General features: G+C 39.2%; 58 protein-coding genes, 2 long non-coding RNA genes and 1 pseudogene across 111 annotated transcripts in view; 22 read left to right on the top strand and 39 right to left on the bottom strand.

Moving 5' to 3' along the window:
• LOC148408806 (RPA-related protein RADX-like) overlaps positions 1–25,107 on the top strand; it is a 50,732-nt gene extending 25,625 nt beyond the window's left edge. The window contains exon 16 of one of the 2 annotated variants that reach the window (XM_088440029.1): positions 24,796–25,107. In XM_088440029.1, coding sequence (XP_088296155.1) covers positions 24,796–24,807 — 12 coding nt within the window. In that variant the 3' untranslated portion in view covers positions 24,808–25,107. Of the gene's footprint in view, positions 1–12,678; positions 13,115–24,795 lie in introns of those variants that run through there. The other variant, XM_088440030.1, reaches the window with a different exon arrangement.
• The window catches only part of npas2 (neuronal PAS domain protein 2), a 44,782-nt gene extending 18,898 nt beyond the window's left edge, over positions 1–25,884 (bottom strand). For 5 of the 6 annotated variants that reach the window (XM_088440025.1, XM_088440022.1, XM_088440024.1 and 2 more), the window contains exon 1: positions 25,599–25,884. The gene's annotated coding sequence lies outside the window, so the exon portion shown is untranslated. Of the gene's footprint in view, positions 1–4,565; positions 5,101–25,598 lie in introns of those variants that run through there. The other variant, XM_088440021.1, reaches the window with a different exon arrangement.
• Positions 25,885–29,725: 3,841 nt separating this feature from the next.
• brwd3 (bromodomain and WD repeat domain containing 3) lies at positions 29,726–42,712 on the top strand. The gene is made up of 40 exons (XM_088440893.1): positions 29,726–29,890; positions 30,063–30,121; positions 30,236–30,265; positions 30,449–30,508; positions 31,215–31,365; positions 31,461–31,559; positions 32,340–32,500; positions 32,620–32,841; positions 32,933–33,033; positions 33,121–33,191; positions 33,291–33,391; positions 33,472–33,512; positions 33,672–33,776; positions 33,867–34,017; positions 34,115–34,249; positions 34,332–34,460; positions 34,639–34,864; positions 34,953–35,093; positions 35,171–35,348; positions 35,427–35,520; positions 35,612–35,773; positions 35,864–35,937; positions 36,002–36,197; positions 36,342–36,452; positions 36,633–36,740; positions 36,898–37,022; positions 37,136–37,218; positions 37,301–37,412; positions 37,513–37,574; positions 37,813–37,968; positions 38,060–38,180; positions 38,245–38,370; positions 38,868–38,940; positions 39,014–39,067; positions 39,184–39,321; positions 39,457–39,609; positions 39,689–39,846; positions 39,974–40,062; positions 40,205–40,366; positions 40,868–42,712. The coding sequence occupies exons 1-40, from the start codon at positions 29,857–29,859 to the stop codon at positions 41,623–41,625; spliced, it is 5,310 nt and encodes a 1,769-aa protein (XP_088297019.1). The 5' UTR covers positions 29,726–29,856; the 3' UTR covers positions 41,626–42,712.
• Positions 42,713–43,428: 716 nt separating this feature from the next.
• On the bottom strand, positions 43,429–50,402 carry LOC148408809 (terminal nucleotidyltransferase 5C-like). The gene has a single exon (XM_088440992.1). It carries the CDS (start codon positions 50,400–50,402, stop codon positions 48,300–48,302), a length of 2,103 nt encoding a protein of 700 aa, XP_088297118.1. The 3' UTR covers positions 43,429–48,299.
• A 3,055-nt stretch (positions 50,403–53,457) lies between these two features.
• Positions 53,458–56,850, top strand: chmp1b (charged multivesicular body protein 1B). Its single transcript, XM_088441581.1, has 8 exons — positions 53,458–53,626; positions 54,269–54,366; positions 54,447–54,593; positions 55,630–55,698; positions 55,822–55,929; positions 56,018–56,061; positions 56,138–56,210; positions 56,299–56,850. The coding sequence occupies exons 1-8, from the start codon at positions 53,620–53,622 to the stop codon at positions 56,341–56,343; spliced, it is 591 nt and encodes a 196-aa protein (XP_088297707.1). The 5' UTR covers positions 53,458–53,619; the 3' UTR covers positions 56,344–56,850.
• A 587-nt stretch (positions 56,851–57,437) lies between these two features.
• Positions 57,438–61,580, top strand: rraga (Ras-related GTP binding A). 3 transcript variants are annotated; one of them, XM_088440993.1, is made up of 11 exons: positions 57,438–57,579; positions 57,866–57,978; positions 58,372–58,471; positions 58,557–58,623; positions 58,701–58,923; positions 59,186–59,281; positions 59,370–59,492; positions 59,595–59,686; positions 59,951–60,066; positions 60,509–60,714; positions 61,141–61,580. In XM_088440993.1, the coding sequence occupies exons 2-10, from the start codon at positions 57,952–57,954 to the stop codon at positions 60,667–60,669; spliced, it is 1,005 nt and encodes a 334-aa protein (XP_088297119.1). In that variant the 5' UTR covers positions 57,438–57,579; positions 57,866–57,951; the 3' UTR covers positions 60,670–60,714; positions 61,141–61,580. The 3 variants fall into 3 exon arrangements, with proteins under 3 accessions (XP_088297119.1, XP_088297121.1, XP_088297120.1); XM_088440994.1 differs by having other exon boundaries at positions 57,442–57,579; positions 57,869–57,978; XM_088440995.1 differs by lacking the exon at positions 60,509–60,714.
• A 2,305-nt stretch (positions 61,581–63,885) lies between these two features.
• LOC148408812 (cyclic nucleotide-gated cation channel-like) lies at positions 63,886–69,877 on the bottom strand. The gene is made up of 7 exons (XM_088440824.1): positions 69,662–69,877; positions 68,956–69,062; positions 68,761–68,871; positions 68,033–68,209; positions 67,842–67,949; positions 67,671–67,777; positions 63,886–66,171 (listed from the first exon to the last, which is right to left on the bottom strand). Exons 2-7 carry the CDS (start codon positions 69,060–69,062, stop codon positions 64,724–64,726), a joined length of 2,058 nt encoding a protein of 685 aa, XP_088296950.1. The 5' UTR covers positions 69,662–69,877; the 3' UTR covers positions 63,886–64,723.
• Positions 68,813–71,744, top strand: LOC148408813 (uncharacterized). Its single transcript, XR_015868571.1, has 3 exons — positions 68,813–68,878; positions 68,964–69,072; positions 71,646–71,744. It is a non-coding gene; the product is annotated as an uncharacterized LOC148408813 (long non-coding RNA).
• Positions 71,745–71,776: 32 nt separating this feature from the next.
• Positions 71,777–85,134, bottom strand: pls3 (plastin 3 (T isoform)). The gene is made up of 16 exons (XM_088441335.1): positions 84,820–85,134; positions 80,190–80,295; positions 79,949–80,100; positions 77,854–77,983; positions 77,623–77,755; positions 77,283–77,364; positions 76,897–77,062; positions 76,674–76,816; positions 75,626–75,721; positions 75,358–75,553; positions 75,179–75,257; positions 74,311–74,428; positions 74,103–74,233; positions 73,764–73,887; positions 73,551–73,675; positions 71,777–72,662 (listed from the first exon to the last, which is right to left on the bottom strand). The coding sequence occupies exons 1-16, from the start codon at positions 85,024–85,026 to the stop codon at positions 72,530–72,532; spliced, it is 2,121 nt and encodes a 706-aa protein (XP_088297461.1). The 5' UTR covers positions 85,027–85,134; the 3' UTR covers positions 71,777–72,529.
• LOC148408815 (chromatin remodeler ATRX-like) lies at positions 80,871–107,970 on the top strand. Of its 3 annotated transcripts, none has more exons than XM_088441334.1 (35): positions 80,871–83,876; positions 87,763–87,860; positions 87,939–87,994; positions 88,892–88,920; positions 89,021–89,142; positions 89,295–89,411; positions 89,540–89,649; positions 89,798–89,865; positions 89,956–91,685; positions 92,257–92,317; positions 97,907–98,052; positions 98,163–98,360; positions 98,442–98,547; positions 99,337–99,403; positions 99,483–99,668; positions 99,754–99,886; positions 100,610–100,719; positions 101,134–101,277; positions 101,372–101,549; positions 101,625–101,762; positions 102,910–103,085; positions 103,159–103,276; positions 103,556–103,686; positions 103,774–103,820; positions 104,077–104,150; positions 104,230–104,347; positions 104,428–104,516; positions 104,799–104,904; positions 105,380–105,557; positions 105,779–105,970; positions 106,040–106,183; positions 106,264–106,335; positions 106,426–106,521; positions 107,235–107,363; positions 107,427–107,970. In XM_088441334.1, exons 3-35 carry the CDS (start codon positions 87,986–87,988, stop codon positions 107,523–107,525), a joined length of 5,421 nt encoding a protein of 1,806 aa, XP_088297460.1. In that variant the 5' UTR covers positions 80,871–83,876; positions 87,763–87,860; positions 87,939–87,985; the 3' UTR covers positions 107,526–107,970. The 3 variants fall into 3 exon arrangements, with proteins under 3 accessions (XP_088297460.1, XP_088297457.1, XP_088297458.1); XM_088441331.1 differs by lacking the exon at positions 80,871–83,876 and adding an exon at positions 87,134–87,270; XM_088441332.1 differs by lacking the exon at positions 80,871–83,876 and adding an exon at positions 87,134–87,270 and having other exon boundaries at positions 98,184–98,360.
• ccdc61 (coiled-coil domain containing 61) lies at positions 107,314–113,535 on the bottom strand. The gene is made up of 13 exons (XM_088441336.1): positions 113,318–113,535; positions 112,053–112,247; positions 111,890–111,972; positions 111,399–111,559; positions 111,171–111,323; positions 110,238–110,448; positions 110,079–110,161; positions 109,675–109,850; positions 109,139–109,217; positions 108,856–109,053; positions 108,746–108,779; positions 108,590–108,656; positions 107,314–108,458 (listed from the first exon to the last, which is right to left on the bottom strand). Exons 2-13 carry the CDS (start codon positions 112,198–112,200, stop codon positions 108,367–108,369), a joined length of 1,485 nt encoding a protein of 494 aa, XP_088297462.1. The 5' UTR covers positions 112,201–112,247; positions 113,318–113,535; the 3' UTR covers positions 107,314–108,366.
• Positions 108,311–118,664, top strand: kcnk12l (potassium channel, subfamily K, member 12 like). Of its 4 annotated transcripts, XM_088441338.1 has the most exons (7): positions 108,311–108,667; positions 108,788–109,223; positions 109,657–109,866; positions 115,031–115,259; positions 115,848–115,898; positions 116,261–116,614; positions 117,597–118,664. In XM_088441338.1, the coding sequence occupies exons 6-7, from the start codon at positions 116,275–116,277 to the stop codon at positions 118,604–118,606; spliced, it is 1,350 nt and encodes a 449-aa protein (XP_088297464.1). In that variant the 5' UTR covers positions 108,311–108,667; positions 108,788–109,223; positions 109,657–109,866; positions 115,031–115,259; positions 115,848–115,898; positions 116,261–116,274; the 3' UTR covers positions 118,607–118,664. The 4 variants fall into 4 exon arrangements, with proteins under 4 accessions (XP_088297464.1, XP_088297465.1, XP_088297466.1 ...); XM_088441339.1 differs by lacking the exon at positions 115,031–115,259; XM_088441340.1 differs by lacking the exon at positions 108,311–108,667 and having other exon boundaries at positions 108,687–109,223.
• Positions 118,665–120,945: 2,281 nt separating this feature from the next.
• ppm1nb (protein phosphatase, Mg2+/Mn2+ dependent, 1Nb (putative)) lies at positions 120,946–126,949 on the bottom strand. Of its 2 annotated transcripts, none has more exons than XM_088441579.1 (6): positions 126,311–126,949; positions 124,419–124,966; positions 123,466–123,583; positions 122,768–122,882; positions 122,061–122,124; positions 120,946–121,971 (listed from the first exon to the last, which is right to left on the bottom strand). In XM_088441579.1, exons 1-6 carry the CDS (start codon positions 126,714–126,716, stop codon positions 121,954–121,956), a joined length of 1,269 nt encoding a protein of 422 aa, XP_088297705.1. In that variant the 5' UTR covers positions 126,717–126,949; the 3' UTR covers positions 120,946–121,953. The 2 variants fall into 2 exon arrangements, with proteins under 2 accessions (XP_088297705.1, XP_088297703.1); XM_088441577.1 differs by having other exon boundaries at positions 124,395–124,966; positions 126,311–126,944.
• A 2,242-nt stretch (positions 126,950–129,191) lies between these two features.
• On the top strand, positions 129,192–133,785 carry rtn2b (reticulon 2b). The gene is made up of 7 exons (XM_088441289.1): positions 129,192–129,372; positions 130,774–130,981; positions 132,289–132,427; positions 132,506–132,575; positions 132,914–132,960; positions 133,221–133,279; positions 133,356–133,785. Exons 1-7 carry the CDS (start codon positions 129,360–129,362, stop codon positions 133,459–133,461), a joined length of 642 nt encoding a protein of 213 aa, XP_088297415.1. The 5' UTR covers positions 129,192–129,359; the 3' UTR covers positions 133,462–133,785.
• A 1,571-nt stretch (positions 133,786–135,356) lies between these two features.
• On the bottom strand, positions 135,357–143,437 carry frmd8 (FERM domain containing 8). Of its 2 annotated transcripts, XM_088441774.1 has the most exons (12): positions 143,155–143,437; positions 143,036–143,078; positions 141,404–141,501; positions 141,150–141,317; positions 140,876–140,977; positions 140,675–140,733; positions 140,430–140,596; positions 140,123–140,335; positions 139,928–140,051; positions 138,837–138,986; positions 138,459–138,687; positions 135,357–138,383 (listed from the first exon to the last, which is right to left on the bottom strand). In XM_088441774.1, the coding sequence occupies exons 3-12, from the start codon at positions 141,492–141,494 to the stop codon at positions 138,271–138,273; spliced, it is 1,416 nt and encodes a 471-aa protein (XP_088297900.1). In that variant the 5' UTR covers positions 141,495–141,501; positions 143,036–143,078; positions 143,155–143,437; the 3' UTR covers positions 135,357–138,270. The 2 variants fall into 2 exon arrangements, with proteins under 2 accessions (XP_088297900.1, XP_088297899.1); XM_088441773.1 differs by having other exon boundaries at positions 143,036–143,437.
• Positions 143,438–144,786: 1,349 nt separating this feature from the next.
• rom1a (retinal outer segment membrane protein 1a) lies at positions 144,787–148,636 on the bottom strand. Of its 2 annotated transcripts, none has more exons than XM_088441419.1 (5): positions 148,470–148,636; positions 148,090–148,323; positions 146,648–147,078; positions 145,751–145,997; positions 144,787–145,642 (listed from the first exon to the last, which is right to left on the bottom strand). In XM_088441419.1, exons 2-5 carry the CDS (start codon positions 148,237–148,239, stop codon positions 145,427–145,429), a joined length of 1,044 nt encoding a protein of 347 aa, XP_088297545.1. In that variant the 5' UTR covers positions 148,240–148,323; positions 148,470–148,636; the 3' UTR covers positions 144,787–145,426. The 2 variants fall into 2 exon arrangements, with proteins under 2 accessions (XP_088297545.1, XP_088297546.1); XM_088441420.1 differs by having other exon boundaries at positions 148,090–148,319; positions 148,470–148,585.
• A 1,373-nt stretch (positions 148,637–150,009) lies between these two features.
• On the bottom strand, positions 150,010–158,202 carry LOC148408822 (uncharacterized). Its single transcript, XM_088441499.1, has 8 exons — positions 157,751–158,202; positions 157,158–157,326; positions 154,814–157,073; positions 153,444–153,472; positions 153,161–153,319; positions 152,995–153,061; positions 152,789–152,893; positions 150,010–151,743 (listed from the first exon to the last, which is right to left on the bottom strand). Exons 2-8 carry the CDS (start codon positions 157,298–157,300, stop codon positions 150,943–150,945), a joined length of 3,564 nt encoding a protein of 1,187 aa, XP_088297625.1. The 5' UTR covers positions 157,301–157,326; positions 157,751–158,202; the 3' UTR covers positions 150,010–150,942.
• Positions 158,203–159,531: 1,329 nt separating this feature from the next.
• On the bottom strand, positions 159,532–162,330 carry zfpl1 (zinc finger protein-like 1). Its single transcript, XM_088441500.1, has 8 exons — positions 162,161–162,330; positions 161,659–161,766; positions 161,470–161,581; positions 161,202–161,395; positions 161,003–161,081; positions 160,700–160,891; positions 160,447–160,564; positions 159,532–160,198 (listed from the first exon to the last, which is right to left on the bottom strand). The coding sequence occupies exons 2-8, from the start codon at positions 161,758–161,760 to the stop codon at positions 160,012–160,014; spliced, it is 984 nt and encodes a 327-aa protein (XP_088297626.1). The 5' UTR covers positions 161,761–161,766; positions 162,161–162,330; the 3' UTR covers positions 159,532–160,011.
• A 7,727-nt stretch (positions 162,331–170,057) lies between these two features.
• On the bottom strand, positions 170,058–194,073 carry flrt1a (fibronectin leucine rich transmembrane protein 1a). Of its 3 annotated transcripts, none has more exons than XM_088440781.1 (3): positions 181,238–185,768; positions 180,975–181,128; positions 170,058–179,182 (listed from the first exon to the last, which is right to left on the bottom strand). In XM_088440781.1, exon 3 carries the CDS (start codon positions 179,097–179,099, stop codon positions 177,054–177,056), a length of 2,046 nt encoding a protein of 681 aa, XP_088296907.1. In that variant the 5' UTR covers positions 179,100–179,182; positions 180,975–181,128; positions 181,238–185,768; the 3' UTR covers positions 170,058–177,053. The 3 variants fall into 3 exon arrangements, with proteins under 3 accessions (XP_088296907.1, XP_088296906.1, XP_088296909.1); XM_088440780.1 differs by having other exon boundaries at positions 181,233–185,768; XM_088440783.1 differs by lacking the exons at positions 180,975–181,128; positions 181,238–185,768 and adding an exon at positions 193,940–194,073.
• Positions 194,074–254,966: 60,893 nt separating this feature from the next.
• rps6ka4 (ribosomal protein S6 kinase A4) lies at positions 254,967–266,283 on the bottom strand. Its single transcript, XM_088440239.1, has 19 exons — positions 266,161–266,283; positions 265,431–265,552; positions 263,951–264,022; positions 263,242–263,309; positions 262,532–262,682; positions 262,313–262,428; positions 261,906–262,013; positions 261,647–261,727; positions 261,300–261,403; positions 260,647–260,797; positions 260,407–260,568; positions 260,123–260,248; positions 259,903–260,036; positions 259,635–259,728; positions 258,724–258,894; positions 258,440–258,631; positions 258,195–258,354; positions 257,337–257,500; positions 254,967–257,250 (listed from the first exon to the last, which is right to left on the bottom strand). The coding sequence occupies exons 2-19, from the start codon at positions 265,516–265,518 to the stop codon at positions 257,038–257,040; spliced, it is 2,355 nt and encodes a 784-aa protein (XP_088296365.1). The 5' UTR covers positions 265,519–265,552; positions 266,161–266,283; the 3' UTR covers positions 254,967–257,037.
• A 273-nt stretch (positions 266,284–266,556) lies between these two features.
• On the bottom strand, positions 266,557–274,153 carry stip1 (stress-induced phosphoprotein 1). Its single transcript, XM_088440240.1, has 14 exons — positions 273,898–274,153; positions 272,232–272,441; positions 271,999–272,140; positions 271,269–271,410; positions 270,937–271,114; positions 270,734–270,860; positions 270,509–270,611; positions 269,577–269,697; positions 269,389–269,485; positions 269,180–269,304; positions 269,051–269,087; positions 268,842–268,945; positions 267,658–267,830; positions 266,557–267,564 (listed from the first exon to the last, which is right to left on the bottom strand). Exons 1-14 carry the CDS (start codon positions 273,904–273,906, stop codon positions 267,492–267,494), a joined length of 1,641 nt encoding a protein of 546 aa, XP_088296366.1. The 5' UTR covers positions 273,907–274,153; the 3' UTR covers positions 266,557–267,491.
• Positions 271,039–278,046, top strand: spata22 (spermatogenesis associated 22). Of its 5 annotated transcripts, none has more exons than XM_088440242.1 (8): positions 271,039–271,375; positions 275,531–275,598; positions 276,035–276,172; positions 276,578–276,755; positions 276,845–277,169; positions 277,256–277,379; positions 277,450–277,547; positions 277,629–278,046. In XM_088440242.1, the coding sequence occupies exons 2-8, from the start codon at positions 275,559–275,561 to the stop codon at positions 277,818–277,820; spliced, it is 1,095 nt and encodes a 364-aa protein (XP_088296368.1). In that variant the 5' UTR covers positions 271,039–271,375; positions 275,531–275,558; the 3' UTR covers positions 277,821–278,046. The 5 variants fall into 5 exon arrangements, with proteins under 5 accessions (XP_088296368.1, XP_088296369.1, XP_088296370.1 ...); XM_088440243.1 differs by lacking the exon at positions 271,039–271,375 and adding an exon at positions 273,339–273,476; XM_088440244.1 differs by lacking the exon at positions 271,039–271,375 and adding an exon at positions 274,607–275,246 and having other exon boundaries at positions 277,259–277,379.
• Positions 278,047–278,079: 33 nt separating this feature from the next.
• Positions 278,080–344,357, bottom strand: lhfpl7 (LHFPL tetraspan subfamily member 7). Its single transcript, XM_088440001.1, has 3 exons — positions 343,611–344,357; positions 326,523–326,661; positions 278,080–280,111 (listed from the first exon to the last, which is right to left on the bottom strand). The coding sequence occupies exons 1-3, from the start codon at positions 343,992–343,994 to the stop codon at positions 279,885–279,887; spliced, it is 750 nt and encodes a 249-aa protein (XP_088296127.1). The 5' UTR covers positions 343,995–344,357; the 3' UTR covers positions 278,080–279,884.
• Positions 344,358–345,307: 950 nt separating this feature from the next.
• On the bottom strand, positions 345,308–358,354 carry akap10 (A-kinase anchoring protein 10). The gene is made up of 15 exons (XM_088441751.1): positions 358,134–358,354; positions 356,638–356,685; positions 355,732–355,917; positions 352,883–353,329; positions 352,010–352,108; positions 351,866–351,950; positions 351,668–351,791; positions 350,337–350,473; positions 349,537–349,681; positions 348,646–348,810; positions 348,363–348,472; positions 347,512–347,594; positions 347,358–347,410; positions 346,279–346,368; positions 345,308–346,193 (listed from the first exon to the last, which is right to left on the bottom strand). Exons 1-15 carry the CDS (start codon positions 358,153–358,155, stop codon positions 346,188–346,190), a joined length of 1,800 nt encoding a protein of 599 aa, XP_088297877.1. The 5' UTR covers positions 358,156–358,354; the 3' UTR covers positions 345,308–346,187.
• A 797-nt stretch (positions 358,355–359,151) lies between these two features.
• On the bottom strand, positions 359,152–441,843 carry abr (ABR activator of RhoGEF and GTPase). 3 transcript variants are annotated; one of them, XM_088440734.1, is made up of 23 exons: positions 440,861–441,843; positions 413,565–413,746; positions 409,289–409,387; positions 408,690–408,875; positions 406,712–406,819; positions 405,912–405,972; positions 403,611–403,663; positions 402,972–403,112; positions 402,385–402,506; positions 402,042–402,210; positions 401,040–401,159; positions 400,848–400,923; positions 400,650–400,754; positions 397,900–397,974; positions 393,823–393,920; positions 393,610–393,741; positions 364,756–364,815; positions 364,440–364,549; positions 363,308–363,447; positions 362,572–362,706; positions 362,385–362,490; positions 361,718–361,871; positions 359,152–360,467 (listed from the first exon to the last, which is right to left on the bottom strand). In XM_088440734.1, exons 1-23 carry the CDS (start codon positions 441,639–441,641, stop codon positions 360,378–360,380), a joined length of 3,303 nt encoding a protein of 1,100 aa, XP_088296860.1. In that variant the 5' UTR covers positions 441,642–441,843; the 3' UTR covers positions 359,152–360,377. The 3 variants fall into 3 exon arrangements, with proteins under 3 accessions (XP_088296860.1, XP_088296861.1, XP_088296862.1); XM_088440735.1 differs by lacking the exon at positions 440,861–441,843 and adding an exon at positions 426,370–426,708; XM_088440736.1 differs by lacking the exon at positions 440,861–441,843 and adding an exon at positions 426,366–426,708.
• Positions 441,844–443,526: 1,683 nt separating this feature from the next.
• Positions 443,527–460,088, bottom strand: aspa (aspartoacylase). 2 transcript variants are annotated; one of them, XM_088441152.1, is made up of 7 exons: positions 459,671–460,088; positions 450,303–450,518; positions 447,303–447,498; positions 446,099–446,192; positions 445,913–446,020; positions 444,703–444,812; positions 443,527–444,602 (listed from the first exon to the last, which is right to left on the bottom strand). In XM_088441152.1, exons 2-7 carry the CDS (start codon positions 450,464–450,466, stop codon positions 444,411–444,413), a joined length of 864 nt encoding a protein of 287 aa, XP_088297278.1. In that variant the 5' UTR covers positions 450,467–450,518; positions 459,671–460,088; the 3' UTR covers positions 443,527–444,410. The 2 variants fall into 2 exon arrangements, with proteins under 2 accessions (XP_088297278.1, XP_088297277.1); XM_088441151.1 differs by lacking the exon at positions 459,671–460,088 and having other exon boundaries at positions 450,303–451,621.
• Positions 460,089–460,146: 58 nt separating this feature from the next.
• On the bottom strand, positions 460,147–462,854 carry LOC148408832 (uncharacterized). Its single transcript, XM_088441150.1, has 5 exons — positions 462,461–462,854; positions 461,980–462,262; positions 461,787–461,896; positions 461,514–461,553; positions 460,147–461,120 (listed from the first exon to the last, which is right to left on the bottom strand). Exons 1-5 carry the CDS (start codon positions 462,649–462,651, stop codon positions 460,155–460,157), a joined length of 1,590 nt encoding a protein of 529 aa, XP_088297276.1. The 5' UTR covers positions 462,652–462,854; the 3' UTR covers positions 460,147–460,154.
• A 303-nt stretch (positions 462,855–463,157) lies between these two features.
• bkgd (beta-keto-L-gulonate decarboxylase) lies at positions 463,158–467,200 on the top strand. Its single transcript, XM_088441736.1, has 8 exons — positions 463,158–463,326; positions 463,920–464,018; positions 464,115–464,188; positions 464,297–464,398; positions 464,627–464,803; positions 465,463–465,612; positions 466,003–466,119; positions 466,750–467,200. The coding sequence occupies exons 1-8, from the start codon at positions 463,260–463,262 to the stop codon at positions 466,921–466,923; spliced, it is 960 nt and encodes a 319-aa protein (XP_088297862.1). The 5' UTR covers positions 463,158–463,259; the 3' UTR covers positions 466,924–467,200.
• A 180-nt stretch (positions 467,201–467,380) lies between these two features.
• On the bottom strand, positions 467,381–469,625 carry timm22 (translocase of inner mitochondrial membrane 22 homolog (yeast)). Its single transcript, XM_088441737.1, has 4 exons — positions 468,877–469,625; positions 468,279–468,475; positions 467,988–468,060; positions 467,381–467,917 (listed from the first exon to the last, which is right to left on the bottom strand). Exons 1-4 carry the CDS (start codon positions 469,130–469,132, stop codon positions 467,841–467,843), a joined length of 603 nt encoding a protein of 200 aa, XP_088297863.1. The 5' UTR covers positions 469,133–469,625; the 3' UTR covers positions 467,381–467,840.
• On the top strand, positions 469,011–519,970 carry specc1 (sperm antigen with calponin homology and coiled-coil domains 1). 3 transcript variants are annotated; one of them, XM_088441734.1, is made up of 17 exons: positions 469,011–469,155; positions 469,623–469,815; positions 480,890–481,081; positions 481,193–481,325; positions 491,638–493,112; positions 493,931–494,138; positions 494,758–494,831; positions 494,968–495,143; positions 499,203–499,360; positions 500,262–500,362; positions 500,589–500,664; positions 501,111–501,255; positions 504,231–504,365; positions 504,576–504,669; positions 513,846–513,962; positions 517,061–517,120; positions 519,162–519,970. In XM_088441734.1, exons 3-17 carry the CDS (start codon positions 480,911–480,913, stop codon positions 519,249–519,251), a joined length of 3,213 nt encoding a protein of 1,070 aa, XP_088297860.1. In that variant the 5' UTR covers positions 469,011–469,155; positions 469,623–469,815; positions 480,890–480,910; the 3' UTR covers positions 519,252–519,970. The 3 variants fall into 3 exon arrangements, with proteins under 3 accessions (XP_088297860.1, XP_088297858.1, XP_088297859.1); XM_088441732.1 differs by lacking the exon at positions 504,231–504,365 and having other exon boundaries at positions 469,012–469,155; XM_088441733.1 differs by lacking the exons at positions 469,011–469,155; positions 469,623–469,815; positions 480,890–481,081; positions 481,193–481,325; positions 504,231–504,365 and adding an exon at positions 485,167–485,485.
• On the bottom strand, positions 499,232–543,082 carry zswim7 (zinc finger, SWIM-type containing 7). 3 transcript variants are annotated; one of them, XR_015868662.1, is made up of 7 exons: positions 542,968–543,082; positions 542,244–542,265; positions 541,425–541,527; positions 536,977–537,081; positions 535,185–535,291; positions 501,148–501,228; positions 499,232–499,348 (listed from the first exon to the last, which is right to left on the bottom strand). XR_015868662.1 is itself a non-coding variant. In XM_088441738.1 (6 exons), the coding sequence occupies exons 1-6, from the start codon at positions 543,041–543,043 to the stop codon at positions 531,286–531,288; spliced, it is 423 nt and encodes a 140-aa protein (XP_088297864.1). In that variant the 5' UTR covers positions 543,044–543,082; the 3' UTR covers positions 530,418–531,285. The 3 variants fall into 3 exon arrangements, 2 of the variants coding, with proteins under 2 accessions (XP_088297864.1, XP_088297865.1); XM_088441738.1 differs by lacking the exons at positions 499,232–499,348; positions 501,148–501,228 and adding an exon at positions 530,418–531,295; XM_088441739.1 differs by lacking the exons at positions 499,232–499,348; positions 501,148–501,228 and having other exon boundaries at positions 534,516–535,291.
• Positions 521,961–534,391, top strand: adora2b (adenosine A2b receptor). The gene is made up of 2 exons (XM_088441735.1): positions 521,961–522,650; positions 530,800–534,391. The coding sequence occupies exons 1-2, from the start codon at positions 522,316–522,318 to the stop codon at positions 531,518–531,520; spliced, it is 1,056 nt and encodes a 351-aa protein (XP_088297861.1). The 5' UTR covers positions 521,961–522,315; the 3' UTR covers positions 531,521–534,391.
• Positions 543,083–543,597: 515 nt separating the features above from the next.
• Positions 543,598–586,496, bottom strand: ncor1 (nuclear receptor corepressor 1). The gene is made up of 46 exons (XM_088440760.1): positions 586,406–586,496; positions 583,431–583,616; positions 580,943–581,037; positions 580,640–580,847; positions 580,150–580,332; positions 578,738–578,851; positions 577,498–577,554; positions 577,334–577,386; positions 576,694–576,760; positions 575,330–575,502; positions 574,741–574,831; positions 574,084–574,262; positions 573,674–573,728; positions 573,459–573,560; positions 568,903–569,033; positions 567,452–567,744; positions 564,104–564,169; positions 561,809–561,945; positions 561,637–561,730; positions 559,279–559,723; positions 559,066–559,189; positions 558,362–558,539; positions 557,576–557,731; positions 555,836–556,002; positions 555,560–555,674; positions 555,220–555,296; positions 554,975–555,140; positions 554,773–554,898; positions 554,602–554,685; positions 553,772–554,019; positions 553,320–553,629; positions 552,997–553,212; positions 552,355–552,555; positions 551,826–551,975; positions 550,957–551,130; positions 550,069–550,204; positions 549,422–549,885; positions 548,972–549,085; positions 548,698–548,846; positions 548,387–548,604; positions 547,689–547,832; positions 547,470–547,615; positions 546,981–547,034; positions 546,656–546,850; positions 545,601–545,777; positions 543,598–545,520 (listed from the first exon to the last, which is right to left on the bottom strand). The coding sequence occupies exons 2-46, from the start codon at positions 583,539–583,541 to the stop codon at positions 545,318–545,320; spliced, it is 7,146 nt and encodes a 2,381-aa protein (XP_088296886.1). The 5' UTR covers positions 583,542–583,616; positions 586,406–586,496; the 3' UTR covers positions 543,598–545,317.
• A 619-nt stretch (positions 586,497–587,115) lies between these two features.
• Positions 587,116–597,766, top strand: pigl (phosphatidylinositol glycan anchor biosynthesis, class L). The gene is made up of 7 exons (XM_088439955.1): positions 587,116–587,376; positions 588,628–588,727; positions 591,825–591,915; positions 593,515–593,582; positions 594,099–594,130; positions 596,398–596,531; positions 596,631–597,766. The coding sequence occupies exons 1-7, from the start codon at positions 587,130–587,132 to the stop codon at positions 596,757–596,759; spliced, it is 801 nt and encodes a 266-aa protein (XP_088296081.1). The 5' UTR covers positions 587,116–587,129; the 3' UTR covers positions 596,760–597,766.
• Positions 597,404–599,542, bottom strand: cenpv (centromere protein V). 2 transcript variants are annotated; one of them, XM_088439956.1, is made up of 5 exons: positions 598,810–599,542; positions 598,596–598,688; positions 598,443–598,512; positions 598,051–598,165; positions 597,404–597,904 (listed from the first exon to the last, which is right to left on the bottom strand). In XM_088439956.1, the coding sequence occupies exons 2-5, from the start codon at positions 598,685–598,687 to the stop codon at positions 597,744–597,746; spliced, it is 438 nt and encodes a 145-aa protein (XP_088296082.1). In that variant the 5' UTR covers position 598,688; positions 598,810–599,542; the 3' UTR covers positions 597,404–597,743. The 2 variants fall into 2 exon arrangements, with proteins under 2 accessions (XP_088296082.1, XP_088296083.1); XM_088439957.1 differs by having other exon boundaries at positions 598,780–599,542.
• Positions 599,543–600,631: 1,089 nt separating this feature from the next.
• On the top strand, positions 600,632–606,082 carry LOC148408841 (polyubiquitin-C). Of its 2 annotated transcripts, XM_088441252.1 has the most exons (3): positions 600,632–600,783; positions 601,344–602,539; positions 604,649–606,082. In XM_088441252.1, exons 2-3 carry the CDS (start codon positions 601,352–601,354, stop codon positions 605,972–605,974), a joined length of 2,514 nt encoding a protein of 837 aa, XP_088297378.1. In that variant the 5' UTR covers positions 600,632–600,783; positions 601,344–601,351; the 3' UTR covers positions 605,975–606,082. The 2 variants fall into 2 exon arrangements, with proteins under 2 accessions (XP_088297378.1, XP_088297377.1); XM_088441251.1 differs by lacking the exons at positions 600,632–600,783; positions 601,344–602,539 and adding an exon at positions 603,876–604,042 and having other exon boundaries at positions 604,593–606,082.
• A 1,463-nt stretch (positions 606,083–607,545) lies between these two features.
• On the top strand, positions 607,546–618,338 carry p2rx5 (purinergic receptor P2X, ligand-gated ion channel, 5). The gene is made up of 12 exons (XM_088441253.1): positions 607,546–607,786; positions 608,905–609,055; positions 609,243–609,314; positions 610,464–610,539; positions 611,606–611,690; positions 611,777–611,857; positions 613,319–613,460; positions 614,322–614,455; positions 614,522–614,615; positions 614,699–614,764; positions 614,858–614,946; positions 615,991–618,338. The coding sequence occupies exons 1-12, from the start codon at positions 607,656–607,658 to the stop codon at positions 616,235–616,237; spliced, it is 1,368 nt and encodes a 455-aa protein (XP_088297379.1). The 5' UTR covers positions 607,546–607,655; the 3' UTR covers positions 616,238–618,338.
• On the bottom strand, positions 617,715–619,677 carry emc6 (ER membrane protein complex subunit 6). Its single transcript, XM_088441258.1, has 2 exons — positions 619,304–619,677; positions 617,715–618,374 (listed from the first exon to the last, which is right to left on the bottom strand). Exon 2 carries the CDS (start codon positions 618,348–618,350, stop codon positions 618,018–618,020), a length of 333 nt encoding a protein of 110 aa, XP_088297384.1. The 5' UTR covers positions 618,351–618,374; positions 619,304–619,677; the 3' UTR covers positions 617,715–618,017.
• On the top strand, positions 619,509–624,854 carry shpk (sedoheptulokinase). The gene is made up of 7 exons (XM_088441250.1): positions 619,509–619,918; positions 620,010–620,151; positions 621,159–621,315; positions 621,537–621,689; positions 622,468–622,643; positions 622,884–623,084; positions 624,027–624,854. Exons 1-7 carry the CDS (start codon positions 619,781–619,783, stop codon positions 624,500–624,502), a joined length of 1,443 nt encoding a protein of 480 aa, XP_088297376.1. The 5' UTR covers positions 619,509–619,780; the 3' UTR covers positions 624,503–624,854.
• Positions 624,855–625,520: 666 nt separating this feature from the next.
• Positions 625,521–637,774, top strand: trpv1 (transient receptor potential cation channel, subfamily V, member 1). The gene is made up of 16 exons (XM_088441247.1): positions 625,521–626,007; positions 626,952–627,176; positions 628,281–628,438; positions 628,519–628,671; positions 628,820–628,957; positions 629,672–629,973; positions 630,577–630,753; positions 630,818–630,973; positions 631,045–631,140; positions 631,222–631,292; positions 632,152–632,317; positions 632,387–632,453; positions 633,427–633,752; positions 633,815–633,936; positions 634,657–634,787; positions 635,484–637,774. Exons 2-16 carry the CDS (start codon positions 626,968–626,970, stop codon positions 635,558–635,560), a joined length of 2,349 nt encoding a protein of 782 aa, XP_088297373.1. The 5' UTR covers positions 625,521–626,007; positions 626,952–626,967; the 3' UTR covers positions 635,561–637,774.
• On the bottom strand, positions 635,985–671,966 carry fam222ba (family with sequence similarity 222 member Ba). 2 transcript variants are annotated; one of them, XM_088441248.1, is made up of 3 exons: positions 671,810–671,966; positions 647,176–647,303; positions 635,985–640,141 (listed from the first exon to the last, which is right to left on the bottom strand). In XM_088441248.1, exons 2-3 carry the CDS (start codon positions 647,255–647,257, stop codon positions 638,520–638,522), a joined length of 1,704 nt encoding a protein of 567 aa, XP_088297374.1. In that variant the 5' UTR covers positions 647,258–647,303; positions 671,810–671,966; the 3' UTR covers positions 635,985–638,519. The 2 variants fall into 2 exon arrangements, with proteins under 2 accessions (XP_088297374.1, XP_088297375.1); XM_088441249.1 differs by lacking the exon at positions 671,810–671,966 and adding an exon at positions 651,380–651,445.
• Positions 671,967–675,777: 3,811 nt separating this feature from the next.
• Positions 675,778–679,487, top strand: eral1 (Era-like 12S mitochondrial rRNA chaperone 1). The gene is made up of 11 exons (XM_088441254.1): positions 675,778–676,022; positions 676,215–676,370; positions 676,470–676,597; positions 676,807–676,884; positions 676,954–677,000; positions 677,059–677,120; positions 677,211–677,323; positions 677,391–677,681; positions 678,600–678,749; positions 678,833–678,913; positions 679,180–679,487. Exons 1-11 carry the CDS (start codon positions 675,917–675,919, stop codon positions 679,300–679,302), a joined length of 1,335 nt encoding a protein of 444 aa, XP_088297380.1. The 5' UTR covers positions 675,778–675,916; the 3' UTR covers positions 679,303–679,487.
• LOC148408848 (uncharacterized) lies at positions 676,926–681,340 on the bottom strand. Of its 2 annotated transcripts, XR_015868611.1 has the most exons (4): positions 681,275–681,340; positions 679,132–679,621; positions 678,579–678,679; positions 676,926–677,651 (listed from the first exon to the last, which is right to left on the bottom strand). It is a non-coding gene; the product is annotated as an uncharacterized LOC148408848 (long non-coding RNA). The 2 variants fall into 2 exon arrangements; XR_015868610.1 differs by lacking the exon at positions 679,132–679,621 and having other exon boundaries at positions 681,275–681,321.
• Positions 681,341–684,263: 2,923 nt separating this feature from the next.
• On the bottom strand, positions 684,264–700,420 carry LOC148408849 (flotillin-2a). 2 transcript variants are annotated; one of them, XM_088441255.1, is made up of 11 exons: positions 700,255–700,420; positions 695,612–695,693; positions 692,422–692,512; positions 689,697–689,820; positions 689,411–689,529; positions 689,083–689,196; positions 688,873–688,992; positions 688,208–688,422; positions 687,893–688,076; positions 687,410–687,559; positions 684,264–686,421 (listed from the first exon to the last, which is right to left on the bottom strand). In XM_088441255.1, the coding sequence occupies exons 1-11, from the start codon at positions 700,301–700,303 to the stop codon at positions 686,380–686,382; spliced, it is 1,290 nt and encodes a 429-aa protein (XP_088297381.1). In that variant the 5' UTR covers positions 700,304–700,420; the 3' UTR covers positions 684,264–686,379. The 2 variants fall into 2 exon arrangements, with proteins under 2 accessions (XP_088297381.1, XP_088297382.1); XM_088441256.1 differs by lacking the exon at positions 692,422–692,512 and adding an exon at positions 693,003–693,093.
• A 1,341-nt stretch (positions 700,421–701,761) lies between these two features.
• Positions 701,762–708,843, top strand: LOC148408850 (sodium- and chloride-dependent GABA transporter ine). Its single transcript, XM_088441112.1, has 13 exons — positions 701,762–701,904; positions 702,921–703,055; positions 703,135–703,339; positions 704,982–705,114; positions 705,190–705,324; positions 705,453–705,556; positions 705,635–705,759; positions 705,837–705,949; positions 706,032–706,172; positions 706,243–706,342; positions 707,057–707,157; positions 707,241–707,408; positions 708,453–708,843. Exons 1-13 carry the CDS (start codon positions 701,778–701,780, stop codon positions 708,600–708,602), a joined length of 1,737 nt encoding a protein of 578 aa, XP_088297238.1. The 5' UTR covers positions 701,762–701,777; the 3' UTR covers positions 708,603–708,843.
• A 65-nt stretch (positions 708,844–708,908) lies between these two features.
• Positions 708,909–725,965, bottom strand: dhrs11a (dehydrogenase/reductase 11a). The gene is made up of 7 exons (XM_088441113.1): positions 725,619–725,965; positions 714,131–714,340; positions 712,295–712,389; positions 712,024–712,153; positions 710,822–710,914; positions 710,676–710,741; positions 708,909–710,584 (listed from the first exon to the last, which is right to left on the bottom strand). The coding sequence occupies exons 1-7, from the start codon at positions 725,748–725,750 to the stop codon at positions 710,543–710,545; spliced, it is 768 nt and encodes a 255-aa protein (XP_088297239.1). The 5' UTR covers positions 725,751–725,965; the 3' UTR covers positions 708,909–710,542.
• Positions 725,966–726,866: 901 nt separating this feature from the next.
• ggnbp2 (gametogenetin binding protein 2) lies at positions 726,867–734,018 on the bottom strand. Its single transcript, XM_088440307.1, has 13 exons — positions 733,875–734,018; positions 733,161–733,283; positions 732,094–732,174; positions 731,747–732,000; positions 731,363–731,461; positions 729,898–730,011; positions 729,597–729,806; positions 729,347–729,515; positions 729,057–729,242; positions 728,098–728,410; positions 727,860–728,005; positions 727,598–727,774; positions 726,867–727,535 (listed from the first exon to the last, which is right to left on the bottom strand). The coding sequence occupies exons 2-13, from the start codon at positions 733,251–733,253 to the stop codon at positions 727,335–727,337; spliced, it is 2,043 nt and encodes a 680-aa protein (XP_088296433.1). The 5' UTR covers positions 733,254–733,283; positions 733,875–734,018; the 3' UTR covers positions 726,867–727,334.
• Positions 734,019–734,631: 613 nt separating this feature from the next.
• On the bottom strand, positions 734,632–737,779 carry LOC148408853 (glucosaminyl-phosphatidylinositol-acyltransferase PIGW-like). Its single transcript, XM_088440308.1, has 2 exons — positions 737,714–737,779; positions 734,632–736,478 (listed from the first exon to the last, which is right to left on the bottom strand). Exon 2 carries the CDS (start codon positions 736,473–736,475, stop codon positions 735,021–735,023), a length of 1,455 nt encoding a protein of 484 aa, XP_088296434.1. The 5' UTR covers positions 736,476–736,478; positions 737,714–737,779; the 3' UTR covers positions 734,632–735,020.
• A 514-nt stretch (positions 737,780–738,293) lies between these two features.
• On the bottom strand, positions 738,294–740,723 carry LOC148408854 (glucosaminyl-phosphatidylinositol-acyltransferase PIGW-like). Its single transcript, XM_088441126.1, has 2 exons — positions 740,579–740,723; positions 738,294–739,758 (listed from the first exon to the last, which is right to left on the bottom strand). The coding sequence occupies exons 1-2, from the start codon at positions 740,579–740,581 to the stop codon at positions 738,298–738,300; spliced, it is 1,464 nt and encodes a 487-aa protein (XP_088297252.1). The 5' UTR covers positions 740,582–740,723; the 3' UTR covers positions 738,294–738,297.
• A 2,375-nt stretch (positions 740,724–743,098) lies between these two features.
• myo19 (myosin XIX) lies at positions 743,099–753,843 on the top strand. Its single transcript, XM_088440306.1, has 24 exons — positions 743,099–743,327; positions 743,985–744,135; positions 745,152–745,300; positions 745,369–745,482; positions 745,948–746,080; positions 746,159–746,228; positions 746,324–746,426; positions 747,074–747,170; positions 747,245–747,321; positions 747,387–747,477; positions 747,827–747,992; positions 748,143–748,216; positions 748,311–748,432; positions 748,727–748,840; positions 748,925–749,101; positions 749,380–749,517; positions 749,600–749,707; positions 749,778–749,848; positions 749,928–750,007; positions 750,511–750,659; positions 750,735–750,864; positions 751,883–751,968; positions 752,040–752,366; positions 752,445–753,843. Exons 1-24 carry the CDS (start codon positions 743,289–743,291, stop codon positions 752,556–752,558), a joined length of 2,880 nt encoding a protein of 959 aa, XP_088296432.1. The 5' UTR covers positions 743,099–743,288; the 3' UTR covers positions 752,559–753,843.
• Positions 753,747–755,471, bottom strand: znhit3 (zinc finger, HIT-type containing 3). Its single transcript, XM_088440309.1, has 5 exons — positions 755,256–755,471; positions 754,693–754,724; positions 754,554–754,610; positions 754,318–754,419; positions 753,747–754,145 (listed from the first exon to the last, which is right to left on the bottom strand). Exons 1-5 carry the CDS (start codon positions 755,462–755,464, stop codon positions 753,958–753,960), a joined length of 588 nt encoding a protein of 195 aa, XP_088296435.1. The 5' UTR covers positions 755,465–755,471; the 3' UTR covers positions 753,747–753,957.
• A 140-nt stretch (positions 755,472–755,611) lies between these two features.
• LOC148408857 (nuclear protein 1 pseudogene) lies at positions 755,612–756,706 on the bottom strand (annotated as a pseudogene). Its single transcript, XR_015868540.1, has 2 exons — positions 756,357–756,706; positions 755,612–755,920 (listed from the first exon to the last, which is right to left on the bottom strand). The product of XR_015868540.1 is annotated as a nuclear protein 1 pseudogene (transcript).
• Positions 756,707–757,436: 730 nt separating this feature from the next.
• Positions 757,437–763,441, top strand: vkorc1l1 (vitamin K epoxide reductase complex, subunit 1L1). The gene is made up of 3 exons (XM_088441598.1): positions 757,437–757,803; positions 759,683–759,792; positions 761,276–763,441. The coding sequence occupies exons 1-3, from the start codon at positions 757,613–757,615 to the stop codon at positions 761,497–761,499; spliced, it is 525 nt and encodes a 174-aa protein (XP_088297724.1). The 5' UTR covers positions 757,437–757,612; the 3' UTR covers positions 761,500–763,441.
• A 2,709-nt stretch (positions 763,442–766,150) lies between these two features.
• Positions 766,151–773,462, bottom strand: gusb (glucuronidase, beta). Its single transcript, XM_088441710.1, has 12 exons — positions 773,207–773,462; positions 772,034–772,219; positions 771,199–771,380; positions 770,703–770,845; positions 769,661–769,848; positions 769,421–769,573; positions 769,106–769,284; positions 768,655–768,801; positions 768,255–768,339; positions 766,995–767,171; positions 766,751–766,886; positions 766,151–766,684 (listed from the first exon to the last, which is right to left on the bottom strand). Exons 1-12 carry the CDS (start codon positions 773,423–773,425, stop codon positions 766,533–766,535), a joined length of 1,947 nt encoding a protein of 648 aa, XP_088297836.1. The 5' UTR covers positions 773,426–773,462; the 3' UTR covers positions 766,151–766,532.
• Positions 773,463–773,927: 465 nt separating this feature from the next.
• On the bottom strand, positions 773,928–778,204 carry LOC148408860 (enkurin-like). The gene is made up of 5 exons (XM_088441274.1): positions 778,063–778,204; positions 777,763–777,905; positions 775,939–776,156; positions 775,271–775,417; positions 773,928–774,635 (listed from the first exon to the last, which is right to left on the bottom strand). The coding sequence occupies exons 1-5, from the start codon at positions 778,137–778,139 to the stop codon at positions 774,465–774,467; spliced, it is 756 nt and encodes a 251-aa protein (XP_088297400.1). The 5' UTR covers positions 778,140–778,204; the 3' UTR covers positions 773,928–774,464.
• A 1,008-nt stretch (positions 778,205–779,212) lies between these two features.
• Positions 779,213–783,423, bottom strand: LOC148408861 (enkurin-like). The gene is made up of 5 exons (XM_088441134.1): positions 782,588–783,423; positions 781,505–781,611; positions 781,203–781,423; positions 780,940–781,083; positions 779,213–780,071 (listed from the first exon to the last, which is right to left on the bottom strand). The coding sequence occupies exons 1-5, from the start codon at positions 782,692–782,694 to the stop codon at positions 779,910–779,912; spliced, it is 741 nt and encodes a 246-aa protein (XP_088297260.1). The 5' UTR covers positions 782,695–783,423; the 3' UTR covers positions 779,213–779,909.
• A 24,720-nt stretch (positions 783,424–808,143) lies between these two features.
• Positions 808,144–816,272, bottom strand: ca4a (carbonic anhydrase 4a). The gene is made up of 8 exons (XM_088440577.1): positions 816,125–816,272; positions 812,634–812,678; positions 812,389–812,553; positions 812,168–812,313; positions 810,697–810,789; positions 810,553–810,619; positions 810,306–810,469; positions 808,144–809,532 (listed from the first exon to the last, which is right to left on the bottom strand). The coding sequence occupies exons 1-8, from the start codon at positions 816,192–816,194 to the stop codon at positions 809,353–809,355; spliced, it is 930 nt and encodes a 309-aa protein (XP_088296703.1). The 5' UTR covers positions 816,195–816,272; the 3' UTR covers positions 808,144–809,352.
• Positions 816,273–818,134: 1,862 nt separating this feature from the next.
• Positions 818,135–850,327, bottom strand: mtmr4 (myotubularin related protein 4). 4 transcript variants are annotated; one of them, XM_088440575.1, is made up of 20 exons: positions 850,270–850,327; positions 845,608–845,687; positions 835,996–836,085; positions 832,027–832,143; positions 831,029–831,058; positions 829,942–830,024; positions 829,615–829,781; positions 829,414–829,510; positions 828,202–828,315; positions 827,933–828,132; positions 827,732–827,860; positions 826,363–826,474; positions 825,300–825,495; positions 825,003–825,188; positions 824,665–824,835; positions 824,238–824,392; positions 822,316–823,672; positions 822,121–822,231; positions 821,916–822,004; positions 818,135–820,474 (listed from the first exon to the last, which is right to left on the bottom strand). In XM_088440575.1, exons 2-20 carry the CDS (start codon positions 845,608–845,610, stop codon positions 820,297–820,299), a joined length of 3,585 nt encoding a protein of 1,194 aa, XP_088296701.1. In that variant the 5' UTR covers positions 845,611–845,687; positions 850,270–850,327; the 3' UTR covers positions 818,135–820,296. The 4 variants fall into 4 exon arrangements, with proteins under 4 accessions (XP_088296701.1, XP_088296702.1, XP_088296699.1 ...); XM_088440576.1 differs by lacking the exon at positions 850,270–850,327 and adding an exon at positions 848,322–848,436; XM_088440573.1 differs by lacking the exons at positions 845,608–845,687; positions 850,270–850,327 and adding an exon at positions 841,272–841,734.
• A 3,184-nt stretch (positions 850,328–853,511) lies between these two features.
• hpda (4-hydroxyphenylpyruvate dioxygenase a) lies at positions 853,512–861,225 on the top strand. The gene is made up of 14 exons (XM_088441583.1): positions 853,512–853,584; positions 853,690–853,716; positions 853,824–853,886; positions 855,543–855,647; positions 855,732–855,774; positions 855,862–855,944; positions 857,386–857,475; positions 857,546–857,652; positions 857,912–857,989; positions 858,895–859,057; positions 859,147–859,218; positions 859,362–859,484; positions 859,557–859,673; positions 860,877–861,225. The coding sequence occupies exons 1-14, from the start codon at positions 853,582–853,584 to the stop codon at positions 860,988–860,990; spliced, it is 1,188 nt and encodes a 395-aa protein (XP_088297709.1). The 5' UTR covers positions 853,512–853,581; the 3' UTR covers positions 860,991–861,225.
• Positions 861,226–862,511: 1,286 nt separating this feature from the next.
• On the bottom strand, positions 862,512–952,699 carry rnf43 (ring finger protein 43). Its single transcript, XM_088439976.1, has 9 exons — positions 951,549–952,699; positions 900,674–900,787; positions 872,176–872,250; positions 871,935–872,069; positions 870,970–871,068; positions 869,691–869,861; positions 869,504–869,606; positions 867,132–868,589; positions 862,512–866,502 (listed from the first exon to the last, which is right to left on the bottom strand). Exons 1-9 carry the CDS (start codon positions 951,768–951,770, stop codon positions 866,477–866,479), a joined length of 2,403 nt encoding a protein of 800 aa, XP_088296102.1. The 5' UTR covers positions 951,771–952,699; the 3' UTR covers positions 862,512–866,476.
• A 5,535-nt stretch (positions 952,700–958,234) lies between these two features.
• LOC148408866 (RNA-binding protein Musashi homolog 2) overlaps positions 958,235–1,153,433 on the bottom strand; it is a 274,095-nt gene continuing 78,896 nt past the window's right edge. For 2 of the 14 annotated variants that reach the window (XM_088440586.1, XM_088440582.1), the window contains 10 exons: positions 1,151,121–1,151,213; positions 1,087,513–1,087,561; positions 1,042,380–1,042,462; positions 1,029,430–1,029,544; positions 1,021,904–1,021,978; positions 988,628–988,747; positions 973,358–973,537; positions 968,465–968,619; positions 964,927–964,998; positions 958,235–963,168 (listed from right to left, as the gene is read on the bottom strand). In XM_088440586.1, the coding sequence (XP_088296712.1) occupies positions 964,957–964,998; positions 968,465–968,619; positions 973,358–973,537; positions 988,628–988,747; positions 1,021,904–1,021,978; positions 1,029,430–1,029,544; positions 1,042,380–1,042,462; positions 1,087,513–1,087,561; positions 1,151,121–1,151,213 (912 nt within the window). In that variant the 3' untranslated portion in view covers positions 958,235–963,168; positions 964,927–964,956. Of the gene's footprint in view, positions 963,230–964,926; positions 964,999–968,464; positions 968,620–973,357; positions 973,538–988,627; positions 988,748–1,021,903; positions 1,021,979–1,029,429; positions 1,029,545–1,042,379; positions 1,042,463–1,087,512; positions 1,087,562–1,151,120; positions 1,151,214–1,153,433 lie in introns of all 14 variants that reach the window. The other 12 variants (XM_088440588.1, XM_088440587.1, XM_088440595.1 and 9 more) reach the window with 9 other exon arrangements.

Consider the following 1,153,433-nt stretch of genomic DNA (forward strand, 5'->3'; position numbering starts at 1 on the left):
GCAGCTGAACTCTGCTAACTTCACAACCTAACTGAGTGGAGTCACCAGCACAAAGACAGAGACAGATTGGGTTTATGTACTTTTGCTTAAAAAACTTGTCAATGCCTTATTGAAAAAGAAGAAAATGCGTGCACTTTGCAAAGCCGAGTTCAAACAACGCATAAGTTGTACGCCATCTTAGAGACCAAACACCCTGCTCAGGTGACCTTCACAGGGTCTCGCAAACACTCTGCTGGAGAGAGTTTTACCAATGAGAAGGCTATAATAGAAAAAAGCTTGTAACAATAAGTTAGATTTTGTATTTTTCAACTGTTTTATTCTACGAGAAAAAAAAGTATTAAAAAAAGAAGCTATTACAACAGCTTTTGAAAAAAAAATGTAGATTTTACTTGAGTAAATATCTCTTACAAGCTTCATGAAAAAATGTTCCTAAAAATATGATTATGGAAAATTACGCAATTAATTCATTTTCAAAAATAATCGTTTGACAGCACTGAAACATTAACGTGACAGAATAGTCTTCTACTTTATATGCACAAAAATCAAAAGATTCTTCTTTTTGCCGTGCCCAAGCTTTCCGAAACATTTCATGGTGGGCATGTACTGTTATGTGACGTTATGAATACATAACCTCCTTGGCAGAGGTACTAATTGGCTTAATCTGTTCGTTAAATGCCTTTCTGCTTGTGTCATTCAAAACATTTTTATGGGTGCTCGGAAAACCATGGTACGCATAGAATTAACAGGATATCTATGCTATACAATATTCTATAAAGAAATATAACAAAGATTGCAGTCCTGTGATACTAAGATTTCAATTTTATTTACTCTTTATTTATAGATTTTTTTATTCTTATCACCGTATTTTCCACACTATAAGGCACACATAAAAGCCTTAATTTTTTTTTAAAAAGCTGATGGTGCGCCTTATAATCAGGTGCGCCTTATATGTGGATCAATATTGAGATTGGGATTCGTAGATGGGGAAATGAAGTGATAAAGTAAGCTTTACCGGTTTCTTTTGTGTGTTTACAGTTGAACAAGGTTGCTCATATTGACATTGAATTATTATGCTATTGAGTTATTATTTGAGTTATTATTGTTATTACTTTGAGTCTTACTATATTGTGATTGAAAAAGTTTTAAAATATGTCATTAATTGTCAAAAAAATGTCAAAAAACGTTTTCAAATTTCTCATTGAGGGTGCGCCTTATAATCCAGTGTGCCTTATAGTGCGGAAAATAGGGTACTTGTTCATAATATGCACCAATCAGAGCGGTGCTTCCGATTTTGTTGTATACCTGTGCACAAAGACATTAAAGGCATGCCATTCTATTCTGTTCTATTCGATTGTTTCATTATTTTGTCTGTTCATAAGAATCCAGAGCACAGTGACTTACCCTGTATTAAAAGTCATTAGCTTATGGGTGTCCAAAATGATGCCCAGGGGCATTTGTGACCCACTGTCCATCTTTAAGTGAAATATATTAAAAATTACATTTGTTACTCTTTTGTATTTTTTAACCTCAAGAGTTTTTCTAAATGTGCAACTGTGGTGAATAAGACATCTTACAAGCAAAGTTTCCTCCATTTTATGCACAGTGTCAATGTCCAAATTGTGAACGTATGAAATGAATGATTCGCAAGTAATGGCTAAAACAAATGGTCATCTATGACAGGTTACTCTTGTTTTAGTTCTAAATATAGACCTCCACGCACTCTTGTAAAATCCTGAACTATATACCTCATAAAAGGTTTTTCATCTGTAAAAACATCATAATAAATAAACAATATTGGATCGCTTGATTGGATTATGTTCATGTTGTTGATCAATTAGGTTTAAAAAAAAAAAATTGTGGCCCTTTCATTCTTTAATTTTTAGGGTTAGGGTATGGACAATCCTCCATTAGATGATGTGATTGTACCTAATGAAGTGTTTGAAGAGTGACTCCTAAATGTTGACGTTGCCTTGCTCTTTGCATCTCGTTTGTAGCTTTCACAGACCAATTGAGTCAATCTCTAAAACAACAGCAAAAATACCATTGTCTGATTTTAGTTTGGATTCTAATATATTCCAACCGGGCTCTTTCAAGACACTATTATGCAACATAGCAATTGGTTACGTTTATTATTGTCCACTCCTTTGTGAGATGACCCAGGAGTGCTTTTCGTCACTTCTGAATACATACAGTAAATGAAACATAGAAATACAGTAGGCTGTGATTTCTACTGCATGTGATGGCACCCGAAGGGAATAGGAAGCACTTGTATTAGGTTACGGTGGAATGACCGAAGGTTGTACCCAGTGACCCCAGTGACCGCACAGCGTGCCGTCAATAAGTCGTCCAAATGGAGGGTGGGATCTTCATTTGTGGATCAACCTGCGTTAAGCCCAGGCGAATGAATGACATAACTAGAGCCGTTATAGATAGGTTACCAGGTTGGGTAACCTGGCCCAACCCAAACATTATATCAAACCATGGGTTTTCTTTTTTATGCCCTTGTTTTAAATCAGGTGGTATTCTAATGGTAGGGGCTGAATACGTTATCTCAGAATGATCTTAGATCTTAGAATGATTTTTATATGAGTTTACTCACAAATTTACTGACTAGGTATGACATCTGTGCCTGTTAAATTGAACACAAATATGTCATGAACATCAACAGGTGGATACCAGTTAATAATATACCTTTATACTCTATGTGAAAAGCATCAAATTCGTCCATGTATTATTTGGTGTAGGACGCGTTGGTGGCGTGTTACGTTACGTTGTCGCAGCAGCACTACTCCTGCTCTTCCTTCTCGTCCTCCGACAGCGGCCTGACCCATAACTATTGTTCCATACCGATCGCCGCCGAAGTCTAATGAAACCTGGCACTGATTAACGCAAATAAACTGTAATTCAAAAATCATTTGAGACTGTCGGCAGGCGCTTGTTTCTCAGTTTAGCGAGTCCATGTGTTTACATGAGGCGCAAAGTCCAAAACTTACACAGCAAACAGCGATGTGAAGCCGTGTATTTCAGGCCTTGTATAAACTAAAATTTTTGGCCGTACAGTACTAAATTGGCTAATTTCTTGCAAAATAATCTCTCATAGTACACTAGTTGGGAATCACTGGTCTAATGAGCTATGGAAGGTATGTATTTAACATAATTATTAAAGTTATAGTTTACGATGTAAAACTGCACTTTGAAGAAACAATGCATTCATTTTCTATCATGCTTGTCCTCATTGGGAGGAGAACTGGAGTCTATCCCAGCTGGTTGAGCGAAAGGTCCACACTGGCCTGGTCGCCACTCAATCACACACATTCACGCTCACATTCAAACCTATGGGCGATTTAGAGTTGTCAATAGAATCAACACGCATGTATTTGTAGTACAGGATGGAAAACACACCTTAGCACAGCGATAACGTAATTTCCTTCAACACACACCAGATAATCTCTCACGCAACACGACTGTGCCACAACGCACTGATTGAGAATCACTGCACTAGTGTGCCACACCAGTATTACTTCAATGGTCAGAAAATTAATATATATTTACTGTACTACAAGCATGAATGTTCCTCCCGCAATAGACTGACAGGCAAAACAATTGAATGCACTTTCGCTTCTACCATGATGTGCCCAAATCCTTGCCTCAAGATGTGTTAGGAATCAGTTGATTTTCTGCTTTACTATTAATTCCTTGCTCTTCAGTTCATTGTGAGTTTAAAGTGAGAGCTCTTTGTTTAAATCAGGGGTGTCCAATCTCTGTCCTCGAGGGCCGGTGTCCTACATATTTTTCAGGTTTCTTTCCCCATGACACCTGATTTACATGATCAGGATTGTTCATCGGGCTTCTGACGAGTGTTGATGAACTGATCATTTGAATCATGTGTGTCAGGGGAAGAAACCTGTAAGATGCAGGATACTGGCCCTCAAGGACGGGGTTTGGACGCCCCTAATTTAAATGTCAATTTTGTCTCACTAGCGCCTTTCACAGGCGATTAGATGTTACTACATGGATTAATTAATTGTGTTACAGTATTGTCAAGTAAATTATGGCTTGAAGCAGATTTGCAAAAATAACTTCATGTTAGAGGCATCACAGTTTGAAAATAAATAAAATAGCGTTTTATTGACTGGTCTGACTTAAATGAAAGAAAAAGAGACATTAACATAAAAATTCGCGTGATCCTCATACTTAATATCCTACCTCTTGGAAAAGCATTTTTTTTTAATTGATTACTTTGCTGTGGGCAACGTTTTTTTTCCAGAGCTCATGTGCATTGTCTCAATAAATGTTGGGAAACACTACTGGGAAGAAACATGCGTTCAAATACACCCACGTTTATAAACATTTGGCAACGTCAGATAAAAATTGAGCACATATGTAATAAAATTCCCGGCCGGTCAATATAAAATCCAGCGCACACCGATTATCTCTTGTAAGGAATGATTACCTTAAAGTCTTAAAAAGAAATCAACCTTTTTGCGCATGACCGGCTCCACTATTTCAATTTGACAGGTCGCGCTGAACTTTATCACTAAATCCCGAATGGGAAGACCACATACCTTTCAAAGAAAGGGCGTCCGGAAGAAAACCAACATCCACGCTTATGATGCAGGATCAATGCGCTCATGTTGTTTTGCTCCCTCGCAAACTAAAAAATGGCAAAGATTGCACAGCTCTCGTTCCACGAGATGGCACCGAAAGCGTTAAATTGCATAACGAGTTAATAAGGTGCATTTATTGGAAACGGCCGGCCGATGAGTGTGGTTTGGCAGGTTCTGGCTAGGCTAGTTTCTCCTCCGTCACAAAGGTAGGAAACAGAAATAGAAGACAAAAAAAAATCCACTTTGAAGCGCGTTCGCTTTAGCGGGCTGCTAGGTCCACTATCCTCTCGGCGGGGCTTGTCAACAGCAGCGAGTCGCTGCGAGGGAGAAAGTAGGTCAACTGGTAGCTCCAATAGTCGACAACAGCAAGAAGCTGTAGGCACCGGGAGGAGGGGACAGCTTGTAATCTTTAACACGTGCTTTGATGCACAATATCATTTGTATATGATTGTGCGCATTTTCTGGCGTTGTGAAATGAAAAACAAAAGAGCACAACAAATCATCGCGGTTGTTGACACAGCTCAAAGGAGGCTGCAAGACAGCCGATTAGCCCGTCTGACCCTGACTATAAACCTTTTATTTTCATCTAAGAAGAGGGGAGGGAGGAGGGGTTTAACTGCGACCAAGAAAGATAACGCTTAAAGCCCCTGAGCATAACAAAAGAAGCCCGAGTTGCGCTAGTTCCTATGCTGACTTTTACAACTTCCTGGTTGCCTTTTCCCACAAATGTGGGTCAACAGCATGACTAATTGCAGAAGTTCATGGTGGACCAGCCTCTGAATATTTTTCTTGCCTCGGCTCAGTAGCAACTTGCAAAGCCTCGGATGCACAGCGCATATGCCAGATGTTGGGAGTAAATCAAACCTGAACTGTTAATATTTATTTATATCGAAGTTTCCATACAGTAGGAAACTCCCTGTGATTCACACAAGCAAAATAAAACACCTACAGCAACAAACCCGATTATTCCTGGTTTGCTATGCAGCTGTGTATTTTAAAATGTAACAATTCAAAAAATTCTCCATACTGGTGTGTTGGTAATCGTTTCTGACGGTATGATCACCCATCTGTCCATTTTCTTAACCGCTTCTCCTCACAAGTGTCACAGGCTTGCTGGTGCCTATCCAAGCTGTCTTTGAGAAATAGGTAGGTACACCCTGAAATAATCGCCAGCCAATCGCAAGGCACACGAAAACAAACGGCCACTCTTTTGACGGTGTCATTGTATTGAAATTACAGCTCAACTTTTTCCCTTTCAACGCAATCTATTTTAGTTTCAAACAAAATATTGAATATTTGATACACTAAGAAATGTGTCCCACGCTTACTTAGTACAAATAATTAAATCATTCAGTAACATTCCTCTTGTTAATTGTTCTTTGCCAGTCACAATGCAAACTGATAAACTATTCTATTTTAAGACTATGCATCCCAAAAAGGTAAAAAAAAACAAAACAATAATAATAATACCAGCGGTGTCCATGTTTTCAAAGAGGCATCTTTTTGCAAGCAGCCAATCATATTCTGCTCCGTTTCAATGCTTGTTAGATTAAGCAAAAAAAAAAAAAAAAAAAAATATATATATATATATATATATATATATATATATATATATATATATATATATATATATATATATAGTACTCATTACCAGTTATAGACAATATAAGCAGCTATTGAAACCTTGACTTTTTTAAACTACAGTAATCCAGCAACCCGATTATCGTTCCATGTCCAGCAATTTTATGCACACAATAAATATAAATGTTTCAAAAGCAAAACAAATGGTCCACTATTTTAATATAGTGAATTTTTTGTCCCCGATGTAAAATATGTGCCTTGGCTCAATAAAGGTTGGGAAGCACTGCCTTCCAGCTCATCTGTCAAACTCAATGGCTGTCATCTTATGTGGTCTTCAAACGCTTGCCACAATTTTTCCTTGGCTTGTTTTAGAAGCTACCCATATGAATACTAATCACAAAATGCTAACACAGTAGGTAAGCAACAAGAAATAGAACAATTTTACACACCAGACACACACACAGTCTTTAACACACTCAAGTATAAATGCAATTTGAGTCAGTTATTAATACCTTTTACTAGTGCCGTTATTGCAATTATAGAAACAAGTAATGGTACCTCACGATTTCTAGATTTTCGAAGCCACAGAAGGATGAGGGACACCCGTGGCCATGGATGATTGATGGATGGATGGATTTCTCCTCTAGACTGTAATATTGTGTGAAAATTGTGTGTAAACATGTTTTGCTTGTTGAACTTGTTTTGCTTTAAAAGTTCTGCTGTGACCAAACAACCAGAGGACAAGACAGAAAACTGCAGGTGTTATCAAGAGGCATTTTTTTTAAATATGGTTTAAAATTACATCTGCCAGCATTATTGTTTCAAAGCTGAGTCTGGACAGCTTAGATCAGCAATGGTTTTGAGTAAATAAATAAATCAAAAAGCATGGAATGAGCACTGCAATGCTTCTATAATGTTGCATGAATAATTTCACCAAAAAAATCAAACAATTGCGTTGCTTCTAGAAGTATTCTGGCTTCTCTCACCAATAATATTCCATCTGCAATAGTAAAGGTTTTTTTTTGGGGGGGGGAAGTGTGACGTCTGAAACATGACACTAATTTTGTCTCGGAATTTTGGCCTGCTCTAAAGCTAGATATTTTTAACTGAAACTTGTCAGCCAATCACAGGCGGGGGTTCCCCAAGTAGAAGTCAAAGAGAGAGTGAGAACAAAATTGATCATTAAGGAAGTTATGCCAGTTTAGTCTAATTGGAAGGTGCTTTTTAGTCTAATATGATAGAAAAATGTTTCCTTAAGTGTTTTCACACAAAAGTCTGAATGTCTCCAGAATTCTTCATCCATTTTTTTTTTAATTCTTTGAGATAGACTTATCTTGAAGTGGCATTTATAAACATATTTTAGACTGGCATGGCACCATAAAGAAACCTATATCTGAGTCGACAAAAAAATAAAATAAAAGATCCGCGTGTAATGCAGCCAAGAGGAACATTTGGAAATGGACAAAATAGACTTATAGTAAATAACAAAATTTTATAAAACAAGCATAAGAAGTTCGTTTCAAGCTTTGTTTCCATATTAATCATCTCCTTACTCCTCTCTTTAACATCACTAGCAATCTTGGAACTCATGGCTAACCAATTCAAGTTTGAATTAAGCACTAAAATGCACTATAAATACGGTTTTGTAACCACTCACAATAGAACAAAGCTTTGCCATTCCGCCATTTTGAAACAAGTGAGGCCGACCAATAGCAGACTAGCATTTCAGTGTTTCCGGGACACCAACCAACCGATAGAAGACCAGTATCTTAGGTAGTCGTGATGCCGACCAATAGCAGACCAGCATTGTAGTGACGTGTTGCAGCGGAGGCAGTTTGACGCCAACAGAAAATAAGAGCAATTATCTAAAAACGCCTCAAGAGGGAGGCAAAAAAAAAACCACAACCAACCCCACAGGTCATGACAGTTGTTGATGTTAATCCTAAAGCGGGCGAAATGCCTTAAAGAGGGGACGAAAAAACTCAGTATTCCAGATTGTAACATGAAAAAAACGTAAGACAGGGACAACATAACCAGGGGTCCACTGTATTTTATTGGTACATTAATCACATCACGATGAATTATAATGATGCGGTTTCCATGGAGTCTGCAGTCCCCAAGACAAATCCTAAATTTCATGAGTACAGCTGTGTTTGAATAACCCCCCCCTCTGATGATCTCCTCTATGATAGTGTTTTGATTTAAATGTCACACATCTTTTACGGTTACCTTAAAAATAACTCGAAAATGAGCTGTAAATCCAATTAGCGCATTGAACGCCATTTTGACAAAAGCAGGTGGAAAAGGGTAATGCTTAAGAACCAAAAATGCTCACAGAGTGTTATAATAATCAAACCACCTGTTGCTAGGATATCACAGTCGGGACCAAAAGGGCAGGCTAACACTGCAAGATCGGCGGGGGGTTACGTTCAAAAATAGTCTTGAGTCTTTATCCAAAAACAGCGTTACCACCGTGTCAATATACCCTCCTTGTCTGATACGCTGACTAATAAACATACAAATCAAGAATACAGGGACATAATGTCATCATTTTATATTAGCGTCTTGATTCCATAGTTGGGTGAATATGTCAACATCAGATTCATGTAAGTTCAACGTTCCAACAAAAAGAGGACATGAGAACATGTTGTTTTGGCAAGATCGTCTACTGCATCAGAAAACCAGTTCGTGTTCCCAATTAGGCAAATGACTGTTGGTTAATAATGCATTCCTCTCCATCATATGCAGTCGAAGATTAGACGTAATTAGGGCCCTACCAATAAGAATGCCCCACATTGACAGGAGAAAATACTGATTTCCAATCAACTGGCCCATTTGTTTAAAACAAAAACAAAAATGCAGTGAATAAATTTGCATTTGTATCCTGAATGAATGAATGAATGAAATGTGTGGCACAACTGATGAACTCACGACATTAATTTTGTCAAATGTGCACTACTGTATGTTATGATTTTTCTTATTTTTTTGAACAAACGTAAGCTTGTGTGATAAAGTAGTGTATGGTTAAAAATTTACAGTATGGATTTATGTCAATGTATAATGACACTTGTGTTATTCTTATACAACTGATGTAAATGGTTAAATAAGGGTAAAAAGTTCAAATAAGCTGCAAATATTTGCCATTTGGCTATTTCATTTTGACCAATGTTATGGTATGAAACCCAGGAATAACGGGAGGGACCAGCTCGCCATAAGAACATTATTCAAGGCCCATGTCAAAACTTCAACACTTTATGGATATCTCAACGTGCTTTACACAAACAATATGATCATTAAGCTCGACAGGACTGCACAAGAGCCACCTGACAAGTTTGTTACTTTGGTTGAGGGTGTATCTTTCATTCCCATTCAACACTTTCCAAACCAGGTGGACCTGTCGGTGGTTCCAGTACGATAACCAGCAAAATATTTCCCAAAAGATTCCCATATCTGATGGTTGAATCCGTTTTGTAGGTTCTGAGCCTAAACCGGGCTCCACTACCGACTGGATTTATGACCATGTTGCAAATTACCTCAACTAATTTCCTTTTCAATAAAGGAGCCGCGGTGTTATTTTGAGTGCTTTTCTGGTGTATAAATAACCAAGTGACGTTAATAACGAGAAAGGAACTCGCCGAGGGCCATTTTTTTAAAACGGAGTAATGTTGGGCTGCAGATAATTATTTTAATAATCGAGTAATGGCTTTGATGTTGCAAATTGCAGATTGATGAATCATATGGAACACGGTTTGATTTCCATCCCGATATTAAAAATCACGATATTTCAAATTATTTCAAATTATATATATATATATGCCTTATCTGCTCTTTATTTTGAAGGTTGTGTTAGCGCTGGTTGTGTTAGCTTGCCACATCTAACTCAAGGGTAGCTGCTGATGTGAGGATGAGAGTTATGGCACATTCAAATGCAGTTGGACTTTTCAAACTCATGCAGAATAAAAGGCCATCGGTGCATTACACATTTACTGTAATAATACTCAAATAATAATTACTATTATTATTTTCAATGTCAATATAGTTTTATAAAAAATGTTGCTTCATACCCCCACCCCCCCAAAAAAAGAAAAAAAAAAGCTTCACAAAGTTAGGAACTTGCTCATCAAATTAAGTCAATGATTCACAAAACTGCTTGGAAAAAAAAATCAAGCCTTGTATCTAAACAACTAATTGATAATCGATTAGTCAACAATTAACGGCTTCACCTTTACAGGACTGCTTACTTATGAATCATGCTGGCATGTGTCATGTACTGTCCCTTACATAGCTTTCAAAATGTGGCCTATCAGATGACATAGTTGATAGGCTGCAGTTTGCTTGCATACAGCAATTATCCATCAATAAACAGTAATTATTATACAGAATGCAAAACAACAGGATGATGAATTACTATAACCATAAACTGAGGCGTAAAACTGCAAATAATATCAATTACTTAGACAGCGTTTGAATTTAATAACAGTGCAACTATGATCAATCAATACTCCAACAGTGTTTACGAATGAATGATTTTTTTCAAGTCCTCAACAGCACTTCTGACGCAGAGAGTATAAGAGAGTATAAAGGTCAGTGAACAGGATGCAAGAAGCAAAACCTCACCCTATTAGTAATTAGGTTTGCAAGAGTCATAAAATTTGTCACTGTAATACACATACCGTCATTCTCCAAATGTAAGACACACTTTTTTTTCCATAAAAATTAAGGCCAAAAATATGGGTGCATCCTATGAATGGTAACTATATGTAATGTGTGTGTACATATATATATATCATCTACAGTATCTAGCTATTATGTATCATTTGTCATCTGGTCAAACAATTGAAGTCATTTGGATATATTTGCAATTACGGCTTGTTACTCTCCTACTTTCTATGAGTCTTTGTAATTAAATAGAAAAACATCACCTTCAATTGTACTGAATACAGAAATACCAGATGCACAGTTGTAAAATCATGGTTAACATATCTGATTGGAATTGGCCACCACATACTCAAACAAGATTGGCCCACATTTTGTTTCTGGCATTATGGTATAGATTGCTAGAATGCACAGCATCCTCCTTCTCTTACAAGACATGACATTCAGTCTGGTGCAGGTATAGAATTTCAGTCCATGTATGTCTGGCTGTCTCTAGTTGCGTCTGTCAATCACCTATCACTGTAATTATTGTTTGGTGTGTGACCACTATGAGTAGGAATTTCCTCCTCGGGGCGGGAAACAAATGCTAACCACCTATTGTGCTTTCCATCTCTGTTCAAAACTAGTTACACTATTAAACATAAAAACTATGATAATCAAATACAGGAGCAATTGTAATGTATCCCTCTAGCTACCTAGCTTGATAGCTAGATACAGTAGCTGGCTAGCTAGCTTGATAGCTTACCACGTAGCTGTCTAGCTTGATTGATACCTAGCTACAGCAGCTGGCTAGTGAGATGGACAGCTAGCTACAGTAGCTAGATTGACAGCTGGTTACAGTAGCTAGATTGACAGCTAGCTACAGTAACTAGCCTGCTTGATTGATATCTAGTTACAGTAACCAGCCTGCTTGATTGATAGCTAGTTACAGTAACTAAATGTTTGGTTGATAGATAGCTACAGTAGCTGGCTCACTTGATTAATAACTAGCTACAGTAGCTGGCTAGCTTGATCGGTAGCTAGCAACAGCAGCTGACCAGTGAGATTGATAGCTAGCTACAGTAGCTAGATTGATAGCTCGCTACAGTAGCTAGATTGATAGCTGGCTACAGTAGCTAAATTGATAGCTAGCTACAGTAGCTAAGTTGATAGCTAGCTACAGTAGCTGGATTGATAGCCAAGAACAATAGCTAAAACTACAGCTAGCTGCAGTAGCTAGATTGAAAGCTAGCTACAGTGCCTAGATTGACAGCTAGCCACTGTAGCGAGCCTGTTTGATTGGTCGCTTGTTAAAGTAAATAGCCCTCTTGATTGATAGCTAGCTACAGCAGTTGGTTCGCTTGATTAATAACTAGCAACAGTACCCGGGTAGCTTGATTGGCTAGCTATAATGATAGCTAGCCAATAGAATTATAGCTAGCTAGCCAGAATGATAGCTAACTACAGTAGTTATCTATCCATACATCTTAATCTAATCTATGGTAATCTTGTTTTCTGCTCATTTTGTCCGGAAACAAAATCTACATAATTCCACTGCCAGGTATGGTTCAAATAAAAGGGTTCGAAAACAAACCTAAGAGTATAACCTCGGATGTTCATGGAGCAAAATGAGCATGTGACAGCAGCCAACAAGTGTGAGACATCTAAGATTCATTAAGATCTCCCACATTTTCCTGCATTATTCACCATCCGCCTACACGGGGATTAGTTCTGCTCTTTTATGTAGGTCATGCTATTGGTATTAGATAATAAGATGACATTTCCTGCTCTGAGGAAGACCTGACTCCATAATGAAAGCTGTTGTGTTCTTCACATCCTGTTCCTTTCTTCCGAGTGATGGGGCTTTGAGTCGGATGGAGAGAGGAAAATCTGAATGGTTTCAATCACCACTGAGACATGAGGCCACGCAGACTGTACGAGTCGCCGGTATTGATGATGTCATCGTGACCCTCTGTTGGAGGACTGACTGTCGTTAATTAGACTCTGGAACTGCTGTTCCCTCTGTGTTGCCATGGCAACCGCGTGTGGTGTCTACTTCCCCTCAATCGAAGCAACCGCATCCAACAAGCTATGGGCTCCGTGTGCTCCACACGCAAATACAGTACAGTTCATACATTACTTGTCGGAGATGTAATCACGGGCTTTAGGTTGAAAAAGAAAACAGAACAAAAACAGGGTTTATGTGTGTTTTATTTCTTTGCAGATTTTTTCCATTTTTGGAATGGTTCAGTGGATTACGATTCGATTCAATATTGCGCAGCTGAATTTGATGACAAAGAACTCATTGTGTCATCCACTCCGGATGATACAATGAGTTCTTTGACCTCATTTTGTATGAAAATAAACTGAATTGAACAAACTGGCATTTTCCACAATAAAAGTCAAATAAGACAATTCGATGCACAATACATTTTTGGTTTCGATTTGATGGGCTTGCAGTTTTTAAATCGAAACAGATTTCCCAATTCAAAGCACTTTTGTTACATCACTAATATTTTTTTTATGTCTGTTTCATTCAGAAAAAAGGCGGAACATGCATTAGTGACTCATCGGTCATTCAAATTTTGGCTTTTATCACAAGGCAAAAAAAAATGAACACGTGATGGCACATTCTCTGAAACACTCATTAGCTGCAGGTGGTTGCCAGCCAGTCGCAGGGCACACTAAGACAAACAACCATTCAGGATCACATCTAAGGAAAATTTAGAGAAAATTTGAATTGTTTGGATAAAAACATTTACTGTAAAAAAGTAGCACACTGCTTTCTTGTCTAAAAACAATATTTTAAACAAATCTCTCTCTCTCCATACATTTTGGTCTGAGAGATGAATTTGATGGTTAAAACGGCACATTTGAGTCAGCCTGATTTGTTAAAAAAGTGATCAGTATAAACGGAAACTGATCCAAGCGGTCAGCATCAAAGTCTATCACGCCAGCCTATATGGAGCATGTATATATGGAGTCTGTAATTATAGTGCTTTGCAGAACTATGAGGACATTCACTTAATCACCAACAAAAAATGAGTTCGGCTGGAAAAGGGCACTGGTCAGTGTGGAGTCTAATTATCATACCTTCCCCCTGGCAGCGCTTTTCCGTGTGCAAAAACAGCGGATCACACAAATCCTCCTATTGCTGAACCCTTGCACTGTCAAGCTGAGATCTTTTGTCAGTGTGTCCCTACACATTTCATTTTCATGACTTGGCTGAAGATGGACAATAACAATAATTATCATAATTGCATTTTGTGCATATTGTGGGGTAATCACCATGTTTGTCTGCTTTATAGTGAAGCATCTGCTATACAATTTGTCTTGAAAATTATGCATTTTCTGCATGGATCAGGACATATAGCGCAGTTTATAAACCTTCTGTTCTTTTCTTCTTATGGAGGCCAAGAGCAGCGTGTGTTATAAAAGGAAAAAAAAAGCAATATAACTCCAGGAGGAAGTAGTTCATATGCCGTACTGCATGAATGAAAACAAACACAACCCCCACCTCCCCACGACCGCGTCAACAGCTTCGCCGGGCAACCATGAAAGTGCTGCTAATCCGAATCAGTACAGCTCTGCTCACCTTGTACTAAGGCAATGAAAATATCAACGCTTCAAAATGTAATTACAACTTATCATGAGGAAGTTGACATCAAACTGTTCATTCCAAAAGGTCAATCTTATATTTTAAATATTAAATACAATTCATTTTATGTCACTCGGGCTTCAATTTTAAACATAAAAAGAAATATCTACCATATTTTCCAGATTTTAAGGTGCACTGGTACTGTATATAAGCTGCAGCAGCAAAATATGAGCAAAAAATATTTTTGTCACGGATAAGCCGCACTGGAATATAAGCCGCAGGTAATAACATTATCTTTACGCAAAAAGATGGTATATGAAGTTTATATTTTTTTTTTTTTGTTATTTAATTTTTTGGTAATTGTCTGCCAACAGCAACATCCTCTCTTTAACAGACTGAACATGCATGCATGTTTAGTTCCAACATATTTATAGAAAATGGATGGATGCATGGATATCTCTTAGTTAAAAAGCAGTTCAAAATCAATACTTAAATAACACATTCTACATAACACATTCTACATAATTCATATACAATCATAAATACATAAACTCACATATACTGTGTACTGTATATAAAATTGTGTATAAAATTTACCCCAAATTCTCCAAAAAAAATCCAAAAAACTCTTATTAAATATATATATATATATATATATATATATATATATATATATATATATATATATATATATATATATATATATATATATATATATATATATATATTGTTTTAACTCTTTTTGAGCACAGCTATTGATTCATATCCTTTCAATTCTATTTGATAGTTGTTCCATAAACTGATACCTCAAACACACATTTACATGCTGGTGGCTAGCAACAAAAACAAACAAAAAATAAACAATAAACACAGATAAGCCGCAGGGCTCAAACTTGAGAAAAAAAGTCGCGTCTTATAGTCCGAAAAATACGGTACCCCAAACTAAACACTTCCCAGGCACAGCATGAATTCATACAGTAGGTGGCGGCCTCATTTAGATGTGAAAAGCAGATGGCTATATTTTCAAATATTCTTTCATCAGATGTATCTGGAAATTTCCGCTGAAGTATATGCTGTTGACAATTCTCAACGAATCATCACATTATTCCAAGCCTATTATTGTGTGCTGCTGGTCAGGAAAAGACACACAGTGTGTGAGCAAATATGTAGGTCACGATTCTAGGGCACGAGTGGAAAGGGCAACGCTGCTTCATCTTTGTAGCAACATCTCAAGCTCCGATTTTGGTTTCATGTACTTACTACACCAAGATGATGACGTCCTTCAAATAAGACGTCGAGCCGCCGTGCTAATAAACATGACATAGCTTTTTGAGACAAATTTACTGGCTTGTAATTGTGAAACCACAAGCAGCCACTCTCTCACTCCATACAGCGGCTCTCCGGTGAACTCAAACAGCCTTTTGTAAGCAGGCCATGGAAAAAATGACTTTATGTCTTCATTCCTGTCTCTTGCATTTTCCTTGTTATGAAACACCGTCTTCCATATTTCTAAGGCGCACAAGTCCCTTTTATTAAAACCATCTCACCAAGACAGGAAAGGAAAAATCAGTCTTCTTCTTAAGCTACCTGGCAGACAAAAAGGGCTCTGTACTGATCCGCATTCGCGTTTCATTTGCAGTACACAAAAGCTTGACAACTGCAACTTCCTTCCAAACAAAAGAAATGTCTTGCATGTTTATGTAATTAACTTTCCACAGCTGCAGACGTCATTTATTCTCAAGTGAGGGGCCTGCTCTCTAAGACAAATGAGTGTGCATATAATCGGAATATGCCTGACCGAGAAAGTAGGTTAATAACGTCTACATTTTTAATGAAAAAAAGTCGGAATCATTAGCGTTCTGGGAAGAAAGACAGTCATCGTACGTCGAGTATTTTGCACAAAGTGCGCAGATGTATTCCGGTAAGGGTACTGTGTAATGATATATTTATATATAGATTCATAGAAACTCTTATTGAAATATTAATAACAAAGATTATAACAATAATTCCTTTGTATTTTGTGAGCTATCACAAGGAGCGCCATGGTAAATTAGCCAAAGTCACGTCGTTGTTTGAAAATTATTATTGATTGATTACAACTGCTCATTTATCTGCCAACGCAGTTAAGTAACAGACAGAAAAATTAAATGACGGCAGAAGGTGAAATATACATGTATTCGTTTGAGGCGTAATAAAAGTCGATTTTAATTAAATAGTTGTGTGCATAGAATCAAATTGAATCCTGCCAATTCTAAATGTTCTGTTCAGAGCTGGTAGAAAAAATGTTAAGGCAGTCTTTCTCAATTTTATTTTGCCAAGACACCCAAGGAAAGAAAAAACTTTTCAAAAAAGCAATCTAAATCAACTTTCAACAACTGTTAATTATTTTGTACAGTGTTTATACAGGTTACAGCTTGGTCTAAATCTGAAAAAAATTACCAAGTGCATACAAAAAAAACCCATGAAAATTCTTATTTTATTGCAATTACACTTCACATGACAATAAACTCTATTTGAGAAGCAGTGGATTAAGGCAAGTAAGTCAAATAAGACGACTGAAAATACTCATTTATAGTAATTAGGCTTTGACGTCATAATAGCTAACTCGCAGCTCCACTCAAGTTTAGTCATGGAATATTTTTGAAGTCTCTTCAAAAATCATCAAAAACGTCTACTCATAATTTCTGAAACCAAGGAAAATGTGCATTACAGATTCCGTGGCGTTTTAGAGGAAAGACACCAGGCACATAGTTGGAAAAGTACAGCACAGTCTCTGACTGACAACTGTCTGACGTGAACCAGAAAAAATGCAACGAATAGGCCTCCATAGGCAGGGTTATGAATCATACAGACAGCAAAAATCATGTGTGATTCATGAAATAAAAACTGTTGCTGTCATAACTAATCCATAAGACAGTGAAAAATTGGCATGGGCACCTACACCCACAAGGCATGTTCAAATGGCAAATAGATTAAGCCAGTGAGTCACACACTTTTTACACCAACTATCTAAAACAAAAAAAAATTCCCATCATGTTCCCATCAAGTTCATCAAAAATGAGATTCTATTATGACGTGTTCACATGTGTGTGTGTGTGTGTGTATATATATATATATATATATATATATATATATATATATATATATATATATATATATATATATATATATATATATATATATATATATATATAAAAGAAATTTTAATACTCAGGATTTTGGCTATTCTCAAGCCTGGTCCCAGTCTCCCGCCAAAAGCCAGCATCCACTGTATTGCATTTAAAAGTTGAATAAATTCTGCCTGAACAAATGGTTAAGACTGACTTGACACAGCAAATTTGCATTAGAGATGAAATGAAAGTGTTTTGAACTTAAAGTTAACGCCAACTACTACATACCAGACAGTAATTCTTTCGCATACCACTAGAGGGAGCCTATATACCAGGGAGGTGTTTGAATAATATTTAAAAATTCTCTGTATTCATCTATTTCATTTCATAAAAGCGAAATAATCATTTAACCACATACAAAGTAAATAAATTCCGACGGATTAAAATAAGACATTTGACATTTTGTGATGTAACTGGGGTTCAAGATACAATAAAAGACGAAAAACATGCAAAGACAATAGATGGAGACTAGAACATAAAGAAGCAGATATCATAAGATTTAACTGCAAAGTTAACTATACCTGAAATAAATATGTATTTTTCACATTTTAAAAGTCATTGGGATGCCCGTGATAGGAAATGCCACAATTTGAGGGAGGACGATTCACACGTTTTGCGACTGAATCACTCCTCCGTTATCGTTATTGGTAAGAATGGAAACACTAACTAAATCTTAAAGGTGATTTAAGGAAGGAAGTGACGGTCATTTCAGTGTCTGGCTTATTTGTGGTCTCCTGCAGTGTTTTGAGTTTAACTCCACAACGACGAGCCATGCTGTCATGGCACATGCAGCCAACACCCTAAGCAAAAGATATGAGTCATAAATAGGTCACACACAGTCAAGTGGCCAATGCGGATTGTAAAACCATGTCTTTGGCCTTTGGAATACACAGTTTAGCGCCCCACCCATTTTGACCTGCAGTTATGAATGAAAGGTAAAAGTGGTGTGAATCAGCCATCGCACTGACATGTTGTCTTGAAAGAAACAAACCATGAATTAATCAACCCAACCCAAAAAGAACCTCGAACTAACAGACTTAAAATCTAGCTGCTTATTCCAAAGAAAATCTACTTAATTCACGCTGCAAATAAAAGAGCATATTAGGAAAAAAAAAAAAAAAGATGAAATCTCCTTTTTTATGCCTCAGCGAATGAGGGCCTGGAGCTACTGAGGACAATGACTGTGTGCTTTGGAGCAAGAAATCGGCGACAGCAGCAAGGACGATGACGTCTGTAGTGGAAGTTATATAACCAGAGCTGAACATTTGGTCTGTCATAGTTACAAGGTCATCGAGGATGACACGAATACCAGTCATAGTCAGGAGAGTCATGTGCAACATAGTTCCACTTGCCAGAATAAAGATAACTTGAGACAATAAGGGGCAACGGTCTGGTAAGATGTGCAGCGATATAAACGCGCGTCTGAGAACGATGGCAAAAGTGACACTGGTCTAATGTCCACACATAGAATCCACAATTATCAGCTGCTCCAAAACCAGCCCACAGAGCTCGGGTTACTAAACGCTCCATCGTGCGCGCAGGATATGTACTTTGACAGTATCTTGCTTAAAAAGACACTACTGTGCTGTTAGCCAGTTCCCTAAATTTAGACTCCTTAGAAGCACTTCATTCATGAAATACAAATTGTCCCCAAACAAGGACAAGGCAGGTATAACCCGCGAGGCTCTTTAATGTAACTGAACAGTTCAGATTAGTTGCTTTCCAAGCAGCAATTTCACATTTGAAAATAATCGAGAGACATGTACAAAAAAACTCAGCATTGATAAAACTGATGCACGGGCATTACCGTAATTCCCCAAATATAAGACGCGCACTTTGGCAACAATGTAAAAACTGCAGCAAAACAGAATTAATCTCATTTTTGTAAACTCTTCATATTTTCTTGTGTTTATATCCACAAGTTAAATATTTGCTGCACATTAAGTGAAGCGTGTTTCAGATTTCCCACATTGTGAGCGGTCAGCGAACGCCTCGCCACTGTAATGTTGAATGCACTCAAAGCTGCTGTTTTTCCTCATCCTCGCGACGCAATTTGAGTTCATTTTAACATAAATACTTGAGGCTGAGAAGCAGTTTTGAGTTTTAGCGAGTTCATGATTGTGTGTATATGCAATTAATATATAAGTCAAATGAATTACCTTTCCGTGTTCTCTCACCGGTGCGCTTTTATTTGAATTAGCTCGTGACATCAAAACATTTACATGATCCTCTCGGTTTTAGTAATATTCCTGTGTGTGAACAAGGATGAACTCGGACGTTGGTTCAGCCTGCTCGCTTCTTTTATTGAAAATAATGCCGTAAAAGCTCAGCTAACACAAGCTGCTGTTAGCTGCAACACGCACTTGATGCCGACAACCAAATGACGACTCCCTCCTCTAGCTCGTCCCGTAACAGAAATTATTTTAAACATAATACGTCCGATATGAAAAAATGAAGAGCTGTGCGTCAGAACTCGGCATAGGTGGCTGACAGATCAGACTTTTTTAATGTTGTCAAATAATTTAAAAATATGAAAAATCCAACTTTTAAGTTACCATAACTTTTGGTCTTCATTTTTGGGAGAAAAAAAAGGGCCGTTAGCAACCTAAGCTGTCAATAGCCACGCTATGAATTTGCAGCTTTCCTGGATGCCACAATTCTAAGAGCATCTTAGTGTCGTTATTTAGAATTCCCAAGCAAGCAAAACACACCACGGACAAGGCCACGAAAAAGCACACAACCCATCTGAGTAGCCTCAAAATCCTGTTAGCTCTTAAGCTAACTGGTGATTAGCGACTCTCTCGTGTGCCCCCTCCCCTATATATATATATATATATATATATATATATATATATATATATATATATATATATATATATATATATATATATATATATATATATATATATATATATATATATATATATATATATATATATATATATATACTGTACATATAAATGGGTATGAGCCAATAGAATGAAAACAAATTCAATTTGCTTTTTGTCAGTTTTTTGTGTTAGTTGTACACAGAAAATGTACAGAAAAAAAACACGTATTTCATGCTTGAAAACAGTGAATTTGGTAAACAATATCATGAAAAATGAACCGTCTTTGACACGGATTCTCAGTGGGGTTCCATGACCGTAACCTTTTCTCGCTCCCTATAAAATGTGTGTTTTCACCACTATTCAAATACAGGTATATATTCTTGATAGAAAGGGGGTTCTTAAACAAATTTATCAACACACTTTGTACTTTTATATTATTGGGTCACAACTTGTATGACAAGCAAAATGCTGCATAGTTTTCAAAGCCTCTACTCTTGTCCAAAGCATTTCTCATGACCCTTTTCCGGATCTGTTAACAATGGTTTTCCCCCAGCAAGAACACAACAAAGACTGCTGTTTATGTAGTTCAATAACCTTGGAAAGGTGCTACTGTATATCCAGTTTCAGTGTGGTGTCAAACCAATAGGGTAACTAGAGACTTGACATAAGTCTCTGGGCTTAGGCCAGCAGTTGATGTTAACTGTTTAAGATATTGCTCCAGAATATTGAATTACTTACAATATTTCATCCGACACAATTGCTGCTTTGTATCTGATCATTTAAAACATAAAGCTGTATATAAATATATATATAAAATATAAATATAAGCTATATATAAATACATGGAGGTACGTCAATCCGTATTCGTATAATCCGTATTAAAATCCGTGCAAAGTCTTCATCTTTTATTAGTGCGCGTCATCTACTCGTCCTTTATTTTAAAACACTTCCATTACAATTTGAAACTTTGGACTGCTGGGAAATACAAGTGGAGACCATAATGAGATTGTTTTTGTAGAAATCAAAACGAATCTGAAAACACATCACATACTGTTCCCCCTTGTATCTATCTTGTATCTAAATTGAAAACTTGACTTCGTACAGTAACTCAATACACTTTTTAAAAATTATTTTAATCTTCATCCAAATCTTGCTGACACACTGATTCATAGGAGTGATATTTGTCATTTATTTAGGTAGCTTAATTTTGTAGTGATATAAGAATATTGCCATGCAAGTAAAGGAATATTCTTTTTACATGCTGCTTATATGATTTAATAATTTTCCAGATGCACTTTTATGATACAGTACATTCATGTGCATGTATCACATGTTTTTAAGGGCTTTTAACCATGTCATTCACACTGCAGAAAAGAGAGGAAATATGACAATAGACAATCGTCATATTGTATTACAGTGAAATCCATTTGGAATCCCCTTATCAAGGCATTATATTGCTGAGTAGCAGAAATATTGTTTGTAAGCATGACATTACATTGAATTAAAGGGTAACTAACATCTGATACAGTCAGTGATGTGCTTTTATTCTTCGTGAATATGAGTGTGAAAGTTTGTCTGAATAAATGCGTCCTGTTTTCCTGCTTTCGATATTTCTCAATACAAATACAGCAGCAAATATCTTAAAATGTAAATGAAATGACAAGGATGGAGTCATCTGTTCTGTATATGATGAATGTGAACAATTACATAGACTAGCAACCAATTAAAACAAATGTCTAACTTGAGCCAAAAAAAAATGGATGGATGGATGGATATTACATGTGTAATATACATGTAACATTATGTTAGCATAGTTAGCGTTTGTTGACTTTAATTGTGGACGGTAATTTGTTAGCATTGGCAAATGTTGTTGATATCTGAATTTTCATCAGTATGGAAGATAATATATATTGAATAGTTATATCCACTCTCTCAACTCATGGTCAATATTAGGAGGTTTAAAAAAAAAAAAAGAAGTATCAACATTATCAACACTTCTACCGATGAATGCACAACAGTCCCACAATCTAACCAAGTACCGTATTTTGCGCACTATAAGGCGCACCGGATTATAAGGCGCACCCTCAATTAATGACATATTCTCAGACTTTTTTCCATATATAAGACGCACCGGATTATAAGGCGCACCCTCAATTAATGACATATTTTCAAACTTTTTCAATCACAATATAGTAATACTCAATGACAATAATAACTCAAATAATAACTCTTACTCTCAACATCATAATAACGCAATGTCAATATGACCAACACACAAAAGAAACAGGTAAAGCTTACTTTATCTGTTCATTTCCCATCTACGAATCCCAATCTCAATATTGATCCATATATAAGGCGCACCTGATTATAAGGCGCACCACTAGCTTTTGAAAGATATTAAAAGCTTTTAGGTGCGCCTTATAGTGCGGAAAATACAGTACATTTACAAAGATGGGCCATGTCACAGAAATATTACTCCAATGCTAGAAATATGATTCTGCTTCTGTTCTACAACTGTTCCCCGGCATTATGCTTAAGTCCTGCACCACTATCGGTGCTTTTTGGAAATAAAAAAATAGTGTTACTCTTGTGCATGTGGTTATGTCATTAGCGATGTTAAAGGTGAGCACATCTCCCGGGAGTTTGCCTCCCGTGCCATTAGCGAGGCATATCGGAGTCGATTCCATGTGTTTTCGAGGCCAAGCAACATTCAACATCCATCTTAATGTGGAGCGCCCAGGCTCGGTTTCCTTAAAGGGACAGCGGGCCCCAACGAGCCCTTTTGCTGCTGCGCAGACCTCGGCCATTTGTGCATGCCCAGTCACACTAAGCAGCTCTAGCAATATTCAGACTAGCCTTCAGTTTAAGCTTGCAGGACATGGCCCAGTAACCTACTTTCCCCCCACAACATGCTCTGTAACATCAGAGAGGAGGCTCGCTGCCATCAGTTAACTAACCCTCACCACGGCATTCTTTTTTTCAGCCAAGAGATTTGGAAACTTGGACACGGGGTGGATGAAAACTCAGCATAGTTAAATGAGATTTTTGCTTCCTGAGGAGCGCAAAAAGTAGGACTATTAATAAAAGAGTGTGTGGTTCCTGTTGGGAAAAAACACACACCCAGTCTCAGTTTGAATTCTGGTACCTCGCATTGTTATGACATCTTAATGTGAATTTTACTTGGTTGGCCACTTTCCCTATCCCATTAATCACATCACACAATAAATCTTATTTAGGACCTTGTAAGACTACATAAGCATGCTAAATTGCAGTTCTGATTTATGAAATAGGACCACAAACAAACTGACCCAAATTGACCCAGGAAATCTCACTGCGCACACCGTAAACAAAAATGTCTATAAATGCTGCGTGTCGGGATACCCTCATTAATTATTTTTTTTATTCTTTTTTTGAATATGGCTGAACAGTTTAGGAAAATAATTAATTGATGTTTTTTTCCCCTTCCCTCAGTTTTCCACTTGTTTTGTGATTTTTCTGTGGATTTTTTTCAAGGTCTGCCTGTCACATATTTTGTCACAAAAAAAACCATTAAACTTTACCAGCTTTATAATAATACACAAATGTTCTGGTTCAATATGTTGGGCTTACACTAAAATAAAAGTGAATGTCTTACAAGATAATATACAAGACGGTTTATCTATTTTAATAAGCGTTGCTAAATTACCAAGCACTTTGATTTGCAGCTTTTTAAACATTAGCCAAGTTACAATATAAATATGTGGCTTCAGCCCGTCAACTTTTCATGTACAAGTCGACTGCACCCTAATACACACACACACACACACACACACACACATACATACATATATATATATATATATATATATATATATATATATATATATATATATATATATATATATATATATATATATATAAAGCTAATCAACATTTAACATTTAATTTCTATAGTTTAAAATGAATTAAAATTGTGACATTATTATGTTGATTTAAAATGTACCAAAGGTTGATTTTTTTTTTTACATTTTTTTAAATATAGAAAAAATTCTATCTACCATTCAGCACTGCCTTGTAACCTAATTGTTGTTTAATAACTTATTAATCACTAAAAATGACTTAGGGAGCAGTTTTGGTAGGTAAACTGTTCTCTAACACACTTGAAAGAAAAAATACATTTTTCATCAGATTAATCAATGGACTATTGGATAGAATAATCGTTCCTAAAAATATCCGACGGTGATAGCCCCTAGCATTGACCGAGCTCCACTGTCGGTTTAAGTTGCATTATAACATTTGCCATGTAAAGACCTCGTCTTTAATGAGCAAGTTTTGCTTTCCTGTCGGCAAGCATAATGCAGTTATCTCGTTCTACTTGTTGTATGTAATGACAGGAGTGCAGATAAGCGGCAGAAGGCGATAGCGGCGTCAGAGAGTCATGAGGCTGGCCCAAATGTTTAGCAGCGTGATGTAAAAGGAGCATATGGCGCGGCGAACGGCCCACTTGAGTCAGCCGCCGAGCCACCCGGCTCGGCTCGCTCAGCTGTCAGCACACATCCTCTTCATCGCGCCTCACGGTTGCCGACTAACACATTGAGCTGGCAAAACCGCTCAAGATGTTCATCTATCTATGCCAATGGTATATAGTGACAGGCAGAGCAATTAAATCATCATCCACTAGAGGGCGGAAGGCACCTGTTGCCAAGTGTCCACATATTGGGTCAAAATAAATGTAGGACAAAATATGCTGCGATGAATGAAAAAGTATTTGTTGGATTATTTTAGAGTTAATTGTGATCAGTTTTCTTATCGGATAATTTCAGTGCTACCCTGGGGTGTGGGTTACATACCCGTTCTGTTTAAATTCTATCATTTGGTTTTAAATCATTCCATTGCGTTTTCATTGATTCGTTTGTTTTGATTCCATTTTAATTAGTCATTCTTTAATCCGAACAGGTTTATTACTTCCTTGTGTCAATCTATGATTACACACTAGGTGATTCCAGGAAAATATGTCAAGTGCTTGACGCTTTCAGGCAATATCAAAAGACAAATAGAATGAGTTGCGGCAATCTCAAACAACTTTTTTTTTTGCACAAAACTGAGCAAAATTCTGCTGTTAGCTGTTAAAAACGTGAACTAAATCAATAGTAAAAGTGAGACGGGTCGAGTGAACGGTCTCAAGCTGAAGTCTTACCTGACCGTGTGAAATGCAGGTCAGACGGAACCAGATGGAAACACACGCCGAAGCTGTTTTAGCGACGACACAAAACAGATGCTCTACATTCCAAAAAGAAAAAAAAAAAAAAGAAGAAGTTGCCCGATGCCGGAGCCGCCACTGACGTCTCGAGCGTTCTTCTGTAGATTTCGATCTCTTACTATCCGACCCGTTAAAACCGGTCCACGCAGCTCCCGGCATCGAACGTCTTCATATGACTCACAAGGCGTGCTGCGAAGGCAGCGCTTCGACGAAGACTGGATGAACATTTGCTTTACTGCAGCCAGTGTGCTGCCACAGCCTGGACCCGCCCACTGGACTAAATAAAGTTGACGTGAGCGCGCACACGCGTGCGCGCGTGGTCGCGAGAGTGAGTGCCAATGTTCGATAAACGTTCATGAATATTTATATCGATAACATCTTTTTTTTTAAACCAGACACACCGTTATATAATCACTACATAATTTCAAACATTATTTTCGAAATAAGACTCAGGTTACGACATGGCGTTGAACAAGCACTTTTATTGGTTCATTGTTCAAGCTACAATAAATAAATGTTTGAACAAATAGCCATAGCTACCCTGGTATTAAAAACCCCAATTTTACAGTAAAATAAAATAACACCAAAAAAAAAAAAAAGTTCACCAAAAAGCACAACTTTTTTTGTCATGAAATTATGAAGAGAAATTTTGCAGCTTCAGTGGCAAGTACACTAAAACGCCAAAACCCGTAAAATACATGACCTTTTCCTCAAAATTGCATTATAAAAATACAAAATGCAATAAAATGATTTAAACTCCTACAACAAATAACAGGATATTTAAAAATTATGAGCACATTTTTGCAGCCATAGCTCTCTAGCTTAAAAGCAAAAACTTGTAATACCACAAGGTAACTAAAACATTCTTACAAACATAGTACAACTTGAAATAAAGCACAACTAAGGCAGTCATTTAATGCTATGCTAGGAAAAGCATTTTTTTCATTTCAGATTAAGAGCAAAACAATTGGAACATAAAACAATTTATTGTTGAATTGTGTTATTGTGACACTTTTGCAAAATGGGGTAGGTCCTTTCATGTCAGAGAGAACTACAACCATAAAGCACTTTGTTTTGGTCAAATAACCTGTAATAACAAAATGCAATTGTCAATATTATTTTTATTTCAAATAGATTATTAACAGTACAAGTTTGCTAAATAATAAACTTTATTCTATCAATTCTTTTTAACCCTTGTGCACACACTTTCCAAACCATACACAAGGTATTTTTCCCCCAATTTTATAAATGCTTCTAAAGGCGTAGTAATAAAAGTTATTTATATATTTGTTTTTGTCAACCATGCAAATTGTTCTGTAGCATCAGTTCTATCCAAACAAAATGTAGGTTAAATTTATTAACACCCACAAAAAATTAAAAAATGGTATGGTTTGTCTTTGTAGCCTGTGAAGTGATGACGCTTTAACACATAGCCATTAACAGGTTTCTACCACCACCTACTGTCTTGAGGTGAAACACAAGTCAAAGATTTTATTTGTTTGGTGACAGTTTGACCGCCGCTCAACATAATGTTGCAAAAAAATTGCAGGAAAATCAATGTCATAAATCCTATTCAAATGTGTTTCAAAAATTGTCATTATAATAGTTGTATACTGTCCAAAATCTGGAGTTTTTTTTGTACACAAAATCTTGCACATCCAGCTGCAATCACATAGAAATTTAGAAATTTTACATGTTTTAATCATCTGCTGGAAATGTGAGTGCCCTCATGTTTTGTTTTCCCATTGATTATTTTATGATATCATAAAAAAATCTAAGGACTTTCCATTATTTGTGACGCAATGCCTCAAGGGTTAATGGGAATGATTAGCTCATCTGTTGGCATAAGACCTACACTGGCACTAACAAGTTAATGGAGAAAACATCACACACACTGTGATATTTTCTCCATTAACTTGTCGGAGTTTATTACAGCGTTGATGGTGCATGATGGTCACTCGCTAGTATTGCCAAGAACTGACCATTAAACTGCGATAGAGGGATTCATTAAGATAAGTTTAACTGATAACCACTGGCATACATGTTGTTTATCTCAGTGGTGACACATTTTCCACCAATATGCTCTCAAGGGCACATGAGTGGAATCGGTATAATATTCCATGAACCTGTGGGCCACTGAAATGACACACACACGGCCTACAACACATGTGTATGAACAAGTGGCACGTTGTAAAAAATGACTCTGGAATGCTTTGAGGATCATAACAAGGTGCGGACTTTGCCTCTCGCTGAAATCCAATCTAGAGTCCCAGGAACATTCTGGGAAAAGGGGACTGATCCACAGAACTCTGAGCTCTCTACTGCAAGGTTTTCGCTAGCGTCTCTGTGCCAGATACCAACAAACACTCATACAGAGGTCTTCAGGCATACGTGTCTTGGCATGTCAGAGTGGTAATAGATGAGCGATCTTTTTTGGGGGGAGTACTTCAAACTATAAGGTGACTGTTTCTAATGATGTGGCTTGTGATTGCACCCTACCTCACACTCCCCAGCACAATTTCCAGGGAGCCCACTATGCTATTCAAGACAATTTCCTTTTTATGTCCACTGAAGAGAGAGGCTAAAATGTGCACTTGTGCACACAACCACAACCCTAAACGGCAAATTTGCCTCACAGCTATAATAACACAACATGATGGATGTGACCTGAGTCAGGCACACTAAGGGATCAGTGTGCTCAAGCAGTATTTAAACATGTTCAATACTCCACAAAAGTAGTGCAAGAACTCGGGCTGAACAACTTCAGGAAAAGGAAATACTGTACAGTATAGCACACCATCAAAAACAATTAAAGCTAGTACAATAATGTAATGTAGTAGTTACAATAATGTCATGTAGGGATGGATGGTTACTTATGATTTTTTTTGGGGGGGTATTGACTGAATAGGGGCCATACTATTAAGCACTGATTTAGGTCAGTGCTTTTCGATTATATTTTGCCAAGCCCCCCCACTCGACGCATTGACTAGAAATAAGATTACCTCTTAAAATGGTATAATTATAGCTAAACCTGTATCCTTTTTAATATTAACAAAAGAAAAAAACAAGACAAATCAATTTTCAACAACTGTTATTTTTTACAGCATTTATTGGGTTACAGTTGTCTAAAACTGAAAAAAATAACCAAATGCATCAAAGTGCCTGAAAATATATAAAAATGACAATTCTTATTTTATTGCAATTAAACTTCACATGACAGAAACAAAGCCTTTACCCTGGGGTCATCCACGCCACCCCTGGTGTCACCTCGTGCCCCCCCAGGGGGGCCCGTCCTAGATTTGAGAAGCACTAATTTAGGTGAATGCAAACTATTCCATGGTTTAGTTCTGAAGTGTGTGCTTCTAAGTTGTGATGATTTTGTGAGACCTATCACGCTAAAGACCTCTCAATTTCTTTGTTATTTCAAGTGTTAAAGGACTGTTTTTTTTTTTCTTTTAGTAACCAACTTATACTATTCATTACATATTTTAGAAAATCTGGTATTTTGTGTGAAGTGTAATTGCATATCCACGGCACTAGGTGGTGGAAGTGTGCACTCATTGTCAAAGTCTGTGCGAAATGATTATCTTATTTCATAACTGCAGGTTAAGGGGTGAGAAGTGTTTTCTGTTTCTTAGGGCAGGCTTTGCAAAGAATAATTGAGAAGCACTGCTTTAAATGTTAATGGGCTATTTTATTTTATCATTTTTTATTAATTAAATAGTTATTTATTTCTATACACATTTTTGAAAATAATCAGCTCATTAACCGGTTACCTTGATTTTCTTTTGCCAACCCTACCTGCATATTAAACAACCAACAAAAAAACAACAATAATGAACGATTATATCAGTATAAATCCAGTGAAACCCCTAAACATGCAAACAACTCTCATTAGTTCACGGCTCTGCCAATGCCACACGAATCTGCAACAAAGTCTAAATTATATAATATTTGAATATCTTTGAAAATGTCCACGTTCATCATATTCGTCAAAGAAGCGACGGCCAATGTCACTTAGCCGTCACTAGAGGGCGCCAACACAAAGGGCCGGTGCTGGCCCAAAGCAACTTCATAGAGCCACTTTCATACGCTAGCCTTTTTAGCTACACACCACAAGCTACTAGCTAGCCCGGCGGCTAACGAGCGAGCCAAAACATCAGTTTGTTTGAATGCCGCCCGTCCTCGTCGAGACATGGCAGGGATACAATGCTCACAGGTCGAATGCGGTGAGTTCCACTCATTTGCCCCTTCCGCTGGGAAACATTTGTCATTTCCCACCACTTTGCCTTTACGCGTGAGTTAGCGAGCTAAGTAACCGAGCGCGAGCCAAATCTGCTTTAGCATTAGCGCGGCTCAATGGCAACAACACATGCTAACACGTCGCTATCCCCCTTTCAGAACTGTATTACCTCATTGCCAGGTTTCTGCAATCCGGACCTTGTCAAAAATCTGCAAAGGTACCCGGGCAAGAAACACAACATTTACCGTTAACGGTCGTGCAATATGTCCGAATGAAATTGGCTAGCCGAACGCTAGCAGCTAACGGTGAATCCGTGTGTGTCCGTTGTTAGATTCTGGTCGAGGAGCTGGAGGAGTATGAGGTAGGTTCAGCACCAACTGTCTGCCTTTTATTTCGTTCGGGATTTCCCATCCTCGCCTCCGATTAGTTTGTATTGTAGGTCACAGTTCGGCTATTTTCCCCTAAGTTCCACAAAGGAGCGATTAGTCGAGAACGGAGGCCTTTGTCTTCGCGCTGTCTCCTAATAACTTTATTTTAACTTTAGTTGATCCCACAACGATGGACTTGGGACGGAAATAAATACAAACGGACCTTCCAAGATTGGGTGAGTGAATAACTTTAAATGTATTTTTTAATCGTATTGAGAGCATATGTTTTAGTCGCCAAGTGTCTTCTTGTGGAAATAAATTAATATACCCCACAGACTTATTACAACGCTTTAGTTTGGAACGGTGTTTGAATTTGTACATTTATTTTAGTATCGGGCTGATTAATAGCGAAGGGTCGCTATTGTGTAAGGAAGTGGGAGTTGAAATGCTCTTTCTGAGGGCTGATTGGTTGGACGCTGCTGTCAGTCGTCACTCTGAGCCAATAACGTTCTGCCTTTGAAATGTAGAACCAACCAGGGGAAGAGTGACGATTACTGGTCGCTCTGGAAACTCTTGTATCTAGGCTGAAGCATGCAAGAAGAAGACGGGAATTTCTGTAAAAATAATAAATACCAGAATATAATCAATACTGTTGACGATATTACGTATTACAAACTGTTTTATCAATGCTAAAGCATTCAAAAAAGCCCAGAAATTCAAAAAATTAAAAGAATAAATTAATAAATTGTATTAATACCAGTTGCAATATTGTGCCTGAGTATGGAGAAATTAATTAAGATTATGACTGCAAGAAGTACAGTCGTAAAGAGGGCACCACGTTTGTCTTAACAGCATGTTAAATGCATCCAAAATGTAAAGTAAGCTATTGTGTATGTGCATAATATGAATAAAATTGCTGTTTCCGTCTCTGTCTTCTTGCAGGTCATTTTGAATGAGCACATTCCTGCAGACTACCTACTGCGTGTTTGTAAGCGGATAGGCCCTCTCATAGAGAAGGAGATCCCACCTAGTGTTCCTGGCGTCCAAACGCTTCTGGGCTCAGGAAGACAGTCCTTGCTGCGTACCACCAAAAGTAATTATTCTGACACACAGTATTTGCCTTTGCATGTTTTGCGATGTACTTCTTTTCATGTCTGTTTTCTGTTCACCCAAATTTCTTCAATTCAGGTTGTAGTCACAAAGTATGCAGTGGCGCTGCTGTCGCTGCGCTCCACAGAGGACGCCCCCCAGAACCCCCAGTCAACAATGGATATCCTACCAATGTTGGTGTGTATGATCACACAAACATAATGGCTGGAGGTTTACTTCATTCTTCCTCACCCTAACAACAAAACACATTTGATGTTCAAGTAGTATTCACTTTCGTTATTCATTTGTTTTGTTTCTGTATAAAAGACAAAACATTATAAAATACATGGGTTCTTTGATCTTTAAAGAAATGAAGTAGCAAAAATACAAGTCTTATTTCATCTGCCTCTTTATTCCCAGAATTCATTTACAAAGAATACAATATAAAGCAACGCAAACATAACAAAGCAAAACGAATATTACAACTGGCCACACAAATGAGATGTAACTGTTTAGGCCCCAAGTTACAATTCATTTAATTGTATTCACAACAAAAAATGGCAGTATAACAACCGAATATCAATCGCACAATTCTTTAACACTCTAGGTTTTATTATTCGTTTAAATGTGATATGTTAGTTAGATTGTTTTGTTTATCCAGATTGTTACATATGTTGATACATTTTACAAAAACAGTATTCCATTAGTTTGGTCTTGAATCTTTTTTTTTATTCTGTTCCGTTTAACTTACACTTGTATTCTTTTTTTACAAATCTTTTCTGAACGTCAAAGTTTTGTAAATTTTTAGCAAACAGTAATTTGTAGAGCACAAAAATGTACTAGCAAAAAATGTTGCTGAATAAATAATTGTCTGTTTGGTCTTGGCATTGTCTCTTTTGCATTATAAAGTGTTGAGTGCCAACTGCTTTTTTCTCTTAATTGATCCTACAATTGATTTCGATTTGTTTTTGTTTCAAGTACGCATCATGGGCGCTCGGCAGACCACTGGAACAGTTCGTTTTGGCCAGGCATTGCCGTCTTCCTCTTACCAACACATGAGAATACACAAACGTATCCTGGGCCACCTATCTGCAGTCTACTGTGTGGCTTTTGACCGCACCGGTCGACGAATATTTACCGTGAGTCATAGTTTATGCCCATTCATACTATTTAAAAAAAAAATTGAAATTCGTTTTCCAAAAGTCTGCTGTTCCTAAAAATTAGATGCCTTTCTCATTTCTTGTAAATGTTATTTAAGGGTTCAGATGACTGCCTTGTGAAAATCTGGGCAACAGACGATGGCCGGCTCCTTGCAACGCTCCGCGGCCACGCAGCTGAGATCTGCGATATGGCCGTCAACTATGAAAACTCTCTCATTGCCTCAGCAAGCTGTGACAAAATAATCAGAGTATGGTGCCTGCGAACCTGTGCGCCCATCACTGTGCTGCAAGCGCACGCTGCCTCAATCACATCCATTCAGGTGATTAGAATGCACATGGTTGTTACAACCGTAAATGTCCACATCACAACCACCTAACAAAATCGTAACTTTTTTTTTTTGTTTGTTTTAGTTTTCTCCTTCCGCCAGGGGCGCAACACGATACCTGGCCTCAACAGGTGCAGATGGCATGGTATGTTTCTGGAAGTGGCATTCCGCCAGCATGAAATTTAGGTAAGTATTACAGAGGGTTTCCAAACATGGTAGCATTTTCAAATGAAGATGTTCTAAAAGGGAAATGCATGTACTCACAATCCACAGTGATCAGCCGGTCAAATTTGTTGAGCGGTCACGCCCTGGAGTGCAGGTCTCCAGTTCCTCGTTCAGTGGTGGTAAGTGTACTCACCTTAGAAGATGAGGCCTATCCCTCTTCAATGCTGATTTTAGAATTGTTGCAAATGGCTGTAATCTCATTCTGAATGTTTTGACAGGTGGAATGTTCATGGCTACGGGTGGAAGCGATCACATGGTCAGGGTTTATTATCTTGGTGCTGAAAACCCTATAAAGGTTTCGGAAATGGACGCTCACACGGTGAGAAATGCCAAAGCTATGGAATTCTATTGCCTGATCACTGGGCAACATGCTAACAGGTCACCATTCTGGTTTTGTAGGATAAAGTTGTGGTTGTACAGTTTTGCAATAATAGTGACAGGTAAGAATCTGTTGGTTATTTGAATGCGTTCTTTCAAACACTATTGAACAAGACACCGTGCAAACCTTCAACTTTTAGTGTATTTTTATTCATCCAAAAAAGTCACTGTTTTTTCTTTTTTTGTCTTTTTTTTTTTTAACTCATGTAAATGTGGTGCAGCCTTAAGTTTGTGAGTGGCAGTCGTGATGGAACAGCAAGGATTTGGCATTACCAGCAACAAGAGTGGAAGAGCATCACTTTAGACATGGCTACCAAGCTTCCAGGGTAAAATATGTTTTTGTCCTCATGGTGGGATGACATAGTGGCAACACTCACACTCAATGTTCTGTGATGTATGCTAACGTTTTCCTGCAGGACCTCTGTTGTCAACGGAGATGATAAAACTAAGCTGATGGTCACCATGGTGGCTTGGGACCGCGCAGATCGCAACGTCATCACAGCCGTGTCAAACTATCAGCTTAAAGTGTGGAATGCAACTACTGGAGAGCTGATGCATGCTTTGTCTGTGAGTGGTTTAAGTGGGCATCTCCTATGGCCCATTAGACATTGATGGGTGTGAGGAAAATAAATCACATGATAAACAACTTTACTATGTGTTCAAGGGTCATGATGACGAGGTGTTCGTGCTGGAAGCACACCCGTTTGACTCGCGCATCATGTTGTCCGCTGGCCATGACGGCAATGTTTACATCTGGGATCTCAACAAGGGTGTGAAGATTCGCAATTTCTTCAACATGGTAATCTACTACCAATGACTTGATTATTTGTGACTGATGAAATTTCGCAGCTCATGAATTTTTTTTCTTTTTCTTTTCTCAGATTGAAGGTCAAGGTCATGGAGCCATTTATGATTGCAAATTCTCGACTGATGGTCAGCATTTTGCCTGCACTGACTCGCATGGCCACTTGCTCATCTTTGGCTTCGGTTGCAGTACAGCATATGAAAAGGTAGCTGAATGTGTTGTTGTGGCTTCATATCTACAAATATGTCACCCAAGCATCCCATCCAAGATAATTAGAAACTGTACATACGAGTTGTTGCACACATTGTTAGAGGTCTCATCAAAGACTGAGCTACTGTTTTAACCTCATGAAACAACCCAAACGCTGTTTTCATCCCCTCCAGATTCCTGACCAGATGTTCTTCCACACGGATTACCGGCCTCTTATCCGAGACTCAAACAACTATGTCCTGGATGAACAGACACAGCAGGCCCCACACCTCATGCCTCCACCTTTCCTGGTGGATGTCGACGGAAATCCGCACCCTACGCACTATCAGCGCCTGGTACCAGGAAGAGAGAATTGCAAAGACGATCAGCTAATACCTCAACTTGGATACATGACAAATAGTAATACACGCTCTCTTAATAATTCATCAGATATGCACCTTTACATCTCTCGAAACAAAACTGATAGAATTCCATTTTGTTGTCCAAGATGAAGGCGAGCTGGTTGAGCAGGTTCTTGGCCAGCAAACTGCAGAAAATGGAGAAAGCATTCTGGACAACCTCATCAGACAGTTGCAGAACCAGCAAGATGAGCAACAGAATGTGGTACTCCAGGCTGATGAAGCAGAGGGTATGTCTTGTTGCTGTAACTGTGCAATGTAATCCCAAATTCATTTTTGACACATTGTCTCAATTTTTGTTTGGCAGGTGATCAAGTTGAGGTGGTATTGTCCTCTCCAGACGCAAGTCCTCGCAGGAGCGGGCAGGTGGACGGCGTGTGGCAAATGCAGCATAATGCCCTGCGCAGTCAAGTGGCCACTGAGAGGGACTTGTTGGCCTGGAGTCGCAGAGTAGTGGTCAATGAATTGCCACAAGGAATATTTAAGTGAGACAACGGGAAGGAAATGTACTAAAAAGAGTAAGAATTTAAGTTACGATGGATACTTCTATGTCTTGTCCTCAGTGTTATGGAGGAAAGCAGACAAGCCAAAGGTGATCGAGAATGTTTTCTATACAGTGCAGAGAGGAGGAAGAAACCAGTCATTTGTCCACCAAAGGTTTGTATTCCTACCTATTAACACAAAAATACTAATGCCTGATATTAACATGCTTTTTTTCTGTTTCACCTTTCCTTCCTGCGCTTTGTAGGTCGAGCCTCTGACCACACGCCTGCGCTCCTTGCGGCCGACAAAGAAAAAACAGCAGCGGCACACATATGAGACTCGCTCAGCTCAAGTACGCCGTCCACGGAACCGGAATGGTCACGAACGTACCTCTAACAGCCATGCAGAGTCCGACAGTGAAAGAGAAGTTGGTCTTTTTCTTTTTCTCCCCCATTAAAAAAAAAAAATGTCCTCTTGTAGTATGATGATCTTTTTTTTTTTTTTTTTTTTTACCTAGGGGCCAGAGCAGGGTGAGGCGAGCAATGTGTCCTCTGACAGTGAAACTCAGTGGCAGAGTGAAAGCAGCTCCAGGTAAAGATCTTTGGCTGATGCATTTCCTAACCATGTACTCACGATCCGTCTTTTTCGCTTCCAGCGATTCTTCCAGTGAGTACTCTGATTGGACCGCCGATGCTGGGATAAACCTGCAGCCCCCTAAACGATCAACCAGGAGGCCTGTCCAACCCTCTGGCTATAGCAGCTCTGAGGAGGAGGAAGGCGATGACAACCCAAAGGAGGAAAAGAAAAAGGAAAGCGAAGAGAAGAAGAAAAAGCCTAAAGAGACAAAACAGGTAAGCTGTGCCTGCATGCAGCATCTATTGCCATGGTACGAATGTATTTGTGGAGAAATTTGCTAGATCTCTGTCCAGTACCTTTGTTTTTTGCTTTTTTTTTTTTCTATCCTATATGTAAGTTAACACTGTTGATGTTCTCAGAAGCCGACAACTTCTCTGGGAGGACTTGATGCAGAGGCGTGGCTGCCACCCTTATGGATTATGGAGACCATTCCACGTCGCTTCCCTTTTGTCCCACAAATGGGCGATGAGGTAAAAGCTTGTGCTTCCCTCTAATTTACATCATATGCAATCAGCTTGGAAACTTAGAAGAAATGGAAGCCCTCATACAAAACCGTGTTTAACACAGCCATGACATAGACATTCTGCAGTTTGTATTTCTTTTCATTTGGTTATCTATTTCACCATTTGGTTATCTGGTCTTCTTTTTAGCTCATCTACTTCAAACAGGGACACCAGGCTTATGTACGAGCGGTCCGTAGGGCCAAAGCGTACACCATTAACCCTCAGAAACAACCATGGAACAAACTCCAACTCAGGGTGAGGGTCTCTGTTGAACAAAGTAAAATTGATGTTTGTTTGTGTTGTTTTTGCAATGACGAAAACATTGAAATAATGATGCGATCGTGCATCTGCAGTTCAAATCTGGAATATGTATTCAACATATTGTTTCTCCTTATTTTTACTTTTAAACCAGGACCAGGAGTCTGTGAAGGTCGTCGGAATTAAGTATGAAGTGGGACCGCCCACTCTCTGCTGCCTAAAACTGGCTTTCTTAGACCCAATCTCAGGAAAGATGACCAATGACTCATTCTCCCTAAAGTGAGTATTAATAGAAAGTCAATTATCAGTCCCGTTTTCACTTCCGACTCATTTTTAACATGTAAAACTACTGAACTGCAATATGCTCAAATCTCAATTTTTTTTCTTCAAAGGTACCATGACATGCCTGATGTCATTGATTTCCTTGTACTGCAGCAGTTCTACAATGAGGCTAAAGATCACAACTGGCAACCAGGTAATTGTGCAGCTCTACGTCTTTAAGCTGCTTAATATCCGCGGAGTTGTTTCATGACCTTTTTTCTCTTTGCTTACTGCAGGTATGCGATTCCGCAGCATCATTGATGACGTTTGGTGGTTTGGCTTGGTGGAGGACCAGGAGCCTTTGCAGTTGGATTATCCAGATAGCCTTTTTCAGTGTTATGCAGTCAAGTAAGTGCTTCTACATGTGTTATGTTTTTGTCCAGAGTCATTTAGATAATATGCACCAGCCCACTCATGTTTCAATACATATATGGCTTTGTTTCATCAGGTGGGACAATGGTGAGCGGGAGAAACTAAGTCCATGGGACATGGAACCTATTCCAGAGGAAGGTTAGTAGTATTAAAGCAATTGGATTTCTCGAATCCCATGGACAATACACTGCCAATTAAAATGTTCACAAAAGGTAATATACTAAAATAATGTTGCTCTGATCTCAACAAATGTACTTAATCAGAGTGAAATAATCAGCATCGGTGACAGGTGTTTTGTTTGGAAATGGTTTTCAGTCTTTTCATTTCAGATTTACACAAAATGAAGGTTGCCCTCGTTCACACTTTGTGTTTTCAGCTTCATTACCTGAGCAGGTGGGTGCCGGTGTGGAGGTGGCCGAGGAGGAGCTTGAAGCTTTGCTCTACAAGCCTCAGGAAGGAGAGTGGGGGGCGCACACACGGAATGAAGAGTGCGTGAGAATCATCCATGGCATCAATCAGCTGCTTTCACTTGGTAGGTATCGGAAGTTGCTGGATTAATTTTTGCGCAGGATGCCAGCTGTCAGCTTTGTTGACATTGGATCTGTTTTTCTCTTTTTTCACAGACGTCGCCAAGCCGTTTGCTTCACCCGTGAATCTTGTGGAGTACCCTTTGTACTGCACTGTGGTGGCCTACCCCACGGATATTAGCACAATCCACAAGCGCTTGGAAAATCATTACTACAGGTAGGGCGGAGCACACGCAAGCACGCTACGATCCAACTGTGTTCACGCAATGTCGCATTTTCAGGCGGATCTCTGCTCTAATGTGGGAGGTGCGCTACATCGAGCACAACGCACGCACGTTCAACGAACCCCAGAGCCCAATTGTAGCCGCAGCCAAAGTGGTGACAGACGTTCTCCTCCATTACATCGGGTAACGAATTAACATCTGTTTGGTCCTCCTTGATGCCGCTGCAGAAACTGAGAGTAAACAGAGTTGACAAGACAGCAAAACTGTGCTTTTTTTTTTAAGCTCATATTTAATAATGCTAGGATTTGTGCTTTGGCTTGGTCTAATGATTATTTATTCATGAATTTAACCTCTGCATTTTGGTTTTGAGAAGCAGCCTGTTCAGGGCTTTTTCTCTAGGCCAATTTGTTACTGTGTATTATGGGTTCCTGCGGCACATTGCAAAAGCATGTTGGAGCTTCATTGAAGACAGAAATGTTCATTGTTGTGCCTGTCGGCATATATTATTGACAGATTCATTTTCCAAATTGCCATAGACATTTTTTTTCCGGAACATTAATGTAAAAGTAGAGCATTTACTGTAGCACACCTAATTATTCTTCAAGACACACTTTGATTGGGAATAACTTGAATAATTTCTCAGACATAAGAGTATTTATACACCTTTTCCTTGGTTCCAGAGACCAAAGCTGCACAGACATCTTGAGTATTTATCACAGACTGAAAGCTGAGGTCAGCAGTGGAGAAGACGAGGTAAGACTGGACTGGATTGAAGTGGACCTTTTTAATTTTCATTTTTATTTGGGCTCACTTTACTCCCTTGCAGACAAAAGAGGTGAATGTGGACTCAGACACTCCGGGGACGTCTTCAGGACATCGGGTGAGCGTCACAACGGCACCCAGTCGCAGCAATTCATCTTCCTCTTTGCCTTCAAAGCATCATCTGTATTCCGAGAATTGGTCGGGTGTCACAGTGGGCTCTGTTCTTGATTCCAGGAAAGGAACTCAAAGAAGCGGGGGGTGGTTTTGGACGCGAGAGCGTGGCGAGGACAATGCCGAGAAATGCTGCGTAAAATGATCTCCTCCAATGACTCTCAGCCATTCAGGCAGCCGGTTGATCTTTTTGAGTATCCGGTAAAATAATCTGATATAACATTTGATGTATCAAGACAAGCTGTACTTCACATCATGCTCGTTAAGATAACATTTTAAAAATATAACGCTATCTGCAAATTGAACTGTACAAATCTCTGTCCTGTTTCTGTTCAGGACTATCGAGATATCATTGACACGCCCATGGATCTGGGTACTGTGTCAGAGACACTGATCGCTGGCAATTACGAGAGCCCAATGGAGTTTGCCAAAGATGTCCGCCTAATTTTCAGCAACTCCAAAGCATACACACCCAACAAGAAATCCCAGGTAAAATATTGAAATTTTTTCCGCCATACACTTTGCACAAAGTCTGAAGTGCTGAAGCTTCTTGTTTTTCTTGTTTTAGATCTACACAATGACACTCAGCCTGTCAGCCTTTTTTGAGAAAAGCATCATCTCCATCATCTCTGACTACAAGTCGGCCATTCAGAACGAACGGCGGTCTCGTCAAAGAGAGTGTTACAGGAATCGCTTGCACAACGGAGGGAGCTCTCCATCTCAGAGGTACAGTGAGCCCCTACGCTTGTATTCACCGTCCAATTGTTGCAAATTTTTTGCTGTATACAATACTCACTGTTGTTAGCTGTAACTTGTTTTTTGTATTTGTTGTTGTTTTTTTGCACATGTTCAGCTCTAAAAAGAAGCACAAGTCAGATAGGGTGTCACAGTCCAAAAAATGGAAGACCTCCGTGAAGAGTCGCTCTCATAGATCACATAAAGGTATGAATTTATTCCCTTTTTTTGGATTTGCAAACAGGGGTAGCACAATTGTGTGCGAAAAAAATAGATGAAATAAAAAAAAAACCCTCAATATATTTTGACTTAAGATAAACTCTTGTGCTCTCTGGCTTTGTTTCTTTAGCCCAGAAAAGCATAAGTGTAGCACAGGAGGAGGAAGAGGAGGAGGACGACGACGAGGATGACGTCCTACCCTCTTCGCCAAGTTCAGGGACAAGCAGTGACAACAGCAACCGGCAGCGCCACCGACCGAAGCGCAACCAAGCAATTCCCATCAAGAAGTCAGGTATCAGACGTTGCATTCATATGTCAAGGGAACATAATGAGTGGGTGTTCTGAATGCACCCAGCAAGCTTCATTCCAAGAGAGTAGGACTCCTTGATTTTTTTTCTCTCTCTCTCTCTCTTTCCTTGTCAGTCAGTTAACAGTGATAAAAAAAACAACATTTAAGAACAGAGAAAACTCTTTTGAAATTGGACAAACACGCTCGTTTTACTTGGTGTGCTGCTGTTTGGATTTTTCAAAAATATAAAACCCCTTTTATATAACCTGTTGCGTTAATGACATAGAATGAAGGCAAATGTTGCCCAGCAATAAGTGAAAACTTAACTGCGCCAACACCTTAACTGCGCCAACACCTGGAAACGTACGTCCCTCACAGAGATTGGGTCTTTATTGTATTTAATTTGTTCAATTAAACACAAACAGATGGGTTTGGATGGTATATGGCAGGTGGACAACGTATTTGTCTAGTCAAGCGTTGACAACGCAGCGCTGTGTGTGTCAGGACTTCAGCTGCAGCGGAGGAGCGTCTCCAAGCAGCGGCACGCCGCAGCCATGCCTCAGTCCGACGACGAATCACAGTCCAACAGCTCCACGTCTTCCTCCTCATCCTCCTCGTCGCCGTCGTCTTCCTCCTCGTCCTCGTCCTCATCCGACAGCGACAGCAGCTCGGACTGCGAGGCGGAGAAATACGTGGAGGGCGGCGATCACGACTACAGCAAAGCGCCCAGCTTGTCGCTACGGATTTCTTTGAAGGACAAGACAGTCACCTCAGGGAAGCGCAAACACCTGGGAGGAGAGGACGCAAGCAAGGGTGCTAAGAAAGCACGGGTGCAGCAGCCCGTGGAGATCGAGGAGGACGAAGAGGAGGAGGAGGAAGAGGAGGAAGAAGACGAAGAGGAGGTCGAGTTACAGTGGAAAATACAACCAGGAAAAAGACCTGAGGTACAGGAGGATGATGAAGAGGAGGAGGAGGAGCTAGAAGAAGAGGAGGAACCAGATGAAGAGGAGGGCGAAGAGGATAGCGCGTCAACAGCAACGTCGGTGGCCGCTGCCTCGAAAGGCTCAGGAAGCGGCGCGGCGTGCAACAAGCCTCATCGGGTGACCACTCGCCGGCAGGGCCGCAGGACAGTCGTGTACCAGGACGAGTCCGACGAGGACGCTCACAGCGACCCCCTCAACCTGGGACGCTCCCGCTCGGGGCGGGTACGGCGAATGACTGAAAAAGCTCGCTTCAGCCATCTCATGGGCTGGGGCCACTGAAAAAACAAAGCAACTCCACTGCAGGGATTTTTTTTTTTGTACAGGGTGTAAATAAAAAAATATATGTATAGCTAACAGTGGGTGGGAACTTTTTTTTTGAACAATGGTGCTAACAATATGTTGCCAAGGGTTTTTTTGTTTGTTTTTGTCACCCTGGCCAAAAGCTGCTGGTCATCTTGGCCCTTCTCCCTACCTGGGACTCATCACCTCGGCCTTACTGCTCCTCTTCCTCTTCATCGTACGCTTCACACTCAAAACTAGTCTACTCTGTGCTGCTTGTCTCATCACTGGCCACCAAAGAAAGGAAGGAAGCAGGGATGTGAAAACATGGTGCTCGTTTCTTCCCGATCCCTCCCGCAAACTGGATGACCTTTTAACTCTTTTTTTTTTTTTTTTTTTTTTCTATTTCTGATGTCTGATGGAAGGATTTAGTCATCCAGCTGCCTCAAAATTTCCACATAACTGTAAATAGAACGTCTTCCCTAATAATATTTTTTTTTACTTTTTCGCTCAAATGTCTTCGTCTTTCCCATTCATATTTGTTTCCGGATGGATGCCATCGCGATGGATCCCCGTCAAATCAACTTTGTTTCCCACGATTGTTTTTGTGTCATGTATGGGTGGCAAACAGAACCGTGACGCATTTTGCACATTTTATCTTCTCCACGTGGCAGCTTAGCAGTGACTGTAATCGAGAAAGGTAGTAGCTTGAAACTTGTTGTGTACAAATGCTTCAGTTCCTCGTTTCTCATCTCTCGGGATGCCGTCAATGATGAGTTCTCATCTGTCCAGCTTGTTTACATTGTGCCATCATGAGTTGAGAAATCAAATCGGCAAAATTTGAACAAGTCCGTTTTATTTCCTTTTTGATACAAGCCACCGATGTGAGGAGCTGTAAGCGGAAGCATTAACCGATGTCTTCAAAATTATCTTTTTTTTTTAATTCATCAAGTAGAATTCGGCTGGTTTCCTCAACATCAAGATATTCAAGGAATCCTACCGTTGGTGGAAGAATTCAAGTTTGAGACATTTTCAATACACTTTGTTTTGATTTTTAAAATAAAGATAAAAAAATATATTAAAACGGCTTTTGTTTTTTTGTTGATGTTTGTTCCCAATTTTATATGAATGCATTTATGAAAGTGGTGGGAATTAATTGATTATATGCACTTTACAAAAATATTTCAGTTTTAAGAAAAATCTAGCCTCGCTGTCCCATGTTTTTTGGCCACAAGCTTACTGTTAGCAAAATGATATCTTGTTCTCCCTTATGCCATAATTTTAGGTTAGTTTTAGGTTTGAGTGGGAGGGTAATTTCAGGAGCAGGAGGAGCATTTGTTGTCAGGCCAATAAATGGTGAATTTAACTAAAAAAAAAAAAAAATGCCCAATTGGCACCTTAGATAAAGGTAGAGTGATATGCATTGTAAGAAGGAACTTGCTGGCACAGAAGTGCCTCATGTTTAGCCTATCGCATCAATGCAAAGCATCCAGTATTTTTTATATATATATATATATATATATATATATATATATATATATATATATATATATATATTTTTTTTTTTTTTTATTTTGCAGCCACTGCTGTTTTCTGGGAATTGGAACCAGGCCGGCGATCATAACAAAAACCTCCATTGAAGTGACATTGATAATTGTTTTTAAGTTATCTACCATCCTTTTCCCAGTGTGGCCCGCTTGAGACTAGATCTTCTTTCATGTTCATTGAGGTTTTTTCTCACACTTGTTTAGGTGAGATTAAAATGAGACATTTGATTCATTACAGATTTTAATTCCTCTCCACTTTGTTTAATCTCACAACAGCATTCAATTGAATTCATATTTACGTTCCACAGGGTTATATTTACGTGATACTGGCCCTTTCACGCATATTGTTCAATTTCCGGTCAGTGCACCGTTTCCCAGGCACCGCTTGGATCAAAATGATGGATTTCCATATTAATTGCTTTCTTATTTCCCAGCGTCCCTTGAGCAACCGATGTCTATATTTGTTATGCATGTCCAAGGCGAGGCCTTAAAAGTTTCAGCTTGCATGTGATTGACTGTTCCACTTTGGCAGACTGCATTAATGCGTTGAAAGGCGGGCTGAGTCAGAGCCGGAGCAAACAAGGCTGAGCTGTGACGCACGACGCGGTGCCACACCTACAAACTGCAGACTCCCAACAATACATGAGGCAAACGGTCATTTGGACACATCTGGTTATCTAAGTCATCGTGCATGTTGATTATGAGCATGGCCTTGTCATCCTCAATTGAAGTCTTATTGCACATGACTCACTTCTTTTTCTCTTGGCTTATATTTTAGGAAGAATCATTTTCATCAACAGACTGCAGAATTATTCCAGATTTTACCTTAAGAACATAGATGACAAGAGTAGTTGTGTGTTATTTTTTTTTACTTATCACCATGCATCGCACAAGCTCAACAATATGACAAGACATCGTTGTTTTTTTCGTTTCCAAATTGTCACATCAGATAGTCAATTAGAATACCACGTATTTGTACACATTAATTCAGTATCTGACAATCACAAGCAGGACTATATAACAGTGGAAATAAAAAGTCCACATCCCTGTTCAAATGACAGATTTGAAACAAAAATGAGACCAGGATAAATTGTTTTTGAAAGACATGCACGCCATAATAGTGGTTATTTTTCATTATTGATATAGATCAGTGGTTCTCAATCTTTTTCAGTGACTTAATCAGCAAAAAACAGATTTGGGTTGAAAAAAAAATGACTTAAAACATGCCATCAGTGTCTGATTCATTCAATTTTAGACCCTTTCAAACTCAATTTGTATTGGTCCATAAAAAAATAATCAACCAAGTGTCTTTTTGGATCATAGAAGAAATCTGCCATCAAAAATAAATAACTTAATTATTGATAAGAAAGAATCTACAAAAAAACAGTATTAATAAACAAAATAAATTATTTACTTAATTATCAATAAATATTTTTCCCCCTAAAAATAAGCAACATAAAATTTTAGGCCTGTTTTCAAAAAGAAATAAATATTTGTCCACAGAAAAATATTCCACTTAAAGTTTCCTCTTTTGGGATCATAATAGAGATATGGTTGCAAAAATAAATCATTACCTTGACAGGTAACGAGAGGTGGCACATGAGTTGGGTCGAACCATTCTAGCATGGGGGACAATCTGTGTTTTTACAATAACGAAATTCAAACCCCTACTGAACATTTGTTTTCTGAACTTATATTTTCCTGAAACAATTCAATCATTATTTTTCAAGGATTTTTGCATGTTTGTTTTTTATGTTTTATTCAAAATCTCGAGCACGCCCCGAAGTTCCTTCGAATACCCCATTTGATAACCACCAATTTAGATGATATTCACGGTGTAAAAATTTTTAAAATGAATAATTGAGGTCTCACTTTTGCAGACGTTTGAACAGGAGTCTGTAGACTTTATAATACATCTATCATACGTGTATTTGTTGTGCTTCGGTCTCCAATATAGTAAACAACCTGTGCTTAAACCATCTTCTTTTATGTATACTGTATAATCATAAACACACCAGCCACAACATTTGATGCAATGATAAACAGTTCAAATGTATACTGCAAATAAAATACAACATCTCTCATGTGTATTGACATCCAACGCATGCGAGGTTTGATTCGATGAGTCCCAATTTTCATATTCTCTAAAATTCGATTAATAACCACTTTTACAATGTCGATAAGACATTTGAGGAATTTCTTTCATTAGGTTATGCGGGTGAACCAAATGTTGTGGCCAGTGAGTGTACACGTAGAGCATCCGCGCACATCTAAACACACCACGTCATTAGTGCACTTGAATAATGACATATTTGCACGATCCCGACAAGTAATGTTCGCTAAATCCACGACAAACACTGCTTACTTTGTCACACGCACGCACAAAAGCCTTGTTTTGAAAGTGACTTTCTGAATGGAGAGATACTACCTAGTTTAATTACAATCATCCGGCAGTTACCTTTCAAAATAAAAAAGATGCATCACAGCGCCACGAGGAAGATGCAATGTCATGCTTGGGAGTTTAAAGATGAATGAAAATTCTCAAGTTGTCGTATTTGTAGACAAATACCAAAGACTTGAGAATAAAACTGGCTTATTGCGTTCGGGGCATGCTGTGAGCGCGTAGCATACAATTCTCCTATTTTACTGAATCTAAAATTGATGTATTTCGCATTCAATAACAAAACACATATCATCATCGGGAAAGGGTCAATGACTGAGATTACATAAATAAATGTGTAATACTCATATAGATAAAGTCTTGCTATGTACTGTAGTTTTTTTCTGGGGTTCAAATGTTGCATATCAATCAAGATTATTCTGAAAGTTCAAAACAATTCTCTTTATACATTCAATACACTTTAGAACAACAATTGCAAATGTTCAGTATATTATCATAAGTTACCACTGAAACTGCAAAACTTGACACACTAAACTTTTACACTTAACACGTCATAACTATCACAATTCTACACACTGAATAATATCATATGCTTAGACTCGAACCACAACATTTCACTTGTTAGGAATTGCTCCCGATTGCCCAATATAGAGACTGACATCACTATTTGGGTACGGGCCAATAAGAGGGGACCATTTGGTGAAAACACAAATTTTACAAGAGATTGACAAAAGAAAGAAAAACCGAGAAGCGATATAAAAGACGCTCGTTTTTCACGCTATTTTCGATGATACAGTTTTGAAGCGTCAAATGCAAAATTAGACTGAATATGTTTGATTCTCAAAATGGGGGTTCTAGGAGCGATAGAAAAAAAATCATAGAAGAAAACTAGATTTCGACTTTTGCCGCATTGTTTCTCGATTTACATTGGAGAAAATAAGCATACAAGTCGAAAATTTTACCAAGTATCTCATTTGCCAGTGCTGTTCAAAGGTATAGTAAGTAAAGTTCCCAATATTAGTGCCTTGAGTGTATCTTTCACGTAAAATGTAGTATTCGTTTGACTAAATTTGACTCGGCCTAAAATAATACTCAACTCAAGAACGAATTATTGGGAACAAAGTCGCGGGCCAATTCCAATGAAGTTGCAACATTGCTTAAAATGTCAACAAAAACAGAGTACCAAGTGTATGTTTTCAAAAATTTAGTCAGTGTTGTTAAAGGGTCTGTGTTGAATGCTTTAAATACAAAATTTGAAAAAATAAGTATCACTTTCTTCCTTTTTGTTGTTTATTCATTTGAATATACTTTGGATAGGATTTGTAAATCGTATTCGAAGGTTTAGGTTTTCATCCCATGTCCTAAATTTATCGGTATTAGGGTTTGGTTAAAGTCGTGTTTCCACCGACGGTATCTACTCAGTTCTACACCAAAGAACGTTGCGTCTCAAGCCCCTCCTAACCTCACCGATGATGTCACGTTAACGGTGAACATACAAAACAAAAACAATGGAGAGTGTGGAAGCATTGTTGTACCTTGTGTTTGCTTTGCGGCTGTTTTGAGATGTCCCATCAACCAAAGTACAGTCGTCACTTTAAGTCCATCAAACGAAGCTAGTCCAAGGGAAAGCGAACCCCGTTAAGAAATACTGCAGACTTTATGGATTTATTTTTGAAAATGCGGGACATAAGACATCCCTGACCAATGAGATTGACTCTGCCTAACCCATGTGACCATGTGACTTTAGGGCCTGGAGAGCCTTTTGCAAAGCTTGCTTATGAGCTGAACTTCTGAATCTGGATGAGGGTTACATGGAAAACAGACTGGATAGAGGCTCTCCAGGACTGGACTTGGGCACCCCTGCTTTAAGGTCTTAACTGGTGCCAAGTAGGTAACGAGTGCAGAAACAAAGATGTAGAGCAAAGAAAGGTCACAGCGCCATGATGACCTACCTGAAGTAACGCATAATCTAACCGAGGAATATGGTAAAACTAAGCCAGTTTCCATTAAGAAATCTACTCGATTCTTCTCAGTTTTTCTGATACCTGCTGCTTTGTGGTTCCAATAAAAGTAACTCGGTTCCATAACGTGACGTCAATACCTCGGAGGCCATTGATCGGTCCGATAGAGATTATAATGTGCATCATCTCAAACCCCCCAGAGGAAACAGTTGCTATTAACGACAGAAGGGAAAAAGAATGAAAATGCTTTCACTTCCATAACCTTCCTTTGATGAAATTGAAGTTGATATCATCTTCTGGTTGATGCCAATATTCCAAAACATCCCTCTACCGAACACCAGATACAAATCCTTCTTCACTCTCCGTCATTTCCGTGGTAGGGGTAGCGGAGACGCTTCTTTGGTGTAGAGCCGAGTGGAGTAGGGTAACATCGGTGAAGACATGGCCGTCGAGGAAACAGGGCTTAGATGATAACACTTGCGTTTTCGGGAATGATCAGAAGCATTATACCCATACAACAGTCCCAGTGCTGTGCGTGTCCATAATCCGGTTTGGCAAAGCTTTCTTTCCAAAAGTCTACAAAGTGAAAGGATCATACGCTTTGCTTTTGGACCCCGCTCATTCCCGACCGAGGTGGGAGGTCAAAGCATTAAAGGACGCTGTGCCCAGGGGGGGCGCCTCATGTTTTCAAAATTTGCATCGGTGCCTTTGCGGGCACATGCTGATATCTTCCGTTTCCGCCTCCCGGAGGACACAAGGCCATGGCTATACCAGGCCGCTTTGCATGTGTACGTGTACCGGGTAGGGGTGGTAAACGAGCGAGGGCTGGGGCTGCGCGATGAAGTAGCTTCCGTAAATGGGCTCGCTCATGTAAGGGGCCGGTTGGTAGAAGCACGTGACGTTGGCGGCGTTAGGGATGGCGTTCTGCTCCCCCAGCACCCTCAGAGCCAGGACGGTGATCATATTGAGCGTTTGCCTCCTCTCGTGGCCCATTAGACACACGGTGCTCTCGTCGATGACACGGCGAAGAGTCATTAGGTAGTCGTACTTGCTGTTCTCCTCGCTGCCCGTGAAGCGGCAGTGAAGGTAGGCCTCGATCTTGCGTTGCTGCTCCGTCACGTCGGGAAAGTCTATGAAGAAGCGGGAGCACATGTACCTCTCCAAAGACTTGATCTCCGTCTCGCTGGCCGGACGGAAGTTCCTCACCAAGAGTTCGCTGTATTTTAGCAGCCCCCCCCCTCGGATCTCCTCGGGGTGATGGGTGGCGATGAGGCGCTGCCGCAGGTGCTCCATGGCCTGGTCGAAGTCGCCATACATGCACTCTGCCTCCACAGCCACGGAGGAACCCCATGAGCTCATTCCACAGCTGAGCGGGGACGTTTCTGCTTGGACATCCTGAGTCATTCCTACATTTGCTTCAAGTATGTGGCCTCCACTGTCACAATCCGGAGGTTTCTTGGAATGTTTGAGCTTCACCGTTGCCCCGGCGGTTTGATCGGCTTCAGGTCCAGCCTGGAATGTACTAGCTTCACCTGAAACGACTGCTGAGCTCCTATGTGAGGAAGCTGTTCCATCAGCCTCGTTCTGCAAAGGAGACTTGAGCTGAGTCGGTATTTCGATGGGTGCAAACAGCTGAGTGGTCATCTCCGACACATCCGTGAGCAGGGACCATTTTTCAGGAGTACAGATCATCTTGCGGGACATTTTTCTTTGCAGTTTGGGTGAGGGGCAATAGTCTGGTACAACCTCCGGGGACATACTGCATGTCTTCTTAGCCGGAGGAGGAGAGGAGAACTCGTGATGGGACTCTTGCAGGCTGGAGATGGCAGAGTCCACTTGGACGCAATCCTGCGCGGATGATTTACCAACCAATGCTGTGATAGAGATGCACGAATGAGAGGTCTCATCTTGAACCTGCAGCTTTAATCGCGCAGGAGATGAAACCTCAGGAGATCCCTTCGAAAACTCTTCCTTGACATCACTTAGCTCAAAAACGATGTCCTCTTCTGAGTGAAAGTCTATTTCTGGCTCTTCTTTCTGTGTGTTAAGCTTGAAATCCACATTCTCAGACCCTAACTCCTCCTGATTCTCACACTTCTCAGTCTCTGCTTGAGGAAGCTCTTTCTCCTCAGCAGCTTCACTATGATGCACTGTCTCTCCACCAGAAGCTGTCTTGGAGTCGACTTGCGGGACGCTTGAATTCGCTCCTTCTTCTTTTCCTCCTTCGGTGTGTCTTGGGGTCAACTTTTCAGCATTGGAGGACAATTTCCTCTCTTGCTTCCTGTCAGTCTTCCAGTAGGACTCCAGCATGCGGTCCAGGATGATCTGGAAGGAGTCGACGCTAAATTCAAACTGCCTACGAAGGGCGCTGACGAATCTCAGGCCCACTGTTTTGGCTCTGTTGTTGGACAGAGAAATAAGGCTCCATCTGTCATGCTCATTGAAGACTTTGACCATCTTCTGTACATAAGCTTCTTTCATCGTGAGACAGGTGATCTTGCGTCTGTTAACTCCACATGGGAGGAGATCTCTCAGGCTGCCCAACACCACTTCCTTAATCACCTGGAAGTCCTCTTGCCTGGGCAACTCCACTCTGAAAATAATGTCTAAATCTCGGACGTCCAGGCCGTTGTCCCTCACCAAGACATGGCTAGCTGTGGCTCCATTGAGACGTATATCCTTAACGTGAATGTTTCGCTCTTCGAGTCGATCCTTCACCACGCGGATGATGTCTTTGGCACTCACCTGCAGCGTCGGAAAATTCCCTCGCCCGTGGATGGGAATGACCTCTGTCAGGACTTTATCCAGAGCCTGGAGTTGCTCCAGGGTCAAGTTGTGGAATCGTTTCTCGGTTGGAGGTTCTGTCATGTTTGCCTGTGAACAGATGGGCCAAAAGTGCTTAGTTAGTTAGTTAGTTAGTTAGTTAGTTAGTTAGTTAGTTAGTTAGTTAGTTAGTTAGTTAGTTAGTTAGTTAGTCATCTCCGTGACATAGGCCTGGTTTTGTGAAAACGCATCTCACACACATATGGAATTGTAAATATTTAACAAAACTACCCACAATGCAGATTAATACAGTATCTCTATTTATTTCTTTTATTTATTTAAAGCTGAACCCTTAACAAGCAAACTGCTCTTGCCACTGCAAGGTTTATGGTGGAACCAAGACGATTTCATCTACTCTTCGATGTGATTGGTAGTTTTTCCCGGCAATACGTCACAACGAGGTAGGATGGCGAATGCGGTCTAAGCTTGTCCCCTGCGAGGTGGCGGTGCTGAATCTAACCATGTGATGCGCTTTACACACTTGAGGGCATCTGTGCATGATGAGATGCTTTTATTCCTGCTGTTATGAGGCGAGAACATCGCATTATATTGAGGCTTCATTATTTGTGGGATGACTCACTCACTTGTTCACTCTGCAAGGCCAAATTTTGGCAAACAATATTAATAAAACAGTAAACGCCACAAAGAGACATTTGGAAAAAAATAGGTTATTCAAAAGGGAATGTTTTATTAATATTTGACTATGATAGTATAAAGATATGTCACTTTTTATTGAGGAATGTGTTGCAAAACTTGAATTAAATGACCCAAATTGAGAATGAGTTTTATTTTAATACAACAGTAATTGATGCATTTTAATGATAACATCAACTATAAGTGCCCTTATTGAAGAAAGCTAAAGTTTTATCACAACTTGGGTGGATTGTAGAATTGTGTTGATGTATTTTGAAGCGGCCCAAGTCATGTGACGCACTTTGGTTAGTCTGAAGATTTTGTGATCCAACAGCACATTGGAATAATCTACTGTGTGTTCACAAAAATATTCTTTTTCTTTTTAGGTTTGTCAATGAGTGGGCCACTCTCACGCCAATGTTTAGGGTTTAAATCAGATGGGTCCTGCAGCAGGACTCCCCCGCTGCCTGTTGGCTTATTTTTTTTTTTTTTTTTTTTTGTATAAGTACAACACTATGAGTCATACAGCTGCTCAATGAAGAAGCTGCATTCAATGGCACCACACATAACAAATGGTCCAGCTGACGTTACAAAAGTGCACCTATACAGTAACAAATTGACAATTATTTTGCAATAGATATTTTGAAAGGTGAGTTTTGATATTTGACCCCAGTTAGTTTAGAAATGACTTGAAAGACCGCTATTTTTAGTGAAAAATTATGAGGAAACATGATAGAGCAAAAGAAACTTACCTGCTTTTTTATTTTACCTGATAAAATTAAAAGTACAGGCAGTAAAAAGCCAAACAATTAAAAAAAATAGACTCAGACTCAAGATATATCCAACAGGTATATCGGACGTTTTTTTTTTCAAAGAGGTCAAAAACGTCGTCACGCACAGTTCTCCGCTCCTCAGCACAGCAGCACTGTTTCCATGGCAATCGGGCGTCACGAACATTTACGGCAAATCACGACGCCGCTTCTCGCAACTTGGAGCCCACTCAAAGTGTCCGAGCAAAAAGTGTTGCATGTAAGGGATCGGTCGAGAGTATGTGAAGGATGCTTGGATGGGAGCGAGAGTTGGACGAGAGTTGGAGTACAGCGACCTGTCAGTGACGCTGCTCCGCCGGCGTGCCACCGCACTGCTGGCCGAGCTGTTGCGGGGTGAAACATAGCAGCCGAGCGGACCGAGTGAGTCATCCGCTCTCCCCAGCCGTGATCCACACAACGTAAATCTTTTATCATCAATCAAGCGCTGGCCCCGCCCATCTCACATCCCGCTCCAATAAAAACGCTAGTTTTGTATATCGCCAACGTGACGAACGGGATTTTTTTTTTGGTTACAGTTCCGTTATTTTCTCCGTTTTGTATATATGTTTTTAGTTTGTGTAAACAATGTTTTTTTCATGTGTAAATATATTACAGAAGACCAAACGCACGGAATTTAAAACAAATAAAACTTCACACAGTAAAAAATACAAAACACATACAAGTACAAATAAACACATACAAGAGAAGTAGACAAACAAAAATGAACCAGTCAATAAGACCCCCCCAAAAAAATCAATTACAAAAATGACAACAAAAGATGAAACGAAACACTATCAAAAATCACAGAAAAAGCACACCCCAAAATTAATTGCAAACAAAAACATTACAAGACACGAAATGCAATGACAAAAAATAAAATCAATGAAAAAGCAGACAAGAAAATTCGTTGCAAACAAAAGGACAAAAAATGCAATACAAAACAAAACAGCAAAAAAGCAACAAAATTGCAATACAAAACAAAACATCAAAAAAGCAACAAAATTGCAATACGAAACAAAACAGCAAAAAAGCAACAACAACAAAAAATTATACGGTTCCTGATTTGCAATTGTGTTTTGTTTTTATTTTATATTTTTAAATGATTTCGTCTTTTGTAATGCGCTTGATGATCATTTTTTGCATTTTTGTTTATTTTTTTTATGACGCTTCATTTTGTGTTCAAACGTGTTTTTTTCCCATTTGAAGTTAATTATTTGTTAGGATACTTTTTTTGTGCAATTTCTCATTTGCAACTGTGTTTTATTATGTATTTTTGTTTTTGTTGGCAACTATTTTTATTTATTTTTTGATTAGTCGTGGTAGTTTTTAAAAGACAATAGATAAGTACTTTTATTTTTTTTTACCCTAATTCGTTTACTTAGGTGTTTTGTTTTTTTAATTTGCACTTCAGGACTTCCGTGCTGACCATCTGACCAAATACAATTAAAATGAATGTTTTTCGTCTGATTTCCATTAGTTGTCTTGATTTTTTTTTTAAACATTTACACATCTTCAAGCGGCATCTGAATGTACCATCTCCACTTGTCCACATCCAACATGGCTGTGACTTTGACGTTCAATTCCATGCCAAGGCGGAGCAATTATCTTTGTTACGTCACTGGAAACCACCACATGATGGTGACGTCAACCATATTTTGGTAAGGAACCAGGAAGTGCGGAAGACGTCGAAGACGGTAGACCGAAACCAGAAGAGCGACGAATTTACGGACAAATATTGCTTTATTTTCTACTTTTGTTTTTAGGAAGATTCATCGGGAAACAACTTTTGTGACCATCGAAGCCACCGCATAATAACCAGCATGGATAGTATCCTTCAAAAACACAGTCAAAGGAAGACAAGAATTGGAATGCTACTGCGACGTTTCAGGCGCCGAACACAACAGGATATTTATGGGTGATACAGGTTTTTGTTTACTTGTTATAAACATAGAAACATTGCGAAGCAGTCTTATGTTTACTGAACGTAAAAGTCCAGCTTTCGTAATGCAGTCTATTCTAGACGCCGCTTGGAACTGTGCTAAGGCCTCAGAAAAGCTCTGATGCTAATGTTTGGTTTGAAACCCTCAACAGTTAGAACCTTTTTTTGTTTGTTTGTTTGTTTGTTTAGTTCAAAACTCATTCCCGAAGAATCAGATTTTTAATACACTTGAATAATTTACAGTAATCGGAACGTGGTTTTAAAACTACGATGGCGTCTTTTACAAGTGATTTTTATGTTCTATAGCAATGGCTGCCACTAGTCTATTAAATCAACTGAATTAGTTAATATCTTATCGGAATTACTTGTTTCTGTTATTAGATTGGTTTCCATTTTAGCGCTCCGTCACATAGGGACGAATGTTTTGTACTGTATTGTTCTGTTGTCAGTTCTGAGTCACGCTCTTCCCCTGTCATTCAAAAGCACGTCCCGTCATTTGTTACCGGTACTTCCTTTAACTTCATTTTCAGAGCACCTTTTCAATTTAAAGTATGCCGTCAAAGAACTCCAAAGAAACGCCAAGAAATGTGACAAAGAAGAGAAATCGGAGAAGGCGAAAGTGAAGAAAGTACGTATACAAAAAACACTGTTTGCCGTTTGAATCGAATGTACACATTTTCCACCATTTTTGTGTTTGTGCGTCTTCAGGCCATCCAAAAGGGAAACATGGAGGTGGCGAGGATCCATGCAGAGAATGCCATCAGACAGAAGAACCAGTCTGTGACGTACTTAAGGATGGGCGCTCGGGTAGAGGCGGTGGCGGCAAGGGTCCAAACTGCTGTCACAATGAACCAGGTACTTTTAATGAGAGAACTTACTGCCCCTTAAAGGAATATACGCCGAAAAATGGACAAAAAAAATAAATCAAAATAGAATGCTCATAAAGCATCATTACAATAAATAAAGCTTTAGTTCATTAGAAATTAATGTTCACAGTAAACTCTTGAATTGAAGCAAAAATGTAGAGCCAGATATGGATGTTAGCATGACCTTTTGACCGTTGGTGTAATATGCTGCTGTAGATGGAGAAACGGCTCTTAGTCTGTTCCTTTATGTTCAGAAATGCTATATAAATATCTATCTATCTATCTATCTATCTATCTATCTATCTATCTATCTATCTATCTATCTATCTATCTATCTATCTATCTATCTATCTATCTATCTATCAGAGAGAGATTTGTCAGTAATTAGTAAATATATAGATATATACAAATATATATAGACATATCTGTGTACATGTAATTAAGTACTAAAGTAATTACTTTAAGTTGTAAAGTAATCAATGACTTTATTAAGTACCAAAGTACTTGGTTACTTTAGGAAATAAAGTAATGCATTATACTAGGTGATAAGTACTAACTAAACACAGTGTTTAACACTACATTAAACACTAAAATAATCTGAAGTTTGATTAATGTATAGTTGATTACTTTAGTATTGAAAAGTTAGTGATTACTTTGGTATTGCATTGATTTAATACTGACAATTTTTAAACATATAGCCAACTATAGGGGGAACAAAAATGGAAAAAGAAGTAAATAAATACCTAGGATTGAATGTCTGGACACTCAAAAAAAAAAAGTAAAAATATGTCTTTGGGGTTAAATGAGTTGAATTATTAAATGAAATACTCACATCATCACAATCAGAAGTTTTCATTGAATCTCATTACAGAAGACCCATTACATTTACAAATCAGATTTCCAAGCTTGTTCTTAATATAATAGTGATACAACATGCAAATAGGTATAAAAGTATGACATTTTTTTTTAGCACGAAAATCTGTTCCTTATCTGTTGCACTTTTGTAACCAAGTGCTTCTTCTCAGGTCACAAAATCTATGGCTGGAGTGGTGAAAGGCATGGAAGTTACTCTGAAGTCGATGAATCTGGAGAAGGTTGTCCTTATCATTAATTATTTGAATGAACGAACGAAAGTAAAATAATGTGCTCAATTTTGCAATAATATCTGTTTCTAATATTGTGGTTATTTATTATGTGAAAAATATAATTTTTTACAGATTTCATCTCTCATGGACAAATTTGAGCGCCAGTTTGAGACGCTGGATGTTCAGACAGCGCAGATGGAGGACACCATGAGTAGCTCCACAACACTGACTACTCCACAGGTACATTTGTTTTTTCTTTTCATTTTAATTTGAATATTTATTATGTTCTATTGATCAACATTCACGCTGTCTTTAATGTTGTGTTCAGAACCAAGTGGATTCATTGCTACATGAGATGGCAGATGAAGCAGGGTAATGAACTTGAGGAATTAATTGAGCATGCGGAGTATTTCAAGCTGCTTATTTAAATTTGATGCACTTTGTGTAGGTTGGACCTGAACCTGGAGCTCCCTCAGGGACAGATGGGATCGGTGTCCACCAGCGTGGCCTCAGCAGAACAGGTGATGCATGTTTTTGGACTTATTTCCCACTGACCGTGATGACTCAAATATTGTCCTAACCCGCTCCTTATCCTTATGTGGTCTAAAGGACGAGTTGTCTCTAAGGCTGTCCAAACTCCGGGAACAAATGTGATGAGCAAGTGCAGCGGAGCGACAATGTACCACAGAGACCTGTTCATTACACTACATCAATATTACTTTCCCACCATATTTGTTTCTCCTCTTTACATGGGTGAATTTCTCTGTCTAGCGTTATTCTTTTTTGATTTTGCGTTCATAACCAATATTAACTAACAGAACATTAAAATTTGGGATTCCAATAGGAATGCTAGCTCTGGAAAATGTTCATTATGTTATTCTAAACCACGCAGAAGGACATGCAAACAAGTAAACAAGAGTGGTGTTTTCTACCATAGGTTACCATAGAATTACGGTAAGGAGCCTTGCTTCAGGAAGTTCTTTTGTTTGGCATACTGTATGACCTGTTATTCTTGTATTACCGTGGGAGGGACAGTAGGTGTCTCTTACTGATGACATTACGTATCCCTTACTGATGATAAGGCCTTGTGTGGTAATCTACTGATCATTTGGTTCAGGGGTTACTGCTTGCAGTTACACACAATAAAATTTTACAACAATACTTTGCATCTTGCTTTCAATATATTATTTACCTCCAGAATGATGTGAAACTATTAATGTTGCGTTTGCTTTTTTTAATAATATAATAAAATCCCAGCCAATTTCAGCGACAGATGAAATGTCTAAATTCAAATTTCATGTGTTGCTCGAATGATGCTAATTAGTTTGGTATGAAATGGTGAACGTTAACTTGACCAAACCCGGAAAAAAGGTAACATTACTGGCCATTAACTGAGCCATTTGTGATGTCATTTTCAATCGACGCAAGTGGCAAAATAGCCGCCCATGACCTACATAAAGTGTAGATTTTGACACTTAACTCTTAACTGCAAATGAGGATTCTGACTTTGCCGTGGTCCAAATGAAGAGAAGCAGTATGGAAAATTGAGGGAGTCTCTCTACTTTTATTAATAGTGAACTATTGACAACAAAAACATTTCAACTTTCGTAGGAAATATCTATGATCGCGTACGACCCAAAGGTTGAAATATCTTTTTTATGGACTACAGTATACAAGCATTATTAGATAACCGGAAATGACGTCGCTTTTGGTGCTACAATTGAGTGCCTCTACGTCACATCATGTGACTCTGGCGTAAACAGGAAGCAGCTGGTCACAACTCTTGCCTGCACCCAATCCCATCAAGTAATGTACACAGCTGGATTCATTAACGCCAATAACTTATGTCTACTCTCGGTTGAACACAAGTAACCTTTCTGTCCAGTTTGGGTAAGCAACTCTAATTGTGGTTTTCCTTAGCTAGCAGCTAAACTACATAACATAAATGTGTCCCGAATTTCTCGCTAGCTGATTTAGCTTTAGCACAGACGGTGACGGAAAGTGGACTTGGATAAAGTTAGACAATTCAGTCAATTCAAACATCGAATTTCCTCGTTGGTGCGTGTAGTTTTGTCCATAATTTTTAAGCTTCTTGACGCGTGACGCGTTTGTCGAAATCACACTCGAGAAAGTGAACACGTAAGTGCTAAAATGTGTGGTAATTTGTGTCTGTCAGCAGGGGGCGAGGAAGAGGAGAGCTGCGCGCAAGAAGTCATCTGATCCGCAGCTCGTTGCAAACTTCCATCGTGTCTTCAAAAGGGGATGTCCAGTTCAGCCATGAAGAAAAAGGTCGGTTGCTCTCGGTGACGTTCAAGCACAACAGCATTGGGAGGTTTTTTGTGCCACTGTCAAAAACGTGTTCATTAAATTGTATGTTTACAGTCACGTTTCCCTCGCTACGTCGCTGTTCGCGTATTGCGGCTTCACTCTATCGCGGATTTTCATATATGGCCATTACTTTTTTGTATCACAGGTTTAAGTTCATATCTTTCTCAATTTAAAATTCACTACATGGATTTTATGATCATACAACATTTTTAATCATTTATAAAGAGCAAGGGATAGGACTAGTTCAGTTTTAAAATTTGATTTGTCTCAGAATTTTCTTCTGACTTTGTTTTGATGAAATATATGTTTATTTCTTCAATAAATCAATCAATCAAGCTAACGTTTCCTTTCCAGGTGTTATTGATGGGGAAAAGTGGGTCAGGGAAGACCAGTATGAGATCAATCATCTTTGCCAATTACATCGCTCGAGACACGCGTCGGCTTGGAGCAACAAGTAAGAATGTCCCAGAGTGGCTTACTTGGTTCATTGGATAACCATTTCTTTAAGTCGTTTTTTTTTTAAACTTTGTGAACTGCAGTTGATGTGGAACACTCCCACGTGAGATTTCTCGGCAATCTCGTTCTAAACCTTTGGGATTGCGGAGGGTAAAGCCGTTTTGTTGATTAATTGCCACCTTCTGATTGATAACCTGCAAAAACACACACTTCCTTTCTTCCCCTAGACAAGATACTTTTATGGAGAACTACTTCACCAGCCAGAGGGACAACATCTTTAGGAATGTGGAAGTGCTTATTTATGTTTTCGATGTGGAGAGCCGCGAGCTGGAGAAAGACATGCATTACTACCAGTCCTGTTTGGAAGCCATCTTACAAAACTCCCCCGATGCGAAAGTCTTCTGCCTCGTTCACAAAATGGATCTGGTGCAGGAGGACCAGAGAGACTTGGTAGGGTGGGATGCTAAACATAGCAAAGAACAGAGACATAGATGCTAATAGAGTTAGCAGTTGTCTCTAAAGTATTTACAGAAATAACTATTCATGGTAAAACACTTAATGAAGGGACCTCCGATATTGAACATTGTGTAATGCAAGATGAGTATTCAAATTAATCTTCACGGCTGACTGACATCATAGCAGTTTAAAAATGCATGCACGTGCAGTACAGTTGAGTCACTATTGAGTGCGTGCACCTGTGTGTCCTTGGCAGATCTTTAAGGAACGCGAGGAGGACTTAAAGAGACTGTCTCGACCTTTAGCTTGCACATGCTTCAGGACGTCAATCTGGGATGAAACCCTCTACAAGGTTTGCCCATCTCACAAGATTTTTTTGGTTTTCCAGATTACAATTCTGATCGACGCTGGAGCTAATTGTTCTATCTGAATTCCGACAGGCGTGGTCCAGCATCGTGTATCAGCTCATCCCGAACGTCCAGCAACTTGAGACGAACCTGAGAAACTTTGCACAGATCATTGAAGCAGATGAAGTCCTTCTCTTTGAAAGGGCCACTTTTCTGGTAACATCAAACCACATCTGTGCATACTGTTTACATCTAAAACCAAACCTATGTTCTGTACACTTTTTTTTTTTTTTTTTTTGTACATTGCTTTCAATGCAGGTGATCTCCCACTACCAATGCAAAGAGCAGCGGGATGCTCACCGCTTTGAGAAGATCAGTAACATTATCAAACAGTTCAAACTTAGCTGTAGGTAAGTTCTTAGAATCGTATCCTAGTGATGGGTAAAATGTAACCTCATTAACCAATCATTTTTGTATATGACACTCTTGATTTAAAGATTCAGTGGAGACGTATGCATTGCCATCGCGCTAGCCTTTATTTTTAAACCAAGGGCAACATCTAGAGGAGGTCTAAAATATCACAAGTGCTTCACTCTACAAATGCCCCTGAAAAAAAGCTTAAGAGAAATTTATTTTCTCATGTCCTGTTCATTCACTGTCTCGTTTTATTTCAGTAAACTGGCAGCCTCTTTCCAAAGCATGGAAGTGAGGAACTCCAACTTCGCGGCCTTCATTGACGTCTTTACCTCCAACACTTACGTCATGGTCATCATGTCAGACCCGTCCATTCGTAAGTACTGACCAAAATATGTGGAGCTTAACCACAATGTGCAGACAATTCTGTCCTATATCTTTTACTTTTTTTTTTCTTTTTTTGAGGGGGGGGTTCAATCATTTAAAAAAAAAAACAACTTTTAATTATGGTATCTTTAAGTTTTCTATGACTAGATTTTTATGGTTGTAAGTATAAGAGAATTTTTTTCAGATCTTTCGCATTAATATATTTTGAGTATTATTAAAGTTATTAAAGTAAACACATATTTGATTTAAAATGTCAGGGAGCAAATATTTCATCTCTGTTAGGTCATTTAAGCCCAAAGAAATGTTTACGTTTCTTTTAAGGTACAGTCTGTTGAATTTAGTGTGTTAATAATTAAAATAAATAAATAAATACAAATTTCAATAACGTGCTAATAATATGTTATCACAATTCATTTTTTATATAATCATAGGTCTAGCATTGGTTAATTCTATCACATGGGGAACTCTGCAGGAAAAAAAAAAAAAATCAACATTTGCCTCCAATGTACAAAGCATGCTGCCACAAACTAACTGCTACCATATCGTCGGTGGAAGTTTTTATTTTTTTGCCTCTGCAACCCGAGGATCATAACTTTGGACTCTCTTGCTTTGTGGAATCTGCAAAGAGCACAAAAAGGTGTGTGTAACAATACAACAGGGCTGCTGTCTTTTGAATGTCTAAGTTTTCTTTGGTTTTCGTTTACATGAATTCTAATTTTTTTTTTAAATTGTTCCTAAGCATCAATAATAAATTCAGTAGTTTTTGCATGTAGTCTGTGCAATTTTCCTTGAAATTGGATATAAGTTTAAAGCTGTATCACCAACCTCTAAAAGAAACCTGTTTACTTAATATACCTGTACAGCATTACCGATAAAATGTCGCTAGGTGTCAGTATTGCTGTCAACACCATTCTATACAGTATTCAGTTACATTTTATTCATTATTCAAGAGTAGACCAATCAGTGCCACGCATTTATTTTTACTTTGGCGGTTGCACTGTATGTCTGTTGTTGTGATAAGTCAAATAAATTCACTTATAAATTGTGTCTTGTTTATCGACAGCTTCCGCTGCCACGCTCATCAATATCCGTAATGCTAGGAAACACTTTGAGAAGTTGGAGCGAGTGGACGGACCCAAGCACAGCCTACACATGCGAATGCGCTAGCCGCCATGTTTGTTTGCCCCGATGGACCCTCTCGGCCAATCAGCTCCTGCACAGCTCATTTAAAAAGAAAAAAACAGAGCTCTGCCTGCTCACTATATCCTCACATTCAATCACAATTAATAAGAGGATTACTTGTCCTCCTAACGTCCTGTTAAAGATTGGACTCATGTTTACTCTGAAGGGGGATATTACGTACCTTGCTGTTGCATATTAAAGTCCCCGTTTATCAGGGGATCTGTCATCGTCCCCTCCTTTCCCACTATGAATTGCAGCAGCTACTGCTCCTATGTATGTGCTGTTCTTTGAAAATACAAGCAATATAGTTTTATTCACAAATACCACGTGTGTGCGTGTGTTTGTATCTCGATCATTCTTGAGCGCAAAACCTCACCCACCACTCAAAATCCAGTGGTTTCCATATGTGACCCCACACTTCTAGTTTAATAAAATGTCAATAAAAAAATCAGTATTATGTAATATGAACTGCTCCACAAAATTTGAAAATTTGATGAGACATTACCATACTCTGCTTCCTGGGGGTATTAAAGGAATGGTCCAAATTTCTACACACCCCTGTTCAAATGCTAGATTTTTCTGTTGCAGACAAATGAGACCAAGAGAAATCTTTAAAAACTTTATCCACAGATAATATCACCTTTGACCTGTCAATTGAAATTGTAAAGCGGTATGAACAGTTACAGATGACCCAACCGGTCCCTGTTAAAAGAAAAAAGGCTCGAACATCTGAAATGTAAGTAGAAGCACTTTAATTGGTGGCAGATGTGAGCCGACTCCCATTCATAATGAGTTTGAATGTGACTGGTTGATTGTGAACCCAGCCGCCTCCCACTCACAATATTGTGAAATCACGCTTTTCTTCAGGCCGCGTCAATGCTGGAAAAAGTTTTCACACTGTACTGGTCTCAATTGTGTATACCGCAAAAATCTGACATTTGAAAAGGGGTGTGTAGACTTTTATATCCACAGTAAATGTGATCCCACCCAAGCCTTCTGGCGTGCAGAGAACATGCGCTCATGTACCTTTCGGCCGCTGCCAACAGTTGCATTGTTCCAGCTGCGCTTATCGCCGCCGCTTGTAAGGCTGGCTGGCATCCTGGAATTCCAAGGCTGGCTCCAATGGAAATTCCCCAGGCGTTTTACTCAGCGAGGGAAACGCTAATAGGGTGCAGCAACAAAACTCCTTGCCGGCATGTCCTTTGAGTTAGTAACCCCTGTTAACTGCAAATTTCATAACCTTTTCATGTATATATATATATATATATATATATATATATATATATATATATATATATGCATAGTGGACATAAGTGATTAGAAGTAGTTGGAACACACCTAATGACTATCATGAGTTACAGTGCATTTGATTGATGTACCCCAAATAAATTTAGACAAGATTTAGTCCAAAAAAAATTACTTGACTGTGTTGTACGTCTGACCTCGGAAGATTACTGTGTTTGTGAACTCGACGAGTCGGGCTATAGCATCTCTCCTCGGACTTGGTTCTCAGGAGGGGTGGCAAGAGATGAGGCGTTCAGGGCCAGAGCATCACTTATCTTGATCAAAATCCCTCTGCTGATGCAACCAAAACATGAGCTGTTTGCATAAAATTATTCTGACATTACTGTAAAAAAATTGATTTTTACTGATTTTTTTTTATTTGTTTTACATTAGACTCGGGTCAAAAAGAGACTGGCGCAATGTTTTGGTTGGTGGATTCAAATGAATAACAGCCCATTTGTTTGGTTGTTTGGTGAGCTATGTTTTCTGTTGAGTTAAAAGGAATAACTCAATAAAATGCACATTTTAAAATTGTATTTAAATTATCAATGCATTTACATTCTAAAAATAGGTCAAAAAATAACATTTTAAAAAGAGACTAACCACTCATTGGGTTTTTCATGTGGCCCAAATAGTTGGGTCAAATTCTAATAACCTTAAAATAATCTAATTTTTGGTTATTCATTATAACCCAAGATGTTGGGCTAAATAAGGAAAAGAGCCAAACCCCAAATTTGGTTGTTTTGACCCAAAGAAGTATATATTTGTGTGTGTGTTGTTGTTTTTTTAGATTATTGTATTCGATTTATTTACATAGATTCTAAAAAAAAAACTCAAAATAACCCAAATTGAATCAAAAAGAGACTGATGCAATGAAGCAGAGTTATTCATTGAGCCCAAACCAAACAAAAAAAACAACAAAACCAATAACATTAAAAAAAAAACAACCCACACAATTTTGGGTTATTCATTTCGCCCCAGAGTTTGGTGCTAAATAAGGATTTGTGCTGAATTGTGTTCTGTCCAAAAAAGGATTGATTTGTACAAACGTACGATAAAATTTGATTGTTTTTGTTTGATTATTCAAACTATGTCATTTTGGCGTTAAATGTACAACCTAAAAAGTTGACTTGGTCCCCCCCACCCTTTTTAAATCATTTATTTATTACTATTTAATATATGCTATTTTTGACCCAACGGTTTAGGGATTTGGTGCATAAATTGGATTTTGTTTTGTCTAATCAACTCAATCAAAATTATACTTACTCTCTCAGGTATATATGGACATAATCAATAATTGGTTGATACTTGGATTCGTGATTGGTCAGTGTCAGGAAACAAAACAACTTTCTGCATTTGTGTTGTATATTTTTGATGATGAAAATAGTTGAAAAGGAATGGGGCAAAAGAACTCAACAATCTGGTTGAGGCGAAACTGACTAAGGGACAATGAACCAAATAAACATGGTTCACCTGTTTTCTGGGTTTATTCATGTGAAGTTGACCATGGGCACTGTGTTGTCATTTTCAGTCAATGGGGAGTGGCAAAATGGCCGCCTCTGGTGCATTTTGCTGCTTAGTTCATATTCCACAAACACATTATTCAACAGTGTTGTGCTTCGACTAGTAGGCCACATTGACTTTATTGTAGAGCATTTTTTTTCACTTATGTTCCCCTTTAAGAATGTGCATTCGATTGTGTTGTTCAGCCAAGGTTCAGGCGGTAGAGCAGGTTGTTCCAACGGACCCAAGTAACCCAAGGGTCGGCTGCTCGAATCCCTCTCCGTCCAAGTCATGTGTCGTTGTGTCTTTGAGCAAGACCTTGCCTCAATCGGTTGGTGGGAGGGGACGTTGGCGCAAAATGGCAGCCGCGCTTCTGCCATCCTGCAGTTGTGGCTACATAGTGAAGTTTACCATAACCGATGTATCAATTATAAATCGTCTTGAGTGTGATAAAAGTGATTCACCATTATAACTAAAAACCAACTGAAAGCGTATCAGTCTTTTTTTCTCCCGTCTCCCACTTGCACGGACATTACGGTAGAGCTCGCTTGCAATTTCTCCGCTTCACTCAAACGGCGGCGGATCACAATTTTGCTCCGACTCACCTCGAGCGAGCGGCGGCACGTCAGTCAGAAAACCCGCAAAGCCACTCGCGTGATTCAAGGAGTTGGCGTGTTTCAAAGCGGAGCGTCGTCCACGTGGATGGAGGGCCGAGCTTGAGCGTCACGGACCGGCGGTTCCAAATGAGCGATGGCGTCATGGCTGGCTTCCGCTCCGCAGTCCGTTTGATTCATGCGCCGCTCCAGCAAGGTGATGCGTTGCTTCAGCCTCTGCTGGGTGTGCGTGTACTCGCAGAGAAGCCGGGAAAAACGAGTATGGAGGGTGTCCAGCGAAGACTCCAGCCTCTCCACCTTCTCTTCGGTGTCTTCGGTCTGCAGGCCGCCGCTCTCGGCATCGTGCTCCAGCATACCTTCCTTGATCAGGATCTCGCGGCCCCTCTCCTCCAGAACAGTCCTGGCGTCGGGATACTCTGTCACGGCCTCCATCAAATCGTCCTTCGAGAGGCAGAACAGATCCGAGTAGCCCAGACTGCGAATGTTGGCGGTCCGACGGTTGCCCATTTTGCTTCCTTTAATATTCAGAATGCTGATTTCTCCAAAGCAACTGCCGGCCATGAGGAGGGCGTACTGGGTCACCCCGTCGTCTCCGACCACAGCCAGCTTCCCTTCTTTGATGATGTACATCTCCTTCCCGATGTCGCCTTTCCTGCAGATGTAGTCTCCCGGACTGAAGACCTGCGGGCGGAGTTTGAGCACGAGCTCCACCAGCAGTCCCGCCTCACAGTCTTGAAAAATGCGCACTTTCTTCAAGGTCTCCAGGTGGACGTTGATAGCGATCTCGGCCCGCAGTTTGTTGGGCAGGTTCTTCAGCACTTCCTGCTCGTCCACGGCTTTCTTGTTGGTCCAGAGGTAGTCGAACCATTTGATGACGCGAGTCTCCAGCTCTCTGCTGACTTTGCGGAAGTGCATGTAATGCTTGATGGCGTCGATCCGAGCCTGGAACTCGGCGCGGGTGGCGTTCATGTTGGCTATCATGGACCCCACATTTCCCACGATTGTGGCAAAGATCAGGACGCCGACAAGAAAATCAAAAACCACAAAAAGGTACTCTTCATCTCGCACCGGTGCAGGCATCTCTCCTATCGTGGTGAGAGTGAGAGTGGACCAGTACAGACAATAGACGTAACTCCGAGTGAGAGAGGAATACTCCGGTTTGGAGATGTTTGGGAACACCCAAGTGTCCGAGCCCAACCCTAAGGACTTGGAAATGGCGTAGTAGATGCAGGCGTTCCAGTGAATGATGACCAGGATGTAGAGCACCAAGTTGCAGATGCGGAAGATGTTGGGGTAGTTGGTGCGCGTCTCGGTGCGGTCGAAGAACTCGAACATCCGCGGGAAGCGCAGCAGGCGGTTGAACCTCAGTTGAGGCGTGTGGATGCCGGTGAAGAAGTAGGCCAAGTCTGTGGGAAGGATGGACACCACGTCCAGCTTGAATTGTAACGTACGGATGTAGCTGTCCCTCAGCTTGGCGTGGTCTTTCACCAGGAGACCTTGCTCCAGGAAGCCTGGGAGCAAACAGATTAGGTCTCACAGAATTAGATAGGTTTCTTGAGCCCGACCTTTGACATACATGCATGTTGCATGTTGTACTATTCTTGCCATAGTGGATGCTGTTGGCCGATAAATCCACCTATTGATGCTATTTGATGACAATTAAGGCCCAGTCCCAATACCCCTACTCCACCCTATGGTCCTCACTGGAAGTGTTTGAGAGCGCAGATTGCAAGCATGCGAACATGGCCTCAAATTTTAGAGGTTGCGGGTTCGCTTCCGGGTTCCTATGTGGACTTTGTATGTTTTGCCCGTGCCTGCGTTGGCTTTCTCCGGGTATTCCGGTTTCCTCCCACATTCCAAAATTGGGTATATTGGACACTCTAAATTTTATTAGGTGTGTTTGCGAGTGAATGGTTTTTCGCCTTAGTTTGCCCTTTAATTGGCCGTCAACTCAGTTCAGCGCGTACTCCTCCAAATGCCTAAATAAAACTGCTATAGGTTCTAGCATGTGGGGATAAGCGGTCAAGATTATGAATGTATGAAACAGTATGTGCTACGCCATCGACTTACACCACTGCTTGGGATTTGCCACATTAAACATGGCGGCATCAGTTGCTGTTTGGGCAATTTTGCTACTTAATATTAAAAAGTAGTTGTAAAGTAAAACCTATAGCAACTAAGTAATTCAATGCTTAAATTTGGGGCACCCTTAACAATTGCACCCTAGTCAGGAATGCGCAATTGAGGGCTGCAAGGGTGGATGTGTTGATATTGGGATTGGGCCCAAAGAGACTTCAGTTTGGCTCAAGGGACAAATAACGACGAATATCACAGCTCACCTGTTTTTTGAGTTTGGTCATGTGACATTCGCAAACTGAGCCACGAGTAATTGCTACCTTAATTCATTAGCGACTGTGAGGTCATTTTTAGTTGACGGTGGCAGATTTTGCTTACTCGCAGGACTATTTAAAAATTCTCCTGAATGGCTCTCTGTTTAAAGGATTAACACTCCCCTTGGCCCTTGCTGCGTGTAACGTGATCGTGCGAGGGGACGAGAGCTTGCTTAAGCCTGTGGCAAGTAAGGATTTGATGGCTTTTAACCCCCCACTTTTAGGATACCTGTCCAGTCTTGAGTCAGCCCAAGTCCTTATTGAGTATCCTTTTTTTTTTTAGAGATAAGACCGCAGACGTTTTTTTTTTTTTTTTTACCATGCCTCTCTCGTGAATTTGTTGCTATGGGTGTTAATTTAGCTGTCCTTTTTAGATCGACTCGGACTTGTTTTAGAACTTTTAATAGCTGGAGTATTAGCATAGGTTCAAAATATGACAAACAAGTGACAAAATGGCTGCTCGCTGAGATGGATAAAACACGGGTGGATCCTTGTTCCACAAAAAGCAATATTAATATATTATATATATTATATGTAATATTAAATATCTTGTTTAAACTAGTGGGGACACATAAAAACTTGATTTTATAAAGATGTTTTGAACTTTTGAAACTTGTCACCTGTGCGAAGTCGTACACATGTATCCATGATGTAAACAATGTCGGAGAGGTAGTCCAGGACCAGCCAGCAGATGTAATTGGCCACTTGCAATCGATCAAAGCATGCTCTGTGGATTCAAGTAGAAAAAAAAAATAATTGAGGAACAAGCACTCTCAGTTTTTTTGCCTTACCTCGCCACAACAAGGAACCAGTTGTAGAGCACTGCTGCGGCGATGACAAATAACCAGCGGTAGTAGACGTCGTCCGATGGGGACACAACAAAAACCTCCCATTTTTTCCTTAAGGCAAATTCAATTTGATTTTGTCAAATCAAACCTCACGATAAAGCAAATCAAAAAAGCAAAGTTAAAGGACAAACTACCTGAGGAACCCTTTGGCATTACTCTCATTGGCATCCGTTTGCGTGTTACTTGCGCGGCTGGGGGCGTTTCGGAGCTCCGGGCCTCTGAAGCGCTCCAGGAAAGAGTCGGGTCGCTCCTGTTCCTGGACCAAGCTCCTGTGAGCCCATTCCCGCAATCTCACCACCAGGCTCACCAGTCTGACATGTGGCAGAAGTGGACATCATAGCATTTGTAGCTATTTGTTTCCTCCCAAGGCATTTCAGTCATCAATCATGCAGATTTGAGGAGAGCAGGGGTTAACAGTTTTAAAACTTCTATCTTGCATTTCCTGGCTCAGCGCCAATCAGCGAGATTGTCACTTTGTGTTGTGCTCATTGATTACTTGAATGCAATGCCTCCTTGCCTGCGGAAAGGAATCCCAGAATGCTTCGCTCAATGATGTGCAAGTGATTTATTCATTCAAATCATATTTAAAAAGCAAAATTACACAAAAGTCTCTCAATGCTTAATTCTCATCATTGCTTTTTATTTTACACCTGCACAATGAATGAGTGGACGTCCAATGAAAGTGAAAGCTGTCGCTAAGCAATCATGATAGCAATGGAGAGTTTACACTTGAAATATCGTTTTATTATAAAAGAAATCTGGTGAAGGTCTTTGCCGCTCTCCCTCGGGTCTATCCGACAGCATGTTTATTTCATGACGTCCCTGCCACCAACAGATTGCCCACCTCTGTTTTGTTTCTTACCTTGAGACTGCTCCAACCCTTTGAAAAGAGTTTCTGGAGCTGCCACCATGAAGATCAAGAGCAGCGACCCTTTGGAGCTCCGAGCACGTGTCGTCGCAGATGGATGGAACTCTACAACGTGAGTTACAAAGATTCCAAAAAAAAACCATTACACTATGCCAAGTCATTCATATAATTTAAAAAAAAATCTTAAACCTGCTCAGAATACTCTCGGCTCTCTCGATCTCCTCCTCCAAGCTGGTCTTGACCGACAGGTTGTGCGGCGACCGATCTCTTTCCGGAGTGTGGCCCGTCATCTTCATCTCCGCCGAGGTACAAATAAACGCACAGATAACACACGCGTACGCAATGGAAGACTGTTCACGTGATGGCGGGCGTGGAGTGTGTTGCTAGTTCATGGCGCGCACGTCAGGGGACCGCGGGTGTCCGCCACGGTCCCTCACATGGTGACAGGCAAAGGCAAAAGGGCCGTGAGCATGAGCGACAGACAAGACAGGTCCTGCGCAACCTCCGAAGATGTGAGCGGTGTTTAGATGACAGTTACCACATTTGTCACTAATTGGAGGACGGCTAATGAAAACACACAGAGGCACCTTGAAGCTCCGAGAGCAAATCAGATGCTCTCCCATGGGCTCCGTGTCACTTTGGTAACCGGGGGCCTGTGCGTGTGTCTCTCACCTATGCTTAATCAAGTTTAATGACTTGTACAGATGAAATGACAGCATGACCTACGAGATTTTTGAAATCATTATTATAACAAATTCTCACGTACGGAATCTGCAAAATGACTTGTCGTATACATGCAGTTTATTCCATAATACAGCGCTTCTCAAACTATGTACGCAAATTCAAGAAAAAACACAGAAATTGCAGAGAATCACACTCTCATAGTTGTTCCTACCTTTGGTGAGTTCTTTTGTTAGTCCAATTACATCCCCATGGCGACCTTACATAAACCCAACGAGCCGGTGCATCTCCGCTTGCATTAAAGGATGCAGCAGAGAAATCGAATCCAGTAAATGCAATCATGCAATGATCTCAACTCTTCCTCCTCCTCCTCCTCCTCCCCCTCCTGTTTAGGAGAGTGTTCACTTGACATAGTGGCAAGGAGGTTGGGAGAAGAGGTGCGGTAGCTGATTAAGGGCGGGGGCAATAGCACAAAGGTGGAGAGAGCCGAAAACGCCTGGGAACTCTTTGCGGGAACTCTCATGCACTTCAACAGCTAGGGTGCGATCATTTCAGTTAAGTTTTATTGCGGTGGGGCCTACCGCTCAATCAACAAGCCGTACATATATACACATATATTAGTGCTGTCAAGCGATGACAATTTTTTAGCTAATTAATTGCAGTTTTACGCATGTAAGTCATTGAATACCAAGACATATTTTTTTTTCTAGAGGAGGACCTGAAAATGGCTGGTGCTAAATGAATTGAGTATTTAAGGAGCGGATTACTTTAACCGATTAGTTTAGGTACAAAATTACATTAGTGTTTTCTCGCTGCATCGTGGTTCACTTATTGCCACTTTACGCTATTGCTAATTTCCATTCATGACCATAACATAAGTTTACATCATTATTTGTCTTGCACTTCCTCTTCCTTTTAAGTCAGGCCTGTTAAAAATAGCAATTTTACACACACACAAAAAAAAAAAAAAAAAATCCAATGTCTACTGCCAGAATTTTCATTTACGGGTTTACCTTGCTATTTTTCAATACTGTATTTTTGCTCTTAATTGAATGAGTTAAGTATCAGGGTTTGAATTTCTGGATTTAAAAAAAATATGTATACAAATTCATCCCTGGCATTCAATGAGTTAACAAAATCAGCAGTTACTGTGAATATTCTTGGGAACAAAACCTCAGCAATAAACGGAGGGAACACAGCATTACCAAAGTGATTGGTTGGTTTAATCGAGTACTTTAGATACTAAAATCGGGATTACTTCAGTGCTTTCCTTAGTCTAAATAAAATGTTGATTTGTATGCTCTGATTAAAACATTTATGATGGCGATGGAAGCACCGTTGAATGAAGCTTAAAATATAAACACTGGAAACCACAGGAGACATGGACTAGCTTTTTCATGTGAAACAAAACAATGCATTATTATTTTTTTTCCTCCAGAAACGTACCTTATGGGCCTGTAGGGAGTACAGCCCAGAGGACTTTTTTGCGCCTGACACTCAGGCCATTGAACTGTGTACACATCAATCTCACTACACCCTTGTGCACCACACTGTAGCCTATAGGGAACAAAAAACTTTTGAGAACTAAGTGTCAAAACTGTAACCCCCTTTAAATAGCTTGTTTATGGCCTTGTGCAAATGAAAATAAAGTGTATGATAAAACCCAAGTAGAAAAACAGAAGTTATCAACCCGCAAGGGCTATAACAATAAACAGGCAGATTAAAAGGGAAGTAGGCAGCAATAAAACAAATGGAAGCTGTACTGAGATTTTTGATCATAAATGCCACTGCCACAGATGGATAAATATGCAATAAAAGGAAAAAAGGAACTTGTTTCTTCCAGTAATGACAGTGCGCTCATATTTCTGTAGAAACTGGCAAGAATAATTCTAACCTGACAGCTGCACATTTCGATGTCTTATTGCACATGAGATTCGCCATTTTCGTACTTCAATTTGATCTTGAAATTGCGGAGACGAACCCTGTTATAATTATCTCGATTATGAAGTCAATAAAAACATTCCATGCTGATTTATATTTGCCTGTAAATGCGCGTTAGCACTACATCGCTGTCATTGCAGCTTCAGCAAATTTTTGAGTATATTTTTTCTGTTGCAACTTAGAAAAAAAAAAAATCACCCTACTTTGTGTGTAAACATCTATTACAGGTTTACCTTGTTTTTCCTGATATTTTTCAGACATGATTTTCTCCTAAATTGGACAAGACCCCCCAAAAGATTTTGTTTACATAATCCCTGTGATAAAGGCGGAAACACTGCAATAGAAGCCAGTTTTCATCTTTAGGTAAGAAAAACCTCACATCAAACCCTCAGTTTTTCAAAGTCAATATTTATTGGTACACATTGAGCACTTTGGAACAGACAAGGCCACAGGGCCAAATACAATTCGGCCGTCGTCGGTTTATATTTGGTAACGTTTCAAATGTAAAAAGGCAAAAGCTCAAAGGCGCCACTAACGTTTGGGTCTTTGAGACAAGAAGGCACAGCGGAGAGCCCCAATGACCTGCTCCTCATTGGACGCAACAAAAATACAATAATAATAATAACAATAACAGAAGCCCAGCTCTGACCGGCATATTACCTCGCATTCATGGTCCCGCAAAAATACACAACATTACAAAAATACGGACAGCATAAACATCGCGGTGGTCACTATTGTTTGACCGTATGGCTTCTCTGTATCGATATGTAAAAAGGGGGGTTAGAGGCATGTGTGAACGCGCCATCTTGTCCTCTTAAGCTAATTGAGGTCTGTGTGGCGCTAAAATAAAAAGTAAACCTTCCAGCTGGAATATGCGTAGATGCTTCAAGAAAAAAAACAAAAAACAAGATGCTTATACATTTTAAGTTGTTTTCAATAACAAACGTCAACTTGAAATTTCTAAATAACAGCAAGTCATTCTTCGTGAAACACCTCCAGTCTTTCGAAGGGGCAGCGATACCTGCAGTTTGATGATTTTGTAATCCTAATGATCCTTCAGCCGGCGATGGGATGGTCCAAAAAAGGTGACGGGAAGTGCCGCGGGTGCAACCGGTGTCACAAAGATCACGCCCGGTCCTCTTTAGACTCGCTTCATCCCTCGACCCATCAGGCACGCAAAGACAGTCATCACCATTTTGGGTTTGACCTCCACAAGGTCATCAGGGAGGGCGTAGACGCGTGCGCCGATCTTTCTTGCCATGGAAATGGCATATCTAAAAAAAAAAAAAAAAAAAAAAAAAAAAAAGAGCATCTGCTGTGAGTATTGATGGCATGTTTTGTGAAACGAAGTTGCTAGAAGCTCGTAATATATGCTAATTTCTCTTAGCCCATTTATGGCATTTTCCATGATACTGTTGTTATTAGCATTAAGCTAGAAGACGTTCACCACACAAAATTAAATTTGCTTGAAAATTTTCAGGTTTATCTTTTGCTGTAACATGCACGAAAATTCAAAGGGCTTCCATGTACCATCTTTCTGCATAATATCTGATGTCACAACTTGCAGCTTATGATCCATACTTGTGACAACCGTATAATACTTAAGTACCTAAAGTAAGGTACTTAGCAAGTGACAATATGAAAGCTTTAGACCGTTTTTCATTAAAAATGATTAATGTCAAAAATTGGCAAATAAACAAGTTCCTAACAACAAACGCTATGTTTTAAATGTAATCGTAAGTTATCATTAAATGATATTACATGCGAGGTCATGTCTGTTCTAGCTACGGACAGCCTGAGGAGTGTAGTGCTACATTTACCGTAATGCCCCTAAAGCGCACATTGGCGCATGCCAAAAATTACACATACTCCCTTTCAAGTACTTTATTAGCTAGACCCGATTAAGTACCTAATTAGCTATAATAAATTAGCTAATTGATTACTTTAGTACTTGATTACGTCATTCATTTAGTGCCAGACAGTTACAGGCCCTCATTTAACCCCTTAAAGAAATTTTAAAAAGGGAGTAGCTGGAAAAATGTACAAGTGTGTCTTTGGGATTAAATGACAGCGTGAATGAAACTCACTTTTTGCATGTGGGTTTGGAACAAATGGAAGTTCACTGTTCCTTAAAAAAAAAAAAAAACCTGAAAAAAACGTACTTGGCGTTCTCCTGCATGTCATCTACTGAGAGGTTTCCTGTTTTCACCAGGTCGAAGTTGACGCTGCCGGGCTGGATTGCGTCAATCAGCTCCAGGACTGCCAAACTGTTGCTGATCTCCTTATCCTGATCGCCATACCGGTAAGAGTGCAATCAGGCGATTATCCCATCTATGACGCCACACCAAAAAGCTACCACCAAGTTTTGGGTTTACCTTAAAGCTTGTAATCCTGGTCTGCTTTCCGGCTTCTGCTAATGTTTTGTTAACCCATCTGACAATGATGTCATCATTGACCTTCTGGCCATCACCCAGTTCCTCCAGTACATTAAGCGTGTACCTGCAAAACACATGCTAACTGTTACTTTGGCCTACTAATTCAAAATGAGATTTCGTTGGATAGTGAAATGTATTTTTCGCCATAAAGGGTGCGTTGTTGCGCCCGGAGCAGCGGTAACAATGTCAGCAGTCAGTCAGTGTGTGTGTGTGTGTGTGTGGTTGAGCTCATGGGAATGTGCGTCCACACATTCAACGTGTCAGTGCATTTTTTTCCACCTTCTCATGAGCTGCCACACCAGCGCCAGGGTTAGCGTAGCGTTGCCGTCGTTCAAGTCCTGCCCGCCGATGCCGACCAGGGAGAACTTGGCCGTTTTGCCCAGGTCCACGGCGTAGTTGCAGTTCTCCAACTGCGTGCGTGAAAACTTTGTGAGGATGACTCGCAAGTCACGAACGGTCACGCTTGGAAAAAAAATCAGCGACTGACCTTCTTCATGTTGGTTCCCAGTTTGGGGTACGGAGGCCTGTTGACCTTGTTGTTCCAGTCGACATTCACTTTAATCTTCTCGTAGAGCTGCAGGATGATGATGGCATCTTGCAGGTCTCTGCAAGATGATTGGGTCCAGTCAGGAAGAAGCAAAAAAAAAAAAATTGGGATTCTCACGCTTATCTCTGAATTATCACTTTAAAATCAGAATTCTCATTTCAAAAGTCCAGGATTCATTCAGAATTCTGACTTTATCAAATAGTGACTGTTCTCCGAATTCCAACGTAAACAAAACTTCTGTAAAGTTGAATTGAAAGTCACAGTTTTAACCAGAATTCTCACTGTCAAAATTAAGTCAGGATTCTGAGAATTGAGCCACTTTCTGAGAATACGGTCAATATTCTCATTTTATTTGGGTTAATGATTTCTGAGACTCAAGTCTGTAAAAAACTTTAGCGAGAAGTCCGGATTCTCAAATTAAACTCAGAATTTTGGCTGTCAAAGAAATCTACCGTTTATGAAAATTTTGTAAATTCAAAATTCTCACTTTAAAGTGAGATTTTTTCAAGTCTGAGTATTCTCAGACTTTACCCTCACAACTGTGTTCATCGTGTCAGAATTCTCAATTTAAAAGTCAGTTTTCTGTCAGATGGAACTTTGAAGCATTATGGACAAGTAAATGTCAAAATTCTCAAATTTTGGACAATTAAGTCAAAATTCTCACTTAAAAGTGATTGTGACAATCAGAAATCTGTGAGAATTTTGCCTATAAAGCGAGCATTTGCTCTCAAAAGTATAAATAAATCCACTTGCGGAAGCTGAGCGTGACCCATGCAAATTAGTGCGAGGACGTTAGTGCTGTACTTACACATAGAGATGATTGACGGTTGGGTTCACGCCCAGCGAGTTCATCCAGTTTCGGAAAGTCCGCTCCTCTCGTGTTTCACCTAGACCGCAAAAAAAAAAAAAAAAAAAAAGGGAGCGCGACATGAAGAAACAGGATTAAAAAAAGAGGACTTTCCGGAAGTCTGAATTCAATCGCATTACCTTCCAGAAGGTTCCAGTCGATGTCCTGGTTCTCGGGTTTGGTCAGAGCAGGGTATTTGTTGAACAGATTGGCCACAAACGCCAGATTAAGTTTGGGGTTGCCGCTGACGACGTCCGCCGCGGTGACGAACTGTCGACAGCCCAGTCGGTCGGCCTGCGTCAGCATAGCTTCCGCCCTCCTCATGTCGTCTCGCTCCTGCGCGGCAGACGTGCGCGCGTCACAAACAACGCGTGGCCGCTTTACGCCCGATTGCCGTGTTGCACTTACGCTGAAGCCCGACATGTTGATGTCTATGGCCTGCTGGCCTTCCTCAGTGCCCTTTGGAGCGATCTGGTTGAGGAGGTGGAAGTAGGCCCTGGAGTCCTGGAGAATCCCACACACACAAAGTGGCTCCTTTTTATTCATCAATCGTACACCCTGGACTAGACTGATAACCAGTCTCCCTCCATTAACTTACTTCTAATATATTTATTTCATGAGGCATGTTTATTCAATAAGCACCAATCGGAGCAGCTTTTACAATGTTGTTGTACACCACCAATTTAGCCATTTTCAATATATTTAGCCATTTTCAATAATGGTCTTATACGTACGACAAAAATCATTCTAGTATCAAATTAACTCATTCATTTCCAAAGTTGTGTTTTTTTTTTAAGAGTTTCGACCTTCAATGCCAAGTGCATATATTATTTTCCAAACAGTCTCAAAAGGCTGCCACTAAAAGTGTTTTTTATAGACAGAAAATTGCTTAGATAAAAAAATTAAAACCATCAAAACCATGAAAAAAATATGAACCTTTTTACTGCTGAATAGGGTTAAAATAAGTGAACTATCCCTTCAACATAAACTGAAAAAATTGTCACTCTATTCTGATTTGAAATTGAATTGTTAAAAAACTGTACATATACATCTATGTGGCCCAGGATTTAGGATTCAGATTAGAGTCCTCAATTAATTTTTCAAGTGTGCTTCAGAAATGTGGGAAGAAACCGGTGTGCATGGATTAGATTTTAGCGTTATAGGAAATGATGCATGGTGTGCAACTTTACTCCAGCGGCAGTGTGTACTAATTTTGACCAAGCCTTTTCCAGAGGCAAGTCTGCCCGTTGGCAGTAATCACCCTCGCTTACACAATTTTGCTTACATATTCATTTGGCCGTCTGCCAAAAAAGCACCAGAAGGTTTCACAACCAATCGGGTCCTATTTTAGGAGCCGTGCGGGCGGATATTACGGGTCTGTGTGAGCAAACATTGTTTGGCCCGGTGTGCCGATAGACGGTCATTTGTGTTGGTGACCTTTTGCCTTCGCGCCTACCTTGATGTCAGAGCTGAAGTTGTTGATCTTCTGCCAGCCGGCGTTCTCCAGATGGAAGTTAGCCCAGCGCAGGAGCAGCTCTTCGGGAGACAACTTCATCAAGTCCTCCAGCGTCTCGCCCTCCCTCAGTAGCGCTGCCAAAGCTGTCAAAGTCACCAAAGAAAGTGGGGTAAGCAACAGCCAAGAAAAACAAAACAAGACCCTTGCACATGAAAACATTTACCTTCGTTTCTGCTGAGCTCGATGTCTGCAAACAAGCCGATCTTGATGATCTGCCACAGAAGGCCCAGCACCAGGTGGGGTTTCCCCGCCTTCAAATCCAAAGCGCCGATGTTGACAACGTGGCAGCCGATGGCCGAGGCCGAGTTCAGCGCCAAGTTGAGATTTTCCTGTAACCGTCAATGAAAAGTTAAGGATAGAGTTATGGAATTCAATTTGTGTTCTAAAATTAATGTTAGCATCTGCCTCAAAAATCCCTAGCCAGCCCTATCTGCCCAAATTGTCTTCAATTTTAACTTTGCGACTGCACTAAGCCAGATCCAGGCAAAATATCGTTTAACCGTGGGAGCCAGACAAATAACAGGGCAAATTTCCAAATAGATAACTGACCTGTATTGTAAAAGGTGTGAGCTTCTTCTTGTTTATGGTCCTCTCATCAATGGTGTCTGGCACTGACTGGTTGATCATTTTGCTGCGTATCATAAAAAAATAAATCCAAACATTAAATCACGAGTCGATAGAAGTCATTTCGGTTAGTATGGATAACAATGACAAATAAGGTATTTGTTGTCAAGCCCAGTCTTTGTTGACAGTACATGCATTAAAAAAATACATTAAAGCATATTATTTTATAGGCAATGTGAGATTGACATTTACAGTGTTAGCCACATGGCGTGACAGGGGAGAAATGGTTTAACTGCAGACATGAAGTGAGAGGAGGAAGTCTCACCAGAGTAAGATGCCGTCGGCTACCGATGTGAACAGAGAGTCTGTGTTGAGGTCCATGGGCAGGACATGTTGACAGTCGGGGTCATTTTCCAGAGCGCTGTTGATCCACTTAGCAAAAGCAAATCGCTCCTCCTCTGTTGTCAAGCGTGCAGTTGAAAGGAAGTGATTAGCCCATCGTATTTTTATGATCATTTTTGGGATTCACAGTAGTCATATGGTCATGTCCTCTTACCAGAGAAGGAGTGTTGTGTCCCTTCACTTGACAGCGCCGACGTGCCTCCGATGGCTAAGATGCCTTCTTTTCGGTTGATGGCTTTGCGGAAGGTTTTGGCCACTTCAGAACCCTTCAGATTGTTCACAATCTTCACACAAGACCAAAGGGAGAATTACTACTTAGGTCAAAAACTACTTAGACAAAAAAAAATGGGCACAATCAAGCTAACTGTAACTCAAAATGTATTTTTGGTAAATGCTGCAAGCCACAAAAATTAGGGATGGTGGTAAAAAAAAAAAAGGCCCCCAGGCCATAGTTTGAATGCCGCTGACTCAATTTAGTAACCGCCATTTTTAGATCACATCCTTCAGTCAAACACCAACATAAAAAAAAAAAAAAAAAAAAAAAACCTCCAAAATAAATGTGCAAATATGTCTTTGGGAAATACTATGGTCAGCCAGACCACTTGAACGTTTCAAGCAGGCAGGATTTTATTTATTTATTTATTTAAAAGAGCCAGGCTTCCTAGCGGTAAACTAGCAGCTGGATTCAACTTTAACCCTGGAAGTGAATTAGTTTGCTGACAATCAAATAGCTGCTAGGCCACAAGAACGATTTTGAGTCACGTTCAATGAAATTTGTTCAACCGCACTTTTTGCAACTACTAAACCGAGCCATTGTATAAATGTCTTTTTTGTCATCTTTGTTGTCTTTAAGCCAGCGCAAACCAAGGCCCGTCTGCAGACGCAGCAACATATTTGGAATGTCTCATCGTCATGACACCATCATGAGGCACCGAAATACTGTCAGCTTCTGCATTCTCCCTAGGTGGAAGGTAATCATTTCTTTCTTCTTTTTTTTAGTCAAACTGATTGTGACACATTTGAGGAACTAGACTCAGCACAAAATGTCCAGTGGCTTCATCAAGCAGAAGCAGAGGCTATAAAAAAGACCCACAAGCCCCAACGCTGACTACCTTATAAAAATACCCATAAGCCCCAACGCTGACTAGCTTTTCCAAACAATCTACTTGGTCAACAGACTCATCCAAACCTTTAAGCCATCTCATGCATGTGAGGATTCGTTTGATATGAATCACTAAAAGTTGATTCGAAGCCGAACTTCGGGATGTCATGTGACTCAAGTTGACCATCGACCACACGCACACCTACTTGCCATGGGAACTTGCGTTTCCTATCCTCTTTTAAGCCACATATTTTACTCTCCATTTAAAAGCCGTAGCACACCACAAAAAAAGTGACAAAAAGTACATTAGCCTAACTGCATAGTCAACAGTTGCCCCCGTCATACTTGAACATTTTCGCGGTCAATTGATAAGATTTTAGTGATATATATGTGATGCATTTTCACAAAGCAACGCTAATGTTATTTGCCCATTCATAACAAGACAGCCACATTTCTTTTTGATACAAGCCATGTTGAACTCCTTTTTCATGAAGCTGCGACTCCCGTTGCGGTTCTACCGCACTGCTAAAGTGAAATACTAGACCTTTTTTTCCCAGGACTGCTCCCGATACCAATTACTAGAAGTAGATATTATTTTTCTGTTAAGGAAATGTTCTGGCATCAAATTAAAAAAACTACAAATGAACTGCTAACTTTTGTTGAAATGCCTTAACCTTCTAGTTATGTTTGTTTGCAAGGAACAGCAATGATGTCCTTGGGTCGCTTTGACCCGGCAAATATTTAGTCACACAAATGAGTCTGAAATGTGTATATTCCAAATATCATATGTTGTTTAAACCAGTGATTTATGTTCATTTCTCAAGAGCAGCAATTATGTCTCTGGGTCAGTGTGACCCAGAAGAAATGTGTGCATTTATCCAAAAGTGTCAAAAACTGTTTTCGATTAAAAACATACTCACAAACTAAAACAAAGCCAATAGTTTACACCTGTGTGTTAAGTTTGTTTTTTTGAAATAGTAATAACATTCTGGGTCAATTCGACCCGGAGTCATGCTTTATTATTCAAAACCTTCCTACTTTTTTGTATGTGTGCTTTTCACAACGCCGCTCAAGAAGCTAAGGGTTTTTCGGCATCAGGTTTAACAAAAAGACAATTGTCCAGCTTGGGGTTCACAGCTTGACTTACCGCAAGGTACTCTTTGAAGCTGATCTTGTTGTCGCAGTTGCGATCCAGTTGCTTGATGATCTCTCTGACCTTGTAACCTGGCTGCGGAAGGCCAGTCTCTTTAAGGAGTTCATTGAGTTCATAATCATTGATGAAGCCATCGTTGTCCAGATCTACAGTAAACAGAAAATCTTTTCAACACAACGGTCGTGCAAATAGGACATTTTTACATTTATATATAAATATACGCTTGTCGACTTACCGATCTTCCCAAACATCTCTTGGATTTCCTCCAGTTCCTCTTTTGATATCTTTCCGGACATGTTTTTGTGATTGACCTGAGGATGGTCAGCCAGCAAAAGGTGGGCCTGCAGACAAAGTAAAATAAATAGTCATGAGTAAGGCCCCACCAATTAAATCAAGACGATTTTGGCACTTCATTAAGTGTAGGATAACAATATACCCCTGTGTCGATTTTCATTTTTAGAGATATAGGCCTGATTTTGTGAACACACGTTGCATATCTTTTTTTTTTTTATAGCCCTGTAGACAAACAGTGATAAAGTATCCAGTAACATGAGTCAAGTCTGCCAAACTCTGAAACATTGTATTTTGCTTTCTCAAACAGTGTTTCCAAACTCTTCTGAGACAGTCATCATCTCCTCAAATCCCAGTAAGTAAGGCATTCCTTTTGGTAGCTCCTTCCTGACTGCAACAGCCAAGGAATGCACGGGGGCCTTGTGTAGATCGGGCTTCACTTGGAGAGTAAGGGCGAGCGTGATTCCTCTCCAAGGCCAAACCGGTGCGGTGGCATTCCTTGTGAACACGAGTGTTCACAAAACAAAGATGAAGCTGAAACTGCAGTCGCATCTCAGATTTTCCAGACAGAAAAATGGTTCTTGTTTCCTGATTTGAAATCCAGACTGGTGAGTTTCTAGACGTCTTAGTCAAAAATACCAGGCTAAGTTATTTCTGGTTTCTCCGTACCACAGTGTTGAATAAAGAGAAAATGTGAAAAAGACCATTTGAGCATATGGATTGCTCCTGATAGCCACTCAAAGTAGCGTTTTGCAGTCTAAATTTCTCTTTGGCAAAACAATGGACTAAATACCTAAACTTCCTCTTCCGCCAGTGAAAGCCGTTCCCGGGCTAAATGGAAGCTGATGAACAACCATGTGGCTTGAGAGATTAGCCCAACCATCCAAATACTTATCAATCATAAACTATGAGAAAAACTAGAAATGTTACTCCTTCAAAAACAACGGTTTCCCCCTGTAAAATGACTCAAAATCCCGGCAAGATCAAACCGAGAACAATTAGGAAAATAACCGCGCTGCTATATTTAACCCGGCTCTCCAGAAGGATGTGAAATGCGTCTGCGGCCACAACAAGGGCCGGCGCGCATTACCTCATTCGCCGGCTCTTGTCACACACCCTCGACAGAGCCCGAGTGAAAACAGAAGAGGGGTTAAGTACACAAAGAGGGGCCACAGATGGCGACGGACAAATGTGAGACGCGATGGTGGTGGCACAGAAGAAAGGAGCGTTTGTGATTGCCTTATGAAAAAAAATCAGTCAGGCTCCAAAGGCAGTTGTCGTCTCGGACAGCTGGCCTGGGTGAGGGCAACCCTTGGTGGTTGTTTCTGCTCGGAATCTGTATCAATAACAGGGCCCCAACACGATATTAGAAATTCACATTTGAACCCAAGGATGGGAATTACAGATAAGCCACTATTTTTTTCATGATTACGTTATGTGATAATAGAAGTCAAAGGTATCCAAACTCCGGCCTGGGGGCCATTTGCCACCTGCCACTCACTCATATTTTGGGCCCCAAGGCATATAGTAAAAATACATTTGGACATGGCTCTAATTTAAAAAAAAAAAAAAAAGTCTGATGGTAGTCAAGGCATTTCACAAAAGAAATCCTTAAAAATAGACACCAGGGAGCTGAAAGGAGCGCGACCACTTACTTCTTACACTATCACTTAGTAATCACACTACCAGGAGTGTGCCGTTCCTTGGCTAAAATACTGTGAGAATGGTGTGAAAAAAAAAAAGGACCCAAAAAGTTTATTTGCAGCATTGCTTTCTTCTGAATTATCTCTTCCATGTGAAAGTAAAGTTAGTTGTGCTATAGCATAAATCAAATATGTATATATATTAAAAAAAAAATCTTTCGGAAATCGGAATTCCTACCCAGCCTTACTTTACAGACAGTAATTATATGAATTCTTGATTTCTTGAAATGTCTTGCAAGGCATTGGACTATTTATTTTTCTCAACCAAGAGATGCTTTTTTTTTTTACCCCTGTAACTGTGACTTAATCATTTTTTTCAATTGGGCTCATCTGGGAAACTGGTCAACAAGCACATTTGAGAATACACAGGTATCACAATACAAATTAAGTCACACTTTAATATTAGATTTTTTTTAACTTATACAACTGATAGGGCCACACTTGTGGGTGTTGTGTTTTTACAAATTACCATAATTTTGGACTATAAGCCGACCCTGATAAGATGCCCCAACAAAAAATTAACAGCAAACCTGTCAGAATCCTGCATCAACACAAAAGTAACATGCCTAGTGAAAGCATACCACAAGTTATTGGGTGTAATCATCTTCCTCTTCACCCTCTGCACTAAATCTATTTAAAATTCACACTGCTGTCCATTGGCTGCAAATATTTTTTGTGTGTGTGGTTTATTAAACTGCTCCTACCTGAAAACAATCGTTATTCAAATTTTTGCACATCCTAAAGGTTGCATATCCAAGACACATGACTTGTAGTGCCACAACAAAAGTAAAAGGGCTTGTTGGACTGGTGCAAGTCTCTTGCTCAGGTTTGTAACATGATATTGTGCTACTGGATATTATCCCACTGGCACACCTATGCTGTTTATGTCGGTTCTAGGTGGATCCATAAGACCATTTAAAGACTCGCTCCCAGATGATTAGATTAGGGCGGAATAGTGCAATGACACACCCGGCTCTCTGACCCTGCATCATCCGTGAGGTTATGTAAAAACTGAGACACACCAATAGACTGGCACACTTCCCATATGCGGTCAAGCTCACACACAACAGTCAAGAACAGAGACAGATTTTCACTTTTTGTGCCAAACGGCTGTAGATGTGAAGCCAACGAGCCCACGATTATACGAGCGTGCGTAAATGGATAAGCTAGGCTCAATAACATTCATTCACAGGTTAAGTTATCACAACTGCTGCCTGCCCAAGCAAAACGGATCTGACATCATCTATGGCTTCGGGCACGGCGCCGTTTCCGTCTTGATAAAAGCAAGACTGGCACAATCAAACGTTCAAATCAACGGCTCACCTTTGCGACTGGAACAACTTGCTTTTGTTAATTTAGCAGTCAATGAAAAGATGTAGGTGCGGTGACGCAAAGGGCTCTCAGCAGCCATCACTTAGGAATGTGAACAGACGGGTTGGCAGGTTCCAGAAGCCTTTTCATCACAGATTAACCGACACACCTACGAGATGATTTTTAAAATACTAATCCTTAGCCAGTGCACTCCAAACAATTCTTTGTTCAAGATGTGTTATTTTAATGTAGCTCACTTGATTTTGCCAATTTTTATATCTGCTGAGGGCCATGACTGCCAATTGCAGCACAATTCGACTTTTTGTGACGGGTTAGCAGGTTTGGAATCGGGAAGCCTTTTCAACCGCAGATTAACCGACACACCTAAGAGATGATCTTTAAAACACTATTGCCTACCTAGTATGTGTGCTATTTACTGTTTGTTCAAGCTGTGTTATTTTCATTTGAATCATTTTTGTCTATTTTTTTGAGAGCCATAACAGGGGTGGGAGCCTATTCCAGCACAACCCAACTGACTACATGTGACAGAAGCACAGAAAAGTGAAAACAAGCAGATCAGAAAGCGAAGGCAACAGTTAAACGTGGGACAACCTGTTGTGAGAAGCAACACACACACACACACACAAAGTCACACCCTCTCGCTGCTGCTTGACTGTCTGGTTTTGTCCTTACAAAGACAACATCCCATCTGCATTTAAAAAGCACAGGTGCCCACGTGGGTTTGTGCAGGGGAAACTTTTATGTAAAGTAGTGATACCGCACATTCAAGGGCAAATACCAATAAAGGCAAAGCAGCTATTTTGTTTCCCCAAAATGGAAGTGCAAGCAACACTTTTTCCACTTCTCGCACTATGACTAATTCTGTGGAGACCCAGACAAACTGCGGCTTTTTCTTGACACGAGTCTGTAAGCGAGCCGGCTAATGCTTACACCTGGTAAAATACTTAAGCTAATTTTTAGTTTATGTACGCTTGCTGACTTTTACAAAAAGCAACGTTCATTTCAGGATCTGATTGTTACGATCTGATAGAAATGTGTACATGAGGGAGCGGCGGATATTCAGTGAATCATTTACTGGGATAGAGCCAGCATTATGGAAAATTTGTCCCCCCCCCCCAAAAAAAAAATTGACATAACAAGGCAGCTACAATCGGTTTACACACAAATACACACGCGCGTTCGTTTAATGATTTAAATGTGGCGCAGCTATTGTGGTTAGGTGATAACTTAAACGGGTTTTAAACTGGGATGCTATGTGTATTTCATAATTTACTACTGGCGATAAATTGTCACTTTTAAACACAGAAATCCAGAGCAACTTTAAGGCAGGGTGAATATGCAGATGTATTTTTTTTTAAATAAACATTCAAAGCTAGGCTGCTAGCGGACAAGATTCAAGTTAACAGACGGCGAACTCTCGTAGTTCACTCGCGCTCCACGCAGAGACGTGACGAGCAAAATAGACATAAAAGACGTGCATTCAACCGAACGCAAGTCGGAGCGATCGAAAAAAAAATTCGACAAGACATTGCTACTCACACTCGGTTCGCCTGAAATCCCGGACGGCGTCCTGCTCGCAGTGCGGTCTTTTCCACGTCGAGTAGTGCAAAATAGTCCGGAGTCGGAATTCTCGTCCCGCCCTGCTGTGGCGTCACCGCCCGCCGGACCGCTGTTGAATGGAGGATGCTGTGGCGGCGATGGACTTTTTTCCAAGTCGCTCTTTTTCTTTGCACTAAAGGCCAACATACTTCAAATCCTTGGCAGACTTTCGAATAGAACGAAATATACACCCTGATTGCTAAGCTAACGATGCTAACCGTCCCGAATCAAATCCCTGTTACGTTTGAGTCGCGTGGAAGTGAAGTTCCGCTCTTAAAACACCAACGTCAAACGTTAGACCAACTGTGTCTTTGAAGGGCTCTTTGAAGCTTTAGTGCACGTAAATTGTCTTTATTTTGACCGCTTTCAAGTGTGTGACGTCACTGCGCTTTGGAACCTCTTTCAAGTTCTGACGTCACTCACCCAACTCCAGAAATTGACCTTGTGTTTGCTTTGCAATACTAGACTGCCTTCATTGTTATTGTGATATACCTCGACATAGGGATCGCTTTATTGTGCACAATAAATAAAATAGAATTAAAAAAACAAAGTTTAACGGAGTGTAATGGTTAGTTTCAGCGTGTTCTTGCTTTGTTGTTATTCAGAGCGTTAATAGATCTGGAGAAACAAAATGTCTCTCAAAAGTTGGAAATTGTGCTTCCATGTCATAAACATTTAATTTTTATTGCAATGAAATGAGTTTACATGTGTTAAAGCAATATTGAATTGCAGCCAAATCATAATAAAGCAATATCAAAGAATGAAGGAAACGACGCATTGTACAAATGAAATGTTTGAACATATAAAGACAAATTTCTTTCAGATAAACCAAGTCAGGGAAAAATGTCATCAATACAAATCATAATTCAGTACAATTCATGTTCAAGAGTAGGAACTAAAACACCTATGTAGTCTTAATATATTACAAATCCAACGTGTCCTGAAGATGTGCAAATGAGTTCTTTATATTGTATATAGTCTAAATGAAAAGATATATCTGCCCTTAAAAGATGTAAACTAATGGTTAGATACAATAGATTAATAAATTAATCTCATTTATTGTACCTAAAAATCAAAGAATGAAAGTGTGATATTTGTCAGGTTCATAACTGATGTTTTTAAGCGCTTTTGTATCGTCTATAGATACAGTTCATGAAAGAAAGAAAACTTAGCCTTGTTTTAAGTATGCTTTATTTTATGTACATTTTGGACTTTTGTGTTTTTTTTTTTGTCAAGCGTTGCTTTCTGACTTTCCTTGATGCAAAACCACCCATGTATGATATGTGCTCCCACTTTAACATTAATATGTTTCAAATTAATCTTTATTCGTCTGTCTTTGACAGCCCTAACAATTAAATGTACTTAAATGCCCTTTCATTTTATTTTATTTTTTAAATACTTTCAGTGGCAATTTGTCTGCTAGTTTGCGGTGAGCTTTTCAAATGGCTGCTTGATTTAACATGAGTCAAGACGCTTCAGAGAAAGCTTCCACTAGAGGGCGCAAAATCCCTTTAAAAACGGTAATCATTACGCACTGTATACAATTTGCTTTGTGTTTTTATTTATCTATGTTTATGAGGCATGTGTTGTTATACTTTATATTTTGTCTTAACTTGGTACTTTTTTTTCCAAACAACATTCATGTGGGGCGTGGATGACCCCAGGGAAAAGATTAAAGATTCAACAGTTTTATTGTCATATGCATAGTAACACTACATAATGAACTTCTTATTCTGTTCACTTCCTTGGGTAGACTAACATTCCACACAATAGAGCAAATAATAAAGTAGGTATAAAAACAGTAATATAGCAATTAGGGCAGTGATTATGAAGCACTAATATAAGAATAGACTCACATTATGAATTTATTATGGATTTGATGGAGTGGAAACTAAATACTGTACATATGAGGACGATAGTGCAAAATATTACGTGGCATTGTTTTGTTAGCAGCACTCCTGCAATATGCAGTGTGCAGGAGTCGGAAAGTGAATCTGCGTAAAAGGCTTTGTTATTGCCATGTGAAGTGTAATTGCAAAAAAAAATTAGGATTGGCAATTTTTTTTCAGGCACTCTGATGTACTTGTTTTTTTTTAGTGTTTTAAACTAACCTGCAAAAACGCTGTAAAAAGTAGTTAACAGTTGAGGACTGGAAAATATGGTTGAGAAGCAGTCGTCTATTTGCTGAATTGTACTTTTTCTCCCGGCCAATAGGGGGCAACAATTTGGTTAAACCTTTAGCAGGGGTTCTCGTCAGACTTAAAACGAGAGAAAAAAAACAACAGACCCTCGTTTATATGATGCGGCGCTCAAAATGATGTTTTAATTATTTAGGTATCCTTGTTAGAGACCAAAGCAAACAAATTATCCAAATGTTGCAGCGATGTTGAGGTAAATAAGCGAAATCACGACGTCGCACGGTCCATAGCAAGAATGGCGAATAGCAAGATGCTACAACATGCTAAGTTACTTGCGTAGCTAGCAGCCAGTCTGAAGATATAAACGCTAAAGTTTCCGAATAATACAAATGTAGGTTTAGTTGGTGACACGTTGAAAATACGTGCGAGAAAAAAATATTTCTTTTAGACCTCGTCTTTATTGCTCTACCAATCACATTTTCGCATTTTGACTTAATTTGATTACTCTTGGTCAAAATCAGAACCGGCCGTCCGTAGCATAACTGGCTTGTTTTTTTGTGTATGTGTGTTTTGCTAAACGATTGTTGAAATACGATAAAGAATATACATAGATCTGACAGTGTACGATTTACTTACACTAAAGCCCCACCTTGGCTGTATTAGCTTTGTTATTAACTACCATGTATTTGCAATTTTTTTTTTAGCATTAAAACATGAATAACACATCTTTCTTTTTTTGCTGCAGCACCACGACAAGCAAATTGAATGTATTGGTCAACAAACTTCACGAATATCTTGCCCATTCTACAAATGAAGACAGCAATGGCTCAGCCGAGCCTGATGGTAAAATCGTGACCCATTCAACCTTTACCATTGTTTGACATTGTTCTGGATATTCTTCTAAATATATTGCATTTGCAGACGTAACGAACGGGAATGGTTCAGTGGGAAATTCCGCAGCCCCCTCTATGATGGAGGTAATGGAGCATCTTGTATTTAATCAATTTGCATCAAATTTCCTGAGGAAAACAAAATACTATTTTTTAAAGGGTGGAAGTGTTCCCAGTTGTCCTAGTAAAAAGTTCGCAGCACGTTTTTGGGGGGGTCTTTTGTCCACTGCTTCACCCCCTTGCCCATAGATTGCAGTTTAGCTTTGGTTATCATGATGATTGGCAGCAGAGCTAAACCGTCTCAAACAGCCCAAAGTCTGATGGGAATCACAAACTGTTGATGTATTCCTGTTTTGTAGAGCTCAGTAAATGTAGTGTATGCAACAGATGCCTCACTAACCACAAATGTGGCTAAACGGTCCACATATCGCTAAATCAAGTTTGTGTAAATGACAAATATATACCGAGAGGTCAGAAAATATATATTAATGTCTATTTTTTGTTTCTTAGCAGCCAAAAGGTTAAAAAATATAGTGTGTGACACCAAGTGATTAGTAAATATTGTGCATTTTAACTAGTTGTTGCTTGGTGCCTTTAAAGTCATTTCACAAATGATTTATGTGAATCAACACAGCAACAAAAATTATGGATTACTTTACAGTCTCCGTTTCAGAACAAGGCAACTTTCAAAAGGTTTGCAAGTCTTCATTTTCACATTTGATGGGTGGACAGGCACCCCAGAGACCCAACATAGTGTATACAAGCAATTTAAATGTCTGTTTTATGTAATATGTCCTTAAGCAAATTTAGCACTTAACATATTCATCAACAATCTGAGTGAATGTGTAGATTAATAGGTTAGATTGATAGTGAAATAAATGAACATTGTTAATCATTAATCACTGTTCTTTGTCAATATTGGTTGGGTGCCAGTCAATATGTAAAATTCAAGCATCTTAAAAGTGTAACTTTGCTTTTTCGCAGGCACTTGTGGACACAAAATTTTCCAGAAGGTGAGTTCAAAATAACTACATATAAAATGGCCAGAACATGAACAATTGAAGAGAAACTGTCTTTTGATGTGAAATACTCAGCTCCTTAACATCATTTCAGAAAACCGTCTGTTGTTACGAAGCATTCTGGATTGGACGAATCTGCAGACTCAAACGACAGCGACAATGCGGATTTCCCCTTCAGCGCAAATGGTCACCAGGATACCATTTGCCTCCCTAAAGGTAAATCTTTTTTGACACTAATCGCTACAGTTTTTCAAGTTTTTTTTCCTTCCTGTTAACTTCAAAAATGTTGAAGCAATTCAGCTTTGATAGTTCTGTTATTTCTATCATAATGTTACAATGTCATGATACAATTGCTTCAATTTGTCCAGGCACAGTTTTGGTCAGACCTGAACCTGTAGGTAATGTCAGAGATGACTTCAGGGGTCCTGAATTTCGCAGCCGGAAAAGTAACGTTTTACGGAAAGAATTTTCAAGAAGACGTGGAGGTCAGTCAAATCCTGACAAAATTGCAACAATTATCGCTATTTCAACAACACATGCTGTTTCTTCCCCTGACAAGATGTTAGACAACATTTCATTTTTGTAGCTAACAACGTTGTTGTTGTTTTTTTAGGGGGTGACCATTTGGAAATTGTTAGTTGCACTGCTTGTGGCCGCCAAGTTAACCACTTCCAGAGAGATTCTCTTATTCGTCACCCAGTTCTCAAAGTACTTATTTGTAAGGTGAGGCAGTAATATATTGAATATATTTTGAACGTGTTAACAAATTTGATTGATTTATGGATATTCAAGTTATTTACTCTTTTGGAACTCGGGCAATGGTTATTTTCTTCCAATATTTGTAACGTTTCACTCTGTTTTGTCTTAACAGTCATGCTACAAATATTACTCAAGTGATGACATTAGCAAGGATGGAGATGGAATGGATGAGCAGTGCCGGTAAGATGCAAAAGAAAAAATAAATGCTCATTATTTTTATTTGTTTAAAGTTGACCTTTTGTCATTTTCCCTTTTTTCCACTATATGCAGCTGGTGTGCAGAAGGAGGCAACCTAATTTGCTGTGATTTCTGCAGTAATGCCTTTTGTAAGAAGTGCATTCTGAGAAATTTGGGGCGAAAGGAGCTCTCCGGTATCTTGGAGAGCAATTGGTACTGCTACGTGTGTAACCCCGAGCCCCTTTTTGGCCTTGTGATGGCCTGCGACAGTGTGCTGGAGAACATGGAGCATCTGTGGCAGCAGCAACGCAAACGGAACAGAGCCGAGCCGGGGAAATCTGAACTGTATGGCATGCTGCCTCTACCTCAAATCCTTCCCTTCACTGAAGGGGATCACAATGGAATGGATAGTAGTATTGTGTTCAACTACAATACTTTAAATGTCTCCAAGGATATGACCGCAAAGGTCAAACATTTAGTCGACTCCGCAAACAACGTCAACACGAGTTTTATTCATTTCATTCACACTGCCACAAAGACTAAACAAGGTGTTCGAAGCCTCTACTTGAAGTCATATTTGACGGTGGTGAAATCCCTGCGAATGTCTCTTGCGGCACTCGAAGAAAGCCTTAAAGAAGAATTCAGTGACTTGGATGTCTCCAGCTGCTGGGAGGAGTTACTTAGCAATAATTTTGTGGCCCAACCTGCCACAGAAGCAGGAGCAAAAAGCTCCACCGATGGAAGCTTGGGTAACGTGCCAAAGTTATCAGATGAATATGCGGAAAAGGAGGCCCTCATAGATATAGTGAGCTCAAGCGAGGGTGTGGTGTCCCCTTTACACCATGCTGGACAGAATCCGCAGAAGACTGATCCAGAGTCTTCTCAAAGTGGTGTCACCATGAGCAAAAAGCTAGTGGTCAAACTTACACCAGTACCTGTGGCAGAGGAACCCCGCTCAGATGCAAAACTTCCTTCGCAAGCTACAGAAGAAACAATGTTAAACAGAAAAGATGCACTAGCAAATGAGGAGATGGCGGTTGCTGACAGCAAAATGTGCGTCGACCACCCAAGCACATCAGTCCACCTAGAAGAAGAGCAAGGCAATCGGCGGTCTCCCCGTGTGAAGACAACACCGTTGCGCCGTCCCAGCGATGTGAAGGGTAAACCGTCTCTCTCCACCGCAGACAGCGAGAGCGATTCGGAACCTGAGGTGCGAGCGAGCTCGGCAGCCGCACAAACTACCGAAGAACAAAGTCTAAGCCAGAACAGAGACGATTCTGACTCAGATGAAATGCCGGCGGTGCTTCTTGAGCGAGTAGCTATGACTCAAATCTCAGACGAAGACCAGAGTGACGATGAAGACGACGACGGCGGTCAAGCGTCTGCCAAAGTGGCCAAGAAGCGTCTCTTCTGGCTTACAAAGAACACCCCGATATCGCCGGAGAGGATTCGCCGCAAACGAAAGCTGCTGGACCGCTCGCCCGATTCTGACTCCATTGCTAAGGCTCGACGGGAAAGGGTGACGGACTCCTCCAGTGACGATCAAGATCTGGAGAATCAAATTCAACATTTGAAGACCTTTAGGTCTATCGGGAAGTCGCATCTCGTCAAGAGCGAAACGGATGGGTGTGGTCTACAGCAGGGGATGGCCGAGACCAGAAAACGCAAGACCCACGCTTGCAAGGAATTAATTGAGCCCACGTCGTCATCAAGCGAGGACGACCATGACCAGGATTCTGGGAGTGATCCCGACGACCCAAAGATGAAAGCAATAACAGAAGATGTGGCATCATTGGGACCAGCAGATTTCCATCAGTCATCTGGTAAGTTCGATAATATAAACCCGTGGTCTCAACTGTTTTGTTAGATGTACCCCCTGTAAAAAATCTTTCAGCCAAGTAACCCCCTATCCAGTGCAAAGTGTTTGCTTTTTTTAACTTTTGACATACATTTGTAGTAGTGTCTATAGGTTTTATTTTATTCAGCAACTCCAGAAGACAGATCATGCTACATCATATTTATTATTTCTGTGGATAATTACATCAGACGAGCATTCACTTCAACATGATTATAACAAAAAAGACATGCAACATTTTGCAAAGGAATCACTATTAAGCAAAAACTTTTTTCAATGTTCCAATAAATTAGAAAGGAAAATTGTACTGTTCCTGTCACCTTATTAAAAAAAGAATTAAATTACAATTGCTGATATTGCACCATCTTTCCACTTTGTCACTAACTCTCAACGGGATCGCAAGTGTGCTGGAACATGCCCACGCCGACTTTGGCTGGAAACACCCTGGACTGGTTGCTAATCAATTGCAGGACACAGACGAACAAAGTTGTTCACGCTCCCTTTCGTTATTGTAATTGTTTCGTTGTTTTTATTTGCAGGCGATGAGGATCGAGTTGGGCCCACCTGGGCAGCAGGGGATGACGAGGACCCTGAAAATAGGTATGGTTCTAAAAGCCTGGAAGTAGAGTGTGTAAAACAGCCAAAGTTTGGGAGAAAGACTGCAAGTTCGAGAAGCAAACCCTCTGCTAAATCCACCACCTCCAATGCCATCAAGAGTCACTTGCGGTCTTTTCACGCACGGCCAAAACGTAGCTGCAGTCGAGCGCCGACAATCAAATACACATTCTAATAGAAAAAGGCGTAGGGCTGGTTTTTTTTTACATTATGTTTTCTTCAAATGTATATCATTATCACATAACTTGATTGCTCCAGGCAAAGAAGCAAGAAGCTTGTCGTTCTATGTTCTAAAAGAGGAAATGTTTATTGCCTTATAGTTTAACCTGTTCATGTATGACAGACAGGTTTATTATGCTGTGAAAGTATTTTAATCTAGTAACAAAGTCAAGCCTGCTAGCCTGGGTTGCTACACAATCCACAAAGATGTGTGTGCAGCACTTTGAACTGATGCAAATGTGATATAAAGTAAAACTCCTCTACAACGAAACCTGCATGTGCAAAATCACCCCCCCAGTGTGAAAAAAATCATGCATTGACATTTTTCCCTCTTTCTTATTCCTCATACAAGCAAAAAGGCAAAATACAAAATGTTTTTTTCTGCATTTGCGTTGCACTGAAATTCGCCATAAAACAAGCCTGCAGCAAAAGTCTAGCTTGGTTTATACTTGACGCACCAGCACGCATTTTGGAGCACCTTATACTCGGAGCGGTTTCCCCCCGCAGTTCAGACGATATGCCCCCATACTATAGGTAGCAGTAAATGGACTCTATAGCATACAAACAACACTACTCTATAAAAGGTAGGGAATCCTAGTTGATTCAAACGGATTTTTAAACGGACTCTTCATCTCTCCCCAACGTGGCGCTCGCCAGGAGTTGGTTACGGTATTTAGATCACGGTATTCCTTTTCTAACGAATCATAAAGTGGTGTTTGTACCAGCGAACTTCCATAAGCAATAGTTCGTCCGCCATGTTTTCCGTTTGTAAAGAAATTCTGGAAGATGCGCGTTGCGGAAAATCGGTTCCGCGTGGACTCGACGCAGTTGCCGAAATAACGTCAATGGACGCGTGGAGCGTTTGCAAACGCGTCAAGCTTAAACCAAGCGTAACGCCAGAAGATAGGATAAATGTAATAAAGATGAAAGTTGAGTGAAGCAAGGAATTGATATAAGTATGAAAACAAATACTTATTGTAGATTTGGCAATTTCTTTTTTCAAATTTTTCAATCTTGGATGGTTTTGTTTGTCACTTCAGTCAGGGTGTAGATTGCACAACACATTTTTTTATGTTTACATCCGAGACATAGATTTGCTATAGTGAAATGTTCCCCGTTGTGAAAAATTTCTGGCAGCAAATATGATTTTGTTGCAGAGGAGTTGTACTGTACTTTTAAAGGTGAAGTATGAAGTTTAAATCTTGTCTTTCTGTCATTTTCCTCATTGCGTTAAAAAAGGGATACGGATTTGTGTGTTTAAAATATATACATATACAGTGTGTATATATATATATATATATATATATATATATATATATATATATATATATATATATATAAATTTTGCTTGCATTTTGCTAGCATGCTTGTAGACAAAATATTGGCAAGAATAAAACAAGTACTTCACGGTGATTGTTCTTTTTTACCACACCTTGAAGGAACCAAACATAGTTTTTAGTGTTTAATTTTAGCTTAATAAATATAACATTTTAAGTTATACATTGGATAAAGATGCCTGTGAATGTTTTCATTCGTCCAGGTCATTTCATTCTCTGAGCATTGAATCGATCAAAACTGGACTGTTATGTTTGTCTCGGCAAATGTTTCACACTTTTATGCAAAAAAGGGAAAAAAAAGAACAATTTTGGAGCAGTGTTGAGGGAAATGAGCTGGCAGAGCACAAACAACAATGAACCAAACAGCCTTGAACAGCTCCCTGTTACTTTTTGATAAGCTGCCACAAAACCTCTTGAAAAAAAGTATGACTTTCAGCCTTAGGCTTGAGCTGCTCGGATTACAGTCATCAACAACAACCCGAAGACTCCAGTTGCAAACGATTCAGTGCCCTGAGAATTTATTCATAAAAATACAAAGTTCATATGTCTAAAGGTCCACTTAAGGGTGTTGTTATTTCCCCTCCTGACTTTCCTTTAAAGCGGTTAACTGTTTCATTTTGACAGGCCCATTTTAAATAAGGCCTGATATCTAAATCCAATTTTAACCAAGATGCCTTTCCATTGGTTTGTGTTGAAGACCGTTGTTGAAACGACATCATATATTGGCCAAAAATCGCTTCGATTTTTGTGGTGAACATAATAGTGTCATATCAATAACTGGAAGAAAAATAATGATTTATTCAAGCCTTTGTAGACACAAATTACATCTGGTTGTAAAAGATGTCGTTTGTGGTGCATGCCCATTGACCTTTTTTTTTGTAGGTACAGTGGGGCTTGGGGGGTGCTTTAGTTCTTTCAAAATCCTGTATAGATCTGCTAATACCCCTCTGGCATTGTATTTTCCATTTTAAAATATGTTTTATTCATTAACTTGCACGTCTGGTTCAGCGTTCTGCCTTTAGCCTATTGTCACTTTTAATGACATTTTTGATGAATATTTGTTGGCCAAAATCAGTTCAAATCATTCTCTGTACATGCTTTTACTGGGAACAAAAAGAGATAAAAAAAGCATGTTAAGCGATGAAAAGTGGTTATTTTGTCAGTATCCCCCAATCCCCAGGTGAGGAAAAATCCTAGCACCACCTGTTTTTTTTTTTTTTGTTAATAGTGAAAAGTTTAACATTCAAGGCGTCAACGTGCCTCTTTGCCACCACAATGAACAATAAATTTTATTGTGATTGAATACTTTAAAAAGTGGTATTTAGTCTCTTTTTTAAGGGCCTCGCCTTTTTTCACAAAAAGGTCATATACTCAGTTGGCCTTTGACTTCTTTCTTCTCGGTCACCGTGGATGGGTTGGCTTTCAAAACTATTTGCGCTCTTGGCGTTGAGGTTGAGAAATGACCTGTGCCATTTTCAAGGAGCATGGATTCAAAGTTCAAAAGACTTTGAGAGCAATGTTCTTGCCTTACTGTACTTATTTTATCCCGGGGTCAACATTTACTATTACAACAGCCATCTTTAACATCAGTTTACATTTTTTAATAAGATTATTAACACAATGTAGCCAAGTTTAAGTAAGGAACATCAACAGTTTTTGCACAGGCCCCAAAGCGTTCTACTTGAAAGTGTGACACATATCTCGGTTTTGTTTTCACTTATGCAGCTCTGCATAAGCAAGAACCGTGTGGTCGCATCCATGCACATGCAACCCTCATTCTTTTGAGGTTTCGAGATATCCATCCGTATCAGTTTACGCAGCGCTGAACAAAGTGTTCAAGGCCAAGCTCTGAGGAGCACTGTTGGCTCGCGCGGTTGAAATTTAGAAGGGCTTATTCCTCGTGGGCCTCCTGCAGGGGAAGAAAAAGACGACAAAGCACCTGGGGGGGAAAAAAAAAGTCTCATGATGTACTAGTGAGCTGCTGTATGGCACATTGTATCCAGATCTCATATAATGCCTCCATTCATCCTTTTTTTTCCCCAACTTATATTAGAATTTTTGTGTGTTTTACCCCACTTTCTTTGCACAGATAAACATTTCTGCTGACCATTTTCTAAAGCGTAATTGCACAGCTTTTTTCAGCGGAGGACCTTGACTGCCTTTCACGGTGCAGAGAAAGCAGTCAAAGTTCTCTGCAAGTTGAGACAATTTGTGTTCAGACTAAATGTCGCAGGTCAGTACTCCCAAGTAGTAATAACAATGTTATACATCTGAGATTTGAGAGTGGGCTGTGAAACAACAATTATAAGCACCCAAATTCCGATGATGTGCTTCTTTTAATGACACCCATGTTTGTTTCTCGTGTCTTTCTCTCCAGGTCGGATTTTCTGACAGCACAGCAGTGAATGCAGTGCTGTTAGGAAGGAATGTCTTAAATGTGGGATTTCGTAGCCCTCCACTCATTTCTTTGTAGTTTGTGACGTGACGTTTTTGTTTTTGCTTTTTGTTTTTTGTTTTTTGATTGGCTAGTAAAATGGTCAGCAAGAATGTGAAGATCACATTGTTTGTGCTTACTAAGACCATAACTTGTCAAGTACTTCTCTGGTGCTCTTTTTGGAAGCTACCCACTAAGCACTCCCGATCTTGATGCCGTCTGCACTGTAACATTTCCCGATCTTAACGCATCGAAATCAATGGCGGCGAAGATGGCGTCTCGCTTCCCTCTAGTGACTCATGTCGATGACCTAGATTAGGGGCTTGTCAGATACATTTGGCACGGGATGGACAATTGAGCTCAAGTCTGGAAGAATTCCCACGCACTGTGCTTCGTTCTGGGTTGACGTGTCGTAATACGGCGCTGGACTGATTGGTCATAACAATGCATTGCACTTATGCATCTTTTAGTTTTTGCACCTTTTTCAGTTGGGGATCATAAGCAGGATGCTTTAGCAACTTTTGTTCCATGTATAGCGTAGCGATACAATGTTACAGGATTTAACATGTACAGTCTTTATTTATATGTGGTAGATGTAAATGTTTTATAATATACCTACCGCGAGTCTTTTTGGATCCACAAAGTATTTTTTCCTTGAATTTCGTTTTGAGCCATTCTTAGTGTGCGAAATGTGCAAAAAGTAGAATCTTTTTGGTTTAAAATCAATCCCCTCTAACCTCAACCATGTCCTTCCAGGTGAAGTGATTATTTTTGAATAACTCAGTCAATCGCCAATATTAATTTTTTACTCCCTTTTTTTTTGAAGAGCCCACACATTCAATCACAGGTACTTATTTGCATTATTCTCCAAGTGTTTCTAAAGAAGGGTCTGAAATGACATGCACTCATTGATTATTACATTATTACTTTAGATATTTACTCTAGACGTACTTTAGATAATAATATTCACAACTCCAGAAAATGTAAAAATAGATCTTTGGGATTTAATGTGTTACTATACAAACAGAAATGTATAGCTTTAATTGGGGGGGGCTCTATATTTTCTTCCTTTTTTTACTTCCTGTAGATGTTATTGCCTTGTTTCTTAATATTTTTGTCAATATAGTGTTTTAAAAAGTTAGAAATTCAAGATTGAATGATGTAATAAAAAAAAAAATGCCGCTTCCACAGGGCGCGTCAACTTAGAATATGTCTGTGTTTTCGTGGCTCATGTTGCCTACACCTTGCTTGCTCTAATAAATGTTTGCTCTTTAAAATGTCTGATCAGTCTTTTTCTACTGCTTTACATGGCAAACTTTCACACTGTCAGTATGTTCACCTTTGCGATCTCGTTTCGAGGTAGTCGATTTGGCTTTCACGAACTTACCTGAGCTACTTGATAGAAACTTGCCTTTGTCTGGAGGTCCCCTTACGACTAATCGCTCATACTGACTTGAAGTGAGATGTTCTGTCCTGCAGTGTATATCTCGCCAAGTAATATAAATTTGTTTTCAGCTGAAGCTGATATTCCTTCTCATGAAATGAATTTGAGGTACCTTTTCCTTCTCTTCTACTTTTTAAAAGAATCGCTAAGGAAATTCTTTTGGCCCAAATCAATTTCAACGTCTCATCGCTCGATGAGTTATCGTCAGATGAGGAAACACAGGATGATGAGTCTTCTTCTGAGGCTGAAAGGGAATTTAAACAAGCCAGTGAACAAGAGGAAAATGGTGAGTGTGCCCTGTAATATAGTTTTGTGCTTTTCTTCCAAATAAGCACAAGTCAGTTTTTTTTTTTTAAGTGGTCTACTGGGAGGTCAGGCCTCCCGTCGGTCACGTAGTCGTTCAAATGTCTGCCGCAGGGGAAAACTTGCCCTCGTCTGACAGTGGTACCGAAGTCTCCAACTTGAGGCAGCATCACTTGCTGCGCTGCAAACTCACCTTGGATGAGGGCACAGGAAGTGACATGGCAGCATCTGGGAATGAAGCAGCAAAGACGGACAAGAAGAGGAGAAGGGTCTCCCCCAAGGAGCTGAGCAGTAAGGACAACTCTCACATGGACCGCCGCCTTTTGTGTGTCATCTTGGAATTTTCTTAACGTGACGCTGCTGTATGTCCAGCTCATGATGATGAAAGCGGAGATACTGGCAGTAGGTCATCAGAGCTAGAAGAATTTGGAATAAGCGAGGAGCTGAGTGAGTCAGAGGAGGAAGAGAAGCTCGAAAGGTACAAACGGAAATGGGGGAAGGGGGGGAGACCTCTTTTTTTAACAGGACTGAAGGAATTTATTGAACATTCGGCGCCATGCATAATTGTAACTTTTTTTTCTCCTGCCCCCGTCCGATTCGGATTATTTTAGACTGATATCGATTTTTGTTAGAAATGAATACAGGGATTAATTGGTCGATTATTTTTTAAAACTATAATGAGTAAAACGACCATTGTTTATTCATGATACCTTTCAGTTGGGGTCAGTCGTATGCATATTTTCACTAGCGGTAGATCCGTCTGCTAGCTATTTCCCGTAAATAGTGGTCAACATTAAATATTCCCAGAATGCATTGTGTGGCGTAATTTATGACGCTATAAGGACATTCTGGTCAGACGTGTTTGTTTTACTTGTAGTTGAATGGCTTTCATCTTTCAAGTAATGACATCCAGGTCAATGCTTTGCACAATTTTCTAGCATTTTTCACCTAATCATTGCCTGTAAAAATTCAGGTTTGCTTCATTTTGAATGACAGGTCTACGCAATGACGTCATCTACAATTCTCATGATAAGTATGTAGGGATGTGAGGTCACGGTACAGATTTATGTGGAATGAATCACCGGTGTTACTTATTTACAAGTAACAAAATAAAATAGCTCTATAGTGAAAATAAACTAATGTAATGTTGAAATCATTATTGATTTTTAATGATCAATTCAAAACATTAAAGCCTGGGGTGTACCCCGACTATCCTGCAAATGCTATGAACTGCACGTGTTTATCCTGTGTTGTTTTCTTGATCCAGTTCACTCCCTAAATACAAGGAAGAGCCCACACCTTGCATTTTGCTGTCTGACTCCAACAATGAGGAGGTAATGGAAGCAATGACCAATCACCATCCCTTGCAAAGAATAGTTTGATGTCTTACAATACTTTCGTACAATGGGGCAGAGTGAACAAGAGAACGCTGAGACCGAGCTTAGCAATGTTCCGGGCACGCCCAAAGGTCGCAAGAAAATCCGCAAAATCATCCAAGATGACAATCTCCGATCCGAGACCCAAGAAGCTCTGCGAGAGGAGGAGGAGCGATGCAGGCGGTTGGCAATTCGAGAGCAACTGATGGAGGACCGACGAGAGGTAGGCGCACGCAAAAATAAACGCTCTGTGGCGCCTCATGACATTTTGTCGATGTCGAGGCTGACAGATTAGTTTTGCTTTCCAGACAATTGTCATCGACATGTCTCAAGAGTCTGTCACCACCAAGCTGATTCTGGATGAGGAGGAGGAGACCAGGGCACCTCTAGTCCAGGTGCACAGGAACCTCGTGATTAATCTCAAACCTCACCAAGTGGACGGTGAGCGCACACTCACACCTATAAGCACATGCGAATGACGGTTTTACTGGAAACAAAAATTTCCTAAAGATCAAATGCAAATGTACTTGATGAGCTCGACCCGATCAATCAGCCAGCCCATTATGGCCCGAAATGATCGGCTAAATGACAGAAATTTTCCAATTGTTTTAACTTTTCACCTTTTATGGCAGTTCTGTATAAGCACTGCCATCATTATTTATGACACATAACTTTATCCCATAACCTTGGATACATAAATATCTACTGAAATGAGTTAAATTTATTAATTATTGTCCTAATAACTTTATTACGGTAATTGCATCATTACATTCTGTCGACCGAAAATGAATATATATATATATTTTAACAATATATTTACTGTTGACCCCCGCTAGCTGCGGCTAATAGGTACCAAAATGAACCGTGAATAATGAAACCACATAAAATGGACACCTACTGAAACGCATTGGGAGGAAACATGCTATTTTGTTCATTATACATATTTAAATTAATGGGCCAATTACCTGGTGATTGTTATGTATTTCTGCTGAAAATCAGCCCTAATTCTCACCCATGTAAAATGTGGTCGCCTCTTGAGGATCCATGGTACAGCTCATTAGCTATTGGTAATTATGATTATATAACCAGAGGACCGTTTCAAGTATTATTTATAAGTACATTGATTGAGAAATCCCAATTGTTTCTCTATGTCCTCCTCTACAGGAGTCCAGTTCATTTGGGACAACTGCTGTGAGTCAGTGATGAAGGCCAATTCCTCTCCGGGATCAGGTTGCATCCTGGCTCATTGCATGGGCTTGGGAAAGACTCTGCAGGTACTGAGCCATTGATAGTAAGGTAAAATCAGTTAACACTTTCAGTGCCCTGGATGAGAATTTTCAACTTTGACCATAGTATTTCCACACTTACAACACAGCTATTACATACATCAAATCTAACTGAAGAATGGAAGTCAATCTTTCATATGATATCACCCATGTATACATAGACATAGGACACAATATTCTGCCGGCCTTAAAAGATGAGTGAAAATGCTAAATATACTGGCACGCATTTCCAATAATGCTTCGCACTGAAAGAGTTAATTCAATCCAGCATTTGGTTAAAACAAGGAAATAAGTCGTATCACCATCCTTTAACAAAAAAACTTCCCTTCTACGTGATTTAATGTTTTCCTGAATTTCTCCTATATTTAATGAATGACTATATATGTTTGTTCCTTATTTCAGGTGGTTACCTTCTTGCACACGGTATTGCTGTCTCAAAGTTTACATTTTAAAACGGCCCTTGTGGTGTGTCCTCTCAATACTGTGCTCAATTGGGTTAGCGAGTTCAACAAATGGCAAAAACAGTTAGGGCAAGACAAAGTCAAGGTACGATAATGCACGTGTGTAAACAGAAAAAAAAAACAAAAAACGTGCATGCTTCCTCATATGGTTAATGTTCCGAAATACAAATATTTGACAGGTTACAGAGCTGGCCACCAGAAAGAATTTCGCAGAGCGACTCCAAGCTCTGCAGATCTGGCACATTAGCGGAGGTGTGATGATTATGGGCTACGAAATGTACAGAAACCTTTCACTATCCTCCAAAATGGACAATAAGGAGTTAAAGCAGCGACTTAAAAACCTACTGGTGGACCCAGGTAGACTACTTTGTATTTTTTAGGACACTTAAACATGTTTTCTGAGCGTGTTTTCCTCAACTTGCTCTTCTTCAGGTCCAGACTTTGTGATCTGTGACGAAGGGCACGTTCTGCGCAACGAAAACTCCAACATTTCCAAAGCCATGGGTGCTATCAGGACGCGACGAAGAGTGGTGCTAACTGGCACGCCGCTGCAAAACAACTTGATAGAGTGTAAGTTTGCGCCGTTATGCTAACAAACTTTAGTTTTAATTAGATTTGCGTTTGTTTTGTTTTTTGATTTTTATTAATTATAGGTTGTGTGTCCATGTCTTTTGATAACCCAGGGTATGAATCAAAACTTTATAAAAAATGCAGAAAAAATAACTTTAATGCCATGTTTTTTCACATTTTACTACCACGAGAATAAAAAAAGAACCTGCCATTCAACTTCAAGTGACTCTCTATAGTTTGCGTTTTTAAATTTTCCCAGCCTAATGAGGAAACCGTCAGGTTCAGGCAACCTAGAACATTTAATAAACAACAAACCAGAAGCAAGACAAGTAGCTTTTACTTGCGAGGAGAGCGGACAGAGACCTGCATCTTCTCAGATCCTCTACTGGTCTGGTTGCACTAGGGTTAGGGTTAGGGTCCACCCCTCTTTTATTAATTAGGGTTGGCCTCATCACAAAACCACTCGTGGCCCTGAAAGGTTAGGGGAGATATTATGGCAGCAAGGTAACAATCAGTTTCTGATGATGGGGGATGTAGGTTGAAGTCCATACACTATCAGTCCATGCAATCACTGCTATCTTCTTTCCCAGAAACATGGCGACAGACCCCATAGTGTTCATTGGGTCGCGGTGCCTGTGATTAGGTCGTCGTGCCTGTTTGTCTTTAATCACTGCTGAAGGAGACATGTCGTCTCCTCACACTTAATTCACAAACAACTCCAACGGAAGATATACATGTCTACCAATATACATGTTTAAAAAAACAATATGGGATAACCTATATACAATTATTTAAACCTTTTCTCCACCGCTTCACATTAAAAATAAATAAATAAAAATAAAACGCTGTTAATGCCAATGACATTTTCGCTCGTCCACCAAGGTCAAAGTGTTAAAGGGCCCACATCCTGATTTTTTTTTCTAAAACCTTCCACAGCTATATAAATATACAAATGAAATATAAATATAAATGATGATAAATAACCTTTGGCACATTGCCGATTTAATTTCTTATGAAATAAAAGTTTTTTTTTAGTACCGACAATTCTCACCGGGAAGTGGAACATCTCGTTGACAGAAGCCACACTGCACTGCCAGTTTTTTTTCTTGTGCCAAATTAAAAATCCTTTTCATCTTGTCCCCCTTAGACCACTGTATGGTCAACTTCATCAAGAAGAACCTTCTGGGCTCATTAGGGGAATTCCGAAACCGCTTTGTCAATCCCATTCAGAACGGCCAGTGTGCTGACTCCACCCCCAAAGATGTTCGAATTATGAAGAGGCGCGCACATGTCCTCCATGCAATGCTCAGCAGATGCGTGCAAGTAAGAACTCATTTTTATTCATTGTTATCATGGCTATTACCTTATCATGAAACATTGACTTTTTTATCTGCAGAGGAGAGATTACTCAGAGCTAACTGAGTTTTTGCCTCCCAAGTACGAGTATGTGGTGGCGGTTAGGGTGTCTCCACTCCAGTGCAAGTTGTACAGCTACTACTTGCAGCACGTCAGTGGTGAGTCGGAAAAATGTCCTTGACTCGGCATTTTCATCAACACTGGTTCTTAATTGTTTTTCACAATTTATTAATTGAAGAGACTGATTACAATTAATTATTTATTAATCATCCCGTTCCACAATCTTCATGGTTATGATAATTGTATCAGTGTGAATGGTGTTTTTTTTTCTTAGTTATATATATAAATTAAGCATTTTGCCCAATAAAACTGCTGTTTTATTTTTCATATTGTATACTTGAAATGAATGATGTTCAATTTAAGGACTATCTTCTCAGGAATTGGCAATGTTCTCGGCAATGCAAAAATGAAGATAGGCGCAAATCTGTTTAAGGATTATCAGGTCCTCAGCCGGGTTTGGACTCATCCTTGGTGCCTTCAACTCAGCTATAAAGGCAGGAAAAAAACGGTAAGGAAACAATTCACAAAGGCGTCATATTTTTTTTCCATTCAATGTTGTAAGACCGAACTGTTTTTTTTTTTTTTTTTATGATAGGCACATTTAGGAAAGAAGAAACCGACTAGCACCCCACTCATGGAAAGGTAATAGCGACTGAATCCACCTTGTCCCCAAGATTAAAAATCTGCCTTTGCCACTGCTTGCACTTATTCATTGCATAATTAACCTATTGAAAGAAACAGTACTATTTTCATGCACTATCTGGTGTCATGTTGGTGTTAAGGAAATATCTTGAAATTGCCTGTAGAATTTTAGACTTTTATAAATGAAGACCAAATTAAGACTTTATAAATTAAGGTGTTTTCTTTGACTGTACTGTCACCCTTTCGCTTGCCGTAGCGGACCAAGCAACATCAGCACCAATGATCCGAGCCACACAGCTGCAACAGATGTTGCTAATACTGCATCAAAAGGTACTACGAGTGAATCTGTGTGGACAGCACTTTGAAAACTCTACTCAGGTGGCCCTTGTGTACCTCGTATCCCTTTCAGACCCGTGCTGGTTCAAAAGTATGCTGTCTCAAAGCGACGCCGAAATCCTGGAGCACTCGGGCAAGTTGGTGCTCTTATTTGAGATCCTGAGCATGGCCGAAGCCTTGAATGACAAAGTGTGCGTGTCCTTTCTCTTCCTCGATTTCAACATTTTCTCATCAATGCTAGGACTGAGAAATTTTCTTTTCTTTTTCTCAGACTTGTATTTAGTCAGTCCCTGGTCTCATTAGACCTTATTGAGGGTTTCTTGGCAGCTTCTCACCGGAAAAGAAAGGACTCAACTGAAGGTATTGTTATTGATTTACACTGGCGCCTTGATTCAAGACATGTTTTTATAGTTAACAAATATTATGTCATTAATTTTTTTATGCATATACAATTCAATTATTTTTTATTGAAATCATAAAATGTAGAGTGCTTTTAGGCACCCGAAACAGATCAGTGGCATTTTTAATTCATTTAGATTGGTACATTTGATGCAATATGAGTGGATTGAGTTACGATTTTGATCATACAACATTTTCAACTCATAAGTCTAAATATTTACAGTGTACATGATTTTCATTTAGTGGGAAGCTGGATTAAAAACTTGGACTACTACCGTCTGGATGGCTCAACCACTGCTGCATTACGAACAAAATGGGCAGATTGTTTCAATAATTCCACTAATACACGGTACAGTTGATTTTTTTTTTTTCATTTGCTCTATCAACACAGTCAGAAGTGTACGAACCTTTTTTTTTTTTTTTAAAGAGGGCCAGATTTGAAGTGAAAAGGTGAAGGCCGGCCATTCAATGAGTAAACTATAGCCTGCCATTGTTTTTCTACATGGAACACCTATTAATCGAAACATTTTTTTTTAGCAAAGAAGTCTGTCATATTTGACATTTTCATTTAAACTTCAAAATACTTAACCGAGCTTGGAACGTTGCAGTCAATAGTTCTACTGCCCTCTTGTGGATAAGTGTGAAATTCCCTCTCACGGGACTACCGGCCAGACATGATTCATTTTTTGACAGGCTGTAGGCCAAATAAAATTTGACCACGGGCTGCATTTGGCCTCATGGCCGAATTTAGGAAATATATGAATTACATGGTGACATCCGAGCACAATACGAGACAAAACTGACGTAATCTTCTCTCCCCTTAGTGGTCGGTTGTTTCTCATCTCGACAAGGGCGGGTTCGCTGGGCATCAACCTGATATCTGCCAACAGAGTGATCATTTTTGATGCCTCGTGGAATCCTTCCCATGACATACAGAGCATCTACAGGGTGTACCGCTTCGGCCAGCTCAAGCAAGTGTTCGTGTATCGCTTCTTGGCGCAGGTGAGCTAAATTGTCACTTGCCAGTGTTCAATGTCAACAATGTTAAAAAAAAAAAGTATCTGCCATATTAATGATTGACAACAGAATAAAATTGTTCAGCAGAAAGACCTGATAATATCACTGCCTAATAAATGTATCAATTATTGATGGATTTTTGCTATTTCCTGCAGCAATGTGCGTTAATCTCTTTTTGGTTGCGTGTACTGTATGCTGACGCGCAGGGCACAATGGAGGAGAAGATCTATGACCGTCAGGTGACCAAGCAGTCTTTGTCCTCTCGAGTGGTGGATCAGCAACAGATCGAGAGACACTTCACCCTTTCCGAACTCACTGGACTATACACGTTTGAGCCGGACTTGCTGGACGAGCCTCATTCCAAGAAAAATAAGAGGAAGACCTCTGACGTTCCAAAGGTAGTAATATTCATTTAAATTTGGCTTTGTCGAGTCGCTGATCTTTGTAACACGTTTATGTCTCGTCAGGATCAGGTTTTGGCAATTCTTCTGGAGAAATGCAAACACCAAATAGTCAGCTACCATGAACATGCGTCTCTGCTGGACCATAAACAAGAGGAGGAGCTCACTGAAGCAGAACGCAAAGACGCCTGGGCTGAATATCAGGCTGAGGTAATGAGCCGTACGCCGAGCCGGCAGCATCTTACCGTACATGCGCACTTCCCATTATGATACCAATGTGTCTGTATTAGTCCCACACAGCCAGCGCCCCAGTCAAAATCAGCCTGGACACCTTGAATATGAGGACCAATGAAGATATGGTGGTAAATATATTCATTAAAACAGAAACTAACCCCTAGTCTTCCTGCCAGTGCCCTTTTTCACTTGACCTAACACAACATGTGTGTGTGTAGAACCTGCTGAACAAAAGCAGAGCAAAAGTAGAAGCCGCCTTCCGTGACATGCAGTCTATCACGTCGCACCACCTCAAGGAGTACCTGCTACATGTGGTGAGTCATTCAGGACTTACCCAAATTAGACACTAAAACCATGTTTTTTTTTTTTTTATCAGCGCTGCGCCCAAGAGACAAATTGGAGATGAAATAGTCATCATGGTAATATTTCACGTCACATGTAACATCCCCCAAAATACTGCGAATAAATCCTACATACCTTTTAGCTAGCTGTGATGCATTTTCACAAAATCGGGCTTGTGACTCTGAACATCAAAATTGACATGTTGATATATTGCAATTCTACACTTAATTGGCTTTAGAAACATATATAATACGTGGAGAAAGCTCAAAAATCCACAGTTACAGCAATTGGAATGTTGCCAGGTTGAACAAGAGAAAAACATGTTTATTTACAACATTTATCTTTAATTGTGTGTATAGTTGACTAATCCCTTATTTTCATACAATTCAATTCCAATTTGAACCTTTTGGTTGCTGTGAAATGCATGTTGAGAGGTTGTTTTTGTTGAGTTCCCGAAATGGGCATCTTAAAAATTGGTATAATCCTGGTTTTGTGAAAATGCATCGGTCAAAAGCCCTAATTTAAACTATATATTTTGGGGAATGAAAATGACTGAAGGATAAATTGCAAAAAAAAAAAAAAGTTTTAACATTACTTATAGAAGTGTGGAGCAGCAGTTCAAAGTATTGAACAAGTTGACAGAATTTAAACTTGTAAATAAGTCAGTGCTCATCCGTCATTGCAGTGGCAGCAAAAACCGCAATGGCCCATGAATCTGATTCGGATGAAGGCCGAGGAATGGAAAGCAATTGACACAAAGGAGCTGGAGCGAAGAAAGGCATTTTATGCAGAAGTTCTTAAAGAGCAGCAAACGGTGAGTCCAACCGGTGTTACGTTAAAGGAAAACAATTAATTGCTCACTGTGCTTTTATCCCAGCTTACGCTGCACATCCAGTCCATTTTGTGCGAGCGACGGAATCAGGAGATGCAGGGGGCAACGTCTGCTGAAAAGCAGCAAATTCCAACGAATAACTGAAGGGGCCAAAAGCATTTGGTATCACTCGTGCGCACGCTTGTGATGCTACGTGCCATCTTTTCATCATTCAAACCATTTCAACTTTTTTTTTCTCAAGATCTCTGCAATAAGCACTTTAACGTGACCAGTTTGCTCATCTGCTTCAGTTTCTTTTATGTTCACACTAATCACCAAACACGCCTTAATTTTTTTTGAGAAACGTTCATGCTCCAATTCAGCGTATCTGTCATCAGTATAAGTAATTGGCAGATTTCACCGCCTGCGGGTTGAGACGCTGAAATGCCTCTGGGAACGTCAGGGATATTTCTTTATTTTGTTTTGATTATTTAAATACGCCTTTTATTGTCCGGGTGAGCATTTTACCTTTTTGTATAATTTTGTACTTTGTCTTGCACTCGTTGTTGATGAAGCGTGTGCTTCCTTAAACAATAAAGTTACAATACTACACTGAGAAATACTTGCCACAAAATAGGTAAATCTGCCATTTGTGGGGGTTTGCTGTATATATTTTGTATTTCTGCTTATGTACAGACTGCAAGTAGGGCAGCATTAACAAACATTATCAAATCCACTTGTTTGGATAGTATCCACATGTATTCACAGTAATATTAAGTTAATAAAAAATATCGGAATCACTCATGTAAAAATAGTCTTGAGACTTTCACAGTGATTGCTTTCTTTTCCTGAAGTTCGATGTCTTCAATATAAACAATCTAAAGCGTTTCTGGTCCATGCAGATGAAGAAAAAACAAAACAAAATAGCGCCCGGAGCTGGAGACGCTGTTCAATTCGTGAGTCAGTTATTGCATGAGCGATGTTGGGCTGCAAGCTGCACCATCTGTTAATGTCCTGTGTCCAAGTCCCTCATGTACTCCTGCAGGGCCTGAAGCCTGGCGTCGATCTCCGACAGCTCCGCGCTGTTTATGGAGCTCTCTGAGGAGTGCAGCGGGACAGTAGAAATAAATGCGCACATGAATAAGGTCACACACAAATACTGTATGAACGCTCTGGATATGTGTAGCTGGATTAGTTGAACTTGGATCAGTTCAGACATGTGGAATTACCTTTTTCCTTCATCCTGTACGTTGGAGTGCTGCTTAAAGGCTTCCGGCACATCAAGCTTCCTCTGAACTGTATAAACGGTTAGTGACATGTTACATGTTCAAGTGGTTTATATTTCAGCAATGACCATAAAAGCTCATGAATGACATCTCACTCACCGCACTGGGGCCATTGAATGTCTGTTTCCTTCCTCTGTAAAGTAGAAGCAGATGAGACGACAAAATGCGATGCGGACAACGCACACGTCATTCACGTTGAGGAAGTTCACCTGAGAAGCGCTTTGGTCATTTCCTCCATATCCGCTAAGGAGCCCTCAGAGGAGTTCCTGCTCCCCCGCCGCTCAATGGACAAGCTCCTTCCTCGGCTACCGGCGCGACTCAGCTGTGGGCAGGCCTCTCTGGAGCGGGAACGCCCTCGTTCGGGTACCAACGATGGCGACATTAAATCTCGTCGCACCTTTAATTGTCTGATACGCACGGCATACGATCATGACTAAGAATGCACATTTTGAACAGCTTGCCGTCAATCGCGGATTTTGGAAGGAAACTTACCTTTTGAGTTCGGATTCTCTTAACCGACGTTGTTTGTCCTGGATGTAAGCAGTTGGGTCAAAGCGTGGCGCTCGGGACCCTAAACGTAAGTACTTTTTTTTTTTTTGGCAGTGAAGCTTATATTTTATCACATTCCATTGGTTAGCTTAACTCCCATTTCTCTACCATTTAACTACCATTTCTCCCCCAATTTTCTTTTCAAGCATTTGGGTAAAAGGGGCTTTGAAAATGGCTGGTATTAAAGAAGTTAAACTATTGAAAAGACCGCATATTTTTTTCATACTAACATTTAAACAAGTGGCACATCCCTAATGTTATAACTGTTGTGTTAAATACTGAAATATACTGAATATTGGTGTACAACATGTATAACCATCCAATTTAAATATATATAATTATATACACTGTGTATAAACACTCTTACACACATATGTTTGTAGAGTACAGTATTTGCTGTGCATATCTGTAGAATACATGTTTTTATTGCCGAAATAATTAACACTTTCCCTTGATGTTAGATAGGGCAAAGTTCCTACCGGTGGGAGACGGTGAGGGCCTTCGTACGACAGCGCGAGGCCCTGTCGAGTCTGCTCTTCTCCCTCTTTCCATTGACCTTTGCACTCTGTCACCTATCCGTTCCCTGGATCCCGAACGACCTCTTGCGGTGTTGCGCGAACGATACGTCTCCCCACATCCGGACACGGGCGTCCCTCTGCATCAGATACAAGGTGAGTGGAGAAGATTTCTAATTTTGAAGGAACCAGTGGTAGACAGTGAATTCGGTTCTCGTGCCTTAAGATCTACCCAACTTAATCCACCTCTCAATACCACCACTTTCAAGTCGTAGTTATAAAATTGAATACAATACAAAACAATCCTATATTATTGCAGGCAACTGCGCCACACACAATGAAAAGTTCAAAATGTGAGCTTGTGTAACCTTCTACGTAGAAGTGCCAGTTCATTGGTCAGACTCTTGACATGAAGGCGTAGCGTGCACTCCGAGGCCCTCAGCTCATCCAGCTTGAAGCACAGAATGGAAATAGTTAAAAGCTCGACAGAAAGCTCATCGTCTAAACCGCATCCACGAACATTCCACCTGCTCCATCAGGAGTCGCTGCTCCTGGGATCGTTTACTGGCCGAGCGCTGACTCTTGGCTCGCTCCTTGAGCAGCTGCTCCTCCAAGGTCCTCACCACGTCCTGGCCCCTCCAGTCTTGAGGTCCGCCGGGTGCGGGAATACTTCCGCCGAGCTGCAGTCGTTCCAGGACCTTGGCGATTGCCTCTTTTTCCTCCTTCATCAGAGCCAGCCTTTGGAGATAAAACAAATAAAGGCTCCAAGCAGTTTTTTCTTGCCCTGCATACCTGCTTATTAATGTACATATCAAAAATATCGAGCCAATCGCAGCAACAATTGTTAATGCTCAGCATGACCGAAACACGCCAGAAAAGCGGCGATAAGGCCAACTTCAAAACAAACCTTAATTTACCAAAAATATTAAACACGAATGAACACGAACATGAATCCCTTGGTACATTATCATTTCGAAGTTGTTCTCGGCAACGTGTCGCAGCATAACAGCGTGACTAGTCTTCCTACTCCAACTGATGCTCCCAACTCCCCATACAAACAAAGCAACATTGTTCTGAAATCACATTCAATCGACAATTTCGGGCGCTAACAAATGACTTAATTCCGTTGACATACAACACCTGTTGCCAGTCTTCACCAACTGGCTCAGGCTTCGTTATAGCTACATCTAGCATAATTAGCCAATGGCTAGCAGGGCGCAGATGCTCCATATAGGCTGACGTAACTAATGTAAATGACTGATGCTGACAGCCTGAACACAGTTGCCGTTCCTACTGATCACATTTGCACAAACCATGCTGACTCAAATGTGATGTGTCTCTTAGAGACATTTGTTAAAACCTAATATTTTAGAGAGGAAAGTAGTGTGCTGCTAAGCACAGTTTCAATTTAATAAAAAAAAAAAAATCATAACCCACAATGGCAAAATACTTTGTCTTACTCTGCTCGTAAGCGGTGGATTTCCAGCTCGGCAGACTTGCCGACGCCCTGAGAGGTGAGCGCGTTAAGCTCTGCCCTAAGGGTCCTGATTTCCCTCTGCAAAGCGGCTGGGTCCGGTTTGCCGATGTACGGCAGCGGTAAAGGGTAGTGTATCCTGCGAAAGCGTAGGCTACAAGTCAGCGGTGCACACAAAACCATACAAAGGGAAACAAGCAAAGGATGCGCTCACCTGTCAAACTCCACAGTGTAGATGAGAATAAGGTAGCGTTTGGCGGTGAGAGCAGACGACTGCGGATGGCCCCGAGGGCGACCGACCACTCCTGCTTTCCTGTTGCGGAGAAGCTCAAGGTCTGCGTAGGTCAACAAGTCGAGTGTGACAGAATCACTCGTCTGCAGAAATTACATCCAAAAAAAAAAAAAAAAAGCATGAGACATCCAAATGCGTGCCTTCTCTGTTTTGATTCAAATGCTATTGCCATGACTTAAATGCACCCCAAAATACTTGATTTACGTTCCCACCCCCCTCTGACCTCTCCGCCTAAAGCGAGAGAACAAGATAGCAGGGGAATTTTCTAATTTTTCGCTCCAGCGGAAAGCAAAACGAATGCTTGTACGCTCCAGCTCACGCAGCCCGAAGCGTCTTCCTGTCCATTCACATCCTTCTATGGACTCGCATACACGCAAGCCACCTACAACATTGCGCTTCATTTGGATACGTACCTTTCTCACGGCCGACTCCAACATGCTACAAAAAATAGGAAACTGTTTGAAGTTGCCAGTTTTGCGCGTGAGGTCTTCGATGTCTGGAAAGAACAGGACAAATGCTATGTTAGGAATGTCACTTGAAGGTGCATACGCCATCCTTGAATGTCTGACAACTTACATGCTGGATCAAATTCTCCCTTCCACTGATCTGCAGTCTTTGAATCGGAGATTTCCACTAGAAGCACGCCCTTATCCACTTCTACCTTCACGGCAAATTCCGCTCCTCGGAACACAATATTCTCCGTCGCCTCCGAGCCCTCCTCCATTTTCAGTCTATGTCCGAAAACAACCAATTCAGTGTGCCCAGGATATGCTGCAATCAAATGCCAAAAAAAAAAAAAAAAAGCTGAAATCAGTCAGAATCCATAGTGTCTTTATGGATAGTTACATTTTATTTTATTTATTTTTTATTTAAAAAAAATCAACTGGAAGCTTGAGAACTTATTTAAAAAATATTATTTATCTTTGTCTTGCAATGAAAACAAACCCAAATATGGGTGAAATGATAATCATAAAATTAAACTTGTAGCTGCTGAATCAGGATACAACAACCCCAATTCAGATTAGCAGCATCTATGCTTGATTTGTCATTAAAATTCACGTGTAAATCACATTTTCGATTAGCATAGAAATCCCACTAGTGGGGACTTTCAAATAAAAATGTTGTCACTTTATATTATACTGGTGGAAATTCACATATTTTACCCCACACCCACACACAAGGTCAGTAGCACAAGCGCCGCCAAGTGGTCTGAAATGATCGAGCCATCAAATTATCAAATCAATATTGATCAAATAATTATTAAAAGGTTGGAAAACGATTTTAATTGTGCAGCTGGGAAAGCGTACGATAATGTTTTTACCACGACGCGCATCTAGGGGCGCTATCGAGACAAATCTGCGTCAAATTGTCTCTTTTTAAATGAGAAAAGTTGCTGCAAAGTCATGTTGTATCACCAAAATGCTTCAAACTAAACATCAATATATATTAGGCTGTCAAGCGTGAATGGGTTCTTATTTGGTCAGTATAAACACGTAAGTTCCCATTGGCGCTTGACATCGCTCACTCCCACAGTTAAATCAGTGACACTGCTTTTACACCATCCGCGCAATCGCATTCAAGCCGGTTTGTTCAATTTGCTTCACTATTGCAAATCGTTGTTGAATTTGGGAACCGGACGCCTTGGCAAAACAAGGCGGGTCTCGAGTGATTCAAATCGACCGCTTCATCATCATCCCAGTGACATCTCACCATCGTTAGCTTTAGCAAGCTAGCAACCTAGTTACGATAACGACAACAAGGCAAGCTTCCTTGCAGCTTTGCAAACTGACATTAGGAGTTGCATCGCACATTATTTGCAGAAAACATCGCCTGACACATACCCTTTGTCCCGGCGACGAGTCTTTATATCGCTAGTCGCCTGCAAACGGCTAATGTTGGGAAAACATCACGGCATGTTGACCGGGTGAATTCCTTAAATGGCACTTAAATCCGTTTTCTTGCTACTTTACTCTGGTTCCAAAACAAAATTGCGAACCACCCAAAGGAAGACCCGAGGCGGTTCAACTACCGGGAAACGTTTAATTCTTCTTCTTCTGTTTCATTCGCTGGGGTGCTGCATCTTCTCATGCTTCATTTTAGCATTGCTCGTTAGTTGCTGCCCTCTATAGGGAAAGACCTGTAAGCACAGTAGTAACGATGAACAAAATAAACTAGATTCAATTGAATGAATACAACCCAGTCTTAAAAATGAAATTTGAAACAATTTGGTTGCTTTGATTCGTGGTTACAATTGTAAACGTACATTTTAACCCCAAAGGAGAAACTGTTAAAACATCTGAACAAAAATAGAGCCTGTATTGTTTTTTTGTGCTCTGAAGTAAATAGAGGATTTTGCACATGCTGAGAGATTATTACCAACAACAGTAATACAGTAGCACTAATAATGAGAACAAGTACTACAAATAATAAATGTTTGCTGAAGGCTTGCAGCTGCTTTTCAAGGTCAACACTTGTCTGTGCAGTATATGTGAAGGGTCTGTTTCCATAGAGATGTTGCTCAACCGTCGGAAGAAGTCTCATGTCGTTGCAATGTGGGAGTTCAAGATGCAGTCAAGTACTGTACGTGTGTGTCCTGAAGAATGATTGTCGCAGGATTTCCCATTCAGAATCGCAACCGCCGTATCATGTCAAATATTAGAAAAAAAATCCTTTCAGTTGTATATAATAGCAATGTATAAAAGAGTAGGATCTCAGTTTAACAGATGAGTTGCGATTAATTAATTACATTCATAGTTAAAACGTTAGGTAATTTTTGTCTCAATTTATTATTTTCTGTGTGCTGATTAAATGATTTTATGCATCGGGCATTTTGTGCTTGAGTTGTTGGGGAATGGAAAACAAAGAACAATCACACCTTGAAGTGGACACTGATTGGCTGTCATTGTGTTTGGCATAAACTGATCGGCCCCTGTTGTGGGTGGGACGGTAAAAATGGAAGAGCAAAGGAGAGTAGTCAGACTGATAAATGGTAAATTTAACATCAAGCCAGCACTTTTGAGAAAGGTAGTGATATACATTGTTTGTAAAAAGAAACTTGCTTACCACAGAATCAGCTCAACTTTAGCTTACCACATAAATGCAAAGCACCCAGCTACCACTGTAGACACAGCTAAGGAGTTTGAGCAAGTTTGCGGTGGAAAATACAGACAATATTTGTTTTTAATGTTAATTTCTAAATAATTCGCCATTGACGAAAGAAAACAGTTTTTTTTCCCCTGCTGTTGTTCACAACTAAAGGTTGCAGCCAGCACGAAGGACCAGTCTCGTTTACAACTGCATATGTTGATTGGATCCTATATTTACTCTGAATTTAATAAGTTAATCAAACATCAATTAATCTACATTTTTAAAATGTCTTGAAAGCACTAGTAAAAAGTATGTGCCGTTTGTGTCAATCTGCAACAACTCAATTAACAAATTCATAAACATCTCACATTTTTCCACTTGTCATTCACTTGTGTGTAGCCTTTAAAAAAAAGCCTTATTCGACTAAAGGATCATAAGTCCAGAAATTGCACGATTCTGTTTGACAGGCAAGCGGTCCGCACCTGCCTCCAAGCAGCCACTCAGGCATCAGAGGGCCAAGCCTTGCCCTTCCATGCAAGATTAAAGGGAGGGTCCGACTACAAACACCTCCCACGCAGTTTGCAGCAACAACAAAAAGCCATCAGAGCTTCCACGAACACAAGTGCGATATCTGATACGCTCAAAAGTCTTGGGATGCAGTTCCCGTTTGGCTAAAGGATTGTGTAAAAATGACAGGTAAAGTAAGAATAAAGTAATTGTTGAATTGAGTAAATAATTGATTACTTTAGGTATTATGAGTTATGAAGTAACTGATTACTTTAGCACTGCTATAGTAATAAAGTACTTTAGAGGTACTAAAGTATTGATTAGGTTCCTTAAGTATTAATTACTTCAGTACTTTATTGAGTACCATCCATTTTTAGAAACTCCTGTTGCCAAACACTTGCAAAATTGAAAAAGCTAGAAATAAGCTTGGATTGAATGGGTTATAAATTATGTAATAATGTTAAAAGAAGAACTTAAAAACACTGACCAAAACCCCATCAAACACCTGTCGATTGAACTACAACAGCAAGATTCACAGACCAATAAACTGCTCCCGTCATCAACGACATTGTGGAGTAATATATATTTTTAGGGTGTCTATATACAGTAAAAGGTCACGATCAAACAGGGTGGTCTTCAAAACACATGGTGTGGGCGGGAAAACATGATGTCAGCGCAAGACGAATGAAGCATCATTGAGTCTGTGCTGCTTGCACACTCCAAAAAAAAAAAAAAAAAAACTTAAGGGGCTCCCTCTTGCTGGTCATCATTCAACAGATGCGCAGCAGCCGTGCTCGGGGCGAGGGACTCTGCTCTCAACCTGACCAGGTAGGACTCATTTAAAACAGATTTTTTTTTTTTTTGGATTGAATATACTTGTATTAGTACTTGTACTTGTATTTCCATCTTAATCTGAATCAGTGAATAGTTACATTAAAATGAAATGACTGGGTAGCCTAACGTACACTAGGTATGATTTTATAATGAATTCTTTTCTCATGTTTGTATAAAAATGATTTTAAATGTATTTCACGCTAATTGATACGTAGAGAATATTCAATTAATTGCAACTTGCTAGACTTCTAGTGTCTTCTGCCCTGACCACTGTATCGTATATTTGAACAAAGCAGCATGTATTCAGTGCTTGTGTAGTAGCTGCATGCAATATAAATGTTTTTTTTTTTTTACAGTTACCGTGGGGGTCATGGCTCAGAGGAAGGGTACCGACTGCCGCCCCAAAGCACCCATCAACCAAGACAACGCTCGTTTCTTCCTTCTGGCAGCTCTCATTCTTGTTTACCTACTGTGCGGCGCCGCCATCTTCTCCGCCCTGGAGCACCCCTTTGAGCTCCGCGCCCGCCGCTTGTGGAGGCAACAGCTGGATAATTTCACCCGGCAATACGGCGTTCACCCGAGGGCTCTGCGCACCCTGCTGCGCCAGTACGAGGAGGCCAACGGAGCAGGGATACGAGTGGATGCCTTGAGGCCCCGCTGGGACTTTTCTGGAGCGTTTTACTTTGTTGGCACAGTTGTCTCCACTATTGGTAAGATTTGAAATCATTTGTTTGCAGGCTGAACACCCATTTTTCACTTCCTATCAAAGGAGTATAACCTGAACTGATCATGCAAGTGCCCCTTAAGACTTTTTTTTTAACCTGCTTAAAACATTCCATTGGAGTTTGATTTATTCAACTTCAGAACCCTTCAAACTTCATTTGTATTGGCCCATAAAAAATAATCAACCTAAAGTTTCCTATTTTGGATCATAGAAAAGATTTAAAATGAAATAACTTCATTATTGATAAATATTTGTCCACAAAAAATAGTCAACATAAAGTGTCAGACCTGTTCTCAAAAATAAATAATTACGAATAAAGATTTGTCCATGGAAAAATATTCAAATTTGGGCTCATAGTAGAGAGCTGCTCACAAAAATAAATCATTAACTTGACAGGTAACGAGAGGTGGCACGTGACAAGTTGGGTCGAACCATTCCAGTATGGGGTAGAAGCTGGCCTTTAAAAATAATTAAACTTAATAACCTACTGAACATAAAGTTTGTTTTATGAGCTTATATTTTCCTGAAACATTTAATGAACTCAATATTTATTTTTAAAGGATTTTTGCATGTATTTTTTTGGTTTGTTTTATTAGGGTTACCCCTGGAGTTCCTTCAAGTGCCCCCATTTGAGAAACACTGTGCTAATGGTTAGCATCTTTGTGGTTTTAGAAGCAATGGCTATTTGAACACAAACTGTGGAGCAACACATGTAGACAATATTATAACATTACACACAGGCTTAATTTCTTTATTCTATTTTTAAAGATGACTAATTTTGCAACATTTTACAGTAGAATAAGTACTAGTCTTGGTGTCTGTCCTCCTAGTAGGTAAGGGAGGAGCAGCGTAATATAGTGAAATGTAGCATTGACCTATCCACGAGCAATGTTTTGATGGAGTTCTTCATCTCAGGTTGCCCTCATCCCTTTCTTGTAAGCTTCACTTGAAACTGTTTTTTTCTGTAGGGTTTGGTATGACCACCCCAGCGACCATAGCTGGAAAGATCTTCTTAATCTTTTACGGTCTGATCGGCTGCGCTGCGACCATCCTCTTTTTCAACCTCTTCTTGGAGAGGATCATCACCATGCTGGCCTACGTCATGCGCTGGTGTCACGAACGACGCCTTCGGTGCGTCGGAATCGGCGACGTGTCCAGTCGGCAGGAGCCGCCCGGGGAGGAGGACAGCCTGGAGGGCTGGAAACCCTCCGTCTATTACGTGATGCTGATTCTCGGACTGGCTTCCGTTGTGATCGCGTGCGGCGCTTCCACTCTTTACTGCTCCATGGAGAACTGGAGCTATTTGGAGTCACTGTACTTCTGCTTCGTGGCCTTCAGCACCATCGGTTTTGGGGACCTGGTAAGCAGCCAGAAGCAGCACTATGAATCTCAGGAGGCCTACCGGCTGGGGAATTGCCTTTTCATCCTTATGGGAGTATGTTGCCTTTACTCGCTTTTTAACGTCATTTCCATCATCATCAAACAAACTCTCAACTGGATCTTGGAGAAGCTGGCGTGTCCCGGGGACCGTCGGGCCCGCTCTTGTTGCGCGACCGGATGCTGGTGGATCTGCTGCCCCTGCCCGCACGGCGGAACGCACAACCCGAGGCGTCCGCCGGCTCCGCTTGGACAGAAGCGGCCCAAGCGCAACGCGGTCCGGCCGCTGTCGTCGCACTGTCCCGCCGGAAGGCAACGTTACGCGGGCGGCTCGGTGGAGACCGTGTACGACAGCGAGACGGACGGCGGCGCCGTAACGGACGGGGTGTACGCCGGACGCCGGCTGTCGGGAGAAATGATCTCCGTCAATGAGTTCATGGTGTCCAACAAGGTGTCTCTGGCACTGCTGCAGAAGCAACTGAGCGAAACCGCCCACCAGGGGCCACGGCAGAGCTACGGCCATCAGAATGGATTTTCTGAGGGAGTGGGGGCGTTGGCCGTTATGAATAACCGCCTACAGGAAACCAGCGTGGACAGGTAGTAGGAATAAACAAATGCCATTATTTTTCAAGGTACTCTTATGTATTAAAAATAAGCAATAAATTATTCTATACAAATAAACCATCAGATTTATCACGCATTACTGTTTTGGTGTTCTAGCTTAGTTTTTAGGCTAAAATCAACATAACATATTTCCCATACTATAAGGCGCACTGGATTATAAGACGCACCTTTAATGGATAGCACATTTTTAAATGTTTTTCATATATAAGGCGCACCGCATTATAAGGCACATAGAATAGTAGTGGCTGGGGTTAACAGCCACTGTGGTCAACTAAAGTAAGCATCCACTAGATGGAGCTAAGATAAATGGAATGTCAACAAAACAATCAGATAAATCATGTCATGTCAAGGACATTATGAGTATAACTAAGACAATCAGAATTAAGAATAGAGATGATTTGTTGAAACTGATTAAGTTAATCAAGATAATAATAAATACATATAAACAAAGTTGGCCACTAAACTGAACTAGAGACGATATAGAGTGTTGCATCACGGTTTTGTTATTATATAAGGCTTCACTTTATCTCAGATTTTTATTGTTGACCATGGCTTTTTCTACTGCAAGTTTACCTCGCTATTTTTCAAGTATTTTTTCTTCCTTTTAAGCCGGAAAAATGAAACAAAACAAGCGAATTCAGGACCAGTTAAAATTATGTACTTTTAAAACAGGGTGACCGGTACCCATGTTACCTGTGTTAACCAAATAACCTATGATTGGCTGCTAATCCATAAAATATCTTTGCAGCTCCTCTTTCGCAGCGATATTGCGAAACAAACGGACTCAGGCAGGGTAAACACATTGATGCGGCAGTAACTAAAAGATATAGAATGAGAAATGTAATGAAATAATGGGGAGAATGTAACATAACAAGGAACGCATGACACTAGCGGCCTTGTGGCGACAACGCTCTACGTAATAATCTTTTGTTCCCAGAGAGCAGCTGCTGATGTAAACAACACAGCATTTTTTTGATTGGTTTCAATTTTTTTTTTCCCATACATACAGTAAACCAATATTACCTCAGAAGACGATCCCGATCGCATTGAGCACCTCTGTTGTAGGGTTTATGTTTTTGTTGCTGACCTTCTACTGTTCTACACTCAAGTGTGTTCGGTGTCGGTAACACACCTGTGCGCTGCTTCACCGACCGCCAAAAACTTCACAAGTCTCACGCTGTGCCGCCATTTTTGGACCGCAAACTTGAAAAGTCTGCCCAATTTGAGGTGGGTTGTCTTAAAATAAAAGCATGTACAGTTTTCTTGTGTACTTGTCGTTAACCTAAAGTGGTATAGTGCTGATTATAAGTATTTATGATGATATTTGACAGATGAGCTAATTTGCTAGTCGGCTACATTTTTTCAGATGTTGTATCTTGACTGCCTTTAACACTCAATTATATATATTATATATTATTTTACATATGCTAGCATATGTGGTTATAACAAAAATGAAACGTTGGGATTCAAATGCAATTTTTTCTTATTTTTCTGCAGAAATTAACAAAACCAGCCCACGTCAAGTAAGCAGGAGGGCCTCAAATCAAGGCTCCTCTTGGAGACAGTAGCGGGAGCTGACAGTGGAGACAGTGATGACCAATATACTCCTAAACAAGGTAAAAAAATTCAGCTTGTTTCTGACATTCATGGATGTAAACAGATACACATCGAATAGATACAAAGGTCTGCCTATTTTTCAATTGGTTTCACACACATACATTTATATATATATATCAGAGTGACTCCGATTTTAAACAATCATCGCGGGTTTATGTATTCATCCCAGATGGTGATCACAGAGTCTAGACATGCTCCCATTTTAGTTTGAGGAGTAAAAACATGAAAGCAATTTCAAGCATTGAATATCACAGTCAAGATAGGTTTGATGTCCTGAAGTGATTGGCTCATACAAAAGCAATCAAACGGAAGCAGCCGTGAAGGGGCACTCCATGGCGGACCGCTGATGATACAAGAGGGCTGCGCTTGTCCTCCTCGCTTCTCGGTGTAGAAACAGCAACAAAAGAGCAAAGGCACAAACGCAACATAACCTTATAGGAAACAAAAACCCAAACTTATTTTGCTGATTTGCAGTACATGCTCCCTAATCACACAAGAGCCTTTCTTTTTATTTATCAATTAAAATCACATCCATAGAAGAATTCTTTTCCTTCTTGAGGGCTGTATGTAAATAGAGAGAGCAAGTAAAAAAAAAAAAAAGATGGCCGACTTTCTCTCTATGTATGAAAACATCTTAAATCATCCTGTGCTAGTTTGGTGTACAGTATTTCTATGCATGGTGATAAAACCTGCTAGTAGTCACACTGGTTCAAATATTCTTTATTTGAGCTGAAAACCATTTGAATATCAACATAGATCTAGACAGTGCTTACTGACATAATACAACATTAATAATCAAACAACCCAACCTGATTATTGATCATTCAGATCAAGAAAAAGATGATAAGGCAGAACATAATTCTCCAACATGCAAAGGGGTTCAATTGCATTTCTCATGCAATATACTCAAGATTATTTTCAAGTAGGTTTCATTGAGGGGAACAAAAATATTTTTCCTGATGATTTTGTCCAGTGTCATGCAATTTTCCTTAAAAGTTTCAATAATGATGATTACATTACGGCATCTTGAAAAAAAAAAAAATCATATTTTCTCGCTTAATTGTGTTTCTTACAATCCTCCTTACAAACTACAATATCCTGAGTTCAACCATCAAAAGGAAAGTACAAATCTAAGTATTCAATGAGAACTGTATTTTTTCTTCACATAATTAGATGAGTCCATAAATTGTGCTTTGCCGACAGCCAACAAGCTAGCATTGTTAGCAATTCCCGTTGGAAGAAATGCTAACTTAGCGTAGAGTATATGTTTCAATTAAGTAGTGCATTTTTCACTTTAAACCTAGGCTTTAAATCCCCCTACTCGCTTCTCGTCCACTCTGATTTCACATTTGCTGATCTTCAGTTTTACATTTTTGTGTTCTGTTCACTGAATACGAGGCAGAGGTTTGTTTCTGGGTCGCTGAGTAAGTCTTACAAAATGTCATATACGTATCATAATTGTACAAATATAAACTGTATCAGGTTTTACTAGACTTCACTTTTGCATTGTTTGTTACAACAAGGTGCTGCTAGCTAGAATGATGTAAACAGACGGTGTTCACAAACTCCCTTTTTGCCCGTTTAGAAGCACGAATAAAAAAGTTAATATCGACACAAACTCCGTTTTGCCCGTTTAGAAGCATGAATAAAACAGTTAATATCGACATTAGTTACAATCCCTTCATCGAGACAATCCAATCGGTTTCTTCAGGAGCCTTCCGTTCCCTGATTGGACGGAAAAAACAAACAAACAAAAAAACTTTACTATTGTAAGCATAGAAAATTGCGCACGCAGATAGTTGCTTTGTACTTACGTTTGGTTCTGTAGGATTATGCATTTCTTTTTGTTGGTAGTAAGCAGCGATAATACAGTTCCTTCTGCAACACACACATTTGATTTTTTTTTCATTTGCTGTTTTTTTGTGGTTTTGTTTTGATTTTGGTTTTTCTTTCGTTTTTTCTTGTATCCTTCTCAAATTGAACCGCCTAGGACCCTATGGAACAAGCCTTGCTTTTGCTATGTACAATGTAATTGCACATCCACGGCACCAGGTGGTGCAGTGGGGCTCTCTTCGTCAAAGTCTGTGCAAGTGTTGTAAACTTTTTAAATTGCTGTCAGTTTTTTTTTTCTAAATCACAATTTTGATTTATGCAATCTGAATAATAATTAGAACAATATTTTATACATTTTCTCCAGGTTAAAAGTTTTAGATATTTGCACTTCATGTTTTGGATCAATATACATGTATTATTATTTATTAATTCATTTCTTCTTATCTGCATCAGATGGTTCAGTTGATTAAAAGTGTTTCTAGTTTAAATAAGGATATCTTTTTTATTTCGAGCACTTTTTTCCGTTTTAGAGTAACCTGTAGCTCGTATAAACCCTGTAAAAAAAGTAAAGGTAACATTGCTGTAAAATTGATTTATATTGCTGGTTTGGTTTGTTAACGTTAAAAAGTATACAATTTTAGGTATACTTTAACAATTGACACATTTGCATGCACTCAAGGGCTCTCACTTGCTCTGTATGCCTCCCCCTGGTGGTAATCCTGGGATTACGGTAGATGCGAGGATTGTGAGGACCGCCAGCAAATCAGGATCCTCCCCTCTGGCACACAGCTCATCGTAAATCTCTGTTAAGTGAGAGACATACAACACAAAATAGTTTTTTGTTAGTGTCCTCTATTTGCTATGTGCGCCAATTGTAAATATATTACTCGAGAAAAATAGTCAACCCAAAATATTTTTTTTTCCTAAAATTGCATGAAATGGATGGAAATAATCCATGATATTTTTCTCCATTAACTATTTTTTTTTTTGAGCACATATTAGGATGAACTCAAAATAACGAATTCCAACATGAATGAATAAATATAACATTGATATATGAATACAATGAAACACAAACCGTGGAAAGAAAATGCTCCAGAGCGATAGCATGACGAAGTTAGATGCTAATGCTAACATGTGGGCCAGATTAAACCTATTTGCGGGTCGTATTTGGCCCGTGGGCTATATATTTGATACCCCCACCCCATAAGGACTCCACATACTGTGCAGTGCATATTGTACATGCATATTTATCCTTATCTGGGTCATGGATAGAAGTGGGAGAAATGGGACGCACCCCAAACTGGTCGCCAGCCAATCACATAATTCCCAAGCCGGGGATTTGAATTGACCTGATATGACATCGGCTGATGTGTGACATCCCACCTGCTACTTTGCACTCCAGCAGATCCTCCAGCTCGGCCTCTTGGTGTAACGCCTCGGTTGACAGCTGGGGGGCGCCAGGGAAGCACAGCAGAATGATGCTGATGTTGTCGAGGCTGCCCTGTGGAGGAAAGTGACGTCCATATTGGCAAAGTGTTGGACTGCCACCCATCCCACGTCGCCATTTAAAGCATCTAAGATGATTGATCATTTTTAGCATGCAGCTGTTGCACTGGAGCAAAGAAATACGCTGGCAGTGAAGGAGAAAATGTGACATTTTGAGGTTATTGTGCATTTCCACACTGGAGCGTTCTTACGTAATGGTGACATGATGGACGTGACAGTCAAGCAGAGAGCAGCTTCACCGTTAGTTTGTGTGCACGTGGCAAGATATTATTTTATGGGGCAGCGAGGGAAGTCCGAGCAAAATAATCTTGACGATAATATGTGGTGACCTAAATTTGGTATTTGGATTATTATTGCAATTTTGGAAAATCATCTCACTGTGCAGCCATTTTGACACTTGCTGAAACTGAAATTCTCATCTGTGACCTTGGTCCATAACCATTTGGTCTTACAATACATTTTTTGTTTTTATCCGAATTTTGCTACCCGATTTGAATTTTCCCTCGGATATTCGACCCCAAAAAATACTCGAAAGCGACAGCCCGACATCATTCGGTATTTCTCAAAAAAGTGAGATCATCCAGGCACTCTTCAACGCCAACTGAGAAGAGTCGCAGCGGGACATTATGTAAAATCTCCAACCCATTAAAAATTATGTAACTGAAATCACGTTGCGGCGCTCAGGGCACTCATTGAATGCGAAATGACGTTTTTCGACTCTAGGCAGCGATACATTTTATGATTTCCGTGCCTATTTTCAGGTGAGTTAGAACTTGCTGTTTGGTGTCCTGAAGGCTAGGTCCGACCTTGTAGAGGCAGAGGTCAATGACCTGCGAGCAGACATCCCTCAGGTCGGTGCAGACGAGCAGGCGGTTGTGGATGAAGGCGCAAAGCTCCTCGTTGCTTATGGTGTCCCACACTCCGTCGCAGGCCAGCACCAGGAACTCATCGGCCGGCGAACGCTCCACCACGCAAACCTCCGGCTCGGGCGAGACCATCTGCTCGTTGGGCGACCTGTTCTCCGCCCCCTTGTAGCTAAAGTCGCCCAAGGCTCGGGACACGGCCAACGAGCCGTTGATACGTTGGAGGGACACGGTTCCCCCGGCGTTCTCGATGCGCTCCTTCTCCAGAGGGCTGTAAGGTTTGTGGTCCTCGGTGGAGAAGCGAACCTGACCCGAGCGACACAACACGGCCCTGGAGTCCCCGCAGTTGGCAAAGTAGATGTTGTATGGCGAGATGAGGACGGCCACAACCGTGGTCCCGCCTCTTTCCCATCCTTCTCGGCGGGCCACGGCGTGGAGATGCTTGTCCGTTTGGAGGAAACCTTCAGTTAGGGCCCTTTTCACTCGGTCGGGGTCGTCCTCGGGCCCCAGGCCACCTGTCAACATAAATCCTCTTACTACATGAAATGACATTGTCATGATATTGTGCTCCCGTTTAAAAATGGATTCAGTCTTGCCATGGTACGAACAAAAAACGGATCCGCTCAAACGTCAACTTACAACTTAGTACTTTTTGTCATGGTCACTTTTGTCTGGGACTACGTAACTTCCGGATGGGAAAAACTACAGACATGGTGCCTGCTGTACTGCCTATGTCACTTCCTCATTTCGTTTGTTACAAAGATGGCATGCGCAACTTCCTGGAGGGTGGCAGGAACCCTGCCGCACAAAAAAACTACAAACATGGTGTCTACATATGATTACCGCTGTCACAGCAAAAGCTGCCAAAACAACCAAATACCCAACTAATTCTGTTCCTGATGAACTAGTAATTGTCTTCCGATGCTCAAATCGGGATGATAATGCTAATGTTAGCTAACGGAAAGTTTTTGTGCTACCAATAAATAGCCATCAGATTGAGATTTCGCAATTCCACACTGACAGAACCAGACACGCAACACTCAAAAGTATGATCTTGTTTTGGCACGATTAGTGTCATTACCTCTTTGCTATTCATCTTGCAAACAGCCACTGCAAACAAAAATTTAGATATAGTGCAAGCACGTGATAAATGTCTTTGATTTGACATATCTGCTCTATGTACCCGTTTTTTTTTTTCCATTGAAACCGAAGGTCTCAAAAACTAAGTGGAGATTTGCCGAATCCTCTGGATCGCTAGCAATCATAAACCGGAGTTTTACGTCATCGCTCTTCTCTATTTTCCACCAAAGTCGCCAACGCTGGTGACGGTAATAGACGGAAGTTCTTTTTGATTGGACAGAATTTGGCGCTTAGCGACTTGGCACGCTTGTAAATGAATAAAACCGCACTAAGCGGATTCGTGTAGCATTACCGCTTTTGTTTATATGACGGCGCCATAGTCAACAAAAACCTTTAACTTTTTGAGAAGGAATATAAAAACTCTGTCACACCTTCAAATTCAAATTGTCCTAACCACATTAAGAGAAATTGAAGCTTATCACTTGCACGTCAGTCAAAAAAATGACATCGCGGTCGCCCAGGTAACAACAAATCACAGCTCAGCTTGCAGCTTGTCACATGACCAAACTTCAAAAACAGGTGAGCGTGAATGGTGGTTACCCGAATACCTGTGATGTCATTTTCAGTCGACAGCAAGTGGCAAAATGGCCGCCCGCTGACATGGCTCTAAATAATGAATGAAAACTTTTTGACTTTTGTTCGTTTTTTCAATGGAGCTCTCGATTTGACTCGCATGAGGCAGACGAAGGCATTTGTAAACACGTGCGGGCATTTGTCACCTGCGGCCAGGATGTGACCCAGAAGGTGCTGCGAGCAGTGCCGTGCCACCGCGCTTCCCGCGTGTCCATCGAACACGGCGAAGAAGCTCCAGTCGGCCAGCTGGCCCCCCAGCTGGGGCGCGCAGTTGTGGTAGTCCTCCATGTTTGCCCTCCAGCCTTGCATGCTCCCCAGGGCATAGGTGAGCCCCCAGCGGGCGCAGCCCTCTTCCGCCAGCTTGTCCAACACCGGCCGGTCCAAGTAGGGGCTGGGGACGACCTCCTCCTTGTCCCCCTCCCCGGGCCGCTCCCCCTCGGCCGCTCCTCCCCGGCCCCCCTTGAAGAAAGAGCTGACCCTCTTCTCCGTCTCTTTGACCAGCTGCCGCACAAAGGCGGGCATCTCCACGCTCCCCTTCCTCGACGTCCTCATGCTTGAGATGTTGCGTTCGCAGCTGCGGCCGCCGAGCCTTCGTCAGAGCGTGGCCGCCTCATCTGACGGATCTTGTCACCCCCCTCTCCTCGCTCATCTCCTTGCACTCGGTAGACGTCACCGAGCGACGCTCTCCGACGCTGTGATTTCACCTTTTCCTCCGCTTTTTTTTTTCCTCTTTCAAAGCTCGCCTGCCTCTTTCCTTTGTTGCGCTTGCTCTACCTGCTCCGGGATTGGTCAGTTATTTCTGCGCACCAATCCCCGGCATCATATCCGAGCTCAGCCTTTCTCACTGTCTTCCTGCGGGTACTGCAGACCCTCCCACTTTGCGATACAGCCAACCTTTGATCAGGTTGGATTATAGGCTCGCAGCATGGCGGATTAGGGGGCAGTCGTCCGTTTAGATTACAGAACGAACGATATATATATATATATATATATATATATATATATATATATATATATATATATATATATATATATATATATATATATATATATATATATATATATATATAGTATTTTAAGACTTTTTTAAAGACTTTTTTTTCACTATTACTTCACAAAAAGATTCTCATTTACTACAATGCAGAAACAATGTCAATGATCCTAAATCAACTTTATATTCATATACATTAAAAAACAAACACAAAAACAAAACAAAACAAAAAAACACGTTCAGTCCCTTCAATCAAACTACGGTCAAGAAAGAAACAACGCTATCATGTTTTGTTGATGGAAGTCAAAGCAATGGCCATAGAATGCTTTTATTTTGAAGTTGGCAGTGGTTGCTACTAGCTAGCTTTACTCCTCCGTGACTCCGTTTTAACTGCCATCACATCTATGGACATCAAAACACAGCCAATATAAAATCATATTTAGTCGCTGATTTATAGGCTTTGAGAACCCGCCAGTGAATTACGTTGTCATCGTACGATACGCCACAAGTCTCTGCGTTAGCCCTAACCGCTAACGTGGTGCATTCAAATGCAGTTGGACTTTTCATACTCATTAAGGAAAAAAAGGTCAATCTATGCATTAAACATTACTAAAGGCAAATATCTAAACATTCTGGCTGTTTATCAGTCTTTAAAGGCTGACATATATGAAGAAGAATAATAGGGTGAAATTATTTTGATGTTGTACCTAATTACAATAAACGACACTGTGGTCTAAATAGTAAACCAATGATGCTGTTAATGACTCGCTATTTTGTAGCAAAAGTTCTCTCAAGACGTTTTCAGAAATATTTTGGATGATTTTGTAAGTGCTCATATTTGGGCACTATCAATCCATCCGCTTGTTATACCACTTATTCTGTTTCACAGGGACACAAGAGACAGACAAGCGTTCACACTCACATTCACACTATCAATAAGTGGGAACTGAATACATGCTGTCTGGATGAAAAGCGGGCCAATAATTGATTACAGGGCAAAAAACTTTATCTAGGAATATTTTGTTTCTTATTATGTATTCTGCACTGTACCTCACCTCAATACTAACACATTGTTTTTTTCATTTTAAAACAACTTCAAATGTAGCAATGTGACGTATGGAGATAAGAACCAAAAATAACAGACATGTAAGTGAAAAAAAAACACGTTTAACAATTGTGAAGTAGAATAAAAAAAAAGCTTTGGCAGGAATTCAAAAAATTCTGACTTCTAGAATTCTAGACAAAACATTACTTTAACTTCAGAATATTTACATGAATGTGAATACACTCACTTTATTCCTTGATAGCTCGAGTGAGAAGCAAAAAAAATAAATGATAACCGAGAGAATGGAGTCCAAAATTTTAGATTTTAAAATTTCAGAATGGTAACTTTCTGTCTTTCCCAGAAGTCTGCTTTTAGTCACAACTTTGACTAGTCAAAATCTGAATTCTGAATGTCAGAATCCTCACTTTATTCAGAAGTCAAAATTCTGAGGAAAAAACGGTCAAAATTCAGAGAAATCTTAATCCTGCCTCTTTTTTTGCACTAATCCTCTTTCGCACTATTCACGTGCACTATGATGAATGTTGTGGATTTCAACCTCCCACCACACGAGGGAGCTGTGAGGCTAATTTAATGTTTGAGCAGGCAAATTCTCTCACCTGCGGAGAGTTGCAGAACAAAAATCAAGAAATCTTGATCATCAAAAATGAATAAAAGTCAGTCATCCATAACTACATTTTAACCCAAACACTTGATATTCGAAATTTTCTGTCGGATTACTAAAAACACGCAATCGCTGCAGCCTATCAGTTACTGTAATTCGTGTGTGTGTGTTTTCGGTATTGTGTGGCTTCCTCTCATACAATTCTGATTTAAATGCTATTCCTCATTAAATGTTAACAATCTATCCAGCTGCGGGAGGGAAACGTCTTTAACACTAGGGACAGATGTATGTTGTCAGTAACTAAGCTCGGGACACAAGAGTGTCTGAACGCTGAGGGATGAGTACATGCTCATGTCTCAAGTTGCCAATTTGTGTGTGTGTGCGTGATTCCAAAGTGGGGCCATCCAATACGGGATAAAATTAGGTCAGGGCGTCCATATATTGCTGACAGGGCGCGGGGTGGCCCAAAAAAGCCTGCGGCGGTGCACAGCTAACAAGGAGGAAAGAAAAGCACAGCGAGCAGGACCCTCCGCCGAAATGGCCAGCAAACGTAAGAAAACCAAACAGCGACACGCTTTCAAATGAAGCGCGTCCGTGCTGTCAATCATTCGGGCTGTGCAAGTTTTTTTAAATTTCTAATTTGTGTCCTGTTTATTTCATGTTAAGGACGCATCATCAGCAATACTTGAATGAATGGCTGGCGGTAATTTTAGAAGGTATTTTCTCGCTATTTACAGCCATCGAAATCAAATAAAAATGGTCACAAAAATGGTGACGTTTTCTAATAAATTCCCAGGATTGCATTCCGCTGAGGGCTCTTTAAATGAAGCTAGATTTAATGTGATGACAAGTTATGCAAGATCAGTTATCAGTGCTTGTGTTGTTATGGTAGACAGTCTCAGAGGAATGTCCTGCAAGCATTTTGGGTCACCCTTCAATTTTATGTAAAAAAAAAAACGGTTTATGTCGGCTGAAAGAATTTTTTGTATATTCCAATTTTATTATTTATACTCTTAGGTCATTTGTAATGTTCTTCCTACAAATGTCCAAATATATTGGTGTTATTATTATGCTTATTGTTATTATTATGGGATCATAACCATAGTGACTAACTCGCAGAATCATTTATTTGGCAGTGTTTTTTTTTTTTTTTTTACCCACAATGCTTATCTTTCTTTTTTTTTTTTAAATCTGGGCACCAATTGTGGTTGTGTGTATCGCTGAGTCTACTTCATTCATTCTGTGTCAGCACTGAAACAAAAATAAATTTAAAAGTAAACTACGCAATTACTTTTAAAATTTTTTTTAAACAAAGTAGAGTAATTCATCACACGTCACAGATGCTGTGACTTCTGTAAATACTCAATTTAGCGCAATGAAATATTTAACATGCTAGTCTAATTTCTGAAGGTCATGTCAATTCATGAGTCATTTTTTTAAAATTTACAACCATTTGTCATCATTTGATGTATTTTTCAAACCTTTTATCATAACACCCTCACTTGCATCTCAGGGTAATTTCACGTCTTTTTTTTTTTTTTCTTAATAAACCTAATTTTCCTTTATAAAATCCATTAAATGTATAGCCAAAGAGCTAACATTGCACTTTTAAAAACTATCCGATTTTATATGCAGTGAATAAGTAATGACTGTTTAACATAAAAACAAGTACTTACTTTTACTGTAAGCGACTTAGAAAGGTCTTGCAAGATGAATATTGTTATATTATTGTCTACACATATTGCTCCGCTGTTTGTGTTCAAATATCCATTGCTTCAAAAATCAGACAAACGCTGCTAACCATTTGCATGTCTATGGCATTTTACAATATGTTAGTATTAAAGTCGGGGCATTGAAAGACGTATTTTATTCTCAGAAACAACCAAAAATAAAGATAAATCCAGTCGAGACGAAGGTGAACATTTTTCGAATGCGTATGTTGTGTTTGCAGTGATGGACCTGGTCTACTGGAGGAGCACGAGCCGGACCGGGGTGGTTTTCACGGGCCTGGTGGTGTGTCTGGCCAGCCTCTTCCAACTGAGCGCCATCACTGTAATCTCTCACATTTGTTTGGCCGTCATGTGCGTCACCTTCCCCCTTCGCTTTTACTACAAGCTGCTGGAGCTGCTGCGCTGGAATCCTGGCTTGCACCCTTTCCAGTGAGTCCATTCCCCTTGCTTTGATTGGCTGATGAATAATGGCGGAGGTAACGTTACTAGAAGAACTATTTTATCAGCGCTTTACACACTCTGCGCTGGCAGTGGGTGGTCTGCGCCGCTGTGGGAGTAAGCATAGCCAACTTTGTCCAGGCAAATTATCCATCTTTTTTCTTGGGCTGACAGATGATGATGAGTTGTTTGAATTTTTTTTGCAACCTAAGATTATGCTGAAAATTATGAGTTCAAAGTCCTCATGAGTTACCATTCAAATTTCCACCTCTATATTTGTATCTTGGTATTTGTGTTGTTCATTTTAGATTGCAGGAAATTGCATAGAATTTTGTGATGCCACCAGTCTCTGCTTTCAGATCAATAACACCATTTATTTAAGGCTGTGACTATAAAGTAATTTTGGTATTCATATATCCTACAGAAACCTATGGTAATTAGCTAATGCGTGTAAAACCCCAGGGAAAAAACATCAAAATTGTACATACATATTAAAAATTGATAACAAGATAGTATAGTAAGTGCTACTTAGAAATAATATACATGTCTGCAATTAAATACCATCATAAATCAAACATATATAAAGGAACAATGAAAATTTGTTTACCTTTGAGTGACGTTGAATTGAGCTACTTATGGCCATGATACCTAGTGAGGGTAGCCTAGCATAGCCTAGCCTTCATCGTATTTCTTGATTATCTTCGTTTCGTCAGCTTCGTTTCCACACTTGTCATCTTCTTACTTCTACCTTTAACATCACTAGCAGTCTTGGCTAACCAATTCAAGTTTGAATTAAGCACTAAAATGCACAATAAATACCATCATGTAAATACTCACACGTGAGCTAGTCTTTATCATGTCGCCATTGTGACGCCGACCAATAGCAGAGCAGTGTCTTAGTGGCAGTTCGACTTAAACAGAAAATAAGAGCAATTACATAAAAACGCCTGAAGAGGGAGGCAAAACAACATAAACACAGCCAACCCCACAAGTCATGACAGTTGTCGATGTCGTGAAGTGGAAAAAAAACGTAGTATTCCACTTCGTAACGTGATAAAAGTGTCAGCCAGGGACACCGTAACCCGGGGTCCGCTGTATATACTGTAGAAGAAAAATAAGATTTTACAATTCTAGCCTTTGTATGGGATGGCCACCTTATAGCTCCGCCCCTGCTCTGACTGTTAAATGCTCTCAGATTCTTCCACTCCACAGCAATCAGGTTCCATACTCTCATCCAATTATTTTGCGTGGATTCTTTGGTCCCCATTTCAATCACATGTATGTAAATGTGTTTCCAGGTCATATCTAGACTACGACTGCTCTCTGACAAACAAGGAGACGGTGATGCTGGTGGAGGAGGTGGTGCTGCTGATAGCGTTCGCCGTCTCGGAGCTTAAACGTCTTCTTTTCATTGACAACGTGATAGACTCGCTCAAGGTCAGAGAGGGAGATGTTTGAAAGCGCTTACTGAGTTTGTATAAATTGAATTTTGGTGTGTGTTTTTTTTTTTCTCAGTTTGTTTTGCTGCTGTACCTGCTGACCTACGTCGGCGTTCTCACCGCCGGACTGACTCTGGTCATAACTGGTGAGTTCAGAACATTTTTATGAACTCATTGGTTCTCAAAGCTCATGCTGAATAGGAGTTAACACACACACACACACACACACACCTGCTTACCATTTAAAAACTCCTCCCAATATAGCAGTTTGGTTGACATATTTTAGGGCACAAGCCAAGGTCATCAGATTGATTCTGGTGATCTCATTGTTCAAACGTGTCAGTCAGAAGAAGGAGTTGTTGAAAAGGATCTTTCTGGCTTGGTTGCCTATCGTTTCAACATAACACTATTTACTGCACATCTTGCTTTCAATATGTCTTTTTTTGTTGATTTTAACATCAATTTTTTTGGGCGTGTCTTACAGCCGTTATTGCACTCTTTTCCTTCCCCCTGCTCTACAAAAAACAGCAGGTAAGATTCACAACGTACGCGTCTCATCATGCACGGATATATATATATATATATATATATATATATATATATATATATATATATATATATATATATATATATTTACAGTATACACATTTATACACATACACACGGTATGTTGTCATGTTGACTGAGGAAATGATGTGTGTGGTAATATATATTATTTGATATTTAATATATATTAATATTATAATACAGTATATCTAAATGTACCACCCTCCCCCCTGTTATGATGCCAGGTGAGGATAAGAAGGATTGTCAGAGTTTACAAATCTTTTGAGAAGAAAATCAAAACTTGGTAAGCAAGATTTGTCCCAAAATGAGTCCCAGTTTACAGTATTTACAGTAACTAATAAGTTTCCTCTTGTGATCAGGTGCCTCGGGGTGCACGATGCTGTCAAATCGGCTCGCGCACAAGCCGCCGCCGCCTCAAAAGCCGCTTCTTCGCCGGCCTCCAAACAGAAAGTGAAGGCAAAGTAAGCGGCTTGCGCCGGATGCTAACATGCGTCAGAAGTGATGATGGTGCCGGTGATGCTGCCGTATCCTCCACGAGTCCCCAACAACGTCGCTTTTGGAGCTCCATCTAATCCATGTTGACAGCTGAAACAAAGCTGCTATTCATTAGGAGGACATGTGTGAGGAGGGAGGAATTTTATTCAACAAGATTCCCTTCGTTGGCAAACTGCATCACATATTCATTTCAGTCATAGACAGCACACACACATCACAAATTTTCTTTTTTTTTTTAAGTGGCAACAGCTCTATTTTTACTTTCACACATGCACTGTGTTCCTGTCTGGATGAAAAAGGAAGCTCTGTGGCTTCAAAAAGAAATATATATATATATATATATATATATATATATATATATATATATATATATATATATATATATATATATATATAAAATATAGTATTTTAGGACTAGGGATAAAGAATATCACAGTACTGTTTAATGTCTAAATGTTCTATGTCCAAATGCGTTGCTGCACCGTTTGCGTAGGATTTTCAGTATTAAAAACTGCGATGCTGTGATATTGAAAAGTTTGCCAATTCAATTAATTCTCACCAGAAACTATTTTTAATTAATTGCTGGTCACTCCGGTGACCAGTGGCTGTGTTATTAATCTAGCTATGTGCCAGTAAATTTTGTATCGGCTATCAACACATTACATTACTTCCGGAAATCACATTGGAGTTATGTTTAGTTGGGAAAAAACAATACATTTATGTCATATCCGGTCTGCTGCCGTTAGGACACATGAAAATATGCCAGCTACCGTAATGCACACAGTGTTGATGCGAAACTCCGCTTCTCTGCTTCTCGAGTCCGTTTGAATTTCCGGGCCAATGCAAAGAGTTTCTGAGTTACGGTAATTTTTGAAACATTGCATAATTTCCTGCCTGTGATGACTGCGCGGGAATGCCAAATGGATTTAAAACAAAAAAGGGGTGGGAATAAAATATCTTGTTTTTAGGGTCACTGATGTTAATTTCGACTCCACTGTTATTTTATGTTATGTTATGTTATGTTATGTTATGTTATGTTATGTTATGTTATGTTATGTTATGTTATGTTATGTTACGTTACGTTACGTCATGTTGTGGCTGTAAAGTTAATTCACAAGGTGTCAAACATTTGCGTCAAGGCATCTGTAGATGTATTTTATTTTGGCTGTGAAATTTGATATGTTGGAATTGTGAACCTTACACCGCACATTTCGTAAAAGCAAAACAATCGCCACTGCACCTCTTTGTGTTGGTTACAGAGCCATCTTTGAAAACAATACAAGTATTAGTACGTTGTCCTTTTTACCTTTTGTTCTTGTCTGCTGTCCTTTCTGTAATAAAAAGCAACTGCAAAAAAGCTTATGACTAAATTTGTCCATTCGTATTCCTATGCAACATGTGTTTAATGTGGCCGTATAGTAATGATTTGGAGATGGATTTTCATTTTTATCCTCATTAAATTTGCAAAAATGTAATATTTTAAATGTCAATATTTTTCAAACTTAAATCGTATGTAGCACAAGGCATAAAAAGAAAATGTTTATTTTAGTCTTCTTAATTATTTATTTATTAATTGCCAAACAGCAGTTATCATAATGATCACGAGAGGCAGCCATTTGTGTAATGATCACTGCAAGCAGCAGTTCTCATCATGACCACAAGAGGGAGGCAGCCATTATCATTTCAGAGACATAAAAGAAAAGCTCACTCTATTAGACTTTAGACCATTAGGGAAAATCAAGCAATTCAGAATTTTAATTTTGGTATTCCGATATTAAACCAAAAATCAATAGGCAACCTCTTTTATTTTAACTATCTCTTTCAAAACATAACATCCAGCTACAAAAAAAAGAGACTGGCACAGCTACAAACAGAAGATCAATGTAACTTTAATATGTCAAATAATCAGCTTCAGACAAGTGTTCATACATATGCTGCACTGGAAATAATATTGCAAAAATGTAACAAACCCCTATAAAGACAATAGAAAATCAGTTGATATGAATAAAATTCAGTTTGAGAGGGGAATACATCCAGGAGTCAGTGAGTTCCAGAAGATTTCAGCATTTGTACCACACTGACTAATTGATCAAATAATGTAATCAAATAATGTAAAAAAAAAAAAAAATGAAATGATAGCAATATTTTTCACATATATAAATAAATACCATTACTATGAAAAAAGGCCTCAAGTGTTAACTTGTTTCCCTTCTCAGGTTGGTTGCATGGAAATATTTCTTTAGCCTTGTTAGACTGGTGAAATTTGCATTTAAAAAAAACTATATTTGACATTTGAATTGTATTATACAATATAGTGTTGTTAAAGAAAAGAGTCAACTCTTCCTCAGATGTCTGGCATGGTTTCATTGACTTCTTTACACTCTGCATGAAGTGCAAATGTTCAAACAAAAAGGCTAATGGTCTGTGTAAAAAAAACAAACAAAAAAAAAAAAACAAGAACAAGGCAGAGGGAAAAAAATATAGTTAGCTGACACAATAAAACAATTTCATGTCAGCCAAACGGAGCAAAAAACAGGGAAGGCACTTGGTGCTTCTGCAAAGTGACTGAAAGAGGAAACGTCCATTTTGTGTACAAACAAAGATGAAAGCAAGAAATATACAACAAGTAATTTATAAACAGTGCAGTCTTCTGGTTAATGATACATGAATGGGAATGCCTACTGTATGCGACGGTGTGACATGCATAGTATTAGTTAGCAACAAGCCCTTGGTGACGGGATGGATACACCTCAAAATTAAAGTACAAATTACGGAAAAAAGTTGACGCTTTAAGGATGATATGTGTTGGAGGTGCCCATTAGTGTGGTGCCTCTTTCTAGTAGCATGCGAAAAATACATCGGGTTTTAGCGTATTTCTTTTTTCCGAAGAGGCTATTTTCCACTGTTGAGAATCTTAAGATGAAATGGCACCTGTGATTTGATTGCATCTCACGGTGCCAACGTGAGCAAACGCTAGTAGCAAGTGATTGGAAAATGAAGCCTCGTGAAGCATTTGTGATATAGTTGGCGTCCTCTAGATGGTGCTCACGGTTTAAAGATAAAGGCTAGGGTAATTGAAATGTATTCATTTTCTATTGCATTTTTGCAACAGAGTGCTATTTGGAAAAAAAAATATCAAAAATGGTTTTTGAGGCTTCATGTTCCCATCTGAAATTATACTAGGTAGGGATGCGACGAGATACATCATGAGATTAAGTCCACGAGATCAGAATTTTTGCAAAAATTGTAATATGAAGCCTCGTTTAAAATTTTCCCACTGACATTTTGTCTTTGAAATTAGCAAAACTATTAAGGATCTAGCATGCAAATGCAAATCTAAAAAGGGTGTCAGGGTCATTTTTCAGATGGAGCTGAGATCTTTCCTCATACTTAATATTTTAATTAAGCGCACACAGCTCCTGTTAGTTGCACTGTATCATATCCTTTTTTTTCTCCCTGTAAATTTTGGTCTTATTTGGGTCGGCTTGGTTTGTTCAAAAGTGATCAGTGGGAACAGGAACTGTGTCAGCTTGTCTGCATCAAAGTTATTCAGTCGTTGACATCAATCACGCCAGCCTATATGGAGCGCTTGAGGCTGCAGCAAATACATGCAACGGGCACCGTATAATAAAACGTCAGCGTAAATAGGTTGCTTTTTGTTTTAGTCCCGTGAATTGGTGACGGAATGCAGCGCAACGGGAACAACTTTAAAATAAATGCATACTAAGGCATTCCTGTCCATATATTGGGATGGTAACGTTTACTGACCTTCTCACCAGCTTTGATGGCGTGTTTGACTGTCATTAAGCATTAAGCATTAACAAGCAGCGCATTCGCCTGTGTACCCCATTTCTAAAAACAGCAGCCGGCCAAAAGAAATTGGATCTCGTGCTGTGCAGGGAGCAGAAATCTGCAATGTTCTAAACTTTCGAGATGTCGTCGCATCCCTTGGCTTACCTTGTGCAGGCAATGATTTACTTTGGCTATTAAACTCATTCAATCCCAAAGATATATTTTTATGTTATCTCAAGTGTCCAAACGTTCCATTACTGGTACTTATTTACATTTCATTTTTTAAGTGTTTGGCTAAAGAAGGGTTGAAAACAAACTGCTATTAATTGAATTAAGTACTACAAAAAATCTAATATTTTAGTAATCACTTATGATTATTCTAAAGAAATTGAATATTTTTAATTACTACTAAGTCAAATATTTATTTCATTTCTAAAGATTCAATGATATTAGGTGCAGAAGTATTAAGATAACTGATTCGTTTATTACTTAAGAAACTCAAGTACTAATCAAAATAGCTGATTACTTTAGCACTTACCACAACATTGAGTACTTTGTTTATTTAGTACCAGCCATTTTAGACCCTCATCAAGCCAAACACTTGAGACAAAGAGAGAAAAAAAAAGGACCTGGGATTGAAAGTTTGGACTCGTAAAAACCTAAAATTGCGCCCGAGGGAGTAAAGTGTTCCAAAGAGGTAAGAGGTTTTGGAGTTTTGCTCATGAGCGCTGCAGAGGTGTCGAAAGGTTCATGCATCAGTAGCAGTCGTTTCTCGAAGGCTTTTCTCATTGCATTTAGGCTGCGGTCGACAGCTGGCGCCTTCCACACTTGTGACCCTTCGACTAACAGATGACTTTTTGTTCACATTAACGTATCTGGCAAAATATACACAACTTCAGACGATAAATATGATCAAAATCAGATCCCTCACTTGGTCCAAGGTACGTTTGACTGGTTTTGGTCTTTGCGAAGAAGCGGCGGCGCCTTTTAACCCTGCTCCAAGCTTTCCGTCACTTGCACAGAAGAGTACATGGGTCCTGACGTCTGCCGCGTGAAAAAGGATGCGGCTCGTTTGGGCTTCAAGCACTTGATTTCTTTTCCTGGAGGGGGAGGGAGAAAAAGAATATTTTTGACTTGTCTTTGAATGGTAACGAACGACGGGGGAAAAAATTCACCATTGTCAACGTAGTTGATGGTGTTGAGCGAATGGACCCGGCTGCACACCACGCTGCTCTGCCGGCGTAAGATCCCGCGCCGACCCCCGCGCCCGTTCTTGCCGCCGTCATCTTTGCCGGAGGCTTCCTGTGTCGGACCCGCACCGCCGGCCGTATCTGCCGCCGCTCCCCCCTCAGACATTGACCTCAGCTCCACGCAAAACTCGATGAAGCCGCTCATCAGCTCTGCCTACCCGGCACACAGATGTCCATATTCTCAAATAGTGAACCTCCGCTATATTAAACGCATCTATATTTTTATTCCCATGTACTTCAATGAACAAACGTCTTTAAAAAGGCAGATGCAATTTGTAGATGGGTTATAAAAAAAGTACTGACTTGTTTGGAGTAAATTTTCAGCAATTTGTTGACGGGCGTGCCATCTTCGTCGCCATCAAATTCGAGCCACAGGATGTGTGAGTCGCCTTCCTCCTCGGGGTAGCTGTGGTCCCAGGAAAGCTCGTTGAAGCGCAGGCCGAGAAGAACGTGCTGCACGTGTGAAAAAAGAACACGAGTCAGTTGAAAGTGACGTTTACGCACAGTGTTGCCTCGCTCGTCACGTGATGAAAAAGAATCTCTCTTTGGGTTACTTTTTTTTTTATAACCAAATATTTCAGTTTGTGTCTTTTGTTTAAAACAAAACAAAACACTTAAGTCATTATTTATGTTTTTATGTTTAGTCAGGCAAACCCGCAATAAAGTTATGATCATAAATGAAAATCCACAAACAATGACTGAATAAATCCATCAAAAAGTATGAATTATTTTATTCGCTTTTGTTTATTTTTAGTTTGTTTCTTTTGTTGAATACATAAAAATACTTAATCATTTTTTCTTCGTTCTTCTGCTTGTCTTGTCTGACTTTGGAGGAGTAAAAATATCAAGAAAAATAATTATGTCAACCAGCAATACGTATAGGAGTTATGATCGTAAATGTTCCTTTTTTGTGATGAAAAATCACTTTGTTTTTGTCTGGTCTGACTAAGGAGGAAAAATGTACCGAAAAATAAAAAGGTAAACTTGCAATAAAGTTGTAGGCATAAATGAATATCCACAAAAACATTTTGGAATTTGTTTTTGTTTGCATTTGGTTATTTTCTGTTGTCAGTTCTTTTTAAAATAAAAATATAAATACAAAAAAGAGATTTTTTTTGTCTGGCAGACTGCAAGTCTGAAACAAGTTTCATGAGGTCAACCTGCAATAAAGTTGCAGTTCATAAATGAAAATCCCCTCAAAAGATTTTGCTATAATTTTGTTAAGCTATATTCTTTTTTAGCTCGTTTTTTTTTTTTTGTAAATTGAATACAATTGATATTTTTTTGGCTGGTTTAACTAAAAAGTAAGAAAGGTAAACTGTTAATAGAAAAGTTTATGTCATAAACGAAAAGGCGCAATAGGCAAAACGCTGCATTTGGCAAGGAGTACCCACTTTTTCTTTAACGTCCATCACATAAACTCCCTCCAGCGAGATCCCGACATTGACGGCTTTGCGTTTCACCCTGTGAAGGATCCCTTGGGCGGGTTTGTCGATCTCCCCGTCAAAGAAAGCACACCTGTTTTCACAAATGATAACGTCGGCGGTTTGGCATCGTCAGCAATTCGGACTCACTGGAGGACGCCTTACCCATAATAAGGCAAAGAGTGACATGTTCTGAGGTACTGGCGTAGAAGATGGGAGTCCCCCTGCGAGTCTCCGGATATGTTAATCTTTCTGTACTCCTCCATGAGATTCTGCTCCAAGCCCGCTTGCCGATTGGCCTTCCCCCTCAAAGTGGAGAACAAACCCCCGCCGCCCGTGGCCACATGCGCCGGGAGGAAAGAAGACAGCTTCTTCTCCCTGCGGACGGACAGGGAATCAATGACGACGTGCTAGCTGCCATCTCCGAATCACGATAGAGATTCTGCTCAGTGTTGCATGGAACTTAACTTACCGTATGGTAGTAGTCAATTTCTGCCTGTCCAGGCCCGTCCCCTCATTAAGAGCGAGAGACAAGCCTCCGAGAGAGGCCCAGTGCTCCGGATCGCAGGGGTATCGCCCACTGATGATATTGCTCTTGGCCTCTTCATATAAAAGTCGGAGCACTCCTTCATCTTCGAGCTGAGGACCGCGGTGAGATTTGATTCAACGTCACACTAGGCGACAGTCGAACGGAACTACATGGAACTGATTCCATACCTGCAGCTCTTTAGATTTGGGATAAAACACGTTCCGACGGTACTGGAGGCAGGGCTCATCTGAAGAGAAAGAGGAGAAACTTAGTGCCCGAAGGTGAAGTGATGTTGCTGAGTAAATTGAATACCACTACTTTCATTCATTTATCTTTTAAATGTGAAAATTCTGACAGATAAGAAAAAAAGGCTGGGCATAATCTTTCACCTTGTGAAATGTCTTCCTCCGATGCTTCCGTGAAGCGATACAGCAAGTCTTGCCATTGGCGACACACCTTATATGGTTGGTGCCTTGCCTTTAACTGCAGTTCTGTTGAGGAAAATGCATCTATCAGACACATATGTTTATGTAAAGCACCTGTGTATATTATCAAAAAAAAAAAAAACCCTGAATACTTGATAGCCGTAGCTCAAATTCAAAGCATTTTAAAAAGACACATCGCCGACAAGGCTTGTATGATCAACCTTATTGTGGTTTTTACCAAGTAGCGGAGAAGACAGCCAGAAGGCGAAGGCATCCTGTGCACATTCGGGAACATGAAGTGCCTCTCGGACGGAGCGGCCCAATTCCTGCACAGTAACGCTGCCGAGCCCCTCTACCGATAAGTGCACCGCGCTATCACCAAACAGGTAGATGAGCACATCTTGAGCTGGGAGGAAAACACAGTTAGAATGTAAGCATTTTATAAAAAAAAAAATGTCCTGATGAGTATTTCACATGACTCATTGCACATACAGTGGGCGAGTGTAGCCGAAGATGCAACACTTCCTCTTTGTGAGTGGTCATCTGATGAGTCTGGGGGAATGCTACACACATCTCCTTCCATCTCAAATCTGAAACAATAAGACAGGTTTCGAGTTACTCTTGCATAAAATAGAAAGGCACACGTCAATCGGCTTTTCAAATCTTTTCCAAGAAAGAAATGTTTCCCCACCAATAACAGCAATTCTGATTAAAAATTACAATTGTGCACCTCTAAATGCCGTGGGAATTATGTATCTCATAAACAAAGGAACTCGACCAAATTCATTTGAATTAACTGTAAGATGTATTAGGCAGGGGACTAGATCTTGCGAGATTAATGATGAATGTTTCATTTATGGGTTAGTTGGGCCACAAGTGCATTGGCATACAATGAAGTAAAACATCAAAACGTGGTAAGATGGCTAGCCGACCCTTCAAAATAAACCTTAACATGCCAAATAATGTATGGACGCGAATGCCTCAGTACGTTTATTTTGAAGTTCTTACAGGAAGCAAGTCACGGCTACTCTTTCTACTGCACATTGCACAACTGTTCCTCCCTCTTGGAGTGAGTCTCTACTCCCGAGGCCTTATATAAACAACACAATGTTCTTCTGAAATCATGTTCAATCACTAACTCAGTTGCACTACTGATTGATATGATAGACACATCGTGAATTTGCGGGACCAGATGATATTTCAGCCTGTCACTTTTGTCCTGTATTCCTTTTTTATATCCTAAGTTTATATTGTTCTTGGGCCCTTTTTATACTTTTTAGAAAAGTCATTTGCTCAAGGTATGTGCAATGGTTTGTTATTTTAAAAACCTTTTGCAGTGCTGTTGTGTGCAGGGTGCAAAGCCATTTCAAAAGTGTACATTGCACAATCTCAACCAATTAATGATAATAACGTCAATAAAACACACCTCCAAGCCTCAGTCAGTTTATTATGACAGCTATATTCAGACCTCTCTGTGAAAAACCCATCATTACAAATATTTAGGCTTCATTTTATATTGCAAATTTTTGCCACAATCTCATCTCTTCTCGTGGGCTCAGTCTCATCCCGCTTCTATTGTGTACAGATGTAACCAGTAGATTAATGAAGTTCTATTTCCGTTGATTGCAAAACTGGACACAGCAACAAGCATGGAACACCGCAGTTGTGTAAAGATAACTTGTTGACGTGGAATTATCGTTTATCCTCAATGTGTCACAGTTCGTCTGCCCATCAACAAGGGATTCCACAGGACTTAGTTCATCGCTATAACGCTTCCAGCAGCCCTAACTTGTGCTAAGTATTAGCAAGGCTGACAACAAGGACCAGCTCGACAAACAAGTAAAAAAAATCGAATTCTACCGAGTCCAAATCAACGTCACTTAATCGTTAAATGATGAGGAATCGCCTGGGGCATTCACACAATAAAATTAAAGTTTGTAAACAAGGTGTCGAGAAAATACGGCTTCAGGAATATTTTATTCCACAGTTGTTACTAAACGGAATAAATAAATACAAATTAAATACATAGTTCGGAAACTATTAGCTACTGAGTTAAGTGTTAGCATGCCGTCTAAACTACAAATGCTATTAGCAAGAGAAACAACAATAATTCTGTCGACCTACCTGTTAATTTGGGTGTAGTTGTTGCTCCACTCCGCTGTCGTTTCTGGGCATGGATTAAAGTAGTTTATTTCATTTGACACTTTAGTCCAAAATTCTTTTTTTATATCACCGGTGACTACCTCGCCGAGTGGCCAAACTAGCTTTCCGGACAAGCGCGATTGTTACTGGCTGTTCGAGTAACGAACGAATCGCTCATTCTGAACGATTCACCAACGGGGCGTGACAGCTTCGTTCAAACGTTGGAATATTAGCTGTTCGTCGACTAAAAAAAGAAACGCTCGCGTCCAAAAGTGGATATAAAAGAACACATGACGACAAAACCCGAAATAAACCTAATAGAGGGCGGTTTAATGCAATGAATCAAACCTCAACTAAATTGGTTCGGAAATGACGGATCCAAACTACGAGTCAGAGTGTTTCCGGGCGGCAGTTGTTATGACGTCATTCTATCACGTGGTCAAAATGTCGCTGCAGCTATAATTACGCGGGCACATGAAGTGAAAGGGACGTCATGAAATTTATGAAGAATGTAATCTCTGGCTTTGTTGAAGATAATATCGAACATGAATCTATATACAGTATTTAATAAAGGTATTGACGTTAATGTCCAAAACATCACATTCAATGGTGCAACTTTATTGGATGAAAACCGTATTTCATGTTTTCTATGACGATCAAAAGGCTCAAAAAACAATTGCTATGATTTCAAAGATATTTATATAGACTCTCTTTCCCCTAGAATATTATTTTTCCGACGGACTTCTTTCTTTCCTTATCTTTGATCTAGCTTTTTTTTTCACTTGGATATTTTTTTTTGTTGCTTTTAAAAATATAAACACATACAATCAATATATTTTGGACTGATCTGACTATCAAGAAGAAATGGAGGTAAACCTGGAACAGATAAAGTTATGGTTGTAAATGAAAATCCCGACAGGTTGACGCAATTTCCAATGTAGTGAGGCAATGCTGTAAACTGATAATAGTTCATTCAAGACAACTGAGCCAAATTTAAAATATCATCATTATCTATTAGAAGAAATATATTCCCTTACACATCTTAACAGTACATGTTGTGGGGAAACCGTGAACCTTCTATCATCTATTTGTCATTTTTCTTCTTAGCAGGTGACAGTCATTGCAAGTGACAAGACAGTGAGAAGAATTAGTCCTGCAATGCTGTTACGATATAAGACTGCAAGGTCATCAGGTTTAGGATTAACAAATGAGATTAACAGGTGAACAAAGGTGTCAGGTTAGAGGACAGAGTTAATGGCCTCCAGTGTAGCTTAATCTATTTCTTAATCCAATATTGTTCTCCATTAAAGGAGCCAGACAAGATAACAATGCCTAATGCAGTGTTTTCGTTGGAATAAATAAGTGTCGGTACGCTCCTTATTTGCCTTTTGCCAGATAAATCAGACAAAGGGTAATAACAAATCATAAAGTTTAGTAACTAAGAAATTGCATGAATTTAAAATGTCAGAATGCATCTGAAAGCATCAGGAGAAATCACCACGCTAACTAGCTGCTAGCTGCTAACGCTGAAAACCTGTGCTGTATCCAACAATCATGTGATTTTTCTCACTTTTTCCCCTTTCTTTTTACACGCCCAAATTAACCAATAAACACTCATGCAATGTGGGTGACATGATTCATAGTTAAAAATAAATATATATAAATGAAAAAAATGACATTAAATTGAAAAGTAGAAATAGAAGCAAAAACAGAAATAAATCAGCACACTACTATTAAATATGCACATTTTAATTGATGAGCCCTTTCCTCATGATACACTAGTTTTCCTCAATAAAATACTACAATCTTTAAAAAAAATATTTTTACTTTGTAACGATGAGTGCCAACCATGCTAGTAATGAAAATGATTCAAATGGATTTTATAGGTTTGAAAAAAAATGTATTCACAACAAAGACTGAATCTTTGTTCATCTATAGTACTAATGACTTATTGTGACAGGCAGTAAAAAAAATAATATGGCAAAAAAAAAAATGCGTAGTGATGAGCAAGTAATATGAGACAATATGAGCGGGTGGATGGTAAAGTTAACAAAAATGGACTAATGTGTGTTTTTTGTTCATGCAAACAAATTCACATTTTTACATAAGTGATGTTTGGGCATATTTGTGTCTTCCTGTAGTTGACAAAAATAACAAGACATTGTCTATATTGGCCTGAACCTTTTGCCTTCCATAGAAAACAGCACACAGATTCAATCAATACATTTTGCATAGGAATGTGCAGTCATTCGATGTATAACGTAATAAAAATTATAGCCTCCCCCGAAACACATTTTAATACAATTATTCAGAATTTTAATCATTTTCACCCCCATTGTAAAAACTATATACATAGGTGTCCAACCCTGTTGTTTAGTTGGAAGCTGGAGCTGCTGTTCCTTCGGGCGTGCCCTCTTGCACCTGGTTTTTAAGCAGCAAAAACTTGAGAACGGGGTCAAAATACTCCATAAAGGTATCCTTCACCCCCTTCTCCAATAGGTATCCTTCCGTCTCAATTTCTGTGTTCTCCTTCCCTGCTACTGCCTCCATGGAAGTCTGCAAGAAGCGCAAACTCACCAGCACGGAACCCTGGGAATTAAAATGTTAGTTTTAGTGCATGGACACCACCAATCGCCAATTATGGGCATGTTATTATTATTTTTATTATTTTTTTTTTGCAAGGTGCTTCTTGAATACCTGCAAGAGGAAGACGGACAGGACTCCCACCCCAATGGTGTTCATCAGGCCCATGTAGTAGTTGACCAAAGCCTCCCTGCAACCCCGCAGGTAGATGTTGAGCTCCTCCGTCTCATATTCGTAATTATAATGAGCCGAATTGTTGGTGAGGTGATACTGGATGCACGGTCGAGGAGAACTGGGATTACAGCAGCTGAACGGGACTCCGTCCACCAAGTATCGGCCATCCACATTGCTCTTGACGCGGCTGGAGAAATTAATATCGTTATTTACAATGATCCATTCCATCTGTTGGGAACACTGCAAAAAGTCAATTTTAAAAACGTAAAACAAAAAGGGGGATAATAATTTTTTTTTTATGTCTTTCTCTAAAAGGGAAAACATTTGTGATGAAAAAAATATAAGAATTCTTGTTTCAAGACATTAAATTGACCACTTTCTTAAGATGTTTTTGCTCAAAACATGTATGTTTCTCATGAGATGAAAAGATGATTTTTAGTTATCTTCAGTTTAAAACCGAGAGCATTTTAATTCAAGAAATAACTTTAAGAAAAATATTGTAATTTAATTATTTAAAATTGATTACATTATTTTTTAATAAGAAAAAAACTATCATTGACCTTTTTCAGTCATTTTCAGGATCATTTTGAAGCTCCTGCAGAGCTTGCTTGTGAGATAATCATTTGAATCAGGTGTGTTGAGGAGAGAAATATGTAAATCCTGCAGGATACCAGCCCTCAAGGAGTGGAGTTTGACACCTATGAGTTCTACAGTAGATTGTTCTTTGCCAGAAGGAACATTTCTTAGCTGATTTGCAGATTTGTTTGCTTAAACCAGGAGTATTTGCTTGTTTTTTTTTTTTTTTTCTGGTACTTTTTGCAGTCACACACAACTTACACTTTGACTTCTTTGGAGCTGAAATCAAGGTAGCGATTGCTGATCCACTGGACCTCGAACCAGTCCCTGTGGTCGTTATTTCCACAACACTGAAAGTTCATCTGCAAGCGATCGATGTTCTGCTTCTGGAAGCAGCGTCCTGGGGTGTCCGTGTCCTTATAGAAGCGAATGCCGTTTCTCAGGCCCACCTTCAGAGAAGACTCCAGGTTGCCCTTCATGGCATAGCTCATGATGACCGCTAGCAGCATGAGGACAGTGAAGAAACAAGAGACGGCAAAATAGGGCTTCAAGAAGGTCTTCCAGCGAGGAAATCGGCCCGCGTCCAGGGCGTCCTGGCAGATCTTTGACGCAAAGTAGTTGATGCCCAAGGAAGCCAGACCAACTATCATGAGGGTGTTGGGCACGATATGGATGTCTGCATTATCCATTACCTATAGAGTCACATAAAATCTCATGATTTTGAATAGCATGACTCCAAAATTCATCACAGTCCAATTGAAAACTAACAAAAAAGTCCTAAAACTAAAACATTCTGTAAATGAAATAAAATACAAACAAAATGCGAAGTGATGGCACAGTCACAGTAGAGTGATAACTAAGTGGTTGTGCCATGCTGAACTTTGACATGTTGTCACCAGTGACGTGAAATTTCAGCTCCCTAGTGTCTTCTTTCAATGCTTTACCTTTGATGTAAAGATCCAAATGATTGGACAAAAGAATGGGCCGCTACACAGCAGCGTGGCATACCAGAACGCAATATATGTTAGTGCAAGTACCCAAAGTACTATTATAGATGTAATTATTTATTAACTTAATGATTGGCTATTATTATTGCCCAATTCACCTGGCAAAAAATTGAATATTGTGAATTGTGTGACTTTTGTTTACCCCATTTGAACCGGTCAGCAATGCTATATTTCCTCATCGATCAAATTAGGTCAAACAGTCATTTGAGAGTTTTAGCTTACATTATTACACATTACTTAGTGAGTTTTTTTTTAATTACACTTGAAAAATACTCCATAGTGAAAAAAAATGAATTAATACTGAAATATGTCAATGATGAAGAAAAATGTACACTTAAAACATTAAAACACATAAGAAAAGACAGTTAAATAGGGTCCTGTTAAAATTGGGGGATTAATGTGATTAGGATTTGTTCTAATAAATAATGACTCAGGATTCAAAGTGGGTCACCTGTATTTAGCTGGAGGTGTCCACATTTCAAGGGCAAGTATTTATCACCATATTTAAAACAAACTCGATTAAAATTTCACTTTTTTTGTTAACATTCTTATATGAAGTCAAAATATGATCCCAGTCATGAAAACTCAGCTATTTGTCCAATGTGGATGATATACATAATTTGGTGTTTCAAGTAAGCGGTAAAAGGTAAAAAAAAACAAAAAATCTTCAATTTGGACAAAATAGAAGTGTGTTACCTCCGCCCTCCTGCGTAGCTCTGTCTTGAGTATGCATCCAAGGGCGAAGGTGATGGCCCCAGCTACTGTGGCACACCAGGAGAGGAGCCACAGTCCCTGGGCCAACTTCACCCTTTTCTGAAAGGGGAACTTCATCTTCATCACCACCATGGTTGCAGCGAGGGGCTCCGAGTCTCACCGGGGGAGTAGGGGAAGGAGAACGGCCAAAGGACGGAGGGACGAGGCTGTCCCTGTCTGAGGAGAAGATGAGGATACAAATAGAAAGTTCAAAAATGGACACATGCACCTGTGTAAGAACAAAGCAAGCTTGAACAAGAACAAGACATTTGAGTGAACTCTTTGGGGAGTAAAGCTGTAAAATGATATGTGTGAAAGTTGACCTTATTTGTCCCCCCAAGAAGCGCTGAAAAAAGTCCACAAATAACCACCGACCACTGTGTAGCTCTCCGGGCGCCACACATGTGGATTTGGCAAAACTGAAGGCTGGTTGCATCTTAGGGCTAATACCAGCCTATCCTATTAAACTGGTCAGAAGATCCAGGCCATTGTCTGCTCAGCATCCATTAGACTCAAACAAAGGGAGGACGTAGATGACAAAGTGGATTTGACAAAGGGAGAGAGAGATGGCCACAGTGAGACATTAAGTGACAAAATTTAAATGCACACAGCTGTGTACTACGCAGCAAAAAATACGGCCTGTGATTTTTGAGTTAAGGGCAGGGGTCAGCAACCTGCGGCTCCGGAGACGCGTGTGGCTCTTTCATCCTTATGTTGGGGCCCTCGGTGGTTTGGGAAAAAAATAAAAACGTTTGGTTCAGATCGACTACGTGGACGGCGTAACAAGCGCCGCATTTGAATTGAGGTCAATGAAGTTTGCGTGCTCGGTGATAGGGCGACATCTACGGTATGCGTTCGGTGCGACAGGACACGAAACGTGACGCAAGGCGGCCAATCAGTTTCGGGGATGTAAAAACAGGAAACAGAAATATAGCACGGCCTAGTTCATTCCTTGAAAACAAGAAGGTAACAACCTTGGGTAACACAAACATCGCTAAAAGGTAAAGGACGAACAGAGAACGTAAACAGGAAATACAGCGTGTCCTTCCAGATTAAAAGCAGATATTTTAAAATCAGATAGCACATTTAAGTAAACAATACAAACTGATGAATTCTTAACACTGAAAACTTCTCATCTTATTGCCCCTGTTTGTGAAGACGGCTGGATTCAGACGTTGGTTCAGTCGGCTTGCTTCTTTTAATGAAAAAAATGTGGTACAACCTTGGTTAACAAAAGTTGCTAACACACAACTGATTCCACCAGAAAATTGCTATCAGTAGTTTCCTCATGCTGTTATAAGCTTGCTTTAAAGCAACTCATAAGGACGTTCAGTTTTTTTTTGATTTAGGGCCACCACAAGGACAAAAGCGTTAGCAATTTGAGTGATAGAAGACTAATTCTCCCATGAGGCTCAGCACATAGCGTCGCGAAAGCCTGAGCTTGCTTGCATTTATTTCTATTTCCAGTGATTGTATGAAGGGCGAAAAGAGATGAGGTCATGAATCATGGTCTTTAAAGAAAATGCCGTTTCATCCATTCTATGAAAAATCTAACAGCATCAAAGCATTAAAAAAAAAAAAAGTTCTATATACAGCAAGACATCTCCCGTAAAAACATTCACTAAAATAATGTGATTTTGTCAAACTTTTCCACAGCACTGTATATAAACCACATTTCAGAATACGAGGGGTGGAGTCTATCACAGCTGGCACAAAAGGAGGATAAAACATAAAAACGGCTCATCACTTACCCATCACATTTCAAATCAATATTTTATAGCGATTACTCTAATTACGGGTAATTTTTTTATGCATTATTCTCCGGGCAGATTCAGTATTATCACAAAGGGGAGACACACAGTAAAACATGAATACAGCCTTTTATTTGCATTTTTTTCCATATTGCATTTACACAGTATTGCATATCTACAAAAACGTGCAGAATGGACCATTTCTCATTCAAAACTTTTGACATGCTTCCAAATTCCACTTAATATAACAATATTTGACTACTTTTGGTATAAATTGAGTTATAAGAGTAAGCATGAACAAGGAGAAGTCTTTAGTTTTCTAATTTCTACGAATGCGCATGAACTCATTCACCACCAGCCAAGCTAAAGTGGATTTTTGGAAACCTTTTTTTTTACATATAGTGCAAATAGTTTGTAAATAGTTCTTGGAATTGTCTTCTAAATTGATAGATTTATTGGGTTTAAGATTATAAACACGATCCTACGTGTTTTCCTCGAGACGGATTTAAATTAATCGGTTTTCACGAGTAAAAATACATTTCTCATGTTTCATAGTTACAGAAGTAAGTAATACTACTACTTCCGGTTTTGACGACAGGTGAAGCTGGTGAGCATAAAAGCGCAGAATATCGCGGATGTCGATTTTGCAGCGAATAGAAACAAGAAAAAACTAAACAATAAAAGACGGCACCTTAACTTATTCCAAGAAGACAATTGTTTTAATGGCTGTCAATGGCGGTAAATGAGACAGCCATCTTTAAAAAGAATTTTGATGTCTCCAGCTGTAAATGGCAGAGAATGTCTTTCAATTCGGCTTAAAGAATTGGGAAAGAAATGTGGAAGTGGTCTGTATATTAGTATGTACAGTACATAGGTCTAATGTGAAATGTACACTTTCAATATTACACATTGCAGCAGTGAAAACTAATTTTAGAATAAATGAACCAACTTGAGTCTTGCTTTTAGCTAGTCGCAGCGCTTCATGAACGATCCCCCATGAGTCAGGTTCAGTATGTCAGCAGTTCAAGATGTGTGAATCTTTGCATCACAGTTGTGTTTGCTCCCCTCCTAACACCTCCTTCGCCATGCCTCCTGTCCAGCCGTGCATTTCCGACCTGCTCTGATGAATTCCCTCGCCGGGCCGCGGCTCGCGCGTGAACTGGTTGAGCGCTCGTTCAACAGACTGCAGGCTGCACGGAGCGCTATCGGCCTCTGACGCCCTACCGTCCCTGTTTGTTCTCCAATGATGAATGATCTCATTATCTAAATCGTCACTCGTCTCATCGGCGGGGTGGTGGAGGTCCATCATGGCTTCCGTGCCTCTCAGCTCCTTTGGCATTTGACCGCACGCGAGCGGGATTTCCTCCAGGCTGGCTGACCTGATCAGTATTGTCGAGCCAAGATTCGGACCGGCGCCGAGACGAAATGCGTTCTCACCTGTCATACCCGAGGGGCACGCATTGGATGGTTGGCCGGGTAAAAGCTCATTGTGGATGGTGAACTGGAGATGAGGAATCTGCAGGGGTCGAGGAGACGGGAGTCGGAGAATTTCCTCCCCACCTGACTCGCTGTCTTTGTCCGCGTCTCCTTCCGCGTGCATCCACGCGGGACTTCTGTATGAGCCCGCCAGAAGAAATCGTGGGATCTCTTCCCCCATTTCCGACCAATCGGATTCCTCCTCCTCTGGAACCGAGCCCAGGCATTGTTCTTGCCCCGTGACCTTGACCTTCTCATAGTTTTGGCTGTCCATGAACTGGACCGGAGGCGGGGCCAGAGGGAGCATAACCTGACCGAAGGCGTCATCCAGATGAAAATGCTCTTTGGATTTGCTCAGCACAGAATTCACCTGAAAATGACATCAAGCATGAAAATGAGACTTTACGGGGACCTGATCAGCTTTTATTTGATATACAAGCATATGAAGTAAATAAACTAGTTATGTACATAGACATATTGCACCTTGTGCTCCAATTGTTTTTTGTTTTTTTTACTTGCTGATCAGTAACAAAAATCCCAATCGTGTAATGTATAATAAATACGCAGCAATTTTTAAGGTTGAAAATGCCAAATGCGTAAATCTCATATTTTTCGCAATATGAATACAGCGTTCTCTTGTCAAAAAAATACCCACAAAAATGTAAATCTAGTGGTAGAGATTCTTTATTTTGCCATGTATTGTATTTTTGTATTCATTTTTTTTGTTTATTATACTGTATGTAATTTCATATATTTTCATTACATTTTTTCACATTTTTTTTGTTTCTCTTCATTTATATTTTTTCTTTCTTATTGATCATACTGCTGTTGTTTATTAAAAATGTTTTAAGGCTGTGAAACCCCTCACCACAAACTTCAGACTTCTTTCAGGGAGGCATTAAATTCAATGTAAATATTGATTGACATTTTTTGTTATTTATTCATTTTTTGTTTTATTTCATTTATATGTTTTCATTTAGTTATTTATTTATAATATAATGCATCTTTTTTTGCACATATTATTTTGCTGTTTATCAAGTATATATTAAGGTTGTCAAACCCCTTTAAAACAAACTTGAGACTTTTTTTTGTCTTCATTTAAATGTTCCTAAGTTAAAAAACTTGATAGAGAGTAACTAAATTAATGCAGCACAAAATTCCATAATATGACTAGGCAAAAAAGGTGAATTTTTTTAAAGCAAGGGAACTATGTAAACAACTCTTATGAAGAGCTCTTTACCACATTATTTTATGTCCACTGAAAGTTTTTGACTTATTCAGTGCCATTGACGAATATAGACATCAAAAATGAATTTTTACTGGGTTCCAGCGACAACCAAAGTTCAAGATCAATTTTGACTGGGCTGGCAGTGAACGAGTTAATTCAGTGTATTCTTCTTAGTAGAAGTTCTTACATTGAACGTGTCCACGTTGTTGGCAAATTTTGCACCGGCCAGCTGTTCCGTCAAGGCTGAAATACGTCGGCTCAACCTCTCGCGTTCTCCTTCCATACTCTGAGTCTGTCAAACAGGAAGTATAACAAAAAAAAAGGTCAAAGTGCATGGAGCTGAATTTAACAGGTATGAAAATAAAAACATATATGTAAATGTTGGGGTTTTACCACAGAGTTAAGTTTTTGTTCCAGTAGGCTATTCGTTTGTTGTGTTGACGAGCAGTTCTCATGTAGTCTAAGAAGACAAAAAGACAGAGATATTGAATTTACTCACAGACACATATATTCACAGATAATATTGGGCAGCTGCCATTTAATTTGATCGTCGGTTTACATTTTAAAACTCTCTGTGAGGTTGTTCAATTCGACACGGGTTCTCTGGAGCTCCTCTTCTAAAAGCTTATGGCTGTTTAAAAATTCTCCAAAACACTCCATTTTGACTGCTGACGTAAACGAACTCTGTTGAAGACCATCATTCTCTTGCTGTAGGATCCTAAATTAGGGGAAAAAAACAAAACTGCATTTGAACAGATGAGTAATCTCTGTACACGTGGTTGGTTACTTCCTTTGTAGGGTTACTTCCTTTGTAGGGACTAAGTTGATTTGGCCAAACTTACTTCGTCTTTTCCATTCCATGTTTTGGTTCCTGAATTGAGGAGAGGAAAAAAAGAATAAACTCAGAAATGGATTGACATCAATAGCTGTAATCACTGATTTAATCACTGATTTCACAGGAATGAAAGTGTTTTGGTGGTGTGGCATGAGATTTTTTTTTTTTTAATGCAAAATGGGTTTTTAGGTTCAGTGAAGTTTGGGAATCCCCGAGTTATCTTACTTTAAGTTATATAATTTGTTTACGGTTATGTGATGACTAGTGACAGCAGTGACATGCACGCTGAAAAATCAATAGGGGAGCAAATTATTCTTACCCTTTCCACACCCTATAATCTAGCAAGCTGAACATGGAAAATATTGATTTGGCTTTTTGTATATAGTAACAAAATGAACATGGAAGGGTGACATTATAGGGGACCCAATGAAATAGAGAAATTCTCGAACTGTTGAGAAATGTAAAAAATTGAGAGATTCATTAGTTAAGGTACGTTATCACTTTATTTAATGACGGTTGCCAAAATAAATCCTGCGAAAAATCCTTGAGGTTTTTTTCTTTATACTAAATTGTATTTTTAGATATACAACACCAAAAATGTGATTTCTGTCATTTCTTTTCTTTAACAGGTGTAACCATTTGCCTACTGCTGTATTTGAAAAGAGTCCCAATTGAATTTTTTAACAACCAGGAAGAATTGCACCTTCATTTTTTCAATTGTTAAATACTTTGAAAACAACATTAACTTCAAACATCTTCCATTCTGTGCAACACACTTGCTGAAATGCAGTTGTTCTGAAATTTAATTTGTCAGAGAGCTTTTCTATGGCTCACTCCATAAACTTTGTTGCTATAGTTAACTGCGGCTGGGTGCTTTGCATTTATGTGGTAGGCTAAACTTGAGTTGCTTCTGTGTTCAACAAACTCTTTACAAACAGTTCCTAACACTTCAGTCTTGTCAAAGGTGCCATTTGGCTGTTAAATTATAATTCATTGGAATGACAGAAGTCTTACTTCCGTTTTAGCATTTTGCTGCTTCTGAACTTGCCCTACCATCCACAAAAGGGATCGATATGATGGTAAACGCAGTGACAGCCAATCAGTGTCCACTTCAGGGTGTGATTGACCTGTTTTCCAACCTCCATCAACTCAAGCACAAGAAGACTGATGCATTAAAAACAAATGTAATCAGCATACAGGAAGCATAAAGTTTGATATTAAAAATTAGATTAGCGCAATTAAAAAAAATCATGCATTAACTATGATTGTAATTAATTGATCGCAGTTAATCTGGCACGCCTAAGAAGTTTCATTTCAACCCCAGACACATGACAATTTTTGGAATGCTACCGTGTAAGGAAAGCGCTGATTGCGTACTTGCGGTATTGACGGGCCAGTGAAATCTGTTTGCTCTTCATCTTGACTGGAAGGGCTGTTCATCTTCCTTGTTGAGTCCATCTTGGAGGAAAGAACCATCTTCTTCTGGTGTGGGGGCAGACTGGCAGCCGATTCTCTGTTACTATGATTGTTCCTGTCCTCAAATTCTGGCTCATTTCCGGAGAGGTGTTTGTTTTGATGTGGCTCTGAATGACTTGGATTCCCATGGTGGTTTTGATGAATGTGCCTATGGTGGCCTTCATACTGGTGATGACTATTTGGACTTTTGTGGTCTCCGTGGTGATGCTTATAGTGAGAACTAGTGTGATCTCTCTTGTGGTGTTGGCCATTTGGACTGTAATGATCTTTGTGCTGGTGCCCTGCACTTTGATGTTCTCCATGAGAATGTTGATGCATTTTATTGTGATGTTCTTCATGGTTCGCGCTGTGTTTGTCTCCATGATCATTGGGATGGTTTGGACTGCGATAAGATCCATGGCGGTGCTCTGGATGACAATTCTGGCTGTCTTCATCGTCGGGTTGATGAACCTCCCTGTGGTCATATCCATGCTGACGTTTCGGACTATGGTGGCCTCCGTGATGATGACCTGGCCTATGATGGGGATCAAATTCACTAGGTTGGGCTCTCTGGTAGGGACGATGGCCTCCACTGTGGTGATCACCATGTTGACGATTCGGATGGTCATTGTGAGGAACACCCTGGTGATGTTGGTCCTTCAGGCTGTGATGCTGATCAAGTCTATGGTGGTCTTCATGGTGATGTTTTGAGTTGGGCTTAGTGCTTTGAGCTTGGTTTCCATGACGTGGTGTCATTGGACGCTTGGTATTTAAATTATTGTTATGGTGATGACCTTTACTTGGATGGTCTTTATAGTGCTCTGATGAGCTATTGCGAAATTGATCATGAGCAAAGTTTTTGCTGCGGTGCTCTTCATGGTGATACGTTGAAGAGTGATGATCTCCATGGCGAGGAACATGACCTTCGTTGTAGTATCCACTAGGATAATGGAAATGATGATCACCCTGCTGGTGAACATCCGGATCATGGTAGTCCGTGCGATGAGAGCGAGTTAAATTTCTGTAGTGGCCTCTATCATGGTTGGCTTCATAGTGATTGCCACGAGAACTGGAACTATCACAATCTTCTTGCGTCCGATAAAAGACAGGACTGTGGCATCTACGATGACGATGAGGACTTTTGTCGCGGGGGTATCTGTGAGAACTCAGGCTGTGGTGACGGCACCGTTGGATATGATCTTCTTGGTTCCGACGACGGTGCTGCTTACAATAAGGTGCGCAATGCCGAGAAGATGAAGACCATGAAGGGTGTGTTTCCAAACAGCTTACGTCAGTGCAGCTTCTGGGCTTTGCTTCCATGTGATTGGGTGAGTCTGGAGAGCGGCGATTCCGATGGCGATGGGACGAATTAGACTTTGAAAGCTGAGCATGGGAATACTGGCTGGAGGCAACGGAGTCGGCGCTGACGGGCCGACTCCTTTGTTGGCTTCTGCCTGTGTCGCTCTCAGACTTCCTGGATCTACCAGAAGTGGTCTCTGTGCTGTTTGGTTTCTGCGCATCAGTAACGCCCAGAGTGGTGAGTCTCATTGGGCTGAGCACTTGTCGAGTGATCTCGTTGAGAAAAGCAGAAAATTTCATTTTCTCCTTCATTAAACTCTTCCTGACTTCATTTTTTCTCCTCTCTTGTTCTTCTTCGTTTGCTTGACTCTCTTTTTCTGTGGGGAAAGTGAGGGCCTCCATTGACTTGGATTTACGGAAACTTGCGTTCTCATGAGTTTTCATTTGAGTGCCTTGCTTGGAGCCATTTTGAAAAGACTTGCCTTTAGATTGTTTTTGCCTGTCATCATGGCCCCGAGTATCAATCAAGGGTGCTGTGTCTTCTCCGTCGGCATACTTGTGCTTTTCTGAAATGTTACCACACGACTGGGAATGCTGAGGCCTCCTCAGGAGAAATCTGTCCGACCCTTCACTGCTACTCTCGGATGACAGACTCGAGGACGATGCTGAAGTGGAGGAGGAGTTGGATGATGAAGAACACGAAGAAGAGGTGGCGGTTGTCGATGAAGAGGAGTAAGTGGATGAAGAGGAATCATGTGAAGAAGTGAAAGAAGTTTCGGAAACAGAGCGCTGGCCGCGGCTTTGCTTGCGGTAGAAACGATGAGAATGATGGTGATGAGGGAGGTGATCACTGAGCAAGCTGTCCTCCGCTGTTGAATGAGTGCTATATTTCAAAAGAGAGCATGAGTAAAGTAATTAAATGGAACGAACAGCAAATGGTGGGCACTTGGTAGTTTAATTTACTCACTCTTGGTTGTCATCATCTGACTGCTGGAATTTTTGTTGATGATGATGAAGGTGATGGTGGGTTAATTTGGTGCGATGGTGCTTCATTTCTTGAGATTTGGGATCGGTTCTTTTTTTCTTGACTTTTTGTTGCTGGTCGCACATTTCTGTTTTGTTTGACCTAAAATATTCTGGAGAAGGGGGTTAGATTTTTTTTTTTTGTCAGGTGGAATAGCTTTACAAGAACTCAATTGAATATTATATATATATATATATATATATATATATATATATATATATATATATATATATATAGTGCCTTTGGTGTCTATAGCCGTCACTGGCAACAAATATTTTTATTTTTTTGTTTTCGCACACTTTCCATGCACTATTAACACATTTGCTGTACTACATAAGAGAAAAGACTATAATGGATTTTGCAACTAGATCTACTAGATGTACAAATAACACAAGTAGTCGTTAACTTACATTTATTAAAGTTAACTTGTTTGAATGATTAATACATTCCAAAGCAGTTACAGCATTAAGAGATAATGAATTATTTTTCAATCTTCAATTTGACTCAAAATTCATTCATCTACTAAAGTTACTTACAGCCTCAAAGCAGCCACCAGGATGAAACTATAAGATGTACACCGATGCGTTGTCCCAGAAGCAAAATGACATTATGTGTGAGATGCCCTTTCTAATTGAACAGTGAAGCCTGTGTGACACACACACACACGCAATTCAATAGACTGCAGTGTCACCCAATGACAGAAGGGTCAGTTGCTAGTTTAGTGTTAGAGGTGTGTTCAGTAGTATCACAGTATGAGGAAAAAACTGGAAAGGAAAAAAAAACATATTAGAAATACAGAATACATTAAAGTGTTTGGATGATAACATTTTTTTTACCACTCGAGTATCATAGGGAAGAAATATAATACAAAAGGCAATTCTTACTGTATACATGTGGTAACCTATTGATCGGATGCCCCTATTATGTCACTGCAATGGGCAATCTAACACTCAAAGTTAGAGAGAAATGGATTGAACTCCAATAGGATGACAACCCAACCATAAAATGTTACATTAATTAAAGCTGGAATGTTGAGGGAACAGAATGAAATTAACCACACACTTTATTATGGACTAAACAGATACGCCTCCTTCGTAACTGCAGAAAGTAAAATAATAAGCATTGCCACGGGCACCTTTCCCCGCATCAATAAAATATGGCTCAGATCCACTAGATATCAATGTGAAAACCTCCAGTAACTGTTTGGCTAACGCAATGGAAAGTTGGAAGAGGTAAAAGAACGCATGCAATGCCAACATCATGTACTTGTAAATACTGTACTCCTAACTAGCTTTGCCTGGGGTTCTTTTAGATTTCACAGAAAATCAGTCATTGTTTACATTGTCAAATGCAGAAAGAGAAAAAAAAAAGGAAGGTTTGCAAAAGTCTATCACACAATGTGTAAATCAGAAAAAACTATAGCTGAGATACAATAGAATTGCACATTTTATTACTGGGAAAAATGACAATACTTGCTTATTATGTAAGGAATTGCAAAGCAGTAATTGAGATGAAAAATTAATGACATTTTGTCATAAATCTTACATGCTGGGTAATCTGTGGATATGAAACACAGACACTCCCAGTTCAACTGCTTTATATTTGGGAGATAAAAAATTAGCATTAGCTGTTGCTTCAGTCACAACTAACTGCTTTGCATTTATGAGGTAAGATCATCATGAGCTGCTTCTGTGGAAAACAAGCAACTTTTTTTTTTAAACAAAGAATGCATTCACCCGGTCTTTAGCGAAAATGCGTTTTTTAACGTCTTTTTTTTTTCCTCAAACCAACAATTCTCACATGCTCTTCCATTTTCATGAATTTCACCTTCTGTTACTGAACTTGCCCTCCCACCAAAAACAGAGACCAATCAATGTCCACTTTAGGGTGGTAATGACCTTTTTTTTTTTTTTTAACTCCCAACAACTCAAGCTCAAGCAGCCTGATGCATAAAAACGGATCTAGAAAGCATGAACAGGTACAGATAAAAAAATAGATCAATGCTTTAACTCTGTTACTGTTATCTTGACAACCCTAACAAAAATAGACCAAGATGAATAATTCAAAACGTTTTGTACCATTAAGACATGTAACCTTGACAATGCAATTGCATTAAAGTTTTGAGAGGTGAGGAACAAATAAGGTTTGTACCTTATCGAGCCTTAACGCACATTGCCTGACATATCTTGTTGAGATTTCCATCGCCACAATTGCCAGGAGTATGTCAGAAATCCTAAAGCTTCTAGAAGAAACTGTAGAGCTTTTAGAGTAAGGGTAATTTTCCTCTTTTAATGAACAAGCACCACAATGATTAATATCTGTTGTATTTCTATTTAATGGTTGACTGAAAAAGAACCCAAATCAGCAGAAAGATGAACATCAGGAATCTAAAAGCACTCCATTTGAAAAGAAAATCAGACACACAAATATGTTAACAGTTAGGTGTTTGGCTCCAGTTTTGACTCACTGCACCTTCGCAATTGACAAGGAAGGATTCTTTTACATTCACAATTATATACATTTGAGATTAAATTTCAACAATATTTACTTAATTAGTCAGTCTACTGGTAAATATAAATATTGCCCCCATCAAACCTATTCACCTGAACACAGCTTTGTTGGTCCATATTGGAAGAACTCTCATTTGGGAGAGAAGGCCTTCACTCATCAGTTCCTGGTGGGTCAACGACTTCTGCTGGCCAAATTGTGCACTAGAGTGTCAATATTCTTTTTCTACACGATACAGTATAAATGCTGTGCAACACTGTGGATAAAAATAAGAAATCAATGTTTGATTTCAGTTTTTGCCCACGCGTATGTGTGGGTTTAGAAGAGGATCTAAATTTGGGTCTGAACCAGCTGAGGCACGTCCAAGTTTAGCCATGACAATAATCAAAGTAAAGAATCCCAGCATGCCAACCAAAAGGAACATAAACATTCGCTGCTTCCAGGAGAGAGACGTCCTCTTTGAACCTGTACAGTTCCTGAAAGAAAAGACGAGAGTTTATTACACATCAGTTGGAGAACAAAATGAGTCATAATCTTTTAAACTTGCATCTATTTTGGTACTCAGCATCCCTGGGGCCATACACTGGGGATGTGTGTGTGTGTGTGTGTGTGTGTGTGTTTGTGTGTTTCTTATCGTTCTGTAAAGCACTTTGTGTTGCATTCTTAAGTTTGAAAGGTGCTATATAAATAAAGATTGTCAGTTTGAGAATCACATATGACTTACTTGAGAATTTGCGCAAACCAGCCCAATGCAGGTCGTCGTCTGTACTTGTCGTCATCAAAGTCCATTTGCGTGATGGAGCTGCTGTCTCTTGTGTCATAGATCTTTCTTGGTGATGATCCTGAAAAACAATATTTGGATGAAAATTCCTTTCAAAGATATTACAGGATGAATGAAAAACATGCAAATTTATTAGTTGAAGATGAGGGAAAACAAAATGGTAATAGCTTTTCAGAGGTATTTTTATTTTACTTACCTGTGTGAATAGTAATTGTGTCATGCGTAGTGGCTTCTGGAATATTGATTACTGAGTGATCTTGGATATTTGAACTCCCATTCTTATGGGGATGCCCAAAGTTGCCCTCTGTTGAGGATGAAACAGCATTTTGCGCTTGGCCGAGGCTGTCATTGTAGGAGCGGTTGTGGTAAATATGACTTTGTTCTTGAACTGCAAGCCCAAAGAGAGAGACCATTCTGTAGAGCTTGATTCAACCATGAAATTAAAACTACAAACAAGTAGTACAGAAAGATAAAAAGAAGAGCGAACTTGTAGACTCACCATTAAATGACGACCAGTCAGTGTAGTCTGTAACATCATTAGCTGTGACCTCCTGAAGACTATCAACTGGCTCAACGATCTGTAATTGAACATGAAAATATACACATAGTATCTATCCATAATGAAATGGCTCATGAAACAAATCCAAAACCATAATTGAATTCTCATTTCATTCACTATTCACACCCTAACTCCATACCAGTGGCAACCCTAAACCCGCTCTAGCCCAGTTAACAGATGACAGCTGCTCTTTAAGCACATCGGCAACCGGGCTGGCCAGATTGGTGGGGGGGAACACTGGACCCTGACAGCTGGGACATTGGTATCCCGCTGGAGCCGTATGGAGAGGCAAGCGGGATGCCAAGCTGTGAAGGCAGGCCCAGTGAAAAACATCTGGAAAAATCAAAATAACACTGACTCAATTTAACTAAAATACTCATGCCAATTGAAGAAGAAAGAAATCTCACCGTAGCAGATGAGTCTGACGGTGTCTTCAGCAATCAGCGGATTATTGCACAGAGGACAGTTTGGGTTATAATCACTATCCTGAAGCCATTGCAGGTACGATTGTACAATGCACTGGAGGAAGCACAAGAAAAACTTGCATTTTCATCCTGATTATGACTTGTGCATCCTTTTTTATTCCTTTCACTGACCTTGTTGTGGTTGGAGACAAGGCAATGCTCGCACACGTTTACACGATGCTCGAAGCAGAATAAATTGGTCACCTTCCTCTTTGGACACTTGCAGAGACCCATAGCCTCCTGTGGTGAAAAGAGAAATTTTATTTGCCCCTCAACATAGAGGACTTCTTAACAAAACTATTAAAAACCTATCCGTTCAATCATTACACACATTTCCAACAGGGCTAATTACATAAAAGTATTTAATGGGTAAACATACAACGCCATATTTTATGTCTTAACTGCAAAACGTCACTGGTCCTAAATTAGTCTGACAAGTCGTAAGTGATTAACCATTGGCTACAAATCACCACAACGTTCACGTTACCTAGGCTTTACCAGCATTTACTTTACTTTGATTAAACATGTTCCAATGGTGACAAAACGTGACATTAAGCCACTGGCTCCTTAGGCAAGCTAAGGTTAGCCTGATAATTATGCTAGCCAAACGATGAACCGCTAACGACAAACTTACCTGTAATGCAGACTTTAATCAAGTCCCGGTGGCTTCAGGCAATGTCGTAAGGATGACATACACTCTGTTATATGTGTGATATATATATAATATTTTACTAAAAGGATGTGGAAGGAAACTGTCATGAGTAAACTTGCGTGGCGGTGTTGTCTTCCTGCTTCTGTTTATGTGCCACGTCTCTTCCGCTTTGCAGCTACTTCTTTCTTGTTCGTCGGCTTAGACGAAAGGGCGTTATCTAGCGACGGGGAGGTCATAGTATGCTAAATTATGTTTTGGGGAAAAGGCAAAACGCAAAATCTCGAAATTGAGTGTGAATGCAGGAGACGAAGCTGCTGTGGAATCAGGTTGTTTTTTTTTGATTACAAAGAAAGATGTCATTGGAATAGTCAGTCGAAAAATAGGGAACAAGGTGGATACATGTAGTACAATGGGCCAAGATTTTTTTTCCCTGTAAAATGCATGGAATTTAGTGAATTTGAGAATCATTGAAATGTGAAAAACAGTTCACAAGATGCCCCGAATGACGTGAAACTTTATGTATCATTCAATCATTTCAACCAATCGTCATTATTGACGCGTGAACGTGAATTCGTCGGGTTCTAAATGAAACACTGCTAAACACCGCAAGAAATTGTGATATTCTCGGAAATACTGTCTAACATATGGACCACTGACTAACTGTTTTGCGTCTACGTCTTTAACAGCGTTATATGCAAATAAAAGCAGAAAGTTTTACTGATGAGACATTTAAAAGATATGGACTAAAACATGAATATACAGCAGCAGTACATTAATATCGGTTATATTCTAAAATCTATTACACAAAATGAAAACAATGCATTTAAAATGCAAAGCAACATCTGCGTGCAGGCGTTCAAGATTAACTAGCAGTAGCGCTCTCGAACGACAATTGCATTTTGATAGATCTGCCAGCAGATGGCGCGCATACTGATTCATAACATGAATGGCCCTACATAGGATATGCATCCTGCTTTTGGACCATCAAAAAAGATTTTGTCGTTGCAAAAAATGAAAAGACTTTACGTTGAAAACTGCTGATCAATGGTTGCACACCAAATAAGTGCGCTTGAAGAACAAATTGTTGTGATATGTAAACATTTCATTTTCTTTTAGATATGTTTTGAGCATTGCTAAACGTGCATGTTCATTTAAACTAATGTTCTATTGTGTTAATGAGCAACATTTGTAGTCACTCCTGAGACCCGTATCTGCCAAATGTCCTAAACATAAATGCAAATGAGGGGAATGAGATAGTGAAGGATTGTAAGTATTGGAAATGGTGGTCATAAAAAACACAGGCCATCCCTGATAGACACCTAGGGTGTTGTAATAATTCAAAGCTGCTGCCTTAAAAAGGAGGAACAATCACAGCATGGTCAATGGCAGCCATTATAAATCTAAATCTTTTTTTTTCCGAATGCCACAAAGAAATGCCTGGTCACACGTACGCACATGCTTTTACATTCGTTCGAAAATGAATAATTCATTTATACATTTTAAAGTGGAAGTCAACTCTAGCAATGTTCTTTTTAGTAACATGTTCTAAGGACCCACACTATTCTAAACACATCATCATTCTGAAATGTGTGGAAATGAAGGAAATCCTCCCGCTTTTCTCTATCTCAGGGGGCGGCCATTTACCACTTGTCCACTGAGAATGACATCACAGTTGGTTCGGGTAATGACCAATAACGCCTCGCCTGTTTTCTGAATTCTGTCACGCCACGTTCGGAAGCTCTGCCATGATTGTTTGTTACTTGAGTAAGTGTTAAATTATTTTCAGTTGATAGCGAGGGGCCAAATGACTGCCCAGAGATGCATGAAAATGGGTGGATTTTGCTGCTTACATCCTATTCCACATACGTAATATTAATCAGAATGCTGTGTTTAGACCCTTGGGGCTTCAAATAATCTATTATTATAAGACATTTTTTTAGAGTGTTGACTGTTAGGTCAGGCAACCTAGAACATTTAATGAGCAAAAAAAGCAGAGAGAAGACAAGGGCCTTTTTCTCACGAGGAGAGTGGACAGGAATATTCTACTGAAAGCTCCTTCCAGCCTGGTTACAATTTCTGTCCATCCCTCTTTTATTCATTTGGTTTTGCCCTAGGTGCAAAAGGTCATTTCTGCCCTGAAGGGTTGGGGGAGACATTTGTTAACAATGTAAACAATCAGTTTATGATCATGAGGAATGCAGTTTAGTGTCCATCCTGGTATCTTCTGGGTCATGAAACCCCCGTCGGTCGGTTTATGGGCCTGTCTCTTTCTTGCAGCTGCTTGAGACGCGTCAATTCCTCTTCTTCACAACCAACACTAACAGAAAACATTCATCCTAATCTACCAACATACGGATCACATAACAAACATACTATCTGATTGCATAACAAATATTTAACCCTAACCTATTTGCAATTGACATCCCCTTTAATTCTCTTGTTACATTGTGGGTCAAACTGACCTATTTGAAAATTAAACGAAATATTGACTGAAATGTTGAATGATTTTTTTCAGTACAAGACTTCTGCTTGGCTTATGTATAATCAACAAATTCATTAAATCAATATACTTTTTTTTGTTGCAATACTTTTGAAAAAAATACACTTATAAAACATTTTTTGACACTTTATTAACTCTGGGTCTAATTGACTCAAATACATCATTGCTATTTCTAAAGACCATAAAATAAATTACTGGTTAAAACAAAATACTGGATTTGGATTACACACATTTAACACACAGTTTGGTGACTAAATACATGCTGGTCCAAGTGACCCAAGTACATTAATGCTGTTCCTTGCAGACAAACATAACAGGAGGATTAGGTGACGTGTTTTTTTTTTTAATAGTACAATAGAAGGACAAAAAAAAAAACATTCAAACTAATTACAGATATGTTTTTTTTAAATATCTGAGGTCAGATGAGCAAGAATTCGAAGAGTTGTCAAGGACACATAAATCAGTGTATAGACACACGCAAAGGGCATCTGCAAAGCACTCCAACTATCAGACGGAAGGCAAACGTGAAGACAAATGAGACCGACACTGGAGGACAAATGAGCCCTGCGGCTGTGGCAGTCGGGAGTGAAGCAGCGATCAGAGAGGTTGTCGGCTTGGGCCGGGGGCGCGGGGGCGCAATGACTGATTGGTCTGGCCATTATCGATCAGCTATCAGCTCTATCTGCCAGGCTCCGATTCAAGCATGCTTTGAATCCCATCTGGTGTTGACACTAAAAATAATCTGCTATAGCACTATGACATACAGTCATGACAAATTAAAAACGATTTGTGTTTGTTTAAAAATACTCACCTGGGGGTGATGTTGTCCTCGCGCCGTGTTAGATTTCACAACTGGAAACTACAGAGGAAGCTTTTCTTGCTTTCAGAGGGCAAGACAAAAGTAAACTTTTTTTTACAGAACATTTTTCTAAATGTCAATACAACTTTTTTTCCTTTCTCTTTTAATTCCTATTTTTGGAAATGTAGAGCTGTCGATGTCATTTTTTGACTGGCAAACCATGTAGTTTTTTTTTTCAAGTTTGATACAGATTATTGATAGTCAAAAAGGTTGATGAAGCGGAAAACTTGTTGAAATGTTGTAATGGATATCTTTATTGAGGAACCTTTCAGATTTTCGAATCAAGATTTCTTTTTAATCATAAATAATCATGGAAATCTCTCCAAAGTAGCACAAAATGGAGGAAGCAGTCACTCCCATCAATATGTCTTAAAAGGTTTAATGGAAACTAAAATAAAATTAATATTGTTGATGTTGATCTAACCCCCCCCCCCAAAAAAAAACAAAAAAAAAACAAACAAAAACACAACGGAATGTTAATCTATCACATACGGTATCTTTGTTTTAGTTTTCAACCATAACCAAATTCAGCAGCATATTTTACCAAAATTATAAGAAATTTAAATGCATCATTCCCTGAGGTTAACTCAGTTTTGAAATTATCTTTTATCTGTTGTTGGTTGGGCTTTAATCATACTTATAGGCTAAATGCTCTTTGTGGCAGTTAGCCTACAAATACTTTCAAACGTATTTGTAGTCTTAAATGAGTTAAGATGCATTTCAAGAAATTTAAATCGATGCTCATAGAGCTACTACTACTGTTATTACTACTGCAGACTCCCAGATGAACACAAACTCCGCACAGTAGCGCCTGGGCCAAGATTCAAGACATGCTAACCATCATGCTATTGAAGCGAGATCATTTTCACAAATACATGGAATATTTTCATCGTATTAATGAAAAAGCGCACAGAGGCACATTGCTTGATTTGTGACCACACATTGAATCCTGTAACTTTGTTAGAACAAAAGCTGATCCATCAGACTTTGCTTGGAATGAAACCGGATTGACTGATTGATCGGTGTACGTCAATGAGGGGCAAAGAGAAAGCCTTAAGGAAACCGCAGAGTATAAGAGCAGGCCCGTGTAGGGGAGCACATGGATAAAGCGAGAACCCCTGATGGGGCAAGGAGAGTATTGAATCAGACAGAGACAAATGGAGTGTGAGACAGAGAGAAAGAAATTCAGACATGTGCCTGCTGACCTCAACTGTTTTTTTTTTTTTTTACATCTAATCAATACAGGCAATTGTGTGTATGTGTGTGTGTGATTGTGCACACGGCACGCTTGTTTGTGCCTTTCCCAATAAAGATCAGAAACTGTGACATTACCTCAGCCCTGCCTTCCTGGCCTCACAACCTTTGCACACGCTTCTATTTAATTTTGTAACCGGTAATCTTATAAAAGCCGGGAGAGGTCTAATGCACTTAGACTGGCCTATAGTCATTGTGCTCGATGAGCAAAGTGGCAGGTTTTTAAAACCACTGCTGCACAGCTACAATTCATGATGCTTTTTTTTTTTTTTTGCATAACATGCAAAACGATGCATGTCGAATATATATATATATATATATATATATATATATATATATATATATATATATATATATATATATATATATATATATATATATATGAATATAGCATTTTTTTCGATTTGTTCACAGAATACATATTTTCTGTTCAAACATAAAAATAAAGTGGAAGAAAGTGCCATGATCAAAATGTTTTTTCATTAAAGAGAAAGACAATGGTGCTGTAATGTCTCATTTTGTACACTGGAGGGCAGCCATATTATGAAATACATGACAGAAGAAGATGAAAACTCACAAAGAAGAAGTGTTCACGATTTCGGAACCATGTGGGCGAACTGCTAAGCTGTGAATGAAGTAAATTTGAAAAGAAATACAAGACTGATTGTAATCCAACACGGACCAATTTGGCACAAGCATGGCAAATGGTCACTTTCTCTTATATAAAGAGCTCAAACAAGCATTGCTTGAAAAAATAAGAATTTTTGTATAATGATTATCGACAGAGGATAAATGGATTTGGTCTTATTCATCTTCTTAATGATTCACAAAATCCTCTTTCGGGCCGAATTAAACCTCCTCGCGGGCCGGATCCACCCCACGGGCCTTATGTTTGAAACCAATGATGTAAAAGTTTCCCAAAAATTGCTGAATGCCAACTGAAGAACCAAAACAAAAAACAAACAGATCGAATGCCGTATTCAAGCCCTGCTTAATATTTGACAAAAAATAAAGCACAACAACACAAGAGATGAACTTGATAAACCCTCATAATGTAACGAAAGAGAAGGTACACCAGCCCATCTCTGCTTTGCTGTTATTGCTTCTTTGGATTGCATGTAATCACCGTTAAAGTCTCAAAGGGCCCCAATTTATGAGACAGCAAATCTACACGTTAAATCAACACTCCCGACGCGCACAGCTCCTCCTTGAGAATGCCACGGTGCTTCTATGACCGCGTCAAAGAAATATTGGGAGCCTTGGGAAGAATGGTAGCCATCCTGCATGTAATTGATTGCTAAAATAATGAAACATAAACTATACACTGCGGAAACACTTCAAGGACAGTCGGTTGGAACGGTTATTTGTTACTCAGGCTTTGCGGGTAACAGAAAAGGGCATCTGGGCCATATGTGGTGACATTTCCTCCCTCTATTTCTGACAAATCATTATGTAATGAGAGAGAGCTACCTAGATGGTTGTATTATTCTTGAGAATTGGATAAGTGGAATAACTGATGAAAACGGTTTTGGAAAATGGCAAAGCAGAGAATGCACTTTTCTAAAGAAATTGCAAGTGGAATGGTGAAACTATTTATGAAAACAGAACGTGTGTGTACTCTATGCTAAATGTTCAGTGTGTCCAAACAACAGTAAGGAAAACCAGGCTTTTAGCATTTATTTTTCTATGGTAGAATTAATAGCATTACTTATTCATTATTTCTTTTTTTACTTTACACGAGCCCATGGTACCCTCTTGTAACATTTTTCTCTTGCACAGTAATTAAGGCACCTCAAATTCAAAAGATAATAGATAACTAATTCAATCTAAACCCCCCCCCAAAAAACAAAACAAAACAAACAAAAAAAACTCTGCAAGTAAATTAATAAATGCTCTGCCTGTAGGATATGCCAAAATCCATCAAAATTGCAGGCTAGCTGCTAACTGGTGACATTAGCGAACAACCTGAGTGTGTAAGTGTATTTTATTTTATTTTTTTAGCCCAAAAAGTCACCCAGGGACCAAGTAGAACGTGAATGAAGGGAGGGAGGGGCAGGGGTAGAGCGGCTGAGGCGCCAAAGACGTCGTGTTGACGTTGGAGGCTACAGCCTCGATTTGATAAGTGTAATAGCTTTTGTCAAAATATTTCAGATGCAGTGTAATGTACACATTTATGCCAATTTTTCTACATGTTTATATTTACATATATTCTAAAGAGATTAATAAATTACTGAATGTTTATTTTTTAGACTTTAGACCATGTTTGGCGTAATTGCGTAATTATTTCTGAAAGTAGTTACTCCTTACAATATTTGAGCAGAAGACAATATTAAATGTCCCTTCACTTAAACACAAAAGGTATGACGTGAAATGCAATGTATCACTAATCTCGATATTAATCTATAAGAGAAACATTCATGCTTTAAAATATATTAGATTAATAACAAAGTCAGTCTACTGAAAGGCTCTTTTTTTAATCAACAATTTGTGAAGGAATCACAACTAACAGGAGTGTTGAGGTGCATTCAAATGCATTCAGACATTTGAAACCCATGCAGAATTTATTTGTTAATTTATTATTACCTGCTATATATTCTAGATATATTTATTAATTAATTAACTGTAACCTAGCACATTAGGCGGTGGTTAACAATCGAATAATGTGCGTACCGACACGTTTTCCCGCCTAAAGTGCCGGTATCATATTAAAGCGGGCTTTACTGTCTTCTGATTCTTGTTTCCCCTCTCTTAGGAGTACCTCCATTTAATGAATTACAGAAACAAGCTCTTTTCAATATCCGGCAGGAATAGTGTCCATTTTTTAACATTAAAAAAGCTCAGCTCAGCACATTGTTAATGAGCCTATCGTTCATTCTTCTCACTAAACCGCGCGCACGTTTGCAAACACAATTTGTCAGCCACTACGCCTGCATAAATGGTGCAGTTTATGTGAACCAAACGCTTGCGTGTATAGTACATAATGTGTATAACGAGGCAGATGTCGGAGAAAATACTTATTCATACCTGTGCAGGGAAGGGGTGGGGGAGAGATTATGAGAGTCACTTTTATGGTTAACAGCTGCGCCTATGCCTATAAGACACAAGGACGTATCAACCTGCAAACAACATAAAAGAAACAATACATTGCTGTAAAATGACAAAATGTCCGCCATAAAACAATACTGTTCTGGCAAAATGACAGTCTATGAGAAGACATTTGTGTATTCCAGCAAATAAAATTAATGTGATAGCAATCTGGTGCTTTTTATTATAAAATGTAACATTTAGGAACATGTACAGAATGCATATCCAAATTATAATCAGATTATAACCGGACATAAAATACAGAAAGACACCGTGGATAAAGGACAGAGAGGGGAAAAAAAAGTTGGGAGTTAAATAATTACCCAAAGAAATTACAGAAAGAATGACAAAAAAACTGTTAAAGCCGTCCAAGCTCATGTACATCTTGCCAAAAATGATCATTCCTCATCCCACATCTTGCATTAATTCACACAGCAATGACACATCTTTCTCGCAAAATATTTCTCGTTATCTCTGTGTTATACCCAAAAAAACAGCGACACAGTATTACTCAGTGGCATGAAATTCATTTGCATATACACACAGCATTAATTACAGTGGATCCCTGCATACTCAAAATTCAGCACCCAAAGATTCAAATATTTCCCCCTAATATTTTCGAGATTATACATTCAATAAATTACACACAAATTTTTTGCTATTCGTGAATGAAACTTTTTCACTTCTTGTTCTTTTTAATCAATTAAACTCCAACCCACAATGTCATTGGTATGTGACAAAAACATGGACAAACCTTGCTGTACAATCACTTGTCTCCATTTGTTGGTTCAGCAGCGTCTTTGCAGGCCGAGTTGCAACCACTGCAGTTTTCCAGTAACTGAATTACTCTATTATTATCAAATGACCGCTGTGGAAAGCTTTTACTATCCAAGACCCTTAAAAACATTTTTTTTGGTCCCTTGATCTAATTGTATCATAGCTATGGGCTCGAAAGAACCTTGTAGCAATCTGCAGAGCAGTTTCGATCTTTGCTACTGAAGAACTTGAGCTGAACTTACAGTATACAATAACATTTTCTGAAAGATGTCTCGAGTAAGGAAAATACATGCAAATGTTTACGGTATACGGACAAACCTCTTCTGAATTCACAATTGAGTTATGTATAAAAAATGTAATCATCAGCGATTCAATAGTTTTAGTGGTTATCAATTCATAACTATACTCTGACTTTATAACAGGCCAATCAGATCTTCATTATCCCCCGTGTGCAATATCCTCTGTTGGCCTCATTTCAACTGATATATTTTTCATTTCCCCCATTCGCCGCTTTTTTTTTTTTCTCACTGTACAATAAGATTTATAAGGGACGGTCTTAAATGGTCCAGTAGTGTGTCCAGAAATAGGTTACTACCCAACCTTCAGGTCACAGTCACTTAAGATGTCACGTGACGGACTGTGGTAAGAGGATATTCTTCCTCAGTATAAAACACTGTCGTTGTACAACACACTTCTCACTATATGTATAGACATTTAAGGGGACAAGGATTCTTATCTCCAGTAAAGTCATTCTTCATGATTAAAAACTCATTTTTTTCTGTTTTTAGAAGCGACATTGGAAAATAGCAATGAGAAATTATCCTTTCCGAGAACTTGATAAATAATCTGCTATCTTTTTTTATTATCATTTTAAATTGAAAGGAGTTTTAAAAGGATTCACTCTTCAATACGGGTATATTCTTTTTGTAATCATAGATGAAATTAAATTTGGTAGATGTTACTAGAACCCTTCAAAATGGTGGACAGTTCAACTCTTGAAATATTTTTTTTAACAGCAGTTTTTTTTACTATTATTACGGTTATTCATTTTTAATGCATCAATGGCCTCTTGTTCCTGTGGGAGTTTGAAATGTCTAACTGCATTTGAATGCAGCATGCGTGTCGTCCTGAGCAGCTCACGGAGACTTGCGCCGTATCATGCTGTTCATTGACAGCGTAAATGACGATTAGTTTCTTAGCGTTTCAGACTTTCGTAAAGTCAGTGTTTTGATCTTGGTAGCTATGTAACATGATGGCAAAAATTTGGAATAAAGAAGTTGCAAGCAAGAGTCAAGCAAATCGGCATGTAATTACTACCGCTAGGAATTACTTCAAAATAAAAGCTTAATGAGGCTATTATTTTGTCATTCATGTGTTATTTGGTTTGTTGGCTAATGTTGGCATTGGTGTGTTATTTTGTCAATGTGCATCAAATAAACATGAATATATGAATATAAAATAGAAAATAGTCATCACATATTTTTTTTCAGTACCTGTATTATTCAAGAACTCAGTTCACACCAAGTTGCCAAAATCCTCCCAGACATGCGACTTACAGGACCCAGGTGAGTTTCTCTCTTCTTCAGTTTTGCTACTCTTATAGAAAATGTGCTATGTGAATTGAACATGCAGTGTCCAGGAGAAAATGCACATTTTTTTTCTAAGGTCACATAGCCGTGTGAATAACTTTCAAAATAAAAAAAAAGCGAATGTCAACCTGTCTTTTTGTCACGTTAATTTCTCACAGATTTCAACAAATAAAAACGGACTTCAACTCATAATTTGGTCAGGGCAATTCTTTTGAGCTTAGCAGAAACTATTTTTGTTTCTTAAAAAAAAGAAAAAGTCCCAGCTTTGCGGGTATTAACAGTTGCAATTTTCTGGGAAGACTCTGCACTATGCTGGAGTGTATTTGTGGGAGGGCTTGACGCACAATCTCTTTAATCGTTCAAAACTGTTTTGTGGGGGTTGACAAATTTATCAACCATGTCGCACTCTCAGGCACAAGTCATACAAGAAAAGACTTTTAGCTATTCCACCAAGGTTGTAAGTTAAAAACCGTCCAAAATATCAGAAAAACAAAAAAAGAATTAGCCCAACCCTTGTTTGGCAATTGATAAAGGCTTTTCTCCATTTAGACCACTTCTACACTTCCGCCTTAATCCAACTGCTCTTTGAGGGACGCTTCAGTACATTTAAGGATTATTGATAAAGAATCATTTTTCATTGACCTTTAATTAATTTGTATTTGTTTGGGACTCCCAGATCTTGAAGGGCTGAAAATCCAATTAACTTGTGGTGCTCTGCCTGGGGAAAGTTGCTAGCATTACAAACTGTTTACGATGCTCTGCAGTGGTTGATTCTCGCTCATCCCGACAATGAGCCTGTGGGTAGGGAAAAAAAAAAATATCGTCCATAATTGTAAGCCAATCGAATTAGGTTCAAGAAGGAAAATTACAAAATTACACAGTTAAACTGAAACCGGTGGCATTTTATTCTTCTTAATTTCATAGTGGGTTTTCTTAAATGCATTAAAGTAGAACAACCAGGGATGGATCTATCCAAGACAAAGACATCAGAATAAAACTCATGTGACACAGTTGGACATGACATTTATGTACTGGATTGCTCATGACAGAAAAATATTTGCTCAGTTTGTACAAATAGAGGAAAAAATATAGCCTCATACTATGCACAATCGCTAATAAAGACATAATAGGATGATCTTCAAATCCTTTTCGACCTGTTTTCGATAGAGTACACCATAAAGACAAGATATATAATGTCCAAACTGGTCAAAGCAAATTTTCAATGAGCAGTTTCTCATTCTGAACAAAAACCAGTGTCAGTTCATAAACCTCATGGCCACATCATTAAAAGCGGTTAAATCTTTGACATGCAAACCCAATTATTAACAACGCTCACAAATGCCACCAGCCTCTCTGGGTCCTTAGTGATGCAAAATGGAAAAGTGTGCTGTGGTCTGATGAGTCCACGTTTCGATTGAAAGATACATTGTTCTTCTATTTTCAGGGATAGAGAATGCCAAAACACGACGTGCACGTGTTACAATTGCGTAGCTTTGTGTTAAAACAGTGCGAGTACTAGAATGACCTGCCAGCCGTCCCGACCGGTTTGCTGTTGAAAATATGTGGGGTAAAGTGTAAAATGTGACAACAGAGACCCCAAACTGCTGAGCAACTATCAGGCAAGAATCAAGCAACAATCTGTTTACTCAGTTCCCAAACACATATTTAATATTGTTAAAAGGAAATGAAATGTAACACATTGGTATACATGCCTCTGCCTCAGCTTTTTCTCCGAGTGATCGCATTTGCAGCAACAACAAAACATTTTTGAACATGACATATCTTTGTCTTCATTGTGTATTCTATTGAATACTAGCTTAAACAATTCCCAAATCATTGCATCCTTTTTACTTTCGTATTATACAACATTCCAACTTTATTGGATTAGGTGTTTATGATTAATTGAATTGGATTTTGCCAGCCATAATACAACCGAGTGTTTGTACAAACGACATCACTTGATTCTGAGACTACACACTGTTTTTTTTTTCAATTCCTCAACAAATTACCGAATGATGGCAAAAGGTCCAGCTGACACTCCAATAAACGGGAAATGTTTTAATTTACTGTTGTGCCCATAAGTTTACATATACTGTATTATGAAAAATCACAAGCTCAACTGTAAGTTCTTTATTTGAAGTGCAGTCTCACACAGCTTGTACGAATTGAGCTCTTCTCAGCTCCATTTAAACATTTCAATCATTCGTGGTTGGCACTGGTTCAGTCCAGTATGTTTTTGCTTTCATAAAAATTGCTTCCCCGCACAGTTGGTTTCGATCCCAGAAGGTGAAAAAACAGTAATTACAAGATTATAATACCTTGATTGAATCCATGTGATTTCACAAAAATCCATTTGGTTTTACATATATATTTTACAGAAATTTATGGCACCCTTAAATTTCTTCAATTTCCATGAAAAAATGTGGTTGCAAACCTTTAACATTCAAAGAGCCATTTTGAATCTGTTTCCACGGATGAGACAACACTGGGAGCCCCAAACAATTTGTTTGTTAGCCAAGGTTGTGCAATATTATTTTCATCAAAAGAAGCAAGCAGACCGAACCAACATCTGAATCCATGCGTGTTCACAAACGGGGGCATTAAGATGATAATTATTCTGTGATAATAATCAAATGTTATCTATGAATTCTTTTAAAGAATAGAATCCCTCTCTCTGAATGTTTTGTAATTCTGTTCCAACACCGGGTCCTGTATTCAGGAGTTACGTGTGTGAATGTAGTCGTGATGGATTTTTTAATTTATTTTAATACAGCAAAAACAATTTTAGACTGAATCAAATGCAGCTCTGCCAAACAATTAATTGATTAGTATGCACATCTCTAGTTTATTATGACTGCAAAATAGCAATTACAGAATATCAACATTCTCTGAAATAGAATTATCCAGGCCAGTGAGTTGCCGCTATTTCTAGCGTTTGGGTGCAATTCAAACTATAAATTGCTCTGACATGTTTTCAGAGACCACTGTAAAATGGTGGCAGACAAAACAGTCAAGGAAGCACAAGTGGTTTCCCCTTTGGAAGTTACATGGTAGTAAACAACATTAAGCCCAAGGCCCAATTCACAGCAATTTGTGTATGACAAACATATTGATGCACGGGTGAACTTCATCATGACAAAGCTATCAATCTGCGTCTTTGTCAGTGCCCGGAGAGGTAACTTTACTCAACATCGTATCTCTCATTACATTTATTCCGCTTCTTTCCCAAGTGCTAATACATTTTCAGTGCCACTAGGTAATAAAGATGTCAGATTGAGTCTTTTACCATCCAAAAAACAAACAGCAATAAACCTTTCGCATCACCCCGTGTTTGAACGAGTCCACCAGTCTATCCACTTGTTCGCTCGTGGCTTGGAGAGCTTACGCTGTAAGTCCATTAGGATGTCTCATTTTTCATTTTCCCGAGGCTGTCTCTCATATAGAAACTTTTTTTTCCTGTCCGATTAAAATTTGTTTTCAGAATATGGATGGCTACGGGCAAATCAGCAGGATTCCACAAATGCCAAATTGAGGGTGCTCTTTTAAAGTGTATTTTGCTTTGGGTCTTATTTAAAAAATACATGTAATATGCTGTAGAAACCTGGAGACTCTTTTTTTTTCTATTTAGATAAAACAATTCACTGTCTCAAAAGTGGTTTTCATAAATAGTGGCAAATATGAGGGTGAACAAGTTTAAACAAAAACATCTCAGTGTACACGAAAATAACAAAAAACATGAAACCAAATAAATACATAAACATCTGTGCAGCATGTCAAGATATCTAAATATCAATAGATTTAAAATTGGGGTGTCCAAACTGCGGCCAAGGGGCCAATTCTGGCCAGGCCTCTACATTGTTGCGGCCCATGGTCTATGCTAAAAATAAATTTTGACCTGGCCCACAAGAAGGTTTTCGTGGTAGATATCGTTGGAAGTGTGAAAAAGATTAACCTCATCATTTTTAACGCTTTTAAAGCCAAGATGTACATTTATATAAACCATGTGGAATTGCTTGCTTTTTTGATTTTTGCTATCCTCAGAAGAAGAAGTTTGGACACCCCCGATTTAAACCAAAGCACGCATAATCCAATCAATATCAAATCTGATTATCTACACACCAGTGTTGTATCCCATGACACGAGAGCAACACAGTGACGCTTGAATATGAACGTTCGAACAGTAATATAAAGATCTACAACCTACCCCAAACTGAAAAAAGGTCATGATGAGCTTTACTTTAAGACAAGTGGTTATTTTCATTTTCGAATTCAAACAATTCACAGCTTTACAAAGCCCTTTCCTCAGATAGCCAGTCGGGCGCAACGATGGAATTGAGGCGTTTGCAATAATGATTTGATAAAATTTCATAATGTAACTGATGAGCGGGAAGGAGATGAGAATCAGAAATGTCTGTTCATCATAGCTTCCATTAGAATCGTGGCTCCTGTCTGAGAACCAATCAGTCACTCTCGTCCAATCTCTCCACAGTGTATACATTCTTTGCTAACATGTCACAGAGAAGGAGCATACTCAGTAAAACATACATGGCCCATTACTATGTCGTAAAGAAACGGTCCACCGTGTTCCACAAAGGATATTTTATCCGCTCCCCGTGGTGAGTTGTTTCCACACAGTTTCAGGTCCAGATAATCGTATACGGAATTCTTAGTGCAGGAAACCACAGGTAATATGGAATGGGAGACCAGAAGTCAAAGGCACAGAAGGTTGCTTCTGAAGTGTCCGTGTGGAGGAATATTGTGCATCTGATACAGTTTACCAATAATTCTGTGGTGAGGACCTGATACAGTACATCATGTGTAACAGTAGTCTATATCTGGGATTCCACCTTCTCTATAACCCCTGTTGGTGCTTTTCCTTGCATTAGACATATGATTGGCACCTTTGTACAGGCCGGTGCCATTGGATGGGAATATGGTATGGATGATGTAATCCTCTTGTAGGGGTTTGGGCTGCAACGGCTGGCAGGCTGCCATCGGGGTCATCTGTAACCCTGGACCACGGATCTCTAATATGGTATTGTCTTTCTTGGTGCCCGACTCAATGTAGTCATCGTAATTCTTGCTTTTGCGGGAGCTGTTTCGGGTGTAATGGTCTCGGGAACACAGGTGACCACTCCTGTGTCCGTACCAGCAAAAGATGGCAAAAATAAGTGCCAGCGATACGATTGCGGTAGCCCCGCCAATAATCCCCGTCAGCGGCAGCACCGTCATAGGCTGCGAATGACTATTTTCATCTTCCTCCAATGGGCTGGGATCAGATGTTTCGGCTTTTGCACACACCTGAGCTTCATCGGTGTCAGCCTCTCCCGATAGCCCTACTTTGTTTTCCGAGCTGGCAGACATGGGCACCATGCAGATGATGTAGCTTGAGCGCGGTTGCAAGGAGGTGAGCAGATATTCCCGACGATCGCCTCTGACCAAGGTCTCGGTGATTGATCCCATGGCATTACCGATACCTAATCGGAGCCAACTGAGCCTGAAGGACGAACTTGGCTGCGCTACACTCCATGTAACGCGGACACTGTTATGAGACAGAGGCTTAACGTTGAGAGCCAAACTCTTCCCTACGCCACTGCTGCTGAGAGTGAAGTCCAAGCCGGAGTCCGGAAGTCCCAGACCAGGGCGCTTTGAGCGGAGAGTGAAGAGGGACCCCTGAGGAGGCGTGTTGGTGGTCGTACTGTCTCCTCCGCCGAGACCTGCTCTGTCTTTAGTCCCAGCTGTCCTCACCACTTCGCATTCCTCCATCTCCGTCGTCAGATCTTTCAAAGCCATTTCCCGCACCCTTTCAGGCCCATGGCAGGTGAGACCTCTCACAGTGATTGCGTTACCACGGGCGTGTAACCAATCGTATAGCCAACGCAGGTTACAGCCACAGTGCCAAGGATTACCTCGCACCAGCAGTTGACCTAAGTTGTCCAGGTCTTTGAACAGTCCTCGTGGGAGAGTAGTTAAGTTATTCCCGGAGAGGTCCAATCTTTGCAGCCTGTGCATGCCATCCAAAGAACCGCGGGGCATGTGAATCAGGGCATTCTCCTGCAGCGACAATCGCTGAAGATGGGCACTGGGAAGATTGACAGGCGGGGTCTGGAGGGAGTTACGGACTAAGGACAATTCGGTCAAGTTGGAGAGACGGGAGAATGTATCATCAGCAATGCGCTGATTTGCCAGAAGATTCCCATCCAAAACAAGACATCGGAGCGAGCTGAGACCGCGGAAGGCATGCGTAGGGATAGTGGAGATTCGGTTGTCGTCCAGGCGGAGTTCTTCCAGAGAAGCGGGCAAACCTGAGGGGATGCTAGAAAGGTGATTCCGAGAAAGGAAAAGTAGGCGCAGTCGCGGGTTATCTGCAAAAGCCTGGTCCTCAATACTGACTGTGGAAATAGAGTTGTCGTCCAAGTGGAGCTTCTCCAGGAGCGGCATCCGAGCCAGAGCGCTACGAGGAATGGTGCGGATGTTATTGTCTTGCAAATGCAGCTCACGGACAGATGGTGGCAAGTGCACGGGGAATTCGTCCAGTTCATTATCATAGAGGTAGACTACTCGTACGGTGAGCTGGCCTTCCAAAGATGTTGGAAGGCCCGGGTTGTTTATCTGGTTGTTTTGAAGGTAAAGGACAGATGCGGAAGCAGGCAGTGAGGGGATGGCGCTTAGGCCACGATCATTACAGTAAATAAAGTCTTCATCGCATCTACACACAGATGGGCATATAGGTTCTTTTTCTCCAATGTAACCTTGAATTGTGGCTGCGGCGAACTCAAGCGCGCACACGCACATTGTCAAGCAAAGTAAAAGCAATGGCAGTCGAGCCTCCGGTTTAGTAATACCGAAAGTTGCCATTTTGGTGAGCGTGGGGGTTGTTTTTGTTCCGATGTTTTAGGCCTCAAATTGCAGCGGCGAGATGGAATCCAGTGTTCTCGACCCTGTAAGACAAAGAGAAATTACAGAGGGCAACGATGAAACAAATACTGATTTGTTGTCACCTGGAATAAACGCAGAGACAAGAGCTACAATATATGATCTAGTGAGAAACAATTTGTAATGACAACAGCATTCTTCATTGTATCAAACATCTGGGTTGGGAACAAATGATCTCAATTGTGCCGATGATTTAGAGCAGAAAAGACAAAGCTAACAGCATCGTTAATAATCATATTAAAGGAGTCCCGCCATGCATTTATAAGAAATTGAATTTAGCTTAGTGATGGGCATAACGATTATTTTGTTTACTGAATTATTAGAATCAGTCGAAAAAAATAGCTCAAATCCCGAAAGAATTGAACGTTGAACGTTTTGAAATGGGTAATGACTAATGGAAAACGACGTATCCTCTTTTGTTACTGAATCATTAGAATCAGTTCATATAAAGACTCATCCAAAAGATTCATACACCGAATTTCCAGACATGAACAGATCAGAAATGAGCTTGTTCTGAATGGGAATCAGTTTTAAGAATCATTGAAAAGATTCATTCACTCTATCGCGATATGTAACCAAATCAGAGAATAGCAGTATGTTTACCCACTGATTCCTTCTGAACGAGATATGACATCATTTTCACTCACTGATTGACTTGTGAGACGGAAGTGAACCATTGAGGAACTAGTACATTCCCTCACTGACCTGTCCTCCTGAAATTTACGTTATTTCACTCAGTGAATCGTCTTGAACAGGAAATGACGTACATTTTTTCACTGCCGCGTTCGCGAATGCCAATCGCATTCAGTGAAGTACCTCCCTCACCTGACACAGGCTGCTGATTGGTCATAAGTCAGGGACGGATGAATCACTTCAGGAAACGACCATTTCGCTCACGTTCACTCAAAAGATTCGTTTTATTTGAGCATATCACTCACTCTCGACAACACTCGTTCAATTGTCAGTCTCGTTACTGTATATCACTTGATTTGTCCTGTCATTTTGTATATTTCTTTAATTTCGTCTTTCTCTAGTCTATGCTGCACCATTCATCCTCCACCCCACCTTCACTTTTCCACGTTGTATCAGACTTAATCATTGTCATGTCGGTTTTGTTGTTTTTTTCATGTAACTTTCACTGACCAAGGCTCTCTGTGTACACTCAGGGCAAGCCAGGTCCCGGAACAAAGCCAGACCATCAAATTAAAATTTACTGCAAATGGCCTTTTTTGATATAAGCCGTGTTGACAGAATTGGACTTGCCCTTGTATTTTATATTCCACTGAGTGTGCAAAGCATAGTGAGCAGCAAAGTCTTAAAAGTGGAATTTGTCACAGTTCACCAGTTCAGCCACCTCACTCCCAGCCTCACCTGCTCAGCCCTCCTGCTAATCAGCCCAAACACTAACACCTGCTGCCACTCACCCGCCTAGTATAAAGCCCGCTCACTTCCATCCACAACCTGCCAGATTGTCTCTATGCATCACGCCGAGCTTTCCAGCGACTCCTCCTGCCAGCCTGCCCGTTGCCTGACCCTGTTTGTTCCTGACCACCCGACTGCCCGCCGAATTGACCGAAGTATTGGTATTTCGACCCTGTCTGCCTCTGACCACCCGCTAGCCTGCCGTCTTAATCTGTCTGCCCGAGCCCTCCTCCTGTCCCGCTCCCTCAGCCCGGCTCCCAGCCAAGCCCCGCTCTCCCGACTCCGAGACCCCCTAGACTTCTTCGCCACGCTCTCGTCGGCTTCCACAAACCACCTGCACATTCTGTTTAATAAACTTTCTGCATTTGCCCTTACCAGTTGTGCGTGCGCTTGGGTCCTCTCTCCTCCCGTCGTCACAGTACAATCTGGCGAAACGCAATGGACCCAGCACGCCGACCTTCTCTCAGCCCGGTCCCCCAGCCAGCACCCGATCCCCAGGTTGGGCTTCCGGAACGGTATGAGGGCGATCCTGAAACATGCGAGGCGTTCTTAACCAATTGCTCCTTGCTGTTCGCTCTCCAACCGAGGACGTTCACCACCGAACAAGTTAAGGTAGCGTTCGTCGTAAATCACCTTACAGGCCGTGCACGCTTGTGGGGAACGGCGGAGTGGAGGAGGCAATCTCCGGCTTGCACGTCCTTCCAAGCGTTCGCGGCGGAACTCCAGAAAGTTTTTGGACTCAGCTATGCCAGCGCGGAGCTGGGAAGGGGCCTGCTTGAGCTCCGGCAAGGAAATAGGTCAGTAGCCGATTACGCAATCGACTTCCGCACCAGAGCCAGCCAAAACCGCTGGAACGAACCGGCTCTCGTAGATGCCTTCCTGCACGGTCTGTCTAGTCGCCTAAAGGACGAGTTGGTTTCCCACGAGCTTCCCACCACCCTGGACGCGATCATCGCCTTGGCAACCCGTATAGATATCCGACTTCAGCATCGCCGACGTGAACGAGAGAGAGAGAGACTGGAGAGAGGGACGGTCCCTCTAGCCAGACACGCCTTCCGGCCGCCTGCCACGCCAGCGCCCTCTGGGGTTGAGGCCGAGCCCATGCAGCTTGGGCGCGCCACATTGACTTCAGACGAACGGCAACGACGCCGTGCGGGCAACCTTTGCCTCTATTGTGGTCAAGAGGGGCATTACGTTGCTTCCTGTCCGGTAAAAGCCAGGGCCCAGCCGTAAATAAGGGGATACGGTTGGGCCAAGCTCTCTCTTGCTCCCCCCGTCCAAAACGTCTTCTCCAGGTGCGCTTGGTCCTCTCTGGCGGCACGCATGTCCTGGGGGCTCTGGTGGATTCTGGGGCCGATGCAAACATCATCAGCAGAGAGCTGGTCACCCAAATTGGCCTTGCACACACTCCCTTGCCCAAGCCAACGCCGTCCTATGCTCTGGATGGTCGCCCTCTTGGGCTAATTACACACCAGACAGTCCTCGTTCCCATGCATCTGTCTGGGAACCATGAGGAGAAGATCCAATTTCATATTCTGAACAAACCAAACATCCCCTTGATCCTGGGCCTACCCTGGCTCTGTCTCCACAACCCTCACATAAACTGGGAGACAGGAGTCATTCTTAGCTGGTCTCCGTCCTGCCACCGGTCCTGCCTCAAACGAGCTTCGACTCCCGACGTATGCATTCCTCTACCGGCCCAGGCGGACATGGCTGGTGTTCCTCCTGAATACCATGATCTCTGCCAAGTTTTCAGCAAGACGAGAGCGACATCTCTTCCTCCTCATCGGCCATATGATTGTGTCATCGACCTACTTCCAGGGACGATGCCCCCCAGGGGTCGCCTCTACTCATTGTCTGCTCCAGAGCGACGAGCCATGGAAGAGTACATAAATGACTCCCTGTCAGCCGGCATTATCCGCCCGTCTTCTTCTCCTGCGGGGGCTGGATTCTTTTTTGTCAAAAAGAAGGACCAGACGCTCCGTCCCTGCATAGATTACCAAGGCCTAAATGACATAACCGTTAAAAACCGGTATCCTCTCCCCCTTATGACTTCTGGGTTTGAGCTTCTCCAGGGCGCCTCCTTCTTCACCAAGTTAGATCTGCGCAGCGCTTATCATCTGGTTCGGGTCCGAGAAGGGGATGAGTGGAAAACGGCATTCAACACCCCCCTGGGACATTATGAGTATTTGGTCATGCCCTTTGGCCTTACAAACGCCCCAGCAGTGTTTCAGTCTTTGATCAACGATGTCCTGCGTGATATGCTGGAAAAGTTTGTCTTCGTATATCTTGACGACATCTTAGTGTTTTCCCGGACCCGGGAAGAACACACATCCCATGTCCGTACAGTACTCCAAAGGCTGCTGGAAAACTCCCTGTTTGTGAAAGCAGAGAAATGTGACTTCCATAAAACTTCAGTCTCCTTTCTGGGGTACATCATCTCAAAGAACAGCATCGCTATGGATCCTGCCAAGGTCTCGTCTGTCACCACCTGGCCTGTTCCCGAAACCCGCAAACAGCTTCAGCGTTTTCTCGGATTTGCTAACTTCTACAGACGATTCATCAGGAACTACAGCACCCTGGCTCGTCCACTTACCACTCTGACCAGTTCAAAGATCAAATTTCAATGGAATCCTGCAGCAGACGAAGCCTTCCGGACGCTTAAAGCCCGCTTCACTTCAGCTCCAATCCTCCTGATGCCAGACCCGGAGCGTCAGTTCGTGGTGGAGGTGGATGCCTCCAACGTTGGACTAGGGGCTGTCCTATCCCAACGCTCCGCAAAAGACAACAAGCTCCATCCCTGCGCTTTCTACTCCCGCCGCCTTACCCTGGCTGAGATTAACTATGACATCGGGAACCGAGAACTTCTTGCCGTGAAAGCGGCACTAGAGGAGTGGCGGCATTGGTTGGAGGGCACCAAGGTTCCCTTCCAGGTGTGGACGGACCACAAGAACCTTGAATATATAAGGCAGGCCAAAAGACTTAACTCGCGCCAGGCCCGTTGGGCACTCTTCTTCACACGCTTTAACTTTGTCCTCGCCTACCGCCCTGGCTCCCGAAATGTAAAACCGGATGCCCTTTCCAGACAGTTTGAACGCATGGATTCCCCAGGCAAAGAACCAGAACCGATCCTTCCACCCTCATGCATCATCGGAACCCTCACCTGGGACGTTGAGGAGAGAATAAAGTCAGCCGCCAGAGGTCAACCCGCACCTAGCGCCTGCCCGCCCAACTGCTTGCCTGTTCCCGACCACCTGCGCTCTGAGGCCTTGCAATGGGCTCACTCCTCCAAATTGACCTGTCACCCTGGGGTTCGCCGGACAATAGAGGCCCTGAGACAACGCTTTTGGTGGTCCACCTTAGAAAAGGACGTAGGTGAATTTGTCAAGGCCTGTCCGGTCTGCAACCAACATAAACCCAGTCATCGACCCCCAGCTGGCTTACTGCACCCCCTTCCGATTCCCCATCGGCCCTGGTCCCATATCTCGTTAGACTTCATCACTGGTCTACCCCCTTCCAATGGCAACACAGTCGTTCTGTCTATAGTGGATCGGTTCAGCAAAATGGCCCACTTCGTTGCACTCCCAAAACTCCCATCCGCCAAGGAAACGGCCATCCTTCTCTTAAATCATGTCTTCCGACTCCATGGGCCACCCCTTGACGTGGTTTCAGACAGAGGTCCCCAGTTTGCCTCCTCCTTTTGGAAAGAATTCTGTCGGCTCCTTGGAGCAACTGCCAGTCTTTCATCCGGCTTCCATCCCCAGACCAATGGGCAAACCGAAAGGGTCAACCAGGAGCTTGAGAAGGCCCTCCGATGTCTGTCTTCACGGGACCCGCTGTCCTGGTCCACCCACCTCCTATGGGCCGAATATGCCCACAACTCACAGACCACCTCTGCCACAGGTCTGGCTCCCTTTGAATGTGTGTTTGGATACTTACCTCCGCTCTTCCCTGCCCTGGACACTAACACCTCCTGCCCTTCCGCTCTTGCATTCGCCCGCCGGTGTCGGCGCACATGGTCTCGAGCTCGCGCCGCACTCCTGCGTGCAAAGGAACGATACATTCGCGCCGCTGACAGGCGGCGCACCCCGGCGCCTGCATACCAGGTGGGCCAGAAGGTCTGGCTGTCAACCCGCGACCTTCCTCTCCGGGTCGAGTCCAACAAGTTGGCTCCTCGTTTCATTGGCCCCTTTCCCATACAGAAGGTCTTGAGTCCGGCCGCGGTCCGTCTCTCTCTTCCCCGATCAATGCGGGTCCATCCGACCTTCCACGTCTCCCGGATTAAGCCTGCGGTTGACAGTCCCCTGGTCCCGGCTGCTCCGCCTCCTCCTCCTCCTCGGCTCGTTGATGGGGGCCCTGTCTACACGGTCCGCCGGCTTCTTCGTTCACGTCGGCGGGGCAGGGGCCTCCAGTATTTGGTGGACTGGGAGGGGTATGGTCCTGAGGAGCGTTCCTGGATTCCTGCTCGCCAGGTTGTGGATCCGTCCCTGATCACAGATTTTCATCGTCTTCACCCGGATCAGCCGTCTAGGTCATCTGGGCGTCGTAATGTGCCCCGGCGCGTCGCCCGCCCTCCCGCCCGTGGGGGTTCCCCGGCCGTTGGCCTTTCCCTCCCGCCCGGTGGTTTTGGGACGTCGGGAGCCGTCCTTTGATGGGGGGGTTCTGTCACAGTTCACCAGTTCAGCCACCTCACTCCCAGCCTCACCTGCTCAGCCCTCCTGCTAATCAGCCCAAACACTAACACCTGCTGCCACTCACCCGCCTAGTATAAAGCCCGCTCACTTCCATCCACAACCTGCCAGATTGTCTCTATGCATCACGCCGAGCTTTCCAGCGACTCCTCCTGCCAGCCTGCCCGTTGCCTGACCCTGTTTGTTCCTGACCACCCGACTGCCCGCCGAATTGACCGAAGTATTGGTATTTCGACCCTGTCTGCCTCTGACCACCCGCTAGCCTGCCGTCTTAATCTGTCTGCCCGAGCCCTCCTCCTGTCCCGCTCCCTCAGCCCGGCTCCCAGCCAAGCCCCGCTCTCCCGACTCCGAGACCCCCTAGACTTCTTCGCCACGCTCTCGTCGGCTTCCACAAACCACCTGCACATTCTGTTTAATAAACTTTCTGCATTTGCCCTTACCAGTTGTGCGTGCGCTTGGGTCCTCTCTCCTCCCGTCGTCACAGGAATTGACAAATTCACTTCTACATTTAGAATTAGATTCACCGTGTTGATAGATATGAAGACCTAAGAATACTGTAAATTATTGAAGAGATCTTGAGAGTCTCCAGGAGTTGCTAGCAGATGGTTCCATTAGCCAGACGGAGCTCAAGGCACTTTTCATTATCAACAAGGAAGACAATGTGCAATCGTTTAATTTCATCATTTAGGTGAGCCGAGGGCTATTTCTGATTGAAAAAAAGTCCATATGATGAAGCGTCACATTTAAAAAGAATGCATTATGAATTATTTTAGCTGTGTAATGTAATGTGAAAGTGACTATGGATATTCTGTGTGGGTGGAACTTGAAAAAAATTATGTTTCGTTAAAAAGTATAGACACGCTTCATTCGTTCAATGAAAATTTAAGTGGTAAAGAATTGTACTTTCATACTGGGATATATTGAACATACTGTGCAATCAAAATATTGTAACAGTGTAAGTGTGTATATTTACGAAATTTCTTTTGGAAACTGTTTTGGAAACAGGCTTTGCTTTTGCCCTGTGTTGTAATTGCACATCTACGTCACCAGGTGGTGCAGTGACTTTAAAAAAAAAAAGTCACATACACCAAAAAAAATCAAATTTTGAACGTAGAAGTCTTCTAATTTTTCAGCTCCTGCCCCAAAAGTGACAAATTCATATATTGTACTTCCTGTCTAATATGGCACAAGGTGTAATTTTTAGCACTTGGCATCTAGTGCAACCTGTCGAATCCGGAAGGGGGCCGCTCCCACCTGCGGTCCCTTCTGAAGGTTTCTTATTTTTCTCAGATGGAGTTTTTGAGATTTTCCTTCCCCTTCTGGGAGCTTTGTTCAGGGGATGCTGTTGTGTATTTATGATGCTATTTATGATTTATGATGACTTCTTTTTCACCTGTGAAGACTTTGAGACCGCCGTGATTCAGGGCTATACAAATAAACTTGACTTGATGTGATTTATCATTATTTCATCATTTATAGTAAGTAATCATTTACTTTAGCACTTTAGCACCTAAAATAATTGATTGTGTTTTGTTCTTGATGACCAAAGGTAATCAATTACTTTTAGTAGTTTATTTCCAAAAATAGTCACTTTAATATTTGATTACCTAAAGTGATGAATTGTTTGAGTATTTACTAACAGTAAACACTGAATTTAGTTCTACATTACCTTAAGTAAATTATTAGTTTAAACCCTTCTGTAGCCAAATTTGAAAAATATACTGTGTATAAATCATATATAGAAGTACATGGAGATCAAATGTCTGGAAAAAAAATATGTCTTTAGGATTGACTGAGCAAAAGTGTGTTTAGCATGTGAGACTGCAATGATGAATAAAAATTGCATTTGGAGCGGGCAGAATCTAAAAAAGCGCAAAGATCGAACGTGATAAATATTTAACTGTTTACATATGAGAATGTTTCTGCGAATACACACTGCCGCTCTTTATGGGCTTGCAACCTATACACGTTTGTGGTTCGAATGCACTCGAGTGACCGACTGGCCATGCATGATGAATTTGTGGACACTGACCCATATGTTGACATTGTACATATACAGTGTCTGTCTACATTTGGGTTCCGTGCACAGGCGTCCTGGGATGTGGGCTAATGTGCTTAGCAGACAGACAGTCGCCTCAGGGAGAATACAGCACGACCCCCAACCTAATACTGGAACCCAAGACTGGATCAATTTACAAATTAGTAAAAAGGCAAAGATGGAGAGAGTGACAGAAGGAAGCTTTGAGCGAGGACCTTTAAAACCCATTCCCCATTAAGACCCCCGCAGAGAGACGGAACGAGATTTTCCATGACCGGAGGGGTCGGGAGATCCACTTTACCGACGGCGGGGAAAAGATAATAGCAGGCCTGCAGCTTATCTTACAAGCAATGTTTATGTATCTTCGTGTTGATGAAGGGATGGGACGAGTGGGAAGGAGGACGGAAAACATGACAGTTAAGGTGATGACAGAAATAAATCAAGGGATCTGAGATGGGAAACATTAAAAAGCCAGGGGAGCGCGGCCTATTCATTTGGTTTGCGTGCATGTGGGTGTGTTATTTTCTGTGAAAGTGCAGCAGCTTTGCAATCATGTGCTGTATTTGCAGGGAAGAAAGCAGCTTTAAATTGACAGAAAAACAAGGTATAAATGAGAGCCGCCATTTTTTATCCCTTTAAGCATGATGAAAGGCTTCATTTTCCTTTATCACATTCAAATGCTCGGAGGCACACAATATAAAGGGATATTGACTCATATATGCTTGTCTGACTTTGATGTTTTTAAAAGGGGAGTCTAACACGTGAGATTATTTAATTACAGTCAAAGTGTTATGATTTTTAATCGCGTTATTTTTAATCTCTAATTTATTGCTTTCCCTATGTTGATTAGATTCGTTTTCATGCATCGGGCTTCTTGTGATTGAGTTTTTTGGGGCTGGGAAATGAAAATCAATCATACCTGACAGGCTTCTCTTGTGGTTGGGCAAGTTCAGCAGAAGGAAGACATGAAAATAAAAGAGTTGTCCTTTCGATAAATGGTAAATATAACTTTAAATTTAACTTAAAGGAAGCCCCGATGACACTTTTGATCAAGGTAGAGTCATATGCATTCTTTGTAATGTGGAGCTTGCTTACAGCAAAAACAGCTCAAATTCAGCCTACCGCATAAATGCAAAGCACCCAGCTGGGACTGCGGACACAGATAATGTCAGCTAATGTTTAGAACCAAAGTATTTGTGCAAGAGGTTAGGGTTAGAGTGACGAGCAGAGCTGGCTTTTTTTTTTTTTTAATCTAATTATTTGACAAAAGCAAGCAGCACCATGATTATCGAAATTGCAGGTTCCAGCCAGTACTTGGGGCTCATCTCAATACAGCAGAAGGTAAAGGGTTATTGCATCTGTAAAAGCATCTTTATTATTGATGAATATCTATTTTAGAGCTGCCACAATAATACAATGCATCTAAATATTAAAAAAAGATTTTTTTAAATGTCTTGACAGTACTGGTTTTTTTCCATCTTTAAATGATAGTACTGTGTATATTTCCGTATTTTCATTGCATGTCATGAAAATTCACAACATTGATTTAGTTCATTTGTTTTTGTAAATTTGTGCCAAACGAAGGAAGTTACTTATTCTTTCTTGAGCGATTGGGAAACACTGTTAAGAATTCAAATAAATGAAAGGTAAAAACAACAGCAAACACAGAAGAAAAAAAAAGAAACCAGAACACTACTCCAGTATTTACATTGCCTCTTGCCAAAAGTCAGCTGGGGACATTCTCAACTTCACCAACAACCTGACTGAGGACAAGTGCAATCGAGGATAAGCGTAAATAGATTTTTTTTCTGTCTTTTATTGAATTTGCACACATTGCGTCCCATTACCACAATGTACAGGGATGATAAATTGAATATAAATTCACATGCATATGCATTTGGAAAAGACAAGTCGACATTCACCATTATGATAATACAGTCCGTGTTAAAGATTTTATATGGCTGATTTAAATTCCAGCACATATGAAATAAAACGATCACGACTTAACAGCGTACTGCAGGTGTAGCCAAGCTATGGCACAGGGGCTTTTTGCGGCCCATCACCCACATTTTTGCGGCCTGCGACTTGAACAATTTTTTTTGATTTGCAGTGCTATCTAAAAAAAGTAATGAAGTAGAAAACCCATTTTAATTTGCTTCATCACCTTTAAAAAGATCCTTGATGTAGCAGTCTCTTTTTATAAAAAAAATAAACGTACTATGTCATTACTCATTTGACTGACTCATTGCTGCAGTGTTAAAATTAGTTAATTTAAAACAAATGTCCTACTTTTCTGTATGCGGCCCTCAGAGGAAAACATCTGGACATCCCTGATGTGCAATATATCCTAATATAACGCAGATATTGTTTAGCTCATCTTATACCATATTGCTTTGAGTTTTCAATTGACTTCCCATACTGCTGCTACTCCTAAATTCTGGTGGCTCTGTGTTCCTTTGTCGAAACGGGCAGATTACAGGTAAATCCCTGACAAAAGGACAGGCTGCTCTGCAGAAAGATGCGTACAAAGAGGCAAACTAATCTGACATTGACTGCGCGTGGGAGAGGATTTTACTGTGCCACATGTAAACTCAAAACAAAAGGCAAGGACGCGTCCCCGTCGGTCCCCGTATTGCAGGAGCCTACGCCACTCAGCGCTGTTTATTTACTTGTTAGTTAGCGGGATTATGGGTGAAGAGTTTGCAAAAGCAAGTTTGAGAAGAGATACTTCAAAACCAACCCTAAGAACAATAAGAAGCATCCTGGCACCCATATCATAGATCTCTGGTTGGCATGGCGATAGCATCTTCAAGTAAAACAAAGACATAGCGGTGATTGAAATATTAATGGGGTATTAGCGCACTTTGAGAATACACCTCTATGGACACTGGTTTTGAGATTACAGAACGGAGGATGTTCTTGCTCAGCCCCGTTGGTGTCTTCTGCTTGGCAGACAAGCCAGCAAATAAACTTTAGATGTGTCACTCCTGCCAGGGATCATATTTCACTCTTTGATCACCTCCGTCTCAGTCTACATCCGGAGCTCATTTGGCCCGTATTTAATGCTGCCGTTTGTACTAACATAAATTAGAGGAAATTGTTTATTCTCAGACAGTAAAAAGCTCTCTATTTTGAGAAAATGCTATGGCAAAGGTGTCTTCTTCCTTCCTTCCAGAAACGGCTTCAAATCAAGTCATGAAGCGGGAAATTTCCTGCTCTAATTGGTGAAATTGTCATTCAACATTCTCTGTGTACAATAAAAAGATAACGCAAGAGCAATAATACAACACAGAGGCGACCTTTCTTTTTGAAACCAAGTTTTGCGCAAACTTGAAATAAATGATAGCTAGATTGGATTTTCAATCACAACTGCATTTTTCCCTGCTGCTTAATATGCCTCGAATAAATATACTTCATAATACCATCATTTACTGTATGACAACACAGCTGGAGAAATCATATACAGAAGCACACGCACGCATTACTTGACGTTGCATCACATTAATCGTGTACAACACAGGCTATTTTCCGGAACATTGCAACATCAATAAACCCGCATAAGCAATTAAAACTTACATGTAATATGTAATATCTATTAATTGAAAATGAACGATATAAGTTCACAAAAACATATTAAAAGTGAAAAAATAAATCATGCTTGCACTCCCCAAAATGGCTGTCCCCAAAACACTCTTTTCAACACAGTTCACAAATCCATTCTTCTTTCTTTCCTCAAGAAGACTTCAATGACTTGGTTGACATTTTCCTCTCCTTCAGCTATTGTGGGTTCAAAAAGCAAGTCAATATATTTGATTTTTCTGCTAAAGGTTCCCGGGTCTGGCTCTCTAAGTTACACTGTTAATTCAGATCAACCAAGGGACACCGTGTAGCTTGCTTGATCTGCATAGCGCTGCCTCCCTTCCAATCCATCCAATCACAGGGTGTGTACATGCCACGTTAAACGTGAGGCCTTCTAGCTGCCCTTATTGTTGCCAACTCGACATCTGATTGGCTATCGCGACTGTCCATTAACTATATTTGCTTGTTCACTTACAGTGCACAGTTGCCTGCACTATTGATTCCGAAGGCCTCGGGCAGATTTCATACAGCCTGGCAACACAAGTTAGCTGAATTTTGATTGAATAAATACTGTAAGCTAAAACTACAACACTGGAAGGAGCATACCAAATGAATATGATATGACATGAAGAGAACAGAATATGGAGGATAGTTACATATACTGTATGTGTATATATATATATATATATATATATATATATATATATATATATATATATATATATATATATATACCGTATATGTTGATATCTGGCTGACGGGGGCGATGATTCATCCGACAATATACTCTTTGTTTCTTGTATAAATCTATGAAACAGTCATGTCTCTCGACCATGTCCTCCTTTTGTTCAATCTGCTTTTCTCTTAAATTGAATGTGGAACAGCCAAAACTGTTTTTGGTTCATTTCCCAGCATAATTTCCTTATTTCTTTTTGCGTCCACAAAAAGATCTCTGGAAAAACAACATTTGCTTGATCCCATTTTAAACAGTCTTTATATCTTACGAAGTGAAATCTTAAGGAGAACAAATGGCTTCTCTTGAGAGGCTGAAACAATAAACGCTGGCAAATAACATTCCGTTAGAATCTCCTTCTGTCTAATCCGATGTGATCCAAATGGAAACGACAGCAGTAATGTGACTTAAATTAACGCTATGGTCATGAAATCAATACATACTATACTAAATCAAGCATATTTGCAGGTACCTTATTTCTGAATAGATTTTTTCGGCCCAAGATAACCACTGCATGTATAGTGTTGTGTGCATTGTGGTGGCCATAGCAGTAGATTAATAAAGATATAAGCTGCCTTTTGGGCTCAGAAAAAGATCATCAGGAGCGAAGCGGTGACTTGACAGCATGGGGCCTTCTCCTGGGTCGACGATCATCTGCGCAACTTATATTATTGTCCTCGTCGTTTTATTTTCGCTAAGCACTCCAAATACACATCTTTACGGTATTTATGAAATCACATAACCTCACTTTCACCCCAAAACATAAATGATCTTTAAATAGGATTATAGACTTTTCCCAAATCCCGCCTGCGTGATCAAATATTTGATGGATAAAAATTGATTAACGAAACGAGCGAGAGCAAGACAATCTCGTTTAAAGGAAGTTTGACGTTAGTGTGCTGGCTCTTATTTGAATCGTCTTTTTTTTCGGCGTGAACAGATTCATTGCGAATATAAATAAGTGTAGTTGATCATTGTTAACTGGGTTCAATTTGTTGAAATGATTTCTTGACCAAGTTCTCTTCTCTGTCATTTGGCAAGTAAACGTCAGGCCAAAGCCGTTTTGCTACAGTCATCCTCAAACATTCAATGATTGCCTTTCCTGGAAATTTTAACCGAATTTGGCATTTGTTGTGTTCACTGGGGTTGTCATTAGCAAATTGTTTCAGAACCGATTATTCTCTTGAATATTTCACCAATTAATCAGGAATAAAAAATCAATTTCCCATTAAAGTATACAGCTAAATCATTTTGTCTCTAGTTACTGTTTATTGAACACGAATTAATCAATGTAGGGATGTTGTACCCATTAAACCGTTTGAAACTAATTGAGTTACTGTTTCGGTTATCGTTTTCCAAAGTAAAAGCAGTGCAAAGTCTTATTTTGTGTACTCTCAAAGATAACCAGTGTGCTTTCATGAAAGATGACAGAAATCAGAGACTAATTACTACTGAGCGGCTGAAATCAGAAAATGTGGACTTTTGACTTAACCAGAGGTGTCCAAACAGTGGCCCAGCATCCACATTTTTACAGCCTGCATCAACTGCTAAAAAAAAAAAAAAAAAAAGACTGACAACAATACTATTTTTTTTAAGTAATAAAAGGTATGATGGTAGATGTGTGAAAAAAAAAATCTGAATTTACGTCGTCAATTTTAACATGTCCAGTCATTCAATCCCAAGTTTAACTATTACAATAGTTATTGGTTAATTTGATAATTGGCTAGTTGTTGATGAGCTCATTCAATGCCAGGGATGTATTTTCACGTTTTTTTTTTTTTGAAGTGCCCAAACTTTCAGTCCCAGATACTTACGTATCAATTTTACACATACGTATTTGCAAATTAATGTTGTTAATGTACTTAAGTATCAATTTATTACTTAATTATCTCGGATTTAATGTCCGGGCTCTTAAAAAAAAACGTGAAATGACGTCCCTGGCATCGAATGGGTTAATTCTCGTTGATTCATCGATTCATTTTAGCAGTTCTCGTGCTCACTTTGGCATTAAAACAGCTTGGTTTCGCTCTTTTTGTGTTATAGCGAATTAATACCCGTAAAAGACGATTAGTACAGTACAATTGTAGGGACGACCGTATGCATATTTTTCAAAGATCATAGTGAAATGTAAATTGAAAATCATGAAAAGCTTCATTGAAAACAGAACAGAAATACAGTGTTAAAAAAATTCTCACAAAGTCCTACAAATCTGAACTTCTTACCTGTATTTACTGTATTTGTAAATACATATAAATTACACCTATTTTAATGTAATTTTGGGGAAAAAAACTAAGCATACCTTTCTCTCTGTGCCATTTGTTCTACATTCCTCCTCGCTCAAGCGCTTTTTTAAAGCGTGCCAGCTGTATCTTCTCCAGCTCCTGTCGACGCGTCGTCCATAAACTGTGATACACGAGGTGTTGCTGGGATGTGCGTTGCCACTATCAGCCGCAGAAGCTCTCTCCAGTCGTTTTATTTTCCGTTTTTATGTCAATGAGATGCCGCCGCTCGTGTCAGCTGGGCGCTCTGTGGAGAAAGTGATGGCTGATAAAAATCACGAGGGGATCACAGCTGACCGCCAATGTAAATCAAGTGTCAAAATGTCACATTGTAGAATGAGACTGTAATAGCATTAGTCATCTCCGCAGGACATCAAGTGCACTATGTGGCGTATGTCATATACAGCAAACTCGTTTTAGGGCTTTATTTTTTGGGGTGGGAGGATTATATGACTTAAACTTTCATTACGGGCTCTTGAAAATAAATCAGAAGTGTGTTTGCAATAGCTTTGAATTTTTTCCTGTGTTTTTAATACCAATTATAAAAATAAACTGGCAAAGTACTTTAGAATTCATTTGATTTCCCATCAAATATAATGCTGCCTTCATCTCTGCTCAGTTGATGAAAGCCTCGCCGTAAAGGTCCCATCAAAGTGAGTTCAAAGCAACCCTTTTGAGTCGACTTCCCGAGCTAAAACGTGGTGACGTCGCGGAATTCGATCAATGTACACTTTATCACCGGCTTCAAAAATGGCTATTGTGCAAATTGTACATTTCTCACATTCATTAAAAGACGTGTATCATGTTTTTTTTTTTTTTTCCACGGTATTTTCAGCATTCCTGCTAGGGCTGTCACTATCTTATTAACTCTTTGGCACTATGTTACAAATTATGGAAGTTCCTTTGATTTTTTTCAATCATACCCTAAAAGAATCTATGGGGAAAATACACTAGAGGGCAAATTTACATCAGATGATTAAAACATGTAAAATTTCAAAATGCGATGATCCTGACATTTCTATGTGATTACAGCTGGACGTGCGAGAGTTTATCTACAAAAATAATTATTGTCCAAATTTTGGACCATATAAAACCATGATAATTACATTTTTTGAGATGCGTTTTAATAGGATTTATTACATTGATTTTCCTGCGATTTTTGCTACATTCCATTGATCCGCGGTCAAACTATGTCAGCAAACAGAAAATTCTTTGTTGACTTGTGTATCAACACAAGACATTAGGTGGAGAGAGAGACCAGTTAATGACTATGTCTTAATTTGTCATCATCACGTTGCAGACTACAAAGACAGACCATAGCATTTTTCAATTTTTTGCAGGTGTTAATATTGTATAGACAGAACTGATGCCACTGAACAATTTGTGGTTGAAGGAAAAAAAAAATCATAAATCACTTTTATTATTATGCCTTAAAAAGCATTTATAAAATTTTGGAAAAATAATGCAATGTGTATAGTTTGCAAAGTGTGTGCACAAAGGTTAAAATCAACAATGAAGTGATCATCCCTTTATCTTTTTTTCTGATAAATGATCGACTAAGGTTGAACTTGAGTTGGAGTGGATATATGCGTTTTCAGACACCTACAAAATTTGCTCCTGCTAAACAGTTAGCAATCATGATTAGCATTAGCTTTTTGTCATTCTACAAAGATTGAATGTGAATTGAAGCGAGTGGATAGAACTAGTCATTATTCATGACCTTAACTTCTGTTCATATGAATTTTAAAACACCTCGAACTTTTGCCTAACTGGGTAGCAATTGCGATTAGCATTAACGCACCAGTGTTCCTCATTTACAGTCAACAGACAATAACTACCATTTAATTGTGATGAGTAAACGAGAGTGAAGGTGTCTGTTATGTCTCCGTGAGGTCAATGACTTCCTGTTCTTCTTCCTTGTCTTCTCCAAGGCACGTTTCATGCTTGACTGCCCCCTACAGGTTAAAATTTGAACACCTAGTTTATCAGTTATACTCAGTGTTGCCTGGAGCATTAACAGCAATCATATGAAGCAGATTGAGCAAAACGAAGTTGAAGTTGAACATCTGCAGGCGGTCGAAAACATCGCAGAAGTGATATTACCACAAGCCCTCTTCTTGATGCTGTCACCACATCCAAACACACCCAAATTGACCTTTTGATTTACCGCTCTGACTCACAGGCAGGGTTGCGTGTTTCCAATTTTCTTGTTGAAATCTCCGATTGGATTTCTGCCAAATGCCTCCCGATTGACCTTGACACTAACCTGCTGTTCTCCTCCCAGAAATCCTACCATTAACTAGAGCCGTCAATCACCATGGCATTGGCGAGCTCAACTCGCTATAGCTGAAATTGCAGATGTGCCGTGTGTAAAATATGCTGACTCAGACTGACTGCAAACCGTCTTTGTCTGCCTTCTGGGTTGCTGCAGATCCAATCTGACTGAGAAACATCAAGATAGTTGCCATCCTGAATTCTAAATAACAACTTGCTCTTTGTCCAGTGCTGTTGACAGCGACGCACCGCTCTGTCTTCCATATGTTGTTGTTGTGCGTGTGTGGCCTATGTGGATGTGGGAGGCTATCTTTAGATGCTGGTTAAAGATGATTCCAATTCAGACTAAATTAGAAAGGACCAAACATACAGTAATGTGTCTTTGTATAAGGGTGAGCCATTACTTTGTACAGACAATAGAGTGATTTGATTTTAAGTTGTTGTTGTACCTACAGTAATTCATCTTGTATGTACCATTTTGGACCCTCCTTCAGCCAAATATTAGAAATTAATTGTGAAAAATATGAATAAGGACCTGGCATCAAATCTTTTAACTCATTCAATGCCAGGGACGTATTTTCCCGTATTTTAAGAGTCCAGACTTTCAATCCCAGATGCTTAAGTATCGATTGAAAACTTAAATATCTGGAAATGAACGTGCTTAGTGTATTTAAAATCGTGGGATGTAATGTCCGGACTCTTAAAAAAAAAAGGTGAAAATACAGTACATCCCTGCCATTGAATGAGTTAATATTAATACGAGAATATTCTAAAAAAAAATTAAGTGTAAGTGATTTTTTTCAACTATAATGAGCTTGAGTATCAGTTGAGATACTAGTACCACTTGAAGAATAATCCGTATAATAGATTCTGAAGTGTACAGTAGTTGTTGGCTATATGATATGTCCTATGTCAAAATATCTGTTGTGAAATACTGTTTAAACAAAAAAACAATGATAGGTTTGGCTGAAGACTTTCACGGCATTTTTAAATATCCTTCGACATTTGATCCGAACAAAAGCGAAATCTCCGGTGACGGTGTGTTCTAAAGGAAGAATAGTAATCACTTGTACAACCTCCGAGGACCCTCTCTATCCGCATGTTTAAAAAGGGTGCCGAAGGAGTGCTGTGAGTAATGACAGCATGAGGCGTGTCCTCCCGGCTAGGAAACGCGAGCATGTGGAGGATGCCGCCACACAGCATCTTGGATGCATGGTTAAGTACGCGTCATGCTGTGGTGCTCGGTCTTCCGGAAAAGATTGGAGATTTTTGCTGGTTGCTATCAAGCATCCTTGTGTGGCAGGCTACCGTCATATTATGACGTTTTTACTACCTGTTCTATTTGCTGTTATGCTTGGGGCTTGCAATTATTAGTAGTAAGTGGCAACTCTGCATGAAGGGCAGAGAATAATATCCGATCCATCTGGCTGCCAATTCCGACTTTACATTTGATACAGAGTAATGATTCACTTGCGAAACCATTTCAAGATTCAAGAGTGTTATTGTCATACGCATACTAATAACACACAAAGAAATTCTTATTCTGTTCACTTCCCCGAGCAGACTACATTCCATAATCGAGCAAATAATAAGGTAGGCAATAAAACAAAAACAAAAAAAGAAAGCAATTAGGGCAGTAATAGTGAACCAATAATAAATGAATAGACTTATTACAAAAAATGGAGACTATTACAGCTGACTGTGTCAAAGGTCACCAACATGCTACGTAGGCAAACTTTGAAATAAACAGCCTAAGCGGGCTTTCATTTTAGAGTTGGCAGTGTTTAGCTTGAGCAATTAGCTTGACTTTCTTCGCGACTTCTCCAAAAATATTGCCATCATATTACATAGCTACTAACAGCAACATTCTGAGATTCAAGAATTATATTCAATAGCCAGTTAAGGATGCTAAGAAAGTGCACATCTGTTATCCTGTCAATGTATGAAACGGCACAATTCTCCGCTAGCTGCTAACTGCTGTACTTTTGGGGTGCTGTACTGGAAGCACAGTTTCCCTGAGGGAACCCGCCCAAGGGATTAATTAAGTATAATTGAATTGAATTGAATTGAATTGAATTGAATTGAACATGAGCAAGAGACGTATGGTGCATTCAAATGCAGTTGCACGTTTCAAACTCAGATAGAAAAAAGTGCATTGATGCATTAAACAGTGATAACTATAATAATAATTATAAAAATGTTGTTTGAGTTCATTGGGGTTTACCTGAAGAAAAAACCTCCACAAAATTAGAAAATTGCTCCTCAAAAGCAATTCAAAAACCTGCTCTGAAAAAAAGAGCATTGAGAAATGTTTCCTCACTGGAGAATTGGGGGGCTTGCTGTAAACTTGTTAAATTCTTACATTTAAACAAAGTAGTACTGTATGTCAAAACTCTTTTCTAGCTGGTTTGAAAAGGGCATATGAAAAAACACTTTTTTTTTTTAAAGAAAGGCATACAGTATATTTATTTATTTTTTTGTAATTTTTAATGCTTTTGGTAATTCCCATTGTACCAACTGGCCTGCGACCCTAAGGTAGAGTGGCCACAGGAAATGGATGGATGTATTAAATACTCAAAGGCAAATTAAGCGTTTTGGGCTTTTATTTTGATACATTAAAGAACTAGGAAGAAGTCATCCCATTTTGGATGATTTTTCCCTCGGAGGCATATCCCGACAACACAAAAACTAACATAAAGTGTGTTTACTCCCTTATTTTTGCGAAAAGAACGAATAAAAACACCATTTTGCTAACTAATGAAAAAAGGTTTTTTATAAGCATCAATATTAAATAGACTAAAACGTTAGCGCTGTGTGGTAAAAGTCCACTGGAGAACAGCAGAACAATACCGATAGAAAGTCCAATGTTTTCGCTTGCCCACCAACTGAGAAGCTGGCAAAATAGCATGACTTATTGAATTGTAACTGCACCCCTGAAAAGTAAAATACCTGCGGCACACGCTCAGGAAAATGCAAGCAGCAGTCAAGTGGGATTGAATGGAGCTCAAGCATATTTTTCTGGGGTTGTTGTTTTTTGTCAAACACCATTTAAACTTCTATTTAAACATAAAATACATTGCCGGTGGCAAGCCTTCATTTCCATCTTTGTTGTGCCATTAACTCATTCTATCCCAAAGACATATGTTTACATTTTTTCAAGATTCTAGACATTCAAACCAAGGAACTTATTTATATTTTCTTCTTTTTTTTTTTTGCTTCTAAAAGGAGAGTCTAAAACGGCAGGTACTCATTGAAGCAAGTGATAAAGTAATCGGTTAACTATGTAAAAAAGTAATCAATAACTTTAGTAACTACTTTAATATTTAATTACGTTGTTAATTTAGGATTTTAGTACCTCAAGTAATTAATTAGATTAGTATATTAGTACTAAACGATTACTTTACTTTCATATCTGATTACTTTGTTACTAGTATTTTAATACCTAAATAAATTGATTAGATAAGCACTTTAGTACTAAAAGATTACTTTTTTAATTACCTAAAGTAATCAATTACTTAATTCATTTACTACCGACCATTTTAGATCCACATTTTGCCAAACACACAATAAATTATACACACACACACGTATACACACACACACATATATATTATATATATATATATATATATATATATATATATATATATATATATATATATATATATATATATATATATGTGTGTGTGTGTGGTTAAAAAGAAAAGAGAGTAAAAGAATGTCTGAATGAGTTAATGAGCTACAAGGTGTTAAATGTCAATGTTATGAAATCAAATATTGTTGAGGTACATGTTTGGGTATAATCAGTATTTCCTAAACGGGCTGCTGTCTAAACGGAGGATTTTGTTGCACAGGTCTGTTATTACAGCACATCCTCATAAAAGATTCAAACGTTGACGCCTGCTGTAAGTGGTTTGTAGCTCACTGTGATTTTACAGTGATAGATGTGCGGAAAGCGACACTGAGATGATTTGACACACACATACAGGTATTTTACATGTAGTGGGGACATCCTAGTAAAATAATGCATTTCCCATCCCCTAACCTTAACCATCACAACAGATTGCTCGACCCTAACGTCAACCAAATTCTAATTCAAATCTATGCTCTAAAATCAAGTCTAGACCATCAAAAGGAGGTCTGAACTTGTCGGGGTCCACCAAAACGGTCCCTACGAGTACACAAAAAGAGTAAAACACAGAATTTGCTCTCCACCATGTTGCAAAAATCAAGAAAACACACACACACACCTACACGCGCACACACACTACTCTCACACTTGATGTGATGGGACTTTTAATGCGGTGGCACATAATGTCTATTCAGTGACGGAGGTGGCGGAGAGCAGTGTCGTCTGGGATGTCAAAGATGACACATTAGAGAGGTGAAAAGCAGCAAATGTGATGAATTCATATGAGCAGTTGGCTCGGACATTTCTTTGTCACCGGCCTCAAGTCTACGCGTGCCTTATTCAACCGTTTGACTTTGATTTTCCTTAAGGCCTTGCTGAATGACAAGTAAAAGAGCAATCTCAGTTCCCGTTTTAACTACGTGCATCTGTCCTCTAAGAAAGCTTTCCCCTGCTTAATTAAGAGGTTCTAAGATGCAGTGTTTAATGCTAATTGTACTCTTTGTCTCTATGGCCGCTTTTTAATTTTATTCAGGACTAATCATATGGAGTGGTTTTTGTATAATGTGCTCCGTTCTGCATCACTTTATGAAAGTTCAATTTGCTGTTTTTTTTTTTTAACTTTCACTGTTGGTTCTTCGTCCACATTCACTAGATTTTTTTTTTCTTTTTTTTAAATCCTCAATGTAGTTCATGGGGCAGGAGAGGGCCAAAAAAATGGATAAAGAGAGCAATAAATGAGCTGGTAGAGGGAGATGATAAAATACAGGAAATAGGGTGCAGCTTTCACCCAAACACAAATATTGGCAGGGACTCAGCCTCAGGAGCTGGCCACTGAAACTAATGTAAACATGAAAGGAATATAGAGTGGAGAGTTAATAGAGAAGCTGTGGAAATGAAGTGCAAAAACAAATGAGGAAGAAGATAAATGAAACTTTGAGGCAACACTATATAAGATTGTTAGGTCGAACTTTCAGCATCACTTTTTAGGGTTTTTCGGGTATCGTGGCACCCTTGGTGATAATTATTATTATTGTTTCATTAACTCATTAGCCATGTGGGCGTGAACACAGATGGCAATATCTGTTGCCATCCAAAGCGATTTGTCTCCTTTTAAACGTTGAGCATGAGCGGGAAAAATATAATACAGCAATCTGAATGTGGTCATGAATATTTATTTTTACACAACACGCTTTTGAACAACACACTAGTGACTACACTCCAACAGTTGTGTTCATGCTAGCAAGAGTTCCAACAAGTGTACTGTTTGTAAAAAAATAAATAAATAAAAAAATGCTTGGAATGCTAATTTTGTATACCATTTATCCTCATGAGGGTAAAAGGTGAGTTTGAGCCCAGCCCATTTTTGGCCGAGAGACGGAACACGCTCTGCACTGGTCGTCAGCCAATAGCAGGGCACAAGTAGACAAACAACAACAAATACACTCCCTTTCACACCTGTGGGCAACTTTGAATCCTCCATTAATATGCATGTTATCGACACGTGGGAAGAAACCGGCACCCCGCCCGGAAAGACCCACGCGAATATGACGAGAACTCACCGATCCCAAACCTCAGAACCGCGAGGCAACGTGCAAACCGCTTCCTGTTGTAAATGATTTTCAGAAGAAATTTGCAGCAAAGTGATGGGCAGTTTTGAGAAGCGAAAACAAAGAGAGAAGACAGGGCACCAGGCAAGGCTGACCATATTTAAAGTCATCATCTTTGAACATTAATTAAAAGTTAACCACAGATGAATTGCCTTGTGATAAATTGTTTTCCCTTACCATAAAAGCGTGCATGCGTCCCAGAGGGGATAGAGGCCACTAAATCTGTCATCCGTGTTTTTCATGCCCTCTGCTCTTGACAGTAATGAGCCAGGCTAGTTTGATTGGCTTTTCAGCGGCTGATTAAAAGTTGTTTCTTTTAATGCATGGATTTACTTTGACATTTCATGAGCACAAACCCAATCGGGGGGTGGGCAATGATTGTTTCAAAAACGTTTTTGACGATATTGTCTTATGTGCACTCCTTTAGTCTACATGGTATTCTGCGCCTTATAATCCGGTGCGCCTTATAGTGCAGAAAATACGTAATATGTTACTAGTGGTAATCTTTAACCGTCTCCAAATTAAACAAAAAAAAACATTTATTGAGTTTCAAATTTGAAGGAAAGTGCCCTTTTCGACAAAAACAGCACATGGACCACAAGTGCGACTCTTAAAGTTTGATTAATTGACAGAAGCACGAGAAGCTGGAAGCCAAGTTTTTTGTTATATTTCTTTTCGCCTAAGTGACTCAAGTCAAACATCAAAGTGAATTCATCTCTATCATTCTACTTGATGCAGTATGTCAACTTTAATAGCTTGATAAAAAGCGCATATTGTTTAGATCAGGCGTATCAAACTCATTTTCGATTGCGGGCCACATGGAGGAAAATCGAGGAGGACAATGGAGGAAAAGTGGGCCCGACCAATAAAATCATGCAATATACTGTATTTATATAACTTTAAAACCACAACTTCAGATAGTATTCTTTTATATTACGGTCCAAGCTATTAATAATAAATACATAAAACATTAACATTACCATTAATCATGAAACATTTCAAGTTTTTCAGTTATTGAAAAAAACATGCTCATTTTTTTATTTTACATTACAAAATCATCTGGTGAGCCGGATGATTGCGGGCCAGACCTGGTCCATATGCCATAAGTTTGACACCCCTGCTTTAAATATTTGCAGGTATTACCATTAGCATTAGCATTAATGTTTTTTGTCTTTGTTGGAAATGTCCAACTGTATTTGAATACGTCACATAGTTAACAGCTAACGCAGGAGACTTGTGCGGTATCGTATATTTACAGTGTAATTCACTAGCGGTTTCTCAGAGCCCTTAAATCCAGGTTTGAATATGATTTTTTCAATGGCGGGTTCTTGATGTCGGTAGAGACGTGATATGATGGCAATAAAAATGCAAGGGGAAGCTAGCTGGTAGCAACCACCATCTTGAAGGCCAATTTCAACGTAAAAGTGTGATATAATTATGAGATTGACGTTTATTTTGCAGCCGATTTTCACACCACAATGTTGGCGTACGATGTGATGTTGTCGTCTTGTCCTTGGCAATGCGCATTTGGCGTAATAAACAACAGGATGTGTTTGATTTTTTATTTATGAACTCGATTTTGGGATATTTTTTATTGATTCTGAGTCATAGTAAATAACCCGGTTCTTTTGTGAATCTATTTTTTGGTACACCTCACAAGCAAACCTCGCTACAGTACGATGAATGCAGTATATTTCTCCCTTAACTGTAACCGCAATAATAAATCTATTGGTTTTGGAAATTTAATGCGATCCACAGTGCCAAACAAGAAAGAACGCTCACACTAATATATTTATTCTACTTTTATTAGTCCTTGTGTAATGCTATTTCATAATGTGCAACGGTATGTTTTCAAAGTGCAACACTTACATTTAACGTTATTTGAAGTAATCTTCATATTTTGCCAGGTGCAGTTTAAACATATAGCAAAAGTATTAAAACACTTGACCTTTCTAATATCTATGAAAACTGACAATTGAAATAATCATAAATGTAAGATTGTAGCTCAAATGCTGCGTTCATAATGTAAGTCGTGTTCCAGGAACGCAAAGCTTGATCACATATGTGGCAAACGTGCACAGCGGATCCACTGAGGTTGAATTGCTATGCGACAAATTGAAGAGTAGCAGTCACGGCCTCGGCTGCCTGTGTTTGACAAATTCTGCCCACAAAGCTCCACTAATCATCGCGGCTTGTCGAGGACACGCCTTTTCTCCCCTCGGAAGCGACCGTCATGTTGCAGGCGACTTCCATATAACGTACGCTTACGCTATATGAGCACCTGCGCCTTTTCCCCTTCACATTCATGAACTGAAGCTGTGTGCATGCTTATGCTAGTGCTTTCTTAATTATTTCTTTATTCCTCAAACATCACACGCACACACACACTCATTGTAATGCTGTATAAGCGTAATTGATGCAACGGCTGGAAATAAACAGGCAATTTACGTGCTGGACACCTCACTGCTCTACACGCACACACGTCGCATACACTGTGGACAATCTCACAATGGAGCAAGGTGGAAAAAAAAGGGACAAGGTCAACATGCAGGAGACAAAGAGAAAGTGAGGAAATAAGCAAAGAGGCGCAGAGCAAAACTGGAAAAGAGAGTAATCTTACGGATGACTCACGAGATGGCTCGTTTGATGACAAATTTACAGCCCTGCGAGAACACAGCAGATTATATTAGCACTTTGTGGCCATTTTTGGTTATGGCTGCTTCAGAACAAAACATGTTCTTTCATGTCCTGCATACGCCTGCGATCACATTCTCTTCGTCACCCGAACAGCACTCCAAAATTCTATGGAGCTATATTTGGTGCAAAAAGTAACTTCTACTTGTAGGATGGTAATTTGTACTTGTACATCGGAAATTTAAGACATTTGTACTTGGAAAGAAAAAAAGACTTGGAACGAAGGAAAATATTTGTATATTAAAAGAAAAATAGGTAAACTAAGGAAAAAAATAAGTAAAATTTGTATCTTTTTAAAATAATAAGAATAAGAATAAGAATTTCAAGATTGGTACCTACAGAAATAGTAGAGATGTCAGATTAACATATTAATTTTAATCAAATAATTACAGTGGTAGTAAAACATTTTTAAATTAAAGTTAAATCATTTTTACTTTCCACTGTTATGCTTTCTGCATGTTGATTTCATGGTTTGATCTGTTTCTTTTTTGTTTTGTTTTTTTGCATCAGGATTCTTGGGCTTCAGTTGTCGGAAACAAAGGGAAAACAAAGGTCAATCACATCCTAAAGGTTGGCTTAACCAGATAGGCTCCTGTTGTAGGTGGCAGTGCAAGTTCGGGAGCAGAAGACGTCAAAATGGAAGAGTTGGTAAATTTAACTTAAAAAAAAAGGACCAATGAGTTTTAAGTATTCTTTCGGAAAGGCTGCTTAAGTTTAGCCTACCATATAAATGCAAAGCACCCAGCTGTGACGACAACGAATAAAAGTAATCATGACGCTAATGTAGCGAGCCATAGCAAAGCTCTTTACCAAATTAACATTGAAAACAGTCAGACTTTGAGCAAGTCTGCAATGAACAGCGTGGACAATGTTTTATTTTAATGTTGTTTTCTAATTATTGGGCATTTGATAAAAGGAATAAAGGTTCTCTCATATATAGCAGAAGCTAAATGGTTACAACAGCATCTGTGACAAAAAAAAAAAATCAATGACTCAAGCCATTATGGTTTATCAATCTTCTGATCTGCCCCACGGCACAATGTATTTAAAAAAATGGTTGAAAAAAGTTAAGGCTAGATTAAAAAGTGCAATTACATCACTTGTTACAGACATTAATTAATGTAATTTTTAACTCCCTTGACAGCACTTAGAAATAGTAACTCGTACTTATAAAAATTATCGTGCAGTTGTGGCAAAAAAAGACCTTTGAAGCAAAAATAACTTCTCGTGATGCACAATTAAGTGTAGGAATGACAACCTGTAGTTGACGTATTCTCCTTTAACCCTTAACGAGCCAAAGTAGCCATATTGCACCAAGCAATCCGTTATTGCTAACCATTTTCAAGCTACAACCTTTTGAAATGATGAGGTGATACAAAAACAGAACATTTATTGTAAAACCTCGGCGCCTAAACCCAGCACTATCTTAAGTCTACGAGTACCAGATTGACCTCCATAATTCCAAAACTGTACATGATTTTCCATTTCATTTTTCTAAATTTATTTTGAAGAAAATTAAACGCTTCAGACTCGATATTACCTCACACGCTCACCCGCTTAAACTTCACCTGCCTGCCACAAAGCAGTTCCACTTCTCGAAGCCGATACAGGCCTCCGACCTGAAAACATTTGACCGCTATATGACCATCCCAAGAATTGATTAGCATGTATGCATTCCCAAACGCTTCAATAAACAGCATGTGTGCGGTTATGCGTGCGACCTGTAACTGCACTAATTATTAAAACGCTTGCTGTCAAAACGTGTGCTTTGCTCGCCATGTTCTGCACTTGACTGCATTAATCTGATCCCACTTGGTCCTGTTAGCATCTGTTGGGAACAGTCATCCCGCATGAATATTAAACGCTCACGACCAGTTCTGTATGCAACAGAGTTAGTAATAAACGAGGTCTAATAATTTAATGGATCTGCATGCTCACATATCCCAAGGGCTGCCCTTACAGTCGGTGCGAGCGGTAATAAGGAAAGAGCATGAAGCATCGAGTGGGACTTGACAAATGGAGAGCAGCAGAAACAAAGACAGCGAGGGGAAACATTACTTTCTCGTGGCAACCTCCATTGTGGATGGAAAAAAATGAGTTTCCTCAGATGCCCTCAGATTATCCACAGTCCTCTGAGTCCAATTTTATGAAGCCGGCAAAAATCAAATCTGAACAAGGTGACATTCCAAAACGTACAAAAGGGATCATTGCAGTACTGTTTTTTTTTCTCACTCGCACCCTTATCGCTAGTAAACTTTCACTGAACTAGAATACTACTCAGTGGACCTCCACGAAGGTTGAAATGTTAACTCTTTCAGTGTCATGAACAAGAAATCTCAACTTTTAAAATAGTAATAACATAAATAATAAAATTCTCATCTGATTTTTTATGGATGGTAGCTGACACCCTTGACTAATGCTTACCTAATATAAGCCAATTGAGCGCTGTAGTGATGCCTGTGACCATTAGATGGCAGTGTTTCCACCCTTACAACACAGATATTGCCTTTTCAAAGCAATTCAAAGTAAAAAAATGGAAGCAATCTTTCATATGATACTACCCATATTTACATAGACATAGCACGCAATATTCTGTCAGCCTTGAAAGATGAGTGAAAATCGTAACATACCGGTCTTCTAGAGGTCTCTTTTTCCAATAACGCTCTTTAGAACATAGCAAATATAAACAAGCAGAACACTTTTCACACAATGGTGAGCACAGTTGTGTACACTGAATCTGAAATATTTTGCCAAAAGCAATCTAGCACATCTATCAAATGGCGCTTGTAGTCACTCGTCTTCTCGCTTGCGAGCTCCGCTCTAAGTCTGCCCATCCCTCCCCTCCTGCTTCAATCCGTTTTTTTTTTTTTTTGCGCTTGCTCCAGAGCTAAAAAATCCCACTTGGGGTTTGAACAACTCTTTACAAAGACTCGAGTCCCATCGTTCACAGTGAAGAGCCGTTGAACAGACTCGCTTCGTTCACTAATGTTACATCATTATTACTTGACCGCAAGTAGCAATATGATGGATTTGCGGTCACTTAAAGGGGGCCTATCATAAAACGTCAACTTTCGGAAGCTGGTAACCATGTTACAATGTCAATTTCTCACTCAAGTGCTATTTTCCGACATTGATGAATTTCTAAGCATCCCTCGCATTTTTTGCGCTCTCACACCGGCTCCACCTGATCAGATAAATATGACTTAAAGAAAACGTATGATGACAAAGGAAAATTCGAACCTCCCTTGCATCGCCCTCATATCGCCGAAGCAAGAGTAGGAATATCGGTACCATAAAATATTTAATCAGAAATTAAATCGCCAATGTACCAAAATGTAAATTACAGAGGTGCCAACTTCTATTTTTTTGCAGGTATGGCATTTGTCAAAGCCCCGCCCCCTTTCCGTCATCGTCAGTCCGTCATTTTTTCAAGCCGCGTCTGTGTATTTTTGCCCAACATTCTGCCACCACTAAGGGGTCACATTTTTTTTTTCCTCGCTTGTCATTCCTCAGGCACTGGACTACTTCTGTCTGCACTCACACTAAATCTTTTCTCAACTTTTTTTCTTAGTACTTAAACCAAAAGTTAACACCATGTCTGTGGTTCTACAGTTATACTGCAAATGAAGCACAACACAGTAATATAAGTGTAACACGGAAACAAAGCCAGTTAGGGGGTTTAACCCTAGGCTATAATACACCATCATGTTTATTATCCCACATTTGAGAAATTCAGTGGTCAAGAGTATAATTAACACTCATGTACACTGGATGACATTATTATGCGTTACATGACACTCAATAGGTGGATGTCGGTTCTCATTTATAACTGCCTGCCCTACAACTATAGAAGACGGTTTCATTAACAATTGGTCTAAATTTCATGTCACCTACACTACAAGTAAAAAGAAGTATTGCGGAGGTGGAATTGAGTAAAAAACGTCTTTTTCTTAAAAAACAAACAAACAAAACTTCTATCTTGCATTTCCCGGCCAAGAGCCTATCAGGGAAAGAATGCAAATTTGTTCTGCATTACAAGAATGACCAGAAGAAAGGGAGCGACTACAAATGAATCTCCGGTAAAGTCAGCAGTGTTATATCTGTGAATGACAAGTAGCGAATTGAACCATTCCAGTTTATTCACTCAACTGAACATATTTTTCCACTGCATGGTGGTGCTACAAAGTGACTAATATCGCTTTGACTTTCGGCTGATTGCAGTTTGTACTATAACGATGCAGCGATATGAGAGCTAAACATACACATTTATGTTTTTAGCAAGTCAATGGTCGGGCTGTCAAAGTGCACACCTCTGGTAATTTATATGCATATATTTAAATGTGAAAAGTGTAAAAATAACACGATCTAAGCCCTTTAAAAGAAAACAAAAACAAAAAACGGCACATCGGAGTAACGTGTTACCGGCACTACTGATGAGAACATAAATGAAAATGAATATCCTTTATTTTGAAGCCTGACACAAAGACAAAAGACAGTCTCTGTCCTAATAGCAGCCACTTAACTCTTGGTGCAACATAAATAACATTTATCTACCCATTTTCGTGAACTACTTATCCTATTGGGGATTGCAGGGAGATGGAGTTCTTCCCCAGCTGATTTTTGGATTGAAAGGCAGACTAAACCCTGGCGTGGTCCCCAGTCAATCACATACAGGTACAGTCCACAAACTGTCAAGTCTTGCACTCACATTCACTGAATTCAGGTGAGTCACAATCAGTGACTGCCATATAAAATCCTCATTAAAGTGCTTGTAAAGTGACAATAAAAATGTCTTGTAAATGTGATGCACCACAGAGAGGAGTGTTAATAACCTTGCCAAATTTGAATGAATCACCAAGTATATAAAACGAGGCTTTGAAATTATGAGAAAAAAAAAAAAATCAAGCTTAGGCCTCCACATCCCTACATGCGTGAGGCGCAAAAATACACTATATCCGCTTAAAGACTCAGACGGCTAGAATGCAGAGATGGTGCGGGGCTCAAGACCCAATTTGGATGTACACCTGTATAACTACAATTTAGCCAATCTATTCTATTCTATTCTATTCTATTCTACTCTATTCTATTCTATTCTATTCTATATGTGCAACTGTATATATGATTTACATGCTTTTACATCATAAATGTCACTCAATTTAAAATCTAAAATAAATGTTTATTTCCCACCATGGAAAATCACGTTGACGACTTTCTGTTGGACATTTAAATGGACAATGCAAAATAAAAAATACTTTGACCTTTTCCTCCTTTCTCCTATTTTTTGGGCATTGCTTTATATTTACATGAGTTGTTCCATGCTTGGCAATGATTGTCTAGTTATTTTATGATTTTACTCTGCAGTCTTTGTTTTCAGCAATTTTTTATTTGAATGGACTTGTAAATATGTTCCAAAGTAAGCATAGGCTAAATGCTAAAAACATGGCGTTTTTTTTCCCATCATGCCAAGGGGTATTGTCTTGCACATACAAACGTACTTAAAAATACATTCGAACATACTTGTATGTATATGAATGTTTTGAGGAGCATGATTTCATATTTAGTAGCTATTTTTAAACTCGCTGAACCATGATCGGACAAAAAAATCATGATTGTGTCAAATGTACTTGAAATTATATTTGAACATATTTAAATCCATCTTTACGGCTTGGCTTTAAGGGTTTTATTTCTTGATTGAGAGTGTTTCACTTATCTCTATCATATTGCGTTACATTTATTTTCAAGCATGCACGAGCATAAAAAAAGGGAACATTACCTCGATTTATCAACACCGCACTTGAATCAAAATGTTTCATTTTGCCTGTCTTCATTAAGCACATGAACTGTACAAGAGCTAAAGTGGTCAGCGTACTGATTATAATTATTTATGTCCCATTTTTATTACTTTTCACTGCAATTTCTATAAACCGGCATACACCATAGCAGTGTTGGTTGCACGTGTCCTAGATGGAACAGACCCATAATTATCAATCGCATCTCCAGAAATGACAGTCCAAAATGGTTTCTGTGAAGATTTATTTTTCTTCAGGGGCCTCAATGACCAGAAATGGTCCATAAATGGATGGCGATACGTGCGCAAGTATTTGATCTGTAAATTTGCTGTAGGAATGTCTTTGCTTGTTCTCCCTCCGCTGATGTATGACAAAGCCCACGTTGCAAACGCCCACTGCAGCGCCTCTACTTCATTGACCATAGTGCAATACTCCATTAGCCATCTCGCGGATTTTACCTCGTAAGTGAGATTAGCTCCCCTTATCTTCTCGTATCCTTTTTGCGGCTCCCAGCTATAAAGCCTCTCCCTGGTCACAAAGGAAAAACAAAAACCTCCGCATCACATCAGTTTATTTTCTCTTTTTTACCCACTGGAAGGTTTCCATGGCCACGTGCCTAATTATGATTGACCCGCTGAAATAAGTACAAGAGAATAATATTTCAAATGGGGTCCGAAACTCTTGTTATGTCCCCAAAATAAATCAGACAATAGTATTTACTGCAATTTTCTAAAAAGCTCATTAATCATACCGTGCGTTGTAATACGCGCACGTACATATTTCACAACTGACGTCCGTATATTAGACGGCGTCGGCCCTCCGAGACGTTTCCGGTGCGAATGAGCGTCGCTTCATTTGGCTAAGCGAAAGTCTGACACAGACAAAGAGGGAGAGTGCTGCTCAAGGGGTGAGGGAGGGGAGGGAGAAGAGGTGTTGGTGTCTTGTGGGGGAGGAAATGAGTAGCGGCGGTGAGCCTGTCCATCTGGGCTCCTGGTTACAGCTCCCTGACAGGGTATCCACACTGCAAGATGTGTGGCTGTAATGTGATCCAGTGTGGGTGGTGCAACAGGCTCTTATGGCTGCTATGATCCCGTCCGCCGATGCAGCTTTGGCTTTTAAACCGAGCACGGGTGTGGGAAATGGGCACCGAAAAATATTGGGAGGATGGATTTCAACAGTCAAATTAAGTGTGAAATCATCTGTTTGTGAATCATATAGCATTTAGTAAATCATACTGCATTTAATGCCGCTCGGATAAAAAACAGTCTCTTCGAAAACGTGAATAAACGGCAGAAGTATTTGCAAGTTCGCTTCGATGTATTTGAATATGTTTGAACGTTCTTGCAAATAGGTTGGGATGTACATTCAAATGTACTCACAAATACTTTCAAAAGTACTTATATTTAGCACATAGCAAAATAATAATAATAATAAAACCATACGCCAATAAACAATGAAAACTTACTTATTTTTCAAATGTATTGGTTAAATGAAGAACAAACGCTACAACAAATACCATTTTTTACCATTTCTGCATTTGGAAAAATTCTTAGCATTTAGCCAACATGACAGTCAAACACTTGTAAATACATCTGAACATACCTTATTTTCCATATATAAGGCGCACCGGATTATAAGGCGCACCCTCAATTAATGACATATTTTAAACTTTTTCAATCACAATATAGTAATACTCAAAGTAATAACAATAATAACTCAAATAATAACTCTCAATAACATCATAACTCAGGGTCAATATGACCAACCTTGTTCAGCTGTAAACACACAAAAGAAACAGGTAAAGCTTACTTTATCACTTCATTCCTCTTCTACGAATCCCAAGCTCAATATTGATCCATATATAATGCAAACCTGATTATAAGGCACACTATCAGCTTTTAAAAAAAAAATAAGGCTTTTAGGTGCGCCTTACAGTGCGGAAAATACGGTACTTGCAATTATTTTTGGACAAATTTATAATTATGCTTGATCTTACCAAAAGGACAAAATAAAACCATAAACTAATAAACAATGTTCACGTATTAATTTTCAAATGTATTGGTTTAATGTAGACCAAAAAACAAAACATTTGTTTGTTTTTCCATTTCGGCATGTCTGAGTCAACATGCGTGACATCATATAGAAAATACTGTGTTTTGGGCTTTTATCTCAAATGTCTATTGAAATACTTTTAAACATACTTGTAGGTTACTGTAAATTCTAAAAAACAATTGCATTTTCCCCTCTACGCCCCCGGGTATTGATTTGCAAATGGATGTATACCGCATGAAAAAAAAGGCAGAAAGATCATTAAAAAAACATAAAAAATAGTAACAAACAATGTTATTGTCGGTAAAATTTCAATTGTATTAGTAGAATGCATTTTTTTCCACTCGTGCATGAGTAAGATGATAAAAATGCCATTTTCTTAGCATTTAGCCCACAAATACAACAGAACATACTTTACATTGAACATATTTAAAAACAGTGCAGCATACTGGCTAATACATTCAAATTATTAGCAATTGAGTTTCCCAGTCAAAAATTTTTTGGCAGCTCCAGGCTTCTGTATATTGTGCTTAGCTGGAGAGCTATCTCCATCCATCTAATATATTGTTAGCATCTTTATTATGCACATTGACTATGGCACTTATCTTTGATAAGATCAGGTTAGCAAATGTAATGATTATAGCACAAGCAGATACAAGGCATGATGGATAAATCACTTCATCTTCTCCGCTCTTACCCTGACACGCCCATCACTCCGGGACAAGGTCAAGCGGGACACATCCAAACACATGACCAGTGACCATTGTTTTACACTCTTGAAATGACGTATTTTCCCCCCATTTCATTAGCCTCGATGTTGAGTGTCGCAATCCCTTGAGTGCTTTTGGAAATGCTCTTACTTTTCACAGCTGAGTCGAAATAGGGCTTATATTTTCCCCGCAGGCGTTTGATCTTCAATCATAACCGTTACTTCACTTATTACAATAGTTGGTTACTATTTTATCAAGGTTTATATGACTACTTGCCATCCCAGAACGCAATTGCGGCATTTTCAACAATGCGTTGTTTGCTTTCGATTTTGACGCCTCTCACGACAATGTAATCTATTTTCCCAGCGCTCGTCTACGATGACAAGCTGGGAAAAGAACTCTGAGTACTGGGCCGCTGCTCAATTGTCATACAAAAGTTGGAAGAAGCGCATTGTGAGCCTCTTCCAACACTTCACTGAATACCAGCTCATCTCTTTGTTGTAGCTTCTTACTGCTACAGCTTCAGAGTGAAACTCACACTGGCTGTATAGCAACATAGGACATACACACTATTTTTGGTGCAGAGCCAATAATTCTGGTTCTATTGTTGTTTATATTTGCGTTCAGGCCAATAGAATAGAAACACTTGATGCAATTTTTTCGTTTTCGTTCGTTTTGCTTTATTTCTTGGTTGTACATGGAGAAACAATGTGCGAAAAACCCAAGGTTGAAATCTTGGGAAAAACTCAGAAAACTTTTCACAGTGTAACAAGTAGTCTGTTTTATTCTGTATTTCATCATTTCACAAAATGTGAATAGTGTGAAAAATGAACCGACACCATGGAAACGAGCACAGCGTCTTGTACCGGTTGAGGCATAGAATATCATCTTTTTCTCTCGTCGTTCTGAAATCAACATCTTCACCAAGTTGTCCCCTCCTATTGGTCTGCACCCTTAAATTTATATTCAAATTAAGTTGTTTAGCCAAAATAAATAATTTAAAAAATAAACTTTTCTCGCACACCGCCTTGTGGCAGTCATATAAATATGGCGTTATATTTGTGCCACAATTACGCACGCGCGGAAAAAAAAATTGAGCGGAGAAAATCAAACTGAGCGAGCGAAAACAGATTTTGAGAGCAAGAAAAAAACTATTGAGCGCGTAATGATAAGAGTTTGAGCGCGCGCCGATGGAGTTTGAACACAGAAAAAGAAATTGCTCGCTCAAAATTCCTCTTTGCTCGCTCGGGATAGCCCTCTCTCGCTCAACATCTCGCTCTCGCTCGCGATACTCCTCTCTCCCTCGCTCAACATCGCGTTTGCTCAACATTGAGCTCTCGCTCGCTCGAGTCGTCCTCTGCGCTCGCTCAATTCTGCTCACGCGTTACGTTTGTGCCACAAAACCAGCCAATCAGAGCTTGTAAAAGCACTTTGATTGACACAGCTTAGTATCCAATGAGATTGCTTGTACGCTATCCGTTGACGCACTCTCGTTTGCCCTGTGTTCACCCGAAAAGGGCAAACGAGTGTGCGTCAACACGGACTTGGGCTGGAGAATTAATTTTAATATTATTATTATTACTGTATTGTATCATTTGACAGAAATACCTTGTTAGTTTTTGTACTTTAATAATATAAGCCCACCCCTCCCGCCTACGTCGATGTGACGCACTCTCGTTTGCTCGTTCCGGGTGAACACAACAAGCAATCTCATTGGATACCAAGCTGTCAATCAAAGTGCTTTTACAAGCTCTGATTGGCTGGTTTTGTGGCACAAACGTAACGCGTGAACAGAACTGAGCGAGCGCAGAGGACGACTCGAGCGAGCGAGAGCTCGATGTTGAGCAAACGCGATGTTGAGCGAGGGAGGGAGGAGTATCGCGAGCGAGAGCGAGATGTTGAGAGGGAGAATGCTATTGCGAGCGAGCAAAAAGGAATTTTGAGCGAGCAATTTCTTTTTCTGTGTTCAAACTCCATCGGCGCGCGCTCAAACTCTTATCATTACGCGCTCAACAGTTTTTTTCTTGCTCTCAAAATCTGTTTTCGCTCGCTCAGTTTGATTTTCTCCGCTCAATTTTTTTTTCTGCGCGTGCGTAATTGTGGCACAAATATAACGCCATATATAAATAGCCTGTGTAGCCCAGTAATGCGTATGTGTACGCATAAGAGTTATTTATTCGAAAGTCTCACAGAAGGTGTACGTGTGAAACCACTAATATATATATATATATATATATATATATATATATATATATATATATATATATATATACACATACATATATATACATATATATACACATACATATATATACATATATATACACATACATATATATACATATATATACACATACATATATATACATATATATACACATACATATATATACATATATATACACATACATATATATACATATATATACACATACATATATATATATATATATATATATATATATATATATATATATATATACACACACACATATATATATACACATACATATATATACATATATATATATATATATATATACACACACATACATATATACATATATATACATATATATATATATATATATATATATATATATACATACATACATATACATATATATATATATATATATATATATATATATATATATATATATACATACATACATACATACATACATACATACATACATACATACATACATACACATACATATGGCATCATTGCGCACAACAATATCACACTGAAATGTAGCAGAGGAAACAAGGTTATTTGAGGTGAATGTATTGTATTTCCTCACTAAATGATAACAATAATAAAAGTGCAGCTAACCATGCATATTTCAGTGTTTTGCCTTGATACAGCGTAAAGACTCGTTTGTGCTGAGTCTGACCTCCTGCCGAGCTTGTCTGCTTTATGTAGTTTAATGCAGCCTTAATCCCTAATAAAATAGATACTGTTTTTGATTGTGGTCCAAGGAAACAGACTTGGCATTCAAATGACACATTCAGCATCTTAACCTCTGTCAGGCTTTCAATACCGTTTGCAGCCATCTATTGTTTTCGATTCGGCTTTATTTCTAGTGATAATAAGTCCAGCTTAAATTCGAGCCATGAGCATCTTTTCAGGTGTTTTTCAGTTTTTGCGCATCCTAATCCAACACGGCCAAAACGCCAGCATGCAAATCAGTTTGGCTCTCGGCCCATTGCAGGCTTTTCAAATTGGCCACATAAAGCGATTTCCTGTAACTTCTTTATCATATTGCTCGCAGGGGATATGAACCCAGCATAGCGACGCACAAACCTTGAGTTCCACGCGTCTGATCCGAATGCACCTTATTGGACTCGGGTTGTAGTTCGGCACCTCGCTTGTGAACCGTTTCACTGAGCTTTCTCTGATGGTCTGTGAATTATTCATTTAAAACATGATTGACTGGCGGATTGAATTACGGGACAGATTGATCGGTGGGCTCGTAAAAAGCAATCCCAGTGACCACTGAAAGCTAAGTGTGACGTAAATGACTGGCGGGTGAAACCACTTTAACACTGCTATGTGCTGAAGCAGAGCACTGCAGTTGTGCTACAGCACAACCCTGAATGCTCCTTTTGTTTTGGAACAAATGTTTTTCCTGCCTGCAATTGTCATTGCAGGTGAACGGGACACCGTTTAATGACGTATGTGCATCAAATTCTATTTAAAATATGCCTTTCATAAAAATAACAATCGTCCCTTTTTCATTGCCTGTAAAAAACATCAAATGTTTTTTTGTGCTGTGTGGTTGCGTAAATGACATCAAAAAGGGAGGACAAGGTCAACCCAGAATTTTTGCAGACTTGAGTGGTAAACATCGGCAAAACGCCCGGTGTTTATCACCTGAGACTCATTTCTCCTGCTCTGTTGTGTTGAACGCTGTCAAGCTCTGACAAAAATTGGGAGCTGCAGTTATTTTCAGTGTCGTACGAGTAACTTAACATGAAGGAGTCTTTGCCTGACTTTCAGTTGTATTTAACTTTTAAACGCGATACAGTTTAGTTTCGAGCTGTCACTAAAGAATCTTTTAAAAAAAAAACCACTAATTATTTGTTTGTTATTGTGAGCACCACCACTGACTCATCATTTAGTATAACATATCAAAATTTGCCCGTCAACTGGTTAGCAAGCACATTATTTATTGTTTTTACAATCTAGTTAGATTGAATGTTAGTTGAAGTGAGTGAGCATAACTACTAATTATTTCTTCCTTATTGTGAGTGGAGATAACGAATTATTAACGTATCAAAATATGCCTTTACTAATCGGGTAGTAATTTTGATATGTTCAGTTATTTTTATAATGCATTTTTTTGTTATTGTGAGTGGATGTAACAACTCATTATTTATAATCTATCAAAATTTGTCTATGCTAACTGTTCAGCAATGGCGATTAGAATTAGCATGCTAATGATTACGTTTGAGGTCAACAAATACTAACAGCCATTTACTTCACACATACATAATGATGTATATACTGTACATCACATATATAATAGTGTCACTTACTTGAGATTTTTGAATAATATTCCAATTACTCATGGATTGAAACATATTAGCAGCTATGATGTCAATAACTTCCTGTTCTTCTTCTTCATCTTCTACTTGATGGACACTTTTTGTTCTTGATTTTGACCTACAGGCAAATATTTGAATTCCTAAAATTAAAACATTATCGACTGTTTGTAGTGACAGGATATATGTTTTGAAGTACTAAATTATCTCTAAGCACTAAATTAGTGAGTGCTGTCAAGCACACAAATAACATCAGCCGTTCGTCCACTAGGTGGTGCACCAACACAAGAAATGTCGCTCTGCAAAATTGTCAAACTCCACATTGCAAATATTGATTAAGACTATTTTTGTCACACTTTTCACCCGGCTTGGTCAACATTTTTTTCCCTCCATTCCATTTGCATTTAATCTTGATGATATGTTTGTTCTTAAAACATGGAGTTAAGTACACCATGTAGTTGCATTTTTCGGTTAATAATTTATGTACTTTTTTTTTTTCATTTTCCTACTTTTAGTGCATTGTTAATTTTCGAATGGTGGACACGGGAGAGCCAGGTTGTTTTTTTGGTGGTGTGCATTTCACACGTTGAATATGTGATAGCTATGGAAAAAAAACACAGTTAGAAAAATAGCTCAAAACATTGACTTCTGTGCAAGAGGCACACGTGAGCAACTCAATTCTGTTGTGACTCTGGTGAAAGTTTTGCTTGATCTTAGTCCAAAAGAGTCTAACATGAGACACTCGTACCCCAGAAAAGCTCTTAAGGGAATCAATTGCTGAGATTCAGCATATGAAATACAAATAATTCCTCTTTTTTCCCTCAGCCTGTCTCTCGATACGCCTTCCGTGTCTGACCCAGAAAGTTCCAACACTCCTTAAAGTTCTATTTGTAAATTCAGGGCAAATCCATGTATCCGACCGTCACTGACATGAAGAAATCTGATGGCACACAACAATGGGGGATATCTTGAGAAGATTCAAAGATTATATAGAGTACATTTATCATTTATCTTTTTTTTCCCGTTTCAGAATCTTGCAACAAGTTTTACATGGGGAAACGTCAGTATGTGTCATCATCACTGAACATCACGCTTATTAAAATCATCAACCGTGTTTATGTTTTCTTTCATCTTGACACTTTGAGGTCTGAGCCGGGATGTTCCATTCGGCCCTGCTGTGTTGTTCCTCGCCTCAAGTCACATCCCTCAGAATGAGCATCAGCGCTTCTTTAGAGCCCAGCGCGCCAGTGTGAATAGCTTTACCAAGCAAGTACACTAAACTGAACAATTCTGTGTTTTGTCCTCGAGCAGTGATCCTCAACTGTTTTTCAAACATATATATATACATATACATATATACATATACATATACATATACATATACATATATATATTAATACACATATATACACAAGCTAGTTTGTGTAACACTGAGTCATCTGACATAGAATTGCATCACGAATGACAAATAAAATGAATAAAAAATAAAATGAACAAACTAAAGACATCACATTTTGCAAAAGAGTCACTATAACACAGTTTAGCTGTACTGTTATTAACAAAAGAAAAAGGCAATAAAAATCACCTTTCAACAACTGTTTTTTACATTGTTAAAACAGGTTACAGGTTAGTCTAAAATGAAAAAAAAAAAGAGAAAACTTTTGGCCCTCCCCACTCACCGCTCAGAGTCTAAATGGGATTATCTATGAGCTGTATAAGTATACCTAAAAGTTTATTCCTTTCAACATAAAAAAGAGAAAAGCAACATTAACCGATTTTCAATAACTTAACTTTTTTTTTTACAGACTTTATATGGGTCACAGGTTAGTCTAAAACTGAAAAATGTGCACCAAAGTGCCTGACCATTTTCGTAATTTTTTTTTTTTTGTAATTGCAATTACAATGCACATGGGAAAAACAAAGTCCTTTCTGTGCCCCCCCCCCCCCACCCTCCCACCCCCCAAACAAAACTGCACTGTTCCTAAAAAGCATTATATTTGGTGATACCTGCAGACATCCTGTTAAAATTTCATTTTGCCATGAATTGCTGAGGTACCCCGAAGGATACCCACACGTCATCAATTCTCGTCCATGGCACTGAAAGTGAGCTAAATGACGGCTGTTCGAAAGCACCATGATTTCTTTAAGGCCTACAACATTTTGCAAAGGAGTCAAAACAACACAAGTTAACCAGAAGTTACTTCATTTTCCAAATAATTTGCTCTTAATTTGAGAAGCAAATTGCACGTTACTATTAATACACATCATATTATATTTGCGGATACCTGCAGAAATTGTGAAAATCTCACCTACACTCTGAAGTGACTTCAAGTACCCTCGGGGGTACTCGCACCCCTATTTGAGAACCTCTGTATGATAGCACCATGACAGATCAGATATTTAATTAATCAAATAATTAATAACGGGATGGCAAATGGTTATTCTTCATCTTACCGAGGCATTGCGAACAATTCACTGCTTCTGTCTTGTGCCAAAGGCACAAATCAATCTCCTGAAGACTTGCATGGATGACTTTGGTGCAAACTTTATCTCTTCTTGCTCTTGTAATGTCCGAATTACCGTCCACCGCTATAACCATAATAGCTGGGTAAAGTGTCCCATGAACAAATCTCCAGGCCTGAATGATTTGTTTAAATTACAGTTCACTGGTGAAATGAAGTGTAATTGTCATTGCAGCCCTACAACCGGCCAGGCTGCAACCTCGTGGACTGCAGGGCCCCGTAGCACGATTCCCATCATCATTAGCTTTGCTGCACAGGCAACAAACTAGTGCACTAACCTTTTAGGAAACATTATCATCATCTCTGGGATGTTCTTCAGAACATGCAACTATGACAACAACACCCACCGTTACTCATTTTCAACACACCAATGCCAAACTCACCGTGTTGCCACAGTTACCTTGAAAACGTCATTTAATTACTTTATTATTATTACTTTTATTACTATTATTACTTTTATTATGCGTCGAGAGTGTGTGTGTGTGAGTGTGTGTGAGTGTGTGGGTGGGGGGTGGGGGGGAGTTTTCTCTTTCCTGGGGGGGATTTGCAAAATATAATTGAGAAGCACTGCGCTAACGGGAGGGTTGATGTTTACTGATGCTCACAAGACGTATGGTGCATTCAAATGCATTCGGACATTTGAAACTGAGGCATCTATGATAAATGATTGAATTCATTTAATCACCTATTGTCACTCACTGACTAATTTACCTGGCAATGGTCGACCGAGGGGTGTTCTAACATTTATTTTTCCTCCCCTTATAGCACTGGGAGTAACGTAATCCCAGCATGATTGTTCAAAAAATTGCAACGTTATTACCGCTTCAAGTTGAGTTCAGAGCTATTCTATTGTTAGACGGCGGAGCTTTCTCATTAGACGAACACTACAGGTCATCGATAAATTCAGCCTCTGTCAAAACAAGACCCGGAGTAAAGACACGGAACTCCATATATTACAGAGCCGTTTTTGTTCTGCCCCTTACTGTCAGCAAATTGTGAAAAACGGAGAATCACAAAAGGCATCATTTAAAAAGTCTTTTCCTGTCTTTGAACACACAACGAATCAGAAAATATCCACATTCTAAACGCTTTCACTTTAAAAATGAATTAAAGCGAGCACCGGTTATTACATTTTTAGCGATGGAGTCTCTGACAATGAGTTAATGGGTTCATTGTTGCCTCTCTGAGATAAGGAAGTAATAATGGTGTCTCTCTACGTGTCTTGTATCTCCAGTTATCACCAGCCTCTGCGGGCGTCATAGAACATTTTCGCAGTTTACCAGCAAAAGGCCGTCACACTTATTAAAGTATTCTCCCGCAGTGTACGCTCGGTGATAACGCGAGCGCTTCCGTTGCTATGTTTTGCGTTGATAAAGATCATTCTAATCAGCGGATCGACACTATCAGATTTCTGTAGATGGAAAGAAAGATTTGCGGCGAGGCTCGGCCGGGTTATTATTGCTGTGTGTGTCATTGAAGCAAAACAATCTGTGAGGCTTTTTTTTTTTTTTTCCCCATCAACGCTCGGGTGGTTTTATCCCATGTGAGGCCATGTGTTGTGCCCTTGTCTTTTTTCCTATTTGTGCATTTGAATGGACATGCCCTCCTTCCGCACTGGAGTAATCCTAGATTACACTTCGATATCGAGTGTGTGCATGTCATTCCCGCACGTGTTTTTTTTTTTTTCCTCTCTCCCCCCCCCGCTGTGTGTTCCTTTTAATCTTGTGTCCATTTTCCTCGCAATCACTGACCTCTTCCCTTCTGTAAATTGTTGTGAAATTCTTCAATCTTGCCTCCACAAAACACTAATAAGATCTGGGATTTTCACCGGGTGTGTTCCGTCAACATCAAGTACAGATCCTGACCCAAATCGCTTGTGACGACGATGAATTAAAAAAAAAAGCTTTGTACTCCCGGGGAACACTTGGAGAAAGTGAAAATGATGAAAGGGTAATCACGGTGACGCTATTCACCCGTTTGATTTGCACATATTCAAGACGCATCTCGGCATGTGCTGTGTGCTAGCTTGCGTAATGCAATGCTTGAGATTTTTTTGCATGGGGGTCAGGGGCGCAGGCAAACACTGTTTGTATAATAGAAGGCGCTGTTTGCATATTGCAGGATCATTACAAGAGCCCTTTTTTTTTACTGTGCTATAAACCCTGAAGCGGAAGTCTTTAATGGATGATAACAGAAAAGGGCTACGTGAGCAAAGAAAGCAGTCATAACACTACAGAAGTACTTGGGAAAAGTAAAAAAAAAAAAAAATGCCGATCTGATGAAATCATAACCAAATGGGAATATACACTAGGACACTTTAGAATACTGGAATAATAAACTTAAGCTTTGCATTATATTGTCTATTGAAAATGTGTTTATTGTTCCTCTTTTTTTTTAAACATCATTCAATTAGGATAAAACACTATAATTATTATTTCTTCCATTTTGTCTTCTACTACAGGAACCCCATTTTACGATGGCTGACAAGTTTCAGTAAAACATACCAAGCGATCGCAGGCAGGACGGAATTCTGAGATGTCAACTGATACTTGACGTAAAAAAAAAAAAAAAAAAAAAAAACTTCATTAGCGTGGATAGATTATTGGTTTTAAAAAAAGTGGTGTGGGCAACTAAATAGATAAGGTAGAAAAACAATTAATAGTTGTTTTTTTTAAATTATAGAAACATTTAAAGTGCTCATTCCATCATTTATTTATTTTTTTATAAGATTAGTTCTGCCCATCAGCACCACATTTCGATTTACATTTCGAGCTAAACTGAGCATAGTGTTTTTTCTCGTGTACAACTACCTCTGTCTAGCTTAGCAATTTTTTTTTATTTTTCCAAAAAGCTGTTGAGCAACTTTTTCCGATACAACTACGTGGACGCCCACTATTGTCTTTGTGCCAGTGACTCTTCTTACTTTGTTTGCTAAGTTAGCAAAGTTCATCTGGCACGTGAGGGCGATAGATTTTTTTATTTTTTTTTGTGAATACTTTCTTTACGTAACTAAAATGACAGCCCTGATGCAGACTGTTTCTACGTAATGTGCTTTCACACAATCACGCTTATGTCACTAGTTTTAGTTTTGAGTTATTGACGAAAATACAAAATTTGAGTTGTTTTTGGGGTTGTGTTTTTGGATTTCGACAAAAAAAATTTCAAGTTCTTGACTTTAATTTCCCAGAAGCCAAAAGTTTCAAAGAGTAATTGAAGTGTACGAAAGTAAGGAATAAGTAGATGACGCTCACCATTGAAAGACCAATGTCCAAACCTGGGATTTCAACATGGCAACATTTAAATTACTAAACTTTTTTGAGCTACCTTTTTGAATTATAAACCATTTTAAATGGATGTAAGTGTAGAGTTAGTTAATATATCACTCAATTTTAATTTTCGCCAATATAGGCCTAATTTTTGTGAAAAAACCTTTACATACACACACCCACAAACACAAGCCACACAACTGGTTTTTCTATCATAGTGGAGACTTTTCTTTGACATAATGCATTTCCTAACCTTAACCATAAAAAAATAAATAAATAAATAAAAAAAAAAAATCGCCAAACATTACCCATTACCCATTACCCTACCCTTAACCAAAATTAAATTCAAACCATTTGTTTCAAAGCAAGTCTTGACCCTCAAAAAGAGGTCTGAACTTGTGGGGACCATTTTGAAGGGCATGGGGTCCCCACAAAAACAGTAAAACCCAAGATTTTGTGTTCCAACCATGTTGCAAAAACCAACACACACTATATATATATATATATATATATATATATATATATATATATATATATACATATATATATATATATATATATATATATACATATATATATATATATATATATATATATATATATATATGGGTTCATTTACTGTTTTTTCTCTGAACAAGCATGTTTTAGCATCACAAACGAGGTTACGTGTTACAGCTAACCAATCAAGAACGCGGGGGAATTCTCAGCTCGGGCACGCACAAGGCAGTCACGCTCAAGCGTGCATTTTCTCAAGTCGCTTGGCAAAAAAATGTGCACTTGGGTTGGCATGGCCACTGTACCCTACTGGCTGCCAGCTGTCACTCACATGGATGGAAGATGGAGAACAAGGGGAGCGTTGGAAGATGAAGAGTGGTGAAGATGCGAGGACACAAGCCCAGAGGCGTCAGCTCACTCTTGTGCTTTCTCATTTAGTCGTTGATGACAACAGAAGAGGGGAAAAAAAAAACATGGCAGCTCGGAGAGACGTTGACTTCTGAGGCGGGGAAATGAAGGATACGGTGATGAAGGAAAAAGAGGAGAATGAGAAAAAAAGTAAATAAAATAATTTCTCGCATTAATGGAAAATTGGATCACTAAACATGAGGGTCATAGCACCGTTGTTTAAATGCACTTTTAGAAATCACTTTACCGTGACAGTAAGCGCGCAGAATAACGTGCGTGTCATGCATGCTGCTTTGTTTGCAGAGGACAATAGTTTTATCCACAGCTTATTTGAATATTCATTATAGCACTCATCCAACTAATTAGTCTCCCCACCGCACCCTAAAAGCACATTTTTAACAAGTATTAAAACAAATTTGCGATGAATCCTTTCAAATGTTCTTTTTCCTAATTAGACCAGCACATGCCATGCATGGCTCATTACGTCAGCTATGACCAAGTGCGGAGGAAAAAAAATCATTATTCATCATTGTTACAAAAAAATTCTTTGTGTAAACACACTGAAGAAGAAGAAGAATATTTGGATTATTTCTTGTTAAAAGAAATAAAAAACAAAAAATGCAGCTATGCAATGTGACATGTTTATCTCTCTCTCACTATATATATATATATATATATATATATATATATATATATATATATATATATATAATGAGTGTGTGAAACAGCACAATTACGTCAGCGTTGTTTGTTAAAAACTGAACAGTAGAAACAGAAGCTGTGTCAGGCTCAGTGTGGAAAGCCATTTACGTCTTTCAAGCCAGCCTATATGGAGTACTCGAGTGCTGCTAGCTAGCAGCTAATTTACAATACACAATATACAATGGGAACCAATGGTAATTAGCAAATGTGTATAAAACCCCAGGTAAAAACATCAAAATTGTCTATACATATAAAAAAAATCATGAACAAATCGTCAATGCAATTTATATATGATATACAGTGGTACCTCGGTACTCGACCATAATCCGTTCTGAGGTGGTGGTCGAGCACCGATTTGTTCGAACACCGAAAGCAATTTTCCCATAAGAAATAATGGAAAGTATGTGTGCACAAGTAAATGTGCACAAGCAGTACATGATCAAGATAAAGATAAATAAAGCATTATAAACCATTTTGTATAATTTACTTACGTTTTGGAGAGTGGTTGATGGCATACAGGAATGGATGTGGAGAGGACGGGAGGGAGTTACTCCTTCCATGATGACGCTAGCTAACTGCGACGCGAGGTACACCGCGTTCATATTTTGCTATAATTTCCTTCTTCGGTTCAATAGTGGTCCTCATTGTTTTCCTCTTTGCCTTCCCCTTATCACTGTCTTTCTTTGGACCCATTATTAAGGGCTAGAGCAACACGAAAAAGTTTAAATCCGGGAAGAAATACTCGAACAAACGTCTTACTCCGCTGGCGGTCTGAGTTGAACTGGCGCTTACCCGCTGGCCGAGAAGGGCCGAGGAGCGCGTTCGGGTCGGCTCGGCTCGGCTCGGCTAGTCGAGCACCGAAAATCTGATCGAGGTCCGATGCATTACCTACTTGATTTTTTTGGTCGAGCACCGATTTGGTCGAGTATAGAGGCGTTCGAGGACCGAGGTACCACTGTACATGTAATCAACATTATAAATGGAAAATATATAAAAGATTTATTTCCCTCTTGTGTGACGTGACTTGAGCTTGTTATGGCCACATTCTCTCGAATCACTCAAGGGCCCGTTTCAGCCCTCGATCCGACATACTTCGACAATTGAATAAGGTACTAAGTGCAAGGGGCCATGAAGCCTTAAACCACAATAAGGGTTTTTGCCAGCATTGCAGGGAAAGATGTGCAGATACTGCAAACAGTGAAACTGGGCAGGGGAGCCAAAGGTAGCTGATCTTTGCTTTTTTTTTTTCTTTCCTCCCTGAAATTCTTCACCTCTCGTCGTTGTATGTGAGATTCAACTTTATAATCCATCGGATCACATGCTCGAGGGGTTTATGTGGTCTATATGGCCGGAACAGCACGTAGGACTGAGTATCATCAACCCCAGTAGCCCGCGCTCATTTTTGTCAAAAATGTGCATGGATGAGTCTGCAATTCTGTCGGACAAAATGTTGTGAGGCACGCCGTTTTCTGCATCGACTGTGTTCACTGAGGCACGGAGGAAATTTTAGTCTGCAGATGGGAACGATGTTGTCGCAATTTGAGGGAAAAAAAACAAAACGATTGCTGCTGGTAATTTGTGGGGGTGTTGTTCGACATTAACCTCAGTCACTGAATAGTTCTTGTTTTTCATTTAAGTGTGCGGGGAATATGTCAAAGCAGGTCACTGTTTGTATGTTCTTAGCAACTTATATGTCATCAGCCAATTCATTAAGTACACCTACACCAAACCAACAGAGGGCCACGTGTTACGAGATTAATCCATTCCGCGATTGGGCTCGTAAGACAAATTCACTGTATGGCGGGCGATCCAAATCTATGTTAAATAGCTAATGCATTTAGAGCCCCAGGTAAAAACATCAAAATTGTACATACATATCAAGAATTGGAACCAAAATAGTATAGTAAATGCTACGTATATATAATATACATGTATACAATCAGAAAACATCATAAATGAAAAATATAGAAAGGATTTATTTACCTTTGAGTGCCGCTTGTTATGCCCATATTCCCTAGTAAGGATAGCCTAGGCTAAGCTAGCTTCGTATTCCTTGATTATCTCCAGCTTCATTTCCAGATAAATTATGTTCTTACTTCTCTCTTTAACATCATTAGCAATTTTGGCTAACCCTTTCAAGTTTGAAATAAGCAGTAAAATGCACTGTATATACGGTTTTGTAACCAATCGGGATAGAACAAAGCTTTACCATTCCGCCATTTTGAAATGAGTTAGCCCGATTAATAGCAGACCAGCATCTACGTCATGTTACGGCAACAGAAAACAAGTGCAATTCCCTAAAAACGCCTTCAGATGGAGACAACACAAATACAGCCAACCCTAGGGTCATGACAGTTGTTTTTGTCGCAACATGAAAAAAACGTAAGCCAGGGACTCTGTAACACCGGGGTCCACTGTATTGATCAATTGTTATATCATTATAGTCTGGCAGTGCCATCGTTTATACTGTGTACATATTTATTTGCCATGCTAATATGGATACATAATCCAAACATTTTCAATTGCACTCTTCCTCAGTAAGGCTGCGGCTGAGCCGGAAGGCGAGAAATGGAAGGGCATTTCAAGCTAAAAAAAAGAAAAAAAAGTTCACACTCACACCTACAATATGGGGAGTCTAAAGCCTTCAATGAACCTAACACATATATTTTTAGAATGCGGTGGAAAGGCGGAGTAGCCTTCACCTCGCAACTGCAATGTTGACGTGCTAACGAATGAGCTCATGTCGCTAGCCTGTAAACATCATGTAACACAATATTAAAAACCGATCTCCACCAAGGTATTTACTATTTTGGTATAATATTTTATAAACACAAAATTAACGTTTGCTGTGTAATCTGTTTTATTGTGTTTCATGCTTCAAAACAGTAAATTTTGTGGAAAGCATTGTGAATAATTCATCAACAAATCTCACTGTCTTCAACATCGCTTCTTGACGGGTCCCCATGACCGTGAACTTTTTGTGCTCCACTGTAAAATTTATTATTTATAATTATGATTGCCCTGTTACTGTTTTTTTTTAATTTCCTACTTTATTATTTGCTCTATTGTATGAAATGTAAATCTGCTCAGAGAAGTGAACAGAATAAGAATTTCATTGTATAATGTTACTATGCATATGACAATAAAACTTTTGAATCTTAATTTTCCACCATTTAATTTCAATAGGAGTCAGACAGACTTTTGACTGTTACCTATTCCCTGTGAATAGCAAGGGTCAACTGTACCATTTTAAGTACTTAAATACTGACATTAGGTAATTTATTTGAGTAATCAAATACTATAAACAACTAATTATTAGAGTAATTGAATATTTGGAGTGAATAAGTATTAAAGCGGTCCTTCTCAATTATACTTTGTTGAGGCCCCCAGGAAAGACAAAAATTTTCACACTCCCCCCACTGACTATTAATTAGATTATTATCTATTAAAAAAATGTATACCTAAACCCTTATCCTTTTTACCAAAATAAATCGATTTCCAACAACTGTTAATTATTTTTTACAATATTTATATGGGTTACAGCTTAGTTTAAAACTGAAAAAACAAAAGTGCATCAACTAAATCAACTTTCAACAACTGTTATTTTTTTACAGCGTTTATACATGTTACAGCTTAGTCTAAAATAGAAAAACAAAAACGAGTGCATCAAAAAGCAATATAAATCAATCAGAAACTAAAAGGAAGACATGATGAAGATTCTTATTTTGTTGCAATTACAGTCCACATGACAAAAACAAAGCATTTTTCCTGGGGTCATCCTGGGCCCCCCTGCATCACCTGGCGTCGCCCCAGGGGGTCCTGCTCCAGTATTTGAGAAACGCCATATTAAAGTAACCAACAATTGTCGGGAGTTAAGTACCTAAGTAACCACTCTAAGTACTCTAGGCAATTTTGTACTAAAAGAATCCATTAATTTAATCCCTAGTTATCTAAAGTTAAAGAATTAAAAAAAGAAAACCCACCACCATGTATAGTAAGTTTTTCTTAAACCGAAATGTGTCTTTGAAAAGTTTCCAGACTAAAAAAAACCAAACAAATATCAAAACATGTCTTTGGGATTGAATGAGTTAATAAACTGTATTTAAAGCTGACTTCCAATCAGCAAACTAAACGTGTCGATTATAGGACTGTTTTCACCATTTTTGTTCATTTGCAATTTATTTACTCAGGAAGGATTTAGCTTTGCTGATAGAGCCACTCCCAATCTGCCAAATAAATAGCAGTCATAAAACTCACGTCTGCTGCACAGGATGGCAGCAGGTTTACAATATACGTCTGAATAAATCTATGAAAGGCAGCGTTGCCAAGTCTTCTGCAATGAAATATACTAATAGGGGCACAGAACGCCACACGTGTGCTAGAGGATGTGACGCCTTGGCTCCCATAGAAATCAAGCAATAGGGGATTTAGCATCAGGAAGAAAGCATTTATGTGGGAAAAGAAAGGATGCCTTTTTTGCTGGAGGTCGAGCTGAACCTGGAGTTCAATAAGCTGTTTACCCTGCAAATGCGCTGCAGATGAATTTGTCACCAAGGTCTAATATGGAGGCTGTCCAGCTCGGTACAGACGCCTGTAGCAAGGGTACCAAACATCGCTCTCCTTTCCTTGCTCTTCCCATCCTCCGCGGCCTAAGACTTTAAAGCAAAGCAGAAAAAAAGGCAGCATTTGCGCTCCCGCAAATTGCCCGGGAACGGCTTTCATTTCAACAGCAAAGCCAGTGAATGCGAATGCTATGAAAAGCTAAATGACAAACGAACACGTGACGGCAAATATTTTCCGGGAAGAGGATCACAGCTGAAAAGGTGCTGCGTGTCAGGTTTTCGCGTCAATGCGAAAATTTCAGCCAACGTGGAGGAAAAAAATCGCTTTTAATGATAGTCCAGAAATGAGACATGGGTCACATTTGGCCAATTAATTGCAGATAAACAAATAGAGATACGTGATATAAAATGACTATAATTTGCAAAACACAAATGCTGTATTTTGGATCAGTTCAATTACAATTGAAAGCCTGAACCATTTCGCTGTAAGACAGGCAACATGTCATTTCTAAGACTTTGACATCTTACCTTCACCCTTTTCTTCGCAAAATGGCCCACTGAGAAAAAAAAAAAAAAAAATATATATATATATATATATATATATATATATATATATATATATATATATATATATATATATATATATATATATATGAAAAAACACAGAATGGTATGTAATGTGTTCACAAAATCATGTACAATTTTAAAGAGAATAAATTGTAGAATTGTAATACAGTATATCAACATCTCAATTTTTATGTTCTGATACAGCCTAATACATATATGTAGCAAAAAATGGACAATGCTATAGCAATCGAATGTTGCCAAGTTGAAATCCCTTGTTTTGAGATAGTAATATTTAAAGATTTGGCGCATTTGTCTTTCAACGACGTGCAACAGGAAAATGAAAATTGAGATCTTCAATTGGTTGATATGCCTCATTTTTACAGTTGGGGAAAAAAGTTGACCAAGTCAGGTAGGCCGTGCTTTGTAAAAGAAAAACCCGTCTGCAAATATTGCCCTGACATAAGGTTCATTCGCTTGTTTTGGTACACCACCTAGTGGTCCAATGGCTGATAGTAGTTAGCACCTTGAGCGTCTCAAAATAAAGGAAAGAACTTCCCAAAAAGCACAAGGGCTGTATAGTCAAAGAGTATGTCACTATAAACAACCTTTAGTAGCCCGGTTTTAGGTGTTCAAATTTTAAATGTGCCCAGCCTGCGTATCAAAAACAAGAAGAAGAACAGGAGGTTGTTGACCTCATAGGAGCTAATTAGGCAGCTCCATTCAGGCTCAAAAAAAAAAAAAAGCACCTATATAGCATACTGTCTTTCATTAGCTCGGTTTTAGATTTTTTAAATATTCCAAACGGGGCATTCATACTATTCAAAAATAAAAAAAATGAAGAAAACCTTGTAAATAAAATATCTCCGTAGATCTTTTGACATCACCCACTCCATCCATTTTCCTTGGCAACAAAGGGCAGTTGAGCTGTTATTATGACTGCGTGTCATAGACAAAATGCCTCTACTCTTATGGCTTAAAGGCAGGAAGTTCAGATATTCTCAGTGTGATTAAGAAGCTCTGACAGGGGGGCAGACAGTTTGCAGTTTTCCACAGCTCAAACTGCATCACTTGTGTCTGATTGAGTAAAGTTGCTTTGAGGCAAGACTGACACTTACTAAATGCGCCGAATGTATCAAGCACCCTTGTAAGTCTGCTCCTATCATGTTCCCGTGAAACCTTTCGAGCACTATTTTCTTGTCAGTTGTGTACAACTGTATCAAAAAAAAAAAACGGTAAGAAGTCGCCCAGTTCAAAGTGAACTGGACGAAAGTTAATACTCAAGTACAAGTGTTTTGAGTTTAAACATAGCTGCGCGTTTAGAAATAAGAGCAGCACCTACTTATTTCATTCGGATCGTTAGAATACTGCACCAACACAACAGTAACACACACGACTGTGTTTGTCATTGGAGAGTACCCCCTGGTGACAGTCAAAATTAATACTTCGATAGGTCTTCTTCTGTCCCCATTTGTAAACATTTCACTGAAATTTACATAGTCCGAAATGTACAGTATTTGCAAATGTGTGCAAATGGTCACGATAGAGTTGAAATCGATGCCGTCACCGTTGTCATCTCTCATTCACATGAACCAGGAGGTAATCTACAGCAGCGTTCATGCAAATTGCAAAAATGTTTTCTTAATTTTGTTAACAGTTCAACCTTGACAGAGGTTGTTGCTCTACTGAGTGTTGTTTAAATAATGAGATGCAAAGACAAGACTGACTAATGACCAAGCATCTTTGTGTCTGAGCTCCTTATACAATTGCAAATTTCAATTGCTTGCATATCTATTGATGTATGAATAAGACATGCAAATCAATTCAGCAGCACTCGGGAGCAAGGCAGCCGGTGTGAGGATTTGATTTTTTTTTTTTTCAGATCCCGTAATCAAGGCTGCTCCCCGTGACTGCCAGACGTCGGCCTCAGTTCCCGAACGTCCAAGGGTTGCCCATCCAAGAAAATCTCATCCAACTTTTACAAGATGGTCTCCTTTGGAGACGCCATCTGTTTGTCTAACACCCGTTCGTTATGTATGTACAAGCGGGTTAAGTCAAGTCATTGCAGAAGGCTTCATTCAATCTACTGCAGTCCTTTATTCGCGCACACTTTTTTATTGAAATCAAAAGGAGGGGTGTCAAATGAACAAAATAAATGCAATTAATTAATTAGTCTCATAGCATTATTTTTTAATCACATTAATCTCTAGTTTTATGTTTTCTGCATGCTAATCAGATTTTTTTTGTAAAGAGGAGCTTGCTTACCACAAAAGGAGCTCAAGTTTAGTTTACCACATCAATGCAAAGCACCCAGGCGCAACTGCAATAAACACGCTAATGTAGCGAGCCATTGCAAAGCTTTTTTGACAAATTAAAGTCAAACACCACGTTTGAGCACGTCTGCAGCCGACAGGCCAGTGCTTGGGGCTCGTCTCAAATACAACAGACGGTACACGGTTACAACTGCAGTCCTTCAAGAAAATAAATGAAGGAAACCACTTGACAGCAATAATAATAATTTTACGCGTGTTTATGCTATCTTTCCTTGCACCTTCTGCATTGATTTAAACAAAGACACGCAAGCAAAATGCACTGAAACGGACTTTTTCTATTGGTTTGATTTTTGCAGATTCAGCAAGCCCCTCCCCGTTGATTTGATTGACAATCTTTGTTGATTTCATCTGTCAGCGTCATAAAATCAGACAGTTTTACCATCTTAATGATAAGTTAATGCTGAAAGGGAGCTGGGCGCTGCTGCAGAGCTGATTTATGCAGTATTTCTGCTCACGTCCATCACAGCGATCAAATGGGTACCTGGTTTTGGGGGCGTGGCTTTGAAGAAGCCCGAACCAAAACTCATGTGATCAACTGTAGTAGGATTTATAGCTACGATAGTGACAGGTGAGCATTTTTAAAAAATATTTTCCTCACCAATCAGACCGCACTCAATTGTAAACTTACATTTTGATGATTTAATGCATCTTGTCTGCTTTTTAAACGCCAAGAATGGGCCTTTTCTGATCGTACTGTCAAACCCGCCAGCTAAACCTGCATCCTCAATCAAGTGGTCTAGCACAAGCATAAAAAAAAGACAGAGATGGATCTTTTTTTCCCCCAGAACACACAAGGTGCCAAATCATCTGTTGAGGTCTGCTCGTAACGCACAAAACGAGGTGTGAATGTGGTCAGATCGGATGACGAACACAATATTGGCATTGCGCGCACGTCAATCAAGTATCACCTACCGAAAGGATGCCGTCGCTCTCTTATCCGTCCAGGACGCAAAGACGCTCGGCTGCACGGGTCCCTCGCGGTGCTCCCGAGCCAGGTGTGACCACAAGCCGGGCTAGTTGTATTCCCATATGTTGTCGCCGGCTCGATTAGGAATTCTCCGGTGGCTCAGTGACTGGCTGTTCCGCGTGATCGCGAGCTTCCAGCTTCTCATGCGTGGCAGCGATGCTCCCTCCGCCCCTGAATCTCCTCGATGCGGCACTGGACTGCCTACATACTCGTAAAAACGTGCGCCGGCCAACTTATTCTTGCAATTAGTCGCCGGAGCCAGTCTTGCTTGCTCACGCGTAGCCTCTGTGGGATCACAAAAAAAAAAAGAAAAAGAAAATATGCAGGCGTTCTATTGTCACAGACGAGAGGCGGAGAGAAAGCGCAGGAGACGCAGAAACGTGCTTTATTTTCCTCGGAGAGAAGAGGCAGACTGAAGCGTAAAGGATGGAGAGGATTAACGGTGAAAAGAGGCACACGGCTCTCCTCCCTCCCTCCCTCTCGCTTACTCCCCTCCTTCTTTTTCTCTGTTTCTATGCCTAGACGCATGCTATTTTGTGAATGAATTGAAGTCACATCGCTACAGGATTTGCAAAAAACAAACAGAGCTGCGTTATGTTCGGTGGTCTTTTGTTAAACCCTTGCACGTTTTTCCTCCCAAATTGCACATCTGCCTCATGCGGTCTCCAGAGTGATGTGGACCAGTGCTCACTCAAGGAGGAATCAGGCAGAGCGAGGGGGTGTGCAGTCAGACTGCTAAAATTTGACGCCTCGCATGAGAAAAACACGATCTGTCATCTTTCGAGCTTGATATGAATCGGCTTGTGTAATTACGCGGTATGTCGGCACGCCCTTTTTCGGATCTCTTTTGTTTTGCTCAGTGGTGTTCGTTCAGTGGAGACAAAAAAAGTCTTAGGGGGAAACAAGCAAAAAATGGTGCACAAAAGAAGATACAAGTGTTAGCAAAGAGCAGACTGCTGCTCAAAGTACAATGCAGAGTATCAGCATATGCAATCAATGATTCAGCAGGTCTAAAAAATGAAAATGGAACTACTCTTGTTGCTTGGGCTGCATCTGTCAAGTTTATACCGCTGTGTATGGAGCAAATGCATTGCAATGGAACCTTAGAGTGAGACAGCGGAACAACGACTAACATTAGCCATGTGAGCAGCCAAAGTCCCTTTTTTTTTTTTTTTTTTTTTTGCATTGAGTCACCAAGCGATGGAGCTCGACACAAAACTGTGAAGCAAACCAAGTAGGATGGCGCACTGACTCATCACCACTGATAGACTCAAAGAGCTTGTCACGACCACTTCAGAATGTTAGGATGTGTTTCACTTGTGTTCAGCTGCGCCACCAGCGATTTCGGGCCCTGTGAGGAAACTTTGGGTTGCCAGGAAGGGGGCATTTTATGTGGCATTGCGCAATGTATGTAAACAATGTGTGTAGAGTATACTAGTGGTGTAAACATAGTCTGGAGGCCAGATCCGGCCAATTAGTTCACCATCCATAATCAAGAGACATTTTTTTCTTTTCACATGCAATGCACAAATGAGAGCTGTAATTTACAATCAGAAGTGACCAGTTGTCATACTTCTGCAAAATAGCTTGCTTGACTACACTAGCATTCACTGCACTTTACTGTACCATATAAAATATGTGGTACAGTAAAGTGCTGTGAATGCTAGTGAATGGAGCATTCGTCTTCCACTGAATTTTTGTTTCCTCCATTCATTTTTTTTAATGTAATAATTTATTTTTAGTTTATCTAATTTGCGCTACAAAGTATGTAATTTATGAAGAAATAAACAAATCATAATATATATATATATATATATATATATATATATATATATATATATATATATATATTGGGGCAGTTTAAATTGTGATCACGGTATTGGCTGCCGGGATTTATTAAGATGATCCACAGTGATATTAACATTTGGAAAGTCAAGCACTTTTTTATGACAAATCAGATGAAGCACCATCACTAGAGGGCAATGTTTCCCACCTTTGCATGACAAAAGTCTCTTATTTTCTTACCCTAATATATTATTTACCGTGTGAAATTGCATTGAGTTTCTCACATGATTCCTAATATTTACAGTATTAGCTGTCAATAGAAACCCACTTTGAAATATCCAAAAAATTGAAATGTTTGAAATGACGAAAATGACATTTTGACAGCTAATTGATTAAAATTTGCATAAAGGTAAATAATGTGCTTGGTTCTAAGTAGTCTTATTTTTTTCATTGGTTTGCACTCAGCAAATAAGTTAGCTGTGTTGCCCTGTGTGCCAAATTTTTGCCGTTAAATAAATAAAGTAAATAATAATTATTTTAGCTTATTATTATTTGTAAGTGTCAAGCCTTGAAGCTTTGTTTGGATACTGCTTGTTTAATAAAACGGCAATAAACAGACATATTTGACCAAACATGATGACACTTGATTTTGGCCATAATTGTGCAGCCCTAATATATATCAAAACAAACAATAGCAATTGACAACGACATGTTTACCCCCAGATGATTTCATTGTTTTGTCTAAGAAAGAGGACCGATACTTTGTTGTGTTGGCAGATGTCCTAAACTCCTTTCCTTGATCCCTTTGCGATCGATTGGATGTCAGTCCATGAGCCATTGTGGCGGTAAATATAATTTATCATCAACAAATTGTAGTTAGATGTCTAAGTGGGCACCTGAGTGTTATTTGATATGCATCTTGGGCCTGCTTGTCCTTTAAAGCTGAGAATGTGTCCACAAGCATGTTGTTTACAGTATGGTAAGTATCTGGAACAAAAGGGTGAATGGGATGATCATGTTCAAAGTCACCTTTCCCCCCTAATCTAGAGGAGAGCTCAGCACGCAGGACCCGGAAAACGGGCCAGCGTAATATCTGACCGCCCATGTGACATTTGGTTCATTATTCTCTTCCCTACTGTCACCGTTCTCGTCTATGCCGCTTTGCCCTCCTTATCTCCCTTCCCTCCATGCCGTCTCAGTGGGAGTAAGAGTGTAATTATGCAGTCAGACAGTGTTACAGTGTTTACAGACGCAAAAGTGCCTTAATTTATTCCAACTGTTAGCAGTAATTCCCCGCTTTAATTTATAGCTCTTCCTCCCGTTGGGAAAGTGGAAGAAGCAGATAGTGGGAGTGAAGGGAGGAGCGTATGAACGTTATTTACGGAATGGTGTAGTAGTAGTACGTGACCCTGACTTTCACGGATTCATTTCCCACACTGTGGCAGTGTGAATGTGTGTATATGGGTGTCTGTCATCGTTTTGGCCCTGTGGGTGTGATCAAATGACATATGGACCCTAACGCTATGGTACGCTTTTATTTTTTCCCAGTGGCATGACTAGTCTTTCTACCGACCCTTGATACAAACAACAAAACGTAGTTATGAAATCACGGTTCTAAGTTAATTAAGATGGTATTGAGATATGACACCTGTGGGCAGTGTTTGCCGGTGTCTGCATCTAGCATAAATAAGCCACTAGCTAGCAGCGTTCAAGTGCTCCATATAGGCTGGTGAGATAGATGTAAATGACTACGCAATTCTGACTTGTATGAGCTGTTTCAAATGTGTCCAATTGACCGAAATGTATGGGGAGGGATTAGTCTAAAATCTAATGTTCGTGGAGCAAAATTCTGATTCAGATTTTTTTTTTTTTTTTTTTTTTACTCCATGTAAGCGGGCGTCTATTTTGCGACTTACTGTTGACAGAAAATGACAGTTGCTCGGATGACGATCAATCATAGCATCTTTTTTTGAGTTTAGTCATTTGATGTTCTCGAGCTGTGCCGTGATTGGTCAATACCTGCGTTTCCATTTACAGTCAACAGCAAGTGGCAAAATGGCTGCCCCCTTATATGGATAAAAATGAGTGTAATTTGCTTCTTAATTCATATTCCACACAAACAACATTAGTCAGAATGCTGCATTTAGACCAGTGCTTCTCAATTATATTTTGCCAGGATTATTAAAAGTATACCTAAGCCTGTATCCTTATTAACATTAACAAAAGAAAAAAGCAATATAAATCAACTTTCAACAACGGTTAGTCATTTTTTACAGCATTTATACGGGTTACAGCTTAGTCTAAAACTGAAAAAATAACCAATTAAGTGCATCAAAGTACAGTGGTACCTCGGTCCTCGAACGCCTCTATACTCGACCAAATCGGTGCTCGACCAAAAAAATCAAGTAGGTAATGCATCGGACCTCGATCAGATTTTCGGTGCTCGACTAGCCGAGCCTAGCCGAGCCGAGCCGAGCCGAGCCGACCCGAACGCGCTCCTCGGCCCTTCTCGGCCAGCGGGTATGCGCCAGTTCAACTCAGACCGCCAGCGGAGTAAGACGTTTGTTCGAGTATTTCTTCCCGGATTTAAACTTTTTCGTGTTGCTCTAGCCCTTAATAATGGGTCCAAAGAAAGACAGTGATAAGGGGAAGGAAAAGAGGAAAACAATGAGGACCACTATTGAACCGAAGAAGGAAATTATAGCAAAATATGAACGCGGTGTACCTCGCGTCGCAGTTAGCTAGCGTCATCATGGAAGGAGTAACTCCCTCCCGTCCTCTCCACATCCATTCCTGTATGCCATCAACCACTCTCCAAAACGTAAGTAAATTATACAAAATGGTTTATAATGCTTTATTTATCTTTATCTTTATCATGTACTGCTTGTGCACATTTACTTGTGCACACATACTTTCCATTATTTCTTATGGGAAAATTGCTTTCGGTGTTCGAACAAATCGGTGCTCGACCACCACCTCAGAACGGATTATGGTCGAGTACCGAGGTACCACTGTATATATATATATATACATATATATACATATATATACATATATATATATATATATATATATATATATATAGTTGCAACTACACTTCACATAACAAAAACAAAACCTTTTCCCTGGGGTCACCCCCCCTGCATTGCCTTGCGTCCCCCACTATTGGAGAAGCACTGGTTTAGACAGATGAGAATATATTGTAAAAAAAAGAAACACTTCCCCTTTAAACAAAATCTACAGAAGAATGTCACTGATTTGATAGCATACTATTTTTTGTCTTTCGCTGGTTCTGTATCATGAAATTGTGTTCATAAATGTAAAAGTAGTCCGTCTTCAACAGCTTTGTTGCCCTCCATGTAATTATGTTCAAGTCTTTCGGCAAAACCGATGTTTTACTATGACATTTATGACGGAGGCGTCAAACCATGCCAAGTAATGACAGTTTGTCATTACTGTCAGCCAATTAAGACTTTGAGCCGCCACCCGGGCAATAATTCACCTAATATAATGTCTCAGTATGAAATGTACATTTATTGCGGTGTTTTCTGAAATTTTAAAGCCCCTCTAAAACTGTGCACAACGGTAGGAAAAGTGGCATCAATAACCTCCATAGAGGCGATTCACAATGAGTTCTTATTGACATTTTGGAAACCACAAGGAGGTGAGACACAATACCTTAATGAGCGGCCTAAAACACTTATGTCAAGAAAAACAACCCACTGAGCTTCAGGCTCGGAAGCAGGCCTTCAAACAGCATGAGAGTACACTATCGATATTTGAAAAAGGAACACGGCAGACTAGTTCATGTCCAATTTCAAATGTGAAAAAAATCAGCGTAGGATGGTCGCAAATCGAACGTGACAACAGCACGTTTAACTAGACCAGCTTAGCGCCTTCTAAAGGTCTTCTAAAGTGAAATGCGAGATTTGTTTCGAAATACATATTTGTCCTTTTTTTTAAATGATAAGTAACCAATCAGTCAATAAAACAAACAAAAGAAAAAGGAATTGCTTACTTTAAATGCTAAAGCAAGCGATTACTTTAGCTTTGTTAGTCGTTCATCACCTAAAGTAATCAATTACCTTATTTCTTTATTATATTAAGTAATCAATTAGTGTCGTATTTTATTACTTAAAGCAATCAATTATTTGTTTTGTACATAATTACCTGAAGTAATTGAACACCTTATTACTTCCTTACCTTAAGCAATCCGCTTCTTTAATACTTTGGTAAGTAATTTACCACGTGTCTACCTAAAGTAACTTATTACCTCAGTACGCAATTACCAAAGAAATCAATTACTTTATTACTTAATTACCATAGGTAATCATTTATTGTAGACTTTTATTACTTAAAGTGATCAATTATTTGTTTTTGTTGATAATTAACTTAGTAATTCACTACTTTCATACTCTGGTAAGTAAACTGCCTATTAATACTCGGTCTTCTTGAGCACCTAAACTATTTTTTAGTTTTGGGGATGTACGGGAATGTCAAGACGGGTTTAGCCTGAAAATTTAGTAGTGCTCGGGGAGAGTTAGTGGCCACTCAACGCTGTCAGATGCACTCTGTGTTGTGTGTTGTAAAAGAAAATAAAGTTTGTGCTCAAAAAGAGACATACGACTCAGTACTACTGTTAGGGGGTCACTAGGCGTGGGAAACAAAGGTGTTATTAAACACATTCCATACATTATATTTCTATATATAATTTTATATTTCTGTACGTACAATTTTTGTGGGGTGGGGAGGGCAAATCCTACTTTGCGGAATTCAATTATCGCACATGTTTACCTGTCTTCATTAACTGCGAAAAATGAGGTATTGCATCAAACATCAAATTATTTATTCATAAAAGCTATTATAATAATATTTACTATTTGGGGTATTGTAACAATTTGAATTCATATGGTTGTACCTCCTTTTGCCAGCACAAACAATTTCAAAGTGTTTTGCACTTTTGATATTGCACTATTGTATTGTTACAGGCCTAAGGGAAGCAGTTAATGAACCACAATATTCGCGAAGGAACATTGTATACTTTATTTGGCTTATCCTCAGACTCCATTCTCACAATGTGCTGATTTTTGCACAATCGTAACCTTCTTAGCACTACCATAAAAATGAGTTTCTACGATCTTCCCTATCACCGCTTTGTTCTTTATGTACCATACGGCACTCTCGTTCACGCCATAATGGCGGGATACTGCGGCATAACCGCTTTTGCTTTGCTCGTGACCGTGAAGTTTAACTTTTCAAGCGCCATAAATGGCTTCAGGTGCACAGAAGACCTAAAAGCAGCAACGGGTGACATTTTAGAGCATTACCGAAAGTATTCCGATAAAAAGGAAAAGGTGCATTTGTCAATATTACAGAAAAAATTCCCAATAAGCGAGTTTCTGAATTCGGAAGGCAGCATTGCGAAAGACCATCAAGGATTCACACTGCTTGCTTTTCTCTTTTGATTGTGAGCTGTTTGAGAAGGAAAAAAAAAAAAAAAAAAAAACACCCCTGTTGTCATGGTAACGATCGCCAGATTCTGCATTGGTGCCAAGGTGATCAGGGGTTAATTCCCAAAAACTGGGAACAAATTTGAGTGAGATGCATAATATATTGTGGTGTGAAAATTGGGGTGAATGTCGACAAGTTTTTGGGTGTCGCAGGATTACATTGTGTAAGTGATTATACGCTCATTAAAACAAAAGTCAAAAAAGTGGCATTTCATTACATTTTGAAAATAATGGCCTTTGGCATAGTTTAATAAAAGTGTATTTTTGCCTTGTGAGATATTTTGACCAATCCTTTGATCTTTACATCAAAGGAATTTCACATCAAAGGAAGAGAACTGAAAGAAAACACTAGGGAGCTGAAATTTCACCCGTATGGGAACAACATGTCAAAGTTCAAAACAACATAACCACTTAATTAACACACAGATAACATATGATAATATGTTAGGATGATGTGGAAGAAAATGTTCAAATGCAAGCCATCTATGCTAACATCAGCAACTTCCTTCACTAAAAAGATCATTCAAGTCTACCTTTGAAATTAAATTATTATCGTATATAAAATAATCAATATTGATTCAGAAAAATTGGATGGATAAAAAAAAACACTTCTTTTTTTTTAAGGAAAGTAACGATTTAAATTTTTTCACATACCTAAAAGTTTTAATGACACTTCAACAATATGTCAAATATAACAAAATATTTCACTGTATGCTTTGGTGATGACTAAAACAAATTTGATTGTTTTGTTTTGACAGAACCGCAATGCTAAATGTATGAGCATTGCCCATTTTCTATGAAAAAGAAATTGCTAAAGGCTTGACTTATTTCCAGCAATTGCATTTAAAAAAAAAACAAATAAAATGATATGAAGCAGGCGACCCCCGTTTTGCATCAAGACGTCGACATCTTAGAGGAAAAAATTTGTATGTGAGGGGGTCACAAGATGATTTCTTTTCTGTGTGGCAATGTTGTGATTCATCTGCTATTGATTCCACAATCAGCAGATCTAAATGGCACCAAGAAGATAAAAATCTCCCCTGGTGCTAAAATGCAATAAACATCCAAAACGTATTTTGTATGAGCATGTTTTTCTAAACAAAATGCTTCCTCCTGTGTGAATGAGATGGCATAAAATAACCTCCATGTGATGGAGAAAATCGAACTAGACAAACTGCAGCTGATTTTTATTCATCCCAGCGCAGCGTCATTGTCTTATTGAACTCAAATTCTTTTTGCATCCGGGTCATGTGAGTCACCTATAAGTTGGTGTCAAATAACAATATTAAATGTTATGCTGAGTCGCCGCTGGGTGGAGAGGTCAAGAGTTGTATGGGGCATAAATAATTAAGAAGTTGGCCATATTTTAGATTCAATTATTGGTCTTGGAATCCAGGAAAATATTAATAATTAATTATAATAAGCTTCACAAAAATCAATTGGAGCATAATTATTGTACAGAAGGCTTTACATTAGCAGGGCTGGACAGAACTACCAGCATCAATACACTGTAAAGAAAAACAAAAATCATATTTCTGATTAAAGACGCGAAGAAACTGTTAGTCCGGTATTGTGTGATAAACAACAAGTCTTTACATGATGCATTCAAATGCAGTTGGACATTTTAAACAGAACAAAAATCCATCAATCATTGAAATGTTACATTATATGTTCATAATTGCAAAAATCTAAACAATGTGGTCACAGTCTATCAAAATAATTATGTGGGTGCATAACATCATCAAATATTCATCAACAATTGAAAATTATCGTAGAAAAGTCTCATCAGTAACTGAAATAGGAATATTTATGATGTCATAAATAGATTATTATGATTTCTAAAGATTTTTGTATCATGGGAGGACAGGCTAAGCCAATCATCAAAGTCATTGAAAGGCTTGCAAATGTCAAAAATTGGCTGCTTGTGCCACCCGATGGTTTTAAGGTGTAAAAATTTCTATTGCACCCGGTTTGCGAGTTGCTGTTGAAAGGATTATAAATAATAATAATAAAACAATGCTTTTTCAATATGTCCAAAATTGACACTATTTCCAATTTTGATTGGCAGTAAAGGAGCCTGACATAGGCTAATTTTGACACTTATAGGGTGTACCTCTCGACCTCCCGTTTGCAAGCATTTAGAAGGGACGGCACCATGGCATATTGAAAGTTGTCATGTTTTGACAATCCATGCAATATTTTAGCCACCTAGTGTTTTATTTATTTATTTTTTTATATCACACATCAAAAACTTCCAAAAGCCCGAGTCGTGTCAAAATTTCCCCCAGAGGTTAAAGTTAGCATTTTCACGTAGAGTTTGGACTATTTCACAGAAATTTCTCTAGGACTATATAATGATAAACACATTAAAAATGTGTTCTCATTATATGTATTATTTCAGTAGGGATGATTTTAGTTCACCAATAAAGTACAAAGAAGTCCATCGTATCGCTTTAATTTCCGCAGGTAATAATAAAAACAACTGTCGCGGTGAGTCAAGAGTTCCAATTGGCATTTTCGACTTCTATCCCTGTTGCCTATTCATGGAATCAACAAAGCGTTTAACCCAACCACAATGGGTAGTGGTCCATTACAGCGTGATAACATTCATCTGATTCATTCACACTACATTGAGCAGAGCGGGATCACTCAACTACAGCCACAGCAGCTGTCAAATTCAACTGCAATGGTCTGCTATTGCCAATAAGTTATGCTCAGCACATTTCGTTTGTCCTTGTGGCTCGTTTGATTCTATTTATTAATGTGATGCAGGCCTTCGAATTGGGCCGGGAAAAAAAACAGAGCGACGCAAGCATCGCATACACACACGGGATGGCGTCTCAGGCCTCTGAATAATGGATTCAAATGTACAAAAATGCCTTCGCAAACATTGGAACGCATTTTTATTGAAATTTTCGGGCAAGGTATTCGTTTGACACAATTTTGGGCTTGCTATTGCAGAACTGTAATACAGTGGTACCTCTACTTACAAAATTATATAAATGCATCAAAAATTGTAACAAATATATATTAGAATAAGTTTAGTGCATAATAATCAACCGTATCATGTTTGCCTTGTGATAGTGTTGGTGTGTTGATGTTTTTATTTTACATTTCCAATGATCCAAAAAGGCATTTAAAAGGCCATAGGAGCAATCATATTTATTTTTGGATTATTTTGAGAATGTAAGTTTACTTCCGTTAAATTTGAGGTCACGCGAAGTGCTTCCTGTGTGATGTCATTGCTGACGTGCGAACGACGTGCTTACATCGCGTCTGATGTTAGCATTGTAAGCACATCGTTAGCACTTTAGCAATGACATCACACAGGAAGCACTTCGCATGACCTCAAATTTAAGTAAACTTACATTCTCAAAATGATCCAAAAATAAATATTATTGCTCCTATGGCCTTTCAAATGATTCTTGGATCATGCCCTAAGTGGTTTCAGTGTTTAATTATTGTTTTTTTTCTTTTCCTTTACAAATCCAGACATTCTTATTTGTATTTTTTTTTACATTTTTTTAATGTGTACTAAATTAATGAAGTACAAAAGTAATCAATTACTTCATGTAGCTATATTTAAAAGTAATTAATTACTTTAGGCAATTAGTAAAAAGTAATCGATTACTCTAGGTAATTATGTTTTAAAGTGATGGATTACTTTAGTTGAAAATATATAAAATGAAAGAATTACTTTAGGTAATGAAGTACTAAAGTAGTCAATTGCGTTAGGTAATTATGTATTCTAACTAATCAAAGTAATCAACTACTTTATTGCTTTCGTACTTAATTCAATTTATTGGTAGCAGACATTCTTTGACCTTCCATTAGTTCAACACTTGAAAATAATAGGAAAAAAATCAAATAAATATCTTGGAATGAATGTCTGGGATTGAATGACTTATTTTATATTGCAAATGTGAAATGAATCAAAATTTTATTCCTCTTACCCTTCAAGACACCAGGTAATTGTTTTTAATTGCGAAGGGGGAAAAAACACATAGCGTTACGGTTAAAATATACAGTCTGCATTTTTAGCTGCAAATAGAGAAACGCACAGCACCTTTCTTTAATTGAGTTATTCGAAGTATTAAGCTTCATCCTCCACAACTGTTAATCAAAGAATCCTTTTTGATGATTCCAATTAAGGGTGTGATTTTCCACATGGCTGAGCTAACTCACTCGGGCTCACGGCATACGGCGCGGTGCTACCATAGAGACAGCGCAGAGAGATCAAATCAGCACGCAGCGCTTGTGCACCAGCGGAGAGTTTCTTTCGGTCCTCGTAGATCACCCGTAGTGTCCTCACAGATCACCCGCGTCCTCGCGGCCAGCCAAAACAAAGAAGCGAGCGCACTGGCACAATCAAACTCACATTTCTCAACCTCGCTGGCAAAGGCTTTTGGAGGAACGGACAAGGAGGATGATTTGTGAGTTTTTCAAAAGCTTGTTCATTTAGTTTGTTGTTTCCATGCCAGGTTCAAACTTGTCAGCGTGACACAAGAACTTAGCCTTTTACTTGATTTTTACTTTAGGATTGCCACACTATACTACAGTAACGTCATAGAACTGCACCAATCAACCCGGTGACGATTTTTCTGGGTCTAACATTTATTCAACATCACTGTTGAGGAGACTGTATATTTCTAAAATGGTATTTTTTTTTTTAAGTCTTGCCGATGATTACAGGACATGAGATGCATTCATTGCAATCCCAAGGCTTTTTTTTTTTTTCTTTCTCCAGAGTCCCGACCTTCAATCCCAGCGATTTATAAATTGTTTTTTTTTTATCTCTCAATAATTTTGTTCAAGGGTTTGGCTAAAGTAAGCTAAAAAAAAAATAAAAAAAATATACATTCAATCTCAGCTGCTAATTATTATTATTTTTATTTTTATTTTGTTCAAGGTTTTGGCTAAAGTATTGTCTCAAAAAGACTGGTACTAAAGCAATTAAGCGCTGAAGTAATCGATTACTTCAGGTAATTAAGTTCTAAATAAATCTGTTAATCTATATGCCCAAGTGCAAATATATATATATATATATATATATATATATATATATATATATATATATATATATATATATATATACATACACACACACACACACGCACACAAGTTATACCGCAACGAAAAACAAGACAAATTTACCTTTTTTTTTTTTGTCATGTCGAGGCCGCACTTTACTATAAGCCATAAGCGCATCTGCAGCATGTTTTCAAAATAACACTGACACACTTGGATATTTAGAATACTGCATCAATTCAACGGTAACATGCCTGATTGTGTTTACCAGTGGTGAGTAGCTTCCTGGTGGCGAGTAATATAGGGTTAGGGTCAAAAATGATAAAAGTAAATCAAAACCTGTGAATGAATGTCTGGAATCTTAAAAAGAAATGTAAAAATATGTTTTGGAGAATGTTGGTGAGTCACTCAATTTAATAATCTGCGACTACCCGCTGCCTAATTATCCCAAACAGTCAAATAAGATGACTATCAGCTCTTAAAGCACTGCACAGCACAGATAATATTTCATGAGTTACCCTGAGACTCAAGTAACAGAAACTGGACAATATTTTCACAACCCCGATAATATTTTTGAAAGTGTATACCTAGAATAAATCTGCTTCTCTTTCAATACAACAAAGGGTTACTTTTCTCATTTCAGGAACAGTTACACGAGTGTCCAACTATTCATGTGAAAGAACTGGAACATGAAACGAACACTGAAGCGATACACAACGTAACTAAATTAATAATAACGCCACGAGAGCACACAATTCCTCCCTTAGAGTAAACTCCTCACCTCCTACTCTTGGTGTCTTGGCTTTCTGAGCATGTGCACACATGCGCATATACACATTAGCATATTCACACGTACTTTAGCTCCATCCTCCCTCAGTATGTGAAACATCTAATTAGAATGCTTCACTATTTTCGCACGGGGCCAAGAACGCATTCCATACGCGGCGTGGCCCGAGCGATGGCCGCAGGCGCTCCGTTAGCCGCCGTATACATTAGCGTCAGCTAAAGAGCGGTTTACAGACTCTTAATAAGAGCAGCGCACCACCCCACAATAGACTTATTGTGTTTTGCCTCAAACGCTGTTTGTGTGCGCCAAGCGTCAGTCTTGCGTGCGCCTGTAAATGCACTCATGCATTTCAAGGGCTTGACCCAGATCACAGAGAGACATAATAACCAATGACAGCTTGTCCTTTTGAAAGCCCTATGTCCTAAAAGGCAGACTGGCCATTCCCTGCCTCCAGATCCAATGGCCTGATTCGTACGGCGAGGCGTCCCTTGAAATTGCGTCTCGTGCCCCTTTGAAGCCACTCTGTGCTTACCAACTGCAATATTCTTAACGCGCCCCCTGTGAGTCAGATATTTAAATCACAAAAGTGCATTTTTGCAGCTACTCAACTCCATTAACCCTTTCAGTGCCGTGGACGAGAATTTTCGTCTTTTAAAATACTTACGTTGCGTGCCAATGACGAGAATTCTCGTCAAATACATTTTTTTATTTTTTTTTAATGAAAGTGTAGCTGACACCCATGATTAATGCTTATTTTTATATTAAGCCAATTGACCGCTATAGTAAATAACTGTGACCACTGAATGGCAGTGTTGATCACGTTGGGGAAGAAATCCATAAAAACTGCACATGCATTACGTACTTGTAATTCTAATTAGGGATTGGATATCAATCTTTCATATGATATTTTTAACTGCTTATCAGAAAGGCTTGCAATCTTCGTGTGGTGGCAAATTTTTAAAATTTTGGATGAGTCCAAACTTTATTGTTTGGGGGCCACATATAAAAAAACTGGATGGATGCAAGGATCCCATTTTAAGATTCTTTGACTAATTTATCAAAAATAATAATAATAATTTTAAAAAAGTGCATCATTGTTATCACATGTATTTTATCTTGCCCCATCCACATCAGAAAAAAATATGTCAAGCTAAAAATATGTCAAGCTAATAGTTGTGTCAGTAGTACAGCTCTCACTCATTTATATTGTAAAACTGTAAAGAAAAGCGATACACCAAATTTAAGTCAGGTAAGTCCCATATGCAAAAATTATTTATCTTACTAAATGTACTCATATTGTGTAGATTAAATCAATCATAACTGAATTACAAATGATCTTCCTTTCAATACAAAACGTTAATTAGATGCAAACGAGTATGATAATCAATGCAAAACATTTGCATATACAGTAGGAATATTTACCAAAAGGAAATACATACCTATCACAAACAAAAATGCTAACAAGGTAGACGCATACAATTTTATAAAACATGCTACATTGGCTAGCATGTTATCTACAGTCAAAAGTTGGACTTACAAACGACTAATTTTGTGCATGTTAGCATAAATGACAACATTCCAACGACGACGCCAACACAACTCACAGACACTCGTGGGCCAGATCTCACAAAGAGAAGGAACAACACGTGACAGCAACTGCTCCACACTGTCCTTCCCCACCACAAAATGCACTATCAACAGCGGCCAGAGGTGGCGCCAAAAAACATAGACAGAGCCAAACAAAACTCTGTAACTACTAAAAGATAAACTAAATCAGTTCCAAAACACCCCGCGGGGGGTCCGAGGACCCCACTGCTTTAGACTATATCATCTCCTTCATGTTGAAACAACAGTGCCTCTTCTGGTGCAGCTAGGTACTACAGGTACGGAAACTTTTCAAGACCAACTCATGTATCATTATGACTGACAATCATCTTGACTTCAGCCATTCTAAAAATATCTCCTTCTAAATTTATCTCCATGTCAAATTAAACACAGTTAGTATAACATGCGCAGGCCTCCTTAGATGATACGTATCCATTATACATGGCAACGTGTCTGAATGTCATTAAAGATGCATCCGTGCGGCTAATCCCAAAGACTTTAGCGGCACTCTTCGGCAAACAAAGATCATGTTTTATTCACGGAATGTCATGTTGTGACACAGCACACCGTTTCCACAAATTCCACTGCTTGGAGTTATTCCAAGCTAATGGGCCTGAAGTCATCCTGAGTGGTGTCATGTGAAGGACACGCGAGCCATGTGGAGTGGAAGTGATAGCACATGCAAGCTTCATACATTGGTGATGTGGCCTCACGAGAAGCTCTCCAACAGTATGGGACGACGGGAATTTTTCCCAACGCAGTCAAATTATTAACAGGTATCGCTATTAAGAATCCATAATTTATGTTATGAAAGCATATACTGCCTGTACTAATCCATGTTGCTGTCCGCCGTTACAAAATAATCTACGCTGCGAGATGGTTAGTATTCATCTCTCTCCATGATCTCATGAAGTCTGTTAAGGCTTCTCGCATGCTTCCTGAAGCGTTTAACCTTGTCAGAGATACGCTGGATCTATTAAGGTTTCTTGAAAGGCTGGAGAGTTACAGGCTCATTTAGAATCACTTCCATTTTTAATAAACTGCTCACAGCCCAGGGAGATCCGATAGCAAGGGCGTGCGCCTAACAGTGCCAGGGAGAGATGTCATCATTCATATTACAAAAAAAAAAAGCTAAGAAATCATTCCACATGCTTTGTGTTGAGATTTACTTATTTCTATGCTTTGGAAAAACTTTCGTTTTCAAGGCAGTTTCATCGCTCAAAGACTTTTTAACCATTCATCAATCTATCCATTTTCTGTGTCCACTGGCGTGCTGGAGCCTATCCTAATTATCTTCGAATGGTAGGCGGGGTAGACCTTGAAGTGGTTGGCAGCCAATCACAAGGCTCATAAAGTCGAACAAACAATCGCTCTCACTAAGACGCCTAAAGACAATTTCTCGTGTTCAATTAATCAACTTGATTTGCCAAGGAAAAGTCACGCGGGCATGGGGAGAGCATGCAAACTCCATGCAACTGGAAGCTGCACTTGTTATAGCTGTGTGTATAGTAAATTAGCTGCTAGCTAGCGGCGCTAAAGTGGTAGGTATGACGACGCTGACAGAATGACAGTTGCTGTTCCTACTGATCACTTTTTACCAAACATTCAGAATCAAATGTGCTGTTTCAGCTGACAAATTCATCTAAAAGAAAAATTATCAGCAGATAATTTTCTCAAATCTAATGTTTCAAAGGTTCCAAGGTTTTACTAAATTCAGTCATTCATTAATTGGAAATGTGTTTGTCTTTTGTGTTGAGAATTATTATCATCAAACAAAAAACAATAAATTTATTTTAAAAAAAAATAGACAGCCTGTTGTAGGTGCTGTTCCAACTGATAATTTTTTAACAAACCATTTAACAAACCATGCTGGTCCAATATCCTGCATGTTTTTGATATTTTTCTCCAACACATCACAAAAAAAAAAAAAAACCCTGCCCACAATGCGATCAATGGTGATTAAAATTTGAAAAAATGGTGAATAATTATTAAAAATTGTAATCGTTTGAACTGAAATAACACCTTTTATTTTTTAAATACAAATTCTCCATACATTATATTTTCTGTAGGATACCTAAAATAAATTCCTGCCATCCCAACATTTCATTCTGGACTCTCAATGATCTAACAAAATAAATACTGACTATAAGACACACTTAAAATCCTTTAATTGGATCAAAAATTGACAGTGGGCCTTATAAACATGTGCACCTTATGTATGAATGACAAATTGAGGTTGAATAAAGTTTGACCCGTTTGCTTTATTGCTTTTATATATACAGTAAACAGCATCCTCAATTAGGTAATCGCAACACAAAAGTGAGGATTATTTTCTCTGTCATGCCACAGGGTCCAAGGAAGACTAAGGTTCGAGGTCAAATGCAGTCACTAATTGTCTCCGAATTAAGTGGCTCTTTTCCCCTACAACCATTCCACCCGCACAGATAAATAGTCCAATGCCTGCCAGGGGATTTGAACCGCAGACCTCAAACCTACTAATTAACGGGAGCTTGAAATTCTGTTAGCACCTCAGGTGATAAACGCAATTGTAACATAAGGGTTTGAAATTGAGGTGGGCCTCCACACAGGCAAATGAATTAAACTGCTAAGTACACAACAATTTTAAACAACAATATTACACAGATCAGAACATGTGTCAAAAAACATGATTTCATACTCACTCTGTTCCATGTGCACTAGGCTTTCTCCACAGCGCAATTGTGTTGTGTCACATGTCATTTCTTCTCCACTTTTAATTGGGTCACACCCACCTGAAGCAAAAATTTGCCCTGCCTTCTTAAACGGATAGTCCACTTATTTAGCCATTTTCACAATAAAAAGGTATTATCAAGATCTAACTAGCCCAGGCTTATTTATATATTTTTTTCCAATTGGTTCTTCAAGTTTTTGGTTAAAGGAAAATCTAAAAATGGTTGGTAAAAAAGGAAGTACTTAAGTAATCAATTACTTCAGGCAATTAAGTCCAATAGTCATCAATCACTTTAAATTACGTCAGTAATTTAGTAGATAACGCAATCAATTAATATGGCATTACATACCTAGAGTAATCAATTACTTTAGTTCTTAAATACCTTCCATTGGGCTGTCTAAATGTTTTCCTTTGAGGGCCACATACAGAAAAATGCAAAGGTAAATGTTTATATACACATACATACATATACATACATAGTATATATATATGTAAATATATATATATATATATATATAGTACAATTTTTTAATTAATATTAGGGTTGCTCAATTAATCAAATTTTAATCACGATGACGAATTAAGATGATCATTTGAGATATTAACGTTTAAAAGGGCAGCACTTTGTCACTCTACCACCTGGGGGCAATGTTTCCCTCATGCTTGAATGACAAAAGCCTCTGTTTTTTTCACCTTGTATTATTCACCAGTGTCGCAAAATATTGGAATAAATCAAGTTTGAAATGACAGAAAATCTGAGTGCTAATTAAATTGATTCAAATTGACTTAAAAGTAAATAATGTACTTGGCTCTAAGTAGACCTATTTTTTTTTGCATTGGTTTGCACTCAGCAAGTTTGCTGTGTTGCCCTGTGTGCCATTTGTTTTAAATATTTACTTTATTTTAATTTATTAATATTACTATTTGTAAGTATCAAGTCTTGAAGCCTTGTTTATATAATGCTTGTTTAAAAAAAGGGCAATCAATGTTTGACCAATCACGATGAATAATTGAGATTAATAATCGCAATTTCAAAAGTGACCAAAAAAAAAAATATATATATATATATATATATATATATATATATATATATATATATATATATATATATATATATATATATATATATATATAACCATTGTTAGATTCATCGTTCATATGGTTGTATTCCGTCGCCCCATTTAACTTCCTTGAATGCTAATAGGTCGACCATACTGCTTTATGTTTCATTTCTTTGCACGCAAGCTCTGAAACGCTGCCAGCAAGCAACTTAATGGCATGAAGATCCTGCTGACTATGTTCTGAAATGATCCATCCAGATCTGTCTTTGTCATGCTCAATATACTACTTTATTATCCACTCAATATATTATTAATTATCTCCTCCAAAATTAATTTGATTAAAGGCTGCACAACATGTTATAGTGTGCAATATATCACATGACAGTTGCTCTGAGTGGCTTTTGGGATGTCGGTGCCAAGAAGCCTACTGACCCCCGGTGGAGTGGAGTTTATGGAGCTCAGTAGCTTGGATGGCATCAGTGCACACGGGGCTTGAGCGTGAACCATCAGAAGGTTGAGGGCCCTCAATGAGAAAACACTTTCCTCTTTAAAATTTCATCAGGCGTACACATCAGTTAGGACGGTGCATGTAGCCGCTAAGCTCACACTGGATCTTATCGAAGCTTCCGTATCCACATTTAAGTTGAGACAAGAAGCTTTTAATGTGTTACTCCTGCTTTTGGATCATTTTCAGGGTCATCCATGAAAGTTTTATGAGTAAAAGTGCTTCTTCTCGTGAGCACTTGTCCTTCAATAGGTAGCGATGGCGGTACTGATAGCAGCGGCCTTTTCCTGCAAAGTATGTCAGTCACTTCTACGGGCTTGTACTACAAAGTTAGATTTTTTGAGTGTACTATCACGCGGTTTTTAGATGGTAGTACAGAGTTCCATCATTTATTGATGGGATTACGTTAAAAAAAATCAAGGTACAGTTTCTTTCTTTCTTTCTCATGTTTTTAAACTATTTATTATTATAAATTTAAAGCTATTTGTTCATCAGTTTTCTTTTGTGTGTTTTCCTAATGATGTTGTATGTTTCCCATTTATGGTGCCGTATTTTTCGGACGATAAACTGCACCAAAAAAAATTAACCTAAAATTAATTTTTGTAATGTACAGACCCCACCTGACAAGAAGGCACAGTTTGTAACACCAGATACTTACGCAGGTTTATGAACGTTATTTTGTTTATTTGCTTGATTGTTAGACTACAGCACCAACACAACAATAACGAGCCTGTTGCCGTTTACTGTAGAGATACGGGTAAAATAGCAGTTCAAACTAAAAAACAATCTTTCCATTACTTATAACCCATTACATATAGGTTTGGTTATATATTTTTTCTCAATTTACAGTATTTTTTTGTTTATTATGTGCTTTTTCATTCATCTGATTTCTTTTGATGTTATACTTTATGTTTTACCATTTACAGAATGTTTTTTTTGGGGGAAATGTAAACAGTTCCGTTGCGCTAGTGTTTAATCCAAGGGCACCACCTAGAGGAGTAAAACAATAATACAGGTGTTTCATGAAGCTTCTTTTTCTTCACTATTCAAAAGGGAAAAAAAAACAAGCAAAACAGCAAGACCACGAAATATGACCGCATTATAGCAAGGAAACCGGAGCTACAAAATTACATCTAGGTAATTTTAACCAGAGTTCAACTAATAATTCTTTGGATTTATTTTGAAAAATATGTTGCTTGCTGTCCATTAATGTGCAAGATTTGCGCTTAGTTACACATGATATAAATGCAATTTCATTTATGATCCAAGTACCTCTTCAGCAGCATTATAGGCCACATGGAAGATGATAAGTCACTAAAGAACATTAATGAACCTTTAAGTACAGTAATGACTTCATCACCATCTGTTCAAATATCACTCCGACTACTTTCTTCTTCAGTGATTCCTCATTACAATTGAGCCAACTGCTGAAAGGCAAGCATTCATTCATAGTAGTTTCAACACAATTGCTTTGTACCTCATTCCTATTAAAACTGCAAGCACCACAGCAATCCAAGATTTAAACGGTGAACCTCGCAGTTGAACTCGTAGGGAAAATTAGACCATTCTGATGATATTATTTAACTAGATTGAAGCAAATGGCGTATGAAGCCGATTGAAAATTTGGGGAACGACGTGGAATGCTTTGGAATGATGGAATAGACTAAAGTTGGATCATCTTAAATTAATTAAATTTTTAAGATGGAGAAAAAATAAAATCCAGAACCTGTTTTTAAGTTGGAAAGGTAAAGTTCGATTGAGGAACGTAGAAACAGTTGGAAGGATGATAACCAGCACAGTAAGAAATTTGATATTGCTGAAAAATGTGCAAATTGTTTGTGAATATACATTTTGGGATGGAAATACTGTTTTTTTGTGAAAAATATGAAATTGTTGCGACGCAGGACTATTGGCAATATTGAAAATTGATCACAAGGTGAATTGACGACTACATATTTTAAATGGGAATGAATGAATGGGAATTTATTTGGCATAAAAATGTTGAATTGTGGGAAAACGGTAGAAGACAGAAATGAGAAAATGAATACCACGTGATGCGTTTAATTTTGGAACATGTTGAAGTTGTAATGGTTTGAATCAGTCAAGTAATGAAGAAACTGTATGCAATTATATGGCAGGATAAAAAGATGTACTACTAATAAAAATAAAGGAAGAATAACGAGTGAACGCTTCCCGAATTCACACAATTATTTTAGTATTCTAATGCGTTTACAGTATTATGTTGTGGAGTGGTACCTATGGGTTATTTGCTTTTGAGCACCCCCTAGAGGCATTTCGTGTAACTTCAAGTCAGTGCGGCAACTTCAAGGCACGAAAATGTAGCTACTGTACTTATATTTACAAAAAACGTTAAAGGATTCAACTCCACCCACCATACTCGAGTGCACATTCAAAACAATTGAGCCAAACATGGCGAAGAATGAACAATTTATTGAAAAGTACAATTTATTTTGCAGCAAAACAAATGGTCTTGTGCAAATAAATCCCAGTTACATCAATGACAGTGCATTGCAATAAAAGTCAAGTAAAAAACAAAAAAGAAACAGGAGACTGAAAATCATTTACTACAAAAGTATCCACACCAATCAGCACTGTTTAAGTGAAATACTCATAAACAAAGCTGTTTCCAAGCCAACACACATCTTGAGTAACAAAATCACACAATAATGCTTCATTTGGTACACAGATGACGATACAAGTGATCTCCCAGCGCCGTAGACATTCTCTCTCGCACGCACACTCACAAACACACACACTCACACAAAGACATTCACAGTCCTGATACACTAAAGCCCATTTAATACATACCCCATTACCACAGCATTAAAGTCAATTACACATAATAAATATCAGTGAAAGCACCTTTAAAGCTGAAATGGATTTTATTGATAAAATGACTGTGCAACACGTACGAAATAAAAACATAAAAAAAAAAAAAACATTAGGACACATCTATACCATTAAACCAGTTCAATTATTACATACTTAATTTGCAAATCAAAATATATACAGTAGATCTCACAGGGTGGCTTCCAGAGATCCAAATCATAATTAAGTGTCTCATTTGGAGCATTTCAAAATGCGATCGGGTAAAATCAAAGCTTGTAGAAACATTTAAGGTCAAGAAGTCCACCCAGTAACCCGCTGCTACTTCTCTGGTGGCAAAATAGCACGATCACAAACTTTGATATGTTTGATCAAGCCAAACGTAAGCTGAAGCGCATCACCACAGATGTGCATGCTTGTAATTGACCAATACAAAGAAGAAGGCAAAGAATTTACAGCACAACTACCCTCACTTTTGCTCCCAAGAAACACCGCTGCGACATTTTGCGGATGTCGCCAACACTGAAAGTGAAACTTTTCATTCAGTACTTAACTGAAACGTTGAGAGTCATGTAAAATATTCGAGCTGCAAACCATGAGGAAAAAGCAAGCGGGCGGCTCGTCTTTCAAAGAACTTTTTAGAAGAGTGTGACTTGTCCTATATGCCACCTCAAAGCTTCACAATCTCCGTTTTGATCATTTACATTCTCAAACCAAAGTGCAAACTAGCATTGACCAGCCTAAAAAGCATAACAATTGCAAAAGTAATGAAACTTCTGCCCTCTTAAGTTGTAAAACCTGCCAATCTTATTAACCTGTTGGTGGTATTTGTCCAAAGAGGGGGGAAAAAAAACCTCGATATTTACATATAAGTATGTCCCATAGAACATTCTGAGACAAAAAAAAAAGGATCACACTTTAAGCACAAAGCATTTACCGCAAGCGTCAGTAAAAAAAACTAATAAAAATACCACCCGCAGGTTAAATATGAAAGATACTGATAGCATCATTGCATCCGCCATGTGCAATCGCGTGTATTCACTCGGCTCAATTGTGACTGACTTGTTTAGAATATGGCTTCGGCTCATAAATGGCTCATATTTCCCTTTATCCCTACAAACTCATAAGCTGTCTTTCCCGACAGTGAAAATAGGCATATCTCCATTTTGAAACCAATTTTAGTGTGTGAAGTCACTCATGAGAAAAGACAAAGCGTGTGTCTATTACACAATTCCTCCAGGCCACATACTGCGTTTCTGTGCGTTTTCATGTCCCAACTACAGCTTGATAACATGAGTACCGTACTTTCCGTATCATAAGGCGCTAATAAAAAACTTAAATTTTCTTCAAAATCAACAGTTCACCCTAAAATCCAGTACCGCATAGCGCGTTTGCTAGCGACAAACCATCCAGAGGACTTAACGCATGTTCCCTTTTGTTGCTGACCGCATGTTTGAACGTGCACCTTTTGTTACGGTGCGCCCCACGCATGGTACGGAAAGACCCCATAATCGAGACCGCGGTGTGGAAATTGACAGAAATTCCATCCTCAGTCACATTGCAATAAAGTGTAATTCAGATTTGCATTGTACATTTTTTCTACTTGTCTGAGCAACTCCGCATGACAAATTGTGGATGTGTCAGCTAAACTCGGGCTAGCTCTGCTTTGGGCTGACATTTTGCTTTGGCTGTGCTTTGGACGTTTGCGCTGAGGCGGAGGAGGAAGTGGAAGAGGAGGAGGACGAAGAGGACGAACTCCATCGGGTCTCTACGCCTGTGCTCGTCATTTTGAGTTTCCGCCGTTTTGCAAGGGGTGCATTGTCAACGCTTTTTAGAAAGAAGCCCTCTCGCTTACCTCGGTTGAAAGCCTGGCCACGGGACAATGACAGAAACAATTTTTTTTTTTTTTTTTTTTTTTCGGCGAGCGTGTTGCAAAACGGTGCAAGCTTGTTACCTTGTAAGTGGCGTTCACAAAAGTGCGCACAGTGGGCCCGCTGGACTCGAGCACATCGGGAGTGCACAAAGGTGTAGTGGACATGGACGCTCCGCCCTGGAGCCAGCTGTTCTCTTTCAGATCAGAGAGCTTCAGTCGTCTTTCGGGATCCACTGTCAGTAGTCCTTCAATCGTTTGACATTTGAAGTTAGAAGATTGGCGCTCATATCACACATCATTTTGCTTATCTAAAACTACAAATGGAACTGAGTGAAAATTAACATTTAGGGTTGCGCGATATGGCCCAACGATAAAATCTGGATTTTCACGAATCATTCTGGATGATTTGAATTGAAGCAATAAACCCAACAAACATGTATTAAAGTAGTTTTGACTACCTGAAAGGGAAATCCTGTTGAATTGGTTTTAATGTAAAGACATTAGCATGTGCATAAATTGCTCAGTCACAATTAAATAGTTATTAACTTTTGTAAAATATCTATTTCACAATGTAGCTCTTTTTTTAAAGATTTGATTTTTGCGATGACTATTCATTGACTTCGTTTTACTTTGAATTCGTTTTACTGTCCAGCTCTACAATTCAGGATTTCTCCTCTGAGCAAAACCCGAGAAAGCTCATGCTGCCATGAAAGGAACGATGACATTTAGAAACACAGAAACTCAAGACGGCGAGAAGGAAATACAGAGTTCAGTGAATGAGGGAATACGGATTTCAAATTCATGCTCACCGCTAGTACTAACAAAAAGGGTGTCGAGAAAAGAAAAACAACCGCATACTCTAATTTCTTCGATAAAAATCCACATTCCAGGCTACTATAGAAAATAAAGTGTCAAGATTAGCAAAAGCGGATTTCCCACCTTTAACAAGTTCTTTTGCATCTTCTGACACACCCTTCCAAGGTTCCCCGTCCAAGGAGAAATCTCCTTCTTTAATCTTTTGCATGATATCTGCAGCATAAGACGACGTCATCCCCACCTGCTCGCTCTGAAAGGGCACCTGGCCTGACAGCATGGTGTACTGATAAAAAAGAGCAAAGATGGAGATCAGCGCCACGGCTTATCCCGCATATGTCAAAGAATCAACAATTTTTAGGTTGGATTACCAGGATGACCCCAAGACTCCAGAGGTCACAGGCTTTGTCGTACCCCGCGCTCTCAAAAAGTTCTGGTGCGGCGTACTGCAGTGTGAAGCACGGCGTCTGCAGCGGGGCGCTGCCAGCAGGACACAACCGGGCGAATCCAAAATCGATGACTTTGAGAACAGAGTTCTCGCTCTCATCTGTAAACAGCACGTTCTGAAAGGAAGACACGAAATCGTCTCGTTCTGCATCCCTTCTCTCTTGCAAAGTTAGGAGTAACATTTCTATCAGCGCTCAAGGTGACCCACCTCTGGTTTGAGGTCTCTGTGCACGACTCCAGCCTCGTGCATAAAACTGACTGCTGAGACCAGGCTCTGCAGCAGCTGGCTGGCTTCCGCTTCGCCAAACAATTTCTTCTTCTTGATCCTTTCGAGCAGCTCGCCTCCACGTAGGAGCTCCATAACTAAGTAGGTGTGGTACTGATAGAAGAAGTAAAAATGTGTCAAATTAAATACCGTATTTCTGCCAAGTACAAGTCGACCCCCCCGCCCCTTTTTTTTGTCTTTTTACTTCAATTTGAGTAATGTTACTTTAGTGGTTACATAGCTCACGGCTGTCCAATCATACCACGTGGTGTGTGTTATTAAAATGACGAAATGACGGTACTTTTAAGCGCATTCCTTCATCGTATATTGAATAACATCCTATTGCGATTATGGATTGGGTGGGGCTGAGACAAGTGCGAGGCAATGTGCGCGTAGGTGCAATTGCTGAAACTAATGTTGCAACAATTTGAACTTTTAATGCTTTATTTTTTGACACATCTGAATATTAATTTGTCAAAAAGCCTTGAAAGTCATCATTGCTATTTGATACGCCAAATAGCTCCTCCCATTTAACACCCAGACTTTTAGACAACGATGATTTGAATATTAATTCACCTTGCTCTTTTCCACTGATTTGTTTACATTAATTTGAACTCTTCTTTCCTTTAGCCCTGATATTTTGATTGAACGTCGAAATGTTTCACTTGAATATAATATCGAAGGTGAATTTTCACCGTAGTTTTGGTTTCCCCTTGTGTCTGGGAACCTTTGCATCTGCCTATCTGTCCAAACGTATCACTCAAACTCGTCACACAGAACCTTTTCTGCTTAGAAGAAATGGGACAAACCATTCTACAGTAAATGCAGGTTTTTTTTTTTCTTTGCCAATTTACCTGATCAGTATAGACATCTTGAAGCTTAACGATGTTTGGGTGAGCCTCACATTGTCTCAAAGCAGCAATCTCCCTCTGGGTGTTGACCTCCATTCTAAAGACGGCAAAACATGTGCTTTATTTTGTAAGAGCAATGTCCAATCAAACAATGCTAGAAGTAGGCACATGGGAAGAGCTGTATAGTGCTCATACATCGACCATCGTAGATCAATACCAACGCAAAAAAAAACTGTATTGTAAGAAAGATTACTGGAAACCTTGAGCTCACCTGCGGCTCACAATTTTGACTGCGTATTCAAGGCCGCTTTGCTTATGTGTGCATTGTCTGCACACAGAGAAACTTCCCTCTCCCAGGGGTGGTCCCTGGAGGCACAGCTCATAGTTCAGAAAAAACTGTGATTCCTTTAAAAAAAACAAAAAAAACAAATGATATATTCGGTACAAAGCATGATGAATTGATTTAAAATGTTATTTCTTATGTTCCATACCGCTAACATTGCACTGCGCTGAACAGAAGCAGAACCTGGTCGGTCGGCGGGGACCTGAGATTCCAAGAAATCTCCCATTACAGCGTTTTTGTTGAACAGGATGGAAGGCGCAATAAAAGAGTAGCCCTAGGATAAAACAAAAAGATAGTGTGGACATAACGTTCATGCAGTGTGTTATGGCAGAGCGAAAAGCAAACTTTTTATGAGTACGGCAGTTTACATTGGGGAGTACTATTATTTTACAGGTCCCAGTTTGGTAAGCAGCTGGCCAAACAAGGACGAACCTGAAAGAGGCGGTCAGTGCTTGGGGGTGTGCTCGCTGGAGAGTAGACTGGATCCATCCCAGTGAACTCCTCAGCAAAGTTCCCCACATCAAGTTCACTCTTCAGCTCCGGCTTGAATGGGCTAGAAATCTTTTTCTGGGCAAGGTCGTCCCAGTTCAGCCCCTATGAAGGAAACCAGTTTCCAGATGTGACCCAAAACCATCATCAGAATCATCAAGAGCTCATTTACGGAAGTAAAACCTTGAAGAAGGCATGACTCTTGATGTCTGCAGCACCCCGCGGGCCAGAACCGAGCCGCTTGTGAGGATCCTTCACTAACAGCTTTTTAATCAGGTCCTGAGCAGTGGGTCCAATCAAAGAGGGAAATGGTGGATCACAGCGAAGAATACGTCTGAGGAAATTGGGATGGAAAATATGACTATAAAATATTTTCACAAGACCTCTTACAATAGCATTGAAAAGACGGTGGCAAATAACTACTTTGGTCTCGATGACGAAAAGACGGTGGCAAGTAACTACTTTTGTCTAAACTCCACAATTTATTATATAGGTACATATTTGTTGTGCCTGGTAATATAAAGGCCACAAAAAGGTGTCAAAGCATCGCAAATAAAGCTCCTAAACTTAGCGCAACAGTTTGCCACCAAAAAGGCACAGGACTAGCATTTACACGGCAAAAAATGTTTAGCTCAGCATGTTTGCCACATTTGAGAAGCAAATTTATAATACATTTAAAATAGGATTTCGTCTTTTATGCATGCAGCGCTGCAAGTATTGGACTGAGCAAGAACGGTGATGCTTGTACGACATCTACTTTACAGTGCTTCATTTTTGGGATGACCTTTTGCAAAGTTCTCATACAAACATGTTTGCTTAGTTTATGGAAAACTCACTTTGACACCTCACTCTGTGAGTTCCTCTCGCCCTCCAAAGTAAATGGAGATGCTCCAGTCAGCAGCTCAAACATCAGGATTCCAAGGCTCCACCAATCTACTGACTGCAAACATCACATGGAGGGAATGTCAATATATCGATGAATAATTTATGGTGCAGCATGTTGAACATTTCACACATCAAGGCTGAGTTGAGCCTCGAACCCAGAACCACTCCAATGTGGGGTGGATATGCTAACTGACAATCTTCTATGCTCATGATACTGAACCATCAAGAAGTGTATAGGTAGAGTGTCAATGTGTAGTAAAAGGTGGCATTTTTTGGTTTATTTCAACTGTAAACCTACCTTGCCATGGCCTGTTTTCCCCCTGATAATTTCAGGCGCCATGTACTCAATGGTACCGCAGAAAGAGTAAGTTCTTTCTTTCTATGAGATAAGAAACAAAAATACATCAGGAGACAAATCTTTCTGGAATAAAATAGTGTACATATACACTTTGCGGATTTCACTTTTCGGTCCCCGTTATCCGCAAAAAACAAAGGAACACTGTAACTGAATATCAACTTTTATCTTCATTTCATCCACAGCTTTTACTGTGCAATACCTCTTCTTGCAGAAATTCTTTGCTGAGTCCAAAATCCGTTAATACCACATGGCCTTCACTGTCCAGGAGAATATTTTCCAATTTGATGTCACGGTACACAATACCGAGCTGCACAAACACAACAAGGTTAGAACAATAAGTTAGCAACAGATATGTTTGTATATATTAAATTACTAATACAAAAGATCATTTTTTTATGAAAAGTTATAAAATTACAAATTAGATTTATTAATCGTTTGGTGTTAAAGTATTAATCATACTGAAATGTTTTGGGTAAATGGAGAATGTCCTTTCATAATGTTCTGATCATTTATACTTCTATTTAGCATTAAGGCAAGATCTCTGAAGACAAAGTTTATCATCTTGAAATCTTGTACCTGCACATTTATGTACATGCGAGCACAAACCTTGTGCAGAAGCTCCAAAGCCAGGATTATTTCTCCGATATAAATGCGCACGGCCTCCTCAGAAAAGTGATCTTGCTGATACAAATGGGTAAACATCTCTCCTCCACTCACATAATCTATATAACAAATATTAGTCAAAATGATGTGCCGTGAAAAAAAATACAGAAACACAAAGAAACTCTGAAAGATATCATATCTGGTTAAGTGACCTCCACTCACCCAGGATGAGGTGCAGCTTGCTCTGTGTCTGAAAGGCATAATGAAGTGTGACCAAGAAGGGCGACTGGCGGATGTGTTCCAGAACCTGCCTCTCGGTTCGGGTATGTTCTGTGGTTTTAGCCTTCTGAACGATAGCTGCCTTCTTCAGCACCTGTATGGTTGTGGCCATAAAGTTACAATCAGTGCCTAAAGTCATGACATATTGAATAGATTCAAAACCAGGGCGTCGTCAATATTGATTATCTTTGGACTGATTCCGATTTTAGGGAGAAAAACAAATAGATTACGAATCAATCGGCTGATTAACAAATTCTAATGAGCAAAAAAAATAAATTCCTCAATCCCCACAATGCATTTCAAAAGGTGTCACTTATATGCAGATAATGTTAGGGTACATATTTCCCATGAATAGTAGGGAGCAAGCAGCAAATATGTAAAACAACAAAAATCAATTCACGGAATACATTCATATAATTAAGTACAATACAGTTGTCAATCTCGGCTAATGTATTACAGATTTTCCTTTTCAAAATTAGTAAATTGAGTTGTGCAGGTATCTTTGGTCTCTCAAAAAAACAGCAATTAAAAAAAAGTCAATTGTATAGGGGGTGTGTGCACTTACTATACCCACTGTACATAATTTATCCTTTTGTGTCAGACTCTCTGGGTAATTCAAAACCATACAAACATACTTGAACTTTTAGGCTTACCTTCATCGCATATAGTTGGCCTGCATCATGACCACTGTTCTTCCTCACTAAAAACACCTTTCCATATGCTGCATAGAAAAAAAAAAAATCAAAACAACTGGTAATTTCAAATAAGACAGCTACTCAGAAAATTTAAAACTCAAACATAAGAAGTCTGTACTTAATTAAATGAATGGCGATTGCTATTTTAGTCGTCTATTGTAAGGTATGGATTGCTTACTCGGACGTTTACAAAAAAGTATATATAATTTACATCATGTTCCAAATTAAAAAATAAAACTATTTAAAATTTAAAACAGCAAAGGGCAGAGGCACAAATCAATGCTTTGTTTTCATGTTCAGAGTTAGGGATTATCTTCATTTATCAAAATAATAAATAAATAAAAGTGAGAATGTGCACGTGTGCGCAATGTGCATTGTTGGAATGTCAACGCTAAGTAATTATTTACAGGGTTATGAAAAATAATTTTTTGATGAATCGTTCGGCTGGAATTGGGTTTTTGTATCGGCAGCACTGCATTTAATTGCAATACAGTCCAATGTGTAGATTTTGTTTTTTTCATTCATGGTTTCATGAATAATACCTTTTCCATTTATGATTTCATTCGGACAAAAGTACTTCAAGGTTACTGAAAATAATGGACATTTTTGATTATGAGTGACTAATGTGTATTGTTGAACAAGATCCAGGTAATCTTTAACTTTTTACCTCCAGTGCCCAACACCTTAAGGAGCTCAAAGTTCTCCATGCCGACCTTCTCAGTATGTCCTGTGAGGTTAGCTGGTGGCAAAAAGGTGACAAAATTGACAACATTTATTGTTTATTCACCTTATTTACAGAAATAAAAGTGCAGGTAATTTAGGATGGACTATTTTCAATGTCCCGCGCATCCGCAAAGTTTTCACAGCGCTTCACTATCTCCACATTTTTTGTTGTTACCGCCTCATTCCAAAATGCATTGAATAAATCTCTCATTTCAAAATTCTAGACACATTACCTTTTTATGACAATGGGAAAAAACGTTTTTTTTTTTAACATTCTTGGAACTTATTAAAAATAAACAACTAATGTCACATAGGAATTGTCGATCCAGCTTTAGCAGCAATTACAGCCTCGAGTCTTTCGCCCCAGTCAAAGGTCAAGAGTGCTCAGGAGCAGGTTTCATTCAGCTTATCTCAGTATATTGCTGCATTCATTTTTCCTTCTATCCTGACTACTCTTCCGGTCATTTCCTGTTGATGAAAAACATCCCAATAGCATGATGCTGCCACCACCATTCTTCAATGTGGGGATTGTTTTAGCCTGGTGATGAGCATTCACACCAAAGAGTTCAGTCTTTTGTCTCATCAGACCAGAGAATTCAGTTTGTAATGGTCTGAGGATTATTCTGGTGCCCTTTGGCAAACTCCAGATGGGCTGCCAGGTTTCTTTTACAAAGGAGTGGCTTTGATTTTGGCCACTACCGTACAGGCCTGATTGGTGAATTGCTATCGAGATGGTTGTCTTTACTGAATGTTCTCTTCTCTCCTCCAAGGAATGCTCAAGCTCTGACAGAAGGAAACTCAGGTTCTTGGTCACCTCTCTAACTAAATCCCTTCTCTCCCGATCTATCAGTTTGGACAGCCAGCCAACTCGAGGGGGTCCTGGTGGTTCCAATTGCCTTACATCTACAAATAATGAAGGCCACGGTGCTGATTGGGAACTTCAAAGCACCAGATTTTTTTTCCGTAACCTTCCCCAGATTTGTGCCTCAAGACAAGCCTGTTTTGTAGGTCTACAGACATTGACTTTATGATTGGTGCTTTTGCTCTGGCATATATGGTCAACTGTGGGACCTCATTCAGACAGGTGAGTACTTTTCCAAATCATGCTCAATTTTCAGCTTCATGACAAAGACTGTGAATACTTACATAAATGTATTTTCCTAGTTTTTGATTTCTAATAAATTCAAAACTGTCCATTCCAATGTTTTTCACAGTAATTACGGGGTATTATGTGTAGAAATTTGAGGTAAGAGGTAATTTAATACCATTGGCAATAAGGCTGTAAAATGACAAAATGGGGAAAAAGTGAAGCACTGTGAATACCTTTTTAATGCACTGTAATTACACGTCATACTAGTTAATTCAGTCATCTTTTACTTAATCAGTAACTGATCAACTACACCTTTATCAGAATATTGACTTACCATTGGTGATTTGATGTTTGACGGTACAGGATTTCTCATTTGTCTGGGCATCACAGTCTTCACTACTATCAGACGTGTCCCCCGACATAACTCCACCAAGCGTAGTTCCCTACACCAACTATCTGACATGTATTATAAGAGACGTAATTGATGTTTGTGATATTTCACTCCAGGCAGCTGGAAATTATTTATTGGAGCTGCACCGTTTAGATACCAGGATTAGAGAAATGAACAGACAGATGTGCAGAAACACGTCCCCCTTGATTTAATCCTAGTGTTCGACATCCTGAGGTTTTATTTCGACAAACAAAGCAGCAGGAAAACCGCTCACATTCTATTGATTGAACCGTGCCGATGGATACTTTCTCTGACAAAGTGGAGACGAGGAGTTTCGCTAATAACGTACGTGTTACACTGAAAGTTTGGATCACGGCGTTAGCGTTAGTTGCTAAAGAGTTGTCAATGTCTAATCACTCGCACTCACGCTAGCGCTCACTTGAGATTGCTCAAATATTATGCAGATTTAGCAACACGCATGAATGGCGGAGTCGCGGTCTTAATAGCCAAAATATATATCTATATAGCTGTGCGCTAGTAAAATGACAATCCGAAATTTAGCTAGCAAATGGATCTTGTTCGTCAAACTTTGTAGCGTTAGCCGGGGCTAGTGTCTTCTTGGTAAATAACCTCCACGGGTCTCGGCGATTAAGGCCATAATGGAGGGGGGCACCTTTTCTTCTCTGCGTCCGCTAGTGCCACGTTCATGTTTCCTCCATTTGTTCGAGAAATATTAACGCATCATTTGATGTTTGGTCAGATGCTAGCTAAGTGCTAATAGCAGGATGCTTTCGACACAACCTGGGCGACGCTCGTCACGTGACTAATAATATAAGGGCGGGGCCACGGAACTTGTCAAATCCTCAAAAAGAAATGACAAAAAAACAGAAGTTGAAAATCGTGAAAAGTTCCCTATTTTAATCTCCCGTTACAGAAAGACAACTCCGTATTGTTTCACTACTGAGTGAATTTTTTTTACAAGTTCATTGTAGCTTTTGAAAACCTTAATTCAGAGATTAGAACGATATAAAGCTTTTGCGAAGACTGACCAAAATCCTACTTATATATATATATCCAAACAATGTCGTGATATACCCCAAGACAAAGTGCAAATTTTACAAATTTCATGCAACTAAGCTTTTAGCCTTGTTCAACCAAAAAAAAAAAACAAACAAAAACACCATAACAAAACAAAAACACCAAAGCATTCCTCTTGGGTTCTATTACTCTATAGACACAATTTGTATTTTTACAGCATATTTTACACAATCGCGCATCTTTCACATTGCTACTTATTCAAGACCATTTTTTTGACGTTGTACTTTGCTAAAATCTGTTGACATTTCAACAAAAAGGGAGAAAACGAAAGGGGAAAAAAAATGTTAAAAACTGTCTGGTAGGTTTCCCAATATCTTTGATGCACTGGTGACTAAAAAAAAATATTAGAAAACATCTCCGTATACTGCTGTAGTCATTTTAATCAGTAAAATATCTGATATTTTAATGAGTATATTGATATAAGCTTCTAACGATCATACGAAGGGACAAGTGAATCCAACTTAGAGATGACTTGAAAACGGGGAAAGGCAGACCCACCAACACAATTTTGAGGAATTTTGTTTAGTCAAGCCATTCAGAGCAACAAACAATTCCAACATGTGACAGCAGTGTTCTATCACTCTTAACATTTTTCTTGTTTCAAGAAAAAATGAATTTTGCTCAACAGTGAGTGGTTGACTTAAAAACACCAATGGAGCAGTATCTGGATGCAGTATATAGTGAGTTGTCTAGGGGTAGGTCCTCAGGAACCTGGTGTCAAAGTGACAAAACAATCTTCAAAAATCAGGACTTTAAATGTACAAAAAACAAAACAAAACAAAACACAGTTTAAGTGATAACAGAGAGTATAATTTTGAAGGCAACAAAAATACTATGCAATTTAGAGAGAATATGCATTTTGTTCCCCTTTTTTGTGTGTTTCTTCATGTCATGGCTCGTGTCACATCAATGAATGGCTATGAGTCCAACATCCAGGAGTTTCTGAATTTTCTTTGCAATGTCAGGATTCTTCAAGTGTCTGAAGTAAAGAAACAAGAAAAAAAAAAAAGAGCCATCACATTTTTATGAAACAACGGTGATGCAGAAAAATACACAAAGTCTTGAAACTTACTCGCTGAGCGCCTGAGGGTCCTTCTGCATTTGCTCAAGGATCATGCGCATGGTGGGGTCGGACATGATCTGCCGGACCTCTGGATCGGCCATGGCTCTTTGCTTTACTTCCTCAGGACTGTCGTTTCTCATTGCCTGACTGAACATGCAACGCCTTAAGCCTTCTGTGGCTTCCTGAGTGGAGTATGGAAAAGACGTATGGTGTTATTATAAATATAAAAATCTATCTATACATCAATGCTGTAAAGTGATTTTTTTTTAAATAATCACAAACATTTCCCTGATTAATCACAATTATTCACATTTTCAGCAACTATTTTCTACAAAGCTTCTAACATTTACAATTTTTCTTATGAGCCAGAGTAACTTTTCATAGTATAGGGTTCACAATAAGTTAGAAATATTGTGATTTGCATGAGTGCAGGCACTCTCTCTGAGGAAAAGACCAAATGCGGTATGTCTATCACCCCAATAATACATTTGCTTCTGTAGCCCTTAACCTCTGAAATACTATATGCATGACATCCACTGAGTTTCTCACAAAATCTCTAACTTATTGTGGACAGTGTAAATTACATAAATATTCATATTTGTCTGTGGCACCAGGTCGCCAAGTTAAGAGTTCAGCTGCAATCGGAAGTGCAGTAAATAGTGTAAATTTGATTTAAGAAAAAAACAAAACACTAAGCTCCCACTTTAACCCGTGTTGTATTTTGTCCAATCCTTTCATCTTTAGTCAAGTCAAATTTTATTTATAACGCACATTTAAAAAGACCGGTCAAACAAAGTGCTATACAATGAAATAAAAGTGTGAATAGAAACATAAAAACAGATGAAGCACATAAAGGACATAGGACACACGAACAAGCTAAAAAAGAAATAAGACAGCATTGTAGAGATATCAGATTTCAAGGCATATCAAAAGTAAGTGAGAAGACATTCTTTTAGGAGAGATTTAAAAGTAACAAGGGTCTGGGCGGATCTAATGGACAGTGGCAGACTATTCCAGAGCCTTCGCACGGCTTGACACAAAAGGCATTTAACATTAAAGGGAAAGCATTGGGAAAGAAAGACATTAGGCATCTGAAATTTCACTGAAGTTGATAAGATCAAAATTCAACATGGCACTTAGTTAATACTTCACAAGTATTAATTTTGACAATGTATTTAAACTAGAATAAATACCTTTGAAGTAGAATCAAGGTCCAAAGCCTTTTGGTAGAAATCCATGGCTTTGGAAAAGTCTTTCATTGCCTCCAACGCAGCTGCTTTGCGTGTGTAGCCTTTAACTGTAGACACATTTCACAAATTAGCACTTAAAAAGTTTCTTGGCCGGTATTGCACTTAAAATTGTCACATAAAAGTTGCAAGCTAAAGAATGGTGTCCAACTCACTGAATGTAGGCTCAAGTCTGATGCAATCCTCGCAATCCTGAGCAAACAGAAACATAAGTTACTTAAATAGTCGTGAGAGATCAGACCTGACCTAAAAAGTCAGTGGTGATTGGCAATGTTGATCAGCACCTTCAGGGCGAGTTGGAACTCCAAAAGTTTAGTGTAGCAGGCAGCTCGGTTGCTATAGAGCTTTGCATCAACTGGGTTTCTCTTGATGGCCTCTGTGTAATGTTTCATGGCTAAGGGATAGTCTCCTACAGGGAGCACAAGGTAAGTTAATCGTTTGAGAAATTGTTGGGGGGGTATTAGCAACATGAGCTTTAATCTGTTGCACTAACCATTCTGGAAGGCTTCATTTCCCTTGTTCTTCTCCTCCAGAGCTAAATCAGGATTAATGTAGGCTTGCCTCTCCAACTCTTTCAGGATCTTTTCTGCCTGCAGAATTAGATCAAAGTGTATGAGCAGCTGGAATATTTTTCATTGCCTCCCTTTAAAAAACGATCAGCTGCAGAAAAGTGAAATGCACCTGTTGACACTTTTTCAAAACATCAGGGGTGCGATGCTCTGTTAAACTTTTGTTGAAATATTGAACAGCTTCTTTGTATTTTTCCTGCTTGAAGTACGAGTTACCAATCCTGGCCAGTGCCCTTAAAAAAAGGAGAAAAATAAAAAAAATAATGGTTAATAACACATTAACATATTAATAACATATTAACATAAACATATCACTTCCTAAAACCATTCTTTGAGAGTCTAAAATCTCTTTCAGAACGTAATAAAGTCAGTTCAATTCACTAAAAAATATACTTCATTAATCATATCTGTGCGCTTGAACACATTCCAAATTGAAAGATGAATTCTACAATATTACAACAGAAAGTTGGTAGGGTCTTGGGAGTAATTGGAATACTTTGGTACAAAAAAAATGCTTTAGGCATGTTTTTCATACCCCCAAATGTCCGCTTATTAAGAGCACACAGAAAAAAAAAAGATATGTCAATCCAACTGCAGCAACATTTGTTAACACATGACATTTGATAGAAGCACAAACTGAAAATGCGGGGATAAGGCCAACTTCAAATATATGGACACGAATGCTTTGGTACGCATTCATTTTGAAGTTCCTGGCAGCGTATCGCGGCGAACAACTTGACAAGGCTTTCTACTGCAGCTGCAGCTCCCGACACCATTAAATTGCCAATTTCAACACATTTGTTGCCAGTGTTTACTCATGGTTGGGGCATCTAGCTTAAATTAGCAACACATGTTTACATATGGGCTGGCATGATAGAAATGACTGTAAACTTTGATGCTGACAGCCTGACGGTTGCTGATCCTACTGATCACATTTTAACAAAACATGCTAACACTCAAATGTGCTATTTCAACTGGCAAACTCATTTGAGACTCAAATGTATAAGACGTTTGGATGAGGAAAGCAGGAGTTTCTGAACTCACTTGGCAATTTGTCTGTAGTCTTCGCGGTTCTCTCTGCCGACATCAATAGCTTTCTCGCAGAGCTCCCTGCACTTCTCAAAATCCGCCTTCTCAAAGTAAACAGCTAAAAGGATCAAAAAAAGAACATGTGAAATGTCAGTTCTATATTAGCTGTAGCAAATCATTTCACAAAACAAAAAACCTGCCGAAAACCTTTGACAATTGCAGTGATGTGAAAGCACATACCAGCTTGATTTGAAAGATAAGTCATGTTGGTTGGATCGTGCTTGATTGCTGCTTCATAATGCTTCAGAGCTTTATCAAAGTCCTTGTTCTTATAAGCAGCGTTCCCAAGTTCCTTTTCTTTTAAGGCCTGAAAACCAAAGAATGAATACTCAAAATGCTTGTCAGTGACGAGCGCGTGTCCAAAACCTTATTGGTCGACTTACATTTCTCTTATTCTCAGGAAGGTCTTCGTTCGTAGAAGGAGGGGGCGGAGTCGCTTTGGGTTTGGCGGTGGGAGCAGGGGAAGGAGGAGGAGTGGGGTCGTCGTCTTCATCCATTCCGGACAAGTTTAATCCCATCAACACAGAGAGTGTGGTCATCACTCTTTTATCTTGGAGCTTCCTGCAAACCAAATATTCGTAATTGCTTAAGGGCGCTATGCTTCAACTTTGCTTTTCTTTTTAATCTTAACAGTTTCCAAACCTCTTGCCCAGTCCTCATAAGGTTTTTTTTTTTTTTTTTTTTTTAATCACCCAGACAAAATAAAGGAACATACGTGCCAAGCGCAGAGGGGTTGTTCCTAAGTTGCTGCAGCAGCTCCATGTAGCTCGGATCTGCCAAGAGCTCACGGGTTCGAGGATCACTCTCCAGCTTTTGAAAAAGGTTAGGCGCAGCAAATGGATTCATTATTGATTTCTCTGAAATATAAAAAAAGAAGATATTCCTTTGCATGGTCTATAAGGCTTGGCACTGCTACCTACAGACTTAAGACTCAAATCAGAAAATGTATGTGCATTTCGTACTTCTTATGAAGAACTCCTGCAAGCTTTCATTGTGTGTTTGTGTTCTATCGGCATCCAATAAAACGGGATAAAGAGTGATCTTGTGAGGACATTAAAATTAGTAGCTTCTCAAACCATATTTTAAAATAGATATAACTTTTTCCCAAATATTTTTTGCTATGGGCAACTAGCTATGGTTCCTCCCTCAAAGAAAGTAACTGAACAAGACTATATCATATATGGACTGTAATATGTAACTGAAAAACAACTCTGCAATAATTGAAGAATTAAATAGAAATTTAAGGATTCCGTGTTTCTTTTTGATGTTTCTCTCAACTTTCAACAACATATAGGAAAATAGGGCAGTGTTTATCACCAGAAAACAAACTATAGAGGCCAGCTTCTTTTGTTGACAGTGTCCGACATTACTCCAATTAAAAGAGTAAGGCCTTGCAGCTCAGGCAGAGTTTTATAATTTCGGTGTAAAGACATAGAAAGATCTACCTGCGAGGCGGGCCTCAATTTTCTGCAAACCCTCCTTCAGCTGCTGATTGTTTGGCTCATGCCGGATGCCCTCTTGGTACGTGGCTCTTGCATCCTCAAATTGTTCAAGAAACTCCTGCGCCGCTGCTTTACGAGAGTAACCCTTGTTGATGAAGATGGAGATCATTTATCAATTTAGATCACTGCAGGGAATTTATCGTGGAAGGATAGTTAAGAAACACAAGTCACCTCACCTTGCCCCAGTCTGGTTTTATCTTGATGGTCTCACAAGCATCCTCAAGGGCCTTTTTATAATTGCGATTTTTGGCATAAGCAGCAGAGCGGTTGCTGTACAGGACATGGTTTTTGGGGTCCAGAGCCAGGGCTTCGGTGTAGCAGCGTATCGCCTCATCAATATTTCCTGCACTCAGTGCTTTGTTGCCTTGGTCTTTCAATACAGACACCTGTGAACCAGAATATATCAAAAACACAAAATGACATTATAGAGACTGTTGTTTGTTTGTTTTTTTTAAATGTATTTGAGTATTACTTTTAAGAATTGAAAAAATGCATCCTGACTTTCCCAACATAGATCTGAACTGGTTAATATATTTAGACAGCTGCCAGTGACAAGCAATAGGCAACAGGCGTCTGTTCATGTCAGACAGGTGCAACACACGCGACGGAACATTCCAAATTTGCTCACGCACTTTCTTCATCCTAACATATAATGTACATAACGTTAGGGTTGAGCAGAATCCTCATATCTTCAAAGTCATTCATTTTCAGGAGAGCTCAAAAAAGGCAATTTAGTTGAACCATGAGCATTGCATCGTGAATTTTTGCTAGCAAATTCCAACATATTGTATTGGTGCATGGTTTGTAAAAACTTTTCCACGAGCAGACTGACCAATAGTAAATCCTAACAGTATTTGGAAAAAAGATAGTGTCTCACTTCAGCATCGACGATATTTGAGTCCTTTTAAATACGATTGTGCCCTCTTCAGACATGTAACGAGAACTACATTTTTTGCATGGCATGTTTAGCTTTCTTAGCAACATTACTGTCTTCTGGTGAGAGTTTACTTTTAAAAAAATCAATAGGAACCTTGTAAAATATTATATAAATAGTCTGCCGATGCTTATGGAAGCTACATGAAAAAAGTATAGTCATGATAGCAGGCCCCCCCCACCCCCCCTATTCCCGTGCATCTAGAAAGATCTTCCGGACAGAGCACGTGCCGTTGACTTTAAAGCAACCAAAACCCCCATGCAGCATGTGTATTCGACTAAATACACCACACGCCGGACTTAAAATATCAAAAAAATAAAACGTGCTAAATGTGTCATGTAATTGAGTAACCAAGTCATCACAACCATTGTGCTAAGGACAACCGATCGATGCTAGTGGCTCACTAATGCTGTGCTTGCAATGACATTACATAAATATGAATGCCAGATCGGAAGACAGATTACTGCATGATATAACAAGACTGACGGTACTTTGCAAGTGATTAACTTGACAGATTTTGCTTGACTTCGCTATCGAAACGTGTAGACAATAATGACTTACGCATTGTTACCTTACTGCAGACATGATAAACTAATAGCCACCCATGTTAACAATTAAAAAAAAAAACATATGTCTAAAACTATGGCACGATATAAAGTGTGATTAAAAAATACACTAAAGCCTTGTCAGCCTAGCAGCTACAGCACGTTATTAGCAGAAAGCTAATATCACAAGCAACGGACAATCAAGCTAACTTAGCTTTACGATAACAGTTTCACTACATAAACCACATCACCATTAGCCCGCAAATCGATGAAAGGCAAAATGAATCATGAATAATAAACAACAAAACATCTAACATATACAGTCCGGGGAACGATAGAAGACAAGATTTGCAGAGCACTCACTTCCTCCATGTTGCAAGCATGAGGTTCTTCTAGAAACTACTGTGGACTAGCGCCGCTCCCTCAACAACGCGCAGGTTGCCAGCTAGAACAAACTGTCGCAAATCCGCATTTGCAATAAATATCACCCCGGTAGAAACTTCCCGAATGTGGTGGAAACGATGCAAAAGTCGAGAAAGGTTTAATAGCGAAGCAAGCTATAAAGATTTGAAGGAAGTAGCTTTGTGTTGCTTTTTCACTTTGCAAAACGATGATCGTGTGGTAGAAGTGTGATGTGTGGGACCCACGTAATAACAAACATACAATGGCACTAAAGTGACGTCGCATCCATTTCACAAAAGCGCGGTGCACATTGAAAATGCTTCAAATGAAGTCTTCGTTGACTATATGGCCTGCTTAGAAGTAAATTATGAAATAAGCACGTCAACATCAGAGTTCTCGAACAACCACATTAACAGGAATTTGGTACTGGCAATGCTTCAATATATAATGCTTGTATATATTTACAAGGGTTGTCAAGAGATAGATATAAACATCATCAGCAAAAATGGCTTCAGTCTTTTTTTTTTTTTTTTTAATAGATAGGCGTAACGATTTTGCTGTATTCGTGACTAGTCCCAAATGCTGACTGGAAAGTTTACTTTTACCCTTCAGCAGAAGTTGTGCAGTTTTCTTTTGTCGATTGCCCAATAATTATGAATTAACATTAAAATAAATCATAAATGCAACCTTGCTCAAACACTAGATGTTCTCAAGTTTAGTTTGTTACATTAGTGTCTTAGTTGCATTTGTAACTGTGACTGCAATCACAGCTGGATGCTTTGCATTTAAAGTGGTCGGCTAAACCTAAGCTGCTTCTATGGTTCGTAAGCCCCTTCTTATAAAAAATGCATATCACTCTACCTTGATCAAAGGTAGAAGAGTTCTCTAAAATTAAATTTACTATTTATTGAACCGACAACTCTCATGTGCTTTTCCGTTGTCATGCTTTATTTCTGTTCCCATCAGTTTATACCAGAGACAATGGCAACCAAGAAGTGTTCATTTCAGGGTGAAATTGACCTTTATTTGACGACCTCCAAAAATTCAATCACAATAAACCTTTTGCAAAATAGAATTATCTCATCAACATTCAAAATGCATTAGATAATAGAATACATCGAGGTTAACAGAATTAAGATTAAAAAAAACACCACATAATTAACAGTCACTGAGCGATGTCGGTCAAGCGCTTTAGTTTTGCTCCTCGAATGTCGGATTTTGTCGTTAGAGCCTGAAAGCATCACTGCTGTTAATAATATTGTTCTGCTGCGCTGTTTTATGGCGGCATTTGCTTTCCAGGGTCCTTAACCGTAAGTAGTTTTGAACATGCTATGATTTGAAAACGTATTTTATGTTGTCAAAATACTAATTGTTGGTTCTCAAATGTATCATTTAACTGGCGTTTCTTGTACTTTTTATTTGAATGCTAGCCTGTAGTCATTGTAATAAATGACTGACACCTGACTGCCATACAACAGCTAACTAGCATAGCTAGCTAACATAAACTTGTTAAAAAAAATTTGAAATAGACAACCGCCTTGTCCATTAAGTAACCACATTTATGGTTCACCAAATTCATTCAATGTTTTTCAAGATTCCAGGCTAATATCTTTGAAGTCAGAATGAAGAGGAACGACAATCTGTCAAGTAGACCAACAACAGGTTTGAAACAATTTACCTATGTTTCCGACATTTTTTTTTCAATCACAGCAAACGTACTGTAGGAACAGGAACACGTATATGCTTTACATGTGTAAAAATATGTCAATAACATTTGGACATGGATGTTTTACTGTAATTACCCATAAGTTAGTATTAAGCATCCTTGTGTCCCTTGAGGAGTGCCATATAAAATCCAGGTAATGCGTTTTAGTAAAAGTAGCATAAAAAATAATAATAGTAACTACTTAGTTCAATAATATCCAATCCAAACAATTCTTTGCCCTATTCAGTAATCTGCAATAAAGCTAAGAAGGATTGATATTGTCTAATGTACATAATGTAGCAGCTGTAATATAAACGTTATTACATATATTTGGCAAAGGGAAAGAGTAGTATTTTGTGGGGAAAAAAATGCTATACCTGCTGTCTTCATCAGGCTGCCTCCCCATGCCGCCGTTCAATCAGAAGAAAAGAAATCGAATTCCTTTGACGTCGGCTCCCTCTGAGAATGACTTCTTTTCTCACACTGAGTTCATGCCAAGTACCAGCTCATCTGCCCCCTGCGGTGCATCAGGTGATGTATTCATTCAGGTGTGGAGAACAGTAAATGATGAGGAGGGCCAGTCATACCTCTTTTATTCTTCATACACAACTGATTGCTTAAAAGGCAAGCAATAAGCTTTATCCCCTCAATTCTTTCCTACCCATACTTCCTTAAGGGTATGGGGTAAGGGTGAATGTCTATTCCTTGTGGGTCACCACAGACTTCTTTACCTTTACTGCAATGGTGTCAGAACACCCATTGTGTAGAATGGTTCCGCCATGAATTAGGAAAGTACCCTTAAGCTTTAGGTCCTCCTAAAACTCAGAAATATGAGGCGCATTAAACTGAAAATATTACTACTTATGCAAAGCTCAGCAGCTCAAATGCAAAATCTACATTGAACTATGTGCTTTGTGAAACTGGCTGTCTCCGTAGCTGCCTATGGGTCTTACCATGCCGCAGGTCCCTTTTTTGATGCTAACCCAAGTCACCAATGGAACAAACAGTACTCGTCATGTTCTGCTCAGTCTCCACCACATGGCATCTATAGACCTGTACCAACAATGAGATCTTACAGACCTTTGCCACATCCATACAAAGCTGGCAGTGCAAAGTGAGTATTGTTTGGAGCCAGTGACATGTCACCACAAGCCTAAGACGTAATGACCAGTTTTTGAAAATTTGAGTTTGTTTCATTCTCAGCTCAAACAAGGGAGCGCACAACAACCCTGAGAGACAACAGGCTTCCAGATCAGTTTTCACTTCCAGACAGAATCAATATCAAACATCTTTCAGCAGTCAGAGTACCCCAGGCAAGCAGACATCTCATCGCGGGTTCTCTCAGATGAGCCAGCAACCATCTTACAGGCCAGCCAATCCAGCACAGTTCAGATCTCTGCCTCCTCCTGTCGAACCACCCAGCGGGCCCGCTGCTCAAACACAAAACAAATGGAATTTTACTAATAGCTGTGGACCGCAGACGCCCACATTTGTAGGGAGTGCAAATAAACCCCAGACTCCACAAACAGTATGATGCACATAACTTGCTCTACATCAGTGTTAAGTATACAGTATGCAATTATTTTATCTTTGGTCTGGTTTTCCGTTGTTTAGCAGAAAAGTGTTCCAAACAAGCCACCGTTTGACAATTCAACCAGGATTTTGACTGCAGTCATTGGCGGCATGAGACATTGGAGTCAATTTAAAGACAAAGTCCATTTTTTTGTTGAGATATTTGGTTAGTTGTTTGTGAATCACTCAGTCGACTCATAACCATGTTAATTTACCGGGATGCGCTCTCCCTTCAGGTACTCTTGACTCGGCTGTCACACTTGGTCTCCATGGAGCCAAGACCTTCCTGTTGAGGGATGGCAAGGAGGTTGTGCAGTGTCTCTTCTATGACAATGTGAGTTGAAAACATGCCTTTATTAGCATCGAAAGCTCCATTCTGGATGCCTTTGGATGCTAAACAATCTTATTCATTCAGGAGCAAGACCTGCCTCGTCTCATCCGGGGTCAAGTTCAGCGTTGTGTTGGTAATTACGACCGCCGCAGAGATGTCCTGGTGTGCATGTCGGTTCGAGCAGCCCAGCAATCCGAGGTCAGAAACTCTCAAGAGGCCGTCAAAGTCTGCGACAGTCACATGCGCAAACTCGTCAAATTACTTCATGAGGTTTGACAATTTTTGTAGAAAAGAATGGGAAATAGCCAAAAGCAGTTATCTTTCACATGGTTATTGTTTTACAGTAATATAAACACAGTTTGATTTACTTTGTTTTTCATAAAAGGTTTAAAAGTTTACCCTATTGTAGTTGTGTAGTATGAAACAAACATTCACATTGTTGAATTTAACTTGCTTGTTTTGATTGTATTGTATCTCTTTTTCCAAATTATTAAAAGTAAATAAATGTGACCAAAATCCTTAACTGGAAACAAAATGAAGTCCTTGATTATTTTTTTATTACAAAGAAAACCACAGACCAGCAAACAATGTCAATACATCAATGCAATCACAATGAGGTAATATCTCCAAACACAATTTCCAAAACAGGCAATTAAGACTGACAAAATTGCACATTATGTAGTTATTTACAGCCACAAGGGGAAAAAAAAGTAATCTACCAAAACACGTTCACGAATGCTCAAACTGTACACACAATGTATTTATTTATTTATTTTGCTTCTTTTTTTTTTTAACAAAAAAGGGGAAAAAAGACCTGTCCAATAACGTCGGTCAGTCCCACATTATGAAGTCTGAACAGTTCTTGGTCCCAAACGCTTTTTTAATTTGGCACCCTTGTAATGTATATTTCTCAGGATATGGCATTATAGCGAACCATATGTTAAAAGTTAAACCTATCCACATTTAATACAAATATTGTATGAATACGCACACTGAAAGGAGCTTTAGCTTGAAGTTTAGCAGACTAACTGCTGAAGTAGCAGTTTTATATTTTAAAAGGACACACACACACACAAATTAGATTAATGTGCTCGGATTTGAAGCTTGATTTGTACAACTCCTGGCTTTTCCACTCGTAAGAGTCTTAATCAAATAGAACGAGGGTGCCAGGAAATAAGATTATTTTTGTCCCAACCATTAGTAAAAGGAATTTAAGAGTTTTTTTTTTTTTTTTTCCGCTTGAGCATAGATGTCTCTCACCATAATGGGACTGCAGTTTGGATTATTAAACACAACTCCTTTCATCCTCTGAATTATTTTCCTCTCGCAATGGCATTATACTGCATCAACTAAGTATAAACAAAAATTTTCACTCGACTGACTGGTAGACGACAACCTGATAATGATATTGATCACTCGCTGCAGTATTGATCACTTGTTGCTGTAATATTAAAAAGGCACAAGTTGGTCATATCACATTATAATCAACAGCAGTTATTCTACCGTTTGTCGGTCTTTTCATGCATTTGTTTTGACAAAATCCCCCCCAAACTCTCTGCCTTCTGAAACCATGTTGTTCCTGAATCATATTTTCTGTAGACAATAGCGATTGATTTAACAAGTGGGTTACAAACACACAATTCAGGGAAAAGCTTCATATTTTGGACACCACAAAGGAACCAATAATTGTTGTTACATGTCTTTTAAAGAAGACACACCAAAACTGGTGTGGTTTTACATGATAGTAACAAAAAGTAGCATCTCAGGGAGGCTTTTCTTGGTCCTTTATAAGTCCACAATTCCTTTTTAGTCTTTTTCAGAACCTTAAACCTCAACTCTGTTCGGTCACCTGCATATGTACAGTTGAACTCATCCTGGTTAAATGTCCTTGGATAAAAAAGGGCTCTTCTCTTATAATATAGCTCAAGGTTTTGTTGAATAGTCGATTGCCTGACTGAAAAATATCCACATCACATTTTAGGTGCAGTCCCTTTGTGCACACAATGTGGTGCCTGCTTTGGAACAGTTCATGTTCACGTCAAATCGACTTTATGACCTGCAAAAGGTTGAGAAAAACACCTACAAAAAAGCTGCAAGATCACATTAAATGTCTCTTCAACAACAATATCCTTAATGAAAACGACTGTTAAACTGTTACCATGATGGTAAGATATTAAAAAAAAAACATTTTAAGTAAACATAACTGAAGTAATTTTACATGTAGGACAAAAAATGTAAGCCATGTCTCCCAACAGCTTTTGAGCAGAATCTTTTAAAAAAATGCTTTTTTTTTTTGTTAAATCCAGCTTAAAAGAGAGAGGGGGAAAAAGAGAGAAAAAACTATAAGAGAGCAGGCAAAGGAGTGGGAGACAGCTGCTCTTTTGGTGCATATTTGGCAAAAAAGGGCAAAAAGATGGTGAGCATCACTCCAACAATAGCTAACATGTACCCCCAGCCGATTTGGCACTCGCCGGCATTGTAGATGTCCGAGTCTCCACAAAAGGACCTGACGAGTGAGGAGTTGAGCCCGAAGGGGTAGACCAGCAGTCCTGCAGCCATGATAAACACTGCACCAAAGACACAGACAAGAATGAATTAAATAGAGCACATTATAACGCTGCTCAATGGAGATTATTCACAAAATGTAATACATTTCAGTTAAAAAAAAAAAAAAAAAAAAAAAAAAAAAAATATATATATATATATATATATATATATATATATATATATATATATATATATATATATATATATATATATATATGATACCATTTAAAATTAACTTAATACACATAAAAAAATAGGTATTTTCAGGGCAATTTGCATGTAGAAATTTAACTAGAAATGATTTTGGTGACTGGAAAAGTTGACACATTTAAACATACACTAAATATGCACCATAACATCACCTACTGAAATTGCTTTGATATGTAATCCTGAAAGTGTGCAGTGAACCTCACAGCCACATGGGGGCAGTAGAGATTTTACAATAAAGGCTCTTTGCAGACAGTGATTAATGATGGCACATTATGAATTTCTTACATAATGTGAAAATGAACTGCAACTCAGACATGACCAGAACAGGCAATGAACTGAAAGTTAACTCTTTTTTTTTTAGACGTTTAACGATACTCGTCTACTTTTATCAATTGTTTTCTTTCACTTTAGATACTTGTTTTTAAATCAGAAGACTCACTGGTGTTTTCTCACTTGCCCTTCTCAGACAACTTTTAACTCCCTACAAAATGAGTCACGTTTCATGGCCCAAAGCACCCAGCACGCTTATCGACTATGCTTCCAGCAATCATTATCACGCTAAGTCAACCTGATCTCTTGCTGGCTTTTGGCTCAATGTCAGGTGTCAGTGGTTACCGTTGTAGAGGTTGCGGGTGCACTGCTAAAGCTTGGCTTTCCAGTGTGAGATATATGTGTCTCATTTCAATTGGATATCTGTTGATCCAGTTCAGGGGTGAGGAACACATGACGATAAAATGACAGACAAGCCTATTTCTTTGTCACTACTGCTACTATAAATTATTCTCTGAAAACAAGAACCTTTTTTGAAATAACCGTTCATGGTCTAATTCAAGAACTGATGAAAGAGGCTGACAGATTGTTATGATGTGATGGGGCGAGACTGACAGTCATTGTTATGCAAGGATGTGCAACTACATTGTGCTTCATAAGGCAGACACACATCTTTTACTCGTTATTTATGCTAAAACACACAAAAGCTGACTATCTAGACCAGTCCCCCTAATTTATTAAGATAATAGTAAGTGTCCTGGCAATCAGTTATAGGAACTGTTACATCCCCAATGACCTTGTTAGAACCATCTACCAAGTTGAGAAGAAAAATAGTTGAGGTGCGGAATGAATGTTGTCAACCTTAATCGGACTGATGAGAGAACATGAAGCTATCATAAAAGATAATGGGAGGACCTAATGGAGAGCTGTATTCCTACAATGCCATCCTTCAGACTGAACATTATTTAATTTATTCATTTATTTATCATCCTCGTGACAATTCCTTACGGGGAAATTTAACAAATGTACTTTTCTTTTCCCCCAATGCTGAAGTCAAAGCTCCAACATCCACCTTTGACGGACGTCAAATCCAACAGTGAGTATGGTAATCCATTTCCTTTGCTTCTTCATTTTTATAGAAATATGTTTGTACTGCCCCACTTGAGGAAATCTAAATTTCAATCAAAAACATATAGCACCGCAACGGAGTCACTCACAACTGTCAAGCCTTCAACAATGAACTGAATTAACCTTGAATCTCTTTCTCAGTGTCGAAGCGAGAAATGGAAAGCTGCTACAGCATGCGCAAGCTGGTCAAGCAGCTCCACAGCACCGAGATGGAGATTGAATGAGTTTTTGGAGCAGGAAGATGTGTGATAACCTGTCGACCATGCGTGACACTGAATCCATTTCATCACACTTCTTACACGGTAACAGGTTTCTACAAAAACCCCAACACATCTAAATGATAGGATTGCTCATGTGTCACAATAGCAACTACCAAAACTCCAACGCCTCCTCCTATGACCTTATATTTTTTTCTTATCTTCATGTATATTACTTTTGAAAACCATTATCCTGGAGTCTTGGACTCATATGATTAAATAGAGGTTGTCTGGTATCCAGCTTAGTTCTGTCTGACAAACAAATACTATTTTCCAATCCAAAGAAAACCACCTGTCTAGACAAGTACCATACAGTTGCTCCCGTCGTAACCTTGAATTGAAGGAGAATGATTCACTGTTGGAACACTACCGTATTGTAAAATCTCGGCGAGGATCTGAGAAGAGACTGGCAGCTTAATTAACTTACATGCTGTCTTGAGTGTGCCCTTCAATAGATGACATATTCTTTGAAGTGCTTTATAATGAGTCGAGCAGGAAAAGCACTACAAAGACATTGAAAAATAACAGGGAGTACATGTTTGAGAGTTACGGCCGGTGAGTAAATATGAAAACAGAAACAGAAAATAATATCCTTGTTTCCTCAGACTTACACGTCAGACGTACTGAAGGCCAGCCAGTCTGGTCAATTTTTTTTATAATTTTTGGGGAAAATGAATTAGACCAGGATTAGAATGGTTCTCGATTTGAGTTATATATGCGCACTTTGTGCCGAGTATGCGCAGGAGAAAATTACCTGCTGCCACGGCTCTCTTCAAAGACAAATAATGGTACACCCACACCAGATTGATGCCTTCTGCAACCACAAACCTGTTTTATGATAAAGTACCTCAACCGCAGCAACACATTAACATGAAATGGAAAGTATGTGCTTGGGTCACATTATTTTGCCTTTCCTTCAGCATTTCCTTAAAACAATATTTATCATACACAGTAACTGCAGTAGTGCTATGATCTGTATACGTTTCAAGAGAATTAGGCCATGGGTTCTGACAGAAATACATATATAGGGTTAGAATTTATATTATCAAGATTTTTTAGGTCAATCGCATCACAGAATTTAAATATAACCAATAACAGATATGATGGCAGAATCTGGCAGCATGTCTATTTAAAATATTTTTGTATTCGCTTTATATTTCTGTATACAATGTATAGAATACCAACAAACATATTTATATAATATTTATAAAACAAAGCATATTTGCCATGTAAACCATCTTTGCTGAGCCCAAAATTGACAGAGATGCTCAGGTTAAACAAAAAAAAGAACAACGAAACCTGGAAAGTATTCAAAAAACATCTTGGAACAAAAATAATGGATGCAAAAACATACTTACTTAGGGCCTCAGCTATTGAGTAGTTTTTGTGTATACCTTAAGTATCCAACAAAAAATCAAAATCAGATAAAAATAAAAAAAAATCTGGCAAAAATAAAAAATGTTTGTTTTCCCTCGGTAGAAACATTCGATTTTAGACAAATTTCTCACCATAAATTTTGGTCCAAGAGACATATTCTCTGGCTGAAACAGCCCATTTGATTCATCATGGTTTGTTTAAAAAAATATCAGTTGGAACAGCAACTATGTCAGCATCAAAGTATACAGCGTCAATTACGTTTATCACACTAAAAGAGAATGTCTTAATTGTCATTGTACACAAGTATACAACAAAATTGGTCCCGCTGTTCTGATTGGTGCATATAAATAATATGTAAAATAAATAATATATCGATAAGGAATAAATACGAATGAATGGAAAACATAGTTTCACAGGAGTGCAATTGCTATTTTCATTGTGTTCTTGTTTTATTTTTATTCAGAGAAAAAGCTGTCTCTTGGTCTATCTGGCTTTTTTTGAGCCTGAGTTTTTGAGTTTCTTTACCACCGCCGTGGCGTTGATGTTTCAGGAGAGGTCGTCAGAGATGTGGACTCCCAGGAGCTTGAATGAGTGGACATTTTTAAAGCTTTCCCCGTTGATTCGCGAGGCCGTCTGCAATGTTTACGAAGGTCCAGGATCAATTCTTTTGTTTTTGTGGTGTTCAGAGTGGGGTGATTCTCTAGACTCCACACTGACAGTCTCTCAACATCAGGTGGACTAATCTCTGGACCCCAGTGGTGTCGTTAGCAAATTTGATGATGGAGTTGGAAAGGTGGGCTTTTGTGCAGTTGTGTGTGTAAATTGACTACAGTAAAAGACACAGTACACAACCTTGTGGTGAGCCAGTGCTTCATGTTATGATTGGAGGTTGGTGTGCCCTATATGGACCACTCAAGCGCTGTTGGCTAGCAGCTAATTTATTCTAGACACAGGGGCCAGATCACTCTGCAAATGATGACATTAAACCCGATCCTCGATTTTGCATGAAATGCCAAATATCATCCTATCAGATTGAGGTCATGTCTACTGTATTAACACTATAAAGTGGAGTTATTAATTGGACGACATATTTTACATGGCAGTAAGAATGTGCAGTCACAGGCTATTCTGTCGTATAACACTATATGCAAAATAAGAGATTCTTTAGGGTATTGAACAACTAGATTGGCATCAAAGCACTAATTGCATGCATGGTCTTCACAGAGAAACACAATGACAAGGAACATGTAGGACCTTGCTAGGTGCTACTAGATGACAAACTTGAGCCTCAAGCTCTACATTACAGTTTTTTCTCTCTTTCTTCATTTCACCTTCTTCTTCCAGTTCTCGTTTCCACAGCTAGGAGCGACCATAAATAACACAGGTGAGTTGTTTTGTCTTTACCACCAAGCTGATAATAATAACCCAGATGTGATCTAGCGAGCTGATGTAAATTAGGTACTGATTTACAGCAACAGCCTGGGGCAGTAAGTGCAACGTGACCCACATACACAAATATATTAAATGAACAAAATGCACATGTTAATCAGTTAATTAATCAATCAGATGCTGGGTTGGAAAATTCTGGTTATTTTCCCCTTGGACGCTTTCCATGGGAATTGCAATAATCGGAATTTATGGAAATATTTGAGATATAATAGCAATAAACTGTTAGGTTACAAAATTGCAGTTCAAGGGGGCTAAATCTTTGATTAATAGTGAAGTAAAGCTGCACAAGTTAAAAAAAAAAAAATGCTTGCAATATCGATGTTCTTTATTGAACATATTTTTTTTTCATTTATAAACGAGTTATTTTGTATTCTCAATCTCCAAAGCTGAAGATTTCCGGGGAAAACTGTAAACAAATCTTGGAAAATAATCAACCAATCATCTATTTCAAACCATCCAGTCAGATTCTGATGTCATTCATCCATTCACAACGTATCCATTTGCATAGAATTCGCTGATCAATATAAACTGTAATATATTCACTAATATGGCCCTTGCTTGTATTACTGTATGTTCTTATTCCATGTGTTCATCTGTTTTACAATGTGTTTCCAATAGTGTTTAACACTACAAAGTAGTACCAACATTGGTGTATAAACTGTTGGTTTTGTGATCAAATATTTGCTTGCCCACTGTGTCCACATGACAGTCCAGTCGTCAGTCTGAGTGACTCTGTGATAAACAGACCAATTACTGAGCAGTGATTGACCAGTCCACAGACAGGCCTGCTCATTCTAAAGATAGCAGAGGCCTTTTATTGCCCTGCTAATCTCTCCTATCACTCTGTATTTTATTTCCCCCTCGTCTTCTCTTCCTCTTCCCTGCCCCCCCCCCCCCCCCCCCCCCCCCCCGTGTGTACAGACCTCAAGGTCATCTGTATTTTCTTTCACCTCCACTGTCATCAGTGGACAGTTGCCAGTGAGCCTGAACACATTTAGTAGGCACACTTTGAAAGCTCTCTTAGGGTTAAAAGTCCTTTTCCTGGACATGACTTTTGAAGTTGTTGCCAGCAGCGTCGCGGCATAGCAGCTTGACTAGTCTTTCGACTGCAACTGTTGCTCCCGACTCACAATACAGTACAAACAACGCAACATTGTTGTGAATTCACTTTCAATCGCCAATTCAGGATGCTAACAAATGACTTAAAAACACCGACAGTGACGTACGTCACCTGCAGTGTTTATCAGTGTGTTTATCAGTGTCTAGGGCTCCGTTATAGCTGCGGCTGGCATAAAGTAGTTGCTGGCAAAATAGCGGCGCTCAAGTGCTCCATATCGGCTGGTGTGATAGCTCTAAATCACCCTGCACACTTTTGCTTACCTGACACAGTTGCTGTTCCTACTGATCACTTTTAACAAACCATGCTGACTCAAATATTCTGTTTCAGCCAGCACATTCATCTTGGACCAAAATTTACAGGGAGAGATTTGGAGGAGGTAAGCAGTTTATACAAGTTGGTCAATGTTTTATTTGAATACTCAATATTTGATTCAAATCTCCTGGAGGATATTTGAATACCAAAAATCAATCAATAGCCGCAGCCCTAAACAAATGTGTTAGGAAAAAGAAAGTACTGCTAAATGATCCCAATGCATGCTGAGACATCTGAACTCCGACAGTGATGGCAAAACTCCATCCTGGGAGCACTGTAGCGATGATGACACATGAATCTCACACGCTGCATCCAATCTATCAACTTAATTACTTCCATTTCCATATCCCCATTTTTTATACTGCAAATTAATTCAAAGCTCAGACAAATTGCTTGTCCTTGACTCCCTTATCCCTTATGAGGTAACCCAGAGAGCGCATGCGGTTTGTGTCAATGCGCAACCTAACCAAACCTAATCTGCGGCTCAATCCATCTCGCCCCCTCTCACATATTGAATTAGCATGGGAGACAGGCTACTTCACATGCATGGATGGCAAAATAAATAATAGTACTACTTGAAATAAAGTGGCTATTACATTGAGGCCATCAATCAGGGAAGAGCGAGCATCAATGTTGAAACAATAAACAAACAAGCAAAAAAAATAAATAAATCTGTGCACATTTATGTGTAGGTCAATAGTGGGCCATTGTTTGTGAAGAAGTGAATTCAACATGTTGACAGCCTTTGCCCCTAGGCTAAAAAACGACACCTCGAGCCCAACCAGAAATGTCATTTGTGACCACGGGCACGACTTGTACACATTGGCATTTAAGTTCATATCCGTGCACCAAAGGTGACACTTGCAAATGTCACATGGCCAAACCCAGAAAACAGGTGAGGCCTTAAGCAATGTGATGTCAATTTCAATCAATAGCAAGTGGGAAAATGGCAACTCCTGTGATGGATGAAAATGTGTAATTTTTTCTACTTAATCTATATTCCACAAAGGCAATATTAATCTGTGTTTAGACTAGTGGGGGACACATAAAACCTATTCCCCTTCCCCATTAATTTCAGTATAATCAATGGTCCATCTGGGCACTTATTTTACAATACATGATTAAACTAAAAATAAAACAAAATGTTTGATGTCAAATGGTAAATAATAAATTACATGAAAAATAAGCAGATTGATGCCGATTAAAGAAATATCTGCTGTGAAATAAATGTGATTAAAAATGCATACCTTCAAAGCAAAGGAAATATGTAGAGGTTGTGCCAAGTGAAATGTCCTTGGAGGCTCCTGGCATTACATGGAACCATTTCTGAACATACAGCACATATGATGTGGAGTGTGTCATTTGTGGGTCTGGGGGTTTTGGTTGGAGCAACAACATAATGAACCCCTACAGGAGATGTGGGAGCCTGCTGGGTTTCTGTAATGAAGTTCTGCCGTGCCAACACTCCCTGAACCGCTGATATTAAGGAAAAATGGAAAACCGTTAGCTTCATTTTCTACATCCTCCAAACAGAAGACCGGTTCACATGAAGGAGATGATCTCGCTCCGCAAACAATGCATTTAGTTTTTTGAATTTTATACGGCGGCATAATGATTTGATCTGCAGATCAAGTTCATTACAAGAGAACCCCCGCCACAGGGTTCTGTCACGGATCAACAGCTAAGATAAAAATGAGCTTCCGGAGGCCTTTAATGTTTCAAAAAGGGTTCAGTAGACATTTATTGATCCCGATTTAGATCATACTTCTATTTGCGCCGCACTAACATTTCTGCTTAATATTTATTTCCCTTCATGTGGATTCTTTTAATCAGACTTGTAACTCAAAAATAATATGCACCATCTAGCTCTTCACTATACCATTTCCATTTTCTATACTTCATGCCATAGCTGATGGCCTGAGCATATCCGAGCTGAAACTGAGCAAGTCGTGTGCTTTAAAACAAACACAATCACACTGCTGAACGATTTCAACAAACCTAGCGAGGATGTTTTGGAGGTGTGCGAGGACGCCAGAGTACCAAGACAAAAACATGCAAGCCCCACACAAGGGTGTCTCGACCGCAGGGCAGCCATATTAACCGCTAGGTCACCCTACTACCTCATCTGATATGTCGACTGAAAACTAAGGAGCCACAAACAAATCTTCTTCAATTCCTTCTCAGCAGACAAATGGCCTCCAGCTCCCCTTCAGATCGATGGCGTGCTTTCAGACTACTAAACGAAGGCTTAGGTGTCCAAGACGAAAAGATGACCCGGGTGCGTAATAAAGACCACCACAGACACACAAGGGAGCGGAGTGCTAATGTGGTGAAAGCACTTCCTTGGTTACAGCAGACTTCATTAGGGTAAGCAGTGCAAGCACATGGAATGATTTAAGTCGTGGTCGTCTTTCAGGGTAGTTTGTGATAATATATCAAAAACTCTAAATCTAAATAGCTAAAATAACTAGAAAATAAAGACAGAACGCAACAAAGTGGTTTGGATTAGTTTTAACTGCTATTAAATCGTCTTTTTCATTTCTTTATACAAATTTGACCAATGAAAAGTCCCTCGATCCATCAGTACCGCATTTTCCGCACTATAAGGCAAACTTAAAAGCTTTAATTTTAAAAAAAAGCTGATAGTGCGCCTTATAATCAGGTGTGCATTATATATGGATCAATATTGAGCTTGGGATTCGTAGATGGAGAATGAAGTGATAAAGTAAACTTTACCTGTTTCTTTTGCGTGTTTACAGTTGAACAAGGTTGCTCATATTGACATTGAGTTCAGAGATATTATTGTTATTACTTTGAGTATTACTATATTGTGATTGAAAAAGTTTTAAAATATGTCATTCATTGCGGGTGCGCCTTATAATCCTTATATATGGAAAACGTTTTAAAAAATGTCAATAATTGAGGGTGCGCCTTATAATCCGGTGCACCTTATAGTGCAGAAAATACGGTCATTTAAAGAATTATGAGACTCACTCAGAATCGTCATAATATGACCAAGAAAATACTGCATATAGAATGGCAGAAAATGGAAGGGAATTTTATGTAATATGTATGAATAGTATCAAGTATGAATAGTTTCCTCGAGCTTTTATAAGTTTGCTTTAATACAACCAGCAAAACCAAAACACATCTGATGCAGTTTTTCCTTCATAAACCATATATACCAGTACTTTTCCTTCTGAGCACCAGATGTACACATTAAGCAATTAAACATATGCTGACATTCCAGAACTGCAAATTTAGTCAACAATTGCTTTTATTATTATAAAATTATTATAAATGATAAGTTCTATGAAGGTTACACCTTTTGTTTGCACCAGGTGTAGGAATAATAACTGTGGCATCGATTCCTTATTTTCAGAATTTATTTGGTTCTGTAAAGTAGTTTAATTACAATATCATAATCTAATGACAGCTAATTGTTGGATCCATTATTTCTGTTAAGTTGCTTTTGTTTGACTTGGCTGAACTTTTCTTTGATGTCCGGCCAGTTCTTGAATGCCTTTTAAAGGTCATTGATGTTTTCACCCCTCTCAATTTTGGGCAAAGGCAGAAATTGTTAAACTGTGGCAAAAATGCTTTATTTTATTAATAATTTTGATACTCTATAGGTAGTATAACAGAACATGTTTAAGACAAGCCATGCAGTCGGAGAAAAAAATGGCCCCTGAGAGGTGACAACAGTTGACAGATAACACCTTTTACTCAAAATGTGCATTAAATTCCTATAAAAATCTGTGTCAGACTCCCAGGTGTCAAACTTCAATCACCTCATTAAATATAAAAGCGGCTTTACTTCGTCACTTAGCAACAACAGGACACCCGTACTCTTTTCCCACTTAACACTGGGAAAAAGGGAGAATGCAGGCTAATTTGGGTGGCGTTTAACTGACATCACTTTAATGACCTGTAGCCTTGGTGTGGACCTAAGATGACAAAAGCATCTGAAAGAGCCAGAAAGGTTCCTGGACTCGAGTCTATGAAAAACGAAATGTCGATGTTCATATTATCAAGGAACCCTTAGCTGTGGCTAATTTTAATGAGCCAATGCAGTTCAGATGAATGACACATAATATAAAAGTCCCTCGAGTGAAACGCTGACAACTATTCACGACACCTCATTTCACCTCAGCTGAACACTATGGCACGGCAGAAGAACTCAATCACATATAGAAATAACCATGACATTTTGGTCACAAAATGTGTAATTATCCATTAGAATGTGATCAAATCTGCTATGAGAACATGTGTCTGCTCAGCAATCCTCACACAATACTGACTCGAAAGGGCCTATCCAATGTCTTTTGCTACCAGCAACGGAACTCCAGATGATCCTGCAAGCCGACAGCCTCAACTTCTTCCAAATTTGTAGGTCAACCACAATGCAACTGCCATTTACAGTCATCCCATATACAATATGGTAGGTGTTTCCTCAATCATGTTATTATGAACAATTTGGCCCGAGCTAAATTTGACAAATATGTGCAAAATAAGACACATCACTTGTGTTACCCGTCACAAGTAATTTTCCCCTTCTTTTGTTTGTGGCTAATTAGGCAGTTCAATTTAGTGCCTGTCTTGATTAACGGGAAGCTATTTGCAAAGACACTTTGTGCATGAAATCATTCTTATAATTGACAAAGATTATGCAAATCGACTTTTCAGTCAAACTTGCACCATGTCCTCGAAATGAGTGTTGGCTTTATTCCGCGTCTGCAAGGCTGCCAGATACACTCAAGGATACTGAGCAGTGGTTGTCACAATAGGCCGCATCAGGTTGAAGGGTGCCTCGCTTTTCCCCATCTTCTTGCTATCCCTCAGCTCAACCGTTGCAGACAGGTTAAAGACTCTCCATTCGTTAACGTTGACATTTCCATTGAAGCGGCATACGGCTTGAGCTGTATTGTGGCATTCATTTATTGATGAATTTGGAAAGCACTGCAGAAGCAGAACCAGAGTGAGGCGCTGCAGGACTAATGCCTCGGAACAGCAACACATTGGCATGCACTAAGCTGCAGGAAGATCCAAATGGAAAACCAATACTGTATTGCCATAGAAACATCTTTGAGAAGTCACTTCCACATACCATAATATAATCTGAGTAATACGACAGTCCGACACTTGCACAGTTGACGTAAAAAGATGTCAAGGGAAACCATAAAGTAAGTATTCTCTTACTTTAGTAAAGTAAGTACTAAGGTAATCAATTAATTTCTTAATCCATCCATTTTCTGCAGGCGCTTATCCTCACATGGGCCGCAGGCTTGCTGATGCCTATACCAGCTGTCTTCCAGCAGTAGGCAGGGGACACTCTGAACTGGTTGCCTGCCAATTGCAGGGCACACAGAGACGAAGAAGCATTCACGCACCCAATCACAGCGAGGGACAATTTATTGTGTCCAATACACATACTATGCATGTTTTTGGAGTGTGGGAGGAAGCCAGGAAAGAACCTGCCAGGGCTCGGGGAGAACATGCAAACCCCACACAGGAAGGCCGGAACTATCTGGCTCCACTGAGCCGCCCAATTACTTTATTTAATAAAGTAATAGTTTTGAATACTTGGCTCACCAATTATTTTAGGTACTAAAGTAAAAAACTACTTTACTAAAGTACCTAAAGTGATTGATTACTTTGGCCAATTACTTTAGTCCTGAATTACTATAGTAATTAAGTACCTAAAATAATAGCTTACTGTAGTATTTAAGTAGCGGAAGTGGTCAATTACCGTATTTTCCGCACTATAAGGCGCACCTAAAAGCCTTATTTTTTTTTAAAAAAGCTGATGGTGCGCCTTATAATCAGGTGCGCCTTATTTATGGATCAATATTGAGATTGGGATTCGTAGATGGAGAATGAAGTGATAAAACAAGCTTTACCTGTTTCTTTTGTGTGTTTACAGTTGAACAAGGTTGGTCATATTGACATTGAGTTATTATGCTATTGAGAGTTCAGAGGTATTATTGTTATTACTTTGAGTATTACTATATTGTGATTGAAAAAGTTTTAAAACATGTCATTAATTGAAGGTGCGCCTTATAGTGCGGAAAATATGGTACTTTAGTATTTAAAACATCAATAGCTTCTTCATTCACCAGTAATTTTTAGACCATTCTTTAGCCAAACACTTGAAAAAAAAAAGCAAAAAAAAAAAAACTTGTCTTATCCATCTCTAGCGGTGGACATTTCGTCACTTGCTGTCTAGTGAGGATGACATCATAGATGATCAGGTTTCACGTAACTGCCAATCACAGCTCGCTTCTCTGACTTGGTCATGTGACGTTTGTGAGTTGATTCATGATTGGTCGCCCCCTATTGATGAACCGCCTCTGACAGAGTGTCTGTCCAGGGTACGAATTCCCAAGCCCGTGCGAGTAAATGATGCCCAAAATGCATGGCCACGAATCCCAAATTCCACTTCACCACTAAGCAAATTTGACTAGTGTGTACCCTGTGCAAGCCAAAGCATGTGTGTGTTCTTCCGTCAGCCACATCCTGGCCACTGCACATCTCACGCGTGGCCTGTACTATCTCACAACACCATCTGCTTTGGCAGCCAAACGACCTACACTAGGCCAGGTCCCTGCTCCCAAGATGAAGAAAGCAATGTTGATGCAGGATGCTACAGAAGCTTCTCAATCCAGATGTTGCCCGTTGGCAATGTCTCGACATGACGGCGCACGACCGGATTCATGAGGCTCCCTGTGCCTGCAGCTTTGGCTTGTGACCCGCTGTCTGTCTATTCCCTGCCAAGCCCATTAGCCATGCGCCGTTTCAGTCAAAATGCCACACGCTTACTAACTGATCAATGGCGTCTCAAACACTGGGGGGCTATTTCACCCTGTGTTATATGTTCCTACTTTTTTTTCTCTCAAAGTGTCTAAAACAGTTTGTGGGCTTCATTGATTAAAACATGAAAAACAATCAATCAACTCCGTGTTCTAACAAAGCACAGACGTAGCGTAATTCAGTTTGCTGCGGCTGTAATCTTGTGTCTCTTTGTAATAAAACAGATTAAGGCTAAAGCTAAAGAGTAGTATTTTTGGTCTTTGGATTTCCTACAGGAAAAGCTAAGATAATATAAACACAAAGACCAATTAATATTTCCACATTATTAGAATGAGCGACCATACATTTTTGATAATCAACATTTTTGACTTAAATTTGAAATTTGATTAGCAGCCACAATATAGCACATTTGAGTTTAGCATGGTTTGTTAAAATGTGATCAATTGTGTCGGCATAAAAGTGTGCAAAGTCATTTATGTTTGTCTGGGTAATATAAGTTATGGAGCAGTCACCATGTTTGTATTTTTTTGTGTGAGAGTTCCTGCTACTCTCCTCTCAGTTTCTTTGTTCTAGTTAAATCAATTCACCCTCACGCCATAACAAAAGTACCCTTCAACAGGTTAAAAGGTCATATCTCATCGGAAGGGTTATGACAATATTTTATGAATATTAATGTTCATTAGTGTCGCTTTAAATAACATCTGATTTAAATCATGCTTCTTTTTTTTTTTTTAGCAACAACTAGGTCCTCCCTAGCAGAGATAAACAATAACACGAGCAATTCTTGTTTCATATTAATTCTCAGAATAGTAAAAGTACTATACACAGAATTTTACTGTATTTGTCTCCACTTTCATCGACAAAAAGACCGAAATCACCCATATTTGTCCTCATAACACAGCTAATTTTCCACTACAAAGGTTATACCAAGAAGTCGGAAGGGGTTTTCGGGCAAGTCCTGAAATCGAGACACTTATAGTCTTTGGGTTGGGATAAGAAGCCCGGGAACATTATGATGATGAAAGTTCTATGGATAAAAAACGTCAGATGGACTGATACAATAAGCTTGGCTGCATGTTCGTATGAGATACTATATCTTGAAAATTTGCCAGGAAAGTGAAGAGTAAAACTGTGTGAAATATCAGTTTTAAGAGCTTTGATACAACAGGCTGGCCTTCAGCATACTGCTAGTTTGCACACGCACACGCAAGACAATCATCACTATGTGTCAGAAGCTGAGATGATACCTTTCATCTGCAGCGTAGGCTGACATGAAACGCAATAGTCTGTTATCAAGCATCTCTGGCGGTCCAGATTGCTCACATGAAAAACTGAATTCTTGCCGATCCCTTTATTCCAAATTGGAAAAGCGAAATGCAGATGACCATACAGTGCAATCAAATCTCAAACTGCCAGTATGAAAAATTTTGGCACGGCATGTTTAATTTGCTGTAAATGCTGATAGGAGCTACGCAATTAAAAGTGTGTTAAACCAAGACCTGCGCACATGTTTTAGATGCCAAGGTTTGAAGAATGTTAACTTCATATCAAACATTATGTGTTATATTAGGTGTCATAACCAACTGCGGCAATTTGGAATAATTGAGCTGTGGTTAAGGGGGCAAATTAACAGCTGCAATTTTCACAATGGCACCGCACCCGAGTTGTTTTGGCTGTTGGCTATTTTAAAGTCTATTTGAGGGCATTTTTTGTCTCAGCCAAAATACAGTGATATGATAATTGTGCATACTAACACGTTATGTTTTCCTGTATAAGACCATTTATGGCAATACCATCATAGCATCTGTGGTAAAGAACAAACATTGTAAAATGAATCAAGAGCCTTTTTTTTCATCTTAAAATTCGAGGTTATTTTAGATGGCTAGTGAATGACTGTTTTGAATACAATCAATCAATAATGGGAAGCTTGAAATGAGATTAAAAAAAAAAGTGATTGGAGCAGCACTGTTTCTGTTTCCAACATTCACAGCCTCTTGTTTTGGCAATTAGTACGCATGACCAGCTCTTCATATCCCGGCAGTGTTAATGTGAGGTTAGATTGATGATGATGACGTCTGATGTGGGTTGACAATGAAGGCTTCATTTCCATAATGGATCTTCAGAGCCTCTTTGATGAGCTGTTGACAGAGGAGAAAACAACAAGTGCCTTCCATTTATGAGTGATGGAAGAGCAGAAAATCAGCCGATCCCGTGAATGACTCCATAAGCATTTTTTTTTTCTCTCTCTCCTTCCCACACTAACAAAGAGTAGCAAATGGAGCATAGGTTTGAAGGAACCCGCTTACAGCGACAACTATCTAACCTAAAGCTTTCTGTCACTGAGGACAAAGCTTTGTCTGCTTCACGCATGCACTTACAAACACACTCATGCTTACACAGTCCTCTCCAACAGCACACACACGCATACACACCTTCTAGGTTTACTGCCACAGAGCAATGGGCTGGATGAGATCCCCGCACAGCTTAACATCTGGGCGCTTTGCCGCTGATGCCCTCATAAATAAAAGATAACTTCTGCCTGCTGCGCACAGTCGCACTCATATAAATCATGTATATGGATTTTCACTTGCCTTTCATTCTCTTGCAACCCCCATCCCTTTATTTTTGAACCCTTTTCTATCACTCTCCTTTGCTGTCTTTTTGCCGTTCTACAGCTTGGGTTTGAAGACAAACGGAGATTGCAGTTAATTAGAAGCTTCGATGGTGAGAAGAGAGCCCACCTAGGCCTTGCTGACAGGTTGCGGCCATGCAAGTTTTCCTGCCGGTCGTCAGTTGGTGCTATATGCTAACGCATTTGTTTTAGCACAGTCAATACAGATGGCAATGACAGATGTTGCAGAGAATGTGTCAACCTGATCAAGGTGACAACAACGGCAGATTCAGTTCTTCGTTAGAAATACCAAACCACAGTCGACCACAGTCGCCATCATTAAATAAATAAATATATAAAAGTATCAAAGCACTCGTATTTGAAAACGACAGAGACCTTTGACAGTTTGAACGGATGCAGCATGCGAAGAACTAATCTGACAAAATTACAATTTTAAAACATCTGTCAAACAGTGGCTGGTTCCTGTTCTCAAATGAGGAAATATCTATCCTGGAACTGCTCCTGGAGTGGCCGTCTTGTAAAATTTTACAACCCTCTGTGGCCCTCGAGGGACCAGGTTTGCCCGCCCCTTAAATACACCAATCAGACATTGCCAAAGCGGAGGCAACAGCACCTCACATGCTAAAGTTGTGGCTGCGAAGTTCAACTTCAAAATATACAAACCAAATAATATACGATACGTCAATGCAGTGGCCGTAGTACGCTTTTACTTTGAATTTAGACGCCACAAAGGTGGTTGCTACCAGCTAGCTTTACTCCTCACGACTCCCACAGCATGTCTCTACCAACAGCAACACACATGATTAGAAAATTAAATGCAATCGCTGATTTAAGGACGCTAAGAATCCGCTATTCAATTATACTTTCATTGTATGATAGAGCACAAGTCTGCAGCGTTAGCTGCTACGTACTTGGTGCATTCAAATATAGTCACACATTTCACTCAGACAGAAAAAAGCTACACAATGCATTAAATGTTAATAACGGCAAACATCTAAACACTGTGGTATTTGTATCAGTCGATATAAAAATGACTTCAGTAAAAATGTTGGTAAGATTGCTTTGATTTTTGTCTAAATTACAATAAACGGTCCATCAAGTCACTCACGTTTTTAATATCTACATTTGTCACTGTCTTGGAAAGAAGACTAACATAGATCATGATGATTCTTTGCATATCTGCAGAATGAAGGACAAATCATTGTCCTTTGAATAAAAAAGTTTTGAATCAAAAATCAATCCTGTATAGAATCGCAGAAATCCAAAAATCGTATTGTGAGACAGTCGAAGATTCCCACCCCCAAATACTGATGATGCTACGTTGATTAGAGTTGCAATGATTGATCAATTGATGGACAACTAATTCCATCTATATCCATCTTCTAGAGCCGCTTATCCTCACAAAGGTCACAGGCTTGTTGGTGCCTATCCCAGCTTGCTTCAGGTCGTAGGCGGGAGACAGCCTGAACTGGTTGCCAGCCAATTGCAGGGCACAAAGAGATGAACAACCATTCACGCACCCAATCACACCTTCAGACAATTTAGTATGTCCAATCCACCTACCATGCATATTTTTGGAGTGTGGGAGGAAGCCGGAGTGCCTGGAGAGAACCCACACAGGCTCAGGAACATGTTTTTGAAATCTGATTCATCAATGAATCAATAAAATAATCGTGTAAGTGCCAGCTTTAGGTTCTGTACTGGGAAAAGCGCAGTTTACGGCCCGCTGTCTGCCGAACGGTTAAATGGTCGATGGGTTTAATCCCAAAAGAGAGCGAGAACAAATCAACGTGAAATAAAAAGAAGGGCTAATTACATTGAGGCTCCTCGGGCTGATGATAAAGGATAATTACATTTTTTTATATTCCTCTTGCCATGGCCGAATACGTTTGCTCAGATATGGCAATGTAACCTTTAATGAACACCGTCTGATTGATGAGGCGCCTCGCTTTCTCTTTCCAAATGATTACCGATCACTGTTGCCCCTCCTTATACGCACAGACATACATGAAAACAAGTCTGCACGTCTTCGCGCGACACTTGAAGACCCTCATTACTCATATCAGCAGATATTAGCATTAAGACAGAATATAATTAAGGACTAAAGAGCAGGGCTTCAGCAGGGATTCTATCCATCTGTGGAATGAGTTTACATCCACAATGACAAGGGTGTCAGCTCCAGACAATACTAGCCCGTATCTGTCTTTCGAGACGGAGCCGTTGAGATGTCGCCCACATCTGATAGTCGTCTTGTTTCCAGAACAAACAATGCGGAAAGGAAATTGTCAGCTAAGTACTTGGCAGAGCAGAAGAACTCGCATTTGATTTTCCTCACTCCTGGATACGTGACAACACCTACACTCTCGGTCCAGTTTATATTTTAAAGATGATCTCAGCTTAAGAAACCTATTAACCCGTCCGTCCAGTTTGACGGCAAATGAAATGGCACAGTAACCCCCTCCTCATCCTAAACCGCTTGTGTCAATTCCCGAGATGAGGAGTGTAAGAGCAAGTGTACACTACGTGTCTGTATCTGCTTTTCAGGTCTCAGCCCTGACACTTGACAAATGCGGCGCCCCCCACTAAACCTGGTTACTGGCGGGTTGGCCAATGACTGCAGCTATTGGCTGTTTAATGCCCCCGCAATCCGATTACGTCTTACAGAGGTTACGTTTGCCAGTCGAGACGGAGATGGATGGATATTATAAACGAAGGCAATGGACAGCCTGAACATTTTTGAAAAGGTTAGGAAAGACATAAACACAGCTGGGCTCAAGGATGTCTGAGGCTAAATATGCCAGCCCCCAAGGTCGGTAAAGTCGCGGGGGAGGAAATGATGCAAGTAGCAGGCAGGCTTCATCACCTCCATCTTAGCACGCCGCCAAACTGTCTGTGAGACATCTACTTTTACATGACTGATGAGCTTCAGATTCTCCTTTCGACGTTTCATGGGAGGACAAAATGTCAAGAAAAGATTATAGCACATCAGGGCTTCAGCTATCCTACAGAAATGCTGATCAACATTTTTTAACTTACATTTAAAATATGCTGAACAACCCACTGCTTTCCTCTCTGGAAACACTGGATTTTAAACATATTTCCCGTCATACCTTTCGATATATGATACACATTTGCCACAAATTAGGACAGCCTATATGGAGCACTCAAGCACTAATCCCCAGCTTGGTGCACAATGGAACTTATCTTTAAAATATTGTCTTTGTCTTGAAATCAAGTCCAGAAATGAAAAAAAAAAACTCAAATAGAAGGTGTTTAAAAACATTTGACGGCTTTATTTGACATGCTCTAAGTCTGTGTACTTTTCTCATGTACCGAGAACTACTAAAACATTTAAAAATTGTATGAAAAGTCCAAGTTGTCTTTTAAACAGAGCACTACTCGAGAAAAATAAAATGCTCTACTCTTATAAATCTTAAAAGGGAACAAGTCGTATGTACCGATATTTGTAGCTACGGTGCGAGCATCCCATTCACATAAAATGTAGTCATTGCCGATTGCAGATGACAAGGTTGTTAACAAAACGCCCAAGGTGGATCGTGTTCTCCAAGAGGTGTGGAGAGCCGTAAAGGCACAGCGGTAAAAATAGATTCTTGGCAAGAATCAATGCAAAGTAATCAAAACATAATTGGACATATAGCGAATAATTGTTACATTTGAAACAGTCCCAATAATTTCAGGGGAAGTATCATCCACTTTGGAGCACCGCAAATTCAACTGTGACCCTTGCTGAATTCTTTCAGGAAAATGTTTGCCGACGAACTTTGCCTGATCCAATAATTGTATTCATCTTCTTTTTTGTCTTTAAGCTTTTCTGTGCTTGTGGAACGGTCCATTCAGAGACCGGGAACTATTCTACATTGTCCTGAAAAGGCTTCAGTCCAATGCTTGCAATCAATGGCTGAGAACAGGCCAACCGAGGCTTTCTCGGGATAACACAATTAGCCGTGGAACGTCCAGGCCCGACCTCTTTCGCATTCAGCTTCTGTGGGATTGCCGGCGAGTCTAAGACTTCCACCCATACAAACCATCAGCCTATTACCATGCAAAACTGCACCTTCTTCTTTCGGCCAAGACCGTCTGAGGCAGCGGCATGAAAGAGGTCGCTTTCTTTGTCCCGTAGCCACCAACGCGTGTAATTTTTATGTGAGTGGGATGTAGGCTGTGAGCAAACACACCTCGTTTAGTTGAAGCTATTAGAGGACTTGGCCCATATAGTGGGAGGAAAATTTGTAATTGTGGCCCAGTGTGAAAACTGAGGAGGAAACAAGGCTAGTTTGAACTTAAGGGAGTTTAAGATCCATGATGCTGTTTTTGTTCTTGTTAAATATCCGTGCATAACCCTGGCGCTCAATGGCAGAGAAGCGGAAAATATCCGTGGCATTTCTTCGATCAGGATGGCTTCATTGGATTAAGGTTGAAATTAGGCATGCACCAAATTCTTTCCCATTGAAACTTTTCCCGAAAATTGCAAAAAAATCAATAAAATACATCCAAAAAAGGAAGTTGTGATGATGCAAAAACCGCTGCCAGCAAACTTCTGTCTGAATTTCACACATGCACCCAGGAAAAGGAAAGGTGCGTCATTCTGTAGGCAATTCTGTAAAGCATTTTAGCGGGTAGAGAAAAGAGGACAGCCTAGATTTCTTTTCTTTCTTGGGACAATTGGTGAAAGCCAACTTCAAAATAAACACACCAAAATAGTATATGCATGACAATGCAATAGCCACAGAAGTTAGCCCGAAGTTAGCATTTTCACTCTCCTTTCAAGGCCAACAGAATATTGCGTGCTATGTTGATGTAAATATGAATGGAATCATATGAAAGATTGATTTCCGTTCTTTACTTTGAATTGCTGTAGATAATTGCTTTGTTATAAGTGTGGAACACTGCCATCTAATGGTCACAGTTATCACTACAGTGCTCCATTGGCTTATATTCGGTAAGCACTAGTCAAGGGTGTCAGCTCCTCTCCATAAAAAAAACCCAACAAAAAAACGTATTTGACCAGAGTTTTATTCTTTTTTTTATTATTATTACTATTTTAAAGGACAAGAATTCTCCTCCATGGCACTGAATGAGCTAAAGACGTTAAGAAACTGCTAATCAATTATGTTGTAATTGTATGATGAAGCACTAGTCTCCGGAAATAGCACAAGGTGCATTCAAACAGAGACTAGAGTAGACTTTAATAACTGCATATGTGCTTCCTGTTATTCTATAAAAGCTGCCATATATCAAAAAACAATGATAGGGTGAAATTACTTTGATATTTTACTTGATTATATTTAATATGTTTCCAATAACTAACCAAATAACTAGGCTTCTGTCTTCCATTCTAGTAGGTGGTATGTCAATAAATCAAAATAAAGAATAAATGTACTTTTTTTTTTACATCTAAATATTCTAATATTAACCCCAAAAACTACAGCAGCAGACCCCATTAAAAAGGTAGATGCAAAAGAATAATATTCAAAGTCAGAATATGCAGTTTTATTTCATTTTCATCATTCATTTACAGACCTGTGCAGGATGCTGGGAGTTACCATGGAGTCTATTCCCGAAGTCGAAAGGCTGCCGGAAGGCAATGTGCGAGGAGAGCTTCTTTTTTTTTTTTTTTTCTTTTGGTCTTCGATTTTTGGCCAGTCATTTCTCATTTTTGTTTTCGACCAAACATTTTCATTTCACTGCATCCCTAATTCACATACTTACAGTTTTGGGGCTTTAAGCTGACCCATAACACATATTGAAGAGTGCACAGCGAGTTTTGACAAGGAAAAAAAAATGCAAGCGTCACAATCAATTCTTTTCCATTGACGTCATGCACATGAGTATATATTGTGCTTCTTGTCCTTGGACAAGAACACTAGTCACCAATTCTAATTTCATTTGCTCCTTAAACTTCAACACTTCAAGTATTGTGGTAATAAATAATTATCACATCACAGGAAAAAAAAAGATCTAAAAGCAAAGGTGGGGGCGGGGGGGCTTTTGAGCCGTCATTGGCAACAATGACAACAGCATTGCTTTTGGAGGACAAAAAGTGGTGAAAATTTGTAAGAGAGAAGTCAAAGAAACAAAAAGAGGATCAGACATTCGGGGATTGGGGGTAGGGTGAAGATTAGCATGAAAACTTTAAAACAAACTTTTAGCATGGCAGGAAATGAATGGTCTACGTGTTGACAAATCCTGATCTAGTTTTACCGACAGATTATCCTATTTTTTTATATCCTATAAAGCGCACTGAATTATAAGGCGCAGTGAAGGGAGTTAGACAGAGTTATATTTTGGACATTTTCATTTAGAGGGAAAACTATTAGTTCACCAGATATATACTAATGTATGACTGCACATTAGGAGAAAAAAAATCAGTGCAGTAATTGAGTCAAACTTTATAATCGAAGGATTGTAAGTGCCCCACAATATGGTATATATCAGGGGTGTCAAACTATTTTTTATCGTGGGCCACGTTGGAGTTGTAATTTATGTCACAGGGTCGGAATAACAGTAAAGTCAAATCATTTTTAGAGTTTCTCGCACACTTACCTAGTTTTGAAATAAGAGGTCAGTAAAAACTGTTCAAAACATTTTTTTCCCTCCCAAAACTCTCAAACGTTGAGGACAACTTGCAAGTTTGGTATTTTAACCAGAAACCAGAAGTCAAATCAGCATTTTGCGGGCCACATAAAATGATGTGACGGGCCAAATTTTGCCCTAGGACCTTGAGTTTAACACCAGCGATATATACTGTACACAGTTCTGGAAACTATTAACTCATTCATTGCCAGCCATTTTCAGACCTCGTTTGAAAAAAAAAAAAAAACATGTGAATAAATAAGTACTAGAGACCGAATGTCTAGATTCTGAAAAGACCTAAAATGACGTCTTTGGGACTGAATGAGTTCAGTATATAAGATTTAATTTTATCCAACAGTTTTCTCTCTCTTATCTGCTATTCTGCTTTCCAGCATTTCAAATGAGCATAACTAAAGAAAAAAAAAAACATTGAAAATATTTTGCCATATTATTAAGCACAGGGGGAACAGGGGATAAACACTAAATTTTCATTCTGCTTGATACTTAGGAACATGGTGAATTGTCTTGGTTTATGCTTCTAATAAGTTTGATAATGAATGAACTTTGGTATCTCATCTCTAATTCATTTTGATAATTTTGGAAGTGATGAATTTCTATGGGTGAGCCTGTCCCCTCCAGGGTCTAAATTCACTTTAATGTTAATAGACACTCTCATTCAACTGACTATAATAGGTTTTAATAATGCAGAACTATTCCATACAATTCTACTAAATTTCCATTGTGCAAATCATAGCCTGAGGCTTTTTTTCCCCCAGCTTGTCTTCTCTTGTCTGACCTGCAGTTTCCTGGCGCTTGTATCCCGAACGCTGTGAAAGCTTCAAATAACCTCTAGCATTTAATCCACTTTAAATTCTCGTTTTTCTTAATTTAGGAAGATCCCTCTCTCAAGGGATTCTTCGTTCGCTTTCTTTGTCTTTTCTTTCAATCTATAGTTTCGTCCTGCTTGCTGTAGTCTGTACATGTAGTATAAATCGTCTGCTCGGGAAGCGAACGGAATACGGATTTCACTGTGTGGTATATTACTATACATGTGATAATAAAATCTCTTACAATCTTTGAATAGTACAATCTCCATACTATTTTTGTTACATCGCTTCTAACTCAGTCTGCTAAATCATCAATCATGTACCTGCTAAAATGGACTCATTTACAGCTGCCCAACTGAAAAAAAAAATAGCATCATAACTCAATGTCAATATGAGCAACCTTGTTCAACTGTAAACACACATAAGAAACAGGTAATGCTTACTTTATCACTTCATTCCCCATCTATGAATCCCAATCTCAATACTGATCCATATATAAGGCGCACCTGATTGTAAGGCGCACCATCGGCTTTTTAAAAAAATTAAGGCTTTCAGGTGCGCCTTATAGTGCGAAAAATACGCTGTATATATATATATATATATATATATATATATATATATATATATATATATATATATATATATATATATATATATATATATATATATATTTATATATTTATATATATATTAATGGGACTCATGGTTAGGTTTTTGATCATTTAAACTGGCGTCAACAGCGCTCAAAGGGTTAAGGTATGCACAAACACACACCATTTTGGTTGACACTGTCAGAGGAGTATTGTTATTACTATAAAGGCTCACTGACACAAAACTCGCTAAAAATGTGTATCAAAACTAAGCATATTCCCATAAAACAAAAAAATTACTTCTAGGCTGAAATTATAGACAAAATAAAGAAGAACTAAAATTATGGGTCGCCGATTCAGATCAGCAACATAAGTCGAATCGTAAGTCAAAAATAAGTCATCGTCGTTAGCTAAATTAGCGAAACGTCAACAACGCGAGCCCAAAGCCAGGCAAGCTCTCTTTACAAAGGATTTAATCAACATAACATGAACCAACCACTTCAATTTGCTTTGGTTTTGCTTTAATCATCGAGATATAATGAGAAAAATGTAAACATCTGTGACATCAGGAACAAGATTGACGTCAGCATGGCGTCACTACGCAATCGTCCAATATGCATACCAATTCATGCCATAAATGCACAAGTATATATCACTTTTAAAAAAAACTGTATTCTTCTCCTAATAACAGCAAGTGCATTTGGTGAATTATGAGTATACTATATAAGGTGTTGCGTGAACTTTTAGCGTTTATTTCTTTATTTTTTGCATGAAGTCATGGCGTCTACCAGTAATATCTATTTACGGAGTTAAAGTAATTCGGTTATCTCTCAGCTTCAGATGCCACGTCTTTTAAAAGTCAGTAAATGTGCAGTATTACTTTGCAACACGCGAGAGATGTGACAGCACCTGTCGCCGTTAGCAACTTGATGCCTTTTGGTTGCCCGAAAAAGAATGGACGTCGCCATTTACCGTGAAATGAAATGACATTTATAATGTCTTGCTTGTCGCGCAAGTTGTAGCTTGATCCCATTACTAAGTATTCAAATTATATTTCGATAAATCCTCTGAGCTCGTGACCCACTCTCCTCAAGAGGAGCTTTTCTTCCAGATGGCAGCAAGCATAAAAGGTGTGACCTTCAATTACTGAGCGCCACATTCCAATTAACCGTCGTTAAGATGGAGCCTCACATTGAACAAATAGCAAAGACACAAAAGTGCATTAACAGTGCAGATTACATACAGTTCAGTTTAATAACTTCCACAGACTTTAATGAGTACAAAGGAGGCGGGGGAGGACAGGACACTTTTGTGTAACTAGCAGGCCATAATTACAAGATAAGCAGCACCTAGAAGTAAACATTAAATATTAAAGCGTCTGCAGCATGACATTCAAAATGCATCAGCAACAGTGGATAGAATTTTTTGAAATCCCCTATACCAGCATTCTGGCATAGAGTGACTTGAGTGGAATTGTGAATGCAAAAAGGTCTGACAATCATGACCCAGAGAGCACCAGGCCAGAGGATCAGAAATTTACCCCCCCCCCCAAAAAAAAACAAACACTTTTTTTTAACTTAAATTTAAACCAACTTAAATTTCCTTTCTAGAAAACTTAGATTATACCCAAATCTTTTTCATAAATTTTGGTATATGACACACATTTGACGTCTATTTTGCCAGCCTATATGGAGCACTCAAGTGCTGCGAGCTAGCGACTAGTTCATGCTCGCTGTATTTCACCTTTGAATTAAGTTTATTCGTTAGCTTATTTCCTGAAATGATTTTAGAACAACGTTGTGCTGTTTATATCGGCAGTTGGGACACATTACAGTAACGATTTCAAAATAAAAGCGTACCATGTGCACATACTCTTTAGTAGGTTAATTTTGAAGTAGGCTTTATCACCGCCTGTTTTACGGTCATGCAAAGCGTTAACAATTGTTGCTGTGATTAGCTTGACATTTTTGTTGACATACACTAACCCTAGCATTTTTTTTTTGAACTGCAGGGGAAAAAAAATTCTCATCACAGAAGATTGAATTAAACATTGAATCTACTCATTTTTAATCCATTTTAGGGGACGGACATTTTATCTCAGGTAATGACCATTAAAGCTCACCTGCGTGTTTGTGTAGTTAAGACTCATTAAGACTCATCAGTCACAGCAACCGTTAGTAAGGGGCCCGTTGTCTGGGGGGGGGGGAGTGTCATTGTGGTGCCCAAAACAATTGTTTTGCCGTCGCTAAGGACTAATGTCAGGTGTCTCTTGAGGTCCCCTTCAGCTGGAGGCCCAACTGCCTAGATTGCCCGCCTCGTTGTGAAAGCTGTGCTGGCCATGATACCAAAGCTGTGAACTTGCGTTGATGTGTGAGTGTGTGTGTGTGTTTGGCCCCGTTGTTGATGACACCTCCGCGAATGTGTGAATTTGCAGCTCTCAAGTCGTCACAACATCACCGCTGCTGCCATGCTAGGACACAGCGGATTAACAGCTCCCGCACATACACACTGATGCTGAGGGGGGCAAATAAGGTGTGTGTGTGTGTGTGTGTGTGTGTGTGTGTGTGTGTATATACATGACACGCCATGATGATGAACAATAATAGGGACAGCAGCTGTGGAATGGGAGGACAGAGTAGCTCAGAGAGTGTGTGATGAGAATTTGCTAGCAGATGAGCATGTTGCTTGATTTAATAAGTCTCTCGTGGCATCACTTAGTCTGTGTCTCATGTTTTTAACATCTGGCTAAAGCTACACCAGCACTGTACAGTGGAACATTGGAAAATGACTATTTTCAGAGAAAATAAAAAAAACATTCGTAGTGTAAAGTTTTCATCCCGTACTATACAAACCTCAGAAAAATGCAGACTTGCATCCTAATGCAATTAAACTGTGCACTCGAGGCAATGTGCTAATATCGTTAAACACTACGATGCCTAGTGTGCAGGATAAGCTATAAAAATTAAATCAGGGCAAAGAAGTGCAAGGCTTGTGGCAATATTTCTTTGACTACAGTGAGATCTTGCATAGAAAATAACCATGGTGACCTGTGCAAAAATTGAACATTTTTATAGAGCGATTATACAAAGATGTGAATACAAATGTTTCAGTTGAGAGATATCGTCCTTGAAAACAAACACCCTGCTGGGACTACTACTACAAAAAAACGGATAAACACATGGGTATGAAACAGTTACAGTGCATTCCTTTTAATGTTATATGTTATATGTCATGTCTGTGATGCAAAAACTGCTGAAGATTTGGTAAATTGCTTTTGCAGACAAAATAAACATATCCATCAATCTAATTCAAAAGGTTGATCAACACTGCTTCATAGAGACTGATAGAGAGATTAGAGTGTGATCCAATAACCAAGCAGCCATTTAGGTCGTTTTATTTGTATGTTTTTAATTTACATATCCAGTGATCGAGGCATCATTCACCCTATATTCATACATTTGTCATGATAATCTAATACATCAGTTGAAAATATGAATGCAGCTCCTTTGTTTGCCTTGAAATGGTGCTAATGTGTTGGTGATGAGTGCAGAAGTCTTTTTTAAGTTATTTTATTTGTATGTTTTTATTTTACATTTCCAGTGGTCTAGGCATCATTTACCCTATAATGACCTTTGACTCCATCCTTGGAAAATTAACATTTTTTTGTCATGTTAATCAAATGCAATGACTAGTCATTTGCACTCATTCAGGTATAGTCAGGTGCTGATATTACAGTACTGAAGAACATGAGGATGGTGACCCCAAGGGGAAAAATAATGCCTGTACCTCACCTGCTCATGTTTTATATTCTACAGATAATATTATATGGATGGATGAATGCATGGATTGATTAACAAGTATACAATATAAACTCATAAATATCAGTATGAAGTTTAAACATATTTATAAATAATAAAACAAACATTTGATTTGCAGATTTTGTATGACGTTGAATGAAGCCCCTGCGATAGATGAGGGGTTGCTCTAAGCCTTTTTGAAAATATCATAGCAAGTTCTGACTGCATAAATGCTGCTTATTTAGGATATCCTCCACTACCTTGAGAACTTTATCAAACACTTTGCCAGAGGTCAAACTCGACAACCCAGCCTTCCTCAGCCTCCCACTGCTTTGATGGTCTGGCTCCCTCTCTGGATGTCTGTGGGCCTCCTGTCTTTATTGAAGACTATCAAAAGCAAGAACATAAAATCTCTCTCTGGCAAGTGTGCAGTCTAACAACACACAAAAACACTTTAAACACTCACACAGGACACAAACAGAGGCAAGCCTCGGCAGTCCATAAGATGGACCAAAAAGAAGCCAGCTCCTTGTGTGCCTCATTTTTGCTTGTGGTTTGTAGTTTAACCCTATATAGAATCCAAACAAATATGATAATGATTATTGACTTAATATCTTCATTAATAGCACCATGCAAGTCATTTCGTAAACCAAAAAAGGAACTTATTTTTTTTTCTTTTTCTGCGTTTTTCAACTCGTGAAGTGAAAAAATGCTATTTTATTCATTCTCGCTTCTAAAATTGGTCTGCCGATTAACCCTTGTGCAGTATTTTGCCCAATTTTTGAGCTTGACATCGATAGCATTTCATATCAAAGTCAAAGCTTTGAAAGAAGGCACTAGGGAGCTGAAACTTCACCCAAACTGTGACACGTTCACGTTGAAAATGGCATGACCACTTAGGTATTACCCTGCCTTACATTGGCTAAAATCCCGGTGAGAATTATGTGGGAGAAAATTATCCAAAAATGATCAAAAGACTACACAAGGCTTAATCTGTTTTTCTGCCCAAAATCGGCATCGATCCCCCAAAAGAAGGAAAAATCCATATCTGTCAGGCCCTCACCCTTTCTCCGGCATGACATTTCCCAAATGCACAACAGTCAATAATAGTATGCTTGGATGAGTTTGGTCTTGAAATTGACTTCAAACCAATAAAACACTTTTGAAATAAACAAGAAGAGCCATCGCAAGTCCAACAACTGCAACCTCACAAATTGCCACAGACACACTCCATAATGTCGCAAAAAGCCTTCCCAGAGGTGTGGAAGCTGTATCTTCTCTAGGTTTTACAGCATCACGCCCAATGAATTGGAAACCATCTCACTGTGGCAAATATTAGTGTTTTTACAAAAGGAATGACTTTCCAATACTTTTTTTCTTTTGGACCTGTTCTTATTGCCTGCTTGACCGACACATAAATACAATTTATGGTCAGTTTTTGAGGAATAATTAAAACTCAAATTTACAGTCGATTAAAGAGGCCAACCAAGGCCCATTTTCTTAAAGTGTCTGTCAAACACGACCTGACAAGAGGTTACCATGGAGAGGAGAGGAAAAGAAAGGAAGACAGAGTGCTTTGGATCAGACTGAATGATCTCATTTTCTGCAACAGCTCTCTTTTTCTTTAGATATATGGCACCATCAACGCCCGCAGCGGAAGATGAATAAATTAATCTGGAATAAATGTCCCCCCACTTGACACATAATCACAGATTACGCCAGGTCATCTGTGAGGGATGGCGGAAAACGCGGCCGAGGGGCATCGCTGCTGGTTAAAGGGGCCCACATTAACCTCGGACTATCTCGGCAACTTAAGTTTCGAGAGGAAATCAGATCTGCAAGCCTGCCCCATAACAGTGATTTAAACCACGGGAGGCGGCAACTAATGATGTCACTAATGAGAGGTTCATTAGCAGGTCAGCCCTTTACCATGGTAACTCCTCCCTCAGCCTCCAACACGCTTCATGACTTTGATGAAGAGTTTTTAATTATTGCTTCTAAAGCAAACACACATTTGATACATCCAACAGTCCAACTGTTTGATTCTCTGCGGTGTGAAACATAATTAAGGTGAGCGGAGCGATTCCTCATGTTGATTTATCATACGGCCCGCGAAATGAAATCCTCACACGTTCTCGTCAGGCCAAGCGGCTCAAAGAAGGGAAGTGGGGGTGGATGAAAAACTACAGATGGGTCGATCATCCGCACCCCTTGCTCCTCTATTTAGATAAATGAATCTTACCGGGGCCCCTTTCATTTTTCTAAATTAAAGTTATTGCCATTTGGAAAGCTTCCCGGTTCTATGATCATTAAAACCTTTTCACGTCACAGCAGGGGGAGGGATAGCATGGCGGAAGACATAATTCAATCTCTCACTGTTACCTGGTCTGACTAACCCTAGATACACCAAAAATGCATATTTGTACAAGACCACAATATATCATAAGAGGTATTCATTCTTGTTGTGAGTGGCTACCACTACCCATTGCAAGTGGAGCTGCCTGTTAGCTGCTGAGATGTCAATAACTTCCTTTTCTCCTTTGTTGTCTTCTTCTTGACTAGTAGACTGGAAATATATTTTACTTGATTGTCCCCTACCGGTCAAAATATGCGCCACAATAGATTGTTTGTATTGACATGTTATTTTCTTGGATAATCCAGACCAAGTGCATTTTGCGAAGCTCTCTCATTTCTTTTTAAAAGCTCCATGTATTGTCTTTAATCAAAGTCTGCTAACCACTAAATCAGTGTTTTTTTAATCGCACAAATAGCATTAACCATTTGGCCACTAGGTGGTGCACCAACCAACGGATCTCTATGGCAAGACAGTCTTTGCATAACCCCTACCTTCTGCTATCTGTTTTTGGGGGGTAGTCTTTCACCCTTGCAGCCATTGCATCACTACGTACATCTGCAAGAAAGATCCATGTTGAACACGGTGGCACAAATGTTGTTCCAGCAGACCTCATAGGCAGATATTTTTAGGTGACCTATTTTTAAAGTCGACTAACCTGACTTGGTCGACTTTTTTTCTCAGCGCTACTATTTTTATCTACCCCAAAACCACAATAATAACAAACATCTACAGAGTCCTAGTCAGAGAGTTTTTCACTGAACAATTATTATTGGGTTTGTAGATAGTTGAAATGTGCCTAATGTTGTGAGACATACATATAAATCTTTTAAATGTACATAAAAAGACACTTCATGGGAAATAAATTTGACTGGTAAATGGATCAGTTACTGAGATACTATAAAATGTGCTCTATAGAGTACAACTCAATGAATGCAGTGCCCATTAAAAAAAAAGTCACAAGACATTGGTTTATAATACCAGGTACTATTTTTATGTATTAGGGTAAAGGACGGTCTGATGATAACGCGTCATGAATAAGTTAAAAACAATGCAGTGGCTTTTTTACCGGATCTTCCTCCGCACAAAGCACAGTCATGCTGAAATTTTTTTCCCGCTGATTTATGTTCACTCATCTCTCCTCTCTCCATCCTGCCACCCTCCCTGGATGACTATATGTCCACACATGGACGTCCAGGATGTGAAGTGACTCTTAATAGATGGCACACTCCCTCTCCCGCTTCCACACATCTATACACACACTAAACAGTCTACCCAACAGGTTTGATTAATTTGGCTCGTAATGCGTGAGAGCAGAGCTATCACCGGCATCCAGATGTTCCCCAGTCCTTTTGTCTGCAACCCCCACAGCTCACATCCACACACCCACACCCACACATAGTGCCACTTGCATCCCCTCCTCTAGCTTGCGGCAGTCAAGGATGTGATGTAGCATGTGGGGGGGGGGGGGGGGGGGGGGGGGGGGGTGATGATTTCTCCTTTGCTTCTGTAGGCTCTCTATGAGCTGTGACTATCGGTTCTGCATCAGGAAGAGAAGCCATCACTCGCTGGGAATGCATCAATAACTTAAGAACTGCTAACAAAAGAAAAGTAAACAGATAAACTCAATGCCTTCAAAGTATAGCATCTCGCCATGTCAAGGTGCAGAGGAAGGGCTAGCTTTTCCTTTGCTACATTGTGGCTTAATAAAACAATCGGTAAGCAGCAAGATGACACTTGCCAGATATTATCACCTGGAAAATGCAGTTTCCTGTCCCCATAAAGCAGGAAAGGCATGAGAAATGTCTTTCGGAGTGGGAAGTATCTTTCTGGTGGCGCCTTCCTGAGTTATGTTGTGCTAACTGATTGATAATTTTGATGAAAAACTACTTGTCTTCAATGATTGATAGCTATGCAGAAAAGCAAAAGAAAGCGAGTACCGTACTTGCTCACGCAGGTGACGGAGATGCGTTCAATGACCACTGACACAGTCGGACATCTCAAATTTTAAAAAAGTACCACCGTATTTTCCGCAATATGAGGCGCAACTAAAAGCCTTCAATCGTCTCAAAATGGTGGTGCGCTTTGTAATCCATTGCAACTTATATAGCGCATACATCGTAACTGCTATGTAAATTCTTCAATTTTTACCTCTGGATTTCAGTTATAAGTATTTTTTACAATTAACATTTTTATAACACCCAGTTTGAAATTTTACTATGCTATATGTGCTCCAATTTTTATGCAATTATAAGGAACAAGGCACAAAAAAACACATGTGAAAAAAAATCACAATTTTATCAAATAAATTCAGAAATTGTCCTCAAATCAACATTATATTTTAAGGTTTTTGGTTGCTATTTGATTTAAAAAAAATAAGTTTGATATTTAATTGAATCACAATAATACTCTTTTAATCCCTTCGTCTTGGCATTGATCTAAACAGTCTTAAAATAATCACGAGGTATTTTTTTCTCATTTTTCAGTACTTTCCACAAATCATCTATATTCTGATTGTTTATTAATAAAGTTTGACTGACTTATCTCATTGTTTTGTTGACATTCCTTTTATTTTTTTCTCATTTTTCAGTACTTTCCACAAATCATCTATATTCTGATTGTTTATTAATAAAGTTTGACTGACTTATCTCATTGTTTTGTTGACATTCCTTTTATCATCAAGTAGATGCATAATGCAACTACTACTGTAGCTTCTATTCTATGCGCCTTATAATGCAGTGCACCTTATATATGAAATGAGTTTAAAAATAGAGTACGGAAAATACGGTAATTCAATGCACCAAACAGCAATGATTAGTCTGTGAGCACATTGCAAGGGGTACATGGAAACATTTTTTTTCAGTCCAGTCCAAGATGCATCCTCTCATTCACCTATAAACATCTGTGCTATATCCCCACAACCATAAAACAGAAACTCGACACTGAATATTGATGGACGTAAGTGGCTACAACTTTGTATCATCATGAGAAGGCTCAGACTTTTCATCTGCGCAGCGTTAATCCATTTTTTTGCTTGGCAGTGATATGCTGCTGAGTTTGCAATACTGATGACAGTTAATCTGCAAAACACTCCTTATCACTTGGCTACAAGACAGCCCTCATTAGGCCTTTCCACATAGACACTTTGCTAATGTGTGATTTAGAATCCTGCCTTCCAACATTATATTGGGCGCACACACACGTATTGCTGGCACACACACTTCTGTGAAACCGTAAAGCCGAGCATGTTGTTTGTGAAGAAAAGCTTCGGGCTGTAATCTCCTCAACAGATGGATACAGAATACTATATCTCATAAGAATGACATCATCATCATCAGCCATTCTCAGATTGTTCTATTCCAAAAAGTAACTACCGTATTTTCCGCACTATAAGGCGCACCGGATTATAAGGCACACCCTCAATTAATGACATATTTTAAACGTTTTTCCATATATAAGGCGCACCGGATTATAAGGCGCACTCTCAATTAATGACATATTTTAAAACTTTTTCCATCACAAGATAGTAATACTCAAAGTAATAACAATAATAACTCAAATAATAACTCTCAATAGCATAATATCTCAATGTCAATACGACCAACCTTGTTGAACTGTAAACAAAAAAAAGAAACAGGCAAATCTTACTTTATCACTTCATTCCCCATCTACGAATCCCAATCTCAATATTCATCCATATATAAGGCGCACCTGATCATAAGGCGCACAATCAGCTTTTTTTTAAAAAATAAAGCTTTTAGGTGCGCCTTATAGTGAGGAAAATACGGTAGTTAGTAGATCAGTAACTACATTGGATGGTGATGTAACATAAAATGTCCGAATAACTGAAGTGTGACCGGCGTTCAGCACAGAGACTATACATTTTACACATATCAATAAAATGCAAGACGTTTTCAATTCAATTTATCCCAGACGGAGAGAATCGTTAAACCAATTTCATTTTATACAAACGAATCATTAATGAATGCCAGACATAGGTTTCTCTATTTGTAAACATTAAAATAGAAGTTGGAACTAATTTGTTCCGTTTGAATGTGTGTTTTCACTAATAGGATTTTGTCTTTAGCCAATATCAATGAGTAGCATATACACACACTCACACGCACACACACAGGCACCTGTTACATGGTTCATAGGCTCTGCACTATTTGATTGGGTTTGACCAAACATGGTGTGGCAGAGATAGACGTGCACATGGTGTGAGGGATTTAGTTGTTGGAAAGCTACATGGAAATGATTGCACATTAGAGTGAACAAATGAGCCAACCCAAATATTTTTTGACGATAATCTATGTGCCTGCAGTAGTCCAAACACGGCATTGTGATCAATATTCCGTTTACAGAATATCAATTAAGCAGTAAAATCTACCTGGTTTTATCCACCACACCTCACTTCAAGTGTTGACTGAATTTGGTCATGTGATGTTCACAAGCTAAACCCTGAGCAAGGTGTCAAGATGGTCTTTGCAGACAAATTTGTAGTATACCCCATTTTGTTGAGGGTGTCTTTCTCCCTTGCACTGTAGCACCGTGTACATTTGCAAGAAAGGTCAATGTAGAAAATGGTGGCACAAACATGGGTCCAGAGGGTATTTTTGTTGAGCTATTTTTAAAGTCAATTACCCGAGTTGGTCGACTTTTCTTCAAACGCTAAAAAAAAAAAAAAAAAAAAAAAAAAAAACAAGCTTGGTGTGCTCTTTATTATGAAAAAAGAGACACGCACACACACATTCAAGTCTATTTTTCCAACCTAACAGTTAATTTTTCTTGCACTATGTAAATGAATCAAAGATGGAACTGATTATGTTCAACTGTTCCAAGTTATCAAACCTTGGATTGTATATAACTGACTGTAATAAAAAATCGTTTTTAGTTTTTACTTCTGTACAAATCACTATGTTTTTAACACACTAAGTACATAATGTTTACTGGCCAAATCTGCATAGGTTAAAAACCTTTTTCATCAAGTCATTTCATGTCATTTTCAGGGGAAAAACATAAGCAGGTATGGGCCAGGTCAGGAATCCCCGATCTTTTTATCACCTCGGACTGGTCAAAGCTTGGGCTTTGTTCGGGCAGACCGGCGATTGGGGACCTCTGGTCTAGACAAAGTGTTTCTGATCAGTTGAGACATGAGTCTTTTGTCTGTTTATAAAAAAGGTCATATGTGACTCATTTTGCCTGATGATATGACACTTAGCGATTTGACCCAAGTTTTACACATTTTATTCCATTTGACTGAGATCCGGAAACAATATTATCACTAGTTGACTTACCCGACTTGGGCAATTTTTTTCCTCCCAGTTCTATATTATTTTCTTAATAAGGAATACAGTATGCGCTTGGGTAAATCCTGAATATTTTTAGATTTATCAAGAATACTGATGGAATAAGTCTTCATGTTTCAGGTTTCTGACTATTTTTGTAAAACAGTGTAAAGGCCTCTTAATCCCATTAGCTCTTGAAAAATTACAGTGTCCACTGAGAGATTTCTGGTTATTTTGTCTTGATACAAGTGAGCAAATAAATAAAGGCGTTTGTGTATGCAAGGTGATTAAAATGCTTCAGGATGAGACTGTCATTATTATTAATTTGCTTCATATGGCTTCTCACACACATCTGGGTGTTCTGATGATAAACCTGCTGCGGGCCAACGCGTTCAAGCAGCAAAACACGGCCACCTGACAGTCAACTTACACTTATGAAAGTAAATGGTGAAGCATAATATGATTTACTTTGTGGCCATAAATCATTTTTCAAGCTGCATGTCGACTGCATCAGATGTTGCAAAACAAGCCTATAAAGAAGAGAGGTTAAATTCCCAACCCTGAGGGGGATGTTAATTACGCCGGATGACGCTAATAGAGTCACAGCAAACCAATTAAAGAAGACAGAAATGCAACGGAGACGCGCCGAGACAATCGCTCACGCAGAGGACGGAAAGCTCGTGGGACAAGGAGATGAATGGCCGTCTTCTTCCACAGAGCATAAGCAGTGTTGCTGAGATGCAAACATATGCTGGAGCGACACCCGAGCACAAGTGTTACGACGGATTTGAACAAAAACGAGAAAGCGACACTCCTCGGAGAAAACAATCAGCCTCTTTCGGCATTTATTTTCATTTGATGGTCCTCCGCCCAGGAAAGGACAGTGGGCAGGTTTCAACTTTAGATGAAGCAAAGTCAGAAGAGAGGCGAACAAAGGGAATGCTTGAGATGGGAACATATTCTTGAGATAAAAACGCAAGCATGCTTTATTCCCTTGTTACACTCAATTTTGTGACAAGTAGGCATCGGGCAGATAATTGCAGCAAACTTGCTTTCAGCAGCCTGTCTTCTCTTCCTGTGCATCCCTGGGTGAAATCGTGGCGGCCAGTGAGAGGCAGCCTGCTGTTGTAACAAGCAAAGATGATGATGATCAGCTCTTCTGACAGAGAAATCGCCCCTTTCTTCTCACTGAAGCCATTTTGCCTCAATGAGGCTGTTTGGTTGTCTCGGTTTTGTTGACAGGCTGTAATTCTGTTTTAGGCCTGGAGAAACATGAAAGTGTCACATTCCGCTTTCATGTTTCACAAGGCATTACTTTTAGAAATGTATCTCCAAAAATTGTCTTTGTGACCTGCAGGGAGGGTCATAGACTTTGGAGCTTCTGCAGCTGCGTACAGTGGATATTAGAGAAAAAAAAATGTTAGTCAATCAGTCGTCAGTCAGGATAGGCCCAGAGGAACAAGAAAGAGGTTCCGAAAATGCCTGAAACTCAGGTTCGATTTATGTCGCTTGTTTTTCTCATGTCTCGCCACAAGGTGTGACTTTCTATCGTATACTTGTCACCTGCTTCAGAGACCTTGCGTCTCGCTATTAAATCACATCCATGTCGCCTGATAGCCATTTTTTTCAGACCAGTAACAAAATATGCCAAATGGTACAACTCATTTCAGATCAGCAACGTATTTTTTAGATTAGGATGTTTAACCCTGATGTGGTTTGCGGATTTTGAAAGTAAACATTAGAGATGTTCGATACCATTTATTTTTGGGTACTCGGCTTTTGAGCAGGACGTACACTTTTCTATAGTAAAATCGATGACATATTTTTAAAGGAAGACACATATACCATAGTTTCTTTAACATTTCATAAAATTCATGGTAATTTTCTGGACTTCTATTTTGTAATTTTTTTATCATGATTGTAAAAAGACAGCGGCCGATAGTAGTATCAGCTGCCATCGTGAGAACAGAAACCTTAAAATAAGGACAGGGATCAGCCCGATACCGCCCCCCAATACTTGGTATTCATCCATCCCCACAGTAAACTTTATGCATAATCTAAATCATTCTCTGTTACTGGTTGATAATGGTGCATAGTAACCAAAGTAGGGATGCAGCTACAGAGTACTTTTGGTATTCGGCTCTACGACAGAAAATTTTAATTTGCACATTTGAGTAAGTATGGTTTGTTAAAAAGTGATCAGTAGGAACGGCAACTGCGTCAGAATATGAAGTATGCAAAGTCATCACGCCTGCATTTATGGAGCACTCAAGCGCTCCTAGCTAGCTAGCAGCTAATTTACGCTAGACACAATTGCCCTTGGTCAACGTTAGGTTGTCTGTTAATGCCATGAATGAGTGATCGAATGTGATTTCGAAATGTGTTTATTGGAAATTGCGGTAGAGACTAATCAAGCTGTTACACCCTGTCATGGTGCCATGTATGACTTCAAAATAAAAGCATACCCAGGCCTTTGTGTCCATCTGTTACTTGGTCAACTAATGTTTATTTTGAAATTGGCCTTCTCTCAGCGTTTCACAATCAACAACTGTTGCAGCAACTGGTTTGACATTTTTTTCTGATCTGTGTTCGAATAAGTGTGTACCGTGGGGCAAGAAAATAATGTCTTGGGCATTTTTTGAACTGAGGTATTTTCAGTTCTCGAACCGATGCTTAAATGTATCATTTAAAATTCTGTGTAGGCGTCAAAAGTTGAAATCCAGATAAATCTGAATTGCTTTTGATGCTGGTGTATCAATATGAGCTTGTTGCCCGTAATACAGAATTGTATTGAACAGCTAAGCAACAACAATATGACGTTCGGTTGGTGATTAGAACTATAAAGTTAAAAAAAAAAGTGATAGGGAATTCTGCAATCAGTTTATTAACAAAGCAGAACCACAACATAAGTAAAGCTAATGGTGCTTTATAAACAAGCCATGTTGAACAGCAGCATCTCTCCGACTGAAAAATACACTGTATCTTCTTTCTATCTGACATGCTTGGGCTGGAAGCTGAGAACCAGGGGAATTCCAGTCATGATGAAAGCCAACAGCTAACTGTAGAGTAAACAGACCTAGACCAAACTGACAGACCCGAGAGACGCTTGGGAGTCATGGATGCATCAAAGTCTTTCCCAAGAATAGTCTGAAAGTGTTAACATGTAAACGTCGGATAACTGCTGGACATTTATTATTGGAACATGCGCAATTATGCCGCAAACATAAGGGATTGTTTGAAACAAGTTGCCCCAGAGGCCCACAGAGGTTAGTCAAGTGCAAAGATAAGACAACGTTGAACAATAATGCCACAGCTGCGGCGATTGCATCGAATCATCCGTCTCACATCCTCTTGAAGCTTTCAGTCAAATGGGAAAAGCAGCAAAACAAACAACAAAGGCAAGCGGGTTGTGAGTTCCATTTTTGTTGCCGTTTCCTCTCAATTATGTTCTGCGAGTTGACGCGATGGACATGTCAAGACAGAGTGGGAGGTCAACAATGGAGATTTCGCTTTTGTTGTAACAGAGTAAATATCAAGCTCGAAAGCAAACACTCCAGTCAATGTCAACTATACGAGTAGAAGGGCTCAGCATGTCGCTGTGTTCTTGTATTTAACTGCTGCGTGTCCCAAAACATCTGTGCACAGTATGCCACCATCTTCTGATTGAGGCAACTAATTGGTGTGACTAGAGTTCTCGTGATGCTTCATGCAAGATTTATTAGTGTGTAAGCATGTTGAAATGTATTAGCACACCTACTTTGGTGACACTTAATAAGGTGCATACAAGAAGTATGGCAGCCTCATTTGTAGCACTGACCCAGAAACAAAGGCATGACTAAAAAAAGGAATAGATGCAAATATACATTAAGCCAGGTGTGAGAAATGATTTTGAAAAAAATAGTTTGTGTCTGCTTTAGTTGAGTGTTGTTTTCCTTGATTATTTTAATTTTATTATTACATTTGGGAACACCAGAAATGTAGACTTTGTTACAGTGGACTTGCTACTTTTTCTATCTTATTCTAATCTTGTTGGATGTTGTCAGACACAAGCATGATTGGCAAATACAGGTGCAATCTAAAAGTGGACTATAACTTTAAAATCTTTATAAAATTTAGCCCCCAAATATCACATGAGTAGCGCACAGGCCTGTACTGCAAATGGCTCACAAGAGATAGAATATTGGTGATTTTCTATGGATTTTACAAAAAGTTAACCAAAAAAAAACATGAATCGGTTTCTTTACATAAACTGCCCTTCGTATTACTCAGGACCCAAAAAAAGGAGCTCTCAGTCTCAAAACGGTTGGTGACTCTTGGGTTATAGTATCAAATAATCAAGTAATTGCACCCCATTAAATAATGTAGGCTTTCTCCCTTGCCGCCATTGTAACAATGTGTACATCAACAAAATACGTCCGTCCTGAAAATGGTGTCACATATCTTTTTCCGGCTGAAGCACATATTTTTTGTTAAGCTATTATTAAAGTCAACTTACCTGACATGGTCGACTTTTTTTCCGTTTTCTTGCCCAAACCTTTTCAAAATATATAAAATTGAACCTATGGCAAAAACACATTTTATGAGACTTGCGTCCAATCACGAAACAACACTATCACAAGTGACAATCCATTCAAGCAAAATAGGACTTCTGCTGAGTTTCCATTTCAAACTTGACTTGAACTTACACCATTTCAGGACACAAAACAGCAGACTAACCAATCGGCATTGCTAAATCAATGACATTGCATGATCTATCGCCACTACTGCAGTCTTTAACTCCTCACGCCGCAAGTGCAAAAGACAGCGCTAAGAATAAGAAGCTCATCAGCACACACTCAAGAGAAGGCTTTGAGCAGACACTCAATCATAGCATAAGGAGGAAGAGAGGAAAATGACAAATGGGAGTAAAAAGCAAAGTGCACATAAACATGCTCGCGCACACAAGTGCGAGTGTGTTTATGGCTGACGGCCCACGCTGGAGAAGTAAAGCAGGTGCAATCCTGCAACTGCAGTCACAACAATGACTCATCCAGGCTGCTCTTTTCATGTAACAGGCGCTAGCGGGAATTCTGGAGAGACCCACGCCCACACAGAGCAACTGTATTATTTTTGATGCACACCCACAGACCACAGCATTAGGGAAACCTATAAAAGTAATGTCAGCATTAGGATGTTAGCTTACAAAGCTAGATATTATTTGATGAAATAATTAACAGAACAATCGATTCCAAAAATCTTATCTTTATGATGGTGACAGCATTAATCCCTACCTCCAAGTACCTCCATCATGACCAACATTAACATATCACGCGTATTCATCAAAAATGAGATGCAAAATGCTGCTGAAATGTACTTAGGATTTATTCTTCTGCAAACCACTTGTAATCATATCAAACTCTGATGACTTCTCTAAAACATCATCCTGATTGATCTGTCTAGAGTAATCGCTTGTTCGACATTTACAATGGAAACTTTTATAATTGGATTGAATAGATACATTGGGCGTATTCAATAGATATGATAACAAATTTCACATTCAACTTCACTAAAATTGGACTACTGCAGTAGTTAGTGTGCAAAAATAATACCGTATTTTCTGGACTATAAGGCGCAAGGGCATAGAAGCCGCAGCAGCAAATATGAGCAAAAAAATATATTTTTGTCACGGAGAGGCAGCACTGGACTATAAGCTGCAGGTAATAACATCAGATCTCTATGCAAAATATGGTATATAAAGTTTACATTTTTTTTTTTGTTATATAATTTTTTTGTAATTGTCAACAGCAACATCCTCTCTTTAACAGACTGAACATGCCTCCATGTTTACTCCCAACATATTTATAGAAAACGGATGGATATCTGTTAGTTAAATAGTAGTTCACAATCGAAATCATTTCTTCAATAGCATCTTTTTTGTCCCCCTTTGTTTGATAGTTTATTTTAGCGAACATTATAACACATTCTACACAATTCTTATACAATCATAAACTCATAAAAAAATCACATTTACTGCCTACTGTATATAAAATGTACACATCACAAATTTACCCAAAATGTTATACAATCTTTTATTAAATTTAGACATATATATTTTTAACAATATATTGTTTTAACTATTTTTGAACACAGCCATTGATTTCAGTTCTACTTGATAGTTGTTCCATAAATTGACATCTCGAACAGATACAATACACACAAACTGGGGGCTAGCCCTAAAAATAAATGAATAGATAAAAAACAAAACACAGATAAGCCGCACTGAACTATAAGCCGCAGGGCTCAAATCATGAGAAAAAAGTCGCGGCTTATAGTCCGAAAAACACGCTAAATTGATTTGAAATCAATGGTGAAGACATCTCTACCCAAATAACATCCTGAAATCCAGTCTTTGCCTTTTACCCCATTGTGTTTGAAGTTGCAAATGGGGAGCGATGAGGTGAAGGATGCATGTAGTATGTATGGCACCTTTTTCTTAGCACATCTCTTCTGTGTGGGCATGAGGAGGATTTTCCCTGCAGCTTGAGGAGGAGGAGAAATCCAGCAAAGGAGAAAAGGTTGAGCCTCTCTTGTTGGAATCAACCTTTGCACTCCCGGTCAGCTGCTGTTACACAACAGCGGCGGGATAATACTACTGCGTGCTGACTGACAGCCTTAGCCTCTTCACCTTTACAACAAAGTCAGCTACCGCATACATTATCCTCCTATACAAGATGGAGTGTTGCTTTGAATCTAATCTTGATTATATAGAAGAGCGGAGTGGGCGCCCACATCTCACAGAGTACACAAGCCGACGCACCAAGCTGCTAAGTTCATTAATTAATCACAAAAGGGAGATTTCAATGGAAAGCATTAATATTTAGTGGCTTGACACTTTACAGCCACGTCATCTGCAGGCAAATATTTTGAAACATGCAACATGTCTTCTGGATATATTTGTGGCTATGATAAGATTCATATATTCTCAACAAGATAAACATTGCCTAAAGTCATTTGATTTAAAATAAGAGTATTTGCAGACGCTAAACTTATAGAGATGTCTCATGTAGGCCTGTCACGTTTTTTCGTATGATAACATTTTCCAGAAACAATCAGAATGAACAAAAATACTTTTTTTCTGGTTATTTATTTATATTATTTTTGTAATATTTTTGGAATGGAGTGATCTGTCAACTATTCCATCAATTAATCAAATTATCATTTTTGCATGAAAATATGTTGCAAAACCATTTTTTCTGACTTAGAGCTTATTTACCGATTATCATTGTTTGTTTTGGGTGGCACAATGGACGACTGGTTAAAACATTCACTTCCCAGTGCAAAGGTCGTGGGTTGAATTTTGTCTCCGGCCTTCCTGTGCGGAGTTTGCATGTTCTCCTTGTGCCTGTGGGGGTTTTGTATTTTGCCACGGGCCAATGAATAATGCGGGCCGCCATTGGCCCCCTGGCTGTAGTTTGGACACCTTTGCTTAAAAAATTGCTGAAAAGAAGCCCAAAGAGGGAAAACTACAATGATAAAAAGTAATATTAACATCATCATCATCCTTCCTAGGGCAATAGTGTGAGAAAGAAAAGTAACTGTTAAAAAGTGCAGCTTGTGCTAATAGACTTTACAGCTTTCATCCTGCCTGATACGCTATGTGCATTCATCTGTATCGGAGGGGAATGATTGACAGCTGGCGTGGTACCATATGGGCTCATGCGGCGACAACAACCGGCGCTGAAAAATACGGCAGGTGCTTTGATCAAAGCGACTTCTTATTTTCATCACCACGCTTCGGAGGACATCTGCATAGCAGCTTCGCTCAAGGGAGCGCTGACGCAGCGGGCCGAGCTTCCTCGGCAGACCGTCAAAATAACACACACTCACACACACATATATATATATATATATATATATATATATATATATATATATATATATATATATATATATATATATATATATATATATATATATATATATATTTATATATATATACACACACACACACACACACACAAAAATACATTTTCCCTTTCAAGCAGCCAAGAATGAAAGTGAAAGCACAACAAAACTCCCTCTGATGGGAGTTAAGACGCAAGGACAAAGTTTCAGTGTGTTGCACAAGTCCACAAGTCGGGAAATGTGCAAATAAAAAATATCCTGAAGCTACACTTGAACTTGTGGGAGAATATGGTGGAAAATTCCTTCACGCTCTCATTGCTTAAAATAACTCCTTCAAAGACAGGACACTGTGTCACATTCGATTAAAAAGGAAGAAAAAAAGATGGATGAAAGTTCTGAGACTTTTGACCCATACGGCATGGAAAATTAACTGGAAATACAGTCCATAAAATCTTGTTTTGATACGTGTGTGTATATATATATATATATATATATATATATATATATATATATATATATATATATATATATATATATATATTTAAAAAAAAACACAGTATACGGTATAACACAGTAATGGCTGACAATGGCTAAAAAAATTGCTGAAAAATGATTTAGGTTGCCAAAGCCAGTACCTCAAATAATGCAGATTGTATTTGCAGTCCTGTTTGGTGTAGAGGTAATATTGTATCTGGCCAAAAAAACAAACAACATATGCTAGTGCAGCTTCAGCACAAGCAACACAAACATACCTGATTTCTCCAGCAACAGAAAGAGAAAATAAATACAAGCACATATTTTTGTCAGGAGCAGAAAAAAATACCGCTGCCGGCACCTTTATTTTAAGTCATGACCGACGAAACTCCCAAGGAACAATTTTCACCCGAAAATATTTTTCTTTGAACCGGAGAACGCCTCACCAGCAGCCATATCAATAAAAAGAAATAAACAACAAGCCAAAATGGCTTCAAGCCAAAAGCCGGCTCTCGTGACAATTTGCTGGTGGTGATCAAAATAAAAGCGCAACAACCAAACATAACCCGCAAATAAAACGCTCTACCTTAACCTAATAAACTCTTTGATCTTAAAACGGGGTCTTAATTAAGAAACCACACGGTGGCAAAAATGTTGTCAGTAGGTCAAAGCAGAAAAGGCTGTGCTGCATTCAATTCAATGGTTCCAGACCACTAAAAAGAGCAAGCCTATCAAATATACATGAAAGTAGAAAAGCTCCCGCTTTAGCACAGCAGTGTCCCGCCTCCCTCACTCCGAGCATAAAACATTAATGTTGCCACGCATTTGAACTACTGCTTCTAAACAAGTCGAGGATGAGGAAGTTGGCCTTCTTTCTCCGGACCTCTGTAAAGACCCGGGTGACATCAACACAGCTTTGTTTTGGTTTTAATTATTTACTAAGGTTGAACGTGAGTTGATTTTTTTTTTTGAAATACCCAACTAAGGTTGAATGTGAAATGAAATTATTAGATATCGTCTATACATATGAATTCTTAGACACCAAAAAAATTTGCCTATGCTAACAGATCAGCAATCGTGATTAGCATTAGCGTGCTCGCGATTACCATTTAACATTTAAAGTTTTACATATAAAATGTGTTTCTTTTCTTTGACAGCTTGGCTTAAGTAGGGTCTAAAAAGCCGTAGTTAAATAATTAATTGCCTGGTAAGTACTTACTTAAATACCTAAAGTATTCGATTACTTAAGATCCTCAAGTACTAAAATAATTGATTACTTTAGGTAAAAAACACATAGGTAATTGATTAGTTAAGCTAAAACACCTAAAGAAGTAAATAGGTAAATAGTCAACTACTTTATTTATTACGTCACCAGCATGAATAATTGATCACTTAAGTACTCTGCTACCTAAAGTTATTGATCTTTTAAGTACTTAATTCACTTAGTAACAGCCCATACACAAGTACTTCGAATTTATTGTCTTGACTTAAAAAAATGTAAATATGTCTTTGGAATTGAAGGCGTTATGGTTAACAAAACACTAACTGCCTTCTCGTTCACACGTACTTAATGTTATATGTACATCAAACATGTAGTAGCGTCCTTAAAGTCACTTACAGACGATGCTTCAATAATATTACACGAGTAAACTTGAAAGTGGCGCTGCCTCTTAGTTTCCATGAGGTCAATGACTTCCTGTTCTTTTTCTTCATGTTCTTCTTAATGAGCAGGTCATGTGAACAGACCTAGTACTTTTGCAAAGTTCTTTCTTTTTTTGGAAAGCCCCGTGTGCTAATATTATCTTTAATGAAAACCGTCTGACTACGAAACATTTATAAGCGCACAAATAGCATCAGTCATTCAGCATCACAACAACCATTCGCGTACTATAGAAAACGGTGGCACAAAAACATTTCTGGCGGAGCTTAGAGGTGGAGGTTTTTAGTTGACCTATTTTTTGTCGACTTACCTGACTTGATCGACTTTTTTCCCCCAGGCAAATATGAGACATGTCATAGAAGTGCCACATTAACAAAACACCATCTTAATTACAAGGCCAGAACAGTGATGCTAGTTTACTGCAATACTTATTTTTTGCCATGCATCTTTCAAATCCTCTCTGACATGTCAGCACTAGACATCAAGTCAACCTGTCTTACAACATCGTAAAGTGCAACAATGACCTTTTCAATTGGGCTGATAACAGAGCCTCACACACTATCATCTTTAATCCCACTGCATTCCAATACATAACGATGAGGTCAGCACAGTTTTTGTGCACAGCTCTTTCTCAGTATGAATGAAAGCAGCAGAGAAGTCACACGTGGCCCTGAACCAAAGACCTGATCTCGAGGAGGTGTAATTGGCTTTTTACATTTGCCTCTAAATCTACTTCAGCCTCAGTCTAACACAAGCCACGCACACGCCGGTCGGTTGCTTAGCAGCGGCCGACTCCGCTCGCTCCGTTACTTTCTCTGTCATTGTTTCATTTTTTTATTAATTCATGGGTGATTGTGTAAAGTGTCGTTTTAGCGCTGCGGGAAGCTGTTTGATTTGGAAAGGATGAACGTGTTTCTGGTTGCAGCTTGTTAGCAAGGCAACTCATTTTATTCTAGTATAGAAGTGTGGAGCTGACAAAGTAGATTTTTTTTTTTAATGGCAATTACATTTAAACATAGAAGCAATTTGTTCAAACATACTTGTGGGCCAAATGTTAGAATTGAACCTGGGAATTCTGAACTGTGCCATCGAATTTTTTTCAAAGTGGACTTGTTGAGTCAACTCTACAAGCAGCCAATCATATTGTGCTGCGGTTAAACTTCCCTTTTGTTATATTAAGCAAAAAAAAAATGAAGGGAAATCACTCATTATCAGTTATAGACAATATTAGCGATGATCAAGCCAGTTATTGGCCAAACTGTGTGGATTTTGCAGTTCATTTTAAGTTGAGAAACTAATCATTTTTACATTACATCATCGTGTTTCTGATTTCCCAACGGAAAGGATTAACGAACGAGATTTTTCTCTTTGTGAAAGATGCATTTGAGCGTGTGCCGACCTGCAGCCATCTGCATGTATCCAGCCAAGGTGCACATCCTCTTCTCACATCCTCCACTGGGCAGAAAGATGGTGATGATGGCCAACAGGGAGCTGACGGCCAGCAGGGCGCACCCTCCCGAGCATAGCACTGCGCTGGTCTGAAAAACAAACACACCTCAAGTCATTAGAACCTTGCGACAGTCAAAAACACATTTTGCACCAAGTCTGTTACGTAATGCGGCAGGTTAATGCCCGTCTCGACTTGATAACTGCTCTCGGTGGTCAAACAACAGGGTACTACCCCTACTCATTATACCGCCACTTAATCACACACTCGTTGTGGGCAAAGGGGAGGAAACAGACAGAGGAAGCGCTTTGTCATCATTTAAAGAGTCAATTACAACGTCACATAGATTACAGTCCAAAAAGGGATTTTAGCATCTGTCAACTACTGTATTTTTCCACAACAATCATAATGCGATGGCTGATGGCGATCTCGAGATTGGCTGCCACGATTAATTAAGTTGATCCTCGGCGATATTAACATTTTAAAAGCTGACACTAGGTGTAAAATCAAGCACTTTGTCATCCCGCCACCAGGGGGCAATGTTTCCGGCATGTTTTCATGACAAACGCTTCTGCTTTTTTCACCTGAATAAATTATTTACCAGTGTGAAATGGCGATGTCTTTCTCAGCTGATTCCTAATATATACAGTGCTAGCTGTCAATTAAGACCCATTTTGAAATATTGGAATACATTCGGTTTCAAATGACGGAAAATGAAATTTTGACTGCTAATTGATTAAAATTTTCTTAAACGTAAATAATGTGCTTAGTTCTAAGTAGGCTTCATTTTTTTGCATTGGTTTGCAATCAGCACGTAAGTCGCCTCAGCAAGCTGTGTTGCCATATGTGTTTTTGCCATAATTATTATTTACTTTATTTATTTGTTTTAGTTTATTGTTATTTATTGTTATTATTATTATAAGTATCAAACCTTGAAGCCTTATTTATATACTGCTTGTTTAAAAAGGGCAATCAATAGACACAGTGAATATATATATATATATATATATATATATATATATATATATATATATATATATATATATATACAGTATATATATTTATATATGTATTCATACACACACAGTATAAACTATAAGCTGCAACTTTTTACTCAAAATTTGAGCCCTGTGGCTTTTAGACCTATGCAATTTAGGTGCAGGTATTTTATTGATTTATTTATTCTTTTTACTTTTTACTAAAAGCTTTTTTCCACACAGTGACCGTACAAGTTTGGAATTGACATAAAATCAAAGTATTATTTCATCTCACAGAAGAGCCTTTTTGATCCTGGACTATGATCCTCCATCCATCCATCTTTTATAGTCGTTTATCCTCACAAGGGTCACAGGCTTGCTGGTGCCTATCCCAACTGACTTTGGGCAGTAGGCGGGGCACACCCACACACAGAGGGACAAACAACCATTCAAGCACCCAATCACACCTAAGGACAATTTATTCTGTCAATCATAACTGCCACTTTACATTCTCATCGGCAAACAAAACGCAGCTGCATTCATTGTAATTTTCCATGAATAGTGAAAGACAATCTATCATTATGACCAAACAACTGTAGAGGAAAGTGCAACAAGATGTTGTCCTTTCTCCTCATGCTGCTCTGCAATGGTGAAGGTGCCCTTTGGTTACACAGGCATGAGGCGAGGGTGTAAATCTAACACGTGTTTAGCCCACAACGACAAATAAAGGTCAAAAGAATCATCAGACTGGCTGCCAATAGCGTCATAGCCCTTTGCTAACACTTCTGTGCCAAAGAGCCACCGCCGGCTAATTAAATCGTCCTGCAAGCGACAAAGTGGCTCTGCTTTCACCCCGTGTCTATCACGTCGCCAACAGCATGTGGAAAGAGGCTTAGAGATTTTACTGACTTTTTTTTTAAAACATTAAATATCACACACTAATAACTAACGATTTGGTTTGTTCCAATCCTGCTGGTATTTCTCTCGATTTTCAAAACAGGAAGTAAAAGCTCACTACGCTTTCACTTTTGACTCCGGTTACAGTGCAGGCAATTGAAAGATAAGAAACGATGAAACGGGCAGGATCACAAAATGAGTCGTTATTTCCCGCGCTCTTTGTTGCGCTGCCTTCAAGGATGTTCATGTATGCGCAGGAATGTCTTCCTTCTCCTGGCAGCTTCTTACACGCTGCCTACAAACGCGGCGACACATTAAAGCATCAATCATGTCTCGTATGGGGCAAACGGAGCTGGAAGAGATGGCAACATCCAATTATTGGAGTTGTACTTCCATTAAAGCAACGTATGCCACGTTATGATGTTTTAATAGAATTGGGGATGGAAAACTTAATTGATCTTTTGGCAAAGCAAGAGAAATTATTGCTGGGTTTTGTTCAGATTTATAGTCATCTGATTTATAGTCATTCACAAATACCAATGAAAAACAAATACCCTAAAACAACAGCATGATGATAAGTTTTGATTGAGACTGGCATTTACTATGATATTTGGGCTGTGGCTTTTATTTATGTATTTTGGTTATTATTAGTAGTAGTAGTATTAGTAGTAGTAGTAGTATTATTTCATATTTTTTTATATTTTATATTTATTTGAAATATTTATTTGAATGATCTGAATACTAAAATACTCAGTTTTAATAATCGGATTGTTAATATTATTTATTTATTTATTATTTATTTGATGTTTCATTGCAAATTATATTTTATTGTATTTATGTATTGTCCGAATATCAAAACTACTCAGATAAAGAAAGAGAAAACATTTTGCTCCCCCCTAACGTGCTAACTATAATTAATGTCTATAAAAAAATGCATAAGTACAGTATACCAAAACTTGTATCCTTTTTAACATTAACAAAATAATTAAAAAAAAAATCCATTTTCAACAACAGTTTATTTTTTTAATAGTGTTTATAGTGTGGGTTACAGCATAGTCTAAAACTGAAAAAAAGTACATGAAAATTCTCGTTTTATTGCACTTACACTTCGCATGACAAAAATAAACTTTAATAATTCTTCCTCAGGGTCACCCCCCCCCCCCCCCCCCCCCCCCCCCCACACACACACACACACACACACACACAGGGGGGTTCCTTCCACCATTTGAGAAGCACTGCTTTTGGCAAACACTTCTAAAAATTGAAACAGTTATAAATAGGTTCCTGGGACTGAATATCAGGACTCAAAAAACCTCAAAAATATGTTTCCGGGATTGAATGAGTTAAGAACAGCCTAGAGACCACAAATGAAGCCCATTTGAATCAGCTCTACGGAAAACAACCCACATTTTAATTAACGCCTGCCCTAATTTATAACCTACATGCTCTGTTGCAATAAAACAAACCCATTAACACTTTTTCCCCCCGGGCATTCTAAGGAACCTCGCCGCGACTGTACTGACATAAGCCCGAGCGAGTTCACCAGTGTGAATCGCTTCCTAAATAGCTGGTAATTACGTGCAGATAACTGGGAGCGCCCCCGCAACAGCTGCAGAGCTCCCGTCCAAAGCGAGCCGACCGAACGAGGGGAACATTTAAACATGCGGACTCATCTGCTAACGTGAAGGGAAAAAGACAGTTAACGCAAGCGCCAACCCACGAGCTTTAAGACGTGACTTTTTCGTGAAGAAACTTAATTGGTTTCCCGCAATAAAGACATTACGAGCGTGCAGGGGACTAATAAGTGCGCGCAAACACACCATCTAGCCGCTTTGTGTAATAAAGAGACCGTCGGAGGGGGACTCTTGGATTTCTGATTACCTAATGGAAGACAGGGAATCCACTATGAAATTTAATTGTCCTCAACTGGGACTTGACTAGATGTCATTAAAGAGTCGTTGTGATCCTTGATTGTTTCAGTGGAAAGCGGAGTTGCCTTCATTGCCAATGAGGAGGCTGACGACGCTCTGAAGAGAAATAAACACGGCGCTTTCTAATGACTTGTCTTAATGGAGGACAAGAGGGGAGGGACGTTATTGCAGATGTGCTTCTAAGCAGGCGTGACGACTATGGCTGGGCAGTAAATCTAATTAGTTTGATTCATTTTAAAAAACAAAGATTTGACGATGAGCCAAATCGTGAATAGGAGATTTTGCAAAGGTGGCGGAAAGCTGGTTGGGTGGTTTACGTTAAGTGCCAAAAATAATCCACTCATTCAGCCATTTTTACCTGTAAAAACAGAAGGTTTTGTCGAATACCAGCCGTTTTTTGACACTCCTTTTGATTACCACTTGATAATTTGTGAAAAAATATAAATGAGTGCCTGGGATTGAATGTCTTGACTTTTAAACGTAAAATTACAGCTATGGGATTGAATTAGTTAATATGATAACAAAATTATTTTTCACGTAAAATGAATACTTTTGAAAATGCTTTTTTTTTCTCTTGCTGCTCTCTTGAAAATTACATCATGTACTGAAGGCTTAGGTAACATGATTTACTTTAACAGTTTATTTGTTTGGCTTGAGCTTTGTTTTTGGCGCCACCTCTGGCCACTCTTGATATTACATTTTGCGGTGAGGATGGACTGTGTGGCTTCTGTTGAGAGCACTGTCAAATTGTTCCTTCTCTTTGTGAAATCTGACCCAAAAATGTCTATAAGTTGTACTTTTCTCATAAGAATGTCATCATTTATGATAATGTGCCCCAAATTAGTTTGTTATGTTGATCCAACAACTTGTGACTGTGGATAACATGCTAGCTAATGTTAGTTCTTATCTTCTGCATGTTATATAGTGCTGACTAGTATGCGTTTAGTTCGTTAGCATTTTTGCTTGTGCCAGGAATGTCCCTTTGGTTTAGCATATGCAAAGGTTTTGCATTGATAAGAACTCATTTGCATCTCATTAACACACTGTGTTGAAATTAATAGCGTTAGTAAAAGGGGATGTTTTTCAGTCAACGGCAATTAGAAATATACGTACATGTAAAATATTTGTTATGAATGGATGAAAAAGTCAAACCTCATCGCTTTATAACCTTCTGTATAAAGCAAACATCTACTTGGATCAGAGCGAAACTTTATTTGCATGTGTGTGTGTGTGAGACTGTCTTGCAAAGGTCTCACCAGCCAGACTGTACACATCGCCGAGAATACAGAACGGCGAGGATATGAAGGAGAGCGAGGAGCGGAGATGAATCACCTGACAAGTGGATGGAGTGTCCGTGTGGGCCTCCGGGGCAGACTGCAGATTGGATGTGACATTCACAAGCACTTTGCCCGCACACACGCATACCTCACACAGAGTCTGGGTGCTGCCTGTCATTCACAAAGGGTGTATTGCATGCGCCGCGTTTGCCCTGCGCTAACGCCATGACTTCACTTCACTTCACAAAACGGCAACTGGAAATTTCCCTGCTTTCGATTTATATTCAATGACGACTCAACTTTCAAGGGTTGAATATTCGAGGTAGAGATATTTGGACTCCTTATTGCCGCTTGAAAAAAAAAAAAAAATCCGAAACCTGTTTTAGAGAACATGTGAGAGGTTACGTTTCATGAAAAAAATAGAGAACTTGGATAAAAATAAATATGTTTTGCTTGGTGAAAAGCATTTATAAACACAGAAGACCAACTCATGTTTCCACTTATGAAGTTCCATATAAACTTACAGTAAGCACAACTGTGGTTTCACTTTTATTGCATTGCCGAAAGGTGGGCACTTTCACTCCCGACCATGATTTTTCTTTTCCTTTTATTTATGAGCAACTTTGTCCATACATCACCATACCTTGATTACCATTATCAGCTTCATCACCAAGAGCTCAAAACATAATATTCAAACGCGTAAAAATGTAAACTTAATAAAACACGAAATGAAATACGGATTAAAACACACTTTTTGCCTTTTCGGAGGGACTTGCTTGCAAACGTGCAAACTCAAAAGCTCCGAGCCATATTCGTAATCAAGCTACCTTTTATTTATATCACGGCACCGGAAGTGTAAGGAAGAAATAAAAGTGTCTAACAGGAAATCGGAAGTTAAAATCACGGCATCAAATATCAAAATAAATACGACCGTAACTTTTTATCATGTGGTAATTTACATTCACAAATCTTGAATAAAAGCAGTGGACCATTTAAATGGTTAAAATAATGTGTTTAATCCAGGCCCATTGCCAGAGATGTGTCAAAGGCAGACGTGCCTTTGGCAACATATTTGGTGGAAAAGATCATGTGCAGACAAAATGTTGACCCTGGCACTGTAAAACGACACCACTTTCAGTCTATTTGTGAAAACTCCTGCCTCATAGATATGGCACTATCAACTGGAAGGGATACATTTGTAAAATGGAAGCCTTCCAGAGACTCATCAACTCGGCCTTGTCACGTTACAATAAAGAGCGGAGTTGCTGTGAGCCAACAAACACTGCAAAAAAAGGTGCACATCTAAAGTTGTGTATAGATTTCCTTGCCTTGGTAATTCTTACATCACCAGCACAACGCCAACTGAATTAAGAGCTATTATATCAATGCCGCGTAACTTTCAGGCATTGACCTTTAGGGCACTTAATTCCATTCATGTGTTTAGTGGTCAGGGTCACAGGTGACCTGGATCCTACGTCAGAGTTATAGAAGTACATTGACCTCATCAGCACCTCTAAAACACCTGTCATCCCTAATGTGAATTACAACAAAATTGTGACCTCCTCAAATGTTCTTCCCCATGAGTGGACAAACAGGTAAGGCAATCAGTGTTCAAATACTTCTCTGCCAGTGATCTTTATTACTTTTCGCAAAGCCCCCACAACAAAACATTTTGCACTGCAGTAACTAAAAATAAGATCATTACCTGTAAAATGGTATAAGTAAACCTTTTATTGTATACTTTTTAGTTATTGAGGAAAGAAAAAAAGCAACGGAAATCAACTTTCAACAAACGTTAACTTGACTTTTTACACAGGTTACAGGTTAGTCCGAGACAGAAAAAAGTGCATCAAAGTGCTTGGTATTAAAAATATGTCAATCCTTATTTAGGTAAACTTAATTGAACATATCAATAAATAAAAATGAATATAAATTGATCGGTAACATTAACATGGGTCAACCAATTAAAATTTTAACCTGTATATAAAAGGGTATAAAATAAGGTGTTGATTTTTGTTTTTCTAAATCACTTTTTGAACACTAAAACATATCCATTGTATCCATTATCCTGTTGTTGTTGCTTTTTTCTTTAATTTTTTGATTGTATTCTTTTCATTTCCTTTCAATACATCAAATCAAACAATCATTTATGTTATTTAGAAAAAAAAGGTGACTTAAAAAGTTTATTACTCCCGCACAGACTTAAGACAGTGAGAACGCCACTGCCCCACCTGGTGATGTGAATGTGCAATTATTAATTGGGAGCGACAGTGTGCAAAGTAGTTTCTCCAAATTAAATTGATGACGTAGGTCAAACGAAGAAAATAACCGCACTACCACTCCTGTCCAGCAAGTGGCAGTATCCAAAATGCTCAATGATAAACAAGCAGGATGACATACTTCACGTATTGAAATGAGCTTTTTCTTTTTGCCATCATGCTGTTTAGAGTTGTGATTGCATAATTGAAGTCACAGCAAATGATAGTTTAAAGTTAAGGAAAGGGCCCGCCATCTTAACGCCTGAAGACAACAACGTTTTAGCAATTAAAATGTAATTCCAAACAAGGGATGCATGAGGCACACATGGCCACAAGACATCAAAATATTTATTCCAAATGTATTCCAAATTGGAATGAGGAAGTAACAAAATAATGTAGTTATACAACTATCTAGCGGATGCATAATGCAACCCCAGCCACTCATGTAGCTTCTATTCTATGTGCCTTATAATGCGGTGCACACTATATACGTAGTTTTTTAAAATAGGCCTTTCATTGAAGGTGCGCCTTATAATCCAGTGCGCTTCATTGTGTGGAAAATACGTAGCTTAATTATTAACTTATGACCACTGGTCACCAAATTGGCAAGCGATAAAATTTGTTATAAATCATTCCTAGTTTTCATTCCCTCAAGCATCATCACCACTGATTTAATAGCGTTACCTTTAAAGTCAGTCAAAAGTCGACACACCATTGATGCAAGCTGGAGACAGATTAAAGTGTTTTGTTCCAAAGCGCACAACTATCAGCCCAACTGAACTCAACCATCATCCTCCTACATCTATATCTGTCAGGCTAGATATGAAGCTCGCTCTGAAACAAAAACATTTGATCATTTTGTTTTCTTCTTTATCTTTAGGAGCAAACGATGCGGAGCTGTGTGGGAATGTAGAAGTTAAAAAAAAAAAAGAAACGTCAGGTCCAGAAAAGACCTCACGCTGCTTCTTCTCCCCCTCACCTCCTTTATTATAGATCACAAAGGTGGATCAGACTAGATGAGAGGATCATATAACGGGATTGAAATGTACGAGATCCCTTCTGGCTGGATTTAATGATGACAACCTCAGAGATGCATTCAGATCTCATAATGGGCTGCTAGTGGTGAGTTGGCGGGTACTCAAAAGGAGAAGAACCTCGGGCAAAGTTTTTCTTTCTCTCCTCTCCCAAAAGGACTCCGCAATGGTAATTTAGTGCAACTGATACTTTTATTCCGCCTTCAAAGCAACCCTTAATAAGAAGGGGATAACAAATAATCATATATTAAGAAGAAATTTAAGAAAATAGGCACATTCGCGGATTGCAGCAAATGCACGTTTGGCATCCAAACAATCAACAAGGCAGAACTGGATCGAAGCATCGCATCTGTTTACATCAAAAGTTATCAAGCCAAAGGAGCGAGCGGAGAAAACTGTGAGACGAGCCTGAAAAAGTAATAGGCTGAAGATGTGAGGGAGAGGCTGTGAGAAGCACCTTGCTTTTTCTTTGTCCTCTTTTATGCTGGCATAACACCGCCACGGCCCACATATTGAACGTCTCGCAGCCACTGGTTGATGCTCTAATGCTTAGAGTTGTTGGCAGTAATCAAACTGTAATCACGAGAAGCATCCATTTTGTCTACTGCTTCAGGCTTCCAGCGGGAAACAAATGCATTCTGAGGGCAGACAACCTTTTACTTTCATACCTAGAAAAATATTACAGCTTGATTTATTATGATCCCAAATAGCCATTGCTAATCTAAGAGAAGAAGAACAGGAAGTTATTGACCTCATCGTAGCTAACAGCTCCCTGCTAGAGTTTACTAATGAAAGACCGTTGAAGCAACCTCTGTAAGTGACTAAAGATACTATTACATGTTCATGTACTTATACATATAAACATATGCGTGAACTAAATGGTAAACCCTAACCCTTAACCCTTTCTTAAGGCCCTTGTTGGTATGTGTGGAAGCCCAAAATGAAGTCTAAGTGATGGAATTGAAACAACAACAATAACAACCAAAAAAGGCAAACAAGGAAATCTATCAACCTAACTTATAGGGACACTTTGTAAGATTTAGACCGTTTTTTATTCAAAATGAATAAATTAAGTGATTATAAAAGTCAAAAACCTCCGAATAAATGTGTTCATAATGACCAACAGTATCTTTTAAATATAAATGTAGGTCTGTTATCATTAAATTATATTACAGTGGGGGTGGCACTACTCCGGGGCTGCCATGTCTGTTATAGCCACGGACAATGAGAAATGCAGCACCTCCCTGCTGTCCATAATGAAAAATGTTCAAACTCTTACATATTGTCCCTTTAAATGAGCAAAACTATGTTAGCGGCAATTTTATATGCACAAAGCTCAAACAAATATCGTCATTTTGTTTATAATGGTAAAGAATCCTCAGTTTTAGACTATTTTGACGGAAAGATGACATTTAGGTAATGAAACTACAATCATCCACACTAAAATTAATTGAAATCTGGATTATTTTAGTCAGCTACACGTTAGCCATTTATTGAACAAAAAATGCATTTTGGATGTTTCAGTATGGTATTAAACATGTCATCAAATCAAGCAGCTCATTAAAAAGAGAGTTATAAATAACCCATTCTGACGAGTTTCACAGTTAGTGCCAGCAATTTGTAGGTTTTGACTTTTTTGATGCAGATGTTTAGGTGGAGAGGGGCACTGAAGTGGCCCCGCCTCTCCGCAAGTCAGAGAATAAAGGGCTTAACTGAAGGCTGCTTTTCCAAGCCCCTCACACCCGCAAAAGCTCACACGGTGCGCTCTTAAATGTATGCATGATCTGCACCAGCGCCGGGCCTGAGTGCACATTTCATAATTCATGCATAGTGTGCCACAGCAAGTAGGAAAAGCTATCTATATGTGTTTCCTCCTACACTGCTTCATTTCAGCAGCAAGTAAGGTCGTTCCATGTTACGCGGCAAACTCTCTGACCCCTGCGGAACGAGCGTGAAAAAAGCAAGGTGTCGGATGTACGGCAGCTCATTTGGACTTCTTTCATCCCGCCGGTGAAAAATACGGTCAGAATTCCCCTATGCGTCTTTTTCCACTCAATCAGGTGAAAAGGGGATGTTATCAAGCAGGGCGCATTACAGGCTTGAGCTCAGAGTTGCATCACTTTGATCAAGTGCCCTCCTCTATCCTGTAAAGAGCGGCCGCTTGCATGTTAAAGACTCGGACCAACAAGGCCTCAGGTTTACAATGATTTAAGTGCACCTAAACATGCTGATCACTTTCAGTTGGGATCGTAACAGTGTCATCGCGCAAGTTGACCAAGTTGGGTAAGTATACTAAATTTAAGTAATAATAATAATAGTAAGTTGACTAAAAATGTCCGTCCCGGAACTCCGCCGAAACCATGTTTGCGCCACGGAGCTCTCTTGCAATGCTACACAGTCAGTAGTTTGAAAAAAATGTATGCAAAGACCATTAAGACATTGGCGCCACTGCCTGTTTTGGTACACCACCTAGTGGCCAAATAGCTGATGCTATTTGCGTGCTTAAAAACACTTAACAGATTGAGTGGTTAGCAGGCTTTGGTTATTGCGGCTTCACTCTATTGACGATTTTCATTTATGATGATAACTTCTCCTACTGCAGGTTTACGTAACTATTATTATGCATTTTTTCTTAGTTTTTGACTGGTCTGACTTGAAAGTATATATATACTTTTATATCTACTATATCTATTTCAAATTTCCATTGCTATACTCCATTTCCCCCTTCTTAGAAAAACAAGACAAAAATATTGATTTGATCTAGTTACAAAATAAAAACTTTAAACAAATGGAACAAAATAAGGATGTACTATGCGAGAATATAACCACTCAAAACAAACAATCTTAATTTTAGGTGCTCATATTTCAACCAGTAGGAGGCAATCATGCATGAAATGTGCCCAGTCTGCTTATCAAGATGAACAAGAAGAAGAACAGGAAGTTGTTTGCCTCATAGTAGCTAACAGGAAGCTCTACTCAATTTACTAGTTGGACCATTATTGAAGCATAACCTGTAAGTGACTTTAAGGAAATTACCACATGTGTAACGTACATATAACATTGTGTGTGAACCAGAGGTTTGTTGATCTTAATCACTAGCACATTGGCAGTAATACGTATTGCTAACCGATTAGCATAGCCACATTTTGTTGGTGTCTAAGAATTTATATGCATAGAAGATAATGAATCAGACTCCACTCACTTCAACTCACAGTCAACATTAGATTTAAAATAAATTCCTCAAGCTCAACCAAACCCTCAGCTGAGAGGAACTCTTCGAAATAGTGTCCGAAGCAACCTGTACTTTTCCAACCAAAGGCTGTCCAAACTGTCCAAGTAGTCACGCTGAAGGTTGCCTCAAAGTTGAAATCCGGCGACATTTCCCTTTATAGATTCCTGAAAGTGGAGACGCATGGGACTTGTGGATATATCCTGAAGCCACACAGCTCACTGTGGGATTTGACGCAGGAGAAACGCTGGGGAGCTTGGCAGCATCCCAGTTTTATGGTTTGATCTTTTAGGATCGGTGAGAAACACAAAAGCGGAGCAGCGTAACAAGCGCAACCTCCAGTAATCACTACACTACATTTTTTTTTTGTCCATATTATGTCACATCATGATGTAAAGTAGAAATAGATTTACCAAATTAAAGTTGTAAACTGTTTACCATGTCATTCTAGGGTGTTTTATCTTAACACACACACACACACACACACACACGGGCCTGTATGCAACAAGCAGAGTGAGCTATCATTTATCTTGGAAAACGGGGAGGACGGCTCCCTGTTAAATCAATACATAAACTACCCGCAGGATCCACGGTGAAGTCAGTGCAAGTGACAGGCTCCTTAACGAATGGAAGGCGGCCTGCCGAAGCTCGCTGACTCAGCAGCTATTTCGCGAGGGATGCGCAACACCGCGCCCTTGCATCGCCCCCTACCAGAAAACACAGACAGCGCACAGCAAGAAAACAACAACAAAAAACACACACGCAAACTTGTTTTCCAATGAGTAGTTGAAATAAAGAAACATGGAAACCTGACTAGATCAGAGGTCGACCAGCGGCTCTTTAGCGCCGCCCTAGTGGCTCCCTGCAGATTTTTCAAAATAGTATGAAAATGGAAAACGATTGCGGGAAAATGATTTTAGTTTTATTACGGGTTACAAACATGCAAGAAACATTCGTCATGTTTTGCAATGCTGTCAAAATATGTAGAATGAATTTTACATTTCAACATTTCTGTCTGTTTTGTTCTGCTCGGTGTTGTGCCAGGCAGAGGGTTTTTGCAAAAAACAAAACAAAATAAACTGCAGGAAAGATCCAAAAGTTCATTTCCTGAATCATTTTGGCAATTATTGTCTGCATGTTTGCCTTGTAATGAGCTGTTAAAAAAAAAAAAAATCTTACATGTCCAATGTTGAGAAACTGTTTAGTGATGTCTGTAAACAGAAGTCACATTAAACGAGTAAGAACACAATCTTGTCATAGGGCACATATTTAGTAACAAATTAGCTGTTTTTTTTCAGAGATTTTGGATTTTTGTCAGTATATATTTGGAATGACACACACACATACTATACATATATATATATATATATATATATATATATATATATATATATATATATATATATATATATGATGTTTTGTTGTCTTCCTATAATTTCATGTAACTAAAAATAATACATGAATATTATTAAACGAAGCCCTCATTTTCATTCACTTTGATTGCAACTTCAACCTTTTTGCAGCTGGGAAACGAAAGCCGAGACCGACTTTTTCGAGAAAGTTGAGGTTATGCCCGCAATATTTTTTCATAAAACATGAAAAGTTGAGGTGTTAAGTTGTAGATTTTTTTGCATTACTATATTAAATTCAACTCAGTAAGTCCGTACTCCATCCATCATCCAAGTTCACATGGCCTATATGACTTTAAAAGGTGCATCAGAGTATGTGCAAAGCAGGAGAAAACAATTACACTTGGCAAGGAACATCAATCCAGCAGGGTAGACCATAAATTCTTATTTCCTCTCCATTTGGCCCAGATAGATATAAAATGCAGACGAGCGTGTTGGTTCGCTCGCCACGCGACTCCATCTATCCATCATTTGAAGACACGCTTCTCTACACTTGCAATTTCTCACCCATGTGGAGCTGGGCAAGCCAAAACAGCCTCAATACTTTTTTGGTGTGAGTTTCATCAATCAACACCCGAGTCGTCAATGTTTGTCAGTTTTGACAAACTTGACGTTTGGAATAATCCTCCAATGAGGGAACTTGGAAAATTAATGGGCGGGTCAAGGTAAACAGAACACAAAATCAGACACCTCCTAAAAAAAAAAAAAAAAAAAAAAAAAAACTAATTTCTTTTAGGCTGAGTCTGCAGTGGTGGATATGTTGGTCTCATAAAGCCAGCGCTTTTTGCTTTGCCGGGCAACATTGCCTCACCGGCGGCAGGATGATCTGCAGCACTGCTCAAAATCAACCATGTGAAAAACAACCCGGTGGAAGGATTGGCAGTAAAAAAAAACCTCGGCTGGCCTGTCAGCGGCTCTCGTTCCTTGTGCGCGCTTCCTCGCATTTAGTCTCTGAATCGGGAACAAAGCCCAGCTCACCTGGAAAACCATAATACATATATCTATATATAACATTTAAAAAGCCTGCTTCCGTATATGTCAAATCAAGCACTTAGGCATCCGACCACCGGGGGGCAATGTTTCCCACATGTTTGCAGGGCAAAAACCTCTGCTTTTCTCACCCTAATGTATTATTTACTACTGTGAAATGGCATTGAGTTTCTCACCTGATTCCTAACATATACGATGCTAGCTGTCAATTGAGACGCATTATGAAAAATCCGAAAATATGTGAAGAAATTCAGTTTAAAATGAACGAAAATGACATTTTGACTTCTAATTGAATGTAAATAATGTGCTGGGTTCTAAGTAGGCTTTATTTTTTTCATTGGTTTACACTCATCAAGTAAGTACGCTGTGTTGCCTAGTGTGCCATTTGTTTTAATTATTATTTACCTTATTTGTTTAGTTTGGTTTATAATTATTATTATTTATAAGTATTTGAAGCCTTCTTTATATACTGCTTGTTTTAAAAAATGGGCCATAAATAGACATGTTTAACCAAACATTATGAATAATAATGATTAATAATTGTTATTTCAAAACCAAAATAATCGTGATTGTTATTTTGTTTTGGGAAAAATCGTGCAACACTATTATATATATATATATATATATATATATATATATATATATATATATATATATATATATATATATATATATAAACAATATGTGGAAAATGAACCACAAATGGTTGGAGAAGAAACAAGGACTGAAGGAAGAGGTAGATGACAGAAAATGGAAAACAGCTCATTTGGATTGGATCGGATTGAAATAAGCTTCCAAAGTTTTCCTCCTGCCGTTTTTCTCAAGTGTCCCTTGGCCATTACTCGGAGTGACCTCACTAATTACAGAATCAATTGTGCCGCGGGCAGGCGGCATGCAAATCGATATGTGTTTTGATTACCCGTTGGGCGGTCCGGTTTCGTATCGGAAGAAAAAGTGCGGCCGCTTTAGCAGAATGAGGCCGCCGGTAAAGAAAAGTTGGTCTTTGTCTGGACGCAGCGGGCTGGAGACTCCCCAAGGAGAAAAGGCAATACAACAAGTGCATTGGAGCCCGTAACATGATTTCCCACAGGCAGACACGCTTTTATACAAAGGGCTTTGACCACAGCGCTTTCCCATGAGAGTTCGAGGCTGCTGGGAGAGGGGAGATGTGTTACATTAAATTTAAGACGCCGCTAATGACGGTCGGCCAATGGATTCGGTTTCGTTTGCCGCCAAGCGATAATGTGGTCGTCATTGCGTCATGTGATTCTAACAGAGCTCCAGCGCTGCTAGCTAGCGGCTAATTTTTGCTAGACCCGGCTAGAATGGCGCTCGAGCTACCGGTAAACATCGGCGACGTTAAGTTGTTTGTTAGCGCCCTGAATTGGCCATTGAAGAACAATCGTGTGTTATTTGTATTGGGAGGCGGGCGCAACGGTTGCAATTGAAAGACTCGTCAAGCTGGGACACAACGACGCGCTGCCAGGAACAACTTCAAAATAAAAGTATTGTACATTACTTGGGTAACATGAATATATACCATGTTTCTTTCTCTTGCTCTCTCGCTCCCTCATTCTCTTTATCATTTTCTCTTTCTCATTTCCTTCTCTCTCCTTCATACTATCTCTCTCATTTTCTCTTTCACCTCTATCTCATTTCCTCTCATTTTTTTTCCCCTTTCTCATTGCCTCTGTGTTTCATTCTCATATCTCCCATCTCTCTGTCTCCCTCATCCTAGCTCTCATTTTCTCTCTCTCTAATTCCCCCTCTCCCTCATACTGTATCTTTCATAGCCCCTCATTTTCTCACTCAGCCTCTCTGCTTCTCATCCTCTCTCTCATATCTTGTTACATTCTCCCTATGATCGTGTCTTCTCATTTTCTCCATCTCATCCTCTCAGTTTCTCTGTCTCACTCTCATTCTCTCTCGTTTGTTCCTTTTCATTCACTCTCATCTCTCTCTAATTTCCTGTCTCATCCCCTCTCTCATTCCCTCATTTTCTTTCTCACTCTCATTCACCTGCAATCATTTCCTCTCTGTTTCATCCATACTCTCGTCTCACTCTTTTTCTGTCTCTTTTTCATGCTTCCTCTCTCTCTCACGCTCTCATTATCGCTCTCACTCAGTCTCATTCTTGCGCCCTCTGTTTCACACTTGTTCTCTCTCAAACTCTCTCATTTTCTTTGCCTTGCTCTCATTCACTCTGTCTCCCATCCTCGCTCATGTTCTCACTCTTTCTCATTCTCTCATCCTCTCTCATCTTCTCTGTCTCACTCGATCATTCCCTCTCTCTGTCTCTCATTCTTGCTCCCTTTCTGTCTCATTCACTCTCTCATATGCTCATTTACTCCCACACTGAATCTTCTCATATTCCCTGTCTCCCTCATCCTCTTATTTTCTCTCTCTTGCTCTCTCATCTCTCATTGCCGATCTCACTCTATTATTCTCTCATCCTTGCTTTTTCTCTGTCTATTATCTTTCATTTTGATTGTCTCATCCCCTCTCTCACTCTCTCTCATCCTTTCTCATAATCGGTCATACCCTCATTCTCTTCCTCTATCCTGCTTTCTCATTTTCTCTCTTTCGCTGTCTCATCATCCCTCTTGTTCTCTGTCTTTCGTTCTTTCTCTTTCAATCCAAGAAGGTCAAACAGGACAACTGTTTACCTGTGTTGCATTCGTCTCTGTTTACAAATACTTGTACTACAGCCGCTCAAGCAGCAGCTTATTAATATCTCCCTTTCAAATGCTAATACGCATTCATGCATAAGTCATAGCTCCAGAGGTGACTTGTATGAGCTGTAACACTTCTTTATTTGGAAGGCAGTCACGGAGGAGTTCAAGCCTAGAAGGGTTCAAACAGTCAGTTCACAGAGAACAGCTGAGACTCGAACCCAGAACCTTCCAGGCACCGTGAATATACGTGCAAACGAGTATATGTCTGAGTTTCACTCAATGCAAAATGATTCCACTTTTAAATTAGTGGCAACTTTGCCTGACCATGATTGTGGTGGTGTGTGTGTGTGTGTTGTGTGTTACCTGCCACGAACTAGAAGGGATCTCTGCAAATTTTCCCAAGCCTCCAAAGGTGTAGCAACGGTACATGTGGTCCAGAGACTCGGAGCAGTGCCACAGCAAGCCGAAGCTCACCGATTCCTTGTGATGATAATGGTGATGGTGATGATGGTGAGTGGTGGTCCTCAGCTGCTCCTTCACAATCCACGCAGGAGAGATGAAACTAAAACTGCACACGGCGACCAGGGCGGAGGAGAGGAGCACCCAGAAGCAGCCCACGCAGCTGAACATGGTCGTGGCAACGTGGGGCGCAAAGCCCAAACACACACTCACTCCACACCCGGTTTCTTCTTCTTCTTCTTCTTCTTCTTCTTCTTTTTTCTCCCGTTCCAGGAGGAGCAAATGCATTTGGAGCTCACGGACACAAAAGTCTACCTGTGCCCCAGTGCGCTACATCTGCGAAACATCCTAGTACATCCATGGGAGTCCGCCGTGAAAGTCCCCCTCCCACCCCAAATAAAGTCCAAATGGTATTCAGAATAAAAACCAAGTCATGCTGTGTCCAAATGAAACCCGCGCCGCGTGCACAAAATGTTTGTCACACCCACAAGTGGGCGCGCAGCGGCGGTGCCTCCACCTGCGTGGAGGAGGGTAAGATCTGATTCAGAGCCAATGACACCCGCGTGCGTGGTTCTCCGCCTCTTGCGTGTCCCCGTCTGCTCCGTGGGCGCGCCCGTGGACAGTCGCGCACTTTGCGTTCATCCCAGACTACGCCCGGACCGTGTCAAGACAATGAGTCACAAAATGTACTTCCGGAAGTTACCTTCAAAATAAAGAGACCCGTGGCACCCTACGTGCATCGTGGTATTTCAAAAATTCCCACCGTTAACTTGATGATACAATACTACTTTATATTCTTTTCAATTACTTCTATGTCCAGCTATCTCTCTTTTATTTATTCATTCTTTTGATTTTCATCGTTGATTGCGATGGTTGACAAAAGACTTGTTTCCTTTGTAATTATAGTACTCCGTTTCTTTTAATTTACAGGAAATTCTGTTTTCGGTGTGACCTTACGATATGTATTTAAACTTGGCTGTACAGCAGGTGCCTTCCGCAAAAACCGCTACTAACCCTGCATTTAATGTTACCCTTCGAGCGAAATTGCTCTCAGTTTTTAAAATGCCACAGACTACTGCAGACAAAAAATAGGGTAGCATATATTGTCTGTTGATTTTTTCCCACAGCGCTTCTCTCACCCATATAGAAAAAAGGACAGAAACGTAGGCTATCCCTTCTTGTTAAAAAAACAGACAAGACTTATTAAAAAAAAAGATGAAATTGTTCTTACTACGTGTAGTGTAGTAGTGCTTAGAAGTCAAAGCCAAAGAGGTTAAGCTTATTTTACAAAGTGATCAACAGCGCCCTCTTTAGGACAACTGCAGTAACAGCACCTTAAAAAAAGAACGTAATTTTTGAAAACATCTGACAGAAATGAAGCGGGTTTTTTTCTTACAAAAATAAAATTAAATGAAATTAACATAAGGGTAGCCTTGGCACTGTCGTCCAAAGCCTAAACATAAGGTTAATCAAGTGAGAATCATAAAGGAGACGGCAACAGAAACTGTGCATGCATTCAGTGCCATGTGAAAAGATGATATGCAAAGTAAACAGGGACTACTGGTTATTAAAAAAAAGGGGGGGGGGGGCGAGAGAAAACATTTGATATTGCATGTATTTTAATCAAACACTTTAAATAGATTTAGATTAGGTGCACATACATATCCAAGAACATTTGTGGTACATGGTACCAAAATTCCATTCTGGTTCTTTTCCACACCTCAGATAAGCTCAAAAGGAAAAAAAAAAGTGATCATCGAGCACAATTCCAGTTGTTTCTGAGATGCATACAAAAAAAAACAAAAAACAGCGGCCACCATAAAAAAGTACTGACATTTATATACGGGATAAACCAGTCTACATTATACATTTGTAACGCTATATATACCATTTAGAACATGGAAGTTTTCCCATCACAACTGGAACATTGGGATAATTTACGGAGTTGTTTTATTCAACGCTCTGAAAAGGTGCCGAGAGGTCCAACGCGACAGCTATCAGGTCTTCCTCTTTCTCATTGTCATTTGCAGATCCTCCACCAATAAAAGTCCAGCTTCCCAAATCCCCCATTGGACAGGCGGGCTAAAGGGAGCGTGCGCATATGTAAAACGGGCTAACACGGCAAGCTGTCTTTCAGCTATTTTTGAAGAAAAATCTCTTCTAAAAACAAGGAATGTCATTAAAAAAAAAAAAAAAAAGGCATAGGGAGGTGTGCGGTGAGGAAATGAGTGTAATTCAGTCTGTGTGACAACACAGGAGTTGCAACAGGAACTTTTTTTTGTCTTTGTGCAAGGTTTGCTTTAAAAGCCGGAGTGGATTTGAAAGGGTTCCCCGGTCATGTGACGCGAAGGCTCGGCTTCGCTTCAGAGGACCGCTGCGCACCGTCATAGTGTTATGGAGTTGGAGCAATGAGGTACCGTACTCTCAGTTTAGGCCTCGTTTAAAGCGGGCCGCCATTCGTGGGAGGCCATCTTCTCGGGGTCATAACTGCACGCAGACAAAACAAACGGCAGTATTTTCGGGAGCAACTGCGATAGAATAAAGAGCGGGATATTTATTTTATTTTCAATACCTTGGTAGACTTGGCAGGACTGTCGTGGTTCGCCTGCACGACGTCGTTGACGATCATTTTAGCAATCTGCCAGGCCATTTCCTCCTGAGCCTGCCGTAAAGATTTCAAAAATATTAACATATTTTCAGACTCTACCCTAATAATACTTTTAAAAATCTGTAGATAAATAGGAGTGGATTTAACTCAATCCCCACGACAATTTTATTTTTTACGTTTTTTTTGTAAGGGTCCAGACATTTGATCCTAGGCACTTATATTTTTTACACATTTTTTTTCAAGTGTTTATCCACAAGGAGGGTCTAAAACGGTTGGTACTAAATTAATCAGTGCTAAAATAATTCGCTGGTGACTAAATACGAAAGTAATAAATTACTTTATTTAATTAATAAAGTAACGGATTAATTTAGGTAAAAAGTCTTAAAGTAATTGATTACTGTAGGTACTAAAGTAATGATTTGGGGCACTAAAGTACGAAAGACAGTAACACATTTCTTTATTATTTTAGATATCACTAAAAGTAATTGATTATATTGGTAATTTAGAAAGTAATCCATTTCTTTAGCACTTTAGAACAGTGGTTCTAAAGTGGTTCACTTTTTCAGGGATGTTCCCCTTGTGAAATATGTTTTCAGCCAAGTACCCCTTTAACAGTGCAAAGCATTTTAGGCTTAAACAAAAAATAAATAAATAAAACTTGCCATCAGTGTCTGATTTATTAAACTTTAGACTTCCAAACTTCCAAAAAAAAATGGTAATCAAGTATTTTGGATCATAGGGTTTGGGTTGATAACTTAATTATTAATAAATATTATATATATAAAAATCATTGAGTACAGTACTTTTGTACTTCAGTACCTAAATAATTAAATTATGTTCAGTACCTTGAATAATTATTAGTTTTGCACTTAAAACTAAAAAAAAAAAAAATGCATACAAAACATTTTCGTCTCTTCTCAGCCAAACAACTGAGAAAAAAGTACGAATGTCTGGATTCATAAAATTCATAAAAATGAGACGTAAAAATCCGTCTTTGGCACTGAATGAGTTAAATGACATGAAATAACTTTTTGTGGTCTCACCTCATTTGAGTTGCCTTGGACCCATTTCTTCATGGCTTGTGAAAACATGGAGCCTAAAAAGAAACCAGAGCTTGATGTGTTTACCAGTTTTCTCAAATGTTAACGTTTTCGTAGCCTCGGAAGTTGGAAGAAAGCCACCAAGAGTGGATTGTACCTTTGGATTTCTTCACATCCGGTTCTGGTTCCGCCTCCCTGATGAATTGACCCAACTCGTTCACTCGCCCGAAAGTCATCCTTCTGAAGACAGGGCAAATTTAGGGCACAATAAGCACCGCTTATGCTAATATCTTTGATGAACAACTGGAGCGCTGCTGTTTTTTTTTTTTTTACCAATGGGTGGCTCATTGAAAGGCTCATAACATCGTCAAATATAAACCCCACAAAATGTTCCGTGGCATCAGCCGTATTCATACTTTTTTTGGAGGGGAACCCTACGCCACCTTTATATACATTGTAAAAATGGGATCATGGAAAAGTAACTACACTATATATTTATGAAATTGAAATAGGAATATTTAATATGTCATAATTAAAGTATTATGACTTTTGAAGGCTTTTGCATTACGGGAGTACAGCTAAGCCAGTGAAAGGCTTGCAAATATCATAAATTGGCTGCTACTGCCACCTGGTGGTTGGGGTGTCAACAGAAAAATGTCTATTACGCCCTGCTCCAGAGTTGCCGTTGAAAGGATTAATGCAAAAGTCCAAAATTGACAATATTGCCAATTTTTAATGGCAGTAAATGAGCCTGACATGGGCTAAACTTGATACCAATAGGATGTACCACTCCGCCTCCCGTTTGCAAGCATTTAGAAGGGACGGCAGCACGGCATTATGAAAGTCGTCATGTTTTGAGAATCCATGCAATATTTTAGCCTTGGTATGATTTTCCTTTGATATCACACGGGCATAAAAAAGGGAACGGAGGAAAACATTTCGGCAACTCTGATTGGCCAATTATCAACCTGTAAGACAAGCGGTGCAAAAAATAAAAAAAGAGCTCACCCAGCATATGGCCTCTGGTACAAAGATTCGGGGTCCAGACTGGCGACATCCACCGTTATGGCCTCATCGAAGTTTTTCAAGATCTTTATTGCTGCCTTTTTGGTGCCAGACTGTCCCGGAGACATCGTATTCAAAATGTGTCACGCGTCAAATTTAATCTGTCTCATCTTAAATGCTCAAACTTTGACTCTTGCATTGACAAAGACGCTACAGTTTGTAAATGTCAGGAAATATCATCCCCGCCCCCAAAGTGCTTGAGGACACGCGGGAGGGTCGGGGTCACCTGCACGAGTGAGGCCTCGCCACTGGAAGTGGAGCGCTCGTTTTCCGCCGGCCCGCCCTGACCCGGAGCGTTGACATTCACAAAGTCGTCGGCCCGCACCGAGTTGAGGAGGTCGCTCAGATATTTGTAGTAAAGGTTGCTGGACAGGAAGCCCGGCATATACACCTGAAAACAGGCACAACCGAGGAAGAAAAGTCCAAATGCGGTGTTCCCTTGCTTCATTGCGATTGGTTATTTATCGGGGATTTTCATGTAGGACCATAACCTTTTCTATTGCAGGTTAATCTCGCTATTTTTCCTATTATTAGATAGAGATTTTATGTATTTTACGGAAGTGGGTATTTGACATTTTTTGCTGGTTGTCGGTGCCACGCCCCCCGCCCATTCGTCATTGTCGATCCGCCATTATTTCAAGCCGAAAACTGTAATCGGCGGTCTGATGCTCACTCCCGTCATCAAAGCCCCTCCAAAAAAATAAAAAATAAAAAGAACTACACCCCTGAAAAAAAATACCTATAAACAGTACTCTGTACCTCTTAGCCTTAAACAAGAGAGCAAAAGCTAAAGTTTACAGTCTTCCTTTCAATCATTCAAATTAAGTAGATGTACTTATAACAAAATAAACAACTGGTATTCACATATCACAAAGCTGAGTTATGTCAACAAATTGAAATATGACTTGAGTGGCAAAATCAGCCCATCTGAGGACGCGGCCGTTTTGCCACCGACATCACAGTCGCTTAGGGCTCAGGTAACATCCAATCACGTCTCAGCTTGTGCACATCACATGACAAAACTCGGAAAACTGAGCCCTGATCATGGTAGCAGGCACAGTTCCTTTTGTTAAGTGTATGAGGAGGCATTTATTATGGTTGCCGACAACTTCTGTACCTTCTCCATGGTGGTCCAGGCTTGTCTAAGTGGAGTGGTAAAACATTCGGGGAGAGGGCCGCCCTCCCGGCAGATGTTTGACTCAATCTCCATGCGTACCGAGTCGCCGAATCCCAGAGGGTTTGTAGCTTGGAGGGAGAAATACCTACAAAATCAACAAGATCATTTATTTATTTATTTGGGGGGGCTGGGGAAATAAGCCTTATAAAATAAGCATTTTGTTTTTTGCTGGAAATTATATAGGTATGTGACAACTAATTCATTTGTGCCATTTTTGAGACGCCATTTTCACGCGTTTTTGTGTTTGTTCCAATCAGAAAACCGCACCAGCTGCCTAACCCTCATCTAATGTTTGTTTGCAAGGAACAGTAATAATGTCTCTGGGTCACTTTGACCTAGAACCTTTTTACTTCCCCAAATGTGTCTGAAATATGCATAATCCAAATCCAATAGTTTCATTTTAACAGCCACAATATTTCAGGGTCAGTACGACCCAGATGTGTGTGCATTCATTTCAAATGTCAAAAACAAAGTAACACATCTTCGAACTGAACGCATCTTGTCATCCCCCAGGAAACAACAATAATATTCCTGGGTCATTTTGACCTGGGTTTTGCTTATTTATCCAAACATGCATACAGATGCCACTTTTAATGGATATGTTGATTATAATGAGCCAAGCCACTTTTTATATATATATATATATATATATATATATATATATATATATATATATATATGTGTGTGTGTGTGTGTGTGTGTGTGTGTATATACATACATAAATACAGCACTACACCTACTTGTCGTAAAGGATCATGGCGTCATTTTGGGCCTCCTGGCCATCATACTGCCCCTTCTTAGCTGCTAGCTGGTTTTGGAAGTTGTCGGCCGCAAGCCAGAACTGTAGTACATTCATAGCCTCCTCCTTTTCCATGTACTGAAATGTTAGAGGGGGGGGAAAAAAAACAAACACAACACAGAATCTTTATGCTGAAACTTTGATGGGTTTTCTCAATGGCGCGCTTGTTTCATAACTAACAAGGAATGCTTGTGTATCAGAGTTGATGTTTGTGTCATCTCAACATTACTGTACAAAAAAATGAAAAAGAAAGAAAAAAACAAAAGAGCTGTTTTTGTTTATTAACAATAATCTTTAAACATGCAGGTTCACAATAAATAAATGCATATGTTGAATTAGAAACTTGCAGTCTGATGCTCTGTCAGTATATTTTGTTAAGAAAAACAAAACAAACACAAAAAAAAACACACAAGCAAACCAGGAAGTGATGCAATGCATTGTGCAAGACAAGATTTGTTCACACAAAGATGGTCAGTGAAACGAGGACTGTGTCCATCTTTTCTTTGTTTCTTTTTTCTCTCTCAATTTTGACTGGTATTTCAAAATTATATATATATATAAAAAAAAAAAAAAATACACCTCTGTTTTTGTCCATTTGGGGGCAGGCAGCACAGTTGCTCAGTGCTCAGGTAACAACCAATCACAGCTCAGCTTGCAAACGTCACATAAGCAAACTGAGACATCAAGGGAGACATGATTGGTTGTCTGAGCCCTGAGCAACTGGGATGGCTGCCCACTGAGATGCCAGGACAAAAAAATTAGACTTAAGTCTTTAAAAAAAAAAAAAAAAAAAATGGCATAGAATACATGGTGAAATATTAGTTAAAAAATTCCCACTTCCATAGATTAGGTCAGAGGCCCAGGGATTTTTTCTCCCATTGGTATTTTATAGTAGTAGTAATAATAATAATATAAACATGCTGGAGAAGTGAAAATGACTACCAAACGCCGACAATACATAATAATCAGTGTAATCTAATGTACGTTTTTTTTTTTTTTTGAAAAAGCTGTGGGACATATTGTCCTAAAGGGATCTTAAGGCTTAACTTCCTCTTGACGGTGACTCATAGATCTTCGTTTGTTATTGCGATTGTACAAATAAGTGAGAAATTCTTGTATTGTGTATAGCTCTAATTTCTGGTTAGCTTTAGAGAAAGGAACTACAACCAACAATTAGTTTTTGTTATCATAAAACGAGGAGGGCAAGCAAGGGACTGAAAAAAAAAAAAAAAGCAATTTTATAATGTTTCGGAAACCTTTGGGCAGACTCACCTCAGAGAAGTAGAAAAGAGCGGACTCACAGAACAAGATGTCAGCCAGGAACACAGAACCACTCGTCAACACTTCAATCTGGTATTTACAGAAATGATGACTCCGCAAGAATTCAATAAAGTATCTAGGAGAACATTTAGACCAATTGGTTAAAGAATAATGGTACGGAGCGAACTAGGCAGATGATTATTAACTCACTGTTGTTCTAAGATGGTGAAGACGACTGACTGCGCGATAACGAAGCAATTCGGGTCCACCATGCCATCCTCGCCGCAAATCTTAGCTGAACAGAGAAAAAAGTTAAACTTTCATCAATAACCAAAGGAATTCATAACATCTTACCGACGATATCATTTCGGATCTGCTCGGTGATCGGGATCGGCCTCACGGCATCCGGAGAGATAAACTTTGTGAAGATGGTAACAGCGTCCTTTTCGATATCTAAAAAAAAAAAAAAAAAAAAAAAAGCCCCCAGAATTAATTGGAAATTTGAGTATCTCGGTTGAGAACGAACACCCCAGGGATTTTCTCTTGACCCAGATACCTGCTTTTTAGTCTACATGTCAGAAAATATATGTCAAGACAATCTCAGAAACAATGACCGTATTTTTCCGCAACTTTTTACTCGTAATTTGAGCCCATGGCTTTTTGACCAATGCAACTTATCTACAGGTGTTTCATTTACTTTGTTTTTTTTTTCTTTTTTTACTTGCCACTAGGAGGCAGTCCTGGGTGCGCGATATATACACACACACATACACTTGGTGGACTGCCTCCTGATGGCAAGTAAAAATAAATAAATAAATAAACAAGTCAGATAAGTCGCATTGGACTAAAAGCTACAGGGCTCAAATTACGAGTAAAAAGTTGCAGCTTATAGTTTATCCTGTGTGTGTGTGTGTGTGTATATATATATATATATATATATATATATATATATATATATATATATATATATATATATATATATGTATATATGTATACTCTTTTTTTTTTTTTTGGTATTTCCATCTTTCGAGACTCCTGATTCAAATGATCAGGATCGTTATCACACGTCTGAGCTGATTATTTGAATCAGTTCTGTTGGAGAATGGAAACATAAAAATAAATAAAAAAAAAAAAAAGCCAAAACTGGGTATCCCTGGCATAAAGTCTAGCAAATACCAAAAATATTGGATGGTTGCAGACTTCAACTTCAAGAAAAAGCTGCCTTACTTCTCATGAGTTTGTCCGAGAGCTCCGGCAGGCTGACGTCGGAGTGCACTTTGGAAGGGGTCCCCGTCCTGCCGGGGGTTTCGAGCTGAGGGGAGCCCGGTGGCAAGCCCGCGTCCGTTCCGGAAGGGTCCCGCGGCGCGCCATCCGCACTGTTCCGGTCCAGGGCGGGGGAATCGTGCCGGGGGGGCTCCGGCCTTTCCGGAGCGTCTACGGGTTCGGCCAGGGAGCTGTGTTTGACAGAATTGAGGCTGTGCGCTCGGATCCGCGACCAGCTGGTCGAGCGGAACGTCTCCGCCTCCAACCAGAAGCTGACCAGATGCTCGGCACCTTGCCGCTCCATAAAACGCATGTAATGGGGAATGGCCACATTGTCCCGAAGCACTTGGTCCACCGTCTTGGAGAGCCGGGAGCGCGTCTCCTGGGGCTGATAGTTCACGCTGGAATGACCTGCAACTCGCAACAGATACACTGCTAAAAAGTGGAAGTGGACGAATAATATATTTTATAACGCACGTTTTTCTAAAACTATCCCTCGCTTATAACATATTTCTGCTTAATGTTTCAAAGATCACTTTTTTTTTACTAAATTTCCTCATCCAGTCATTCATGAGTTCAAAACTAGTGTATGCCAATGAACTCTTTCAGTGCCAAGGATGAGAATTCTCATCTTTTAAAATAGTAAAACGATAATAAATAATACAATTCTCATCAAATGTTTTTTTTTATGGAGGGTAGTTGACACCCCTGACTAATGCTTACCTAATATAAGATGGTTGAGCACTGTAGTATTAATTGTGACCATTGGATGGCAGTGTTTTCACATATAGAACCAAGTTATTATCTACATGCAATTTAAGCAAGGAATGGAAATAATTCTTTCATATAATACCACCCATATTAAATCGACACAGCAGACAATATTCTGCTGGCTTTGAAAGATGAGTAAAATGCTAAATATACTGGCCTTATAAAAAAATTATTTTCTGATGACACCTGGCACTGAAAGAGTTAAACGATAATAACCAACTCAATCCATAACGTATTACTGGTATATAATTCACTAGCTATGGAGACAGTTTTTTATTTTTTTATTTTACTTTTTTAATTTTGGGGGAATTACAGCTTGCATCCAAAACAAAAATATATAAATACATGAAATAAAATATATATATCAATCAAAAATTGTAATAAGAAAGTTAACATTTTTGAAAAGCATTTTGAATGAATCTCTGTATATCATTAGAATGGCAACATAGCATAATTGCCTGAAATCATATTTCGCTATACTTTAAAGCAATTTAAAAAAAAACGTTTTTTTCCTATTCATATTTAATTTCATTAAAGAATGTTTGAATTGTTTAATATATATATATTTTTTTGTAAGGAGTTCATGTCATTTTTTTTGTTTAAATGAAATGTATATTATATAAACCAATATTTTGTTGTTATTTCATGTTTGTAAAGCAATACAAGAAGAGTTCCAAGATGACCACTTTTGGATTCCATGGCAAGTAGTTCAATATTTTATGGAGGAATTCATATGCCGCTATGACTTGTATTTAGGAGGTGATTAGAAAACCAACTAATCTCCTTACGGCTTTCAACATTCAGGAGCAGGAGGTGGTGAGATTATTACCAAATATGCATTGCATGCATTTGTCTTTCAAATTACAATTAGAAGTCCCGAGTGAGTTCAATTTCAAGTCAAATTGTGTTCAAGCGTCATCCCGTTCTAAATTAGTGCCGCGGAATGTTTTGTTATCGGATCCCAGCCCAAATGACACACTAGCAGAAAACTTTGTTGTGAATGACTCGAGCTCGCGTGAATGCCGGGAGGCGTTCTAAAAGCATGAAATCACAAGAATGTGCATGAGAAGACTACAAAGCAAAATCAAGGTCGTGTTGGATATTCAAGGTGCTAATTCGTCATTCCAGGTCTTTCCCATCAAATCGAAAGAGCAGGCAAAATCCTGTTTAGAATTGACCGCACTGGAAAATATCACGTTTTTTTATGGCCATTCATAAAGCACTCAGCAACTTATTTTTCTCAGTGCTGTTATTTTTTCTCACATGGGCTGTGGTACAGGTTATTCCACCTTCGTGTTGCTGGTATTTTTTTTTTTTTTCATCATGTATAGAACACAGATAATTTGGTGACAAAGTAAAAACTATAACAAAACAAATCTCATCTTTGTAAATGTTTCATATTTTTTGTGTTTATAAGTGTCCATAAGTTATTTGTTGCAGGTTAAGTGTATTACAGATTTCCCACACTGTGCGCGGTCAGTGAACGCCACACCAGCGGTGAATGTGCTCAAAGCAGTTGTTTTTCCTTTTCCGCGCGACGCAGCTCGAGTTCATTTTGCCATAAATACCCAAAGTTGGCCACCATCTATGGTCCACTAAGTTTATAGATTGTGTGTAAATGCCAAAAGACCGCAATTAATGAACGAGTCAAATGGAACGCCTTTCCGCGTTCTCTAACAATTCATTGAATCATCTGGAAAAATCATAACTTGATCCAATATTCCTGTCTGTGAACGAGGAGGGACTCGGACGTTGGTTCAGCCCGCTCGCTTCTTTTATTGAAAATAATGTCTTAACAGCATCAGCTGCAACAGCTGACGTACACTAGCTCGTACCGGCCGATATAAAAATAAACACATGTGCATCAAAATTCGGCTTATGTGGGTGACAAAACAATCTTCCTCAAATGCTGTGGAAAAAGACAACTAATCTTTAAGTTAACGTTTATAGGACGCAATGAAAATTTTGGCCTTCATTTTTTGGGGTGAAAAAAACTGCGTCTTTTTTTTTGGGAAATGATGGTAATAATTGAGGGTGTGTACCGAGGTCACCAAAGTGAGCAGCTTCCATGTGGCTGGGCTGCTTCTTGAGGATGGCCGTGCGACCGCGGGCGAAGGAGTCCATGTTGGCAGAAATGGCGTTGATGGCCAAACGGCTGGGCCCCTCAACTTCCTGCACGGCATGGTTGTTCTTCAGTGGCGGCGATGCAGAGTGAGGGCTGACGAGACCTTTCAGTGAACAATTCATACAACAGGGAAAATAAGGCTGAAACAATCACATGACACCAGGCTGAGTGAAAAAATGTTTACAGGAATGTGTTTTAGACAAAAAGATTATTTGAACTTCAAACAAAAAACCTCGGTTAAAAAAAAAAAAAGGCATTTTCTTGCCCTAGATACTCGGTTATTAATGTATCATCAGAAAAAGAAGATGTCAAGGTAATTGCGGCAACAACTGTTAATACTAACTTCTAAATAAACGTTACAAATATATATGCACAAAATGCCTTGGAATGCTTTTATTTTGAAGTTGTTGTTTTGAAGCTTGTAACCACTTGATAACGCTTTCTACTGCACCAATATAAATAACACAATGTTGATGCTAACAGCCTAATAGTTGCCATTCCTACTGATCACTTTTTAACAACCCATCCATGTGCTGTTTCATCTAAGAAATTAGTCTCCTAGACCAAAATTGATGTTTCTTTGTGTTTCTTCACAGTGCTGTGCTGACAAGCAATCGGTCATTCATAATTGAGTGGATTATAATTGTTTTCAACAAGCAAAAAAAAATATAGTTTTTTTATATCCAAATTTTCAATATTTGAATTTTATGATATCCTAGTACCACAAACACTCGATAGCTGCTGCCCTATTAATAACTTTCACTTCAACCCGTTTTCATCCTTTGTTCATAAACAATGGCGGTACGGTGAGTAATGAACTCACCTTTGTTGACTTTTGTGTCAGTCACTCTCTCAGGTTCTTTGCTTTTGGCTGCAGGGAGAAAAAAAAATACAACAAAAACAAGCATTGATGTAACAAAAGGATCTTTTTCATTCCCAAAGAGAGAGAGAGTAATGTCACAGTCTTAGTGTCTTCAAAAAAAAACATTTTGGTAACTTGACCTTGGTTGCCTGATTGCAACAGAAAAGAAAAACATGGTAAAAATGCAAACAAACCACTTACTGTGGCGCAATGAAAACTGTAAAAACTTGAACGTGAAAAGACCTCTCAGTTTCTCACAAATCAACATTTGAGCGGACGAATGCATTGTGGCAAACGTTGCTGGAGTTGATCTATTCTTTCTTTGTGAGCAAAGAATTTGCCTGAAACTAATGTAGCACACAATGAGTACAAAATCAAACACGCTGCTTGCACAGTCAAGTAAAATCCCCCCCCCCCGCCCCGAGAATAAAAGCACTTCCTAAAAGAAACTGTGGTAGCTATAGAGAGAAGTCTTCACATTTCCTCCTATAGACCTGCTGAATCAGCTGCTTTTCATCCCTCTACACAATGGGGAAAATATGTTTCCTCTTGCCATTGTAGAGTGATTTCTCAATAAACACAAGATTACTAAATAGTTTCTCGTGCATGATTTTTAAAAATTTAGCTATCACATGAAGTATGGACAAAATGTGAACTTTTTAGAACTGATAATTGCAAAACGTTTAGTATCCCTTTAAAAAAAAAGTTAGATTTGGTGGTTTTAATTTTTGTAGTGTTTGGTCTGTTTTATTGCTGCTTCACTTACCTTCTCTTGAATGAGTCTTGACAAGATAACCAAAATGAATAGAAAATAGATATATTTGTTGTAATTATTGTAATTGTTCAATGAATCGTACAACGAAATGAAAACTGCCCTTATTCAGTGCCATTTAAAAAAGATAACGAGTAAAAAAGTCATAATAAGAATGGCGCATAGGTATAAAATAAAGATGTTGTGTTTGACTTGTTGAGCGTGGTCTTTTAAAGTTATTTGTCACGCTTTTTGTCTTCAAAAAACTGTTAAATGTTCTTGGATGTGAAAATAACATAACGATAACCAAAATGTGGTTAAAGTGAATCCTGTATAGGCAAGTAGCACTCATCACACAACTTTAAGGTTAATGATAAATTTGAGTCTCCTTATTTAATATTGACCATCTTATTATTGTACCATTGCGTGCTTTTCTATTCTGTATTATTTTTCCGGTGGCTCTGTGCAGTGTCTGAAGCAAAGATGATGATGATGATGGGGAGGCTATTCGGAAGCTAACATTTCAACGCTTACTAAGCGATCCGCATTGCAAGCGATCGCCGAATTAAGATCCTATTAACTTTGGCAAAATGTCACGCACTGCGAAATTGAAATGAAACAGAAGTTAATGTGTCGTTTTCTTTGCCGCTGTCTTTTTGCTAGTAGCTCGCTACAGTTGGCGTTGCTGCTGAGAACGCTTCCTCACCTTTCCGCTTGAAAAACGACATGACGAATTCACTCAGAGCGTTTCCTCAGCTGACTGACACCATCCCGTAATTCGACAGGCTCCTTCATTCGAATATATCCGCAAAGTACACTCAACACATGGAAATGGTGTGCGATCGTGAGACCGGTGAATGCTGTCAGATTGTAATTTTCGCCAAAGCCGCAGCCTGATCAGCAGCCATGTTGTCAATAAACCTCCAACTTCCGGGCTAGTGGCACGCGAGCATTGTGGGAAATGTAGTTGAAAGAAGTCGCGTTTGATGGTGATCGGCTCATTAGACAACTCACAATCAGAACTGAGCATTTACAAAGTCATGATAAGTCATGATAAAAGCATAAGGATAAATTCATTTACACATTAACAAACACACTGAAATAATCGCGAATATTTTTGCGAATCTGAAAAAAAACGTGATAACCTCGAATATGTTTGTGAATCCGAAAAACCCGTAAACATCGCAAATATGTTTGTGGATCTGAAACACACAAAAATCAAGATTGCAACTCCGTGAATAATTTTGAGAAAATTTCCCCCAGATATATTTCTTTGGACTACAACATATTTATTAATTTCGCGGACTGTTCGCTGTTTAATAATGCATGTAAATTTTGGTATGTTTCATTATAATAAATGCAAATGTACATTTCATTTTAATATACTTTTAACAGACGTAACACTTTATGCAGTAATTTCCAGCGGTTTACCTTGTTTGCGTGGTATGTGTAATGTGTACGTTTGATCAGAAGAGAGCAGTGTTTCTCTGTAAAAAGCAGTTTATAGTCATACAGTGCGGTTTTATATCATGCTTCAAATGTTTTGCTTTACAAGTTTAAAATACTTTGTTTTGAATAATGTATGACAGGAGACTATAGCTACTTTAATAATAATAATACAATGTGTTCTAAATTGTTACGTGAGACAGGCCCATGTTGCATTATTTTCCAGTTCGATATCCATGGATTCATTTGAAAATCAATTCAAAATCATCATAGCAAAGTGAGTTGGTTCATCTTTTATTTCACTATAAAAAATGGGAGAACATTCACATTTACATTTAGCCTCAAAATTACAGTACAGCATACGTAAATTCTTCACAAAGGAAGTAAAATACAACATTTTTTTAATGTTTGTTTTATTCTTCTATGAAAAATACCAAAGAGTATCACTCTCAGTTTTTGCAGAATTTTTCCAATATGTTGCAGACCTGACAGCAGAAAGGTTGGCTTTGTACAAAGCAAAACAAAAAAGAAAACGAAAAAAAAAAGGCTTTCACTCACACAATCTAGCCTTGCATTATTTAGCCTGATTTTGTTATGTGCTGAACATGCAATGAGGGCAATTACACAAATCTTTGTATATATTATACTGGTGCAATGAGATGCTTGGAGCAGGCTTGCAATGTAACACTAATTTAAAAAAAAAAGAAAAAAGGAAGGATTCATTCGTTGCATTATACCCCCTACTGAATCTCCTACAGAGTGGCTGGTAAAAAAATTGACAGCTTTTGTGGTGAACATTTTCGTACAATTCCAACCTCGAATATGGCAAGTGAGAAATTCAGACTAAAAAATAACATCACTACCTGAAAAGACTTCAAAATCAGACTCCTTAGAGCATCTTTCTAAATGCACAGAACTGTACAGGCACAGATATATATATAGAGATATATATATATAGATATTTAAAATAAATAGGGCTAATCTGGCCAAAATCAGTGGGGAAAGAATGTCGGTTTCAAAATAAGACATTCTTTGCCAGTCATTCCTCACTCACGCACACATACACATCTTCCTCCACTAGCCAGAAAGACAGAAAAAAAGGAACAGAATTATTATAAAACATAAATGCAGTTGTTGTGGAATGCCTCTGAGCAAGGGGGACAAAGCTGGACGCAGCGTCCCCGGGCTTGATCCTGTGCCACGGCGCCAGGCTGTGGCCTCCAAAACCCCTCCTCTCCCACCACACTTATCCAGAGCGGTCCCCGAATGGCCAAGGCGACTCTCCTCGTATTACAAACAGAACTTTAGAACAAGAAGACCACAAAAATGTCACCACCTTCCTATGCAGGGGGTGCTCAGATGATGGGTATAGGGCGGGGTGGGGATTGGGGGGGGGTGCTATGCAGTCAAAGAGGAGATGCCCGCTTGCATGAGAGGCGAGGTAGGAGGACCAGGAGGAAAAGGGGGGGGGGTCTCTCAATTTCCAGCGGAGGGCCGGATGGGCTTAAACGTCGGTGGAGAAGTAGAGCGTGTTCCGCTTGAGCTCAGCAAAGGAGATGGGAGGATGCTGCAGGTAGTACAGCAACACTTGTACCTGGACACACATAAACAAATCACATATACGAGATTTTTTTTAAAAACCAAACCGCAAAATGAACAGTCAGCGCAAACGAAATACAAACACAATATTGTTTTCTTATTAAGTGACTGCAACCCAAAACAACCCACCCCAAACCTCGAACCAAAATTATATACCGTACATACATATTGAATAGTAAGGATGAAGTGAGTTTGAAAAAAACGCACACAAAAAAATGCATATAATGACAAAAATAAAATGGTTTCCTCCCAATGCATTAAAATGGGTGGATTTTCTGGTGCCCAATCTCTGTAAAAGCAGACCGATTACGGCAATGAATCAAAATTAAACATTTATTTTATCCAAGTCATTGATTATTTGCTTGCAAAATGGAGAGGTTATGATAGTTATTACTGAACTATATCGTCCTTTTCCTGCAATACTGCATTTTCCTCCTCCGTATTTGCGGCTGCAATGTCAATAAAATGGTCACACGATTTGATCGATTGCAGATCGTGCAATATCCTATTTTGTGTTCCCTGCTGGTCATGATCTCTTTTGATTTACAGTTGTTTTCATGCTGCAAGAAGAATCAGGACAATTTGAAATCATGGAATGTGCAATATGCACTTTACTTCATGGTTTATTCCATTATGTGACTCCAGGGATGACTGTGCGCTTCACTTATGCGCCAGTTTGAGCTAACATCCAGTCAGCTTGAACCTTTTATACCATTCTAACAAAAAACAAAACAAAACACAAAGCCCTTCAGCCATCTCCAAGACAAACACTGACTTAGTGGAACGGATGCAAACAGGCTTTCTCTCTGCATGCTATACTATTTAAGGACACTTAATCAGTCTTGTTTGTTTTTGTCACAAAATGACAAAAAGAAACAGGAAACACAGATGAATTGATGCGGATGGTACAAGGGCCCCGAGACATACTAAGACTGTGTGGGAAGGAAATTAAGATGGAAACTTACTGAGCAAGCCTATTTTAAGGCTACAACACATCAAACAGTGAGTGTGTGGGATCACACGTTTCATCCAAAAGACCATTGAAGTAACGGCAGATTTTACAACACACTTTAACTACAACGCCAAATAATCTATTCCATCTGTCCGTTTTAAAAACGAAATGTTTCCCACTTCTGAATTATACACATTGGGGCATCTACACTATCAAGTAGCTGCCAGGTAAACGGCTCTTATTACTATGCAAAGAGATACAAACACTGGAAAATGGCAGGCATGTGGGGGTACCTGCGCCATGACGTCATGTGACCAGATGTCGGAGGCAGAGGTAAAATTCTGTCCCTTGGCGCTCTCGGACTCTGACGGTCTGAGCAGAGTGGGGCCAAACACTGTGGCCAGGTTATGGAGGGACATCTTGTTGAGGGGCTCCTTTTCCGCTACCCTGTGGAGTCAAATGAGGCGAGCGTTCAAAACGAGGTGTGCTACTGCAAAGCGGAAAAGGCACTCGGCAGTACTGCGAGAAAAAAAAAAAAAGAAAGCCACCGGTATATATGCAAAGACCACACCTACATAACCTTGTACATAAACCTGTCTTGCTGCACAAACTAGTGGTGGAATGGCTGATGTTATTTGTGTGTTTTAAAAAACTTCCTAATGTTGTAATGAGTGGGCTTTTGTTAAGAAGAAAAAGAACACAAATACATTGAAGAGAGGAAAAAGAGGAAGAAGAAGATGAGTAAGTAGGACAAAGAAGAGGAAGAAGAAGAGAAGGAAGAAGAAGATTAAGAAAATGAGGAAGATGAAGAGGAGTAATAAGAAGAGACCAAAAGAAGAGGAATAAGAAGAGGAATCGGAAAAAGAGGAAAAAAACAAAACAAGAACAAACAAGAAGCATGCTATCTTCTATGATACGTGGAAGAGAACACAATCAAAGGTGTCTTTGAGAAGAATTTACCGTTTGAGGTGCTCCAGCAGAGTGAGGAAGGTCATGATGTTGGGGTCGGGCAGCGAGCGCAGGAGGTGCATCATGCAGTTCTCCTTGGCCGCAGGGTCGGACAGAGCTGCGCAAAAGAGGGATAACCAAATTACGACCACTTGTGTCCAGCTCAAAAGTCCCCCGCTGATGTGAAAACCTGTCTCACATATTCCCTCCATGAAGGCCGGGTAGAGGCGGTCGGTGAGCAGAGGTTCGGGCAGTTCCCTGAAGTACAGCTTGAGGGTCCCCGCGATGGCGTTGATGTCCATGTCGCTCAGCATCACCAGGATGTCTTTGGTATCTAGGGGTGAGCCCGCCCCGGTTACGCACTCAACTCCCAATAACACAGCTGCTTTGTACTCAAGAGCGATGATCTCATCCGGCAAAAATGCCCGGGCGGCGACTTATGCTCAATAAGGGCACGCTAAAATGAAAGACGACACTTGGCGCTTGGTGTAGCAAAATGATCTGAGGAGCTGCTTACATAATGCGCGACTGCAACACCGCCAGTTCGCACAAATCACCGCACGGTTTCATTCCATCTCGCCGCCTGGCAGATGCATCCTAATAAACACTTCTCTTTTGATGAAAGGATGTTGCACAGGTAAACAACTAAAGGACAAACAGGATCATCTTAAGATAATTTTATAACACGAAGCAACTCAAGTAAAAAAAAAAAAAAACAAGGTGAGTTAGTGTGACTTAAAGGGGAAGTCATATAAAAAAAATCCTCAAATGACGGCCGTTTTTTCTGGTTCTGTCAGTTGCTGTCCACTAAAAATGATATCACAGTGCCTAAGGTCGAATTTTTGCATACAGATGACCACTCTTCTCTCTGAGTACAGCACAGTACTGATTACAGGATTGGACCAAAATGGAGAGTGAAGAAATAACATTCTTACTGGTATCAAATGCCGTTTTGAGGGCCTGGATGTCAGTTGCCACCCCTGAAATCCTGTAGATTCCCACCTCGTCGATTCCTCTCTTCTCCACTTCTTCAATGCACTGACGGACGATGTAAGGCACCTTGGAGCGCTCGCGCCTGCAAACATGTCATTGTTAACATCCTGAGCATTGCAGGAGCGTTTTGGATTTTTTTTTTTTTAATGTAAATCTTCTAGGTAATTTTGATCTAATTTGTAACAAGCAAACTGTTGACCTGCTTTGGTTCATCATTAAAAGTGTATCTCCACTTATCACGGATATTTGGGAGAATTGGACCTTATTTACAAAAAGGGGGGACAAAATTATTATTACCTCATTTAGTGCTAGACCAGTAAAAATTGATCATTGATTTCTAAAGCCCACATTGGCGCTGAATGAGTTAAAGGTAGCAGGGAGTTCATCCCTCCAATACATGGCGATCTGCTACAGATCCGATAATGGTAATTGATGTAGTAAAGTTTTGGGCATATTCTGAAATGATCATTAAGATGGAGAATTGAACACTAACTATAATCTGTCAGAATGTTGGGACATTTGCAAGCAGGTTCCGTTTTGTAAAAATGGCTGTTATTAAAAAATTGCAAGTAGAACAATTTGATTTAGTTTGATCTAGTGGGACAATGATTTGATTAGATTATTCGTTTGATGTTGCCTTTTACTGCACGCATGAATGTGTCAGGAAGTTACTATAAATTAGGAAAAGACCGATTATTGGCTGGGCTGATAATAGGCGCCGATATTCAGCATTTTGACGACTCTGCACTATTTAAAAATCATACAGCTGATAAAATATAAAACTGTGTTAACCTCGGGGAACTATTTATATCAAAATTTAGTACACTTTATAAGAGCTGCTGATGACCCGGAGAACTTGCTGCAGCTAAAAATTAAAACAAAGACAATGTGGGTTAAAGTTCAACATTTTAGTTATGAAATTTTGGGGAGAAAATCTTGTGGTAAACCATAAGGAGCTAGAGTATTTTTTATTGACATTTTTAAGACATACTGATGACAATGGGAGCGGCATAGATTTTTTGTTAGAAGGAAATGTTGTCAAAGAGACAAAAAATGAAAAATAAGTATACTTACTTTGTTACCACATTAATCTTGACCCCAAACACACCACTCTGTTTTTTAGACGGCGTCCTCTTCAAGCTCAGGTCCCTACTTGTAAACTTCATGGAGAATTCCACCTTTATCTAAAAGGGGGGGAAAAAAGAAGCAAATTCTAAGTATGCAGCACCCACGCCTGGGCCCCTATGACCCAATGCTTTGCAGTCACTCAGTTAATTGGATATTTGAGGCTTTTAGTCTTACATCTAAACATAGTTCCAGAGTAAAACATAATCAAAAGATGGATTGGCTTTCAGAAAATCAGCCTAAAGCTATTTTGTTGACATCTTACCCCATTCATCTCTATGACGTCCATGTGCCAGTTCTTGGACTGCACTGTCTGAGGATCCAGCTGGAAGACACAACAGAGACAGAAAGACGTTGAGTGATAGAAAACATGCCGGCTGAATGAAGGTACATTATCATCACGATCAGATTACCGTCGCAAAGAAAGATCTGATGATACTGTGCAATGCATCCGTCTTTTTTTGGATCGACTTTCAATCGCAAGAAATACGCCATCAAATGCTTTTATCTCCAATCTTGTTCCATATAAATCCAGGGGAATAGTTCCAAGAAATTTTTCATCACCTGTGCGTTACAGTCCTGCTTTAAAAATGTGATTTTGTTTTGGGTATGTAAGTACTATCAAGTTAAAAAGAGAGAAATTCATTCATATCCGTAATGTATGTAGTTTTAATCTCACCAAAAAAAACTAGTTTTCTTTTTATTTAGATGAATTGTGTTATTGTGACAGATTGTTGCTATTGATGGCTGTGAATGCAGTCGCAGCTGAGTGCTTTGCATTTATGTGCTAGGCCAAACTTGAGCTGCTTCTGTGATATGCAAACTTCTTAGAAAGAATGCCTATAAAGTGATCTCAGATGCTCTTACATTTTCACGTCTTTTTTTTCTGCCCTTCCATCCACAACAGAAGCCTATCAGGTTATGCGAGCGCAATGACAGCCAATCAGTGTCCACTCCAGGGTGGGATTGACTTTTAATTTCCGACCATCAAATAATTGAAGCACAAGAAGCCAGATGCATAAAAACGACTCGAATTATCATACAGAATTCATGAAGTTAGATTATAAATTAGATTCATGGGATTCAAAATAATCGCTAAATCTGGTTGAGTGTTTATACTATTATGTTATGTCAACACAGCACGGTCTTTGGCAGACAAATACACGCTTATTGGCAGCATTAGGCTTCATCCATTACATATTCTCTGGGAGCGTATTTCATTGGCTCGTAAAAATGCCATTTGTCCGTTTCCCCGGCAGGGGTTGGGTTTCAGATGATTGACAGGTAATCATTGCAGCCGAGTCTTCTTCGTACAGCAACAGCCACAAGAATGATTTTGGTGTGCACTCGCCAAGACGGCCCTTTTAAAAAAACAAAAACGTATAAAGCATAGTGCCTTCCCTTTGCCCGCTGCTGAAGCCTGATTAAAAATGAATGCTCTCCAATAGGCTTGTAAAAACAAAATGAATCCTATAGGAGGCAGCGTTTACACCCGCTGACCCTCATCCAAACAAATGTTTTAGTAGAGCTGCTCAGGCAAGGTCTTCTCAAGAAGTTTTCTAAACTTTACTTTTCATAGCGGCAAAAAACTACTTTATGTTCTAAATGATAACTTTAGTACCGAGGTACCCAATATTTAGTACCCCAAAAAATTGATAACTCTTTTGTGCGTATTGCTTGACCAATTACTTTAGTACTTAATTATTACATAAAAGTAATGGATTACCTTAGGATTTTAGCACTAATCAATTACTTATTTTTTTTTGTACCAAAAGATATCTATGATTAATTTCTTCATTCTTAATTCCAAAGCCATTTTTGGCCCTAGTTTAGACAAAACCGTTTTTGATCATAAAAATGGCTACTAAATATTTAATGAATCAAATAGTAATCATACATAGTAACCGGGGTTCAATGTCTGGACGTAATCTTTGTACTTGGCGTTGATTGGTTTAAATATTCATTAGCTTCAGAGATCTTCCTTTAATTAGATAGTGTATAAGGCTTAAATTACACGGCTTGGTTTAATAGGCTCACAAGACTAATGTGAGCTATGTTCCAGATGTGACACACCCCGCTCGAGTTCTTCACAAAGTGTAAGCAACATAACTATTTTTAGGTCCACAAACCACATCAGCATGTTTACATGCGAGGCAGCAAGCAGGACTGTCTTCCCTCAACAGCAGCTGATGTCACCGTGGCCATGTGAGAGCTTTAACTTGGTTACTATGTTGCTGTCTTTGGCCACATTACCGCCCGGGCCAATCGGCGAGGGCTTTGCGCCGGCCCCGGCTTATGATTCGCAGAGCACGAGTATCTCTGAGGGCACAGTGGAATTCTCTTATAGGGTGTGCACAAAGCAACATACAGGCACGCATTAAACTTATTACGCAACGCGGACCATCCTCCAGCCTTGGTGACTAAGAGTGCTGATGCGCACAGAATGGAGTTATCCTACGGGTACAAACATAAATTCTCTCATTTAATTAACTGAATTTAAATCTCACCTCATTTCCACATTCGAGAAGGCCAGCAATTAAAATTAGACTTAAATGATGATGCAAAAACTGATGAGTTCTACTACATGGGACGTAATCAAGAGTCAGATTTATTGGAAAGTTTTGATAGCAAGGCAACAAGATCAGGGCTGCATTTGTAGCCTCTGATGAGTCTTCAAGATCTTTGGATGGAGAGCGATAGTCAGCAATGTTTCATTTTCCACTTTGTGGCCTGGCTGGAACATTGTGTGACCCATCTGTTCGGCTCATGCTTGTGGCCTTGACCAAACATAACAAACATACCATTTGTGAGCTACTGAGGTAAATTTTCTCTGAGGGGTTGACAAATCGATTCAGGAGGTATTATTTGCTGGCCAAACAATAAAAACCGCATGTGCCAACATGTAAAACTTCTTAAGTAATTCATTCTCTGAGGCATAACTAAGTTGGAGCAAATTTTAAATTTCATGGAAGTTGATTGGCAAATGTGTTAGCAAAGGATTGTGGTCAAATGTTTCCATGTAAATCCGCTGTCTCCGCTTCAGTGTGTAACTACACATTCGCAAAAAAAAAAAAACCACAAAAAAAATGGCCGCCGCATCCAACAATGCAACACGGTTCCCGAAGCACGCAGTGCTGTTTGGGAAAAGCCTTAAAACAAGCCATTTCATCATAATAACTTTTTTTTCTCCTAATTTCTACATTTAACTGCATACCTATAACAACAAAGTAAACAACGTTGAAATGGATTACCTGCATTTCCCTAAAAGAGATCACAGAGCGAATTCAATTCATGAAGCGAGGTTCCACAGAATCTCATCAGCACTAATCAGAATATGAAAACGAAAGAGCATTTGGGCTGAAATGCAGCAAGGGCAGAACTGCGGATAAAAATGCTCGAATCTGGTTGTCTTCCACGCGTAAGCCGCTACGACAGCTCTATTGTTCCCAACCCTAAGCTGGCTGTAAGTGCACAAAGAAAACAAAAACAAATCCAGCAAACAGGTCATCAAGCAGAGAACGCCATGTCTGACAGACAGTCAAATCCCCGGCAACAATGGACCATGAGCATCATCAGAATTTGTGCCGGTTCGGCACATTCACGCATTTTAGTCTAATGACATCCAAACCACACCTTCCATTCTCTGCAGATCAAATTCCACTCTGTCTTAATGACTTTTTTTTTCTTTCTAAGGGACATTCAAACAATTTCTAAGAAAAGCTCTTCCTGTGAGTCTTTTTGGCCGACTTTTATGGGCACCGTAGCGCAAACCAGAGGGCAACATTTTATTGTCTTTGTTGTAAAATGCTAGCAAGTTCAGAGAGCTCCCAGAGCCACTATGTCTTAGAAAGTTCAATCAAAACTGAAACAGGTGAGTAGTTCCCTGTAGTTTTCAAACATTAACAGGAATAAATAAATGAATACATTAATCATTGTTTTAATTTCAAACTAAAACAAAAGGTGCAGTGCTCCCGCGCTAACTGAAACAACTTAAATTTGAACAATTTGCTTTGAACGGTTTTAAACTGATTGTGATCGGCCATCACAATTTTAAGATGGGCAATATTAGTACTTGTCAAAATCCTGAATATCTGCGCTAATTACTGCTCTATTTCTACACCAGAGTCTGTAAATTGGAAGCAATTGAGCGCTGTGCAAGAGAGTACTGCTGTACCTTTGACAAGTATGAGAGTAGGGAACATTTCCCAAACTAAAATTTTCAAAATTTCCTCGTGACAAGAGCAGCGCAGGTGAATGTTTGCAACCTTGGACAAAAGCTGACAAAATCAAAAGAACCGCAACCTTTGTTGACACTCACCAATGTTCGCCCCTCACTGTGATAAGAGCTTATGACAAAGAATATTTCACATCAAATAAGAAAAATAGAACATCCACTCAACGGCTTTAAATACATAATACAGTAACAAGCGCCCATTGCATTTCTATAGTGTAGTGAAACAGGATTATCATTCCCAGAGCATTTTCACAAGCTGCAGCAGCATAGTACACGTTTTTTTTTTTTTTTTTTTTTTAACCAGAGAAAGTATGTGATTCCCGTCAAACAGCAATCCCTGTCATGCCCGAGCTGACGTGGGGAATGGGGGGGGGGGTGGAAAGAAAGAGAGAATTGTAACAGACTTGATAGGATCAAAAGGTAACTGAGCTCTGAAACTAACTGAAGCATTGCAAGTGTACTCATAAAAACGGCTTTTCAAAAGCCTCTTTGAATCCAAGTGAGAGGATGAATGGGACCTTCACATGAGAGTTGTGTGCGGAGTTGGGGGGGGGTTTACACACTTTGATGAAATACACGACCGCAACCTTCTTAATGTCGTCCGCTAACATGTTGGTGAAGGGAGGAGAATCAATGCTCCACCTGTGGGTCAGAGCACGAAAGCTGCCTTTCAATCAGCCAATGGTATATCCCGTTAAAGTATCATTTTTAACATCGCTCTTTCTGTCCATCTGTTTCTTATTGGCCAGTGGTTTTCAAATGGGTGCATGAGGTTTTAACAGGGTTTCTGCAGGTATCAGAAAATATCATGCTTTTTAATGCTGTTTAATGCTGAACAGTTCACATTTTCAAATTAAGAGCAAATTAATTGGCAAATTCAGTAACCTATTGGTAAATTGTTAGAATGAGTCCTATACAAAAAGTTGTATGCCTTTAAAAACAAACACAAAAAAAAGGATGCATATTCACATTGGAGATGCAATTCTCTGCCATAAAACAGATAATGGTCCATGATCTGTCTTCAGGAGTTGCTGAAAATACGTCTAGACATACTGCTCACTAGTACTACAAATATCGTTCCAAAGTTTGTTAAATCAGACAGATGTCACAGGATTATTATTTTTTGTCTGTTTGTTTGTTTGTTGAACCAAAAATGCTTGTAGTTGACGAAGAAAAATATTTCACATTTTTGAAAAACAGCAGAGTACAACTGCTATAGGCATTCTGATTTTAAACACACGCTTATGAATAGTACAAAAACAACATCCTCGTAGCTCTCAAAATTAATCGACAATGAATTGATTATCAGATTAATCAATATTGTGTACTGTAACCGGTCAGAGCTATTGGGTAACTCAACATGATCGATCAAAATCTTTCAATTTCAGCCTCTCACCAGTAATTATTCTTATTTCTGTTATCTTTTAAAATTGGTTTATCGTTTGTGTGTAATCAAAAAAAGAGATTTAATTTTACTTAGGGAAAACGATGACTAAACAAGTGACTGAATCAGTTAAAACAGGTTGGTGGCTATGACATTTATCCCTTGTTTATTATTGCCTAATTGTTTTTTTAATCAACAAACAATATGAAATAAACAACAGCAATTGGTAAATAATCTCTGAGGAAAATTGTTTTGTAATGTACTCCATAAAAAATACAACTTTATCTAATTAACAGATCGATTAATCATTAGAATAAATGACTCAAAATATTCAACAGCGACATGGGTTATACATTGCTATATCCAAAGCAACAAAACCCTGAGTGAGATACCAATTAGCTGCAAGGCCAAACTTGCAAGAAAACCTTCCCTTGGGATCTTAGTTGCATGAAAAACAAGAGGCAAATGTGTATGTGAGGTACCGTAATTAATGAAGAAGAACAAAGTGCAGCATGTGAAATGCCAAAGGGGGGATTGGTTCAGCGCTGGGAAAGGGGTTGCAGTACCTAAATTGAGCACAAGGGGGCTCTAATCTGTCACTGTAATTACAGAGGCAGAAATGCCATATACAGGCGCAAATACCGGTATATTACTTTTTAACTCATTCAATCCCAAAGATATATTTTTAAACTGTTTCTCAAGAGTCAATCAATTCAATCCCAAGAACTCTTTTACAAATATTTCATTTGGTTTTGATGTTTGGCTAAAAGGTCTAAAATGTATAGTACTAAATGAATTAAGTACTAAAGTGATTAATTACTTTAGGTAAATAAAAACTCAAGTAATTGGTTACTTTAAGCAATTAAGTACTAAAGTAGTTGATTACAAGAACTAAAGTTATTGATTATTTTATGTACTAACGTAATACATGACAAAAGGATAGCGTAAAAATGGCTGCGGCTAAATGAATCACGTACTAAAGTAATTCATTATTTTAGGTAATTGTACGATTTAGTACTTATCTAAATAGTACAATGTAGTAGTTAGTCTAAAATAATAGATTACCTTAATACTTACAGTTATTCATTTAGTAAAAGCCCTTTTTAAATCCTTATTTAGCCAAACACTGGGAAATAAAAAGAATAGAATTTAAGTAAGTACCTGGGTTGGAATGTCTGGAATGTCGTGAATATTGTTGTCATGCAACAAAAGATTCACAGAAATGTGCCTCAATATAGTGGACAATGCACGCAACTGATTTTCTGAATGGAATTTTAAAGTTAATATGATATGACATTTGAAAAAAGATTTGCATCAATGTGGTAGTATCCACCAACTGAAATTTAGACGACTTTTTTTTTTTTTTTGAAGCTGTTTATGTAGATGAAAAAGCACCTTGCGAGGTCTATTCATGTTGGTTGAATAGAGCAGATGATAAGAACAAAAGCCCAATGTGTAATGATGACCCCCAGGCGGAGTGACCTCGCAAAACATAAAAAGTAGACAGATGGAGATGGCTAAGTGATAAATAGAAGTGTGCGCAGATGCTGGACAGAAACCTTTTGTCTGAGCAGTTTGCTGCGGACGCGACCCCATAGCTTGGCCCCGGTATTGGTGTGTCTCTTGAGCACAGGGGTCTGCGGTTGGCTTGATAGGTTGTGCTGATTCTGGTCCACACAGCACTGCTGCTCCAGGTGCTCGCACACCGAGTTCAGGTTTACATCCGACACCAGGATCTCCGTCATCCCAAAACCTCAGGTGCCCTCTTCCAACAGACTCGAGGAGAAAAAAAATGCGACTACAAAGAGCCTGACAGAAAGCTCCTGATTTGTTGATTGAGGCAAAAAAAAAAAAAAAAAAAAGTCAGTTAAATGATTTCAAAAATGACAAAAAGGGTCATGGTAGGAGGACAAGATGTTGCCATGGTTTCCAAGCAAGCCTGGCAATTAATTCCACCTAGGAGCGGGATACACAGTCAGCTGCCAACATCTCCTTCCTTGCTGTGTGCCGTTGGACGACCGGCGCCGATAGAGCAAGCGTGACAGAGTGAGAGAGGGAGCGAGCAAAAGAGAAGGAACGGGGAGGGAGATGGGCCACTCGCGCCGCTTGGCTTCTCCAGATGTTGCTGGACACACCTCCAAAATAAAGGGGAGGGGCCTCATTTAGAGAGAGGGAGCCCCGCATGCGTTGTTGTTCAGCCGGTTGACCTCTTGTTAACCTTTCCCAGAGTTGGTCACTACAGCCGGGAAGTCAGTTGCCAGCAATGTGACGCAGAAGAAAAAGCCCTATATTATGTCAAATGGGGAAAAGGGCTTGCTGGGAATTTAAACAGCAGGGAGATTTTTTTGTGGATAAAATGTCAAAACGTTTTTTTACCATATATATATATATATATATATATATATATATATATATATATATATATATATATATATATATATATATAAAAAATTACATTTATTACTTCCATACCCCAATCTTTCTGCGTAAACAGCTGATGCTATGACCTGTGGCTTATCCATGACAATTATTTATTTTTTTGCTAGATTTTTGCTGCTGCGGCTCAGATACTGGTGCGGCTTATAGTATGGAGAATATCACGTGTGAACGTCTGTGTGTGCGTGTGTTTGTGTGTGGGGGTCTGGGCCAATAGGAAAGGACCACTTGGAGCGAGAAAAGGTCACAGCCTTGGGGTCCAACCAAGAAGCGATGTTGAAGACAGTGAAGTGGTTTCACTTCATTTGTCATGCTATTTTCAATGAAATTCACTGTTCCGAACCGTGCAAAGGAGAATTAACCTGAGTATGACCTTGTAAAAATTCTTACTGCTTTTTTCTTAAAATTACTGTTCCTGGAGATATGGAATAAACATTCAAAGAAAAAACAAACAAACGATACAAGATTTCAAACTTGGCATTATGTTCCTCTAGGTCGGTGAATATTAAAATGAAAATTTGAACAAATAGTTCTCTGATGTTTAAATCATTTTAATGGTCATCATATTTTTTACGAAATGCAGATCAATATTGGAAATAAACCCACTGTCGTTTGCTCCCTCCGCTCCTGTCTGCCCACTTTTGCTTTTGCCTTTTGTTGCAGATGACTTCCTCACCATTTTAAGTGTTCATTACCAACTTGGGAAGTCAGTCACCATGAATGCGCTTCGACTCTTTTACGCTACGCCTGTCTGCTGACATTGAAAAGTCATCCACAGGCAGCCGCGCGCACGCACCAGCTCACATCCTCCTTGTGAATCACCGTCTTTATATCAAAAGGGCAGTCTGCTCTTAAAAAGGCGTCTGAATGGATCAATGGGGGCGCGGGAGGCTGAGCATGCCTGTCAAATTCCATCTCCATCCATTGTCTCGCAGTCCTTTTCTACTACAGGGCAAAAGAATTCCAAAGGCACCAAGCTGCATTTACAGACTCTTTCAGTTGACTGAACAGTTCTAATGAGTTAGCTGGTAGCATGATGCCTGCAAATGCTACACACATTCCTCCAAGTAAACAGCGGAAGTTGTGGAGTTGAATGCCCCTGAGGATGTACAATTCAGAGTGTGAACACAAATTTGGCAAAAATATGCCACTTAAAGGGAACCGACTGGAAAATTGAAAAAATGTTAAAGGCGATAAAGATATAATTAAATCAGCCTCTGGGAATTGAAATGCTTTCATTGTCTTTATAGGGTGCTTGTTTTTAATTTTCCTGACAGCTCATCGCAACATGAATCCACACTGTCAGTCTGTGTGGAAAAACAAGAAGCAAAAAAATCATATGATATAGCAAAAAATCTACCATGTCAGAACTTAGGTTTTCATGATCCCTCACTAGTTCACGTCCCCTTTATTGCGCCACCAATGCATCACAGACTTTTTTTTTTTTTTTAAATTTGAAAAAAAAAACAAAAACATATTGCGGAAAGACACACTGTGACAGTTTGCTGCACGCCAGACAGACGAGGTAACCATAATTGCCTTGCCGCGGACACTCCTCGGACGTCGGACTGCAGCAGTACACATATTTACTTAAGTCTTAAATTGCTGAACCTTATTCAGTAACTGTACTGTTATCCCTTCCCATCCGTTTGGCTGTAGTCTCACTGAGGGACATGATAATATTAGCAGCACCCGGTGCGCAAAGTCACTTAGGTCTATCACACTAGCTTATAAGAGCACCCAAGTGAGGCTATCTATCTCTTTACTCTTAATTTGGCAGTAAAATCATTTGGCTTGTCCCTTTCTCTGAACTTTATCTGTACAGTTTTACACGGCTGAGACAGTTTGTTAGAATCACTATGAGTAAAGAGGAAAGACTTCCGAAATTTTGAATTCTGAACAAATTGGAAGTCATCCTGGGTGAAAGATTGTGTTCGGACGTCATTTTAACATTTTCAAAGAGCCTCTGTAAGTAAGACCCATAAATATGGTATGCTGTCTAAAATACATCATGACTGATGCAAAAAAAAAACATAATTTATTAAAATGATTGATTCTGGCTTGTCAAGTCTGTTGAGCAATAAGACAATCTTAAAGATGAACTATTTTTCATCGTCCTATAAATAAAAATCACAAAAAAACTCATCATTTCTCAGCAAGATGCCCTAGACTGCAGCAGACACGTTATCATTGTGTCACACAACTCGGGTTCCACAGTGACGATAAATGGCGATCATCAAGTTTGACGATGTTAAGTGTCTGCTCTGTACAGAGAGGACCTCAGTCAACCCCTGCCAGAGTATATTTTTAACCCCCAACATTTGCAGCAAGTAGAAGACACACACACACACTCCATGCGTCACTTTTTGGAAAGAATGTCTGGGAAAACAATTTTTTTGGGGGGGGAAATGAGAGGGAAGAAAACCCCAAGGGAAACATGAGATATTTTTGGATCAGATGAGAGAGAAGAAGAAGAAAGAATTAGATATGTATATCTATCGTGCATGTCTTGATCACAATAATATTTAACATCCAAAAACAGATAAGTGATAATAACTTAAAAGCGAAATTATTTTGACAACGCGAGTCAAAAGCTCAAGTAATGTGATTTATTAGCTTTTCCATGACAATGAATCACCTCAAGCTAGTCTTTTAGAATAGTACAATAAAAAGCCAAAGCCCTCTTTCTTCTGATTGGACAACTTGTTGAGCAGTCAGTGCTGGCAAGTACCTTAACTTTCCTTCACAAAACCAAAGTACATTTTATAAAACATTTGAAACCACACCAAAATGTGAAATGCAGTCTTGGGAAGACGAGTTGGAAAAGCTTGGAACCAAAACCGTGTAGCTGAAATGCTACAAGATTTTGTTGAAATGGGTATTTCCACCCAATGGCCCACTTTAACATCTCTATTAATTAAAACTATTGTACTGTATCTGCATAGTTAGAATTCTTAATAGGACACAACAATGTGTAATCTTCACAGCTTCAAATGTTGATCCTGCATTTATGAGGACTCATACAGCACAAGACTAATCCACAGACCCAGTCTTGCTCTCGTGTCAAGGTTAGACCATTTGCAAGTCTTCACTCTTTCAGTCGTCTAGAAAAGAGGGTCAACCAGAGTCCAACATGTCCCATCACATCAACATCACGGAAAGAACACCCATCCATATAGCATCCAGTGATTCACGCCCACCCTGATTTTTGATCATGCCTTATTTATGGTACTTCATACTATGCAGCATAACAAGAGAAATGCAGACAGAACACTGCGGTTCACACCACTGCATGCACCAGAAAAGTCTGCTCTGGACAGACCGCCGCAGCTCCCCCCCAAAGCCACAGTTACACCCTACGAGATATTTAATTGCAGACTATTAACGTAAAAACAGTATGCCAGGATAATATTTGTCTGAAGCAGACTATTTCATGTTACTTGGTTTTAGCGGTTTGTTGCATTTGCCATGTGTAAAAACAGACTTATTTTCTTGGAAGACATTCAAGTGGATAAAAACGACATGTAGAGATAAATATAAGGGAGGACCAAGGATGAATTTAATATTAGATTGATAATGATGAAAAGCAAATATGGAAAGGAGTTCAATGGCGAGATAAGAGTCCTTGTGGGAATAAACATAAAGAGAGGTTGCTGCTAAATGTGGTCTGCGTGTTGCTTGCTGGTGCCGGCTGAGATGCTGAGCGTTGGTCTCTGTGGGTTTGATGTGACCTCACACATCGACTGAGTGAACACAAACAAGCATAAAATGCATGGAAATTGCCATCCATATACTGCTTGTGTTAGACTCATGAATGTGCCTTAAGAGGCAAGGCTCAGTGGAATGGGCTGTGACAAGGTCAATCTGCACAGGAATCAAGAGCAGACTCTCCTTGAATGTACTTTTTGAGTTTACCTTTTTTTCCTGGCATTCAAAAAATGACTTTTTTGTAAGGATACAGAGAAAAAACAATTAAGAATCTTAAAATTTGCAATACATTGAACACAATAATTGCAAGATTGAAAAATACAGTCTGTGTGTAATCTAGAAGAAACAATCCCCAATATTTGGGTCGTGATCTGTTTATTATTATTATTATTATTATTTTTAGAAGCACTATTAGACATATAGGACACTCCCTGTCAAGCCATGGTTATTGTCGTAAAAACCAAATGTGAGGAAGTCCGCCAATCCTTCAAAATAAACTGCTCTTATGGTACAAGTAACATAAATATGACGTGAATGGGATTGGTACACTTTTATTTTGAAGGCGAGATTCTGAAATCACTTTCACGCTGTCATGCTTGAAAAAAGGAAGTTCGAACTGTCAATTCAGCGTACTAAAAAACAATCTAGTGACGACTGGCGTTATTTTTTTTTCTCAATTGGCCTTTTTTTCAGCAATGCATTGAACAGCCCTGACCTGAGAGCAATGCGCAGAACACAAACCAGGAACCCAATCAAAGGAGATAACAAAAACAGAAAAACCAATTTGAAGTTGTTCGGGTTAGTGCGCCTGTTTACATGACATTTAAAAACCTGAATATTGTCATTAGTTGGGTTTTTTAAAGTGTTATTGACCGCATGTGAACTCATCCCATATCAGTGTCAACTTCAGGGTGGGAGTGTAAAGGTTTTATGATGGTGAGAGGTTGACCTCTGAACAAGTATAGCTACAGAAAAATTTGAAAATTTGAACAACCTTGAGACAAGTCTCTCTGAATATCTTGATACAAAATGGATGAAATTGCTTCCACATGCAGAATTGCCCACATCATCGAAAGGTGAAGGAGCAGATGGCTCATCCCCGAGTGCCCCGAATGCTCTGACATCAAGAACCTGTCTTCATTCTTAATAATGGATGGGAGGGGTGGCACGAGACCTCGTAAAGCCGCTCCACATGAGAGGGGGGAGGGTTGAACTAGTTGCCCGTTTTTCTCCTCCAAACTCCATCTGGGACTGCGGTACAGCCAAGGAGCGTACAATTCGTGTTGCGTCTAGCACCCTCTCGATTCGACAAAGCTCGATGAGACTCACGCTTGCAAGCAGAGATGAATTAATGATCGATTTAACGGCTGCTCCCCTAAAACATTAAAATTCAACGGCCCCCCACCCCCTATTCATTATGTTGGAGACAGGAGTTTAAACTCATGACCTCTTCTCATTTGCAATTCTCTTTGGTAATTAAAGCGGAAGAGAAAAATATTTTGAAATTAAATTGGATTAGACGAGATCATCTTTTAATACTCACATGAATAGCAAGGAAACATGAAAAACCTCCACCCAAATATTTCTTAAACTGGTTGTCGTCATGAAGCCGCGTCACGTTGACCCAGTGGGGTAAGTACATCCTGTCGGTCAGCAGCCAATCACAAAAAGACAAAAAAATATAAAGACTTTCCGACTGCTTAGCTCGTTTACTGCCATCACATTTTGAATGGACTTTTGATGTCTATAATCGTCAATGACAGTGAATGCGTTATTGACCGCATGTGAACTTACACACAAGTAAATTGAGTTACAAGAACGATTTAAAGGTACCCCTAATTTTAGATCATTGCCGCTTTCGTTTCAACATCAGTTTGTGCAGAGGATGTTTGGCAGGGTGGGGAATCAGCCGCGGGGTCTTGGACAGATTATTCAGATTTTCTTTTCATCTAAGCCTTCGGGGGTGATCTTGAGCAGATTAACCGCTCCATCACTTATTAAACACTTTGAAACAAACGGAGCAAAGGCAAGGGAGGAAGCAAGAGAAAAAACGATGAGGGTTTCATTAGCCAGTTTCTGGTTGCAGGGTATGATAAGGAAACAGGAGAGGCTCTAGACAAATAAATTATTTTGATTTCATTTTAAGAGTTGGTAGTCAACCGCTTCATTTTTGCATGTAAAGGAGTAGAGAAGAATGGAAGACCGAGTACTTCCAGCATTCCATTCCTATTGCCACAATGCGGAGTATACCAATCAATGAAATGCATTGTGTTTAACCCCACCCTTTAGATTCCAATGCAATGTCATTGGCACCCCAATTGATTGCAAAAACAGTGCTGTTCACATGATTTGTGGTTCAAAATCCCATTTGATCAGAATTCTTGACAATTCAAATGGCAAAACAAATGCTCTAAAACTCTTCAGCTGTTCTGTTTGATAGAAACAAAGCTTTACAGATTGGACATATAGTGGTGGATAATAAAGCCACACAGTGTTTTTTATGAGTAGTTATTAAAGTTTGCAAGCAGCAGTCTGTATTAATTCAAACATGAATCTTCAATATTACCTCTCCAATAAACTGCTGTTACCTCAAGGAGTATTGTTTGAACTGGCATCATACCTGTCCAAGCAATATGTGACTGTAATTTCCATTTATGTGCTATAGAGTTTATATAGCGAGTGTTCCAGTGATACTTGCACCTCCTCATTTGTTTTTAAATGATTTAATAAAGTTGAATGCTAGATGATTTGTTTTTTTAAATAACATACTAAGGTTGAAGTGAGTTGAAGTGAGTGGATAGATCTACTCACTTTAATATACATTACAAATGGATTTCTAGGCACCAAATAAATTTGCAATGCTTGCAAAATAAGCATGCAAATGAATACCATTTCATGACAACAAACACTAATTATTTAGTTCACGTACACATATAATAGTGTCTATAAAGACACATCGACGTTGATTCAACAATATTCCATAAGTAAACTTGAGAGTGAACTGCCTCTTAGCTACCATGAGGTCATTAACTTCCTGTTCTTCTTCAAGTGCTTTTGGGAAGTTTCTTTTATTTTGGGAAGCTCCATGTGCTAATATTGTCCTTATTGAAAGCCCTCTAACAACAAAACCTGTGAGTGTTTTTAAGAAACTGCGATACGTTTCCACTTTAGTAATAACGCTGTATAATCATAACCAATGATCAGTTGAGGATATGCTACATCTCTCCCGCAACTGTTATGAGGACAAACAGTTCAGAAAATTGATGTATTTTATGTCGACATATAGCTCTCGCTTTCGAGACATTTTCAGGCTCATAATTATTTGCCCACAAGAGAAATCAATATAGATATGACAGCCGTATAGCTTGTAAAAAATGATCGTGTTATTGTAGACACGAATCATGGACATAAATCCATCTGAGGCGTGGTACGGAAACAAAGCAGATGAGTTGACAGAGAAGAAAAGCAGGAGCGCCACTGCCGCCAAAACACCAGCCAAACAATCAGGTCACATCCTCTAATGTCATGCGTGACTCATTCAAGCGCCTCTCTTAAAGCATTTTACATGGTTTAGCAATTAATGCGATATGGTGTAGCCACATCAAAAAGGAAGACGGCAGATTTGACGTGAATATAGAAAAAACAAATAGCTCCTCGCCTATTGATCAAGCGAGCAATCTCGTCCTTCCTTGTCGCGTTTTGTTCAGCTCACTGGGTTGAAGTTGCGGCTGTGTATGTTGGTGTTGTACCCGCTTGCAGACTAGGACTAGGCCATCTGTACAGCAATGACCCATTTCGAGTGATGAAGAGAAGAAGCGAGGGCAGCTTCCCAGGATGACACGCTACTGACCTGCTTGAATTATTTACTCTGGAGAGTCAAACTACGACTGACTGGATGCAGCCACCTGGAAGATTGCATGAGCACAGAGGGAGGGAGGGCGGAGTGAAAGAGAGGTGACCGGATTATGCAATTGAGGCTGGAACAAATGTTTATGCACACTGGTTCCAGATTCATATAAAATCATTTGAATGGGAAATACTGATTTTATAACTATACATTGAACTAAACTCACTTGATGGGTAGGCAGATACACAAGAGCCCCAACTAGTTGTCGAAGAAAAAGTACATTTCCCATTATATTGCCGCTTTTGATTACAAAAAAAGTCTGCCAGCCAATTTCAAGCATTAAAGGAATTCACCAATAAAGATTACAGATTAATTGCTCCATTAATTTTAAAAGAAACAAATAATAAAATAACATTTGTTTACTTCCAATGCATTTCTACAAATGTCAATTACGGTATATGCCGATTTTAACTAGTCACAGGCAGCGCCGGTACCTATTCCCTACAGACAGGAAGGATCCAATAAATATACTGTTTAAAAAACAACAACTTTCTTTTCGGGTCACAGAATGCATCGCAAGGAACAAAAATAGTTATCAGAACATTCATTCTTGTCACATGAGTGTTATTAGTAGTTAAATAGGTATTATATTCATCATGTGTATGCTTAATTTATGTTGCATGATTTATTTTCTATTTTTAAAATATTTTTTTAAACAAACTGTGATTTTAGGTTGCGTGTGAAGTAGTGACATCCAAGTCAATTCTTTGCACTGCTCACCTAATCCTTTTTTTAAAATTAAGATTTGCTTTGTTTTGAATGAATGGTGTGCAAAATGAGCTTATCAACAGAATTCATGGTATGGATTTATGTGTAATAAATAAATGGTTAGAGTACAGAATATAGAAGGTTAAAATTGGCAAATTTGGTCAATTATTTTTTGGCTTATGTTTGAAGGGCCATAATCGGCTGATTTAATTGGTCGGGCTCCCCTAAGACAGTCACAATTATGTAAATATTAAAAGCAGTCAGTCACACATTATGACCCAGTGGCCCAGTGCAGGCACATGTCATCAGTTACAAAAAAAATAAATACATAAATTAAAAAAAAAGAAGGCTGTAGAGCTCCTCATTAACAAAGTAAAACAATGGTCATTTTCTTCACTAATTTCAATATTTTCTTGTCTAACCCAAGGTGCCCACGCTTTTTCCTCACAGGGCCAGAATCAGAGACATTGAAGGATGGAAGGGCAACATTGATTTTTTTTTTTTAACTAAAAATTTATCAAGCACCACAAAATCACTTAATTGCATATTGTTGATGCCGTATCTTCCTGTGAGGCAAATATATTGGGATTTTGCAAAATTATGTCAGTGATCCACCTGAAAATATACAGTAGCTGAATCCCATCTCTGCATTCAGATCCAAAACATGAGTAAAACGTTGTATGCTCAACATTTTTTAAGAACTTTTGAAAGATATTTCCACATTTTGGACCTTGTCAAAGCTAAAATGTTCTTTGTAAAAAGTCATTAGCTTTAGTTGTTCCTACTTACATTGTAAAAAGTTCATTTACATCGTTGCATATTTAGAAAAGCTCTACAGTATGTTAAACTTATTTGTTGCATTTTTTTTTTCTTAGGATATGGCGTGGGCCGCTAAAAAATAAACTGGGGGCCATAAGTGGCCCTTGGGCTATAGTTTGAAACAACCCATAATCAGCTTTTCAAGCTACATATTTTTTTTTGTCAAAAACCAATTTAAAAACTGTGTAACAAAGCAGTTTATGTCTTAAAAATCAATTGAACATAAGTCTTTTGAGGACAACCTGCTCACATCAAGCATTGGGCTGGTTGTGTTGCCATGACGACTGATCTGGAATTGACAGGCAAAGAAAACCTTGCCAGGCTTTCAAACGCTTACCCTTAGTTCATCTCCACGTCTGTTTGCTGCTGTCTCGCCAACTTCTATTAGCTGTTTGGATTTGGGTGTGAAAACCCAAAAATGAGTGGCCTGCTGACCTGATCGCATCGCGAGGACTTAATCAAAAATCCTGGAGTGAGCCGCGGAGATTCAATATAGCCAAACACCTCCTCTGCACATCGTGAAATTCAACACATCCTTCTCCCATTGGTTACACAACAAATTACATAATTGGAGCAATGTGCGACTATGAGATATACACTCGCCTCCCTCCTAAACGCCCACTCGGCTCACTGAAAGCGAGAACAGGTACACACTCGAGATAGCGCCTGTGCCAGTTCAAAACATTTGATGTGTCTGATGGGACATTTTAGAAAAGATTGCTGCGATATAGTCATCGCAACGCAGTGGTTATGCAACAGCCTGCTTCAAGTGATGAAGAGACCACTTGAGCTAAGAGGGATGCTATGTTCTCTGAAGCAATTTAAATGGGTTTATCGGTAATTAGTTGCATTACTCAACTTTGGTAGGATGTTAATGTCTGGACTCCCAAAATAAAATTTAAAAAAAAGGTATTTGGGATTGAATGAGTTAAAATATTACAAATGGTGTCAGTTTGGCACAGCTAAATTTGAATAAGACCAGTTAACATTGGATAACTACGATGACTTGAATTTATTTAAAAAAAACATCCCCTAAGATATATGTTGTAATTGTAATTTATTAATTCTGCACATACAGTAATTCCCTCAATTCACTAATTAAATGGTTTGTACAAAATCCACTTGCAGATTTCATTTCTGAAAAAAAAGTGAATATTTACCCAGTCAGACTACTAGTGACTCATGCCTCAGTTGGAATGTAACGTTGTGCTGCTGTGATTGCAGATAAAACCCCCAAATCTGATCTCATGTAAGAAAATCATAGTAAACGCAGAAGTGTATCTTGATTATACTGATATAAGTAAACATGAAGCAGCAAGACACAAACAGCTCAGTCTGAACAGGAAATGGATATTCCGCCACCCTTGCCTTCGGAGACAGGAAGTCATAAAGCAGGATCAAACAACAAGGCACGACATGGCTTTTGTCCATGATTGTGTTATATGAACAGCGAGGTACCACGGCAAGTAAATAAAAAAAAAAGGGCAGACAGCATTACAGAGTCCACGCTCTGAAGTTTGATTAGACTCGAACTCGATCAAGAAGTAAATGATACATTTTGGGAATTGGACACCTTTGAAAAATTTCGAGTTGAAAAAAGAACGACTATGTGAGCATTTTATCACTTTGAAATCACAACATTTAAATTGCATGACTGTCATGTTTAATGGAGACCAAGAAAGTGATGCTATTGGCCATTGTTGGATTCTATGGTGCATCCATAGGGTGCAGAACTTTCAGGTGCGTCCAAAGTACAGATACAACAATATGTTTTGTTTTTCAGGCTGTTAACAAACATTTGGAGTTGATATTAATTTAATCTTTTACTTATATAGCTATCAACGGTAGCGAATGAATTAGCTTATTAATTGTCAACGTGTTTAGGGAGTTCCCAGGGACACCAGCGTGTTTTTAAAAAGTTAAATTCAAATCTAAAACAAGAACAAATTAATAGCTCCTCATAATTTTCTTCAAAAATAAGTCAAAATAACAAACACAAGTAGAAGTAAAAAATTAAGAAATACTTGTCATTCTTTCTTAGCAGTACAGCACAGAAAAAAACTTGGCATATGAAATAAAAATCACAAAAATGTCACTGCAGTACTGCACTGCTCTCAACTCGCTTAAGTGTGTTTGCTTCTGAGCTTGTATTTTGTCACAATGGCTTCGGGGCCTTTTCAGTGTGGGTGTTTCTCTTCTAACTCACCCATAAAGACACTTTCATGACTTAAGGAGATCTGAGCAGATGTCAGCCAAACACCCTCGTTCATGCACAAACAGCACAGCTCAACCCAAGTAGAACAGCTGGAGCACCTCTAGCTACCGATACTGACTGACAGAGGACTACATTTTTTCCTTCGCTGGAGGAACACTTAAGCTTGAATTAAATAATATCAGTAGTGTACACTGTATAATTGCATATCGTTTTACATACGTATATACAAAAACAATTAAAATTAAATTCAAATCAAAATCGAGACACGTGTCCTATTTAAATCATTCAGACATAGTTTTACATTTGGTTGTATTTAAGAATCCAAACATTAAATTCCTGATAGATTGATTTTTTTTTTCAATTTTTTATTCAAGAATATAGTGGAAAAAAGACTGGTACAAAATCAATTAAGTACTAAAGCAATTATTAGCTTTAGTACTTAAGTACTAAATGAATCATTACTTTAGGTGCACAAGTAAAATACAATTCATTACTTACAGATTTATTTAATTTAGTGCCAGCCATTTTAGACTATTCTTTGGAATTGGATTGGAATTCTAGCAACATCTTAATTTTTCTTCCGCCAAAACATGTGAGAGGTCGTTTTCTGGTCCCGCATGACTGTGCCCCACTTAAGTAAGGCCTAGCGCCCCCCCCAAAAAAAAAAAAAAAAAAAAACGCTGGAGCCTGTCCCAGCTGACTTTGGCTAAGAGGATGGGTCAAAGGTGCAGTCAGGGTTTAAGGGCCCATGAAAAAAAAAAAACATCCTCTAGTCCCCGGCACTTCAAGGTCATGGGGTGTTTTCAAGGTCCACTACCAACCTTTTGAACATTTATTTCACTTACAGGGCCCCTGGGTTGGATACACCCTGGACATATTTTTTTAATGATTGCTTCAACATCTGTTGACTAAAAAAAAAAAAAAAAGTTATTACTTCTCATTCCTACAAGAAAATCATATAGGCCAACCACAAATATAATGAAGTACGCATCCTGAGCTCATCCAATGCAATATCAGGTTTTCCCCACAAACTGATGATTGAGTGTTTACATTCTTATGTCCTAAGCGATCGATCTTCTTCTGAGGGCGATTATGTTCAAAATAAAAGCCTCCAAGAGCAAACATCAGCCAAAAATGACGTGAACTCATTCACTCCAAGCACAGTTAAAACGGATCTTTGATGTCTAAAGCAGTCATTGGCAGTGAATGAATTAATCACACGCCTAAATCTTGGCAATTGAAAGCCAGAATGGACAGTTCTTGTCGGGACAACGAGAGGGTAACCCTTGTCTCTTCGTCTTTGGGCAACAATTAAAATGGATGAATGTCAAGTCGAAAAGTCAATCACGGCAAAAATCCAATGAGAAAGCACAAAGGCGAATGCCATTACTGGCTGTATAGAGAGTGGTCACACATAGAGGACACTGATCTACTAAGGAAGGATTTCGCAGACCCACAACTGAGATGAATCCATGAGCTGAGCCTCGCAGCACGCTGGCAGTCGAGTGCATGAAATGAGCTTTGCTACTCACAGAGCCGGGATGGTTGCTGTGACAGGAGGGAAATCGATGACTTTCTTTCCACCAATGTCACAGAGAGGAGATGTTTTGTCTAAAATGCTTTGTTGTGGGTTTATAGAATAAAAAAAGTATGCAAAGTGCAGTGGTTCTGCACATCTACATTCATTTGAGAGCAACTCCTTCCTGTGTCTTCCAGGGCTCAACACTGCAGCTAATCTACCCACAAATACAGAGCTAGCAACACCAACAAAACATTAAAACAAATTACAGTGGACCCCGGGTTACAGCATCCCTAGCTTATGTTTTTTTTTCACGTTATAAAGTGTCCCCTTTTTATGGCATATTTCCTACCTTACGGCATCAACGAATATTTCTCTCACGCTGCTAAAAGATTCCAAAAATCTAACTTGGCGGTCAGTGCATGCACGTATGACTATGCGAGTCACACCACGCTCATACGTCACGATATGCATCACAGCATACGTCACTAAAAGGCTGGGCTGCTATTGGTCGGTGTCATACCGTCACTAAAATGCTGGTCTGCTATTAGTTGGCGTCAGTAAGATGCCGGTAGGCTAAAGAAATGCTAAAAAAAACTTGATCCTGTGAGTGCTTACAATAATGAAACTTCAATTCATTAGCTATGGTCCCAAGATTGCTCGTGATGTTAAAGGGAGAAGTAAGAATATAATTACCAAGGAAACCATCGTTATGCTCGCTATGGAATAAAGGTAAATACAATTTCATTTTTCCTTTATATGATATTATTGAATTACATACATGTATATTACACATACGTAGTGCTTACTATACTATTTTGTTATTAATTTTTATTATGTATATAAAATTTTGATGTTTTTGCCTGGGGTTTGGCACACATTAGCTAATCACCAAAGGTTTCTATTGCCCGCTATATATGTAAGGCGGGGGTCCACTGTATATTCAATCACTGATTAGGAACACTAAGAAATTACGCTGTCAAACGTATGATATGGCCCTAACTGCGCAATAAGAGCTGGATGGCCCCATTACAGAAAATAATGTTCACATAAAATCAAGCCTCGTTTTTCCAATGTCTTCTTAAGTTATACAAAATAATTGACCAGTTTTGCCAGCCGCTGCTTGGTGCAGACAGTTATTGTAACAGTAAAATATTTAGCAAACATTGTCACTGTCAATCTTTATGCCATATGAAATAATGGTACGCACAAAGAGACTATAAATTATTCTGTACCTCCTAGAGAAAATGTGTGATCAAATCCTGTACGGTGTGACTAACTGAAAAGGTTTGTGCAAATCGTGCAAAAGTTAGCATAGCGCCCTGATATAGTTATATTGGTCAGTATGGAAATACACTTACTTACTCATTTGCATGACTCTAGAGCTGTGCATATCAAGTAACCCCCCCTCTCCGTTCGGAGTCGCAGTCATCAAGCTACCCAGAACGCCTGACAGTTTGAAAGGCAATAATGATAAGAACAGTCCTGCTACAGCGGGAGTTAACTAAAAATGATTTGCTAACTACTTTGCTAACAGCAACCCCCACTAAGATTTTGTCATTACAAAAGAATGACATAAGCGTGAGCTTGTCGGTGTCATGCTCCATTTCTCAACCACACTATTAATCCCATCAGGACGTTTTTTATCAGCTGAGGCAATAATAGCTATGGGAAATTTTCAAAGGCAATCCAGTTCACTGATTATAAAAATGGAAAACGTAATATATGGCTTAACTGAAGGTCTTTCTCTCAGTGTTATCTGAGCAGAGAATTTGACAGCCGCCAATATGACTATCATTGTATAAGCTGGCAGCGGCTTTAGACTGTTTCCAATTACCTTTCGCACAAAGACTCCACAAGACAAAAAAGGCCGTGAGTCAGTGTGAAAAAGGAATCATACAATCTCTCTGGAGAGCATTTCATTCCTCTAGCCCCGATGGCCTCCTTTGTTCTCATGTTAACCCTCGGCATACCATAATTTGCCACCATCTGGGCCTCTCATTCCAATTCTCTGCCCCATCCCCACGTGCCGCTGCATGCTCAGAGAGCAGACATCTGCAGTCAATCTCTCTTCCAGATTATGCAACGTTATAACGAAGACCAATTACTTGGTCATCTTGCCTTTAACATCTCTGGGGTTCTTCCATTATTCTTGGAGATCAATCTCAAATTGTTGGCAGAATAAATGTATGGCTGTGGAAGAAGGAGGAATGGGCAATGTGAGGCGAGGAGCTGCTTTAGCCTCGCATTTTTTCTTCCCTCTCCAACACATTACACAGGGAACGCAGATGCACAACAGCTTCTGAAATGTGATTTCAATATGACCTTTACTCTTGGCTGATGTAAAATACCAATAAAATATTGCAGTTACTGCTCCGACTAGGAGAATAAAAACAATAAGATGTGTAACAGCATACAATACAACAGTTATTGATTGTTCCCTTTTAAAACGTAGGACACATTCTCAAATGCCCATTCCTAATATATGAAGAGGGGATAAAAAACACCAGAGGATAAGCAAATGATATACCATGATTGAAAAATATTTAAAGAGCAAGTTGTTGTTTAAGGCATCTTAATCCCTCAAGGCAGAAACTACTCATTTTAACAACGAAATATGCCCAAGTTTTCACAGTGAAGCATCAATGTGGGAAAACACAAACTCACTGACACAGATGAGCCACATGAAGTTGTGCTTCGACATCAGCCTGAACTATGGTGATTATTCTGTATGGATCACGACTTAAGTGAAGCGAGACCTGGCGCCTTTGAACTTAAATGAACTGTTGGGGCGCCTGATTCTCAGTTTAGCAAGTCCATGTGTTTACACGAGGCGCGAAGTCCAAAATTTACACAGCAAACAGTGATGGCAAACCACTTATTTTAAGACTTTTAGTGGAGCAATTTGTTATTAAATATATTATCATCCTAATGTAAAAAAAACATCATGAAAAAGTAGGTGCATGTGAATAAACGCCAAGCTGTATTTGACATCATTCACAATAAAGCCTTGTCCTCATGTAGGAGGGTTCAATACACACAGTCCAAGCTGTTGGTGTTTTTGACAGCTGTGTGAGTGCGTGTAGCTGTTGCCTATGTGCTGGCTGGAAATGTGACAAATCACAGCTTGAAATGACAGCAGGTTAAAAAAAAAAAAAAAAAACCTATCCGTGATACCATTAATGACATATTCATTTATATTAATACTCACACATACACATGCAAATGCAGTCTTGCGTCTACCGGGTTTAAATGATAAAATTGCAAATCTCGACGACATTGTCGAGAAATACGGTTCTCGGTTTGCGTATGTTTGTTTACTAGCTTCACAGGACAACATGCAATTAGCCAAAACGCAAACCATTTTACCAATAAAACCTTCACAAAGCATATAAATGTCAATCCTTGCATCTAATGCTTAATGACGAGGGAAGACGACGGCGCTTAAGTGGAAATGAGAGTGCAGACAGATGCTCACCACTAACTTTACAACCCCTTAGCACCCGTACTTTTACAGTAACGTCAGCTAATGCGCACATCCCTGTCCCGCTCCTGCACTTCGAAGCGGGGGCTCAAAGAAGCCCAAGGCAAACAAGTTCATTAATTCTTTCTGTGGTCCTTTCCTTATCTGCCTCTCATTATCTCCGGGAAACTGGTCAGATTACGGCTTATTGGGGTCCGTTAACGCGGCAGACATGCTGGGAGGTGCACTTAACCTAAATACAAGCCAATAACAAAAGCAAAGACCAACGGTGTCTCAGTGGGGTTGTAGGTGCAGTGGATTTTCAAATTAGTTCACTTGAAATAACATTACAAGATCATATTCAGCCATGTTATGCAGTTTTGTTTCATTTCAGTCATCTGAGCTTTAATGACCTGCTACATATCCCCTGCAAAGTACTCAATGGGAAACACTGCTTTGGAGGACCTAATCACAATAAAAAAAACATGTGCCCCTTCATTGAACAACCTAATGTTAACACAAAAATAAAACCCTTTTCCAAAGTTTTCTTTTAGAGTTATATAAAATAACTGAGCTGTTATGCTAGCCGCTGCTTGTTGCAAACAGTTCTTAAGAGTGAGATATTTTGCAAGTATCATACTGTATCTTAAGTCACTGTAAATATGTCATATTAATGTTTTTAATTATGTGCTGGAAATAATATAACCAAGAAGATGTTTCTACATAAACCGTGTAAGATTTCGGGATGAATAACATTAAGATTGTGAATTCACCAGCTACCTGTAATTCCCTTTTCTCATCAGGTGACTTTGTGGTCACCGGCAGCTTTTAAAGGCAAACTACACGACCCCCTGATAAACCAAGACGGAAAAGATCCCAAAGGGAGGCTGCAATCGAGTGCGTGCTAGTGTCGGGTTAGAGATAAAAGCGTTGCGGACACTGAGCGATCGGACCGATTGCAGCCCCGCAATGCTTTAGGATTTTGATCTTAGTTACGCAACTCGTCCTCTGAAGAAAAGCATGGCAAGTCACACTCTTGTGTCACTTGGGTCAACTTGCTTGGGAAAGAACAAGTGCACTTATGAGTACTGGAGACAGTTTGTGTTTGTGCGCTATTTTCTAAATTACAAAACACAAAACCACTAAACAATTCATCAGCAATTTTGCATGTACGGATATAGATGACCAATAAAACATGATATTCATGGTACTGTAATGGTATTATAACAAACGGTTACAAAAATCATGTCAGCCAAATAACACTGTTAAATGTCAATGAATCTTTGAGAAGAAGGAATGAAAATACCCGTACTTGACACTATAAACTGTAAAAATGTTACCTTCCCATGAACCAGGAAGTAGCCTGTTCTCGAACAAAAAAACACCTTTATATTTTATTTCACCTTCTTTAACAATTCCGGCGTGGCGGTGGTCCGTGTTCTGTTAAGTGCCATTCAAGTTTCCGAATATGTTGAGTTTGTATTTGTAACAAAGGTCACCGCTGATATAGAGAACCTATAGCCAAGGGGAGATGAGTGGCAAAATGCCAAAGTCATCACAGAAGTGGAGACAGCTCTTTTCTTTGACTGGCAACCTGGAGAGCTGATATGGATCAGCGAAGGCTTTCACGAAAAATCTGTTCAGAGAAACATTTGAGGCCGGCGTTTTGATGGACGGGACTTGCTGCTGGTCATAGGGATGAGTGCTATGACCCCAAAGGTCAGAGGTTATCTGCTCAGAGGATGTCACTAGCTGAAGGTTTGAAAATAAATGATTTTCCCGTGCCGACCAGCAAGTCACAAACTATATATTCAACCATTATTAAAAAAAAACATACAACTTGAAAGTATTCCATGAGGGATCATGTTCTTCATCTGTTCAAAGTGAAGCAAGAGTGTGTGGCGAGCTGAACAAAAAGAACTTCCAGCCCAGTATGCCCATTTACGGTCAATCACTAATCCGCAAGCTTATGAAGGTCTCAAGAGAGGAAAGCAAAACATTGAAGGGCCCTACTAAAATTGACTTCACCGAGAAAGCAAATAGCTTGAGTGAAAATATCTTCACTCAAGGCAAATCTCTGTCAGGGCATAAGTGTGTAATGCAAAGATTCTGTTTTACCCATCAGTACAAAAAAAAAACAAATGTGGAATGACCACAATTTATGTTGTTTCATCAGGATGACAACAGATGCCAGTACCCAAAATGTTTATGTATTTTACAGTTTTACTACATGCATACTTGAAAACCAGCTAAAATCTTCAGAATGTGAATCACTTTGTTTCCCTAAAACCTTCCCACTCACATAATCAAGCGCATACTGTTTGCACGCTCTCAAGAGTCTGGGACATGGCAGTCTTTCCCTCTTTCGCTCCATCTTCGTTTTATGTCTCAAACATGTGGCGTATTTATTTGCTTTTTTTCCTCTGTTGTTGGCTAGAAGTGAATGTTCCCAGCAACATTTGTCCCTGTGACTGGCAGTTTTAACAAAGAATGTGGAATTCACTGTTATATATGAGTTTTAAAAAGACACACACACACAATCCCTCCCAACCCCCCAAACACACACGCACATAGACTACGTAAACAAAAACAACCGGAAATATACATGTTCCAGAAAAAAAAAGAAGATTCTCCTTTACTGTGATTCAGAACTGATATAAAATGTGACAACATCTATGGTATGAACATAAAAAAATATCTTTTAAACAAATCTGCTTTCTGCAGCAACAACCTTTGCAGCAGTGGATGCCATTTGCATTCCTCTATTTTGATTGTCTTTAATACACCGCCATGAAAAAAAAAAAAAAAATCTAATTCAATGACAGATTAAGGATGGCAAGAGACCGCTAGTCAATTCATGCGACTTTGTACAATACGCCACGAGTCACAAGCAATAGCGCTAGCTGCCAACTTTTTGGTGCATTCAAATACAGTCAGACATTTCAAACTCAGACAGGAAAAAAGGTCTATCCATACATTAAATGTTCACAACTGTAAATATCTAAACAATATGGGCTTTGTATTAGTTTTTGAAAAGCAAACATATACAGAATCAGGAAATTAGCTGCAAACTATGGGGTGCATTCAGATGCAGCCGGACATTCCGAACTCAGGCAGAAAAAAGGTCCGTAATAAATGGTCCATCAACTTAAGTCTACAATACCTAATGAAACAAAGGCTTCCGTCTTCCATTCTTGGTACATCAATTATTCAAAATAATAGCAGTTGTTGTCCACACATTGTTTTTCATTTGAAATTCTAATCTGCAAAGCTGACTGTAGTATATTAAGACAATTATTTGCACATGCATAGACGGATGCAGAAGTCATTGACAAATCATTTTGAATAAAAAATAATTGTGATTAGAAAAATCTATAAAAAAAATTGAGAGAATTGAGTCAAATCATAAGAGTCACAGATTCTCACCACTAAATGTAGAAAAAATGAAGTAAAAAAAATTCAAAGATCTTTTCAATGATCTTTTCCGGTTAAAAAGTCTTAACTTTCACAAAATAATGAAGATGAACCTCATGTATCTTATTCTTGATTTTTTTTTCCACATGTAAAAAGACGTTAACCACCGTTATTACAAAAATGTACAAGCCACAAACCACTAAACCTTAAATATGATAAACAGCAAACGTAACACGTGGTGCTACCGGAGTGTTACTGCTTTGAATGTGAGCCCGCTTCCCTAAACTGTCGGTGCACATTCTCTTTCTGTCTTCTCAAGCTGTTCTTGTCTTGCTGTGCCTGGCTGTCGTTTTGGAAAAAAATGTAGGGAAAAGGCCACAAAAGGCCAGGGGGAAGCAAAACACTTCCAGAATTAATCTGTGATTAAAAGTGACGTTTTTTGTTTTTTTTCCCCTTTGAAAATTCTATACCTGTACATTTATCGTTTAGCTTTGGATGTCACAGCAAACCTTGAATGATTCCTCTTTACTACACATGTCTGTGTACCGGAATAATTCTGAGGTCATAATAGCAACCAAAGTCTGTGAATTGAATGTGTCTAAACAAGAGCCATACGGTATACAAGATGTGCATAAGCAGTTCAGAGAAAACAGGAAATGTTGAGAGTTTGTTGAAGTTGTTTTCCAAACTGAAATATGTTTAATGAGGAGCAGCACATACTCTTCGAGGTGTTATTTTGGAGTTGAATCGTTGCTTTTAAACAGACTTATGTGGGCGATATGATGTTTGCCCCACTTTCAGTCTAGTTAGATGCAAATGTGCTCCTCAGCTGTCATACTGTCAGTGATATCTCCAAAGCAACAAACAAACAAATTCATTGAATTATATGGCCTGATAAGTTCTAGGTAAATATAAGGTTACAACACTGCTCAGTTTGACTCCACTGAAGGTGGCTCTGAAAAACTTCATAATTTATGAAAGACGAAGAGCATTTTGCCTCCAAGAAACCACCAAGATTCCAAGGAGGAGGAAGTGTATGGTTGAAAACCCCGCCAAAGGGGAATTTATAGTATATTTTTCACAATAATTCAGGGGAAACCCCTTTTGACAAAACTGCCTTTCAGACTCCATTACTCCAATAGGAGAGCAAATAAGAGACCAACCACAATAAAAACATGCCATTGTGCTCGAGGCTAGACATGTTAATCCAAAGCAAGTCACATGCAGGGAAATTTCCTCAAGAGGAGACACAGGCGTCTCGATTTTTTTATTTTATTTTATTTTTTAAAATCACTAATCGCAGCTCTCTTACCTGAACTTGCCCTTTGCCCATGATCTTGTCCACAATTTCATTGTCGTCCTTGTTGAGCATGCTCTTATCATAACACTTCTCATAGCAGAGGATTCGCAAGAACTGAGATCCCTCCAATTCGATCTCAAACTCCTGTTGAAGGACACAAGAACTGTTAATCAAATGTCCCCAGGACAAAGTTGAACACCTAAAGGAGATGTCTTTTTAACTGACTTCATTCCAGTGAGGTTCTGAAGTGTCTCTGAAGACTCTGGTCTTAGCTTTGCTCACAAAGTATCCATAAGAGTCCACCTCAAGGGTGCAGTAGAGGTCTAGGAAGGAACAAAGAGACTTATTGGTAGGTAATTATAGTGTATTATTTTCAGATCATGGCAAAATTCGTCAACAACTAGTTGAAACAAGATAATTTTATAGGCTTGACATGATTTTCACTGGGCAGTGATTATATTAGGGGTGTGAAAAGTTGACCAAGTAGAGTAAGTCGACTTTTATACGCACATCCAATATTCCCATGAGATCGTATTCAGTAATTACATTAGATTCTAGAGCATGCTGTCATCGTCGCTTAAGTTAATGTGATGTGATGGTAATTTACCAGACAAAACGTACTATGTAATTAAGTACAATTAACTCATTACTGTGCTGAAAAAGCAACATGACAGAATAGTGACATGTGGGGTTGATCACTTTCAAATATGTCTGTCACGTTTTTTTTGTCTCATCTGAAGGACAAACATGTCTGATATTGTTCTAAGAAAAAAGGAAAAAAAAATGACTGGTTGCATTAAACTGAAGTAGTCCTTGAAGTGTCAATATATTGTATTTTGTTAGCAAAAAGACATCAATTTCCCGTCAGTGCACATGCTCATATGGTGAGGGTTCCTCTCTTGGGAGGCGGCCCCTCTCCTGTCCCTTACCTGAAGCAATTACATTGCTTAATGTTTTTTTTTTTTTTTTTAAAGAAATGCTGTTGTAGCATTTATTTCCAGTCTTGAGGTGCTGCCTGTCTATAAAGTGTCTTTAAGTCCCATAGCCTCGACCACCTCCCTCAGGTTATGTCTCCACTTGACAAGATGATGGATGGCGCAACCTTTCATCGGGAGAAACACTGTGATTGAGCGATGGCTGTACGGGCGTTAGAAGGTGTGTTTGTGTGTGCATGTTTATAAGTGTGCTGAAATCTCATATACATATAAACACTCCAGAAGCCTGACATAGATTGTTTATGGAGTGAACCCACGTGTATTGCTGGGAATACATTCCAGACACACTGGCAATAAGCTGAAATTTTTTATTTTGACCTATAAAAAGCATTTCAGACAAAGTTTAACCCCGTTTTTTAATGAAAAGCTAAAATGTGCAGACAACTCTGGCTCTCCTTTCCCACTCTTACATTGTCTGCACTATTCATATTATTATGTACCTTTTAAAAGGGTAAAACTAGCACTTAGAAACCATAATATAACAGTGATGTGATATAGAAATTGGAGAAAATAAAATGTTGACAACGGTATATCATCCTTGTGAAAAAATTCAAATACTTTCATAACATAACAAAACTGCACTGTATATTGAAGTTCATTCCATCTGGCGTGGTTCTGCTTGTTTTTTCAGTATCCTGAAAGGCGGGCATAATTACTCAGAGGGAGGAGATTAGTAGTGATGATACGAGGGAAAGTTCATTGGGAGGGGGAATTTAGTATAGCCACGTGGGAGATATTTAATAAACTGGTGTAAATTTGGTGTTGCATGACTGTCAGCTTTAAGAAACATTCCAGAAAAAGAGTGTTGTATACGTGACTGAATGTTTACGTGTGCACAAGCTGCAACAAGTCGGCGGATGTTTCTCACCATCTGAAATTGGTCTCTGTCTGTGCTTCAGTTCAAATAAGACCGAAAGAAATATTGTGTGTGTCCACACAGAAGTAGGACAAACTAAAAGTGACCTGGAACTTTGTGAATTTCGATTTCCTTGGCAGGTCAACAGAAGGCTAACTCTGAGGGGGATGAATTGGACTGCATGTGGTCTCTGAACCCTTAAAACTGAAGTTAATGGATACCATCCATTTCCATCTAACTCCTTGTGTGTTCCAATTCAGGATGCTAATCTTAGCCTCGGGTTGTGTTGAACGCTGGGTCAAACTAAGGCTCCACAAAATAAGTCGACAAGTGACAGCCCGTTAAACCAATAAGTATCTTTTTAGCTCGAAGCAGCGGGCACGAGAATGATCTCCCCAGCGTGACTGTGAAAAATTCTTAGTAAACACTCATAATTGAATTGTTGGAAAACTAATAATAGCACCAAGTACAACAAACGCATATCAATGCTGCTATGGCTTTAATTGATTTAGAAGACAAATCACGTGCCGTGTCGGCATGGGAACGCTTGTTGATTTAATTTTATTTTATGTGGTCAAGAGACCGGCTCCGTGGCTGTTTTACACAATCACTTGTACAAACTCAAAGTATTGAAACAAGGGATGCACATTTGATTACAATTTTTTGAATAACAAGGGGGAAATTAATAATGAATTCATTTGGGACAGTGCAATGCCATTTCCCCCAGGTTGAGTAGTAGAATGGTTTTTAACCTTGGTGGCGGTATTGAACCCTTCAAATTTCTTAGGCATATTCACTGAACCCACTGTAATTGGAAAACTAAATTATTCACTGCTTAATGCAGTATGAAAAAGCTTTTATGGAAGCACACGCACCCACACACTGTTGGCCTGACCTTTGTCAAACCCCTCACACTGACTCATCGAACCCCAGGGGTTTGATCCAACCCAGGTTAAGAACCACAGGATTACTACATGCATTTGGATACTCGCTGATGGCTGTAACCAATTACTGTACTCTATGATGCCATCAAGTCTTGCGATAATGGAAATGTTAAGATTTTTTTCTTTTTTTTATTTTATGTATTTGTAAAATAGCTGCATCTTTCAGTTAATTGATACAGTAATTTTATAGTGATCCATAAGGTTATTTGATTTAAAAAAATACAGAAAGGAAAAAAAAAAAAAATCAAATAATAGAAGCCATGGTCAAATCTTCTATGAATATTCCTCTTGGGCCAGAATGCATTGGAGAAATCTGCTATATCAATTTTAATGCATGCATTGTGATGCTTTGTTATACTTATTTTCTGTTTTTGTTTGTGTGAGTGTGTTTTTATACAAACCCATGCTGGCAATAAAGAATAACAAACAAAAAAAAGTGTAAAACGGAGTCAGATTTTTGACCATGTGGAATAAGCATGTTACGGTGTACATTCCTTTCAAATTAAAAGCAAATTAATTGGAACACACATGAATTTAAATGACAAGTAGTCCATAGTTTCCTGGAGAAAAATATCAATTTGATAATCCATTACTTGTTGATGAATAAATTAGTTTTAACAACACTAAAAGTATTACCCATCGAGACCAACAAAAATTGCATCAGCCATGCTAAATCCCTGAACAATATTGCTGCTGACAATGCACATGCCTCTGGCTGTCATCTTTAAACAGACTGCTGTAATTGGTAGTTCTGACGTCTTACGTAAGTTAACAATCTCTTCGTCATCTTCTGCCACTGCTCAAGACATTAGGAGAACATCTATCATTAATATGGGCTGCATCTGGTCAACAGCAGATTTTTCTTCAATGGTAACCACCTCAGCTCTTTGCTCTGCGCTAAGGATCAAACAGGCCTCCTGAGAAAATCGCACTTCAATCCATTACTTGGAACATTCTTGCAGGCGGCTTTCCTACACTTGCAGCTGTCATGGTAACCGAGGAAATCATCCCTCTCTGTCTAGTTACGCTGTATTTGATATTTAAACTGTGTGTGTGTGTGTGACTGGGTACAATGTGCACTGGAACACCAGCTGTCCATTCCTGGCACATTTGAAATAGCCTCTGTGCGGGCTTGGAAACATCCCGCTGGCTAAATGCTGCACACACAGACACCCACACACACACACAAGCACAAGAACAACAGGATGCAAAATAATACAATAAATATAGCTTGTATATTAAAAGACAAAACTATCTATGGAATTATGGATTGTGCTTATTAAAGCACAAAAAAATCACAACTTTCTCTCTCTTTTTTCACTGTCTTTGCATTCCTTTTCTTCCACGACGTGGCCATGGCCTGATGAGAACAGCACGTGCGTAACACAATGATTGACTGGCTCATGTGTGTCAGCGTGCGCTCCCTAGCAGCTGTTTGCAAAGAGTATGCGCAGCTGGAGTGTGCGAGCGTGGTGAAGAACAGAAATTGTTGTGCTGGCAGACTTACTGGCTGACTCCTTGAATCCTTTGGCGGAGTGGACAATCACATGAAGGAAGCCGTACAGGCCTGGAGTCTCTTCATCTGGGAATTAAAAGCATCACATTTAATTTAGTGTTTTGTGCTTGTTATTGCATTAAGATCAAAAACGTTATCTTTATCGGGCAAAACCAAAGCAAAAAAAAAAAAGGATATTTCAAGTTTAGGCTAATCATGAGTCCCTTATTCCCCCTTCGACTAAAAATCAAAGCAGCAAATGCTTCACTGATTCATGTGGCTCTTTTTGGCGGAAGGTGGTTTTCTTATTTTAAAAACAGTTCATCTTCTGTACAGTCGCCATAATTACGTACGCAAAACGTCAAAACAACCAGGCTGGTTGCCAGGTGCACGTGCATGCTTGAATGTTTTATGGGTGGCCATTTCCATTGACAAACGTTTCAGTCAGGGTCACACTTCCGTTTTGTTTTTGTGAGTGGCATCTATAGGAAGAGGGGTCAAACGTTCAGCTTTGAGGTGAAAAGCAGAGAAGAAAAGCATACGACATATTTGAAAGAACGGAAGTTGATTTTGAGCATGCCATCACTGACAACATATTCTGAAAACCACCTCATGCCATTCAATTTAACACATTATTTAAGAAAAAGTGGAACGTGCCCTTGAATAATTCAAGTACCTCAGTTCAGTTTCTTGCCCTTAATACCGAATTAGGGTAGTGGAAAAACATGACAAGCCAATTGCAAAGGGCAATTGCTGTATAGCCGTGTCTAGCATAAATTAGCCACTAGCAAGCGGTATTCGCTAGCTAGCACCACTTGCTGGCATGGTAGGCATAAATTACATACTGTAAATGTGCACGCTTTGTGCTGACAGCCTGACACAGTTGCTGTTCTTACTGATCACATTTTGACAAACCATGCTAGCAGACTTAAATACGCAAAGTCCAAAAAGGCCCAAGTTAAGATGCAAATCCAGCAACTAGCATTTTCAGTCGCAGGATGAAGGTACTGACACAACGTCAAAGTTTCAGTTTTGGGTCACTGCAATGTTATCCATTCAGTTAATTATGGGAACATTCCTTTGCCAGATGGTCTCAATTTGAGACTCTACTGTGTTCTGTGCAGCCCCTGTCTTTGTGCGCGCATGTGTATTTGTCTCTTACGTTGGTTTTAAAATGATTAGTTTGTCAAAATGGACATCTGCTTTAGAGTCAGAAGGAACTTGCTTGAAATGCCATACATGCATGAGATTTCTGGAGATCCTCCGGTTGCCTCCCACATGGCAACATGTTCAATATTCATGCTCAATATTGTTCGTAGACATTACCCGCTGGCGTCACGCCAATACTTTTTAAGTCAAGCTTTGGTGAATTTCTTTCTTTCTTTTTTTTAATTGTTCAGTTCACAAATATGGGTGATTTTTTTTATAACAAAAGATTCATATCTAATACAAGTGTTTACACTATAAATATATCTACAAATATCTAAAGTGTTGAAAATCGTATTCCAACCTGAATGGTGATTTTGGGAAAAGGAGAATTCTGCCAGCATAAGTGTATGTGTGACTTCTACATATGACCTGCTAATGTCATACAAATGAGTCCTTTTTGTTTTGTTTTTCATTTATTTCTACTGCATGTTTGTACCGGGAAATGTGAAGAACTCAAGTGAGGTCTGCTTAAAGGCACCAGAAAAGATTTTGTAGATTATACAAAAAGTCAGAAGAGAGTAAAAATGGTCATACAAGGGTGCAAGTTTGGAAAAAAAAACTGTTTAAATTATTTTTGAGAGAAGATTAATTTTTTAGTGTTTCGGATTATAGTTTAAATTTGCATTTAATATAATCTGAGCTCTGAAAAAATGTGCGTAGGAAAAAATATATTGCAAGAAACCTTAAAATGATCAAGTAGTTAAAATAAATTCCATTTTTGCATTGTCTTAAAGTGTGTTTGTTCTCATTACTTGATATTTTGATGGAATTAGTTGAAATGCCTTTTACAAAGCAGTGTAGATTTTTTTTCCAGGCTTACTGGATTATTGAGGGAAATTTACATCAATACTTAAATATACTTTTAAAGGAGAAAAAGTAAATACCTCAAATGTTATTTTATATGTTCTATGTGCCCCCGCTAGTCTAAACATGACATTCTGAAGACTACTTTTTGTGTGATATAAAGCTGCAAAAGCTAACGATTTTTATACAGCTCAGGCGGTGGCCATTTTGCCACTTGCTGTCGACTAAAAATGGCATCACAGTTGCTTAGGGAAGGACCGATCTCAGCTTGCTAATGTCACATGAATAAACTTTGAACACATGTTCATCATTAATTTGATCAATATTGTGTAATACTAATAAGGAGAGAAAAATGTTTGATGGTTTCATTTGGGGTTTTCAACATAAAGGGTGATCAAGTTTGCAGAGGCCTTCGCACTCTATGTGGGGGCGGGGTTGTTTACGTTGTCGGCTGACATTGTATGTCTATCGCCGAGAAAGCAGAGCCACTTGTGGCAATGAGGGATGTCAGAGAGGGTCGAACTGATGACCCTAATGTCAGGAGCGGCTCCTGAAAGTACGACAATGTGGGAATGTGCAGCAAAAACAAACATGGAGACTGAGAGCTCGGTGTCGGTCGCCACTGACACAGTGCAACACATTTTGATTGCCAGCAGCTAGCTGGATGTGTGTTACCTATATTTTGCAACATGTCTTTACATAACTTTCTCGGGGATATTCAATTTAAAGCAAAGTGGTCAGTCTCTTACCATCTTTATTACTGGTGACAGGAATGTTGTGGACAGTTCGGAGTTTGAAACAGGAGCTTGTAAGAACCTGCAACTCTACCGAACTTAAAACACACGCCTGAAGGTCTGAAAACACACAGAATATACACGGTTGTTGTTGGATGTAGATTTACTTATCTTGTCCTGGGCAATCAACATTTACATTTGAATTCATATCACCTTTTTTCTGGAGCTTCTGAATGTTTTCCCGCCATTCCGACCTCTCATAGTCAGAGGACAGCAGGAACAGGTAGCTCTGCATGGAAGAAGCATTTGCATCAACAACTTCCTGAAGTATGTCACCATCTAGTGGTTACACTGAAGTACTGCATGAATTTGATAATAGCGGCGGAGCTGGCAATCCTTATTTACCTTGCCGTGTTTATTGTGAAGGCGGAAGGGAATTGTAGGGGAATGAAGCAACAGCCAAGATTCTTGTTCATTCATCTTCTTCCTTAGACGTTCTACGCGGTTCTGACCCTTTGGTGCTTTCTAAAACCATGCCAAATTTATAGATTTTTACACAGCTTTTTATTATAGTCAAGCATGTTGAAACAAACAAATACAGAGGGGCAATTAAAATGAACTATAAATTAGGCTGGATAAAACCGAAATGGAAAAAAAAACCGTTTTGTTTTGTTAAAAACTTTTACCAAAGAAACTGATTCTGCCTTCTTTATGACGCACGATGTTTAGGAAGAGCTCCATTTCCAAAGAAAAACATCAAAGCTGTTATCGACCTTAAGTGGCTTTTTCCTATTTTGCAGGAACTCTTGGGAAAGTCTGAAATTTAACTGTTAATTATGTTATTATTCTCGACATGAATCCACACATCCTCCCCCAGGAAGTTGTGAGTCACTTAGTGTTAATATCAGATGTATCGCTCCGCTGGCTGGCTCCATGTGCCTTGAGTGGGAGACTTTAGCACCATGCAAGCTGGATAACAGGAACTGCTCCACTTCAACAGGCCATTACTGGAGGTCTGAAATCTGTCTTTCCTACTGATATGATTCTCGTGCTTGCTCCTTTGACCTGACACGAACCAAAAGTTGAATTGACTTGGAAACTGTAAATATGGATTTATTTGATATAATTGATACCAATGCTCAAGGTCCACAGTTTCAGATTTGTTCTTTCATAAATTATGTCTTTAGATGCAATAAATCAACACAGTTTGATCCATTAATTATAGATTCTTTTTTTTTTAATTCTCATGACAGCACCAATGGAAAGCACAGTTTTTACATGTCATTACAATCAAACCACAAGAAAGTAAAGGTTGCCCAAGACTGTAGCTGAATCTGACAGAGAATATCTTCACATTTTATTGCTGGCATTACACTGGACTCCAAATAACTGTGATAAAAAGCTTACCTTTTCTTTTTGTATCTCACTCTTCAAGAGTGAGATCTTGATTTTCATCTCTTCAATCTCGTGTTCAGGGAGGACTTGGATGCTATGGCAAGAGTCGGACTCATCCAGTGTCTGGAAAGTTAAGTCTGCAAGAGGAATGTACCACTTGCACTCGTATTGCTGGTGGCGACTGTAAAGGGACAGACAAAATGAGGGTGAGGAAGCTCAAACATGATGTGTAAAAATGTTTCCTTGCCCCTAAAAGTAATATGACGAATCCAATAAAAATGGAAATACTTAGTTGTACCTGTACCAAATACACTTTCATAATGTGAAACTTTTTTTTTTTTTTTTTGAAGCTCACCCGACAGAGGTCTTCTTCATTTTGGCACAGAGCAGCAGGTCGGTAAAGAGGAAGACATGACGTAGCTTCCTGGAGCTTTCCGAAACCTCCACGAGGAAGCCGTCTTTCACCAGCTGACGAGCCTGAGCAAATTGTCAAGACGAAGAAGAACAGAAAGTTGTTCACCTCATACTACTTGCAGCTAACAGACAGCCCCACCCTTGTTTCCTTGTGAGATATTGTAGAAGCATCGTCTGAAAATGACTTAAGGAAACTGTTTTATGTACATATAACATGTGTGAACTAAATTGTGTTTGTTGGGTTGTTGGTTAACCCAAACACTGACCTTAAATGTAATCGCTAACGTGCTAATGCTAACAGGTCAGCAAAGGCAAATTTTTATATCCACTGTTATATCCACTTCAACACAACTCACGTTAAACCGTTGTAGAGTTTAAAAAAAATGGGAATATGGGAGGAGGAATTACTTGATTCCGTGGAATGCTCAACTGGATAATTGATTTAGAAAAAAAAAATAATAGTGACATCTCTGGTTGCAATTCTCTAGTTGCAACCTCATTGAGAAAAACATGACGGGGAAAAATCACCTCTCCTTTGGGCGTGGTGACAGCAGTCCTGCGAGGGTCAATCTCCTCATTGATGGAGGAGAGGAAATTCTGCGATATCCGCAGAGCATCCTGCAGGAGTGGGAAGTCTGGATGGTCCTTTGGCGTGTGTTTCAGCAAGTCCTATATACACCAAAAGTTAAAAAAAGACTTCATGACTATATCAATAAAGACCACTTTGGCTGTTTTAACCTTTAGTTTGTTTCACCTTGAGAACACAAACGCAGCAGTTCTAATCAAATAGTAATTTCGGGAAAAGTGATTCCCTTGCTGTTGTTAAAGCTGATTTCATCAGTACATAAGGGTGACAGAAGAGGCTCACAGAATACTGATCAGCCGTCTCATTTCAAATTGGATGCAGCTAGTGTGTCTCCTAGTTTGTTTGAATGACAAAACAATGACATCTGAGGAAATGGGCAGTGGGCAGTTTTTACTCAAAATAGTCTGAATTTGGCCAATTGCTCTTTGTACTGTAAATGTAAAAAAGTGTTTTGGATGTTATTATTATGAAATGTGTGTGTACCTTTGTGGGGAAAAGTGTATTTTAAAATAAAACTGGATACTTTAGATTTAAACACTTGGCTCTACAACGTGAACATGGTGCACATTGTGTGTACTCACATGAAGAACGAGGGTGCTTCTTGTCACGCGGTCAATGGGTTTATAAAGAAGAGCTGTATGGAGAGAAGAAGCCATAGGTCATATTCAACTAATCAACAACTAAGGTCAGGCTTTTGGGTCCTTTAACAAGACATGCAATTGACCCATTACCTTTGGGGGGAAAAAGCAATAGAAGAGATTTATGACAGGATCAACACATTGCAGGGGTGAGCAAATGCAAAATGCAGTACACACACCCATACATACGAGCACTCACACAAGCACAAACTTGGCTGCCTGATGCAGAATCAGGTATGCTGTTAAGGCAGTGTGAAGATCAGCTCACAGCTCAAGGTGAGAAACTCCCACAGAAAAACACAAGAGGGAAGATGAGCGGCAAACTAGCAAACTCACCAGGCACAAAATTAGACAAGCCTGGACAATCTGTTAGGATACTACACAAGGAAAATCCCCTCAACTCCTAAACTGAACAGCACAGCAATAACATTAGTTGTTCTTCACAGAGGATAAAGAATATGTGACTGTGGGTACTGTTGGATTGTCAATCTACAATTGCATCACAATTTGTGCTTAAATTGTTGTTCTTAGGGTGATAGCATGGCAACACAGGCGATTTAGCATCAGCACTATGCAAGCAGGCTGAAAGGATAAGTTATGTGGATATATTAAACACACAAGATGTAATACTCTTTTTATATTAGTTTGTAAGTACAACTTGACTGTGAGTGTCAAAAGCTTGCAATCTCTATTTTGAAAAACTGCTAATGTTTCACCAAAGTGCATTTCATTCTTAATCAGTGCGAATTATAACACTCTCTCTACAGCCTGATTTTATTTCTTTTGTAGCCCTTGTATTATCTCATTAGTGTCATTGTGCATGTGCCTATGCACTAGTGGCATGGTTTTGAATACAGAAAGAATGGCATATGCGGCGTTTCAAAGGTGTAATCAGTTATTTCACTGAAAAAGAAGAGTTAAAGCAAATCAACCCAAAAGGACGTTCACAAAATGAAGCTCCAACTTGTCAATCAAGCAGATAAATTGGAGACTTCAGTCATCTTTTTAAACACCGGGATGCTAACCAGGTGCAACAGAGAAGATATTAGGATTCAGTATGTAGGAAAGGTCCTGCTCCCACGGTGAGGTAAAACACAGCAGCAGTTCCCCTTGAACATTACACCTATCAAAACCACTAATCATCACTCTTTAAGCAGCTCAGCTAGAGAAAGAGATTCTGCTTCAACTCCGACACATAAAAGTGTTAAGACCTACTCGGGCCCTGATCGGAACTTCAACCATATTAAAATGTACATGCTAATGCATGCTAAGATGTACTTCACATATACTGTCACATTTATGCTAACACATACTCAAGCTCCACTACATGGGTGGAGGGATATTTTTTTCAAATGCCTTGCTGAGAATCTTTGAAGATGTACCCCCATTAGGCCAGTTGTCAGGCAGTCTCCTTCAAAAGGTCTGTGCAATGACTGAGTGAACATTTGTAATCATCTCAAGAGCAGGGATGCTTACGAGACCTTAGTTTTAGGTTGCCTCAATTGAAGGATGATGGCCATGTGCCCAACCCTGTCACGAAACCTAGTCAAAAATATATGCCCCCCCCCCCAAAAAAAAATTATTGCCCCAAGATTGCCCAAAAGCACTACTTTTGTCTAAATAATCAATATCACATATTTTGACCCATTTCCAATCTAAAAAAAGAAAGTCATGTTCAATTATTGCAAAGTGCAAAAGGCATGCTTTGGGGGGATAAAAAACAAGTATGCAAAGACCATTTTGACATAGTACTCTATAGCTTACCTAAATGCACCACTTCATGGCTGATGGAAATGCCCAAGCTAAGTAAAATGCCAAAATATGTACAGTACATAATCCGCATCGTTCTATAGAGCATCCAATGACAGAAGAGGTGATCGATATCTGTTTGTCATTAGCCATCCAAACTTAAAGGCAGACCCAAACCAATACACTCTCTCAAAAACATTACTGCAAGCAAAATTGAAAACGAACAACACCCAACATAATAATTAACAGTCTTTACCGTATGTGCAGTTACAACACAGTCTGAGGACCAGAAGCACCTCCATCGTCTCCTTCCCTCAATACATCCTCCTGCCTACTTTTCCAGACAGTCGGCGAGCGTGAGTGTGTGTATGTGTGTGCACTTCCCCAAGCCCCCGCTGCATACACAATTAGGAAGGGGCAGGACTGAAGTCTTAAAGCGGCAAATCAGCCCAAAAGCTTTCATGCACATCGGCAGACAAACAGGCAGACGCTTACCTTCCATTGTGACTGTTGAGGTGCAATCTTTTGACTCTTTAGGACCTTTTACCTTGAGATTCTAGAAGAAAGAAGGAGTGTCCTCTTATTTGAATCCATCCAATTAATACCAATGATGAAACAATAGTGAGAATGTTTTCACATGATGAATCATTTTAACACATTCACTGCTATTGGCGGCTACAGACGTCTGTTTTTAACTGGGCTGGCAGTGAATGTGTTAAAAAGAAGCTCACCTTCAGATACTGCTTCCTGAGTTAAAAAAAAAAAAAAGTCTGAACTGGGTGATATGGCCAAAGGGAAAAAAAGGAACTTGATTTTCTTCTGTTATTTTGTACAATTTACATTTTAAGCCATTTTAATATATCCAGCGAACATTTATTTGTTTGATTTTTTTTTTTTAAAACAATACGTTCTGGGGAAAATATTCAAACAATAATGTATACTGATTTTAAATCCATTTCAACAAACTTATCCAAAGCTTGTACAAAAAAACAGTAGCTTGTACATAAGCTGAAATGCTTCAAAAAGGTAGTTAGGAACTCTAATAATCTTGTCTTGTAAACCACCCTGCAGCCTGGCACTTGCACAAAAATTGAAGAAATTATCACATCTTCAGTTTTTAAAATGTTAATCAAATTATTTCAGTTCAATGGTCAGCCCTATTCTGAACTTAGTTTGCTTATAAATTCATGTATGATTATCTCCCATATTCTACTGTGAGTATTCTGTCAGATCTTTTCTTTCATGCCAATAGCACTCAGTGTTAATAATCCAAGCTGGTCATAAGAATAACATACCTCCGATATTTTCTGGAACTGGCTGTTGGCCTGGCTGCATTTCTCTGCCGTCTCCAGTGCCACCTTGTAATTGTCCACAAAGGCTTTGTACACTCCTAGCTGGCTGGCCTGGGGCAAATCAAAGACAATAAGGCACTAGGTGAATGGGCCGTTGGGTTTCGATTGTTCAAATAGGAACAGCTACAGCTGGAATATGACATCATAGAGTTACTTCGTGGTGTCAAAATATGCTAGAAACTGTTTAAATGCACGCACAGCCACACGCTTACAACAAATAAACCTTAATGTTTGGCGACTTTTTTCATCCAATTATATTACTTTAAACATTGGTGTGGTTGATAAGCAAATAATAAATATCAAAGCTTCATTTTGGAAATCACATTAACCGTTAGGGGAGTGTTTACACGGGTTAATCAGTTTCTCGTCATGCCTCTGCTCATTCCCCTTCCTTGATATTTTCATCCCTTTTCCTTTTCAGCCCTTCTACTTGTGCATTGCAACACAAGCTCGAGACTGGCGCTAAATGAATATGCATCATGCTAAAGGCTTGTGAGGAAGACAGCATGCCCTTTTGAGTCAGGAATTTGGATCCGAATGAATAGAGTCAATGTCTCTCTTACTTTCATGTCCTTTCCTTCCTCTTCCCCAAAGATTGTCAATCCATCCCATTTTCGGAACCACTTGCAACATGGAAAATAGACGGCTATGGAGTTAAGAGTGAGCTCTTGCATGGATTGCAGATCTCAACGTGGAAGTGTTAAATCATTGATGAGTGTCTGTGTTAAATCATCCTTGCCTTTATTCTGCCAACGATTTCATAAGTTTGAGAGGCGTTCATTAAATCCGAGGCTGCAGCTGACATTCCTCTTTTCTTGTGGGGAGAAAATTGGCGCAATGGCCGTCTTTTTCTTTTTTTCTAAACGAGTGGGACTGTTTTCACTAATGTTGCCCCATGTGCTCTGAGGCCATGCTCCTGACAAGCAGAAGTGAGGAATAGGCCAATTAATGACGCGGCCATCTGCACTGTGGCTCTGCCACCGACTAAATGCTCCATGCCGCCACATGATACTGTATGTCCATGCACGCAGCACAGATGGGAACTGAAGACAACACTAATGGGTGCCACTTGGTGGCGAAGCTCCAAGAGTTAACAGCGTGGGGGGTGGTGATGCAAAATGATTACAATACCTACTACAGTACTAGTATCACTTATGACATGCATAAAAGCTCCACTCTTTCCTGTAAACAACCAATAAAATAAACTCATTTTTGTATATTATATTGTCTCTAAGTTTGTAGTTTATCCTGCATGAAGGGCTGGAATGAGTGCTACATAAAGGCTGATGTAAGAGACATAAATTACACTTTGATGCTGACATTCGGACGCCATTTTTACGTATTACTGTTTAACAAGCCATGTGGATTCAGATGCGCTTTTTCAGCTGACAAATTCACCTCACATATCAAAATGTATGCAAAGGGCTAGTAGAAAGTATTGCGCTGCTAAGCAAAGTTTAAATTAAAAAAAAAAAAAAAAAGATGGATTATCAAAAATGTAAATGTCAAGCTATCATAAATGAGTGGAAATGTGTAACTTGGTCTTCTGCTTATAATTATTTTTTACCTAGTAAGAACACATTTTGAAATTTGTATCCAAGTGCTTGATATTCAATTTTAATATTCTGTCTTAAATGGTCTGTGCTATAGGGAATTTCTTGCATAGCAATTTAATATTGTTAAAAGGATTGCTGGAAAAATATTCCTAAAATACATATATATTTGTATACCTTATGCCATCTAAAATCAATGTTATGCTTGAATAAAATATTGACGCTGATTGTAATTACCCGCACAAAACATCAAGATGCCCACAAAACATTGGAGAGATGACAGCTGAAGGTGATTCTCAACAAACCACTTGCCCCTTATTCACATGACCACAATCCAAGTCCCTCGAGTCGACTATTATGGCACTCACCAGTTTCTGGAACAGATGGCCTACAGTGACCTTTTCATCCCACTGTCTGATGTTGGGCAAAAGCGCGTCGTAAAATTCCTTGTGGATCTCGAAGATGTCCTGGATTTTGTAGAAGATGGTCTCGACCTGCTGGATAGTCAGGACGGGCTGAGACGTGGTGGCTGTGGCTTTCAGGGGACGCATTGGCTGCACACGGACAACACACAGATCCAGTCAACACAAGTCACTCATCTCTGGTGTCAGATAACGCTGAGCTAAGAGTGATTTTTCTTCATGCCACAGCTTTGACAGTATTTAGAGATGCATGAACAATAAAGCAAGTGTGATCACACTCTACTTTTAGACGTTCTCTCATGACGGAAATATGAAACACAAACTCTTTTGGCAAATGAGTATTGTATACATGTGACTCAGAATTTAAAGAAAGAATCATTTTGGCCTGGGCTGGATACAAATAACATAAACAAAGAAGCAGGCTGAAGGCTCAAGAATTAGCAAAAAAGGAGATGTGACGTGGAACTGAAATGTTTTGAAAATAAACAAAGGTGCGGAACAACTTAGTGTGTGTAGCATGTGTGTGTGTTTCGTTTTTTTTTTACCAGTAGCAAGGCCTCCAATTGGTTAATGTAGATCTCCTCACTGGCTAAGAACCCAGAGAGCACCAGTTTCTTCATCTCTAGTCCCTTCTCAATGTCTCCCTGTAGGACACAAACCCATATAGTAATGTTACATTGAGTCATTCAATCCCAAAGACATCTTACTATATTTTTTTTAAGAGTCCAGGCATTCAATACAAGGTACTTTAGTAAAGTATTTAAGTAACTAATTACATTAGTAATGAATTAAGTAATTTCATATCAGTTATTTTTGGACCATCTTTACACAAAATATGTTTGAAAAAAAATATTGAATGGACTTTTGAAAAAAAAAAAAAAAAAAAAAAAATATATATATATATATATATATATATATATATATATATATACACAAACATGTTTTTTCATTGAATTAGTTAATATGGAAAAATACATTAGACTTTTTAGCCACATTTTAGCCACCATTCAATTCCACTGTAATAGTTACCAAAATGTTTTGTTTTGTTTTGGTTTTTTTTGCAAATGTTTCCTCTTGCATTTGTATTCTTTTCCATTTGAAATTCAGAGGATTTGAAATGTTTCAAGCACACTTTCCCCATAACAGCAAAAGACTGCTTGCCATGTCTGCGGATAAATGCAATAAAGCAAACTCACTCTTAAGTGTCGCATATCTACTCAATGGAGGACAAAGAGCAAAAAATTGTGCAGAGTGAGAGGTTAATCATAAACATAGTTCCATCAATGATATCAGTGTAGTCGCGATCATAAAAGGGGTAAGCAATGTTATTTTATCCAGCACCATCCTTACAACAAATAACTTGATGTTTGTCATAAGCAGACACATATGCAAATGTTTGTAAATTAAATTGGTGAAATATCTTAAATGTCACACCGTTGGTTTAATATTAAGCTATCACAAAAATGTTAAGCTATCAAAAAAAAGCTCTAAACATTTATTCATAATTAAAATAGTTGTAGGTTAATTTAATAACCAATTAGCTGTTGATTACTCGGTTGATTCTGCTGGCTCTACTTTCATCGAGGGCTCCCAGCAAGATGCAATTTTTTCCTAAAAGCAACCCTTCCTTGTACGTAATTCTGTTTAATTTTTCAAAGCTTGGAATTTTTTTCTTTTCTTTGTGGTCATATCGTGTTTTATCATGGACTAATAATCATCTGGAATCTTGTTCAAGAAAAACACATTAAAAAAAGGGAAAGCAACAAACATTTAGGTTTTGTTTGATTAAAAAAAAAAAAAACAACTATTTTTTGGGCTTTATTTTACATGTTTTCTTTCTCATTTATGTCCCTCATTACCGTGAAATGCGATGATTTTCCCCACTCATTGATCCAGCAATTAAAGGGTGTGCTGGCAGTGAATGAGTTCATGACCAGACTTAAACCTCATCTGTAGCGCTGATCCCACAAACTACTCTGAATGTGAGGTGCTGTCAAAGATCAAAAAATACTTGCTGAAATGAAACCATTAATAGGACGAGAAAAAAAAACAAAAACTAAAGTCACAGAATAATCGTCCACGTGCTTCTGCGAGACACCTTAAAGGATGTCTAGATATGTTGGTGACGTGTAAACTTCACTCTTTTGGTGACAAGCATGTGGCAGCAGGATGAGAAAAGACAGGAAGTACTTTTTTCCCCCGGCCCAACAGAGGGAATATTTTCCCTCAGCCATACAGAGAGAGCCACTGTGTGGTAAGAAGGCAAAGTAGAGAAATACATGAGTACATTTTCCAACCTGCTCCTCTATAGGCCATTTACGGTGAGGCTTTTTCACATCTGCCTCTTAAAAAAAGCAGCAGGGAGGAGACATGTGCTCTCCCTCATCAGGCCACACTGAGACGTCACACGCATGCCGTGTCGGCAAAACAAAATAAATGGCTCGCCGTCACTACAGTATGTATAGCCAGGATGGGAAGCATGCGTGTGTGTTTCCCTGCAGCCAGCTGTCTCACCTTGAACTGCCTGTGTATCGGAGTGATGGGCTCCAGTTCCCCATCTCCATATTCAAACACCTCCTCCTCCAGTACCCTGTCCAGATAGCACAGGACCTCCTCCTCTTCCTCCTCCATGTTTCTTTCTCTGCTCCTACGCTATTCTGCTTTTCTGCCTTTCTGCCCTGTGTTTGCTTTCAACGGGGCCTGTCCGGACACATCAGTGTTTTCACTCCCAGCAAGTCGTTTGGACGGCGAGAGTGAAAGACAAATGACCCCGCCTACTCAACCCCACCCCCTTCCTCTGCTGGGGCTTCCTGGTGTGTGGTGCCACTGTTCCACTATGGTCGATGAGGACTGCTCTCCCTCCCTCCCTCCCTCCCTCCCATGTCCAGCCCTTCCCTCACAACTGGATCTTATTCCTTCACTTCCCAGAAGGCAGCGGAGGTGGTTTCATTTGAACTGCTTCAATCAGGGAGCAAGTCTTGTTTCTTCATTCTCTTTAGGCAAAACAAAAGCCACTTCCTCATCATTGCAACCGCAGTTTCACTTGCCTCTGCATTGTTGCCTGTTACTATACTTTATTTGGTTGTCTTTCTATTGATCTGCTTAGAGCCTCAGATGTTGAGCTTTGGGGCAGACTAAAGTAGCTAATTCCAATTACAGGTCACACACACTGGAGCAAAAACTAACAATTCCACGCAGCCACAAGTACAAAACTTGACCATTTAAAAGGTGAACTAAGGACTTAAAAACATGCTTAGGCTGGGGAGGAAAAAAAAAAAAGCTTTGCTTTGTTTTACTATGGTGTTTGGAGCCAGGCCAGCATTGCAAAGGGTAATTTGTTCTCAATTTTCTGACATGACTGCATAGATGAATGTGTGTGTGTGTGTGTGTGCGTGTGTGTGTGTGTGTGTGGGGGGGGGGGGGGGGGGGTATGAAGCAGATAGAACTAACCAAAGAAATTGTATTTCAAGTAGTTATCTTCATGGAATAGATTATGTAAGTATAATGCTAATGGGTTTATTTGAAGCAATTGCACTTCTGGCCAGCTTTTACCATGGCACGCCACTAGATGGAGGCACATGTTAAAAAAAACCTCATTGTGTTTAACTTTAACTGCAGTACATTTGAGCAAAGATCACTTTTTTTCAAGAAGGAGCATCAATTTAAAACTTTAGAGCATAGACATAATGTGGAGGAGGATGAGCAACACGATAAGACAAAAAAAAATTATATTGGCTTAATCATGGGTTATTTTGTTAAGGTGTTTGCAGAAAAATTAATATGAGGAGTTCACAATTATTTCAAATACAGCGAATACAAAACTGATCATGCTTTGAGCAAGAGACAGTCAAGTGCAGGGTCACCACGACTCCTGCTGAGCTTCCAGACAGTGACCTGCAAACAGCTGACCTACTGATATGAGTCACAACAGACAAGCTAATTATAGCAGCACAATAGGCACACACTAAAATATGCCATGGAAAATCTATAATAACTCATTCTATAATAACTATAATATCTCAAATGCATGATTTTTTTTAAGTACAGACATTCAATCTTAGGTATTTATATATTATTTTTCTAAAATCTTTGAGTGTTTGGCTAAAGGAGGGTCTAAAAATGGCTGGTATGAAATGAATTGTAATGTATTACTTTAAGTTATTAATGGTTACACCATTAAAAACAATAGTGAAGCAGTGTTTCCCCACTTTTGAGCCAAAACACACATTTCACACTGGCGATAAGGAAGGTTCTTTTGCTAGATATGGTGTAAATATAATCACTGAACACTATTTTGAGCATCTTGAAAAATTTCAAATGTTTTAAAATGGCTGGAAAAGAGTGCCTTAATAGTTATGGTGCAAAACACACACACACAAACACACAAACACAAACCCAACAAAATGTCTAGGTCAGTTAACTGGAAGTTCAGTACCAAATATGAACGGCCTCACACTCCAAATGGCAAATTGGTGCTTGTGGCCTCAATCCCCGTTTGGATGACTGGTAATTTCCAGCTGATCTGAAAGAGCCACCTGCAATGTGCTGCAGGCATTCCAACTAATGTGGCTAATTGCTAACAATTACAGAAGGTCAGGATCCGGCGCTTCGCTTGAGGAAGAAACGATTGACAGCCCACAAGAGACAAGACACTGGAGTGAATAAATCCAATGTGACACTTGTAATGACAATAACAAATAAAGCATAATGGCAACCAACGGCCTTAAGTGCATTCAAATAAAATTGTGATGTGTGACAATTTCCAACCCACTTTCAATGTTTTATTGAGTGACGACATGTCAAGTAAGTATGCTCTCTTACCCCAGGAAGAAGACCCTCCGGCGGTGTGGGGGAGACCATTACTCCGTCTGGTCCTTGCGGTGTGCACAGCTGGGGAGACATGGTGGGGGATTCATCTATATAGGGCAGTGTCTCCGAGCCATCTTGAGACTTGCCATCCTCTGTGCCATCGCCTTCATAGCCATCTGTGTTGTAGTTAAAATCTGTCACAGGGAGAAAGAAACCCAGAGTTGGCGTTTCCCGGGAAAGGAAAGAAAAATTTGGCAAATAAATTAGGGGGAAAAAAATGAATAGTCAATTTGGTGGCAGAAAAACAGTCACACAATTTATGAATGTAATTTTATGTCAATATTGGCTGTTTTTAGAAAAAAAATTTATGCAGTATAGATGTAAATAATACAGATGAAAAATAAGCACTTGGAAAATGGCGAGTTTGGCGTGATATGCTTGCTTATTAGTGCGTCAATCTGAAAATACGTAGCCCTGAGAAGTGCAGTACAGTATGCAGGGTGCATGTCAAGAGCAAAAATGATCTCTGATATCTGTGCAGCAGCTTGAAATAGTCACACAACAAAGACAAACACATTGTTGCAAAATTACACTTAATACTAATTTGCACTAAGTGCACATGTATGAACCATTTATCCAAATCCATTTTTTATTACCAGGAGGATACACTGGTTCCAACTTTGATTTATGGGTGCAACGTGTATGCTGGCTACTGTTTTTTTTTTTTTTTTTTCTCTTTAATTTCATTATCTAAGGCAGACATGACATGCCACATGCAAACATCTATTTCTGGAGGAAAAACACAAAACACATTTTTTCCATGTTTAGAAAGGAAGACTTACGCTTAAAAGCCAAAAAGGGTTTCTTTTCATAGTTTGTGTTGCTCCAAAATGCCATTGTATGTTGCGTTTCTAAGATTTAAGAAAATTAAGTGAATTAATGGACAATATGGACAATCAATCAAGTTGAGAATGCCTAAACAAAACATCTTAGATTGTCTTTTTTTAACAGAGTCTGAGTTCATTTCAGTTCACTAAATTGCTGACCAGACAGACTCAAGCTGATTTGGATCCAATGAGGAAACACCCTTGCCCTTTTCACACTGCCGGCTGAGAAGGCCGGTGGCCCCTGAAAACTGTGATTGAGCTCCTCCGATACCATTGGGGCGACAGTGTGTCACACATCAGAGCACCAAGAGTGTCCAGCAGACGGGAACACATCACAACCCAGTGTCACGATACGGGCCACTAGCCATACTCAAGTGCAATACAGTAAATAAACCCCTAAAGAATTTTCGAGTGGCCCTTGTATCATTAAAATCTTCAAACAAACAAACAAACCTAACATGAAGACGTCCAAGAGAAGTGAAGCTTCTATGACATCCTCACACCCAATGTCACCTCCCATTTTGTGTGAACTTAAACTTTTCTGATGGACAAAGCTTCATCCAGCTGTCACTCTCAATAACCAGATGTATTCTTTCGGCAAGGACTTTGACATGTGACAAACACTTCCCACTTGATGCCTGCCAACCATCTACACAATAACTTTCTATTGGATGTCAATCAAACCCATCTTTGTCATCGAATCTCCGAAGGTGGTCCCATTCTGCTCAACTAAGTGTGCTTTCAATCATTCAAAGTGGAGACAGGCAAATACAATTGCAATTTTTGCAATGTTTGTTGGAGGCATTGAACCCAGTGAATATTTAATGCACATTCATTGAACCCATTCATCGTAATTTTACATTTTCCACACTGCGTTGCACTGCATTTCCTATCCACTAACCCTAAACCTAACCATCATCACAAGAGATTCCCTAACTACCTCTCAGCCTAACCGCAAACTAAAATCCAATTTAAACATATATGTACGAGGAAAATCTTGACCCTCAAATGTCTGAACTTGTGGGGTCCATCAAAACGGTCCCCACAAAGACTATAAAACCTAGGATTTGTTCCCCACTGAGGAGCAAAATCCAAGGACGGACACATACACACACTGAGTAAGGCTTCGACTCTGTTGGGTCCCTCAGACTGAAAATAATTTTCTTCCTAAGGGGGGTTTGGTAAAACAAACAAAAAAAAAAGTGTTTCAGAACCAACTGTAATAAAGTAGCCTAATTTTCTTAATCTTTGGAGACTAAATGCATTCGTGATCTGACAAATGTTTGCCATGTGACTATGCAAGTATTGAATGGCTAACATGTGGGCTGTTACACGTCACTGTCATATGGCCTATCAATCAGGAGACGACACTGGGGAAATTAAAATCCTTCATGAAAGTCGATCTGTACGTCCTGGACCTTCTTACTATGCTTATTATCATTCCGTTTTTTTCAAAAGCAGTTACATAATATGAGACTCCAAGGCAACGAACAAATGTTGTAAACCCCTCTTGAAAAAGTTAAAATAAGAAAAAGGGAAGATTCAATGAAGCGTTAAAAGTAAAACATCTATCCTGTAAACTGCAGTTTCAGCTACTCCTAATGAGGCTCTTGGGAAGGAACTTAAAAAAAAAAAAAAAAAAACTAATTTGGTACTTTATTCAGCTTCCCCAGCATTTTATTTCAACTGAAGCAGACTTGTGAATCACCAGGTGTGCAAACATCTGTTCATTCGGGAAAACACACACTCAAAAGGAGGACAAACAGCCGCAAGCCATATTAGCGGAGACAAGGCGGCACACCATACAAGTCACTTCCCCCAAGAGACATCTCAGCAGTGATCAATCCAGCTTATGTAGAGATCAATATCTCGACTAGTGAATAAAATCTCCATTCACAAACACCATGCGACTATTCAAACTGGACGCCTTGATTATTATTTATATTGATCAATAATTAACTCTATAACGATTATATAGAGGGGTGTGTCTAAAGTACAAACAATTCCACTAATAAACTGCTTGTTCATGAATATTGCAGCTTGGTTGCATAAAACTTGTGGTGATTCAACGTATAGTAGGAAAACGGCAATTTGTTCTGACATTCACAAAAAAATGTAAGCCTTTCATATCTTTGTCACAAACGTTTTTGAAACAGATCTTACATTGTATCCTAATAATTGCACAAGTGGTCAAATAGTTGTACTGTATATCCAATAAATTTGATTGACGGAAGCAATGTTTTGAAAACCTCTAAAATAAGCATGTGAGATATTCATTCATTTACCCTCTCGTCCAGCCGCGGATCGAGATAATGGGCATGCTTTAGGACTCTGGTAGAAATATGCTCAGTACACTTAAAAAGTCAATCAGCTGTTGTGATTCCCACACATTGGATACAGGAATGTTGCAAGTGCCAGTTAATGACGTGAGGTAAACAATGAAGAGGATAGCTCAGAAAAGTGTAACATGAGCATAGAAAACCTCATTAAAATAACAAACATGAGAATTATGTCTCTAAATCCACTACAAATGACACTGATGAATGTGTTGCCTGTAGGGTGTACTTACTACCCATCAAAACAAATAAAAAATAAAATAAATTCCTCAAATACAGGTTTATAGTTTGTATTTTTCTGCCCCTCGCCAAATAAATGACATTTCCACAACAACTGGATATCTTTATAAGCCACATGTCTGTAGGTAGGCATAGATAACACAACCTATTCCACGCATGATTTGCTCTTAACCCCTTCCATGTGCACCTCAATCCTACCCGGGCCTCTCACTATACATTGTAATTAGCTGCTCTAAATCCCCAAGGCCCATGCTGCTTGGATACAAACCAGTTCTTCCTTAGATTCGAACAATGGTCGTGAGTAGGGCCTGAAGCTAAAATAGAGCATGCACACAGTGACATTCAAGTTCAGGTTCACCTTTTTCCCTCCGAACATAAAACCTCTCTCATCCATTACAGCGTATGACAATAAGGCTGGGCGATATCCAATACGATTACAATTTTAATCCAAGAAATCAACCCATCAAATATTTAAAGAAAAAGATTCCTGTGGAAAATATTGAGACAAAAATAATGAATACGGATTTAAAATCAGTTTTAACCTAAATTTAACATTCATAGCCTGTGCATAACTTACTTAAAAGGATGGTCAAGCTTTTTGGCGGTTAAAAGTTAATATTTGATGATAAATAAATTGATCATTGTTTTTCATGTACAGTTAATACCTTTACAAATACATTTTTCTACTTGCTGTCAGCTGAAAATAACACCACCTGTGCTCAAGGTTCGGATAACTACCAATAATGTTTACCAATTGGTCATGTGACATTCATAAGCTGAATCGTGATTGTATGTTACCTCAGCATTGAGTACATGTTATGTAATTTTAGGTTGACAGCAAATTGAAAAATTTGATTCTAGAAACATTAAGTGTGCATTAAAAATAATTTATCAAATGAATTGTAGCATTTTTTACTTTTGACTGCTGAAAATAGCTAAATAGATGGACAGCCCCTTTTCTAAATAACATGATGAAGTAGTTAGTACTTAATGTAAACATGTCTTGTAAACCACCCATTCAACATTCTGCCATTATTGTAAAATCTCAATTTCACGAAATCGGTGATTTTCAGATTTTCTTTCAGATCATCTTTTTTTTTTTCTAGTTCTCACCTTACATCCATGTTCTACTGCTTGCGAAACGGATCGTATGCCAGAAAACGCCCACACTGTGGACAGTCTGTGCTGTTCAACAGATTTAGCGTGTGGGCATCAAAACCATAGCACTTCCCATGCATTGGTTCATGTTCTAAAGAGAAGGTATCACACACTGTGCAGAGGAGAACTACAAAGGGGGAAGCTATTAAAATGAAAGCATCTGTCGACAGCCCAGCAGGCAAGGCCGCTGATTGTACCGTCTGCTTCTTGCACTCACTCGCTCAATTAGAATACTACACAGATAGGGCAATGAGAAAAAAACAATCCAAATGTTTCAGCCTGAGCAATAAGTCATGTGGCATAATAGAACGACTAGAGAAACCTGATACCAAGCCTTGATGGTAAAACTTATTTGATTAAATAACCTTCGTGGCAAGAATCTTATTTGCAACCTAATATTTTCTTGACTTCCTGTGTTGCCTATTCTGTTCGTTTCTGCCTGTGTTGAGGATGTTGACTGTATGTGTTGATAGTGCATTTCTTAATTTATATTTCATTCGATTTTAACTTGTATCTTTGGTCAAGCACAATGGCTAAGGCGGGCATCTAATACAACTGACAGAATGCTGCAAAGAAGAATGAGACAAACAAAGAAGACTGCAAAAAATTCTATGCATTTTGTTAATGGAGATGGGTTTTTTGTTGTATTTCTTCGGTTATTTTTATGAATGCATCTTTAGTTTTTGCTGCATTTTTCTGTTAATATGGATACTACTGTTTTTGTTTGAAGCTGATTTAAGATCTGTGTTTTTGCATTTGTTCTGTTTTGTTTGATTAAATTTCTATTTTGCTGTGATTTCTCATTTTTGATTCAGTTTTTTTTGTTTGTTTGTTTGCTTCATTCCTGTTTTTAGCTTTCAGCCTGTTGTAGTGCGTTTGCCCCCATCGGCCACCACATTACAGAGATATAAAACTAATTTAGCCATTTTCAGAAGTAAAAAGTTAACATTTTGTCGATCATTATTTTGATAACTAATTGATTTGGTCCGTGATTTGTTGTCACGGGGGCCATTTGTACGTTTGATGTTGTTTTCAGTCGACAAGAAGTGGAAAAATTTTTTCTTTAACGGTATTAAATGTACATGAAAATAGTTTGGTGGTAAAGTTGATTATTTATAAAAAGGGTATTCTTTTATTGAATTTGGGCGATATCAGATTGCATGTCTTTAGATGTTTATCTACTGAACAGAGCCCAGTAGTGGAAAGTGGTGTATTGAGTCCTCACAGTTGAGTCTGCTAAACTGAAAGCAGAGAGATGATAGCTCTTCTGCTATGAGTTTGTTAGTACGCTGGGTACAAAAACAGAAGCAGCCTTTTGTCTATATTGTACCCATTGATTGTGAGTGTGTTTAACCGACAAAGATTCAGGTTAAGTCGTGAATTACAAATGAAATGAGGGAAAGACCCCAGGGAAAACATCTCGTCATAATGGCACCATCCATGAATCAGAAACTGTTTGGAGGAAAATGAACCGCGATGGCCTGAAATGTCTTGTGCAAGCAGCCAGTCGACCCCTGCAGACAGACAACCTACGGGCAAGAAAAGGCTAAGCTACAATGAGGCCATCAATTCTTAATGACGTGCATAGGTTTCAGAAGTAATTTCCGCCCGATTAGAAAATTCCAGACTGCTTGACCAAGCAATTACAGAGCAAGATTAATATCCGTGATTCACTAAGTACAGTAGTTATGAATTTCAGGCTTATTCACAGAAAACCTGAAGTAACAAATGACCTCCAGCTATATGTGTTTGATCACATGAGACTGTCTGGATGTTGCTCCAAAGCATTCATCAGACGTCTCAACTCGTAATGGCCACATCTCTCGCGAGCTGCTCCTTGCTCTCTCTTCACCCCTTTTTTTTTCCTCGTCTTCTTCATTCCGCTCGACTACCCTGAATGCTTAATCAAGGCGCTTGCCTTCCGGGAGCATGTAAACACGATGGCCACGCCATTGGTCAGAAGGCCCATGATCCTATATGTCCATTGGCTGAAGGGAACATCGCACGGATGGCAAAAGAAGATGGTAGGTGGTTAGGATGATAACCGCTGACGATGGCTGCCATCTATGATAATATAACAGACAACGCATACACAAATGCAAACGCACACAAACACATACACACGCACATAGTGCCCCAGTCCCCGAGGGCATAGTGAGGGTCCCCCGAGATCACAAAAGCAGAAGCACACAGACATATGACACACCCTCTAACATCAAGCACAACAAAGGGTTTTCAGAGCATAGCCTGTGTGAAGCAGACCTTCACACATTAAAAACATAATTGAAAGACTTATCATGATTTTGATGACAGTTGAAGAATAAACTACTAATTTCAGTGTCTGTGTCAATTGTAATCTTATCCTTTTGAGACAAACAGTAATAGGGTTGAGCATTTGGTCAGCTGTCATTGATAAACACTGCTGTTAATTCGTGGTCGACCAAGACTTTAAAAATTATTCACTAAAAACATCCACATTGAATAGAACCAAGTTTGGGGGAGGCCTTTCCTGCAGAGGCATACAATACTGCAATAGCTACCATTACACCGCTACGCCATTACACAAAAACAAACAAAACTCAAGTGACAAAAATAAAGTCATATTCAATTTTTACAAGTGAACCTAGCATACTACAACAGTACTTTGATGATTGCCACACTTAAATGGAAAAAACGTCTGCAAAAGACCGCCTTGACGCCAATCGTATTTGGTGTTTTGTTGCACCACGTAGTGGCCAAACGGTTTACTATTTGTGTGCTTAAAAACACATATTGATTTCGTAGTCATTTTGCTTTCATTAAAGACAATATTCGCACAGCTTCCGAACATAATAGAAAAAGTTGTGAACTTCCCAGAGGGCAGGAGGGCTGTATTATTTTCAGTGCAAACAATCTATAGTGGCTTAGTTTTTGTTGCCGTTTAAAATTTGACGTGTAAAAGATAATGAACAATGAGTATTTATACCCACTCACTTCAACAGTGTCTATGAAGAAAAGGTCAAAGTCTAAAGTAGGCCATCACAATTAAATATACTGTATAAAAAAAAACAAATTATCTGCCAAATTCTTTTTGAGAGGAAAAAAACAATAAAATCATAATCAAATTACATATGACTTTTCTACCGCACGTATATTTGCATTGAAGTATAATAACAACATAACCAGCTGAGCCAAAAGAAGCATCTATTATTCATATGGTTGTCACTGAATGAACCCTGGCAGCCTCGGTTCAGAGGAAAAACATCTTGGCAGGGAGCAGCCAAATTAGAATTTTGACTTTGTGTCACATCTCTCCCTCACTCTTTTCAACTGGGCTCATTCTCATCGGGGTGGACAAGGCGTAGTTTATTGTGGCTGTCTCAACAGAAGTGACACTTTTCGGTACACCAGCATTAATCTAATAAGAACCCATATACTAACTATATAATATTTCTGACTTTAAACGGACAACAAAAATTCTATTTTAATTATTTAGCAAGATAAGATTAATAACATTACAACGTAATAAAATAACGAAGATATTTTAATTTAGTTCAAATGAACACTTTTGATTAATTAAAATAGCTTTGATACAGCTCTTGTAATCAATTAAACTATATTGTACAGGTGGACCTTTGTGTTTGCTGAGTGTGTATATTTCAGTTTTATGTTTCCATTGACTATACATGAACGCCTACAAACGTAATGAAACAATTCAAAAGGGGCCAATAATTTAACCCGAGCGCAAACTGTGGCACCAAGAAATAATAAGTCAGCTTTATTTCTTATTATTATATCATTATTACATTACATTATTTAATGTATTTATAGTATTGAGTCTTCTGTCTTCTGTTTGCGAAATTTCATTCCTTTTCAGTGAAATCTGAGCAGTTCACCAGGGTACAAAATAGCAATGTAACATTAATGTAAGTGAATACCTACAAACAAGCTAGAATACACAATTTTAGTTTTGCAAAGCGCCAAAAATAAATTCAGGTTGTGTTAAAAAAAAACCCAAAAAAACATGGATTAACACCTGTTCAATTGAAGCTTTCACAAGATTAGTGCAGCACTGAGCATTTCCCACAATGTATGTATAAAAAAAAAAAAAAAAAAAACTGTTGTGGGAAAATTAGACATGAAGTGGATTACATAAGCAAGGACCTGAGCAGGTCCAAAGGGAGAGAGGAAGATGCTTCAAGACAAAGCAGAAAAATCTTGCATGGTAGCGGCAGTACAGATTATGTTGTTACATAACTCTGCTTTGGGCTGACACAAAGACTTTCTCCCTCGCACAGTGTATATGTGTGAGACGACAACTTTGATATCTGTTTCTATAGCTACCATGCAGATATTTGCTTCATCGACTGACCAGAAAAATGAAGGTGCTTATTCCTTTTTTTTTTTTTTTATCTATGATCTGTGATCTATGAGGTTAAAATGGTTTCCTTAATATGTTAATTTTTGTAGTCAAGTCATAATTGGCATGTTTGGTATTGTTACCATGATCAGCAAAGGTGTGTTTTCCCCATCAAGGTTAAAGCCACGGCCTGCTAAAAAAGATTGAGGCAGTTATTGAGTGACAGATGTGGGTGGTTTGTCCCATATTGATTTTGTAGGGTGAAATAAATGTGATTTGCTTGCCTGTATTTACTCTGCTGGGATGCTATTCAGAATCACTTCTGTAGCGCTCTTTGCAATCGGTCACGTGACAGCCAAATAACTGCCAACATCAAACACTTTGAGACAGAACTAGGACTGGGTCAAAGTAAGCCAGGAGCAGCAGTGAGGTTGGCTGCATTTATCACAGATGATAGACTGCTGACCGGAACAAAGGTTTAACGGCCTCTGACAAATATTTGGTGTAGCTGCAGCATGGGAAACACCATAAAGTACCTGAAGGGTAAAATATGGGAGCATTACGCTAAGAAAAAAAAAAGGAATGAGGAACAGGAGAGAGAATCTTATTCCCCACATTGACATTCAAATATAGGTATTGTGGTTCTCAGAACTATTGGTCCTGACCCTTGGTACTAACAACACGACGCTGTTCTGAAATCACGTTCAATCACCAAAGCACTAACAAAGGATTGAATTTGCTGGCGTTGACATGTGGCACCTGTTGCCATTGTTTACCGGTGGCTGGGGCTTGGTTATAGCTCCGTCTAGCAGAAATTCCCCGCTACTTAGCAGTGTTCCATATAGGCTGGTGTGACAGATGTAAATGCCTCGACGCAATTTAATGCTGATCGCTTGACAGAGTTGCCGTTCCTACTGATCATTGTTAACAAACTGTGCTGATTCAAATGTGCTGTTTCAACCAGAAAATTTGTCTGTAGGACCAAAATTTATGGGAAGAGATTTGGAGGAGAAAAGAAGTGAAGCACATTTGAAATGTCAGTAAACAAACATGTTAATCATAAAAAATGTGTAAAGGTAGGTCATTCATAAATGTAAATATGATATATATGTGTAAAATGTATGTGATTCAAATTTGAAATTACCTCTAGATACGTTTTTTTTTTTTTTTTTCAGCTTGGATAAACCTTTAACCTGTATAAATGCTGCAAAAAAGTACTGGTAGTCGTTGAAAATTGGTTTATTTTGCTTTTCCCTTTTGTCATTGTTAGAAGGATACAGTTTTAGATAAACTGACATGATTTTTATAGATAACAATCTTATTTATGGACGGTGTGGCAAGTAGGGGGCGCAAAATCTTTTCTCTTTCCTAGGGGGGCTTTGGAAAATATAATTGAGAAGCACTGACTTAAACTGATGAGAGGGCAGCCCTCTCTGCACTGTGACTTAAGTGAAATTTGACGCTCCTGTAATCTAAAATTCTTGATGGCTAAGTTGTTGTGTATGCATATTCCTGATATGATATGATACACATACTGTACTGTATGACAATAATTGATAGATCACTTGACACAGCAATTTAGGGATGTGTGGTCACGATATAAGATTGAACCATTAACACTGGCCGGATGGAATGTTTGCCTCATGGCAGGAAATCTACAACAGACACATCTCTAGCCCATACATTTTGTTTCAGGAAGTGTGTTACTAGTACACACCATTTACAACCACACTGGAGTCATATTCCAAAGAGTGATTCAGTGACAGCATAACAGAAAAGAGGAAGCTATAAGAGCAGCCCTGTGAAGCTAAGAGCCAGTGGGCTCATTTTATTCTGATGCAAAGAGCTCATAGTCAAGCCTGGATGGTAAGGATTATTGTATTGTTGAGAATGTGCCTACTATTGTTCACATACGGCCTCTCACATAATGTGAAGTGTGAATTAGCACATGAGGTGTTAAGACTTTCTGGCTTAAAATCATTACGGAACCAAAATAGCTATATATTACAATAATACAACTGAATGCTATGATCCCAATTGATGAAAAATGCACTTATTACCTTGACCTACTCTATTTTAAAAAGCGCACTGATGGAAGGCTCGATAATGAGCTCATCTATTCTAGGGCAATGAAACATTCACATAAAAAAAGTTATTGATTTTTTGTGAATACTGTATCTACAAAATGGTTACATTTTTCCTCAGCAGTGGTCACAGAAGTTCAACTTTAAAACTAATACAACTACACATTATGCATAGTTATTCCTAAATAAATGCAGTAAATGATTTAATACTATTGTCAAAAGCAAAAAAAAAAAAAAAAAGAATCTGCTCAAAATTTGCATATTTTAGCATAAAGACTGGAAGCAGAGCAGCGCTTTGTGTGGCTTTGATCTCACTGCACATATGATATACTACTGTTTACGCTATGCAAACTCCATTAAATCAGTGTTTACTGTCATTGGGCACAGGCCATAGTCGATAAATGAGTGTACGGAACTAATTGTTAGTGATATAGTTTTCATTGTTCATACAATTTCAACTAATTTGCAGGCTGAAGATTGATATGACATCAACTACAGGAACTTGAGCTACATTAACAGAGATGTCCGCCCTGGTAACTCCTTAGGGCAGTTAATTGTGCTAACTGAGTCAGTGGTTTGGAAACAGGATTTTAGACTCTTTCCTGAAATATTCCATAAAAAAAAAAAAAAAACTTTAAAAGACTTTATTCACTAATCAATGGTTTTAAATTCCTTAATTTTTTGATTGAGATAACGTCAAATACTTGACCCAGAAAGCCTGGAGGAATATACCTTTCAAGGCTGACATAGCAGTATGTTTGTCGGAGTATTTATTTTGACCTAATTTTTCTGAATATACACTAAGTCACATGTTTTTTTTCATACTGCGACTTCAACTCAAGACAGACATCTTTTTGGATAAATTCATCAAAAATACTTGGAAACCGTCAAAAGAAAGCAGGTGAATAAATGTAAGATGAAAAGTAGCAGTAGTTATGTAACACTAGCAAGTGGCATGACAAGGAAGCTCTATTTATGGCATAAAAAGATACATTGTGTATATGAGTATAATATTAATATAAATATAAAAGGTACAACAGCACATTTGGACTACGCTCTGAGTTGCCGAACAGTCAAAGGGAAGCATCCATGACTAGGGAATGGAGGTTTTGAGTGAAAGACCAAGCTCTACTGATCTTGGTATAATTTTTCAGGGATTTATACTCAAAACAACTGATAATTTTGTTTTGACTGCTCCAATTTACACTCCAGAGCGTCTTAAAGAACTAAAAAAAAAATTAAAATTCAGGGCATCCTTAATTGTTATTATCAAGAACAGTCCTTAAAGAACGTATTCAACAAATGACTCAACACATTCCATCAAAATCTAGATGGAAAGTGAGTGAATTAGTGGTCACTCCAGATGACTGATGTGAAAACATTGCCTACTGTAAGTGGCCAAGTACACTAAACAACATGTCCGAGAAACAGCACAGCAGTAAGAGCAATAAGTACTGGATTAAAAATTCAACATCAGACAGCCTGTGCCTTGCATTTGGTAGCAAAATGCCAGCAAGAATGCGACGTTACCACGAGCCAGGAATGGGGGCAGTCAAGTCAACGGGGTTGTTATAGACAACTACAGTAATGCAGGCTAATTGGAAGTCCTAAGAAAAGTGCTCCACTCCCACTGTGAGGAGTGGATGCAGCGGTGTTCACAAACAAATGAGCACTCGAGCGGTGCAGGAGATGGAGAAGGAGACTGAGCAAAAAATGCACCAAGACAAATGGGAAGTGATGAATTGAGGGGGTAACCAGGCAGGAGGTACCTACTGCTATACAGGGTGTCAATCCAAGAGAGTCGAGGCAGGCCATGAGCACTAAGGGGCTCCATCCTCCTTTTTTCTACCTTCCTTCGCTCTCCCCTGAGCCAAGTCAGTCACTCTGCTATCCTCCTTCTTCGTCCGCCCTCTTTTAAGTTGCGGCTGTTCGCCGTGCCTCTCTTCCCGATCTTATCCTTGCGATAAAGCTTTCATCTCGGAGCGATGAGCTCAAAGAGGAATTTGGATGAAATGTCAAGAGGCACCCTGGGGTCCAACAGGCGTACCAGCGAGTGAGCCAGAGGAGTCTATGAGTGAGAGAGTGTGTGTGCGCGCGTGTGTGTGTATAGCTCAGATGGTGAGCGAAAACAACAGGCTGGAAACGACCAAAGCCTACCGTTGCTAGGGGAAGGGAGAAGCACTCCCTCGCTCGCTCTATGGCTTGCTCGCTCTCTCGCAGTCCACCCCTTACTCTCTCTCTCTCTCTTTTGGTTTCTATCTTCAAGAAGAAACTGTGTTCAGAAGTGACGTCTTGAGTGCTTTCACCCATTTGTACTAACGCAAAGGTTTAGTTTCTATTCCAGTTTTTTGTGGTACCTGATTCATTTGGGTTTTTTTTTTTGATTAACAAAAGCTGGTTTTCACTCTTAAATTTTTATAATTCATTTAACTTGAGATACAATTTTAACTATTAGGGATGTCGGTATTGAATCTTTTTCAACTCAGTCTACTGATTTTTCCACCAAATAAGAGTTTTTTTTTAATTTAATAATAATTTGAATTATTAATCATGGGCTTAACAATAAAAATATTTGAAAAAGATAACCGCTTAGCATTAATTAGCATTAGTGAGCTAGCAATTATCATAAGGTCAACAAACTAACTGCCATTTAGTTCACATGTATAATGTCATATGTGCATTAGACATGTAATAGCGTCACTTACGACGCTTCAACAATATTACATGAATAAATTTGAGAGTAGCTGCCTGTTAACTACAATGAAGTAAACAACAAAAAGTGTCGAGCAGACTGAGCATGCTCTAAAATGAAACATTTTGCAGCAGTATCAGTGCCAGCCAATCTCATTCACAGATGATTGGTATCAAAATCAGCATAAATGCCTGATTTACTCTGTCAACATGAATAGATAAGTTTGTGTGTCTAGGCAAACTAAAACCAGCTTAAAAAAAATTGCGTTCAACAAAACAGTTATAAGAAAAAAAGGTCCATCGGTTGAAATGTGCTACTCCAGCTTCTAACAATAATGCATGTTACAATGTTGTAAACACTGACAAAAACTGAAGCGGAAGTTTTATTGACTGTCACATTGTTGGCTTGTTATGTTCTCAAAAAAAAAAAAAAAAAAAAAATCACAAATATCAATCACGTCAGCTGTTTGGGTCCTAAATAGAGAAGATTGGTACAAAACTGCTTGGTGTGTTGAAACTATTATTTCAATACTGTCGTTGAAAGATACGGTTAGGTGGTGTATTGTGTGAACCTGGTTTGAATGAATTAATTACACCTGTTTGAGGGTTCAATAAATTGCTAATGTTGCCATCATTTTTATCAAACCAAAACAAATACTTGAGTAGATTTATTTTGACACGAATCAAGCCCAGAAGCAATATGAAAGCCTCACTTGAAACCCCTGCCAGGTCCCACAAACATTCATCCTCCCCCCGTCGACCTCCTCTAAAAACTTCAATTAGGACACAAAGGCTGACAAGAGGACCCCCTCCCCGGGTAGCCCCACCTCAAGCAGCAGCAGGCCCCGAGCATTGCTCTTTGTCTACTCATGTGAGCCAGCCAAAAAAAAAAAAACACACACACACACACACACACACACACACACACTGGTGTGTTAATGTATCTCTGCCAAGGCATTTGGAACACACATTAAGTGATAATAATGGGAGTGAAAAAACATGAGCATGTTTTATGGAGAATAATACGCTTGAACGCAGATTTATAAAAAGGGAAAAGCCATCCAAGCGAAGGAGAGAACAGCAGAGAGGTGCTTCATCAAAAATACATTTAGCTAGTGTACACATCCTTTGTCTTAAATCTGGGACAATCAACTCTGACTCACACAATGTACACAAGCAAACAAAGTGCAACTGTCTGGTTGTTAAACTCTTTGACTGGCTCTATGTAGCGCGGAATAATGTTTAATTCCATATGAAAAGGTCAATATTCAGCACCACCTCTACTTTTGCTGTGCCTGGGCAGAAAGATGAAAAAATGCTGAGATGACACTTTGACTCTGGAAAAATACTTGCATGACTTCAGCTTGCTTACATTCAAGTATCACTTTCTCAAAGTTCGCAACCAATTAAGCAACTGGATGGCACTAATGTAAAACAACCGCGAGCATAATGTTTGCTTTTGATTATGCACGCCTTCCTCCTGTGAGTGTGAATACTTAACAAAGGGCATCAGGGCCTCATTGTTAGCTCAAAAGCAGTTCCATTTAAAGTACAGATTTTTAACCCTTGGGAAAAATAATTTCACTCATGCACTTTTGGTTTAGAGCATTTTGGAATATATTTTGCATACACTAAGAGTAAAATCAAACAGGTGCACGGCTCATGCTTTTTTTGTTGTACTTATGCACACAATGACTTTGTAGGGCTACAACATGGTCAAAATTATGGCTCAACATATGGATTTTATGTCTACTTTTTAGTAGAAAAACAGATTAGAGATGAATCAGTCGATTGATTTAAATTTAATTAGTGTGTTGACAGGAAATAAATTGTCCACATTTTTTTTTTCTTTTCTGTTCGTAGAATGCATTGATTGGTACAATTAATGAAGTTATAAGGGCTGTTACAAGTTCTTGAATGGATGCGATATTTAACAAATGTTAGCGTAATTAATGTTGTAGTAAATATTTTTTTTTAAACAAACGGTGACTTTAGGTTGTGTGTATAGTGACAGCTACATCAATTTTTTGCACATCTTTGCATTGCTCACCTAATCATTGCTAAAAACCACCATAATATTGGCTTAGTTTTCAATAACATGTACGCAGAATTACCTCGCACAATTTTCATGGTATATTGTATTTTTAAGGACGCATGGTTATGTGCAGAGATCCACATAACTGGTATGTAGGTACGCATGTGTAACAGAAATCACTGATGCATAACGTCACATGCTTCACGCATTTACGTACCCTATACCCTACCTAACTTTCACTCATGACAACAAATGAGCCTGAGCTGAACAATTTTTTTTCCTGAAAAGTGGCTCGACACACACTTAAATATGATGCAAGATTCCCCGCTCATGTCCTCAGCCTGCAGACAAAACTGGTGCGTTTCACTCAGGAAATGTTAGAGTGAAAATGTTCAATCATCTTTTATTTTGACAAGTATGAAAAGAGCATTTGAATGTACCGCAACTTATACCTAACAAACAAGCTAATTGAGAAACAATAGCTAATGGCCCTCTTGCTCAGTGACCAACTGCAGAAACAAAGCAAGCTTTGTGTTCTAGTTTTCTCCTTCTCTTTCATAAAGCTAACCACACATGTCCCGTGGCTTCCTATTCTGAGGATATTTGTTTGTTTACTGAGCGGCTTAGACTTCAAATGTTAGCACCTTAAACCCTTAATACTATACAGGAAGAACATTTGTTAGACTAGCTTGAGCATAAATGTGTTTTTGATGAAAAATGAGCACTTACAATGGCCTTTTTGAAGTCTGGTTTTGAGAGCCATCACTAAGATCCAAAAAGTGCACAGAGGGCGCGCTAAGCATCAAAACTTGGTTTTGATTGGCAAAGCTTTGTCCAGTCATCTCCCACAAGTGGGTGATATCATCAAAATTCAGTGAATTTATTGGTTAAGACACGGAATTGTGTCATGTCCTCCAACAAGCTGCTTTGGATCAAAGAGGTTAAGACAAAGACTTCCCCCTTATCCCCCATGCATGTCAATAAGGCGTATTAAAAGAAAAAGAAAAAAAAAACAGTGGTTGCCATTTAATTATTTTCAAAGAAGTGGCTTGTTGAGCTAACTACAAGCACTTGTAAACAACTAGTAAACAAGCTACAAGCTACTTGTCAACAACTGTTCTAAATGTTGAGAGTACATAAAAGGTCAAATGTAAAACGATCAGAAAATATGGGCCATTTGACCGATTTTTTTTGGCCTATGTTTGAAAATATATAAATACAAATAATCAACATATCGTTTTTTATTCCAATTGACAATCAGAATTTGTCTTTCCAATGAGACACAGCAAAAATGGGCCCAACCACAAATTGCAGCTGATTTTTAACAGGACAATTTAATAGATAAATGTCATGTAGGCTACAGAGAGATAAGTGTATGCGCACGTGTGTAATTAGGCCACACAGCAGCTCACCAGCCAATCAAAGCACCATCCGCCATCCTCCCACCTCCACATTCCCCACACCCCAGCACACCAACCCAAAGCGCATCCAGCCATCCATCCGATGATTCCCCAATATTTTGGCTCTTTCCCCTCGGGGCAAGGGGGGTGTCTGTTAATAGGACTAATTTTCCAGTCACCACCCAGCATTTGCCCCAGTCTACCCCACCTGCTCCTCTCCGCTTCTCACTGGAATACTAAGAAGGAGATGAGAAGAGCAATAGTAGACATGTAAAAATCCGTGTTCTACAGTACGCAAGCTTTCCCTCCCCCACTCAACTCTTCAAAGGTTTGCCAATGGAACTGACTTGTTTATTTCTGTGAGCTGTTGCGAGTTGGTGGAGGTGCACACAAAGGAAAAGGAGAGCAATTTTTTCTATGGATATGAAAGGCTTTGAAAAAGCTCAATGAGGTAGAGCAGGAGCAAAATAGAAAAATGAGAACATTCTAGTACCCTTGATCCTACCTATTGGAACGAGATAAAAAAAAAAAACTAATAGGCATGAGTGCTGCAAATTGGAATGAAACAAAGAAAAAAAAACTATGAAAAAGAGGGTCATGTGCGCCCAAGAGGTTGGGAACTGGAGGACAATACATTGGTGCTGTCATTGTAATATCCATGTGCTAGTCTAGCAACCAGAAGTTAGTATGTTGCCTCTCTCCAAAAGCGGAAATTGTGTGTGCATTGAGTCCATTTTGTGTCAGGGAATTTTCACAAAATCAGGCTTGTAGTGATCTATTTTCTAAACGGACTGGCACTGTGAGCAAGGCGGCAAGAATCTGTAGGACACACATGTTTAATGCATGAGTGTATATGAATCTGAAACATGAAAACAGTTACTAAGTCGCAGTAATATTTCAGCTTTTTTACAGTGCATAACGATGTCAAAAGCTGAGAAAAAATGAATCCATTAATTATCAATTAGCAAATCAGTCTACAACTACTTGAAGAATCAAGTAAACATTTAAAGTTATTTTTAATCCAAATGATCCAAACACAAGAATTTCAGTCTCTCAACACTAACAACCTTTTTTTTGTACAGCCCTTTGTGTATCTATTGTGTTAAATCAAAATAAGACATTTGATTTTACTTTTGGGGGAACGATGTCCCAACTAGTGACTTAATCAGTTTAAAAACGGCTGTTGAGTACATCTATCAACCTTGAGTAACTCTTTTTAGTCACTAAACAAAACAAAATAAACAACAATTGGTACATGAACTATAAATGAGGAAAAAAGTTGTTTTGTAAAAACAATTTCGATTTAGGGATGGAATAATTGACAGAATAATTTATTCTAAAAGTATTTAATAGTGACAGCTCAACTACAGTATTGTCCCATTGAGTGTTGGTATATTGTCAGTCCAAATGTTTTGTCATACAGTTTGCGTTTACCTCTCATTAGATTCTATTTCGTCTTCCCCTTATTTTTCCAATTAGCGTTAGCCTTAAGCTAGCGGGCCAAGCGTCTTGTTCAAAACAAGTTGGATTATGTATAGTTTTACATTAAAGTGTACCTGTGGCGCTCAGAAATAAATATATATTATTTAAACCAATAAAAAAAATAATCCAAACATGTTTATAATTTTGCTGGTTGCATGAAAGCAAGTTTCAAACAGCTCAAGATGACTATTTTCCAAGACAACATGCACAAAGCAGCCGTGAGTGGGCAGAGACATGACAACGGCAGCCGTCTTTACTTCCACTCTAAATGCCCATCGTTATCTTGGTGAGATGAATCTGAGTGAGTCTTACAATTTTTCACAGTCAATACTGACGGATTGAAGGGCCCTTTGTCAATATTGACGCTGGAAAATTGCGAGAATGACTCAGATTGTTCACAATGTGAGCAAGAAAATGACAGATATTGAAAGGAAATGGAAGGACGCTGCAGTGTCACGTCGGCGTCCCATCTCGGCAAGAATAGCTATACTTCCTCTACTACAATCAGCAAAATAAAAAACAAACAACAATTGATAAACCATATGTATTTTTCCATCTCTGCACCACAGATACACTTTAAGAATGGCAAATTATTTGAAGCAAGCATTTGGCCTCTTTTTTTGAAGGATTTCAACTGTGTGACGGCTCGTATCTGGTGAATAAGGTCACTCCTACTTAAAGATACTGTTTACAGTAGTTGTCAGTTGGTACGACATCAACACAAATTATATATGCTTTTGTTTATTTTTTTAAGAACAATATGTTAGAAGGGACTTTATCAAGCGATACTATTCAAACAAAAGAAAATAGTATTGGATATTGGATGAAGGAAGATATAATCCCAAACTTGGTTGGTATAAAACTAATAGCGGATCAGGACATCCCTAAAATTTTACATTATTGCGTTTGGCGGTAAAACAGACTGTACTGACAATACAATCGTTGCTATTAAATTAACTGTTATGTGATCACAGGATAAGGCTTCCATCAATATAGCCTTTACCTCAGTGGCCTGCACAGAGGGCTTTGCGATGAAGCGTAAACACTCCTTAGAGATGAAGAAGTGACTAGTAGATGGTCATCACCCACATCCCTTTGTGTTAGTAGAATGAGTGGTGGGGGCAGGAGGGACTAGCAAGACGATACATTATTAAAAAGCTCTGAGTGCACCAGTGATGAATGTCTGCTTGTTAAATGAGATTTCCCGAATCATCCGGGGTGCTTTTTTATTGTCTGTTACCTGCTCTTTTTTAATGTGGGAACGAGGGCAAAAAGCCCCTTGGGATGAATTTGATGGCAACTGCACGAATAGGTCGTTTGTCTGACTTCTGTGTTGTTACTCTACCACTTTAGGTTTTATCAGCATGGGATCATAATCAGTTATTCATCCAAAGATTACAGTACCTCTATTACTCTTCTTATGTCTAAAAACTACTCACAAACAAGATGCTCTATCACCTTATTTGCCCTGACCAGCCTCCAAGTCAGGGTTTTTAACACTTTTTTTTAATGGTCAGAGTGCAGTGGGGGGGTTTTGCACAGGAAGCTAAAAACAAAATAAAAAAACAAAAACAAACCAAAAAAAAGAGGTAGATGCCGTGATAATGGGGTTGTATGGGGCTAATTATTTGCCCCATGCCAGCATTAGTATTTTTGATCTATCAGGCTCAATGTGGAAATCACCTAAATCATGTTGTGATTTCGAGAGTGGCAGAATCACATGCTGTGTTTTTGACACCTTGTGTTATTTAATCAGTACCTCTATGCCCTGCTTCCTCATTTTGCTCTTACAAAAAGAGTGTATAACAGTTTGCAAACGAACAATGAAAGATTGCCAACTATGTTGTTGGACTGTGACCTATACGCGGTTTTCCAGTAACAAGACACCACCAGGAGATACAGTCGTGTACATTTTCCATGTGCTTCACTACTGCACTCTAGTGTCTAGTTTCTGACAACACAAGCCCAAAAAACAGTAAATCAAAAGAGGTGGTCTTGTGAGCCAAAGAAAATTCATATATGCTGATTTTTAGGTTTAAAGTATACACAATCTGAGTATATACGATCATAATTACAAGACAAGATAAACTGTGATTCCTACCGTAAATGAGTTATTCCCATTGTTAAAAGATGAGAACATCTGTCAAAAGCTGACAGGCAAGTTAAGCGAAAACAACAATAAACATACAGTACATATCAGTAGTCTCGTAGAGTTAATCAGCTCAGAAGATTGACAGATGAAAACCAGTTTATGAAAACTGATGCATGACACACTTTGATCAACCCTCGCCTACCAAGAACAGGTTTCCCTCAGCTGCTTTTTTTGTGGCCCACGGCGTGGTACAGTTCTAAAGATGGGCCATCGCTTATGTCATGTTTGCCCGCATTCTATTTGCTATTATCTTGGACAACATAAAAAGTCCCTTTAAAGATTGTCTGATTAGAAAAGATAACTCGTTTGGGTTCTGAATGTGCAGACTGCAGACAGGATTTTGCAACAGATTCCAGGGCTGATGGCCTCCCCAAAATATTAGACTATTAACCGATTAAAAAAACAGATGTTTTGGCAGATTAAAAAAAAATGCATGTAAAATAGAGAAACAACATCTAATTTAGAGCTGTCACCATCGAATAGTTTTAAAATTATTATCCTATGGATTATCTAATTTAATAATCTGGTGATTAACACCCCTGCCAGCATTCACAATTTTTAAAAAATATTCTACTAAAGTTGAACGTGTGTTTTTTTTTTCCATAATTTATTGAGACAGAATTTGAGTTAAAGTGAGTGGCTATAACTACTCATTGATTATCTTCTATACGTATGAATTTTTAGACAACAAAATTTGCCTCTGTTAACCAGTTAGCAATCGCGATTAGCATTTATGAACAACAACGCTAAATAGTACTGTAGTTAGATCCAAACATACCTGTACATATATATGTTATATGTATAAATTACACATGTAATAGTGTCCTTAAAGTCACTTACTGACGACGCTTCAATAATATCACACGGAGCAATGTTGAGAATGTTGCTGCTTGTTAGCTACAATGAAGTACATTTTAATCGAGAAAACTTGGGTAAAGCTGTCCTTCCCAACAAAACCATGTGTTTCTTCAAAGGCTGTCAATATGGTGTGGCTGTAGAAATGGTGGCCAAAGGAAAACATCAGCCATATGTATGTATTTACTATAGTTGACGGATACAAAGTTTAAGCCAAGTCTCCTGTCATTGAGGTGATGATTTATGCAGCACTTGAAAAAACAATATCCTCACTGGTCTGGCTAAGGTTAGCGTCATGACATAGTAATTCCAGAAATCCTCACAGTGAGATAGAAGATTGTAAACACTGACATTTGATAAGCATGAATATGGTGATAAAGACGGTTTCCTCTGAACGTGTCTGTATTAAATAAGATCTATTCCATTCTATCTCAAAAATCTTAAAATCAAATGAAAACTCTGCAAAAGCACATTACTGTCCAATATGTACTACACCAACCAATCAGTATTACGTATGTGACGCGCTATAGATGGCTAGGGTGGAAATAGTATTGTCCACATACTGACTAAACTGAAGATCACCTGAAACCACATCTCTATTTGTAGTAAATGCTGCTTGGGTAGAAGTAATATCGCCCACATACCGACCAACCTGAAGCCCACCTGAAACCACATCTGTATTCGGAGTACAAACTGCTCTTTCAGAAACACCCACGCAATGAACGAAGCCATGAGAATACATTTCTCTCCTTCAAAAGCAACAATATTTAGTGGATGCACTGTCATAGTAAATACAATACACTGTTTGTTTTATTCAAATATTGATTAAATCACAGTAGTTACTATATTTGCAATTAGTATTCTACTCGAAAATATCAATTTGACCATGTCATATCTTCTATCCTCAGTAATGTTTACGAGTTAACTCACAACGAAAGTGAGGTGACACAAAAGGGTTTGGTCGTTAGATAAGGAAGCGACCCAGGGTGAATCAGTCAACTAACAGCAAAACAGGAAGACACTCTGGCCCCCCTTTTTCACTCTAAATTCAAGTTTAATAAAGATTGAGAGGATGTGTGGTTAATACTGTCAAAAAGAGAACAGGAGCAGCTTGCATTGAAATCACGTCATATATCGTCTTTTCTTTTTTTTTTAAATGAGCTTGTAGCAAAAAGTGTGTCCCCACTTGTTTGAACTTCTTAAACTAACATGACTACAGTTAAGTTTATACAAGCCAAACAAGTGTTGTCCATTTAGGAATTTTGTTGCTAAAATTAGGCAACCTTTTGTGACTGTTTTCAAAAAAAGTGGTGAGTTTAAATGACAGCAGTCATATCATTACTTAGAAACTTCAGATATTTTGCAATTCTACGTGAGACTGTGAGAGTTGAACAAAAGACAATCAGAATGGAAACAGCTGAGCCAGGCTGGGGTTGAAGACAACTGTTTCAGCGATACCGTTCAGACTGACAATAGGGCAGCCAATTCCTTTTATGCACTATATATCAAGTGACAAATATTAGTGCCAAACTGATGAGCTCATAGATGGGCTCAGTTCTAAGCAGGACACACCCACTGCAAGGTGACTGGCTGCTGCTGCAAAGAGGCAATGACAAGCTCAAAGTAAAGTAGGAATTAAGGCCGAAAGAAGAAGGATCTATCTGTTACTGTCACCAAGTGGCCAAGGTGCGTACACCAGAAGTAGGGATGTCACTATCTAACCTTGGAGATAATTCAGGGGCTTGAACGGGTAAACACAAGTTCCAATCAATTCAATAGATAAAAATAATTTATGTGTCGAGTTGTGAGACTGCGGGAAAGTTGTTGTTTGGTATCAGAACAAAAAAGCAATTCCCAGACAAGAAGAAAAAAAAATAAAAAACAGAAGACTAACACGTTTGACTAACATGTTTGATCAATGCCATCAAGCGGAAAAAAAATGATTCAGCTTGGGAATCAGATTTTTGTGTAATTTAAAAATGTGTGGCATATTGCACAGCCCTGCTTTATTACAGTTGTACTTCCAGCAGCAAAGGATTGGGGCTGCTGACGTCAGCCAGCTAGCCAGCTAGCTCATCACGCTTAGTCTCTGACAAGCCCCTGCAATTTTATTTAATCATGCCATTCAAGCCTTCTTCTTACTGAGGATGACTTTGAATAAACAAAAAATAAACCGCATTGCCATAATAATAAACACAGGCAACTTGTGCCTTGTGAGCATGCAATAAACCCTGTCAAGACAGATGGCATACATTGCGTCATTCACAGGACAGGATGTTTTTTTTTTTTTTTTTTTAAGCCATGCATTTCACACCTCAGATGCAGAACAATACTTTCTGCACCCAAACTCTCTGTCCTGCATCAATTTTCTAGGCAATCGGTGATGCCGCAAACGCTCACATCTCTGCGTCACCACTGAGGCATCCTGTCTGCCTTCCTGCACAGCGACCGCATAAAAATTAGCATTCATAAGATTCAACACCCACACATATATACACATACACACACGTCTCAAACACACTTAAAAAGCATTTAGTGTAAATTCTAGACAGGAAATTTATCCTATTCACAAGAGGTGCAATTGATGGGCCACCAATCATGATTATCCAATTTCTGAGAAAAATATATCATCGGTAGATGTCGATCAATACCTTTTTGCTGCCGATCACAAAAAACGATTACCTTGCATCCGAGGACAGATCAATCTGTATGCAGTGCGGTGTTTAATGATCGACCATATTTCGACCATATTTGCTGATGTACAGTCTTCTCAATCTGCATACCGTAATTTCACGACATATAGATTGACAATGACAAAACTCAAAATATGATATTTGCAAAAATATTTTACTGTGACAAGAACTGTCTGCAACAAGCAGCAGCTGGAAAAACAGGTAAGAACACATTGAAAAAAAAGGCCTTGCTTTTATGTGAGCATGACTTTGTTCAACGCAGTGGGGTCAGCTTGTGTATAATGCGACCCTAATGCAGTGTTTCCCAATCAGGGATGTGTGAGCGCATTGCAGGGAGCATTTAAAAACTCATTCAAGCTCAAGCTCAACTGATGAAAATTAAATAAAACTGCATACTATACCTCAGTTTTAACACCTGTTTAAAGGACACTAAATTAAAGTGCAAAGAGTTATTTACTTGCATTTAAATGTACCACGTGCATCATGTAATTCGCATATTGCGCCAACACCGGAGCTGTGTCTCATAACATACAATGTCAGTGCAATTGATTAGTTTCTCAACACCTTAAATCATCAAAATAAAACAATTTTATGGTAGCGTATCGATGCTGCTTGCTCTGTAACGAGATGGTATAAAACAATTTTACATTGTAAACGATTTAAAAACTAGTGAAACTATACATACAAAATCTGGGATGCCATTTTCACCACAAATTGTTGCTCTCCCTGTTCCCCATGTTGAAGAGTCCAAGACGAGCCTGAACAAGTTTTGCTTATGCGAGAGAGGAGTAAGACGGCGACCGAAGGGAAGACGAAAAATGTGTGACATGCAACAATCTCTCACTTGGCTCTCAAGCATAAAAAAATAATGCTTTGTTGTCCATGTCATTCCAAATATTGTATGTTGAGCCAAGTCCAAGTTCTATATTATCAGCTGATTAGGACTCTATAGTTAGCAGGCTACTGTAGGGTTCCTGGTGATATCCTTGAAAAGTTAACACCAACAATATTGTCATAAAACAGACAGCATCTTCTCATCTTCTCAACATATTTTTCCAACAGCAATTTTTTTTCCCCAGCATGTACTTGTTTTAAGTAACCAATCAAGCATGCACGGCTACCCACACAGTGATGTGACGTCAGATGATGACTCCATATTTGAAACAAAACCGTGCTGTGACTCAGGAACCCCAAAAGAGAGAGGTAGACAAGACATTCACTATTCTGTAGTTTAGGACATGCATGACTTGATGGATGACTGTGACCCAGCAAACATGAACAAAAATTCTGCCTTGGCATGAGCTCACTGCGGTTGCTCGGTGACTACAAGCAAGAAATCTACTGTTGCTACGACAGCCAAGTGGACACAGACCATTAAACGCCTCTGACTATTCCCACGACATCCCACGCCTCCCATTGTCTTCAACAATGAGCAAGACTTTCTAATGATTAGGCCAGCTGTCGGACAATTGAATGAAACAATATCCTGTTATCCAAAAAAGATGGGATCAATCAAGCAGTTAGTACTAAGCGCAAACTGCTAAATGTTTACAGTCTGGAAGTTTTCTAAACTGACACGATAATGGAAAACAAACAATGGCATTAGAATGACTACAGAATTGTACTCTGATCAAAATGGTAACATAACAGTGGTGCAAAGTCTGTTGGAGTCTGAAGTGGACACTGATTGGCTGTTTTTGTTTTTGTATATCATATTTTGATCTGCCATAATACGATGAGTGCCTTGCTAACATGCTTTGTTTCATAGAATTCCGACCACTTCAAACACAAAAAAAAAAAAAAAAACCCAGCAAGAAACTACAAAGATTACCAGCCTGCTATTAATTCACTTCTGGTCCTCAAATCTTAAAAATGAAGCCATGTGTCACAGCAAACACTGTCCTAAATAAAAAGTCTTCCTCAATTCTATTCCTGTGTTTTAGCCAGTCAGCAGCAATTGACTTGTCATGCAGACAAACTCTTGAGGAAGTAAAAGTCAGGTTGAAGCAACTGTTTGAATCCTGTGTCCAACAATTATCGTCTTCATTGTGTGAAACCATGTTAACATGTCGCATCATTTCCCAAAAGTACACTCAACCCCTTAGGCGGTATCTTGGGGCAATTATTTTTAATCCACAGTTATGATTGTGAAAAAATATAAATTAGGGAATAATAAAATTTTAAAAAAACAAAAAATATATATAAAAAATAAATAAAAACAATAACAAAAAATAATTAATTTGACTGAATATGAAAATGAATAGGACCGAACCCTGTCCGTAAACAATACACAAAAATTCCCTCTTTTACTAACAATGCACAGATGAGCACTTACATGTGGAACTGAGCAGTGGCCACACTGTGTGCTGATCACTTCAGTGAAAGAAAGTAGAACACTACACAAGCATTCTTGTTAGTATCGGCATCTAGCTTTGTTGTGCTAATGCTCAGCGCAGGTAAAAATCCTTCGATTTCCCAAGAGATTCACAATGGGCAGGGGTCGCCATCAAGGCCATTTTCAGACATTTGGCTTTGGTCCATCAGTCTTGTATTTCTTTGTAAATGTACTTTATTTATGGCTCAGCAGTTGGCACACAGTGCTTCCATATTTGAAGCGACATCTTTGCGAATTTTAGCCAGGGAGGAGCGGAAAATACTGATAAGCGGAAAAGGGATGGATATTTACTGTTGACGCCACTATTTGTGGGGAATTAGATCCAGGCCAGCGCATACAACAAAAATCTACATATAAAAACACTGGTTTTGAATTATGGCTGGATTGGGTTTTTCCAGGATCCGACTTGGCCACCCCTGCTTTAAACCATGTTTTTAGTGTTTCGGCCCACTTGAGAATAGATTTTCCTCCATGTGGCCCCTCAGGTAAAATGAATTTGACACCCCTGATCTAAGGTAAATTCCTGGCATCCCTGAAAGACATTGTTGTTAAGAAGAGTACCTGCAGAGGAGTCGTCGTCATGCTCTGAGCTGAGGTAGTCATCACTTCTTCTGTCAGGGGTGCTGCACCCTGAATCTCGTCCAATATGCAGTAAGGGCGGCGACATCCGGCTGTCATCCCCCGAGTCAAAGTCTCTACTCAGGCGGAAAGGCCGCAGAGTATCCGGGTGATGGATGCTGGGCGTCTTCTGGTTGTTTCTACTCCCAGTCTTTGGTACCAACAGGTTATTCCTTACAAAATTCTCGTTCAGCTCCAGATCCTCGTACTCCTTGTCACTGTTATCATCGTTGTTCCTAGTTTGAGAGACGACGACTGGGACGTTTAGACTCGGATTGCTCGGCTTCCGAGGCGGAACCGGGATGGGGACGGGCTTGCCTTTCCTGCCGCTGAACCCGCTCCGCTCCCGGCTGAACGAACTCGCCGCGTTACCCGACTGGAGCTTGTCAAGCACATGGGGCGTTTTACCGTCGCACGAATCGCCCTGTCGCTGCGATATCCTCGAGTTTTCACTCTTGGGAGTCACGAAATTGTCTGCGTTAAAGTTGACGTCTTTGCCGTGGCAACTTTCCGCGTCGCTCTTCTTCTGTCGCGCCATGGTGGTCTGCAGGTAGATCACCTTGAATTTCTCTTCCGAGAGAGCCTTCTGCAGCCGCTTCAGGTTGACTTTCGAAGCTTCCAGCTGCGACTCGATGTCCTCTATCGAATTCAAGTTCATCTGTGGGACTTCGCCGTCGGGGAATTCATTCCGCCAGTGTTTGGCGAATTCTTCTTGCTCCCACATCGTCTATGCCGTTTACGCCCGGCTCACGGCCAAAAGCTGTCTTGTTCGGTTAAAAAAAAAAAAAAATGTTTACAGCTGTCGCCGTTTTCTCACCTCACGTATGCGGCGAAAACGTCCTCAATTTTTCAAGTAGGAATTGCAGTCCGTAACGTCAAACTGACCACTTAACAGCCATCATCCTTCTAGCTCTTCTACAAACAAATGACAGACCCGGTCAGTGCACCTTGTGTGCGGATAGGAAAAAAAGTTTCAACACTTCCTGTATCGGATGTGTTGCCTTCAAGAGCTAATTGGTAAAATGTGCTTTCCGAGCGAATAAACAAGCAGGTGTATTTAGACATTAAATTGATAAGCTCGTGTTTCAAAGCACCATCCCATGCTTGTTTTCTAACGCACTGAAATTATTTGCTCTTAAGATAAGAGCCAAATTTGTTCAAATATGTCAAACCATGTTTTGGGGCACACACAAAAAAATGGACAGGGGGAGAAACGAAATTTAGTGTCAAGATTGTCAAAACGTCAACAACTATTAATGCATAATCGTGCATGTAATACCGTGTATCTGGTCCTTTATTGCTCCTTCATCCCTCACGCTATTCCGCTTTGGTTTCCTAAAGTCCCAGGCACCATGAAAGCAACGTCCTTTATTTTTGGGATGACTCTTCAGTTTTGCCTTTAGTCAACATCCAACCAGAGAATCATAAAAGAAATCTTCTGTAATAATCTGCTTTCCTTAACCATAAAATTAAATCATATTTTTTTTAATCAAGTCACCAAATTAACTTGTCATAGTCATTTTTCTGATAATAGTAAATACTACTTATAACTCATTCAATCCCATCGACGTTTTTTTTAAACCCCAGGAATTCCATTCCAGCTCGTTTTATTTATATATTTTTCAATTTATTCAAGCTTTTGGGTCACTTTTTGACAAATTTTCAAGGTTTTGGCTCAAGGTAATTAAGTATAAAAAAAAACAAACACTTACTTCATGCATTCAAGAGATCAATTACTTACATAGATGAATCGATTACTTCGGTACTTGATTATCTAAAATTAATTATTACTTTAGCACTTATACTGTAGTATTGATTACTTTTGTTCTAAATTCACAATGTACTTAATTCACCAGCCATTTTTCAGAGCCTCCTGGCTTTATCCAAACACGAACCAACGTGAAAAACATACACATGGTCTTGAATGTCAGGGCACCTTAAAAAAAGTAAAAATATTTATTTTGGATTGAGAGTTAATTATGATTCGTGGCTGTAACAGATTTAGAGGAAAGGGTGGTCACAAAAATTGGAAAATGTGAAAGAACTCAGGGAGTAATAGGTGGGTGTATTTGAGTGCATGTTTGGACCCAAAACTCAATTTCCTGAAAGCATTTTTTTCCCTTCCTAGGATGAATCATCAAAGCGTCTCTCAGCGGAGGCATGATCACTACTAACCGTTTTAACAACGAATCATGAAATCTTACTGTGATGATGCAGGAAGTCTACGAGCCACTCGAACTTGATAATAGCTTCCATTGCATCAGCAACCAAATCAAGATATGTTTCTTTTCTGTAATGTTGGTTATAAAGCGGGTTGTTGATCAAATGAAAATGACAAGAATGACTGCAGTGAATTTAAATATCCCGTCCTGTTTCGTCGCTGAAGTACAAACGCAAAGGTATAACAATGTTTTAATAACTGCTGGAAAGTGTCTTTTGTGTGTAGTTCTAGGACAGAGACGGTGTGGTTAAATATGACTCAACAAAAACAATAACTACGCAATATTTTGCAATGCCAAGCACTTGTCGTCTGGCCTTTTCAATTAATGGCAGTGTGGCGCCCTCGTGTGGCTACTAGTGCTATACACTGAAACAAAGCATCACAAACATCAACACGAATAGTGTATTTATTTTTGGACAATCACCACAGAATTGAAAAGACAGTGAACTTTGTTTATCAGATACCCCGTGGCAACATATAACGATGAAACATGATGATTAATGGCTAATAGACCACAAAAATACCTTTTAACGACGACAAAGACGTTAAAATATGGAAAACAATGACTTACATTGATGACAGCTACACATCACTTCCAACGTACAGTACTTTGAAAATAGACACATTTATTACTTTTGTCATTGTGTAGGGAGGGAAGGAGCATATACTATTATTAAAATCTTGTCATGATCCAACACACCTACACTTCAATTTGGCAGTGCAATTAGGTCTCTTTTTAAGGCAACAATAGGACAGCACCACAGATGCAACCACAGTAGTTACATGCAGGTTGTTTCAAAGGCCACAACTAACCTTCCAGGATATTACAAATATATTCACGAGGAAGACGAATCACGACAGCTTGGGGAAAGAGTTTGCAGGATATGATCCTCAATTAGAGGTTCAATTCCTGAGCATAAAAAGGATATATACGGAGTCATCATAAAGCAGAAGCTAATCAATGATTAAGATCAAGATTTCATCACATAAGGGGATTTAATCAAAGTATATTTTTAAATAACATTATCATAAATAACCACTATATACTGTACTTTCTCCTACAGTAAATTTTCAGATTAAAGACTTGTCACAGAAAAGTCTTTGCACGTGCTCTTTGCATAGTTAATCGATTTGCTGTCAGTAAGTGCACAAAAAATAAAACCATTGATCAAAAAATGGCATCTATTGTTATATGAGGAAGAAAAGTGCAAAAGATATATACAAATTGTCGTGGCGGCTGACATGCTCACTTGAAATTTGCCAATTTTTTCCTTATGCTTTTCTGATGGCACTTGCCACCAGAGTTTCCCGTCTTGTGGTCACAAACGCCTGCTGTTTTTCGTAATAGGCTGCCTCATTAATAAACGTGGGATAAACAGTGCCAGTGCCTTGGTAGGGGATTGTCTTCCCATCAAACGTTTGGAACATTGGGTCACCCGGGTTCAGTGGCTCCCAGTCGCAGTCCTGCAACAAAAACAAGGGTGAAATGACTTGTAACGTTATGCTGTTTTCACAACAAACACCCAGTTTCTTTGATCAAAATACTTTTTTTTATTCTTTATACCTGTAGATTGGGGTGGACCATAGCAATGATGTTTCCATTGGCATCTCTGGGGTAGTCAACTCTTTCCGAAACCCGGAAAACCTCCACTGTGCAGGACGGGAATTCCATGCCTAAAAAACACACAGGAAACAATATTAATAACATTTCAAAAAAAAAATCTTAAATTAGCCCTCACAGACTTGGGTTGTCAGGTTAAATGAAATGTGATTAGTGATTATTCTACATGGTGGGGGCACATCTTGACTTTTTCTTTCCCAATAATGTATTATGGAGATTATGATCCCTCAAAAAGCAAGTCTCAGGGTGCATATCCTATTGTAGTGATGAACTAATAAAGCTTCATGAAGCACTTGTGGTATTTTGGGCGTATTTCTCAAGTGAAAGATGCAGTGAAAATTAGCAATAGCATCATCGAAAAGAGGTTAAAAAAATACAGCACAAGTGTTTCATAAGATGCCATTTTCCCATGAGTACTCTACAGTGAGGATATCGCAAACACTTTACAAATGTTCCATTGTGTGAGCCAAAAAAGATCAGGGAGAGAACCACGTGTCAGCATGCTGCAGTGTTATTGCAATAGGTCAAACACAAACTGTTTTCATGACTAGAGCAAAAAAAAAAAACGTCAAAGAAGAAAGTAAAGACAGGCTAAGCAAAACTCCTCACAGCTAAAAGCCAACAAATCCTTCAACAGAGCGTTATGTTGTACACCAAATGAAAATGAGAAAAAAAAAATGAAAAAGAAGGAGAAATTTTAAGCACGTATGATTCAAGCTGTTATTTTGTACACCTAACAAGTTCTTTCTTCATGCAACTCAGCTTCTGGGTGCAGGAACATCCATTGATCACCAAGTCACAATTCACTCGCGGCGTCAGTGTGCTCCGGAGACACATTGCCACATCATTGGCACTAAAGACGGAAGCTGGCCAGCTCCGCAACAAGCACGCTATTCAATGGCAAAGCAACAGACTGCCAGCTGCCACTCACACTTGGCACACATGGCTTGTTTACCAAAAAGTTTACATAAACACTGCACGGGCCGGGCCATGCTGTAGGTTCACCACTCGCCGCCGCCCAGCTAGTTCGAGGTCTTTGTGCACCCATGACCAACTTCTCTCTCAGTATAACTATTGCTAACACTAGCCATAGTTGATCTGGCGCCAAAGGTCAAACTTGAGGCTCAAGCTGCAACCCCGATCTCTGTCTTACCTTCATTAAACAAAGCGATGAAGTCCAAGGCATGTTTCAGTATGACCCTCATATCTTCAAATATGTTACTCCTCAAAACCCCTTGAGGCTGAGGACCCACCTCCAAGCCTAAAACCATGAAAAAAAAGAATGCAGCTTTTCTACTCACTTCGCAAGTCCATATCTGCTTGTGTCTGAGGGACTCACCGACGGGATGTTTAGCGACGGAGCGGGATGTGGAATATTTCAGAAGGGGGTGCTCGTTCAGTAGAACCAGACAACTGGCGGGAGCCATGGCTTTCTGCAACGCAACAGACAACAAATTAGCAGCAGTAATAGCAGTAACGATATTAGTAGTAGTAGTAAAAGTAGTAGTAGTACTAGTATTGTTAGTAGTATTAGTAGTAGTAATGGTATTATTAGTTGTATTAGTAGTGATAGAAACAGTAGGAGGAACAGTAATAATGATAATAAAAGTAGCAAAAATAGTATTAGTAGTACTAGTAAGAGTACTAGTAGTATTAGTACTAATAATATTAATGATTAAAATTATTACTAGGCGTAATAGTAGTAGTAGCAGCAGTAGTACTAGTAATAATAAGACAAAAGTAGCATTAGTAGTAGTACTAGGGATACAACTAGTAGTCATAGTATTAGTACGGATAGTGATTATAAGTAATAGTAATATTAACTATAATAGTAGGAGTATTAGTACTAGAAAGACTACTGGGAGTAGAGGTAGTAGCGTGGCAGTGGCAGTAGAAGTGGTATTTGTATTATTACTTAGTATTAGTAATAGTTATAATGGTAGTAACAGAAGAGTTAGTTGTAGTATTAGTAATAGTAAGACTAATAATAGTAGTAGTAACAGTAGCATTAGTAGTACTAGTATTATCAGTGATATTAGTGGCAGTGCTAGTAGTGGTAGTAGTAAAAGTACTTGAAACAGTAGTTGTAGCAGTGGAAGTAGGAGTCGTGTGAGTATTATTAGTCATATTTGTAATAGTATTAGTCGGAAAAATCATAATAATAGTACTTGTAATGTAGCAGTAACAGAAATACAATCCATAGTAGTAGTACTAGTATTATTAGTCGTACTAGTAATATTAGTTGTCATGGTAACAGTAGTAGTGGTCATAGTAGTAGTATTGATGGTAGCACTACTTTTTGTAGTAGTAGTAGTAGTAGTAGTAGTAGTAGTACAAGTACAAATTTAAATCTATAAACATTGCTTGCATTGGTAGGCTATTTTCTTTCTTGTTAATCAGTAAACCAAAACTTTGAGTTGGAGTGTAACTATTTGTCATGCAGGGCCAGGTAATAATTAATGACATAACCCTGTGTGTTGAATTGAGGCTCCACCATGGTGCATAGCCAGAAACACGCAAATTGATGAAAAGAACTCGCGTACCTTGATGTAGTTCATCATTTGCAGATTGAAGTGGTCTCTGGAGTTCTCCAGAATGAGAGTGCAGCCCATGTTGGACGTGGTGTTGTGGAGGTCAAAGATGACATCATAGGCCTCCGGGCTTCCTTTAGGCCCGAACAGCCTGTTGATCTCCTGAGCTCTCTGCACCTCGTAGGGCAACTCGTTGCCCCCTGAAGCGCTGAGATACACACAACCAAACACAATTGCTGACACGTGTATAGCAGGTACATTTAAATAATGACATTTTTTTTCTTCCAGATGGATGATAATGGAAAAATCTGATGGCCCAGCGAGTGATGAATCAAGTAATATTATAAATGTTAATGTAGAAACCCGGACTATCTATAATAAATGAGCTTGGGAGAACTTAGGCATTACAATATTACATTGTGCCTTTTATCGTCCAACCCTAGTTTATAGAGAGGGATTTGTGTCAAAATGATTGCTTTTCAAGTGTATTTCTGATCCCCAAATATTTCAATGATTTTTCACATATATTTTTCATATCCACAAATGCAATTTTGGAAACAACATACGACCTAAATTGCTGTTTTTCGGGCTCATGACGCCTTGACAAGGAGACGTTCTTTTGCGATTTATTTTTTTTTCTACGCTAAAGCAACAGCGTCTTAGGCCAATAAAAGAAGGGTGTCTTCCAGGTGAAAACCAAACATATTAAAACAAGCCCAAGGGGTGAAACAGGCTCATATTTGATTTCCCGACTTTTATTAAATATATGCACAATATAGGGGCAGATATGGCCTCATTTCAAGACATTCAATTTCCAAAATACAAACGAGATAAGGGTTCACGTTCAATCGAGGGGCCAACACTGCCCCCTGGCGGATGGAAGAAGGACGGCCTTCAGACAATTCACAAGCAGTACTGAACTACGTTATGGTAAATGCGCATACAACATCAACAAACGTGTGAAAATCGCGGATATGCCGTATTTTTGAATCCGAAAACACGTGAAATTGCGAAAATATTTTTGGATCCCCAAAACACGTGAAAATCTCCAATGTATTTATTTGTGTGAACAATTTCAGTTGTCATTATTTTTGGTCTCATCTGTTTTACAGCATTTCAAAATGACACCTCATCTAGGGTGTTCTCTAACTTACTGTACAACAGAACCTCACTCGCCCATATTGTCCTCTATGCACACACATCTGCACTTTGTATCTCTATTTTCATTGAATATATTGTCCTGGGCGTCCGTGCATGGGTACACAATCACAGTGGCTGTTTGTTGATCAGCTGTGAAAGGGCATAGACGTTTAAAAAAAAAAAAAAAGGCTGAAATCGTCCATTATTTTCGGTTTGAGAAATATGCATCTCGAGCTGTTTTTTAGCATTTAAACTTCTTATTTCGTCTTCAGGAGAAACACCAAAGCATTTTTAAAAAGAAGAAGATATTTAAAGATCAAACTGCAAGAGTGATAAGGCCACTACTAATTTTACTTGGGACTGTGGGGACTTTCACTTAGGATTCTAATGTCAGAGCAATACTATAAAAAAAAAGCTTAAACAAATCCCACTTTATTAAAACCCAGGCAGGGTAGTCTAACATCCTGGACTGGTGGTCACCAACTAATCATAGAGGACATATAGTCATTCACCAATTCACACAAGTAGACGATTTAATTATTAATTAACCTAAAATTCATGTTGTTGGTGAAGACTGAGTACCTGTAATATATGCAACTCCAAGAGATTCGTACCTTGAACCTTAGAACTATGAGGCACAAGTTAACCATTAGTGCACCATTCTCCTCCACTCAGTTGCTTTGATCAATTTTTCACATCAGACTCGATACTGTCTATACAATTTATCAACTTTATATCAACACACCTAAATTAGACATTTCCTCCCACGCACTGTTTTCTACAATAGATCTGTCAAGAGGGCACACACAGTAACACTCCTTCCTCCTATCAAATTGGTCACTTGGGAAACGTCTAACTCATAACAACAATTCTGGGTGAATTATGTGCTAGTACGTTTTCTACAGTAAAACTTTGTATATAATAATTAAAATGCTCCTGTTTACTTGGACGACTAGGTGAAAAATCTCTCCTCCCCAACCCTAAAACAAAACCGAAAAGTAAAAAAACATAACAAAAAAAACGTGGACGTCTACTAGGATAAATAACGTGGGTGTATTTATTCCTGCACGGGTGGTACAGGGGGCGATGTAGAGGAAGTACAAGGGCCCGTTGTCATAATATTGCTGCTTGCAAGCCATTTTTATCTGCTTGCCAGTGCTGAGAGCGCAACAATGAAGGCAAATATCACTTTGGTGGTGTCAATTTAACATTGAGAAAAGCTCCTTGGAGGAATTTAAGAAAACTATCGAGGCTGCTTCCCTATAACATGAACGATAGCGTGAGTAAAACTACTTGGGGATGTTATGACGTGATCATGTTTTGGGAAACCTCGGGGGAGATGTGATGTTGTTACCCAATCACATTAAGCTGCTGTTGAATGCTCTTCTGACTGCTTGTGCTGCCCAGGCTTGCATAAGACTTCATTTCCGCTATATTGCACACGCAAAAGAGCGCAGAGAAGAAAATTGGGGCTAGGGGCGGATTAACCGAGGGGCGGTCGTCTTAAATGATTTGCAACTCGGTCACGTTTCGCTCACGTTTCTGAGCTGGCTGCCAGTCAGCTGAGGTCCAGACCAGGACAGGAGGCGGGTCTCAGCCTCTGCTATTATTCATACTGGAGCGTGTAAACACGATCAAACTCAAGCCTTTAAGATGAAAAGTACATTCTGTGGGGTTTCCCCTCATTAAGATAATATAAAAATTTAAAATTTCCTTGCATACACCTGCACTTACATTAAGATGAACGCCATATGGACGTGCGGCATTTTATATTATGGCGAGCATTCGCTGCCTGTTGATAATAAAATCGGGAAAAGGGAATTAAAGATCTCGAGCATCCGCGCTGTTCAATGACAACATTTCTAAGCATACCTGAGATTTTCCGGAGTAAACGCTCGGTTCAGGTCCGTGTCCACGTATCGGGCGCATTTCTCCACAGCCCTCGGGTTGGTGATGAAAGGTTTAGTGTCGACGCTTTTCCTCTGGATCTCAGCGCCGTTCTTCATCCAAAGGTTAACGAGCGTCACGCCGGACATCTCGTTCCCGTGCGTCCCGCCGAAGATCGCCACTCTCCGGGCCTCGTTGAAACTGTTGTACGGCGAAGACATGGCTCAAGTTGGGAGTGAGTGGGTGTCCTTCGAGAGCTCGGGACAGAAACAAAAAGTTTACAGCCGTTTGGCAATTGTCTCGTTTTTTGATGGGTTTTTTTTTTAAACGCTGGACGTGGTTCTGCGCTTGCGTATGGTGGCCGCCTGCTCATTGGAGTCTGCCTCCATGAACGACATAATATCCACCTGGACTACTGCTGTTGACACGCTGATTTTCCCCAATGTAAGGTGGCAACAAGCAAACATTATATTCATAACACCACACGCATTTCCGAAGAAGTCGTTTCAAAATAAACGTACAGAGGACGTTATGAAGACCTAACAAAATAAGAGGAAGTCACACAGTCTCATTATTTAAGTAAAATACTTTACAACACCCGTGTATTGTTTTTTTTTTTTCTCTATTGAGATTCAAGAAAAAAATAATTTGCATTTTTTCTCCGAGGTCTTGGCATAGTGTTTGAAAAGGGGAACCAATCTGGGGTTGGATGTCAATGTGAAACTATGAAGAGGTTTTGACGGTTTAAAGACTAAAAAAGCTGAAAAAATGGACGCGTTGTTTCCAATTCAAAACAATAGAATGTCTATGATGGTCGGGAAACTGCTATCTCTACTCACTGTCACAGTCTCGACGACACAAAGTCAATTATAGTGTAATTATTTTTAAAACATTTTATGGTGATTTCATGTTTTATAGCACAAAAATGGCATTTGATAATCAACTTACATCCACTGTAACTTTATAGGCAAGTTCATAAAACATTTTTGATGCATTTTCATGTGATATATGATATTCTGATCCCACACTTGAATTCCTTTAAATGTATGTACAATAAATGGAGATAGCTTAACAATAACCGAAGTTGCATCAATTTGAACGTTGCCGAGTCAAAATCCCTAGTTTTGAGAAAAACATCATTTTTGCACATACATCCATTAATGGTGCACGCTGTCTACAAATCAATTATTTTTATACAATTCAATTAAAATTTGAACCTTTTGGCTGCTGGGAAATAAAGTCGAGAGTCTATTCTCGCAGAAATCCCAAAATGGGCATCTCTGTCATGTTACATAAACCCGGTTTAGTGAAAACATCACATTTTAATACAAAATTTATTACAAAAATGACATTATAAACCACCAGTGCACACACAGGCATCTTCAAATGATACATAGCCTACCTCGGAAATGGTTAAAAACGTTAACATTCCAATATGTACAGCCTTTGCCTATAGGCTGGACAGCAGGGCAACTGGGTAAGTTTTGTTCTGACGCGTGCGTCAATCAAATAATTTCAATAGTCTCTTTGTGTTGCGTTGGATATGCCAATCCGTTTATTTCGTCCACATTCCTTTTCGTTCAATATCTTGATAAAACAATAATTCGGGTTACAAACCAAACTTAAAGACCACTCACGTTCGCACGTTCGCACGTTCGCACGGTCGAAAACTGTTTGTGTCTTGCCCTGTCGCACCTGAGTGCAATCACCAACTGGCACGTATTTATGTAACCATGGCAACCATGGTTCCACCCACCATAGATTGGCATGTCTTCAGACAATTTGTTTAACTTTCTTAATATAAACAAATTAGAATATACAAAAAGCTTTTTGGCTCCAACACACCGGCCCCTAATTGAGAACGGCAGGAGACCGTGAACAATTCAAACCAATATTAACATAAATGGAGCCAACAAGTCATGTAAACGAAAACAAAACAAACCTCTTAGAAGCTTAAGTGTCTGCTTCTTGAATCAAGCAAAGCTTAGTTATTGGTCTGTCCAGTGTGCTGGTTTTTGTTTTAACTCGTGCAGAACGCACTAGTCCCTTCTTGTCAGCATAGATCTCTAAGACCCTTCCCAGCAGCCAGGATCCACGTGGGGCTGTTGCATCCGCGATCAATACAATGTCCCCTGGGACAAGACTTCTCCTCTCCTTGTTCCACCTCTGCCGCTCCTGTAGCAAAGGCAGGTACTCCCGGAGCCACCGTTTCCAGAAAAGGTCGGAGATGTACTGGACCTGTTTCCATCTCCTTTGGAGGTAGAGGTCGGACTTCTCAAATAGTCCAGGTGGTAGAGTTGGCGTTCTTTTCATGGTTAGAATGTGGTTGGGAGTGAGAGCTTCCAGATCGTTGGGCTCTCCAGATATCCTTGTTATGGGACGATCATTAAGAATAGCTTCGACCTCACATAGCACAGTTTGAAATACCTCATCATTCAAGGTTTGCTGGTGTAGAACAGATGTCAAGATCCGCCGAATCATCCTTATGATGCGCTCCCATGCACCTCCATGATGAGAGGCCGTTGGTGGGTTGAAGCTCCACTGGATTCCTTCCTCCAGGAATGCAGACTGAATTTTGCTGTGGTTTAACGCAGCCAAAGCTTCCTTTAATTCTCTGTTAGCACCAATAAAATTGGTTCCATTGTCTGATCTTAAATGGGATATTGGTCCTCTCCTGCAAACAAACCTGCGTATAGCATTTATGCAGGAATCCGTATCCAACGTGTAAGCAGCTTCCAAATGGACCGCTCTGCATGCCATACATGTGAAAATGACGCCATAGCGCTTTTCGATGGAGCGCCCCCTCTTGATTTCAATTGGACCAAAGTAATCAACTCCAACGTTGGTAAATGGAGGAAGACCGGCAATGATGCGCTCTAAGGGTAAGTCAGACATCTTCTGCTCACCTAATTTCCCTCTATGGCGTCTGCAGAACACACAGCCGGACAGGATCTTTCTTGTTGCTGCATGAGCACTAGTTATCCAGTATTTTCTCCTCAGTCTGGATAGAACATGATTCCTTCCACCATGACCCACCTGTTCATGGATGTGCTTTAGTATAAGTGTAGATATATGGAGATCTTTTGTGAGGATAACAGGATGTTTGGACTCCTCAGGCATTGCTGCTTTACTCAATCTCCCTCCAACTCTAAGCAAGCCATCCTCCAGAATGGGGTCCAGTTTGTATATGGGGCTATCTTTCCTTACTTCACCCGCTCCAGATGCCAATACAGCCAATTCTTCTGGGAACCTTTGCTGTTGAGTGAAGCGAATGATGGCAGATTCAGCTGTAGAAAGATCGTCTGGTGTTAGATACTGGTTTCCTAGTGCAGCTTTAAGGCGTTTCATTTCCTGTGCAACTTTTTCTCTATTTTCCTGTCTTAGCTGGTTTCTTTTTTGACTCAATTCCAATAGAGTCATCTTTAATTTCAGGATCCAAGCAACTGACCTCTTCAGTTTTCTCCAGTCCGAAAAGTAAGTGATTAATTGGTCTGTAGAACTCGGGGCATCGATCATTAACGAATTGCTGGTGAGTTCTTTCTTGACCTCAGGGTCATCAGCAGCAATGTTATACTGAAAGGTACAATCTGCATCTAGCCACTCATCCTCTGGTTTCCGTAGAAACTCTGGGCCTTCAAGCCAGCCTCTATCCGTCAGCAAATCGGCAACCTTGACTCCTCTTGAGGCTTTGTCTGCAGGATTCTGGCTGGTATTAATGTACTTCCACTGCGTGACATCCGATATTCTTCGAATGGCAGAAATCCTGTTCGCCACAAAGGTGTGAAATCTCTTGTCTTCATTTCTGATGTATTTTAGAACTGAAGTGCTGTCAGTCCAGAAACAAGATTTCTTAAGGCATAGCTGAATTTCTGCTCTCAACATAGTGTCAACACGAACTGCAAGAACAGCTGCAGTGAGTTCTAAGCGTGGAATGGTGACTTGCTTTAGAGGGGCCACTCTGGCTTTGCCGAGTATGAAGGAGACATGAGACCTATTGTTGTTGTTCCATATCTTCAGATAGGTTACACAGCCATATCCACGTTCACTGGCATCAGAAAAGTGATGAAATTGGCCACAGGTGGTTTTCCCAAAGGCTGCAGGCTTGAGGCACCTTCCAACTTCAAATGCCCTCACCCTTTCAAGTTCCCCCAACCACTTTGTCCACTGCTGCTGGAAAATTGGGTGAATTTCATCATCCCATCCATACTTTCCCCTGCACATATCTTGCAACATGAGCTTGGCGGGAAGAGTGAGTGGGGCAAGGAAACCCAATGGGTCGTAGATGGAGCTGACCATGGATAAGATCCCACGCCGAGTAGGAGGCTGTTTTTTGAGTGCTAACTTGAATTTGAACGTGTCTGTCTCAACACACCAATGAAGTCCAAGGGCTCTCTCAACTGGTAGTTGGTCTCTGTCAAGGTCCAATTCATATAAATTCTTGGATCTATCCTCCTCTGGAATGGATAGTAGCACTCCACGGTGGTTGCTAATCCATTTTGTCAAATGGAAGCCTCCTTTTTGACAAAGATCCATCAAGTTCCTGACCATTTTAACAGCCTCTTTCTCTGATGGCAAGCTCTTGAGACAGTCATCCATGTAGAAATTTCTGTTGACTGTGTCCATTACATCTGCAGGGAAACTGTGCTGGTTATCCTCTGCTGTCTTACGGAGTGCATAGCAAGCACAGCTAGGAGATGACACTGCCCCGAAAAGATGCACAGTCATCCTATATTCTATTAGTTCTTGGGACACATCGCCGTCAGGCCACCACAAGAACCGAAGAAAGTTTCTGTCCTTCTGTGCCACATTAACTTGATGGAACATTGCCTTGACATCAGTCATTAAAGCTACAGGTTCTTGCCGGAATCGGGTGAGGACTCCTAATAAATTGCTGGTGAGGTATGGACCTTGTAGAAGCTCTTTGTTCAGAGACTTTCCTCTGTACTCTGCTCCACAGTCAAATACCACACGCAGATTTCCTTTCTTGGGATGGTACACTCCATGGTGTGGAATGTACCACACTTTTCCATCTAAACATTCCAATTCGTGTTCAGCAACACGTTCGGCATATCCTTTGCTGATTACATCATTCATAAAGTTTGTGTATTCTCTGTGGAATTTCTCATCTCTCCCAAACCTCCTCTTCAATCCAAATATGCGTTGCCTAGCAACACACCGATTGTTTGGCAGACAGACTTCCTTTTTTCTGAAAGGGAGTTCCAGGGTGTAATGTCCATCTTGAAGCTTACAAGATTCAGTCATGATTTTCATGAACTTCTTATCATCCTGTGACATTTCCTCTTTGTCCTCCGATGTCGTTTCATTAAAATCATGGTTGTACTGATTGTGCAGCAATTCCTCCAAATGTGTTATGGAGGTCCTGTTGACAGTAACGCACTCAGCCTGCTCACTGTAGCCGGAAAGGGGACCATTAATAACCCACCCCAATAGGGTCTTAATGGCATATGGCCCATTACCACGACTGTTCACAACTTCCCACGGTTCAAGTAGTTTGGAGGCATTGGTACCAATCAATAGCTCAACATCAGCTTGAATGCGTGGAAGAACCACCCCATTTAAATATGGCCACTTAGCCAGCTCCTCTTCTTTAATGATGTTACTGGTTGTAACAGGCATTTTCTTTTGAGTGTAGACCTTGGGCAGGTCAAAGAACTCTTCTCCAGTGAGGCTTGAGATTTCTAAATCCGTCAACATGTAACTGGATACAGATGCCTTTGGGCCCATGGTTAGAAGGCTGATTTTGGCTTTTCTTCCATTCAAATTCAACTTCCTCATGAGGGCTTCTGAACAAAAGGTATCTGTGCTGCCGGGATCGAGGAATGCATAGGTTTTAATTACTTTATGTCCCTTGCTGGACTTCACCTGCACAGGTAAGATTGACAAAACGCCATTACTGTCACCGGCCCCTGTTTGTCCACAAGTTTGCAAGGAGACCTGTGCGTTGCTTACTGAAGGCTTATTTGGCTGACTTGCGTTGCTTGACCTCTGCTTTTGGTCAAAGTAAATATGAAGAATACTGGGATGCTTTTTACTGCACACCTTGCAAATCAAACGGTCAGCACAATATTTGCTTAAATGGCCTTTGCGAAGGCAGCCAAAACAGACTCCATTTTGTTTTATAAAAGCAAGTTTGTCTCTGTGTGACTTCTTCTCCATTGTTGGACACTGATCCAGAGTGTGGTCTTTAGAACAGCATATACAAGAGGCGGTGTTGTGAGCAGTATTACTTGGCTTGGGACTAGGTGGAAATCTTGCTTGCTCTTCTTTAGGCGGAGGGGTTTCGATAGTAGTTGCAAAGCTGTCTCCTTTAAACCTGGGTTTGCCTTGGGACTTCAATTTGTTCATTGGCTTTCCTGTGCCCGGTGTGTTATTCTGAATGTCACCAAAGACTGGATCTGATATTATCTTTACCTGGCGCTCTATAAAGGTGACGATGTCTGTGAACTGGGGTCTGCGGTAGTGTCTTTCCATTATGCCGCATGCAGAGACTCTCCAAATCTCTCTTAGCTTATATGGAAGCTTTGAAATGATGACTTTCATGTTGGCTGGCATGTCAAGTTCTCTCATATACTGTACCGTTTCCATGGCATTACAACACTGACGAAGGAAGAGTGAATATGCTCGAAGGGATTTTGGATCCTCAGATTTCAGCAGCGGCCAGTTGTGAACCTTCTCCATATATGCTGCTGTAATTTTATATTCATCTCCAAAGTTTTGGTCAAGAAGATATTTTGCCATGTCATACCCTCTGTCTGGTGCCATGTGTTGACAGCTCCGTACAAGCTCGTTCGGCTGACCCTTGGTGTACCTCTCCAGATAGTACAGACAATCCCCTTTGTTTCTTGCGTTTCTCTCAACGCAATGTACAAAGGCTCTAACAAAGGTTCTATATTGTAGAGGATCCCCATCAAAACATGGTATCTCCCTGGGTGGCAGTAAATGAGAGGTTTGCTGTTCCATTAGCATGGCTGTGATTTCATTTTGTTTTTGGAGCAAGTTGCACACCGTTGAAGTGTCATTGAATTGAGAAGCATTTTGTTCCACAGGGGGGTTCCTGTGGGTAGTATGGCCAATGTCCCATGCTGCATTCATAGGCATGTGTGATTGTGAAAAGGGTGGTGGTTGTACACGTCGGGGTGGTTGTTTTGTTTGAATATACGTTTGCTGCTGTGGTGGTTGTGAAATGAGTCCTTGCTGCTGTTGTATAGGAGGCGGTTGTTGTTGTACATAGGATTGTGCAGATTGTTGTCGGGGTGGCTGTGGTTGGATAGGTTGTGTGACTGGTTCATGTTTTCTGGCTAGGGTGTGTTGTGCCACCGAAGGTTCTTTTGGTCTTGCACCTTTCCTAAAGTAGGAGTCCATTCCATCAGATGGTGCTTGTGAGAGGGTTTGGTGAGTGGGAGATTGTAGCACTGATATTTTGGCATTGGCAGCAGCCAGTTCTGCCTCCAGCTCCAATGTTTCCTTTTTCTTTCGCAGCATTTCCTCCATCTCCTCAAGCGCATGCTTCTCCTTTAATGCTGCTGCACGAATTACAAGGGCAGCTCTGTCTGCCTCTACCTGCTTGCGAGCTCGCAACGAAGAGGTGCTGGACCTACTCGCTTCACTCCAGGTGTGACCTTTAGTGGATTTTGTGCTTTCAACATTAGAGATGCTGTCGTTGGGATTGATTTCATTTTCCACATCATCATCGCCACTTTGCACAGCTTGGGTCCTTTTTGTCCAATCATTAACCTCCTCAATAAATTGATCATTATTGATCATTTTAGCCTTGAACCAAATGTCATGTTTGTATTGTTCTTCTTGAGGTATTAGTGGTAGAAGAGCACACTGTGCCTCTCTGGCATCTTTGCATAGGTCCAGATATTTCACAAGTGCACTTTGAACCTCCTGTTTGCATCCTCCATTTTCCATTAATTCTCCAATTGTTTTCTGCATGTTGGATGCCCTTTTTAATTTAGAATTTCTCTCCTTTTGCAATGAATCAATTTTCTCCATTAAGGCCCTTGGTGTTAGTTTCACCTTGCGTTTGGAGCCAACCTGTGACCCAACTTGAGATTTAACCTGTGAAATTTCACTGCGAGCACTTTGACCTGTGGTGGTCACATTAGACCGTTTTTCACCCTCTGAAGGTTCATCCATTATTTGCATTGCATCACCATTTGAGCACATAACATGAGCAACACCTTTACCTGAATCCATTTTTGCAATACAAAACCCAACCAGCAGTGTGAAATGTAAAACAGTACCTTGTTATTTCAGTCAAACCCCACAGAAATTCATCACATTACAATCAAGACCTTGTAAAACGTAACGGAGATGAAACCATAAAACCACCAATGCATTGGATTTTACCAGAGCGCTCGTATTGACACCTTTTTTATCCTCAAAGTCCCCTATGTGTGCACACAGTATTTTAAATGGCCATATATTGTTAACCAGCTGGTAGCGCGCTACATACCTTTATGTGCACAGTGTACCTGTCCAAGTTTGGAAAAGTGCCCCAATGCAAAGTTCAAGCACCGGGCCGTTGTCCTGGTCGTGTGATGCGATGCGATGCGAGGTGGCTGGGCAGCGCGGCCGTCCGCTCACCGTGGATGTTCTGGCTGGCTGCCTTGCTGGTCCTGACGTTCGCGGTGCCTCCGCTGAGCCAAGCCAATGGCCCGCACGCCGTGTCTCCCCTGGCGTAGTCTTGTGGTCCGTTCAAGTTTCGCAACAACTCAGCGAAACAGCACTAATTTGTCCTTTCATGCAACGATCGGATGCCGTCCAAACCGAGCAGCCGTCACGTTGCGTTTCCTCTCTGTTTCCAATATACTTTAAACTGGTAGTCCGTCTCAAACTAAGACTACAGTTTTCGACATTGTACAGCCTTTGCCTATAGGCTGGACAGCAGGGCAACTGGGTAAGTTTTGTTCTGACGCGTGCGTCAATCAAATAATTTCAATAGTCTCTTTGTGTTGCGTTGGATATGCCAATCCGTTTATTTCGTCCACATTCCTTTTCGTTCAATATCTTGATAAAACAATAATTCGGGTTACAAACCAAACTTAAAGACCACTCACGTTCGCACGTTCGCACGTTCGCACGGTCGAAAACTGTTTGTGTCTTGCCCTGTCGCACCTGAGTGCAATCACCAACTGGCACGTATTTATGTAACCATGGCAACCATGGTTCCACCCACCATAGATTGGCATGTCTTCAGACAATTTGTTTAACTTTCTTAATATAAACAAATTAGAATATACAAAAAGCTTTTTGGCTCCAACACAATAAATTGATCTTATTGTTGAATACAATTTAATTTAACTTTTAAATAACAAGTCACTCACTGTCTGAGGTCAATCTTTTTGTTTCCTCTTCACAGTCTTAAAGGAGACATTTGGAAGAGTGACGTAGTCTCTGATGTCATAAGGGTGAGCTTGCGTGTCAGTCTTTTCTTTGTCTTTTTATGTTCCTCAACTTCATTACATAAGAGCATACCCTCAAGATCAGCATCATCTGTAAGCTGTTTTCATCTTCCTGTGTTTTAAATCATTTATTGTGTCATCTTTGGGTGCTACTTCATCAGAACCACTGTGAGAACTTTCAGCATCGTGCGCTTGAAGTGAACTGAGCTCTGTGGATTCTCCAGTCTCAGAAGGTCAAGTTTCTCAAGGACTTGTATTCTGCCTCTTCATTACCTCGGCCTCATCTTGGTTCAAAAACTCCTCACTTTCCATGCAGGTTGCCACTTGACCATCGTATTTTTTTTTAACCTTCTGAGTCCATCTTAGCGTTTTCAAGCGAAGCCCCGTGAGATGGGCCAATAAAATCCTATGTGCTCTTGTGGCCGACTGACTTCTTTTTCTTTTTCTTGAACCTGTGATGTAATTCTGGCTCCAAAGCACTGCATTCCTCCACATCAGCAACAAGGAAGGAAGAGGTTCTACTGTTTCTGTTTTCCCGTTCCGACACAGACTCATCGACTTCTGGGATGGTTCTGCTGGATTTTTTCTTCTTCTTCTTTTTCTTTTTAACACGGTCTTCGGTCAATTGCTCACTTCCATCTAAAAGTTCAGCATCACTAATGTTATTTTCAGGTAACGTCGGCGGTTTTCTTGTTGTAGCTTCATGAGAAGTAATGTCTGAATGTGATCTCTTTTTTTTCTTCTTCTTCTTCTTTGGTGGCTCATCATTTAGAGGTTCGCTGACCACACAGGAGCTCTCTTCGACCTCTCTATGCTTGTCCTCATCATCTCGGCTGATAGTGCAAAAGTTAACCAGCTCCATTTCTTGTCTGTCATTTACAGAGGTGATGTCACTACCTTCTACACTATTATCATCTGGCCCTAGAATGTTAGCATTATGTGAAATGTTGTCCAATCTGTTTTGCTGTGTGTCATCTGTGGTTTCCATGGTTACAAATGTAGCATCCTTACCCTTTTCCTTCCTGGAATGCCAATCACTCTCTTCTTCTGATACAATGTTGTCTTTTTTGGAAAGCGCAGATTCAGTAGTAGTTCCAGTGGGTTCTTGTGTTATTTCCGAGAAAAGTATCCTTTTGGTTCTTGATGTTTGGGTCACATTGTTTCTTTGTACTTTATGAGATGTTGAAGAAGGATGCATTTGATTGTTCTTAGCTTTCGCCAAAGGCTTACTTGACGAGGGCACCTCAGCTGTTTTCTTTCTTTCTTGAGGAACAACTCGTCCCTCCTCCTGATGTTCCTTTGTACAGTGTCGTGGTGTATACCAGGGTTGCTGACATTTTGCTCTGGATTTTTCCACAAAACATTTTTTTTCCTGCAACATAACACAAAAAAAGAGGATTAAATTCATTTTAAAGATATACAAGGAAGCTATTTTTACTTTGGGGAATATGAATTGGCTGGGGAGGGAAAAAAGTCAACCAAGTAGGGTAGTTCACGCAACTCAAAGCTCTACCAAAACCATGTTTGAGTCACAGTTTTCAACATAAACCTTTCTTATAGACACATTAAGTGTTAAAATGGTGCCCCCCCCCCCCCCACACACACAAAGGTGATCATTTCAAATTTAACCCTTGTGCCGGATAACCAAAATAAAATACAAGCATATTCACATATGTCAAATTTGATTAAATGTGTGTAATTGATAATGGCTGAAACATAGTTTATTCATCCTCTTTTCCTCTATCTTTTTGTTGAGATTGCTTACCACCACTTTGATGTCCTCATCACTTGATATGTCTTCATCTCTGAAAAACATATTTTGCAATTATAAATAACAAAAACACTAATCCAACAGATGCTTTTAAAAATTAAAAAAATTAAAATAAAAAAACAAAAACAAATGAAGCATAGGCAAGATTCTCTTCATCAAAAAAGGGGTTAATTATTTTGATGGAAAATATTTGTATTTAGTTAGCGTTTTATTTTTTCAAAAATAATTAAGATATAAATAAAAGACTAAATATGATGACTAACTCACACTGTCAGTGGTGATATGTCTTCATTATCTCGGTCAACTGTTGGTAGATCATCAAAATCCACTTGATTCCACAACTCGACACATTTGAAAAAGCCGCCCATCACATAATTCTGCAAGCGGAAAACTTGATTGGAGATAAAAGTTTGAATGTGGATGAAATTTGAAGACGTTAACATATAAAATTAACCCTTACATTAAATTTTAGATTCTGTTTGGTTGTTAAACCAGTGGATCTGGGCTTCCGTTTCGTTTCCGTGAGAAAAGAGAAGTTGTATTTTGGTATCTTTATCTTTTTTTTCCTTTTCTTCTTTCTGCTTGTCTGACGGACATCGTCATCACAGCAAGAGGATGAAGTGTCCCTCCCATTGTCCTCTAATTCGGTGACAAAGGTGTGCTGTGATGATTTCCGGCGTCTGAGTGTTCTCACGACCTGAGGTACGGGCAACTGTGTAAGAAAAAGGCTGTCCCCTGAATCACTGCAAAGACCCAACCAAATAGTCATGTGAATATCATGATGAAACAGGATTTCTTTTATTACTCAACGATACCAAATCATTAGCATCAAAGAATAAACAGTAATAGAAAAAAATGTTTGAAATTCATTTTACTTGCGTTATTCAAATGCTGAATTATGTGTCTCATGGCTTGAATTAAGAAAAGTTGGGAAACTGTACCTGTCGACTTCAAAGAGGTCATCAGGTTTTGGATTTTGGTCACTCGGTACCGACGAACACTCGAGGAACTGAGATAATTGCACCACATCCTCAGGAGGGGACGTATCCAAGACGATTTGGTCTGCTGCTAAAACTTCAGCCAAGGCGTCAGACTGAGTCCAACTAAAACTTTTTTTGTTTATCTTTGACATTTTGTGGGGGCTTTATTGGGATAATTGGTCCTGAAACTAGTCTACCTCGGAAATGTGCACAAATGTCTAGATAGTTTAAAAACGCAACATTCAAATTAAAACTAAAATTATATATTTAAAAAGCATGCTGTTTATATTCCTCAAATAACGGAGATTCCGTTTGGCAATAAGTAAACTACGTACATTAGCTTCACGCGTGCTTCCGGCAGAAATAGGAAGTACTTTAAGCAATGTCACGTGACTTTCACGGTATTCACCAAAGGACATAAAATTTTGGATGGATCCCCTCTACTTAGCCATCTTTCGTCTACCATTAACGCAGACTTTAAGACGAGACTGGAGACAAGCACACTGCCAAAGAAAAAAAATCAAAACCTCATAAATAAAATCAACAATTAAAATTCAAGAAATCACAACAGAAATACCATCAATGAACGAAAATGTTTGTATACAATTTACGCTTGGTGGGTAGGTGACACATGAACAATGAACCCTCTCGTTACTGTATTTACTCTTTGGTCCTACTTCACTCAGTCACTTTCGCTGCAGATTGTACATTTCGCTTGTCCAATTTTTCAACTCGCATCCACAAAGTTTCACATTTAGTCATGGCAGACGTGAGCAAAACTGAAAAGGCTCAGTTGCATGTTCCCGAGCTGGAGGAACTGCGTGGCGGTAAGGATTTGTATTGGTGTCGACGTGCACGTAAAGTGACGTTTGCAGACGACTATTCAACGTCTTACATAATTATGGGGTCCCGTTAGTGCAAAAAAAAAGTCGATGTGCAAGTAACATGACGTTTGCCGATGACCATTGAACGTTTTACAATGGGGTTTCGGTAATGCCAAAAATATATCTATTGAACTTTGAACTGTCCTTTCGTCGTATAATTTGTCATTGCATCCTCTCCGTCAACGTGTCTATTGTTGACAATGTGGCGTTACTTTGTATTGTTTGACAATGTCTTTGCTTCTCGACATTGGTGGTGATTGAAAATTCCGTTGCTACGTGTCAATGCTACGTGTCTATGCTAAGTATCTATAGTATTTTTTGAACCTATGCTAAGTGTCACCACATTGTCAATAGCCACGATGCAAACACAAAGTACACAATGCAAGGACAGGTCAACGTTCAACAGACATTGACAAATCTCATGTTGCATGTAAATCGACGTTTTTTTTTTGCACTGACGCAACCCCATCGACTTCAACGTACTGAAAACAATGTTTAGTCAGACGGCAAAATGGAATAATTATTACTGTTTGCAGTATTACAAAAAGGACTGGAGGGTGATTTTGCAGAAGTTAAGGTGAGTGTTGTTGAATGTCCTGATCTCAGGGAGAAGCCGTTCAACTTTCCTGTTCAAGGTAAGTTTTTTTTTTTTTTAACACAGTGACTAAGTCCACACATTAATCATTGATTTTAATGTGTACACTTATTCTGATGTTTTCTTCATCTTTCAGGTTTGTGTGGAAGTCCTCGGGTCACAGATGTGGGAGGAGTACCATATCTGGTTCCTCTGGCTCAAAAAGACAAGGTACTGTTGTCTACAGCTCACCCAGAGATGCAAATGCATCCGGTTCATTCAAATCCCAACTGCTACTTATTGATGTTGTCCAATTTTCCTGTCTTATTCTGTTATTAGGAGTATGACATGAATGCTGTAGCAAAGGAGATGGAGCTACCTGGAGCATTCCTTCTTGGTGCGGGAGGTGCTCCTTCAAGGATAGTGGGGATGAATGCAGAGGTAGTCTTCAAACATCTTTACACTCTCCAACTACTGGATTTGAGCTCTGTTCACATAAATCTGTGGAACCTAAAATTGCCACAACAGTGTTAACTAAACTCTTAGTTCTATTATGTTGTTCTCTTCCACGAAATTTGGGCCTCTACTATCAAGAACGGCAGATCAAAATTATTTTTTTTCCCCACTTTTAAAAACTGATTGAGCTTAGATGCATTTTTGCTATTCCAGCTGATGCCACTGGTACTGACTGAAGCAGATGGGAGGCCTGCAGTGAACAGCAGCTACATTTCCTCCGTCAATCCGGCGGATGGCCAGTGTCTGCAAGAAAAATACAGTGACAAATTCTCTGATTGCCACTTTGGACTGCTGGGGAATCTTTATGCTTGTGAGGGGAAGCCAGGAAAGGTAATGATCAGAGCGTAAGATATGCTGAAGCTGGTTAAACGTTCCTGGTACCTACCTGCCTGACAGTGGGTTTTTTCATTAACTGAGGAAGCTCATCTACCGAGACTCCACTAGGGGGCGCAAATTCTTCACAAAATGGGCCACTGCAATTGCCTTGTCGTTCTACTACCGTGCAAAAACGTCATATAATGGGTAGTTGTAGAATTTTACAATGTCACGCAATGTACGTCTTCTCCTAGTGTGTTCTACTAGTACACAGAACTATCATGCTGTTGTGGAAAAAAAATATAACTAGCGAGACATGGTTATGCAACTTGTGGTGCACCTTTGGTGTTCTACTTAGACAAAAAAAAAAATAATACAGTAGTCAAATGTAGTCCTTATACTTGTGTGCTCTAGTTTTGCTAGTTTACCAACTGTACTGAAGAATAAAAAGATACTAGTAGTAGGATTTCCTTCAAGTCAATCTACCAATGCACACTAATGTCATAGTCATGAAAAACACCAAAAGACAATGTTCTGCCTATTAGTGATTTCAAATGTCGTACTACATAAGTGAGGATATCCGAATTTATGATAGGGATTTTTTTTTAATGAAGTTATTATGGCATGTAAAATTGACAAAGCAAGTTGAGACATTTGTCTGTTCCTGTCCCCAGGTCATCGAGGTGCGAGCCAAAAGAAGAACCGGAGCTCACAGTATTGTGACATCCATGAGAAAAACTTTGGAGGTGAAGTACCCTGATAAAATTCTGGCTCTGGGGGGCACCTTCGTCATCCAGAAGGGAAAAGCTCGAATCCACCTTATGGTAAATATGAGCATGCGATCGCAACAATTTGAATGTACAGAAGAGGACATGACATGTAAAATTGAATTTTTAAATATGTAAATTGTAAGAATTTTAAATTTGTAAATAGTTCGGTCTTTCGACTGCCTGTCCACCCGTCATGTGTGGAATCCGGCAACCAAGTAAAAATTTTAATCTGGCTGTAAGGATTGGTATAACGTATTTAGTGCTGCGGTCTATGTGATGACAGTGGAGTGTATTTATTTATTTTAATAAATTGGCACAACCACTTGCCTACCCTCCATCGCCCTAGTATGATATGGGTGCTTGAATAATGCATATCATATCTCCTTTTAAACTAGCAATTTGATGTATAAAAGGATGAAACTCATGCTGCCCATTTATGCACAGCCACGAGAGTTCTCAGTCTGTCCACTCAATACTGACGAAGAGGTCAACAGCTGGCTGAAATACTTTGAGGTCAACGCCCCACTCATCTGCCAGTCGGTCCTTGTATCTAAAGATCCTGTAAGTACATCTCATCAATGGATGCTGTGAAAAGCATGTGTGCCTTAGGTCAACATTACATTATTTTTGTTTTGACAAACAACTTAATTTTGCTGACACTGACATCCGGCACGTGTTGCCAGTGTTTACTGGTGGCTGGGTCTGTTTTAGCTGCGGCTAGCAAAAGTTAGCCGCTAGAGAACAGCGCCTGACTGCTCCTTATAGGCTGGCATGACACAAATGATTCCACACTTTGAAGCTCAGAGCCTGCCAGTTGCTGTTCCTACTGATCACTTTTTAACAAACCATGCTGACTCAAAAGTGCAGTACAGTATGTAGTTGACCCCACCCTTTGAATGTCAATCAAGGGAGTGCAATTACTTACAAAAGTTCAAAATCACCTTGATAGTAAACACACTGGTTCAGTGAGGTTGCGGTTTCCACATTTACCATGGCCCTCAAAGTCTCCTTTTCAAGTTTTAAAACATTGTAGAAATTATAACAAAAAATAAAACTAGTGGTAGGCGAAGACTTCATCACAATTCCCTGTGCGTTAGTGGAATATTTCCCAAACAAAAATGTCCCAAAAAGCATATACATTGAACCACCAAATTGTCAAGTTTCAATAACCATTTACATGCTTTCTTCAAGGGACTTGACCTACGTGTGGAGCACACCCACTGCTTCAGCCACCATGGAGAAGGTGGTCACTACTACATTGACACCACACCTGACAGCGTGGAGTACTTGGGCTACTTCGTGCCTGCCGAGTTCATCTACCGCATTGACAGGCCCAAAAAGACCCATGCAGTCGGAAGGGATTAAACAAGGCCTGCATGGTGCCACTAGTATTAGGAAACTCAGAACCACATATAGTACTATAATTTGTGGGTTTTGTGAAACTAAACTTTTTTTTACATATGGATAAATCAATTTATGTTGCGATGCTGTATACAATGATTAGGGGTGTCAGATTAACAAGATTGTGATCAATTAATCAGTCATAGTTAAGGCATTATTTTTTTAATCACTTTAATCTCATTTTATGTATCTACTGTTCTTTTATTACAGTATGCTGATTAAATCAGTTTTTATGCATCGAGCTTCTTGTATTTGTGTTCGGGGTTGGGAAGCAAAGACCAGTCACACCCAGAAGTTGAAACTGATTGGCTGTCATTGTGTTTTGCGTTGCATAGCCTGATAGAGTCCTGTTGTGGGTGGAAGAATAAGTTCAAGAGTAAAAAGGTGTGAAAATGGAGGAGCAAATTGACTTGAAGCTATGGAATGTGAAAGTGGTGTTTATGATAGGCCATAATACACAGTAAACACTACTTACAAAAAAAGGAAGAAAGCATATTTACATTGATCAGCTGTTTTGTGGTCAGAGATTCCATTCAATTGGAAAATAACTGTCAAAATAACCAATATCATTTATATATAAATACTTATTAGCGTTGCTGAATGAGGGGAAAAAAAAGATGTGAAGGTGCCAGTGTTTTTCCCACTCACCATTTTTTACATACTGACAGGCTGACAAACAATAATCTGCCAATAGTAAAAAAATAAAAACAAGGCATTCATGTACAATGTTTTTCTGTTCACTTAAAGCAACCACAGAAATCCTACCAATCAGAAATCTGGTCACGTCGCCTCCAGATTTTCAGACCAATATATCTGTGACTCACAGTTGGTCTGCACATGTGCAGTCTCCTAATTTTTTGTCCTCAGTCACATTTAGTGCATCACCGCAGATAATATTCAATGGCTGCAGAAAAAGCGGCAAAGCCTCCACATCCTAAAACTCCAGCCTTCAGACCAGCTACAAAAAATGAGGAAAAAAAAAGTCAAGACAAAAAACAATATATCTATGTAAATATGTTTTTACGTACCACGAAACCCAATTGCTCCTCCAGTAATACAACCACTGTACACTGCATTCTTCCAGTCTGATTTGCCTCTATGCTGTCAATAAAAGTGGACAGTTACAACATGCATTAATGCATATCTGTTCACATCCCATAAAGATCCTGTAAAGTGAATTCTTTCTAAATGCATTTTACATATTTCTTAAAATATATGCAAAAAAGTGAGAAATATGCATTGGTTCTGATCATTTTAGTATGTTTGCATATCAAATTGAAAACATGTGTCATGTACAAAATAAAGACTTGTGGTGTTACCGATTCTATGATGCACTCTGTACAGGAGAACATTGCCCCCACAATGGCAAAGTTCTTAGCATACGACATGCCCCTCTGGCCCATGTCTTTGAGGACTTCACGTGCTGTGGGGGTCCTCAGTGGATCCTTGGGATCAAAACCAACGTTGGTGTCTATGCCAGCAGTGAAGACCCCAAATGCTCCCCCAAGGACAAACCCTGTGTAATACAAACAATAATACATGGAAACATACATGACTGTTTAGATATTTTGGAAATTCAAGTATGTATAATGATGACATTCAAAACATGGACATGTAAATTACACAGAAATCCTCACCACAGTTCTAAAAATTATTTGTTCAAGGACTGGCCAATTAGTCTAAGTTCATTCGTATTGTGATTTTATTGTTATTTTTGCTTTTTCCGATTGATTTCCATGGTTACTAACAGGCAATGTTGCCGATTTAGCAGATTTGTTGCTGTACTGTACACTGTCCTTATGACTACACAGGAGCCCGGTAGAAGGTAATGATAAAAGACAAACAATGATGTGTCCACAAATAAGTTTCATTTGAAGCACAATGCACACATATATGTTCTCATTCATTTATATTTACCCCCAACACAAGCCAAAATTGACTTGAAAGCGCAGCTCTCCATTGCCCTTTCTATCCGTTTCTGCTCCTCGCTCTTAGGAGGCACCGGCAGTCCCCCCATGACGCCAGGGTTCAAGTCCTTGATGGTCCTCTTGTCCCCAATAAGATGATCTAAGACCATACTGTACTGAATCGTCGTGCTTTCCATGCTCGGAATTGCAGGAGGACTTTTAGAATCCGTGACTACAGCTCCTGCAGCACTCGTGGAGGCCGCCATGTTTGCCAATGACAGCACTTTAGGTAAATGTAGTTTTAGAGGAGTAGCGGCAGATTCTTTCCCAATTTTAATAATGTTGGACTGTTAAATTGTTTTAAAAACGAGTAAATGCCACTCACATAACCATGAGCTGGACGTAGAATTTGTGTTTATTGAAAATATAAACGCATTGCAATATTTAAGAGCAAAATAAAAAGAAAGTAAAAGAATGAACGAACGAACGAACGAAATTACGTGTGCCCCTTTAACTATAAAGGCAATCCTTCCTGATTTAGAACTGCTCCTAACGAATGCAAATTGACGAATATGTCTTTTTTTTACGTCAAAGGTGGAATTATTCCTTGTAGATCAGCTTCACATCAGCACATTCAAGCCAGTATGACAAAGTGTTTTTTTGTTTTTTTTTCACACAAGGTACAATTTGTTTACCGTATTTTTAAAATATAATTTACATAACAAAACATAACAATCAGATGCATGTTGTTCACAGTTCAGTAAGTGAAACCTTCAACCACTCCACGACGTAGTAGTGACGTACTTCTCCTACATTTCCCATAATGCCGTTCGAGGACTGCGCCACGCGCTCCACCTATCCGGCGGCCAGCTGTGACTTGACAAGCCGAGGCGGTTGCGGCGGTCGCATCCTGCTCGGACTACAGCAGCACCACAGCCCTGCTGAACAGGTGAGAAAAGCAAATTTTACATTCTCGTGTATCTTTTTCAAACCTTGTGTTGCGATCGCTTTTCTTTTGTCAATTTGTATTAAGTTTTATATTTCGTGTATTAAGATGTAATTCAGAACGTGGGATCCCATGCAAGCGACCGTAATTTAAATCAAATGACAGATGGCTCGTAACTGGAGACGTCAATGTTCGATTCATGGGAATATAATATTTTAATTGTACAAGCCAAAGCAGAGAACGGGAAACGCGTTCATTTGTGCCACTGTGCAGCTGAAAGGCTCCTTAAACGGAATTTTTCTCTAATCGTTTTAGGACACACGTGACTTAATTGTCACCACTCTAATTCAGTTTCACAACATTTTTTGAGCCAGGGCACATATACTAATTAGATGATTAAAAAAAAACTCACAAGTTTACTGAAATAATTGTAGTCTCGTGTTATTATTTTTTCAGAATTTCAAACCTGGGCTTTCAGTAATGGAAAGTGTTTATACTATGTTAAACTCTAGTGCAAAAGTATTTCGACTGTTACTGTACGTAATTTTCATATAAAAATTAATATTTTTTTGTGGTAGCCGAATAATATTTACCACAGGGACCTCATGATCTCTGACTGCTCTAATCACTAGTCTTCATCTTATTTCCAATATTCTATTCCAACCAAAACCAAATGCTGTTTAACGTTCTCCCTACTTTGAATAATACCTTATTTGCTTGGTCCTCCTACCGTTTCCTCCTCATTAGTGTTGCTTCCAAAATAAGGCAGTGTTGTGTTTAATATGCTTGTGAAAGCTTGCTGTTCACGTTTTTAAAGGCCCATTTTATTTCACTCAGCAACTTTTTTTTTTTTGCATGACCGCAGAGGTTTTATTTGTATAGTGCCATACTCTTAATTAATACCTTGTGTCTCCTCAAATGTAAAATTGAATGTTGTGTTTGGGTTAAAAGTGGCACTTTATAGTTCTTAAAATGTTTAAATTTCTATTACCTGGCAAATAAGTCTACTTTTGTTGTTTTGGACATGGATTGTTATGGAATAGAATAAGAATAAGAATAAATAGAATAAGAATAATAGATCAAATAGATATTGTAGAATAAAAAAAAATAGTTTCACACAGTGCAGTTGTTATTTTTGATGTGTTTTTGTTTTGTTGTTTTTCAGAGCATTAATAGCTGGGGGGGGAAGAATTATTATTACAGTGACATTAATGGCATACTGTAATGGTCAAAGTGTCCTTACAGTCTTTGTGCATTTCAACAATTGTGTTGCAGTATCAATAAAAGTGGCATTATTAGAAAAGTTGTAGTTGATATATTCAGTATTCACTTGAACAAACATTGGTTTTATCTCCATATAAATGGCAACTGTGACTGAGGATAACTTAATCCATCCCGATTGGATCGGTAAACCACAAATAAACTGTGTGCCTTTTTTTAAGGAGCATCCATTTTACAGCAATTTGTCAAACCGAACCAGTAAACAAAATATGATACAATGTAATTAAAAGCCTAAAAAGTAACAAATCTGACAACCTATATCATGAATTTAGTTTTTATAATCCAGTATGTATTAGTGTTTTGTTTATAGAATATAGGCATGGATTTGATCTTGTAGGCATAATTTAGGGAACCCAAGTGGGCAACAATTGGCAGCTTTCGTTTTTCTCATACTGCTTTTTAAATGTCTAGGAAGGAAAAAAAAAATATCTGCTCCAAGTATTTCAGTGTGGTCAATGTAAATGTTGTTTGGAGCTAAATAAAGCCTCTTACTCCCCCCCCCCCCCCTCAACCCTTCGGCTGATGGTTAACCACACCAGAAGAGGAAATAGTTGGGACAAAATGCAGATGAGGAGAAGTCCATCATAATATGATTGGGCAAATTCAAATATCTTTTAACAATTGCCCGTCTTTCAGAATGTTATTTTCTGTTCATTTATACACTTCTGCCACATTTGTCTTAATTTGAATGTGGTACATTGAAACATTTTGTAGTAGACTTGGCATGTCCTTGTGGAAACTGCAGACGTGACCGTCTGTATTATTTTTTTCTTTTCCTGTGGCTACTCTCATCCTCTGTTTGAATCATTACCCAGGCAGTTCCTGTCATTTGCTTTCTATTTATAGCATATGGGTTATCTGGGAAGAACCCATGTTCAGTTGCACATACTGTAGGTGACATACGATGATGCCCGGTGGTCTCGAAGATTGTTCATCGTGGGAAGAATCGAACGCGATCGTCTGAGCCTCCACAGGGAATTCAAGGTTTCTCCTCACTGCTGCTCGAATGTTAAAATAATAACAGCCCACTAAGGGACTGAGAACTAGCCGCTGTGCTGGAGTCCTTCATCTTCATGCGGTGATGACGTGACCTTGTGATGTGGTACAGAGGGTGGAAGGCTGGCTATTATGAAATGTGGTTGGAGGATGATGTAATAAATCATATAAACTTGACTTGTTAAGGCCCTGCCCTTGAGCAAAAGTAAATACTGAAATCCACAGTAGTTTCTTTAACAATAGCCCTGCTGCAAATGTTGATACAGTACTTCAAGTTATGTAACAATAACAACATTAATACTTTCATCAGAGAGAGTTTCTTCATTGGTGACAGTGAGTCATTTTTAGGCAAAGGATGTTCAACTGGACAGATATGCCTTTCGCCAAATCGGAGGAATTTTTCCTTTAAGAGATTGGACCATAGGAGAAAGGGTGACTACTGTACTTCTCGAATCAAGTGATATTCAACCATCTTTATGCGCGTTAAACATTTACAGCAGATGTGTGTGTTGGTGTCATTTATTACACATGCTGTAAATCAACACAATAACCTTGTAATCTTGATATGTCTCATATATGTATCTAGATCTCATTAAATACAAAGCAAATATGACTTTTTACAGGCAATGATTAGTTGTGAAATGCAAGGAAGTTTTGCAACGAATTGAGCTTTGTTTAAATAATAAAAAATACCTTGTACAACATAAGTTAGGCATAAATATGTTAAATATGTCACCCATTCAACTACAGGTACTAGTAACGCAAACACATATGACACATATGATCTTGTTATAACTTCATTAATAGCACCATGCAATGCATTTTTCTTTGAAATTTTTCATTCTATTTACTGTTAACCTTTCCTATTCATGTGGAATAGGTACCAAGCCAGCCTGTGAGAAGTGAAACTCCGCATAAAATGTATGCCTATCTAAATGCATTTGGAGGGGAAAATATGCACTTTAATTCATTAATATATTTTTTAAATGAATTGGCCGATTATATGGTAATCTGTACTAATGTAATCTGTATTTTTTTTTTAAAGATCCATATTGGTCAGTCCCTGAACTAAACCTTATCTTAGAAAAAAAGGTCATTTCCAAGCTCTGCATAACAGAATAGAACCCTGTTATTGTCATTGTAAAAGTGCACCACGAAATTGGTTGAAGAGCTAAGAGTCGTTGCATCATTGTGCAATGTATAACATAACAATGTTGTGAATAGCCTATATGCCAAAATGTCAATCTATATATTTTCCTTATGTCCGATGTTTGGAGTTAGTGTGAGTCATTTCCTCACCTGGGGAAAAAAAATCCTTGACAAGCATTGTCCAAAGAATGCTGCTTCTAATGGATCACCAGAAAATTTGACATAATATTCTTTGTTTCCACACCTACCCCCATCTAACAATATAAGAAGCTAACATTCTAAGATATTATTAGGCTGTCTCTTCTCTTCTCGGTAAACAGGACAGGCAAGTTTAAAACTGTAGCGTGAGCACGAGCGGGGAAAAATTTGAAATATTTCTCTGAGAGATGAAGCTCGCATGGAAACGGGAGGGCATAAATGTTTTGCTCCCGAAAGCTGCAATGGACCTCTCCTTGGCCTGGCCCATGCATTACGAGGCTCCGTTGTGGAAAGTCATTGAGCTTTGTTCTCATGGATGCTTCGCAAGAGTTTCTATGGAATCCGCCCACTCACTGGAAATGCACACAGGAAAGCAGCACAAGTTCCAGCAGCCTGGCTCAGGCTGTTTATCAGACTCCCAAATTTGACACCATCAGAGCAGGAAGTTTAGCCCTCTGGGAAGGCTGGCTCAAAGAAACTCGAACTACAGCCTCTAGCTGATGTATTTTGCTTGAGAATTTCACTTACCGCTTGTCTTATCATACTTAGCGAGCTAATATATGCTTGCCACGCCTGTGAAGTGACATACTGTACAGTATGTTGTCGTCTAATATGCATCAGTCATTGCAAGGCATATATGACGGAATAAACGAAGCACTGCTTTTCTCTTGGCTTTCACTTTCATGTTATTATCAACACCACAAGGCATGAGATGTCAATGAGGGAGAATGGCAGTAAATGCTTATCACGTCTTTAGGTTTTTTATATTTGCTTACCACTTTGCAATGTAAATGTATCAGCACTGGAATAAAATGTTACTGTCTGCCATTGGGTATCCATTAACAATTATGCTTCCCAGTTTATATTATTTACAGCATTACGCATGCATGATGCGCATTGTTATTAGTGACATAAGAGCCATAAATGTTCCACAAAATACTTGGAAAGCACTCTTATGTAACTCCATGGATTCAACCAATAATGTAGAAAGTTCCACCAGGAATGAGAGGCAGGGTGCAACCAAGGTTTGCCACCATGCATTCATGCAGAGACAGACAACTATCTGAATTATGTAGGTCCGTGGGAGGAAGCTGAAGAACCCAGCCGAAGCCCACATGAAAGGGCAACTACTGTATAGTGAAAACCATCCCTGTATAGATTCCAGCCAGGAAAAACAAAAACCAAAAAAAAAACAGCTCTCAATGCATTTCAATTGTAGCTGCTCTGAAATTGTTTGCAGATGAATATTTGCTATGCATCAGTTTCACATCTCCACTGGCTTAAGAGGAACACACGGGGAAAGTAGAGACCGTCTCAGCACGAGATTAGTGATACATTCTTCTGCTCTCATTTTCGCTGAGCTCATGAGTCCGAGAAGACCACCTCCCTTGCATTAGCGACTCTACCGCTGCTGTCAGGGATTGTTCCTACCTAACCCACCATGCATGTAATCATGTTTTTAAATTGTGATCAATTCTTTTATGTCATTTATATTAAGTGTAATGTTTTTCAATTGCTTTAATCTCATTTTTAATCTCTATCTTTATTCTTTATTTTCAGTTTTTATGCTTTTTGTGCTTGCGTTGTTGGGGGTTGAAAAACAAAGGTCAATATCACCCTGAAATGGACACCGATTGATTGTCATAGCATGTGGAATAACCTGATAGGCTCCTGTTGTGAATGGAAGGGCGGAAGGACAACATGAAAACGGAAGAGCGTGTGACAGTTGTTACTCTGACGATTGATGAATTTAACATTAAAAAAAAGCCCCGGTAGCATCTTTGATAACGGTAGAATGATATGGATTCTTTATAAGAAGCAGATTAAGTTTAGCCTACCACGTAAATGCAAAGCACCCAGCTGTGAATGCAGCCACAGCTAAAAATAGCAACAAAAAATGATAAGATAGCGACCTATAGCAACGCTCTTTGCCAAACTAAACTAAAAAAAATACCAATAAAAAAAATAATAATCAAGTTTTACATGAGATTAATTAGATCAAATGATTACAGATCTTTTAGATCAGTTAATTACACATTTTAATCTAATTTTTGACAAATCTCTTTACACTTTTAACTGTATTAAAAATGAGTTAGATATTAAAATATGTATGGAACATTTTTGACACACAATATATTATTCTGTTTCTTTAACAAGGCCCTAATATCTATCACACCAGCTGGTGTACAGCAATTGTGAATTGCTATAAAGACTTTGTATTCATGTGTGCATCCCAAGATGATAGTGTGTGCGGAAATGAGCCACAGCATGAGAGAGCTGTTTTGTTCAATGAAACGTCGACTTGACATTGAACGTGTCAGCGTCTTTACAATGTAACCTAACCACAGTGTTAACATGTGTATAGTTATGGAAGCCACGGTTTGTAGTTACAACAATCGTGGAAAAGCTGTATTGTAAAGCCACCCACAATGCTGAATCACCACCATTGTGCATGCATAGTGTTTTCACACCCCATGTGGAGAATCTGACTCAGGTCTTTTTTTTCCTTGGGGTAAGCAAGTGAAAGCAACTGGAGCAGAAGAGCTCTTTTTTTATTATTATTATTATTAAAGGATTCTTTTTTTATATTCCTGACATTCCTCCTTGCCTCTGGTATCAATGATACACCTCCCATGATGATTTGGGCAAATGTCTTTTGTGAGACATTCCACCTACTTGAAACGCATCCAAGCTTGAATGCAATTATAAAAATGTGTTTCTTCTATTTTTTAGTCCAAGCATACCATTCTCATTCATATTGCGGCCATTTTGCCACCTTTTGGTTACTGAACATGACATCACAATTGCTCATGTAACGACCAATCACTGCTCATCTATTGTCTAGATTTGATGTGACATTTACACAACAAACTAAGCGGAGCGAGAGATGTTAGCGTAGCTTTGATATGTACAGTTTGTGTAGTAGAGTATGGGTGTGGTCAGACCAAATTTAGTTTCTTGCCACAATCCAAGGCCCGTTTTATTCCTCGCCAAAGCACAGTTTGCATTCTACCCACATGCTACACCCTTGGCATACCATAGGATGTGGGATCTAAATTACACCAGAATGGAAGAGCATGAAAGTCAGACCCCTTCAGGGAGACCCACCCCCATAACACTGGCATTACTGGTGTTATACATCTCAAAGGTTTTGGACATTATTTTGGAATACTAAGAGACATACCTGTCCTAAATAATGGGCTAATCTATAAATGACAAGAGCTGCATCCGTATAAGACCCAACAAAATAATTTGCACAGAAGTCACTTGAACACAGTTTAGTAATAAGTTGCTTCATTTGGCGATTAATTTACTCTTAATTTGAAAACAAAAAGTGTTCATGTCATGGCAATCAATTAGTTTGCTGATAAAGTGCTTTCATGTTCCCTACATCCATTCCTAGCGGTTCATTAGCAACTGTACTAGCTAAGCTAACATGTGCTAGACTTATTTCTGCCAAGTTTCTCATGTTTGTCTGCCAAAGTGTGCTTTACATGTCTGGGGTAGAATTGCACTTTCAGATGAATCACAAGGTAGGAGTAGTCTGTTTTCCATGACTATTCAACAGTGGAAAATATTGCCCTGTAATGCTTATGTCACATTTGTTTAGTTATGAAAGTTAACCTAGGCAGCGGTGATGGTAATGAATCTGGCTGAAAAATGAATCAGCATTTTTTTAACTTTATTGATTATTTACTGTAAGTACATGTGCTATTTTGTTGTTAGGTTTGTTTTAGTTGAGATATGTTTTGAATCTGGGATCATTCAATGCCAAATTACCCGGTGGGTTGAACCAAGCAGATTTTGATTTTCGTTATACTACATGTACTAGCAACTTGTGAAACATTATTTTTGATTCGAAAAGTCAATGTCAACTTCTAACTTAAGATCAACTTAATAAAGTTAACATTTTCAAAGTTTCTGTTCCGATTGACCTAAAAATTGGAAATTTTGTGTTGCGCCACCCCTATCAACAAGTTCAATCAAATACAAACAAAATCAGCTTGGTTAAAAATGTTCGATTTTTTAAGGGAGTGATTTGGCATGGAATTACTCTGTTATTATGAACTACTATTGTTAGCTGCATTTCAAGTATATGAATGTTGAGCTGTGATTTTAATACACCACCCTGTCCTGTCTGCAAACAATCCGCACTCCTCAGATCAGATGTGGAAGATTGTTTCATCCACACCCAAGAAAATAAGTGCTCTTGCTAGCTCTCAACTCTTATCTTACCTCAGCACTTCAGTTCAGCAGCAGCCATTTAGAGGCAGCATAACAGAGGGCATACAGTGCATTGGTATAGCATGACTTCAGTCATAATAACAAATTTGCTTTACCTGTTTTGCAACCCTTGTTTGAACTGGATTTCATCATTATTTTGTATAGTTCAAAAATAATGATCCTTGTTACTTGTGTTATATAGTATATATTTAGGGGTGAAACAGGTCACCTTGTAATTTAAGTATTTTCGCTCCATAAGAAATAACTTTGAAGTACGCAAACATTAATATGTCACCAGTGGATACAGGTGGAACCTTATAGCTGCCATAGCTAGCATAAATTAGCCACTATCTTGCAGCGCTCAATTGCTCCATATAGGCTGGCAAGATAGATGTAAATGATTGAACACTTTGATGCTGACAGCCGGACAAAGTTGCCATTCCTACTGATCACATTTGAACAAACCATCTGCTGATTCAAACGTGCTTCTTCAGCCGGAAAATTCGTCTCATAGACCAAGATTCATGTGGAGAGTTTTGGAGAAGGTTGATTTTCATGAATGTATTAAAATTGGCTATTCATAATTAAGTGAAAACATTACTCAGTTACTTGGTCTTCTTTCTTTAAAATTATTTTTCACAAAGCTAAAAAATATATATTTAATTTTTATCTGAATACGCTTATTTGATTAAAAGTTTCTGTTGGACAGTCCGATAACAAAAATCATTGATAGCTGCAACCCTATTTATGTCGCATTTATACTCTATGTTTGCAATAAACTGTTGATTCCGTAGAGGACCTTCGCAGAGATCATGTTTTCGTACTGAAGTTGAGCTCTTGGCTGATCTCAGGTTGTCTCTGAGACATCTGGATTCTTAACTAGGCCACCATAAAGTAAGTGGGACACAGTTTTGGCTCCAGAGGAGTTGGCTTCATAATTGCCACAGAAGGTTATAGTCAGGCCATATTTCAAATTTTTCTTCCCTGAAAAATGTCTTGCAGTGATCCAGAGTATGAAAATGACTTATGACCCATGTTTTTTTTTTTTGTTGTTGTTTTAATGGAAATATACTTCCAGTCCTTAATAATTGAAAATATAAGGTGTTAGATCTCAACATTATTTTGCTTACGCCTCATGATGAGAAGACCTTTCATATAGTCGAGGCAACCATTCGGGGGAGAAGAGAGCCAATGGTTAATCTGCGTTTGAAGTACAATTGGACCATGCAAGGAGACCGTCAGAGGATGTTGCCTGCAGACGACTTGGAGTCATATGACCGGGATGCTCTCATGACAGTAAACAGCTTAATCTTAGTCAGTTTAGAGAAGTACTAGCACATGCAAACATTGTTATGTTTCATTAGAAAAAGTTTTGTGTTTTCGTTTTTTTTCCCCCTCAACCGTTGTGTAATGCTTACAATGTTTCAGTAGAAATACATACATAACCTGAAATAACAGAGAAGAGGAACAACCTATTTTTGGTGCAAGTCCACTTGAAAGGATGACTAGGCTGTCTTTCTATGTAGACGTTACTCATGAAAGCCGTAAGTGTTACTCAGATAGGCATGAAATGTTTACTCATAAACTAGTTAAAATTAGGACTGGGCATGACATTTGTGATTTTCAAAATCAAATTGTGAAATGGAGATTTTTGCAAAAGTGGGACACTGTTTGATGGGTGGTTTACAAGACATGCTTACAATAAGATCTGGATATTCTTGGTTTTTCAAATGATGATGGAAAAGCTGCCCACAGTTTACTCAGAAAAAAAGTCAAGTACTGTTGTTCTGATCAATGACCGAGCCGTGCCTCTGGGTATGTACAACTAGGAACCACATTTCTTGTGATGCACTCCCACTTCCTTCCATTTTCCACATCTACTGTGCCCAGCTGACTCTGTTCCTTTGTAGAGTGTGAAAGCCACCTCTGCCACATTTACAGCCTGTGACCACATCCTGTTGGAGTAGGCAAATAGGGCTCGCTTTAGTTCCAAAAAATTATGTCGGGTTACTCTTACCCCCGGCCTGCCTGTCAGGTGAACGTAATTATTGTTTTGTAGGAACGTCAAACAGGAAAATATTGACTTAAGTTTTTAGCCTCAGGCTAGACTTGCAAGAATGTTTTCTTGGTTACTAATGTTTTTTTTTTAATTGCTCAGAGGGAGCACAGGTGTCGCCTATTATGCTAAAACAAGCACATACCATCTTTACAATTTTATCAACGTATGGTATTTTCAGTAGAAACGATCTATTGCTAAAACCATAAACTTAAGTAATGAAATTCTAGCCTAAAGAATTTTTGTTGCTCTGGTAAATTTAGCTCTATACTGCCCCACAAAGGACAAAGGCTAAAACTACAGCATTGAAGGGAGAATACGTTTTGAGTTTAGGGGCCCATAACTCATTACATTCCAAAAACATTTTTTTTTAATATATTTTAATAGTTCACCCATTCAATCCCAAATTATATCTGGGGTTTTTTGTATTTTTTTTCAAGTGCTTGGCTAAAAGGAGTCTAAATGTCTAGAACAGTGCTTCTCAAATAGTGGGGCGGGTCCCCCTGGGGGCGGTGAGATGATGCCGGGGGAAAAGGCTTTGTTTTTGTCATATGACTTTTAATTGTGATCAAATAAAGATTGGCATCTTTTTTTTTTTCAGACACTTTGATGCATTTGTTGTTGTTTTTTTTTTCTGTTTTAGACTAAGCTGTAACCTGTATAAATGCTGCCAAAAATAATTGTCAGTTGTTGAACGCATTTTTATATTGCTTTTTTCTTTTGTTAAAGGATACAGGTTTAGGTATACTTTTACAATTTTATAGATCATTTACTTATATATAGTCAGCATGTTGAGTGGGCGCGCAAAGTTTTCTCTTTCCTAGAGGGGCTTGGCAAAATATAATAGAGAAGTACAAAAGAGATCATTTAGCTGACTAATTACTGTAATACTTCCTAAGGTATTAGCATTAGTACTAAATTACCTAAAGAAATCGATTACTTCAGGTAATCAGGTACTAGTCACTTACTTGTAGGTAATTAATTAATAAAGAAAAAAAATACTTTGCTAATTCATACTTACCTATGTAAAGTGATCAATTTACTTCTTTACCTAAAGTAATCAATTAATTTAGTACTTAACAACCTAAAACAATCAAACTAAGGTAATTGTACTAAATATATTGACACCCTATCAAGGTAAATTAATCTTAGCTTTATTTTATTTTTCCTCAGGTGTAGTCAACTATCACAGTCATGATGAAAACGGGTGCCACCAAGTTGGGGCTGCCCAAGGCGGGATTCCAGGAGCGATCAAAGCAGGCTTCTTTAGCGCCCTCTTCTTCATCCTCCTCCAGCACCACCTCTACAACCATGAGGACTTCCAGATCGTCCAACACGCTGGCTTCAGATCAACGACTTAGCAAGGTGAGAGACCCAAAGCCAACTTGCCATTGATTGCAAATGAGATCTTGCTCTCTCACGCACATGCAGATTACGCGCGTTATTGGTTCTAACTAACAGCAGTTGTGTTTTCAGCTTAAACGAGCAAACAGTGATGATGCTCTGACAAAACCTGCACTTGGAGCTTCTGCTAACTTGCGAATGAAGAAGACTGTGACCACGGGAGCCATCTCAGATCTTGCTGAGGCCCGGCCTCGAAGTATGGCTGGTAGGTCACATGTCCTCATAGAATTCTGAATATTTATGAATGTTACCAGCGTAATTGTTGTTTAATGTTCATGGATAGGATTTGTGTGTGTCAAAGTATCTAAAAAAAAGTGGTTACACCACTCGCATATTTGTAAACAGTTGATTATCTGCATATATTTTCAGATCACAACACTCAAGAAATGCTACATTTCATAGTAATCAGTATACAGCCCTCAATGTTTTGCTAAATGGTGCAATTCCCTATTTCAGCCGCTAGAGGGTCACACACACTCAGTTTTAGCTTTCAAAGAGCTCTCCTGTTTCAATTATGGTTTTTCTTGTGATGCAATGCTTTGGTTTGCACATGCTTTATTTATTCCATAACAGAGACTGGAAACATCCATTCTACTCGCACATTAGCTGTGTCAAAATGTGATGTTTTCAATTACATAATAAACAACGAATGGTACATTTTCACAAAAATCAGGCTTATTTCTCTGAAAATGAAAATTGAGGCATTTATATATTCAAATTCTACACTTTAAAAGTATGTAAAATACATGGAGATTGCTAAAATTAGTAATTAGAATGTAGCCATGTTGCAATCTCTTGTTTTGAGGAAAAACACGTTTAAAGTTTTTGGACATTCATTATTCAACATGTCCATCGCTTTCTAATCCCTTATTGTCATGCTTTCTATAAAGGAAATATCTAGGGAAAGGAAAGAAAATATGTCACAAGATTTGCAGAAAATATATAAAAAACGTCCTTTATTTGGCACATGTTTTTCTGTTGTTAAGTCCTAATTAGGCAAGCATTTTCAGGATTTTAGAGAAATTTTGGGGTGCCTTAGAATTTAAGTAGTGGCTATTACGGACGCTTTCGGACATTTTGTTCAGATTGTTAAGACTATCGTCTCAAAGCGGCCGCTTTTAAGGGGTTAATGAGAAAAGTAAAGTCCTCATTATCTTTCACAGCATTTGAAACATTCATTTCTGACTTTGCTTTTGGTGGTTCATCCACAAATTGGATTTAAGCTGCAATGCAGTTCTTCCTCTGGGGGCTGTTTTGCTAAGGTAAAGATAATTGAGTCGAGACTTCAAACGAGATGAAAAAAGCCATGACTATGCACAGCTTGCTCTTCTGAAGAAGACACGGAATCACCGCTAATTATGAAGAAGTTTTTTGCACTGATGTTTTAAGACTATAATGAGGAACGTGTATTGTGTATAATACATAACGTGTATGTGAATTAATCACTCCTCAGATACGTACTTTGGCCTAGTTTTGTGAAGCAATTAATGGTAAGTAGTCCTCATCAAGGGAGTTAATTCCGCTAAATAATTCTTTGTCATGAGGAAAACATATGGGTAATGTAAATGAATACTGCCAATACTCATCTCTTGTTTAGAAATGAAGATTGCAAAAAAAATAATTGAGAAGCACTGCCCTAGATTAACACATACTTTCAATACTATACTTTCCCATCTGTTATTTTTATCAATAGGTTCAGACTTGTCATTTTACCAAATCTACCATACTGTCAGACGATGGGTTTATGATGACTTATTTAAAATGCCTCCTCAATAATTAATTGAAACTTTCACTGGAGGAGGAGTCCCCCCGGAGTATGCAAGGGGAAGAGGACATAGACTGTCTCGCTCTATAAATAACAACAATCTTGGTGAGGGTACAAATTTTTACTACATCAATGGACATTTTTGTTTTTAATCTCATAAACATAATTTCTGAGTCAAGTTTAAATTCAGCAAAAAAAAAATCCATGTCATTTTTGACAAAAAATCCTTTTTTTACTACATTTCCTAATTTCATATATTGGAGTTCCCTGTCACTTTGGGAAACCCGTCAGTTCATATCCTGCTTTTTATTGTAATAAAAATAACAACAAATGGAGAGACAAGCAGTCCAAGTGATATATTTCAATAAAAAGTATTTTTACGTTAGTGTATGTTTATTTTTTATGAAGTAAATCTGAGATACCAGACATGGTTCTTGAGGCCCTCCTGAATTAATCACAGACGCCTCAGTCCACTGGGATGACTCAGGCGGCACGCGCACTCAGCCATGACCGACATACACTGACACGAGTGCAAAAAAAGATATTAATTAAAGATTGTAAAAAAGATAGTGGGTGGTGGGGCTTTACGTATTCTACATGCACGGTTATAACAAGAATCTGAAGCTAAAAAAATAAATAAATACATTCAGCTTATTTTTTTTAACCGAGGTACTCAAATTTCACATTTCACCCTTAGTAAAAAATGTTAATATTCCGCAGATATCGTCCATTTGGACAAATATTTTTTGCCGGTGTTTGAAGCGCTATTATCGTCTCATTAATCATTCAATTTCTAATATATAGACACACTGTCCCCTTATGAATTTTTGTCATTACAACTGGAATTTTGTCTCTTTCCTTAATGACAAGAAGTTCTTTAAATTCCATTCTATAGACACGTGTGACCCTTTGGTCCATAGAGAGGCACGACTGACCACATCTTGTGAGAGGGCTGTTGTGCCAGCAGAGATGGAGGTCCCGCGGTGAGGAGAACATTCTTTGCAGGATTAGGCAAATGTATGTTTACTGCAGTGGTAGTCTCGATCTAAATGGAGGCGAAAGCTGCACGTTAAAAGGCCCTTATCACAGAAATTCAACTTTTTGGAGCTTTTAATCATTTTATGATGTTAACGTCTTTTATTGTTGTTGTTTCATCATGGCGGTTGGCTTTTGAAGAGCGTCAAAAAGGGAGTGCGGCTGCCACACAGTGAGAGGCGCAGTGCTTGTGTCAATGAGATGTTTCATTCCTTGATTAGAAATGTTGGTACCAAAATAACCTCATATTTCTTAAGAAATTAAATTTCTAATGTGGCAAAGGTAAGATTTCATCATTGACCGCAAAATCAACGTTCACAAACATAGATATGTGTGGTACATACTATTATTCACTTGTGGGAGTAATCGTTGTAATATGAGTTGTGGTTTCTCTACGGGATCGATTTCATACGAGAAACTGGTGTTACTGTATGTGGTCTTGACACATCTTTTGCTTTTTTGGCACTCCGGTTCATTTCAAGGTCAGTAAAATGCCTGTCTTTGGCTTCTTCATTCTTTCCGTCTCTGACTCCTATTACTGATCACTAAAATTTGAACGTTTGGTGTTGTTTTCTCGGCATGGCGGTCAGCGTTAGAACATTATGAAAAGGGTGTGGCAACTATATTGTGAGAGGCGGGGTTTCAGTGAACAAGTCATTTCACTTTCTGGTTGGAAATCCAAACACCAAAAAAACTCATATTTCATAGGAATTGAATTTCTAATGCACATTGATGATTCTTCTATTCATCATTGAAAGGCATATTTTTAACAAAGGAAAGCTTAAAATACTATAATACAGGCCCTTGAAGAGGCAGATGGAAATCAGACTTTATGTAACATTCAGAAGACTTGCTGTATGAATAGGCTTGGAAGCAGTAGTGAGGTTGAGTGTCCAAGTGGATGTGGGCAGGAAGAGACTAAGAGAAACCACAGTATTTTATAATTCAAATCCGCACGAAGCAAAAATAAAACCTCCAATTTAGGCTCACGTTGCTGGATTCTTGTGAGATCGCTCCTATATAGTCAGGCTGATTTCATGATTATTTTTATCTAGTATGAGCAGGGATTTTTTTTTTTTTTTTACCACGGTTGTTGTAATACAGTCTGGCAGGCGGTATGAGTATGGCAAGCCACACCTCCCGATCCAGTTGTTGTTATCGCAGCGATAATGATGTGCATATGATGCTGCCTGCATACCAGCCTACCAGCATAGCACACTATCACCCTTGTGGAGGATATGCACACCCCTGTGCTTTGACACACACTGGCAGCCGCTCGCTGTCAGGACACGCAGGCAACACATGCGCATTCACACTGTCACACGGTCCTGGGAAGATCTGTTGTGTGGACGAAGACTAGGCAGAATCCGATGTTCCCTCTGTCTCTCCTTCACCGAGCGGTGGCGATTGTGGATGCTGAACAAATGCGAGCGCGCTGACACCCCCCACACTCATACATCACTCCTCCGCAGCCACAAATTGTTGGATTTGTCTCCACTGTGTGGCAGTCGCAGATTGGACCAACATGGGGAACCAAGCGGGAAGACAGGACGAAACCGGCACAGGTCTGCCTTCACTTCTACCTTTTGTCTGCCACACCTACTTTCGTTAACATAGATCAGCTGACTTGTAGGCTGACTAACTTGTGTGTCATGTGTTACTGCATGTCTGAAAGACAACTTTTGACTGATGATGAGTACCGGTAGAAATCCCCTGAAGCCATTGAAGCCTTTAATTGTTTGCAAGGTCTTCTTGTGACAAAAAGCATGATGACACTTTGCTGTTTTGAGGCTGCATTCAGTTGGTGCAGGTCTGCCTGTGCTCCTCTTTGGAAGTAGGGCAGGAGAACGCTTTGTCTGCCACTAAGCCTGAGAAGCTGCTAGGAGCTAGGATCATCACTCTCACATCTCTCCAATGCCCTGAGCAGAATGTGCTTGCGCCAGATTTCCATTTTTCTCTCCAACGCTTACCGCAAGTGTTAAAAGGTTGTATAAATCTCCCATTGTCTTGTTTTCAACAAATATCAAATGCCAATTGAAATAACCCACTTGCCAGATCCTTACTCACACATAACAGCACATTCAGTAGTATTTCTTGAACTGCGATGGGTTGATATGTACTGGTTTATTTTGCATACATTTCTTAAAAATGAGTAACAAATGCTAAGAATGGAAAGTGTTTTTTTTTTTCAAGCACATAAAACAGACATTATTAATAAGGTATCAACCTGATTTCAACACATTTCATTTGTATTGCACTTTATATTTTATAACAAATCTCACAGTGAATTTAAAAGCAGGCATTAGAAACAAAAACAGTAATAAATCGATAAAATTATGAAGGGAGGGAATATGTTAAGTTATTGTTAACATAAGTGACTTGATGCACCAATTGTTGTAATTAAGACAAATATCAAGGTAATTTAAACCCATTCGTCTTTTTGATATATATCCGCTTATATAGATTGATAGGGGCTCCAGTATAGATATTTACTGTTATTTAATGTGTTTTTCTGAGTTGGAGATTTCCAACTGCTCTTGAATGCACCACTGAGTTAATGGTTACTGCTAACTTGATTTGTGCTGTTTTGGACAATGACAGTGTAATTGGCTAGTAGCTGGGAGCAACCACCTCTGCAAAGGCTAACTTCAAAATAAAAGCATTCTATTGCACCGACAACCATATAGATTTAGTGTGTTTATTTTGAAGAAGCTGACATATAAAAGGATATATAAAAATCGGTTTGGGTACTTTTTATCGATTCTGACTTAGAGTTGATGAGAATCTTGATTCTTTTCTGATTTTTTTTTTGGAGGGGGGCACACTTCTCTCAACAATTGTGGCTAGATACGATGTGCATTCAAATATGATGGATGCTGCTCTTTGTAAAGTGAAAGAGAAGCTGAGGGGAAAACAGTGTTCTGCCATGTTAAGACTGTCATTATGACAGCCAGTGTGCAATGACTGCCACAACACTGAGCCTTTCTGTCTCTCCTCTAGATTAGCAACAGTGGCCCAGACTATAGACTGTGGTCCACATGCTGTCAACTGTTGATGAATTGAAACTAAATTATAGTCCAATAACAGTGCGTCTATTTTCAAAGCTGCTATTCAGTTGCAGCACCCGTGTGAGCTGAGGCAAAAGAAAAGGTTCAAACATATTTGTCGAGTGAAGTCAATTACATTGTCTTGGCTTTCTCATGGTCAAAAATGGAAATTTCGCACATCTGTGGTTTCTCAACACAATTCGGATGCTTTAATAGGATCTGTGACATTTCCAAGCGCTGTTTTCTTTCCTAAGTTGGAAGTAGGGTTTCTACCATTAAAGAATTTCATAATGTTGTCATTGGAGTGCCATTGTTTTCTTACTGTGCCAAATTTAGCAAAAAATGTATCAAGGGCCACTAATGTGTTTATGATGTCGGACATTACAAGATAATTTTTTGTATAAGATTACCTTACAATTTACCGTGACTGGGTAGTCTTCACGTTCTTCTGTATTTCCTTTTGTGCTGCAAAACAAGGACAAATTGGAATTGGTGAAAGGTCAATTGTCAAAAATGTATTGTCCTTTTTTTAATCGCAGAATGTTTTTTCACTTACTAGGAGAACCAATTGATTATCTTTTCTATACCAATTGCTGACTGTTGTAGTAGTGTTTTATTTTTATGCTGTACCTGTAATGTTTTCGTCATACGGTAAAAGTTGCATTACTGTATAAGGTTTTATGAGCATTTGTGAAAAGGCCACAAGAAATTTGTGATTTTCGTTTTATTTAATGCTCACCATTAGGCTATTGCAATGCATTCAATCATCCTAACTAATACATGCTCAGTCAGTGTGTCATGAAGTCTAACTCGAGTCTCATTGTAATCTTTCAATACCAGTCAGAGGACAGGAATGCCTGCGGGTCTCAGTGTCTGACTGATAGGTGCCTGTTGACCCATTTCACGGTCTCGTCACTCCGATAAAAGGAAAGTCCACCATATTTTTGGAACATGCTTTCTTCCATGTGAGTTTGTTTGTGGCGATGATAATGGAAGGCGCTTTGGGTGACAACTGCCTGACATTTAACCGACTGCAGTCATTAATTCATTGTGACTCTTCACCCATGACTCTCTTGTTCTGGAAATTATAGACTTTCCGCACTTTGCCTTCCAATTCTAGAGTGGCATGTAGGCTAGCAGGCTGCAGTTAACTGGATGCTGTTGGACGGTGTCCAGCCTCAGAGTCTTAACTCTGATTGAAAAGCTTACTTTCATTAAAAGGAAAAAAAAAAGCACAATAGTACATTGATTACCATAAAGTGTTTGATCAAAAAAATGGAGGCTTTTGAATTAACAAAGTGTACTTAATTTGCATAATTTAATCATCACGTTTGATCATCACGTTTATTTGTTGCTGTGCCCTGTCCCAACACTCCATTGTACTCCTAATTCAGTCGTTTTCAAATGGTGGTACGTACATGAGAATTCAATCAGGGTTCTAAAGGTATCAGCAAATCAAATTTAATGCCATAACAGGAACAGTATAGGTTTCTTTTCAAATTAAGAGCAAATGACCAGTAATTGGAACATGAAGCCATCCAACGCAAATTAGTGTCATAGTGACTCCTTTGCAAAATTTTGTATGTCTTTATTTTGTTAAGATGTGTATGGCCACAGACGAGTCCAAAAAGAGATTCACACTATTAGCAACCCAAATAATTTCACACATATCAAGCCAATGGTTCTCAAATGAGGGTATGTGAAGGCACTTCATGGGGTACGTGCGATTTTAATTGGGTTCCTGCAAGTATCGGCAAATCTCCTTGAATGATTTTTGAAGCAGTGACTGGAGCAGTACATTTTTCTTTTGAAATTAAGAGCAAATCAATTGTAAAATAAAGCAATTGATTCCTAAATTGTGTAAAAGGATAATCGTTATTGATGCAATTTTAAAAAGGACTAGCAATAAATAAAACAGATGATGATGACAGGATCTATCTTCTAAATTTGCTGAATAAACTACAACTAAATATATAACTACAAATGTACTTACAAAGTTGAATAAATCAGACATGAATGGCACACTGGCACAGTACTCTAGTTCACGTTTTTTGTTGTTTTTTTTATATATATCCCAAATGACTTTACACTGATAAGAGATATTTGGCTGGAAAAAAAAAATAGGTGGTACAGCCATGAAAAAAAAAGGTCAAGAACCACTGTCCTAAATACTTATCGGTACACAATTATTTTCTCAAGTATTCAAGTCATACTTCCCTTATATGGACAAAGCAAATGATGCCATGACTTTTTAAAAGCTTTTTATTTGACCACTGTAGGCAATTTTGAATGAACATTGTCAGTTCAAACCAAAGAATGACTCTGTAAGAGTGAATAATTTTAGAATGTATTTACAACTAGAGGGGAAAAGCTCCTCTTTGAGCAATTCAACTGTCCATTACACAAATTTATTGTTTCTCTGTGATGGGTAAATGGTCTAGACCTGAACTGACCTATGTGGAGGCAAGCAGTAAATTAAGACCAAGCAAACGCTCAACCAAAAATTTTGCTCTGTTGCTTAGACACACTCTGCATTTTACTTTTTTCAATCTAGCCTGCATTTCTTTGCTGTACAATATTGACAAAGTTCAGTCATCATTTTAAGTTCAGTCATTTGGGTACTTCCATCTCTGAATGCCAACCATTAAAAAAGTGAGAATCTGCTTGCCAAAGTCCTCCTCAAATTTAGTAAACGAGTAACAAATATACTTTTTCAAAAAATATGATATATTTCAAGCCCTGTGTTCTGTCTAGTCAGAGCCAGGCATCTTGGCTTGTGTCATTTCAAAAGGATGCACACACATCAAAGCTATGTTGACCTCATGGTTAAAGAGATGGGCGATACAAAGACGAGGGCCAAATCAAAGGCTGTTCCACAGTCCTCTTCCTAGCAACCAGATAGAATTCAAAACACATCAGATTCACTGCCCTTTCCTTTACATAACAACCCCTTTGTGTGACAAAATTGCAAGTTGTCATGAACTCAAAACTGATTTTCCTATTTTGTCCAACATATCAGTATGCTGATGTGTCATTTGCATTGTTAATACACGTTTGTAACGTTTACATGCTAGATATTCAAATCTATGCTGCATACTTGTAGAGGCTCAGTGACAAAATGTTGCTTGTTGTCCTCATTCTGCCAATCATGGATTCAAATAGTCCTCTGCCAAAATGTCACTCCATTTTAGAACTAGGATTGAACTGTACACTTTTAGTGTAGGTGCTGCGCTTTGTTATCCTCATCTTCTTCACATGTTGTAGTTCTCTCCTATTTGAGCTTTAATTCCTCACAACATAACGCCTCTAATGTCTTACTGAATGAACCTTTCAAAGTCAGCTGCACGTCCTGGGAATGTTAAATGGTACTTGCAGCTTCTGCCACAGTTCATTCAGCAAATACAATCCATACACTGTGCCATTAATTACAAGATGCTTTAAATCACACGGGTGAAGTATTGTCTCTGAAAACTTGGAAATGTATCTGTTTAGTTGTTTGTCTGATGTTTTCAATTGACCATAGGCTCAAGTCACTCGTCTGCGTCACTGTTTGTTGATGAGCTGAAAACGTACAATAAAATACTTGTTGCCATTCAGATAGTGTGGAATAAGTTGTGCTTGTGACCCACATTAATGCCTTTTGAAATGTCACAGTTACGCTCTGCTGTAATGATGAATGAACACAGAGAGCAACATTGAGACAATGCCAGGCAGCTCCTGTATTGTCAAAACTGCAAACAATGTCTGAATAGGGAAAATTAAGCTGTAAGCAAACACATTCACAAATAGGAGTGTCTAAATGTGACCCACTTTCAACTAGTTTCGTTTACGTGATACAAGCAAACTTTCCCAGTATAATCCATAGTGAATGTACAGTTTGATTTCCAACTGTATCCAACTAAATCTCCACCCTAACCTTGTATCTTTAAATAGTCTTTAAATTTGTTGATAGGGCTATTATATGGCCTGTCATTCAAAACAAAGCAAATCTTAATTGTTACATGCAATGATTAGGCGAGCAACGAAAGGAAGTTGTAAGTACGAAAGGAATGAATGTAAGTGCAGAGAGTTTATTTGGAAAAAAATAAAAATAATGCAACATGATTGTGTTAAATATGACACACATTCAACTACTAGTAACACAAAGAGTTATGACAAGGATTAATGTCTTTATAATGTCATTTCTTGTGCCATGCACAATAAATGAACTGAAAAGGAATTTTTGTTTGTTTGCTTAGTCTGTATATGCTTCACTGTTGGCCTCTACTGTTGACTGTTGCTAGGGGAATAGGCACCAGACCAACACGCTAATAGTGAAAATCTGTATATGTCACCCTTTGAAATGCATACGGAGGAGACATATCGCTTTAGTCATTATATTTGTGACATATGCAAATGTTAGAGCCCAACGGCTGTACATTTTTGGAGGTGATGCTGAGTTTTAGCAAAAAACAAACAAAATGATTGACAGATGTAGGTTGGGCTCTAACATATACATATGTCACTATAAGTGTAATCTACTTTATCTAGTGTAACCTAGTGCATACTTATCTCCTCCCACTCAACACTGGTTTGGTTGTATTTACTGTGAAAGTAACAAAATGGGCCAGAGTGCTATAAATGATTTTGGATTCCCAAAGTAACCTCAACGACTTTGGTGTATGTGACAGGTTGCCAAGCAACTAAGAAATCTGGTATCCCAGCCCCAAGAGAAATCCCAGCTTCAATAACAAGGGAGCGCATTTCCCTGCGGGACCAGTTGAGGAGCTCTTCCACGAAGAGGATTGTGTCCAGCGCCAGCACTTCGAGCCTCTCTACCCTGGCAAAGCAAACACGTAGCTCAACTAAGAGTCGGGGGGAAGCAGAAGGCCAGGAGAGGGGCCAGCTGGAATGTCAGGTGAAAGAGCTGTTGGCTGAAGCCAAGGCAAAAGACTCTGAGATCAGCAATCTCCGCGTGGAGCTGCAACGCTGCAAAAGTAAAGGCTCCACTTCTTCCCCACTGCCGTCACCTGTCTCGTTATCGGCTCAAGAAGGATCTGCGAAACAAGAGGGGAAGCTCACAGAGGCTCTAGGACTGGTTCAGGAGCTGAGGGAAAAGAATGCAAAGTTTCAGAGAGAGCTAGCAAACCTCAGAGAGGAGAACCAAGTGGTAAAGAGAAGACTTCTCTGTTATGAGCCCTTGCCATTGTCAGGTAGCCCTCCTAAACCGCCGAATGGCCTCTCGTCAGAGCCAAGCCCAAGTGCCAGTCTCATTAAGACATCAGTCTCCTCCAACTCCATCAAGGACTCCCCATCTCCTGACTCCTCAGAGTTTGAGAAGATCCCACGTTCTGAATCCATCAGCAGCAACGTCAGCAGTGAAGCCGCTGCAGGTGGCCATGTTTCTGTACAGATCCTCACAGAACAGATCCACAAGATGGAGGAGAACCACCACAGTACTGCCGAAGAGCTACAGGCCACTCTTCAGGAGCTCGCCGACCAGCAGCAAGTCGTGCAAGAACTGACGGCTGAGAACGAGCGCCTGGCCGAAGAGAAGCGCCTCCTGCAGAACTCGCTCCAGCAGCAGAGAGAGCGTTTGGAGCTGCTCTCCCAGAAGAATGAGGCGCTGGCTACCCGACTTCAGGAGCAGGCCCAGAGGGAGGACGAGTTCCGGAGCCAAGGTCCTCGTCTTGTCGAACTGGAACAAAGGTACGCCGAGGTGGTTGAGAGCTCCCGCTTTGAACGGGAAAAGCTTGTCAACATCCAGCAGCAGTTGACCGGCAGCTTAAGAGCTCTTGAGGAGGAGCACCAGGAGGCGCAGGGCCAGGTGCACGGCTTGCGAGAAGAGATGGACAGGCTACGTGCCCAACTGAATCAGGAGCTGGAAGCCAGAGGGGAAGCTGCGCAGTGTGCAGAAGAGCAGAAGGTTACGCTTGACTCTCTCAGAGTGGAAAATAGTCGGCTGAAGGCGCAGGTGGACATTGAGAGGCAAAAGGTGGGCGAACTGAAGGCCTTGCAGAGCACCAGTGATAGTACTGAACTGCAGAGCCTGCTCAAGGCGGCCCATGCTGAGAGAGATGGACTGGAGCTGGAGCTGACACAGCTGAGGCAGGACCTGCTTCAAGCGCAAGATGCCACTGAGCACGTACAAGCAAGCATTTCCAAGGTTTGTGACAATTAGGGATACGCCCAAATCAACCATATTTGGCCAAAACAAAAAATGAGAAACACTGGTTACGCCGAAAGTTATTTGTGGCAAATTTTTGAATATTAATATATAAGAACGGCGGGTTTATTGTTTCACAGAAATAAAGCAGAATGAACTATGGGGGGGAAAACACAAGGCTAGTTATTAGATTACATTATGTAACCATATATGTCTTGATGGACCATTTTTTTGTAAGTAAACTATCAAAATAATTTCACTCAATGTAGACATTTAAACAATTTGAAACGAGTATTTGCAGTTATTAACGTTTAATGCATTGGACTCTGGAGTAGTCAAGCTAGCCACTCTGCTAACACAGTTACAAAGACCAACCTCAAAATAAAAGCCTTGTGCAGCTATTGCATCGTCCATGTGTTATTTGGTGTGTTTATTTTGAAGGTGGCCTTTTGAAATAGCAATGATTCATGTTGACTTGTTGGAGGAGAGTTTTAAAAACCAATCATTGTTTTCTTTTTAGGCTAACTTTAATTACAAATATGGCAATTTGGAGCAACTTATCTGTAATTTGGGGATTTGTTGTCATGTGACAACAAAAAATAGCCCAATGAAAAATGGACTCTTGGCAAATTAGTTCACAAACACCATAATTGTTAAGTTTGAAAACAGATATTTAAAAAAAAAGTGGTCCCTCTGCCAGCTCTGCACCACAAACTAACATTAGAGAATCTTTATTGAAAACTGTAATTCTTGCATAAAGCACAAATTTGCCATACCCATTTGTGTTCAGAATTCTAACATTAGAAATGCACACACAGGTGGAGGCCAAAGGCCAGCAGGTGCAGGAGCAAGCAGAGATTAGAGAGGAGGAGCTCACTAAGCGGCTGAGTGCCTTGGAGGAGGCCGGCGTCCTTGCTGAGAAGCAAGTGAAGGACATGAAGGAGACCATCTTTGAACTGGAGGACCAGGTGGAGCAGCAACGGGCCGTCAACCTCCACACCAATCAAACAGTCCTAGACTTGGAGGGTATGTTTTACTAACTTTCTTATTTAGCTCTTCCACTCTCTGTAAGATGTAATGGAGCAGTTCTTTTCAATCATTTTATTTTTTTAATGATTTTATATAAATATATAAATATAATATAGCTAAAACTGTATCCTTTTAACATTATCAAAGAAAAAACTAATCTACTTAAATCATCTTTCAATAAATTGTAACTTTTTAAAGGATTTATCCAGGTATGTCTAAAAAAGTGCATCACATTGTGTGAAGTAAATATATCAATCCTTATTTGAGTACTAGAAACATTTGGACCAACTAAACTATTTGATGAAGAAAAAAAATTAAATCAATAAATAATACATGTAAATTGATCTGGAACATCAACATAGGAGCACCAATATCCTAAACATTTTAACCTGAAGAAAAGGATGTAAAAAGTATTTTTTTTTTCTAAATCAATGAGAGCCGCACTCCACCACCTAGTGCCATGGATGTGCAATTACACTACACACGGCAAAAGCAAAGCCTGTTCCCTGGGGTCACACATAGCGCATCGGGGGCACGCCCCACTATGTGAGAACTGTATTAGTGGATAGCTGCTGCGAAATGAGTGGTCTCACACACCTTGAATTTGTGCTTGCAGATCTTGTTAAAAAGTTAGAGGAGCAGAAATTCGAAGCAGAACGACAACTGAAAGTCTTTAGCAAACAGATGAAGGTAAGAGCCTGTGCCGATTTTGTTTTTTGTTTTTTTGTTGGTTTGCGCTAAAACACCTTTGTAATTGTGTATTGGAGAATACGAGTAAATCAGATTGCCTATTCATACAGTGAACCTGTCTTTGAAATATCTTTAGGAAGAAAAAGACGAGTGGCGTCGGTTCCAGGCCGATCTCCAGACGGCAGTGGTGGTTGCCAATGACATTAAGGTGGAGGCTCAACAAGAGCTGCGTACACTCAGAAGGCAGCTTCAAGAGGAACAGGATCGCACTTCCAAACTTTCCTTGGACCTGGAAGCCCTGCAAGGTGTCAGGTACGAGTCACACCTCACAGTCCTCTCTCATCGTGTTTGTCATATTTTAAGGACAAATATGACATAAAATTGATTATTCTATGGATTATTCAGTGGAATACTTGGATAATTTCCCCCCGCAGCTTGAGCATTTGGCTACTTAATATGAGGTCAATAACTTTCTGTTAGTCTTCTTCTTGACAGGCACACAAAGCACATTTTGTGCTCGATTGCCCCTTGCGGTGACAGGTTATACATTTTTAATATACAGCCGAGGTGCTTTTTACGAAGTTCACAACTTTCTTATCGTAAGCTCCATGAGCTGATATTGTCTTTAATGAAAGCCTTCTAACAACTAAATTAATTCATCATTTCAAGCAAACAACACCAGCCATTTGGTGGTTCAATAAGACAACAAATGGAGCCGCCAAGTCACGACACTTATAATACTTGTGTGTGTGTGTGTTTTTTTTTTAATTGTAGCAACAGCCAAGGTACTGCTGTAGTATGTCAGGTCAACTTTGCAATAATTGAATTAGACTTTATTTTTGTTCCTCGTTTTTAATTGGAAATGGTTCCAAACTTGTGATAGCATTTTTTTTTTGTCTATCACTGTGGCTGTCATTGCAACATTACGTGACTTTGTAAGAACAGTCCAGGTAGAAAGCGGCAACACAAACATTATTCAGGCCTGAGCTTTGAGGCAGATATTTGCAGTTGACCCATTTTTAATCTCGACTGACCCATCTTGGTCAACTTTTAACACCCCCCAACCCTTTATAAATGTATTTCCAATCTTATCTTCCTAATGGAATGGATTATAGCATGCATGACTACCCCACCAAGTGGGTTTTTAATGTAAACATTATTTAGCTCAAATCTTGCTATCCTGCTCAGACTAAAATATTTGTTTGGTTCCTGGGTTTTAACTGACTCTACATTTTGTACTTCCTTTGAGCTACTATCTTCCTTTACACTGACCACTGCCAGGCAAAGACACTCCGACCTCACTCTCCACAACCACGAAGCATGGAATCCTTTTTTATTTTTATGCCATGAGAATGCAGCTGTGGCAGGCATATATTGTGCTGTACACAATTTTGTACTCATGCAGCAATTAACATTTAACTTGGAATGAATCGTTTCGAGATTTATTGGAAGTGTCTTTGTTCTGGTGCCAGGCAGCTGTGTGGTTCTATTTAAAAGGTACTCATTGGCTTGTATCTGCGTAATACACCGTAACTGTGATTAAACCGGAGCTTTTAATACTAAGCTTATCGTCATTGTGCTTCTTTTAATAATTTCTTTGGCAATCTCTTAATAGCCTTTTTGCTGTGGTGCCATGTTTCATCTATGTGCCTTGTCATTGTGTAAACCAGTGGTTCTCAACCTGTGAATTCCAGTATTTTGTTCTGCCAAGTACCACCTATCCAACAAAGCATTTTTGGATGAGGACATACTGTACTCGAAAGAGTGCTGTGCCATCCGTGACTGATTTATTAACTTTGCAACTACATTTGTTGTATGTATTTCTAGGCGTATTTCTTTTCACCTACACTAGTAGTGTACAATTGTTTCTTTCTCGTGTGACACAAAATGGTGTTCCTATGAAACAAAATTAAGGTCCAAATGATACCTTCACAATAATTTGCTTCATGATCCAATACATTTGCTCTTTCAAAAAAGAAAAACTGTTTCTGTCACGAGATTTCAAAGCATTAAATTACATTTCCTGCAGAAATCTCACGTACTCCGCTAGTCTAAACCTCTAAGCCACGCCTTCACCCACGTCTGCATAAATGTCATGTGCCATCACTCAGTCACCTTTAAAAATAACATTTGGTGTCATCCTTATAAATACAGTATACTACGTCAGTAGTTTTAGGCCACGGCTAAATCGGTCAGCTTTCCCAAAGATTAGCTGTTACGCTCCGTCCGCTCCCCACGTCCAGCAGCACCCTTTGACGCCTCACAAAGATGTCTTTTGACAAGATTCTATGATGTAAAGTCCAGGTGAGTTCCCTGCCTGCTTTGCCTGCCTTTCCTGGCCTGTGTTGCTGCTGCTGCTGCTGCTCCTCTCATCTCTGTTTCTCACCTTCAGATTGTCCTTACTGGCAAGAGGCAGCCACAAGACTAGATTTTTTTCCCCGTTCTTTTCAGTGCATGTTCTAATCCTAATCAAATGAACATCTCTTGCGCCACCTGCTGTTCTTTATTCAAAGAATTCCTAGTGTTTCCATCAGCGGCTGGTGTTTTGCAGCATGATGAGAGAAAATTTTAACACAATGATCATCTGCCTCAGTTGTAATTGTATTGCGTTTTTATTAATAGGCATTTTAGACTTCATTCATAACCAAATGCTTTATGCATGAGGGAGACTGGTTACAATCTGATTTTTAAAATGGTTATCAGTACTGTTTAGGTCCATAGGTTTTTTTTTTGTTTTTTTTTAAGCTACACATAACAGGCCAAGAGTCCAAAAACCTATTGATCCTTGTCTTTCTGTTTTTAGAATTGTTCCTGGAGCGACATTTGATACGAAGACAGCAGTAGAAGGACACTAGTGGTGTTCATTTCCGCACCTTGCAAAGATCAGGGGGTACCTCTATGCACTTAACGAAACATTGTACTCAACAAGCATCATTGCAAACTGTGTACGCTCTGTTTTGCAGTATAAATTTGCAGTTTACATTTTTTACATGTATTTGAAATGTACCTGCCGATCTGTTGTGTTTTGGTTTTTCTTTGAATGTACTGTTTTGTTTTTTTTTTCCTTTTGTGATATTTGGTCCAGTATTTGTGTTATTACTTCCAGAGACTATAAAGTTAAGTGTGCCTTTTTAGTTGTTACGTAAAAAGTGTTTCTTGTCTAATTTTACTAAAAGTATATGCACCTGTCATCCCACACTGTTTGTGGTTCTCAGCCATTTTACCAGAAAAAAAACATACAGTACTTACATATTGTCTTGCCAGGAAAATGATCTCTTGGGCTGAGGAATGCACATATTACGTTTTTTTAAACACACATTCTTGTTTATTTTCTGTCTTTTTTTATTTTGTAACTCAGGTGGTGGCCATAAGGTGTAGTTTAAATGGATGTAAAGAAGAAAATAAAGGGGCCTGATTCACCAACTTTAATTAGTTTTGAAAAATGTTAATATTTTCTTTCCATTAAGAACCCTTTATAATGAAGAGAATATAAAAATGTTTTTAATAAGGTGGTTTTAGTTAAATGCTGTCAAAACCTATTCTTATCATTCATGGTACCCTTGTAAATGTTAGTATTTCTCCGGATTGTTTATTTATATGTATTCGTCTTGTGTCCAAAATTTTGACCAAAAAATGTGCTCTTTGATTTTTAAAATGGTTGGTGAATGAGGCTCCAATGTGATCTAAAATGATGCAATGCCATATTTTGTCAATAGATGGCTCTGTTTAACACCATATCGTTGACATTCTTGCACAACTGGTCTGTGTATTTTACATCCAAGTATGTGCTCTTGCAGGATTGCCTGTTGCCAAAAAATTGATTACATTCGTAACTTAAAATAATAAGAGTTCAGAAACCAACAAACCTCAACGCTATTTCCACTATACAGGATCTCCGGTTCTACCTGGAATCCCTTTAGTTTCCTACATTTATCGTCTTTCGTATACAAGCCATACTGTGATGACCTGCAAAAAGTGCTAATGTTGTTGTTTCGATGTCCGATTTGGAAAATCTTTTTTTTTTTTGACAACAAATTTTGCAGACAAAAAAAGCGTTGTTGCTGGTAAAATCAACAACAGAATAGAAGATTGTTCATGTGCTCACTTTGTCTTGAATGAAGTCACACATGAAGAACACCACAAAGACTGCATACATGCTTGTATAAAAAGTGTTGTCATTTGTAGCACTTCACAAATAAATTATGTTATATCACTAGATAAATGCTTTTGTCTCTATCAGTCTGTTTTGGATGGAAATTGTATTTTTTTGATTGCAACTTTCAAACAGTCTAAGTTCAAAATGCAGCTGGAGCAGCAAGTTTGACAACATAAGCTACTCACTGTACAATTTTTGTTCATTGTGTCTGTCAGGTCTCAGAGTGATGATTTGAAACAGTTACCTTGTGACAACAGCCGCAAATGGTACGGTGTGATCCCGAGCCCACCGACTGACTCCTGTGGTGATGCCAACATGGAGCCAGTTGTTACTGTCAACTCCCTCATTAAGTCATCGGATGCTGGTGGACAGAGTGAGTGAAGCAACATGAGCACACGATACCAGAACGTCGTCATTTTATGCACTTAAGCGTCAATGTCACTGTCACAAGAATTCAATTTTCGATTCAAGATGATTCGATTGCCAATGACTTCTGCTTCAATATATAAATGTACAAAGAATCATCATGATCTACTTCAGTCTGCTTTGCAAGACGGTGTCTTTTTATTACAAATAGATTATGCATATTTATTAAGTTTTGAATGGTAAGAGTGCCTTTTTCCACAAACAGCTCTGGATCACACAATAATATTATTTAGTTTGATTGACTGACATACCAACCACTAGAATGGAAAACAGAAGCCTTTTTATTTGATTACAGATTGATACCAAGCCACATTTTTAAAATATTTGCAATTATTAATGTTTAATGCATAGGTAGAACTTTTTCTGTGCAAGTTGTCTTAACGGCATTTGAATGTGCCATATAGTGTCCTTAATCAGAGATTTTACAGACATGATTATGAAAACAACCACCACTGCAAAGGCATGGACTTCCATTTAGCATATTATTTGGTGCGTTTCTTCTGTAGTATTTTATTTTGTGTTTATTTCATTTGTGATGTGATTTTGGTGCCTTTTCCTTGAATCGTGATTCTTCTGTGAACCACTGGGGAAACTATTGTTTAATGTTGTTGATTGTGACCTTAAGTAACCCTCTCACCCCCCCTACCAAAAGATGTAGCATAAAATCCTGTGAGTGTGACACACTCATCATCTGGATCTTTTAAGATCTAATGACATCTGACATAATCAGTAAGCAGGGGTAAAACTATGCACATTCAGTCTTCTTCCAGAACATGCAATAAATGTTCTCTGTATGATAAAAAAAACTCAATTTTGCCAGTGTATGATGTTGCTCTTCTGTCACTCAGACGGACCAGGCCTCACTGTGCAAATCCACGGCTCGCCTAGAAGCCCACTGAGTGGAATCCCAATGCGTACCGCACCTGCAGCTGCAGTCTCGCCCATCCAGGTTAGCACTGGACAATTTAGCTCCAAACACTCTCCATGTCAAAACCTGTCTATTTTTGGCCGAGGGAAACTGTTGCATGACTCAATATTGACTTAATATTATTTACTGTATGTGCGTTTGTCCCTTCTGCAGTGCTGACCTTTAGCTCACTTGAATGCAACTGTGAGCTTTTATTATTGTTGCTTCCTCAATCATTATTTGATAAGGCGTGTTTTATTTTTTGCAGAGGCAGCCGTACATCAAGCCCTTGTCAAAGTTGTTGGAAAAAAGAATCAGTCATGGAGACTTTGTTCATTCTCACAGTATGTGACACAGACCACCCTAATCGATTTTCACACTTTTCACAGCATTTGGACAGCCACATTCCGCAAAGGTCATACTGAACACAAATCATAGGTTGAGGCTAGTATCCTGGCAAAACAAGACAGGCCTTTTACAGACATGTACTTTGGTGTCACACTTTTTCAAATAAAAAAAAAAAAAAAAGAAGATTTTCAATCTTTTAGATGGTAGATTTATGTTTTTTGTCCAAAGAAGCAAATGTGGTTCACCTATGATGGTATCACATGTTGCTACTTCCTTAAGCATTATTTTAGACACGCAAGAGCTCACTCCATATTTTCACTGATTGACTATGCAGTAATTCTGTACCAAACCCACACACTCCACACATCCGTCAAAAGCTCAATTTAGAGAAATACTGTAAATTATTAAATAGTTTCTGATGTTTAGCTTTCTGATTCAATAGGTAAATTTTCAGGCTATGGCGAAGATACCAAACCTACCATCCTGATGAGAAAGAGTCCATCCTTAGAGTCCATCTTCAAAAGTCCCGCTTCCCTGAGAAGCCGCACGTCGTCCTTTAACTGCAACCAGACCAACAGCATGTTCAGGTGAGTCGAGAATAGTGTCTTATTGGATTTCTGTCAGGTAACACCACAGCAAAAAACGCACATTTTTTTTGTTTTTTTTTTTAAATTGAAAACAAGCAAATCTCGTGAGTCAATTCATGAAAAGTCTCATTTTTGATCAAAATCAATCTAAAAGGATGATGTATGTCTGTGTATATATAAGGATTTAGCTAAAGGAGGGTTTAGAAATGGCTGGTAATAAATTAGGTCATTAAATACCGCTTTGTACTACTTTAGCTAATTAAGCATTAAGTAACAGATTACATTAGTCAAATAAGCCATGAAGTAATTGATTACCATAGGTAATTAAGTATTAGAGTAATTGATTACTGTAAGTAATTAATCAATTGATTACTAGGTACGATACGAGGTATTTAAGATAAGTTCTAAAGTATGGTAAAGAATAGGACTTACCTAATTTAGTACCAACCATTTTTATACCATAAGTTTTAGTCAAACACTAGACAAAGATTGAAAAAATATATAAATGAATACCCAGGATTTAAAAAATGAATAAATGCATGAATAGTATGGACAGTTATATAACATAGGTCAAAAATGCATTTGAAACCATTCATTGCCAAGGGCGTATTTTTTAAGTCTTTCTGATCTGAAAATGTTTGGCACTGAATGAGTTAAAAACCACTTTCACGTTCATTAAGTGGCAAAAACCAAGCGGCATCTTTGTTAACCAGGGTTAACGGCGTCTGCAAAATGTAACTAATAAAGTAAGTTGTAATCTAACAAAGTTACTTTTAAAAGCAAATAATCACTAACGTAACAGTTACTTTTTCAGGGTAACCAGCAACACGGCTCATCGTCACTCTTCTAAGTAGATCCTGCAAAAAGCGTTTGCTGAAAATGCAGTCAACACAAACCGTGGGGAAAAACAAAGTCAATATTGACTTATTTTCTCAATCATTATTGTAAATGTTCTTTTCAAAACCAATCCAATGTTTCTTTAGCAGAGAGGGGCCCGCAAACAAATCAAGTGACACTAGCAGCTGCCTTTTTCCCATGCTGAGCAAAACTAAAAACAGCCCACTAACAAACTATTAGAGCTGTCGCTCTGTTTTTGCTGGTCACACACAGCTGCACCTGATAACATTTGTGTTGGCTTTGTGTATGCATATAGACATTGTGCCAAGTTTTGAAAACCCCTATTGAGGCTAGCTCCCGCTGGAATGCGGGATGGTTCCTGCCCAATGGCTTTGCCTGCTGTCAAGACATCACTGCACTATATAGCACAATATGTTTTCTGTAATTTATATTGTTTCTGTGTTCGGTACATGCAGCATCCACTTCAACCTGTGGGCCTGGAAGGGGGCTCCTCCCACCTGTGGTCCCTTCTGGAGGTTTCTGATTTTCCCCAAATTGGGGTTTTTGAGTTTTTCCTTCCCCTTCTGGGAGCTTTGACAGGGGATGCTGTTGTGTACCTTACATTGAAAAGATGTCTCTGTATGACCTCTTTTCATTCTGTGAAGCCCTTTGAGACTTCGGTGATTTAGGGCTATATAAATAAAATTTGATTGATTGATTGATTGACTTCTACTTTGGCTTCTCTCAGTCTAGACACACCCTCAGTTCCGCAATCATACAGTTGACATTGATAAACCCGTCTGACCAGCGGCGCATCCCATATTCCCCATCGATTCATTTACCTGAATAGTGAAATTCCTTCCAGCTCTATACGCGCATATAAAATAATGAAATCTTATAGTTGGGCACATTAACAATTTAATTTCTTATGAAATATGAGGTCAAGGAATCAAGGAAGTGACTTGGTGCAAAATTTCTCTTCCCCAACCTTGGAATGAAAATGAAAGTTAAAAAAATGTAAACCTTGGATAAGGTGGGCTTTTATTTACTTTTGGTACGAAGGCGGTGTAGAGGCGCGACGGGGGGCTGTTATCGTCATGTTGGCTCTCGCGAGCCATTTTTATCTGCTCAAACATAGCGCAGAATGGGCAAGGAAGCTTTAGAAATGCATCAATGAAGGAAAATAACATTCTGGGGGTGTTAAGGGGAATAAATTAACATTGTAAAATGATTTAAAGCTACAAGAAGTTGGATTTCCATGATAGGGGGCTTTTTAACACTTGTGGCATTATGTTACAAATTATGGAAATTCCTTTCATTTTTTTCATCATAAAATAATCTATGGGAAAAAAAGTAAGGAGCTAAAATTTCCAGCAGATGATTAAAACGTAAAATTTTAAAATGCAACGATTCTGACATTTCTATGTGATTGCAGCTGAACGTGTGAGATTTTGTGTACAAAAATAATTATTGTCCAAATTTTGGAACATATAAAACCATTATAATTGCAAGTTTTGAGATGCATTTTAATGGGATTTATTACATTGATTTTTCTGCCATTCTTGCGAGATTGTGTTGAGCGACTGTCAAACTATGTCAGCAAACAGATAATTCTTTGTTGACTTGTGTTTCACCTCAAGACTGTAGGTGGCAGTCTTAAGGTGTCATCATCACATCACAGACTACAAGGACTGACCATATCATTTTTCAATATTTTGTGAGTTATAACAAACTTAGTCTACATATGTATGGCTAGAACTGACAGCACTGAGCAATTTGAGTGAAGGAAAAAAATATTCATAAATAACTTTAAATATTACGCCTTTAAAAGCATTTACGAAATTAGAAAAAAAAAATGCAAAGTGGATATTTTGCAAAGTGTGAGCACAAGAGTTAAGAAGGGTTTTTTTAGAGAAATCTAAATATTTTCCCAAGCAGGTTAGACTTATCATTGAAGTGTTATTGTAGTCTCTTGTTGAGACCTCGCAAACAGTAGTGTGTTATTACCCTTTATGGAATGGTACTTGGGTGCTTATGCAACTAATATTATTCAGTGGTGATGAATGTGTGCTCATGTACCTCCGTATTATTTACCATGCTAAGTGACTCCACAAAGAGAGAACTAATGAAGTTCACAGCCAAGCGGAGGGACTTGTTTACCGTTTTGAGAGCAACGACCGGGCGTCGTGGTCTTCCCATGGCCCCGGCTATGACACAAACACCACCGAGATGACCTTGGGAACAATACTTGGGTCATCGCAAGTGCAATGCGTGTCTGCCGTTGAAATTGTTTTGTTTATTCGTTGGTCTGATGCTAGCATAGGACAGAGGCCATTCCTATTGGTGGTAAGTATACGGTCATGAAGATAATCCAATGAAGATATTTACACCTTTACATTGACTCAAATTTATCACACCATCTGTCGCCCTCTCACTGCGCACTGTACTTGTGGTTTGTGTTTCCCTCGTGACGGTGTGGAAAGTACGGACCCCTTGGCTGCACTGGCGCGGGAGTATGGGGGATCTAAGAGGAACGCTCTACTGAAGTGGTGCCAGAAGAAAACACAAGGCTATCCGGTAGGGATCACAGGCCAGACATCTTTCTCACATCCGAGTTGAGCTCAGTCGCTTTCACATCGTGCTTTTCACCGCGTTGCCGCTAATTAAGTTTGCTTGCCGTCCGTCCCCAGTGGACTGAAGTTTGTTTTTCCAATTTATTGTTTTAGTTTGGTCCACACTAATAAAAAGTTCTAAAATTGGTTTCACGAAACAAAAACCTGGAAGTATACAGGGTTGGATTATTTTAGATTTATCCCTGTATCGTTGTGTTATTTATACCCTCAATTAGAGCAAGGCAGCTACCTCAAAAATGCATTGAGGTGATTACTACACTATACCTACAGCTTTCATATCTCAGATACCTAAAAAGAACTTCAGCCGTGTGTGTTTGTATGCTACACTTTTAATTTATATTTTTTTCGCATTGTGTTCACTGTGTCCATAGAGACAGGGGTCCTTAGTGTCCCCTAATATAATTTTTTTTTTTGTAACTACATAAAAACAAGTGGAATTTCAGATTTTTCTGTCTGTGTATGCCATCGTAAGACCCAGCTAATGTTAGATGCCAATTAACAACAAACTCAGCCGACTCATGTAATAAATATTATTAATAGGCCATATGTGACTAAAAATCTACTTTCATAGTCATCCTGTGTGTGTGTGTGTGCACGTGTTGATAAAACACCAAATTCTCTGTGATGACAACATGTTGCCTAATAAGGTTAAGCAGCAAGCACACTAATAGCAGACCTGATAAGATGCCGGACCGTTAGACAAAGACTTACGCAAATGTGTGTGATGTACTACATGAAACATGAGACAGCTCATATGTGGAATTTAATTTGATTTTCAGATAAAGGCGAATCAGTTTAAAGCAGCTGACTCGGAAGGCAGCTCATTGAAAACAAAGTTGAGTTCAGTCCCATGTTCCCAGTGTACACAAATTCAAGCTTATAAAACAAGTTTAAACAGGATTAAAGGACTTACTGAAGTCACAGCTGTTCTCATGTCCTCACACAGCGTAGCTTCCCTGCATTATTCAGCCTTTAAGTTGTGATTTTGGATGCAAGTGATATTCATATTAACTCATTCATTTCCAGCTTTCTTTTAGCTAAAGGAGGTTCTAAAAAGGGTATGAATTTATGCGAAAGTAATTGTAAATTAATTAATTAATACATGTGACATTTAAGTCGTCACTTTGAAGTAAAGGAATTGATTACTTAAAGTCAGGGAATTGATTACTTTATGTATGAAACTACTAAAGTAATCAATGTTATGAGTTATTGAAAAAATGACTGATAAACACAAAAGTAACTGTTTATTTTAGGTTCTAAAGTCATTGATTGATATCTTGTTTAATTTAGTTTTCCCCCTTTTCGAGATACCGGTGCCATATCAGTCAAGTTTTAATCAAGTTACTTTAAGTACAAAAAATATCAATTACTTTCAGTACTAAAGTTCTAAAGTAATCGATTAGTTTGAGTACTAAAGTAAACATTATTTAAAAAGTATAAAAATCATCAATTAAGTGCTAAGTGCTTGAGTACCTTAAATAATCGATTAGTTGATTACATCAGAAACTTGATTAATTTCGTACCAGCCATTTTTAGACCCTCACTTGATGCTCATAGTCAAGAGATTTGATTTTGAGTTTGAACCACTATTTTACTCGCCACCAGGGGGCACTCTCCACTAGTAAATGCATCAGGCATTTTCATGTTGTGTTGATGCCGTACTTTAAAAATCCAAGTGGTTTGGTATTATGTTGAACATATGTTGGTGCTGGCGTGACGTTGCAGTAACCAGGTAGTTTGAAGAAAAGCTTTCCAAAAATAGCAAAAATTATTCAAACGTATATGTATCATCTTTCTGTATAAATATCTGATGTTACAACCTGCGGCTTATATGAGACAAAAATCAATTTTCTGTTAAAAAAAAAGGGTTGGTGCGACTTCTACTCCGGTGCAGCTTATAGTCTGGGAAAAAAATAAATAAATAAAAGCGATACCTGTAAGATTGAATGTCTAGACTCCCAAAAAAACATCAAAATATTTCTCTGGGCTTATATGAGTTAAACAAAAGCACCGTTAAACCCTGAAGGCAACAACTTGCGTTCACAGAAGCAAAACAGTTTCCTTATTTTGAAGTATGAAGAAGACACAAAGAAAATTTGACATCCTCTGTTTCAGTCTTCTCATAATCTCTTCCCTCCAGACGGTGATCCTCGCGTTTATGGATTTACTCCACATCCGCCATGTGCCCAACCAATAATTGGATTCTGTCCCTCATCATCAGGCACTTACCTATCAGAACCTCTACATTCACAGCCATTGTAATGATTTTGCACTCAGTCCTTTGAACACACTGTACAGCGTCATTCAAAAGTTGGGAAACATTGTCTAAATGCTAAAATCTATTTTGTTTTGTTTTTCTCAATTGTAAAATAATATTTAAGTCATCAACATTGTGAGGAAATACAGATGGAATCATTTGCATAACCAAAACTGCAGCGAGAACAGACGGATTGAAAAGAAAAGTCCTATTTTAAAAATACTTATTGGACTCAATTCAATGCAAGACACACATTCGATATCCACACACACTGTATAAAAATATGCAAGATGAAAACTAAACAGGTTGAGGGCACCTGGATACTAGTGACTGCTGTCACACCTTAAGCAGAGGTAATAGGTCACGAACGCCACTTCATGCGTCATACATCTTGTGAAAGGTCAAATTGGTACAGTGTCATGAAGCCTCTGTCCATATGAAGACACCAATTACAGGCACGACTCGCAAAGTGCCACATCTGTGTATCAGGGTGTATTTCTGGACAAGAAGACGACCAGCAATATCATTCGGGTCTGTCTGTGATAAGGTCAGTGCAGTTATCACAACATCCACGTGAACTTTTCTGGGCTCCAAACTCAGAAGTAGTAGTCAGTAGTTCAACATTGAGCTCTCTAATTTCCCCATAGCAAATATTCAGATCACTAACAAAATATTATCTATATGCTTTTCTGGTCAAGTGTGAGAGGCATACAATATTTCTGAAACTTAATTTTCTGCATACAAAGCTCAGTCGCACATACCTCAATCGATACTGGAGCTGGAGATGTCAGAGTGTTTGTTGGGGGTTTAAGTGGTTGGGGGGGGGGGGGGGGGGGGGGGGGGGGCTGTCATCATCACAAGAGAGCCCAGTGGAGCTTGTGAACTGATTGTGTCCTATCATCTTACATGGGGCTGTGCAAACACACATGCTTATTTACCGCATGTGTTTGAGAGTGACAAAAAAAAAAAAAAACATGATGAAAGGAGAGGCAATGGCCTACGTGCCTTAAATCATGCATTGGGCCCAAATTATGCGTGTGTTTTGGAAAATGGGACAGGTGTGTGCGTACATGCGCATGTGTGGCCGCAGATCGATGAGTGAGGACCTTAAGATGGCTTTTGATTGACTCTGCCCAAAGGGAGACTCTAAGGGGCCACTAACGGGAAACGAGAGTTCAAAAGGGGTCGTTAGTTTAATTGTTCATTTTTCGTTTAGCACAAATAATGTCTTTTGGTCATCGAGCTATGCCAGCAATGCGTGGTTACAAGCAGAATTAAATTTCTACTACTCAAAATGGATCAATAGATGGACCATATTTTGAAAAAAAATATTTTGGCATAGCAAGAAAAAAAAACAGAATTTTGTTGAAATGTACAAAGGTTTTTGTTTTATGAATAAAATTTCAGATTTGCCTGACTTCATTCGTGCATTTATTTACATGTTTTTTTAAATAAAAAGTCAAAACAAGTATACACTGTAGCTTTTCAGCATTATTCTAGAGTAAAATAAAGGCCTTCAAAATTTCAAAATAGCAGAAATGTTGCAAATTTCATGTATCTTTAATGTAAAATTTAATTTCAACATAAACAAAAGGTGCAGTGTTCCCATTGTCAGCAGAATCCCTTAGAAATGAGAGATTAGTTTTTAATAATCCTTCAATCAATTAATGACACAAAGCGTGATGTTCGACGCTTCGTTTTGATTTGGATTGAGTTGTGTGCTTACTGGAATACAGTTGTCTCCTGTTTATTTACAACACACTTTGAGGTCCCATTTTAGACTGCAGACGCTTATAAAACATTTTCTCATTAACCGGGGAAGCCAAACAAAAATAAAGGTGGTATTTGTTTAAGATGGGAACAATGAGCAAAGGCTGTAAACGTTGCGCTCTGCTGTGCCTTTCGGAGCACAGCTCATCCGGCCCTGTCTGGGAAAGGATTTCTCTCTCTCACACACAAGGCAGTAGAAAGACAGGAATGGACCCCCCAGGAGTGCAAGGAATGGCGGTCAGACTCTGAGCGAGAAAACATCATTCGATCATTAGTGTAAATTCCTCTAATTTAATTTATTGCACTGATTATAATCCCTTAAGGGAGAATCCGATTTACACAGCTGCCACACAGACAGATGTCAAGAGTGAAGGGGACATCCAAACAGGACTGCACCTTTTGACCTGTTGGAGAAGGGTTCCGACTTCTAGCACAAGGGCAACTCGATCGTTACTCAGGAAACAGACTCTTATCTGTCCAACAACTGGCTGACGTTTTTCACTCGAACCATGAACCCCCGTTTCCGAAGCACGAGTCCTCACAGTTGAGCTACTGCCGCGCCAGGAATGTATGAATAGAGTCAAAGACAAGGGCTCTGCGTCATTGGTGTAAATCAAGCATAAATAGCTCGTAATATTTTTGCAGAGTCACTATTAAAGACAAAAAACAGCAGTTGTCTGGGTTCAACAAGAGCATACTTTTACTGTATAGCTATTATAGACACCCCGTCATGTGCTAACATACGAAACGATTTTCAATCCTTTATATGACGTTGTAACACGCCGAAAATTGATAAAATGATTAAAATAAACCTTACTTTAGCAAATAACTTATGGAAACAAACGCCTTTTATTTTGAAATTGTTCCCGGCAGTGTGTCGCTGCTTAACAGATTGGCTAGTCTTAGCTTGCAACAGTTGCTGCTGACACCCGATACAAATACATCACTTTCAAAATCACGTTCAATTGCTAATTCAGTGCGCTAACAAATGATTTTATTATGCCAAAATTGACATACGGGATCTGTTGTCAGTTTTTTTTTTTTTTTCCTCGTTGGATATCCGCGTTTCAAAAATACCCAATGGCTGCTGCCATATTGAAACCACTCCAAGCATCTGTCAAATAATCCTTATAATCCTTTTATTACAACAATAGCAGGAAATGCAGTGCTGTGTAATTCAAGGAAAATTGGGTTATTTGAAATGTTTCCTGATGAGCAGATTAATGTCCTCTACAAAAAGCGCTCCAGGATCTTGCTGAGTAGCATCTCCCAGATGGGCGTGGTTTTCGTTGCCTGAATGTGCTTTGACAAGGAGAGTCCAGACATACTAGGACAGAGATATGATCTGGTTATCTGATGCACTTCAAGTATGAGAGAAAGCAAATATTTGCTACACTGTCCAATATTACATAAGCCTGATGATATTGTAATACAAGCCATACTCTGCACAATCCTTATAATGTACTGTAACTTTGTGACCTTCACCCAGCTTTCATTTCTTGTTCATGTTTCCTTCCGATCTATCCGCATGTCCTCCTTTTGTCATTCTTTTTTCCTGGGCGCTCTTGTGCTCATGGTGGTGAGGTAAAGTGATTGTCTGACAGGAAAAATACCGAGCTCATCAATCAAACGAGCCTCTCAGGCTGATGTCGCCTCCTTTCATCCCTTTAGTCTGATGGCATTTTTAAAAACCGCAAGTGTCACAACATCTGCATCATTCTCTGCTTCATTGTGGCTAGACCCACTTGCGTCTTCTTTTTTTCAAACATTTTTCCATCTGACATCAGCAGCTTTTACAACATTTTTTTCAATACCAAAGTAAAAAAAAAATAATTCCACGAGCACCCTTAAGAAGAGGCAGCTGTGGGCCACAGCTCGCACTCACACACACACAAAATCCCATTGACATCACACGCCACCGCACAAGGCACTGTCTCTTAAAGGCACATGCATTTTGTACAAGAAATGTATTTCTTTTTTTGTTCAAATACCTTTACAATGGTACAACCTTTACTATTTTTTTAAATACGTTTATGTATGTTTGAAGCAGGTGTGGTTTATTTGTTCTGCTGAGTTTATTTATATACTTAACATATATTATTATTAATTTCTTCTGTTTTATATTTTATTATTACATGTTATAATTCACTATTTTATTTAATATTTTAATTTTATCTATTTTAATATGTTTTTATATGGGCAAAATGTGTTTGATTTAATTGAGTTAATATAATTGAGTTAATTGAGCAAATCAATTGGAACATCACACAACGCATCGCTAAAATGTGCACAAATGCACATTATCATGAGTGATGTCATTTTTCAGGAGACAAGCCAGAAATAAACATGATGATGATGTTACATGATCTGTTTTCTTGCTTTGTAATGGAGCAAAATTCTTCAAGCACATTTAACAAGTTCCACTCTTCAGTCTGTCAAGTTCTCTCTGTGAAATTCTCTTTTTCTCTTTTCTGAGCCACCGCTCCAAAAAAGACAGAAAAGCCATGGCTCTGGCTTTTGTGCCAAGCGAGACGCTTCCTGTCGCTTGATGCTGTGTTTGCTTTTCCGAGCCGGCTCCCATCGAGCCGCTCTTGTCTACTGCTGTTTTAGCATGCATGCCTCACTCGTGAAACTCCACAACCACCGCAGGCCTCTGCTATGCCCGCCCACTCCGGACCACCAGTTCAGACCTTCTTTCAAATACACGCACAATCACACAAAACACGTGCGGGTCTCTCCAGTTTCCCTCATCTGTTTATTTATCATTATCTATATTTGTCTCCAAGTGTCTGCATTCTAATGTTTAATCACTGCTCATGTGTACTGTGTATGTCACGCAAATGCACACACACGGGGCTGCTAGTAGGGGGCACAGACAGAAAATTTGCAGTTGGGTGGCTAGAGTTACACAATACCTCAGTGAGTCAGGGTTGGCATGCGCAGAACGGGAGTCGTGAAATCAAATAATTAAATGTATTTTATTATATTTTTCTGAGAAAAAGCCTGTTTATGTGGATCCACTGCAGTAGACATTTTTTTTTTTTTTTTGGTCTATATCTTTTGACTTATTCAAGCTACCCTGTGGATGATGGGGGCACTGCAATGGGCAGAAAACCATTGCAACCAAAAAAATGCAAACACATTAAGAGAAACAGCAAAACATGGGAACACAAAAACTAAATGGAAGGAAATGTACAGGAAAACAAGGGCAAAAGAAAAACACATACTAAACCAAAAATGGCAAACACAAAGAAAAACGCTGCAAAAAAAAGTTGTACTCATAAAACGATATGGATGTAAATCTAAAACAAAAGAAATGTCTCCTGACCCCCCCCAAAAATGGATGTAGATGAAAACTGCCGCAAGTTGACACCACAACAGATGTGGTGCGGGATATTAACCAGCCCCCCTTTTTTTTGCACTTGCTTTATTTGTGTCCATGCCATTTTTGTGATTGCATCTTTTTTACAGCGTTTTTCTTTAAACACATTTGCATTTTTGCATGAAGGAACATTCAGATGATGCCAAACATGTCTATTAGGAGCTCAGACATTATTCATCGTTTTGTAGCTCCGAAAGCTGAGATTTTCTTTTTGTATCGGCTTCCCCATGTACTCAGGAGCTGTGTAGTTTTTGTATTCAATCAGGTAGCTAATTGCATTGGCCTGCAGTCACTGCTTTGGATCAATCCTCTGATTAGATATTTGGAATGAAAATCAGCTGGACTTTGGTCCTCAAGGCACAAAGTGATGACCAGCAGCCTGAAGCATCAGTAAACAAACACACAAAAGCACATCTAATCTGTCACTTATGGTCCCAAAGATGCACACAAAACTTTCCCACTGTTTAGCAATTTGTATTTACTTTTCTGGTAGTGGCTTACTCGAATAATTCTTTTAGCACATTAGCGGTCAGCTGGGCTAACTTTCCGCACACTCACTGGGCCAACGTGGCAGAGTGCTTATATAAGTAATAGCAATATTTTTTGTGATTAAAAAGATATCTACTTTTGGGTTATTGCTTGGTGAGATTTGTGTTTTTCAATTAGTTTTCTGGATGTAGGATTCCGGACTAAATCTGGTCTGTCCCTCTTTGAGTGTATTTAGTTCTGGAAATAGTCTTGAAAATACATTCCAGAACCAAAACCATCAAAAATAGTCGAAATTTAGTCCTAAAATAGTTTCTTAAACTTGAGGTGTATTTAGCCAATTAAACGTAGTAAAATTTAGCTCAAAAGTGGTCTTTGGAATTCAATTTGAGTGGTGTTTAACGTGTCTAAAGTGCTCCAGATTTTGTCAAAAAAAATATTGAAAATGAAGTTGTGTTCATCTCGTCCAATAAGGTCCAAATATTGTCCAAAAATACTTGAAAACTGGGTTGTGTTTTAACCCAAAATTATGAAAATAATTGAAAATATGCTACTGTTATACTACTAATGTCATCCTAATTTAATCCAAATTAGTCCTCTCAAAACTAGTCAAATGTAGTCTTTGTAATTTGATTTGTGTGGTGTTTAGCCCATCTAATGCGGTCTAAAAATGATCCTTACGCAAGATCCTTCCATGCTATACATCGACACAAACAATTAGATTGTCTTACGTCAGGCATTCAGATGTTGCCCGGGTCAACAAGGTCCACGCCATTTGTTGGGAAAACATGTCACACTGGTGAGAAATGGGCTAAAACATTCATATGCATACAGTGATATCTTATTTTGAAGACAAAAAAAAAAACAACACAAACATGAATTATTGTGCCCCTCAGGACACTCAACTGCATGAACACTTGTTAAAATGTGACCTTTATTACTGTGGACTACGCTTCTGACGTCAAATTTTGAGGCCCGTTTGAACGAGAACTGGGGGGGTCACAAAATGCGCCAGAGGATTTCAAGTGAATCCAAGGAGATCCTGACAACATCCTGAAAAGGCATTAACATCCCCATAAGAACCAGAGAAACCTTTTTTTTTTTTTTTTTTTTTTAAGGGACTTGACAGCTGCTTTATTGGCCTTGTTTGTAATCTTGTCTTTGTATTTTTTGTTTGTTTTATTTATTTTGTGTTTGTGACCTCCATCTTTTTGTTTTTGGACAGAATATTGACGTGACCAACTTCAGCAGCAGTTGGAGTGATGGTTTGGCTTTTTGTGCCCTCCTGCACACATATTTGCCCGCCCACATCCCGTACCAGGAACTCATCAGTCAAGATAAGGTAGAAAACTACAGGATACAGATAGAAGATACATACAGACATGCACAGTGAACATTGATTTCATTTTTATCCCCTTATTCACTTGTTTAAGATAAACTCAACCCATCACATGTCTATACTGTATAAATGCATTGGGATGCAAAAGTAGGCATCTTTTGGGGGGAGAGGGCAGTATCAAATAACATGTACAGTAATAAAAAAAAAAAAAAAAAACATTCTGTTACTAAAATAAAAATTCACAAGAGATGCATGCCAAAAAATTGGCAACAAAGACCTCTGTGTCAACACGCACTTGAGTGGTGTAATTAGACTGCAGGAATGTGCACAATATTAACTCATTCAATCCCAAAGACATATTTTTATGTTGTTTAGGAGTCCGGCCATTCAATGCCATGTATTTTCTCTCAATATTTATTTATAATTTAGAATCAATTACGGTACTTCAAACTCCAGAACTCCTTGCTGAACCCTGGCCAGTGACAGCACCCAGGGTGTGTGTTTTTTTTATTTTTATTTTTTTTGTTCTCAGTACTCATTTACATCCATCCGTGATGCCCTGTGGTCCTGGTTAGCACTACGCTAACAAACGGCATTTTTTTCTGGTCCAGCATCAAACTTTGCAAACTTGTGCTAGCATGGCGAAATATGGATGCATACTTAGATGAATTCACATGTGGTTCACAAGCTCTCATTTTCATAAGTGAAGAAATCAATGTTTATGCATAGTTTTGGAGTCACAAAGGTTACTTGTGGCTCTTTTCATGTGCTACGTTTGACAAGAGACTCTTTTCATGGTATCAAGGTTAAGACGTCAAAATAAACCCAGAGGGATATCTCCGTATTATCTCATCTAAATTTCAATCAGGCATTCAGCACTCATATCTGAGGAACATTTGTTTTTGTTTCCACCGTTAAACCGTGCGACATACTTCCTTTGCAGTGTTAGCTACAGTGCTTTTTTTAAAGTTTAGAAGGCCTCAAAGTCGTTAGAATGCAAAATTTGTGAGTTGTTGATACATGGTCTGAACGGCATACCTGTCCCGTGGCCGCTGCATCAAAACAAAAGTCAAACACCTGCACTGATTCATCCGAAGTGACGAATGAGTCGGGCGCGTTACATTAAGTTGATGACAGAGACATGGTGCTGCCACTGTGCTGAATAATTCAATAGACGGGAGTTGACTTTAATAACTCTTGCTGAGTGACTTCACCCTCGGGCCCAAACAGCCAAGCGGCTCTTTTCCAGTGTAATCTGTCCTTCCACTAATCCCATTACCGCCCCTCTCGCCCTTTATCATCAGATGTTTTTACCCAAGATTGTAATCGATGGCCTCGACTTTTCGGCAGGAAACGGGGAAACGTGCTCTTTTCCAACCAGGCCACATCACAACTGATTTAATAATATCATTGATAGTGGAGTACTTTATCATCTAAAATGCACCGACTAGTTTGAAGGCAAACATGATGAGTTTGAGGCATTCGCTCACCTCAGTTTACGGGATAATCGGGCTAAGCCAGGGGACAGTGCACGACGCTTTCAAATGTTGTGTTTATAACAGTACTTGAGATCGCGGCATGAGCCAAAAATGTCCTATTTAAACAGGATGCTCTAATTACATTTTTACACAGTGATACCTCTACTTACCATCACCTCTTGTTACAAAAAAATTCAGTTTAAAAAAAACGCCTCGACGGAAAAATATTGGCTCTCGTAACGAGAGAAAATCCAAGATACGAAAGGCCACATTGTTGGCATATGAGACACGAAACATCAGCGCTCACGCCAACATGACTGTAATGTAAAACCTTATCACAACCCGTGAGGTCTAATGTATTTGTCACAGTTTGTGATGCATTTTTCTAATTTGTTAATATGCCGGCTTGCCCTCAAATGAGACAAAAGATTTTTTTGCATTGATGTTTACTGTGGTCTTCCACTTGTCGTCTTTACTCGTTTCATCCACACTTCCTTTCAACAATTTATGCGATACAACTAACAAACATTAAATTGTAATTAGCAACGGCTAACATTGTACATATTCACATAAAAACACATATGTAACATACCACTTTGGGTCGTCGCGTCTTACATTAGCATTTTTAGCACGTCGTAAGCACTTTAGCAATGACATCACACAGGAAGCACTTCACATGACCCCCAAACCTAAGTAAATTTACATGCTCAAAAAAATCCAAAAAATAAATATTATTGCTCCTGTGGACTTGATTCCTGGATCACCAGAAATTTAAAATAAAAATTTAAAAACTAAACGTTCTAACAAGGTGTCTCTTTAGGCAATCATCACTAACACACCAGCAGCATCTAAAGGCAACAAGTGAACTGTATTCATATTGTCAACTTCTACAATTAATATGATTAATTTTAAGGATTTAGGAGCTTTTTTTTATTATTATTCTTTACATGGTATAGTTTGATTATTATAGACTAATGTAATTCTAATATGTATTTGTTACTGTTTTTGATACATTTGATCATTTCATAAGATTCCTTTAATGGGTTTAGGATCATTTTTGGGGGCTTGGAATGGATTAGGCTTTTACATATCAAAAGCAGCTCTACTTATGAAAGATTCATGTAACGAAATTACTTCCGGAACGAATTAATTTTGTAAGTAGAAGTACCACTGTACGCTGTGCTAATACAGCCGTGTTACAATTATAATCAGATTACGGTACCACAGCCGAATTGATTATTGTCAAAATTAATTGATGGGTAATTGATTCTGATTCATTTAGTCTTGAATTAAAAGCAGACTGATTATCTTTTATGTATAGTCAAAATAGGACATTTGCAAAAATCTGTTTTTAATTTCAAAACAATAACAGAACCAGTAACCAAATTAATTTTTAAAAATTGTGCAACTGTTTGTTTTTTTTTCTATTAAACAATACTGAAATAAAAAATGACTGGTTTATAAAAGGTAATCATGAAAATGGTTTTGTAATACACTTTAATGCAAAATGAAATTGTATCCGATTATTCCATTATTCAGTAGAATAATCAATATTTGTGTGGTTGCTCGACAAAAGCTCTTTGTGTAGTGTTGAAATATGACTATGATTCATTTTTTCTTCAGATTCGAAATCTGACTCTGGCTTTTCAGGCCGCAGAGAGCATTGGCATCAAACCTTCCCTGGTGAGTAGGAACAACAAATTATATAGAAGGGTTTTTATTTAATAGATTTTTCTTAACAGGAATTTGTCAGATGCTTTGTAGGCTACTCCTCGCTCAGTGTCCTTACTTTTTTTTTTTTTACTCACACATTTTTGATGCACATTTTTGTGGTACAGTGTAAAAAAACATTTGAATCAACTTTTTGTGAAATATGCTATTAGAATGGAAGCGGCCCTCCCGCTGGTATTTCATCATCCTATCGGTATCTTCCATCCTAACCTTGCATTCTTTGAGCACATAGTTTAGTCTGAGTCCCTTGAAAGCGTCCCAATTGGCCTTATCGGAATCACGTGAGTGGGATCCCCTCTCATTTGTTTGACAGTTAAAATGTCACCCGTCTGAGTTACAAGCATGAAATGCCAGAAATGTAAATTTGTGCATTTGTGCTAGCTGTTCTGCTACTTTTCAAGTTAGGTTAAAAGCAAGTGAAGTGCACATCATGTGTTTGCTATGAGAGTCTTCAAGGCCTAAACATAATTGAATGCTATACAGCCTTTAAATTTTGTATACAAATGTCAAATATGTTATTGGTTTATTTCCAACATGATTTTGTCTTCATTTAATAGTGTGTTACATGAAGAAGCGTTATTTATTTATTTCACAATGTTCCAATTGAAACAAAACAATAGGTTTTTTTTTTTTTTTTTATTTGAACCAAACAGATTTGCGATTTCTGGGACGTCGGCAGTTTTGCTGCCTCTGATTGGTTCAGAACACCTCAACTGAGATTCTTTGCTATAAGCGGGGATACAATAACCATATCCCAACTGTTTTTTTTGTTATTTTTTTGTTGTTTTTATTTTTTATCTACATCTTTACATGTGACCTTGCCTCCACGGATGATGGCAGTGTTTTGTCTCAGGGCCAGGGGTGCACGATTTTGTCCAAAATAATAATCACGATTATTTTGGTCAATATTGAAATCGGGATTATTATTCACAATTATTCATCATGTTTGGTCAAACATATCTATTTATTGCCCTTTTATTAAACAAGCAGTATTTAAACAAGGCTTCATACTTCCAAATAATAATAATAAATTAAAATAATTAAATAATAATTAAAACAAATGTCACACCAGGCAACACAGCTAACTTATTTGCTGAGTGAAAACCAATGAAAAAAATGAGGCCTACTAAGAACCAAGCACATTATTTACTTTCATTTAGCAGTCACAATTTTATTTTCGGTTATTTCAAACCGAATTTATTCAAATTTTTTGTCAATAGGATTTTTCATAATGCGTCGCAACTGACAGCTAGCATTGTTTATATTAGGAATCGGGTGAGAAACTCAACGCCATTTCACACGTAAATAATATATTAGGGTGAAAAAAGCTGAGGCTTTTGTCATGTAAACGTGGGAAACATTGCCGCCTGGTGGTAGGATAACAAAGTGCTTGATTTGACATGTAGTTTAGCCAGCTGTTTAAATGTTAATATCAAGGATCATCTTAATTAATTGTGGCAGCCAATATTGTGATTGTTATTAAAATTCGATTAATTGTGCAGCCCTACTTAGGACACATCATATATACTGTAGATCAGTCAAAAAGCTCATTCATAATGCATGTGCACGAGGCAGAAGGAGCCCCACAAGGACTGTGTAATGTAAAAGAATGTTCCATTCTGACCATGGTACACTTCTTTTTGTGCACCTGGTGAGAAGATTGGAAATGTTCCTTTTTATTCTTGTCAAACTTAATACAATGGAACCTTTAACACGGAACACGGGAGGCTCCAATTGGATTTCAACTGGATTTGAAGGAAATATGTGCTCAAAGAGTCACCGTCATAAAAACTTTATTAACTCTATTGACATTTTGTTTTTAAATGACATTTTGTTGTATGAAAAGAAGTGCCATTTTCTCTAGCACATGTCTTTGTTCAATTTTGTGGGGAGTTGAAATCTCTCCCAGCTGACTTGGAGCGAGAAATGGTCAGGATGCTAGTCAGTCACCAGAAGCACCGCAACTTTGCATCCGTGTGTTTATTCTGAGCAGAACATGGAGGAGCTGATGAAGACGGACAGGCCCGACTGGCAGAGCGTCATGCAGTACGTCTCTCAGATCTACAAGTACTTTGAGACCTGACAAGACTGGCCTGGCCTCCTCTCCTTTTTGGTGCTGGACACCCGAGCCCATTCGATCTAGAACAGCTGTTTTCTACCGCAACATGCTGAACCGCACTTCTATTCTTACAGCATTCTAAAAACAGTTGGGTTAAAAATAACACGATTTTAGGTCAAAAATGAACTGACCAAAATTTGATCCAAAAACATTATTTTTAAGGATGGGACAAGAGACAAATCCCACAAAACAAGATGTCTCATAAGTCCATAATAATGAGATCTTAGCAACATTTGTAATATAATATCATGCCCAATAGAAATGGATCTCGTTTTCAAAGTTTTCTTTTTATTGAGAAAAGTGCAAGAACATTTACAAGCTAGCATGAAAATGTAAACATGAGCAGGAAGTACACTTCTGCTACAGGCTCATGTTTAGTTTTTATAATAATAATCTATGTATAATTTGCGATTCTTCTCTTCAAGTGGAAAACCAAAATATCACCACATAGCTGATTTGAAAGTTATAAGCGCATTCTGTATGTCAGCAGAGATTATTATTATTATTTTCAATGAGACAAACGACGTCTGCCCATAAAAGACACATTCATCTCAGCCTGGTATGTCCAAAAGTGATCAGTAGCAACAGCAACCATGTCAGGATGTCAGCGTCAAAGTGTGCGTGTAATCCATCAAACCAAAAAAAAAAAAAAAAAAAAGTCTTCTGCTGTGCAGGAATGAGAACTCTCATGGCATGTCAATCTCACGAGATCTCGTATGAGATTCCCAGTTATTTTTGATCCAAATGTTTCTAGAGTAAAGCTAAAGTTGAAGATATAGTGTGTAAGGGACATACAAAAGATGGACATTGACACTGCCACGTGTAACTTGACAACTATTGTAGGAGAGTTATTCTTTTCCTATTGTAAATCATAAAAAGCAACAACGCTATGTGTCTCCTTGTAATATATAAAATGTGTAATCACGTGATTTTCAGCGAATATTGTTGCTCTTAAAAATATTTATTTACATCCCTTACGTGCATCCTAAGGTGAACATGGTGATGAAATTGTGTCCATTTTTTCTAAAAGCTGTTGCATTAATAAAGGAATGTCATTTTTGTATTCATTACTAACACTCTTTGAAAGCATCCTGTAGCAGAGGTTAGGCGGACCCAATTAATTGATTTTCCGTTGAGGTGATTGTCATACGAATAGCAATGCATTTCAATGAATGGACTCCTCATGCGCACGTAAATAGGCTTCTTCTTTAGAGCATTTCAACATCAATATACCCGCATCAGCAATTAAAGCTTATCATTATACGTGCCAAAACTCAGAATAAGTCATAATAATTTCAAATTATTTGTCCACGAAGTTTTATGAATTCCACAAAGAGCAGGCAAGTTTTAACAAGATTGTAAGGTAAATTACAAATGGCAATTTAAAATAAGTGTCACGTCTGTGCATGGTGAAATAAGTTGGGAAGAGGAAGGAACGGGACCCCCAAAAATGCAAAAAAAAACTGAGTAATGTGTGGAAGTTTTAACAAGGAAATGAGGCAGGACCAAACGACAGCAAAACTTGATGGACAAAGTATCGCCAGACAGGTGGACCAAATTAAGCTAACGAAAACACAATTGGAACAGAAACATGAATAAAACACCATAACAGCAAAAGACAACCAAACTGACAATTGAATATGATTGACATAAAATGACAAAATCATATTAACTCACCCAAAACGGACGTCCTCAAGTTATTTCAGTACAAAGTCCATTCTTATTTTCTTCAGAAAGACTTTCATGACTTGCTTGTAGTTCGTCTTTGCGCCAATGCTGAAAGTCAAGTCGGTCCAATTTCCGTTTTGCTCTTCTTCGGTGGTTGCGAGTTAAAAAAAAAAAAAAAAAAGCATCCACGAGTCTGGCTTCGAAGTACGCTCTAACGCTAATGTTAGCTGGTTAAGCACCATGTTTTTTTGTTGTTGTTTTTTTTTTATTTAACCACTTCCACCGTTAAACATGGAGGATCAATACGGCACCACCTTCCTGCCTTGAGCGTTCAGTTACGTCACGTTCTACGTCAGGTTATCTGAAGGCGTTTTTATGGGTCAATTGGCTATTGCAGCTGTCTTAACAAAAAATATGGGTCCGTACACCACACGTCATTGCACAGTCTTTTTTAAGCAAATGCCGGAGCACCTCCCTTTAGGCAGACATGGTCTTTCTGGAAGTCTGCCTGGCGACACACGTTAGCTGAATTCTAATTGGATAAAAACTCAACACTAAAACGGCAGCACTTGGAGGAGTGTAACCATAGGGATATAAGACGAAAAGAACAGAATATGGAAACTAATTTTATAGATAAAATATGTATATTTAGTTAAAATAATTTTAAAATTAAATTGACTTGTATTATAGTTATTATAATTTTTATAGTTGATTATAGTTATACATATGATCATTTCAGGTCATATTAGCAACAGTACACATTAAGTAGAAGTGCAAAAATAGTATAGCCTGTATAAATTCTACGTTTTTGGAAAAACTACTATTGACGGGCATCGAACCCACAACCTTAGCGTGGGAGGGGAGCGCTCGACCGATCACCCGCATGAGAGGGAAATTTATCAACGTGGAAAAGTACTTGGGTTCAGTTTGATCCGTGCGTAATTACGCACGGATTGTTCACGCTATCGCTTGGGATTCCTCTCTTATCTTGATAGGTTTACACATAACAGAGAAGCGCGTGTGTTTGTGTGTATGTCGCGAGAAAGAGAGAGAGAGAGGGCGAGAGCTAGGGGGCGTGGCTTGTCTAAAAATGTCAGTCTTCGCCCTCCTTACGCTAGTGTCCCTCCTCGACTTGAAAAGTGCTGTCGGTGAGGAAAGTTGGAGCACACGTAGAAAGTCTTTACGCGGCGGCGACGTAGACGACGCGAGACAAAAAAAAGTGCCAAGGAGCGCGTGAAAGCAGCAGCAGCCCCTTAGGGTCCACGCTACTTTTTTCTCGCCTCAAGATGGGCACTTGCGGACTAACGTCGGATCCTTGCGCTCTAGCCAAAGACTTGTAGGCGCTCCCGGTCTCAGAAGAATGAATGACGAACGAGTGAAGACGTTTTACATCGTCATAGAAGTGGTCATCGCGATCCTCTCCATCTCCGGCAACGTTCTGGTGTGCTGGGCCGTGGCCATCAACAGGACCCTGAAGAACGCCACCAACTATTTCCTGGTGTCTTTGGCGGTGGCGGACATCCTGGTGGGCTGTCTGGCCATCCCCTTCGCCATCACCATCAGCATCGGCATCCGACTGGACTTCTACGGATGCCTCTTCCTGGCCTGCTTCGTCCTGGTTCTCACACAGAGCTCCATCTTCAGTCTGCTGGCCATCGCCATCGATAGATACCTGGCGGTTAAAATCCCTCTCAGGTGAGCAAACCATCTTGTGGAGGGGGCCTATTTACTCCATTCTCGTTGGTCTGTATTAATTATACCAGGCTACAATCAAGAGTCAAATCAAAAACATGATCAGCATTGATGTTGCCATTAGGGATGTTCAGAAGCACTTTTTTTCCAGACCAATTCCAGTGCTCGACTCTCACTCAAGGATTCCGATACCAATTAACCGATACCGCTACTACTTCTGACAGAAAATGTCTGTTGAATCCATGAAAGGTCATGTTAAAGAAAGATATTTTGTTTTATTTCTGACTTAGAAAGCAGACCAGCCAGCCTGAAATATGGAATTTAAGTTTAAAATAAAACATGACTCATTTCTCACAAGTCATTAGTAATAAAAGAGCAAAAATAAAACTGACAACTCCCTGAGGTTTTGTCTTTGTTTTGGAAAACAAAGGAGAAGAAACACTAAAAATTCAGTTAACAATAGAAAATTTAGTTGTCATTTCATTTTTGTATTTTTGTATTATGACAGGAAGAAATCATTGTGATAAAAAAAACAAAATGAATCTCCAATAAGCTTCATATAATCAGGATTTTGGAGACCATCATTGATTAGTCAGTTGAACATTGCTGATTCAGTTAATTTACCTAAATTGGAAAAACAGACATACAGCACAAACAATTAATTAATGTAAAAGAGTTTATTTATTTAAAACATAGAAAAAATGGACAAATACCACCAACAGGTTAAAATAAATCTCTGACGTCTTTAGTCGTCAATGGCAGTTAATGAGTTCATAAAAGCTACCATTTAACAGAAATGAAGCTGTCCCCTGCCAAAAGTTGCAACCTTTCCTATTTAAAAATGTATTTCTTCTAGATTGTGATGCTGATTTAAATTGAATGACTTGTTCAGCCCGAACAGGAAGTTGACTGAAAATCTTCAGTAATTTGATGTGTGGCTGAGTCAAGACGGCGTTGTGTCACACGCACGGGCGAGCAGCCTTGCGTCACAAATGCCTGTTTGCTGTGCACACCAGTCAGAATGAAGGCTATTGACTTTGCCGTCACAATTCTGCAAACACGAACTCGTCAAAAGATGCTTGATGAGGAGATGACATGTACATCCATTGCTGATATTTTCCTGCTTGTTTTTAAGCAACAAGTTGACTGCGCCATCCCGTGGGCTTCTTTCACTTTCCATTAGCTTCAAACATTGGCAACAAAGGACATTTCCATGCGTCTGGAGCAAAGTCAAATGCCGCCAACTTTGCGGCTCACAAAATGTGTCCATGTAGCCATTCCATCCAGCTAACTTGATATTTTATTTGTTTGGATTTCCGATTAGAAATATCCCAGGCGTTAAAAGTCACCCAGTATTAAAAACGGGAGGAATGACAAGAAGTGGAATTGCGACTCGCAGAATGCCTTGAGAGCCAGATATCATGCATGTTTTTGATATTTTCGTCCTCCAACGCACCTGATTAACCCTTGTACGTATGCTTTGCAAAAAATTGAAAAAAAAACTTGAAAAATGGTATGGTCTGTCTTTGTAGCCTGAGAGGTGGTGATGACACTCATTAACTGGTATCTACCGCCACCTACTGTCTTTATGTGAAACACAAGTCAACAAAGGAATTTCTGTTTGCTGACATATTTTGACTCCCGTTCAACTGAATGTTGCAAAAATTGCAGGGAAATTAACGTCATAAATGCTATTAAAATGCATCTCAAAAATTGTAACTACAGTGGTTTTAAATTGTCCAAATTTTGGACAGTTATTATTTTGGTGCACAAAATCTCTTACGTACAGTTGCAATCACATAGAAATGTCATAATCGTTGCATTTTGAAATTTTACATGTTTTAATCATCTGCTGGAAATTTCAGCTCCCTGGTGTTTTTTTCCCCATTGATCCTTTTATGATATCATAAGAAAATCAAAGGAATGTCCATGAATTGTAATATAATGCCACAAGGGTTAGAATGATCAGGGTCAGCTGCACATCATTTGAATCTGCTATGTTGGAGGACGGAAACTTGAAAAACATGCAGGATAGCGACCCTCGAGGACAGAGTTTGGACATCTCTTGTTCAGAACAAGTATCCCATTTGCTAGCAGAACCGTCGTTCAAACATGCGCTTATAAGTCTTCGGCAACCTTGGACTATAAACCTCAATATGCAGGTAGATGATTGACATTGAGGCCAGTCTCCCTGAGGCATGCAGCTCAAAATTACGTGACAAAATTAGCCATTCAACTCAAATGTGTTAATTTTCATATAAAAAGGTACACATTAGGGCTGCAGCTATTGAGTATTTTTGGTACTCAGCTAAAGATTTTTTTTTTTCGGCTAAATAGAAAAAAAAAATACAAAATGAAAACCAATTATGAATGCAGAAGACCAAATGACTCATTTCCACTCAATTATTAATGAACAACTTTCATAAATTTTTAATGGTCAACATTATTTTTTTTTAACTATGCTTTGCAGTACACTACTTCCTCTACTTCCAAATATCTCCCCATGAATTTTTGTCTATGAGACAAATTTGCTAGCCAAAAATACAGATTTGAGGAATCATAGTTTGTTAAAAAGCGATCAGTAGGAACGGCGACCGTTTCAGGCTGCCGGCATCAAGTGTGCAGTCATTTACGTACCTCACACTCGAGCGCTACATAGCTAGCGGCTAATTCATGCTAGGCGTAGTGATAACGGAGCCCGAGCCAAACAAATTCAAAATAAAAGCATTCAAGCTTTTAGCATCCATATATTATTCACTACAGTGAGGTTTATTTTGAAGGTGGCTTGTATCTGGCGTGTTTTACTGTCATGCACAGCATTGACCATTATTGCTGCGATTTGCCTTACATTTTTCTTTTTTTTTCGCATAACATTACTACAAAGAATCTTTTTGACATGACTTCCTTTTGAAATGAATACAAAACAAACACATCAAGCTTGATGAAACTACTAGAAGGCAAGAGAGCGAGGAAAGTCAGCTGTGCTGTACTGCTTTGCCCCTCCAGGCAACATTGTGTCAAAACTAATAAAAGTTTTAGTCTGTATGAACACAACTGGGTGAGCTAAAGTCAGCACTTATTTCTTGACCTTTGGATCTTAACCTTTAGTGAGCCGAACCAAATATTTTTGACAACAGCAAATATAAATGAAAAGTATATTTCTACTTAAATATCAATACTGTTGTCTCAGTGGTACTGTGGACTCAGTGTGAATTGTAGTAATATTTAGTTCAACTATTATTCTGCTATATAATTGGCAACAAGTAAAGACATAGGTTGATTTTTTTTAAAAATTTTCTGAAGAGTTCATATTCAGACAGAAAAGTACTACAGTACTAGAGCATTGGTTCCACAGTCCCCGAGTGAGATGTGAACATGCTCTGCCTGCATGGCAACCATAAGAAACATAAGATGTAAATTGCCCTAAATTTGAAAAGCATAATGAACGGTTTTGTCACTGCAATAAAATGCATTGAATTAGATATGCTAATATATTCAGAAACCCCTTTAAAGTAATTTGTCCCCCCCATTTAAGAACTGTCGTTCTAGGAAATGCCAAGTTGCAAATTTTCCATGGAAATTAATAGGTTAGTTACTGTATTTTTCAGACAAGCAAAATTTTGTTTTTGTCATGGATAGGCCACGCCTGACTGTAAGACTTTGGCTGTAACGTTCTACTATATTTACGATGGTACATGGAAGTTTTTCAAATGTTTATTTTTATTTAAAACTTATTTTCGCAAACTGTCTGGTTACAGCGTCATCATACCTTTAACATCTACTGAACGTACCTGCATGTTTAGAAATAAGAGCAGCGCCAACACATTTTTCCCATCAGACCAACACACTGGGATTGTTAGAATACTGCACCAAAACAACAGTAACATGCCTGGGCGCATTTACTAGCAGAGCGTGCAAAGCAGCATTTCAATGCTGAATCAATACTTTGATAGCGTCTTCTTCTGTCTCCCTTTGTTTACCAGGAGATTGCCCCCTGGTGGTGAGTAAAAAAAAACCTGCAGATAAGCTGCTTTAGACTATAAGCCACAAGGTTCAAGGAATTAGAAAAATGTATTGCCTTAGAGACCACACTTTACAGTAAATTCCATTGATTTGACCTCAATTTCCAGTTCATCTTGATGAAGTTTCCAATTTGGAATATTTCCCAAATTCCTCACTCCTATATTTCCCGGAAACTGTCCACCCCTTTGTAACGCTAATTGCTACAAACAATAGCCATGACATGATAGTGGGGGGGCTTTAAAAGCCCCCCCACCCCGCCACATGCCCACAAATAAGATCAGCGTGGCTCAAAATACTGAACAAAACTGTGATGCTGATGTCACGCAGATACACAGTGTAAAATGTATGTGAGCGTGTGTGTGTTTGTTTGTGCGTGCAATCTGCAGCTATTTGGTGTCCGATTTCGCTCTTAGATAAAGTGTTTTTACAGATGGAAGCAAAAGGCCCGGGTCAGATGTTTGCAGCCTCCCGGGACAGGCGACACGCACACACACTCGCACCGGACGGCCGCTCTCCTAGGGGCCCCGTCTTCCCGTTTTGCATCACGTACAAAAAAGACCTTGATGCTCTTGTGTCTTCTCGCTCTATTTAAATACCCCGCTAACACATACTTGTCAAGTAGACTGCATAGTTGACCTCACTGTTTATTTCATTTGTGGGAGTCAAAGTATTGGTGTTGATGGATAATGTTGGGTTCGTTAGGCCATTGATACATGCTCTCATACTGCCGAGCTTTCATTTCTTTCCCGGGACTACGGGCGGGCCAAAAAATACCAAGACGAACAATATGGTGTCACACGCTTCTAGAAAGCCAAACTTCAAAATAGAAACACTGAATACAGTAAGATATGCACGACAATGCAATCGCTATAGTAAGCTTTTATTTTGAAATTGGCTTGCGCAATTGTGTTACTCGTAGATGTTCATTTGATAAATGAAGGCCGTACAGATTTTTGTATAGGGAATCAAAGAAATTATAATTAGGGTTGCAAAGAGGACTTTACGGTGGGAAGTTCGTTAATTTGGGAACTTTGCGGTAGTTGATGTGGAAGCTGCAGCAAGTGAAACCAAATCGAGATTTTCGCGTGTGAGGCCTGGCAGAGCTTCCTCGCCTCAGGGTGTGCAAGTTTGCTTTATGGCTTGCTAGTGCAGGCCGCCGCAAGAAAAAAAAATTGGAAAGACAGCAAAGAGCCGGCGAGTTGTCGTCATGCCACAACTAATCCAGCCACCAATGCGGATGACCGGCCACTCCCTGAGAGCGCATTTGGGAGGAGGTGCTTGACCAAGCGAGCACAAGATGGAGAGAAACAGGTGCATAGTGTGGTGTATAATTCATGTCCATCCCCTGGGGGCCTCACACACATTCATGGCTGCTTCGTGGGGGTGTTGTTGGCCACAGGGCAGAGCTCACACACCACACATGCGCCACAAGTCCCAATTGGGCTCATTTGCAGCTAATAGGAAGCTTAGATTCAACTAGGCTAATAATTGACAACTTGGTAAAAAGCAGAACTTCCTGCAAGGACTTTTTTTTCTATTTACTTTTGCTTTAAGTCATTTTTATCACAACTTTTCTTTATCTGATATTTGTTTAACCACTGGCTGAAATTTTGACCTGACTCTGGCTTTTAGATGTTATTGATGTGTGGTATAAAGCATACCAATAAAATAAATAAATTAACGCGAGGAGGAGGTTAGAAGATTGCATAGATTGTCAAAACATGTCGACTTTCAAAATGCCGTCCTACAGTCCCTTCTAAAGGCTTGCAAACGGGAGGTCAAGCGCTACACCCTGCAGATCAAATTTAGCCACTGTCAGGCTCATTTACTGCCATTAAAAAATGGAAACAATTGAAATATTGTCATTTTGTCATATTGTCATATTGACATAAGAAAAGCCTGGTGTTTTATCATGCATTTCCCCCGATTTCTGCATTAATCATGTCAACATTTCTTGTTAAAATAATGCTATAGTATTAAGATTGAAGATTTATAAATGATAATTGTGATGCATTTTCACAAAATCTAGCTTATCTTTCCAAAAATGAAAATCGTGAATACGATTGTCTAATTCTACAATTAATTCTCTTTAAAATGATATTTAATACATGATGACAGTTAAAAGAAGTGACAATGTCACAGCAATTTGAATGTCGGCAAGTCTCTAGTTTTGAGAAAAATGTGTTTCAAGTTTTGGTACATTTACCTTTTAATGGTGTTGTCTATTAATTTCTTATTTTCATGTACTTTGATTATAATTAAAAACTTTTTGGCCGCTGGGAATGACAGTTTTTGTAGAAATCCCAAAATGGACAATTATTGTCAGTAACTCAAAACTGATACCCGTGACATAAGCCTTCTTTTGTGAAAACATATCACAAATGCATCATTCACTCAATTGGCTTGTCAGTCAATAAAGACGCGAGTCAAAACTTACCACTTGGCAAAACTTTCGACTGATCAGTTTTGAGTATTGTCGAAAATACACTTTGGACAACCTCCTTAAGGTCTGACTTTCATTTCCCAGCAGCCAAAAAAGGGATTAGGAGATGATGAGCTCTGTTGAAAGATGAACGTGCCAAAACTTTAAATGTGTTTTTCTCAGAACTTGGGATTTCAACTTTCAGATTGTTGTGTAACTTTGTCCATTTTTGAGCTATATATTTTAAAGGAATTAAGTGTAGAGACATAAGCTGGTTTTAGTGGCAACCCATCGCACGTATTCATTTGTCAAGTGATAAATTTGATTGCTTGACTCTTAACATTCACCTGGAAGTGACTGCTAATGATTTGGGAGCTGCAGTCAATGTCATCTCTTGGGATGTCGCGGGGGTCACGGATTGTTCGGCGCTACGTGTGCGTCAGCATGTGTGCGTCTCATTAAGCATGAGCGAGCCTGACGTCACGTCAGGAAACAGCCCGGGGGCTTCAGAGGATGCCGCCGACCGGGACACGCCATTTGTCCTTTGAGCTCCCGCTGAGCGAGAATAATTCGTTTCATTAGCCTCTTTTGTTTCAACATGTGAAGTGCCTTGCTCCTTATCGACAGTGCACATACTACAAGCTGTGAATTCATACAGAAAATGAAAACACGTCATGCAAATCAAGCGGTGCTGTTTGAGTAATTAAGTGTTTTGACAGCACATTGGAGTGTACACAAAGTGGGATATTATTGAGGAAATGATGCACTTTTGCAATATTGGCTGTGACTCAGCTTCCTTTTAGCAACACTTGCACCACATGGCATGTAATAATCACGCACTGATAGTACACATCTAGCATCTATATGTAAACAAACATATGGTTTATGCCAAGTGATGAAATTACAGGTACAAATGGGAACTTAAGCTTCAGCCAAGTTCAAATTAATTGTTGATGCTCATCCCTGTCAATGGCAGTGAATGAGTTCACTTATTCACTACCAGTCTATGAAAATGAGTTAACATGTTCACCGCAGTCCATAAAAATTGATCTTTGACACCTATAGCCGTCGATGGCAGTGAATGAGTTTTTTAAAAAATGGCACGATACACTCAATGTTACATAAGCCAAGACAGGCAGAAACATACAAAAAAAATTGAACAGCAGATTGATTTATAGTGGACTAGTACTCCCTAAATTTAACTCGTCTAAATTTAAATCGTGCTAATCTTTTTTTTTTTTAATAATTAATCACGGTTATTTGCATTATTCAAAAAATATGTCATACAACGCTTGTAACAGGTATTTAATAAAGTATATGTTGAGCCTGGGGCGCCTCCGTGGCGCAGTGAATAGCACGTCCACCTCACAGTTCAAAGGTCCCGGTTCAAATCCACCTGACTCCGGCCTTCCTGTGTGGAGTTTGCATGTTCTCCCCGAGCCCATGTGGGTTCTCTCCGGGCACTCCGGCTTCCTCCCACTCCCCAAAAACAAAAACATGCATGGCAGGTGAATTGGACATACTAAATTGTCCTTTGGTGTGTTTGGACGCGTGATTGGCACGTGATTGGTCGTTCGTCTCTGGCAACCAGTTCAGGGTGTCCCCCGAAGCCAGCTGAGATCTTAGCGCACTCAAGGATCAAGCAGAATGCAATCTTTAGAACTAGCAAAAGAAGTAAATCTGTGTTGTTTATGTCACTGAATGCAGGTACAAAGAGCTGATGACCGGAAAGACGGCCAGAGAGATCATTGCCATTTTATGGATCCTCTCCTTCGTCATCGGGCTGGTCCCTTTCTTCGGTTGGAACGTCAAACACTCGAGTTGCGGGAATGTCAACTCCACAGCGGACAACACTACCACTCCGCTGCCCAAAGGCCGACACTTACTACTCCGGAGTTGCAAGCTCAAGTGTTTCTTTGAGAGCGTGGTGGACATGGAGTACATGGTCTACTTTAACTTTTTCGTGTGCGTGCTGCTGCCGCTCCTCATCATGCTGGGCATCTACATGAAGATCTTCACGGTGGCCAGGATGCAGCTGAGGCAGATCGAGCTCAAGTGCGTATCCAACGGGGACAACCAGCACCGAGGACTACTTCAGCGGGAGATCCGCGCCGCCAAGTCGCTGTCCATCATCGTGGGGCTCTTCGCCATCTGCTGGCTGCCCGTCCACATCCTCAACTGCCTCACGCTCTTCTACGAGGAGCTGCACAAGCCCAAAGAGGTCATGTACGTGGCCATCATACTGTCCCACGCCAACTCGGCCGTCAACCCGATCATCTACGCCTACCGCATCCAGGACTTCAGAAACACCTTCCGCAAGATCTTGGAACGCCACGTTCTGTGCCGCAAAGAGGAGCTCTACATCAGCTCCAACGGCAGCAAGCGCACCAGAGACCAGATCCACATGACCGTAGACCCCTTGCTATAGTCGCCACTATGATGTTTACACAAGGCCTTGAGGGATTTAACTGAACTTTTTATTGTCGTCGAGTAAAGTTAACGCTAACTGGATGTGTGCAACTGTGAACGGGACCTGAGCTTTGAAACGTTCTAAAATGTTATTTATCCTTTGAAACAAGCCCTGAAAGAACTGCAACAGTCCTCTTTTTTTATACTGCCAAGAATCAGTGCAAGTGTTTATTTATTACTGTATTGTGTATTACTTTGTGAATGTGGACGTTAAAAGTCTTGGTGAGTTTGAAGTAACTCTGCTACCCGTGGACCTCACTAGGCACAATAGAAGTAACGATGGACAAAGTTTCATGAAGCACTTGTGATATCTTTTGACTCCTCTAGATGGCACTCTAGGTTCAAAAAAGCAGGGGAAGTACATTCCCGCCGCACTGGTGTTTATTTTTGAACCAAGAGGACCATCTAGTGGAGGAAAACTAAGTAAACCGAAGCTTCATTTTCCCATGGTTAACTAGAAGTACTTTTGTGGTTATGTCACCCCACCCTTTCAAAAAAAAGTGTGAGCTTTTGTGGCAAAAGGGTCAACATGTAAAGTTTCGTGGAAATCATAAATATAGTGTGGACAATATTGATTTCTCCCACCACATCCTCCTGAAGGTCTCTGTTTGCAGCCAATAGGTTCAAATTGCAGTTGAAATGCATGAAAATAAGAGATTAGAAGACCATGTGATTGCTAATGTGTTTGCATACAGCTAGCTAGCTAGCTAGCACATCAATAAAATGGATTTTCTCACCCCAATAGATATAAAACATGTTTTTCTCATAAGTAGGGATTTCAACCTATAGCAACATTTAAACTGCTGTTACTTTGCCCATTTTTTGGTGCTTTCAATCTATTAAATATAATTTAAAGGAACTTTATTTTGGAATTAGGGCCAAAACTTAAAATCTCTTAAAATTTTTTCAATCATTCTGGAGAATAAACAGTTTAAATGAAACAACAAATATGTATTTAGAAGTTTGACATGTTTAAAAAAAATCCTGTGGAAAAGGGTGAAAAATAATATATACGAATTTAAAATCATTTTTAAAGAAAACTTTAAAGGGATAGTCCATATATTTTGTCATTTTTAACAGTAAAAAGTTAATATTTTGTGTATTTTTTGTGTACGATTAATACTTTCAAGTAATAAATATTTTCCAATTACTGTTGAAAGAAAATGACATCAAAGTACTTATTAGATAAGTAAAATTCAAATGTCAGGTTAGTGGATGGATGGAAAAATAAAAATCATATTAACAAACTCAAAGTAATTTTACATTTTATAGAGTCTAGACATTCAATTCCAGGTACTTTTTTAATATTTTTCCCAAATATTTTCAACAGTTTGGCCAAAGTTTGGCCTAAAGATGGTTGGTTAAAAAAAAGAAAAGAAAAGAAAAGAGGAATATTAAATGCCACAAACCACCATTTCGCCAGCATCCTGTCATCTTTGGAACGTAAAATTGGAATATGATTGAACTCCATTTTAATTTTTCAACACATGAGGACCCTTTTGTCAGAACCGGTCACATTTGGTTAATGGAATGCCTTAAAAACTGAGAATAATGGTGTCGTTGTGTCTTTTCTTCCTTTGGCTGCGTGCCTCATTCTTATTGGTCAACTATTACAAACAGGAAAATGTGCAAACAAGTGCTAATATTGTTTCTGAGTCTTCATTTGGTACACAAGAATTTCATGGGGGGGGTTTAGCTGTGTAAATGTCAGAAGTTCAAGTGATTTTTTTTATCTGTTGGATTGGTCTATTTTGTCTGGGTTTGACTAAACGAAGAGATTTGCCACTTTTGGGAAATTATTCACAATTGGAGGGAGCAGATGATCAGAATTGTTATAGGTATCTGTCTTAGCATAATGTATTGCGCTATGCTAACACTTGGGTCATTTCCAGCTAAAAGATACCCATTCAACAATTACAAATTTACTCAAATGATTTTGGCCATATCTGTAATTAGCTCCGTAGTGTTAAAATCTATTTGGGTGGATTTTGCCTGTGGGTTCAAATGCAGTTTACAAGCTTAAATATATTATTTTCATAAAATGACTCTTGTAATCGAGACTATGCTACGAGATTCCCTGTTACAAACTAAGCAGGCTTCCCCCGCCCCAAAATTTCATTAAGTCCTGTTGATTCCCATGAAACGTAATCAGATAAATGAGAAATGAAGTTGAAGCAGCGAACGCTAATGAGTCTATCGAGCTACATCTCAATTTGACGCTCCTTTCTAGCGAGTCCGTTTTCCAAGCAAACACACTTTGGGAAATGCAAAAAAAAAAAAAGGCTGCTACAGGAAAAAAAAACGTCCAAAACAGAATTACCTTATGCTGGCTTGTTTTATGTCTTTTTTTTTTTGTGGTGTTTTAAGTCTCCAAAGGTTTCTTCCCTTTTCCTTGTGCCACCTGACTGATCTCAAGGGCTAAATATACAGGAGTGTGTTAACATTCCATTGGAGACATCTGTAACTGCACTGTAATGTATTGTTGTCAAAGTTGTGTATGTATACATATATATTAAGGCTGTCAAAGCCTTAACTTTGGAGTTTAAATCATATAAAGCGTTTAAAACAAATAACTCAGTTCTATTTACACTTCCTGTGGCGTCTGAACTGCTAACTTGGCTGCCAAACTTCGAGGAGAGTCACTGGCACAAAGATTGTCGTTTACTTGTCGTTTGCTTTAAAAAGGTATTTGGTGGCTCGTTGGAAAGATAAAAAATTGGCACCAAGCTCACTCACTAATTATGTAACGATAAATCAGATTTGATAGTTCTGTTCAATAGTTGTATTTTACAAGAAAATAATCATATCATAAGATCAAAAGAAAGCATATGTATAGACTGTTGTAATAGCTTATATATATATATATATATATATATATATATATATATATATATATATATATATATATATATATATATATATATATATATATATATATATTATTTTCAAGTGCTTACAGTGCTTGCTGATGAGCTAATCATTAGAAGAGATGTTTTGGGGACAAAAACCTTGAAAAAATGCAGGATACCGGCCCTCGAGGACCAGAGTTTGCCACCTGTGATAAATTATTGCTTTATTATTAAAATAGTTGTCAATTTCATATCACTCTATTACTTTTGACATCTTTAATATACATATATATTTATACATACACACAAATATGTACTATTGTGGGGACAATACAGCAAATTTATGTATTTTTGTGACATAAGTAGTCCAACAAAGGAACTGTTGACCTTTAGCACATGTTGCTGTTGTGTCATGATTCAACTTTTCAGTCTCAACAGACAGGTGCAATCTGTGTGTATTTGTGGTCAAATATTTGGTGAATAAAAGCCATGTTTATATTGTTTTTTTGGAAGTCATATTTATATCCAGTATGTGGACGGAGAAAACGTACTCGTCAAAGGGGAAAACAAACATCCAGAATCTTAAAATTTCCCAACGAGGGAGCTAAAAATAACGCACGCGCAACCTCAGAAAACAGATGTTTCCCTGGAAACAGATAAGGAACTCTTAAAACACGGCCCAAAAAATGGTATCTTGAAAAAAAGGAAAAAAATAAATAAAAATAAAAGGGATTGTGTCCTCCATCATCATCATCAATGTCAAAGTGGACTCACAGTGACAAGCTCCCGCTGAGCAACGCCGTCATCTGCTCATCCGACACACTTTTTGCGTGAGTCACACCCATGGCTTCACACAGGTACACGGCCAGAATGTGTTTGCACTGCAAAAAAAGAACACGAGACAGTCATCACAGTCGCGGCCATGTCCACTTGAGACATTCAGAGACCTCCAGTAAAATAAGCTCATGTGAGAAGAACATTGCAACAATTCTGAAAGCGATTGTCGTAACCTTGAACTTGAGACTCTGCGTATTTGACGTGTTTGTCAAAAGTATAAACACGCTCGTCGCCTTTGTGTAATGTTTTAATGCTGCAAACTGTAATATTGGAAACACGGATAAATGGATGATTCAGGAGGTCTTATCCAAAACCTGTTTGATTGAACAAATAATGCTTCCGCAAAACATGCCATGCAGTTGTACTGCTGCGCTAAGTGAGAGGTGCAGATCTGTGAGAGCAGGTGTGACCACGTTGACGGATCACTGAAATGAGATCAGTCAGTGTTCAAGAGCTCCGGGCTACTTGTGGACACATTCTTTAAGCCGTTTCAACTCAAATGGGATTGAAGGACAGGGAGCGAAGCCCCTAATCGCAGGGTTGTACATTACCATTAACATAAGGTGTTTGAAGTACGAGTGTCAAAATAACAAATGAACATCAATCAATCCATTAATTACGGTCATAGTTAAAACATTAATATTTTTAAAAGAAAAAGAAAGAAATTAAATGGAAATGGAATAATATGTGAGTTGGCAACTCTTATAAAGGTAAAGTGATATGCATTCTTTGTAAGAAAGCAGCTCAAGTTTAGCCTACCACATCAATGCAAAGCACCCAGTTGCGGCTGCAGCCATAGCTAACTACAGCAATAAAGATGCTAATGTAGCAAGCTATAGCAAAATGCTGATTTGACCTCACGTTTCTGGTTAAAATACCAAATTTGCAAGCTGTCTTCAACTTTTAAAATGTTTGGGTGGGGAATTTTTTTTTTTTTTTGTCCTCAATCCCCCTTTTGAAAATGTTTTACTGGCCTCTGATTTCAAAATTACTTAGAAGTGTGACTAACACACCGAAATTTTATATGATTTCAGTCATAATGGCCCTTTGACAGATACTATAACTACAATGTGGCCCACAATAAAAATGAGTTTGACACGTCTGCTGCCACAATCACACAATGTATCTAAATTTAAAAAAAAAAAAAAAAAAAAAAAGAATTCTGTTTAAAGATGTTTCTCAAATTTTTCATTGTTGAAAAAGAGCAGGTTCAGAGAGACTGTTTCAGAATACAGCAGAATTGTAATCGTGCAGTCCTTCTCTGTTCTCCTCATGCATGAGAAAAAATGAATGCATTTTTTCCATCTTTGTTTATAGTTTTTTTTACAAATGTCTATTAAATGAACCTCACAAGATTGAAATCTGATTAATTAAATCAATTAATAACATACCTTAAGTCATGAATCTCTCTTTTGTCAATCTTTTGATAGCACTAGTCCTACTAAAAGGAAGGAAGCCGAGCACAAAAAAAAAAAGTGATGGTGCATATATGACCTAACCACAAAACATCTGTTGTCTACATTTCTGTTCTGCTTTGTCTCACTTATAGAGATTGCATAGTTTTTCTTTTCTTTTTTTTTCTGACAGGATGCACGGCTGAATGACGAGACACAATAGTTGTTAAGACAGCTATGTGCCTAAATAAGATGAGCCGTAGCCTGTGATTTATATCACATCTGCTTTCCTGGTTTGGCTTTGAAATGAATGCGTCTTCCTGTGAGCTCCTCACCAGCAAGCCTTCGTTCCGTCGGAGAACCGTATAGGCAAAGGCAGGACACGGGCAGTAGTGGCAGGATGTAAAGCAAGTATACAAACTCCCTGAGCGTCCTGTAACCTGCAAGAAAAACGTGCAAAAATACACGCAACTTTACTACTGACCATTCATGGATGTAAAGCACTTCTTCTTCTATGCAACTTCATATTGAGTAACTTGAGCCACGTTTGGATGCTCATGGACGACCAAAGTGGATTAGTGAACACAGTGTAAGTATGGAAAGGCAGGAAGAAAAACATGTTTTATTGCATCTCGGTGGCTCCCCAACTCCAGGCAATGGCCGAATGTCAAGATTAAAAATAACTCAAAAATGAGCTTGAAACTTTGACCGATGATTTTGAATGTTCCATTATGCTGAACACTTACCAAAAACGAAAAGAGGTCCAGGTAGTTTTTTTTTCCCCTCCTTATGAAATAAAATCTCCATTTAAAACTGCATTGAGTATTTCTTTCAGTGGAGCCACATGGGTGAATACATAAAATAAAAAACTTTGATCTTTGTATATTTATCCATAATATCAAAATAAATGTTCTCAGGGCAATAAATAAAAGATGCTTGGGTCTGCTGCCAGCTAAGGTTACATCGGCTGATGTCGTCATCTCCAAAGCTGCTTGGAGGACCAGAGGAAATAATGAATATTCAAACATGATGTGCCTCCTTGTCTAATGACCACCTGCCAGTTTTTTAATTTATTTTTTTTAACACAGCGGCTTTAGGTGAGTGTAAAGTAGTGACATCTAGGCCAATTCTTTGGACAACGTCCTTGCATTTCTAACCAACTCCTTGTTTGTAAAAATTAAGATTTGCTTTGTTTGGAATGATAGGTTCACAGAATGATCTCATCAACAAATGTAAGGATACTATACAGTATATACATTTAATGATCCATGGTTATGGTAGAGATTTATGTGAAATAAATATGACTCTACTGTTAATTGTATACAACTCCTGTAAATGGTTACACGAAGATAAAAACCTTAAAACGATCGGTAAATATTGACTATTTGGCCGATTATTTTTGGCCAATATTTGAAAGGCCATAAATTGGCCAGCCGATTAATCGGTCAGGACCTAGTTGCTTTATATGTGTCATGTTCCTTATGCAAACCTATGGAAATTAGCCTTTGAGCCATAATTGAGTGAATTTACATATTATTTTCATCATAACATAACATAACATAAATGTACTTTGTAGCTCTGTGACAATTACACAAGGAAAAAAAATGACAAAATTTTAACTTTAGTATCACTTTAAGGGTCTCATTAACCTGAGTTTTAATTGTGCAATTTAAAAGTGTAACATTATTTTTGCATTAATAAAATAGAAAGCACATGCTGAGTACGTCTATTTGAATAATGTCCTTATTTAATGCGCAAAATGAACCGTTGCAAATTAGCATGTTGGGGAGATGCATTTCCACGTTTGCTAGCACAAGCTGGTTTGAGCCCATTTTCACACATACAAATGATCAGCACCTCATTCTGTAGAGCCGCTTGACATAATAATGAACACCTCCTGAGATACTAGAGCAGCCTCCATTATTCTCGGGGACATCCATAAATTAGCTTGCCTGGTGACCTACAGAGGGATAAACACCTCATTTGTTCCACGTGACACTGCGTTATAAATTAGGCGCAAAGGAAACAATGACACAGACTAAGAAGAACAGGCCAGGAAATGCTCGTAAAAGAGCCGCAATGGTTGAAACCCACCTCACACTTGAGGTTGAGTTTGTTCACCTCCAGCGTCACACATCACGTGGCTTTGCTGGGCCTCACACAGTAAAGCTTGTCAGTTTACGCCTGCAACTCCTGCCTGGCAGGCGGCCAGGCCTTCTTAGGAACGATCAAGCGCGGCTTTTCAATCGCTGCGGAGGGAGCGCTGAGAGTTAAAGCTTCAGCTTTGTCCCCGCCTGAAAATCCGGCTCTCGTGGGAACACTTCTTGGGAAGCCATCATCGGCCCAAGGGCCAGGATGTTGGACGTCGCTCTGTCCGCAAGAACCGCAACACAAACAGGGCTTCATGGAAAGCCAAAGCGCTCGGGGAGCCTTTGTGATGCTCGCAGAGCCTGGGCCGTGCGTCAACATGCTGCTCTCTTGCATCACGAGACTCATAAACGTGCTTCAAGGCCCAGCTAACTTGACAACATCAAGATCTAGAGGCCTTTTCTAGTAGGCGGATTTCATTTTAAATTTCTACAGGGAGAAATGATGATCATGTGCTCAGCAAACAAATGGGACAACAACTGTGGTGCTTTGTGTGTCTTTGTTTGCGTAAAATCTGAATTATAGGTTTTGGAGAAATCCCTCCCCAGAAATATTGGTCCATGAGAAAAAATTGCTGCTTGAGACAGTGATCAAATGTGATTTTACAACAATGTTGTGTCGTTTATATCGGGAGACGGGGAAACAGTTGCAGAAGGCCACAAAGTGCTGCAAGGGACAACCAAAATAAAAGAATAACAAGGCATTTAAGTCCATATATTATTTGGTAAAATTACATTCATTTTGAAGTTGGCATTCTCACCACGCTTCCAGCATCTTTTACCGTCAACAATTTTTACTACGATAGGCTTGACATTTTTTTAATCAGCCAGAATCAGGGGAAAGGAAAAAAACGCAAAGCATTTTTTTTTTAACAGAGGGACTCTATTCTTACCTCAAACCAATCAAAAGTCAACTAAACTGCTCAAAAGAGAATACAATGCAATTCTGGATTCAGCAGCACATTTTATAGGCTTCGTTTTTATTTCGGGAACCTGAAGGAGTTTACAGGAAATGTGGGTCACAATGACCAGAACCACAAGAGATTTTCCCTTTTTCATCATCATACACCAAGAGAAACACATTTTTACATGACGATATATGATATATAAAATGAATGGGTGGGCTTCTGCAATGCAACATTCCTTATGAGGTCACTGAATGTTTGAAGGCGACAAGGTAAAAATAAAAATAATAAAAAATCCCAGCACTGAAATGTCACGTTCTCATGCCTTATTCATTGTCTCTTAGGAAACAAGGGTGTGTACTACAATGACAAACCAAAATTTCTTAGACCCGCAAATGTGTTAACAGGAAAGTTGGCGGTTAATGTATCAACTCCTATTTCAAAATTTGACACAGTGCCAAGAGAGCCCACACAGCACATTATACCATTTCCAGGAAGATCAATGTTCATTTCGAGTTCTTTGTTTAATAAATGAGCATAAATGGCAATAGAAACAAAGAAAGTAACATAAAGACAAATTCTCTGCATACTATCTTAGTTGAAATTCTCAATTATTTCATTTGCAGTGTCTCTGTGCAAGACATGATGAGGGCCCCAGAGGGCCCCCCCCACCTTTGCTTGTCACGTTTAAGTCATATCTTAAATGAGTTGCGCTTCTTACAGTCCTTTCACATGCATTTCTAATAAAGAAAACATGAGAAAGTTTGCCAAAGGTGGAGCACTACAACAACATCCCTTCTCTGCAAACTATCATTGCCCTTGAATCGGATTCTACACTGTATGAATGAACAAAATGTAAACCATTACTTGGAAGGAGCCCGTGAGCAAAAATTCAGCACTGAAAGTAATGTCAAACATTATTATACATTCTTCAGCTCCAAAGGATGCAGTGTATGAGTGTCAGAGCCTTGGATTGACAGATAATTTACAACAAGCCCAACAAAACGCAGTAAAGCCATGCCCAAAAACACAATGCACTTCTGGATTTAGCAGCATTTTACTTTTATAGTTCCTCCCATTTGTTTTGGAGACCTGAAGGAGTTGACAGGAAAATGTGGTCACAATGACCACAACCAAAGCGGATTGCCTCTTTTTTGTCATCACATACTATGCAAACAAGTTGTTAGTTGTTTTGTTTTTTTTTTTCTCTCATATTCTTTGAGGAGGTAATTATAAGTCGGCTGTTGCGTGATATGCTGGTGTGTTCTAAATCGAAAGTAAAACAACTAAATTACAGAGCTGTGGATGAATGGGTGGTCATTGGATATAGTAACAAACTGAAAAGAAACGTCAAATATTTGTATTATTTATTGATTTAAGGGGGCAGAATTTAAATTTTCACGTACGAGTCGGAATGCGTGATATCAACGTCCGGCCCAATTGCACGTGAAGTGGAACCCAGAAATGACTGCATGTACTAGACCTGTTCATTTATTGTCGTTACTTTGCTGACATCTGATGCGGCCTTGCTACCTCATAGTGAGTATGTAAATTTGGACTATGGACCTTAAAAACTGTTAACTTAGCGCTAACTAGCTAGTATAACCGTAAACTGACAGGACATGGTTAGTGTAATGACCGGTGAACACTAAGTGCTAAACCATTGGTAACAAAAAATATCGATCTAAATGGCTAAACGGTAAACATTCTTGCGGCATATGCATGACCAACCTGGAAGGCCTTACGTCCACTGGGGGATGACAAACAGGTGACTGAGCGCTGGTCAACTAGATCCAAAGCTTGTACTGTACACGGCCCAAAAACAAACTTCAGCCTGCAAAACAAGAAAAAGAAGACAAAAGGTTACAATCAAGCAGTATTTGTGTACAGGACTGCTCACTTCTTCTTTTGATCATTCAAAGGTGGGCAGCATGATGCAATAGTGCATCTCTTCAGATTCTACATTGCAAAAATATGCATGTAAAGTTAAGCCAAGTAAATTTGACTGTGATTTTTATTTTTTCATGGGCATTGTGACTGACAGGTGACCAGTCCAAGGTGCAGAACACCGAGCCGCCAAAGTCAGTTGGGATAAACTCCAACTCAACTACAACCTTGAAGAGGTAAGTACTACAGGAAATGGTAGGATGGAATGACTAAATCAAATAGTTTCGGTGACATACTAAAATGTTGTCTGCCTTATAAATGTTTTGTTGCTTTAGACATGTATTCAGTGTCAATTTTGGGAAGATTTTCTCATGAAGGAAAAACATGACGAACAGCCAAACCAAAGTATGCTGACTAACAGACAGGATGTGGTTCCGTACTTTACGTAAGCAGTGAGCATCATTTCACTGTGATAGTTCAAAAAAATATGATGGGAATTTCTTTTTAGGAGCATCAGTGTGACTTTGTGTTTCAGTATTTTTCTAGTCTTTCTCACCGTGGCTTCTCACGCCTGCTTAGAAGACTTCCAAAGAGATATCTTTCAAGTGGGTATACTCTAGACTGGTCACTGGCCAGGATTAGAACAGGAAAATTGATACTTACGCAATTAGCAAGTCGTCAGATACTGGGAAAAAAACAAAAACAAGAAAATGACAATATTGCTATTCATAGTGACAAATTCACAATTATCATCTTTAGCTGATTTTATCCAGGTACATTTATTTTAAATATCCACCCCCATTGGTAAAAAGCTAAAGATTACCCTTCATATGTATAGCATGTACGTTAATCCAACCATTATCTATAGCTGATTATCCTCACTAGAATATTATTCTCAGCTTTTATGTTTTATACTAAAATACACAGAGAAACATGAGCGCAATAGTTTAGCATAGTATATTCTAAGTCTTTCTCTTACCAAACGCAAAATATAAATAAATTAATTAAAATGACTGCCATTCGTGTCATTCAATTGAGGACGCATGAAGTTATTCTCAGTGAATTAAAGCACTATTATTCTTCCAATGGGGGAAAGTAAACCATTGAATGAATGGAAGATATGCAGCAGCGTCCTCTAGTGGTAAAAAACATAAAACTTCATATCAATGAAAAAAACAAAAAACAATTCAGACTCGGTTGTATTCACGCGTGCGGCACTAAACAAGTCAAACCGAAAACGTCATTTTAATCCTAAACAAACCATTTAGGCCAATGTATGCCAAATGAGTCCAAGTAAAACTGGAACGAACAAGTTAGCCCGCGAAGCTATTACTGATGTGCTGTTTTTTAAATGCAATAAAGTCATTAGATGTATCCGTCAACTTACTTAGAGTAGTTTCTTGATATGTTTTTCGTATATCTTTGAAAAGCTGTTCTGCCACTGCAGGTAAAACAGCGGGCATTTTGTCGCACGAAGATGCCTATTTACGGAAGTTATCTAGCCAATCAGGTACTTGTTCCGGTAAAAGACTTCCGGTTAAAAGTTATGGTGTTTAGTTCATGGACATACGTATAATTTCATTCATGATTAAATCCGTGGTTGCGTTGTTATGGCGGCGACGAAACCCGGATTTGAACGAATGCATGAAAACGTCTAAGATATAAATAATAGCAAACGTTAATTATGAATATGATAAAACAAAATAATTTTGTTTTTGTCGTATCATGCGACGTACGTATACCTCTACCTTGTATATACCTTACTTTACCAAGTTACAGTAGCCTACATTTCATGAAAAATAACGAAGCCTTAACCAATCCAATCTTTTAATAAGGGTGACAAATACCTTGTCTTTTCTTATTTTATTTATATCATGTATGGTAGTTCTGATTCTCATTTGCAACCGTGAAGATAGCAAATGTAATGTGTATTGTGAGTAATGTATATTTAAAGTCTTTTATACGCCTCAATGACCAATAACGACGCCACATTCAATAAGAAGAGCAGTGCTACAAGTTTTGGTAATTTCCTGTGGTGGGGAAAAAAAAAGAACCACTTTATTTGATTGGTCTGAACTCTTGTAATAGCCAACTAAAAGACATTGTGCCATACAATCATTGCATTTCAACATCAAAGTGGATAAGAGTTTTCAAGTTTAAACTTAAAGAAGTCACGCGGGTTTTCTAGCTTGAAAAGATGCTCTAATTCTTTTCAGCTTCAAGTCAGCTTTCTTTTCAAATTCAAGTTTGTAAACATTTTCCGCCATTGCTTTGTAAACAGCCACCATCCCATCCAAACAGGACATAAAACAAAACGTGGAAACTCTCAGAAAAGAAACATCCGAACATGTGCTGCAACAAACTGAAACGTTTTATGAACGGTAGAAAGAACACAAAGAGACTTGATAACGGCAAAGTGAAAGTTGAAGATGACATTTGCGGGCTCTGTAGTTTATTGTATTCCCGTTATTTAGCATGATGGAAGTTGCCAAAGTTTGGAATCTCAATAATAATGTACCAAGTACTCAAAACTACAGTAACTATTAGCAAGGATCCCTCAATGAAGAAGCAGTGAAAAGACAAAAAGATCTGTGAGTGATGGGATAAACACTGAAAAATATTGCCAATTACTCTTGAATATATTACAGACAGCAGGTAGTACGCCTTTTGTTATCAATAGTTATGAAGCAAAAAGTGCAAAAATGGTGCAGACCATTATGTTTGGTAAAGTGGGTCATAATTTGGAAAGACATTCTTGTTTGGATTGTTTCTGAAAAGTATTACAAAACCTACTAGAGAAACAAACACTATCAAAGATTATCTGAGAAAATTAGTTAAAGCTGCCTTTTTTTCTCAAGTCACAAGGCATGGCAAAACAAAAAAACAAAAAAAAGTGGGAGGAGCGGCACAAAATGGATGATTCCAGACAGATTTGAACAGACATTTTTTGGGCAGACAATTTTGACTGTTAGCTTTCAGCTCTATTGAGGCGGCCATCTTGGCTAACTTCACTTTTTAGACAGGCCCCAGGAACCTTTTTCACAAGTGTTCACAAATTGCCTTGAAGATTTTCCCGTCTAGAAAAAGGTGACCTTCACCCAATTTTTGTGTGGAAAACCACACATCTGCACAATGTGAACACAGCCACTTAGCAAAACGGATTAAATCTGAGCAGTGCATGTCCAATAACGTGCTGCAGGAAGAAACCACCTCCGTTGTCTCTCATGAGCAAAAAAAAAAAAGATAAAGAAGGGGAAAATGGTTTGCATTAAAGGTGCCACACCTTCACTTAGCATTACAGTGGATCCATTTAAAAGCAACGTTAAAATTGAGAAATAATCAAGTTAAGAAAAACACTGCAAAAAGGTTATTCTATTTACATACAATGATTTTCTTGAAGATGAGTTTTAGCTGTACAGAAATTAAACAAATGCACTCTTTTTCTCTCCGTCTCTCTCTCTTTTTTTTTTAATATATCAGCTTCACTAAATCACAAGTCGTCCCCTCAATCCGGCTTACTTTCAGGTGACACTGGGTAAACGCTTCCGAACCAAAAGTGAGTCTCGTTTGGGAGAGCCCAGTCGGCTGCTTGTATACTTAGCTTACAGCTTGGGGGCGCCATAGCACCAGAAAAGAATTGGACACCGTCCTGCTTGACACTTCAGTGTCTTGGGAGGTGAGTGAGAGAGATGCGCCTGGGGTGGGGCCTCTTTCTGATCCCTTCACGCGGGCCGGGCTCAGTCATCGCTGTCCGACAGGGCCTCGTATTGCTCTGACAGCAGTGACTGCCATACGCGCGGTTGGCCCACTGGAGTTCCGGCAGGAAGCGGCTGCTGTGACTGCTGCTGCTGGCTCTGTATGGAGGGGGATGGTATGGAGGTGGGCGGCGTGCTGCTCATGATGCGCATGGTCAGTGGGTTGTATGGGAACTGCATGGACCCTGGAAAGAGAACGACAGTACCAAAATGACATGTTAGCATACCAGAACATAGCTACAGTAAATGGGAATGATTGACTCACCTGCCGACGAAGGTCGGTCGTCCCAACTCCATTGGGATTGGGCTTGTGTTTGTCTGTGGTAGTCTCCATCGGAGTGTACGGAGGACACCGAGGAGGGGCGGTCCCCTCCCGAGTAGGCCTGACCCAAGTTAGGAGACTTGGATTTACGGCTGTTGGCTTTGCCCTGCTTCTGCTTCGCTGTGAGTGTGGTAAAGAAGCTTTTTGTTACTGAAAAAACATGTCAGGGCAAATATTTGAGAACAAATAGTAGAAACGTGTATTTAAAATTAATTTCTTACATCCTACACCTTTAATAGATGCAATTTAAATTATTTTATCAACAATTAAATGATCAAATATTTCATGTGTAGCTACTTTTTCAAAATAGTTTTTTTTAAATAAACAAATGATTCTAAATGCAAAAAATAAGTGGCTGACTCATACGAATTTTTTTTTTAGGTTGATGCAGAATTTTACAAGACAAAAATACTGATTAAAAATTAATCAACCGATATGTAAAACAAGTAAATCATAATAACCGCCCTATTTTGTGGAAAAAATGTACTGTCTACGACACAGGTGTCGAATTCCAGTCCTCGAGGGCCGGTCTCCTGCATGTTTTTGAAGCTTCTCTTTCAAACACACCAGATTTAGATAAAGAGGATACTTTTCAAGTTCCCGCAGAGCTAATGATAAGCTAATTATTTGAATCAGGTGTGTTGGGCAGAGAAAACCGGAAAACAAGCAGGATACCGGCCCTCGAGGACTGGAATTCGACACCTGTGATCTTGGTTGTATTTTTTGATTTGATGGATGAACAGAACATATTACAGGACTCTTAACTGTAAATTTGTTTGACACCCCCGTCAAACTTATGTCATTTGGCTCTGCAATGAAATATAAAGCTATAAATGCATAATCAACTCATATAAAACAGATTGATGGATGAACTCGTTTTGAAATCAGAAGTCAAGGAAAACCCCTTAGATATTCTTTTTTTGTCAAATAAAATGCATGCTGACCTCGAGTTAACATTCCTGATTATCAATCATTAAGAATTAGCAGTTAGCATGTACCTATGCTTGGCGAAGGGTTGGCCTCCTGCCGGGAGTCACTGCTTGCGTTGGATGTGTTGCCGATGGCACCTACGCCGCCTTGGTGCTCCTCCGGCCTGTCCTCCAAGTTACCCATTAAGGCTTTCCGGATGATGTCTTCTAGGCCCAAGTTACTGGCAGGGTCATTGAAAGAGTGGTTCCGAGGATTGATGCTGCCTAGGAATCAAAGTGCAACAAAATAAGCTTCACAATGACAAATATTGATCAAGACCAATTCACGACCGCTAAAGGATGTATGGATGGATTATTTATAATAGCTGCATTTCAATGTAGCCTTGTAACTTACTGGAGCTGGTAACAGCAGGCAAGTTGAAAATCTCTGTGCCTGGTTGAGCATTTCCTGCAAGACAATATTAGCTGTTGTAAAACCACAAAATCATACATGTAAGTCCTGTACATGGTTGATGAGCTTGAAAATAAGATAGAGCCCCTTTCAAGATGGTACACGCCAGGCACATGCACACACAATGTTTTTTTTTCCAATCACAGTGGGGACATTCATTGAAATAACGCATTTCCTAACACTTAATCTAACCTCAAATAAGATCCAATTTAAGCCTATAATCGAAAAGCTTGACCTTCAAAGAGGTCTGAATTTGTGGGCTCAACCAAGTCCAAGAGGACCTCACAAAGATTGCAAAACCTGGAAGTTGGTCCACACCATGTAGCAAAAACAAAGGACGTGCGCGGACACACATTCAAGCTCACTTAAGTTTTGACTTTTGGCATGCAATGTGGTTGAGAAGCCAAAATAAAGATAGAAAGCCCCACTTACCAACGTCAGAATCACCAACACCAGAGGTGGAGTTCAACTTACGGAAGATCTCCTGCTTTTTGGATTTCACCATTGGGGAGGTGTTCTCTAGTTTGGTGAAGAAGGAGGGCAGGTAACTGACACTGCCTGGCGACCGCGAGTCGCTCCTTGAATCAAACAAATAAAGAGTTAGGGTTCAGATAAGCAGATGTGTTCATTTTGTGAAGAGTGAAAAAGTACCTGATCTCCGAGGTGTCCGCCTCTCGTCTTTGTGGTGCAGGCCCACTGGTCTCCTGCTTTTCCATGCCTTGGTAACTCTGTGGCGGTGAGATGGGTTCATAGTTCTCCATCTGTCTTCCACCTCTCTCTGGAGACTTACCGGGCCTGGAATGGGGACAAAGATCAGAGGCAAGTGTCGCGATTACGCCTGATAATTCGGATCATTTCAAATCGATTATCCTATTGAGTATTCCATTGAATAATTGACATCCCCCACGCCCTTTACCGAAAAAAATACATTTTACATATTTGTATATCTTAAATAACTAACGCTGAGCATGAATAGAAGTGAGTGAATACTCACTATTACCTTCTACCCATATAGGTTATTAGATACCATCAAAATGTATCTGTGCTAAGCGGTTAGCAACTGTGATTCGCTGGTTCAAATTTGAACACTTGCGGCAACTGTTGCAGTATGCCAGGTACACTGTGTACCAATTAAATACTACTTTATTTCTGTTACTTTTTGTTGGAAATGATCACAAACTTGTGATATCCTTTTTTTTCCGTTTACCACCTTTTGCAATACGTAGTTCTGGCGACGGTTCGATGAAAATATTATCAATCAAACAATTTTAAAAATCGATTTTTCCTCTGGCTCCGGCGCTAACTTTTAACTCACTCCGGTGATTCGGGTATTTTGACTGTTTCTGTACCTGGATCTGGGTTTGTCTGTGGTGTTCTCTGGAGAAACCCTGCTGGGGGGACGATGGTGATGTTGTGCCTGGATTTGATTCTCCGGGCTGTAGCGGCTGGGCACCTTGGCTCGATTCGATGAAGACATAGATGGCATGGTGCTCTGGAATGTGGCAGAGGCTGAAGAAGAAACTGTGGGAGGGTCTTGATTCCGGGCAAAGTCCTGGGTTATAATATGCTGCATAGCACATAAGAGAAGAATGAAAAAAATAGGTTCATTTTAATATTCTTAGTAAATCAATTTTCCAGTTAAGTCACAGAGGTTTCCTACCGAAATATGGTCTGCCAAAGTCATGACCCGATGTGTCTTGGGGATTTGGGAGTAAGTGTCTGCCTGGGATGAAGGAGGCTGCTGCGAACTGGGCTGCGGTGGTTCTGCCGATGACCGGTATCGACTCATGTCATAAACCCGCATGCCAGCTAATCAGGTTTGGGCAAAAAGAGTCAGGGTGAGGTAATGCATCGATTTGAAATTAGTATTTGAAAGCATACACATGACACACGTATAAACGCAAGTTTGCATATTGTCATCGACTTGTCCATACCTGCCGTCTGCTGGCAATCGTCTGTTTTTTCCTGTTGGGAATGTGCTGGGGAACTAGCAGGACTTATCACTTCAATAGCCGCTCCACCAGTGTTATCGTACCGGTTTGAAGACACTTGATAGCAAAACAAAGACAAAAATGAGCTAAAGTACAAATGCTGTTATACTCATCTCAACTGATAATACATGTTGATGCCTAATGAAATATTGGGTTAAAACAGATGGTATCTTATTTATTATCATTTTTAAAACGAATTATTTTGATGACAACTATTAAAAAAAGAGATACTGCAAGCGAGTTTCAAGCCTTCTGACAGACCATAGTTTGAATTTTTAAAAATGTACTCAAGGGCGCTCGGTTGATTAATCTGCAATCTTTTTTTTTCCTGCCAAAAATTGGCAACAGCATTAGCCTACAAAATCCATATGTGTCATTTTTTCATATACTCACAACTACTTGAAGAGTCAGAGCTCTGAGATCCTCGTTCTCTGGAGTCTTTTTCCGAGGTTAATTTTCGGGTGATGATGGCGTCAATTAAGTTAGCGGGCGTAATGGTGGTTTTTCCATGGGTTCGAAGCTCTTCCTCAATGCGCAACTTTGAGGTTTGCGGCCCCTTATCTTTAACGCTAACACCCTCGGGGTAGGCTGGGTGAGGCTTCCCGCCTGGAAGGGCCATAGCACCATACGGCACGGATCGCCGGTCCGGTTCCTGCTGCTGTTCCAAGAGGCTCGCAGTTCTCCGGGTTGCTGAGCATAGTTCGTCATCCCGCTCATCCCGTTTGGTCTCCTTTACTTTGGCCACATCTACAGGTGGGGCAGAGGCTGCAATATCCACCAGAGCTGCCAGTGCATCAGCTGCAGTACTGTAGCGAGAGTTACTCTGGGCCGCTGCTGTTGCTGCTGCTGAATGAGGCCTAAAAATAAAAGATGTCTAAATAACATCTAATAGGGTGACCACTACATCACAATATGAATCTTAGATGTATGAGTTGATCGTTTATGGAATGCTAGCATAAAAAATAAAAAAAATAAAAAGTCAAAAAATAGCCAGAGGTGTGCTGGTATAATCAAGACCAGCTCAAGCATGTGCGACTTACATTAGAGAAGTAATGACGCTCTTGCCCTGAAATATGCTTGGTCGCTGCTGAACAACCACTTCCTGCGTTCTTAGTGAAGGGGAAGGAGAATGTTGATAGCCACGACTTCCTGGCCGGCCTGGTTGCTCAACTCCACCTGATCAAAAAATACACATTAGATCATTAATTAGACTGCAATTGCGGCAGTATCCTGCCTTTATCTTTAAAAGCAAAGAGCATTAAAAAAAAAAATAAAACATTAACATAGGTGTAAAAACAGATTAATTACAATTGTGGTTCAAGCGTTATTTTTTAATGGCGTTGTTTTAATTTTTCACCATAACTTTCTGCTTTCTGTATGATGATTAGACTTGTTTTAACGCATCAGGTTTCTTTTGATTGAGCTAATAATAATTGATTGAGCTAAAAATAGAGGAACATATGAGTTGTTTGATCCGAAGATTGGTAAATTTAACTTTGGAAAATGTGTTTAAGGCACCTTTGAGAAAGGTTAAATGAAGCAGCACTATTCCTTCTGATGGTTGAAACAAGCACTTGGGAATCATTCCAAATACAGCAGAGGGTAAATGCTTACAACTAGAAATAAATGACCGAAGCCACTTTTTTAATGTTGTATATCAATCTTTTGATCGCCAAAATAATACAATGTAACTACGTACATCATAAAAAATATGGTTGAGGGTTTTTTTTTTCAGAAATATTTAGGGAAAAATAAAAAGACATTAATTGGATTAATTAATTACATATATTAATCTCACATGTATTTCATCTCTTGACAGCTCTATATATTTACACAAGTAAGCAAAAGAGCAGCTATGATCAAGTCTAATTTAATAAACATGTCAAGAAAATGGATGGATGTTTTACTAATAATTAGCAAATACTCACTTCCACGAATGTAATCATTGGCTCGTTCTCTTTCCCGATCGCGCTCTCGCAATTCTCGATCCCGCTGCTCCCTTTCCTTTTCCCTCTCCTTCTCCTGTTGCTCACGGTCACGTTCCCGCTCCCTCTCTGCACTTGCAGCAGCGGCAGCTGCAGCAGCAAGGTGGGCTTGGTGACCTATGGATAACATTAACCAACATCACAAAATGTAGTCAGGACCTTTTGCAAATGTCATTTTTCTTTTGTTACTTTTTCTTTCTTTTTTTTAAATCAGGAAGTATTAAATCATTAGCCAAAAGGAATATCATAAAAGTTCATGTCATGAAGCTTCCTGCAGGGATGAAAAATAACTTGTAGAACCGGGTGTGTGTGTGTTTTTTTTAACAGTTCAAATGTCTGGGAAGCTGTTCATATGCACAGCTGTCATGTCAAGACACAAGCTCCAAGTTTGAGTATAAACATAAAATCCCTGGACATTTTAGATAGGATACATTCATTAAATTAAATGTCCTTAATGGCTACAAGTTTTACTTTTACTGTTCTCATATTTCTGCAAAACGCATTGCTTCTGCAGGAAGCTTCTTAAATGCTTTGGCTGAATAAAGCCCAGGCAAGTAGTGCTTACTATTTTTGGATGTGGCCCGCAGCCACTTAGTCATTGGATATGTAAGTAGAGATGCATGCTAATACCAAGTGTGACCACTACTGGATCATTGAGGACTTATGCTTACACTTGGTCTGGATGGGAAATAACTGACCTTGGATCCCCTGTACAGATCTGCACGCCATTAGAGGTGTGAAGGGACACAAGATTGTGGCGAGGAGGTAATTAAGGGAACATGGCGTGTAGGTATTGGGGAGGGAATCCTCACCTGGCGATATGGAGGTTGGGTTGAAAGGCCTAGTAGTGAAAGGGGGCTGAGCTCCAGGGAGGTAGGCGATACGTTCCAAAGAGGGAGTACCTGTTCCCCCAGGGTGAGGCAACAGGATAGTTGGAGGCATCTGGGCTAGATCAATTATCCCTTTTACAGACAGAAGCAAAGGGCCAATGGTGAACAATAAAAACCAAATCATTTATTCCTCAATGTATTAGCACTGCATACACCCATCACCATCATTTGCCAGTGCTCCCATTTGGTAATGGTTAGGTAAGCGGGGCTGCAACATCATTTAAAGATAGTAAATGAGTGAGGCAACCACTTGGCATAGTAGTTATAAATTGTTAAACAGAGCCAGGTAAATTGCAGTCACCGTTTAAAATAAGCAAAATGTGTCGAGGTCATTTGCTTCTGGACATCTGCAAAAGGTAGCCACTACCACGTAACAGCGACGCAAATAGAGCCCCTCCCAGCCAGGGACTTTTCTACAGGCAAGAAAGGGCCAGCCGGTGGAGAAGCTTACCTCGAGCGCCAGCTGGGTAGGGGATAGAAACAGGCTGTTCCCGCGGTGACACCCCTCGGGCCATGTCAGGCCTGGGGATGACTTGCATCTGCTGAGAAGTGATGTAATCATTGAGGATGGTCTGCCGCGTGTTCTCCATGGTGTAAAGCTGGTATGTGTTGTGGTAGCCAGTTGGAGATGGCTGTCTGGGAAACATGAAGGCTGCAACACAGTAGAAAATGCAGGGAGGAAGAAATTAAAATCCATGTTATCTCTATTCAGTTCCGCTACAATTTTTGCAGCTTTTGATTATTACCATTACCGACTTTTATGTAACAGGAATGGGCTGACAAAAGATTTGGGAAAAATAAAATAAAAACAGAAACAGAATGCTTGAAATGAGCTTCTCTCTTTCAATAAAAGAAAAAGTTTTGTTTTAAGCCGATTCGTTTTAATAGAGGAGCCCATTATCTGTAGATTTTTACTATTCACGGTACACAAACATGGGAAAGGACGTCAATGGAAACCTACGAATTGCTGTTAAGTGACGTGGACAAGCTAGAAATAATGCTTATAATAAATACTTGGTTGAAAACATATTTTACAGGAGGGCACATTATTGAAAGAAAAAAAAAGAGGACCGCTAAAGTTTCAAAGAAATACCTGGATCAATCACTCGGTGGAAGGCAATACTGGGGTCTAGATGTGGAGGCAGGTGGGCTCGGTAGACTTCCCCTGGAACAACCGGTCTGTGGTGAGGGTCGAAGGGGCTGTGAGAAGCCCTGGGATCCCCACCCGCCACCGGGGACTTGGCCGGGACACTTTCCCTCTGCGTGGGTGTCATGGCATTCTTTCTTTCATGTGCACCCGCTTTTGCCCCTTTGTGGGTGAGAGGTACACATGATCATTGTAAATCAGGTAGAACTGAAATTTCATCAGTATTGTAAAAAACAAATTAATCAAGATCAAATATATGTGGCGAATACCATCTGCTGAGCGACCCAGCATGGGCGAGCCTCTGGTCACAGAATTGGAGCTGTAGTTGACAGGGGTCCTGCGAGCATTAGCATCCTCATACATGCTTGGGCTGAGCTGAGATTTTGCAGCTTCCTGATGTGTGGAGCGCAGGACGGAGGTGGTCGAGTTAACCACCGAGGTGTGGCGCACTGCCTTGCTCTCCTCGTACTTGCTTCTTTCCATGGCCTCTAGATGGGGTAAGCTACGGGGAAGCTTACTGGGACTGGTGATTAAGGACTTAACATTGTGCTTGATTGTAGGTTGGTTCAGAGAGTGAATCTAGAAGAAACACAAGTCATGATTACATATCTAACCAATTGTATCTCAAAGACTCGGCTGACTTGGCAATTGTTACTAAAATCAAATTAAAGAAAAACTGAATTACAGAAATAAACCAATCCAACATTCTAAAGAGTCTAACCTGAGACAAGGAACTCTCTATGACCCTCCTGTCTGATAAGTCAGGGGTTTTTCTCAGGTCCTGACCAGATTGATCCTGTCGAGGGATTTCATGAATGGAGCGCCCAGTCTCCTTAATGGTGTTAACTCCCTCATAGGGCTTTCCTTTGCCAATTCCCCCGTCAAAGGAGCGCATAGGCGGGCTCTCTCGTTTAATCTGTTTCCCATATTTCATTTCTTCGTATGTTTCTGCAGCCGTTCTTGGTGTTCCTAAAAAGTGAAAAAGCATTTGTTATTCCTAAATACCCCAGAAAATAGGTTGTTTATTACCTTGTTGTCACTAGTGAATCCTTTTAAAGTCGATTATTTTATTGATTATTCAATTGAATATTCGAGCAATAATCAAGCTTTTTTTAAAAAAAATATATTTCAGTTGAATGTGAGTTGAAGTGGGTGGATATAACCACTCATTATTGATTATCCTGTTACTGGGTGACATTTGAACACCTAAAAAGAAGACACGAGATTGTGTGTAGTGACAGATTATAATCTTGTATAATAAAGATAACAGATAAGAGTGCTTTTTAGGGAGCTCTTTCCTGTATTTGTGAAATCTCCATGTGCTATAATTGTCTGTAATGAAAGCTTGCAACCTAATAAATCAGTAGGTGTTTTGAGGCACACAAATCGCATCAGCCATTTAGCCAATAGATGGTGCACCAAGACAAGGAATGGGGCAGAATGTTAAAACAGATGTGTAGATGTCTATTTTTGTCTCTTCTGTTTTAAATTGGAAACTGTCTTTAGTCGACACATCCGACTTGGTGGACATTTATTTTTTGTCCATGTTACCTTGCATGATGGAGCCAGTGATTATTTGTCGGTCTTTAGAATCTCCATGGAGACCTTCTCTGGGCAAAGCTCTGCTGATCAAACCTGTGAACAAATAGGCATAATGTGTCACAGTATTACAGAAATGGCACTTACAATGATGGGTATGCATTTGTAAAATGCACTGAATACCTTCAAATGGAGCTCCTTCTCTGCCTGGGTGAACCCTGCTCATGGGTCCCTCCATCATGTCATAAGTACGTTTCAACTCATGGCCAGTTCTGGGACTGCGGGTATTTTCCCTTGGGTTCTTGATGGCTTTTGAACAAATACATTTAAAATCGTGTATTGCTGGGGATAAACACACAGTTAAAAACCCAGTCAAAGTTCTTACCATCATAAGAGAGGATATGACCACTCTTGCCCTCATAAATAACATGACCTTTCGACAGCTGGTCCCGAGCCTTGTCAGGGTTACTCAGGTCTTCTGTGGCCAGTTTTGTAATGGTGCCCTTCAGCAGGTCAGCAGCAACAGTAGATTGAGAAAGGGCTGGTGTGCCCTGGAAAAGAACAGAAGAAAACATAAAGCAACCCGAAAGAACACAATAGAATACTTTTGCCATCTCATGCCTTCTTTACCTGAGTGATTGATCCTCTGTAAGCCAGGTTCTCAGTCATTTTTGAGGGATTTCCTCTCCCATCATGTATTGATGGAGCTGCAAAAATGTGTTAAATTTGTTCTTACATCTAGCGTCTATTAAAGCATTATAGAATTGTGGATGTATATGTAAAGAATTACATCAGGAATTATGAACATTTAATTGCAACATATCCACTTCCACAGAGGAATGGATGTTCATATGTTAGTTTTTCTGTAATGTTTGGCTGTTCCACAAACTACAATGGTGACCTTTGCACATTTACTTTGCAATGGTGGTTAAAACATTTTAGTGCAACTCAAGTTATATGGCTGGCCTACCAGACTTGTTGGGATCTTGGTGCCGAGGCAGACCCAAAGAGATGGAGCCCACGGTGTTCTTACTCCCATCAGGTCCATAAACAGCATGCGAAGGCAGGTATGTGCCTGGGGTTCCCTAAAAGAGTCAAAATATAAAACACCATCATGTCACCTCATTTGTAGTCATAATATCCGGAAATCGTGAAAACTAAAAACCGATAACAAAAAAGGTTTGTGAACATAATACAAAAAAAGTCCTAATTAGCATTTTTGTGAATTCCTGTATGCTCTTCCTACCTGAGATATTGAGCCTCCATGAATGAAGGAAGGTTTGTCAGTGGGTTTGGTAGTTGGAATGAGAGGAGGCGGCGAGGGAATGTTAGGCGGTCGGCCGGGTCTGCTGAAAGCCATCCTTGCTCCGTCTGGAAGACTCTGGATCAGTTGGTTGGGAGCCGGGTGGAGGACTGATGAGAATATTAGAGGAGGGAAATGATGACTCGCTGAGTACTAAGTAACATTTGGACAATAGAACATTTACTTTGAAAATGAGCACCAAACTCAAAATTACAGTTGGAGCTACATCTGTATTTACAACCAATTTGATGAGTGATCACAATTAACCGATCACATTCAAACTCACGCTAAACTTGCCACCATTAACCGTGCCTCTGGTAACTTCCAATGCATAAAGAAAAAAGAAAAAGAAAAAAAGTGCATTACTGTCAGGCAACGAAAACTACATATAAATTTCATTTTGGGTTCAACATTGCGTTTTGCATTGGACTTTTTTTTAATTCACTGTATTACACAGAGTTGTCTTCCAAACCAGATGTGCCACAAAGTCTTCATGCAACAAAAACGCAAGAAAAAGCCCATTCATACCAATCGCCAAAAACAGAACGTTCAAAAAAATCACGTGCCAAAATTACGCTAGACTCCAACGACAGTACTTGGCGACAGCAAACCCCATAATTTCACAGAATCCTCACTTTAGGAGATTACATGTTCATTTTAGAGAAAGGCAATTGCAGAAAATGTGAATGAGTAATACAGTACAGTTTGTGAGATCGCTTATATCCTGCACAACCGTCTCATTGCAAGGTTCAGACAGATACAATATTGTATGTCAGCCAAACTTTAGCCAGCCAAAGCCAGAATAAAGTGGCTAACACAAGATGAGCTCTAGGCACCTTTTTTCTGTGTTTTTTCACATCACCAACCACTGCTACATTAAATCCTGCTGGATTCTGATCAGGCAAAGATTCCTGGATACTATGCAGACAAAGCTCAAAATAGGGTCATTGTTGTTGTTGGTGTGTGTGCGTGTTTTTTCCCCCTGCAGAGCAGTTTTGTGAATCAGCGATTTGAGAGACAATTTTCTGATTTTGTGGAGCAATTTTGTTTTGCAGGTTTATCCCAGAGATCTGAAGGAAAGATTTTTATCAAACAACAATAATGTGACATTATTAATCAACATTATTATTACAGTTATTAGTGTTAAATGAATCAATGGCCTTTTATACCTGAAAATGTCAGCAGCTACTACAGATTTGAACGTGTCAAGCTCATCGGAACAAAAGCAGCGTGCCGAAGAAAACGTCAAAGTAAAAGCCTGATTATTATATTGCACTGATGCCCGAGTATTATTCAGTGTGTTTATTTTTAAGTTGGCTTATGTAGTCCTCCTCCTCATCCGGCAGCAACCTGCACGATGGCAATTGTTACGTACGGATAATGGATTAAGTCTAATGAAACCTGGCATTCTTAAACACAAGCACACTGTTGTTCCAACACCATTTGGGACCATCATGGGTACTTGCCTATGTGGGTGCAAAGTCCAAAATGTACACAGCAAGCAGCGTTGCGAAACGCTGTGTTCGAGACTTGCAAAGATACAGCAAACTGCACATCGCATCTGATAAATATAGTTTATAAGTGTCGGAAAACTTGTGATTTATGAGACTTAGTTGAAGTAAGGGGGGAAATTAGAATGTTCTGGAGGTATCTAATAAGGCAGACTAGGTATTGTGCTTTTACCTGGTGGCATACTGTAGCGCAAAGCATTGGGGATGTTGGGGTCAGGTTGGGGAGAGGACTTGCTTAGATCCCTGTAAGGAGAGCTTGGCTGACCAGTGAGGGCCCCCTGGTCCTGAGCCAACATCATGTCATAAGGCATGTAGGGGATGGGCTTACCTGCAGTACACAGGTATAAGGAACAAAGGGAAAGATGACCACTTTTAAAATGGAGAACTCATTGCCCTTGAGCATTGAGCGTGACCCAGATGCAAAGGGCGCAAACACCATTCAAGGCTACTTGGCTGCTCGCACACTGAAACCTTTGCAACAGAAGCTGTGGTCTCACAGCTCAGCAGTTTGTTGACAGCTGCGTCACTTTTACGGCACTCTGACTTAAGGGTGCTAAAAGCTTTGCATAAAAGCTATTACATAGCCCACGGAGTGGCTTCACAGCTTGCCCTTCAGAAGTTGTGTACAAAAGCAGCAAACATCCTATTTGGACTCGGTCAAGTCACAAGAGCAAATGCCCCCAAAGCTTCCTTTCTTCATCCAAGGCAAGCATAGCCGCAAAACAAGCTTAACCTCTGTGATTGCATCAGAAAGCGCCTTTGTGTGGGCTCAGGCTGAGCAGCAGTGCAACAGACAAGATCAACCTCATGGGTTGAACATTTTGGGAAAATTAGCAAAGCCTAAAAAAAAAGTGCATCTATTATAAATAGTCAGTTGCAAACATTAGCAGCACATGCAGCTCAAAGGGCTCCGAACATGAGGGAGGCAAAATCAGGGAAAAATGAGACCATATTTTACCATCTCTGTCAAGCAGGCTTGGGCTGCGGGTGTTGAAGGGCGGTCTGCGCTCCAAGTCTCCCTGGTCCTGTCTCTGCTTCTCTTCCTGGTGTGCAGACGCATGTACTGCTTTGATCTGGTGTTGCAACATGGCGAAACCACTGATGGGCACTGGACTATGGCCATAAGGACCAGGTACCTTGTGACACAAACAACAGATATGTATAAAGTTGGTTTCAAATCATCTGGAAATGTTGACATTATGGAGAGAGGACATTATAATACATTTCTTGCATATGTACACCCTTTATGAGTTCTGGTGAGGACCCGACCTATATGGATTATTTTTTTAGGCCACTGCCGATTTCCGGAAGGCAAAAATACTGATTATCTATCAATTGGCCGATGAGTAAAAACGTTTTAAGGAACGAAATAACTTGTTTCCTCCCATTAAATTGGATGTCAAGTATATGCAGATTTTGGCTTAAAAAAAAAAAAAAAAACGTTGGTTCTCTGAATGCATTGCCTGCTGTAATGCATTTAATTAACATACCTCGTCATGGTGTAGATTTATATGGATTAAGTAATGACATTGGTTTTCACAAAAGGTAAAAAAAAAAAAATACAAACATTGGTCAATTGGCTGCTGTTGGAAAGGCCATCAGTCGGCCCCTATTTCTCAAATTATCAAACTGCTCAAAGTGGCATTAGCTAATTGCACTTACCATTGGTGGAATAGCGGCTGCCCGCTGATGCATCTGCTGAATGTTGTGTGGGGCTTGCTTAGGGGAAGACACCAAGACTGTGCCTGTAGGGCTGAGCAAAGACGGCTTCTCCATCGCAAGCATTCTGCACAAGCACGTGAATGATGAGAAATCATTGACGTCAAGCCCTGCGACTATAAAACCTTAAAAAAAAAAAAATGTCAAAAAATATACCTCTGCCTGTCAGGCTCTGCTTCCACATCTTCATCAGCACTGCAGGTGGCGCTGGAGTCATTATCTGAGTGGAGCTCCTTCTGCCTCTCACCATGTTCTCCTTTATCTGATTTCTCCTTGATCTCAGGTTCCATTTTAACCTGAACCTCTCCAGATTTCATGTCCACATCTTGAGGTTCGGTTTTTGGATGGACCACACCTGAGTAAGTAGCCACTCTGCTCTTTTCCTCGTGAGAAACAGCTTCTCCCTCTGGGCTTTTCTCTTCCTTGACACGCAGGACTCCAAAGGAGGGGTCAGATGTTTTAGCGTTGCTGACCTGAACCGTGTCCTGATCAGAGTTCTGAGCATCTCCAGCAGCGCTGTCAGGTCTCTTGCAGTCAGGTTTGGTTGTGTCAGTTTGAGAGGGGGAGGGAGCACTCTCTGTGTCAGAGCTATTATCACCTCCTGAAGATGCAAGAAAAAGGGGGAGAAATACATTTCAAGCAATGCTCATCGTAATATTTGACAAGCTCATTGATTTTGCAGTATTTACTGCAATTTAGAATGAACACAGTCCAGATTTCGGAAAACATGGCAAAAAGTGGCTGAATAAACCACCAAGCTGTTTCCACTTGATAATACACATACCTCTTTCCAAGAAACTGAGCACGTGACTGCAAATGACAACAGTGTCTTATCTTTTATGTTGTACGTCACATCAGTGTTGGGCTACACTAGGATCAAGGCCCCACAGATAGATACAAAGAAGAGGCGATACAACACATGCAATCTTTTAGACACGCCTCATGAATACGGTTTGTTAATTGCATAAAAAACTATGTTCCCAAATATGAGATGCTTTTAAAATGAAATAAAGATGTGTCCTAAAACAGACACAGTCTGTATTAAAAACAAATCAATAATTGTTCTAATATTTGGCTTTGTAGCAACAATCATGATGCAACACTTTGAAGCTGCAATAACTCATAAGACTCACAAAGTTGATGTTTCAAATGACTGCAACGATTAAGAGTACACCTTCGATATCATTTTAAGGTAAGCCACAAACATGTGCAAGATAAGAAGTTGATGATCACAAAGTCAAGAGGGAAAGGAGTGCGGCGGGAGCTAGACAAGACTGCGAGGCAATCTACGCATGCGCATAGATGCAAATACACAAAATGATGTTGCAATAATAAAATGATTTGAAGTTTAAATCCTTTGTTTTTGAAACAGCTGAATATTAATTTGTGTAAATGTCATCATCACTATCTTGACACACCAAATAGCTTCTCCCACTTCAATGTATGGATATAACAGCGGGGCGTGCTATTATCCGTCCTCCTTTTTTGTTCAAACATTCTCGTTACTCTTCCACGGGTAGTCATCTTTGGACCCTATCCAATTTGTTTGAAATGGAGGTATTCAGAAATGCTTGGCTGAAGCTTTTTTATCCTAGTCACAACAGTGGCGAGATCAGAGCGTGGAAAGTTGCCCTTCGCAGTGTTTCTCCTCCACCTGCTGACATTCATGTGTGCCACTGCTCTTACATTTTTGTCTTGAACGGACAAGCCATGCCGTCTTTTCCTTTTCATAATGCATCAAAGTCCGCTGAAAGAAATGAGCTATGCAGCCTCATCAACAAAGAGGCAATTAGGTGGCGCTTGACCAAAGTGCATTTTACACTGATCTATGCAAACACTCTCAAACAGAAGTATGCTATATTGAATTAGAGGTATATATAATCATTTTAAGCCTTGTACGTGATATGGTATTGCCTATTTTGCATTTGAATTAATGGCATTCAAACACAGATATGTGGAGAAAATTGGTCTGGTTTTGAGTTAAGTGATTACAAGTTAACCCCCACTCGACTTGGACTGGGAGAAATATGGTAAATGGGCCATTGATAAGCATCACATGCAAATGCGAAATAAGGTCAGACCTGAATCAAACATGGCCCAGCACACCGTGTTCAGGCAGAAGGATTTCAGAGCAATAAAAGTTATGCAACAGGTGCCGCTACAGTTCATATCTTTTATCTTTCCCTAGCCTCACTCTTATCATTTTCTCTCATTAAAAACGGTGGCACATTAGTTACACGGGCATCAATTCAAATTGGGTCTGTATGTGCCAAATCCGTTGACAGGTTGCAGCAGGTCTCCTAAACTTCACTCTACAGTATTCTACTTTTTATCTTCTAGTTCATCCTGTGCAATTATAATTCATATAGATTCACAACACAAGGGGAGAAAAAATCTGACACGTTATGTATGCTCTTTTCCCTTGGACAAGCTGAGATAATCAGCAATAAAAGTTCAAAGCAGCCAACTAACATGCGTGTTGAAAGCGGGCTCTATATCATTTTTCGCTCTAACCTTCACTGTCTTCTGCATTGTCGTCATCATCTTCAGGTGAGGTTGTGGTTAGACCTTCACCTTGAGACCTATCGGCACGAGCCCTCCGTGTGTCCTGGATATCAGAGGGACACAAAGTCACTTCTTGTATCTATACACTGCACGCCACGCCAGGTGATAGTAAATGACTTACCTGTTTATGCTGCTGGAGCAGGTTGTCGAGATTGTGACGTCGCTTGTAATTGAAATAGAAGTTTTTGCACTGTGCCTCACTTTTGGTGCCCACCATTTTGGCGATGGCCGTCCAGTTCCGTCCGTGCTCGACTAAACCTTGATGGGGGAAAAAAAAAAGAGCCGCATTAGCAAAAAATCTGACCTAATTTGGTAATGACAAATATCTTAAAAGACAAGAGGAATAGCGAAGTCTGACGTCAACATTTGAAAATCAGTTACTGTATATCAACTCAACTGCATTCAATAGAATAATTCATTTGTTCATCACTCAGCTAAGCTATTAAAAAGAGGTGCAACTTCACATTTAGTTCAAACTATTCTAATGGGAAAACCCATCTAGAATGCAACAACTGCAATTATAATCTATTTTTGTAAAGACATTTTTTTAAACAATCACACACCAAAATAAAAGAACAAGAACAATTTTTGACATCTTTTGTTAAATTGTGCCACAATCGTACAACTGAACACCATTACTCTTTCTGAAAATGTCAAAAATACTCCTGTACAATAAATCGGCTGAACCTGCACAAGTTGGCAATGCAAAAATCGAGACGATGAAAGTTGTAGTTTTGCTTGAACATGATTTTGCTCACATGTGGAGCTATCACCATCCAATATTTTTAGAATCGACTAACCTATCGATTATTTAAACAATTATTCAAACAATCGGATAAAATATCATTGGAATTGATGTTGGATTCACTAAACCTTTTCAAACTGTTACTGGTTTGGTCATCATTTACCAAAGTAAAAGCAGTGTTTGCAAAGATCTTATTTTGATTTAACACAAAATATAACCATGCTTTCATGAAAGACAACAGAAATCTGAGAATAATTACTGACGTGAGGCTGAAATTTGAAAATTTGGATTATTTTAACCTGAACAATAGCAATAAACTATTACAAAACTATTACAAATAGCTGTCGATTATTTTGATGAGTAATTACTTGACAATTAATTGGTTAAGTTTGACAGCTCTACTCACATGGGCAGTGGCAAGAAATGTCCATTTATTACACTGATACAATTAGGAAAAGGTCCTAAAGCAGCAAACCCCTTTGTTTCATATTACATGTTGTAATAATGCTTCTGATTCATGTGGTGGCGTTAAAAAGAGGCAGGAAACCACATCCACATGAGAGCTGTGAGTCCTCAAAATGGGCATTCCTTACTCGAGCTGCAACTTTTCAAGCCTGCCTTATACAGCAACAATTTGTTCATACAGGAACCCCTCAAAAATAAACCAAAACAGGGGAGCTGACTGACTAATAAAAAAAAAAGGTTTTCTCAAATGAGCATACTCATCAAGCAGTGCCACATACAAAGGTGCTGCCTGATATTCAACAGGCCAGCCAAAGATAAAATGCTTTGTTTATAGTAAAACCATGTTCCTAAATAATTTGACAGCCCAATTTATGAAAGAAAAACATATTCTAGTCCAGTTTAATTTTCTTCAGTTTCTTTCCTCTGTGATTTTTAAATATAACTTAAAAACCTCTATTATGTTGTTAATATTGCAGCAGAATACAACTTAAAAAAAAAAAAGAACTCACTTGACTGGTTATGGTGGAAAACATACCATGTGCATATCATATACATCGATCAAAGATTAACAAGCTTCTTTAGTCAGTGAACTCTGCTTCACATACTGCACTTGTGTGAAACACAAACCTGAATACCAGCAATTTCCAAGCCTTCACAATTTAATTCATGCAAGTTACTGGCTGAGTTGAAATTATCCTAAAATTAAGCAAAAAGAGGAAGAGGTACACTTTTGAATGATATATGAATTCACTTCAAATGGATCTATTCTGAGCAAGCGAGAAATGCCAGTTTTCCTCATTTCACATACTGACCTTATATCTGAACTTTAATAAATGATAGCGATCCTTGCAGAAAGTAGCAACGGTCACGCTCTGGTGCTTCAACAGTGGCCTGAATAGATTATTTCTAAGACACCAGCTGAGCAGTCCAGTTAAATGAAATTCATAAATAAATGAAACACCCTGAAGCCTTTCTTGGAGCTCTGAAGCATTTGTACAAGCCACTGTTTGTGTGGGGACACATCCACATTTACCACTGGGTTCCTGATTAAATTCTTTCTTGCGGTTGCGTTTGAAATGGGAAAGGCACCTTCATAAAATCATGAGGGGGGGAAAGCGTAGGAGGGAATGGAAAGCCAAGGGCCACTAAAAAAAACTCAAGAGATAAAAGACTGCCAGATAAAGAATGTAAATAATCAAAACATACCTTTTTTGGCCACCTCCATTTCCTCCTCGGTCCAGCGAGAAGTTTCTCCAGTTTCACCGGCACCAGCTAAATCAGAAAGCAAAGAGACCGAGCCCCATTAGCACTGACAAGAGAAATAGAGGAGGAGAGTACAAGAGAGAGTGAGTGTGTGCGTGAGAGAGAGCGAGAGAGAGAGAGAGAGAGAGAGAGAGAGAGAGAGAGAGAGAGAAGCAGACAGGGAGGCTGTCCTCTTTCCAGCCAGCTTCTTCTCATGGCCTCTAATCTAATAATCTGTTTACATTCACAAGCTGCTGAGACCTACTCCCTCTCACTCCCACTGTCGCTCTAGGCCATTCCCCACCTCGCACACTTATTCTCACTCTCTCTCTCTGCCTCTTTCCCTAGAGCGAAAAAAAAAGCCATCCTCCTCGATAATCCACAAGGGGAGGTCCTAGTCAGATGATGTAGTGCCAGACAGTAGAAACTTTGGGAAATGGCCTTGGATGGAGGCTAAAAGAACAGCCATGCTGTCCCAGCCCTTGTATGTCATACAAACACACACACAGACTGATACACACTCCCACTCGCCTTGACATGGCTGCATAGTTCGTCACGCCCCCACCAGCCTTACAAACACACACACACAATTCACAGAAGTGAACCGCTCGCATTGATGTGAACTCTGACTCAGTCTCCTCTGTGGTGTCGGCTGAAACTGTGTAAACATTCTGACCAATTTAGAAGCGGATAAACCCCTGGCATTTACAGTGCGCTTACCCCCTCCTCAAAAGGTGAGGGGTCAATTATCGTTGCTTGGATGGCTTTAGTTGAAGCCTTCCTACCCTGCACGGAGTTACGTGAATCACATGCAAGTCTACTTCGGGCTCCAGTGGCAAAACTCACATGTTCTCCCCGTGACAGGCGCTGCTGGGTGGCAAGTGAGCTGAGCTATAAAAACAGGCTGGCTTTCTGCGCATAGGGTATCGTCTCACCTCAGGACAAGATCCCACCTTGAGTGCACTCTAACTCTCCACTACACGAGTGGCATTCCCCAACAGAAATTGCTTATTGAGCTTGTCCGGCTCATTGAAATGTAGTTGCTTACCTCAGCAGCAAACTAAGTAATGCATAGAAGTTAGTTGACCAGATTTGCATGGGATGCGACAAGTTTTTGAAAATGAAATATGTGATAAATTCTCAACAGTTACTATTCATAAAAAATGTATTTATGCTCAATCTGGTGACGGGGGTCGTGTTATCAATTCAGCTAATGTTAAATGCTATCTTGGATGAGAGCTCAATAGGGCTAAACGTGTCAATGCATTTGCCATTATCCTTTTTTTTGTGCTTTCTTTGCTCCTTAATGTTGGGCCAATGGAGTAAAACTTTTACCCCTGCTCCTGTAACTTGAGTCGACATAAGTCAGTTCTGATTTTATTACGCAAATAAATAATAAAATGTTTTCATGTACCCCCTTCAACATGTTTACAGACTAGTCATTACTGTTCCGCGCATTCAATTTGTATTTCTGTTGATGTTTGAGTCCTACAGTGTGAGTGAACATTTAAGCATAAGTACAGTAGACGGCATTTTTTACTTCTTTCCAGAACATTGAATTCCAGGACTTTTTTTTTTTTTTTTTTTTTTTTTATGGAAGGGCGCTGGCGAAATAAGTTAGTACTCGGAACACAAGGGTCGAAATCGGGACCATACCGGTTAAAACGGGACATCTGGTCACCCAACACAAAAGTCCCAAATTAATCACAGAGAGCGATTACAGGTGGCAGTCCTTCACACACAAAGGTCAGAGAGTTCAAAGGACAGGCCGGTACACTAGCACGTTAATTAATCTCATTATAGGGCAGACCTTGCATAACATTACAAAATGTGGAGCTCAACAGTGGAGGGAGCAGGTGTCAAGAGACGCACAGTGTACTTACAAAAACATTGAACAGATGATACAGATTAGGGCCAAAACAAGATTAACAGATAAGGACCTGGATATCTGAGAACCTAAGCGGTCATCATTGGAGTGACGAGTTTGTGAGGGGTGAAACTGTAGAAGCGCGACCAAGTACCATAACAACAGCTCGAGCATTACGCTGCCATGGTGATGGATAGACAACAATGAGGGATATTCAGCATGTCTGTCGCTTTACTTAAAGGAAAAGTCAACCCAAAAAGCTTCTTTATGTATTATAATGCGTTTTATGCTCCCTACTAGTCTTAAAAAAGGCACATCCAATGAAATTGTCCAGTTATGGCCATCAAAAAAAAAATTGTTAAATATGGAACCCATTCAAACACCTGGCAATACCAACACATAATATAACAAATAATGTCCTTATAACTTAATTTATTGTGTTACGCCACCAGAGTGTATTTAGTTAACTGAAAAAGTTTCTTTTCTTTTCTTTTCTTTTCCTTTAGCAATGTATTTATTTACTTGTGACTTATTTACCCTGCTAGTCACGAGCAATTGGTACCAGTACGGCACGTGAAGAGTGAAAATGAAGTTACACCTATTGAAATGCATTAGAAGGAAACAAATGCTATTTTATTCATCTTATTTTTTTTTTAATTCATCTGCTGATTAGTCTTAATCGGTATGTTTAAGCCAAAACTCATCATACAAACAATCCATATTGGTCAGTCCCTAGTCTTTGATAAAAAGTTCTGATTATTATAGCATTGATGGATTATAAAACATGAACAAAATGGACCCATTTTTATCCATCTCCAGGAGCGGCCATTTTACTACTAGCTGTCGATTGAAACTGACATCAGAGTTGCTCGGGGCTCAGTTAACAATCAATCACATTTGAACTGTTTTCTGAGGTTGGTAATGTGATGTTTGCAAGATGAGTGGTGATTGGCCATTACCTGAGCAACTGTGATGTCATTTTCAATCAATAACAAGAAACAAAATGGCTACCCCTTGAGATTGATAAAAATCCATGATTTTTGCTGTATAGTTCTTACCCTACAAACACACTTAATCAGAATGGCGACATAGAACATGTTTATGTTAAGAAATGATTTGGGTTGACTTCCATTTTAAAGAGAAAGGACAGCAACCTAATTTTCTGCAAAGGATGCCTACCAACATCTGCTGGCATTATTATAGACATTATATGCATGACTTAAAGGTCCATAACGTAAACAAAAATGATCTGTAACTAAAACATGAGTACCCCATGATGATATCTAATTATTTCAGTACTGTACTATACCTAGTATTTCTCGCCTAACATTGATTGCAAATTATGTCTTTTGGTAGATTTAGTGACGGATTTTTTTTTTTTCCCCTCACAGTGACTTTTGCTCCAAAGAATCATACCACTATGGGGTTAATTCAAGCGTCTTCACCTTTTGCATCCACTGCAGCTACTGGAGTAGGCGGTTTCGTCGGATCCTTGATGGACTTCTGAGCTGTATCAGATTTAGGGAGCTGTGGAGGATCTGGCACGGAAGCCTCTGAAGCAGGGGGCGGTGCTTCCTCCGCCGCCATTGTGGCAGCCTCATTGGCCATGGAGCGTGTGGTGATCCTTCCCTTACGTCGGCCCTGGCTGTTGGCAGTCTTCCTGCCACGCGGCGCGTTTTGCTCCTTTCCGTCCTCGTCCTCGCCACCGTCACACTTGTCTTTGTCCTTGCCAATGTCCCTGTGGTTTTCAAGGAGGAAAAAACAACTTCAGAGACTGCTTGGAAAGAAAACCCAGCCCCAGTTTATTCAGCAGATACAGGTCCTGTATTCTCCCCCTTAATCCCACAAGACATATGTATATTAGGGTCGTACAAAACAATAAAACCGACTGTTTTGTCTACTATGAACACAAACAAATCCATTTTTTAACTTCAAACACATTAAACTATACGTACATTATGTGCTTGTCCTTTTAGAGAAATACTACACCATTTAAAAGTTAAAAAAAATCCTTCCAATAATCTTTTCTATATATACATCAAAAATATTCTATTGTGGATTATGAATAAGTTTTATTCATCTCAGGGACGTCCGTTCTGCCTCAAGCTGTTGAATGAAAACACAGTGCCAAAGAACTCAACTAAAAACGAATTGCGGCTCACCTGTTGTCTGGGTTTAGTCATGAGACGTTTGCAACCTGAGCCTTTAGGCACTGTGATGTCATTTTCAGTTAGGGATTTAAAAAAAAAAAAAGGGGGGAGGATAGCCGCCCATAAAAAATAAAGTTCCTTTTGAGTTAACAGAATGCATTGCAAGGTGCAATTAATGAAGCTATAAGGATATTCTCTTTCCATATTAGTGTTAATAGTAGGTGAATGGGTGTCATAATTCACACAATGCTTAACTTGTGTTTTACTATGTATTTTATGATTTTTTTTTTTCCCCCAAACAAACAGACTAGGTTGTGTGTAGAGTAGTGACATCCGGGTCAATTTTTGCACAACTTCCTTGCATTGCTCACAAAATCATGGCTTGTAAAAAGTTACAGTATGGATTTATGTGTAATGAATATACAAAATGTAAAAAGTTATGATTATCGGCAAATGTAAGATAATTGGCTGATTATTCTGGAAGGGGCATTAATAACTGATTTAATGGGCTGGCCCTCCTCAGTTCATATTCCACTAAGGCAATGTTAAGCAGATTGCTACATTGAGACTGCAGAGAATATATTGTAAAGAAAATGTTTTACTTATCCTTCTCTAAAGACTCGCATTATTATTTTAACAGAGAAATTCTTTCTTTATAGGATTGATACGGCCACAAAAGTTGTTAGTAATAGCCATTTGGCTCAACCGGCACAGGAACAAATGTAAGATTTTTTTTTTTACGTCACCTTGACTCCTCCTTTTCATCTTTCTCTTCCTCGTCCTTCTTTTCTTCGTCTTCTTTCTTCTCTGATTTTTCAGATTTTTCCTCTTCGGTTTTATCTTCGGACTTTTCTTCTTGAGCGGGTCGTGTTATTTGCTGCGGACCAAAACAAAAATTGGGATGATTTTCATGTTGTCTTTCAAATAGGTTGTGCATTTATCTTGGTTACTAAAAGTGTAGAAAATACGCTTTGCTTTGGATAACAGTCTATCTACCATCTTAAAGTGTAATTATTATATTATTACTTACCACATATTCTAATTTTCGTTCTTTGCTAACGAGAACAAAATTTCCAGTCAGACAGCACTTCTGTTGTCAATACATTCATGCACTCAGTGGTTTCCATAAAATATTCAAGAGTTTAAGATGTATTATATTATTCTCTTTCCTTCTCATTCAGTGTTTATGCCTATGCTAGTTTTCCCCCCATAGTAATGTTTACGGTAGGGCGCTGGTTGCTCAGTTGTTTATGTGTCATACGAGCATGGTAGGGATTTCCGTTTCCATTACAACCTGGATACACTCCTAAAAGGTGTGTAGGTGTGTCTTAAACAATTGATGGGATTGTCTACAGACGATGTTTCGTAGAACTGTGCTAGCCGTGACAAGTTTTTCGTTGGAAATAGGGCTGGGCGATAAGGCCTAAGAATAAAATTTTGATTTTCTTCAGTCATTCTGGATGATTATGAATGTAATTAAAGAAATAAATCCAACAAACATTTTTAAATATATTAAAAAAAAAATCCTGTGAGAAAAATGCTGACAAAATAATGAATACAAATTTAACCCTTTACTGGGCACAGCAGACGCTTTCAGTGTCTACATGCTTTCGATAGTCTACACGGACAAAAAGGCCAAAAGCTTCCATAACAGCCATTGCTTAAATTCTAACGTATCCCTAAATTTCTCTAAAATCTTGAAAATTCTTGGTTATTTAGAAGTTGAAAATAGAAAAACGTGTGCCTAATAAAGGCCGTTTTTTCCATTTTAGACTATCGGAAAAAAGCGGCTGCTGTACCCAGTAAAGGGTTAAAATCTGTTTTAAATTAAACTTAATATCTATAACTTATGCATAACTTGTTTAAAAGGTCCATTCATCTTGCCATTTAGCGGCAAAAAATATATATTCTGTCATAGTATTAATTCAATGCTTACATTATTTTTATGTACAATCAATACCTTTAAAAACACATTTTTCTTCATGCTGTCGACTGAAAATGGCATCACCAGTGCGAAAGGCTTGGGGAAATATACATCATGGCTCACCTGTTGGTCATGTGACCTTCACAAGCTAAGTTGTGATTGTTACCTGAGCCTGAAATAACTAATTCATCAAATTAATTCCATTCACTGCAAAGCTCTAGTTGGGAGTGACACACATTTAATTTCGGAAGAGATTTGGTCCAAATTATGTCTTATTTAAAACTTCAAATTCCAAGCTGAAATTCTAGGTTGTTGTATATGGAGCAACCAGCATCCTTATTCTGTCGATGACATTTCTTCTCTGCACATTTCATGTCAATAACAGCTAGTATGTTTTGGCACGTGACAATTCAGAAATATTTCGCAATCTGTTCAAAGACTGAGACGTTTTCACAACCCTTGTCGGTCAGTGGGAAGCTGTTTTGGTTGGCTCATTGACTGCTCATGTGTTTGCTTTGGAGCGGATTTTAAAAAATGTGGCATTCCTGCTTCTCCAACATTCTCTAAATGGCCTCAACACAGATGTTGGACAAGATGAGACTCTGCGGTGATGTGGTTCGGTACTTTTAAATTAAGACCTTTACTAACTAGACTGATTTTTTTTTTTTTTTTTTAAGTTTTGCTGATTCACAAATTCTGTCTCCTTTTGGAAAGTATGTCATGATAATCTTCCAATTCACTCGAAAAACTTGTACAGTACATAGTTGGGGACCTGCCAATTTTTGCAACTGGCAAAATGCGAAAAGTAGCACATTGTAATCTTTATTTAACAATGCATTAACAAAGCTACAGACTATTTTGATGATAACTTCTGGAGCCATTCTGCTGGAAACATAACCAAAGGCAATTTAAAAAAAAAAAAGCCCTGAGAATGCATTTTCCATTAAGGTTGATCTGGATATGGCTCTTTCAAGAACATTTTTAAAAGTAGGTGTAATGATTGATCCACAACTAGTCAATTACCAAATTAATCTAAAAACATGTTGATGATCATTTAGAGACCATGTCTAATTTCAAAGTGTCCAAATTTTCATCATTTTAGTGTCGCAACACTAAATATCACATTCCACTAGTGCATAGTTAAAGTTGACTTCTATCTTTGTGTTGATTCAAAGTAAGATATTTAGCTATGGCCAACATGTTTGCAAAGTATCTGACGTGTTATGGAGCAAACCAGGGATTAAATCATAAATTATTTATGTGTGTGCAGGAAAGTGTCATTGACATAGGAGAAATTTCTGTTAAGTAACAAAGTAACAAAGGATAACTTAAATCAGCGGTTCGAAAATGGGGGTATGTAAAACCATATCAGCGGATATGGAAGATTTAACAGGTGTTCTGCAGTCATCAGTAAATCAAATTCCACGTGTTTTATGCATGACAGGAGCAGTGTATTTTTCCTTTCAAATTAAGAGAAAAGAAAATGGAACGTCAAGCAACTTATTGCTAAAATACGTTGTATTGTTTCGTTTGCAAAACGCTGTATGCCATGATTTTGATGCCTGGGATGCTGTTTGTGTTTAGAGAGGGAATTTTCCAGCAGATGAGCCAGAAATAAAAGAGATGACGTTACTTGATCAATCCTCTGGAGAAGCTGAATAAAATATGGAAAATAGAGACAACACTAATAATGTAGTTCTAAAGTTTAATAAATTAAATACTGATGCCAAAGCACACTGTTTTAATTGCTGTTGGGGGATACTTGGCTGAAAAACAATTTCACAGTGCTTATACAATGGAAAAAAGATTGAGACCTACCAGCCTAATTCATCAAAAGTCAAGAAGACAAAAGGTCATACGGGTAAACGAGTTCTACAGGATGGTTGATAATTAGTTATGGTTCTTCGCTATCATACAGAAACGTGCATGATTTGTAAATAGACACACTGGGTGTCCTGTTTCTGCTTCCAGAAGTATGCAGACTGCAAATACTAGGGTGACACTGATCTCTATGATGGAATGTTGAAACAATTTTCACTCAGCGAGTGTATAATAGTCTGACGATATCTTTGAAAATGGTCTCCACCAAACTCATAGCACAACAAGAGTATGCATGACAACAGTTCAGGATGGGCCTTGTCAGCACACTTCCTAGAAAGCCTGTTTAAAAATAGCTAAACTAGATTCTCAAGAAGTCCAAAGACGTCTGCTATGAATTGCTATTGCAAAATAAAACAACACCAGCTAAAAACTACATAGAAGACTCAGGACATTGGAAATATGGTGACTGAGTCTGTTTTGGCAGTTTTAAAACCAGTAAACATACCTGTAAGCTCAATTGCTGACCATAAAAAGTTCTTTTCTCTACTGTGAGCCACAGCTTACTGGTGCTGTAATTGTGCCTCTAACCTCCAGTGCTTCCATAGCGGTGTGAGAAGGGCTGAAAAGTGCCACGGCAGAGCTCCATAGAAGGGCTGCCGGGCCGGGCCATATTCCGGGAAAGCGTGTCATCGGGCCACTTAAGCAGCCGAAAGAACTGTGGCACTCACAGCAAGCGCGGTTAGTTTTGGGGCCTGTCAGATGGCTGGACTGTACCAAGTGAGCAGTTCTATATTAGGGGGGGTGGGGGCTGACTGTCACGTGAGGTCCATTTGCCCCCGAATTCCACTTGTGCGTCTTGTATTATATGCTATTTGCTTTTTCACTTTTTCTTTCCTTTGAAAATAAGAGTAACCCCAATCAAAATAAAATTATACTAGCAATGCTATTTTAGTTATTTTAACTACAGTAGTATTAAAGAAGTATTTGATGAGTTTGAAAGAATATGGTACCATTTTTAAAAATACCATAACTCCCCAAATATAAGAACCCCCAACCAACAAAGATAAAAAATAAAAAACAAAGGCCAAAAGTATGGGTGTGTCCTATAAACGGTAACTTAAAAATTAGATTTTCACCACTCAAGGAAGATTGATCTTTCAGCCACATAAGCAGGGTTTTGACACACAGATGTGCATTTTTTATATTGGCCGTATTCTTACTTACAACAATTACCGTAATGGGACAAGCAAGAGGGCCGATGTCAGGTGGCTATTCGCAGCCAGTGGCCGTTGCAGCTAACAGCATCACGGGTAAGCTGAAGTTGTTACGACATTATTTTCAATAAAAGAAGCGAGCAGCCTGAACCAACGTCCGAGTCCATCCTTGTTCACACACATGCATATTACTAAAACGGAGAGGTGCATGATGTCTCCAGCTGATTCAATTAAAAGTGGCTAGGTATGGACCCTGTATGCACTGATTAGCATTAGATTATCATATTAAACCGCAATTATCTGCACAAAATTCACAAATGGATCGCCACTTTTGCAGGATTACCTGGTTCCTTCCTCTCCGTCTACCATAGTTGCGTCTCACCAGCGTCTTGTAGTTGTTATTCTTCTTGGTCAAGTAGTAGTATAGTACACAGTCGGCAACACACTTAAAGTTCAAGGAAAACATGTACATGTGAACATATGGAACTGACAAAGTTGTTATTTAAGTTCCCTTCGTGTCCCTCCCACGTGTGTAAAATTAACTTGTCTTTTGTTCACCTTTCTTTCTAGGTAGGAAGCAATCAGGCCAAAGTTCTTCGGGTGCTGGACAAATCTGCCATTGTAAAAAAAATAATCATGATGGCAAAAAGGCAATATGACTAAAGTTCTATGGGTTCACTATGAACCTATTCTAGGTAGGGATTACAACAAAGGTAACATGTTTTTGTTAACATACTAAACCCATGGACCTGGAAAAAGAGGTACCGGTATTTAGCAGAAGAAATAAGAAATAAGAAAATGGAAAGACATAAGACATTGTTCCTATGTCAAATCAATTTGAGTAAACTTAAGCATTGCGAAGTTTCCTTATATCTGTGCATTAAAAATATTTCAACATTTTATCATGTATGCTCAACATATACATATTCACTCTATATCATCTTGTAATCAAACCAAATATGACTCACTTGTCTTTAAAGATCTCCTTTTCATGCTCAGTCCAAACATTCATGAACTGTCGGGCTTTGTACACCTTCATGGGGTCATCCATCAAGCCATTCATGTTGATGAACTTCACTCGCCTCTGCTCAGAGTCATACATCATGGGAGGGATGACTGACAGCTGTCTCATCTGTTTTTCATTGTTCTGTGACGCACGGGCATGTCATAGGAAACATCAAATACGAGTTGGAAAAAAAAAGATAAATTCAGTTGTTATATTGATTTGGATTTACTCCAACAAAAAAGAGATGGAGATCATGAAATGTGACCTATAGGGGTGAGTCTACCTATAAGGGTAAGTCGACTTTAAAAATCGGTAGACTAAAAATATGGAATATTGTTGAAGCAGCGTTGGTAAGAGACTCTCAGGACACGATTACATGCATAATGTAAATATAACATTAAGTAGTCTATATGAGAACTGAATGGTACTTAGTGTTTGTTTACCTTAAATGGCAATAGCTAAAGTGCTAATACCAATTCTTAGCATTGACAAATTTTGTTGCTGTCTAAAATGTATGAAAAATAATGAGTAGTTAAACTATTGGCCTATATTTCAGGTGACTATTGTCAGGATCACTTATGCAAAATTGATTGAAAAAGGCATTATTGACATTACCCACCTCCTGCTCAGAGAGACCATCAATAATTTCTGAAATCTCATGCTCACTTCTAGCGATTGTTGCAGAGAGACCCGTTCCTCTCTGGCCAACCCTAGCAAAAGAAAAGGCATAATGTATAAAAAATAAATAACCTTTTTCTACGCGCTTCTTGTAGATGGCATTCATTTTCCATAACACAGAAAATGAAAAAAGGAAAGACTCATCTGGTTGTGATTAAATCTTTGCAAGAAGTTTACATTAGAGGACTGCTTGACAGAATCCAATTACATGCTTGTTCTATTATTGTTTTAGTTGTGCTCCATGTCATTTTTCATTGAACTACACGGGTGACATTGTTTTATTCAAGTGCGAGGGATGGGGGAACCATTAAACCAATCAAATTTAAAGTAGTACAGTCATTTGTATTCCCAAAGCCAATTATGTGCTCCACTTGATATAAAAACAACTCCACCCCTTTCTTGGGAAAACTAACTTGGGAGGGGAAGACTGGAGGCAACAGGGTGAACTGCCTCAGATGGTCCCTTGGACAAAAAATGAATACAACAATGGTGTACTGTTAAAAGTGAACGTGACAAATAAAGCTTTTCACCTCTGGAAGCGCTCCTGCTGCTCTCTCTGCTTCCGGATCTCAGGGAATTGCCTTTCATAGTACTCCCGTGTTCTGCTCTCTTTGGCTTTGCGCCTGGGGTTGTTCTCCATGCGCTCCACCTTTTTCTCCCAAGCTTCCATCAGCTGGTCATAACGTTGGCAGATCTTCTGTTCCTGAGTACATAACATGAAAACTAATCAAATACTGAGCCCCAGGCTCTTAAAATGTCTCTGATAGTGGAAGTGCAGGGCTAACATTATTGTTCATTGTGAATACAGTAATAGTTTTGAAATCTAAGCACACTATTCCTGCGTGATATACAGTATATCAGAGCCCAACAGATTAAAAGGCCGCCCAATTACAGCCCTTCAAGCGAAGGCCAGAAATATCAGGCCATATGACCGATATTTGCTGATTATTTTACCTTTCTGCCTTTATTTAAAGTTTACAGAGGTTTTATAAAAGTAACAGTTGGGTAAAGGATTGACCTGGATGTCACTACTTTACATACAGCCAAAAGTCAAATTTAATCACATAAATCTCACAAAATACATGATGCAACATAAAAATTAGGTAACTATGTTAACTATGTCACCTATTCAACTAGTAACGCAAACATATATGACAATAATTAATACCTTTACTACTTCATTAGGCCATCCAATGTATATTGTGAAGCGAAAAGTTTCTCTTTTTTCTTAAACAATATATTCACTGTTGACCCATGCTATTCACAGGAAAGAAGTGCCAGGCCAGCCTGTGTAATATATAATTGTCACCAATTGAAGTGTGTTGGGAAAGGAGAAAAAAAAAAGCTATTTTATTCATGATATATTTTTTCATTAATCAACCAATTCATTGGTAATCAGTATTTTTTCCATGCAAGATATAAAATACCACTGTAATACAATTTCCGGAGCCTTAGGAATGAAATTTGGATATGAAAAGAAATTTGGATTAAAAAGAACAAATCAGCCACATTTCCTCATCAGGGTCATGCAGAGACAAACAACTCTTTCCTCTTGGCAAGCGCTCCACAATTGTTCAGAATCCAAAAGGCTGTCGGAGCAAAGCTTGAAAAAGGTGAAATATTTGAGTGCCGCTGCAGACAAAAGGTCCTCCATGTGATGACTTTCTGATACAACTTCCTTACTTCATTTATATACAAAAATATTATTTGTATACAATTCAGTGGCATTGTAGTGGCATTAACGTCAGGTGTTGCCCTGAATCAACTGGGATTACCAACCAACTTTCACCTTCTAAAACGTCTGGATTTGTGACACAAAACCATGATTGGAAAAATATCAGCTTTTACCAAACCCCTGGACTCTGAAATGCTAAACAAAAGCAGAAACACTCACCCTTTGTTTTCGAGCATGGTTCCTTCTCTTAAAAAACAGAATCAACTTCTTCCTCATGACTTGATTGCTATAGAGAAACAACACATTCTATATTTGTGTTTCATTTTGTTGACACAGAAAATAATCATGGTATTTACAAAGCATCAAGTAAAATAAAAATGATCTTTCTTCAGCTAGTGTTCTCATAAAAGAAAAAAACTCTTGAGAAGATTACGCTATAAATTCTCAACATCCATCAATCTTTCTGGGCAGTGGCAAGTATAACATAAAAGTAATTATTTAAACAAGGTGGCTTTCGTTAACTCATTCAATCCCCAAAGACATATTTTCACTGTAAATATTTGAGTCACGCAAAAGTGTAAGATTTACTTCTAAATTTTGCTCTGTTTACACCAGGACCAAATCCAAGTCTTTTTATTGTAAAATGAACTTACAAAATGTACTGAATATGAGGCAAGTTAATCAGTTGTCTAGACAAATCTGATTGCAACCGGTGGTCATGTGAATTCATCACACTGAGTTTAACACTTGAGTCAGCACAGATTTTCCTACACAGCGTATTGCAGTCATTATACATAATGCATTTCTTTAATCCTCGTTAAAACACAAAAGTTTGAGATGTACGATCGAGGATACTCACGTTTTAATGTTGTCATGGTAAACCTTTGTGTCTGATGGTTGATTGTAGAGGGGCTAGGCAGTGTAAACAGAAGAGTAAGTCATGAAATATTCACACACAGTCATTTTTAAATTACTAATGAGCTAGGAATTACAAAATGTATTATGAATCATTCACTGTCATACCAGTTCAACCTTGGGACCAAGACCTTCCAGTATTTTATGGGCCTCTTCAGCTTTTTTCTGAAAAATTAAGAACATACCGTTATAGTGCAAAAACATTACACATGCAAATACACAAACGGTCAGCTAAAGAAAGACAACTAATGAAAATTAAAAACAATGTGCTTTAGTTCATTCTATCCAGAAGAGATATAGTGTATTTACTTTTTTTTTCAGTTTGACATTTGATTCTATTATTTATATTATTTATTACTTATTTATATATTTATTTTTTTTAAATATGTTCAAGTGTTTGGCTAAATGAGAGTCTAAAAATGGCTGGCACTTGACAAGTGAAGTACATACAGTATTTGATTACTTTAATACCTCAAGTAAATAGTACTTTAGTAACAATTATTTTAGTACTTTAAAACCTTAAGTAATAGACTACTTTAGCACTTTTGTACCTTATGGATTCGATTGCTTTAGTAGATAATTATGTAAAGTAATCAATTACTGACTTTGATTACCTTAGTACTTAATTAATTTAGTGCCTATATATATATATATATATATATATATATATATATATATATATATATATATATATATATATATATATATATATATATATAAAAAATATACCATCCGGTAAAATGTGTTATTATGACAGGCATAGCACAAAGTCAAGTTATATGATGGTCTTCCATTTTTGAAGAGCAGGAACAGATGCTAAGGTTTTATTAAGTATAAATGTGTTTGAAGCTTGTGGGGTCTTAACTAGGTATCATGGACACATTTTTAGGTATCAACCTGGAAAAAAAAATTGTGGCAAACCAACAAAGATTAAATGTTATCTCAGCTGAGATCTGGGACACACACACACAAAAAAAAACTGAACTACTAGACTTGAACAGTCTAAAGGGTTAACTGCTGACAGAGAGGAAAGGCGTGCCTACCGCAAAATCGTGCGACAGACATGAACTGTAGTAACCTTTCCCCTTGATCAGCTGAGTTTCTCAGTACACTTAATTTTAAGATTCTAAAACCGAGCAAAAGCTAACTGAAACTAATGAACATAAAGAAATAGACTGAGCCTGACAAAAAAAAAGGGGTTTTCTCTCCAATTATGATGTTTCTTGATGTAATGCAAAAGGCATGCTCATGTGCAAAATTCTCTGCAGAGGCAGTTCACACAGGTCATATCTGTGGGGAGGAAAGACTTGTTGCTAAAATGTCCTGGTATTCAAAACAGAAAACTCACCCTGTTCTCATCATAGATGATTTGGACTATGCTGCGGTGCTTGTGTTCCACTGGGGGAGGGGTCACTGGCTTTTCTGGCTCCACAGGCTTTGCTGCTTCCTCCTCCAGTTGTTGCTAGGAAACGACAGCGGCAATATAAAACATGAAGTTAGGAAAAGTACACAAAATAAGACAAAAGCAAAACGTGCACGTGTCTTTTTAATATACGGTCCCAAATGTAGTTGACTCGCGATATGTCCTGCAAAGTGAAACGATCTTAACCTCCGATAAGAGCGAAATATGCAGGCATAATCGGATTACTCTCACATGCTGGTTGGAGTATAAAATACAAAAATTCAAGGGTTCAGCCGCTGAGGTCACATTGATGACTCCAGACAAGCTGAACTGGTAAATGTTTGCTCAGTCAATATTTACAAGCTAAAGGTTATGCACACGGCCGGGTTACAGGGTTGTGATTAGGAGTTCTTGAAATGCCTCCACTAAATAAATCCCTGAAAATCTTGGGAAAAGTCTAACGTAGTTGTATTCTTTCACAGAAATGTTGATCTTACATTCCTATCAAACGAGGGCCCATTACAAAACAGATCTAAACAGAAACAAACTGAATTAACACGTAACAGGAAGATTCAATAAGAGAGAAAATAAAAGTGTAGAAAGTAACAGAAGTGTTTTACGCGGTGGTGTTGTTGAGTAATTGTATTATTGCAAATTTCAAATATTGGCAAGAAATACTCTAAATGTTTTTTTTTACGCTTTAAAGGTTTATTACGTATATTAAAATGTCTTAAATATCTTAAATATATTTATGACTGGTAAAAATCAAGATTTTTAACATTTTGAGCATCTGAACAATTTGGAATTAAAAAAAGTAAAACAATTCATTGATTATCCAAAATTGTTTTTCGTGTGTATAGTGAACAAATGTATTTCTTAATTGTTGTGAGTTGAACAGCACTTTTGACTATGCTAAGTACAGAGCTTTGGTCTAAAGTGCTGTACAACTTTGTTAAATTTATTATTATTATTAATATTGATTTAATAATTGATTAGTAGTCGATTAAGCACCTCTACATCACTTTTTTTGAAAAATATTTTAGTGCTCTTTAATTACCATTGCGTTTGTAAACTGTACTACAATCGGTATCAAACTTTCTGATCTGATCTGAATTAACTTTGAGAAGCTTTGAAACTACAATGTTGTGGTGTGTGACTCGAGATGCTTTTTCAAAAAGATGCTTGAATACCTTGGTAAGTGACCTCAATATCATATAGCAATATTTCATTTCAGCGCTATGATAAACGGATATTGAGGATAAATGCTATAAAAAATGGATGGATGATGGATGGATGTTCTTAATAACGGAAAAAATCCATTGCATGTTAGACAAAATAAAGGCATGTGAACAACTAACTTGCTTTTTCTTCAGCTTGAAAATCTGCTGCTCCACTTTAGCAATCTCTCTGTCCACACGGTCCATACTCTGAATCAGCTCCTCTTTGGAAAGCTTGGAAGGAGACGTGTCATGCTCTTCCCCAAGGTGTAACGCCGGTCCTCCGGGGGACGGGCATTCCACTTTCACAGTGAACGGTGACTCCTGCGAAGAAAATAGATCAACTTCATGAAGCACACAGGTGTGCATTTCAATTGCAGAACGTACTTATAACTGACAAAGTAATTGAGTATTGAGGTATAATTTTAACCCTAATAGTTGTCAGCATGCTTGAACTTCTTGAGGTCAGAATATACTCTTACTGAATAGCCTGAACGCAACAAAAATAAATAATGCTATTGCACAACTCCTTGCAGCTGGAAGAGAATTTAGTCAGTTCCAAAAAAAAAAAAAAAAATCCCAGTTAACAAAAGACAGTTCATCATGTTTCCTAACTTGCATAAAAACCTACCTTTTTCACCTCTACAGTAGCTCTGAGGCTATCCTGTAGGGTATGGTGCATGGGCAAGAGAATACCCCCAGCTGAAGAAGAGCTACGGGTGATGTGGGCCTCAGAAATAGACTCCATGCGTGGGCGCTTAGTCTCCAGCGCCTCATGTTCAGCCTGGGTAGGGATGGAGTGGAACTGCTGTTCATAACCGTGTCGTCTCTCTGGAGGCCTTCAAAAAAGAAATACAAAAATCTATAATTATACTTGATAGGGGCAAAAATGCTCTTCTAATTCAACAGGTGAAGAATACGGAAAAGCCATGACCTTTCAGTCCCAGGGTGGAATTCAGATAGCAAAGACGGCCTTCTTCGACCCTGTGGGTCCTGCATGTGAGTACGATAATCTGGAACGGTAAAATCCTGAGGAGCAACACACAAGGACATCACAAACAACACTTTAACATGTATTACTTTTGGTACTTAATACATACATAATGCAAATGAAAACAGCTCCTTTCAAACATAGGTGTGCACAATGATGTTGAAAAGTCCCAGAACAAGTCACAATTTCTGATTGAAAGGACGCAGAAATAGACGACTATTGATACTGTAAATGACCTAACAGCTGGTATGACCTCATCTCACTTCCATGTTCTGATGCAATTGAGGTTGCAATGGACTTCCTGTGTATAGAAACTAGAAACTGTGGACATTGAGAATGTAATTTTGACTTTAAAACTGCAACAATCCGGACAGACTTACACGGATCAATAACGGTCAAGGTGGTCATTGCATATGTGTTTTTTTTCCCCCCAAAATACTGCTGTGGTATGCCTTTTCTACTTAATAAAAAATAAAACATTTATATTATATTTTTACCACTTTTTTTGTTTTGTTTTGTTTTTTTTACTAATTGGAAATGACAAACTATCCCCTCTTTTTAGGGGAGCCTTTCTCCCTTGCTGCCATTGTAATACTGCATACGTCTGCAAGAAAGGCCCGTATAGGAAACAGTAGTGCAAACATCGTTCCAGAAGAACTTCAAAGCAGATATTTTTAGATGATCTAGTTGTAAAGTCAGTGTCCTGGCTTGGTCGACTTTTTCCCCAGCCTAATTTGTTCTATGCAGTCCTTCTAGTCCAAACAGTGTATTTTGATTAATTTGACTTGTGAGTTTGGTCAATCCGCCATGGGTTTGCTTGTGAAACCAATGCCATGTTTCTACACTGAAAAGAATGTATAACAGTTATCAGCATGCCATGACCTTCACAATAACCTGAACAAGCAAACGCATTTTCAGGAAATATTACCAAACTCCAGTTTTGTTCCAAATCTAAGCAAACAATACAAATGACCAGAAATGAACCACTCAACCTTTCTGTGGAAGTAAGCTTCTCTGAAATCAGGGCTCTGAAATGGAGCACATGTCCAATAGTCACTTCATTTAGGCAAGAGGATTGAATTTATAGGCAACATGTTCAAAATCTACAATAACAGTATGGGCTGTGGGCTGAAAAAAAAAAAATCTTCAATCGTTAATCAATGAATAATATTTTTGTTGCCCTGGAAATGCACTTATTAGTGTACAAATCAGAATAAATATCTCGAGAAAATTGGGCAACAATTGTTATGCGGTGAGAAAAGCCACTTAAAAAAACGCTTACTTTGCCAAGTAATAGATTGCCGAAAATGCACTTGTATTTTAATTTTGAAATGGCTCACAGCAGCATGTTGCTCCTGACTCCCCATAAAAAAATAACACAACATTATTCTGAAAACACGTTCAATTTTCAATTCAGGGTGCGACCAAACTATTTAATTACAATGACATTGACATATGGCACTTGTTGCAAGTGTTAACCGGTAGCTTGTACTCTGTTAGAGCTGCACCTAGCATAAATTAGCCGCTAGCTAGCAGTGCTCCAAATAGGCTGGTGTGATGGATATAAATGACTGTACACTTAGATGCTGAAAGCCTGACAGATTTGCTGTTAATCTATTGATCACTTTTGAAAAAACCATGCTGACTCAACTGTGCCGTTTCAGCCAGCAAAAAGTCTCAAAGACCAAAATTTATAGAAAGAGGTTTGTCGAAAATTCAGTGTTTTGAGAGTGGAAAGGAGTGTGTGTTATTCAAAGCACAATTTAAGTTTAAAAAAAAAAAGTTGATCAATACATTATGAAAGTTGGTTTTTCACATTTTTAACAGAAATCTATTATTTGGTCTGTGAGTGGCTGGCAACCAATCCAGTGTGTCCCCTGCCACGACAGGAAGTCAGCTGGGATAGGCACCAGTAAGCCTATGATCCCTGTGAGGATAAGCAACTATAGAAAATGAATGGCTGGATGGATATTATTTGGTCTTCTGTGGTTATCATTTTTTTCATCAAGCAAAAAAAAATGTATATTTTTTTTAATTTTCAGCTCAATACTCGATGTTCAGTTTGAAATGTTCTGTAGGACATTCAAATACCAAAAATACTTGATAGCTGCAGCCATATTCTATTTCCGTATGGGATGCAAATCACAAGGAATTCCCATAATAGAACAAAATGTTTAAGGTTGAACCCAGAATGTTTTGAGATTCTAGTAAATCTCCTATTTGTTTCAATTTAGAAACAATTTTCTCATTGTTTGTTTTTGCTTTACAGATTGACAAATATTTGGGACAAATGAATTTGACTTCAAAGATTCCACTGAGAGCCAAACTCAGTATATACAGTATGCATATTGTGCAGGGAAGAAAAAAAAAACTTCAATGGTAATTAGATAAAAAGCCCTTTAATGCAGAACTAATACAAGCAAAGTCTTACTTGTTGGTGCCGCGTGCCGCTGAACGTGTACTGGACAGAATGGGATGGGTAGCGGCTCTGTTCGCTGCTGAAGCTCCCCTGGCTAGGGGCGTAGCCAGAGCTACTGGACATCCTGACTCAGTGCAAGTGGGCCGCTGCTGCTTCACCGATGGCTGAGCTACACCATGTTACAAGGATACAAACCACCTATAGTCAGACAGCAAAGGTCAGATTTAGATGTTTACAGGATCTCCTCTTTACAAGTTATATAATTCTTAGTACTGTACAGTCAAATAAGATAAAGCCCATTTCCTCAGGCGTAGAAGAATGAAAATAGTTCAGGAAATACCAAACCATAAACAATGTTGTATTTTAAGACTTTCTTGATCTTGGAATAAATGGTGCAGGAAAAGACATGCTAGCGTTTACTGTGCAGCTGCGGTGCACAACAGCCTTTCTGTGGGTGGAAACCACACAACATTCTAACCGAATTAACTTGATTTCATATCAGCCTGCATTGAATTTATTGATCAGAATTGTACATAATGTATTTCAAGCATCAGGATAACCTCCAGGCTGTCAAATGCTGAACTAATCCAACTTAACAAAAAAGACCCGGGCATGCCTTTAACATTTTTTGTGTGTGTATCAGTTCAAAGTGTGTTTTCAAAACCATATAAGACGTTGATGCATTTGTAAACAATGGCCATTTCCCCAGACTGAATGTGTTCACGCACAAAAAAATTCTAAACACACCAAAAAGTGGCACTATTCACAATTTTCGGAATCTAAAATTCTGGCCATCATCACACAGCACTACAAAAGCAGCGAGTATACACTTCCTAAATTTTACTTCTCATGTGTAGGGTCTACATTTTAAAAAATTGGTTGAGAAGTTTAAAAATTGGTATGCGTATGCACTATTTCAGGGTACTCATAGAGCTTCACCCCACTAGCTATCCAAAGATGTTGGCTATGAACAGGAAGTGCAAAAATAGTCCTGTGCGCCTTTGAGGCAGCTCAATTATTCTGTGCCAGCCCCAGACATGTCATTCTGTGTCAGACATGACGATGCAGATGACAATGCAAACTAGGACAGCTCCATATCAGGTTGCGCACACAGCTGTCTCAGAAGAAGCACACAACATGGATTGGTTGACACGCTTAAAAGACTATCGGACACAGTAAAGACCAGTTGGCAAAACAGACATCAACCGACAAATTGAACTGATTGTACTGAACAACTAAAAGTATTTGAGAACTTTTAGTGATTGCAGTCACATAGACAGATAGATTAGAATACTGAAAGATTTTAAAAAAGTGTCATGTAGATTCAGCATGTAACTGGACCGTCATTTGCTGTTTACTTAAAAAAAAAAAAAAAAAAAAAGTCTTGTGGCAGACCTCTGATGATCTCGCAGGTGAGCGAGTCAACCATTCCTACAATTTCTACTACTACTATTCAACAATTTTTGTGGTCACAAAACCTCTGATTTGACAGGATATAACTGCAGACAGAAGTATGATTTCTTCATTTTTTTCAGAAATCTGTATCATTTAATAATAAGAATTATATTTTACAAAAAACGTTTGTCACATTATTAAAAACACCTGTAGGGTAATTGAAGCTTTCAATCAGCATGGTTAAATTTTAATATGCAAGACTGCAGGTAGAGAACTATTATTTAGGTGCTCGATATGAGTGCCATTGACAAGTTGGTTCCCTGCAATGGGCTGGCGTTTACACATCACATCAGAATCAAAGACAGCTTGGACATGCACCAGCTCAGGTTTATGTAACACTCTTTGGAAACGGAGTGCCAAAAATCTCTTCAAACAACAAGAACAACAAAAAACGTTGGTTGAATTTCAGTTGTAATGCAGTCTTTTGAGTGTTCACTGCAATTTTGCAAACTTCTACTCAAGAAGTGTGACCTAAGTCATAAAGTCCTAAAGCAAATTAATAATAATATTGCAATCATGTTTTATAAAAGAGTTAACATGTTAACATGGACTGCACTTCTCCTTAAGCACCTAACGTATCTGTGCACGATATAGTCCGTTCAAATTGCAGTGCAGTACTTTACAAAATCGATTTGAGTTTAATTAATGGATTCGCACAACTATACTTTTGCAAGGGTGTCGAACAAGTGACAGAGCCCTCCAAACTGCTCCCACTTTTCCTACCCCCACCTGCTCCCACTTTTACTAAAGTGCAATAATGTAACTAATGGAATGACCAACAAGAGTATTAAAACAGGGAAAGGAAATTGTTTATGATGTACCTTTCTTGATTCACCATTGGTTAGCCTCAGTTACAAATTGCTACTTCCTGTTTAGAAAATGTGCATCGCTGCCCTTTTAAACGTTAAATTCAACACATTATTACAACACGCCTGGTCAAATATTAACGTTGAAGCGGTTTGCCTTTCACGTTCTCCGTTAGTTTACACCTACAAAGCTAGTCTTTATCACTTATAATTAGAAATACAAGCGCTTTGGAAATAGCTTCATCTAGTACTGATCCGAATAGTATGTTAGCTTTAGCCATCATCTCTTAGCGACTTTACTAATTGCATTTAATCCGTATTTAAAAATTGTAATTCTCAGATGCAACGCTGTGCATGAGTGACTGCAAATATTAATCATACAACTTTATGTAAGCCTGTTCATCAATACTAATAGTAGCTTATTTGAGAGGGTGGTCCTACCATAATCGAAGCCTTTTCCGAGGCTCAGAACATTATCTCAGAATAATAAATAACTAACAAGCACACGCGACTGGACACCTCCACAGCTCCGATGACGATTTAGTAGATTTTGTTGTTGTTATTGTTGTTGTTGTTGTTGCTAGCAGCTAACTTAGCCGCAATTCACCTTTGAATTCGCAACCACGTCGCCATCTTGCAAGGCAGATTTCCATCCTACACAAGAGCTCTTGGATAGCACAGCCACACGCATGATGATTTGTCGAATAAAAAAATACTTGCTCTCACCTCATATTTGAAGGGGTTATTGAAGAAGGATAACGGTATCAGTAGGAAGGAACGTGTGCAATTGTTTTATGGAAATCCGCGGGTAACGGGCAGTGAAGGACTGGGCAGAATAGGCTGCGCCGCATTTGTCGCTTGGTGTCCTGACAGGTTGACGTAAACTCTCATTGTTTGCTTAGATTTGCAACCTTGATGCAAAATAATATACGCTCACAAATACCACCACAAAAAATATTTATCAATTTTAAAAATGTTAAAAAATATTGGTGGGTTATTGTAAAGTTGGTCGAGTATTATATTATTCTGTATTTATGTACCTACTAGGACAAAACCGTGTGCTCGCTAAATCTTCCCCTGGAACACTAATGTTTTTGTTTTTGTTTTTCACGTTACAAAGAAAAAAATATTGACTTCACAAAATATTTTTATTATTTCAACTCTATCTATATCAACATTTTTACACATATGGTGTATTTAGTAAATATTTTAATATAGCATGACAGTTGTCTTAATGTTTCTTGTTATTTTTACATCTACCTAAATCATCAACCAAAAGCGGGTGTTATTTTGAATATAAAAACACTAGAAGATCCACATAAAAGTCAGCAAATGTGTTTTTCCAAGTATTTTACAAATTTGTTCGACGCCTTCGCGTAATTTGCATGAGGAACTAATCATATTACACTTGTTCTGACACGATTTGTTTACGAGAAGGGTAAAAAAAAGAATGTACCTGTGGTTGGTTGTAATCGTAGTTGTTGCTTATTTGGTTTGTTTAAAATGCATATATTATCGACATCGGCGAGCATTGAAACGCGGAATCAATGCTTTAACGAGCTTGCAAACGCATCGGGGTGATATTGAATGTTTAATTCTAACCGCCCATCCTGATGATGAATGCATGTTCTTTGGACCAGCGATCATACGACTTGTTGAATGTAACGTCAACGTGCATTTGCTGTGTTTTTCGGAAGGTATTGTACACCACATTTCTATGAAGTCGACTGTGCTTTATGATGAGTGGTTGTGCGTTTCCTGAGTTTGAGTTTGTTTTTAAATTCATTTAGATAGATTAAAATATATGTGTAGTATGACAGTCAAGTAATTTAATGGAATGTTAGTCCTATTTAAGTATAATAAAATTATACGCATGGAAAACCGAATTAATGTGTTAAAATTAATAACTGATGTTTGATCCACGAATTAATCAATTCCCGTCCAAAGATGACTGTGACTTCTAGTCTGAATTGCAGTTGCAACCTGCTGATGAAACTCTAAACTCAGTGGCCACTTCTCTCCTTAGTTCCTTACATTGAGCAATTATTGTTTATCACTTATTAGGCGATCAGCATGTTGAAGAGGACTAAATAACTATGATCAAGATTTTTGGGGCTGATCATCAGCAACTTTAAATAAACTGATCACCGGCCCAATAACGACGCGAAAGTAATATATTGATTGTATGAGTGTATTGTTTCCTGATTATCAAGTTCAGCATTTTTGCCAATGTGTGGCATGGTGTAAGGGTGGTTAGCATTTCCGCCTTACAATTCTGGGATCCCCAGTTCACTTCCAGCTCCAACTGTCCTGTGTGGAGTTTGCTTAGGTTTGCCCACATGGGTTTTCTCCGGTCACTCCAGTTTCCTTCCACAATCTCTAAAACTTGAATGATAAAGAGTATTGGACACTCCAAATTGCCCATAGGTGTGTTTGTAAGTGTGAATGGTTGTTTTTCTATGTGTGCCCTGCAACTGGCTGGCAACCAGTTTCTGGTTGTCCCACTCCAATGCCCGGACAGCTGGGCTAGGCACGCCAGCAACCCTCGTGATAAGTGGCTATAGAAAATGGATGGTAGATTGATTGATTTTTGTCAATATTTGCAGTATTTGCAATGTCCTGACCAAGGGCACGGAGGAAAAACAAAAGCAAGGAGTGTGATTTGAATATAAAATGTTTATTCATGACCAAACACGTACTATTTGACTGAAACATAAAGCAATTGGACATGTGCATTCATAATTATTTAGATTAAGTCAGATTAAGATTTCCTGCATTTTAGGACCATCCTGAAATTTCACACAAAATCTGAATATCCTTAATTTTTTTTATTTGGTGGCTGTCAGTTTTAGGTAAATGTTTAAATTACAATGTTGCTATTTAAAATTAACACTTTACTATCATTGTTATACCATTGCTGGATTATGCGTACACCAATTTGCTTGCAGGGAACTACTACAATCAAGGTACACAGCGTAAGCAAGAACTTTTCAACAGCTGTGCGAAACTGGGAATACCATCTTCCAGAATTACAATAATAAACCACAAGTAAGCAGTGCACACATTATAGAAGGATAGTGTGAATTTTTTTTCTAAAGTGCGTTTACTAATATGCACTTTCAAAAAATCTAGTTGACGGCGTTGTTTTATTGTATTTCACATATGTGATGATACATTTAACAAATGTCACCATATGTTACATTAAATCTTAGTTTTAATTGTTGTAATTCTGAACACATGCCTGATGATGTGAAAGGAGAATTTGGTATTATTTGAAAGACCACAGCTTTTGTCGGGAATATTTTTCAAGACACCTTCAGGCTGCTGTCTACAAATGAAATCCGCCTTTGCGACTGTATCTGACCTCTAATCTCAGACTTGTCTGCTATTGGACTGTTTCTTATTTTCCCCCTCTGTGTGTATTGGTGTTTGAGCACACAATCAACAGCACATTTAAACTCCAGTCCCACTCACTCTTGAACCCCCCGCCCCCTTCCCCATCCCTTACGCCTGTTGGCTGGGTTTTGGCGAAGCTCCGAAGCACGACTTATGTAGGTCATTCCACACTATTTGACAGTGTGTTAGTGAGGGCCCTGTGCATGTGTGCATGTCTTTGCTCTTAACCATCTCTATTTGTTTTGAACTGCCATGGATCACAAAGGAGTCTAGTATAAAAACGCAGACACTAGATGATTGTTTGGTCTGCCAGTAGGATAATGTGGTAATTTGATGGAAGGCATGGTGATCAGATGAGCATAAGTGGTGGTTTGTGTTCTAGCTTAAGCATTAAGTTCTTTGCCTATGTCTACAACAATTTCTGTAGGGTTCATCTGAAGGCAGTTTTTGTATAAATGGTATTATTGAATCAGATATACTTGTTGTAGCTTTAGTAGTGTGAAGGTTCTAGATAAGAATGCGGCAAACCTCTTGTTGTTGACACTTCTGTGTACCTTATTTTTATATTAACTAAATTCATGTTGGTGAGTTTTGCGGTATTGATCTTTTTCTGTCTTTCCAAGTATTACAGTATAACTGAATGGATCACAGATTATTATCCTGTGAGGTAGTACTGTACTGCAATAGTGACATAGCTCACTTTCAGTGTCACAACTGTAGCTCAGAACTCCAAGAAGACAGAATGTCAGATGACTTGTAAATCCAGTTTGAAAATGGGATTTTCCCATTATTGCTTATGAATAGGACAGCTGTGTTGACAGAATTTGGGGCCCCGGTGCATTTTGCGGCCTTTGTGATCAAGTTCGATCGGAACACGCTCTGCTGCCTTTCCACTCGCACTGGCTTGACCTCTGTCTGCACCCAGCGAATGATTAGGACTGCTCACTGCACAGTTTCGACAGTGTCGTCTTTTGTCAAACTGAAGCTAAACTTACGTTGAGATTTCTTACTCACCTTAAATTTTAAACTCTGGTCGCTAACTTCAGCCTATGTTTTAATCCCCTACTTTTACAACGTCTACATCCCTAAATAAGCAAATGCAGCAAACGAAAACTAACAAATGTAGAGGGTAATAGTTGATGTATCAGGAAAATTTAGAATTTTGGTTGGAATTTCATGCTGAAGCTTAAATGCACTAAACTCATCTAACTTTCCAGTTTTGAATAGAATGTTGTGTTTGGATTAGTGGGGGTGCATAGAACATACAAATATACTATTAAATGATCGAATTCACATCTAAACAAAAAAAAACAACAAGATTTTTTTTTTTTTTTTAGATTCATCGAGTTACTGTGGCAAATGTGTATTACTACGTTTTTATTGAAGGTGCAGTTGGGGCAATTATTTAATTTCAAGTCGTCCGTCTCCCCTCCCACCTATCACAGGAGCCTATCATGTTATGCCAAACACAATGACCTTTATTTTCTAACCCCCAACCACCCAAGCACAAGAAGCCAATTGCATGTAAATGGATCCAATAAGCATTACATAAAGCATCAAATTATAGATTAAAAATCAGGCCAATGTCCGTCTGTGATTGATTGCAATCTGTTAATCTGTTATTTTGACACCCCAGCATAGTCTTGTTAAGAACATTTTTCACTTAACTTTGACTATTTTTCTCTACTTCTTATTTTAATTTGATCATTTAGTGTCATGTGTAGGCTTTTCTACAGGCCAGTAGTCCATGTGACCAGACTAAACAAGCTTTTTGCGACACACACACATATGCACACACACACAGAATCCCCTCAGTGGGCTAAAGTTCAGCAACTGCACACAAACGCCTGCAAGCAATTAGACATCCACATGCAAAGCTACAAGTGGTAGATGGTAGGTTATTTTAGGACATTTTGCTGTGTTGTCATAGTGACACCAATACTTGGTCTGCTTGAGGAAAGGTCGGGTATCTTGTGTCTTTTGTTCATTCCCAACATCCCTCTCACCCTGAAGCGAAATGTCTAAAATAACAGCTGAATAAATGCAGTAGTGAGAAAGACAGCACGAGAAGCTTACTAGCTAATAATCAAGCACCGGTTTTCACAGAACATGGTGGAGGGGTGTTTGTCCAGTCCAGGGAAAGAAACTATAAAATGTTGCGCCAGATTTATTTACAGGTTTTGAAAAAAGCACACAGCTATTGCCTTTGGCTGAAGTCTGCAAGTTGGCCAATGTCTAACAAGCCCACAATTGATATGGCTCATTAATTTCAGTCAGAGTCTTGTTTAAAATGTACGAGCACATGATGTGATGTTGTACCGGTGCACATTAGTGGAGTCCATGATGGAGGCCCTCCTCCCTGTGACAGCGACCCCTGCGCACCACCTCTTACACCGATGCATGACCCTCGCTGGCAGCCAATAGATTTGTGACCTAATCCATCACTTCCTTCTACTTGCTCAATTGTCCTGACTCATTGTTTGCCACAAAAAAGGGGATCCAAAGTTCAGCCACCCTTGCTTTTTGCACACATACCCATAAGGGAACAATATCTAGTATCTGAAGTTAATAAAATAGTTTGGGATAGCAATTTGGCGTGTTTCATGTGCTCTCCAATTTTCTAACATTTTCGCACTCGTTCTTTGTGACTCCTGTGAGGTTACAACCCAGACATGATGCATCTCAATAAAATCCTGATGTAATACCACTGCAACCAAGTGAAGCCAGAGTGTTTGTCTCTGCATTCCAGGAACCTTCCAGATGATCCCAAAGCAGAATGGAGGGTCTCCTTGGTCACCTCTATAATTGTCAAGCACTTGAGGACACACACTTTCAACATGGTATGTATGACTAACTTTGTGATAAGATAGGCCTTACACCCCACCAAAGAACTCTATAAATTATTTACTTAAGCATATGTTTTGGAACCATGCTGCTCTTGCCTTCTTTCTTTGTTTTACTTTCTGCAAAAATTCTGCAAAGTAACCAAATATTTGTATTAATGCGTGACTGTATTTGAAGGCTTCCTGAAATAAAAACGGGGCATTTAGATTCCATTTGTGTGTTTACAGACAGATTTGTATCAATCCTGGTGCGGTTCTGTGCTATTAGCTAAGATGAATGTAAAAAAAAAAAAAAAAAGAATGAAAAAATGTTATCAATTCCACATGATGGTCAAAGTGGTGAAAACATGAACAAGGTGAAAGTCCAGCAAAACAAAAGTATAATTCATTATTGAAGGAGAATTGGAAGTGAATTCACAGTGGGTTATGTCTTAATGTGGCTCTTTTTTTTTCTTTAAAAAAGACAAAAAAACATCATTTCCTCCTTGTCCTGTTAGGACACCAGGAGAATGGTTCATGTGCAAAATTGGTTGAAAGAGCAGTCAGGAAAAAATGTTATTGAAATTAATATGACACACCAATTGAGTATGCAGAACGGCATTTTGGCATTCCGTCCATTTGGATGCAAGCCCCAACCATTAAAGATTGTTTTTTTTTCTGCATATAATTCACCCATATTATGCAAACAAATAACATAAAATTATAAAAGTTACTGAAGGAAATAAGCACAAGGGAAAATATTGCACAAATTAGCACAGCACAGAAGGGATGTCCTTGGGGCTTGGGAAAATTGACCCAAAAAAGTATTTAATTATTTATGATCCAGGAAAATTATATCCATGGGAAAATATTGTTTTTTGTCCTTATTTACTTGTATTTTTAAGTCAGCATTCTTTGGTAGGTAATTTTTCTTTTACAAAACGATTTGACCCTTATCACCATTTAAAGTAACGGTATGTTTTTTTTTCTTCTGATAGTGAGACAAAATATGCTGCATAGAAGGGCTGAGACTATCGAGTCTTTTTTAAATCGATTATCCTGTCGATTTTTCCGTCAAATAATCAAAACTGACACCGCCCAAAAATATTTATTTTATTTGTTATATTTTACTAATTTACTTAGTTTGAATATTGTTAGACACCAACCATATTTGCCTATATTACCCGGTTGGTAATATCGATTGGCAGTGGTATACTAATAATTACCATTTGAGGTGAGCAAACACAAACTACCATAATGTTATATGCACATTACATATGAAGTGTCCTACAGGTGATACTTCAACAATGTTCCATGAGTAAATGGAGAATGGAACTGCCTGTTTGCTATGAGTCCAATAACTTATAGCAACTGCCAGTTTTTTGTTTTTTTTTTTGCTTCAAACACTTTTTTTACTTCCTCGAGTGTAAAAGCATGCACACAGGAAAAAAAAGCTTCTAAATATCAGGTGGAAGCTGCCAAGTACCTCCACAGACAGTCAGAAACCCAACAATCAACCCGGAAAATTGCTGTCCCTTTAGATTCGTCCTCGCTCACCCTTGGACACCAGGATTCTACCCTTCCACCCACATAGCGACACATATTTTGTTGTTTCAGGTGCTGACCTTCGATGGAAGAGGAGTGAGTGGCCATAGCAATCACATAGCTATCTATAAAGCTGTCAGGTAGGCTGACTTTCAAGACTTTGGTGTTTTTATCCACCAACATTCCCCTCAGTTAATCATTAAACACCATCTAATCTTGGACATCATGGAAAATAAACAGAGGCTGTAAATGTTCATCTTGCCATAAACCTTGCTGCGCACACAAAAAATTTTCACTACGTTTTTCAGGAATGCTGTACATGGCAAACAGAATCCTCAAAAGCGGTCTGCTGTACTCTCAAGAGAGCACCAATAAATCCTGATACTAAAGTGGTGAACTTTGTGGTTTGAGAGTATTACCAAACAAGATTTTCTCCTTCCATAATTGTACCCCTTTTTTTTTAATCTTCAATCCAGATCAGTCAGCTAGTCATGGTCACAAATCTTTCGTCTTTCCATCCAATTGCAGACCTCTTTTATTGCAAACTGACATTTCCTCAATCCAGCTAGCACTGTGCACCCTCATTTGTAGGGCATTGGTTGAATTTATTATAAAATTTCTAATGTAACAACCTGTTATTTTTCCTTCTCTTACAGGCATCTTGCTTCCACTGACCAACTGCCCAATGGTAAATGTAATATTTTTATAGTGTTTTCCACTTGTGACTACATGGGTTATCTGCCAACTAGTTCACAGAAATCTCATTTTGTTTATATCTTTTTTTAACAATGCTAAATAAAAATATCTAATATACGTCTTCATCATTCGTAGTGTCACGCTGAAAAAAATGTACATCAACATGATACATTTTATTTGTAAATATATAGCGCCCTCTAGTGTACACTACAGTTGCAAGGGTCACTAAATATTTATATTATAGCACGTCATTCACAAGAACATTTGTGGAGCTGTACACAAGAGGTACCCAATATTTTGGGGCCAGTGGTCCAATTTTTCAAGGGCACCACCCCTGCCTGCCACCCCTCTAGATAACAAATACTGAATTCCATGTGCCCCAGCGCTCCTAAATGCCACAGAAATTATTGTTCCTTGGATGTTAAGCACTACATATTCATGACCTATTCAGGAAAATGAATTTGTCTTCAACAAATTCAGTCTAACTTAATTCAACAATTATCTGGCATTGCCAGCAGACATACACCACTACAGCTAACAACGGGGCTGTGCAAAAAGTTTGCAAAACCAGTCAGTGTTGCCAACTTATTGATTTATATTCGATATTTAGTGACATTTACGACCAGCAATTTAGGTTTGTAGCGGCAGATATGATCATTTAAAGTTCAAAATGAAGTACAAAACAAGTACAGTACTATTAATAGTATTAACATACACTACGTTTCACCAAGTTATTTTGGACATTAATTTATTTTAAAATATATCTTATCAATTCAATTCCAAAAACCTTCATTGCATTTTCATCACTACAAGTAGATAATTGGTTCTGATCTGTGAAGTATATGCTAGCAATTACAATAAAAATTAAAAGGTCTGCTCCTGATGTAATTTCCAGTGATTGTTGATGGTGTTTGTCCTTATTAGGGTTGTAATCCACTGGAGATCATCACATGTGACTTTGTACTAAAAGCAGATTACATCCTGGATTCATTGTCAGAGCATTTATGAATAGACTAACAGCCATCCACACTCACATTCACACCTATGTCTATTTTAGAGTCTTCATTTGTCCTAACATGCATGTTGAAATGTGTGTGGAAGCAGAAGTATTCAAGTCAAACTGGAAGCGGAGCAAGAATATCCGCATCTTCACATCTTACAGAACGTCAACCCTTGAACCTTAAACCTCACAAATCACCACGCTGTACTGTATATTCGAAATGGAAGGGGATTTTCTAAATGTAAATAACAAACTAGGGCAGCAAGTTAACAGATTGAAAGCGCTTGAGAAACGGACCAATCAATCACATCCAACACTCAGCACGGTTGCCATGCTACATCAAAAACAATCTTCAGTGAGTCATTGAAAATCAGCAGGCGTGTCATGAATCATGCTTCAACAGGTTTTACAGTTCTAAACTAGGAGTTCACTGATGACACGTCTCACTGATAGAGCGAATTACATGCCGCCATAATATGATTGTTAAGCTTATTCACGTGGCCGTCCAGCAAGTTTTCATCTCAAAGAGGTTATGTTTTGAAATACTGTTTTGGAGATGATTTAGTTTAACAGTTCATACGTTTGTGCTTGAGCTTTGTTTTTTGGCGCCGTCTCTGGCCGCTGTTGATATTACATACATTACGTGGTGAGAAGGATGATGTGGTTTTAGAGCAGCCAGCACCCCCCCTTTCAACCGGCGTTGACCGGTCCATGGTGATACAAAGGTTGGGGACCACTGTTCCAAACGACGCACCCCATCTTCTCCTGTGTGCTTGTAAAATTCAGGCAGATGCTCGCTGTTTTTTGTGTTATCGAAACATCCGTTATTGGTGTTTTGTTGCGGTTTGATTCGTTTTTTTGGCCAAAATTACAAAAAAAATAAAAACAAAAAGCATTTTTGATTCGAAGAGTTAGAGAGAGCCTTAACATATGTTGAAGTGCACATGTTGCATGCGAACAGAGCCAGATATTTCAAAATGACAGAAAAGAATCATTTAATTCAATGTTGATAACTGCAAGTGTCTAAATCAGAGGTGTCAAAGTCATTTTTTATCATTGGCAACATTGTAGTTATAGTTTCTGTGCCTGTAAAATTCGTCACACATTTACCTAGTTTTATTCTCAAAGAAACACCAGTGCATGTACTTATTTTGGGATGTGGAGTGCAGAACAACCTATCTTGATAGCTAGGGTCATATAAGGACGCATCTGCAGCTGTTGTGGCCATTAACCAAAAACGGTCTCTTCCTGTTCCCCAGACTGCTGTTTGTTCTCTTTAGTAACTGTGGGCCTGCTCAGGAAATATGTTTCCTTCTTGGAACTTCCTCTAAGCTGGCTGCTTTCCTCATCGTTCTGCTGCATAATAGGCTCGGAGGGCTACAGGCAGTGCAAAGTAAGCCTTGAACATACCACTGAGAAATCAATTGACTCGAGAGTTTGACCAGTTATGTTTCAAGTTTTATTTTAATCTCTAAACATCTTATCTTTTCAGGCCGCCATGCTTTGTCATCGCACCCAACTGGTTTGGTTTCGCTATCTGTACATCACCTTTTCGCGCTATATGTTTGTCAACACATTCCAGATGATTCCGCGAGGACCAAAGGTTTATAAAATGTATTAGGTGACTAAAATGTTATACTTGTTTATTTTTATGAATTAAATAATATACTATTTGAAATATTATTTTACATTATAAACTATTTAAATAAGCTATACAATAATTCTAAGAACTCAAGGACCTGTTCAGTGATACTGTGAATGGCTCATTCAATTAGATAAGAAGATGCTTTGATCACTTCATTATGTAGATGACCAGGTCTCAAACGAGTCTAAGCTATACAATGATTCTAAGAACTCAAGGACCTGTTCAGCGATACTGTGAATGGCTCATTCAATTAGATAAGAAGATGCTTTGATCACTTCATTATGTAGATGAGCAGGTCTTAAACGAGTCGAAACACTTCAGGAGGTATGTGAGATTTGCACAGGGTCTCTGCTGGTATCAGTGAATCCAATTTAATGCCATGACTGGAACAGTACAGTGCAGCTTTCTTTTCAACTTAACAACAAATCAAATGGAACATGAAGCATCTCATTGGTGATTTGTGTTCAAGTGACTCAGACACCTGAAATCGAATAGATGATCTTATACCATATATCTTCTGCTGCCAAATACAATACCCCAAGAGATACCTTTAGAAATGCAATTCCAAAGTTAGACTCAGATATAAATCAGACAGAGATGGAACAACCCTCCATTTTAAGTAGGCCTATTTTTTTCATCCAAAAATACTTTGCACGAGTTAAGGGGTACTTGGCTCGAAAAATATTAGTTAAATGCTAAAGATTTAGACACTGTTGTTGTCGTCACGAGTCATTAGCTGCCAATCGGTAGTTAAAAGGCCACCTTAAACCAAACACAAAAATGCTGTGTGTAAACAGTCCAGTAAGTCACCAGTGTAATAAAACCGCTGACCTATATAGATGCCACATATGAATCACTTTTCAAACTTCAATGCTGACATATTTATTGTATGAAAAAGTTCTTCTGCACTTATTGTATGGAATACTGCTGAAACAAAAAGTTTTTTGTTTTTTTTAATGATTAAAATGATTTTTTCTCTTCCACTTGAATGTCTGTCTTGTGTTTTGACATGCCTCTAATTGTTTGGTGTGCTTTCATGCTTTCTTCCCAATTGTCCCCCAAAAACTTTTCTACTGTGACACTTCGCACCGTGCCCGGATCCAGACAATGTGGAGCAACACCTGAGGAGGAGATAATAGCAAAACTTATTTAAAAATAATACACAAAACTCCTTAAGTTTTTAACTGGACAACAACACACATGATTTTAGTTGTTTGACTGGATTGATAGGTGTTTACTGTATAAACCGAATTTGTCTTCCTCGTACCATATCCATCAGGGTTGGAGCGTGGTGTGTAGAAACTCTGAACTCCGCACTTTTTACAGAAGGTGTGCTTTGCAGCATGAGTGTTGAATGTATAAGTGGTCAGATGATCCTCACCCTAGAAAGAGTAAATGAGAAAGCTGAAAGCATGACTCCTCTAATACCTGTTTGGGGTTGAAAATGTTTTCCTGAAAATATGCTTCCGATGGTGACCCTGAGGTGAAAGTCACAAAACTAAATGACTTAGGAAACGTATAACGCCCCCCCCCCCCAAACAACATACACACTTTACAAAAGACAAGGTTTTGAAAAGACGAGTTTTTTTTGTTTGATATTTCCTTTTTTTGTTATTTCTTTTTGTGATTTGCACTTAAGGGCCACCGTAGCGTCCCTACCTGCACAAGAGTAAAGCTGGACTTGGGGACAATAAAATGGCGGTTTTGTTTCTTTGTACAAATGCTACAGCTGGGAATGACAGAGTTAAGAAAGGGAAACATTAGTCAATTTGCCATATTAAGCACTCATAAAATATAATTAAGTATCCATACTTGCAGTCAAAAACATGGAGGTCTGGAGAACTCCAGACTTCAAACCTAACAGCTCCGCAATGGCAGCCGCCGGTATGTTTCACAAGGTCCATTCTGAAACAATAGTATGCCGTCACAATGATGTCATTCATTTTTCATATTTCCAAGAAATGAGTCACATAAGGAAGGCGATTATTTTGCTAACCTTCGAATATTCGAGCAAAACTGGACTGACCTGAATGTTGCGAAACGTGTTGAACCAGCTGCCTCACCTGAAACGTCAAAGTCCGTCACGGTTCATTCACAATAACTATACTGTCTTCATTCAGGTCTACTGTGTCCAAATGTCAAAATCTCAATTATCTTTTTGCTGTCCAGAGACATGAATACATTCCTTTCACGTGATAAACCAGTTTTTACAACTGCTATGAAATAGGTCTTTCTTTTTTTTCCTGGAACACTTTTGGGGCCCACTGTAATTATTTCCAAGCAAGGGGAAGGGCAAAGTACATCAGACTTGCACAAACACATTCCTGCAGGGTTGAACTAGTTCAGCCTGACACACAGCTCTGTGTTGGAAAACTCTGACGTGGTACATCACGGGCCGGGTGTCATATGACACGTTGCTAGATGATATGCTGTGACCTAAATACATGAATATGAGTTACAGTATTTCCCATCATATCTTCCCCCACAAATAGAAAGCCATGAGGCCATAGACCCATATCCAACATTTGGTTTTAGTTACTCTATATGATGAAATGAAAAGTGTTAGGATTTGACATTGGTCCTATTTAGAGTGTTTGTCGCGCATACTCGTAGTAGCCCATACTTATATTGTATATTTTCACGTTCATGCATGAGATGTACGTATTCCTCATTCGTGGTTTTATTTAAGACAATAATCATCATGGAAAACGATGCCTTTTTTCATTATACTGTACCACCAATAATCAAAACAGGGTTTGCACATGTTTGACAGTACAAATGCATGTTTTCATGTGTACTTAATTACCCTTCAACATCTACAGTATACTTTGTTATTCAAGTGTTGATTGCCACTGCTATCTTGACCTTTTTTTACACAAGCACTTCTACCAAAAAGACTGACTGGGAATACTTTTTATTTATTTATTTATGTCAGGACCTAATTTCAACAGAAAGCTATGCTATCAAATTAACATGTTGTGAGAGTATATGGGTGGCCCAAAATAATGCAAGCCGCTATTGCAACAGCTGGTAGCATGTGTTCACCAGTCACGTTTCAGCCGACCAACAGATTTATTTGGGATCAAATGAACCTCCAACAACGCGGGGAGGATAGGGATGAGGCACTACCAAACAGGCAAGATAAATGTAACGGTTTTGTACATGTTAATGGACGTTCATTCCCACATAAGTGAATGAGAAGCACACACGCTGTTTTGATTTTGTTGTTAATGTTAATATAATACTACATTTCAAGTACTTTATTTTCACATCTTGTTCTACCCTTTGGGTGCATATATTCAATCAAAATAATAATTTCTTTCATTTTTAGAGTGTTAACTTTCAATTTAAGGGTGTCACCACCTCCTTAAAATTGTGATTGAAACGCCCATGTTGTCCCATTAGTGTCACTTGCACTTAACATATACCTGGCAATTAAGTTTAAAACGGACCACAAAAAATCGCACAGTAAAGTCAAAGCAAGTCAAAACACATCACATAAGGATCTTATACAAGTCTAGCTATGTTTTATTATTACGATTCTCGTCAACATTAAGGTTACTTAACTGCTGAGCAACCAATGGCAAGTCAAACAAACAATCCAGCCATCCAATCAGAACAAGAAGATTCGAGTAGGTCTTCGATCCTTCTAGAAAATTCAGGGAAGAAGGACGTCAGTGAAATGTGATATTATTCCGCGTGCCGTCCAAGTTTATTATTTTGACTCAACCTTTACTCCATTATTGGTATTTGATTGCCTCTATATTTAAAATACCATTTAAGTGCAATGGGTGCCAAAAAAAAACAAACTCCATAAGTTGACATGAAGTGTACCGGGGAATGACGGAACTATTTTTGTGCGGAAGGATATTCTGTATGACGTAGCAGCGCTCTCAGTATATATAGTGGTTGGCTGAAGGAGTTTTCATAGAACGTTCGCTGAAGACAACAAGAGACTACGAGAGATAAATCATTCCTGCATTAACGTCGGTTTTTTATCGTAAGTAACTAAAGTTTTGTTCCGAGTTATTTTATCAAAGGTACCTGGCGTAGATTGTGTCTTTATGGGGGGTTTAAGCGAGCTAAACTAGCCTTAATGTTCTTAGTAGAAACTAGCAGCCGTTGAATTTACACGAAGACGTACTTTTAAAATAATGTGGTAAGCTCATTACGTTCACGAAACACATCAGAAGGGTATGTTTTTCTTGCTAAATTACATCGTCTATTTGATGATTTGAAAATGTCTACCCGTTAGCATTAGCAGTGACTCGACATTTTCAGTGGGCGCTTCCATTATGGGCGACGACACATCAACACAAGGGAGTCGTAAGCTCAAAATGGCGCTGATGACAGAATAAAGAATCGTTTTTCACCTTTTTCCTTCAACTACATACCATTATATTAGGTTTTAAAGTTAGTGTCCAATGTCGTTTTGAGTATAAATGTTAAGTGAACATATCACATTGTAAAAGTTAGCAACCAAAGATAATTTACTAATTTTCTGACATACATGATTTTAAATCGTGATTCATAATGTTTCACATTTTGTATTAATTTTAGGTGGAAACATGCAGATCTTTGTGAAGACCTTGACTGGCAAGACCATCACCCTTGAGGTTGAGCCCAGTGACACAATCGAGAATGTCAAAGCTAAAATCCAGGACAAGGAAGGCATTCCCCCAGACCAGCAGAGGTTGATCTTTGCTGGTAAACAGCTGGAAGATGGCCGCACCCTCTCAGACTACAACATCCAGAAGGAGTCCACCCTCCATCTTGTCCTGCGTCTGCGAGGTGGCATGCAGATCTTCGTGAAGACCTTGACTGGCAAGACCATCACACTAGAGGTGGAGCCCAGTGACACAATCGAGAACGTCAAGGCCAAAATCCAGGACAAGGAAGGCATTCCCCCAGACCAGCAGAGGTTGATCTTTGCTGGAAAACAGCTGGAAGATGGCCGTACCCTCTCAGACTACAATATCCAGAAGGAGTCCACCCTCCATCTTGTCCTGCGTCTGCGAGGTGGCATGCAGATCTTCGTGAAGACCTTAACTGGCAAGACCATCACACTTGAGGTTGAGCCCAGTGACACAATTGAAAATGTCAAGGCCAAAATTCAGGACAAGGAAGGCATTCCACCAGACCAGCAGAGGTTGATCTTTGCTGGCAAGCAACTGGAAGATGGCCGTACCCTCTCAGACTACAATATCCAGAAGGAGTCCACCCTCCATCTTGTCCTGCGTCTGCGAGGTGGCATGCAGATCTTCGTGAAGACCTTAACTGGCAAGACCATCACACTTGAGGTTGAGCCCAGTGACACAATTGAGAATGTCAAGGCCAAAATTCAGGACAAGGAAGGCATTCCACCAGACCAGCAGAGGTTGATCTTTGCTGGCAAGCAACTGGAAGATGGCCGCACCCTCTCAGACTACAATATCCAGAAGGAGTCCACCCTCCATCTTGTCCTGCGTCTGCGAGGTGGCATGCAGATCTTCGTGAAGACCTTAACTGGCAAGACCATCACACTTGAAGTTGAGCCCAGTGACACAATTGAGAACGTCAAGGCCAAAATTCAGGACAAGGAAGGCATTCCACCAGACCAGCAGAGGTTGATCTTTGCTGGCAAGCAACTTGAAGATGGCCGCACCCTCTCAGACTACAACATTCAGAAGGAGTCCACCCTCCATCTTGTCCTGCGTCTGCGAGGTGGCATGCAGATCTTCGTGAAGACCTTAACAGGCAAGACCATCACACTTGAAGTTGAGCCCAGTGACACAATTGAGAACGTCAAAGCCAAAATCCAGGACAAGGAAGGCATTCCCCCTGACCAGCAGAGGTTGATCTTTGCTGGTAAGCAACTGGAAGATGGTCGCACCCTCTCAGACTACAACATCCAGAAGGAGTCCACCCTCCATCTTGTCCTCCGTCTGAGGGGTGGCCAATAGGTTGAATAAAGTGCAATGTGAATTTCAAAGGCAAATGTTGAAATAAATGATGAAACTGACTAGTGTTTTGTTTTTTTCTGAAATTGAGTGCCAAGTCAATTCTCTACATTTTATGGCAGAGTGCCTAATATTGAACAATAACAAACTGACTCACCAATTGCTCACTACACCAATGACAGGCACGTATTCTAGTCTAAAACAGTGCATTTCAAACGAGTTAATTTCAGACAGGAAAAAAATCTATGGCCACGACAAAATGAAGCAAATGCTGGGCAGTTTGCAAGTTATTTTGCCTACCTGTAAAAGTGGGTATTACTGCTAAACAAGTAAAACTTATGTTTTGTCCTCAAGGGATTAATGCCTTAAATTCATCTGAGGTGAAATACACGTTCCTTCTTTAAGTGAATTACAGCAAAAATATTATGTATTTCTGACTAAAACGGTAATAGATTTAAAAGGAAGACATGAATTGGGTATCAAGCTGGTCGTTTCCGGGTACAGAGTACCCCTGGTTTTAAGTAAAAGGTACATGTGAGGATGGGTTGATTTTTGTAACATTTTTATACAAAATGTGCATGACGTCAGGGACAGTTCATACGGCAGTTTAGACAAAACCTCAAACGATCTTGTTGAACAAAATACGCCTATATGTTGCAATTTATACTGCATGAAACTATGATAAACGAACGTTTAAAAACTAATGATTTAGGGAGGTAGGGACATTTTGAGACAAATATTACACGGGAGATTATGATATATACAGGACAAGATTTATAAAGGTCAGGTGTTAATGTTTTTGCGGTACTCGTTGAGGGTACTTCCTGTTCAACAACCAATGGCAAATCTAACAAACAATCCATCCATCCAATCAATCAATCGTTGAGGGTACTTCCTGTTCAACAACCAATGGCAAATCCAACAAACAATCCACCCATCCAATCAAAAATGAAGACTCGAGTCGCTGAAGTCGTCCAAAGATATTTCAGAAGTTTAGTGTAATGTGATGTTATTCCGCGGTCACGCTGTCATAAAGAAACATTTTTTTAGAATTACTCTTTCATTGATAAGTGATTTTGTATATTCCTAAAATTTCCATTAAATTTAACCGCTGTCAACGAAATAACCCCTGCAGTTCGAACTGCAGTGTGCCAAAGAAGAAGGGAACTATTTTTTTATGCGGATGGATATGACCAATGACGTTTCAGCCTCCATACTATATAAAGGGCTTTTCCCGCATCTGCGGTATTTCATTGTACGTCAGCTGCAACGGAAACTCCACGAAGTTAAAGAAAATATAAATACCGACACTTCTGAATAGTAAGTAAACTTTTTTTGTTGATTGAGCTGTAGAATTTTATCCACCTTGAGTCGTTTACTTAGAGGGTTTGGACAATATGAGCTTACCGAATTGTCGAAAATAAAATGGTGGCCGTTGTGTATTCAATTAATCAGCTTAAGTTAAGTTTTTGTTTTTCAATACCGCGTACCCTTAAGTTCACGAAATACGGTATAAATTATTTTTTTTCTCGACGTTCCGTCGTTTATTTGACGATTTAGGTCAATGGCAACTGTTAGCAAACGCAGTGACTCGACATTTTCAGTGGTCGCTTCCATTTTGGACAACGGCAAATGAACAAAAGGGAGTCAACAATCCTTCAAAATGGCGCTGTCGACACAAGTATCAACGAAGCGTCCCCCCTTCAACGCCTTACTACACAATTGATTTTTGCAACAGTAATAAAAACGTGTTTTCTAAAATGTTTTGATTTTAAAATGGGTGTAATTCAAATATTAAAACGCGATCCTGTATTCCTTTTAAATTGCGTTTTTTCTAACAAGTTTTACTTTTTTGTTTTGTTCGTCTTAGGTGTAAACATGCAGATCTTTGTGAAAACTCTAACTGGCAAAACAATCACCCTTGAGGTTGAGCCCAGTGACACCATTGAGAATGTCAAGGCCAAGATCCAGGACAAGGAAGGTATTCCCCCAGACCAGCAGAGGTTGATCTTTGCTGGCAAGCAACTAGAAGATGGCCGCACCCTTTCAGACTACAACATTCAGAAGGAGTCCACCCTCCATCTTGTCCTGCGTCTGCGTGGTGGCATGCAGATCTTTGTGAAGACCTTGACTGGCAAGACCATCACTCTTGAGGTTGAGCCAAGTGACACCATTGAAAATGTCAAGGCCAAAATCCAGGACAAGGAAGGCATTCCCCCAGACCAGCAGAGGTTGATCTTTGCTGGCAAGCAACTAGAAGATGGCCGCACCCTTTCAGACTACAACATTCAGAAGGAGTCCACCCTCCATCTTGTCCTGCGTCTGCGTGGTGGCATGCAGATCTTTGTGAAGACCTTGACTGGCAAGACCATCACTCTTGAGGTTGAGCCAAGTGACACCATTGAAAATGTCAAGGCCAAAATCCAGGACAAGGAAGGCATTCCCCCAGACCAGCAGAGGTTGATCTTTGCCGGCAAGCAACTTGAAGATGGCCGCACCCTCTCAGACTACAACATTCAGAAGGAGTCCACCCTCCATCTTGTTCTGCGCCTGCGAGGTGGCATGCAAATTTTTGTGAAGACCTTGACTGGCAAGACCATCACCCTTGAAGTTGAGCCCAGTGACACCATTGAGAACGTCAAGGCCAAAATCCAGGACAAAGAAGGCATTCCCCCAGACCAGCAGAGGTTGATCTTTGCTGGCAAGCAACTAGAAGATGGTCGCACCCTCTCAGACTACAATATCCAGAAAGAGTCCACCCTCCATCTTGTCCTGCGTCTGCGAGGTGGCATGCAGATCTTCGTGAAGACCTTGACCGGAAAGACCATCACCCTTGAAGTTGAGCCCAGTGACACCATTGAGAACGTCAAGGCCAAAATCCAAGATAAGGAAGGCATTCCACCAGACCAGCAGAGGTTGATCTTTGCTGGCAAGCAACTTGAAGATGGTCGCACCCTCTCTGACTACAACATCCAGAAGGAGTCTACCCTCCATCTTGTTCTGCGTCTGCGAGGTGGCATGCAGATCTTTGTGAAGACCCTCACTGGCAAGACCATCACTCTTGAGGTTGAGCCAAGTGACACCATTGAGAACGTCAAGGCCAAAATCCAAGATAAGGAAGGCATTCCCCCAGACCAGCAGCGATTGATCTTTGCTGGCAAGCAACTGGAAGATGGTCGCACCCTCTCAGACTACAACATCCAGAAGGAGTCCACCCTCCATCTTGTCCTGCGCCTGCGAGGTGGCCAATAAATCATCACCATTCCATGCCAAGTCAAAGTTAGTGTTGGCAGTTTTAAAGGTGTTTGCCAAGATGACCAAATGTTCAATGCACAATGTTGGAATAAATGATTCAAGTTATCACTCTTGGAGTTTCCTTTTTTTTAATTCGTATATGCGTATATATAATCAATTAGTAAGATAGTTGAAGCTTTATTTTTGATAAACACTGCTGTAGTTTAATGAGTCACTATAGGACTATAAAAATGTATCGACATGCATCGTAAGCGTCAATGGCTATGGTACACTGTCTTTTTGGCGCCATCTAGCGTCAATCATTCAAAACAGCATAAACAAAAAAATTCTCAATTCGAATGACTACACTACAAAGTCTAGAATAAAAAGTATGAAGGTAAGGCTACTAGAGGAACCTTATTTGTAGTCCCAGCAAATGTATCACGTGTTAAAATGCGAATCGCAGTTTCAGGTGAAGTGAAGTTGGGAGGGATACGGCTATGAGATGACGTCACCCATAAATGGCGACACGGACCGCGATTGGTATTGTACAAAATTATTTTGCTATTAAATTTAAAAAATTGACATAACGTCGTATTAATCATCTTGGAGGCCTTTTTTTTTTTTTTTTACGTAGGATAACGTTTTCAATTATTTGCAGTTGGATAAAACCACGGGGAACACATGTATTTTAGCATTTGTCATTGTTATCACCTGTCGTGGCTACTGTCCATATATTTGCACGCATTCAATGTTTCATGACAAGGTCCGAAAAGCGATGTCCTGAAATTTCAGCGCAGTTACATATTTCAGCCGCTAGGTTGCAATGTGGCGCAAAACAAGGCTCCTGAAAATGTAAAGGTCTCCCAGAAACTTTAGGCTAAAGGCCGCAGCTATATACAGTACATTAATCCCCTCCTCCATCGCGGGGGTTACCTCCGGACTCTGTGATGTGAAAATGGAATTGCCATTTTTAAATACACCTTATGCATGTTTTATAGCACCTACAAAATGGATAGCACAAATATTACTTACAATGTCAATATGATTAAAGTGAGAGGGAGAGAGAGAGAGATCCAGCAGAGAAATTCTCAATACATATTATGATTATTTATTTATGCAGATTTTTTTAAATCAATAAATAATAAATATAAATAAATCTGGAACCTTAACACAAGGAGTAGTAATATCTGAAATATGTTAAGAAGAAAAAGGTATAAAACATGGGCTGTTTTCGGCGATATGTGATTTTAGGAGAAAAAAATGTTATTGACAGCGATTTAAAAAAATTACATCTCCCACACAAACTTTGACAATAAGAGCTCAAACGCAAAGTCTACTCATATGTGCTCTCCCTGGCATTGCCATCAGGGGATAAGATTTGAAAAGGACTGGTGCAACGATAATTTACCATTTTTAAAATTGAAAAACAATGTCACGATTCAAATCAATTTTGTCAACACCTCTAATATATACGTACACTGTATTTAGTAGAAAAGTATGATTTTTCGTCCTCCAAAAAAATCAACTTTAGTAATCATCTTCAAGGCTGTTGAACGGTTGAATGTGCTCATGTTGCCTTCAGGCATGTTGGAAGTGCACGCAGAGTGACAGTGGTCCTGACGAGTCAACCAGCTGAGGAGGGGACACGCGCTGCCTGGTGTCTCTCCCTCACTCCCTCACACCACTCGCTACCGACATGTCCGGCTGGGGCACCTTCTTCTTTTCCCTCCTCAACTACAAGACAGAAAAGTATGTCATCGCCGAAAACAGGAAGATAGGAATACTGTTTCGAATCTACCAACTGGCCGTGCTGGGATACATAATCGGGTAAGGTGCACCATTGTTTCTGTCCAAGGGTGCCTTTGCATAAAGTAACCTTCCACAAAGTGATTCACAAAGTTAAAAATAGTTGTACCAGTGCAAGTTCTGTGCTTTGCTCAGTTAAAGTGGCAGAGCATGAGTGTGTGGTTATTTATTTTAATAATCAATCAATAATCCTTCAAGCTGAGCAAGATAGCTAAAGTGTAGGCCTCGTGAGACCACTAATGTTATGTCACACCAGAGTATGTAAGGAAATGATTTGAAAGTGAATCTGAAGCATCGCGTGCAAAACTAATACAAAATCAATATTTTGAATGAATAGTTGATTAAAACGCGTCTTTTAGTTTCGTTTTAGTTTCGGAGTTGAGGGGGAGAGATTTTGCACTGAATCAGCCAAGTAAACAGTAGCATTACATTCATTATTTACAATGTTAGTAAGTGTAAGTGTAAAAAATGCTGAAGTTGCGAAAATGTGTATTTGGAAGCACACAGCGAGACAGACAATTAACGTTGGTAGAAACTGTTGTTATGAATACTGGATTCCCATGGGACCGATTTGGTAGGAGGAACAACTCTTAGTGACATTGTTCTGCATTTAAATGTCATTAAAAAGCCAATTTTGGGTCCTTCATTGACTCCGCTGGGGTAAGGGTGTCAAGATGGCGGAATGGGTGTTTCATGGCCAGCCATATTGAACAACGTCACAAAGGGGGCGAAGAGGTGCGGCTTCTGTAAACGAGACATTTCACTTCATGGTTAAAAATATCGGACTCATAAAACTCAAATGTAATTAGAAATTAAATTGGCACTATGCATATACCTAACTATTGAGAGTTTAAATGATCAAAATATGGGCCATTTAATTATTTGCCTTATCACTGATACCAGAAAACTGTTGTGTAGCAGTTTATCAAAGGAACAAGACAATGTAGACATTATCTCAATGCTTTCTTGATGAATTTCAGCATGCTTAATAAATCAGTCAAATCATTTTTAGCTGGCCCTTGCACACATCATTTTTCTTCAAACCAAAAAGTTTGAAGATCAGTGATTAGAGTCTTCAGGACTAACAGAAACTTGATGGCAAAACACACTACTGAATTCTGTGTCGCTCCATGCATCAGGTGGGTGTTTGTGATGAAGAAGGGCTACCAGGAAAAAGAGGAGGCTATCCAGTCCTCGGTCATCACCAAGCTCAAAGGCGTCACTCTGACCAACAGCTCCGAGAGCGGCCTTCATCTGTGGAGTGCCGAGGACTACGTCATTCCGCCACATGTACCGTATAATACCCCCGCCCCACCTCCAATTCCTCCTCCTTCTATCAGAACCTTCCTCAATGTTGCTCTTATCAGCAGGAGCATTTGCCTGATGAGATTTAACAGTATCGACCTCCTCCAGGGTGTAATTCATTTAACCTTTTGTTTCTTCATCACAAACACTAACAAGTAATTGTATTGTGCAGGGAGAGCAGGTTTTCTTCGTGGTAACAAATTACATTGAGACCCCCAATCAGAGGCTGGGCTTCTGTGCCGAGGTGAGTGCACACAGAAGCGATCTCTGTGTCCATCAAAACCTCATTTCAGAAATGGAAGACAATTTAGGCAGTAAAAGAGTGAGGGTTTGGAGTTTGGAGAAACCCAGTTACATATACTCATAAAATTGATGGTTACGTGGAGGTGCAAAAGAAAGTGACAGGAGATGTGTTCATGGACCACTCATACAGTAGGACATCTTAGTTGTCAATAGAAATATAAACTCAATGCACCAAAAATCAATGACTAGTCCAGGAGGACATTGCAGGAGGTATTTTAGAACATTTTATTACTTATTTGACGGATTAGAATCAGAACAGCCGAACGTTATCTCAGGTTTCAGGGGTAGTGGATACACATTTTACAACACGAGCACAACACCAGGACCTAGCAAAAAAATAAAATAAAAAAAGCCTCATGTTGACTGCATTTACCAGTTTGAACTGTCAACCAAGCTAGTGTTTAGAATTAGCAAAAGTAATAACAAAACTATCAGTCATTTGATTGACAAGTGATTAAACGTGTTATTAATAATTCAGCATTTGCATATTTTATTTTCAGCAAAATTGTCATTTTCCAGATTTTATTTGTGACAATCTGGTCACCATACTCAAGTTTACGTCATCTTAGCTGCGTGGCTAACGTAACTAAACTTAGTGGTGCAGTTGAAAAAAGAAAAACTTTTGTTGCAATATAAGTAACTGTGTTTTGTACTGTAGGTTCAAGTTACATTTTTAAAACCATATGGAAAAAACAATGACTTAGTTTAGAACTATAATAAGAAGTGCATATAAGTTTTAAGTAGCAGGTTGCATTAAGAGTAGTAAAACACTATTTAAAATGTGTCAATGATGAAAAAAATGCAAGTTACAAGACATCAATTAGCAATAAATACTTCATGCTATATTTGACGATTGGTCATCAAATTAGAAGATTTCATTATTATGAAATAATATTTTGTAAACAGTACAGATGGTGTTATATTTTCTCTCACGAAAACTACACAAGTACACATTTATGTATTTCATCCAAAAACTTTTTGAAATGTCATTAGAGAGACAGAAAATGTCTTCCACTTCTGCAATGGACAAAATGCATTTTTTTTTCCACATTTGTATTATCAACATTTCTCTGCCATTTGCTGCATGCAGAGCTTCAAGGTGCCAAATGGCCAATGCCTTAGTGATGATGACTGCACCGAGGGGGAGGCTGTCATAGCAGGGCATGGTGAGCATATACATAATTATTGTGTGTTAAGCAAAGATAAAGTAAACGTTACATTTGAGATCATTTTATTTGGCATCCTAGCTATGCCCTGCAAATAAGCGTTCAAGTCAATTTAGCCTTAGTGTTGAGTGCCTGCCTGCAGCTCTGCAGGAGGGAGGGAATGCTGCACCGCTGTGGGAGTGGTCACGGACGGTTACAGTACATATCCAATCAAAGCAGCATCTTTCATTGCTTTTAAATAAGACTCGCTAGTTGCACACTAGAGTATTGATGTGGTGGAAGCACGTTTGAGCCATGAAGTGGGCACTTTGAGAACCCCAGCCTCCCCCAAAAAAATGCATATTTTTGTCAAATCCAAATAGAGTCGTTAAAAAAAAATCGAATCGATAGTCAAATCTGTCAAGAGAAAATCCGCCAAGTTAGTTTTTGAACTAATGTCAAAATTTTAATAAAAACAAACCTTGTTTTTTAACACCACTCATAAAACATATCCAATTTTTATCTTTATGACATGTAATTGTTTATTATTATTGTTATTCTCATTTAATTTATTCAAATGTATTTTTTTAACATTTCTTTTTTATTAGTAGTATTATTTTCAGTGGAATTAGGGTCCAGAATGGAACTGAATTAAATTATTTCATTTAAAGTGCACAATCACCCTGGTGCACGGTCTCAATGCACTTTACAATGTCATATAATTTAAAACACTTCAAGAAATGTTAATTTCATTTAGTTTATTACTGTTAGAGAAACTTGTAGCTGTTTTTGAAAGCACATAATCAGTAAAGTAACTATTCTTTTTTTCAGCAAACAATCAATAAAGTTACCTTTTCAATGTAATTGTGGCAGCACAGCATGCAAACCCCCCCCCCCCCCCAAAAAAAAAAAAAAAAAAAAAAAAGAAATGACACTGTGCTAGCTGACACACTAAAGTCAAGATACCCATTAGGTTATTTGTTACTACAGTATGCCTGATTAATCACCAGCGATCACATCAATCATCAGCGGCATCAGGTTTCGGAATCATTCCTCTCTAACCAAGAATCTTTGCTCTCTCCATCAGGAATTAAAACCGGCTCGTGTCTAAACAGCACGGGCACTTGTGAGATTCACGCCTGGTGTCCCGTAGAATACAGCAAGAGACCCATGTGAGTACCTCAAGACATTTTCACACCTTCTATTTTTTACCGATAGCCTGTACCAAGCTGCCATTCCCGGACTCTTTGGCTTCCAGAGCGCCATTACTGAGCGAAGCCGAAAACTTCACCGTTTACGTCAAGAACTTCATCAGATTCCCCAAGTTTGAATTTTCAAAGTAAGTGTTCCAGGTGCTGATGAGTGGTGGCGTGCCTCGTATTTCAGGGCGTCATTCCCATAGATCAGTAAGTGAGCTGGCAAATCCATGTAGCCCGCGGATGTTTGAAATAGCCTTAGGACACAGAGAGCTTTCTATTAATACGGCCTGTGTGGTGCGCTCGGCGAGACAGTGAAACGGTCACGCAAGATGCCCTTGACATCCGGCCTAACTGTGGACAGGTGTCACACGAGATGGACTCCCCCTCTCTCCACTTTCAAGTGTTGCGGACAGATGGCCCCCAATTACGTCCGTCGTGAGCTGGCTGAAATGAAGTATACGTCTGTCTTCGCTTTGCTGACGCTTTTTTTTTTTTTTTGGTTGCGTGTAGGCGATACGATGCACCGTTAACTGGCGGCGGTAAATTCCGCACTGTTGCTTGTAAAGAGTTTTAAATTAAGGCAAGCACGCCAGAGATATGGTCATGAGTGAATGACGGACATGCGGGACTACTTGCGCGCTGTAAAAGCTTTTTTAGGATGATCGGCTTTCAGGTCCAAGCGCTAATCAACGTGCCTCGCATCCTAATTATTAATAGTCAAAATAGATATTTCTAATATGGCGTCCAGCTCCATCGGAATTCAAATGGAATATCGAGTATGTGCTTGGTGAAAAACAAAATACAGATTAAATAACACTTTGCCAGTTAATTATGATTGGTCGTTTTTTCAAAACAAAAGAAAACGGCTTACTATATGTGGTCTTTTTATTTTTTTAACTGTTTTTTTAAGGGGGAAACCGCCTTACTACTATGACTGTCATTGCTAAAAAAATTACATGGTCATTTTGGGGGACCCCCAACCACACACACATACACACACACACTCACACACACCTCATTACACATGTGGTGTTTTTTGGGGGGGGGTTTCTTGGCAAAAAAAAAAACCTACTTTCCCTATGTTGTTCTTTTGTTGCCTTACTGTGCATGGTTATTTTTTTGAAGAAAAAAAACAACTTACTGAAAGTACAGTATAAGTACATGATTGTTTTTTTTTTTAATAAGAAAAAAAAAGAAAAAAAAACGCCTTACTATATATGGTAGGTTGGGGGGGGGGTAACCATATGTGGCCCCTTCATTTGTTAAAAACACCTTAAAATACATGATAATTTTTTGAGGGAAAAACCTTACCATAAATGAATATTTTTGGACAAAAAAACCAAACTTACTATAAATGGTTGTTTCATCAGATAAAAAAAATCTTCATTTTTTTAAACAAATTACTGTACCGTACATGCTCATTGTACATTGTTTCAACCCTACTTTAAAGTATTTTTTTTATATATACTTGTGTCCATGACATAAGCTATGTTAAATATTAAAGTCAAAATATTAGAAGCAACAAACCCAGGCGAAAACTGTAACGCACATCTATTATTATTGGGTGTTACTTGTCATAACTGTTGTCTTCACTTTCTTAGGTCAAATGTATTTGAAGCAGCTGATGACAGCTACTTGAAAAGATGCTCCTATGACCAAGTGGACCATCCTTACTGCCCCATTTTTCGCCTTGGAGATCTGGTCAAATGGTCTGGACACGACTTCCAGGACATGGCTGCAAAGGTACCAAATGCCAAAATGTCAGAACAATTTTTGTTGTTTTCATTTTTCCAAACCCTCCGAAGTTTTTAGGTAACATCACAATGTATGTCGCTGGGCATTTATTTTTGTAAAGACGTCCAAGTATCATAAAAATTAGGATGAGGGTTACCAACCCTAAAAATGTATGTTATGAAAATTTGTGTTATATGGTGTTGGCCTTTTAATAACTATTCTTGATTTTTGTGTATATTTTTTGTGGGGGGGACTGTCATGGCAGGACGTCTCATATTGGGGAAAACATCATGATATGAATGCATTTCCTCATGATTCTCAAAAGAGGTTTGGGATAAAAATAAAATGCTAAATATTTATCTTGTATTGCAGCTTTTAGCTGTCATTTGACACATTATGTAATTTCTAATTCCACAGATAATTATGCAGAAAATTGTTATGCAAAATATGAACATGCTCTGAGTAATTTTGTAAATGCAGAATGAGCACAATTGTAATTGTTGTCTTGAGTTGTCTATTACTTTATGGCAGTGGTGTCAAACCTACAGCCCGCGGGCCAAATCTGGCCCACAAACAGGTTGAATTTGCCCGCGAGATGATTTTGTAATGTAAGGTACAAAACTGACCTGAATTTTCTCAATATATAAGAAAACTTGAAATGTTTTATGATTAACAATAATATTAATGTTTTATGATTAATAGTGCTGTTGCGCTTGTACTGTTTTAGACAGTATAGAAAAAAGAAGAATACATTTGAAGTTGTTGTTTTAAAGTTATATAAATTTATACAATGACTTTATTGGTCATTATCATTAGAAAAAAAAAAGATATTTCCCCCCTCGAAATTTGATTTATTTTTTTATTTTTTAGGGCGGGTCCGTTGGTATCCTAATCGAGTGGTACTGTGATTTGGATAAAGACTATTCTCAGTGTAATCCACAGTACAGCTTCACCCGTTTGGACATAAACTTGAACAACTCTGTCACGTCAGGATACAACTTCAGGTACGTCTTCTGAGCAGCCCCTCTTTTCTTTTTCACTCAATCAAGCATGATGTCATTGCCTCGCAGATATGCCAGATACTACAAGGATCAAAACGGGGAAACCTTTCGCACTTTGTATAAAGTGTATGGAATTCGCTTTGACATCATGATCAATGGAAAGGTAGAATTTTTGATTGGAGAAATTAGGAGCAACATTCCTAAATCGCTGCACTAAATGATTTTTGTTTACTTTGGCATTTGTAGGCAGGAAAATTCAACATTATTCCCACAATAATTGCTATTGGTTCCGGTGTTGCTCTTCTGGGAATAGTGAGTTATCTTCAAAATATTGTTGCTGACTTCAATAAATTCAACCGAGCACTCGGTGGGCATTGTTTTAAAAATATTCAATTGTCCTTTCAGGGAGCCTTTGTGTGCGATATGATCCTGCTGTACATGATGAACACCAGCTCCTTCTATCGAAACAAGAAATTTGAGATCATCAATTTCAAGTATGTCATGCATTGCAACTAAATCAAAGCATTCAGGATTAAGATATTTAAATTCAGGGAGCTATGAAGCTCAAAATTCCACACAGTACTTCTTTTCTTATGACCATCTTAAAGTTATATCATGCAGGAACAAACACACTATATTTTTTTTTCCCAAAAGAAGTTTCAATCAAAGTGAAATAATTTCGATGGTTGTATTGGGGCCTTTGGTAGGTCAAAAATTCATAACACCACTGATTTTAGTGCATTTTTACATTTGGAGCAATATTTGTGTTTTCTAAATATCTGCTATAACCCCTTAAAATCATAAATTGTCCTCATTACAAACAACTTAAACAATCAATTCAATATCATTTTTTCCTTTTTTGTATAAATACATAAAATATTTTAAATAATATACGATCTTAAGACCCTGCTTTAAAATAGATGTTATTTCCCTCCTGAAAATGAAATAACAATTGCTGCGTCAATAATTCATAACATCACTGATTTAACTCATTTTTTGTTTTTGGACCATTTATAAACAAACACAAGTCACACTTCAGTGCTAGCGTATGGAGAAAGACATTTGAGAGGATAGTAGAAAAAGCACACAATAAACTCTAAGGCAGTTCAGTCACAAATAAGCGATACAAAATAACCAACCCAATATTTTAGTCAGTTTGACCCACATTTCTGATTAGTTTTATACAAAACAAAATTATTGAGGTTGTCTTTTACAAAATGACCCGTTTTGGGAGGTGCTTTGTGCAAAACAAACCCTAAAATTGTGTCAAACTAACCCAAATATTTAGTCAGTCCTTTTTTTTTTACTATAACTGGGTTATTATTTTGCCCAACTGTGTGTAGAAATTACTGTCTTGTTGTATAACGTTTTCTAATGCTGGAAAATGGATGGATCTTCTTAAAGTTTTTCTGTAGCACCCTCTAGTGGAGATGCACCGCCCTACACTTTGAAAAGCATAAACAAATGCAATGTTTTGGGGGTTTTTTTCTCCCTAATTTATATCCACTGGCTCATCTCTCCCTCATTGAATACTAAAGGAAAGAGCGGAACTCAATCAGAGAGAAGAAGACCCGCGAAAGGGAAAGGCGATCCAGAAGACAAGCTGCACAAAAAGACACTGCTAACTCCGTGAACATGACAGAAGATATTGAAGCCATGGAGGCTCAGAAGCCAAGCGAGGACAAGCGGGGTCCCACCATTCCACGCAACACGGGCCAGCGGTACACCTCCAAACTCTCTCCACAAGGTGCGGAACCAAAGCATCATATCACATTTGCTTCATAAAATCGAAAATGCAACCGGGGCCTCGCGGTGACAGTCTTGAGAGATGGAACCCAAAAGTCCTAGCCGCTTCATTTGATGGCTGCTGGCTGGACACCTGCTCAGACAGACCCGCAGCCTGGACAACTGCACCTGTGTAGATAACGCAGGAAGAAATGTTGCAGTTGCCCGCTGATGGAAAACAGAATCGCAGCAAGCCTAACATAGGATTCATCTCAATATCACTATGGCTTTTCATGAGATAGCGAAATGCATCCAAGTGGGTGACCTGGAAATGGTTTAGCCAATCGCGCCTTGACATTCTAGTTGCATGACATTCTGAGTAAACTTTAATGGTGGTGACTAACTGATCTGTTGAAATTGTCATCTGGAGTGAATGAAACATTCTGTGAACCTCACAAATTTAACCCATGGATACAGTCTCCTTCATCCAGGTTCTTTAAAAGTAATGAACCTACCCTGAACATAATTTCCTGTATTAATAGTTTAAAACGGTACATTTACCACAACCTGCCATCCAGAATTCTAAACTTATTTTACATTTCCTTTAAAGAGATTAGAAGAGTCCTCCACTCAATAGAACAAAAACACAACTAACAAAGATTTTTTAAAATCAAGACTTTCAATCCCAGGTACTTTTCGCTCCTCCAATTTTTTCATTGTTAGTAATAATTACTTTAGTCAATGAAGTACTAAAGTAATCAATTACTCTATTTAATTAACTAATTATGGATTCATTTGGAGCTTTATGTAGTACCTGCCATTTTTAGGACCTCATTTAGCTAAACACACAAAAAAGGCAGAAGAGGGTTACTTCTTTTGTTTCCCTAATTATTCTTTGCATTTACAGAAAGATACCGGTTAAATCCCTGATCTAATTTTTTTTTGTTATTTTCTGAAGCTATGTAAGAACAGAATATTGATAAAAATGCATTTAAATCATAGGGCAGCCAAGTTTGGCCCACAGACCATACAGCTCACTGTTGGACCACTGAAATTTTACGTTAATAGTCTGGTAATGTTTTTTCTGCAATACTTAAGGCCTTTTTTTTTAAAAACAGAAATTTGTTGAAAAAAAAAAAAGGAATGATTTGAACTTAGGTAATTAAATGTTGTTTTGACATTTAAACTTACTGTAAAAATAACTGTACAAGTACATTCAAAATCTTTAAATTTGTTTACATATCTAAATAGTAAAAAAAAAAAAAAGAGCATTAGTTGCTTCATGCTTTTATGTATTTTTTTTAACTTCATCTACAAATTAGCTCGCCCATCTGTACCAATATCAACTGCTCAGCAGGGACTTCAATGACTTGTTGCGAAATTTCATGCAGATTTCAACATGTACTTGCTCTGTCGTAATGTGTGCTACTGTTAAAATGTGAGTGTATTATTTATTTAAAATGTCTTATTGTTGCAAATGAATGTATGTCATCTTGACAAAGAGTAAAGCAGAAAAGAAAAATCTTTGACAAAAGCATACAAGTACAGAGGTATTTATTCCAATCAGTAATCACATTTGAACTTAAGTACTGTACAAACAAGTGCAACAAGTAGTTACACCTTTTTTTTAAGGAAGTCATTTGCTACACTACAATCCAAATAACAACCCTGGACAGGATCATAAATGAGGAGGCCTGGAGTCAATAGAAGGCAATGTTGAGTGTTTGAGAAGGAAAAAAAAAATGTGTCAGCAGGTCATCATGGAATAACATTAAACTCTATTTTTGGCTCATCTACAGCTCACACAAAATGCAATTCGTTTTAAGGAGAACGCGTCATTTTAGTACACATGCACCATTCCATAAAGGAACGTCCAGAAGAGGACATAGGTGAAAAGACCTCCAACCAGGCCCCCGGTGAAAAGCAGTCGTCTGGATTTAAAGCACTTGTTCCATCGTCGCCCGGCCTTGAGTATGAGCAGCAAAGATAGGAGGAAGGAGGACAAAAAGTAAAAAACGAAGCCATACAGTCCCGTCAGGCCCAGGATGCCGGCGGTAGCCCCGGACAGCGCCGACACCGAGGTGCGGCAGTAGTCCAGCACGGCGGCGTTGCCCCTCACGGCCACTTCGCTGATGAACTGCGGGCCCTCGCGTTTGGCTACTACGGCTGCCATCTTGGCTCTGCTCGCCGGAAGATTCTGGAGAAACAACCCAAAATGGATGCTGGTGAAGTAGTTGCTATTTTCAGCAATATTTAGAATAAATTCTCATGTTCATTGCAGTGGATTAAAAAAAAAAAACACACGCACACATGTTCAGATGCAAAATTTGAACTGTAATAAAACAACATCATGATTATCAGCTTATAGATCATTGGAAAAAAATTAAATTGATCTTTTCTAATACCATAAAAATAGTGCATTTCAAAAAGGGGAGAGGTTTTTTTTTAAGACACCAATGTAAAGGTGATCTCCAGCTGTACAAGAAACAAAGTTAGCGAAAAGCAAAATCTCAGTTTTCCTCAATCATTCTGGACGATTACAATTTCAGTGGAAGAAATAAACCCAACAAACATGAATTTATTTATAATAAAACTACGGACAAACTACTAAATACTGATTTCAAATGAATTTAAAACTTAAGTATACCTTGTGCATGAATTGGTAAAAAGGGATAGTCCGTTTATTTGAAATGTACTGCCAAGAAAATTCAAGCAGTGGCAGTTTTTTATATTAGTTTTTTTGTTTTTTACTGGTCTGTTTAAAAGGAATACATACAAGATAACGGCGACGTAAACCGGCCATTAAAAATACAATACTTGGGGTTATAAAGAAAAATTCGCGATAGAGTGAAACCGCAATTTGAGACGCAAAATGTACACTTCTCACGTAAAATGACGTGAAGTCATACTTTTCAGCAGTGGAAAATCTGCATGCGCAATTCTTTGAAGCTCTTAAAAATCGGTTCGGACGGGAATATGTCTGCCTAATAGACCCCAAAAAGATGCTTTTGTGTTTAAAATAATAACAATAAGTGACACGAGCGTTGTCTTGTTTAATATGCAGGCTAGCATCGCTAGCACCACCGTGCTAACGCTCATGCTAATGCTAATAGCCAAGAGTCTTACCGGAGGGATTACGAAGGGCTTCTTGGCTCCTCACGACGCAATCACAAATGCATCCCGTGTAAACTATTGCTTCGTCGAATTGAGCGCGGATCTACTTCAAGGGATGTCACTGAGCAAAAGACACATTTATTCCAACAAGTCGTGGGGTACGTGCCACTCAGTTGCCGTCCATGCTATTTTCGCAATGGATTGTGGGAACTGGAAAAAAGTCCAGTCATCAGAAAGGAGAATGTAAATGGTTCCTTCATAGCGCATAAAAACGTAGGATTTTTGCTTACTTTTTATAGACCTCTATTTTGTCGGAAACTGAAGAAAAAAATACAAGAAAATGTGCTGTTTCGAAGATAAAATAACAAGAACTGATTGACTCCGACCAGCTGAATGGGGCAATGCATGCAATTGTGTTGTGAGCGAGTCGCACACTAAAGAAGAGCGAGTCGGGCAGGGCTGCGCGCTGAGCTCGTTGAGCCTGCAGTTATGCCGACGTACATTCTGGGTTTAGATGTTGGCACCACATCGATTAAAGCGGTTCTATTAGACTGTGTTTCAAGGAGTGTTGCTGCAAGCCAGAGTTTGGAAACTGCATCGGACATTGTCGACTATAACGGAATAAAGGTACATTTTCGACTTCCTCTTAATGTAAACGTGAAAAAAAATTGTCATGAACTTCTGATCGCTTCTCGGGCAACGTGTCATCAATGTCCAGGCCAAGGAGCAAGATACCGTCCGGATTCTGGATACTGTTAACCGGTGTGTTGGGCTGCTACCAACAGACAAATTGCAACATGTGGTCAGCATTGGGATATCTGGACAGATGCACGGGGTTTTGTTTTGGAATGCGGAAAAAGGTAACGCGTTTTTTTTCCAATATGTATCCACATATGTAATCGGCCAAACATGCACGCTTTACCGTGAAAGGTTTTAATGTAAATGTTTACTAATACTCATGACTTTATTCACTTAACGATTAACATTATAAACTGTTGTCGCCCTGCACGTATGCAGTGTTCCCTCTCCACATTGCCGTTCGGTTATTGCGGCTTCACTATCGCGGATTTTCATTTCTGACCATAATGTTATCCATTGCACGTATATGTCACTAATTTTATTGCATGTTTTTTTTTCTTTTTAAGTCAGACCAGTCAAAAAATAGCAGTTTATTAAAACTTCTACTACATTAATTTTCATTTATGACCATATTTATGTGTATCTCGCTGTTTTTTCCCCTCAGTCGGACAGGGAAAAAAATCATTTTAAGTTTTTTTTTTTTTTTTGACAAGTGAAACAAACTAAAAAACAAGGGGAACAAAAGTTCAATCTCAACTTCATGGATTTTGGTTACTGTGTGTATTTTTGGGAATGTAAACCCCGCAATAAACGAGTGAACACTGTACTGCAACTATATTTACATAATGGAAAGCCGTTGTTTAATTTTTTCAAAATCATTACAATGATAAGAAAAATAATAAACTAACCATAATCAAAACAATACCGTTAAGATTCATGTCTTTCATGAAGCCTTTTTTTGGACTGTAAAACGTGATTGTGGGAACAAACTAAAGACAAGAACAATAAGTGCAAATATCATGAAACATGACTAGACTACTAACCAATAACTACACTAATACATTGTCCATGTTTCTGTTTATTTTGCTGCATTTCAAAATAAGCAAGCAGGAAAGATCACCTTTTGTGCCTGTCAGTAACCGCTCTTTGACATGAACAACAGTTAAATATTAATCTGGTTACATAGCCTTGTTGATCATAAAGTTCAATACTTATTCTTATTTGGACAGGCCTTGTGTAAGGCTATCATAGGGTTACAGCCCTATTCTGAGGGGTTTGTGGCATGCAGGTTGCGATTGGTCCGGAGGTAACTTCAGTCAGCTCATCACCTGGCAAGATGGCCGCTGCAACAGTAGCTTCCTTTCCTCCCTCCCGAAACCGGACTCGCACCTGAGCGTGGCCACAGGATTCGGCTGTGCCACGATCTTTTGGTACATGAAACACAGGTAAGCAAAACACACATATAGGGCATATACACCCTTGTCATGCACAAGATGTGTGTATGTACTTTACATGAAAAAATATCTCTTTGGTCATTGTCCATCCGCTTCCATTGAGTTCAGAATCTTGGCTGAGAATGAGATAAGCATCCGTGTCCCAATATTTCTGCACCTGCATCAACGTTATTTCTGCTATGTTGTTTGGTGTCTGAATGATTTTTTTGCAGGCCCGAGTTCCTTAAGGACTACACGGTGGCAGGCACCATCCAGGACTATGTAGTATCCATTTTGTGCGGGTTAGACCGATGTCTCATGACACCCCAGAATGCAGCCAGCTGGGGCTTTTACAATACATCCTCCAGCCAGTGGAATCTTGACATGTACGTTACATTCCTTGATTTACACTAGGTACTAACAGTGTCTGTGCATTCCAATATTAACCCCCTGGTTGTCCGGAGAGTTTTCACTAAGCCTTATTATCACCCAACCAGGGTTGACTTTGAAAGGCTTATAACATCATCAAATATTCGTCGAAAATTGAAAATTATCATTGGAAATATTGGGATATTTTTTATGCCATAATTAGAGTATTATGCTTTTTGAAGACTTTTGCATTATAGGAGTCCAGGCTAAGCCAATTATAGAAGTCATAGTCAAGGCTTGCAAATGTCATAAGTTGGCCGCTAGTGCCACTCGGTGGTTTTGGGGTGTCAACACAGAAATTTCTATTGCGCCACGTTCGTGAGTTGCCATTGAAAAGATTTATGCAAAAATCAAGGGAAATACATGATAAAACATCGGGTTTTCAATATATCCAAAATTACAATATTTCCTATTTTGAATGGCAGTAAATGAGCCTGACATGGGCTATATTTGACAACTATAGGGTGTACCTCTCGACCTCCCATTTTGCAAGCATTTAGAAGGGATGGCAGCGTGCCATATTGAAAGTCATCATGTTTTGACAATCTATGCAATATTCTTGCCTTCTAGTGTTTTTTTTGAATGCTTTACCTTTCATATCACACATTAAAAAACCCGATTTGGGTCAAAATTTCCCCCCAGGGGTTAAGTATGACTTTAATACTAGATGCATGCTAGCTTGTTCAGGCTGAGTGTTACACATAACAATTTTGTGTTTGTTTGTGCATGTCCTAGTCTCAATGGCGTCGGCTTCCCTTTGCACCTGCTTCCTCAGTGCGTTCCCTCTGGGGAGCTGGCGGGCCACACACGCTCTGACTGGCATGGCATCCCCGCGGGCACGCCAGTAGGGGCCGCTCTGGGAGACTTCCAGTGTGCTGTCTATTCATGCCTGAGTGCGCACACAGACGCAGGTGAAACAGGAAGTCCATGATGAAATGTCTCTCCAGCGCATTTGATTGGCTAAACCGGGATGCATACATACTGATTGTTAACATCTGAACCCTGCTGTATTTGTTTACAACAATAATGCCCCTGGGTCACTTATTTGCCCTAGTTTGTAGTATGTTAATTCTTGTAAAAGCCTTGATTGCATGTTACTTATACATTTGTTTGCGCTAACACGAGCGCATGTTTTTTTTGGTCACAACTAGTTCTTAACATAAGCACGTCAGCCCAACTGAGCTTCGCCATGCCGGCTGACTTCAAACCTCCCGACTCCCCTCAGCCTGAATCCCCCGTCGCCTTCTTCCCGTACTTTGGCTCTTCATACCTGGCGGTGGCGGCGGCGCTCAATGGAGGAAATGCGATCGCCACTTTTGTGGAAATGCTCACTGGCTGGATGAAAGAATTCGGTGTGTACTTTTATTGATTATATGTACCATATTTTCCGTACTATAAGGCACACACAAAAGCCTTAGTTTTTTTAAAAAGCTGTCAGTGCGCCTTATAATGCGGTGCGCCTTATATATGGATCATATCATGTGCTGATTGCATAAACTATAGTTTATGCCTAAAAAAATCCAGTTCGAACCGACCTGGCCCAAGGGTATTAAAGCCCGACTCGGCCCAGCCCGACTGATTCACTGGATTTGCAGGCCCAACCCAATTTTTTTTTTTTTTTTGAGGACTCAGAGTGTGTGGCACCGCACTCATGCTTGTCTTTTCAATTTCCCTGTCTTTCGTTCATTCGTAAATTCTTGCTGCTCCATATCGGAATAGCAGGTCAAAAATATGTAATGCATGCCAAGGGAAAATTAAAAAGACGGCGGCGGCGCGCGTTCACCTGCGCTTGGCTCCTCACTCATACCGTCGCATGCTTGTCGTTCGAATTTCCCTGGCATTCGTTTATTCATAACTTCTTTGTGCTCCATATCGAAATAGCGGGTCAAAAATATATAATGCATGCACGAGGGGAAAATCAAAATCATTGCGGCGCCGAGCGTTCACGAGCGCATGGCTTGATCTGGATCGATTCTGCGCTCTGCGGCTCCTGTTTAGTAGTTAAATAGCAATTACCAGTAACGCATTCTTTTTTTGAAAGGTCTTTTTTTTCGGAGGAAAAAAACATTACTATACATGCTCATTTAAAAAAAATAAATATAAAAACTAAAATAGAGGTAATTTTGATCTGGATAAAGGGAGTAAAAAAAGTGAACGTCCACTTCAAAATTTTCATGTTATCCTCATGTTTTCTTTTTCAATGTACCAGCATAAAATATGAATCCTAATGCGATCCAATTGTTAAAAAAAATGAACCTGATCGTCCTTTTAATTTTAATTGGGCTTTAATGCAGGTGTGGAGGTGAGCACCAAAACATTGTATGACAAGATGATCAGCAGCGCCCTGAAGCAGGAAAGCAGCGACCTCAGTGTGAGTCCGACCATCCTGGGAGAGAGACATGACCCTTTCACTCTGGGTCAGGTGACCCACATCTCCGCCTCTAATCTCTCTCTGGGTCACGTGACCCGGGCGCTGTGCCGCGGGATCCTGGAGAACCTGGCCTCCATGATGCCCCCGCAGCGCCTGCAGCAGGCCGGGGTCAACAGGATAGTGGGGAGCGGGAGCGCCCTGGCCAGAAATCAGGTGCTGAAACAGGAAGTGGAGAAAGTGTTTGCTCAGCCCGTCGTATATGGAAAGAATGCAGACTCGGCTGTTGGCGCTGCTTTGGTCTTTTCCGACCGACTCAGATCCACTGAACACCGGCCACCATCCGTGCCGCATTTTCAAGATGACGCGGGAAAAGTTCAACAAATGGAAACGCTTGCCTAGCGCGTTCCACTATGTTATATATATATACGGTGTATACATGTATAATTATTTAATTTTTATGGCTCAAAATACAAAAGCAATTACAGTGTGCACCTCTAAAAATTGTATTTGTGAATTTTATAGTGATGATATCACCCCAAATGCATCTTCTGTAGATCAGGATGTAGCCAAGTTGAAGATGTCATGGAAATGCATTTTTTATGGTCATTTGAATGCACTTTCAACACTTATTGTTTTATATGGACATTTATGATTATGTTCTAATCAAATGTGGGCTATTTCAGGTGAAAAGTCATTTTTAAAGCTGGTTCATTCACCGTGACAGAAATAAAACAGAAAATGAAGGAAATCACACTATGCTTTTATTTAATGCATATTTGTACATGGACCTGGACGTATATACTTGTAAACATCTCAAATTGTCTTTTTTTTTTAAATGCCTTTTACCCCCCCCAAAAAAAAGCATTCATATATATTTGTTTGGTTTTGGAAAAGGTTTCTTAGTTGGGATGGTCATTTAAAAAAAACAAAAAAAACGAACTTATTAAACAATCAAAAATGCTGTTTTCCCCCAAAAATGTCTGACTATAGATGGTATTTTTTGTGTAGTTTTCTTTAAAACGATAGTGTGTAAGATTTAGACCGTTTTTCATCACGGCCAGCAGGAGGTGCTGCAGGTGCTGCATTTACCTTTGTCCTTAGCTTTTACAAACATGGCCGCCTCCGGAGAAGTGCCACCAATCATGGAATATAACTTAATAACTAGACCTATGATTATATTTAAAACATAGTGTTGGTCATTAACACACTCATTTTCAAGTTTTTGAAACTTACGACCATTTAATGTATTCCTCTTTAATGAAAAACATTCTAAATCTTACACACTGTCCCTTTAAAGAACGAATATATATATATATATATATATATATATATATATATATATATATATATATATATATATATATATATATATATATATATAAACATGTAAACACCTAATATATTCACATGCTGTGTAAATGTATACACATATATGCACATATCAATGATGCATGGAAACATTCTAAAATGTTAGTTTTCCATGAAACATGATTATTTTGATGAATCAAAACTTTGTATTATCTATTTATATTTTTTTAGTTTTGGGTGTCCTTCAGTTATATAAACATATTCTTGTAAATGTGCATATGTGAGTGGTTGTGTGGTTGCTTTTCTTGGCACTTCCAGCTGAAGTCAAATGTGGTGTGCGTGGGCTTGTGCACAGCTGGTCAATACATCCTCATTTTGTGCACTTACAACTCACTAATGCTCTCTGATATTCTCCAGGGCGGGTCCCCCCCCCACCCCCGACCCCACCCCCCCTTGTCTTGTCTGTGCCAGCATCTTCGGACACAATACGCATCCAAGTCCACAGCAGACCCAACGGTGATCCCATTGTGTCTGATTGATTTTTTTTTTTTTTAATGTGAATAAAAATCCGGGAAGGTGAACCTCAGATCCCTGTGGTGAGTCAATTCACATCTTTATTCCAAAACATTTAAATACCTTCCTGAGATCTGGAAGTAATGCGTGACATGGCATGGACAGAAAGACGTTTGTGTTGATTTCTGGACATGTTGTGCATGTGATCCTATTTAGCGACAGTCCATATTATTAAACTGGTCTTTTTTTTTTCCCTTTTCAAAAAAAGCAACATCTTTAGATAGAATTGTCATAATATTGAGTCGCCATTTATCTTTATATTGGATTCCATTTGTTTTCTTTTAGAGTTCACAGTTACTGTATTGTATGAATGAATGAACAGCAATAACAGGACACACAAGTCGGGCAAAACAAATCTGGTCCGAAGTGCATTTATGGCTTATGAATGAACATGGACATTTTAATAGCTTGCTCCATTTAAATCTTGCCTGCTATCATCTTCCTCTAATGCATCTCTCAGTTTCCATGCTGAGTCATCGATTCCTCCATTTTAAAACATAAAACGGGAACAAGAATATTACTTCCCATTATGGTTTACAGAATGCGTTTACATTTTTGGCGAATAACAAATATTTTGCTAGATTTTCTTTTACTCTGTTCATTTAATATGGTAGGGTAGCCGTGTCCTCATCTCAGCAAATGTGTGCTGCAGTCATGGAGAGGTTTTTTTTTTTTTTAAATATATAAACAAACTCTTTGTTAGTCAGTGGCAGACAAACATCACATGTCTGCTGCAGAGGTTATTCCTTGTGGTCATGGTAATCACTGTGCGCTTTTTCCACATTCCACACACACAAATCAACTTCTCATACTTTAAGAATGGCTGAGAATACAATATGCGAAGGCTACTTAATGCAATACAGGTAAACGTGACCTCAGAACTACGAGCTGGATGCGCTGAAATAAATAATGTCGAGACTTCTCAACATTTGAATTTGAAATCTTTTTTTCTCTGTGGTTGTTGCAGACGTCCGGGCGCAGATATGAAAAAGACCGAGAAGCACGCCTTCTCTCTGGAAGCCGACGACAGGACAGAGGCCGAGAAATGTCGAGGCAAATCGCCAAAACAGGATGTTCTGGGTTCTGTTTTGACCGCGGGTCAACAGGCACCCAAAGCCCCGATGGACACAGACTACCAAGAAGAAATGGAGGACACCAAACCTCAAATACGATTCAACCTCAATTTTGACAAGTGAGACTCTGTTTGTGTAAAATACAAAAAAAAAAAAAAAATCCTCACACCAAAAATGTCTCACACAACACAATATAAATTAAAACAAAGAAAACACATCCACATAAATTTTGTATCTGCAGAAAATCTCACTCTGCAATAATCAATTTGCACGTAATAAAAAACATTCATACACACCTGAAAATTAGCATTATGACAAACTTTACACACAATAAAATGAAAGAAAATCACAAAAAACTCTCAAACATCCAAAACATCTCACACACGTAAAAAAACTCTCAGTACAATAACAAAAAACACAAAATCCTTACTCTCACACAAATGTGTCATACAAAAAAAACTCAAATGAAAAACCGACAAAAAAATCACAAAAAACTCTCCTACAACAAAAAAAATGACTAAACTCTCCAACACAAGAAAAACTCTCACAAAAACCGTCACACACTAAAACATACATCTCACCCAGAACCTTTTACCACCCACCAAAAAAACTCACTCCACCAAAATATCACTCATTCAAAAACAACACATGAAAAAAACCTTCATACTAACTAACATATTGCTTTCACACAAAATAAAAACTCTCATACATACTAGGAAATCTCACACTTGAAACAAAAACTCACAGACCCCAAACATTCTCACATCACTTTCACACTCCACAGAAAAATGCCTAAAAAAATTCTCACATCTCACACACCTTACAAAAAACTCACACACATTATCATTCACACACACTTAAACAAAAATACTCTCACATATCTTAACCCTCTCACACCAACTAAATAACTAAATAACAGCTCCTACAGACACAAAGCAACACACAGATAGATAGATAGATAGATAGATAGATAGATAGATAGATAGATAGATAGATAGATGGATGGATGGATGGATGGATGGATGGATGGATGGATGGATGGATGGATGGATGGATGGATGGATGGATGGATAGATAGATAGATAGATAGATAGATAGATAGATAGATAGATAGATAGATAGATAGATAGATAGATAGATAGATAGATAGATAGATAGATAGATACATAGATAGAAAGACAGATCACTCGCAATGCTCACGTTATGGTCCAATGTGCTTCCAGGGGGATCCGAGGCGTAGATCAGGACAACGCCAAAAGAAACAGTCAGACCTTTGACATCGACAGGCTCTTTGAAGCGGCGGCCAGCGGTGATGTCAGCAGACTGGAAGGCCTGCCGCAGTACCTGCACCAAAACATGAAGAAACTCACGGACTCTCTATGTGAGTGTCTCTACTAACCAAATCGGAAAACACAGATGCCAACTCTTGAATTATGAACTTGAGCGGGTTTTGCCGCGCAGATCAGTCGTACGGTAAAACTGCCCTGATGAAGGCCCTCCTGCACCTCCGAGACGGCAAGAACCCCGCTGTTGAATTGTTGTTGGACGTCGCAGAGAGGTCGGGAGACATTAAAGAATTTGTCAATGCGGCTTACACCGACAGTTATTATAAAGGTACGTCTATCCATATATTATCTGTATTGATCAGGGTCAAGATGCCATATAAATAAATATATATATATATATATATATATATATATATATATATATATATATACACACACACACACACACACACACGTGTCTGTATTTGACTGGACAGGGCAAACAGCACTGCACATCGCAATTGAGCGGAGGAGCCTGAGTTACGTCAAGCTTCTGCTCAGTAAAGGAGCCGACGTCCACGCTAGAGCCTCTGGGAAATTCTTCCAGCCGCATAAAGGCCCCAACTTCTACTTTGGTGAGTGCATCGCAGGAGCACCCCCTTTTGGATCCTCAAGATAGGTCAGGAGAAAGTAAGCTGCATGAAGCACTTGCAAAAACAAAAATCACTGTTGCTTTGTGAAGCTTAATTTTCTCACGGGTGATGGACAAACGAAGCTTCATGAAGCATGCAACAATTTTTTATTTTTTACTCTAAATGACACGCTTGCTTTAAAGATGTGGTGGAATTGTAAATTTGCTATTGTTTTCTTTTTAAACTAGGAAAACCCTCTAAGAAAAATAAATGATTGATGAAGCTTCATATGTCCTTCACAGACAAAGCGATCATTTTTTTACTCCTCTAAATGGCACTTTTAGTTTATACTTTTAGCTGCAGTGGGAATTTAATCACTTTTTTGCAATACCCCTTATCTTTTAATTAAAAAAAAAAACATCTAGGGAAGGAAATAAAATCATCATGAGTTTCATAAAGCTTCAATTGTCCAACACTGGTGAGAAAATATTAGGCTTTAAACACCCCTCCACTGATCTTTGTTTTGTTTGTCTAAACGCAGATCTGGATCTCACTGCCATTGGTTTAATATACATTTAATCAAAAATACTTGGTGGTATCGGTTACTTGATATCTGTGCTCACGCAAGAGTCGAGTACTCATTCAAAACATCCCTAGCATTTGTCAAAACACCCTAAAAATCAAGCATTTTGCCCAATCTTACTTTTTGTCCCCAAGGAGAGCTTCCTCTGTCCCTGGCAGCGTGCACCAACCAGCCGGACGTGGTGGAGCTCCTCTTGGACAACGAGTACCAGCAAGCCTACGCCAATGCACCAGATTCTCATGGCAACACGGTGCTGCACGCCCTGGTGGTGGTGGCCGACAATACCAAGGAGAACACCGACTTATTCATTACAAGCATGTACGACCGCATCCTGACCGTCACGGCTCGGCTGAGGCCCAAACTCCACTTGGAGGAAGTTGAAAACAACGACGGCCTGACGCCTCTCAAACTGGCTGCCAAGACCGGAAAAAGCGGGGTAAGGCCCAGTGGTCACAACACTCAAGAAATCAAAATTAATTGCAAGATGTATTGCTTTCATGTACAGGAGCTAAATAAAGCAAACCAAAGTATCTGCATATGATGCAATACATTTCTAGATCACATTGTAAGACTTTGCTATAAAATATGATCCGGTGGTAAACTATATTTGTGATAGAGTATGCTATTCTAAAAGTAAATATAGTAATAATAATAATTATAATAGTTATTGTTGTAATTATCATCGTTATCAGCATGATGTATCATTAACAATAACATTGAATAAAATAATAATAAAGTAATAACTTTTAAAAAATTACAGTAGCTACCTATTGGCAGCATCCTTGTAAAATAATGTCATTGCAGGAAAATGATATATTTTTGGGGAATTCTGTTCCAGAAATTTCAAACCCATCCACGGCTAAGATTTTAGCCACAGGTGCGCCTACTCAACGGCTAGTTTAACGAGCTCATTTGAATGCAGACTCACCTGTGGCTAAAACCGAACTGTGGTATGGATTTGATTTTGGAGACCTGAATTTTCCAACTTCGGTGAGTAGATTACGGTATATTAACAAACTTGTTGCGTGTGGCTTTGCAGCTTTTTGCACACATCCTGAAGCGCGAGTTCCAAGAGCGCCACACTAAACATTTATCTCGAAAATTCACCGAGTGGGTCTACGGGCCAGTCCAGAGCTCCTTGTACGACTTAGCCTCGGTGGACTCCGCGGATAACAACTCGGCCCTGGAAATCCTGGTCTACGGCAGTGACATCCCTGTGAGTACTTTGTTACAGTGCATCCGTGCAGATTTTGGACTCATTGTTGTCTGCGTGATCCCAGAACCGCCATGAAATGCTCCAGACGGAACCTTTGCGCCAGCTGCTGGAGGACAAGTGGAAGAAGTTTGCAGGTCGAATATTTTGTTTGAACTTTCTGGTTTACTTCGGGTACCTGATCGTCTTCACTGCGGTGGCCTACAACAAGAAGGATGGAAAGGTGGTTGAAGGCGTTGTTCTGTTGTTTCATCTTCGGGACCAATCGTGTTCATGATTTGTTATTGTTTTTAGACGCCATTCCCCGTGGAGCACACCACTTCGGGTTATTTGTATATTTCAGGGCAGCTACTACTAACAGTGGCAAACTGTTACTTCTTCTTCATGGGGGTACGTCATTTTTGCATTTGCATTTTTTGTGCATGTGCTGCTTCAACCAGTTTGATCATCAAAACTTTTTTGTATGTGCAGTTATTAGATATGAAGAGGAAACGACCAAAGCTGCAGACCTTGCTGATCGATGGATATTATGATATTCTTTTGTAAGTAACACTCATCCAATGCACATGATCATTTATGGTAACATTATTAACGATTCCTACGCCTCATGGGGCTTTTCGTGAATTAGGTACACTGCTTATGGTTTTGTTCTACGTTTTGTTTACATGGGGACAGTTTGTGAGGTTCCACTTTCTATCTTTGCTTTTGCGCACGAACAAGAAGCAAATCATAAGAAAGCTGCAGTGAAACCTGACCTATTAAAAAAAAATCACAGACGCCCTCGTGTGGTGTATTAGTGTACTAACATAATAACGACCGTCACGTGACCGAAACGCCTCATGTAAACAAACACGCTTCAGGTCACTCATGTAATTTAACAAGTAGCAAATTGGTGAAGTGAAATCCCGATTAGTCTATTTTTAAAAATAAAATCTCATAAGTAAAAAAACAAACAAACAAAAGGTGCTGTCTTTATTTTTGTCGACATTTGTTTACTTCGGTATTTTTGAACATTTTTCTTTTTTTTCGTGTTTTGTGTTTCGCCAGTTACCTTTGTATGATAAAAATAATTTCGTTATTTTTCCAAATTCAGTATATTTCATGCAAACCTTAGAATGGGATAGTATTCAGAATTAGCTAGCCACAAGCAAACACCCAAAACAAAATAATAACAAAACAAACCCCAAAAACAAGTGTGATTGGTACATATTTGACCTCTGTAATGTCATCAATCGACAGCAAGTGACAACATGTCTGACACCTGAAATGGATAAAAATGGATGCATTTTGCTGCTTAATTCCTATTCCAGAAACGCAATATCAATCCGAATGTTGCATTTAGACGAGAGGTGTAGATGTAATATATTATTGTAAAGAACATTTTTGTTTATTTGACTTCAGTTTTGTGCAGGCCATCCTCTTCCTGGCCGCAGCCATCCTCTATATCTGTGGAAGACAGGAGTACCTGGGCTTCCTGGTGCTATGTCTTGCTCTCAGCTGGGTCAACTTGCTTTATTTCGCCCGGGGTAGTAAACACATGGGCATCTACAGCGTCATGATACAAAAGGTACTGTAGTTCTGCAAACCTCCTGGTTTTGGATACTTGGGGCGCTTTACGGCATTTCCTTTTTTGCAGATGATCCTCAGTGATATCCTCCGTTTCCTTTTTGTCTACGTCGTTTTCCTCTTTGGATTCTCAGCAGGTAGGTCTACTTGTCTTCCGTTTTCTTTTTGGGAATAAAACTTTTGTTTTGATGAGCACTTAGGGCTACAATATTACTGTATTTTAATATTGTTGGTGATGCAGAATCTGGTTTAAGTGGGCTGGTATGCAACGCTATTTCTGAATTTTATCCTCTTGCATCCTGGGACTAAATGTCTTAAAAACTACGTGAAGAGACTTCACCAGCCCGCATAGGACCCTCTCTTGCTCCTATTTCTCTCCTGCGCTTTACCGTACTCATGCGATTCCCTCATTAATATGTGTAACACTTATTCTTAAAAAAAAAAAAAGCTAATTAATAAAAAGACAAGTTAATTACGTCCTCAGGCACAATTATGGAGCAAGTCAAAATTGTTGACAGCTAGCTGCTAAGAATGTTGAGTACAATCAGTGTTTATTTAAAAAAAATGTTTTACAATAAATTAAAAAGCATAAAAAAGCTAGTCTATTGAACGTCTCTTTTTAGTGAATGTTTTATGAATAAAAACCTCCCATTAAAGAGTCAAAACTCCCATCTCTAGTGATGATGTCTAGCTATGCGCATGAGACATGATATGCATTCAAATACACTCGGACATTTCAAACTCAGACATAATTGATTTATTTCTTCTAGATTTATTAATTAATTAACGTAATGATCTAATGTTACCCAGAATTTTTTTTTTTTTTTTTTTGTAGAACAGCTCTGCTACTTTTTGTTGATCATTTTTTATGGACACGTTTTTAATAATAATTAAGTTAATGATTTATTTTTGTGAACACATCTCTACTGTAATCCAAAAAAGGACAATTTATGTTTAATATTTTCTGTGGACAAATTTATTTATAATGATTTCTTTTTGAGAACAGGTCTGGCACCTTATGTTGATTTTTAATTTTTTTTTATGGACAAATATTTAGTAATACTTAATATTGTCCGCAATGCATGGTTGACATTGGGTCATTTGTCACAGCCGTGGTCACGCTGCTCATTGAGCCCCCTGTGAGAAACGAAAGCAGTAAGAGGGGTCGCCTCTTCGGACCGCTATATCCCGAGTCGGAATGCATCAAGCCCACCTTCCAAAACATCTCCTACACCACGCTCCAGCTCTTCAAGTTCACTATCGGCATGGGTGACATGGAGTTCACCGATCACTACCAGTACAAGGAGGTCTTCTATGTGCTGCTCATCTTCTACATCATCCTCACTTACATCCTGCTGCTGAACATGCTCATCGCCCTTATGAACCGCACTGTGGAGAAGATCACCCTGGAGAGCACCAGCATCTGGAAGCTACAGGTCAGTTTTACTGTTGGTGGCTGCAGCAGCTCTAGTTTGACTTTTTTTTTTTTTTCCCCCAGAGGGCCATCACCATCCTGGATATGGAGAAAAGGCTGCCCTTCTTTTTGAGGAAGAGGCTTCGCTGTGGGGTGGACAAAAATCTGGGCACATCTTGTGAACAAGATCTGCGCCGCTGTTTCAGGTCAGCAACATTTCTGTGATGGAGAACCTTGAATGCACTGATGGGGCAGAAGCACAATATTAATCAGAATGCCCCATTTACATGAGTAAGGGGGCATGAAACATATTTCTAAAACAGAGGTTGGCATTTTTCTTTTTTTTTTTTTTTTTTTTGCTGGTCTGTTATTGTGTGTGTGTTTTTTTAAGTGTACCATAACAGCAATCATTGGTCCGTTAATGCTATCAGCCAAATATTAATTATGCTTTTGTTTTCTCTTACGTCGTTACCCACCGTCATCACTTCTGTAGCTCCCACCCATCCTCCCCCAAAACAAAACATTGAAACCTCCCCCTAAAAAAAAAATAAATAATAATAATCGCTACAGCTTAACCAAAAACAAAACCAATTCTAAACCTTACAGTCTTCATTTCAGTCACTCACCCCAATAAGGTAGACAAAACTTATAAGATGAAAAAACTACTTCCACACCACAACGCCTAGCGTGGGGCATCATAGCAAATAGTAGCAAATAATGTCATCACTTGCAACAATGAATGAATCGAAACTTACTGTTAGCTGGCTGTCTCCTGCCATACAATATCTTCTTTCAACGTCCTCTGTGTTTTATTTTTTTGTCCGCATTGTATCATGTAATACATAGTCTTCGTCAGTGCCGGCAGACTGCCCACCTCCGCTTTAAAAACTAACCGCTAACTAAAGCATGCCTTGCTGTCATATCAGAGTGGAGGAAGTTAACTGGAACAAATGGAACGTCCACAAGGGCAAAATTCATGAGGAACCTTGCTACTGGGATCGAAGGCGGCGAATGACGTCTGAGTCAGACAGCCCGCCGCCGACTCAGACAAACAGAGGTGAGTATAATAAACAACAAAAACGCATAAGTGATTCAAAACCAGCGCAGAGAACTAATTTCACTTGATGGGTTCAAACACTGACAACAAATTGAGTATCTTTGTTCATCTATGCCGGTGACCTAAAGGTCAAGAAATTCCAGCTATTTACTCATTATAAGCTCCAAGTCATAAAAAAATCAACATCATATCAATAAAGATGTGTGAAGATGTGAAGAATTTAAATTATAAAGAAAGAAATTCAGCATAAACATTTTTTTTTGCATAGATAGGCAATGCATCACTAAAGTGACAAGTTGCTGACAGAACGTCCACCTTTGGCAAGCGCCTTCGCATTTTTGATGAGTACTTCATGACACGAAGCAAAAAATAAATAAATAAAAATACACAGGCTGAGTGTCAGTACAGATGGTCCTTCTTATTTCATATATTTTTATGATGGTTCACACCATAAAGCACTAGCAAAAGTGTGGAAGCGTGACTTACCAAAAAAATCCATCAAAATTTCTTCATAACATCAATGACTTTATATTCTATTATTCTCAATAATTGCTTAGAGGGTGTATGCAATCTTTTGACTTTTACTGCCGTGAAACCATTCTTATGTCTTCCATGTTTGTCGGCTCAATAAAAGTGGCCAAACTGTCATAAATGATCGACTGGTTTCATCTCCTGCAGTTCTTCTTTGTTCCACAGGGAGGAGCTGGAGAGGCTTGTTTACAGAGAGCAGAAGGGGGACACGGTCCACCGAGATGAGCAACTTTCCAGCGTGAACACTCAGGAAATGAACTGATAGGAAATCAGGAACCTTGATTTTTCGTATCTGTAAAATAACAGGAGCTAAAGTTTTAGTGTGCATGTAACAAAACGAGCACAACCTTCAGTAAAAAAATATATATTTATGTTGTATTAGGAATATGATACAGTAGCGCTCACAAAGCTCCATCCCAGCCTGTATGCAAGTTCCATTTCATCACAGCCAGACGCGTTTAATCTAGCACACGCTTGCTTCTACTTTATGTTGCTATTTGGAGGCCGCAGGCCCGGATGAATGGCTCCAGATTGCCGCAACCATTCGTGTGACATACAGTACATCACATTTCAAACTGCGTGCAATACTTGGAACATTTGTCGTGCCATTGTTCCGCTTTGTAAATGAATGCACCGTTAAGTCCCCAAAACAGACTCAGACTCATATGAAAGCATAAATTAGAATTTTATTTTATTATTACAATAATACAAAAAGAGTAGCACAACTCTCACGCGCTTGCTCCTTATCAGTCTTGAAAGATGACAAAAGATAGGCTATGGACCTTCTTCCTTTTCACAGCAATAGAACAAGAGGGGGAAATCTTAAATAGTCAAATCAAGTATTATAAATAGTCACACAACTGCAAAACTGAAGCTTTGAAACTTGGAGGGGGGGGGGGGGGGGTTACAGCTCAGTTAACTACACTGCTAAAATTTACTGTTTAATTAACATATTCCTTTTCTTGCTTCCCATAATGAATCTCTAAGGAATTGCTCTGTCTAGTCAATACAATTTAATTGAAATAAAAAAGACAAAGGGGGGAAGAAAAACAAAACTACCCCCTCCCCAAAACAAACAAAAGCGCTGTGTCTGTGTATCCTTACCATCTTCCTTCTCATTATTTGGGGTTTTCATTAAAACCATGCTCAAGGAAAAGTCCGAGGACCAAACAATTAAGGCTTTTTAGGGGTCGGCAGGTGAACAAAACATGGGCGTCGTCGTGCTCTCACACGCGACCCGGCAACACTCACACAATCATTACAGTTTAAATGTTACAGTAGTCTAGTAGGTAAGCCAGTGTACAATAAAATAAACAATGCGTTTGCTGTTTCAACGTAAATAGTCCGTTTCGTTTCCGTCCGTGTCATCTTGCAAGTGATCAATTTACTCTTCACATCACAATCAGTAGCAACCACGCTTTTGCTCGGGATCCGAAGGCGCTTCGTTTGATCCCGTTGGTAACACTATGCACTCGTCTGTTGCGTTGCCTTTAACCCCAATCAGCTCCACATTCAAGTAATACGTTTGTCGGGGTTACAGAAAAAATGCTTTGCAAAAGAAAATGGCACATCTCCCTAATTCAACGCTCAACATAAAAGCTTTTTTTTTTTTAAAGGGTCCAGCTCATGGAAATCCAACTTTCTGGAGCTTTTACACCAAGTTTCAATGTGTTATTTTCCACCATTGACGCATTTCTACGAATTCCATGCTTATTTTGTGCTCTCCCTACTTGTGAGCAGATAAAACTTGCAAATGACATTTTGATGATGACAGGCCCTGTGTTGTGCCTCCACACCACTCCGGTACCAACCGTGCGAGAGTAAATACACACCCACCTTATCGGAGGGGAGGTTCTTGTTTTTTTTTAACTCTTGGTTGCATTTTGGGGGTTGGGAAGGCGAGATTTTGAGCCAAGGCATGTAAACAAAGTTTCATTTATTAGTTACATAGGTGTTTTACTGCAGAATGTTTTGTTTGCGAGCACACTCAATGCTGTAGAACATAATTCACCTGGAACTGTCATTATGAGTAGTGGTTTCCCAGTGGACCGATTTGATATGAGGAGCGGGTGTTGCTGTGTGAAGTCTCTCATTTGCTTTGTTGGCACTCAGTTTCACTGTCAGTAAAATATGTGCAAGTTTTTTTTTGGCTTCTTCATTCGCTCCGCCTCCTACTAGTGATGGCTAAAACGTTAGCTTATTGAACTGTAGTATTAGCGCAGCAACACGGTGAGAGGCAACGAGATGTTTCACTTCCTGATTAAGTACCAAAAGAAACACAGGTTTTTGACAAGAAATCAAATCGCCAATGTGCCAAAGTTAAGAGTGAATTATTTATATGCATATATTAAACTGTGTAAAGTTTGAAATCTCATGATATGGGCCCTTTAATCCAACAGTGTTCTGACTTGGTTTTATTTATGATGAGCGCTGTATAAAGTCTTTGTTTACGCTTATGACCTTTCTGTTTCAAACTTCACAACCTCTCAACAGTTTTTTTTTTAAACACCTGAATTCATTGCAGCATTTGAGGCAGGACAGAGCACGTTGCCACGGAAACACATACGCTCCCTGCTGGGTCCTTGCTATGTACAAACAACCTGATTGCATGTGTCTGTAGGCGACAGCAAGGAATCAAGTTTCAATAGTCCTATTACACAAATAAATAATTACATCTGAAAATAGTAAAAAGCTCTGCGTACACACACAAAACACACACACACACACACACACACGTTTCTGGCTGTGGTTATTACACACAGAAAAAGTCATTGGGAGCCAGCTCACCCAACAAATGTTGTGGCCCCTTATTTTCAGTGAGGACTTGACTTTTGTCTAATTTGCGCTCCAGACACTCTTACAAACGTGCAAAGTGGGGAGAAAAAAAACTAAAAAACACAGGATCTGTTGAGACCCAGGCACACACGTGTATGGTGGAGCTAAAAGCAGGAATGATACACAGTGGGGAACAGGATTCCTAAGTGTTCCAAGTAGAAGCATTCGTTAAACAAAAAAGGAAAAACAACAATTGATCACTTGCAAGATCGATCAAAAAGAGAAAAAAAAACTACTGTTCATGAATTAAATATATTCATTTACCCTCTTTAAGATTTGCAGTTTTGTCAAGTTATGTTTTCTTAAGACTAAACAGGGGAAGGGAAGGGGGGGGGGGCTGATAACTTGCGGAGACAAGGCCATAGCTTATCTGTACCCTGGATGCTGGATGAGAGCGCTTCGACCATCGGCGACCTCCGGCCCCACCCTGCTCACGGGGGGCCTGTGCATCTTGCCCATTAACCCGAGATTGTGATCGCGGAAGTAGGGCGTCTGGAAGTCCCCGCCCACGTAATCTGCCGTGTGCATCAGATTAGTCTGGGCAGAGGAGCCGGCCGGTAGCCTGTAATGGGGGGCCCCCGGGGGCCCGCATTCGAGTGCGCCGCACCCCACCGGGCCCGCCCCGTGGAACGGCGCGGCTACGTCCTGAGAGCCCGAGCTGTCACTGTTGGGGGTGGGAAGGATGCCGCTGTTCCAAACGTGGGACTGGAAGTAGTGACCGTTTGGGTAGTGGGCCAAGGGGCCCGTCACGCCGCCGTTGACGGGCGGGGAGGGGGTGGGCCTCTCCATGGGGGGTTTCAGCATGTACGGCTGCCCCACGCACAGGTCTGCGGGGTAGCCCAGGGCCTTCAAGTGGAAGGCGGCTTCCCTGCTAGGTTGCTTGCAACCGTTGGGGACGGGGCCCGCGTGGCTCAACTGATTCCACGAGCGCATCTTCTGCTGTTGCAACTGCTGATTGGCTTTCGGGCGCAGAAGCTGCTGCGGGTGCTGTTGCTGCTTGAGATCCGCGTGGCTAGAAGGCAAGTGGTTGACGCTCGCGTTGGCTAAAGGGTGGCCTTTCTCCGGAGGGCCCAGGACGCAGTCGTGCGGGGGGAAGTTGTGCGCGGACGCCCGGGAGCAAGCGCTGATGAGCAGGTTGCGGCTGATGGGGCTGGGGTTGGCGATCTGGCCCTCGCACATGGAGGCCGAGCCGGCGCCTTGGGCCCGGGCTTGGCAGAACTGGTTGATCTGGTGCACGATGGTGCTCAGGTCGGGCTGGCGGCCCTGCTGCAGCCCCGCCGCCGCCGCCATAGGAAGTGGAATGGTTGAGGTAGAGACGGTCACGTTAGGTGGGGCGTCGCCGTCCGGCAGCTTTCTGCTCCCCTGGGGCGGCGGCGGCGGATGGAGGTTCTGCTGCTGCTGCTGCTGCTGCTGCTGCTGGAGGAGGAGAGCGGAGGGGATCTGCGGGTGGCCGAGGGCCGGGTGCTGAGAGACAGTCTGCAGTCTGGGCGGGCCCTGAGAGTGCTGGGCCACGGGGAGAGCGTGTCTGAGGCTCTGCTGCTGAGCCAGTGGCATCTGAGGTGCATCCTGGGGTGGCAGGGCTAAGCTCTGCTGAGGTTGGGGAAGGCCGGGCAGAGTCGCGTGGCGGTGGTTTAAAGTGCTGGTTGAAGTCACTTGGTACGGGCCCCTCAGGTGGTTCATGATGACTTCGGGGTGCAAGCGGGCCTGGCCCCCGGCGAAATCTTTCAGGACGCCCTTGACGGCGGGCACCTTGACGATGGCCAGGAGGCCGGTCTTGCCGCCGGCCTGGGAGGAAGGGTAAGGGCTGTAGCGCTGGCCCGATGTGTCCAGCCCGTTGACGGTACGCCTGACGTGATTCCGCTGCGGGACCTTGACGCTGTTGGGGAAGATTTTGATGGTGAGGGGGTTGTTGGCGACTTTCTTAGCATAGGCATCCAATTCTGCAGGAGTTGGGAAGGGAGTGGATCTCATCCTTTGTGTGGTGTCCCCTAAGGCAAAAAATACACATCGGTAAATTATTGCTTTGAAATGCAGCAATTGGTTGATAATTCATGCTGATAATCGGTTCGGTAATTAAACCGGGGGAGCCCAAACACATGCCTATTCATATTTATTTTTTATGAAAGGATGTTTTATGGAGCAAAACAGCAAGAAAATTATACCCCAAAATTTGCTCGACCTATTCTTTCATGAAGTAATGCAAAATTATATATATTTTTTTAAATTCGATCAATCAATGTATCAAACAAAATCGAAAGAACAATCGCATATTGGTATTGTTAGCCGCAGCCCCACTTTACTCATCCCACATATTTAGGCAGATCTTGTCCTTCTTGTTTGCTTGCCCTTCTTCTTTTTGTCACCCATTCCGAGTGACAGATAAACAAAGCAACAGTCGTGGGTGAAAAATAACCTCTTTGGGGCCGCGGCAAAGACGATCCCCCGCGGTTGCGTCGGGGAGAAGGAAAACAACGCGGCGAGCGCGACATGACAGCAGACGAGTAATCAGACACAGTCTCTGATCTGCGGGGAGACTTTGCTGGCTCCAGCTAGCAGACATTTGTTACACCTGCTAAGCATCCGGGCTAAATTTAACCTCTCTAAATGACAGTGTGAACATGATGGTGTTTGTACGTGACTGAGTGTGAAGGTGCTTTATGAGCTCATTTTTATTGGCGGAAAAAAAAAAAACTATTGATGTTAGCTAATGTGTTAGAGCCTCATTTATACTGTTTTCTGTTTATATTCTTAATGTCAAAGGTTAAGAAACAGCGACATAAACAAGATGTGCGTTCTTATTAGAACAGGAAGAAAAAGAAAAAGAACAGGAAGTTATTGACCTCATTGTAGCTCACTCTAAGCTCCACTAAAGTTTACCCATGAAATATTGCTGAGGCATATTGTGTGACTTTGACGACACTTTTACACATGGGATGTACATTAAACACTATGTATGTGTGAAATAGTGTTTGTTGACATTAAATCTTAACCGCTAGTGCGCTAATCCTAATCGCCATTGCTAACCGGTTAGCACAAGCAAATTCTGTTGCAGTGTAGCGATCCCAGGTAACATCGCTCTGGCAAACTGCAGTGCAAAATGAAGCACTGTGATCGGCATTTAACCGTTTAAGTGTACCATGGTAAATTGAACCAAAGTCACTTTACGTTTATTACTATTAGCCTGGCCTATTCAGTTAATGTAAAGTGGATAGCAATAGCAATTTACACCAAGTTGATGGAGCGGCAATGTGAATTGTCTCAGTTGCTGGCAGCATGCCGTGCTTTCATACGGCCTTGGCTGTTCCACTCAACCTCCCGGTGAGCTGACTAGGCTTGAGGGATGAGGCGCGGGGGCCGAACTCGGAGCTCGGAACCGTCTGCACTGAGCGACCGTGCCAACTGGCTAATTAATTCCCTTTTTATTTGGGAATGGAAAACAATGGGCAGCAATGTGCGGGGCCTGGCACAAGGGGGGGCGGGAGGAGGCGGGCCGCTGGGACTTATGTGTCCAGGCTGCCGATGGCGGCCTCATTAAAGCCGGGGTCCGGGCCAAGGCGCTAGAGCCGACACCGGCCGCCACGTAGGCCTAATGCGTGTCACTGAATAAATGCCAGCGTGAGCAAACGCAGACTGACGGACACACAAGTGCGCGCGAGGCGAGGATGGACTTCACCTGTCAACCGCTGCTAATGATAAATGGCCTTTGTGACTTCAAAGCTGACTGCAGAAAGACACAATGGTATTCACATTATTCACAGTGTCAACATACACCACATGCCAGACTTGCCAATAAACCCAATTTGGACAAGTCAAACAGCAAACAGCCATTGTCACGACAGTCTTTTTCATGATATTTTGGTTGTGTCAGAAGAGTATTCTGGGAACCAAAAAAGAAAGTGTTGCTTTGTTTTGGAATATCTTCATATTTACCCCTCCTATTCTTGGTATGTAACTACGAGTCTGGCCCGTGAAGAGCAAAGATCCACATAATTGATGCCCACTTAAATGCATTGGGAGAAAAAAAAGTTATTTAATTCATTATAAATGTTTTTACTGATCGATAATCAGTATTTTTTGTCTTCCAAAATTAGGCATGCCTTCATTAAGAAACCGGATTAAACAGTCCAGTGTCACATCCTGGTCAGGCGCTCGGCTTTGTCGTTACAAAAGAAAACGATGACCAATCCGTTCAAATGCAAATGTGATGATGCAATGCTACCGCAGCGAAGCACACCTGCAACAAAACCGAAGACAATTTGCAGAAGATTAATAGTGCTGTCAAGGGACTGAAAATTTTAACTATTTCATCAAAAAAGTTTTCAAAAATTAATCACAACTTTCTACAAAGCTGGTTAAAGATATTTACTTGTGTAAAATCTTGGAATTAATATTAAAACAAAAAAATCACGAGATAAATAGCTTTCTTTGATCCTGTCATGATTATTTTCCTCTAAAACAACAGTTGAACCAAACGACGTGACAGATATTTTTTCTTGTAACTATTTTGTAAACCTCAAAACTTTTCATTTATAAGTTTAGTTCTGCCTAAAGCTGGGCAATAACTCACTTCATCATTTTAAAAATCGAAAAGGTTTTGTAAAAGTGGCAGGTTGTAGGGTGGTTTACAAGACAAGTGTATTTTAGATACTAATTACTTGACTTAAGCACTTAAATTGAGTTAGTCACAAAGCTACAAACGTTTTTTGCACAAGCTATGAATGTTGTTTTTTTTATATAGGTGTGTTACTGTTGTGTTAGTGCAGTATTCTACCAATCGAGCGTGTCAGTGTTATGTTGAAAATATGTTGTGCTACTCTTATTTCTAACCACACAGGCTGCCATCGGGCAGTTTGGGGGGAAAAAAAGTTTTAAAATCAAAACAAAAAATTCAAAAACTTCCATTTACCATCTTTCTACATAAACATCTGACATTACAACCTGTGATTTATAGTCTGGTGCGGGCTATACATGACAAAAATAGATTTAACGTTAGATTTATTGTACCTTACTGCATTTTACAATCCGGTAGGCTTTACAGTCCAAAATTTAGGGTAATCCTTTGTACACCAATTTAAAAGGCCTGCCTTTAATATAAGAGCTAGCAAGTATTGGTTATTAGCATTTCAACCTTCACCTCAAGCCTGGATTAATCGAAAGGCTTAAAGTATCAAGGGAGGGTTAATGAGGATATAAGTGAAGTTTGTTGGTGGGCGCCAGTGGGGACATGCGTAATTGCGCATCGTCTAAGATCTCCAAGCACCTTCTGCAACACAAAGCAGAAGAAAGGGGCCAGTTTGGCCATGTGTTAATTACCCCGCTGTTGGCACACAAGTGCACAGTCAGCAGGCTCTAATTAGGCCTTCTTTTATTCAAACTACTGTTTTTATTGAACATGGTTTTAAGCGGTGGGGGGCCCGGGCGCTCACGCTGCTGTAAATTGCACATTTCCACTCGGGAGCAGGAAATTGAGTCTCGAGCTTCAGTGTCAAATTAAGACTGTTGAATTCAGTTACACACGTGTAGCCGTCTCCTTCAAAAGCAGCTGAACACAGCATGCCATGCTGAGAGGGCCAGAGAGGATGATGTTCAAAAGGGAAAATATCATAAGGAGCAGGAGAAAGATGGCCGCTTTTGATCTCTGCGAGATGCAAAAAATAAATAAATAAATAAATAATAAAAATCTGCCCGGTCGCCCTGCCGGGCGCTGTGTTTGTTCTGCCTGGAAGAATGGAGGACCAAGGGCCATTTCCTGGTATTTGAGACATCCTGCCTGCAGGATGAGGCCTTTTCTTAGTGCACCTGATATACTCCTCCTCAAGACAGCCTTTGCCTTTCCCAGCCTCATTGCACAGGCACTCCCCGATGATAAACAGAGCAGCTGCTCCGGCCTTGCCTCTGACAGCAACCTGCTTGCTCATAACAGTTAAAAGGACTTCTCTTATGTACAGCCACAGCAGAGCGTGGCAAGCCCGCCGGTTTGGAGTTTTGGGCAAAAATAGAGGGAGCGGAAAATGTTAAAGACAAGAGTCCAGACCTCCGTGGGACTAAAGCGGAAGGATAGTGCTCAAATGGCAACGAAAATAAGAGCTCATTAACTTGATTCCGATTGTGTGGTCAAGCAAGTCTCTTATCCAGACGTTTGAGGCAAAGAATGTCAAACCCTGTTACGTTTCTTGGTGTAAGCTCAAAAGAGAACAAGGACGGGAAGCTGATTAGTCTACAGCGGTGGTATCAGGGCATTGGCAGTGTAGTGGTTCACATGGCAGATCTTTTTTCCATCCATGACTGAGCCCAGACACAACGATGTTCCCATGTTTTTAACGGTTAACGGGGACCGGAGAGCCCCATGATTTGAATTCTACGAAGGAGGACATACATACACTATATATATATATACATATACACACACACACACACATTTCCATCCACACCTCATTTTTGCTGACTGAAATAAATGTCAACTGACTTCCATGTGTGACAGCTACATCTTTAGTGTACAAAGCACAATCACAGTCTATTACAGTCAATGTGACAATAGCCACTTTACTGCTACAATTGGGTGAATAAACTGGGTTGGTTCAAGTCATTCACAGCCATAACATAGCAGACTTTACTGGGAATTTCTTTGTAGTTGCTCCCTTTCTGAGTCCTGGTTTCATGAACCAAAATGCATTCTGTACACAAGAAGTTGGGGGAGGGGGACTACGGAAGTTGCAAACGGAGCGACGGTTACAATTTTTAGCGTGATAAACATGGCGATGACATAAGGGGGCGGGGCACTGACGACTGACAAATGCTGTAGACACATCAAGGATGATCAGTGGAAAAAGTTTGCAATTGAGCTAAATTTCGAGCTTCATGGCAAAGACAGTGAATCCTTATGTAAATGTTATTTAATCGTTTTCTATTTTTTAACAAATTAAAAAAAACTTTTTCACACTATCATAATGACTAATTGTGTGTCGAATTTTGAGGTAGATTAATTTAATATAGTTTGGAACGACGCTATAACATGACAAAATGTGGAAGAAGTCGAAACGATTCTGCATCTTTTGAAGCAACACTAACTGCCAATGATACTGTTAAAGTATAAGAAAAAAGTAGAAAAAAGGAACTATAATAAAATTCTCATGACATCAGAAAAAATGGCTTGAAATGAAACATCTAAGACCAAACATATTGTCAGAAGCACACTCATCACCAAAAGGGATTATAGACTTAAATATTAAATTAAAATAAATAAAGGCAATAAATAAGTGACCGAACTTCCTTTTCCCCCCGTGAGTTTGGATGTGTCCTGGTGCATGCACGGCACAAAAGCGGAGCCGGGAAAGAGTCCCGCTGATGGCGACACCATGTCACAAGCCTGCCTGAGTGAGGCAACAGACGCCGGCACTTAGCAGACTCCCTCATGCTTGCTGATCTCCCAGGGGGTTGGCTGATTACTGGGATTCTGAAATTACAGTCCTGATGAGCTGGAGCTTTTTTGCAACAAAAAAAAGAGTGCCATAGAAATGGGTCACGCTGAGTTTTCACTGAAGGGGGGAAAAAAAAAGGAAGAGAGGTACATTTTCAGATTGAATGGAGCGCGGCGTGAGCTGTAATCCATGTCTGACAAGTGACTGATTTATGTGGGTGATTTGAAAAGCTTGGTGCACTACGACGCTCCCTTTATGATTGGGGTTAAGGAAGATTAGGTCGTGCTCATGAAAACACAGGTGTTATTTTGACAAAATGCATTCACATCGTTGAAGAGTGACTGAAAACTCCAATTATCATGGCTTTTTATTAGAAAAAAATAACTTTCTGCAAACTTCTGAATGCAAAAATCGAACTGGCACACAAACAAGTCAAGTTTGTCCCTTTAGCGTTATAATGAGAATTAAAGTACTGAATGAATAAAGAAATAGGTGTTTTGGTATGTACAGTATGTGGTTAGCTTGTCACCTTTAAATTACAACACATAACCTGCTGTCAAAACACGTTTACAATGGAGGCTGCCTTTTTGAGAGTGACCAGAGAAGGGGAACAACAATATTGTCAAACAATACAAAGAAGAGGAAAAATAGAAGAAATGAATTCAAATACAGGGACTTTTTTTTTTTTTATCTTTCAACATGGGCTATCATTCTGTTTCCAGCCACAGTCACGGAGTGGGTGGATCAGCCCAATTTTGCTCTTCGGATATCCTATTGAAAATTCTATAGAATAATCAGGTAATAAGATAAAAAAAATATATATTTATTTTTGATTGGATAAAGAACAATATACAAAATACAATACATTTAAACTTTGCAAGACAATTCAAACTCTGCATAGCACCAGATTATTTCACTCTCTAGCAGCTTTATTGAGAGTGACATCAAAACCACAGTGGCGATTTTTGCTGACTAAAAGAGCAGGTTTGAATAAGCCCGGTTTTGTTCAAAAGTGATCAGTAGGAACGGCACCTTAGTCAGTTGAGTCATTTACGTCTATTAAACTACCTCTAAAAAGGCATCCGACGGGTCTCGCAAGCCTATATAAGTCCTGCTAGCCACTAATGTTGCTAGCGTTGAGAGCTGCTTTGGTTGCTAGCGCTGCTGGTCATTAACAATGGCGATGCAGACAATCGCTGGCTAAAGTCATTTGCAAGCTATTTTTGAAAAAAGAGAACGTGACAATTTTGAGCATTCTAATTAGTAAGCTTGTGTTTTGTTTTTTAAGTTAGGTTAAGTTTATTTTGAAGTGGAACGTCTCACTGCATTGGTGGCACGGTACTGTTACACTTGTCGGTGCGGTTAGTTTTACACTAAATAACGAGTACCCGAGGCAAAAAACAAAAAAATGCCTCGAGCAACCGAGGTACTCCAATTACACGAGGACTCGCTTCACCCCTACGTGTTGACCAAACAAGAATTTGCAATCCTGGAATCTTATGATTTTTTCCCACAGCTCGAAAGATGAACCAGGCTGAGGCTGGCATGATTGGAACAGATTGGATGGCTGTGTGGGATGGTGCTTGTAGTTCAGCGCTACTTACATTTCTGAAGTCCAGTGTTCATCTGCGTGTGGGGGAGAAGCTGGAGGGGGAGGTCACCTGGCCCTGGCAGACAGGCCAGCATTTCACACAGACACTAATGCAACATGGGACACGCACTTCTCCTCACACTGCGGAAAGGAAGCAAAAAAAAAAAAAAAAAAAAGATGGGAAGGGGTTGGTTAGGTTGCTTAGCAATACAGAAGCAGTGCTGATTAAAAGAACTTATCCCCACAGGCGGACACCTTAGGAAGTCTGTTGAATTACACACTGATTCACACCTGGAGCATCAGGTAAGGTGACATTTGATGCTGTTAACAACTTGAATTAAACATCAAACCTCTGAAGTAAAATGAGCCTGAGGGGGTAGCAGCTTTAAATGGAGTCCCTCCATTTCCTCGCCTACGTTAGGCTTCTCGTAGGACCTCGCCTTCTGCACTTTATCTCTCGGTTCCCACAAGACCAGGGTACAGCAAATTGATGACTCCTGTACATTTTAAAAAGACGCACTCAAGAGGCCTGGTGCTGACAAGCTAGTCTTTTATCAATACTGCAGGGAGGCCTTTGTTTTGGGGACATTAGACAAGGGAGCGAGTCCGGAATGGAATGAAAAGAAATGAAGAAATGAGGCTACAGCTTCAATAAATGCCTGCCACTCTGTGCAATAACCCCGATGTAATAGAGAAGGAGAAAACGTTAGCCGCGCTCCACTTGGCTTACTGCTGGATTCCAAACAACACAGATGCTTGCTTAATCAGCACTAAAGAACAGTCAGGGAGCAAATTAAGTCTAAAGAGTTGGTGCCCTCTCTCTTTTTACTGCGTGGCATCAGCCGAGTGTGGCAAGTGTGTGCAGACAAACAGAGTCTATGAGGGAGGCAATTACCCACAAAACAACCTTGGCATGCCTGTGATGGCTTAAAGGTGTCTCTCCCTCCCGCGGGGAAAAAGAGACAAGTATAGGGAAGGGTGACAAAGTGAGACAGAGAGGCGGAAAGATAGAAAGGGCAGGTGGCAGGTTTGGGGGGGCTGAACTTGCTTTAAAAAGCAGAAGCTGAAAAAGGTCAGGATGACAGCTCATTTAAATCCTCCTGGCGAGAGGAGGGGGGGAGAAAAAAAAAAGCCATAATGAAACTGCCGCTTGGACGCCAATACCTGAGAGCGTTGCACCCTGGGGTGCTGCGGGGGTACAGTGGCACTGTGGGGGTAGGGGTCAGAGGGATTAAAAAATTGTTTGATGCTGCGTGCAGCATCAATGGTGATCAGACGTTCCGTTTTAACTGGGACAGTCCTGATTTTGAGCCTTTTTTGCTGAGTCCTGATGGATTCTGCCAGCCCTCTTATTTGGCCCTGATTTCAAGGGGATCACGTCAAGATGTCCATTTTATTTCATTTTTTATGAGACCATAAAAGCCAGTCTTTGGGAAATTTGTACGTCAATCGCACAGTTGTATTAGCGATGTATACGATAAACCAATTAAAAACTCATTTAAAGTGTTTACTTTTATGTTCACGTCAGACCAAAACTTGAACTACTTCCTGTTTCTGTGTTGAAGAATCATGGGAAATTAAGTCAGACCAAAGCTAGCTGAGCTCGCTAGCGGTGCTTTCCCAATGTGGGGCAGCGAGGTGTGTTGAGCCAGTTGATTTTGCACGGATTCAATGATCCATAGCTACGTGGAGAAGCAAAAGAAAGCGAGTAGTGTTCTCACTCACAGAGATGGCAAAAGATGCATTCGGATGCCATTCTCACAGTCAGACATTTCCAAGTACCCAGAAATACTGTTTCAAAGCATCAATGTATAGTTCAAACTAAAATCAGATCAGCCGTGTGTAAACTCAAGTTGCAGGGGAGACAAATTTTACTCCACTGGCACAACACCGGGACCAAGAAAAAAAAAAAAAAGGTTGGACCATTTGAGCGCTTTGGCCAGTTTAGCATTTTTCAACTGTCATCCAAGATAGCTAAAGTAATACACAGCCACCAGTCACCAGATTGAATAGCGATAAAATTTGTAATAAATAATTCCTTGCGGGGAAAAAAAATAGCAGATTTCAGTTCCAGTAAAGCTGTTATGTCCAAATTTTTATTTTGAAAAATCTAGTCACTCTATGTAGACATCCTTTCCATTTGCTGAGCCACCTACTCCTTTCATCTCTGGCTTTGTGATTTACAGCCTGGACCACCATATGGCAGCAATCCCTGCTCTCGATTCACTGTGTCACCATGCATTAACTTTAATTGGTCTGATATGTTATTCTTTTTTCCCTCAGACTTGGAAGGTACACAGCGCCTTGATGTAAGTCGGCAGGATTTCCAGCTCTCATTTATCAGGGTGCCGAGATTTCACATAACGATAACGGCAATCTCTGCGACAACAAGCGGCGCCCAGGTTGGAAGAAAACCACATATCAAATACGGCGCCGCCTTTGCTCGGGCTTTCAAAACCCAAAACGGCGACATGCCGGTTTGATTGATGCCGCGGGAAATAAAATGCCAGCGTAAGCCGGCTCTGTTAAAAGGACACGCAGACACCAAGCCGGCGCAGGCGAGAAACAGCCACCAGGCCATCAGTCCACCCCCTTCCTAGCTCCCCCACAGCGCCCCTGAATGTCAGAAAACGCTGCAGTGGGGAGTGCGGCGGCAAAGGTCAGCCTATGGTAATGCCCCAGCTGACACTCCGCCTCACAGCGCAGAGCGAGGAGGGAGGGGATAGCCAGCAGTCAGTATCAGCACCGCGTCACATCCACTTGTACGTGTGGGTTTACTTCATGTCACAGTTTTACCCAGCCTTCCCGTATCAGCTTGCCAAGTTACCGTTCGGAACAGCTTTCATTTCACCGCGGCTTGTCGAGGCTAAGCTGGTGCTACAAAGATAGCGTGACATCTTATCAGTGCGACAGAGCAGAGGAAAGGGACAACCATGAAGGACATGCAGCATTTTGTCCCCTTAAAGTGTTGCGCATAAGTGCCAAATTGAAATTGATTTCGTTTTTGATTCATTAGAATCGTCTTTGGTGTGGAATGGACTGTGAACGGAACAGCAGAGTGCCTTGTTTCACCTTTGAGTTGCCGCATAAATTCATTGATAGGGCAAGCAAAAAGGAGGACGGTAAAGATTTATTTTTTCAGTCATTACTGCCGGAAGATGCAAGATGAAGTATTGTATAGAAAACAATCGTAGGAAAAACGATGCAAGGTTGTAATTCACAACGTGACTATATTCGTAGAACACTAAAAAACAACAGCAGCTGAAATTCATATTATATATATATATATATTATATATATATTAGTGTGTGTGTTAGGAGGCCAAATGTGCCTGTTTTCATCCATCTCAGGGGGCGGCCATTGTTATCACGTTGTCAACAGGTGAACCATAATTGGTCATTATCTGAGCATCTGTGATGTCATTTTCAGTCAACTGCAAGTAACAGAATGACTGTTCCTGAGATTGATAAAAAAAGGTGGATTTTGCTTGGATTTATATTCCACTAACACAACACTAATGATAATGCTCTCTAGAGCAGTGGTTCTCAAAGTGGGGTTAGCGGACCCTGGGGGAGCGTGGCCTGACTCCAGGGGGTCTGTGAAATTATTTTGGTTATTAATAAAAAATATATATATATTTGTGATAAGTTGATTTTATTTTATATTAAATTGTAAATGTAATTATGACCCTTCAATAAAGAAAGCAAGTCAAATAGATGCACGGAGATTCACGTAATCATCAAAGTGCTTGATTATTTAGACACTAAATATTTGGTAGCAAGCTATTTGGGGAAAATTGACGCAATTTGTGATGAGGAAGCGTGCAATTTTGCATATTTATTTTGTGAACCTCAAATAATTAATATATTGGTGAATAAAAAGGGCACTGATGTTTGGTTTCATTTTTTTCTTTTCTTTTTTTTCAGCAAACATTTGCAGGGGGGATGATTGGAAAATTTGCTTTAAAAAATAAAATAAAACTATGACTAGGTTGTGTGAAAAGTACATACAGGTTAATTCCTTTCACAATTTCTTTGCATTGCTCACCCAAAAAAGTCAATAAATTACCTTATTGACAAAATTAATTATATATATATTTAATGATTCAAGTCTAAGTTACAATGAGTAATTATAAGCCATTTGGTGGCTTAAAAATTACTACAAAAAAAAAAACACAAACACACAAACAAATAAATCCAAGTGCTATTGAACCCTACCAAGTTCTAGTGAGAGGTGCTCCTCTTACTATGACCCAGACGACCCAGACGGGGACCGAGCTGTCTCTGGCACCACTCTGCAGGTGGTAGTCAGCATTTGACTGGCTTGGCTGTGGGCTTCTTCTTGTTCTGGATTGCCCTCTGACCACCAGGCAGGGGGTTCTGTCTAGTCTGAAGCCTCCAGCCATCTTCCCCTCCCGACAAACGGGGGGCTTAGCGGCCTTTGTGATGCAGGGACCCAGCTCGCCCGAAACCGAATTTCATCTGCGGAGGATGGGGGACGTAGCCAACAGAGTAGGTCGACGGAGCGGGCATCGCTTCGGTGGAGTTTAGCCAGGCGTTTTATTCTATCAGCCCCATGCACACAGTCGGCACAGGGTGCTCTGAGGATTGGGGGGGGCGGGTGACTCGGCAAGTTGCCACCGGCTATTTAGACAAACGCAAACATTGCGCAAAAAAACTGAGGCTTGCATTTTCAATAATGCCAAAAAACAAAGCAGGACTGGAGCAAAGCATGTCGTGCGTTGTGTCAAATTGTTCCCATCAAAGCCGACCTATATTTTTGGCCTTAATTTAGCGTTATGAAGAACAAAGTAGAAGTTTCTAAAGAGAAGTAACAGCTGATGTGGAAAACATTTAGGAAACCAACTTTGATAATAGAGGAACTCAAACTGATGAAAACCCACCAGCATTTATAAATACAGAAAAGCTAAAGAAGCTCATTTTAAGTAGACATACAGCTATATAAATAGAAAAAAAAAACAACAAAGAGATGAGAACTTATCACTGGAGCAATATTTACAGCTTTCTATGCCAATTAAAAGCAAAAGCAATTAGGAGAAGCAAGTCACCATGTTGTTGGGCTTTTGTGCTAACTACTGCTGCAGTTGGATAGGAGAGTGGTGGGGAAAGCAGGCTGATGTTATTTTAATTGCATGTTTACCCTCAGGTTATAAGTCTGAAATAGAGCCAAGAAAAAAGACGAACTTGAATGCAACTACAGTGTACTGATTCCTTTAGGGCCAGTTAGAAATTACAGAACTATTCTTACCAACCTGCTGTGTGAATAGGAAGTATAGAAAGCAGGAGGATTTTTTTTTTCCCCCTCGCCGATCTAGAATACTTGAGCATTCAGTCAATAGAAAAAGGAAAAGCTTGGGCTCTTGAGCATGTTAACAAGAAATGAAAAGACATTCATGACCGTCATCAGGCTTTTGTAAATAACAGTGTTTGGAAAGAAATTATTGGTGCTTGTAGAAGGCAAAAGCAATGTGAGGTTATGACAGTGCTTCTAAATTAAACCCAGGAAACGAGAACACGTCACCATACCTAACGGTGAAATTTGTATCCTTTTAAACAAAAACTAAAGAAATGTTACCTGTGCGATTTACGGGGTTTATACAGGTTAAAGATTAGTCTGAACACACACACACACACACACACACACACACAAACTGTGTATCACAGTGCCTGAAAAAAACCTCAATCCTTAGACTGAGGGCTGAGTTATGACAAGTTTTTTTAACATAAAATAAAAGAAAAATCTCAGTAAAATATTTGAATGACTGAAACTAATAGGAGCCTTCCATCATTTTACTTTCTTTAACCTTCAACTTTTTGGACAGTGTTGGTTACTCCCCAAAATGAAAAAGATGATAATCACATTGAGTCACGAGAAATGGAAGCAAGTGCGGCGGCGAGGGATTTAGCTCGGCTATCAAAGCCATGGCCATTTTCAGACCATTAACCGCCCCCCTCGATGGCAACACGAGGTGAGCCAGCCGAGGGGCTCTCTTCTGTAGGACCAACCTCACGAGCAACCACTTAAGCCTCACTCGGATTCCTAAAGTGTTCTAAAAATGTACAAGGTGGAAGAAAGCGTGCTCAGCCATGCATAGTCTGGCCAGGGTTAGGTGGACAGACTCAAAATTGTGGGCAAAAGTTCCATGCTTGGCATCCTAAATATTAAAAAAAATATATATATACACTGCAGAGGAGCCCTCCCCACCCCCAAAATGTTGGACACATGTTTACACTTGATAAAATGTGGGTGTAGATCCAAAGTGAGGGCTACCAGCCGAGTTATTTGTCTGCAAATCCATCCAGGGTGCAGCCGGGAGCTCATTGAACTGTCACCCTACTTACGCTCAAACATGACAGACAGAATCCACTTTAAGAAGGGAGCAAATGTGACCATGAAGAAAAGGATAGCTGCCTGGGCTGGAGTCCTCAAGTAATTCAACTACCTTGGTTAAAACAAATAAAATGTTCAAGGTATCTTTTCTTGCCCCAGAAAGACCCTTGTAGGTATACACGTAAAAAATAAATAAAAAATAAAAAAGTCAAGCCAATTACAGGAAGACTGTATTTTAGACTACCCCATTTTAGACTGGCGTGGACAGCATGACGCAGTTGCCTTTCCTACTGATCACATTTTAACAAACACGGTGACCATGCAGCAAAAAAAATGGTGCAAAAACAGGTTAGCATAGTCCTGAATAAACACTGCAGCCATCACACAGAGGGTCAGTTTACAAATGACTGAACAGACATTCCATTTGTATCCCCTAAGCACAAACATCTGAAAGGGGTGCCTCATTTGTATGTAAACAATGAAATAGTTATCTACAAAAACACGTGCACATGCTTACGCCTGTTAAGTGTTCAGTGTTGACATGTGAGTATAAAACAAACCCAATGGACTACAGGGTTGTTGTGTTTATGCTACTCAAGGATGATGAGTTTGTCCACCCCAAAAAAAGCATACATTTATTTCAACAGAACCCATCAACAAAGAGTATTTAAGGGTGTGCCCAAAAGGAGTTTCATTTTGCATGTAATGCATGCAAAACCTTTTTAAACAACCATCATGTAAACATAAAAAGCTCTGCTAGCTGCAAATAATGGCCAATATTCTCCGATCTGGCATCTGTTCATACCATATGGAGACTGTGACTGAACAAAGAATAGCTGCACAAGGATGATTTGTTATCTGGTCACAAACTTTGGGTCTGTAAATTTGGAATAGCGAAAAGTGCAACGCTATGTATTGTTTACAACAGTTGACAGCTCCACCCAAAATGTTCATCCAGCTGAATAGTCACATTTACCAAAATGAGTTTTATCAAAGAAAGTCCTATCACCCTCTGCTGTTATTAATCACAAGGTGGAAGCTGGGTAATAAAGACCAAATGCAGCAAAACTAGCTATTTGTTGATAATTATCTGGAAATTCTAGCTGGTTATACCACACAAATAGCAGACTGCACTTGAAAAGCACATAGACAAAGGTTCAAAGGCATTATTGCAGTTTAACAATAGCCTATCTGACGTCTAAAAAAAACAATATTTCACATGTATAGCAAACTGCTAGCATGCTAAACTGAAGACATTTGTAAAGTCAAGTCTAATTCATCACCATAATGACTTCAAGCATGGTCCTATCATATCAATAACACCTCTCTCCATCCTGTTAACTGCTCATGCTATATCACTAGAATCCAAAGAGGAGTTCCCTACAGCGATGTTTAAACTACTACTCAGAGTTTAATACATACAAAGTACACACACATACACAATATAGTATTAGTAGTATTAGCGAAAATTAGGATTAGGATCTGTAATATGAACACTTTAACCCGTTTATGCTATAGTAAACAGTTATATTTTTACTACACACTTAACATCACATATTCCAGAGACAGACCAGACACTAAGCTGAATCACATGGTGCTAGGTGCCAGACCGGGGGTGGGGGGCGGGATTGGCAAGGGCATTCTCAGAACAACATCAACCAACAGATGTTACACTGCCATGTGTGCGCAGGAGTCTGCGTGATATAATCACAATCTTCAGATGTATGTTTCATAAACTTGTTTACAACTCGAATGTGCTGTTGAGAATTGCATTATTGCAGTGCGAGCGGAACGGCTTTAATTTCAAATTTGTTCCTCTGTGCGCTGGTTGCATTCTGATTAGACACGTCCAAATCTCCGGTCGAGTGAGGAAGGGACGTATGGTGCATTCAAACGCAATCGGGACATTTCAAATTAATACAGGATAAAAGACCATTGATGCATTAAACATTAATAACTGTAATAATAACAACAATAATAGTTATTAGCTAATAAAGCCATATTATTGTTTAATACAAGCTGTTGATTCAGTTTCCTGGGAAAAACCTGAAAAATTTGCTCCACAAATGACATGCAATAATGAAGTGTGTACAAACTTTGTAAACAAATATTGGGTGGGACATTTGGCCTTGAGACCTAGCAAAAATAGAAGAAAATATGGTATTGATTCGCCTGCCGCAGTTTTTGAAACTTTAGCCCCACCTACAATGAAAAAAAAAATACTAAAACACTGTATCAAGCTCTGTATTCTAGCTTTAATACCTAAAAGGTATGAGAGGGCATCTTCATATGAGATATGTGCAAATTTCAAAGCTCTTTCAAAGGAGCCAACTAGCTTTCTCACTGTCTTTATGGGAAAAACTAAAGAGCTTTCATTTTTTTCCAGGTGGCAGAGTAAAGCGAAATTAGGATGGAGAGGTTTTCATTTGTTAGCAGGTGCATCCATTTTGTGTCCCACATGCTTGGCCTTGCTCAGTCAAAGCGCTTATGAGAAATTGGACACCCCAGTGACAAATTGAGCCTGCGATTAAAGGGAGAAACAGGAAATCTTTGTTAAGTGCTGCTGATTTGGATTCAAGGCTATGCTCGCACATCAGAAGAGTGTGTGTGTTGGTGTGTATTTTGCTTGGTACGGGTCCAAAAGCTGAACTGACACCACCACTGCCCCCTGTACCATTTTCCCTCTATCCAGGTGTTCCCACAGCTTATGTCTCAGCTTTGAGTGCTCCATAAACAAAACTGTATCAATGCAGCTGTTCCCACAAGTCTCTCTCCCACAGGCACCAAAAAAAACACACCACAGACCACCACTATTGCCAGTTCTTTCCAAGTGATGTACACACTTATTTAAGAGGGAAAATGTCCTTACAAATTCTGAAGTACAAACACGGACCTGTTTGTGAGCACAGCTATTAGGTGGGGCATTCCTACGGGGAACAAGCACTATTACAAATGACCCGAAAAGGAGCTTAAAGGGGAAGGCAATCCAAAGGTTCTCTTTACAATAACATGTTATATTCATCGGCACTAGTCTAAACAGGGCATTGTGATTATTATTCTTTTTGCAAAACTACCTGATTTTGTCCATCTCAGGAGGCGGCAATTTTGCCTCCAACTGTGAATGCTGCATGACCTAACTCAGAAAACAGTCGTGATTGGTTTTTACTTGAGCAATGAACAGCTGGAATGTCATTTTTAGGTGACAGTGGGTGACAAAATGGTCAACACCCAAATATTTGATTGATTTTTATTGAGAACTTGGCAAAATATGACTTGGAATAGCAGCCATAAAAGCATAAATTCCTCCATTCTGATACAAAATCCTGTTCTGCGTGTCTTCAATAGATGTTGATCCGCCTCCTTCCTAGGCCTACGTAAGGTTTGTAAGGTCAGCCGCCTCCGTGGCAGCTCTGACATTCAGTCTCGCCTGCAGCTAGACCAAACCAGTTCCTCCATGCATGGAATCTAAGCCATCTTTTCTACGTGTGCCTTCTACCCATGGCGAATCACAGGACATTTGTGGTTCTCTATCTCCCATTTGTTTGTGGGTACCTCTCAGCACTTGGCTCATCCGCCAACAGACAGTGTTTGTGGGCATGGAGCATCAGGCACCGTCAGCCAAGCAGTGACTCTGTGGAAAGGCAGGCAAACACAGGCCAAGCATGGCAAACATCTCACCTCAGTGTCTGCATGGGAACATCTGGTCCTCTAAGGGCCCTCAGTCTTTTGAACTATGGGCCCACACAAGTGCTCAGTTGTGTACTGGCGTTGTCATGGCACCTTAGTTACGACTTCTTCACAAGCACTGGTTTAGTAGTCAGACAGAAAGCACTTCATGTGAGAATCACAGCAGATTTTTTTAGTAACTGACATTGTTTCAAATTGGTCAGTTCTTCAACGAGTGCCGTCACTGTAAATTACAAAAAAAAAAAAAAAAAATCTATTGATTATTCCATCGTATAATTGAGTAATCGCCAAGCCCCTTTTTAAAAAAAAATCTACTCAGGTTGAATGTGAATGGACATAATTATTTAGCTTCTATACGGCTGATTTTTTAGAGGCCAAAATAATTTGCCTCACCTTTTAAGATCAACAAACACTACCTTTTAGTTCATACATACATATTGTTACATGTACCTTAATAACAGTGTCCCTAAAGTCACTTATAGGCTTATATGCTTGAAAAATATTCCATGAGTAAGTTTGAGGGTGGTGCTGCCTGTTCGCTACATATGAGGTAAGAGTCCCTATTTAATGTTTGTAGTGAAAGGTTATATTCTCGGATAATGCAGCCCTAGTGCTTTCTGGAAATTTCTTTCCTTTATTCCGACCTCCAACTACTAAATGATTACTGCTGCCTTTTACACTTTGCAATAATTTTGTCAGTCTTTTTTCTTTTTCAAATTGGAAACGAGGGTAATGATTCTCCCATGCTATTATTGCAACACTGATTGTCTGCAAAAAATGCCTGTAAAGAAAAGGCTGGCAAAAAAAAGTGGTTTTGAGGATGATATTTTTAGTTGACCTACATTTTAAACTCGACTTCCCTGACTTGGTCAACTTTTACACGGCACTATTCACAACCCCTTCATTTTGTTTTTAAATTCAACCTTTGACTATGTGCTGAACCTTGTTTTATGGTTGGAAATATAAACAACAAGCTGAGCATACGGCGTTTCAACTGAAATCAATACACTCATTCAAAAACAGTAATACTGTTTGAAGGGGGCTGAATAGAGGAAGCCTAACTATAATAAAAACCTGTGTGATGGATACAGTCATATGAGTAACACAGTTAGCTCAACTGATAAAACCGCTTTACATATCCTGTTCTCTCGCTTTCTTGCATCACACAGATCTTCAGCGGCCATCCAGTGACTCAAGACTGATGAGGCATGCTCAAAGGTCTATGCCATTGAACAGAGCATTAATGCACCCAGCAGCAAATTTCTGCCATCGACCCCCGTTCCCTGCAATAAGGACAGCGCCATCAATCAGCTCGAGATAGCCGACACCAGACGTGGCTTGATAAAGTAGGAGACTTTGGAGCTAATGACAAATAGATCTTGTAGATATGGTCACATGTCTATGCCTTCTTAACATCGAGAAGAAAAAAAAAAAACTGCATTTGCTAAGACATGAAAGAGCGTTTATTGTGTTTGAAATCCAGCTGAGACTCACTGAGACATAACTCAGGGGCTTTCTTGACCCTCCCAGAAATCTTCTGTTCTCACACCAATGCCTTGGGAGTGACCTTCAGGAGGGCCCACTAGTTCTGCTAATTGGGGTCTCTTCAGAGCAGAGTGGTCTACCCTCCAAACAAGAGTGAAGGGGGGACTGAGGGAGAAGAGGGTGAGACGGGAGTATAAGCAGAAACAGAAAAAAAGCATCTTAAAATCCTCTTGGAAAATTATGGCAGGAACCTGCCAAGTTGATAGTGAAAGATGGTAGTGAATATTTCCTATGTACCAACATGTTGTAAAAAGTAGGATGTTTGTAACGTTGTACTATATTGTGCATAAACACACTCTTGGCTTGGCCTATGACTAATATTTTGAAATGCTTGAACACATCACAAATATGCCTCAATGTGGTGCAGGTCACCAGACCTTTTCCGATTATTTCTAGCTGATGCTTGAAGGGCCATAATGGGCCGATAATTTTCTCGGGCCCTAGCACTTATGTCTGTGAAGAAGCCAAAACTGCTAAGCTGTTCATTTTGTGGGTTGTGTCTAGGGTTAAAGGATTCGTTTAGCTGGCTGACTGCAAGCATATCAACTTGAAGCTTACAATGTGTCGCGTTCTAAACAACAATAACAGTTTAGGTTGCTGAGGCAGGTACATATTATACTTGTGTCATTAGGGACATCCATCCATCAATTCCCTCAACATGGAGTAGAAAATGACAGAAGTCACTTATCATCATGTCACGGTCACCATCCATCAGTGTGATGAGCGCTTAGTCATAAAAACGGAAGCCTAAGTCCAAGATCTGAGCCGGAGTTCAAAAGATGCCTCGAGGCCTTTAACGACGACCAAGGCCCCGTTGAATAGTTTTGCCAATGTTAAAATACACACGGTTAATGAGCTGAGAATAAATAGGTGTGGGATAGATCCCAGGAAGAATTTGCAAAGAGGGTGGCCATGAATAGAAAGGTCTGCATTTAATTTGCTAATCCATCACCGCAATTGTGCCGGCTAACAAAGGCGGAGAGGAGAGTCGCGGGGCATTCAGAAGCAACGGAGCATGCCGGGGGCCGAGTGTGCGGCTCTCCATGGAGCGGGCCAGCGCACAGCCTGTGGCCCTTGGCCCTAAAAGCCAAGAGAAAGAGCTCGGATGAGCTGAGGGCAAGCAAGACTAATCTCTTCATGTCCCAAGAATTGTTTAACTATGTTTGACCGATTAACCCAAAGCCCTCCGTTCCAGTTGCAATCTATTTGTTCAATCAAATGTTCGCCGCTCATCACTCAGCGGCATGAAAAAGAGAGGAGCGGGGAAAACAATCTATTTGGAGGATGCGCGCAGGCTTTTTTAGCATCAAAATGCACCGAGCGGCTCGGCTCACATTAAAAGAAAGGTCAGAGCAATGCTGAAGCACTCCGAGCACAAACTGTACCGTCACACTGGCTTTTACCGGCTTCGCGAGAAAGGGAAATTTAAGGCACTCTCCCCTGCGTGGAAACGAGGTTGCCAGGAAGATTAACCCAGCTTCCTTTTATAGCCTCGGAGAAGAGGTTAAATCACATATTACATTGCCTGAAATGTCTCCGAGTAATTAGATCAAGAATATTACTCTCTCCTCTTCCTCCCGCAGACTGCAGCTGATCAAAGCCTAATGATGGTGTCAGTGCCTTCGGCAGTACTGGCTGGATAAATCTCCCCATCGGGACGGCAATCTGTCAGAGCCGCAAGCTCTGCTAAACAGCGCAGGACACGAGTGGAATGGTGCTTGACACAAAGTCGACTAAACGAACCGCATCCTTCACCAATAAGCTTTCCGTCAGCTAGCCGCATTCAAATTCACAGGCACGATTAAAGCGCTCTTTGTTTTGGCTCCGGCCGGCGTGTTTCTATGTACACAGTCGGCCGAAGCGTATACAAGGGGAAAGGCGACAGCGACCGGACCAGATCCGAGCAGCACCTGGTCCGGTGATGGGTCGCAGGGGCGACTGGCTATTAATTACGGAAAGCCGACACTCAAATCCCTGCAACGAGACCTGGGAAGCGAGCTACTCAGCAAGACGAATGCTTGCCTGTCACACAGCAACATGACCTGCCTCGGGACTCCTTACACATGAATGTCTTTCAAATTGGGCCCCCGCCCCACTTCCATCTCCATCTCATTCGATGGAAGTAGCACTACTTCGGGGGATATTTTCCGTCTAATGCAAAATGCTTGTGCAGTGGCGTGATAAAAGTTGACATTTTCCTTTTCTAACTCAATGCTTCCTTTGTAAACAACCTGGTGCTTTTGTCTATTTGCAGCCTGTGAACACATTACACATAATGGTCAATTTTATTATCTGCTCCCAAAGTGAAAGGAGGCAAACAAAAGAGGGAAATGGCAGGAGATATGCCAATCATTTATCGTTGAAAGATGTCGACAAAAGACGCCCTAAGAACCTGACAGCTTTTTTTTTTCCTGGCATGTTCCACATCAATCCCTTCTGCTATGAAAAAAAGGGGGCCCCGGAGACTCCTGAGAGAGATCTGACCCAAATCTTAACCCCATACAGGTGGCACACAGGAAGCCTGCGTGTCTTTTATAAGGCTTACAGCGAGAAAAGCTCTTAGATCAGTTAGAAACGTAAATATGACCAAAAATAAGGTCAGAACACATTTTACTTCAATTGCAATTATTTATTTACCACCATAGTTAGTGTTATTTTCTTTTAATCGCGCGAATCTCATTTTTAAATCGGTAACTTTCATGCTTTCTGCACGTCAAGCAAACCTTCAAGAGGTCACCGATTGGCTGTCATTGTGTTTGTTATATCCTGATAGGCTACTGAGTGAGAGCGCGGAAGGAAGACGTGAACATAAAAGAGCATATGTGAAAGTTATCGGTCTGATTAAAGTATAAAGGTAACTTTAAATGAGCCCAGAACCCATCTTTGCGGTGTTCTATATACTGTAGTAGGAAACACCTTTTCTTTCTTTTTGCAAAACCTGTGTACTTTGGATTCTTTTGTTGATTTGCAGCCATGAGAAAATAATAATAAAATGACATTTTAATCACTCCAGCAGATTCCGATCAGCTGAAATGATGTCATTGGGCCCAATTGTTTATTACGTTATTGAGATCTGCACATTCATATTTTTGCATTTTTTTCTGACGTTATGGACCGACCCTGTTATTGCACAAGCAATAATGTTCCTTTTTTGAATAACGGGATGCAAATTAAAACTTAATTTTAAAATACGATTTATCCATTCGTCAAAAAAAAAATGACTGACCGATGAATCAAGTGTGGTCCTCTCCTTTTAAGACAACTAGAGTTGAACTATGAACCGTGATTAGAGCCAGCATCTCCCCCCGCAGAGTGACAACTGCGCCACTGCACATTCCAGGAAACGCCACTTGCTGAAGACATAAACAACATGGACTAGTTGGAGAGCTGCACCGATGCTAACTGCCTCACTAAGTGCCTTTCAGTTTGTGGTGGTGGTAGTATTTCAGAATGGCATTGAGAAGTCTCACTCGTATGCAGGAGAGAGCGTCTGGAAAATGGAGGTGTCAAAAGCACTGCCTGTCTGGAATAACGGTACTACAAAATAGAACTGGGCCATACATCACAATAATTCGAATAACGCGTCATTTGAAAAATCAAAACATCTGAAAATTAGCTAAATGGTGAATCGAGATTTGGGTGGTTTACAACAAGGCGTGTTTATAATAGGTATTAACTACGTCATTTAAAGAGAGATAGTTCACTTATTTAGCAGTAAAATGCCAACATTGTCTCATTGTTCATGTAAAATAAAAATACATTTTTCGACTAGCTGTCTACCTAAAACGACATCACATGCACTCAAGAATAATTAGAGCTCAGCTTGTGAATGTCACATGACCAATCAGTAACCATGAGCTGATCTGAGCCATGGGCACGTCATTTTGACAGGAAGTTGAAAAATATATTTTTAAAGGTATTAATTGCCTATCAAAAAATGATTATATTAATTAGACTGACACCCTTGACTAATGCTTACCTAATATCAGCGAATTGAGCACTGTAGTGATAACTGTGACCATTGATGGCAGTGTTTTCACCCTTACAACACAGAAATTACCTACATAAAATTCAAAGTAAGAATAGGAATCAATATTTCGTATGATACCACGCAATATGCCTTGAAAGATGAGTGAAAATGCTGAATATACTGGCCCTCTAGAGGTTTATTTTCTGGTAACACTAGGCACTAAAAGAGTTAAATGGGTACAGGCCAATAGGAGGGGATCATTTTGTTAAAACCCAAATTTTACAGGGGCACAAGAAGAGTAATGGTAAAACCCAAGAAGTGATGTCATTGTTTATTTTTCACGTTAATTCCTCTGAAATTCACCGCCTGAATCATGAAATACAGAATAAAACTGAATATTTTGTTACAAAAGCTTGTTTTGCATTTTTCTGAAAATGGCGTTTCCCATTGCTATGAAGTTAAAAAAAAAAAAACAACGAGAATTCAACCAGGTTTTTTGCACACTGTTTCTCTATGTGCAACGGAAAAAAAAAGCACAAAAACTAAAAACGTACACGAAAAATCTTTGATGGGTTTATTTAACCCTACTAGAAAACTTGCTGCTTCCCTCAAATCCAAAACTCACAGGCTTGCGAAGTGGATTTCTCGGACACGATATGGGAATGTGGACATCGATTGGCTAGGTTCACGGATATCAGAGAGAAAAGAAGTCCGCATCTGCTTCAAACAGCCCGGAGAATGACATACCAGAGATTAGCCTGTGAGGGTCACAATCTTAGCCTATCCTTTTAGCTGCTTTTCACAACACAACCCCGGGCCCTTTCCAACAACAGGAAGAATGTCATCTGGTTACTTTTCAAGGCACGGAGATACTATTCACTGTGGCCAACAATGGGTGCAAACAGCACCCAGAGGGTGAAGAGGTTATAAAGAGTCCCATTCCAAGTGCCGCCTGCTCTCCAGCGCACCGCACGGACACAGAAAAATACAAACACACCCACACGCTGGGGCCCGGGGAAGGGTCACGGTAATAGGGCGACTGACTCCTCACCTCGGCTCAGCTCAGTCAAAAGAGCCTCCGTGGCTCTCTGACACTGCTCCAGTACAGCCTCCTCCACCAGTCAGACCTTTTCGGACTCCTCGTGATTGCATCCTATACTTGTATGGGTTATATGGTCATACCGAACGGGAGGATGAAAAATGATCAAAGCAAACTAGAAAAAAAAGGATTTGGCTGCAGTATTTTGCATTATCAACATTTTACTTCTTAAGATCATTTGATAGTATAACAATGTACTGAAGAGTGAATCCCAGTCGAGTATATTTCGTTAAAATAAATGGCCTTTTTTTTTTTCTTAAAAATTACACCCCCACCCCAAAACACACACACACACACACACACACACACACACACACAAACATACATCCAAATAAATACCATTGAAAATATTTGGTAGTACAACCAGTTACTTAGGAATTTAATATAGTGCAAAGTATTCAAATATGCATAGTCAATCAACAAGTAATGCTTCTCAGTTATATTTTGCAAGAAAAAAGAAAGTATTTAAAATAATTTGTATTAAAAAAAATGTCTACAATTTAATTTGAAAAATTATAATGAACAAAACAGGATTCTTTCCTCCCAGTGCATTTCAATCATATGTGGAGGTTCGTATTTTTCATATTTTTGTCATATGTCTTTGTTACTAGTTGAAAGGGCGTAATATTAAACACATTCATGGTTAATTTATGTTGCACAATAAATGTTATGATTTTTTTTTAAATGTGACTTTATGTTGTGTGTAAAGTTACCTCCAGGTCAATTCTTTGCACAACTTCCTTTCATTGCTTACAGAGTCATTGTTTGTAAAACATTAAGATTTGTTTCGGTTTGAATGACAGGTGCAAAGAATGAGCTCCTCAACAAATGTCATATTTACAGATACACTTTTATGATATGGATTTGTGTTATAACTAAAGACCTGTGTTTTTTTTGTAAACAACTGCAGTGAATGTTTAGCATCCATCAAGAGCAAAAGTAAAATAATCAACAAATATTGCTCTTTATTATTATTTTTGGCTGATGTTTGACAGGCCATAATCGGTCGATTTTAACGGTTGGGGCCTAATCTAAAATGATCTTCCTCAAAGCCATTGAAGGAATTTTTTTAGAAACAGCCCTCCTTGATCACAAGTTTCATAAATTGAGCAACAAGCATAAATCCTCTCAATATTTCAGGCTAATCGTTATCACAAGTGATTTTGAGATAATGAACAAGAAAATCAAAAGTCACATAACTCAAGTTCCAATGAAGAAAAAAAATGGCCTTCTGCTAGAATAATAAAACTCAATCTTGCGCCGCATTTTGATAGCACGTTTTTCTGATCGTGAGAGAGAGAAAAAAAGATTCCAAAGAGAAGAGAAATTCACTCTCTAATGAAGCGTTTGAAATATTAAAAATAAAGCCCAATTAGCCGTCAGCCTTTTACATCTCCTCCCCCCCTGCTCTAATCCTCTGCAAGCTTTATCTCACGTTTGTTCCAAGTATGACACATTGAACTCACTGTGTTGAGTGCGAGTACATTGCTCTACCAGCAGCAGCTTTCCTGGTGCTTTGTTACGCCATTGTTTGTGACCTCGCTGACTGGGTCACCCTTGGAGCCTCTGTAGCTCCAGCTAATGACGCCCTGATATGTACGCTTGGCAACAACACTGGAAAAGTACAGCAACAGACACCATAATGATATTTATTAGCATAGCCCGAGATCTAATATGGGGCTCGCCTTGGCGTCTTTTATTTCGAGCGGGAGCGTATTTTGGGGAGGGTGGAAAGGCTCAGTGATCTGATTGAGACGGCCTTATCTGGTGCCATAAACAGAACGCCGCATCTGGCCTGCTCCTCGGCTGCTGATGGAGGCGGATAAACAGCTCTGTTGTCTCCAGTGACTCCGTGGAGGCTGATCACGCCGAGATGCCCTCGTGCCTCCCGCTGCTCGGGCTGTTGTTACTGCCGTGAATGTCACAGTCAGGCGTGCATTCTTTCACGATTGCCCTCCAGATGAAGACACAACAATTGCTAAAAGCCCTATGTGGTCTTGGGTGTTTGCTTGCAGCACTGCCTAGCTTGGGGTTTCAGGTTTGTCGATAGCGCAATCTGCCCGGAAAGCAAATGGAGCCGGCCTGCTAACATGCAAATCCTCGCAGAACATTATAAGAAGTGCCAACGTGCGTTGCGAAGGAAGGCGCAGCAGGCCCGGTGCCAAGTCATTTGGCTAAAGACAAAGTCAATGTCATATGACCCCGCAACCCTGTGGGTTCATTTCCTGACAGAGGCTCAGGCAAAACTGGGCCACAGTGCCACAACGCCCCATTTGCATGGATCATGCGCCCCCACAGTTCTGACCTCTTTTTGACCCTCGCACTGTCGTCTCCAAGATAGGAATGCACCAAATTTTCACCCACTAAAACGTTTGGGCTGAAAAAGGCAAAAAATAAACACATAAATAAACATTTTCAGTTTCAGCCAAAAGACAATTGAAACCAAAATAATGCATTTGAAAATAGATGTTGTGACGCAAACACCAGCAAACCTCTGAAGGAGAGGGACATCGCTTAGTAGGCAACTACAGAAAAGAATTTCAGCAGGTAGAAAAAAAGCCACTGCCCAGATTCTACTTGTACTTCTGAATAATTATATTCAGAGCCATAGTGTGCAGTTTCACTTATTTTTGTCATTCGTCTAAAAGAACTGTACAGGCCGCTGCGTGTAGTGTTAACAGCCCATTCCTGAAGTTGATTGGCTTCCGTGAAGCAATGTGCGAACAAATTTGTTCCTTTCGGCATTTCGGCTTCCTCGTTTTTCTCATTTGCAGTTTTCTGTTAAATTTCCTCTCCGTGTCCGGCACTACACCCACCGCAGCAGCGAGGACACACGGGAAAGAAGAAGGGAATACGGGGACAACCTGCACTTCAAAAACTACCAAGGTGCAGAAAATAGAAAACTCCTATATATGCACATAAAATTCACAGGCAGCACCTGCTGGAGATTTAACATCCAGCGGTCCCTGCAGGGAAATGAGATTTGGGGAGACAGCCTGGTTGCACATTTCCAATTCAAATACCACTTTTAATGGAGCTCGTACCAGAAAACACGCGCTAGTTAGCCGGGCTGTTTCAGTCAACAACAACAGGAGGGCAAAATAAGCGACGGCCGGCTCACAACACTCTTAGCAGCTTGTGATGAGTTATTCACAGCCGATACGGCGATGCCTAAGACATAAAGTAGGTCTTTGATATGATCCTCTTATTGCTGCAGTCTTAATGTTGCGCGGCAGATTGTTCTGCTGACAAGTGCAGGACCTTCTGCGACATAAAGCATGTGGGCTTCAATGGGAGCCACTCAGGAACAATTGCTTTTACTTCGCGAGACCAATCGGAGGTCGCTCCTAGTTTAATCCAGTCAATTTAGCATTTGGAGAGGCCGTGGGTGGGTTCACGTTGTACTGCCCTCGCTGCTCCAAGGATTCCGCTCAAGTGAGCTGAACAAGTAGCTCATCCATACACAAATTTTTTACCTCTGTCAAGAGAGATGTTCTCGAGCATGTTTTTTTTAATTTGTCAATGGCCATCCCCTTTTTGTTTTCATTTAACTACCTTGTTTGTTTGGCTACTTTGGGTAATTAAGTAATCAATTACTATTCTAATACTGACAATACGCCCGTATTTTAGTAACTCAAGTTATCAATTACTTTAGTACTTAATTACTTAAGTAATAGTTGACTTCATGACCCAAAACAATAGAATATTTTGGAACCTCGATTACTTAAAGTAATTGATTACTTTAGTACTTAACAACCGAAATTAACAGGTTAACTTAGTATTGAATTAATTCAGTACCAACATTTTTATTAAAACACACATATATAATTAATATATATATATATATATATATATATATATACACACACACACATACACACACACTCACACATAGCCTATATAAGTATGTGTTTGTGCTTGATTGAGGTAATATATTCCATGATATGATGGGAATGGACTATTCACTTTGTAAGATTTTCATATAGGAAGTCGCAAATGTTTATGCAAATGCTTGTTTTATACAACATTATGCAAACTCCCTTTTAAGAAATGTAGAAACTACGTCAGGCTGCTGTGCTTATCTTAATAACCACAAAGGGGTAAAAGTTCGTCGTAGATTATTTTGTTTGGATCCAAGGTAACAGAAATTTCAGGTGGTGATAAGATTTTGCATGACAGATGTTTTAAACCTTGGCATACTGCTCATATTTCTTTTTATTTCCACTAAGCCATGCATGCATGCAAACACACGCACACACCGCGGGCCAAAAAAAGCCGAGATGCTGCACTTTAAAAAGCAAATAGGCCTCTTCTGCCTCCACTGTAAATCAATACATTCCAACACATTTGTCAGTGGCTGGCAGAAAAGCCGAAAGGCAAACTTGCTTTTCTGCCCTCAAGCAAAGACTCTCGGTTTGCGGTGACAGGTCAAAGAGTCAGCACATGACTCATGAACGAGTGGCATTTCCCTTCGGAGGAGAGCACTCATTTTCTAGCATGCTGACCAGCGTGACATGAACAAATGAACCAGGTGCTCCTGACATTCAGTCTTGTCTGTTAGCTTTACAGCTGCTAAGCAAACTAACAAATCATTTTAAGGCTTAAGGCCAAGTTGGAAAAAAAAATTGCAGCCGCATGCGGAAATTGACCAATATTTGGGGTTGAACTAAAAAAAAAAAAAAGACTGTCAAACAATATCATTCATGATCTAAAAAGGTATCACGCAAGAGTCAAAGTGTTAAACGTCTCCTAGCATTTTCTTTGGATGCTTTGTGAAGAATATTCACTAGAAGCAAGGCTTTAAGTAAGCAAATTACTTTACAATGAAGCAGCAGAGCTGAACGCTAACACTAAGCACTAGATTTAGCTGCTAGCTATGTAGCCAGTGACTGGCTAGCATCCAATGTAACTTTGTCCATAAAAATGTTTACAAAACAATCATTGTAAATTTGGATAGCAAAAGCCTGTGGCAAGTTTTTTTTTTTTTTTTTAAATGACATACCCTCTTGGGGCCCCTCTTTAAGAACAAAACAATCATGGCTCAGTTTAACCACTTGAGCACCAGGATACCAACAGATGGCGCTAAACCGTAGTTGCTTTGGCCTGAGAACAAAACAGCACTTAGGTAAGTTTTCATTTTTAAAATTGTAATGAATAAAATAGAATATGTTTTGCCCCAATGCATTTCAATAGATGTCTATTATAGACAAATTTTCAGTATTCAGGCAATTACTTGGTGCGAATAGCAGGGGTCAACAGTAAATATATAAACTATATAAAATTTTCCTTTTCGGTTCACAGAATGTAATATGTGGCACAATTATTGAAGTTAGAATAAAATGGAACAGAATAGACTAGATCAGAATGCCTATTTTTGTCATTGGATAACTGACAAGAACATTAATCGATTACTTCATGCATATGCATTTGTGTTACTCGTAGTAGAATGGCTGTATTTAAAACATTTATGCTTAATTGATGTTGCATTATGTATTGTATGATTTTAACAAACTGTGGCATTGGTTTGTGTGTAAACTAGCGATGCCCAGGTCAATTGTTTGCACAACTTCCTTGCATCACCCACCTAATCACTGCTTGTAAAAATAGCAATTTGCTTTGTTTTGAAAGGCAGGTCCACAAAAGAAGCTCAACAAATTTCACGACAAATATTTAAGTTTACAGGGATCCGCTATGGATTTATGTTTAATGAATAACAACACAAGTGTTGTAAACAAACATTTTGGAAAAAAAATCTGCAAATATCAGCCATTTGGCCAAATAATTTAGCCTGAATCGCTCGGCACTACCTAAAAAACGTCTGAGAATCGCCAAATTTGCTAAAGCTGACCCGCTGTGGGGTTTCACAATACAAGATTATTAGCATCACAATATCCCAGCCTACCTACAATAAAAGCCTCATTTTGGTAGAGGTGACATTAGAGAACTTTACAGATGGGAGAGACCTTACAGCCATTTGTTTCCAAGACCTAATTAATCTTCATTGCGCTGGGAAACATAGCACCCCGTCGCAAAAAGGCTTCCTTCTACTCGATAATTGCACAGAGTCCGGAGGCCTGAGTTTCCCCGACGACACACTCTGAAATTTAATTATCTGCTCCTTGGAAAACGTAAGTGAAGAAAGCTATGCTGCAAAAGTGCACATTGGACAAGCAAGGTCAGGCCAGTCTCTGGTCACATCTAAGCTTGTCTTAAAGTCAAATAAGTCAACTCTATCATAGAGGCAATTTTTTGCTTATACACAGAAAACTAAAGATCGAGAGAAAAGTCAGCAGTGGGTGGCATTAACATGTGATGACGCATGGACATCGAGAGCAAGGCAGTCTTGTCGCATTTTGCAAACTCATGTGATGCACGAAAGTCACATGGCCGCAAATGTGAATGCAACGTTTCACACGGTTGCAAGCGAACGGGCTTTGACCATCACGCATCTGGTGAGTGACTGATAATGTTGCAGGTACACAGAATAACAACCCGGCACATGTTTCGTGCTTTGCCGATACTCTTAATTTATGTAGCTGCTTGAAAAAGTGTATTTCCATATCTTGATTGTCATAAACATTGTGAGAAATTCTCATCTTTATTTGTGCAATTTTTTTTTGTTTTTTTTTTTACATATTATGTTACCTCAATTTCCTGTGAAAAGACTATTTTTATCTTGTTCTACCCTTTTTAATAAACAGATATACTTTATTTTTGTTTCATCTTATTTTATACTATAAAAGCTGTAGAAAATGCTAGCTTTGAAGATTAGAGGTTGCCCACATGCTGTTTTTGTGACCAAAGGCATGTTCCTCATAAATCAAAACAACAAATGTATGATGATTCTTTGCACATCAATAAATTGAAGCAGAAATTATTTTTAATGGAATAGTATAGTTACGAATCAAAAATCAATTCTGAATCTAATTACAGACCCAAAAATCAGAATCGGATTGTGACACAAATATTCCCACCCCAACAATACACACAACAAAACACAAAAAGTTCAAGCATCTCACCAAATGGAAAGCATTCATCTGCACTATTTGCCTATTGTGCAGTCCTGGGAGTAATGCAAGCCAATGACTTTACAATAAAATGTACCTCAGAGCACCCCTTCCAAAAAAAAAAAACAGCAGCGGTATTAACATTCCACCGTGCAAAGATCAGACTCAGAGGGGGCAGAAACATCGATAGGATCCCATTAGTTAAGTGCGCCCTTAGGATACCCGAAATTTGATCAGAGACAGACCTCTTCTGTCCAGACACAAACCATTAGGCGATGTGGTGAAAAACGCCTCACAAACTACCTCCTCTTCTTCATCATCATCGTCGTCGTCGTCACTCGTCTTCCTCCGAGGTCGACGTGCGGCCCGGTGACGTCAACCTTTTGTTATCACCTTTAACACTTGCCTTTTGCAGGTGGATTAAAAAGCCTTCTCGCTGAACATCAACATTGCAGTCAACGTTAAAAGACAATCAAACACCTCCATGCGCACTGATAGGAGGAAACAACTTAATTATGTCTAAATAAAGCCTTGACACGAATAGCACAAACAACTTGAACCGCAAAAGACGCCAGGAGGCACAACGAGGATTACGACCAGGATGATTTCACACGGAAATGGTCGTAAATCCAAAAGTGCTGTCACAAGAACTAGCTAAGCATCTTAATAGTCCCAATAAAGAACCGGTTTCATTCAATGACTATTCGCTTCCAGCGTGAATGTATTACGAGTGCAAATTAGGCATCCGCTTGCTTCTTGGAGACTGTAGAGGAGCTACAAAGCCTCAGGTTGCTAGTAATAAGAGTGGCAGCTGAGTGGCCAGCTCCAGGCTAGCTAACCTCCTAGCACGTCTCAAACGTACACAGTCAGTCCCATTGTTGCCCTCTCCTCCTCGCCTTTGCCCAAATTCAGACGCGCGAGCAAACGCGCTGCAGGTGTCACCGACAACGGAGCGCGAATGGCGCGGAACGAAGGCGAGACTACTTACTCTCCGTCAACCTCTGCGAAAGGCATCGTTTAGTTGGTCGCCATGGTTCTGAACGGACAGATTTACTCCAGTCGCTCTCCGCTGCCGAATCACTGCTGCTGCTGCTGCTGCTGCTGCTGCTGTCTGCGGCAGGCAACTTCCGGCGCATGCGCTCTACAACGCTACGTCGACCCAACAGTTAAAGGGGCAGCCGGTGTGCGACGCTTATTCGATGATAGGAATACTCGATTTATCCAGCCATTTAAGCAATAAAAACTTAATGTTTTGTCTATGATTAATTTCATGACTCAATTGTTTGTTAGCTGCAATTGATACCGTTTTAAAAACACCCACCAATCAACTCACCTGTTTTCTAGAGTTGGTCATGTGACATGCGCAAGAGCCATGATTGGTTGTTATCTGAGTCTCTGAGAATATGCAATATTTTTCAGTCACAGTTAGTGAAAAAATATGTTTTTTGAAGCTATTCAGCGCTTCTCAATTATTTTTTTACAACCCCCCAGGAAAGAGATAACATTTTGCGCACCCCCAGTCACTATAAATAAAATCCTTATCAACAAAAAAATATATATAAGTATACCTAAAGTCATATCCTTTTATATGAGTTAACTTTCAACAAATGTTAACTTTTCTTTTTAGAGGGTTTATACAAGTTACAGGTTAACCTGAAACAGGAAACAAAAAAGTGTATCAAATTGCCTGAAATAAGAAAATATGTCAATTTCATTATTACATATTTATAAATTATAATCTTTTTAATGTTGAACAAAAATATCAAATAAAAAAATAATAATAAATGTAAATCGAACATATAAACTTGATATAAAACCAGCGGCATTTTCTGATTCAAATTGCTTATTTTGTTTTTTTATTTCACCCCTAGCTTGTGGGTGGCATGTAAAATGGAAGAACATAGTGCTGTATGTGGTTGACTACAAGTTACAGGACATTTAAGGTACAAGCTTTATCAGTGACAAAAAAAGTAAGCTTTGCGGAAATTGGTTGAAAATGGGCAAGCTAAGAAAACAAATTCAATGTAAATGAATTGCCTTTGGTGGGAACGTTGCCCCATACCAATATGGTTGCTGCTTATGCCATATGTATACATACACGTTTCATTGAAGGTTGTACATAATATTATCGCACGGGTTCTACTCAGTCGAACATCCGAATCTATGGTGTCTCTCATTGTATGCTAGCATTAGCATTAAGGTAATGTGATTGTTTTAACCCTTGTGTACACACTTTGCAAACTACTGTATAAACGTTGCATTTTTTTCCCTAATTTTTTAAATGCTTTTCAAGACGTAATTGTTAAAGTGATTAATTAATATTTTCTTTTCCTTCAACCATTCTAATTGCTCAGTGGCATTAGTTATATCCATACATTTGCATTTTAAGGCACTTTAAGACATAGCCATTAACTGGTCTCGATTGTCATAAACAGGCCTTGATGTAAAACACAAGTAAACAAAGAATCTTCTGGTTGTTGATGTAGTTTGACGGCCGCTCAACGGAATGTTGCAAAAATCGCAGGAAAATCAATGTAATAAATCCTCTTAAAATGCATCTGAAAAAATGTAATTATGATGGTTTTATATGGTCCAAAATTTGGGCAATAACTATTTTTTTGCACACAAAATCTCACACGTTCAGCTGCAATCACATAGAAATGTCAGAATCATTGCATTTTGAAATTTTAAATCATCTGCTGGAAATTTCAGCTCCCTAGTGTTTTTTTTTCCCCCATTGATTCTTTTATATCATAAAAAAATCAAAATAATTTCCATAATTTGTAACATAATGCCACAACACGTGAAACTACTGCAGTAAATAGCTCCCCTCAAGTACAGTACTGATGTCAATTCATTAAAAAATCTGCATTCTCGCATCAAAGTGATAAGGTGAAACATGTCATAGGGTAGCATGCCGGCATAGTGGCCTGACACGTTTGAGGTTCTGGGTTCGAACCTTGGGTTGGGCCTTCTTGTGTGCAGCTGGAATGTTCTTCCATTGCACACGCCTAGATTGCACTACATGTATTCTAATGCTCCCGCTAAATTCAGCCCGCAAACCTTGCTCTCCACATCAGTGGGTGAAAGAAGGGGAAAATGCGGCGTGAAAGCCCAATCACATGCAGCGCTTAAAGTTCAGCAGGTGGGGAAGCAGTGGTAGCAGCAGGCTCCATCAGGAAATAATACAAAGTTAATGATGCAGAATGGTGCTCTCTCGCTCCATAGCGGAGACGACGTCAATACGGGATGTTAAGAGAACGCTGTTCCCAATTATGCTTTTTATATTCACCGATGACATGAGCGATGATTTCAAAGGGAGGCATTATTGATTCCCTCGGCAGACAAGTTCCATCGATTGGAAGTCTTTACTTGATCTCTCCCACTGTGAAAGAGATTGTACAATCAGAGCGTGAGTGTGACCTATATGGTTAGTTTGGGGGTTGAATTGCCTTTTAGAAGGAAAAAAAAAAAAAAAAAACAGCGCAAGGACAGAGCAGTGATTGCTGGGTTCAGGGACCTTGGGCGTCTATCGCATAAGTCGAGCGTAATGTTGAGCCATGCCTGATTGATAAGCAGTCCAAAGTAACATATCGGTTCATTAATCTGTTAAGAATGTGAGACGGGGAGCCAGCCAGCTGTGCAGGATCACGCCTCTCGATGCAATCACGGCGTGATGGATGCTCTGATGCACTGACACATTGTTTTTTTTTTTTCCCCCACCTCTGCTCCCCATTGACATGCCTCCATGGCTCATGTGCTTATTATTCCGTGAACTTTGTTATTCCTCGTGAGCAGGAAGGTCTTATTAGAGGAGACACCGCCAGTTATTGCATGTCTAATCCAAGCTAATGTTAGCACTGGAGTATAAAATCTGAAGCCTCGTGTCATCCTGTTCACCGGCTGCCGCGTATGCCACATGCCGCATGATAATTACATTGAATTGATGGACTGAAATGTAGCAGCAATGAGAGGTTTTCGTCGGAACACGTGAAGTTTCATCGGCGAGTGCTCTTCAAACGGCAATGTGGGCTACAGCTTATGATTAAAATGGTCCGCGGGCAAAGCCTTTTTTTAGGGAGAGTGCTCTTCCTGAAGGCCAAAGTTAATGCAGTCATAGAGAGCAGTTTGATACACGCCCACGTGAAATGGCCATGTGAGGAAAGCCCTGAGGTAGAGCAGGCCTTGAATGATAGTGAGTAAGGCAAAGAGTGGGAGAAAGGCAGGGGGGGTTACTGATCCTCAAATATCCTTTCAGTGTCTGCTTCACTTTGAATTCCGCGGTAAACTGTCAGGTAAAAGCTTTATTTTTTGTCTTGCTTATCCATAGTTGAAGAGCTTTTAGTGTTTGATGATGACAGATTGTGAGCCACCTGATATCCTTCATCATCCTTCCTCACTGGAGGTGTGTGCTGCACCCTGAGCGACTCCTCCTGGACTAACAAACAGCCGGCGTGTTTGGACGATGAGGAGACATCTGCTCGGCCTGCCTTTAGCACAGCAGATGAAAACAAGATGTTACCTTCATCAATCTATACGCAAAATGTCTTTTTAAGTCAGATGATTAACCTCACATATCCTGTTTATGTCTATCTTGTTCATGTTTATCAATGGCTCTGCCCCTGATGCCTTTCATCCAGTTAGTTTCACCTGCAATCTTAAGGAGGACAAGCACTATAGAAAATGGACAGATGAATAGTGTACTTTGTTAATGCACTAAATTGATTAGTGTATGTGTTTTTATCATTATTTGTCACCTTCAAACCGACATGTTTTCTCCAAATACTATTCAACTGCCGCGAACTATAAATTGTTGAAAAGCATTTTTAACTCCCTGCCAGAAAATTCGCATATATCAATTTCTTAAATAGCATTTTGCTTTTTGGGCCGTCATGAGTGTTGCTAGCAGGTTAAGTATGGCCGCTAGAGGGCAGTTTTCCAAAGAGGAAGCTCATCTTGGAACCGGAAAACGTGCCTCGTTGATCAAACAAACATGGCTGCGCCCTGTTGACGGAGCTGGTGTGACATAAACAAATTCTAATCGTGCGTTTAAGTACATTTAGTTACACAAACCTGTGATTTATGAAAACGCGTGATGGCTCTGAGAGTGTGTCGGCGTTTGTTCGGGGACTCGGCTGTCCTCTCCAGACGACTCGTCGTGACTGTTCGACGGGAACCTGCGCAATGGCTTCTCATCGCAGGTTAGCCTTCATAGGGTTGATGACTATTCTCAAGCTATTCACAGACTGTCTGATCTGAATAACAATGTAGTTATACTAAACTAATGTAAGTTGGGCTTTTGAGTTTTGATTCAAGTAAAGGTGGGTTAGCAAATGCCGAACTGCGGTTTGTTTCTTGGCAGCGTGGTAATGGAGATGCTGGTGTCTTTACAGGGAATTCTGTGTACTCCGGAAGCAGCAACTCGTTTGCTTTCAGTTCAGCCCGTTCTATTACATCGGATGCATTTGTGAGCAGACTGCTTAAAGGCAGCCCTGCAGAGGCAGATGACAGCGATTATCACCTTCCTGCGTCTGTTCCTCCAGACAGAGGTCATTTTTCCAGTCTCCAAGATAACCACCCTGTCTTTCATTCCTAGTGTGGCTGTTTTCCTATTTATTGACTCATATGTGTTTGGGTTTTCATGACAGGTAAACAAATGTCGTTACTGCTCAAACAGCCCGATCAACCTGAACACGCCAAACTTTTGAAAGTGGCAATAATCGGCGCACCAAATGCTGGGAAGTCTACTTTGTCCAACCAGCTTCTTGGCACAAAGGTTTCCTCATTTAAAAATCAACTATTGTGTTTTAACTCCTCTGAAGTCGTTTTCTGGACTCAATTTGTGATCCTTAAGATTTGTTGGGTCTGATAGTTTGGTTTTTGTTACGTCAATGAGTCCAAATAAACAATAAACCTGCCGTCGTTTTAATTTTTTTACTCCTGTCCCCTTTATTTTTAATCTCTATATATCTTGTCACATTGAAGGTGTTTGCTGTCTCCAAGAAAGTACACACTACGCGGAAACGAGCCCAGGGAGTCCTAACAGAGGATGAAACACAGATAGTAAGACTTTGTATCCATTGCTATACATCAACTAAAGGCCATTGCTGAACCAGACACACTTTATTTTAGATTTTACTGGACACACCAGGCCTCACCACACCATCAAAAGTCAAAAGGTAGCTTTGTCTTTTTTACTCATTGTGCGTGAATTATTACTGACGTGCATAATGACAGACACCAGCTTGAGAAGTCGCTGCTTTTGGATCCTTGGAGCACGGTGACAGAAGCCGACCTAAGTAGGGCTGCATTTTTTAAATGAATTAATATATTTTCAAACAGTGAAATACAGTGAGCTAGATGTCAAAGTTTGATCACGTATTTTGCAGTGGTGGTCGTGGTTGACGTGTCGGACAGGTGGATGTGCCAACGGCTGGACTTTGAAGTGCTCAAATGCCTGGCACGTCACCCCGACATCCCAGCCATACTTGTCCTCAACAAGGTATTCTCATTTCAAATCATAAACACAATTTCCATACCATATAATCCTCTTGTTCTTGTTTCCCAAGGTGGACCAGGTGAAGATTAAGGACAGGCTGCTGGACATCACAGCGGAGCTGACCTGCGGGGTTGTCAACGGCCGCAAATTGCGCATCCGACCGGTGATTAAGCCCCCTTTGAGAGAGAAGAGGCCACAGAGGGATTCGGAAGAGCCGCCGGAGCAGGATGACACTGATGGAGACGAGTCTGCCTTGGCCAAAGAGCAGCTGAAGAAACTCAGGAGCCAGAACGGCTGGCCTGGCTTCAAAGATGTCTTCATGCTCTCGTCACTAGATAGAGAGGATGTGGAGACACTCAAGGTTAGGAAAAACATAGACATTCCAGATGAAATTATTCACATTTGTTGCAGTAATTAAAACAAATAATCAAAATAAAGCATATGGGTTTGAAAGTCTAGGCTGGGATGGAGTGAAATAACTGGCAAATCAATCAAATTAATCAGTAATTATTTAGAACCGATTAAAGGAGCCTCAGGGGTCCTTGAGATTTTAACAGGGTTTTTGCAGATATCAGCAAATCAAATTGAATGCTTTTTAATGCCATGACAGTAACAGTACAGTTTTCTTTTTCTGTTTAAAGGCAAATTAATTGGAACATGATGCAACTTGTTATTTTATATTGATGCTTGATGACACCATTTGCAAACGGTTGTATGTCTCTTTTTGTTAAGTTTTTAGATGGATTTACATTTATTCATATGGTCTTTTTTACCAAAAATGCTTTGATCTAATTAGGACTACTTTTCTGGAATGTTTTTGTTTTTTTCACAGAAATGACAGCACTTGAAAAAAAAAGACTTAAAATCACAAGGAATTAGATTTTTACAAACGTTTTAGAAGGTTTTATGACGTTACCTCTCAAACCAGTTAACAAATTATTAAATAAATCTTGTGTGTGGATTTCCTTGTTTTTGAATGGTTGGAAATCAAAACATTTAAAAAAATATATATGATTCAGACAAAGTACCGGTAATAATTAAAATGAAAATATATCTAATTAAATCATTCATTAGTTCGAGCCCTCGACATTTATGCGATATGTTCACATTTTGGACCTTGACACGAAGCAGAACATGGAGAAAATCCGTTTTCCTTGAAAAAAAAGGATATTTACCACAGTTTTATATTTCAAAAAGGTTTGCAGAAAAAAATATGTCATTAGCAGCAAAGTATATAAGTAGTATATGTTGTTATTACCTCTTCTTTTTTCCATCGCAGCGCTACCTAATGGTCACAGCCAAATCTGGAGCCTGGCAGTACCACAGCAAGGTATTGACGGACCAAAGTCCAGAGGAAATCTGCACCAACATAATCAGAGAGAAGCTTTTGGAGCACTTACCCCAGGAGGTGCCGTATGCAGTGACACAGGTGACGGATCAACCACACCTTGCCATACTGCCACATAATTTTATTTTTATTTTCTTAAGACGGAAATCTCTTTCTCCTTTCAGTCAATTAATTTTTGGGAAGAGGATGAGAATGGGGAGCTCCACATCTCGGTGAAAATTCATGCTGTGAAAGAAAGTCACATGGTAGGCCCCCTGTCTGTTGGTAGAAGCTGAAAATTTCTATGACTTTTTTGTTGTTCTTCTTTCAAGGGGGTCAAATAATGTTACTTTGGCGCCACCTTGTGGTACTTTGCACAAGTAACAGTGTTGAAGTGAATTGTGGAGTATTTAGGATTGCTTTGCTACCATCCCGTGGTGTCTTGGTGCCAAAGAACTATGTTGGTGTGAGATGAGACACATACCAGGAATTATGATGGAGAATTTCAAATCTCATTGTTTTGTTTGTGCAGAGGATGGTGATCGGCACGGCGGGGCAGATGATCGCACGTATTGCCCAAGAGACTAGCGAACAACTCACGCGCATCTTCCTCAAACAGGTCAAGCTCAAGCTTGCGGTCAAGATGAAGAAGTGATGATGATGATGGTGTGACTCTAAGTGGGCAGACATGCACCCCTCACAGACTGAATGGCTTTTTAAAAATATTTACTCAAATATAGGTGGATTCATAAAGCTGTCCCATATGTGAACGTCTGGAAGATGCTAAGTGGCTCATATGTCTTTTTTCAAACGTTCCATTAAACTGGCTTGAAAATGGAATCTTGTGAGCGTTGCAGCCTCTTTTTTACAATTGTTTGGTTTTGACTAGTTTGCTATCTTGTTCACAGCAGAGCGGCTTTGACGAGCTGATGGTTTATCAGTGGCTGTCAGGAGGTTTCACTTGACACCACCTACTACCACACACACACACACACACACACACACACACACACGATGGGACCTTCACAGTCTGCTTCCATTAACATAAGGGTTACAAAAACAGTGTTTCCAAGGGAATTTATGGCACTGTATTGTGCCGTAATGCTGAAATGCATTTTTTTATATCAAAGATAATTGTAGTTGACCAAAATAATCCATACTATGGCCCTGTTCATATATCTGGATATGACTTTGAATGAATTAGCTGTATTCATTGTTAGAATTTAACAAAAGAATACTTATACTAGGTGTGTCTAAACTATGGCCTTGGGGATATTTGCGATCTGCAATCCGCATTTTAGCGGCCCGTGACATTTACTAAAATTACATTTTGGCCCGCAATACTATCTTAAAAATTAATAAAAAGGTTTGATGCTCGACAGCGTTAGAAGTATGGAAAAAAAAATTATTCAATTCTCTCACTTTTTTAAAGAAATTCTCTTAAGAGTAGGGCCTGACCAATATGGATTTTTTGGGGCGCTGATGCTGATTTTTGGAAGGAAAAAAATAACATTTAATCAACTTGATTATCATTTTAAAAATTAAACGAGAATTTGTTTTCTCCCAAAGTGTTTCATTTGGTGTGAATTATATGCAGATTTTTACTATTCATCGTCTGGCCTGGGCACTATTACTCATAAATGGCAGGTCCCAACAGTAAATATTAATATTTTTTTAATTTAAAATAAACAACTGCCCTTTACTGTATGTTTCACAGAAGGCTTTGCTTGATGCAATAATGAAATGATAAGAACATTAATCCTTGTCATATATGTTTGTGTTGCTAGTATTTGAATGGGTCCCATATTTAACACATTTATGCTTAATTTGTTGCTCTATTATATTATTTTTAAAAACTGACTTTTGGTTGTGTTTAAAAAAGTGACTTCCAAGTCAATTTTTTGCACAGCTTTCTTGCATTGCTCACCTTATCATTGCTTGTAAAAAGGAAGATGTGTTTTATTTTAAATGGCAGGTTCGCAGAATGACATTGACAAATTTCATCATATATTTTTAAGGATACAACAAGGTTATAGTAGACTTTTTGTCCGATGTTTGAGGCGCCACTGAGAAATGTCCAAAAACATTTCACAAATCTAGTTAAATATTATTCTCATTAATTGAAAAAGTCCAGATGGACCACCACATTGGATTTTTTATTTTTTTTCTCCGAATGATCGATTTTAACTTCCTTTGCTGTTCCGATCCAAACACTTCTGAAATATACGTGAAGGCCGTGAACGCCTCACAAATGACATCCTTTATCTACTCACAGAACACACACGGTAAGTTTGCTTCAAAACATTTATTTTACTAATTCAAAATCACATAGAAAATCTCACTGCAATCTTTTCCCTTGAGATCCAGCCGATAATGAGCGAGAGCCGTAGAACCCTTACCATTACTAAAACTCAGTAATGGTAACGGTTTGACGGCCCCCCCCTCTCATCTCCGCAGTATGTATCCAGTGTGCATCCGGATGCGAGGAACGAATGACCCCCTGAATAGTACATCATCTATACTGTAGTGTCTTTTTGTTAAACTTACAGTATAAGATGATATCCTGTCCAGGGCACAAGCTTCTTTTACCAAAGTACAAATTCTGTCTTGATGTGTCCCATACTCACTCATTTGCGCCGGCGGCAGCTTCATGCGTGTTTGTGGGGGCCCCCTGTATGACGCCCCACTATTAGAAGGCTACTACGAGCTCATTAGCATACTGTGATGAGGGTTGGACTTTTTTTTTTTTGTGCTTATCTCATCCTGACCTGCATGGCTTTGTCCACACCCTGTCTTCATTTGCTCAAAGACATATGTGGTACAGTGTGTCCCCAAGAAATGGAAATCTTTTGCAATGTTTGGCAACTCCATAAATTTATAACTAATTGTGCTTGAAAATGTACTGCAGTTTAAAATTAAAAACAAAAAGCATTAAAATTGTTTAAACTAGGGCCCAACCGATTAATTGGCTTATTATTGTCTTATTAATTTGTGACCTTTATGTACTCTACCCATTTACAGCAGTTGCATACAAGGTAACACTGCTGTCATTATTTCTTACATATGAATCCATAATTTATATTATACAATTTGTTGATGAGCCCATTATGCAGACTTGGCATTCAAAATAAGCAAATCTTCATTTTTACAAGCAATGATTAGTTGAGTTGTGTTAAGAATTGACTTGGATGTCACTATATACAACAGTCACAATGTGTTTAAAAATAAAAATTAAAAAAACACGTGTAAAAATGTGTAAAAGATGACACCCCATTCAACTACTGGTAATATAAACATTTTATGACAAGAATTTATGGCCTTATATCTTCTTTAATCGCTGCATGCTATGCATTCTGGGAATTGAATTTTTTTTAAACCATATATTTGTTAAAACATCAATTTTCTACAGATGAATGTAGTGTGCTGCCAACAGTTTACATTTGAGTAAAAAAAAACATTGATCATCAAAAACTTATTAAAAGTTGTCCTTTCACAAAGTTGGAAATATGTTACAATCTTCTGTGTTTATATGTTTTCACCATTTTTAAATCCAAATACTTGATATTGGATTAAAATTTTCAAATTTTGCAGATATAACATAAAAAGCCCTTTCATTGCTTAATATTCAAGAAGCTGGATTAAAACAAAAAAACCTAACACAGAACTTGCTGTGTTTTTACACATCGTTCAAACCAAATCTGCTTCTTTGAATTATGTGAATTATACTTCTGTTTAAGTTTTGGGGGAACACTAGAGTTGCCTTGCAGCAACATTTTGCTGCACAGAATCCAGCAAACTATTCCAAAAAACTGTTTTGTGCTTTAATATAGTTCCATTTCCAATTCCTCATCGCAATGTGACACCCCCACGGATTAATGCCTGATACCTTGCGAGATAAAAATGTAATACTATGAGATGTCAGATGATGATGGCTTATCTGACTTTTTCTACTTAAATGGATTTACCCCCTGAATTTTGGGGATTTAGATTTCTTCTGGATATGCCACGCATCACATTCCCCTTCATACATGAGGCAGCTCCGATTTTTAAATTATTTTTAATATCAAACTATAAACTTATTTCGGTGACCTTTTACTCCCTCGATAAAAATGAGGGAATGTTGCCAAAGGGTATGGAGTATGGTGTAAGCACATGAAATCGTATCTTTCAAAGGCCTCTCTTATGTTACAATAACCATGACATTAAATGGCGCCTGGCTGTTTCCATGGTAACGTGCTCGCTAGTTAGGGCGTGGCACCTGCTTCAGTGGTTCTGCAGGCCCAGATAAAGAAAGATGTCAGACTATCAGGGTGGTTTGGTGTTTTGCTTACTTATCTGCATAGAAAAGCTTGGTTGTTGTTTTTTTTCCCCTCCCAACTCTTCTCCACTCCTGTCAATTTCATCTTTCAGCTTTTTGAATCTTTGTTGAGGTAGATTAAGGGATTCATTTTTGTTGAGTTTACCACAGTCAATCGCCATTTAATACTACTAAACCATGCACAACTCTCTCATCTTTTGTGAGATAACTAGAAAATAGAATACCTTTATTGTCAATGTACACAGCTATATAAAAAAATGATAGCACTGCTGATTGGCACTTATAAATAATATGAACAATAAATAGAATAAAATTATAGTTTCACAAAAGCGCAATGGTTGTTTTTAGTGTGTTCTTCTTTTGTTATTCAGAGTTAAAAGCTTTTGAATGATATGGGTTGATTGTGCCGTGGTAAAATTACAATTACAGTAATTGTGTAATTTTAGGCTATATGGTCATTTTTGGTCCGTTGAAAGTCATTCACAAGATTAATTAAATTAGTTTGGTGGAATGTGTCACTTTTGGAGAAGGTGAAAACATATCTTGCACAGTGGGAATTTTTGGAGTTTTGGAAAAACTCAATTTTGGAGAAGTTAAAAAATACCCTGCAAGGTGTGGATTTTTTGAATTTTTTTTTTTTTTTTTTTGGGTAACACGGGCATACTTTTTGCAATTATGGCCAATTATTTGAACAGGGTTTCATGAGACGAATAATCCACTTTTCCAGTTTTTGTTTTTTGCGGGAAAGCAAGTAAAATGTCAAGAAAAATCGGACTTGTCAACTTTATTTGTTGTTAGAGGCATTTTCATCAGTAGCAGGTGCCAACTCACATTTTTGCTTTCCCCTGTCGAAAAGTTCTTATTTACTTGTTTGTTCTACTATGCTATACAGGTTATACGTCTGATTGAAGGTAGAAAGTTTTCAAATAAACAAACAAAAGTTTAACCATGAAAAGTAACATTGAATTAAGCGCCAGCATCACGTGCAACGGGCAGCAAAGTGACGCCTTAAAAAAAAATCATGCGGCCATTTTCGGCCAATCAGCATTTATAATTTTAAGTAGAAATTTGGCCGAACAACCAACACATTGGCGCAAATTGATGACTCAATAACACGGTTGGGTTCTTTTGTTCATTGGCAAAATACAGTAGTTTATTGGTGCATACTGCCACCTACTGTACAGGAACCGCAAAGCGTTTTCATACATACCGTAGTTATGCTTACAGTCAGGCTGGAAAGTTTTCACCACTTCCGCTCCGTTTTCCGTCATTCACTAGACACACTGAGTGCTTCAGGGTTGTGGTATGTATATATATATTTTATTAAAGTATGACGCACAACATATAGTAACATGAACACGTGCTTCAAATGCCATGCTGGATCAGTTTGTCAAAAGATCAGAGTTAGGAGAAACTTAAATGGAAATCTTTGAAATAACGACTATTTTTATCTATGACATACAAATGAAGGATGTTTTTAAGGCGTAGGTCTAAGGCAGGGCTGTCCCAACTAGGTCCACGAGAGCCGTGATCCTGCATGTTTTTACATAATTCTCCAATACACCTGATTCAAATGATCACAATCGTTATCGCTTCCGCCGACGAGATGATCATTTCAATCAGGTGCGTTGAAGGACAGAAATATCAAAAACATGCAGGATAGCGGCTCTCGAGGACCAGGTTTGGAGATCCCTGGTCTAAGTTTTGGTCTTCATCCACATTATCTCCAAAAGTCTGCTTAAATTTAACAGCTGCGAGTTTGCACCAGATATACCAATCGAAAAGGAAATACAAACAAGTGCTGATATGAAAGAAAACTAAACAAAAAAAAAAAAAACACCATTTGAGTCTAAATCCTGCAGCTACATATTTTTGTGTTCCCGTGTTGTTACCACTGATAGTTATAAAATACATGAAGCTGAACAAGTACAAAAGTAAATCCGACAGGTATGCATGTACAACGTTCACATCGACAGGTTACAGATTACAATGAGTAGCGTAGAATGCGAATTTGAATGACTAGCTCTACACGCGTATGATTGAAATAGTCACAGCACAGTCATGACCTCTTCTTTGACAAAGGCACTGTGTACAAAACATGTTACAAACAATAGACTCCACTTCTAAGCTAGCAGCCGACTCGATAAATGATCTGCAGTAAAGGTCAGTTACAATAATGACACCTCCTTCTGAAAACGGAGAAAAGGAGCGCGTCTCATTTCCAGCACCTCTTTCGTCCCATACAATAAAAGAACCTCGAATGGCGGAGGTTCATGGAATTTGGATTTGAACGCATCAGGGAGTCCTCGATTACAGCGGCGTGCACAAAAGCGAACGTTTGGATGATCTCCACTTCAAAAAGAACAAAAAGGTGCCAATTCTGATTTCGCTTTACAGATGTTCGAAGAGTGACCGAGAGTTTCGTCAAGGAGACTTTACACATGCAGCAATTGTTAGTTAGCTATTGTTAGTAAAATATGTTTTCATGACAACAAAACGAGCGATTCTTTTTTTTTTGAACCAGTTAAAAAAGAGAACGCAGCAGTGCTGCGTAAACATTCCTGTGATGACGTTAAAAAAAAGCCTTTGCTCACATTTATTTCGCACAGGAGAGTTTGTTAGGGAAAAAGAGACTATTTTGAGTAGCATGAATGGCCCTGAGCGTTGAGCATAAGCCACACGAGCGACGTGTGAGCCTGGGGCTCGCGTCCGGGGTTCATTTAAGGCTACCCTTCTTCAACATGGCTTGACAATGTTCGTGTTTGTTAGTACAAAGGCAGACGTGACGGCGGGGTATCCGGATGACACGGTGAGGCCGAAGCACTGTCCGAAAAGGTTTTGGGCACTTGAGTGATGATTGGACAGTCACGAGCACGACAAGAGGACAGGTGAGGTGACGGCGAGCTAATAGTGGTTCTACTTTTACGATCCTTCTACATTTATATTCTATATATACCAGCCATATTTCAGTCGCAGCGGGTGAAGAACAGCGGATTATCAAGTTCTCTCAGAGGTAGAGAAACAGAGGGAATAAAAAGGCTGCCAAATTGTAACCAGCTCAGATTCAACATCAAATGAATTTTGGACTCTTTTCAAACGCAATCTGAATTTTCTCCGGAGCCACTTGCATTTACACTCGATTTACTGTGACATTTGTCCCCATTGTTTGGCTTGCTGAATCAAACAGGACTGCAGCATAAAATCCTGACCGACCAGTGACGAAATAAAACAGAAAGGTTACACCACACCCTTTCTCTTTTTTTTTTTTTTTGGTGGAAAGTAAAAATCATAAAAAAATATGTCAAATCTTGTTTGGTGTTTCTGGCAGTTTTGCATAAGTGGGTCGGAGGCTAGAGAAAGTGTTGTCATGCTTGAGGCAGATACTGTTTATGTCCGAAGCGGGGTTGCGATTCATCAGATGGCTGTTTGGCCGCTCATCTTCTGCAGGAGTGGGATCTGTGGATGGAGAACATTTGCACTTAGCCCACAGTTAACTTTTCTAGTTTGTGCTCTTATGTCACTGAGATATGGTTAAGGGCGGGCCACAGTGCTCCCTGCTGGACAACGAAGCAGCTACTCAACTGAATGCTCGTCTCTTAACAGCATTAGCAAAAACCTCGCTTGTTTATTTTGAGTCACGTTAAAGTAAACATCATTTGGCAGTGACAAACAGCTTGAGGCACGCACACTTTGCCTTTTGTTTGTTCGGGAGTAAAAATAAATGATGGCTATTAACTCATTCAGGCCCAAAGACATCTCTAAATCCAGACAATTAATCTCTGGTACTTTCGATTTTAGGTTTTTGTTCAAATGTTTGGCTAAAAGTGGGTCTAAAAACGTCTGCTACTAAGTAATCAATACATTTGTGGATGAGTACTAAGATAAACAATTACTTAAAATATTTTAAGAATTATAGTGACAAATACTGTAGGTACTAAAAGTGTACTAAATTATTTGATTATTTTAGGTACATCTCAGTTTACACACTCGTTTTGCCAAAGACTTAAAAATATTCATTGAAATAAACAGCTGGGATAGAATGTCTGGAATCCTTTGTGGGATGGATGAAACTAAAATTACTTTTTATATAGTCCTGTGATACTGCGGTTTTTCACTGATTGTAGGTGTGTTTTGCTAATCTAGGGTCATGTATGTATGGCTAAAATAATTGTTCATTTGTAAAGGGAAATATCTCCTGCTCAGGAAGTGTCCAATAAACCTTCTGGTTAGAATTGTTACTCATCACTCTTTTCCATATTAGTTTTCATAATAGTTTCATGAATTCTCTCTCAAAAAGAGCAGAAAGTACAAACATCACCTTTCAAGTGTGCGGAAGAAAAACATCAAAAACTGTGAACTTTTGGCGGCCCACTATCTAGTCAAACCTATGCGATGACAACGTTAAAAAACTAAAAACAAAGTTTGACGAGTGGCAAGAGCTTACCTTGGTCACATCCACCCCAGTGAGGGCATTGATGGAAACTGGGAGCTCGGCTAAAAGACGGTTCACCTCTCCTGTCACGCGGCTGCCTTCGCCTGTCAGGATCACTATCTCATTGGTCCTAGACAGAGGTGCTGCCACCTTGCTGGCGATCTAATTCAACACACAGAACACTTCTTAGCATTTACAATGTAAAGCCAAACAATGGCATGAATTTCAGCCTGCAGAAGAACATGAGCTCATTGACTGGCGTTGACAGCAATAAACGTCAAAATTTCCGTTTTACCGGGCAGGCATTGAATGAGTAAATTGAAACATGTTTATGTAATGCAAACGTATAAAAGATGGAGGATTCTAACGATCATTTGATTAAAAAATATCTGTCCCCTGAAATTCACGTTGTAGCATTTTAACAAGTCCAAATATCTGACCAATGAGAAAGACGTGCTGATGTTGCGGGACGCTGTACGAATAAACCCAACTGACCTTGGGCAGTGCTTCCAGGACCAAAGCTGTCTTAGCGGCCTCGCCGTACTGCTGGTAGGCTTCGGCCTTCAGTCTCATTTTCTCAGCTTCTGCCTTGCCCACAGCTTCAATGGAGGCGGCCTCCGCTTCACCGATGAAGCGAATCTTCTCGGCCTCAGCCTGGGCTGTCAGCACCGTCTTGATCCTTGTGGAGGGCAAGGAAAGCTTTCAACGGGGAGATCTACCAAGCTTTACAATATGTGTCGCATTGGAATGATTTTAACATTGAACAAATATTCACTAAAAGGTGATCGGCGAGGGAACGCTCCAACTCACTTCAGGCCCTCAGCCAGCTGCTGCATCTTGTAAGCTTCAGCCTCAGCAGGTCTTTTCACAGTGGCGATGAGCTCCTTGTCAGTACGGTCAATCTCCTTCTCCTCAATGGTGATCTGCTTCTTCCTCTGGACCACTTCCACTTCTATCTCCTCCAGACGGATCTTCTGCTGCTCTTTGGCTGCTTGCAGCTCATAAGCCAGCTGAGCTTCTGCTTTCTAGATATACAGGATGTCTTCAAATTACTTAGGTTATCAGGAAAATATACAGTGTTCATTTGATTGAGTATATTGTTTATCTACGGCAAGCCCACAATTCAACATGTTTTTGTATGTGTGAAATGTATGTGAAATATGTTGTAAATATGCTATTTTTGCCATACATCTGGATAGAAAGGGAGCAGGCCTGAGGCCACCCAACTCCAGTACTGCGCATTTAAGTTGTGATCCTAGTCTATATTTTTAATGCATGAATGTTTTTGTGTGGACATTTACAATGTGTGTTTAAAAAAAAAATCAATGTGTTACAAGTGGGAAGGGCAAAACCAAATTTTAACAAGTATTTGAGATGATTTCTCAGTGCATACTTTTCACCTGTTGTGGGTGGGAACAAATCAACCACAATGAAGAGAAGTTCACTCTTAGTCAGCCCAATCTACACATAAATACCTTCGTGTTGACTTCCTGATTGAAGGCAGCCCTCTGCATTTCCAGCTCTCGTTTGGAATCGGCCATTTTTGTGTCCGCCAGGAACTTAACATCCATCATTTCTTTCTTGCATTCAGCTTCCTATTAAAAAAAAAAAGAGATGTGAGTTTCAGAAAAAGTTAGAAAATGGCCTTGGGTGATGCTATATTTGTACTTGAAAGTTGTTCTCACTCTGATGCCAGCGTCTCTCTCTGCCTCTGCCACTCCAATGTCTGCATCCCTCTGCACTGCAGCCGTTTGTGTTTTGCCCAGTGAGCTTAAGTACTCCACTTTGTCATAAACATCCTAAGAAAAAATGAATAGGAGCAGTTTGTTCATACAGTACATGTGCTTAACGTAGCATAAATAATGCACGTTAATTAACCCTTGTGCAGTGTCTCACTGAAAAAGCTAACAGGTTTTTTTTTTTTTTTTTTTTTTAGATCTCTGTGAATATTATCATTTCAGAGCAAAAAGCAGCCTTTTGAGAGATCAATACAAAATCTTTCCGGTCTCAAACCTTGATGGTGAAACTGAGGATCTCGATGCCCATACGTCCGACATCGGGTGCCGCCACCTCTCGAACCAGAGAGGCAAACTTGTCTCTGTCTTGGTAAATCTGCTCCACAGTAAGGGTACCTGTAACATTAATACATGAGGTTGCTCTTCACATTGACAGCGACCTTGCACAAAGTGAATCTGCTACCTCACATAATACGAGCAACAAAAATCTTTGTTCATCTTGTTAAAAGATAGATATGGTTACAAGAAAAGAGTAACTATTTACCATTTGAGCAGATACCTACCAAGAATAGCACGCAAGTGACCTTCAAGGGTCTGCAGGATGACACTCTTGATCTCCATGACTGACTTCCCTAGGAACTGCTCGCAGGCGTAACCCAGCAGTTCATTTTCTGTCATCACCTTGACCTGGCGTCAGTGTGGACAAACATTGTCAGCTGAGCATACACTGACAAACCAATGAACATGTATCTGCACTTATTACTTTACATGGCTAAAAGTACAATGCATTCAGTAAAAATGTGGGTATAACCCCCCTCTCCCTTGCAAAATAAAATCTTGTCTTTTTTTTTTTTCCCCACAAATGACAACACTTGTACCCCAACATATTACAGAAAACAGCAGCTATTGGCTTGAAAATTTTTATACAAGACTAATTCTAATTATTTAGGTAATTTCCACATGTATAAAGATATTTCGAAAAAACAAATCTTCTTTGGCATTTTCTTTTTACCAATAAAAATGTAGATTTGAAACTGAACTGAAAAAACCTATCCAGAAAAAAAAGACTTTGGTCAGAGGACCTATTTGATGCTATTGTTGCCTTATATGCGCTAAATTACAAGTCTGACTTTTAAGTTATTCAATGTCAAAGATTTTTTTTATGACCTCTTACCTATTTTTGAGTGGAGATAGAGTTTTTACCCCATAGCAATAAAAATAAACCTTTTTTTTTTTTATATACAGCCACCTACTGTACATGTGGACATGGCCCTAGTCACTGGCTCAATAAAGACATTACATGAGGTGAATTGTGTTAAATGTGGAAGATAATTACTTTCCTGTAGATATTTTTTTCTGTCATGTATCATGCTCATTAACCATGCACACAAAATAAAGGAAGGGAATGGGGACATCATTGACAGCAAGAGCTCATTTATATGGCGGAAAAAAAGTTGGAGACGATGCTGTACTCCACTGGGGCTGTCAAAAGAGAGAGAAGTGAGCTGGGTCCTTAGGCAAGTGGTCACACCATTTGGTTGGGTATCATGCAATCATTCCAAGATTGAAGGACACACAATGTAAAGGGTGGCAATTGTCATTCCACATAAAAAAACTGATTAAAAAAAAATAAAAAGTGCAGGATGGAACGTCACACAGCAGGCCAGCTCAAAAGAGTCACCAGGGGGAGCTGTGCTGAGACTTAGCTTAAAATAAACCAGTACGGAAAAAGTGAGTGTAGCTCCCAATTGCAGACCTCTGACCCCGCCCCCCCATCCCGTTATTACCCATACCCTTTTAAGCACAACAGAAATACTAGTGAAGTAAATGTCATATATTGTCTAATCTTGACTTTAAATTGATTCAACCTTATATGGTTTTCAATTTACTGATATCAGTAGTATGGATAGGCAAGTTGTAGCTATTATAAATCCTCATTCCCATTCAAGGTCATGTCACTTCTGTTGCCATGAGCCCCAAGAAAAACTTTGTATCCACTTTGACCAATAATAATGAAGTGGCAGAGAGAACCTATGTGCTAAAAGAAAAGAGATAAAGTGAGGGGTCGTTCCAGACAGTGGGCTCATTGTCAGCATGCATGAAGGAAAATAAACAGTGAGGAACACACAGTATGGGACTGACTGATAATGAGGCATCTCCTTTCAAACACACTGAAGGCATGCACACAAAGCTAGTCACGTGAATAACAGCCAAATCCAAAACTAAAATGCGCAAGACCGAGGTCTCGGTATCACTTTAAAAAGTAAGTCCAGTCAAAGACATTATTCTTGATGATTAATATTGTGTTTGTGGAATTTGAATAAAAGTGATAGAGTGTAGAATTTAGTGTTATCTAATGGTGAACTAAGAGAACGCAACAATTTTGAAGTACGTACACTACGGTATCCCAGATCGAGCACACTTTCAAGCCTTCTACATTTGCACATTTCACCTACGTCGGGTATCCATAGGACAAAGGTGGCGACGAAACATATCAGCCTCCAGTTAGCCAGGCCTGGAGTAGCTAATACTATTATAACCTCTAAAGTGTCTGTAAAATGGCCGGCAATGAATGAGTTCATTGATTCTTAGCAACAAGTCAGATAAAAATAACCCTTAACTGACGCTTTCTTTTTTACATCATAGAATTTCAAAAACATATTTCGAACAAGTACTCAATTTTTTTAATGATCCAACTACTGATAAAAGTAAGATCCCTAAAAGCTAGAAGAATAGGATAGAGAATATCAAACATTAAAAAAGGCAAGGAATAGGATGGGAGAATAACATGCAGGTAAGGCATTTTTTTGCTGTCATCGTCAGACTCATTCAGACAGACAATAATGGCGCATCAGTTAAAACAAGAGACACAACTATTATTGGTGCCGATACATTTGTAAAAGGCTGAATTTAAAAACGTATTTTATTAAAAAAAAAAGATGACTTGCGCTGCTGCCACTAAATCTAATTCTTTCACTCAATAACCTTGGACACTGTGCTACTGTCAGTCTGAGTGCCAGCTTGCCCACGCCCAGGTCAATAAATATCCTCTGTATAACATTGAGGGCAAAACATGCAAACTCATCATCTCGGAGGGTAGCTTAAAAAAAAAAAAAAAAAAATACATGCTTACATCGTAACCTGAGCCCTCTGTATGAAACCACCTCTGATGTGATTATGGGGTGATGCCAGACCAAAGGAAATTGCTGGGATGCGGGGGGCGACAGGGTGAGGGTGTGGGGTAAGTCTGAACTGGCATTCCCAAAAAGAAACAGTGTGGTGATTTACCTGAGCCACCCCTGTGACAGTAATAGCTACACCCTCCGCTGTCTCTACATCCTCACACTTGGGCTGCAGGGTCATAATCTCAAGCGTTATCCTGTGAAGAATGTGAAAAAAAATATAAAATAAAAACAGGCATGTTCGGAGGGAAAGCAAATGAAGGGAGGGGCCAGAACACAAGGAAAAAAATCAGGACAAAGTGAAACCATTCACCCAAGGACTCCAGAGCACTAAACAATGGAGTATGCGATGCTCCCTGAAACCAACCTTTACATGGAGTTGTCTGTTGAAATCGTTTTTGAAACGCAGCTCTATCAGAAAAACTCAACTTGGATTGTGTCCCTCATTTTCCAAAGCCATTCCTAAAGAATTCCTTGCCAGAGTGCAGCTTAACGGCAAAGTTAGTGACGACAGAAGAGAGAAGCCATGTGGAGGAGAACGAACACACTCACTCACACGCACAAAAACGGGTTTTGGCTAATTAGTTGAGCCATTTATGCAGAATCTTCTTTTGGTCCTGATCACCAGCCACTGCTGTTTTGTTTTGTTTTGTTTTTTGTTGGGGTGGTCTCTTGAAAATACATTACCTGGGCCACCCCAGTCACATCCAGGGGAACACCCTCCGAGGTTTCGATATTCTCACAGCGACAGAGGATGGTCATAACCTCCAGAGACATTCTACGCAGACAGGAAGGCAGGCCGGAGTAGCACAGGCAAAACAGTCAGTTGGACAACAGCGGTTAGGAAGGTCAGTCACCAAGGTTAGGAGAAAGAGGTCAGAGTCAGAACCTGAAGCCCCGTCGCTCCTGTTTCAGCCACAAAAACTTGTTATTTTTGTCAGTGCTGCTGTTGAATACTGTTTATGAAAAACAAGACACCAAGCAGCTCAAATAAACATTCACTTCTCTGTTAGTGAATGCTTAAAAAAGGCGGGGGGGGGGGGGGGGGGGGGGGGGGGTATCGAGAGCCATGGATTAAAGTGTATCCAATGAATTCCAAATTATTAAGTATATGTATATACAAATTATTATATATACAGTATTAGTACAAAATCAGTTTTTCCCTTAAATATTGTATTTTTATTTGTTTGAAACAGAGTGTAGTTTTCACAAGGAATGGGCGAGTACCGATATGGTAAAGATGCTGATACCAGCCTTATTTTAAGATATTGGTGGGTGCGATTAAGGGTGGATGGGCCGTGGGTGACCCTATCAAGGACATAAAGCTCCAGAGAACTTAGCTCCTAGGATCACTGGGACACACAAACCCCTCCGCCACGATAAGGTGATGGCCCACAGAGGAGGCCTCGGGGACAGCCCAGAACATGCTGGAAAGATTATGTCTCTTGGCTGGGCTGTGAACACCAGGGAATCCTCCTGGATGAGTGGAATGAAGTGGCGGGGAAAGGGAAGTCTGGGCTTCCCTGCTCAAACTGATGCCCTGCGACCGACCCTGGATAAAGCGGAAGGAAATTGACGGGCGGATGGGTGCGTGGGATGGCATCTGATAACGGTATTACTGCTAGAAATTAGAAAAAAAAAAGAATAGAAAATTGACATTTGTTTTGTAGATGTTTGAAGAAAGATTGCTATACTGGGGTACGTAGGACTTTCAGAAATATAGCTGTCTTTTAAATTGCCTGACTGGGATAGATAGGTCTTTAAAATAAATCTCTTTTTTTTCAGGACAGTGTACGTATCAAAAGTACTAGTGCAATCAGTACCAGTGGTTACTCAAGTATTCATACTGGCTTTAGTTTGAAAGAAGTGGTCTCAAAAATCACTCGTTTTTATGCTTCTCCAAAAGGTTTGAACAAAAACTACCATTGGTAAATAAAAATCAGAGCAGTATCGACACAGGTTTTTTTCTTTTTTTACATGATATAATTATTAGCAAGAACCAGAACTGTCCTTTTAAAATGAAGAGGGGCTTCAGCATCCATGTTTGTACTCAGAAGCACACAGCGCAAGGATTTCAGTAATAAACCCCCGCCCTCCCCCCTCCTCCTCTACAGGAGACCTGGATCAATGAGTCATGGACTTGAACATTAACATGATTGCTGCATCAGAAGCGGGAAGAGTGTGTGCCCTCCCCGCCAAGCACCAGGCTTTTAGTTCAAGTGCTCGTGACTCTGGAGATGAGCAAGTTTTCCTTATGCTGTCACCCTCCAAGAAAAAAAAAAAACAAAAACCGTGACCATAATATTGAGTGATGGGCAGGCAGGGCCTGGTGAATTTGTCAGCTCAACCATGCATTGACTTCACTTTGTTGTTGTGGTCTACCATGATGTTTCCAAGCAACACTGAAGCACAGTTCTTAATTGAAAATGGGTAACCTGAAGCGGACACTGTTGAGCTGAGGCACACAGAGGAAAGCGACTACTCAGAGACAAGCAAACATTAGCTCACCAATACAGTCAAACCAGGTGCTCCGCATGCAAATGAATATTAGCACAAATCCAAGTAAGTTATTATACCGGATGAAATGTTTTAAGCAAGTAGTAAGAGAGTTTTAAAATACTAAGTTAGAAGCTCTGCAAAAGGTTGAATTAATGGTTAAACAAGCAGTCACATATTACAGAGTCAAGAAGTATGATTTTTTTATCCATAGCTTTGTTTCCTTTGTCGAATGCTGCTGCTAATCACAAGGTTGTTGTCATAATTACAACGTAACCCAAAATTCTCATCTAGATACTATTACTATCTCCAGTGATGAGTTTTCCCAAGTTACTGCTGAAACGGAAAGCTTAGATCCATTTGAGGGTGGCAAATGGCCGAATATTTAAACGTTTGAATAAACACACTGTACATTTAAAAAAGATCACAACAGAATAGGAATAATGTCAGCTGGGAATATACAAGCAAATAATGGGCAGACAAAGGAATATTGTATTATGTGTACATACTGCACAGTAGGCCATACGGTTGAACTCGGGTGTAATCAATCAAAAAATAATGCACCACGGGAGCTGTTAGCCATTGCAAAAAAAAAAAATACATAGACAACAATGCCTGCACAGTCAAGCTCATTTTGATGTCCTTGCTGACTTGAAAACCCAACAAATGAGGAATTGCCATTTTCTGATACATACACATTCAGAATTGTGACATGATGGTGTGGAAAAAGCCCCACTGAAACCAAATATCAAACAAGGTTTCCGCTGGTACTGTTGGAGTAATGTGCAAAGTGCTCTTACCTCTGGATGTCTGAGATGAGCCACCAAGCCCAAGCCCAGCCTCCCACAACATACGTTTTCTCATCTGAGCCACAGCAGCCACCTTAGGGGAACACCACAAACGACATGAACGTCATATAACCAGAATCAAACGGAAAAACTGAATGTGATGTGAGCGTGGGTAGCATTATACAGTACTTGCTTTTGGTCAACAACGTATGTATGAAACATACAACTTTGCAGCATGTTTTATGTTTAAAAAAAAAAAAAAAAAACAGTGGTTGTGTTCTAGAACTCTGAGATAGATATGAAAAAATCTATTCTGTGCAGTTTGCTATCACAACACATCACACGGGCCTGAGTCTGGTTTATCTCCAGCGTGAGTGTTTTGGGCGGCATTCCCAGCTGTCATATGTTAACTGAAAGTAAGAAAAGTGGGAGGAGCTGGACTATATTTACTGCCACAGAAATGCATGCCTATATTTACCATAACACAATCGATGTTGTTGTACAACATTTACTTCAACAAGGTTGGAATGAAAACACGCCACTATCATGAGTTTCCTCAACAAATTAACAGTTATGATGTAAAATAGGATATAAAGATCAACTAAAATTTCATTACAGTGGGCAGCAATAGAAATAATTTAAACCATGCAGTGAAACCTGCAAAATGTTTTGAAGCTCATTAAATCTGGAGCTTAACAAAATCCTTTGTGAAAAGTATTCTTTTAATGTCATACTGCTTTCTAAAAACATCAAAAAGGCCTTTAAGAAGCATGGTGCCATGAACAAAATGAATTTCATGAGATAAACAATATGTGATCCAGCGCAACAAATTGAGTCAAAGGGACTCTAAATTCCAGAAATTAGAGCTTTCCAATGCTACATCAGCATATTTGCTATGCTACTCACTCACAAGATTTTCACATCATTGCTACAGATATGAATATGTAGCGATGACACGCCCCTTTCGGGATAAGAAGGTCAAAGTGGTCAGTGAATTCCGTGTGTGTACAAGAAACCCAAAACAAGTGCTGCATACGCTTGCATAAAACAGCGCACGATTACTACAAGGAAACTGGGAGTAACTTCCACAGGTAAAAAAAAAAAAAAAAAGAAAACCCTTAGAGGTCTACCTTTTATACTTTTCTTTCAACATTTTTCAATACTTATTTAATGAAAAAGAAACCTTTAATCCGTGAAAGAGGTGGACGTTTGACCTACTGAATTCTTACATTCTTAGATCGTACCTCAAAATCTGCCTGTGCGACCTCAAACTCATTTTGCTCTGCCGGGTCACAAATGTCCAGCAGAAATGCGCATTTATATAGATTCATTTCAAGTAGAGATCCGTCAAAATTAAAATGATTGTCCAAACCCCGGACAAGGAAACAACTGAACAAATGGATTGTTCTCTGCATTTTGCCTAATTTGTCGATTCCAGTTTTTTTGTTTTTTTTTCCCAAGGTGACATAGTTTACATGCCAATTTGAACACCACAATTTTGTTCTGTTTTGTTTTCTCCAAAAGCCGACCCAGATCACTTTCATACATATCTATAAATTGAATATGCACTGACTACCGGGGCAAAATATTTGAATCTTCTGGACTGTAAAAGACATAGGAACCTCAAATTAAATAGTTTTAATTTGAAGATGCATATTTATGATTTGATTGCACATGCTGCCTTTTTCAAGGTTCGTTGCAATTAGGTTGTTTGTTTCACAAATGAAATTGGCCACATGAAAAAAAAATAAAGGAATCCCTTTAGGTTTGTAAATTTTATTTAATCTCACTTTTGGATCTATGCATACAGTATGGTCAAACTGTGTGTGTTATGTAATAGCAGGATCACTTGACTGAAGCAGCAGGACCACATTAACCTTACACGCAAGCTAGCTGCAGAGCTTATTACTTGTGATCAAAAGGGATCTTGTCATGTATTCATCTATTGTTTACATAAGCACTTGATTTGGAAAAAAACAATTGCTGCAATCAAACAATGTGATGCATGTTTTGTTGATTTAAGATATGACTATTAAAATGGTTAACATGTCCTTGCATTCGTATTATAACGGCATTAAAATATCACTTTAAATATTACTTGTGAAATTAAAGGCATTCTTATGATGGGACACAGTTTGGACTGTGAAACAAAATGTTGAATCTGGAATGTTTCATTGATTGACTTCTTTAAAATTAAAACTACTAGTTGTTTATTACCTACTATGGAAAACAAGAAACAGTCATTGTTGTATCTTAGCGGTTAGAAAGAGTAGGGAAGTATCTCTTGCACAAAACGGTACCATGAAAGCTTTTGGGCACATGATCCAGTTCCTGTGGTATTTGTATAAATGGATGTGGGTGGCAAATGCTTTATGATTAAAATAAACTTGCCTGTCAATAGCAATTAGTCTTTAGAATCTTTAGAGAATCTTTAGAGATACAGTGAGCTGCAAACTATTCATGCCTGGCTAGCGCTGGCATAACTGACATTCCTGGAAAAGTGGGGGTGGGGAGCTTTGATTCAATACCAAAGTTTTTCTTTGCGCTGTTTTCAAATGTGGCTGGAAGAGTAAACTGGTTGAGCTGGGTCATTTGAGAACGTGTGCAAAAGCAAACAGCCAAATCACAAGCATAACGTTGTCTGCAAATAGGTTTTTAAACAAAGCTGTGTACAGGGTTTTTCTAAACAAAGCTAATGTCAAAAATCTCCTAAGACTAAGTGATTAATACACTTAAGAATGTAAAGATTTAAAATCTGGGACATGACATGTTAACTGAAATTGAATATGAAACACATTCATACCAGAGACTATTTATCATTTATAATCCCTAGTCAATCTGGTGACCCGTGGTTGTGTTACCAACCTTTACCTATTGGTAAATGCTATCTTGGATGACAGTTCAACAGCATAAAATTGGTGAATGCACTCATCATACTCCAACCTTCTTTGACTAATGTTGGTGTTGTGCCAGTGCAGACAAATGTGTATCCACCTTAAATTGAGTAAAAAAAAAAAAAGGCTAATCTGTGAATAATCAGGAAAGTTCAATTTTTGGAATCCATTTGACCCTAACCGCTAACTAGGCAGCTGATGGACAGATGTTGAACATCTGGGTATGTTGAGTTTGGCATAATTACAGTATGTCTCTTTGCAGCAAGAGGTTTTTTTTTTTTTTTTTGCAAAAAAAAAAAAAAAAAGAGTGCTTGTCACAACACACAAGTCTTTTGGATAAAAAATACACACCAAGTATAAATCGTTCATTTCATAAATGCCTGTGCCCACCCCTTTTCCATTGTGACGTCAACTTCTTCAGTTGCCCACAACCCATGTGCAATATTTTGACTCCTGGTAGCGTGATAACTAAGGGGTTGTGCGATGGTGAACTTTATGATGTCACCATCTGAGTGAAATTGCAGGTCCCCGGTGTCGTCTTTTAATGCTATCCCACTGATGTACAATGTCAAAGATCAATTAAGTTAATTATTCTGCTATGGTACGCATCAAATTTGAGTGCTACAGTTGAATGTAGTTTTTTGGGAGGTAGAAGATACCTCTGCTTAGATAATTATGTATAACCAACTTATATGATAAAAATTGCATTTGGACACCTTTTTTTGTTCCATTTTAAAACGTCCAATATTTTTTCTAGATATATAATCTAACGACGTGTCAAAATGATCCACAAATATCACAATATTATATCTGAGGGGGAGAAGGACATATTAAGCCAGAACCTTTATTTTATTTATGTTTCTGAGAATTGAACATAACTTACTGGTTAAAACAAAGGATTGAATTGGCTTTTCATGCATTTCACTCGTTTGGCTAGATAAACATGCACCAGGTCAAAGTTAACCCTGGGACTTTATTAAACAGGCGGGTTAAAATATTTACATGCCTTGGCTCGTTGTTACTTGAATTTTGTGCACTAACACGGGGTGAATGGCTTCATTTTGTGTATTCTGTTCAACTGCATTGACATCAGTGGACGGTGTCGTGCACAGCCTACTGCACTAGCACTCGAAGGAAGGACTTTATGGGCCTCTCCCATGTAATCTAATTTATTCAGCTGCAGGGAGCAACCGCCACGACCTGCAAATAATAAACTCGCAAAACTCACAAAACCGTGAACTCTGCGTTAATGTTTTTCGTGACCAAAACAAAGCTATTAACGAAATAGATCGAAACGACAGAAGTATGAGGGACAGGAAATTGTCCAATCTTTATTATGAATCATGTCGTCCGAACACCAGTGGGATAAAACGCGATAAAAGAAAACATAAAACGTTTTAAAATATTGAATGTTTTAAAAGAGAAAAGCTTGAGGTACGTGATTACGAAAACCTCCAACATTGAAATAGCGGCCATGATCGCTAACGCTTGAATAGGTTACGTAATCCGTAGTAGCGGGAATGACGATTATCTTTTTTTTTTACGTCAGCTTGTCATAAATGGTTATAGTAAACGTTACGCACGTGCGTTGTGTGTATTCGTGAGGATTTTGACTGATGTTAAGAAATGTTCATCGAGTGAAGGTGAAGAAAACGCCCCCAAGGCCCGCCTCTTCAAACCCTTCATCGAGTTTACACAAGACAAGAGGCCGCGGAGCTTTAAATAAAAAAAGAAATCCAAACGCGAGTTTTTCATCGTTACCTGAAACCACCAGAGCCTCGTTTGGTCCAACGGTGTGACAGTTTCCCATTTTAAAACGAATTTAAACAAAAATATTCGACACAGAAGATGTTAAATGTACGTTTTCCCCACCAACCCTAGCAATTATTTCATCACAACATCGGTGTAACAGCTCCCAGTCACACCCACACCCATATCGATTTTCCTTTCCACAGGAAATCGATTAGCACTTCCGTTTGTGACTTTCAAAATAAAACCAATATAACAACAATACAGCTCATCTGCTTTGAAGGCAATCCATACTTTTATTTTCTTCTTATCAGGGTTGATTTTGTTTTTTAGCTTGATGAACGTTTTTATTCACCGGATATCCCAAACACCCCGTTAAGGAAATGACGTAACAGTACAATATCTTGATCGAGTGGCAAAAAAATTAGGTTTTGTATTTTCGGATTTGAATTAATCAAAATGTTAAACTTTAACGTCATGTGATTATTTTGATATTCTCTGACAATAAACTACGGTCAGTGGTGGGGTCATCTAATGCATTCAGTGCCCAGCAAATGAATCACTAAAACAAAACAGCGTCGTTGCAAATTTGAACTACTCCCCAGTTAAGGATTAGTTGAAAGGGACCGTGTAAGATTTAGCGACATCTAGCGTCAATTAAAAAAATAAAATAAAACAAATAAAGTACAGTATGTACTGTACACTAATTCAGTATGCAAAAAGCTGTTTTTTTAATGACATCAATCTTAACTCGTTCACCGTGAGATGGCTCAAAATTCTACACGTTCTTCTTGCTGATTTATTTAGTCAATAGTGTTAACATTATTATTACTACGCCATGCATTTTTGTGTAGTTGTAGTCTTTTTACAATAATCAATTCGAAATGTTCCAACTTTAACACGCTTGTATTTGTGTGCTGAATGTTATGGTTGGGGGTTATAGATTACTGTACGTGCTGGAGAAAATAGGAATGATAATCCTTATCACGGCTCCACCTTTACACGGTTGTGGGTGCTCACGTGTCAAAAATGCACTTTGTATCACACTGGAAGTTTGGGCTGACAGATACAATTCTTGACATATTAGCTGTAACAAATCAGTATGCCTGAAGAAGACAGGCAAGCAAGACGTTTGGACAAATAGAAATGCAGTATGATGTTTTTAAATCAAATTATACAAATTAACAGAAAAATAACAACACTCAATGATTTAACTTTCAACCATTTAGCAATAATTGCACATATTACTCTACTATGGTCATAATTAAACACAATTAACAGTGAAATGAAATGTAACAATTAGAGAGATATGGGGAAATGCGGGGAAAATAAAAAATTGTGATGAAAAATGAGTGGATGGATGGAACTTCTGATGGCAAACATTAAACTCCCGAGCCACTCATTGGACTTATGCAGTAGGTATTCTGCTAATCATTATGGATAATAAAAAGTTATGTCAACCAGTGTCACTCTACCGGCCCCTTTCTGTGGTTTTAGGGCCCAGAACAGCCACCGCTTTGTCACTTGCAGCAGACATGGACAAGCAAGAGAGCAGACCGACATGGAGCAGGCAGATAGAGTTCACCCTGGCGGGCATCGGCTCCGCTGTGGGCTTGGGCAACATTTGGAGGTTCCCTTATCTCTGCTTCAGGAGTGGAGGAGGTGAGTAATAACTTGCCTTTAGCCTGAAGGAGGAACAAACCTTTACTCAAAGGGCCACATTTGGTTATTAAAACTGATATATTTTCAGGTCGTTTGTATATAAAGTAAAAAACAAACAAACAAAAAAACCCTCAAACATTGTTTGTTGACAGTGAAATAAGAATGCATGCTTTAATTTTATTTATTAATATATTTTGTACTATTTTATAAAATAACATAAATGAAGTTGTTTTATATTTTTTAATTATTATTGATCACATTTGTATTAAAAATGATACATTTTAATTCACTTTTTTGCGTGGAAATGGCTTACTAATGGAACATTTATTACAGGGCTTGATACTGTAATTATTGGGTAGGCCAGATGAATGAATGAATGGAATGGGTTATATGTGGTAACATTCCATACTTTGCTCAGTGTGCTCTAACCCAGGCCACAATAGTGTTTTAATAATCAATTAAAATAATCAATTGTTGCATCATACTTTGAAATCTCTGGCGATACAACATATGCAGCCCAGGAAATTGGATTTACATAAACGCTCACTACCAAAGGAAACTGTTAAAAATCAAAGTTGTCATTCACAATGTTTGTTAATGCATTCATTCTCAGGAATGTATTTGTACTCATTTTACTCATATTTTATTTTCTTCCAGTTTTTTTTTTTTTGGTAAAGAATGCTCTAAAATGACTGACAGTGAATGAGTTAAAAAAAAAACATGTGTTCTCTTGCATTTTCAAAAAAGAAATACGTTTAGAGAGCTAATTTCTGCAACTTAAATGTGTGAGTAGTTGGGTAATTTATTTACAGTATTTAAATTGTTAGTTATTTTTGATTTAATTGTTAAAATGCAAGAGCCAGCCTAAAATGACAAGCACTACCTCTTTCACTGCTAGCTCAGTTAAATTAGATTTTTGACTTATATAGCTATCCAGTTACAAAAGATAACTGACATCTATTGTCGTCAATGGCAGTGAATGAGTAAACAAACATTTTTTTTTTTTTATGCTGCAGGTGCATTTCTGGTACCATACCTTCTTATGCTGGTCGTGCTGGGGATCCCTCTGCTCCATATGGAGTTGACGGTCGGTCAATACACAAAAAGAGGGCCGGTCCATGCGCTCTCACAACTCTGCCCACTTATAAAAGGTATGACAGGCAGTTGCATTCTTTACTTGAGTAATGGCAGAGGTACTTTTTAAAATGAATTCGTATTTTTGTCACATAGGTGTCGGAATGGCATCCGTGGCCATTTCCTTCATCATGTGCACGTACTACAACGTAGTCATTACTTGGGCCCTCTACTACCTGTTCAGCTCCTTCCAAGTGCCGCTACCCTGGCAGGGTTGCAACAACACGTGGAACACAGCGAATTGTACTGATCACGCCATAAATGGCAGCTACTCATCTACGGCCAGTCAGGAGTTCTTTAAGTACGTTTTACTGGGTTGGACACAATGTGTTCAATGACCATCTCACCGCCAATGACCACCTCAAATCTCCATAGAAATAATATTTCAATGCACTAAAGAGAAATGACCATGAGCACATTGCAAAGGGAACATTTTATTATTTATATGGCAATCTGTTATCAGAAAGCCACATGTCAACTGAAGTTGCAGGGGACAAAATTTTACAACAGTGGCGCAACACCGGGACCAAACTAATTAGTTTGTGGTGAGTGCATTACCAGATTAGCGATGATAAACTGTTATCCTGGATAGCATTTAAAATCGGTCATCAGATTGACAAACAATTTAACTTGAGATAAATAGTTACTGGTCCCAGTTTTTATTTATGAAAATATGGTGACCCTAACCAAAAAGTCCACATTACTAGTATGTTGTCATACAGTAGTGAAAAATGAAGTTACTGAATACTGAAGCAATACATTGAATAATAATTTGTAGACTTTAAAACTGCATATCAAGGATCATCATACAACTTTTCGAAAAGACAGGAGTTTCAAAAGAAACTACTGCAGAGAAGGGAACAGTGTAAGCTTATCACGCGAGCCATGTGAATGATATCAGTGAAGATGATAGGAAAGGTCAAAACTCTGATGTCAAAGTCACTTGTAAAAATATGTAACCTCTTATGCATGCACAGAGAAAATGTTTGCAAAAAGATAGTTGTGGTGATGTATCACTTGAATCTTGGAACCCCAAAAACAAATCTTGAAGCATACTTTAGTTATTTAGCCATTTAGGTAGTAAAAAGTTGTTATTTTGTCTACATTAAGTTTGATGACTTCATTACTAACCATGTACAATTAAAACACTTAAAAATGCATTTTTACACTTGCTGTTGCCTGATAATGACATCACGTGCAAAGTGCTCAGGTCAGCAGTCAAAGCCCAGCTTGTGAAAGTCACATGAAAAAAACACAATATTGGAAGAGACTTGATCAAGTGATACTATTCAAAAAACAAGCAAATTACAACACGACAACAAAAAACCTGCAGATAAGCCGCACTGGACTTTAAGCCGCGGGGCTCAAGTCATGAGAAAAAAGGTGTGGCTTATAGTTTTAATACCACACTTAACAGTAGAATTAGTTTTTCCTTCCCCCTGAGTGCCTAATTTTAAAAACATAACATCCATCAACTTTATAAATGCAAAATGGTGCTGCCAGATGTTCACCTGCACCAGTGGTTCTCAAATAGTGGGACGGTCCCCCCAAGGGGGGCGCAGATGACCTCAGGGAACCTCAAATGTAATTGCAATAAAATAAAATTTTATTTGTTTTTTTTTTATTTTCAGGCACTTTGATGCACTTGGGTTATTTTCTTCTGTTTTAGACTAAGCTGTAACCCATATAAACGCTGTAAAAATAATTAACAGTTCTTGAAAGTTGATTTATGTATTTTTTTTCTTTTGGTAATGTTAAAAAGAATACAGGTTCAGGTATACTTATACAATTTTTATAGATAATCTTATTTATAGTCAGCGTTAAGTGAGGGGGGGCGTGACGTTTTGTCTTTACTGGGGAAGTTTTGCAAAATATAATTGAGACGCAGTGATCTACACAAACAGAAGTGAGCATGTTATCTTTTGTTGCATCTTTCTGTGAAGATATAAGATGCTACAGCAAACAGGGGGAATCGAGGAACCCGGAGTGCTACGGTGGGACCTTTTCCTCATTCTCATTCTCGCTTGGATCCTCATCTATCTTTGCATATTCAAGGGGACCAAATCCACAGGCAAAGTGAGCGGAAAGCACACACGGGTGAAGTGATTAACAAGTCCTTTTTCGGTACTTTCTTGGGTTTTTTTCGTGTAGGTGGTGTACCTCACAGCGCTGCTCCCTTATGTCATCCTTATTGCTCTGCTGGTCAATAACGTGCAGCTTCCTGGAGCAATACAGGGTATAACCTTCTTCATTGTGCCAGAATGGGAAAAGCTGCTCTCAGTAGAGGTAAGAAAGGTTCTATTTTTATTTCGGCCAGAATACTGTGTTAAGACTATTGAATACTTGTTCAACCGTCTTTCGATCGAAGCTTTTGAGAAATCAATTTATGTGCAGTGAATTGCTTCATCTTGCAGGTTTGGGTGAACGCTGCAGCCCAAATCTTCAACTCCATCGGAATAGGGTTCGGTTTCCTCATGTCCATGGCCAGCTATAGCTCTTTCAACAACAACATTATTAAGTAAAAGCCCCGCTTATGAAGACTCTTGTGACATCTGGACAGATACAATGTAAAGATGTCCTCTCTTTTCTCACACAGAGACACACTGACGATATCCATCGTCAATTCCCTCACCAGTATTCTGTCAGGTTTTGTCATATTCTCTGCTTTCGGATACATGTCGCACCTGCAGAACATTCCGGTGGCCCAGTTGGCTGTGGATGGTAAGTTGGGAAACTTATCACAACCCACCACTAATGAATGCACATAATTAAATTATACTCAATTGCATGTTATCTAGGTCCAGGACTTGTGTATGTTGTTTACCCACAAGCCTTTGCCACAATGCCGGTGCCTCAGCTGTGGGCCGTGTTGTTCTTCTGCATGCTGCTTTGCCTCGGAATTGATAGCGAGGTAGCCCAAGCGCACCCTTCTTCAAATAATACGCATGAAAACAACAGCGATCGATAAAATCCTTCTTTTGTTTTTTGCCCAGTTTGCCATGGTTGAATGTATGGTGACCAGCCTGATGGATCAATCCAACCAGTATCTGCTGAAGTTCTTCAAGAAGAAAGAGCTGTTAGTTCTTGCGGTTTGTGGAATCGCATGTCTTCTTGGAATTCCGAATGTGATGCAGGTAAAAGCTGTCTATTGCGCTATGTGCTGAATTTATTATTACACTTTACATATGATGAATATCTTTGCAGGTGGGGATTTATGTTTTCCAGCTGATGGACCATTATACTGCCATTGTGTCTATCATGTTCCTTGCATTCTTTGAGATTATAGGTATTTGTTGGCTTTACGGTGAGTATAACTGCAAATTCAACTGCATTCAACTTACAGTTTCCAGTGAATGAAAACATTAAATCCACCTTCTCAAAACATGAGAATATGGATAACAAACAATCCAAATTATTTTTAAAATATTTAAATTGTGGAGATTGACCTTTTGAGAAGTCTTTTTGATTAGTTTGTATCTTAATTCAACTCATTTTCCTCAATATATATTTTTTGAGTCATTTCTTGCCACTCCCTGCTCAGGTTTATTGACAAACTAAACATGTATTTAAGGAAAATTTTAGCATTTGTCCGCTAGTTTAACGCTAACGTTAAAAAGCATCTACAGTTCTTCATCAAATAACATATCTCACAAGCCTATAATATTAGTGCGGCACTGATGAGGAGGGGAGCTGGGACAGCTCATAGTTGATTATATACCTCCTCCTGGTGGTCAAGGAAGGCACACAAAAAAAATCAATACAATGGTCATTTAACTGATGAAGTGTGAACAAGTTGATTAATTTATTTTAATGATCACATTGCAAACCGTTTTTGTGAAGTGTATTTTTTCCCTTCATTAAAACACACACTATAACAACATTTTTAGAGTGGTAGGCAGGAAGATGACATCTACAAAAAAAACATTTTTATGCTATTCTTATTTATTGAGATGCATCTGTATATTTGTGTTTTTTTTTTTTCTTGGATTCATGTGTAGCTATCTATTTATGTGTTTAGGTGTGAGACGGTTATCCGACAACCTTGAAGAGATGACGGGCAAAAGGCCCAATATCTTCTTCAGAGTCTGTTGGCAAATCATTGCTCCTTTTCTCATCACTGTAAGTCAGCACATTGTTGTACCATGTCATTCTGGAGTATGATCCATACTAAGCGGGACTCCTTTTTTGGGGGGTGGGGGCAGGTTATCCTTATTTTTTCCATTATCCAGTTCAAACCGGCTCGCTATGAAGGCTACGTCTTTCCCCCCTGGGCTCAAGGGGTTGGCTGGGTCATTGCCGTGGCCTCCATCATATGGATTCCGCTGGGCACCATTCACACATTATGGGTGCTGCCTGGCTCACTTTTACAGGTAATGTAAATTCATTCACAATATTCAGTACAGCCCCCTTGTAAAACCTAATTAAAAATATTCCCTGTGTATTTATACTGTATTTTATAGTATATATGTTTAAAGGTCTTTAAATACACTGACAACATTATGCTTAACACTCAAAAGGTTTAACATGCTGAGAGGAAGAGCAACGGTCCTGGAAAATTTAATTGACAGTGTACAGTTTTTCCTTATTGCGACCTCACTTGCAGATTTTCAATTATGATCAAACTTTTCTATTGCAGGTTTTCTAAAGAAAAGAAAAAAAAAAGTTTTCAATCTCTACTTGGGATTTTAGTTCTGAGAAGGTTTTCGAGAACGTAACCATTGTATTAAAACAAGGAAACAGTGTAACTTACCGATTTATGTAAATTAAAACTCAAATCAAGCTTTCTGCAGGTGTTACACAGAGGATGGAAGAGGAGTGAACCATTCAATAATTACTTTCCAATCTTTTCATCAAAATGAAGCTGTTTGAAACGCTGTTTGAAATTTACGTACTTTTAAATTAATCGTTTTAACGCTCTTGTGCCGCCGCCTAGTGGAAATTACAATATGTTTCTGATGGCGGATTTTTTTTGTGAGAAACAGTGGCTATTCTACGGATGTTGAGATAAGAATTAAATATACAATAGATGATACTGTCGGGCAGGCAAAAATTAAAAATACCCGGTAAATAAAATGTGCCTCAATATGAAATGCCCGAATGTGTTTGAGTGCAGCACAAGTCTAGTGCATATGGCGAGACGGCAAAACTCTCGTTATCGGCTAGTTTAGTAGCCACCAACGCCAGATTTTTTTTTTCCTTTTCTTTTTTTTTTACTTTTAGAAGGGGGGATGATTTTTATAGGTGTCGTATATGAGTATCACAAAGTGAAAGAGAGAAATCCAATATGAAAAGCTCCCATATTGAAGTGATTCACAAGGTCAATAATCAAACACCTAAGCTAGAAGCTGTCCAGGATCATTGCACAGAAATGTAAGATATATAATGTCATAACATTTTGGTACATCTCTCCACAGAAACTAAGGCTGTCTATCACACCGTACGCCTTGAATAACAAGTCCAAAATGCCATATTATGAAAGGGGAGGAAATGGGAGATACCCGACCGTGGCCGCCATCAGCACTGTCGTAGGGGAACAATACAAAATGCAAAATCAAGACAGCTAAAGAGACTCAAGTGCTTTGTGTAGCAGTAATGGTCAGGTTATTCTTATTTTTGATCAGTGTCAATTATTGTCTTTATGTGCACAGTGTTAAATTGTATTCTCTGTTGCTCAAGTTTTACTACCTGCAAGTCGAAAATTGTCACGGCACATGCAACTTCAAGGACGATTGTAAATAGTTCTACTATATTTGTATTTAACTAGGACATTAGAACGCTGATAGTGTTTGAAAAGTCAAAAGTTCTCGAGCAGAAACTTTTATATTGTGATACATCACTTCAAGAATGAGAAATAAACCAAAGTGGACAAATTCAGTGTGGGCAATTCATTTATTAGGTCAAATGCAATGTTGCTGATTAAAATAAGTCTCATTATTATCAGGTACACAGGTCATGCTGCTTTTAAGTCATGTAAAGTGTAATAAAAACTTATACTTCACATATAATTGGTGTCTTTTACACTTTACACGTAGAGTACAATGAGTCTAAAGTCTTATACAATATAAGCATTGACCGTCTAGTTTACATATAGGCAGGCAACAGATATGTATTTAATAATACCCCAATCAAATGGCATACAGTACTGTAAGTGTATATATTAGGGAAGGGACAAGAAAGAAATCCCATGAGACCAAATGTCTTAAGAGATTGAGCCCAAGAGAATGAGATGAGATTTTTGCAAAATTTGAACACTTACCCGAAAGGTAAATAATAATGCCTAACATAATTTCCCCACCTTTTCAAAATGTTTCCATTTTATCAAACAGACCGCAAAATAATTAACACTCTAATGTGCAAGTTTAAACAAATCAGAGTCTTTTTTGTGACAGCCTCATTCTTCAAATGCTGCTGCATTAACAGTAAAGAAAAGTAATCCGACCGCTTTCTCCAGTCTAAATGGGGCACTCGAGCACCGCTAGCTAGTGGCTAATTTTTGCAAGTTGCTGCGCTAAACGTTGTAGCCACCACTACACAATGGCAACAGTCGGCATACGATACGATGTTAGCGTGATATAAATTGTTTCTAAGCACCCCAAATTGGTGACTGAGCATGAATTTAGAACAACATTGTGCTGTTTATATCGGGACTCGGGAGCAACAGTTTGTGCAGTAGAAGTACTAGTAATGTCCGCCATGATGCCGCAACACACTGAAACTACTTAAAAATGAAAGCCTACTAAGGTATTCGTGCTTATATTATTATTATTAAATACGGTTGAAGTCGGATTGCAGCATTTGCACATGCACAAAAAATATGGAGTTAGTATGTACTGTATATATTTTTTTGTTTTTGACTCTGCACATTGGAGAGTTAAAAGTGGACAGATACGTAAAAAACAAACAAACAAAGAAAACTCAAGTGAATGTCCATATTGTAAGTTAAATGAATTGAATGTTAAATAGTTAAATAAAGTGAAAACAGTACTTTCTATAGTTATTTTTTTCCAATGACAGCAGATCTGGATCAATCAGGAGGTCGAATAATTTTATATATATATATATATATATATATATATATATATATATATATGAAAGAATTAATATAAACAAACAATTACCACTTCATTTCAAATAGATATGTAATATGACCAAAAAACGGGGTGGAAAATGTGCAGTCAGTCGTATAGTCTCCCTACAAAGTTACGGTCATGAAGATGACCACACATCACAGCATAGTTGTACTTTGGAGTCGGCTCAGTTTACAAACAACTGGCGGTGCATTCAGTAGTATTTTCACTGTGGCTTCCACATCCTTCATTTCCTCCATTCGTCTGACCTCCAGCCCTCCATGACTCCTTGCGCTCCCCCACATCCAACCACTCAAGCGGATTTTTTTTTTACCCCACCCAACTCCCACCTGCGCTCAGCAGAGGTCGCTAATGAGTCACCATGGCTGCTGACTTGTGGGCTCCTCCTCCTCCAGCGTCTTGCTCCCGTTCCACTGCTAGGACACCTGCTCAACTGGCCTCATCTGAACATCTCCAATCTTTGGGCAGAATGAAACCGCATCAACACACCAGCCACCAGCGAAAATGTGTATTATAAAACAAAACAAAAAATACAAGAAAAGTAATCACCTGGACATGTGGAGGGGCGCTGAGAACAAATGTGACCACATTTGCTATGTCTTCTGCTTTTAAACACTGTACATTAGAAAAAAAAAAGTTTAAGTACTAGTACAACTCTCGCAACTGTAAAGGAGAGGTTTTTTTTGTGTGCTTACTTTAATACTCTCATACACAGCGGCTGCTTTCTCTGGATCATTGTTATGGTGACGAAAGGCAAATTCAGTCTCCACTATCCCAGGAGATATACACTACACAAGAAGCGGAAAAGAAATAAGAAAATGATTGGTTTTCTTTCTATCCAGGCTGTGCACTTATAGTATTTTTTTTAATTGCTTTGATTTTTAAAAGGGGTCAAGTATAAGTATGTATCCAACTAGTGAGGTCTATAGAATACTTGCTCACTCAAGTTTGAAATTAAATAACCAAGTAAGTTTTATCCAGTTTGTACGATGGCTGATTGAAAGGAAACACGCAGCAACCGCCAGAATGCTACAAACAGGGAAATAAAGAAAAAAAAAACCTGCAACAAAAAATGTAAATCCAAAAATGCAGCCAAAATAAATGAGATGGAAGCCAACTTAATGCAAAACTAGTGCAAAAAATACTGATTAAAACAAACGGGGAAAAAAAAGCAGCAATCCCAAAAACAAAATGACTTAAATCAGAAAACCAATGCAAAAAAAACAAAAAAAAAACCAAAAAAAACATTTAATATCAAAACAGCTGCAATGACAAAATATGCTGCAAGTTGACACCAATCAAAGGTAGTCTCCAAGGGTATGGGACTAAAATCACTGACCAATCACATCACAGGAGTGTAAACATAGAAATAGTAGTTATTATTAATTTACTTTTAAAAAGAGAGAGAGATAGAGAGAATGTTTGGTCCCCCCTCTTTAGCTTTCTTTCTGAACCTCTTTACTTCAATTGTCATGTCACCTTCGCCCTGCTAATTCACATAAACTGCAGAGTTTCTCTGCAACATTACCAGTGATGCAGGGCTGATATCCAAAGCTACTTTCAAGTGACAGCCTGAGTTTTATTTTTATTTTTTTGTAATGAGCCATATAATTTATGTACAGAATAACTGTATGTAAATCCAGTCTTTGACAACAGTACAATGCAACACCACTGATTAAAACCACAATGTGGTTTATGAATATATTGAGTGTCAATCAAAATTACAATGATGTTCTTTGTAAAAGAAGTAATTTCACACACGGCTATTTAATTCCTAAAATAGTGAAGATATGTAGTGTAAAGTTGTGTAAAACGAACACAGACAAAAAGGCATCAGGTGGTAAAAAGGACACCAACTTGCAAGCCATATTTCACGGGACAAGCATTTCACACTCACGGTGGCTCTGATGTGGGTGTTTGCTTCCCTCAGTTCTTGCCTTATTCCCTCAGTCAGTGCGGTCACTGCATATTTGGTGGCGCTGTAGAAATGCTTGTCAGCGCTTGAGATCATTCGATGCCCGGCCATACTGTAACAAGAAGCGAAACAAGTTCAGAATGCCAACAAATATTCAATCAGACACGTTAACCATTTTTTTTATGATTTTGCACTACACAAATACACCATATATATTGCTGGCATCATAGCAAATATGCAAAAGCGAACTTACCTATTAATATTGATGATGTGACCGTCATCCACATTCCTCTCCTTCATTGATTTGTAAGCTTCTCGGGTGCAGATGGACAATGCAAGGACATTCACCTGCAGCGAATGAAAGGGAGTTCATAATAGTGTGCAAAAAAATACACCAAATAAAATTGAAAAGAAAATCTAGTTTGTGCGACGTCACTTCATTTAAATGAATGTTACCTCTCAAGACACATCTTAATCAATGATAAACCAATCAGGGGTTGAACTCGACAATTGAATTCCACTGAACAATTATTATTCATCTTACAAACACTTCTTGGATAATATTCCATTCATCCAACTTCTATTGTGTGCACCACTAGTATTATTAATAACTTAAAATTCTCTTAGTTAGCAATACATCGAGCTAATGTTTCACTATAGGTACAAGTAAAGCGCACATGTCAACGAGTTTGCAGTTTTGCCTCACAAGTGACGTGAGTTGTTTAACTAGTGCGCTCTCGACATTCTACCACAACACAAAAATGTCATACAGGAGTGATGGGCTGTAGTGGAAAAATAGAAGATCATTGCAAACTAAAACAAAGCGAGCACTGTACTTTCCCAGTTGACTCGATGCGCATTCAATGACTACTCACGCAGTAGGAAATTTCAAAGATCTTTAGATATACTCATTCAATACACCAAACATGAATGACTCGTCCGTAAGCACATTGCAGGTGTGCGTGGAAACAATTTAAAAAACTGGACAAACCAAAATAAGAACAGCTGTATGTCTCCTCAAGTTGCAGGGGAAGACGATAAAAATATTTAGTGCATTAGAATAACATCACGATTCAGCAAAAAAGGTTTGTTAATTTTGAGTACATTGATAGTTTAGCACTTTTGAACTGTCATTAAGGAAACACTTAGCAATAGTTGAAGTGCTAACAACCCAATAGTTTTGTCATTGACGAGTATTTAAAATGGCCCGTAAATAAGCTTTTGGTTTTGTTGCCTCCTGTGTGCTGGTTTTCCATGTTGGCCCATCAAAACCTTCTCTTTCCGCCCTGCTTTTAAGCTGCTCCCGTACAGACGCTGATGGACGCAAGGTTAAATTCCACAGTGAAGTGAGATTGGGCAAGGTGACCAAATCGGGTCAGCATGCAGATTAAACATGGGCTAAAAATAATACATTGGCACTATGTGGTCATTTGGGCTGCCATGACAACAGATGGATGAGCGTTACCAATGCTGGACCCTGGAAACTTTAGAGCACGGGGTCCTTTGTGGTCAAGTGCTCAATGAATCTAAATGGCAGGGGCTTTAACAGTGGTGGCCAAACTACGGTCTGAGGCCCATTCGTGGCCCAGGAGTGTGAAAAATACACTCCTCCTGCTGTCCGTAGCTATAGCAGACATGACGACCTCCGGAGGAGCGCCACCCCCCCATGTAATATAATTGAATGATAACTAATCTACGATTATATTTAAAACATAAAGTTGGTTGGTAAGAACATATTTATTAGTTTTTTACATTTATAATCATTGAATTTATTCATTTTTAATGAAAAATGGTCTAAATCTTACACAGTGTCACATTAAGGAAATACACTAATATTTAAAGAAGATACAATTGAGCTGATTTTGGTGTGCTTGGGAAATTCAAGTACATTTGAGTTTTCAAGTTTTCTTTATGTGACCCTCGATGGAAAAGGTTTGGACATCTCTGGTCTATAATGAGAAAAAGCGCTGGCTTTCATTGGTGGGCCTCTACACTCTACCATGCCAGGGCTGCTCCTCAGAACCAAAAGGAGGATTTTCTGTGAGGAGCAATAATGTGTTTATGCATATGTATGGTGCGTATCACCCACGTCGATCATATTCCTCCAGCCCTCTGTTTTCCCACTGAGCAAGGGCTCATTGTGGGCCAGCCCGGCGTTGTTGATGCACACGTCCACGCCCTTGTGAAGCGTCTTGATGGCTGAAAACATAGAAAGGATCTCCTCCTCGTTGGACAGGTCACACTTGTACGGGATGAGTGTGCCGCTGTATCCTGCACTCTCACATTCTGCTGCCAGTTTCTAAAAAAAAAAACACATATTAAAATTACATTATTACACAAATGAAACTACATTAGAACATAGACAATGCAAATGTTTTAAAGTAGGGCTGAAAAATTAAATCATTCACTGCTATTGACGACTATTGTTGTTCATTTTTCCGCAGTTTTACTCTGCTGGCAGTGAATGTTAACTGAATTCAAGTCCCCATCACACTCTGAAAACAGTAAGCGGAAAAATAACCCAACATGGGTCAAAAAGAGACCAACAAATCTTTTTGGCTTATTTTTTTAAACCAACGACTTGACATAAACAAATGACTCATTAAACATCCCAATTTGGGTTTGTTTATCTTTAAAAGGACTTGAACAAAAACAACTCATATTTTGGAGGGGTTTGTACAACCAACCTGATTTTTATGGGTGTTTAGAGTGTTATTAATTTTTTTTCTAGATGAAAAACACACCTCCCTCCCTTGGTATGCCTGTGACCCCCCCCAAATAAAGTTTGTTCCAACATACTCCAGCTTAGCTTTCCGTGGAAATTTACCAGAAACATTCCAGAATTTTCCCACCCCTTTGCCATTCTGTCTCTGACATCCAAAAGACGACCCATGGATTTACATCTATTGTTCAGTCAGTAACTTTTTATTTGACTGAGCTTAACCTGCTCCATATAAATTTAGGTCAGAGCTCATTGGCCCATGTGGACATTGCTAACCAGATTCATGGTGGCATCCCTTAGCACACCATAATAACAATAATAATAATAAAAAGACTAACGATGGATTGGAAGATAATTTTGACTTTTTCTACCATATAGATTATGGAGCACCTCATCTCGCACTTGAGTGTGCAGATTTCCTTGCTGTCTCTAAGCTGTTTAGCCTGGATTATCCAAAGAGACGGTATTAGCTGAACAGATCTGTGAAAACTTGAAAACACTGACAACGCTTATTTCAGCTGGACAGAGTGAGCTCCTAGTCACTTTTGCCCCCTTTAGGAAGTGGACCCCCAAATGTGATGCTGTGCTCAAGAATGCCAAAAAGAAGTAAATAGACCATGGGAGATATAGAGAAGGCAAGCCCAGTTTTCTTTTAAGAGTGAGAGAATTAGATGAGTTAAATGGGTCCAAAGAGGCACTCTGTAGAGGAGCAACCCTTTCTTTGATCCAGCCCCAACTCCAGGAAGTCTCAGGCTGTGAATCTCTGTGTGTATGCGTGACTTTGGGGCACCAGCTGTATAACCACAGCAAGGATTGGCCCTCAAACTAGTCACGCCTACTGTAATGGCACGGGAGCGTGCTGTCTTAGAGATAAACTGCAGTGGAAATGCACATATACACACACACACGCTATGCAAAGGCAAATGTAACATTAAAATTTAGTGCCGAACGTGGCCGCTCAAGACTCTCATCCACTACCAACACCGTATTGTAAACAAAAGTGTCCCGTGCCAATGGGATAAGTACTTTAGTATTTACATAATCCTGCTAACACACTCAAAATAAAAACATTACCACTCAGGCAGCGGTAATAGCAAAGGAAATGATGTTGTACAGCTGTATATTCTTCTTTTAATGCAAAATTCCAGCTCGACACTCCGAGAAGGGATTTTGTTTTTCCTTCAGTTATACTTGGTGAAACACAAAATGGAACCACTAAATATGTATGTACTGCAAATTGTGCAGTTCATTGAACATCACACTTTGACATCTTGGTTTCATTTGTGCCACTGCATCTTGCTGGTAGGAAATGGACAAAGTTGATCACTACCTCAAACAGCAGCCCTAAATTTGATCAATTAATGAGGAAAAAAAGGTGTTAAAAGGGCATCAATGCTATAAAAGAATGATAAAAACACATTCAGAGGAAGTGGAAAGAACATTAGCAGAGATCTTAATGTAGAGGACATTCATTTAAAGTGGTGAGCCAGATCAATAATGTGAGGTGGTGTCTGAACTGAGAGTGAAGAAATTACATTTGGTTTAAAATGGCACAGAAGAAACCTCCTCCCTTGACAAAAAAGGGATTAGATACAGAGCAAATACTCCATTTTTTTCTTGAAGAGGTTTGGGAGCAGGGGACCAAGCGAACGTTATAGCCAGTAGGCCACGAATGCTAGTGCGTTCCCTAAACATGCTGTAATGGGGTTAAAGGTGAGATGCGGCCTGTTGGCTTTGCAGTAGTGTAGACAGTTAAGTGATTATCATTCACTACAAGTAAAAGGTCTAAAGGTTGAACAAGACGGTTTTACAGCACTTTGCTTGGCACGGTTTAATCACGATGGGAAGATAAGCTGCTGCTAAATTACGGCCTCACACACACTCCTTTCGGGTAAATGTTCTCAGGAACTCATGGAAAACCAAGCAAGGAACAACACGAACATTTTAGGAGGTCTGAAAGCTTCACCTTTGAAGTAGTCACATAATATGAAGTAAATGAAAATAGTTGGGAGCAAAGCGCACACCACAGGGTACCATGCAGTATGATGCAGGGATGATGCCAACTTGCCCAATGTGAACATATAAGAAACAGCCAGGAGCTTTTGCATACTAGTCCGGACCTAAAGTAGGCTGCATCTTCAATATGTATTTGAAAATAAACTAAGCATCTGCAATATGTAGCAGCACATGGTTTGGTCAAAAGCGCATTGTGCTGTGCTAATTGCAGTGTGAAAGGGTACGTATACGACAATAACAGACTGTACGTGAGAAATACGAGAGACACTTGTAATTGTATGAGACAGGTGCAACCAGTGAGGTAAGGTTGTATTTCCCCAAACAAATATCAGTAATCATCAGGTAGGGGATGTAGTATGGAACATTTGTGTCAGCAGTAGGATCAACTATGAGAGCCGCCTTTATTCATATGTTCACACGGTAAGCATGTGACAAAAAAAGCCTCTTTTGTTTATAGTAGAGACATTCTGAGATGTGAAACCCATCCTGGTGATCCTGCATGCATCACATGGCTCATCCAGCTCAGGTGGTTGGATATTATTGTTGTTGTTGTGAGTCTGTTTGAGGTTTCGTCCGCCTTAGACCTACTTTGTCATTTGCGATGCTACTTGCTCCTAAATGTACTTATCCATTTGTTTTCTAAAGATGTCAATTTTGGACTGGTGTTCACGTGTGACTTTCACATGAGGTTTTGTTAGACTTGATCCCTGATCCAACGGGACAATTGCCACGCTTCAGGACCCACATGGTTTGTGGGCAGCATGTTCAATTCACATTGCAGTCGCTGCAAGAGTAGTCGAGCGCAAGATGAGAGAAACCCACATGGGTCATGTAAGTTGCATGTATGGAAGGATTTTGGCAATTTAGGGTGAAACTACTGTATTCCTTAATGTAGTAGCCTTAGCAGGCTATTATTTTGAGGTTGTGTCTATAACGGTGGTTGACTTTCCGATTAGCTGGACTGCTCCATTGGCTTTGGGCCAATGCCGACTAATGTAGTCCCAATATGATTCAGTGTGTAAGATGAGATCTTTGAGAGTTTAAGTAGCCGTTATATACAGTAGAGGCTCTTTGAATCCCACAAAGAGCAACCTCTGGCCACCTTGCAGAGTTCATGTTTTCCAGATAAGCAAAACTCTAACCTTTGTTCTCTGCTGTGAATATGCACTTATTGGTCACAACATATGTCCATATTTGAATTCTCCATTGGGAATGAATGTGCATTTTTGGAGTGAAAAATGTTGAAATATGGGAAAAGTGTGAAAGTTACGAGGGAGAAATATAACAGACTGGGAAGTGTGAATTTTTGGAACATGATGAAGTTGGAATGGTTTGAATCAGTCAAGAAATGTAGAAGTTGAATAGCAAAATATGGAGAAATAGGAATAAAAAATACAAAAGGAATAGAATAATATGTAATTTATGGTTTAACCATTCACACACTTAACCAATTCAATGTATATTCACCCTAATATTTTTTTTTTAATCAGTAAAAAAATTTACCTGGTATTAAATGTCAGTACTCTGTAAAGACGCTTAATACGTCTTTGGGATTGAATGAGTGAATACAACTTTACAGTCTCATTCAAAACCATGCAAAATGACCTCTAGCATTGCTCAAAAAGATCATCAATGTTTATTTGTCTGCTTGTTTGTTAGTTAGTCAGTTAGTTAGTTAATTTAGTTAGTAGGATCACACTAAAGCCAATCATGAAACACACAAAGAGTAGCAGCTGATTAGTTTTTTGGAGAACATAGGCAACATTTTTGAAAAAATGATTTTGATACCTTCCAATTACATTTGTGTACAAAGAGACCATTTCTCCTCTCAAACGAATGCAAATGATGCAGCCTGGTCCGTTTAATCCTAATGCATTATGTCATTTTCTAATAACCAGTAAGTATCTTGCTAACAAACATACAGGCAAACAAAAACAAACATTTAGTGTGCCAAAACTTTCCAGTCAACATTTTTTTTTCTTAATTTCTTTCCTTCAAAACTAAGGTAGTGTGCAATCAGCATATTATTTTTGTTTGTTGTACCTTAGCTTTTGATTTTGAGTGGATGATAATCCTAAAATATCAATTTCACAATGACAATTTTGGAATGGGACCAAATGAGGCAGATTCAGCAGATGGTGCTGTGGTCGTAAAGATGCTACTGTGTTGTTTTTGTTTTGGGATTTTTTTTTCATATTTGTGTGAACTAGCAATTGCCCATACATGCAGTAGTGATACTACAGATAGAGATTTTTATGAAAGCACAAGAATGGGGGGATGTCTTGGAAAGGCAACCACTGTTATTTTTTATTTTTTTTAGTGCAAGTGTACTAAGTGTACTCGGTGTACGGTTTCGTAAGTGATGTTTTTAGGTATACTCTTGAAAAAGACAACATGTAAGTATGCATGAGTAGATTGGACATGAATGAAGAAGACAAGAATCAACATGAATTGCCCCCACCTAATATAGCAGGAGGCCCGACCGGGAAGTGTCAAGGCTTGTAAATCTTAAACCTTGAAAGGTGATAAGCACAGAGAGGACAGCACAGTGCTGGTGCAAGGAAGGGGGGCAACTTATAGGGGTCACTGGGCTGTCCAGCCTCATTAGACTGTTGACCTCATGAGATAGTGGCGTAGAACTGATGAAAGGCACTACCGACAAATGACACTTCAAACGTTGTAAATGTTGCTTTTCTTCTTCTAATTCAAGGACACATAACAAATTATTGTTTGTTCAATTATGTCCTTATGGACTCTATGCTCAAATGTAAAACATGTCAAGGGAACAGCTTGCTCCTGTGGAAGTCATTAGAGATGAAAACTCTAATTACTTTTCACTAAGCAAAAAAAGAAGAAAAAGTACTCTACTTGAATCATTTTTTCTGTAAGAATATTTAATAGAAAAAAAATACTTGGTAAGCTGCATCCTTAGCTGCCACACATAGATATTGTATACTAAATCAATCAATCAAATTTTATTTGTATAGCCCTGAATCACCGGAGTCTCAAAGGGCTTCACAGGGCTACACACACACACACACACACACACACACACACACACACACACACACACACACACACACACACACACACGTATACGCACACCTTTTGTTATTCGTATGTATTCACTACTGTACATACTATACACTAGTCTATCCACCCAATTCTAAACAGTAATATACACGATTCAAATATAGCACTTCAAAACAAGCTAGACAAGAAAAAAAAACGATGACTAGCCCTTGTGAACAAAATTAAACTACCAATAATCTTCATAAAACACAGACTGAATTCATCAAAAATCTCATCAGAGTGTACAATAGTTTCAGGCTCAAGATGTTCTCTTAATATAAGTGTGTTTTCATGGGAACATGTTTGCAATATCGGTATTTACAACACATCTCACCAGATAAGCAGGTATTATAAACATACTGTATGCATATGGGCTATGCTGGTTAAAACACTGTAAGGATTGGGAGTGGTGCTTCTTATAATCAGGGGTCATGTTTCAACCTTATATTATGGTTACAGGTTTATCACAGGTGGAGTCTTTTGGTATGCTAATTGAGATGCTTGATTAGTAGTTTCATGAGACTTTAGCTCAGTGAGCACCTTAAGCAAGGATAGACAGACAACTTTGAAATTGTAAGTCTTTGGCTGATGAGTAAAATAATGTTTGTCTTTTCAACTATAAGATGGAAAAAGTAAGTTCCGCTCATTCTTAATGTGAAGAAACTCCCTTAGCCATCTATATGTTTGTGACCACATAAAAAGTGAGTTTACAATTGGTGTGGTTACAATTTGCTGTCAATGTTGTATTTTAAACAGCAATTAATATATTTAAATATTTATATAACAGTTCAGAATATTAAAACGTGTGTTGCAGATTCGGCTAGTATTAGCGCTTCTGTACACTGCTTCGCCTCATTAATGAATGAGAATGAAGGGCTGTGTGTGCCTATGAGCCAAAAGAACTCAAGCAAACTGAACTGAAACGGTCAAAATGAACAGTTCAAACTTAAAGGGCCCATAACATGGATATTAAACTTTTGGTAGATTTTAACTGTGAAAATGGTATTTTTCTTCATTGATGCATTTCATATAATTCCTTGCTTATTCTGTACTCTAAGCAACGGCCCCACCCCAGCGGATAAATGTGGCATGCAAGAAGTATGACGATGATAATGGCAAGCGTAAATACACGCCTACCTTATCCAAGGAGACTTTCACAATTTTTACTTTCCTTTTCATTCCGGAGATGGGGAGAACATAATTTGCCCCAAGTCGGCCAAGTATACAATCAACGCTGTAGTACATAAATCCCCCGAGGGAATAACTTTTGTTATAAGCAGTGTTTATCCAAAAGGGGGACAAATTTGATAAGAGGAACGGGTGTTATTGTGTGTGCTCTCTTGACACGTTTTTTGCTTTGTTTGTAACACCTGTTGTTGACGTCTTCATTCACTCCGCATCTGATTGCTTTTTTTTATTGTTGTTTGACCATGGCGGTCAGATTTAGAACAGCATTATGTAGGGGGCGTTGCAGCCACACGGTGAGAGGTGTGGCTTCAGTCAACGGGACATTTCACTTCCTGGTTAGAAATCCAGCCACCCGAAAAAAAAAAAAAAAAAAAAAACAACAACTCATATTTCATCCGAAATTGAATTCCCCAAGCACCAAAGGTAAGATTCCATTATTTATATGCATACATTTAACTATGGAAAGCTTAAAATACCATGATAAAGGCCCTTCAAAGAATTTTTAAGCAAATAAAAATGTACAAACACTGCAAGAAGGTTCCTTAAATGAGCAGATCCTAGCAGTGCTAAGATCCAATCAAGTGGGCTATTTTCACACCTCAGATAACTATATTTCAGCAAAATACCAAAGAACAGTCTTCCAACTGGTTTCAGAAGAGTTCATGCGAAAGTGTGTAGCTGCGACTTGGACGCAGCCTCATTGCTCCCATTCCTGAATAAAGCCCATGGTGACCACACGCCCCCCCACCTTACTCTAAAAGTCTTACAAATAGTACTACAACCATACAACTGCTAAACTCCATTTTCTTTTTCAAATTCAAAAATAAATGCAACAAAAACTTGAACACACACCATCTATATTCCATCTGATCCTGTAAGGACAAGAAACGTCTTTATTTCTTCTGGCGAAAGAAATACACACCAAAGGGAAGTCAAGAACAATTGCTCCGTGACAGACACTTGCATCCCCCACTGATCTGGCACAGCTACAGCCCAGTTTACATAGCAGGGATCGTACAATACTGGCTTTGTCTAACATCTCACAGTAGACAACATTTCAATAACAAAGCTGCCATCAAATGGAAGAGACGGCAACTGAGCACTCGTTCCATGCTGCTATTGATTGCTGTTGCATCATTCTTAAGTTCTTTCGTCTTTCCTTAACCATAATTTATTGAGAACTATGCATGTTCTGGCTATAATGTAGCCAACTTCTGAATAATGGTCGATATTTGTAGACTGAAGAAATGAATGTTATTTCCGATTTGAAATGAGGTGACCTTGTTTTTACACATGACAGAAGCAATGGCTGGCTGCAGCAGTTAACTATTGACAGGAGAGGACATGTGACTAAAGTAAGAATGGCGGTAAGTAGTCAACTGCGTAAATCACTCATGTATGGGCATGTGCACGTTGTTAGGTTGGGAGACATGTTTGCTTGTCAACAACTCAACTTGGCAAGACTGAAGAATTAATCATTTACTTTTTACAATTGGAAATTGCAGGGGTGGCTACTGACCCGTGACCGTATCATATAGCAAGACTATGTGAAATAACATTGTTTTACCTCGTCCACACACTATCAACATTTAATCTTTTTAAAAGACACTTTGTCAATGTAGCACTTGTTTGCCCTCTTTCGTTACAAAGAAAACTGAGTCAAACAAAAAGACTTGCTCCCACAGATGTACAAATAAGGGGCAAAATATGTTTGCACAATCTGTTTATTCTTAGTTTAATGTTTTTTTGGTGGTTAATATGACAAGAATTATATATAACACGCAGGTTTATTCTTTATTCTGATTCATTGATATCACCACTAGAATGGAAGACGGACGCCTAGTTATTTGATTTAGTAATATCAAAATATCAAAAATATCAAACTAATTTCATCCCCATCATTCTTGATATACGTCACTTTTAGATTGGTGGAAAGCCCACATTTCAGACATTTGCAGTTATTGACACTCAGTACTGTGACTGACTTTTTTCTGTCTGCATTCGAACTGTCCAACTGCATTTGAATGCACCACAAAGCAGCTAGTGCTAAAGCGAGACTTTTGCCGTATCATGAAATGTATAAGGTGAAACTTGTAATTGACAAGCGCTTTCTTAGCGCCTTTAAATCAGCGATTGTTTAAGATTTATTTAATGGCAGTATGTTGTGACTATCCCAGCTGGCTTCGAACAGTAGGTGAGGGACAACATGGACTGGTTGCCAGCCAATCGTAGGGCACACTGACACGAACAACCATTCACGGATAATTTCGTATGTCCAATACACCTGCCATGCATATTTTTAGAGTGTGGAAGGAAGCAGGCGTGTTCAGAGACAACACACACAGGCTCAGGGAGAACATGCAAACTCCACACAGGAAGACTGGAGCCAGCTGGATTTGAACTCGGGTCCCTGAACTGTGAAGCGGATGTGCCACTGTGCCACGAGCCAGCCAAGTGCACAGTGGTCATGAAAATCAAAATCCTATGCACATATGCACATAATTTGTTCTTGTTTAAACTGGTATTTTTGTCATACACCTGGTTAGGAAGTGTGCTACCTTGTTGGCGCTCCCAACAAAATATGGCAGCCCCCTCCATCATTTAAATTGGCCATCCCTCATCTAGGTTATGAAAAATAAAATGTGCTTCTGACACCGTTTTATCTCAACAGGATGACATCTACTAAAAAATAAATGAACTTAATGGATGATTAATGCATTACAGCATGCATTAATGCAAACACCTGTTGTGAATATTGCTATTCAACTTCTGGACATCCATTCAAATATTTTAAAACATTAAGTACCGGTAAGTCGAAGCAAACAGCAAATGCACATCAAAGGGCAGCAAGTGTAGTTGACCTGTTGCGCACCACTGATAGCACTAAGACAGTTAGAGACAGAGGGAGGCTTAATTATTGGCTGACAAGATAAGGAAGGTGCAGTGCCTTATGGTCAAGTGGGGGTGTGCAAGAATGTCTGTGTCATGAAGCCAAACACTATTATTAACAGAAAATATGACTGCCCTGAAGAAAGAACTGAATGACTCACCTGAGTATTTTATTTTAATACTAAAAAAAAAAAAAAAAAAGTGGACCTCAGAAATGTCACATTTTTTACATCACAGGATTACCTGTGAATGTTGAATTAATTACTTGAATGATGTTGATAAAAATAAAACTTTCCTTAGCTTTGCAACCTATTTTTACATTTTTAGAAGACAAGGAAAATTAACTATGTAGTTGTTCATAGATAAATAGTTTATGTGTGAGGTTTGGGGGGGAATTTTGGGTGACCGGAAGCCATACTACACGAAAGAACTATCTGAAAAAGCAAAAGGTAAACAGAGCTGCAGTGTCAAGCATAGATCACCATTAGCAGCATTTATTTTCAATGTAGCTGTGTAAGATTGAAGATCAATAACAAAACTGAGATGCTGGATTAGTTGCTCTTCTCTTTTAAAAAAAAAAAAATATTTATCACTATAAGTGTATAACAAAGAGTTTTTTTTTGTTGTTCAGCCTTCAATTTAGTAAATGTGATTGAATAAACCTAACATGCATATTTTTGGTATATGGAAGGATGTCAGAATGGAGAAAACCAACACAAGCACTAAAAGAACATGGAAACTCTACGAAGGCAGGCTTGAGTCAGAGATTTGTATCTGAACTTGTGAGGCAGACATGCTAACAATTAACAGTACCATCACATTCATGGATACTATGCCTCATTTAAATCTAAGAAAAGAACTGTTTGTTTTCCCCAAAACATTCCAACAGTTCCCGGCCGAGCAGTCCCCTGGGACCAGGTCAGAAAGCACGTTGAGGCAATTTGATGCTACCTGAAGATATGATCGATTTCTCCGACACTTTGCAGACACCATGTCCTGTACTGATGGACCACAGGGAAAAGTGAACCTGTGAGCCCTGTGGTCACTGCTCAGCTGCCTAGCCCCTGCTCTATGACCTCACTGCAGAAGGTCACCTAAAGGAAAATGATCTCACAAAGACTTGAACATATAAGCAGTGAGGTGCCAAATGCCATTTAAGGGTGGGTCTGCTCCCTCGTTACACTAGACTAGATTATATCATGATAGATAGATAGATAGATAGATAGATAGATAGATAGATAGATAGATAGATAGATAGATAGATAGATAGATAGATAGATAGATAGATAGATAGATAGATAGATAGATAGATAGATAGATAGATAGATAGATAGATAGATAGATAGATAGATAGATAGATAGATAGATAGATAGATAGATAGATAGATATACAAAGGTGTGCCTATATAATGGCAAAAAAACACAATATTGGTAATTGCACCTGCCTATATAATGGCCAAAAATATGATATTGGTCATTTTATTTTAAATAAATGTATTCATTTGTTTAATACCCCGAAACAATCACAAATGTTCGCCTCTACCCACTCACCAAACCTTAGCTGAAGTTGTACAGCTAACGTTAGCAAGCGGGTTACGTGCGTTAGCTTGTTAGATGCGGCATTTAGCAATCCCTAAGAGGCGATTCGCGCGTTCCTTCATCGCTGATGATAGCGACAGAATTGAAATACCTCGATTTTGTCGACATTCCTGGCACAGCCGACCACCCTCATGCCTTGTTGGACGAGTGCCCGGGCCACAGCCGCTCCAATGCCCACCGAAGCTCCGGTCACCAGGGCCACTCTGCCTTTCCAGCGGTCCATCGCCAACAACTCGCTGGTGCAGGACACAAAGCGTCGGATTTTCGCTCGGTGTGATTTATACCGCCGTCAATTTCTAGGATGCTTTAAGCGCCTGCCCTACGCAGCATCCACTGGTGCGTAAAGGTAGAGCCATGCGCTGCTCTGGATGACATGAGCCCAAGTCGTGTTAAATTTTTGCTACACGTCGCCGCCCACTTCTTTTTGCTCTGGCTCAAATGCCTAGCGAAGGTTTTGGAAATCTTACGACACCTACCGGACGATAGTGTTCTTTCTGCACAGTTTATCTGTCCAATGATTGCAGGATCGATTCCTGTTCTCTCTCGCCAGGGAATTACAAAATGAGAAAAATGCATCTCTAGTAGCCTACCAGTCAAATGTAAAATGCAAGTCTCAAACACATTGAGACGTCAAGATATTCAAGCTATTAAATCTTGAAAATGCACAGCTGGGAATGGTGTCGTTTCAGTTCACAAAGCCTCATAAATCGGACAGAAAATACCGAGGTGTGAAAAGTTATCTAGGCAAAATATATCTTCTTTGAAAATTCCAAATAAAACATTTTCTCTTTCGATTAACACTTTTGATTCACCAAATAATTCAATCAATACCGTTTTATAATGTCGACAACTTGAATATTCCTCTACAATTCAAGAAATTGTGAATAATCACTGAATTAGGGAGTGTTTCCAAATATTTAAAATGCACACGCACATCTCCAAATAAATTCTACATACAAGTGCTCCAAATGGAAATATTCGTATTTTGTCCTGTGCTGTGAAATCATTGCTTTGTAGTCAATATAATGTATTCAATTTACGTCAGACCTTCAAAAAAGTGCGAGTTACTATATTTTCCTGCTATTTTTTTTTCTCCAAATATGCTAGAGCTCTCACCAGGTTTCAGCTGATAGGCTCCACCTCCACTAAAACAGAAAATGAATGAATTCCATTCTATTTGTTTTACTCTGCAGAAACAATTTGCATTTTTAACAGCATTAATTTTCCTGATTCACAGGATCGTATTTCTATTCAAGTATTAGCTCACAAAACCCCAAGAATTTGACAACGCTAGGTTAAAAACAAGTTTCTCCCACAACATAAGGGACAAAGACCTGAATGTGGATGAATAAATACTTTATTACATTTTCACTTTCTGCACTTTACATCACAACTTTTTTAAATTTTAAACATTTAATTCAGAATCTTTCAGAATTTTTTTCATTTTATTTTTCATTTTCACCGTAAAAGTGCAACATTTATCACCATGCTGAAGTGTCGCCTACGAGAATATGTCTGAGAACAAAGCCTTCCTGTAACACAATGCATGTTACAGCTCACAAAGATAGATTTCAATCTCCACCGTGCTCCAATCTAAAAACCTTGTACGAGCACCACCAAGTCAGATGGCTTGGTCTGAGAATCAAGGTCTAAGGTTGGAAATTAGAGTCAGCTCATCTATGTGCAAACATTTAATAAAAACCGACAATCAATCAACCCCCCAAAAAATTATAATTCAGAATTCTATCTCGTGGATTTGCTTTCGCAGTGGTTGTTAATGGTTTTCCTTGAGATATCATTAGTGCATTTAATTCACACTGGTGTTGGCAAAGCAGTTGCCACAGACAGTCTTCCTGTCACTTGCGCAGCAATAGTTGGTGAATTTCTCCTTCAGTAGCTGTCGATACTTATGACGGTTGCTGTAGAACAACCGATTCCTTTCCAAAAATGCTTGAATTTCATCCTGCGTGAGAAAATTCTCTTCATCTGAAATGACTTCAGAATCATCCTAGAAGAAGAGAACAATTTGATTAAATTTGACAAATGGCGCTCTAGATAACTCTCACTTACCAGGAGGTCCACTAGACTCATGTTGGGTCTGGAATTAAGGCTAAAGTTCTTCCCATGTTCTGCCCATGGCAGCTGCTGTGCACAACGGTCTATCTTCTCACCACACAAGGAGGAATTGAGATCTTTGGTTTGGCCAAGGTGGGATGATGACATACTGTGACTTCCATCCGTACGGCCCTGTCAACATGTGTAACATACTGGGGTTGGTCTTCTGGCTCAGATGCAGTGAATCAACCTTTCCAAACAATTAGATAACCCTTACTTGATTTTTATGCAAATCACTTCCCTTTCGTTTCTTTTTTTTACTCTTGCATTGAGGCTTTTCCTCAGTGTGTGGCCAACAGTCAACACAGCTGTCTGTTGCCTCCTCCTCTTTGTCTTCAGCATAATCATGTTCGTTGGACTCACCTTTAAAGAAAAGATGGGGCAAAACGATTAGCAGAAGCATTGAAGCTGTAGCTCATTTTGTGTTTCAATATGAGGTGTGTGTTACTGTCAACCTGGTTCATCATGGTTGCAGAGCCCCTCAGAGCAGGCGATATCAGAACCTTCTGGTGACCCGCTCTCACTGCCCTCGATGCTTGAGTAGCCACAATCGCTCCCAGCGGAGACGGAAAAAGTGTGAAAAACACAAACTTGTTTCCCTCCTTTACTTGTTAGAGTGAGTTTCGGATGATTGGTGGCTGTTTTGTGTGGATTTCGACCTTGTTTGTCTGGACAACTAAAGGATGTGCATGCATGAGAAGAAACTTTCTTCCCCTCGTTGTTGCTCCTACAGACAGTACAACTGCCCTCCTCAGGTTCGGGACACCCCTAGAACAAAATCGAAAGCAGCCAACTTCAAAATAAACCTTAGTTTACAAAATGATATATGGACACGGATGCCTTGATTTGTTTACATTTTGAAGTTCTTCTATGCAGTGTGTCGCACACTGACTAGTCTTTCAAAACACATTCAATTGCCAATTCAGGACACAAAACAAACAACTTAATTACTTGACATTTGCCGGACTGTTGCTGGTGTCTCAGGCTGTTATAGCTGCTTAAAAGGCACTAGCCAGCAATGCTCAAGTGCTCCATATAGGCTGACGTGATAAGACGTTAAATGACTGCACACATTGATGCTGACAGCCTAACAGTTTCTGTACTGATCACATTAACAAACCACACTCACATTTGCTACTTCAACCAGCAAGCTTGTCTCATTGACCAAAATTTATAGGGAGATTTTTCTGAAATCTATTATTTTTCTAGGGGGGAAAGTAGTAAGTCGCTAAGCACAGTTTAAATTTAATTGAACTTTTTATTATAATTCAAATACTAGATATTCAATTTTAACTTTCTTTTGCATGCATTACTTGAAATTGAAATGTTAATAGTTTAAAAAAATCAGATGGAAAATATTTTAAATGGGGCACTTGGGCTTGTAATGAAAATCTTCTCCAATATTGGCTCTTACCTCATGATACTTTTCCTTACGCTCTGCTTCCTGATCCAAAATGTCAAAGCCACACCTGTTCTTGCGGCGATTTTTCCGCTTTTGCCTCTTTTTTTCCTGCTTCAGCTGTTTCGCCCTCTCCTTCTCTGACAGCTCCTCGACAAATTGTTCGAGCCTACTGATCCCTTGCATCTTCTCCACTGCCGTCTAGACACATAATGTTTCCTATGTTAGGAATGTTATCACAGTGCTGTAGCGGCGTTTGTCAGCTTCACGGAACACCAACTCACACAATAGTTTAAGAACTGTACCTCAAAGCTTTTGCGCAACTCATCAATGCCCACATGGAACAATATCTGCCATGTCTGCTCCTCTGCTCGTAATTTCTGCCAAATCCGTTGCAGTCGCTCGCAGAGATGAATGCCCAAACATGTCAGGACTTCTTCCTGTGCATTATCAATGGTCTTGGTATGTCGCCTCCTACAATTAAAGACCAAAGGACCACAAAAATAATCAATCGCCAGATTACACACCCTTCGTAAGGTAATTAAGCTCACTTACTCATAGCCTCCTGCAAACTCAAGCTCTGCCCGACTAAGGAGACGAGCGATGTAGCTGGTCTCGTGGCACACGTGGATGTGGTGCTCACAAGGGCAGCAGCACAGTCCCTCATAGAGGGCAGCGCAATAATCTTTCTCCTCACTGCTGTCGACTTCCCCAATCAGGATATCGTATGCCCTCATTACTTTAGTCTTACATTCACTGCACACCCTGAAAGGAACAAAAGGTAGTCGTCTTTAAACAACACTTGAATACAAATGGAGAAATTTGGAAAAACCAAGATTGTCCAGTCAAATATTACCCATGTTTTTGCATGTGTCTCTCCAGCGTCTCTAAAAGACAGGCACTATCCACGAGTACCACCTCATCCCTGCACTCCTTAGACATCCGCTCCCACACGTCCATCCAGCCTCCCCTGAAAGTGAACATAATTCTATAAATTAATCGAGCAATGAGGATACATACTTCTCTTCCTAAAGCTTCTAACCCTGCATGAATTTATTTGTCTAAAGTTGGACACAATCGGGCAGGACCGCGATATAATATGAAACTTAGTTTACCTGAAACCAATGGAAAGATTAGAAACAAGGCACAAAAAAAAAAAAAAAAAAAAAAAAATAGGACAGCAGACATTGAACATCTGGGAAACCTGTATATCTGTTGAACATTTGAGTACCGGTAGTCTTATTTTCAAAATCCAGGCTGTTTCTATAACTTGCCTTAATAGGACATGTACATCATACATGTCATACATTGTATAAAACGTTTGATTTGATTTTTTTCAAGTTACTGGGAAAAAAAATTGCTGACAAGTCAAACAGGTCACACAGACAAATTGTCTGCAGTTTCTGAGGTGCTGTCAGGTTAGGTCAAAAGTTCAGCTATGGAGGAAATACGACTTCCTCTCATTTCACAACCACTGCAACAGTCATTGTGGTTGACAGTCCAAAATTTTGTCTTGCTTTTGCATCGTTGCTTGTTCTCTACCAGCAGTATCTGCACTTTTGTGATGGATATAACAGCAACAAAATTATCCTCTAATTGCTGGTCAATACTGATGAACTGAAAAACGTAATGACTTGCTGTTGTTGATATAATGACAACTTGATAGTTATGAAATCACGTTGAGTAAATTTTCTCATAGTTACACAATTCACACAACAAGTATAATATTATTTTACACTTGTGCATTGCCAAATATTTTGGGGCATTAACTTTAAAAGTGGTTTTAAAATGTCCCTTAAGGAATTATGCTCAACCTGGGATAGGTGGCACTCGTGTCCCATGAGAGATCAGGTGGCCTAGCAATTTATCAAATTTCACTTCATTTGTCAAAAATGTATTTAGGATTTTCCAAGTATATTTTTGTTAATGTATCTATGCCAGCAACATATAGTTTGTACGTGTGGCATGAGACTTGTCTTGTGTAAAAAGTGTGCCAATGTTGGGACTAAATTAGATGGTATCTTTGAAACTGTTAAAAAATAAAATAACACTCACCCAAGTAACTCTCATAGAAAAAAAAAACTACTTTTTAATCAGCATTATTATGACTAACATGAGGGAAGTATTTGTCTCATTCCAGAATAGCTTAGCCATGTGAATCGATCCATATGTGACAGTAGAGAAGTGGAGGAGTGTGTGGTAAACGTATACAGTTTCAATTCTTCTTACTTACGTACTTCTTAACTAAATGTATTGCAATATACAGGAATTTCATTGATTTGAAAAAATAAAACTGCACACACAGATGAGGATGTCCTTACCCCATCGGCCTGAGCTTAATGGTGTCCAAGGAGTGCAACTGGCATCGGTTGCTCTTTTTACTTTTAGGAATGGCATCAATGACATCATTTAACTTCGACCTGTTTAAAAAATATAAAATAAAAAAAGAACAAATGAAAACCCGGGGAAACTACAGACAGGCACACATATACAACTCTAACCAAACACACTGAGCATGGGGAAAAAAAACCAAAAAAAAGCCTGCCAAAATATTCTCTCTGAAAAAGACACACAGTACTGGTACATTAAACACAATATTTGCCTAAAAGGATTGGAAATAATGTTTAAATTTGAATTAATAATCGTACAATTCACTTTTGAAGACATGGGTTTGAAAAGACTGCACAAGAACAAGTATTTCTTACCCTTGAATGTAGAGGAGGCTGTACAGCTTTTTTATGTCAGCAAAACAAGCCTTGGTGACAGACAACTTTCCTAAAGGCTTCAATGTAAGCGGCTCCAAAGCTGTGGTCCCCAATTCCACTAAATGGGAGACCAGGCACTCCACGCTGCGTCTGCAGCCCACGCATGGCACCAGCTGAGATAATGCTCCACACACTTCTCTGGATGTCACTGACAAGGCCACAGTCAAGTCCTCATGCTTCAACTTGGAAAGACCCTAAAGACAGAGGGGCCACGTTTCTATTCAAATTGAAACAAGAAATTCTTGCATTTAAAAGGGGGGGGGGGGGGGGGGGTCCTAACTACCAACCTCTGTGAATTGTTTCCAATGGGAAGTACTAATCACTTGTTTATCTACATCCAGAACAGTATCAGCAAATTCCATCACCATCTGTCAACCAAAGAAAAGAGATAAGAGATTCATCAAATTTATTAGTTTTGAAAGGTGCAACAACAGTGAAATTATTAGGCATTAGGCAAATATTATTTTTGATAGTCATCACTTCCAAACTGAGCCAATATTTGCTGGAAAATTACTGATGTCATTCATTTCTTAAAAAAGCGTATGGTGTGTCGTTTTTCTATCATACAACTAATGACACCATTTTTCAAAAGCAACCACATAAAACTGTTGAATTCGCAGGGAGATTTGTTAGTTGAATTTCACAATGGTTTACATAATAAACTAGGAATGACAGGGTTTGCCTAGCAGCTCTGCCAGTAGTAGTACAAATTCCATAATCGATTTAAAATTATAGTAAAAACAGCTTAGTGAATGACAGGATTTGAAAAATATAGCTATACCAAGTCAAAAGGTATCCGAAATTAGCCGAAGGTTTGTTAGTCCATATCTCGCTAAGACGTTTGGAACAAATATGTTCCGAGTTTCACGTGGATTGATCCATGACGACGACACAATAAACTAGTGTTCAAATTCATTTATATCGCCCTTAATCAATACAGTATACCCCCTTCCACAACCAACAGGCTGAAATGGATGCAGGGTTATAAGTTAACACATTGTGCAATCTAAAACAACGCAAATTAGAATATTAAGAGTCAACTATGATGATGAAACTCTGCAGGTCACTCCCCTCGTAGATTGGGGGTTCGAATCCACACTCTTACTTTCTTTCCCTTGTGGAGTTCACATAACCTCCCTACACTCTTTATAGTTTTTTTTTCCAGCTTCCTCCAAAATCATGCTTCTCAGGTCATGTGAAGACTATAAACTGTCCATAGTATGACACCAAACATCCTTGAGTGGATATGATGTTTGAAGAGTCAATGACCCATAAGTATAGCCCTCAGCCTAAAGCACATCTGCCAATGTACCTTAAAAACATATTGGGCTACGTCCACATAAGGGCAACCTACCGTCAAGGAGTCATCAATATACAGAGGTATTTGTCTGGGAAGAAACAGGTATTCGTCTTCATTTTCTCTGCATACAGCTACCAGGCGTGCCATGATGTTCCCCCACCTTCAAATACAGCTGACCTGCAGGTAGCATGGGGAAGAGAGCCAATAAATACATTAGACATTCAACGTGAGCACGATTAGTGACATTTCCGTAGATAATTGAATTTAGGAGCCTTACAGCTGAATTACCAAGAAAGGAGCTGGACCAATAGTGCAGGTTGTTTTAGTCTGTATTTACTGAAGAGTTAACAACAATTATATCGCGAAGTTCAGATTTGGGTGCATTACGAGACGTCATGCTAACGTTAACTCGGGTGGCCAGAAAACACGGTGTAGCGACTTGTCGTTAACTTCACGAGGCGTTAACAATCCTCCCTTTGAGATATATATAGTCCGAGGATTGTAATAGAAGAAAGAACATCTGGCATATTAATACCACTTGCTTTTCTGTTGTTTGAATCAGGTAAACGCGAGAAAACCAGACGACCCACTTGTTAGCTTCGCTGCCCAACAGCGCTAGCATGAGCAAGCTCGTTAATGTGAATCCAACAGTTAAAAAGGGCAACGCTTCTGCCAATAATTGCTTTTAAAAACATTTTCGTCGTGTATGTTATTGGTTTATAATAATATGTTGTCATCCGTCGTAGGACACTAACAGTTCCAACTCACCCGCTTTTGCAAAGTTACTGAACAGCACAAGAGTGAGCAGTACCGGGCTGTGACTTGGTGCTGCGTTCCAGTGGCAGTGGGTAGTCGGATATTTCGGTCTCCACTCGGGAAAAGGCGAAATGGAAAACCTCTTTAACCCGAATAGCGCAGCCTCTGACGTCAACTTTCAAGATGGCTCCCAGGCGTGACTTTTAGGACGTCTTCATCACTGCTGCTATCATAAACCCTTCTTGTTAAAAACGAACAATGAGTTTACCATCATGTACACTCTCCAAGCAACACGTGCCGCGAAATTTAGGTGTGTGGCAAAATACAACCGCAGTTGTTTCCACGCATTCCTTTCATAATTATTCAACACGTATTCCCTTTGGAGTGTTTTGAAGTTTCCTTCTAGAGCTATGTCATGTATTTGACGTTAATATTTGATGTGTCCTCCCAGAGCTATGTCATACCTTGGCGTCAATTATACGAAGGCGTCGGCATTTGAAAAAAAAAAAGTACTCTCATCCAATGTTTTACTTATCTGAAATGTCATGTCAAGTTTGGTATAGGCATGTGACCATTCCGAGGTGAGCCCGCATCTCTCCTACCCTCATCACATTTTCAAAGAATACTTTGGCCACTGCTGCTACTTAACTAATTTCTTCAGATTGTCCTAGTGCAGTTATGGTAATGCATAGTACACTGGTAAAAGTGGATGTCTCATTGAGGCTACTGAAGTAAAACGAAAAAGGGCATATTCTCAAACGTACAGGCATTTTAGATATGTAAAAATATTTTAATGGACACAATACTGTACATGATTTGATAACTTGAGACAAAAAACAAAATCTGCACATAAGAGTTAACTAAAAGGGCAAGTCATTTTTTCTTGACAATATGTTTTATGCATTCATAAGGACTAAAAAGCAAAACATACTTGTCTAAGCACAGTAACGTGTTTGATATTGTGTTTGAGGAATATGATTCAAGCAAAATCCACCAACATTTATTCATCTAAAGTGACAGCCAATTTGCCATATTGCACAAAAATGTTTGCATTAACTTCCCCTTTAAAATCATATTTTTAAATGCACAGTCAAATTATAATATTTATTTTTATAAAAATGGAAAGCACAATTAAGGCCTGATACTTTAAGAACCATTTTAGAACGGTACAGTTACTCCAAAGAGGTAACAGGCATGTATTACAAAGCAGTTTCCAAACATGTACAACAACAAAAAGCATACTGAATATAAACTGCTACACCCAAGAGTGTCCACAAAGCAATTGGTCAGGATTGTAAAGATATTTGCAACCAAGAAAAACAGCATTTGATTCCTGTTAACAGCTTGAATGAGACACAGTTCTTCAGTCTCACCTTTCTTTTTGCGAGTGTCTGTATACGAATTCCATGATGATGGTACAAAGTAACAGCCTGATGCTGTTTTGAAAAAGAGTATAATCAAATCAATGAAGCCAATACATGACAGAAAAAGCAGAGACATCGCAACACTCCAGAGGCAGAAAGCTAGATTAGCTAAGCGACGAGACACTGGCTCAACAAATGTCTGACATGCGTACAATGCAGCAAATAGTTTGAAAGTTCCAATGAAGAGTTTAAAAACTGCTCCTACCCAGTCTCTGACATGAGATTTTGGCCGCATAATGTAACATCCAACCTGAACTCCTGCCATGTAGATGGCAACAAAACCCGCTATGGAGAATATGCCCTCCTTATTAGCATGCAGGAAGTCTTTTTCTCTGTCATTATTGTTCAAGATGAAATCCTTGAGGTCTGTTGTATCCAGAAGAAACTGATAAACACCACTAATGACAAGAGCTAAGGTCCACGAGTGTCTTGCACGTGCAACAACCAGAAGAATTTTAGTTACAACTCTGACAATGGCCAAAGTGAAGAAAAAATTCCAGTGGACTCCATATTCAGTCACATGTTCTTGGTAGCCCCTCATTTTGACAAAAATGAGTCGTAATAGACCCAGCAAAAACAGTGGCCACACAGACAAGATCTGTTTGCCGATATGTTTTATCTTGGATCCGTAAACATCCTTGCCACGTGCTTCCGGGCACACTAGACCATTTGCAAAGATGAATGCGCCGACGCCAAAATCCATGACTCCCGTTCCATAAGTTTCTGTTTTAGCGTATCGCCTTGGAAAGACTCTGAAGTCCACCGCCAGAATACTGATAGCTGTTTGCACATTCACCATCACTCTAAAGATGGTCACAAAAGGAACTTGTTTGAAATGAACAGTCCTGTTGAGGAAGGTGCTCAGAGAGGTTTTTCGGTTACTACGGTAAATGTGACAAAGCACGCATAATAAAACAAATGCAAAGCTCAAGACCACCTGGAGAAGATAGTCGCTGAGGACAGTGCATGAAAGGACGAGAGGAAGGACCAGCACGCAGAAATCGAGAAGCAAGTGAGAAATCCATGGAAATTGCAGCGGTAGATTTCCTTTAGCTTGATGGTAGATGATCAGAAAGAGAGCTCGGCTGAGGATGCATTGCGGCGTGAGAAATGAACCCACGACAATTTCCTGTAAACTGGTCCCGTTGAGATTACTAACGAATGCTTCTTTCAGTTCCTTCTGAGACATGGCCTGCAAAAAAAAAAAATGTATGTGATTGGAAATTGTTTTTAAAAAGGATGTTACTTGGCTGTAGCATAAGTGTTCAAATTAAAATGGAGCACTAATATATATTTTTAAAAATTATTTGGGACGTGGTTACACTGAGCTGGTTTCTCTCAAGCTTTAAGCTCATAATGTATTTAAATTAAAATTGTATTATTTATTATTTGATTATATTGGACCTGAGGAATGTGGACATGTTATTGCCGCTGTTGGAATTTCTAAGTAAATGTTTGCCTTTTCACCCCAAAAAGTTCCTGCATGTTCGTTTAATATCCCTTAAAGGAGTAATTTAAGTAAAATATAACTAGTACCAAAGTATAGTAAGAACGCTAAAGAATTAAAATACTTGTACATATAATTAGGCCAAATCAGTCCCAGTTTCTAGTTGTATGACGTTCATTCTGTCTATGGTTTAAAATTCAACAGTTGTTTCTTTTAGTCAGACTGGGAAATAAAAAAATTATAAATTAATAAACATTCTAAATTTAAACAAATACGTTCATTCTGTCTATGGTTTAAAATTCAACAGTTGTTTCTTTTAGTCAGACTGGGAAATAAAAAAATTATAAATTAATAAACATTCTAAATTTAAATAAATAACTTTAAAATCCTAACATTTCTAAGAAGTTTTACCTTCTACCTACTATTTTAAAGTTATTTCATTAATTTATTTCACACTTTGTGACGATTTGAAACAACAGTTGAAGTCCCAGGTGTTTTGGAGATCGCAAAAGTGTGAAGTGTGCACCGAGCAATGTCAGCAAGCATCAGGAATTGCAAATGCTATATGACTCTATCTAACGGCCAAATTGAAACGCATAAACATCGAAATGTTTCGCTTTGTGTGTGTACTAAACATAACACAAACATTTCACTTGTTGAAACAAATTAAGAGAGATAAATGGATTTTCCCTGGAAGTTCAATTTTTGGACACACATCTGTAAAAAATGCAACATAACGTTGGCTTACAGCTAATGACTTACTGTTGGGAAAATAAAGTTAGTTCAGTAGTTTAAAATTGCGAGTAATCTTATTTTATTTGAGAGGTCTAATAGAGCTCCTGTCTTTTGACCCTCACGGATGAGCTGTCATTTTGTGAAAAATACAACTTGTTTTTAATTAGAAGTACCGTATAAGTTCAGTGTAAATATTTTTTTGATGCAAAAATAGTAACTTGTCTATTTACCAGGACAGTACTTACCAGATGTCGACTTGAAGCGCATCTGCCCAAAAAATAATGCTGCAGACTTCACGTTGCAACGGTAGCGTGACGTCACCAGCCCAAACTACCGCTTTCACTAGGTTGCGTTCATAGAGACTCGGATTTTTATAAATCATTCAATTTCTATAGCCGATTATAGAAAGTTTTCTATAAAAGATTGTGACGTTATCGTGCCACAAACACTTGTTATTGGGAGCCTTTTCTATTAACCTTTGTATCCTTGCAAGTTGTGTCGGTATTGTTTAGAACATGCGTTTGCACGTTCTCGAGGAATCCAAACTGTGACATTCCAAAAACATACGAATCATTGATGAATATATTAAAGTATAAGTGGATATTCAGGTATACGTATTAGAACAGTACCTTTAAGTTACGTTTCAATATTATATTTTGCGAATTTAAATGCGCATTCATAACTTACCATTGACCACCGTACGATGACGTGTCATAGTGATGACTGATGGTTATAAGTTCACGTCTCCACCGTCCATCAGCAAGACCACAAGCCTTAACATTTTTTCAAAAGTGCATAAAAATCAACTTATTGTCATCACTGATATTATTTACCAAAATTTTATTGTAATTCCACAGAGATGCAAAATATATATAACAGTGCAGTTTGTGAACATGTAAGTCAGCAAGACACACACAGCAAATAAATCACTGCAATCTAGTGTGTTGACTAAAGTGTTGGTCAGTCCCGTCAAAACATTTGAGAGCAGGAAATATAACAACTGATTCTTGTTGATGGCATGAACAAGACACAACCCTTCCATCTCATCTTTCTTTTTGTGGGAGCCTGAATAAGAATTCCATGATGATGGTATAAAATGACAGCCTGATGCTGTTTTGGCAAACAATACAATCAAATCAACTAAACCAATACATGATATAAAAAGCAGTGATTGAGCAACACTCCACAGGCAGAAAGGTAGATTGGCCAAGCGGCGAGACACTGGTTCCACGGAAGTTTGACATATGCACAAAGCACTAAACAGGGTGAGCGTTCCCATTAAAAGGGTAAAAACTGCTTTGAGCCAATCTCTGACATGGGATCTTGGTCGCATGACGTAACACCCAACCTGAACCCCTACCATGTATATGGCAACATTGCCCGCTAAGGAGAATATTCCCTCCTTGTTAGCATGCAGGAAGTCCTTTTGCCTGTCATTATTGTGCATGATGAAAGCCTTGAGCCCTGTTGTTTCCAGCGCAAACTGATAAGCACAACTTACAACAAGGGCCAAGATCCATGAGTGTTTTGCCGATACAATCGTCAAAAGGAAGGATGTCAGAACTCTAACGAGGGCTAATGTGAAGAAAAAATTCCAGTGGACACCATACTCAGTTACATGTTCTTGGTAGTCGCTCATTTTGACAAAATAAAGTCGTGCTGCGCCAAGAACAACCAGGGGCCACACAGATAAGATCTGTTTGCTGATATGTTTCATCTTGGATCCGTGAACATTCTTGCCACGTGCTTCCGGGCACACTAGACCATTTGCAAAGATGAATGCTCCAACGCCAAAATCCATGACCCCTGTTCCATAAGTTTCTGTTTTAGCGTATCGCCTTGGAAAGGCTCTGAAGTCCACCGCCAGAATACTGATAGCTGTTTGCACATTTACCATCACTCTAAAGATGGTCACAAAGGGAACTTGTTTGCAATTAACAGTCCTGTTGAGGAACATGCTGAAAGAGGTTTGCCGGGCTTTACGGTAGATGCGATAGAAGACACACAACAAAAAAAAGGCAACGCTCACAACCACCTGGAAAAGATGGTCGCTCAGGACTGTACATGACACAACCAGGGGTAGGACCAACACGGAGAAATCGAGAAGCAGGTGAGAGAGTTTTGGAAATGGCAACGGGAGACTCCTCATCACTTGATGGTAGAGGATCAAAAGGAGTGCTCGCTTGAGGATGCATAGCGGGGTGACAAATGAGCCCATGACCACTTCCTGTAAACTGGTCCCATTGAGATTACTGACAAATGCTTCTTTCAGCTCCTTCTGAGACATGGCCTGCAAACAGTAAAATAATTAATAACATGGAAAAAATAGTAACTAGCATTTAGTGCTCTAACATTTGGTGCTCTTGTAACATTAAAGCGATTTTAATTGAGATGTCAGTACCAGTCAAAGTTTAATTTAATTTCTCCTACATTGTCAATTTAGACTGAAGTAATCCAGACTATGCAGAGACACAAAATGAATTATTTACTGAAGTTAAAAATGTTCCTCAAACAAAAACGTTTTTAGATTTTGGCTCGTGCAAATGAGGCGGTGTTTTGCCAAGATGACAGCTTTGCACATTGTGGTATTATATGACTGGAATGATTTTCACTTCACAGCTGTGCATTGTCAAGAGTTACTGCCTTGAATTTCCTCACCTCGTAAACTATTTGAGAGCAAGGTGTTTTCAAACATGACTGGGTTGTAAATAATTTTATTGGCGGTTTTTGTGTATATTTGCATATGCATATCCAACATTAAGTAAAGTGGTACTTAATTCAATTGGAATAAAATGGTGACAAAACATTACTTTTTTAAAATTTTGACGTGGCTGTAAGTGGATCATTTAAGTTTGGCTACATTTCATGAATATCAGGGTCGCTTGAGAAGATATTTTGTGTTTTTTTATGCAGCGTCGCGATTATATTTTATATTTGGTATATTTGGTACGCGTGACAGTCAAAATGGTTCGATCCTTTCTCTAAATAAACATATTTCGTCAGCACTCTGTACTTTCACTTTCACCTAACACATCTCAAGCACAATTCTTCCCGGTGAAGCCTTTCGTTCATGATTTCTTCATCATCATTCTTTCCAACAGCCCACTTACCATGATTTTTGTCCAGATACAGACTCACATAAGTCGTCGCAACTCAGGAAAGCTTGGTTTAGACTGAGTCTGAATTCAAACTGGGAGAATGTTTGGACCGCAGGAAGAGCGTTCCCAACCACACGGAAGTAGAGCAGCGTTGGAAATTCAATGGCGACTCCACTTGGACAAAATAGACAAAATCGCAATACTGTTTTTTGGATCACGTGACTACACCGGGCGTAAAGGCTACCAGGCTTCACGTGTGTCGCAAAACGAGACGGCGGGTTGGTGACGTGATAGATTAATGCCAAAGATGCTTATGGCCGGTGTCTTCAGACAATTTTTTTAACTTATTTATTTATTTATAATAATTAGATAATAATGAAGCCACTCTGCAATTGCTTTTGCCACTCAATTTTTATTAACAGCGTCGTGATCTCTAGGGGTAAATCAAGCAAGAAAAAACATCTATATTATTTATTAAGCAGCAAAAAACACGTTTTCAGGCATCTGAAGCCACTTGCAGTCGACTGAAATTGACATCAGAGTTGCTCATGTAAAAACCAATTATGGCTCGCTTCGACACCCCGCCATACATCTGAACTTGCAACTTGCAACCCCCCAACGCAAAAATCCATTGCACCTGTTCCAAAAGTTTCTGTTTTAGCATAGCGCCTTGGAAAGACTCTAAAGTCTACAGCCAGGATACTGATAGCTGTTTGCACATTCACCATCACTCTAAAGAAGGTCACAAATGGAAGTTGTTTAAAGCAAACAGTTCTGTTAAGAAAGGTGCTGAGAGATGCCTGATGGTTACTACGGTAAATATGACAAAATACACATAGCAAAACAATGGCAAAGCTCAAAACCACCTGGAGAAGATGTTCACTCAGGACGGTGCATGACAGGATAAGGGGAAGGACCAGCACGAAAAAATCAAGCAGCAGGTGAGAAATTTGTGGAAATGGTAGTGGTAGATTCCCCTTAGCTTGATGGTAGAGGATTAAAATGAGTGCTCGGTTGAGGAGGCAGAGTGGGGCGAGAAATGAGCCAACGACCACCTCTTGTAAACTCGTCCCATTGAGGTTGCTGACAAATGCTTCTTTCAGTTTCTTATGAGACATGACCTGAGAACATCAAAACATTGAAATCATTCAAGTGACACCCAAAGTCATCTTTCTATATTTACATTTATTCACCGTGTAAAGCTGCTTAGAAAAATATGTCTGCAATAGTAGATAACCTTTTTATAATTATTTACTGTACTCACCATAATTTTGATACAGTGCAGGCTCATAAAAGCTCTGTAGCAGGAAAGGTTTGCTTGCAGGTCTGAATCCAACCAGGATCCGCTTGATTATATATATGTATAAAAAAAAAAAAAATACACATGCGCATGCATACTTCAATCGCCACCTTGGGAAAATATCAATGGCAATTGGTTATGTTTATTTCTAGTACTGTATACAGTGATAGTTGTCTTTAAACCTATCAAAGACACATGACGTAATGCTTTAACACAGTTTTTGCAATGCCCTCGAAAGAAAGAACCCCCCCCTCCACACACACACAAACACACACACACACACAAACACACAATTTTGGAACTCCTGCACAGACTTTGACAATGAGAGCACCGCTGCACCATCTGGTACCACTGAGGTGCAATTACACTTCACGTGGCAAAAGCAAAGCCTGACTCCCGGGGCCCCCACATTTAAAACACTTAAAAAAGCTGACAAAATGATAGAGCACACAAACAATAGCTATCTCCTCATAGTCCCAGCGATATAAATTTGGGTATTGTACCATTTTCTTTGACATCGTACATATTGGATCAAATTTATTCTGTTTCGTCTCTCACCTCAAAATTGGGCGCGATTTGACATGATCTAAAATAATCTAAAAAAGCAAGCTTTCAACATTTTTTGGACGGGGAAAATTAGTTCTATCTCTTTGCCTGTAAGAAATAGAAACGTTTCATGCAAATCAAAAATTCGAAATGGAGGCGACAGAAGGGACTCAACTGTACAATATATATAAAAACAACGCGAAAAAAACATTTTTAACCAGCCATAGTGTTTTTTTTCTGAGAGGGGCGCAAACTGGACTTGCATGACTTGATCACACCAAAATAACGTCACGAAAAATGGGGGAAATTAGTCAATTGTTGCATACTTATGAATGTTTTATACGACTGAAATAATTTACATACAGGTACGTGAATAAAAGAAATGTCCCATAAAATGAAATGTGAATATTTAAAAACTCGTATTTGGTATGTTTTATTTGATTTAAAAATCTACATATATGATTTAAATAGATCGCCATTAAATAAAATAATGAAGATTTAGAAGCTCTATCATTCATAAAGATTCTAAATGTACCATCAGCGCGAATAAGAGAGCATACCTGGTTGAAACTCCATACCAGTAGATGGGGGTATGAGCACTTAAACGTTTCTGGCCAAGCGCCATAAAAAATGTACTAGAAGAAGAGTCAATACTTGCGTGACGTCACAAGAAAGAGGGAGGGATTGAACGTGTGTGTGTCATCGGCTTCGGAGACAGTCGTGTTGAGAGTAAAGAAACTCAGGAACAGGACGGGAGTTGCCCTAGAAGAATTTGTCAGAATGGCCAAAGTCAGGATCCGCCGCAAAGTGGAAAAGGTTCTGTTTTAACAACTTAACCCTACGTTTAAACGCTTTGGCGGAGTGAACGCTAAACCCATGAGTTCTATGAGCGGGCACAGCAATGGAGGTGGAGCGGTAAGTTTGGGGGGAAAAAACGGGTCGACTGAGTTTGTATCAAAAAAACTTTTCAAGGAAACTCTCGTGACCGACTTTGATTCTTATTTCTATTGAAAACGTTGTTATTTGAACAGACGAACCAAAGTTTAAGCTTACACAGAGCCCAAAGAAGCAGTTGATTCAAAACTGTAAAATAGCATAAAACATAATTTGCTCAGTTACCTTTTCGATGAGGTAACACCTTTTTCTTTTACACTGAAGACTGAAATCGCACATGCATGTCAGTGCTTGTAGTGTGGCGTTATCTTTCTGCCGAGCGCAATTTTAGTTTGTTGCAAAATCCACCAAGATCGTGTAGGTGTATAAAATATTAATCATCATCATCATTTTAATAACTGGTCAATTTTATTACCCGTATGCATCAATGTAGTGTGTTTGCGAAAGCTTAACTTCTACATTTGTCCATACACCTGACATATCCAATCCATGCGATCCTAGAGGGATAAAGAAGTTGACAGGCTGAAGTGAAAGTGATTGACTAGATTAAAGAGGACACATTCAGTAGAGTGGGTGGATTATGTAGGTAAAACCTTGACCTGATTGTATGTGCTCAAACAAGTAGAATGTGACCTAAATAAATATTTCTTTGTCTTTGTCCTGGCTCATGCCATGTAGGTGCAAGGATCCGTACAGAGGTTTTCTTCAAAGGATCAATGCCTTATCGACTCACTTGAGGATGAAATCTTCGATTTTCTTATTGATGGTGAAGCTCAGCTGCACACATATGACGATCTTACCCAAGTCAATCCTGTGACGCCAACAACTGGTAACTATAAGAAATACAGTATACAGTACTTATTAAGTGCTCTTGGGGGCTTCATAAGACCACACACTTCCAGATATATTGCTAAAATAGCATTTTAAAGATGGACAAGATGTGTAAGTATAGTTTTTTTTTCTTTAATTGAACCTATGTGCAACACGGTGTTTTAACTCATTCACTGCAACTGACATGTAAATTTCCTTAGAGTTTTTTTTGCGACATCATAAAGGAATCATTGAAAAAAAAAACGCACCTGGGAACTGAATTTTCCCCCCAGATGATTAAAACATGTAAAAGTTTAAAATGGTACTGCTCTGACATTTCTAAGTCATTACAGCTGGAAGATCGATGCATTGGGTACATAGGTCTTCACTAAACAAATTTTGTAGCATAGAAAACTATAATAAATAAAATTTTTGAAATGTATTATAAAGGGACATATTATATTGATTTTCTTGCGCCATTCAGTTGAGCTGCCGTCGAACTATGTTGACAAAGAGAAAGTCTGTTGTTTACTAGTGTGTTTCACTTTGTCTTTTTTTGTGTCTTTTTCGTGTATTGTGTTCGCATATCTTTTTGACACTTTACAACATCTCACTTTGAAGGAAATACATCCACACATTTTTTGCTGTTTTCACATGAACATTCTTTGCATGAAAATGACATTGCATTTGCTTGCTGTTGTTGTTAATTTTTGAAACCATGTACAGTTGGAAATGTATTTACTTACGTCCATGGCGACTTTCAAATGGCGCTCTTGTTGGGCAGATGTAGTGCAAGCATGGCGGTTAGAAGGGTGAAAAAGAATATTTTTACAGTCATACTACGCTGAAGCAATCAGGAGTCAAATAAGATAAACGACCAGACATGAAACCAGAGCATTACATTCACCCAGCTATACAGTAGTTGTCAAAGATTTTTTTTTTTTTTGTCACACCAATGCAAAAAAAAAAAAAATGCCCCTATGTGTAAAGCACATTTCCTCATGCCAAATGAGACATAATGTTTTTGTGTGACAGTGCTTAGATGCCTGGAGGCCAGATACAACATGAATGTATTTTACACCCATGCTGGCTGCACCTTGGTGGCTATTAATCCTTTCCAACCTGTTCCTGACCTTTACTCCCTGGATGTGATGAAAGCTTATCACTGTACTCCCCAACTCAAGGTACGTATTTGCATGCACTCCGAGATGATTTCCAGATGAAAACCATATCAATAGATGTCTTTTTGCAGGAACCTAAACCACATATCTTTATTGTGGCGGAGGAAGCCTACAGGAATGTTCAAGGCCAGTTGGGACCAGTGGACCAGTCCTTGGTGGTCAGCGGGGAGAGTGGTGCAGGAAAGGTCGTCCTTCGCAACCAACCTCATGCAAGACACTTTTTTGGGCGAGGAGGGCTGATACAAATTCTTTGAGCGCTTTTGATATCACCCAAATGTGAACATTAACTTGAATACCCCTATAATCCATATCACTATTATTTTTTTTTGTAATATCTGTAAGATAACTTCAATTGACAGGATGAAGAAAAGTAACTTTAAATTTCCGAAAGAGTATTGCGTTATATTAGCATTGCTGCCTATTAAGTATACTGTACTTAAGTATATTATAGTATATAGTATAGTTAAGTTTACTCGGATGCATATGCGTCAAAGTTAAATATGTGCATTTGCGGCAAGCTTTTAGGCTAGTTGTTTATTTGCACCTGTTTTTTTTGGTCATCGTCGGTGCATTAAGCACCTCTGCTCTAGAGAGTTGATTAATGCTTGTTAACTTTTGAATCATGTTAAGTCCATTCTATTTCTTCACAGACCTGGACTTCTCGTTGCCTTATGAAATACTATGCCACAGTGGCAGCCTCCTCCTCAGTGGTGGAGAGTCAGGACACTGTGGAGAAGATAGAGAGGAGAGTGCTGGACTCCAACCCCATCATGGAAGCTTTTGGTACGACGGTGGTGCTGTTGTCTCCTAAAAATAACACCCATTTTGTAGGCACAAGTAAACATTTTGCCTTCCATGCAGGCAATGCGTGCACACTCCGCAACAACAACAGCAGTCGCTTTGGAAAGTACATACAACTGCAACTTGACAGGTTATTACAGCTGCCTGGGAGGAACATTTTGACAGATGGTGACTGTCTGGCACGTCGGTATACATTTAAATCTGTTCATCTGTTTTAATGTGAAGGTGTCAGCTTTTAGTAGGGGCATCTGTGCAGACATATTTACTGGAGAAAACCAGAGTTGCCTACCAATCAGCCAATGAAAGGAACTTTCATATCTTTTACCAGGTGATGGCCCAAGTGAAATTTTAATACTGATTACCCATAATCAATTTTGAATGAATGAATGATTTTATTTAAAAAATGTACTGTGTATAAAAATATATGTAGTTTGTATATACAAAATAGGATAAAATTGGATATGAAGCAGAACATAACAAAAACCGTACTGTGTTCGAAAATGAGTCGAAAGAAGTATAAATACTTTTTATTTTCTACCCTTTTATGTGTTCTTGTGTTATATCCTAATATTGCGACAGTATATGTACTGTGTATATATAAATACAGGATACATAATTATGCACATATACCCAATATATAAACACACATATACATATACAGTATAGCATATATACACTTTATAATAATGTATATAAACAAATACTTACAAAAATACAAACATATTAGTTACATATATCCCATATAAATGACACAATGCTAAATAATATCATAAATATAATATGGTATCCTGTATATGCATATTCTGCACCAGCATTTATATAAACACATTACACATACCGAATTTCTCCCAAGTACAAGTCCCCTAACCCCTTTTGTGTTATTTATTTATTTATTTTTAAGTTTAGGTCTCCCCATAGTTTACCTGTGCAAGTAGTGACAATTTATACATTCAGACTGGGTATTATGATTTTTAGATGATGAAAGCAGCTACAAAGGAGCAGAGAAAGGAGTGGAATATGCCACAAGGTCACCATTTTGTGTGGCTGCCAAATGTTGAAAAAACAATTGATGGTAGGTCTTTTGTGGATATAAAATAGTTCAAATTTTGCCAGCTCTAGTGACCACTGTGTATTTTTGTCCTGCAGAGGATTGTTTTCAAGAAACACTTGATGCGATGGTCCACCTGCGCATAATTGCAGAGAGGCAGAGAGAGATATTTAGGGTAAGTCTAATATTTTTATTTTGAATACTTGGTTGTTTTTTATGACATATGTTCTTTCGCTGTAGATACTAGCAGGTATTCTGCATCTGGGGAATGTGAAATTCTCAATATCAGCAGATGATACACAGCCGTGTGACATAAAGGAACAGTCCAAAGGTATTTCATGTACTGTATGCTGTAATTAAGTTTTATCAAATGGTATTTAAGTTTGTTAAGCTGTTAAAGTTTCAATCGACAGCACATCTCAATATCATGAAAAAAAATCAGTGGTTCATTCAAAAGTAAAGCATGTTGCTTCACTGCAAAAAGTATAATTCTTTCTTTTGGAAAAAAAAAATCCTGATTTAGCTTAGCTTGACGCTAATTTCAAATGCACATCTCAACAAATGACAATATTACATAACTTTTTCATTAACTTATTTATAATTGATCTACTGAAAAAAAATAAATGAACAGTTATGATATTTCGATTGTTTTGATTGTTTATGTGTTTTATGTGTTTTAGTGTCTTTGCATTCTGCTGCTGAACTGCTGCAAATTCCTGCTGAGAAGCTTCAGACATGTTTAAGTGTGAGGACATTAAAAGCGGGGAGGCAGAGTGTACACAAGCCTTGTTCCCAGGTTGAATGCTGCGTGCGACGAGACTGCCTCGCCAAAGTCATCTATGCCCAGTAAGTAGAAGCAGTTGATCATCAAATAATACAGTAAACACCCATGAGGCTGTTTGTCCTCTGTTGCCTAGACGTTTGAAAAGGTTAAACCATGATATCTTTTTGTTTACTGTATACACAAGTGAGGATGTTCCTTGTCATTCCACACAGATTATTTGAATGGTTGGTGACATTTATCAACAACAGCATTTGTGCTGACAAATCCACATGGTGCAATTTCATAGGTACATATAGGTTTATTTATTAATTTGGAGCACTTTATTTATTTTGATTATTCGTCTATCTAATTGTTGCATCTTTCATTTGTTTCCTATCCAGGTGTGCTTGATGTTTATGGCTTTGAATGTTTCCAAAGTAACAATTTGGAGCAGCTTTGTATCAACTATGCCAATGAAAAACTCCAGCAGCACTTTGTTACCCATTATCTACGAGCCCAACAGGTGCTGATTTGTTAGTTTGCTGTACTTTTTACTCATGGTGATAGTATTGTCAGGCCTTAAGTATCTGTGCACCGAACGGGTTGCCAGTCCATTGCCATCTTGGCTTATTACTCAAGTGCTTACTGAACTACCCTTAATGTTCTTGATCAAAATGACCTTTACTGAAGTAACAATGTTAAGTTTTGATATACACCTTCAGAACTTCAAGGTCTGGCTGTATCACCTAGTGTAATTTTTTGAAAAAAATATTTTAAATGCATGTATTTTTTTCACGCGTTTTTTTTCCCCCTCAAGGAGGAATATGTGTCAGAAGGATTACAGTGGTCCTTTGTCAAATACCAAGATAACAAGAGCTGTTTGGAGCTCCTCGAAGGAAGCCCAATTAGTGTGTTTTCTCTTCTTGATGAGGTAATTTTCTTTGAATTGGTGCTTTCCATGTTGTCCCCCCTTTTTAAAAAAAAAATCTCTGTAGTAAGGTGCCATGTTCTGTAGGAGAGCCGTCTCAATCGAGCCACGGATGCCGAGGTGCTCAGGATTCGTCTCGAGAAGGAGCTTGCTGCCAACGGCAACATCAGCTGGGACAAATTCAGCAAGGTGCCACACTTCACTGTGGCCCATTATGCTGGCAAAGTCACCTACAAGATAGAAGGCATGGTGGAGAAAAACAAGGTGTGTTAACATAGCATAACTCCTCTATTCACCTTCTACAGTTTTTGAGTTGCTCTGAATACTTTCTCCTACATTCCAAAAACCCACCTGTTAGGTCAATTTGAATGTGTTCTGGAAATAGGTTTGGTTTTGTTTGGTTTGGTAGTTTGGGGAGAATTCGACCTCTCATCCAAACTTAGCTGGCATAGATTCCATCAGCTCATCCATGACCTTAACGAGCGCACAAGCATGATATAAAATCGATGGCTCACATCCCACTAAATGACATTGTGTTTCAGGATCCTGTGGCACCTGAGATCATCAGTCTGCTTCATTTGTCAGATAATTCCCTGCTTCAGCAAATCTTTGCAGAAAAGCAAACCGAGAACTCCTCAAACAAGGGACTCAGTAAAGTCACAGTGGTGTCCAAGTTCAAGGTAGAAGCAATTTAGAATTTATATTGGCTTGTGTTGGTGTCAAACAAAAGTAGGCCTTCGACCAGTGTTTTTGTGTTCTCAGAACTCCTTGGAAAACCTAATGAGCATCCTCCACACAACAACTCCTCACTACACTCGCTGTATTAAACCAAATTCAGATTGCAAGCCATGCATATTTAAAAAAGAGGAGGTAAATTTGAACATAAAACAATTGTATTCTGTGTCAATAAGATGTTAAAAATGCTCCTGTGTGCTGCCAGGTGATCACGCAGTTGGAGGCCTGTGGGATTGTAGAGACAATACATATAAGTGCTGCTGGCTTTCCTGTAAGGTAAAACATATTTTTTCATCACTAATTCCTGTCATTTATTAATGAACATGTTTGTTAATTTACCATTGCTGTTGCACAGAATTCCATTCAAGTGTTTCATGCAACGTTATGGATGCATACTGAAACACTCAAATTCCAAGTTCGAAGCTCAGAATTCTGGTCAGTCTCCAACTTGTTATTGAATCGTCTAAAGATAAACAGATAATTTGGCATGTTTACTATGGGATAAAAGTGGTTTTATTTCCTCTCTTTAGGTCTTCTGGTTTATTCTCATTTCTCCACTCTTGCATCCTTAGTTAATCTGACCCAAACTTCTCTTGAGACATTTCACTTATATTAAACAGGATTGTCTAACAAAAAAAATGCAGCTTCTTTTGAAATTTCCAGGTAAATGCATGTGTTGTTTGGCCTTTGGTGCTTGCTCTGCTTAATGTTTTTTTTATTGGTAATTGTGCTTCAATTTCTGCTTGTTTTAACCCACTGTCAGGTACCTTTTGTGTTGAATTACTGCACTCTTATTTTGCACTTGCATGACTTCAAATCCGTATGTGCAAGTGATGTTGTGAAAATCATTTTTAACCCTGCTTAATTTTACGTCTGTGTGCTGAAAACCTCTGGTTATGGGGTGTGATTAACTCCAAATCGTTTTTTCTTGCAAAAAGTGAAGGCTGGCTGTGACAACGAAATGGATCTTGAAGAAGTTCAGAGGTTATTTGGGCTGTTGCTCCAACACCCTGCTCATAATATTAGAAGGGAAGCCAAATCTTTGGTGCATTATGGGCGGACCAAAGTGTTTCTCACACAGTCAATGGTGAGTAATCACTTAAGTCATTTACGCTCTTTCTCATACAAATATCCAATTTGTCGTATTGTGTTTGGCTAATAGTTAAACTTACTAGAAGATCAGAGGAAGAAGATCCTCTCCAAGTGTGCTTTCTGCATCCAGTGTTGCTGGCTGCGCTACCGACGCCGCAAACGGCAGGAGCGACGTCATTCTGCGACTCTAATTCAAGCAGGTAAACTTAACGCCTCAATAGGTCAAGCTGAGTGTTGTCTGTTGGCTCATTTGCTCTGTCTGGCCCCTTTTGACCTGTCTGGCCAAAGAGGAACCAGCAGGAAGCATCTTATCACGCTGATTAGCTCGTCTGTAGTTGTCAGACACAACACTAGCCAGTGTGATGAACAAGCATGCATTTTCCATAGTACAGTTTCTGCAAACTTTATCTAAATTCAACTTGCCTTGTGTGTAATATGTAGTCTTAGTATGTATTGGTGTGCAGAGTGCAGGCGTTTCATTAGGTACTTGTTTACATTTTATGTTTCCAACATAGACTAATTGTAACAGACATCCATCCATTTTCTATAGCGTTTCTGTTTGGATCTTTAATCTAAATTTGGAAGTTGAGAAACAGTTATTGTAACAGTTTTGAATTGATGAATATGTAGTGTACCATCTTCCCCCACTAGGGAGAGCTCCAGTACTACAGTGTTTCCCAATCTTTATCTCATACATACAGAATTGATGCACATGATATAAAAATATTATGGCTAGTGCAGAAAATCTAGATCTATAATTACAGATCTACACGACTGTACAACAGCAGCCTATCTGATTATACCAAACACAATGACAACCAATCAGTGTCCACTTCAGTGTGATTGACTGATTTGATTGATTTTCCAATTTCCAACCCCTATCTGAAGCGCGAGAAGCCTTATGTGTAATATATATACAATTAGATTAAAGCAATTAAAAATGACCCTTTAACTTTGAAGAATTTGTTGATGTCAATTTTCTGTTAATTTGACACCCTTACAACGAACTATGTTGGAGCTGTTTCTATTTAAGGGAAAATAAAGGTGATTTGCAGTCACCTTGTGGTATGTAGATAGTTGAAAAAAAAATAGGGGGCTGTCCATTTACTTGCTAAATTCTTGTATTTGTGGCTGGACTTCGTCTATTAGATTTCAAGATTCTAGTTTCGGATTACAATGCGGTCAAGCATTTTCATCTGATTTGTATGCTTCTTCCAGCGGTCCGCTCTTGGCTCGTCAGAAGGCGAGTCCAGAGATGGGACAGAGCTGCAGCACTTATTCAGAAATCCTGGAGGAAGTGGAGGGTAAGACTGTCAGGAGGGTGAGGCCTCACATGAGCTGGAAAGAATTGGTGACCTTTGAATTCTTATATCAGGCACTACTGACGTCATTGGCTGAGGCAGAGCTTGACGATGTGGAAGACCTCATGATGCAGGAGGACGTGCCGGAATTAAACGCCATCATCAGAGAACGGGGCTCGGTGCAGCTGTCTAGCGTTCAGGAGCCCGTCACAGTGCGAGGATGGCCTCTGGGGCTGGTTTTGCCGTCACCCCCATCCATCACGGTGTCCATGAGAGCCACGGGCTTTCACAAGATGATGTCTGTAGTGGCATCTCTCAAACTACCATCCAAGAGAGGAGAATACAAGGTGGAGACCAACCAGAACATGCAAGGGATCGCCTCCATTCGGGCTCAACCCAAGGTTAGGAAAGAGGGGTGTTTTTTTTTCTTATTTTTTTATTTTAAATTCTGATTAAAGTGCTTTTCAATCAAATTTTAGGGATCTGTCAAACTACACTGCCAACGGTCGCCACTTCTGTATGCAAACAGACAACCAGAGATGAGAAATTACGTGAGCGGCTTCAATGAAATCCTGCTGGAAAAGACACTCTAGGTTATCTAACACTACTGCCTACTTCCATGAACAAGCTGGGTTTGTAGTGAGGTTTTCATGTGACAAGAGGCAAATGTTCTCAGAACATTGTCATGTTATCTTTCATCATAAGGTGGCTTTTGAATGCAGTAATCAGGTTTTATACAGTTGTAAAAAATATAAACCCTGACAAATGGGTCAAAGGCCAGATCAGGTATTAAGACTACACAGTGTTTAACACAAGTTAGAGGAGCCAAATTCTTCCATATTGGCCTCGAGGAACTGATGACTTAAATCATTTCTACTGCAAGGTCTAAATGTGTGCATTAACATGTTTTTAGATCAAACAAGTACAATTTGGGAGTTAACTCTTTCAGTGCCAAGCATTATCAGAAAAGACAACCTAGAGTGCCTAGTATATTTTGCATTTTCACTCCTCTCTCTCGGCCGACAGAATATTTTTTAACATGTCTATGTAAACATGGGTGGTATCATATCAAAGATTGATTTCCAGTCCTTACTTAGAATTACAAGTATGTAACGTGTGTTGTATGTGTATAGACACTTCCATCCAATATTTAAAGTTATCACTGCAGTGCTCAGTTGGCTTAATATTAGATAAGCACTAGTCAAGGCTGTCAGCTACCCTCCATAAAAAAAATGTATTTGACGCAAATTTTATTATTTTATTACAATTTTAAAATACGGGAATTCTCACCCATGGCACTGAAAGAGTTAATGTCTGCTGCCTCACAGTTCTGGGGTTCTGAATCAAATTTCCGCTGACCACAATCAAAAAATGTTACAGGAGTGTAGATGTTGCCACTTTAGGTCAAATATCATTCACTCTGTTGTAACTTAAATCAGTGAAAACTACAAAAAGTACTTGCATTGCTGATAGGCTGCTATTATATTTAGTTGTAATGATTTATTATATAAAGAGAAACACTGACAAGCACACAAACAATTTTCTATGCTGCAGAACCAAAGTGGGTATGCATTGCTTGCACATCTAAAGCAGATAATTGCACATTCAAACCATCAAACAATTCATATGTGAATCAGGGGTTGCTTGCTTTAAAAAATGCACACCAGTGGAATATTTGAAACTTTCTTCTTCCATTTAGATTGAATATTTTTCTGATTTGAATATTGTATGATTTTATTGGTACATGCATGCTTTATGGAAAATCTGAACACATTTGTAACTTCTTTCTCTAGCTTTTAATGGGAGATGTACAAAAGTGTAATTATTTAATTGGATTTGAAATAAATAGATATTAAAAAAATACATGTTCAAGGTGAATGCCTCAGCATCCTTTGTGATCATTTTTGTTTCCAGGAAAAAAAAAAAAAAAACCCTTGTAAAAAAAAAAAAAAAAAAAAAAAGTAAATACAGCAGGTTTACCAGTTCATGACCTCAACTAAACTCCTGTGAGTTGGCTTCGTTTTCCACAACCGTCAAACATTGATCGGCAAACTCAACAAATAAGGGCTCCTGCATAGCCGCCTTCATTGCTGCTTCCTTGCTGTCTGCGCTGTCAATGGTCCTTATTAGTTCTCTTAGGTGAGGATTACAAAGAAGGTTCTTTAGCTCTGTTGATTGACCTGTAGAATAATACATTAGAGACCATTAATTGTGCATGTCCAACAAGTACACTATTATGACTTTTATTTATGGTAAGCCACAATTTTTCTCCCACTGACGATGCATTGCCAACCCACTCTCTAAGTTAAACTATCTCCTAGATTTTTTTAAAACAGAATTTTATATTCATACCCAACAATTGAAGCTTCTCTAGAGGTACGAGATCAGTGCTGTCATCTTCAGACAGAAGACCCTCCACGCTCCACTTGTTGGCTGGTTGAACGTCTGCTTTAACTAAAATAGCACATGACATTTTCTATTATTAGCAGGAGTAATGATAGTATATTGCTGTACTTTTTAGTCATTAAAGTGAGTCATTTTAACAATCTAATTTCTCTGATCATATTAAAAAAGTTAGTGGCTCATACCAGCACTAGCAGTGTCCTTTCTTCCACTGGATGTACGCTTCTTAGGAAGGCATGAGTCTGATGATGTATAGACAATACAAAAATGTATCACTTAATGAACACATTATCAACTTGGGATTTTACAACCATTGTTTCCTACCTTTATGCCTCTTGTAACAGGAAAGAGAACAACTGAAAAGGGAAATCTCGTTAATATACTGATTTTATAACGTATCATTTTTATGTATTTAAAATTAGTGCAACACGAGTACGCACGCAGAGCTTATTTCATTGTTTTATGTTAATATTTTGGTGATATGGCAAAAAAATTAAGCTTTACGAAATAATCATTTTCAATATCTAAAATGTGAAACTACCTTCTGGACCGATTTATTGTGTATAAGACATTTTTTTCTAAATTAAACTACAGCACTGTACTAAAATTGACATACAAACAATTATTGAGATGCCTTGGAGACATGTTTAATATTGCGCTTAAGAACCTCAGTGTAAACTAGATTAAAAAAGCACGTGTACAGAAGCCTAATTTATGAACGCACATCGACGATTCAAGTGACTGATTTTAGAAAAATATTATCCACGTTTGTTGGTTTGATTCTATGGTGCGCGTGCTTAATTTAGCACTCGTAAACGCGATCCAAAATAAGCGAGGAAGAGCGCATGTGTTAAAAAAAAAAAAAAAAAAAAAAACTCGTTACTTACTATTTTATATCACAGGCAGGACATCTGTATTTTGGTGTTTGTTCGCTGCACACTTTGCAGAGCTGCATCTTGGAACGACAAGTGTTCGTGTTAAACGAAGGTTTATGTAGCGCTAAAGCGATTTTAAGAAGACACGCTGGGTAACGACCCGGAAACACTTCCCTAGTTCCACTTCCTGGAAAATTTCCTTTCAAGAGAAAAGTAAACATTCACGGGTATCTTATAAAAGTAATGCAGGATTCAAATCCCTTAATTAAGAATATCCAATAAATGCTCAAAATGTAGACCTGCTTTTAAACAGACAAAATATTTACAAAAATTGTAACTATAGTACATAAAACAGCACAGAAACAAAGTAATGCGTAAACTCAATTTTATTCCATTAAAATACAGTAAAACTTTCCCCACTCAAAAGGAATACCTTCACCTTTACAAATGGGTCACATACACACATGGCTGACCTATTTAGCCCAACACAAACTATTCTTGCACAAATGTAGCTTGAGATCATCAGATCCGGTTACAGAGAATGAAGGAGTGGGAGACACAGAGCTGTCAAGTGACATGATTGGTTGGGCGCGGTTATCACACTCAATCACTTGGACAGGAAAGGAAGAATAATCTTGGCCACAGTCAACATTAGGCATCCGACACCAGGTCCAGACCTATGTAAAAATAAAACAGTCAAAATATTCCTCAGTTAATTTGCACTATTAAATTAACCTCCAGTGTTTGGCTTTAATCATTTGTGGTGTGGAAATAAATGCCTGTTCACCGTATATCTTAACTCAAACAGGGTTGCTTATTAGTTTATTAATTCCTACGTGAACATCTACCCTGAATTTGGGGTAAATTTCTACAGCAAGCAGGTACAACGAGTTCCCACACCGTAAAGATATGTAGCCACCTGTCAACAAGATCACTGGGCTGCTTTTGTATTATCCTTGAAAAATGTGAAAAGTGCGCATCTGACGTCACTTACAAGGCCACACGCTAACGCAAACGCACTCCTTGTGTGTTTGTTTACATGACAACAAGGCTACAATAAAAAAAAAATAAGCCACCAAAATTAAGTCATCCTTTTCAAAACCTTTGAGTTACCTGTAAACAACAGAAGAGACGAATCGAGAGACATCAAGTAGACGAGCTTTTGGTTCGCCTGCGTTTCACCTCACTGTTATAAAATTTAGTCGCAATCTTTCTTTCGTGTCCGGCGGGGCAATGGCGATTGGTATTGAGCTCGGTTTCTTTCTTGGATCTCCCTTTTCCACCGACGTGGCACGAGTATTCATTCAGGTTGTAGTAGTCATATTGGTCGTAGTAAGCTTCCTCAAAAGAGAGTGTTTCGACGTCGGTCGCCATTTGTGCAGGCTAAAATAAAAAAATAAAAGGACAGCTGTTGCCGCAGTATGATCTGACTCCGGAGTTGTAAACACGCTATGTCACAGTGTTTATATACGTTCACGTCAAGTCACGTGACGCTGTGTTAGCTCACGTGACATAAGAAACGTTGCCCCTCGTCATTCTTTTGTACGACTTTACAAAACAAATTGAGCGACAAGCCAAAAACATTTTAACTACTTCATGACGTGTAAATAAAAGTATTTAAGGTTGATTTGATAACAAATTTAGTAATTTAATAACATACAAATGTTATTTTGGAAAAAAATCGACATTTTAATTCGTATGAATCGCTATTTTAAACAATCCGCCGTTTTTCTTTTATCTTGTGCAAGATTAAAAACATGTAACGTTAAAAATAAAACAGGTAAACTACAGCTGTATAATACAATTATTTACCAGTACCAAATTGATACATTTGCCGATGGACATCGGTTCAAGGAGACATTGAAAACGAAATCCAATAGGTTAATGCACCAGACAGTTTTGAACATTATTTGTGTAGAATTTATTGACCGCCTAAGATGCACATAACATACCGTCAAACACAGTATTCTTCGTTATTATATTCACGTTTCTAAGATTCTATATTCATCACCAGCGCACACAATAAAATAATAAATACAATATCAGCAAAATACTACAATAAAAAAATCAAATCAAAATGTTTTAATCATGTCATTTTATTTAGCTGTTATTAGTCTATCCCATGAGTAAATAAACGCGAGGGTGTTGTATATTATTTCCTCGCGCGGTATTGGTCCCGCATCTTTGGCCCGACATGTTGGCGTGTTTTTGTGCTTCGGCTCGGCGGCTGCGGCGGCGGCGGCTGCTTTGGCGTGTCCCGCCCCCTCGCAGTGTGGCGCGTCCTGACGCCTTTCCACGTCGCAGTTGAGTCCACAGACTCGCGAGCTGCGTATGTCTGCGTGTCTCCGGCTAGGCTAGTCGAGGGAGTGATGGCGGCGCCCGTCCTGAGAGTGTCCACCCCGCGCTGGGAGAGAATAGCCCGACTAGTAGTGTGCCTACTGGGCATCCTATTGTCCCTCTATGCTTTCCACATCGAGAGGGAAAAGGCCCGGGATCCGACTTATAAGGCTTTGTGCGACGTCAGCAGCTCCATCAGCTGCTCCAAAGTGTTCAGCTCAAGGTAATTTGAATTCAGCCGAGGGCGCCCACGGTGGCGCTCATCGCTCAATGAATGTGCCTACCATTGTAGCGATTTCGGGCCGAAGCTTCCTGGTAAAACGCTAACCCCTCAAAAGCTCCGGCTAGCAACGGGCTAGCTGCTTTAGCTTCCTTACTGTTATCCTTTAAATTGGTTAGCGCGCCTAAATGAAACCCACTGATGGCTAAAGCTCCCTCGAGCTAGCATGGTGATGCTAACTGTACTCCGTATGCTAACTGCCGGGTAGTCATCCTTTTTACTCCCGCTTGACCCCTCTACATTTATCCATTTAAGTATTTCACGCCGTATCTACATGGTTCGTTGGTAAATCCAATAGAAAATAAGCTCGGACGTATACATTCCTTCAATTTCCTCCCGAAGCTTTGGCTAGTTACTTGTCTCATTGTTAATCTACTAGTTTAGACGAACTTTATAGCTCTCATCTTAGCTGTCATTAGCCACCATGCTAATGTCACCACTCGCCTACTAAAGTGTGGTTTGGTCACCTTATGGGATGGGACACACCTCTTTTCCGAGGTCGCAGTACAATAGAGGGCTCTTGAACAGCATTTCCTCAGATACAATACAGCTGCTGCTTGGGGGTTATTTTTCCTTTTCATAAATCACAACATTTCAACATGCATTTGCATTCTTAAATCAGTTGGACTACATTAAACGATAACGCATTTGCGAACAAACCAAGAAAACCCCACCTAGTGATTCTGTTTGAATGAATCTCCACACTAAACAAATATTACTGGAATGCAACCTGTCAAGACTTTGCAACTAACTTCAGGTAACAGGAGTATTTGAATGCAGTTGTCTCACCAGAAACAGACCTGTATTGTAATTGTGTGCTGTGGGAACTGTCGTTTTTTAGTATATATGATCTTCATTGCTTATGGCGGTGTTTAAAAAAAATATATATATATATATATATAAATAAGGTCTAGGAGTGTTTTTCATCGAAACATTTGTGGCATGTTATGACAAAACCAGGCGTATGTCGGGAATATGAGTTCACAATATCAATTCATTTCATGTTCTGTGTATTTTCAAGGATTTTTAAGGAGGGGTCTCTAATTAATAACACCAGTGTACCTTGTAGACAATTACTCTAAATAGTTAAACTACATAATTGGCCAACTTAATTAGTTGGCCCGAGTATATTGTATGCACTGCCTCCTAAGGGGTGCCCACATGCAGATAATACATATTGAAAGACGCATAAAAGAATATTGCTGCAAAGCTTCTTCTTCATAGTAATAATAATGATAATAATAACAACTATTTTTCACCAAATAGAAAGAATTTGTCAATATTATCAGTAATGATACATCATTTTTTTTCTGTTGCTGCACTCTTGGAGCGTGACTATTTGTGACATCTATGCGATTCATTTTGATGTCTAATGATTGCATTATGTGCTAGCATGAAGTTACCACTGTTTTCTGAGACAAACCTTTGCTTTTTTTAAATATAACATGTAACCCCTTTATTATTATTATTATTTTGGTTTACTGTCAACTTTAACTGTGGGAGTGTCGATAAATAGGAGCATAGTATGTAACAGGTCGGTAAACTGGTTTTATGTGGTGTAGTATCGCAGCATTTTTATATGTTTGAGTCCAAATATAATAAACTTGTATGTGCCCCATGTGTAAACAACAGACATTTCATTATGTATGTCTGCACAGTCTCGTGACATGTGATGTACAAGCCTTTGCAAAGAAAATAACTTTTGTTTTCAGTTCCACAGTCAAAGTGGTATCAATCAATGCATTTAACTTAGTCTGTCTCTATTATTGTCTTGTGAGCTTAGTTGTTTCGTTTTTCTCATTGTTTCACTTGTGTTTTTTAGGTGGGGTAGTGGATTTGGACTTTTGGGCTCCATTTTTGGAAATGACAGTGCACTGAACCAGCCAAACAGTGTTTATGGAATTGTTTTTTATGCTTTCCAACTCCTACTCGGTAAGTAGGTATGATTAGCATTGTGAAAATTGCTGCCTAATGTCTGTGTCCATGTCACAAATTGTGCCGACTCAACGGTTAATGCTCAACGTCAGGGCGACTTTTGACACACTTGACTCACATGGCACTGAAATTTAGTGTACTTAAGAGATTTGAGGTTGCATTTTAGTTGAAAGTCTCATCTTGCTCAGACTATCAAGCAAAATTTAATATCCGTCTCCTTTATTGAAAAAGCCCCCAGGTTCATGGTAAGTTATCAATAGTTTTGACTGTAAGCTGTTTGTCTACACATGCACACACACATAGCTTTTAGTATACTGATGCTGACTCAGCCATGCCGGGTTGGCATGTTTATCTGGCCACCTGGTACTGAAACAGAACAAGAGGGCCTTTAAGCCACAGCAGATACCACTCATTAGACTAACACAATAGATGCCCAGTTAATGTCTTAGGCTGGTCAAGATGTCTATCAAAAAGGCAGTGCCACTTGGTTGCTAGGCCTTCAATAATCCCCAGCCCCTTACTATTTTTTGTGACATCAGATGGCGTTGTCTGCTTTATGTCCTAACGCCACTGTGCATCTGCTCAGTGATGCTGCTCGAATATTTATTTAAATAATTTGTCCCACAGTCAAACCTGTTGGTGGGCATTGAAGGAGACAAGTTGTTTTTTGACAAACAAACAAAAAAGAAGCACCAAAGCTCCTCTCCGCATACACACATGCTCAGTACACACTCAAATTCACACAGGTGAGTCAAGCACAGATTTGGGTGTGTATTCAGTCCCAGAACGATCCAAATTTCCCTCAGGCACTGGAGAGGAGCAATGTGCCAAGTAAAATTCCCATGTCTTTAACTTATGCCCAGGGTTTGTTTTGTTTTCATTAGCCAACATTATTTTAATGTTAATTCCAGGTTTTGAGGAACCTTTCATTACTCACCAATTGTAAGTAACCAATGCCACAGTTACTTTTGACATAAAAATGCTGTTAAAGCAGTCACATGTCATTTTAAAGCTTTTTATCTATTTTTGACAAAAAGAAAAACAGTTACTCAGCTACACAGAATTCAAAATCAAAATAAAACGCAACTTACGGTACTCCGATTCAATATTCATTTATATTAATACAAGGGCAGATTAACTCAACAACTCCATGGGTTTTAAAGTGCAATGTAATCTAGGTTATTTATTTATTTTACCTCTTAAGCATGACACTACAGTTGAACAGTTGTCGGATGCATAAGAATTTGATTGGGTCTCCCAAGTGTAAAGTAGGGTTCGTAATGGAAAAAGTCATCATAACATCTAAATTGAATAGCAAATAAACATAAATTTTGGTAGTAACCCAAGACCATGTTGTAGTCTGTTAGCAGCTTCTTGTGCTTCTCCTTCATATCAAGTCAGAAACTTAGTAAAATTAAAACCTTAACGCGGATGACTCATTTTTTACTCTCCAAATGACTTTAGTGCGTTTTTGTTCTAGGAATGACTGTGAGTGCAATGGCAGCCCTCATTCTGATGACAACATCCATTTTGTCAGTGATGGGCTCGCTCTACCTGGGATACATCCTTTACTTTGTCCTGAAGGACTTGTGCATCATCTGCATCACCACGTATGCGCTGAACTTCATTCTGTTGACCCTCAACTACAAGCGACTGGTATACTTGAATGAAGCCTGGAAGGAGCAAGCCGCCAAGCAGGACTAAAGCTGTCTGAGCACAGCACGAAAATGTGACACAAAGAAAGAAATGTGACCGACTGAACATTTGACTTGGCACCAGGAGACCTTGCTTCCAAACAAATGTTTATTCTGCTGTGTGTTCACAAGAAAAAAAAAAAAATGAAGAAATCTAACCTACATGTTGGGCCTGACACCTCTCCTTTGCAGAAGGATTCAGAAGCGAGAGGTAATTATATTTCCAAGTGGTTCTAAATTGTTTAAACATTCTCGTCACTACAAGAAGAAGGCATGGGATTGAGCGTGCGGAGGCATACGCCCACAAGCACGCAGCACGCCGGAGGGCGCTTCTACACTTCTCGAACAAGAAGGATCTCACGAGACAAGCAAAGCAGACGCACTTAAAAAAACAAAACAAACAAAAAAAAAAAGTACGATGGTGGATTCCAAAATGACCGCAAAGTTTAGCCAAGAGCTTGCTGAAAGTCTTGAAATGTTGAGTTTGGAGGGCATAAAACAGTTAACAATAATACGGACTTGTTTTTTTGTCCCTTCATGTTTACACTTTGTAGTATGCTTTTTGTTATTTTCAAGAGGACCACTAAAAAGGAACTTGTGTGTAGATGGGTGGGATAGTTTGTTTTCCAATTGTGTACATAGCTGCTGAGCAATATTTCCAGCTACGTTGGTTGACATAAACGGGGGGGGACTAAAATGTGGAACAAAATTAAGTGTTGCAGTGGAGCCACACACACAAAACGAAAAAAGTTCTTTCATCAAGCACCATCACCTCTTGTATGTTCTCCACGGAAAAACATATGTGCCTGAAGCATTAATTTGATTTCATTTAAAAGTGGCGGTGAATTTGACCACCACTCTTTGTTTATTTTCCTGTCGACGATTGAGGTTTTATTATTTTTTTTTAGGCTCACACTTTTTGTAATGTAACATACCATTTGAGTGTTACCCTCGTTCTCACGTGGTAGCAGAGGCTGCTACACTGTGATCGCTAGTGTCAACGCCCATTGAACAAGTAATGGTGACGCTGCCCGGCCGAGTTACAGTTCATTTTGCGGGGAATGTTTTTTTCACTCAAATAACAGAAGCAAAACCAGTCGTTGGGACTCCTCAAAGTGCAACGGCAAGCCGCACGTGCAAGGTTGGTTCGGGACCAACAGCTGAACGCTTCCCATCGTACCGCCGGTCATCCATTGACAGCAGAAAGATTATCTCGGTTCCAACTGACAAGTGCGAGGGCCGCAGAATGAAAAAGAATCGTTTCACTGAGTAAATGCAATTTTGTGAGAGTAAAGTTGAAATTTCTAGCATGGTAGCACAACCCTGGCCATTGGTGTTGCTGATAAGACCGATTTTAGATAGGCCCTTTCCCATCACACTAATTTCAACTTTATTGTCATAATGTGACTTTACTCTTTAGTTTTGTTTATCTGTGGTCTTAATACTCTTTCATAAATCCCGTTGGGCACTGGACAATGTCACTACCACAAAGGGTTGGAAAATTAGCTGTCATTTCAGCAGTGTGCTTCCTGTAGTAACTTAGTTGTCGCCGATTGAGTGCACTGCAATTTTTTTTCATGTTTTTGTCCAAGGTGTTTGTATATTCTTGTAACTGTTCATCAGACATCAAACTCTTGCCATATTCTGAAGCAGAATGTCATTTATACTACAGTACAAAGCAAAACAAAAACGCAGTCATACCTCAATTCTACAGAAGATGTGCTTTCCGTTCCCAGAAGGAAATGCTAACTTTAGAGGAAATCAATGTAAAACACAGCGGAATGTTTTGGAGGTCACCTGGTGGTTGAGTGGCTATCACTCCCCAAATCTGGCAATTTTTATGTAACATCTGCCCATTGCGATTACTCTCATCACACAGTAACTTATTTCTGTCAACATGTGATCACTCATATATATATATATATATATATATATATATATATATATATATATATATATATATATATATATATATATATATATATATATATATATTAGGGCTGTCAAAGTTAAAAAAAAACCTCAGTTGACTGTTTATTTCCAAGTTTGTAACAAAACTTAAAGGAGCTTCACTGGCACACAGGCAAAAATGGACATTTATGTAGTTACCTTAAAATGTTGACTTTTAATTGGAAACAAAAGTTTTGCACTCTTTGTAAAGCCAGGATCAAACACCTTATTGGTCGGATGTTGAGATGTACCATCTCTGTGCAAAACACCCATGTGAATTGTTTCTGGGAAAAAGACTAAAGAAAAACGGCTATGCTGTTTAAAAAAAACAAAAAAACATTTTCTCCATTGAAATTAGGTAACAAATCTACAAACAATATTCATTAAAATTCACTATGCTCAGTATTGACTAAATATTGATTAAATGAGATCTTTCAACAATCATAGAAAAGGCAGCTTTGAATAGAATAATTCTCCTGTTTTCTATTTCAAGCTACTCATTAAATGAGTAATTATGGGTCTATAATTAATATTTGTCATTTGTTGCCTCCTTTTAATGATTAAATTGTTTGTTTTTTTTCTTACAGTGTATAATTATAATGATGAGTCATATTTGGTACTTTCCTTCAAGTTGCATATTGCTTAATAGATCAAAGGAAGCTTTTGAAATTATTGGATTAAATGGAACATTTTGTGATTACTTAAAAAATATGACAGCACCAATATATATGTATATATATATATATATATATATATATATATATATATATATATATATATATATAAAAAAACGGTTACGTGACCATAGATGATGCATCTAGCTTAGACGTTTCAGCTCACGAGCAAGCCATGACATTACTTGAGCACAGATCCACATGTTTAAGCTGTTTAGCTGTAAAAGAATTTATTATTATTTAACATCTGAATTATTTGCTTTTGTTCAATTTTGAATGAGTCCTTGCGGATAACTGCCATGTTAGTTGCATCACCAATGTCAACTTAAGTGCCTTCTTTGATCACTAGGCCTTGAGCCAAAGATGGGCAAGTGATAGCCTTTCAAATGACCAATGTAACAGGCACTTTTGTTTGCTTCCCTGACAGACATTGACTTTATGGCAAAATTGCCCCGCTAAATGAACAAACCCGAAGCCCTGTCAACCAAAATGGCCGTTCCTTATCCCTGACCGAAAATAGTTTGTTGAATGTTCTTGTCTAGCGATGGGACACGTTTGTTAGCTAGGAATACACAAGTTCATCGAAAGTGTTATCTTATTCATTTTTAAATCATACCCTTTAGCTGTATGGGCTATTAGAATTCTGGAAGGTTATAGTTAAAAACAAAAACAGGTGGTTTGCCGGGAATATGTGACATGAAGTTTTTTTTTTTGTGTGTGGGGGAAACCTTAACTGGGTTTGCTTCTGTATTGCCAAATGTGTTTTAAAACACCGTATTTTCTTACTTGGAAAAGTGTTACAAACAATTGCAGGAGGGTGCGTTAAAACTTCAATTAAGGGAAAACTGAATGAGACTGACGTCAGAACATGAAATTGTGGCACTGTTATGTGGAAATGATCAACCATTAAACATTCCCTCTGAAACCAACTCTTAGTCGAAGTCATTTTAATAAAAAAAAAAACAAAAAAAAAACATTATTATATTAGATGGAAATTATCGACATTGCCTTTTTGAAAAAAAAAAAGCTAGAGTAGGGCTGAAAGCTGCCAAACAGTTGAAAGACAAACAGCATAAAGTGCACTAGGCGTGTATTGGAATGCCGACGTGCTGCCTTATCCTAACCATGGAAAAAAAACAAAAACATGTTGAACCATGCCAATGTAAAATTGAATTTTGGCAACACTTTTTTTGCTACATGTCAAACCGCTGCTTGTGAAGTCCTCTGCATCATTGCATCATTTGCCAGTTTGGCAAAAATGATTTGCGTTGACAACTGCAACTTTTTAAAGTATTGTTTCATTTACAATATTTCTTTCCTGTTTCTCTGCATTGCCTTATTGCTATTGTATGCTCCTCACCAGGGATGCAACTATCAAATATTTTTGGTATTCTGATATCCTCCGGAAAATTCATATTGAATATTGTTTTTAAATATTAAAAAAAAGGCTTGAAATAGTCATAAACACAGAAGAAAAAAATAACACTTTGAATCGATTTTCTACCTAGATTTAAACTGCTAGATTTAAAAAGCTACTTTTCTTGGTCATCCTGAATTAACATTTAGCCGATGAGACAAATTTGTCGACTGAAATAGCACATTTGAGCCAACAGGGACCATAAAAAAGTGATCAGTAAGAACGGCAACTGTCAGGCTGTCAGCATTACCGTGCAGTAATTTACTACACAAATGTATAAATGCTGCTAGCTAGCGGCTAATTTATGCTTGATGTAGCTATGACGGATCGCCAGTCAAACACACACGTGTCATATGTAAATGTCAGCATAATGTGTTTCTGTGTTTTGATTTCCTTGGCTATTTTTGAATATTTTTATTATCTATACAAAAGTTTGTTGGCAGAGGCGTAAAGAAACTCTCGCGAAGTATGCGGAAACATGCAAACGCCACGGAGAAATGTCTTAGTAAATATAGGAACATGATATCTTTGGAACATATACTCCACAGTGCTTGGCCACAATTTATTACAAAAATGTACGTATTTGAGAGGGACAAAAAAATCAATGGATATTACTGATGGTGGTTAGTGCAATCGTTTATTTGCTGTTGAAACAGAATGAAATCTTGGAATGCAATATGCATAAAAAAATGCAAGAATTTTTTTGGGGTTAAATTTAATGCAATCACAATCATGAAAAAAAAGCAAATATGCAATAATCATGACAATGTAAGAAATCAGGCGCTGGTGTAGGAATGATCACATTCACTGTCCATACTAAGATTGTCCCCCCACCCCTTTAGCAAATCACGTCAGGATTATATCATTCTCCAGTAAGCTTCATCAAAACATTACGCAGCAATGTCAATCAATGATAAGGCACCTCATTCACTCCTTAGAGTTCTGCTGGCGATCGCTTGTGGTTCACAGTAAACAAGATGACACGTAAGCTCGGAATGGCTGTCATAGCCCACAGGGATATTTGGTCCAAAGAGATACCTTCCCCGTTTCATTTGCCAGCTTCCAGTATCTTTCCTTCAAGATGAACGCTGCCGCTTTCGGTTGCCTTTGCCTGGTGAAGACGCCCTTCTTGTTGCCCACCACTCGCGTGACCCCTGCGAGACACAAGGCTCGGGAAGTTCAGCGTGGAATAAAAAGTTGGATCATACGAGTTCTTGTACCTTGGCCGGTCATGAAGTCGGCAAAATTCCAGATGAGTTCACCCACGACGTATTTCTTCCTCTTCTGGTCGAACGCGTCGTGGTATCTCTGCAGGACCTCATTTTGGTACTCCTCTGTAAACATCATGGGCGGGTCCTGCAGAGAGTCATCACAAAGAAAAGAACCTTACCCGCGGTCTAGCCCCAACATATGTTTGTCATAGTCGTGTCTTCCGTGAACGTGGATTGCGCAATGCTTCCTCACGCTGTGAAGGCCGGGCACGGCGTCGGCTCCGTATTCACTCTGGATGATGGGCTTCTGGTACTTTCCGTACCAGTTCTCAAACTGGGTGTTGAGCTGGATCGGGATGACGTCCAGGTGGCCTGGATCGTGGTACCAGGAGAAGTAACTGTTCACGCAGATCACGTCCACGTAGGGGGCCTTGGCACAGATCACAGTAGTGTCCACAGATCATGTTAGCGTGCATCAATTTAAATCGAATTTTTAATTAATACCCTCAGTTGATATGTGCTGTGTGCAATTACTACCACTAGATGTCAGTAATGTCTAAGGCATGGATTTGAATGCTAGTAATTGATGTAAAAAAAAAATCGGAAATCAAGACCCACTAATGGGCGTAAATTTGAAAGGGCTGTAGCCTTTTGTTTTCTTTTTTTTTTAAGTAACAAAATCTCACAACGAAGCCCGTATTCTAGTCGTTTGGTCCTGCACCCCTTGTGGCGCCTTTTGTGGCATATTTTCTTCACAGCTGTTTTAATCTCAGTGTGTTTTTTTTCTTTTGCAGTTTTTTTGTTGTAAGTTTGCTCCCATTTATTTTTGTGATGACATCTTTTTACCGTGCGTTTTTTTTTGTCTTTTTGTCTTTTTGTCTAACCCTTTTTTTTCCCCTCAATCCCATTAGCCACCGGACTTTGCAAATGTGTGATCCACACGCACAAATCGGCACCTTCAAGCAATGAAGCTAACAGCAAAGGAATGCAAAGAATTCCCAGGCATGAAAACAACAGTTGTGATCACAAAACCAGTGTTTAGCCTTCACCTGACGCCTCTGTTGGTCAGCTTGACCCAAATACACGTAAGATGAGTATTTGTACACGTTTTAAGATTTTGCACACACCAACACAACAGATATGAAACAAAAATATTTAATTTGTGATATCCAAATACTTCTGGACTTGTCTGTAAATGTGCTTTAGCTATCTTTAAAGGACCTAGATCGTGGTATTTTTTTTCCAACGCAGAATTTATATGCATATAAATCACATTTGGCACAATGGCAATTTAATTTCTTTTTAAATATGAGTTTCATGGTACTGATATTTCCACCCAGTAAGTGAAATGTGAATGCGCCCCTTCATAATGTTATTCAATTGCACTTTGTATAGTAAACTCCCATGATACGATCCCTTTAAAAGATACCTTGTCTGTTGTTGCATTGCAAATACAAAAAAAATATATTGACAAAAGTAAATGATCAGCAATGTGTCAGAAGATCAAACTCACCCCTTTGTCCCTGACATAGTTACTATCTGTGATATAAGTCACAGGGCGAGTCGGGTCCAGATCTTTAGTATGCATTATCAAGGTCCTGGAAAGGCAAATAAAATTCTCATTCCGCAAAATCATCGGAATCACAGGACTAACATGAAATTACAGTTATGTTATCAAGATTGTCAACCCTACAGCAGTCCAAACAGAGTCAAAAGCAAATGCTGCATTCATGAACGTTGGGAAGTCAACAATCCCACTCAGATTGTCCCAGTTCTGACCCCAAAGCGTTTGAGGTGAACATAAAAGAAAAAGGTGTCTGATAACGTTCACGTACTTTGCATCTCCTACCTCCCAGTTCAAAGGGGCATTTGAATTGATATTTAGCAAAACAGTGTTGCTGATGAAAACTCACTTGAAATAAAACTGAGCGGGAGGCATCTCTGACGCTGGCTCATTTGCGACTGACCACATGACCACAGAAGGATGGTTCTTGTCCCGACGCACAAGTTCATCCATGACATCCAGATGATGGCGGAGGGAGGCGTTGCCAAAACTTCGACTGTCGGTGGGAAACACACAAATCACACTAAAGGTACAAAAAGTAACTGAATATAACCGAAAACATGTTATTCAGATATATGTATATATTATATAGTTTTTTTTTAATAGCCACCCTTTGCTCTCTGATTGCTTTCCTAGTCTTTTAATTGCTTTCATTTCACGGTTGTGACTCATCAGGTTTAATTAGTGGAATTTCTTGTTTCATCAATGTGGATGGGACAATCAGTTGCGTTGTGCACACGACAGGTTGATTCGCAGCCTTTGGGTGTGAACGAGTTAATATTCTAACATGTAATACGTACATGTCTTTGATGCCCACCCCCGGGCATTCATCGATGACCACAATGCCGTGGCGATCGCACATCTGCAGAATCTCCTCAGCGTAAGGGTAGTGGCTGGTGCGGAAGGAGTTGGCTCCCAACCATTTCATTAAGTTGAAGTCTTTAACAATCAGGGGCCAGTCAAAACCCTTACCTCGAATCTATGATACAAAGATCAATTTTAGATGAATTCTCCACATATTTGATCACATATGGGGAAAAAAAAAGGCCCTGATAGTTTGCCATCGTTTTTTGCTGACAAAAAGCAGCTCAGTGCTTCCCTCTAGTGGTACTCACGTCAGAGTCCTCATGCTTATTGACCCCGTGGAAATAGAAGGGCTTGTTGTTGATGAGAAACTGGGTGCTAGTGACTCGGACAGAGCGGATTCCAACCGGTAAAGTGTAGACATCTGTATGTGTTGATTTTTCACCTGCTGACGTCAAGTGAACCTTAACGTGGCATTAAAAACAATATAGATATTAGACGCTTGCCTGTGCTAAGCATTTCGGTGGCAAAACGGACTCAAATTGATCTACCTCCAAAGAATAAAGATAAGCTGGATTCTCATGCATCAAATACGGCCACCAAAGTTTGACATCAGGGAATTTGAGCAGTCCAGATGGCTCGCTGGAGGAAGCCACACACAGTCTGTCTTTATCCATTAAAGTAACCTTCAGGGTGGCGTCAACAGCATTTTGGACTGATATAGCGTACTTGACGAGCCCTGAAATACAGAGGAGGCCACGTTACGCACTTGCACAATATGACGGGATCCAATCTTCTCAAAGGATCTCACTATCCAATATCTTTAGAAGATGCTACTTTTTTGAACAGATGTACTGAATAAAATGTTTCTTTTTTTAATATATGTTGTAATAACAAGATAGTGGCAAAGCACTTTTTCTAAAGACAAATAAATAAATACATTCCTCTGAAAATTCTGAACAAAAAAGCCTGTAAAACATTTTGTCTCCTTCATTGGACAAAGTTTAAGACAGTGTCAGAGTATCCTAATAGTTAATTTGGCTCTTTATGTTGCTAAAATTGTTTTTAAACACATCTAATCTCGAAGACATATTTTTGTTTTTTAAGAGTTCACACAATAAATCAGAGGTACATATTTCTATATATATTTTTTTTATTGTAAGTGTTTGGCTGAAGGAGAGTCGAAAAATGGCAAGTACTAAACGTATGCAGTACATTTACTGAATTACTTTTAATTCAGTAATAAAGCAATTAATTACTTTATGTCCTACAGTTATCAGTTAATTTAGTACCTAAAGTAAGCAATTACTTAAAATACTTTATCACTTAAAGTAATTGATTACTTCACTAATGTTTAGCTAAAGTAAACTATTAATTTAGTACTTCATTTTCTAGTAATGAATTACTTTTTGTACTAAATTACCTAAAGTAATGGATTGCCATAGTACTTCTTTACCTTCCATAAACCAGCCATTTTGAGAGCCCCCCCCCAAAAAAAAAATCTAAATAAGTATACCCGAGATTGAATGTCTGGATTTGTAAAAATACATCTTTGGGATTGAATGAGTTCATATGAAGTTAAAAAAAAAATACCTGTGCTATCCATGAAGTCTGTCATCACTGTGATGTCATCTATGTAAGCCTTGGGAGTCGTGTACAGCAATACAGGACGGTGAATCCCAGCGTAGTTGAAGAAATCAAAGTTGAAATTTTGCACAAAAAAGCCATCGGGATACCTGTAACGATGTTGGAATAGAAAAGCACGTTCTTCAAAAATGTCTCCAAAATTGCACCAGGCAACATTTATAGTATGCCTTTATAGCTAACCATTTTCAAACTACGACTATCAGACAATTTTTGCTGATTTGGTATTGGTCATAGACAATGATATTTATAGTCACCTCGGTGAGTGGGCGGGCTCAAAATATTTTTTCTATCCTGGGAAAAAAATAACTGAGCAACTGCCTTTGTAACAGAATCGCATATGAGTTGCAGTTCTTTTATTTTATTTATTTTTTGTGCCCATTGATTTGTTAAGTTACGTTTTTTGGTCATTTTAACGTGGCTAAAAGACAACAAGTGTAGTTACTTGGTGGAGTCATTGAAGTACTGAATGGTTCCGGGAGGGAGAGTTTCCAGAGTGAGAGTGTTGTTGACCGCGATGGTGATCCTGCAAGGGCTTGTCGGGTCCTTTCGAATCACGCTGCCAATTTCTGCCTCAAAGGGAAGATGGCCGCCGTTGTGCTCGGTCACTTTCACGCCGTTGACCCACTGCAAAATCAGAAAAGACCTCAACCACTTCAAAAGAGATAAATCACAAATAGGCATGGGCCGATATTAGATTCTGATGGTGTGATGGCTATGGGCAAAAATATCACGGTGTCACAGTATCATGGAATAAAATTACAGCGGGAAGAAATATCAGTGTCATGGTAGTAATATTACATTTTTTTCTTCCATTGAACACAATCTATTTATTTTTAAACAAAATATTCAATATTTTCCACATAAAGAAATGTGTACAATTTAGTACAAATGAGGCTGACTAAAAATCCTCAATAAAAAAAGAAATGCCAGGTAAAATAAAACAGAAAACAAAAGTCTAGTTGACTAGCATTAGCATAAATGTCTTTTTCATCAAAAGTTGTGTTTGCACTTGTGTTTGCCTTTTTGACGTCACATTTTGAGCGTTATCTTGTCAGATCCCCCAAAAGGCACGGAGGGTGTGCTAAGCGTCATGTTGTGGTTTCCTAAAATTTCGTCCAATCATCTCCCTGAAGTGGCGACATCTTCTAAATTCAGCATAGCTGGTGTTAGTACTTATTGAAACTTTTCAATTTTAAACACCGTGATAACCCATCAAAACGATTATCGGCCCATGCCTAACCACAAATAATATTTACTACAGAGGATGTTTTGCTTACCACCACTGAATAATAGTGGGCACTTCCCACTCGGAGAACCACTCTTGTATCTTCATCGGCGACCCAGCGGGAGGGCACCACCACCTCTCGCTCGTACCACACCCAGCCGATGAAATCTCGTAGCTTGGGGTCTTGCGTGATGTCGTTGAAGCTTGAAGGAACGGCCATGTCCATCACAGGGCCAGTCTATTGTTTGGAATCCCCCGCATGGACAAAATGTTGGGACAGTGTTAGACCGGCCACATAATCTAATGAGATCAAACACAAGAGGTGTATCAAGAATTACGACACTATAAAAAGTGACAAAGGAACATACACGACCGCTCAAATGTTTTAGAAGACCGCTTTTTTTACTAAATATTATTCAATTTTGTCATTGCACTCTGAAATAAAAGGATAGAACAAATACGCAAATTGAGTTGAAAAAGAAATCATAGAATCCATTTATAAATCAAAATGTATTCTAAACGTTTGCCATAACAGACATAACAGCTTGATGGCATTCGTTCTAAAATTTAAATCAAATATTCTTCAGAAAGTTCTTCCCAGGTCTGTTGTAGAAGTTTCCATAAACGTGTGAGACTTTTAGGTTGCTCGGCTTGAACTCTTCTGTTCAGTTCATCCCAAATCAGCTCGATAGGGTTTAAGTCTGGAGACTGTGTTGGCCACTCCATGTTTTCAAGCTTACCAGTACGATACTGTTCACCTGATGCTCATGAGGGTTGGTACCACCGTGTGTTCTAACACTGCTTTTATGCAGACAGAGGGAGTTTTAAGTAATCAAGAAATGTTGGAACACCTGTAGGAATTAGTAGCACCAACTTTCAAGCCTGATTCAACCTTCTTTGCTCCAGAGCAGCTTTAAGATGTTAACTCACTTTGTCTTCCCTGAAAATGGCAGTTCTGTATAATCCTGAAACGTACATTATTTTTCAGTTTCGGGTAACCAAACTTTTTTTTTAAACCTCTGGCTGTTCAGTACTTACCTTTGTACAATTTCAAGCTATACATTGGGCTTGCACAACTTGAATTGCAATAAATACCTGGAAAAATCAGGGTGTTCTAAAACTTTTGACCGGTAGTATAAGTGCTGCAGTTCTTTCCATTTCAATCATTTCAATCATGTGATCGTCACCATGTATGAGTAATGACTGCGTGATGATAGTCGCTCACCTCAGCCAGGCGACTTTTGTACCAAGTTTTCTCGAAGCCTTGGTTCCGATTTGGCGATTTGTCCGCTCGGAAGCTCCATAATCCACTCAGATCCTTCACTTCCCGAGAGGACGACTCCCGGGGAAAGAGCATTCCTGTACCCAGTCGACAAAAGGATGGAGAAAACACCCCGTAGAGACATACGTACCAGAGCAAACTGGATCTTCGCAATGTAAACATTGTCAAACTTCCATGGGGCCATTAACCGGATGTGACGTTAGATTGTTGTCTCAATTTAGATCGGCAACTTATTTATGTCGGCAACTTCACTCTTTCCATTAGTTCCTCTTAGCAAAAAATAGCTTTAACGTTTTTGTTCGAAAATGTAATAGTCTTAACAAAAACTGGAATTATTGTTCCAGTCATTAAGCAGGAAAATAGCTTATTAAATAAATCTATTATTAAATTATTATTATTAAATAAATTCGGGTTGCCGAAATTACGTATTACAGGTAGTATTAACGATTTCGGGGCGTTTTACTTCCTTTTTAGCTCACAAAAATGAAAAATGACAGTCGTTAATAATTTTTACGTACTACAAGTATATATATATATATATATATATATATATATATATATATATATATATATATATATATATATATATATATATATATGTTGAACAGATGGCAACAAAATGTAACATCATCAATATATTAAGAATAATAAGCAACTATGAAACTATATTCGTTTATTCCTGTTTTGCAATCAAAACAGATGAGACTTGCAGAACAATCCTGCAACACAATAGTACAAACACAATATTGGCACAAGATTCTGCTAAAATAAAAATCATAACATCAATTGACAGCCATAAAATACTCAACCATCCAAATGTGTTACATTAGTAGCATGGACAGACTTGTTGAAGCCAGAGTGGATACTTCACTCTCATCCATTCGTGCACTTGAATTTTTAACATTTAATTGTATGACAACAAAATGACAACATCCCCCAAAAGAGGAACAACAGCTCAAGACCACTTTCTGCAAAATGTAAAAATACATTTCTCATTCACTGCCATTGAGGACTGCAGATGCCAAATAGGCATTGTATCAGGAGATTTTGGCAGTGAAATAATTTCATTCAAATTAACAATTAGAATTGCCCAGCACAGGTCCTCATTCAAATCATCCACATGACCTCACGTTTTTATTGTCCATTAGTTGAGTCCAGTCGATGACGCGGATGGTAGTCACCTCATGCGCACATCTGTGAGCTACTTGTTTTTGCAGATGGACTCTAACCTATTAAGAAGTTTAATGTCATCCTCTAGCTGCTTCAATTCCAGCTCCAGACGTTCCTTACGAGTCTTTGTTGACGGAGTATCGATCATAAATGGGAGGCGCAGGTACTCTGCGTTTAGCTCATTGTATTTCTGTTTCAGGTCCTGGAAAGAGAACCAGTTCAAAATTGAAATGGAGTGACATGCATTTTAGTGCATCTGCAGTGTTGAGCAGACATTTCAGTGATGCAATGTAAGCCTACCCACAATAAAAACGAAACAATTCCAGTGTCACCAGACTGTGAATTTGACGTTTTTTTGTCTTCATATTGTATGACCTTTTCACAATTACATCACAAAAATGAATGTTAAAAACCAAGGTGCATTTGGGTCACATCTGTAATGCCAATCACTCTTTTATCATGCTTTCTAATAAAATTAAGAATGGTATGTTGATTTACAGCTTTGCATTAATACTGATTAAGTTAGTTAGTAAAATAAATGAGCCAATAATCTATTCACATTTACAAGTCATTCAACCCCAAAGATGTCTTTATACATCTTTGAGTAAATCAATCAATGCCAGTAATTTAGATTTTTTTTCCAAACATTAGTATAAAATGGGTCTCAAAATAGTTTTACGAGATTATAAGCAAATAAATTGTTACTGATTGAATATCTATGATTCTTGAAAGATACAAAAAAAATACATCTTTGGGATTGTACGAGTTAGGGAAACATTATTATTTCAGGATGGGGAGTCCATTAACTAATTTTGTAAGTTGATGTAGGAAAATCACCTCAATGATCGCCTGACATTCCATATCAGAAAGGTATTTCATGGTTTCATGCTCCTCCTGCTTTTTCAGATTCATATTGTACTCTTCAAGTGCCTTTTGATGTTTCGCTTTGCGCCGCAACAAATAGTTTGGTACTTCTCCATAGTCCTGCAATAGAAAACAAAAATTAGCTCCAAAGTTGGATGATTAAAGTTATATACATATCCATTCATCCATTTTCTATAGCCGCTTATCCTCAAACGGCTCGCTGGCTTGCTGGTGCCTATCCCAGCCATCTTTGGGCAGTAGGCGGGGGGAACACCCTGGAATGGTTGCCAGCCAATGGCAGGGCACACAGAAACGAACAAGCATTCACACTCACAATCACACCTAAGGGCAATTTAGAGTGTCCAATACACCTACCATGCATGTTTTTGGAATGTGGGAGGAGACCGGAGTGCCCAGAGAAGAACCACGCGAGCGCGGGGAGAACATGCAAACTCCGCACAGGAAGACTGGGGCGAGCTGGAATTGAACCCAGAACCTTTGAACTGTGAGGCAGATGTGCCAACCAGTCTACCACTGTGTAGCTTTATTCATATATATAAACCTCTCACTGTTGCTGCTTTCCACAAAAACATGCAACAGAATGAACTTTTTTTTAATTCACAAGTATCTCAGGAAAGTACCTTTTTCCTTATATATGAAGGGACAAGTCCTGAGTTTTTACTATGGCACTCCTTGTGTCCCTTGTTTGAGTCAACAACGGAAGGTGGCTGTTTGGGTCCCTTTGATGTGGGCGTCTTCCTCCTTGTAGGGGTGCCACTGCTAACAGGCGGCAGAAACGGCCCCGTGGGAACAGCAGGTTTCTTTGATGAGCAGGTGTAATGACTCTTGACCTGTTTGACTGTACAACACAGTTGATTATAAATGACAGCCTCTTTAAAAAAAAGAATCAGACAAACTTGTTGCCTACGGAGAGAGCATTTCATCCACCTTATCATTCATCCATCCATTTTCTATAGTGCTTGTCTTCATTGGGGTAACGGGCTAGCTGGAGCGTGGCACAGCTGACGTCATGAGAGGCTGGGTACACCCTGGATTCATTTTACACTCTGCTCTATATTTTGTGTTGCATGCCACACATAAAACCAAATCACACACATACAGGCATGCAAGGAGATTACAGTGAGTCAGAGTGAAAGGGCCAATAAAACAGTGCTAGCTCAATATCTGTTATATTTTTTTCTCTATATCATACTTCAATTCTATGAAAACTATTGTTTAAAGCAGGGATCACCAACTTTTTGGAAACTGAGACCTACTTATTAGGTACTGAGTAATACAATGAGCTACCAGTTTGATACACACTTCTGAAATGACAAATTTATCTGTCATGTTTTTGTTATAGGTTAATTCATGTTAGATCGTTTTGTGTGAAGACAATAATTAAGCTCTCACAAATTTCAAGAAACAGCTGTGGTAAATATGTAAATCAAGAGTAATAATTGTACTATCTGTATAATTACTTGTAAAATTCATAAAAAAATCACAATGCCTTGTATCCTATTTGCAGAGAAGGCCCGAAATCTACTTATTTGATCCTTGGGGGCTACATGATGCCCCCTGGTGACCCCTGGTTTAAAGCAAAGATTCCCAACCAGTGAGCGATCAGCATGTGCCATTGCAAATATTCCAATTTCACTTGTATAGTCCGAAAATGCATTTAAAAAATCAGGCTTTAGTTGCGGAGATTAGTTTTGAGTTGATAAAAAATGAATTTCTGACAGATGTGTCCGTTTTGGGATCTCTGCAAAAACATCCCCACTTTTTTCCCCCAGCAGCCAAAAGGTTCAAACTGTAATCCAATTGTATGAAAAGAAGGGACTAGTAGATGATGTGCACCATTACAAAATAAGTGTGCCCAAACATTAAATACCTTTATTTAAGTGTAGAATTAGAATATATCAATGTCTTAATTTTCATTTTTGGAGACTTAAGCCTGGTTTTGTGGACGCATCACATATACACGGGGCAACGTATAGTTATTAAGCGTTACATAACCATTTTCTGCTTGCAATTTCATCTATGTGTTCCAAATATGTGCCTTGACTGAGCAACATTTTAAAACACTTCATCAAATGATAAGATTTCCACTCTAGGATGGATGAATGGATGGATGGATAGGAAAAATATCTTTTAAGGATACTAAACTTATTGAGCCATTCTCAGCAGTTAAAGACTAAATCATTTTTCACGTACAATGAATACCTGTTCACATTTATTTTGCCACTTGCAGAATCAAATGACATCACCCAGAAAACAGGGCAACCATGATTGGCTGAGCACGTGCTATGTCATTTCCAGTCAATGGCAAATGGAATAGTAAAGGTATTAATTGTGCATGAAAAATAACTTAGTTATTTATTACAGAAAAAATATTAATACTGTCAAATAAGTTTAGTAGCCCTTCAAATGTATACAAAAATTCAATCAAAACAAAGGAAACTTACTCTCAGGTAGTTTGGGTTCTTTGGAGTGCTTTTTAAGGTAATTGGCTGGGGTGGGCATCTCCAATTTGGTTGGGCCCATGGTTTTCATATAATTTGTTGGTTTGGTCTCCTCAAGAACCGTTGGCCTGAACTTTGACACATACCTTTAGAAACAGCACATTGAAACAAATCATATTTTTGTTTAATTTTCTCAAATATTTATGACTTAAACCTCAAACTCATTATTTCTATAATAGTTTTTTTTTTTTTTTTAACAAATATTTATTTTATGCTAACGGATGATCACACGTCACGTGTTACCTTTGTGGCTTCTCGATGATAACTGTCTTCTCAATGAAATTATGAATGGACTCAAGTGGGTATAATTCTTCAGCCATTTCGACTGAATCGGACCAGGTAAACTAATCGCCAGCCAGTAGACAGTGTCAGTCTGTGTCAGCTGAGAGCCACGGGTTCCGATCCAAATATGGCTGAACAATGCATGATTTGACAATTGTCACAGGTAAAGCTATGTATTAAACCCACGGACATGTAACCGATGACGACGTGATATTAGGTCACTGTGTATAAAAGCCGTATATTCCGCTTCTGCGGGACGTCATCCCCCAGTGAACGCATTGTTCGGTAATATGACGTCACCGTTCACTATGCATACGCGAAGACGTCACCTTGCTCAATCACGTGACCGGGAGTTGCGTGTCCCAATCCACACCACATGCACGGCGATCTCTCGGTTTTAAAATTGCATTGCTTGCTGTCAAAATACTTTCCATTTATCTCTTTTACACGCCACGTTTAATCGATCAAAGATTACCACGATTGGTAATCAAGTTGGCCGACTACATCATTTTTGATCGCGTTCTGCGGCTGCGGAAAATTTTGTCCCAGTCGGCCACCGTAGTATCCCGTAGCCGCAATAACCAAACCAAGTTGCCATAAAACACTGTTTTGGAAATAGGTACAGTAATAATACAACACGCTGATCAAAATTATTTTCAATATTTTCTAGGGGTAGGGTCATATTTCATCAGGCCGGTTTTGTGAGTTTATATGTATTTTTTATTTTTAAATAAATCAGTTGGACCACAATTAAAATGCAATATCTGATTTCCATTTCTTAATTTTAATCTTTTAATTAAGCAGCTGAGAAATTTAGGGTGGAAAAGGTGTAGTATGGTTGAGATGCTGTAAGTAACAACCTCCAGTAATCTGAACCAACTATATGGACAATTTTTCAATTACCGCATGTCAACAACAGTATTCTGTTTTTGATTTGAGTCAGGTCAACAACCAATTTATAAACCAATTTATAAACAATCACCGGACCCCTGTTTTCTGGGTTAACAGTACATATCTGCCCCCATGAGTTGAAAAAATGAGTGGATTTTGCTATTTTATATTCCACAAATGCAATACTAAACACAATACTAGTGGGACCATATGCAACACATTAGGCAAATTTTTGACTTCCCCATACAAAAGTAATATTTACAATGCAAAGCAGCTTTATTTATATAACACATTTCACAAAAGGCAACAATGAGAAAACAAAAATGACTTACTCAAATGACTAAAAGAACATACACTGACATGACTTCTTAAAAGAAACAAACTTCTAAAATTACAACATGTAAAAGACCTTAATGGTCTTTTTACAATTTACATGCAATCATTTTGTGGACCAGGAAACTGTTGGGATTCAGTATCTCCAACAAGGTTAAGAACCACTGCTTTAGGGGTCTTTTGTGCTTGTTTGGCAAACAACTTCGGCGTGAGAAAAATGTGCATTTGTGATGTCAGGAGAAATACACGCATGCTATGGACAAATTCCAGGTATTTGTCCATAATGAGCTTTCACACTGTTACAAAACAAAAATAAGCATGGCAAAAGCAAACCTTGTTGACCTAACAAAACATTTTTATGTTCACTTACAAACCTTTTTGTGTCAATCTAATAACTGCAATTGTATCCATCAAGCTACGGTCACATGCAGCACATTTCAACTCAAATTCTAACATTTCAAACATGGAGTTAAATCAGTTGGCAAAGCAGGTGGGGTTGGTAACCCCCATAGACAGGCACTGCCTCCGGCCTCTGATTGACAGGCTTGCTTTAGAGAAGACACCATGGCGAGCGAGCTCCCGTGTTACTTGCTGGACAGCAAATTTTCAAGAAGGGCGATGTCACTCTCCATCTGTTTCATATCCCGCTCCAGTCGCGTTTTGCGGTTCTTCAAAAATGGCGTGTCGATGACAAACGGGAGTCGCTGGTACGTCGCGTGCAGCCGTAGTCGTCTCTTCTTCAGGTCCTTCAATTGTAGGGGAAAAAATATTACACGTTTAACATACAAAAAAACGAAATGACATATACAATGAGAAGGTCATGTCTAGTGTCTGTGGGTGACAATTTTTGCTGTGGTTTTTAATGTGATTAAGAGGCCGCATTTAATGAAGTATGAGCTGCAGCAAGAATTTAGCATTTACATAAAAGGTAATGCTGTTTTCACATCTGTAGTACATTTAGTCTTGATTAGAAATTTATCAGACGCAGTCTAGGCATGATACATGTACTGTATAGCACTGGATGCTTATTTTGTTATTCGAAAAGCTACAACACCATAGAGATCGACCGATTATTGGCCGGGCCGATGACACATTTCCGTTTCCGAGTTTGAGCTATTATTGTCTATTTGAACTATCATTTTCTTCAGTGTTTGCATTTTTCAATTTTACGTCAATTTTTACACTTTTACTGCAAATGAATATCGGCTCCAAATATCGGTTATCCTCCGTATAATCTGTATCGGTCCTGAAAAACCCCTATTGGTTGATCTCTATTACACATACATCCATACCATAACTTTGTATCTTTAAACATATCCCATGATTTTTCGAGGTCATTTTGTGGACATATCATTCAAAACAAACACAATCTTCAAGGATTAGATGAAGCTGATCAAAGAATCGACCTGGATGTCACTACTTTACACACAACCTAGTTTGTTTTAAAAAAAAACAAAACATAAAATGCAGAGTGCAACATAAATCAACTCATTCAATGCCAGCGACGTATTTTCACGTCTTTTAAGAGTCCAGACATTCAACCCTAGACGCTGTCTATTTTAGAATCTAAGAATGAAAGAATCTGACATTTTGCAGCTCTGTCATCTCTTATACCTCAATTATTTCCTGACATTCTTCTTCTGTAAGGCTTTCTATATCGGGCTCCTCTGGTTTTGCCTCCTCAATAGTGCTCTCCTCCGGAGACTTTGAATGTTTTCCTTTGCGTCGTAGAAGATATCCAGGTACTTGTCCATAATCCTGCCATATCATAAGCAAACATCAAGCTCCAAAAAAAGCAGATGATTATTAATGAGCGTCCACAACAAAACGGTTACAAAAACTCCTTGCATCCTGGTAGATTTATATCAGGAAAATACCTGTTTCCTTACGTACACAGGCACAAGTCCTGAGAGTCTATTATGGAACTCCTTGTGTCCTTTGTTGCTGTCAACAAAACAAAGGGGCGGCTTGGACACCTTTGGCACGGCTGCAAACATCCTTTTTGGGGGGAGTCCAGCAGGGAGCAGAAATGTCCCTGCTGGCACCAATGGCTTCTTTGCACCACTGGTACAAAAAACATTCCTGACATGTGGTTTGACTAGGGGGGGAAAAAAAAAAGCATTGGTGAAAAGAACATTATACAATCCGAAGATGCATAGAAATAAATTGCGTGACTCACTATCAGGCAACTTAGATTCAAGAGAGTATTTTGTCAGGTAGTTTGCAGGATGTTTCAGCTCAATTACTGTTGTTGTTATGTTATTTTGCCTTGAGCTGGACACATACCTGACGAGAACAAAACACAAAACGGCGTCACTAATAACATAACCCACAGCCATATCACGGCATACAACATTTTGTAAAGGAGTCACACAATTTAGCAATATGTTGGCTCATGTTCCAATTAATTTGCCCTTAATTTGAATTGAAAAATCATGGGATACATTTATGTCACAGCATAAAAAAGGATGACATTCACCAAAGCCAATGGAAAGGTGTCACTATAACACAACAGTGTTTTGTTTCATGTTCCAATGAATTAACCCTTAATTTGAAAAGAAAAATACACTGTTCCTGCCATGACATTAAATCATTAGATTTTCTGATATCTGCAGAAATAAGTCACAATAGCACACTTTAGCAGTATGTTGGTTCATGTTCCAATCAATTTGCTCTTAACTTGAAAAGAAAAGTGAATAAGGCCAATTTGCCCAATGTTTTTCAATCTTTTTTAAATGATGTACCAGCTCTGAAATATTTTTTTCAGTCAAGTACAAAGCATTTTGGAATTAAAACAATAACAACACTTAAAACATTATGCCATCTGTGTCTGGTTTATTAAACATATTAACGTATTATTAGATGTAGTGCTGTTGTTATGTCTGTTGTATATTTAACCTTGATTTGAAATTTATCAGATGCAATCGAGGCAGGTCATTATATGATATATGTACTGTATAGCACTGAATGCTAATTTTGCTATCTGAAAAGCTACAACCTCCCACTCATGTTTCAGTTCTGGGTCAGCTCCCAAATAATTTTGTCACTAATGAAAACGCATTGAGCCATCCAACATTTTGAAAAGCAGTCGCCATAACACGATGTTGCACGAGGTAGATTTATGCTTTGATTAATTTGCTCTTAATTTGAAAAAACAAACAAACCAATAAATTTCTACAGCACAGATTCACATGAACATTACTTATGTATAAAAAATTGGATTATTAAAATAAATATGCAAACACCAAGGAGTATATTTTACCTCTTTGGTTTCTCCATGACAATTTTCTTTTCAGTGATATTATTATGTGCTGTGGGTTCGTCGGTTCCGACCCAAATTCCGTTGAGCAACGCCAGTTGCAAAATCATCCACGTCCAATGGTGTAATGAATCTCATTACTGACGATTCGGTTTTGCGTCTCTGTATCAAGGCAAGCCGCTCTGTACGTTTTCGTCCAGCAGCCACCAATCGGATGACGTCATCGAGTTTAACTGCGTATTAAAGGTGCCAGGGGGAATTCCGCACTAACGCGTCAGCGATCTCTCGCGTTCCCTACATAATGAAAATGAGCATTTCATTTCCAAAAGGCTGCCTAATAATTCTGTGCAGTTCGTTCTTTTTATATCTGCTCTAATAGCTCGGGTATGTTATCGACTCCTAAATTGATTTTAGGAGTACGCACTTTAAATGTGCGTTAATATCAGCACAAAAAATAAAAATAATATATGTGCACCTGTTGCACCTTATTTCGTTTTTCTTCGCTAAACACACAAACGAGTTAGGACGTAAGCGAAACTATTAATTACTACAGTGGAGAAAAGTGTAGAAGTGTAGAAGTGTTGAGAAACACTACACATTACATGCGGAAAAAAATGAGTGCAACCCTGACCGTCTGAGTGGATGCTTTCATGACATATCGTTTTTTTTTGCACCGCTGAAAATCATATTTTTCTCTATAATAGGGTAAGATATTGTACATTTGATGCATAATTAGAACGTTAGAACGATATTTACGTACTCATTTCTCCCGGTAGTCAAGATCGTAGTGCATTAACGCAAACTTGACACTAGATGTCGTTAAATACTAACCTTAATGAACTTTAATTTTGCTGAATGTACGGTAATGCCCAAATGCCTTATGCGTATCGTGATCAGAAAGGAGTCTTTTTAAGCGTTCCTATCTATTAAAATGAGCAGGGTTTTAAATGACTTTTTTTTAAAGGTTGGTGGTAATGAGCAGGACAGTGGGAAATCGTCTGACGCCTGTGTGGAGTGATTTCGCAAAAAGTAGCCTGCTACACGACAATAAACTTTTTAAAACTGACGTACATTTACTTTCTGAGTTTTTGCTTACTTTCTTTTGAGATTAATGTCTTACATTTGTTTGCGATTTCCTCCATGAAGGGTTTGTTTCCTCCGCTAAATCAGCGTAATGACGTTTTAATATAACCTAAAGTGCTTTATATGAATATTGGGGAAACTATCCCAAACCCAAAGATAATCAAACCTACCGAGTGTAACATTTTCAAGTAAGTTTGCGTCAGGCTTTTTGGCACCACGTGGTGGAATTAAATTTACAGGACTTCTAAATCACCAATAAATCAGGTTTGTGTTTCACACAGGGATAATCTCATCCAAACAATTCATGCTACTGACATCTTGCTGACATTAATGTAAGGTTAATGGTCATTTCTTCTTTCATTTCCTGTGCTAGAAGACATCCAAGTCAGTTTCCCACCAATTAATTTCAAATGGTCTAAAATAAAATGACTATTTTTGGTGCTTTTAATTGGATTCCCTTGTGTTCAATTCGTTTTCGGCCAGAAATGTTTCTTTGGGAGTAAAACAGAACTGTTTACAAATCTGATTGAGAAATCGCGGCTACACCTTGTAAAATTTAGGTACAATATTTGCATTTAAAGCGTTTTCCAATACAGTATAATAAATGCGCAAAACAACAAACAACTTTGCAATGAAACCTGTTCGCATTCCTCCAGTAGTGTCGATCGCACCCCCCAAAAAAAAAGAAAAAAAAAAAGGTCTTTTTAGAATTGCGCACTGCGCATGTGTATTGGCCATATTGCTTTTCGTTTGGGCAAATGGAACGACATCTGACAACCCAAGACCTGTGCAGGGATGTTTATTTTCTGCTTCCTCGTTATAAAACGTGCTAGCCACTACACAGCATGGGTGTCGGGTTTTATATTTTTAAATTCAAATATATTAGTACTTTTAAGACAATCACCAAAAGAAAAATAGAAGTGCATGGATTACTTTCTATATTTCCACTGCCTCAGCTATAAGGAGACAAAAATGCATATTATTGAGCAAATGTGACGTCATTTGGAATGAACCCATTGGTAAGGCGAGATAAAGTTCAAAGTGAAGAAAATGGAGAGCAAAGACAAGCAAAGTTGGGAAGAAGAGGAATTGTTTGTGGGTAGAGTATTATAATGCTGGTCACCTTTTGCTGCCTCACTTTTTACCGGATATTCATCAAAATCAAAATTTTGAGAGTAATTCAGAGAGTAATGTTTGGTTTTCGACAAAAATAACCTTCCTGAGGTCTTTACTTTCATTTCTCAGCAGCCAAAATGTTCAACATGTGATCAGAGTATGAAAATACACAGTATTGAAAAATGAATGCAGCAATGCGTTTTTCTCAGACTAGGGATTTCAAATTACTGTGACCTTGTCCATTTTTGAGATACTGATAAAATAATGAGAAACGCTGGAGGGTTAGGGGTTAGGGATACTTTACTGCCTCAAAAGCAATGACATTTCAAATCATAAAACACTGTCAAACTCACATCGTCACCTCGTTCGGAAAATGACGAGATCGTAATTGAGTGCATAGTTGGCAGTCAACTTAATGAGGTGGCTAATATTAGCTCCATATTAGATTGGGCTCTGAGTTGAACATTATAAATGGTTGTGTAAATGTGTTACTAGGGTAGGAATGCAGGAAGTGGTTTGTGATTTCATGTCAATGAAATCGCATTTCGTTTGGTATTGTGTGTCTTGTGGCACTAAATATTAAAACTTCTCTACAGTCATTGGGTAATTTTCTGGTGCCCAAAACATCTTACGGTTGATTTCCTCATGAGGTTTCAGCAGTGACAGAATCTAATTAGGTATCGCTACACTGTACACTGGTATCCTACAAGGAAGGTGCAATATTACGACAGATGGATTGTGTGGGAGCATGTGCGACTTAGTGCAAGACATTTCTGAAGGCCTGCTGGGCCCCACTGTGACGAGTCTCTCTGCCCAGACTCATACTGTGATCAAGAGCCTGCTTCATTTTAACCGCTTCATCATTCATCCTGCTTTCCTTCAGTAAAGCTTGTTTTGCCCCAATATTAATGGCCATTCAATACATTTTGAGTGAAATTCTAGGACTGGGGGGGAAAAGTCAACCAAGTCGGGTAAGTCAACTAAAAGTATGTTGACTACAAAAATCCGCCTCAAAGCTCAGCCGGAGCCAAGTTTGTGCCAGCGTTTTCCGATCTTTTCTTGCAGACGTATACTGTGCGGATAACTCACAAAACTCACAAGTTTGTGGTCATTTTCATATGAAAAAATGAGTGACAAACATGTTAAATTATTGCAAAGTGGAAAAAGCATACTGCATGTATGCAAAGACTGTCCAGACGTATGGCACTATTGCTTGTCTTATTGCACCACCTAGTGGCCGAATTATGCTATTTGCTTAAATAGACTTACTGAATTTGTAGTTAGCGGGCTTTCAGTAAAGACAATTTTATTTCATGTAGCTTCCCAAAATAAAGGAACGTATTAGCAATATCCAAGAACATAACCTCTCACTATTAACAATCTCGTTAAATAGTTTTTGGTATTCAGATTTTAACTAGTATGTGGGAGTCAAGCACTAAATGTGTTCAGTATGCTCATCAAGAAGAAGAAGAACAGGAAGTTCTTGACCTAACAGTCGCTAGCAGGGAGTTCCACACTCATATCTATTCAATAAACATTGTTTGTGACTTTAAGAACACTTAGAAGTGTAATGTGCACATAGTTTTATATATTTGTGAAGTAAATGGTAGTTAGCCTTTGTTGAACTTAAACGCTAATTGCTAGCACGCTAATGCTAACCAGTTCGTTTGGGCAAATGATGTTGGTGACTAAAAATGACTATAGAAGATAATAAATGATGAGTTGTTATATTGACTCCGAACTTGCATTCAACCTTAGTATATAAAACCCCATCAGATTTAACCTTAGTAGGACATATAAATGAAATAAAGGGTGGGTGCGAGAATAATCGATAGGATAATCGATTTAGAAAGATTTGTGGGTAACAGTCCTAGTCGGATTGCAATCAACCCAGACAGATTGCTGTAAAGTCTACTAATAAAAACATGATAATGACTACCAGTCTCCTGATGATAGCATTTGCACATTATGTATAAGAGGTGAAGAATGCAAATTATGTACAGTCTATTAATGGAAAATGAGGTGGAGAGACGATTTTGTTTTCCTCCACTACAGTTTGAGGTGCTAATAAATTTCAGCAGTAAAACATAAAAGCCATCGTTTTTCAAGCTCCCGGGCTCCCCTGAAGGAAGAACATTCACGATGATTGGAGGTGGGTAATATCTACCAATTTGCTCTCACAGTGCTGCGGTGAAAATGTGCAAGAGTGGGTGGGCGGCGGGGGTTTTGTACAGCCTGAGGGAGAGAAAAGAATTCAGACAAACGGCTTTCCTCATATCTTCCCTTTCTGTTCTTATGTGGAAATCCGAGCGTTGAATAATTCATAGCCTGTGGGAGGTGAATAATGAAACGTGAACAATTAATGGGCACATGCTGATGAGCTGGAGAAAATGAGGGCTTCCCCCTGCTGAGTCTTCTCTCTTACCAAATACAAAATAAAGCTACGCATTAAAAGGTTCCCGTAGGTGAACTAAAATAGCTCACTTTTATTTTCAGCCTGTAACGGTGAGTTACATCTCCAACAGACTACACTGTAGGCCCACGTGCTTGTGTGTCCCCCGCAAAGCACTCTGACAATCATAAAAGAGTCTCGTCGGAAGGAGGGAAGTGAAAAGTAGAATCGGCTTCAACGAGGTGAATAATGCATCAGTGAAGCATCACGCAGAGTCGTGTCTACTAGCCGGGGTTTCCTCTGCTGGGCGCGATAGAGCATCTGAGGATTACCTCCCTAGTAGTGTGTGTGCAGGTGCGTCTATGTCTACTCATACATATGCATGCGCGCTTGTTATTTTTTGCAGCGCTTCCAGTGTTAAAATCAACTGTCATTCTCCCACGCTATGTCCTCCGCTAGAGTATGCACGGTTATTCTAAATATACACCTCCCATGTATGTACAGACGCAAAAACCCCGAGGCGAGACAAAAGATTGCTAAATGGAATAATGTAGGAAGGTTATCATCATTAATGCATCATTAAAACACCAGGGAGCAGTTTGTGTATTGTCAGGTCTCTATGTTGTATGCCAGTACGTGAGCATGTGGTATGACAGCTCAAAATATGTCGCTTAATTAGTTTATAGACCTATCTCTATAAATCGTTGGCAACATTTGTCCATTTTTTTCTACTTTTATTGTCAAAAGAGGGGAAAAAATATCAATATGGATGCCTAGGGAGAATAATGTAAAAAAATAGTGAGCAAGTCTCATTGAAAAAAAGATAACACAGTGGTTCCCAATTTGTCTTTTGTAAAGCGAAACTATTTTGTGCACCCCCCCCCCCCCCACACAGTGCCGATAAACATCACTAATATTTTTTATAAATATACCTAAAACTGTCCTACAAGAACTTTCAACAAATTGTAACATTTTCAGGGTTTGTTCAGGTTACAGGTTAGTCTGAAACTGAAAGTCTGTGAAATAATTAAAAAAAAAACTTTAAGTCATTCAATCCCAAAGACATGTTAATACTTTACTTACATAAAACTTTTAATACTATTATTTTTAATACTTAGTTATTACAGTTCAAGTGCAGAGCCCCTTTCTTGCCCTAAATCGCTAAAACAAATACACAATAGCAGTATTAGTCCATTTTAGGACTTTTATTGTCCAAAAAAATGAAAAAATATCAACTAGACAGAATAATATACAAAAATATATGCATAAATGACTTAGTTACCACAAGAGCAGAGCTGTTTTATTGTCTTAAATCGAGCAAGTCTCATTAAAAAACAAAACAAAAAACAATAGCACCCAGAGGTTAAAGACTGACTCCAGGAATCCGAGCTGCCTTTTCAGCAGGTGCCACAGCAATGATTCACACTACGCATCGTGGAGGAATACTCAGGTGTAAATCTTTTGGATCTGCAATAAAGGTCACATGTTCACTCAAGGCTAAAGAGGGCTGGAAGAAGAAATGGATACGAGCTCATCATAAAGAACCCTTTGTGTCCAAAAGCACCACCTTAGGAAACACAGTTGATAGTTCTGTGACTGGCCACCCATCTACGGACTCACATTTTGTCACCTTGTTGTGTGCACCACATTGATGAAATTGAATTTTGCATTGTTCATTATTTTGAGAGGCAGATGACCCCCGCGAAAAGGCTTTTTTTTTGTCATGTGTAATGTAATGGCAATAAAATAAGATTTTTCATCAGTTTTTTACAGTTTCAGGTACTTTGTTATTTTTTTTCCATTTTAGACTAAGCTGTAACCCATATAAACGCTGTGAAAAATAATTAACAGTTGTTGAAAGTTGATTCATTTCGCTTTTTCTTTTGTTAATGTTAAAAAGGATACAGGTTTAGCGATACAATTTTTATAGATAATAATCTTATTTATAGTCAGTGTGTCTAGTGTGTGTGTGTGGGGGGGGGGGGGGGGGGCAAAACGTTTTCGCTTTCCTAGGGAGGGGTAGCTTGGAAAAATATAATTGAGAAACACTGTTCTATGCTAATCATTTTCAGATCCTCTTTTATAAAAGTATTGAAAAAGAAGTAAATACATCTGTAAATGAGTACCACAGATTGAATGTCTGGACTCTAAAGATGTATATATACGTCTTTGATACCAATGTTTTCTCAATTTGGTCACATGACGTTCACAATCTGAGAGCCCTTGATTGTTCATTACCTGAGGCGCCTGGAACAGATAAAGATAAAAATGGCTAAAGCTAACTACAGACGACTTATGGAAGGAAGACAACATCCTGAACTGGTTACCATGGGAACAGTCTGTATCAGTACAGACACTTATCTTACACCTTTGGACAATTTCGAGTCTTCAATTAAATTAACAGGCACGGTACTGGAATGTGGAAGGAAGCCAGCGTACCGGGAAAAACCCACGCAAGCACGCAGGAAACCCCATACAGGAAGACCGGTGCCGAGATTCATATCCAAAAACCTCTTGACTGGGAGGAAGATGGATTACTATGCCTACCAAAGGGATATTTTTCAATTAATTGAGTCTGGCTGGCAACCAGTTGAGGGTGTAGTCTGCCTGTTGCTCAAAATCGGGTCTGCATGACCTGGACAGGATGAGTGGATAGATCATGACTGGATGGGGTCATGGTATGCAGACAAAAATAAAACATACATGATGTTTGATGATAAACACAATGATGAACACAGAAGACCAAATAACACATTTCACTTCATAATGTATGAGCAAATGTTATATACATTTAGATATTTTACTTTTTTAACTTAAATACAAACTTTGAGATTTTAGAGAGTTTCTCTCCATTTTTTTTTCAATGAGACAAAGCGACCCACAGAAATATATTCAAAAGTGATCAGTAGCAACTGCAATCCTGTCAGGATGTCAGCATCAAAGTGCACACATTTTTGTCTATTAAACTGCCTCTGATAAGTAATCGGGCTGCTCTAGTGGGCGCTCTTGAGCTCCTAGCAAGCGGCTAATTTTAGCTATGCTCTAAAGGTAACAGGCGACGTACAGTAAAATGCTGGCATAAAGTTGTATTTTTTTTGTGCCCTGAACTGGTAATTGAACATGATTTCATCACCAACGTTGCATTTTTCTTTTTTCTTTTTATTAAAGCAACTCACTCCGCAATCTAAAAACTGATTTTGAACTCAAGTGTTCATCATTGCGACATGCTTCCCGAAAGAACTTCAAAATAAAAGTGTTTGTGTCCATACATTATTTGATACGGTAAGATCAATCGAAAAAGCTCATCAATTTCAAGGATCTCATCAGATCCTTGGTCATTTATATTTAAAAAAACAAAACAAACCATTTCTAAAGCCAAATCTATCATTCTTATAAAAGGTGTTGACCAATATGAGGACAGGCTGTTCTTTTGCTTCAGTTCTGACCGATATGAGGTCTGTACCCCTGGTGTGTGTCAGCGCCTTGGGGGTCTTCAGCTGACAAAATAAACCAGCGTTCCCACTGTCCACGTTAGCAAAACCGGCCAACACATCTCCCTGGTCGCGGTCCCCAGCATGACCTAATTATAGACAAAGACAATGAGCTAAATATGAAATACTTTCCCCACCGCTATGTACCTATTCTTATTCTCCCGTGACGTGTTACGTATTACGCGACAAAGTAGTGAGGAGGCTTTCTGATAAGTGAGTGACTCCTGCACACAATCCAACATGTCGCTTCCTCTTCCTGCTTCAGAGGCGCTTGAGTCACAGACGACATTGCGGTAGAAAGTCGGTAGCGACACAAACACAGAGGATGTCTTTTGTCACAGGTACAAACACACCCAAATTCTTCTGCTGGGAAAGCATGTACGTCTCAGACTTTAATTTAAGTCAAGATACATGACAAATAAGCCATTGAAATCGAGAAGAAGTCAATGCAATCCCTTGGGGTGTTGTCTTTTGTTTGCAAAAAAAAAATGGTCTTCATTTTTGGAGGAAAAAATGCCTTACTATAGCGTTTTTATTTGTGTGAAAAATAACGCCTTGCTACTAAAAATGAAACTTTTTTGTCATATGACAGACCACATTATGAGTTAGTTGGTATTACAATATCTGATAGATTTTTGTGGGAAAAATGCTTTGCATGGTCATTTCCTGCAAAAACAAACAAACAAAAAAACATACAAACAAAATCCCCATCTAAATATACATGGTTGTTTTTTTTTGCCTTACTATAGATCAAGGGTGTCCAAACTGGGTCCTCGAGGGCCGATACCCTGCATGTTTCCAAGTTTCAAATGATCAGGATCATCATCAGGCTTCTACTGAGCTTGCTGATGACCTGATCATTTAAATCACGTGTGTCAGGAAACCTAGAAAGAAAAAAAAGAAACCTAGACATTTTTTTTGCCAAAATAGCCATAATAATCACATATTTTTTGGGGGAAAAATACAACATATAGTAAGGTGATTTTTTTTTCCACAGTAAACAACCATGTGCAATAAGCATACTTTTTTTTCTAAAAACGACCACATATAGTTAACCATTTTTTGTTTAAAAAGAAATCAACAGTAAGGCATTTCTTCAGCAAAAACACCTCACTATGTATTGTCAAAAAACAAAAATGCAAAAAAGAAAAAAAGAAAACATCCTTACTATACATAACTTTCAGGAAAATAAATGCCTCACACACATTTTTCTCATTAAATATTATTACACTATATTAAAATATGTATTTTTTTCAGTCAAAAATGTCCATGTATAGTCAGGCTTTTGTTTTTGTTAAAAATATCTGTGTATAGGTAGGCTTTTTTTTTCACAAAAAAAGACCATGTATAGTAAGGCACTTTTTTTTTTCCAAAACCACCATGTATAGTAAGGAGGGTTTTTTTTTTTTAAATAAAAAATGACCATGTATAGTCAGGCGTTTTTCTGCTAAAAATATCCATAAAGGCTTTTTTTTTTCACAATAAAAACAACAAATAAGCCTAAGGCTTTCTTTCCATAGACAGTAAGGCATTCTTTCCCCAAAAAGGTTATTATATAGCGTAAGAAGTGTATTTTTTTTATTAAATAACCATGTACCATGTATTCACTAAAAATGACCATGTATAGTTTCTAAAATATCAATGTATTATTTGGTTATTTTTTGCTAAAAAAAAAATCCATGTTTTGTAAGGCTTTTGATTTTGCTAAAAAAATCCCTGGGCTAATATATAGTAACACATTTTTTTCACCAAAACAACCATGTCTAGTAAGCCCCCCCCCCCCAAAAAAAAAGACCATGTATAGTAAGGCTTTTTTTTTCATAAAAAACAAGCAAAGTAAGCCCCCCCACACACTCACAAAAACATGCTAATGTATAGTAAGACATTTTTTTTCCACCTAAACCATGTATAGTAAGCCCCCCCCCAAAAAAAAGACCATGTATCGTAAGGCTTTTTTTCTGCAAAAAATATCCATGTAAGGCTTTTGATTTTGATAAAAATATCCCTGTGCTAATGTATAGTAAGACATTTTTTCCACCAAAACAACCATGTATAGTAAGCCCCCCCCCCCAAAAAAAAAAGACTATGTAGAGTAAGACTATGTAGAGTAAGGCTTTTTCTACAAACAGTAAGACATTTTCTTCACCAAAAAGTAATTGTATACAGTAAGAATTTTTTTTTTTACTTTTTTTTTCAATAACCATGTACCATGTATTCACTCAAAATGACTATTTAAATTTAGGCTTTTTTTTCTGCAAAAAACATCCATGTATTTTAAGGCTTTTGAATTTGCTAAAAATATCCCTGTGCTAATGTATAGTAAGACATTTTTTTCCACCAAAACCACCATGTATAGTTACCCCCCCAAAGAAAATGACCATGTATAGTAAGGCTTTTTTTTCTGCAAAAAATATCCATGTATTGGAAAGCTTTTGATTTTGCTAAAATTATCCCTGTGCTAATGTATAGTAAGACATTTTTTTTCCACCAAAACCACCATGTATAGGTAACCCTCCCCCCCAAAAGAAAATGACCATGTATAGTAAGGCTTTTGATTTTGCTAAAAGTATCCCTGTGCTAATGTACAGTAAGACATTTTTTTCCACCAAAACAACCATGTATAGGAAGCCCCCCACCCCCCCCCCCCCCCGCCTCCACACACACACACACACACAAACACAATTTTTTTTTACCATGTATAGTAAGGCTTTTTTCCACAAACAGTAAGGCATTTTTTCACCAAATAGTAATTGTATATAGTAAGACTTTTTTTTTCAATAACCATGTACCTTGTATTAGCTAAAAATGACCATGTGTAGTAAGGCTTTTTTCCTGCAAAAAATATCAATGTATTGTGAGGCTTTTGATTTTGCTGAAAATATCCGTGTGCTAATGCATGTGCTAAGACATTTTTTTTCCACCAAAACAACCATATATAGTTAACCCCCCCCTCCAAGTAAAATGACCAAGTATAGTAAGGCTTTTTATCAATAGTAAGACATTTTAGTTCCACCAATACAACCATGTATTGTTGTTTTGGTGGAACAGGACACACAGTAAACAGGACACAAGCAGGACACACAAGAAAAAGAAAACACACTAGAAAAATGAAGCAAACAACTTCTAAGGTATGTATGGCTTATAAGGTATGTAAATATAGTTGATGGGGAAGCACAATATAAAATATAGAAAAAATATAGAAAAAATAGGAAAAGTCATTCAAAATAATGATTTTTAGTTTTTTGCAAAAAAGACAATGTATACTAAGGTGTTATTTTCACAATAAACAACCACGTACATTTTCAGTGGGCCCCCGTGTTACGAACTTAATCCGTTCAGCTGCTACGCTCGTAACTCGAATTGCAAGTATGACGGGCAATCCAAACCTATGTTAATTAGTGAATGCGTGCAATGCGTGCAAAAACATCACAACTTTGTACACATATTAAAAATTAGTAACATAATCTACTGTACAGTTCAATTAAATAACATAAATATACAAAGGGACGACGTGACTTGAGCTGGGTGGAGGCGGAGGGGAGCAGAGACCAACCCGCAGAATTTATTTATTTATTTTTATTTTATTTTCTTAAACGGGATCTTTTCTAATAATAGAAGAAGCCTCTCCATTTTGTTGTCGATCGAGGTCCGTCCCCCGGCAAGGAAAGTCTTAGAAGATTGCCGAGCGGTTACGGCCATACTCATGAGCAAGGTTAACTTTGCGTGCGCCTCCTTCGTATTTTTTTATTATCTCCTGCTTTGTTTCTATTGTCATCATCCTCTTACTTCTTCCTTTACCACCACTCGCAATTTTAGAAGCCATGTCTAACAGATAAAGTTTGCAAAGTCTTCACAACACACTGACCAGCTAGACTCATATATATATATATATATATATATATATATATATATATATATATATATGTATATATATATATATATATATTTTTTTTTTTTTTTACGTGAGCTCCTGTGGGTTCACAGTCACAACCAAAGCGCAACCACGACGTGAGTGATGGCACAAATTAGTTGGAAAAACTCTTTATTATTCCCCTTTCATGCAACGTCCATCTTAGGCCCCAGCTCACCTGCGACCCCACTGAGGACAGGCGGTCCAGAAAATAGCCGTCCGAATGTGAAAAAACTGACTTCCAAGGAGCTTTTTACTTGGCTTGTGCCCACCGATTGGCGTAAACACTTTCGGTATTATTTGCCCAGCTTCTTTTTGAGGTCTTCTCAGGTAAACGATGTTTACCTTTCAGTCCACATCCTTTTCTGGTATGCGTAAAGACAAACCTCCCAGAGGATACAGCACTTCATACACTTTTCCATTGTTGATCTTCTCTTTACCATCGGATTGAGGTCAAACGCAAACCGTGTCCAGAATGAGGTTAACGGCTGACGTCAAAAGTGAGGCGAGAGATGACTTGTCAAGATGTCTGTACATTATTGAATAGTGATCCTATCTTCCGCGTATGATGTAAATCAGTTCCTTTACGAACGAGCTGCTTTTGATATTGTTCTTGGCATTGCCGCAGGGATTTCCTCGCTCCCCGCTTGTGCCAGCAACAACTTAATGAGAGCGACTTGATGAGCGTTTTGATCTTATCAGCGGGGGCAGGTGACGGTGCCAGCACAATGCGGGACAGCGCCTTGACGCTGGCCACGGGTTTCGGCGCGCCTCACCTCGCGGGTGACCCGCGCTGAACTGGTTTGACATTTACCCCCCCCCACTGCCAAACGGCAGCGTGCTATGAATGGTTGCGCCGTGACGCGACACAGGTTTGTTCCCATTGTCCCAGAGTGGACACAACGTCTCGACCTCTTCCTTTTGGTCACTTCGGGAGGCTGCGCCGTACGAGCTACATCTCGACGCTTTTCCTGTGTTTTCAGACAGGCGAGCGTCCACTTTACAATATCTAAGAGAAGAATCACTTGTAAAATTAGTCACCTCATGACCTGCTGGGAAAGTCTCTTGGTGACTTTCACATTATGTTCAAAGAAAATATGCCGCCTAAATCCAGGAATCTGGATCGTGCAGGAAGATGACCACAAAAATGCGGGCAAAAATCTGACTCGTTGCATTGCAGTATTTAGGACAAACATTATGGACAGAACATCTGACCCTAAGATATTACACTTTTGTTTGTGTTCCCTAAAACGGACCGTCCCTTCACTATTGTGATAAATCTTCTGGCACCTTATCTGACAAGACTACATGCTCCTCATTGTTTGCTTTCACCTTGAACATGGTAGGAAATGTACAGTATATCACCAGAAAACTGGGTCAGCGCTATAGAGAAAAGGCCACCGCGAAAGATATTTACAGTACGTATATTTCGGAAGCGTTCATTTTTTTACGCCTCTTACTGTATCTTCTCAAGGTCAGGTGGACCTGGGGTCCATTCCTGCTGTCTCCGAACAAAAAGAAGACCTCGCCCTGTTCTGCAGTCAAGCACGGGTCGCGTACAGAGACAGATAGTCAAACATTATGTCACTGTCGGTCAATATATGGCTTGCTGAAATATTTGTTTTCTTCTGTGCTTTTTTTGTTTGCTGTACTTTGAAGACAAATGAACTGAAAACCTGGGGTCAGAATCTTGTTTTATTTGTTTTTTATATGTACAGTATATATATGTGTGTGAGTGCCTGTGTGTGTAAAAGCATTCGAGTCTCTTCCAGATGATGCCTCAACGAAATTCCATGAACCTTTCGGCTGCTAGGACATGAAAGTCGAGGCCTTAAAAATTTTGTTTTTGTCGAAATCCCAAAATGGACATCTCCCTAGAAAATCCTTATTCTCGTCAATTATTCAAAATTAATCCCAGCCTGGGATTAATTAATTAAGCCTGGCTTTGTGAAAATATATCACATATATACATACAAATAGACACAACCACATACATACAAATATATATAATAATATTGAGCTATTAATTTATATATATATATATATATATATATATATATATATATATATATATATATATATATATATATATATATATATATATATATATATATAATGTATTGACTAAACAGGCATGCCTTAAGTAGTCATTGCTTGAATGCTAATTATGCTAAATAATGAGTAGTGTTGTCAACTTAAATTATTTGATGATAATCAATAGAATAGTCAATTGAAAAAAATGGATAGTGACAACTCTGTAATACTATGTGAACCAAATCAACACAGCATTTTTTTGTGTAATATTATTTTATAGCTTGTCTTTGACCGTGCAAATGTAACATAAAATTCACAAAGTTGATTGAATACCTCTGCTGAGCATGTCAATCAAAACTGGGAATTACTGTGTTTATTAAGGCATATCATTGTACGCAGTTGTTGTATTGGATGGTCGCCATGTCCCCCGACAAGGCTGCGACGTCAGCTGACTTTCTGGATGGCGGATGTGGTCACCACCGAGGTTTCAGCCGGCGGTCTGCTGGAAAACGAAATATGCTTTAAAGTCATCCGTTGTGAGAAAGTTACGGCCTTGTCCGCCGAGAATAAACACACCGGGGTGAAACATCTGTACTTGCAATAGGCCAAGAATGTACATTTTTTAATTACTACGCTGTCTGTCAGGTGTCTGTTTTCAATTCATGTTATTAGATAATATGAAATCAGCCCATGATGTATTGTTTTCCTTATCTCCTATTCTCTAACACGTCAACTTCCCGCAAAGTGAAAACAAACAAGATTGTGGGTGTCTATGGCACATCCTCCCCCCGGTACGTGATGTCACTGTGCCTCCGCCCTGCCTCCTATAGACGGCCTCATCACCTAGGCTATGTTATCCTGTCGTCCGGGGAAGAGGGCGACCCCGCTCCCTCTTCGCACAATGGGGTTGAGCTTGGAGGGTTGGGGGTGACACTTGAGCGCCGCCGTCACTCCGGCTGCGGCAAAACAAACATTTGCAAAAACGCAAACTTTGCACAGCACGAAAATGAAAAATCTCACCTTGGTGTCAAACTCCTTGAATGGTGTTTAGCATTCTGATAGCAACACATTGCTCACTGTACATTGTTTGACATGCCATCGCTGTTAACTGAGATGCTATCTTTTGGATGGTTGTCATTAATATTGAGAATTGATTTTTACAATGGATTTCTATTTATTGAAAACGTTGCTTCAAAATGTTTTCATTTCATCTCCAGGCCAGAAATATATCGTGGGAGACAAGAAATAACCGCTTATTGCCATTCATTAACAAGTTCAATTAAACAAGCCCACATTTTAAATTTTTGTCATGAGAAACAAACAAAAAAACAACAAAAAACAGCTAACCATTTTGTGACTATTTTTTAATGTATTTTATAATTGATTATTTTTTTACTAGCATTAAACTGTAGATACATATTTTTTCTTTTTTCAAGTTTATCAATTTTTTTATAGGGATTAAAAAATAAAAAAACAATAAGCCATTTTACACAAAAGGGATTGATGTTCTACTTACTTACTTTTGAAACAAATTCAGTCACTGGTTCTGTCATTGTTTACTTAAACTATAATCAAACGTCTTATTTCGATTAAACGCAAAAGATGATCAAAAAAACTTTCAGAAATCTCAGTAATTACACTTGAAATTTGAGGATTTTGATCATTTAAAGATAATGGCTCTAATCCATTACTCGATTATTAAAATAGTGGTCGATAATTAGATGATCGATATGTTGTCGATTAATTGATTGATTTCTTACTATACATGTTTTTTTTCTGAAAAAAAAGCCTTAATATAGCCCCTCACTATTGACGAGAAAAAAATGTTCGTTATATACATGGATATTTTCTTAAAAAAATCCCTTAGTACATAGTCATTCTTTTTCACTAGACTTTAACCCAAGAGAGCATGCAATTTATCGCCAGATATACCACATGTGCTTGTATTGTATAAAACAGCTGTCCATTAATTGGATGCTTGATTAGTTGTCAATTAATGGATTCACTTATAGAGCTTTACTTATTACTAGATTTTTTTTTTTTCAGGGAAAAATCAGCTTGGTAAAAACGAACATTTTCTTACCCCAAAAAACTTCACCTCACTGTATACATGCTCAAAAAAAAAACCCAAACTATATGGAACATGGTTAGTATGTAAGATTGTTTTGTTGTTCTGGTTTTTACTAAAAAAAAACAATTAAAAAAAACACACAAACAACTCAATAAACCATACCCTAACCCAATAGAGTATGCAATTTATCTCCTGATATGACTTCCATTCACATGTGTTTTGATGATGTGTAATCCATAATCAAAATCTTATTAAAACATTAATCATAACAATGAACATATTTTTTTTCCAATTTTGCATTTAATCAGTTTATGGTGTACGCTGCTTCTTGCCCTTAGTCACGGGATAGGCTACAGCTAACATGTGACACTAATGACGACACACTACAGAAGATGGTTGGACATGATTATTTTTACGCCAAAATATTACAAAGTATGCCTGATGACTAATGAAAATATTCAAGGTGTAAAATAAAGAAAATGTAAAATATCCTCGTCACTAACAAGGCGATGTAGGAATCAGTGGAGGAAAATTAAAGTTCACCATCCAGTTCAAGGCCTGAGCATCAAAATCAAATCTAAAACGCCCCATTTCCCCAAATAAACTCCTTTTTTTTCAGTGAGACAAAATCTTATCCCGTTGTGGAGAATAATTGAGGGCAGGATGTGCAAATGATAAATATTAATAATCCATGGGGCTAATGTTTTGAGAGTGGCTCATCTGGTGGGGGAAAGAAAACCCAAACATGCTTCCAAAAATGCATGCACGACCGTGGGAATGACAATAGTGGGCACCCTTTGTTTGGGATATGGGATATTTATTAGAATTTGTCACTAAAAATTGATATCAGTAACAAAAATACGTTATATTGTGTTTTTGATGATATCTTTCGCGAGCGCGAAGAGTGCAACAAAAAGCGTGAGATACATGTGAATTTTCTACAAAGCTATGAATACTAGCATTGTTTGTGGAGTTTAAAAAAATAATGTAGTCGAAAACAACCATTCAAGTTGGAAAAAATTAACAATATCATGCCGAATGAGTTAGGTCGTAATATTTCGCAGTATTTGTTTTTTTTAACCTGCATTCTAAGCAAGGGTAATGTCATTTTTAGAGGACAGCAAAAGACAAAATGTTCGCCACATTAAAATGGTTAAATAAAAATGAGTATATTTTGCTGCTTGATTCTTGTTCAACAAACACAATATTAATGAGAATGCCAGAATGAATTGACATTTTTTTGGTTGACTCAAAGTGTGAATGAATGAATGAGTTAATTCTATTAGTCACTTCACTTCATTGAATGTAGATATCTAAGAATAAACATGCATTACTTGCATGAAGTCACTGACCTAATTTGCAATTTTGCATAAGAACATTTAACTCATTCATTGCCAATGACACTTATTGACGTCAAAGATCCATTTTCACCGTGTTCGCAGTGAATGAGTTAACCATGAATATACTTAATACTGTAATCAAAGCACATCACCAAGCGTAACCAGAAGCATCAGTGTCGGCCTCAAAACTGATGCAGCTCTTTTGATGATGACAGAATCTGTTGTGTGTGCATCAGCATTGTGGCTGAATCACTTGGTTGGAGGACAAGGACAGAGCAAGTGATGCTGAGTGCCCTTTGCTTGAAGAAAAACTACCATGAAGTACCAGGATGGAATCATTATAATTTCTAACAATGAAACAAAATGGACAGTTCTATGACAGGCAAGTTTTCTTTACAGTGTTGCAACACAGATCATCGAAAAAAAAAAAGAAAAAAAACAATTAGGACAGACAATTGTCAAGGTTGTGCATTAATTGTGTGGAGAACATATAATTTTAAACACTGTAGCAAAGGGGTCTCAAGTACAGGGAATTTTGTAAAAGCACTTCATGGCGTATGTGAGAATCTAATTTAATGGAACAGTACATTTTCCTTTTCAAATTAAGAGCACATTAATTAGAACATAAAACAACTTCTTGCTAAATTGTGAGTTGCTGACTCATTTTCAAATGTTGAATGCCTTTATTTGGTTTTACATTGTTATAAATAATGTGATTTTTCAGAAAATGAGCTAGAAATAAGAAATGATGTTACACGATCTATCGTCTGGAGTTGCTGATAAATACACCAGCATAAATGTAGTATCAACGTTTACTGAGTCACACATGGGTGGCACAGCACTCTTTTTTTTAAAAAAGAAAAATTTCCATCCAAGAATGCTTTGTGGTGGTGAGGGAGTTCATGGTAGAACATGATTTTTTTTATATCATTGAAAAGGTTGTAAACAACTGCCCTACAGTGGAAAATTCTGCTGTGTTTATTATCCCTCATTATCTTACTTGATAACTGTAGTATAACTCAGAAAAGAATATTAGTATGAATCAATAAGGCTAAGGAGTATAATTTTCTGAATGATAAAAATAAACAAAAAATGTTTGTCATCAAGAATGTATACATTGATCATTCATTCCTAAAGGAAATGTGTTATTTGATGTTCTGTTCTCATCTTATTACATTTTTTTTAATCCAATATCGGGTATTTGATTGTTCTGTATGATATCCGAATACCAAAATCACACAATATCTGCATCCCTACTTTTGAGAATTTTCTGATCGAACAGTGTTATCGCTGAATTGCTATTTTTTATGCTAGCTATTATTTACGATTCAAAAGTGACATCAAAAACAGCTAGTCAGTTTTAGAGCACAGCGAAAACGGTAATAGTCGAGATGATGTTCGGCGAAGCTTCCAAACGATGCCGACGCCTTTGAAAGCTGTCGTAAGTGCTTGTCTAAAGCAGTACATGACAGGAAGTGCACCTGTGAACAACACTCCCGCCTGCCGCTGTTTGAACAAGCCACCGCGGCAGAACTAATGACAACCTGCCGACGTGCTATTGACACCATTTAAAAAAAGACGGAAAGAAGATGGAAGGTGTGCCTTCTTTTACCTTTCCGTTCTGGATGGCTGTCAGAAGTTGAGATTGTGCTCTGTGTGCACCCCGTCTGCACTTTTAGCTGTTCTCGTGGGAAAGGTGGTGTAATAATATATGGAGGACCTTTCGGAAGGTCGCCGCTCTCTGCTACCGGGAGGAGAGGCGACATGACACAATGTTGAAATTCTAGTCCTTGAATGCCGCACGATAAATGGAGCAGGATGAGGAATTAGTCAGAAACAGAAATAGCTTGTGGGGCAACTATTATAGGAATTTATATGGGAATTTGTGTGTCATGAGAAATGAGCAAGTTTTTTGAATGTCCATTCCAACTGAAACTAAATCTCGTCAGCGCCGTCGCGAGCAAATTAAGACAGCGCTCCTTCCGCCTCGTGGCAAGTCAGATTTTGTTGCTATGACAACCAGTGGAGGACCCTGAGCTTTGCAACTAGGGAAGGCTTCGCAGGCCGCCTCTCAAAAAGTGGACGTGCAGCATAGAAAACAGCAATATTTTAACGTTTTTAAACCAGTGGATCATGCTAGGCTGCTTTTTGTAACTTCAATGTGCTGATATAATAACCAAAACTATAATAACCAAAACATAGTGCTTACTATCGCTTTATTCTTGTGCAGTAAGAAAATGACCCAAAATGGTCAAAATATTGCACGAATGCCATATATATATATATATATATATATATGTGTGTGTGTGTGTGTGTGTGTGTGTATAATGTGTCGAATGGCCAATTGGAAGTTCATCAAAAGGGTAAAAGCCAATAGAAATGGACAACTTAGTGAATCCAACCTTGTACATCAAAAAACAATGTGCCAAAAAGACAAGATCATAATCTTGTTTTGTTATTTTTCTATGAATGTTGGAACTCCTTAGCTCCGTCAACCCCCATTTTGAGAAAAACAAAATGAACTTTGATAGTGTAATGTTCAGTATTATACTCCAATTGCCATCTATAGCTCATTTCATGTTCATATCAAGTTTCATATTCAGTTTTATTTTGTGTTGTATGTGTACTTTCGTTAATCAATAAAAAAAAGAAAACAAATCAATTCTTTTCGTACTGATTGTCTAAGGTAATCAAATACTTTAGCATGTAATTACCTAAGGTTTTTTTTTTTTTTTTAAACTTTAGGACTTAATGTGTGTAGTACCAGCCACTTTAGACCCTCCTCCTTGTACAAAATAATAAGTTTCTGATATTGAATGTCTGTGCTCTTAAAATAAAATGATTACCAAAAGTAATCAGCTACTTTGGTACTTATTTCCCTAAAATAAACGACTTTAGAATTACATAAATTATTACTTTAGGATTTAATTTTTTTTCTTCTAATTAAACCCTTGAAAACGAAAAGTTAAAAAATATAAATATGTATCTGGAAGTGAATGTCTGGACAGTTAAAAAATGTAAAAAAAAAAACCATGTCTTTCGGATTGAATGAGTTAATCGGTTCAACCCTTCTGCTTGTCTAGCTCTTGGGCACAATTGCTCACCAATTAATAACTAATGTTTTACTAATGCTCATTTAGTGGGCGCTATGTAACGGAAAGTTATCGACAGTCACACTTATTTAAAGTTACACATTGCAGCCATAATCTGCCTGAAAGTGGACATATCCATGCTTTTGCATAGTTATTTTCCAGTTCTGAGGTATTTGTCTATTCAAGTTCCTTTTGAACCACTCTTGACCATTCATATTTACTCAGTGGCGGCCCATGTGTTTTGGGAACCTAAGTGCTCAGTTCGCCAACTGGAAAATATTGTTAGATGGTATGACATGATGTGACATAAAAAACAAAACAAAAAAACAAACAAAAAAACAGGCACAACAATGAAAGGTTAAAAAGCTAAATGCAGATGCACATGTGTAACAGCTTGTATATTAATATCCTTTTTTAATTGATTTATATTTATTTATTTATACATCTTATATATTATAATTTCATTATAATTTTCACATTATTTTGTATTAATTTAAATTTTCTGATTTTTAATTTTATTTTAATAATCTATTTTTACCATATATATATATATATATATATATATATATATATATATATATATATATATATATATATATATATATATATATATATATACATTTTTAAAAAATTATTTCTTACATTTTTTCACCTGTATTTATTATTTTTTGATGATCTATATTTCTTCATCTATTATTTATTGTGCTATTAATCTCAAACAGTGCTTCTGATAGAGTTTCAGCCCATGAAGTCAGAATTAAAGTGTCAAGATGGCCAACAAGTAAGTGAACCACAACATTATCAGTTAGTCTGGAAGTCTACTATCCTATACTATACTATACTATACTATACTATACTATACTATACTATACTATACTATACTATACTATTCCAAAATTAAGTACTGTAATCTTGTGAATAAATTGAGAAAAAAAAAAGACATAAATGGCCATAAAATTAGGTAGAGAATTCTGATATGGGCTCCATTGCAAATGTGCACATGCATGTGCATGCATGCATGCATGCGTGTGTTCTCCAGGAGTCTGAAAAGGTCGAATCCACTTGGAGAGTCCCACTAAGAAAACTATCTCCGGAATTCCTCACAACATGGTAAACGCACAATATTTTTTCGTAATTCTCAACATCCTACATCATGTTGAGGACAATACATTTTGCTTCTCGGAAAGCACAATGTAAATAGTGACGTTTTTTTGCGGGTTTTTTTCTGCGAGAGCCCTCACCCCTTACTGGCCTGGAGAACAATGCCATCAAAACCAAACAAATCAGTCTTGGATAGAGAAGAAAAAACTGACTATATGTTTGTGTTTGGGAGCGCTGCTAATAAAGGATCGCCTTATCGTTAACCTTCTTATGTTAACACAATGCTAATTTTTAGCAGTTTTCAACACAGAATATTTTTCTGTGTACTAATATTTATTTATAATTATTTCTTCTTGAGTGCAGATCTGACAGTTTATGTTGATTATTTTATGGGGACATATATTTATTAAGAATTAAGTTAATGATTTGTTTTTGTGAACATATCTCAACTGTAATCCCAAAACAGGACGCTTAAAGGTTAATATTTCCTGCGGACAAAAATGTATTTATAATTATTTATTTTTGAGTACAAGTCTGAAACTTTATCTTGATTATTTTTTAGGGAAAAAATATATTAATGAAGAAGTTTCTTTATGGTAACAGATTTCATCTATGATCTGAAAGACAACACTTAAGATTGATCATTTTTTTGTTGACCAATACAAATGAAGTTTGAAAGGGTCAAAAGTTTAAGAAATCGGACATGGTTGGCGTGTTTCAAGTTTTTTTTTTTTTTTTTAAACCCCAAAATGCTTTACAGTGGTCAAGGGTTACTTGCATGAAAAGATATTTCACAGGGGGTACATCACTAAAAAAAGGTTGAGAACCACTGGGTTAGGGAAGTTAAACTTTCAGTCACTAGCTGAACCCACACCATCAGCACGAAAGTAAACCACTACACAAACAGTGACTGTTTGCAATATTTGCCTAGCGACACATTTCTAATCTGAGGTTTGTATTTCAAGAAAAGAAAAAAAAGCATATGTCCAACGTTTCATTCATAAGGTTCTTATGAAATAAGAAGGCATTCATTTGGAGACCGATTTGTTTCAAGTGCGCATCTCAAACTAAAGAAACAAAATGTACAAGTCATCTTTGTGCAGACTTAGACAATCTCTTTTGATATCGCACTGTCTCATTCATTTAGTGCAGTGCAACCACACAACCCAATGATAGCGGCTGGCGTGTGGTGAATCATATCATCAGGCAACTTCTTTGACAGTGCTGCGAGCTACGTCCCACACTGGTCATCGGTCAGAAAGACAAAAGCCTCTGCAAAGTCAAAGACTACCCACACACGCATATATATATATATATAGATTCATTTTCTATAACCGCTTATTCTCCCTCACTAGGGTCGATGGCACCTATCTCAGCTGTCTTCGGGCAGTAGGACACCTAAGGACAATTTAGGGCGTCCAATACACTTGCCTTGCATGTTTCTGGAGTGTGGGAGGAAGCCGGAGGGAAAGAACCCACGCAAGTTATGGGAGAACATGCAAACGCCGCATAGGAAGGCCAGAGCCAGCTGGAATTGAACTCAGGACTCTGAACTGTGAGGCGGACGTGCTAACCACTCTTTCACTGAGCCACCTTTTTCGCAAATGAATTTGAATATGCTGAAATTGCCACACGTCACAGAAAAAAATCCACAATTATTGCCGATCACACGTGATCATAAAAAGCATGATCATACCAAGAGCTGTTTCTAATTTTTAGAACATTTCTCCATCCATTGAGGTTCAGGAGTCCATGAAAGGGGAAATTGGCCTTTTGATAAGTCATTGTTCCAGCCTTTGAGATCAGAAGGCTTCAAGTTGCTGTTCGCCCTTGGTGGTCATTTTTCATTGGGCAGCACATAAACTGATGTTATCTGCTGGAGCCAGGCGTTTATTAAATCATTTGCTGACCCAAGGCAAAGTCACTCATGTCACGTGCTCCTCCATTTTCATACCCCCCCGCGAGCCTAGCGGCGCCAGCTTTTGAGGTTTGCTTGGACATAGGCTTGATCAACTTTTGGAATTGTGCATCTTCTGGATGGAAACTTCTCTGGAGGCCTTGAAGTAACATAAGATTATCCTCTTGATGAACTTTTTAGACGGGACTCCCGGAAATCGTGACATCTTGGTGAGCTGATGAAGGGGTTTGTTTGGGCTAGGAAAAAGGAAGGTGCCGTCCTTTGTCACCGACGTTGGGGGGAATGCAGTCATTCGGGGACATCTAAGAGCGCTGGCGTGCGGCTATTGTGGCTTCTTCCACATATTAAACATCCTCCGCTTTGATTCCCACTTTTTCCCGACTCATAAGTGGCAAGAAATCATAACCGGGATGAACAGGAAGCTTTCCTTCATGTCTCTTCTCTCATCTGCACGTGCGGCGCAAAGAGGCTGATGTTTTCCTGCTTCTTCACATCACAAAGAGACGTTTGATTTTTTTTTTTAATGGCGGCATGAAACAAAAGAAGGGAAGGGCAACGCGATTTATAATTCTCAAGGAGATAGGATTTATGAAAATAAAAATAAAGGATTTGTGTTATTTGTGGTTGCAGTTGTGTAAATAGTCCGCTATACAGCTTGATATAGAGCAGGGATGTCCAAACTGCGGCCCGGGGTTCATTTGCGGCCCACGGTTCTTTTTTCAGTGGCCCGCACCATTAGCTAAAAATAACATTTGACATGGCCCGGAAGTTTAATTAACAATAAATGAATTGGTTTATATACTGTGGACCAGTTTTAACATTAAGAATGACATTTTACATGGCGTGCAAAGCTAGTTTATGTAAAAGTTACTCATTTAGTTAATATACTGTAGAGATTTCTAAATATGCAAAAACACAAATTATTGCAGTCTGTACAGGTATTTAAGAATTAAATCATAGATTTTCTATCATGAACTTTTTTCAATACAGATCATTCAACTTTGAACACAAAAAATTGTTTGATCAACTTTGTGTCAAGGTCCGATCCTTGAATGTATCACATTCTCGACCCTCAAGTAACTTTTAAAAATGGATGTTTTTCTACAAGTTGCTCTTTGATTCTGAATGTGGAAATGAGATTCCACTGCTGTTCAGTACAGGTGTGAAGAGTCTTGTGGGATGTTATGCCATAAAGTAGCCCTTGCATTCAGCCATTTCTGTATGTGGCCCTAAAACAAAAAAGTTCGGACAGCCCTAATTTAGAGTGATCAGAAAATAGAGCAGTTTGGAAGAAATGTACTAGAAGGCAATTGGAGTTGTGCTCATAGTTGGACTATGTTTGCGATCAACAGTTCATTTAGGGCAGAAACGAGTCCTGGAGGAATTTGAGTACCACTGTTCCTAAAAATGCTTGGGGTATTTTTTTTCCTTGCCGGGGATACCTGCTAATTAGCGTCCACATTAAAAAAAAAAAAAAATCTGTCAAGCCAGTCACAGTGACAATTGTTGATGCTCTGCTTGATCGTAAAACATGCCAGAAACATGTAAGAAGGCCAAATTAAAAATAAACCTTACAATACTAAATAATAGGAATAATAATAAAGCAAATAATAACAATGCTAATTAGGCTGACGTTAACATACAGTACCTGTTGCCAGTCTGTGTTAATGTCTTGGGCTATGCTATCGTTGTGGCTAGCATAAATTAGCCGCTAGCTGGATAGCAAATGTATTTTAATGCCATTCATTATTCTTTCCGAATTAAGAGCAAACCAAATGAAACATGAATCAATTTCTTGCTAAATTGTATTATAGTCAGGGATGCAATAATTCTTCCTGCATCCTTGAAGCGTTTCATTATTCCACCAGTTATGGTTTGTGCTTTTATTCGGGGCCCAGTTAAATTAATAGAAGGAAGTCAGAGGTAAATTCGTCATCACTGACGATTGTAGCGCAGCGCACGTCTAATAAATGTAGAAATGTTCTGTAGAGCCAAAGTAACAAAAAGCCTCTCCATATAAAAAGACGTATGCTTTTTATTTTTCAACAGTATCACATTCTTCAGATCACCTATGACACGTTGACGTCTTTGAACGCATACAACTTGGTACATGTGACTGTTGGCAATACATAAATAATACCAGTTACTGTGCATTTCATATCAATAGACACATTCAGTGCATAAAATACATGTGAATTATGTGCATTAGAAGGGCTTAGAAATATAAGTTAATGCATCACAAAACTATGGAAAAAATATACAGTTTCCTTGGTCATCACAACAACTGCGTCTGGAAGATGGCACCCATTTCCCCTCGGAATCCGTCAGCGCGGAGTCCGTGGGATGTACTTCATAATCAGCAGCATTCGATCCATCAGACCGCCGCGGCCAAAAACGACAGAAGGGACGTTTGGAGGAGTGTGCGTGCGAATTTAGCTGCGCATCTGCAGACTGCAATTATGAAGATGTGCTGATCCGTGCAACTTGCTGCTGGCTTCTGGATTTAATGGACTTGATATGTTGCTTGCTTACATGAGTTGCCCTTTTTATCCAATCCCATCTTTCTTCAAGTGTGTGGGAAGCGATCCCTAGCATGGACTCAAAAAGATGGATGGCACCTGCCTTACGTCTTTAAGATTGAGAGGGGTGGGGGGGGGGGGGTACAAAGTACTGCCTTGTTTTGCCGCTGGCTTTGAAATGGAGCTTGCTTTTATGATTCAGTTGCGCTATTAATAGCCCCGTGCTGTTCTCCTGTGCCATTGAGAGAGAACGAGCGCATCACGTGTCCCCTTCACGAGACCGGAGCCACTCGCGCAGATATTAGCGGAGACTAAATTTGCTTGACATTGTTCAAGGTGGCTGAAGTCCAAAGTGCATGACGACGTGTTTGCGTGTGTGCTTTTGATGATGCTGTGAAACATCAGGGCAGGGGTTTGACTGTGCTGGTCACTGAGTACTTCATGGCACATTCATAAGGCAGATTTATGACCTACTGATTCACAACGCATGCATGCATGCTTATCAAGCCTTATACACCTCCAAGGTGCTCTTTGAACACCGTTGTCATGTGTGTCATAAGGTGGGTGGGGCCCCCAGGTGAGTCATGCATACACTACGACGTGTCTAACCGTTTTTGGAGACCATGCGTTGATGGTGTCACAAAGCCAGGAAGGATGTTCAATGTTCATGAGTGTCGCAGTGCAGCACAGGCGCCTCGCTCCTAATCGAGCCGGGACAAACCCAAAACCGTAGCCAGGGCCGCCGCCAGGAGGGGGGAGCTGGCCAAGACCGCCGCACCTCCTGATCGGAACACCTGGCGGCCATTCAGCGGCTGCACGGGCCTGAAGGTCCCTACCATCGGTTTGCCGTCGTGGAACTTGAGGTCGGAAAAAGCCCGCAGCTGACGGAGAAAGAAATCAAACCAAAATGTTAGTGTTTGAAATTAAGAAATTGTAGAAAGTGGCACATCGATATGTCTTTTATAGTTGGTTAGTTTGTGCGTTTTGAGTTTCTGGATTGTTGGATCAGAAAATATTCAATGGAACAAGTAGAAGTTAATAATGGGGTTCCACAGGGCTCCATTCGCTAACCACTATTATTCACGTTCTTGTTGCTGTTCAATGAAATCTATGGATGCATTTTCTTCTCGCTCCTAGACCAAATTTGAACTTTTCATGAATAAAAACTGCCCATTTGGCGCAGCATCCTTTTAAATGACACAATTAAGTAGTTTGTACTTAAGTGAACATGTCCATCAAGCATTTTCCCACTCTTGCTGTCACGATGAAGCTAATTTTCAAATCTTGATGACTTACAGTCATTGAAACGATTCCATTTATTGCCCAGCTCTAATACACATACACAGTTTTACAAGAAAAATGTGTATACAGTATATGCACATATTTATATAGGCATCAAGTATCCATGAGTTAGTGTGTTTAAATAAATGTAATAAATAGTAGGCGTTGCATATACGAATGACCATTTACATTAATTATAATGCAGATGACTCCCAACTGTTTTTATCAGTTGAACTGCATGAGAACCAGTTTTCCAAGCAGACATGAAAGCCTATCATCAAATGATGACTCTCTTGGGACTAAAGAGGGAGACCCCCCCCCCAACGAAACATTTAGTTTTCCCGTTGTAATTTTTCTTCGCACACTTCCCTACCTGTTCAAAGCTCAGAGGAATTGGGTTCTGGAACAAGGTCCAGACCACAGCCTCTGTGCAGCCGGGTGTGGTCAGAGATCCCTTATAGCGGTAAAAGGACGTGAGGTTGTTCTGAGGCGGAATGAGCTGCGCCAAGGAGGTAGGAGGAAGAGAGGTATTGGCGTCTGGAGGGAAAAAAAAAAAGCAGTATGAAGATCGCGACAATGATTTCACGCTTAACTTGTTTTGATTGGACATGGACACCTACTTGCGTTTTTGATGCTTCGCAGAGCACTGATAATGGATTCGTATTTTCGATTGGCACTGTTGGACACCTTGAAAATAGGGTGTGGCATGTTTCATTTCGGCTGAATTTCCACTTGAACGAAAATGAGGAGATTGACATGGTTACCTCGTAGAAAAAGCCCAGGACGGCAACGCCTTCTGGATCGGCCAGCGCCGTCATCAGATCCGTGTAGTGATGCTTCATGTGCACGATGTGCAGCTGCACGACACAAAAATGGAACGTGACCAACTTGTCCTTTAAAATCGAGTGCAGCTTTATCAGTCTGCAGACATTGCAACATCATCCATCCATTTTCCACCGCTTGCAACAACGTTGTGGACAATCTAAGGAATGCAGTTTGTGTGAAGAAACAGTCATACTCAGAGCTGCCCTTAAAAAAAAAAAAAAAAAAAGAAACAAGAAATTGGCAGCTCTATATAAGTGTCCTATAATTTGATTAAAAAAAAACGTCATTTGAGCTTGATAAAGTAACTTAATTTAACTTTATTAATTGTACCTCTGGGTAAAAGCTTCAGAAGTTTTTTTTTAGGTCAACGGCAGAAATAAAAAGAAGGAATCGGTTGAATAGAAAAAAACATGTTAGTTAAATATTTTGCACATTTCTCTTTAATTTATCTTGCACTAACAAATGTAAAGAATTTAAAAAAATGTTTTTTAAACAAACTGTGATTAGGTTGTGTATGAAGTAGTGTGATTAGATTAATTCAATGCACAATTTTCTTGCATTTCTCACCTAATCATTACTTGAAAAAAATAAAGATTTGCTTTGTTTTGAATGACAGGCTCACATAATTACCTCATCAACAATTTTAATGATACATATTTAAAGATACAAGATTACCGTATAGATTTATGAGTACCAATTACTTGTATACAACTGGTGTAAACAGTTAAGAGTTCATATAGGTAAAACGTTAAAATCATTGGCAAAAGTCAACCAAAAAAAAAAACAGTTAGGAAAAAAAGAATTATTTTTGTTTAATGTGTGAAGCGAGATTATGTACCACCTAATCAGTAGAGCCAATGAATTATGAATAATAATTCTCGACTTTCAAAAGAGTAATGAAAATAAAAAACAATACAATTCTCATTGTTTTTTTATGGAGGGTACATGACACCCTTGACAAATGCTTATCCAATACAAGCCAATTGAGCACTGTAGTGATAGCTGTGACCATTGGGTGGCAGTGTTTCCACGTACTCAATTACTCAAAAATACAAAACACAAAAACAAAACTATTACCTGAGAAGAGTGAAAATGCAAAATATACTGACCCTCTGTAGGTTTCCTTTTCCGCTAACGATTCACTGGCTTGAACCATGCAATTTGGATAAAATTGGCTCTACACTATTTTTGGCAGCTAAAATAGTTTAGAATAAACCCATTTTATCCAAAGTGCACGGTTCAATCCAGTAAATAAAAAAATGTGAACCAAACATTTTTCATGGGCCATGCATGGCCATTACAGAACCCAAGCATGCGGTTTGATATAAAAGTGAAGCAAATAACCGGCGTAGATCTTTGGGAAGGTTGTAACTATTGTATTATTTTGATTGTGTATTTGTTGGGAGGTACCTCCATGGGGTACTGCTCCCCATCAATGGTGTGCTCAGAGCCAGGCCCGCCATTGGCGCCCCAGTGCAGATGGAATTGGACGGCCTTGTAGGTGCTCGGCAGTCCTCCGCCCGAGATGGTGCTGAGGTGAGGAACTCCAACTTGAACTGGAGAAGACAAGAGACTCAGCGCCACATCTGGACTTCCCCTGTAAGCCCCGCCCCCTCTGACTGGGCGCTCACCCGAGTGGCCGTTATTCTTGATGGCGCCTCGGAAAATCTGCTGGTAGTTGCTGAACTCGAACGGAGTCAGCCGCTCGTCTTTCAAGGTCTTTCTGGTGACCACGTTAATGGGCGATTGGGCTTTTCCAGCGCAGGCGCCGTTCGCGTGGGTCCACTTGTCTGGACCTACAACGCCGAGATGCCGCAAAGCTGACCAAAACCTCGCAGGGTTCTCATGTGATCAGACGTTTTGAAATTGAGCTTACCGTTGCACTGATGCTCACAGGTGAACTGGGACTGGTAGCACCAGTCTGAAAGAGGAAATTAAAAGAAAAATATGAACGTAATCATTTTAATACACTTAACCTGTCAAGTGTTCTTCTATATTTAACTAAGCTCTTATAACCGGCCATACAAAAAGCCCAACGCACAGGATCTGTTATTATATTCTCAAATATGTTTCCTTCCTATCAGAATAAACACAGATACAATCTCTTACATGAGTGGGGACACGGTCTCACATGGTTTGTTGCTCAAGTTTATTAATATTTCACAATCGGAGCACACATTGGCTTCCCATATTCGCCGAGACAAATATCTGCCGCTATCTGGCCATTCAAATATTTATGAAAAACACTCATGCCATTGAAAAAAAAATGCGGGAGGGTCTCCATCTCTGTTATTAGAATTGTATGAAGGCTTCTCCCAGCATGGGAGAAGGAAGTCATTGCCATGTCAACCTTTTCCTCTTACCCCTGCACAATAATGGTTGCTAAAAAACAAACTCCCAGCAGCACTTGTGCTGTGGCAGGCATTGTGATTCATGTCAAACTCATCTAGTTCCTGCTGTGATCTTATCTGATCTCGCAATGATTGGAACGTGTTTATTTGAAAAATTTGGCAATGACAGCATGTGTTTACTGGGACTGGGAGTCTTGGGCCGTCTCATTTATTACAAAGTCAAATTATGAAAGTCATTTCGCCAACACCGTTCTTCTGGATCCGTGTCAACTTTCACAAATTGACAGAAAGATAAAATTGTTTAGATTTTTTTGCAGTTATTAATGTTTCATGCATAGATAGATGGTAGTTTCAAAATGGCTGACTGCTTTTGAATGCACCACGTTGGTAGCACTAACTGGAGTGTCCTCAATCAGCAATTATGATTATTATGATTATTAATTATGAAGGCAGTGTGTTGATGCTGGTTGAGACGTGATTTAATGAAAGTAAAAACTGAGTCGCGAGGAGGGCTAAAGCTAGCTAGTAGCAACCACCGCTGGGAAGTCCAACTTCAAAATAAAAGCAGACATTGAAGTGTGATGTGATGTTTGTTGCCTCTCTCTTGGTAGTGTGCGTGATTTTTCTTGTCTTCTTTTTTTTTTTTAAAGATTTTGGGACATTTTGTTCTGATTCTAAATCGTAGTAAATGGGATTCTTTGTGACTCGATTTTGTGACACACTTCTAGTGTTTACTACATCTTGCAGTATTAATGTATCTTAATATAATTTTAAAATATCATAATGTATTATATTATTTTGCTTTGAGGTAGTGCAATATGTTGTTTTTTTTTTTTTTTTTGTAGGGTGCGTTGCATTACGCAGTGGTCCTTTTGGCTTATTTAATGCCACACTTTACATTTTTGTTAATAGATGCCTGCATGTTCATGTCCATTTTCATGGGGTCAAGAATATTTGTGACTGAGACAACATGATTACCGCAACCACAATAAATTTCACACTCAAGTGATTAACTAACACCTTCGGAAATTGAGTGGCGATGTATTTCGTACAGCCACGTTTTGTGTCTCCTTTTATGAACAATGATTTAAACGGTCGTTCCAGCCAATCAAATCCCTGTCCGCACAATTCCTAGCCAATGAGAGGACATCACGAATCTGCCGGGCGCCGCTTAAGTGAAGAACAATATGAAAAGGGTGTCATTGTTACTGTAAGGAAATTTTAAAAAAAAAAAAAAAAAAAACGGCAAAAGGCACACGGCAGGCAAAAACAATCTAGCCAAATCCTTTGTATTTATTTAACCATCGTGTGGTACTTCGGAAAAATAAACAACAACTTCCGGTCTACTGGGCTCTCACGTCGCGGAGAGAGACTTCAGAAGGCAGACATGGAGACGGAATTGTCCCATGGACCTCACGAACTGCAAATCTGGCACGTAGTATCAAATCGAGACCTCAACTACCGGCGAGAAGTAGGGACAAATTAAGTAGGGAGAAAATTACCCCCCCCCCCCCCCCCCCCCACACACACACACACACACACACACACACCATTTCACGCACATATTGAAAGTAATCAATAGCTATACATTAGTTACATATTAATGACTCTTATTTTGTCAGAGGTTTGGACCAACTCAATTCCCCCTTTTTCCTTATTTAAAAAAAAAAATCTTGACTTGTATATTACATAACACTTAACGTTATTAAGAAGTATTGGTCAACAACAAAAACTAAAAGCAAAATATGCTTTATAGTTTAGGTTTTGTAAAGTAAGTTCCTTTTCGTGCACTTTGACACTTGTTCAACTCCCGCAGTTGCCTCCACTCGCAAGAGAAAAAAGAAAATCATGATTATAAAAAACACACACACAAAAAAAAAACAAACCCGCAAAAATTAAGCTGTCGATGGGTGCTAGCCGCTAACGGGAGTGTTGTCTCGCGATGATACGAGAACTGAGATGCATTAAAGTGCATTCGGATATTTCAGACTTAGGCAGATTTTTTGTTATTTATTCATTCATTAATATACAATGACATATCCTCAATTAAAGAGCGACGTAATAAATAATTGAATGATCTACTGATCCCCAATGCCTGGCAGCAGTCGAATAAGGGGACTACCGGTATTTTTTTCAAAGGGGATTCCAAACTTTCGACTAGTATTGTAATATAAATAAATAAATGATAGTCATAACCAAAATAAACTTCTGCCGCCCCCTCCACCCTGTGTTAACAATGTGGGCGTAACAGAACATTTATTATTCATTAACTGCTCGTGAAAGACCCAGGCTGGACTAGCGCATCGGGAAAAGGCGCATAGCAACCAAAATATTAGGGACACTCAAGAATTCTACACCATTGGGATATTTATGTATTGAGAACGACACCTTAAACACATGAAATCAATTTATGTATGGGAGATAAACTGTTCGTTTCAATTGAGTTAGTAAATAAAATAAACAATGGGAGGTGGAATGAACTCTCGGGAGAAGATTCTGCCGCAGAAAGGACGCAAACGTCATTGGCTCATGTCACGCGCAGGTGCACCACAGAGGGGGGGGGGGGGGGGGGGGGGGCGGGGGGGAAGAGAGAAAGAGTGAGGGAAGAATCCCCCCCTCAACACCTTATTAGATGTCTGGACCGGCTCGGTTTAGGATTCTCGGGGACATGATACGAGATAGATGGGGCAGGTGCGAAAGAGATGCGCTAGGTACCAGATGAAACTCTTTTTTTTTTTTCCCATAATAGTTTTAAATTTTCCATACTCAACTATCAGGTAAAAAAAAAAATAAAAATAACAAAATAAAAATAACAAAATAAAATAAAATTATATATATATATATATATATATATATATATATATAAAAGGGTATTTAATATTTAGTAACGTATTGGGATAAAAGAAAATAATCAGACGCCTGAACGAACATGGGAATTAAAGGCAGACGTCAAACAAGTCCGAATCAACATTCGAATTCCATGAATGAATGAACGAAGCGACCGAGGTTGACTCACCCCCAGCCCCAGCGCAGAGGCTCCATGAGGATGCCAGGAGGATGACGGCCACCAAGGTGAGATGCTGCATTTCGGCGCGGAGGTGAAGGCAACGCAAAGACTCGTTGATGGTCGCATTGTTGCAGGGGGGTCTTATACTTATCCATCAGCATGCCACGCAGGAAAGGAGGAGGCTGGCCCCGCCCCCTAAAACGGGCATCCTTCGCGGATGCATCTTCAGCGAGGGCCACTTTTGTCTCCGTCAATGAGCATCTGGGTGCGTGGAGTCAAATGATGTAATCAAGGTGCTGATTTAAGTGTGGCGATAAGTTAATAACTCAGCAATGTAAGGTAACATCACATTTATTGTTTTCATACAAAGCTTAAAACACAAAATTTATGGAAATTCCAAAGATGGATTGAAAACATTCGCCTTGAATTATCAATCAAGTTTAATGAGAAAAACGACTAAGTTCTTATGAAAGCGTCAAAGGTGTATATAAAAAGTTGGCTTAATGTGTGCGGACGTCAGATATTACAGTACAGTACATATTGCGTCATAGAGAGCCCCCACCTTCTTGTCATGTTGTCGATTGTACATGACTTTGCACATTCGTGGACGTGACAAGCGAGAAGGAAGTTTACTCACTCAGTAAACACAAAGGAGGATCAGAAAGGAGAAAGCGTGCAATGACGTCTCGAGTCGATGAAGGTATCTTGGCCTCGCTCCAACGCACAGGTTGGCGTCAGCGGATGGAACTGCAGTAAACTATTATGGAAAAAGGGCGCCCTCTAGCGGAAAAATGGAAAATAATTCCACTCCGAAAACCCAACTGGCGTTGCTACCGTGTAGCAAATGTCAAAGCAACTAAGCAGTTTCGTTACAGGCTGTAAATGTTTAAAAAGTTCTATATCACACCACAAACATAAATGAGACATGGTTAAGGTATATATGCCATGATTGCAGCTAAGCAAATGTCACAGCTATTTAAAAACATACTAACACAGGCCAATTTCTACTTAATTTACGTAATATGTTTTTCTGTTTGTAATAGTGAGCTTTTGCTATTGCTATTTGCGCTTGCAATTTTAAGCTATTTCGAAACAAAAGCAAGCACTAAAAAGAGCTCAATTTTTGAATTGCACTCGTGGAATAAACTGAATTTTTCATGCATCCATCTTCGACAGCTGCTTCTCCTCACAAAGGTCGCAGGCTTGCTGGTGCCTAACCCGTCTGACCTTGGAGTAGTGTGTGTAAAACTTTACACAGGAAAGCTGGAGCGAGGTGGATTTAAACTCTGGTCTGTGAGGCAGACATGTTACTGCACCACCGAAACTGACATTTTCCATATTTATTGTGATGCACCTGTGGTCACTGTTCACAACATGAAGTGAACATGGACCAAATGAGAAAGTAATAAATAAAAACAATACCAGCGATGCATCTAAGTATTTAATTAAAAATAACCTGCTGTCAGCCTATTTTGAGCTTTCTTACTTACTTTTTGCTTTTATTTCCAGGTTTAATGATAGAATCAGAGCAGCCCAATACATAATTAGTCGTTGATGTCAACGATACTGAATAGGATTCTCACTGGTGCTTAAGGTGTTAATGATGCTTATTATTAATAATGCGCTATTCCTTGCATCGAGACAGCATGTGAACAATTAGTTATACGCCACAGAATCCAGCGCTTGTACCGTTCAGTAAGACAGTTTTTTTTTTGATACAGCTCTCGTATTGAAAACGTATTCAAGACAGTTGAGACATTGCTACATAGTCATATTTATTACAGGCATTGTAATATTCCACCAAAAACGGAACCTTTGTCCATGTTGCCAGTTCTTTAAATCTTATAACCCTGTTGTGACGTCAGACTGCAAAACACGTGACCTTCTGGACGTATTTCATGGATGTTATTTTATGTGAAAACGTTACCTTTGCATCTCTGTGGTGATGTGCAGCCAAGTCCCACCCTTGTTGACACCTTTTTCTTCTTTCAAGGAAAATAAACAATCTTGGGCAACAGATTCATCACATAACCTTTTATGTTTGCCAATAGGAATTTACTTTTACAGTGCAATTCTTTACAACAGTTATTCATGAATTAAACGAATGATATTTGCCACCACCATGGATCAGATATCACTACGTATGTTACAATTCAGAGCTTCCTCTAAAAGAGATGTTAACGCCATCTGAAGGAAAAACTCAAATGATTAGGTCAGCTAATTTAGTGACATATGATTATCCATTGAAATCATGAGAGCAGCGGTTCTTAACCCGGGTTCGATCGGACCCTAGGGGTTCGGTGGAGCCTACGCCGCAGAGGTCCACCCCTCAGTCTAGTCTGCAGTTAGTGGGCACAGTCATTGAAAGCGTCCTGCTCTGAGATTTCCTACCAAAGAAAGCAAAGAAGCTCCTGGGGCCGGCGATCTAAAGGGTCGATTGCCGTACGGACTCACTCAAATCATATTTTATTTTATTTTATTACTAAAGAAGGGTTCGGTGAATGAGCATATGAAACTGTGGGGTGCGGTGCCTCCAACCAGGTTAAGAACCACTGCATTAGAGTTACACTTGTCCTCAGAAATATTCATACTCTTGTGAATTTTAGGGTTTTTTTTTATTGTTGTGACAAAACTAAATGATTTTTTCTTAGTTTGTGAGTCATTTGTGACCAACAAACAAATGAATGAAAACAATACATTATTCAAGAGGTTCTTAATTTCAATTTAATATTTCTGATAGTTTTCCAGAAAATGTAATGTTCATAATCACACCACTGTCAATATCTCAAGAAAAAGGACTCAAATGCGTACATTTTGATGTTAAATGCTGTTTCAAGATGTCAGCAGGTGAATAAACGCACGTTTTAAAACAAATGTTTTAAAAAAAAAAAAGCCACCAACTTGATGCACCTTTGCCTGTGAGCAACGGGCCAATATTCGACAGGAGGAATACAGAATGCTGGTTGAAACATACAGGAATGACCTGGGGCTAGTTTTAAAAACAAAAGCTATGGTATTGATTACTAATTAAAACATCGGACTAGGGTATGAATAATTTCGGTCTTGGTTTTCCCCTCAATAAAATACCTGTTAGATTTTGCGTTTCTTCAATTGTGTGTTTTGATTCTTTTACTTGTTTGTCACATATAACTCATGAAGGAACTTGCATAAATGAAAAGGTTTTGTCCCAAAAATGAAAAAACACAAACATTTCTCGGGTATGAATACGTTTGAGGACAAGGGTATGTTAAACATTAGCAGCTAAACATCTGTACCATGAACACGTAGGGAGTCAAATAGTAACCTGCTGCCATCTATCGGAAAGAAAAACATTGAAAAAGAAAGAAAAGAATATGGCACAATTGAACACCCAGTAGACACAAACAAGAATGTTTAATTGAGGGAACTGTGGCCAGCCTCCCCCAATTGAGAAAAACAACTGTCAATCATTAGTTCAGTCTTTCTTCCTCTAAGTGCCAATCAGGAGGACAATGAGGCTTTTTTGGGGGTGGGAAAAAAAAGGGGGGGGGGGGGGGGGTCAGTCAGAGGTATGGCAAACCCTGTCGGAAAATTCTCAGTCATCTCCCAGAAATACCCTCAATAACTTTCTACGAGAAAAACAACACTCCACCACGCTTCGCATACCAACAGCACGTCGCGTTAGCTTTCAAACATCGATAACCAAATCGGAAAACGCAAAGTAGGACCGGCCCAGTCGCCGGCTCGACATTTTACATTCAAAGATACGATGGCAAAGTCGACAGCAGGTCGCACCCTCTGGCTCAAGTTTGGTCTCAGGATTCCCTTCAATACGCCACGACATTTACAGGTGCACAAAATAAGAATACAAAAGTAGACTTTTAAATACAATAGCAGCAATCGTTTTCTTTCCGAGCCGAAAGCCTCGAGCGGAGCTCGGCGCCGCCCACCCGTTTGTCCCTCCTCAAGCGTGACGACGGCATCTATACGGAGAGTGCGGGTGTTTGGTACTTAAGGTGGGCTACCGCTAGACAGCGCTGCCGTGCTACAAGCCAAAATATCCAGGAGGCGGTCCCGGGACGCCACCCCCACCCCCCGCCTCGGTGCGGCAACGTTTCGTAGCCAAGATCCACGGCAGGTCGGGGGCGGGCCGCACCTGGTGAGTCCAAAAGACGGACGAGAGCCGACGGGAGACGTTCCCCTCAACTTGAGGCCGTGGCGATGGCTTTTTTGAACTGCTGGCTGCGGATGTCGCGGGTTCGGGACTCCAGGAGCAGGTCGTAGCAAGTGTTGCACACCAGCACCGGGTCGTACAGCTGCTGGTCCGGGATGGGCAGCTTCAGGTGACAACAGTCCTTACAGAAAACGTTGCCGCAGTTCCTGCGGGCAGAGGGAATAGATTGCAATTTTTTTTAAAGGTTAGTATTTCCTCGTATTTCTCGCGGGGTTTACGTTCCAAAAAATACCCGCCATCGGAATTTGGACTGAGTTATGTTCATAACTCGAACAAAAAAAACTTTGTTTTTTTTTTTGCTTTTGTCCCCCCACTTTTTTTTTTTTTTTTTTTTTTTTTTACTTTTTTTGTTGAAAATGAATACTATACATTTTTGTCTGGTGTGACATAGGAAAAATAGCAAGGTAATGCTAAAAAAAAAAAAAAAAAAAAAAAAAAAGCATTATTTTTGGGTGGGGATTTTTGTTCACACATAAAATAATTATTTGATACTTTTAAAATACTTTTGGTCTGGTCAGAGTGAGGAGGAAATAAAGAAAAATTGCAGGGTAGCCTACAATAAAGTTATGATCATAAATGAAAATCCAATCCAATTAAGTTTGCTTTTTCCACACATGACAATTTTGTCAACGTGCGAGTCAGGACGTGCCAGATGTTAAACATCCTTTGATTGAAAATCTTTCCTGCTTCTCCTGCTAGCCAAATCTTTTACTGTAAATATCCCGTTAACGACCGCATTCCCACCAATGTGACAAAGGACAGCTTTCTGTTTCGGGGAAAACTGAGGCACTTTTTCCTTTTTCCTAGTCACTAAGTATTTTCTCGGAGTTCCATGGAATAATTTCTTTAAAACAATAATTCCTGAAAGTTCAAAGACCTCTAGAAGGTTGGGCCACGCGTGTTGTCAGTTTTTTAGCATGTAAAGCATATATCGTTTTTGACGTGTGTGCATGTGCTTTGCTCCTTGCCCATAGTCAACTGGGACTTCTGCTCACCCACAAGGAAAAGTGCTACAGAAAATTGATTGGATGGATATTTTTAAGTGTGGAAATGATTGCACCCCTGCCAGATATTGTACTAGGGTTCATCTTTTAACTATTTACAATTTTACCAATTACAGTAAAGTCAAGATCTGCTATTGGTAAGATTGGTATGTTTACGTCAGCTTTACGTTTTGTCAAAAATCAAACTCATTTGAAACCAAGATTTTGCCAAAGCACAATTTGTCTGGCTGAACGTCAATTCACTTAAAAATAGTTTTCCGACACCAATAAATACCTTAACTGCTTTGTTTCATAGGCCACGGTAATTTTTCTGCTTATAACAGTATAGGTTAAAAAAAAAAAAAATCTGTGCATAGGTGAATAAACAAAATCCAAACGACTGGTGTTCAATGCATTAACTTAAGGATAATGTTATAAGGCAGGGTCATTTTTCCTGTACTAAAAGAAAACAATTGAAACAAAAAAGGAAACCACACCACTGATTTTATCAGAGAACATATAGAGAGATTAGTTAAGTACTTTTTTTGTAGATAAGAGATCATTTATGTGTGCTTGTGTGAAAGGAAGAATGGTGAAGTCCCACCTGCAGTGGTGACGCCTCTTGGCTATCCAGAACTCACAGTCACAGTTGAAACAATGAGAGGCCATGTGGTCAGGCACCCACCTCGTGACCTACACACACGCACGCACGCACACACACACAGACCATCAGAGGTGCTTAAAGCCATTGTAGTGAGAAGAGGGGGGAAAAAGAAAAGATGAAAGAGTGGACTGAAACGGATGCTGACCTCTGTGTCCTTGCTCTCCACTCGATCCCAGCTGCCCTCAGACAGGCGGTCCTCACTCTGGGTGGAAAGCGAGTCTTCCTCGGGGCTGTTGTCGGACTCCCGTAAACATGTCTGAAAACGGAGAAAGACAATGGAGGATATGAGGAATGTCTTTTTGAAAGTCACAAAAGGAGAGAGACAAACAAACAAACTAACGATGTCATCCTCGTAGTCGATGTCGGGCTCTGAGGGAGGGGTGCTGTATTGTTTGCTCTCCAGTCTCATCCGCAGCTGTCGCACCTGCTGCCGCAATACCTCCACTTCCTGTTTGTAGCCCGCCTCGATCTGCCGCAGTCTTTGCTGCACTGCGTCCATGGGCACCGGCAGCCCGTCGTCGTCCAGGTACGCCGGAGTTTGGGGCGGGAGAGGGGAGCTGCAGACGGAGGGCGAGGGGTACGATACTGCCGGAAACTGGTGGCAGTTGTTGACGACGGCCGTGTTCAGGCTGGCGGGGCCTGCTAAGCTCCTCGCCGCAGTAGGCCATCCGGGCTGCAGGGGGCTGCTGGGACAACAAATAGCCTCCTTGCGGCAGCACTGGGACCCGCCAGCCACGGCGAAGCCTTGCGAGCGCAGAAGCTTACAGGCCAGCCGACGGCTCTGGTGGCCGTTGGTCAGCAGAGAGCGGCCGGCGCCCTGGCCGGTGCTGCCGCAGGCCGACTGCGTGAGGCCCTGAATGCTCTCCCAGTGGCGGCCCATCAGGGACATGTCAGTCAGCGGACTCTGGTAGAGAAGATGGCGAGAGGATCCTTGGATGCAGTCGAGAGAAGTCACCTCCTCTTGGCGTGGCTCAGCCAGCACCCGCGCTTCCTGCTGCTCCTCATCGGGGAAGTGATTCAGAGTAGGACCACTGCTCTGCTGATGAGACGGGGCAGGGGAAAGTTCGGCCTGATCCGTAAGTGTCTCAGTGGAGTCCTCCAAGGGAACCAGCGGCTTTACAAGTTTCAGAGCCATAAGGTCAGCAGACTCCAGTAGGCGACTTTCCTGGTCGTCGAGGAGGGAGCCGAGTTGGCTGGCCGCGGGTGCTAAGCACGGCTGTAATGTAGGAGTGGGCGGAATGGTGCTCTCAGCAGTCTTACAGGGGCTCTCAGCCTCCAGTGGAGGTGTTGGTACAAGGGGGGTCGTTGTGTGTGGTGAATCCTGCTGCAGGACAGCCGTGATGAGTGGAGTGTGAGCCTGAAAGAAGTCAGATGTTCTGGGGGCAGGGGGAAGAGGTAGGGAAGGCAGAGGCTGTTTGGTGAGGCAGGGCTCCTCTGGTGCATCCTCCATGCATTCCGCACTTGAGCCATCTGATGTCTTGAGAGGACTTTGCTGCGGGGGTTGCTCAGCGCCGCTGTCGGGTGCGATCTTGTCAGAGCAATCTACTGATGCACTATAAGGGCCTGGTGAGGCCTCCAAGGCATGTCGATCATCCTGGCAGTGCTTATTAAGATTGGGGTCACTGGATGTCCGCGTTAGGGGGATGCCGTTTTCAAAAGCTGACAGAAGGTTGTCCATGGAGCGGGTCTTGGGAAGTCTACAATGGACATGGGTAATATTAAATTAAGTATAACGAAGGGAAACGAGTCCTCCGTTAATTCGAGTACCTCTGCTCGAGGCATTTCACGTTGCACTCAATACACTAGTACACAAGAAAAAATTCTGTCAAGCCAATTGTAGTATGCCAGAACCATTGCGACAAAACTACAATTTAAAAGAATTATGAACTAAGGTTCATCAAATAATATATGGACACGAATGCCTTAGCACACTTATTTAGAAGTTGTTTCTGCAGCGCGATGTGGTGTAAAAGCTTTCTATTGTTGCTCCCGACCCCAGATGCAAAACAACACATCGTTGTTCTGAAATCACACCAATCAGTAGAAGCAGAAATTTCTTTGACTCAAAATCCAAAACTCATTCAGCACTTTGATCATTTGATCTGTGAAAGTGGCAGTATATTGTTTTAAAGTTTGTGTTCCAGGGAGCATCCATATTTATAATTAGGCCATGAAGCTGTAAATGTTTTGGAACCACTGTTTTAGTGCATGTGTGCAGACAACATCAAATCTAATAAGTGAGAGTTGCATCATAAATCTTACCTGTCAAGGGAACGGGAGGCAAGTTCATCCCCTGTGACACTCGGGGACAAGTACAGTTCCATAGGATCGTCCACAGCAGTGCAAGGGGAGGATGTGGGGAGGTAGACTGCCGTCCACAGCTGTAATGCACGCGTGTGGCAGACAGGCTGCAGCACCTTTCAAGTCAAACAGAGAGAAATGTGATACAATTATTAAAATACCGCACAAGACCAATAGAGGGCAGCATAATAACCTAACATCCTAACGTTTAGCATTTTCTGATATTTAGCAACTCCAAAGGATTGTTTTTGTTAAGATATAATTTTAGCTTTTTAGATCGAATGGTTCCACCGGCCTTCTTTATGTGTCTCAGTAAAATGGGGAAAATAGACAGATGGTTCTGGGATCCAGCCCATAGAAAGAAACCCAGGCATTTGTAAAAACTGACCATGTCATGACTAGGGATGTAGAGGAAGTTCTGAAAGTTCTTGTTTCCTGTGCGAAGCAAGGACCAGACTGAGCAGGTGCGTTTGGAAATGTTCCTGGCCTCCCTCTCACGAGCATTGTTGCACAGGAAAGTACCATATAGACACGAGTACGTATGTTGCACCAACTTGACCTGCACAAAAGGACAGCAAAAAAACAAAGAATTGAGATTGGAATGAAATGGCATGATTGTGCCGGTGTACAAAACATGCATGCCCTTGCTTCAAATCCAAAGCAAGTCTGTGGCATATGGATGACGACAGATGGGCCGGGCAAAATGCTGCATGACGGGACACCCACCAAGAAGGCCTCATTGAACTCAAACAGGCAGGGGAACTGTTTGAGCAGCTGGTGAACACAGTCAAGCCACTGCAGAAAGACGGGACACTGCTCACTAACGTCATCGGCGTTCTCCTGGTGGCCACATCGGTCCCCAAACTTATGACCGTAGTCCAACCAGTCAGTCTCCACAAGTAGCTGGAAACCCTGTGAATTGCATGGGCGTTAGTACATACTCAAGAGAACATGATAAATGAGAGTAAACGTGATTTTATTTCAAAGGACAAATTAAATTAATGGACAGATTAAATCCATCACCTCTAGTGTTCTGTAATAGGGATCCAACAAGATCTTGGCGAGTGCAACAATCTGGGGAGTACGATCCCATCCGTCTGAACAGTGCACAAGGACTGGACGACCTTCTCTCTCCAGGGAAGAACACACCAGAGTAGCCGCCTTCAGCATTACAGACAGGTGCTGCAGCCAACGAGTGCTCTCCAAGGCTGAAAGCCAGCTAGGAAAAAGAAGAGATGGCTCACCTTTACAGGATTGACACCTTAAGCCGGTGGTTTTCAACTTTTTAAAATATTTTTCACCCAAGTAGCCCTTAACCGGCACAATGTTTCAAATAGAGCATTGTGCCATCAGCGTCTGATTTATGAAACTTTGGAACTACATTTGCAAGGGGTTTGTTATATTTTACTTAGAAACTCCAGACAATAGACTGTGTTACCATTTCTGGCTGGTGTTTTATTTCTGGCTTGTCTGTGGGAAAATTGCACTGAGCGATGTCGCCACCATGCCTGGTTAATTACACTGTATTTCATGTCGCAGAGAAAAAAAAGTGTATTTATTGCAAAAACAAAACAAAACAAAAAAAACAGAAGTAAAAACATAGGGCAATTGCTTTATTTCAATCATTGATTAAAAAAACATGAAGTATATATTTATTAATTAATTATATATTTATTAATATTATGCATAATATTACAAGTTTTCCCACGCTTATTTTGCAGTGACTTAAGGATCGGGGGAGGTTTATGTCCTACATAAAATATCTGGAAGCCCTCCTGCATCATTAGACAACTAAAGAATCCCAACAGGCTTTCATGTAAAAGAATGCAATGTCTTAGCTGCAATGTATACTCTGTGACAGACATAAACAAACATTCATGTGGCAAAACAGAAAACACATGGCTTCAATGTCTTGAGTGACCAGACAGACAGCTGGCCCACTCAGCAGGAATGAGACTAGACCAGAGGCAGCTTCTTCATCTTTATAAGTGTAGCTTTTTCTTGGTGGGGGTGGGGGGCGCAATAACAAGGGGGAGGGAGAAGGGGAACACCAAGGCAGAGAAAAAGGTCAAACGGATCAACTTACTTTCCCGGATCAGGTATCTGACTGCAGACTGTCCGCAGGGCCTGAAAACTGTTCCGGATGGCATGGATGTTGGCCATTCCCATAAACATCACCTCGCAGTTAGGGTAGTATTCTAAACACAAATAATTGGAAATATCACACCATGTATTTTGATAAAGAATACACCTTTCAAAGTTGTGCCTCCATTACACAGAGCCAGTAAGTTACCAGAGATCAGTTTGTTCTTGTATGTACAATTTGTATTATTGTCGATTTATGTATAAATTTGTATAATCTGTGGCATGCAGTAATGCAGTCAAACGTTGTGGCTGGTGCCAAAGTGACCACTTTGTGGGCACCTTTCTGTTGGGATGACAACCGCAATGCAAGGTGAATAAATAAACAACAGAATTGGACCCTGCAGAGAGAGTTCTTTAAATAGTTGACACACAGTAATAATGTGCAAAAACAGACTTGATGGAAAGAATTTATACCATGCCGTTCACCAGTTTGTTAAAAAAAAACAAAAAACCTTCTGAGAAAACAACAGAACAGGAATTTCTGGATGGCTCTATTATTTTCTTCTGTTTACTGTCGCAGTCCTATTATTTAATTCATTGGCTGGTTACAGTGTGTTGCTATTTAGAGCAAATACATAACTAAACCTCATTAGGGTTTACTATTGCAAATCAGACAACTGGAAACTGATTTAAAATGATTGGTGGAAAGCACACTTTGCTTTGAAATAAGAGCTTGGAGATTTGTTGGTCATTTTAATGGTCCCTCAGCCAAATAAATTTGAATTAAGCCTAAATTTAAATCACACTACTATTGTAAGGGAAATCTATTCCAAAAAAGAAAATTGATCATATATATATATATATATATATATATATATATATATATATATATATATATATATATATATATATAAAAGGAGAACCTGCCAAGCTATTTAAAAAAATGATACTTTTCTCAGTTTGATTGGATGTGAATAGGAGGTGCTGAAATCTTTTCTCTGCTAATAAATGCTATATATCTGCTAATAAACCCTATTAAAAAGTAACAAAAACATTTATGTCAACTGATGTTGGTGCTCCTCGGTAGGATCCCTGTTGACGTCCTTTCACGTTATTGGTATATATTGGTCAAGGTTTGACACTTGGGAACCAGTGATTGGATTTCTATTACTTCTAAATTGAAAACCTAAATACGGTAATTACAGCAATAAAGCAAACAAAAGGTATAATAGGTTTCTTGGTTGGACTGTGTTTGACTTCTAAGGGTCCACAGGAACATCTACATGTTACCATTGTATGACTGGGATTACTGAGCGTGTAGTAGGCACAGCGATGACTGTACTGTATTTTGATCAATTAGTACAACTAACCTTCACACTCACAGCCTCCACCTTTTGCACGGTTAGCCACTGCAGCAGTATAAGAGCGAGCGTCCAGAATCAGCAACTTCTGGGGCACAGTGTTGTCATCACAGCCTGAGCTACCTGTCAGTGAGGAGTCTGACGACAAAGGACAAATTAGCTACAGCAATGCAAATGTGTGGATACAGATGTAGATAAATGATGAGTTACCAAAATCACTGTCTGATGAGTCTGGCGCTTCTCCACGTTGCTGGCAAGCAGGTGCACCACAGGAACCCTTGGCTCCTGTGTCCATTTGACAAGCTTTGGCAATGGATGTCACCAGGTACTCATCATCTGTGTTTCTCCAGCCCCACCAGCTGATCTCAGGCTGGCTGCAACGTGCGATCACTGCCCCATTCTTCTGGTGTCTGGAAATAATGATCAGGGTCAGAAAGTGATGGGTCCTGAAAATGTAAATGCATATTTAAGGCGCTAACCTGTAGACCACCACAGGAATCCTCTTCCAAGATCTGAAGGAAGCCACACTCTCCAGCTCCTTGTCAGTTATCCATATTGGAACCAGAAGCTTTTGTGGGTAACTGGAGCACAGCCTGGAAACACAAAATGCAGTTTGGGATTTTAAGACAGCAAGCTACTAGTCACTACTCACTAATGAGTCACTGAGGGGGAAACAAAATGACAGAAAAATTTGCGTTTCAACAAAAAGATTTTTGATGCCAGACTTGTTTTTAATCCACAAACTAGTACATGATTTTAATAGTAAATCAAGTACCTGTTAAGTGTCAAAAGGAGAAAGAAGATAAAAAAAAAAATACTCTGCAGTCACGTGCCTCGGCATGCTATAGCTTGTTTAATTAGCTTTGTCCTGCACATCTGATTCCCTCAGCAGGATACTCAAGTGAGCAATCATGAACATGCAAAAACATCTTTTAATTGAACAGATTTGCTGATACTGCGTTCACTCAAACACATCAAGAAAAATAGGGAGGTAAACCAAAAATAGATATGGCCATAAATAAAATTCCATGTAGTAGATGTTGAACTGTACTTTTTTTTAAATTATTACTTCTAAATTCCAACACTGTACATAAAATATATTAGTTTTAAAAACAAAAAACAATTATGAGGCTTTAGTCTTTTAAAGTGACAATATGTAAGATTTAGAATGTTTTTCATTCAAATTGAATCAATTAAATTATGAATTAAAAAACCTCCAAATAAACGTGTTCTTAACGACCAACAGTATGTTTTAAATAAAATCATAGGTCTAGTTATCATTAAATTATATTACATGGGGGGGTGGCTGTCTAGTATAGCTACCACAGCAGGAGGAGGAGTGTGTATTTGCTGCATTTACCTAAATGCCCCTAAAGCTCCCAAGGGTACATGCCAAAAATTACAAACTTCCATTAATGCTAGGTATTTAAATAGATAAATAAGTAAATGTCAATGGCACTTCTTCGTAGGTTTGCCCTGGGCGCGAAAGGACGCGGAAAGTGTTAAGATAAGCACTTGACAATGTTTATTTGTGTAACAAGTATGAAAGATGTTTAAGAAGTGTTCTTGTAAAGCAGGGAGAATGTTTGTGTAAAAAGAAATGCCGAATGACCTCAAAATAGCCATAATTACTCATTTCAATGCTGTGAAAGTGATGTCATGCTATTTATGGCACGCCATATGTGACATACTTGTAGTTGCAATTTATGGTTGACACCCTCCAGATGTTTTGCGTGTCAAAGCCCATTCTTTTCACCTCCATCTCCATTCTCTGACGCACATGATCACCTGCAGACCAATAGAACCAAGACACATACGTCAGGGAAAAAAAAAAAACATTTTCAAAGATCCCGTTTTCTAAATGTGCTATAAAAAGGACATTTTACACGGACCTGGGCGACATAGATGAACATGCTGGTCCTCATCATCAGCACTACCTCCTAGACACCATGCATGATAAGCCAGGGCAAAGAGGTCTTCGAGGCGTGATGGGTGAGCTATGGCCCTGCTCAGACGCTTGACCCACTCCTGACACTGCTTGAACGTCGTAAAGTGGCACCTATAGCACATCAAAATGTTATTTGAAGAGGACTAGAACATCTGATTGTCAGAAATTGCACATCAGCAAGAGGCACTACAGAGCAATTGCTTAATCAGTGCCGGGAAAAGAAGTCTTAAAACAAAGGAACGCATTGTGCTCATTTGAATCTTTTCTTTACCTGACAACTTTGGAGTCTTTGCAGATGATGTGCAACTGGGCCATATCTCTGCTTTCTACACTCTCAATGAGCCTGAGGGGCACCTATAGGGGGAGACAAAAAGCATGTATAATGAGCCAAAAGGACCGCTGACGGCATGAGTACTAAGGTCGACATCCTCAAGTTTGGATCATACCAGTCCACGCTAGTCCTTTTCCGTCACACTTTTAAGGCTCCGGTCACACAAAGTGGCAAGTATAAATCCAACTTTCCACACAGAAACAAAACTTTTAAATAATAAATGTGTGTCATTAAGGCTTGTGTGGTCCCAAATGTGTATGAACCTGCCATACATTCTCTGAACAGTTCCAGGAAACTATAGATCAACAACTCATTTTTAATGCTAGCAACACACAAAGAGAATTATTTAAGATCTGTAATTATTCTTCGTCAATTGCCAATAACTTGAAAATAAAATTAAAAGAACACATCCATCCTGTCAAAACGAGGTGTTTTGGGGTTTAGATTGGAAACAAGCTTTGCTTTGGTTCACTACATTAGCATCATTTGCTGCTTTGTATTCATGTGGTAAACTAAACTTGAGCTGCGTTCTGTAGTAAGCATGCTACTTACAAATGTGCCATTAAGGTTTTTTTTTTTTTTTTTATTTTATTTTTTAAGTTAAATTCACTATTTATCGGACAGTAAACACTTAATGCTCCTCCAATTTCACTTCTTTTTCCTTCTCCCGAACTTGCCCTCCCACCCACATCAGGAGCCTATCAGGTTATATGCCAAACTCAATGACAGGCAATCAATGTACACCCCAGGGTATGCTTGATATTTGTTTTTCAACGCCCAACAACTCAAGCACAAGAAGCCCAATGCATGAAATGGATCTTATCAGCATGCAGAAAGTTAGACATAGGAATTAGATTAACATTTTTTTTTTTTATTATGCTTTTGACTGACTGTAATTAATTGATCGCAATTAATCTGTCACCCTTATCTTATAAACAAGATGCAGTGTGTTCTTGCTTTGTAATGAAAAAAATGGGCCACTTCTGTGGCAACTAGGGCAAGGGGTGTTTTAACACAAGGTACTCACAGATATTTCATTGTCCACATCTGGGTAGGTCTAAAGCACAGCGACAACATGGAGCACACAGAGAGGGAGGACACAAGACAAGAGGAAATGGAAAATTAATTAAAATCAGGGAAAAATAAGGAATGGCAAGTTAAAAGGGATAGAAAACATGAGTTTGAAGGATGTCAGATAATAGAGCGGATCACGCAGTGCACTACTTGCCGCGTGACCACATGACCTTGCCAAACTGAAATCATGAAGTGAAAGACAAACATGGACAGGAGCAAAGGGCAACAAAACAGCATGAAAGAATGAGGATAACCTGTGAATGGGAGTGTGGGGGAGAGCTTGCGAACTGGTGGAATTCATACAAGAGGTCAAATCTATAAGGGTTACTACAGTGGCTAATCACTATGATGGACATTGTGGGCATCAGAGTTTCCTTGTCTTTACCATCTGTTCTAAAAGTGAAAGCCTTTCTGGAACGGATTTGTGGATTTTGCTGCTTGATTCATATTCCACAAATGCAATATTAATCAGAATTGCTGTTGACCGATAATGACATCACATGTGCTTAAGACTTAGGTAACAACCAATCACTACTCACTGCTGTTGATGCAACCTTCACTAGCCAAGCTGTGATTGGTTGTCAACTGAGCTTTCAGCACAGGTAGTGTCATTTTCAGTTGAAAATAAATGGCAAAAAGAGTTTTCCTAAGTATTTTTAAGCATAGATGGATTTTTTTTTTTAATCAAGTTAGTAAAACTTACAATAACTTTTTCCTCCTGAAAATGGCTAAACGAGTGGACTATTCCTTTAAAATAACATTCTCTAAGTATTTTTGAGCAGAAAAGTATAAAATGTCAGTTCACCACATGTAAACCATGTGCAACTGAAACTTAAGCCCTGGTACTTTTGAAAACACATTTCCTATGTTTTGGATCCATGCTTTTTGCAAGGGAAAGGCAGTCAAATAGTTGTCTCTTTTGAATGGGTTTAGTCTTTGAGGTGGACTTACATTGATGACAGACTCCTTGAATTTGATGTGGAGTCTGTAGTTGGAAATGGCAATGACAGCTTCATCCGCATGGCCAAGATATTCAACCCCTTCCCCCTGAAGAACTGGGAAGGGGACCTGTAAATATAACAAACACAGATTGTCCAAAAATAAATTACAACACATATCATTTTTGTAATGTCATGAAACAAAAATAAAGACAATGCTGTGCTTTTTAGAACTCTAGAGTTGTTGGTACCCCTCTGTAAAAAAAAAAAAAAAAAAAAAAAAAATCCACAGTGGTCACAGAAGTTATCAATCAGTACAGAGATTACATGACTTTCAATCACCTGAAATAAAGGCCCGAGATGAATTATCATTACGCCATCGCCGTTTAATCTGACAAATGTGATGCTAGATGCTTCACTCATTTAGTCTCGACTTGCATGACCTCTTTACATTCATCAAATCTGCATGAGTTTCTGCCTGCACCAACAAGTCTTCCTCTATCAATGTGTCATCTTGGAAGGGAGCACCGTAAGCCCAGTGCTGCCGTTCGGCTGGTGGTGAGACGGCATTAGCCTGTGCTGATGCGATGCTGAGTCACGCAGGGGAGGACCCACTGATGCATGACAAAGAGGACATGCTGCAGAGCAGATGGGGATTATCGCAATATATCAGAAAATCTCGCTCGCTAAACTTCATCCAACTGGGTTAACAGCACAGCCTTACTGAAATCACTCGGCCCAAGTCACAAAACATGAATACAAGTTTGAATTAAACAATAAACCACAGGTGCTATAAGACTGATCACTAATGTGGTTGTTGGGAGGAAATTCTTCAGTGTACTGAGTGTATCAAACTGTCACTGCACCTGCATCGTGGCTACAGCTTAACCTGGGAAATGGAACACATGGTAGTCTGCATGCTGATACTGAAACAGGCAAATATAGGCGGTAAGCTAGCTGACACCACTTATTCAGATCATAAAAGAATGTCTCTTCAGAAAAAAAGTCTCCATTGAAATTAGCATTGATTCTACTGTAGGATTGAGCAATAAACTAAATTAATATGGCACTTTAAAAATATTGTTAAAATGAGTTTAAGTGTTAAAATGGAGATTTTGCTAGAGTATAAGAATGGTGAAAGGGTGGGTCAGAAGAAAAGTGTACAGTAGGTATGTGTAACGGTGGAACATTCACAAACACACCTAAGGGCAAATTTAAGTATTTAATGTAAGGTCCATGCTGGTTTTTGGGAATATGGGAGGAAACCAGAGCACCCAAAGAAAATCCATGCAGGCAAGGGGAGAACATGCACACTTCGCACAGCAAGGTCGGCGCCAGGATCAAACCCGCAACCACCATACGTGAGGTGGACATGCAAACTTGTCTGTCACCATGCCCCCATGAAATATAATTGTCATATTCTCAACTTTGGTCAAAACGTCTTTTTACCGCCCAAAATAAATAAATAAATGGACTATGCTTTTAAACGAGTAATGCACAAGCATGAATTTTAAGTTGATGTTAAAACTGATTTCAAAATCTGAATTCATTTTTGTCTGACTATTTTTCCACATGATTTTTATAAATAAATCAAACTTTTGAATAAATGCTTGTTGAATTTATTTCTATGATTAAAATCATATTTGTCACAGAAGCAGAAATGAAACCATGGGGCTTTGTTGGTCTATTATTCTGCCAAAGAGACCAAATATGTCCTGATGAAAGTCCCATAGTTAACATGTTGTACAGCCTGACAGCATTGAACCAGCTGCACTCCAAAAGTAGTGCATGAGTCAATGAGAGCCTGCGAGCACCGCAGAAGATAGTGTCACATGTTGTCCACAGGACATCAGCAGCAGTCATAAATTAGAAAAAAGGAAAGTGAGACTATAAGCACAAGTGAGAGAGTGAGCGAGAGCGCGAGAGAGACTTGTGAGTCGTGACTTCCGGTTGAGGAAGCCAGCCAATGAGAACATGCAAGTATGCACACACAGCTGCACGCATGCATCACAGCCGAGAAGGAGAAGAGTGTGTAGAGCGATATATTTAGTGTGGGACTGCCTGCATGAAAATTCATTTGTTGGTGAAACTATTGTGGGAGCGCCTTCACGGAAAACGAGACTATGTGAGCGTCCATGTGCTGATTTATTTATTAAAAGGGGAAGTGAATCCAAACACTACTTTCCTTTTATGATTATGTTCTATGTGCCCAAAGTAGTCTAAACGGGGCATTATGATTTCATATTGTGTTTGTCGAATATGAATTAAGCAAATCCACTCATTTCATTCATCTTATGTGGTGGCCACTTTGCTTGTTGTCAGAATCCAAACAAATGAGATGCAAACTAGCAGTTTGACTACAATGGTTCCTGGGCCCTTGTTTAATTAATATTCAATGTTTTGGGTTTTTTTTCCCCTCAATTGAGAGAAAAACGATTTTCTGAGAGGGAAACACTTTGTCTCATGCAGTACATCTGCTACAATTTAGTTTTATGGAGAGCTTTTACATTCATACCTGAAATGCACAAGGACTCATACTAAGTATCAGGTAAATATCTGGCTTTATTTCAAATTATCTGTATTTGTGATATACTACTAAAAGCTTCTTCCGAGGAGCGGTTTTCTGATCGTGAAGTAGAAATTATAAAATTAGAAGAACAGAAAATTGTCATTAAGCCACTTAAATTTTAAAGAAATGTGATTGGAATGCAAAGGTCTTAAAATTTTTAAAATTTTGCATATGAAACAAAATAATGATATCAGTAAATAAAGAATTGAGTACAAGTACTGGTATCAAGCATCCATAATTTATCCTGTAACTATTGAAATTAATTGCTAATAGTAAGACAACCATGCTGCCATTCTGTCTGAGTTATACTGTTTTGTACATGTGAACAGTATTTGTTTACCCCATTATCAAAATCACCTGAGCATAGCTGACCTTTCACACTGATCATTTTGTTGTAATCTCTAGCTTATCTCCGTGCTGTAACATGTCCCCGTGTGTGTGCTACAACCACCTGCAGGCAAACTGATTAATGTGCCCTTTAAAAGGAAAACTACAATGCAACAACTGACTGCAACTCACTTATAAAACAGATCCATAGGAGCAAATGTGGACATGGTTTTCATCAAATGATATGGGTAGGGTTTGGGTGAGAAAAAGTGCACCAGTTACGAAAGTCATAGCTGCGACGAGCATGAATCAGCAGCTAGCTAGTAGAGCTGGTGTGATCCATAGTGGCTGGGGTGATAGACGTCTTTGACTAGGCATACATTAATGCTCACAGGCTGGCAATTGCTGTTCCTACAGATTACAATCACGCTGACTCAAAAGATGCTGTTTCAGCCAGCAAATCTGTCCTTTACACCAACATTTAATGGGAGAGATTTGCCAATTTAATGTTTCTCGAAAGGAAAAGTCATAGTTTACATTTACAGTAAAGAAAAATAAAAGTTGGTCATTCGTAATTAAGCAGAAATGTGTAAACACTCGATAGGTGTAGCCCTAATCAGACATTCCAACTTTCAACAGCCTTTCCCATCAGTTGCAGGTGCTAGTGATTCGTGGCTAACAGCTAGCTTCTTTGGCCCTTAAACCATGGTACACTGCCAGCGAGTGGAACTTGTTGGCTGGTGCCGGTTCCTGACAGTCGGCAGGCTACTTTTGAGTGGCAGTGTAATTGGTGAAAATGAATGTGCACAGTAACCTTTGATACAACCCACACTCAAAATTGTGTACAAAGTTTATGGAATGCTTACGTGTGCAGATTGATCTGAGCACATAGAATGTTCCTGCATATTTATTTATTTTTTACTTGACTTCCACTTTAAGGTCTCTGGGCAGATGAAAGATGTTGATGTGTTTTTGTTTGTTTAAAAAAACCTTTTAATTCATGGGAATGTTGCTAAAAGTGTTTACCAAGTAAACTGAACTTAAAGCAGTGGTTGTCAAGGGTTGGCTAAACATTGTTCAGTTTACCTGAAGACTTTCATCCTCCTTCACCAGCTCCTTCTGGGGGAACAGATCCTTAGCCTTGATGTACTCCAGACTGGGAGGCCCCTCTTCACCCTACAAATTAAAAAAAAAAAAAAAAAAAAATCATTATTTCTGTTGATATTATGAAAATAAAAAAAACAGACTCCAGAATCTTTAAAAAGCAATTATGAAGAAATATACACAGCAATATAACTGGAGCACAAGCGTGGTCAAAGGAATGTCAGAAAAGTTAATATATTCCCCATGTTCATCAAGGTGCTTGGCCTTTGATGTGGAAGATATGCCGAGCCAAAAAAAATTCACAATGTGCACTTACCACGCACAGCGATCACACGAGTGATTAAACATTCACCACAATTCAATATGAAACATGGGGCAAATCTTTCTGCCATCTTAGAGGAAAGGGGGGAAAAAAAAAAGTTGGGTGGGAGGTGGTGTATACTCTCAAGCTCCATTAGAGGCAGTGGGGATTTTTGATGAATCATCCATCATAACATCACTCATACATCAACTTGTTGATTCTGAAGACAATTAACACCTGAATATGGTGATCTTGCAATTTAGATCAGATAATTTAAAATGCCATTTTATGGACTATTTGTATTTTTCAAAGTTTGACTATAAATAGGTCTTTGGAGTGCTCGCCAGCCCAACAAGTGTGAAATTCAACTAAACAAGAAAATCTTAAAATGTACCTATTTATGCACCTATGTCTGAATGAGCACACAAACAGTAAGAAACGGCATCATACCAAAACCAAAATATTATGCAAATCTGTTTTTTTGTTGGATATGAGCACCAGTAGCTTTCTGATAATCACATACATGAGTGCCGAGTTTGGCCATGTGTACATTATGTGCCACATGCAGGATTAGCTCAATCACAAATTGTGCCCTAATGTGGCAGTCTGATGTGTGGATGGATTTACTCTACCAATGGTGGTAGATGGTAGGGCTGCACGATGATGTCCAAAATAATGAATCACGATTATTTTGGTCGATATTGAAATCACAATTATTTATCATGATTATTCATCGTGTTTGGTCAAACACTGTCTATTTATTGTCTTTTTAATTTTTATTTTTTAAAACACACAAGACACAAACTTATCCTGCTATCACTTAAAGACAGACGGCAAGGTGCTCAAGTATGATGAGATTAAAAATCAAGAGACATCACTATCCCAAATATGGAGCACAGCTGGCCGGAGAACAAGTTTGTGTTTTTTTTTTTTTTTTTTTTTTTTTGCTTCGTCACTGCTATTAGCCAGCACACCCTTCCCCCCTACTTTAGTACAAGTGAACATGCTGAACCTGACAGGCATGTGCATATAACCAAAAGTCCCTTTCCAAATACCAATGCCAAAACTGAGAGTGCATTTACTGTAATGTCTTGATACTCTGATAACATTGACAAGTTACAACTAGAAGCTTTGCAGGCCTGACATAGTAGATCTGTGAAGAGATCAACTTGCCACAGTATTCTTAATAAAACAAAAACAAACCTTCAAACTCAATTATAATCCATGCAACACAAAACGGAAGACAGCCAAAGAGAAACGAAAAAAAATCTTGCACAGGCTTCAAGAATAAGTGTCTGGTTGTCATGGGAACTGCTTGATGTTAAAGCAATTAGAAACAAAACAAAATCTGAAAAGACTACTAAATCTGGTTGAGACTTTGTGAGCAGATTAGGGTCTTAGCATCTGATGCCTGTTATGTCATGTTCAATATACAACCTGTATACTTCTGAAAGACTGCTTTGCTTACATTTTGTTCGCACATTTTCCAATATGTCAGAAAGCAAAGTCACTGAGTACAGATGGATTTATGAAAAACTGAATAAAAAGTCAAATGAAATTGGAAAAACAACCAGAAAGCTCTATTCAAGAAGAGCCAGACCGTGGTGCAGATTACATTAATGGGTCAAGAACAAGGACAGAGCATGACAAATCTTTCCAAATGCACCTCTGCCCAGCCCTTCTCTAGCAATATAAATATTTCATAGGCCGCAGTGTACTGAAGGTTCTGTCCAATTACAGCCGTAGAACTTGAATTCCATGTCAGAACTGATGAAACCGGAGAATGTATTTTAGAAATATATGATGCAAACCATCTTGAACAAAATTGAGTAACAAACTACACAGACAGAATATGAATATTTTTTAACATGCATATCAACCCATTAATTTTCAATAGCGCTTGTTCCTATTTGGGTCAGAGGAGAGCTGAATATGACTTTGGATTTTTTTTTGGACCGGTTGCCACTTACAGCACATTTAGACAAATCCATCCCAATAGTTGACTGCACTGAGCAGAGAAAAATATTTTTAATTAAATTCCAACAGCTTTCTGAAAAATCTTTATAGCTCCCTTTTGCTCCAAAAGTATGTTGTTAAAAAAAAAAAAAAACGTGAATGAAGGCATTTTATAGCAACAGCCAAGGTGGTGGTGAGAGCAATATGCTACATCCTAATTTCACGAGGACAGACAGAGCGTTCATCCATTTAGAAGAACACGGACAATAAATTATACAGCCAGTGACGTGGAAGAAGAACTGATGACTCAGCGGAACCGCAGACGCTAGAAAAGCATCATAAAATAGAGAAATAAAAAGCCTGTTCCTGTGTGGTAAGAGAAACAAACCAATGGTTTTATTTGAAACATTTTCAATAATGAAGTCTTGGGTTTCAGATCAAAAGATGAATGAATGTGAGACAAAAGGTTCAGAATTAAAGCTTGCAATTCACGGTATTGTATTTACATCTATAAATGCTAAACAGCTCATGAGAGCAGCTTTTTGATTGACGGGAGACACTAAGTGAGCAAATGTTTTGGAACATTTCAGAAAGTGTCTCCATTTAAATTGATTTGCTTAAATATTAGGACGCTGGTTTTGACTTTCACTTGTGAAAGTTGCATTTGCTGTTAAGCAAACCTGAAGACCAGTGAGCTGTCTATGGCAGAAAAGAAAACCATTATCGAGCTGAGAGAAGAGGGAACAAATCGATGGGAGCTATTGCACAAACATTGAACATAGCCAATGCAACAATTTGGGATGTCCTTTAAAAAAAACAAAAGTAGAATGCAACTACTTGTGTACTAAGCAGCAGACATCGAGCATGTTAGACTCGCCCTCCTCCCCCGTTACGTGGCCTGCCAAGGCATCTTCAAAGAGCATGTAGTTGGGAGTGTTAAAGTTTTACCCGAGACCGCCTTAGTTATTTAAAAAAAAGATGGTAACATTTTGACTTGGGAACAAAATCATTAACTTTACACCACATGCTAAGAAAGTATTTTGAATGTAGAACAACTTCTATCTAGGTCAACTTGCCTCAAAAGTTCTACTTTGCTGGAAAACGTACGTGAATGAGTAGCTCACTATGTTAACTCAATGTTGGTTTTAGGGCTGCAGCTATTGAAGTTTTTGGTTCTTTGATATCCTACAAAAAAACTCTAAATAGAGTATTTGGTTAAAAAAAAATCTGTATATTCTTTGCTCAGTGGAAGGAATAAAAAAAAAAAACACACACTGAAGATAAAATATTACATTTACAATTATGAACCAACTTTTATATATATTTGTTTACGATCACCAGCTAACATTTTGTCACAGTCCACCATTTCAGCCACCTCACTTCCAGCTTCACCACACCCGCTCAGCCCTCCTTCTAATCAGCCTCGAACACCAACACCTGCAACCATTTACCCGCTCAGTATAAAGTCCGGTCACTTCCCTCCACAACCCGCCAGATCGTCTCTATGCGCTACGCCGAGCTTTCCAGCAATTCCTCCTGCCAGCCTGCCTGTTGTCTGACCCTGTTCGCCCTTGACCTCCCGATTGCCTGCCGAATTGACTGGATCCTTGGTATTTCGACCTTGCCTGCCTCTGACCACCCGCTAGCCTGCCGTCTTTACCTGTATGCCCGAGCCCCCCTCCCGTCTCGCTCCCTTTGCCCGACTCCCAGCCAAACCCCAGCTCTCCCGACTCCAGAACCCCCCAGACGTCTGTGCCACGCTCCCGTCAGCTCCCACGACTACCCGCACCTTCTGTTCAATAAACACTCTGCCATTGCCCTTACCAGTGCGTGCGTGCTCTTGGGTCCTCCCTCGTCCCGCCGTAACACATTTATACAGAGCTTAGCAGAACACTACTTTCCTTTTTAACAAATCTCCCCCCTAAGTATTCACCATGTGCTGAAAAGGCATATGAGTCAGCCTGGTTTGGTAAACAGTGAACAGTAGGAACTGCAGCCTTTAGACATTCACTTTGAAAAATGGCCTCAATGTGTTTCTGGCATTTTTTACTGTCATGCAGAATATTAACAATTGTTGTGGTAAACGTTTTGACATTTTTTTCTGATGTGTAGACTAATATGCAGGTATCCAGGCCAACAGAATTGGTCTTATTATTTGAAAACTTGTTTCAGCCTAAATCGGCTTTGATCAAACCGAGGAAAAAAAGCAGACTAAACATAGCTTGAACACTTCACACTTGCTCGGAATTGCCAGGTGTCTTGATACGTGTTTGTATACAACACACCAGGACAGAGAATTTTAGGACTGTTTGGCCACAATAACTCTTGCCTTACTGAAATTAGTCAGTTATACATTAGGCACAATGTTGACATCATACAAAAAAAAAAAAAACAGGGCAGAGGCTTGCTAGCAGTGCCTTAGAAAGCCACAGCTGAGTAAGTCTTGTTCCTTGCCCTCCTTTGCTTTTTCACCACCAAGACCAAAGATGGAAACCAAGCGGACCACCTGTTCTGTATCAGTCATTGTCGCTAATAGCTCGGTACATCCTGACACTCGAAACTCTTGCTCCGTGCTGCAGTGAACACGCATGAGCGCTTGGGCTGACAGAGCAACACGTTTCATCTGAGCTGCACACATTTTAATCACCGGCCTCCTGACATCCAATCAGGATCAGCAAAGCAGACTGCTCAAATGGCCGCCACACAACGCAGTGGCGCGAGGACTAACAAAAGTAGATATTTGAAGTTCAACATCACCTGACATATGACATGTCATTTGTAGATGAAGTCTGCATTGGTTACTCAATAACTGCAGCGCTCACGTGTATCGAGCAGCACCACGAACCCCCTCCCCTCAGTGATTGGCAGGCAGGCCCACTAGCAAGTTAGGGTGAGGCGGGGATTTGATGTGCAGCCATCAAAATAATGAGAACCTGAATAGAATCTTAAAAAAAAACAAAACAAAACAAAAAAAACAATTAATAAAAGCCCTTAGACTCACAAAGCAATTGAGCATGGAGCAGGATGTTCTTCCTGCACCGCTCATGTCGAGGTGACGTGGAGCTGTGCTTGGATGACACGCAGCCTATGGAGGAGCAGCACGACCAGCGCACGAGGAGCCGGCACCATCATTCCTCTCCACAAACGGATCCTTTTCACTCGTCCTCCACTCCGAATCCAGCCGCTTACCTTCCCCCTAGCACCCCCCACCTAATTCACCGCTTCTTGAGTGCTGCGTGACAACACGCCGGTACTGGCTCTTGAAATCAGGGATTTACCGAACCACACCACACCCCCTCATAGCCATGTGTCAAGACGCCTCATGCTGCACAGCTAAGAAAGGCCCAACAGTCCGTAAAAATATTAAAAACAGCAACAGTCCAATGGATCAGCAGAATTAAAAGTAAAAAAGGAAAAGCGATGAGATGGCTGCAGATACTCCCCAGAAAGTGGATGGAGAGGAAAAAAAAAAAGGAAAGTGAGAGATGGTAAAGCAGAGGGAGATGCCAAATAAGCTCCGCCCTCTGTATTGGCATCAACATCCCTCCCTCATATTCACACGCTCACATTTCTCCTCGAGTCTCTCTCTCATCTCTATACTCCTCCCCCACTCCCTCCTTGTTCACCCTTCACCGACATCTCATAAATATGCCGCTCCCTCAGCAACGAGGCAAGGTGCAGCTTACAGGGGATGCTTTGGCTCCCATGCAAACACCATCCGACGTGCTGCCTTAATGATAAGAACACAGCTAACTGTCAGAGCTGGCTGTGCTTAACAAAAATTAAAAAAAAAAAAAAAAAAAAAAAAAGGGAGAAACCCATCTACACATAGAGCACCCTGGTTGGACACCAGCGCATCTATTGATAGCACGTGATTTGGAGGAAAAAAATATTGCATTGCAGTGGATCGGAAGGGGAGGGGTTGCTGAGCAAAGTGACTATGCGGAGATGTCCAGTGACACAGCATTCTACAGACACCACTTCTTCCTGTCCCCTAGCTAAGAATGTGGCTGATAAGTTCAATAGCTATTGCTTTCAGCCACAGCATATTTTTATTTTGAAGGTCATAATATTTCAAAGGCGCTACATTGTCCCGTACAACAGAGAGGGACACCCGCACCTCATCCATCACCACCCCATGGTTCGCCATCAGCTGTATGAGCTCACGTTATGTAATGCACAGGACAAATGCAGCATATGTCCAAGGTGAGCAATGAGCATACAGCACTGACAAAATGGGATCTTAATATTAATTAAATGCTAGTAGAATTAATCAAAATTAAGATCTGTGTGCAAAACCGTAGGTTTAATGGATGTTTTGGAACAAAATAACAGCAGGAAAAAAGAAATGGTGAAAAAAAAAATTACTCATTCCTAGATTGTTTATTCTAATACAATGCATGGCGACAGAGCATCAGAAACCAAATTCCCCACAATTTAAATATGGAGTTTTATTACATATAGGTACACAGTACCAGTCAAACAAAAGGGACTATCATATCAGTATTTTTTTTTTAATTTCTTGTATTATAGATCAATTCTTAAGTCATTATAAAGAAGTTTTGATGGAATAATACAGAAGACAAAAAAAGTGATAATTTAAATGGAATATTTTTTACAATGAATATTCTTTAAAGTAGGTGGCTTTCAGCAAGGGTGGGGGGAGTTGACCATGTCATTAAAAATAAGTCAACTAAAACTATCTGCCTCAGAGCTCTGCTACAACCATGTTTGTGTCGTCATTTTCTACGAGGACTTTTCTTTTAGATAAATGCAGTGCTGCAATGACGCCAAGAGAGAAACACCATCCTAAAAACGGGGACAACATATGATTGGGATTATTTAAATAAAAAACGCAATTTGTGTCCTTAAAGACGCTGCTGTAATAGGGTGCGTTCGTTAAAGACAATTGTAGCGCATGGAGCATTTAAAACAAAACAAAAAAAAAACAAAAAGAGAAAGAAGCACAAAACATGCACTGTGTGCTCATCAAGATTAGGAATAAAAACAGGAAGCTACTGACCTCATAGTATCTAACTGGATTCACTGTCAAGTTAACTAATGTAAGCCACCTTAGGGACACAGTTACATGTGCAATGTACATATGAAATTAGAGATGTGTGAACTAAACTGTAGTTAGCGTTTGTAGACCTTATACTGCAACCACTAGCGTTTGTGTCTAAAAATCAGTTTAGAGAAGATCATGGGTTTACGTATGTGTGTGTGTGTATATATATATATATATATATATATATATATATATATATATATACACACACATATACACACACACACATACACACAAACACACACACACATATACATACAAAACAAACATATACATACACACACTTATTCCTGGTAACGCATTACCTCTTAGTTTGAGCATTCAACTCACTGACCGAAAATGAACTTTGGCTCTCCAAAAAACATACAGCCCTGAATATACAGGCGACTGACGTGCACAAACTCTCCCATCCACAGTAGCCTGTCCTGCAAAACGCTAAGGGGTAGCATTACCATACATTACAACGCCTGAGGCAGGATAAAATAACACCATTGTCCTAGCTTCCATGCTGGCATTATCCAGTTTACAGTAGCACGCGTGGAAAACAATATGAACTCAATCCTTCCCTTATTGTTTTGGTGAGAACACTGAAAGCAGGAAAGCAATTAATGGCAGCTTCACAAGACTGGATTAAAAGGCTCCTATTACCAATGGAGCAAAATGTCTTCTAATCCCACCAGAAAGAACATGACCCAAGACAACTGAAGAGAAATTATCACAGTTAGTGATACAACAGTAGTGCATAGATATTCCACTCCTCATAAAATGTATGTGTTGGAGGCCTAAATATCTCTTCCCAAATTTAAAGCAAAATATAGCATTGCTGCTGAGAAATGTAGAAAATTGAAAGTCAAAAGAGGACTAACCCTGGATAAACTCAAGTCTGAACTCTCTCATTTACATGCCTGGGTGGGCACATTATTTGCTCATCAGCCACGCCGTCAATTAAACCAACTGCTTGATTGTGTGCCCCATAAAAGCAAAGCGCTGGGCGGCCCGCCACGTTTGCATTCTGTCCACCCAGTTGACCGGAACTTTGGGACACATATCCTCCTCCTACACCTCCCATTTGTACTGAATAAAAGCTGCTCCGTTGAGTCTTTTTAAATAATTTGTGCCTCAGATGGTTACCATTAGCTCCCTCTTCAACTATTGCCCAAGAAAGTGCAAGGACACTGGCTTTGTCTTTTCAGAAATGACTCATTTTCTTTCAAAAGAGGAAATTGAGAACATGTACTAAAAGCATGTACATTTACTCATCTCTCCAGAAACGACTTGCTATTTTCTTATTTCAGTATATCAACAGTGACTCTTCCGTCCTTACGTATTTGATACTACAAGCAGTGAGTTAAGAGAATTTGCACAACCCTAATCCTTCAAGGATAAGTGGTTGCGAAGAATGCTGCAATAAAAATGGTGCCTAGAATGTTTACATACAAAGTACTTATAGCCTATGAGAGAAACTAATACATTTAACATGGTTTGTGCTTGTCAGTTTTGCTTTCTGACAATGGAACAAATAAACCCAAATATTAGGTACATGGGTTATTTTTGCCCCAACTGGTTTTAGAGTGCATGCTAACACAATGACAGACAATCATTGTCCACCTTCAGAGCGGCATTAATCTTCATTTTCTAAACTAACAACTCAAGCACAAGAAGCCTGACGCATGAAAAACGAAAGAAATCAGCATAGAAAAATCCTGAAGTTAGAGATTATAAATTAGATGAACACTGTAACTATGATTGAAATTGATGAATTCCAACCTGTAATTCTGACACCTTATAAATACAGTACAAACAAAAAGAATGAATAATTCTGTAAGAATGTTTGCTGTGTTCACTCCTTTTAACATAAATTGCATACAAATTAATTTTCCAAGTGTCAAAATGTACTGAACTGAAATAACAAAAATAATGACCACAAAAATTGAGACACAAATGGAACTGAGAACTGTACTACCCCGAGTGTCTAAAGATGGTATAGGACACAGCACCAACTGAACCGCTGACTGTCTGAATGGGAGGTCTACATGTGTAAAATAAATAAATAAAGTAAAGACAAAAATCAAAGAGTACAGCCTATTACTGAACGTGTTGCAACACTGCATTTTGTTTGGGCGCGTGAGAGTGGATTGCCACTTCCTGTTTGAGTGTAGTGCGTCCTGGAATTTTTTTTTTTTTTTTTTTAATAATGCGTAGAAAAAAAAAAACACACGGGGAGAAGCATTTAGAACAAACATCCACAGAACGTTTCTGATTGGCTTACCATGCTGAAGACAGTAGGCGTGGGTGCTGGTCCCGCCCTCCCCTCCTGTCTACTGGGCTTGGTCTTGCCACTGACAAATCCTGCCAACATAGGAAAAAATAAACTTTGAGATACAGCGGGTGTGTGTGGAAAGATGTTTGTGCGTGGGTGGATGAGTAGTGTGCATGCAATTGCAAAGGAGCTCGAATGAAAAGTGGCCCTTCCCTGGTCTAAAGTACAGCGTGCAGAATAAAACCTGGCACTGAAGACATTGTGGTTAAAGTAGCTGCTAGAAACTACAAGCAGTCATTTAAAAACGGGAGCAAGTTCACGTAAAGACAGAACATCCAGTACTGCACGGAGGTGTGCAGGTTAATGCATGTTAAACACCAGAGGCAAGGGAATAAATTCCACATTTACACTCTACACTCAACAAATAAACATTGTGCTTTGACGAAGGACTCGGCAATAAATCTAAACTAGACAGAATCTGCGTTTGGTGGGGGGGGTGCAAGAAGATTTGAAAACTAGCTAAATTGTGACAGATATGCTGCAAAAGTGGCACAATGATGGAAGTGTGGTTTACAATAGATACTAAACTACTTAATCTTGCATTTCAAGGCATAGTCCATTTCTTTAGCTGTTTTATGCAGTTTTTAGACACTTTTTTGTCTGGCCTTTTATATGTGTAAAATTATGTCTTTGAGATTGCATAACTTAATTTGATAGTGAAATTATTGTTCACACAATTCAAACTTTGAAAAGAGGCATTTTTTGATCTGCTGCCGAATGACTGTGACGTTACGTGTGGTGAAGGCTCAAGTAACGACCGATCACAAATCAGCTTATGACCTTGAGCACAGGTAATGTAATTTGTCAATAAGTAGAAAGTTAGTTTTTAAAAATGGATTTGTTGTGTATGATAAATAATTTACTGTTCAACTTAATTACAGACAAAATATTCAGTTTTTACTGCTAAAAATGGCAAACATAATAGGACTAGCCGTTATGCATAAACCATGTATGCTAACATTAAATCGGATTTTGAAAATCTGTATTATTGAAGATAATTTAGGTATTATTTTTGGGCCAGTTGGCCCAGGCATAGTCTTACGTAGTCCGCAACAACATGACCAAATGCTTCTAATGTTAATAACTGCCGAGCTAATAAGGGAATTTTGAATCAATCTGATAAAAGCATTCAGTTTATCCAAGGTTATAGTGTTCATTCAAACAGTTCAGATTTTATGAGAAAAAAAAAATTACAAAACCTTGAGCTGGAACTGCTATCACATTTTTTTGCAACATTTACTCAGAGCTATCATAGATAGCATATCGCCTTGACACACCTCACGAGAGTTCAGTTCAGTGATAACTAAGGCTGAATTTACATGGCATGGTTCACGAATCTGATGTTAGCTCTGCAGGTGGCGCGATTCACTGATACTATGCTCAGGTCAATGCCATGTGTCTAATACAAATGTAATGATTTAGCGCCAGCCAGGTGCTAAGAAACTAGGGCTTCAACTAGAGCTTTCAGAATTAATTCGACAAGTAATTTTTAAACTTTAAAATTTCAATAATCGAGTAATCGGCTAGAGCTATTGTTTAACTTAAAATTGTTAGACTCTTCTTAACAGGAAGAAACCACAATTGTAAAAAATACTTTTGCAATACAACGTAATGCAAACTGGAAGTTTATCAGATTAATTAGTCATATATTGATAGAATAATCGATTCTAAAAATATTAAATAGTTGCAGCCCTGGCAGAAACTAATGATTATTTTCTTAACGTGATTAATCAGATTTTTAAAAAAAGCATGTTTTAATTTCCATCCTTTTACTAAAACAAAAGACATTTTATTTAGGTTAGTGTAGAAAATGCAGTTCGTATTTTTTTGGGTTGCTGGTTTGGTGCATAATATCGGCGAAAATCTTGCTAGCTTTTTGCTTAAGTAAAACTAGGCGTTTTCAAATATCTTATTCTGATTCAACACCATGCTAATCTTATTCCAGAGGGGACCAAAAAAAATGAGAATATTTCAGTTCCAATAAATTATTAAATGGATCAAAAACAGATTTCATTTGATCTGTTGACGATAACTAATTAATTTGGGCGATTATTTTCGGCTGATGCTTGAATGGCCATAATCGAATGGTTTAATAGGCTGTGGTGATAGTTCACTGTGTGTACACTGACACATCAGCAACAACTATACTGACACCATTGCAGAGCAACCAAGCGCCGATTACCGGAGGTAATACTGTTATAGCTAACACTTATCTGTTGTTGCCGTGACCTTTGACTTCTTTCTCATCTGTCCCCCAAAGAATACCTCAAATTTAAAGTTTTTATCCATTGATGTTAAGAATGTTTCTTCAAACAGTGATTGCAAAGAGGTTTCATGTTGGCAAAGCATATTGAGTTACATTAGTTCAAAGTTGGGCAGCGCAGTGAGCAGAAGAGATCAGGTGACCAGAATCTAACCCACGTCGGCAGCCAGACATAACATACAAACTTGTTGACGTTATTGAGCCTTGACCTCGACGTTATGTGGAAGCAACACACCAAGCACAAGGGCAACTTCAATTCTGACCATTTTCACAGTGCAGGGCTGTTGTCTCACTTCCCTACGCTTACCCCTCAGACACACCCCCTTCTACACACGGCTCCGCGTAGAGGAAAAAATAAACTGTTTGATCGACATGCCAAAACCCAATGGAAATTTCTTACCGACTAAAAGAGTCCTTGTGTCCCAAGCTTGTTTGACCAAAACCTTCTGCAACTTAATTGTTGAAGTTTAAAGCTCAATGTCTTGAAAAGTTGTCGCAGTATCCCAAGCACACGCACACACGCACGCAACACTGGGTGTAATCCAGGACATGACACACCTCCCTTCCTCCCACCCCCTCCTTGTGTCTAGTACTTACTCTGGCCTCCCTCCTACTCTTTCGGTGCGAGATTTGCCAATGTGAGAGGAACAATAATTACTGGGCATTTTACTCTCTCACAATCACTTATGACTCAATAAGCAACAGGAATATAAATAAAAATACACACAGTGATCCTTGTTTTTCGCGGTTGATTGGGACCGGAACCCCCCGAGATACTCCAGATTCTTTGCGGTGACAGGTTATATTGTTGAACACTGCAGCACTAATGCTTTTCTGAGAAGTTTATAATGATATTTCATTTACTTTTAGAAGCTCCATATGTTAATGTCTTTAACAAAAGCCTGCACAACTGCAAAACCAATGTGTTTTTAATCACAAATAGTACGGCCTTTTGGTCACTAGGTGGTGAACCAAGACAACTGCATGTAGACTGTTTATTTATTTATTTAAATAAACAGGTGCTTGTTTGTAAATTTTAGCACAATTCAGAGGTTCAATTCCGGCGTTTGCATGATTTCCCCATGTCTGCATGCTTTTTTTCCAGGCACTCTAGTTTCCTCCCAAGTGTAATGGAAACTCTAAATTGTCCTTAGGTGCAATTGTGAATGGTTGTTTGTCTTTGTGTGCCCTGCAATTGGCTGGCAACTAGTTCAGGGTGTCCCCCGCCAACTACCTGAAAAGTGCTGGGACACCCTTGCAAGAATAAGGCAACCCTAGTGAGAATGAGGTGCGAACGAAACTGGATGGATGAATGAACATTCACCATGATAACACATGCATTGCATACTTTGCACACTATAAAGTAAATTCAAACAAAGCACCTACACTTTTGTAACTTGCTGCTGTTTCAATTTCACCGTCATCTTATATTTAACCAATTCCACACAAGGAGGGTGAACCAGCAGCCAACCAATTCCAGGGAGCATTAAGAGAGATCACACATTCCGGATTTTAATCAACCCAACATGCATGGTTTAGGAATGTGGAATGAAACAGGTAGACCATCTCAAGCGCGGGGGTAATACGTAAAACACCAATCGGGAAGACCTGAAGCGAACCTTGAACCCAAAACCTTCAGACCTCAACGACTTACTAACCACCAACTAGCAGTGCTGCCTCCATGTTAAATCGGAGTGTTCTGAAACCTTTCAAAATCAACTTTACCTCATACATAAGACACGGTACTTACGCGATTTAACCGTTTCCATTTAAAAGGCACAAATAGATTAAACCAAGTCAAAACCATTTAACAAAACTTCATTGTAGGTATTTCTTAAACACGGGAAGAGAATGATAATAAAACAAGGCATACGCACTCGGTTGCGGAAAATTTGCCTCTTTATATTATGTTATTCAACTCAGACGTACAATACTGGATAAATGTAGTAAATTCCGTCATTTCAGTACGTCACTCACCAGGTGGCTCTCGCCATTGACAAACAACAGGTGTGAACGTGCAAAAACCAGAGTAAAGTTTATAGACTTGTCAGGTAAATGTACATTTTATACAGCAGTCGACACGCCGATAACTGCAAAAAAGGGCGATAAGAACACAAAGTGAAAGTAGGCAGCCAATGAAAGCTGTTTGCAAACGTTAGCATATCAAGCTAGTTACCGGCCCGAGTACTAGTTGACTAGGGTTAGATATTACGATCGTTCGGCACACGCAAATTACAAAATGGCTCTTTATTCAAGTCTCCAAACACATGCCTGAAACCCCACAAAAGTCACGTGAGCAACGTTTATGGTCAAGTTACATATTTTAAAAGTTAAATCAAGTTACTCACTAGAAAATCAGCTGACACGACGGTGACTCAGTAGACTGCACGACTTCCGCATTCCAGTGCGATGACAACCATGTCAACCAATCCTGCGAGAGAAAACTAGGTCTTATAGCCCAATTGCGATAGAAAATTTACAATGACCAATAGTAATCCACGGTACTACATATTGTGGTTTTTACACACCCACTGCAAAGCCAATCATGTGTCAACAGAAACCAGGAGCCCACCAATAGAAAATCACAGCGCGGCAGAAATGGGGAAATACGTGTACGACGCTCTATTGCAGACACGCACACGACAAAATTATAGTACATGCTGTTCAAAACGTGCTCATGCGATAAATGGGTCACTAATGATTTTTTTTTAAATGGACATAATTTGCATCTAGATTCACTACAATCCTTTTCTCAATTCTATATTAGCGTGATTACGAATCATGGATTTTTTGCCTCATATGTACAAATATCTGAGAGTTCATCTATGATGAACGAGTGTGTTTTCCTTTCACCACCCGAATTATTCGATTACTAATAATCAGTTGGATTAACGGTTCGCTCAAATTTATTTATTTAGTTTCATCTATCGTTTTCTCTTGTGCTGTCAAACCAAACATAATACAAAAAATGCTACACCAAAGAAGACAATTAATTCTATTGGCATTTATGAAGGAATGCACAATATGTGTTCTCGCAGTAATTGATGCAATGATGATGTATAGTTTCTGTCATAGGAATGAAGCAAGGCGTGTTATTTTTGTTAGATGGTCTCTGTTACAGAGAGGAAACTGACCTATAACTCTATCCGGTACACTTCAAAATCCACAAAACACATTGCACAGCAATCCAGTTTGTTTTGATTCACTTTTGACATTTGTGCTGAATAGTAAGCTATGCGCTGTGTTGCTTTCCTTGAACAGAAATCGCATATAAAATACATATTAAATGTGTATGGATTCTAATTAGTTATATTTTGTTGAAAAGATTAGCAATATTAGAATGAACAATAATTTAGCTCCCTGAATTAGCGTCACTGACCTCTCAAATCTTGCTAGCTGCGACCCCTGATGGCAAAAGAAGGAATGACTATAATTGTACACAGGAGGTTTCTGTTAAGGCGGTGAAGTAACCACAATTTGCAATTATAGTATGTGGGTCGTTCAATGTTCAGTCATAATTAAAAGCACATTTTGAATGAAAAGCACTTCTAGGCCAAATGCCAAGTTCAAGTATATTGTCTTTGTCTATAATACGTTTGTGAAATGTACCTTTCCAGTATATTCAAACAATAGAAAATGTGTCTATTTATTTTTCTTTATTTGAAATATTTTTATGAATTGGTCTTTTTAACGAGTTAAACGTGTCACAGCAAAACTTGACATTTATAATGCACATCGTTCATAAATATAACACATCCTTGTGTTTTTTTTTTTTTTTTTTTTGCAGGCTTCCAAAAAGTGAAATTTTTAGATAATCCTGAGCCAAAAATGAGAACAATACTAAGTAGTGTGGGATGTGGTTCCCCATGTACTGGTACATCTGCTGCACAAGGGTATGCTGCACTCTGCAACAACAACTTGTTATGTTTGACAATGACTACTACGGAGCTTTGTGTAAACTGCTACTCTCTTAGTGTGCACATGGCCAGTGCACTTGTTGTCAGCAGCTTTGTTGACATTATTCAGGCTACCCTATAGTCCAGTTCATCCTTTATTTGTGGAACCGTCAGTCATTATGTTTTGTTAAAAGATGCGTGTGTATTTTAGGAGGGGGTGAAATTAACAGAATAACTGTGATCAATTCATTACAGCCAATGTTTTATTTTTATATCACAGTAATCTGATTTTTAATTTCCAACTTTATGCTTTCTTTATGCTGATCTTTCTCTATATATGGGGCTTCTTGTGCTTGTTGGAAATTGGAAAACAATGGTCACTCACACTCTGAAATGGCCACGATTGGCTTTCTGTGCTTGGCAAAACATGACAGGCTCTTGTCGTGGGCGAGCCGAAGGACGACGCAAAAAGGGAAGGGCATGTAAGAGTTATCGGGACGATAAATGTAAAATTTAACTTAAAAAAAAACAATGCTGAAACGGCACCTGTGATAAAAGTAGAGTTATATGCATTTTTTGTAAGAAGCAGCTCAAGTTTAGCCTATCACATAAATGCAAAGCACCCAGATGTTAGCAATAACTGTGCTAATGTAGCAAGACACAGCAAAGCTTTTTGCCAAACTAAACTCAGGAACATCACACGTTTGAGCAACTCTGTGACAAACAGAATGGACAAAGCTTTTATTTTATTGTCAAGTTACAAAAAACAAACAAATACGCAGCACTGGCCACCCTGATGGGTGAAACTACAGGTTGCAGTCATCACTTGGGGCTTGTCTCAAATACAGCAGAATATCAATGGCGACAACCTCATCTGTTTAAGTTTGTGACAGGAAATAAATGATTGAAAGCACTTTTTTGTTGTTGTATGGTGATTGTATGAAAAGTTTTAAACATCAAAGTGTTGATGTTTGTCCCAAACAAAAGAGTTGGTCTACACTGGGATAAAAGCGCTTCAGTGCCGTTTGAGCATGTGTTCACCCCTTGCTGGAGACTAAGCTGAAAAATAAATGTTCAAAAAGCCTTTTAGTTTTTCTAATGCTGAAAGCTTTTCATGCACTCTTTTTGATCTGCGGTAATAACACAGAGTTGGTATGGTTTTATTTCATTTCCTAATTTTTGTAACTCCTCGACAAGAGAAAAAAAAATGTCGGGCCTGGTTGGCATTGGAATGGATCGGTGGTATGGATGTTCACCTAAATATCACAATAGCTACCCAAAACAATCTTACTTATCGCTAACTGTACACTATATGATGTATAATTTTACTTTTTATTTTTTGTCTAATTGAATGTGACTCAGCTGAGCGGCACGGCAGTGCCCTCTATTGACCAGCCGTCAATGTCCACTTTGTGGCAAGGTTGCCCCTTGCCCAATGATAAACTAACTCAAGCATGACTGATGCGAACAAAATCTGTATAAACACGCACTCATTTGCACGACTTCCGAATAGGTTGATGGGTTTTTCATTCATTCCAATGTTATTATATCAGATATATGACAAATGTTGGCTGAAACTGATTGTAGATGTGAGACAAGATGAGTGCAGTTGAACTTGTCCCCCAAGGAGGTGGACACTGGACAGGTGGGTGTAGACACTCAATGACCAATCACAGCTTGCCATTAGGTCAGTACATATCAGCAGCAGAGACAGGGACTCTGATTTTGATATTACTCTCGTTGAACTGAGGCTCCAATTACAGCATGGTAAGATAATCATAGTCAATAATTATGTTAGTGAAAGAAACTGTAAAAAATAAAAAAAATAAGCAATGATATCTTAATATATTTTGCTTTTTTTTTTTTTTTTAGACAAGCTACACCGACAAAGGGGAGAAGGTAAGTCTAATATGGTGTGATATTTGAAGGTATGATGTACCTTCTAAAATAAATAATTTAACTAGAAGACATTAGAGAAAAAAAAAACTTAATTCTGTCTTTTCTAGCATGAAAGGGGAAAATTTGTCAGGTTTCATCATATTACCTTCTGGGTCGGAAATGCCAAACAGGTCAGTAGGCAAACACACACATACTACATAAACTTTTGTTTATGTAGAAACTCATTACTCATTACTCATTACTCAAAACTCTTAATCCCAAGATCTTAAATAGATACCAGCAGCTTTACTTGTCCACAAGTGGACAAGATGAACTACAATTTCATTTAATGAATTCAAAAATAAAAATGACAAAAAAAAATTACAAACATGCTGTATTTCAAAAGCTAACGTATCTCTCAGTAAATAAAAACTGTCTTCCTCATTTTACTCAGTGTGAATGGTGAATACACCATTCATCTGTAATCTTTTTTTTTTTTTATTAAACAGGATGTTTTTTGACATTACCTTAGCCGCCCATTGCATCTTTTTCTATTTCACTTTTTGAAATACAAAAGTGTTGTTTGAAAAAAATCTAACTATTTCAGTGGCAAAAAACAAAAAACAAAAAACTGCTCTAGTCTGCATTTTCAATTCGCTGCTTTTGATCTGACATCACTTTTATTACAGTACAACATATACAATATTTGGGACAATTTCAAACTGTAAAACATGGTTCAATTTTAAGCATTTAAGGTTTTTGAATAGCTACAAGATATATATGACGGGGGCAGCATGGCGAGGCTGGTGGTTTATTAGTTTCATTTTTTTCCTCATGCTTGCTTTTTGTTAAGCATAGATTTTAAGTTAATTGAAGCATGTGTCATTAAAATATGTGTAATAGTTGTTACTTGTTGTCTCCTGGCCAGTCAGGAGACTTGAAATATAGGCTCATCAATCTTTTTGAAACAGGATTAATTCATGGGTAAAGCTAAGGGCTACTTGGTTTGAGACACCCTTTTCAAAAAACAAATGTGCTTATTTGGAGGTAAATCATTTTCTAATCTTTGTTGCAGCAGCTAGCTTGTCTCTATGTACACCGACACGGTTTGTTCATGCGCTACAATACTGATCTTTGAACCAATGCTTCAAGTGTGTCGGTACGCAGCAGGTATGAGTACCATCTTAGTAAACAGAAATGTGGCCATTTCTGTTTTGCATTTTATGATTCTCATACAACTCATTCAGTAATTTGAACACCCCAAATTAAAAAACAAAACAAAAAACAAAAACCTTATTGTATGCTAGGACACAAGCCTCCTGAATTGGTGTCTCAGGGGAATTATTGACTTGCGACGAGGTGCGTTCAAATGCAATGTGACATTTCAAATCCAAGCAAATTTTATATAATTATTAATACATGTAATCTATTATAGATGAATTCATTCATTATTACTGTTACCAATTACCTAAATTACTTGGCATCAGTCGAATAAGAGTACCAGCAATTCTTTTTTCCTTTCGGAGCTCCAAATTCCCACAGATGCAAGTGCGATCAAAAACAACAACAACAACACATAATTAATCCAAAGAAAAATTGTTAGTTGCCTATCTGTTCCCATTGACACCATGTTGGTGTCCCATGTTGGAAATAGTAAATGTTCTTCACAAACATGTATTTAAATCCTTTGCTGCACTCATTTTTAAACACAACACACCATGTAGTTCATTAATCAAGGTGAACTTTTTACTTCAAAACAGCCAAGCTATGAATAATTTCCATCCTTGGGCCTGTCCACATAGAAGTAGAATTACCTTCACAGTATAGACTTTTGGTCATGTTTATAGGCAGCATCCTTCTACTGTGACAAGATGGGCTTCGAGCCTCTGGCCTACAAGGGCTTGGAGACTGGCAGCCGAGAGGTCGTCTCGCACGTCATCAGGCAGGATAAGGTACAGCAGTTTGACACTTCTTAAATCCCAGTTTTGAACTGCATGACCACTCACTATTTATTTTCCGCTCTCTACCCCAAACAGATCATATTTGCATTGGAATCTGCACTCAATCCGGGAAATGAAGGCAAGGAGCTTGTGCAGGCATATGAGAAAACAGTACATCAAATATGAAATGTTTCTGTAATATCAACACGGTGGCATGTCCTGTCAGAGATGGGAGAGTATTTGATGAAGCACGGAGATGGAGCCAAAGACATTGCCTTCCAAGTGGAGGACTGTGACTATTTAATCAAGGTAAAATTAAAGCCATTTTCAGTTTTTAAAATACATTGCAATGTCGGAACTCATTTTCTGAAAGTGTGAATACTAACCAATTTGAGGGAAAGAAAGCTGGTTGACTATGATATAAATCCAACTGTTCGTCACATTACACATTTTTTATTTAATTTTCTAAACCAGAGTAAAAATCACTGTATAATATAGCAAAATCAACCTTAAAAAAAAAATCCCCCTTTGAATATTCCTTGACAATGGTGTCACATGTTCACAGAGCCATACTATGACCTAGCGGTATCTTCCCGATAACAGTAGAAATATCCATCCATCCATTTTCTAAATGTAATGAAAAAAATCATCACATTTTTTTCAATTAAAATGAGGCAACAGATTCCGAGCAACGTTGTTAATTAGATTACATTGCTTCATATCAATGAAATGTGAAATATGAATTAAACAAGACCTTGGGAAAAGGGAATTGATTATTTAATTCATTTTCAAATGTGAAATTAAATACATTTTGATTAGTACTATTTACAAATTTCGAATGTTTCTATTTTTCGTGCTCAATATAATTACTTAGGTGTTATTTTCTGGTTAAACAATAATATTGCACGCCTCATATTAATTGAGTAAATGTGATACTTTTTTTTAGCAGAGTATTTTTAAAACATTTTGTGTCGTTCGACTCTGGATACTTCATTGTAGTTAAAAAAAAAGCGTGATGGTTAATATAAACACGTCAATGAAGGAATCACAGGTTTCTACAAACGTAATGCTTGTAAACTGCGTCAACTCAGTGAAGAATAAGAATGCAGCATTTAAGGACGCATATTTAAACCAAAATGTGATTTTAAACTTGCATTACCAGTGTGCTGACACTCGCTGAGCTGCCCAACAACGTGCCTAACATAAAAAAATACAAATTTTACTCGCCCCCCCCAAAAAATAAATAAATAAATAAATAAATAAATATAAACTCGCCCAACAACATGGCTGAAATAAAAACACGAATTCAATTTATGCTTGCACAAAGGAAGAAGTAATAAGGAATGTCCCATAATTTGATCCATCCATTCAGCAGTCCAGCTCACCATCTACTCAGTGCAGGACACCCAATTTTCCGATGTCATGTGATGGTTCAGATTTTTATTTGAATTACAAATGATGCAGCCTATTATATTTAAGTGAGAGTGAGAAAAGCAATGTTTAACTAAGCAAGCCCAGAATTTTCACTTCAAAAGTATAGTAAATTTCTTGAGTAAATTATTTAAATTATTTCTTCAAACCTAGAATAATTTTAGTTGCCATGAAAAAAAAGTTTGTTGTACGTTTCTATCGCAATACTGTACATGTCACTCAAGATGTTAGAATGTCTCTAACCTCTAGAGGGCGCCAGTAACCCTGTAGAATGCGGGCAAAGCATTTCGAAAAACTGTTCCATCCTTTTCACTGTCAGACGGCCAAGCAGCGAGGAGCCGTCATTGTGAAGGATCCCTGGGTGGAGGAGGACATCAACGGCAGGGTCAAGTATGCTGTGGTGCAGACGGTGCGTAAACACACACTGGAACGGAATAGAACTGAAATATGACATCATATTTGTCATGTCCTGTCCGCAGTATGGAGACACTACACACACATTTATTGAGTACCTCGGGCCCTACAAAGGCCTTTTCCTGCCTGGTTACAAAGAACCCATGTTCAAAGATCCACTCTTAGCCAACCTGTGAGTATCCCTAACACGGCCATAAAACACTTAAAATAAACTCTTAAAATAAAATAACACACCCTTAAAATTTGTGATCTCTATTTTTTAAAATATTTTTCTGCCTTAAGTGTTAAAACAAAATCCAACCAAGTTGTTCTGCTGCCGCTAGAATGTACAGATGTAAAAATAAGAATGTCAACGGTCATGCCAACTGTTTGTTAAGCTCAAGTATCAAAGTGCCTTTGCTGTGTGTGTTTTGTTTACCTTTTCTCTGCAGCCCACAAGTAGGTTTGCGCTTCATTGATCACATAGTGGGAAATCAGCCAGATGACCAAATGGTGCCAATATCAGATTGGTAAGCCTCGTGCTTGAAGGCACGTCCGCACACAGTTGACACAGTCCAAAGGACGTTTAAACATTTTCTAGGCGGCCAGTCTATCACTGGCGCATGCAATGCAATTAAATAATAAGGTATAACAGTAATTTCACTTGGGCCATCACTATCTTGTGTTCAAGTTGCTTCTTTTTCTTTGTGGAGCCAGCAATGCTTTTTCATGCACTTTTTTTCTTTACCAAGCAGGCCGATACGCAGCGTGTGAGTGTGTTTGGCTAAAGGAGGGGGGTCTTAATTAAGGACAAAAGTAATTGATTACTTTAGGAACTACTGTAAAGTATTAAAAAAATCAAAAGTAATTGAAAACTTTATAATTGATTACTTTAGTACACTCAGTAACTCATCTAATTTTTCTAAAGGAAAAAAAAAAACATTTTTTGTTCCCAATCTCTATTTTGAAGAGTGTTTACCAGCCTCTGGTCTCAAAACTTAGGCAAGTGTGTGAGGAACACAGTTAAATATTCAACTTCACGGTCATTCCGGCTCTTTGACAGAAAGTATAGCTACAATGTGGCCCATGATTCAAATGATTTTGACACCTCTGTATTAGATAAACACTAGTCAAGGGTGTCAGCTACCCTCCATAAAAACGTATTTGATGAGAATTTTATTACTATTTTTATTACTATTTTAAAAGATGACAATTCTCATCCACGGCACTGAAAGAGTTAAAATAAACAAATACCTATTTGAAATTCCAATTATTTTTAAAACGAACTTTTGAGGGCTCCTTAATCTGACTTGAATTACCTGGGAAGTTATTTGGTCCCATCAGGAAAATCGATTGGACTGAAATCAACTTTTGCCCACCTTTATGTCGTACCTTTACTATGAGAGCTCTTTTTTCCCCACACTCCACCTCACAGGTATCAGAAGTGTCTTCTGTTCCATCGGTTCTGGTCCATAGATGACAAGCAAATCCACACACAGTACAGTTCACTCAGGTCCATTGTTGTGACCAACTATGAAGAAACCATTAAGATGCCCATCAATGAACCTGCATTAGGGAAAAAGAAATCACAAATACAGGTGGGACCTGAAACCCGTAAAAGCTTTGAATAAGCAAGCATAGTAACAAGGTTTGATATTGTATCTTCACTCTTCCTTTTTACATGTAGGAATATGTGGACTACAACGGGGGAGCCGGCGTTCAGCACATTGCTCTCAACACATCAAACATAATTCAAGCTGTGAGTATTTAATCATCATCAAAATTCCAATATGTTGACACACCTTCACTTCAAAAATAGACAGGTGAGGACATGTTTTACTGCTCACCCATCTCCGTCTTTCTTTTTTTTTTTTTCTTTTCTGTTTGTAACCTCATGGAAAGATTGTGAACCTGCGCGCCCGAGGGATGGAGTTCCTCTCAGCACCTGACACCTACTACGACACCCTAAGGGAGAAACTCAAAGTTGCCAAGATAAAAGTCAAGGAGGATCTCAACCGCTTGCAGGTAAGGAGATGATTAGTTGCAATATTAGTCACTGTTTTGCTGCCATTCTAATAGCGGTATTTCCTTTTCAAGGAACTGAAAATCTTAGTTGACTTTGATGACAAGGGCTACCTCCTTCAAATCTTCACTAAACCTGTACAAGATCGACCCACCCTATTTTTGGAAGTCATCCAGAGGAACAACCATTTTGTAAGTTGAAAAATCATTAACAAATGAATTAAGTTCATGAACTTAAAGTATGGTGTCCAAACCAAGGCACGGGGAACAATTGCGGCCCATCCTCCATTTTTCAGAGGCTCGCAGCATACATTAAAAATTAGATTTGACGCAGCCTGCAAGGATAAGTGCCACTGCTACTAATGTATTTGTTCACATACTGCTGAGGTTTTCTAAACATACAAGGGTTTATTTATGGCTAAAAAGACCATTTCAAAGCAAAATGATTTCATCTTAATTGCAAAAATAGTTTCTTCCTTCCGCTCTGTTCACTAGCCTGGCCTTATTATCACCCAACTTGGGCTGACTTTGAAAGGGTCATATCATCAAATATATATTTACTGTCAACCCCTCAAAATGTTCAGTTTTTTGTTGGGGGCGGGGGGGGGGGGGGGGGGGGGGGACTTTTGCACTACGGGAGTACAGCCATTCATCAAGGTCATTGAAAGGCTTGAAAGCGCCACTCGGTGTTTTTGGGGTGCCAACACAAAACTATTGCGCCCTGTTTGCGACTTGCCGTTGAAATTATTAATGCGAAATCAGGAAAAATACATGATAAAACATCGGGTTTGCAACTTTATTCCTATTTCCAATTTTGAATGGCAGTAAATGAGCCTGACATGGGCTTAATTTGAAATCAATATTGTGTCAGAATTCCTTCTTTGCTTGGCCCAAACAACTGGCTTTCCGGACCTAAAAAAAAAAAAAAAACGAGCTAAAATGAGGTGGGTACAACTACACTGTTTAATGCTGATAAAAAATATGAACTCAATTTTTGTACCATAGTGATTGATTCACAATGATTTGATCATTGGGAATTTTGCATATATAAGTGGTCTGTGCTGAACACCAGTAGCTTCAAAGCTTCAATGCCATTAAAAAGAAGCTGAGCAGGGCAAACACCTGTTCATGGCTCCCACCCATAGCGAGCACTCTGACATGATGTCGCTTGTTAAAACCTCAGTGAATCAATCACAGAAGCAGATTAAAAGGCTCCCTGCGTCACCTCGAGCGCTTGCCTGCAAGCTTTGGGTCGCGCCCCCCAGTGTGCTTTCTCGTCGGGAACGTCTCCCGAGAGTCTCGTCAAGTTTACACTGGCGACCGCTCACATGAGAGCTTGTAATTTCCTGATAAAAATATTCCACATCAAAGTTACATTGTGTGTTCTCTCTCCAGGGTTTCGGAGCAGGAAACTTCAAGTCTCTCTTTGAAGCCATCGAGAAGGACCAGGACGCAAGGGGCAACCTAACCGTGGTGACCCCAGAGGGTCAGGCTCAGGCCTTCAACTGATTGTCTTGCGCCACATCTCAATCAACATCTTGCAGAAAGACATGTATGGTGTGTTTGCTGTCTCCAAGTTGTTATTTTGATGATATTAGCAACATCCGGAGTTCATGTGTCCTATAGATGCGGTGCGTCCCACAATTACACAGTTCATGCATCTGCTGGATTGATGTCCTTATTTACATACAGTATATATATATGACTTCAGTGAATATCAACGATGAATAAATAAACAACTGTAGCAGCTTGTGTTTTTCTTCTGATACAGATTAAGCGCACCCGACAATTATAATATTTCATCTTCCAAACATGCATGTATTGAGACTAGGCGTGGGCCAATAACTGGGCGGTTTACTGTGGTGTTAAAAAGTCAGGGTTTCAATAACCACTAATATAACCAGTAATGAGCACTTTTCTTTTTTGTTTTTTGCTTAATCTAGCAAAGGAGGCGGTTAAAGAGAGCAGAATATGATTGGCTGTTTACTGTTGACTCAATAAATTGCTTTATATGGCATAATTATTTCACAGTTTATTTATTTATTTTATAGGCGTCGTTGTCTTAACCCCTTGGAACCTAAACAGCATGCTGGAGGACATGAAACATTAGCGCAGTGCTTCTCAGTTATATTTTGCAACCCCCAACCCCCCCTGGAAAGGGAAAACATTTTGTGCCCATCTACTTGCCACGCTGACCATAAATAAGATTATTATCTATGACAATTGTAATCATTTTTAACATTGACACAAGGAAAAAAGCAATCTAAAAAAACTTTCAACAAATGTTTTTTTTTTTTTTAAATAGCATTAATGCAGGTTAACGCACGGGTGTCAAACTCAAGGCCCAGGGGCCAGATACGGCCCGCCACATCATTTTACGTGGCCCCCGAAATGCTAATCATGACTTCAAATTTCAGGCTAAAATACCAAATTTGCATGTTTTCTTCAATCGTCACACATTTTTTCCGTTACCAAAACCTGTTTTGAACAGTTTTGAAGCAGCCTCTGATTTCAAAATGTGTAAAATTTGACTTCACAATCACAAGGGCCCTGCAGCAGAAACTATAACTACATTGTGTCTCGTTATAAAAATGAGTTTGACACCCATGGGTTAAATGTTTGTCTAAGCAAGGTGTATCAAACATATGATCTGCGGGCTGGTTCTGGCCCGCAAATTGGTTTAATGAGCTGAAAGTTTAAATAAATCAAAAACTTGAAATGTCTTCTGATTATTAGTAATGTTAATGTTTAATGATTAGTAGTGATCTTGTGTTTTTATTATATCGTACCGAAATAAAAACATTCTAATGAATTTGAAGTTGTTGTATTAAAGTTATGAAAATATAAACCATGATTTTATTGGTCCTAAACCAATAAATACGCTGAATTTTGATGATGTGTCAATCAAAATAGAGAATTATTGTAGTATTTGAAGGTACCATAATTGAGTAAGATTGTTGCTGAGCTAGTCTATGAAGTGCATGTGAGGTATGATTGTCATGTAGCAAAATAGCAGCCAAAAGATTTATTTCAAAATAATTTATTTGCATATAATTGGAATGAAGACAGGTTGATACATTTGTGATGGCACAGGTTAGTTTCCATACAGAAAAAAATGGCCTATACAGAAACCACCCTTTCAAATCTGAAAAAAATGGATAAATATATTAGAAAATAAATATATTAGTGACATGTCACTATATTGAAATGTTCTATTATATCTATATATAAAATACAACACTATTTGTTTTTGTTGTACTCTTTTTGTACACAAGTATCTAAAATATACTGAGAGATCCCTTGGGGTCTCGAGGGATTTTTTTTGCACTCTTGGAAAAGGCAGCGTAAGATTCAAATTTTTGCAAAACACTCACAAGCAAAATTGTTTGAAAAATGTGTGCTGTGCCTTTTTGGGCTTGTTTCAAATACTTAAAGAATAGACATAGTTTTGTTTTTCCGGCTCCTGTATACACTACTCTTATAATTATTAGCACTTCTGGTTAGGATTTGTTCTTTAATTTTTGATAAATTATTATTTTTTTTTAAAATAATAAATGCTCAAAATAAAAGGAGGAAAATCCAACCTTTAATTCAAGTGCATAAAGTAGAATTTACTTAAAGGCTTTTAAATTGAATATATTTTAAGACATTTAACCCTCCTATTTTGCTTTGAGTATAATTTGGGTGTCGTTAGACAGTAATTTCCGAATAGTGTAAAATCCAAATTCAATCATTTTTGACCAGGCAGGGATTTTTGTTAATTTGTCAAGAACTGCAATAAGGTCATGTGTAAATATCAAAATTTTTTAGATTTTTCTTTAGCAGTTATCCTGCTAACTCTCAAATATTGTGACCCCTTGAAACAACAATGCAATTCTTGGATAATTTTGACCTAGGTTCTGTTTATTTATCAAAAATTGGCAAAAAAATAAGCATAAAAATGACATAAGTCCTATATTGAAAAACTACATTAAACTTTTACATCAGGGTCATTTTGATCCAAAACATAACAGGAGGGTTAACAGATTTTCACCAGAAGTGCCAAGAATTATGGAAGGCACTGTAAATATGCTTCACCCAAAGTGCTGCTTGAAATTCAGTCACGTCCATGGCGTGGAAACCTGCCATAGACAATAAGAGGCAAAAACTCTTGAGGGATAAAAGTGTAGGCATGTTCAAAGGTACAGTATTTCTGCATGATTGTCCTATTTGAGTCCACAATGATTGCAATTTCACTTCAACTGATGGAAGGGGGCGAGATATCGAGAAAAGGGAAACATTATAGTGGCACGGTTTTCTGGATATTTCCACAAAGCGCAAAGAACATCAGCAATGTGGTTTAACATATAAGGCTCTGCTAAGTGCTACAAGTTACATTGCAATGCCCAGGAGCCTTAACCACTATTGGCACTAAAGCGGATCCGCTCTTAAAACTGCCCTTTGTCAAAGTAAGACAACCAGGGAAAAGAAATTTGACCAGACTCCCATGTAGCGTGGTAAACTGCAAATGTGACAAAATAGGTTTGGTCATATGGTGTGGTTGCGCCGCTTGTCCAAAGGTCAAGTGGTGTGTGGTTGGGAGGACACAGAGGAAATCCAAATGTCAGAAGGAGATTATCCATGCTGGAGAATGTCAACTTTATGACAGTTGATGATGCAAATATTATGAATAAATTATGTTATTATAAAGAAGGGCCACACTGAAAAGCGACATTTTGCTAGGAAATCCAGTTTCAGGAAAAAAACAAGTAAATAAGAAAGTATCTTGGAAGAATAAACTTGTATTGTTTAAAAGTCATGAGAAAAGTCATACTTTTTCAACAAAAACTTGTATAAATATTAATAATTAGACCCGTAAGCATAGGGGGGGCTGCCCCCCACTTAAGGCATGCATTTCTTAAAAAAAACTGTATATATATTTTTAAATTAAAATTTTTATATGATCGCCGTTTTTGTCAGAATGTAGTTATTGATATTTTGGGGTATTTGGCTATCGTACAGAAAATTTGATTGAATATCAAGTATTTGAAAGGAAATTAAAAATATATTTTTTTTTTCTTTGTGAAATATAATTCTAAACATAGAAAACTAAATAACACATTTGCAAATAATTATCAATGACCAATCTTTATACATTTTTGATGATCAACATCTTTTTGTGACTTAATATTAAACTGTGCTGAGCAGCACACTAGTTTCTCCTCCAAATCTCTTCCCTTACACTTTTGGTCTATGAAACAAAAAGACACATTTGAGCCAGACTGGTTTGTTCAGAAGTGATCAGTAGGAACAGCAACTTTGTCAGGCTGTCAGTATCAAAGTGTGCACAGTCACTTCAGTCTTTCATGTCTTCCCTTCAATTCTTGGAATAACGACTTTTTTTTTCCTTGATATAGATATATTATTTTGTAACTGATTTATTTCTTTATTGCAAGATATGTATATGTTTTTAACATATACAGGGGTCATTGGTTTACAATTGTACTTACAAATGCCTGTTTACAAACTTAACTATCTTCAGCCCAACTGAGGGTTTTGCCAAGTGCTATTGAAGGTAACTGCTCTTGATCTCAACAGGTTGCGTTCAAGGTCGACATCCACCTGTACCGTTTTTGTCATAAGAATGTTATAAAAACTGTACATCTATTGGAGAACGTTTGCTCACCATTTGGCAGACCTTTGGTGACATTTTGGTGAACTGTGGTGATCTTGAACAAACCCTGATGAGCTCTAAAGAGGTATAGGGAATTTTCTAGTTTATTGTTGAAATTATTGTAGAAAATTGTCTTATGTAGGGCACTGCCTATTTTATCTTTCAGTGTGGCCCTAACTTTTTGACCAACTGGAATAAAAGTGAATTATTTTCCAGTGTTTGGCAATCACAAAGATATTCCTCAGGATCCTCCCATTATGCTGACTTGATGTCATGTGAACAGCATGTGGCACTTTAGAGCTAAGGCATGTATGAAGATTATTAACCCAGCCCGGTTAAAATGGATCTTTGGCTTCAGTTGAGGCTAGCAAAAAAAAATGGATCGACTGATTATCAATGGAGAAAAAAAAAAGATCTTTAATCTATAGTTGTCAATGGCGCTGAATGAGTTAAAAAGGCAGTGGGCGTTTCAATTGTTGGTATGATCAGTTGCTGGAGAAAATTTTAGGAAAAAGATTGAGCTGTGCTGAACAGATTGAAAAAAAAAAAAATTCCCTGTGAAGCAAAGCGCCAAGCAGGCAGTTGCTTGTCTTGGTGGCGACACTAATCAGTCGTTTTAAAAAATAAAAGCTCATACTTAAAAAAAAAAAAATGCTGAAAAGAGCTGCCATTGAAGTACGGTATTGAAAACAAGGCCCACAGAAGGCTCAGCTACCACTATGAACTTCCACCTTAATCAACCTTTCCCTCCGTCAGACTAGCAACACATGATCTTTTTAGGTGGGGGGAGCTACTTGGATGTGAAAAAAATCTACAGCAGTACCTTGAAAAAAAAAAAAACCCTGTGTGTGAGGCAAGACAAAATCTGGCTGAGGTAGGCTTGGAGAAAAGTTTGATCAGCTGAGGCCGGGCTCAGCAAAGAGGAAGATGAAGCTCACGCAACTGATGGAAGGCACCTCGGTGAGCAAATCAAGTTGTTTTGACTTAGGGGAGGCACGCACACATGGAGTCTGACCTCACGAGTGTCAACAGGCAGAACCAAAGCCCTTCACCACTTTTTTTTTTTTTGCCATACAATAAACCCTTTTTGGTGCAAAACAACAAATTTGGGCTTATCTTTTGGGGTTTAACCCAGAATTTCGTCACCAATTATTCGAAATGAAATGATGTTGCTAAGACATTCTGGAAGGGGGGGGGGAGGTGAACCCTGAGGGATTTTGGGAACGACTTTGCAAAGCAGAATGGCTTTACTATAGGTGGCAGCAGGCAAGAGTGCGAGCAAGTAAGAGGATCATCCATTGTGGCTCCTGTTGTAGCAGCATCATGTTAGGGAAACAAGTTCTCACACACCGGATTCCTCTTCAGATCCTGTGGACACAAAATGAAAGATACTTGTAAGGATGAGCAATAAATTCAATTTATTTGATTAATACAGTGCTTTTCTATTTTGCCAAGCCCCCTCCTAGGAAAGAGAAAACATTTCATTCCCCCCTACGATTACACGGGTTACAGCTTAGTCTAAAACAGAAAAAAAATATAAATGGTGAAACTTCTTATTTTATTGCAATTACACTTTTCATGACAAAACCAAAACCTTTTTTGTAGGTTTATATCCTGTCGAACATTTCTAAATATGCAAAACAGAAAATTAACTATTTATTTAATTATCTATTTACAACATTTCTATTCATGACACTTGTGCTTAAAATTCTTACATTTTTTACAAGGAACATGGTTTCGTCCAATTTTGGCTTTGGTTCTCGGTACAAAACGTAAAAGTACTTCATGAATGATTCCAAAGTCACTGCTTAAAAAAACAGATAGCTATTGTTTTAGTTTTTGATGTGTGTAGACAGAATTCGGCTGCTGATCTAGGCAGGGACTGATATTGCGGGGTAGCTTACAAGGTCTCTGACAATTCCAAAATCTTTTAAAATCTCAAAAGATTTGCACCGACCATTGGTCATGTAATAATGCATAAAAAAGGCAAGACTCACCCTGATTGTGGTATATTTTTTGGCAGTATAAACAAATGTCTGTGTTGCGGTCCGCGGCAAGGCCAAGGTGGGACCTGCAGGGAGCTCTCTCAACAGAGGTCTTGGTCCCCAGGAGTTGAGGCTCCGAGTGGGCCTCCTGCACCCGCTTTTGCCACACAACATGGGCTCCGGCACAGCAGGGCCAGTCGTCTATTCCTCCCGAGTCCAAAATGAGAGGTACAGAAAGCAGGGCCGGGCGCAGTTCGGGGGGAGAGCAGCAGAAGCCAGAGCCTTGGCCCAAGTGGATGCAGACGCTCCGATCATCCTGAAGGTCCAAGCTCTGGTGGAAGCGAACAGACGGGGGGTCTCGCACACAGCTCTGCCCGAGAGCTGCGGGAGGGTGTCCCGGGTGGCAGCAGTGGGTTTGTAGATGTAAAGGGATGGAGGACACCAGGACAGAAGGCGCCGTGCTTGGGTCCTGATCCCGACCCTCTGTCCCAGAATTGGGCAGATGTGTGCAGTCTGATTTTTGGCACTGGCAGTGAGCGGGCTTAGCGGGGGCCCCGGGTGAGTCTTTATCCGAGAGTAGTGCAGGAGGGATCGCGGCGGCACTGGCCCCCTGCTCCTCATCGGAACCTCTGCTCGGACCCTGGCTGCGCTCGCCGTCCTCATAGTGGTGGTGTCTATGGCGGTGGTAGTGGATGTGGCTAAAGACAGTCTGAGGTTGTTCCTCGGGGCAACCCATTTTGTTGACCACAGAATCCAGTGACCTGGGCCGCGCCTGGGCTTCCACCTCCACAGAGCCCGGCCCGTAATACACAAACGGATCATAGTCGCTGCTCAGCGAGCTGCGGAAAGTGGACCAGCTGCCGTAAACTCCCTGCAAGGACACGTCTGTACAGTTCAGAACCGAGTCGCTGGAGGACCCGTGGCAAGGCCCGGAGCTAGAGTCACTGGCCGGCCCGTCGGCCAAATATCCGCTGCGGTCCGTGCGGTAGCTGCCGCCCGAGCAGCTGCCCTCGTCCGGCCGGCCGTGGGCCGCCAACCCGCGGATTGGCGGGACGGCCGAGGACACGTGGTGCGCTCTGGAGTTGGAGGCGCTGCGCTGAGCTGGACAAGATGAGCGGTAGTTGTGACAGGATCTGCGGGGGGCGTAGTGGTGAGTCGAAGTCCTGAAGTTGGCACCTGTCCTGTGGGGCCTTCTGGTACCCTCTGCTGGAAGGTGGTACCCACAGGGGACCTCCAGCGGCCTGCCGGCGAGCAAACGTAGCGTTTGGCTGTCCATGGGAGAAGAGGTATTGTAGTGGCCAACGGACGGATACGAGCCCGAGGGCCCACGCGGGTAGTGCGGCCTCATGGAGAATGGGATGTCGTGTTGGGGGAACGGGTGGTTTCGCGGGCTGCTGTATGGCTGAGAGTGGAGGAAACGCTGTTCTGGACTGGACTGGAGTCTGTTCCTCTGGGCGTGCCTCCCAGCCCCTGTGGATTACATCCACACTTTCAACACATGCAACATAAACATTTGTCTTTCGGTACGTATGTATGATAATAATATAAAGTGGTTTCCAGCCCTCTGTTTGGCCTAGGCCCATATTTTAAACTTTTAAAAATTATTGTGTGTCATATGAGACACTTAATTTATTTTGCACTGTGGTTTTTATGAGTTTTTAATTAGTTTTTCTGAACAAACTATGTCTTTAGATTGTGTGTAGTGCCATCCAGGTCCGTTTTTTGAATACCTGTTTGAATTGCTCAACGAATCACTGCTTGCAAAAAAAAAAAGGTCTGTTTTGAATGACAGTTCCACAGAATGACCTTATTGATAACTTTCATTATATATATCAGTATATTTAAAGATAAAAGGATGTGGTATGGATTTTATACTCATTAAATAAAAACCAGTGTTAATTGTGTAGACCTGGTGTAAATGGATAAAATACATAAAGGTAAAAAGTTAAAATAATAAGTAAATATCGGTCATTTGGCTGTTTATTTTTGGCCATAATCGGGCGAACGATTAATCGGTTTGGCCCTTATGAACACACCCAAATATAATACTGTATAGACACAAGTCATTGTAAATTATAACCAACTTAAAAAAAAAAAACTCATTAAAAAGTGTGGATGTATTGTTTTTTTGTTGGCAACCGGACTAAAACCCGGCTTTCTTTTCCATTCATAAAATGCCTACTTCCTTCTCCATGAACCAGGATGCACCCTACTAACCACCAGCAAAACAATCAAACAAGAAAGGAGTGCCACTTTTTTTAACCTTTGTCCAAAGGTCAGCCTTTGTGGAGAACCACAATCTTCCAAGTAAGGTTCTCGTTACTTTTTGATAAAGCAGTTCTGTTAGGTCTCATTGTCGTGTCTGCAAACGGGCTTATCCTCACCCATGATGTTGTGCATGCACAAAGGACAAGTGCGGTGTTGCAGCAGCCAGGGATCAACGCAATCTTTATGAAATTCATGAGCGCAGGAGATGATCCTGAGATGCTTGAGTTCAAAACGGAGAGAAGGATGTTAATTAAAGGTAAATACATCTTACGGAGAGGGACTTTTATGCTTGATTCCTCTTACCTGGCCGTCCTGGAATTCCTCCAGGCAAATAGCACATACTGGGGTGGAGTTGGAGCTGGTGGCTGAACCCCAGGCCCCACGGGGGCGCTGTGAGCCCGAGAAGCCCTGAGAGATGTAGGTTTTGGTCTCCAATTGACTGATGGCTCGCATTGTTTGCTGATGCACCGAGTCCTGCACGATCAAAGGTACAATTTGAAATACTTGACGGAACCCCGTTTCAGCATCCTTTCTGATAGCCTTGATATTCTGCTTAAGTGCTTGTAGAAAATGTCAACTAGTGCTGCTTTGCCTCACTAGCAACAAGTTTGCAATGTTGTCCTATCGAGGTGGACAAAAGCACACTAGTGCATGACCCTTGAGAATGATTCCAAGGATATTGGTTATACTGATGAATAAGATAATGATTCTTTTAATAATCACCGAATCTGTTAAAAATTTGGTTGATATTTTTTTTTAAAACTTCAGTGCCAAACCTGTATTTAAAAAAGACATTCATGTCGAAAATGCACAGTAAAAAATATGATTTGGTTGCTGGGTTTTTGTCACAAAAGTAGCAAAAAATTGATCCTTGTTTTCTTAGTGATGGGCGACCCCTGAAAAAATATCGGTATCAGGCTTGCAACTTACCTTGTTTCAAAGTATAAATATTTGCAAGGCAGCTAATACCAGTAACCAGCTCTCTTTTCCTCCGTTTCATGATCTCCCAAAAAAATCTAAACTAGAAAAACAATATTGCCATGAACTTTATGAATTAAAAAAAAAAAGATTATTGAAATAAACATGTCTTAAGTATTGGTATTGGGTCCATACCTTCCCTTATTTCAAGATATCGGTATTTGTGAAGGGAGCAACTAGTATCAGTTCTCTGAGAGAAGATTTCTGATCATAAAAAGTAGAAATTAGAAAAATAAAATTGCCCTAAATTATATGGAATTTTAAGGAAAAAAATGTACTGGAATAAACAGGCCTTATTTTAAAATTCCATCAATGTTTAGGAAAATGTTGGGCATCCAAAGTATTACCTGTATTGGTATCGATTACTACTCAAGAACTGAGTTCTCGTATGGCTATCTGGCTGAAAAAAAGTGAATCAAACATCTCTAACGTTTGAACTCTTTGAGCAGTTTTAAGGTCACAAAGTAGACATTACTAAATAGAAAATTAGAAAAACGCCATTCATTTTATTACATTTCAAGCAAAATACTATATTGAAAACTGTAGCTCTTTCTTTAAAGTCATGTCATTGTTTTTTGAAAATGTTATCACTGTTTTCACTTACCCAAGTTCTATTGGACTTGCACTTATAGCGGAAAGCAAAGATGAGGATGATGGTCACAACAGCCAAGACAATGGTGAGCAGGATACTCACGTCATGTGGCTGAAAATCGAGCGAACATCAATTTCAATTCAAGACTATGACAAGCAATAAAAAAAGACAATTTAACAGTCACACATTCAGTCAGCAATAATACATTCTTATGCACACAAGTTAAAAAAATTAGTACAGACTGTAGGCATGGACCAATAACCGGCTATATGATTTACAGTGATCATAAAGTCGAAATCAAGTAATGACACTTATCACGTCCTCTGCGCCTTTTCTGGATCCTACAAGGCAGCTCTCAAAACGCAACTTCTTAAAAAGGCAAATGTAAGTGCTCGTTTATGATCAAAAACACTCATTTATTTTTAGTTAGTCAAATGAACTTGCTTTCTGTATAATTCTGTATAATTTTAGTGGTTACATGTAATAACATGAGGAGTTATTTTGAGGGCATATCACACTGTTACTTTAGAGGATATTTTTTTCAAAGTCGTGTGGCAGTTTGGATCAGTGATATGGTATCACCAGTGCTTGCAAAGTTGATTCAACAAGCTGCCTCTGAAACTAGATGGCAATTGCTATTGTTTTTTGTTTTGTTTTTTTAACTTTTTGGCATGCGTGGAGGATAAGAAGCCTTAATAGATTCTTGATTAAAATAGCTTACCAGTGACAGGGAACTGTAACTTGCTAAGAACAATTGAAGAACTGTAAGGATGCTAATGTTATTTATTTGTCGTAAAAGGGAACCCATTTCTTAATGTACCAACGACTCAATATTTTGTTTAAAGATAAAACATTGTTTAATGAAAAATAAACAACAGCTTTAATTTTATCATAGCATCAGAATCTGGTATCAGCCCATGTCTAGCGCAGAGTTTAGAGAAGATTTTGTGCATGTGTTTATGTGAGCCATCGCATACCCATCTGGGCTGCTCGACCAATATCTCAATTCGAACTTTAGCCTCCTCGTTCTTGTTGACCACAGCCATCAGCTCCTCAGCATCCTCGGCATCCACCAGCACGACTGGCCGGGGAAGCGAATCCGTTTTTTTCAGCTGAATGGCAGGTAAGCAAACAAGAAAGATGAGAACATAGCAGACAAAATGAAGGATCAGCGTTTTTTTTGACATCCGTTACAGGCCCGGTCGCCTTCACTCTCACCTCGGCAGCTGCGTTGGCGTCATCGCTGACGTCAAAAATCACCGCCTGAGCTCCCTTTTCCAGTGCCATGCGAGCCTGCAAGAGAAAACACAAGATACACATTATACTACCAGTGGCAAGAGTACAAATCATTTCTGAAAGTCATTAAAGGGTAGGTCATCAAAATTTGTCTTTATGGAATATGAATTAAGCAGCAAAATGCATCCATCTCAGGGAGCAGCCATTTTGCCAACTTGGTCTCGAGTGAAAATGACTCCATAGTTGCTCAACCACGGCTCCGTTTATGAACATTACATGACCAAACTCGTAAAACATTTGAACTGTGATCATCGTCATTATCATAGTAATAACCAGGGTAGGTTCTCCTTTTTTTTTTTCTCTTTTTTTTTTTTTGGTAATCTTCCTAAATGGCAACATGAGAAAAAGATGTGAATATAGAGTGCACAAGCCAACCAGTGTTCAGAGTAGAACAGGGACTAAAGCAGGCAGGACACTCTCAAATTAGGTAGACTAAACATTTCCACCTCAAAGCTCCGCCAGATTCATGTTTGCGCCACAGTTTTCTAAAAGAACCTTTCTTGCAGCGATAAACCTTCTAAACGGTAGTTAATGTTTGTTAACCTTAAATTGTAATTGCAGGCGCGCTAATGCTAATCGTGGATGCTAACCGTTTAGCATAGGTAACTTTTGTTGGTGTGTAATAATCCATTTTTTGAAGGTAATAAACAATGAGTGTTTTCATCCACTCAATTCAACCGATGTTCAACCTTTGTAAAATATTATTATGATTATTTTTTAATTGAAGAGGGGTATGTGGAGGGAAGGGGAGAGTTGATGCTTAATTATTACTTAATTATTTGATGAAAATTGACTTGATATTTTAAATTTTAAAATGATCACATGACAGTCCTAGTTGAGCTGCCAAATTATTTTGAGAGTCAAATTTATAGTACTTATAAAAACAAACAAACATGAATGTGAGAGAATCTTCTCAAATTAACTGTCTAAATTGACAGAACACATACAGTTACGTTTTTTATGCAATTGTAATCATAAGTGCAAATTTATTAGCAATATTAGCAATAAAATGAGTGAACATTGCTTTGATGGCTTAAATATCTGGGTCAACACTGACTACAGTAGCACTTGCTATAAAGAAACTAAAGATGTGTTCTGATAAGTTGGCACAACTTATCAAAATATCAAAATAGTATTAAATATAAACAAAGGCTGCTCACAAATGCCACCAATATGTACAGTACTATAAACATTCCACTAGATGGCAGTCACGCAATGAAAGCGTGTGTCCTCGACACATGTTCAGCTCCCTTGTGAAAATGTGTTCCTGGGAATCTCGTGGCAACAGTACCAACTTGTTGCCCAGCCAAAATTTTTCTCATAACGTTGAAGAGCGTGAACGTTATTCCCAAGTGGGAGGGAAGACGTTATGAGGAGTAATGCAGGCAGAATGAGAGCAAACAGAGAGGAGTCATTTGATTGTTCACACTTTGTTAAGACTGCTCCAGGTCATTACCCCACTAAGGGCTAGCAAAAATATTTATTCACATATTATTTATTTGTTTTTTCACACTTTGTTAAGACTAAATGGGTTGCTCTAGGTCATGGCAAAAACAAAAACTCCCCAAATGATGATAACAGCAGTTACTTATTCAATTCATTCATTAATAAGGCTCTGTTTTTTATACTCATGGTAACTGCAACACCAAAATGCATATACCCGATCATTCATGATTATAAAGTGCCAAACACTATGACCAACCAACAGTTAGATTGACTAATAGGTTCTTACTATTAATGTCAAAATCTTAAACCTTTATATACAGTTACCAATATGGTTAAATATTGCAAAAAAGAGGGAAATGAGGGTTTTTGAATTTCCCTTTCACAGTGCATTCCCAGCCAGTTTAGGTGCAGTTATCTTTTTTTTTTTTTGGGGGGGGGGGGGGGGGGGGGCAGATGTGTCTGTGGTGTGTTCACACAGCTGTTGTGGCTTTGCACATTGAGAGAATTAGATACCACACTATCAGCGTCTGGGATAGCAACAATTGTTTGCAGTGCAAGGTGGAACTGAGTTTCAAAGATGAACTTCCCACGCTAGAAGGAGCTTACCCGCAACTACCAGTCCAGTACAACATTTAAACAGTCAGTTACAGAGACCTCAATAGGCAGGCCCCTTCAGGATCGGTGGAATTGGTGTCATTTTATTGAGGTTGAAAAAACAAAAAACAAAAAAAAACAAAAAACGACCAAGTTGGGTAAATTGGATAAGGGGGTTATTTGCAATGGCCTATTGAAATAGGGACTCCATTGCTTATCTTGGTTCACCAACTAGTGACAATGGCTGGTACTACTTGTATTCGTGTCCTTAAATACAATTGCGGATGTAGTAGTTTGTGAGCTTTCATTAAAAACAATAATGGTACATGGAGCTTCCCCCGAAAAATAATATCCAAGAAAATAACCTGTCACTACAATCTATAGTAGCTTGGTTTTACGTGTTCAAATTTTAACCAGTAGGGGGCAATCAAGCACAAGAAGAAGATCACGACGAAAAAAAAAACAGGAAGTTATTGACCTTATAGGAGCTAACAGGCATGTCCTCTCTCAAGTTTTCTGGTGGAATATTGTTGAAGCAGAGTCTGAAAGTGAATGTAAGGACACTATTACTTGTGCAATGTAAATATAACATCATGTATGTGTGAGCTAAATGGTGGGTAATCTTGTTCACATAGTAATCCTCTAGCACGCTAATGCTAATTGCGATTGTAATAGGTTACTACACTAATTTTGTTGCAGTCTAAAACTTAGCATTTTAGAAGATAATAAAAGTTGTTATATGTACTCAATTTAACTCATGTTCAACCTCAGATTCTTAAAAGGGGGGGGGGCGTGGACGATACAAATACGATAATTAGGATTGTCATAATCTATAACTTGATGGTAAACAACTCACGGGGGTTTGATGGCTATCAAACAAAATGACCATTATGGGAAGCTGACTGCAGAATGTCTGTACAACTTATGTTTCTATACATCAACAAAACAATATATTCATTGCTGCAAAAGATGACCTGAATTCAACAAGAACTCAACTCAATCAAAAATTCAATTAAGTGAATTCTTGATTGAGTTGAGTTCTTGTTGAATTCCTGTCGTCTTTTTTTCCCGTAAGCAGTTTTCTTGTTTACTCATTCCTCTGTCTGGCTCTCAAGTGAGAGCCTTTTATCCCAAAGCAGCTGCATGCTGCAGCTGAAAACATTGCTAAGAAAGCAATGAGAGCATAGCGAAGCCGTCGACTTGGTGACAAGAGCTGGAATAGAACAATAAACCTGGTATGGTGCATAAGTAAAATATTGAGCTCTGTAATGATGCAATAAGAGTACCAGAATGTCCAAATTTGATCACACTTTTGAATGAAGTCGAAAGGACAGAGAAAAAGGCTCCTTCTCAACAAGAACTGGGTTGACCTAAGAGGCCAGCTCTGTGTGAGGGCGTCTGCTCTTTCAACAATGTTTGTACTATCAAACAAAAGCTTACAAACGCTTTTGCAGGCATCGCCAGTGGAGAGCGTGAAAATAAAACACCGTCTTTCCATCACTCGCTGTCTTGCATCAGGCATCTGCCGACACTTAATGAGTAGGGAGACACAAGCAAACCCCCTGTGCAGTGTCACATACACATTCATGGGGCAGGAAGGGAAAAAGCATAACTCAGTTGAGTTAATGAAAAACCTTGTTAGTTGAGTGACACTGTTGCGATTCCAACATTTTTTAACACTTCAAAAAGGGAAAGTTAATACATGACAAGCATAGAACATACACTTACTTTGTGTGCATGGAATGTTAAGGAAAATTTCCAATAAGTTAAATAAAATTAAAAAAAGACTATAAGCCAGATATTTTCACATAAAGTTGATGTATGGAAGTCTTTTTAAATTTCTTTGTTTATATTTAAAACTTTTTTTTTTAAACTGCCTGGTGCCTACATCAAGCTTATTTTCAACATAACACCATCGCAAACAGATTGTGAAAATACTGCACCAGCACAACAGTAACATGCCTGGTTGTGTTTACTATTTAAGATTGGCTTGTAAAAAAAACTGCTGATAAAGTAGATTGAACTATAAGCCGCTGGGTTCAAAATGTGAGAAAAAAAATTGCAGCTTGTAGTTCGAATTTTATTGTAAACAGTAATGGACGATAAAAAGAATTGCACTTTTGCATTGCTTTTCTACTTCAGGTACTCAAAACTCCTTAAACTGACTTCTTCTGACACAGCATGAGGAGCAACTGGCGATTTGGTGTCTTACTCAAGTACACTTCAACATGGCCACGATGGTCAAGGAATCGAACCTACAACCTCTCAGTTGGGCAATGACCACAGTACTACTGAGCCGCGCTGGCACCAAAAGCAAAATGAAAATATTTTCTTCTTAATGTGGTATCCAAATCCGGCGCCAGATGATCTTTAGGGCTGACTTTACACTGCTAGCTTTACGTGACTACGTTTTTTTTTTTTTTTTTTTTTTTTGCTGGAAGAATTTAGAGTCTTGATATGGCAGTGTAAACAGAAAAGAATGCACAGAATTTGAAACAGGTCTCTTTCCAATGTTCCTAAAAATCAGATACTAATTGGATGTGTCATTACGAGCGCTATTTAAATAGAATCAATGCACCCTATCATCAAAGAATCATGCGAAATGAAGGTCAGACCACAGCGAGCTGAGCTTTCTGGCGGCGCGTTTTCAATGTGGGACAGTGAGGATTTTCAGTTTTATGGAAAAAGTTTTTTGGGGAAAAAAAATGTCTTTGCTTTCAATGATCAATAACGATGTGGAAAACCAAAAGAAAGTTAGTACTATCTTCACTCACCCAGTTGAGTGGAGGTGCGTTCAATGTCCACCTGACACTCCATAAACTAGCTGTTACGTTTTTAATAAACAGTTCCTGGTGATAATTTATTGCATATTTCAATTTCAGCAATCTTAGTTACCTTCACGATTGGTCCAATTGAAAAGTTGAAGCTATAATGTTACCAGAAGTTGCTATCCCCAGATCCACTTTCTTGCTAATATTATTTATTTCCAGCTAAGCTTTCCAAGAGATTTTCCCGACTGTGTCACGTTGACTTTGGAGAGAAAAACAGACTCATGAGCATAAAGCAGACAAATAAAGCCACCTGGAATATTTGCTACACCTCAGTATGAGCAACACTCACTGGCCGTTCACTCTAATCACGGCTCCTATTGAGTCAACACCACATTGAGCCCGTGATCTGCCCTCTGCTTCAGTGGGTGGCCCGCTTAAGACCGACCAGCACTGTTTGTTTACATCCCTGTTGAAGTGCGCTCTGTGAGCGAGTGAGCTGGCATCACGTTGCATTCTCGACTTGATAAACACAACCTGAGGGACGATATGATGTTTTTATTTCACATTCACATGAGTGAACGAAGGTTTTTTTTTTTTCAAATTTGTTAGACAGAACTTCTGAGCCTTGCTTGCTACGAGACCTGCTCTGCTCCACTGTTGTATGGTGTTACACAGGGATCAATTTTAGGGCCCTTGCTGTTTTGACGTTCTTTTGAAGTACCCTACAAATTAAGCTGGGTTGAGTTCTTACACAGTGCTTGGGGAACATTTTCATGTATTCATAAGTGTATAGTGTATGTAAAAATAAAACATGCTAAAACAAATACAAACTTAAATAAAACAAAGCACTTTCAAAAACTGAAAACGAATGAAAATTGACAAAACTAAACCTAACTGAATTCAATAAATAAATCAAGGGATCTTTTGAGGCCAATGCCGATTTTTGGCAGAAAAAATATTGATTACAATTAATTATCCAATTAATAAAAAGGTTTATAATGAAAAAATAACATTTGTTTACTATTTACCACAAACAAGGGTCAACTGAAAATATATTGTTAAAAAAGTTACCAGAATGCATCATGTGGCTGAATAAATTTAACCAATTAGGTTTATACAGCTATTAATCCTTGTCATACGCGTTTGAGTGACCAGTAGTTGAATGTGTGTCATATTTAAAAGTTTAGACTTGATTCATTGGCAGTATATTTTATTATTATTATTATTATTTTTTTAATTCAGCTCTGAGCTGTGAGCTTTAGGTTGTGTACAATAAAAAAATAATAAAATTCGCTGCGTTTTGAATGACAGAATAGAATGAAATTATCAACAAATTTGATATATAATCAAGCATACAAGGTTATGGTATAGACCAATGTACAAATAATAATGCCATCATTATTACTTGTATACACCTCTCAATGCGGAATATCATATAATAATACAAATAATAATAATAATAATAATACAAATAATAATAATAATAATAATAATAACACAAATGAGCTCGTGTACGTTTGATGACCTACTGTCTGCTTCTCACATAAGATCTAGTAAGTTCAAATAAGGCAACTGAAAATTAGAGAGGCCCTAACTGAAACGTAACTTTGTATATGTATTTGTAAAAAATTGCAGCAATTTTACCCATCTTTAGACAGGCATGAAAAATGACACAGGATGTTTGCCTTTATTTTGCAACGAGATTATGCCTTTGTCAGTAGGTCTTTATTAAAAAACAAAAAACAAAACACGCAACCAGACTAATTCTATTTATAATCAATCAAGCGTAATAGCTCTCGTGGGGACCATGTAGTTTCTCCTCTCAGTGTAACTACCCACATCATTCAGCGCATGGACAAATTACACAGTGGAATCCTACGCGTGGCGTGACGGAGTGAGAGTGAAAGAGGTCCTGAAAAAGAGAAAGGCCGAGAGGCGAGGGGAAGACTGAGGCGTGCATGCTGTGGCGCTGCCGTTGCATTAAAGTATCTAATGACAGAGTACAGAGCCGAGGGCCTACAGGCTGGAGGCCGACTCTCCCTGCCCTGTCATTTCTCCGCAGCGGCTCGGCACACGGGAAGCATTACTGCGGCCCAGGGACACGCCGCTTGGCTAAATGAGGAGCAGACAGGGGTGTGGGCGGGTGGTGATGATAGCAGGGTTAAATGGCATTGAAAACAGGTGCAGTATGCATTGATGTTGTGGACATTGTGTTTGACAAGGAATCCACTTTAATGCAAAGAATTTGACCCGCAAGGTCTTCTGCGCTTTAACATAAATAGATCATTTCTTTCAGCGCTAGGGTTCTCCCTAGAGTTATAAAGCGGAATACATCTCAAAACGTCTGCACGCATGACACCACTTGAGGTGTCAATGCTCCATCCAGGACCTCGCTTGTTTTACGTTTCATGGCTTTTGTTTGGTGACACACAAACAAGCTTGAAATAGAGGTGTGAAAAAAAATAAAATCGATTCGCATTTACTGCCAGCGGCAATGTCAACTTCAAAATAAAAACGTCAAATGACACATGGACATCAAATTAATGGCTGTTGTACCGCGTTTATTTCAACGATAGCCGGTTGCCAACTTTACTCCTTGCAAGTATTTTTTTATTGGCATTTCATTGTCTCATATAACATCAACACACTGCCATAAAAAAAAAAAAAAAATCAAAATTCAAACACAGATTTCGGACACGAAGAAACCTCTAGCTAATTATGCTGCCATAGTTTGACACAGCACAAGTCTCCAGCCTTAACAGTAACAAAGTGGTGCATTCAAATACACTCAGACATTTCAAACTCAGACAGAAAAAAGGTCCATCTATGCATTAAATGTTAATAACTGCAAATATCTAAACAATGTGGGATTTCTATCATCTGTAAAAGTTGAAAGATAAAGAAGAATGACTCATCGACCCGAAAATCGGAATCAAATCGAATCGCGAGACAGCCAAAGATTCCCACTTGTGGTTTAAAAACAAATGAATCAACATGGGCTGCCAGGAAGGGCAAAGGTGAGTAAATTATTTTCATAGCTGTAACGTAAGCTTCAAACTCAAGTTTATGACATCAGCTACTCTCCAGGATAGCTAGCATGCCGTTTGTTGACGTTACCTTGGCAGCTAATGTTATCCTATTATGTTGTTATGTTATGTTCCAATTTATGTTAGTATTGGTTTAAAACAAGGACTGTACATGTGTTTCTGGTCAACAGAGAGTGTTCTGAAAACTTAAAAAAAAAAAAAAAATACAAAGCATGTTGGTGATTCCACACCATAGCAAAGCACCTTTGTCAACTTAAGGCTAAGCTTTCACACCTGTAATTTGCTTTCTCAGAATCGGTTGATGGGTTTCTAAATACAGGCTGTGCACCCGACCCGGTTTGCGTTCACACAGTAAAAATTCCAAGCGTACCGAAATGCATCATCATAACCACATGACGATGCTCCTTTGGCTTATTGGTCACAAGTATGTACGCAGGATGTCGTTTGCCTTAAAAAAAAAAAAAAGTGACAGGTGAATTTGAAGTACAGCAAAAATGGCATTTAATGATAACTTGTCATTTATATGAACTATTATGCTAGCCACAAAAATTCAGTAAAAAGAGTGTTGAAAAGAAGATGCGCTGCTATCGGGCAGTACTTACTGCAAACATGTGAAACCAAAGCCAGAGAGCAAAACTTAGTACTAACATTCTGGTGTTTTTTTTTTTTTGCCTAACTTATTATTTGCTCGATTATGGAATAAAGTCTGCTTGGGGAAGTGAACAGAATAAGAATTTCCTCGTGTGGTATTACTATACATATGGCAATAAAAAGTCTTGAATCTTGAGTTTTGTTAGGCGTATGCTGCACCTAAATTTGTTATGTTCACACCTCGCAAGAACTGAAACAAGCTAGCATTAGATACACTTACCAACTAAGTACACAAAATTATTACTAATTGACAGTAAATAATTCCTTCAATTTACTTTTCCTCAGAGATTTCAAACTACAAAACGCTATTGCGCGGTTCACTTCAACAACTGCCCATTGCAGGCATCCTTTTCACATTATTTCCACCATTAAAATAACAATCTGGTTTCGTCATAGGAGAACTTAAGCTTTTTTATTCCATGAACAATCGCTCCTCCAAGAATGACATTCGGCCTATTAAAAATACTTCTTGAAACTAATAAATTCTTTGGACACAAAAGCAGATGTCAAATCTGAAATATCCTGTTAGATCTTTCAATTGGAGGCATTATGATTTTATCCAAATTATGAATACCACTGTTTTTACAGTGTGTTATATGATGGAAGCGTATGTTTCTCTAGGTGACCGATTTCCTTAAATGGGCATCATCGAAAATTCCAAAACATGTTTTTGAGTTTTCTGATGATATCATACATGGTTAAGGTAATATTTACAGTATGTTTCTTGTAGTCATACTTTTTGACTTTGGCAATAAAGACAGTGGTACCTTGACCTAAGAAATGAATTTATTCTGTGACCAAGCTCGTCATTCACCGCACCAAGATATGTCATGCATTTTGGCCGTTTAAATTACTGGTAATTGAAAATACAATGATTTGATTTAAAAAAAAAACAAACAAAAAAACAATTTTTAAGGGGTGGCAGTGGAGGTGTCAACTTATTTTTCAGATAGAAAAAAAAACTATTAGATAAAAACCAATGAAAGAATCAATTGAAAGAAAGGTTTAAAATTTAATTAAGATGTTCTTGCATAACACATCAAGGTTGTCAGCGGCTAGTAGCTAACAGCTAGCTGCTAGCAGCAGGTATCCAGTAAGCGCTGGATCTTCGTCTCTACTTTTCAAAATAGTCTAAAAGGGAAAAAAATACTGCCCTTGATGCTGATTGCCTAATGCATTTGTAGTTCTTAAATAAATTTTCAACAAATCAGGCTTACTGAGATGTGCTTTTTAAGCCAGCATAGCGCTACGATGGTTCTCATTTCAATTTGTCCCATAATCTCACCTGTTAATTTGTCTAAATAATGAAAAAAACATTTATTGCTTTACAATCTGAATGGAACCTAAATGTTTTATGTAACTAAATGTATTATGTAAAAAAAAGTTTGTTGTTTAATACTACCTGAATCAATACCAAAGATGTATTTTCTTGTTCTTTCAGAGCCGAAAGACATTTCTTACTTTAGTACCAGATGACCTAGTATTATTGATTACTTTACGTACTTAAGTATTTGATTTTTGGGACTTCAATACTTAAAGTATTTCATTATTTTGGTACTTAATAAACAAAAGTAATCAGTTACTTCAGGACTAAATTATCCAAAGTAATAGATTACTCGAGTACTACGTTGCTCAAACTGATATCCACCTTTCATACTTCATAATTCATTTAGTACCGGCCATTTTCTGACCCTCTTTTAGCCAAATGTCTGAAATAAGAAGAGAGCATGAATAAACGATTGAATGTTTGGGCTCTTAAAAAATGTAATAATTTCTTTGGGAGCGAATGAGTTTAGTGAAAGGTTTATTTTGTGTATTTACTGTTCTTTAACCAGGTAAAAACACCTTTTGTCCACTTGATTATTGAATAACATCTTTAGTCGAATATCCAAACACCAAAATATGCAATAGCTTCGGGCCTCAACAATAAAATACATTAAATTAGACATTTTGGGAAATGGATTGCATCTTCTAATTACGTTAAGTGTGACAACAAGTGTAAGTGCACGACTAATTATTCTGTCTGTGTGTTATGTGCGAGCAAGTGACTGAGTGGCAGTTGAATTGGATGAAGGAGGGAAAGGTGCGGCCTTTCTACGTATCTATTACTTTGCTTTGATGTGGGGCCACTGGAAAAGGTAGGGTGGTGGACGGGGTTCGAACGTGAGGGGGAGGGCCCGTGTGGCATGTCGGGGCAGGTGAGCCCATTCTACGCTCTCAGGTAAAGTATTAAGCCCGAGGGGTGGGTCTGAATCACGTTCTCCTCCTACTTCTACTTCCCATTCATGAACGCGTTATTCCGAGACAGGCCGTCATGAAAAAAGGAACTCAAAGTGTGTCGGGATGATTCACCCGATCTTCTTGTTTGAACTCATTCAGGCCCGGACCAAAGCTCTCGCTCTCTCCGCTCGCCCTCTCTCGAGGGGGTCGCGGCGTGACGGGGATTTGAAATGCATAGCAAAGGTGACAGGAGACAGCCAAATGCCACCTGACATGCAATCGCTTGCGAAACACATCTCGGAAACATGAAAGAGGCGGGCGGAAGGTGCCGGCAGCGTGTGGCGCAGATGGGACTGATGTCGATGCCAGCAAAATGTGACGATGGGCCCGAGAGGCATGACTCAAATACACGCGCAAGCGCACGCGCTCAGACCGAACGAGATCTGCGACACCCAACATCTAAAATCTGAACAAGTTGAAGTTGAACTCCGGGAGTTCTGAGGGGCTACTGTAATTAAAAAAAAAGCTGTCTAAACATGAAATATGCCTAGAATTCTTCAGGGCTGCAAAATACTGGATATACTTTAATTACGGTGGCGTTTGACTGTAACATGTATAATTTAGTTAACCACCTGGGTTACATGTCAGGCAGAGAGATGGGATAAGCTTTTATCATGCAAGGATTAAAAACATTCCAAATTCCACCTTTGGTTGCCTTTTTTTTCCCCCTTCTCCATTCTCTCATAACAAAATGCTTGAGACCACAACGGAATCTCTATTATTCATCACGCACTCGAGCGAGCTATTTAGGTCGGGGAATTTGTTCTTTGAGGATGGAGACACAGGCCCTGAACTCATTCGATCCCAAAGACGTATTTATACGTCTTTACATAGTCTAGACATTAAAACCCAAGTACTTGTTTATTTATTTTTCATACAAGGTTCAAGAAGGATCTGAAAATAGCTGGCACTTTATCACAAACAAACGTGTCTGATTTAGGACCTTTTAAACAACTAAAAACTTTAGAACCTTTCAAATTTCATTTGTATTGATCTGCAAAAAGAAAATCAACATAATGTGTCCTCTTTTGGATCATAGAAGAGATCTGAAATAACTTAATTATTAATAAATATTTGTCCACAAAAAAAAAAAAAATCAACAACAACAAGTGGCTCGTGACATGTTGGGTTGAACCAATCTAGTATGGGGGAGAATCTGTGATTTTAAACTGATGAAATTGAATAACCCACTACACATAACATTCGTTTATGATCTTATATTTTCCTGACACTTTGAATTAATTCAATAATTATTATTAAAGTATTTTTTTTGTTTGTTTTACTTAGAGTACCTCCTGGAGTTCCTTCAAGTACCCCCATTTGAGAACCAATGATCTCGACATTCAATTCCAGGTACAGTGCAAATATCCAGTAGTTATTTATTTATTTTCCAAAGAACAGATTCAAGGAGGATCTGAAAATAACGGGTACTCGATCTCAAATCCCGAAGACTCAAAGACATATTTGTACGTCTTTACATAGTCAATCCATTCACTCTCAGGGATTTAATTACAGGATTCTTTTATTGTTTTGTTTCAAGTAAAACGAGTGAAAAAGGGTCTGAATCTTTTGTACTTATTTTGCACAGACAGAAGGCCGTCTTTTGCCTTAACCTTTCTCTGCCTTCGGCATCACCATGAGTCAGAGAATCCAATTAGAGAGCCTTTCCTGACAGATAATATGCAGATAATATCCTTGTTTTCACAAAGCATCCTGTTATTTAATCAGGCCTGTAAGTGAGAGCCTGACACCCCTCCTACATTGGTGAGCTGCCTCCCTCGACTCCCGCCTGCCATTCCTGCCCTGAGCACTCCATCTCATTCAACAGCTCTTGTAAGCTTCCAGGAATTCATTCTTGGAATAGGCCATCCAGTAAGCCATGTCTTTCTCCAGATCAAACACACACACCGAGCACAGTGACACACGCTGTCTGTAAACACGCAGCATGACAACAACAAAGCTCGGAAGATGTACTCTATATTCAAGCTTGCCTTGCGCAACTGCAACGAAAACTGTATATCCTTATTCCGAATTATATCGCATATACATATCTTGCAGTATTTTAGCCAAGGGGGTGGCACACTCCTGGAAGCGTGATACCTGAGTAGTCGAGCCATTTCGTACTTTGACAGGATGGTACCACCTGGGTGAGATTTCAGCTCCATAATGTCAATGCTTTCCCTTTGATGTAACATACCTTTGATGTAGAGATAAAAGGATTTGACAAAATACTGCAAGTGGGTTAAGATGATATTGAATGTGTATTTGTTTAGACTTTTCCATATGACAAAATGAAGCAACTTTTGTTACAATTTCCAACTTGTCTAATGTTCTTACTACTTACAGTATTACAGAGGAAGGCAATATTAAATGTCCCATCACTTAAGCACCTATAATATGATACATATTGCAATGTATCGCTGATCCTGGTGTTTATTTTGAGTAAAACACTAACATTTTAAAACAAATTTAAATCATAAGAGCCAGTCTTTTGTAAGGCTTTTTTAGTGAATGGTTCTTGAATGAATGTCTCCTTTTAAAGCGCCAACACAAGTAAAGTCTCATCACTATCCAAACAACCTTTTGAAAGATCCATTTTGATGCACTTTCTTGCTATTCCAAGTATGAAAAATAACAGGGATATTGTGATACTCGCCACGGCATACTGGTGGTTACATAGGGGGAGGAAAAAAAAAAGAATCACATAACTGTTGATAGGTAAGGCTCTACAGTAGATATGGGCGATACCAGTGATTTTTTTATTTCATCTGATAGCAGGTAATATCTATCTATCTATCTATCTATCTATCTATCTATCTATCTATCTATCTATCTATCTATCTATCTATCTATCTATCTATCTATCTATCTATCCATCCATCCATCCATCCATCCATCCATCCATCCATCCATCCATCCATCCATCCATCCATCCATCCATCCATCCATCCATCCATCCATCCATCCATCCAAGATTCAAGAGATTTATTGTCATATGTATAGTTGTACCACAATGAAATTCTTATTCTGTTCACTTCCCGTGCAGCAGACTACATTCCCTAATCAAACAATAAATACATTGCAATAAATAGCAATAAATCAATCAATAGCACGAAACAACAAACAGAGACAATGGTGCTAATAATGTAGTGAAGAATATCATGTAGGGCAGTGCAAAATTTTAGTGCAAGATGTTGTTTTTTATGCATGCAGTAGGAGGCAGATTATCTATCTATCTACCTATCCATCCATCGGTGTATTTTATATATATACAAAACTGTGCTCACACTAGTGGGGGCATACGCCTTGGTGGAGGGAGGGGCACCCGTTACCTGCCAGCCTATCAGAGGCAAACAAATTTTCACAGGGCACACATAGGTATGCAATCGTCTACGAATACCTCAGTAAAAGTCAGAATCGGTGAGTTAGAATGCTTTGCACTTTCCTGCCTGAGTCACACTCGAACAGGTTCGTACTGAAAAGGAGCGGCACTTTGTCTGCATTGCATTGGTTTGGATGCTTGATTCGCTGCCTGAGGAGGGAAGTATTGGTAACACTAAACTGTACGCTTTCCGCCGAGTAGCACTGGGAACTTGCCCAAAACTGAGCTGGTGAGCAATACAAAATAAAGGAAAAAAAAGACAGCAAACAAGAAGGTGTGTCTGTCTTTTTTATGGGAATTTTTCACTTAATCTCATAAAGGCACCATGAATAACCTCGATCTGTTTGTCAAGCAGTTCAAAAGAGGCTCCGCATGCCTCCACTTGCTGCCGTATAAAAACAACATTCTATTGCAGACCTTAGAGACGGCCGGCGGCTCAGCGCGCACAATGAGAACTGGGATGTGCCAGACTGGTCGATTAAAGACGGGAGGGCGGAGAGAGAATTAGGTGTACATGGGAATGTGGGTGACAACAATGGGAAACAATGGGAGGGGGAAGATGTGAAAGTGGAGAGGAAAGTGACAACAAACTTTCCTGTCAACGGGGAATCGTGACATGGCCAACTTGACCTAGAAGAGAAAGATGGACCGGATCGGCAACCCCGCACTTGACTGAATCAACTTCTCGGCTTTCCTTTCTAAGCAAAGTGGAACCATGAGCGGGAGTAAAGATATTCTAGCCCGTCAACCGCTACAGTCAGCCAACGGTCGGAGACATGAACAGCTACCGGCACATGACTTAAAGATAAATCAAAACAACTGTGCTGTGGGAACGATTTATCCCAAGTCTTTTATTTCACACGTGGTTTTCAAAACAATGCGATCGAATTAACTTTGGCAGAAAGCAATTGTCTTATCTTCCTCTTTATGTTTCGTTCTTCTAAACGATGTATATTTGACAAAAATGATCAAGTTAGCCAAACCTAAAAAGAGTTCCTAATAAGGTCATCTAGGGCTCAGCAATACATTGAATTAATTCATTTGTCATTTTAATAGTCGAAGATTTCAAAACTTTTAGCGCTAGCCGTTTTTAGACAGTCTTTTAGCTCAAAATATTTGAAAAAATATATATAAATACCTAGGACTGAATACCTGGACTCCTAAAAACGTAAAATTACATCTTTGGAGTTGAATGAGTTAATTTGATTATACAATTATTTTTACACATAATAGTAATGTCGACTGAAAATGACTACATGCTGAAAGCTCAAGTAACAAACAATCGTGAGTCAGCTTATGAATGTCAGATGACCATTACGTGAGCCATGATTGGTCGTTACCAAAGGCTTGATCACAGGTAGTGTAATTTTCACGCGACGGCAAGTAGAAAATTGTGGTTTATAGACATAAATTAACTTTTTACTGTACTGTTATGGAAATGCGTAAACCAGGCAGAATATATATATATATATATATATATATATATATATATATATATATATATATATATATATATATATATATATATATATATATATATATATATATATCGTTTTTTTTTAAACCTTTGCTGTTTATAGACCAACTTCATCAACACGAAGTGGTCAGTCAAGGAATAAATTTCAATTATTCTCCATCTTGGAGGAAGAATAGCCGCTTATGAGAAGGTCACGGCACACAGAGAAGCAATAATGCAAGCAACCATCAAAGTATTTTCACAAATGAAACTATTAAATAACTCATTAAATATAATGCTCTGTGGTTACAACTTGCGCAACTTGTTTTCTAGAATTCATGCATGTGTTGCTGTTGGCTTGCTGCGTAGTTGGCAAATTGATAGTTCTGTCAACCTGAACAATTAACAAAAAAGCAAGCAGAACAAAAAAACACTTGAACGGCTTCTTCTACACACCTTGGAAGTAAGAATCTGTTTCTTTCACTCCACTATGCTTAATATTTTGTCTAGTTGTGTTCCCAGTGGAGGTTTAAGTAGCTCAAACCCTGATGATGACACTAATGTTATCTATGTGAAATTTCCACATGACACAACCAGACACGCAAAAAAATAAAATAAAATACAAAAAAAACCATAACATAGCATGATATTGTTTAGACACAATTAGATTCGATCACACAGTCACTGGAAACACATTTGTAATTCCGCCCAAATTCAGGTGGCCGGAGCTCAGGTTTTTGCGATGCTATGCGCTAATCCTCATGGGAAATGTAGTTATCTATTTCTCAAAACGCTGTCCATATGCTGCTGCTACGATCAACAACACCTGGACGTTCCTAAATGGCTTGAAGTTGTATTGTTTTAACTTTTAGACAAGCTTTGTCAAAACCCACAAATTGTTGACTTGCTTTGTTGACTACAAGCTCTTTACTTGTGCCAAGCAATATAAAAACAGATTTCCAAAAGATCTCTTTAAATGTATATCACCTATCGACTTTTCCTCATTGTGTTGCGTTCAGGGAGCTAGTGCAAGAATTGGGAAAGCTTAGAATACTGAGAGAAGTCGATAACTCGCTTCTCTTCCTCTTCTTCAAAAGAAGACATTTGCCTTTGTCATTATGAAAGGAATGTCTTGGCTAGCATGTTGATTGTGGCTCCAGAGAAGCAATTTAAAGCCAGCTCTCCAAATCACAATAATATAACAAAAAACACCTGCCTTTTTGCTCTAAGTCACAACAGGCGAAAGAAGCATTACCATTGGTCTCGTTCAGTAGCTTCCATTGACTATTTGGTCATCTTGTAACTTAAAGGGGGTTCATGATGAAAAGATTTTATTACCTCTTGATCTCTTCTTGCTCTTAACACGTAAGACTGGGTGTGATTTCATGTGTAAAGCTGTTTCGCTGACTTACTTTTAGAAAGACTGAGATGATCAAAAGATGATGATAATGACTGCAGTAATAATGTCATGCCAAGATCCTTAGAAAGACAACGCAATAGCACATCTTGAACTACAGGGTCAGAGGGCACCACACTTGTTTGAATGTGCTTTAGAGTTGCCAAAAGTGAGATACAAAAATGGGCAAAAATAGACACACAAAAAAAACTACAGTTGATGGAACTTAACATGTTTTCTTCCCAGTAAAAGGAGCATCTTATGACGGTCCAATTTTTGGTGGTATCATCTGGATTCTGTCTCTGTTTAGGTCTATTATGCAGCTCTCTATTTTTAGCGTCTCATTTTCTCGAGACCTCTGTGGCCAGTGGCGACGACAGCCTGATGAAATCCTGACCCTTGCGCACTCCCTTTGAAGTAACGCATGAGGGATGTGCCGCCCAAGTACGAAAGCAAAGTCTGCATTCTGAGTGATGATGAGATGATGAATACTTTATATAGTACAGTACATTAAAGTACTTACAGTGTGTTGTTCGTGTGCATCATTGTTCCTTGTAAATTATACTGCCGTGCTACTTTGGATAAAATAACTACAATGTCACTCAGACATGGTTTTCTACTGAGGTCAGGCTGTTCACAAAAGGTTATATTTTGTTACAATACTCTAGCTTAAATTAGCTACTAGCTAGCAGCACTCTGCAAACTTAGATACTGACAATCTGACAAAGTTGCCGTTCATACTGAGCACATTTGAACAAAAAATCGTGACTCAAATTTGCTTTTTCCACTGACAAATTTGCCTCAAAAGCCAACATTTATGGGAGGGATTTGTCTAAAATCAAATGTCTCGAAAGAGCAAAATTGTGGGCTGCTTAGCACGGTTTACAATAAAGTTAAAGAAAAATGGCGTGCATGAAAAAAAAATTGTCATTTGTTTTTTGGGGTTTATAATTCTTCATTTAAAAAAAAAAAAAAAACGGAATCTCAGTACTGTATTTGATTAAGATTTTCTGCAGGATATCACATACCTATGTAAAATGTGAGGGCAATGGATTTAAAGCATCCAAATATTTGGAAATGTACAAAAATAATTTTACTTGTTCAATTCTATCCATTTTTTTTTTTGCCCGATAATTTTTAAGTAAATATATGTATAGACATTTAAACAAAATTATAAGTACAGATGTATTTTTGAAAAAAAAATGTTACAAGGTACTTGGCAATCCACGCATACACTCATGCAGGTGACATTCCAAGTCCTTCTATTTTAGAGAGATACTTCCCACTGTGCGGCACTGTAGACATCTCACTGTTTGTGTATAAAAGTTTTGTGGTAATGGTGACGACAAGCTCAACAAGACTCCAAGGACATTATGGAAGCTACGGTATGTGCCGTTTCAACGAGGGTGGAGAAAAAGAGAAGTGAACAGAAAAGTGAGAAACCATATCGCTGCTAGCAAAGAGCACATCATTTAGCATCAGCGAGGAGAAAATATTTAGCTCATGCCAAAAATGGGAGGGAAACCAATCGACGGCAAGACGCGAGGATGAGAGGTGCCACCGATGGGGCGTGTCTTGCTGCTGGCGTGCTGTGCGCACCTTTAGGCCAGAGAATTTTCCATTTATTCAAGGTGTCGGATGACTGGGGAGAGAGCGGCGTTGAGGGCAGGCCCTCTGTGAATCACTCGCACCTCGTTGATAAGAGCGATGACAGCGCTGAACCGAGCTAACGACAACAATGCTGCAGGTCCAAGTGACATCTGTTCAGTGTTGACCCGCGAGGCCTTTTGGCCTGCAGTTTCCCGGTGCTCTGACACCCTAAGCCTGAAAACCTGCGATTCAGTCGCTTCGGCTGCGCATGCGATCGTTCTATTTAGAGACGTTAAATGACAGGTGGCTTATGTGCTGTTTAACAGGACCGAGGATGCCAAATGATGGCAGCCATGGCAACACAGTTTACAGGCAAGCCTCCATTTGAGTTCATAGTCTAAAATTCAAAAATCGATTCGTCACGCAACTCAGCTCGTTAGATGGAAAGGTGTTCTCCAAACCAATCGATCTCTCACCTGCTCATCTCAGCTGTCCGATTTAAGGTCGCACTTGATTTCCCCAGAACTTGCCAAAACAACATGTGACTGCAGAATGCAACATGGAACTTCTTTTAGAAATAGTGTCAAGCGGAGGAATGCACTTTCCCTTAGAGGGGGGGAACTTAAAGCATTTGTCACATTGTTCAGCTATGGCTATTTAGTCTCCAAACCAGCTGGTGACTTCAACAAAACGCAGGTTACTCGACTCTCATTGGTGGTCATACTAAGGCTGGGGGGCCATTTGTGGCCAACCGTCTATCTTTAAGGGGCCTGCAAAATGTTCTAAAAATGTGCCACTAATGATTTTATTATTTATTAATTTGTTTTTTTTTTACTGCAGAGCTTTTCTGTATGTGTGTGGGCCAATAGGAGGGGACCATATGGTGAAAATGCTAATTTTACAAAAGAATTGTGTCAGTTTATTTTTAAGTTATTTTCTATGGTAATTTCGAAAATACTGGCTTAAACTGACTTAGGCTGCGAAAGAAGAAAAATGAAAAAATTCAAAGAATTCAAGAATTCTATTGACCCAATCCCAAATAGCAATTATAATAAATAACAAGTCTTTTTTTTGTTTTTAAATATAAAAAGCAGATTCCTTCATTTTATGCTCATGTTCTGTTGTTTGGTGTAGGTTGGTGTTTTTTTGTTGTTGTTGTTTTCTATCTGCGGGGTTTTGGGTTATGTGTCACATTCCTGTCCCCGTTTCTGTCTTTATTTGTGTGATTGCGGTATTTTACCTTCCTCGTGTCGACCGATCAGCTTCCCCTGCTTATTGTTCCCGTCCGTCTGTTTCGTGTTTCCTTGTTAGTGTTGAGTGTATTTAGTTCCCAGTTTGCTTTCAGAAGGTTGTCAGGTTATTGTCATACAGTCTCCGCAGTCTACGTATCCACGCGTCTATGTGTCTGATAGTCGGTCCTGCTTCTTGTTGTCTTTTGGGGTACAAAGTTTAGTTGTGATTTTGGTTTGGTTTGTTCTTCGACCTTGTTTTTGTTGTTCTATTCCTCTTTACATTAAATTAATATTTATTCAAGTACTCCCCATCTGTCTGCCTTCCTGCATCTTGGGACATCTTGAGTCTATCTCCGCATACCACTATGTCAGAACATGACAATATCATGGTTCAAATTGTGAACATTAATCTTATTACATCAAATTAATTATCGACAAGTGATGACTTAATAAACGACAACTGTTTTTCTTGTAAATGCGGAGATGGGATTCAGAAAATGATCTCTGACCACTATAAAGTCTTTTAAAATCCTGAACAATGCTACTTAGAGAATGTTTTTTTTGCCTTTAAAAACAATATGTAATAATATGTGATCAATTAATTCACGGCTGATGGTATGCTTGATTAATTAAGTTAAAAAAACACCCTTTCATCTTTTGAGTTTTCTATTTGTGGCCCTTGGAGAAAGTTGGGACACCCCTAGGCCAGCAAAGAAGTCAACCTTAACATTTTTTTTTTTTTTGCCCCTTGAATTTGTGTTGTAATTCTCATGTTTGGGTGAGGGCAAAAGCCTAATCTCTTGGCTCGGTTGTCCTTGGATTTCAAACATAGCAGATACTTGACGAGATGTCCCAACAACTGTCTGTGAATTCAATCCAAACATCTGTTTGACTGTTGACTTCACGCAATACACAATTTTATTGGAGTATTGTGGGAAGTCAACAGTCATATGATGTGCGTACAAAGTTGCATGAGACTTTGTGCATGTTTAGACGCTCATCACTTTCAAGGCAACAGTTTCACAAAAACTTTGTGTTTTTATCATGACCGCCTAAACACTTTTCCGAGCAAATGAGGTTGATTTGGTTAAATTGACGATTAGGAGAATGCCTCATTGAACAGAAATACACAGGCAATAAACACATTGTTTTGGTTGAGGTACAACAGCAAGATATTATGTGGATGAATAAATCGGTCTTGTTTTTATTTTTGTATTAACATAGTTATAAATTTACTGTGAAAAGATGAACCTGAGAGAAAAACACAAAATCAAAAAAGACATGGATTCATAGCTTCAGTTGCCTGCTAGCTAGCGAGCGCTACATACTTTAATCATCACACAGAAATCTTAAATATTATGAGACACATTTACGTATTTTGCATTGTTGACTACATCTTCTTTCATTTTGTGATGAATGATGAAGTCTAACAAATTCACGCTAATGTATAAGGTAAATTTATGAAGGTTTATCATTCAGTGCTGGTGGTTGGCCTTTGCTTTGGCAGGGAATCTTATTTTCCCATTCCAAAAAGATGCATAGCAGGTTAATTAAAGATTGAAAATATTTTGTCCTTGGGTGTGTGGAGGAATGTCACACATGCATGTTTCATGTTGCGATTTTATCCGTACACACGTCTGCTGGTTTATACAGACATTAGTTGTCATCCGATTTTGATTTCTATTGTTGGTGTTTGAAAAGAAAAGCCGAAGATTCAAATACAGTGAAAAAGTCTCTTTGCTGGCATGTTGGTCTTGTGGTGCCTGTTTAGGAATGAGAAAAGGAAACAGAAGATTAAGATGGATCTGGCTGGATGAAAACAACTCCTGTGGTTTGTCTGCTAGTATCATCATAAAAGAAAAGTGAGTAAAAGGAAAGTACCAACGTTCCCTAAAAATCGACAGCGGGTGTTGATGTCAAGCAATATGAAAAGAAGGAAACCATTAGACCACATTATCTTCTCATTGATATGATGGACTTAAGACAATGCCTAACTTTAGTAACAGAGGAAATGGGAGGGAAAAGACTGTGGCATGAGGGTCAAGCAAGCACAAACAGGGAATCTGCAGGCTTTGAACCATTAAACAAGAGAAAAAAAAAAAGACATTTGTGAGGAATGGCGAGAGATGTGCCCTGAGCTACTTTTACATGATTATGAAGCTTGTGCGTTTGAGATGAAATGATCAAAGCAGAGTCAAGGAGCACTGAGAATTTGGCCCTCGGGGAAACAGGAAGAAAGGAAACTTGAAGAGTGTTTTTTTTTTTTTTTAAATCTTGAAGAGATCCCTAACTTTTAAGCAGAGACTCGCAGTCTATGCAATGATTTGAAGTGTTTTAAAATTTAGTGGAGAATTAAATCAAGGAAGGTGGACAAGTCGCTATTGTAAAAAAAAAAAAAAAAAAATCTGGCACAGACAAGCAAAGAAAACATTTTATGAGAAGGAAATGAACGTAAACCCAGATCTCAATCTTTGTGTACCTGCTGCTTTTAAGATTTGCCCTCAAACTTTCAAAACGACTCCTGCCTTTTCCAGATGTTGCCTGTGTTCAAAAGTTCCTGCTACCGCTGTGGCTATTCCAGCTCTTAACTGCAAAACAGCAGGCAGGAATAGACTAAGGTCAGAAGCACCCCCTGCAGATAATGAGAAACGAGGAGACAAAAACATTGTCATGAGGGTCATTCTTCTTCAGGCTTCCCTTGTTTTCTGCCGCTTCCTGTCATTGGAACCACTTGTTCGCCGGCTGACCACCAAAGGAGATCTTACGACACAATCTGCACAATTCAGGCCCAAAATGTAAATCAAAACACTCATCGCATATTATTGGTCTCAAAAGAAGTGCTTCTCAATTATTTTTTGCAAAGCCCCCCCCCAGGAATAAGGAAACATTGCCAGCCTCCAAACAAAACAAAAACCACGTTAGTATGGCTTTACGGCAGTGCAACAAGTGGAAACTGGAACAGACATCATATTTCAGCTCATATTTTAATCAACGCGATGGTTAAGGCGAATAAAATAATATGAGGGTTGCTTATTACCACAGAGAAATACCTCTTGTCTTACTATCGTGACTTTGCCAAAGCACTTGTCTGCTATTAAAGCAGGTGTGTCCTTGCACAATTATTTGTTAAAACCACTCTTCTCAAATAGATGCGTTCTTCATATAAACAGCAGTTGGAGCTTGAAGGTGAGGAAAAAAAAATCCCCACAAATGTCGGCTTGCGATGCAAATGTTGACATAGGTTTGCTATCTCTGCTTTTCCAAATTAGAATTGGATCGGAACTTGATTGCCATCATTCGATTTCTTTTTGGTACGTTCGACTTCTCTTGTCTGTAAACTATTGGCAGAGTTTACAGCTGAGTACAAAATGACCACATTTCTTCAAGCGTTTGAAACATTTGGATAGTGGTCTTCAGGAAACGTGATCAAATAACGCACAAAGATCCGCGTACATGCACAGGAAAAGCCGAGTTGACGACAACAGGATTACGACACAATCGTGGCAAAGCCCTTTTCATCCGAGAGGAATAGAATCAATAAGCGAGGCTTTCTAAAAGAGTCAACAGGTTCAGACATGGGCCAAACACTACATCAGTGTGAGGGCCGTTCTCACCAAAAAAAAAAAAAAAAACGACGGCTTCTTTGTGATGGAAATGGTTTTGTGCATGAATGAAAAGTCAGTGAAACTTCCCATGCATAAAACAACGCTTTGAACTTTGTAGATTACAGCATTTATTCAGAGCAAAGTACAGTAAGCCTTGTGTGGAGTTTAGACTCGGCCTCTTGGCACCGCTGCAATGTCTTTGCTCAGTGAGTCATGTGTTGCTTTGAGAACTCTTTCAAGGCCTTAATGTACTAAAAAAAAAAAAAAAGCCAATAACAGATCAACTCCAATAAAGTCTGATGCTTGGGTAATCTAGTGGTTTGGTTGCTTGAGTTTCGGTGATTCAATGCTTTAAGCAACCAAATGATTTGGAACCAGGCACATGAATAAATTAGTCGACCAAGCCGGGTAAGTCTACTTTAAAAACAAGTCAATTGAAAATATCTGCCGCCAAGCCATCATTGGCTGTTACCTGGACCACGAGCACATACGATGTCACTTTCTGTCGACAGCAAGTGGCAGAAAACATTTTAAAGGGATCTAAATCATACATGAAAAATAATGAACTCATCAAATTTATTTTAAACAAATATTATTTTTTTACTGCTGAAAAGTAAATCATCCATTTAATCCACTACTTCTCAATTATACTGTATTTTGCAAAGCCCCACCCTATGAAAACAAAAATCTTTGGCACACGTCCATTCGCCACGTCCACTATAAATGGGATTATTTCAAGTATTCCTAGAACTGTATCTTTTTTATCATTAACAAAAGAAAAAAAGAATACAACTTTCAACAAACATTTCTTACGGCGTTTATACGGGTCACACACAGGTTGGTTTAAAACAGCAAAAAAAAAAAAAAAAACAACCCCCCCCCCAAAAAAGTGCATCAAAGTGCCTTGGAAAAATGCCAATACTTATTTTATTGCGATTACACTACACATAGCAAAAACAAAGCCTTTTCCCTGAAGTCATCCGGCCCCGCCCCACTATTTCAGAAGGTCTGCTTTAAACAAACCTCCTCAAACTGAGTCTGTTTGCTGTTAAAAAGTGACCCGATCGAAACACAACCACAAAAACAATGATTGAAAAACATTTATCAAAAAACATGTTATGCTATAGTGTCTACAGGACATTGTGTGTTAAAATGTCAATATTGGAAAGAAGTGGAAGTAATTATTGGACGACACGACAAGAATTTTCAAAACGCTTTCTCTTTTTCAGGGTCATAGCAGGGATGGTAGACCACATGCTAGTCACATGCAAAATGAAATTTGAAAATAAGAGTTGACACTGGTTTCAAAGAAGTGGACCATACGAACCACTAAACCTACCACTTTCGTCCTGCCTAAACATTTTTATTGGTTAAGGGTACACCAAACAAACAGCAAGGAGCTCTACTTGTCTGTGTGACCCTGGTTTTATTTTTCCCTACCCAAATTGAACCGTCACCCAGCTTCGTCTCTTGTTACTTTTGACCAGGAATGCCGCGCCAATGTTGAAATAGAAAGGCATTCCAGAATGTTGTGCTGATTAGCTACGGAGGTAGTAACACTCATATCGGTTTCTGTGCAAACGGGACAGCTGGAATGGTTGATCCTTGTAAAAGCACACGTTTTGATTTCGCTCTCGAATTGGACCTGATTCGACATGCATGTGCAGGTGTACTGAAAGATGTGGGCGGTCAGTGTATATTATATTATTCTAACATGAACTTTTTCTGGAAACTGCAAAATCAGTCAATGCCTGGGTATATGTGCACCAGGAGAGGGCAACATCTGAAGGCCAAAAATAACACATAACCTATTCCGACCAGATGGACTGTACAAAGTCAGATTTGTGTTTTCAATAGAGCCCCAACCGAGATGGATTTGAGGCTCATGCCAACTTTAGGGAGAAAAAAAGCGATACAGATCAATACTGATTAATTGGCCTATTAATTGTGAAATTATAATTAACAATGCACCTATTCTCTGGGAATTGTATGTTTTTTTTTTATGTTTCACTATGCATTTCATTTATTGTTTTAAGCATATGGTAAGTTTTATGTAAAGTCGTGGCGGACGGCAATGTTTTGCACAACTTCCTTGCATTGCTCACCTAATCAATGCTTTTAAAAATTAAGAGAGAAAAAAAAAAAAAATATATATATATATATATATATAATTTTTTTTAAGGGCTAGAAAACTGCAGAACTATTGCCCCCCCCAAAAAAAAATATAAAAACTCATTTATGTGTACTATACACAACATGTCAACATAGCCCAAAACAGAAAATGATAAAACAAACAAACAAACAAACAAAAGACTATTTGGAAACTTTTTTCTGTCCTTAATACACTGCTGAGGTATCGAATTGAGACTCTGTACCGACAGATCCTCAAAAATCAAGTGATTCAGACTCAGGTGCAGAAAAAAGTGATCTTTACATCCCAAACGATTGTTCCTTGCTTAAATTGCTTGTGTACAATCTCTGCAAATAGTGACAGTACATAAAGGCAAAACATTTACATAATAGGCAAATGTCATAATTTTGGGCCGATATTTAAGTCGGTCAGTCTTTATTCGGACAGTCTCTCGTTTTGAATCGCTGCAGATGCGCAAACGAGCCCAAGTGTATCATTGAGACAAACAAGTAGCAGATACTCTACTATAAGAAAGCCTGTGAGCATCAATGTTAGTTCTGGCCTCGCTGTGTCGCTAAGGATAGTGTGCTACAAACAAAAAACAAAAAAAAGGAGACAAAGTATAATCATAAAAGTTGGCAGGCTCACGTTATTTTGCTTCCAGTTCTATTTTTAGTGCATGCGGTGCAAAATGAACCCTCTGCCGGCATCAGAGTATCTATAGATCAGTGGGGTGGGTTACAGTCAGACTAAACCGTAAACAAGTCTCATTCAAAGAACCACACATCCAAACCATCTGACTCATCCTTTTCAAAAGACAGCAAACTAACCAGCAGCGGCATGATGAATTCCCTCAAAGAAGAAGAAGAAGAAGAAGAAAAAAAGGAGGCCAAGACTAAAAGTGCGGAAGCAAGGATGCAGGTGGCTAGAGTGGAGCTTATATTGGAACACATATTTTACAGACCACAACAACAACAACAACAACAAGTGCACCCCCCCTCCATTCCCTCCCCTTGATTTCAAAGGCGGGAGGGAGGAAGCGCTCGGAAGCAACAACCTTTTGTCCCGAAGCCTGTGTTTTCTTCATGGGACTACTCAGCGATGCCATTAAGGCTTTAATCAAAACCATTTCTGCATTAAGCCTTGAGTGACATCTCCCACTGGCTTCGTTTCCCACTGAGAGAGCAAACAGAAGGACGACGAAAGCGGCGAGCAAATGTGTGGGAATGTCTCGACATCATCGCCATGGCGGCCAGCTCTTCAACATGGCTTTAAATTAGGGGAAAAGAAAACACAAGCTAAAAAAGGCAGTCCGCTAACTATACTCCTGCCTGCTAATTTGCCACCACTTGAAAAAGGAGGAAAATAGCAACAGTTTTACATCACACTACTTTTAAGTTAGTGTGTGTATGGAAGAATACTTAAACACAAGGGAGATCCAGGTCCCCTCGCACATACATCTAAACCATTGTGGGCGGAATCTATCTATAAGTTCTGGCTGCTCTCATATTAGAGGGAAGCAACTATGGCTCACTGCTCTGGTTCTGATGGGCTGAGATAGGACGAGTGACAGCTGGCTCTGAAAGTCTCGGATTCGCAGCCAGGGCTCGCTGCCACTTGTTCCGCAGTGGCTCTGATCTAAGCCCACTCCCCTTTGCAAAAGCCATCACCATCCTCGAACAAATCGTTCCCATGTTTCCTTTATGGGCGGCGGAAAGATTAAGATGATAGCATTGACCGGTTGGACCACGTCGGAAAAGGAAATAAGTAGCATTGAATTTTCGACCGAAAAAGCTAACCCCACCCCAAAAAGGAAGATACTTAATACAAAAGCAATATGTCAGAAAAAGAATTACCGTCTGAATTTCACACGCACACAAGAAGAAAAAAGCTTGGTCCGCAACTGCTGTAAAGCGTTTCTTTGCTGGTGCTACGGACGAGCCGAAAAAGACCTACTTCGGTCAACGACGCATCGCATGCCATAGGCGTGTTGTGAAGGCCGACTCCAAAATAATACACCAAATAATGAATTGACGACAACACAAGAGCCAAGGAAATCTTCTATTCTGAAATTAGCCTTTGTAGCCGTGTTAGTGGAGTGGCTAGCTACAGTCCTTGCAACTCGATTTTTATGGCCATCACATCTCATCTCTACCAATATCAACCCACCGCCATTAAAATAAAATATCATATACATTCGCTGATTAATGATAATAAGAAACCGCTTGTCAATTATGCTGATTTGGTGTGATACAGCACAAGTCTCAGGCGTTAGCGCTAACAAGGGATGCAGTGCATGTGGTGCATTCAAACCCAGTCGGATATTTTACTCTAAGAGAAAAAGAAGTCAGTCAATACTGCCAACGTCTAAACAGTGAGTTTTCTAACAATCTATGAAACCTGACATGTGTCAAGAAGAACGATGGGGGTGAAACTACTTTGATATTTTACTTAATTACAAAAAATGTCGTTTACAATACCTAATCAAATAACTTCTGTCTTCCATTCTAGTAATTGGTTTGTCAATTAATCCATGTAAAACATATACATGCCTTTGTTATATCTAATTATCATGTTTATCACCAAAAAAAGAAAAACAAAACTGGAGCACTTTTAAAGTAGTTCCCTTTAAAAGGGTGTTAAAACATTTAAGAGGAATAAGACCTGTGCAAGACATCACATGTGTTGGTGTTCCAAGTTGAATGGAAATGTGGGAAGAAAGTTCTCGTTTTCCGTTTTCAGTTTTGGCCAACCATTTTCATTTCGGCGCATCCCTAGAAACAAGTCTTTGAAGGTTTGCGAAAGCGATCCAGATGGCTTGTGTGCGTTTGATTTCTACCTTATCGAGCAGCGGCAGACAGCGGGGAACTCTCTGCTCCAGTTTGACAATGGTGATGAAATCACTGTCTTGCCGTTCATCTTCGCTTGTGTTGCACAGTGATAGAGGGTGGTACTGCACACAAAAAGAGGCAAAGGTACAGTTTACAATCTTGTACTGGTGAAAGAAATAAAACAAAACAAGAAAAACGGGAAATGAAGGAAATGAGAAGAAAAAAAAATGGAACTGTGTGCTGAAGCCTATAGCAGTTCGTATTTAGATCTGAGGTGAAGCAGGCATGGTGGTGTCAATTGCGTTCACAGATCAAAGCACCGCAGCAAGGTGGTCCCACCCTCCCGGGCCGTGCGCTGACCCATCGTGGCATGGTCATACCCCAGTAGGCCTCTTCATGTGGCTACGGGGCTCTCCCTCAGCTTACCCAGCGGAAATCCCTTAATTTACCCCCCTCCACCCCCACCACAAGGGTGACATCAACAGCTGGCACCCCAGTGGAGGGGGATTTGATGTAATGTTCTGCAAAGGGCTGGTGCTTGTCTGTCAGAGGGCAGGGAAAACAACAGACTTGAAAAAAGGAGCGCAAATGGGGAGATAAGAGATAGAAACATGATAGATGTGGAATATAGCAATGGATTACGACAATCATTAAAACCGGAAATCATTAAAACAAAAAAAACAAAAGCATAAACCTAAACTACAGAAGAGGCAGGGAGATTCCACCCCCCCTCCCAGCCCCCCACAATACAACCAATGCCCGCTTCAGGAAGTAATGCAGCAACCCCTGGCCTGGCCTGCATAGTGTTCTGCCAGCTGCTTCAAACGGCCCGGCATTTACAAGGATTGAATTAAAGGCTTACAGTTTAACTTGCCCCCTAACAATCAAAAGGGAAGACATTTTTACAAGAAGGTTTAATGATGGCATGACCTCCACTCTTGTTAAGTATTAGCTCAATGGGAGATTTAAAAGAAAAATGTTTGAGTCAAACATTACAGTGCTTTTTAAAACTTATAGCTCTCTTCATCTAAATTGCCTCCACTTCTAAATCTTTTTTAATTGACTATCCAAGCCTATTCTGTTAAGGTTGAGAGATGATTTGTTTTTGTTTTAATAACCTACTAAGGTTGAACGTGTGTCAAAGTGAGTGGCTATAACTCTTTTATTATCTTCTGTGCATGTATTTTTTTATACAGCAACCACATTTGTGCATACTAACTAGTTGAAAGCCTAGAAATTTGCCTAATGCCGATTGATTAACAATTGCAAATTAGCATTGACATGCTAGCGATTACATTTAACGTCAACAACCACTATATACCATTTAGTTCACACTTACATAATGTTATATGGACATTAAACATGTACAGTAATAGTGTTCTGAGTCACTTTCAGACAATTCTTTGGCAATATTCCATCCGTAAACTTGCGTAAGGTTTATGACTTCCTGTTCTTTTTCTTCTTCTTGAGGTGCAGACTGGATATGTCCAATTTGAACACCTAAAAACACCACTATAAGATGTTTACAGTGAGAGGTTATAATTTCAGGTAATAGAGCCCTCGTGCATTTTGGGAAGTTCTTTCCTTCATTTTGGGAAGATTCATGCGCTAAGATTGTTTTTAACTAACTGTTTTAAGCACACAAATAGCATACGTCATTTGGTCACTAGATGGGGGACCAAGACAAGCAATGGGGCTGTATGTCAAGACAGTCTCTAAATGTGTGCTGTCCCTTTGCTGTCATTGGAACACTGCATAGTTCCATGTAGAAAATGGTGACGCAAACTTGGTTCGGCTGTGTTTCAAGGTGGATTTTTTAAATCAAACCATTTCTAAACTCCACACACCCGATTTAGTCGACCCCCGACACTTCAGAGATACAGTACAATTAATTCCAGTGATGTTCTTTCCTAATCTACTGTAGATCAAACCAAAGCGCAGTGAAATTTCTGCTGCGAAATACCCCTAAAAACGTAATATTCAGAATTCAACCCAAAACATAAATAAATACATAATTCGTCTGTTTCGTCATGGGCATTTTTCTTTTTAAGTGGAGAGAAAAATCCGAGTGACAGGAATGACTAGCGTTCAAGAGCTGTAGCAGCTGCCTTGAAGTTCCATCTGGATTTTTGAAGGGAGTGTGAATGTGTTTTGACAAGAGGGAGCATTATCTTCTATTTCAGACAAGCTTTCACCACGTCGAATCAGATGGCTACAATCACTCGCCGTGTGCCACGTTAGGTGCCATCCAGCACTGCCATCAGGGTACAAACGGCATCAGGACATAGCGAAACATCTTCACCGGGTTTTTGTGTGGCCTTGAGAAGAAGGGGCCTGGGAAACCAAATCATCAAGTCTCCATTTCACAGAGACAAGAAACCACAGGGCACGCAAACAGTTCCCCACAGACTGTTAACAATGCTCACTCCTCCATTCCGCCTCCTCCTCATCTGTCTAGATCTGTTGCAAACTGACGGGGACATGTCCCTTGGCTCTTTTGTAGCCACGATTAAAGGCATTCCTTTCCAGTTCAATCAAAGGCTGTTACAAAAATATTCTGAGGCAAGAAACTAACAGCTTTAAAAACAAATACACGGACAGAAAAAGAGCAAAATAAATAGTAGCTGTGGAGAGAAGTCAATAATATTTTCCTCTTTGCTTAGGCCTGGGGATGTTCTTTTTTCATTTGCCAATAATCGGCAACAGGGCTTTCTAGTTCATCTGCTGCCAGCCAGTGAAGGAGGGAGGAAGATCATCAGGTTCCACCGCTCAATTACTGGCAGTTCATCTTCGGAAAAAAAAAAAAAAAAAAAGAGAACAATTGCACTGAAAAGTGAATGCACTGTCATTTAAAGAGTTTGAGTGACTCACTCCCACACTCACTTGATAAATTGCAGTGTCAACAATGGACACTTCGCTTTTTTTTTCTTTTTTTTTTTGCTTTGTCTTGCGAGCCAAAATTTGAGGTATGAGTAAGCTTCAGGTACACCACTGATTAATTGGAGTGGAAAAAAGGAGCAATTAAGCTTCTGTTATGCTCTTGCAATGTGGGCAAGAAGAGCCACTGTCAACTGTTCGTTGAACTCTAGCTCCTGTTGCCATGCTAGACCACACCCACTAAAGGCCCACACCCAACACACAAATACCACACTTTATAAAAGAATTACTTTCAATGTTATTGTTTTTCAATAATAGTCTGTGTACATAGCTCATGCATATGTGCATGTATTTACATCATCTCAAAAAACAGGCAGCAGGTGGAACACTGATTAGCTGGTACCACCTTGATTCCGACTCCGGTTTTACTGTGTGGAGTTTGCATGTTTTCCCCATGCCTGTATGGGTTTTATGCAGTTACCCCAGTTTCGAGCCAAACAATTCGGAATTTCTAATATTCCTAATATACCTACAATGCATTGTAGGTTATTTAAGATTTACTGACTTAAATTCATGGCACTTTTAGGTAAAATTTTGCAATGTCAAGGTGAACGCTTAAAAGTCTGCAAGTCAAACAAGCTCTTCAGCAAATTAATAACTCCAATTCAGGTCTTTCATTTGAATCAATTGTCTTCATTTTAGCGTAAACCTATTCTGCAAGACCAAATTGAACTTCACAAATCTGGTCTTGTTTACTGTAATACAGATTATCGCTTGTGTTTGTTCAAAAATACATGAAGAGGAGGACCTTAAAAGAAATAATTGCATAATAAATCACAACCACATTACTATATGGGAACTAAAGAACTTTCTTTAGAACATTTTTTCTATGTACCCCCCTAGTATAAACAGGGCATTCTGATTGATATTTTGTTTATGGAAGATGATTGAGCAGAGAAATCCACTTGTTTTATTTATGTATTTATTTCATAGTCGTATTGCCAAATGCTGTCGACTGAAAATGGCATGACAGGGCTCAGGTGACGAGCGAACGTGATATGTCTAGACTTAGAAAACAGCTTAGCCGTGATTGACTGTGATGTCATTTTCAATTGACAGCAAATGCAAAAATTGTCATTGCCAAAGAGGATAAAATCTGGTGGAATTTGCGCTTAAGTTAGCAAAAGCAATATTAATCGCAATACCTTGTTTAGAATACTGAAGCCACACAGAACGTATCATGATAGTAAACAATTGATGTGACTTCCCTTCTGAGGGGAAAAATGTCATGATTTTCTCTAAATAAAGTGCACAATTTTTATGATAAAAAAATGGTGGTGTTTTTTTTTTTTTTTTTTTTTTTTTTACAAAGTTGATACAAATACATGGCATTTATCCAAGATTGGACATATGTGTGAAATGAACAGGATGAAATCAACTCATAAGTTACAATGCTACAAAGTATGTTGACCAATTGTCGTGACACTTTTTTTGCAATAAATCACTTTTTTGAGCGAGTAAGAGAACAAGCCTTGTCAGTGGCGTAAAGGCCTCAGGCCTGCCACTTTTCTGCACATCAGCAAATATTCTTTAAATGCACCGTGGTTCTATTGTGTATGTAGGACATGCACAGTAACTAGTCAGACATGCACGCACATTAATCTATGCTCTGGATTGCTTATTTAACAAGTGACTCCACCTCGCAAAACTGGCTTGCTTACGAGCTTTCATCGTCAAGCACAGTACATCATCAGCTGCTGCCAAAGTTGGCACCTTAGCTCACTTTTATATGGAAAGCAGCCTGATTACTGAAAATACATAATTGATGTACCCATAGCACACCTACGAACAATTTCAATAATTATGCCTTTGTCGAGTCATACGAGAGTGACATCAAAGATAGGAGTCTTTTTGCTAGAGGCGCACATGCGTGTGCTTGCATGTGAACGTATGACATCTGCAAACGCTGTGCAGGAGCACAGAGAGACGAAGACGATCACATAACATGTAACGTTAGAGCCTAGGTGGCTGGATGTGGTAAAATGCGCTGACAAGTGATCAAACACCGTCTGCCTTGATAATTGGACAAAGCTTGGTGTAGCCAAAGAGTGCGCGTCTTTATTTGGGCTCAAAAGGGAGGCCGGAGCGCCGCCACCGAGGTGTTTCTCATATATCACATTTGTCCTTGGACTAATAAGTAACTGGCTGTAGAGTCATCGTATACACCCCAGCACAGACGGAAACACCTTTTGTATGATGTTCATTTTTTGAAAGTCCTGCGGCAGTGTAAACAAAATCAGAGAAGAAAAATGCAAAGTAAGCTGTATCATGGTCGGTTCATTTTTTTCATGTTTCCTGAAACAATGATATGTAAACACATGTACTGCACCTCTTAAGCATTGGAAGTTGTCTAGACACTAGAACAATAAATGCCGTATTTTTATAAGTCGCAACTTTTTGTCATGTTTTGAGCTCTGCGGCTTATAGTCCAGTGCGGCTTATCTGGCCTTTTTTTTTTGTTTGTTTAAGCAGATGTGTGTATTTATATATGTCTACATTTAATAAGACAATGTATACAATTTTGGGTACATTTGTGACGTGTGAATTTTATATACAGTACACAGTATATGTGATTTTATTTATGTATTTATGATTGTATATGAATTATGTAGAATGTGTTAATATCTTCACTAAAATAAACTAATAAACAAAGGGAGACAAAAAAAGATGCTATTGAAGTATTGATTTCGATTTTGAACTGCTATTTAACTAACAGATATCCATCCATCCATTTTCTATAAATATGTTGCGATGTTGGATTAAAGAGAAGATGTTGCTTTTGGCAGACAATTACAAAAAAATTAAATAACTAAAAAAATTTTAGACGTCATATACCATCTTTTTGCATCAAGAGCTGATGTTATTACACGCGGCTTATAGTACAGTGCGGCTTAGCCGTGACAAAAATCAATGTTTTGTTCATATTTTGCTGCTGCTGCGGCTTATATACCAGTGCGCCTTATAATCCGAATTCTGGCAATAGTAGCTTGTCAATGTCAGCATAATTAAAAGTTGCTTATTAGTACCCAATTTGGTGACTGAATGTGATTTTGAAACAATGTTTTATTGTTTGTATCAGGAAAGGGGAGCAACAGTTTTCGCGACAAAATAAAAGTTTTTTTAATGCATTTATGTCCATATATAAGTGTCCAAATAGAGGGGCTATATGACCACAGTGAACAGGCCGTGTCAAGTTTGAATGTACATCCACGGCACCAAATGTTTTCTCTTTCGGGGGGGCGGGGGGGGGTTGCTAAACAATAATTGAGAAGTTAAATGGTAAACTAAGATTTATTTAGAAGTTGGCCTTTTCACTGCGTTTCTGGCATGTTGTGTCATGCAGAATATTAAAAATTGTTGCTACGATTGGCTTGACATGTTTTTGAAGTGTATACTAACAAGCGGGTATTGAGGATAAGAAAAAAATGCCTTGAGCATTTTTTTCAACTGAGGTACTCAAATTATTTGAGGACTCGTTTCAGCCTGATACACATCACTGGTGTCATGTGGGATCTTAATCACTTTCTAGAAGACCTCAGAAATGACAAATTTGTCACATTGTATCATAAAAGAGACCAAGCCATTTTGGATACTTAGGATCTATATTTTTGAAAGACTATGAAAGTCATATATTTATATATGTATAGTATGTGAAGTATGTGAAACACAATGAGTTAAATATGCTATTAAAACTGCCTTGCCTAGACTATTGTGCAAGTTGGCGGTTATCATTAAAAAAGAGCAATTACATTGCTTATACAACAAGTTGGGCGCCTGTGCATGTACTTCTTGCGTGAGCCAACGTTCCAAGCCGAGGCTCGTCTTTTTAACTGCCGTATCTGCATGATTGCGGTATTGAAAGATTACATGCGCCATATGAAAAATGGTCGTGAAAATCGTCCAATTCGAGACCTTCGAATTGTCATCCGACAAAATGGCCAATCAATTGTCAGGTGAACTGCGTTGTTGGGAAAATGTCTCCTTCCTCTCTACTTTTTCATAGCAATAGGAAAAAGCATTTTGTGGCAAATGGAAACAAGCAGAAGACATTAGTGCTTTTGACCTGTCAAAAAAAAAGGCCTTCCCTGCCTTATTTTATTGAGTGTCAGTCTGTAGTTTTTACCACAAAGAAAGACTTAAAGGAATGTAGTCCCATAAAATCCTTAATTTGTTGGATGTGTTCTAAAGAAGGGTACTTCATTAAAATGTTTATATTCTTGAAATGGTATGAAACATCCCCAAAATTAAACAGGAGTAGGAAAAAAAGCAAAATATTAAAGGGGCCCACTGTATTCCAAAATGCCGTGTTTGTGAATGGCTTTTGACATTGCGGCAGAGACTCGAGACAAAACCCAGCTGATTCGGTGCGAAAGACAGACTACACCTTGGGCTGGGTGCCGTCATAGGGCAATTGTGGGCATCCTAATAGATCCCAAGCCAAGCATGAACTCAGTGCACCATTAAGTTGAAATAATCATCTGAAACATGGCTCTCATGCGGCAAACTGCAAAGAGTCATGAAAGACAAAAAACAAATGGGATACTTACTAACTTTTTGCATGGCTTGGTTTTTCCAATGCACACTACATACATAGACACAATAAAACATATTAAGGCTATCGCTAACAACTCTGACGGTTTCATGAGCCTCAGGCTAGAACTACACTATACATTTCAAAGCTCTGAGTGAAACATAAACACAACACTTCCCTGTCATAACAGGTCAGTGGCTCGGTAAGCCAACAGTTTGTTAGTATTGCAGTGATCCCTCTTCCATGCAGACACGGAGGCCACATCCACACGTCCTCCAGGCTTCCTCTGGCCCTTCACTGGCCTGCGGGATGACGCCACACTGATCACCTTTCCACAACATCACGCAGAGAGAAAAAATCTCACTTTTCACCTTGTCAATCACTCTTGTGATGGGCAGACACATCAGTCAGACATACTATATACTGTAAACACACACTTCATATATATATATATATATATATATATATATATATATATATATAGCTAAACTGAGAATTAAGTGCCTGCATAGGGTCCTAAAGAGTTTTTTTTATGCCAGTTTTTGTATTCAGTAGACCTAATCGGTGATCCGTACAAAGAAATTGCCGTGGTTCAACTTGCTACCAGAGGATGAGGAGCAAAAGTAGGAGTGGTCATGTCAAGCGCCACAACAACATACCAACGTAACATACCACCATAACAACTTTCCACGCTGCTAACTTAGCCAACTTCAAATGGTGAATATTTTTTTTCGTCACTTTTATTTAACCAGGAAGAAATCCATTGAGATTTACATGTCTTTTGCAAAGTTGTCCTGGAGAAGAGTTTAAAGAAACCAGAATTTGACTTATTGCGAAACATATACATATAGACAAAGTGAATATGGAGTCACACTTTGCTGAGCACAAAAGCAGAGTTCAAATGAGGCTATCTGTCCACCAGCTGTGTACTATTAGTGATTACATTTTTTTTGGCCAACACGGCTAAACAGGCATCCAGTCAAGATTCAAGTTTTATTGACAATACAACTAATATGAATAGTAATACCACTTAATTCTTAATTAATTCTTATTTTGTTCCCTTCCCTGAGCAGACTGCATTCCATAATAGAGCAAATAATAAGGTAGGCAATAAAACAAAACAAAACAAAAAAAAACAGTGAGAGAGCATTAAAGCCAGTAATAATAAACGACTAATAAATGAAGTGACTTACGTTCTGAGCATATTACGGAGTAGGTAGAGTGAAAAGATTTATACATATGAGGAACGTTTAGTGCAAAATATTATGTATTTAGCAGCTTTCCTGCACTGTGCAGGGTTGCAAGGTGCATGGGCGACCGTGGGCGACGCATTGTGCACCCCTGGTCTAGACGAAGAAGGATTGTTACTTCAAAGGGATGTTAGTGTCCATACTATATTGCATTTTTTCCCTTGTTGAATTCCATGGCTCTCAAGGACATTTCTTTACCAACTGGGATGAGTTGTATTTTGTGAATGATGTCCCAGCATCCCGCACCTTAAGTCAAGGAAATGATCAGCATGATTAACTATTATCTTGAACACTGTCAGTAATGTCCACATTAAACTTGGTTCATGTCAAATGAACTTTGCAACCAAACTTAGAGGAGGGTTATCAACAGAAAGACAAAGATGGTCATTGATGGAATTTTACTTAAAAAGGTTGCTCAACGGCCCACTGGAAAAATAAAATTGGGCACTTTGCAAATTCAAGTTCAAACACCGGGATTGTTGTATGACTTTCTCGTATGATCTTGGAGTAAAATTTCCTGTGCAAATGACCTGTCTTGCAAATACTTGTGAGTTTGAGTTTTAATGGCGCAGAACTAAACCTATAAGTGAGACATTTTGAGAAAAAAAAATGCTTCTCACAAAGAATCATAATTGGTTGTTTGGCTCAGTATTTTACCAAAAAATTCTACTAAAGAATCAAAGAAAGCCATTATGACAGTCCTTAAAAAGTAAAACAAGATGATATCTTATGATTTTACGTTAATTACAATTTTTCTTAATTACTAAATTTGACAGAAAATATGTTAACCCTTATAGAAAATAACTGTTGAAAATGATCATTATTTTTAATCATTTAATTGCATATATTAATCCAGTTTTATGTACGTATTTATTTTTACAAAATCAGGCTCGTGTCTGAGAAAATGAAAACAGACGATATATTCAAATTTTACACCTAAATCCTTTAAAATTACTGTATATATAAATACATGGGGGTAACTGTAAAATGGACAAAGTGACAGCAATTTGAATGTTGCCAAGTCGAAATCACTAGTTTATAGGAAAACACGTTTCAAGTTTTGGCACCATAATGTTTGACTGCTGCAAATGTTCTACTAATGCCTTATTTTCATACAATTCCATCATCATCATCTTACATTTTTCTCTGTGTGTAAAAACTGCAAAATATTCCATGCTAAGCTATTATAACAAACATTTTGGCACATTTTAGTAAACTACGAATTAGACTTTAAACTTGGATGTGGTTTACCCAGAAACATACTTGGCAAAAGGACATTCTAAAATTCCAAACCGAAAAAAGCCTTCAGATGATAATTTTAACCCTGTACGTCATAACCTAATATTATGTCACCCAGAAAAAAGGACTGCCCCCTTCAGCATCACTGACGTCAGTGGGAGCGCGTGACACAAAATACACGCAAAAATAAATGAAAGGCTTTTGCGTGTTATTTGTGATCTACTCTAGTGTTCATGCGGTCGCACTGTCCGCACACTAGCAACTCCTTAGCAACTTGCGAGTAAATAGCTGAAAACAGCATCATCTCCTTATGTGGCCCCTGGTTGATTTAAAAAGTGATTTCCAACCAGGGTGCAGTGTGCCACGAGAGATCATCAGGTGCATGGTGGGAAATCATTCCGCTTCACTTCACTATTATTCATTTATGTCTATTTTTTGTTTGTCTGTCTGATAAAACTGCCATTCGGAAGATAAGTCTTTCCCCACTCATTTCATCTGCTTCTGCAAGTAGTTTTAACAGCTAAGCAGAGCGATCAGGTTGTCCGGTACCATTTGTATGTATGTTCAATTGAGAGAAGTGTGGAGGGCTTGGAGGGGGTTAGCGTTGCGGCGATGTGGGCATGCAGCCAAGTGCACGGAGCTCCTCGTGGAATGCCATGGAAAAACGAGACAGTGGAATGCAGACTCCACTGAGCAGTGTAAACAGGCTGGGCTGAGAGAAATGTTGCCACGCTGCTTTGAAGTCGCTTCAATCTCCACGTCGCCCGCACACACATGGACAGTGTCATAAACGGTCAAAGGAAAGGGAGCAAGGCATTCGTCTACAGAGCTTAGCCAAATTTCAATATGACCAAATCAATTCTAAAAAAGAAGTGTTGGAAAAAAAATGCTGTTACATAAAAATCGCCTTATACTCTCATGCTAGACGCCAAGCGAGAAATTGACAAACAAGCTCACGAAAACTCATTTTAGCGAGCATCCGTAAAATTTTAAAGGAAGAAAAATGTTTTCTTTTTCTTAATGTAGATTCTAAATTGCCATTATTGGCTCATGTCAAGACCTCCAGTTATAAAAAGCGTACTTTTTAAACGTAATCCATATGAAAGTGTGGATTGTGTTCTATGGAATAATGACCCTACTAAATTGCCAAACACAACACAACAAAAATTAGATAAATACATTGGTAAACTGGCCATTTGTTCCCTTTGCAGTTAATACTTGCAATACTAAATGATAAAGTGCATTAAAATTGAATTGTTACTCCTTATGTCTCCGAAAATGAAAATTGAGATATTGATATATTATAATTCTGCACTAAATTCCTTTTAAAATGATAAATAATTTATGGCAGTAGCTCAAAATGACAATTTTCAAATTGACAAAGTTCACAGCACTTTGAATTTTGCAAAGTTGCAAAAAAGTTTTGGCTCATTCATCTTTCTGTGGTCGACAAATCCCTTATTTTCAACACACTTAAATTAAATTGTACCTTTTGGCTGTTGGGAAATGACAGTTGAGACCTTAAGAGGGTTGATTTTGTGGAAATCCCTAAATCTGTATTTTCGTCAATCTCTGTTAGCCTGGTTTTGTGGAAAACGCATCACTTTTTTAACATTTTTTTTTTTTTTATTTCATCCTAATACCCAATATTTGACTGGAATTTTCTGTTGGGTATCCGAATACCAAAAAATACACAATAGCTACAGCCCTATATGTAAAAGACAATATTTGTAAGCGCCGCAAGATGCACACGCATACGTGAGCACACCTGCAATCCTGAACACACAGCACCCCAAGTGTGGTGATCAGAGGGAACCTTACGATGCAACGAGGACCTTCTATCTGTCCCCCTTCCCAATGCTCCCTCCACTACACACACCTCTGTTAGCGCCGTTTCAATGTGGCCTTTCAAAGTCTTTGTTGAACATGCAGTCGTGATATCGGACTAAGAGTGTAGACAGCAGACACGCAGGCACCGGAGCCTCAACCTCAGTGTAGGAGCCAGAAGGCTGTGGAATCCACTCAAGTGGGCAGGTAAACACGTAAAACGTTGCCCTTTGGAACACTGCTCTCGTGTACGTGAACATTTCTTTTTCTCCCATCAAAGGGATGTAAGTTCACAATGTTTTAGGGAAATACTTATACAGGAAAAATTCAAAGAAAAAAAAGTAGTGAACACAATCATTTTATTTTGAAACAAAATATTGAATATTTGGTATGTTAAAAAAATGTGCACCATGTTTAATACAAATAAAATAATGAATACATTAACATTCTTGGTTTTTAAATCTTAAGCAAGTCAAAGTGCCACGTCATTGGTAAGCCATTTTTTAAAGTCCTCCTTTTTATCTACCGATCATGTATCTAATTATTTTCAAAGGTGACTTGTTGAGTCAACTCTGCAAGCACTAATGATACCGGATCATCGGACTGCACTTCCTAAAATAATGGTGGATATATTTTCAAAACACATTTGAATGTTATCACCTGTAATCCTGCACATTTGTTTGCCTCGCATGAGCATAAATGTATGTTTTTGATCAAAAACAAGCATGAAAGTAGTCGTGTTTTGAGAGCCATCATGCAAGATCCAAAAATGACATGGAGGGCTTGCTAAGCGTCATAACTTGATTCAATTGATAAAGCGTTGTCCAATCTTCTTCAAGAGGAAGGTGACTTAATCAAAATTCCATGTATTTATTGGTTTAGACACACATTCTAAAATGAAAGATCATAGAACACAGCAGTTTTAAAGTTGTTTTAAATGTTTTGCCGGACTGCACCGCATTAGCTGAGGTGCGCAAATCAACAGCACTCACTTCACAATCCTTTCAACAAAGCTAGCAACGCTAGCATTGGGCAAAGTGGGTGACATCCAAAATATCTCGCTCAAGTCTCCCGAGAATGAGGTGGTTTTACAAAGATGGCATTATTTATACATTCTTCCTCATTAAAATATTTTTGGCACATAATTACAGAAGAGGCTGTGCGTATTGAGCTTAGAAAAACTCTCCTTGAGACTCCAAAACACATGGCGCCTTTCTACCACAGCGCCAACATTCTGGTGAAAAATTTCCTACTTTAAGGAACTTTTAGCAGTCGTCTGAGCTGCCTTTGTGGGATGAAAGGTAACTGTGTAGAGTCAGTCTGTCATCAATGCTATGCTGTCGAATTGCATGCAGCCTTTCAAATTGGCACTTGCTGGTGTATTCTAGTACTCCGATAAATCTCTTTACGAACTTCAGTTTGCCCGTGGTTTACAGGCCAACCACCACCGCAAGGAGACACAACTCCTTGCTCTCGATGCTAGCTCAAATGGCTACAATTTGTCTTAGCCCTGTCTTCTACCCTGGAAGCCCATAGTATGTGCAAGGCAAAAATTTTATCACTGTAAAAGTAAGCACACAAGAAAAACAATAACACACATTGTAGATTTGAATAAAACTTGGTTGTAGAAACATCTACAATGCTAATGCTAGGAGTCAATGAAAAATCCCATTAATAGGCTCATAAAAAACTAGCATAAAATGATATTCCATTGAATAACAACTCTTCACACGCAAACGGTGTAATTATAGGTGGTAATTGCAATCGTCAAAAGCCAATATTCTTTCTAGTACAGAATTGAATAATTAGCTTTACCAAACTTTTCACTACGGAGTTACCCCAAGTTTAACATTTTTGCAGCACACGCAGAATATATAAGTCTCACGCTGTAAATTGACTTGTAAATATTGTCATCAATCCATGCTTCAAGTGAATTTCATATCTTTTTTTTTTTTTTTTTTTTTTTTTTTTTGCAATGACCAATTTCTAACAAATATATTTGGACTCGTTTTCAGGATTTATCTTCTCTGGCACACAACCATGGTCACCAACTCCGGTCCAAAGTTACAGTTTTGCCTTTGAGCTTTTTTCATTGCCAGTCTCTTTGGAATGATCTCCGACTATTTCTGCCCATTTTGAATCACGTCTTAAAACAGTTCTACTCTATGGCTTTCGTTTCAGGATGAGACTTGACATTTAAAGTTGAATTGCTTTAACTGTCTTTGTGACTGTGTGACTAATTTTTACTTTATGTACACTTTGCATGTATTGTTTTAATGTGCTCTGTAAATAAAGTTGATTTGAATTTTTCCATGTAAGAGTATTTCCTTTTACATCACTGAAAGTTCCCCTTTTCTGACTGAGATGGCAGTGAGTGATAGATTTATTGGTGCCATACTGCCACCCAATTAGACAGGTATCATTTTTTTGTCATCACTGAAAGAGATGCCATACATCATGGGCATTTTTGGATAAAAATAGCTTGATGACGGTCTTGTTAGAAGAACAATTGTCATGAGTAATAAAGAAACAGCAAGAAAAGAGGTGGATAACACCTTGTTACACAGAGGGAAAATTGGTAAGATCCATGAAATGCTGTTGAGACCTCCATCACCAAACCGACATCCAAAGGAACGTGAGAAAAAAAAAAAAAATCCTACCTACTGTGCTATGTCTCTGTCTTACCAACATTTTCATCGCAATGCTATGTTTTGGAGGACTTTGAGTTAGACAGTTTCTCTTCTCCTTTTTTACACAATAGTGGCAAACATCACATCCTAAGTATGGCTTTCCTAAACTGGCCTAAAGTCCTAATTAAAGGTCCCATGAAAAAAACATATAAAGCATTGTTCTATTTGTGTTTAGTGTGCCTGTCATTAAATGGCAATTATAGTATGAGTCAAAAAAAACTATTTTCAATCAAAATTAAAACTGGAGTGTGCATTCACAGAAATGTACTAGAATGAGGATGAAGAGATAAAATGCAATGATTCCGTGGAATTCTTTGCATAGAAGTGATTTGTGTCCAAAAGATGAAATCAAAATACTGAGGCCAACTTTCCTTTGAAAACTTCAATAAATCGAATAACTATTTGGAAAATATACACATATACACATTTGGAAAATATAAGCGTTAATTCAACTGAAGGCTTTCAACATTTAAGAGTCAATAAATGTGTCCATGATTGTTTGTGGAAATGTGCTCTGCAAAGTCCAGTCCAGGACGTATTCGCTCTTCAGATCACCACCCACCAAATGAGAACAAATGCTCAGAAAAAGTCTACGATTGCCTAATCTCCCCACGAATGTTTTGAACTTCTGTTTCAATAAAAGTTTATTTCTTTTACAGCAGGATAACACAACCTGGAGAACAGTTGAAGCAGATTAGCCCAAACGCTCATAGCCAATGTTATTTAAGACTTAAATAAAAGTTCACAGTCTTTGAGTTCAGCTTTATATAAACTACTTGACGAGAGGAACATCATTTTGACCCAGAAGTGGGAAAAAATGATCATTTTTATGCAAAAATTCGATAACCTAGACCTAGAAGGAAAAAAGGAAGACGGTTTGACTTGAAAGCTTGACATTCTGACAGCGTGCTCCTGAGACCCTTAAATCCTGTCAGAAATCGATCCTATATGATATATTAAAGCAAACTGAAGGACCATAGAAACTGCACAGCAACAGGCCAGTCACTAACAGTCCCGATAGTAAATATAGGACCCTACATGAGGAATGTGATAAAAATGACCAATACATGACCAATATGACAAAGGTGACAAATACATGACCGTAACAACTGCATGGCATCCGATAGTATAACACAATAAACAAGTCAATTACTATACTCATCCCTAGCAAAGTATCCATGGAGGAAAAGGTATTTTCCTCCACAACTTTATGAATGGCATTCCTCCCTGGTACATTCCTCCAAGATACAAAGGAATTCAGATTTCAGCTGTGACATTCTGCAGTTAGCGCCTCAGGGCAGGTCCAGCAGTGGACAACGCAAGCAGGACCTTGAGATAAGCTCCATTGAATGAGGACGATCAAGTCAGCTTGACAAAAGGAAGCTGGCTGGTCCTGCAATCCGATCTAGCATCCCTCCATCAGCAGTCTAACATTAGACCTTTACACTTCCTCTTCTAGCTCTGCTCCTCTGGCCCCGAGGGTGCGAGCACTATGGAGATCTGCAAGTCTCTGTCGGAGTGCGAGCAATCGACACAAAAGAGGGTGACCTCATATGGCATTAAAGGAGACTCAAGAACACCGTTTCAACTGGAGGGTCTTACCATGCCGACGGTGCGGATTATTAACCGTCACCCGAGTCAAGTTTGTCTGCTAAACTGAGAAAAACAAGTCCTGCCTCGATTTTCTTGTCTCTTTCTTGATTGATCAAATCGCAGGAGAAATAAACGACCTGCGGGTATCAGGTTGCGCGGTGCATTCAGTGTAAGGTAAAATTTTTTGGGCTAGCAAAACAGGTGCGGCTTGTGTAAGCCAAAAGCACCGCTGAAGTGCTGTGCTTCGCCTCAATGTATGGGAATAATTTGTGTTGTACTGGTGTTTAATATACAGTACTATATAACATTACTTTGTATGTACAACATACTGAGAAATTTAAGGTTTCTGTAAATCTCCAATTTTGTAACGCCTTACTCCCAACCCTGCCAGCAAAATACAAATAGCCTCAATGAAAATGTTGTTTTGGCCACATAATGTGAGAGAAGTGAAATAAGGACAGAGTTAACACCGCAAATCAATCAGCACTTGAATGTGCTACTAAAATATGTAACACCAAAACAATGTGAAAATATATAAAGTGCCTTACTTAGCCTCTTACTGTTCTCTCTGTTTCAAAAATTTGAGAAAATAAATGTTCAAACATTCACATTTCTACCCCAATTTACACCCGTCTGGTTTGTTCTTTTTCGAGGAAATGATTTCTGTCGGGAAAATCTCTTCTGTCTTTCTATTCGTATTGCTATTCGCTAGCTATCTTAACGTACTCACCCTGCTTGCTTAGTTTTAAGAAAATAAGAATGAATCTGTTCAAAACATTTACATTTTTAGTTTATCTTATACACCCGACTTGCTTTTTCCTTTCTCTCTTCTGTGTGGAAAAAAAAATGAATGGAGATTTACAATCACAATGACTCTTTCCATCTTGGAGTGAACTTGAACTTCGCAGCGGTGTTTTGTTGCGTAAACGTTTAGGCCAAGAAATTCTACTAGAGCATCTAGCACAAAGTGCATGTGTCATTTTACACTTTTTTTTTTAAATAGCAATTAATATTTGAGCGGACAAATGTTTGGTAGCCAACATTTTGGAACTTTATGGAGGCATTGTGCAAATAAATTTATCATGCAGAGGTAGGAGGAAATGCACTATTTATTAGCATTAGAGTGCAAACAATGCACCCTTAACTTTTCTGTGCTTTCGCTTTTACTCTGGCTTGGACAGATGATAAGTTTCTGCTAAGGTTTTTTTTTTTCTCTCCCCCAAACAGACCTGAGGGAGAGACCAGGAATAAGGTAGAACCAGAATTTCCTGATTCATTTTTGTCTCTCAGCCTTTGTAGACTAGCCAACACATCTACTCAATTGACGGCACACACACCTGCAGCAGCCAAAAGGAGAGGAAAGGCTAAGGAAGTCAAATTGTAGACTGTCGTAAATTATCACATAAAGCTGTGGCAGGTAAGTGATAAAGAGCTAGTCTTTCCTTTCTTAGGGTGCGTTCAAATTGTGCTGGCGTGTGGGTGGCCCACAAATCAGAACCAGCTTTAACAGGCTTTTATATTCCAGGAATCAGCAAAGTGGCAAAGGCCAGCTGCCACTCTGCCAAAATGCAGCACGCTGAGGCTTTTTTCCTGGGAAACCACATCAGAGACAAACCAACAACAACAACCATGACCTTTTAGAGCACTCAGCGTCCCTACTTTTCACGTTCACACCTGCTTATCATTGCGGGGTAATGTGGAAATAACACGGTGGCAAATAGGGGAGCAGTGCATCAACATTGGATGCTTTACGTAAACAGCAGGACGCCAACTTCGGGGTTGTGTTCAACTAATTTTCAGCATGTGCTTGCAAGTGAATGGTAACGACAAATGAAATAAACTGGCCATTTTCATATTCGTTTTAAAAGCTATGACTGTTTTATTACATTTTAATATACACAGCAAATGTTTATTTCCTGGAGCACCTGGTGTGCATAACTTTCCGGAGTTGTCTGTCTTTAGGCCAAAATACGAACACATGTACTGTATACCTATATACTAGGTCTGCAGCTGTTGATAATTTTTGGTATTTGATATCCTACACAAAATTTGAATACAAAATTAAGCATTTGAAAAAAAATATTTTTTTAAATCTAACTTCCACTTAACTATGAACTTTCATACATTGTTCTGATCAACATCTTTTGTACTTAAATTTAAACTGCTTGGCAGTACACTACTACAGACACATTAGCTTTAAGACAAATCACCCCCCATAAACTTTGTTTTGAGACAAATTTACTAGCTGAAATATACATTTAAATCAGCAGGGTTTGTTAAAATGTGATCAGTAGGAACGGCAAATGTGTCAGGCTGTCAGCATCAAAGTGTGCAGACTCAATAAAAATATCACGCCAGCCTATATGAAGCCTTTGTGCACTGCTAGCAAGCGGCTAATTTTTGCTAGGCTGAGCCCCCACCAATAGACACTGGCAAGTGTAGTTTGTCAGTGTCAGCCTAATTAAGATATTTGTGTAGTTCTGATTGAACTTGATTTTACAACGTGTCATGTGCATCAGGGGTTGGGAGCAACACTTTATGCGGAGGAACTTAGCCGGGAACGCAGCCGGGAACTGTCAGGCAGAGCATTAACAGTTGTTGCTGTGATTGACTTGACATATTTTTTATTCTGATGTGTGCACTAATACGCAGGTATATACTGTACTATACTATACTCTAATATATATATATATATATATATATATATATATATATATATATATATATATATATATATATATATATATATATATATATTAGTTTAGTTTAGTATGACTTTCTAATCATAGTTCAGAAAGTATCTTGCCTGGTGACTCATGGGATTCAAGGCAAGTAATACCCATACTGTGTTAGGTAAGCTGTAGGTGTGTCCCTGTGCTCATGTCATTATGGAGCGCAGTCCCATCGCCTTGACTGAACTACGAAATCTACTGCGGCACATTAAAGCAGATGTTTAGTCATCTTGACACTGCCGGTTGATCCATGGTGAAACACAGAGGGAGCAGATGTGAGTCATCACCATTGTGCAGACTGGTGTGCAATTCATGCTAAGTAAGGACGTCTCTTGATGAATAAATGATAATCTATGCTCTCTCTGTGATTCTTGGCACACGCACACAATAGACACACTTTATCAACTAGCAAGCCGCCAGAGCTTTACGTCACCCAGGTTTAGAAAATGACGAAATATCATTACCTTTAATGCCCTGCCTATCTATCCAGTATAACTTTGTATCACCTCCTAGCTGGATATGGGGCAAGTTTTCCATTTATTATTAGTTTCTGCTGAACTCTATATTAATTTAAAAAAAATGCTATTAATCGTGAGCTTCTCTTATGAAGGTAAGGGAATAACATCTGCCCAGTTTTGTAGACCTCCCAGATAGGAAAAGCTTTATCACTTGCCTGAGGGGCAAACCACTAAAACCCCAGCTGCTCAGAATATATACAACCTTGTATAAAGCAACAAAAACTAAACATTTAATGCTTACACAAGCTCACCTTGTTATCATGTTACAACATCTTAAAGGAATCAATATTGAAAATCATTGATAAACAATGTAATCCACCATCATAATCCTTTTTCCAATTAATGCCCAAGATTGCTGTATAAAAATGTAGCACTTGATTTTTCTTACCATGTGTAATCATAATTTTCCTGTCAAAAAACAAAACAAATACAATACAGACAACTTCAAGTTGCATTTCTGTTAAGTTCCCAGGTGTCGCCAACATTTGCACGCGTATGCAATTCAAACACTCTTGTTTTACTGATGGAATTGTACACTAGTTTATGGTTGATAAACACCGCTCAGTCGCCGGTCAGAACTTACGTTCAAACATTCCACATCTGAAAACACCTCGCTCAACATTGGTGGTTTACTTTCAGCATTCCTTTGACATAACTGAACTTCTGAAGCCACGTACACCTGAGAGATTATGTTGGAGCTGATGTTGGCAGTGTTCTACAGTATTATATGTTTGTCTCATCAGGAGGACCTCAGAAGTTCGACAGTTTAGTAAAAGGAGTCACCCACTGTCGCCTGAGGAGAGATGGATATGTCGGGAGATCAGCGCACGGGGTGTGAAAGGAAAACAGCGAGGGAGGGGAAGGAGGGGAGGGGGTGAGTCTCAACACGCAGCCCCTCTGGGTAGATGGGCAACGACATCCAAAGCACTTCCTTCCACCGAGGGAACATGTTGTTAAGTTGGATAGACAGGCAGGGAATCTCAGACATTCATCGCAAGGGAACGCCATATCGGTGGCCGAGACCCAGAGGAAAGTAAGGCGGCACGTTTGGTCTTTACCTGGCCGCGCTTCCCTGGTCTGTACGCTGTTTCGGTTCCAATTTTACCACACGAGAACACTTGGAAAATTTACATCGAAATGCAAGTTCATTCAAAGCAAAGATGTCTTATTTCTAGGGAAGGAAGGGACAGGATACAAATCTCACGAGATATCTCACGAGTTGGAGATTTTTGCAAAATCTGTCAATGAAATGAGGTCTAACATAAATTTCAGTTTTTCTAAATGTTTTCTTTGAGCAGACTGCAAGAAAATTAAAGGATAATCTAGTGAGCAAATGTAAATATTAAAGAGCCAAGCTCATTTTTCAGCGACGACTGAGATTTTTCCTAATGACGAAGTTTAACAAAAGGCATACAGCTGCTGTTGGCAGCAGTATATGGCCCCTTTTTTTTTTTTTGCAGTGTTTGCAAACTGTCTTTTTCATATCAGTCAATATTTTACCATCCTTTTTTCAACTGGAAAACCAAAATATCACCATAGGTGATTTGAAAGTAATTGGAGCATCCTTTGTATTTCCACTGTAATGCTGCAGATATTGCGGATTAAAATTCAAATTCAAGTACTTTTGATTTAGCTTAGTAAAAAGAAATATGAATTGAGAAGCCCAAATTACTCATTCAACTAAACTAAGAATTACTAACTTTTATCATTTTTTGGATCATCATTTTTTTTTTTGTTAAATATAGCATGAGATTTAAGATAATTTTCTCCCCATGCATTTTGACGTCAGAACCCCATTTGAGTCAGCCTGGTTTGTTCAAAAGTACAAACGGCAACTGTCAGACTGTCAGCATCAAACCGTCAGCCAACGTAAAGCACTCGAGTGCTGCTAGCTAGCGGCTAATTTATGCTAGAGGCTACGTTGAAGCACGGTACAATAAAATGCCAGTGTATTGAAATTGTTTTTTAGCGCTCTGAATGGGCATTCCCCCGAATACTCCAATGCCACAAAACAGCCAAACGAAAAATAATATTATGCTGTGCAGTGATGGGAAATCTTGTGGCGTCCTAATCTCACGAGATCTCTTCGCGCGAGAGCTCAACCCAACCCTAGTCCTTTCTGAAATATTTCTGGGAAAGACTTCATTGTGATGGGCTTTATTGTGATAATTATGAACTGAATTTAACCGGCAGGTGAAATCCACTTGTTTGACAAGGAAGTAACGCTGGCTCAGTGCTAGCAGCGGCTCCACATTCAGTGTGTTTTCCACATTACAGGCAGCCATAATATAAAAAAAAAGGAGATAACATTCCCAGGTGCTTTGCCGCAACGAGCTGCACATCTGGGGGAGTCATAGCTACTTCACCGTTTATCAGGCCAGAGAACATGAGGCAAACATAACAACTGAGGCTCCGACTTCGAAACTGAGTTATAGATAATGAAAGCTGCCACTCCCTTCCAAAGCTTAATTAGAGGCTGGAGTAGTTGAATGTGATGAATCTGGCTCTAAGCAAAGACCTGTGACACTCCTTTGGTGTGTATCCAACTGGAAGCACACAGTCAAAGTGGGCCTTCGGGCTAATGACGCAGAATGTAGGCAGCAGGTGAATCAGATAGGAATCAAAAACATGCCAGACAAGCTGGGAGACCCCCAAGGAGAGTAAGATCCTTACAGGTATGCATTCGGTGATTTAAGAGTTTCTTTTCAAAATGCTGATCTGAAAATAAATACCACACTTGAGCTTGTCAGACATAAAGCTCGTGAGTTAATGAAGTTAATGTTTACCTCGCAAAGTATGTGAATTAAATAGACTTGTAAATTGCTTCTAATATCAAGGGGCGCGGTCCGCAATTGCAGAATCGAAACGAGGACTAGCGTTCAAGGGCCAATTCGGCCATCAAAATTGCCCTCGCGTCAAAAGTCCTGGCTCCAAAGCACAAATGTTTGTAGAGGGACAGCGATTAATCTAATAGTCGACAACTAATCGAACAAATTTACCATAATCTAGCCTTTTTTTTTAATCTATTATCTACACTAAAATTATCCTCAGAATTTTACCCATCCAACAGTAAATATTCTTCGATTTCTTTAATCTTCTATGAAAGCACCGAGTATCATTTTGTACAATCAAAATATGTTATTTACAAAATCTGCTTTTTTTTACAAATGCAAAGTATAGTTTTCAAGATAAGATCTTTTGCAGGAACACTGAATGAAAGGGCAGAGAAACGATCAGCCACATAGCACACAAGGAATCTTTTACTTGATCTTTTTCCCTTTGCTTTTTCGCACTTCGGAATTTTTTGTAACAGTACAGAAAAAAAAAACATTGTGTGTTCTAAAATGGGTTGTTTTTTGTTTTGTTTTGAGGGACCATGTCACAGTAAAAGAACCATTTAATTGGTACACACCAATCATCATACAAAATGTGACTGTTTGGGTGAATTCCCTTTGCGCCGATAATTAAACATGTCCGCGAGTGAGAAGTCGGCCAGGGTCACAGCGGGATGATGTTCCAAAGCACACACACACACACACACACACACAAAAAATAATACTGTTTTAGTACAATACAAACACCACATGAACAAATGAAGGTGAAAAGGGATTAGAATTATATTTTGGGTTCCAAGTATGACCACAAAAAAAAAGAAAGTATTGCAAAAAAAAGTGGAAAAAATACAAGCATACCAAGAAGAGATGTGGAAAAATAGAACTTGTGTATAAAAGGAAACTGATAAGCAATGTAGATTAAAGATAAGAGACAAAGACCATACAAGCAGAAACGCGCCAACATCAGGGAGATGAGGGCCTTCCACAAAACATAGCGAGCTGTGAAGGTGGCAAAACATACGTGTCTGCGACGGAGACAGAAGGCCAAAAGAGGCCGCGGTGCATGTCTTACACTTGCACCTGCGTGTAATCTAGGCTTCGTCATGCTGCTTCGACAGGCATCTCTGTAGGCTTCACTTCCTCTAAATTGGCCAGATGAATATGTAATCTATCCTCTTTCATCCCCATCCATTCTTCCAGCCTGGCCATTTACTTAGCTTAGTCCGCTCTGCTGCTGATTAAAGGGGGGCATGAAGACTGCAGACGCGACGTAGTGTTCAAAAGCTATACATGGTCGACCTGCTGGAGCCAACAAAGAGGATTTTTTTTTAACATTGAATGAATGCCGCGGCGTAAAAGTCCAAGCACAGTGGAACATCATATTGAATTCAATGCCCATCACTTAAGATGACGGATCCTGATAAAAACCAGAAATTATTTCATTAGGTTTTATTGTGAGGTTTCCAAACAACATCGAGCCACTCTCAATAAAAAAACAGTTATAAGACAATTATTCTAATGATGTGCAACTTGAAAAAAAACGCTGACCAAGTCGGGTGAGTCGGCTTTAAAAATAGATTGGCTAAAAATATCCCCGTTTTAGGAACGGCCCAGTTCTTTATTTGTATTTCAATGTTAAATTACTGCAAGGCGGAATAGGTATACCTGAAAAAAAATGTCTGCAAAGACTGTCATGATATATGGCTCCAGTGCTTGTCTTTGTGCCCCCCCTAGTGGCCGAATGACCAATAGTATTTCGTAGTCTTTCCTTATGGACAATATTAGCCCAAAATAAAATTTTGAAAAATCCCAAAAAGCACGAGGCTGCATTATCTGACACCATTTGGGCGGAAATCAAACATGAAACATGTCCAGTCTGCTTGTCACAAAAGAAAGAAGAGGAAGAAGAAGAACAACAGGAAGTTGTTGACTTCTTAGTAGTTTAACAAGGAGACCCACTAGCATGTTTACTCTTGGAATATTGTTCAAGCATTGGCTATAACTTTAAAAACACTACATTACATGTGTAATACATAGACCATTATGTATGTGTGAACTAAATAGAACTTAAGTGTTTGTCGATCTTCTAATCACGAGCACAATAACGAGACTTTTCAACTGTCAACCGATTAGCAAATGCAAAGGATAGTAAGAAAAGAAAGAAAGAAAAATAAAATCTCCAACAGAGGGCTGCTCTCACTTGTTATCCAATCTTCCTCCCACCAGCAGCATTTGGTTTCCAAGTACTCCTGTCTACACGTAGATTAGGAAAGCACTCCGTTTGGCAGGCGATCTGCTGTCCACATCAAGGGCATCAATTGCGTTGACCCCCGTTTCCTCGTCCTATTAGAATTTGACGCTAAAGACAGGCGCATTGCCAAATAGTTTCATCCACAGCTGCAAACAGGCGGTGGTAATAGGAACATTGGGATCCACTTTTTAAGGGCAAATACATGCAGATATAATGTCGATACTGTATGACTACAGGGCTTTAAAAAATGCAGAGTATATTTCTGGATCAGTTTTGTGGAACATTTTTTATTTTTGCAAGGTTACTACAAGGGACCTGAAGATGGGACCTTTTTTTTTTTTTATTCATTCTTTATTCATGCCTTGGAATCGTCTCTATCATCTGCAAGCCTTGTGATGATGAAGGGCAAGATGATGTATGAATACATGTTGCGTGGCATGCAATGGATACTTGGCACACCAGCATTGAGCTACGTTATGGAGGGGGCAAGGCAGCGACACAGTAAGAGGCGTTTTACTTCCTGGTTAGAAATACCACAAAACACATATTTAATCTCGTATTTAATCAGAAATTAAATTGCAAATATGCCAAATGTCATTTCTATGCATATATTATACTATGGAAGGAATATAATATGTTATAGGCCAATTAAATGGCATGAAATCATTAACAATTACTATAATTATTATGATGATGATTATTATATCAGGGCGGAAGAGCGGTTAGCACATCCGCCTCACAGTTCAGTCCTGAATTCAAATCCAGCTCGCTCCGCCCTTCCTGTGTGGCGGTTCTCTCCCGGTACTCCAGCTTCCTCTCACATTGTAAAAACATGCAGAACAGGTGTATTGGACACTCTAAATTGCCCTTGGGTGCCATCGAGGAGGTGAATGTTTGTCACGGTGTGTCCTGCGATTGGCTGGCGACCAGTTGGGGTGTCCCCCAACGACCGCCCATAGACGGCTGGGATGGGCACCAGCTAGTCAGCGATCCTAGTGAGGAAAAGTGGCTAGATAATGAATGGATGAATGGATTATTATTACAGTTATTGCTTATGACATCAATGGCTTTTTTCCCCCCTGTATGAGTCTCAAATGTCCAACTAAATTTGAATGCACCATACTGGATGTCTCATTTTCACATCAGCAGCGACCGGAGATTTGGGTGCGTCAAGATAATTGGAATGCAACCAGTGCTCTTGAGATAAACTTCAAAATAAAAGCCTAATAAGCTATCGCATTGACTCCGCATTCTTTGGTGTGCTTGTTGATGCCTCTTCCTCTTCCTCTTCATTCTCCGACAGCGAATGCGTAAAAACAATTGTAAATACAGTCTTCCCGAGAATCCATTTACCAAACAATCCGAGAACCATGTGCCGTGTGGCAATTGTTCTGCACCATCACGGACTAAGTCAAATGGAACCCGGCCCTCTTGAACACAAATGAACTGTTGCTCAAAAACCCTTTGCAATTGATTCTCAGTTTAGCGAGTCCATGTTTTTACATGAGTGAATAATTTACACAGCAACCTTGCGCTTATTTCAAGCCTTGAACTGTCAAACGAGCAATTACAGTGAAGAATGTCAAAGAGCCTCTGAGTAAGATATTGAACCCCAAGATCAAGGCGATGCTTGTCGGTGTGGTTGTGTGAGCGTACTCAGGAGTACAGCTGCACAATTGGACATCATGTGATCCTCTTTAGTTGGAACAACTTCATGGCTGAGAACAGCTGGCTTGAGATTGTCTCTCACAGCCAGGCGTTGACTTGTTTAACCATCCATAATCGGAAATGTTTACCAAAGGCTCTGTCCAGCTGCTTATGATATCTTTAGGAAACTAACAAGCGCTTCATTCTATTTGGATCATATGGTTGCAGAACGGCGCTCCGACAACATGTGGCCTTGAGAACGTTTTGTGTGAAACGGCACATGCTGGGTGTATAGCAGCTCGGAGCCTGTATGTTTTCCCACCGCTTTCTACGTTAGCGGCGGGAGGAAAGCTTGACGCTTTGTAACTTGACGCATACTGGTAATGCCGTTTTATGCTTTGGCACAAGCCTTTGGAGGCTGCGCAAGTGTGTGTAGGGCAGATGGGGAGAACGTGGAGCATCTACCGGACGCCTGGACAGTGCGGCAGAGGGCGAGGAACAGCTGGCCTTTCATTGACAGGCTTTAATTGTGAGCAGTTAAGATTTCACTCCGAGGGGCGGGGGCGCTGATATTGTTCCAACTGCTCCTGATTGTATGCTATAGACTAAAGCCTGGAGATTACTGAGGGTGTTGTATTGCCATGCAGGCGGGGGGACTATTCTGTCTCATCGGACCAGTGCTTGGGGAGCTCGGTGATGTTACCATAATGATGGTGAATGCCAATCAAAGATCCTGATAAAGCATTAAAAAATATTGCTGTGTAAAAAAACAGCAGCAACAGGACTGCAATTATTATTCTGATCCTATTATGTTGCGGGTCAAACTGACCCATTTGAAAGGTGAAATAAATGTAGAATATAGTTTTGGATATATATATATATATATATATATATATATATATATATATATATATATATATATATATATATATATATATATATTTTTTTTTTTTTTAATACAAGATTTGGCTTATGTTAAACAGGCAAAATGACCCAGGAATGCTATTGCTATTTTTGACGAGAGGGGTTGGGGAGTGAATCACAAGATTTGTGAGTTTGCAGAATTACACACAAAAAACTTTTGGAAACTTTTGATTCATTACAAATTAACCCTGGATGTTATGACTTATCCTATACAAATGAGCGTGACATACAGGTTTAAATTTAGTATTGCCCTTGTTATTTTGTGAGTGGACTTTCAATCAAAATCATAGGCCATTTAAAAAAAAATAACACATGTAGCTGAAGCAACAATAAAGATTTTTTGAAGAATCCTAGCGTCAGTGGTAGATTATATTATTCAGTTTCAAGAGTTAATCGTAATTTACATTTTTTAAATCTCCTCTTAAGGCGTTTCTAAAGTTTTGACTGGTAGCGTAAACGTGAAGATAGCCATCACAGCCATTTGTTTATACGCCACAAGTTCGACGTGACAGAAATACTTTCATTCAAGTATGGTTTCATCATCTGCACCTGTTACAATGACAACAAAAGCATTCCTAGTCATATTTGTATTTTTCAGATAAGGTATTATTGAAACGAACTTGTGGGTTGATAAATACGATAAGATAGCAGTGTTTCCAGGTCTTAAATACACATGCAAAACAAACACTTCCGCCCATCGTTTGCAACAGCTCGTCATGTATCATATCAAGCCGAGCGCCTATTTTGACTCCGGATTAATCCTTTGTTATATTTAGTCCAGAGTGCATCATGTACCAGTAGAGTATTGTGTGTCCTCCCTGCTCTGCTCTGTAACCAGCGTACAACGAGGCCACCCAGTAAAGACATCAACTCAACTCACGCTAATTGTTGGGCTCCAGAACCTTTACCTCATCTTTCACCCCAACCCCCCATTCTCTGCGCCATTTGGTTCCCACACTCCTCTTCTGCATCAAGCTATACTGCTTTCCCAACGTGACCCCCACAAAGGGCCAATGAGCACGGACCACGGCATGTAGAGGCTCGGTGTTTATGCTCAACTTCACATGCGCAACTTGCCAATCGTGCACACCTACCCAATTAATGTCCCACAATCAGCTGAAATACCCGTTTCAAATAAACAATAAAAATGAAACATGCTTCATTCTACCTGGATCAAATTCTGAATAGTAACCACAATGACACTTACGTTCGTCTTTTATGCGGACACAAAAACACTAAGGAGAAATAGAATACTGAACCACCATTATGTATCAGATAGCAACTCAAAGATTCAAGTAGAGATGGAACTTTTCATCTTTAAAGGGAGCTGTTCAATTAGGAGTCGTTCACAAAAAGCCATTCACAAGGATTTTAAACTTTTCAGGCTAGTCATTGACTCCTTTAAGGTCTAAAAGCGTCACTCAAGTCTTCGCAACAATGATCAGGATCATTAAAAAGCTCCTGCATGGCAAATTAGGTGTGTTGCAAAGAGAAACATAGAAAACATGGAGGACACAGGCCCCCGTGGAATGAAGTTTGACACGTTTAGGCCTTAAAGCAGGGGTGTTCAGACCTGCTGAGCTTATTGATGAGCTGATCATTTGAATCAGGTGTGTTGGAGAACAGAAACTTCCAAAACACGCAGGGTAGTGGACCTCGAGACCCAGGCTTGGACACCCCTGACTTAAAGGGTATTTAAAAAAAACAAAAAAAACGGGGAACCTGGCAGCCAATTTAAAGCGTTACAACTGTCCATTGAGTTTGTGTGTGTGTGTGTGTGTTTATTAATTTTCCATTAATAATCAAATCAGGGCTGCCCAAATATTTTCCTCATCCATTCCCGTAAAAAAAAGATGCCAATCACATTGGCACCCAATGACGTCCTTCCAGTGCCCAAAGTGTTGTTTTTTTCAAGCAAACTTTAAAAGCAGTTTATTTCACTCATGAAATAAACACCAGGATGAGAGACACAGTGACATTTACATTATGTCATATATTAATTGTTTAAATTGTTTATTTTTGTCATCTAAAATATTGCATGTTTTAATGACATGGGCTGAATTTATGTCATAGCATGTGGGCAAGGAAATTATGCACGTTGTGACAAAGTCTAAAAAAAAAAATCCACATTTTTCAATTCTCTTTAGAAGATAACCAAAACATAAACATGCTGAATTTCAATTTGATTTTAGTGAGCGAACTCTACACAGTATAGAAAATCATTGAGCTCACATTTCCCTCCCTCATATTTGTTGCTCCACTGGCTGCACACTTCACGCTTTTCACAGAATAAAAAAAATCTTTCTGATCAAAGGATTGCTGATAAGGGCCGACTGATGAAACCTGCAGCTCGCAAAGAAATTTGTTTATTCAGCATGACAAGATCAGATAAGAGATCTAACAATATGCGGGACGATGACAGGGAATTGTGTAATAACAAAATTTGTACATAAAGAGAACACAGGTAGTTGAAACTGATGACCAATGCTACTGTACTTGACATCAGCCTTGACAGCAGTAAATGCACAGACTAATGCAAAAAAAAAAAAAAAAAAAAATTGACTAATCTAAAGACTGTTTATCAGATCATATTTGATTTGCCATTTAAAGGTCCCATCTCATGGATTTTAAACATTGAAATGTGTAAATATAAAATGATGAAATCTTTATCTTTGGCACATTTGCAACTTAATTCCTTATGAAATACAAGGTTCTTTGTTTGCCACCGAGTTTGCCACCGACATTTCTAACCAAGGAAGTGAAACCTCTCATTGACTGAAGCCGCACCTCTTACTGCACTACTAGCTGCTACTCTACTACTCTATTCATGACGCCATTTGAAAACCAACTGTCATGAAACGACAAGCACAAAAAAAGCGAACGTTGGAGCGAGTGACTGATGAAGTTTTCCTGACAGTGAAATGAACCGGAGTTGCCAACAAAGCAAAAGACGTGTCAAGAGAGCAAACACATTAACACCCACTCCTCCCATTAAATCGGTCCCCTTTGGAAATCACTACTATAAAAACCATTCTGGGTTAATTATGTACTACAAAGTTGATTGTCCAGCCCAGTTCTCCCAAACACACATTTTCGCCACTTCACTGACATTTTCTACAGTTAAACTTTGTAACTAATAAATGAAACGTTCATGTTTACTTGGCTGACTGCGCAAATTTGTTCCCTCTCAACCTATAAAAATACGTGAACGTCTTTCTGAATAAGATGGACGTGTATGTTATCACCATGTTACTTCTCACAAATCATTTTTATCTGCTCGGGTGGAGCTGGTGCTGAGAGTGCAGAGTTAGAAATGAATTCTAAGAAATGGATCATTGAAGGAAAATAACACTTAAGGGGTGTTTTAGGTGATAAATTAACACTGTGCCATGTTTAAATGCTCCAAGCTTGATCTTTAGTTGGATACGGACCCTTTAAATGAACAGGAAGCCATCTACAGTACTATGCAATCTTGCAAAATATCCTATAGCTCACTCTGCATTTCATTTCACTGGCTGAACATTGCATTTTGAAGTGCCACCATTACAAATGCCATTTGCAAGTACTTATTTTTTGGGCTTATAACTATAAGATATAAACGTATACAAGTCATTCAGTAGTTTAAATTAAAGGAAATGTATTCATCAAAAACCATGACCAAGCACAGCTTGGACTCTGACCAAAATCCTCTTTCCCCCACGGAACGTTTTACAAATGTGCTGTTCCGTTATTCAGGTGACCAAAAAAGGAATGCATCCGCAAGTAATAGGACAGATGGAAGCAGTTCAAACACGAGCTTTTGATTGGTTTATAACATAGGAAGTATTTGGAAATGAATGGGAGAGGAGCACGCTCTGCCAAAATTCCTTACCTTAACTAGAGTCCCACGTTGCAATGTGGCCAAAGCAAGATTCCAGGTCAGTAATTGTGCCTTTTGGGACTGTGCATCCTTATTGTTCCATAAGGAAGCTGCATGCTAAATTAGCTTAAACGTCATTTATTAATTACCATGACTATGATTTCTGCTTCCATTTATATGTACTTTTGTCCACTGGCAAGCAGATGATAATAATGATGAAGTCATTTTTCCCTTCTTTTGCTTTTCTCTTTTACTTCCTCTTTTTCATCCTTATACATTTTTTCTTTTCGTAGTTTTTCTTCGCATTTTTCTCTTTTTTCTTTTCTTTTTCCTTTTCGTTCTCCTTCATGGAACGCAAATACCTTTGGTGTATGGTATGGTATGATAGCCACCTTCTTTAGCATGCTAAAGATGCACCAAAGAAAAGACAAGATTACAGCGGGGATTCAGGGTGCCAGTTTCTGTGTATAGGCGGCAGTCCCAGCCAAACTATGTCTACGTCTGAAAAATTCATAAATCAGATTGGGTTTGTTGCAACCACATATTTATGCTTGTTTTTGGCTCTATTTTTTTATTTTCTCAATAGCGAAACCCTCGTCCTTACTCGGTTCTCTGATCACACTATAGGTTGCGTCAAAGTACCTGTACCTCACACGTGCGAATTCAATGTGAATCCCATTTCAAACCACTTTAACATGACACGATAAGTCCTGCTTACATCATATTCATCATGCCGTTATTGTTGTTCACATGTTAATACATCAAGATTGACAGAAATCAGATTTGGGGCGAGAAGCGTGAACGATACCTTTAACTGTTCCGTGGCTATAGACTTTGACTATTTTACTGGGCTGGCAGTATATGTTTGAGTTTGCGTTACTTTCCAATTGAAAGTTGTCGCACAGCAGAGTGAATAGTGAACCAGACCGTTGCTCAGCAATTCAATGTAGCTTGCTGATAAACCGCAGGTAAAAAGTGCACTAATTTGTCAACACCAAAGCATCCAGCGTAGCCACTGAAAATCAGCATGCGGAGGGCGGTCTAGTGGAACACACCCCTAGCTCTTGTGGCCAATGATCTACGAGGAAGAAATCTCCTTGAAAAATAATTGACAAGCCAAGGTTTTGAGTGTTGGCCCGAAGACGTGTCGCACACCCAGTGCAGATAGCGAAGCATACCTCACATCTAGGGTTGCCTCCCATGTCTCGGCGGTCTCCCGTTGAGACGACAGCCACGCAACATTATAGGGACTAACAAGGAAGCCTGACATTCTGCCCACGCTACTTACTTTCCACTGTATTCATGATCCCTCGTCTATTCTGAAGCCAACTCGTCTAACGTTCCCCTTTGATTTGCCGCTACATTCCTTTCTATTAAAACGGTGTGGAGCTTGACTGAGTCAATGATTGCCGGGCCCTGTGCTTGAACTTTGAACCGGTAAGGCAAAAGTACTCTCTCCTGTACACTGTGCTGTTGGTTGAGGTATGGTATGAAGGGACTTGGGCTGGGGTTAACTCCTTTATTATTCACACCTAAAAGGTTCCCAGAAGGAATAAGCAATGATATGCCAACCTTTCACCTTCACATGCGAGCAAAGGAAATAGCAGCGTTAGGGTGTGTGCCGTTTTGACATTTTGTTTGTGGACACCTTGTGTATCAAAAGGCAACCGGACTCATCCCTTTCACAGCGAAAAGCCCGTGTTTATGCAAGATGTCCCCAGAGAGGCACCGCGGCTTCAGTGTTGTGAGATCACTCCCACCTGTGAAGATCAAATATGAGACATTTATTATACAGAAGGGACTTATCGAGCACTCCCTATCTGATGGGCTATGTAATGGAGAGGCCTTGGACGGATCCACTTTCACTGGCCTGAAAGGCTCGAGAGGTGACCCAAAAGGAAATCATTATTCCATAAAACAAAGGCGTCGTAGGGCCTAGGGGTGAGGAAAAAAATCAAAACAACTCTGAAGGGGGAAGAAGTCGCCTCTCCAAGGTGATCACATTAATACAGGTAGACTGGACCACTGGATGAAGTGTGTGTTTGGAAGGTCGCATCCCTTGTGACGAGCATCTTCATCCAGTGTATAATGTGAAGGCCTCCATTTGCATATTAATCCCATTTTTGATTGCTCACACATTTTTGAGATGCATCTCCTACACAATCCATATAATTCACGCTGCTCCGATTTCAACAGTCGCTGCATATAAGCTAGTATTTTTCTCATTCCAAATGATCAGGTTTTTCACAACATTCAGCGGTTTCACCTAAAAATGTCTATTCATTCGCATTGCAGCTGAGTTTTAAAGCTTGTTTATCATTCCATTCCTGAAAGCTTGTTCATTCCAATGGCACATTCAACATTACACATTTAACAGTTCCCATTTGAAATTCAGTTCATTCATTTCAACTTGGGAAGGATTTTCAACTTGCCAAAAATTCCCACTGTTTTTACCATTACACTACCGACAAAAAAAAAAAAAAAATCCCCTTTTATTCGCAAACTTTTGAATGAAACTTTCAACAAAAATGATTCACAGACACTTTTTAGAAATTCAAAAGATTCAGCTCATTCAATTTGCATGCCAACAATTTTGACGTATCACCAGTTGAACATTTTCCACAGATAGGGTTCCTATGAAAAAGCCCTTTTCATTCTCAAGAGCACATGAAATAGATTCCTAAAAAAAATGACTTAAATCATTCCATTCCAAGTTTTACAAGCCCATTCAATTCACCTTGAAAATGAGATGAGAACATTACTGAAGCCCCCAAAAATATACGTTCATTTCAATGACGCATTTGAAAAAAAAAAAAAAAAAACATTCAATAGTTCCCTATCAAACTATATCATTCAAAATCATTCCATGTTTAAATATGCTTTCTCATTCAGCCTTTTGGTCTTCACATACAATATCTCCAGAAATGGCAAATATGTAGTTACACAAAAACAGCAATAATGTACAAATTTTACTGATGGTATTGAGAAAATAAGTAAGTAAGGCATTTGGGACCCATTTGCAATGCCACCCTGGCTGCATACGGCTAAGTACAACAAAGAAAGTGACCATAACAGAGCTTCCACAGGAGAAAAGATGATCTCTTCACATTTAGACAGTGAAGCAACACGTGAGTGTATGGCTCAAGGATAACAAAATCTCACTTTCAGTCTGGCACACAACAACACACACACACACACATTTCAAAGTGCCATTTGTTTACACATAACCTAGAAGACTCAGACTTCATATATACATCAACACAAAACTAGCCACACTTTAAAAGATGTGTTTACATGCCAACAAGGACACCATGAGAACAGATTGAAGCAAATATGGGTGCACACCTGGCTGAGGTCTGAGGAGGCCACCTGATCAAATAAGTGACATATTACACTATAACACAAACAGGACTCAGAGGGTCTATTTTAGTTTCTCAGAACCATATTTATTTAATTTGAACAGAATTTCATTTTACATACATGTATTCGCACGTGTCTTTGTAAACTTGATTACAAATGTGTTTCGCAACACTGAATTTCAGCGCCAACCGATTGATGAAATTACGTCACACGGCTTATCGACTGGCTCATAAACAACATCCACATCAAATCAAATTATTGTAGCTATGACACAAGCAAGTGGACTACTGCCAAATGGTGATTAGATAAAGGTATACAATAGAAAGGAGAAAAACAAAACCAAATGGGCACCAAAACATGTTTTACAATATGCACTAAAGAATATGACACACACACACACACACACACACGCACAAAACAAACTTGACAACACCCTACATGTTGGAGCAGGCTCCGGTGTTTATATTTAAATTTCACTATTCATAGATGATGCTTTGTTGCCTTTATGTAAGAGGAGATGGCTGGCATTTTCGTTTACGAGCAGCTACATCCGCTCGTATCACGAGTAGATAGCCGTGTTTGACCTGTTATAAGTCGACCAGCTTACATCTAAATCTGTTGCGACCGCTATGTTTTTAAAGTGCCGCTTTGCTTTGATGTTAATTACTGCTAGCCTAGTTATATTTTTATGACATCACTTGCTTGCGTTTCATCCACAGTTTAACGTGCAGTATTGCACAGTATTTGGAGTGTCTTAGTACTAAAACCGACACCAAAATGAAGGTAGGCACGGAAGAGATTATGAATAAGAGGTGTGCATGGTGGAGGTGCATTGCAGTTTAACCAATGTACATGTTCAAGGGGATTAGGGGGAATGAGAGTTGGGAGAAAACAGGGAAAAGCTACAGTGCCAGATTTAATCTTGGGCTTGAAACTGTGGCCTCTTGGAATGCCTCCAGATCTTGTAGTGCAGGTCTCCTTTGATAATGGGCCACAGTATGTGTAAGAGTGTTGGGTTATAGCCAAAATACACAGCCTTTTGGTAATAGTTAACAAAGTGGGCAAACAGTAGAAGTCAGCGGCATTGGAGGTAGGTCAGAGAACTGCAGTAGAAGCATCGTTAACACCCCCTTTTCCTTCAAACCCAACAGAGCCCCGGCAGAGCACCGAACACTTGGCTCAGCTCCCGATTCTTGGGTTTGGCCAGGAGATTTATAAACAGGTTGGTGACTGACATAGGACAGCAACTAGCACTCGGCCAGGCTTTCTCCATAAAATACAGTAGGAATTTTAGGATATAAACAGTTTACTGACAGAAGGACGATTTTCAAATTATGCCACATTCAACATGATGCATACAAAATTTAAGTGGTGCTTAAGTCAACACGAACTCAGACCAAGACTTTGAAGTGTCGAGAAGAAATAAGGCCAATGTCTGAAGACCAAAGCAAGTCCGGACTAGCTCAAGCACGAAACCCAGTAAATCCCAGTATATATAGTATGTAACATTTGTAGAAAAACAATAAACTGTTTGGAAGATGGCCCCGTAGAAATTTGGGATGCGTTTTCACAAAATGAGGCTTATGCCACTGAGATTAGTTTTGTGTTCTTGACAAAAATTTACGAATTTATGAATTTGGGGATTTCCACAAAAAACAAGCTCATTACCGTTTCAACTCTCAAGATGTTCAAATATATGTATGTATATATTATGTATATATTTTCAAATATATGTATATATGTAATGTAATAGGGGAGTTTGAAAATAAGGATTAGTAAACAATGCCCACCTTTGAAAGATGAATGTGCCAAAACTTTAAACACATTCTTCTCAAAACTAAAGAATTCAACGGCAACATCCAACTTTGACAATTTTTGAGCTACCACCATGTATTATATATAATTTTGAAGGGAATTTAGTATAAAATGTATCAATATCTCAATTTGAATTTTCAAAGACATAAACCTGATTTCTGATAAATGAAAAAATATTGATGGTACTGTTTCCGAAACCTTTTCCAACTTTGGCTCGGTGTATCCAGGCTGTAATGTGTTTGAGACCATTTTAATTAGAAACTTCTGACTGGTAATAAATATATCAGAGCACACAATGCATGTGCAATTACAATTTATATGCATTCAACATACCAATTTGTTTTGGTCCCATCCTTTTCTAACAAGACTATTTAGCAGAATACAAAGCAATGAAATGGATGACAGTGTTGATGTGGATGCGTTGATTGGTCTGCACCCGACCTCAACCCAATAGAGCACCTTTGAGATGAATGAAAGCGGAGATTGACAGATCGGCCTTCTCAACCAACATCAGCGTGTGAACTCACAAATGCGCCACTCCTAAACCTTGTAGATAGCCTCTACAGAAGAGATGAAGCTAAGCTAGCTCAGTAATGGGTTGTCTTTTGTGAGTCGAGGCAAGTATGCAAAACACTTTTGGGGATACAGTGTATATTTATGGTAAACGTTGCTATAATCAATATGCAATAGTTTCCAAGATGAAAATTTCTGCTGCTATGGTGGTCATGCTGGATTTGACTGAAGAGAGCCTACTTAGTTGTTGCCGCTGCATTTACATTCTCCTGCACTCATTCATTACGCCTTTCAGCTTCGGAAAATGTGATTAAGACTTAATGTCATAAGCGGAGCGCGATGTGTCATCTGTATGTCACTGACTATTTGTGGCTGACCATGCTCCAACCCATTTGGAAGAGACTACGCATTTTATGTTGTGTCTCGTACCGCAATGTTAGCCTGCCATGGTGATTCTATGAGGTCACATCTACCATTCTAGTGAAGCAAGTGCTGTGCTTTGGAATATACTGCAAGTGTGCGTCCTTTCACTTCCAGACGGTCCAAGGACTTTGGCGATAGACATGTCATTAGCTAAGCTTGTGGCAACCTGCTGCGCTAATCTTGGAGCAAGCAGACCAAACACCAAACCACTCACAGCTCTGCTGTATAGTCCTCAAACTTCTTTAGCTTTCAGCGATCTCGCTGTGTAACGTTGCGCTTAAGCTTCATCGCGGCAATGTGAGGAGTTAATAGCGGAGTCAACTATTATCAAAAAAAAAGATCCGATATCTCTCCATACGGTCCTAAAAAAAGAAACGGCACACGCGCATAACTCACACTGCACTGGAGTAGCCCCTGCAGTGAAGGTTATCGGGTGAGCGGCCCTGGCAAGATACCGTTGCCCGCTCTTTTAAATACAGGCTGTCGTGCCGGATGAGCTTTGTTTTATTTTAAACGAGTCGAAAGTTGGGAGTAAATGTATATACATAGGTTATGCAATCAAGTTATACAGCAACATATACTCTATCATTTCCCTACAAAATACCAGCCTGTGGTCAAGGTCATTTGAAGAGTACAATTTTGAGCAAGCAAACAAGGAAGGCAATGCATAATCTAAATCTGCTTCATCTGTGTGGCTCGACAAATAGTTAACGTCTGCAGCTAAAGTAGTTTGACCAGACGTCTCGTCTTAAAGGAGACCGTCTCGATTCTGAGACTTGAGTCCAGTACCGATGGATTTCGCCAGACCTATTGTTTTGTCCTAAATTGATTTTTTTTAGTCCAGCAAGTCAGTTGTTCGGGCAATGTATATGTCATCAAAAAGTTGTCGTCAAGATTTAGACGAAAAACCATTTAAAAAAGAATTCAAACTATACTTTCACGTCATACCGGAACTAGAACTACTTCCCGCGTTCACGTTGACGAATCATAGCGAGTTGAGCTTTCTGGTGGCATGTTCCCAATGTGGGATCATGAGGTTTGTTGTGCCACACTGAAAAGCAATCAATAGTGTCTAAGCACATTATATCATGGTGAGTGTAGTGACCAGTTTGGTGCTGTTGAACTGTCATCCAAGATCATATTTAGAGTTAGCCTAAATAATACAAAAACCGGTCACCAGATTGAATCTCAATTAAATTAGTTAGAAATAGTTCAAAGTGAGAACAAATTGCATATATCATTGTCCCAGTTCTCATTTCTGAAAATCTGGTCACTCTAGGCCAGTTCTGATCAAATAGTGGGAAGGACCCCGGAGAACAGGCTTTGCTTTTAACATATAAATTATAATTGCACATGCATGGCAACATGTGGCGCAGTGGCGCTCTCAAAGTGAAAGTCTGTGTAGGAGTTATAAACTCTTTAAATTGCTGTCAACAACCTTTTTTTTCCCGAAATCATATTAGTGATTCGTGTGATTTAGAAAAACATCTTCACAATATCTTCAGATTAAAATTGTTCAGGATATTGGTGCTTCAGACATTTATTATTATTTAATTATTTCTATTTCCGCATCAAATGGTTCAATTGGTCATAGATGTTTCTAGTTTAAAGAAGGATTTACTTTTTTTGTTCTTAATTTCAGGAACTTTGATGCCCTGTAAGGTATTCTTTCTGTTTTAGACTAACCTGTAACTTGTATAAACCCTTTAAAAAGTTCACATTCATTGAAGGTTGATTTCTGTTGCCTTTTCTTTTGTTAATATTAAAAGGAATATAATTATAGGTATACTCATACATTTTTTATTGATAATGATCTTATTTATATTGATGGAGGACAGTGTGCGCGGTGGTGCTGTTGGGGGCGTAAAATGTATTCCCTTTCCAAGGTGGATCTTTGCAAAAAAGTCATTGAAAAGCACTGCTAAAGGAACTTTTTTTTTTTTTTTTTTATATTGAGTGGCTATGCAGTTAAATGATCTCAATTCAACCCTTCCAACACATCCTCTTGAGCTCAACCCATCTCCCCAACGCCATCCCGCTTGAATAACATATAAGGTGACATTTCTGTCATGTCCTCACTTAGATATTACATTCTGTACAAATAACCCTCAAAAAATGTAAACATACATGCACAAGATAAATACGGTTGGAAGCGGATGTACATATTTAGAATTCTGTTGCTAAAGCTACTACCAGTTGACAGAAACGCACACGGTTGTCATCAGACACCGATGATATTCATCATTTGTGATATCACCGTCTGTTGCTGACAGACTGAACAAGTGTACGGGCGGAGTGTTGAACGTAAGGAGCTCTCACAGAGCATCCAAAACAGCGGTCTGTCAGCATTCCGGTTGGGTGCCAAGGTATTTACTTTGGACAAGAGAGGGAGGCACAGCGAGGGACTGCTTCTAATTACCATCAGCCAGTCAGGAGGTCACGGCCAATTGGAACAAGTCTCCTACATACACTGTCCTATCCTGATGCCTTTCAGACACGAAGCTCGCTCTAGTTCGGCTCGACTTGTTTTCGGAGCGTGCAACAAGGTCACCGCCTCGCTGCGCCCAATCAGCTATTCCAAAAGAAGACCAACAAATCGCAGGAGGCGGCACTGTTATGGCAGACGAGAAGTGTTTGCGGTCAACTGAGTAGAGAAGTGCTTTAAATGGCCCGAGCAAGGCTGCAGGATAGAACCTTGAAACATATTGTTGTAAGGATCGGGCTGTGCAGCAGTCATGAACAAATACACACTGTCAATCGATCATCTGACTGGATGAAAGACAGCAGAGGCCAGGGAGCTTTCATGTCCTTTTTCTATATTCATTCAAGCAACCAATAGGTAGTGTTCATTACCTTCTTTGTGGTTGGGCTATTGTTTTCACTCTATCCCGGGGTTTCCATTTGTGACCATAAGGTAATTTATTGCAGTTTCAACTCGTAATTTTGCGTGTTTTCTAGCTGTTTTGCTTCCTTTTATATTGAACGAGTCAAGATTTTGATTCCGCTTTGGGGGAGATTTGTTTTACAAAAACTGAGAAACCTCCGTTCCTGTGCTTTCGGAATTTGGCGGTGGGCTCAGAGCGCACTGCTTCGCTCAAACCATTTGGAAACTCACAACGTTGTTCATTTGTGCCATTCGTTTACTCACGTTGCCTCAAAAAATGGAACCTAGCATGGGCAGCACACTGAATCGGCCACTTTCAGCCGATAGTCTAAACAGGCAAAAACAGCCTTTATGAGGCACACCTTTTTCTATTTGTAAGTCCTAAACAAGCAAGAATGTTCAGGATTTCAGAGAAATTTAGGACGCAATGGCTGTTATTGATTCATGAATCCTGTGGAAAATATTTAGACAATAATGTATACTGATTTTAAATCAATTATAATGTGACCCTATTATTCATATCCTGTACATAACTTCCTTTTCCATCTCTATTACGATCATCCATGGCCACAAACAGCAACGTCCATGTCAAAGAAAAAGTAGGAAAACAGCCTTCCTGTAGCCGTAACATCCACGTAAAGATAAATCAGCCTCATGACCTAAGAGTAGGACATCTTGTTTACATCGCTTCCAAGACACCAAAAGGATAAAAATGACATGTAAACACCAATTTCCTCAAGATAATTTCTAAGGACATATGCACACGGTCATTATGCTTTAAAAGCTTCATTGAATCAAACGCTTCCCGCAAGACGCGGTTGCCATTCAGTGGTCTGCCATCTCCGTCCCACATCTACACAGGGGATTTCCCGAATTTGATGCATGTGCGTAATCCGTCTTTCCGTACACGCGTTCATGATTGCTGTACTAATAGTGTGCCTTCAAGTTGCTGTTAAAAGCATTTGTGACTTTCCCGTGTATCTCCTTCGTTACCTGCTTGTTTATTTATATTTTCCAGGTAGAGAGAGCATGGCGACAGGTCTACAACACCTGCCTGTCATCACCGCGCCTGTTATGCCGAGTCAAAACCCCACGTTCACCGCTGTGGTTTGCCACGGATATAATGATCAAATAAATAATTATTTGCTCACTTCTTTTCATATTTCGGCGAACAGGTGCTTGCCAGTGGAAAGTTCCCTTTTGTTAAGGTTGAAAAGTCTTTTCAGAGATACCAGGATTGTGGTGTCCTGAAGGTTATGATGTTTTACGATAAGCATACCTTTCGAAGTGAGACGCCAAAAGCTAGAGAATTCATTCGTTTCCATTGATTTTTTTGGGGGGGTATCAAGTAGTTTTTGGCAAAATGCAAAGCTTTTTCCCAGGAATAAAAAAAAGCTTTCCACGTTGCCAAGCTAGCTCCTAACCCACCTGAAGCCAGAAGGATACAAAAGTGTCACATCATCACTCAAATACAGGAAATAGTACTTCTCAATTGTTATTGTTTTACCCTCAAATAACTATAGCACAAAATTTACTTGTGTACACCACGTAAAATTATAGACTATCCATTTTCTATGGCGCTTGTCCTTATACTAATATCTGAAATCACAAGTAACGAGAACTCTATTGAGAAAATGAATTGAAATGATTGAGATTTTACTGTAGAATTTCGCCTACCACAGGTCAGCCTGCAATATATTCCCTGCAATAAACCAGGCTTGTTCCTTTCCCATTTCCTGACGGTTTCTCAGCAATGTGTTAACTCCAACTAAAACTGAGGCATTTTGAGGAAGAGAAACCGTATTTTGTTTGTTGTCTGGAGGTGAATTCTGGATACATGGTGCATTTCTTGTCAACTGTGTTATCTTCTTGGACCTGAGGTTACAATACGGCCTTTGTAGTCAGGCACCACTGGAAGATCTGAGTCACTTTGATCCCGCTTAACAGAGTTTGGTAAATGATCTCAGTATAGGAGTCGTACCTCCTGTGTGCAAACGCACACGTTCGCAAAGACTCACTGATGCTTGTACACGCGTTCATAAAATGAAGCCAAAAAAAAATAAAAAAATGAAACCGTCTCACAGGTGGAATGTTCTTTTTCTTGGATGGCTGAGCCAAACGTTGAAGCAGAAAAAGAAGAGACATGACTTCCACTCAGACTGCTTTGAGCAGACTCCAGATTTGGCTCCGTGTGCGCAGTAGCTCTCCGCCGCGCTGGCCACTAATTTACTCGTCATAAACACGGAGTACAAATAGCTTTAAGCATGTCAAGGAAGAGCCAAATAACTGAGAATTATACCGCCGGGACATGTTTTGCGAAATCAACAAAAGTCAAATAAAAAGTCCAAACGGAAGGCGCGACGGGGAATCTGAGAGAGGGAGGGAGTTTGTTAGAACATATTTATCTTTGGAATGGTGATGACTCTTTTCCTCCAGCCTTTCAGCAAAATAAGAGCTTCCTGCCTTTTGAGTGCATACAGCCATTTTTGTCCTTGAAACTGAAGCACCCGCAGTGAATTACAACCGAGAGCTGTCAGGACACGGGAGAAGGCTACTCGGGGAGAAGCAGGTGATGAGGAGGAAATGCTGGAAAGAAAGGGTGGCGCAAGTGGAGCAAAGAAAAAGGGCAGAGCCGTTTCACCTTTGGGGATGACTCGAAGATGGAAAGCTGGTACTTTTGGCGTACGCGTCTTTGGGATAGAATGAGTTTATTTGATGACAAATTTCATTTTCATGTACTTGCTGTTGACTGAAAATGACATTATGTGCGGAAGGCGCTGGTAATGACCATTCATTCATGGCTTAGCTTCAGAATGTCACATGACCAACAAGTGTGACATGATTGGTAGTTACCCGGCCTTTAGCACAGGTGTTGGCATTTTCAGTCAATAACTAGTGAAAGAATGTTTTTGAAGGTATTAATTGTGCATGAATACAAAATGAAGCTTGTATGCCTAAAACATCTGTCAAAATAAATGGACTATCCCTTTAAGCAAGTCATGCAAAACCAATGAATTTTACATTTACATTAAAGCTAAATTTAAATCAGCATTCATTATTTTTGTCTGAATATATTCCTCAGGATTGTTTAAATAAATCAAAAATTCAAATAAGTTCTTGATGGGTTTATTTCTTCCATTAAAATCAATTAAAATCGGAACTATCCAGAATAATTGAAGAAAATCGAGATATTACTTTTTAGTCATATCACCCAGCCTTACAGTTCCTGGTTCAAATCTTGGGTTAGGATCACTGGACTACAGGATTACTACAGCATTTGGGAGGTGGGGTACTCGATTATTAATGGAATTGATACGATAGTTTGAAAGATTGCATTGATAGACCGAAACAGATATGCACATTCATAGTGTCATTTAAAAGTGGGGCAATCAAGCTTGTAACTTTTTTTTAAAGGTATAATAGCTTGATTAATTTGTGCAAATCAAAATGGTCGACGTCATCAGTTCAATTGAAGTTCTGTTTCTGTGAAAAAAGGGGCATTCGGGGACAAACGTCAACCATTTAAAATCATGATCTGGCCTAATGTGATTGTTCACATTCCTTGGTAAGGCCAAATAAAGTTCAGTCACACACTGACGTCTATTTCCATATGGCCATTGGTTCAGCCTGTTATTACATTTCTATCGCCCTTGACTTGGCATTGCCTCGAACGCACCGCGGCGTGCGTGTGCGCTATAAAGACCGGAGTGGACTAATGGCAGTTGAGGGATCCCGCAGTCTGCAGCACAGGAAGCAGGCCGAGTGCTCTCCCGTTCACCCTCTTCCACAGGCGATGGCTGTTAAGATGTTTCTTATGGCACTGCAAGAGTTGGGGGGGGGGGGGGGGGGGGGGGACATGGCAAATCTCTCAGTCCTGCAGGCCTCCTTTTTAAATCATTAGAACACGTCTGGAATTCTTGACTCAATGCATTCTTTCTTGTTTTCAGTTTGACAGCTAACTTCTCTTTTGGTCCAGGTGACTTTAGTCTCATCTTCTCACTTTGGGGTGATGTGGACTCGGTTATACAAACATTAGGGCCTGAACTACATGGATATTTTTTAGGGGGAAGGCCAATGCAGCTTTTTGGCAGAAAAAAAAATACTCATGATGGATTAACCGTGCGATTAATTAAAAATGTTACAATGCATAAAACACCACTCCCAATGCATTTCAATAGGTGTCAATCATGCGGATTTGCAATACTGTATTTAAGGTCCAGCCTGGTTTTGATATAAATCTGGTTTATGTCTCTGAAAACGAAACGAGATATTGATAAATTCTGATTCTACACTAATTTCCCTTTAAAATTATAATAATATACAGAGATAGCTTGAAAACTGACAATTTAAATGTTGCCAAAACCAAATCCCTCATTCAGAAAAAAAATACACATTTAAAGTTTTGCTACATTCATCTAGTAATGGTGTGCATTTAGTACCAATCCCTTATTTTCACGCGATCCCAAAATGGACATCTCCGTCAACTCAAAATCAACCTTCGTGACTTGAGCCTGCTTTTGTAAAACTGTATCATATATATAATGTATTAAAAAAAAAACTTTTTGGGTCACAGAATGCATCACATGGTGCAATTAATTAAGTTATAAGGGCATGAGTAATTCTTGTAATACGCGTTTGTGTTTGCATTGTTCACCAAATCATCGCTTGCAAAAAATTGTGTTTTGCTGAACGACCGCGTCATCAAACTTCATGATACAAATTTAGGGAAACAAGGCTTTTTGTGTGGCAAATCATGACACCAGTGTGACTTGTATACAATTGCTGTAAATGGTTAGAATACACAAAAGGTCAAAAGTTACAAAAATTGGCAAACATCGGCTACCTGGCTGATTAATTTTGGCCGATGTTAGAAGGGCTGATCGGCTGATTAATTGGCCATTTGAGGCGAATATTGCAAATTGGGGTGATCTGCGCTACACATGCCATTAAAAAGCATCACAATGCAAAGTATCTGCTCCCAGTATTGTGGCAGTGTGCAGCCACGGGGAGCCCTGGACAAGCTTTTATCTCATCCAGGGAGATAGGAAGTATGGACAGGAAATCTAGAGGGAGGGGGTGTTGCGGGCCCATATGGGAAGTGCAGTGTAAACACTCTTGGTTTTTAATCATCTCAGCTCACGTTCAAAACTGGACACACTTTGATGTTCTCCCTCGGAGCCCCCTCCGCCCTCTCATCCCTCGTTCCCAAAGGCCTGCGCAGATGCTCAGAGGCAAACACACCCCACAGCATGTAGGGGCCGCGACCAGGGCTCGGGCAACGAAAGGGAGGCGTTCGATACTTTGCGGGACGTTTGAGAGGGCTTTAAAGAATGTGAAGTGGCGTAGCGTTAACTGGAAAGTGCCCGGCATGCTTTAATTCCGGTGCCAAAAGGCCCAAAGGTCAAGCCTCGAATATACAAAGAAGCAGAAAGCCAGCTGAAGATTTACAAAAACTCAAGCTGGTTAATAGCTTTCACAATGTTTAGCCTCCCCTAATTGGCGCAAATCCCAATGGAAGATGAACTCCGAGTCCTTCTCTCAACAAAAGTCAAGATATCATTGCCGGTCCTCTCAAGTTCAAAGTGATCCCAGAAGCCTTTGCACTTTTTCGACGGGCACCGTATAAGCTCGATGTCTGGAAAGGGGATACGGTCGAAAATGCCTCTGTGCTTTCTCCTAATAGCGTTGCCAGACGAGAGCTAAGTGCTCCAATGAACATGTCCATTCAGGGGACGGGGCACGCGTCCAACACGGCCACTGTTTAATAGACCACAGGGAGATGTGTACTAAAGCAAGGTCTTACCATTGCAATACACAGAGAGGAAGTGGGAATGCAGCCAATGAATTTTAGCTAATATTCAATGCAGGCTGTCTTAGATATATTGTATACAGCGGTGCCTTGACTTAAAAGTTTGTGTTCCGTGACCAAGGTAGTAACTGTATTTACTCGTATGAATCAATATTCTCCATTGAAATGAACTGCAAAGCCGTTCAGCTTTTTTGTTTTTGTTTTACTTCATTATACTCTGGGCATTTTTTTCTTGATATTTAACCTGCGTGAATCCAAGCATGGGCCATTATTAGCTTCTGATTGTGTGATAACCATGAGTAAAAATATCACGGTGTCTTAATTTTGCATCTAATTATTTTCAGACAGCTAGTTAAGTCAACTCTACAAGCATTAGTGATACTGTATCACCGACCTGCCCTGCACTTCCATGAATATCCGCTGTGAGGCGCACTAGATCTTGAAAAAAGTCTTGTTTTGAGAGCCATCTTGTAAGATTCAAACAGGGAGGGCATGCTAAGCATCATGACTTGATTTCGATTGGCAAAGCTTCATCCAATCATCTCCCAGAAGTGGGCAACGTCATCAAAATTCAGCATATTTATTGGTTTAGGCAGGCAAGCGTGTCATGTCTTCCAGAAAACAAAGAGAAAAAACAACTTCCATTGACGTGCATTCAAAAGGCGGCTTGTTTGAGTCGACTTTGCAGGCAACCAATCATATGCTGTCCTGTCTGAAGCCTCTGTTGTTAGATTAAGCAAAAAAAAGAAAAGCAATCATTACCATTTATAGATAGTTTTAACAGTTATTCAAACCTTGACCTTTTTTAACCTCAAGCAGGTTATCATCGGCCCATGCCTACTTGAATTGCACTTTTTTGTCTAACTGAAAGTCAGTGAACAATTGAGCCCGATTATCGGGACAGATTCAACACAAGCGAGGGTTCTTCGGGGGACCCCCTCCTCTCATTCGCTGCGAGGTAAAAATATAAAGCAGTCTGCACAGGCCCTTGAGAGCCTGTTGGAACAAGCCTGAGCTGCAACAAAGAGCATCCTGCAGCATCTGACAAATCGAGGCCTTGCTCATCACCGACAGGACCGAGATACCCGGTCGGTCCCTTGGAGATCAAGCTGTTTGTAATCCTTATGGCAGCGATGTTCAAACTCTTTTGCCCCAAGATCGACTTTTCCAGTCGCCAACTTCCTGGTGGACGTCGCCGCAGAGTGCCAGAACTATCGACTGCCAATATAGTAGTTCAGCACCATATAGCACAAATAATGGATAATTCCTTAAACTTCTTATATTATTATTTGTTATTATTATTTTATTTTTTAAGTGGGGGTCGGGGGTAGGAGTCATTTCAGTAAATTTTGGAACACAAGCAGACACATTTTTCTCACGCTTAGAACCCTGCGGCTCCTAGTCCAGTGTGACTTAATCAAAGTTATTTTCTTATTATTTTTTACTAGCCACTGGAAGCGATCACCCACTAAACAAGGGATACAGAAGAAGACACTATAGAAGTATTGATTTTGAGTTTGAACTGCTATTTTACTAACCACCAGGGGACACTCTCCACTAATAAACACAACAGTTATGTTACAGTTGCGTTGGTGCAGTATTCGAACAATTCAAGTGTGTCAGTGTTATGTTGAAAATATTTTGGTGCGGCTCTTATTTCTAAACATGAAGGCATGTACAGTCTGTGTTGAAGGCATGATGCAAATTAGAAAAAAAAAGTTTTAAATTAAAAAAAAAAAAACTATCTGCACAAATATCTGATATTACAATGTGCTGCTTGTAGGTTGGTGCAGCCTAGACATGACAAAAATAGATTTTCTTTTTTTTTTTTTTTTTTTGCTGCATCTTATAATCAGGTGCGCCTTGTAATCCGAAAACTATAGTACGCGATTGACGGAATATTTTAAAAGGATTTGATAGTGACAGCCATACATTATATATAACCTGTTACATACACATTTTCAGACCCATTGTTACCGCCTATGTATTATTATTATTTTTTTTTTTGCAAGTCACGCAATGTCATGCAATTTACCGATACTACCATCGGGATCGACCGGTCGACCATGACTGACGCAATGAGCACCCCTGCCTGACAGTACACAGTAAGTTGCCAAGACCCAGTGACAGCAGCTTTGACAAGCCAATCATCTCTAGCTCCATTGTTGCAAGCACATTTCTGTTCACAGATTTTTTACAAGGAAGAGAAGTTTTACAAGGACTAATAAGGAATGCCGGAATTCCCGGAGTGCGTTTGATCTGAGCAATGCGAGATCAGAACTTGTTTTCCCACAAAGACCCATTGAGCTGTAAGTGGAGTGGCTTGTCAGCGTGCCTAATGGAGAGCTAGCGCTGTGAAAATGGTCATTATTAACAGTGGCAGAACCTCAAACACCTGGTGAGCGAAGAAAGACAAGATCCTACAGTTCACGTCTACCGGACCGTTTCTCGGGAGACGGTAAATAAATTGACAGAGTGGAGCTTTACGGCCAGGCAACCTTAATCCAATCCTGAATGCGAAATATGCAGGATGAAAAGGAACACATATTTCTAGATTTGCTAGCAGGGTACCAGTGCGCTTAAAAAAAAAAAAAAAAAAAAAAACGTAAACTCAAATTACAGTGCATGGTTTACAATATGTCATTTAACTGTTTTCTACAACCACACCTTGATAATAAAGTTTTCGGAGGAAGAGTTGATGTTAAACATTTGGGCACAAGGAAACGCTGCAGCCGAGACATGAGCGATGTTTTTTTTTTTTTTTTTGCGTAAAACTAAACTGAGTTCTACGACGGCACTCAAAGTGACAAGTATGTCAGCGCGATTGTTAAGATATTCAGATGTTGGACTGTCACGAGGTGAGTTGGAAGGGTGAGATTTGGGGAGGGAGATGCAAGGTCATCGCAGGATAGAAGACGGCAACAAGTGCAGGTGGCACTGGCTTATTTGAACAACTCGGATAAACAAAATATTTGTTTTGACCTTTTTTCAGCTATTAGATAACTGAACTTCAGCTTTTACACTGTTGAAAAAAGGTGAACTCCAAAAAATTACAGCAACAAATTAACAGAAAACCTTATGCACATCAACAAAATATGTTAAGTGTTCCTGTTTTCCAGCAACAAAGAAATAATTGTGACAGTCTGTGAACACAACTCAGCAAAAATATTTCACTCATTTTGTTGTGTTTTCTATAATCGTTTCCAGAAACGCCAGTACTTATATTCAAGTTTTAGCCCCAAAACATAAAAGTTGTGTTTTTAAAACGCGGGTGCTTGGATATCCTCTAACTGATGACTGGTGTACGTATTCAGGTTTCTCTTACTTGGCTCCATAAGTGGGGCACTTATTTTTAGAAACAGAACACCATTGCAAACTGTAACAAATATTGACATTACATAACGAATGCCACTCATGGAGTGTCAATCAAAGTTGGATACATAGTGTACCTCGCTGATATGTGATCACCATATTATGCTATATATCATTTGCCCTCATTAGATTTGTGGTTAACGACTGTGAGGCAGATGTGCTATGCTAGGTGTCCAAACAGTGGCCCAGGGGCTATTTGCGGCCCGGAACGGCCTGCAGCATATTAAAAAAAAACATTTTGACGTAGCCTGCAATTCTATTCAAAAAAAGTTTTGATGGGAGACAGCGTTGTGTGGAAAAAAAGTGGTGTCCAAACTATGAAACAGGGTCATTTGCAGCAGGCCATCCACATTTTTCTGGCCTGCAGCATGTACTAAAAAATTATTTTGACATGGTCAGCAATGCTACTAAAAAGGTAACAAAAACTCGGGTTCAATTGCAGCCCAACATCCACATTTATGTATTTTTTAAATATATTAAAAATGCATTTTGAAAAAAAAAAAAAACATTATATAGACATCTCTCGCTTTTTTTCCTTATATGCAACAATGAGAGAAATTTTTCTGGAAGCCCCTGTATTATGCACTCACATATTTTGTTTGGTGGTGTGCCATATTTGCTTTTGTTTATTTTTTTTGTTGGATATAAACTGGGGACCCTCTCAAATATAAATCTTCTAGCAAAGTCCAACTACAAAATTCTGCATGAAACATTTCCACACTGTGAAAACAGCCTGACATTGTAGGACATGGAGACCTTCTTCAGTAACTGTCGGTTTGTCGTTGTTGGAAATTTATCCAAATGATCATCAATCAGTCGCTTTGTCAGCCAAGTATTAACAGCACTTCAGTCATCATTTTCATTGCCTACATTTGTAACGCCAAAAAAAAAAAAAAAAAAAAACTGAAAAACAACAGTCAAATCGGCATCGTCCTAAAAATAAAGCTAATGTTAAATCCTAGAGTCTACACGTCATTCACTCAGTCATCCAAATAGGTTAGACAAGCTCGTGACAAAACTACGGTGGCCCTGGAAGGCAAAATCACACAAATTAAAACCTAACCGAACAGAAAAGGTAATCGTAAACAAAAACGCCTTACAAGAGATAAGCGGACAAGAAAAAAGGAAAGCAAAAGTTGGCTGACTCTTGGGAAGCAATCTGATAGGGCCACGATTCTGATAGTGGCAACAACATTTGATTTGCTGATAGTGCTCATATTTAAAAGGAGAAAAAAAAATATCACAGGATTAATTAATATCTTGATGAACATTTTGTATATCCAATCAAGGTTCCCCCTGTCGCCCAATCAGCACACTCTACTCCACCCACACCAACCACTTCTAATAGGGAAAGTTAGAGAGCTCATTTTTTTGAGTGTCCTTTTTATTCTTGCGTGCTTCTTTTTTCTTGCATGCTATTTTTCTCTTGTGTGTGTCTCTCTAGAAATGAATTTTTGTTTGCGATTTAATTTTTTGTTTGTTTACTGTTTTAGTGTGTGATTTGCACTTCGGGGCCACCGCACAAACCACACTAAATCCACGCTACAATGTGCAATCACATCCACTAGAGAGCATTCACATCATTGCGTTTCAGGCAGCTTTTCAACCTCTGGAATCATTCTTTTGAAAGGCCTTTGACAGAAATTGGCGCACAAAACACAATTTATATGTGAGCAGATATCATCTGTCACTCCCACGGGCCTATATGTCGTTTTTCAATTTTTCTGTGGAAAATACCATGTTGGTGACCAGGGATTTCTTTATGCAACTTGCCAATAACACACTATTATATACAGTATATAGTGTTCAAGTTCACGTGTAGAAGATCAAATACGGCTTGCTATAACGATTGGAAAAAACTGGACGTGGTCCTACCTGCATGAGTTTCCCCTCGGCGTACCCGGCGCTCCCTCCCACGAAGACCCCCTCCAGAGTGATGGGGCTCCCCGCCGGGTCGTGCTTCAGCAGCGTCACCTTGATGAGCGCTCGCAGGGCCGGCCTCTCGGAATCGGGGCCCGGCTGGCCCAGCACCACCTGCAGGGCCGCCATGAGCAGCCACGGCCAGAGCCCGGCCAAGCGCCACGGGGGGACCGTCATGGCCTCGGCTGCAGCGGCGGAGCCCGGCCGCACATGTTGGACTTCAAAGCAGGCAGCAGGAAAACACCGACGAAGCTTTTGTTAGTTCTTTTTTTTTTTTAAAGTCCACACTCTTTAAGATTTTTTTATTTTATTCTTTTAGTCAATGCAATCCAAGCTCACACGCGGATGACCGCATACTTCCATTCAGTTAATATTCAAGCGTGAATTCAGCAGCATATTCCGATTCCATGGCATTAGAAAAAAAAAAAAAACTCCAGGTTGCAAGAAGCAAGTCCATCCAATAAGTCTCCGCACGTGCTCCATGCGCGTGTCGAATCTCATTTAACTTCACTTCTCATCATTAAAAGTAAAAAAAAAAAAAAGTTGGCATAAAAGTAATGGTACTCCACAAGGCTGCACCTTTACCAATCCCACTCGTGAAGTTGACAAGCGGCGTGGCGAGATCGCGAGTCCCGAGGGCGCCACATTTTTCAAGCCGCACACGCACGCGCACACGGAAGACACAAGTTGGACTTCAAAGGCGGCCGTTCAGCCGAGCCAAATGGTTAAGTAACATGTTTACAACCCCGACGGTGCGAACATAGTTGTTCCCAAAAGATTTCAGACACACTCGAGTAATCTCCGTCCGGTGGCGTCCTTTCCTTCCCCGTCAATTCAAAGTTATTCCCATTTCAAGTCGGCTTGTACAAAAGTGGATCGCGTCCCCGGAGGTCGGTCACCGGCGGCTGCCGCGGCAGCAGACGCCACACTTTGCGGAACACATGCGCTCCAAACTCCATGCGATCTTCATGTAAAGTCGGTCAACTTGGGAAACGGCGTGTACAGTTCTCACGTACACACGCGCGCGCGTACACACGCACCCCGTCCCACTAATCTACTCTTCGTGCGTGTGACGTTCACTCCACGCCACCGGGAGATCTCATTTACAGCCGCTACCTGCTCACTTGATCTGATGCCTTCAGGGTCACTTCGCAATCGGCCAAGGCATGTCGCCCAATAAAAAAGGAGGTAAAGTGGGAGGGTTTTTAGATTAGAATAAGCCGTGAGTTTTCCATTATTTGCCAACTACACAGTACGTTTGCGAATGGTGTTTCGTAGAAGTCAGGGTGGTGAAAATGCTTTAGTTTTTTCCGAGTTGACATGAAGGCAACGGCATAAGTCTTTGGAGGGCGTTTTGGGTTCTCCACACCGGAATGAGATATAATAAAAACATGCAAATAGCTCTCTCTAGTGGTTTGCTGTGCAACTCACAAGCGAAGCATCTGCAATTAGCATACATCTCAATCACGTTTGTTACGGAAAAGTTTGAAGTCAATTAATTATTTCAATCCACAGACATATTTTATTTTATTTGAGTCCCAACATTCAATCCCAGTCACTTATTCATCAAGTATTTGTGGTAAAGAAGTGTCTAAAAATGTCTGGTACTAAACGAATTGAGAACTAAAGTCATCAATTTAGTTTCATACTAAAGCAGTCAATTGTTTCATCCATTATCGAAAGATGAGCCATGGCAGGCATCGTCAGTTACTTTCTGTTTACCGCTTTTTTTCTTTTTATTTCGTGGTGGATTCTGTTGAATTCAGTTTGCAAAACAAAGTTAGAAAGAAAAGCAGATTGACTGCAGTCAAGCACATTTCCGCAGCGTCTGATTGGGTGAATAATACTCACGTGCTCACAGCTGGACTCTCATATCACCATTGCCAACAATTTCATAAATCAGCCTTACTACAATTGCCCTTAGGAATGTAATCGACAGAACGGGGGTGGTTGATTTATCGGACACTGTGCGGCCCGGTCTCGAATCGGGAAAATGGCTCGTAGCTATATTTATTTTTGGTTTCCCACAAGTTGTCGCCGACAGCATTTTTCATATTGACCAGTAGATGGCGACAGTGTAACGTCTGTAGACGATCGTGCCACGGATTTAAAATATGAGTGTGTAATATAACGGAAATAGTATTCTGGAATGATCATTTTCTTAAATCACACAACCCCTACCTACACACGTGGAGAAAATTGTCGGTACGCCTCTGTAGGCGGATTAAAAATAAATTAACAAATTATGATAATCATAACAAAAATGACCACAATTTAAGATATTCCTCTGGTAAATTTATTTTCTATCTTCTCAAGGGGATCCATCATGGTAATGGTACGCCTGTTTCACGAGTTTATTTAATTTAGAAAAAGCTGTTGAACTCCACCTCAAAAGTAATTCTTATTTTACAGTGATCATTTTTATTCAGGTTTTATTGCTATTACTTCAAAAAATATTTCATTGTCCCCTGCTCTTTCTTTAACAAAGACATACCAATACATTTTCTCCAAGTGTAAAACACTGGCGTCCTCAGGCGAGGCTCTGTCGCCACCTCTTGGTCAGTAAACGTTGTTGTTGACAACTTCCGTGAAATTTATTTTGTAGTTTTGTCTCGTGCAATATTCTAATTTGGTTTAGGTTAAAAAAGAAGAAAGATCAAAATGATTTGACTTTTTTTTATTCCAGACAAGAAACAAGAATATCGGAGCTTTATTTCTATTTTTTAAACGCTCATGCTTCAATCAATCAATCAATCAATCAATCAATCAATCAATCAATCAATCAATCAATCAATCAATCAATCAATCAATCAATCAATCAAATTTTATTTGTATAGCCCTAAATCACCGAAGTCTCAAAGGGCTTCACAGATGAAAAGAAGTCGTACAGAGACATCTTTTCAGTGTAAGGTACACAACAGCATCCCCTGTCAAAGCTCCCAGAAGAGGAAGCAAAAACTCAAAAACCCCAATTAGGGGAAAATCAGAAACCTCCAGAAGGGACCACAGGTGGGAGGAGCCCCCTTCCAGCTTCCTTCATGCTTGTCAAAAGAAATGCGCCTTACGGTTCATGTTTTTTGTTCCAATTCAATAGGATGGAGGACAAAAACAGTATAATTCTCAGTGGTTTCTTTTGCCTATTTTTACTGCTGGGTTTTTCTTTACATACTTTACATATATTGTGACGTTTTCCCGATTAAACCATTATTTTTTAAGATGGGGGCTGAGGGGGCTGTCATTTCCATTTATTTCAAAGGGAAAAGATGGTTTGTACCACAAGTCACGCAACGATTGAATCTGGTATCTCAAGTCAACTGTACTGTTATAGACAATATTCCACAAAAATATTATTAAAAATATTTCATGGTTCTCATTTCCCAAAGTTTGACTCCAAGTGAATCTATTTGTTTGTTTTGCCTCTCTACCTTGACCTTTACTCCGAAATTTCTAAGCGGCAGCATGCGTGTGACTATTTGCATTGGCACAAGGTCATGTGGTTAATGCACATTTGAGTTGTCATGGACTCTTAAGTGGTTTTTAATCAGCAATTATTAGCGAATGGAGTGGCTGTGCGGGCGATGCTGAGAGCGGGCCCATCAATGTCACGTCAATTTGCATGGCAGCCTCCACATTAGAGGTGCATTCTGGGCGGCAGCCGCCACCTGAGTTCCTCATCTGCACTCCAGCACACACACGCGCGCACACGCGCACGGAGGCAAGCGGCCATCGACTCCATTACACAGCCCTGTCAAAAAAATGTTCCGCTGCCAGTGAGGAACAACCATTACAGGCCTGCGAGGGGAGATAATTTAGCGACGCACATAAAATCAAGTGCTTGTACCTTACTCATTATATAGGAATTCGTACATAATGGCGGGCTCGTGTAGGCGTTTCCCAGCCATTTTCAAGGTCTAAACACAGCGTGATTATTTAGAATGATGTCCTAAATAAATAGCTGTCATTTTCAGCTATACCTGTAATTGCCAATTTAGCATGCTGGTGCCTCTGAGTAGCTTTTAATTACCGTTAATAAATGCTGAGGCGAGTGTGTCCTGCACTCATGAATATGCATTGCCATGGCGTTCGCCGCATGCCTTTCACACACTCAGAGGTGGAAGCGGACCTTCTCCGTGACCGTCTTCCTTGTCGCCATGGTGCCAGGCTGCACTTCGATGACATTTGCCATGTGTGGCAAGTAACGGTCCACGTATCTGTTCAGGGTTTCGTGACGGCTGGGGGGCGTGCACTAAAATCAAGCAAGACAGAAATTCAAATGCATAATGACCCGATTTCAAATGCAGCTCGCTCTGCCCTTCCTGTGTGGAGTTTGCATGCTCTCCCCGAGCCCGAGCACCCCGGTTTACTCCCACACTCCAAAAACATGCATGGCAGAGCTGTTTTGGACATACTAAATTGTCCTTAGTCATGATTAAGTATGTGAGTGGTTGTTTGTGTGCCCTGCAATTGGCCTAGTGTCCGAAGTCAGTTGGGATAGGCACCAGCAAGCCTGCGACCCTTGTGAGGAGAAGCAGCTCTAGAAAAAAGATTTTTCAGATTTAGAAGAGCTGTAGAGCAGGACTGGCAAATCACAAAAGCCCTCCTGGCTGCAGTTTGGACAACCCTGGACAAAGCTAATATTTCTAATGGTGATAGGCATGAATTTTTCCTTAATTGTGGTGCTGAGCTGCATTGGTGGCCCATAGCAATAAACTTGGTGACGTGGTCCAACAACAAAAAAATAGATCTTTGGCAAAAACGTTTGGGCACCTCCGCTGTAAATAAAATGCAGTGAGTCAGTGTATTCTTCCACTGATAATTTTACCTGCTTGACCTTTCCGCTCCGCTCTGACTGCTTTGAATTTAGGGCCAATTAAAAGTGGCATTAAGATCTGCAAGCTGGACACTTTAGAGGTCTACATAGGCTTTAAAACGGACATATTGTGTACAATTAACTGTTTAATTGCTTGTTTACAAATTGTGGGGTCTCAGGAGTACCTACCCAGCCATCAAGTGTGAAATTAGTTTGAAACCTTTTGTTATCTGTGTATTCCTGACGGGAGAGAGAGAGAGAGAGAGAGAGAGAGAGAGAGAGAGAGAGAGAGAGAGAGAGAGAGAGAGAGAGAGAGAGAGAGAATGGGGGGGGGGGGGGGGGGGGGGTCAGCTTTTTCTGTGCGACCGGTACCGAGCGGCTCTCGTGGGTCTAGATACGACAACCGGCAGAGCGGTTCAGAACTCCGCTGATCGATTTGCTTGCCAGGATGACTGATGGTGTAACCACATTACACATCTTTCAAAGCGATAAATTGCGTCGAAATGAGAGTGAACGTAATGTGAATAATGATGACAAATTTAGAAATGGAATGAGTGAATTTCAACCTTTATTAACCTCAACTCATGTGTGTGGTTGTGCTTCCTCGTGTTGATTCATCCTCTTATTCCATCTACAGTCATTTAGTCAGTGAGCCCTAGCTGATATTGATGCTCTTCACGATGATGCTGTTGAGGAAAAAAAAATCTAAAAACGAGCGGTTGATTGGCTTATTTTCCTGAGTGCATCCGTAGGACCGCGTAAGGCCACTAGGGGGAAGCAGAGCTACGCAACATCACTTCCTTAAAGTGTTAGGAACAGAAGTAATAATACTGTATTAACTTAAATATATTATACATATAAGATATATTTATTAGATATATATCTAAGTTAAGATGCTATATATACCATGTATATAGCATCTTTCAATGTTACTTAACTGTAAGCAACTGCAGGATCAGCAAAACAAAACATTTGGAAACACTATCCGAAACACCCATTTTCATATTAAATATTATTTGCACGTACGTATGGACAAAGTTCCTATAGGCACAGTTACTTATTCTATAATTTAAACATACAAATTATTACTCACACTGTTTAAACATATACGTCAAGCAATACATTTTTTTTCAACAAGTAGTTCAGCCAGGTATCTTTTTTATACTCGAACTAGGGTTTCTTCATTCACAAATGAATGCATTTTATGCTATCCTGATATGTTAAATGATTTGAGATGAACTACTAAATAATTATCGGTTTGAAATACATTCTGTGGTGCCATTTCCTTCACATTGAGTCACTGGTGTTACAGTATTGCATATTCTTGCTCTGGCATCACAGTTGCACAGTTCATTTATTTTATTTAATTTTTTATGGATCTAACTATTGTTTGCAACATTTTTAGTATATACTTTTGATGTAATTCAAATTTGAAGATTCAATGGCAATTAATTTCAAAATTACATATTTTGTGTTTTCTAAGGGGGCATCACATGTGTCAGGCCATTTTTAATACGTTTATTATTCTGCTGTGAGTCGGATGTAATCTGTTGTACGAATTTACAGCCAGTAGAGGGTGCTAATGTACATTTATGTACCAGTGACGCTTTAACTCATTCAATCCTAAAGACATATTTTAAAATCTTTTTTTTAAGAGTCCAAGCATTCAATCCCAAATATTTGTTTCTATATATTATTACTAAAGAAGGGTCTAAAATTAGCCGTAGTGTCAATTTTCTTGATTGGCATTTAGGGGCATCAAAGCAGCTTCCAGGGGTGGCACCACCCCCCAAATAAACAGGGAATATATATGAAAACAAACAAAAACAAGTCATATAACAATTCAGTTTATTGTATTTATTTTCCAGACAGACACATCAATTTCTGGACCACAGTAGAGGATGGAAACCTTTCACAGACAATTTTTTTTTGTCAATATTATTATTTGAAAATACAAATATAAAATTAGACTTTCCACATTTGATATGTGAGAGACCCCCATCCATCCATTATTGTTTTCCATATATTTTACAACGGGGCTTTAGCAAGCCTATATGGTAACCTGAAAGATGCTTTCAGATCAGGTCAGTCGAGTTTGTCCGTCTCTCGCCATAAAAAGTCGGTTAACGGAACTGAAAAAAAAAAAAAAGAAAACTCGAAAGAAAAAAGGGGGCAAGTGTTAGGAATGGCCCAAGAGCGACGCACCTGGGATGGGCTCCAACAATGGAAAAGTGACAGGATGGTCCTACTACAATGAGCGCAAGTCTGCAGGCAAGTATTAGTCAGACGGCTCCTACCTAATGAATACAATGCGCAAATACGTACTTGGATATGTCTATTGCATGGGAGGTGGTGATGCTTTTAACCGGAAACTGACTCTAAACGTGCCTTTCTTTTCTGCCATCTTGAAAGCTTCTGTATCGAGTGTGTGAATAGATGTGGCAAGTCAAAAAAAAAAAAGAAAGGGAAGAACTTTGTTGTCATAGTGACAGCCCAGTCTTTCATATAAGATAGCTTGGAGTTAAGGACGGCTTTGTCAAGCCTCTTCTGGGGGTGGCGATGATGGAGAACATTCAAGAGTGGAATTGAGTGGACACGGAGCTGCTGCTTGTCCAGCAGTCAAGATGACAGAAAAGTCAGCGTACGGACCAGCTAAGTGAAGTGTGGCCATTGCCTAGCACTTGCCTCCAGATTCAAGTTTCAATGGATACGGTAGTACACAAACGTCAACACCTTCCAGGTGGACCTTTTTTTTTTTAAGATTTTTTTTTTTTTCTTAAACCAAGTCCCCCTTCCCTCTCCCTGAATGGAGAAGCTAAGTCGACTAAAATGAGTAACATTCATCAGCTGCAAAGCGCTGTCAGTTTGCGATCAAATGAAATGAGAGCCACAGAGCCATGCTACCTTAAAGTCCAAGCTACTGCATCACTACACTACGGAGGCCATTGGTGGCAAAGAAAGTTCAAGTTTTTGTTCTGTTCAGGTGGCTTCATTCTAACGTGGCGCTAATATACGAGTTCTTTCCTAGGCAAAACTATCAGCGATATAGTTTAACTAATGCGAAGGAACACTTTCCATTACCCTGTTGGATAGAAGGCTAAATAGCACAAAGAGGTTCAAATGTCTTGACTTTGCTCAATATTTATAATCGTTTCTCCAAAACAAGATTTCGTGTGTTTAAAGTAAACGTGAATGCTTGTGAGTCATTTGTTTTGATGTCATGATAGGCTTAATTGTTGAATAACAGTCTCGTCGGGAGCGATTTAGCAATCGTAGTTCCTCAAATAGGGACTTCCACATTCATAGAAATGAAATGCAACAATACACTTTACGCACACAATATTCCACAATCATGATTAATCAATTTTTAAAATACTATTTTTGATGAAGTTTTTAACAGATATTTATTTCAGTAAATACAAGAATAAAAATAATATAAAAAATCTATTTTTTCATTTATATATGCATATATATGCATATATATGCATATATATATATATATGTATATGTATATGAAAAAAATCTAGATTTTCATACATATGAAAACAATTCCTATTTTTTCATATATATTAATACTTAATTATTAATTATTAATACTCACTTTGGTGTCCCTAAAAGTAACCCAATAAAATTTTCCAATATTGCATTGGATTACATCCTTGCAATTTGTGCAAAAGCACTTGATCTTCTATCATATGTGACGGCGCTGAACCTTGGTAGGCAACAATTCCTTCCGCTTCTATTACTGAGGGGAGCCAAAAATAAAGGAGGCAAGGCCAGCAAACACCCCATGGTCACTATTTGAGGAACTACGCTTTGACAATTTTCCACTTGAAGCTCTCACGGTTCATAAGACAAAAAAGTTGACAAAATGCTTCAGTGGTTGAATTCGCGGGCCTGGCTTCAATTTTCTCATTCCATTCTATTCCATTTAAATCTCAAGGAGTTCTAAACTGTGCATAAATCACCCTTTAAATAATTGCGCAACACCGCGATGTCGTGCGCACACATTGGCGAGAAATGACTAGCACTCGAACGCCTACGTCAAAACCCATGATAGCGTGTATCCCTCCTGGCGGAGCAAATCAAAGAAAACGCCTTTTGCATATCTAGCGTTAGCATTTAAGGTAGTATGGCACACCCCTTTTAAAAACATTCAAGGGTGGGATATCCAAATAACGCCTGTGTACACTTCCACCTCCCAGCAAGTGTTTCTCTCTATCGTCCATCCGCGAGAGCTTTGGTTCGCTTGAAACCATGCCAGAGAGGTGACGCCGACAACAGAAGAAGAAAAAGAGTAGTAGAAGAAGAAGAAGAAGAAGAGGAAGAAGAAAAAGAAGAACTCAAAGGTCCAAATGTGAAGATGTGCGACTAACATGGTCACCGAGAGAAAATTCTAGTGTATATCTTGACTGGTCCTAAGTCTACTACAGTCACTACATCTATCATATTTATGAGTTCTATAGAACATCTACTTGTACTTAGAGAAGGAAGGAAGAAAGGGAGGGAGGGAGGGAGGGAGGGAGGAGAGGTAGAGCAGAGGGAGAACAACAATGAAGCACTAGACTGGAAGCAAAGACAGCACTGCGTTTACAAGTTATTTCTTTACACACCCATGAAATACATGAATGAGTAACAAAAGATTTTCCGAGGATGGAAAGAGAGAAAAGCAATGAATGCACAGTACATTTTAATAGTATAGTACAATTATTATTCATATAGAAACCACAACAAAATCGAACTAGAAATCAGCAAAGAAGCATCTTTCTTTTTTTTTTTGTTTGTTCTTTTTTTTTTGGGGTAGTTTTACATTTTACATGTGAACATTACAATTTTTTTTTTTCCTCCTTTAAATTCCACACAACTCCATACAATTGACTTTAAAAGTATCCAGCATATTTCTTAACCTGGTTGTTTGGAAATGTAAGCGGGGGAGAACAACAATAAACACAACAACAAAAAAAAAATCGAATAAAATCAGTACATAATTATTATGCAGCAGAACGCGCACCATCCGCCTCCGTGGGATGACCTTGAAATAGCCGACGACGCTCCGGGAGCGTATCATCGTTATTATTATTAGCGAAATGTTTGTGGTTTGATAGTGAGTAATTCAGTGTGTGACCCAGAATAAATACGCTCAGAAGAGTCATGGGTCTAATAAAAGCAAATCAAAGGTCAAACATGTCAACTACTATTTAGCAAGCTGTTAAGTCACCTCGCAATTCAAAGGTGTTTGTCTATTTCCGAATACAGGAATCCCAAAAATCCTTCGCTAATCCCAAAGCACAGGGCCGCCTTTTAAAAAGCCAACATGTACATGTGCAAATAGGAAATGGCCTGTACTTCACTACTCACAGTGCAATGATTTCTTCTTCTTCACTCTCTCTCGCTCTTTTTTTTTTTATATTTAAATAGATCTATGTCAATCATTCAGTGTTTTCATTTACGTGAGAATAAATTAAACCTGCCTGCGATTCCACAACAGATTTCACAAGGCTGAGGTATGGTATCAAAACAAACCCTTTCCTAATTCTTTCCAAAAACTAAAAAACGAAGCGAGTCCGTACATTGTTTGTTCCCAAAAGATCTCGGGAAGGAGCAGGATGATACAAACGATAAGAGAAAAACGAGAAGAGTACAAAAGTGTCCGCATATGCACAAAATGCAATCTAAAAGTACAGTGTGCTTTGGATTAAAATCTTTTTTTTTTTTCTCCACTTCTTAACAGCTTAACAAAAGATACCAATTTGGATCTTTTTTTTTTTTCTTCCTTTTTTTTTTAAATTTCATAAAACTTGACTGAACACACCGTTTGTAAGTTTGCTGGTTTGACACGTTGTAAAACGATTCAGCTTTGACTATTTACAGAGCAACAAGTGTGTGTTGGTCTTAGGGTTGTTACCATCTTTCAGCAGGGAAAAAAAAAAATCAGAATCATAAGTGTTTACAGCTTTTTCTTCTATTCAGACGCTAGAACATATTCTTTGACACACCATCACAAAAATATGCTATTCTCTCACTGAGTTGGTTATATGCAGTGACTGGAATTATATGTACAGCTACATTTCTTTTTCGCAAGTTTGAATTCACAATGTTGTTATATGAAATTTGTTATAGCATATATATATATATATTTATATATATATTTATATTTATATAATATTTATATTTTTCTAAACAACAAAAACAACACTTATAAAAAAAAGGACCATAAAAATATTGGAGTCCTCTTTGTATTGCCCAAAAATAGGTCATCATGGTTAACAATGAGACATCACAAGAAATAAAAGCGCTACTAAGATTTATTACTTTGATACCCTTGTATCCGATTTGCCATAAAATTGACTTTTTTTTTTCCTCAAATCTAAGTCTTGCACAGCGACTTTTTTTGTGTGTGTGTGTTGAGCCTGAAGCTTCATTTCTCCTTCAAGCTACCAAAGACGAAGACATTACAAGCTGAATTTTTTTTTTTTTTGCCCGTCGCCCGCAGTTTAAAAGCAGAAAAAGAAAGAAAATGACACAAAAGTCGCGTGGAACTAAACTGTCAGAGCAACCGAAGCACAGGAAAGAAAATCGGCGGGTGAAAGGGATGTGAAACATCAAACCAAACCAGGCGCTGACGTTATAGGAGGTTTGGAATATAGTACAGCAGTTGTTCTTTTTTTTTTTTTTCTGAGATGACTCAACAGTTTGTTTTTCTTCTTCATATGGTTACCGCTTGCTCGCTCGTTGAGCCTGTCCGCTGTGCCTCAGCAGCGCCACCTGCACATAAAGCCAATTAGAAACTTCGTCCCGTCTTTCCTGGGCCGCCAGACAATCTCTGCTGGAGAGAGGAGAGCACGGCGAGAGGCAGCGGTCAATAAAGTGCAAACGTGTGAAAAGACGAAAAAGGCATGAGAAGAAAATGAATGACGGTGCTGACAAGCGTTGGTGCAGGATGACGTGCGCACATGCTGCAAATATTACACTGCATTCTTAGACTATTTATGAGTCTATTTTGGTTATGGGAGGTGAAGGTGAGATGGAGGCTCTGTCCTTGAAAAGCTCAAGTGAGATTTAGAAACTGTGATGAAGAAAGTAACTTGGCAGAGCTGGAGCTCAGTGTGAGCGTCTGAGTCACCAAGCCACGCGGGCAAACTTGAACACATGACCAACATGAAACGTTTGGTCCTGGGATGCTACGATTGAGATTTGTTAGCCTCATCAAGAAGTACACTTCACTTCGCTAGCGTAAAACTACCCATTTATACAATTTAAACATTGATTTTTTTTACCTAAATTCGAAAGGTGCTTTGCGACACACTTTCCTTTCTAGAAACATTTGATTTTAGATCTGCATGAATTTTCGACCCAAAAACAAATTTTCTGGCTGAAACGTTTGAGTCAGGTTGGTTTCTTAAAAAGTGATCAGTACAAACGGCAACTGTTTGAGGCTGTCAGCCCCAGAGCCATTTATGCTTTTCACGACAGCCTATATGGAGCACTCAAACGCCGCTAGCTAGCAGCTCCTTTATGCTAGAAGCAGCTATATCGGAGCCAGCGATACCAATATACACTGGGAACAAGTGTCGTAAAATTGAATTATAGTGTACTGTATTTTCCGCACTATAAGACGCACTGGATTAACAAGCTCACTTTCAGCAAATGGCCTATTTTAAAACTATCTTCATATATCTGACGCACCACATTACAAGACGCATAAAATAAAAGCACAGTAGTGGCTGGGGTTGTATTAAGCTTCCATTAGCTAGAGCTGTGCCAAAAAGAATAAGATAAGTCGGTCAAAGTTTATTAAAAGACAATCAGAAATTAATAATAAAAATGATTTGTGGAAAGTGCTATCTGAAGAATGGAATAAAATACCTATTGATTACATTAAAAGACTGTTTAGAGCAATGCCAAGACGAATCAGCATTTTAAAACAATTGATGCTAAAAACCTTAAAATATATTGTTTTGTTGATTTCTGGATTTATTTTCTAAAATTGTGCTTTCTCGTGCACCTTGTCTTCTTATAAATTGCTTCAAAATTGCAGAATGTATGTATATATATATATATATATATATATATATATATATATATATATATATATATATATATATATATATATATATATATATATATATATATATATATATATATAAATATGTACAGCAGCATAACATTTTTGGTTATTATAAAAAAATACTGAAAAAATACTTTATAACTGAAATGCAGTGGTAAAAATTGAAGAATTTACAAGGTAATTAAATTACTTTATTTTTTCGTTTTTAAGTGCACCTAACAGTGCTGAAAAAACAGTAATTTAAAACAATTGAACCAATGAAAAAAAAACAAAATAAAACAACTGACTAAAAATGAAAAATTGCCACTAAAATGAAAGTGAAGCGTACATCTTGGCGCGACTGTGGCGACTGAGAGACACTCAGGCTTTACTCGCAGGTTTGCTCGGTGAACTGATGCGATGAAGATATGGTGAAAAGAAGACTGCTAAAATGCACAATAAATGAAATGCAATACCTCTGATGAGATGGCAAGCGGGCCACCTGTTCAATGGTATCCATTTGTAAAAGCTGTCGCAATCAAGGGGCCCTAAAAGTGTACAGTTAGTGATGTGGTCAGTATGCATTTCAAGGAAAGAAAAGTCAGTCATATCAACAAGCTTTCAACTGAGATTCAGTTAGAGCAGTGCTTCTCAGTTATATTTTGCAAACCCCCACCCCAGGAAATAGAAAACCTCTCTCACCCCCCCGCTCGCCGCGCCGACTATAAAAAGGATAATTATCCATAAAAATTGTATGAGTATCCTTCAAACTGTGTCTGTTTTAACATTAACAACCCAAAAATGTTAAGTACTTTTTTACAGTGTTTATAAATGGACAAAAAAAAAATAACTGAAAAAATTAATTAAGTCCCCAAAATACACACAAAAAGGATAGCTTTACTTATTTTATTGTAAGTACACTTGACATGGCATAAAGGCCATTCTCATCCGTCCGTGTACCTCCTGGTAGCGTTTCGCACACCCCACTATTTCAACGCTGATGCTTTACATCAATCAAACTATCCTCACTTACAGTATATAGCGAAAGAAAATGTCAATTATGATCTCCTTGATGATACAGAACAAGTCTCTAGGGTTAACGCTAGCTGCTATCTATGCCGTGCGTATGGTGCATTCAAATGCAGTTGGGCATTTCAAACACAGACATTGCATTTCTACTTTCATTTGAATACCCTGTAATTATTAGTTATTACAGTATTATTGTTATAGAGGACAGAGTGCACATTCATAAATCAAGCACATGACAATAACGCCATTTGATACACACATTACGCACAGATACTCAAATATAGAAAAACACAGACGCACACACACACGTACACACAAGTGATTAGATATGAGCGCATGGCAGGATCATAAACATCTCAGAATGAGATCACGGTGCCGCTCGGCTAATCAGGCTAGCGTCAGAGTGGCTGCTGACAGGTTGGTGGAAATCACTAGCAAAGAAAGGAGCAGCCCTTTCAGCTGTGATTAGCCGCCGTTATCGCCTCAATCAACTAATTGCGTTCTAATTGTCTTGCATATAAAAACAGTTAAAATCATTACGGCTTCTTTGCAGGCGCTATTTTGATAGTGGCTAAAGGGATTAATAAAAGCAGCCAAGCGTGACTCTGAAGTCGTGTGCAACGCTGATGACGAGGCCCCATCAGCATTCTGCTTTGCTGCCTGATTGGGATGAGATGATTTAATAACGCCGGCATATTGGAATAATTCACCGAGGAGGCTGGAATCTTGACTTCCGCTTTGTTTGCTAACAGAAATGCTAAAAGGCGCGGTATGGAACTATTTGATGTGACAATAACAACATCTGTGCTATGTTAGACTTCATATATATACATATTATATATATACATATATATATATATATATATATATATATATATATATATATATATATATATATTTTTTTTTTTTTTTACACATTAAAAAAAATAACCACTGAAGCAGCATTTGGAAAAGAATACAAACGCTTCAATTCCGTTGGTAAACCCATCGCTGGTAAATCTGCCTTGAAAAGCAGCCAGCCCGATCTTTCCCAACAAATATTTTGCTCCCCAAACCGAGGCCAGCTGATTATGGCTGATAGCCAGTGGACCTCAAACAATTAATAGAGGTTTTACTTTGCAAGCAAATAAAAACCCGCTTTCTGTTTTTCGTTTGGATACCATAAAACAATTATTTGCGCTTGTTTCAATGCAAATGAGGTGACACGGTGTCACACGGACATAAGCCCAGCAACGTAATGCATGGCATACATGTGCTCAACCTCCACTTTGCGGTTAGTGAAACTCAGTTTAATGATGTGTACTATAAAGTTTGCTTCATTTTAGTCCTGCAGGACTAATGGGCTCTTCATTATGCCACCTCAACCCATATGCTAATTACTTTTTATTCCCACAAAGCAGGTGTTATTTGCATAGCCTGTTCTCCCCCAGTCCGTTTAATTGTGTAGCACTATTAAAAGCATGCCCCAACAAGCTGAGTACCAGTCCAGCGGTTCAGCCATGCTTCACCATTCTAGGGCCATAAAACCCAGATGAAATATTCAGTGAGGTCCAAGAGAAAGGAAGCGCCAAGCAAACAAACGGTTTGCTGAGCCATCCAGGTCCAAACAGGAATGTAACAGGGGCCCGTTTACTGGGTCGCTGGGTTGAATAGCAGCAATAACATCAGACTTTTTCATAGAAAAAAGACACTTCAGGGGGTATGTGAGATTTTGACTGGGTTTCTGCTGGTATGGGCCAATCGAAGAATAGGAACAGTTATATTTTCAAAGTAAGAGCAAATGAATTGGAAATAGGGCTAGGAATAAAAGCCGACCAAGTGCACTCGAAAATATCCGCCGCAGAGTCCTGCTGGAATCATGTTTGCAAAGAGCTTTGCTATGGCTCAAAAAGTCATAATCTGCGTTGCTACTGTTAGCTGCAGGCACAGCTTGGTGCTTTGGATTTATGTGGGAGGCTAAACTTGAGCTTGAGCTGCTTCTGTTATCAAAGGTGCCGTTGGGGCCTTATTTATTTATTTATTTATTTTAAGTTAAATTTTCCATTCATCAGACTGATAACTCTCACATACTTTTCCATTTTCACATCTTCCTTCTGCTCTTGAACTTGCCCTGCTACCTACAACAAGAGCCTATCAAGGCTATTCTAAACACTTTGACAGTCAATGTGTTCAGCACTGCTTTCTGTTTTCCAACCCCAACAAATTAAGCCCCAGCTGCATGAAAAGAGATCTAATCATTTCATAGAAAGCATGAAATTAGACATTAAAAATTGACTAATGTGATTAAAAAAAATACCATTTTAACTTTGATAATGCGGATCACTCCTATTCGCAATGTAGTCACTATAACTCAATTTAGCTTCAGTTGTTTCCTGTTACAATAAATTTGCTCTTATTTTGAAAATAAACAGCCATAACATTAGATTCAATATGTTGTTTTTTTGCAGCAACCCTTTTAAAAACTCAAGCACCTCCATTTGGGAATCAATACTCCAGAAAATAATTAGAAAATCTTACCCATCACTGAACATGTTCTCTTTTTGGTTAAACAAATCATAGTCACTTAAGGCAGACTTTTAGGGAAAAAAGTTATCTGTCCTCAATCTATCTTCTCTAAAATCTCCGTTTTTTTTGTTTTTTGTTTTTTTTTACATTTTACCCGTTAACGCAGCAAGCATCGTCTGACCAGTCAGTGAAACTGTGTGTTCCAAGCAGCGCAAATCGAACAAGGACGCCGACAGAGACAAAACCTGCTTGGTGGTGAGGTGAGCCTCAGTTTTGGGACAGCCGAGTTTCTAAAAATAACATTCATTTTGTTGCTATTACGGCGATGCGCGGGATGAAGTCAGGTACTTAGTGCGACTGCAGTGGGAAATAAACATTAGCCACAAATAACATCCAATAAAATATGCAGTAAAATTAGTAGTCTCCTGAATGCAACTAGCAGCAAAGTGCAGCCAGATGTAATGAAGGCGGAGTACTCACAGTGATGCTGGGGCCGAAGCCGGAACCGGGCTGTGGGCTGGCGGCGCTGATGTAGTTGCCCACAGCTGAATCCTGGCTGCTGGGTCCGTAAATGTCGGCCACGGGCCCCGGGCTGTTGGTGCCGTGGAAAGCTCCGGGCCTTGATGGGTTGCCGCCTGCATGCACAACACAAGGTGGAGCGCAGCAGCTGAGAACGAGCTAAAACCAACTTTGGTTCCATGAAGCTAATAGAACTCATCACTGGATTCGTGAGAAACACAAGACGGGCGATTGGAGCCCGATTTTCGGATTTTCCTTCAATTGGGATCACGATAGCGAATCCAGTATGACCTTCTATTCATTTGAACTCAATATGCTTTTGTATACATCCACTTGGAATCATGCACAAGACAAAGCAAGCACACTGCTAGAAACTCCCAGCATGCTTATCTACTTCAACTACGGTTGCCGTGTAAATGCTAACATGCATAATGAGAAAGAATACGTCAACAAGGTGAGTGACGCATCGTCCAATCGTTTCCCCCCCATTTGAACGACAGTGTTTATTGCCTCTTTGTTTTATTGTACGACCCGATCGGGACGAGGGCCGACTACAAAAACATAACCATTACTTCTGAAAGCACTTTGCGCCGTGTGTCAACTTGTCAGTTCCCTGCAGTAACTTCCCGGCTAAAACGTGCGGCAGACAAGAGATAGAAGGCATCGGGGGAAATATAAAAGCTTGACCCGCGTTCATTTGCGGTTCCAAACTCAAGGGACGGAAAAAAGAAACACTGTACATGACTTGCCACCTTTGCCCTGAAAGTAAGAGCAAGCCAGACTAATGAAACGTCTTTCCACAAACCAAACGAATACTAAAGCCTCATAACATTGGAACTATAGCAAAGGGGGGAGAAAAAGACAGCCGGGGAGAGAAAAAAACGTGAATCTCTTCGCAGCAATCTCCTCTGCTGTCAGCTCCAACATGCCCCTTTGTCTGGCCTTCATTCTTAGATGGCAAAGAGCTGCTTTAAAAAAAAAAAAAGTCCCACAGAAAAAGCTTGATCTTTTGCGTAGAAACACCCTGGAATCTGTGTACGTGTCAGGAAAATACCATTTAGCTGCAGGATATACGGTTAACGTTAAAGCTCCATTCTCGGTGCGAGCAATATCGGTAAATACAACTCTACTGCAAATTGCTTCTGATGAACTGTAAGCGCTTTAAACAGCGCGAGCAGATAGTACTCGTATTTTGTCTGCAAACACCACAGTGGGCTGCCATCTCGTATGAATACAGTTAATGCAAAGACGGCATATGTGCCGTCTATGGCAAACATGAGACAGAACTAGGAGTATCATAAATATCGTGCCTACCAAGGAATACAAATAACATGTTGAATATTTTTTTTTTCTTTCTTATAAATACAATCCTGTAAAAATCATCTACACTCCAAAAAGTTTGATCAAAAATGGACTGAAAAGCTTAAAAAGATGGGTGGCTTTCCATTAGTCCAGATTTGGATTGTTTTCAACCCAACTGTTTTTAGAATCTAAATGATGTTTAAACAAAACAGCACTCTTAAAACACTTGGGCCAAAAACGACCCAAATTGGGTCAGAATTCACTTTTGGTCAAATGAAAAACATAAAGACGTTTTCAGTGTGTCAACATGTTGGTTAAAAAATACACTCTAAAACAGTTGGGTCAAAGAAAAAAAAAAGGGTCAAAAATGGACTGACCGTACTAAAATAAAGAACTTAAAAGAGTTATTTTTTGGCTGGTTTGGGTTATTTTCGACCCAAGAGTGTAAAAGATGTTGGTTAAAAAAAATACAGAAAATATTTAAGAAAAAAAAAGGGTCAAAAATGGACTGACCCAATTCTGGGTAAATTGAAAAACTTGAAAGGTTGGCTTTGTCCTCTTTTGACCCCTTTTTTCCAGCCAACTGTTTATATAGTGTGAATAATAGTATTTTCTTTAATTAAAATCAATGTTTAACGCTTGTATAGTATTTAGACAATTTTTGGGTCAGTTTCCTCCACATCGTTCCCACGGTATTTTCGCCAACAGATGGCACTCTCCTGGTAGAGTGACAACCAAGTGGTCGTGCCATTTTGAACTTTAACATGATGTCGCCATCCGGGTGAAATTTCACATCCCTACAGCCTTCTTTCAGTGCTTTCCTTTTTATGTGAAATGCCTTTGAGGTAACAATCAAAAGTTGGACAAAATATGACACAATGATTAAGTATTTGTCTCTTAAAATGATCAACATACACTTCATGTTTTCACTAACACACGAGAACATTTTATGATGGGGAAAACCGTTCAAAACAAAGACTATTTTTTTTGCCTGAGCACCAAAAAGACACAAGGCACAAAAGGGGATTCCTATGACAATAAAAGCACTTGTACGAAGCTGCACAACTCAATGCAGACAATTACAAAAATAATTTGACAATGTGTATATTCGGGGTTTGTAATCTGCACCCTCCTGTGACGTTGAAACAAGAGCCCACGAAAAAAGCGCAGCAGCAAGACGCTGTGATAATATGTGTTGTTTATAACAGAGATTTCCAACTCCCATCACATCTGCGGAGTTGACCCTATACAATCCAGCCTGCCTGCGTTTCTGCTGTTTGCTGAGCTACATTTTGTAGCGGGCGGCTGTATTAAATGCCAACATCTGCCTGAGGCAGCTGGCCAACGTGCTTTGAAAGGAAGCTTTGGGATTGTCCTCCAGTCTTCCTTGGCTTTCTTCATCTTTTACTTGGACCAGTCAAGGTGAAGTTACAACTTGGAGTCTTTTGCCAGTAACAAGGCGAGGAAGTGCATTAGAGTCTCTGGAGACACGGCAGCAAAGCGCCACGTGTAGGTCAAGGCTGTCACTTACGATGAGACGCAGCAGTCTACTAAATCACGTTCCTTTACAATAAGTACTTGTGGGTGGTCACGCCAGTAAGGACACAGGAGCATCGATAAAAGGTAGCTAGAACACATAATGTAGGCTAGTAATGTTTGACGGGTGCACTATTGTTTTATATGGCTATCTGGAAATAAAATGATCCTCAAAGGAGCAAAAGTCAGCACACTGGGTCCAACTCATTTTCCTTAAGGGCCATTTTTTATTTTATTTATTTTTTTCCAGGGTTACACACAGTAAACTCAAAAAATAAATTTTACTCTTAGGAGACTACAATTGCATCACCCGTCCATTTTCTTAGGAGCTTAGCCTCACTCGGGTCGTGGGCATATTGGAGGCTATCCCGGCAGTCTTCGGGATTGGGCGGGGTACACGCTAACATTTTGGGGAATGTTGCAAAAAACTGGAGTGCCCGGAGGAATCCCACACAGGCACAGGGAGAACATGAAAACTCCACACAGGAAGGCCGGAGCCGCGATAAAACCCGCAATCTCAAGCGCGACCTAAAATTGACTGTTAAAATTTGAGTCTCTTCTAAGTAGAAACTTTACCAAATATTGACCAAATGTCCTATTGAAACCTAATGTCCATCACAGTGGACACAAATGACTGGGTCAGTAAGGATGATACGTTTGTTTTTAGAGTAAAACGTACTCTATGAAATCAGTTTTTAGAGTAAAAAGTATTCTATGAATTTACTTGATACTGTTTGCCCAAACAATATGGTATTTTTTTGAGAATATTTTTATGAAGAAAAAAGAGCAACTAGTAGTTGAACGAAGGTCATATTTAACACATGTATGCTTCACTCTTATGTTGGCAGCCATTAAAAGGAAACAAAACAAACAAAAACTGCAGGCTAATATCAGCCACAGAGTTTTCCCTTTCCAGTTTGCTTTGCTCCTTCCATCAAAATAAAAAACATGTTGTCGACAAATGACGTCAATGGCACTTCTCAGTAGGTGTAAAGTGTGAATTTATGTTGCGTTACTCAATTTAAGATTTTTGTAAATGGCTAACATACAAAAAGGTTGCCGATTATTTTATTTTGATGTTGTCGATGTTTGAGAGGCCGTTATCATCTGATTGAATTAGATTTCTGATGAATTTGTTGGTCCTAATCTGTATAAGAAAGCAACATATTAAGATAGACAGAATAATTATTTAATGAATTATTTAAGTATTGATTTACAGTATGTATGCGTAATAAATAATGTCATCAGGTCTACATACATACAACTGCTATAAATGGTTCAAGTACAAAAAAGGGTAAAACAAACTTAAATAATCTATCATGTATAATAATAATCAACTGTGACCTTATCGTATAGCATTTGCTTGGGGAGTTAAGCCACAATATATTTTCAACAAGAAATTCAACTCAGTGTTACACGGCAAAGATATTAGTAAGTGGATCTGACCCCCGACCCTAAGTTTGACCCCTTGATTTAGATAGCAAAATGTGCTGTGTATGTCCTGTGAATGTGTATCCAGCAAGGGCATTTTGTGAAATGAATGCCTGCAAAATGTAACCATAATTCACAAACTCAAATCAGCAGAAAAGTAAATCACTTGAAAGATACATTCTTCTTTTTTTTTACCATTCCGATATATCCGAACTGCGCTGGAGAGCCAAGTGTCATTCATGACATCATCATTCGCCGTTCCGCTCACATGCAAGTAGTGAATAACATTCTGCGCAAGGCCCTTGTGTGCAAGCAGGGGCTGCAATACAATTTCTCAAACTAAAAAAAAAAAGGGGGGGGGGGGCATGCATTTTCTCAGCAAGACAGGCCGATTCCTCAGTTTTTTTCTTCAAACGGGGCAGGGGGACTTTTGTGTCGACAAGAGCAGGAGAAAATAAAAAAATCAACAAAAAAAACAAGGTAGGAATTGAAAAATCTGCCATCTGCATGGAGTAATGTCATAAATCAAAGTGTAAAGTCCGAGGGGGAAAAAAAAAAGGTTAAGATAGATACGCGTATACAAACCTGGGTTCTTAAACTGATCCGGGCTGTGTAGGTGCTGGAGGGGGGAGTTGCAGGCGGAGGTGGCATGCTCACTGTGCAGCATCTGAGCCGCCTGGGGCCCCAGGGAGCCATAGTCAGCAAAGGAGCAGGGCCCCCCCCTTTGGTCACCGGGTGCCGAGTAAAACCCATAATCGGGGAGGCCTGGGAGATACAGTAAAGGTGGGGAGGGGGAGGGGGACTCCATCATTGTGGAAAATCAACTTTGTCAATGTCAAAGTCACTGCCCAGATTGTCCGGCAGCTTCTCCTTGCATTTGTCGATGCCCGCCCCCCCCCCCCATCCCCGTGTTTGACACGCTCGGCCGCATCCTAAACGTCTCGGCAATTATTCCTCGCCCGGCCCCGCTGTTTATTTCTTTCTTTTTTATTATTGGTTTTTTTTTTTTTTTTCTGGCGGAATTGACCGGCGTCGCGTGAGCGCTTTTGCGCGATCATTACGGAATAAGATGAAAGTGAGGAATCATTAAAACACAGGTCAATAAATTCTCATTTCAATCGGACAATTCTCTGTTGACATACCTGAAGGAAACCTGAATGGAAGAAACACAAAGCGCGCCGATCGATAATTAATTTAATGGCTCCTCTTTGACCGGCTAGCGAGAAATGATAAGGTGTGTATGTGAATGAGATACAAATACATGGGTGTCGACTGATGCGGCACGTTCCCAATGTGATCCAAACATGCCCCCCCCCACCCCCACCCCCCTTTCTAATAATGCTCCCTCTGACACAGATGGTGGATTATCAACAGTTTAGAAAATGTCATTCAGCAGTAAGTCGTGCTGACATTTATTGCATGTCCTCTTAATCGGAGACAAGCTGCTCGTGGAAAGAGGGCAATTAAAGCAAACGTCCTCCTCACGCCTCTTTTAGATAGCAGCCTTAATCTACTCAGGAGGGACTCAGCCCGGTGACACCAACTTCTCCCACCCTCGCCGCTTGTGTTTGTGTTTTTATTTGGCCCGCGGAGCAAACAGCCATTCCAAGCCACTTCACCTCTACCCACTCGGAATGATAAAGTCCACTTGTGGCAAATGGAACGCCGGCGGCGGCCATGTTCCTCCCGCCGGTGCTTTCGAGCGCTCTGATCTCGCCACTTGTGGGCTGTCGGCCCACTCGTCAAATTATAGGATCCGAATGCGGCGGGCTTCCCACGTATGTCACATAATGCCTGGCACATTGAACAAAGCTCAAGAGCCAATCATTACATTTAGTTCACTTAGAAAAATGTCACCGAAAATTGATTGGCCTCGCTAATGAGGGGAAACTGGATCAATGGAGTCATTTTAATGGAGGGCGAAAATATTTAACAATAGAACTAACTGCGTTAGTGGGAATATATGAGGAATGGCGAATGTGCTGAGGCGTTCACGAGCAAAGTGAACGGACCAAGGATAAAATCTCAGGCTTAGGAATCGGGCGATGCCGTGCGATTCAGGTTCAACTCGGAACGATTTAAATCACCGACGGCGGTCGTCAAATCATCGATATCTTGAGCTAAATCACTGACTGGTAAATGGTCCTCTCTAAACTGGACGATTGGAAGACAATGTGCCAAAAACACATAATTACCAATTAGCCTGCTTTAAACTTAGTCAACTACTCCAATTGTTCTCAAACGTTTCTCAATAATGTATCTCCTGTGAAACTTCTTCAGTCACTAGTTCCTAACCAGCACAAAGCATATTTGGACCCAAAAAAGACTTAAAACAGAGTACTATTCTTTTCTGATTTATTAGAGTGATGTAAAATTGTGTCATTAATGACGCTGCGCATCCATATAAAACTTAAAAGAAAGTAAATCGAAAATCGAGTAGTTGAGTATTCAGATAAAAAAACATATTTTTGCTTAGTAAAAAATAATTAATTAAAAGCACGGAAGATCAAATAACACATTTCTACTTAATTATAAATGAACAACATAAATACATTTTTTGACGATCAACAATTTTACTTTAAATTTCAGTCTATGATACAAATTTTCTGGCTGAAACAACACGTTTGAATCAGCATAGTTTGTTAAAAAGTGATCAGTAGTAGTCATCAGCTAGTTTATTATCATATTAATAATTTATAAAAGCAGCTTTAATGAAGCCCAAACCACCAGTACACACTGACAATAGCTGAATATGTCAATATAAGCACAGTTAAGTAATTTGTTAGCACCCCGAAATGGTGATTTCAGTAAAAAAATCTAATAAAAGGCATTCCTTTCAATATTATTTATTAAACTAAGTTTTATTTTGAAATTATCCTTCTCAGTGTGTTTCTGGCGTGTTTTACTGTCTTGCAACGCATATAGAATTGCTGCTGCAATTGGTTTTGTACGTGTACAGTAATAAGCGGGTATGCAGGGAAAGAAAAAAAATGCATGTGAATTTTTGGGGGCAATGTATTCAAATTACTCGATTCACCCTTACATAAAACGGTCTGCAAAAGAGCCACTGTAACGCATTATAGCAATATGTTGCTTCATGTTGCAGTTAATTTGCTTTTAATTTGAAAAGAAAAATGTGCTGTTCTTGGCATTAAAACACATCCAATTAGATTTGCAAAAAGCTGCAGAAACCTTGCAACCTCAGCTACAAACTGAAGTGCCTTCCATTTGAGAACCACTGGACTAATCAGTTCAATCCAAAATGTGGCTATACGTAAGATGTTTTCTCATGCTGTTATCAAAATTTTGACTGCTGCTGCATGCTTAAAAAAAGTTCACAAAAAAGCAATCATATTCCGATAATCATATTAAATGACTGTCATTGAGATCTGGAGTACTATTATAACACTCGACGCAGCTGCGGCAAATGTGGCGGAACCCAAATCCAACAAACTCTCCGGGTCCATTGCAAATAACAACGTGGTATGTATGCTTTGAGGTTTGTCAATCAAAACATTGTTTGTAAAATATTGTCCATAGCGGCAGCTACACTGAGCAAAGACCAATGCGGTCTTTTGTTGGCTGCGTAAGGGCTGCTGGACAAAAGTGCTTCTCAGACACTCATGCACAAACATGCCGGCCCATTCTCGGAGCCATATATTTTCATCAGCGGCTATCTGATCCGTTATGCAGGACGAGACTGGGCAGATTGTGCCCACAGCTGCATAAGTATCACCGATCATATCAGGGAGCCGCGGACCGTCCCATTATTAATATTCACACAATCTATCCAGAACAATGGGCCTTTCTTAGGCTCCGTTTTTTCCAGTGGCCACTAATTGGATGTAATTACTCATCTACAAAACAAATGAGCGTGCTGAGGTTGCCTTGGAGACTAGATCAGGGGACCCAGCAGTGCGAATCATTCACAGGGCTTCATTTATACTGATAATTATCTCGCCTCCGCAACCCCCCACACCAACTTTCCCTCCTGCCCTCAGCGACCATGAGGGGGAGGGTCCCGCAGTCATCTGTTTCTGACATCATCAGGGTGGCGCTCTCCAAGTGCTCCGCTTGCCACTTTGCCAGGTGACTGCCTTTAAGGAGGAATCATCAACCTTGAAAGCACTGCGGCCCTTTTTGTTCCTCGCCGGCAGGAACAGGAAACTAATCACACTCATGATAAACTATAACATCATAGACAACCACAACTTCCTCGAAGGACTCCAGCAAGTTGAATTTTCCTGTATGTTTTAAAAGCGCTATCAGCGGCCCGTTGGAGCTGCCGTACTCTCAAAACTGATTGACGGGCCTCTTAACGCTGGCGCCATAACCTGTACTTGTGATTTTGTCATATACCGCCGCAATCAGCACTGATTGCAAAGTCATCAGAAAGCTACATTTTGACCACAGCTTTTTTTTTTTTTTTGGTGCACTTTAACTGCTCAAGCTGAGGAAAAGTATCATACAAACTTTGATTGATCCCCACTCACCGAACACATTAAGTAAGTACACCTACACAATGAGATCCTACGCGAGAGTAGTAAAAAACATTTCTCTTGTACGGAGATATTTTTGCTCACTGTTAGATTTTGGAGTATGCTTATTATTGTGGGAAAACATACGGGTCGTGCTTGCCACAGCGGAGAACTTTTGGATTTAAATCTCGGCTTCCAATCTGGAATCTGCATATTCTACTCCTGCATCTTGAAAACACTATTGGTGATTTATAGACTGTATATTCAGTAGGTTTGCAGTTTAAAGAAGTCTTGCGTCGGCATCGTTATGCACTTTTTGTTATAAACTGGAATGGACAGCTAATCGTTTTGATGAATCAATTTCTAGGGGTCTTTACGATTGATTACTTTCAAAATCGATTATTATTTGGATTATTCAACTGAATAATCACACCTCCTACTTTTTTTCAAACAATCTCATAAGGCTAAACCGGCGTTGATCATTTTAAGGGAGTGAATATACCTGCTCATTATTTATGATCTTACATACATATACATTTTAGACACCAACGTAATTTGCCTCTGCTAACCAGTTAGCAATCCTGATTAGCATTGGCATGCTAGCAATTACCATTTACGGTCAACAAAAACTAACTAACATTGAGTATACAAAACAGAAAGTTTTACGTCGTTTACACATGTGTGTACTTAGAGACATGCTTCAACAATGTTAGATGAGTAAACCTGGGAGTGGAACTTTCTGTTAGCTACAATGAGGTTCATAACTTCCTGTCCTTCTTCTTGTTAAGCAGAATGGAGATGTTTCGTGCTTGACTCTCCCTAGTGGTTAAATTTTGAACAATTCCCAAAGGTTCCTTCTTCCTTCCGTTTGGCCGTACAATAACAAAGAAGCAAATACGATAGAATTACCTAAGATGAACGTTTCGCTGTAAACAAAAAATGTAGTTTTGTTTAGTATCCATAAAAAAAACCTCACATTTGATTGAATCTAAAAAAGAATAAATGAAAATTTGTGAGTGAGACTATTGATATTTTTTGTGACATTTTCATTCGGTGGCGCCGTGTGAATTTTTCGATCGTATTTGCATATAGATTTGATGAGTTTGCGCAGAGGTTCACCTGTGCATGTTGGCGGGTGACTATCAAACAGCTCTGCTCATTTCGACAAGGAGGCCGTCTTGGCGCGCGCACTCCTCCGCCTTTGTCACAGTGCCAGTTAGATTCCTTGGTGGCCATCAAACCACATCACCCTACAGAAGATGTCAATAAACCTGACATGCTGCTTCTCAAATTAGCATTGTATTCTCGGGCTCCCATAATTAGCTTTTCCATTTTCACCAATGTCATTTAAAAAACGAGCGATATAAACTAACAGCTCTTTTTGCTGTCTTGCCTTGCTTTCACTTTCCATTTGAAATAATCTTTTCTGAACCAACGGCTGAGTAATTAACAGCACTAGACAGCCTTTTCAGGGAGCACAGACATTTCATAAATAATACATATTTAATGTCTTGTCATTTTGTGTTCAGAGAAGCTTGCCTAATGAATTTTAACAGATGATTTCTTCCTGCATTTACACACACATGCTCGTGCCTGTCTTTTGTTACGATCCATTTTATACCTTTTCTTTTTTCTTTGCATTATTTCGCAGTAATGAGCAAACTCAAGAGTGCTCCCGACTAATATTTAGTGGATGGGGAGGGGGGGGTCGTATAACGCCGCTTGCAGACTATCTGCTGCCCACACAGGTCCCACTGAACTGATTGTAATGACGAGTGAAGTCGTCTGAGATGTATTCCGGTTGTGACGGAGAAAGTAAAGCGGAAGGTGACAGCACCGAGCATCAGTCTCAAAAAATAGAACGTTTTCGCAAGCGCATATGAAGTCACTTAAGGGGGCAAACTCGGATTCCTTAGCAATGTGCTGGAGAACCAGAAGAATTCAAGTGCGTGAAACACCATTTTAATGTTTGATGAAACAATGTAATATCCATGACACAATGAATGTTTTGTTCGAATTAATACATAGTTACATGGCATCTCATTTTCAAGTAAGCTACAAAAACATTCCCCGCTGAGCGTAAAGCACAGGCAAATTGGAAACGATTTTAGTTGTTGATGGCTTTTCTTCTGATTCATTTGAGTTTTTGATTCATTTGGACTATGCTGTCATGTTATGTTGCCAAGTTTTGTTTGGTCAAAATCATCTTTAGGGGAACAATTCGGTGTCAAACCGGAAGTGCCGGCAGTGAGTTGACACAGATTGTAACATTCGCATGTATGCATATATCAGGGGTGTCCAAATCCGGTCCTCAAGGGCCTTTAAAATGCATGTTTTCTAGTAGAAAACCTGATGATGACCCTGATCATTTGAATCGAGTGTGTCAGGGGAAAAAACCTGGAAAACATGTAAGACAGCGGCCCTTGAGGACCAAGTTTGGACATCACTGGCATATATATTGCATATAATACTTATAAAATTTGAAATATTGTGTTTTCTCCTTGTTTTCCGTGGCTTATCATCGTGATTTTACCAAATCACAATTTTATTTTTGGGACTGAAAGTCGCACCGGATTTTAAGACGCGCCAACAGAAATTTAACAGAAAATTAATTTGTGTCGTGTAAAGGCCAAAACAGACTATGAGTCACAGGTTGTAACATCAGATATTTAAACATAAAGATGTCACATAAAAGTTTTTAAAAGCTGTTTGTGTATAAACTTTTTTTCCCCAAACTGCCTGGTTACAACATCATGCCTTCAATACATGCCTCTAAGGTGCACTTAGACATCAAACAATTGATTTTTGTCACAGATAAGCCGCAGGTAATAACATCAGGTCTTTATGCATAAAGATGGTATATGAAGTTTATCCTTTTTTTTTAGTTATTTAATTATTTTGTAATTGTCTGCGAACAGAAACATTGTCTCTTTAACAGACTGAACATGCCTGCATGTTTAGTCCCAACATATTTATAGAAAATGGATGGATGGATATGTTAGTTCAATAGCAGTTCAAAATTGAAATCAAAACTTCAATAGCATCTTTTTTGTCTCCCTTTTTTTGATAGTTTATTTTAATGAACACAACCAATTCTACATAATTCAAATACAATCATAAATACATAAATAAAATCACATATACTGTGTACTGTATATAACATTTACACATCACAAATTCACCCAAAATTTTATACATTCTCCTATTAAATTTAGACATATATATATTTTTAATAATATATTGTTTTAACTCTTTTTGAGCACAGTCATTGATTTCAGTTCTATTTGATATCTGTTCCATAAATTGACACCTCAAACAGATACCCACATTTGCTGGCTGGTGGCAGATAAGCCGCACTGGAGCATAAGCCGCAGGGCTCAAAGCACGAGGAAAAAGTTGCGACTTATAGTCCGAAAAACACGGTACATTTGGCATCTTTGGTTAAATTCCCCCAGCTGTTAATTTTTAGCAAGTCGAGTGACTTTTGAGTTCCACAACTGTTGGGGGCGCAAGGGACCAGATAAAACAACTCTTCTCACTGTTGCATGAAGCCTTCCAGCATGCTTTCTTTAGAGTGTTATGTATGCACACCCTGGAGGGCAAAGCCGTGATGTCCCTAAAGGAATGTGCCCGTAACCTCCGAGCATCTGCTACCCACAGCTGCCAGAGCCGACGCTTCGTGGCAAAGGGGCATTTTGCCCTCTCCCGTGTTACACAACTTTTCCTGGGCCTTCAACAAAAAAACAAATCGGATGTGCATAGTATAGCAGCACCCCTTAAACCCGGCAGCAAATACAAGTAGAGTGCTTCTGGCACTAAGTGTGAGCTCTCCGGATTAACGTGTGGGACAAATGTGCCCGAGACTGATTGAGGCCAGAACACATAGCACACGTTGGCGTTCTCCCAGGCACGGTGGAAGATCACTAAATTATTTGGGAGGAAATTGATGAAGAGCTTCTTTCGGAAATGACTGTCACATAAGTTCTCCGCTCCTCGTCAAGAAAAAGAGCCGGGGGGGCTCATAATATGAAGAGAAATCTTTCTTGAACACAGCATAGATGCTTCTGCAGTTTGCTGCGCTATTTCTGCAGTGGCAACCAAAGTCTCCTTTGTGTTACTGTACATAAGGGCTGAATGACACTTTGTGAACACTGGAGGTGAAGCCGAGATCTGAGGCCGACATTTGAGCTTACCAGCAAGCTCCGAGGGGATCAGGAAAACACTTAACAAAGCAGCCTGGGACCCGCCGGAACCTTCTACATTATTTGTGTTTTGCTCCGCTTCTGTCTGACAATGCCAAAAGCACAGGCCATTTCTCCAAGTTTGAACGAATAACACGCAAAACAAACCTGCGGCTGGAACTGTGCTCGTATTTCACGAGCTGTTTGGCTCCAATAAATGCATCGGGGAATATTTTTTTGTGTGTGTGCATCAATATGCAACATTGTTAAATGTCAGACATTAACGTTTTTTAGGCACTTGATTCAACGATCCTTAAGAAGTTGGTTATGAAACATTTGTGGAGGTTCATCCCAAAAACCAACAGAATATATGCCACTCATTTTTGTTCCGTTCCATGTTCTTAATACGCTTACAAAAGACGCTATAACTGCAAAGCCATAAACAGGTTAAATCACCTGATAATAGTATTATTCGTACATGAAGGATACCTATTTTGGAAATTATTAGTCAAGTTAAGCAACAGAAACATGCTTGCACTATCAGGTAATGACAATTTGAATATTTGGTAGAGAGTTTCGCAAGAATCATGGAAATTAGTATAGAAAGATCTGTATCCGTGAGGCTGGTAGGACTGCAGTTTTCAAGTATTTTTGGTATTTGGATATTCTACAGAACAGTTAAAGTGAATATTCAGATTTAAAATATATGAATACAGAAGAATAAGTTACAGTGTTTCCACTTAATTATGAATTGCTAATGGTTCAGTATCGTAAAAGGAAACCTCTAGAGAATTTTCACTTATCTTTCAAGGCCGACAAATCAACCATATAACAGATTCATATTGTGTGCTATGTCTGTAAATATGGGTGGTATCATATGAGAGACTGTTTTCCATTCCTTACTTTGAATTGCATTTAGGTAATAGCTAAGTTGTATGTGTGGAAACACTGCCATCCAATGGTCACAGTTAGGACCACAGTGTTCAATTGGCTCATATTAGGTAAGCATTAGTCAAGGGTGTCAGCTACCCTACATAAAAAAACAAATTTGAGAAGAATTTTTTTATTTATCATTGTTTTTCTATCTTAAAAGATGAGAATTCTCGTCCATGGCACTGAAAGAGTGAAAAAAATCTTTGAAGAATTTAGATCATTTGAATCTAGTTGGATTCTCTACCTTTGTTATAATGTTGTGTCTATAATGCGGTCTACATTTACTGCTACCTATAGTACAGAGAACACCGGCTTACTGCGGGGGAAAGCCGCCCCGAGCATAAAGTGTTGAAACCGCGTGCCTCAATTGCACACCACCACAAACAAACATCTTAAATGAGAACATAGTCACTTTTAAGTGTCTACAGACACATCTAGCCACCCACAGATTTTGATCATCCTTGAACAAGGTGCATCACAATCAAAACTACAGGGGACTTTTCTTGTTTTGATCCCTAACTACGGTCTCTCGGGCAAGGCCGCGGCGAGCAGATCAAATACACCTTGTCACCACCAATGTTCTGTCAAAGAGAGGTGAAGTGAGCATGCTGTCATTTTGTCTGCTGAGCATAGGGTCAAGTGGCCCATGTCACGGACAGAAAATATTGTCAATGTCCTCCAAGCAATGATGATGGGTCACTTACCAGTCTACAAACAAATGTGACACAAAACACACTGTTACTTTACTGGAGATGAGTATGTCTTTTCAGTTTGCACATCTGGTTTGGGATTGTGTTGGCAGATATTTTTGCATCCTTTTGTTTCAAAAGTCCACGTTTTCACCAAATGAAACGCGCAGTTAAGGACGGTAAAATGAAATTAAATCAACAAACCAGAGGGAAAAAAAATCCCAAAAAAAAATTGGAATAGTGACTCAAAAGGTAACTGAAAGTTTCATAACTTGTTTGAAAAATATGCAGCTGAGCATAACGTTTGAAATGTTAACCAAAATTGAAATTCTCATTATATCTTGGTCAAATTTGTAGCCTTGGAAACAATAACATGATGCTGTGCAATCGCAAATTTCATTAACTAAAAAATTGCGAATGATGTAATTTCAAGCACACCTCATTACTGGATTAACTGGTGGAAGATTTGATTCTACTTTTGGATGAAACCTGTCTGAAAGATTATGTACAAACTAGAGAATCAATTTCTGAACTAATATGCCAGTATCAAACTGAAACAGCTTTGGTGGAACATGCCGTAAATCATCTATGCTCAAGCTATGGCCCGGGGGCCATTTGTGGCCCGCCAATTTACATTTTAGCATATTGCGGCATATACGTTGTGTAAATTTTCATGTAAACACACTATGTTACAATTAGGTTGACATGTCAAAATTTCAGGTAGTTGCTGACATGAGGATGAGTTATATGGTGCATTCAAATGCAGTCGGGCTTTTTAAACTCATACAGAAAAAAAGGCCTTTGTTGCATTAAACATGAATAACTGTATTGATGATAGTAATAACTGTTAATAATGTCCTTTTTTTTTTTAACGTGTCAGCTCCCTGGGGATAACTTGAAACAAAACCCAGAAATAAAGTCAATGATTTGACTTAAAAACCCTAATTTGGGGCATCACCTTTAATAGAAAGCTTTTATGTAGCAGTTTTAATCAATATTTATAATATCGACAATGTGCAAATGCTTGCTTGATTGAGTCAACAGTGTTAAATTAGTTAGTAGAAAAAAAAACATTTTTCTTTTTCCTGTATGCTCAGAAAAAAGTTTTGACAGGCATGCCTTAAGTGGACTGGACTGCAGTGAATGTGGTGCTCCGTGGCAGCTGTAGGTGGAGTCAAAGCACAAAGAATCCACGCCACAGTAAGACTTTTTGTATCAAACTATGAGCCAATGCAGAAAAGCAAGGCCGCTCTAACAGCTTTTGTCCCATCGGGAGCAATATAACAAGTATTACAAACGGGCGCACCTGCTGATAGAGGTCATGCTGAGTCACTGTGTCTTTAAAACCCGGATATCCGAACATGTGACAAAAAGATGTGAGTGCATTTAAAATTTTGGGTCCGGGCCAACTTGGCTAATGGCTACGTCACCCTGAAAGTTGAGCTCATATCGCTGCTTTCGTACTCGTTTATAGATCGCCCCAAAGCAGTCAAAAACCATGAAGACACCCCCCCCCCCCCCCCCCCCCCCCCCCCCGTCCATAATGATACTTATCTCGCTTGCATTTGCAGCTGTCATAAATAAACGGTTGATGATGGCTGCCATCACGCCATTTACTTTGTGGCTGCTGCCAAGCCCGAATGAACGTTCCTGCTTCTTAATGACGCGCATTGCAATGATGGTCGTGCTAATGGTTTGTTTTGAAAATACAAACAGCCTGATGTGAAGGACGGCGCATCTCATACAGTAATGTTGATTTAAATGAACTTTGATTTGTATGCACACACCGTGCTCGCCGCGCCGCGGCTGTCTGCATGCCCACACGGGTGTATATAACGTTAAGTGTGGGAGTCACAAGGCTGACAACGTCTGACTTACAATTAAAACTGATTTTCCGCCACAAGCTTCTTATGGTACAGTATGTCTGATGAAGAGAGGCGCTCCTCACTAGGCTGCAGGCTGTGTGTTCAGTCAGGGGAGCGACTATTGACAGCTATTGAATGATCTACAGTTGTAAGGGTGGAAAAAGCAAGCTGTCTAAATGAAGCCGACAAGTCAATCGATGCTGTGTTAAACACACAGAGAAACTCTGTTGCACACTGAGACAAACTTGCATCCGGCGTTTGGAGCAAATCTCGTGGCGGATGTTCACCGGCGAATCTAGAGAATGTCAGGGTGCGAGATCTGGAGAACAACCGGGTTTTATGGGATTTTAAAAACGCGACTAGGTATGGGTCGATACCAGGAAAAGTCAGGGTTTCAATCGCCGCTAATACTGCCTGTAACCGCTAATGAGGGCTTTTACTTTTTTGCTTAATCTAACAAGGAGAGCGGTTAAACTAAACACAGCAGGATTAACTGCTTGCTGATTTGACTTCATAAAATGCCCCTTTGAAAATAATAAGACAGCAATCACTGTTTTTTGTTTTTGGTATGCATAGTTGAACAATAGTTTTTATCCCCCTTCCCCAACGCAACCTTATCTTTTCTAAGGTCTCGGAGGGTACAGCGTGAGCACACCCTGACCGGCTTTATGGTCTCTCTTTCCCCTGTCAGTAAATTGTATTGGCTGGTTCAAATTCATTAAGCCAAAATTTCATGCCTTGTACTTGTGCAGTTTTAATGATATAAAAGACTATCCATCCATCCATCCATCCATCCATCCATCCATCCATCCAATTGGCACCTCTCAGTGGATTTTATATGTTCTTTCACTTTAGTGGCTTGAATAGCAAGTTTCTTAAATCAGTATTTTTTTTATTAATTAAATTATTTAAACACTTTATTGCTTTGACTATTTTACGGCTATGTACTTTTAAAAATGTTTATTATCATTACAAATATTATAAAACAAGTATCTGATAATGGTTTTATGATCATCTGGCACTGTGACAGATTAACTCTATTTCCATTATTTTCTATTTGCATTTCGATTTTGAATACAAATAAATGACATGCTGGCCAGCATCCTGGAATCGATGACGATAAAGATACATTATTATTTTACAGAATGATTTTATCTAAGTGTCTGTTCACCTGACCTGAGGATTTGTGTTTGCATAGTATTTTTTTTTTTAAAATTCAAACATAATTACAAAAGCAATCACATAAGAGCCCCGTTATCAGTTTGCGAATCAGTCGCTTACATATTTCAATTGTGCTAAAAGATATGAAATAGAAGAAAGCCCGGTTTCAAAATCCGATAGCGGGTTTGTTTATTTAAAGCGGCCGCCTTTCCCTTAAGCTCTTGTTAAGAAACAAGACTCGGATGTTCTCAAGTGTAATAGGGACAAATCCATACACATATTTTGGTATGGTTCCTTTAAATACAAAGTAAGGCTGTGTTGTGTGATATCAGGCATTTTTTTTTTTTTAAATATAAGACACCCCAGTCTGTATTACACATGATGTACTAGCACATTGTTGCCTCCTGCTGTGTCAGTCTGCAGATAAAGCAGGAAGTGAGATCTCACAAGTGGTCACTGGAGGATGCATGCTCAGGCTACGTCTGATCAGACCAAATACAGGAAATTAACTATGACATAATGGACGGGCTTCTCTTACTCCTCTCAACACTACAGAAATATAAAGCAAATTAAAATGCTGCCAACTGACTATATTGTTTACATTTGTATCTTTTACAACCTATCCCGCCATTAAAAAAACTGCAGCTTTTCAAAAATAATATCACAAAGTTAATTCACACAAATGCTTATCATACCACCACAGGTTAACCCCCCCCCCCCCCCCCCCCCCCCCCCCCCCCCCAAAAAAAAAAAAAAAAAAAATCAGTGGAACCTCTTAGATTCAACACACACGAGGTGGAATGACTTTTTTTGGGGGGGGGGCAAAAAAAGCTCAAACTGCTGGCGTGAAGGATATAACGTTAGACCTCGGCAAGACTTGCAATAGGTCAGCTTACACAAAATATTGTCCATACCTCAATAACAGTAACAAAATGAGACAAACAAATGACCACTGAAAAGTGGGCTGCATTTGGTCTCACTAAAAATAAAAGGTGAATTCATATTGTATCTTCATATTACATGTAAACATGTAATACAATGTAATATAATATTACAGTTTAGGGCTGAAGGATATTCCGTTTTGGAACTAAAATCCTGTCATCTAAGATCACAATTTTAGGATCATTAAAGCTGTGTTTCTTTTTTTAACAATAAAACAGTGTGTATTTATCACTGTCACCCATAATCCCGGAAATCAGTCCTTTGACGGTTCCCGGCAACGTGAGATGCTAAGCTAATGTAAGGCAAATAAGAGATTGCTATTAGCACGTTTAGTGAGTTGTTAGGCATGCTAATCGATAATATTTAAATGCATATGAAATAATATGAAAGACCCAAAATAAAAACCGAATGGATTTTAGACTTTTAACAGAAGTTTGTCAAGAACCGTTGTGAATAGCAATTTTGCATCACAATTAAAACGCAACTCAACATAAAACATGATGACGGCTACATTACCAATTAAGCACAGACATGAACGAGACAATAACAAATGACGGAAGCCGTGACGAAGACCTCGTGGTTAAAAGTAACCTCAATGATCAACAATATTATTTCTATCATTTTGCACTATAGAGTACAGTGATTGAAATAAGCCTGAAATTTTCGATACTTTTAATTTATTCATATTTGGTCAGGGGCTGTTTTATTTAAAACGTTAAATAGAAAAATAAGACATGTTGGTGTGATATTGCATATTTAAATGAAAAGAAACAGAAGAAAGAATAATACTTTTTAGCGGAAGACGGCTATATTTTCACATTTAAATAATACTTATATACTAATATTTCTGATTGGCTTATTGCTTCTAGTCTACATCCTGTCCATATTACAATTTTTTTTTTTGGTTCATAATTTCCGTGTGACAAGAGCAACGTATGGCGAACTCTAGTGATGTCTGGTGACCTAAAATGAACCCTAAAAGAGATCAAAAGAGTCGTTACCTTCGTGAACACTCGCACGGGTTCGCCACTCCGTGGGATACCGGCTTAACAGTGGGTATTTTTGGAAATATAATCCTCGCGATGCATGAGGGAACACTGTCATTACTTTTGAATTGCGTTCAAGTTCAGGTTCCATTGCGTTGAAAAAAACCCAAAATGTACCTACAATTTGCCCTTTTTTGACTTGTACGTATTCAAACCTGAACTCCACTTCTGTAAGCTAAATCACATCATTTTAACTAAGCGTAACCTTTTGTTTTTAAGGTCATATGTGTACAGATTAGTTTTTTTTTGTTGACTGAATTTGGTTACATTCGAATTTTTGATTACTCAAATTGAAATGAGGTTATTAAGCCTTGGCCCCATGAAGTCACCTCAAGCCCCCCTCCATCTCTTCATTCCTTCCGTGGCAAGAACAGGCCACGTCTAGCGTGTGTCCTAGTAGATTTTTTAGCCAAGGAAATCCACTTATCAGTCGACTTTAGGCTAGCTCTAAATGCTAGAGAGAGCGCATGGGAGCTTGGGTGACTACGTCTATGGGAGGAAGCAGAGCAGGAGAATTTGAAGAGAGCAGCAGCCACACAGAACATGGACAGAGCGTTTACCTGGCCCTGTGCTCTGTGGGTACGCCAAGTAGCCGCCTCTTCCACGGGCCCCCCTACCTGAGCCACGCGCTGCTACTACCGCCGCCGCCGCCACCGGTCCGTATGCCGTCGCCGGGAAGCCTGCGGGCACACAAACACGCATGGCATCATTTCCCGTGTACGGACGAGGGTGTCCCAGAGCTACGGGAGAATGTTGACACCGGTACTGAGCTGCGGGATAAAACTAGCTGTCAGAGGCGGGGGCTCATGTCAGTGCAATATCTATCAGCGGAGTCAGAACACGCCGCCGACCTAAAGGTCCACGCGCAGTGGGAAAAACAGCCAGGAGCAACTTGCTTAATATAGTGCGCGAGTGATTGTTTAATCAGCTTGAAAACATTTGTCTGTTTGGTTGCGCTTACATTGTGAATTGTTCGAATGCAGTACCAGCAAAGGATCACTGTTACATACTCATTGGTCAAAACATGCATCAAATTCATCAACACGTGCATCGCAATGGGGTTGTCATATATACATATATATATATATATATATATATATATATATATATATATATATATATACACGATGAATTGGTGGAGCCCAGCAACATATTAAAAGAGGCAGGAAAATGAAAAGCTCTTGCACTACATAGCAGAAGGTACAATTAACCTGCATATGCACCTGTTGTCATTAATACAACATAATATGTTATGGTTTACTGCGTGTTTATCATGTTTGTGTTCTACTAACTGGGTCCAGATTTCACACAGAGGATGTAAATTTGTGGGTAATCTTGAGATGAGATGATCATTATTTCATTATGTATGGGTTTGTGCTAATATTGTCTGGAGTCGTGCTGTTAGATATTTTTTTTTTAACAATGTCAGTTAATTTATAAAGCCTGTAATGTCATTTTCAGTCAACAACGTTAATTATTTTCCAGATTTAATAGTTATCGTTAAAATAATGTTGTTATCAAATTAACATTCTATGCAAATTATACACTTTAACAAGGATAGTATACTTTCAACTTTGGGAACTTTGTTTTTATAGTGCTTTCTTTTGAACTATTTGGAAAAACAGAAAAATATAATAAAATGAATAATTATTTTAAATAATCATTTCTGTCCATTCAATCATTTTCAACATAAAATTTCCGCCTTTGGGTCATAGTAAAGATCTCTTTTCAAATAGAAATCATGAATTTATTGGTGAACATAACAGTTTAGGTCAGTGGTACTCAAACTATGGCCCTGGGGGCATTTCCGACCTGCTCTCCATTTTTAAGTGGCCCATGCGGCATATACAGAAAATGACGTTTGCGACTAAAAATACAAAGATGCAAGATATTTTTTGCAACTATAAACATTGTGTTTTTAGATTTATGAATCGGATTAGCCTACTGAATATGAACTTCTTTATATCGACTTTGAAATATACTTTCTATTTTCCTGAATCATTTTAATACTCATTATTTTTAAATGATTTTTGCATGGAGGCTATTTATCAAATATATTTGTAAATCTCACATACTGTACGTCCTTGAGTGGCTTATGTACTCCCAGTGGTATATACATCCCCATTTGAGAGACACTGTATCAGAAGCTGAAAAACACCAAATCCAAGACAAGGTCACAATCCAAATGTTGTTTTTACCAAAAAAAAAAAAGATTTTAAACTGACCCAATTAGAACATGACTGATTTCACAAGATTAGTTAATATCATCATACTGAGCAAAAATATTTCTTCTATCTTTTGTGGCTACCAGTTCCACATTACTACAAACCACAATACCAAAATTGTTTTGAATGAAATAAAACTATTTTTTAGACAATAAGGTACACTGGATTATAAACCGCAACAACATTTTTTTTTGACAGAAAATCTATTTTTGTCATGTTTAGGCTGCACAGGACTATAAGCAGCAGGTTGTAACATGCCCGCATGTTTATGAATAAAAGCAGCACCACCACACATCTTCAACACAGATTGAGCATACAGTATGTGCACATTTAGAAATAAGAACAGCACCAACATATTTTTAAAATAACACAGACACACTCAACTTGTTCGCATATTGCACAAACACAACAGTAACACACCCGATTGAATTTAAGAGTGGAGGGTGCCTCCCATTGGCCAGTAAAATAGCAGTCCAAACTCAAAAACAATATTTTGATAGTTTTCTTCTCTCTTTGTTTACAAGGAGATTGCTCCTTGGAGCCTAAGTAAAAAAAAAACAAACAAAAAAAAAAAAACACCGGACGTTATGCTGTGGGGTTCAAAGCATAAGAAAATAGTAGCGGCTTATAGTCCCAAATTTACGGTAAGCATTATTTTGAAGAGGCGCACTTTTGATCGAGTCACCTAATTGCATTTCACGAGGTGCAGCTGTATTAAATGAAGAAGCCGATAGAAATGCATGACAGCAATTTCCAGTGGGGTGATTGTATTAATTAAGATACTGCTGGATAAGTGCATCATGTGCCTCCGTAGTTGATTTCAGTCAATGTGAAAATGTTCAAATTCTTATTAAACTACAGATCGGTGAATAAACTGGCTTGAGGTGGGTCTGCAAATTGCACATGGCTGATTAGATTAATGAAATAATGCTGCTCTGGGGGGTGTTTATGTCACAAGCTCGTATGAAAGATTACAAGCACCTCTGAGCTGCATAGCTGAGTGCATGATAGCCCCAGCCCTGGGGCAAAAATACTGCAAGCTTTGGCGAACTTTGAATCAAGCACGGTAGTTCGTGAAGCAAAATATTTTTTTTGGGCGGGGGGGGGTTGTCAAGTTTTGTTGTGTAGGTAAGTACAGGGCTGGGTAGAAAAAAAAAGGAACAATCAAAAATAAATCTCATTTTTTTTTTTGGATTATTATTATTATTTTAATGAAAGAAATAAATCCAAGAACCATATGTTTGGGTTTAATTTATTTTTTAAAAATTCTCTGGAAAATATTAAAACGAAATGAAAGAATACTGATTTCAAATGAGCTTTAACCTAAGATGCATAGTGTTTGCAAAACTGATTTAAAGGGGTAGTACAATTGTTTTGACATTTTTACAAGTAAAAAGTTAATATTTTGTCTATAATTGATTAAATAACTAGGTCAGATTATTCTTACCAGATTATTCTAATCGTGTACCATTGATACCTTCACAAATATATTTTTAGACATACTTTCTATTGATTGAAAATGACATCAGCAGTGCACAATTGACCAATGTTGACTCACCTATTGGTTCATAAACTAAACTGTGAAAAATAGTGTTTTTAAAAGTATTGATTGACTTGAAAAAAAATTATGAAATGAACTCATTCAATCCCAGACACAACTTTATGTTTTTAAGAGTCCAGACATTCAGTCACAGGTACTTCATATTTACCTATTATTGTTTATAATTGTACTATTATTTATATTTTTTAAATAATATTTGTATGTTTCTTTTCCACATATTTTCAAGTATTAGGCTAAAAGAGGTTAATTATAGACAAAATGATTATTTTTCACAGATGAAAATGACTAAATATGAGGACTAGCCCTTTAAATGTCACAATTAAAACCTATTGTAAAAATGTCTTGGAACCAGCAATCTGCCACCTTTGCAAAATCTTGATATGACGATTGAGCTGAATTTCAAATCTTTGACTTGAAAAAGAAATAATTGATTGAATTAATTAAATTTAGTGCCCAGCCCTAAATCATTACGAACAAATGATTTGCCATAATGAACAAATCCGGCCTTTTGTCCCTTGTGCATGAATGAGCCTGCGAATATCGCAGCGGACACCGTTTAGTTTCATAAGCAGTCTATTGTTACGATGTTTAGAATGTTCTAATGAAGTAAAGACATCAAAAGGTTGTAAATATGAATGTGATTCTTTGGGATCTAATTATTCCTAACAAATATCAGCCTGGTAATCAGCCTGCAATTAATCCAAAGCAGTATCAGTGAATTGTAATTACATTGTTGGGACTTAATGAACATAGTAGCAAGAGGTGGTTGACAGAAGCCGGTCCATGCCCAGGGCCTGGGCTCTCCTTTCAACACAGGAATGGCATGTCATTAGCGCCGGTGATGAGATTCCTCACTCTGGGCTCCACGACGTCGACGCCTAATCAGCCTCCGAAAATTATCTCCACAGGATATGCTTGCCTCCCTCGCAAAGAAATGAGCCTCAAATCCTCTCGATTGGAGTTGCTCCTGATTTTTTAAACGAATGTGTTCGGGATGTGCATCTCTATCTGCCCCCTTCCAAAGACGGCTGCTCGGACGATACGGAATTAGCACAGGACGCCTCGGAGGATTGTTTTTCCGAAGCTTTGGAGGTGTGAAAAGAGGCGGCAGGTGACCTATTTCTTAGCCGGAGCGCCATTCCACGTAGAGGGGCTGGCGCAAAAGAATGATAAAAAGGAGGGGCCGGCAGAGAGAGCGGGGTCAGACGAGCCAAAAAACACATAGCTTTTCATTAGATGCCCGAGAAGGAGGTAATTCACAACTCCGTCGACACAATATGACCACGACTGTGCGTGTTGGGTGCGAGATGCCACCACGCTGCGAAAGGCAAGATGGTCGGCGAGACGGAGAAATACAATTTCCACACGCGGCTCAGGAGAGAATAATGTAATAAAGCGGCACAGTGAGTAAAGAAGTAAAACAATCAGAAAAAGACAATAAAAAAGGCTAGTAAAATACGCCACTTGGATGCTACAGCTCAAATGAGGCTGCGCACTTCTTTTCACAAATGAAATACTCGCGCGCCCATGCAATTCCGCTTTTAGCATCCTCGCTGTACAGAGCAATGTTTCACGCATTTCCCTCTCCCTCCTTCCCTCCCGCCATTGTCACGACCCCCCAATAGACCCACTGGCTTGGAAGTTAGTTGTGAGCAAAGTTGTGGTGAGAGATTAACTTTGCAGGATTAGGTGGGTTAATTAATAGATGGCTGCTGCTCATTGTTTTGTGCTCACGCTGTAAGAAGCCACCCAAGAGAAGCGCTGCGGCATTAAATCAATTTCATGGCCCTTTTATTACTGAGGAGATAAAGCCAATATTTAGCTTTCAATTCTTCACAATTATTGGGCCCCTGCTTTGCCACTTGAGTGGCTGCACTTGGCTGGGGACAAGGACACATCTGTTTATGAGCTGTGCAGGCCCGGGGGCCTTGGTGTCCGGACTCGGGGGAACTGTCCTCAGCTTTTGCCTCGGCGAGCCCGCAGCGCAGAAATTCAGCAATCATCAGGCGTGCCACAGAAATGAAGAAAAACCGGACCTAAATAAGGACGGGCACAGTGGCTCAAAATCTTATCGACCGCTTTGCTAAAAGCAAACCGTTTACGTGTCCTTGTGAAGGCTAAAAGAATGTATTCATTCGTTCAACACAGCATTTGTTGTTGGGCGGCAACTGGCAATTATTTTAATAATCGATTAATCTGTCGATAATCTATAGGGCTGGGAAAAAGAATCGACCAAGTCGGGTAAATTGACCGAGAAAAAATATCCACCACGAAGCTCCACTAGCAGTGTTGCGCTGCTGACAAGGGAGAACGACTCTCAAAAAAGAGGGGATACTGCTAGCTTGGAATTATTTCCAATTTAAAAAAATGAGAGAAAAATAAGTAAGTGGGGCACATATGCAAAGACCATCTTGACATACTGTATAGGTTCTATTAAAACAGCAGAGGAAAGCTCTACAGAGGGTCATTAATACCGCCCCAAAAAAATCAACGGCTGCACCCTACCCTTGTTGGACAACCTGCACAGTAAACACCCTGAATGCCATAAAAAGCCATTTTTAACATAAGAAATGTGAACATTAACACATGGAATTGTGAAATGATGATAAGCAGAATGCATGACTGAGTGTGCTTGCTTAATGTATTTTTTACTATTATATCTGTTTTTTTCTTTTTTTTACAGCACTGTCTGACAATTGTACAATTTCATTGTACACGCTATGAGTTACAATGGCAATAAAGCTCTATTCTATTCTATTCTATTCTATTCTATTCTAGTTCCCTGAGAATATAACCTGACACTACAATCTATTAGTGACTTGGTGTTAGGTGTTCAGATTTTATCCACTAGGGGGCAATTGAGAACAAATCAAGCCCAGTCAAGAAAAAAGAGGAAGAAGAAGAGTCAGTTATTGACCTCATAAAAGCCGGTTGGCTCTTGATGCAATTTCTGTAGGCGAGTTTAAGGACAGTATCACATGCATAATGTGCAGATAACATTATGTATGTGTGATCTAAATGGTAATTATTGTTTGTTGATTTTCAATGGTAATCACTAATTGCTAGTTGTGATTGTTAACCTGATAGTAGAAACAAATTATGCAATAAAATAAAGTGCAGCTTGGGCAACTACCCAATAGAATAAAAGATAGGATAATCTTTTTTTTCACCTTTACAATGCACTTTTTTCATGATTTGGTTGTTTTGTCCAAAATGCCAGAAATATGGCAAAAACTTTTTATCAACAAAGCAGATGTCTGCAAGTATATTTTTTGATTCAAGGAAATGATAACCAGTCTGCTTTCAAAAACAAAATATATTTGAGAACATATAAAGTTGAGACACAGAAATCCTGAGCATGTCTAAAATTGTGTATATATATATATATATATATATATATATATATATATATATATATATATGTATATATATATATATATATATATATATATATATATGTATATATATATATATATATATATATATATATGTATATATATATATATATATATATATATATATATATATATATATATATATATATATATATATATATACAGTATACTGTATATAGTATCCACTTCATACCATAGGCTGATGAGGCAGTGCAAATAGTATCCTATTAATCACTTGAATAAGGCACTATAATTTGAGCAGTTGCTTATTTAATGCAAAATTGGAGAGATGCTGCTGACCGGATAATAATTGAAATGTAATTAAACATTGTGCAATCAGGACTTTTATAGATAATCAGCATCATAAACAAATGGTAAATATGGTTAAAGCGACACAGTGGGCTAATCAAAATGCACTCATCCAGAAAGGAGCACGCAAACCAAGTGGTGCGCGGGAACACAGCACGATTAGTCACCGCTGTCACTGCACATCATCAACTGGATCACATAAGCATACAAAAGAAAACACAGAAAACACATCTTGCCTTTTTGACATACTAGAAAATATGAATGCATGGTGAAATAATGTTTAGCGCAATTCTAAGGTTGGAATTGAAATCAGGTCTCCGGTTGTCCTGTGGGTTTTTCCAAGAATGCCTAATTGTAACAGCTTTCTTTTTAAAAGTGTCCTAATTTATGTTGCACGCTTTACATTAAAAAAAACAAGCAAGAAATTCAATGAGAATTACAACCTGATTCGAAAGGCATAATGTAAGCCAACAAATGGCTCAATAAACGTAATTATGTTTTATTATTGGTGACATCATGTGAGTGACTAGGCGCTGCAGTGTTGGGGTCCCACACTAAAAGGTTTATTGAAGAGCAACTCATTTTTATGGTTTGAAAAAGACAGTGATGGAGGGCCAGTGTCAAAGCCCCTCTTGACTTTCTTATGAACAGCTCACAGAGAGTCCATAAATACCAACGCTACCCGGCCGCTACTTCTCACAGCCCACGTCAATCACGAGGCTGCGTGGATTTGCAATTTGAACAAAAGCGGCTAAAATCTCTCGACTGTGCGTCAAAATGAAAGGACTGGCATTTTCGTTTATTTGGTTGTTTTTGCAGCAATGTTTTGCTAACAAATGGGGAAAGGGGGATGTGACGTAGACCATATACTGGAGCATTTGTCATTTTTTGCCACCTTCCTCCTTAATGCCAGTGAAAAAAAAAGCACAATTCAACTAGTTGTAGGTCGATGTTTCATCAGAAATCATAAAGGTACTTTTTGTAGTTTGAAAAATTCCTTAGTCATTGCATGTTTAATTAAAATATGAGCTACTGCAAATGTAGGGGCGAAGTTAGCGGCTATTTTGATCTCCATTAGGGTTATTTAAGGTTCACGAGGTCACCAGAGGTCACTGAAGTGTCGCCAGAGGGCACCAGACCAGAGAGCAAGAAGAGCAACGTCTGGTGATCTCTGTAGACATTTCTGCGACCTGGTGACCTTTTAGCGACCTTGAACGAACACTGAGGAGATCAAAAGGGCCGTGACATTTATTGACATTAACAGAAGAACTGGTGGAGAAATACACACAGTTGATCCTCATATTTTGTCTCATTTCATCAAATATCACAATTTTTTTTCGTATTATATTAGTATTTAGTATTATGTCTCTCATAATAAAGCAAGGCGGTTGCACAACACTGCAACCAGCAGCCAAAAGTAAGTAAACACAACATCGATAAAAAACTGTGCATTCACTCAATATTTTCCTGACCCACTGAGAAATGTTAACAAAACTGTCAGTCTATACATAGTGTATATCCATATCCTTCCCTTCCAACCTGTTAAAAGCCTCAAGCCAAAGTACAAATTCATTTGGCAAAGCAGTTAAAGGTCATTTCCAGCAGTGTGCTGAAGGAGCACAATGTACACTCCGTGCACGTACGGCTCTGTATTTGTGACAACGACAGGCGCTTTATGGCCAAAATGTTTTCCTTCTGGGCACGCTGCGTCTTTTCTTGCAAGCGCATGAATTTGCGAGTCTTTGTGTAGAGCGGTAAGCAGCAGGGTCGACGGTGATCAAATAGTTTGTGGTGTCAAGACTTCCTGAATGTTTTTCCACACACTCAGAGTCCAACGCTTTGTTTTCAAAAAAGTGCTGACGCATTTGATGTCAAAATGGAAGAACGGCGCGATGACACATTTTTGCACGTGCCACATCGTACTTAAAATGTACATAAAAGTAAAGCTGCATCCACACAAATCCCTTGAAGTGTAAAAAAGTCAGGTCGGATAACTTACTCATCCGCAGCATGAATTACTGTTTATTTGTTTGGTGGTTAGCAGTATTATGCCAAAAAACAATAAATTACGTCAGTGCTTTTCTATGAAAGCTTCCTTATGAAAGAGAAAATATTTCTCGTCACTCCACTTGGTGTGGTGACAATAAATAAGATCACTATTTATAAAAAAAAAAATGTACACCTCAAATTTCATACTTTTAAACAAATTAATTTTTCTACATTGACAGTTCAGTTTTTTACAGGGTTTAAACAGATTACAGGTTAGTCTGAAAACAAAACAAAAAATAAAATCACAACCTAAAGTGCATCAACGTGCCTAAAATAAGAAATAAAATCAATCAATCATTATTTAAACTTGAAATATTTTTGAATAACTGACTCATTTGTTGCTGAAAAAAAAGAAAAAATAATAAATGTAAATTGAATTTTTCCAGAGGTATCAACAAATGGAGTTTGTTGTGAGAGGAACAATTTTATTTTCCAATTAAGAGCAAATTAATTGGAAGACAAAGCAACCTATTGCTGAATTATGTCACAATGACTCCTTTGTCACTATTTATAATGCAGACGAGAGATGAAAAAACTGAGATGAATTAAAATCTGTAATTAATTGATCTAATTCATCTAATTTCAATCTCAGATAAGATATTCAGAGAAAAACCAGAGTTGTTATTTTTATTATTATTATTATTATTTAATTTAGATACATTGTGTTACTGTGGCAGACAAAAAAATGATATGCAAGACTAAAAAGGGGATTCAGTCACTTTTTTTCTCTATCAAATGCAGTTGTGTCCATTTACTTTCTGATGCATTTGAGACTAGTGCTGGCTGCAACCTTTACTTGTGACTATCAGGAGGAAATCTGCTGTATTCTGTTGTCAATGACCAAATTAATAGAAAAAAACTGAAATAATAAATGAAATTGAATTGAAGAAATTGAAATAAGTCATTGGCAGATAACGTCGCTATGGCTCGCATTATTGTCTTTGTGTTGCTATAATTAGCTGTGGCATTAGCAGCAGCTTGGTGCTTTGCATTGATGCGGTAGGCTAAATTTGAGCCGTTGCCAAGAGAGAGCAATAAAAATGCTGAATAAATCTGACATGGAAAAGATTAAGAGCCACTGATCTAATCAGCGGTCATCCAGCTTGAACCAGGAAGTAGCCCAAGACCAAACGGCGACAAACTTCCCTGCCTTTCTACTCTTTGTTCTCAGACACTTCCCAATGAAAACGTGCTTCCTTAGCATCAATAAGGTTCTCCTTTGTGCTCTGACAACAGCTTGACTGATGTTAATGTAATCTGCACTGTTCTTTGGCCCAAAACTGCCAGCAGCAGCTCAGCCGTCATTGACAAAAGAACTCCATCAGTCACAGAGCACTCGGCTTGCTTCTGCTTTAGGAAGACTGTCAACTGTCTAACACATAGGGCGAGCTTGGGGACAGCTGCTATTTCTATGGCGGCTCTATGGATCAAGTAGCCTCTGGCTGCATCTTGACAGCTGCCTGAGAGAGATGGAGTAAGGTTTGGGCACACTATTAACCACAATTACTCGTTAGCATCTGGACTGGCGGTACGCTGCTGCGGCGATGCAATTATGACTCGGCCGATTTGGCATCCTGCAATATCATTCGTCTTGGACTGTAAGATTTCCTATTCCGACACGTTGGATGCGGACCGACGGAGCTTACGGGTGCACTTAGACGACGAGACGGCCGGGGAGCGTTCCAAGTTTTGCCGGCGCCCTGGGAGCCGTGTGGCGCTCGCCGCACAAGGAGACCAACTCCGATGGGATGGCGGACGGTTATTAGTGCGGTCTCGGAGCTTTCGCCACATTTAGCAATGTCTTGGGAGCGCAGTGAACCAGTGCAAGCTTGCTGTCTGAAGGCTCATATATCCGGGTCGAATTGACGCTCGGGGCTATGGCGTAGCTTGTTAAGCACTTCCCGTGTAACGCGCGCTTTGCTCGAAAAGTTCCAAGCCATGCAGAACAAAGGTTGGAAATATTACCTCCTGTGTCACACACTGCTTTCACCTGGATTCTCTGGCCTGTTGTGGAATAGTTCTTGATTAAAGGCCTTAATAAGATCATGTGGTCTAACTAAAGCCCAGTGACACATAGGAGATGCCCACTTTACTAGCAGGACCTGATTTTTAAAATAATAATGAACAAAATAGTGTTTTAATAGGTGCCAAATAATTGCATTTTTTCCACCAATTATCCCTATTTCCTGAACAATTATTTTTTGATGAAAAATGGTGCAAGTAACTCATTCACTCTCAAAGACATTTTGTTATTATTTTTTAAGTTCAGGTATTTTTTATTTGTTTAGCTGAAGGAAAGTCTAAAACTGGCTAGTAGTAAATAAATTAAACTCTGCGGTAACTTAAGCATTTTAGATCGCTTAAGTAAATGCATTTTAGACTTTAGATATTTACTTTAGGTGATTAACCCATGGGGTAAATTTTGACCCAACTGGCGATTTGATGTTTTTGACGTGTGATATCAGGAAAATCATACACAAAATTACTGTCAAACTTAGCCCAGGCTCATTTACTGACATTCAAAATGGGATATATTGTCACTTTTGGACAACCTGATGTTTTATCATGCATTTCCTCTGATTTTTGCATTAATACTTTCAACGGTAACTCGCGATTCAGGCGCAATAGAAATTTTTGTGTAGACACCCGAAGCTATCGGGTGGCGCTAGCGGCCAACTTATGACATTTGAAAGTCTTTCACTGACTTCGATGATCGGCTTAGCCTGGACTCTCATTATCCAAAAGTCTTCAAAAGACAAATTACTCTAATCATGACATAATACATGTTCCATTTTATAAATATATAAATATATATTTTAAGTATATATTTTCCACAATATCCGGCATTTATACAGTATTTGACGATACTATGACCACTTCAAAAGCAGCCCATGCTGGGTGATAGACGAATGAAAATTCCCAGACACTCAGGGGTTGAGCATGAATAATTACTTTATGGCAATCAAGTACTTCAAGTAATCAATTACTTCCTACTTGATTATTTAATGTGGGATGCAATTAATTTTGCTGTCGTGCTGAGTAGAAATGGACATAACATGGACATAAAACAATAGGTAGTTTTGTTTTGTTTTTTAATTTGAAAGACCTTTAATTATTCAGCCACTGTATAAATAAAGTATTTTCGCAAGCCTTTTCAGATTTGGTTAACGATTTCACACTTGTCCTTGGTAGCAAAGTTTTGATTGTTACCTCTTGTGCGGAAGCGCATACTCACACTTACAAACTCAGGGTAAAAAAAGCAGTATGTTTTCGCGTGTTCACCTTGTGCTCGCAAAGTTCACCGTCAAGTAAGTTGAAATGACACCCCGAATTTGAGGCGTGAAAATGCGACAGTGAAGTTTGGCATCAGAAACGGAGAATCACCATGCTGCTCTATAACAGTTAGCGCACTTCCAAAAATAAGTCCTGCGTTCATCTCAGGATTTTTGAGATGAAAAGAACGAAACATATATAAATGCAATGGGGCCTATGGAAAAGTCATGTTTGTGTCAATGGCATAATTGGCATTATAAATGAGAGCGTACACAAGATGGACGGGGTACCTTCGGTCAAAGGTCAAACAAGAACATCAAGCCACTTTTTCTACTGTCCCAGTTTTCAATGAATCATAAAGCTTCCAGGGATTATTGATTTCTGCTCAAGTAGGCAAGGCTATCGATTACAAATGACAGGCAAACAACTATAAATCCACCAAATCCAGCGCGCAGGTGATGCCCGGGAATTCGGTTTGAGATGGAGGCCGGTGATCGGTGAAACAAGTCTTTCAAGCGTGCCGCTCCGGCCCATTTCGGGGGGCCGTAAAGATGGAGTGAGACAGATGAACTGTGAGGAGCGGAGACGAGCAGAACAGATGAACGGAGGAGGGCAACAGCCGTATCGGTGGCAAAGGAAGACAAAGAGAGGAAATGACATACAATGAGAAATTTCGAGAGAGGGAGAAATAAGGCCAGAACACCAGTGTCCAATTCACTCTTGCGGAATTCTCTAAGGCGCTGGATAAAAATAGCCGCACCACCATTAGAGCACAGTCTAATGCGCCATTAAATACACGCATGTGTTTATAGTACTACATCATGGGAAAAGGTCATATATAAAATGGTCGGCAAAACTGGAAATGCAGTTCGAGTCCCTCGCGATGTATCCTACTGGGGAATCCTCCAATTATAAATGTTGTGAAACAGCATTATACCCTTTGTCATATATGATCCTGTCTATACAGTACTGTCGTGATGGGTTTGTTCCTTGAAGTATGCGTTGCTACGCTGTTGCTATGGTTCTTCCTTTAGTTGACTTTTTATGTCATATAGGATTGACGTCTGACAGAGTTTAAGCTCGAGGCTCTCACTGACACCGCGTCAGAATGCCAAGCTCTCGAGCTGTCACGTCAAGCCATTTTTTTCTAGTTTCTTTCTGAGTCTAGGTTCCGAGTCTAGTTATCCAAGTGTCGTTTGCACTATGGTTACGTTGGATTTTTCTGTGTCAAGACTTTTCCACTTCAGTGCATCGTTTGTCGTATCGGGTTCTGTATTTTGTGTTTCTTGAGGTATCTGTTGCTATGCAGTTGCTATGGTCCTTTGCTTTCTAGGTTATATAGGATTAAGCTCTAGGCTCTCAGTGACATGTTGTCAGATCATCATGCTCTCAAGCTGTGATGTACAGCCCTTTTTCTAGTTTCTTTTTGAGTCTAGTGTCCGAGTCTAGTACTCTGAGTCTTGTTTTCAGAGTCTAGCTTCGCTGCGGTTATGTTATAGTTTTGTGTTAAGACTTTCTTCTTTTTTTCTTCGTGTAGGTTTAAATGTCACTCCTCACATGACCGATATTGGCATGTAGAGATTTCAAGTATGAAATACAAATTATTAGAGCTGCAGGATTATGTCCAAAATAATAATTACTATTATTTTGGTTCATATTGAAATCACGGTTATCAATCATGATTATTAGTAATGTTTGATAAAACACGTCTATTTATTGCCCTTTTTTAAACAAGCAGTACATAAACAAGTCTTCAGGGCTTGATACTCAATACTACAAATAATAATAACAACAACAACAACAACAATAATAATAATAATAATTAATAATAATAAAGGGCAAAACCTTAGCACAGAGGGCAATACAGCTAACTTAATTGCTGAGTGCAACCCAATGAAAAAAATAAGCTTACTTGGAACCAAGAACAATATTTACTTTTAAGCAAATTTTAATCAATTATCAGTCAAAATGTCATTTTCGGTCATTTCAAACCAAATTTAATCCAATTTACTTAATCAGATTTTTCAAAATGGATCTCAATTGACAGCTAGCACTGTACATTTTAGGAATCGGGTGAGAAATTCAACGCCATTTCACACTGGTAAAAAATGTATTAGCGTGAGAAAATAAGGTTTTTGTCATACAAACATGTGGCAAACATTGCCCCCTGCTGGTAGTGCTAGATTTGACTTGTAATAAAAAAAAGTGCTTGACTTTTTAAATTTTAATATTAAGTAATCGCGACAGCCAATATCGTGATCGCGACTAAAACTCGATTAATTGTGCAGCCCTAAAAAATGTGTATGTTACCCACATAAAAGAGTGACTTGTGTTCCACCCCCATACAAAATGGGCGAATCATGAATCCAAACAATCACCCAAATCAATAAAATAATATAGCCATCAAATACTATAATGTGGTTGTGACTGGATGTCGCAAAAGCGTTTTTGTTGGTAATATTTTGATTCTATATTCCTTCGTAAATACTGTAATGCACCATATTATTGGAGCATATTTCATCCAGAAGCTTCATTTATTTCCTGTCAGCGGATGACAGTAAGAGGGACAAGCCAGCGGAAATAAGTCTGTTGATAAGTCACAGCAGAGGCGTCGAAGCACACTGCCGCCTCCTCACAGGAGGAGGAGGGCATCCTGTCACAGAGGGGAAACCATGACACCACTTCACATTGCGTCCCATTTATAACCCCCGATAGCGAACAGAGAAACACACGGAGACAAATTAACAAAACAAAGGAACAATTACGGATCAAAAAAAAAAAGGAGACAGCAACCTAGCAAGACATCTTTTCATCTCCAGACTGACAAGTATCCCATTGTTGTCATCTCTCAGCGCTACTTTGTTGTTGAAAGCATCTCGGGTTTGTTGTTATCAAAGGCATAAATCACAGAGGCGAGGAGAGCCAGGTGGCTTTCATATGAACTGCTGCGCAGATGCTCGTCTCACCTTTCCTCCGAGCGCCATGCAGCTACAGCGAACGCCGAGCACGTGCCTCATGTAGAACGCAGACGGAGGCTGCGAGGGATCGTAAGAACATTTACACGCCATCTAATAATTCAATTATAAGCGGCCTAATCCAATGTGTATATTATTGCAAATCTTGTGTAAACACCTTCACCATGTTATCTTACTCACATTCAAGTCCTAATCGAAGAGAGCAGAACTTGATTAAGATAGCTGGGCTGCTTGTCAATCACTGAAATTAACCTTGCTATGTGTTTGTCTGATTTCGGTCTCTTTGGATTCGATGCACGCTGCCCGACATATTGCGTGAGGAACTGGAGGGCACACTGACGCTAAATTACTACGAAAAAACTGAACTTTGGATGACATTCATTACACCTTACCGATTTGATGAGAGGCAACGCAAAAGCTGCATTTTAAAAACATCAATAATGCCCAGTATTGACACGTGTGATAATACGATTTTCAGTCACCAAATCTTACAAGATGAAGCTGAAATGAGTCCTCGAGTAATTCAAGTACCCCAAAATATGCGCTTACGAACGTTTTTATTTCAAACACCTGCCCAGCAAATGGCACCTGTTTTCACCCGTGGCTCGGGCTCCATTATAGCTAGCTACATCCAGCGTAAATGAATCGCGAGCTAACAGCTCGCGTTCTCCTTATAGGCTGGCCTGATAAACATAAAGGACCCTGCACGCTTTGATGATGACAGCCTGACACAGTTGCTGATCCTAATGATCAAGACCAATGTTTATGGGAAAGGATTTGTCTAAAATCGAATGTTTCTGGAGAGGAAGTAGTGCCCTACTAAGGTGGTAGGTGAACATTTAAGTAATTAAAAAAAAAAAAAAAACTCATTAAAAATGTATAAAAGTTGGCCATTCATGATTAAGTGGAAATGTGTTATCTATAAATCAATATATATACAGTGGACCCTCGTGTTACAGCATCCCTGGCTTACGTTATTTTCGTGTTACGATATGGAATACTGAGTTTTTCGTCACCTCTTTACCATATTTTATTGCGACAAAAACAACTGTTATGACCCTAGGAGGTTGGCTGTATTTGTGTTGTTTTGCCACCATCTGCTGGCGTTTTTAGGTAATTGCACTTATTTACTACTGTTGTCCAACTGCTTCCCTGCCACGCGTGACGTTATAAATAGCTAAACGTATTAGCTATTTAACATAGGTTTGGATTATCTATCTAAAAATACTTGATAGCAGTAACTCCTATGTATGTCACTTTTTGTTACTAGCCATGGCCACCATTGAAATGACAGTTATGTTATTTATTTATTTTAAATATACCAGAATGCACAATGGAGCAATATATAGGACTGGAGTGGAACAAGAGTGCATGTTTTGTTCTGGCCTTACTGAGAATCAGACTTGGCATCTGGGTAATGCCTTTTGACACGCACCTGTTTTTATTTTTTTCCCCCGACTCACACATCTGTTGGACTGCTATTCGACAATAAAAGTGCTTTATTTTTACCGGTCTGCAGCCTAATCTCACAATATTGCGCCCATATAACACATAGATGTAGGTTAGAGCTAAATTGTTAGGTTAGTAGCGCTATATTTCACGATACAAAAGGCCGTGAGAGTCATGAGTTTCAAGCTAAGGCAGTGAGAAAAGCCACAATAGCAAATTTAACCTGCAGTTAACAGAAATATTACAGCTTTCTTCAGCCTAAGTATATATTATACTGTGGGGCAGCTAAATCCTTTTTAAAATTAATTTAATCTGTGAATTCTGCCAGAGCAGATTTATAGCTATTGCGCCATCAATTTAGTGTTATTTAGTTTAGCTTGGTTAATTTGATTGAACATACAAGTTCAAACTGTGACTACATGTAAGTTTGGTTATTTCCGAGCACATTGTCACCAAAGCTAAATGTTTCTTTGTGTAATCAAACCCTTTTTGGCACACTGATCCTTTGCCATTAAGACTTTGGAGTCTGTGATTGGAGACAGAAAAAAGTCAATTACAGTGGTGAAGGGAGCCAGAGCTTGGAAAAAACCTAGCTTTATCAGTAATTGGGCCAGAAATGGTATAACACTGGAACGATGAGGTCAGGAAGGAGATATATGTGGTGAAATTTCAGCAGGAGATCCATATAAAACATGTTGGTAAAGATGGAACTACTATGTCCTTTTCACAATGATCATGTGTTTATAAACTTAGCTTTGGGTAAAAAGGATGCTTTGTCTTATCCGCACATCTTGACAAGCTTGGGTGCCGTTGCATAGATTGCACCGCATACTGAATCCCTGCCCTGCACAAGGCTTTAATGTTGCACACAAAGAACACATATCGGGTCTCTCGTGATCCATTCAGAGAAATTACAGGCCTGGTTCTCCGCAAGGTCAAAAGTGGGTTAGGGTTGAAATGCAGCGCATCCTTGCTGGAGCTTGTAGGAATATAGCCAATATCTCAAGAACATTTCAGCCACAAATAGGGAAGGCTTGGCTCACAGCTTTGCAAGTGACGGCCAATCTCGCTACTAAAATGTCATATAGACTGTCACAGCAAATTGAGAAATTTACTGTAGATAGTTAAACCGAAATGGCTGAGGTAAGTAGAAGCCAATCAATCAGACATTAAGATACACAGAAAAACACAGAAGCTCCAGCTTCACTTTCTGGATCTGCTTGCTGATACATCCTTCGATTCTTTTCGTATTTTCATAGACGGGCACAGTAAGGAATGGGTGATTGCGCCGTAATGGGAGTGAACACATCTTACTTGGGTCTCACTCACTCAAAAGGGAACCTCTCTACCTCAAAATAAATAGCAAACATTTTGGAAAAAATTACCTGAGGTGGGCATGCAGTAGATATCTACCAATATGTTTTTTTTCAAGGGTGATAAAATATGATGATAGGGAGCCTGAGGCTGATCTGCATTTGCGGCAACAGGAAAAGGCTACTGTCAACATTTTGAATAATAAAAACTACAGAAACTGACTGGAGTATTTTTTAAACAGCTTCAGTGATTTTCAACATGTCAAACGGTTTGAGATCTTAGAAAATAGAGAACTTTGTTTTAAAATTCCAACAAAATACACACAGAGATCCCAGGCTCAGCAGCATGCCTCATACTTAAATGGAGGCAATTAAAACCTCCATAAGTAAAGTCAATGTGTTTAAAAAAAAATTGCTGGAGCAACCCCAAAAAACACCAAATAATCATCTGCAATTATTGAGTAGGCCGAAAACCAGTCTCGCATGTAGAGGCACAGTCAAAACTCTCCGTAACATGTACTAACAACCCAGGCTAAACTCCTCAAATTGCAAAGATTACTAATCAATTGAGATTAATCATTTAAAGAAAAAAAAAAAACTTTAACGCAAATCACTACATTAAGGGATTTGGCACCATCTTGTGGCAGTACATAAAATGGAAACTTGCGGTAAAGCATTTTTCAGCAATTTGTTTAATTAGGAGCAATCAACTACATTAAAATCGCATAACGGTGCACCATGCATGAATGTACCTTCTGAAACTTTTTTCATGCTGTGTTTCATGCCTACTAAAATGTCACATGGACTATAGATTGACAATATCCCGCCCCTCAAATGACAGCCGCAATCCTCACGTTTTACAGTTGTGCAGTAATGACGTGCGGTAAGCGCAAGTGAAGAGCGGTGTCTGTTCTGGCACTTGTGACAAGAGCATGAGCTTCTTTGTGGCTGAGTTGCAAGGCAGCATCAAAGAGGACAAACTAGGCTCTTTATTGAAGTGGAGGTGCACTTTGGACCTCGCCTTTGTACTCCTTCTCATGCACTTAGGTAAAAAGAGAACTTCTCCTGCGCGGGGAACCCATCTCAACATGTCAACACATCTGCTTCGACACAATAATCAATATTAGACCTACTCCGGGTTACTTTCGAACAGCTGTTGAAGATAAAAGTGGTAGAGGATCCCCGCTTCTCTAAAACTAGTCAGGTGTATAAAAATGTCTTACGGAGGAGATGCGCTGAAAATTCACTTTGATTGTAGAACCGCTGTGGAGAGGATGTGGTTTTGGTTCATAACCCTTAAAGCTGACCAGGGGTGGTTTATTAGCTGACTTTAATAGGTTAAGACAGATAAGAAGAACAAAGATGTCTGACCTTGCAGTGGTTCTTATGTAATGGTCTCCTTAAGTGCATTGGACTGTCAAGCTCCTTCCCATGGCAGGATCAGAAAAGGCAACACGTCGCTGCAATCCACTTTCCTTGGACATCCCTTGTGATACTTTGGGTTTGAAAGGGCCTTGTGAGCTCTCAGTGAATCAGCTGTGTGGTCCCAATGGAGCCAATCAAACTAATTAAAAAGGACTACTTAAGCCTCCTCTCATTAGTGTCCAAGTAAACAGCCTTAATTTTATATGCATTTTAATGCCCATCATCTGGCTCTGAGAGCAGCGGTGATGGCGACGGATGAATGATGAAAGCTGGTAATTTTGTGCTCGCAAGTCTTATTAAATGTCAGTTCAACCAGAGAAAATGTGTCTTTGTGGATTTATGTTGATCAGCAAAAAAGAAAAAAAAGAGTCAAACCTGCTTTTGCAGGGATGATTGATGAAAACTAAAATAAAACAAAATGCCCACGTTGGATTTGATAGCTCAAAAGTATCCCTTGCATCCAGTGCAGGATTGCTCCAGAATCGAAGGGTTAAACATAGCATGGTGCAAAAACATGCATTCGCATGCACTTCCAGTTGATTGCAAAAAATGTAGCCGACACGCTGCTTTCAGATGGCGCGAAGGCATGCAGAGGGTTGTGAGCTATCGCCATGAATATTTGCATAGGTGTGAGTATATGTCTGCACATGTCCGTCCACTGGGGACATGAGTGATGGGAGCGACTGGAGAGCTATTAGCACAGTCAGCAGGAGGGAGGGCTGGGAGGCTAGATGGAAAGGACGGGCCAACTGGGTAGAGATCTCGCAAGTACAAAACTCCCTGGGCCTGGAGCTTTCAAACAGTGGGTGGCATCAAAACAACGGTTGAGATAGAGCACGCACACACATCCACACACGTATTCTCCACTGTCTATTTCCATGCCTATCCTCCTTTTTCATCTCCATCTGATCTCCAGCGGCGTCCAAAGGAAGCAGTCATTGAGGAGGCAAGACACCTCGAGGTTCACTTCAACATTTAGGACATGATTGCCATTTTACTTCTTATTAGAGCAAACTCATTGCAGACTCTTCCTGCTTCGGCATGAGGGGAGATGTCCTCGGATGGGCTCTGTTGGGTTGCCCTTTTTCTACTGTGGTTTCAATAAAATTATTGTCTGTGCACGGGGGAGGCTCGGTGGCAAAGTGGTTCGCACGTCCGCCTCGCGGTTCAGAGTCCCGAGTTCAAATCGCGCTTTGTGGACGCAGACTCAACTAATACAGGTTGCATCTTGAAATGAAACGCTACAATCGAAAAACAAAAGCTACTGGCGGGACAACAGCAGCATATTGGTGGAGCCCATATCATGGCAATTCAACATTTTTTAGCTTTTAACTACGTTACAATGTTAATTTCTCACACCTGCAAAGTGTTACTATCATTGCTTGAGCCATTTCTGAGCTGGGCCTTGCCTGTTCTGCATTCTCAGTACAGATCCCGGCCAAGCTGATAAAAAGGGCTTGCAAGCGGCATTAGGATGACAGAGTGATGAGGAATCCCCTCGCACTGCCTCTACACTGCCCCCATGCCGCCCGTAGAGTCTTAACAAACGCACACATTATCCGAGCCAATTTTTCACATGCACCGTAGTTGGGAGGTTTTCCCACTGAGTCGGCCAAGTACACAACAACCTTTCATTAATTAGTTACAAGAAATAACTGTAGAAAATGTCAAAGTGGCGAAGACGTATGTTTGGGAGCACGCGACCGGACAACCAGGAGGGATTTGTGATCCTCATCGTTTGCATGGTGACCCTTCAGCAACAGAAAACTGGATTTACCTTAAAATTACAAATGGAACCACGTGCATTGGATTAATTTATACATTACCATGCTGTAAGAAGACAGCTTTGATGGGGCATTTTTCTTCTGCTGCTAACTTGCGTGATGTGAAGTACTGTTTACTTCTACTTTTTTGACGTTGAAAAACCACAGTTGCGCACATAAGTGTACATACCCCAAGGTTACATCAGCTTTCTTCCTTTGTTATTGCATCGTGGCTTTCAAACAATGTCATGAAGGGAGTGAGGCGGACACTCGGTGAGAGGCATGGTTTCAAGTCAAGACATTTCACTTCCTGGTTAAAGATGTCACCATAATAAAAATAGAAATAATGTCAAATTGAATTGGTAATGTCCCAAAGTAAGATTTAAACATTTTTATGAAAATGTTTAACCGTGGTAAGTTTAAACACTATGATACAGGTCCTTTCGCTCATTCAATTCAAGTTCAAGATGAAGTTCTAGAAATTTTTTGTCATATGTACAGTTGTACCATACACTGAAATTCTTATTCTGTTCACTTCCCCGAGCAGCAGACTACATTCCATAATTGAGCAATAAATAAATAGCAATAAAAAGCAATAAACAACAAACAGAGACAATGGTGCTAACAATATAGTGCAGAATATCATGTAGTGCAAAAAAACAACAACAAAAAAAGACCTTCCTTAACCTGAATGTACGAAAATAGAAATACTGTTAAAACAGTAACTGGTTGAATGTTTGATTTCCCAAAAATTGTAAAAAAAACGTCTTTAGCATTCAATTAATTGGACTATTTTGCATGTAGACCGATGTCTTTGTATAAACATACAGTCTAGCGATTTCTAGCTAGACTCTTGACCCACCAATTTAGCATTGGAGCGACACAGACTCTGTATGCAGCATGGACACACTTTCGATACTGATGCTCGAAATGGTTATCTTAAAGTTCCTAGCGAGTCAAGTTAATGTCCGCAGAACCCATAGTGCACAAATAAGCAATAACATTGTGACAAAATAACACCAGAGAGAAGCTGTTTGCCAAAATATATTACCGCTACTGTATGTGTCTCACAAAAAAACGTGACAGTCACATTTCCCTCCAAACACAGTAGACATGTACATAAAATATTTTTAGAGGCAATTAATGGAGAGCAGAGCTAATCCGGGAGCGATGCAGCTTCATGACTGCACACAGAAGTAGACTAGGCGTGACATATAGTGCCGTCCAATGACGTCACGGCAGTACACTCACTGCTGTCACTGGGAATGGAGTCACGGCCTGGGGAGCGCAGTGTTTGCGTATGTGTGTGTGCGTGCGGTCAGCATTACTTTGGAGACGGTGAGTCAGACAGACAGGAAAGCAGAGAGCCCCCTGGTAAAGTGCCTCCATCGTTTGCGTTGAAGAGTCTTTGATTGTGTCCGTTTTATGCCCGCGTGTGCATGAGAACGAGCTGCGATGGGCCTGCTCATTGGAGTGTATGAGCTCACAACGCTCATTGTCAGGCTCTATTTTAAGGCTTGCAACTCATGAAGAGCTCCGGCCTCTACAGAGCCATTGGGCTAATGATCAGCCTTGGCAATTAAAACCTATCTGTGAGTCAGAGTGGCATCAGGAGGGCCATCTGCTTCCAGCCCAGTAGCACTTATTCTGGCCTGTGGGACCACTTGCTGGGGTCACAGCTCGCCCAGCTTGTAGTGAGATGGTCACAGGATCCAAAGAACAATCTGCTGCCCGGCTCAAGTTCAGCCGAGACTCGCTCCGGAGACGCCGCCGCTGTATACGCACAGAGGGACCTCTGTTGCGGAACACATTGTTGCACACGCCCGTGACACTGGTAACCTCCGCATCAGCTCCAGACCAGTGACTTTGCCCACCTGTTCTAGTCGTGTTGCCAAGAAATTGGGCAGTTATTGTACTGACAAGGGAGCGAGAGGTTGTCTGAGCATTGAGGAAAAACGCTGAACATGCTGGGGATGACTGCACACGATGTCCCAAACTACAACACCAACAACACTGGAAAAAAATGACCTATATCTAGCAGGAAGTGAGCTCAATTGGGGGAAAAAAAGTTTGAAAATAATGACCAAACTTTTAATTATGGAGGCGCCAAAAATGGCAAATCAATGCATTTTTGGTTTTCCGCCAAAAGACGCTTCAAACAGAAAAGGATATGTCCAAAAATGGAAGTTTTGATGACGCAAAAATAAGGTAGCCTCTGTTTGTATTTCACACAGGCACACAGAAGGAAGGGGGCGTTGCTTGGTAGGCAATTATTGCAAAGCATTTCAGCAGGTCGTAAAAGAGCACAGCTGAGCTTCCAGTTCTTTCTTGGGACTAAGGTCTAGCCAAAAAAGACCTCTCAAAGAAGAGGAACGAAATCACCTCACATAGCAACATCGTGTTGCTGAAGCCAACTTCAAAATAAAAACACGGATGACAATACAATCGTCGTAGCTATTTTAAAGTTGACTTTCGTAACTACGTTTGTATTGTATTACGCGGCGAGTTTCTCCAGCCTCAGCTGCTATGTGTGCAGTGCACGTGGTGCATTCAAATGCCATGAACATTTTAAACCGAGACCGAAAAAAGTCTATGAATGCAAATGTTAATAACTGCAAATTACTTTTGATATTTTAGTTCATTACTATAACTAGTCCATTTACTCACTTATGTTTACAACACCTAATCAAACAACCAGGCTTGTGTCTTCCATCCTGTGCAAGTGGTTGGTGTGTCAACGAATCCAAATAAAAAAATAAACCCGCCTTCATTATAAATAACATTTACCCCACCAATACTGAAGCGCATTAAAATTGGTCCCATTTAAACATATGTTGTTAAAACATTGATCAAGAATCATATTTAGAGCCATAGTATACAGTTTTATTTAATCACCATCAATCGTTAAAAGAACCATGAAGGGTGCTGCTTGTCACGTTACAATCTGTTCCCGAAGCAGACTGGCGGTTTACGTTCAGGCGTTTCTCATTTTCGGCCCAAAATTTCGGCGAGCGACACTGTTCCGTCTGATTTTGCATGAAGGTCCATATGCTATCCAACGTGTGAACTAGAACAAATGCATTCTATAAAACAATCCACCTGTGCCCTGATCCATCAACATTGCATGCGCAATCTTTGCTTCAAAAGTTGAAAGCCGTATCTAGTCCATGTCAGCACCTTTCCATCTCTCTGCAGCAGGCAGGTGCAGAACCCTGGGAGGCTACCTGGTGTTTCAGGCCAATGCTTCGCAGTGACCTGTTGTGCATTTATCATATGCTTGGTTGCTTCTGCCCCAGTTTAAAGGGACATGCAACCCTAAGGAACCATCATGGCACACTCACAGGTCAGCGGCTCTTTCCCTATATGCTACTGCTGAGAAGACAGCTGTTACGCCATTTATCCCCCCCCCCAAATCGAGCTACTTTGGGAGTATTGGTAAATATCAATGGATGTCGGTTTAACACTCATTTGTAAAAAATGTTCAAATTACCTTTAATCATGTGATGCATTCCCACAAAAGCAGGCTTATGTGACAGAGATTAGTTTTGAGTTATTGATGAAAATACACATTTTTGACATGTCCATTTGGGGATTTTTACAAAAACAACCTCATTAAGGACCCGACTTTCATTTATCAGGCGCCAAAAGGCTCAAATGTAATCAAAGTGTATGAAATGTTGTGATTAGTCGACGCCATTAAATGCCATTAAAAGATGAATGTACCAAAAATGTAAACATATTTTTCTCAAAAGTGGAGATTTCTACTTGGCAAAATCAAATTGTTATAACGTTGTCAATTTTTGAGCTACGACATACATTACATATAATTTTAAAAGGAATTAGAATATTTCAAAATCTCAATTTTCATTTTCAGTGACATGAGCCTAATTTTGCTAAAACGCAGCACATATGCTTGATGTGTGTTTATACCTAAAAAAAACTACTGCACAACTTCTTCAATCGCATCTATAGAAGTTCCAACAGTGATTTAAGACAACAACTTCTGTATAAGTCACAGAAACAGGAATCCCAATGGATAAACAAAGCTACAAAAACGCAGAAAAAAAACAAAAATCCCCAAAGCAACATCCTGCACCAACAGAAGCTTGTTGAATGCAGTTTCTTCGTAAAAACAGTTCATGCTGTAAGGACATTTTCTTGTAACCTGTAGCCCCAAAATTACCTGCATTTATCCTCCCTCTCCCCTTCTTAATCATCATTTTTATCATTCTTTTTTTTTTTTTTTAATTCTACTTAAAAGGCTGACTCAGAGGACCCATATTGCTGTTTGTCTGTCTTGACATCTGGAGTAGCCGAATGACTGATTGTAATGCGTCTCTCTTACACAGTCTGTCTCTCTGCCCTGATGGGAGCTTACTAACATCTTCATCTCTGCTTTTTCAGAGTAGCATAATGACCTCCAAGTAGCAGCCCTAATGGAACCATAATGGTCATTTATGCCGGGGGAGGCTCTGAGGGCACAGCTGTGGAGGCAGCAAGTTGCACAAGACAACCCGAGAGCGCGGTGAAGCTCCTGGTTAAGTCCCTCCACTTCCAACTCTTCCCATCGTAGACGTCTCCTCAATCGAATCCTTCTTATGAATGTGGCCTTTATGTGCTTGCTGTGTGAGCGCAATTAACCGCGTATTCATGTGTGTGTCATGGAAGCCGAGGCAAGTCTTGTCAACAATGGAACCATTCTATAAATGCCATGTGCATCTTAATGTCTTGCCTTCTTGTCTTTGATGGTTTATTCACAGACAAAATGCGCTTTTAATTATCATCATTATCATTAGTGTCTTATTCATCATACACATTACACAAAAGCTATTCACAATGGATGATGCCAAGTGTCTAACAATACATTTGTGCTTTTTCTTTTTACACTTTGAATCATTTAATTGCCGTTGCAATTGTGATATGCATACGAACTTTGATAAAAGACAAATTGCATTTCCATTGTTGTACAGTATATTTAGCTCTTGCCAAATATTACATTGTCAACTGTGCGCATACAACATAAATTACGGTAGACAAATTAATTTAAACTAGGGCTGCAGCTATTGAGTATTTTTTGCTCCTCGGATATCCCACAAGGAATTTGAATTGAATATTGAGTATTCAGATTTTTAAAAACAAATCACATATGGTCTATGCAACAACTTTTAAATACACAAATTCTTGATCATCAACATTTTTTTTTAACTGTAATTACCTTATAAACTTTGGTCTCAGAAACAAATTGAAACCGCAAAATGGAGTCATCGTGGTTTCTTAAAAAGTGATCAGTAGGAACCGCAACTGCATCAAAATGCATCCAAATGTGCATTGAGTAACGTCGCTCACACCAGCCTATATAGAGCACTTGAGTTCTGTTAGCTAGTGAGTAATTTGTTAAAAAAATCGCTATACAGGAGCCTGATCCACCGTTAACATTGGCAACAGGTGCCATACGTCAGTCATCTTATTTACATTTTTTGTTAGCGCTCCATATTGCTGACTGAATGCGATTGAAAGCGAAAGAGTGGTTTCGCCCTAAGAGGCCCAGATGCACTTATAAAAAACAAAGAAAAGAACCAACATAAAAATATGCAAATATGGAATCCAATGATGGTCAGTAAACAGCACCACCAAGTGGTGGAGAACCATACTCAGCAGAATGATTTAATTGCATTTTGACAATTCATCGCTGAACAAATCACTGATTTTACCAGAGACTTAATTGGAGTAACACCCTTTTTAACTTCTTTAAAATAAATAAATAAATAAATGAATACAAACTCATATTGTACATAATCTCGCAGACAAAAAGGTAAAAGTAATGTTTAGAATTACATGTTAAGAGATTTTTTTGTGTCGTTTTGCTTTTTACAAGAAATGCCTTGCTGATAAAATAGAGCATTCCGGAATTAATGATGGCTGAGTGGGGGCTCTGTGACGCTTGATGAGGACATCTAGTGGCCGTTTGCAATGCAGGCGCTCACTCGTTCAAGCAACCAAATGTGCACCAAATTTGTATTTTGCTATGGGGCAGGAAAGGTAAGATTCACGTTCTTTAAATTCCCAAATTAAAGACGTCCCCCCCCCCCCCCCCCCCCCCAGCAATGCTTTGTTTTACTTGTAGTGCACGTGACAGATGAAATTAAGACAAATTTAGACAAATGATAGTGAAACCGTCTTCTAAAATGTAAGATTGACAGGTATAAAGAGATAGCCGACTTGCATCATATCACAGCCGTTTAATGAATGTAAATGCCATCCACCGGACATGATTGGCAATTGTGCCGTCCATGTTCAATGAGTTTCCCTCTAATGAGGAATGCTATACATGATTTACTCTGTGTAACGAAATGCAAATTTCGCCCACTAAATTTAGCCCACTAGTGGTGGTGATAGAGTGGGCAAAATACACTGACGGACCGACAATTACAATAATGGACTAGAAAAAAAAAGCCAAATTTAGCTCTCTAGTGATAGCGGAAGGATGTGCAAAAATAACAGTGATGAACTGATGTACAGACAATGTAATTTTTTTCTGGCTTGAAAAAATGACGGACTGTTGATGACGGAAAGGAGGGGCGGGGCTCTGACAAATGATGTATGTTGGACATATTTTTACATATTTTTTCTTTTATTTAAAGAAAACAAGGAGCTTGGACTAGATAAATTGTGAACTTCTTCCTAGTCCTTTGAACATAAAACCGTATTTAAGTTAATTAGTATATATTGATCCTTTAGGTTGTACTTAATTTGATGAAATTTGTGTTTATATGTTCAATGTTTACACGGTCACTTTAATCAAATTAATCAAATTAAAGGTGAATACCGGTTGCCATGGAGATGCCATACTCCAAGCATGAAATGCATGTGTTATGGTACTCTCCTGGGTGCTGCAAGCTGAGCAACACAATGACACATTTAAATAAAGCTAATAATGCTGTTGCATAGAAACGAGCGTGTACATTAAGGTGAAGTATGCTTTGGGATCTACTTTGTCCATTTGCAGCATTACACTCCCACGCGTTACTGGAGAAAATGCACTCACACGAGTCCTGGAGAGCGTGCATTAGAGTATATGGTACATGGGGACCATGTTTATTCCGCTTTATGTCGTCGTACATACAAATCACTCATTGCAAAATTTCAATCTTGAGTATTTATTAAAGGGCCTACTTTAAAAGCGATCTAAAAACTAGTTTTGTCCAAACAGTTTGATCGGTCCTTTCCAGAAAACGATGAGCTCTTTAATGTCTGATTTTCTGAAGGCAGTCCCTATCTGCTTCATTTTTAGCGAAACGTGTCTTCAAATTCAAATACAGTGGGTGAAAAATCCTACTTGGATTTCAGGTTTATGTAGCATCATCCCCTGAGTCAGCTGTGATAGAATGTGTTCATGCGAATCTAGTCAAAATAGCTAATCGAGTAAAACCATTTCATTTTCTAATCAATCGTCAATTTTGTCAGCTTGTGCCAATCTGAATGTTTCAGTCAGCATTTTTTTTGCACTTAAAAGATTGCAAAGACATTTTAGAATAGGGTTGGTCCAAAAACATCAAATGCAGTTTTTTTTTCAACAGCCATTCTGGTTTGACTGTGATTTTGATCGATTCAAATTCATGTAATAAACCCAACAAGTGTTTATTTAAATGGTTGCTTGATTATAAAATAAATCCTGGGGAAAATATTTTGACAACAATAATGTATACTGATTTTGTATTACTTTTAATAGGCATAGTTTGTGCATGACCTGCTTTAATGTCACGATTAAATCATCGAGTCCCAACGGCATATTTTTACGTATCATTCATGAGTTTCTCTAGGTGTGTTTTTTTTTTTTAAATCAATTTATTTATGTTGTAGTGTTAGAATAAAGGAGGGATGGCAAATGGCTGGCACTGATTGAGTTACGCAGTATTGATTTTAAACATGCCTTGTATCGCATTCTGTCATTATTGCACATTAATTTCACACTTTAGATCATTTTCAAATCCTTGATTTTTCAAAAAAAACGAATTAAACGAGTTATACAGTTTGGGAAGCCCAAACTTCCCTTGTCTCTTGATGCCTAATTGGGATGTTTACTTTGGAGCTGCCTCAAAAGGCAAAGTAGCAAAGCGGACGAGCTCTAGTTTCATCAGTTCCTCACTTCATTCATTTCATCTTAATTTTTAACAAATTTAATCTTAAAATCTAGCAAGATGTCTATAAATGCAATGATTAACACATCAGTACAACCATTTGATTAAATTATATAATGGGAATGCTCGTCAAAAACCGAGAGTCACTCCCTATTACAAGATAGAAAATCATGTTATAATCTATGTATTTATGCTTTTTATTAAGATATATAATAGACATAGAAAGTGCATGGGGGTTGGTATCCAGCCTTATATGAAAAAAACACACTGAACATATATAGTAAGTTTAAAAAAAAATAGGTATTGGCACCTATACAGCTCATTAGCATTTTTCTCTCATCTTGATTATCCTTGCAAATCACTCACTTCAGGCATTATGCCCAAAGGCTGCCGCTACAAGGCAATCACTGCGTGATTACACAAAAATGCAGCTTAGAAACTGAGAATATCAACGTGAGACTACTTTGTCTCTGAAACAACCAAGAAAGACCTGAACATAATATTTGATCAGATTGAAATAATATATGTGTAAGGACCGTTTCTTTTCATAGCTCTTCATCAAAATCAAATGTAGTTGTGCGACTTTTCTTTTCAACTTCAGTGTGTTCAGTCGGAATTGATTCTTGATGGCATACTGTTTTTACTAAACTGTTTGGCAGCGCCATTATTGTTTTTTTTTTTTTTTTTTACAGTTGGCAGATACTTTGTATGTAGATCATATCACCTCTTAGCCACTGGAGCATATTTCACTAAACTCAATTTACACATGAAGGAGGTACAAGGAATACATTGACCTGATTTTAGTTTAACCCTTAGAGTGTGTGTCACAGCTATTTTTTTCATCAGCTAATGAAGCTATAACTACAGCACGTGAGCCAGACAAACAAAGTCACAGATCAGTATCTTCAATGTCTTATTATTGGTTACGAATTGAAATGATCACTTTTATTGATATAAGCTGTATGTGAATGCTGAGCAAGATTAGAGTCTTGACATCACACTTGTGGAATAATTGATTGTTTTTTCAACTTTGACCTATTCAATAGCAATTCCAATGCTCTGCAACTGATAAATATTTGGCTGTGGAAAGTCATAATTAGCTTAGAGCGGTGCTTCTCAATTATATTTTGCAAAAACCCCCTAAGAAAGAGAAAACATTCTGTGCCCCCCTACTTGCCACACTGACCATAAATAAGATTATTACCTATAAAAATTGTATAATAATCCCTAAAACTGTATCTTAAGGAAAATACAATATAAAACCAACTCTTAACTACTTTTTTTTCAAAGAGCATTCATACAGGTTATAGGTTTATCTAAGCAGAAAAAAACCCAAGTGCATCAAAGTGCCTGAAAAAAAGATGCCAATCCTTATTTTATCACAATTACACTTCACATGGCAAAAACGAATCCTTTCCCCTGGGATCATCTTCGCCCCCCCAGGCATGGACTGAATATTAGTTTGTCCACAAGCCCAAAAGGTCATCGTCACTTTCTGACACGCCAAATATACCCTCCCATTTAAAACCCTGACATCCTCTCCCATCTCCTCGTCAATTGTTCAAAAGTTCTTGCTACTCTTCCACGGGTAGTCATCTTCGAACCCGCCCGGTTTGTTTGAAATGTAAATCTTCTGAGTTGATTTGCTGATCATCTTACTTGGGATGTTCTCTACCCAAGTGACGACTATTGTGGGATCAGAACATGGGAGGCTGCCCTTCACCGTTTCTCCCCCCACCTGCCGACACCCATGCCGGCTAGTTCAAGGAGACAAGGAGACAAGTCAAGCCGTCTTTTCCATTTCATATTAGGTCAAAGCCAGCCCAAAAAATTATTCACGTAGCCTCGTTGTGGACAACAAAGTGGCAATTAGTCGGCGGTTAACGAAAGTGCATTTTTGCGCTATTTACTGCAAACACATTGAAGCGGGTGCATATAAATGAGGCTTTGACGTACATATATATAAACATATAATCATTTTAAGCCTTGTTAACATGATATTTTGCATTTGAATGAATGTTTTCCAAACACAGATACGTGGAAAAAATTGGTCTGTTTTGCGTTATGCCGTTATAAATCGACCCGCCTAATACGGGGGTTGAAAATGACATATTAAAAGTAGTATGACATATTATCTCTTGGACTTAAGAGGATGCCATTCACATAGAATTTTCCAATCTAAGATAAAATATAAGTTAAGCATCTTAGCCTAAAATGGAATGCAGTGATATTTCAACTATATGCACTAAGACTCAGACACATTGCATAAGATTGAATTGCGTAACACTGATATGAAATACCCTTTCAGATCATTTTAAGTACATAATAAATGGTGTCAATGTAAGGTTGTCTCTCCACTCTTAGGCTGTTTGTATTTTTAAAAGTTGCTTCAGGTTGTGTTTGCTGTCAGTTCACATTTTTTGACCTCCACTTGTGTTGTGGGACTGCCAGCTTGAGTTAGCTCTTCCTGTGAATTTTCTCTCACTGATATCTTATTCAGTTCAGCATTTCATCACTGATCATTGTTTTAGCATTGCTTTATCTCGACAGCTGAACAATTGTCTAAACACGTGTTACTGGTAACAGTGGACCCATGCGGTTTGCTGGGTGTAAAAAACCTTTGGACCACTGCCCAGAATTTATGCCTCTTGGATCTAGTCTGCTGTTTATTTGTGGGAGTGTTTCAGCGAGGATGTGTACAGTGAGGAAAAACATTCTGTTTCCAAAATGAGGATGCTTCCACCAGTTTAGCGATGAAGGACACGAGTCAATATTTGTCCCGGGGTTATCTAATTTGGACAAAGGGTTTGATTTATACATTTGGAAAAAAAAAAAAAATACCAATTACCCTGTTAAGAGCTGAGCAAGTCCAGGGGACACCGTTTTAATCATACGGCTTTATCAAACTCTTTAAATTGAGTTTAACATGGAAAGGATAATGTATTCTGCCTTGGGGAAGGTGATATCGCTTAATTTGCCCCAAACAGTAAACATTTTGAAAAATCCATGCTTCACTAGATTTATTCAATAAACACTGACAGATCCTTCACTCTGAGTCTCGTGAGTATCTTTTAAGATTCATTTTGTAGATATGAATGAATGATGGATGCATTCTAAATTAGGCAATGCTTATTTTAAACGCGACTGCAGTGGGGAAAAAAAAGGAGGAAACAAAAGGGAAAAAAAGACAACTTTCGGCATGATTGACATCCGTTATGGATTGCTTGCTGCCATTTACAAAGAAAATGCACATGCAGACTGCCATACATTGTTGTTGTTAGGTGCAAATCTTGTACACATCGGCTCTGTAGGTGGTCTCAGCTGGACCTGTCGTGGTACCATTCCTGGATCCATTTCACAAAGATATTACAGAGATCTGAGCTGCTGTCAGCCATTTCCCATTCCGGCTTATCAGTGGCAGGAGGGATGTCTGGCACAGCAAACAAAGTATGTGTAAAGTCCTTAAATAAAGCATGAAATGGAAGGGATCCCTGTGAGGCCTCTCGCAGTGGTCTGCTACACCTGCTCACCCCCCACAATCTACCGCTTGGACTCCCATTAAAGCGCCTTTACCCACCAAGTCAACACTTTTAATGCATTCTTTTGGCTTTCTAAAAGCGCATTTCCCCCGTCTCCGCCGAGGAATTTGCATACGTCGGTTCGTGGAAAATGAAGAAGTTATCCCATTTTAGTCATTTGGTCACGGTCGTGTTCAAGTACGGCCTCGCATAATTGACTTGGCTATTCGTGGCCTCACAATAGCTGGTTAAGCGATCTGGACACGTCACATTCTTATAACCCCGCAGGTGATTTGCTGACTGACGTGTATGCTGATGAGCATTTATGCATGCGTTATCGTGTGTGAATCTCTATGACTCAGTTGGAGGGCGCATCGCAAAAACCTGTCGCCATACTGATGTCTGGAGGGGAAAAAAAGAAAGACAGAAAGCCAGCAACTCACCAGGGAACTGGTAGCTGTAGCTGGGTGCGAATCCAGTGTATCCACGGCCGTACGTCGCCACAATATTCGGGTAACCTTTAACAGAAAGATTGAAAGATCTCAAAGGCAACGTACAAACAAATTAGGGTTGTCAAAAAAATAATACAAGATTCTCAATTCTACTTTTAAGTCATGCACCATCATTTAGATTACACCGGTGGAGTCCAAGCTATGAAAAGAGGGCAATTTGTATATAGAGAAATACTGTGCACAAAATTCAACCTCAAGATCTTGTCTGGCTTTTTTTCTTCCAGCAAATTTGTGACCTCCGGGAACCACCGTTTTGAGAAAAATGTGAAAAAAATATTCACTGTGTAATATTCGGTTATATTCTGTATTTCGCGCGTCAAAACATGAAAAAAATAAACCGTCACTGCTTCACTGTCTTTGGTTTCTTGGGGTTTTCATACTTTTCCGCTCCCTTGTAAAGTTTGCGTTTTCAGCAAGTGGCCCCATCCTATTATTCTGAACCAATTTTATACAACTTCTGAATCATAGAAATGAGATTCTCGATTCTTACGTGAATCGATTTTTCGCACACTTTTGGTGACACTCATTGAAAAATACAACTTAGTTGAAAACAATACACGAAAGATATTATTCTCTTCCCCAATAGTCACACAGAAAGAGATCAAATGTGATCCTCTAAATAGCATGGGATTTGGCAAAAATCTTTTATCAAGCAGACAGCCTAATATGTATCCCTCATTACCCTGTTTGAAAAATGGCGTGATAGAAGTAATTTACTCGGTTGCTTCCAGCCTAATAAAAAGAGGTGACACGTATTTATGGTTCATCATGTTTATGGTTGACTGTCAAGTGGAAAAACATTGCCAGCGTTAGCAGAGTGACGACAAGTACCACCTCTAAATCAATGGTCAACTGTCTTAATTAGATTAGCAAATAATTTTGATCGAGCCTCTCTTGTTGTTCTCCCAACACATCACGCAGTCAACAGTAATCCATCTAACACTGTCAACACATACGGCGAATCTCGCTTGAAGAAAGTCAGCAAGTACGTGAACCCTTACGCAACTCTTGCTGTTCCCGGCTCTCAGCTCTCTTTATTGACCAAAAATGTTGAGGCATTTTTATAAGAGAGAGTAATAACATTTATAGTCCTCTTGGGAGCACTGTTAGACGCCTACCGGTGACAGTGCTTCTGTACTTTATGTCCGGTGGACTGCGCAGAGAGCTTCATACATTAATGTTGCTGAATTCACTGGCTGGATAGTTGCTTCAATGTGATTTAGAACTCAGACTCCTTATTTCTACGCCTGTAACTTTGCTGAGCCGCCACCGTATTCATGCCGATTGGAAATATTTGGAGCTGAGTATGAGGCCAAGGTTTGTACATGGAAGATGACTTGCTATTCTTACTTAAATGTCAATGCATTCATCTCAGGAAGTGCCGCTAATTATGGGGAATCTGCAATTAACAATGTAACGTAAAATAATGTCTTTGGGATTGAATGAGTTTACATTTCAATCAGAGATTGATCAACTGGGCGTGTGCTGGGGGTGGCCAATAAATTAAAATAATTTGAATAATTCAAAACACAATAGTTTTTTGTCTGTATTTGGTACATGCAGCATCCACTTCAACCTGTGGGCCTGGAAGGGAGATCCTCCCACCTGTGGTCCCTTCTGAAGGTTTTTGATTTTCCCCAAATTGGGGTTTTTGAGTTTTTCCCCACCTCAGGGGATGGTGTTGTGTACACCGAAAAGATGTCTCTGTATGACTTCTTTTTTCGAAAGAAGTCTCGACATGACCTCTTTTCATCTGTGAAGCCCTTTGAGACTTTGATTTGATTTGAGTTTATTATAGTTATTAACTATTAACTATTTATTAACTACTAAATTGTGGCATTTGAGCAAGTTATGTACATGCCATAAATAGTTACGTTTTCACAAGCTAGCAATGTTAATTGACTAAAACCTGATTTTAAATCAATAACATCTTTAAATCATTTAAAATTAATTTTTTCCATGAGTCAACCCTACTTTAATTAAATGCTTGTCGGGCTTTTACTTTGCTTAGCATGGTTATTTAAGAGGGACAAGATTAATAAATGAACAATTCTGTAAATGCAAAAGAATTAGCCAGGACAGATATTACATTGTTCAGGAGCAACTGGGAATTTAGCTCCTTGCTCAAGGGCACTTAGGCATGTTCACAACTCACAATCTTTTGGTTGAGAGACAACTACTCAACTGCTGAGCCATGCCGCTCTCTAATTAATTTGATTGAATTGGATTAAAATCCTAATCAACCACACTTAAGATAGTATTTTTGAGACATATTGCTCAGCCCCAGCATGTGCTTTTTTGGGGGGAAGCTACTAAAATTATGATGAAAGAATGGTCATCCATATTTAAATATAAAAGTACTGTTTTAAACAAAAAAATTAACCACATTTTTTGTCACCGAAAACATTCATCTATGATATGAATGGGTATTTGTCAATAAAAGATTGGCTGACAACAAGTCAATACAACCCGCTTCTGGCCTTGTTTTTTTCTATAAATTTTAGAACTCTACAGCTCCATGAAGTCCCATTTTGAGAAGAAGACGCAAAACAAACTTTCACACTGACAATTCTGTATTTCATGCTTCAAAAGGTGAAAAAAGGACGCATCTTCACTGTCTTCAACATTGCTTCTTGATTTTTCATCCTTTCCTATGGAAAGCATTCATTTTGAATGCATGAAATGAATGGTTGTTCGTCAATAAAAGATTGGCTGGCGAACAGCCCTCAGTGTACTCTGCCTTTGTCCTAAAGTCAGCTGGAATAGACTGCATCTCACCTGTGACCCTAATGAGGATACACCGTATAGAAAATCCATCCCTCCGCTTAAGCCCGGCGCTGTAGGTCATCTGACCAGTAGCTTGTGAAGATACCAGAGTATGTGTCGAAGCATAACGTGGATACAGCTTTGACTCGTTCGGTTATACCATCTTTCACTGGATGTATCGTTTGATTTATGGTTGTTATGGAGTGTCACTGGAAATATTCAAAAGCGGCAGATGTATTGTCGATCTGCTGTCACAATGCTTATTAGAATTGCAGAACCTACAGTTAATTAGCGTGACAGGTTGAGGCCGAAGCAGCTGTGGGCAACATATTGAGACACGGATGTGAGGGAGCAGTGAGGAAAGCAGAAAACAAAATTGAAAAAAAAAAATGAAATACATGAGGAGTGTGGGCGGATGAGCGAGTGGGCCAACATGTGAGTCAGTGTGAATTTAAGTACCATCAAGGGTAATATAAACATACTGTAATTAACCCTCTAATTATCCTATATGTCGCAGTCTTTATCTGTTTTTCACAAGCTATTGCAGCCTACTAACCATAACTCTAAACGAAATGACCTAATAAGAGAAAGTCCTTCAGGCCAGGACAGAAAATGTCATAAATCTTTCTTCAACTTGTGCAGCAGAAACTCTCAAACTGCCCATACAAAACTAGGCAAATCGATTGAAGCTATACCAGAAATTGGGCTGTCACTATTGAATCCAAGCGCTATTATCACCCTTAATGAATGCTCGCTATTCTTAATACTTAAGTGCTTTTAAGGACACTAATAGAATCAAAATTTCAGACACCAGGTGGAGCACCAAGACAAGCGAAGGAGTTTTACGTCAAGACACTCTTTGCATTTGTGTGTTTGTGTGTGTGTAAACCCCCCTTTTTTGGGGGGGTCTTTTTCGCCGTTGCAACACTGAATACGTCTGCAACAAAGTGCCATGCACACAAGGCGGATATAAGTTAGTTTGACATATTTTTGAAGTGGACAGACCTGTCTTGGTCAACTTTTCCCCCTACACTAATTAGAAAACATTAAGGAATTATAAAGTAAAAATGAGCAAAATGCTCTCGGGTCTACCCAGAGCAGATGATGCCTCATCCATTTTATACGGAAGAACGTACAGCATTTTGCATGCATGCATGTTAGCGCGTGTATGTGTTAGCATGTGTGTCAATTCCGCTCTGTATGCCTCAGAGCCGATGTCAGTCGGAATCAGAAAGGTTGACCTTGGTCATAAATATCTAATCAGTGTTTGCTGTCCATGAAAAAGATCAATTTATTCCTGACCCGATGGGAAAATGTCTCTGCCCCAACCGTCTCCATCTCGCACACAGACAAAAAAAAAAATAAAAATGCGACTCAGATAGGCATAGAGGGGAACGTTAACCTGGTGTGGATGAATGCATGAAAAAAAAAAATCTTCATTAGCCTTTGATGAAAAGTCATCACCTGGAAGCCACAGATGGATAGCTTTCACAAAAGCGCCCCATTGTTTGTTTGGGCTGAAAATAACTGAGATGTGATACAATGAAAAGCCATTACGGAACACCAAAAATTGGATATTATGTGTTTGATATTGTCAAACAGAAGAAATGCCAAGCCAAAATTGCTGGCTTAAATGGCAAAACCACCCTTCAAGGCTGATGCACTGCATTCGAAGAGAGCTACTGTTACCAAATTTGCCGCAAAGGGCTTCGTCTTTGAGGAAAGGAGATATACGGGATAGAGATATATTTCACATTTTTGGGGAAGCAAGACGGAATATTATGCACATTGCACCAGAAGAAAAACAGAAGTGGCAGATAGCAAGGGAAAAAAAAACATGCTACCTATTCCATAAAGTGAAGCCCGCCATTGTGTTTGTCTAGCCCGGCGGCGGCGTCTTTGCCTGCTCTTATTTGCCTTATTAATATGCATGCTAATGTACCTATTTTATGGCTCACCAGCTCTGATTCACTTTAAAATCAATTATCCATCTGGCTCACCCATATCTCGCTCAGGCTCAAATGTCTATTTATTTCAACAAACATACATCGGGCACAGCACAATAAAGATAAATGCCTCGATTAGAGGCGGTAAACAAAGGAGCGAGGGAAGGCTTTAATGAGATTTGGCACAAAAGAAGCTTACACTTTCTTAAATAATGAGCCAAGGGTCTTGTTTTTTTTTCAAAATGCAAATTATATAAAGGAATGTTTCGCTGTCCTTGTTCCAATTTCATTTAGATAAGAGTGTCTCTAAACAAGTTGGCTGTTAATATTCTTACACGAGCACATCAATGCCTTTCTGTCTGCTTCGTCCCAGCGGAGGAGAGGAGTGCTCTCCTCTACGGACACATTAGTGCGTGACAAGTTCTGGAAAGTTCCTTTTGCCTCTCAGAGATGCTCAAAAAGAGATGCAAATGTCTGATGAGGAGTTGAGGCTACATTTTTAACAAAGTACATCACATAAAAACCCTTTTATGATGGTTAAAACTGGTCAGATTAACATTAGCTACAGATTCGTTAGCTGCAGTCATAGTTGAAGCATTTTCTTTTATTTTAATTGTGTTAATAGGATTTTAATCTCTATCTTTGTCCTATATATATACTGTATGCTCATCAAATCAAATTTTAAGCATCAGGCTTGTTGTGCTAGTATTGTTGGGGGTTGGAAAATAAATGTCAATCACGCCCTGGAGGGGACACTGATTGGTAGTCGTTGTGTGATAATGTTTGATAGACTCCTGTTGTGGGTCATTTAGCTTCCAAAAATGCCCCAACGGCACCTTTAATTAGATAGAGTGATATGTATTGTTTATAAGAAGGAGCTTGCTTGGAGTTTAGCCTACCACATCAATGCAAAGCACCCAGCTCTGTCTTCAGCCACAGCTAACGAACGCGAGGAAAAAAAAAACCCGCTAATCTAGCAAGCCATAGCAAAGCTCTTTGCCCAACTAAACTCGAGAGCATATGAGGAAGTCTGCAACTGCACAATGTTAGATTATATGTAAACATATTATAATGTCAATATCAGTCCTCCTGATGGATAAAACTAAACTTTGCAGCCAAAACATGGGGATAGTCTCAAATACAGCAGAGGTTAAATGGCTGTAATTGCAGCTGTTCAAGAAAATATTGAAGCCATTTTGTTGTAAATAAAGAAAAAAAAAATGCTGGATGACATATTAAAAATAACAATGTTTAGGTGAGACTAAAACTGGATTCATTGTGATGCTAAAACCAGTCTAATGTCACAAAGATTAGTTTTGATCCACCGACAAATGTACCGTTTTGACACTTATAATAATTTGGGGATTTGTACAAAAAGAACCGTTTTAAAGTCTTTTAAAGGTTTCAAATTGTAATCAAAGTGTAAGAATATAAGGGATTAGCAGACTAAACAAACACCTCTGATAGATGAGTGTTCCAAATTGTTATACACATTTTTCTCAAAACTAGGGATTTCAACTTTTTTTGCTAGATTTTGAGCTACTTTTATGTATCCTACATCAATTTGAAGACATTTTTCATTTTTGGAGGCATAAACCTGATTTTGTGAAAACACATCACATTTAGATCAAATACAGATCAAAATGAATCCCCAAATTTTTAATCTCTTGACAGCGCTTACAAAAACCACGTATCCAGATTTAGATGTTAGATAAGAAAGTTCTCAGCTAAATTTTGATGGTAATCCACTTTCTCTGCTGCTTCAAATATTGTGTTACCTGGTGCAGATAAAAATGCATGAATATGGCACAGCGTGCACCTGCTGTGTGGGGCGGGGGGGTCTACTCGCGGAGCAAAACGAGTCTCATGCAATCAGCGGCATGTTTCTTTTGCTTTTGAATGAAAAATAAATCTTTTATGTGAGGGCAAATCCATTTGGGTGGGTCGCACATACAAATGATATGCATGGGAAGGAAGGAGCGAGACGGAGAAAAAGAGCTGATGGAAGGATGGGGAGGCAGGAAGGGAGAAGAGAGTGAAATAGTGTTAAATAAAAAGGGCCACGGGCATGGGCAGGATGGTAATGAAGAGGGGTAGACCAGCAGCTGAGGTCCCTGTAGATGAGATCTCTCCCTGACATGTGTGTCCCCTTCATTACCCATTAAGGGGGGCACAGTGATGAATCCTTAATATGACATTACACCAATTTTCCTCTTCATTTAGCCTGCTAATGTGCTGGTCTGCTCCTATATGGCCAGGGGCTGTCTGTACCAGACTTCACCAGAAATAGACCACAGTGGCCACTGGTGGCACACCTTGAAGCCGCCTAATTAAGGCCAGTGTTCAACTAATGGGGCTTTCTTGACAAGGGTGCACTCTTTTCCTTTGCAGGTATAAACTGACGACCAAACGGCGTACATTTTCTCAGTTCTTCCTTCCAATGATGGCATTTGAATTTAACACCTTCAGTGAGGGGTTGGGTGAGAATTTGATGGCACACCGCACTGATACTTTGGCTGGAAATGACTTTCAGAACGTCACGACGAAATGAATACCCTTAAATTTCTTACGTTTAGCGCTGTGTTATTTTTGAAACAACAGTTTTCAGAGTGTCTGTGACCAATTCACAAGCAAGTGTATGACAAGTTAAAATGAAAAAAACAATCCAATCTCTCAGCCATTTTTTCTTTGACAGATATTTTGCTGTGAAGATGATTCATATTATAAGATGATTATACGACTCACTCAGCATGCCCATCCCTAGCATGAAGGCATCCATGGTGTAGGGCAGACCCCTGGCTCGCCCCCGTGTTCCAGGCGGAAACATCACCTCCTTGGGCTGGGCCTTCTTAGATTCTACCTATGTAGACAGACAAAGACACGCAAACACACACACAGACAAACCATTAGACTGTGCAGGCACAAAAGCAGACAGATCTGACAGGGCTGTCTAAGCGCTTTAAGGTAGTTTTCTATTTGACTTGCAGAGCCCACCATGTCTTCCATGGAGAAAAACAAGACCGAGTCAATCCAAGCACCTCACATTTTAGAGCCGAGTCCCAGTGGAAAACTTACAATCATGCTCTGGCTGCTTTCAAGCAAAGGTTATTGCTCTGGTGGGCATGTGCCCAATGCTTCGGGGAAATACAAGCTAAATACTTTCAAAGACTTTGGAAGAACACAAGGTGGAAGCGGCTTTCGTCTCTAATGGCGATTTTCCGTGAAAGACGGTTATGTTGAAACTGTTTGCGGGATAATCAAACTTTGTTGCTGGTGTTGGGTAAGATGTAAATTCACTTATTCGCTCCTCAAAACATTTGTATTTTTTTCAGAGTGGAGGAATTAAATACCAGATATCTTTTTGCATAGGCTGGTACTGAATGAGTTAAAAAAAAAACAAAAAAAGATGCGTTCTCGATTGCGCTGCGGTGGATCCCCAGCGACCCTCTATCCAATTCTACACGCCGCGCTTGTCTCTCTTCTGCATTTTTTCCTCTCACTCCACTTCTAACACATGCCACTTTGTTCATTTCCCTTCTTGCATGAATGACACACCCTCCCCCAACATCACACATATCAAATGAGGAACGTGACAAGGGCAGAGCAAGATGAGAGCCCTATTTACCACCGCCATGAATTATGTAGCGGCAGGAGTGGTTGACGAGGGGCAGTTGTTGCTCGCTCTTTGGGTAGGCCGCGTGCGTCTGCCATGCTGCACAATCTATTTGCTCCATTGCCTACTTGGCATCAGCCTGTCCATATGTTTGTCTGTTTGCCTCCTGGCTTCTCCTCCGCTTCTCCCGACTGCCTCCGCTTAAACAGAGCTTCCTCGGCTGCTGTGGTTCACATGTCAACCCGGCCTGCTGCGCCAGACAGGCTAGAGCGCCCGGGCGGTATACACCTCAACTAAGAAACAGCATGGCATCCATACAAATAGCCGCCCGCCTCTTGACAGGCCGGCGCATTGCTATTCACGTGCAAACTTATTGCACATGCACATGGACGGTGCAGACCATAACCAACCTTAACTAACCCTAAAAAAAAAACAAAAAAACTATATATACATGTATGTATGCAAAATCAGGCTTATGTCACTGAAAATGAAAGTTGTGATATTAATGCATTCTAATTCTACGCTTAATTCCCTCTAATATGTGGCATATTCAGCTTTCAAATACACAGTCTACTAATCTCTTATTTCCATACACTTTGATTCTAATTTGAACCTTTTGGCTGCTGGGAAACATAAGGAGGTTTCTTTTTATAGAAATCCCAAAATGGACACATTTACTGTTGAGCGCTTGGTCTCCAGTTAGATTACTTGTTGTGCTAACCCGCAAAAACAAGCAAAATCGGGTCAACACTGACTTGAGTGGGAGAAGGTAGACTTTTTGGAAACAATGTATGGGTATAATTGTTAATACTATTGCTATTATTGTATTGTCTCATTTGATAGAACTTCCTTCTTAGTTTTTAATGATATAAGTCGACCTCCCGTCCAAGTCAGTGTGACACCATCTTGTTTGCTTTTTCCGAGTGAACACAACAAGCTATCTAACTGGAGACCAAGCAGTCAATCGATGTAGTTTTACAAGCTCTGATTGGCTGGATTTGTGGCACATTCGTAATGTGCGTGCCACACTGAACGCGCAGAGAGTACACAGCTTGCGCGAGCAGAGAACTAGATGTTGACTAGGGAGGAAGGGCTATTGTGAGCAAAAAGTTTTTCTGTGCTCAAAATTTATTCTTGCTCGCTTATAATCTTTCATTGCTCACTCGCAATTGTGGCACGACTACCTAAAAGGTAGGACATCACTGAAGGCCTAAGTGTGAAATGTATGGGCAGTGTTGGGAATAATGCATTACAAAAGTAATGTAATTACTGTAATGCATTATTTTTAGCTGTAACGCGGTCATGTAATTTATTCAAAGGAAAAAATAGTAATATTGTACTCGTTACAAATGAGAGCAAAGTAATACATTACAATGCATTTTTATTGGTGGAGAAATGTTTAAAGCAAAACTTAGGAGCACTTTGTGCGCGACACTTTGTTAGGTAGCCCTGATCCGCTAATTTTCACTGTATAATTACTATTAATAATAGTCTGTAAATAGTTCTGGTCAATATGTATCATGATGAAGCACACAATAACAATGATGTACTGTAGCTTAGCTGCTAACGTTAGCCCCACCAAAACCATCTATTTTTGGAACATATGTCCCTAACATCTGCCCACAGAACTTGAATATTAACACTGAAATTGTGATATATGCACTGACTGTTTTTGCCTACAGCATAAACAATGCATCACTATGCGGTGAAGCTAGGTAATAAAGGGATTAAAATACAAAAAAAAAAAAGGTTTTGTATCTTGTCTTTAAAGGTTCAAAATACAATACACATGGAATGATTTGTACTGGTTTTAGGCTTTAGCCAACCTTTTCACAAACAAGTGCAATGAACTCCATTGAGAATGACAAATCCATATTTCCAGTTATGTTGAATAGAGTAATATAAAAGTAATGCGGTAATAGTGTAATGCATTACATTTCAAATACAGAAATATTCTAACGTAACTAATTACTTTGAAATTACAACAATAAATAATGCATTACAGTTTTGAGGAAACTTGCCCAACACTGTGTGAGTGTGTGTGTGTGTGTGTGTGCACACTATATATGAAACACTCTTAAGATGGAATGCAGCTTTATTTATCACATGATGTATATAAAGAAGTTTTATGTGCTTCAAACTAGCAAAGAAATGGCACTTAAAAGTACTTACAAACATAGTGATTTTGAAGGGCCATTATACAGTATATGGGACATACAGTACTACGTAAAAGGTATAATTTCTCTGTGATTGTGGCTTGCAGCATTTTCCAAACCAATTACAGCTACTACCTTATCTTGTATTATTGCATCTCTTTTCTGGTTTGACACGATTGACATTTAAGTGGCATTTGTCCAAGGATGATAAACACCTTTATTTTTTGAAAGTTTAATTGAAGCTGACAAATGACTTCGTTTAAGCAGCAAAAAAGTGAGGCTAAGAACTCCATTTGGAGTCTATTGCTTCAAAGTGTAGCTGATTACATTGCATATCCTTTACAAGGCATGCTGGAGCTATAATATTTCCTAAAATCAACAACATAAATTAAAAAAAACTGTCAAAATGATTTTTCTGGGCAGCGGCAGTCCATAGAGACATCAGTGAGATGAAAGCTAAACAAAACACTTTCTTCAAAAGCTGCTGTGTTGCATTTTGAAACATTTTTTTTGATGGCCAAAGAAGAAATTTCCCTCAGCCACTTTGCCGCCATCACAGCAACTCTGCCCACCACGGTTTGACAAAGTCAGAAAAGGGCAAGAATGTTGAAACTTGAAAGGACAAACACGTCTATCAGAGATATTAACGCATTGCCGGATATTTCAGATGGTTGAAAAGAGGGCAACAAATCCAGCAAATCTCTGCCCACATGATATACCACACAGTTTTCCAGTAGCCCCTGAATGCTCAGGTTGCCTGCTGCGAGAAAGCCAGACCCAGGTGTGAGTCATGCCTACATGATCTCAGACATCGGCCTTTGATATTCAGAGAGAAGGCTCCTTGTCATGGATTCGAAACCAGCCAGGAGCCAGGATCTGCTGTGCCGTGAGTGTGTGGGCGTTTGTCGGCTTCAAACGTTCAGGAGTGTGTCAAGAGGAGAGGTGTGGAGCTTTCAAGAGAACCAAGTTGAACAAGGTGAAATTAGGGGAGGTCAGACTGAATGATATGCCGGTGCTGAAAATGAACAGTTGTGAATGACGGGTTTCATAGTTTTCACATGAGAAGGTTTTTCAGACGGAACATTTAGGTGTTGTCCCAAATACTGGCTTTTGGAACTTTTCAGGAGCTCCCAAAGTCATTACGTAGTTTTTTTTGTGTTGAAACTAATCAGAATCTATCGTTTACTAAACTAAACGAAGCTTCTTGAAGCGGTGACTCTTTCCAGCCAATTGTTTTACACGTGCTTCAAGGCTTCATGTTGCTTCAATTGCTCTATGGTGCCATCAAGTGGTCAAGCAGTAAAAGATATAAAATGAAATAACGATGTACTTTGAACAAACAGAGTTGCAGTTTTTTTCAGTAAATATTGCATAAGTAAGAAATAAAAGATATTTTTTAGCTTAAAATACAGAATAAAAGTGAATATTACATTGTGACAATTTGTTTTGCGTTTCTTTCAAAATGGGGGATTTCCGTGCTATGGCGTTATAGACAAAAAAAAAAAAGAAAAAGAAAGAAATTTCAACCTCATGGTTTTTTATGTAAACACAACTCCCTCCTAAAAAAAACGAAAATTTCACCACATGGTCCCATTATATTGGCTCATACCCAAATAAGTTAAAAATAATCAATCCTCTTGAATCCATGATTTAGTGTTTAAAAAATGCATTGTTTTTCCAAGCATGCCAAGTTAACATTCATTCACAACAGAGGTCTAAAGTGGTGTTAGGATGTATTATTATGTTTTTTTTTTATATACAATTCTATATTCCTCCTCATATGTTGACTGCATTTGTCTACAGTATAAATTCCTTGCATTAATATCATAAAAGTGTTTGCTTTTTCATGAGCAAACAGAATAGAGAAAGCCTCCAGTTATGACCTTTTCAATATATCTCTCATACATATTAACCTTGTATGTAAAACGCAAAGGTGTGGGGGCGAGCTGGACTGAAAATGACTGTCCTTCAGGGACAAGTGTTGTGGGTGTGTTGTTTGTGTGTGTGCGGAGGGGGAGGAGGTACAGAGCTCTTTTTGCTTCAGTAGGGAAATGATCCAACAAAGTAGATTGGCAGGTGAAGTAAAGGACTTCAATCAATGTGAGCCATAGTAAAAAAAAACAAAAAAACAGATTGAATATTTAAAAAATGGTACAATAGAGGATTATAAAAATCAATCGCACATTTCTGATACATCTTTTTTATAATACCTAACAAGAAAACTGGATACAATTGGAGGAACACAGCATCTGCGACCATGAGAGGATCTCAACTATCCCTTCCTGAACCCAGTATAAAATATTTAGTCCAAGCTTCACAAGGAAGCTGCATTTGCAGGAAAAACACATTCGGTATGTTACTAATATAAATATGCATTAATTAATCAATTAATCAAAACATAGTCTAGGTATGAGTGGAAAAAAATGACCATGTCGGGTAAATCAACTTTATAAATAGTTAAACTAAAATGATTGGGCAGAACCAAGTTTGGGTCACAGTTTTCTCCACTAATCCGTGGTTGCAGCCCAACACTCTTACAAATACATTTACTAGCTATGAGGGGTTCTGATTTCGTTTTGGTTTTGTGGTGTTGAAATCCAAAGCAATCTATTTAATCCCCCAAAGCGACGTTGGTGAAGTAACGTTGTTTCGGAATCTAGGAGCAAATCATTTTTCTAAGAATCAAAAATGAAGACTTCATCTGAGCACCTGGATGGGTTGACTGTTTGAAACACTTTGTAGATGCCAACGTTTGTTACAGATCCTGCAGATCTTTGATCAATAAGATAGTTAAGATGGCTAAGCCAAGGGAGGCGGTGTACTAATAGTGACAGATCCTACTTTTAGATAATTTAACATTTGGATAAAGCAAAATGCCTTTAGTGTTTAGAATCTCAAAGGAATGGTTAGATCAGATGTTTGTTCTGTGCGGTTTACATAAAAGCTGAGGAATATGAGGTCATTTTAAGAAGCATACGCTCCCCGCGGTGCTTCCATATTCCAAGACGATAATGTCTGCACGCATAACAGAGACACTTTCAAGTGATGCCATCATCAAATGGCTTCTATCAATAGCAGATTTGAGCACTGTTTGAGATCTCCTCAAATGTCCCGAGTATACGGCGCGGTGGACTTTACTGCCTTCACCGCTCATCGCTTTTGGTCGTCGTCTCCTTCAAGTGTAAACATCCCATTACTTACAGGCCGGAATTTGCGAGGCAACCTTCCATGTGGAACTGACTCGCCCAAACAGTGCCCCTTCTCCCTCATTAGGCACATGATGTACAAACCACTGCTGAACATTTCCATTTCTCCCAAAAATGTATTTTTCAAGCCATTTCCAACAACACAAGGAACTTGCTTTTTCTTTTCAGACGAAAATTGCGATAATACATGAGGTCTATGGCATTAATGATTTAGCTCCAAAAGGCAGTTTTACAACGCAAGAAGGCTTAGAACGCACACACACATGCACACACACGATTCATGACGTGCACTTTAAATGCTTCTTATCTATAATGTTCAGCGGCAGCGTGACTGATGGGTTTGCAGGGTTCACAAGCAACTGCACAAGCAGTCCAGCTGGCAATTGAGAATTCAGAAGATGCGACTAATTAAAAGCAATTACGTTTGCTTAGGCAAACAACTGGTTTTAGGATTGGTTTAGGGGCTTTACAAAAACGCCATTGCTTCTGATCAGTAATGCTTTTTGTTTATCAAAGCGGTGGGAAACATCAGCCAAGAGGCGGATCAAAACATCTAATTGTATTTTGCTGTTATACATTTGCTTTTACGAAAAGCATCAAGACAACACTATTAATGTGGATATGCTCACATCGTAGTGACTGCCGGATGGAGGAATTGAAAAAAAATATATTTATGGCCAGATGTATAAACATGCATTTATAAAATGTAGAGCATTGCCTCTTTGCATTACTGAAATATGTACGTGTAAACTTTACATGTACGTACAATGTAGTCTACATTGTTCTGGAATCACGTACAATATCCCATTTCCCATTCCAACAAAGAAAATGCGACATTTGTTGACACTTTTAAGGCGGCTTGGGTTCCGTAACCGCGTCTAGCATAAATTAGGTGCTAGCAATTGAGTGCTCCATATAGGCTGGCCTGATCGACGGAAATAAACCTGCACATTTTAATGCCAACGCCTGACACAGTTGCCATTCCTACTGATCACTTTTTAACAAAAAGCAAACAAATGTTTAAATTTAAGTAATAAAAAATGATCACAAATTTAAAAGAGTTGGCCATTCACAATTAAGTGGAACTTATTTGGTGTTAGGTGTCTTTGTTTTCTTCTTACAAATCAAAACAAAAACACTTACTTATCTGAATGCTCAATATTCGATTAGAATTTACTGTTGGATATCCTAATACCCAAAATACATGATAGCTGCTGTTCTAATTGAATTAAATCTTTTTTAAACATTTACCTAATCAATACATGATTAGTCATTAGCAGCTTTAAAGTGACATGTCATTGGTTGTGCTGCTGTCATCTTTAAATGCACACTGTGTGAATCCTTGCAACAAGTATTTGTGTGTGTGTGTGTGTGTGTGTGTGTGTGTGTGTGTGTGGGGGGGGGGGGGGTAATAAGAACAAACATTTACAGTTTTACAATTTTGTTAGAAAGTTTTCCAAAAGGCATGCTCTGCGCTATGATTGCAAAACAAATCAATAAAACACTTTTCTATCTTCTAACCCATTTCAAGATTCTCCACCACATCAATGATTACTTTTAAAAATAAAATGTAAACATATTTCTGGGGGTTTCATTACAAGGATAATTGCAAAGACATAAACCTTTTCATTTTTGTGAATCGCATTGAATATTTCTTACACCCCAGAATATACTGTAACTGACATGATAATTTCCACTATCTGCTGAGTTTATTTGTCACTAAGTACATTTTCATTAAGATAAGCCCCTTGAGATGCACAGTATCTTCTCGTTCCTAACCTCAGAGCGGTAATTGTGTGGCCGTTTCAGAGAGCCAGAGTGCAAAACTGATTAAGAAAAAAAATCTTCCCTCCTGCTTTGAGCTTGTGTACTTAAAAAAAAAAAAAAAAGACCTCTTGGCAAATACTGATTTGAGTCGATTTTAATCTGACATTGATTTTTCATCAAGGTCGAAGTAGTATAAGGATGCCGTGAAAGCCGCAATCATCTATTGTATCATGCTATTCTATATCACACGCACTCACTGAAGTCACACTTAAGATAAAACGCCACGGCCGGCTATAGACTCTTTTTAGATTTGGTCCGCAGAGGTAAGACTTAAGTGGATATCAGTATGACACATGGAGAAGGTTGTGAGCGTCTTGCTGAGCAGCGCCCTAATTTTAATTATAAATAAGGCCACAAAGTGACAGAGAAGAAGTGCTCCTGAAAGAAAAGCTTAGGTGGTAGGTACTTGCACACGGAGTGTTTGACCACCAAAACCAAAGGGTCACTCATCCGAATCGGAGCCAGGGCTGACCTTCTGCACTCGCGTGACCCACCAGAGGACAAGGAAGGAGAAGGTGGGCTGCCCTACACATGCATGGCCCACACGACTTGGGTGAATTTCTGTCTGCATCAATTATTCAAGGACCGTCTTAGATAACACTCACGGGGAGGATGGATGAGGTCTATTTCTGTATAGTACTTCATAAAGATGAAGACAGGAAGCATTTTTTATTTTATGTGCTGGTGCTTCAAGAAAGCGAATAACCATCTCCTCTGCGACTCTTTGCAACCAAGGCAACACCGAAGGGTCTTTGAAAAATGCTCTCAACGCTCTCCACATCCTTTGCTTTTTGCAAACATTTCCACATGTCAGCACTTTGTAGATGTGAGGGCCACGCTTATTTCCTGCATACGAGGACATTTATCTTAGGTGTTATCAAAGAGTCGCTCGCAAAGGTGACAAGATCCTCCAAAATGCCTAAAGCCTGGGGGCGGTTCTCCAAAGTGTGCCCTCTGGCCTAATAATCCTGATCTTACTGGGACTCACAAAAAGACTCACAAGGATTCACGGCGCGTCATCCTTTACAGCTTTTGGAATCTAGTCCTTTGCGGCCGAGTGGAGAAGGCGCATCGCGTCAGATGGAAATGGTTCATGTGAGCTTGGTGCCGTGATGTCAGCTTTTGAATTTCTGGGAAGATGTTGTACCTAATAAGCCCCATGACAATAATACTTACATTACAGGCCAATTGTTTTAAAACACTTTCAGTTTCCTAAAGCAGTGGTTGTCAAAGTGGGGTTCGCGGACCCACGGGGGTCTATGGGCTGACTGCAGGGGGTCCATGAAAGAATTTGGGTTATTATCTCATCCGATGCCAGGCCAGTAAAAATGTATCTATGACGTCTATAGCTGTCATTGGCATTGAAATGGTTAAATACCCAAAGTGATTGATTACCTTACTAATTAACTCATTCAATCCCAAAGACATATTTTTTACGCTTTTCAGTCATTGAATCCCAGGTACTTACTCTTTTTTTTTCTTCTTTTTTTTCTCAGGTTTTTGGCTAAAGGAGCATCTAAACTAATTTAGTCACCCCTGCTCTAGAGTAATGATGATCATTCAACTTTCTTTACCTGATTGTTTTTTGCCATAATATGAATTTTAACAATTCTCCAATACGGCCATTGGCTGTGTAGTAAACTCACTTCAGATAACACATGCACATTAGATAGGACCTCAAAGGATTGTAATGATATTCAATTGTTTATACATACACACATACACAGTGGACCCTGTGGTTGGGATCGTAAGGCGAAATCGTCATATGGCGGTTAATAGAAACCAATGTTAATTGGCTAATTCATGTAAAACTCCAGGTAAAAACATCAAAAGTGTATATACATGTTAAATATTGCTAACAAAATAGTATAGTAAGTGACCGCCATGTTTGAGGAGTTGTTTTTGATGACGTAATGTGAAAAAAATGTCGTAAAGAGGGGACGAAAAAAACGTCACATTCCATGTCGGAACTTGAAAAAAAAAAAAACCTTAAGGCAGGGACGTCATAAACAGGGGGTTGACTGCATATATGACAATTGGAATGTCTGCACAATCCTTGGTGGTTCTATAATAAACTCGCAGTGTGTGTGCTTGTGGACATTGTTAACACATTTGCCACGTACAAATGCATTTTTTTTTAATATTTCAAAAGCCTTATTAGTCGTGGCTGGTAAGGAAAATGCAAATTAATCATTTTTATGTCCAAGTACTGTTTTTTTTTTTTTACAATACCATTGTCACATTATTAGTACTACTTCTCAAAAACAGTCTGTGATTTGGACTATAATTAGGCTTTAGAATAGCAACAGTAAACCCACACTTTGTAAACATTTTTTTTTATCCTGTATACTGCATTAAGCATAGGTAAGGGACAAACGGCACAGCCTTTGCTTATTATCGTATGGCACATGAAAAAAAAAGAAAACAATCTTTGCCATTTATATTCAAGCCTTGAGTGTAAGAGGTATAAAAATGTCAACAGTGTGCTCCAACTAAATGTCACAGGATGTGACAGAATATCTTTTATACAATAATTTCAAAAACACTTTAGAGCACAGAATAGGATGCAGCACTGAAGCATAGAAGGGTGCACACTGGGGTCATGTGTGACCCTGGCTGGTCCCTGGTGAACAAGGTTCTACTACACTGGTTCTGTCCATCAGACAGCCAGTCAGTCTGTCAAGCTGTGAAAAAGGCCAGAGAAGGGGGATGGAAATTAGGAGGGACACATGAAGATCTACACTGAAGGACGGTAAGTATTCCTTTCAGTCAATCACAATTCACACTCATCGGGACCATAAAAATCATACGAGTGACATTGAGTCAAATTCATAAGCTGTCTACCCTAAAACTACATACCAGTTATTTTAAAGGGGCATTGTCCGACGTGAACTATGATTCATAATAAAGAACTGTCGGTAGACCGAAAAAAAAGAATTGTTAACTTGAATGGCGCTATGAAGGTTCGCCAAGTTTCAATCTACCTCAGTTTACGTTAAGACAGATTGTCAATGAATAGATAGAGGTTCTGCATTGTGGTTCCTCTGTTGAGGAGTGGCTGTCACGTAGAGATGATGTAAGAGCACAGCTCAGAATACACAATCAGGTAAAAAAAATAAAAACATTCAGCTTAAAGTGTCGGCTATAGACGTAAGTTTCAGCATACCAAGCATTGTTTCAGTTTTGGAGAGTGCTGTTGCTTAGGTGTGGCTCACACTGAGTTTTTATCAAATTCAACATGATGCATCAGATCTGTGATATCTGATCATTCTGATTGCCTGTTATTGTTATATATAAAAATTTGTGAAACACACTAATATTGGGGAGAAGTATAACAAAAGTGCTTTGAAAATACACTGTATACAAGTTCGTAACACTGAGCAAAACTGAGTTAATCCACATGTACACATATATTTGGGTTATCACTATATTTTTAGAATTCCTTTCATTTTCCATGAAAAAGTATTGCAAAACCATTTTTCCCAAATGAATTCTTGATCTCTGTTTGTATAAACAACTTACAAAAGAAATTAAATCACCAAGTGCACTTGATGGAGAGGCCATAGCTGTAAGTACACATTAGCTTTGTTTTATAGAGATGAACCATGCATAGGATAAATTACAGCACATCATGCTGTATAAAGACTGGTACTCTATGGGGCATTTTTCTTCTGCCATTAATTTCTTATATTTCTCCAAGTGAGGTACTGCTTACATCTACTTTTGAGTTGTTTATAGTTGTAAACTCACAGTTGTGCACATAGGTTTACACATTAAAAGGTGACTTTAGCTTTTTTCTTATTGTTTGTGAGAGGTTGGCTTTGGAACCAAATCATGAGGCAACCGCACAGTGAGAGATGCAGTTTCAGTCAATGGGACATTTCACTTTCTGGTTAGAAATGTCAAGACCTAGAAAATGTCTGATTTCATACGAAATTAAATGATCAGTGTGCCAAAGGTAAGATTTCGTCATTTATATACATATATTTAACAGTGGGAAGTTGAAAATCTCATGATATGGGACTTTAAAAAAACATAAAATAAAATAGCAATGATATAGTTGCTTTTTTGGTTGATAAAATTATAAAATTGTCAACAATTAGGAATTTGCCCATCCTGGTCATATGATATGAATATAGGTCAGATCACATCAATTTTATGTGATTGGAAAAAAATCTTAAAATCCACATTAACTGACCATATTGGTGTGTGGAGACCATTACGGAAATCTCTGGCACACGCTACCGTCCCTTATGTAAAATCTACAACTAACAAAAAGAAAAATGACAAGAATCTACGTCTAATCAGATATCCCAGGAACATTGTTGAACTAGCATATCTCTCCAGAGGCGTGCGGGTTGGAAAGGTTGGACTCACAGTCACGATCCGAGGGATCGGTTACTTTAAATCTTCATTTAAGGACAAGACAAGTACGCTTTTGAGTGCTCTGAGATGACCAAGCTCCAAGCGTAAATAAAACAAGCACCACAGGAGCCTGTGGAAGGCGTTAATCCCCAACTAATGAACTCAGCTTCAGCTAGCACCATCCCTGGACATCGCCACCTTTGTGTGTCCCGGCCAATGTGTGTGAGAGTGTGTGCTTGGGATTCGGAAAAGGGACAGGCTCTCGTCTCCTGTCTCTCAGCCTGACAGGCACAACTCAGTCACACAATTTCACGCTTTGTGGCTAGTACACACCACTACTTTCCCATTCCTGAAACCCACAGAACCACAGGGGGTGTGTGCAAGTGACTGGGTCCCTCTGTCGCGCACACACACACTCACACATGCGCACACACATACACACTGCTATTAATACTTTGAGCAAAGTAAATACATGAAATAATAATCCCTCAATGCCCAAATGCAATTGAGAATAAAAAGTGGACTTACCATTTTATTATTGATTTCATGAAAATGAATTTCACAGACTTTCTCAACGATGTCTTCACTCTCAAAAGTTATGAAACCGAATCCTGTGCAGAGAGAAGCAGATGGTAGGGAGGGAGAAAAGGGGTGACAGGAAGTTAGCAACAACTTCAGAGGAAAAGTGCAACAGAGTTGAAGAGCCACGGAGAACATCTTTGCGATGAGTGGGCTCGGGCTAACAAAAGAACGAAACATTGTCAATCTGAATCATTGAAATCGGGAAGAGGACCAGATCAGTCACATTATTAGGGGCAACCCAGAAACTCTCCAACAAAGCCAAGACTGAGAAACTGTATCATTTATGAGATTCAGAAGGGCCAGGTTCAACATTTGAATTTAATTCAAATGTATTTTGTGGGTGTTTTTTTTTTTTTTTTCAAAATCTGACTTCAATAGCAGACACTGTCCTCTGTGTTCATTTGCATGTCATATTTATAGTACCGAAGCACAATTTGTCTTTCAACACAAGGGAGAGTCATGACAGCTCACACCTTACGAACACAAGTGGAATGTGATGCTCTCCTCTGTGTTTTGATGGTGTTACACAAAGCAATCTGGCTTCTCTACAGCAGGGGTTGAAAGGAAAAGCGATGTTCTATTACTTTTGCAAAAGAGGAAACGGCACAAAAGGCAAACAGTTAGTGGATAAAGCAGCAAGAGTGACTGAAAGGAGATGAGTTTCTTTTCAAAGAGACCAAGGCCAGACGATGAAATCAAACCAACTCTGCTGGAGATTTCATAGCAAATACGCCACCGGTCTAACAGGCACGCTCCACGGGAAACACCATCAAATTATTACCATGGGATGTCAAATGGGGTAATAGGAGACGAAATCTACTGAGTGTGAAAATGATAGCTGGAAACTTACTGGACATGAGTATACTACCACTCTCAGACACAAAATGAGAGCTGTCAACAAAAAAATGCAGTCTTGACAAGTAATGCTGGGACATGCTTTATACTGTAAAAAAAAACAAAAGGAAGCGTAGTAGGTTCACTGCCACCAAAAGCAAAATTAACACATTCAAGAGGCATAATAACACAGAGAAATATGATAATTGTAACTACAGCAAATCATGCAGGGACCTCCTTCGTTTCTATGACCGTGCCAGAAAATCCTTGCTAATGGCGCAGCTCTGATGATAAATGCACAATTGCATTTACAGCTTCATTCTGTAGGTCTATCTATCCACACACACACGAGTGTTCTAATCCACCTTGTTACGGCCTTCCTGTGTGGAGTTTGCATGTTCTCCCCAAGCCCGGGTTCTCTCCGGGCGCTCTGGATTCCTCCCACACTCCAAAAACATGCATGGCAGGTGTATTGGACATATTAAATTGACCCTAGGGGTGCATGAATGGCAGTTTCTAAGTGCCCTGCAATTGACTAGAAAATGGAAGGATATATATATATATATATATATATATATATATATATACATATATATGTATATTTACACTATCCTCCCACTTACTGTAGTTTCCAGTTCTTTTATAAAGTATTTTGATTCGTATTTCGCTTTTCTGCTGACCCCCCCTCCCCCCCCCCCCCCCCCCCTCCCCCAATGCAATAGACAAAGGCCCTCCTCTCTTGTAGTTCAGATGCTATATAATATATCAAAACGACTTTGTCAAAAGGATTGTGAAGTGAATGTGTGAGCTGATTAAACACGGACAACATTTAATCTAATGAGATCTTAAGAGACCGAACGTCATTTTCCACCGAGGCACCTGAGCGGCGACGGTGAGAGCACAGCGCACATTTGTGAGGCGGCGGCGGCAGTGGTGGGAGGACGCTGATGACGACAGGCAGGAACAGGAGGAAGATTCTTCCCCTGCTCACCCCACCTTCATGCCAGCGCACGGAGCACTTTTGACAACCAACAAATCAACCGCCAGGAGTAATTTGTCACACGGGGTTGTGGGAGGAGGGAGCCGAGTCTGGGGAAGGTGGAGGAGGCGGGGGGTGTATCTGAGGGCAACGCGAAAAAGAAAAAAAAAAGGTGGAAATGAAAGGAGGGGGAGGTAGCGAGACAGAAAAAGTGACAGGGGGGAGAGGTTAGCGCACATGGCCCCTGTCGCCACACTCCTTCCTGCAGCTACGGGCAGCTCCTCCATCAACTGACAGGACATTTTCGACTGCACCATTATATCCACTTGGGTCAGGCCAGAGCCACATCAACACAGATACCACCAGCCGGGCCCTTTTACACACGACTGGTTGACTTTAAAAGAACAATGAGATGCTTTGCTGTGGTGTAAACTACGGCATCCACACACACACCACGTTTTTTTTTTTTTTTCTATCTTGGTTCAGCACGCGTCTTTTTAGTCGCTCCCCGAAGCATCCGCTAAATTTCTGGTCCTGCCGGTGCCGCGCAGTCCTGTACACAGCGATCCCATTTTCCACACTGTTCAGACAATAACAGGCAGAAAATAGCACCAATTGTCTTCATGCGTTGTGTGCCTTTCTCCCATTCGCGCGTGACATGAGGATGACCTCCACAAGACTATTAAAGAGTGTCAGTCCTGACAGACACAAGGAGAGAGGTGTCATCACGCTCACAATGAAGCACCTCCCTTCAGCTTAAACAGTAGCCTGCAAATGGAAACACATGCTTGTCCGATAGGATGGGTAATAATAGGTGTTGTGGGGCCGCCGGCTGAAGCTTCAACTGCACTCGCTCACACTTATTAGACGCAGCCCCGCTTGGCCTCGCTCCGCGGGACTTTCGCAGCCTTTTACCAGCTTCATCATAGTCGGACCCCTAATGCGACCGTTCAAATCCGAGCGCAATTGGGGTGTGTTTATTTCATCCGAAGTAGCTCGGCGATGAACAATCTCTGTGTTGATTCGGGCAAACATGAAATTTGGATCGTAACTAGGCTAAAAAACTGACATATTGATATAGTCCGGTTCTATACTTTCAACGTCAACAACAATTTTTCTTGCGCGACCAAAGATTCAAACATTCAAACTTGGCGTTCAGTGTGCGAGGCACATTGCGCTCATACGTCACTAAGATGCTGGACTGCTATTGGTCAGCGCCTCGGCATCACTAAAATGCTGGTCTACTATTGGTCAGCGCCTCGGCATCACCAAGATGCCGATATGCTAAAGACTCGATATCGCGTGAGTGATTAAGATATCGTATTTTTCGTGCGTTTTAGTGCTTAATTCAAACTTTAATTCATTACTCATGGGTCCCAAGATTGCTAGCGAGGTTAAAGGGAGAAGTTAGAAGATGATTAGCACGGAAACCAAGCTGAAGATAATCAAGAAATACAAAGAAGGCTAGGCTAGGCTAGGGTACCCTTGCTAGGGAATATGGCTTACTGTAACTAGCTCAAGTCACGTCACTCCAAAGGTAAATAAAATGTCATTTTTCCTTTATATTTTTAATTCAATTTATGTACTTATATACATGTATATTATATATAAGTGGTGCTTACTACACTATTTCGTTCCAGATTACTGTATGAATGTGTGGATACAATTTTGGTGTTTTTACCTGGGGTTTTGCATGCATTATCTACATTACCATAGGTTTCTATTGCCCGCCATACCATGATTTTGCCAAACCTGGAACGGATAAATGTCACGTGGAAGTGGTCCACTGTATAATACATATTGGCAAACTTAAAGCAATTTGAATGTTGCCAAGTTGACATACTTAGTTTTGAGAAAAACACATTTAAGGTTTTGGTACATCAAACTTTTAATGGTGCGCACCTTCTAGTAATCTCTTATTTTCATACACTTCAATTTGAACCTTTTGGATCCTGGGAAATCAAAGCCAAGATCTAAAGTCAGTTGTTTTTGTCGAAATCCCAAAATGGACAGCGCCGTCAAAAAACACAATTTCTGTCAATGGCTCAAAAATAATCTCTGCGATATAAACCTGCTTTTCATAAAGCACATTACAAATGTCAAGGTAAAATTTGTTTTGTGTCACTGTTTCAAATAACTCTGATGATCTGACAGCATAGTGGAGGTTAGCGAAATAAACTTTTATTGCACATCTTATTGCCGGTCACAGTTTACGTTTCTGCTGATCACGGAAATGTTCCGTTTCAGCCGTCAAATTTGTCTCATAGAACAAAATATAGGGGAAGATTTGTCTAAAATATTGTGTTTCTAGAGAGGAAAGTAGTATGCTGCTGAACCCAGTTTGAATTAAAAAAAGTCAATCCTTAAAACATCAACGTTGGTCAGTTAGGATTAGATGGAAATGTGTTAGTCTTCTTTATTAATAATTGTTCCCAAGCAATAACATATATGAACTGTATATTTTTACGTGATATCCGGAGGCCGACTTGACATATCTCAAGCAGCATGTGAAAAATTATATATTTTTTAACATTTTAGTCAGCTTTGTATCTGGATTAAACCCCTCAAAAGGAAGTGGAGAAGTATGAAAGGTAATTTACGTCTATATGACAGCAACTCCTCTCGCTCGATGGATACAAATTGTGTGCCCGCGTATTGACATATTTGTGGATAGTCTTAAAAGTTGTGATGCTCTCAGATACAATCACACTACTTTTCAGAACTTTAAATACTTTTTTTTTAAAGCCCCTCATGGAGGCAGAAGCTTAAACGCCTTCGTATTGATTTGTTGCAGGCATTTTGTGGAGTATGCTTTGACGTACTTTCCTTTTAATTTGATAAAGTCTTGTGAATAAAAGTTTTAATCACCTGGCACATTGACACAAATCACCTGCGGTTGCAACTGATCCTTCTCTCCTTCCCCAGCCTGAATATTCAGCAATACCCGCGCATGATCAAACCCTCACCTGTCCAATCAGCAGGCAGACGAGGGCAAGCTTCTGCGCTGAACTTTTGCTACGCGTGCCTCGGCCTCTCAAGCCCTATCTTTCAGTACTGCAGAGACGCAGACATCCGCGGCGCAGTTTGATGCCTTTGATCAGTATTTCCGTGTGCGATTACTTACAGATCTGGAGCCCCAAGAATTAATCCCCTGTTTAATTCGGTTAATGCCATGAACCCTCCAGGACCATAGGACACATGAGAGGGAAAACACACACTGAGGTGTGAATACTACTCAAAATAGAACTGCCACTATACATCGGATGATAAAAGCTTGGCTAATATCGCCTGCGTATATTTTATTGACCGATTTTTGGTTGTATAAGAAATGTGAGAAAAGAGAATCACAATCACATTGTCAATAAGAACCAGTGTCCGACAAGAAATAATACAAGGAGAAAATATAACACAAAATACGATATGATGCGATGGTGTAGGTGTGAAAATTGCCTCCTTCCGACTTGATCATTTTCATTCTAATTTTGGATTTGACAGTGTGAAGACTGTCAACACTCATTTTGACGAGACATAAAGGTGATGATTATGTGTAGGTGACCTGTAAATGCATCAAATGATGAAGCACAACCTTTTTCTTGATTAGAAGTTGCCCCGAAGAAAAAATACCTTTTTCATCCATGTTTTGATGTTTTTTAGTGTATAAACCACGAAACTAGCTAACTAACTAACTACCTTCACTATTTCTACTACCTTCACATGTTCACAGATACTTTACTGTCTTTGGATATGCGTTTTGTCAAGTATTGCAATAATTGAACATTATTTTTGCTATGCTTCTTCTTTTTTTTTCTTTTTTAAATCAGAAAACATCCCAAACTTGTCCTTTGTTTTTAAGGGGAGCTTTTCTCCATTGTCGCCATTGCAACACTGCATAAGTCTGCAAGAAAGGTCTGTGTAGGTAATGGACACAAAAACACGGTTCTCACAGAGTTTAGAGGAGCATATTTTTAGTCAACCTGTTTTTAAAGCCCATCCCCGATTTGGTCAACCCCCCCAGCCCTAAAAATATATTCAAAAAAGGTTAGGAGTTTTTTGTAATCGTCCAGCAAAACTTAACTTGCATTACCTGCAGTTTGTCATCGACTGACCAAAGTGACGCTTCTATTAAAGTCCAATGTGTGTGCTTTCGTTGCATTTCTTGCACAGCAACTTGGCACAGCACGCATGCTGAGGAAACTAGTTTGTCTCCTCCTCTAAGTAGGTCAGCTTTCAGAGTTGGCCATCAATTTCGACTGTCCTACTTTAAAAGGTGCCCCGCCTCGATATAGACACACAAACATTTGTATTACATTTAAAAACTCCGACCCTCAGTTGTAATATTCGCTTTATTCATATAGTTGTTTAAGATATTCATATTAGCGTTCAGCTTGCCTAATTGTACGGGTGACGGCAACTACGGAACACATTGTTCAACACACATTTAGGCTGCTAATGCATTCCGAGCTGCAGTGGTCAGCATTAATGCGCATTGAAATAGCAACATGGTGTGTGCATCCGGGAAATGAGTCTCTCCACTGACCTCTATATACTTTAAAAACATTTCCCTACCGAAGAAAGAGCCTCATTAGCGCCAAACAATATATGTCGAAAAGTTTATTTCTGTCTTCCTTATGATCAGAGGACTGCGAGCGGTGCACCAAGTGAATGGAAGCAATTACCCATGGAGAAGGTGACCATGTACCCCTTTGCTCCCTGGCATGCAGACAGCAAACTAAAAGCAACTGGGCTTAAAGGGCTAACGGGAGCACTTGGAGATGCGGAAAATTCACTTTTAATAAACAAGAACTTTAGAAGCTGCTCTTTCTGAGTCACGCTCAAGTAAAGAAGTGAAAGCAGATGACGCCTCACCCAAGTTTCCACAAAGGAACTTTGGAGGTGAGGTTCAATATGAGAGGACAGAGAGGATGCTTTAAAACAAACAAGTGGCCAGAAAATGGTGCGCATTGGCAGGTATGTGATCAGATTCGTCATGAAAATGTAACTAGCTGAGGAGGAGCAAATTCGGATGACTTTTTGAAGGAGTAGCTAAACTCCTTCAAAAATGCCAGTGGTGAACCTCTCCTATATACTTTTTACAAACAGGCAGCAGAGGTTGGGCATTCTGTCATTGCGTATTGCTGGTGAATGACTACTTTTAGTGATGAATGGGTGCTTTGCATTGATGTGTTAGGCTAAACCTGAACTGCTTCTAAATAAGCAAAGGGAATTTTGGGGGGGTTACATTTACTATTCATCAAACTATCATATGCTCTTCCATCCATTTTCACGTCTTCTTTCTGTCCCCAAACGTGCCCTTCCACGCACAACAGGAGCTTATTAAGTTAAACCAAGCACAATGACAGCCAAGCAGTGCCCCCCCTTCAGGATAGGATTGCCCCCCCCCCCTTTTTTTTTTCTTTTTTCTAGCAATCACCCCCAACTTAAGTACAAGAACACAGATGCATAAATAACATATCTAATCAGCACACAGAAAGCATAATGTATTAGAATACAGCAACTAAAACCTAACATTTTAAATATATCTATTGGTCCAAAAATAGCGTTGATGAACAGTAAGTTAATGACGACAGTGGTATGGTTAACATTATTGTGCTTGACTGACAATTACAGTTTGGTTCATCTTGAAAATTTGACACATTGATGGTCACAGATGGATGGTCCAGCTGTTGACGAATGACGGACTGGCAACATTGATTGAAACTCCCACCACTCAAATAATTACCACTATAACAAGCATCTTTGTTTACTTGAGTTATAATACTGTAGAAGTTATAGCCATGTGATTCCACTCAGGTAAACGGCAAAGAAAGGAAAAATGTTTTAATTAAATGAATAAAAAAGGAAAGTATATCATAGCAGTATTTTACCATTTCATATAAAGGATACTGAGTAATTAGCGGTACGATCAAAGAACTGTTTTTTACCTGATATAAAAAAAATATGTTTATGTATTTATACACTTGCGTACGGAAATGATAAGCTGTATTTTAGATCGCAACAAAGCCTCTTCTCAGGACTGGTGGCTCTCCCCTTTATCGTTCCAGACATGCTTTGAATGCCTAGTCCTATAATGCTTTTGTGCAAGTGAATAGGCCAGACCAGTACCGATCCGCAGACCCCTGCTTTAGAACGAGTATCATGAGATGAGATATGAAGGCTTAGACCACAAGGAGATGCCTCATTTAAGAATGTCAGCCTTCTTTGTGCCAAGCAATAATCTGGGCCTAATAGATGTCTCCATTTCTATCGCATGCGGTAACAACCGATGGAGGAGAAGAGTGGCGGCATTAGGTCAAGGCAGGGGGGGTTTTCCTCAAAGGCTTTGAGACCCTCTGATGAATATCTTTTGAGACCTGAAGCAATGAGGGACTTGGATGAAATGAAACACATATGCACCTTTTGTGTTTTCTGGCCATTTGATATACAGTAGATACTCTAGCTGTTTTATTAAATCTAATTAGCATTTCTTGCTCCAGTTGAAAGTGGAAAAATCAGACGAGGGAAATAATAGGTAGTGAATACATGAATGCGGTGTTGAAAAAAGAAGATGAATACAGAAGTTGGGATATGAGAAGACTTTTGAGATAGAAGAGAGAATGAGGATGTGGGCGTCAAGAAAACGTACGCAGAACACGACAAAGAAAACCCAAAACAGCTTTTACAACAACTGGATGCATACAAGAGTTGATTCATGTCAATTAGGTCTCGCATCAGCCATATTTTTTTTCTAAAGGACAAAGCACAGAGTTTATCTGAAGCAAAGCACAATAGTGATCCCATTTTTGTGGCCATTTGCATTCAGCAGAAGTGGCTTTTAAAGACCTTCCAGATGGAAATACCACTCAGCGTATATAAGTACGTACGTTATGTTGCAGTCTAATGCAGAAGAACAAGCACTACTGTTTCAGGGAGTCGGTCCTCTTCACTCAAATAATGACATCGTTACCCCATCAAGCGCTGTGCGATGATGTCACTGACACCGGTGACCTTAACAATCAGGAAGAGCTCATACACGAGCTCAGGTACTTGTTTTAATCAAAAACGCACACACTTGTCAGACCAAAATTCAAAAAGCAGCCACGTTTTTAAACGGTTATTTAACTCGGTATAAATGAATAGTTTATTAGTCGTCAATGTTTATTTCTAAAGCATTTTTATAAACACCCTCAAAGGGCTGTGCAAAGTTGTGTCCAGTTACTAAAATGCAAATAAATTATCAAAAACAAATACAACAAATAACACAGTAATACGATCGATATAGAACGTAGTCAAGATAGCACTTAATCTGGGTAACTTTGCAACACTTTTTCATCTGTGATTAAGGGAAATAATAAGAGGATATGAAAAAGCTTCTTGGATGATCATGATCATCCTGAGTACGTATGTGATGAAAAAATTGTCAAAAACCAAATGAAAAACTGTAAAAGAAATCCATGATCCCATAGTGCTCTTCGAGGGTGACCTCGGGCACAGGTTTTGCCCTCATTGTATTTGAAGTTGGGCATTCCCTGGACCGACGACCAATGAATGACAGACTAGCAAAAAGTTATAAAATGCAGAGCTTGAGGTGAAAAAGTTGACATCTGATTTACCTATTGATAAAATAAGCAATTCTTAATTATTATTCATAAAATAATCAATTCTTAGGTTAATCGTTAGTCACAGCCCTAGAACAGATGACATGATTTAAGACAATTTTCCAACACTACTCGTTCAGTTATCAAATGTAAATTACCCTGAAGTGATTAGAGCCACGCACAGGCAAACACACGTGTGGTAAGTTCCACTCGGGCTACACTTAGGGAACTGAAAGGACTTTGCGTCTCTGTTTAGTTTCTCTCTGAAGTTTCCTTTTTCAAGGCAGCTCCTTTGCAGAGGGGGAGCTCATTTAAATCTCAAAGCTGACATCTGTGGAAGCAATGTGAGCTCTAAATGAGCAGATTTTATCCCATGCAACAGGGCATAGTAAACTTGAGAGAGAGGTATAAGAAGCAAAAGCAAAGAGAACATACGAGGAAAAAAAAAAGTCAAATGTGACCCGTGTTTTCAGTTTATGTTAGCATCTTCAACATGTATGTTTGCCCACCAAAGATGAGCCAAAAAAATTCATGTAAAAATCTAGAATGTCATTTACTATGATTCAGAATTCATTTAAAGTATCCCAAAATCCATATTATAAATGACTACGGAGGCGAACAACATTATGACCTAACCATGTCACCACATGGCCGAAAAATCCAGTGGCAAAAACATATGATTCATGGACATCAAGAGCAGAGTTTTTTTGCGTTTTGCAAACTCTTTTGCTGCACATTAGAATCAACAGTTCCTTCCGTTACTAATGAATGGTGTTTGACCGTCACAGATTTGGTGATTGTGACTGATATTCCCGCACTTGTTTCACCTTTGCCAATTCTCTTAGCTGCTCACTTAAAAAAAGTTTGGTTTCATATTTTGTTTATCATAAACATCCTTGGTCCTGCAAGTTCCTGTGAAATGATAACGTATCTTTTTCATCCCTATTTATTGTACAGATGCACTTTATTTTTGTTTCGTTTTATTTGATACTATAAAAGCTATACAATTTATAGCTCGCTTTAAGGAGTAGTTGTGCACACGTCCCCAAAAGGCATGTCCCTTCTGAATCAATATTTAATAATGAAATGGACATCAATTTCAACTGGATCAAATTGAATCATCAGGAATTAAAAATTGTTTTGAATCGTAAAATCGAATGGTTGACCGAAAAATCTGATTTGAATTGAATTGTGAGACCTTCAAAGATTCCCATTGGCTTGTTTCCACCCTCACTGGTTGACATATAGTATTTATTCATGCAAGGATGGCGTGGCTATCGGTGAGAGCTTCAAAAGGCCTTCTCTTCTGGCTAAACTTCCTGTATTTGGCCTTTGACGAAGGGGCGGATCAATTCCCCCAGCTGGCTGCCTGCCTCTGGACCCCCACTATCTCCATGGTGCTCTTTGAACAATCCGGCCAGGGTCATTCTCTGTGCGTTTCATCATCTTAAAGGTCAAGCAATACAAATAGCTTAGAAGACACTTTCGTTCCAGCGCTGCCATCAAGCCATGGCTGACCATGAAGAGCGTCCACAGCAGGCGTCCTCGTTGCATATTTTTTCAAATATTTTAAATTGTTAAGCGTGGGTTTTATGCATTGTACTTCTTACTTTCGACACTGGGGGGCTCTGCTCTAACAATGCAACAATTCGAGAGTGGAAGGCAAGGTGTCACTCGTGAAAGAACGTTCCAGGCGCAAAGAGGAAAAATTCATCACCGATGTCAAGAAAAAACATTCTGATTAATATGCACGGTCGTTATTGCAGATTACATGACAGGAAAGCATTCAGAAGATAACTTGTGATATTCCGTGCAGTTTTTTTCTTTAAAGCTGCCAAGCGTATCTGAATTGTGCCACTCGAGAGCAAAAATAGGAATCGTGTCACTTGAACCATGCAGTGTAATTCTCGCCGTAATTGTGAAGTCAGATATACATGGAAGTAGATGATCAAAAAACTCTGTTATAGGTTTTAAATTGAAACCCGGCCCTTGGACCTGCAGTGAAAATCCAGCCAAATTGTCTCACTAAAGTTGCGGGTTTAATAAGCAATGAAACTACTTTGGTTTGAATTGATTAAGTTTTACCTCATGGGTTGCATTAAGGAACGACATGGAATGTGCCAATAATGTTTCTGAAAAGGAGTCAGTTGAGCTGACCAATTGTTCAGCTAAAAAATGTATTGAAGGTAATCAATTTTGATAATGATTTAAACCAATGTTAATTAGAATTTATCTTCAGGGGAAACTCAACATCAGACTCCTTTAAATACTGTCCGCCTCATATATTTGTTGTTTCCCTTCTGGGTGTTCTGCTCACTGCGGTGGCAGTTTTATTCTCCTGGGATTAGGGACCAATAGCGATCCATAAATCCTAAACTATTTGCCTTGTCACCTGTAGACCTAACCTGTGAAAAAAGAGAGCTGCATGATGCTCTCTCTCGCTCTCTCTCTCTCCATATATATATATATATATATATATATATATATATATATATATATATATATATATATATATATATATATATATATATATATATATATATCTACACTTACACACAAACAAAGCACAAATCTGGCAGCTATATTGTCATATGCAAACTCTAATGTGAGCAAACATAGGAGACAAAGGCTAAGTAAAATAAATAGACCTTTATAAATACAGCAAATAATTTTCAGTCTTAATTGACAGTTAACGTTTATTATTGTGCGCTTGGTGATAAGTACTACATTGCAGAGATTTTAGTGGCCTCATTGAGTTTACATAATTTAGTAAAAATAACAACTTTACCCCTGTTAACTACAACCACAATAATAAATCATGTTGCACTGATTTTAATACAACACATTTTAGAACATACATGCAAATGTATTGTAATATAGATATATGTCTGTATAATACTGCAACAAGTGGGTCATATGTGTATATATATATATATATATATATATATATATATATATATATATATATATATATATATATATATATATATATATATATATATATATATGCACACACACACACACACACATACATAATGTTGGTTGAAACAAAACAAAATGAAAATAAACAATGGCTTAGTTTAATCTGATAAGCAGCTGATCGTGTTCAACTGTACAGAGGTAAAAGTTGTTTGAATTAGGGGAAAATGTTATAACTTGAAATTAAAGTCTACTATTTAATAGAAGTAAGATTAATTTTTAATTTTATAAATGCCGTAGCATTTTGTCATTATACACCAAATGTAATTGTGCTGGGGCTCAATGATGCTCCGTCACAATAATTATGCTTGCCGTCATCTGCAATGGTAATAAAATTTGCGGAAAAAAAAGTTCTACTCACAAATAAAGACTTCTCTAATTCATGTAATTAATTGATAGTTTCACTAGTAATATTTTATGCACCATCAGTTAACTAATTTTGTCCAATGCAATGAATCCGAGTTTCACATGCTTTTTACAACATCCTCATCTGAAACAGACAGTGGAACGCGTAGCTTTGGTGTCAAAGTGTCATATTCCTTTTATTAATGAGTATTTGAATACAAATGGTGGTGCAAAACATGTAGCGGGTTTAACAATCATCAGAGCCATTCATTCTTTATCTTCTGTGAAGAATATCTGGTTTATTACCCTACATTCTATGAAATTCATCATTAGTTTTATTTGTTCTTATTAAAAATACTTGTCATAATACTTATAATGCAGAACTCATTACAACCAATTATTTTGTCATGAAGCTTGTCGCATGTAGATGCCACACGCAAATAGGCTATACTGCTGCTGGATAACATCTGTATAAAAAAGGAAAAAAGCGAAGCGGCGTATAATTAGTTGACTTGCACCTGCACCTTTTCAGAAAAGTACGTCTGCTTAGAAAGACGAAAAGCTTTTCAGTTGGGTAAAATGATTGTGCACACCTGATCTCTGCTCGAAGTGGCAGAGATCAGGTGTGCAGTGATCCGTTTACATACTTCAACCATCAAGACACATTCAAAACTCAGGATGCTCGTTCCAGATGTGACCGAAACCTAAAATCTGCCAAAGAGTATTTTTCGATTACATTATGCCACTTAAAATAAATAAATAAAATAAATTAAAAAAAACAAAAAAACACTCTTTTCTTGTCTTGAAGTGGAGGCAAAATACAAGTTATGGGTGCTTAATTTAGCCATTCAGCCACAAATGTTTACTGAGGGAAAGCACCCATAGGGGATATTTAAATTTTATTACCACTTTCTATCAACAGTCTGATTCATTAGGTAACATTTGGAGCAAAAAAAACACAAAACAAATCAAAAAAAAAAAAAAAGTTGACTTTTTTCCACCCCCTTTCGGCTGTGTAACAGTTAGCCCGGTCAATAGAATAAAAACATTTTAACAGTCACACCGCTATTTCAGGACACTGCCTGCAGTTGCCTCTAGGATATTCAACAAGCGCTGCATGCGAGCAAATGCACTGCCATAAAAACGATAAAGTGCATTACTGATAAACATATTGCCACTACATCAAAACTCTGTGAAAATGGAGCACTTTGGGTAATAAAAAGTCTCATTTCGTCTGCTGCCAAGGGTGAAAGTGTATTGGCAGAGTGTCTTGATGAGCTTTGACAAGTCGGGCCATCTAGAAGAGATGTGTGGTGATTATTTGGATTGGGCTTCTCTCTCTGTCTGTCTGGCTTCCCCCATGCATTCCTGATGCCAAAATGTTCTCCTCCTGTCTGAGCGAGTGTCTAAAATGGACACGTGGGCCCGCTGCCGCAACAAACAGCGCACGATATATCCATTATTAATGCAACGCTTCCATAGAAGCAGCTGGAGCAGAGCTACCCTGGTCTTGGTGGGACCATCGGAATCCGCGGGAGCGGTTGGCGCCCGTGAAACGGGCTTAGCCATACATGTTACGATACGCGGTTGGATGTAATGTGCCCCGCGCTCAAGCCCCCAGATGCTCGCCCACATGCCACGGACCCGGCACCATGTCGAAACAGATGCTCTATCAATGATGCTCGCTCCATTGCCACGTAGCTCCGCGCTCGCCAAATCGAGAGGCGGAGAGTGAATGAAAGGCAGGGAACCACTGAATGAGTCAGTGTTTGGAGGCAGGACAAGAGGGAAAGGATCACGGGCAGGAAACCAGATCTTCCGACGAGTCCAAGCGCGATGAGTCGGATACGCCAGAGGAAGCCGAAGCGGACAAAAACCTGCGGAGGAAGCCTTCTCCTTCTTCCATCTGCTCCTCGAAGCGACAGAGAGAGAAAACTCGGAAGGGATGGCAACTGAGTCATATTTTGATTCCGTCTGTAAGGTGAAAATAGATCAACGCGTGGTCACTGAGATGATGAAAATGGGACTCGCAATTCTGTCTGTCTGGAGTTGCTTCCACTGGCATCTAAACTCATCAGATGGATACAAATTTTGGTTTGATCCTCCAGATTCAATCCCTAAGACATATTTTTACATCTATACATGTTTTCCAGGTTTCTCCCGCTGCAGGAGCTTGAAAAGTATCCTGATCATTTGAGTTGAGTCCGTTTGAGGGAGACGCTTCGAAAACATGCAGGATACGTGCCCTTGAGGGCTGGAGTTTGACACCTGTGCTTTCGAGTTTTCAAAGTAGGCACCTTTCGCCCAGATAAAACCTTTACATGTCACGTGATGAAAATATTTTGAACCCCAACCACAGTGAGCATTGGAAACTAGACCTGGAAAACTAAACTTTGAAAATTTGACTCGGAAACTAGACTCAGATGGAAACTAGGAAGACAGCTTGACGTGACAGCTTGGGAGTTTGGTTTGCTGTTATGTCTGGGTCTTTACTACTCAGCTATTGAAGGACCAAAGTAGGCACCTTTTGCCCAGATAAAACCTTTACATGTCACGTGAAGGAAATATTTTGAACACCAACCACAGTGAGCATTGGAAACTAGACCTGGAAAACTAAACTGCCATCAATTCATAACAACACCACAGGTCACAACAATAAATATAGTTCCCTAAATGAGTGAAAATTCAATTGTATCTAGCTCAATGTTATCAACATTGTACCAAGACAGTTCACAAAATTTCTGCAAGCAAAATGCAATATTTCACACCAGCAATCTCTTCATTCCAACACCTTTCACTTTCCAGCGCAGAGTTCCGCTGTCTTCAGTGCTATGACCGCCGTAAGGTTGTAAAACAGTCTCTTTTATGAGCTTAACCTTCAACAGTTCGCTTAGATGTGAGCAAACTTGTAAAGTTGGTAAGTTCTGGATAAGGACTTTTCGATACATTGATATTTCTTTGCACAATTTTCTTTTGAATTGTATTTTGTGATCTAGAATGAGCAGGCTTTGCGAGACTGCAAAGAGGTTTTCTTCAATCAAACTAATTAAGATTTCACTCGCCAAATTAACTTTTCACATACATGAAAGTCAAAGTAACTAGAGTCTAATTCTAGGTGATTTCCCTGCATTTCAGCAACGGTGTTGGTAGACGGGAAAAAAAAATGAAATGGAATGAAATCAGAGCGCGGGAACACATTTCATGAGAGTTTTTGGAGCTGTCACGCTTGCAACGGCTGGGTAATGAATGGTTTTGGGAGCTTTGAAATATTGCTACATCATTTGAAACAACATTTGAACACACCCATCAGGAATCTTCATTTACGCCACACTGGCTGCGGCGAATGTGCACTTTGGCACTATCATAAAAAAAGAAACAAATACAATGTTGTTTTTTTTTTTTGTAATATACGCCTGTTGTCATCGTCCATCATAATTTATCCAGCCTTCACCCTGCTGTCAAAATTCTTCCCCGCAATACACTTAGACAGTGTCAGCTGAACTCTAATATTTTACCAGCCACTGTAATGAGCACTGGTCTCAAGACGCAAAGACATAAACACATGGGTCCATTCTTACACTATACTTACATGACTTAGCCACATTCGCTGCAATTTTGACTTTGCTGGAGGCCATTCTTCAAGAAAGTAAAAATAATCATATTAAGTACTGCTTAGCTTATTGTCTGAGAAGGAAAATATCTGGTGCAGCAAAAAAATCTTTAAAAAATAATTGTGATTTCAAGATATTAAATATTTTTTTGGGTTTGTTTTGCTTATATTCATATATATATATATATATATATATATATATATATATATATATATATATATATATATATATATATATATATATACATTTTTATTTTTAATTTAGAAAAGGATAGTAAAAACAAAAGTTGTATTTACATTTACACAGAGGTTTAAGCATTTACAGCAATTTTTTTCTACTCTGTAATTGAAGTTGTATTTTGTATTGAAATTATGTTTATTTAAATCTACTGGACTGTATTCAATATTTTCCTTGAAAAAAGTCACATCAGTAAAAAGGTTTGCTTGATTCTAGTAAAACTGGACTGAATTTTGAAATTAATGAGAAATTATTGTTTACATTTGACTCTATAAGAGCTTTTTGCTTAAATCCAGGCTGAAATGAGAAAAAAATGAGGCAATTGATGAAAAAAAGTTAAGATAAGATTTTTTTTCATTTGTCCTCAAATTGAGAACAATTTCCTCAGATTTTATTTGCTACTTACTTAACATCTGCATCTAAGGTTTTTCACATCAGAAAGGAAAGCATTGAAAGAATAAACTAAGGGGCTGAAATTTCACCCAGATGGTGACAACATTTCAAAGTTCCACATGGCATGACCACTTAGTGATCAAACTACCAGGAGTGTGCCATCTCATCCCTAAAAAACTACAACAATGGTAGCATAGAAAATGACCCCAAATTGGTCATAATCCTGCTCAAGACCAAAACCAAGAATCACACTCTTAAAACTATCAAAAATAAATTAAAAAAAGTCTTATGTTATGCTTTCTAGTCAAGAAAAGAAAACGGCAGATTTTTTCTTGCTTAAAACAAGAAAACTTGCCTCAAGTTGTTTTTTTTTTTTTCCGATTTTTATGTTCGTTTTTGGTCTTGCTCTTTTTGCAGTGTAGCGCTAGAAAACATTCATGAAAAATGACACTTAACATTCTAAGCCTTGCAGGCGTAAAAATTCGCCAATAAAGCAGCAAAAAACCCAAACCTCATTTGATGTTTTTTAGTATGCCGTTGCGGTTTATCAGTTGCATGCCCAAGCGCATGTGTTTGTTTGTTACTGTCCGCACTAAGTGCCACATTATCTGCATTAACTTGGAGGACAAAGCAGGGCACGCAAACACACCGCCAAGAGACACAGACAGAAAATAGATGGAGTAGCGACACACACTATTTTAATTATCCCCTTGTCTAACCTGCCCTCCAATTACAAATAAGAATGTATAATAATCCCTCTATTGATGCATGAAAGACAGGACAATAACACGGCGGCTGAACACAAGCAGAATAAGAAAAGAAAAAAAAAAAGGGCAAAGTGAAGGCTAAACTGAGCTGATTAGAAAGAACGGTTATCTTGGTTCACACTACCGACTAAACTAATCATTTCTTCATCCTTATAGGTTCATAACGTTGCATATTTGTATAAAGTATGAGAGCGTGGAGAGGCTTTATCATCACCAGAGACTTGAAGACAGAACCCATGATTATGTTTATGATAGCGCAGTTAAATGATAAAGAGACTGCAGAGATTGGCATAATGAATATGCACTGGCTAATTTATGATGGCTAATTTGGAGCATCTTTCCTCAGCAAATAAAAACCCGGCTCAGCGTTGAGGGAACAGACGTTGCTTTTACACATAGCTACTCTTATAGCGCTTTGAAAATAGCAAGGCATGGTCAGCGTCTCTCCTTTGTGTCGGCCGAGTCCGTGTTTGGCACAGTATCGCGTCATCATTCCGGGAGGGTCATAGAAAATATTTCAAAAGGAACATATAACAAATGAAGGAGGATAAAGGAAGGATGGTTTCGTTTTTATTTCATGTCTGTTTTTACGAGAGATGTCCAGAAATTGGGCCCGATCACATTATGGGGGAAATCCATACAGTATTTTTTTTATTGTGTTGTTATTGTTTGTTAAGTGTTACAAAACAGGAAAATAATCCAAAAGTACACAAACAATGTGAGAAGAACAACATTCAGTGTTCACCTACTACATTGCGGTTTCGGTTATTACGGCTTCACTATCACAGATTTTCATTTATGAACACACCGTTTTCTATTGCGGGGTTACCTTGCTATTTTTCTTGCCATTTCTCTTCCTTTGGAGTCAGACCAATCAAAAATAGCAATTTTATTATGCATCCAATTCATCCATTTTCTAGAGGCCCTTATCCTCGCAAGGGTCGCAGGCATGCTGGAGCCTATCCCAGCAGTCTACGCGCATGGACTGGTTGCTAGCCAATCGCAGAGCACACAGAGACAAACAATCATTCACACACCCATTCACACCTAAGGACAATTTAGTATGTCCAATACATCTGCCATGCATGTTTTTGGAGTGCCCGGAGAGAACCCACACAGGCTCGGGGAGAACATGCAAACTCCACACAAGAAGGCTGGAGTTTGGTGGACTACACCCATCCGCAGCAATTTCGTTAACTAAAACCTACTTCTACTACATCGATTTTTATTCATGACCATATCTATTTCCAGTTTACCTGGCCATTTTCTTGATATCTTTTCTCCTTCTATCTCATTTTTTTCATAAAAGAAACTAACAAAAATGAAACAAAAGCAAGAAAAAAAGTTACTTAGTGAATTCCGGTTATTGCATTCATTTGTGTAATCCCGGAATAAATAAGGGAACGCTATATACATTTATATACGTTTTATATTATCACATCACAGCCAAAAAAAAGTAAACAAAGCCAGTGGGGGAACCTCACAGTAGTTGTCGCGGATACCTAATATCATGTCAAATTGATCATGTCTGTGATATAGAAATATTTCAATGCGAAGAGAGGAGACGGAATTTGTGTGAATCGAGTATTTCGCATGGCTGAAAGGCTAGAGCTGCGATTAACAACTAATTTAATATGCCACCTGAAAAACGAATGCCCCCCGTGTGTCGGTGTTATCTTGAAAAATATGTTGGTGCTGCTCTTATTTTTAGAAGTGCAGGTGTTTTCAGTGTTTAAATCATGATATTACTGAAACCAGAGGGTTTGACAAAAGTTTTTTAAGAAATACAAACTTCCATTTACAAGCTTCTATCTATCTGGTGTTTATATGAATATGTGAATATTATGTGAATGAATAGGTGAATATGACACCTTTTCACAGAACGGCGGTCTCGGGTATCGTCAGATCCTCCAAATCAGACGACTCGGACTCAGACTCTGTGTCAAAATTGTGATATCCATATTTTTGAGAGTAGCAACCCTAACTTCAAAGTGATATCCTAATAAAGTCTTCCCCACAGGGTATACAAACATTTTTATCCATCCACATTTTAGCTTTGGAGCACGGCATAAAGCTTTTTTTGTTCAGGTGTCTTGAATGATTCTCTCCTCATATGTCATGTTGCTTGTCTGTGCCAATCCTATTCCCTGTACATTCGAGCCCCCCAGCCGTGACAACAGCTTACAAAATGCTACAGTGCAGCGTGAAGGCATCCTCTTACAGCAGAGGAGAGTGATGGAGAGTGAGCACCATGTTATGTCCAATGGTCAGATAAGCTCCGGAGGCACCGAGGACAAATCGAGTCCTTCGGCTCTGTTGGAAGCAGAGTGCAAAGCTGCGATGTCGGTTTTCCGACAAAGGCACGTTGCTTTCCGACACGTGTTCGACAATTGCTAAAAGGTTTGGATTGATAATGTTATTTTGAGAACAAATGTCGGAAATATATCATTTATGTTGTATGATATGATGCACGCTATCTGACATAATCTATCATCGGGCAGCAGCTTTGGATTATTTTGGTCTTGGGATAGCCAATAGAAAATTTGAATCAAGTATAACACACAAGACCAAAGAATACATTTCCACTTAAAGGGACAGTGTGTAAGATTCAGACTGTTTTTCATTAAAAAGGAATGAATTAAATGATTGTAAATTTCAAAAACTCGCAAATGAATGTGTTTTTAATGACCGCCAGTATGTTTTAAATCTAATCATAGGTCTAGTTATCATTAAATTATATTAAAAGGAGGCGGCCATGTTTGTTATAGCTTCTGACCATGACAAATGCAGCACCTCCTGCTGTCCGTAATAAATACAGTCCAAATCTTACATACTATCCCTTTAATTGTGAGTGACGAACTTTTGTCAAATTTAGATTTTTTTTTTAACTTAAAATTAAACTGTGCTAGATTTTAAACAAATCTCTACCCAACAATTTTGCTCGAGGAGACATATTTGCTGGCTGAAACGGCACATTTTGGTTTGTTAGAAAGCGATCAGTAGGAACAGTAAGCGTGTCGGGCTGTGAACATCATTTATGTCTATCATGCAAGTTTAAATTAGCGCTGCTAGCTAGTGGCTAATTTATGCTAGACAAATCTACGTACAAAAGAGCCCGAGCCACCAGTAAACACAGGCAACAGGTGCCTCCCTTTTTTTTTTTTTAAAATGGGTGTAGTATAATAAGCAGGCATCCAGCTAAAAAAAAAAATACACTTGTTAATATTATAATTTTTTTTTTAACCAAGATACTTGAATAATTTAAGGACTGGTTTGAGCCCTACATTCAAACAAAATGCCAGAAAATGTACAGCAAGACTAAAAGCGTATTTAGGCTAACAAAGAGACACCCTCAATTCAGTTATTGATTTCGGGGAAAAAGATGAACTGGAAGCTTTAGTCAGTTGTTTACCTGCTGTGTTTAGCCAAGACGTATTTCTTCCTGTAATCCTACTTTAGTGTTTCTGTTAAAGAAATCAATCGAAGCGCCTCGATGGCTCGGCCTGTTCTCACAGTCCATCAGACGAAATGCAATATACCTAATCACACATTTACTTAGAAACTAGCTTTTTATCTTTAAATGTTAAATTCTTAAACAAATCTTCACTATATTTCCACTACTTTTATCGTGAATGTGGCAAAATTATTGTGTTATTTGATAGGCCAGCAACAGAATGAACTAAATGTGCTTTTTTTTATTGCACGGCATTATTGTTAATGTTCTTTATGAAGTTAAAAACTTAGTCACTGATGTTAAAGATGATGATTTTTTTTCAGTCAGATGTCGGTATTCCTTAATATGCCAAATATAATAATAACAATAATAAGAATAATAGTAGTCTCATAATTGGTCTATCACTATTTCATAGTTCTATTCTTTTTTTTCAACGACAATCTTCTCCTGAATTAATGGCTCTGTTGTTACGCAAAGTTGTTACGCCGCGCTTTTCAGAACTTCACGGCGATAGCAATAATCACACGATAACAGTCATTTTGTCCACTTGAAAATCTTTGCCTTGTTTTCCAACGATGCGAGAGTTCACATGCAATCGCAAGGATGTGCTGTGCGCGGAGCATGTTTAGGGCAAGAGAAGTCAGCGGAGGACTTAGCAGTTCTTTTCCATCCCTGCTGTCTGGAAAGACAAGTTAATAAGATGGAGCGGTCCCCGGAGGCAACAGCCGGCGAGAATTATCACTTTGAAGGCAGCCAGAAAAACCCAAAAGAACCCAAAGAGGACCTATTAATTATCCCCTCTCACTGCTGCAGAAAAAAAAAAAAAAAAAAAGTTAATTTGACAATTTGGACGAGAGGGATTGTTGAAAAATAAGGGATTTTCTCCTCACGTGACAGCGTTTTTATAGTTCTCAATTCACATCTCTTCCACTCCATCCAAACGCACGAGGACAAAATCATCTCAAATAGAAGCAGGGGCTAGCATGGCACATATGAGCATCTCTTCTCCAGACATGTGGCGTGATGAATAAATCATGCTGCATGAAAGCGGGGAGGGAGAGAGAGAAGCCCCTTCCTCCTTGAGGCTACGTGTTCACTTAGCATTCATCCCATTCATCTGAGCGAGCCCGCTAAAGCAAATACGAGCACGACTGTCAGCTCACTCAGGAAACATTGATCATTACACAATTTGTCCCATTTTATTACAGCAATAGCAATTAACGCTAATTGAGGAGCGGGGTGGGCAGGTGCAGCCAGGAACAGAATTTTGCACCAATTACCACTACAATAATATTGTCTTAGATATCACAGAATATACAATTTGCATTTTGATAGGGCACAATTGCCTGTGTCCATGACAACTTTTCTGAGAAAGCTATGACATGCTCTGTCGAAAGGGGAGAAATAATAATTACTCCGCATGCTTTCTCTTTGCTGTGAACCTGGAAAGTCAATATATTGTACGTGAATTTATTTTTATTAGGCCCCGTGGGAATAATCAGCCGGCCGATTAATGGCCAGTATTTACTGATTATTTTAACTTTTTACCTTTACGCATTTCAACATTTACAGCAGCTGTCTGAAAGTAACACTGCTGTTATTCTTTATAACACATAAATGTAGACCGTAACCTTATATCCTTAAATAAAGATCCTGAAATTGCTTGATTTTATTCTGCAGACCTCTCATTCAAACCAAAGCTATTTTTCTTTTTTTTTTATGAGCAATGAAGTTGTACACCTAAATGTTACTTCTTTACACACAACCTAGTCAGTTTAGCAAAAACATTAATAAATCATAAAACACAAATCATTTCAACTACTCATGACACAAACAATATGACAAAATTTGATTTCATAACATCACTAGCTCATGCAATGCATTTGTAAAACATGCAATACATTTACAGTTGACCCAGCAATTCTCATTGAATTGTGAAAATATGACCCATTTTATTCATTGGTTTATTGATCGGTTGATTCAACAATAATCTTTTTCACCGTCCTAAAAAATATAAAAAATCCCTACCAGTTAGGCCCATTTTTTGTGGACAAAATCCAACAAAAGCCGGTTGTTCGCCTGTTGAACATAGCCTTGCATTTTTATAATATTTTACACCAATTTACTCTTAAGCATCCAATGTGTGTATATGTTTTGTCTGTGTTGTTACATCAAAAGAATAGGGATGGGTTACTGATAAAAAAGTGTCTTCAATGTCGGTATACTATTTCAATACACATCATAATGACAATAACACAAGTTGAAAATATTACAGTAGTCCACTACTTGCCACAATCAAATTATATTTCCATATTATAAATATTTCCAGCAAGAAATATGAATATAAACATCCCTATAACTCGAAATTTGAGCAGGTGATGTAAAATGTTCCACTTAACACTGTAAAATGTGTCCAACTGGTTCACTATAAAGTTCAAAATAGTGTGATTTTGATTTATTGCCACTGTGTGTTTTAGGCCTAATTAAAAAAAAGTCATAAAGTTCGCAAAAGAACAATTTAACACTTTCCAAATCTTTTTATCGACTCGGTCAGCTGAGATTTACACTCAAAAAGGCACACGGCGAAAAATAGCCAGCGGAACAAAGATGTTCACATATTTATGCCAACACTTTCAATAATTCTTTTGTGAAATGATTATAATGCGGCCGTAGCACATTATCTCACATTCATGCTATCGTGGCATTTCGGAAAAGGCCTCAAATTGACAGGCGAGAAAGGAGGCTGAGAGGGAGGAACAGATGTGAAAGTGTGAGAAAATAGAAAAGAGAAACGGAGCGGAGGAGTGCGGCGGACAAAGACGGAGAGAGGGAGAACCGGGGAGAGAGAGATCAGAGGGCCGGGGACAGAAGAACGGCGGACGATAAACCAATTCCCAAGTGAAAAGGAGGGACACGGAGAAATTACAGAACAAAAAGAGAAGACAGAAATGACATTTCTTAAGGGACTGCTGGGTGGCATGTGTAGGAAGAAAAATGAAATGTGAGGACCAGAGAGAGATGGAAAGGCAGGAGAGGGCATGCGGAGAATGGAATGAGTAAGAGCAAGAAACAAAAGAAGAAAGTGGGTGACAGGTAAGACTAATTCATGAGAAATGACGGGAGCCGGCGAGGGAGGCTCGCTCCATTCCCGATTCGGGAATAGAGCTTTTTTTTTTTTTTTTAAAGTTAGTGGACGGAGAAGAGAGCAACTGATATGGATCCTTTGAGGCGGCGTTTTTACTTATTTATTTATTCATTTTTACGAAAAAAAAGCGTTCTATCCTGAAATGGGAGATGAATACAAAGCAAAAAAAAAAAAAAAAAAGGTTGTCTTTTTGAAGGCGATTTTCCTGGCTGTGAACTGGAGCAGAGAAAGACAAAGGTGAGGAAGAGATTGAGAAGAAAAATAGCGAGACGCGTAAAGGAATGGGAAAAAATGTGAAGAAAAAAAATGAAATGACAAATGCGAGAAAAAAAGAAAAAGATGAGAGATGACGATAAAACCAGAGGAGCGACGGGCGCCTTTGATGCCACGCCGCTTCACCTGTGGCACTTTGGAAGGAGCCTCGTGCACATGCAAGGGCAGTTTTGCGTTTGTCTGCTTAAGCATGTGAGCGACCGCTCGAGCTACCGTCTCTGTTTTGACCGAGAAAGGACACGATTGATAAGGAAGCTCCTCAATTGTAGTGCGTAAGGAACTGGAAAGGTTGCCACCGCAAAGATACTGAAAGATGCTCACAACTGGGTATGGGCCGATAACCGAGTTGACGGTTTACCACGATGGTAAAAGGAGGTCTTTGTCTAAACCTCGTCGAATCTGAACATCATGCTGGAAGCCATGACACGTTTGTGCGTCTAAACAAAAAAACAGGCAAAATTATTATAATGTCACCCACTTCTGGGAGCTGATTGGTTGAAGCTTTATCAATCAAAATCAATGTATGATGCTTAGCATGCCCCCCGTGCCCTTTTTGGATTTTTCAGCATGGCTCTCAAAATGCGATTTAAAAAAAGGCAAGTGCTTATTTTTAATCAAAAACACATATTTACGCTCATGCTAGTCAAACAAATTTACATTGTGTATAATTTTACGTTGCAGATGCTAATATTCGAAAATATATACCATATTTTCTGGACTATGACCGGCACGGTCATATGAGTCAGTAGCAAAAATTGAGGAGCAAATAATTGCCAGGGATAAACCACACTAGTCAATAAGGCGCAGATAAGAAAGATGGTATACAGATGTTTTTTTTTTTTTTTAAATTTACTTTTGTAATCTTTTTCAATCTTCAACAGACTGAAAATGCCTGCATGTTTAGCACCAGTATATTTCTAGAAAATGGATGGATGGCTGGATATTTTCAACATAACACCGAAAAAAAAAGAAAAGTTAAATAGCAGTTCAAACTCGAAAGCAATATTTCCATAGCGTCTTCATTATTTTCATTATATGTGAATACACAAACACCTTTCACAGAATAATTTGATCATTTTTAAAAATTGTAATATATATTTTAAACCTTGTTTGAGCATTGCCAGTGATTCCCATTTTTTCAGTTTTATTTCATAGTTCTTCCATAAATTGACACCTTGAACAGATGTTGCTTTACATTTGCTTTGCTCAGATAACCCACACTGGTCTATAAACTGTAGGGCTCAAATCATGAGAAAAAAGCCGAAAGGTATTACAAATATTATATATATATATATATATATATATATATATATATATATATATATATATATATATATATATATATATATATATATATATAGATTTGACTGTGCTTCTAAAAGTTTGCTATTGGCCAAAACATCAGTGGCAAAATGTCTGCAGCTCAAAACAGTATAGAGCAAACAGGCCCTAAGAGAACAGCAAAGAGAGAGAAAGAGAAGCTGGCGGGGGCGATAAAGGTAGCGTCTCCAAAGTTGATGTCATTCTATCTCCAAACGCATCACACGCAGCCTTTTAAGTTGGGCTTCTTTCAGCACCAGCCAGTCAAGATCACAGAGGCACGTATCCCCGCTATCGAACGCGCACCTTCCACCGCATCCCTTCCCACTTGTGTTTCCAATAGCGCGCGGAGCAAATCCAAATAAAGGCCAGTGCACACAAGGCTTATTAATCACCCTTAATCACCCCACATGCATTCCTGAAATAACCTCCTGAACTATTGATGGGCTGCCACACCAAGGTCCCTTATAGCCGGGAGGTGTTTGCATCAGCCAAAAACAGAGTGTGATGGCGACAGACGCCACCCCTGACCCCGATCATTTTGCAAATTCAGATTTATTGCCGCTTGTTATGAACTGCACCCATGTGTACGCGCACAATGGCTGAGTGTTTGGGCAAGGGCGTATTCTATGGAGCGCAGGGCCTCAAGGCCTTTTCTTCTTCCACAAAAAGACCAACCGGCACGGATTATATTTTGCGTTTGTATACATACGGTGCAGCAATTCATAAGGTGCTATGAAGAAAAAAAATACAGCGAATGAATCAAACTTTATTCAACTTAAATTTGACATGTGAAGCATGTCTGATTGTAAGGCGCACTGTCAATTAAAAAATGACAAAGCAAGTAGACCAAAAAAAACGGTAATAATAACTATCAGCTGAAAATCATGCTGTAGAAGCTTCTGACCATTCTAATGCATTGACAGCAAAATCTTCTGCTTGCCAGTGCAGCTGCAGAACAAATACGATTGTTTCAGAATGTCTTAAAACAGTCTTAGGAACAATTGCAACCATGCATGAAAAATGAAAAGATCAAAAGATTGTCTACCGTCACCGACATTTGAATAACACACGAAACAAAAAATGTGTTTTGTGAACTTGTATGTATCCTGAAACATTTCATGAAATAATTATTTTTGCGGGATTTTCGCATGTTTGTTTTACTTAAAATCCCTGAAGTTCTTTCAAGTACCCCCAGCGGACAATTATTATGTTTTTTTTGCAAACATTGAAACGTCCCAGATGGGTAATGACCAGAATAGTACCGCATTTTCCGCACTATAAGGCGCACCTAAAAGCCTTATTTTTTTTTTTTAAAGCCGATGGTGCGCCTTCTAATCAGGTGCGCCTTAGATATGGATCAATATTGAGATTGGGATTCGTAGATGGGGAATGAAGTGATAAAGTAAGCTTTACCTGTTTGTTTTGTGTGTTTACAGTTGAACAAGGTTGCTCATATTAACATTGGGTTATTATGCTATTGAGAGTTATTGAGTTATTGTTATTACTTTGAGTATTACTATATTGTGATCGAAAAAGTTTGAAAATATGTCATCAATTGAGGGTGCGCTTTATAATCCGGTGTGCCTTATACATGGAAAAAGTTTGAAAATATGTCATCAATTGAGGGTGCGCCTTATAATCCGGTGTGCCTTATAGTGCGGGAAATAAGGTAGTTTTAAAAGGCGCTACGTTTGTCCTTCAATGATTCTGGAATCAAAAAATGTGCCTTGGCGGAGGTACTGTACATAATGTTTGAGAAGAAAAGACACACACTCCCATCAAAAAACAACAAGGAAAATATCCCAGCACACCTCCACAGAGGCGCACGTTGAAACACACAAAGGCTGACTTGGAAGCTGTCAAGTGCGAACAAACTGATGACAAGACGCCGACAGATGGAGTCACTGAGGAGAGACGAGCGACGCATTCAACTCAATTAGCAACGTGCTGCTGCGTGACGCTGATGGGATATGGAATCTTACCATGACTAGCAACCTGTCAATCCAGCGACAGAGCCGCACAACAAGCCGCAACGCAAGATGCAATAAATTAAATCTAATAAACCGATAAATAAATTAATTCATGAATTAATGGCATAAACCCAATGAGCTCTGCATGGCAAAACAGGGCACGATGTGACCTGGGAGCCCACAAAAACACAGACATTTGTTTGGCTATACTTGTGAGGACATCCATTGACATTTCGTAGAAACAAGGTAGAAAACCTACAAAGTCCCTACAAATGCAAACTTACAGGAACGCATTCTCTCACACACACACACACATTTGTGTATGGCTGCACATGTGAGTACATTCGTTGAAGTATTGCATTTACTAGCTCCTTACCCTAACACAATTCAAACCTATGCTTTAAAAACAATTCTTGACTTTTAAAAAGAGGTCTGAATAATTGAGTGCCGGCCTAAAATGTCCTCATTTGTCCAAAATGTCCTCCCCATGTTGGTAGAAAACTCAAAACGGATCTCGCAAGTATAGCCACACAGGAACACGCACACACAAGCGCATCACAACAAAACGGCAGCGGGGACGCCGAGGCAAGGGCGGCAGAGGATAACGACAGAAATAAGAGAAGCAAAAGAACAATGGCTGCTTGCCTATTTCCTGCTCACTCCATCTCTTCCTCTTACCTGTGCGCGCATTTGAGAATTCTGTTCATACATTATCCTGCCATGGTACCTAATGAACCAGGCGTCTCCACCCTGACACTTACGCTTGGCTAGGCAACCCTTATTACAGAGTGGCGCCACGCACATACAATACAGTACGCACACACAGGCCATCGCCATCTGTATCATGGGGGTGCATGAAACATCTCTCGCTGCTCGTGATCACCAAATCAAAACGCTGCTTTTTCTTTGCTTTTTACCCCTCAATTGTCATGTCATGTTTGTCACAGGAATACCGCCATCTCCGCAAATACTTGAGACGTCACATTGATGTCCTGCGATCATGGCGAGTGGTTGATAATGACAAGGCTTGAAATAAGCAGGTTTGCATCGCTGCTGTTGTGTAAATTTTGGACAGTGCGCCTAATGTCAGCTCGCTAAAATGAGAATCAAGCGCAAAACGTCGCAGTGTTTTCGACTCAAGAGTGCCCACAGTCTAAACAGGCAAGACGTCCGAAAAAGTCCGTAACAGCCATTGCTTCATTTCTAACGTACCGCTAAATTTCTCCAAAATCCTGAAAATGCTTACCTGTTTAGGAGTTAAAAATAAAAAAAAATATGCATGTCTGATAATAGCCGTTTATGCCTGTTTAGACCAGTGGTTCTCAATTTGGGGTTCGCGGACCCCAGGAGATTAGCAGACCCCAGGGGGTCTGTGACCTGACTGCAAAAATAATTAGTTTTATATATATATATATATATATATATATATATATATATATATATATATATATATATATATATATATATATATATATATATATGAAACAGATATTTTTGTATATTTTGTATTCATGACTTAAGTAAAGCGATCAATTTATTAATTTTTTTAAAATGTAATCATTTTGCAATTTGTCAAATTGAGCCACAATCCACGTCATCAAAGAGTTTGATTATCTAGCTGTGTGTGATTCACTTTTCATTTTGTAAACTTCAGTCTGGCTGAAAAGTAATAAATATACTTGTCAAATTGAATATGTTAGTGAATACAAAGGACACTTATGTTTAGCTTGAATTTTTTGGGGTGTTTTGTTACTGCAAACATTTGCAATGGGGTCCTTGGAAAATTTACTCTTCTAAAAGAGGTCCCTGACTTCAAAAGGTTTGGGAACCCCTGGTTTAGAGGTTGGCAGCTGTGCCCAGAAAACAGTTTTAGCGCCCATATAAGGAAAGTTAAAACTATCCATAATGATGAAATCTTCCAAAATAATGCTCAAAATGATGCAACAATAATAATCAAATAAAATGTAATGTTGTCATTATTTAATAAACAAGACATTGCTTCAGGTATGTGGAATTAACCTGCCCTCCAAAAAAGAAGCTTCACAAAATTAGAAAGGTAAAATAACGTCAAATAAAGTCAATCTTTCACACAACTAATTTACAAAAAAAACAAACAAAAAAAAAAGAATTTAAAAAATCTGGTGTGGTTTGATGATTTATTATTCCAGACTTGTTCCTTTGCATTATTTTTGCCCTACCAGAATCTCCCATAAAAGCACAAAATCACGTCGACTTTAGCAACATGCCGGGATGTATCCTGCAGTGTTCTGATTGTTTGGTCTTAAAAAAAAAATTACTTGGAAATAAAAAAAAGCTTCCTACAAGTGCTTAAGTGGTAAACCAGCAGGGTTGTGGGCTGCCAATCAGCAGCAAGTTGGAGCAACAATGACAGAGTTGGCCCAATACACACCCGCTGAAGTCACCGTATGCAGGCCAGAATGGAAGCAGCTCGTGAATGCGCAGGACGCTTGATTAAATTGCACGGGATGTCATTCTGTTTGAAGCTCAATGCAAAAAAAAAAAAAAGAATAGCAATAAAAAAAACGATGTAAGAAAGCAGAAATCGCTGTCCCTCATTCCTTTAATCTAAGATTAGATGCGTGAACTAGGGGTGATGTAATCTCTCTTTGAGTGGTGATTGCTGATTGTGATTTTTTTTGGGCCATGTGAGGTCTGACCACGTTACACTTCAAGCTCCGTATTGGAACACACGCAAATAAATGTGAACATGGCAATCAGCAATACCATTAGGGTCAGTTGCCAATTGTAAAATCTTGTAATTGTAAAATATTGCAACGTGGACATATCTACAGCTATATGTGACTCAACCAGATGTATATGGAGGATATGAATTTACAGTTATTGACAAAAAAGGAAATGCTGGACATACATGTCCATTTTTGGATTCCTGTAAAAGCAACGTCCTTTAAGGTCTTGTCTTTCATTTCCCAGCAGCCAAATGGTTGAAATTGTAATCTACGTATATAAAAATAAGGGATTAGTAGATGATGTACATCATTGAAAATGTAATGCTCCAAAACACATTTTTCTCAAAACTAGGGATTTCAACTTTGCAATATAAACATTGCTGTGACTTTTGAGCTTGTATTTAATGATTAGATACATAAGCCTGGTTTTGTGAAAACGTATCGCATATATAGTTAACTTTTTCAGTGCCGAAGACGAGAATGTTCGTCTTTTAAAACAGCAATAACAATAATAAATGATAACATTTTCGTCAAATTTGTTTTTTTATGGAGGGCAACTGACATCCTTGACTAATGCTACCTAATATAAGTCTATTGAGCACTGTAGTGATAACTGTGACAATTGAAGGGGAGTGTTTCCACACATACACCATCGCTATTACCTACATGCAATTCAAAGTAAGGAATGGAAGTCAATCTTTCATATGATACCACCCATACCCAGACATAGCACACAATATTAGGTTGGCCTTGAAAGATGAGTAAATGCCCTCTAAAAAGGCCCTCTAGAGGATTCCTTTTCCGATAACGCTTGGCACTAAATGAGCCTTCATTGCGAAAGTCAGACTACTATTGTATTATACAGATTCTTTAGAAAATTCAAACATTTCTTCAACATTAAATGCATGTATGTCAAATTGTGCTTTTAGTACGGAAACACTGGTATGTTTGCTTTCTAAAATAATATTATTCTTGAAACATTGATTTTTTTTTCTTTTGAGACAAATAACACTTTTTATTGTGTATTGTATCTTTTTTTAAATAGACGAGTCTGCTGAGTAAAGTTGATGGATTATAGCAAATTATAATGTTCGATTTTAGCTAGATGATAAATTTATACCAAATAATCATTCAACTCAATAATATGCCAGAGTTGAACAAATTGTTAGCAATACTATGACTGTACTAGGGCTGTCAAGATTGAATATTTTAAGAATTGATTATTCTATTCTAATCAATTAGTAGATCGTCAAATAATTATAAAAAAAGTCGGATTAAAAAAAAGATACATGCAATACAAGAACTTTTTTCCCCTTTTATCAACCAATTATTATTATTACAACTACACAACAATCAACTAACATTGCACAAGTGGGATTCATCTTATAGCCACCGATTTTGAAACTGATTCAGCTAATTTGATAATCAAGTCATCAAATGTCAACAGCTCTAAATTGTAGAATTGACAATAAAGACTCTAAAGAAAGTTGGGTTGAAAATAACTCAACCAAGGGTCAGAAAAGGACAAACTAAATAATCAGGATTTTTTTTATTTTTTTAGGTTTTCATATATATATATATATATATATATATATATATATATATATATATATATATATATATATATAATTATTATTTTTTCCACTTTTGTCTTTTACCCACAATTGGCTTATTTTCAGCACTTTTTTTCTTTTGCTGGAAAAGAAAAACACCCCAAATAAATCCCAAAACAGAAGTGCACAATTTGATATTAGTAAAGAACAGATGTTTGCTTCCCCTTTTGATTATTAGCTTGCTCAAGTGCAATTCATCTTGTGACTGACGGTGAAAGGCGTTGCTCATTCACAAAGAAAATGCGATATTTCGGCGGAGCGTAGAAGGTTGACATGATTGCTAAACCGCCTCAAAGAAAGCTACTATTTCCCTCTTTCACCTGTGGAGTCTGCGTGTACTTACTCGGAAGAAAAACTCAAACGGAGGCGAAGGAAATCACGTTCCGATTAACGCTGTTAGATGTAAACTTGTAAATTATTAATCATTCCGAGAGAAGGACTTCTCCGTAGAGGCCTCTGCAGACAGTACAGGCTGTGTATTAATGGAGTGCCTTTGTTGGTGTGATCAGCATGTTTCTAAAAATGTTACAAAAGCAACATATTTCACGGACGCCGCATGGCAGACATTTAGCCAATTCCCTCCTGTGCTGCACTCAGCTGTAAGACGCCTGGCTAAGCACCAATCAGCCAGTAAGTACAGAGTACACCGCCAGGAGAAGCCTCATGAACAGAGTCCCATCAAATAAGTCGTGACTTTGATATACTGCAGGAGATATCTTATTAGCCAGATTAAGAAAACCTTTTCAACGCAGAATGTCATTTCAACCGAGCCGGTATGATTAGTCTCGTCTTATGTTCGAGTGTGTGTGCATTAGGACTGGGCGGTATGGACATAAAAAAAAAAAAAATCTCAATTTTCTTCATTTATTCACTCTGGGTTTCGATTGAATTTGAAGGAAGAAATAACCCCCAAAATACATTTATCCAAATGTTTGATTTACTTGAAATAATCAAGTGAAAAATATCCAGACAAAAATAATAAATTCTGAATTTAACATTAGTTACCAAGTAAACTTGACATTCATTGTCTCTAAATAATTTGCTTAAACGACAGTTCAATTATTTTGCCGTTCTTAGCAGTAAAAAAAAAAAATGTGTTAGCTATTTTTTATGTACAATTATTACTTTTAAAAAAAATGTTTTTCTACTTGAAAAATGGACTGAAAATCACCTTTGCTCACGGCATCATGGCTCACCTGCTGGTCATGTGACATTCATAACCTCAACTGTGATTGACTGGTCACTACGCAAGTCTTTAGTGCATTTTCATTTGACAACAAGTGAAAAATTTGATTTTAAAAAGTATTAATTATACGTGGAAAAAAATGTTATCATATAAACTCAGTCAATCCCAAAAATGTAATTTTACGTATTAAAGAGTCCAGACACACAAACCCAGGTAGTTTAGTGATTTTTTTTCAAATATTTTGAAGTGATAGCCTAGTGTCTGAAAATGGCTAAAAGGGTTAATCATCACTAAAATATGAACTTTTTATTGATAAAAATGGCTTAATAAGTAGATAATCTTTTTAAATGCCAATGTGAAGTATATGCCGATTGTAAACATGTCTTGTAAACTCCCTATATTGCATTCTGCCATCTTGATCTCATCTTGATTTCATGACTTAGTCAATTTATCAAATCCTTTATTTTTAAAATGAAATAATAAAATGACGACACATCGAATTAATCCAATCCATTGCCCAGCCCTAGTGTTCATATTTGCGAGGTAGTCAATGTAATGTGTGTATTCCAGGCCAATCTCACAGGAGGTTTAACCTTGGTAAATCCACTATTAGGTGTTGTGAGAATGATGATGTGAGCAGAAGATCCTCTCCAATGGTTTGACTTTCTAAGAGCATCCGGAAGGTCACAAACAGAGAAGCTACGGGGGTATTACAAGGTCAAAGGCTGGCTAACTCTCCATATGATGACAATTTCAAGATGGAATTTTCATTTCCTGTAGATTCTTTTTGGCAGCTGAGGCTGAAAATGCTGGCTTTTTCTTATTTTGCCTTTGAAAATGCATACCACAAATAAGTGGCGTCGATCCTGCGGGGCGCAGAATAAAGGCATTCATATACTGCGAATCCAAAGAAAATTCTAATCAATATGGCTTTCTAACACCTACACGAGCATAAAAGCAGACCGCTCCTCCGATACACAAATATGCCTTTCTGGGCTTTTTTTGTCCCTTTTCATTTTGTCCTTCAAATGTCTTCTGGGGTGCAGCTGTGTGGCGAAGCAGTGGGAGCAGCTGATGTTTTTAATGGCACATGGTTTGTCTCCTGGTGGTGAGATAAACATGGGGAAGAGATTAAAACCCCAGGCTTTCTTCCACAATCTCCTGCCTCCATCCTCCTTCCCGTGCAGTGGTCATAGCTAAATCTCATTCAAAACCGGACTCACCCGGACTATGAGGCACAGCGTATAAGCACGCACTGACAGGTAGATTTGAAAAATACACAGCATAATAAAGTTTTCCCTCGCCAATTTGTGGTTCACTTTTTGCGGCTTCGGTGCTTTACATTTATAAAGAAAAACAAGAAAAAAAACACACAATATTAAAGCAGTGCCTACCAAATGAAGAGCAATAACACTCCCACGCTCATTCTGAACATGGAGTCTGAAGCAGTCTAACAGCTTGTTAATACTCGATCTTATTCGAATGGAAGTACTTTGCCTTACAACTAAACCGTCGCTTGTCATTGTACATCAACAGGCGTGGCATTATGTGAGAATGTTTCGGCAACAACTCTTGTGGCTGTGAGTGAAAGAGGCGTGCGGGGATATACATGTGGAGGAGGGGGTGTGGTATGAGCTGATGCATGAGTGACAACCTGGGGATCAATGACGGTTTGGAACGATACCAAGATGAGCTCATCTAGGGGATATGCTTGTGATGACAAAATAATCCTGATCCAAGTGGCTTATAAACATATCAGGAAATGTACATATTGCACTGGTGACATAATGAGACCTGTTGACCACCGAACCACAGATAAGGTTTTTTGTGCATATTTGGCAGATGGCATCGTAAAATATGTATGTTCTGGTTGGGGATCTTGGACTCATGTTTTGATCTATCTACTCAGAATTCATTTACGATTCCAAACTATCTTCAATTCAAAAAGATTTGGCTTATAATGATTTCTGCCTCAAACTATAGTTGCGCAGTAAACTGCGCATCTATAGACATAATAGAGAAGTTTTGTGTTGTAAGGAAAGTGCAGACCGAAACACTTTTTAATAGTGTATGGCGATCCTGTTTTCTACTTCCATTCGTTTCATAAATATTTTATATGCTCCTGTTTTATTCGCAACACAATTCAATTGGCCTAAACAGTTTTTTTTAGCAATAAGATTGTCTTGAATCTGAGGTAGCGCAATCACAATTAGCACCCAATTGTTTCCAAAGAGAGAAAAGGAGACATACGTTTAGGAAGATGGGTTTATTCCTGTAAACTTGCAACAACGCACCTAGTAATTAAATGAAGGGAGATGGCAGAGGTTGTTATTGGAGAAAATTGAGATTTTCTTGGGAAGTTAAAACACTGAAAAACTGTTTTACTTTATGTTGTGTTTAATGGTGCTGTTGTCCTCACTACTCCGTACATCAAACCTTCTTTGTGGAGGTTTTAGTGTGTAACGAGAGCGAAACAGACCGTGGAGTTTGCAAAGCAATCAAGTCATTCAGACCAAAGAAAATGACCAATACTGTGAAAGCCTCCCAATTCCTGTTGGCTGTGAATGTGGACCACGCGCAAGCTAACGGGCCAAAAGCTGAAGAGCTAGAGCAGTTATTAAAAGTGGCGAAACACATCATTTCCCGTGTCACCGTGATTTTACCATGGCGGGAGGCCCCCAGGTGGAGGTAGATCTATAGCGTCCGATTAGCTCTGCCATTTCAATGACATTCACACACGATGGGAATATTGGGAGTGTGAAGGGGAGTCATTTCAGTAAAGACCAAGTGAGCTGACAAGGGAAGGTGAAGAGATCACAGCTTCTCCTTGATATGAACGCCACATCAATCAGCTGACGGAGGCTGTTGAAATGGAAAAAATACAGTCGCTTCTCATTATGCCATTGATCCTTGCATATTTGAGACACTGTACTATTATCTTTTATTTTTCTTTAAAAAGATCCTCAAATAACGCGGCAGAGTTGTCAAAACGGAGGCTTTTCGATGACAGCCGAAGCCATAAAAATACAAAGAGACAGACGATCAATACTTCAGAAGCTATTGGTTCCATTCATTGACTGTACTCGTGCTTTTCCATGACAGAAACTGCCCTACCAAACACATTTTTCATGAATGGTGCTTTTGAAGTTGTAAATATAGTTTAGTATTATTGCAAAACACATTTTTAATGGGAGCGGGACGGCGTGTGAGGTTTTTATGACGATACTATTTTTTTTTTCTGTGGGAGTGAAAATCCATGACTGTGTTACCCATCTTATACATGCACTATGTTGTTGTATTTAACCCTTTACTGGGCACAGCAGACGATTTCAGGATATAGTTTAAACAGGCAAAACTTACAAAAGCCATTACCCCTAAATTTCTATAAAATCCTGAAAATTATTGCCTTTATAGTACTTAAAATTAGAAAAACATGTGCCGTTTTTGTCTGTTTAGACTATCGGCTGAAAGGAGGCGCTGTGCCAAGAATAGGTTTAATGTTGTTGTTATTTACTAGTGATACAAAATTGGAATCAAAGCACACAAGTGGTATACAATTACTGTGTTTCTGGACAATACGGAACATGTTAAGTCCTTTTAATTTTCTCCAAAATCAACCGTGCTCCTTTTAGTCAGATGTGGCTTAATATTGGAGGTCAAATTAAAGAATGAATCAAGTTTGGGCCTTGGAACCAAGTGCGTCCCTTCTGGAGGGAACCTTTCAAATAAGTGAGACACTATCATCCGGTGTGCCGCGACGTTGGAAAGATACGATAGTTACCAAAGTCGGCGCTCTGCGCAACAGTCCAGTCGATTTCGGCGGCGTCCTTCGGCGCGCGCCAGGCCTAAGTCAGACCTCGCGGCTGATTGTTTACTCTGAATCAGCGAAGCCATACAGTAATCAGAGCGATGAGCGGCGCCCATCTGCAAACACTACAAGTCCAGTGGAACCGTCAGGGATTGGGTTTGTTTAGAAAGGGATTGCCAGTGGAGGAGATTCCCAATCAAAGCGGACCTTGTGGACGTGCTTGTGAAAAGATACTGTGTTTGAGCTCCCTCCAAATAGGTTTTGTGCTCTTGTAAAGATAACAGTTCTCGGCCATTTGCTGGCACGCCTACTTGGGCGAGAATCGGTTAACTTGTCTTTCTCCCTTGGAAGAAATTCCACTCTTAAGCTGTGCCATCTTTAAAACTCAAATGAGCCATCCCCGTCTCTTGCCTGAACAAAAAGAAGACATTATCAAACCTCTCTCTCGCCATTGTGAGATCCATTTGGTAAACAGCCTGTGTCCTGCAGCAGTAATCAGGGGGTATTTCTTTGAGGGATTTGCAGGCTGGCCAGGAGGCATCCGCTGGAGTGATCTCTAATTGCTAGAAGCGGAGGCCTAGGTCGCCCGGCGCTCTTTTGAAGCCATCGGCAGCGGTTTGCAGCCGGAGGAGTTAGCAGGGGGAGGCTCCCCATTGAGGCACTTGCCTTTTTCTTGATATCCTCCTCCTCTTCCCCTCGCCATGACATCATTACACCTCTCCTTGTTCTCACTCTCCCTCCGTTCCATTTTCTCCTCGCCACTTCCCGTTTCTTTTTCAAACAGCACGTGTTCCCCGTCCCCACTCCGCCTGTTCCCCTCCGCTCGTACACAGTCAATGAGCCAGCAATCACTTTGCAGCCAGACATCCTCTGCTCAGTCGGCCATGTTCAATCCCTAACACCGGTGGCTGATGAGGCATTGTGGTGACGTCAAACACCGAGGTTTTTCTGGGAACAACAGTTAACCTGTGGAGGCGCAGCTCTGCTTCCTGGGTCGCTGGACTCATACTGTGGCGGCCTTTTATAATGAATGGAAGTTAGCAAAGAGATGAAAGATAATGAAGCCAATTAGATTTTTCTTTGCGCCTGCAGAGAAAATCTATGTCAAATAGTCACAGCAAAATGACACACGGGGCAACAAAGAGTAAATATTAACGATGTCGCCATCTGTTTTGATGACACATAGGTAAGGATCATAGATTAATTGAGACCTTTGTCCCCGTTCACAATGATTCTTTATGTCTTACATGGTGTCTTACATTTCCTTCAGGCAAAATAAACCTAGACTTTTGGGCAACTCTTCTTTAAAGGTGAAAAAAAATGCCACCATCAACTAGGCTGCCTTCCGCCATGTTTCTGATTGCCCGCGAGTCGTGCTCTCGTCTTCGCCGTCTTTGTTTTCAACAGTTTGCATGGCCATGTTTGTTTGCTGTTGCAGTACACGCCAGATGGGAGAAACTAAAAGATAGCTACGAGCTAAATAAGGGAGAAATGATAACGCCAAAATTAAACGCTTAAACTAACCGAAGCTTTATCAGTAAACCATAAAGAATCCCATCCCCATGCAAGAGTTATACCGCTCTCCTATAAAATACACACTATCGAGCCATTTTAGATGGTTTGGAAGAAACCTCGCTCAGTATGACATTGACTTCTCCCTGCCAACTTCACACTGGGAGCTGCACTTGCAAGCTTTTCTGCCAATTCAGGTAAACAGATTACAGACACACACCATGCGGTCTTCTGTTCCTCTGCCAGGCGGAGAAACATCCCTTACAACCAACCGGGGGGAAAAAAATGACAATCCACAAATTAATGTAGTCTTCACACAAATGCCATGAATCCTTTTCTTCTCCAGGAATATTTTTTTTTTGTCTAATATGCACAAAACCAATGCAAATGTTTATCCAAGTCCCCAAATCTGTTGCACATTACTGGCACTTGCATCATTCAAAGAAAAAAAGAAGGCATTTAGCTTACAATCAGTCACACGACTAAAGCTACGTTAATGGGTGCTGTCTACGTGCTAACTTGAACTGAGCAATATTTAAGAAACTTACACGTGGATTTCATCATTCTTGTTAACGGTGTAATTAAAAAAAAAGGAGAGAGAAACATGTGAAATAAACAGAGGTGCCACCTTCAATATTTTGTCTCACACCTTTGAAGTAAATGAATGAAGTCAAGGACTTGAGGAAAAGGTCATGATTTATTAAGCTCTTATTGAATTAACGTGTTGCATGGATTTAAACTAATTAATTGCTTACACATTAATTTGAAATGCACAAGTCTATTTTAAAAATGAGCTCATGGCAGCTGCTACTCAATATTACCATTTTTAGATCACTTCATGTTGTCAATCTTTGCATAATACCTCAAAAGTTGCCTTCTAACTTTGCTCTGAGCTCTGACTAATCACCACTAGCACATTAAAACTGAAGAACAAATTCAAGATTTCAACACCCGAGCTCTAAAAGTTGTCCCAGCCGTGCGTAATTCAATGTCCACCACCCTGGCAGGATTAAGGTGCCCGCTTCAGTAACATCTGGGCTGAAATCCAGTGCACCCTCAGAGTCATTTGGAATTCATGGCGGACATGACTGGTGAGCAACAGCCGTTGCATGCAAAGGTCGAAAACTTTTACCGCGCAACCCACATCACCAACCTCCTTGCTTAGGAAGATTTGCGCAAGGATGAGCATGAGATCCAAAGGTACGCCCACAGCCTCCCAAGCCAAATGCTCTATGGTCAGCTTTTCAGTGGCCAAACATACGTTGGGAGTCAGAAAAATCACAACAAGGATCACTTCAAACCCTTTCTGAAGCAGTGCACATCCCTCCCACGGCACTTGAATCCCTGGCTGCTGATCGCGACACATGGCATTCCACCTGCCACTGGGGACTCGCGCACCTTCAAGAGCAGGATGCAGAAAGTCATCAAAATGCTGCAGGCTTTACAACCTCCAGTCAATATATTTCAAGACGAGAACAACAACAGGGAGAATAGGGCCGTAATGCATGTCTATTTCTGATGCCTTAAGCCCATATGCCACTGCAAGGTGAATGTTGGCAAAGGTAGAAGGTTTTTTTGATCTCCTCAGGTTTCGTTCAAGGTTGCGATTGTTTTTATGGCGTTCTCAAAAGATTGAACATGTTCAAACTTTCCTTGTGACAAGAAAAAAAAAACAAAAACGTCCTGATCTGGTGTTAGCAAAGGTATCTGCTCTTTTGATCTTGTCGTTTCGTTAAAGTTTGCACTTTATCTTAAGGTATTTTCAGGACATTCTGAAACAGTCTTAATGGTATTTTGTGCTGCAAGGAAATTTCGAACATACAGCAAGAAAAAAAAAAAATGAAGCCCCTATCCCACTGAGGAGCGAACATTGGCGCTTGTCTGCAAAGGTATGAGCTCCTTTGTTCAAATCAGGTTTTGTTTAAGGTTGTAATTGTTCTTAAGACAACGTCAAGACTTTCTGAAGTGCCTTTATACTTCTGAGAATTTGTGTGTGTGTGTGTGTGTGTCGCAAGTGTTTGTGTGACAGGATATGTTCAAAAGTGTCTTGCCATACAAAAAACAATATCCCAATCCCAAGCAATTAGTACCTTTCCAAACATGAAAATGATTCATGGTGCTCTTTTTGCAATATATATATATATATATATATATATATATATATATATATATATATATATATATATATATATATATATATATATATATATGTATATATATATATATATATATGTATATATATATATATATATATATATATATATATATATATATATATATATATATATATATAATACATATACATATATATAACAATTAGTGCGCTGTTTGTGTTAGGCTATAGTTGATTAGATGTTTAAGCTGTCACAAAAGCAAAAAAATAAAAGAAGAAAAGGAGAAATTGGTGAACATTAGCCATGTTTTACTGCTAATTGCTCAAGAACGGAAAATGTATATGCAGATTTTTTTTTTTTTCCTGATGATAGATGGGAGCAGAATCTTTATTTTGGTGCATCCTGTGTTTGTATAGCCATAGAATACAATAATCTACATGTCTAAAATATCTGTCAAAATCACAAGTCCAAAATGGCTGGTACAGAAATAAGTTTTCTTCAAAAAAATGGCTGGGATTCATTGAGTTAATTACCAGAGGTGCACAGCTCAAGCGCATATATGACTCCCAATACGTTTGTCCATTTACAGTGATGTTTACATGATCTCCGTCATCTCCAGACAGTGAACCCAAAAACGCTCTTGAACCGACTGCATAGCAAGCATAATTTTCCCGTCTTACGAGTTGGTCATTGAAAATTCCAAACTAAAAAGAGCCAAAACACCCTGTAAAGATTGTATGAATCCACACATCCCAATGTTATGTCTCGCTAGAAAATGAGTTTCAGGAGAAAAGAGAAGGTGGAATAGAGGCGGAGCAAGAGAAGTACTGCGGTAAAACATGGAACAATAGGTGCCCTCTGGCATCAGCCCCTGGACGGTCCAAGCTGCTCACCAAAGGCATTGAAGTCTTCCACAATGAGCGGCTGCTGAGGCAAGAGCGGCTTTGGAGAGTTCAATTTCCAACACAATCGGCGGTATTCTACTCCTTTAAATGCCAAGGAGATGGTGCTCTACACGCGCCTTTGTTGGGGGCTTTGCTTATGGCGATTGTCCTCTAAGCAGGAGACACGACGGGAGAAAGACGAGAGGTGGTAAAGTCGGCCGGGGTGTGGGGCAAAAAAGAGGGAAAAGACGGCGGGAGATAGTGAGTGAAAGAAAGCAAAAGAAGAAAATGGGAAATGTAGCGAATGTCTCTGGCGTTTGTCGGTTGGGCCTCACAGGGACCGTCTGAAGGACAATGCCGCTACTATTGGAGTGTGACGTTTGTCCTCTATCCAATTCAGCCCAGCCGCACAGAAATCACACTTACAATCAGGTGTCAATCATGCATCTCGGCCCACCTTGACTCAATCACATTTAACTCTGTTCGACAGTAATAAGCAATTACTATTTTTTTCACAAACACTTCGTTGGCGTTGACGGCTTTTCGACAATAAGGCATTGCGACTACAATTATAAAACTCAAGATAACATGAGAAAACATGCTTCGTTTCATTTATTTATGATATGTATAAAAAGTTGTATTGGTGAACTGCTGGAAGTTGTATATGGGCATAATGGATTTAGACGGGTAGAAATGAGCTATTGCTGATCTTTTTTTTTTTTTTACATACCACAGCAAAAGCTGGAATTATTTTTTCATGACTCAATCTGTAGGATAAAAATCTACACAGGTGGGAAATTGATTTGGACTGCAGGCGGCTCGCTGTGCAGTCAGTGGACCAAGGCACTGGTTTCACTTATTATATATTTAATGCCCTTTTCCTTTGTGGTCATGGAGCAGTTGAGTCATTAATATTACACAACCGCACCAGTGGCACTGATGAATTATTAAAATTTTCTTATGGGTTCGTAATATTCAATGTGTTTCATCTTGGAGACCTGTTGTCTCAAGATAAAAGCGGTAAATGTCTACTGTTTCAAGTTCCCACTGGAACAAAATATCAAAACGCTATTAAGAGAACCAGTGAGAGAAGAAACCAACTGCACCTGCCTCCTGCCTCATTGTCACACTCAATATAAATATGGATGTTGTCATCGAGATAAAAAAAAAACATAAAAAGATCACTAAGGAGATTTGCTTCCTCTGACATTGTCTTCATTTGAAGGGCATTTTTTTTGCCGAGAGGCGAATGTCTAAAATAGTCCCCGAGCGGACTGTTCACCCTCTCTTGGAAAGACTTTCTATGCAGCAGACAGGGGAGAAAGCCAAGGAGAAGAAAACGCCTTGGTCTCAAAGACCCCACATTGGGTCCTGGCATGATAGATCAAAATCCACTCAAAACCATAGCTCACTTGCACTATAGTTCACATGTTCCACACTTGAAAACTGTTTAGCAGGCTCAAATAGTTGTCTGCACAGCATACTCACACAGATAGAGAGGCGGAAAGAGTGGGAGAGAGAGACTGGAATGCACACCACAGTCCAGGTTCGGAACCATGAGTAATGTTCAACTATCGATGGTTCAAAACCATCTTTTAATGGCTGTCCTTAATTTTGGTATGAACTGGTGAACAGAAATCAGGTTTTCATGACACGCCAATGGTCAAAGTTATGCATGGGTCAATAACCAAGGTTTCAATGACCACTAATACTGCCTATAATCGGTAATGAGTGCCTTTTATTTTGCCTAATCTAACAAAGGGGGTAATTGAATCGGAGCAGAATATGTTTGGGTTATTTATTTATTTATTTATTTTTTTTTTTAAGGGACAACATGTGAAGATTTAGTGTTTTTCATTACGGACAGCAGGACGTGCTGCATTTACCGTTGCTCGGGACTATAACAAACATGGCAGCCTCCGGAGGGGTGCCACCCCCGATGTAATATAATTTAATGCTAACTCGACCTGCAAATATATTTAAAACAACATTTTTTTTTCTTATCTAAAACACATATTTATGCTCATTTTGGTCAAACAAAATTGCTTTTTGTATCATTTTCAAGGTTGTATGCTATAACATTAAAAGTTATTTTAAAAATTCTATCCATCAACCATTATTTATAGAAGATTGTCTATTTTGCCTCACAGTGGACATTTTTGGAAGTGCAGTCCAGTGATAATGTATCACTAATGCTTGCAGATTTGACTCAACAAGCAGACTCTGAAAATAATTAGATGGCAATTGCTGGACTTTGTTAGCAGCATGTCGGACAAGGACAACTTGACATATTTGCATGTCTAAACCAAACAACACTGAATTTTGATAATGTCACCCACTTCTGGGAGATGACTTGACAAAGCTTTACCAATTAAAATCAAGTTTTGATAAAAATATAATAAATAAAAACCAAAACAAAGAAAAACATGCACAATGCAATTATTTATCATAATATGGCACAGTTTGTGACAGGCCTACTTGGTGCCATTATGTCAACCCGGTTCCACAGCTACTAAATCTGCCCTGATTAATCACCTGACCGACTATTTAATCAACACATTTAGTGTTTTTAAAGACTGAGAAGATGAGTCTCTGTAGACAAATATTTTGCTCGGTTTGGCACAGTTCAGTTCGAAGGAGTGAAGAACTAACAAGAAAACTGACTGATGTGACAGAAAAGCCTGCATCCTTCTCTTGTGGAAATACCTGTCAGTGCCTGTTGACTACTCACAGACACAATGATCGGGACAGAAGGAGACAGACAGAGAGAGGGAGAAAGAGAGAGCGACACACACACACACACACACCAATAGCGACAAAGGCTCACTGTTACTTTAAAGTTCCTCTAGAAGCAGCCCAGATAAACGCCAGCCCTATGTGCGGTAACCAGTGGTTAAACCCAGCCTTTGAGTGCGCCGTTTGGTTTAAACACACAGTGCTGGCTTGTGGCGCAAGGAGGAAACCTGTCTTTGGAAAGTCCTCTGCTTGAGAGAGAAACGTTCCCTCATCTAAAGATAAGATGCCGATGAGCGTGCGATAAAGTCAGTGCTTCTCCTGGGCGTTATCTGACACTGTTATCTGGCTGCACAGCACCCAGCATCTCCCAATCTTACACCCTTTAAGCACATCTCTGAAAGGCGCAAACACCGTGACCCGCGCACGTACACACCGGCTAATGTCGAAACATTCTAAACACCGAACCATCTTATTGATCAGTCTGACACGCTCTCATTGTTCAACAGATGAGACACCTAATATCATGTGAAATGGAACTGTTTTGTGTTATCACACGAGGAAAGGACAAAAACGGGGGGGGATGGCGGATTTTTTCAGTTTATGGTGCACTCACCTCTATGTCTGTTCGTAGTCTTATCAAACATAAGCATGGCATCATCAACCTGGAAGAGAGGAGAGATAAAGCCTTTTTTAGAAAATATGTCACGTCCTTCTCTAATCAAGTTATTTCGTTTACCGAAATTCCACAAATATAGGCCACACCCGTGTGTAGGACATAAAAAAGTGAGAAACAGTAACAAGGCATTTATTAACTGTTTCAGTTCATGGACGAGAATTCCCATCTTTTAAAATAGTAATAAAAATAATATTAAAATTAAATGGAGGGTAGCTGACACCCTTGACTAGTGCCTAATATTAAGCCAGTCCTTCTAAAATAATGGTGCGGGCCCCCCTGGGGGAGGTGCGAGGCGATACCAGGGGGGGTTGCTAACCACCCCTGGGGAAAAGACTTTGTTTTTGCCATGTGAAGTGTATTAAAAAAATAAAGACTTTTTTTTTAATTTCAGGCACTTTGATGCACTTGTTTTTTCTGTTTTAGACTAACCTGTAACCTGTAGCAATACTGTATAAAAGTAGTAAACAATTATTGGAAAAAAAATATATCGCTTCTTTCTTTTGTTATTGTGAAAAAGGATAGTTTCAGATACATTTTTTTATAGATAATTAGCTTATTTATAATCGGCGCAGAGAGCGGGTAGGGTCTGAAATGTTGGGGGGGGCTTTGCAAAATAAATGTTAAACTAATGCAGCACTGTAGTGATAACTGTAACCAACAGATGGCAGTCTTTCCATATATACAACACATATATTACAAGTAAGTAAGGAACGGAAATCAATCTTTCATATGATATCACCCGTGCGACACAATATTCTGCCGGCCTTGAAAGATGAGTGAAAAAGCTAAATATATAAAGCACTCGAGAAGCTGCCTTTTCCGCGAGTTGACCTTTTTTCTTTCTCAATTTTCAGAGATTTTCATTGGCTTCAAGAACCACTTTCTTTTTTCTACTGTATCGCCGGATCTCCTGTTTTTCGTCGATGTGCAGGGCAATATCAACAGTATTGCTGTGCCCATCAATTACAGTAAATGACAATTTGTCCCGTATAGAAATGCTCATCTGTACATCATATCTCTCGGTTTATGTGGCTCACAAATGTACAGTTCCTCAAATGTCACCGTTGGGAAAAGAAATATATTATTTTTAAAGGAATAGTGTGAAAGATTTAGACTGTTTTTCATCACAAACAGCAAGAGGGGCTGCAGGTGCTGAATTTACCATTGTCCGTAGCTATAACAAACATGGCCGCCTCCAGAGAAGTGCCACCCCCCATGTAATATAACTTAATGATAAGTAGACATATGATTCTATTTCAAACATACTGTTGGTCATTATGAACACATTCATTTGAAATTTACATTCATTGAATTGATTTTTAATGAAAAACAATCTAACTCTTACACACTGTCCCTTTAAGTTACCGTTTAAAGAACTCACACTTTTGACTGATTTTTTGGGAAAAGAAAAAAGTGCAACCTATACAATGGGAATCACGTTAATTAAAAGCAGATAACGTGACAATCAACCACTGCAGCATAGTCCTCTAAGGTAGCGTTTCCCCTTTGTGATTCTGTAGCACAGATATGTGAGTGAAAAGTGGCAGAAAATGACAATAATGACAAGCACTGAGGAAAATGGAGAACTGTTTGGACAATTTGTTTGATGAACACCGATGTCCATTCTTGGGGAAGGAGACGGATAAATGCATTACGCTAAGCGAAAGTGAGACAAATGGCCATCCGTCCTCATCTCGCAGGCGCGGCAGCAGGAGCATCCACCATAATATCATCCCTCATCATGTCCAATAAAGCCACACACAGATAGTCAGGCTGCATTTTTCCTTCACGCATCTCCTATCCACAGACAACCTGTGATTTTTATATCTTTGAAGAACTGCTTTAAAAACAGAGTGAGGCATGCTCATTCACTCCGTAATTTTGTCTTCGGGGGGGAATATAAAAAGGACAGAGAGCCAGGAAGAAAAAAAGAGAAAAAAAAAGCGGGAACACTGTGCCACTCGCTTCTTGGTTATGGTTTCTAGGTAAGTGTAACGATGTACCTCCAAGGCTTTATGCCGTGCGGGGGAAATGCGTGCGCACAGGCCCGTGTCTGTGTTTTTCATGGGAGGGTGGAAAAGCTTTGGGAGAAGATGGGACGAGACAAGAATAGGGCTCTCAGTCAAGCAGAACTGTCTGATTGGATAAAAAGTAGTCCCTGGCAGCCAGGCAGACTCGCACTGGCACAAGGCTCTTGCCGCACTCTCGCTGCACATTTGGCACAGATGTTGACGTTGCCAGGCAGGATGCTGGCATGGCGCGTGGAACCTGGTGATTTTTTTGCACAGCTCACCAACCACATGCAGATCTTCGGGACTTTTAATTTTGCCTGCATCTTTGTTCACTCTCATTTGGAGAAGGCGGATAACGCACAAATTTTCACTTAATACTAACGGCTTTGAGAGGGGTATCCAAACTAAAGCGTCTCTCTCTTAATAGCATAATAACTCAATGTCAATATGAGCAACCTTGTTCAACTGTAAACACACAAAAGAAACAGGTAAAGCTTACTTTATCACTTCATTCCCCATCTACGAATCCCAATCTCAATATTGATCCATATATAAGGCGCACCGGATTCTAAGGTGCACAATCAGCTTTTTAAAAAAAATTAAGGCTTTTAGGTGCGCCTTATAGTGCGGAAAATACGATACTAATAAATTGCTTCATCTACTGTAGACTTTTATGCAAAGATAATAAGAAAATGTACGATTCAAAACACTGTGGTGAATCGAGATTATTTGGTTTTGGAAACTAAAACAGTTTTGTGTCAGGTTACAATTTATGTAACTGTTTTAAAAATGGACAGTTGACTTCAGTTTGCTTTGTTTTGGTTCTGAATGTGATGGAATTAGTATGCCGTTCAAGGCAAGGGTCAACCTAGGTCTAGTGGGATACAGAGTTTCTCAAATGAACTTGAAAATATAAATATGCGATTGTTTCCTTGCGTGCTGAATAAATCAGTCAAATAATGTTGGCCCTTAAATTCTTTCATGACTGTTTCCGACCCCCAAACCAAAAAGTGTGGACACCCCTGATCTGCATCATGGCTGCATTCACATCTTGTATTTGGGATAGAAACGCATTGATAGGTGGGGACTACGGCGGAGGCGGAGCTTATAGTTTTGTACCATCCTCCCACAGGTTCTCATATAGAAAAAGGTAACCACAAATACACACCAGATAAAGGGTTAATACGACAGACACACAGTTATAAAGCCAGAGTCAATTTTAAGTTTGCTACCAGTGAGAAATATGCTACGTAATTATTATATATTGGGACAACATAAACCGTTCAAAGAAGCAATATTAGCAACAGCAACAGCTTTATCAAGAGACATTTATAATATCATCTGTCTTAACTTCTGCCTCATGTTATCACCCAGAAATCACATTACAGTGAGACAAAGTGTGATAACTGCAGTTTGTAGTTCGGGGGATTGTGACTTCATTGCCTTTGTGTAAAAGGACAGTGAAGAAAAAAAAGAGAGAGAAATACTTTTGCTATGAAGGGAAACATTTTGAGAAATGCTTTGTCAGTGAGTACACTGTCATTGAAGGAAATGTGAGAAAGAAAAGGTATACATTTTTCGCTCCTAACACAAAGTGACGTTTGGCATTATTTTATCAGTTGTGAGAGTGACAAAGTGAGAGTGAATCATCTATGTTAAACTATGTTAAACGACTGTAAGTTGTTTTCAAAGGGAACATGAGATTTGAAGTCCTTTTCAAATAATAGGTTTTTGCCATGTGAAGTGTTCTTGCACACCCATGGCATAATGTCAACAACATTTTGATTCTAAATCACATTTATAATTCTTTTGATCCAGAAAAAAAGAATAAAAAACATCAGCACAATGTTTTTTTTTTTTAACTATTTCTTCAAATTAAAATGTTTAAGATATTGGTACTGATGTGTTATATGTATTGATTTTTTTTCCATAATCAAATGATTTATTTGGTCTTTTTTTTTCTAATTTAAAGAACGATCGACATTTCTAGCACTTTTATACACTTTTTATACACTTTACATGTCTATCTATCCATCCATCCACCTATCTACTGTACCTATCTATATTTTTTTTCCTTTTTCCTCGTTCAGAAAAACCCGTGATCTGTATAAAGAAAGTAAACGTTTGAAAGGTGATTCCTGTCGCTCTTTCCTTTGTTAACGTTGGAAAGGATATCCTATGTATACTCGTACAATTTTTATAGATAACGACCTTATTTATAGTCACGGTGGCGAGCGGGGGGCGTGAAATGTTTTCTCTTTTCTCTTTCCTGATCTAGTGTAAACGCTACTTCATGCATCATTGTGGTGAAATCGGCCGGCTGCTTGAATTATGCAACCATCTCACACTATCAACAAGCGGGCGCCCTTGATGGAAGTCAGCATTGCATTCTTTCTGCAGCTACGGATACTATTGAAACCATCGAGAGCCTAAGGCAGAAAGCTGAAGGGAGATCTGTTAAAGGAGGTGTATTATCAATGTATGATGCTTTGACATTATTAGAGGAGAACCATCCTGTCATAGAAGGAACACTGATTCATCGCGAAGCACTGATGGGCATTTTAAGCGAGAAGGCGCACACCATGCGAGGGTCACACACTCGCGGGTGGCGCCGCGTCGCCTTTCTCTGTCACTCTCAGTCGGGCTCGCCCGTCGGCTCTCTCCGGCACCGGCAGACTCTATAGAACCATCTCCAGTGCTTGAGGGCTTTTCAATGTAGTTATTCAAGCAGAACACAACTGTGTGCCTCCATCTGATAGAAGGTTAAGGACCTCTTCACTGCTCACAAAAAAGCCCGCCACACAGAGGTGAGGCCGTGCTCACCTCAGGGAAGAAATCTTTCTCTGTCCTCCTCCTCCTTCGCTTTCACCCTTTCCTTTTCTCCTGGCTTGGTGAAAAGAAAGGTTCAAAGGATAATGGCTGTCTTATCACTATGTAAAAGGGGAAAGGGAACTCCAGCGAAGTGGCTGGCCTTTTGTGACAATGAAGAAAAGAGCAAAAGTCTATTTCGCCGCGGTATATGCACTGGAACCATCCATGGCCACTTAAAAATTGGAGAGTGCTGCGAGGCAGTTGAAGGGGCAGGAGGCCAGGCAGCTCTTTAACTAAACCCGCGGCAAATAACACGTCCAAACAAGGCCGACGGGCGAAGAGAAGACGTGAGACGTCGACCCATCTAGCTTCTTGACGCTTAATGTAAATTTCAAGGCGTTTGCGAGGCGACCCGACGAATCAATTTTCCTTCGCTGTGGCCGAGCGGCGCTGACCTTATATAATGCGCCGGTCGCAGGAAATGGAGCAATCTAGGACGGGAGCAGGCATAGCTAGTCGCGTAGGTTCCGAAAAGCGGAGTGATCAATTCTCAGTAAGGTGTTGTGAGTACGTTAGCGCTGGGGAAAAGTCAACCAAGTAGGGTCAATTTGCTTTAAAAATAGAAACTCCGGTGGAACCATCTTTTCACCATGGTTTTTTTTTTTACACGGGCAATTTTTACAGGCGCACTCGGTGTTGCAAATGACAGAGAGGAACAAAGATTTCCCAGAAAAACCAAGGATATTACAAGTTTGGAATCATTTCCGAATAAAAAAAAAAGTGTGACAAAAATCAACATTCAATTAAGGCAGTGCGCTAATACTCATCACAATTGCTAACTAATTAGGGAAAGCAAATTATGTTCGAAAGATTCATACATACACAGTATAAAAGAATGAGAAATAAGAAATAACGTCGCTAAGGAAAAAGTATGCAATTATACAATGTAATAATCAATATGATCATCGATTTGAAAAGATTTAAGAGTGACAGCCCAAGAGTACTTTTTGTCCTTTCAGCAGTCTCAGGGTTCAAATGACCTTTGCTATAAATTTAAATTGAAGAATTAAAACTATGTTTTCGGTTTTAGTTCAAGATATCTTGACCTATTCGAGTCCAACAGTTTGTGACTTATTACTGTCCAATTGTGAAGAGCAATAGTTCCCAACATTTTTCAATGATGTCAAACGTTCTTTGCTTTTGTTTTTTTTTCATCCACATCTCCTCTAAACAGTGCAAAAACGTTTGCATGAAAAAGGAAAGAAAGAGTGTTGTGCCATATCATATCTGATTTATTATTTTTCAGAACTACTTCTGTGGTGGTATCTTGCTTGTCTGCTGTCAAACTGTGTCACTAATGACTCATTAGTAATGACTATGGAACATCCGTATCAAACCTCAAATAAAGTTATGCGACATTTTGCAAAGAAGATGCTTCACTTTATTTTCTCTTAATTTGAAATGAAAAACGTATTCTCACGTATTTTGTGCGTCTTCCATTTCCATCTGTGTCATGTTTCTCTTTATGTGTCTGTACCCTGATTGTTTGCTTATACCAATGTTGCTCATTTGCTGTCCTCAATATTTTGTTGTTCACTTGATAAACTCAATGAATCCCCCCCCCAAAAAACTTTTTTTTTCTATGTATTTACTGAATTTTCCAGATTAAATCTATAACCAGAGGCAAATACATGACGATTTGGAAAAAAAGTCAAAGTTCTGTAAGTGATGAATTATGTATCAAAGGACAAAGGCATCAATAAGGGCTAATGTGCTATGTTTGGATTGGAAAACTGCAGACCTGCCAGGTGACAGGGGGAGATTTAAGAGCTCTGGAAATGAATTATGACAGCGATTTAGATAGGTGTCAACTGCGCATTTACATTCAACTCATGGCCGAAAAGCTAGCAGAGGACCATTTCTGCAATTTGCGGTGACACTGATATGGATGATATCTGATGCCATACCCGCATACGGTGACCTAGGATTGTTTGTGCTGGTGTTTTGAGCTGCACGCCTCAGAGCATCACACAGCTTGTTTTGGAGACAGCAACTACGTAATTCGCATTAACTCATTCTATCCAAAAGACATGTTTTTTACATTTTTACACTTCACCAGTTTTTGAGGTACGTCCGTGTATTATATATCACTTTAAAGGAAATTAAGTGTAAAATTAGCCTATATCAATACAGTGGACCCCCGGGTTACGACGTCTCTGGCTAATGTTTTTTTTTTTCACAATACTAAGTGGAATAATCAGTTTTTTCGTCCCCTAAGTCATTTTTCCCGCTTTACAGCATCAACAACTCTTATGACCTTTGGAGTTGGTTGTCTTTATGTTTTTTGCCTCCCTAATTGCTCTTATTTTCTGTTTGCGTCAAACTGCCTGTGCTGCAACGCGTCACTAACATGCTGGTCTGCTACCCTTTCTGTCAGTGTCACAGTGTCACTAGATTCCGATATGCTAAAGACTTGATCTCACGTGAGTGCTGACAAAATTGTATTTATTGCACATTTTAGTGCTTAACTTAAGTTGGTTAGCCATGGGTGCCAAGATTGCTCGTGATGTTAAAGGTAGAAGTAAAAAGATGATTAGTATGGAAACCAAGGTGGAAATAATCACAGAATACGAAGGCCAGGCTAGGCTACAAGCCCAAATCACGTCACTCCAAAAGTAAAATCTCATTTTTCCTTTATATATGTTTTATTTATGATATTTAATTGGATACATGTATATTGTATCTAAGTAGCATTTGCTGTACTATTATGTTGCTAATTTTCAATATGCATATACAATATGAATTCGGATTGCCCGCCATACGACAATTTCGCCTTCCGATCTCAACCCCGGAACGGATTAATTTCATATGGCGGGGGTCCACTGTATCTCAATTTTTATTTTCAGAGGCATAAGCCCAAGTTTCTAAAAACATCTGCTGTCATCAATGCTGTCTTTTTGTTTGGATTTCTATATTTTCTTGATTTAACATCAACACTGATTTGCAAAGGGTCACTTTTCAGATGTAAATTCAGAAATATAAGGAAAAAACAGCAGAGAAATCACAGATGAATTGGAAGAAACCCTTTTATATTTCCTCAAGCATCCATCTTGGGAGTCACTGAGCAGGAGAATGGTTCCCAAAATTCTCCTGGGATTTAACCGCACCATAGCTTCTCAAAGGGGAGGAGCGGGGGGAGGATGTAAAAGGGTGTTGGGGGAAAAAAAAAAAAAAAAAAACCTCCCTATAGAGCTCAATGTACTATCACATCATTAGGATCATTACCACTATGATAAATAAGGGTCATGGTCAAGGAGAAAGCTCAGCTGGCGTTGCTCCTTCATCAACACTCCCTTTGCAGAGTAGATCATCTCATATTCTATTTCAGTAATGACAATTAAGAGAGAAATGATGGCAGCCCAGTGACAATGGACAAATTTGTAACAAGCCTTTCAATTGTTCTTTTGTAGAGGGGAATCTATATCATTGTCAGAGGATGTTGAACTGCGCACGGAGCTGCATCCACGCTTGAGTGCGTTTACAAGTGGTGGTTCAACAAAGAGTAGGGGGCAACAGTTTTGCTTCATTTCAGCTCTTGTAATGACACATTACTGGGGGGGTCTTAATTGTTAGCCTATGGGTGGCTTTTGGCCATTCAACAAAGAACCCGGGCTAAAACCCGGGCTAGCTAAGGAATTAGAAGGTCAAGTGCTGATCACTTCGTTCTCAGCATCAACTGTTTTAGGCTGAAAGATGTTCAAACTGGAGATGAGCTGTCCTCTTTCTGCAAATCTACAATCGCTGGAGCCTTCTACAAGGGCAGTGATCAGAGCAGCTGTCTTGTTATCACGTATGGAAATGGATATTTCCAGCCCTCAATCTCTTTTTAAGGCCACCAGCATGAGCACTGCGGCTGACTCTGCCCACTCATGTCATTGCTGCTTGGCTTTTTCCATTTGGATGAACCACTTGGCAGTATCACTAGCTCCTTGACTCCATTTTGACTTGATTTGATACTTTCTCAGGAAAGCTAAAAAAATGTAAGGACTTTGAAGCAGTCTTCAGGCTATTTGCAGTTACTGTATTTGAAACACTTGATATGAGTTAGATGATGGGCGCTTCATTGCAAATTTTATCTATCTATCTATATATATATATATATATATATATATATATATATATATATATATATATATATATATATATATATATATATACGCACACATACAATAGATCCAGTGCTTTGCGTTTGTTTTTCTTTGCAGCAGTAATATATACTATGTACTGCAATAACACTCTTAGGCTCAGCCCTAACATGGAGTCTGAAGCAGTCTAACAGCCTGTTAATACTCGATCTTGTTCAGCTTTAAATGAAGGCGCTTTGCTGAAAACTAATCCTTTGCTTGTCATTCTACATACAATTGTGGTATCTCATAAGTGCAGTGCGCTTATTCCTGTGAGTGAGAGAACTGTGCGGGGACATATGTGGGGAAGAGTGTGTGGGTGAGGGGATACATGAGGGAAATAAGAGAGACAGAAGAGATTGAGCCTGGCCCTTTAAGAAAACTAACGTTGTGCGTAACGGCAGGTGTGTTATAAAAGAAAACCAAGTTTGTAACCAAAATCAGAACCAAGTTCAACCTCTGTGCTTTGATTAGGTGAACACAGGGCATGGGAGAGAAACGTGGATAAGGTTTTATTTAACACATTTCGCAGGGGGTGGGTAAAACCTATTTCACGGAATTCACTTATCGCAGGGGTTTTCCTTCCCCTATTAACTGTGAAAAACCAGGGATTATTGTATATAATTATGTTTGATATAATATACGATATGATATTATAATTTGTGTAATTATTAATGATACACACGTTGGGCTGAATGTCAACACATTCAAGCAAGTTTCCTTCATGTTGACATTAACAAAATGGCTTGAGAGAGACACTTGAATACAATTTCTCAAATGTGTCACAGTTACATATTCATGAGGTCCCCTGCTCTGCATCCAAGGAGGTCGCTATGGTGATACAAAGTGAGGTTCTTGCAGAGAGCTTCTGCAGATCCTAGCACAGAGGCTCAGTGGAGCTCAGCGACCAGCAAAAGCACAATTAAAAAGGCAGTCATGCTGAGGGCACATTCAGCAATGCACTGCTATATAAAAGCAATGTTATGAAAGAAAGAAGCCTTTAGCAGAATTCTACATTTTTAAAGGAGGCCATAACATTGTTTAGGTAAAATGTTTTTTCATTATAAGACACCCTTCAGAAAAATAAAATACAGTAGAAAAAGTAATCAGTCTCCACACCCATGTTTTTTTCCAGAAAATATAATTTTATGAGTGCTTTAACCCTGAAGTAATCCCAATTACACAATCACAATCTCTTCTTATCCTGCCAGCAGTCATGTTTATATTCTCTTACTCTGTTGTGTCATATTTATTGCCATACATTTTGGCGTTTTCATAAGGGGTAATTTAATAGGAAAATGACAGCGTTATATTCCAAAGCACACCCCAAAAACGACTGGGCACGTAACATGCAATGAAATACAGAGCGGCCAGGATACACTTTGTGATTCCGCTCATATGTGAAGCACGCTCATTGAAAACTACCTGTGACCCTTCAATAGAAATCCGGACATCGCTTTGAAGGTCATGCCTTCCCGAATGAATGGGACTTCAGTACGACGCGGCGCTTGGTCCCCCGTTTGGCCTTCCACAGTCATATCCTCATACTTGAACTCCTTATGTTTGAGGATGTGGCCTTGGCCCCGTCCATCAATCTTCTAGTCTTCCTTTGCCAAGCTGCAGGAACTACCCATTATGGAGTCATTTTATTAATAGGGCCCCTTTCCTCTCTGCCACTCTCTTACAGAGTGCCTCCTCTTACTGTCAGAATAGAGTATGCCTGCAAGCCACCTCCATGAAACTACATTGCCGGGGCTTTCCCTCATTCTCCCATGTGAAAGCTCAGCCAGGGAAATATTTTGCTTTCAAGCTAAAATAGTATTTGGAGAGGTGAGCAATCCTTAAGCCCCAGAGCAAACAGTTTAACACAGAGGACCTATTTAAAATGATTTCCTTCCTCCCCTGCAAAGCCAATCTGATTTTTCTTACACGCACACACACAAGTGTGCGCGCGCAAACGCACACCTGCAATAGATTTTACAAAATGATGCACCTTTTCCACTCCTCTTTGTTAATGCGAAAATAGCTACAGGCAAAAAATGCGTAAGAGGCAAAAAAAAAAAAAAAAAATGGATACCTGAAAGGAAGGTTACTTTAAATAGAGAACGGAGGTTAAACAGAAGGTTGCAAAGACCATAAAGGCTTACAACTGCAAATAGCCACCGCCGTGTTGGGGAATCCATTATTTATTAAACTACCTTTGGAAGAGAATAGAATTGCTTTCTCGAAGCTTATACGTGTCATTTTAGTCCATTATTATAGCTCTTTGTTAAAAAAATAAATAAAAGAATGTTTCAATTGAAAATGGTAAATTAAAAAATGTGTTTTGGTTTTCAGCCTAAAGACAATTAAAACTGAAACAATGCACTCGCAGGTGGGTAGGCAACTAGTATTGCAACAAGTATTTCATTTTGTGAAGTCCAACTTCATAATAAACACACCACTGATTAAGGATGCTAAGAATCCGCTAATCGGCATTTGCTCTCATTGCATGTCCGGTAGAAGAGCAGAACATTTCCGGGAAATTTCAGATATATTTATCTGGAAAGTTTTTGGAAATTTCCGGAAAATCCCTCAGAAAATTGCTGGAACTTTTCAGGCTGCTTTTTTTTCCCCCTGGTAGGCATAAATGTTTTTCTGTAATTTTTGGAAATTACACATCACAGATCCCCAAGGTTAGCCGCTAACTATGTATGCAGTACACATGGTGCAGTCAAATGCAATCAGACATTTTAAAGTAAGACAGAAATAAAGTCAGTCTGCATTAAATGTGAACAGCTGCATTTTTTTTTAATGTGGCCTTCATAGCAAACAATAACTAAACCTCTAAAGGGCCAGTTTATTTAGCATGCCCACTGATCTTTCAAGACCGAAGGAATATTGTGTGCTATGCCCATGTAAATATGGGTGGTATCATATGAAAGATTGATTTCCTTTCCTTAGTTTGAATTGCATATAGATGCTATATGTGTTATATTTGTGGAAAAACTGCCATCTAATGGTCACAGTTATCACTACAATTGACTTATATTAGGTAAGCATTAGTCAAGGGTGTCAGCTATCCTTCATAAAAAATGTAATTGATGAGGATTTTGTTCCTAATTATTGTTATTACAATCTCAAAAGATGGGAATTCTCATCCATGGCACTGAAAGCATTAATATTTTACTTAATTTTGAAAATGGTCCATCTTGTCAACTATGTTTCCCATGCATAACGAAATAACTTGGCTTGCGTCTTCTATTCTAGTGGTGGGTATGTCAACGAATCAGAACAACGAATAAACCTGCTTTGGTCAGATCTAAAGATAAAATTTACCACGAAAAGCTGGAGGTTTTCCCCTTCAAACATACTGTGAAGTTTGATGTTTATCAATCATTTACAAACCAGGCTATTCACATACAACTGTGCCATGACAGTCCGCCTGAAGTCTGAAGTTAGTTTATTTTTTCCCTTGCTATTTTTTGTTTGTTTGTTTTTCGTATTCCTGATTTCATTTCATTTTCCGTTCCGGCCAAACATTTTTATTTCGGCGCATCCCCTAAACGATGCTTCATCAGACAGGGACACGTTAAAAGAGTTTGTGGCAATATTGTGTCCTTTTTTTGGTTGTTTTTTTAAACGGTTGCAACTCTAAATGTGGCCTTCAGTCAAGGGGGTGGTTCCAGCTTGCTCCGTAGACGCCGAGAGTACTTGAGAACAGATATGTGACGCGCTTGTATTGTGCCTATTGCAGCTGGCTTTCAACCACCATCAAGCGGTAAGGGTTATTTATCGTACCGCATGAATCAATGCAATCTACTCACTGGCAGCTCTTTTCTTGGACTCAAGGTTCGCGCGATGTACTTGGATACCAACAAGTGAACGCCGCGCGTCAAAAGATGTGCTGGTTGAACAAAAATCTAATTTATTTTCCACACAATGGCCACCGTTGCTCATACGGAGCGCTCGACTTCGACGAGGCTCAAGCTTGAAGGACATTTCAATAATTTGTCATTTCTCCTAAGATTTGAATAGAATGAGCGTTGATAAGGAACTTTTCATCTCTTCATGCAAAACACTTTCATCTGTTATTTTGTGATAGCCAGTCTCTCTTTGTCAGCACAAATATGGGAGGCCCTATTTGAATATGGTTACACATCCCTCTATTTATTAAAGCTTGGATTAACATGACAGGAAGTTTTGTCTGGGGGCTCTTTAAGATGGCTCAGAGAGGCAATCTGGTGACAGTAATAGGATCCAGCTAATATACTTGACTGATGCTCCTTTCCCAGTGTTATAAAGCAGAACAATGGGAGTAGGGTTCTGGGAGTGAATACATTGTGTTTGGTAATAGTGTGTGTATCCATGTGTGTATCTGGAGGACTATGGTACGCTAATCAGCCAGAATACCATCACTTAGCAAATTTACGGGCTGAGGAAATAAAAATACTAAAAGGTCACAGAGCAATTCCATCAGGACATCTATTCTACAATTAACTGAATAGACAAAGGATCTGACATTAGAGAGTGCAAGAGGAATATTTTAGCTCTGTGTCTCTGAGTTTGTCGAGATTTGTTAAAGGTTGGCTTTGAATATATGGAAATCTTTCTAATTGTATTTCCTTCTTTCTTCTTTTTCTATGCTGCGCGATTCACAAAGAAAATTAATTACAGGGGACATTTAAAAGGATATAAACCGCCCAACTTTGTTTCTATTGTTGCCGTGCCCTGCCGCAAAATATGGCTGTCACATTTTGCATTCGCTTACGTTTTGAAGAGAGGACCAAATAACATCAAAAGTAGGGCTGTCATTACCGGATATTTTTTAAAATTGATTACCCTATCGATTATTCCACTGAAGAATAGACATATCATTTGCCTGCGCTAAAAAATTAGTGCAAGCTTTTCTGTCGCTCCATGTGCTGATATTGTCTTAATGACAGCCCATTAACTACTATGTATGTGTTTTTAATTCGCAAATAGTACTAATCATTTGACACCAAGACAACAAATAGAGTCACATGCCAAGAGGTTCTTTGCACATGCGGGAAAAGTTGAAGTGCTGGCTCCGGCAGAGCTCTGAGGTGACTATTTTCAGTGGACCAATTTTAAAGTGTAACATTCCAACTTGGTCAACTTTTTCTTCCAGGTCTACATGAAATCACTATTTTACAGAAAGGGTTTAGAACTCATACCAATATATGTAAGTAATAGGTAACTATTACCTATTCATTTTACATAGTACTATTTAATTTTTTTTTAATTCCCCTCATTAGATGTAAACCCTTCTCTGAATAATATGACTTGTTTTGCACACAACACGAAGAGTACACAGGCGGGCATGCAAGGAGAGATGTCAGACTGAGGAGGCGTGTGGTGGTGCACCTCTTGGTCAAGGGCACCTCGACAGTAGTCAGGGAGCAGACTAGCATCTTTCCTACATCAAGTTGCCCCTATCAGCTTATTACTTTTCTTATTAATAGTATCTGTGCTATTAAATATGCTTATTTTAGCATTCAAAAAGAGCCAGCCAGGTCATGGTAATCCGCAAAGGTTGAATGAAGCCAACCGGATGAACAAGAAAGGTTCAAGTGCCTCTGTTCGTTTTTTTGAACAAATTAATGGGTTTATCTAATAATAAAGTATTCCGTAGACTGCACTTAATAATAGATAAAAATAACTAACGCTAAGAGGACCGTGCTCCATGACTTAAACCAGCGAATGAGCTGAAGATTTAGTTTCAGTTTGTAGACTTATTTTAAAACGTAAATCGATTGTTCAATGTTTCCCCCACATTTGATTTTTGTTTTAATTTACCCTCACTGATATCATATATAGGTTGTATTTATGCAATACCTATGTTTTATATTATATATATAGTACAAGAGAAATCCGTCGATTGAAAAGAAATTCTGAGCATGCGGAAAATTTTAGGTCTCTATACGATAAACCGATGACCAACAATTACCGATTAATTTGGCGATTGATTAGTTGTCGATTAGTCTTTGGACCTTTTATTTGCGTCGATAAATTCTGTGGGAACAAACGCAACCTACAATACTTTTACAACACGTTGGGAAGAGACTTGTGAGTGGGGTTAGCAGATCAAACTGGCATCTGTTTCCGAGATAGAAGGGAATCTGTGCATCTCCCCCAAACCTCTCAATACTAATTAACAATCTACTGATGGCGGCCAAATGCCAACAGTCATTAGCGCTCAACAGCAAGCAAGAGCACAGATGTAGATGCGCCTGCACTCAAACGTAGATGATATGTGGCCACCCATACCAAAGCGCCACAAACCATCTGTGGATAAGAGATTACAAAATGTCTATTTCCAAGCCCACCAGGAACACGGAGTGATTGCGCAATCTGATCTGCCTTGTACGGCGCTAGAACGGCGAGGCCGTTTAACACGCGGCTAGCACTTAAGCTTAAAGAAATGGATGACAAGTTCAATTCTCCAATTGCATTGGACCTCTGACTTGTTCACTGATAGCGCTATTTGCATGCACTCAAGCAGCGTGCACAGTAAACGCATCTGACAGTTATCTCTGATTTTATTTAGAAAGGATTTCAGGAGGAAAGATCCGCCGACCGCTCCTTCGGTTTCTGGTGCGGATTCTCTCTCGCCGAATCTGTCACTCCGTGCCTTGGTGACAGGGTCAGATAGAGAGAGCAAAGTGGTGAGAGGTGTGACAGTGTGAGCAGATGAGGGTCGCTCCGTGTGGAGGCCCCTCAGCATGACACCCATCACGGCTACTCAGACAGACGCCAGTTGGTCCGAATAATGCCACCCACACTGGCTCTGGGAGGGAGCCCGGAAACCATATGGAGGCCAAAAGCCAATGGACCACCAGGAGAAGACTGACATTTCAGTCTGGCTATTGGTAATCAAACTGAGCAGTCATTAATGTCCATTATCCAAATATTTAATGATTTTAATGAGCTCTTACCGCTGACCGCATACCATGGTATGCAACGGTTCCACGGGAATACTCCACTCCCCGTACCGTATTTCACGGACTACGGTCCAGCTCACCATTATCGGCACCCATGATGCACGTTAATTTTAATGTGCAAAATATGGAATATCTTCTGAAAAAATGAATCAAGTGACTCATTTTAATTCTCTCGGCCGGAGCATGTACAAAATGGCAGACGATGAACAACAATTTGAAGCGATGAACAATGGGAGGAAAAAACAGAAGATACAAAAGCATGGCGGGTCACAAGTATTGGCATCCTTTCCTGTACAGCCGCACAGAATCACATTGTGACTCACCTTTGGAAAAACCACAAATGATAGATTGTCCGTGCCGAGGTAACACAATGGTAAATACAAAGGAGCTGTCTAAGGACATCACTAGTGTGATAATTGGCAAACACAAGACCTCCAACAGTTATAAGGCCATCTCCAACGCTCTTGGTGTTCCTGTATGAACTGTGTGTAATATTATCAAGAGTTTTCACCAGTATGAAACTGTCGAGAACCTTGCTGAAAACTTTCTGACAAAAGTCTTATAAAGTTGGTGCAAATGGTGGAAAAAACACAAGGTCTAACATCCAAACACAGGATGGGCCAATCGAAAAAACAGTCAGACATCAACAAGTACCATACACAGCTAACTAAACCAAAAATAAAAATCCTTTGTTGAAAGTGATTTACTGTATGAAATATTTACTGTATAAAATAATTGAGAAGCACTGCTTAACTGTCATTTTGATGCATTAGTAAACAATAAAAAAGGAAATTCATCCATCCATTCATTTTCTATAGCGGCTTATCCTCACAAGGGCGGCGGGCTTGCTGTTGCCCATCCCAGCTGACTTGCCGCCGATCGTATAACCACGGTCATACACGGGAATACTCCATTCCCTGTATTCTACGATGACACCCACTATCAGGAAGGCACCCAAAATTGTCTTGCCTTATCTCCTGACTTGCTGCCTCCATTTTATGACAGTGACACTCATCTCCCCCAGCCCTCTGATCTCTATGTCAACACGCTGCTCACAGAAACGCAGCCCATCTGCAAGGCACACTTCATCCAAACAGATTGAGCTTGCGCTTTAAGTAGGGTTACCGGCAAAATCTGTTGAGAGTCTGCGTTCACCTGACAAGGTAACACGGTGTAAGGTGGCTTCGGCAGAAGCTACCCAGCCGTTCTCCTGGGCGCGGAATTTACGAGCAGCAGCTAGGAGATCAAAGCCGGCGCTGACAGACTTGGCAAACACAAAGATTTATTCAACTCATCACTGTTTTCTTAGTGGCTTTCCGTCTTGCCGCGGCCCGGCGATGATGGGGGTTTATTAGTTGTCAGTGGGCCAGGTTGGAGACTCTGCGGTTGTCCACCGCTGGATTCAAACTTCTCCGGGCAGCGTGATGACAGGATACCAGGCGCTCTGCGGTTACTCCGTGGAATTCGAATGTCAATCGCCCTGCCCAGTGCCATCTCTCCCTCGCGCTCTCGTTTGTCATCTCTCCTCCCCCCCACCCCTCTCCCCTGGTGTTTGTCAGGGCTGGTGATTAGCTGTCACCCTCTGCAGAAGCAGATAACACCCCACACAGCCTGTTTCCCCTCTGGGAGCATGCACACACGTAAAACAGAAGAAAAAAAAAAAACGCACAAATAAAGGCACGAGTGTGTGTACACGTATGCACACTAAAGATGCTTGATAACGTAAAAATAGGATCGTTCGTAGTCGCTTTGTATTCATTTACCGAAATTTACTTATCCGTAGCGTCTGCGGTAACTGGATGCCATTTAGATCTTATCAATCTTGACGGTGATTAATGTTCTGTGCATCGATTCTAATTGCAATTCCTTTCTTTTCAACAAATCTAAGATGCAATAAACAGTTTGTTGGCAATGTTACTCCGAATCTTTTCCAAGCACAATTTGAGTTGGCCGCAAGAGCCGATTTTGAGACATTATGACTTGGCATTCGACTAGCCAGCTGCAGCTGTTGAATTGCCATCGCCGCATAATTCTCGCTCCACAGTTTCCTGCTGTTTAAACTTCAAAGAGTACTTTAACACTCCTAGCCTGACACTTGTGACAAGCTTAGTTAAAATTGATTTTTTTTTTTTTTTTGGTCACAATCTTTGTCGGAATAAAAACTATTTCCCTTTTGCCAGGTCTGGTGAAAGCACTTCTTTCTTCTTTAACATGAAACATTATGATTCATCAGAGCCACAGTACAATGAAGCAACTTCTAAAGTGTAATCTTCTGCTTTATACATTACTAAATACCAGCAAAAAGTGCATCCACACTATTTCAAATATCACTTCATAATGTACACAAGGCATTTGAATTGATCAAAAATCATCCAGAAAACGGTACAACCGGAGCAAAAGAGGTGTCAAAATTTGCTGAGACTGGAAGAGCCATCGAAAACTTTCACGGAATTGGATGGTGAAGGTTGTTTGCGATTTCCGAACCAAATGTGCAGAGCCAGACAGCATTAAGTGCGCTTTCTACCTCAGTGGCAGGTGCTGCGGCAGCTGGATAGGGTGCATCACTATAAATGATCATTTATTTATTTAGGTTTTAATGAAATGAATGGATGCGGATTAACTCATCAAGGAAATCATTGAGGTTAGAATATAGCGGAGAATAAGGATATACAGTGGTATATTTTACTACTTTACTAATATACACTTAGTAGTGCCCAACCAATTCACCGGCTAGCCGATTATACCCATTATAAGCCTTCAAACATCAAAAGAACGTCAAATATAATTGGCTGAATGTTTCACGATTATTTGAACTTTTTGCCTTTCTGGATTTCCTAATTTTTACACATCAATTTGTACTATATATATATATATATATATATATATATATATATATATATATATATATATATATATATATATATATATATATATATATACACACACACACACACACACACACACACACACACACACACACACCTATTGAGATGCATTAGCAGGAAACTAATTCTATTTTAGTTATTATAATTTTCAAAATTGACAGACCAATGAATCGGTTATTGTGTTTTTTTTCTGCCATAAATCGGCATAAGCCTAAAGAAAAAAAATACCCATATCGGTCACACCATAAACTTCAGTCTCAGTTTTGCACCCACCTGTAATTTTCATTAACTTGTCGTAAATGTGTTAATCGTCTCACATAAATTATTTCATAATAAAACATAATCTTCCACATGCTATGTTGATGACACTATGACTTGAAGCCAAAGCAAATGAAAGTCCCATGGCACCTCAACTAAATCAAGCATATGTGTTTTATTATTTAAAAGGACACAGAATGTGTTTCTACTCCAAAGCAAAAATAACACTGGCATATACATAAATCAACATCAGCTGCATAATATTTCATTTGATCAAGAGGTTGGGAGAGCCAACGCCAAGCTTGCACAACAGCGCTATCAATTCTCTTATGATTTAACTTCATATTAATATGGCAGGGAAAGGCCACCCTCACTCCCCACTTGTATCATTTCCACTGTCACAATAGCAAGAAGGATGGTAATGCAGCAGATAAATATAAAGCATGGATTTATCTTTTGCCCCTAAGCAGCTTTGTTCTGGGAACCCTTGAACAATGTTGGCTAATCACAGCATTTGAAACATTTCAATGTGTCATCTTGCAATAGTCAAGAACAAGAGGTGATTTCTTGGGACATGACAGGCCGCTTATGGGAATATAATAGAAAAGTGAGGTAATAGGAGAGCAAAGGGCTGAAACAGCCATGAAATAGAGAGGAGACAGGGAGAAAGAGCACACTGGGAGCACAATAAAGACAGCAAGACAAATACAGACAACCAAAGACAAGGCGGGATCGCGCCCCTGCCTCTGTGTACATATGGCATTATGTACCGGAGCACAGAAAGACCAACACATTGAGATAAGCCCCTTTACTCAGGTTTGCTTTTTAAGGGTAAAAGTTGGCATTGTTCTTTTGATGGACGCTGGCAGGCGGAAACATATCAGCGGATGATTTCTTGTCTTTCTGTTTTTTGTTCAGTACACTGTATGCGTAAGCAAATGATCGATCTGTTTATCAGAAATAAGGCTGCGGCTAGCGAGCGTTTTTGGTTATCGGATATGCCGCGGAAAATTTCAATTCTATATGGACTATTTGGATGAGTAAAGAAGTATTATTTTGATCGATGAAAAAAAAATAAGCACAAAACGCCAAATTACACATGTTCACCTAATTATGAGTGACCAAGTTTTATCAACTTATTACTTCATTTTATTTGAATATAAATATATTTTTCCGTTTTCAACACAATTCCCTATTAATTTTGGTCGATTAGACAAATCTGCCAGCTGAAAAAACAATTTGGACTCAACATGGTATGTTAAAATGTGATCAGTAGGAACGGCAACTGTGTCAGGCTGCTAGCGTCAAAGTGCGCAGAGATATTGACATCTCAAATTGGTTTCATGCACAACTGCCGCTATTTCAAATGCCCCTCGTGAGCGACAAATAATATTCAGTTATTGTTGTATGATTTTCGCGACTGCCGCTGTCTAGCAGAACCCTGAAGTTTCTGTGCCAACATCGACAGGACCGGGTTTTTGAAACTGCTCCTAATTCCTTTCACCTTGAAAAGGGGCCAAATTCTAGCTCAGGAAAAACAGCCCCTAAGCAAGATGCTGCAATGGCCATATTTCACTCCGGGTAGGGTCTTCTATCGGTCATGCGCAGTATTGTGTTTGGGCCAAGCATACCTTTTGGAATCATGGCCAAAATGTTCAACCTTGGTTTCATCAGAATATAACACATTGCCACTCGCTTCAGGCACTCTTTTGTGCCCAAACTCATCAGACTGTACAACCGGCAGTGTTGGCCACAACTCTTACACTCAGTGCTGTTTTATTTTTCTTTTGTTTACTTCTCTTGCTGTTTTGATTTTTGATTTGAACTTAAAATCACATGCCACTCCATGAAAAAAAAATGTTGTATGCTACTGTGTCTTATTTGCATTTTTTTATTTTTTGCACAAGATAAAGTTTGCATCTTTCCACCCTTCACCATAGCCCAAAAGGAAGATTATTGTCACGTAATAATAAAGCAGCACTTTCTAAAAAATCCCGCAGTTCCTGCCAACGTTCAGTTTTTGCAATATCGCATACTTTTGACACTTAATGATGACCTTCTTCAGATATAGATTAGCTAGCATAAGTATGATTTCACTGAAATTAGCCTTTGGGTAGTTTCAGTATGTCGGTTAAAAAATGCAAAATAACAGTCCAGTTCAGGACACTAACAACCAACTTAACTACGCTGAAATGACATAAGACACCTGCTGCCAGTGTTTACTAGTGGCTCGGGCTCCGTTATAGAGCTAGCATAAATTAGCCAACAGCTAGCAGCCGTTCACCTCCTCCGTATAGTAAATAACTCTGCATACTTTGGTTGCCGTTCCTACTGATCATATTTCACCAAACCATGCTGACTCAAATGTGCTATTTCAAGCAGCAAATTTGTCTTCTAGACCAAAATGTATGGGGAGACATTTAGAGGAGGAAGAAAGAGCACGGTATAAGTGAAAAAAAAATGTTGATAATCAAAAAAGTTATAAAAGGCTGTCTTTAATATTTCAGTGGAAATGTGTTATTTGGTCTTCTGTGTTAAGAAGCAAAGATAAACTTTTATTTTTTTTCGTTTTTCATCCAAACAAAAGAGCGAATGGAAGCTCTTGTGAATGCCTCGACAAGAATTTGAACACAGCAAACCTGTTTTTTTCTTGCAACTGCTCTTTTAAATCTTTAATCAATACGTTAATTCATTTACTCGGTTGTCCTGATGGCGCTCCATCTCGGTTGAGCCGTGACTTAAACCAAGATAGTGCAGATAGGTGGATGTGATGATACAAATAACATTTGCATCAATTTTGACCAGGAGACATCAAAACACATTTGCAGTCATCTGTCATCAGTTTTCCACCAAAACAATATATAAACAAGCAAAATGGACTCCAGGGGTAAGACTGAGGTGTGACTGTGACCAGACAGCAAAATAATCTACGTAATCCGAATCGAAGCCCTCGAGGTTTTTATAGATCAACGGCATAGATTTTCTCTCTGTCTCCATTTCTACCCGGCTTAGGTTTAATTCAACTCAATTAAATCAACCTCTGAGTTCCTAGAGAACACAGTCATTCATCTTTGAGTCCAGCTACTTCAGCTGAGCAAAAAAAACAAAACAAAAACAAAACAAAAACACTCCTTCCCTGCCTTTTCTCCAAAGAAATCACGAGGGCAGTCGATAGACTTTCAACAATCCCAGCTCTAAAATGAATGCTGATGATCTAGCAAACAGCTTTAATAGATGTCCTGGCCTCACTATTATTTCAGAAAATGCGGTCATTTCATTGCAGATGGCACGCTATTATACCTGTTTTGCTGAAATTTAATTAGTGACCCCCTCCCCCACGATATTCTTATCTGTCAAAATGCAGTGTGAAATTAGAAGTTATCCCTGACACCAAAACACACCCTGGGGTACATGCGCTGTTAACACACAGCTTTTATTTTGACAAAATCAACACAATAATCAACGAGAGTAAAAACATCAACATGGGTTTGCCCTTGATTGACAGTTAGCAGCATCTGAAACAGCTGCCGAAATGAACATCTTTCCAAACGATACATATTTCATGAGTTGTGGACTCGCCGTTGACAATTTAGCATTGAATAATATATTCATCCAACCTGGATCAACTAATGAATAGCTTGCGCGCGTGAAAAGAAGAAAGCGGAGGGCCAATACGCAAAGTAGAAATAGAATTAATGAGCGGTTGTGAAAGCTCAAATAATCGAGTGAAAGCCGCTCAGAAAAAGCAAGACCATTTCCGTTCTCCACCTAACCTTTGTCTGTGGTCAAAGTTCCCCATTGATGAATGCGGGAGAGGTTCCATAGTCTTCACCATGATTGTAGATTTCACAGATGTGTAAATGATGTTATGTGAGGCGCACTGAGTGAAGCTTTGATCTGCTATTCCACAAACCGGGCTGTACAACAAAAGGCGAGAAAATCCTGAGCTCACGCAAGCCTTGTATAATGTAAAAACTCTCTGTCTCTGTGATCCTCTGCTGATCTGCAAGCACTCCCAGCTGTGAAAGGAGCTGCCCACACCTACACCGTAGATGTGCCCCGTGGACAAAAACACAGACGGGAAGGTTGCGCTTCCACAGCGATGTACGGCAAGGTTTTTTTTTCCCTTTTCTTTTCTGTGCACACTGCTAGATCTGTTTCAACAAACAAATGAGAACATACATTGTGATGACATCTTCATAAAAATTATAACGGTTTGCAGATCTGTTGACCCAAATCTGAACTTCTGCTTCACTCAATATCTGTTTTGTCTATTTTAAGGACGGATACTCAAGAAAAAAGTTGATCGTCCTCACAATGACAAATTTGACAGCGGAGAACACGCAACGTCATCGAGGACAAGACGCACCCACTAAACCATCTGTTTGAACTGCTGCCATCAGGCAGTCGCTACAGGAGCCTGAGGGCCAGGACTTCCAGGCTGGCAAACAGCTTCTACCCACAAGCCATCCAGATTCTCAACAAATCCCTCCCTTTGCTCTTCTTGTCGCTTGGAAATTTCAAACATTTGAAATTCTAAAACAAGTGCAGTAGAAGTAAATTTCTGGCGACGTTTGGATAACGTTTGAGTCCTTTGTTGGTTCAAGGCCACAAACAAAAGAGCCGCTACCTCCGTCTTACGTTTGAACCTTTGTAGGATAAGGGCTTTACTTATTAGAGGCTGAAATTCCAAGAAGCTGGATAATTTTACATGATGTCTCAAAATCAGACGATGATGGATGGATGGATCTCAAAATCAGTTGAAAAATTACAATGAACGATTTGATGATTGATTAATCAACGCACCTGTGCTTTATTTTAATTCTCGTGTCGAACATTGTTTAGAAAAGGTGTTTTATTCATTTTATTTCAGGAGGAATAATGGAGCTGATATACAAAAATCAAACAGTATCTAAATGATGTCATGCAAGTGCCAACGCGGCGCTTCGATGACATCACGAGCTTTGTTTTATTCCACTTCAATAAACGCCTTTACAACCTGAGAGGAAACTGATGGATTTGTAATTGCTAAGTATCACTTTGTCTGAGGCAGCGACATTTATCACAGCAGTTTCTAAAACCACTAAAGTGAATCAGAGTTACAATCACCAGCCCTTAAAAATTGTGGCGTATAGGCCGTCATCGTACAGTAAAATCCAATCAATTTTTACAAGGCGCAACATACCAAACTGTTTGCGGGGTCTGGTCAAACACTTAAAACCAGGACTGCTAGATAAAGTCAAGCACAAGTCACTTGTGATTCAAAGGCCACTTTTCCTACAAACCAGATGGCCCTTTTTTTTAATTAATTACTTGAGCAAAACTGTGGGGACATGTTGATGTTTCATTCATCTCAAGATGTAAAACGTGCTGAATTGTTACAAAAAAAAAAAAAGTGACCTGAACACGCTGCAGACGGCTGGACTGAGAGAATTATATTGGATTCATCAGAGTAAAACCCAATCTATTGCGGCAGTCGCATTTTTTATTCATTGGACTTCAAGATGGGACAACACCGCTCAATGTTTGTGTATTGAAATTATTAATGAGGGTTGAAATTATTCAAATGATCCGGCAGCAAGAATGCAAATGGATGTATGGAAACATTGTTCCAAGTCCTTCAAATAAACTGAATGGCCAAATAAACACAATAAAAATGTTTTAATGGAGGATATAAATTTAATGCTGTTGAGATTGAAAATAATAAATTAAGATCTCTAATTAATTGGTTGAATTAATCTGTTTTTAATCTCACCTCAAAACCTCTGGGAAAAACGCTCAATGCATTTTTGCAGGGATGTATTGTGGCAGATCAAAAACAACAACAAAAAGTGTCTTTAGGAATTCATTTTCTTTGCCAGACTTTAACAAGATGCAGTGGTGGCTCTACCGTTTCGTTACAACCATCAGGGAGAACGGCCAGATTATTAGAAAACAACAAATTACATTACTTTCCTTCCTGTCTGCCGAGACTTGTCCAAACACAACGTGTTCTCGAGTTTAGTTTAGCAAAGAGCTTCCTAGGATTGCTTTTGTCAGCATTAGCTGCATTCGCGGCTGGGTGCTTTGCATTGATGTAGTAGGTTAAAAATGAGCTGTTCTATGGTTAGTACAGTCTAAATTACAAAAAAGTTGCTCTCTGGGTATTTCTTTAAGTCAAATTCACCATTCATCGAAACGACAACTCTCAAATGTTCTTCCATTTTCATGTCTTCATTCCGCTCCTGAACATGCACTCTCACCCACCACAGGAGCCTATCGGTGACTGCCAATCAGTGTCCACTTCAGGGTGGGATTGATCTTGGTTTTCTTACCCGTAACAACTCAAGCATGAGAAGCTTGATGCATGAAGCCAATGAATAATTGTAATTAATTGAATGCAATTTTGAAACCCCTCCCGATATTTTACTTACAGACAGTTGATATAAGCAAGGACAAATACCTAGTTCCAATGTGACTCCGCTTGCAAAAATAAAAAAACGAAACAAGCCGAGCTGAAGTGTAATCTCTGTGAAGCTCATTACCCGCAGGTCAGTTTTCTCATCAAATGTGACCAATGACAACTGGCACTCACTACACTGCCCATCATTTGCTGCTCATGACACAGCTGCGCCACATCGGTTCACACTCAAATTACCTTTGGTTCAATAAATAAAGTTTGAAGTCCAGTCAGGTGTTAGATTGCAAGAATTATGATATAATTCAACCGCATTTGTCTGTTGTGACATTTAAATGGCAAGAATGAGCGCTTCACTTGCTTGCAGTGAGGACAGTGTGTTATTGTACCTGCGTTCAAGTCACTTGAATGTGTTGTTTTTTTCATATATTGATTATATCAAAATGGATTTTTATGATTCAAACCTCATGATTGCTACGTTTGAAAAGCGGGTCCATTTAGTGTGCTGTTGCAAAACAGGATTTCAAATCATATCAGTGAAGCGGACAAACTTGCTTACATCCATCCGCTCGGTATTCAGCATTCGCTGGTCACTAAGCATATCGTCGTATTTAGACGGCTTTAGTAGAATGCCACAGCGTAATATGTGCTGGCTAATTTTCCAAAAGGTTTGATGTGGACAATCTATCTGAATGTTCTGGTTGGGCGCATGGCCTGATAGGATGGCACCCCATTAGCTCAGTCAGACTGCAGGGCCCCACTGTTAACATTAGAATGTGTAGCCAAGCAGAACAAAGTGGAGCGGGGCTTAATCTTGCCGTATTCCTGTTCTTCCCTGGCCTATTGTGGGCAACGCGATGATACAAGCCGATCACAAGTCCGAAATGCCTCGCAATTACAGCTATTGGGGGGTATTAGTATTTTCATAACGCCTCCATCCATTACCAATTGCACTTCTCTACCATGGTTGGTAATCAGTTGTTTCAAACTGTTTAATTACAGCTTGCTTAACTTGATTAGATGCTTTACCTTATTGTTGCATCAATTATATGAAAGAGTTGTTTTCAAGGGCTCGCGGCGTTTGATATAGGATGTCACAAGGGCTGAGTGACAGGGACTTCTTAAAGACTTAATTTAACAAATACAGTAATAAATACAAGCTAGCGCGCACCACGTCTCGGCACACGGCGAGCTGTAAGGTCTTTTGCATAATTGCAATAAAAACGTGTATTGGCCTGACTGATTGAATTCGGGCTTGGTAATTGCGGCATAAACAATGTGGTTGACTGTCACACTGCAACAGTGCCACAAGGCTGTCAACAATCCAGATATTTTTTTTCGAGTGTCTACTATCATATTAAGCGGATCCACAGCCTGCCGTGTAATGACTATAATTATGTGGCGAGCATGTGTTACCTGTGGGCTAGCGTAACACACATTTACACACGTGGAAGAGAGCACACCTTTATTTATTTATTTTAATCCATGACCTGTCAGTCAAAATCAGTGCGAGTGGTGCATCATGCCTATTTTGTTGTTCATTTTAATAACTTATCAACGAGAAATGCTCCCTCTCGGCCAAACGTAAAAAACTAAAATGTCAATCTTTTACAGTAAATTACTATGTGGCTACATGCGGCATTTCATATTTATCATAAAACTTAAAGGGGAACTAAAAAAAGCTGTTGTAATAACATGTTTTATGCAGCACCCTAGTGTAAATACTGTAGTATTCTTTTTGTTGTTGTTTTTCACAGTAATATGCCCTAAACACAGCAGTGTTGTATTATAAACGTATTTAAAACATTTTTTTTTTTTTTACGTTTTGGAGTCCAGACATTCAATCGCTGTACTTATACATAATTATACTCCATATTTTGTAGAACATTTTTCAAAGGAAGGGTCTTAAAACGGCTGGTATTAATGAATTAACCACTCAAGTAATTAATTGATAATGTTAGTACTTTAGCATCTAAAATAATCTAACATTAAAGTAATTAATTACTTTAGGTACTAAGTATCTGGGATCAAATGTTTAGATTCTTGATACGTGTAAAAATATGTTTGGGGATACCATGATTTAATATTGCGTTTGTGAAATATGAATGAAGCAGCAAAATTCACCTGCTTTTATCCAATCAAGATTCAAGAGATTTATTGTCATATGTATAGTTGTACCATACAATGAAATTTTGATTCTGTTCACTTTCCCGAACACCAGACTACATTCCAAAATTGAGCTGCTGTGATGTTAGTTTTTAGGCAACACCAAGTGGCAAAATGCTTGTCCCCTGAGCTGGATAAAAATGTACATTTTACTTCTGAATTCTTATTCCACAAACACAAAATATTAATTGTTATATTACTTTAAAAAAGGGCTGCCTTCCCCTTTAATCAGAATACAGTGTGCCGCAATGAATGACACCATGATTTGGGGATTAACATATGACTATTAACTCTCTTCAAGCCTGCTGCTAGGGTGAAACAATTTGGCAGTCACCAACCAGTTTAAATGTGCATTACTGCCACCTACAGGAAAGGAAGAAAATAAAAAAAACAATAGAAATGTACAGCGTGAGCGGTTAAGTTGTCAGTCTCTGCATTCGGCTTTACATAGCAGAAAATTGAGATTGAAATTGAACACTCCTTTTTTTAATTGCCTTGCCAACGCACTTTGATAGCACATCCATTTTCTTTAAGAGTCACTCATCATCGTGCGCGCGCGCTACTTTCCATCAATACGAGCACCTGTATTGTCAGCCCGACCCCTTTCTATCGACGGCCCCTCCGCCGGCAGCCCATCAAGCGCCTCCCTCCACTTTCCAGTCTTTTTTTTTCCCGCTTCACTTCCTCCTCCTCTCAACCAGGAAAAGCGCCACATGCTACCGGAGCAAGTCGATGTACATCCCTTGTCTCCTTTTGCGCGACCCATATCAAACATACCGCTCCCATTCTTCACCGTTGAGCCTTGCGCACTTCGTATCGGGCTTGTAAATGGAGAAGAGCGTAAATGACAACAGCCCTTGTTCCGTAGGGATTTAAGGAGGGGGAAAGTACCGATTTGTTCGGCAAAGATAAAATGTCGGGCTTTGGGTCTAAATTCCACATGAACGCCTTTCCCTTTAGTGTGCATTATGATGGCAATGGACCATATCATAGTATTTGTTTTGCTTTAGAGCTGTCCCTGGTGATTTATGTTCCCCGGGGACAAATATATCATGTCACTATACGAGCAATGTTTCTGTCACAGCGAACGCGGGGGTCTGAATATGAGAGATTTGTGTACATCTGTGGCTTAGTGTGTGGCTGGGTGATGAGACACTTGTGGCAGTGCCAGTGTGTGACCGCTGGCCCCCCGACTAGGGAGCAGCGCCTGGAAAGGTTACCCAGCAGAGTGGCTTTTGTATGATAATGTGACCTCCAGCTCCCGAAGGAGCCCAAACACCTGCCCGGCACCCCCCGCCGGTTCATATCTCTGACACGTTAACTGTTTGCCCCGATAAGAACATAACCGCGGTTAAGCAATCGCTGGGCGATGTCATTTAAAAAGTCCGTTTCCAAGAGTAAAATTCAGTGCGCCCGTAAAGACCCTATCCCTATGAAATTTCGAAATCCTTCAGGGTTCGTTCAAGGCCGCAATTGTTCCGAGGGGCGAAACTTAACAAGCATCTTCGACGGTAGCGTCTTTATCGCGTCGGTGTGCTTTGAAAGTCTTCAAAGTTCCCCGAAATGTTGTCAGGTCATCAAAATGTCACAATCCCGTTGCTCGAATTGCTCTTGTCACTCACAAAGAAATTTTAACGTGTACAGGAGAAAAAAAAAAGCTGCTGTTTGTCAATCTTTGGCAGACAATTTGGCAACAGTGGCAAGCGTGAACGAGCCCTGATGAGATCAAAAGAACCTTTGAAGACACTCGCCAACATTCTCCATTCAGTGGGATGGTGGCTTAAGACCTTCTTAGGTTCTGAAACAGAAATACTTTGTGGGGTTTTTTGGGAGTAAGAACGTTTTGCTAACTTGTTGAAAATTCAATCTAGTGAAGTTTCATTCAGAGGTCGCAAACATTCGCCGGAATGTTGTCAGAAGTCGCCAAAATGTCGTTAGACGTTCTCATTTACTGCTCTTGGGAAAAAAAAACTGCGATCATCAAAAATGCTAAATGGTTACCACCGATGCCCATAAAAATTACATTGTTAATGATTTAGCATTGCTGAACCAATCAGTACAAAGAGCCTACTAGAGTCTCACATATTCACGCGGTATGAAAGCGTCAACATTTTGGAATGATGAATTATCGTCAACGTGCGCTTTCTACATTTTATCCATCTATCCATTCATGCCATGTGTGCATATCACAACTGAGATTTAAGCTTGAGTTCAAGGTCTTGGCGCAGCTATACCTCAGGCTTGCATACACTCGCGAGTAATTCGAGCACCGGCTTCCTGTCCCTGAGGCAGCCCACCTACTGAACTAATTCCTCCGTCGTCACCATGCTGAGCATCGCGAACGGTTTTGTTTTATGCATTAGCTTAGCGCCGACTATAGTTTTTCCCTCATTAACGTCACCCTTCAGTTGCGCCATTAAATATGACTTTAAGTCATATCCATACGGGTCCTTTGCTACACTTTTGTCTATTTATTTATCCATTAAAAGTTAATTATGAATGAATGTCACTTTGAATAATTCATGTGCACCCCGGTGCTATGAATAAATAGCTAATACACCTCTGCTTCCTCCCCTTTCGTGTTCTTCAAACCCTTTTAGGAGTACAATGCACTACTGTAGGTTATTGGTCTTTCTCTCTCCCTGGAGGGTTCTCGTGCACTTAGTCCTTATTAAAATTCCTATAGTACATAAACACACAATGACATCCGCACGCACGCACACACCAGCGCTCACGCACAGGCCAAGGACCGTCTGTTGGTACAAACCATTTATTAAAGCTCCTGTGAAGGTCCTGGCAGTCAGCCAGAGGGAGACATGACTTTGGATCTCATTCATGTCCACATCAGCAGAGTGAAATATTTCTAGGTGTTGATCCATGGCGGCCATTATTGCTGCAATCCACTTTTATCGTTGTCAACTTTTACAAAAGGGAAAATGAGGCTTTTTTTCGCTACTTTGGCAGGTTGTCAATATAGTTCAACCAAATCAAACAACCACAGAGACGTTTTCTTTTCGGGACAGTTTTACAATGTAGGAAAGAGAGAAATGTGGCCGCCGTCTCTGTGAATCATGGAAAAGAGGAACAAAACTTTCAGCTGTTAACCACTGTGAGGTTGCCAGTTCCAAATTTTACCCTGACAAATTAGACACAAGCAACCTTCATATTAAAGTCAAAGGCTTGTTTTTTGTGTTTGGTTTTGTAAACGGTTGTTTAAACTTGAACATTTTTTTGTGCTAGTTTTTTTTTTTTTTTTCCAGGTTAATACCAGGGACCTGAAGCAGTAATTTTAAAATGTAAATAATATGGCATTTTAGACAATTATAATATTTTGGTTGTTATGTTATAATAATAATAATAGTCTATTATTATTATTATTATTATTATTATATATTAAGATTGACAAGGCATTAATGTGTATTTATTACTTGGTGTGTATTTTCGACCTTTTTTAAGCATCAACAGCTTGACTCCTCATTCTCTGATTCAAGGTTCCTGAATCAAGGTGGTCCACACATATTACCGGTTAAATCTAACGAAACCCAGCAGTCTTGGACATAAACCATTTGAGACCATCAGCGGGCGCTTGATTCTCAATTTGGAAGATTCTTGTGTTTACATGTGGCTCAAATTCCAAAATTTAGACAGCAAACAGCGATGTGAAACCGCTTATTCTGTTCAAGTTAGATGTGCATGTCCGCTTAAAAAACTGTACTTGATGTAAAACGTTCTGCTAGAACACTGAAACGAAGAGAAAAACATTGCACAAGCACACCGGTCGCATTAAAGAACATCCAGTTATTCAAACTCACTGCACTCAGAAAATATGCAACCTTGGCCATTGCTCACATGCCATGCAGAAAAAGTGCTAAGTGGTCCACAATTCTGCCGTGTCATCACCATATATTATTACAGAGGCTGACATCAGGTAATACCATCAATCTAATCACTATTCACTGACAGCAATATATTGCCTCTAACTCAATATAAAAGAGAATGAATATTAAGACGAAAAGTTCACAGCTCATTAGCGGGATAGGAAACCGCAATCGGAATTTACTCGTTCTTCATTACCTCCGTTCTGAGAAAGGGGTGGCGGGTCTACAACAAGGTGGTCCGTTTCAGCAGCTAATAGAAGATCTAACACATTTGGTAGAGGTTGATAATGGTGCTTCACTTTCACACCGAGCACTCAGAGGGAATTACAGGGCTGCAGAGAAGAGAACGTCTGAGTGTTTTAGTTAAAACCAGGAGTAAATGCTATCACATGCTTACATACTCCTTGATCCACAGCTGCCTGATCCTTCGCGACTCGGCCCATTTACATTTACAATTGACGCGGTCGCTCACGCTGTACGGTAAATTTTGCTTTACAAGAATCCATCATTTTGCCTGGATCGAACAATACAGCTGGGTCTGTAACTATCAAATTGTTTAAAACAATTAATGATGTATACACTGAATTAGTAAGCATTTTTAAGCACGCAAATAGCATCAGCCCTTCAGCAACTGGATGGTGCGCCAATATAAGCAATGGAGCTAGATGTCTATATATACATTTTTTTTTTCATCACACGCTGAGCTGGTTGCCAGCCAACTGTAGGATGCCACTTTGCTTTATTTGAATATTAATTTTGTTACTTTTCTTTTTGTATTGGGGATGATTCAAATGTTTTGATTTCCCCTGTGAAGTCATGCTGCCTTCTCATCGCAACACGGCAAGAAAGTTCCATGTAGAAAACGGTGCAAAAATGGTTCCGGCTAATATTTTTAGTCATCCTATATTCACTAGTCGATTTACCCGACTTGGACGACTTTTTTTTTTTTTCCCAGTACTGAATACAGCAATCAAAATGATTGGAAGCAGTGAAAAGACCATAGCCATGCAGGGTAAAGATCACAGCGCGAGAGACGGAACGTAATACTAGGGAAAAGCCTGGCGGCAAATAAGGTTTGAGGCGCTATTAGCTTTTTGCTAACTGCTGTCTGTCAACTGATAGGGTGTATTAGCCTTCAGTGGCTAATCTACGAGTCAAACAAAAGAGCCTTCCGAGACAAGTCCATGACTGATATGCCTCCTCATTAAGAGTACTGTTTTTTTTTCCTTTTTTTGCTTGCCAAAGACAAACCACACAAAAGACACTTTGACCAGTCAATCTCTCACTTGACAGCAACTACTTCACACTAAACGAGAAAGAAAGCCGAGACAGTTCAGTACTGTCAGCATGGCACGGACTCAGCCTGTTCATCACCCTCGCAACGAAGGCTAAATTTGAGCACAAATATGAATATATGAATAACTGAACAAGTGGGTATTGTTATTCACCTGCGTTCATGCTGCCAAGCCTACGTCTTTTGTTTGGAGCCAGTAGTTGTGCTGAGCACGGGCTTTCTGACAGTACATCTTAAGTGGGGCAGAGGGGAGTGGGCACAGGTGTTACTGAGTGGCTCTTTTACTGAGGGAGAATGACCTGTGTCTGAAAATGCCCCCTCTGTCTGTCTTCAGAGGCTCCTGCTATGCTCCCCTGTGCCCTCCATCCTCAGTGGTTACCATAGTGGCATAAAAAAAAAAAAAACATTGCGGTTGTCCAGATGGCGGACAGCAGGGGCCCCCTAACGCTTCCTGTGTCACTGAAGGCTTGGCCCCCTGAGTGTGTCTAAGATGCAGTTTTGCTCCATATGTTCCTATGAGTGACTGAAGCATACAGACAGAACATCTGCACTGCCCAACACAAATGATGTGCAGGAAGAGTCCAGAAGTACTTGGCTTTTGAAATAAATGACAAGGCAATACAGTGGTGCCTTGAGAGATGAGTGACCCCGCGTCCAAATTTTACAGGAGACGGGCCGGCAGTCAGTCAGTTTTTTTTGCTCTGACTTGCGAGTAAAAATTTGAGATCGGATAAGGATGAATGCAGTTATGAACGTTTTAATGTTATTTATTTACGTCTTGGAGATTATGGCGTACATAGCAGATGAAGAAGATGATGTGCCTGGTTCATCTCTTGATCAATAGCCACCGCAGGCAAATATTTTCATAAAGCAAACACAAAAACTCAAAATAGACTCATTTTTTTCCCCAATGCAGACAAAATTCAACATTAAAAATAAGGTCCAGTATACAATACTCTAGTTAGGTACAGTGCAGTACTGTAATGTATTTGGACCTTGTTTTTACATTTTCCATTATAGTGTTCATGTTGAATGTACGTGTTATGAATACAACAGTTTTTCTTGAATAAACAGGTTTTGGACAATATATTTTTGCCATTTTATTACTTGTGTTGTTACACATGTACTTTTTTTTTTCACGTACTTGCACGCACACAACATTTGGACAACATTTCCCACATTATATTCCCACGTTATAAGGAAATGTTGGAAAATGCAAATATGAGGATGATATATATATATATATATATATATATATATATATATATATATATATATATATATATATATATATATATATATATATGAAAACAAACGGAGATAGAGCTAGTTAAATATTGCAATTTTAGAACATAAACAATAATCATCTGACATTGATATGTATTCGCTAATGCATGTTCTACCAGAACTACATGCACAACAGGGTTATGCACTGGCGCCTTAAAAGTCATCTCAAAATTAAATGTAATAAAAGTAAACAATTGACAACTCAATATTTCTCTGACTAGCCTCGGATATGAGGAAAAGACGAGGTTGGCATTTCCTCGTTCCGAATGCGAAGAGCGCCTGAGAGCATGGCACGTTGCCTACTGGTACACACCCGACTCTTCAAGTTCATAATGTCATAGTGACATCAGGAGACAGGCAGTGCCAGGGGTGATGCCCCGGAGTGAAGGAAAGGTCAGCGAAGCTTCACAATCGAAGCGGTGCTGATGCTACAGCATGCATGGCTCAAGTGCTTGGCAGTGCATCTTAACAACAAAATGTGACATTATTAGAAGCTGTCAAATTACAGTCTAAAAAGCATTCTTGACTGGGGACTGAGCCAGAGCGCCGCTGCAGGGCTTTCAATCTGCCCGTAATGGGAAAGATGGAAGAAGATAAGATTCCAATTCAGCCATTTCTGCACAGCCCAACGTAATCACACCGCAATCCGAGCAGGCATCGGGGGAGTTGAAAGAATTCTTAAAAAGACAGAAAATCTTCAAGTGTGGTTTCATACACAAATCCCATCACTGCTCCTAATTGTTCCACTCATTGAAAGTAAGATTTAACAAAGTGAGATGTAATCTGCCAGTTTAAAGGATTCTCGCTACTATCAGAGATCATACAGTCCACATGGAATACAAGGAAAGCAACAGCTCTGCCGAGAATATTTTGTCGTATTCTCGTACAGCCCATCAAAACGCGCAAGAAATACTTTTAAAAGAAAAGAAAAGTCAGAACACTGACCTTCCCCATTTTGATTTTGGGTAGGAGAAAATCTGAACCTTTTATGAGGGCTCTGATCGGCCGATATTTTCCAATTATTTTTAATTCATATACCAGTAATGCTAAAGGCACATAAAGAGATATTATAACCTTGTATCCTTAATTTTATATGATGACATTTATTGATGAGGTCATTCTGAGGAATCGTCCTTCAAAACAGAGCAAACCGTTTTTACAAGCAATGAATATGTAAACAATGCAAAGACGTTGTGCAAACAATGGGCATTGTGTTAAATATGACACCCATTCAACTACTAAACACATCTATCATCTATCCATCTACTTTCTATAGCCACTTATCCTCACAAGGCTCGCTGGCTTGCTGGTGCCTATCCCAGCTGTCTTCAGGCAGTAGGAAGAGGACAATGTCCTTTCATTAACTTTGCCATACAAATGCTATTTTACTCCGTATTTTTTTTTTAACCCTCATTAACTGTTTGATTCAGAAATCCGTAGTTTTCTGCTAAAAACTGGCATCTGCTTAAAAAAAAAAAAAAGTCCACATTGGTCAAGTCCTACTTTTTAGATGCTTAACATCTGCATTTTGCCTTCAATTTGTTATGTTACTTCATCCAGCCTAAACCCCGAGCCTTCACAAATTATGGCGCCACTCTGACCAATAACTTTTTATGAATGGAGCTGAAGTGTTGATTTGCATGTCCCTTATTCTTTGAAAAAAGGCTATTTTCTACTTTCTGCAAACATGTTTTAAGTGCAGTCAGAATCATTGGCTTTTTCTAAAAGTTCCTTGTTGCTAAAACTGCATTTTCCTTTGAAAGACCGAGCTCGGTGTAAGAAATTGGGAAGAATTTCTGCTCTGGTTCTCTTTAATTGGGCTATATTTAAACTGTCACAATTTAGGACACCCCAGAGGATGGGAGAATCCAAAATAATGTCCCTTTTTTTTGGCTAACCTAATTCCCCTTGACCAAATCAAGCTCAAATTAACGTCTGTGAGACTTTGTAGATGTCTTTAAATTCATCTCCTGACAAACAGATTTTCTTTTGTGTGAGTCTGATCCTGATATAACATCTGAAATCACTTTGTTTCTTTCCCCTATGGCACAGATCTTTCTTGGATGTAAACATCTCTACATAATGGAACAATTTAAAAGGACGTATCAGGGTCAACAGTGATGTCCAAATCAGGTTTTATTCACGTGTGACACATTCCAATCAAAACACTTTGGGTATCAAATAGGGTTGGGCTATAAATCAAATTAATTTGAGTCATTTTAAAAATTGATTTTAAAATGAGCCAAATTATAAAAAATTGTGGGTTAAAATAAATGTTTACAATAGGTTTTAACTACTTAATTCTGGCATTTAAAGAGATAGTCCACTTATTTAGTCATTTTAAAGAAGTAAAAATTATTTTGTTCAGAATTAACATATTTTATATATTTTTTGAATATATAAAAATAAGTACCTTGGATTGACTGTTTACGTTCTTAAAAAATTATTGTTTTTCACATAAAGTTAATACTTTTGAGTACACATTTTGACTGAAAATGACTGATTGGTCATTATCCGAGCCTCGTGCACAGGTGATATCATTTTCAGTTGACAGCAAGAGGAAAAATGTGTTATGAAAGTTAATAAACATGTTTTAAAAGTAGTGCACGGGAAGTAATTTAGTCATCCAATTAATTGCAGGCAAAAAATCTGACTGGCAAAATAAAAAAATGGCAAAATAAATTGACTATTTTTAAACGTTATTCAGAATTGATGAATTTGTTTACATAAAAACTGATTTCAAATCAGAATTCTTTATTTTTGTCTGAATATTTTTTCACATTTTTTATCATATTTGCCGCACTATAAGGCGCACCGGATTATAAGGCGCACCCTCAATTAATGACATATTTCAAAACGTTTTCCATATATAAGACGCACCGGATTATAAAGCGCACCCTCAATTAATTACATATTTTAAAACTTTGAATCACAATATAGTGATACTCAAGGTAATAATAATAACTCAAAAAATAACTCTAAACTCTCAATAGCATAATAACTCAATGTCAATATGAGCAACCTTGTTCAACTGTAAACACACGAAAGAAACAGGTAAAGCGTCCTTTATCACTTCATTCCCCATCTACGAATCCCAATCTCAATACTGATCCATTATAAGGCGCACCTGATTATAAGTCGCACCATCAGCTTTTCAAAAAAGTTAAGTCTTTTAGGTGTGCCTTATAGTGCGGAAAAAACAGTAATTCAACAAAACTTTAAATGAATATTTGGGCTCATTTCTTCCAGTAAAATCGATTCAAATTGCAAATGTTTTTGGGTTCATATCGTCCATCCCTAGATTGACCTCTATATGGTCTCCCATCAAGCGCGGTTTACCATCAGCATCGGCACGGCATGCCATACATAGGTTGCTCTGCACAAGTAGGATGTGGTGAGCAATGTGAGCGGATGAGGCCCGCAGCACTCACATTTGATAATGGAAGGAGAGGAGAGAAATAGGAGAGGATAAATTGCTATTTGTATGTAGCGGCAGCCTTTTGTCAACAGTCACTATCAAAGGATTTGCTTCCACGTCCTCTCAGCCTCTGTCAAATTGTCACTGAACCTTTCCTGAAAATCAAAGGAACCTTCCCCACTCTCGCTACGACATCAACTCTCTCAATGATACAGGCACAGAGACAGGGTTCATCTTGAAAGAGGAAAGGAGAGTCCCGTGAGATTCCAAAGAACGGAAAAAAAAAATGTATCTGCTTTCATTTTCCTGAAGCTTTTCCATGAGGAAATCCCATTATTGTGCTCTTTAGCGGTGAGAATTAGAGGTCCATGCTGACTAGTCAAACAAACTGCATCCATCCCGCAGTCTCATTTATCTCCTCCAGTCTTGCTCAACCATTACTGAAGTAATGATGTGAGGGAAAGGTTTATAAAAGTGAGCCTCCACAAAAGATCACATCCTCCTCTAATCTCCCGCTGACAGGACCGGAGAAATCCAGCTCAATGTTGCATTTGGCTGCTTTGTGTCTTGAGTGAAGGATCAGACAAGAACTTCAGAAAAGTAGAACTATGCAAGATGTTGAACCAAAAAAAAGAAAAAAAAAGAAACACATCTCACAGTTGAACTTTATCCGCAAACAGGCTTGTTGTTTGACACAACACTTGAAGTGTAAATGGATGAAATCCTACTTCTGAACACCAGGGAGATTGCATCCAGCGGCAGTACACACTTGGCGGTGATGGAAAGTTATTTACAGGTGTGAAGGCGATGTGTGAGAACAGAGTGCAGTCATCAGGGTAAGGTGTGATGTACCAAACACAAAGCGCCGCTGTTTGGTGTTGGTCACCAGAGGCACAAAGCGCTCAGGTAGGACACGATAATGAACAGAACGAACCAAGAGTGAACAAAACACTATGTGCGTGGTCTATGTCTGTGCAAATTATCTTCAAAGGATTTTTTTGTAATCATCCCTTTCAACATAGATACAACGTGGATTATAATTCATATGTAATTGCTCTGTTACAATCACAACCTCTACCAGGAGAGTATGGGGGGGGCCAACCACCTTTCAGGAACTGCATCGCATATATCAAGCTGTTAGGCGGAGTCTTGAGTCCGTACGATCTAGTTCCGTACTTAACTCGCACCACATTAAAAGCCACAAGCTCAAACGTAAGAATGGCAATAAAAGGCAAAGTAGCAAATATTTTACTTAAGTAATACATAAAGTTCAATAATACACAAAGTAGGCTTCCAATGTATGTACTGTACATAATTTGTAATGTACGTAGTGTACGTGGTATATGTAATCCAAAAACTACATTCATTCATTTATCGCCTCAAGCCTAATTACTTCGCATGCTACGTAATATCCTCTGATTGGTTTATCGTTACTGGCTTACATACCATGTATGTTCCTTCCCTTACGTTCCTGTGTCAGTGGGAAAAGATCCATCAGTCCGTCAAGAGGAGAGGTTATTATTATTTTGATAGATTTTAAGACTCAGTGCCCGCACAAGGCACACCCAGGGTGCACGATCAATTAATTTCCTTTAAAATGACGTATAATATATGGAGGTAGCTGAAAAATCTTAGTTTTAAGAAAAACACATTTCAAGTTTTGGCGCGTTCCTCTTTTAATGTTGTGTATCGTCTACGAAGCCCTTATTTTCATATACGTTGATTCTAGTTTTAACGTTGTGGTTACTGGGAAATGAAAATGGAGAATTGAGGTTGTTTTTGTAGAAATTGTAAAATGGACATCCCTGTCGAAAATTCATATTTTGGGCAATAACTCAACGCGAATCTCCGCCGTCTAAACCTGCTTTTGTGAAAATGCATCACGTTTTTTTTTTAAAATTGACTGCACTAATATGATTTTTTTTTTGGATGATTTCGACCAAAATAATGACAGTACAGACTGGACATAATAACCAAGCCGCAGGTGACGGTGCCATCCCATTGAGGATCATTCCGATGACCGCATTCAGCAAACTGGAGAGTTGTATAATAAAAAACACAACATTTCTTTCTCCGCCGGTCTGTCAAAATATTGCCTTTCGCGAAAGCGCTCCGTCACGAAAAAAGGCTTGGGGACCGCCCGTCTATGAGATGGAATGACACAGACAATAGGCGAGCTGCTTCTGAGGTCATCAAATTCAATCGAATAGCCCCGGGCAACGGCGCCAACTCTTTCAAGCAAAGATGGAGAGGAGACAGCATACGGCACCTGTCATGCCGTCTCTCACTAGCTGACAGCGCTCTCTTCCACCTTGGTCGGGGGACGCGCAAAAGTACACAAAGGAAGCGCTTGCGCTCCCGCGCAGACACCGGCATCAATGCGTGCGCTAGCTCGGGAAGTCTGCTACTGAAGTGAAATTATTTCATCTCTCAGGGGTCCTGTTAAGCTCTTACAAAGCCTCAGTGCGTACAGCAGGTAGATTGATTGTGACTTATTAACTGTGAGTGAGCCTAACAGAGTGCATTAAAACAAAAGGAAATGCGATATCCCCGACCATCAAGTGCTTGTTAAAGCTTTAATCAAAGCCTTTCCCAGATCTGCATATGGAGGGCCGCTCATGAATTCCAAACGGCATCTTTAGAAACCTGAGGAGACCTCAAAGGCGTTCTACGCGATGACCCAGAAGATACATTGGCAAAATAAGACATTGAACAATAGGCGCGCGTTCTCAATAATCACCGCTATGGCTTTCATTGTCATTTAAAATCATATTTCCTCCAGGACTGTAGAATGGCTCAATTGCTCTAAATGAGCCTAACGAGGATCATTATCACAAACACAAATACCTAGAACTTACATAGTGGAGTGGCGCAAAACATAATAATTATAATCATCATCATGAACAAAAACACCAATAACTAATTCATATTTGAGTGGCGCAAATCAGCAAGTGACCTCGGCTGAACGGAGCTGACCGTTGGCGTTTTCACAGCCGCTTTTTGCTGCCCGCAATCAAGCAAGCGGCACTGCTGATGCCACTTCTCCGTTTGCGCCGTGAATATGAGTAAGAGTGGAAATCACAGCCGTCATTTCATCTGCTTGATTGTTTTTTGGCGGAAATGTGAGCGGCCTTTAGCCGGTGACCGGTCCAAGGTTTACTTTCAAAGTCCAAAGTCAGCTAAGATAGGCTCATTATTACCGAGGCCATAAAAAGGAGGTGTAGAACAAAATGTCTGACAATTTCGGTCAAGAACAAAACAAAAAGGTCAAGAGTTAAAGCATAATCAACACCGCATGGAATAAAACTAGGGCCTAACCAGGATTTTTTTTTTTTTTTTAAGCCAATGATGTTTTTTTTTGTTTTGTTTTTTTAAGAAAAACATTTGCAAACAACTATTTGTCCGATTAATGAAAAAGGTATAGTAAATGAATTAGAATTTGAATCCTCCCAATGCCTTTAAGGAGGTGTCAATTTCCGGTAATTGCAAAATGTTTGCATTCTGAATCGCATCGGTCAAAAGTAAAACAAAAATCTGTATTTATTAAATGATTGTTTTGTACTTTTCAAACAATCTGTGAATTTAAGCTGTGTGTAGGATTGTGATCTTTGCCCAACTTTATTGAAATGCTCAAAGAAAGGCAGGCCCACAGAATGCCTAACAAATTTTATGGTACATATTGAAGTGTATATATATTATATAGGTATATATTTTCTTTGTATAATATGATTATGGTATCGATTTATCTGTAGTAAATAATCACATAAGTTTAGTATGAGATTGCTGAAATGGTTCAGTAAGTAAAGATAAAAAGTTTAAAAAAATACGCTGTATTAAAAATTTTACGTGGGGATATGAATTATTTTGAAAGTTCAAAAAAAAACAAAACATAAAATGCCAATTCCTTTCACTAAACATTTGTTAAACAGAATCATTTAATTTATTTTGGAGGAAGTGCAACCTGTACTTTTTTTTTTTTTTTTAACTGGTCCAGCAATTGTCTGGCAGACAAGACATGATGTTGCATTATCTAACTTCTGGAATGTATTTCCAAAGTATAATAAATTAGACACGAACTGCACAGCACTCTCTTTTCGGTCTTGTAAAATAAAGTATTTTACAGGGGGCATGTCATTGAAAAACATTGATGATAACTACTAAAGTATAAAATGACAATGTACAAAAAAATAAAAAGACATTTATCTTGAATGTTCTTCCAAACTACAGACTGGTATTGTATAGCAATATTGTATCTATATCATCATAATAAATATTCCATAAGATCCTATTCTTTTTTCTGAGTACTCTTCAAAAGAAATTGACTAGTGAAACAATTAAAAGTGAAAACATGATGAACAGGTAGTCTACGTGAAGAACGTGAAGGATGCACGAGGCGTTTTTATTGAGTAAACACAATAGAGAAAAACAACAGGAACACAAACGGCTACTTGCAAGAAAATTAATCAGCCTTGCCTGAAAGCAACCAAAGCTTCAGTGGATGTCTAATTGGATTAAAGCAAAACAGAGGACAGGGTTCTGTGTGTTGTTACTCTGATGACTTGACCTCTAATGAGGGCCCTTTTTTTTTTTTTTAATTTCTTCAGATCTCCAATCAGACTGAGACTAATGACTTGTGGCACATTTGGCGCATGGTGGCTTTTCCAAAGAGTGACTTCCAAGTTAAACCGTGAGTATGGGATTGGTCAAGGTCACTCAGAGCTGCTCAGCTTCAGCAAAAAAAAAAAAAAAAAAAAAAAAAACACGCACAAATCAAAAAGTGTCAGCCTATAGGGAACATTTAACGCGCTCCTACAGTGACCTTTTCACACAAGAGGCGCTGTCACCTGAGAGGTTTGTGTGACAACGTACCTGCCAGGACAGCTGATGACACATCTGAAATGGGATGTGCAAGCATCAAGTTTTCTGTTGAGGCAAGTTAGAAGCAGAGCCCAGAGAAACGGCTTAAAGCTCTCAGAGGGTGATGTCAATCAAATCCACCTTTGCACAAGTCATCCCAACTCTTCGCTCAAATGCTGCTGCGGGCCACCTCGGCTGCAGCTTCACCTCATCTTTGTCCTTCTCATAAAAATTATATATATATATATATATATATATATATATATATATATATATATATATATATATGCCTACAAATGCTTCAGGATCAATTACGTGTGTGGGGCATCTGTTAGTGTGTTTGTAGGTCAGTTTTTCACCTACTGCTTATCATTTCAGAGGCTGGGAGCTATCAATGACTAATGTGTCAGTCTGTCACAGTCAAGGTCCTACCATATGGCGCTAGTGCACCCCCTATTTCCATTTAGGCAATGCTTTGTGAGAAATACCAACGCCACCAACAGTGGAAGTGTGCTATCTTATTAGGAAATGCAGCAGTCAGCCAAATTCTTTGGATGATGATTTGATAATAAAGGGGGTAACTTTGTTTTGAAAAGGCCTCTTATCAGAATACTATACAAGCTTTACTGGTCTTTAAACTACAGTGAGCTCTACATGCTACCATAAATTATTTTTTATGCATTTTTTTAATGATCAGACATTCAATCCAAGGAATTTATTTAGATTTCTTTCCACTTTTTTTCAAGTATTTGGCCAATTAAGGTTTGAAAACTGGTTGCTACTAAATTACCTACTGAGCAAACTAACCAATTAGGTGATTAAGTACACAAGTAATTGTTAACTTTATAATTAAGTACTAAAGTTAAACATTACCTTAAGTAATTAAGGTAGCATTAGCAAATTACTTTAGGAACTAAAGTAATTGACCATGAATGAATAAAGTACTGAAGTAGCTGATAACTTCAGACAAAAGTACTAAAGAAATTGATGACTTGATGAGTAGTGCTAAAGTAATTGACTACTCATGTCATTTCATTTAGTATTAGCCATACACATACACACACACTATATATATATATATATATATATATATATATATATATATATATATATATATATATATATATATATATATATATATATATATATATATATATTACTCACACACACACACACACACACACACACACACACACACACACACACATATATATATTTAAATAGAAAAAAAGTAAGCCCTAAACTGAGTATTTTCACGTTTACTTTAAATCTAAATGGAGCTCAATCATTAATCGATCGTTCATATCCCTGCAGCCCGAGAAAGAATACACAATGAGCTAAAGCGATATGCGGTGCCAATTAGAACAAGTGCAGGCTGGTGAGGATGACCCAGAGGCAAAGTCGAGCTGTGGACACCTCTCCCGAGAAGCCCGTCAATTATCACCCAGCAGTGCAAGTTTCCGGTCGACTCGTGAGAACACATGACTCACATAAAGAATCTTGTAAATACAAGGCCCTGGGCCAATTCTCAGTTTTTTGCATCTTTTGGGTATTGTTTACATGTTGTCCTGACCAATTTTTATCCAGAAACTTTCAATAAGATTGTATTCTTATTTTTGAGTTGAAATAGTTTTTTTTATTTGAGTATGACTTAGGTTTTTACAAATTCCACACTTATCTGGACACTACCTCCAAAGCTGATACTATAAGTATGAATAATTAGCTTCAGAAGAGGATTTAGAGTCATTATTGTGATGTCTCATACAATTCTCCACTTTGGTAATCAGTTTAGAGTCGGGAAAAAGAGTCGACCAAGCCGGGTAAGTTGGTGTTAAAAAATATCTACCGTGAAGCACTGAGAGTGGAGAGTGAGACTCTCCAGAGTGGGAAGGAAAACGATCTAATGTTCAGTTATTACAAAATTGAAAAAGCATAACATAGCAGTAATTCAGGGAAAAAAAAAAAAAAAAACACTCACACTTTGACAAACTGCACCTCCTAGTGGCTGAATAGCTGATGCTACTTTTGTGCTTAAAAACATTTACTGCAGTTAGCCGGCTTTCATTTCACACAATAATGAGGCTCGGTTTTACGTGTTCCAATTTTAATGAGTAAGGGGCAGGCAAGCACGAAAGCAGCCCAGTCTGGTTGTTATGAAGAAAAAGAAGAAGATCAGGAAGTTAGCAACCTCATATTAGCTAACAGGTAGCTGGACTCTCAATATGACATAAAGAACATTATATGATGTGCAAAGTACATATAACGTTACATATATGTAAACTAAATAGTAGTTATTGTTGACCTTATATGGAATGCGAGCACACTAATGCTAATCGCAATTGCTAACAGACTTGCATAAGCATGTTGTCTAAAAAAATTGTATATATGAAAGATTGTGAATGAGTAGTTATATCAACTATGTTTAAAAGTGCAATAGTAAATTCTTACTTGATTATGCAATGGAATAATCGATAGGATTATCAATTTCAAAAATATTTTGATAGTGACAGTCCTAAATCAGTCTACAACAATTATGGACTGCAAACCGTCCTCTTGAGGTAAATTTACTGCATCCGGTCGTTTTTTTTGTTTTGTGTTTTTTTGTTTGTTTTTTTGCATGACGGTAGCGGTAGGTGATGTGCCCTAACCTTGCCTCAATGGCGCCGGCTGAGCCAAGCGTCCTTGCGTTCATGCTGACGAGATACCGGCAATGACAGTAGATCAGTTCCTCGATGATGGGTGGCCCACCAGGGTTCTTTTCTGTTCGTTTAAATGCTTGCCCAAAAACTCTGTTCACCTGCAAACTACCAGTAGTTCTGCAAGCATGCAGAAGATAACGTGACGACACCCACGAAGCCGTTTTAGCATCAGCTACGATATTTACTGTTTTGCCAACGGAGGCGATGACTCTTGGAGCTGATCCACTGACAAAGTCCTGGCCCTATTTAAACCTTGCAGAAGCAGGTGTGCCATCGATGCAAAATAGGGAACAGATGTGTTATAAGGCCAGAGTAATATAGTTGTAGGCTGCCTCCATTGCACCTGATGATATGGAGCCAATAGGGGCATTTGTCAAATGCAATCAGGTGTGATGGGAAAAGAAGAGCAAGAATGAGGAAGGGGGCCGGCGGAGGGGGGGTGAAGGGACTCAAGGCGTGCTAAACTCTTCCGCTGTGTGGAGCACGAAGACCAAAACATGGGAACTAGATTAGAGGGTATTGTGTCCACTGAAATATATCCTCAAAATACAGTATATGCCCGAGATGGCTGAGCAAGTTCAAACGTCGCGAGATCAGTTTTAATCAAATCTGAGTGACACACCAGCTGCGTTATCTACTATGTGTTGCTCTTTCCCTGGCTTATAAAAAAGTTGCAAGGTCAGACTAAAGGCCAGCCCAGTTCGGGCCAGTCCCTTGAGTGGGGCACTTCAATGGAAAGTCTGAATCTGATTTAGAGCTTGGCCACATGTGCAAGCTGCCAATAAATGGGCAGTCAGCCAGCCAACCAACCAGCCAGCCAGACAGGCAGGCGGGCAAAAAGAACGGAGCAGATATTGTTCACAAGGCTGTAAAATGAGAAAATTAAAACATTTTTCTACTTTCAATAAATGTTGTATAGTAATAAACAACTAAATACATATAATGTGCAGCCTCGTTGTCGACAAAGAGGCAATTACGTGGCACTTGAAAGTACATTTTACGATGTTCTGTGCAAACACGAAAACAGAAGCATCCAATATCGAATAAGAAGTATATATATATATATATATATATATATATATATAACTTTTTAAACTACCGTATTTTCTGCACTATAAAGCACACCTAAAAGCCTTAATTTTTTTAAAAAAGCTGATGGTGCGTCTTTTAATCAGGTGCGCCTTATATATGGATCAATATTTAGATTGGGATTCGTAGATGGGGAATGAAGTGATAAAGTAAGCTTTACCTTTTTCTTTTGTGTGTTAACAGTTGAATAAGGTTGGTCATATTGACACTGAGTTATGATGTTATTGAGAGTTATTATTTGAGTTATTATTGTTATTACTTTGAGTATTACTATATTGTGATTGAAAAAGTTTGAAAATATGTCATTAATTGACGGTGCGCTTTATAATCCAGTGCGCCTTATATATGGAAAAAGTTTGAAAATATGTCATTAATTGAGGGTGCGCCTTATAATCCAGTCCGCCTTATAGTGTGGAAAATACGGTATGCAAAAGACATGATATTAATCAGTTCGCATACAAATTAATATTATTATTATAATTAATTATATTGTGGGGGGTGGGGTGGGGGGGGGGGATGCTGGGTGCTCTAAAAACCACATCATCCTTTTCACTATGTATGTAATATCAACAGCGGCCAGAGGCGGCGCCAAAAAACAAAGATCAAGCACAAACGTATGAACTGTTAAACTAAATCATCTCCAAAACATTATTTCGGGTGCAGCCCACGAGGCCCGGTTACAGGACAAGTTTACAAACCTTATGAGCAAATTAATTGTGGCATTTAAGCAAGTTACGCACAAGCTATGAATACGATGAACACACCAATTGAAAAGTGTCCATATCTGATTATTTTACTTTAATGGAAGCTTTTGCTAGAAGTGTGTTTCCATGACATGCAAAACACTTTTAAAACACCATAAAACTGACTCATTTGCTTTTTTTCCTACATGGGAGATTGTGTCTCAGTTGCATGTGTTTTATGTCCAAAGCAGATGGTAATGGGGTAATTCAGTTAAATTATTCCTAATTAAGAGGAACACCACCGGTTGAGCATAAGCAATAAAGCAAAACCCATTTTACTCATTTTGTTTTGCTTTTATAAATCTTACAATGATTCACAACGCATTGTTTAAGGTAATATAACCTAAATAAATGGCTTTACATACTAAAACAATCCACCTCAGCACAAGATGAAAAAAAACAATGCAGTGAGATCCAGAAGCAAGAGTGTGTGTCATTTCTCCTTTACGACATAGATCATTCTCAATTTTTCAATTTTAATGGCTGACCAAGCTCGCTCGAATGCTTGAAATTGTCAACAATGCCGTTTAAAAAAAAAAAACCTGGATGAAAACACGGCGCTACTTCCACACTTTTATGTTTAATTTCATTGCTTTGTAATTTGCATCTAATGGTCGCCTGTCTGCATTCTTTCAAGCTACAGCAGGTGCCTTATTGGCTGTTTGAGGAAAACATCATCAAAAGCAATGTGCTTTTTTGAAATTGATGCAAATGTTTTGGATTCATTATTTCTTCGGTGTCAACACCATTTTCACACCGTCAGAAATAATCCTTCCTGTCCCGATGGCTTGATTTATATCATATATCAAATCAGATTTGTGGACACTCCATCATGGTGTACATGATCTACTAACAATGAACAGAAATTTTAAGAAAGATCATTAACTGCCATGCTAAATTCATTCACTAACACATTGTACGTGATGTTGGCAGGTGTTCTGAAAGGGGGGTAGCCTGCAATATTTAAAACACGAAATTGCGTTTTAGGTCACTCTGGCAAGAACTTAACAAGCGTAATTCCAGCATTGTGCTGGAATGCTAGAATATTAATTCAATTATATTGTTGTTTTAAAAACGGAGCTACATCGTGAAGTGGCAGAGTATATAATTTATAGTGTTCTTTAATTATATACATGTATACCCTTTTTAAGTAGTATTTACGATACTTTTTTGTAACCAACTTTTAACGTGTACATACAATGTATACAAATGTATACACATTTGTTATGTTTTACCTGAGGTTTTGCACGCATTAGCTAATTTCCATAGATTTCTATTGCCCTACAATGATCCCAACTCCGGAAGAGATAATGTTGGATGTCAGGGGGTCCACTGTTAAAATTAAAAATTAAAAAGACGTCTGCTGAAGCTTCTAGTTAACGTCAGATGAATCAGGGTTCAGTTTATGAACGTCACATGACCGACAGCTGAGCCATAATTGGCCTTGATGCTCATGTCAAAAAATGTGTTTTTTAAAGGTATTAATTGCACAAAATTATAATTTAGTAAGATACTTTAGTTAATTACAAAAAAAATAATTCTGTGCTCAAAATGTGAATAGACTATCCCTTCGAGCAAGTTAACAACGTTAACTTTAAAACCGATTTTAAATCATTATTCATTATTTCTGTTTGAGTAGCTTCCACGTTATATTTTTCTTTAATGACTCAAACCTTCAAATACATTTTTGCTGGCTTTATTTCTTTTATTAAAATCGTAATTTTGCGGAATAATGGAAGATAATCATCATATTATTTTCTGATCCCAGAAAATGAATTTGCCACTGCAATTAATTTGAGCATGTGATCAGCCACATGAAATCCAGATTCAATCCAGGCTGTTCTTAACCAGTGATGCAGATTTGATCTCACGTTTGCTCACTTGATCAATTTCATTTTAGGAAAAACAAAATACTAGACTTCATTATTTCCTTAAAATCCAGTTATTTTGCCCTTAATAGGCCTTTAATCTGCTAGACATTTTGACATATGTCATTGTTGTGTGACAAGTTAACTGTATACAATTAAAATAAGTTCTTAAGATGACATTTAAGGATGAGTGTATAAACAATGACACTGTTGGTATCAATCTGTTTTTTTAAACGCCTGTATTAGAAATGTTAAAGGCATATTCAGCCTTGCATTAAAAAAGAAAAATATCTGTCTTTCGATTATTTGCATGGTCATGTTAGAACTAAAATTGTGTACCCCTATTTTTTCTCCCCCCCCAACGTTTTCCGCTCAACATCATGTCATTGAACACGGTACGCTGGCAGCTGGAAGTCTTGCCGGCAGATGATTAAATGCAATCAACCTGCCACTCGAGCATGATACCGCCTGTCCATGAGCGCATCACATACAAATCGTACTTTAATTCAATTAAACGCGAAGCTGTTTAAAATGAAAGCGGCGGTCGGGTTTCCCCCGACAAGGTAGCCGCATCTGACTTTTGTGTTATAAATTTGGCTTTCCAGAAGTGCGGAAATTGTTTGGGATTGGGGATATGCCTGATAGATGCAGGAGGTTGTTTGTTTAATAAGGATTTAAATTAATATTCGCTTTCCATCAGGTTACTTCAGTGGATAATTCATCTTCAAAGGGAATTAAGTGCTCCTTGGTGGCTTTTACAATGTGTGCTGAGCTGGAAGAGAGGATGCTGGGTTGGCAGTGGGGCTCAAAAAACAACTTGAGGAAAGCCTCCAGGTGGCAAGTCTGGAAAAAGGATAACATCCATGCTTCTGCTCAACTAACCATCAAACCTAATTACCTGTGGATAGGACTTATGGGCCACATGTTGGGTTCAAAGCTTCCTCGATCAGGAAGTGACTTGAGTGGGTGTGTGTGTGTGTGTGTCGGTCAATGTGTCCGTGACCAAAAGATTAGATGGAGAGACTTGATGTCACATCTTGTCTGGGTGCCACTGTTTCAATCAAACTGACTTATTCAAATCTTAGATGATTCAACTGAGAGAACGTTTCGGGATAGATTGGTCGTCAATCTGTCGCGTGCTGGCAGCCACCTCGGTTGTTGCGTTTTTCTACCCCGTGGGGGAAGCAGAAAAGGTAAAGCCGCTATCCCGCTGAATTGCGGTCGGCGGCTAACACAGCAAATTTGGGCAGTCTTCGTCACAATTTGGAATCGGTCGGCAACATTTTCGGAAGCTAGTCTTAGTTGCTGCAAAGACATTTTGAATAGGTGTGAAACGAGCAAGAGTAATTTGTGGTGAAAAAAAATGCTTGAAAACTTCAAAATAAACTTTACCAAAAAATATAGACATAAATGCCTTGGCAGACTTTTATTTTGAAGTTTTTGTTGAACAATTTGACGTCTGTCTACTGTTCTCCCGTGATACAAAAAAAAAAAACAAAAAAAACTGACAATTCAGGTCACAAACAACTTAATTATATTGAGATTTGCAATTGACATATTGCACCGGTAGCTTGGGCTGCATTATAGTTGCATCGAGCATAAATTAGCAGCTTTTTAGCAGTGCTTGATAGATGCAAACGACTCCACACTTTGACGCTTGCAACAGCTGCCATTCCTTCATCACTTTTTAGCAGATCATGTGTTTTTCCAGACAGCAAATTCATCTCAAAGACCAACATTTATGGGGAGAGTTTTGCAGGATGAAAATAATGTTCTGCTAAGCAATTTAAATTTAAGTACAAGTAAAAGTAAGTAAAAGCTCTTCTTTCATAATGAGGTGGAGATGTTATAGTTTATCTTCTGTCTTTATTATCGTTAAATAAAATTTGTAAAAAGTTTAATCGTCTTGACTGGTTGAAAAAAAATTGTGTATTTTTTTACCATAATAATCAGGGAATGCAAATCTTCCACTTGTGTTTAATTAATTTTGTGGTCCTAAGTCAGGTTGTATTCCAGTTGTTTGTTAAGGACTTGCAACGCAATGGTTGCACCGGTTGCACATATATTGGTCGCTGACTTTAACTGTCCTCCAGCTTGCACACTAAATTTTTTTACGGCCCAGTGATAGAAGGAGGATGTAAACATCCAATAAATTGTTATAAAGACAAACAAATGGTGTAAACCACAGTACATAGTTTCAGAAGAGATTTGAAAATACAGAAACATGCAAAATCACTTTTTGATATATACTGTATTTTGATTGTTTGCCCCTCCCCAACTAAATATGTTTAGATGCATGGAGCGCGTCACTTCCAATGTTAGTCTCCACTGTTACAGCAAATAAAATCTAACAAGCAGTTACAACCAACTGTATTTATTCCAGTGGATTTCTTTGAGACCTTAATAGTTTTGCCAGACCTGAGGCGATGTAGACATGCACTCATCGTGCACACGACTGTGAGCTGTGCAGTGATTCAGATAAGTGAAACTTTTGAGACATCATTAGCCCTTCACATCAAACTCAAGCACACGGTGCACATTTCCATGCCAGAGCATTTAAGGAGTGATTTCAGCAAAGCGTAGGAGGCACTCCGAGTCAGAGCATGAGCTGTAGTCGCCTATGGATCTGCCGGTGCCGCTGTAGTGCCTCAAGATAGTCAACGGGCTACTGAGGTTGTTCACCCGCTTAAATACTGTACTGTATCAATTGCCACAAACACAAGTAGGAAAATGATTTTTTTTTTTTTTTTTTTTGCACTGCATTGCATTGCAACTTTAGACTTGTAAACACAGCTTTAAGCGCATACCATCAAACTTGATTGCTGGAGATTGCACTCTCACAATATAGTGTTCTCTCCCCACTGGGTTTCCATAGATGCACTTTGCAAAATCGGTTTACTGCTGGTGCCCGATCTTGCAAACTTTTTTTTTTCTTCTTGGCAAAAAGTTTGATAAGATCAAAAACAGACTGTCTTTTTTGCAAACTGCCTTTTGTGCTTACTGTATACCTTGAACGCAGCTGCAAGAGAGAAAGCTACAGCTATTATTTGTGGTCACTCTGGGATAAATCCAGCCACAAGAACAAAACAAATATTACAGCAAAAAATCCAAGCTTGCAGCACAGGTGTATATGAGTGTAGCACTGTGGTTTCTATGGAGAGATACTTCTGTCCTCCAGGTGCTGCTGAGTCATGGTTCAAATTGAGAGAAAGGAGGGGGTGTAACATTTAGATCACTCAGTTCCGATAGGTGAGATTTTGATGAGGAGGGTTATCCAAGGTAAGAAGCAGAATCACTTTGTCCCCGAAAGCCTATCAGATAAGATATTTTTGAAACCTGACACTGCTGTGTGGTTTCTCATTGGCTGTGACATTCAGAGACAAAAGTTCTGTCACTCACTATCATTTGCCGTGGATCGCGACTCAAATGCGCATGTCTAAGCAACTCTTAGCCATGTCCATTTAAGCCATATTTGCATAAATGCGGATTGTCCTCTATCGGTTATTCATCGAGAGATAAGAGTGTCACATACGGCAGGAAGAGTGTCGTAAAATTTGGTGATGAGTTCATTCTGTGGACCAGTCATTCAAAACAACCCTTTTTTTTTAATAAGCAATGATTAGGTAAGCAATGCAAAGAAGTCGTTCAAAGAATTGATCTGGATGACATACAACCTAAAGTTATAGTTTTTTTTACAAAAAAAACACCAAATACAGTATAGTGCAGCATAAAGCAAGCATCAACATGTTAAATATTAGACCTACTTAATACTAGTAAAAAAAAAAACAGACATGAAGACAAGAATTATTGTCCTATTATGGCATTAATTGTGCCATGGAACATATACTGTGTAGCAAAAGTTTTTTTTTTTTTTTTTTTTTAAACCAAATAGTGACAATAAACATACTGAAATTCTTGGGAGGAAATAAATGCTATTTTAGTTTTTCGAGACATCGAAAACCTGTATTCTTTTTTATGAAAAAAAAAAATCACATACAACCCTAACCCTAAAAGATAAAGAAAGAAAGAAAAATAAGTCGGCCAAGCCCTAATTATAAGGTCCACTTAACTGTATTCTGTTGTCTTATACTTGAGCTGGTGTAAAGACAATAAAGTCATATTCAATGACAAGGGGGATATTTCCATATACGATGGGGCACATTATTGTGAAATAAACTGCCACAGCAAATAAAAATCAAACAGTTTCAACTTGATTTGTTAATTTAACCCAATGTTATATTTAACCCTTTTGTACACAGATGTAAAGTACTAAGTAAAGTTTTCGGACCAGACTGTAAAAACAAATAGGAATGATTCTGAATTGAAGTTGAAAAAACGTCAAAAATGCACGCTCAATTTTGGAGAAAATGAAAGGATTTTAAGGGTGCCCGGTAGTCTGAAAAATATGGTAATTGAGAATAAAATTAGCAATTACAAATCGGAGCAACAGGAAGGAAGTTCCCAATAAAGCGAGTCTTTAGCTCAGTATTCTCTTGGCTCGGCTTCCATTCATATTCTGCCAAGCTCTCGACCTTCAAATTCTGCATTCCATGCCAATCTTGAGAACACACATGCAGCATACATCAGTAGATGTCTCGCACCCATCAGCAAAATAAGCCTTTTTTTGTTTTTTGTTTTTTTCCGAGTGGCAATTCCCACTGACCTGTTCTCGCACGTGGCATTGCCAAGGCGGAGGTGCGGATATGGACGCCTCCGCACTAATCTGATGTTAAGACTGCTGCAAATGACATTTTTCAACCGCTCCCCTGTTGAATGGCATCCGCGGCGCCTTGTAAGCATCTACCCACCACCTCAATAATAAACCCCAATCCACGCATTAACACCCCCCGTTTCTAGTCACAATGGAGCTTTCAGCCTCCCACCGCCGCCTGATTGACCCCTTTGAGCAGGTGCTGAATCTGATCCAATCACAGTCAATCTTCTTTAAACATTTCATTCTTTAAGCAGCGGGCTCAAAATTTCGTCATTCAATCACCCGATCAGTCACCGATAACACAATCAAGCCAATCCGGGCTTATCCGAAGGGAGCCATTTCAGGAAAGACAGCTGGAAGATGAGACCAGAGACCTACAGAAAAGTGTCAATCTTCTTTGCTTTGAAGCTCCGCGTGTGTGCCGCCTATAGAGCACAGTGTCGAGTAACAAAATGAGAATGCGTGTCATCCGACTTTTAAGCGATCGCGGATAGTCAAAAATCCATCTTGAATGAAAGGTTGGGCCTTCAAGGTAAGAATACTGGGGATGCGCTGAATAGAAAACGTTTTTTTTTTTGTTGCTGTTTCGGTTTTTGGTCAAGTGGCTCTCGTTTTTAGTTTCGACCAAAGAATACTTTTTAAACACGTCGGTTTGTAGCAGTCAATCGACTTTGGCAATGGTCTGGAACCTCTCAAGCGCAAGTCTTTAACTGATTGAGGAAATCAAAAATAAAACTGCATACTATGGCTCAGAATATATAGTCCATTTATTCATGTCCATTGTTTTACCACCTATTAAGAGCAGACTACCGCATTTTCTGCACTATAAGGTGCACCTAAAAGCCTTCATTTTTCTAAAACGCTGATGGTGCACCTTATAATCAGGTGCGCCTTATATATGGATCAATATTGAGATTGGGATTCGTAGATGGGGAATGAAGTGATAATGTAAGCTTTACCCGTTTCTTTTGTGTGTTTACAGTTGAACAAGTTTGCTCATATTGACATTGAGTTATTATGCTATTGAGAGTTATTATTGTTATTACTTTGAGTATTACTATATTGTGATTGAAAAAGTTTTAAAATATGTCATTAATTGAGTGTACGCCTTATAATCCGGTCCGCTATATATGGAAAACGTTTTAAAATATGTCATTAATTGAGGGTGCGCCTTATAATCCAGTGCGCCTTATAGTGCGGAAAATACGGTAATTGAAAGAGCTCCATGTTTTGTGGTAAAAGTTATCATATAAAGAAGGCACATGTATTCTTTAATTTGATTCATTGACATACCAACCACTAAAATGAAAGCCAGAATCCTAATTATTGTTAATATTATTATTATACTACATGGACCCTTTTCTGTGATTATTTTAATCAAAGTAATTTCAACACCCATCTTTCTTTATTTCTATCAGCTTTAACAGGTTGATAGGAAGCCCACCATAATTGAGTAGCATTTTTATAATGACAGCGTGTTGACGTAGGCAGCTCAGGGATGTGACAACAAAAAAAACGGACTTACTATGACTAAAGCTTTGCGAACACAGTTACAAAGGCCGACTTAAAAATGAAAAATTCGATTGCAGTGACTTCCATCTATTATTTGGTGTGCTCATTATGAAGTTGATGCCGTTGACACGTGACACGTGTTGTTGACCTTGGGAGGTCTTTTTTTTGACCAGCCCCCGGCGCCAGGAAAGAAGTGGGAGCTCGGCTGTGCTCATTTCTTGACGCTCTCAAATGCTTTACAGTGGGTTTTTTTTTCCCTCCCTGATTTATGTCCGAAACTTCAAAAATCCGACGCAGCCCTAAAAAATGCAGTAACCAAAGGTACGGTAAGCAAGAGACCCAAGAACGAAGACCGACGTGACTCCGGCGGTGTAATTCTTCAAAGGCTATTTAAAAAGCTTTTGGAAATGTTGCTGGGCCAATGGGCAAATAAAGGTCAAGGGGGGGTATAAAATGGTTTGTCTAACTGGCCCTTTTCCCTCATGTGTCCCTGCAGCAGCACCGGCATGCCCACATTCATAGGCAATTCATTTATATTGCTCTGCCCTTCTCTCGGCAAGTCGCAGTCACTAACTACAAGTGACTGCAATGAGATTGAAGCCTCTGGCTAAATCGGGACGGAGAGGCACAAGCTCCATCATGGCTGCTCTGATCACTCCTTATAATCACTGGAACCAGACAATATCCCCCAACTGATTAGGTCAGTTGCGGCAGCGAGAAAAACAATCACGGGACGTCAGCCGATGATGGACACCGAAACGCTGGAGTGCTAGTGGTCACTGTGAGCTACCATGTAAATGGCATGCAAATGTGCACCTGCACCAGCCGAGGAAGTGGGATGAAGGACTGTGGCCTTTTGATTAGCTTCCTTTCCCTCTTTTAAAGTGCATTTTTTTTTTTTCCGTGGGCATTAATCATCCCTGTTTTTCTGCTTCGGCGCATGAACGTGTCAGAGGTCCTCCTCATCATAGTGACCGTCGTTTCAATCAATAAAAGTCAGCACTCAGACTAGTTTGTCAATCAGATGTATAGTAGAACATTGATTATTGCAATCTCAAGTACTGTAATTGTGCCAAGTGAACCGAACAGTTTCGTTCAGCTGCCCGCAAGACAGCCCTTGTCAAAAGTTTTCCGAATGGAAGCAGCATAAAATATTTATGTAGCTCGTGCCTAATCGTTGTGACTACGAACTAATGAGAATACAATTTAAAAAAAAAAAATACAGAAACCATACAATATCTCTTTCAATTTTAGCTTGATGGATATAAAATGTCAAATTTATGTTCCTCAATTCGAAATGACATTCCTAATCTGATCAGCCAACCGATAGCCTTTTTCCATAAATAAATAATTTAGGAAAAACTAACAGCTCATTGAAGTTACATTATTTTTTTTAATCATTTAGTCCATTTAATTTTTTATTCTGTTTAGCAAAAAGAGTGAGAAAATGTTCATTTCAACTGAAATACTTAAACTCTATAGCTGGCTTCATGACCATCAATCGAGTCAAACTAATTATTGTGAGCCATGAAAATTAATTTTGGTTGCTGCTGCTTACAAGTTGCAATGTGTATAAAAAAAAGCATACAGTTACAGATTTTGTCATTTAAGGATTCAAAATAAAACATGTAGCAATGCTTTAGATATTTTTTTTGTTTATACAAATTTCAGAACTATAAAACGATACCGATAACAGTAGAATTTTATTCACAATAATTGTCATTCTTATTACTATAATGCCTTAGACTGCTCTGTGGATGGCTTCAGACCCTTCAGCTTCGAGTGAACTAAATTTTGTAGGGCATGAAAATTAATTTAGGTGGCTGCCTCTGCAATTTGAAATGTGTAAAAGAGCATAAAGATACAGTTTTTTTTCTTTTTTGGCATTCAAAATAAAACTTGTTGCAATGTGTGTATGAGCTCTTTTTGCATTTATTTGATAGAGTATATGATACAGTGGATCAGTGATAACAGTGAAATTGCATTCACAGTAATTGGGATATGGAATTTTTCTCATTTCATCCTCAAGCATATCTTTATCACCCGAAATCCGTTTTTTATCATTATTTTTCATTTAGTTTTAGAATTTAGTCAAGTTTCTGTTGAAGCGATGCGATTTTTTAATATCATCAATGTTGAGATGATCAGCACGATGTTCAAGGAACTCAATTAAATATGACCAACCGCAATAATAGTCCATCCAATTTTCACATGGAAACCACCAATATTGCTCGATGCTAGTTTGAACGCTTGGCAGGTTTGCACAAGTCTTTACAGATGCCCTCGCAGTTATTTTGACGCCGTCGGGACAAACTCTAAGACCGCGCAAAATGTCAGCCGTTATATTAGAGCGCCAAAGTTCCAGTCTTGAAAATCTCCCAGCATTTTCTGCGTTCTATATTTCTCTTCCATTCAGGTTCGTGAATCGACATTCATTTAACTGAAATCATATCGCTGTCTTCGTCTGGGACTCAATGCTCTGCCGTGCTCGTCTGACTCAGTGATGACCTACGTATCTACCTTTATCCCTCCTAAGCCCAGTGGCAGTGAACTGGATAAGCTCCTCCTCTTCCTCCACCCATTCAGTTCCACCTCCAGGAGCTGGCTTTAGACCAGTGGAGCATGAGAACCAGGATGGCCTGGACATAAAGAAACGATTGTGGGAGCCGAGTGACATGGAAGCAAGTAGCTACGATGGAAATAAAAGTCTGCTTGAGGGCTGCGCCGCCAAGCCCGGCCAAGTGACTGAAGTGGAGGCGGACTCGTTCGGAGAACGGGGACTTGTTTCTCTAGGGCTAAACCGGACCGGTGTAGGATGTACTCAAAGCTGATCAAAATAAACCAGTGAGGACCCGAGCATTAGTCACCCCGTCTAATTATGCCTTTAGCACTGTGGCGAGCTCGCATGATGCCAGAGCAGGGCTCAGCTGGTACGTCACATCCACATTTACAAGGTGTCTTCACACCAAATTCCAACTCGTATCAAGTGCTTGGCTCAGTGGAACCTTTTGGCAAGGGTGGGGGCGCGGATGCCAAAAGGGGCTTGAGTTTTGAACAAGAAACTATCATGCCATCATCTAAAAATGAAAAATAGTTGTTTTTCTGGAGCTTTGCATTTTCTAGGTTAATGTTGTCGAAGGGTTCTTTTTTTTTTTTTTTTGCAGAGCAGTTCTGCCAATCTGACTTTGTGAAGGGCAACTTTCTAATTTTGTTATGCACTGAGTTAAATATACTTATATTAAATTTGAAATCTTACCTTTGCCGCATTGGTGATTTAATTTCTTTTTTTTTTTTAATTATGACATATCTAACCAAGAAGTGAAACGTCTTGTTTACTGAAACCGCGCTTTTCACTGTGTGACTAAAGCCGACGTCCACGACAAAACAAAAACAAAAAAGCTACCACTATAGCAACCAGTAAATGCGAGTCAAAAATGGAAAGAAAGAAGAAGCTAACGTGGCATTGAAATGAACTAGAGGGGCCAATAGATGCATGTTTATATTAAAATACGATGAAAATGCTCATTTGAAAATTTCATTAAATATTTGCTTGACATTTGAAAAAAAACTTAAGAGTTAACGTTTTAAATATTGGCTCCATTTATCAGTTTTCCGCTACCATGACTACATATAATCGATATCTGTATTAGTCCTGGGAAAAACAAAACAAAAAAACAAATAAGTCTATTACTAATGGATAACGTTTACTGTACTAATTGACTTTTTTGTGTGGAGTAATTCCCATACCTCATTTTTTTTTATCCTGTCGTGGCAACCATTCAGGAATGTTGTCTGGTTTACCAATTGGGTGAATGGAACGACAATGCTTCAATCACTTAACCACTTGCTTGAAAATAGCTACATATTTTAAAAAGAAAATTGTAGTAAATAAATGTAAAAAAAAAAAAAAAGGCTAATCTTAAATGGGAGCATTCTATTCTATTGCATTATATAAGTCTACACAAAAGCAAATAACAGCCCAAGCAATGATGAATTTCCTATTACTGCGCGGAAGAAAAAGGACCAGCCTCTAGCTAAGAGTACTTGCATATAAAGAAACGACAAGATTTCCTCAACTGGCTCGCACGGCTAATGTGATGCCCTGAGAAAGAAAATAGGTGGCAGGATGTGGTAACTGTTAGCCAGGTAATGGAATCCATCTGAGATGCATTATAATCAGTCAAACACAAGCACACTTCCACTTAAACGCAATCACTTCCGATACACGCCTTCAGCGTCTGACGACGGCAACAAATAAGCCGCTAGGCTCGTGAAATTGTGCCAAGCGCAGGCGTGTGCTGTGTCTTAAAAGGTGACAGCTAAGAAAGATGTGGAGGAGGGATGTCAACCCCCCCCCACGCACGGACAGACGAGAGAGGGACGGAGGTGGCGGGGAGGGGAGGGGAGGGGAGGGGAGGTGAGGTGAGGTGCCGGGGTTACCGACAGAACCTGTGACCCACTTGTGGCCACACAAGCTGTTTGCCCTCCACCGCTTCCCAACCCCCGACACCTCTGCAGACCACATCCTGATAATTGGCTTATGGTGCCACGAGTAGACACACGCGCGCACACGCACACACACACACACACACCTCTTGCTACGTCACAGTGAAAGGCTGTGTTCAATGTGAGCCGGCACTATTTCTTGCATGTGTGTGAGAGTGATACTTGCGCAAACTAATGAGTCGCAATACAACAGCTGCATCCAAAATTTAGTCTTTGCTATGATGACATCGTTTGGTTTTGATTTACACTGTCTAGAAGGTTTAATTTTACAGTACCTTTCATGATAGACGCGCTGCTCACAGTAAACAACAACCCTACTTGCATACCACACAAGAAAAAAACATTGTAACATCAAATTGCTGTGAAGTTATACGCCCCTGACAGATAAAATTTAATAGTACTATTATATTTTTAAAGACTCGTCTCTTAAAGGGGGCGCAGAACACACAGGAGAAATCGTCATAAAAACACTGAAATGATAATACAGTTGTAGCTTGACTTGACAAGTTTAATTCATACGATTGGCTTTAATTCATAAAATAATTGTCTTATCCAACCATCCATCTATTTTCTAGATCCGCTTATCCTCACAAGTGTTGTAGGCTTGCTGGTGCCTATCCCAGCCTGAACTGGTTGCCTGAACTGTCTGGACTCCGTAACATTGTATATCTTTGTGATTGAATTTGCTAGCTAGTTTATGATAATGCTTTACCCTAGTATTTGAAAAAAAAAAAAAAAAACTGTAGATAAGCACAGTACATGGAATTGACGTATAATTAAATCTTTGGGATAGAATGTCCCACATATTTACAGATACCGCTTTTCCCTAATAATTGAAAAACAAATACAGAAGATAAGTACATGAAATTGTATATCTCGACTCTAGTAAGATGTAAAACTATATTTTTGCGATCAAATGAGTAAATAAATACCATATTTTCCGCATTATAAGGCGCACCTAAAAGCCTTTTTTTTAACTTGATGGTGTGACTTATATATGGATCAATATTGAGGATTGAGATTTGTAGATGGGGAATTGAAGTGTTAAAGTAAGCTTTATCTGTTTCTTTTGTGTGTTTACAGTTGAACAAGGTTGCTCATATTGACATTGAGTTATTATGCTATTGAGAGTTTAGAGTTATTATTTGAGTTATTATTGTTATTACTTTGAGTATTACTGTATTGTGATTGAAAACGTTTTAAAATATGTCAATAATTGAGGGTCCGCCTTCCAATCCGGTGCGCCTTATAGTGCGGAAAATCCGGTACTCCAAAAAGGTGAGTTGAAACTTGTGAAATCAAATTTTTCGGCTCGTATGAGGTTATTTTTGACAACAAAGGCTTCCAGGAATGCATACATCTGAAGTAGGCACCTGATAAATAAGTTTTCTGATGTGATGAATGCCCATACCTAGTATTTAACAAGAATTGCTAAAGGTTTGTTATGTCTTGAGATCGGGATAAAAATACAAATACGAATTTGGCTTTGAAATCCGCCTACCAGGTATTTCAACCAATAAGATGTTTTATTTGCCGGGCTTCGGCAGACCCGCATGCACAAACGCACATCTAATCACGCAGCCGTAGAAATAGACTTAATCGCTGGAACACTCACGCAAGGCGAGAGCTTTGCTGCAGACACACGGAGGCATGCACGAGTAGGCTATAAAAGCGCACCACCAAAACATGCACAAGATCTTGCTCAATCAGTCTGATTTGTTTGTTTCCTCCTAAGCATTTGAGGATTTCTCAAGGAGGGGAAAAAAAACTTTGTATAATCAAGTCAATTATGTCATTCAATCAAGACGAAAATCATTTTGAGCCCTTTCTCAGATGCATTGATTGCAAAGTCGTGCTGCATATTTGCTCGCCGGGTTCTATTGTGCAAATAGAACATCCGGGCGGCGGTCGGGCCTTCCGAGCCTCCTCGACGGAAGAGGAGCCAAACAAAGTCATTCACCTTGCTCGCTTCCAGCCGGGAAAACAACGCTCGCCTTTGGAGGAGGGGGAAAGATGCCTGCATACTGGGTCTGAACCAAAAATAACTGTTTCCATTATTTCATAACAGCTCTTTTGTCTCCTTGAGGACACGGTGCATTATGTGCCCATGAAAAATCCATCCTCGCGGAAACTCTTTAAACTCAAGGTCAAGTGCTGATGTTACAGAGACTGTATCAGCTGAAGGTGACCTTGACTGATGTGGAATATGACATGAGGGAAATGGATCTCCACTCAGTGTGAGGAAATTATCTGTGAAATGCTGCCACTGTATCAAAGCCTGTTTGTGTGCATGTGTGTGGGTGTGAGGCATGCATGTCCTTGTATTAAAGGGCGTGAAAATATGCCTCACTCAGCTGGGGGTATTGGCCTGAGAACAGTTTACCCCGCCAGACCGCGAACCGCAAACCGCCGCGTGTAACTAACCAAGACCACACGGCGAGAAAGCCAGCCCCTTGTTTCATAGCAACTCTTAAGTGGAACATCCAAGGCCTGACTTTAAAGCTTGTAAAATTCAGACTTCAAATGAATATTGAACAATTTGGGGCATTTGTCAGCATATCGCACGCTGTTGTTCACGCCACAAAGACCTCATTCATTTCAGCCAATTTCCAAGAAGTAACTCGAGACTGGTGTTGTGCTTCTCTCTTTGGAGTTAGGTGTCTTTTTGCGTCCTGAGTCCTTTTGAGTCCTGTTCTATAAGCGGTGCGCTCGGCTGAAAACCTTGTCACTCTTATTGGAATCAGGTGGAGACATCATAACTTTTACATGATCCTCTCTGTTTTATTAATATTCACGTGGGTGAACAAGGATTGACTCGCTTCTTTTATTGAAAATAATGCGGTAACAACCTTAGCTAACATGAGCTGATGTTAGCTGCAACTGGCACTTGCTGCTAACAACCAAATAACGTCCGCCATTTAGTTCGTCCCTTTAACGGTAATTACTGTGAGGATAAGACCGATATAAAAATGCACATTTGTGTGTCAAAACGGCTGATGTGCTATTCCTTGAATGGGGTCAAATAAAAATAAATGAAAACATTTAAAATACTATCAAATTTTTAAGTTACTGTTTAGAAAACATACCAATACTTTTGGCCTCCATTCTTCTTATATTTCGGAAATTACCGGTACTGTAGCTATCATTAGGACTCTCAATCAAAGCTGGTATTGAACTATTTGTTGGAGTTTTTTGTCTATGCTTACTAATCCCGTAAAATTGTCATTCATTTTCAGAATGTTTGAGTGATAGACTGGTAAAATTGACAGATTAACAGATTGTGATCAATTCTTTATAGACATAATTCAAGCATTATTATCTTTAACTGCATGAATCTAGTTTTTAAATATATAACTTTGCTCTTTCAAGATCCTGATTAGATTTGTTGTTATACATTGGGCTTCTTATGTTTTATAGTTGTGGGTAGGAGGACGGAAGGAAGACTCAAAAATGGAAGCGCATGTGAGAGTTACCTGATGAATAATAAATTTAACTTAAAAAAATGTCCCATTTGCATTTGCATATGCATTCTTTCAAAGAAAGCATTTGCTTAGCAAAAAACTAATTCCAGTTCAGCCTATCACATCAATGCAAAGCACCATGCTATGACTACAGTCACAGCTAATGCTAGCAACAAAGACGCGAGCCACAGAAAAGTTATTTGTCTAACTACAACTGAAAACGGACAGGAATAACGATGGTTTGTTTCAAAATATTCCAGATTATGTGGCACCAAAAACAAATGAAATGATCTCAGTTGACCAATCACTAAACACATTTTGGATATTCCACTTTCTGTTTTTAGCTACTATATTCATATTCATGTGCCTTTTTTTTGGTAACACACAAGCTCTTTTGACATAACCAGCGATAATTTACAGAGTTTCCTTATAACAATAAGCATAAACTAATACATCATACAGCTTTTTTGGGGGGATTATGAAATATTGAATCAACAAATTGCAGTCAGTATAAATGGACACAATTGTCAGGTTTACCAACGGATAAATAAAAAAGCCTTACCTTCCCAAACTGTTCAAAATACTGCTTGACATCTTCCACAACTGTATTGGCTGAAAGGCCACCCACAAATATTTTCTTTGTTCTTGTGACCATCTGAAAGAAGAAAAAAAGATTGATTAGTAAGCTAAATGTTGACTGCACTGCATAACACCTTAATGGGCGCCAAGTATAATAAAGAGGACACAGTCATTCTTGAATACATGCACACGATAAAAGTCCCAAACCGCCATTTGAAATTCTGTACTCGTAAGCAAACAAGGTCACAAGGCTGAACGTTTTGACAGGGAAAAAAAATAAAATGCATGAACACACCCTCAAAGATTTTTTTTTCTTCCTAACTTAAGCAACTTCAGAATTCATTTACTACCAACAAAACAAATTAATGAGTGTTGATGGAATCAGGGTGCGTTAATGCCTCATTTAATCCCACACAGTGACAATATGAAGGATTATTACCCACAGCATCAAATGCCTTAAAAATAAAACATTCTTGGTACTAAATTTGGAGGTGGATAAAGCGTCAGGGAACTACAGTGAAAAGTTACATAACTATACGATCTTGTGTGAGAAAAATAAAAGGTGAAAACCCCAAAACCATGCAGCCTTTTAACAATGGTGATGAAAACAAAACTGCAGCTGCGGCATTGCCAATATTTTACTATGCATTATGAAAGAAAATATTGAGTTTTAAACCGACAAAAGTCTATGTTGTGATCATAAAACAAACGTCGCAATAATAAGGTCAATCAAACAAAATCTTTGAATGTAATTGAACCGATTGAAAAAGTGTCATTTTTGACACTTAGTGTTCATATGTTTAATAAATTCCTGAATCTCTGCTTTTGCTGTTTATCTCACATTTCATTCACATATTTACATGCATAGATAATCCAATAAGACCACTGGAAACGACCCCAAAAAAACGAACAATGTAAACCAGATAACTTGAAACGCTTTCTTACAAGAACACAGTTAAGAGGGGAAAAAAAAAAAAAAACTATTTTGAGCTAATCGTTGACAGAAATACTTTAAATGCATGAAAAATAGGCTTAAAAGCCATGAACAGAAGCGAGATTCAGCTCAGTTACATTTGTCAAGAGTCTCAAAGGCATAAAATGTGCACCATATGAACACTCTCCAACACTTGAGTCCCCTCTTGCAACAGTTTGTGTTTATTTTTGCTTAGGCCATTTTTATACTGAAAAGGCACAATGAAGTTGATTTTCTGAACAAACGAAAACAGTCGCCAAAGTGTTGAGCTTTGAGTTTCTTTTTTATTGCTATTTACCCATGACATATTCAAGGTTTTAACGTCAATCTTTAATATCACAATGTTAATTATAATGAATGGATTTATGCGATTTTTCTATCTCATTTTTTATTTGAATCTTGAGCTGAGATAGATAGTGAGCTAGATGAACAAGAACCAAGTGAATAAGCATGTCCAGCATGTCTTCTCAATTCAGCAGATCCAGCAAGTGCTGAAGATGCATTTATAGCTGACGCCAATACCTGAAAAAACGGCTTTAATTGAAAATGGGGTTTTAGGGCTAAAATGATTCCTCGGGTAATTTGAGTACCAATAAACTTTAGTTTATCAATATTATAATACAAATGTCTTGCCATGCTTTTATTTTGAAGTTATTTCCACCAATGCGAAGCGGCGTGACAACTTGATACAAACAACCTGACAAACGACTCATTGTTCTGAAATAACGTTCAATCACGAATTCACTCACTTTTGACTTAAATTTGCTGATAATGGCCTTCAACTTGCCAGTTTTTGCTGGTGCTCTGGCTCAGATTTAGCTGTGTCTAACAAAAATGAGCTGCTATCTAGCAGCGCTTGAGTGCTCCATATAGGCTGGCATGACTGCACACTTTGTAGATGTGCTATTTGGTTTTCTGCATTATAACTGTTTATCAGCAAGCAAAATGTATTTATATGTATGTATATGTATACATTTTATATTTATTTAGTCTAGGTGCGGCCTGTACGTGCCAAAAATACATTTCCTGTTAAATGTTTTTTGTTGCGCCTTATAATCCGGCACGCTTTATAGTCCAAAAAATACAGTCTCAAGATTTGTGGTCACATCTAATTGACGTGTTTTTCTAGGCTTATACTCTCGCCCCCATTGGGGAAGTGGTGAAATATTTTTTAAATTTTTCTCATTCGTTCTTGGAGAAGTTCTTCGCGGATGTTCCTGTTTTGGTCTTTGTCGTTGCATGTTTTTTGGGCGGGTCTCGAGGTTACGTGAAATATCGTTGCCTTGTAGTTTTGCAGGTGTAATGACGATAAGAAGCCTTGAA

This window comes from Hippichthys cyanospilos, chromosome 18 (genome assembly GCF_059441005.1).
Source record: "Hippichthys cyanospilos isolate Australia breed blue-spotted pipefish chromosome 18, RoL_Hcya_1.0, whole genome shotgun sequence".
In the NCBI taxonomy this organism is placed as follows: Eukaryota; Metazoa; Chordata; class Actinopteri; order Syngnathiformes; family Syngnathidae; genus Hippichthys; species Hippichthys cyanospilos.

What these genes read in the sequence shown, in the direction of transcription:
- aspa (XM_088441151.1), bottom strand. Translation starts at nt 450,538, where the DNA reads ATGTCTTCGCCGTACAACAGTTTCAACGAGGCCCGGAGAGTGGCGATC. An exon ending in CATCGCTTTGTTTAATGAAG is followed by an intron (nt 444,813 to 445,912) that starts GTAAGACAGAGA and finishes TGTGTTTTTTAG; the next exon opens with GCATGGAATTCCCGTCCTGC. An exon ending in TGGTCCACCCCAATCTACAG is followed by an intron (nt 444,603 to 444,702) that starts GTATAAAGAATA and finishes TTTTTGTTGCAG; the next exon opens with GACTGCGACTGGGAGCCACT.
- shpk (XM_088441250.1), top strand. Translation starts at nt 619,781, where the DNA reads ATGCCGACGTACATTCTGGGTTTAGATGTTGGCACCACATCGATTAAA. An exon ending in TTTTGGTACATGAAACACAG is followed by an intron (nt 621,316 to 621,536) that starts GTAAGCAAAACA and finishes ATTTTTTTGCAG; the next exon opens with GCCCGAGTTCCTTAAGGACT. An exon ending in AGCCAGTGGAATCTTGACAT is followed by an intron (nt 621,690 to 622,467) that starts GTACGTTACATT and finishes TGCATGTCCTAG; the next exon opens with TCTCAATGGCGTCGGCTTCC.
- adora2b (XM_088441735.1), top strand. Translation starts at nt 522,316, where the DNA reads ATGAATGACGAACGAGTGAAGACGTTTTACATCGTCATAGAAGTGGTC. An exon ending in GCGGTTAAAATCCCTCTCAG is followed by an intron (nt 522,651 to 530,799) that starts GTGAGCAAACCA and finishes CACTGAATGCAG; the next exon opens with GTACAAAGAGCTGATGACCG.
- LOC148408853 (XM_088440308.1), bottom strand. Translation starts at nt 736,475, where the DNA reads ATGTCTCAGAAGGAACTGAAAGAAGCATTCGTTAGTAATCTCAACGGG.
- ca4a (XM_088440577.1), bottom strand. Translation starts at nt 816,194, where the DNA reads ATGCAGCATCTCACCTTGGTGGCCGTCATCCTCCTGGCATCCTCATGG. An exon ending in CCTCTGCGCTGGGGCTGGGG is followed by an intron (nt 812,679 to 816,124) that starts GTGAGTCAACCT and finishes TTCCTCTTTCAG; the next exon opens with ACTGGTGCTACCAGTCCCAG. An exon ending in CAAGAATAACGGCCACTCGG is followed by an intron (nt 812,314 to 812,388) that starts GTGAGCGCCCAG and finishes TGTCTTCTCCAG; the next exon opens with TTCAAGTTGGAGTTCCTCAC.
- chmp1b (XM_088441581.1), top strand. An exon ending in GAGATGGCAGATGAAGCAGG is followed by an intron (nt 56,062 to 56,137) that starts GTAATGAACTTG and finishes CACTTTGTGTAG; the next exon opens with GTTGGACCTGAACCTGGAGC. An exon ending in GCGTGGCCTCAGCAGAACAG is followed by an intron (nt 56,211 to 56,298) that starts GTGATGCATGTT and finishes TGTGGTCTAAAG; the next exon opens with GACGAGTTGTCTCTAAGGCT.
- eral1 (XM_088441254.1), top strand. Translation starts at nt 675,917, where the DNA reads ATGGCTCTGAGAGTGTGTCGGCGTTTGTTCGGGGACTCGGCTGTCCTC. An exon ending in GTCTGTTCCTCCAGACAGAG is followed by an intron (nt 676,371 to 676,469) that starts GTCATTTTTCCA and finishes TTTTCATGACAG; the next exon opens with GTAAACAAATGTCGTTACTG. An exon ending in ACACCATCAAAAGTCAAAAG is followed by an intron (nt 677,001 to 677,058) that starts GTAGCTTTGTCT and finishes GCATAATGACAG; the next exon opens with ACACCAGCTTGAGAAGTCGC.
- rraga (XM_088440993.1), top strand. Translation starts at nt 57,952, where the DNA reads ATGTCCAGTTCAGCCATGAAGAAAAAG. An exon ending in GCGTCGGCTTGGAGCAACAA is followed by an intron (nt 58,472 to 58,556) that starts GTAAGAATGTCC and finishes TGTGAACTGCAG; the next exon opens with TTGATGTGGAACACTCCCAC. An exon ending in CAGTTCAAACTTAGCTGTAG is followed by an intron (nt 59,687 to 59,950) that starts GTAAGTTCTTAG and finishes GTTTTATTTCAG; the next exon opens with TAAACTGGCAGCCTCTTTCC.
- LOC148408812 (XM_088440824.1), bottom strand. Translation starts at nt 69,062, where the DNA reads ATGAAGATGACGGGCCACACTCCGGAAAGAGATCGGTCGCCGCACAAC. An exon ending in AATGCCAAAGGGTTCCTCAG is followed by an intron (nt 67,950 to 68,032) that starts GTAGTTTGTCCT and finishes ATTTGCCTTAAG; the next exon opens with GAAAAAATGGGAGGTTTTTG. An exon ending in TGGTTCCTTGTTGTGGCGAG is followed by an intron (nt 67,778 to 67,841) that starts GTAAGGCAAAAA and finishes TTGAATCCACAG; the next exon opens with AGCATGCTTTGATCGATTGC.
- pls3 (XM_088441335.1), bottom strand. Translation starts at nt 85,026, where the DNA reads ATGTTGGCCTTTAGTGCAAAGAAAAAGAGCGACTTGGAAAAAAGTCCA. An exon ending in TCAACATGTCGGGCTTCAGC is followed by an intron (nt 75,554 to 75,625) that starts GTAAGTGCAACA and finishes TCTGCCGCGCAG; the next exon opens with GAGCGAGACGACATGAGGAG. An exon ending in GTGTGGCAGCTCATGAGAAG is followed by an intron (nt 73,888 to 74,102) that starts GTGGAAAAAAAT and finishes TGTGTTTTGCAG; the next exon opens with GTACACGCTTAATGTACTGG.
- vkorc1l1 (XM_088441598.1), top strand. Translation starts at nt 757,613, where the DNA reads ATGGCGGCGCCCGTCCTGAGAGTGTCCACCCCGCGCTGGGAGAGAATA. An exon ending in TCCAAAGTGTTCAGCTCAAG is followed by an intron (nt 757,804 to 759,682) that starts GTAATTTGAATT and finishes TGTGTTTTTTAG; the next exon opens with GTGGGGTAGTGGATTTGGAC. An exon ending in TGCTTTCCAACTCCTACTCG is followed by an intron (nt 759,793 to 761,275) that starts GTAAGTAGGTAT and finishes TTTTTGTTCTAG; the next exon opens with GAATGACTGTGAGTGCAATG.
- lhfpl7 (XM_088440001.1), bottom strand. Translation starts at nt 343,994, where the DNA reads ATGCATTTGCTCCTCCTGGAACGGGAGAAAAAAGAAGAAGAAGAAGAA. An exon ending in TCCCTTCTAGTTCGTGGCAG is followed by an intron (nt 326,662 to 343,610) that starts GTAACACACAAC and finishes TTTGTTTTTCAG; the next exon opens with ACCAGCGCAGTGCTATGCTC. An exon ending in ATACATGCAGATGGCTGCAG is followed by an intron (nt 280,112 to 326,522) that starts GTCGGCACACGC and finishes TCTTTGGTGCAG; the next exon opens with TGTTTATCATGGCTGCAGGA.
- LOC148408850 (XM_088441112.1), top strand. Translation starts at nt 701,778, where the DNA reads ATGGACAAGCAAGAGAGCAGACCGACATGGAGCAGGCAGATAGAGTTC. An exon ending in GGACCAAATCCACAGGCAAA is followed by an intron (nt 705,115 to 705,189) that starts GTGAGCGGAAAG and finishes TTTTTCGTGTAG; the next exon opens with GTGGTGTACCTCACAGCGCT. An exon ending in TTCAACAACAACATTATTAA is followed by an intron (nt 705,557 to 705,634) that starts GTAAAAGCCCCG and finishes TTTCTCACACAG; the next exon opens with AGACACACTGACGATATCCA.
- stip1 (XM_088440240.1), bottom strand. An exon ending in TTTTGAAAAAGTGTCAACAG is followed by an intron (nt 269,486 to 269,576) that starts GTGCATTTCACT and finishes CTAATTCTGCAG; the next exon opens with GCAGAAAAGATCCTGAAAGA. An exon ending in ACCTTGATTCTACTTCAAAG is followed by an intron (nt 267,831 to 268,841) that starts GTATTTATTCTA and finishes TACTCCACTCAG; the next exon opens with GAAGCCACAGAAGGCTTAAG.
- LOC148408841 (XM_088441252.1), top strand. Translation starts at nt 601,352, where the DNA reads ATGCAGATCTTTGTGAAGACCTTGACTGGCAAGACCATCACCCTTGAG. An exon ending in GCAAGACCATCACACTTGAA is followed by an intron (nt 602,540 to 604,648) that starts GTTGAGCCCAGT and finishes ATCACCCTTGAG; the next exon opens with GTTGAGCCCAGTGACACCAT.
- LOC148408861 (XM_088441134.1), bottom strand. Translation starts at nt 782,694, where the DNA reads ATGATTTTGCAACTGGCGTTGCTCAACGGAATTTGGGTCGGAACCGAC. An exon ending in CTGTGTACGTAAGGAAACAG is followed by an intron (nt 781,084 to 781,202) that starts GTATTTTCCTGA and finishes ATGATATGGCAG; the next exon opens with GATTATGGACAAGTACCTGG. An exon ending in AATGTCAGGAAATAATTGAG is followed by an intron (nt 780,072 to 780,939) that starts GTATAAGAGATG and finishes CTACAATTGAAG; the next exon opens with GACCTGAAGAAGAGACGACT.
- ncor1 (XM_088440760.1), bottom strand. Translation starts at nt 583,541, where the DNA reads ATGTCCAGTAGCTCTGGCTACGCCCCTAGCCAGGGGAGCTTCAGCAGC. An exon ending in CACTGGCTCCATCATGCAAG is followed by an intron (nt 554,020 to 554,601) that starts GTAACATGGACA and finishes TTCACTTTTTAG; the next exon opens with GAACACCAAGAACGGCTGCA. An exon ending in CTACCCAGCTGGCGCTCGAG is followed by an intron (nt 551,976 to 552,354) that starts GTAAGCTTCTCC and finishes TGTCTGTAAAAG; the next exon opens with GGATAATTGATCTAGCCCAG.
- bkgd (XM_088441736.1), top strand. Translation starts at nt 463,260, where the DNA reads ATGGCAGACGTGAGCAAAACTGAAAAGGCTCAGTTGCATGTTCCCGAG. An exon ending in GTTCAACTTTCCTGTTCAAG is followed by an intron (nt 464,019 to 464,114) that starts GTAAGTTTTTTT and finishes TTCATCTTTCAG; the next exon opens with GTTTGTGTGGAAGTCCTCGG. An exon ending in GTGAGGGGAAGCCAGGAAAG is followed by an intron (nt 464,804 to 465,462) that starts GTAATGATCAGA and finishes TCCTGTCCCCAG; the next exon opens with GTCATCGAGGTGCGAGCCAA.
- cenpv (XM_088439956.1), bottom strand. Translation starts at nt 598,687, where the DNA reads ATGGACCTTGTGAAACATACCGGCGGCTGCCATTGCGGAGCTGTTAGG. An exon ending in CTCCATGTTTTTGACTGCAA is followed by an intron (nt 598,513 to 598,595) that starts GTATGGATACTT and finishes TGTCATTCCCAG; the next exon opens with CTGTAGCATTTGTACAAAGA. An exon ending in CCAGCTTTACTCTTGTGCAG is followed by an intron (nt 598,166 to 598,442) that starts GTAGGGACGCTA and finishes TACTCTTTCTAG; the next exon opens with GGTGAGGATCATCTGACCAC.
- LOC148408809 (XM_088440992.1), bottom strand. Translation starts at nt 50,402, where the DNA reads ATGACAGAACCTCCAACCGAGAAACGATTCCACAACTTGACCCTGGAG.
- dhrs11a (XM_088441113.1), bottom strand. Translation starts at nt 725,750, where the DNA reads ATGGACCGCTGGAAAGGCAGAGTGGCCCTGGTGACCGGAGCTTCGGTG. An exon ending in GCTGGAGGAATATGATCGAC is followed by an intron (nt 712,390 to 714,130) that starts GTGGGTGATACG and finishes CATTCGCTGCAG; the next exon opens with GTGAATGTCCTTGCATTGTC. An exon ending in CTGTGTATGAGAGTATTAAA is followed by an intron (nt 710,742 to 710,821) that starts GTAAGCACACAA and finishes TCTAATGTACAG; the next exon opens with TGTTTAAAAGCAGAAGACAT.
- pigl (XM_088439955.1), top strand. Translation starts at nt 587,130, where the DNA reads ATGTACCTGTGGTTGGTTGTAATCGTAGTTGTTGCTTATTTGGTTTGT. An exon ending in GGACACACACTTTCAACATG is followed by an intron (nt 591,916 to 593,514) that starts GTATGTATGACT and finishes TTGTTGTTTCAG; the next exon opens with GTGCTGACCTTCGATGGAAG. An exon ending in GCTATCTATAAAGCTGTCAG is followed by an intron (nt 593,583 to 594,098) that starts GTAGGCTGACTT and finishes CTTCTCTTACAG; the next exon opens with GCATCTTGCTTCCACTGACC.
- flrt1a (XM_088440783.1), bottom strand. Translation starts at nt 179,099, where the DNA reads ATGGCAACTTTCGGTATTACTAAACCGGAGGCTCGACTGCCATTGCTT.
- LOC148408849 (XM_088441255.1), bottom strand. Translation starts at nt 700,303, where the DNA reads ATGGGAAACTGTCACACCGTTGGACCAAACGAGGCTCTGGTGGTTTCA. An exon ending in TCCTCAGTTTCACCATCAAG is followed by an intron (nt 689,197 to 689,410) that starts GTTTGAGACCGG and finishes ATTTTTTCTTAG; the next exon opens with GATGTTTATGACAAAGTGGA. An exon ending in CTGGGGTGGATGTGACCAAG is followed by an intron (nt 686,422 to 687,409) that starts GTAAGCTCTTGC and finishes CTCCATCCACAG; the next exon opens with ATCCCACTCCTGCAGAAGAT.
- emc6 (XM_088441258.1), bottom strand. Translation starts at nt 618,350, where the DNA reads ATGGCAGCCGTAGTAGCCAAACGCGAGGGCCCGCAGTTCATCAGCGAA.
- brwd3 (XM_088440893.1), top strand. Translation starts at nt 29,857, where the DNA reads ATGGCAGGGATACAATGCTCACAGGTCGAATGCG. An exon ending in ACTTGGATACATGACAAATA is followed by an intron (nt 34,865 to 34,952) that starts GTAATACACGCT and finishes TTGTTGTCCAAG; the next exon opens with ATGAAGGCGAGCTGGTTGAG. An exon ending in CACCCAACAAGAAATCCCAG is followed by an intron (nt 39,610 to 39,688) that starts GTAAAATATTGA and finishes TTCTTGTTTTAG; the next exon opens with ATCTACACAATGACACTCAG.
- rtn2b (XM_088441289.1), top strand. An exon ending in ACGTGATAGACTCGCTCAAG is followed by an intron (nt 132,428 to 132,505) that starts GTCAGAGAGGGA and finishes TTTTTTTCTCAG; the next exon opens with TTTGTTTTGCTGCTGTACCT. An exon ending in GAGAAGAAAATCAAAACTTG is followed by an intron (nt 133,280 to 133,355) that starts GTAAGCAAGATT and finishes TCTTGTGATCAG; the next exon opens with GTGCCTCGGGGTGCACGATG.
- rps6ka4 (XM_088440239.1), bottom strand. Translation starts at nt 265,518, where the DNA reads ATGTCGGGGGACACGTCTGATAGTAGTGAAGACTGTGATGCCCAGACA. An exon ending in GCCAACTATATGCGATGAAG is followed by an intron (nt 262,683 to 263,241) that starts GTAAGCCTAAAA and finishes ACAACCATACAG; the next exon opens with GTGCTGAAGAAGGCAGCTAT. An exon ending in CTTTGGAGCTTCTGCACAAG is followed by an intron (nt 262,014 to 262,312) that starts GTTTGTGCTCGC and finishes GTGTTTGTGCAG; the next exon opens with CTCGGTATTGTGTACCGTGA.
- gusb (XM_088441710.1), bottom strand. Translation starts at nt 773,425, where the DNA reads ATGTTTACATTGCGAAGATCCAGTTTGCTCTGGTACGTATGTCTCTAC. An exon ending in GGGGTGGGCATCAAAGACAT is followed by an intron (nt 768,802 to 769,105) that starts GTACGTATTACA and finishes TCCCACCGACAG; the next exon opens with TCGAAGTTTTGGCAACGCCT. An exon ending in ACTATGTCAGGGACAAAGGG is followed by an intron (nt 767,172 to 768,254) that starts GTGAGTTTGATC and finishes ATCTGTGCCAAG; the next exon opens with GCCCCCTACGTGGACGTGAT.
- rnf43 (XM_088439976.1), bottom strand. Translation starts at nt 951,770, where the DNA reads ATGACGGTCCCCCCGTGGCGCTTGGCCGGGCTCTGGCCGTGGCTGCTC. An exon ending in ACGCCAACGCAGCTGCCGAG is followed by an intron (nt 872,070 to 872,175) that starts GTGAGAGTGAAG and finishes CCTGCCATTCAG; the next exon opens with CTGAAAAAAACGGATTCGCT. An exon ending in TGGTCGAGCAGCCCAGATGG is followed by an intron (nt 871,069 to 871,934) that starts GTATGCGATGGC and finishes CTCGATTTTCAG; the next exon opens with CCACATGACGTGAGTATCCT.
- akap10 (XM_088441751.1), bottom strand. Translation starts at nt 358,155, where the DNA reads ATGTCGTTTTTCAAGCGGAAAG. An exon ending in CCTGGACCACCATGGAGAAG is followed by an intron (nt 348,811 to 349,536) that starts GTACAGAAGTTG and finishes GCCTGTTTTCAG; the next exon opens with GTGTATATGCCGGGCTTCCT. An exon ending in TACCAGAGGCCATATGCTGG is followed by an intron (nt 347,595 to 348,362) that starts GTGAGCTCTTTT and finishes CCCTGTCTTCAG; the next exon opens with AAGGATGACTTTCGGGCGAG.
- p2rx5 (XM_088441253.1), top strand. Translation starts at nt 607,656, where the DNA reads ATGTCCGGCTGGGGCACCTTCTTCTTTTCCCTCCTCAACTACAAGACA. An exon ending in GGCTGTCATAGCAGGGCATG is followed by an intron (nt 610,540 to 611,605) that starts GTGAGCATATAC and finishes TCTCTCCATCAG; the next exon opens with GAATTAAAACCGGCTCGTGT. An exon ending in GTGTTGCTCTTCTGGGAATA is followed by an intron (nt 614,765 to 614,857) that starts GTGAGTTATCTT and finishes TTGTCCTTTCAG; the next exon opens with GGAGCCTTTGTGTGCGATAT.
- timm22 (XM_088441737.1), bottom strand. Translation starts at nt 469,132, where the DNA reads ATGGCGGCCTCCACGAGTGCTGCAGGAGCTGTAGTCACGGATTCTAAA. An exon ending in AATTTTGGCTTGTGTTGGGG is followed by an intron (nt 468,476 to 468,876) that starts GTAAATATAAAT and finishes TGTATTACACAG; the next exon opens with GGTTTGTCCTTGGGGGAGCA. An exon ending in CAGAGTGCATCATAGAATCG is followed by an intron (nt 468,061 to 468,278) that starts GTAACACCACAA and finishes TTTTATTGACAG; the next exon opens with CATAGAGGCAAATCAGACTG.
- rom1a (XM_088441419.1), bottom strand. Translation starts at nt 148,239, where the DNA reads ATGGTGGTGATGAAGATGAAGTTCCCCTTTCAGAAAAGGGTGAAGTTG. An exon ending in AGCTCCAAAGAAGTCAAAGT is followed by an intron (nt 145,998 to 146,647) that starts GTAAGTTGTGTG and finishes TAATTTCTCCAG; the next exon opens with CCGCGTCAAGAGCAATGTGG. An exon ending in TGTCCGTCTTCCTCTTGCAG is followed by an intron (nt 145,643 to 145,750) that starts GTATTCAAGAAG and finishes TTTAATTCCCAG; the next exon opens with GGTTCCGTGCTGGTGAGTTT.
- ccdc61 (XM_088441336.1), bottom strand. Translation starts at nt 112,200, where the DNA reads ATGGAGGAGGGCTCGGAGGCGACGGAGAATATTGTGTTCCGAGGAGCG. An exon ending in GGGAGAATTTGATCCAGCAT is followed by an intron (nt 111,973 to 112,052) that starts GTAAGTTGTCAG and finishes TGTTCTTTCCAG; the next exon opens with ACATCGAAGACCTCACGCGC. An exon ending in CATTCAATGGCCCCAGTGCG is followed by an intron (nt 108,657 to 108,745) that starts GTGAGTGAGATG and finishes CCGTTTATACAG; the next exon opens with TTCAGAGGAAGCTTGATGTG.
- abr (XM_088440734.1), bottom strand. Translation starts at nt 441,641, where the DNA reads ATGTGGGAGCAAGAAGAATTCGCCAAACACTGGCGGAATGAATTCCCC. An exon ending in TGGGCAAAGGGCAAGTTCAG is followed by an intron (nt 364,816 to 393,609) that starts GTAAGAGAGCTG and finishes TGTGTCTTCCAG; the next exon opens with CTGGATCCTCAGACAGTGCA. An exon ending in CAAAACGGCATTTGATACCA is followed by an intron (nt 362,707 to 363,307) that starts GTAAGAATGTTA and finishes GCTCACCCCTAG; the next exon opens with ATACCAAAGACATCCTGGTG.
- myo19 (XM_088440306.1), top strand. Translation starts at nt 743,289, where the DNA reads ATGAGTTCTATGAGCGGGCACAGCAATGGAGGTGGAGCG. An exon ending in ACTTTCATATCTTTTACCAG is followed by an intron (nt 746,427 to 747,073) that starts GTGATGGCCCAA and finishes TATGATTTTTAG; the next exon opens with ATGATGAAAGCAGCTACAAA. An exon ending in CAGTGGTGTCCAAGTTCAAG is followed by an intron (nt 749,518 to 749,599) that starts GTAGAAGCAATT and finishes TTGTGTTCTCAG; the next exon opens with AACTCCTTGGAAAACCTAAT.
- spata22 (XM_088440242.1), top strand. Translation starts at nt 275,559, where the DNA reads ATGAAGAGGAACGACAATCTGTCAAGTAGACCAACAACAG. An exon ending in AACCCCAGACTCCACAAACA is followed by an intron (nt 277,170 to 277,255) that starts GTATGATGCACA and finishes TCCGTTGTTTAG; the next exon opens with CAGAAAAGTGTTCCAAACAA. An exon ending in TTTTTTTGTTGAGATATTTG is followed by an intron (nt 277,380 to 277,449) that starts GTTAGTTGTTTG and finishes CTCTCCCTTCAG; the next exon opens with GTACTCTTGACTCGGCTGTC.
- kcnk12l (XM_088441337.1), top strand. Translation starts at nt 116,230, where the DNA reads ATGCAATATAAATGTTTTTTTTTTTTTACAGTTACCGTGGGGGTCATG. An exon ending in CACAGTTGTCTCCACTATTG is followed by an intron (nt 116,615 to 117,596) that starts GTAAGATTTGAA and finishes TTTTTTCTGTAG; the next exon opens with GGTTTGGTATGACCACCCCA.
- zfpl1 (XM_088441500.1), bottom strand. Translation starts at nt 161,760, where the DNA reads ATGGGTCTCTGCAAGTGTCCAAAGAGGAAGGTGACCAATTTATTCTGC. An exon ending in CGTCAGACTCATCTGCTACG is followed by an intron (nt 161,396 to 161,469) that starts GTGAGATTTCTT and finishes TGATTTTTCCAG; the next exon opens with ATGTTTTTCACTGGGCCTGC. An exon ending in TGGTTTGCGCAAATTCTCAA is followed by an intron (nt 160,199 to 160,446) that starts GTAAGTCATATG and finishes CTTTTCTTTCAG; the next exon opens with GAACTGTACAGGTTCAAAGA.
- LOC148408832 (XM_088441150.1), bottom strand. Translation starts at nt 462,651, where the DNA reads ATGTCAAAGATAAACAAAAAAAGTTTTAGTTGGACTCAGTCTGACGCC. An exon ending in AACAGAATCTAAAATTTAAT is followed by an intron (nt 461,897 to 461,979) that starts GTAAGGGTTAAT and finishes TTCCGCTTGCAG; the next exon opens with AATTATGTGATGGGCGGCTT. An exon ending in ATGAGGACATCAAAGTGGTG is followed by an intron (nt 461,121 to 461,513) that starts GTAAGCAATCTC and finishes GTTATGTTGCAG; the next exon opens with GAAAAAAAATGTTTTGTGGA.
- ppm1nb (XM_088441577.1), bottom strand. Translation starts at nt 126,716, where the DNA reads ATGAGGACGTCGAGGAAGGGGAGCGTGGAGATGCCCGCCTTTGTGCGG. An exon ending in TTGACCTCTGCCTCTACAAG is followed by an intron (nt 123,584 to 124,394) that starts GTCGGACCTAGC and finishes TTTCCTCCACAG; the next exon opens with GGCAGCCTCGACAACATCAG. An exon ending in GCTGGAGTGCAAAGTAGCAG is followed by an intron (nt 122,883 to 123,465) that starts GTGGGATGTCAC and finishes CTCACTTAACAG; the next exon opens with AGATTTACGATGAGCTGTGT.
- trpv1 (XM_088441247.1), top strand. Translation starts at nt 626,968, where the DNA reads ATGAAAAAGACCGAGAAGCACGCCTTCTCTCTGGAAGCCGACGACAGG. An exon ending in CCTCTTTGGATTCTCAGCAG is followed by an intron (nt 632,454 to 633,426) that starts GTAGGTCTACTT and finishes CATTTGTCACAG; the next exon opens with CCGTGGTCACGCTGCTCATT. An exon ending in GCCGACTCAGACAAACAGAG is followed by an intron (nt 634,788 to 635,483) that starts GTGAGTATAATA and finishes TTTGTTCCACAG; the next exon opens with GGAGGAGCTGGAGAGGCTTG.
- specc1 (XM_088441734.1), top strand. Translation starts at nt 480,911, where the DNA reads ATGATGAAAACGGGTGCCACCAAGTTGGGGCTGCCCAAGGCGGGATTC. An exon ending in TACAAGCAAGCATTTCCAAG is followed by an intron (nt 493,113 to 493,930) that starts GTTTGTGACAAT and finishes ATGCACACACAG; the next exon opens with GTGGAGGCCAAAGGCCAGCA. An exon ending in TTGGCATCAAACCTTCCCTG is followed by an intron (nt 517,121 to 519,161) that starts GTGAGTAGGAAC and finishes TATTCTGAGCAG; the next exon opens with AACATGGAGGAGCTGATGAA.
- LOC148408815 (XM_088441331.1), top strand. An exon ending in TACCATTTGCCTCCCTAAAG is followed by an intron (nt 89,143 to 89,294) that starts GTAAATCTTTTT and finishes CAATTTGTCCAG; the next exon opens with GCACAGTTTTGGTCAGACCT. An exon ending in GAAGCCTTGAATGACAAAGT is followed by an intron (nt 104,348 to 104,427) that starts GTGCGTGTCCTT and finishes TCTTTTTCTCAG; the next exon opens with ACTTGTATTTAGTCAGTCCC.
- LOC148408822 (XM_088441499.1), bottom strand. Translation starts at nt 157,300, where the DNA reads ATGTGCGACCAGCAACAAAAAGTCAAGAAAAAAAGAACCGATCCCAAA. An exon ending in CATGGAATGGAAAAGACGAA is followed by an intron (nt 153,320 to 153,443) that starts GTAAGTTTGGCC and finishes CCCCTAATTTAG; the next exon opens with GATCCTACAGCAAGAGAATG. An exon ending in AACAAAAACTTAACTCTGTG is followed by an intron (nt 152,894 to 152,994) that starts GTAAAACCCCAA and finishes CCTGTTTGACAG; the next exon opens with ACTCAGAGTATGGAAGGAGA.
- fam222ba (XM_088441248.1), bottom strand. Translation starts at nt 647,257, where the DNA reads ATGCTGGCCTGTCTGCCAGGGCCAGGTGACCTCCCCCTCCAGCTTCTC. An exon ending in GAACACTGGACTTCAGAAAT is followed by an intron (nt 640,142 to 647,175) that starts GTAAGTAGCGCT and finishes TTTTTGCCTTAG; the next exon opens with GGGACACCACACAAAGGATG.
- LOC148408860 (XM_088441274.1), bottom strand. Translation starts at nt 778,139, where the DNA reads ATGGCTGAAGAATTATACCCACTTGAGTCCATTCATAATTTCATTGAG. An exon ending in AGAACCCAAACTACCTGAGA is followed by an intron (nt 776,157 to 777,762) that starts GTAAGTTTCCTT and finishes TGTGTTGTACAG; the next exon opens with TCAAACAGGTCAAGAGTCAT. An exon ending in AATGTCAGGCGATCATTGAG is followed by an intron (nt 774,636 to 775,270) that starts GTGATTTTCCTA and finishes TTCTCTTTCCAG; the next exon opens with GACCTGAAACAGAAATACAA.
- ggnbp2 (XM_088440307.1), bottom strand. Translation starts at nt 733,253, where the DNA reads ATGGCACGCCTGGTAGCTGTATGCAGAGAAAATGAAGACGAATACCTG. An exon ending in ATTAAGCTCAGGCCGATGGG is followed by an intron (nt 730,012 to 731,362) that starts GTAAGGACATCC and finishes GTTCACTTTCAG; the next exon opens with GGGAGGCTGGATGGACGTGT. An exon ending in GTGATTTGCATAAAAATCAA is followed by an intron (nt 727,775 to 727,859) that starts GTAAGGGTTATC and finishes ACATGTTGACAG; the next exon opens with GGCCGTACGGATGGAAGTCA.
- zswim7 (XM_088441738.1), bottom strand. Translation starts at nt 543,043, where the DNA reads ATGCCCGCTGTTTTACCTGCAGTGGCAGAACAGCTTTTCAAAGATATA. An exon ending in ATATCAAGAAACTACTCTAA is followed by an intron (nt 542,266 to 542,967) that starts GTAAGTTGACGG and finishes TTTTTTTCCCAG; the next exon opens with TATCTGACGACTTGCTAATT. An exon ending in TCTGACGACTTGCTAATTGC is followed by an intron (nt 541,528 to 542,243) that starts GTAAGTATCAAT and finishes CTTGTTTTGCAG; the next exon opens with GCTGAAGTTTGTTTTTGGGC.
- mtmr4 (XM_088440573.1), bottom strand. Translation starts at nt 841,316, where the DNA reads ATGAGCGGTGCAGGAAGAACATCCTGCTCCATGCTCAATTGCTTT. An exon ending in AAAGACTCCAAAGTTGTCAG is followed by an intron (nt 829,782 to 829,941) that starts GTAAAGAAAAGA and finishes GATGTGCTATAG; the next exon opens with GTGCCACTTTACGACGTTCA. An exon ending in ATTCCTGTGGTGGTCTACAG is followed by an intron (nt 828,133 to 828,201) that starts GTTAGCGCCTTA and finishes CATTATTTCCAG; the next exon opens with ACACCAGAAGAATGGGGCAG.
- frmd8 (XM_088441774.1), bottom strand. Translation starts at nt 141,494, where the DNA reads ATGGAAGGAGATGTGTGTAGCATTCCCCCAGACTCATCAGATGACCAC. An exon ending in TTCGGCTACACTCGCCCACT is followed by an intron (nt 141,318 to 141,403) that starts GTATGTGCAATG and finishes TTTTCCTCCCAG; the next exon opens with CTCAAGATGTGCTCATCTAC. An exon ending in TGAAAATTTACTCCAAACAA is followed by an intron (nt 138,688 to 138,836) that starts GTCAGTACTTTT and finishes TGTGCCGGGTAG; the next exon opens with GCAGAGCTGATGAGCGGCTT.
- znhit3 (XM_088440309.1), bottom strand. Translation starts at nt 755,464, where the DNA reads ATGTTTACTTTTCTCTTGAAAGGAAATTTTCCAGGAAGTGGAACTAGG. An exon ending in CCTGCCTGTGATATAAAATA is followed by an intron (nt 754,725 to 755,255) that starts GTAAGTAACGAG and finishes TTCCCTTTTCAG; the next exon opens with TTGTTCTCTTTCCTGTTACA. An exon ending in CTGTTACAAGAGGCATAAAG is followed by an intron (nt 754,611 to 754,692) that starts GTAGGAAACAAT and finishes ATACATCATCAG; the next exon opens with ACTCATGCCTTCCTAAGAAG.
- hpda (XM_088441583.1), top strand. An exon ending in ACTCAATCCGGGAAATGAAG is followed by an intron (nt 855,775 to 855,861) that starts GCAAGGAGCTTG and finishes ATGTCCTGTCAG; the next exon opens with AGATGGGAGAGTATTTGATG. An exon ending in ATGGTGCCAATATCAGATTG is followed by an intron (nt 857,990 to 858,894) that starts GTAAGCCTCGTG and finishes TCCACCTCACAG; the next exon opens with GTATCAGAAGTGTCTTCTGT.